Genomic DNA, 1,088,242 nt, shown 5'->3' on the forward strand with positions numbered 1-1,088,242 from the left:
ATGCAACGATTCGTTGCAATTTGGTGATCGATGAATACCGCTGCAGTATCTCACACGAAGCTGCTGTCGTTGTGAGTAGACATGTTTTGCTTCTGATTTCCGGTAGCATGTCCAAGGAAGGGAGTTTGAGCTGAGGCCAGAAAGATTCGTCTTGCGATAGCCAACTTAGACCGTGTTTCCAAACGGAGTTTTGGATAAACTCAACGGGCAGTTGACCGCGTGATAAAGCATCGGCAGGATTGTCCTTAGACAGCACGTGTCTCCACATATTGCTCGATGTCTTCGTTTGGATATCGGAAACTCGATTCGCTACAAATGCTTTCAGCAAGTGTGGGGAAGAGTTGATCCAATGGAGGGTGATCGTTGAATCGGTCCAGAATATGGTTTGGTCAATTCTCACGTGAATTGAATTAAGAACGGTGGCATACAATTTGACCAATAATTGTGCGCCGCAGAGCTCGAGGCGTGGTAAGGTGACTGACTTGAGAGGAGCTACACGAGATTTTGCACACAACAATCTGGATTGAATTTGGCCGTTGGCATTGCTGGATCGCAGATAAATGCACGCTCCATAGCCAATCTCGCTGGCGTCGCAAAATCCATGGAGTTGAGTGGCTGCGACGTCCGACAGAAGAATTGGTCGTGGGAAGGCCATGTTGTTCAATAGGTTGAGTTGTGAGCAATAATTTACCCACGTGGAATGTATGTTGTGAGGAACGGATTTATCCCAATCCAATTTGATTTGCCACAATTTTTGCATGATCAGCTTGGCAGTGATGATAACTGGACCAAGTAATCCCAGTGGATCAAAAATTTTGGCAATGTTAGAGAGAATCGTCCTCTTGGTGACTCTCGTATCGACAGCGATCGGTGTCACTGAGTAGACTATGGAATCTTCGAGGGAATTCCATGCCACGCCGAGAGTCTTCAATGTTTTGTCATCGTGGGCTTCGAGCTTGACGTTGACACTGCCTTCCGGAAGTCCTTGAAGGATGGTGGGACAGTTTGATGCCCATTGACAAATGTTAAGACCTGCGTGATGCAACAAGTCGCTAACTTCGTCCCGGATGCTGATGGTCTCTTCTACGGTGGCTGCTCCGGTCAACAGGTCGTCAACGTACAAGTCGCGTCTCACGATGTGTCCCGCATACTTGAATCGATGTCCTTCGTCTTCGGCGAGTTGTTGAAGACATCGTGTGGCTAGAAATGGAGCCGGAGATAAACCGAAGGTGACGGTGTTGAGTTTGAAGGTTTTCACTTCGCCTCTTGGATTGGTCCAGATGACCCGTTGAAATTTCCTGTCTTCCTCGCGTAGAAGGAACTGCCGATACATTTTCTCGATATCTCCGGTAAGGACGTAATTGTGAAGTCGAAACCGAAGAATATGCGAGAAAAGATCCTCCTGAATGGTTGGTCCGACCATGAGAGTTTCATTGAGAGAAACCCCTGTGTCGGTTTTTGCCGAACCGTCGAAGACTACACGAAGTTTGGTAGTCATGCTGGTTTCCTTCACGACTGCATGATGAGGCAGGAAAAACCCATGGTTGTTGTTTGGGTCAGTGTCTTCGGACATGTGACCGAGATCCAGGTACTCTTGCATGACTGTGGTATATTGATTTTTGAAGGCTGGATCTCGTTTGAATCGTCGTTGCAGTGAGTTGAAACGTTTGAGAGCTCTGTTATGGGAATGTCCGAGACAAGCTGGATCCCTTTTGAATGGTAGTGCGACGATATATCGGCCGGTGTCATCCCGTTGCACGTTGCGCTGAAAATGCTCCTCGCAGGCCAGTTCTTCTGAGGAGAGATGACGCGTAGATGGTCCTTCTTCGATCTCCCAGAATCTCCTTACGTCGAACTCAAGTTGAGTGACGTGACAAGTCCGCTTGGGGGGTTTGTCTTGGTTCGCTGAAGACTGCACTCCCTTGGTCGGCTGCGTGGCATCGTTTGGCAAATCGTCTGCCTCTCTGCTCGTTGGAGATGCTGACTCGTCGGTGACTTGTGGAACTGTATTCCTTTTCTGCTGCGTGGATTTGATGGAGGAAGGCGTTGGTCGTTGTTGTTCTCGGCTTGTTGTAGAACTAACACTGCCACCAATTACCCACCCTAATTGGGTCTTTTGCAGAAAAAGCTCAGGTCCATTGCGAGGTGAAAGGTCGATTTGCCCGACGCTGAGCAGCGAAAGTGTTATGCCAGTCCCCAGTAGCATGTCGACTGGAGCTGGCTTGTGGAATTCTGGATCAGCAAGTTGGAGATTTGCTGGTATCTGGATAGAGCTCCGGTCGATGTGTTGTTGTGGCTCCGTCTCCGAGATGTGGGGGATAACGAGAAATTCCAGCGTTTTCTCGAATCCGCCGGACTTCGATCGGATCGTTGCCGTGAGTGAGGAAATACTCGACGTCGTTAGTTGGTTTAATATTGTAATGGACGTTGAGCATTTCTTCTTGCGTAGCTGGAGCCTTGACGCCAGCCGTTCCGTGATGAAGTTTGCTGTTGAACACGTGTCCAACAGCGTTCTGCATCTTGTTAACTGGTTGAGGTTGTCATAGATTTGTAGTATTGCGGTGGTCATCAGCTGGTTGGATGCTGACTGAGCGGAGAGAGCAGTGCATCCATGGATTTCGGACACTGGTCATGCCGGACTGGTCGAGGCTTCACGTGCGTTGTCCGCCGACCTTCGAGATGGTGAACCTCTTGGAGTTCGTGGGACGTGCAGTAGCGTGTTGTGATTTTCATCACAAATTCGGCAGCCTGACGCGTTGCACTGCTCAGACGTGTGCCCCTGGCGTAAGCAGTTGGAGCACAAAGATGCCCGCTTCACCGACTGGATGCGCTGGTTCACTGGAAGGGCGTGGAAACCTTCGCATCGGCTGATATAGTGCCCGCTGCGTTTGCAGTAGGAACACTCGGTTTTGAAGCTTTTGGTGTTTGTTGCGAACACTTTGGATGGCTTGTTTGGCGAAGAATTTCTTGGCTTAGGAAATTGTCGTCTTGATGAGGTCGGTGAAGTTGGCTTCTTCTTCGTTGGTGAAGCAGTCAACGCTGGATCCGAGGCGACTGATGTCGTCTCCAGGCTTCTCGCTCTTTGTGTGAGGAACTTCATCAACCCTTCGATTTTCGGCAGCTCGTTGTCCTTGAGGGTGTGATCGAAAGTTAGCCTGATTTGTTGCGTGAGCTTGGGCAACAATATGGACAGCAGGAGAGTGTCCCAATGCTCTACTGGAACATCGAGAGTTTTGAGGGACCGAAGATGTTGTTGCACGTGGTTCACGAATTCTCTCAAGGTAGCAGCAGTTTCCTTGGCTACAGGCGCTGTTTGCACTAGAAGATCCACATGCCGCGTGACGATTAGTCGTTCGTTGGCATACGTTTCTTCTAACAGTCGCCATGCTTGTGTATAGTTGGGCCCAGTGGTTGCCATTGCTCCGATGACCCTGGCCGCTTCACCAGATACTGCTGATTGCAAATATTGCAATTTTTGTACATTCGACAGGCTCTCCTGACTGTCAATCATGGAGAAGAATTTGTCCTTGAATGACAACCATTCTTCGAATCTTCCGTCGAAGCGTGGCAGGTCTGCCTTGGGCAGCTTGACGAATGGTCCAGATCCTTGCGTGGAGACTGGGGAGTCTCGTTGATCAACAGTGTTGGTGGCTGTTGATAGCAGTATTTCGGCTTGAATGACTGCTTCCATGTATCGTTCTTCCATGGTGCTGCGTTCTTCCTTTTGGTCTACGCTTTCTTGAAGGACTTCCAACTCGGCTTGGATGTCGTCGTACGCCCCGTAGACCTCCTTTAGGCGTTGTAGCCTGCAGGTTAAAGCGGTGTGGTTGGGAGCATCCTGATATGTTCGTAGGTACTTTTCGAACAGTGTCAGTTGCGTTTTGATGCCGCCTCTCTTTTGACGTAGAATCTTGACGTGCTGTGAGCTTTCTGTGGCCATGGCTTAGAACGATGAATCACCACAACACAATAATTTCGTTGTTAACGTGGAAATCATGTCTAAGGTCGTCCACAGGTCGCAAAATCCGGCTCGAAGGACCAAAATGTTGAGGTGCGTCGTGTGAGCACTTGATATCGTTATTCCGCGATATTAACTATCTATCGGGTTGTAAGGCCGACTACGCTGCGCGACGGAATAGGACGATATCGTTGTCCGTTTACTTAAAAATGAACAACTGTTTTACTTAGTAGTTCGTGAAATGAGACGTAGACTGGAGTGACGAGCGATGTTGAACGATATGAACGAAGTTACGCAGGAGTGAAAAAAGACTGTGTGAGGTGGTCAAGAGTTCTCGTTTTTATATGTTTCTCGCCGAGAGAAAACTTGAAGATCATTGGTTGATCGCGAGGTGGAAAGGGACCTTAGGAGTCCCGGTCGTACCCAGTGTCAGGTAGTAAGAAATCCCGGAAAAGGCGACCGAAGGGATGCGTGCTGGCGACCCTGTCATAAATTAAGGAAATGTTGCCGATGAAGTGTGCGTTATCCGAAATTGCAGAAATTACTCTATTGCCGGAAAGGAGACGGGTCGAAGGAATTGGAAACTGCAGGCGAAGGCTCCACGAAATTGGAGGCCCAACGAACGTGACTTTTGTCAACTGCACGTTGAAGGACCGTCAATTTGCCACGCTGCACCGAAGGTTCCCGGTAAACAAACTGTTTTTTAGGGGTTGAAGAAAGGTAGTCCGTCCAGGAGAAAGTCGGGCGGACACGGCTGGAAAATTCCGTTGCAAGACGGAACACAAATGATTTAGCTTCAGATACTTGCCATTTAAGTGATATAGCTTCAAATCCAGACGAAACAAAAAAGTTCACTTCAAACCCAAGCGAAACATATGAATTAGCTTCAAATCAATGCGCTGTAGAAGGTTTAGCTTCAAATCCAAGCGAAACGCATGATTTAGCTTCAAATCAATGCGATGTAGAAGGTTTAGCTTCAAATCCATTCGAAACGCATGATTTAGCTTCAAATCAATTGGATGTAGAAGGTTTAGCTACAAATCCATGCGAAACAAAAGGTTTAGCTTCAAGCACTTGGGATATAGGTGATATAGATTCAACTGCACGCGAAACAAACGAGTTAGCTTCAAATACAAGCCAAACAAATAATTTCACTTCAAATCAATGCGATGTAGAAGGTTTAGCTTCAAATCCAAGCGAAACACATGATTTAGCTTCAAATCAATGCGATATAGATGGTTTAACTTCAAATCCATATGAAACAAATGATTCAGCATCAGATACTTGCGATAGAAGTGACAAAGCTTCAAATGCAGGAGAAACAAACGAGTTAGCTTCAAATCCATTCGAAACAAATGATTTAGCTTCAAACACTTGGGGTATAAGTGATATAGCTTCAAATGCAGACGAATCAAAAGAGTTAACAACAAATCCAAGCGAAACACATGACTTAGCTTCAAATCAATGCAATGTAGAAGGTTTAGCTTCAAATCCATGCGACACAAATAATTTAGCTTCAGATACTTGCGGTATAAGTGATATAGCATCAAGTGCAGGCGAAACGAACGAGTTAGCTTCAAATCCAAGCGAAACACATGATTTAGCTGCAAATCAATGCGATGTAGAAGGCTTAGCTTCAAATCCATGCGAAAAAAATGAATTAGCTTCAGATACTTGAGATATAAGTGACATAGCCTCAAATGCAGACGAAACAAAAGCGTTAACTTCAAATCCAAGCAAAACATATGATTTAGCTTCAAATCAATGCGATGTAGAAGGTTTAGCTTCAAATCCATGCGAAACACATGATTTAGCTGCAAATCAATTCGATGTAAAAGGATTAGCTTCAAATCCATGCGAAACAAATGATTTAGCTTCAAACACTTGGGATATAAGTGGTATAGCTTCAAATGCAGACGAATCAAAAGAGTTAACATCAAATCCATGCGAAACACACGATTTAGCTTCAAATCAATGCGATGTAGAAGGTTTAGCTTCAAATCCATTCGAAATACATGATTTAGCTTCAAATCAATTCGAAGTACACGGCTTAGATTCAAATCCATACGAAACAAATGGTTTAGCTTCAAATACTTGTGATATACACGATTTAGCTTCAACTGCGTGCGAAACAAACGAATTAGCTTCAAATCAATGCGAAAGATAGGATTTAGCTTCTAATGAATTCGATGTAGATGGTTTAGCTTTAAAGCCATGAGAAACAATTGGTTTAGCTTCCATTAATTGTGATATACATGATTTAGCTTCAACTGCAAGAGAAGCAATCGAGTTAGCTTCAAATACATTCGGAACACATGATTTAGCTTCAAATCAATTCGAAGTACGCGGCTTAGATTCAAATCCATGGGAAACAAATGGTTTAGCTACAGATACTTGTGATACAAATTATTTAGATGCAACTGCATGCGCAATTAACGATTTTTCTTCAAGTCCATTCAAAACACATGGTTTAGCTACAAATCAAAGTGATGTAGAAGGTTTAGCATCAAATCCAAGCGAATCACATGATTTAGCTTCAAATCAATGCGATGTAGAAGGTTTAGCTTCAAATCTTTGCGAAACAAATGGTTTAGCTACAAATACTTGTGAAATAAATTACTTAGCTACAACTGGATGCGAAACATATGAGTTAGCTTCAAGTCCATCCGAAACACATGGTTTAGCTACAAATCAATGCGATGTAGAAGGTTTAGCTTCAAATTAATGCGATGTACAAGATTTGGCTTCAAATCAATGAGATGTAGAAGGTTTAGCTGCAAATCCATGCGAAACAAATGATTTTGCTTCAAATCAATGCTATGTAGAAGGTTTAGCTTCAAATCCATGCCACACGAATGATTTAGCTTCAGATACTTGCGATATAAGTGATATAGCTTCAAATGCAGAGGAAACAAAAGAGTTAACTTCAAATCCAAGCGAAATACATGATTTAGGTTCAAATCAATGCGATGTAGAAGGATTAGCTTCAACTCCATGCGAAACCAATGATTTAGATTCAAATAGTTGCGATATAAGTGATATAGACATAAATGCAGACGAAACAAACAAGTTAGCTCCAAAACCATGCGATACGCAAGCTTTAGCTTCAAATCAATTCAATGTAGAAGGCTTAGCTTCAAATCGATGCGAAACAAATCATTGAGCATCAAATATTTGCGATATATGTGATACAGATATAAATGCAGACGAAACAAACGAGTTAGCTCCAAAACCATGCGATACGCAAGCTTTAGCTTCAAATCAATTCAATGTAGAAGGCTTAGCTTCAAATCCATGCGAAACAAATCCTTTAGCTTCAAATACTTGGGATATAGGTGATATAGCTACAACTGCATGCGAAACAAACGACGTAGCTTAAAATCCAAGCGAAACATATAATTTAGAATTCAAATCAATGCGATGTAGAAGGTTTAGCTTCGAATCCATGCGACACAAATGATTTAGCTTCAGATACTTGCGATATAAGTGATATAGCTTCAAATGCAGGGGAAACAAACGAGTTAGCTTCAAATCCATGCAAAACGCACGATTAAGCATCAAATCAATGCTATGTAGAAGATTTAGATTCAAATCCATGCGACACAAATGATTTAGCTTCAGATGCTTACGATGTAAGTGATATAGCTTCAACTGCATGCGAAACAAACGAGTTAGCTTCAAATCCAAGCGAAACACATAATTTATCTTCAAATCAATGCGATGTAGAAGGTTTAGCCTCAAATCCAATCGAAACACATGACTTAGCTTCAAATCAATACGTTGTAGAAGGTTTAGCTTCAAATCCATGCGAAACAAATGATTTTACTTCAAATCAATGCTATGTAGAAGGTTTAGCTTCTAATCCATGCCACACAAATGATTTAGCTTTAGATACTTGCGATATAAGTGATATAGCTTGAAATGCAGACAAAACAAACGAGTTAGTGTCAAATTCAAGCGAAAAACATGATTTAGCTTCAAATCAATGCGATGTAGAAGGTATAGCTTCTAATGCATGCGAAACAAATGATTTAGGATCAGATACTTGCGATATAAGTGATACAGCTTCAAAGGCAGGCGAAACAACGAGTTAGCTTCTAATCAATGCGAAACTCACGGCTTAGTTTCAAATCAATGCGAACTAGATGTCTTAGCTTCAAATCCATGCGAAACTAATGATTTAGCTTCAGATACTGGCGATATAAGTGATATAACATCTAATGCAGGCGAAACGCTCGAGTTAGCTTCACATCCATGCGGAACACGTGATTTAGCTGCAAATCAATACGATGTACAAGGTTTAGCTTCAAATCCATGCGAAACACATGATTTAGCTGCAAATCAATGCGATGTAGAATGTTTAGCTTCAAATCCAAGCGAAACACATGATTTAGGTTCAAATCAATGCGATGTAGAAGGTTTCGCATCAAATCCAAGCGAAACACATGATTTAGCTTCAAATCAATGCGATGTAGAAGGTTTAGCTTCAAATCAATGCGATGTAGAAGGTTTAGCTTCAAATCCATGCGAAACACATGATTTAGCTGCAAATCAATGCGATGTAGATGGCTTAGCTGCAAATCCATGCGAAACAAACGAATTAGAATCAGATACTTGCGATATACTTGAAATAGCCTCAAATGCAGACGAAACAAACGAGTTAGCTTCTAATCCATGCGAAACTCATGATTTAGCTTCAAATCAATGCGATGTAGAACGTTTAGCATCAAATACATGCGAAAGATATGATTTAGCTTCAGATACCTGCGATCTAAGTGATATATCTTCAAATGCTGGCGAAACATACGAGTTAGCTTCAAATCTATGCAAAATACATGATTAAGCTTCAAATGCATGCGGAACATATGATTTAGCTTCAAATGCATATGGAAGACAAGATTTAGGTTCAAATTCATGCCAAACACATGGTTTAGATGCAAATTCATGTGAAACAAATGGTTTGGCTTCAGATACTTGTGTTATACATGATTTAGCATCAACTGCATGCGAAACAAACGAGTTAGCTTCTAATCCATGCGAGACACATGATTTAGCTGCAAATCAATGCGATGTAGAAGGCTTAGCTTCAAAACCATGCGAAAAAATGAATTAACTTCAGATACTTGAGATATAAGTGATATAGCCACAAATGCAGACGAAACAAAAGCGTTGACTTCAAATCCAAGCAAAACATATGATTTAGCTTCAAATCAATGCGATGTAGAAGGCTTAGCTTCAAATCCAAGCGATGTACAAGATTTGGCTTCAAATAAATGAGATGTAGAAGGTTTAGCTTCAAATCCATGCGACACAAATGATTTAGCTTCAAATACTTGCGATATAAATGATATAGCTTCAAATGCATGCGAAACAAATGAGTAAGCTTCAAATCCATGCGAAACACATGATTTAGCTGCAAATCAAAGCGAACTAGATGTCTTAGCTTCAAATCCAAGCGAAACAAATAATTTTGCTTCAAATCAATGCTATGTAGAAGGTTTAGCTTCAAATCCATGCCACACAAATGATTTAGCTTCAGATACTTGCGATATAAATGATATAGCTTCAAATGCATGCGAAACAAGTGATTTAGCTTCAAACGCTCAGGATATAAGTGATATAGCTTCAAATGCAGACGAATCAAACGAGTTAGCTACAAAATCCTTGCGATCCACATGATTTAGCTTCAAATCAACGCGAAGTAGAAGTCTTAGCTTCAAATCCATGCGAAACAAATGGATTAGATACAAATCAATGCGATGTAGAAGGTTTAGCTTCAAATTAATGCGATGTACAAGATTTGGCTTCAAATCAATGAGATGTAGAAGGTTTAGCTTCAAATCCATACGACACAAATGACTTAGCTTCAAATACTTGCGATATAAATGATATAGCTTCAAATGCATGCTAAACAAACGAGTAAGCTTCAAATCCATGCGAAACTCATGATTCAGCTTAAAATCAATGCGATGTAGAAGGTTTAGCTTTAAAACCATGCGAAACAAATGATTTTGCTTCAAATCAATGCTATGTACATGGTTTAGCTTCAAATCCATGCCACACAAATGATTTAGCTTCAGATACTTGCGATATAAGTGATATAGCTTCAAATGCAGGGGAAACAAACGAGTTAGCTTCAAATCCATGCAAAACGCACGATTAAGCATCAAATCAATGCTATGTAGAAGATTTAGATTCAAATCCATGCGACACAAATGATTTAGCTTCAGATGCTTACGATGTAAGTGATATAGCTTCAACTGCATGCGAAACAAACGAGTTAGCTTCAAATCCAAGCGAAACACATAATTTATCTTCAAATCAATGCGATGTAGAAGGTTTAGCCTCAAATCCAATCGAAACACATGACTTAGCTTCAAATCAATACGTTGTAGAAGGTTTAGCTTCAAATCCATGCGAAACAAATGATTTTACTTCAAATCAATGCTATGTAGAAGGTTTAGCTTCTAATCCATGCCACACAAATGATTTAGCTTTAGATACTTGCGATATAAGTGATATAGCTTGAAATGCAGACAAAACAAACGAGTTAGTGTCAAATTCAAGCGAAAAACATGATTTAGCTTCAAATCAATGCGATGTAGAAGGTATAGCTTCTAATGCATGCGAAACAAATGATTTAGGATCAGATACTTGCGATATAAGTGATACAGCTTCAAATGCAGGCGAAACAACGAGTTAGCTTCTAATCAATGCGAAACTCACGGCTTAGTTTCAAATCAATGCGAACTAGATGTCTTAGCTTCAAATCCATGCGAAACTAATGATTTAGCTTCAGATACTGGCGATATAAGTGATATAGCATCTAATGCAGGCGAAACGCTCGAGTTAGCTTCACATCCATGCGGAACACGTGATTTAGCTGCAAATCAATACGATGTACAAGGTTTAGCTTCAAATCCATGCGAAACACATGATTTAGCTGCAAATCAATGCGATGTAGAATGTTTAGCTTCAAATCCAAGCGAAACACATGATTTAGGTTCAAATCAATGCGATGTAGAAGGTTTCGCATCAAATCCAAGCGAAACACATGATTTAGCTTCAAATCAATGCGATGTAGAAGGTTTAGCTTCAAATCAATGCGATGTAGAAGGTTTAGCTTCAAATCCATGCGAAACACATGATTTAGCTGCAAATCAATGCGATGTAGATGGCTTAGCTGCAAATCCATGCGAAACAAACGAATTAGAATCAGATACTTGCGATATACTTGAAATAGCCTCAAATGCAGACGAAACAAACGAGTTAGCTTCTAATCCATGCGAAACTCATGATTTAGCTTCAAATCAATGCGATGTAGAACGTTTAGCATCAAATACATGCGAAAGATATGATTTAGCTTCAGATACCTGCGATCTAAGTGATATATCTTCAAATGCTGGCGAAACATACGAGTTAGCTTCAAATCTATGCAAAATACATGATTAAGCTTCAAATGCATGCGGAACATATGATTTAGCTTCAAATGCATATGGAAGACAAGATTTAGGTTCAAATTCATGCGAAACACATGGTTTAGATGCAAATTCATGTGAAACAAATGGTTTGGCTTCAGATACTTGTGTTATACATGATTTAGCATCAACTGCATGCGAAACAAACGAGTTAGCTTCTAATCCATGCGAGACACATGATTTAGCTGCAAATCAATGCGATGTAGAAGGCTTAGCTTCAAAACCATGCGAAAAAATGAATTAACTTCAGATACTTGAGATATAAGTGATATAGCCACAAATGCAGACGAAACAAAAGCGTTGACTTCAAATCCAAGCAAAACATATGATTTAGCTTCAAATCAATGCGATGTAGAAGGCTTAGCTTCAAATCCAAGCGATGTACAAGATTTGGCTTCAAATAAATGAGATGTAGAAGGTTTAGCTTCAAATCCATGCGACACAAATGATTTAGCTTCAAATACTTGCGATATAAATGATATAGCTTCAAATGCATGCGAAACAAATGATTTAGGTTCTGATGCTTGCGATATAAGTGATATAGCTTCAAATACAGGGGAAACAAACGAGTTAGCTCCAAATCCATGCGAAGCAAATGATTTAGCTTCAAATCAATGCTGTGTAGAAGGTATAGCTTCAAATCCATGCGACACAAGTGATTTAGCTTCAGATACTTGCGATATATATGATATAGCTTCAAATGCAGACGAAACATAAGAGTTAACTTCAAATCCAAGCGAAACACATGATTTAGCTTCAAATCAATGCGATGTATAAGGTTTAGCTTCAAACCCATGCAAAACACATGATTTAGCTTAAAATCAATGCGATGTAGAAGGTTTAGCTTCAAATCCATGCGAAACAAATGATTGACCTTCAATCACTTGGGATATAGGTGATATAGCATCAACTGCATGCGAAACAAACGAGTTAGCTACAAATCCATGCGAAACACATGATTTAGCTGCTAATCAATGCGATTTAGATGGTTTAGCTTCAAATCCAAGCGATACAAATGAATTAGCTTCAGATGCTTGCAATGTAAGGGATATAGCCTCAAATGCAGACGAAACAAACGAGTTAGCTTCTAATCCATGCGAAACACATGATTTAGCTGCAAATCAATGCGATGTAGAAGGTTTAGCTTCAAATCCATGCGATAAACAAGATTTAGCTTCAAATCGATGCGGTGTAGAAGGCTTAGCTTCAAATCCATGAGAAACAAATGATTTAGCTTCAAATCAATGCTATGTAGAAGGGTTAGCTTCAAATCCATGCGACACAAATAATTTATCTTCAGATACTTGCGATATAAGTGATATAGCCTCAAATGCAGACGACACAAAAGAGTTAACATCAAATCAATGCGAAACACATGATTTAGCTGCAAATCAACGCGACGTAGAAGTTTACGTTTCAAATCCATGTGAAGCAAATGATTTAACTTCAAATTCTTGCGATATAAGTGATATTGCTTCAAATGCAGACGAAACAAAAAGTTAACATCAAATCCATGCGCAACACAAGATTTAACTGCAAATCAATGCGGTGTAGGAGGCTTAGCTTCAAGTCCATGCGAAACAAATGATTTAGCTTCAAATCAATGCTATGTAGAAGGGTTAGCTTCAAATCCATGCGACACAAATAATTTATCTTCAGATACTTGCGATATAAGTGATATAGCCTAAAATGCAGACGACACAAAAGAGTTAACATCAAATCAATGCGATACACATGATTTAGCTGCTAATCAATGCGATGTAGAAGGCTTAGCTTCGAATTCATCCGATACAAATGAATTAGCTTCAGATGCTTGCTATATAAGTGATATAGCCTCAATTGCATACGAAACAGAAGAGTTAACATCAAATCCATGCGAAACACATGATTTAGCTGCTAATCAATGCGATTTAGATGGTTTAGCTTCAGATCCAAGCGATACAAATGAATTAACTTCAGATGCTTGCAATGTAAGGGATATAGCCTCAAATGCAGACGAAACAAACGAGTTAGCTTCTAATCCATGCGAAACACATGATTTAGCTGCAAATCAATGCGATGTAGAAGGTTTAGCTTCAAATCCATGCGATAAACAAGATTTAGCTTCAAATCGATGCGGTGTAGAAGGCTTAGCTTCAAATCCATGCGAAACAAATGATTTAGCTTCAAATCAATGCTATGTAGAAGGGTTAGCTTCAAATCCATGCGACACAAATAATTTATCTTCAGATACTTGCGATATAAGTGATATAGCCTCAAATGCAGACGACACAAAAGAGTTAACATCAAATCAATGCGAAACACATGATTTAGCTGCTAATCAATGCGATGTAGAAGGCTTAGCTTCGAATTCATGCGATACAAATGAATTAGCTTCAGATGCTTGCTATATAAGTGATATAGCCTCAATTGCATACGAAACAGAAGAGTTAACATCAAATCCATGCGAAACACATGATTTTGCTGCTAATCAATGCGATTTAGATAGTTTAGCTTCAAATCCATGCGAAACAAATGATTGACCTTCAATCACTTGGGATATAGGTGATATAGCATCAACTGCATGCGAAACAAACGAGTTAGCTACAAATCCATGCGAAACACATGATTTGGCTTCAAATCAATGCGATGTAGAGAGTTTAGCTTCAAATCCATGCGCAACACATGATTTAGATTCTAATCAATTCGAAGTACACGGCTTAGATTCAAATCCATGCGAAACAAATGGTTTAGCTACAAATACTTGTGATATACGTTATTTAGATTCAACTGCATGAGCAACAAACGAGTTAGCTTCAAATCCATGCGAAATGAATGATTGAGCTTCAAACACTTGGGATATTAGTGATATAGCTCCAAATGCAGGCGAAACAAACGATTTAGCTTCAAATCCATGCGAAACACATGATTTAGCTGCAATTTAAAGCGATGTAGAAGCTTTAGCTTCAAATCCAAGCGAAACACATGATTTAGCTTAAAATCAATGCAATGTAGAAAGTTTAGCTTCAAATCCATGCGAAACAAATGATTTAGCTTCAAACGCTTGGGATATAAGTGATATAGCTTCAAATGCAGACGAATCAATCGAGTCAGCTTCTAAATCCATGCGATACACATGATTTAGCTTCAAATCAATGCGAAGTAGAAGGCTTAGCTTCAAATCCATGCGCAACAAACGGTATCGCTTGAAATACTTGTGATATACATGATTTAGCTTCAACTGCAAGCGAAACAAACGAGATAGCTTCAAATCCGTGCGAAACACATGATTTAGCTTAAAATCGATGCGATGTAGAAGATTTAGCATCAGATCCATTCGAAACAAATGATTTAACTTCAGATAACTGCGATATAAGTGACACAGCTTCACATGCAGGCGAAACGTACGAGTTGGCTGGAAATCCATGCGATACACATGATTTAGCTGCAAATCAATGCGATGAAGAAGGTTTAGCTTCAAATCCATGCGATAAACAAGATTTAGCTTCAAATCGATGCGGTGTAGAAGGCTTAGCTTCAAATCCATGCGAAACAAATGATTTAGGTTCAAATCAATGCTATGTAGAAGGGTTAGCTTCAAATCCATGCGACACAAATAATTTATCTTCAGATACTTGCTATATAAGTGATATAGCCTCAAATGCAGACGACACAAAAGAGTTAACATCAAATCAATGCGAAACACATGATTTAGCTGCAAATCAAAGCGACGTTGAAGTTTACGTTTCAAATCCATGTGAAGCAAATGATTTAACTTCAAATTCTTGCGATATAAGTGATATTGCTTCAAATCCAGACGAAACAAAAAGTTAACATCAAATCCATGCGCAACACAAGATTTAACTGCAAATCAATGCGGTGTAGAAGGCTTAGCTTCAAATCCATGCGAAACAAATGATTTAGCTTCAAATCAATGCTATGTAGAAGGGTTAGCTTCAAATCGACGCGACACAAATAATTTATCTTCAGATACTTGCGATATAAGTGATATAGCCTCAAATGCAGACGACACAAAAGAGTTTACATCAAATCAATGCGAAACACATGATTTAGCTGCTAATCAATGCGATGTAGAAGGCTTAGCTTCGAATTCATGCGATACAAATGAATTAGCTTCAGATGCTTGCTATATAAGTGATATAGCCTCAATTGCATACGAAACAGAAGAGTTAACATCAAATCTATGCGAAACACATGATTTTGCTGCTAATCAATGCGATTTAGATAGTTTAGCTTCAAATCCATGCGAAACAAATGATTGACCTTCAATCACTTGGGATATAGGTGATATAGCATCAACTGCATGCGAAACAAACGAGTTAGCTACAAATCCATGCGAAACACATGATTTGGCTTCAAATCAATGCGATGTAGAGAGTTTAGCTTCAAATCCATGCGCAACACATGATTTAGATTCTAATCAATTCGAAGTACACGGCTTAGATTCAAATCCATGCGAAACAAATGGTTTAGCTACAAATACTTGTGATATACGTTATTTAGATTCAACTGCATGAGCAACAAACGAGTTAGCTTCAAATCCATGCGAAATGAATGATTGAGCTTCAAACACTTGGGATATTAGTGATATAGCTTCAAATGCAGGCGAAACAAACGATTTAGCTTCAAATCCATGCGAAACACATGATTTAGCTGCAATTTAAAGCGATGTAGAAGCTTTAGCTTCAAATCCAAGCGAAACACATGATTTAGCTTAAAATCAATGCAATGTAGAAAGTTTAGCTTCAAATCCATGCGAAACAAATGATTTAGCTTCAAACGCTTGGGATATAAGTGATATAGCTTCAAATGCAGACGAATCAATCGAGTCAGCTTCTAAATCCATGCGATACACATGATTTAGCTTCAAATCAATGCGAAGTAGAAGGCTTAGCTTCAAATCCATGCGCAACAAACGGTATCGCTTGAAATACTTGTGATATACATGATTTAGCTTCAACTGCAAGCGAAACAAACGAGATAGCTTCAAATCCGTGCGAAACACATGATTTAGCTTAAAATCGATGCGATGTAGAAGATTTAGCATCAGATCCATTCGAAACAAATTATTTAACTTCAGATAACTGCGATATAAGTGACACAGCTTCACATGCAGGCGAAACGTACGAGTTGGCTGGAAATCCATGCGATACACATGATTTAGCTGCAAATCGATTCGATGTAGAAGGTTTAGCATCAGATCCATGCGAAACAAATTATTTAGCTTCAGATACCTGCGATATAAGTGACACAGCTTCTCCTGCAGGCGAAACATACGAGTTGGCTTGAAATCCATGCGAAACAAATGATTGAGCTTCAAACACTTGGGATATAGGTGATATAGCATCAACTACATGCGAAACAAACGAGTTAGCTACAAATCCATGCGAGGCACATGATTTAGCTTCAAATCAATGCGAAGTAGAAGCCTTAGCTTGAAATCCATGCGACACAAATGATTTAGCTTCAGATACTTGCGATATAAGTGATATAGCTTCAAATGCAGACGAAACAAACGAGTTAACTTCAAATCCAAGCGAAACACATGATCTAGCTTCAAATCAATGCGATGTAGAATGATTAGCTTCAAATCCAAAGGAGAAACACATGATTTAGCTTCAAATCAATGGGATGTAGAAAGTTTAGCTTCAAATCCATGCGAAACACATGATTTAGCTTCAAATCAATGCTGTGTAGAAGGTATAGCTTCAAATCCATGCGACACAAGTGATTTAGCTTCAGATACTTGCGATATATGTGATATAGCTTCAAATGCAGACGAAACATAAGAGTTAACTTCAAATCCAAGCGAAACACATGATTTAGCTTCAAATCAATGCGATGTATAAGGTTTAGCTTCAAACCCATGCAAAACACATGATTTAGCTTAAAATCAATGCGATGTAGAAGGTTTAGATTCAAATCCATGCGACACAAATGATTTAGCTTCAGATACTTGCGATATAAGTGATATAGCTTCAAATGCAGACGAAACAAACGAGTTAACTTCAAATCCAAGCGAAACACATGATTTAGCTTCAAATCAATGCGATGTAGAATGATTAGCTTCAAATCCAAAGGAGAAACACATGATTTAGCTTCAAATCAATGGGATGTAGAAAGTTTAGCTTCAAATCCATGCGAAACACATGATTTAGCTTCAAATCAATGCGATGTAGAATGATTAGCTTCAAATCCAAAGGAGAAACACATGATTTAGCTTCAAATCAATGGGATGTAGATGGTTTAGCTTCAAATCCATGCGAAACACATGATTTAGCTTCAAATCAATGCGATGTAGAAAGATTAGCTTCAAATCCAAGCGAAACACATGATTTAGCTTCAAATCAATGCGATGTAGAAGTTTAAGCTTCATATCCATGCGACACAAGTGATTTTGCTTCAAATACTTGCGATATAAATGATATAGCTTCAAATGCAGGCGGAACGATCGAGTTAGCTTCTAATCCAAGCGAAAGAAATTATTTAGCTTCAAATCAATACGACGTAGAATGTTTGGCTTCAAATCAAAGCGAAACGCATGATTTAGCTACAAATCAATGCGATGTAGAAGGTTTAGCTTCAAATCAATGCGATGTAGGAGGTTTAGCTTGAAATCCATGCGAAAGTAATGATTTAGCTTCAAATCAATGCTATGTAGAAGGGTTAGCTTCAAATCCATGCGACACAAATAATTTATCTTCAAATACTTGCGATATAAGTGATATAGCCTCAAATGCAGACGACACAAAAGAGTTAACATCAAATCAATGCGAAACACATGATTTAGCTGCTAATCAATGCGATGTAGAAGGCTTAGCTTCGAATTCATGCGATACAAATGAATTAGCTTCAGATGCTTGCTATATAAGTGATATAGCCTCAATTGCATACGAAACAGAAGAGTTAATATCAAATCCATGCGAAACACATGATTTGGCTTCAAATCAATGCGATGTAGAATGTTTAGCTTCAAATCCATGCGAAACACATGATTTAGCTTCGAATCAATGCGATGTAGAAGGTTTAGCTTCAAATCCAAGTGAAACACATGATTTGGCTTCAAATCAATGCGATGTAGAAGGATTAGCTTCAAATCCATGTGAAACAAATGATTTTGCTTCAAACACTTGGGATATATGTGATATAGCATCAACTGCATGCGAAACAAACGAGTTAGCTTCAAATCCATGCGAAACACATGATTTAGCTTCAAATCAATGCGAAACACATTATTTAGCTTCAAATCAATGCGATGTAGAAGGTTTAGCTTCAAATCCATGAGAAACAAATGATTTAGCTTCAAACACTTGGGATATAAGAGATATAGCTTCAAATGCAGACGAATCCAACGAGTTAGATTCAAAATCCATGCGATACACATGATTTAGCTTCAAATCAATGCGAAATAGAAGCCATAGCTTCAAATCAATGTGAAACAAATGATTTAGCTTCAGATACTTGCGATATATGTGATATAGCTTCAAATGTAGACGAAACAAACGAGTTAGCTCCAAATCCATGCGAAACAAATGATTTAGCTTCAAATCAATGCGATGTAGAAGGATTAGCTACAAATCCATGCGACGCACAAGATTTAGCTTCAAATCAATGCGATGTAGAAGGTTTAGCTTCAAATCCAAGCGGAATACATGATTTAGCTTCAGATACCTGCAATATAAGTGATATAGATTCAAATGCAGACGAAACAAACGAGTTAGCTTCAAATCCAAGCGAAACACATGATTTAGCTTCAAATCAATACGATGTAGAAGGTTTAGCTTCAGATCCATGCGAAACAAATGATTTTGCTTCAAAGCCTTGGGATATAAGTGATATAGCATCAACTGCATGCGAAACAAACGAGTTAGCTTCAAATCCATGCGAATCACATGATTTAGCTTCAAATCAATGCGATGTAGAAGGTTTAGCTTCAAATCCATGCGAAACAAATAATTTAGCTTCAAATCAATGCGATGTAGGAGGTTTATCTTCAAATCCATGCGAAACAAACGAGTTAGCTACAGATCCATGCGAAACAAATGGTTTAGATACAAATACTTGTGATATACATTATTTAGCTACAACTGCATGCGAAACAAACGAGTTAGCTTCAAATCCATGCGAAACACATGATTTAGCTTCAGATACCTGCGATATAAGTGACACAGCTTCACCTGCAGGCGAAACATACGAGTTGGCTTGAAATCCATGCGAAACAAATGAATTAGCATCAGATACTTGCGATATAAATGATTTTTCTTCAAATACTTGCGAAGCAAGTGATATATAGCAGTTAGTTTCAATTCCATGCGAAACAAACGTGTTAGCTTCAGATACTTGCGATATAAGTGATCTCGCTTCAAAAGCAGGAGAAACAAACGAGTTAGCTCCAAATCCATGCGAAACAACTGATTTAGCTTCAAATCAATGCGATGTAGAAGGGTTAGCTTCAGATCCATGCGAAACAAATGATTTTGCTTCAAACACTTGGGATATAAGTGATATAGCATCAACTGCACGCGAAACAAACGAGTTAGCTTCAAATCCATGCGAAACACATGATTTAGCTTCAAATCAATGCGATGTAGAAGGTTTAGCTTCAAATCCATGCGAAACAAATAATTTAGCTTCAAATCAATTAGATGTAGAAGGTTTAGCTTCAGATCCATGCGAAACAAATGATTTTGCTTCAAACACTTGGGATATAAGTGATATAGCATCAACTGCATGCGAAACAAACGAGTTAGCTTCAAATCCATGCGAATCACATGATTTAGCTTCAAATCAATGCGATGTAGAAGGTTTAGCTTCAAATCCATGCGAAACAAATAATTTAGCTTCAAATCAATGCGATGTAGGAGGTTTATCTTCAAATCCATGCGATGCACAAGATTTAGCTTCAAATCAATGCGAAGTAGAAGGCTTAGCTTCAAATCGATGCGAAACAAATGATTTAGTTTCAGATACTTGCGATATAAGTGATCTAGCTTCAAATGCAGGAGAGACAAACGAGTTAGTTCCAAATCTATGCGAAACAAATGATTGAGCTTCAAACACTTGGGATATAGGTGATATAGCTTGAACTGCGCGCGTAACAAACGAGTTAGCTTCTAATTCAAGCGAAACACATGATTTAGCTTCAAATCCAAGCGAAACAAATGATTTGGCTTCAAATCAATGCGATGTGGAATGTTTAGCTTCAAATCCATGCGAAACACATGAGTTAGCTTCGAATCAATGCGATGTAGAAGGTTTAGCTTCAAATCCAAGTGAAACACATGATTTGGCTTCAAATCAATGCGATGTAGAAGGATTAACTTCAAATCCATGCGAAACAAATGGTTTAGCTACAAATACTTGTGATATATGTTATTTAGATTTAGCTGCATGCGAAAAAAACGAGTTAGCTTCAAGTCCATGCGAAACACATGATTTAGCTTCGAATCAATGCGATGTAGGAGGTTTAGCTTCAAATCCATGCGATACACAAGATTTAGCTTCAAATCAATGCGAAGTAGAAGGCTTAGCTTCAAATCCAAGCGACACAAATGATATAGCTTCAACAACTTACGATATAAATGACATAGCTTCAAATGCAGACGAAACAAACGAGTTAGCTTCAAATCCAAGCGAAACATATGATTTGGCTTCAAATCAATGCGATGTAGAAGGATTAACTTCAAATCCATGCGAAACACATGATTTAGCTTCAAATCAATGCGATGTAGGAGGTTTAGCTTCAAATCCATGCGATGCACAAGATTTAGCTTCAAATCAATGCGAAGTAGAAGGCTTAGCTTCAAATCCAAGCGACACAAATGATTTAGCTTCAAATACTTACGATATAAATGACATAGCTTCAAATGCAGACGAAACAAACGAGTTACCTTCAAATCCAAGCGAAACATATGATTTGGCTTCAAATCAAGGCGATGTAGAATGTTTAGCTTCAAATCCATGCGATACACAAGATTTAGCTTCAAATCAATGCGAAGTAGAAGGCTTAGCTTCAAATCCAAGCGACACAAATGATTTAGCTTCAACAACTTACGATATAAATGACATAGCTTCAAATGCAGACGAAACAAACGAGTTAGCTTCAAATCCAAGCGAAACATATGATTTGGCTTCAAATCAATGGGATGTAGAATGTTTAGCTTCAAATCCATGCGATGCACAAGATTTAGCTTCAAATCAATGCGAAGTAGAAGGCTTAGCTTCAAATCCAAGCGACACAAATGATTTAGCTTCAAATACTTACGATATAAATGACATAGCTTCAAATGCAGACGAAAGACAACGAGTTAGCTTCAAATCCATGCGAAACACATGACTGGCTTCAAATCAATGCGATGTAGAAGGATTAGCTTCAAATCCATGTGAAACAAATGATTTTGCTTCAAACACTTGGGATATAGCTGATATAGCATCAACTGCATGCGAAACAAACGAGTTAGCTTCAAATCCATGCGAAACACATGATTCAGCTTCAAATCAATGCGATGTAGAAGGTTTAGCTTCAATTCCAAGCGAAACACATGATTTAGCTGCAAACAAATGCGATGTAGAAGGTTTAGCTTCAAATCAATGCGATGTAGAAGGTTTAGCTTCAAATCCAAGCGACACAAATGATTTAGCTTCGAATCAATGCGATGTAGAAGGTTTAGCTTCAAATCCAAGCGAAACACATGATTTAGCATCAAATCAATGCGATGTAGAAGGGTTAGCTACAAATCGATGCGACGCACAAGATTTAGCTTCAAATCAATGCGATGTAGAAGGTTTAGCTTCAAATCCAAGCGGAATACATGATTTAGCTTCAAATCAATGCGATGTAGAAGGTTTAGCTTCAAATCCATGCGAAACACAAGATTTAGTTTCAAATCAATTCGAAGTACACGACTTAGATTCAAATCCATGCGAAACAAACGAGTTAGCTTCAAATCCATGCGAAACACATGATTTAGCTTCAGATACCTGCGATATAAGTGACACAGCTTCACCTGCAGGCGAAACATACGAGTTGGCTTGAAATCCATGCGAAACAAATGAATTAGCATCAGATACTTGCGATATAAATGATTTTTCTTCAAATACTTGCGAAGCAAGTGATATATAGCAGTTAGTTTCAATTCCATGCGAAACAAACGTGTTAGCTTCAGATACTTGCGATATAAGTGATCTCGCTTCAAAAGCAGGAGAAACAAACGAGTTAGCTCCAAATCCATGCGAAACAACTGATTTAGCTTCAAATCAATGCGATGTAGAAGGGTTAGCTTCAGATCCATGCGAAACAAATGATTTTGCTTCAAACACTTGGGATATAAGTGATATAGCATCAACTGCACGCGAAACAAACGAGTTAGCTTCAAATCCATGCGAAACACATGATTTAGCTTCAAATCAATGCGATGTAGAAGGTTTAGCTTCAAATCCATGCGAAACAAATAATTTAGCTTCAAATCAATTAGATGTAGAAGGTTTAGCTTCAGATCCATGCGAAACAAATGATTTTGCTTCAAACACTTGGGATATAAGTGATATAGCATCAACTGCATGCGAAACAAACGAGTTAGCTTCAAATCCATGCGAATCACATGATTTAGCTTCAAATCAATGCGATGTAGAAGGTTTAGCTTCAAATCCATGCGAAACAAATAATTTAGCTTCAAATCAATGCGATGTAGGAGGTTTATCTTCAAATCCATGCGATGCACAAGATTTAGCTTCAAATCAATGCGAAGTAGAAGGCTTAGCTTCAAATCGATGCGAAACAAATGATTTAGTTTCAGATACTTGCGATATAAGTGATCTAGCTTCAAATGCAGGAGAGACAAACGAGTTAGTTCCAAATCTATGCGAAACAAATGATTGAGCTTCAAACACTTGGGATATAGGTGATATAGCTTGAACTGCGCGCGTAACAAACGAGTTAGCTTCTAATTCAAGCGAAACACATGATTTAGCTTCAAATCCAAGCGAAACAAATGATTTGGCTTCAAATCAATGCGATGTGGAATGTTTAGCTTCAAATCCATGCGAAACACATGAGTTAGCTTCGAATCAATGCGATGTAGAAGGTTTAGCTTCAAATCCAAGTGAAACACATGATTTGGCTTCAAATCAATGCGATGTAGAAGGATTAACTTCAAATCCATGCGAAACAAATGGTTTAGCTACAAATACTTGTGATATATGTTATTTAGATTTAGCTGCATGCGAAAAAAACGAGTTAGCTTCAAGTCCATGCGAAACACATGATTTAGCTTCGAATCAATGCGATGTAGGAGGTTTAGCTTCAAATCCATGCGATACACAAGATTTAGCTTCAAATCAATGCGAAGTAGAAGGCTTAGCTTCAAATCCAAGCGACACAAATGATATAGCTTCAACAACTTACGATATAAATGACATAGCTTCAAATGCAGACGAAACAAACGAGTTAGCTTCAAAACCAAGCGAAACATATGATTTGGCTTCAAATCAATGCGATGTAGAAGGATTAACTTCAAATCCATGCGAAACACATGATTTAGCTTCAAATCAATGCGATGTAGGAGGTTTAGCTTCAAATCCATGCGATGCACAAGATTTAGCTTCAAATCAATGCGAAGTAGAAGGCTTAGCTTCAAATCCAAGCGACACAAATGATTTAGCTTCAAATACTTACGATATAAATGACATAGCTTCAAATGCAGACGAAACAAACGAGTTAGCTTCAAATCCAAGCGAAACATATGATTTGGCTTCAAATCAAGGCGATGTAGAATGTTTAGCTTCAAATCCATGCGATACACAAGATTTAGCTTCAAATCAATGCGAAGTAGAAGGCTTAGCTTCAAATCCAAGCGACACAAATGATTTAGCTTCAACAACTTACGATATAAATGACATAGCTTCAAATGCAGACGAAACAAACGAGTTAGCTTCAAATCCATGCGATGCACAAGATTTAGTTTCAAATCAATTCGAAGTACACGACTTAGATTCAAATCCATGCGAAACAAATGGTTTAGCTTCAAATACTTGTGATATACGTTATTTAGATTTTGCTGCATGCGAAACAAACGAGTTAGCTTCAAGTCCATGCGAAACACATGATTTAGCTTCAAATCAATGCGATGTAGAAGGTTTAGCTTCAAATCCATGCGATGCACAAGATTTAGCTTCAAATCAATGCGAAGTAGAAGGCTTAGCTTCAAATCCAAGCGACACAAATGATTTAGCTTCAAATACTTACGATATAAATGACATAGCTTCAAATGCAGACGAAACACAACGAGTTAGCTTCAAATCCAAGCGAAACACATGATTTGGCTTCAAATCAATGCGATGTAGAATGTTTAGCTTCAAATCCATGCGAAACACATGATTTAGCTTCGAATCAATGCGATGTAGAAGGTTTAGCTTCAAATCCAAGTGAAACACATGATTTGGCTTCAAATCAATGCGATGTAGAAGGATTAGCTACAAATCCATGTGAAACAAATGATTTTGGTTCAAACACTTGGGATATAGGTGATATAGCATCAAATGCATGCGAAACAAACGAGTTAGCTTCAAATCCATGCGAAACACATAATTTAGCTTCAAATCAATGCGATGTAGAAGGTTTAGCTTCAATTCCAAGCGAAACACATGATTTAGCTACAAATCAATGCGATGTAGAAGGTTTAGCGTCAAATCAATGCGATGTAGAAGGTTTAGCTTCAAATCCAAGCGAAACACATGATTTAGCTTCAAATCAATGCGATGTAGAAGGTTTAGCTTCAAATCCATGCGAAACACAAGATTTAGTTTCAAATCAATTCGAAGTACACGACTTAGATTCAAATCCATGCGAAACAAATGGTTTAGCTACAAACACTTGTGATATACGTTATTTAGATTTTGCTGCATGCGAAACAAACGAGTTAGCTTCAAGTCCATGCGAAACACATGATTTAGCTTCAAATCAATGCGATGTAAGAGGTATATCTTCAAATCCATGCGATGCACAAGATTTAGCTTCAAATCAATGCGAAGTAGAAGGCTTAGCTTCAAATCGATGCGAAACAAATGATTTAGTTTCAGATACTTGCAATATAAGTGATCTAGCTTCAAATGCAGGAGAGACAAACGAGTTAGATCCAAATCTATGCGAAACAAATGATTGAGCTTCAAACACTTGGGATATAGGTGATATAGCTTGAACTGCGCGCGTAACAAACGAGTTAGCTTCTAATCCAAGCGAAACACATGATTTAGCTTCAAATCCAAGCGAAACACATGATTTGGCTTCAAATCAATGCGATGTAGAATGTTTAGCTTCAAATCCATGCGAAACACATGATTTAGCTTCGAATCAATGCGATGTAGAAGGTTTAGCTTCAAATCCAAGTGAAACACATGATTTGGCTTCAAATCAATGCGATGTAGAAGGATTAACTTGAAATCCATGCGAAACAAATGGTTTAGCTACAAATACTTGTGATATATGTTATTTAGATTTAGCTGCATGCGAAACAAACGAGTTAGCTTCAAGTCCATGCGAAACACATGATTTAGCTTCAAATCAATGCGATGTAGGAGGTATATCTTCAAATCCATGCGATGCACAAGATTTAGCTTCAAATCAATGCGAAGTAGAAGGCTTAGCTTCATATCAATGCGAAATGGAAGCCATAGCTTGAAATCAATGTGAAACAAATGATATAGCTTCAGATACATGCGATATAATTGATATAGCTTCAAATGCATACGAAACAAACGAGCTAGATTCAAATCAAAGCGAAACACATGATTTAGCTCCAAATCAAAGCGATGTAGAGGTTTAGCTTCTAATCCATGCGATACAAATGATTTAGGTTCAGATACTTGCGATATAAGTGATATAGAATCAAATGCAGGCGAAACGATCGAGTTAACTTCAAGTCCATGCGGAACACATGACTTAGCTTCAAATCAATGCGAAGTAGAAGGCTTAACTTAAAAGCCATGCGTAACAAATGATTTAGTTTCAGATACTTGCGATATAAGTGATCTCGCTTCAAAAGCAGGAGAAACAAACGAGTTAGCTCCAAATCCATGCGAAACAAATGGTTTAGCTTCAAATCAATGCGATGTAGTAGGTTTAGCTTAAAATCCATGCGATGCACAAGATTTAGCTTCAAATCAATTCGAAGTACACGCCTTAGATTCAAATCCATGTGAAACAAATGGTTTAGCTACAAATACTTGTGATATACGTTATTTAGATTTAGCTGCATGCGAAACAAACGAGTTAGCTTCAAGTCCATGCGAATCACATGATCTAGCTTCAAATCAATGTGATGTAGGAGGTTTAGCTTCAAATCCATGCGATGCACAAGATTTAGCTTCAAATCAATTCGAAGTAGAAGGCTTAGCTTCAAATCGATGCGAAACAAATGATTTTGGTTCAAACACTTGGGATATATGTGATATAGCATCAACTGCATGCGAAACAAACGAGTTAGCTCCAAATCCATGCGAAACACATGATTTGGATTCAAATCAATGCGATGTAGAAGGTATAGCTTCAACTCCATGCGAAACAAATGATTTAGCTTCAAACACTTGGGATATAATAGATATAGCTTCAAATGCAGACGAATCCAACGAGTTGGATTCAACATCCATGCGAAACACATGATTTAGCTTCAAATCAATGCGAAACACATGATTTAGCTTCAAATTAATTCGATGTAGAAGGTTTAGCTTCAAATCCATGAGAAACAAATGATTTTGCTTCAAACACTTGGGATATAAGAGATATAGCTTCAAATGCAGACGAATCCAACGAGTTAGATTCAAAATCCACGCGATACACATGATTTAGCTTCAAATCAATGCGAAATAGAAGCCATAGCTTCAAATCAATGTGAAACAAATGATTTAGCTTCAGATACTTGCGATATATGTGATATAGCTTCAAATGCAGACGAAACAAACGAGTTAGATTCAAATCAAAGCTAAACACATGATTTAGCTCCAAATCAATGCGATGTAGAAGGTTTAGCTTCTAATCCATGCGATACAAATGATTTAGGTTCAGATACTTGCGATATAAGTGATATAGCATTAAATGCAGGCGAAACGATCGAGTTAGCTTCAAGTCCATGCGGAACGCATGACTTAGCTTCAAATCAATGCGAAGTAGGAGGCTTAACTTCAAATCCACGCGTAACAAAAGATTTAGTTTCAGATACTTGCGATATAAGTGATCTCGCTTCAAAAGCAGGAGAAACAAACGAGTTAGCTCCAAATCCATGCGAAACAACTGATTTAGCTTCAAATCAATGCGATGTAGAAGGGTTAGCTTCAGATCCATGCGAAACAAATGATTTTGCTTCAAACACTTGGGATATAAGTGATATAGCATCTACTGCACGCGAAACAAACGAGTTAGCTTCAAATCCATGCGAAACACATGATTTAGCTTCAAATCAATGCGATGTAGAAGGTTTAGCTTCAAATCCATGCGAAACAAATAATTTAGCTTCAAATCAATTAGATGTAGAAGGTTTAGCTTCAGATCCATGCGAAACAAATGATTTTGCTTCAAACACTTGGGATATAAGTCATATACATCAACTGCATGCGAAACAAACGAGTTAGCTTCAAATCCATGCGAAACACATGATTTAGCTTCAAATCAATGCGATGTAGAAGGTTTAGTTTCAAATCAATGCGAAACACATGATTTAGCTTCAAATCCAAGCGAAACACATGATTTGGCTTGAAATCAATGCGATGTAGAATGTTTAGCTTCAAATCCATGCGAAACAAATGATTTAGCTTCAAACACTTGGGATATAAGAGATATAGCTTCAAATGCAGCCGAAACAAACGAGTTAGTTTCAAATCAAAGCGAAACCGATGATTTAGCTTCAAATCAATGCGATGTAGAAGGTTTAGCTTGAAATCCGATCGAAACACATGATTTAGCTTCAAATCAATGCGATGTAGAAGGATTAGCTTCAAATCCAAGCGAAACACATGATTTAGCTACAAATCAATGCGATGTAGAAGGTTTAGCTTCAAATCCATGCGAAACCCAAGATTTAGCTTCAAATCAATTCGAAGTACACGGCTTAGATTCAAAGCCATGCGAAACAAACGGTTTAGCTACAAATACTAGTGATATACGTTATTTAGATTTAGCTGCTTGCGAAACAAACGAGTTAGCTTCAAGTCCATGCGAATCACATGGTTTAGCTTCAAATCAATGCGATGTAGAAGGTTTAGCTTCAAATCCGTGCGAAACAAATAATTTAGCTTCAAATCAATGCGATGTAGGAGGTTTATCTTCAAATCCATGCGATGCACAAGATTTAGCTTCAAATCAATGCGAAGTAGAAGGCTTAGCTTCAAATCGATGCGAAACAAATGATTTAGTTTCAGATACTTGCGATATAAGTGATCTAGCTTCAAATGCAGGAGAGACAAACGAGTTAGATCCAAATCTATGCGAAACAAATGATTGAGCTTCAAACACTTGGGATATAGGTGATATAGCTTGAACTGCGCGCGTAACAAACGAGTTAGCTTCTAATCCAAGCGAAACACATGATTTAGCTCCAAATCCATGCGAAACACATGATTTAGATTCTAATCAATGCGATGTAGAAGGTATAGCTTCAACTCCATGCGAAGCAAATGATTTAGCTTCAAACACTTGGGATATAATAGATATAGCTTCAAATGCAGACGAATCCAACGAGTTGGATTCAACATCCATGCGATACACATGATTTAGCTTCAAATCAATGCGTAACAAAAGTTTTAGGTTCAGATACTTGCGATATAAGTGATCTCGGTTCAAAAGCAGGAGAAACAAACGAGTTAGCTCCAAATCCATGCGATGTAGAAGGTTTAGCTTCAAATCCATGCGATGCACAAGATTTAGCGTCAAATCAATGCGACGTAGAAGCTTTAGCTTCAAATCCAAGCGTAAGACATGATTTAGCTTCAAATCAATGCGATGTAGAAGGTTTAGCTTCAAATCCAAGCGAAACAAATGGTTTACCTTCAAACACTTGGGATATAAGTGATATAGCTTCATACGCAGACGAATTCGTCGAGATAGCTTCAAAATCCATGCGACGCACATGACTAAGCTTTAAATCAATGCGATGTAGAAGGCTTAGCTTCAAATCGGTGCGAAACAAATGATTTAGGTTTAGATACTTGCGATATAAGTGATCTAGCTTCAAATACAGGAGAAACAACGAGTTAGCTACAAATCCATGCGAAACAAATGCTTCAAACACTTGGGATATAGGTGATATAGCTTCAACTGTATGCGAAACAATCTAGTTAGCTTCAAATCAAAGCGCAACATATGGTTTTGATCAAATACTTGTGACAAAGATAATTTAGCTTCAACTGCATGCGAAACAAACGAGTTAGCTTCAAATCCAAGGGGAAACACATGATTCAACGTCAAATCAATACGACGTAGAAGGCTTAGCTTCAAATCCATGCGCAACAAATGGTTTTGCTTCAAATACCTGTGATATACATGATTTAACTTCAACTGCATGCGAAACAAAAGATTTAGCTTCAAATACTTGCGATAAAAGTGTTGTAGCTTCAACTGCATGCGTAACAACCGAGTTAGCTTCAAATCCAAGCGTAACACTTGATTTAGCTACAAATCAATGCGATGCAGATGGTTTTATCTTCAAATGCATGCGACACAAATGATTTAGCTTCAAATACTTGCGATAAAAAATGATATAGCTTCAACAGCATGAGAAACAAACGAGTTAGCTTCAAATCCATGCGAAACACATGATTTACCTTCAAATTCATGCGAAATGCATGGATTAGCTTAATATTCATGCGAAACGTATGGTTCAGATTCATATACTAGTGATATACATGATATAGCTTCAAATGTAGATGAAACAAACAAGTTAGCTTCAAATCGAAACAAATCACCCGAGTTAGCTTTAAATCCAATGCGAAACCCATGGCTTGGCTCCAAATTCATGCGAAACACATGGTTTAGATACAAATACATGTGATATACATAATTTAGCTTCAACTGCATGCGAAACAAACGAGTTAGCTTCAAATCCAAGCTAAACACATGATTTAACGTCAAATCAATGCGAAGTAGAAGAAGGCTTAGATTCAAATCCATGCCCAACAAACGGTTTCGCTTGAAATACTTGTGATATACATGATTTAGCTTCAACTCCATGCGACACAAAAGAGTTAGCTTCAAATCCAAGCGAAACACATGATTTAACGACAAATCAATGCGAAGTAGAAGAAGGCTTAGCTTCAAATCCATGCGCAACAAACGGTTTCGCTTGAAATACTTGTGATATACATGATTTAACTTCATCTGCATGCGAAACAAAAGAGTTAGCTTCAAATACTTGCGATAAAAGTGTTGTAGCTTCAACTGCATGCGTAACAACCGAGTTAGCTTCAAATAAAGGGGAACACTTGATTTAGCTACAAATCAATGCGATGCAGATGGTTTTATCTTCAAATCCATGTGACACAAATGATTTAGCCTCAAATACTTGCGATAAAAAATGATATAGCTTCAACAGCATGAGAAACAAACGACTTAGCTTCAAATCCAAGCGAAACACACGATTTAGCTTCAAATCAATGCGATGTAGCAGGTTTAGCTTCATATCCAAGCGAAACACATGATTTAGATTCAAATTAATGCGACGTAGAAGGCTTAGCTTCCAATCCATGCGAAACAAATGGTTTAGGTTCAAATACTTGTGGTATACATGATTTAGCTTCAACTGCATGCGAAACAATCGAGCTAGCCTCAAATCCAAGCGAAACACATGATTTAGCATGAAATTAATGCGAATCAAATTGTTTAGCTTCAAATCCATGCTAAACGTATGATTTAGCTTCAAATCAGTGCGAAGTAGAAGGTTTACCTTTAAATCTATGCTAAACAAATGATTGGCTTCAAACGCTTGGGATGTAGGTGATACACCATCAACTGCATGCGAAACAAACGAGTTAGGTTCAAATCCAAGCGAAACACATAATGTAGCTTCACATCAATGCGATGTAGTAGGTTTAACTTCAAATCGATGCGAAACAAATGATTTAGGTTCAGATACTTGCGATATAAGTGATCTAGCTTCAAATGCAGGAGAAACAAACGAGTTAGCTCCAAATCCATGCGAAACAAATGCTTCAAACACTTGGGATATAGGTGATATAGCTTCAACTGTATGCGAAACAATCTAGTTAGCTTCAAATCAAAGCGCAACATATGGTTTTGATCAAATACTTGTGACAAAGATAATTTAGCTTCAACTGCATGCGAAACAAACGAGTTAGCTTCAAATCCAAGGGGAAACACATGATTTAACGTCAAATCAATACGACGTAGAAGGCTTAGCTTCAAATCCATGCGCAACAAATGGTTTTGCTTCAAATACCTGTGATATACATGATTTAACTTCAACTGCATGCGAAACAAAAGATTTAGCTTCAAATACTTGCGATAAAAGTGTTGTAGCTTCAACTGCATGCGTAACAACCGAGTTAGCTTCAAATCCAAGCGTAACACTTGATTTAGCTACAAATCAATGCGATGCTGATGGTTTTATCTTCAAATGCATGCGACACAAATGATTTAGCTTCAAATACTTGCGATAAAAAATGATATAGCTTCAACAGCATGAGAAACAAACGAGTTAGCTTCAAATCCATGCGAAACACATGATTTACCTTCAAATTCATGCGAAATGCATGGATTAGCTTAATATTCATGCGAAACGTATGGTTCAGATTCATATACTAGTGATATACATGATATAGCTTCAAATGTAGATGAAACAAACAAGTTAGCTTCAAATCGAAACAAATCACCCGAGTTAGATTTAAATCCAATGCGAAACCCATGGCTTGGCTCCAAATTCATGCGAAACACATGGTTTAGATACAAATACATGTGATATACGTAATTTAGCTTCAACTGCATGCGAAACAAACGAGTTAGCTTCAAATCCAAGCCAAACACATGATTTAACGTCAAATCAATGCGAAGTAGAAGAAGGCTTAGATTCAAATCCATGCCCAACAAACGGTTTCGCTTGAAATACTTGTGATATACATGATTTAGCTTCAACTCCATGCGAAACAAAATAGTTAGCTTCAAATCCAAGCGAAACACATGATTTAACGACAAATCAATGCGAAGTAGAAGAAGGCTTAGCTTCAAATCCATGCGCAGCAAACGGTTTCGCTTGAAATACTTGTGATATACATGATTTAACTTCATCTGCTTGCGAAACAAAAGAGTTAGCTTCAAATACTTGCGATAAAAGTGTTGTAGCTTCAACTGCATGCGTAACAACCGAGTTAGCTTCAAATAAAGGGGAACACTTGATTTAGCTACAAATCAATGCGATGCAGATGGTTTTATCTTCAAATCCATGTGACACAAATGATTTAGCCTCAAATACTTGCGATAAAAAATGATATAGCTTCAACAGCATGAGAAACAAACGACTTAGCTTCAAATCCAAGCGAAACACACGATTTAGCTTCAAATCAATGCGATGTAGCAGGTTTAGCTTCATATCCAAGCGAAACACATGATTTAGATTCAAATTAATGCGACGTAGAAGGTTTAGCTTCCAATCCATGCGAAACAAATGGTTTAGGTTCAAATACTTGTGATATACATGATTTAGCTTCAACTGCATGCGAAACAATCGAGCTAGCCTCAAATCCAAGCGAAACACATGATTTAGCATGAAATTAATGCGAATCAAATTGTTTAGCTTCAAATCCATGCTAAACGTATGATTTAGCTTCAAATCAGTGCGAAGTAGAAGGTTTACCTTTAAATCTATGCTAAACAAATGATTGGCTTCAAACGCTTGGGATGTAGGTGATACACCATCAACTGCATGCGAAACAAACGAGTTAGGTTCAAATCCAAGCGAAACACATAATGTAGCTTCAAATCAATGCGATGTAGTAGGTTTAACTTCAAATCCATGCGAAACACATGGTTTAGCTACAAATGAATGCGATCTAGAACGTTTAGCTTCAAATCCATGCGAAACAAATCATTGAGCTTCAAATACTTGCGATATATGTGATATAGATATAAATGCAGACGAAACAAACAAGTTAGCTCCAAAACCATGCAATACGCAAGCTTTAGCATCAAATCAATTCAATGTAGAAGGCTTAGCTTCAAATCCATGCGATACAAATCCTTTAGCTTCAAATACTTGGGAAATAGGTGATATAGCTACAACTGCATGCGAAACAAACGAGTTAGCTTAAAGCCCAAGCGAAACACATTTTGTAGCTTCAAATCAATGCGATGTAGAAGGTTTAGCTTCAATTCCATGCGAAACACATGGTTTAGCTACAAATGAATGCGATGTAGAACGTTTAGCTTCAAATCCATGCGAAACAAATCATTGAGCTTCAAATACTTGCGATATATGTGATATAGATATAAATGCAGACAAAACAAACGAGTTAGCTCCAAAACCATACGATACGCAAGCTTTAGCTTCAAATCAATTCAATATAGAAGGCTTAGCTTCAAATCCATGCGAAACTAATCCTTTAGCTACAAATACTTGGGATATAGGTGATATAGCTTCAACTGCATGCGAAACAAACGAGTTAGCTTCAAATCCAAGCGCAACACATAATTTAGCTTCAAATCAATGCGACGTAGAAGGTATAGCTTCAAATCCATGCGAAACAAATGAGTTAGCTTCAAATACTTGCGATATAAGTGATATAGATTCTAATGCAGGCGAAACGAACGAGTTAGCTTCAACTCCATGCGAAGCACATGAGTTAGCTGCAAATCAATGCGATGTAGAAGGATTAGCTTCAAATCCATGCGAAACAAATGAATTAAATTCAGATACTTGCGATATAAGTGATATAGCTTCAAATGCAGGGGGAACAAACGAGGTAGCTCCAGATCCATGCGAAACAAATGATTTAGCTGCAAATCAATGCGATGTAGATGGTTTAGCTTCAAATCCATGCGACGCAAATAATTTAGATCCAGATACTTGCCATATAAGTGATATAGCTTCAAATCCAGACGGCACAAAAGAGTTAACAGCAAATCCAAGCGAAACATATGATTTAGCTTCAAATCAATGCGATGTAGAAGGCTTAGCTTCAAATCCATGCGAAACAAATGATTTAGATTCAGATACTTGCGATATAAGTGATATAGCCTCAAATGCAGACGAATCAAACGAATTAGCTTCAAAATCCATGCGATTCACATGATTTAGGTTCAAATCAATGCGGAGTAGAAGGTTTAGCTTCAAATCCATGCGAAACAAATGAATTAGCTTCAAATACTTGCAATATAAGTGATATAGCCTCAAATGCAGACGAAACAAACGAGTGAGATTCTAATCCATGCTAAACTCATGATTTAGGTTTAAGTCAATGCGATCTAGATGTCTTAGCATCAAATCCATGCAAAACAAATGATTTAGCTTCAGATACCGGCGATATAAATGATATAGCTTCAAATGCAGGCGAAACGTAAGAGCTAGCTTCAAATCCATGCGATACAAATGAATTAACTTCAGATGCTTGCGATATAAGTGATATAGCCTCAAATGCAGACGAATCAAACGAGTTAGCTTCAAAATCCATGCGACACACATGATTTAGCTTCAAATCAAAGCGAAGTAGAAGGCTTAGCTTCAAATCCATGCGAAACAAATAATTTTGCTTCAGATACTTGCGATATAAGTGATATAGCTTCAAATGCAGACGGCACAAAAGAGTTAAAAACAAATCCAAGCGAAACATATGATTTAGCTTCAAATCAATGCGATGTAGAAAGTTTAGCTTCAAATCCATGCAAAACAAATGATTTAGCATCAGATACTTGCGATATAAATGATATAGCTTCAACTGCGGGGGAAACAAACGAGTTAGCTTCAAATCCATGCGAAACACATGATTAAGATTCAAATCAATGCTATGTAGAAGGTTTAGCTTCAAATCCATGCGACGCAAATAATTTAGATCCAGATACTTGCGAAATACACGATTTAACTTCAACTGCATGCGAAACAAACGAGATAGCTTCCAATCCATACGAAAAACATTATTTAGCTTCAAATCAATGCGAAGTAAAAGACTTTGCTACAAATCCAAGCGAAACACACGATTTAGCTTCAAATCAATACGATGTAGAAGGTTTAGCTTCAAATCCAAGCGAAACACATGATTTAGCTTGAAATCAGTGCAATGTAGAATGTTTAGCTTCAAATCCAAGCGATTCGCATGATTTAGCTTCAAATCAATGCGATGTAGAAGGTTTAGCTTCAAATCCATGCGAAACAAATGATTTAGCTTCAGATACTGGCGATATTAGTGACATAGCATCAAATGAAGGCGAAACGGTGGAGTTAGCTTCAAATCCAAGCGAAACACATGATTTAGCTTGAAATCAGTGCAATGTAGAATGTTTAGCTTCAAATCCAAGCGAAACACATGATTTAGCTTCAAATCAATGCGATGTAGAAGGTTTAGCTTCAAATCCAAGCGAAACACATGATTTAGCTTCAAACCAATGCGATGTAAAAGGTTTAGATTCAAATCCATGCGAAACAAATGAGATAGCATCAGATACTTGCGATATAAGTGATATAGCTTACAATGCGGGGGATGCAAACGAGTTAGCTTCAAATCCATGCGACACATATGATTAAGACTCAAATCAATGCAATGTAGAAGGTTTAGCTTCAAATCCAAGCGAAACACATGATTTAGCTTCAAATCAATGCGATGTAGAAGGTTTAGCTTCAAATCCATGCGAAAGAAATGACTTAGATTCAAACACTTGGGATATAAGTGATATAGCTTCAAATCACACGAATCAAACGAGTTAGCTTCAAAATCCATGCGGAACACATGATTTAGCTGCAAATTAATGCGATGTAGAAGGTTTAGCTTCAAAACCAAGCGAAACAAATGCTTTAGCTTCAAACACTTAGGATAAATGTGATATAGTTTCATATGCAGACGAATCAACGAGATAGCTTCAAAATCCAAGCGATACACATGATTTAGCTTCAAATCAATGCGATGTAGAAGGTTTAGCTTCAAATCCATGCGAAACAAATGATATAGCATCAGATACTTGCGATATAAGTGATACAGATTCAAATGCAGGGGAAACAAACGAGTTAGCTTCAAATCCATGCGAAACACATGATTAAGATTCAAATCAATGCTATGTAGAAGGTTTAGCTTCAAATCAATGCGACACAAATGATTTAGCTTCAGATATAGCTTCAAATGCAGACGACACAAAAGAGTTAACAACAAATCCAAGCAAAACATATGATTTAGCTTCAAATCAATCCGCTGAAGAAGGTTTAGCTTCAAAATCCATTCGATACACATTTAGGTTCAAATCAATGCGAAGTAGAAGGTTTAGCTTCAAATCCATGCGAAACAAATGAATTAGCTTCAGATACTTGCAATATAAGTGATATAGTCTCAAATGCAGACAACACAAACGAGTTAGCTTCTAATCCATGCTAAACTCTTGATCTAGCTTTATATAAATGCGAACTAGATGTCTTGGCATCAAATCCATGCAAAACAAATGATTTAGCTTCAGATACCGGCGATGTAAGTGATATAGCTTCAAATGCAGGCGAAACGTACGAGCTAGCTCAAATCCATGCGAAACAAATGAATTAACTTCAGATACTTGCGATGTAAGTGATATTGCCTCAAATGCAGACGAATCAAACGAGTTAGCTTCAAAATCCATGCGATACACATGATTTAGCTGCAAAGCAATGCGATGTAGAAGGTTCAGCTTCAAATCCATGCGACACAAATGATTTAGCTTCAGATACTTGCGATATAAATGATATAGCTTCAAGTGCAAGGAAAACAAACGAGTTAGCTTCAAATCCATGCAAAACACAACATTAAGCTTCAAATCAATGCGATGTAGAAGTATAAATGATATAGCTTCAAGTGCAGGGGAAACAAAAGAGTTAGCTTCAAATCCATGCTAAACAAATGATTAAGCTACAAATTAATGAGACAGAAATTATTTAGCTTCAGATACTTGCGATATAAGTGATATAGCTTCAAATCCAGACGAAACAAAAGAGTTAGCTTCAAATCCAAGCGAAACATATGATTTAGCTTCAAATCAATGCGCTGTAGAAGGTTTAGCTTCAAATCCAAGCGACACAAATGATTTAACTTCAGATACCGGCGATATAAGTGATATAGCTTCAAATGCAGGCGAAACGTACGAGCTAGCATTAAATCCATGCGAAACAAATGAATTAACTTAAGATACTTACGATATAAGTGATATAGCCCCAACTGCAGACGAATCAAACGAATTAGCTTCAAAATCCGTGCGATACACATGATTTAGGTTCAAATCAATGCGAAGTAGAAGGTTTAGCTTTAAATCCATGCGAAACAAATGAATTAGCTTCAGATACTTGCAATATAAGTGGCACAGCCTCTAATGCAGACGAAACAAACGAGTTAGCTTCTCAGCCATTCGAAATACATAATTTAGCTGCAAATCAATGCGATGTAAAAGGTTTATCTGCAAATCCATGCGAAACACATGATTTAGCTTCAAATCAATGCGATGTAGAAGGTTTAGCTTCAAATCCATGCGACACAAATGATTTAGCTTCAGATACTTGCGATATAAGTGATATAGCCTCAAATGCAGACGAATCAAACGAATTAGCTTCAAAATCCATGCGATTCACGTGATTTAGGTTCAAATCAATGCGGAGTAGAAGGTTTAGCTTCAAATCCATGCGAAACAAATGAATTAGCTTCAGATACTTGCAATATAAGTGATATAGCCTCAAATGCAGACGAAACAAACGAGTGAGCTTCTAATCCATGCTAAACTCATGATTTAGGTTTAAGTCCATGCGATCTAGATGTCTTAGCATCAAATCCATGCAAAACAAATGATTTAGCTTCAGATACCGGCGATATAAGTGATATAGCTTCAAATGCAGGCGAAACGTACGAGCTAGCTTCAAATCCATGCGATACAAATGAATTAACTTCAGATGCTTGCGATATTAGTGACATAGCATCGAATGAAGGCGAAACGGTGGAGTTAGCTTCAAATCCAAGCGAAACACATGATTTAGCTTGAAATCAGTGCAATGTAGAATGTTTAGCTTCAAATCCAAGCAAAACACATGATTTAGCTTCAAATCAATGCGATGTAGAAGGTTTAGCTTCAAATCCAAGCGGAACACATGATTTAGCTTCAAATCAATGCGATGTAGAAGGTTTAGATTCAAATCCATGCGAAACAAATGAGTTAGCAACAGATACTTGCGATATAAGTGATATAGCTTCCAATGCGGGGGATACAAACGAGTTAGCTTCAAATCCATGCGACACATATGATTAAGACTCAAATCAATGCTATGTAGAAGGTATAGCTTCAAATCCATGCGACACAAATGATTTAGCTTGAGATACTTGCGATATAAGTGATATAGCTTCAAATGCAATCGAAACAAAAGAGTTAACTTCAAATCCAAGCGAAACATATGATTAAGGTTCAATTCAATGCGATGTAGAAGGATTAGCTCCAAATCCATGCGATACACATGATTTTGGTTCAAATCAATGCGAAGTGGAAGGTTTAGCTTCAAATCCATGCGAAACAAATGAATTAGCTTCAGATACTTGCAATATAAGTGATATAGTCTCAAATGCAGACGAAACAAACGAGTTAGCTTCTAATCCATGCTAAACTTATGATCTAGCTTTATATCAATGCGAACTAGATGTCTTGGCATCAAATCCATGCGAAACAAATGATTTAGCTTCAGATACTGGCGATATTAGTGACATAGCATCAAATGAAGGCGAAACGGTGGAGTTAGCTTCAAATCCAAGCGAAACACATGATTTAGCTTGAAATCAGTGCAATGTAGAATGTTTAGCTTCAAATCCAAGCGAAACACATGATTTAGCTTCAAATCAATGAGAACTAGATGTCTTAGCATCAAACCACTGCGAAACAGATGATTTAGCTACATATACCTGTGATATAAGTGATATATCTTCAAATGCAGGCGAAACGTACGAGCTAGCTTCAAATCCATGCGATACAAATGATTTAGCTGCAAATCAATGCGATGTAGAAGGTTTAGCTTCAAAGCCATGCGAAACAAATGATTTAGCATCAGATACTTGCCATATAAATGATATAGCTTCAAGTGCAGGGGAAACAAAAAGTTAGCATCAAATCCATGCTAAACACATGATTAAGCTTCAAATCAATGCTATGTAGAAGGTTTAGCTTCAAATCCATGCGAAACAAATGATTTAGCTTCAGATACTGGCGATATTAGTGACATAGCTTCAAATGAAGGCGAAACGGTGGAGTTAGCTTCAAATCCATGCGAAACACATGATTAAGCTGCGAATTAATGCGATGTAGAAGGTTTAGCGGCAAATCCATGCGATACAAATGACTTAACTTCAAATACTTGCGATATGAGTGATATAGCATCAAATTCAGGCGAAAGGAACGAGTTAGCTACAAATCCATGCAAAACATATGATTTGGCAGCAAATCAATGCGATGTAGAAGGTTTAGCTTAAAATCCATGCGAAACAATAGATTTAGCATCAGATACTTGCGATATAAGTCAAATAGCTTCAACTACATGCGAAACAAACGAGTTAGCTTAAAATCCATGCGATACACAAGATTTAGCTTCAAATCAATGCGACGTAAAATGTTTAGCTTCAAATCTATTCGACACAAATGGTTTTAGCTTCAAATTCTTGCGGTATAAGTGATATAGCATCAAATGCAGGGCGAAAAGGTCGAGTTAGCTTCAAATTCCAGCGAAACACATCACTTAGCTTGAAATCAGTGCAATGTAGAATGTTTAGCTTCAAATCCAAGCGATACGCATGATTTAGCTTCAAATCAATGCGATGTAGAAGGTTTAGCTTCAAATCCGCGCGAAACATATGATTTTGCTTCAAATCAAGGTGTAGTAGAAGGCTTAGCTTCAAATTCAAGCGAAACACATGATTTAGCTACAAATCAGTGCGATGTAGAAGGCTTAGCTTCAAATCCATGCGGAACATATGATTTTGCTTCAAATCAAGGTGTAGTAGAAGGCTTAGCTTCAAATTCAAGCGAAACACATGATTTAGCTACAAATCAGTGCGATGTAGAAGGCTTAGCTTCAAATCCATGCGGAACATATGGTTTAGCTTCAAATACTTGTGATATACATGATTTAGGTTCAACTGCACGCGAAACAAACGAGTTAGCTCCCAATACATGCTATACACATGATTTAGCTTCAAATCAATGCGAAGTAGAAGGCTTAGCTATAAATCCATGCAAAACAAATGATTTAGCTTCAGATACCTGCGATATAAGTGATACAGCTTCAAATGCAGACGATACAAAAGAGTTAACATCAAATCTAAGCAAAACACATGATTTAGCTTCAAATCAATGCGATGTAGAAGGTTCAGCTTCAAATCCATGCGAAACAAATGATTTAGCTTCAGATACCTGCGATATAAGTGATTTAGCTTCAAACACATGATTTAGTTGCAAGTCAATGCGACGTAGAAGGTTTAGCTTAAAATCCGTGCGAAAAACACGATTTACCTGCAAATCAATGCGACGTAGAAGGTTTAGCTTCAAATCAATGCGAAACAAATGATTTAGCTTCAGATACTGGCGATGTAAGTGAAATAGCATCAAATGCAGACGAAACGAACGAGTTAGCTTCAAATCCATGCAAAACACATGATGTAGCTGCAAATCAATGCGATGTAGAAGGTTTAGCTTCAAATCCATGCGAAACACATGATTTATCTTCAAATCAATGCTATGTAGAAGTTTCAGCTTCAAATCCATGCGACTCAAATAATTTAGCTTCAGATACTTGCGATGTAAAAGGTTTAGCTTCAAATCCATGCGAAACAGATGATTTAGCTTCAAATCAATGCGAAGTAGAAGGATTAGCTTCAACTCCATGCGACACAAATGATTTAGCTTCACATACGTGCGATATATAAATGATATAGCTTCAAATGCAGATGAAACAAACCAGTTAGCTTCAAATCCATGCGAAACATATGATTTAGCTTCAAATCAATGCGAAGTAGTAGGCTTAGCTTCAAATCCATGAGAATCAAATTGTTTTGCTTCAAATCCATGCGAAACATATGATTTAGCTTCAAATCAATTCGAAGTAGAAGGCTTAGCTTCAAATCCATGCGACACAAATGATTTAGCTTCACATACGTGCGATATAGAAAAGATATAGCTTCAAATGCAGATGAAACAAACCAGTTAGCTTCAAATCCATGCGAAACATATGATTTAGCTTCAAATCAATGCGAAGTAGTAGGCTTAGCTTCAAATCCATGCGGAACAAATGGTTTAGCTTCAGATACTTGCAATATAAGTGATATAGTCTCAAATGCAGACGAAACAAACGAGTTAGCTTCTAATCCATGCTAAACTTATGATCTAGCTTTATATCAATGCGAACTAGATGTCTTGGCATCAAATCCATGCGAAACAAATGATTTAGCTTCAGATACTGGCGATATTAGTGACATAGCATCAAATGAAGGCGAAACGGTGGAGTTAGCTTCAAATCCAAGCGAAACACATGATTTAGCTTGAAATCAGTGCAATGTAGAATGTTTAGCTTCAAATCCAAGCGAAACACATGATTTAGCTTCAAATCAATGAGAACTAGATGTCTTAGCATCAAACCACTGCGAAACAGATGATTTAGCTACATATACCTGTGATATAAGTGATATATCTTCAAATGCAGGCGAAACGTACGAGCTAGCTTCAAATCCATGCGATACAAATGATTTAGCTGCAAATCAATGCGATGTAGAAGGTTTAGCTTCAAAGCCATGCGAAACAAATGATTTAGCATCAGATACTTGCGAGATAAATGATATAGCTTCAAGTGCAGGGGAAACAAAAAGTTAGCATCAAATCCATGCTAAACACATGATTAAGCTTCAAATCAATGCTATGTAGAAGGTTTAGCTTCAAATCCATGCGAAACAAATGATTTAGCTTCAGATACTGGCGATATTAGTGACATAGCTTCAAATGAAGGCGAAACGGTGGAGTTAGCTTCAAATCCATGCGAAACACATGATTAAGCTGCAAATTAATGCGATGTAGAAGGTTTAGCCGCAAATCCATGCGATACAAATGACTTAACTTCAAATACTTGCGATATGAGTGATATAGCATCAAATTCAGGCGAAAGGAACGAGTTAGCTACAAATCCATGCAAAACATATGATTTGGCAGCAAATCAATGCGATGTAGAAGGTTTAGCTTAAAATCCATGCGAAACAATAGATTTAGCATAGGATACTTGCGATATAAGTCAAATAGCTTCAACTACATGCGAAACAAACGAGTTAGCTTAAAATCCATGCGATACACAAGATTTAGCTTCAAATCAATGCGACGTAAAATGTTTCGCTTCAAATCTATTCGACACAAATGATTTAGCATCAAATTCTTGCGGTATAAGTGATATAGCATCAAATGCAGGGCGAAAAGGTCGAGTTAGCTTCAAATTCCAGCGAAACACATCACTTAGCTTGAAATCAGTGCAATGTAGAATGTTTAGCTTCAAATCCAAGCGATACGCATGATTTAGCTTCAAATCAATGCGATGTAGAAGGTTTAGCTTCAAATCCGCGCGAAACATATGATTTTGCTTCAAATCAAGGTGTAGTAGAAGGCTTAGCTTCAAATTCAAGCGAAACACATGATTTAGCTACAAATCAGTGCGATGTAGAAGGCTTAGCTTCAAATCCATGCGGAACATATGGTTTAGCTTCAAATACTTGTGATATACATGATTTAGGTTCAACTGCACGCGAAACAAACGAGTTAGCTCCCAATACATGCTATACACATGATTTAGCTTCAAATCAATGCGAAGTAGAAGGCTTAGCTATAAATCCATGCAAAACAAATGATTTAGCTTCAGATACCTGCGATATAAGTGATACAGCTTCAAATGCAGACGATACAAAAGAGTTAACATCAAATCTAAGCAAAACACATGATTTAGCTTCAAATCAATGCGATGTAGAAGGTTCAGCTTCAAATCCATGCGAAACAAATGATTTAGCTTCAGATACCTGCGATATAAGTGATTTAGCTTCAAACACATGATTTAGTTGCAAGTCAATGCGACGTAGAAGGTTTAGCTTAAAATCCATGCGAAAAACACGATTTACCTGCAAATCAATGCGACGTAGAAGGTTTAGCTTCAAATCAATGCGAAACAAATGATTTAGCTTCAGATACTGGCGATGTAAGTGAAATAGCATCAAATGCAGACGAAACGAACGAGTTAGCTTCAAATCCATGCAAAACACATGATGTAGCTGCAAATCAATGCGATGTAGAAGGTTTAGCTTCAAATCCATGCGAAACACATGATTTATCTTCAAATCAATGCTATGTAGAAGTTTCAGCTTCAAATCCATGCGACTCAAATAATTTAGCTTCAGATACTTGCGATGTAAAAGGTTTAGCTTCAAATCCATGCGAAACAGATGATTTAGCTTCAAATCAATGCGAAGTAGAAGGCTTAGCTTCAAATCCATGCGACACAAATGATTTAGCTTCACATACGTGCGATACATAAATGATATAGCTTCAAATGCAGATGAAACAAACCAGTTAGCTTCAAATCCATGCGAAACATATGATTTAGCTTCAAATCAATGCGAAGTAGTAGGCTTAGCTTCAAATCCATGCGGAACAAATGGTTTAGCTTCAGATACTTGCAATATAAGTGATATAGTCTCAAATGCAGACGAAACAAACGAGTTAGCTTCTAATCCATGCTAAACTTATGATCTAGCTTTATATCAATGCGAACTAGATGTCTTGGCATCAAATCCATGCGAAACAAATGATTTAGCTTCAGATACTGGCGATATTAGTGACATAGCATCAAATGAAGGCGAAACGGTGGAGTTAGCTTCAAATCCAAGCGAAACACATGATTTAGCTTGAAATCAGTGCAATGTAGAATGTTTAGCTTCAAATCCAAGCGAAACACATGATTTAGCTTCAAATCAATGAGAACTAGATGTCTTAGCATCAAACCACTGCGAAACAGATGATTTAGCTACATATACCTGTGATATAAGTGATATATCTTCAAATGCAGGCGAAACGTACGAGCTAGCTTCAAATCCATGCGATACAAATGATTTAGCTGCAAATCAATGCGATGTAGAAGGTTTAGCTTCAAAGCCATGCGAAACAAATGATTTAGCATCAGATACTTGCGATATAAATGATATAGCTTCAAGTGCAGGGGAAACAAAAAGTTAGCATCAAATCCATGCTAAACACATGATTAAGCTTCAAATCAATGCTATGTAGAAGGTTTAGCTTCAAATCCATGCGAAACAAATGATTTAGCTTCAGATACTGGCGATATTAGTGACATAGCTTCAAATGAAGGCGAAACGGTGGAGTTAGCTTCAAATCCATGCGAAACACATGATTAAGCTGCAAATTAATGCGATGTAGAAGGTTTAGCCGCAAATCCATGCGATACAAATGACTTAACTTCAAATACTTGCGATATGAGTGATATAGCATCAAATTCAGGCGAAAGGAACGAGTTAGCTACAAATCCATGCAAAACATATGATTTGGCAGCAAATCAATGCGATGTAGAAGGTTTAGCTTAAAATCCATGCGAAACAATAGATTTAGCATCAGATACTTGCGATATAAGTCAAATAGCTTCAACTACATGCGAAACAAACGAGTTAGCTTAAAATCCATGCGATACACAAGATTTAGCTTCAAATCAATGCGACGTAAAATGTTTAGCTTCAAATCTATTCGACACAAATGATTTAGCTTCAAATTCTTGCGGTATAAGTGATATAGCATCAAATGCAGGGCGAAAAGGTCGAGTTAGCTTCAAATTCCAGCGAAACACATCACTTAGCTTGAAATCAGTGCAATGTAGAATGTTTAGCTTCAAATCCAAGCGATACGCATGATTTAGCTTCAAATCAATGCGATGTAGAAGGTTTAGCTTCAAATCCATGGGATGTACAAGATTTGGCTTGAAATCAATGAGATGTAGAAGGTTTAGCTTCAAATCCATGGGAAACTCATGATTTAGCTTCAAATCAATGCGAACTAGATGTCTTAGCTTCAAATCCAAGCGAAACTCATGATTTAGCTGCAAATCAATGCAATGTAGATGGCTTAGCTTCAAGTCCATGCGAAACAAATCATTTAGCTTCAAATACTTGCGATATAAGTGATATAGCATCAAATGCAGGCGAAACAAACGAGTTAGCTTCAAGTCCATTCGAAACACATGGTTTAGCTACAATCAATGCGATGTAGAAGGTTTAGCTTCAAATCCATGCGATGTACAAGATTTAGCTTCAAATCAATGAGATGTAGAAGGTTTAGCTTCAAATTGATGCGACACAAATGATTAAGCTTCAAATACTTCCGATATAAATGTTATAGTTTCAATTGCAGGTGAAACAAACGAGTAAGCTTCAAATCCAAGCGAAACACATGATTTAGCTACAAATTAATGCGAAACACATGATTTAGCTGCAAATCAATGCGATGTAGATGGCTTAGCTTCAAATCCATGCGAAACAAATGAATTAGATTCAGATACTTGCGATATAATTGAAATAACCTCAAATGCAGACGAAACAAACGAGTTAGCTTCTAATCCATGCGATACTCATGACTTAGCTTCAAATCAATTCGATGTAGAACGTTTAGCATCAAATACATGCGAAAGAAATGATTTTGCTTCAGATACCTGCGATCTCTGTGATATAGCTTCAAATCCATGCGCAACACATGATTTAGCTGCAAATCAATGCGATGTAGAAGGTTTAGCTTCAAAACCATGCGAAACGCATGATTTAGCTGCAAATCAATGCGATGTATAAGGTTTAGCTTCAAATCCATGCGAAACAAATCAATTAGCTTCAAATACTTGCGATATAAGTGATATAGATATAAATGCAGACGAAACAAACAAGTTAGCTCCAAAACCATGCGATACGCAAGCTTTAGCTTCAATTCAATTCAATGTAGAAGGCTTAGCTTCAAATCCATGCGAAACAAATCATTGAGCATCAAATACTTGAGATATATGTGATACAGATATAAATGCAGACGAAACAAACAAGTTAGTTCCAAAACCATGCAATACGCAAGTATTAGCTTCAAATCAATTCAATGTAGAAGGCTTAACTTCAAATCCATGCGAAACATATCCTTTAGCTTCAAATACTTGGGATATAGGTGATATAGATACAACTGCATGCGAAACAAACGAATTAACTTAAAATCCAAGCGAAACACATAATGTAGCTTCAAATCAATGCGATGTAGAAGGTTTAGCTTCAAATCCATGCGAAATACATGGTTTAGCTACAAATGAATGCGATGTTGAATGTTTAGCTTCAAATCCATGCGAAACAAATCATTGAGCTACAAATACTTGCGATATATGTGATATAGATATAAATGCAGACAAAACAAACGAGTTAGATCCAAAACCATGCGATACGGAAGCTTTAGCTTCAAATCAATTCAATGTAGAAGGCTTAGCTTCAAATCCATGCGAAACAAATCCTTTAGCTTCAAATACTTTGGATATAGGTGATATAGCTTCAACTGCATGCGAAACAAACGAGTTAGCTTCAAATCAAAGCGAAACACATAATTTAGCTTCAAATCAATGCGATGTAGAAAGTATAGCTTCAAATCCATGCGAAACAAATGAGTTAGCTTCAAATACTTGCGATATAAGTGATATAGTTTCCAATGCAGGCGAAACGAACGAGTTAGCTTCAAATCCATGCGAAACACATGAGTTAGCTGCAAATCAATGCGATGTAGTAGGTGTAGCTTCCAATCCAAGAGAAACACATGATTTAACTTCAAATCAGTGTGAAGTAGAAGGCTTAGCTTCCAATCCATGCAAAACAAATGGTTTAGCTTCAAATACTTGTGATATACATTATTTAGCTTCAACTGCGTGCGAAACAATCGAGCTAGCCTCAAACCCATGCGAAACACATGATTTATCTTCAAATTCATGCGAAACACATGGTTCAGTTTCAAGTTCATGCGAAACAAACGAGTTAGCTTCAAATCCAAGCGATACACATGATTTAGCTTCAAATCAATGCGAAGTAGAAGGCTTAGCTTCAAATCTATGCGGAACAAATGATTTAGATTCAAATCAGTGCGAAGTGGATGGCTTAGCTTCCAATCCATGCGAATCAATTGGTTCAGCTTCAAATACTTGTGATATACATGATTTAGTTTCAACTGCATGCGAAACAAACGAGTTAGCTTCAAATCTAAGCGAAACACATTATTTTGCTTCAAATCAATGCGATCTAGAAGGTTTAGCTTCAAATCCATGCGAAACAGATGATTTAGCCACAAATTCATCAGAAACAAATGGTTTAGCATCATATACTTGCGATATAAATGATTTAACTCCAACTGCAAGCGAATCATACGTGGTAGGTTCCAATCCAAGCGAAACATATGATTTAGCTTCAAATCAATGCGAAGTAGAAGGCTTAGCTTCCAATACATGCGAAACACATGGTTTAGCTTCAAATACTTGTGATATACATGAGCTAGCTTCAACTGCATATGAAACAATCGAGCTAGCCTCAAGTCCAAGCGAAACACATGATTTAGCTTCAAATTAATGCCAAGTATACGGCTTAGCTTCCAATCCAAGCAAAACACATGATTTAGCTTCAAATCAGTGCGAAGTTGAAGGCTTGGCTTCAAATCCACGAGAATCAAATTGTTTTGCTTCAAATCCATGCGAAACACATGATTAAGCCACAAATCAATGCTATGTAGAAGTTTTAGCTTCAAATCCATGCGAAACAAATGTATTAGCTTCAGATACTTGCAATATAAGTGATATAGCCTCGAATGCAGACGAAACAAACGAGTTAGCTTCTAATCCATGCGAAACTCATGATATAGCTTCAAATCAATGCTATGTAGAACGTTTAGAATCAAATCCATGCGAAAGAAATGATTTAGCTTCAGATACCTGCGATCTAAGTGATATAGCTTCAAATGGAGGCGAAACGTACGTGTCAACTTCAAATCCATGCGAAGCACATGGTTTAGCTGCAAATCAAAGCGATGTAGAAGGTTTAGCTTCAAATCCATGCGAAACAAATGAATTAGCTTCAGATACCTCCGATCTAAGTGATATAGTTTCAAATGCAGACGACACAAAAGAGTTGACATCAAATCCATGTTAAACACATGATTTAGGTGCAAATCAATGCGATGTAGATGGCTTAGCTTCAAATCCATGCGAAACAAATGAATTAGCTTCAGATACTTGCGATATAATTGAAATAGGCTCAAATGCAGACGAAACAAACGAGTTAGCTTCTAATCCATGCGAAACACATGGTTTAGCTGCAAATCAAAGCGATGTAGTAGGTGTAGCTTCAAATCCATGCGAAACTCATGATTTAGCTTCAAATCAATGCGAACTAGATGTCTTAGCTTCAAATACATGCGAAACAAATGATTTTACTTCAGATACCTGAGTTATACGTGATATAGCATCAAGTGCAGTCGAAACGAACGAGTTAGCTTCAAATCCATGCGAAACACATGATTTAGCTGCAAATCAATGCGATGTAGAAGGTTTAGCTTCAAATCCATGCGAAACAAATCAATTAGCTTCAAATACTTGCGATATACGTGATATAGCAACAAATGCAGGCGAAACAAACGAGTTTGCTTCAAGTCCACTCGAAACACATGGTTTAGCTGCAAATACTTGTGAAATAAATTACTTAGCTACAACTGGATGCGAAACATATGAGTTAGCTTCAAATCCATGCGAAACACACGATTTAGCTTCAATTCAATTCAAAGTAGAAGGCTTAGCTTCAAATCCATTTTAACAAATGATTTAGCTTCAAATACTCTCGATATTAGTGATATCGCTTCAAATGCAGACGAAACAAACGAGTTAGCTTCAAATCCAAGCGATACATAAGCTTTAGCTTCAAATCAATGCGATGTAGAAGGTTAAGCTTCAATTCCACGCTACACAGATGTTTTAGCTTCAAATCAATGCGATGTAGAAGGTTCAGCTTCAAATCCACGAGACACAAATGATTTGGCTTCAAATACTTGCGATGTAAGTGATACAGCATCAAATCCAGGCGAAACAAACGAGTTAGCTTCAAGTTCAAGCGAAACACATTATTTAGCTATAAATCAATGCGATGTAGATGGTTGAGCTTCAAATCCATGCGAAACAAGTCATTTAGCTTCAAATACTTGCGATTTAAGTGATATAGATACAAATTCAGATGAAACAAACGAGTTAGCTTCAAATCCATGCGATACACAAGCTTTAGCTTCAAATCAATGCTATGTAGAAGGTTTAGCTTCAAATCCATGCGACACAAATGATTTAGCTACAAATAATTGCGATATAAATGATATAGCTTCAAATGCAGTCGAAACAAACGAGTTAGCTTCAAATCCATGCGATACACATGATTGAGCTTCAAATCAATGCGAAGTAGAAGGCTCAGCTTCAAATCAATCCGAAACAAATGGTTTAGCTACAAATACATGTGATATAAGATTTTTAGCTACAACTGCATGCGAATCAAATGAGTTAGCTTCAAATCCATGCGATACACATGATTAAGCTTCAAATCCAAGCGAAACACATGCTTTAGCTTCAAAACAATGCGATGTAGAAGGTTTAGCTTCAAATCCATGCGAAACAAAAGATTTAGCTTCAGATACTGGCGATATTAGTGACATAGCAACAAATGCAGGCGAAACGATCGAGTTAGCTTCAAATCCGAGCATAACACATGATTTAGTTTCAAATCAATGCGATGCAGAAGGTTTAGCTTCAAATCCAAGCGAAACACTTGATTTAGCTTCAAATCAATGCGATGTAGAAGGATTAGATTCAAATCCAAGCGAAACACATGATTTGGCTTCAAATGAATGCGATGTAGAAGGTTTAGCTTCAAATCCAAGCGAAATACATGATTTAGGTTCAGATACATGCGATTTAATTGATATAGCTTCAAATGCAGACGAAACAAACGAGTTAGCTTCAAATCCATGCGATGCACATGATTTAGCTTCTAATCAATTCGAAGTACACGGCTTAGGTTCAAATCCATGCGAAACAAATGGTTTAGCTACAAATACTTGTGATACACGTTATTTAGATTCAACTGCATACGCAAGAAACGAGTTAGCTCCAAAGGCATGCGAAACAAATGATTCAGCTTAAAACACTTGTGATATAGGTGATATATCTTCAGCTGCATGCGAAACGAACGAGTTAGCTACAAATCCATGCGAAATACATCATTGAGCTTCAAACCAATGCGATGTAGAAGGTTTACCTTCAAATCCATGCGATGCACAAGATTTTGCATATAATCAATGCGATGTAGAAGTTTTAACTTCAAATCCATGCGACACAAATGATATAGCTTGAAATACTTGTGATATAAATGATATAGCTTCAAATTCAGGCGAAACGAACGAGTTAGCTTCAAATCCATGCAAAACACATGATTAAGCTTCAAATCAATGCGGACTAGATATCTTAGCTTCAAATCCATGCGAGACAAATGTTTTAGCTTCAGATACATGCGATATAAGTGATATAGCTTCAAATGCATACGAAACAAACGAGTTAGCTTCAAATCCATGCGAAACGCATGATTTGGCTTCAAATCAACGCGATGTAGAAGTTTTATCTTCAAATCCATGCGAAACAAATGATTTAGCTTCAGATACTGGCGATATTAGTGACATAGCATCAAAAGCAGGCGAAACGATCGTGTTAGCTGCAAATCCAAACGAAACACATGATTTGGCTTCAAATCAATGCGATGTAGAAGATTTAGCTTCAAATCCTAGCGAAACACATGATTTAGCTTCAAATCAATGCGATGTAGAAGGATTAGATTCAAATCCAAGCGAAACACATGATTTGGCTTCAACTGAATGCGATGTAGAAGGTTTAGCTTCAAATCCAAGCGAAATACATGATTTAGCTTCAGATACTTGCGATTTAATTGATATAGCTTCAAATGCAGACGAAACAAACGAGTTAGCTTCAAATCCATGCGAAACGCATGATTTGGCTTCAAATCAACGCGATGTAGAAGTTTTATCTTCAAATCCATGCGAAACAAATGATTTAGCTTCAGATACTGGCGATATTAGTGACATAGCATCAAAAGCAGGCGAAACGATCGTGTTAGCTTCAAATCCAAACGAAACACATGATTTGGCTTCAAATCAACGCGATGTAGAAGTTTTATCTTCAAATCCATGCGAAACAAATGATTGAGCATCAAACACTTGTGATATAGGTGATATAGCATCAACTGCATGCCAAAAAAACGAGATAGCTTCAAATCCATGCGAAACACATGATTTAGCTGCAAATCATTGCGATGTAGAAGGTTTAGCTTCAAATCCATGCGATGCACATGATTTAGCTTCAAATCAATGCGATGTAGAAGGTTTAGCTTCAAATCAATGCGATGTAGAAAGTTTAGCTTCAAATCCATGCGAAACACATGATTTGGCTTCAAATCAATGCGATGTAGAAAGTTTAGCTTCAAATCCATGCGCAACACATGATTTAGATTCTAATCAATTCGAAGTACACGGCTTAGATTCAAATCCATGCGAAACAAATGGTTTAGCTACAAATACTTGTGATATACGTTATTTAGATTCAACTGCATGAGCAAGGAACGAGTTAGCTTCAAATCCATGCGAAATGAATGATTGAGCTTCAAACACTTGGGATATAAGTGATATAGCTTCAAATTCAGGCGAAACAAACGATTTAGCTTCAAATCCATGCGAAACACTTGATTTAGCTGCAATTCAAAGCGATGTAGAAGCTTTAGCTTCAAATCCAAGCGAAACACATGATTTAGCTTAAAATCAATGCAATGTAGAAAGTTTAGCTTTAAATTCATGCGAAACAAATGATTTAGCTTCAAACGCTTGGGATATAAGTGATATAGCTTCAAATGCAGACGAATCAATCGAGTTAGCTTCTAAATCCATGCGAAACAAATGATTTAGCTTCAAATACAAGCGAAATAGATGAAATAGCTTCTAATGCAAGCGAAACAAACGAGTTAGTGATATAGCTTCAAATGCAGGAGAAACAAACCAGATTTCTTAAAATCCAAGCGAAACACATGATTTGGTTTCAAATCAATGCGATGTAGAATGTTTAGCTTCAAATCCAAGCGACACAAATGATTTAGCTTCAAATATTTACGATATAAATGACATAGCTTCAAATGCAGACGAAACAAACGAGTTTCTTCAAATCCAAGCGAAACACATGATTTAGCTTCAATTCCATGCGAAACACATGATTTAGCTTCGAATCAATGCGAAACACATGATTTAGCTTCAAATCATTGCAATGTAGAAGGTTTAGCTTCAAATCCATGCGAAACAAATGATTTAGCTTCAAATACTTGCAATAGAAGTGATATAGATTCTAATGCAGGCGAAACGAACGAGTTAGCTTCAAATCCATGCGAAACACATGATTTAGCTACAACTCAATGCGATGTAGAAGGTTTAGCTTCATATCCATGCGAAACAAATGATTTAGCATCAGATACTTGCGATATAAGTGATATACCTTCAAATGCAGAAAAAACAAACGAGTTAGCTTCAAATCCAAGCGAAATACATGATTTATCTTCAAATCAATACGATGTAGAAAGTTTAGATTCAAATCCATGCGATGCACAAGATTTAGCTTCAAATCAATGCGAAGTAGAAGGCTTAGCTTCAAATCGATGCGAAACAAATGATTTAGGTTCAGATACTTGCGATATAAGTGATCTAGCTTCAAATGCAGGAGAAACATACGAGTTAGCTCCAAATCCATGCGAAACAAATGATTTAGCTTCAAACACTTGGGATATAAGAGATATAGCTTCAAATGCAGACGAATCCAACGAGTTAGATTCAAAATCCATGCGATACACATGATTTAGCTTCAAATCAATGCGAAATAGAAGCCTTAGCTTCAAATCCATGTGAAAGAAATTATTTAGCTTCAGATACTTGCGATATTAGGGATATAGCTTCAAATGCAGACGAAACAAACGAGTTAGTTTCAAATCAAAGCGAAACACTTGATTTAGATCCAAATCAATGCGATGTAGAAGGTTTAGCTTCTAATCCATGCGATACAAATGATTTAGGTTCAGATACTTGCGATATAAGTGATATAGCATCAAATGCAGGCGAAACGATCGAGTTAGCTTCAAGTCCATGCGGAACACATGACTTAGCTTCAAATCAATGCGAAGTAGGAGGCTTAGCTTCAAATCCATGCGTAACAAATGGTTTAGGTTCAGATACTTGCGATATAAGTGATATAGCATCAAATGCCGGCGAAACGATCGAGTTAGCTTCAAGTCCATGCGGAACACATGACTTAGCTTCAAATCAATGCGAAGTACAAGGCTTAGCTTCAAATCCATGCGAAACACATGATTTAGCTTCAAATCCAAGCGAAACACATGATTTGGCTTCAAATCAATGCGAAGTAGAAGGTTTAGCTTCAAATCCATGCGATGAACATGATTTAGCTTCAAATCAATGCGATGTAAAGGTTTAGTATCAAATCCATGCGAAACAAATGATTTAGCATCAAATACTTGCGATATAAGAGATATAGCTTCAAATGCAGGCGAAACGAACGAGTTAACTTCAACTCCAAGCGAAACACATGATTTAGCTTCTAATCAATTCGAAGTACATGGCTTAGGTTCAAATCCATGCGAAACAAATGGTTTAGCTACAAATACTTGTGATACATGTTATTTAGATTCAACTGCATACGCAAGAAACGAGTTAGCTTCAAATGCGTGAGAAACAAATGATTCAGCTTAAAACACTTGTGATATAGGTGATATATCTTCAGCTGCATGCGAAACAAACGAGTTCGCTTCAAATCCATGCGAAACACATGATTTAGCTTCAAACCAATGCAATGTAGAAGGTTTACCTTCAAATCCATGCGATGCACTATATTTTGCATACAATCAATGCGATGTAGAAGTTTTAACTTCAAATCCATGCGATACAAATGATATAGCTTCAAATACTTGCGATATAAATGATATAGCTTCAAATGCAGGCGAAACAAATGAGAAAGCTTCAAATCCGTGCGAACAAATGATTTTTCTTCAAATACTTGCGATACAAGTGATATAGCTTCAAATGCAGGCGAAACAAACCAGTTAGCTTCAATTCCATGCCAAACACATGATTTAGCTTAAAATTCATGCGAAACACATGATTTAGCTTCAAATCAATGCTATGTAGAAGGTTTAGCTACAAATCCAAGCGAAACACATGATTTGGCGACAAATCAATGCCATCTAGAAGGTTTAGCCACAAATCCATGAGAAACACATGATTTAACTTCAAATCAGTGCGAAGTAGAAGGGTTATCTTCCAATTCATGCGAATCGAATGATTTAGCTTCAAATACCTGCGGTATAAATGAAATAGCTTCAAATGCAGGCGAAACAAACGAGTTAGCTTCAAATCCATGCGAAACACATAATTGAGCTTCAAATCAATGCGAAGTAGAAGGCTAAGCTTCAAATCAATCCGAAACAAATGGTTTAGCTTCAAATACTTGTGATATACATGATTTAGCTTAAACTGCAAGAGAAGCAAACGAGTTAGCTTCAAATCCATTCGAAACACATGATTTAGCTTGAAATCAACTCGAAGTACACGGCTTAGATTCAAATCCAAGCGAAACACATGATTTAGAGTCAAATCAAGGCGATGTAGAAGGTTTAGCTTCAAATCCATGCGAAACACTTGATTCGGCTTCAAGTCAATGCCAAGTAGCAGGATTAGCTTCAAATCCATGCGAAAACAAATGGTTTAGCTTCAAATACTTGCGATATAAGTTATATAGCTTCAAATGCAGGAGAAACAAACGAGATAGATTCAAATCCGTGCGAACAAATGATTTTTCTTCACATACTTGCGATACAAGTGATATAGCTTCAAATGCAGGCGAAACAAACCAGTTAGCTTCAATTCCATGCCAAACACATGATTTAGCTTAAAATTCATGCGAAACACATGATTTAGCTTCAAATCAATGCAATGTAGAAGGTTTAGCTTCCAATCCAAGAGAAACACATGATTTAACTTCAAATCAGTGCGAAGTAGAAGGGTTATCTTCCAATTCATGCGAATCGAATGATTTAGCTTCAAATACCTGCGGTATAAATGAAATAGCTTCAAATGCAGGCGAAACAAACGAGTTCGCTTCAAATCCATGCGATACGCAAGCTTTAGCTTCAAATCAATGCGATGGAGAAGGTTTAGCTTCAAATCAAAGCGAAACACATGATTTAGCTTCAAATCAAGGCGATGTAGAAGGTTTAGCTCCAAATCCATGCGAAACACTTGATTTGGCTTCAAGTCAATGCCAAGTAGAAGGATTAGCTTCAAATCCATGCGAAAACAAATGGTTTAGCTTCAAATACTTGCGATATAAGTTATATAGCTTCAAATGCAGGAGAAACAAACCAGTTTGCTTAAAATCAAAGCGAAACACAAGCTTTAGCTTCAGATCAATGCGATGTAGGAGGTTTAGCTTCAAATCCATGCGACACAAATGATTTAGCTTCAAATACTTGCGATATAAATGATATAGCTTCAAATGCAGGCGAAACAAACGAGATAGCTTCAAATCCGTGCGAAACAAATGATTTTTCTTCAAATACTTGCGATACAAGTGATATAGCTTCAAATGCAGGCGAAACAAACCAGTTACCTTGAATTCCATGCCAAACACATGTTTTAACTTAAAATCCATGCGAAACACATGATTTAGCTTCAAATCAATGCTATGTAGAAGGTTTAGCTACAAATGCAAGCGAAACACATGCTTTAGCGTCAAATCAATGCCATCTAGAAGGTTTACCTTCAAATCCATGCGATGCACTAGATTTTGCATATAATCAATGCGATGTAGAAGTTTTAACTTCAAATCCATGCGATACAAATGATATAGCTTCAAATACTTGCGATATAAATGATATAGCTTCAAATGCAGGCGAAACAAACGAGATAGCTTCAAATCCGTGCGAACAAATGATTTTTCTTCAAATACTTGCGATACAAGTGATATAGCTTCAAATGCAGGCGAAACAAACCAGTTAGCTTCAATTCCATGCCAAACACATGATTTAGCTTAAAATTCATGCGAAACACATGATTTAGCTTCAAATCACTGCTATGTAGAAGGTTTAGCTACAAATCCAAGCGAAACACATGACTTAGCGTCAAATCAATGCCATCTAGAAGGTTTAGCCTCAAATCCATGCGAAAGATAAGATTTAGCTTCATACGCTAGGGATATAGGTGATACATCTTCAACTGCATGCGAAACAAACGAGATAACTTCAAATCCAACGAAACACATACTTTAGCTTCAAATCAATGCAATGTAGAAGGTTTAGCTTCCAATCCAAGAGAAACACATGATTTAACTTCAAATCAGTGCGAAGTAGAAGGGTTATCTTCCAATTCATGCGAATCGAATGATTTAGCTTCAAATACCTGCGGTATAAATGAAATAGCTTCAAATGCAGGCGAAACAAACGAGTTAGCTTCAAATCCATGCGAAACACATGATTGAGCTTCAAATCAATGCGAAGTAGAAGGTTTAGCTTCAAAACCAAGCGAAACACATGATTTAGTGTCAAATCAATGCGATGTAGAAGGTTTAGCATCAAATTAATGCGATGTACAAGATTTGGCTTCAAATCAATGAGATGTAGAAGGTTTAGCTTCAAATCCATGCGACACAAATGATTTAGCTTCAAATACTTGCGATATAAATGATATAGCTTCAACTTCAAGCGAAACAATCGAGCTAGCCTCAAATCCATGCGAAACAAATGATTTAGCTTCAAATCAATGCGATGTAGAAGGTTTAGCTTCAAATCCATGCGACACAAGTGATTTAGCTTCAGATACTTACGGTAAAGTGTTATACCTTCAAATTCAGCCGAAACAAACGAGGTAGCTTCAAATCCAAGAGATACACATGATTTATCTTCAAATCAATGCGATGTAGAAGGTTTAGCTTCAATTCCATGCGAAACACAAGATTTAGCTTCAAATCAATTCGAAGTACACGGCTTAGATTCAAATCGATGCGATTCACAATGTTCAACTTCAAATACTTGTGAAATACATGATTTAGCTTCAACTGGATGCGAAACAAATGCTTTAGCTTCAAATACTTGTGATATACATGATTTAGCTTCAACTTCAAGCGAAACAATCGAGCTAGCCTCAAATCCATGCGAAACAAATGATTTAGCTTCAAATCAATGCGATGTAGAAGGTTTAGCTTCAAATCCATGCGACACAAGTGATTTAGCTTCAGATACTTACGGTAAAGTGTTATACCTTCAAATTCAGCCGAAACAAACGAGGTAGCTTCAAATCCATGAGATACACATGATTTATCTTCAAATCAATGCGATGTAGAAGGTTTAGCATCAAATCCAAGCGAAACACATGATTTAGCTTCGAATCCAAGCGAAACACATGATTTAGCTTCAAATCAATGCGATGTAGAAGGTTTAGCTTCAAATCCATGCGAAACAAATGCTTTAGCATCAGATACTTGCGATATAAGTGATATAGCTTCAAATGCAGAGGTAAGAAACAAGTTATCTTCAAATTCATGCGAAACACAATGATTTAGCTTCAAATCAATGCGATATAGAAGGTTTAGCCTCAAGTCCAATCGAAACACATGACTTAGCTTCAAATCAATACTATGTAGAAGGTTTAGCTTCAAATCCATGCGAAACTAATGATTTAGCTTCAATCGCTTGGGGTATAAGTGATATAGCTTCAAATGCAGACTAAACAAACGAGTTATCTTCACATCCAAGGGAAACACATGATTTTGCCTCAAATCAATGCAAACTAGATGTCTTAGCTTTAAATCCATGCGAAACAAATGATTTATCTTCAGATAATTGTGATATAAATGATACAGATTCGAATGCAAACGAAACAAACAAGTTAGATTTAAATCCAAGCGAAACACATGATTTAGTTGCAAATCAATGCGATGTAGAAGGTTTAGCTTCAAATCCATGCGAAACACATTATTTAGCTTCAAATCAATTCGAAGTAAACGACTTAGCTTCAAATCCAAGTGAAACACATGATTAAGCTTCAAATCAATGCTATGTAGAAGATTTAGCTTCAAATCCATGCGACATAAATGATTTAGCTTCAGATCCTTGCGATATAAGTGATACAGCTTCAAATGCAGACGAAACAAACGAGTAAACTTCAAATCCAAGCGAAACACATAATTTAGCTTCAAATCAATGCGATGTAGAATGATTAGCTTCAAATCCATGCGAAACACATGATTTAGCTGCAAATCAATGCGATGTAGAAGGTTTAGCTTCAAATCCATGCGATGCACAAGATTTAGCTTCAAATCAATGCGAAGTAGAAGGCTTAGCTTCAAATCGATGCGAAACAAATGATTTAGGTTCAGATACTTGCGATATAATTGATCTAGCTTCAAATGCAGACGAAACAAACGAGTTAGCTTCAAATCCAAGCGAAAGACATGATTTAGCTTCAAATTCAAGCGAAACACATGATTTGGCTTCAAATCAATGCGATGTAGAATGTTTAGCTTCAAATCCACGCGAAACACATGATTTAGCTTCGAATCAATGCGATGTAGAAGGTTTAGCTTCAAATCCAAGTGAAACACATGATTTGGCTTCAAATCAATGCGATGTAGAAGGATTAGCTTCAAATCCATGTGAAACAAATGATTTTGCTTCGAATCAATGCGATGTAGAAGGTTTAGCTTCAAATCCAAGTGAAACACATGATTTGGCTTCAAATCAATGCGATGTAGAAGGATTAGCTTCAAATCCATGTGAAACAAATGATTTTGCTTCAAACACTTGGGATATAGGTGATATAGCATCAACTGCATGCGAAACAAACGAATTAGTTTCAAATCAAAGCGAAACACATGATTTAGGTGCAAATCAATGCAACGCAGAAGGTTTAGCTTCAAATCCAAGTGAAACAAATGTTATAGCATCAAACACTTAGGGTATAAGTGATATAGCTTCAAATGCAGACGAAACAAACGAGTTAGCTTCAAATCCAAGCGAAACAAATGATATAGCTTCAAATCAATGCGATGTAGGAGGTTTAGCTTCAAATCCATGCGATGCACAAGATTTAGCTTCAAATCAATGCGAAGTAGAAGGCTTAGCTTCAAATCGATGCGAAACAAATGATTTAGGTTCAGATACTTGCGATATAAGTGATCTAGCTTCAAATGCAGGAGAAACAAACGACTTAGCTCCAAATCCATGCGAAACAAATGATTGAGCTTCAAACACTAGGGATATAGGTGATATAGCTTGAACTGCGCGCGAAACAAACTAGTTAGCTACAAATCCAAACGAAACAACTTATCTATCTTCAAATCAATGCGATGTAGAAGGTTTAGCTTCAAATCCAAGCGACACAAATGATTTAGCTTCAAATCAATGCGATGTAGAAGTTTTAGCTTCAAATCCAAGCGACACAAATGATTTAGGTTCAGATACTTGCGATATAAGTGATGTCGCTTCAAAAGCAGGAGAAACAAACGAGTTAGCTCCAAATCCATGCGAAACAAATGATTTAGCTTCAAATCAATGCGATGTAGAAGGTTTAGCTTCGAATCCATGCGATGCACATGATTTAGCTTCAAATCAATGCGATGTAGAAGGTTTAGCTTCAAATCCAAGCGAAATACATGATTTAGCTTCAGATACTTGCAATATGAGTGATATAGATTCAAATGCAGACGAAACAAACGAGTTAGCTTCAAATCCAAGCGAAACACATGATTTAGCTTCAAATCAGTACGATGTAGAGGGTTTAGCTTCAGATCCATGCTAAACAAATGATTTTGCTTCAAACACTTGGGATATAGGCGATATAGCATCATCTGCATGCGAAACAAACGAGTTAGGTTCAAATCCATGCGAAACACTTGATTTAGCTTCAAATCAATGCGAAGAAGAAGGCTTAGCTTCAAATCGATGCGAAACAAATGTTTTAGGTTCAGATACTTGCGATATAAGTGATATAGCATCAAATGCAGGCGAAACGATCGAGTTAGCTTCAAGCCCATGCGGAACACATGACTTAGCTTCAAATCAATGCGAAGTAGAAGGCTTAGCTTCAAATCGATGCGAAACAAATGATTTAGGTTCAGATACTTGCGATATAAGTGATCTAGCTTCAAATGCAGGAGAAACAAACGAGTTAGCTCCAAATCCATGCGAAACAAATGATTGAGCTTCAAATCCAAGCGAAACACATGATTTGGCTTCAAATCAATGCGATGTAGAATGTTTAGCTTCAAATCAAAGCGAAACACATGATTTAGCTTGAAATCAATGCGATGTAGAAGGTTTAGCTTCTAATCCATGCGATTCAAATGATTTAGGTTCAGATACTTGCGATATAAGTGTTGTCGCTTCAAATGCAGGAGAAACAAACGAGTTAGCTCCAAATCCATGCGAAACAAATGATTTAGCTTCAAATCAATGCGATGTAGAAGGTTTAGCTTCAAATCCATGCGACACAAAGGATTTTGCTTCAGATACTTGCGATATAAGTGATATAGCTTCAAATCCAGACGAAACAAAAGAGTTAGCTTCAAATCCAAGCGAAACATATGATTTAGCTTCAAATCAATGCGCTGTAGAAGGTTTAGCTTCAAATCCAGCGACACAAATGATTTAGCTTCAGATACCGGCGATATAAGTGATATAGCTTCAAATGCAGGCGAAACGTACGAGCTAGCTTTAAATCCATGCGAAACAAATTAATTAACTTAAGATACTTGCGATATAAGTGATATTGCCTCAAATGCAGACAAATCAAACGAATTAGCTTCAAAATCCATGCGATACACACGATTTAGGTTCAAATCAATGCGAAGTAGAAGGTTTAGCTTCAAATCCATGCGAAACAAATGAATTAGCTTCAGATACTTGCAATATAAGTGATATAGCCTCAATTGCAGACGAAACAAACGAGTTAGCTTCTAATCCATGCTAAACTCATGATTTAGCTTTAAATCAATGCGATCTAGATGTCTTCGCATCAAATCCATGCAAAACAAATGATTTAGCTTCAGATACCGGCGATATAAGTGATATAGCTTCAAATGCAGGCGAAACGTACGAGCTAGCTTCAAATCCATGCGATACAAATGAATTAACTTCAGATACATGCGATATAAGTGATATAGCCACAAATGCAGACGAATCAAACGAGTTAGCTTCAAAATCCATGCGATACACATGATTTAGCTTCAAATCAAAGCGAAATAGAAGGCTTAGCTTCAAATCCATGCGAAACAAATAATTTTGCTTCAGATACTTGCGATATTAGTGATATAGCTTCAAATGCAGACGGCACAAAAGAGTTAACAGCAAATCCAAGCGAATCATATGATTTAGCTTCAAATCAATGCGCTGCAGAAGGTTTAGCTTCAAATCCAAGCGACACAAATGATTTAGCTTCAGATACCGGCGATATAAGTGATATAGCTTCAAATGCAGGCAAAACGTACGAGCTAGCTTTAAATCCATGCGAAACAAATGAATTAACTTAAGATACTTGCGATATAAGTGATATAGCCTCAAATGCAGACGAATCAAACGAATTAGCTTCAAAATCCATGCGATACACACGATTTAGGTTCAAATCAATGCGAAGTAGAAGGTTTAGCTTCAAATCCATGCGAAACAAATGAATTAGCTTCAGATACTTGCAATATAAGTGATATAGCCTCAAATGCAGACGAAACAAACGAGTTAGCTTCAAAATCCATGCGATACACACGATTTAGGTTCAAATCAATGCGAAGTAGAAGGCTTAGCTTCAAATCGATGCGAAACAAATGTTTTAGGTTCAGATACTGGCGATATAACTGATATAGCTTCAAGTGCTGGCGAAACAAACGAGGTAGCACCAGATCCATGCGAAACAAATGATTTAGCTTCAAATCAATGCTATGTAGAAAGTTCAGCTTCAAATCCATGCGAAACAAATGGTTCAGCTACAAATACTTGTGATATAACTAAGCTACAACTGCAGGCGGAACGAACGAGTTAGCTTCAAATCCATGCGAAACACATTATTTAGCAGCAAAGCAATGCGATGTAGAAGGTTCAGCTTCAAATCCAAGCGACACAAATGATTTAGCTTCAGATACTTGCGATATAAATGATATAGCTTCAAGTGCAGGGGAAACAAAAGAGTTTGCTTCAAATCCAAGCGAAACACATGATTTAGCTTCAAATCAATGCGAAGTAGAAGGCTTAGCTTCAAATCGATGCGAAACAAATGTTTTAGGTTCAGATACTTGCGATATAAGTGATCTAGCTTCAAATGCTGGAGAAACAAACGAGTTAGCTCCAAATCCATGCGAAACAAATGATTTAGCTTCAAATCAATGCTATGTAGAATGTTTAGCTTTAAATCCATGCGATGCACAAGAATTAACTTCAAATCAATGCGATGTGGAAGGTTTAGCTTCGAATCCAAGCGAAACACATTATTTAGCTTCAAATCAATACGATGTAGAAGGTTTAGCTTCAAATCCAAGCGAAATACATGATTTAGCTTCAGATACTTGCAATATGAGTGATATAGATTCAAATGCAGACGAAACAAACGAGTTAGCTTCAAATCCAAGCGAAACACATGATTTAGCTTCAAACCAATACGATGTGGAAAGTTTAGCTTCTAATCCATGCGATTCAAATGATTTAGTTTCAGATACTTGCGATATAAGTGATATAGCATCAAATGCAGGCAAAAAGATCCGAGTCAGCTTCAAGTCCATGCGGAACACATGACATAGCTTCAAATCAATGCGAAGTAGAAGGCTTAGCTTCAAATCCATGCGTAACAAATGGTTTAGGTTCAGATACTTGCGATATAAGTGTTGTCGCTTCAAATGCAGGAGAAACAAACGAGTTAGCTCCAAATCCATGCGAAACAAATGATTTAGCTTCAAATCAATGCGATGTAGAAGGATTAGCTTCAAATCCATGTGAAACAAATGATTTTGCTTGAAACACTTGGGATATAGGTGATATAGCATCAACTGCATGCGAAACAAACGAGTTAGTTTCAAATCCAAGCGAAACACATGATTTAGCTTCAAATCAATGCGATGTAGAAGGTTTAGCATCAAATCCATGCGATGCACAAGATTTTGCTTATAATCAATGCGATGTAGAAATCTTAGTTTCAAATCCATGCGAAACACAACATTTAGCTTCAAATCAATGCTATGTAGAAGGTTCAGCTTCAAATCCATGCGACACAAATGGTTCAGCTACAAATACTTGTGATATAAATTACTTAGCTACAACTGCAGGCGGAACGAACGAGTTAGCTTCAAATCCATGCGAAACACATGATTTAGCTGCAAAGCAATGCGATGTAGAAGGTTCAGCTTCAAATCCATGCGACACAAATGATTTAGCTTCAGATAACGGCGATATAAGTGATATAGCTTCAAATGCAGGCGAAACGTACGAGCTAGCTTTAAATCCATGCGAAACAAATGAATTAACTTAAGATACTTGTGATATAAGTGATATAGCCCCAAATGCAGACGAATCAAACGAATTAGCTTCAAAATCCATGCGATACACACGATTTAGGTTCAAATCAATGCGAAGTAGAAGGTTTAGCTTCAAATCCATGCGAAACAAATGAATTGGCTTCAGATACTTGCAATATAAGTGATATAGCCTCAAATGCAGGCGAAACAAATGAGTTAGCTTCTAATCCATGCTAAACTTATGATTTAGCTTTAAATCAATGCGATCTAGATGTCTTCGCATCAAATCCATGCAAAACAAATGATTTAGCTTCAGATACCGGCGATATAAGTGATATAGCTTCAAATGCAGGCGAAACGTACGAGCTAGCTTCAAATCCATGCGATACAAATGAATTAACTTCAGATACATGCGATATAAGTGATATAGCCACAAATGCAGACGAATCAAACGAGTTAGCTTCAAAATCCATGCGATACACACGATTTAGGTTCAAATCAATGCGAAGTAGAAGGTTTAGATTCAAATCCATGCGAAACAAATGAATTAGCTTCAGATACTTGCAATATAAGTGATATAGCCTCAAATGCAGACGAAACAAACGAGTTAGCTTCTAATCCATGCTAAACTCATGATTTAGCTTTAAATCAATGCGATCTAGATGTCTTCGCATCAAATTCATGCAAAACAAATGATTTAGCTTCAGATACCGGCGATATAAGTGATATAGCTTCAAATGCAGGCGAAACGTACGAGCTAGCTTTAAATCCATACGAAACAAATGAATTAACTTAAGATACTTGCGATATAAGTGATTTAGCCTCAAATGCAGACGAATCAAACGAATTAGCTTCAAAATCCATGCGATACACACGATTTAGGTTCAAATCAATGCGAAGTAGAAGGTTTAGCTTCAAATCCATGCGAAACAAATGAATTAGCTTCAGATACTTGCAATATAAGTGATATAGCCTCAAATGCAGACGAAACAAACGAGTTAGCTTCAAAATCCATGCGATACACACGATTTAGGTTCAAATCAATGCGAAGTAGAAGGTTTAGCTTCAAATCGATGCGAAACAAATGAATTAGCTTCAGATACTTGCAATATAAGTGATATAGCCTCAAATGCAGACGAAACAAGCGAGTTAGCTTCTAATCCATGCTGAACTCATGATTTAGCTTTAAATCAATGCGATCTAGATGTCTTCGCATCAAATCCATGCAAAACAAATGATTTAGCTTCAGATACCGGCGATATAAGTGATATAGCTTCAAATGCAGGCGAAACGTACGAGCTAGCTTCAAATCCATGCGATACAAATGAATTAACTTCAGATACATGCGATATAAGTGATATAGCCACAAATGCAGACGAATCAAACGAGTTAGCTTCAAAATCCATGCGATACACATGATTTAGCTTCAAATCAAAGCGAAATAGAAGGCTTAGCTTCAAATCCATGCGAAACAAATAATTTTGCTTCAGATACTTGCGATATTAGTGATATAGCTTCAAATGCAGACGGCAGAAAAGAGTTAACAGCAAATCCAAGCGAATCATATGATTTAGCTTCAAATCAATGCGCTGCAGAAGGTTTAGCTTCAAATCCAAGCGACACAAATGATTTAGCTTCAGATACCGGCGATATAAGTGATATAGCTTCAAATGCAGGCGGAACGTACGAGCTAGCTTTAAATCCATGCGAAACAAATGAATTAACTTAAGATACTTGCGATATAAGTGATATAGCCTCAAATGCAGACGAATCAAACGAATTAGCTTCAAAATCCATGCGATACACACGATTTAGGTTCAAATCAATGCGAAGTAGAAGGTTTAGCTTCAAATCCATGCGAAACAAATGAATTAGCTTCAGATACTTGCAATATAAGTGATATAGCCTCAAATGCAGACGAAACAAACGAGTTAGCTTCTAATCCATGCTAAACTCATGATTTAGCTTTAAATCAATGCGATCTAGATGTCTTCGCATCAAATCCATGCAAAACAAATGATTTAGCTTCAGGTACCGGCGATATAAGTGATATAGCTTCAAATGCAGGCGAAACGTACGAGCTAGCTTCAAATCCATGCGATACAAATGAATTAACTTCAGATACATGCGATATAAGTGATATAGCCACAATTGCAGACGAATCAAACGAGTTAGCTTCAAAATCCATGCGATACACATGATTTAGCTTCAAATCAAAGCGAAATAGAAGGCTTAGCTTCAAATCCATGCGAAACAAATAATTTTGCTTCAGATACTTGCGATATTAGTGATATAGCTTCAAATGCAGACGGCAGAAAAGAGTTAACAGCAAATCCAAGCGAATCATATGATTTAGCTTCAAATCAATGCGCTGCAGAAGGTTTAGCTTCAAATCCAAGCGACACAAATGATTTAGCTTCAGATACCGGCGATATAAGTGATATAGCTTCAAATGCAGGCGGAACGTACGAGCTAGCTTTAAATCCATGCGAAACAAATGAATTAACTTTAGATACTTGCGATATAAGTGATATAGCCTCAAATGCAGACGAATCAAACGGATTAGCTTCAAAATCCATGCGATACACATGATTTAGCTTCAAATCAAAGCGGAGTAGAAGGCTCAGCTTCAAATCCATGCGAAACAAATAATTTTGCTTCAGATACTTGCGATATAAGTGATATAGCTTCAAATGCAGACGAATCAAAAGAGTTAGCTTCAAAATCCATGCGATACACATGATTTAGCTTCAAATCAATGTGAAGTAGAAGGCTTAGCTTCAAATCCATGGGACACAATTGATTTAGCTTCAGATATTGGCGATATAAGTGATATAGCTTCAAATGCGGGGGAAACAAACGAGTTAGCTTCAAATCCATGCGAAACACATGATTAAGGCTCAAATCAATGCTATGTAGAAGGTATAGCTTCAAATCCATGCGACACAAATGATGTAGCTTCAGATACTTGCGATATAAGTGATATAGCTTCAAATGCAACCGAAACACAAGAGTTAACTTCAAATCCAAGCGAAACATATGATTTGGCTTCAAATCAATGCGATGTAGAAGGTTTAGCTTCAAATCCAAGCGAAACACATGATTTAGCTTCAAATCAATGCGCTGTAGAAAGTTTAGCGTCAAATCCAAGCGAAACACATGATTTAGCTTCAAATCAATGCGATGTAGAAGGTTCAGCTTCAAATCCATGCGAAACAAATGATTTAGCATTAGATACTTGCGATATAAATGATATAGCTGCAAATGCGGGGGAAACAAACGAGTTAGCTTCAAATCCATGCGAAACACATGATTTAGCTTAAAATCAATGCGATGTAGATGGTTTAGCTACAAATCCAAGCGAAACACAAAATTTAGCTTCAAATGAATGCGATGTAGATTGTTTAGCTTCAAATCCATGCGAAACAAATGACTTAGTTTCAAACACTTGGGATATAAGTGATATAGTTTCAAATGCAGACGAATCAAACGAGTTAGCTTCAAAATCCATGCGATACTCATGATTTAGGTTCAAATCAATGCGAAGTAGAAGGTTTTGCTTCAAATCCATGCGCCACAAATGATTTAGATTCACATACGTTCTTTATAAGTGATATAGCTACAAATGCGGACGAAACAAACCAGTTAGTTTAAAATCCATGCATGATTTAGCTTTAAATGCATAAGGAAGACAAGATCTAGGTTCAAATTCTTGCGATACACATGGTTTAGATGCAAATTCATGCGAAACAAATGGTTTAGCTTCAGATACTTGTGATATACATGATTTAGCATCAACTGCATGCGAAACAAACGAGTTAGCTTCAAATCCATGCGAAACACATGATTTAGCTTCAAATCAATGCGATGTAGAAGGTATATTTTCAAATCCATGCGAAACAAATAATTTAGCTTCAAATCAATTAGATGTAGAAGGTTTAGCTTCAAATCCAAGCGAAACAAATGTTTTAGCATCAAACACTTAGGGTATTAGTGATATAGCTACAAATGCAGACGAATCAACGAGATAGCTTCAAAATTCATACGATACGCATGATTTAGCTTCAAATCCAAGCGAAACAAATGGTTTACCTTCAAACACTTGGGATATAAGTGATATAGCTTCATATGCAGACGAATCGACGAGATAGCTTCAAAATCCATGCGACGCACATGACTTAGCTTCAAATCAATGCGATGTAGAAGGTTTAGCTTCAAATACATGCGAAACAAATGATTTAGATTCAAATCAATGCGATGTAGAAGGTATAGCTTCAAACTCCATGCGAAACAAATGATTTAGCTTCAAACACTTGGGATATAATAGATATAGATTCAAATGCAGACGAATCCAACGAGTTGGATTCAACATCCATGCGATACACATGATTTAGCTTCAAATCAATGCGTAACAAATGTTTTAGGATCAGATACTTGCGATATAAGTGATCTCGCTTCAAAAGCAGGAGAAACAAACGAGTTAGCTCCAAATCCATGCGATGTAGAAGGTTTAGCTTCAAATCCATGCGATACACAAGATTTAGCGTCAAATCAATGCGACGTAGAAGCTTTAGATTCAAATCCAAGCGTAACACATGATTTAGCTTCAAATCTATGCGATGTAGAAGGTTTAGCTTCAAATCGATGCGAAACAAATGATTTAGGTTTAGATACTTGCGATATAAGTGATCTAGCTTCAACTGCAGGAGAAACAACGAGTTAGCTACAAATCCATGCGAAACAAATGCTACAAACACTTAGGATATAGGTGATATAGCTTGAACTGCGCGCGAAACAAACGAGTTAGCTACAAATCCAAGCGAAACACATGATTTAGCTTCAAATCAATGCGATGTAGAAGGTTTAGCTTCAAATCCATGCGAAACACAAGATTTAGCTTCAAATCAATTCGAAGTACACGGCTTAGATTCAAATCCATGCGAAACAAATGGTTTAGCTACAAATACTTGCAATATAAATGATATAGCTCCAAATGCAGGCGAAACAAACGAGTTAGCTTAAAAATCCAAGCGAAACACATGATTTAGCTTCAAATCAATGCGAAGTAGAAGGCTTAGCTTCAAATCGATGCGAAACAAATGATTTAGGTTCAGATACTTGCGATATAAGTGATCTAGCTTCAAATGCAGGAGAAACAAACGAGTTAGCTCCAAATCCATGCGAAACAAATGATTGAGCTTCAAACACTTTGGATATAGGTGATATAGCTTGAACTGCGCGCGAAACAGCGAGTTAGCTACAAATCCAAGCGAAACAACTTATCTAGCTTCAAATCAATGCGATGTAGAAGGTTTAGATTCAAATCCAAGCGAAACACATGATCTAGCTACTAATCAATGCGATGTAGAAGGTTTTGCTTCAAATCATTGCGATGTAGAAGGTTTAGCTTCAAATCCAAGCGACACAAACGATTTAGCTTCAAATATTTACGATATAAATGACATAGCTTCAAATGAAGACGAAACACTTGATTTAGCTTCAAATCAATGCGATGTAGGAGGTTTAGCTTCAAATCCATGCGATGCACAAGATTTTGCTTATAATCAATGCGATGTAGAAGTTTTACTTTCAAATCCATGCGAAACACATGATTTATCTTCAACTCAATGCGATGTAGATGGTTTATCTCCAAATCCATGCGATGTAGAATGATTAGCTTCAAATCCAAAGGAGAAACACATGATTTAGCTTCAAATGAATGGGACGTAGAAGGTTTAGCTTCAAATCTATGCGATGCAACAAGATTTAGCTTCAAAACAACGCGATGTAGAAGGTTTAGCTTCAAATCTATGCGACACAGATGATTTAGCTTCAGATACTGGCGATATAAGTGATATAGCATCAAATGCAGGCGAAACGCACGAATTATCTTCACAACCATGCGGAACACATGATTTAGCTGCAAATCAATGCGATGTAGAAGGTTTAGCATCAAATCCATGCGAAACAAATGATTTAGCTACAAATCAATGCGATATACAAGGTTTAGCTTCAAATCCAAGCGAATCACATGATTTATCTTCAACTCAATGCGATGTAGATGGTTTAGCTCCAAATCTATGCGAAACAAGTGATTGAACTTCAAACACTTGGGATATAGGTGATATAGCTTCAACTGCTCGCGAAACAATCAAGTTAGCTTCAAATCCAAGAGAAACACATGATTTAGCTTCAAATCAATGCGATGTAGAAGGTTTAGCTTGAAATCCATGCGACACTAATGATTTAGATTCAGCTACTTACGATATAAGTGATATAGCTTCAAATGCAGGCGGAACAAACGAGTTAGCTTAAAATCCAAGCGAAACACATGATTTAGCTATAAATCAATGCGATATCGATGGTATAGCTTCAAATCCATGCGAAACAAATGATTTAGCTTCAAATATTTGCCTTATAAATGAAATAGCTTCAACTGCTTGCGGAACAAACGAGTTCGTTTCAAATCCAAGCGATACACATGATTAAGCTTCAAATCAATGCGAAGTAGAAGGCTTAGCTTCAAATCCATGCGGAACAAATGGTTTAGCTTCAAGTACTTGCGATATAAATGAAATAGCTTCAAATGCATTCGAAACAAACGATTTAGAGATATAGCTTCGAATGCAGGAGAAACAAACCAGATTTCTTAAAATCCAAGCGAAACACATGATTTTGCTTCAAATCATTGCGATGTGGAAGGTTTAGTTTCAAATCCATGCGAAACAGATGATTTAGCCACAAATCATCCGAAACAAATGGTTTAACTTCATATACTTGCGATATACATGATTCAACTCCAACTGCATACGAATCAAACGTGTTAGCTTCAAATCCAAGCGAAACATATGATTTAGCTTGAAATCAGTACGAAGTAGGAGGCTTAGCTTCAAAACCCATGCGAAACACATGATTTATCTTCAAATTCATGCGAAACAAACGATTTAGTGACATAGCTTCAAATGCAGGAGAAACAAACCAGATTTCTTAAAATCCAAGCGAAACACATGATTTTGCTTCGAATCATTGCGATGTAGAAAGTTTAGCTTCGAATCCATGCGAAACAGATGATTTAGCCACAAATCATCCGAAACATATGGTTTAACTTCATATACTTGCGATATACATGATTCAACTCCAACTGCATACGAATCAAACGTGTTAGCTTCAAATCCAAGCGAAACACATGATTTAGCTTCAAATCAATGCGAAGTAGAAGGCTTAGATTCAAATACATCCGACACAAATGATTTAGCTACAAAAACTTGCAATATAAATGATATAGCTTCAAATGCAGGCGAAACAAACGAGTTAGCTTAAAAATCCAAGCGAAACACATGATTTAGCTTCAAATCCATTCGAAGTACACGGCTTAGAGTCAAATCCATGCGAAACAAATGGTTTAGCAACAAATACTTGTGATACACGATATTTAGATTCAACTGCATGCGCAACAAACGAGTTAGCTTCAAATCCATGCGAAACAAATAATTTAGATTCAAATCAATGCGAAGTAGAAGGTTTAGCTTCAAATCCTTGCGAAACACATGATTTAGCATCAAATCTATTCGAAGTACACGGCTCAGATTCAAGTCCATGCGAAACAATGGTTTAGCTACAAATACTTGTGATATACGTTATTTAGATTCAACTGCATACGCAACAAAACGAGTTAGCTTCAAATCTATGCGAAACAAATGTTTGAGCATAAAACACTTGTGATATAGGTGATACAGCTTCAGCTGCATGCGAAACAAACGAGATATCTTCAAGTCCATGCGAAACACATGATTTAGCTTCAAATCAATGCGATGTAGAATGTTTAGCTTCAAATCCAAGCGAAACACATGATGTAGCTTCAAATAAATGCGAACTAGATGTCTTAGCTTCAAATCCATGCGAAACAAATGATTTAGCATCAGATACTTGCGATATAAGTCAAATAGCTTCAACTGCATGCGAATCAAACGAGTTAGCTTCAAATCCATGTGATACACAAGATTTAGCTTCAAATCAATGCGATGTAGAATGTTTAGCTTCAAATCCAAGCGAAACACATAATTTTACTTCATATCAATGCGATGTAGAAGGTTTAGCTACAAATCCATGCGCCAGAAATGATTAAGCTTCATATACTTGCGAATTTAAGTGACATAGGTTCAAATGCAGCCTAAACAAACGAGTTAGCTTCAAATACATGCTTAACAAATGGTTTACCTTCAAATACTTGTGATATACATGATTTAGCTTGAACTGCATGCGAAACAAATTGGATAGCTTCAAATCCTGGCGAGACACATGATTTAGCTTCAAATCAAAGCGAAATGATTTAGCTTCAAATACTTGCGGTATAAATGAAGTAGCTTCAAATGCAGGCGAACCAAACCAGTTAGCTTCCAATTCATGCGAAACACATGATTTAGCTTCGAATCAATGGGAACTATATGTCTTAGCTTCAAATCCATGCGAAACAAATGATTTAGCTTCAGATACTGGCGATACAAGTGATATAGCTTCAAATGCAGACGAAACAAAAGAGTTAATTTCAAATCCAAGCGTGACACATGATTTAGCTTCAAATCAATGCGGTGTAGAAGGGTTAGCTTCGAATCCATGCGAAACGAAAAAATTAGCTTCAAATACTTGCGAAGATAAGTGATATAGCTTCAAATGCAGACGAAACAAACGAGCGAGCTTCAAGTCCATGCGAAACACATGATTTAGCTTCAAATCAATGCGTTGTAGAAGGTTTAGCTTCAATTCCAAGCGAATCACATGATTTATATTCAAATCAATGCGATTTAGAATGTTTAGCTTCAAATCCATGCGAAGCACAAGGTATTGCTTCAAATCAATGCGATGTTGAAGGTTTAGCTTCTAATCCAAGCGAAAGACATGATTTAGATTCAAATTAATGCCAAGTATATGGCTTAGGCTTCCAATCCAAGCGAAACACATGATTTAGATTCAAATCAGTGCGAAGTGGATGGCTTAGCTTCAAATCCATGCGAATCAATTGGTTCAGTTTCAAATACTTGTGATATACATGATTTAGCTTCAACTGCATGCGAAACAATCGAGCTAGCCTCAAATCCAAGCGAAACACATGATTTAGCATAAAATTAATGCCAAGTATATGGCTTAGCTTCCAATCCAAGCGAAACACATGATTTAGCTTCAAATCAATGCGAAGTAGAAGGCTTAGCTTCAAATCCATGCGAACCAAATTGTTTAGCTTCAAATGCATGCGAAACATATGATTTAGCTTCAAATCAGTGCGAAGTAGGAGGCTTAGCTTCAAAACCCATGCGAAACACATGATTTCGCTTCAAATCAATGCGAAGTAAAAGGCTTAGCTTCAAATCGATGCGAAACCAATGATTTAGCTTCAGATGCTTGCGATATAAGTAATGTAGCTTCAAATGCAGACGAAAGAAACGAGTTAGCTTCAATTCCAAGCGAATCACATGATTTATATTCAAATCAATGCGATTTAGAATGTTTAGCTTCAAATCCATGCGAAGCACAAGGTATTGCTTCAAATCAATGCGATGTAGAAGGTTTAGCTTCTAATCCAAGCGAAACACATGATTTAGCTTCAATTTAATGCCAAGTATATGGCTTAGCTTTCAATCCAAGCGAAACACATGATTTAGATTCAAATCAGTGCGAAGTGGATGGCTTAGCTTCAAATCCATGCGAATCAATTGGTTCAGTTTCAAATACTTGTGATATACATGATTTAACTCCAACTGCATGCGAATCAAACGAGTTATCTTCAAATCCAAGCGAAACACATGATTTATCTGTAACTCAATGCGATGTAGATGGTTTAGCTTCAAATTCATGCGAAACGCATGGTTTAGCTTCAAATTCGTGCGACACAAATGATTTAACTTCAAATACTTGTGATATACATCATTTAGCTTCAACTGCATGCGAAACAAACGAGTTAGCTTCAAATCCATGCGAAACAAATAATTTAGATTCAAATCAATGCGAAGTAGAAGGTTTAGCTTCAAATCCTTGCGAAACACATGATTTAGCATCAAATCTATTCGAAGTACACGGCTTAGATTCAAGTCCATGCGAAACAATGGTTTAGCTACAAATACTTGTGATATATGTTATTTAGATTCAACTGCATACGCAACAAACGAGTTAGCTTCAAATCTATGCGAAAAAAATGATTGAGCATAAAACACTTGTGATATAGGTGATACAGCTTCAGCTGCATGCGAAACAAACGAGATATCTTCAAGTCCATGCGAAACACATGATTTAGCTTCAAATCAATGCGATGTAGAATGTTTAGCTTCAAATCCAAGCGAAACACATGATTTAGCTTCAAATAAATGCGAACTAGATGTCTTAGCTTCAAATCCATGCGAAACAAATGATTTAGCTTCAAATACTGGCGATATAAGTGATATACCATCAAATGCAGGCGAAACGATCGAGTTAGTTGCAAATCCATGCGAAACACATGATTTAGCTGCAAATCAATGCGATGTAGAATGATTAGCTTCAAATCCATGCGAAACAAATGATTTAGCGTCAGATACTTTGGATAAAAGTAATATAGCTTCAAATGCTGACGATTCAAACGAGTTAGCTTCGAAATTCATGCGATATACGTGATTTAGCTTCAAATCAATGCGATGTAGGAGTTTTAGCTTCAAATCCATGCGAAACACAAGATTTAGCTTCAAATCAATGCGATGTAGAAGGTTTAGCATCAAATCCATGCGAAACCAATGATTTAGCTTCAGATACTTGCGATATAAGTAATGTATCTTCAAATGCAGGAGAAACAAACGAGTTAGCTTCAAATCCAACCGAAACAGATGATTTAGATTCAAATCAATGCGAACTTGATGTCTTAGCTTCAAATACATGCGAAACAAATGATTTAGCTTCAGATACTTGCGTTATAAGTGATATAGCATCAAATGCAGGCGAATCGAACGGGTTAGCTTCAAATCCATGCGAAACATATGATTTAGCTGCAAATCAATGCGATGTAGAAGGTTTAGCTTCAAATCCATGCGAAACAAATGATTTAGCATCAGATACTTGCGATATAAGTCAAATAGCTTCAACTGCATGCGAATCAAACGAGTTAGCTTCAAATCCATGTGATACACAAGATTTAGCTTCAAATCAATGCGATGTAGAATGTTTAGCTTCAAATCCAAGCGAAACACATAATTTTACTTCATATCAATGCGATGTAGAAGGTTTAGCTACAAATCCATGCGCCAGAAATGATTAAGCTTCATATACTTGCGAATTTAAGTGACATAGGTTCAAATGCAGCCTAAACAAACGAGTTAGCTTCAAATACATGCTTAACAAATGGTTTACCTTCAAATACTTGTGATATACATGATTTAGCTTGAACTGCATGCGAAACAAATTGGATAGCTTCAAATCCAGGCGAGACACATGATTTAGCTTCAAATCAAAGCGAAATGATTTAGCTTCAAATACTTGCGGTATAAATGAAGTAGCTTCAAATGCAGGCGAACCAAACCAGTTAGCTTCCAATTCATGCGAAACACATGATTTAGCTTCGAATCAATGGGAACTATATGTCTTAGCTTCAAATCCATGCGAAACAAATGATTTAGCTTCAGATACTGGCGATACAAGTGATATAGCTTCAAATGCAGACGAAACAAACGAGCGAGCTTCAAGTCCATGCGAAACACATGATTTAGCTTCAAATCAATGCGTTGTAGAAGGTTTAGCTTCAATTCCAAGCGAATCACATGATTTATATTCAAATCAATGCGATTTAGAATGTTTAGCTTCAAATCCATGCGAAGCACAAGGTATTGCTTCAAATCAATGCGATGTTGAAGGTTTAGCTTCTAATCCAAGCGAAAGACATGATTTAGATTCAAATTAATGCCAAGTATATGGCTTAGGCTTCCAATCCAAGCGAAACACATGATTTAGATTCAAATCAGTGCGAAGTGGATGGCTTAGCTTCAAATCCATGCGAATCAATTGGTTCAGTTTCAAATACTTGTGATATACATGATTTAGCTTCAACTGCATGCGAAACAATCGAGCTAGCCTCAAATCCAAGCGAAACACATGATTTAGCATAAAATTAATGCCAAGTATATGGCTTAGCTTCCAATCCAAGCGAAACACATGATTTAGCTTCAAATCAATGCGAAGTAGAAGGCTTAGCTTCAAATCCATGCGAACCAAATTGTTTAGCTTCAAATGCATGCGAAACATATGATTTAGCTTCAAATCAGTGCGAAGTAGGAGGCTTAGCTTCAAAACCCATGCGAAACACATGATTTCGCTTCAAATCAATGCGAAGTAAAAGGCTTAGCTTCAAATCGATGCGAAACCAATGATTTAGCTTCAGATACTTGCGATATAAGTAATGTAGCTTCAAATGCAGACGAAAGAAACGAGTTAGCTTCAATTCCAAGCGAATCACATGATTTATATTCAAATCAATGCGATTTAGAATGTTTAGCTTCAAATCCATGCGAAGCACAAGGTATTGCTTCAAATCAATGCGATGTAGAAGGTTTAGCTTCTAATCCAAGCGAAACACATGATTTAGCTTCAAATTAATGCCAAGTATATGGCTTAGCTTTCAAACCAAGCGAAACACATGATTTAGATTCAAATCAGTGCGAAGTGGATGGCTTAGCTTCAAATCCATGCGAATCAATTGGTTCAGTTTCAAATACTTGTGATATACATGATTTAACTCCAACTGCATGCGAATCAAACGAGTTATCTTCAAATCCAAGCGAAACACATGATTTATCTGTAACTCAATGCGATGTAGATGGTTTAGCTTCAAATTCATGCGAAACGCATGGTTTAGCTTCAAATTCGTGCGACACAAATGATTTAACTTCAAATACTTGTGATATACATCATTTAGCTTCAACTGCATGCGAAACAAACGAGTTAGCTTCAAATCCATGCGAAACAAATAATTTAGATTCAAATCAATGCGAAGTAGAAGGTTTAGCTTCAAATCCTTGCGAAACACATGATTTAGCATCAAATCTATTCGAAGTACACGGCTTAGATTCAAGTCCATGCGAAACAATGGTTTAGCTACAAATACTTGTGATATATGTTATTTAGATTCAACTGCATACGCAACAAACGAGTTAGCTTCAAATCTATGCGAAACAAATGATTGAGCATAAAACACTTGTGATATAGGTGATACAGCTTCAGCTGCATGCGAAACAAACGAGATATCTTCAAGTCCATGCGAAACACATGATTTAGCTTCAAATCAATGCGATGTAGAATGTTTAGCTTCAAATCCAAGCGAAACACATGATTTAGCTTCAAATAAATGCGAACTAGATGTCTTAGCTTCAAATCCATGCGAAACAAATGATTTAGCTTCAAATACTGGCGATATAAGTGATATACCATCAAATGCAGGCGCAACGATCGAGTTAGTTTCAAATCCATGCGAAACACATGATTTAGCTGCAAATCAGTGCGATGTAGAATGATTAGCTTCAAATCCATGCGAAACAAATGATTTAGCGTCAGATACTTTGGATAAAAGTAATATAGCTTCAAATGCTGACGATTCAAACGAGTTAGCTTCGAAATTCATGCGATATACGTGATTTAGCTTCAAATCAATGCGATGTAGGAGTTTTAGCTTCAAATCCATGCGAAACACAAGATTTAGCTTCAAATCAATGCGATGTAGAAGGTTTAGCATCAAATCCATGCGAAACCAATGATTTAGCTTCAGATACTTGCGATATAAGTAATGTAGCTTCAAATGCAGGAGAAACAAACGAGTTAGCTTCAATTCCAACCGAAACAGATGATTTAGATTCAAATCAATGCGAACTTGATGTCTTAGCTTCAAATACATGCGAAACCAATGATTTAGCTTCAGATACTTGCGTTATAAGTGATATAGCATCAAATGCAGGCGAATCGAACGGGTTAGCTTCAAATCCATGCGAAACATATGATTTAGCTGCAAATCAATGCGATGTAGATGGTTTAGCTTCAAATCCATGCGAAACAAATGATTTAGCATCAGATACTTGCGATATAAGTCAAATATCATCAACTGCATGCGAATCAAACGAGTTAGCTTCAAATCCATGTGATACACAAGATTTAGCTTCAAATCAATGCGATGTAGAATGTTTAGCTTCAAATCCAAGCGAAACACATAATTTTACTTCATATCAATGCGATGTAGAAGGTTTAGCTACAAATCCATGCGCCAGAAATGATTAAGCTTCATATACTTGCGAATTTAAGTGACATAGGTTCAAATGCAGCCTAAACAAACGAGTTAGCTTCAAATACATGCTTAACAAATGGTTTACCTTCAAATACTTGTGATATACATGATTTAGCTTGAACTGCATGCGAAACAAATTGGATAGCTTCAAATCCAGGCGAGACACATGATTTAGCTTCAAATCAAAGCGAAATGATTTAGCTTCAAATACTTGCGGTATAAATGAAGTAGCTTCAAATGCAGGCGAACCAAACCAGTTAGCTTCCAATTCATGCGAAACACATGATTTAGCTTCGAATCAATGGGAACTATATGTCTTAGCTTCAAATCCATGCGAAACAAATGATTTAGCTTCAGATACTGGCGATACAAGTGATATAGCTTCAAATGCAGACGAATCAAAAGAGTTAATTTCAAATCCAAGCGTGACACATGATTTTGCTTCAAATCAATGCGGTGTAGAAGGGTTAGCTTCGAATCCATGCGAAACGAAAAATTTAGCTTCAAATACTTGCGAAGATAAGTGATATAGCTTCAAATGCAGACGAAACAAACGAGCGAGCTTCAAGTCCATGCGAAACACATGATTTAGCTTCAAATCAATGCGTTGTAGAAGGTTTAGCTTCAATTCCAAGCGAATCACATGATTTATATTCAAATCAATGCGATTTAGAATGTTTAGCTTCAAATCCATGCGAAGCACAAGGTATTGCTTCAAATCAATGCGATGTTGAAGGTTTAGCTTCTAATCCAAGCGAAAGACATGATTTAGCTTCAAATTAATGCCAAGTATATGGCTTAGGGTTCCAATCCAAGCGAAACACATGATTTAGATTCAAATCAGTGCGAAGTGGATGGCTTAGCTTCAAATCCATGCGAATCAATTGGTTCGGTTTCAAATACTTGTGATATACATGATTTAGCTTCAACTGCATGCGAAACAAACGAGTTAGCTTCAAATCCATGCGAAACAAATAATTTAGATTCAAATCAATGCGAAGTAGAAGGTTTAGCTTCAAATCCTTGCGAAACACACGATTTAGCTTCAATTCAATGCAAAGTAGAAGGCTTAGATTCAAACCCATGCGAATCAAATGGTTTAGCTTCAAATACTTGTGATATACATGAATTACCTTCAACTGCATGCGAAACAAACGAGTTTGCTTCATATCAATGCGAAACACATGATTTAGCTTCAAATCAATTCGAAGTACACGGCTTAGATTCAAATCCATGCGAAGCACATGGTTTATCTTCAAATTCATGCGAAACGCATGGTTCAGCTTCAAATTCATGCGAAACAAACGAGTTAGCATCAAATCCAAGCGATGCACATGATTTAGCTTCAAATCAATGCGAAGTAGGAGGCTTAGCTTCAAAACCCATGCGAAACATATGATTTATCTTCAAATTCATGCGAAACACATGGTTCAGCTTCAAATTCATGGGAAAGAAACGAGTTAGCTTCAAATCCAAGCGATACACATGATTTAGCTTCAAATCAATGCGAAGTAGAAGGCTTAGCTTCAAATCCATGCGGATCAAATGGTTTAGCTACAAATAATTGTGATATACATGATTTAGCTTCAACTGCATGCGAAACAAACGAGTTAGCTTCAAATCCAAGGGAAACACATGTTTTACCTTCAAATCAATGCGAAGTAGAAGGCTCAACTTCAAATTCAAGCGAAACAAATGGTTCAGCTTCAAATACTTGTGATATACATGATTTAGTATCAGCTGCAGGCGAAACAAACGAGATAGCTTCAAATCCATGCGAAACATATGATTTAGCTGCAACTCAATGCGATGTAGAAGATTTAGCTTCAAATCCACGCGAAACAAACGATTTAGCTTGAAACGCTTGGGATATAGGTAATATAGCTTCAACCGCATGCGAATCAAACGAGTTAGCTTCAAATCCAAGCGAAACACATGATTTAGCTGCAAATCAATGGGATGTAGAAGGTTTAGCTTCCAAGCCATGCGAAACAAATGACTCAGCTTCAAACACTTGGGATATATGTGATATAGCTTCAAATGCAGACGAATCAAACACGTTAGCTTCAATATGCATGCGATACACATGATTTAGCTTCAAATCAATGCGAAGTAGAAGGCTCAGCATCCAATCCATGCGAAACCAATGTATTAGCTTCAGATACTCGCAATATAAGTGATATAGTCTCAAATGCAGGCGAAACAAACGAGTTAGCTTCTAATCCGTGCGAAACTCATGATTTAGCTTCAAATTAATGCGAACTAGATGTCTTAGCTTCAAATCCATGCGAAACAAATGATTTAGCTTCAGATACTGGCGATGTAAGTGATATAGCATCAAATGCAAGCGAAAAGAACGAGTTAGCTTCAAATCAATTCGAAACACATGATATAGCTGCATATCAATGCGATGTAGAAGGTTTAGCTTCAAATCCATGCGAAACAAATGATTTAGCATCAGATCCTTGCGATATAAGTCATATAGCTTCAAATGCAGACGGAACAAACGATTAAGCTTCAAATCCATGCGAAACACACGATTTAGCTTCAATTCAATGCAAAGTAGAAGGCTTAGATTCAAATCCACGCGAAACAAATGATTTAACTTCAAATACTTGCGATATAAGTGATATAGCTTCAAATGCAGGAGAAACAAACGAGTTAGCTTCAATCCCAACCGAAAGAGATGATTTAGATACAATTCAATGCGAACTTGATGTCTTAGCTTCAAATACATGCGAAACAAATGATTTAGCTTCAGATACTTGCAATATAAGTGATATAGCCTCAAATGCAGGCGAAACAAACGAGTTAGCTTCTAAACCATGCGAAACTCATGATTTAGCTTCAAATTAATGCGAACTAGATGTCTTAGCTTCAAATCCATGCGAAACACACGATTTAGCTTCAATTCAATGCAAAGTAGAAGGCTTAGCTTCAAACCCATGCGAATCAAATGGTTTAGCTTCAAATGCTTTTGATATACATGAATTACCTTCAACTGCATGCGAAACAAGCGAGTTAGCTTCAAATCAATGCGATGTAGATGGTTTAGCTTCAAATCCATGCGAAACAAATGACTTAGCTTCAAACACTTGGCATATAAGTGATATAGCGTCAAATGCAGACGAATCAAACGAGTTAGCTTCAAAATCCATGCGATACTCATGATTTAGGTTCAAATCAATGCGAAGTAGAAGGTTTAGCTTCAAATCCATGCGAAACAAATGAATTAGCTTCAGATACTTGCGATATAAGTGATATAGCCTCAAATGCAGACGACACAAAAGAGTTAACATCAAGTCCAAGCGAAACACATGATTTAGCTGCAAATCAATGCGATGTAGAAGGTTCAGCTTCAAATCCATGTGAAACAAATGATTTAGCTTTAAATAATTGCGATATAAGTGATATAGATTCAAATGCAGACGAAACAAACGAGTTAGCTACAAGTCCAAGCGATACAAATGATTTAGCTACAAATCAATGCGATGTAGAAGGTTAAGCATCAAATCCATGCGCCACAAATGATTTAGATTCACATACGTTCTTTATAAGTGATATAGCTTCAAATGCGGACGAAACAAACCAGTTAGCTTCAAATCCATGCATGATTTAGCTTTAAATGCATACGGAAGACAAGATCCATGTTCAAATTCATGCGAAACACATGGTTTAGATGCAAATCCATGCGAAACATATGATTTAGCTGCAAATGAATGCGATGTAGAAGGTTCTGCTTCAAATCCATGCGAAACACATGATTTAGCTGCAAATCAATGCGATGTAGAAGGTTTATCTTCAAATCCATGCGAAACAAATGATTTAGCATCAGATACCTGCGATATAAATGATATAGATTCAAATGCGGGGGAAACAAACGAGTTAGCTTCAAAATCATGCGAAACACATGATTAAGATTCAAATCAATGCTATGCAGAAGTTTTAGCTTCAAATCTATGCGACACAACTGATTTAGCTTCAGATATTTGCGATATAAGTGATATAGATTCAAATGCAGACGACACAAAAGAGTTAACAACAAATCCAAGCGAAACATATGATTTAGCTTCAAATAAATGCGATGTAGAAGGTTTGGCTTCAAAGCCATGCGAAACAAATGATTTAGCATCAGATACTTGCGATATAAATGATATAGCTTCAAGTGCGGGGGAAACAAACGAGTTAGCTTCAAATCCATGCGAAACACATGATTAAGATTCAAATCAATGCTATGTAGAAGGTTTAGCTTCAAAACCATGCGACACAAATGATTTAGCTTCAGATACTTGCAATATAAGTGATATAGTTTTAAATGCAAACGAAACAAAAGAGTTAACTTCAAATCCAAGCGAAACATATGATTTGGCTTCAAATCAATGCGATGTAGAAGGTTTAGCTTCAAATCCAAGCGAAACACATGATTTAGCTTCAAATCAATCCGATGTAGAAGGTTTAGCTTCAAATCCATGCGACAAAAGTGATTTAGATTCAAATACTTGCGATATAAATGATATAGCTTCAAATGCAGGCGAAACAAACGAGTTAGCTTCTAATCCATGCAAAATATTTGATTTAGCTGCAAATCAATGTGATGTAGAAGGTTTAGCTACAAATCCATGCGAAACAAATGATTTAGCTTCAAACACTTGGGATATAGGTGATACAGCTTCAAATGCATGCGAAACGAACGAGTTAGATTCAAATCCATGCGAAACACATGATTTAGTTGCAAATCAATGCGACGTAGAAGGATTAGCTTCAAATGCATGCGATACAAAACATTTAGTATCAGATACTTGTGAAATACATGATTTAGGTTCAACTGCATGCGAAACAAAAGAGTTAGCTTCAATTCCAAGCGAAACACATGATTTAGCTTGAAAACAAAGCGAAGTAGAAGGCTTAGCTTCAAATCCATGCGAAACAAATGATTTAGCATCAGATTCTTGCGATATAAGTGATATAGCATCAAATTGAGACGAACCAAACGAGTTAGCTTCAAGTCCAAGCGATACACATGATTTAGCTATAAATCAATGCGATGTAGAAGGTTTAGCTTCAAATCCATGCGAAACGAATGATTTAGCTTGAAATTCATGAGAAGCACATGGTATAGCTTCATATCCTTGCGAAACAAATGGTTTAGCTTCAAATACTTGTCATATACGTAATTTAGCTTCAACTGCATGCGAAACAAACGAGTTGCCACGAATCCAAGAGAAACACATGATTTAGCTTCAAAACAATACGAAAAAGTACACTTAGCTGCAAATCCATGCGAAACAAATGGATTAGATTCAAATATTTGTGCTACACATGTTTTATATTCAACTGCATGCGAAACAAAGGAGTTAGCTTGAAATCCAAACGAAAAACATGATTTAGCTTCTAATCAGTGCGATGTAGAAGGATTAGCTCCAAATCCATGCGAAAGAAATGATTTGGCTTGAAATCAGTGCGATGTAGGAGGCTTAGCTTAAAAACCCATGCGAAGCACATGATTTACCTTCAAATTCCTGCGAAACACATGGTTTATCTTCAAATTCATGCGAAACTAATGGTTTCGCTTCAGACTCTTGTGATAAACATGATTCATCTTCAAATGCAGACGAAACAAACGAGTTAGCTTCAAATCCAAGCGAAACACATGATTTAGCTTCAAATCAATGCGATGTAGAAGGATTAGCTTCAAATCCAAGTGAAACACATGATTAAGCTTCAAATCAATGCTATGTAGAAGATTAAGCTTCAAATCCATGCGACATAAATGATTTACATTCAAATTCATGGGAAACACATTGTTTAGCATCATATTCTTGCGAAACAAATGGTTTTGATTCAGATACTAATGATAAACATGATTTGGCTTCAACTGCATGCGAAACAAATGATTTATCTTCAAATACTTGTGAAATTCATGATTTGGGTGCAACTGCAAGCGAAACAAATAGTTTATCTTCAAATACTTGTGATATTCATGATTTAGGTGCAACTGCATGAGTAACAAACGAGTCAGCTTCAAATCCAAGCCAAACACATGATTTAGCTTTAAATACATGCGAAGTAGAAGGCTTAGCTTCAAGTCCATGCGAAGCAACTGATTTGGCTTCAAATACTTGGCATATAAGTGATATAGTTTCAAATGCAGACGAATCAAACGAGCTAGCTACAAAATCCATGCGATACACATGATTTAGCTTCAAATCAATGCGATGTAGAAGGTTTAGCTTCAAATCAATGCGAAAAAAATGGTTTAGCTACAAATACATGTGATATAAATTATTTAGCTACAACTGCATGCGAAACAAATGAGTTAGATTCAAATCCATGCGAAACACATGATTTAGCTGCAAATCAATGCGACGTAGAAGGATTAGATACAAATCCATGCGATACAAAACATTTAGTATCAGATACTTGTGATATACATGATTTAGGTTCAACTGCATGCGAAACAAAAGAGTTAGCTTCTATTCCAAGCGAGTCACATGATTTAGGTTGAAATCAATGCGAAGTAGAAGGCTTAGCTTCAACTCCATGCGAAACAAATGATTTAGCATCAGATTCTTGCGATATAAGTGATATAGCATCAAATTCAGACGAACCAAACGAGTAAGCTTCAAGTCCAAGCGATACACATGATTTAGCTTCAAATCAATGCGACGTAGAAGGTTTAGCTTCAAATCCATGCGATACAAATCATTTAGTATCAGATACTAGCGATGTAAGTGATATAGCATGAAAGGCAGGCGAAACGATCGAGTTAGCTTCAAATCCATGCGAAACACATGATTTAGCTACAAATCAATGCGATGTAGAAGTTTTAGGATCAAATACATGTGAAACAGGTGATTTAGCTTTAGATACTTGCGATATAATTGATATAGCATCAACTGCATGCGAAACAACCGATTTAGCTTCAAATCCATGCGAAACACATGATTTAGCTTCAAATCAATGCGATGTAGAAGGTTTAGCTTCAAATCCATGAGAAACAAATGATTTAGCTTCAGATACTGGCGATATTACTGACAAAGCATCAAATGCAGGCGAAACGATAGAGTTAGCTTCAAATCCAAGCGAAACACATGATTTAGCTATAAATCAATGCGATGTAGAAGGTTTAGTTTCAAATACATGCGAAACACATTATTTAGCTTCAAATCAATTCGAAGTACACGACTCAGCTTCAAATCCATGCGGAGCAAATGGTATAGCTTCAAATACTTGTGCTACACATGATTTAAATTCAACAGCATGTGAAACAAACGAGTTCCCTACTAATCCATGCAAAACACATGATTTAGCTTCAAAACAATGCGATGTAGAAGGTTTAGCTTCAAATCCATGCGAAACAAATGATATTTCTTCACATACTTGCGATACAAGTGATATAGCTGCAAATGCAGGCGAAACAAACCAGTTAGATTCAATTCCATGCCAAAAACATGATTTAGCTAAAATTCGTGTGAAACACATGATTTAGCTTCAAATCATTGCGAAGTAGAAGGCTTAGTATCGAAACCATGCGAAAAAAATTATTTAGCTTCAAATACTTGCGATATAAATGATATAGATTCAAATGCATGCGAAACAAACGATTTAGCTTCAAATCCATGCTAAACACATGATTTAGCTTCAAATCAGTGCGATGTAGAATGTTTAGCTTCAAATCCAAGCGAAACACATGATTTAGCTTCAAATCAATGCGATGTAGAAGGTTTAGCTTCAAATCCATGCGAAACAAATGCTTTAGCTGCAGATACTGGCGATATTAGTGACAAAGCATCAAATGCAGGCGAAACGATCGAGTTAGCTTCAAATCCAAGCGAAACACATGATTTAGCTTCAAATCAATGCGATGTAGAATGCTTAGATTCAAATCCAAGCGAAACACATGATTTAGCTTCAAATCAATGCGATGTAGAAGGTTTAGCTTCAAATCCATGCGAAACAAATGCTTTAGCTTTAAACACTTGGGATATAGGTGAAATAGCTTCAACTGCATGCGAAACAAACGTGTTAGCTTCTAATCCAAGTGAAACACGTGATTTAGCTTCAAGTGCATGAGGAAGACAAGATTTAGGCTCAAATTCAAGTGAAACACATGGTTTAGATGCAAATTCATGCGAAACAAATGGTTTAGCTTCAGATACTTGTGATATACACGATTTAGCATCAATTGTATGCAAAACAAACGAGTTAGCTTCAAATTCATGCGAAACACGTGATTTAGCTGCAAATCAATGCGATGTAGAAGGTTTAGCTTCAAATCCATGCGACACAAATGATTTAGCTTCAAATACTTGGGATATAAGTGATATAGTTTCAAATGCAGACGAATCAAACGAGATAGCTACAAAATCCATGCGATACATATGATTTAGCTTCCAATCAATGCGAACTAGAAGGCTTAGATTCAAATCAATGCGAAAAAAATGGTTTAGCTACAAATACGTGTGATATAAATTATTTAGATCCAACTGCATGCGAAACAAAAGAGTTTAGCTTCAATTCCAAGCGAAACACATGATTTAGCTTGAAAACAAAGCGAAGTAAAAGGCTTAGCTTCAAATCCATGCGAAACAAATGATTTGGCTTCAGATACTTGCGACATAAATGATATAGCTTCAAATGCAGGCGAAACAACGAGTTAGCTTCAAGTCCATTCGAAACACATGATTTAGCGGCAAATCGATGCGATGTAGAAGGTTTAGCTTCAAATCCAAGCGACACAAATGATTGAGCTTCAGATACTTGCGATATAAGTGATACAGCTTCAAATGCAGACGAAATAAACGGGTTAGCATCAAATCCAAGCGAAACACATGATTTAGCATCAAATCAATGCGATGTAGAATGTTTAGCTTCAAATCCAAGCGAAACACATGATTTAGCTGCAAATCAATGCGATGTAGAAGGTTTAGCTTCTAATCCATGCGACACAAATGCTTTAGCTTCAAACACTTGAGATATAGGTGATATAGCTTCAACTGCATGCGAAACAAACGAGTTAGCTTCAAATCCATGCGAAACACATGATTTAGCTTCAAACCAATGCGATGTAGACGGGTTACCTTCAAATCCATGCGATGCACAAGATTTTGCATATAACCAATGCGATGTAGAAGTTTTAACTTCAAATCCATGCGACACAAATGATATAGCTTCATATACTTGCGATATAAATGAAATAGCTTCAAATGCAGGCGAAACGATCGAGTTAGCTTCAAATCCATGCAAAACACATGATTAAGCTTCAAATCAATGCGGACTAGATATCTTAGCGTCAAATCCATGCGAGACAAATGATTTAGCTTCAGATACATGCGATATAAGTGATATAGCTTCAAATGCAGACGAAACAAGCGAGTTAGCTTCAAATCCATCCGAAACACATGATTCAGCTTCAAATCAATGCGATGTAGAAGGATTAGCTTCAAATCCAAGCGAAACACATGATTTAGCTTCAAATCAATGCGATGTAGAAGGTTTAGCTTCAAATCCAAGCGACACAAATGATTGAGCTTCAGATACTGACGATATAAGTGATACAGCTTAAAATGCAGACGAAATAAACGGGTTAGCATCAAATCCAAGCGAAACACATGATTTAGCTTCAAATCAATGCGATGTAGAAGGTTTAGCTCAAATCCAAGCAAAACACATGATTTAGCTTCAAACCAATGCGATGTAGAATGTTTAGCTTCAAATCCAAGCGAAACACACGATTTAGCTGCAAATCAATGCGATGTAGAAGGTTTAGCTTCAAATCCATGCGAAACAAATGCTTTAGCTTCAAACACTTGAGATATAGGTGACATAGCTTCAACTGCATGCGAAACAAACGAGTTAGCTTCAAGTCCAAGCGAAACACATGATTTAGCTTCAAATCAATGCGATGTAGAAGGTTTAGCTTCAAATTCATGCGAAACAAATGATGTAGCTTCAGATACTGGCGATATTAGTGACATAGCATCAAATGCAGGCGAAACAATCGAGTTAGCTTCAAATCCAAGCGAAACACATGATTTAGCTTCAAATTAATGCGATGTAGAATGTTTAGCTTCAAATCCAAGCGAAACTCACGATTTAGCTTCAAATCAATGCGATGTAGAAGGTTTAGCTTCAAATCCATGCGAAACAAATGATGTAGCTTCAGATACTGGCGATATTATTGACATAGCATCAAATGCAGGCGAAATGATCGAGTTAGCTTCAAATCCAATCGAAACACATGATTTAGCTTCAAATTAAGGCGATGTAGAATGTTTAGCTTCAAATCCAAGCGAAACACATGATTTAGCTTCAAATCAATGCGATGTATAAGGTTTAGCTTCAAATCCATGCGAAACAAATGAAGTAGCTTCAGATACTGACGATATTATTGACAAAGCATCAAATGCAGGCGAAATGATCGAGTTAGCTTCAAATCCAATCGAATCACATGATTTAGCTTCAAATTAACCACTTGACATACGAATAAATTGTGCAGCGACGCGTCCGAAGAATACTATTTAATTTGGCTCAACTGGACACTCATGTACAAGCTCAGAAACAGGGCCTTTTCTTTTTAAAGTTACATTGCTATATAACATTCAATAGGGTTGAAGTATAGTGTTAGTGTACAACAATTAAGTAATAGTATAAAATAATAATTTAATAATTTTGTAATGTGTGATACATCTCAAAGCATTTAGTAATATGTAGCGGAACGAGGCATATTTTACCCTGCCAAATTGTTTCACTTCTTATATTATGTTTTACGCAAACATGGCATCTTTTTGCAGGATGTTGCTTTTTATTTGTCGCGGGTATATGTTCAGGAAAAGGTGTCCAATATTTTGCTTTTAACCGAGTTGGGCATTCACTTTGCGACCGTCTGCCGTGTGTCGGATAGTCCGGCAAGGACAAATTACAAAGCATGTCTTCTGCAATATTCAATCGAAAATTCACAATCGATTGCTTTTGTGAAGTAGGCAATTTGGAATATAAAACATAAGCATTATAAATAACTACATCAAACATATAAAAAAATATTTTTTTATATCCTTTTGCACTTTTTCTCATGAGGGGGAAACATGCAAGAGATTGGTCCTGCTTGTCTACACCTCCCATTCCACGATTATACTCCAGAACACAGGTCGGTTTTATTTGTCGATGCCATTTTGTTTATCGGTACTGTTAGGAGGGGGAAAGCATCTCCAACAGTCTAAACAAAACAGCATCAATGCACGACCGAAACAATTAAAGAATCTAATAATGAAATGCACGGCGTTCGCCGAATACAGTTCTTGACGTCTTGGAGACGTCAAAGTCTACAATGGCACATGAAGTAAATGACGTCTCCCAGACGTCATTGTATGTCAAGTGGTTAATGAGATGTAGAATGTTTAGCTTCAAATCCAAGCGAAACACATGATTTAGCTTCAAAACAATGCGATATAGAAGGTTTAGCTTCAAATCCATACGACACAAATGATTTGGCTTCAGATACTTGCGATATAAATGATATAGCTTCAAATGCAGGCGAAACCACGAGTTAGCTTCAGATCCATGCGAAACACATGATTTAGCTTCAAATTCATGCGAAACACATGGTTTAGCTGTATTTTCATGCAAAACAAATGATTTAGCATCAAACACTTGGGATATAGTTGAAATAGCTTCAACTGCATGCGAAACAAACGAGTTAGCTTCATATCAAAGCGAAACAAATGATTGAGCTTCAAACGCATGTGATATAGGTGATATAGCTTCAGTTGCATGCGAAACAAACGAGTTAGCTTCAAGTCCATGCGAATCACATGAATTAGCTGCAAATCAATGCGATGTAGAAGTTTTAGCTTCAAATCCATGCGATGCACATGATTTAGCTTCAAATCAATGCGATGTAGAAGGTTTAGCTTCAAATCCATGCGAAACAAATGATTTAGCTTCAAATACTTGCGATATAAATGATATAGCTTCAAATGCAGGCGAAACAAACGAGTGAGCTTCTAATCCATGCGAAACTCATGATTAAGCTTCAAATCAATGCGATTTAGAAGGTTTAGCTTCAAATCCATGCGATGAACAAGATTTCGCTACAAATCAATGCGATGTAGAAGGTGTTAGCATCAAATCCAGGCGACACAAATGATTTAGCTTCAAATAATTGTGATATAAATGATATAGCTTCAAATCCATGCGAAACACATGATTTAGCTTCAAATCAATGCGATGTAGAAGGTTTAGCTTCAAATCCATGTGAAACAAATGATTTAGCTTCAAACACGTGGGATATAGGTGATACAGCTTCAACTGCATGCGAATCAAACGAGTTAGCTTCAAATCCAAGCGAAACACATAATTTAGCTTCAAATCAATGCGATGTAGAAAGTTTAGGTTCAAATCCATGCGATACACAAGATTTAGCTTCAAATCAATGCGATGTAGAAGGTTTAGCTTCAAATCCATGCGACACAAATGATTTAGCATCAAATACTTGCGATATAAGTGATATAGTTCAAATGCAGGCGAAACAAACCAGTTAGCTTCAAATCCATGCAAAACACATGATTAAGCTTCAAATGCATAAGGAAGACAAGATTTAGGGTCAAATAAATGCGAAACACAAGATTTAGCTTCAAATCAATGCGATGTAGACGATTTATCTTCAAATCCGTGCGACACAAATGATTTAGCTTCAAATACTTGCGATACAAATGATATAGCTTCAAGATCAGGCGAAACAAACGAGTTAGCTTCTAATCAATGCGAAACTCATGATTAAGCTTCAAATTCATGCAAATTACATGGTTTAGCTTCAAATTCATGTGAAACACGTGGTTTAGATACAAAAAATTGTAATATACACACTTTAGCTTGAACTGCATCCGAAACAAACTAGTTATCTTCAAATCCAAGCTAACTAGTTTGTTTCGCCTGCAATTCAAGCTATATCACTTGTATCGCACGTATTTGAAGAAAAATCACTTGTTTCGCACGGAATTGAAGCAAACTCGTTTGTTTTGCATGCAATTGATGCAAAATCATGTATATCACAAGTATGTGAAGCTAAACCATTTGTTTCGCATGAATTTGCATCTAAACCATGTGTTTCGATGGAATTTGAACCTAAATCTTGTCTTCCTTATGCATTTGAAGGTTAATCATGTGTTTTGCATGGATTCGAAGCTAACGGGTTTGTTTCGTCTGCATTTGAAGCTATATCACTTATACCGCAAGTATGTGAATCTAAATCATTTGTTTCGCGCGAATTTGAAGCTAATCCATGTGTTTCGCATGAATTTTAAGCTAAATCATGTGTTTCGCCTGCATTTGAAGCTATATCACTTGTATCGCAAGTATTTGAAGAAAAATAATTTGTTTCGCATGGATTTGAAGCTAACTCGTTTGTTTCGCATGCAGTTGATGGTGTATCACCTATATCCCAAGCGTATGAAGCTCAACCATATGTTTCGCATGTATTTGAAGCTAAAACTTCTACTGTGCACTCAAATGAAGCTAAATCGTGTGTATCGCTTGGATTTGAAGCTAACTCGTTTGTTTCGCATGCTGTTGAATTTAAATCATGTGTATCACAAGTATTTGAAGCTAAACCATTTGCTCCGCATGAATTTGAAGCTAAGTCGTCTACTTCGCATTGAATTCAAGCTAAATAATGTGTTTCGCATGGATTTGTATCTAACTCGTTTGTTTCGCCAGCATTTGAAGCTATATCACTTATATTCGCAAGTATTTGAAGCTAAATCTTTCGTTTCGCATGAATTCGAAGCTAAGCCTTCTACTTCGCATTGATTTGAAGCTAAATCATGTGTTTCGCTTGGATTTGAAGCTAACTCGTTTGTTTCGTCTGCATTTGAAGCTATTTCACTTATTTGGCAAGTATCTGTAGCTGAATCATTTGTGTCGCATGGATTTGAAGCTAAACCTTCTACGTAACATTGATTTGAAGCTTAATCATGTGTTTTGCATGGATTTGAAGCTAACTCGTTTGTTTCCACTGGATTTGAATCTATATCACTTATATCGCAAGTATCCGATGCTAAATCATTTGTTTCGCATGGATTTGAAGTTAACTCTTTAATTTCGTCTGCATTTGAAGCTACATCACTTAAATCGCAAGTATCTGTAGCTAAATCATTTGTGTCGCATGGTTTTGAAGCTAAACCTTCTACATAGCATTGATTTGAAGCTTACTCATGTGTTTTGCATGGATTTGAAGCTAACTCGTTTGTTTCCCCTGCAGTTGATGCTATATCACCTATATCCCAAGTGTTTGAAGCTCAATCATTTGTTTCGCATGGATTTGAAGCGAAACCTTCTACTTTGCATTGAATTGAAGCTAAATCATGTGTATCACAAGTATTTGAAGCTATCTCATTTGCTCCGCATGGATTTGAAGCTAAGTCGTGTACTTCGAATTGATTTGAAGCTAAATAATGTGTTTCGCATGGATTTGAAGCTAAACCTTCTACATCGCATTGATTTGAATCTAAATTATGTATTTCGCTTGGATTTGAATTTAACTCGTTTGTTTCGCCTGCATTTGAAGCTATATCATTTATATCACAAGTATTTGACGCTAAATCACTTATGCCGCATGGATTTGAAACTAAACCTTCTACATCGCATTGATTTGAAGCTACATCTAGTGCATCGCATGGATTTGAAACTAAACCTTCTACATCGCATTGATTTACAGCTAAACCATTTGTTTGGCATGGACTTGAAGCTATCTCGTTTGTTCCGCATGCAGTTGATGCTAAATCATGTATATCACAAGTATCTGAAGCTAAACCACTTGTTTCGCATGAACTTGAATCTCAACCATGTGTTTCGCATGAATTTGAACCTAAATCTTGTCTTTCTTATGCATTTGAAGCTTAATCATGTGTTTTGCATGGATTTGGATCTAAGTCGTTTGATTTGCGTGCATTTGATGGTACATCACTTATATCGCAAGTATTTCAATCGAAATCATTTGTTTCGCATGGATTTGATGATAAGCCTTCTACGTCGCTTTGATTTGAAGCTAAATCATGTGTATCGCATGGATTTTGTAGCTAACTCGTTCGTTTCGCCTGCATTTGAATCTATATCACTTATATCGCAAGTAATTGAAGCTAAATCTTGTGCTTCGCTTGGATTTGTAGCTAAACCTTCTACATCGCATTGATTTGATGCTAAATTATGTGTTTCGCTTGGATATGAAGCTAACTCGTTTATTACGCATGCAGTTGAAGCTATATCAGCTATATCCCAAGTATTTGAAGCTCAATCATTCCTTCCGCATGGATTTGAAGCTAAACCTTCTACATCGCATTGATTTGAAGCCAAATCATGTGTTTCACATGGATTTGAAGCTATACCTTCTATATCGCATTGATTTGAACCTAAACCTTCAATATCGCATTGATATGAAGTTAGTCTTGTTTTATGCATGGATTTGGAGCTAACTCGTTTGTTTCGCCTGCTTTTGAAGCTATATCATTTATATCGCAGGTATCTGAAGCTAAATCATTTGTTTCGCATGGATTTGATGCTAAATGTTCTACATAGCATGAATTTCAAGCTAAATCTTACGTATCGCATGGATTTTGAAGCTAACTCGTTTGATTCGTCTGCGTTTGAAGCTATATCACTTATATCGCAGGTATCTGAAGCTAAATCATTTGTTTCGCATGGACTTGATGCTAAGACATCTTGTTCGCATTGATTTGAAGCTAAATCATGAGTTTCGCATGGATTAGAAGCTAACTCGTTTGTTTCGTCTGCATTTGAGGCTATATCACTTATATTGCAACTATCTGAAGCTAATTCATTTGTTTCGCCTGTATTTGAAGCTATATCATTTATACCGCAAGTATTTGAAGGTATATTATTTGTTTCGCGTGGAATTGAAGCTGAGCCTTCTACGTCGCATGCATTTGAAGCCAACTCATCTTTTTCGCCTGCATTTGAAGCTAACTCGTTTATTTCGCATGAACTTGAAGCTAAATCATGTGTTTCCCATGACTATGAACCTAAATCATATGTTTCCCATGGATTTGAAGTTTAATCATGTGTTTCGCCTGCATTTGAAGCTATATCACCTGTATCGCAAGTATTTGAAGCTAAATCATTTGTTTCGCATGCAGTTGTAGCTAAATAATTTATATCACATGTATTTGCAGCTAAACCATTTGTTTCGCATGGACTTGAAGCTAACTCGTTTGTTTCGCATGCAGCTGAATAAAAATAACGTATATCACAAGTATTTGTAGCTAAACCATTTGTTTCGCATGGATTTGAATCTAAGCCGTGTACTTCGAACTGATTTGGAGCTAAATCATGTGTTTCGCATGGATTTGAAGCCAAACCATTTGTTTCGCATGGATTTGAAGCTAACTCGTTTGTTTCGCCTGCATTTGAACCTAAATCGTGTATATCACATGTATTTGAAGCTAAATCACTTGTTACTCATGGATTCGAAGCTTAGCCTTTCTACTTCGCATTGATTTGAAGCTAAATCACGTGTATCGCATGGATTTCGAAGCTAACTCGTTTGATTCGTCGGCATTTGAAGCTATATCTTTTATATCCCAAGTCTTTGAAGCAAAATCATTTGTTTCGCATGGATTTGCAGCTAAACCTTCTACATCGCATTGATTTGAAGCTAAATTATGTGTTTCGCTTGGATTTGAAGCTAAACCTTCTACATCGCATTGATTTGAATCTAAATTATGTGTTTCGCTTGGATTTGAATTTAACTCGTTTGTTTCGCGTGCATTTGAATCTATATCATTTACATCACAAGTATTTGAAGCTAAATCACTTATGCCGCATGGATGTGAAACTAAACCTTCTACATCGCATTGATTTGAAGCTACATCTTGTGCATCGCATGGATTTGAAGCTAAACCTTCCACATCGCATTGATTTACAGCAAAACCATGTGTTTCGCATGGACTTGAAGCTATCTCGTTTGTTCCGCATGCAGTTGATGCTAAATCATGTATATCACAAGTATCTGAAGCTAAACCACTTGCTTCGCATGAACTTGAATCTCAACCATGTGTTTCGCATGAATTTGAACCTAAATCTTGTCTTTCTTATGCATTTGAAGCTTAATCATGTGTTTTGCATGCATTTGGATCTAAGTCGTTTGTTTTGCCTGCATTTGAAGGTACATCACTTATATCGCAAGTATTTGAAGCTAAATCATTTGTTTCTCATGGATTTGAATCTATACCTTCTACATCGAATAGGTGTGCAGCAAAATCATGTGTTTCACATGGATTTGAAGCTACCTCGTTCTTACCGCCTGCATTTGATGCTATATCACTTATGTCTCAAGTATCTGAAGCTAAATCATTTGTTTCTCATTAATTTGAAGCTTAGCCTTTCTACTTCGCATTGATTTGAAGCTAAATCATATGTTTCGCTTGGATTTGATGTTAACTCTTTTGTGTCGTCTGCATTTGAAGCTATATCTCTTATATCGCAAGTATTTGAAGCAAAATTATTTGTGTCGCATGGATTTGAAGATAAACCTTCTACATAGCATTGTCTTGAAGCTAACACATCTGTTTCGCATGCAACTGAAGCTATATCACCTATATCACAAGGGTTTGAAGCTCAATCATTTGTTTCGCTTTGATATGAAGCTCACTCGTTTGTTTCGCATGCAGTTGAAGCTATATCAACTATATCCCAAGTGTTTGATGCTAAATCATTTGCTTTGCATGAAAATACAGGTAAACCGTGTGTTTCGCATGAATTTGAAGCTAAATCATGTGTTTCGCATGGATCTGATGCTAACTCGTTGTATCGCCTGCATTTGAAGCTATATCACTTATATAGCAAGTATCTGAAACTAAATCATTTATTTCGCATGGATTAGAAGCTAAACCTTCCACATCGCATTGATTTGAAGCTAAATCATGTGATTCGCTTTGATTTGAAACTAACGTGTCTGTTTCGTCTGCATTTGAAGCTATATCACTTATATCGCAAGTATCTGAAGCTAAATCATTTGTTTCGCATGGATCTGAAGCTGAACCTTCCACATCGCATTGATTTGAAGATAAATCATGTGTTTCACATGGATTTGGTGCTAACTCGTTTTTTCTCCTGCATTTGAAGCTATATCACTTATATCGCAAGTATCTGATGCTAAATCATTTGTTTCTCATGGATTTGAATCTATACCTTCTACATCGAATAGGTGTGCAGCAAAATCATGTGTGTCACATGGATTTGGAGCTATCTCGTTCTTACCGCCTGCATTTGATGCTATATCACTTATGTCTCAAGTATCTGAAGCTAAATCATTTGTTTCTCACTAATTTGAAGCTTAGCCTTTCTACTTCGCATTGATTTGAAGCTAAATCACGTGTATCGCATGGATTTCGAAGCTAACTCGTTTGATTCGTCGGCATTTGAAGCTATATCTTTTATATCCCAAGTCTTTGAAGCAAAATCATTTGTTTCGCATGGATTTGAAGCTAAACCTTCTACATCGCATTGATTTGAAGCTAAATTATGTGTTTCGCTTGGATTTGAAGCTAAACCTTCTACATCGCATTGATTTGAATCTAAATTATGTGTTTCGCTTGGATTTGAATTTAACTCGTTTGTTTCGCGTGCATTTGAATCTATATCATTTACATCACAAGTATTTGAAGCTAAATCACTTATGCCGCATGGATGTGAAACTAAACCTTCTACATCGCATTGATTTGAAGCTACATCTTGTGCATCGCATGGATTTGAAGCTAAACCTTCCACATCGCATTGATTTACAGCAAAACCATGTGTTTCGCATGGACTTGAAGCTATCTCGTTTGTTCCGCATGCAGTTGATGCTAAATCATGTATATCACAAGTATCTGAAGCTAAACCACTTGTTTCGCATGAACTTGAATCTCAACCATGTGTTTCGCATGAATTTGAACCTAAATCTTGTCTTTCTTATGCATTTGAAGCTTAATCATGTGTTTTGCATGGATTTGGATCTAAGTCGTTTGATTTGCGTGCATTTGATGGTACATCACTTATATCGCAAGTATTTCAATCGAAATCATTTGTTTCGCATGGATTTGATGATAAGCCTTCTACGTCGCTTTGATTTGAAGCTAAATCATGTGTATCGCATGGATTTTGTAGCTAACTCGTTCGTTTCGCCTGCATTTGAATCTATATCACTTATATCGCAAGTAATTGAAGCTAAATCTTGTGCTTCGCTTGGATTTGTAGCTAAACCTTCTACATCGCATTGATTTGAAGTTAAATAATTTGTTTCGCTTAGATTTGAAGCTAACTCGTTTGTTTCGCGCGCAGTTGAAGCTATATCACCTATATCCCAAGTGTTTGAAGCTCAATCATTTGTTTCGCTTGGTTTTGAAGCTAAACCTTCTACATCGCATTGATTTGCGGCTAAATCATATGTTTAGCATGGATTTGATGCTAACACGTTCGTTTCGCCTGCATTTGAAGCTATATCATTTATATCGCAAGTATTTGAATCTAAATCATTTGTCTCGCATGGATTTGAAGCTAAACCTTCTACATCGCCTTGATTTGAAGCTAAATCTTGTACATCGCATGGATTTGAAGCTAAACATTCTACATCTAATTGATTTGAAGCTAAATCTTGTACATCGCATGGATTTGAAGCTAAACCTTCTACATCGCTTTGATTTGTAGCTAAAGCATGTGTTTCGAATGGACTTGAAGCTAACTGGTTTGTTTCGATTGCATTTGATGCTAAAACTTCTACATGGCATTGTTTTGTAGCTAAATCATATGTTTCGCATGGATTTGATGCTAAACCTTCTACTTAGCATTGATTAGAAGCTAAATCATGTGTTTCGCTTGTATTCGAAGCTAACGCGTTTGTTTCGCCTACATTTGAAGCTAAATCATGTGTTTCGAATGGATTTGAAGCTAACTCGTTTCTTTTGCCTGCATTTGAAGCTATGTCATTTATATCGCAGGTATTTGAAACTAAATCATTTGTTCCGCATGGATTTGAAGCTAAACCTTCTACATCGCATTGATTAGAAGCTAAATCATGTGTCTCGCTTGAGTTTGAACCTAAATCTTGACTTTCTTATGCATTTGAATCTTAATCATGTGTTTTGCATGGATTTGAATCTAACTCGGTAGTATTGCCTGCATTTGAAGCTACATCACTTATATCGCAAGTATTCCAATCGAAACCATTTGTTTCGCACGGACTTGAAACTAAACCATGTGTTTCGCATGAATTTGGAGCTAAATCATGTGTTTCGCATGGATTTGAAGCTATCTCGTTTGTTTCGCCTGCATTTAAAACTATATAATTTTTTCGCATGTATGTGAAGCTAGACCATATGTTTTGCATGGATTAGAAGCTATCTCGTTTGTTTCGTCTGCATTTGAGGCTATATCACTTATATTGCAAGTATCTGAAGCTAAACAATTTTGTTCACATGGATATGAAGCTAAGCCTTCAGCATCGCATTGATTTGAAGCTAAATCATGTGTTTTTCATGGATTTGAAGCTAACTCGTTTGCTTCGCCTGCATTTGCAGCTATTTCATTCATGCCGCAAGTATTTGAAGCTAAATCAATTGTTTCTCATGTGTTTGAAGCTATGCCTTCTACTTCGCATTGATTTGAAGGTAAATCATGTGTTTCGCATGAATTGGAAGCTAAATCATGTGTTTCCATGGATTTCAAGCTAACGCGTTTGTTTCGCTTTCATTTGAAGCTATTTCATTTATATCGCAAGTATTTGAAGCTAAATCATTCGTTTCGCATGGATTTGATGCTAAACCTTCTACTTCGCATTGATTTGAAGCTAAATCGTCTGTTTTGCTTGGATTTGAAGCTAACACGTTTGATTCACATGCAGTTGAACCTAAATCATGTATATCACAAGTATTTGAAGCTGAACTATTTGATTCGCATGGATTTGAAGCTAAGCCTTCAATTTAGCATTGATTTGAAGGTAAATCATGTGTTTCGCATGGATTTGAAGCTAAACCTGCTACATCGCATTGATTTGCAGCTAAATCATGTGTTTCGCATGAATTTGAAACTAAATCATGTGTTTCGCAAGGAATTGGATCTATCTGGTTTGCTTCGCCTACATTTGAAGCTATATCACTTGCAACGCAAGCTTTTGAAGAAAAATCATGTGTTTCGCATGGATTTGAAGCTAACTCGAATGTTTCGCATGCAGTTGAATCTATATCATTTAAAATGCAAGTATTTGATCTAAATCATTTGTTTCGCATGGATTTGAAGCTAAACCTTCTACATCGCATTGATCTGAAGCTAAATCATGTGTTTCGCGTTGATTTGAAGCTAACTCGTTTGTTTCGCATACAGTTCAAGCTAAATCATATATATCCCAGGTTTCTGAAGCCAAACCACATGTATCGCAAGAATTTGAATGTAAATCATGTGTTTCGCATGGATTTGAAGCTAAATCGTTTTTTTCTCATGCAGTTGAAGCTAAATCATGAATATCACAATTATTTGAAGATAAACCATTTGTTTCGCATGGATTTGAAGCTAACTCGTTTGTTTCGCCTGCATTTGAAGCTATATCACTTAAATCGCAAGTATTTGATCTAAATCTTTTGGTTTGCATGGATTTGATGCTAAGCCGTCTACTTCGTTTTGATTTGAAGCTAAATCATGTGTTTCGCATGGATTCGTAGTTAACTCGTTTGTTTCGTCTGCATTTGAAGCTATGTCACTTATATCGCAAGTATTTGATCTAAATCATTTGTTTCGCATGGATTTGAAGGTAAGCCTTCTACGTCGCATTGATTTGAAGCTAAATCAGGTGTTTCGTTTGGATTTGAAGCTAACTCGTTTGTTTCGCCTGCATTTGTAACTATATCACTTATATCTCAAGTATTTGAAGCTAAATCATGTGTTTCGCGCGGATTTGAAGCTAAGCCTTCTACTTTGCATTGATTTGAAGCTAAGTCATGTGTTTGTCTTGGATTTGAAGCTATCTCGTTTGATTCGCATGCAGTTGAAGCTAAAGCACGTTTATCACAAGTATCTGAAGCTAAATCATTTGTTTCGCAAGGATATGAAGCTAAACCATGTATTTCGCATGGATTTGAAGCTAACTCGTTTATTTCGCCTGCAATTGATTTGAAGCTAAGCTTTCTACTTCGCATTGATTAGAAATTAAATCATGTGTTTCCCTTGGATTTGAAACTAAGCCTTCTGCTTCGCATTGATTTGAAGCTAAATCATGTGTTTCGCTTGGACTTGAAGCTAACTCGTTTGTTTCGCATGCAGTTGTAACTAAGTCATGTTTATCACAAGGATCTGAAGCTAAGCCACTTGTTTGGCAAGAATAAGAATCTAAACCATGTGTTTCGCATATATTTGTAGCTAAACCATTTGTTTCGCATGGATCTGAAGCTAACTCGTATGTTTCGTGTGCATTTGAAGCTAACTCACTTATACCGCAGGTATTTAAATCTAAATCATTTATTTCGCTTGAATTTGAAGCTCATCCATGTGTTTCGCATGAATTTTAAGCTAAATCATGTGTTTCGCATGCAATTGAAGCTAACTGGTTTGTTTCGCCTGCATTTGAAGCTATATCACTTGTATCGCAAGTATTTCAAGAAAAATTATTTGTTTCGCATGGATTTGAAGCTATATCATGTATATCACAAGTATTTGAAGCTAAACAATTTTTTTCACATGGATATGAAGCTAAGCCTTCAGCATCGCATTGATTTGAAGCTAAATCATGTGTTTTTCATGGATTTGAAACTAACTCGTTTGCTTCGCCTGCATTTGCAGCTATTTCATTCATGCCGCAAGTATTTGAAGCTAAATCATTCCTCTCCCTTGGATTTTAAGCTAAGCCTTCTACTTCGCATTGATTTGAAGCTAAGTCACGTGTTTCGCATGGATTTTAAGCTAACTCGTTTGTTTCGCCTGCATTTGAAGCTATCTCATTTATATCGCAATTATTTGAAGCTAATTCATTTGTTTCGCACGGATTTGAAAGTAAATCATGTGTTCCGTATGGATTTTAAGCTAACTCGTTTCTTTCGTCTGCATTTAAATCTATGTCACTTATATCGCAAGCTTTTGAAGCTAAATCATTTGTTTTTGCATGGATTTGAAGCTAAAACTTCTACATCGCAATGATCTGAATCTAAACCATGTGTTTCGCATGAATTTTAAGCTAAACCAAGTGTATCGCTTGTATTCGAAGCTGAATCATGTGTTTCGCATGGATCTGAAGTTAACACGTTCGTTTCGTCTGCACTTGAGGCTATATCACTTATATCGCAAGTATTTGAAGGTAAATCATTTGTTTCGCATGGATTTGAAGTTAGGCCTTCTACTTCGCATTGATTTGAAGCTAAATCCTGTGTTTCGCATGGATTTGTAGTTAACTCGTTTGTTTCGCCTGCATTTGAAACTATTTCATTTATATCACAAGTATTTGAAGGTAAATCATCTGTTTCGCATATATTTGAAGATAATTCTTAAACATCGCATTGATTTGAAGCTAAATCATGTTTTTCGCTTGGATTTGAATCTAACTCGTTTCTTTCGCATGCAGTTGATGCTAAATTATGTATATCACAAGTATTTGATGCTAAACCATTTGTTTAGCATGGATTTGAAGCTAAGCCTTCGACTTCGAATTGATTTGACGCTAAGTCATGTGTTTCACTTGGATTTTAAGCCAACGCGTTTGTTTCGCCTGCATTTGAAGATATATCATTTAAATCGCAAGTATTTGAACTAAATCATTTGTTTCGCATGGATTTAATGCTAAGCCTTCTGCTTCGCATTCATTTGAAGCTAAATCATGTGTTTCGCATGGATTCGTAGTTAACTCGTTTGTTTCGCATGCAGTTGAAGCTATGTCACTTATATCACAAGTATTTGAAGCTAAATCATGTGTTTCAGCTGAATTCGAAGCTAAATCGTGTGCTTCGCCCCAATTATATGCTTAATCTTGTGTTCCGGCAGAATTTCAAGCCAAATCGCGTGTTTCTACTGTATTAGTAGCTACATCGTATGTTTCGCAGAATTTGAAGCTAAATCGTGTAAGTCAGGTGAATTTGAAGCTATATCGTTTGTTTTGGCAGAATTTGTAGCTAAATTAAGTATTACAGCTAAAGTTGAAGCTAAATTTTGTTTTTCGGCAGAATTTGATTCCAAATCGTGAATTTCGGCTAAATATGGAGTTGGATTGTGTGTTTCGACGACAAATATTGTGTTTCGGCTTAATTCAAAGCGGAATAGCGTGTTTCGGCTGAATTTGAAACAAAATTGTATGTTTCGTCTGAAATTCAAGCTAAATCGTATTATGCTAAATCGTGCATTTCGGTTGAACTTAAATCGTATGTTTTGGCTGAATTTGTATCTAAATCATGAGTTGCTGCTGTATTTGAAGCTAAATTGTACGTTTCGCTTGTATTTGAAGCTAAATCTTGTGTTGCTCTAGTATTTGATGCTAAATCGTGTGTTTCGCCTGCATTTAAAGCGAAATCGTGTGTATCATGTGTATTTGCAGTTAAATCGTGTGATGGCGCGTGACTGCTCGAGTAAGCTCGAGACTACTCGAGACTGTTCGGGAGTGCTCCAGACTGCTCGATACTGCTTGAGACAATTAAACTGCTCGATACTGCTAGATTGCTCGCTACGGCTCGAGACTACTGGAGAATGCATGAAACGGCTCGAAACGGCTTGAGACTGCTCCAGGCTGCTCGAGACTGCTTGAGACAACTAAACTGCTCGAGACTGCTCGAGACTGCTCGATACTGCTCGATGTTGCTCGAGATGCTCGAGACTTCACTAGTCGGCACGAAACTGCTCGAGACTGCTGGATTCTGAGCGAGAATGCTCGAGGCTGCTTGAGATTGCTCGAGGCTGTTTGATGCTGCTCGAGACTCTTGCTCGATTTTATGATTTATTTAAAGCATGTATTTTTTTATTGCTATTGTATGCATTTTTGTTATCCTTAGTCATATAAAGACACGAATAAATATAATTTGTTATTTTTATTTGCGCAATGGTCGTTTTGTGCAGTTCACTACCTGCATTACATTCAAACACTCTTGTAGCTTATCTGTTTTATTTATTGAGATTGGTTTATGCCACTTTTCTGAAATTTGTTGACCAAATTTTTTGTCGACCCTTTTTTCCGGTATTATAAATGTGTTTTTTGTAGGCAAACGTCGAATTTTTTTTTAAATTCGGAATATGCTATATGTTATGATGCTTGCTGAATTCGTCTCACCATCCCCTAAAAGATGAGTTAAAGAAACTTATAATGTACTGTAAAACTGTAGGTGGCATTGATAACTCCGGAAAAATAGAGTTGTCAAAAAATTTGGTATGATCATCCAAAGCTTTCCTTAAAAAATGTTACTTTGGCTCAAGAAATTTCCAATCGATCCATTAGCAGCAGAATAAATTATATTGATCTCGTTCCGTGATCCACCGTGTATATCAGGGCTCGAAATTAGGTGCATACAATATGGCGATATAGGGGACCACGGCTCCATACTTGCAACGCATGTCTCGCTCACTAGTGGTCACCTAAATGCGCCTGATGTGATGATTAAAACACAGATACATTTATTACACGTACTCTCTAACAGTGAGCGAAATATCATCAAAAAGTAAGCGTAACCCTTGAGAACCTCTCCTAGTTACTCGTATATCTAACGAACAGAATTGTTATAAATATTAAGAAGCCAGAGAAATAATAAATTTATTAATGAAAGAAATTTGATCTAATAACGCATCGATCGATTTGTCAAATTAAAATCAGCTTTTAATTTGAAAAAAAGAAAAGTGAGCGATAGACAGACCTTTTTTCCATGAGTCGTAAACGACGGACGGGTTTCTCGAGTTGTCTCAGGGAAAAATTGTATTCTTCGCGCCGACTCGAGGTCGCCCATTAACCTAATTAACACGGCGCGGCGATAATACATCCCGACGATTTCGAAAACATAATACGGTAACTCGAAGGACAGAGTTTCATTAGGAGTAGCCCTGTCGTAGGAATGTGGTGTGAGGACCGCAGGCTGCAACCGCGTGTTTGGCATAAATGTCAAACATAAATGTCGCTTGGCAGCCTCAGATCGGGAAGGGTGGGTCCGCGATATTTTCGGACTGTCAACCGAACCTCTGGAACACTTGGCGTTTGGAAAATTCTATTCTTGGGATACTATATACTTGAAATATTTAGTCGATACATATTCGGTCATTTGGAAATTCTGTCGCTGGAATATTTCGCGCTTGAAATCGCGCTAGGATTGCACTTGAGATCGCGCTTGAGATCATACCCAGGAATTGTGACCGAGCAGCGAGTTTCGACTTTTTTTTAACGTGGAGGAAATCTGCTTTTCAGAGACTTCCTGCCCGCCTGGGGATGCAAGGCAGGGGTAGTGTGGGTTTTGACCCATTAAAATCTCCACGGCCACCCGCTACAGTCAGCTGACCGGAAGCCCAAGGCGCGGGCGCACCCGCTGACCCTGTGCTCGACGGGCAGGATCGGAACGCTCCCGATCCCGCCCGACAGCCTCCTTCCGCAACTACGCCAGAGAGCGAGAGGTCCTCCCCAATCTTTCTCCTTAGGACTCGGCGCAGCGCTGAAAAGGCGGAACACATCTCCAGCGTGTGCTGCGCCGAGTCCTCCTCCTCACCACAATAGTAGCGGGTTTTCGACTTGCCTCAGGGAAAGTTATTGTTATATCCTTCGCGTCGACTCGAGGTCGCTCGCTATCCTACTTAACTCGACATGGCTATGATATGTCACGAAAATATAAAAAAAAAATAATACGATATCTCAAAGGGCAGAATTTTCGTCGCAGACTCGTTGTATCGGCCAAGATTAATTTTGTTTGAGAATTTGTCGTGTATATTTGATATGAATTTGATCGTGGGCTTCGATTGCCGTATTCAGATGGGTTTTCAACTGACGATTGCACAAATCAGTCACGTCGAGAAAGATTGCTACGTGATACACATCGTAGTCCTTTCTTTATTCATCCTAATCTATTTTCATATTGTCTTGCGATTGAATTTAGTCGAACTTCATATTATTGTCACAGATCTTGAAATCACATGCGGGACAGAAATCTAGAAGCAACGCGGTTGGACTTCGTCAAAGAGGAGCCGATGTAAGTATTATCTTTATCAGCACACAAAGCATCTATAACTTATAACACATAATCTATTTTCACATTGAATTTAATCGAATTTCTTACTATTGTTAGAGATCTAGAGACTACGTGAATAGCTGAGATCAAGAGGAGACGGGTCGAGCTTTAACAAGGAGTTTTGGAATTTGTAATTGTTTATTTGCTAATAATACAATACAAATATAATACAGTGATTAAAAAGCACCTAGCGGTTATAAAATGTATAATACGTATATATGTGACACAAAATGTACTTTATGTGAAGAAGAGTAACTGTATGTGAAGTCGCGGAGATACTGTCTGACTGATCGTCTTCTAGGCTGATGAACGCCTCTGTACTCCTCTGGGAAGTGTCTTGAACTAGAATGTGCCTAGTGTCCTTTTATACTAAGTTCTTTAGATGCAATTAGGCTGCCCTCTCCACTATTCCTTTAGGTAAATTCCAGGTAAATGGGAGTCCTAATGTATACGTGTTTCCCCGAGAAGCTCGGGCTTGCACCTGCATTTATGAAGCTCCGGCTTGTACCTGTATTTATTGCCCCTATGTAGAGATGTATGTGTGTGTGCGTGCGTGCGTGCGTGCGTGTGTGAGTATCGTTGTATATACCAACAAGGAGGAAGGGATGTACAGTGGCTCACGAAAGTGTTCAAACGCGTACAAGCAAAAACTAAAACAAGAGAAATGTATATGTTAGACTTAAGTTTTGAAGAGATAATACTATAAATACTATCAGATACAAGTATCAGGGTAGTACATGTAAAATTTTAAGTCAATCGAATTATATACGTAGAAGTTATGAAGTGTTTGATATACAGATGTACTGTGAAGGGGGCACAAAAGTGTTCGAACGATAAAAATTATTTGTATCTTGCTCTATATTAATATTTAGTTGGGCCTCCTTTCGCCTTAATCATTTCAGCAGCCCCATGCTGTGCACCAAGTTTTCAGTCACTTTGAGCTCAATGGAGTTCCATATTACTAAAATTTTTTGTTTCAATTGTTCTGTTGAACTAATTTCAAAATTTGTTAATCTTCTGCCAATTTTCTCCCACAACTGTTCGATCGGATTAATAGTCGGACTTTGGGCTGGTGTATGGGTGTATTATAAAGCAACCACTCTTGTACAATTCTAACCTTATGCTTGGAGTCGTTATCTTGTCGGAAATAGAAATTTTCTAGTAGACCCAATTTGGAAGCACTTCTTTTCATATTACTTTTTAAAATACGTAAAGATTTATGTTTGTCTAAAGTACCATCTATGAAAACAAGATTTCCGGTACCATTTGCTGCCATACACCCCTAAACCATCACCGACCCACCACCATGTTTTACTGGTCGTAAATTACAAATATCCATTTCCTTATTCGGTTTTCTCCACATACTATAACGGTAACTATCGGACTCAAATGTACATTAAATTTACTTTCATCAGAGAAAATGATTGTGTTCTAAAAATTATTATCCTTACTTCCATATTCTTGTGCAAATTTTAATCATTTAGCTTTATTGGTTTTACTAATGAATGGCTTTTTCCTTGCTACTCTACCATGAAAGTTATTTTTTCGAAGTATTCTGTGACATAATTCGGGATGTAAATTTTTTCAGTTGTTGCAAATTAATCAGTTAAGCAAGCTTTGGTGCCGAAATTTTCGGATCCTTTTTTATTTCACGAAGAATAATCTTTTCTTCTCTTGCACTTGGCCACCAATGTTTATATTTTCTAAATGAAAACATTGTTTTTCCTGTTGATCTCTACGCGTTCGAACACTTTTGTAACCCCCTTACAGTACATCTGTATATAGCAAATACTTCATAACTTCTACATATATAATTCAATTGACTTAAAATTTTACATATACTACCCTACTACTTGTGTCTGATAGTATTTATAGTATTATCTTCAAAACTTAAGTCTAACGTACACATTTCTCTTATTTTAGTTTTCGCTTGTACGCGTTCGTGAGTCACTGCAAGTATAATGTTCATCAATATGCAAATTACATGGAGTAGTTTGTAGAAATGAATAATTTCATGAACGATGTTTGACATATTTTAATATCTTTTTGCTTTTCTTTCTGTTCCAGGACTCTACGCAGCTCCCTCTTCCCATCAAGTAGTGAGTGAATATTCAGAGTACTATCTTTTTGCAGGTGATTTTGATGAGTACAGTGACCTGATTGCTTGGCAATCCTTTGAGTGGTAATTTGTCTTTCTGCACATCGCAATTTCCTGCGACTGTTTCAAGTTTTAATAATGTTATTTCGAAATTGTCGAAAAATTAATCTTTTACAACACGCGATTATAATAACACGAATGTTACAAAAATTATACTGGTGCATTTAATGTACCAATCTATTGAATAACTTTCTTCCGTTTAATTGCATTAAAGATCACATGCAGACAACTTTTCGCGATAGGTAAAAAATATTTGATAAAAGTAAAAAATAGAGTTTCTTCTTGTTATGAAATTATTATTAAACATATTTGAACACACTTTAAAATTATAATTATGAAATTATTATTATGAAATTATTAAACATATTTGAACATATTTTTAAGTTATTATTAATTTTTTTTTTTAATTTCATTTCTCAATGAAGTTGAAGAATCTTAGCTCGAGGAATTAATGACTCTTTGTAGATAGGATTTTCGGAGATCCAAGATTCCATGTTCGTTGCTCGAATCTTGTACGTTACTCGGGAGGATGCGATAATTTCCACTTGTGTGTATGGTCAGGCAGTGAATTTTGACTTGGTTCTTTGAAATCAAAACAAGCTCGTATCGAACATATTCTATACGATCTATGCCATGCAACGTGGATCTATATGGAATATGTATGCACAGAACGTTCATTTTCTATTCTAATCGGTTGAATGGATTTAATAAAATCTTGCAAGTGTCTTGAAAAATTCAACTCTATCGAAATGGTATTTATTCTAGAACAACAAGTGTTACTAGTCAATTAGAGAGAAAGTAACTTTCAATTAGAATTCGATTAAATCGCAATGATCGTTACCATTGTCAGTCGATTTCAGAAAATAACATGTACTTTAGGATGAGAATAAATGATTATGTTAGGGTGTCGGAGGCGTCCCTGGATGCAACTTAACGTATAAGTGAGAACCATAGAGCGAATGTGTTGGTGTGATCGCTTTATTATTTTTTAAATATAGCGTTAGGCAGAATAGGTAATTTGCCTTAACGGAGTGTGTGAATTATTAGGTAGGGCCAGGATTGGCTGTCGTTCTCTTTACGGGTAGGCCGCGAATCGCACGATAGTCAGCCACCAGCCACATTCGCTAACGACTCGAAATTAATCCTTTAAGAATTCTCTTAGCTTCCGCGATCGCGAACGCGTACACGCGGAAATCACGGCTTTCGAAACGAAACGATACCGGCTTCATTGCACACAAATGCATCCTCAACTAAATGAGTGAGTTTCTTATTGATAATATTTTTCATATTTCTCTAATGAACAAATCCTTCACGTCCCTTAACGCGGTTATTTATTATTAAATCAACTTTGTGAATCATTCGTTGAATTCTGTTCGAACACGGAATTATTCAAATTAAAATATCATTTACGAACTTTGTTAATCTTCACTGTACACCTTGCATAAAAATTTTATATGGTACACATGAGGTGTCATGCATACGAGAAAATTAAAACGGCTGTCACGGTTAAACTGCATATTATTTCGGGTCCGAAAAATTAGTAAATATTCTTCAGACATTTTGAAATAAGAATGGACAGCATTTTTCTTAAAATTATCACTGTCACGTGGTAAAAAATTATCAAAAGTTCATGCTCCGTGCCATTGATCCAAACGCGGCACAGAGTCCCCCTTCAGCTGTCAAACTCATTGGTAGGAGCACGTGACGCTCGATCGATCGACCACATTATGGTTCGTGCCATCGCCTCTCATTGGTCAGTGTTTTTCGTTAATAACTCGTAAACAAAGCAGCGGATTGCACTTTCGCAAAGGAAAAAGTTACTTCAAATGATCTCAGTTACCCCTCATTTTCGGCTGTTAAAATAATTGTGGAACACCCTGTATATCCGGAGCGGCTGGGTCGTGGAATTTTCATTCCGCGAGCCGGAATCAGCGTCCTGGACGAAGGGGCGCATCCGTCTTGGCGTTACGTTGTAACGTGAGAAATATCCGTGGAGATTCCAAGAGGCTGGGGACAGCCGCTGTCGCCAGGCTATCTCGAAATATTAGCGTTGCGTGGATTCTTCTACGCTGTTGTCTTAGCGTCGCAAAAATTGCCAACAAGTTGTGTTAGAGTTGCAAAATAAATAAATGCCACACTGCGAGTAGCCGCACACTCGACGATTCCCTTTAAAGTTGCATGGAAACAGATCAGAGTGCAGGAGAGTTTCTAATTTCGAATCGAACAACTTAATATCGAGATTATCAATGCACTACTCACGCTGATATTCAGAGATTTAACTCTCAATCTCGTAGATTAGCGTTGCGAAAAGAAGTCTACGTTTCTTTACCTTTGACTTCGATTTTCTGTCTGCATGAAAAATATAATTGTAATTCTCCTATTCGGTATCATAACGAAATTGTACGATGAAATTAGAATGGAATTATACATAAAAGTATACAGGAAGGATGATCCACTGTAAATTCAACAGTCTCTCGCGTTTTCATTTAGTGTTGTGTAGACATCGCGATAGAGCACATGCACTAATCGCATGTGCTTTTAGACAGCAATGTCTGTCCCTGAAAATAGTATTGCACAAATTCTTCTCTTTTTTATTTTTTTTTTTCAATTGTCACTCCAAGCTTAATGCTAAATCTGACTACGCTAAATGACCGACCCCACATTTTGTATTTTAAAAATGCTAAAATTATAAAGACTCTCTTTCATAGGAAATAATTGAATAAATTTCTTAATCCAAGTGTGAAAAGTCTAAATAAAATCAGTTCTGTCATTCTTACAGAGCAACATACATTCGTTACTTTTAATGTTATAACTAGTACGTAACTGTGTGTTGTAATTAGAGGATGTGGTGACACTTGTAGTTTATGTTGCACTGGATATGGCCTTAGCTTTTATATCAAGCATGATAGAAAAATACAGCTTGAAAGAGTGCATATGTAATTTTACTTTTTCGAAAATTCATATTCGTATTTGTGATCGATGGTGGTATACTGTAGAAGAATCATAATCGCTTGCGATTTGAATGGTTTTCATCGAAAGATATCATCGTATGAAGACATCTCATTCGCCGATGGATTTACTTTTGGTCCGCAATAATTTGTTGACATGTGGTTAGTTATTTTGGCGTTATATATTAAGATGTTAGTAATTAAGTAAGATTTGTTGTGAGAATGAGAGCCATATCGAATTCTGTCTTTGTTCCGACTCCTTTTCGAGTCTCCAGTCACAGCAACCTCCACGTAGTGAGACTCCGGCAATCAATGTAATTTCCGATTTCCAATCAGTTATAAATCGAAAGAAACCTCGATCATTCTATAACAGATTCGAAATCGGTAATTACATCGAGCTAATGACTGTAAAGCAGGACTAGGGAAAAATAAATTTTTCAAGTAGTAAATAGACTGTAAACAATTTTATCTTCTTATGTAATACAGAATTTGGCAAATAAACTTTTTGTGAAATAGTAGTTATACATATGGAAATAGCATTTCAAATATATTTAACTACGTAATATCCATATGTAACTAATATTTCAAAAAGGGTATTTGTCCATTTATTATTCCGAAAATCTATTTTTCCTCAGCCTTGCTATGAAATAAATGGTTTAAATAAGTATAACGTTCCAAGCTGAGGAACAATACGAGAGAAATTACTGTAACGCCTTAATAACTAACCACTTTTGTTATAATTATAGATATTTAGATAGTTTACATCATGTAATCTCTTCTGAATTTTCAGCTACGAACTTCATCTTGATAATTTGACGAGTTGGAAAAATTTTACCAGATAGTATCTATTGTGTTGTTGCAAATGTAATTTCGATTTTGCAAATGTAGAAAACCTATATTACTTTTGCAACAACTTAATATCACAAACTTTGAATCTGTACAAACATTGCATGCAATGCTCTTGTTGCACTGTAAAGCTTATAAAATTAATCTTGTCAATTGCCATCTGCGAGACAAAATGTATAAAACTATTGCTATATGTATACCATCACTAATTTTATAATTAGTAGAAATAATTGCTCAATTCTACATAAAAATAATTACACCTTATATCGTATTTCTATGTATAGTACATGTTTCATAAATACAATTTCCATCTTTAAATGTTCGTGCCGTATACACTTATTTCCTCCAAATAATATTCAGCACCTGTAGTAGGAATGAAATATACAAGATATTCGCTGCTTGCTAATGTGTCCATTTTTCGTGAACTATCGGTAACGCTGAGCGCAACATGAAATGATAAGGGGGCTCTTAAAGCCCCTCCAAACTCAAACAGAAAAGCCCATAAGATGCAATGTCTGTACGAATCCTAAGTTTGCGCTATATTCATATAATAAAACTACGTATACAACACGAAACATGTAACGTTTCTTTTGCAAATCGCAATGAATAGCTCGGGATTGGTCCATTGTTTTTTCTAGAAGTCCAATCTTCGTCGCTGTTAACTTCACAGTCCCTATTTTTACGTTATCGTCGTAACAATATATTTACATAATTTAACAATATTAAATTTCTTTCATTCATCATCTTCACTTTTACTGTCTAATAATGATGCACACTCTGTAAGATCTAATGTATCTTTACTAGTTAATTCAACAGTATCCTGATGTGCTAATTTTTCATTTGTTTCTTTACGTTTTCGTTTCGCTTGCTCTTTGAAGTCTGAAATAGTCATTGAGTTTATATTGTCTATTACGACACTAACGTCAGCTTTCCTGAAATCTGTATCTCTGTTTTCTAATAAAGATAAGGCCTGTTCATACGGCGGTGCGATTGGTGTTTGTACTGGTTCGTGATACTTGTACTCCTTGCCTCCGTACTGCAATACATTATATAGATTTACAAAATTTATTATATCTAGGAAAAATTATATTTACATTATAAAAGGAGACCAAAAATGTTGCAAACCCTTGAAAGTGTTTTTGAAAATCACGCAAAATACTTTCATTAAGGAATAAATTTCTTCAAATGTCCTCAGCAATCACCCCTTTCAAGGGCTTACAACATTTTTGGAACACTCTGGTAGATATCTTACATTCAGCGGATAGCAGGTGTCGGAATCCGGTTGATTAAGGTCACCGCAAACGACAAACGGTACAACGACCCTATTGACTCCAATCAATTCATTAAAATCACATGATTTATGGGTCAGGAGTGGATTTAACATATTAGGTTTGTAACCTTCGGGGGGTGAATAATCTTTGCACACAACAAAAGCTTCTATGCTTGAATTCCTTGAACTACTAGGTTTTGTGCAATAAACATATGGAAAAAATATTTTTAACTGAGAATAAAGTAATGAAACACCTTTAGCTCTGAATATTTTTGCTACGAATGTGCCTCCTTTTCGTAGTATATGAGTTGTAATATTTAGGGCAGCCAGCAATAGTTGGGATTGAATATAAATATCCATGTCGTGAAGCCCTGTAACTGTAATTAATTGTTAAAATAGTGTTATCTTTTTATCCATTCATTTATGAATTTACTCTTTTTTCTTAAGCATTCATATCATAAGTTACCATCAGGTGCTCCATCACACACTACCAAGTCAGCTTGTTCATTATCAAAATGTGCAATAATTTGCTCTGCTGTAGTAACATTAGTAATATCTCCTTGCATTTGTATAACCCCTTCCAAGGATGCCATTGCTTGTAGGTCAACAGCAACAATTTTTGGAGCTGGTGTCGCATTTGCAGTTTCCAAAGCTTTCTTATAATTCTCACTGCACATGTAAAAATGCAAAATATGTCAATTGCGTTATAAAGAATTAAGTAAAATTTATATTGTACAGCAATTTTTAAATCTAATATACTCACTTTAATCTTCGCGACAACACCTGGCTCCAACTGCCCGGTGCTGCACACAAGTCTACTGCTTTATTCACCCCTATGAAAAAATCAGAAATCATTGTTCTTAAATTTATAAATACACTAGAGAAGAAAATTGTGACGATATCTTTTCAAACATAATAACTTTAAAAATTGGATCAATCTGCTTGTATTTTTTAAGATGTTAGAAGAACTGATCTGCTAGACAATGTTTTAAACAAATTTTGCAAAAGATGCAGTAGTTGGAATGACAAAAACAAGTGTAAAAGTTACGTTTTTCAACTTTTGTTACCTGAGCCAATAACAAAAATTTAAACAGTGCAATTATACATTTCAGAAACTTGCTTGTATATTGAAAATTTCATCAAAATCGATTAATAAAGAAACAAATTACAGTTATTAAAAGATGTAAAAATCTTCAGTTATTAACTATTTTCATAATCTTTAATTGTTTACAATCATAGGCAAGTTATTCTGTTTTAAAAGGTGTCGAATCTGTTTTGCTGTTTACTTTATTATATTGTTATTCTTGCATGTAATACAAACCATCTAATATGTGGCATTCATTATCTATTTGGAGTAATTTAAATGCACTTCTTGCCCTCCAACCCTCCTCCTTCGCTCGACGATAATATATATCACGTTTGTCTTTAGACGTTTTTCCCATCGCTAATTATATTGCACGTGGATAGTATTTATCTGTTTATCAACTTTGAAGGTAATGTGAGTGTGAGCAAGTGTGAATAAACGTGGTCATAGAGGCCAAACACAATGCACATAGCACAGTCAACAGTCGTCTCTCAATTCAAAAGCTTTTTCTTTCTCCAATTCAAGAATCAAGAACCTTTCCATCCTCACCATTCTTCTCTGCGCATCCACTTTTGCGCAGTTGTTTTAGAAAAAGAACGGGAGATTATCAAGAGATACAAAACGAACCTAGCGGTCTCTGTGTTGAATGTCCAACAGACGAGAAACGTAGGCTATCTCACTTTACCGTGCTTGCGATCTCACGCGGCGCGATATTTGACTTGTTCTTTTCGTCTCCCAGGATTCTCGACCATATTTGCCAGCGGATTTGTGTGTATGTTTTGAATGTATGGTTTGTAGGCAATATTTCAACAAGTTGAGCAGAATAAGGCCCAGCTAATTATTGCATTGACCTGAATGCTAGCGCTGGAGAATGAATGAAGTTGCAAGTGCAAAATGTCGCAAGTGAATAGTGTAAACTTCATATCCATTCGTTAGTTATTTTTGTTTAAACATTATATAGACGGAATCATTAGGGAAAGAAATTGTTACAATTATGAAACAGCTAGAAATCATTTTATCAATAAAATATGTTTGGTGTAACAATTCATCGACACATTCGTGGTTTAAAAGTTACTCTGTATCTCGAGTTCCGATAAAATAAAACCAAAATCGATCGATGAAAAAATATTTTGGACAACAACTTTTAAGAAGATACAATTTTTTTACGTGTGCAGTCTTAATTGATATTGTTTCCTACTATTTTATTCTTTTTCGATGGTATATATATTATTATTCCTTTATTATTCCTTCGTCCATAAATGTTTATAAGTGAGAAAATTATTTGCAAATAGAATAACATTTTCATACCACAAAAGCTGAAGCCTTTAGATAAAAACCATTACATATGATTTTATGTAAATAATTATTGAAGGCTTGGATACATAAGTGACAGATATTTTATACAAGAAAAGCAACAATTTTGCATAATCCATTCATAATATGCACCTTGCTATTATAAGCAAATATAATCATGATCATTATCAAACTTTCAATAACAGATAATAAAATCTATTGGTTTTGAAATGAAATGAAAAATTTCATCATTTCAATTTGAATTGAAATGAAAAAATTAATAACCGTTGGATGTACGTAAATTATTTTCCACATCAGATCAAATATTTAACGTGGGCGGTAAGAAACTGCACATTATACAATAATAAAATCCTAAACCTAAAGAGATCGAAGTTTCAATATTGTTAATTTATGTAACAAAAATTGAAGAATTTTAGTTCTAAAAGTCGTATTGTCAACGGGACAGCTTCTATAATATATATAAATTCTTTTTTTACAACCTTTACATAAAATTAAACAAAGTTTTAAATCGACTGTGAACAATCTTGTACAGTGTAATGTAAATGCATTTTAGCTTTAATGAGTTGTTACCATAAAAACATTTGTTCTACTTCTTACCATGTCTGCAAATATTTCAACAATGTTAGAGTTATTTTATATAATTTTAATGTAGGCAGTTACAAAACTTCATCAAAAAATACTCAATCGTCTGTCTAATATTAGGTCAATTAGTTTCCATCAAATATCCGTCAGAATGTAAAAGTCAAGCCACAATCACAAACTCAAAAATATTAATTGATAACTCACAGAATTAGCAATGTTTGCATACGGGTACGTTCTTGCCTCTTCTGACGCCTGATACACATAAGGGTACAGTCGAATAAACTTAGACGTGTATATATCAAAAAAGCAATCGTATAAGATTATTTACATTGTTTATCTGCAGAATATGATGCTAAAATTTATATTTAGAACGCTGGGTTCGTAATCAAAATTATTATATTCGTAAAAAATGTTCTCACATGTATAAAAACAGTAAACGAAAGTAATCTCGTTGTCGTGCACTGTTTACAACAACCTGAACTAGTACAGTAAATTCTTTCTAATTACTGCTCCGATTGTACACAAAAATGTACAATTTGTGAAGAGGAAATAAGATTATTCAAGCCTTGCGGCTCGATTTTATAGTTACCGATTGTCAACAACTATAAAAACGAAACACAAGGCTCGAATAATCGTATCTCCTCTTCCCAAATTGTCCATTTTTGTGCACAATATAAGCGTCAATTAGGGATAATTTACTGTATTTGTAATAATAACATATTGAAATGATTTACGCATTTAAGAGGTTATTCGTTCTTTTTTATTTTGTACAGGTGAAGTCTAAGAATGGTGTACATCGTTTTAAAACACTAAAAGACATTTAAATCTGTAACTTCATCCGCGTATTTCTATGTATTAAGAAATTATGAACTATGTATTAATGAAATTATAATGGTTGTTTAAAATTATAATTCCCTCGGGATTTTTTTTGCAATGAATGTTTAAAAATTCGTTGAAAATCGATATTATTTTCATTATAGGCTGCCATTTTATTTAAGCACATAAGATATAAAAACAAATCTAGAAAAGCCAAAAACCCTGTCTAACCCTGTCAATCATAAATAAACTCAAACCCTCTATTTCAGCTTATCTTTTGTTAAAAATATATAAGATTTTATACGTAATTATTCATTTTAAAGTTTGGATTTGTAACAATGTTATCGGTCAGAATTATTCTATTAGTTGTATGAATACGTTTATCGCATTGATAAACATATATATATCTTATTTTAAGTAAATACACTCTACTAGAATCCAAATAATCCATTTGCCCATTTTTATCGTAAAAATTAAACCGAATTTCAAAATTCTTAATATCAAATTATATTTGAATATCAAAATTTTTTTGAAAATTATGGATTAAGTTACAGATCAAACTGTCCTTTGGTGAACCTTAAAAAAAAAAGATTGCTGACCAAAAATTACCGACAAAGAAAACGAATATTCCCTTATCAAAATAATTCTCCCTGTACCTGAATTGTTGTTTTCTGTACTTACGTAACTCAAGACATTGTTTATAGAAACCTTCGTGACAGTCTGTATTAAATAACAGTGGAAACAGTAAACGAAACTTTGTTCGAACAAACGTAGGAGGTCAGCGCTGTACATAAGAAGCGATTATAATTATTTATGTACTAATAGTTGAATTGATGCGTAAGTTTCACAATGACTTCTGTTCAGGTGAAAGAAACGATCCCAGAAGGTTTACATCAATCCAATGTTACTTCCATGTTTATTATTATCATTAATTAGTATTTATCAATAACTAACGTTATTAGCTGCCTTATATGTATAACGCAGTCTAAAAACAATCTTTTAATACATATACCTTTGGTAAAAAACATCGACCACGTAATACGGCAGTTACTAATGAACGTCTATTTTATCGGTGAACGAGAACATGAAATTAGAAGGAACGGAAGTGTTATGAATTAGATTTCATAATCTCAAAATCTCATAGTTTCATTCAACGAAACGCTGAAGAGCTTTCATTTAAATAACACATTACATACACATTATATACATGGATAATAAATCATAAATTAGAAAGAAAGATACGAACTTAGGTCGCTTCAAAGGCAATGGTTATATGTACTCGATATATAAGATTTCCAAATAACAATTGTTAATTGTTGTTTAGGCTAATTTGAATGTAAATGATGAAAATAGAATATTTTAACCAGATCAGATTTGAAATATAGAGGAATAAAAACAGTTCTAAGTTCCAAGTGATCGGTACGATTATCTTGCGTCTCAGAAAATATCGAATTAGAATTTCAACGTAGAACAATTCTTGATAGTTTCACTAATATGTCAATGAAAAGTAACGGACAATGGAGTATCATTGTCGAAAATATACGTTTGGGAACATGTACACGGCGTATATCGTTGAATAACGTGTTAAAAATAACTCGAATCGTTTCCATGAGATCAACGAGGAACTCGGTGCCTCCGATTCAAAATATGAAAACATCAAGAATTATATTATCTCTGTTCAAGATATCTGTCGTTTTATATTTTGCAATTACCGCATAAAATAGATATAACACTTAAACATTTAACTAGATTAACAACGCTTTATTCGCAGCGCAAGTCGACTCGTGGTGCTTAAAAAATATCTAAGTACAAGCATTTAGGAGACTGTACATCTTAAATCAACATTTTACATGGACACTCGAATCTATTGAATTATCTTTCCTAATAGTAACATATATTCCTTTAGTTGAACTGTCGGAAACAATTTCATTATCGTAAAATCATTAGAACTCTTTGAAACATGATGTCCTATACGAATATTAATATAGTTTATCAAATATTTATGTATAGAGTGTTTCGTAACATACGATATATTCAGGAAATTAGTATTCGAAATTGGGGTTCTACGTCTTCAGGTAACTTAAAGTGTTTACATTCGGTATCAATCGTAAATTTTTAAGTTCAAACTGTGTATTAGATTGTGCAATACGTCCGTTCGCGGATCTCTGACACATAAGAAAAATAAGGAAAGTTACACGAATTCAAAGCGATAGTACAGATGAATTTTAAAATATGTTCTTATGGGGCGATTTCTATGCAACTTAGCTTAAATGAAAGTTGGAAGTGTCTACTTTAAGACAGGGTAGATTAGGCTGAAATTGTATAATAAATCCGTTCGCATCGACGACTGCGCGGTATCATATTTTCTTATAAGAAAGCGCGACCGGACTTGTTACACAACCTAATAAATATGGAACAACAATATTAGCTCATCTTGGATTGACACAATAGTTTCCTGTATATCGGATACTTTACGAAACATTCTGAATACAGAATTTTTATAAGTGTTAGGTCGTTCATGAGACGGGGTTCGAAACTTCTAAATTTTGCTTTACGAAACGATTGAAATGATCTAATCAAAAATTAGACGTGCGCGCGAAACCAAAAGATTCTTAATGTCAAATGTTATTTAAATGCGAACAAATCACGATGATTTCATCGCATTATCCGTTAAATGTCCGATCAACTGAAGATACCATCTGTATGTTGTATGTTATATGTATACTACCTACAAACGCATGAACGAATTCAATACAGATACCTCTATATTGCTGCAATTAAGCTACTATATTTACGCAATGCATATATCTTTCGCATTCGTAGCCATTGTTTTCGAATGGAAGAATCGAGGCTTCTGCCGGGGCCGATCGCAATTTATCTTTCTAATCACTAGTAATTAGAAATATCCCTTTGTGCCGTTGTACACTGCGGGGGAAAATAACGCATGGTCTCACTTTGTACTTCAATAAGTAGTAGACAATAGAATCATTGGTGTTTCGTTTTAGAGAACTCTAGAAATAATCGTCCGATAGCACGAGCGTCTCCAGACGAATCGACACATCAATGCACCGGACGCATTCTGGTCCAGAGCATCGTCGCATAATCAACCCCCTGACGCTTTTTTTGGAAGATCTGTAACGCAGAGTTTCCCTATGTTTTCAAACCGTTAATTCCAATAACAGCGACTCAATAACGCTTTAAATTAAACTACTACGGTTTCTAGAAAACTACCTTTACCTGTTAACCGAAGAGTACATAGCAGTTTGCATTCAAACTGTAACTTGATTACTGATAAGCCTAATCATATATCTGTAATAGGGTATGTTACATCGTTTTTGCGTGTAATGCAGTATAAATCAAGATTAGGATCCTTTGTTTACATATGCAATCACCCAGTTAACAGGTTGAAAAAAGATGAAACTAGACAGTGTTCGCAGTTTGCTAGAAATTCTTTAATAATTTTGTTTTAATCCAAGAAATTTGTGGAACAAACAGAAAGTTACAAGAAACATGTACATATTATGAAGTTATTCAAATCAGTGTGTATTTCATTTCTCCAAATAGGATAGATAGATAACAAAACAGCTATATATAAATTTTTTTGAAATGTTTGAAAACAACTTTTCCCAACTGATGTGAATATCACTGCAATTGTTAATAAGGTATTAGTCTTTCAGTGAACATATCTTGGAACAACATTTCATAAACAAATTAGTCACAGAGCGAATTTTCGTTGCAGGTGTCAATAAAGCAAAACATCATTTTTGATTTATGATACTTAACTTTCAGTCCACATACATACAATATACGCCAAGCGTAAGGGGTTGAACCTATACTATTATATAATAATTGTATTCGAGAGGCGAGTTTCATCCCTCTCGAAATTCTATTAAAGAGAAAACTCGATATTCTCAATAATCACGATTTCGCAGAACGCACACATACATCTTATCGTTTGTATTTTGTTTTTGTTCGTTTGTTCTTTTTTTCTAATAAAATTCAATTACATTCAAATAATAAATATAAAACTAAATAATAATACTTCGCAGGATACTGCCCTGCTCGGGAATTCTATTCTGAACAAATTACATTCTTTTTCTTCACATGATATATCTGAAAACACGAAAAGTTCGTGATTATTCGCGCGAATACATTCCTCTCGATATAATATATCTCTATGTTCGTAGAAAAATTCTGTTATGTATTTATGTAAGCATATTGAATGCTTTTTCGTCATAGTTCTCAGCGAATCCCTGGTGAAACACACATCGTTTCGATGCAACGAGTATTTCTCGCCTGTCACGTTATAATATTAACAACTACATTCTCTTTAATCGTCTGCCGCAATCAAGTCGAAGAAATAGAACCGAGTGTCTGTCGTAAGATACCATTCTCCTCTACTGTACATTGAAATGAAAAATAAACGCATTTAACCCTTTATAGCTGTACATGGAATAAGAATTCTCTGATAAACTATGTATATAATAATATTATTCTAACAACGTAGAGCTATGTTAAATCTGTTCAGAAAGAGAAACAGATTCGGTCTATGATATAAAAATATTTAGCTGTAAAGGGTTAGAAACATTTAGATAAACATCTCACCTCTGCCACGATACTACAAACTAGATTAACTGTTAAAATTATTTTATAATTTCTCGTTCAAATATCGTTGCGATGCAACAACGATGCAACAAAGGTCAACTGTTTGACACTTTATAATTTCTTCCACTTTAAATACAAATTACCTGTCAAGTCCAAAACGAATTTTCAAAGAATACGGGATTGTAGACTGTTGATACAAGGATATACGTTTAATTTGGAGCAAAATAAGCAATAGCAGACACGTACGGATACTACTGTAACTAAGCTCGAGTTTTTCAATCCATCTGTGTTATTTAACTGACAATAAAATAACATTATGTAAATGTCTTATTTTGAAGCTAACAATTACCTGTATACACTTTGTGCATATTTACATATCTACAAAACATTGTTAATCCTAGTCTGCTTAAGGTTTCAGCAAGTCTGTTCAAAATATATTTATTTAGAATTCAATAATATACTGTTTACATCCATTAAATTTAATAACTTTCTGATACAAAACTTAAATTCTGTGAACATTTTCTAACTTTTCCTTAAGCGTCCTAAGATTAAACGTGAATGTTTCGTTTGAATTCAAGTTATAAAAACAACGCAGGAAGTATTCGAGCTCACTGAATGCACTTACATAAATTTAAATTTCTACTAAGAATCAATTACGACTTTCATAAATATAGTAGTATCCGTGATAAAAGTAAAGTATAGGAGTTTCATCTCCAATGACATTGACCTTCACATGTGTTATCAAGGTTCGTGGTCTCCCAAATTTCATATTTATCATATCCATTCGTATTGTTTTACTTTTTTAACACATCTTCCGAGTTAAGGAAATAATGAAGAAAACAAGAATGCGTAATGTGTGTTGGATTCCATTCCAGTGGGTTCGTTAACATGAGGTGGACGGCATTGGATTAAACTGATTTGACATGTTGCAGCAATAACACGGAGCCAAAATGTTTGCGTTCCTTGAGAGAAAGTACATAGTAAAATTAGTACAGTAAAGCATTTTTTGATAATTTAAGGGTTTAGACATATTTTTCTAAATTTTACATTTCTAAATTTAAATTGGTTATTGCGAATCAGTTATAAAAATATGATTCAATCCATATTTATTATGAATACTGATAACTGAAAACTTACTCACACAAACAATGCAGTAATATAAAAAATATTATATGTAAAAGATTTAACATATTGAATGCTGAGTAACTTTTATATTTGTTAGGAAGTCTAATCTAATTATAAAATAAGATTGATTAAACGTTTAGCAATAAATTAGTTTTTATATCATTATTAAAATAATAACATTTTTCTAACAATTTATAATGTTTGATAATAAGTAAGCATGTATGTTTCGTATAACAAATAATTACATTATTAAATAATCCTTTTATACATACCTTAGTTGTCGTTGCAATTTCCAACCAACTTGCCCTTTTCGCCCATGTTTACAGTACTGTTTCTTAAATTCACACGCTAATTGCTAAGGTTGTGAACAGCCACTACTACAAGTGCTTCCTCCTTGGATCACAGAATCCCCAGAAATGTCTCCTCTGTTTTCAGTACTGCGACTAAAATTATTATTGTTAATATGTGTTATAATGCATGCACCGATTTTTTATTTACATAATTACATAATATATTACACAATATACATTACACAATATATAATATTGTGCAAAAACATCCGTACCAAATCTATTGAAATGGAAGTACTAAGTTACCAATAACTAACTTACTCTCTGTGAACGACGGTTATAGTGTTTCGAGAATTTTCATCCTTTCTTTCGGAAAATGTACGTGTACTGGTTCGATTAGACCATTGTTTCGAATTTTTGGTTTTCAACGAGCCTTCTGAAGCTTGTATATCCGTTCGTTTACTTTTCTCAGGTGGAACTTCGTTACTGTTTGATCCTTCAACTTCATCAACTGGTAGACACGTCTCTATCATTGCTTCTAAGCAATTCACGAATAACTGAGCACTTTTGGCTGTACAATTAGACTATAAAACATTGAACATTATTGGAAGATTATATACAAAAATGAAACAAAATTTTAAACAGTCATTCCAAATAAACTGAAGTGTAAATCTTAATATGCTCCGAATATAATGAAATAGTATATGATGTTTACTTACATTTGTATACGGACCAGCAAATCTCCATAGTCCTCCAAATCCACAACTTTGTAAATAATGTAGTTGTTGTTGGCTTGTATCTTCACATGCAATCATATTCTGTATAATTGCTTGCACAGAATTTAGTATGCCTTGATCGTGACAGGAAGACAAAACATTATTGATTTTTGCATCGAGCAGATTGTGACTGTAAAATTCAAAGTAACATGAGTAACGTTTACATTTATAGAATTACAACAATAAATATAGTTGTTATACGTGTAATTATATTAATTTACGATATTAAAAAGTTTTTGTAACATAAGAACTTACATTACAGGGAATACCTTTGGAAAAACTACAGAACCTTCTGCAAGGTATTCATAAAGAATTCGTTGCTCATTTTCTTCAGTTGAATTTTTCACCAAAGTAACCAGAACAGTTAAAACTAAAGTTTGTGTTGAAAAGTCCGTCAGCACTTCTGGATCGAGTAATACATTGTTTTCATTGCTGACACTTACTCTGGCACTTCGATTCTGTATGAATCATAAAAACTTGAATATAGTATTGATACTGATGAAGAAAAAAAGATTTTAAATGTTTATACACAAATACAATATTAATACCTTTGGTTCCGCTTCTTCAGTGGATTTTGTTTCCTTTGCAGTCGGTACCGAAAAGGATCGCTGCGTTTTAAATAAAATCCGCCCAGTCTAGTTAATGTTGCAGACATCATCAATTTCGTACAGATTGATGGAATGTGACACATACAAGTGACAAGTTTCATGGCGTTTTAAGCAACCCAGGTACAGGCAAGATAGGCATATGTAGATGCGAGCATTGAGACCATAAGTGAAAATAGAGGAACATACAAGAACACAAAACAATAAATAATATTAATAAATCGAAAAGTGATTCTTATTTATTAAAATATGCTAAATATATAGCAAATTAGTAAATATTGTTGCAAAGGAATTATGTAAAACTTTGAATAATAAACTTTACGATATCCTGAACTATCTGAACACTATAAAACGAATTATGTATTCCTGTCGCTAATGACCTCGTAGTCGATGCGACGTAAAACCCAAAATTAAAAAAAAACCTTTACGTCAATTATAATCTGGTTTCTTCATATACAAACTATATTTCCAAATGTGAACAGTTTTTAGTTTTTCTATGCCCAAATTTATAATATGTATATTACTAAATTTCTCTTGTTTTGTATTCAGTTCAAATATATCAAGTTCCTTGGTTTTGTTATTAATGAAAAGCTATTATTAAACGAATAACTAATTAAAAACGTTGTGTACATAGTAATGATAAAATAAATTTAATAATAAAATTTGTATTAAAATATTTGAATGTATAATTTTTAAAAATGTACATATGTACATAGATTCATTGAAAATCTAACAGTCTTCATTAAAAATCTTCATTAAAAATTTAACAGTCTAGGCAAAATACAATTTTACATCTGAGTATAGAAACTTATACAAAGAAAAATTTATAAACATAAAATTAATTGATATAATTGATGAATAAAATTAATAGAATTAATTGATTGTTTGAATAAAAAAAAATATTAAATGTAAATGGAACAGAGTACATAGGGTACAACCTATTTTTTATTTATGTGATAAAAATTTAATATAAGCAGTTAATCATTAAAATTAATATAATATTGTTCATATGTGTAATATTTAATACGTTGATAGTTAATTAAAATATTACATACCTGATGCGTTGAATACTGTTTTTGTTGCCTAGCCTGAGTGAGTGCGGACTGATCCAATAAATCCCACGATTTTTGACGGCGATTCGTAGGATTACTAGTTGTTGCATTTGATGTATCCTGTACATGAAGATGTAATTTATAAAACATATTTACATAGTATTTAAATATTAAAAATTTAAATATTCTAAGTTGTGGATATATCACCATTACATCAAACTGTAATATATTAAACAAGTAGAATTACAAAACCTACTCACTGCATTATGAGGAAGCAAGTTATCAATACAGTCTGTACTACCCGATTCTGCATTTTTTGTAATCGAATGTCTAATATGGCATCTACTTCTCACTTCTTCCGATACTGATACCAAAGCTGATTACGTAAGAATATATTAATTATTACCTTTCAATATACAAGAAAACAAGTATTTAAAGATGAGATGAAAAAGAGCTTTACCAGCTAAATAAGCTACGCTTTCCGGTGTTACTTCAAATTTGTCCCTTCTGAATGGTTTCGCTACAATACCTAACAACATAGTGAGCACTCTGGCTGTTCTGGTTACAGTCGTTGGAGTAGGATGTCTATATCCCTTCAAAAGATGTCCAACTAATGCAAAATGGAAGTTAGACTTGAATGATAGTCCTACAGCCTGATCCAACTGTTTGAAATGCCATTCTAAAGGTTCACGAGTAGACATCATAACATGTTCCAGAGTCTAAAATAAATAATACATGTTTTTGATATAATAACTAAATACATTAAACACTATACAAATAACAAATATATAAGCAATTACCTTGTCATCAAAACTTCCTTGAGATTCTAAAGTATGCAAGTTTTGTTCAAGAAGTGCTAAGCCGCATGCATATAAGGATGCTTCATCCAATTGAAGAACCGATGTTGCTACCCAAAATAAAGACCGATGTATTGGAGATTCCTGAAGAGTATTAGAAATATTAACTGAAATTATGTTTGACGATATCTCAACGGTATGTATACAAGGAGATGTAAGTTATAACTTACTGATCTCAGTAGCGGCTGTAACCGAGTGAGGCACATAATAATTGCTTCGAGCAAAGTGATATCACTAAAATTTTCCAATGCCTTTACCAGTATCCTTAGTAACTGTTTCATATCTTGATCATTAATACTTTTACTGATGCATCCGAAAACGATCAGAGCTCTTGGTTGAAGAGCCGGATTGTAGCAAAATGCGAAATTTCTTGCCAAGGAAGTCCAGGTTTTCAACCAATCACATTGTGGAATGTCTCGCATACAAGCCTCCATTATTTCAAGGAGAGCATCCGTGATAATTTCTAAGCTAGTTAATGAGAGTCTCTCTTTTTCGTGTGTGCCTGTAATACTACGCTCAGTGCTGGCCCATTTCTCGCTCGACTGTTTATAACTAGATTTAAATGCTGTACCCGCAGCTGATTTTACTTTACTTATACCAAAAAGTAAATAGAACTTTGGAAGAGAAAATTCATCTAAACTCATTCGCAATATTCTGTAAGTGTCCTCTGAAAAAGAAGGAGAACTACAGGTGCAAAGCGAGTGGATACTGTTGATGACCAATCCATGGGTAGATGCTCGCATACTCAAACTTCCGGAACAGACGAGGAACGTTACTGTGTGAAACAAGTAGGGCAGATGTTTCCCCACATCCAGGCAGTTATTAAAAGACAACATCAGTAAATATCTCGCTAGAATAGCAATATCATTCCATCCTGTATGCTGTTCTAGTAATTGTGTTGGAGAAGTACAGGTTTTGTCCACAACTCGACAGAGTCTTCCTATTACTTTCTTTGCGACCAACTGAACATTTCCAGATGCCAAAGCTACTGCTGTATCTGCCATTATTTCAACTGTTGGAGATCCAAGTTCGTTGGCACTACGTTGAATAAAATTGTCGAGTACTGTATCTATTAAATCCGGCAATCTTCCAATCGTGCTCCATATCTTGGCTTGTATACTTGGATACATTTCCACTTCCTCGATGGTCAACGTAATTAATTTTTCTAAAATTTCTGTCACTTGCTTCTGACGTTTTCCTCCTCCGTCATTCGGTTTGTAAAATCGCACAAGGTTATTCAACCATGGAGTCATATATTCTAAACATAAATGTTTTAATTCGATGCTCGATAATCGGAATCCTTGTATGCATTCTTCTAGAAATTCCAGAGTCAAGTGTGGATCTTTGGAGGCTAATGTTTCACTGAGATGTTTTATGAATATTGTATTATTCGATGGTATGCAGAGTCCAGATGTTTCCAACAGTTGTCCTTCTATTTTCAAGTCAAATGTTGCAGTTAAAGCGCATAATTGATTATATGCTGCTGTTCTCAGATTTGGATCCGAGCTACCGAGATTTAATAAAGCCATGTTTAATAATGTGCCGGGTACATGTTTAGGTCGAATCTTTGGGTGAACCGATACAGACTCTGGCTGTGACAGTTCCCATCGATTTCTTATATGAATTATAGCCTGAACGATGCTATCGCGATCGTTGTGAATGAAAGATAATGGGCCTGTTTCGTTTGAGATGGTTAATGTGAATTGATTGTCGTCTAGTAAACAAACCTTTTCAATTTCTGACGCGTAATAAACATCATTTAAAAGAACGGAATGCGATAGTACTTTGCATCGCTCCGCCGACGTAATTTGTATAGCAGTTGGTCCAACTTTCACGGATACCTTAGTTTCCTTGTGAGAAAGTTTCAAGGCGCTGTTGAAAACCTTCAAATCTTCGTCCAAAGAGAGCGTAGCACCAGGCAGTTTTTGTTGGTCAATGTCAATCACATCGTTCAAACGATTCGGTCCATCAAGAAAAATTACTTTTTTGTTGTTTTTTAAGGGCGCCAAAATTCTGTCATGGAACTTCGTGTATTCCCTTACCCAGCTATTGCAATTGTAAATATATGCAGCGTGAATTTTCTCGTAGGCGGTTTTAGGCAATATATATAACCATTTTTGTAGAAAGTCAGTTCTAAACCGATTGTCTGAACACGTATGTGTGAAGTCGACAACCAATTCGTACGGAGCATGCCAAAATGGTTTTAATGTGAGAATGACGTGATATATCAGCAACTCATCGTGTGTATCACCAAGACAGGTTCTACAAAAATATAAAATTAAAATTAAAATTTACAACTTAGACCAGAAGTTAAAAAATAATAAGTTAAAGATCAAAGTACACACTTATAACGTCTAGCAATGTAATAAAATATAGGGTATCCTTGTTTACTGGTTCCCGCTTGATAGAAGATATTTAAATTCTTGATACTCTTAAATTCTTCCTTTTCATGTACATTATGTTTCACCATAATTTCTTCGAAATTAGTTGAAGACATATCAATACTTGACCACCGAGCGTAAGATGAAGAAAATACTAAACTATTGAAATGAAATTAATGTGTGTTTTAGGGATTGATATTTTTAATTATAATATATAATAACTTAAATATATTTGTATGACTTACTGTGAATCTACCGGTTTGTGTTCGGGAGGACCAAGATACGCCAGCAGCGTAGCCATTTTATCAAAAGGTCTTCTGCCTACCGCCTTATGATCGCGGCTGCTGCTAAGGTAATCACCGATTCTTTCTTGATGATTCCAAAGCAATCTGTGTAGTGCTAGCACATTGGCATCTGACACAAATGACATTGGATGACTGGCCTGATCTACCGTTTCACAATCAGACGCTATTTGTATGAAAAATCTTCTTCCAATTTCAAAATGCGCCCGCAAAAAATCATTGAAGGGTAACATGTGTTGTTCTTTACTGAACTCAACATGATTCGCAATATTTTGAAGTATTTTAGACATTAACATGAGACCTCTTTTCACTTGAGAAGGTACAGGTTTGTTCACAATACCCATTTCTTGAGGTGATACGATAGCCGGATTGATGAAACGCAAAAATATTACTGTTCCTACTGCGCCAATGTTGTTCTGAGGACATTGTGGAAATCTTTTGCTAAGTACTTGATATAGGCAATGACACATAGATCGCAGTTGTGGCGGAAACCTGAAAAAATAATTACAAATGGTATAACAAACAGCGCCATAAAATAAAATAACATAAAATTAATAATGTAATACTTTTATTAAATAAATAATAAAAAATAAAATATTTTATTAAGTAAATTTTGTTCATATAGCACATAGTGTTAAGTGACTCATTTCGTATATTTTAATTTTGAATGTTTTAATAATATACCGATCGGCTGAAGATACTATAGCATCAAATACTTTTTGGGTCAATGCTATCAAATTGCGTCCATTTTGTTCTATGTCTTCGTTGGTGTCCATTCTTGCGCTATCAACTTCAAAACCAGTTGTCGTGTCATCCAATAGCGGTGTTATTAATGGTTCCAATAAATTTTGTAAATAACTTGCACCATAAATTTTGAAACAAAATGCCATAATTTTGCTTCCAAGACTATTTCCTCGAAATAAAGTTTGCATGCAATCAGAGACTTCCACCTCACGGTAGAACATATTCCATAAGAGTGGTGATAATAAGTGTTTTGCATCGAACAATGTCACAAAAACTCGAGCTAGCTCATCCATTTGATTTGTTGTTACAACATTAGCTAGAGCCATCGCGATAGGCAATTCTCCTTTGTCGCTAATCATTGTTACGAGTTGAACCAATTGCTCAAATCTATCGGCTAATACTGTCTCTGCTAGTGTATCAAATTCTGTTCCTTGTTGAAGAATTTTAGTGAGAACTTCCATAAATGCTGCTCGCGTTTGTAAATCAGGATTATAACCCAAACCTATAATTATTAAGACATTTAAAAACACAAAGAATAAAGAATACAACATAAATAAAAAATACATTTTTAAATGAATCCATTAGGTCATATAATTTCACTTACTTAATGAATGCATCAAACCGCTATCAATGTTTGCACTGAGAAGATTACTCATTGCTTGTATGGTAGCATTTCGTAGTGTAGACAATTTACCGCTAGACAAACGTGGCTGCTGAGACGCGAGTTCCTTTTCTTCTGCAGCGGCTTCGTTGCAGTCATTTAACAAGTTCATGAAGAGTGTAAAATATTTTAAAAATAATTGAGATTTTGCTTCCATCAAATCACCACGGTCCGATTCTTCAGGTTGCAAAGGAAGACCTCGTAATAATGCCCCCACTGCTTCCATACAAGCTTGATCCAAATCCCTAACAAATAAAACAAAAATATTTGAAAAATTTCATAAGGTATAATCTAATTAAGGCACTCGTCTATCATATATTTTTACAATTTTATTAATTAATTAGATTATCTTGAATTATCTTAGCTCATTAAAGTTTTAAATTACACATGAAAACCAAGAAGCTAAGTACTGTGCATTAAAAAATACACTCCAACTGATAAGATATCATAGTGAATATGATAACCGTTCAATGACTTATGAGCGATAGTATAGCTCATATTGTTTATATTCTATTGTATAGATTTATATAATTACTAACATAAAAGATGGTTTACCTGGTGAAAACAGTTATGTCTGCACTAGTTGATGGAGTAATTTGATGCGTAGCACCCATCACCCAATCGGTTAAATATTCCACGAGTTTATTTCGGAACTTCATTTCTTGTCGAAATGCTAAATCATCCCGCCGTTTCATCATTGCTTCGACAAGCTGGCATAATTTAGTTTTAATGTGAATAGAATGAACGGTCATGTCCAAATGTCGAACATATCTGACTATTGCTAACATCATTCCTTCTATACTCGTCATTCCAAGATATTCAGAAGGCTGTTCTGTCTTTGAGTCCAGTATATTTTTCATGATAAATATTATATGTTCAATGAATTGAGTGTTAACATCTTCTACTACAATTTGTCCAGCCTGGTTAAAGAATTTCTCAACTATGCTTTTGATCTGATCGAAAAGTATTGGATATAGTGCAGGACTCATTTCATGACCAACTAATTCCTTAACGTGGTTCTGAATTTGGTTTCCAAATTTTTCGTTATTACAAATCAATAGACGCAACAAATTAAAAACAAACTGCGTGCAATATTGAACTTCTTGACTTGGATTTGATAAACAATGCTCCTGCTTTGACGAACATTTTTTTAAATCAGGATTTGGTAGCATGCCTGATAATGGTTTATTTGAAGACCGTTTCTGCAAACACACTCCACCTAAAGCGCATAGAACTCCCGTCATATTTGCCCACTCATTAATTTGATCCTCTAATTCATGTTCCGAATTTTGATGCGATGCTCTACGTTTTCCTGTACTTCGGTGGTACTCCATTTGACCATCCTCGATTTTAAATTTGGGATAATTCACCAGTTGCCGAGAAGTTATTTCCCAGTTTCTAAATGTTTCTTCCCAAGCCTAAATATAAAGAAAAGATGTGTTTACATCACTTTCTATTCATAAATATTAAGTAATTACTAGACTGTGGGAGTATATGTAAATATAAATTTTTGCAAATAAATGAAAAATATTTAAAATTAGATAACAATCAATTTCATTATGAACAATGTCAGTATGTCGAAAATATATTGAATCTATGTTAAATACTATTAAGTTTATACTAATTACTTTTTAAAGATTTTTCTACAATGTCTGTACTTCAAATTCTACAGTTTAGTAATTACAGTAGCAATATAAACGTAAAGTATAAATTATTACATATACATACAGGTTGTACACCATTCACACAATGTTCTATCTTCCTCAATAAGGCCATAATTCTTTTTTGTAAAGCAGCGCGTCCTAAAATATATTTCTGTATATTATTATTCATTACTAATAAAATAACTAGATATAAATCATTACAACTGAACTAATTTAAAGAATATAAATAATAATGTATTCTCAATCGTATCTTTTGAATAATACGTACCCTGATTATGATCGTGATAACATATTTCACTTTCCCCGCTGGCTGTTATGGTAACAAGGTCTTTAATACTCTACTGCAGCCGTATAAGGATTATACTAATCAAAATACAAAGTGAATTCAAAAATTCATGAATGAATGTTTGAATTCGGGTAAAAATATTTGCATTAGAAACTCGAACCGAAACTGATTTTTGTTGAATCTCCATTTCTTTATACAATATGTTGAACTATTTCAAATGTACAAGTTTAAGAGTAAAAGAAGCTATTACCAATTTAGTTTCCATTTTTCGATTCGAGTTCCGATTTTTAATCTAAAACATATGATAATTTATGTTCCTAACTAAATCAAAGCATCGGTACATAAAAAGTTAAAACTTACCAGTGATTAACGCAGTAGAAGCTTGTGCCAATTCAAGATATAAATGATAGTTAGGAAGTAAACAAGTTACGGCTACTTCATCACTACCGCATCGTATTTCTGCTTCTTCACACAACAACGCAAAACAAGACATTGATACTAAAACCGCTTCCATATTTATACTCCACAAGTACAAGAAAAGTACCACCTGAAAATGCAGAGGTAATTAATATATACTGCAGTACGACATACATTTAAATATGTTCTGATTTAAACAAACCTCCATTTTAATGTGTGCCTGCTTACAGATAGCAATCTGACTACCCACATTTGCATAATCCTTATGCTGTGCTAGAAAAGCGTTTCTACAAATCAATATTTCCCTAAGCCATTTTAGTATACAGGTGTAATTAACAATATGATGTTGAATTAACTTTTGAGAAATGGAGAACAGAACTTGTGAACTAACATCCCAAAATGTATTGATCGGAGCTTCCGGATTCCACGCTTTTATCTTATCTGGATGATGTAATACTAATAACGCTTCCATTGCTTCGTATGCTATATCTGACATTGTCGGTTGATGAACCAAAGAAACTAAACCGTTAATTAATTCTAATGTGGAGCTTTGTATTTCATGACCAGCTTTCCCTTGATTCTGTAAAGGAAAGCAGAGCTTGCATAATACATGTAAAACTAAGTAATGTTTAGTTCATAAACTCCTCGCAAATCAGCTTGTATAAAATACTTACATTTAGCAATAACATGGGGTCGGCATGAATAAGTTTCACCATCCATAATAATAAATTTCTGTAACTGGATATTTCTTCTCCACGGTCTCTATACTTATTCTGTTCTTTACCTTTGAGTGTGAAGCTTTGAATCACTCGCAATGGTGTGTGTGATATGTAACTCTGTGTCACTTTGCTTAAAATATCGGTAAACATATTCCTAAGTTCTGTACTGCGCGAATACAGAAGATCTATTTGAGGCCACCACGGCAGTCTTGGTTGAGTTACAATTCTAAAACAACAGATGCATTCAAATTTTTAATCAGAAGCTAATAAAAATTAAACATCTAAAAGATTTTAAAAACAAATATTAATGTAAAATCTGTAAGATAATTCAAAAATTATAATTTGATTTTATTATAATAACTTTTTCCTTACTTGTATAATGAGCTAACCAAGACAAATTGGTATGTTGATGGAGAACTCAGGTTCAAGCAGACTTTAAGTACTTCGTTGTTGTGAGGTTTAATGCGAAAACAGCTAACAAAACAGTCTATCATTAGGTCGATGTCTTGGGCAACGTAGCTTTGGCCACGAGAGAATAGCTTTCCCGGACTAAAAAGTAGTGCCATTAAATCATTAATTACATGTTGAACAAGCGTGAAGATGACGTTCTTCGAATCTAGATTGTTTATGTATGTTGACGCTTTACAAAGTTTAATACAGGTGACTGCTGCAGCTTCTACTATTTGTCTGCTAGAGCTACCATGCATTCCTAGACCCCTTTTAACCATTTCAATAAATTGCTTTTTTTTCATATGTTTTGCCACACAAGGAGCACCAGAATCAGCATTAACTATTTCCTCTAAAACTTTTGGTGAAAGTATCAGAAGCATAATTTGTAGAGGCCAAACGGCTGCAGCTCTTCCTTTTTTATTGTCTGCAAATGTGTCAAGAATGTCAAACAATTCTTCACATGCTTTTCCAAGATCTTCAGTAGGCTTTTTTTGAATATCAGCAAATTCATGTGGATAAGTATCCATCCAGTTCCAAATTGCTTTTTCCAATGAATTCATAAGAACAATGTGCGCTGATTTTTTCAGTTGCTTAAATTTTTTAATAGTTTCTGCAATAATAAAGGATTTGAAAACAGTAAATAGACTATGTGATATTACTGATAAGAGAAATAAAGATTGAATACATTTATAAAGCAAATATTAATTCGACTTGCTAAGCTTTTGAATGATGAAAAATAATAAGTAATTAGATAAGTGTAAGTTGTTCTTTTATTATGAATATTGAAATAGTTAACAACATAAACAAGTTTTAACCATAAAAAATAGCAAATAAGAAATAATTAATTAATATAAAATAGAATTTGTTAATTAGTTATGTCTTATTCATACCATTATTGTACTAGTACCACATTTTAATATTTTTATAAATACTCATTTTAATATTTTTAAAAGAGATGAACTTACCATTTAATAGTTTTATTAGTCTATGAACATCCACATTAATATGTTGAATTAGTTCAATATCACTGTAATCAACATTTTCATCGCCACATTTTGCTAATTCTTGAAGTCTAGCTGATATTCTGTTAAACACAGCATTGAAAAAGTTTAAGCTCAATGCAAACAATACTTTGCTTGCCAAATTTTTTAAATGAGTATTTTGAGCACTATCATTTGGAATATCTGCAAGTAGTAAAATTATTATGATCTTCAATTTTATACCAATGCAAAATTAGAGCAACTATATCTAAAACTTTTGTACCTATAAATTGGCATATTTCTCTAAGCAGAAACTTTACATTCATAGCTTCGTCAAATTTAACTGTATCTTTTGGTTGATTTGCAAGACACTTTTCCAAAGTGTCCAAAACAATGATAATAGATTCATAGCAATGCCGATCTTGGTCAGAACTGTGGAAAATGCGTTGACTTCCAGGACATGGTACCATTTCAGTAACATTTTGGAGTATCTTAGTCAGACTGGATATTACAAGAGAGAAACGGTAGCGAGAAATTTGTACCAGGCATTTTTTGTTTCTTTCTTCGTTCATACGAGAGTGTGTGGTTTGTGGGCCACTGCGACACGGCAACTATGTATAAAAGAATTATTATCTAATTAACTATTATTTCTGAATACACACAATGTTGAATATTCAATTAAATTCGATCATACAATTGTTAAAACTTAGATTAATATTTTAATAAAATCCTCTGTGCGATAAGATCCTTTAATATTAATATTAAATTTCATATTTTAAATTACTTCTAAAATAATTTGAATGAATTGCATAATAGAATTTACATAAAGGTAACAATATTTATTCTTAGATATTTAAAATTGTTATAATATGAATCAAATAAAAATTTTTATTAAATTTTTTAAACATTTTGAATAAACTTGTCAGTATAATGTATCAAACATAAATATAAAATGTACAACTGTGGTTTTAAAACATGTTTTTATTACTAAATTTTCGAGTTTTTACATTTTACATTTTTCTTTTCATGCGTATATATAATCGATTAATTTACAACCTTTCGAATATAAAAAGATTAGGTAAGAATTGAATTACAAAAACGTAATTTCTAATTCTTTATTGTCATTTATAGAGAAAGTGATCATTTGAAGAACTAATATTATTTATAATAAAACATTATCGAGATTCATATACATTGAATTTACGTGCTTGTATGTATTAACCAATCGAAGACACTGTTGCAGTGACATATGCCATTCATAGAAAACTCAAATGTTACATGCATATTCGTGTAATTGGATTTGTCTTCTCGGTATTTAAATGCATCGAGGTGTATCATGGATTCGAACTATTCTACATATGTATGTAAGCTGGGTGCAATTTTCATTCACTTATCCATGACACAACGGAAGCGCTGTTATATCGATATAGAAAGATTGTGGAATAGGGAAGAAAATTATAGAGGATATTGCAATAATTTCTGACTTTTTTCTTTAAATAATTTTATATTCAAAAAGTTGGCAGAATTCTTTTGTTAAAAAAAAGATATTAATATTATTCAAATTGAATTAATGTTTTATGCGATGATTTAATTAATATGGAATATAATATATTTAAAAATCTTTTCAATTAAATTAATTAAAGTCTTCCGGAATTTCTAAATAGATTTGAAGCGTATAAAACGTCAATTTTGAAAATCTCATGTTCTTATTATAACTGTATAAGTTATTAATTTTTAATTATTTACGTTAAATTTTCTAAATAATGCTTGAATTTTGAAACACCTTGTATACACCTTAACTGAATAGCTGACAGGGAGAAGGGGCGAAGGTCAAACCGTAGACTCCAAGGCGTGTAGAGGGAGGAGACCGCGAGAAAGCATCTTCCCATGAATGAACGAATCAATCAACGAACAAACGAAGGACGGTCTGAACGGTACAGACAGTCATGAGGACAATGATACCAACTATTAATGACTACACCAGTAAATACAAAGATAAATTGCGTACATTACATGTCATTTTAATACGAAATTTATAAGAAAAATAGAAAATTATCACAATATATTATCATTTATAAACTACAATTTATAAATTACGGACTGACTTCTCGCCATTGATTAAAGTAAAAAATAATTTAATAAAACCTAAATGGGAATAACACATGCAAATATAAATACGTTTTTTTCTTAATTGATAAAATTAAAAAATGATTAAATAAAGAATGAATTGGAATAATTTTAACGAAGCTATCAAATAATTAAATAAAAGCCAATCGAGAACAACAAAAGGATTCGATAAAAGTAATGAATCGAATGTAATATGTAGATTTCATTTGAAATTGCAGTATTTGATGCTTATAAAATTTTCCTCGACGTATGTATGTCCTCTCGATCCTTAATTTCTCACTGTTCACCATGAACACCTATTAATAGAAACTGTTTTACACTTGTCCCACGGTCCTAGTACATGAATGATGTCAATCGCACAAAATCATGCTTTCTTATAAAACTTTATGTAAGCTGTAAGCACAATCGAAGTGATCGCTGTCGGCCTTTCCGATTGTGTACAGAACACAGTAGCATTATTTCGATACAATGTACCTTGAACACGAACGGGAAGAAAACGATGTAAATAATAACAAAAGGGGGCATGGCAGGAATGATAGAGGAGGCGAGGTAGTAGAGACAAAAGAAAGGAACAAGAAGTGTAGGTAAGGTGAAGAAAGAGAAACAGAGGAAGAGTGAGTGAAGGAGCGAGAGAAAGCACCGGAAGAGGGTAGGTAAGAAAAAGAGAGGTGACTGCTAGAAGAGGGAAGGCGGATAGAACAGGAAAAGAAAGCTAAACAGATTTGTAGATCGAGTCACAGCTGGGATGTACCTGTTCCTCGAAACGTGTGATCAGCAAATTCGCCCATTCTTCCGGCTTTTGCGTGCCCATCGCCGTCCGAGGTTCAGTGACGAGCCGTCATCACGTACGACGATTCACCAATTCGCTACGAACATTCGACATCGGTATGTCGCCATTTACGAACGTCGACTGCCAGCCGAGAGAGCGCCGCAACCGCAACGGCTCGTTCTTTCTCTCCCGTTGGGGAGGGGCGCTGTGACAGAGCCCTCAAGAATTACAGCGGGGTCTGAGGCGAAGATCCTCAATAGGTAGAACCGATACCGACCGAAGCTACTCGATATCTACATACACCAGATTTTCTGTCCATGGTTCTGAATTACCGTCTCCATAGAAAATGCCACGATGCGATCACAGACGAGGTATAGAATAGATTACTCATGCAATGTATTTTCATGGCCCGAATTCCTGAGGCTCTAGAGCCCCATTACCATTTCTATGCCGTGCTCATCGTTACCGATAGTCCACGAATTTAGGCACGTTAACAAGAAGCGAATATCCTATATATTTCATTTCTACTACGAGTGCTGAATATTATATGGAAGCAAGTGTATTAGGCGCGAACTTTTAAATGGCGGAAATAGTTTTTATGAAACATACTTCAGAAAAATATAATATAAAGTGTAATTTTTTCTATAAATAGTTGAGTTATTATTTCTAATAATTATATAATTAGAGATGATATATAGGAGTAGTTTTATACATGTTTTCTTAAAGACAAGTATTTACAACGTTCATAAATCTATAGACTTTACAGTGACAGTATTCTTTCTAGAACTTGACGAATATAACAGTTAAAGATATTTTATGTTTGATATTTGTTTTTATGTATCTTTCATTTTGTAATATAGTCTTCCGAATAATGATAGAAACATTGACATGTTACATAATATAGTATTATTTATTATAGAAAACATATATATTCAGTTTGCATTGGTATTTTATTAACTTTTATTTACATTATATTAACGTGAATTTTTGTGGCTTCCAAATCATAAAACGTGCCGCAATACAAACATGGTATACGAAATACTCGATCCTCACTAAGAAGTTTAAAGTTCTAAAACATCGGTAACGATGAGCAGGCATATAAATAGTAATAGGGATTCTGAAGCGACAAAATAATTTTCTAGGTAACAAAACAATACATTTTTGCTTCTAATTATGTATTAAACATGAAATCATTTTTTAATGTGTACTTTTTGTAACGAATAAAATTTTACCTGCTGTATCACATTTATTATACCAAATCACTGTGTTAAGTAAAAGTTAATAATTCAATTAGTTATTAAGGGGAATAGTATATTTGTATTGCATATGCACATATAAAAATTCATGGTATATTTTGAAACAGAAAATTTATTTCATTTACATTACATCACAGTGACTGATAATGTTAAATCAATTATCTATGTATAAATGCGTGTAACTAATTACATATAGACTACACATCATGCTTATACAATAATATCTTTAAATAAAACATTCCTTAAACATATTTTTGAATATAAAATTCATCTTACCAAATACATGTAAGTTTCATGCCATTTATCACATTAAATACAACATAGAAAACATACATCACAAATAAACTTTATTTTATTCTGCATATATTTGTTGATTTTGCGGGTTTCATTGAAAGTGAAGTAATTTAAGAAAATGTTAACGAAAATGGAGAAATTTCAATTTTTATATATTTCTGAAAACCAGTCTTTCTGGTATTGGTAACTACTATCTTTTTTTTAGATAATTATATTCTATATGAGAAATAATAAATTCTTTCTTCGCTTTTTGCGCGCAAAATTTTACAGATAAAATTCGAATGATTAAAATTCATCAGAATTTTGCTTTTCTACTTTTATTGACTTCGTCAAAATTACTTTGCGGATTTAAAAGAACAGAAAAAATATTCTAACGCTTTAAGTTTGTATATTTCATTATTATAGTTTGTAAAATAAATAATATTTTTATTATTTAAAAACAGATCGCAAAGTAACTTTGTAGTAAAAGTCTAAAAATTAGAAAATATTTTTAATCAAATTAATAAATTTTCTTAGACTAAAAATTCCTGATTAATTATTTGAATGTATATATAGTTGCCTTCGAAAATAAGTTAATGATTATAATTTGTAGGAAAATAAATAATTATGTATGATCTAAGAAGTTTTGACGAAATGTTATATGAAGAAATTAAGTCAAATTTGAAATGATAAATAATAACAGACGGTATATATATGGTGATTTGGTCACGATCTGGAAATGTTTTAATACTCGAGGCTTAGAAAATTTAATGATTATTAACTTTAACATTAATTAATAGCAACATTAATTACATTTATTTAATTCTTCAGCTAAAATTGCACTTAAAAACAGATTTACATTTGAATAGCGTAATGATCCAAAACACACAGTTAAAAATTACAATTAAATTTTTGGAAGAAAATAATATTTAGGTATTTCAGTGGCCTTCTGAGTATCTGTGAGATCATTTGAAAAATTCTACCACAAAAATAATAGAAAGAGTGGAAATATTAATACAAATGTTGTAATAAAAATACAAATCACTTTAAAGTTATGATACAAGCAAAGGGATATTACAGTCACAATTAATTTGACACAAACATTATTTTTATTTACTTATTAATATCAAATTAAATTGTTCTTTTATTTTTATTCATATCTGATAACTAAAGAAAGAGAACATCTTATTAATATACAAGGTGTCCTAAAATTATGGTACTCCCGGAAAATGAGAGGCTTCCTGAGGTTATTTTAAGTAACTTTTCCCTTAGTACAAATGCAATTCGCCATTCTGTTTACGAGTTATTAACGAAAAACAGTGACCAATGTGAGAGGCGAGATCAGCTGCCGCGAGCCGATCCAGCTAAATGAGTGGAACTGGGCTCGTTAGCTCGACCACCTTGTGCTAACCGAACTGGCCTCTCATTGGTCAGTGTTTTTCATTATAACTCGTAAGCGAAACCGTAGATTGTATTTTCGCTAAGGAAAAAGTTGCTTCAAATAACCTCAGGAACCCCCCATTTTTCGGAAGTACCATAATTTTGGGACACCCTGTATATTATTGGACAAAATCATATTAATTTCCCCACAAGTTGTGATCACTTATTTTTCAAAGCAGTTATTTATATATTATTAGAATAATGTTACACAGCATTATTCCCGGTAATATCTCTATCGTGTGATAATTACTATATCTGTAGTATCACAATAAAATTGCAACAAATAAGTGATCCGCATATAGAATATGATGTTACAAATACACAAATTGATAAGAAAATATAAATGAATAATTTTATAAATAAGTAAAAAGTTTTTAAATCATTAACTTTTAGGTAACAGTTTAATCTAACTATGCTTTTAGCATAGCATATTAAAGGTGTGCTTTTAAAAAATTTGTTTAATAAGAAGAATATTTTTTATATACATAAAGTAATGGAAGATAAGGTTTCAGCTAGTTCCTTTTAATAGAACGTTGTATTCTTTATTTGGCCTATTGTAGTGCATTTTTAGATGAATTTAACAAAGTTACACAATATTTCGTCTTATAACAGGTTGTAAAATAATTAAGAACCGGGTCGTTTACTAACACATATGTGATTGGTTCTCAGAATCTTCAAGATTACGTGATTTCACATTCCATATTTTTTCCGTGGGAATATTGAAAAGGTAATATTTTTCAAATGCCCTTTTTTTATACCAAACAATTTTTGCAAAAACGTTATTTTGATATTTTCGACCTCTTCTAAAATATTCCAGTAAAAATTGACGCAGATGAATAAAAATTATTTGTCAATATAATAGATACAAGTGATGTTAAAAACTTGTTTTATATATAGTCTCCGCTACTGGGAACTTCAGTGCAGTGTAGACAAAATTTTCTAAATAGATTAAAAAATACTTAATAAACACAGAAAGATAAGAGGCAGATCACTTGTGTTAAAAAAGCTAGAGATCAATTGTGTTATTGAAAGGGTGAATTATTCATGCATGTTTATTCGTCATTTATTACTAAATTTGCTACATTCCATATGGCTTGAAGTTCAAAGACCTCTCAAATTAATAATGTAAATTAATATAAAAATAAAAAATTAATAATGCTAAAAATAGCCAGCATAGATAATTCATTTAAAGTATTTCAATTACACTCATACCATTACTAGACAAATTGTGGATAGCTATTTAAAGTATAATGTTCTCCACGTTTAATATTTTTTTATGTTATTTTTATATCATATAGGATGAGAGAGAGAGAGAGATTAAACTGAAATTTACTAGCAATAGTGAAAACATAATTATGGATAATGCATAAAGAAGTTCCTTTTTTTCAAACAACTTTCCAGTTCTTTGTGCTTAATATGCACAGATATTAAATCTAATAATTATTTGTATTCCGGTTAATATTTAATAAAATTTTACTGCGTAGGAGAAAGTTATTTATGACACATTCTACTGGTATTATTACAAACTTTGTTTTCTCGATGACTGATTCTTAAGCATTAGCTTCTCTTCCAAGACGTTTATTACGGAGTTTAAGATATCAGTATCTCGTTGACGATGTTTTTCGATGCATTGAAGACTTTTAGGATCTAAATCCGAAATTCCGGCGTCACATAGAAAACTAAGTCCACTGGAGAGTTTTATTACGCCTTCTTTTGGGGTTGACAGTGTATCTCTGTATAAACATAATTAAATAATAAGTAAATAACGATTACTAATCAACTTCTTTGTAATTATTAATAAGCTTCCATGTTATATAATTAGCAATTCTTTCTAACTGAACTAAATTGACGCGCATTATTTTCATTTCATTACGCAGTAGTATTTCGTGTGTAATTTATAGTATATATCAGCAATAATACGATATAAGTATAAGGTGCTTCACCATACATGTAATAAGATTTTTATGAATCCATTAAAATATCGAGATGATTCGTTTTAATCTTTATTGAGTAATGGAACCTTCTATAATGTTTAAAAAAAGATTCGATATCATCTTGAGTATAAGAAACATGAGCCAATTCCATTTTTTTTAAATGAAATATGAGGGTTTTGATATAATTGTATAGCCTTTAACAAACTGACAATAAGTAACTTCTCCCAAAATATTACTTTTTTCACGCTTAGAGAGGCACTGAATCTTTTTCGTCACATACTCTAAAAGATCTAGTCACAGAATAAAGTTTTGAAAAATTATCGCGGTATCATTAATGAATTCGAAAATATCTGTTTGTAACAAGTATAGTAAAACACTTATATGTATACCGTTTGAAATACTTCTAGTTTAAGAAGTAGTTTTTAAAATGATTAATTTGCAAATATGCGTATGTATATTAATGATCATAACAATTATTTAAAGAATGAAAAAGGTAATTTCCAGGATCAAATATAAAAGTAATTTACTTACATAGTTACTCTTTTAAGTTTTATCAAATTGTAAATGAGACAACACTTTACTCTTTCATGAAATGTAGTATAAAGACTGATGTTATACATTTTTAAAACGAATCTTTCTGTCTTTTTTTCTAATAAATCTCATGAATGTTTGATGTTAATGCATACAGAAAATTATTTTCATTAGGCTTTTGTAAGAACTATTATAACAATATACTTTACCATCACTTACAGATTTAATTCTCGAAACGCTAGTAGTATTGAGCAATCCCTGGCACACGAAAATAAAACATAATTCTGCAAGCATAGTATATCTCTAGAGCTTACAGCTGAATCCATTTCTTCTTCTTTGTTGCAATACCTATTGCCTGCTTTTTGTATCCTATCAGATTTATTACGGAATATAACGTTATCTTCCAAATACATAGGAAATAAATTTGATTTGCCGAGACGGGAAATATTTTCAACATGGCCATTATCTGCAATTCCCTCGGTGCCTAAATTAACATTTTTATTTTCATCACAATTGTACTTGCGCTTCGCTCTGTTTGAAATCTGGATACATTTTATACATGTTCTCAAGTGGGTTTCTTGCGAAGTCATTGCGGTTTCTGTGCCAGCTTTCTGAAAAACGAAATCAACACGATACGAACGTTAACATCAGTGAATATCAAATACTTATACATCTACATTTACATTTGTATACATACAAAAATTTATTTACCGCAGATTTACAATATTGTTTTCGATGATTCCAAAGCATCTGCATTTGTGCTAAATTGTCATATACCATATTGTCGTTTAATAATGGTCGCAATTTTGAATGTATATTATACACGTACTCTGCACTAACAAATGGTAGTTTCTGCATGTGTAAAATCCTTTCAAGCAGACAATTATTTGGCAGAGTTTCAGCTTTCAAATTACATTCCTGAAAAATTAGGGTGAAAGGATTACATTTGCTTTGGATTTATAATTTTATGAATTATTCACATAATATGCAGTCGCCTGCAATTAGCCATAACTTATTAGTCGGAGTTTTGTGCAAAATGAACATTTTTCAAGTTAATTGTAAGAAACAGAAATCAAATGAAAATCTATTTCTTCTTTTAATAAACAAGAAACATCATGTAATATGTTAATTGCAAAATCTAACATTACAGCCTGTTCACAAATTTTGTCTTTCCTCAAGAAAGGTAATTTGTGCATTTAAGCACACATGTATATGTATACATTTTCTCTTCTGAGATTTTTTCAATAAATAATAAAAAATATATTTTTAAATTCTTGTAATATAGCTCTGTATTTTATCTTTTCGTTTTTATTATAAAATGCGTAAAATCAACAGTCTAGTGATTACTAGTATCTATTCAGATTTACTAAAGATTCACCTGCACACATTCACTTTTTACATTTTCTCCTGCACTTCACCTGCACATCGTAACGAACGAATAATAAAAAGATTAATAAAAAGATTAATAAAAAGATTAATAAAAAGAATAATAATAAGATTTCCAGTTAAGTCCAAATCTACAAATACTAACATTTACCTCAGCAGCGAAGTAAAGAAGTTTTTTTGCCTTTGCAGCAATGTCCGTGTTAATATAAGTAGTTGGTTCAAGGTCTTGTCTAGTGGAAGTGCATAATTCGTACTCAGGACAAGGCTTGAATCTGTCTTGAGGGAACGAATGTAGAAGCGAAGCACAGATCAAGCTGCAGAATTCGTCGATGTATTCCTTCGTTGTTTTACTGGACACGGAATTGAGAAACCACTCCGTCAGAACATTTTCCAAATCGATCGAAGATGATTCTTGATTGTAAACAACCACGCCGTCTTTAAATATTTTTAAGTTGTTTTGAGGAGACGCTAGGAGTTCCTTTAAAGCTGATTTCATTCGATGCGGCACTCCGGAGAAAAGATTAAGTGGACAATAGGAGCTTCGGGTTTGTATCACTTTCTTCTTCAGCTGAGAACACAGAGATTTGTTAATTACAATTGTTAATGTTTTGATTGACATTGTTACGAATATAATACTTCTTTATTGCACAAGTGTGATGTCGTTAGGTTCTGAATGATGCATCCAAAATTTTCCAAATGCGACAAATGACATACAGAATGGTCTACCTAAAGGCAGCCACTTAAATATGTTCTTCAATGGTGATAGTATAACAAATATTATTGTGTATTATGAATTGAGAAAATCCGAAGTTGAGGCAACGAAATAATAGTATAACTGAATTTTCTTCATATTTTGTAACGCTTTTTTCACATTTTTTTGACATTATAATAATCAGACGCGAAAACAAATTGAATAAAAAGAAAGTACAAATAATTTTAAAGATAAGAAAACAAAAATGATTAAATTAAAAATCTTTGAAATCTATAAGGGAAGTCGAAAATTGATTAACAACTTATTAGAAGATATGATTAACTATAGTACGAAGGAAAGCAATGGATGACCTTATACATTTTTCATCATTGAAAAACATCATTTTGCTTACTACATCAATCTCTTGCCTTACATCGCGAAGAAATGCTCGTAAAGCTACAGTTAAAACTAATTTTAGAAACTTTTGTCATATGTTGCAGATATATGAGAATATTATATATCTAAAAATGAAACGTAAATCTGCATTGACAGCGGGAGATCTAGGGAAAATCTTGCCAGCTTCGCAAAACCTGTAGATTGGTAGAATAAGAGGTGAAAAATTATAGTTACCGAGGAGAAAAGATTCAATCAGAATAGTCTAGATAGCTACAATTATTGCTATCATCGCAAAGAAAAGTAGGAATTGACGTAAGTGCGGTTTCAAACGAGCAAAGCATTCGACTATGACATTGTTGATAGGAATAACATTTTTTATTACAATATTGCAGTTTACGCTATTAAAATTATTAACAATCATTTTTTATCAGAGAATAATTCACTGCTTTATTGACCATTGTTCATCGAGCATTTCTAGGAAAAATAAATAATTTAGATCTTAATGAAAAAAAAACTGCGTTAACTCTTTCGCTACGGTTATATTTATGTTCACATTCAGCCGCATATAATAATGTGGGAAGATCTGATATCGTTATACGATTAAAAAATAATTTAATAACTTATTATAAGATTAAAGGAATCGGTTATTTTATTCTTTAACGAATTGATTGGTTGAAGTCATAGAATTTTGAAAATCCTATGTAATTCTCTATTCTATAGAAAATTAGATTTTAAATATTAAAAAGTATTATGGATTTTTTTCTATTTTTTTTTCACTTTTAGTAAACAAATGTTTCAGTTTCAAATGTTTCAGTGTTATCTTACTAGAAAGTTATGTTTATATAAATATGAGTTACATAAATATGCATATAATTTAGAGGGTTTCTATCAAAAAATGGTCCTAAAATTCTCGATTTGACCCAAAAGTTTTTCGAATACATATTAAAATAATACTTTATGTACGTGGCAATACACTGAAATAATATCTGTCGACTTTTATAAAACTTTCCCAGCAAATAGTCTGCATCTATTTGACTATAATAGCTTCGTGTGAGACATAGGTACCTACTTCAATTTGTACAATTTTTCGAGATTGCAAAAAAGTAATTCAAACCGTTAGGTTTGCAGGTCTGAAAGAATATAATTAAACTTAATTTCCGAATATAATTAACTTACACATTAATTCATAACATTACCTTATGATACTGCATCAAACAGTACGGACATTTCTGAAATTTACAATTATCCTCTCTCAAGTACCCTTGCTTTGGTTTGATTTCGACGCAGAACGTTTTGTTGCTTCGAAATAAATTCACATTGCTTTTTGTTTGTAGGAAAGTATAATCTGGGTATTTCGTGGCGTGAGTCTCTGTGATTATTTTGTTGCGCCGTTTTTCTGCAAACACGAGAAAATTTATAGTGGTGATAGTGTTTAGGAACTGAATTAAAATTACATTACGTCCCAGTCGCTTTCCAGTTACAAAAATCAATATTTTTATTGTGCCCGTTATTTCAACATTACTGAAAGTGAAATTCGGCGACAGTGAAATGACTCCGAGAAACAGTTAATTCTTTGTCACTATTCTGTATTTCACTGATCCATTTTTGCCACAAATGCATAAAATTCGCTATCTAGACATGACAAATGTAGTATAAATATCGATTAAAGCAGCTTAACAGTGGCTGGGAACGTTGATCCTTAAAAGTGAATTTATTAGTATATTAAATATTTGTAATATGTGAGTTTTGAGACAGCAGTATAAAAGTATCAATTCTGCGCGATATGAATGCAGCATGCAAAATGAAGACGATACATGTGCACGCATGTAGTGTAATATTGAAGCAACGAACCCACCGATTAAAGTCATATTATTATACTTATAAAACGACTTAAAATTTCAAGTGTTACACGTTTGACTGCATCAGTTACCGGTGACCCTCGCCGTAATTGACGAGTTAATAGGCAGCTTTCATTGCATTACATACAGCAGCGTGTTGTGCATTTGTTAGACCTTAAAAAATCAAACGCTTGAACGCCTTCGTTACGGCAGTTTTTAATGCACATCGTGTGAGCAGCGTATGATAATTCAACTATGAACTATGTAATTCTTCATCAGCGCACATTTTTCAGATGTTCCATTAAGGTGATCAGAACAATGACGCGTATTACATGCGTTTGTTGTAATTTCGGACCAGACTTGCCTTTCTTGGTAAGAAAAGTTTGTTTGAATTTACTGGCCGGCAATATGTGTTAATAGTTTATCAGAAGCAAATTTTTTGATTAAACAAGTACACTAGTATTGAGATTTTCACAAATTTTGCAAAAAAAATTAGTTTTTCACCAAAATGCGATCCTTGTACAGAATAATATATTTATTTCATTTTCAATTTATTAAAGTATGAAAATGATCTTTTTGCTTTATTTGATGTAAAACTTTCTACACATACATGTATATGTATATCATAATTGCATAATCTTCGAAGATCAATTGATGACATTTCAGGTAAATATTTCTCAGAAATGATGAGGCGTACAATAGAAATATGTTTAAAATTTCGAAAATTTATAGGAACAAACGATTTTTTTATATTGCAACATCACCCCATTAGTGAATGCATAGAAGTTGTCTAAAACACCAACGCATATCGTTCGTTTGTGTTTGTTGAATCCGTGGCAGTTCGGTTGCGAAAATATCCCTGACTGCTCGGACGTGATCATTTTCTAAAAATAAGTAACTGGAGAGTTGCCCTGGAGGACGTAAGGAGAGAAAGTACATGGAAAAGGGACAGTCATATGCAACAAGTGCAACCGTGTGGATATTATCATAGAATTACTTCCAATTCCTTTTTATTTATAGTCAAAAACCACGAGAGAGAGAGAGAGAGAGAGAGAGAGAACGTAACTATCGATAAATCGTAAAATTATGTACAGTTTCCACATTCGAATGTCGAATAGTGGTCGAATATATGGATCATTAGTTGAAAACTGTTTGAGAAATTATTCAAAATCGACAATCATTCTAATATAACAAATTATTTGAATTAATATAATGTAACAACTCCTTTTGAAATTATTATTTAAAAGGACTAGAAAGCTTCTTATACACAGCCCAGTCATTAAGAAGTGTTAAGAATTGTACATGTCAACAGAAGAGAATTAATCGATTATTATGACAGCTTCAACTATTAAACATGGGCTTATTCATTGTATTTTAGGTACGTCAAAAGTCATGTGCATTTGATCTATAGGATAAAATATGGAATTGATATCTGATTGTAATATGGAATTAAAATCTGATTTTACAAGCTTGCTAAAAGTAAATGTGTTCGATTCTTCTTAAATAAAACCTACGCAAGAAGATGAAAGAGCTAATCTGTAATTATTTTTACATAGATAAATTCTTCAGGGGGCAAATGCTTCGAGATTTCATTCAAAGAAGTGAAAAATGTTAAAATTGATAGTGGAATCTACTATAGAGAGAGAATCTACTATGACAAGTATGTGAAGGAACTTAAGAATTGCTACTTTTGTTATTGAAACTGAATGTCTATTAAATATATGATACAAATGAATAAATGTGGTTAATTCTTTAAGAACGATTAGTGTATCGTCCACCAATCTGAAATGTTTAATTACAAAGCCATAACAAGCAGCGACAATATTGGTGTTTGTTCATTGAAAAGAAAAAGGAGAAAATTCCTTCTTCTTTTTCCATTCGTTTGGCGTTCTCGTCAAGGCTTCATCTTTACCATTTATAAAGGTTGCACTAAACTAGAAAAACAGCGCGGCTGCTCCGCTTAACATCTTTGTGAATCCGTGATACCCAAACTTCGAAAAGTTGATCGATCGATGTCACTGCAAACGATGGTTTCTTTTTTTTTATTTAATTACTGCATAAGTATAATCTAGCAATATTGATATTAAGTACTGGAGGTAAGAGAATATGTTGGCATGAATGTGCATACACCTACTCGTGTATCACTGTGACAATTACTGGCTTAGGTCAGTTGAATCTGAGAGATAGTTGGAGAAAGTAGTGTCTTTTCAGCCTTTCCCGTTTGTCACTTTTATCCCAAAGGTTGAGTGCAAGACTGTTTGGATAGTTTTGTAGTCGTTGATATTTTGTGCTGAGTCGAGCAATTTTCTACCTCACTGTACGGATACCGGTTTCATTGTTTATTTGGCTATACCATTCTGCTACCATTCTGCTTTCAGAAAATGGATCTTAGTTTTTTATTCTGTCATCTTTGTATAATTCTGATGTTAGAGTTTAATGCTGTACGCCAGGATTGACTGACACACGTCCAAATAGGTGTTAGGATTATCTTGTATATTAACAGTTTGTTGTATGTTGTTAATTGCGATTTTCTTGATTGCGGCATTTCCACGTTATTCAATTAGACTGGAGGGCAGGTATCTCTTTCTATCGTAAAAGTTCATGTGTATGGATGTGAGGTATTTATCTTCATTCTCCATTTTTTTAGTCAAACGTCGGCTCCATTTAGATGATGTATCTCGACGATTTAAAGTGAATATAAACACTATTATTTTAAAGTTACGACTTCATGCTTAACTTTATATATTATATTATGGTATTATCTAATACGTATTATGTTCAGCTATCACGTATAATATAATTATTTAACTTTATTAAATGCAACGTATCCTTGGATAAGATATGGCAAAAGGTATTGTCACAGAAAAGTTACGAATTTTTTAAATGTTGTGTTAAATGTTGTGTAACAACATGCACAATATAAAATTGTGAATCATCTGTAAAGCGGATAGCTAACGTGATCATAACGGATATAACGTGTTCATTCAATAAACAAAATGCTTTTAAATTGTTTCTTTCACTTCTATTCTCATACATGTTGTAATAGATTCATTAAATTACCATTTTCCTATAAGATAGGTTAGACTGATTTTACATTATAATTCAACAATATTCGATGGTGCTAGACACGACAACGTTATAGTGGAGATCTGTCCAAGTATTTTCACCTTATTCCGGGCTTAGGAGTCTGACGACTAGCTACGATAAGCCAAAGCCATAAAAAAGTGGGGATAGCAGTTATCTGTGAGTTCTTGATCGTGTAAGAGATCGAACGACGACGATATTGAAGATAATGCCTTACTCACATAACCTGACCTTATCACGAGAGTAAATATACAGTGAGACTATAAGCTCCGAGCTCTCCAAAACTAAGTTGCACAAGCAGCAGATGAGGCAACGTAGGTCTAGATCAGCACTTTACTATCGATATTGCTCTCTTTTCATCGGCTGTCTGACTGTAGGTCTGCATAGAAGAAGACTCTATCTAGTACACTATCAGAACTGGGCTATTGGGGGAACTCGGAGTCCTGGTGGCCCCATAACCACTGCTAATACTAGTTGAAAATAAATGTACAGAAGATATAAGCAGGGAAATGACCGAAAGATAGAAAATAGTATTTGAAATAAAAGATAAAGATATTAGGTGTACGCAAAAGTTTGATCAGATTTTTCTTTATTTATACACGATATATGTATTATAAATTAGTTTCCCAAATGTTTTTGAAGACTTTCGTTTTTCGACAATTCTATAAGAAGTGGGAGATGTAGAAAACTTCTACATTTTCCTAATATTTCCAAAGGTTATTTTCTAAACTAACAATAAGTCGGCATTAGTTAATTTTGTACAATTATTTGTATTTATGTTCATAGAGGCACAGCTTGAAATGTTTACTTGATATTCTAAGTATGTATAATATGTACTTCAATTACGTATTTTTAACATGAATTTCAAATAATCAATTATTAAAAAAATTTCCATCATTATTCATGTACTGAAATGTAATTGAGTTTCCTCTCTATTAGGTAGCTGTGGATTCATCTTCATAGTTATAATTATGTTTATATTCACGTCGTAGAGTTTAATAACATGAAATATTAGTTGAATTATTAAGTAATTTTGTAATTAAATATTCTTATCTTATTGAAACTGAAATATTTCCAATATGGTTTGATGAATACTCTAATATTTTTGTACAGGTAATCGTGGATATGTTCATGAGTAAGTTAAAAATAAATATATTCTGAGAATGTTGAAAATTATTGAATTTCTGGAGTGATAAGAGTAGCCTACTCTTAGGCTGGCAGCTTCGACGATCTGTGGTTTTCGTTATTCGGTATTTCAATGCGACAGCGTAGATGCTCGACATTAGATCAGTCACATCGAAATGGTAATTTCGTGAACTAAAGCTCACTTCGAGGTTCCTAAACTAGGTCTGGATTAGGTTTGCTGTTTCACCGCAGGTCTACATACGAAGAGACTTTGACTCTGGTATACCATCAAAACTGAGCTACTGTTATATTAAACGGGGAAATAACCGGAAAACAGAAAATGGTATTTGAAATAAAAAAATAAAAATATTAGGCAGATGCAGAAGCTTCTTTCGATTTCTGTATATTTATACATGATATATTATAAATTAATTTTCGAAATGATTTGGAAGAATTCTGCTCATCAAAATATTGTACAAAAGGCGGACGATTATAACAATCGGAAATTCCATATAGAAGTATGAACGATTTAAGGGAAGACGAGAACTTCTGCAGATACCTAATATTTTCAGAGATTATTTTGCAGAGAGAGTAATTTTCCAGATAAAATTTTGAAAATATATGTATGTTTGTAATTGTTTTTGCACTGAATCGAATTATGTAGAAATTAATTTTCCAATTTCCAGGTTTTTTATTAAAAAATTATCGGATTCAAAAATTCATACACAATTATATAGATCATAGTCAGACAGTACAGTCGACAAAGTACGTACATCATGCCCCAATATACATATGTATACAGTTACATATAGTGCAGTCTATTAATGTTAAAATTAAAATGACTCGAACAAAAATGAAACTCCCGAGCTTAGCTTGTACACAAAAATGGACAATTTGAGAAGCAGCTCATTTTTATAATTGTTTACAATCGATAACTATAAAAACGAGCCGAATAATCGTATTTCCTTTTTTCAAATTGTCCACTTTTGTGTACAAACTGAGCGTCAAATAGGAAGAATTTACTGTAATTCGATTCAGCGTCAAAACTGCTATAAAAATATATATTTTCAAAATTTTATCTGAAAAATTACTAGTACAATGTTTTCGGTTAAATTGCTCAGCCTTGAAATAATTACATCTCTGGTTTTCATTATTCGGTATGTCAGTTCGACATGCTAAACTTTAGACCAGTCGCATCCAAATGGCACTTTCGCGAACCAAAGCTCTCTTCGAGGTTCTCGAGCCAGGTAGCGAGTCATGCGAAGAGTCAAGGCCATAAAGCAGTCAGGAAAGTGGCGTTGTGTGAGTCGGACATGTAGTGGGAGTTAGATCATGTAGGGATTGTACGGTAATGGGATGCATGACATTGACTCATTCACCGACCCCACCACGAGGCTTTAACTCTCTTGTTAGGACATGATTTCACTGGCTCGGGATTTTTGGCACATAGCTCGCCAGAAGTAGCTTTGACGGAGACTGTTCTAGCAAATCCGGCTTGCAAACCGAGATGATGTGCGATCTGCATGGTGGAATATGGTGGCTGATACATGACGCACTTATAGGCGTACGGTTTCGCGCATGTACCCCGCGGATGATGAGATACAAAATTGATATTATCACGATGCCAGTGACTAATATCTCGTCAGCAATAACGTTGTAATACCTGTTGCTCGCCAGCAAATGGCTCAATTATTTCAAGGAACCGAAAAACTCCTGCGAAAGTCAATAAGTCACGATTCCGCCGAGTTGAGACCAATCGTGACAGTAAAACAATGGGTGTATATCGGAATATGTAATGTGAGGTGGTTTGGGCAAAGCAAACTTTTGGAAAACTGATTCAAAATAAACACGAAATGTAATTTACGTCATTTATGTAACATGTGGTAATTGATATGAGCAGAAGAAAAAGAAAAAAAAGAAACGGACTAATATTAATTCACTACATTTCAAGCAGTGAAATAATGCTACTTTTACATATGCAACTATCTACTGTTTACAAAAGCGTATGAAAAAGTACATAAATGTTAACAAAATTTTTGCGCAAAATTCTTTTTGTAAGAGAAAATATTAAACGTGGACAAACGCTTTATTAAGGAAAGTAAATAAAATGATTTATATATTATTTTACTGAACACCATATACGAAAACCAGAGGTCCTTATATAAATTAAAGATTTTTATTTCACGTGTATACGTGTAATTAATATATGCGTGTTTGGATTCGTGTAATTTTTAATGTACGTGTACGCGTGAATTCCAGTATATGTGTAGTCGAGTATCGAAGTACGAGCATTTTGGTACAAATGTACCCGTGTATTTCAATAAATGATTAAACATGTATGTGCTACTAATATATCCATATTTTATTTTGTATGATCATTTCATGTAGGAAAAACTTTCGAAATTTGCAAATACAGTAATTTCTCCCTCGTGCTCAGATTGCACACAAAAAAATTGACGATTTGAAAAGAGGAGATACGATTATTCGAGCATTGTGGCTTGTTTTTATAATTACCGATTGTCAACGACTATAAAAACGAGACGCAAATCTCGAGTAATCGTATCTCCTCTTCTCAAATTGTCCATTTTTGTGTGCAATCTGAACACGAATTAGGAAGAAATTACTGTATAATCAAAAGCCAAACGTCAATTTATCGAATTAAGTTTGGGAAAAAGTCTGTCCAGATGTGGTTTTTGGGATGAAATCGGACAACGGAAATCAAAGTGGATGCAATGTGAATCATGGAAAAACTAGCAATTAAAAAGGTTTTAAATCTGAATATTTGTTACGTAAGAATTCATATTTTATAATAAATGCATAAAATAAATAAAAATAATTTAAACGTTTTTAAATCACAATGTTAAAATTAAGAATATAGTAACGAATGACTTTGAATATAGGATAAGATGTCGGAAAATTATCAAGCAAGAAAAAAGGCTTCCTTCAACATATATTCAGCATGTACTAAATACACGTGTATTTGCGCGTGTATCGAAATACACATGTACATGTGTTTTGAAATACGCGAATTTTTATATACGCTTGTATTAAAAATTACATGGATCTAAACACGTGTGCATGAAGTATACGTATACACGGGTATGCAGAACACACACACGGAGATATGTTTTTAATACACGTGATATAATGCTGGATAGAGTGAAGTATGATCAATAGTCGACAATAATCCGGTCGGAAAACAAAAACGAAATCCGGACTTGTACGTGTGATGTGATATAAACATCCTTGTATGCAGATAATAAAATGCATCATTACACGTGTATTAAGAACACGAATACTTAATTCGTGGATACATATATGGTTCACGTTCCCTCAGTACACATTCAAAATCGTAGACTCTGATGGAAACTCATTGCACATATACTCATGTATGTATGTATTATTAATTTTATTATTATTATTATTATTATTATTATTATTATTATTATTATTATTATTATTATTATTATTATTATTATTATTATATTCATATGTATTGTATAATAATATATATTATTTGTATTATATTTCAGTAAGTCAAAGAAATGTCGCTACCTTTAAAAAATGACTACAACTGTTTAAATGTTTATCTCTGCGTAAGAATCATTCATATAACTTTACGGTCAAAGTAGAAAATTTCTTAAAGTTGAAAATTTATCTTTTCTTTTTAAAAAATGTCTTAGGAACTGAGGGTAATGAAGAATAACTTTTTAATTCGTGTTGAGAATATAAAAATTTGTGAGTGGGACGACATAATTACACAATAATTTCATTATGTACCATTTCAAAGCGACTTCATATTATCTGACTGTTTTCATGATTACTCCGCTATAAATGCTATAAATGTCAAAGAAATAAAGGAGATTTCTAACAAACTTGGTTCAAACAAAGGAGGTGGTAGGGCGATCGCAGGATGTATGCTTGGCTGATTCGAAGGGTTAGTGGGAAAATATTAAACGTCCTCCCTGCCGACTTTTTCTCCGGCGTAGATTTTGTTGTCCTTCATATTGGTTGATGGAGTATCGTAAAATTAAAAAATAGATTAAAATTAATAATAGATCCCAGCAGCATACATATAAATTACCGGGATTTTCTAATTTTTCTTTATAGGCTCAGATAAAAAAGTTGGGAAATACGAGTCCTTCTTTCCTGTAAAAAAAATCCAAGTCATTTAGTCCAGTTTTTAAAAAGTTATACCGTTTTTCAAGGAATTTTAAGTGATATGGCCGCCACTGCATATCTGTTAAGATTGAACTATACTTGTAAACATGTCATTATCAGTTGATCCTTACATCATACGCAAATACATGTATATCGAAACGAGAACATACAGTTTTCTTGATGAGACAACAACTGAAATAGCAGGTTTATGACATTAAAAAACGAAATTGTGAAATTCTAGATTGCAGCGTGTGTTTATCGCAATACACACGGAAAAGTTCTGTTAAGTCTAAATGACGTAAGCACTAGGATGAACAATTTAAGACAGAATTAGTTTAAAGATAACAGAATGAATGAAACGAACAAATTATGATCTGGATTGAAGAGGTTTACATAGAAGGGAGCAATGAAAAAGACGATACCTCCTGAAACGATATCCCCACGCATTCTGAAGCATATACAGCATCAAAGATAGTTATCAGATGGTACAAAGCGCAAGTACTAACGTTGAGAATAAAATGAAATTTGGCAGCTCTGAGAGTTTGAAAGAGCAAAGATGTTCAAAACACATCAACGTAATACGTATAATATATAAATGCAAATAAACAAATAACAAATTATAATCTTTCGTGCGAAATGTAGTCTTTATGCGAATGATTAGTTCGAATAATAGGTTCTACTGTGAATACATGTAAAGTTGATCAATAATCTGACCTGTTTTATTCCATTATTACAGAAAAATATTAAGCGAACGAAATTAGCAAAAGATGTAATAATATTAGAATATCTGTAACATTGTTTAATGTTTTTTTTCATGTATCATTTAACAACTGAATGAACATGATTCCTACCTCTAAACTCTAAACATTATTTTGTTCGCGCGTTTTTAGCTCTTTGTGTGTTTGTAACGATATAGAGCGCGGAACGGTAAATCAATATTATGAGGAACATTGTCTTCGCCTGCTGACAGCATTGTAGCTCATGTTTAGACATAATTTCCTTCAATAAGGTGGTCGTTCGAATGATATTACTTGTAGCGACATTATATTCAATTATAAATCATATGAACATCAAATTCATAACCATAAATTAAATAACATGGTCGTAGCATGTACGTATTACGCGCTAAAAGGGGTTAACTAATTCCACAAAACACTCATTTCGTTCTATGTTTATTACAAATGTTTTATACAAGATTAATTTCACTAGATTTATGCAAGGTTAATTTAGTTTTATACAAGGTTAATTTCACTAAAAATTAACCATTTTACATTCGAAAATAAACCTATATTCACTTTTGAACAAATAAAATTAACCCTTTTCCAGATCTTATTCACTTTCTTGCGAATGGAATTCACGCTTTGGAAAATTTACTTATTTGTATTAATGTATTTGTATTGAATTTTTAAAAATTGAATAAAGCACGTCCAATGTTGATCTGTGAAAGAGTTAATTTTATTTGCAAAAAGGTGAATTTAATTTGCAAACGACTATATATGATCTACAAAAGGATTAATTTAGGGTACAAAAATGTCAATATGATCTACAAAGGGATTAATTTGGAGTATAAGAATGTGAGTGTGACCTACAAAAGGAGTAATCTGGAGTGAAAAATGGTGAATATGATCTACAAAAGGATTAATTTTCAATACAGAAATGTGAGCATAATCTTGCGAAAGGATCAATCTTGTATATAATTTAATATAGCAGTGTATCAAACTAGAGTCGAATTAATTGATGTTGAAGCCAAGTTCAGAACTGAAACATCAGGAACGTTTCCAACGGGATCGGTTAAAGAAAATTGCAATTTCAGTGAACAACCGTATTTATGTACAAAGTTGTGAAAAAAGGTACTGTGGATCGTTTAGAGAAATATTTGATTCCGCCAACTATTTCAGAGAATTATTGCCCTGTGAAGTTGCGTGGGAAATCTTGTGTATAATGTGCGACGAAATAACATAACAATGTTTTTTGAAAGTGTGGTTCAAATAAAAGGTGTAGAAGCATTCTACGGCAACAATCACCGAGTGGGGCTACATTATCCTCCGACTACGAGCAGCCGTTCGCAGAATTGCGACAGCACGAGTTTCTGCAATTTCAAACATACGAGTACCAAGAAACAATACAAATTACAACGCTAGTCTCCTGATCTCAGTTAAAAGGTCACGAGTCATGAGAAACGAGACCGAGCACAAAACTCTTTACGCTCCTTTAAATATAAATCTTGCGCAATGCCATGCCTCCGACTATTTTATAATTCGAAATTGAATACGAAAACCATCCGCTGTGCCGTAACTAGTCGATCAAAGCCTTTTGATGATTTCACCGTTTTTATTGATAGTAAAAAGTCGATGCTTGGGAAACATTTGAAATACCGGAAATTCATTTAATTTAAGAGAGTGCCGCTATTAACTTTGAAAGTACTTTCATAGTATCTGCACATATACGCATGCACATCCGTTCATTACCAATCAGACGAATACTCTAACAAGTACAATCCCTGGCAAAAAGTAATCGATGAAATGGATCGTCCGTCTATGTATAAAGGTAAATTAAATAATAAAACTCGCCATTTTCTAACTGTCTGTATCCTTTACATCATCGCGAAAGGTACGTATTCAAAAATCCTAGTGCTTCGTAATGCTACTTTCTATAATTTAATAGACAATGCATTACTTTGTTCTTGATGAAAAGACAAAAACATTTGTCATTAATGTTTTATATTAACGTTTTATATTACGTTTTTTTAACATGTGTGCAGTAACATTTTTCGTTCTTAATAACTGCTAAGGCATTTTTTCAACAGTAAAGTTTGTTAGCAATAATTCAATAGATAGATAAAAAGTATTCGAAAGCTTTGTCAAGCTATTCAACACTTAAAGAATTTTTATATACTTAATTAATTTATCATATTTGATGCACTGTACAAAGCTCGACTATAATAGTTAATAACTTACAGACAAAGACATTACAGCAACATCGTTACTCTTAACTTCTTACAAACTTTCTTCTTGGATGATTTCTTGAATTATCTCTTAAAATATTTGGCACACGTAGTTACACACTTTGTATGTGTGATAATATTTTTCGTTCTTGATGAACGTACATATAATTGTTTGAACAATGATTCGAATAAAATATTTTCTGTCAGTGGTATATGTCAGATTCGTAATACGTAATGAATTTGCAAGTGCTATAAATGCGTAAAGATTCTAGATTTATTTATAAGATGCAAGAAGGATACAAGAATAATCAATGTTATAAATTTTGTTTCACAAGCTCTCTCTTCGTACATCAGTTACTGTATGTATGTATATGTACATTATATTATTTATTTATATTATTATTTCAAGTTTGTGAAAATTTAGATCTATAAAATATTTTGAAATGGTAATCTAAAATTTCACTTAACATTTATGTGTTTATCCATTCATCGTAAACAGTAATAAAATTTGCAGAAGAACGTTTCTGAGCTACTAAAAACTAAATTAATTAATATGAAATATTTATTTGTTAAATAAAGTTTTGAACTAGTTTTCTTCCATAATTATGTTAAAATCATTTTCAAATTAAAACTATTTCAAAAATGTAATTACAGAAACAGGATTTTTGTTATAAATATAAAAATATATTTTCTCCAATGGGAATATTTTTGCAAAATTAAATTAGAGATGTAGAAGTCGTGTCAAATCAAAATAAATCATGCAAAAAGAGAATTCAATTTTTGTCACAATTATATTCCAATGAAATTATGTAAAAATAGATGTGTATGTATTTAATTTTAATTATTTTATATATTAAATTTATACTAAATTATATACTAAAATTATATACTAGATTATTTATTAAGCTACTATTAGACTACGATGCATTATGCAAAATACAAATTTTCTGTATTACTTGGAAGAAACATACATAGAAATATCTCCTTCTCCTTAATAATTTTAATAAACTCAGCATAATATACATTTTAATATTTTAAATTATTTCAATTTATTTACTATTCTAATTGTTGTCTTTCACGTTCGACACAACTACATTGTCAAAGCAACATGTAACGATATTGTATACAAATCATCTGGATATAATGCATTAAATAATGAAACAAAATACGATCTGTAATCTACTTATTAAGGATGTAGAAATCGTTCGAGTTAAGTATTATAGTCACGAATTGTTTGAAATATTATTTATTGCAGAGACGTTCACCGTTTGATATCAATTCACGTAAAGCCTGAACGACCGGTGATTAATACTCTCAGTATCTAAAACGCTGAACTATTGATAAAAGAAGACTGGATGAAGTCTATGCCTCTCATTAAGGGGAGCCAATTTGGGCTTCTTGTATAACGTGTTTTCTTCGTAACCCGAGCGGTTTCCATTCTTCGCGAACGGTTTCTCATATCGTTCTAATTTCTTGCTGTCAGCCAAACGCGTATCTCGTAGAAGCAGGTTTCTCGTACATCATGGTAGGTTTCGAGATCCAAGGATCGTTTGTCCGCTTAATGAACTCTCCATAAATTCAATATTGTTTAATGTAATCATACAAATTCGGTAGCGAAGCAATTTATCTTTCCTTCGTTTGTAGCTGTTAATAATTTAAGTCCGCGGATAACGAAGCGGTTCAAACAATTAACAGCATGAAAATAAATTTCGGTGTAATTATATTACGTAATGATTATGAACAGGGTTGAATAAAATCAGTAATACCTATAATCAAATAAAATTTATTTCTTATGCTAATATTAGATCATATTCCAAAATAATTTTTGAATTCTGCATAAAATGCGTAAAGTCATATAAAATGGAAATATTGTGTAACTCAGAAGAATCTGTTTTGGATTTGGAGTTAAAATTGCTTCAACTGCAAAATGTTAATTTTTGGTCATATTATTATTGAAGGTTCACAAAAACTTACGTTTTGATCATTTTTATACAAATTATTGTTATTAGTGTTATTATTATATTTTTTAGGTACGAAAGCGTTACTAAATTTCATGGGAACCACCGGTTATTAACATAAGGATGCATTTTTCAGTCAGAAAATAATTACAGAAGAAATACATATAACAAAACTGTGGACATGTCTACTATTTCAGTGCAGAAAAATATGATCCTATGAAGTAGTATATTATATAGTTTTGTGGCAACCGGCCCCGACTCCGATGTTCATCAGTCTGAATCGTGCTGTTTTTCACTAACAACTTTCGCGTACTCTACTCAACCACAGCTGCAAAACAACCGCTGCACTCTTATTTGCTAGCCCCCACTCTTAATTAATCTCTTAGAGGCTAATGGTCATCTCGCAATAATTACGCTAGTTTTCAGTATACAACATTCATATTAATGTTTATCTTTAATCATTGATCATCGACCATTGTTTCATTTTTCTCATCTCGTGAGTATTATAATTTACGGATAACCTGTTCAAATAAAATCAGACCTCGGTAGAAATATTTGAAAAAGTATTGGAAATAGTTAATGAAATATTCTTGCTCGTATGAAATAGTATCTCAAACAATTATTTATGTTATGGTAAAGAAAATAAAAATAATAATTATTTCATATGGTATTTCATGTATCTAAATTTCTATTAATTATTTGAAATTCTATTTCTTACGGTTAATATTTATGAGAGACAATAAATTTGTAGAAAAAGTACGAACACATGTTGTTTCAAAAAATAAGCTTCTTCTTATATTTCTATTAATGAATGAATGTAATTGAGACATTCCAACATCTATTTATTTCTAATAATGTACGTATCATGGAAATCGACAATAAAGAAAATATTTATTTCAATTAAGTATTTCAGATTCATATTGCAAAATATATATTTTAAATATTTATTACTAGACTGCCGATTTTATGTATTCTTTACAAGAATGATACATACCTATCTTTATATTATGTGTACCTTGTTAAAATGACTACAAGAGGAAAGACATTTTCATTTGACTTACGTTTCATGCAAATGACATAGAAAATTTTTATTTCGCATAAAAATCCGAAATCTACTTATTACATATTTGTAAAATAAAATAAGCATTTCAAGTAGTATTTCATTTAATACAGAAATAAATTACTATTTCAAGTGAAGCATATATGCATATGTATACATATAACACAGTTGAGTAAAACAATATTTGCAAATATTTGTATTTCCTAGATGAAATATTTTTAGCCACTTCTTCTGATGTCAATCCTAGCAATTAACGAACGAAACGGTTCCGCAGACATCGCGAGACCGTCAGGAGTGGAACGTTGTTGCGAGTAAAAGTAGCAGCGATGATTTTTTACATCGCGAGCATCCGTCGGTATCTCCAGCGTTTCCGGATAGACGATTAATTATTCGGAGAAGAGGATGATCCGCGAGAAAAGGATATTCAAGTGACCTCGTCTAGCGAAAAGAAGCGCTTCAATAGGCCGTGCATCAGCTTTCCCGAAGGTGAGCCCGACGGATGTTGCCTCGGGGGTCGTGGCCTTTTCGTAGGAGTGACTGATCGCGCGTGTGTTTCTCCGTGGAAACGTGTGAACGTCTCTGCGGAGGCAGGAACAAGTACGGGGCTGGTTTAATGTCTCCTCGAAAGTGTCTGGCGACGTCGTCATCTTTTCGAGAGCGTACAGCTGCAGTCGCCGTGTGGGCTGACAATGAATAGCCACCGCAGCGCGCATGCCGTAAATTTTTCTTGGCCCTCGAATGTTGACCGTTCAATCTTTATACGGCCATTTCCGTTCGCATGCGAGACACCGTTATGCTTCGAAGAGAAAGGTCCGTCCTGCGAATATCTCTTTTATCTCGCAAATTTTTTATTCGATTTCTCTTTTCGGATTCGGCTAACAAACGGAAATCGCCGGATAATTACTCGTTTCCTCGTAATTGTAAAGGCTGAGGTGTGTGTGTGCGCGAACCGAAGAGGGTGATTCTGTGGAAATTATTTCGCTCACAAGGAGAGTGCAAGGCTTTGTAGTCACCAATATTGTACACTTGTAGATCTTGTTCTTCTGTCTACGAATATACATATGTACAGGATGATTCGTTTAAGTGGACTCGGCGGAATATTTCGCGAGGGATTACAGTTATCAAAAATTTGTTTCTAGAAAAGTTGTTTGGTATAGAGAGGGACGTTAAATGATATAAACAATGTTCCTACAGATGTAATGGTAGGAGAGATATTGAAGTCGAATTAATATCTTTAAACGAGATCCTGCATTCGTATTTTTTTATATAACAGCGTTTGTTGAGACGAATACAATGATCTACGACATAATATCATTCCATGTAGTAAAATGACATAAATGAAACGTATATGCGGCAGATGAACGCAAGTCGCTAACTGAACTCTACGTGACTCGCGGCTAGTTACCACTTCGATATACCTGATTATTAGAAATGTAGCGAGAAATGTTTCAGAGGAGATTTGAATGCTGTCAAGTCGGGCATATTCTGGCGCTATAATTTTTTTCGTGAGCGAACACGTAAAGGTCATATGAAAGTCAATTTTGTTTTTTTTTGTTTTAATGGAATGATGTATTTTGTATCATCAATGGATGCAGATCGTTATTAGTTGTAAAAATGTATTAATCTACCTGTGTCGAGAAGTTAAATATTTAGCTGATATTGAAATTTAAATAATTCTAAGTCACCATTACTGTCGCAATAAAAAGTTATGTCTGTATTTAGCAACGTTAGCGTAACAAAAATGATCGGTTGTACTCAGCAGCGTTATTCATATTGGAATACAGTTGGTGTGCATGCGCGCGCGCGTGCATGTGTGTGTGTAGCATTTAGGCAACCATGGGTGAGTGAGACGCGCGACGGGTGTCAGAAGACGTTGCCCCCACGATCGTTAGAAGTAGATTAATACATATTTCCAGAATATATTATGTCCATATTTATTATGCTATGATATTTTTTACGAAATTACAACAGTTCGAATATCGACAATTTGTCAAAAATCCGAATTTCGGTGTACGTATACTTTTTACACTGACTGTAAATGTTATCATAAATGATCTTAAATATACTCAGTTATATTTTTGTTAAAAAGTTCAGCCGTCCGAATATTAAATATATACAATTAAGAATTTAATCAGGAGATATTTAATAACTTTACGAAAATCGAATTCTTTCGGATTTGATCAGTAGTGACACACGTGGACATTGTAATCTAATTATAACTGTACGTTTAAAGCTTTAGACAGAAGTCTTAACCAGCCAATTCGATTCCATAGGTTTACTTGTATTTTTTTTTGCAAATAAGGTAACAAGTGATTGTTTGCAATAATGGATTTTTTCAAGTACCAGAATATTTTTATTTTATTAAGAACACATGGAAAGTAGCTTTATTATATGCTTATATGCTTGCTTTTTTAAACAAATTACTTAAAAATCATTTTTCATTCGAAAAATTTGTCTCATTATCAGACAATACATATAATTAGATGTTAAACTACTGTCTACTTTATCATATTCACATTTATTCTAAGATTCTCTACGCATATGTTTTAAAGTCTACTTTTCTTTGAAAATAATGGCATTTATTAATTACACATATACTTATTTTATTGTAAGCCAGTTTTTCTTTGAAAATGATACCTCATTAAGCATTATCATAATTATACATTGCTGTCTACAAAGCGAACAAGAGAGTACAAAGGATAAATCGTTTTCTTTTTTCGTCGTTTGCACAGTCACGGAAACTAAAGAGCCGGTGTAAAAAGTTAAACGTAACACGTATGTGCCGGTATCCTCGAAGAAGTTAAACAGAAGAGTATTTGATTATCATTAATATCAGTTCCATTTTCATAATACGCTCGTTGGAAAATCAGCGTGCGCCGCGAGTGTAAAAAATCCAACACTTTTTATCATAAACCTAATTGTACTTTCCATACATTTCCATCTGGAATCCGGCTGCGCCGGTGTTTTTCTAATGAGAATGGTCTCATTATCTGATCGATAGCACGACGTTCTGGCTGGAAAGTCATCCATGCGGTACAGATTTATCTGGCAAGATCCGTGATATCATTTTGTTAGGTCAATCTGGATACCAGAAAGATCCAGTTCAGAAAGACGGTCACGCTCCGTTCCAAACTCGCAAGTTGCAACTCATGCGAAAAATTCAACGCAATATTATTGTTATCACATTTGTAAATGTACCGAGGAAAAGAACCGTGACCCCCTGGTAAGAATCCATTGCAATGTTACGAAGAATAAATATACAATCATGATAAAAGCGAGATGCGTTTATACAATAATCAGACTACTGTTTTATAATGTTTTACATAAACTGAATTAAACAATAAGGCTTGCCCTTCAATGTAACTTCCTTGGAAAGTCACACATCATTGAAGATGATGTTCGTGCAGCCCGTGATACTGAGATTGTTAACACGTTAAATGCCCAATAACAATCCCAAATATTCTCACAAAAATCGAAGTAATTTAAGAATTTTAATTCTTGAATTCTAAAAATACTAGTAAACTTCAGTTTGTTTGTATATATAACAATAAAAACGTATTTTAAAAACTAGTCAAACATTAGTTTCATTCATATGAAACCGACGAAGCTCTCAACCTGTTAACACTTTTTATAGCAACAGTTATCTCTCTCTCTCTCTCTCTCTCTCTAATAGTTCGAAGATAAACAGTTGAGAATTTCTAAAAAAATTAATTAAAAGCAACAGTAATTTCATCCATAATACAACAACCGATCTATAGATTAATGTAAGATAACATCTTCTGAAATTATTATTTAAAAGAATATATATATTGACCTTCTTTCACATACAGTTGTTGACTATAAGACGCCATGAAGATTATACGAAATCAGAATAACTTATGTCATAATATATGAATAGAAATTAAAATATTTCCCAAAGAAATAATTTTTCGACATAAACAGCTTAATACATTTTCATTCAGAATACCAAGATGCATCGAACAGTGCATAAGAAACTATATGATTCCATGTAAAAAAGAAAAACAATCGTGACCTTCGTGTGTCTTTCAAGCGTACACATACAAACAAAAAAGTGACACTGGATTATGCTTCCTAGAAATAGGAAACGTTTCGTATGAAATATTTTTTTAAATAACGAATAGCTCACGAGATAATTGCACGTAGTAATTGAAATAGGACACCCTGTATATTCTTCTTATTGATTTATCTCTATGCCGAAATAATGAAAATAGCTAGGACTAACAACTCTTGTAACTTTTAGACAAACAGAAATGTAATTCTTTCTCTAATAATGTTAACAAGAAGAAAACACAGAACGTCCATATTCTTAAATTCATTTAATCTTTTAACAATTTTAAATTCGAGGGCTATTTCGAAATCACAAGAAGTGATGACTGAATTAAAAGTGAGAGATGTAGTCGTTGGCTTCATGAGGGATGCTCCAAATATGAGAATTTTTGTGATTTATGTGGGAAGCTGAAGAAAAAATAACATAAGAATTGCTTTCTTTATTTATAATACTTTTTATAAGCTACATTCAAGGTTATTTTTCGAGGTCGTTCTCAGATCGTCCACTTACAGTATTTTTGTTTTTTGCTTGAAAATGGCAGTATATATTTTAATTTAACGTATATATATATATAAATTTAACGTATATATATATAAATTTAACGCAAAATATATACTGCCATTTTGTATATATTAATTATTATATATATATATATATATATATATATATATATATACACAATATTAATTATTATATATATATGTTAAATTACTTAAACATTGCTGCAATTTGGTTAATTTTTTCAAAAAATGGTCGGATTTTTTCGGTTATAGGCTCAGATAAAAAAGTTAAAAAACGAGAGTTTTTTTACTTTGTTTTGTCAGTCATTCCAAGTAATAGCAAAATTTAAAAAAAAAGCATTCTGGTCATCGTCCAGTATACTAGTCTCGCTATCATCTAAAAAAAATTCAGGTCCCTTAGTCTAGTTTTAAAAAAGTTATTGCGTTTTGTAAGGTGTACGCTCAATTTTATGAGTAACTGTATATCGTTGTTATCTACGCCTTGAGCAAATGTTCTTTTCTTAATTTGTATAGTTTGTTTTTGTAATTTTACCAAATCGCATTAACCAGGTTTGGTATTTTTCGGTCAAGTAAACACGACTTTATGGTCGACACTAAACGCGTTAGGTAATGTTCTTTCTAAAATAAATTTTCGTGTCGTTGAACTTCATACATCTTTCACGTCACACTGAGAAAGAAGCAAAGTCGACAAAAGTAAAAGAAATTATAGCGAACTTTAAGAGAAAGTAGATTTTTACTGTTTCCAGGATAATCGTTCGGTGCAACAGATGCCGCCAGCAGGGATTCATCCTTGTAATCAAATTTCACGAAAATATTTATATTTTATGAGTAGAACTAAAGTCGAAAAGCCGTTGTACCGATGAGATTTCATCGAGGGACGAGTTGAAGGAGAGCCTTCGCATGTGCAAACCTGGTATTTTTCTTTGAGAAGAAAAGGTGCAGTCAGCAGGTGGACGCGCGGGAATAAAGGTCGAGCTACCTGAGCGGTCATCGAAAGTTGGAAGGCCGTGAACACTCGAAACTTGTTACTTTGGCGTAACACCTGTCGCAAACAATTCAGTTCGTCGGCGGACATCTGCGCTTATGCATAGCGATACGTTAATGTTCACATGGCGACAATGTTTCGCGCCGACGAATTTCCGTGACATTTTGTAAAAAAGGCTAGTAGTTTCTTCGTATCGATATATATACATAATATATAATTTATTAAAAGTAATGCTTAGAGGGTCAGCCAATTATACATGTGTATATATGTATGATATATATATATATTTTTAGTGATTTGAGGAGCTTGCAGTTACTTTGCATATATATTTTTTATTAACTATATATATATATTATATTATTATATATATTATATATATATATATATATATATATATATATATATATATATATATATATATATATATTTCTGCAAAGTAATTGCAAGCTCCTCAAATCATTAAAAGTATTTTTCCGTTAAACAAAGAACGTTGAGAATCTCCGCAATTTCTCTACAAATCGTTTCATCTACGATCTACCAACGGAACGTGTCGCTAATGATCTAAAATCTTAAATGTCCATGCGACTTCAATACCGAACTTACCGAGCATTAAAAGTGACCTATCATTTATTGTTCTATAAGAACAACAAGACTAAATTTATTTAGACATTTCACCATTGTTGTTATCATAATCTATGCTTGAATTAAGAAAGTTCAATAATTTCCTACAGAAGATATTTTATAATGTCAACAATCTTAAAGTATTGAAATAATGTGAAATCGGTCAAAATGACCGGCATGATAAGTTTAACGTTAACTATTGGAATAGAAAGAAATGTTAACTGTTAAATATGACTAATCGCAAACCACGTGTTAAAATTGCGCAGACAAAGAGGAAACCTTCGGAAAAGAAACGCAAGGCTTTTATGTGGTTCTGTGTGAGAATTTTGTTGGTGGGGTCGGTCTTTACCTGGGCGGTGCGTTTGAATGGCTTCCGAAAGTCTGGCAATGTCTTTTGCGTCGCACCGAAGAATCTCAGGGATCTGCGTGTACCGGCCCAAAAAGCAGGAAGCAACGCTTCTCACGAATTCCACTTCTCGTTCAGCCCGTTGTTTGCCGCCATCTGGTGGAACATCGTCTGGTGACGACTTCCGGAATCGAATTACCTTGTGCTCCTGAAACGTTGATGAACAAAAACGTTAAACGAAGGGAAGGGAAAAAGTCGATTACGCGATAAGAATATTTATGGATGTACACATATTCTCCATAAACTGGAGCTGTTGATGTTTATGCAAATGCATTTTCTTTATTGACTAAACGACTTATGCATAAAGAAAGAAGAAACCCTTAACACATAAAGTGACTAACATTAACTTTATACATTTTTAAAAGATTAAGGTACGTATTTTAACCGATGAAATCGAAATTGGAAAGTGGAAAGCATAGCGGATGTAATAGGTCTTAGTATGCATGTAGTGATTGCTACCTTAGAGTTTAGAGTTTAGTTTCATATATTTCATGGTTGTCGTTAATGGATCTCATCTTTGTACAGAATAACCTTTATCAAGAAGACTGAGTGATAAAATAAATTCTGGAAATAAATTCTCTGACTTTCTTAGTTAGCCACTGGGATATTATTCCGTGTGGCAATATATTGATATTGAGCATAAATAATTCTTTTGCGTTCTGAACATTTTAATACAATTGAATTTATTTATTCATTAATGCTTCAAACCAGGTGGTTTATTTATCAAATATAGTAATGTTACACGTACTTATGTTGGTTTCTAAATCTGTAACGAGCAATGCTTAAGAAAATTGTAAATAATTTGTTAATGTTATACATGCGTCAGGAACATGACACTTAACGTGTGAAAGTATATTTTTTAATGTCTGAACTAGTCCGTCCAGTCTAGATTTGTCACGAGCTATTATAGTAATCGGTAGGTAGGTTTGCCTCGCTAAAATAAGGTTATCTGGTAGAGGAACATCTGAATACAAGGACAGACATTTGTTTCAACGTATTATATGAATTTTTAAGACTTTTTAAAAATTATTATCTGCCGAAAAATGCATCAGAAATGAATAATCCACGTTTGCAGTTTGAGAATTGCATAAGAATGTTTAAAATTCAAGCGTTAAGAATATTAAATTTTACAGAAGCTACAAAAATGTTTCAGAACTCCCAATTGTATTTGGAAAATTGAATCTTCTTTCGTTATTCACTATGATGAAGATCACAATAAACACAATGCATTACAAATTTTCTCGGTACATATATTTATATTTATATTGAAATGTAGAGAATCTAAATTCTCTCTTCTAAAGAGTATTCTGTGGAATTTATCATATTTATGTAAAATAATGAAAACTTCATTAATAAGATGTACGTAGCTCTTGGATCTTATAATCAATGCAATTTTTAGTTTGCATAAAAATCCACAGTCCAATTATAATAAAATATCGTGATACTAGCGAACGCATTACGTGAAACGTGTTTGGTGATAGGCATGCAATAAATGATTTATGGACAAGGAAGACAAAAAATCGTTTAACCTCATAAAATGATATCATGTAAAATCGGTTGAGTCATGTTACTCAAGTGTGTATATTGTATCCGTTGCCGTCAATATTAGAAAGAGTCCTGTAAAGGATTGTTGAATATGTTACCACTTTTATTCTAGCGCAATAAGTCACCACATGTTTTGCATACACAACATAGTTGCTTATCTGTTATCAGTAATGAATCAATAGTTTTATCGACTCGCTGCGACATTTGAGAAAATATTCAGGTCAATAGTACGAAAAAATGTTCAAAACAGAGATAACTCGTAGCTGCAGGATACCGCATACCGCTCTCGGTTGGTTCACCTTGTTATTTTCTGGTTTCTATTCTAAGCGACGCAGTAACTGCTGTATATATAAATACTTAACGCTAACTTTGTTCAAACTTATACGTACTTACATACGTTCGCGCACATTCGAATTGTTGGGGCAACGTTGGAGCAACTGCTGAAATAATTTATTGTTTATCGAAGCTCGGATTTACCGTTTTAAACAAACCGTCGTAAATTACAGAAATCGTCGAGTTCCCCACTGACATTTGCAGCATTCGAAAATATGCGAAATCCAAGAAAGTGTTTACGTTGTCAAAGCTTAATCACACTTCTTTCTCACTATTTTTAGAAATTTGATGGCAAAACAGGTATAGATGTTTAAATATAGTGTTTTATTTTCTGTCTCGCAATTGCACAGCTGATGATAAACAAACTATATTATTTTATGCATTTACAACCAAAATAGTAGATCAAATGCGAAACAATGAAAACATTTACGGAATTTCAAAATACTGTTGTGTTACTTCCAACTCACTGAATTTATCAGAAAAAAATGTCTCTCTTTTTACGCTTTATTGTGCAAGATTAAAACTTTATGAACTACAAGCAGCAGCGGAGTTCAGTCTGGAAGCACGGCAAGAAGACACTGGTGTGTTGATGAAATATCTTTGAAGATCCTAGATCTTTAATTCAAACGAATATTGCTGAAGTGATGAATTCTCAACGAGGAAACGATTCGATCAGGTTTTATAAAATCTTGTTATTAGATTATTTCTTGTTATTGCTAGTTTTCGCTCGGGACCATGTGCTACTTCTTAGGCTCTCCAGAAGATAGACACTGTCGAATGAAAAATTACACCACATCCTCCTTATAGCCATCTTGCGACTGCGAAACGCGTTCTTGCGTTCTTACGAAACGCTCCAAAAACGAACCAAGCCAAATGCAGCAGTTAGTTTATTTAGTGCAAGTCGTCAACGTTCATGCCAATGGCGTGTATAGGACTATAAGTCATGGTTAAACGAGCTATTGAAAGTGATGGCTAATAAAACCTTGGATGTCTTGATGTTCGTATTTCAAAATTTGCTGGAATTTTTTTCGGTACTCGATAGTTTCCGGGATATATGAAACGCATTGTTTAAATTTCGGTTCAAGACTCAGATGAAGAAGTTAAAAAATGTGAGTTCTTATGTTTTCTTTTGTCAATCCAACTAAATGCAATATCTTTTTTCTTAAACATTGTCTAAAATAAATGTTATTCTTAAACTCAGACTTAGACACGTTATTTCGTTTTAAAAGATGTTCGGATACTTTCGTGAACTACTCAACTACAGATCTGCATATTATTTCCGCAGATCGAAAAATGTACGAGTTAACCGTGCTTAGAGCACGCATCGGTAGAAAAAACAACTAAAGCGAGCTAAAAGAAGTTAATCTCGTTACGAGAACAGACGGAGCGCAGAAAACGGAAAATTTCGACGTTGTCGGCTCCGTCAACGGATTGAAATTAGGTCGACACGCAGCGTTTCATACCGCGGTAAACCGCAATTTCCATTGCGCAGCAGTCTACAGTTACTACCAGTGAATTGCTTAAATGACGTAGCGCTAATTAACGGTACGAAAATCGTGGATCCTACGGAAAACCGCTGTACTGTTAACGAATTCGTATTTTCCAATGCCCGAAGAAAGGGACAAGATAGTTGTTTGATCATCCATAACTCGGTGCCGGTCACCAGAGCGTGCAAAGATGGATCGCGTGCAAATAAAACTCGTAATCAATTGATTACGTTAAATATTATATCTTAAAGCAGTGCTCAGAACGCTTCGCCACACAATATACAGTGGGTGTAGGAAGTATTCGTACACCGATCAATCTCAAACAAAACTTCGTGAAATGATAGTTTATTAACAATTTTTTATATAAACAATGAGTTTGTACATATTTTCGGAAATCTCTAAAATAGATACTATGCAAAGGAAAATTTGTAACTTGCATAATTTGCGAAATCAACAAGAAAAAACAAAAAATCGAGAGAAATACAGAAGCAATATAAGTATTATTCGTACAGTTGTTAAATTTTTATAAATTTAGAAGAAAAAACATAATTTAGATGAATTTAACAATAAAAAAATTAACGTAAACAGTTAATTATTACTTTGTAGGGTTTTCTTCTGATTGAATTATTGCTGCATTTCTTTTAGGCATTGAATTAACTAAATTTGATGTTATGCGTGTGGCAAGATCTTGCTCTATTCCTGCTGGAGAGCATTTTTTAAACTTTCTTTCGAGAAAATTTGATGTTTTCTAATCTGACGTTCCAAGTAATCCCACAGGTATTCTATTGGGTTAATATCTGGAAATTGTGAGGGAATTAGTAAATACGCTGCTATATTGTGTAGTATCCACATTTTGGTGTATATGCAGTATGTTTTGGATCGTTATCTTGCATGAAAATGAAATCATCTTTAATGCCCATTTTTTCTGCACTGGAAGAAAGATTTTATTTTAAAATGTCAATGTAAACTCGGTGGTTTATTATTCCATGGATAAATTGTAATGTGCCGACGCCAGCTGCATTCATACAGCCCCAAACGATTATGGAACCTCCACCGTGTTTCACTGTAGGCCGTAAGTTTTTCGGTTTCAATTCCTCATTCTTTTTTCTCCAAATAGTACAGTGTCCATCAGACCTCAAAATATTAAATTTACTTTCGTCTGTGAAAATCAGTTTATTCCAGTATTCCATTGATTTATTGATATTATTATTTGCGAACTGCAATATCTTCTTTCTATTCGCTTCAGATACAAAATATTTCTTACGGGCCACTCTACCGCGATAGTCTTGGCTTCCTAAAAAATTACGCATGGTACTAACAGATAAATCAATGTCTAAATTATTTTTAATTTAATTTCTTGCCTTATCACTCTAATATTTACACGTCCAGTACACTGATTAAGTTTCCGTAGACGTCCACTTCTCGAGTTATTTTGCAAGCCTGTTTCTTTTTCCATATCTATTAATTATACTTTGCATAGTAGATCGAGGTCTGCTTATAGTACGCGATATTTCTGATAAACTTTTACACTGATTACGTAAGTTAATAATAATTTTCCTTTCTTCTATCGTAGTTTCCACACGTTTTCGTCTCAGTTTTCAACGATAATTTTGAACACTGTAAAATTTTGAACACGTCTGATGCCGATGAGGTATCCAAATATACTGACGTATAGTTAACCATAGTTATGAAACAACAGTGTAATGTGTTTACGTTCTAAATTTTCTTGTAGAATGTTCAAAATATAAACTGTACGAATACTTATTGCTTTTGCATTTCTGTCGATTTTTTGTCTTTTCTTGTTGATTTTACAAATTATGCAAATTACAAATTTTCTATCGCATAGTATCTATTCTAGAGACTCCCGAAAATATGTACAGATTCATTGTTTATAAAAAAATTATTAATAAACTATCATTTCACGAAGTTTTGTTTGAAATTGATCGGTGTACGAATACAACTTTCTACATCCACTGTATCTGCCGCTATGGCTATCAGGGTTATGCCTTCCGGCTGCCGTCGCAGCGTCTTGTTCCCAATGATCGTCTAAATGCTCCACACACACATATAAAGCAATAGGCACACGCACCTGAGGTGCTCCATGAATAAAAAGGCGGGAGTCAGGAGGCGTAGCCCTGGTGGTTTCAATGTTGCGTGCCGAAGCGTTCCGAGCCCTGTCTTAAAAGGCAAGAAAAGTGCTCTGAAATTGTAATATAACCGTTCTTATTAAACCCGAATTATTTTTATCGAAACCATTTCGTAAACGCCATTATACTCACAATGCATCGCTAATTCTTTTTGTGCGATATTTCAAACAATTAAAAATTGCACTTTACATTGTTAACAATCCGCTGAATAGTAGAAATTTAACGCATAAATTATAAGTAGACTACGAATCATTCAATACTTCAAAAGTTGACGAAAAACCAACGCATAAGTTAAATGATTTAAGTTAAAATATTGCAAACTAATGAAGTTATGACAATACTACAACAAAGACTCATGTGTTAACTAAAATAATAAAAATAATGAAACTTATCTAAATAAATTTTATGCGAACTTATTATCAATCTCGTACAAATGAAATTATCGAATTAAATCTAAAAAGAATTTTTGATCCTCCCAAATCTCTCTTATCAGTGTACAATTTAATCGAAGTTGACGCATTTCGTGTTAATTTTATACGTTTTGTCAATATCGTACGAAATCGTGAAATTCGATCTGTAAGAAAGTTTTTATTTCCTTGGAAACAAGTTATCATTTTGCGAAGTTGCTAAAATAGTCGTCGATGAAACTGTATTTCTATTTGCATTAATTATCGAATATCTGATCAGAATATGGTTTGGAGGACAGCGCTGTCATGGACTCGTTTCGCCGGTTATCGATCAAAAAGTTATTACAGGCGAGCGACATCGGTACTTCATAGTGAAAATAAAATTTGGATCATCAGATTTTGCGGTGTCCATGTAAACTTCTCAGGTGGTTGTCGTCTCTCATAAACGTCCAATCAATATATTGGCTGTTCTCGTCTGCCGGCTGACGTGGCTGCAAGTTTCCCGTGCGTCACTCATCCGTTGGTCTAACAAGTATACGTGCACACATATGCACACGGATTTTTATAAAGCGCTCTCTAGTTTGCAGATTTAAACAAAATTTCATCGCAGAAATAATGTTTTTTATTAGAGCGTTGTTAATTTTATACCAGCTCGTTTATTTTTAAGCATCCTAGAGAAAGTGTTTGAAAATATCATGGAAGGTACATGTACGGATGTATCGTTTATAACCAATGCTGATAGGAATAACCGTTATTTTTATACAAATGGCTCTACATGATACGCGATAACGCAAACAATGTTACGCAGATTTAATAAGAATACTAATAATTGAAAGATATCTTCTGTAATTATAATTAGTATAAATAAAATACGGAATAGTTAACCCCTTGTCGTATCATTTTCGATTATAATAATTTCTAAGAAGAGAAATGACAATTTATATTTATTGCGTGTCTACATTTACTTGAATGTTTAAATATTGATGACAAGAAATCAGAATTTTATTCAGACTAAAGAAAACGGAATGGTATTCATACTTAAAAGGTTATTACTAGAAATCTCTGTTACGTGTCAGACTCGTCAAAATATAACAAGCAGTTAAAATTTCAGACGACATAGTATGTACTTTCCAATTCATTGAGGCTACTGAAAGAATAAATAAATGTGTATTTAATTCGTACTCTTTACAGTTCATGCAGAGAATTTTTATTTGATATAAAGGTCTGTTGACTAGTAATTAGAGATGGAGTCAAGTACGTTAAAAGCAAGTTTAAATTCGACTTGTCAGTTTTAAACATTTCACTATTATTTTGATAAACGAAAGAAATAGTTTCGAGTACCTACATCCGAACTTAGACAAGAGAGGTTCGAACACTTTGCTATTGCTTTTAGGAATAAAGGGGTACTTCCAAACATATTTAAATCTTGGCTGAGTTGATTCGAATCTTTCATGGGTACTTCCGACGGAAATTCTGAGACCGTGTTTAGTTTATCGAAAATTGGGTACAGGCAAACAAGATGCTACATCTACTTATCCATACGTTTTTTAAACAAGAACAATTTGTTTTTTACGTCCGAAACAATTAATTTATCTATTTATTTTTGTAAATTTGCAAGAATTTAGAAATAATAAAAATGCACTCTTTTTACAGATTCTCGTCTGATGTGGTAATTCTTTTATTAATCTGTTAAATTTTCTAAATTTTTAAGCAACGTAAATATACTAAAAACAAGCAGACTATATATATATATATATATATATATATATATAAAATGATGGTTCAGCTGAACTATGTAACACGCTGCTTAAAACATTATATGCAATATTGTGTGCAGTGTGCGCAAAATTTGAGCAGAATCGGTGTGCGAAACGTAGCATGTTCCCCTCATTAAAACTTCCCCCACGATACCTCCCGCGGTTTTGAAAGGCAAAGTTCATCGATCATTCATCAGATCCCTACTCAAGCGGCTTAGTTTCCCTCACCATCGGACATTTTCCCCCACCAACGGTGGTCGAGGTCAACGGCCATCGTTCCATCGTCCTCTTCCGGCCACCGTTTCGTTCAACTATGTCTCTCTTTTTCCCGGTTACGTGTGCGCGGTGCACGTGCGCACGATGCAAAAGAAATGCAACCTCGCTCAGTTACTCGGCGACCGTCGTCGGTTTTCTTTCATTTCGTTTTTTCAGACAGTGCGTAATTCGATGTGCTCTCACAATTAGACTCATGAAAAAACTCCTGACCCCCGCAAATGGCAAGCGATTCTGTTCGATCATCTCTCAACGGCGCGCAGTGGTCGGGGAAACAATAATTTGTGACTAAAATTCGATTTTTCAACTTTCATACTAGAACGAAATATTTTCTTAGATACAGCGTTGTAAAGAAAGGCAAAAATATGAAATTAAGATTGAAAATATTTGTTTCAGTTACTCGTTACAAAATATCAAAATGCAAGTTCATGCTATACGTTTATACATGTAAGCACTTATATTCCAAATGTTTATGCATGCCAAAATTGGATTTATTTAGCAATTTTGAGGCTTTACCTTTGCTATCTATTGCTAATTTTTATTTAAAATGTTTTCATACGATTTAGGAAGTGGAAAACTGAAAGATTGCTTTTCTTGATAAATGCTACTAGTTGAAACGTCCATGACGATGTACAAAATTTCTTTTCGTGATTGAATTTTTTCACTGTTACAATTTTCTAAACAATAAATGCTAGAAATGATGCAGAATAAAATGACAAATGAAGAATTATGCAGGATGAAATGAAATTAATACAATATATTAAAAAATATGGAGCAATGAATTTATAAATTGTAAAATACATTTTCGTTTCCTTAAAAAAGACAAATTCTGAAATTCTCTTTTGTCTTGTGGACCGCTTTGAAAAGTATTCGTTCCAATTTTCGACAAACTTTTTACATTTAATGTGGTCAAACTGGACTCATTTTATATAATAATGCTTTTACATGACATAGCATACCATACATTTGATGTACGATCAAGATGTACGATCTTTTTTTTACTGTTTTAGAGAGTACAGAAATGTGTAATATGATCAATCCTGTGAAGTTTTCATGGTGTATCTTATGTTATTATAAAATTGGTAGCACATTTTTCAATCAAAGCTTAATAAAATTGTTACACGAATTTCTCGCTCGTGAGAATATCATTCATTGTCGGCTGAATGTTGTTGTACATGAAAAACTGCATAGAAAATGTAGGATCATATATTTTTGAACGAAATTCCATTTTCGAGAAAATAAAAATTGGATAGTACTTCCACCCACTCACTGAATTTATCCGATTACGTTGGCGTATTGTTCCCATTGTCTGTTTGCATCATCGAATAAATCAATTTCCTCAATTTTGGATTCTTTTTTGTAGCCACGAGAAACAATATTTAGGATTGTTGCTTTATTGGATGTAATAAAAATTACGGATCACCCTGTAGACATTCGTGTATTGTAGAATTTAAAACTTACAACTCGGTGGCTGCCTATGCATCATTAATTACATTCGTTGCATCAATTACGCGTATTGACTGTTGTATATCATTAGACGCTATTAAATCATTATGTTGCAATATTCCTATTTACAATCATTTAATGCATTTCGGTAAACATGATTAAGGAATGAAAATGATATCGTCATCTTTGAGCTTGAATATTAGAATGATAGATTTATCATCGTATGAACAATGCTTTTAGAAAATAAAGCAATTTCGTAGATTATTCGGAATTTAGAAAGCTAAAAAATTATTTCATTAAATAGTTTCTGAAAATTAAAGCATCTACCTATAATACACGTTTTTATCACGCGGAATAAATAATTAAGGAAACACTCGGTATAATCATACTGATCTAAGAAAGTTTATAAAAATGTTCCAAATTGAACGTACATGTATATCATGTTTTAATAATTATTAATAATTTTAATAGTATGTATAATTGTAATTGCAGCGTAATGCTTCTTGTAGTTTCAAGTGTTAAAAAAGTACACCTTTTTTACAAATTCTTGTCTGACGTACTTATTAATCTGCTGAATTTTCTAAATTTTTAAGTAACGTAAATACACTATTTATGACACTGATACACGTATGTAGTAATAAATCGAAATTGAAACGTCTGCTAAATCCCAATTTTGAAGGATAAGAGATACTCTTGATTCATCAAAATGTGAAAAAAAAAAACGATTTTACAATTTCGTTTCCTCCTTTGCCACAATTTATTTCAACATTTAGCTGTTGCATTAAAATGATCATTATAGTACAACAATAGAACTCGCTACGAATGACCGAGATCAAACCGTATGCTGTGTTACATCGAAAGATTTTTATTTGAAAGCTTGCCAGGATTTCTACGTTCGAATAGGAAGGTTTCAAGATGCATTTGTAAATTACGTGATTAATTTACAGCTCGCCGGGAATTTCGACCACGGCTTCACCAATCACACCGTCCTCCTAAGTTGCATTCCAAGCTGCTTCCGTCTATGCCAAATATGGCTCCATATTTATTTTATCCGACCGTCGTGACTGCTAAGAACGGAATAAACCATGAATCCCACACTTATAATTCTTGCGTCGCAGGCTTTCGAGTATTAGCACGCAAATAGGTGGGCGCACGGCGAGTTCGTTCACCTTTCCGACGTGTAAACGTTTACGACTTGCGGATCGCAAGTTCTCGTAAGTTGGTCGACAAGTTGTCTGTTATCGACATCCATGGGTGGGTGTTAGACAAGTGTCGGAGGAACTCATCGACTACCGAGGGAATATATCGAAGCGACCATCGTTGGTTTTTAATACGTTAATGGCTGAACACCAGTCTCAAAAAAACCCACAAGATCAAAGTAATTTGATTAATCGTTGACGTGAATTGGGTCTATCTGATCGGAGAAGAAACTACAAGTACTAATTATTTTGTTATCAATAGACAGCGGATTTCATGCGTTTATGACAAAAATAACTATATAAAGTGGAAAATATTAAAGATATTGTTACATTAATTTCAACTTATTACAATTAGAGGAGAGACATTTGCATCTAATTTATGTTTCTTACAATTAACTTGCATAACTTTTAGTTTGCCTAAAAATCCGCAGTCCAATTATTAAACCATTATTTGAACTTTTTCATATTCTCGAACGTATAATGAATATTATCACTAGAACTACCAAACCAATCAAAATGACTATTTCCTGATTTTTTCTTTTATCATTTCTGATATTATAAAAACATATCTATCAAAAATTCTTAGATAAACTTTAATAAATATATTAATAATATATATACTTTATTAAATATATTACAATCGAAATTGTACAAAATTTAAATAAATCCAACCTTACCCTTGTTATAATATTAATAATCTTTGAAGTGAGAAAACTAATTTACAACCTATTTTCAATGATTTTTACTTTTGGTATGGACATTTGGTATTGTTTGTCCTCTAATCAACAATACAATTTTGTGTTACGTTTCAACATAAAAAGTTAATTTCAAATATAATTAATCCACAAGAAGGACCTTGTAAGGTAATAAATTAATAAGAAGTAAATCGTATTCAATTTTCAATAAACACTTATCAGTTTATTTTACTATAGCGCGTACACAAATAAATGTCAATTTTCTTCACAATTTGTACATTTATAATACAATGTGAAATTTCGTTAAGTCATCTGTGCGTGCGCGCGTGCGTGCGTATGTGTTAATAGTCTTATCCAAATTTTATTATAGTCTGTGTTGGTTATTTTGCATACTCGCATCCAAGTAATTATGCTTGTAATATAGACAAAAATGAGATTCAAAAGAAACAATACTGAATTTTTTTGAGTTTTTAAACTTTGTATGAAATTTCCACGATTCTAAAGTGAAATGTCAAGCACACAGTGGTTTGATAAATTTGTGTGCAAAGAGCAAATCAACTATAGTTCGCCATTGTGCACGAGTCAATAACCTGATGCGAAACAGTACACGTTAACAATCGCGATAATCAGTTGACATATGTAGGTGTGATAGTGCTTAGTCTAGCACAGAGAATAAGTGTAATAGTCAATTCATTGCAGACAGTAATGCATACAAGTACAAACGTTCTGATTACTGATTAACACCTGTGTCATTAACCAACATTTCTTACGATGTTTCGATAGATTTAAAGTTTACATACTCAGAATTTCCAATATATCTGCGAATTTGTTAAATTAAAATTTCAACAAGATAGTCGCATCGAATTTTATCTTTGGTAACAAAACGTAATTTGTCATTTTTATCTCGTTGTGTGATTCAATTTTTTTCACGCCGTCGGTTTATAAAATAAAGCAAAAACATCCGCAAAGGATGGCGCATTTTTTGCGCTGTAATAATTCTTTACATCTATACGCTTATTCGTAATTTAATGTAATCTATATTATTTAATTTAAGAGAATTTTTAATTCTCTATTACTATTAGCGCGTAATATATTTTTGAACATGCGAAAATCCACGATGTCTTAAAAATTGATATTTTATGAACTATATAGACTGGATATTATTATGAACTACATCCGTACAATTTATTTCTTAATATAACAGGGCAACTATTTCCAGATTGTCACATGTTAATCTCCCCGATTTATTTATATTTTCTTATAACATAAACATGTCATTTTACAAAAACTATCCAGCTTTAGCTAACGAATAAGATGAATGTCTGAACGATTCCCAAAATTTTAGTCGTTTCAAATATCTAGGATAAAGTAGCGAAGATCGAAACCAGTTTTCAAAAACTTTTCAGCAACAGAATGGAAGATCATTTTCAAGCGCAATTTAGAAATAGCTAGCATGTACGTTAACATACGGGTTGATAAATGTTCCAAATACGCTGGGCGCAAGACTTTATCTGGAACCGTGACACTAAAATGTTCGCGTGTACGCATCAACGCGATAACCGTGCGAAACACGTGCGAAATACTAAAACCTTCTGGCGGAGCGAGTCGACAGTACCAAACAGAGCCAGGTAAATTCAACTGATAAATTGCGAGTGCGATCATAGCTCGTTTGTACGGACGTTTCTATGGAACGCAGGCCGCGTGCAGCAGCTGCGCGAAAAATAACAGATTCAAGTTAGGCGTTCCGTAATCATGTCGGCTTCCGATCGGCTCGCGATTAGGCGAATGCGCGATACGCTCCGTGTAATTACATTGTTCGACAGATATTTGGATTTGCAACTTTGAGCGAATGCTTCTAACAGCCTTCGTGAACTGAATATAAATCCAAAACCTTGTTTATCCTCGTATAACGTTCACAATAAATCAATTTTGTAAATTTACACGCAAATTTTTGAGACTTATGATTTCACTCCTAGTATTCGGAAGATTTTTCTGATATAAGTACCAACTAGCAACTCGGAGCAAATTTGGTCAAAATTGTGATTTTGTTATACAAGGTTGAATTTAAATAAAATTGGTAAGAAATTAAATTTTATAGAAATTAATAAATAAACAATTTTGTGTCTTTATCTATGTATTTTACATGATTAAATGTGTGCTAAGGGTTAATAGTAAAAGGATTAATAGTAAAATAAAAAATTTACATTTTATATAACTATTAACCTAACTGTATAACGATTATTCTTAGAGCACAAGACTTCAAGATCTCAATCAAAATTAAATGACTATGTATGAGAACTATGAACAATTTCCAGATTCGCATTCAGGTCGCACAGATCTATTGGAAACTGTTTGTAACAATAATAACGTTGTTACAGACTCAAAGAAAAGTTATTCGTCGAATTGTGTTATCAACACTATGACGGACCGTGTGGAAAATTAAGTTTCGCTGGGCAGATACGGAACAGCTGTAATTACAGGAGTGTGGGTGAGAACAGATGATTTACGATTCGCAACGAGCACGTTGGCGGATGTTTATGCGAATAAATGGACACCGCAAACTGTAAAAGGATGTTGAAGCATCGACAGAGAGTGGTCGAATCCGTTCGATGTACTCTCAGAGATAACTAATATCTCCAGGATCGCGAAAGCAAAGGGATAATAGTATGATCGGTTCATTTTCGAGTTTCTAGGAAATTATGCTTGACATTGAAGAATCGACGACGATCTCGAAAAAAACGTGAATTTTAGTGAGCGAGAAGATGCATTTTATTAGATTCGTACACATAAAATGTCGGATTTTTATTACGTGGAAATATTCGTCTCCCTATTTAGGTTATGCTCCTTTTACATGGCTAAATAAATGACAAATGGTACTGATATCTGATCTTTGATACTTGTATTGTGCAAAAATAATTAAATAACCGTTTCTGTTACATTGAATTTAAATTTACCTTTAAACGCAGCATCGTCGGTAAAATATTTGACAATTATTTTATTTTACAATTATTGAAATTGTAAAGATTCATATTAATATAAAAATTACAAAATGTCTGACTACAAAATTACAAATGTCTGATTTTTATAAAGTAACGCATACCAGTTGTATTTTAGTTTAATACTTTTAGCGCTGGAAAAAATGAACTTGAGCAATTTTATTGAAAATGTTGAAAATAGGACCCAAAGGACTGGAAATAACATGGCATTTTTTAATTATAAACTGTCCATTCGAAACTGACCTACATCTATTCTTTCGTGGCAATGTTGCACAAATGACACAGCAGAAATTTAACGAACTGGGTTGTTAGACTTTGCTTCAGTCAGCTTATTTCTCGGACCTTCCTCCAACTGGCTATTACCTTTTAAGCATCTTGACAAGCTCTTATGGAAGAAGATTTTCAAGAACTAAGCGGCGTCAAAGACGCCTTTGAGTATTAAATTTGTCCAAGACTTTATTTCTGCCGCGATATATAGACTCGTTCGTTTGCCAACAAAAATATGTAAATTCTCATAGTTCTTAATTTGTTCTAAGCTGGGATATACCGTTTCAAAGCAAAAGGTCTAAAAACCTCAATTATTTTTACGCAGGTTTAATCTGTTAACGTTGATACCCATTTAAGGCATTGGGTGCAAAAACATCTTAAATCGAATTAAGTTGATTTTGCAAAATTCATCCTAATCGTATTCTTTGATTTTCTATGTGTAAGTATTAGATTGGTGCACATGAAATGTTGGATTTTCTTTACATGTGAACATTTATCTCCCTCTTTTCGTTATACTTTTGTTTTTGGCATAACCTCGTTCATAGTCGTACTGTCCATTGCCAAAGTCACATTTCAACAAAGAAGATTTTCTCAAAAGTGTTCTAGTTTGTCATTTGTTTTGAATTTCGTAAGGATGTGAATTCAACTGATATTCGTGTAATTTTTTTATATGAGTATAAACTTGGTAATGATGCTACAAGAGCTGCACGCAATATAAACCAGGTGTTTGGGGAGAATACTAAGTGCAGCGTTGGTTTGAAAATTTTCGGTCTGGTGATTTTTCCCTACAAAATGAACCGCGTGGAAGACTCAAAACGTCTGCGAAAAATGATGCTTTGAAAGCATTGGTGGAAACGAATGTGACTGTAGTAATTCACTACTCATTCCTTCGAACTGGGGGGAAAAATTATAGCCGAAAAGTACTGCCATTGATGAAATGCATGAAAAATTAAAAATTATACGCACATCACTTCTTAATCGGCATGGTCCAATACTTCTCCACGACAACGCTCGGCCGCATACGATGTTTTGTACATACGTACAAAACAATTGCGAAATTAAATGAATTAAAATATGAAATTTTGCCGCACCCAGCTTATTCGTCGGATCTTTCGCCAACCTACTTTCATTTTTTTAAACATTTAGAACAGCTTTTACGGACTAAACAGTATGAAAATGAAGATACTCTGAAAAATTTCATATCAGAGTTTATTGATTCTAAAGATCAGAATTTCTTTAAGACAGCCATCTATGCATTAAAATCTCGTTGGGAAAAGTGCATTGAAGCAAATGGAGCATATTTTGATTAAATAAATAGCTTTTGGAAAAAGATATGCAGTTTTATATATTCACTTAAAAATCCGATATTTCATACGCACCAATCGAATATATGAATTTTGGGAAATATGCGTTCACAACTTGCTCGCCAATTTTCAATGTTCATACTGCATTTCTTTCGCGTTGCCAAAGTATTTCTTAATTATTTGATATGCAAATCGTAAGTACACAATGGAAATACATAAGAGAATGCGATACAAGTTCTAATAGCAAGTTCTATAGCCTCAATAAAAGCAAGAAACGTTCGAATGAAAGTGATAAATGTGAAAGAATTGGAAGAAAAAGAAATTGTACGCAAGGTAGAAACTATATTGGACATACCTACATAGAAGTAAAACAGTTTGTAGACAAAATTTAATATAAGTATAACAACGAACAATTTCCCAGAAGCATTCGGGAAAACAAATTTCAAGGTTTGTATAATTTCAGTGAGAAAAAAGAACAAGACACTTATTTAATGACTTGCGTCGGAAGAGTGAACAAAGTTTTCTACAGTTTCTTCAAAATCAAAGTATCGAGTTATACATACAATAATATGTAATATATAAATATTACTACAAATAAAAAAAAAGTTCACAAATATTTTTTGCGCTCAAATGAAATTTTAGACGAGGATAACGATTAATGTATTTAAGTACACTAGGATTAACAATTCATTAACACTAAATACATTGTTTTATATGTACTAACCTCTCGCATTGCAAGAAACACAAATTTTTCATAAATACTAAATGCAACATTTATCTGCATTAATTTTACTTCATTTCTCAACAATAATATCCGATAATCGCAAAACAACTTTTGTAAAACTGTTTCTGCATTTTCTGACATTTAATGACTGTGATTATTTCAAATGACTGCATTTGAATCGTAATTTATTGTCAAATGATACAAATATTTGATTTTATTAGAAAACTTCGTTTGTTTTAATTGTGCCACATAAAATCAATAAATAATCATTCCATTCGTCTTTTTTCGCGTTGAAACCCCTAAACTGGATTAAGTTGTTTTTGCACGCAACACGTCATTTTGAAAAAAGGCATTATCATTTCGTTTTACTACTTTTCCGTTGATGCGATGTCGTGTTTCATCTGATTTAATTTTATCATGCAACGTTTATTGCCTCAACAATGGGCCATTACGATAACAATTTGTTATCGAATCGATTGACCATTGCGTAAACATACAGAAAAGTGTAAAACGTTTCTGTTTGCAATGATAACACTGTCCAACACGATTTTTTATTTCCTATAGCCACAATGAAATTCTTGTAGAGCTTCACTCCCCGATCAAGGATCTGAAAACCGAATTGCTCCATCACCCCCAGTTTTCGAAAAAACGAGATTTTGTAAAAACCCAAAATTTTCGACAAAAATAAGGTATTGCACGAAAAGTAAAAACGTTAGAAAGCTCTAATCAGGGTTAAAAGATAGAGGAAAGTTTCCCGAATATAGTGGCATGCAATTTATTAATTGTTTTTGGTTCTAAATAGCAATAAATTAATGTCAAAGTTTAAAAAATTGTCGATGTGCGCTGTTTCTGCGCAATATTTTTGTACTTTTACGAAAAGTCGTTTATCCTGCACAAAAACTCTATCCAGGATCGGATTCTGTAGGCATTTCTGAAGAAGAAACGGACCGGTAAAAGTGTCGGAACGATATACATTTCGAATAGATCGAGAAAATGTTCGACAGCAACACGTACACGACGTTTTGCCGCCATATCCTTCGCTGCTCGCTTCTCTCTGCCCGACAGGGCCAAAGCTACGCCTAATCAACACCGATGGAGGGATCCAATGGGGCACCCATTTTTCGTAAATAATATTTGAATTTTTTTTAGTACTTCAATGTTCTGTTTTTTTTTTTTACATATTTCTGTAGATAATAATCACCAAACTGTGATATATATTTCACGAAAAAAATCACACCAGAGTATTTGCAGTGGGTAACGAAAGTATTCCAACACTAGTATAATTTTGACTTCTACGCCATATAATTAAATAAATATTTTAATATATATTTAACAATATGTTTCATGAAGTTTAACATTTTAAAAATGATTATTTATTCATTATCGTATTATCGCTATAATTTAAATGATAACTGTATACATGATATACTTCTAATTCGAACAAATTCAGAATAAAATGAATATTTTTTGTTCATTATTTTTCTTTTATTATTTCTCCATTTGTAAATTAATAATCTTACTTCTATATTCCTAAAACCATGTTTTTCCTACCTTTTAATTTATGATTCACAGTTTAGTGATTATTATTCATAGAAATATGTAAAAGAAGACAGCACATTCAAGTACTAAAAAAAATTCAAAGTGGCACGCACCACACGCAAAGTGGGTGCCCCATTGGATCCCTCCGTCGGTATTGATTACGCGTAGCTTCGATCCTGTCGGACAGAGAGAAGCGAGCAGCGAAGTACATGGCGGCAAAACATCATGTACATGTTACCGACGAACATTTCCTCGACCTACTCAAAATGTATATCGTTCCGACGCATCTATCTGGCCGTTTCTTCTTCAGAAATGTCTACAGACTCCGATCCTGGGTAGAGTTTTTGTGCAGGACAAACAACTTTTCGTAAAAGTACAAAAATATTGCGCAGAAACAGCGCACATCGACACTTTTTTAAACTTTGACATTAATTTATAGTTATTTAGGACCAAAAGCAATTAATAAATTGTATGCCACTATGTTCGGAAAACTTTCCTCTATCTTTTAACACCGATTAGAACTTTCTAACGTTTGTACTTTTCATGCAATACCTTATTTTTGTCGGAAATTTTAGTTCGTTCAAAAGTTCGTTTTTTTTTTTACAAAAACTGAGGGTGATGGAGCAATTCGGTTTTCGAATTCTTGTTCGGGGAGTGAAGCTCTACAAGAATTTCATAGTGGCTATAGGAAATCAGAAAAAAAGTTTGATTTTGTCGGACAGTGTAATTAGTCTCCTCAGTGTGCTGATTTTGTGATTACTACCCACAATTGTGCGGCATTTCATTAAAAGATTTCATGAAATCAACACGAAATTATGGTAATCATAAAAAACTGCTCACATCTGCAAAACTTAGCATGTTTGAAAGAAAGATCGATAGTTTTTAAAAGCTAGCAACATTTTCATATTTGCTTACAAGAAAATGTAAATAAGTAATGACAGTAATCATAACAACATTATCGATATTATCGATAAACATTATCGGTATTATCGATAAACATTATCGATATTATCGATTGAATCTAGTCAATATGTTTGAGAAAAGAACTATGGTAAGTTTATAAAGGGTTCAGAATTATTCGAATATTTCTATATGTATTTCTTCATCAAAAGTCGAATTTACGTCATCATAAGTAATATATAATATAATATTAAATATTTATATAATATATTATTATAATATAATATTAAATATTAAATTATTAATATAATATAATAGTGAATATTTATAAAAATATTTTTGCTGGCGAATAGAGCTACACTTTTTATAACGTAAAATTATTTTGCATTTTATACATGAAATATATACGTATCATAAATGCATAAATGTATGTCGTGTAATGATTCATAGACTGCGGAAGTATATGCCCATTTATGTACACACGAATTCGAAGGAGCTAATAATTCATAAATATTGAATTTTTAAAAACGAACCTGTGTTAAATATTCTTAACATAGAAGAATTTATTGTCTCGCTGGAAGTACAGTAAATTCTCCCTAATTGACGCTCAACTTGTACACAAAAATGGACAATTTGAAAAGATGAGGTACGATTATAAATAACATTGCAGCTTGTTTTTATAATTGTTGACGAGCAAACGAGCTGCAAGGCTCGAACAATCGTATCTCCTTTTCCCAACTTGTCCATTTTTGTGTGCAAGCTAAGCGTCAATTAAGAAGAATTTACTGTACTTTGCTATTCATTATATTTTCTCTCTTTATATATATATGTGTGTATATTTCTCTTTTATTATATTATTCTCTCTTTTCTTGTTACTCTAAATCTCTATTATTCAGTTTTTCAAATAAAGATAAAAATTAAATTTATATTTAAATTTATAATAAAAATTGTATTCTTATATAAGTTTATATAAAATCATGTGCAATTTTTATATTATATAATATTTTATTATATATTCATGTTTAATATATTTGTTACATTTAAGACAATATTTGATTGTCTAATGCAATTTCTTGGATATCTTTATTTGCGAAAATGAGTAATAAAGTTTTCGGGTAAAACAAGAAAGGAGCGACCGAAAAGCATCTCAATGTAGAGTACAATAAATTGCAAACTATTTTCGTGGAAACAAAATGTTCTGCTGTTAGAAATGATCAATGATCATTTGAATAATAATTTCGTACGTAAAATAGTTCGCACATCCGCGTCCGTATTTCCAGCTGTCCGTAGGAATAATGCGTACGAGCTTGCCGCGAACGTGCGTGTGATGTGCGTAACGTACGCGTGCACGCGCACACCGGGAGTCCGTAGGCTTTCCGAGGCGGTACACGCAGATGTTCTATTCATTCGCGATCTCGATCCGGCGATAACTTCGAATACAAAAGTGAGCATAATTACGACACGGACATCTGACTTCCTCTTATCGGACGCCGCGCCGCGCCGCGCCGCGCCGTGCCGTTAACGATATACGCAGTTGTTTGTACATGATTACGGAAAAGAGAACCGAGTATTCGATGTAAACGAATAACAGCGTTCCGCGAACTCAACTTCCCCGCAACGGAATGCTTTCCGATCGCACTTGGCATCTGATTAAAAATTCAACCGAACGTGTTTACGCCGTTTTCAAGAAAACAATATTTGCATTTAATTAAAATCGTATAAGTCAACACTATAAGGAGTCATACCGTAAAGTTTGAAGTTTTAGCCTGTTGATCGAGGAATTAACTTTTGCTCAACACGTTTCGCAATGAGGACTATTTTCTTTGCAGTGAGAAATTTTTTTGAAATATTATCACTGGGCTGCTGAAGAGTGCAACATTTTAGAATGTTCTTACAGTTCCCAACTTGTAGAAATTATCAGAAAAACAAAAAAACACATTTTAATCACATTTTGTTCCCTATAATTGATTTAGCTAATTTTTATCTTGCATAAAAAATTTAGGTAATGTCTACGAGTTTTATGGCATCATATTGTCGAAAGCACACATCGAGTTATAAGTGTTTGTCATCTATGCAATTAATTTACCGATTCATTGCATTTTGCTCATTGAAAACATGTGAGTTCATTCCACACTCTTCGCCCGGTACACGACACGCATCGTTTCCGAATGTGTTCTCTGCATTATATTTATTATTGTTTCCTACTTACTTCATTACATTATTTTCATAATTATTCTTAAACATACTACAAAATGCACAGAACCAAATAGGATTAGAAATAATAGAAAAGCTAATAAAACTGATGCCGAAATTAGTCCAAGAAGTAATTAAAAAACACGGCGAATATATCGTTAAAAAGGAAATTTAATTTTCTTTCATTAAATTTATGTTATTTTTATTATAATGTAAAATGTGTATATATAATCAACTCTGAAATACAATTAAGAAATTATAACAAATTATAATTTGTTATAATTATTATAATTATAACAATTTCCTATCGGTTTTCCAAATTTATTTAATCTTGCGCAAGTGTCCTAATACTTTTGTAGGGTGGCGTATGTACAGTGACCCGGGAAAATTTCTCGAAATTGAGCCAACTGACTCGAATGACATGTTAGAAAACAAATCTACGTTCTAAAAAAACAGAATACGAGAAACTTGATAGGTGTGGATTTAATCGAAAATCATATTTTTTAATCGTTCACAGTTGTACCATACTTAAGCAATAAGAAGCAGATTAGATAACTTATGCACTAAGCTTTCTTAATACTTTGATCATTTTGTGTTGAATTGTACTGAAACTAGTGAAACAGAGAGCCGAAGTGTACACGATAAAATATTGATGACGATAGTCCTATTTTTCGAACTATCAGAACAAAATCTTGGAGTGCCTGGCTGGCAGAATAATTAATGCCGAACGGGAGCCTTAATATACAGAGTCGATTAAAACTTTCTAGTCCGATAAAAGAGAGGAACTGGAACACTGCGTCACCTTTAACTGCTACGATTTATCGGTAGCATTTATAGTTGCTAACTTATAATTTATCGGTACATTTACAGTCGCTGGGAAAGGTTTTCTACACTGGTAACTAACAAGTTTAATCTGTCGACTGTTAAATCGGCAACTACTCTACGGAAGTTGAAGTTTAATAAAATAAAGAGAGTCCAAAGTTATCGGTTACTACACACTTCAAAATTCTCGGTATTTCATAGATCATAGATCATCACACTTTGTATATTGGTACGAAAATTAATTTTAAAGTTTTAACAAATAATTACATCGGAAATATATTTTTGAAAAATTTTCTTTGAGATATCATACGTGGTGAAATAGAGAGTGTATAGTATGAAATAATACATTTAGAGAGGATTCGTTCAACGTCATTAGACGTTGTCATTAGACAATTATCATTAGATAATTGAAACATAGGAAACGATTTTACCCACGAAAAGGATAAAATTCTACTTTTAGTAGAATAATAGTAGCAAAGAGGTGAATAACATTTATGGATTTCGATCAATAAAGGAAATAAAATCATCGACACAAACACAGATCTTAAAAGCTATTAAAAATTAAATCATTACATGGAATCTTATACCAAAACGAACTAAATGTGTAATTTACTTATGAAATAATAATTATATAACTAAATTTTCGTGTTACACTTGTAATGAACTTGCAAGAAATTCTCTTTGGAACGCAATCTCTTCCGACATAAAATATTAATACATAATATAAATTTACTAACATAAAGACTTCTTGAATTTTTGGTTGCTTATAAAGTTGCTTATAAAATTTGGTTGCTTATAAAGAAATAACCAGAGAAAACATATGTTTTTTCTGGTGTTCTCAATGAACACGTACAATTTCGTACGTATTTTAAAAATCTTCCGCTTCCAAAGCGCTCAACTTGGAAAGCATTTTATAAATGTGATCAAGGAAAGCCGTATGTATATGGTGATTAAAAAATGGTAAGATAATGTACAACTGAAAATAATACTTGAAGTATCGTCATTTCGATAATGTCTGATTTCCATAAATCACGTGTTATGATGATAAGCCACTTCTCTTGAGTTGGTAGATTTTTTTGCATAAGAAACTGCATTCGCGTATTACGAGTTTATGAATCACGGTGCTCTATTACATTTTGTAAATTACTACTGCGTACAATGAATGATTAGGTCGGTGTGCTTGAAGTAACCGTGACCACGTACAGTACATACAACTTATGAGATTTTTAATTCCATGTGCATAGAATTGATTATGTACATGTTCCAGGTAAATGATCGCAATAATGCTTAAGCTCGTAACAACGTAAAGCGTGTTAATAGTACATACGCAAAGTTAATAGTAATTACGCAAAGGTATTTATTGAAACGCATCCCGAGTTTTCATCATTATCATAGAACGAACTGAAGAGAGGCGTAATTTTAAAATAATTATCAAGCAAATGGCTAGAAATACTAAATCATTCAATATTGAATGAAAATTTATCTAGATAAAAATGGATCCACAAAAGATTTTATTCGGATAAGAATTCATTCGAATAAAAACAAAGAGAGAATTATTCAAATAAATAGAAATGGCAAATAATGAATAATCAATCGTTATTCGAATAAAATATTCGACTACAAAGAATTCATTCGGACAATTATCTTAGATAAATATTTATTCATAACAATTCGGATAATGTCCAACTCTACTACAAAGCTCTAAAAATCTAATTTAACATCTAATTTACCATTAATGTAATAACGTAATAATAATATAATAACATTAATGTAAGTGCATAGTGACTAAATGATATGATACAATTATTATTACTGAATCTAAATTATTATTATCTTATCTACATTATTGTATTGCATCTAAAGATTGTTGTTGATAAATATTATGATTGATACGTATTATTATTACTAGGCTGACAAAAAATATAAAGTGTAAATGGTTATTCTATGAGGACGTGAAGTTATGACCTCTATTTTCCTTGTTACGGTCAATGACCTCGACAGTCAACGCCTAGTACAAATAAATAATTAGAATAGAGTAGAATAAACTGATATTCTATTTGCTAGAAACATTTACGCGGTATATTCTGATGCAAGTAAACGGCAAGCAAAAACGTTTTTTAAAGAAAACTTGACGAATGTTTGTTACGAATCGTTGTAAAGAATTCCAAAAAAATTATATAAATGAAGTCAGACAACGTTTCTAATGCTTTCAAGTTTATGAAGATCATTGTACTGCATTCAGTTGAATTAGTACATGCTTGCGTTCCATATACCATTACTATTACATTAATCATAGAGAAATGGCAATTTGTTGTGTTACAGGTGCATTCGTCTCACTATTTCAGTTAAAATTTTTATGAAACGAATTCGTATATTTTAGAAATTGTAAAATGATCTCACTTAGAAGTACAATATAACTTAACTTGGTTATAAAACTTTGTCTATACAGATAAGAGATGAAACACATAAAGTTTATATACACTGTTATATTATGCAAACGAAAAACATTTTATCATTCTTTTAATTTTCCAGGAGATTGTGACTTGATTCAATAAATAATTTTTCATTCAGCAGTTTTCATCGCAACGAAATGTTCTTGGGTGAATCGTTACCCGTTACGGAAAATTACGGAGAAAATCTATTGTCTTCGCGATTGAAGAAATGGTGGACTGCAATAACAGACTTTCTTTCAATTCTTTTAACGACGCGTGCTTTTAAGAGCACGCAAACAAGCAGTTAAGCGCGTTGTGTTCATGCAGCTTGCACATGCACCGCCTCCAATTTGCGTACGGTATCAGGTACAATAAACTCGCAATTATGCTTCAAGAACAAAGATCGTTAAGGGTACGTTCCGCTGATTCTGTAAACGCATACATACTCGTCTTGCGAGGTTGTGTACACTTATACATGCACCATATACCTGCAGCTACCTCGAGTTTTCTTCCACCGAGAACTTTCAATTGTCGGAAACAACAAACGAATCTTCGAATCCTATTTTCTTGGAGCGAAGTTTCAGTATTATTATATAAAAATCCATGATAATTTTAGTTTCATTTTTAACAACTACATTTTTAAACAGAAATGCAAATTATCATTTATTAATTGGAATTTTCATGTGTAAATAGAGACAATTGGATTAGTAACAGTTATTTTAAATCTCCATCAATTGCTGAGCATTAGACTGTAAAGAAAACTAATGGTTTCAATGATTACGCATTTCACACTGGAGTGTGGAGCTGATAAAAAATATTGAAGTATAAAGACGAAGACGAAACAATTGATTGAAATGTTCATGTTTAAAACCGCTGTAAAAAAAGTAGCAGAAGATCTGTGAAATCACGAGGATAATGATCTCTCTCGACAGAAAATCCAATTAGAATTTTCCAGCAGTAATTTGATGCGCCGCGAAGCACAAAATTATCAGTCCGACTGGAGGTATAATACGTTCTCGGTTGTTAGTTGATTGCCGAAGAGAAGGCTAACGATTGTGTATTTCTGTCGATGACATAGCCACGCGAATCGAACCTTCGCAAATAGTAGTTGACGGTAAACACCGCAAAACACGAAGAGTTCTACCATTTGTTGCGGGCAGCGTTGGAACAGATTGGAACGGCGCAACGCGGTTCTTTTGCTCGCGAAACGAGCAAGTCTGCTGTTCCGTTTCGCAATCAAAACAAATGAAATTAACTGCCCGTTAAAAAAATATTACATGCTGCATAGAAGCGTGGCAGTTGCATAGATTCGTGACAGGCATTTCAAGACGAAGTCCATAGCTCCGATTTTGTTCAATTCCACGAAATCCAAGTTAAATATTTGTTTCACGATACATTGATATTCGACAGAGTAAGGTTTACAGAGACCATGGGAACACGTTTTCTTACAGAAAACAATTAATACTGAAACTAAATGTTTTTTTATTTTAACCCTTTGAACTCGAAGCCATTTTCACTCTAAATCCAAAATAGTTTTTCTCTGACCAACAATGTTCCCATTTTATATAACTTAGCGCATTTTATGTATAGTTTCCCACAAAAGTGTTCGTACACCTTTTAAAACACAATAACTTTTTTGTAATTGAATTAAATGACTTGAATTTGTTTTAGATGATAGAGGGACTAGTATACTAAACAATAACCAAAATGTCTTTTTCAAATTTTGCTGTTATTTGGAATGACAGATAAAAATAAAAAAAACTCGTTTTTTACCTTTTTTTTTATCTCCGGTAACTTATATGCGTGCTGAAAATTTAATCGAAATCGGTTAACCGAGAGTCGAGCTACAGGTGTTGAAATATTTAAAAAACTGCAGATTTCTTACAGCTTTTGATAAAAATCGTGACAAAACTGAGATTTTTGCGATCTTTAATTTGTTGTAACTCGTGACAACGTCAACCAACGATAAAATTCGATAAAATTTTCAGCATACATATAAGTTACCGAGATCTACGAAAGACATGTTTCAAATTTTCGTTATAGGCTCAGATTAAAAAGTTATAAAAACGAGCGCTTTCTATCTTTTTTTTTATTATTCCAAATAATAGAAAAATTTTTAAAAAACATTTTTATCATTGTCTAGTATACTAATCCCTCTGTCATCTAAACAAAAATTCAAGTCACTTAGTCCAGTTTTAAAAAAGTTATTATGTTTTAAAGAGGTGTATGAACACTTTTCTGGGCCACTATATGTATATGAAAACGAGTCTTGCGACTTACACAACAGACCACTCACACTTTTTTAACAGTTGTTTTTTAATATAAACAAATTTGATGCTGTAAGAATTAGTTCGCAGCGTGATATAACAATTTTTAGCTGTGCCCCAGAATCAACGCTCCAATAAAGAGTTAATATTGTAGAAATTATAAGGACTCTTTCGTAAGAAATGACAGAATTCTTACTTCAAGAATAAAAACACAAGAGTAATGTTTAATGTATGTATATTAACATTCATACGATTTTTATCCGGATCCGTTACACACCTCTCCGAAGCCATTGATACTGATTCAGAATTCAAGTATGTTAACGAATACAGAAAAAGGTCAGAGGCTGCGAATAAACTTTTATCATTGATCGTGCGTTCCTGCAACACGCTCCGTAAAATCAAAAGTTTACACTCGCAATCCATTTATAACTTTATACGCGTGATGTACGTCGTTGTAACGCATTGTATTATACTTATTATAAGAGCGTAGTTATGTTTCATGTAGCAGATGTCACTTTTGAAACAATTATCATTTATAAATCCCGTTTCTTGAAACAGATTGTATACGGAACACGTGTTCGCGCGTTTTTCGTGCGTTGTCGATTGAAACGCAGATACAGTGATTCATATTAATATTTGAACGCCGTTTAAAACAGAATAACTTTTTCCGAATTGAACGAAATGACTTGAATTTTTTGGAGGTTTTTTAAAATATATTCTTTTTCAATTTCGCTATGTCTTAGAATGACGAAAAAAGTAAAACAGCTCACGTTTTTTCAACATTTTTATCTGAGCCACTCAACTTTTTTATACTAAACATTTCATCGAAATCGGTTAACACTAAGGTGTGCGAGAATCGGAAATATCGGGTCGGGTCGAGAACACGAAAATTTCGAGATTCTCGAATTTATCGGGATTCCCAAAAAATCGGGTTTCTAGAAAAAGTCGAGGTTCCCGAAAAGTTCGAGAATCCGGCTACATTTCTCAAACTACTGTGCATACTTATTACTTATTTGTGGACTATTCCTATTCCATATATTCCAAATTGTATAATTTTATAATAATAAACAAAACAAGTAAAAAGTAAAATAACATAATTTGCCGAAAACATATAGAATAAAAAATCCGAAACCGTGAATGTATTCATTAAAACGCATGTAAGTGGTCAGGAATCCCGATTGTAGTATTATAAAATTATACAATATATATGCGGAATATATGCAATAGGAGTAGTGCACAAATAAATAATAAGTATGTTCAGAAGTTTGTGAAACGGTAGCCGGATTCTCGAACTTTTCGGGAATCTCGACATTTTCGGGAAACCCGATTCCTTCGGGAATCTCGACATTTTCGGGAAACCTGATTCATTCGAGAATCTCGAAATTTTCGGTAACCCGACCCGACTCGACCGAGCTTCTTCCTGACTTGTCCCGACTCGTCCCGATCATCGAGTTTCCGATATTTTCGGGTTCTCGCACACATCTAGTTAACCCAGAGTCAAGCTGCAAACGTTGACAGATGTCATAATCTTGAGATTCATCAGAGTTTTTGGTTGGAATCGTGGTAAACTGCGATTTGCGTTCTAACTCATAACAGCATCAACCGCTTTCGATATGAAATTTTCAGCATACATGTCAGTTACAGAAACCTACAAAACGCATTGTTTAAATTTTGGTTGTAAGCTTGGATGAAAAGGTTAATAAATTCGAGTTTCTTATTCTCTTTTTCATTTCAACCAATTGCAATTGTTAACAAAACTTGTGCAGTTATTGCCTAGTAAACTACTCGCTCTAACATCTCAAAAAGATACAAATTATTTTGTCCACTTTTCAAGTTATTCTGTCTGAATATTAATAGGAGTCATACCTACCATTTATATCAAATAATGTTTTTTCTAAAGGTGATTTTTTCGAATTCTTTTCTACCGCGTCGAAACGTCAAAAATCCAATTTCTAATTTTTGATGTGAAAAGAGAACTTATACCGAAATTGGAACTAATTCTTTTTGTTAGAAAAGTTATAGAACAGTGGTTTTTATTCATTTATTGCATATATATTTATACGATAGTTGAGCAACAAATTGAGTTAGTTGCATTTTATTTCGAACGTATCGTTGATGAGACTGAAATGAAATCTGGCAATCATCGACTGGACGATATTATCAGATTTTGTATATATATATATATTGTAAACTCATTTTCATCTGAAAAACATTTTCAATCGATTGACGATGCTTTCACATCAATTATGAATTATATCAAAAATCGTATTTTCGGCAGTAAACGGCGGCTGAGAGATATTTGCTAGTCAATTCTATATTCTTTTATTAGCTATAATAATATAACAGAAATGTTACAAACATAGCATACCAAGTTTTATTTCGATGAAAAATCCGAACGAATTATATTATAATATTTACGCTCTATAATAACATGGATTAGTATTAAGAAATTCAAATCTGTTTTATTACTTCAATAGAACATCCTACGAATTTCACGACATGGCTATCCAGTTTGTTAAAGAATTGTCGGAAAAATATCTTGTTTAGCGTATACATTTACGCGTAAAATGTATACGTATATAATACTTATCTTACTGTCATTTGCGTTTTCGATTTTTGAAGGCAAAGATTTGGAAAGAAAATATTCATTGAAAAATGAATCAAGTAAATATTTTCGAAATCGTATTTGTTAATAGCTAGCGATGCCGAAAATTTCGCCCGAAACACGTCGGGAAAGTATCGGAAATGTTCAACACAGATATATTCAAGTGTTCACATAACATATGTTAATATTCAAAAGAAACGTTCCGCTTTTTTCAAGGTATATCTGCAAGATATTGTAACACATTCCTTGACTGTAGATGTCTATTTTTTTATTTAGTTTGACCTTCCCGCGGGGTCGTGGAACACAAACGCAAAAAGATAAGTGTGTCTTATTGCAATGCGACGATAATACGCAATAAGGTATACACAACTGATGGCAGGATGCCATGAAAAATATTTTCCCGGTGCTTTAGAATAAAATGACACGCCGATGCAGCGATAAACTGTAATGTTATCAGCTGACGTTAAATATTAATAAATCGATAATAATTGCCTCGGTTTTGCATGCAACATGGAAATGTACCGTGGTGTATCGTGTCAAAACATTAAAAACGGAAGTTCCATGAGAATTAAACTCCGGAATTTATTACTATCTACTTTACATATTAATATACCGTGAAAATACGGGCGAAATTAAATTAAATACTTCATTCGAGTTGGAAAAGTCAAAGTAACTCATCAGAAATTGAATTTGCTACGGTTTAATCGTAATCAACTGTATGATTTTTGTACCTAAGCAAATTCTTTTCATATAAAAACTAATTTTTATTCAGTTTTCCACACAACAAGTTAATATTTAGATCTCTACAACTTAATTTTTCAATCCTTAATTTAATGTTTGCGTCCTGAATTTAATATTTGCAATACAATACACAGATTTTGTTTACACAATTTTGTTTACACTATTTTGTTCAGGAGAAAAATCTAACACCTACATAATTCATTTTAATTCAACGTAGTTTACAAGACGTCTATTTAAACATCTAGCCACAGTTTTCCTAATTTTTATTAAAAATCTATTGCAATCTAAAATTTCAAATTAAAGTTCAATTAATAACATACTAAAATTTAAATTTCTATTAAAAATATATTATAATTTAAAATTTCTAACTATTAAAAATCTAATAGAACTTACTTTTCGTTACGTAATTTACGTTTTATATGCTGCAATATATTTGTATATAACCGTTCCCGTAAGTTCGTACGAAAATCAATCAATCATCCAACAAAGTCTAGTTCGATAATTAATTGGATACGATCCGTCTGAAAAGAATGTATTATTTTTTACTAGGTACGACATCACGCATCAATTTTCGAAATATGAAACGTAAACAAATTGAATACGCACGATATTTCCAGGTACCTGACTACCAGGTGAAACGGAATTAGCTGTATTTTCACATCTCTTTACTTTACAACGGTTATTAAAATCCCGGGGAAATCAATCTGAGATCGGATAATTTGCTTTGCAAATTAGAATTTTCCGTACTTGCTCAAACAGAGAATATGCGAATCTAAAAGAGCACGTATATACGCGCTTCCGCCAACGTAACGGTCATTCCAGAGAAGAAATCTTCCCTAAAAACGACAAATGAAAGTCGTCACCGGTTCGAAAGAACCTGCTCGGATGGATTCTTATTCGACGACGCGACGGGTCTTGCTATGATTCGTATTTCCTTACAAAGTAATGTTATTACGTACTCGCCAGCTGCCATCCTTTCTGCTCGCGGGGTCCTTCCCGGATTTCCAGGAGTTACGTCCGCCGGAAATATTTTTTTCTGTTCGCCGAATCTAAGTGGATCTTGCATAGAAAGCGCCTCGTTCGGTAGATCCTGTATAGGAGCTGATTCGTTTTCGTTATTCCGGCACGGTTACAGCCGCGCCTCTGCTCGATCTTATTACAATACTCTCTGCTCACTTTCGGCGACGTTCGTCTCATCTTTTACGTGCTCTTCATCATCGATTCCAGTCACGTATCTCGCCCTGGGGATCAGCCCACGGACCGTCGCGAAAAAACGCCGCGCCGCGAGGATTTCGGACTGTTTGTGACGACTCGATGAAACAAAACGACGTCATTGAAATCGCACGGGCTTTCCGAGCGTGTCCACGACGCGATTTTCTTTGCCGAGTCGGGAGGGTCAACGTCTCTACAAGGAATGTGGGGAAGATTGATTATAGTTGAACCCTGTGGACGTTTGTATTCCGAACGTTTTTTCAGTGAAGGAGTATACTCGGTTCGAGAATGAACAATGATGGTAGTTACATGCAAAGGATAACGATTATCAGAAAATTTTGCTAACTAAATAGTATATGTACGATGTTATCGTCAATTTTTCAATACAGTAATTTCTCTCACGTTGTACCTCGTTTTTATATTTGTTGATAATCGGCGACTACGCGAATAATTGTATCTCCACTTCCCAAGTTGTCCATTTTTCGTTCCCAAGCTGAGGGACAATTGGAGAGAATTTACTGTAATGATCACTAGTATTTCTCTCCTCGTTCATCCTTCTGCAAATTATATTGATTATTTTGCAAATCAAATTTATCCTTTTGCAAACCAAAGTCACCTATCCACAAATCAAATTCATCATTTCACAGATCAAACTGACCTTTCCGCGATTCAAGTATATACTTCTACTTTATTTTCTTAAATTATTTCAATAAAGATAAAGACCAGTATGATGAGTTTGTTGTTCTGAAGTTTTAAGTTTTACTGTATTCATATAGGAATGAACTTAACCTTTGGCAGTCGGAAGATTTTTCTGACATACTTCCCAGGAACCTTTGTTTTTCAAAATATCTGATAGAAAAGGATTGATTTCAGCATTAATCGATCTAGTACTTAGGGATTGAAAAGCGCTTGAAGAGTTGGAATAAATGAAAACGTTATCCTGTGAACACTTGGACGCAAGATCAACAGTAATCTTGATTGCAACAAATTCAGCTGTAAATGTGGATGTGTGACTATTTAAACTTATTAATGGAGTCGAGGGTTCCTAGCTTAAATAAAAAAGAAGAAGGAAAACTCAGTGCAACTTTTGCAAAAATTGTGATTTTTCTGTGCAAAATCGAATTGAAATAAAAATCATACTGCTCTGAAATTTTATAAAAAATAGTAAATAAACGATATTGTGTTTTTATGTATTTCACACGATTACCTTACATCATAAAAAAAATAATAATTAAAAGGAAAGGGTTAAAATATTTATTTTATAGTCTACATACCTTAATTTATGCGGATGGTAGTTGCAACAGAATGATAAATAACATTCAAGAAATATTTAAAATGAAATATTTGCTGAATTAATTGCTTTTAATGAATAGTTCAAATAAATGATTCGGTACGTTTTATAGAGTATTGCAAACATTATCAAGCAGTACATTGAAAAATATATTATTCCATTTGAAAGAAAAAACTTTACTTTTAAATGGCCTTCGTTCTTCCACGTACAAAAGACCAACAATTTCAAATTACGTTTTCCTTGTAACCGTTTAACTTTTATCTGATACATTTTCCACCAAAATCATTATTTACAAAGTGGTTCCAGGTAAATGTTCACGTCACATAATCGTTGCTATCTTTTAGTTTCATAGATACAAAAACGAATACATACTTCGAATAAAATGTATTATACAATTTCTAGATCTTTCCTTACATCTTTGATATTGTTATCTATGCGTCATACACTGTAGGATATATGGTAATCATTGTCCAACTAACCCAGACCTAGCCTAGACCTAGTTCAAACTCGATTATATGTTTTGTGGCTGAGAAAGCTGTATTCGAATTAAAAGTGATAATAAAATTGTGGGAATCTGGGTTATACATACAATAAATTAGATCTATGATTGCTTCAGCTACATATTCTAAGATTAGTGTTACGTTGGCTGTGTATCGGCTGTTGTTACAGCACTGTCTCTACCATTTTAGATATGGTTTAAATATATATTTGTCTTAATAATGTAACACTAAACTACGTCATCTTATTCTAGATTTCTGAGAGTCCACAGAACACAGGTCAAAACTGTATTAATCTGCTAGAGCACAAGTTCTTAACATTAGGTCTACGGGACCCGTCAAAATGAAGGGTTCAAAAGTGTTTAATTTGCGACTATTGAGATCGAAAAGCTAGATTTATGCAGAATTTATTCAATAAATTTCTGTTCTTTTTATCGAGTCATATAAAATAGTTGCTTTCAATGCTTCGTAAACCTAATGCTAAAATAGATACTGCACACGACAATGGAACAAATACGTATAGAGCAGTGTAGCCTCAACTCTTCACCTTCGGAAGGGTGGGCATCCTCTTATCCAACCTTAATCAGAAGGGTAACATTACCTTTCGGACAGTTACACGATTGCAGTTGCACAACTGTCGTTCACAGAAACGTGTGTTTCTGATACATTATTCAGGTACGATTGACGGACATTAACGAGAACTATAGGACACGTGGGTCGTTAATTTGCCGGTAATTAAATCACGTATTTACCGTAGGCGCAAACTGTTTGTAGCATGGTCACGAGTTCGAAACAAACAGATGTTCGCAAGAAATTCGCGTATCACGTGGAAACCAAGGTAAGTTCCGTTAATAAGGTTGCGCGTTAAACGTGTTGCCAGCGTGCATCAATTCAATGAAGAACTCGCGGCTATGACATCAGCTAGAAACATTGATTTCCCTGCGAATCAAATGACCCATTTGAATAAGCGGACAGCGTAAACGTGCTACTCGCTCTGCCAATAAATTATATTTTCAGTATCACAAAGAAAAGAATATATTGAAGCAACGACAGCGACGTAATAATAGTCTGCCGTCTCCGATGCACCATAATAAAGCAGTCAGTTTCCGGAGGAACGTGAATTGCGAAATACGGCGACCGTAACTGCTGTCAGAATTATTTAACGTAACAAACAATTTCGATTTTAACGACTGTTGGAAGAATTACCGCAAATATGTGTTCACGAGATGCAATCCAGAAGACACGAGCCAAACAGAAGTTTTTTCTGTCAGATACACAGCGGGTTTGGTACATTACCATCGAATACACTTCCGAGTACGATAGGTACCGCAATCATTGTATGTAGAGGCATCTGTTAGTGAAAAGAGGGAAAATATGTTTCATCACGTTCATTGCAATACATTACACTGATTATAAAAGTACGTGTATACGTCACAAAGATCTCCATGCGCTTTGTAACAAGTTTTTAAAACTTGGTCTAAACTATTTAAATCTTTTTAAGACGTTAGAAGATTTATTTTATCTGTGCTGACATATACAAAATTTGTTGAAGAAATTTTCCTATAAATTTTCGATATAGGTTCGAATAAAAAGTTCGTAAAAGGTATTCGTAATATTATTTACAATTTCTGTCGGTTATAAAATGAAAACAAATTTTTATGTGGTCCACTTCTAAAAAAAGTTACTTCGTTTTGAAGGGTGTACGATGACTATATGTGTTTTTCATTCATCTCATACCACTAATGAAACCGAAAACCCCGATCACATTGAAATCTATGATAAAATTAACAAAATTGTTAATATAATAGTAAGAACAGATGTAACCAAAATTTGAACAATTTTACTACGTCTTTCGTAATTGTATTTTCTTGATTGACAACTTCCGTAATTTATTTATGATTTTTGGTAGTAAAACAGGAAAATCATCGCAATTGTTTCTTTATATATTGTATTAATTTTAGTTAACAACATCAATTGAATGTACCATATCGGATTTTAAATACACATTGATCGAAGATAAATTATTTGTAGTAATTATTTGATTATACAGTAAATTCTCCCCAATTTTCTTTCAGCTTGTAAACAAAAATGAACAATTTGGAAAGAAGAGATACGATTATTCGACCCTTGCACCTCGTTTTTATAATTATTGACAATCGGCGATTATAAAAATGAGCCGCGAGACTCGAATATCCTCTTCCCAAAGTGTCCATTTTTGTGTACAAGCTGAGGATCAATTAGGGAGAATTTGAAGAAAAATTGTGTATTCTCATAGAAAATAGTCTTTTTATATAAAAAATTGCAAGTTGGAAAATGATTTCTACATACAATAAATTCTCCCTACTTGACGCTCAGTTTGGAAACAAAAATGGGCAATTTGGGGAGAGGAGGTACGATTATTCCAGCCCTGCGGCTCGTTTCTATAGTTGTCGACAATCGGTAACTATAAAAACGAGCCGCAAGGCAGTAATCCTCTTCTCAAATTGTCCATTTATGTTTACAAGCTGGAGGAAAATTGGGGGGAATTTACTGTACCACTATTTCTAACGAAAAATATTCGACGACAATCGTGAATACGATTGTTGAAGGAATTGTTTAAATGAATATTAAAGAAGAAAACACTAACATTCTATACAATGTATCAAATAATTAAGATGAAAGTATTTTCGTGAGCAGCTCCTATGCGATAAAAGAAGAATGGGGTCATCAAGAAATGGTTGTACCAACTGATAACCGATAAACGATTCTTAATAGTTGTAAATAGTTGATGGAATATAAATGTTGCAGTAAAGTTAGTAAATTTCAAATTGTTAGCGTCTCAAAAATAATAATACAATTAAATGTTTTTGAAGTATACACGTCGAGGAATAGTACGACTTTGACTGGTACATCCGGCGAATAAATAACCTTATACGACATCTCGCCTCGAAATTATCGCGATAATTTACTTTGTTGAATGTGAACTATAAATGCACCGTTATAGTTCAATCGGAAATTTCCTGCGTTAGACATGAACGGTATAATTATATTCAACGAGACTATCTGAGGAAGGAAAACGGAAGCGATTGCGCGCGAAATGTGATGCCGAATGCAAATGGACAAGTGTAGTAAATCGACTAGATGTGTTTTTGCTGTTTAAAAATGACGTGGGATGTCGGGAACTTATGACGAATACAAATGAAAAAGTAGCAGCAGATTCGACGAGGTATGTTTTTCCATTATAGATATTATGTACGATATCAGGAAATGATTGCGAGTGGAAATTGATGAGTATTTTAGATTGGTAACGAGCAACTTATACTAATTATGAATGTATAGGATGTTGATCTACGCTACCGTTCGTAAGTATGCGTTTGAACAATTGGAACAAACTAAGCGAAAGGTTCAATAATATGACCGTTCTTATACGAACGTGTTATAGACAAATTGTGAATTATACAATATGAATCGTTTTGTACGGTGGAAATTTTTAATAATGTTAACAATTTCACTCCCTTAATAATTTTATTTTGATTATTTAAGTACTCTATAGAAAATCTAAATAAATCTCAAGTATAATGAAAGTCATTCTTTCCTATTTAAAACATTTAGTTTCATTTATCTGTAGGAGTTCCTATTCATGTCAGAATATATTAAATTATATAATTAATATTAACTCAACGTGTACAGAACACAAAACAGTACCACTATATTTGACATTATTTTTCTGTACTTTATCCCAGATAGCACACGACGTCTAAAAAATATCCACGTTACGTCCTGGGATGTGTTCAACTGTGCATACTTATTCAAATGTATTTCGGTATAAACAGACATCGACATCACTAAATATAATATCCTAGTTTATTACGAGACAGCAGATTTTTATGAAAAATAAACATCGTCTGTATCAATTGTAAAGAATAGATCCTAGATAGCAAGTTTTGTCATTTTGGTAAATCAAAAATAATACATTGACATTTTATAAATTCTTTTAACTGTTCCACTATTTTAGATTCCGTATGGCATAAGCCATAAATGCATAAAATCCGCAGTCTACTGATTAATTTCCAATGTAGTAAAACGTATTACATAGACTATAAGTAATACTCTGTTCCAAAGTACTACATATATCAGTAAAATACAACTAAAAGTGATCTGCAACAACGATATATCCAACGTAACGTATTTAGCGTGAAAATAGTTTCAGGTGCAAAGGGTTAGTGTCGAAAACCTAGCAGGAATAGTTTTGCTTACTTATTCAAACAGATACAGGACAAGGTTTATCGACTTACTTGCGGGAGTCCAATAACGATGTTAGCATTCCCTTCGCCTTTGTAAACACAATCCTCGACGGAGAGTGTCGTGAGAGGAAGGGGAAGTTCTGAATTCGCCGGATAATCGTCGTCCGGGCTTCCGGTGGAAGTGGTCATCGGTTCCGAAGAAAACGCAGCGGTCGCCACAGGATTTCCTTCGTTGATTCTCATTGTTCTAGCCCCTGCGTTACTGCGAACACGGATAAACGCACTTATGAACAACAATCGTGCGAATCGTATTGTCGGGAACCTCGGTTGAGCCTCGATTCTATGGACTGACCAGATAACACAACGCGTTTGGATCACCAAACAATGATATTTCGATGCGATTCTGATTATATCTCAATGCGATAATGATTAATAAACTGAAAATATCTTTTAAAAATGAGCCGTTTATTTTGAAAGTGGCATAAGTCACTTTTTCAAAAAAATCGAGTTAATGGTAACACTAATTACAATTGAACGGTATCTTTTCATTTTTTAAAAATTTGCAATCAATAAGTTGAGAACTATTGAGATTTGTTCGAGAGAAGTTTTGCTAATTAACGGTATAACAAACATGTTTATCTTGAAAGTGGCGTAAGTCGCTGTACTCAGGAAATTAATTGCGGGGCTTAGTGTAAAAGATATAGAAACGTGTGATAAGTGTGTGTGAAGTATTGTTTTGAATTATTTCCAGTATTTTTAAAAAAGTTGTGATCACTGGACTTATTTTTATAAGTGCGAAACTTTAGATGAAAAAGATGAATTTCTAACTTTGGATTTGTCACCAAAAAGAGGAAGACCTAGGTGTTATTCATAAATAGAAATGGATCCGTTATACGCTGGATCTCGTCCTGTTTCTTCAGCAAAATACAAAGACATGATGGACTTGCTTAATTATATACCCCCAATATACCACAGCTATTTAAAAAATTTGAAACAAAACACGATTTCCCAGGACTTAATCACTCCTATTGATGACGAAAATTAAATTGAACTGATGTATTTTCATATAAATTACTTATACTTATGTTTCAAAATGTACTAATTATCTTTGTATTTTATGAATATTAAAATAAAAAATACTTGTATCAAACCTTTATATTAAATATGTTCATGGTATAAATTATTATTATATATGTAATTTATTCAACAATTTTAGTAAATCACTGTCCTTTCAAAACATCACTTCAGTAAAATATGTCGGACAAAATTAATATATGTCAGCCATTTTTCTAAACTATTTATTTTGAAAGTGGCTCAAGTCACTTTACCGTAATGAAAAGTGGTGATTTTTTAAATATTTATACGAAATTATTTATACTGAGAAAAATATCAGTATCCTGAGATAACAGATACAAGTAAATCTTCTCGAAAGTTAGCATCCATATTTTTAAACGTGTTAAAACGCAAACCCTTAAATATATCGACTTAGAAACAAAGTGACTTATGCCACTTTCAAAATAAACGGCTCAAATACAAAACGATCTACGTTATTTTATCGAAGTATGGTTTAACTGTTCTGACCGAAGGGACTGTATACATTTTTATTCTAAATGTGCGTTCACGCGGTTCACAATAGAGTGTTTAAAATTAGTATCGCGCACGCGCGCAATATACAGCACTCAAATGTGCATAATTCCAAAATCTATGATACAAACCAATGTAATTGAGCGATATACATTATTAAATTGTATTAAGAAATGTATTTCGATTAAAGTGGATTCAGTAATCTATTTTCATTAAAGCGTACCAGAAAATATATTCCAATTAAAGTGTATTAGGAAATATATTCTAATCAAGGTGTATTGTAGAATGTATTCTAATTAATATTTATTGTTAATAAATATAGAATAAGTAGCCCAAGAAAAACAGGTTTCGAGAATGAAATTTTTATGATATACGAGTTCGAACGCAGGATAAAATGTTGAAAGTCTGCTATTCTTCAGCTGCCACACTCGAGTTTTTACAAACTTTGCACACATTGATTTGGAAGTTAGCAGTCTAATGCGCAGTTACCGTTGCAGCAATGTTTATGACAGACGTGGTAGTATCAACCTAAATTTTATTCAAATCGAAAGAGGCCATATCCGAAGTATTCTTGCTGGATAATATCAGCAGGATAATCGAAGGTTTGGTTAAACGATTTTCGCGCGGTAATCGAAATTCTGCAATGATTTTCATGGACCAAGCTTGTATCTATTAAGTTCAGTAATAGGTAACTACGTGGTAATTACGTGGCAGCGTACAGTAATTAAACGGTCCTTTATTTCAATGGAAAAATAACACAATGTTTGAGAATCTTTTCGAAACTCAACGTCCGAGGCTTTTGTTTATCAATTTTGGGAAACATAGATGATAATTTTAGTTTTAATATATAAGACTGTAACACTATAAGTAAAGTAGAACAATTTTAGTAAAAATTATTTAGTTAATAGACTACGGACTTGAACGCAAACTCATAGCGTTAGTAATTATTGGACTGCGCATTTTATACATTTATGGCAAAATTGAGTAGAAAAAGTATAGAACGGTAGAAAAATTGAAGGAATTCGAGAATGCCGAAGCATCATTCTTAATTTATTACGATTGTAATAGAAAGAAAGACACTTCTAACTGGCTACTGTTTCTCACAATTGATGCAGATAATTTTTATTTTGCACAGACAAACGCAGTATAGTAATTAGATCATGAAAACTAGCATAAGCAAAAATTGATTTTGTGAACTTAAAAAAGCTTGCAGTAAGAACAAAATAAAAACGTCATCATGAACGCATGTACATTCGGTGGTCCTTAGTTATAGGGTCAACAATTTTTTTTGCAATTTGGTCGGTCTTATCCTCCTAAATCATGACACTTGGTGAGATAATGACGGCTGCAAAATTCTAGTGTGAGTGAATAACGGAAACTCGTGCCGTATTTCAATTGTAGTTTTGAATTATAATAATTTCACGTCACTATTATTATAATTGAATTTTCTTATTTTAGAAAAAGCGCTTGCACTTCTTCAAATAAATATACAATGTCTTAGATATTTAGAAATAAAATGTATGTATTACAAAATATAGCAAAATATATCAAAAAAGTCATTAATTTTTCTACTTTAACATAGTGATGTGGAACGAAACATGTATTGTACCTAGTTGCAAGAACCATAATCTACACATTATTATGTATTACTGATATCGATTGTTATAATTAAGTATGCAAGTGTAATAAAACTCGTAAGAGATTTCCTAAAATAAAAAAATGTATATAAGTAATTATTAATTATTACATTATTATGTATTATTGATATCGATTGTTATAATTAAGTATACAGGTGTAATCAAACTCATAAGAGATTTCCTAAAATAAAAAAATGTATATAAATAATTACAAAATGTTATGATTATATTAAGAAGAAATATTATTACAATTTAACTTACGTAAAAAAATATATAATGAAAAATGGAGAGAAGTAAAGTAAAATAATATATTTACATATTGGTGATATTCATTAAACCAGATTGCGTTGCATCAGGATACTGTTTTCTATACTCTTCTACTAACTGTAATATATCTTGTTTATTTTCTTGATTTTTTGTTAACAAATTATTTTATCCTGACATCAACTTTACGACTCATTCTACATCATTCATTATTTGTATAAATTTTGCAGTATCATTTTCTCTCATTGACGGATCTTTTTGTTAAAAAATCTGTAGATGAATTAAAAATCGGTTGAAGAATTTACGGCTCTCTTCTAAAATGAAAATTTCTATTCCAACATTGACCTAATATGCCACATCTTGTATAATTACTTTTCTTGGTAAGTTTTCTACTTGGACTGTTTTTAAACTTTCAACAAGTTTTTCATATTCAAAGATGAACTTGCATGAAAAGAAGATAAAGCTGCAGTTTCTGGTGTAACGTACCATAAATGTCTTCCAAATTTATGCAGTCCTATTCGGCTAACGATTGCGTCACTTTTTTGTTTTCCCACAGTTGTTTCTAATAAATATATCTTATCAGAACTTCCAGTCTCCATTTTTATACAAAATCACTTTCACACTTTGAACGATACTCTGCGAAGTGTATATCTTAAAATCTTAACGATTACTAAAAAGGAGACGCTTTGCTACCACCACGGTTAAATTGCCGATGAGTAATAATTGAGGACCTTTCTGGAAAAGGGGCACATAAGCCAAAATGTCGAATTGAGTAAACCGCGTCAGAAGTTTTCGTTTTAGTTTTGTCAATATATAACTATGCTTGGATTGTTAACTAATTGGTTCATAATGAAATTTGTTGACCCCTTAAAGTGTTCAGTATAAATTTGTAATACACACTAATGCCATTTTGAAAATAAACTAACATATTTTAACAATTCTATGGGCCCTTATTCCATAAAAATCGAGGAAAAAATCATACCTTTTATATTATTTGAGGTGTTTGAGAAAAATAGAAAATATTACTTTTAACAAGTTTTACAAAAAGCACTGCAGTTATCGCAATTGCTGGAATATTGACATAAAATTTTAGAGAGAGAGAGAGAGAGGGGAACACTTTTAAACATTTGGAAGTTAGTTAGAAACAATTTACCGAAAAGGGGCCCATAGACCTATGGGCCCTTTTTCCAGAAAAGTCCTCAATTACCTTTAAAACGGTCAAAGAATTCCTTCACAGGGGACAGGATCTCAAGTCTCAGGTAGTAATTTACTCACGCAGCGGTGTGATTCAGACGTTACATGGTAAACGCAATACTAACCGAAATTGAAAGATTTTAAATACATAAGTAATAAATTGTATTTTTATTACAGAAAAGTAGCCTAAAATAATAGAACGAAATTTTGTCTGATACTGATATAAAATCATTCTAACTTCAAATTTTAACATAAGTACGGCACGGGTTCCCGTTGTCCCATCAAGCTGAATTTGTTGAAATTTGACATTTCTCACGAAATGTCATGATTCAGAAGGGTAAGACAAACAAAATCGAAAGTTGAAAAATAAGGACCATCCTAATGTACATATTTCCCGATATTCGCACATTTGAAGATCTACAAAATGCAATATACATATTAGCAATTGGTATGCACAGTTTGGCAGTTTTATTGTTACGGTACGTCATAGCAGAGTTGGCATTATATTTCGGTATTTCAATGTGAACTAAAACTCAATTTTTTCTATACAAAGAATGAACTTTAATCAGTCAAATATTTTCCATTCTATCTGATGAACTTTTACCATCTTTCTGGTAACTTCATGAAGTCCTTGCGCGTTCATGAAACTTCTGGTCCTTATCAGTAAAAAACTCAATCAAGTACGTTTTGAGTCTATCGTTATTATTGAAATTTTTACCATTTAAAAAGTTTTATGCTATATACTATAAAGTACGTGTTCCTAAAGATATATGAGGTCTCGCATTGTCGTGGTTGAACACAATTCCTTTGCGACTTGCCAATTCTGGTCTTTTCACCTATTTCACCTATTGCTTCCACTAATTTCATAAGTTCTTGACAGTAAACATCTGAGTTGATCGTTTGGTTGCTTGGAAGCAACTTAAAATGCACAACACCTTTATATAGTCCCACCAAATTGACAGCATGATCTTTTTCTGATGCAATTCAGCTTTCGATATGGTTTGTGGTGGTTTATCACGCTTGGATCATGGCCCTTTTCGATTAATGTTATAGTGAACGATCCATTTTTCATCACCAGTGATAATTCGTTTCAAAAAATGGTCGATTGCATTACGTTTAAAATGCGTATCGCATATACTGATTCGTTGTGTTAAGTGAATTTCTTTCAATTCATGCGGAATCCAAACATCGAGCTTCTTAACTAGTCCAAGACATCTTATGTGATATTCAATTGTTATGTGTGATATGTTTAACCTTTTTGCAATTTCACGTACAGTTATATGACGATTCGATTCAATTATGGCTTCGATTTTGTCATCGACAATTTCAGGAAGTGGACCAGAACGTTGATCATCTTTAAGTGAAAAATCTTCAGAACGAAATTTTTTTAACAAAATCTGACAAGTGGATTCTGTTAAGCAATCGACGCCATAAATTTCACATATCTCTTTGTGAGTCTCGGCCGCTTTCTTACCTTTATGAAAATAAAAAAGTAAAATGTGTCGAAATTTATTTTTGCACTCCATGTTAAAATTGACAGCAAACTATCAGCTATAAACAAAACTACACGGGATTTGTTTCTGTAGTAACCTAAACATGTCAACTACCAAAGCTGAAAACAAAAAAATTATAACTTTAACAAAAGTATAACAATACAAACATAACGCTATCTATTGATGCAAACCGAAATTACTTTCTTGCCAACCCAATAGATTTAGAATATTTAGATAAAGATTGTTTAGTCATATCTCAAGAATCAATCTACCCAAAAGTAACAGACTTTTCGACGAAGCAGGTGACGAAAAAGTTAATTGCAAAAATTAACATAGAAGAAGTTAATCGATAAACTATGGAAAAGTTCTTTAAATATTCTATAATTACATTCAAATCGATTATTTTCGGAATTAATTCCTGTAATTAAATATGTTCAATATAATTTTGTATAAATATAAAAATGTTCGAATAACAAATAACTTCTTATTCAGATGAATTTTTAATAAGATCTAATTTAGATAAATTGTTATCTGTATACATTTTTATTTGATTGGATATTTATTCGATAACATCGAATCACAAATTTGATTCGTCAATTCTTATCTCTTAACTGTCATTCGAATAAACTTTTGTCCAACTCTGTGATAAACTCGTCTACCATTTCTTATATTGATTCTCTGCAATTTTTGCATGAAATTATTATCTACAAAAAGCTATGTAATTGAATCTTGAAATCATATCACACTGTTTAAAACAGCGTAGTGGTTGACTGTTATAAGTTGTGAACTCCATAGAATGACTATAGTTTGAGCCACTCGCAGCGTTACTAGCTTGTTCGCAGTAGATAGAAAGATAGTGGTCTATTTTCATGGTTGAAAAGGAACGATAAATAATTTTCTGGAAATTTTTTGAATGAGGTAATCAAGGTATTTTCCACATTTTGTAAATGATGACCTCGGGGTGCTCCTCGTCGGTCTTTTTGTAATTATTTCAGCGTTAACTTCGCCACACACCGTACTCCTATACACGTGGATGATGTGTTACGTGTGCACGCCCTATAAGAGCACAATACATCGCCTACAAGCGAACAAAGCCGAATAAGGGGACTCCACTCGTAGACGCTCCTGTATATGGCCAAGGGACAACACGCGAGAAACGTTTTACTCTTCAGAATAAAACAACTTTTTGCAGTCTACAAGGCATAGCCGCAAAGTCAACTTCAATTGATTATATAAAAAACAAACGACACTTCATTTTCAATGGATTCTACATTTCGTGATATTAAAATAGCACCCCACCTTTAAGTATGACAATTTATTACACGTCCTGTCATACGCTAAAATATTCGAACGTCAATAACTTTTTCAAAACTGGACCAAAAGACATGAATTTTTTTTTGGAAGTATTAAGCAATGTGTAAATAAATTTTTACAAAAATTGCAATTGGTTGAGATGACAACAACGTTTTTTAAATTAGAACCGAAAACGAAAATTTAAATAATGCATTCGGTTAATGTAAAAACAAGTTACACGCATTGAAAGAAATTAAAATCTCCAAATTTCTTACAGTTACATTTGTTGGTCGAAAGTCGTGAAAATTGTGTTTTTTGCTATTTCTAATTGCTTGCAGTTGCTCATCAACTAATTTCAATGAAATTTGAAGCATGTATGTAAGCTATAAAATTGTTTACATTTGCGTTCTAGACTCAGATAAAAAGATTCAATCGTTCTCTTATCTTATTTGTTGTCATTTCAAACAAATTCAATTTTTGCAAAAGTTTGTTTTGACATTGTCCACTGAACTAGTTAAAGTAATTCAGTCCAATTTCGAAACAGTTATTCCATTTTAAAAGGTGTTCAAATATTTTTGGGACTGACTGAATGTAAATAGAGCTGCACTTTGTTCGGCAAGCGTGTGTTTATTTCGCAACATTTCGAAGATGATTCCAATTGATGTTATTCATTGAACATGAAACGATGAAACAGTTTCGGAATTATCTTCCTGCAATTGAAATGAAATTGTCGGCACTAAATATTTTTATGCTGTGCATTATGTAAAGTCCATAAGCTTTTGGAAGATGATAAGAATAATTGACGTCATAAACCTCAGCTTATAACTGCACTTCGGTAAATGATCTAAACTGCATCATAAATGTACACGCAGCATACAAAGTGTAAAATATGTCTGTAACGATGAAAGCAACCTGACAAGGTGTTACTTTGCAAGTATCGAATGTACGCCTTATTTTGTTATAAAACATGGAAAACGAAAAAAATGCTATTTAAACCGAGTTCATAAACTTCAATTACTAGCTTCACATAAAATTGCTAAGTTTTACAAATTTTTCTCTTCCATTGATTTTCTAATTTCAGTTTGTTGTTTCTATTTTCCTTTCTATTGCATTCACATCATCTGCAAGTCAAGAGAAAGTAGATAGCAAACAAAGTATGCATATCAAAAATAAATACTGCCATTCTAACGGTACAAAACATGTCACTTATTTTATGCAGAGTTGAAAACAGACGAAACAACTTTCTATATTTCAATTTTTACTCTGTGGTGATCTATGTATACCTCAGTCATCACCCTACAGTGATCTATATTTTAATTATCACTCTCTAGTGATCTATATTTTAATTACCACTCGAAACATTCAAAATCTTTTTGAATCTTCTTAAATCTTTCTAAACATAAAGACACTGAATGGAATCCTAGTGCAAAAATCTGCAAAGAAGTTTGAATCCAACGAAACAATTGCAAAGATTATGCAATACATAAGATGGAAATCTGGTTAATGATCATTAGAAATTACGTTCAGAGCTATCCGCCATTTCATGATTGAGTAGAAACAGTGATTATAGTATATATTGATTTTGTTTTGCAAAATTATTTAATATTTGCATTTTATTTTTAGGTATAATGAATCACGAAATTCTTGCATTTATTACTTATATGAAAAATTTATTTACAGTTCCCTGATTATGTAATATTTCTTCGTTTCACTTAAGTGGCCAAGGCTTTTACCCAAATACAAATGAATAATTATAGATTCAAAATACAGTGATCATGCCCAAGCGATTACATGAAGTAATAAAACAAGAGGCTTAACCGACAAAATATTAATATTATGATAACATGATTAAAAATATTTTCATTTTATATAAAATTAATGTAATTCATTCACTGTTCGAATATTTTTGCGACGTTAAATTTTGTCATTTGTAATTAAATTTTTGTTTTAAATGTCCAAATATTTCATTTTGTCCATAATACCATCGATAAAAACTAGTTCACCTACACTTACAGACGAGATACAACCCCACACTATTATACTCCTACCACCGTGTTTCATTGCCGGTCTTAAATTTGAAATGTTTAATTCTGTATTTACTTTACGCAACACCATTTTTTGACTGTCGGATCCATAAAGATTAAATTTGCTTTCATCCGAAAATATTACATCATTCCACTACCAATTGTCTTTGTAAAAATATTCTTTTTCAAAGCTCAATCTTTTCTAGCGATTTGCTTCATTTACGTATAGCTTTCTACGAGGAACTCTTTCGTTGTAATCATAAGTTCTTAATACCCGTCGCATTGTGTCCGGGTGTACCTTCTTCCCAGATTCTACGAACAATAATTTGGCTATATCACTGTATGATTTTCCCTTTTCCTTGTGATAAATAACCAATTGTCGGATTTCAAAAAACATATTTCTTCCTTTTCGTCCCATTTTCACAAGTAAAGCGTCTGATATCAACAATTATTTCTGTGGTACCGAGTTCTAGCAACGAATTTTTATTTGTTTATAAAATTTGTTTATAAACAATGTGTGTTAGCGGCGTCGTCAATGTAGTACAGTATTTTACTCTGGCATCTAAGATGTGTCCGAAATTTTTGCGACGTTAAATTTTATCACAATCTTGTTTATCGCTTATTATACAAAAGAACATGTGCAATAAATAAACAAAATTGATGTTTCTACTTACTTTAAGAAGTGCTTTATTATATGAGAAAACAATTGATTCAATAATACTATCATAAACAATAAAAAGGAGCAATAATTTTTCTAACAATATCGTGTCCGAATATTAGTGCGGGTCACTGTAACTGTTACATTTTTAGTGATATTTGAACAAAAGCTCAACAAAATATCATATTTGTATTATTTCTATTTTCTATTATTTCTAATATTATATATATATATATATATATATATAAATTCATAAATATGGTGTTTTGTTAAATTTTTGCTTAAATATCACTAAAAATATGAAAGTTATTTAGTGTCTATAATTATTCACACCGCTGTATTTGAGGAAAACCAGGTAGCTTTAGGCACTTAAACCATACGTAGAAACATTACATTATCAGTGAACACAACATTACGTTAAAAATTTTCATGTATTCATAATTAAAACATGTTTTGAAGAAATGACAAAGCATCAAGTTCAATACAATTTCGTATCGCAATTAGTATGCAGGAACTAAAATTTTGTTCGAATGTGAAATATAAATTGTAATTGAATGAGGCATAAAAATTCTAATTGAATGTGACACAGAAATTCTGATTATAAATATGAAATAAAAATTCTAACTGAATTCAATCGGATGTTACATTTCCATTTTAATAATGATAAATGGCACCGAAAACTTTCGCGACTGATACTATCGCGAGCCAATAAAATTAGAAAGTCTTATCAGCGGAATTTGCTTTTCTTAATTAATGGATGATAGATGGCCATCTTATGTCGTAATGAGATTCCCTTGGGGCATCGTGTCGCGTAAAGAAAACGTTGATGACCGTAATTTCTCTACGCGCCGCGGATTATTTGATCGTGCCACCGAGGGAACGACGACGACGTGGGAATGAAATTAGAGAAAGTTTCTGAAAGGTGGCACCGAGGCTTGGGCCCTGCGAGGTCCAAATTTTCGTGGCGCAAATGTCGACCGGTCGAGTTTCAATCGATCGCGAAAAATTATAATATCCACGTTCACGCTCGAAATTGCGAAACAACTGCGCGGCCACTCTCGAGTCAGCTGCTGACTATTGATGGATTCAAACTCGTTCCACGGTTTCACATCAAAATGCTATAGATCAGGCTACTGTTGACCTGTGCTCGAACGTGATGTCAACGACGAAACACATTTCCGTTCCGTCGCCGTGTAATCTTTGCTACTATAAAATTTCGTCGATTCACGCTGCATATTTGGTGCATTCGGAAATAAAAGATCTAAAATGTCTGAGCTATAATTCCTTAAATTACACACACGTAAGATCAATAATTTATAACTAATTTATACTATATACTATTGGGTTGGCAACTAAGTAATTGCCGATTTCAGTTATAGATGTCTCTCACTCCCATTTTTATGATATCCGTAAATGTTATATTATAAAATTATTATGTTATTTTTTATTATCCGTGAATGTTAGCAACTGGACAAGTTGAATGCAGCGGTCAAGGGAAAGCGAGCAGAATTGGTCAATCGTAAAGGTGTCACATTTTCCAGCAGGACAATGCTAGGGCCGCACACGTCTTTGTCCACTCGGCAAAAATTGATGGATATTGGTTGGGAATTGATGTTACACCCACCATATAGCCCTGATCTCGCGCCATCGGATTACCACTTATTTCGATCCCTGGACAACTCCCTTCGTGGTAAAACTTTTAACGATGATGACGCTGTAAAATCTCACTTAACTCAGTTTTTGGCCGAAAAGGATCAGGCTTTCTACGAGCGTGAAATTTTCAAGTTGTCAGAGAGATGGCAAAAGGTCATCGAACAAAATGGAAAATATATTACAGATTAAACTTTATCCCAAGTAAAACAAACTTTTTATTTCATTGAACAAATCGGCAATTACTTAGTTGCCAACCCAATATATCATGCTACAATTCGTGAAGTGTACTTCCTCTTGGTACCATTGGGAAGGTTAACTATCCGCAACTGTCTTGTAATACACATGCAATAAAAGAATGTAAAACTTTATGTGTTCAATGCGACAATGTATAAATAAATTTTTCTTTCGAATTCACGTGCATAAAACTTTATTTTTTATTCCTCCGCACACATGACAAGTAAAACTGTATGTTCCATCTTACAGTAAACGTGAAATAGTTGTAGGGGTCAGAATTGACCTAGCCACCGCTCGTCGCGGTCCGTCGTTCGAGGGTTAAGCAGTCCAGGACGAGAACAGAAATTGCTTTGCTCTGATTGCTTGGCGATATACTGCCGATTGGATGCGCAATAAAATGTTTTATGGAAAAACGCGCGGAAGTCCAAATATTCGTGTATGTACGTAATGATGTATGAAGTAATTAATAATAATTTAATCGTAATAAACTCCGTGAATATAAACTCTGACTACAATTAAACAGTAAATTACAGACTACATTAAATTCAGTATTGATTGCAATTAATAATTTGTATCGAATTTAGTATTGAACATATATTTTACATGTAATGCACGAGTGTTTGTGAATATGGCCGATAACAACTGCAAAGTGAATGTAATTATTACGAATAAATAATTTTATCTAATCTCTGTTTCTTTAGATTTTTATATGAAAATTTTAATTTGTGATCTCTTCATTATAGAGAAATATAATAATTAGATTGCGCATCTTTATGCAAAATAAAGATTTTAATAAATCAAAAACAGTGTAACGAGACTTGAAAATTCTTCTAACGTCTTCGATGCTTCTCATTGCACTTACTAGATTTTGCCATAAATGCATAAAATTCACAGCCTACTCAATTACTAAAAGAATACTAATGCTATTTGTATATTAGGTCTACCGGAAAGTTCTGTCCGATAGTGTCACTTCAAATTTCAATCCATATGCACATGTTGATTTGAGACATATATGACTATCTCTCTTTATCATTGCATTTACACACGTGTAATCTCCGAAATAAACTGAAACAGAGATGTCTCATGTCATCATTAAGTGAGATGCGATCGTGAAAACATGGCTACCGATAATAATGCCAGACCGCATGTTGTTTTGGCGACTCGTCAGAAAATCGCAGAGCTAGGCTGGGAAATTCTGTCACATCCACCATACTCCCCAGACCTAGCATCCTCCGATTATCACTTGTTTCTCTCTTTGCAAAACTTTTTACAGGAAAAAAAATTCAAAACTGAAGCTGATGTGAATCAAGCACTAGTTGAGTTCTTCGCCTCTAAAAATAAATCATTTTTTAAAAATGGCATTTACAAGTTTCTATCACGCTGGCAAGAAGTCATAAGTAACGATGGAAAGTATATTCTACAATAAATATTATTAAATGTATGAAAATTGTGTAATATTTCAATTCAAAAACGGGCAGAACTTTCCGGTAGACCTAATAAATACTTGTAGGTAAGTAAAAGTACGTGCAAATATCTAACTTTTGTTAGAATAAGAATAATCTAAAGTTAGAGTTCTTCATAGTAATTTGTGGTTTCGTAAGAACCTTTTTACATTTACGTCAGGAAACTACTATTATTATCATATTCTATTGTCTATTAAAGTATTAAACGATGTTTCTACAAGCTTGATTTTCGGTCCGAGCAACGGAAAATATCTACAGATAACAAAGTCGGGCGAATACAGTAGGTAAGCGAGTTGCACAACACCTGCATGGCCACTGAGGTATGCATGTTGATGATGACTTGTAAAGTCAAAGGTTTTGTCCGTCACGTCGCTTTGCTCGATCTGCTAACTTGCAAAAGAACTGTTACATATGGTTCTAAAGTTTACACAACCGTTCGGTACAACATGTTTTTCGGAAGAAAATTGTTTTACGCAACTGCTAACAGATATACAATACGTATACTATACTTTACTTAAGCTCTATTTTACAATCGTGTTACAGTAACACTATACGGTGGCGTAAATAATTATAGACTCGAAGTAACTTGTACATTTTTTGTGATATTTAAGCAAGAACTTAACAAAACACCATGTTTATATATTTCTGAATCACAATTAATAAAAAATGGAAATATATAAATATAGCTTTTGTTTGGTTTTTGTTTAAATATCAGTAAAAATGTAAAAGTTACTTTGAGTTTATAATTATTTACAGCACTGTAGGGGACCTTCTTTGTGTATTAGAGTATTTATGTGTATTTATTATAATTAAATATTATATTTGTATATTAGATACAATAGAACACAGGAATAAATGTTAAGTTTTCGTGTAATAGTTTTCCATAATTAAATTGTAAAATTCAGAAGACATAAGTTTATCAGTAACATTGCAAACGACACTAAACAAAACCAAAGCAACAAAAAGAGAATAAAAAATACAGTCGAGTATTGCAATTGAGAAATAATTTTAAACTCTTACGTTTTCATATCTTTAACACTACTACGGTAGGGCCATTATGTTTCACTGCCATTTGGATCGAATTCTCACTGCATGAAAATTATAATAAAAATAGTACCTTGCTAAAGATGACTCTGAACAAATGATTTTACTGAACTGAATTGGTAACTCTAACAAGTAGTGCATTTACAAAAACATAACTTCCTGCCATAAATAAAGTCGTGTTAATGGATACGTCAGTTACGCATATTTTTTGAAGCAAGATATTACTTTTCTCCATATTTGCACAATACTACCGTTTATAGTAATGTTAATTTTTATATAATCAGTATTTACTTATCAAGTATGCTCGATGCTTCTGGTCTTTCGTAGCTACCGCGTACAGCATATTGTTGGGTTACTATTATAACTCGTTAGTTATTACAACTAATTTATAATATTTGGACAGGAAGTAATCTGATCAATAATTAACGATTGTAACTCGATAGTTATTATAACTGATTTACAATCATTTATAATAACTAACAAATTATAATAGTTAATGATTAATCTGTGTATCTAATTTATAATAAGTTATAATAAGTAAGGAGTTATAATAGTTAATTATTTATCAGATTATTTTTTGCCCAACTCTGGTCCAGTATGCTGTTTGTGTTTCACAAAAGTTCTCTATTGCAGCAGAGACTCCCTTATCTGAACATTTATTTTCACAATATTCTGGTATCCAAACGTTCCTTTCTCTAATCATTGTATTATTTAAATGCATTATTGCCTAGTAGAGAAGTTGAATAAAATGTGTACATAACAGAATGTTATGTGTGAATATTACAAAAATAAATCCTCGGATAAGAGAGTCTCCACTGTATTTGAATGAAAAGTTTCCTTATTCAAATTATTTTTTTAAACATTTTCTTAAGTAAATTGATTGGGTCATGTAAAACCCCACCACACTTATCACGTCACATTTTTATATCACACTGATACCGGATTAACGACTTTTCAGAAAAAGGCACAATAATCTGCATTTTTGGAATAGCAGTTTACTATGAATATAACAATAATACAGAGTCGTGTGAATACGTATTCATGTGCGGACTGATATACATATGTATGGATACATACGTACAGTCAAGCATAAAATGCAAATGCTCCATCTTATTCTCTCCTTCATGAAATGATATTATCAAGTAAAATCAAACATTGAATAAGTGAAAAATAATACTCGTGGCTGGATCACACTACAAGGCATTACCCACTGCCGTAAAAACCGTCGTAAAGTGTTTAGGTGTACGACTGTAATAAGGACATACGTTAAAAAACAGGTAGGTTATGCAATTTGTGTTCGATCAGTCATATAGAAGACAGTTGTCTCTTTACTTATTGAATGACCCTCGAATATAATCGTTGTCTAACCGCATCATTTTAAGATAACGCAAAAAGTGTACGCGTAGCCTGCGATTAAACAAGCCAAACCGACAATTTGCAATGAAAAGCTCAAACTCCTTGGAACCAGATCATAATCAACGCATGGTGTATAACGCCTACATTTTTTAATATTTAAGATTGAGTCACACCTTTTACGCAACTATGAACTCGCTACGTTGGCGAGGGAAAACTAATGAACCATTTGGGTATAATAAATGTATTAATTTGTTAACGCATCTGAATGAATTTGTAAAATTAGATCCATTTCTGGTTGATTTTTACCATATTACATTAATATTATTGGGCGAATAAACCAAAAATGTATTCTAATTTTACAGATTTCTTCAGACGCGTCAACAAATTATATTTACACATGCAATCCCCATAAAGTGGATTCGGACATATAAGTTGTAACAAGAAAAAAGTACATACTATAAACAAATCATGAAATTGTGCAAAATAGAGATACGAAACGACATTAATCACAACAAAAATAATAATTTTTAGAATGTCAAACTTCTTGAAACATATTGTTCAACAGTGGAGGTATCAAACTAATGATAAATATATTTTTTAAAATTTATTTTTATATCTTTTTAACTTAATTTTATGAGGCGTTCGAGTACTCACGTGGCGTGAAAATTCGATATTTTTTATATATTATATTTTTTTAATTATGTAGGCAATGTTTTATACTAAATTGAAAGTTTTTTGTATTTTAACATTTATATGCTCTACTTTAATATACCATAAAGGATCTTTCCCTTCGATGTATATTTATTTAAATGGATAATAAGATGTCAAAGTAGATGTGAAAGTAGTAGTAGTGGACGAATACTTTCGTGTATGTATGTATATTTATTTGCTACTACTCTACGACGAGATACCCAAATATGGGTGTCATGCGCGGCGCATATCTCTACTTTCCCGCAGTACAAGCAACATTACGAGATCATATAATTTACCAATTTTATATCGCCTCTCGTGTTGACCGTTCTACGTTACGATATAAAAATAAAAAAAAAAAAAACTCTAATCCTCGTCGCAACACGAAAATAATTTTGATATCCAACTTATCTTCTATTAACTTTCGTATGTGACAATCTGCGATTTCTACCTTGTACTTAGCAGGTAGAACTTAAATAATATTCTTTTATGCAGATTTCGACGCTTGGCAACGCGATATTCAAGTTTCCAACGACGTTCGCAATGCTTACGATACCGATAAATGATTCAGACTATGCAACCTGCTTTCTCTCCTGTTCTACAGGGTGTTTTAGTATTATTGGAGTACGGTTGATCGACTCGCGATTCTCGAAAGTATAATATAAAGAATCGATCAGGAATATCAGAACGAGATGAAAGAAAATTAAGCACACTGTTCTCAAAACTTCTATGTATGCGACTGATTGACGTGTAGTTGATAACCAAAAATGATAAAATGACCATGGTATTTATTATACTTTTGAAACTCTAATTACTAAACCACTTATTCTACTCATTCACTCGGTACCGTTAATTCTCTGTTTAAAATGAACGTAGTAATATATGCGATTAAGTAGATCTTGTATAGAAACGAAATAGACACTTAAATAAATATCAAATAGCAAGCTAGGGTCTAATTATTGTAAGATTAAGAGTAACAATGTTTACAATTGTTTACTAGTATCAAGAGTAACAATTTCCTTTGTAAAATTAACAGTGACAATTTCTTGCGAAATCGGCTTTATTGTTTCTATCTGAAACATGATCTAAAATATAACACTTTAATCCATATGCAATTAAATTATTAATATATCGAATGTCCATAGAAAAAAGTTATAAAAATTGATAAAGATAATTTGAGAAGTTTGATTGTTAAATTTGATTGTCTTTTTTTACATTTAGTCTTTTCATCCAGCTACCTTTCGCGATACTAAGCTACTGATCAATGTTGTAAAGATCTATATCGGGAATTCAGCATTTTTTTAGACAGCGTAATTGTTCTATTTTAAAAATAGACAGAAACGTTTTTAACCTCCAGCTGATTATTCGTTAAATAAGAATGAGACGAAATAAAGATGTTGTCACATGAAGATATGATAATTAGAAACGTCACAGTTGAACACTTTCATAAATAAGAAAAACAAGGATAAATTGTAACCTCGAGTCTCTCAGAGGGTTAAAGTTCAAATGATCACATACATATGTGAACGCCATTTCCGCCTGTGTTACATAACCGTGCTACTTTTGATTATTCCGTCACGATATACATATTGTATACGGGCATTACTGGTCATAAAAATCCGTGAACTCTCGAAAGGTTTGATTAACAAAATTAACTAAAATGTAGACGTAAACCGGCTTCTGTCAATTCCTAATTTCCATCGAAGCAAAACCGAATATAAGTTTCCAAGCTACGCACAGTTTAAGCTCCGACATTTCTACTCGATGCAACATTAATCCCACTGTTTTTGACGCGCCAACAAATCCCAATCTGGCCACGCAACACCATCAACAATACAAACGAATCCTTTTTAGCGACCGTTAAATAATTTTCGAACGAAAGCGTTACGTGTTGAACAGGTTCTCGTATAAGTCGGGTGTTGAGAATAAATCGATCCGTGCTCGATACGGAGATCCCGGCGGACAATTACTTGATTTTTCTGAAGCGTGCAACGGAACGCCGCGTCGGCCGCGCCGTGCACGGTGCCTTTCTACATAATGTTAGACGCGATACGATGAGTCACAGAAATGAAGTCACTTACACCGGCAATAAAAAGGTCCGTGAACCATAGACACCGACTTTCGAAACCTCTAATGAACGCACTCGTATGCAAACCCGTAACGCAAACAACGGATGCACGCAAAGCCGCGTCGCGTCGTCGAGCCGCTTGAGAAAGATACGCTTCGAGCTTCATGTGTCGCTAGAAATTCAGAGTCAACACTGCTCCGTCTCGAGGAACATCGTTCTTTCTGCTTTCTTGGTTGGCGTGACCATGCGTTAAACTTTCCACGTCATCGGATACGATAAAACCGTAGCCAACATTATCAGCTGCAGAAAGTTTTCGAGACGGGCTCGAAATTATAAAATTCGTTGTACATGAGCCGTTTATTTTGAAAGTGGCATAAGTCACATTTTCAACAAAATCGAGTTAATGGTAACACTAATTACAATTGAACGGTATCTTTTCATTTTTTAAAAATTTGCAATCAATAAGTTGAGAACTATTGAGATTTGTTCGAAAGAAGTTTTGCTAATTAACGGTATAACAAACATGTTTATTTTGAAAGTGGTGTAAGTCGCTGTACTCAGGAAATTAATTGCGGGGCTTAGTGTAAAAGAATTAGAAACGTGTGATAAGTGTGTGTGAAGTATTGTTTCGAATTATTTTCAGTATTTTTAAATAAGTTGTGATCACTGGACTTATTTTTATAAGTGCGAAAGAGAATAGTGCAGTTTTGTAAATTATATTATAGTGATGTGGCGGCTACCTCCAGACCCGCCAGCAGATGGCTATAAAATGTTTTATAAACTAACTTTAGATGAAAAAGATGAATTTCTAACTTTGGATTTGTCACCAAAAAGAGGAAGACCTAGGCGTTATTCACAAGTAGAAATGGAGCAGTTATACGCTGGATCTGTTTCTTCAGCAAAATACAAAGACATGATGGATTTGCTTAATTATATACCCCAATATACCACAGTTATTTTAAAAATTTGAAACAAAACACGATTTCCGAGGACTTAATCACTCCTATTGATGACGAAAATTAAATTGAACTGATGTATTTTCATATAAATTACTTATACTTATGTTTCAAAATGTACTCATTATTTTTGTATTTTATGAATATTAAAATAAAAAATACTTAAATCAAACCTTTATATTAAATATGTTCATGGTATAAATTATTATTATACATGTAATTTATTCAACAATTTTAGTAAATCACTGTCCTTTCAAAACATCACTTCAGTAAAATACGTCGAACAAAATTAATATATGTCAGTAATTTTTCTAAACTATTTACTTTGAAAGTGGCTCAAGTCACTTTACCGTAATGAAAAGTGGTGATTTTTTAATGTTTATACGAAATTATTTATACTGAGAAAAATATCAGTATCCTGAGATAACAAATACAAGTAAATCTTCTCGAAAGTTAGCATCCATATTTTTAAACGTGTTAAAACGCAAACCCTTAAATATATCGACTTAAAAACAAAGTGACTTATGCCACTTGCAAAATAAATGGCTCACATATCAGTCGTTTGATTTTCATCGAATACGGTTTTATGTTATTGAACGGAAGTTCAAGTGGTAGATCACTGTTCCAGTGATGGAAACGTTCTGGAACTTTTCAATAGATTGTATTTGTAACTAATAAATGTGATTTGTGTGTCAAGAATTAATACAGACGACTCGTGATGCGTCTATTGCAACGAAAGAAAATTCGCTAGAACTTTCTAATATAATAATTTTCTCTTGCCATAAGTGTCAATCTTGTATTAAGAATATTTCATGGTCTAGTTGCAATTAGATACATCCGATGAACCTTTTACGAGCTTCCGTTTATGTAACTTACTTTTACCCTAATTAAGTTGTTACATTTAAATGCTCGAGTTTCAATATTATTTTTGCTCTTGCTGACCGAAGTATTTTAATCAATGCAACCGGTGCTTTCTGATTTACCGTTTCTTTCTGTTTGCATACTCTTAATTAGTCCGTATTTGCTACAGATCATATTGATGATTGCAGTTGATGAATACATAGAGTTTTATCTCGCGGAAGTACCTCTATTGGAAAGAAAAATGTTACCTACCTCAATAAGAAACATAATGACCAGTTTGCAAAGAACAAATTGCAAAAATGGTGATACAATAAACTGGGAGACATAAAAATATTCCATCGACGCTACATCGGATTGTCATTATAAAATCGAATACTTTAAGAATTAACATTTCGCAATTTCCGTAAAGTGATTTCATCTCACTGACTACTGAAAGTGACTTAAGCGAAAATTACAAAGATGTAATTCAAGAATTTGTACAAAACAAGATGAGAGAAGATAGATTCACGATAGTAATTGTACCTCGCTAAAAAGTAAAGTTCAAAGTTCCAGAACATAATCCAATTTTAAATTCTCTCCAATCGTCCCTCAGCTTGTAAACAGAAATGGACAATTTGGGAAGAGGAGGTACGATTGTTCGAGCCTCGAGGTTCGTTTTTCTAGTGTCGGTTTCATTAATCAAATTACTTTTATATTGTGGGAATTTTTGGAGTTCACGTTTGGCACCTAACGTGGTAAATAAAATTTACTAGAATATTATTTAGTAAATTCCAAATTGTCGCTCAGCTTGTAAACAAAAGCGGACAACAATTGTCAACAACTACAAAAACGAGCCGTGAGGCTCGAACAATCGTATCTCCTCTTCCCAAATTGTCCATTTTTGTTTACAAGATGAGGAACAATTGGGAAGAATTTATTGTATGTCACTTTGTACATGTAACAACCAAATGTCTAGTTTTAATGAGTCAGCAACTGCAATCTCTTTCAAAAGTGTCCAAGTTACTGTAATTATACCGTACATGTTTGATATTCTTCATATTTGGTTGAATACATTTTACTTTTATAAGATACATAATTTAATAAAGAATATCGAAGTTAGCTGTTTTTGACGAGTATAATCGTCATAGAGAAAATGACTTCGTCAAAGCAGAGATTGGCTGTGAAATGTAACTATAATAACAGAGGTATTATAGTAAGTACATGATCGAATTTATTCGCGAGGTGCGAGACGTTCCGATAAAAAGGTTGGTTACCGCAGGACGGATTGTTATGGGGAAAATTAGCATGAGAAATTACAGGAACGTGACGTTAACGGAATATCATAATATAAATGGAAAATTTGTACGTGCGAGTTATGGCGGTCGTATGCACGTGCACGCACAGCTCGTGTTGTGTCCCTGCAACACGCTCGCGCTCTGCTCTCTTTCCGTCTTCTAGGCTTCGACGTACACGAACCGTGTAACGAGATAACTGGCCTTCTAACGAGATTATCACTCGACTACGTTCGCTGTCGAGTTTTTCAGTTCCCGGCAACGACGAGACAGACTATCGTCGCGACGCGACGCGTCGGTGTCGAGACTATCGTCGGTAAATTATCTTCCAAACGCGCTGACAGTTAGAAAACCGACAGACTTTGAAGCTATTTAGAAGCGTCCGATCAAAAGCTACTTGGCTATCTGTAGTTACTTAACGCTGGAACTACCGAATTCCAAGGTTGACCAAAATTTTATTCGATAGCCGATAAGAGATGAAGACTAACGAATACAATTTTATTCGACGCTATCGAAGAAGTATACAATTTAATTCAAATTTTGATTTAGATACAAATTTATTCGAATAAGAATTCATTCGAATAATAATTTCACGAATTCATACTGAAAATATAATAATAATATATCTGAATAGAGATGATAGAATATACAAAGTGTTCTTTTTTTGTCGCAGTTTATAGATTTATTTCTTCCGTATTCCTTTTTTCAAATATTGCATGAGAAAGTTTGTTATTTTTTGGTAGATTGATTATTGATGCGTAACTAAATTATCTTTTTGGGAGCGCAGAGGAGAAGACATCGGTAATTTTATAATTCCATAAGTAGTTGAGATCGCAGTGATCCTGAATGTATTTGTATAAATATGTTCTTATAAAATTACGGAAAAACAAAAACAGTTACCAATTGTTAGCATTATTGTTCGAATAAATTTACAATCTCAATTCGAATAACTTATTCAAATAAAGAATTATGCGAATAATTTATTTGAACAAAGAATTATGCGAATAATTGATTCGAATAGCTGTATCGTTACAATAGGTAACGGTAGAGGACATACGGTTATTATTAGAGAAAACGAAAGAATAATTACAAAATAATTATAAATATAAATAATTATAAAACCATTCAAAAATGATCAGTTTTCATACATAGTAATTAATATAATAATGAATTAAGTATGCCATGTTTGAAATCGTATTGGGAAACAGTGTATCTTTTTAGGACAGATTATGTTTCGTTTGAAACGAAAGAACAGCAAAATACTGATCCATTAGTGTTTCATAACAATAGAAACAAGGCTGTAATGGTCGTTCTTCGTGGATAAATTGTCAACTATGCTTCAACAAAGTCTGCTTGAAAGTATGCAAAATGGAATACTTGAACTCATTCAAAATAGAAGTGGACCTACGCATTACCGAATTATTGTCATAATTTCATTTTATTTCATTTTGTGGTGAATTTTTGTGTAATAGAGTGTTCTATTTTGTTGATTTTATAATTATGAACCAAATATAAATTAATTTCCTTCTGTTTTTCCTTTCTTTCATTGAACAAAATTTCTTTCTCTCTAGAAAACCGTCGTTTTTCGGTGCAATCGCAAATATGGCATACTTCATCCATTATTATATTAATTACAACGTATAAATACCGATATTTTTTAGGTGGTTTTACAGTTATGAGGCACGGTGTAGATATTGAAAAATTAAGTAGCTATATGTTACAGAAAAAGTAGTGCAGTAAGTTATGGAAAAGCGAAAGCATCGAGTTTAAGAATTTTGCTCAAAGTTTAAAAAGCGGCGGTCTCATTTGATAAGTTTAACGTTAATTAATTGAGTAACAAAGCACAATTGCATCCGTGACACAGACGTACACGATCGTTACGGGGTTAAGAACCCTTCTTCATGGATAATCATTCCGTTCCCATGTTGCCACATGTTAATCATAGCTTGACTCTAACAACTAAACGTACCATTAAGTGCAATCGTTAAAGCATCTTGACAAACTGCACAGGGTTTTCCTAGAATCTTGATGCCACGCGCATTTCTACCCGGAAAAATAAATCAAGAAGATACAATAAAATCTCTACATACAATGGCCCAAGATAACAACGTTCGCGTCGAATTATCTTGAAAACAATGTCCCCTATAAAAGAATTCTTCCGCGCAATCTCAGCTGATATTTTTTGCGCGTGCATACAATCGCGATTTCCCGCTACTGTACCCGCGACTTCGAAGACCCCCTGCACGTTATTCTTCATAGATAATATATTCGCGCGCGTACTCGTTTATTCTCCGGTACTCCAGGTGTGCGTAACCTCTGCAACGTGCATTTAAATGCACTCGTGCTCGCCGAGCGTTTCGGAGTCTATAAAGAGCGACGGCGTCGTTGCCATAGTCTTATCCATTTTCGCGTAAGGTTAACGACCGGCGAGCTTGCGAAACTCGTCGTTGGAAACGCGCGAAGCGTCTGCTGGAGTCGCGACGCGACGTATCGCGCTCGCTTTTCGCGACGACTCGCGCCTACCGTAAATTGGAAATGGAGCGTTCACGCCCAGCCAGCCGGCATACACGTAAGAGGAGGCTCGCATGAGTGTGCCGCTTAAAAAAGCTCGGAACTTTCCGTGAGTCGGTTGCATAAAGAGAACACCGCGCGTATCGTTTATGGTTACGCTACGGCGATTTTCTTTCGAGAACGAGCTTACGCCGCGGCAGGAAGCCGGCCGCCGCGCCGCCGGTTTTGTCTTGTAACGTCTAATCAGAAATCCGATAAAATTTTCATTTCGACGCGAACGCAAATTTTACTGACCACGGAAAGATATGTGTAATATGGCTGCCTTGTGCGGATACACCAATATAGATAGATGACACACCAATAGATTTTTCAAGTACAAGAAAAGTACTTTTCTTGGACGAGTATTATTATTATTATTATTATTATTTATTATTATTATTTATTATTATTATTATTATTAGTATTAGTATTAGTATTATTATATTTCCCACGATTTTTCAGCCCCTTCCGATAGTCTGACAAAATATGTTTCCTATCGAAATTAGTTAATTGCTCATTTTATTAGAACAATTAGATTTTATGAGATAGAAATTATATATTTTATTAGATGCTCATTTCTTCGATTTCAGAGTTTAACACATAAAACAAAAGAAAAGTTTATATAAATCCAAATATTGTAGCAATCGATTGATGGCAATTTTTCCTTCAATATCATCTGTAGGTCATCATATGTAGCAGGCCGTTGAATTTGTCTCGACGTCGCCTACAATACTATGAAGTTAAAATTACATAGCTTCATTTAAAAATATAACGGTGACCTTGTTTTTTTATCGAAAATCAATTTGTTTTTAAATTTTGACAATTGCAATTTTTTCAAAAATGCTAATGCTAATAACTAAATGCTAATTAACTTTGATAGGAAACATTGTTTGGCCAGACCATCGGAAGGGGCTGAAAAATTGTAGGGACTAATTTGTGACTCATCCTGTATATTAAAAATATATAGAAAACTCTCCTGCGGTTCTAATTTTTGTAAAATTACGTATAAGAATGAGAATTTACGTAAAGCTCCGCAGTCTAATGATAATGCGCTGTGTAATGTTGTCGATTTATATGAATATATAAGGTGGATTACAACAGTTCTTGTATTGTATATAACGTCAGTTTTTAGCAAAAGATAGTGAATGGTAAATTCTTGTTTTTCGTAGACTGAATTTCAGTAACGATGAACATAGTTTAGCATTTGTGGTAAGCGTTGCTTCAATATGGTAGTAATTTCGTGGATTTTAATAAATATCATTGGATAATAACAGTTAAGTAACATATATATATATATATATATATATATATATATATATATATATATATCAATTTTTGGTTAACAATAGATAGAAAGTCTACTTTAAAGTCAAAATGATCATAATTCAACATCATTGCTAAATGTTGCGTCAATATGATAACATACCGTGTAATCCTGTTGATTTTACAAACATAATTGGACAGTAATGGTTTTCTAAATATAGTAGAGTGTATTTATACTCTATATATTTATGTAAGACGTCAAAAACTGTGAAACTAGGTGAATAGAGGAGAAAAGATTTATGTTTGTGACGGTTACGATTATCGTTTACACAATTTGCGATCTGATTTTATCCACGAAACTAATAGTTTCTTATAGATCACTGGTACGTTATACAAATCCTAATAAAATAGAAGGCAGAACAAACATAGACACATACGTAATGAATTTCGAAACAAATTATTTGCAGCGTATATACAGAGAACAAAGATGAATGTAGATACAAGAAATAGACAATGAAACATTATAATGAACGCTGCCAATTCTTGGTACAATGAGATGAAATGAACATTGCATACACTCAATAATCTGTCTTCTATATCTTGCAATGTAAATTGACGATTCTTCAGTGAAGCAATATGTCGAGTTTCATAACAGTAACACATTTTATGGCCGATAATTACGTCCCTATTCGTTAATTAGTTTCTCCGATTTTGATCACACTTTCGTTTCATATGCTAAATACACGTTGTTAACATGTTGTCGTCCGGAAGCCGATTAATGAGATTTTCAATAACTATGCGATATAAAAACCAGCTTCACGGTCTTCTTATATATATATATATATAGATTACGTTAAGACGGCGGTTGGATTATTCAAAATTGAAATGGTTATTGCTACTAAAGAATTTATGATGCTGGTTAATAAGCTATGAGTTATGTGTTTTTTTTTCCTAAATTATGAAATAACCGCTAGTAAGTTGTAAGGTAAAAGTCTTGCTATCGTATGTTTTATTGTAGCTATAAAGTCAAGCCTCAGGGGATAAAAAAATAACAAGCACTTCAATTCGTTAATTATACCAATTAAGTAAGAATCTGTCTGAATTGAAAAATAATTACTAAATGATACACATTTATGCAAATGCAGAGTTTTATACAAGGGGGCTGTGGACAGAATATTTCTTTTGTCGTTAGATGCTTTTAAATAACAAAATTTATTTTGAATACTTTGCATATTGTATTTGCAGATATTTTCTTCGACGCATAACTACATACATTGCTTACGTCATACACTTTTATCGTATGTATATATATCGAAAATTCGATGTTATGTATTGAATTTTTTAATCAGCCTGCAAAGATCGAAATCAAAATCTCGTTAAATTCAATATGACTGGCGTCGTTCACAATGGACACTCGTATTGAAATGCCATTAATTGTTCTCGTCAAATTATTATTTAACGCTATCGATGAAAATTTTGGAAGTGTACATGGAAACGTTAAGGAAAAGATACTTATGAAAATAGAATGTAATTTCGCAATATATTCTGGGATAATAGAAATCGAAGACCGTCATTGCAGTATATTTAAATGAGTCGATGTTAATTGTACTCCAATAACGTCGACGTCGTGCGAACGATCATTTTCTGCGTATGAATTAATGTAAAGTGATAAACGTCATCAACCATCTCCAGGTACCATAGACAATGTTCTCGCATTTTACAGCGTAATTTCAATTATAATCATTTTCGATAACGATTAAGTTGCCATTCCTGTTACATATTTTTAACATACCTGTTGCAATACCTGTTGCATACATTTTCATATTTAAAGTATGCTAATTGCGTATTTCTACATACAATTTCAAAAGCATAAACATCGAAAGCATAAAAGCATAAACGTGTAATAATTATAGTTTAAAAATCCGGTTTGTAGGTTTATGCGTCCAAGCATAAAATACGTTTATGAAGAACGATAAAATGTACTCGCTCTTGTCGAAGAAATTAATACTGTTCAAAGTTGAATGCTAGAACATTCGTCAGATGTAATAATACAATAAATGATATTATTCATTTTAGTGCTATTGACTTTTTCTAAACCAGAACTACGCGACTTGTTGCTAATGATAGACGCCTGTAACAGAGTATAATCGCTTTCTCCGTGGCTGGCCGTCAAACGTAGGAACACTGAAAACCTGCTTTTACAACGCCATGAAATATGACGCAACACGTAATCTATCAAGCTTGTATTGGTGCACGTGACAAGGAAACTACGTGAGAAACGGCGAAGAAAAGAATATTGTCGGTAGCAATTCTCCTCGAACAGTTCTAACCTTTCAATGCAGCTACAGTGACTCCCGTTAATGTTCGGACACTTTCCAAAACGCAATAACATTTTTTAGAAGTGGACTAAACGACTTGATTCTTTTTAGACGATAGAGGGACCAGTCTACTAGACCATAACTGGAATGCTTTTTTCAAATCTTGCTATTGCTTAGAATAAAAAAAGAAAGTAAAAACTGTCATTTTTTTGACTTTTTGCATGCTGAAAATTTCACCGAAATCGGTTGACCTTTAAGTTGACAATTAAAGATCGCAAAAATCGCAGTTTTTCCCAATTTTTAACACTTTTGACCAATTATTGTGAGAAATTTGCAGTTTTTACACTCTTTTAACACTTGTAACTTGACTTTGCGTTAACCGATTTTGTTGAATTTTTCAACATGCATATAACTTACCGAGATCTACAAAAAGCATTTTTTAAATTTTCGTTGTAGACTCAGATAAAAAAGTTAATAAACGAGAGTCTTTTATTTCATTTAATTATTCCAAGTAATAGCAAAATTGTAACAAAGTAGTTTAGTCATTGTCTAGTACACTAGTTCCTCTATCATTGAAAAAAAAACAAAAACAAATCGTTTAGTCCAGGTTTAAAAAAGTTATTGCGTTTTAAGTGTGGAAATATTTACGGAGTCGCCGTATATCGGAAGTTCGATATCATTCTCCTAAACTTGTTAAACGGTAGCAAAAGTCATAATAACTTATCAACATTATTTAAGGATGTAGGAAATTAATACAGTGTTATTAGTATATGAAAAGAGTATACGAGTACGATACTTGGAAATTTTTAATTCATCAATAATGTTATAAAAAGTACAGGGATATGCGTTATGCATTATTGTCATTACTATCATCGTCATTTTGTTCAAAGCAGATTGACAATTTAAAAATTGGTGCGGTATGTGGTGCTCTACCATACCGACGCCGGGTTAATGACACCGTCTAATGCTGCAATATTTCTAATCGATATTAGTCGCTTCCTACGTTATATGGAACGCCAGATCTCGTTACATTGAATGAATTCAGAATGAGCAAACTACATTAACGAAACAAGATAAAAGAAAACAAACCTATAGTAAATTCAATTAAACCAGAAGAAACTAAACTAAGAGAAGCACTAAGCATTTCACCACCTAGACCCCTGTGAATCAGCAACCATAAAAATTCTACAACACCGGACTAATTGACTCAGTTAAATAAAAACTGAGAAGTTCATGTCTATTTATGATTATTCGTTGAACACTTTTGTATCTTGAATATTCTTAGCAAATAATTAGTAAATATTCATAAATCATGTCGACGTGGAAATTTATTTTTAGGTTTGGATTGATTGTGTTATTTGTGGTACGGCCGCGCGGCGATCAACGTGCTAAGAGGTTATTTTCATTTCGAACCATGAAGGTACTTATTATGCGATTACGTGACTTCTCTTCAGTTGAAGGACGGCATACGTAACCATGCAAATTTTTAGAATAGGTACATTTATCGATATATTAATAGTCTTTTCGAAAAATTCTAGTGAAAGATAGAGATGACGGTTTTTCGAGATATATTATAATTACTTCAACTATGTTTTATTTTTGTTCGTAATCGAGTATTATGACTTATGATACTAAAATTTTTAGTGTTTTTACAGATACTCCACGATTGCCCTTCATTTTCACGATCTTAAATTTAAATGCAACTGCAAGGTGCGCAGAAAATTCTGTCTCCCTTTATGAAAACCGATTCTTTTATTAATTAATTTATTTTGTTTTCAGACTTTTCGTTTTTTTTTACATCTATTAATACTGTTCATGTACGTTTCTATCTTCTTTCCGCCTAGATGTGAAAAAACGATAAAGAAGTGTTTAGAATGATTAAATTGCACAAGAGAAAAATGGAAAACGTCGACATTGTTATGACTACTGGATACGGGATAAAGATAGTTGAGAGGGCGGTAAACAAAGAAGAAATTGAAATTATTATGATTGAGGATAGAAGATCTGCTATCAATAATTCAAGTCAACGAACGAATTGAAACTAGCTTAACAAAATGTATGGAACGAAATGACTAATTTTCGACAAAACGCTTCGAAAATATATCGAAGCAGAAGAAGCTTCGAACATTAAATGTAAATTTTATTGTAAAAGTTTGTGATTAATACGTTTGTCACACTGATAATATATATGGAATATTAAATCATAGCGCCCTTACTTCCAAAGCATTTAAATATAAATATACAGATAGGGATATACAGATGTGTATTTAAATATAAATATACATCTTAGCTTGACATCTTGCATAATAATTTTATATTGTCATTTAATTTATGTAATAAATAGTTGAAGCACAGGAGTGCTCGGAACGCTGATGTCCGAAACGAAACTCTTTCGTCGCTAGACAAAATCCACGAGAGACGCCATTTCTTCGTGGACCCTCGAACGCCGAAGCTACGTGCGCAAATGACTCCGCAAAGGCAAGTACACTCGACGAAGTGACAATGCACCGAAGGGACTACCCGGCGATGAAAAAGCAACGGGAAAAGGCTGGCAATTTCACGATAAAGGAGCAGAAGCAGTGGCGTACGACGACGTTGAGAAAGGAAGGCGTCTTTCCTTCCACGACGCAATCGATAACTTTGAATCAGGGGCTTTCGTTTTAGAACGGGCGATGCTGAATTAGTTAGCAACGTGCGTCGACGAAGCCGAACGCGTTGTCCTTTGTCTTCTTGCGCTTTTCCAAAAAAGCTCAAGCTCTGTATTCGATTCAATCGTGTGCATCCAATTATACTTTCGGCGTTGACTTAAGGGATTAAGGACACTTTGGAAATTTAACAAAAATTGAAGTTTTCTTTTTGTGTTAAATAGTAATTTGAAGTCTTAGAAATAATTTCTTATAATTTACTGGCTGGTTATACAAATTCTAATAAAATTGACGGCAGAACAGGCATAGACACATAGACGTAAATTTCGAAATAAATTATTTGTAGCATGTACAATGGTATAAATAATGATAGACTCGATGTAATCTTTACATTCTGAATGATATTTGAACAAAAACTTAACAAAAAACCATATTTGTATATTTCTATATTAGAAATAATAGAAAATAGAAATATGCAAATAGGATATTTTGTTAATCTCTTTACATTGAGAAATTACATGATTTCATATCACTCTTTACATTGAAATGATAATACCTATCTAAACATATAAAATTATACATAATCGATAACATATATGACTGAATCGATAATTTAATGTATACGTAATCTATTCGAGCTGATTTGTACATTATAAAAAAAACTCTGTGTATGGATAGTTATATTACTAAATAATCATACGCGTACTTTCTTACACATGACTCTTATTGGTTTTACTTGTTCAATTATCATTCTTTTGTATTATATGACTACCGACATATACACCTCACTCCAAAAGTATTATTTTATTATTATTATTATTTTCATTTAGTTTAGGTAAAGTCTGCGAGTTTTTATATATCATATTTGTCGCTTATATGATTAGTTTTCCCATTTGTTGCATTCTGTTCGCTGAAAACGTATGCCCAGTTCATTTCATATTCTTCGCTCGACACGACACGCATCGTTTCCCTATGTTTTCTAAATACGTAGAATACAGTACAAAATACATGGAACCAAATAGGAGCAGAAATAATTAACGAAACAATAAAATGGATGCCGAAAAAGGTCCAAGGAATAATTAACAACGCGGTGGATGTATTGACGAAAAGTAGATTTAATTCTCTTTTACTGTTAAATGTACTATATAGTGTTAAATATATATAATCTACTTGTTACAATTTCATACAATTAAATTTAAAATGAATTGAAGAAATTAAAAGAATTTCCTATTGATTTTTCAAATCTATTGCATTTTCTGTTAGTGTCCTAATGCTTGTGGAGTGGAGGGGGTGTACATATAGCCCGCCGTGAGACGCACCTATTCATCGGAAACGTTTGACGAGGAAATTAATAATTGAAGGGGCTGCTGCTGGTGTTGGGCGTTGGGTCATTAAGCTTTTTGGGCTCGAGCCGTGGAAAGACCTCGAGCCACGGAGAGAGCTCGAGCCGTCGAGCTTCATCGATCCGCAAGAGGCTCCGGCACACGATATTTCTCACAGTGCTCGCTAGCCGAACGAAACTCAAAATTCAAGTTGCAAAAACGGAGCAATTTTTGTAAGCTGAAGTGGTAGAAACCCGTACATGATACAATAAACGACGCATTTTTTGCAGAGTGCGTACGTATGCATCATCTAACGATTAATCTAACGAAACGTAAAATTCAAGTTTCGATAACTAGTGTAATTTTTGTGAGCTCAAGTGGTAAAAAAGACGTGCGTAATCCGACAAAGGACAAAATTTATCTACCACTTCAGGATTTTGAAAAAAGAAATTACGGTTAGCAAATTGTTTCAACGAAAGGATCACGATTTCGTTATTTTCTTCACTTAAATCGATATTTTTTCGAAATTCTGAAGTGGTAGATAAATTTTGCGATCGGATTTGAAATCGGCGCGTCAAAATCTACGGGAAGTGATATAACATGTGAAGAAATTTCCGATTGTACGTACATAGTATTGGACAAATCACACAATTTTATTGAAACATTTCAATCAACGTGTCTAAAGGGAGTATATTAAAAAATATGTTGACAAAAATTAATGAATAATATTCTAGTGATCTCAAGCATATTGAGTTATATTTTTTGTAACTAAGATTCGTTGCTCGAGCGTTAAAACTACATTACGTTACATAATATCAATATCAAGATCGTCGTGGAAAACAAACTGCAAGCAGTGCATATCAACTGAACACGTTTAATACCCTCTGTTACTGGTTGCGAGAGTGAGGGCAACGTTGCCAGTGGTACATCGTTTCTCAAGGAAGTTGCCTCGAAGGGGATAATGTTATTGTACAGTTTAATTGTTATATATAGAATTATATAACGTCAGTCTCATTATATTAAAGACACACCTCGTACAATTAGCTGACATAATATCTGTTGTTGTTAACGTAGTGTATTTAATAGCCTTTTACAGTGAAGATTGTACATATCCTGTCTGAAGACGACTTCAGGGGGAATTATATGTTATCGAGTCAGTTCGCGTAGACAATTAGACGTACGGAAAATTCAATGATAAAACCGACTGAAGTAAAAGATAACAAAAACGAATAAAATTGCTAAACGAGATATCCAGAATCTTGTACCGATGGAATATTTGCCGGTGCAGCTATGTGCGCATTTTCGTACGTACTATTCCCGAGAGTTTGTTATTTATCTAAGTAAAAAACGTCCTGTTGACGCTACTTTGTTTACGTTAGTTGGCTGTATACAAAACGATTTTTAGTTCTTGTTTCAATTTAGGAACGTGATATGGGTTTACCAAGTTCACCAAGAATCAATATACACGCCAAGAGATAGTTTCTGAAGTCAAAGGTCGGGTTCAAAAAGTTTTGAATGGTGATAACTGTGCGGTTAAAATGACGTGAATTAGTCGAACATAATATCTAAACAGCTGTTTATCCGACTTTCCACATATAATGTTGTCATGACTTTCCGATATATTATTTAATAACAAAGGAATCCTTAGCGTAATTATTTATTTACAACTACTGTCTAAAAAGTGTCTGTAAAGGAAAAGCGAACACAACATCTTTATCAGATACAAACGTTCCTAATAAGAAAGCGATGTTTCAGAAACGGGCGAAAAAAGGAATGAGTATTACAGAAGTCGTTACTTTCAATGCAGAACAACGCTACATAGGTACATAAATAACAAAAATAATACCGATACACTGTTGTTCATATATTCCAATAGCTCGGACAATCAAGATTGTTGCGCAAGATTTGAAGAATCGTATCTTATTCAGCTTTTTCGTCCTAATACTCCATTGCGCGTCGTAACAGTAAATTCAATAGATGTTCATTTCTCATTCGTACTATAGCAGAATCGACATTTACAGAACTCGTGTTCAGCAAATTCGAAACAGTTGGAATTCTGTGTTCGTTTCGAACTCTCCTCCAATCGATGCACCGTGCGTGTCGAAGGTGTGTTTCGACACTCTCCGTCCGCCTTACCGATAACCACAAAGTCGAGTTAGGCTTGGCGTTAATCGTTTCCGAATGTTGCGTTGTTACACAGCTGATAACCGAGGTGGTTGAAAAATATAAGGCGAGCGTACAAAACGGGATTATCTCGGTTTATCGAGGCCAGTGTTGCGCCGACAAGCCGAGAACTATGAAAGTTCGGAGAATAAAAATGCGTACTTCAGGATAACCACAAACGTTGAACGACGCTTGTTGTTCGCGGAGTGGCCTACTATCGCGTCGGTAGGAAGAAGCTTTTGTTTTTCATCGATCGTACGATCGTCGGCTGATCATCTGAATTTTAAATAACACATTTTCGTATGAATCGAATTCGATGAATTGCGTTACGTCAAGCCAAATATAAATTGACGTTACGTACACTGCAGAGTAAAAGTTCGCAATCGCTCAGTTAATCTAGACACACTTTAACACCTTGACACGTACGCATCGGGCAACGAGATAATTCGTTTTACATTCGGATTGCCTCGTTGACGAGGAACGAAATATATACATACATAACTCGTTCAATACTTGGTGGTACATCTCGGTAAATATTCATTTAAATGATTATTTAAATAACAAGTTATTTGTTATTTGAAAGTTTAATTACAAGACAAAAATAATCGCTTATTATTTATATAGATCTAAATAAATTATTTAAAATAATAAAATTGACTACTTATTCGTAGATACAATCTCAGTTGTGAACGATATCATTCAGTTCTCCAAGAAAGACCAAAGTTTTTCAATAATAATAAATATATAACAATAAATGTTTGAATTCATGTTTGAAAAGTTTCTTTCATTTTATACTGTGATTATGAAACGTTCACAAATTATATACAAAATAAAAGATCAAATTTTTATTCGGTAAATATAAGAGCTAGTAAGAGCTATCTCTTATACACATTTATTTAAAAGTTTGACAAACAAGAAGTTACGCTAACTTTATCTTAACATTACGTTCGTGAAGAAAGTTGGGAGAGTCGCATTAGGTGGAATCGATTGCCTTCAACGTTGACGTCGATAGTTTTATAAAGCAGGTCCATTTAGCGTGGAATGAATTGCAGGAAATATTTCGGAAACTCAATATTCCTTTCTTGATAATGATTAATGGACTGCGGATCTCTATGCATTCATGGCATGGGCAGATCTTTAAATCGATAGGAACCATATAAAAGTTGACGAAGGAAACATTTCTTTAATTCTAATTTTCGTAAAATTACGTATAAAAGTGAGAATTTCCATTAAAATATCCTGTTTAAAAATGCTTTCTTTAAAATCTGTTTATAAAACTAAAATCACTTATTTAACTATAAATAATTTCAGCGCTCCATATAATGTCTATATCAGCGGTCCAAACACTTGTTAGAAAAGATGTTTACGTCAAATAGGATTTCGGACGAGTGACTTGAAACTTTTATCGCGAAGAGTACGCAGCGAAATATTCTAATTACATACTTCGAATATTGTCTGCGATCAACATCACGTGCCAGTTTTCAAGGCTAAGTCTACTCAGCGTAGATTCGTTTATTATTGCCATTTCGAAGTTCATTATGCAACAGCCGCGTCTTTAAATCAGTCATCTATTAACAAATTTCGTATTAGCATGTATAACATTCGTAATACTAACTAAGTATATTACGACCGCATGCAGCTATGTACGGTTCAAAATAAAGCGATTTAACGCGTTGATAATGATGAAACCATATAAACAGGAATGTGGTGCAAATTAACGATTATATAGTGCACTAAAATAATAACACTAATAAAACTCTGGCACAACTTTATGTTAGTTGTATCGCGAGAAAACCGTTAACGAAAGATATCAATTTTTCGTCCCATTTCTACGATTCTTCGTTCGATCGTACGATTCCTAAAGAATTGTAAGACCTGTGGCAAAATGCTAATTGGAGAAATTGTAATGTCGATAAAAGAATTGTATCTAGGCAAATGTCAGTAACGAGATTGAAGAGCGAAGAAAAGTTGACAAGACAGGAACGAAAACGAACGCGCTTATAAATATTTATAAGATTTTTCCGTTAAAGTGAAACACTTTGAAACATCAGTATTCGTTAACTGGACAGGGACAAACGTGAATTTCGTTTGGGATTCCTGAAAATGATCGGGCGAAGTAAAGTTATACGAACTTTGCAATGCAAATGAAATTCAAATGTTTATTTTCTCGTGTTTCGGAACAAGGCAATTCGAGCGTGGAAATCAAACTTGGCGAGCACGATGTCGAAATCCCAGACGTCGAAGTCAATGATAGGATTATCATGTACACGCAAACACGCCCGCACAAAAATAATATCTGCATAGAAAAGGAACGCACGCGTAGAAATATTCAGAGCGGTGCACCGAACACGCTATTCGTTGAACTTTAATATGCTTCTGAACTGGTTTCAATCATATTTTTATAAACCGAAATCTCGTATTACTTTTTCCTTCTTTTACGATCCTAGAAACACTTGTTATATAACCGCATCAATAGTCCAACTTTCGATTATACCGAAAAAATATTCATACTGATAAAAGTAATGATATACGTATACGAAGTGGTTGCGTTGCAGTCGCAAATCGTGAATACATAAAAGAAGGTAATTTATGTTGCCAATAATATACTCAATCGTTAAATGGTACTGTTATTTAACGGGTTATTTTAGCAAACCAACAATTTATACATAGTTTTTTCCCTCGATTATCCTGATCATTTTTTATACTTTCATCGATATCGTACCTTTCAAATTTTTCCATTTCAACAGATGAACGAACCTTAAGTTTGTCAAAATTGAAAACTATTCTCTCACAAACATAACTGTACAAAAAATATCAGAGAAAGAATTACATATTTGGCTAATACTTGATATACAGGGTGTCCTAAAAATGTCTCGTAATTCGGAAATTGGGGGTTCCTGAGGTCATCTGAAATAATTTTTTCCTTCGCGAAAACGCTATCCGCGGCTTTGTTTACGAGTTATTAACGAAAAACAGTGACCGATGATGAGAGGCAAGCTCGATTGATGCGAGGCGGCCCAGCCAATGAGCGCACGAATACCAATTCCGCTCATTAGCTCGGCCGTTTCGCGCCAGCTGATCTCGCCTCTCATTGGTCATTGTATTTCGTTAATAACTCGTAAACAAAGCCGCGGATTGCATTTTCGCCAAGGAAAGAATTACTTCAAATAACCTCAGGAACCCTGTAATTATAATGTATGTAATACATGTATTATATGTATATTTTTTATTTCTTCATTAATATCTATTTTTTGATATTTACAGTAATTGACATTTTCATATTTAGACAGTCAAATTATAATATGCCATCACAATATGTATATTATTGTATATATCATAAATATATATTAATGTGAAGATAAATATTAATATATTATTTTATAATTATATATATATATATATATATATATATATATATATTCTCTAGCACTTGAAGTTCTTTACCCTTTTGAAATTCTAAGAATAGAAGACGAAACGCAATTAAAATGCATAAGGTCAAACTCGAATGTTGCTCAATAATAGAAGATTTTCGACGTCAGGTATCAATCATGTGCCGGAAATAAATGATGGACTAATGCGTAAAACGGGCACCTTTTTCTTAAGGACCGCTTGAACGGTGTCTACTGTGCCGTTTAAGAATGGTAATGCTCAGACGCGCGAAGAGAAATCCACACTTACCCTACCATAAATCTTGCGTACAAGTAACTGAATCATGGCGCCCGTGCGCGCAACGATGACCGAGTATCCCATATTTCTCAATTACACGGTCTACGATTTTTATAAATTTGGAATTTTTCCTTGGAATTTATGGTAAATGCGAGATGCCGTGCACGATTTGTAATTTGCGAAAGGTGCAAACTTATGCCTCAATGCGCAGAACATTCTATTTTCTTATCTCCCAGAAAAGATTTAGCAAACTTAGTTATTGTTTCGTCGTACCGATTTACATCGACGGAAAAGTTTTAATTTAGTATTAACTATTCCGTGGAAACAGTCTTTTTTTACACTGATATTAGATATTCAGATTTAGCTTGGATAGATGATAATGCAGATATCATTTCTCAAAGCTGTGAAATTTGAATTAATTAGCATATACAATTATCAGATTCGACTCGTCTTGTGAAAGCAATGTAAACTAGTTTCAATGATAAATCCAACTAACAGTTTAAAGACAAAACGCTCTCTTTTCGTTATCCTTGCACAGAGATAAGTGTTGTTCGAATTGTTTCGTGATGACCCCAGAACATTAGCAGTCTATAGTAATAGTTTTAGTCAATCACTTTATTGCGAGGAGCTTAACTCAGCCGAAAGAAATTGTTTCGGATTAAGACCCAGTTGGCGAATACAGTAATGTCTCCCTAACTGCCTCCTAACTTAGGTTGTGCACATAAATAGACAATTTGGGAAGAGGAGATACGATTGATTCGAGCCTTGCGGCTCGTTTTTATAATTGTTGACAATTCATAACTATAAAAACAAACCGCAAGGATCGAATAATCGTATCTCCTCTTCCCAAAATGTCCAATTTTGTGGACAATCTGAGCGTCAATTAGAGAGACATTACTGTACGAGTCGTCTTCTACATCTACGAAATGTGTTGATTGTTGATCACGCGTATTGCAATCATCGCGAATCTGTATCCAAATCTTGCAAATTGCATTTAAAGTTCTAGGCGGATCTGAACGTTTTTTCACTAATATATATTCTTAACAGTAATTAACAGATAGATAATTTTTTTTCCACTATTTTAATTTTAAAGAACATATTAAGCATAAAATTACTGTGTAACCACAATACTAAGCATGTATTCATTTTTACTTTATATTAAAAATGCAGTCGATCTCTCCCGTAATTCTGGTTTAAACCGACCTTACTAATCCGGGCGAGTCCGTCCACATTAATTGTTCCGTCCTTCAACGGAATTTTCACTCTTCTATCCGGTTTTCTTCAAAGCGAATTTGCTTTCCTTTCAAGTTGGAAATAGCTTAATTTCCAAAGAATTCCGTTTGGCTTAGCGAGACAATACCCGTATTCCTTCAACGAACGGTATGCACTTGATTCCACAAACAAGCGCAACTGTCACGTTCAGAAAATGTGGTAGGCAACTTGTAAACAATATAAACAGTTCAAAGAACATTAAGAAGACAAAGGAGAACAAGGGAACTATAAAGAAACATAGGAACGTTTCAATTAAAAGGGGGAAGAATATAAAGAAACGTAGAAAACAATTAGAACAATCATTTGACTCAAACAGAAATAATCCAGTTTTACTAAAACGTGACACGTCATTAGAAGAATGGAACCAAAATGAATGCGTGAGATGCGGAGGGGACTATTTCGAAATCACAAAGAGTGACGACTGGCTTAAATGTGTGAGGTGTAGTCGTTGGTATCACAAGGGATATTCCAAATATAAAAATTTTTGATTTAAGGGTCAAGCTGAAGAAGAAGTAACATAAGAATTACTTTCTTTATTTATAATACTTTTTACAAGCTACAGTCAAGATTATTTTTCGAGGTCGCTCTCACCCGATGATGCGGGTGAGATGATCGTCCACTTACAGTATTTTTGATTTTTGCTTGAATATGGTCGTAATTTGACATATTTGTGCATGCGTGGGTGCGTGCGTGGGTGTGTGGGTGCGTGCGTGAGTGCGTGGGTGTGTGGGTGCGTAGGTGTGTGCGTGCGTGGGTGCGTGCGTAGGTGTGTGGGTGCGTGCGTGCGTGGGTGCGCGCGCGCGTGTGCGTGTGCGTGCGTGGGTGCGCGCGCGCGTGTGCGTGTGCGTGCGTAAATTACTTAGCGTTGCCGTAATTTGATTAATATAACAAAATTCTGAAAAACCGCAGCGATACGATTCTTTTTTCAACAAGTGGTCGGACTCTCCCGGACTTACTCTATACTATTGTTAAAAATGTTCATCGCTAGAGAGTCGATCGAAAGTAAATTTTGAGTGAATAAATTAAATAAAAATTAGATAAAATCTATGGCTTTGGTTACTCCAGTGTTGATTAATGCTAAAGGAAATCCTAATGATTGCAGTCGCGCATGGGAACTTCTCCTCGCTGCGTGACTCGATTTCAAGTGAAACGGAGTAACGTATCGCCGTAAAAGGAACGAAAAATGAAGTAGAAACTTTCCTGCTAGTGGGAGTACAGTCGGGCAATAAAGACAAATGTGTTTCGCGATGATGAAAAGGAGACAAGCGATCAACGCAGGAAGCATTTTAATGCCAGATTAACGACACCGTATCCTAACGCAACGTAGGATATCTAATTTCGTGTCATTAAAAACAGTGCGCGATTTTGTACAGTGCATACTGTTTATAGCAGTTTATAGTATATATAATTATTCAACAATTATAGCATAATTTTTACATTTATCAGGCTTTGTAAAATGGCGTGTGGCTTTAAAATTATCTATATGTCGAAGCATTTGTTTCATTGATATTATTAATATCGGTATTAATAAGAACACGTGTATAATACCACTAAAAAAATCGTGGTATTCTCTTTCGTACCATATAAAGAAATTGCATATGTAATAGCATTGCTTAAAATTAAATAAAAATTGTCTGCTGTTTCTCCAAAAATTTTGTGGTTATAAAAATTTGCAGATTTTACAAAGTGTTTGTAATGATACTTTTCACTTTCTGTCTTCATTACATACTTACTGTTGAAAAAAAGAACTGCAACGATATTAAAATATATTTATAAATTTAAGAATTTTGTAAAAAATTTTATGGTTCTACTACAAGAGAAATACGAGAAAGGATGCGGTGGATTCAATTCGTCGTACTGATCTCATGTATTTCCGAAATTACACATTATTAACAATCGTAGAGAAATTCTCATAGGAACACCGAATATAATAGCTGATATTAATAGTAATTTCGTTTACGTTTCCGCCGACATCTCTCGTTGTCATCAATTTCAGTGACGTGTACAACTTCAAATAATATATTATTTCTGCTCCGAAAGGGAAGATTTAAAGTGCGTTTGAAACAGGCGAATTACTTTCAGCTAATGATCATTAAAAGAACACGGTACAGTTAGTTTTTACTGTCTAGTGACATTCACTCATCACTCATTCGATAGTTACTGCGGACTGAAAGTCTTACGAGGGAAATAGTCATAGGATAGATGTACCGGTTGTGGCCTGTGCACCGTTTCTGGCCATCTGTGTATTTGTTGTTCAGATTTTCTTATTTGAAGTTATTTACCGTTCCTAGCGACCAACGGAACTACAGACTAGTATTGTAGTAATACAAGTAGAATAGCTACAATTAAACTTACACGGTACGCATTATCTAAACGTTACTAAAACAAGAAAAAGAAATAAATTGGCAAAAAAAGAAAATACAATGCAAATAAAATTAGTACCAAAGAGGATAAAACAGGAGAAAAACAGAAAAAAAACAAAACGCAACTAAAAGCAACAAAAGGAGATCGGAAGAGAAGGAAGATACGGGGAATGAGAGAAACAAGAGAGACACGAAAGAACAACGCTAAACAAATTTTTTTTAAATAAATAAAATAAAACTACTTTTACGTTATCATTATATATCATTACATGTTATAACACCAAGATTTTCAAATACTGCAAATTAAAATATAGAATAGCGAAATTTTTTAAAAATTATGCTGCATTTTAATCACTTATATCCTTCGTTATTACAAAATGATACGTGCAATATGAAATCGTTGAGGTGGTCAAAAATGGTACTAAACATGACCAGAACTGGTGTACAAGCGGCCATAAATGGTGAAATCTGCGTATTTTATTATTTTTGTACCTACTGTAATAATTCTTCTATCATTTTGTCCTATTCCAAGATAGAAATGAAAACTAAAGCTATTAAATAATCTATTAAATTTTGCACATTTTGAAATTCATTGAAATTTACAGAAATCCTTAACGTGACCACAACCGGTATATTTACCGTATCGTAGATACCTAGACTAAGTTAGTCCTCTTACCTCTGTCCACGCTGTTAGAATCATTTTCTGCGGTACAAGATAGCTGACGATTTTCAAGTTCTAAAACAAAAAGAAATTGTCAGCGTAACAATGCTACTTGCTATACATATTGATATATGTATATCAATATCACCCGATACAGTGATAACGGTGGTTATATAACCGATTACATGAGGCAAAACCAAACAAAACATGTAACATATTATTAGTACTTTTGATTGGTAACAGAAATTATGTAATTCCCACTTTCAATAAGCTTTTCGGTAGATTGGATTCAGCGGGAGTGACGTAACATCAAATTCAGAGTTGCACAAGCGAACGCTGTTTTTTATCGGGTTTCTTCATAGAAACGTTTCATAGCATTCCGATAACGATCGATTGCACGCGTAACTGTATAGGGTGTTCGGCTACATACGTAAAATATTTTAGGATGATTCTGCGAGCTAATAAGAGACGAAAAATTCTGTAAAGTTCTGTAATCCATAAATGAATAACGAAACTGTGTTAATGTCTAGACTGTGGATTTTTATACAAAATAAAAATTGACTGCGTCGATTGCACGAAATAAAACATAAATAATTAATTCTTTCTGTGATAATTTTATAGATTGAAAATAATGCATTGATATTTTTAAATTTTACTCCTTTCACTATTTTCAATTACAACTATGTACTCACAATGTCGCCATAAATGCATAAAACCTGCAGTATACCAGTGAAAGGTACAAAGAGCTCTTTCACCTTTTATCAAATCGAAATCTCTCTTTTTAACATCAAATTTACTCTTTCACCGATCAAATTCACCCTTTTGTAAACTAATTTCTTCTATAGATTTGTTTTCTTATATCACTGTAACACAAATATAATCCAACGTGAATTTATTGCCCAGAATGTTAAATTTGATTGTAATTGTATTGTTAACACACAAATAGCTTATTTAATAATAAACATAGCTTTATCTGTAATGGTTCTACTGCCGTTTGTAGTATACAGTATATCTATATTCATATAATAATTACGACATTACGTAGGAGTAGTAATTGCAGCAGAATGATTAATAGCACCCACCGACGCTTCATGATTTCAAAGATGGCAGCCGAAGCAAATAAAGACAATATTAATCTTTAAACCATCAGCGATTTAAACCATCGGGGTACAAAGATTTAAGAATCTACCATTTGATCACCTTTACTAGCAGAGCTAATACAATACGTTCTTACTAACGCAGCATCGACGGAAATCATAAATATTCAATGTTAAATATTTTCATGCACGAGTGGACTGCAGATTTCATGCATGTATAACAAATTGTACAGAAGAATTACATTACATTAATTACATTACATTAATTATATTACATTACATTACATTATTACATTATTTTCAACTCATTACTAGACCATGGATTTTTATGCAAAATAAAATTGATTAGTTTTTACAGCAAGATGCAGGAACCATGTAGACATTTTTTTGTTTTCTCAATAATTTTATTGAATTGAACATGATTCATCATTATCCTTAAATACTTTAAATCATTTCACTGTGTTTAATTTGACCGCATTTTCATCAGACATGCATAAAATCCGCAGTCTACTAATTACGATTATTGAAAGAGGAAAGACTAACATATATTTTTCTTACAATTAACGTAGACAATTTTAATTTACTCAAATAAATAGATTGAACAATTTATCACGAATAATGAATGATCGTCGAATAAAATATTGGATTAAAAAGAATTCATTCGGATGATTATCTTAGATAAATTGTATATTCGAAACGATTCGTATAATTCCCATCTCTGCTGTGATAGAACGAGTACTTTTCATCTAGATTTGCAGATATGCCCTCCGTGTTCCAAGCTACGTAGGAAGACTCTTTAACAGGTGTCCTAAGGACGCAATTAAAGCAGAGAATATTTTATTTTGACTAGCGGATGAATCACGCAGGACTGCCTCGCCGTCGGTTTCGATTACTCGTTGCCAGCACAGCACAGGTACATATACCGAGATTCTCTCTCTCTCTCTCTCTCTCTCTCTCTCTCTCTCTCTCTCTTTGTCTCTCTCATTCTCGACGAGCAATATCCCGTTCGCTGTCCCACGTCGAGCGATTCCGGCGAGGGAGTCAGCCAACCGTAGGATAATTGGACCCCCGTTTCAAAAGACATTCATCGCCAGGCGCTGAATCGCTCACAGCTTCGGACACTTCGTTGCAGTATTTTCGCTGTTTTTTCTTCTCTCTTTAAGAGTCATTGTCTCTTCGGATATAGAGTAGCAGGACACTGTCAAGAAGCGGCTTCGCAACAAAAGATGCATGCTTGCTCGGAGCGAGCCTAGTTTCCAACTAACAAGACGGTGCACCGACCGTGTCCCACTATTACGAAGCCGCAATTTCCATTTGTGAAATTGTGACGCATCGTGTTCGCTAATTCGCTGCTATTAAAAATAAATAGCCCCTATGACACGATCAATCGAACCATTTCGGATAACCTTTTGGAACGTTCGCAGGATGCACAGATCGTCGAAAAGGTTTTGGATTTTTAAAGAAGATCAGGAAAAAGTGTGATTATTTTGATTCTTGTACGCGTGAGTGAAATTTGAAGTCTGAATTGCTGATGAGTTGCTGGGAAGTTTGTGATCGCTTGGAAATTCATACCAATCTCTGGATTGAAAAAGTGAAACAGCAGATTATAAAAATTGCATGATATATTGACGTAGTATATTGACATTAAAAATTATTTTTCTAATCGATTTTTATGCAAGAGGCAGTATCTCAAAAGAAATAATGCCTCTAATTGAAGGTTTGCTATATTAGAAAAATAGTGAACGAAAACTTTTCATAATAATCAATAATATTTTAAACGATAATTTTATTTGAAATTCTAAATAACGAATCTAAATAACGAATCATTTTTTATTCAAATTATCATTTGAACGAACTTGAGTGATGCCTAATCTCCTTTTTTTGCTTTACTCTCAATTGCTTTATTTTATGTAAAAAAAAGTACGGCTATCTTATAGAATAACATAATTTAAAGCCTATCGACAATCCGCGGCAGCTGAAAACGCGTAACTTTACGTAATCCGCTTCGAACGTGTTAACCCTTCAATCGCGTCGCGATATTCGCATGATAATCGCTGTGGCTGACTGAGATAATTTCCGATCCGATTAGAGCAGTTGTATAGGACTGAATTGCATCGTTAAGAATGCGTAATCGTTTAGGCACTTTAGCAAATCGATTTTTGTTACATACTGGCATAGACCAACACAAATCTGACGTAAGAATTCGTTTAAGCGAATTTTTAAATTATTTCGTCCATCGCAAAACTACTTTGAAAATTTGCGTCATGTTTAACTAATCTAACAATTTACCATAGAGGAACCTGATGGAATCTTGCATCTATTGGCGAAGGTGTTTTCTAATCCGAGTTCCTCCTTTCATGGACGCAAAGATAAAAATTGAATTGTATCTTCGAAAAAGATGCTTTTTCCTTCAATTTTCTGCTATTTTTATTTTCTCAAAATTTTGAAAAGTAACGCGAGTTATAAATAACTATTAACACATTTCAGCTCATTTAAACTTATCTAAGCACACTTTCTTATTTTGCATATGATTTATAGACTTTTTAGTTGTTTAAAGTGAAAAAGACCTTTACATCCATTGATGTAAGATTTACCAAAAATATTTGTACTCTGCCTTGTATAGTATTTCGTATTTACATCAAACCATTCAAAAAGAATTACAGGAGCGATAAACCTGTTATAAGAAAGATTTGTGGTTTCGGTTATGTCTTGACATTTATTCGTAGCAATCGACTGCATCCCTTCGTTCCTACATCCGCTTCGTCATATCTCCACGCTATCGTTCTCAGCCGCTGACATTTTCATACGCGCAATTTTTTCTCCTTCCGTTTTACCTTGTCCTCATTTGCGCGCCGTTCTGTTGTTTACTGGCAAGAGAATAACATTTTTTTTTAGAAACTATTAGTTTCTCGGAGACTCCGTCGAGCAGTAAAACTTGAAAAGGTCAAACGTTCAGAAATTAATTCTTTCAGTAAGTACGGTCGATTGCATAAGTATACGTGCACCTTTTAAAAGGCAATAAACTTTTATAAAACTGGATTAAACGACATGAAATTTTTCTTCGACAATTAAAAAACTAGTTCGCTAGGCAATGACTAAAATATTCTTTTTTAATTTTGTATGAACATGTGAACGGAAGGGTCTTCCAATACTAGTTGAAATTGGGTATTATATGTTAAATAATTGGGTAATATATGTTAAATGTGTTTTGATAGACTCGTAATTTTGCATAATTCACACACGATAGTTTATTGCCGCTTAGATTAGTAACATGAATAATTCCCGATAATTATTTTCTAACCGAAAATATATATTTAAAACTTGAATTGAGAATTTCGTTGAGAAACATTATTGTAGAGGATGAATAAATTACTTCAGTTTACCCAGTGAAATAAAAATTAATTGTTATATTATATTACAATTTAACTAATTAAATAGTTAAATTCAAGTTATTAAATCAACATATTTCATTCGTGAGCAATTTCATCTGATCTTCGTCACAAGAGAAACATCCTTATTCAACTATCACTGCTTTGAAGCAGTATTCTGGTACGATAAGATGCATTCGCTGCCAAGGGGAATAGTAAGCAGCTGGGATGTTAGATTCGAACCAGTCAGAACCTGCACGAACCCGCACTGTGCGGGCCGCACAGTTATTTCGTTTCCTTTCTGTTTCCAACGTTTCATCGTTAATCAGATCAATTCGACTCTGTAGATCTTTGAACATTATTAACACAGCTTATACATTTCACGTACTTTTCTACTTAAAAAAAGATGGTATCCTATAGTACCGCAGGCAAAGTTAAAAAATGTACAACTAATAATATCCGGAATTTCACTAATTATCGGTTTAATGTGTGATTTAAACGAGTAGTGGACGACATTATCTTGAAAATCAGATATTCGAGTTACTTTAAAGTTAGCAAATATCGTTTGTAAAACAATTTACTCTTGATTAAACCGAAGCTAATTCGAAATTTCCAAAATTCTACTTTCACGAGTTATAAAATTGACGATTTTACTTTATCGTTTCCTTATTTTTCATTTATTTCACTTTTTCTAATTAAACGTTTGTTAATATCGCTATGATGTTCTAATAGACCGTAAATTTGTTATTGGTGCTATAGTTATGCAACGAAAAAGAACCTTCTTTTTTATTATATTGCTCCATATATCGAGGGCAATTTTAATAGCAATAAATGTTTTATTCAACATTACAGCTACGATATCCACGCACTATCCTTTGCTATTCTCCTTCTTAAGTTTAATTCGATTTTCTTCGGTATCCTTATAGTGGAGACCAAATTTAATAAGATTTCTGAAAATCCATTGCTTATTATACTCATTCAACGAGTATGAATAATCTCCGCATGCCGGGAGGTCCACCAAAATATCTCCTCTAATAGCGATGTTACAAAAAATGTTTTATATAGAATTTGGCTGACGTCAAAAGACGAGTACGCTGCAAAAAGTACATAGTTCTTTTTTAAGATCATTTTTTCGGTCTTTCATATGAAGATTAGAGGTCTGTGTTTTGTACGTATGTAGTCGTGCAGGGGTTAATAGAATTTGCAATTATTCTAGAACACTAAAAGAAATCTTAAAATTCTTTTTTCGCATAATAATTCGAAACGAAATTATTTATTTATATTACTGAAAATGACTCGTTGGTGCGTGACCGAAACTACTATTCCTATCGAACAATCCATTAATCCCTTAACTTGTCCGCTCGAGTTAATTCGAGCGCGCTAAACAGGCCAAACTGTGTACACTCGAGATAATTCGAGCGGCGTTGTATTTTATGCTGCTATAATTTTTCACACTCGAATATAATCGAGACTTGAAAATAACAATGTGAAAGCAACGAAAAAAAATCGTTTTATTGATATTTATCATTTACATGGGATTGTAAGCTATAACACTTATTTATTCTAGAATAAAATATAGCCTTTTTCCATGGAACAAAAGTCGATGTAACATTGTAATATTCGGCTCTTTTCTACAATGTGCATCAAAATCCAAAACTAAAATAAAAATTTTGATTATTTTTGTAATTTTTTAATTTTTTTGCCAAGACAATGTCCTAAACAGTGTTTTTTTACATTTAAAAAAATTGATTTTTTCGGCCGATTTTTTTTCAAAAAATCTGTGCGTTAAGGGGTTAAGAAGCTCTTATCTGTAACTTGTAGACAAAACATTATGGAATAGATAATGCGGGTAGATAATGTGATTGTTGATTTGTGCATGTTACAGTTGAATCAGTTTTTACAATCATATTTAAACCCCACTCTGCCATTTTTCGATGGTCAAACCATCGAAACAGCCCTCAGCGAATCGTATCTGCTACACTCCACGTTGATTTATCGCCCCGAACAAGTGTAACCTGCGAATCCCATCAGCGTGGCATTACGAACTCCGTTTCCTCTTCCTGTTACGAGCAAAAACAGTCATCGAAATGATTCGCGATTGCCTTAGCGCTCGGCTCCGAAGACGGGGAAGTTTTTCCGATTGTCACGACAACGTTGTGGGGAGGAACAGAGAGAATACAGATCAAAGAGCTGCAAGGATGTTACGGGGGGGATGGATATGCATCGAAGAGAAAGGAACAGAAGCGATCGTAGTGGTGTGTTAATGTTGAACAGAATCGCAATTCTATGGCGTTATAGAGGGAGAGGGCAGAGGGGTGGGAGAGAGACAGTAACCGAACGGGCAAAGCAACGTTAAGGGGCCAGGGCAACAACCGACGCTGACCCCTACGACAACCATCGGTCGCCTCCTCCTCCAACCTCCTCTTTCTCCTCCGCCACCTTTTCCACTACCGCCACCACACAGTATGTCGCGTAATGTATAAAACTCGAATACCTGAAATGTTTAATTCGCAAAATCTTGTATCATACAATGTTAACAAAGGAACGTAGACTTTGGTGTTGCCTACAATATTTGTTGAATTCGCTGATTTGTTATCAAAGTTGCGTCCGAATTTCGATACATCTTTCCAAATCATTACTACCATTAGCGAATTGTTTATGCTTTGAATTTGATTTTTACAGATTATATTTAGTACTACAATATCTTCTAAACTACCAAGTTGTTGTTCAGTTAAATGTTTATGAATTTAGTTTGGTTTTTACAAAAACTTACCTTCTGGATTTTTGGTATGTTAATTTACGAAACATTAAACTTTATGTCGACATCAATTTTAACTGCTCGAACTGGTGCTCCCTAGTAACCACGCTTAGCTTTTATATTTACTTATGTTAAAATATTAACAAAGGATTATTTATATAAGGAATTATTTATATTTAAAATGTATAAGATAATGTTACACAATTTTCCAAGTATTTCCATTTGATTTGATAAAATAATGTTTCCAACAGAAATTAATCCATATTTAATTGGCAATAATTTAGAATAACGAGTATTGCCAAACAAATTTATATTCCATAAATAATTAAGATCATTTTAATTTTTTTAAACAGACTGATATATCTTTTATGTGCTAATTGATGTACCTTCGTATTCTCTTTAAAAAATGATTAGGGCACCTAGATCGAAAATTAATTGGTTTAGAAGTTATGAGTTTTGTACCGAATGCCCATATACGCGACACACCGTGCACCGCTGCACCGCCGCACCACCACCACCAATTCACCGACAACTCCTCCTCCTCCTTCTCCTTCTCCTCCTCCTCCTGCTCCTCTCCCCACTCTTCTTTACCCTTTCATTCTTTGTGACTCCTCTTCCTCTTCGGCACAATAATTCGCCATCATTTCACACGCGAAAGACTTCTCTTCTTCGCGATACCGCCTCGTATTTGTCCCACATCGTCGTAGCCCGAACCGTGAAACCTTACCAACGCTCGTGAACGGGTTGTTGAACCGTGCCTGCGTTTCTTGCTGATGGGATTTAACCCCTTTCCTCGTGAATTAATTTCGTATTGTAGACGAAAAAAGGAACAAGCGAAACGGCCGACGCCAATTCGGATCTCACGCAGTTGTTCGCACCGTTCGGGTTCAATCGCTGCCACCCCGTTGACTCTGTCCAGCCAGAAGCGTAACGGTTGCTGAACTTCTGGTGCTCGTGATCAGAACTTTGGCCGCAATTTACTGCTGGTGTAAACGAATCCATTTTTGTCTACATTTACTACTCCAAAAGTGAAGGATATTTCATACATAAAAATAACTATTCTGGACCCCGTGTGGTCAGGATGCAGACTAATTTATTTCTTTGTTCAGTCTTTTATAAAAACAACAATGTACAATTTACAATTTATAACACGCAAAGTATGCATCATGATAAAACTATATGTTCGGTCTCCCCATTTACCTTCACAATATTTTAATGATATCGATATACCATTGATTATTATCAATGAGATATCGATTCAATATCGATCATCGATAGTCACTGCTATTATGACTCCCGTTTTTATAATCGTCGAGTGACAAACAACTATAAAAGAGAAGCCGCGAAGCTCGAATAAAATAATAAGGCTTCGTAGTTTATGGATTGATATGTTGGTCAAGAAGAGAACAATAACTTTCGGTAATTACATGAAAAATGATTGCATGCATCGTTCTAGAAATTTGCATGTTTATGTGCTTTGAAAATATAGGACATTTTGAAAACATGAATGTCGATTGAATTTACAGTTGTGGGACTTAATAGTTATTATAGTTCTTGTGTATAAGATGCAAAAGGTGATATTTCTTATGTATTTTGTTTATTTCCTCTTTATTTTCTTTGCTTTATGAGTCGAAGAGCATTGTTTTCCGATAACAATTAATATCGTTGACTGAAAATCAATACGAATCGTGAATTTAAATAGTAATGCTTGCTTAAAGAAGAAAAATTTATGAAAAAGAATAATGGAATATTGCAAATTGTTCCTTACATAAACATTGCTGAAATGTTCCTTACATAAACAAATAACAATCATTTCTAAGGCCATCAATTTGGTAAATTATTAATATTTAAAGCCATTGGTGTCGCGGCATTTTCTCAAGATAAAACTTTGTATTGTTTCAATGTCGCTGTCCAATTATCAAGTACAATTAAGCGTCCACTTTTCTGTAACCTTACAGACAAATGGTATCCTTTCAACTACAATTCTAACCGAGTACTTATTACTTAACCGTGGCAGAATTATACCTACACCATCACTGTACAAAGTAATGATTCTACAACAAATTATTCACCGCTTTGGCTAACAATTCTTTGAACCTTGCGTAAATTGCATGAAAATTAAATTAAACGCAACAAAGAACGAGTTAACAAGGTAGTAAAAGAATGCGTTGGAGTATATTAATACGAAAACGAGAGATTTCTACATCAAAGTCAGTTTCCGTGTAATGCAATTAAAACTATGGAAAGCAAATTAACGCGACTTTCTTGTTTGAAATGAAAACGTAACGAGAATTGTTATAACTGTGTTATTATAAAATTTAAACGTATTTCTCTTGATATGGTATTTCAAAAAATCGTGATTAATAGATAACTTATATATAGACTTATATGTAGACAGCGGTTGACACGAGGATTCATATAAAGAATTATATATATATATTATATAAGATATAATATAAAATATAATAAGCATTACTATAAATAAATATTATTTAATAGCTTTTGTCTGGGACCATAAGTAACTAACTATGAAAAATGTCGTTTTACGAAAAGTATCATTTTGATTCAAATCTGATAGAATGAAAATAGGAAGTAACGAATAAAATATATATACGTGTACGAATAAATACCATACGTGTTTTGTAATCATAATTCATATTATTTAATTATTCATTGTGTTAATTATAAACACATATGGATACAACGAGTATTAACCAATGAATGACGTGAACAAAAGATACAAAATATTAGTATCCTTGAAGAAAGTTTGAAGGCGCAACATCTAATCGAATTTCCGATTAGCGTGGCTCCGTAAACAATGTAACGGGTACTGATTGTAAATTCCATTAAAATGTTTTTAGTTATAAATAGTACTTATATGTGACTAAAATTTCTTTCTATAATAATTATTAGAGATGTGCAGGTGGGGTCGAGTTTTCTTTTTTTCTCGAGGATTCCCGAGAGAGTTGAGATTCCCGAAAAAATCAAGATTCTTGAAAATGTTCAAGATTTTAGTTTGTGAATCTAAAATTATACTTTATTTTAAATTGTCGAAAATCTGGATTCTGCCGACATTTTCGGGAATCCTGAAAGCTTCGGGAACTCGTCCTGATCCCAAGAAAAATTCCCGTCCTAATCCAGAGTAGAATTCCTGTCCCGACCCGATATTTTCGTGTTCTCGCACATTTTTAATAATTATTAATGACAGAAATTGGTCTCTGTCAGTCGTTTGAGGCATTGTTGAAAAAAACTCTATTTCCGCCGATTAAAATAATTAACATAAAAAAATGATGTCGATTTTGTTAATGACGTTTTTCATGAGATCTTCTATTATTTCGAATCGATTAAAATTACTAAGAAAGGATGTATTTTCTATTTAAATTCTATTGCTTACAATCGATGCAAACAAGATTCATTTCGCATAAGTATCCGTAGGCTAATTATGAACGACCAAAATAGAATTTCCCTCGCAGATAACTATTGTGGATAACTGAAACAAATTCCGCACATCGAAAATTCTCTTAAGTGACTAAAATAGAATTCTCAACATTAATAATGATTATTACCAACTTAAAAATGTGTCGGTTTATTGTAATTGTTATCTGTAACCAAACATTGAAATACTTTAATCATGTGGTTTTTTGAGCAATGTGATTTTCTGATTCGGATTTTCTTCAGAAACATTTTTAAAGCAAGTGTTACACTTTTTAACCTTGGTTTGTGGTTAATATTAACTACTAACGCTAAACGGTCAAAATGACCGGTATCACATTTTCCAATTTAAAATATCTAAATCTATGAAAAGTTTTTCATAGAGAACGGTTGAATAAATATCTGAATACAAGCATATATTATATTATATTAAAAACGTCAAGAAGTTCAAATAAATTCAACTCGCGTTTACCATTTTTAGTGCTCGGTAGATTCAATGTTAACACGATGAATCCAACACTAATTTTGCATGGCTTGGCCGTCTGGTCAACAGGAATTTTTATGATGCGTTGCAATGAGTTACATTGTGGTAAAATATTATTATATTCGTGCATATGAAACGTCCGATTTTTCTTGCATGTAAACGTTTGTCTCCCTGCTTACATTATGTTGTCGCTTATGGCATAACCTCTTTTACTGTCTTATTGTGTATTGACAGCGTCGTATTTTGCCAAAACGCATTTCTTCAAAATTCTGTATTTCTGTCATTCATTTTGAGTATTGTACGAGTACGAATTCAACGGATATTCGTGTAATATTTTTATAAGCCGACTTTATTCGATAAAAAGACCAGAACTTCTTTAAAAATGGCATTCATATGTTAAAAATTAAAAGTTGGAAAAGAGGTATCGAAGCAAATGGGACATATTTTTATTAAATAAACCTTTTTTCTTTTTTAAAATACGAACTTTTTATTATTCATTTAAAAATCCGACATTTCATATGCACCAACATAAAATTTACATTTAGTGTTTAAAAGACGCATTTATCTTATTCGGTGTCTTCACACCATTTTAATACTGACAAATTTCAAAGCATTGACTCGAATTACAATGTGTTTCTACATTTGACTTCGTCGGTCACCGGTGACCCTCGTGGCATCCAACGTGTTAACGCGTCTCCTCAAAAAGAAAATTACTTCTCGTCCCGGTTTCGATGGGGCAAGAAAGTCGAAGATCGATCGCGGGTTCTTCATGAAAATGATGACGCGCCGCGAGCGTAGCGTCTCGTCGGTACCATGACACCATTAGGCGAGACTCCTGAATGGATTTTTGTGACTGATAACAGAAACGGAAAGACCGGTTAGCAAGACGGCGGCAGGAACACGTTCTTTTCGCCTAGATACGTTTTAATATCTGAGCGCCGATCGACGGACGCAGTCTCCTTTCCAGGGGAATCGAGGCTGGTCTTCAACTTGAAAGCTCGACTGGCTTCCACTTCGTGGAACATGGCGTGTCGGGTTCTCATGGTGGTAGCGAGTTCCTGATACCCTTTCTCCTGGCCGCCATCGGTCACGGCAAAATGTATCGTTCCCGCGGAACCAGTTTAGCCGCTCGGTTATCGGCAATCAACGATTTAGCCGGTCTGCCGAGTAATGCCCGTTAATTTTCCAGCGATTCTCGATTTACCTGTCACCGCGGGATCCATCGCCGATCTTTCGTGGACGAGTTTCTGATAACGGATACTGCCGTGTTCAAGTTCGCACGCTCTCGCAACAACAGGCAAAAACTGGCCGTTCCTGCGCGAACCCGGTTAATATGTGTGCTCTGGTCTGGGAAAGCAAAAAGATCCGCGAGGCCTTATTGTCTTCTGGAAAGTAGATTTCCCGCTTGCTACTTCGCGATCGAGTGGAACGGCAACCTTCTTCAACTTTCTTGGTGCACGAATCTAGGGGAGTGCTCGGTGTCTGCAGGATCTTGATTAACACTTTGAACTCGGATGACCCAGCTCAGGGTACGTAACAGAACTGCTGATAATTGTGGCACTTTCGAAATTACACATTTTTAGTTTGCACGATCTGTGTTAACACACGGAACGGCTGACCCTTTTTGGCAAAAATATAACCGCGTACGCTTAGGATCATTTGTAATTTTACTTATCAATTTCTTTCAACATGTTTTTGACGATACACCTTCTGGACACGTTAATTTTCTGTAGATTTTAATAATATATGCGAGAATTTTAATCAATTGTTAGAGACTGAAGTATCGAATAACGACATTCATATTTCGAGTTAAATGTTAATACAGTAAATTCTCCTCAATTGTCGCTCAGCTTGTAAACAAAAGCGGACAACTTGGGAAGAGGCGATACGATTATTCGAACCTCGCGCCGCCTCGTTTTTATAGTTGTTGACAATTGTTGTCCACTTTTGTTTACAGGCTGAGCGACAATTGAGGAGAATTTACTGTATAATGTTCTAGCAAATTTTATTTACCACGTTAGGTGCCGATTGTCAACTCCAAAAATTCACACAATATAAAAGTAATTTAATTAATGAAACCGAAACTAGAAAGTTAAAATTTACCATACCATTTCCTATTATAAACACCTTAGTAACATTCAGATTGTTCAATACATATAACAACGAAAATTAATTTCGTTCTATTTCTAAAATTGTTGGAGAATGCTAGTCAATGTAGCTGTGAAATATTTAGTATTTACGTTTTAGTGTAAAACAATTTTAAGTATCTAATCATATGAACAATTGTCGATATTGAAGTAATTTTTGAAAATGGTAGATTTCATCATATATGAAATTGGTTCCCAAATATGAAACACTAGTGATATAGGTACTTACAATAATTTACAAAGAAACAAACACAAATTGTTTTCTTTTCATTTATTACAACATTTTTTTCATTTAACCGTTTGTCGTACCATTAACTTTACAATAGAATCTTTAAGAGAACAACATTCCATCCCGATTTAAAAGAACGGAATACCACTTATATTTAATAGCTCATTACTAAAAATCTCCATAACGAGTCAGCCTCGTTAAAATAGGGAAGCAGGGGTTAATACATAATTAAGTAAAAATTTAATTAAAATAATAAACATTTTCGTAAACAGCAAAAAGAAAAGTATTTTTTCACTTATTAATTAAATTCCTCGATTATGATATCATATTTCAAATTAAATTATATAAAAAATAGTTATTTCCAATTGTCAGATATCCATGTGTCAAACTCTACACCAGCAATTCCATATTTGGAATGGATATTTATTCCATAAATTAACGGATATACGTACATATGAAAAATACATGAAATGCACGTACCTTGAAAAGTTTTCTAACAGCAGCAAACAGAAACACGATTACCAAGTTTCGAGCATTCGTTCGACTGACGGAATCACTACGTGCAAGGTTTTCGAGCGAGTCTATGAAACAGTTGATCACCGTTTCACCGATATTTAATATGTAGATCAGGGGTGTCAAACTCGCGGCCCGAGATGAACATTTTTGCGATTTCTCCCGAAATAGGAAAGATAGTATCAGAGAAGAGATGTCAAGTATCAGGACGTAAACAATAATTTAACTTTATATATGTTTATTACAATGTAATACTAGTAATGTAATAACTAGTGTTCGTCGCAATGTAATAACTAGTCAAAATAAAAATATTTGTTTCTATAAACATTGATTTTTTTTTTGCGGCCCACCTAAAGTTAAACACTGTTTATTTGGCCCAAGTTAGCTTTTGAGTTTGACACCCCTGATGTAGATTATTAAAAATAATGTTTAGACCGCGGATTTTATGTATTTATGACAAAAGCGATCAGGTGAAATTTAAATTGATAGAAAAATTAAAAGAATTTCTAAATATCAATGTATTATTTTTAATTTGAACAAATTGCACTAGCACTCAATTCGTATGAACCAGTCGAGAAACGAGTTGGTTCGCATAACCAGGTGACTATGATTTCTCGTTCATTTAATAAGATTTCACATTCATGTAAGAAGATTTAATTCATAAATTAAAATCGTATAAACGATGTTCTACTCTATTAAAGAAGGAAAGGTTATTTTGTATGAAGATCCGGCGTCCAATAGCGATAACTTAAACCGACTTCCTAATTCCAGCGTGTAAACAACAATAAATAATATTTTAAAAATATTGTGCAAGAAAGAAATTGATTTATTCCATCGTTCCAGGACTTGCGGATTGAATGAGCCCTAGCCCTTTGGGAGTTCTAAGATTACCTTGGATGCCGAAACTATTTCAAAGTGAAATTTTCAATACGTAGCACTTTTCCAAACTCAACACGTTAGGTAGTGGCAGTTTTCTGTCAGTCATTTTAAAGACGATGATCGACAGTTGAGAAATTCTTAGAAAATTCGTATAATTGAAAATATTGAAATAATTCTGGTAACTATGTCATGACAATTTCCGATTAATTTGGAGAGTTTTGATTTATTTGATTCTATCTTAAGGATACCTTAGAGGCAGCAAGATTGAATAATGTAACTGTTGTTTGACACATTTTTCCATACAGTAACTAATTTGCGAATAATATGAAGTCATCATGGGTAGGTATATAGTACATGGCTAACTAGTTTCATTATACACGTGATAATAACTTGAAAATGACTTGTACAAGACAACACCTACGTTCAAGGCTGTGTTATTATGTGTAGAATGATCTAACGTACGTATACTTTAACTACTTATACTGTAAAAAAAATTGACAGCCATGAATATTCTCTTCAGTCCCCGTACACGCATATCTTACTTGACCTCTTTATTTATTTATTTATTTCAAGTCGTAATGACGTGCTAGATGTTAGCAAATACATTTGAATTAATATTTATAGTATATTTCGATATTTTAATGGAATTTGTATTCTTTCTATTCTTATTGTTCAATAATAATATTTTTATTGTTTAATAATTTTTTGAATCTTTTTCTTGTTTTTTTTTACGACGAAGATAAGTACCTGATTAATACTTGAAATATTTGAGGCAATAAAAATATTTAAAATATGTGAGAATATTTAGAATTATTAAAGAAACAAATTCATTTCATCTCTATCCATATAGGTGATAAAAAAATTATGTATCTTACATAAAAATCCTCAGTATACTGTTGAGTTTATCAAGTTCGCAGGAGAGATAACTGAATTTGGTTTCTCTGTTTTGAATCAGATGGCTGGATTAGAAGAGAAAATATTTTTCAATATTTCATTTAGAGTGTGCGATATTTATGCACCTCTTCGTCCTATTTAACTAACATTTTAGTTCCAATATGGTTTTGGTCTTGACCCATTTGTAGTTATACACAGTCTACAAACCGAGTAAAACTTGCATTTTAAAATACCGCCATGTTGTATTGTATATCAAACGACGTAATTCAAATCTGACAATTCTCCTTCACGACAAATCAGTTTATTTTCAGCAAGCCGCCCTTGACGAACCCATTTTGAACAGATATGTCCTGTTGGTAAGCAAAAGAGGCATAAAATGCGGTCGTACATATTCCGAGGTACAATCTGAAATTCCTGATAACCGAGACTCTCGATATTATCGAGAGAAGTAATGAGAAGTAATCACCCCGAATAATCGTAAACCAACTAATCGAATTTCTTCTGAAATGCACTTTGTTTCTCATTCAGACTATAATATTGATAAGAATGTATTTAATAACGATCATATGTTAATAATAGTCATGGTTATGCTAAATATCTGACTCATATACTATTTAAAATTAATTAATTCTTTGTATTGAAAATTCTATTATAATACAAATTTATAATAAAAAATCCATTACAGACAAGGCAAAGAACATTATACAAGAACTTTGAAAGTACATGTCTTATATACACCATTCTTTTATATTGGAATGCAATTAACTTGCAAAAGTGGCTTCTTATAATTTTGATAAACTGTATAAATACAACAGTTTGTTTCAGTAAGTTTAAACAAGCATCACTTCATAATGTCAATGTTTACTAAAGCAATCTATAAAAGGAATCTAGACATTAAGAAAAATGTACTATCTATTTGTATCAAACGTAACTAACCTTTTACAGCAACCGTTGAGGTCATAGATTGACCTCGGATCGATTGACGCGCAGTGATTTTACTGCTGCCAACTCCAGTTTCAACTAGTTATCACTTATCTATATCGTAACATTCATCTACCGGTCCAATTACCGTTCCCTTGGAAAAAACTGGTCTGCATAATGTTTTACTGATTACTTTATAAATAATGTCTATAAAATATTCAGAATTCGATTATATTGCACTACTTCGATTCTTTATGTTGACTAAGCAGAAATATTTGCATGTAACAAATTACGGTAGTATCCGTGAACAACAAATGTTAAATCATTGGAAATTTATTTCAGCAAGTATGCAGAATTATAATTACATAACGTTGTAGTACTTTTCAATAAAAAGAATTTTAACGCATACATTGAGACGAGTAATTAGAACTTTAATATTTTCTGAATCAACGAACAATTCCTATCGAAAATATATTACAATTAAAATTTATAATAAAAATCTATTATAACTCAAAATTTTCAACTAAATTTCTATTCAAAATCTATTTCAATTTAAATTTATAATAAAAATTCAATACGATACACTGTTAAGTTAGCGCTGATTTTTATTAAACAATTTCATGACACGTAGCTCTTACACGTTGCTACAGGCGAAATATAATTTTCAGCAAGTATTCTAATAAAGTTCTGAACTATTGCAATCGATATCAAAAATAAAAATATTATTAAAACTAATGTAAATGTTCTTGTTTCATTGTGACGAGATTTTCCCAATTATCAGGTATTCGAACAGCCCACTTGAAATCGATAAACTGGATTAATAACGAATTCCGTTTCCGTAAAATTAACCTTTGACATTTAAATGGAAAACGTGATGCTAATGTAACAAAGATATTCGCCGCATAACGTAGGCGTAGATGGAAAATGAAATTGCAATTGTATATATAGATCGCAGACCACGATATTCAAAAGTCGGCGGACATAACTGTTAATTCATGTATTACTGGAATGGAGAGAGGGATATTGGGAGCGGTGGTCGTCGATAAAATTAAAACAGCGAACAACAGAAATTTATATTCATGAAATTTCATAAGCACGAGGCCTTTTTGTTTTTATTATCTCTGTACAAAAACAGTCGAAAAAATTATAGATTTCTTTTGATAAAGATTTAATTTTTTCGAGCTCACGGCGTATGTACAAGCGGGAAATGATAAGACATAATAACCTAAAAACTAAATATAATTATACATTGATGTAATAATAGATATAATAATTATAATCCGTAATAATTAATAGTAAACCTACTAGTCTACAGATTCGAGAGTGTACGTAACGTGTTCCTCGTGTCTGTTCTGTGTATCTCGTCAAAGGTGTGTATGTGTAACATGTGTAGGTGCATTTTCGTCTTCCACGCATGTGTGTTACAGTGCGTGAATGTATGTATGTGTGTGTGTTCATTTATTTCCGTTAACGCCTACTGACAAAGAAATCTTTTTCTTTATACGAATTTGTCCGAATCGATCGTTATCTCGCTCGCAGTTGACGAGCAAACATGAAAAACTGTGTAAATGTACGTGATGTATCTTTGCGTGTGTACACGTGTATTGTATTTTTTCTTGTGCACTGGCCAACAGGGCCGCCGAATTCGGATCTCGATGACCTTGGGTCGGAGTCTCTTTTATTTCATTGCGAATTTGTTATTTTTTTTTATCGACTCTTGTTCGTCTCTCGTAACGTGAATGCGTATTAAAATCGCTATGAACTCTCCCTAATCAGTACAATAATTCGGCATCACAATTAATATTACCACGATGAAACCCACGGCCCACTTCAACCGAGTTGAGCACCCCTGCCGGGCCTCACGCTCTCTTACTGTGTCGATCTCCTATTTTTCTCCCGGCTCTTTTCTCTCACCCTCAGCCTCTTTCTCTCCCTCTGCCTCACTATCACTCGCTCTCTCAATCTTTCTCTACCATTCATTCTCGCAATCTCACGGTTTCTCAATATCCCTCCCTCACTCACTCTCTCTCTCTCTCACTCCCTCTCTCTCTCTCGTACATTCTCCTTCCTGGTGTCCCAACAAATTCGCCAAATCCCACAGAAAAGAAAGACACGCGGCATATACTACAGTTTCGCGCACTGTGTGTGTATGTGTGTGTGTACAGCGGAAATCAAGGGTGCGACATACCCGAAAATTGTCGAGAAAACGGTTGGTACAGGTTGTTTATGTATAGTTTCCGGAAATGTATCGAGGGATTTTGAAATTTTTACAAGACGAATAGAATTTGCTTACGGGTAGTCGCAACTCTGCTGTCCGCTATCCACTTTGATTCGTGATATTGACTACCGTCTGCTCTAGTCTGTCTGTCACGCATACTCTTTCTTTCGTTCTCTCTCTCTCTTTTACCCCAGAGAAAGCGGGAGGGAACAACACGAACGGAAAATGCGGACGGAAGACGCGCGGAATTTCAGTGAATTTCTTAAATCATCGGTTGATAATTTTTCGCTCGTTGAACTCGCCAATAATTCATAAAATCATGTTAATATGTACAATCGTGAAGGTTTTAATGCTTCAAATTTCAGGATCATTGATATCGTATTTACAAATTTAAACACGATTGTTAAAAACATCTGATAATACCGAGTGATTATTCAAGTTCGATTCGATTTATAAAAATACGTATAAAGTAAGATTTACCGTCTGCATTTTGCAACGTTTCCTTTTCTAAACCGCTCCCTCCCCCTCGCATGCATACCCCCCCCCCCCCCCCCCTCCCATGCCGCATGCACACAAACATAGTTCGCGCAGGCAGACTATGCTTTTCTCGCACGCAGAACTTTCTCTTGCTCGCACATATCTTTCGCAATTCGAATCTTGCTTCTTTTTTTTATCGTTTATCTTGATTTTGTCTCGTTTTATTTAAAAAAATACTGAATATAACCAAGCTAAAATCACAGACTTGCTGGTGCCTTATTCCAGCGGGTTTGTACAAATTCTTCCTGAAGGACTGTATGTATAGTTACAAGATGTATATATATATATATAAGTATGTATATATAATATATGCGTATATATATGTATATATAGTAATTACAATTCGCTCGTGAAATAAACTCTCTCGTTCCGATTCTCACAATTGGTTTCACAAGTGGCTTTGTTGCTTTCTTTCTGTGTCTTTCTCTCGCTCGCTCTGTCTCTCTCTTTCTCTCTATCACTCACTACGCGTGTTCCCTCACGTTTCACAGCTGACCTTTTATTTTTTTTTCTATGTTCGTTTGCGTTGTCGATTTGTATGTACGTGTGTGTATCTCTTGTGGATGTGTGAACTCTTGTCTGTTTCTCTTGTCCTCTCTTTCACGCGAATCAAACGGTTCTATCGAACAAGTCTGCGCCGCTGCATTATCGTCTCGACTATCATCTTCCGATGGCTCGAAATCAAATCAGGAAAAAAGGAACATTATCTGCTGCAGCTTCGGTACAAGCTATTATTATACACATATCATCTACAGACTATGAAAAACGGTGTGCGAGATTTTCTACGCGTCGCCGTTCGACTTCTCACACTTTCACCATCACGTCTCGTTTTGACAGCGACACACGGGTAGGATGCTGTTTGCCACGACGCGTCGCATCACGCAGAGAGAATTATAACGGCTTTTTCTATTTTTTCCTTTTTTGAAAGAGCAAATCTCGGTGTTCCTTCTCTTTTTCGGGTTTTCGTTTTGTTTTTAGTTGTCGTCGTTTCCACGTCCCTTTGCGCGCGCTCTATAATAATTTCGCAAGGTATGCATGCTTAGCAATTTTAATCGAACTTATTTCTCTACGATGGTAAACATTGCGAAGAAACCAAACGTATTGGTAACCATTAAATACTACGAGAGAAGAAAAGGCAAAGAATACGGTGAAATATATAAAGGAATCACATAACGATCGAACCCCGTGTTTCTTCTCCCCTGTAGAGGAAAAATCGAAACAAAAAGATACGGGACATAAAGCTAAAAATATATATTTATTCGCAAATATACGTAATGCACAATCCGCGGATAGGTTGATCGCTAACGTTGGTTGATCTAAAAAGAGTAATTCGTTTAAAATTGCCACGCACACTAACGGGTATAAACATATTTATAAACATTTACTTTTACATATCGGTGCGAAACGGCCGCGTGTACGCCTGCCGTAGAACCACGGATACACGCGCTCCTAATTAGGTCGTTCACACAGAGATTGCTTATATTGTCTCTCTATTCTTAATATAATCACAGACACGGTTTCTATAATTGCTACATACAGAGCCTTTTGATCCGATCACTGAACGCCACAAAATTCCCGGCATCCTCTGTTTCGCTCTTTCTCACAAGCATACTTCTCCCTCTCTTTTTCTCGCTCGCTTTCATTCTTCCTCCCTTCTTTACCACATTTTCCACGATCGCGCAGCATCTTTTTCACGATTAAATCACCAAGCAATCCGGCTACACAATCGAACAAACGAAAAAGCATTCCGCCGAATAATTTTAGCGTTCCGATCCGAGAATTTTGGATTTTCGCGTATGATTTCCGAACAGTAATATTCGCCGCAAAGTGGCACGTAAAACGGACAACGTTCTCGAATCAAATTCCACAGTGGATGCGTTTTGTAACCTTTCCGAATTTTTACCAAATCGCGTGTAAACCGGACGCGTTGCCGGAAAGAGAGAGAGAGAGAGAGAGAGAGAGAGAGAGAGAGAGAGAGAAACTAGAACGAAACGATCGAACGATTACGCGTGAATTGTCTCTTGGAACGACAGATTTTCAGGTGACACAAACAGATTTTGTTCTACTCCCAGCAGATCTATTTGCACACACCACGGGTCTTCTACACACTTTGATCATCGTAAACATCGAGAATTGTAACTATTCTAACAATTGCGGTACGGCTGTAAACGAAACACGGAACACCGAATTCACACCAAACGTCTCTCTAACTGTTCGATTATTATTCCCGTAAAGAACCATAAAGCAGTCTTTTCAACATTTTTGTTTTTCTTATCGCGTGGTCGCATTATTGTTACGAATTCTTACGAAACTTTTGAAGTCTTTATAGTTCTCTAGCGTTCACAACGAGAGGAACTATCTATAAAAATTGATAACAGAATAAAATAACTCCGTGATGATCAAGACGCAAAAGCTTAAAAATCAATATTTCTAATGAAAAATGCTCGTTCGATGGTTATATGGAGAAGAATAATATTCGACTGATTTATAAGATTTAATACAACCGGCGATAATTTCGTTTCGGCATTCCTACGACATTAATTTGCAGCTGTTACAACGAATGTTTCTCGTCACATTTAGACCTTAGAACCGTAAAATTTCAGTAGTTCGATTGCAAAGGAAATTTCACGATTAGCAAAACTACTCAGAGGGAAGCGTGAAAGCGATAACACCCTGCGATTGGCTAGAAATCTCGTAAAAGAATTAACTTTAGTAAACTGAACGTAGTTGGATTTCTATGGGGGTTATTGCACCGGTAACTACAATGACAAAACCTGTCCCTACACCTCCAGAAGCGGCTGCATCTATGAGAGATATAGCTCAACCTGCTATCCCATCGATAAAAAAGTTCTTTTTTTAGAGATGGACCAAGCTTTTCTACTACTATTGCAAAGAAAGTTTGTCCATTTTATCGATACAGACGAAAACTATCGAAAGCGGAGGGGGTGAACAATTCAGAAAAAAAAAACAGTCGCGTACGAGGATCGGCGATACATTCGCATGAGAACCAGTTCGACGTTAATCACACTAAACGAGTAACAGTTCGCTTCGGAACATTCGTAAACGGCGATACATTGTTCCACCATCGAAACGAAAAACCAATGTACCCGAGAACCCTTGGAAGGAAGCAAGCGATTACGAAAGAACAGCCGATCGGTGAACGTTATTGTCCAAGTGGTGAATCTATGGATCGAAAAATAGTCACTTGATAACGTCTCTTTCGCGTTTACACGGTCCCCATTCGTGCCCTGTCGCATGCACACCCCGCGCATTCGAACGACCGAGCGTGTCGGTCGCGTCCGAAACACCAGAAAAGATAATTGTACAAGACATGCACGATGTAACGCGCCCCCTCCCTTCATGCGAAGAAGATCACAGTTGTTTACTTCATATTTTTATTTCTTTGACCCCTTTCTCGCTTACACCCAAGCGCGCTTTCCTTTCTCTCCTTCACTATCGCGCGCGTTCACGCATACACACAGCCATATGGATGTACTCGTACATACACGCAGCCAGGCCCAGACATCATACATGCATAGACACGCATACGGAAAGATTTCGTTCATTTCGCTCGCTCAGTCTCTTTCTCCACTGCACGAGAAAACAGATAATATACAATTTGACGACACGACACGTGATACACGCGCGAGTCGAATTTTCGGTTCGGTCTCGCGCGTGCATACGATAACCTACGGTACATAATACCTATATATATGTACATATAAACTCGCGCTTTTGTTAAAGGTTTGTACGTATGCAGTGTAAACGTGTGTTCTTATTGTGTTAACGATACCAAGGTGTGGGTCGAGCTTCAGGCGGCTCAGCATCTGACGACCAATGAAGACGATGATGGACGATGGATGATCCGGAAAAAAAACAATACTCGGGGGGGAGGCCGCTGTGCTCCGCGGTATCCGTGGCAGCGGCGACAGAACGCGGCCGCGTCGGCGTCGTCGTCGCGGATCGTTGGCGCCAACGTATCCCAATGTGGAGAAGGTAGGGTCCGAATCGACTCCTGAGGATCTCAGAAAACCGATGGATTAAACTGGTAGATCAACGGGCTCCTCCTTCTGTAACTTTCGATCACGTGGCAACTAAAATCGAGTTATGGATATTCGTTTTTTCTTTCCCGAGTGACTGGTAATGTGTTTTGTTTCGGTGTCTGTGTGTGGCTCGGTGGTAATTTGCATTCACAGTGCGAGGTTAAGGGAGGCAAAAGTTCATGACGATCACAGTTGACGACAGAAGAGTGTGCATATTCAACCGGATGTTGTTGTTGACGATGAGTGTTCGGTCGAATTTTGCTCGTTCCTTCTGGTCTTGTAATTTTCTCTGCGTTTACAGGCATCTTCGTCCACGATTTTCTTCTTCTCGATCGCCGTAGAAGGGAGAGACGTACCAAGAACATCAGAATACGAGAGGCTTCCGAGTAATCGATTAGAATGGTAGATAAAGAGACTTCGTGGAAGAAAAGAGATTTGCGACGGTAAAAACACGTTGAATTCTTCTCGAGGGAGAGAGGCTCGTTTCTTTTTTTCTTTTTTTTTGCGTTTTCCTCTCTCTGCGGAACAGAGAAGAGGGTCAGACTGGTTCGTTGTTCCCCGGTCCCGCGCGGCGTCCTTTCAGGATCGACGGAGGCGCGCGCGAGAGGAGGCTGAGATCAATTTGTCGGGCTGAGAGAGAGTTCCTCGCGGAGCTCGCCCATTTTGTTTTCAGTTTCTCACTTTGCAATGGCGGTCTCGCTGCTGCTGCTTCTTCCCCCTTTGTGGCTGGAACAAAAGAAAAGCCCCGGATCTTCTCGCGAGACGCGCCGGGACGCAAGATGACCGTTGATCTGGTCTGGTCGCATCGATGCTACACGTACACGCGCGCCGCGTTCTCCTGCTGTTACAGTTTCTCGATCATTCGACAATAATGATGACGCATCTTCTGCCATGAGCGTGTAATCCCCTTTCACGAAGAGTGCTCGGAGGATGACTCGCGCACGATATGGTTGGACTAGAGTCAGTCGTACTCAATTGGTGAGCGATCCGTCGGATCACAGAATTCGGATCGGAATTTGGCCAAGAAAATCCGATTTTTTATTAGATTCCCATACCTTCGACTGGTTTTGCTTTGCTGATAATCGTCGACGTTCCCTTTTCTGGCTGGGAACACCGTTCGATGGAACGGTAGGGGAGAGAGAGAGAAAGAGAGAGAGAGCGCGCGCGCGCGTGCGTCCGTGTACACGAGTGAAAAATACGTCATGTTTTCACTTTGACCAGAGGGGAGCACGATCACATATATCACGAAAAAAAAGACGCGTGTGCTTTGATCAGTCCGAGAGCGTGATGCACGTCCAATAGAGACGAAGCGAGACGTCTAGCGTCGTCGCGACGACGAATGCGTGTTCCGTGAAACGCTTCAACTGGAAACGAACGCGGCGATTTGCTCGCTGAACTGCGAGTGTTCCAACAACAACGAATCTTTGCAGCTTTCGAATTGTTGTTGCTGTTGTTGTTGTTGTTGATGGTGGTGGTGCTGATGGGGATGTTGATACTGATGTTGCTCCTCCGGGTCGGGTTCCGTGCGCTCGTAGAGCACGCAGATGGATCCGTTCTCGCCGATTCTGTACGATACTTCCGACGGGTCGATCCACATAGTCAGCTCGCTCGGGAACAGACTGTGCAACACCGTGGGCAACAATCCTACGTTCGCACCTGCCTGCGCGATCACCGGGTCCATTTTACCGTTGATGCGTATACAACGGTAACCGGAACCACGGTTCGGACGATCTGGGAACCAATGGTTCCTGTAACGGTGGCGAAGAACTTCCGTCAACGATGACTTGAACATCTCGAGCTGCCGCTCGGACAGCTGACCCGCCTGCAGACGCAGCAGATGCACCAAAAAATCCGCCGCTGACACAATTTCCAGTCTCATGGTTGCTAAGCGAAGTCACCCAGGTCGAATCGATCTACGAGGAAATGTTGTATATGTCACACCTCTTCCAATCCTCTTCCACCCCCGCCGGCCCCTTTTCCCTTTTCCCCGATGGTGAAAACGGAGTCGGAGACGATGCGCGACGATCGAAGCGTAACGCCGTTTCTTCCTCGATCAGATGGGTCACGGCGCGAGAGGGGCCGTTGTTGTTCGTGGCGGGATGTATTCAGGAATCTTCACAAAATGGCGGCGCGGCCACGTCGCACGGTCGCACTTCGTATCCGTTCGTCGAAGCTCCAGCGCGAAAACGGAGTACCGGTCGGTTCTCGATGATTCTTTTTCGTATACCAACGACGATACGGCTCCGGCAGGTCGTTCGTTCGACGCGATTCGCCTCGCGAAAATCGTGAGTCTCGGTCGACGGATTTTGAATTCGTTGCGACGGTCTTGTTAGACCGACGGATACGATCACACCAGCTAGTGATTCGATTCTGCGTTTTGTCGCGATCGTTCACGCGTTCCAAATCGTTTCTCCGATCCCTGGGATACCCGCGAGAAGCGACAGACTGCGAGATATATATTCGATATACTTTTAAACGATCACTATCGACGGTTAAAACCTTTCCTCTTCTTCCTCGATTCGAAATTTTCTCTCTCTCCCACGCTGTGTTTTCACTCTGTACACCTTTCGAACGACGGAATAAACTTTCTCGCGATGCCCAAACCGACGCGCCCTTCTCTTTATCGCGGAACAACCGCACCCACCGACTACCAACGACTTTCTAGTGGCATCAACCGTCGACACGAACCAAGTAGCTTTGTCTCTTTGTTCGCGCAGCCCGGAGCGGGGATAGTACGCCGTCGAGGATTGGCTCGCGGCAATCCCTACCGCGGCCGGCCATCACATGCTCACAATCTGCGCGTGCCTGGCTGCGCGGACGTCTGCAGCTGCGTCCCGAATACGGATCGTCTGCGCGAATAGGAGTTCTCAACCGGTTTATACCCACGTCATTATAAGAGTGGGCGATTTTGGAGCCGTAGACGAGTGTTTCTCCGAAAATCGAGTTACGGAGAAGATTACGTGTATGGTCTTGTTCATACGAAACCGACCAACCAGAGAAAATACTTTCCAACAGTAAAATTAGGATCTTACCACACAGATAATATCTTTTTTCGATACGTGTGTATCTCCTTCCGCTCGCGTGAGATGTATAATTTCGACTTCAAAATACGTATTTCACGGAAAACATGTAAATAATTTAATGAGAGTTTTTTATACATTTCACAGTAATTATATCGTCAGATGTGTACGTGTAATTACGTTCGAGCAGGTTTCACGCTCGTAGTTCCCAGATATTAGACGTTGCAAAGCAATGTTAATATGTTCCTTACGCATCAAGTTCCATGTTTTACGTGTTACTTTAATTAAGGGAAACAAAAAATTTTCTCGGTTACCTTTCAGCTTCGTTTCGATTCGTAAATGGTAATTTCGACATATATTACGCATCGAATTGAGTTATTAGATTTATACAGTTACAGGATTTATAATTTTTAAAATAGATGTTTATAATTAGAAAGAAAATATGTTGCAAATAATAATGAATATTTAATGGATATTAGTGTATACATTATACATGCAGAAGTATGATCTAACAGTTAATGACATTTTGGAAAAATATTAATAAGAGAAGAATACTTTTACTAAGTTTAAAATAATAGACAGTCTATATTATAAAAAATTTCAGTAACATGACAAAGCATTGAAATTCTTCTAAAATACTTCTAACGTTGAAAATGATAAACGTTGCTAAAAAATTAAATGAAATCCTCCGACAAGACAATGTCTAATTTTCTCAATATTTTTTCAATGTTTTCTTTATATATGACAAGTTTCGTTATTGCATTTGGCTTTATTGCTAATAAAAATATGTTCGATATTGAAAGTACGAATAAATACGATGATAGACACTTGATTCATTTGGTTGAATATTTTTTGGCAAAGGTGGTATAAAATTAGTGATGAAATCTTTTTGAAAGATGCTACTACAAGAGATAGTTGTATAACATAGATTGTATGACGCAAAGAATTTTTGCTATATTCCGGTCATAAAAGTTATTGTCAACAGCAGATTTGCAAATTTATGATGCAAATAAATAGCAACCTTGACATTTAACAAAAGAAACAATGTAAAATTTAAGAACTCACGACGATTGTTAAATCAACTTCTCCCTAGCTGTCGCTTGTTTTATCTCCCGTAAAAGTCCGCATTCTAATTATCAAAATAATTAAAAATTTAATCAGATAAAATAACCCATTTTGAAAACGGTGTTTCCTTGACAATTTTTTTGAATTACTAACATAATTACGGAAGAATCTTCTTAGCATTCTATTGTGGAAATTAGTAGTGAAATAAAATTCACGAGCCCGCAGACAATTAAAATTTCGGATTCCTACGAACTAAGTTTAATGTGTTCAGTTGCGACGAGTTTTACGGGGTGGTATTTCATACTTGACGCGTAACGGAATTGTTCTCTTAAATACTCGGACCGATAGAAATGAGCCGATTAAAGAGGACAATCGTCGAGGGAACTTTTATAACTAGTTGGTAATTACGGGTCACTGTGCGGTCTTCGACTTGCGGACTGCCGTGTAAACCACGGAGAACTTTATGATCGCTCGGAAGAACACTTCCGTGCCATTTTGTCGACGTCTCGAGATTTTCAGCGTCTTTTCTTATTGACAATCTATTGAAGGAAATCCTAGGGTTCGACAATACCGTGAAAAACAAATACTACGTTTTCCCTCGATGCGTTGCAATAAATGTACGTACGCAATGAAAAGGGTGGGCGTGTATGGTCAACGATGACTCCAAGCACGATTAAATATTTAATCACAGGAATTGTGCAATTCGAATTGCGAGGATGGAGAATATTTATTTTTAAAACATATTCTGGCCAACATGACTGTCAATCTATCGATTTGTATTACGAATTACTGTAATTAATGCATGCGTGGAATTCGCAATTTACAAAACGTTGTGTAATAAAAGCTTTAGTACAGTTTCTAAAGTAAATTTCAAATTTACACTTTTTATTCGCATGACTAAATCGTTTATTTCTGTCAAACTTTGAGTTTATGCAATTATATTTGCACATTGAACGTTGTCATGTAACATCTACGATGGAGAAAATGTGAAATTGAAAATAAAATCGAAGGATTGATACTATCTTAATTAACAAATAACGGATCAGTAGGCTGTTGATTTTATGCTTTCGTGACTAAAATGAGTACATAAACGCAAAATAGTAAAAACATTATAATGTAGGACTATAGAAATTAATTTTTATGTCACTTCTATTTCTCGTAATTAACATAGGAAATGTTGATTTTACACAAAGACCCGTAGTATAGGAATATTTGAAAACTTAAAGAAAGCTGTGTAAACGTCTGTGATCTGAAGGTTCGTTAAAATGTTGTAACAAAAGTTTGAAATGCGGAAAAAGAAAACCAACTTATTCTTAGTATGATACATAGCGTGAGTAAGCTTTACGATCGATCATCACTTAGCCTTAATACTTCGTTTCATAGTGTTGGTCGTTCTTGTTAATACAAGAAGGACATTGATAAAGAATCGATTCTGTTTCACCTCGGCGAAAGAATCAATAATTTCTCGTTTCGACAAATATAGCTTACGTAACAACAAATTAAAACGCGAAAATCGCTATGTTTATGTTTATACTTTTTTAAATAATTGTATTAATAAATATTAGTTTTAAGAATTGAACAACTCCGTGGAGATAACAGAGTAAAGTATGTATGATAAAAATTATTTGCAACTTCGCACGACACAGAAGCAGATGTTTTATAACGCAGTGGCTTTCACACGGGTTATTGACATGTATTACAAATATGTACGAATGCGTAACTTTCACTGAAAATGCAGTAAATAACAATCGGACCATTCTTGTTTTTTTCACAGGGTAGATAAATATCACTCTACTCGTTCACATTGTGTACCGCAGGATACGGTATTCTATCGTATCTCATCCGTTCTCCTTTTTTATTTGGAACAATCCGATTTTCTCTTTTTGTTATTCCGTTTGATAAAACGAATTTCACGCAGTCACGCCCAACTGCGAGTTACAATAGTGTAAGTTCGAAACAAGCTTTCATTGTACCAACTTCCGATTTTTGCTCGGTTCCGCGACTTTTTTCTTCTTGTCTGTTCTCATCGTGATTTTTATACACTTCTGGCTTCTAAAAATGTAAGAGAAGTAAACTTGATAATTAATTTTTTCAGTGTTTTCAACTTGTAGAAGCTATTAATACGTGAAGAGAAATTCTCTTTTGATGAAATCTACAGTTTTCTCAACTTACTGAAACTATTAGACAAGTTTTTTCAAATTAAAATCTGCAATATTTTTAACTTATTCAAGCTATTCAAACAAGGGGAATGAAATCTCTTTCCTTTAAACTTTCAGTGATTCATTTCCTTCATGATCTATATGCGTTTACAGATTCGCAAACTATAAAAAAGATAAAATAGGTGTTTATCTTTTTTATTATTTTCAACTTATTGAAACTATTGACACATGAAGCAAAATTCACACTCATTCAAAACAGTGTCACTTGACTGCGGATTTTATGCATTTATGAGAAGAATGGATAATTCAAATACACTTGAATACATTTTTTCAAAGAATATACAAATACTGTTGCAATTCCTTCAAGTCATTAAAATTATTGAGACAAAAGATGAATTTGAATGTAGCTTCCGCATCTTGCGATTATTGTAAGTAGTTTTTATTTTGTAAAAAAGTCTGCAGTCAAGTTATTAGCTACTAAAACATGATGAAATGTTCCGTTTCATTTGAGTTCCCGATACCTCGTCCTAAATATTTAACAAATGAGAGACGCCAAGCCGGATACAAACGGCGAATAAACTCGTTTTCCCTTCGGCTGGAAACGCTATCCGTCACAATTGCTTTAACTCTGAAAAATTTCAGCCTCTGGACTGCTACGAACAAATTACATAATTCCGTCAGTTGTCAGCAATAGAAGGGACAGCGAAGAGAGCTCAGAGTGCTGGAGCGTTCATATTTTTTTCCAGCAATTTGTTCAATTTAATATTTGCATAAAGGTCCGCAGCTCGCCGGAAAATTGGACGAGCTCGTCACGGGAGATTTCTTTCCCAGCACGAAATTAGCAAAGTTCATTTGTCTTGTGTTTCCCTTCATTGAGTCGGATGGCCGGGGAGATTCGCGTATCGATTTTCTCACAATTTCCCTCGTTTATTTCATTCTACCGCTGCTGGATTATTCGCCCGTCCCAGCCAGACTTGATAAAAGGATACGGTACCGTCGTCTACTACATACCTGATGGTCGAGGGTGACCTGCGATCCATGATCCCCCAATGAGCATTAACCGACCCCTCCCTGCTGCGTTTCGGCCCCTTTGGTGCCCGCGTTCGACACCCCAATCCGTGCGTACCTAATAATATAAAACTAATGCAGGCAGCTAGAAAATGCACGAAATATGCCCCCCCCCCTCCCCCCACGTGACGAGTCAGCTTGCCTCCTCTTCTATGAAAACGACTGCCAGGTTGGTTTTGTGAACCCCAGTGCTCCGCTATCGAAAAAGTTGCCAGCCTGTTGTGCAACCCTTTCGACCCTCGCCGAGTCCCCCTCGCTTTTCACTGATTCTATTGATGCGCTTCTACGATTTAGACCAGCGGCTCTCAACTGTTTTTCGAACACATACTGTTCAGGAAGTAATGCATCGCACTTGGTCGTTAATTGTAGCAAACCTCGGTTCATTTGAAATGATATTTCTTCAAATACTACTTCAAATAACACGTTTGTTTATTTCAGAATTACTTCCATGTAATCGTTTACCTGAAATATTCTTCGATTTTATAACTATTTGAAACATTATTTTATTTTATAATTATTTGAAATATATATTGCTTGAAATACATTTATGTAAAGGTTTCCTAAAGTCAAATCTTTTTGTTGCGTATTATTTTCAGAACTATTTATACATTACTTGAAATTTGTATTACTTTAAATGAATCGATACCATTATATAGATTTTATTATTTTTGTTATTATTTTACTGTATCGAAATCGTTGCCTATTATAATCTTTTAGTTGGACGTTGTATTATTAGAAATTAATTATTTCGGAATATAGAATAGAATGAAAAAATATAGAAAAAAATGTTACTAGAGTATTGTATTAGCATATTCTTTGTCTACCTCTATTTTGTCGTTTCTTTGTCTCCCAAAAGGGGAAAACTTTTGTTTCAAGCTTTCTTCGACGGAGTTTGTTTCTGATTCAATGTTTTTATATTCGACCATTTAGATTTAATTTCTTTGTACGTGAGACACATTGTTTTTCAGTATTAAATTACAAGGTACAAGTACGCACAGTGAAGGAAATACTATACAAATGATTGCACAAAAAGCCGTTTTAATACGTGTACGTTAATGGCTTCATACATGTTTAAAATACATGCTGCTCCTTGTGACCGAGAATAATCGTTTTATAAGTTTACGTTCTTTTTGTTAAGTATTGTATCGTTTCGAGGTCACATGAATCTACAACAGGTTACTGAGAACCACTGGTTTAGGTCGCATACGAAGGTGGCCATCCAGGAAACTAGAAGCAAATTTTGCAGTTTTGGATGCAGCTGTTAACTATGCATCTCTTGCGAATAACTTATTTTCTGATGTTTTGATGGTTTGACAGAATTGTTTATGCGAACGCGAGAAACGAGTTTGTCTAAATATAGAATCTTTTGTCAACGGAATAATAATAATTATTATATTTATGACAAAAGATTTCAATGGTCAAGTTAAGTTACATTGTTGTTTAACAATGCAGATTTTAATATCTCTATACTTTGCATGAAACATTCATAATCGGGATAGCGTATTTTAATAAACTTTATATGATGCAATGCAATAATACTGCAATGATACTGTAACAAATGATTCGTGCGGCAATTAAATTGCAAAACATTGATATTTTTAGAAGTGCGTGATGCTGTTTATGTATAGAAATACTGCAATAAAACGTTCATTATGCAAATCTTATCTATGTACATGAATTTATTTCTACATTTATTGATGTACGCCAGTATGATAAACTGCTTAAAATTTTTTAAATTAGCTCATTTGCTAAAATGTACATGAAACTTTATTTGAATAATAACATCGTTGAATTCTCAAATCCAAGCATATTTTGTCAAAACATATAAGTTTGGCTGAACATTGCAACAAAATATAGATAGAACACTAAACATCAATATAACTTATTTTAATAAAAATTCGAATTGCAATTTGCACTTACATTAATATCTTCCAGGAAATGTAATAAATGTGACGTAAATAATTCAGTGTACTATATAGGGAATTGTGATTTCCATTTGTTGGTGAACTTCTTATTAATCAAATGCATTTGTTTAATAATATTCCATTCAATGATATCTATATATTGAAAGACACGTTTTCTATCCAATTTGGAAAATAGAAGTGCTCCCCAAGAAAAATGTTACACCTAGATAATATTTATAGTCAGAGACATTTATAGTCCTAGATAATTATTAGTCATTCAATAATATCGTATGATTTTAAATTTCAAAAATGTCGAGCGAAGATGTATGTAGTTGTGATCTAGCTTATTGTAATAACGAATATTTCGTAATAAGTCAGGTATTCGTGAGCGTTCACGTATGGTACAATTTAATTAACGTACCATTTCAATATTCGTTAGTTGGAACAATTCCAATCTCTCTGCGCTTTTTTAACGCAATTTTACAATAAAACGCTATAAATTATGATTCAGAAGAGAAATATATATATATAGTCAAATTGAAGGTCTATGTTTCCCATTTTAATGGTGTCCAAATATTCTGCTACTTAATTTATTCGTACGACATAAACAGAGAAAAAGAAAATAACTAATTTTTTTATACGAGAAACTTAGGATTCAACGCGAATATGTATTTCTTTTTATTTTATAACCTAAGGTTCAACAAAAGAAATAAGTAGTTATTTAATTTTTAAGGGAACCTAAATTTGCATAAATATTTTTTAATTATTTTTATTCAGATATATAAAATTTCTTGGCGAATTTAATTGTACAATACAGTACAAATATTGCTTGGTTTAAACCAGTTCCAAAGAAATATTATTCTACTGTATTGGTTATGGGTATTTAAAATTTACAAAATTGAATGCATGTGCAACCACGAAATAAATCGTAAAACAAAACGGTGACCGAATATATTTCATTTAAGTGATGCCGGATGAAATCTATTCAACTGCCAGGGTACCCAACGCAGGACTGCTTTTACCTGGAACGTTTAGATAATTCGTGACCAAGGAAGCGACTCCGAGCGGTCAATTGATTTTAACTTGACCATGCACGGAAATTGTATACAGCGGAACTCCATTTATATGAACCCATTGGTGAACAGGTAATTCACATAATACGAATTCCCTTAATTCCGTCTATTGTGTGCGCCTTTCTCTTCGAATAATTGGAACTGATGTCCAATTAAGTGGATTCGACCTGACATTTTCAGAAACAGTCTGAGAATCTTTATGCATTTCTCGGACGCGCAAATTCATAAAATACGAAGATGTGTGTACATTAATAAACATCAATAATATTTTTATGTTGCTCTTACAACAAAAGAAAGCTTTATTTTATAGTGAATTTTATAAAATGTTCTATGAAAATGGTGATCCGAAAATGGATTTTCGAAAATAATTTTGTAACTCTTAGTAATGAATCTTTTATTTATTTCACGACAAAGATACTTAACACAGAGAAACAATTCCCCCTTGCATTATAACAACATGTAAATATGAATGTTATTCATCATGAAATCGAAACAAAATTATAAACGGGGTCTTATAAACTCTTTCACTTTAAATTTCCTTGTAAACTACATATTGTATAAAAGAATGTATCAAACAAAAGTTATTTGGTCCAAAGTGGAGGATACATGGAAACAATTAATATCTTGTTATTTTCCTTTCTTATCAAAGTTTAATTTACATGCATATTGTACAAATATCCGCAATTTTACCTATCACTTTGTAACAGTATTGTCGATTAAACAGTATAATCGATTAAAATTTTTAATTTGATTAAACGATTGATGATAACGGTTTAAGTCATTGATCGTCGAAAAGTCGACGATTGAATTAATCGATTGGTGAATGTAATCGCTAGACGTTGATCGAAGGCATTAATCGTCGAAAAATCGACTACTGAATTAATCAATTGATGAAATTAATTAATTAATAATTGATTTTTGAACGGACTTGGAAGCATTTTGATGTAATTCTGTTAAGATTTTTCTTCATCATCTTCATTTCTTTATCATATTTGTTCGTTTTAATATTTCATATAACAATTTATATTGTTAATTGCATAATCGTTAATTGCGATTGGCGATTAACAATAGTAATTCAATCGTAAGTCGTCGATTAATTTTTTATTCAACTCTGCTTCGTAATTGTGCCCTTGTTTGTATTAGATTTTCGCACGTATCATCGGGTTTCAAGACTAGCTGAGATACGTCTTATCACCGTTGAACGCAATAAGAACACCACTACCGATGCATCGGAAACGGCCGATACCGATAACGTGCCCGTAATTGTCACATCAAAGTACGATAGTTTACAGTGATAATTGTCAAGTTACGTAAGCAAGGGTGTTGCATGGGTATATCTATTCTAAAAGCGGCGCCGCCCGATCAATACGTGCTACGATCATGTTTATTATAATCCATTTCTGATAATTAATACTTGTCAAAATGGCTGTCCGATAGTTCGTATCGCAATGAATATTCCGTTCATTAACCAGCCCGGGATTAGCGAATCGGGGATTCATGGTTATAGTCCGAAGCGAAGGCAAAGACTTCGCCCATAAATTGTTTCTCTTCGTCGTCTTTTTCTCGTGAATTGTTGGCTCGCCGATCATGAATATTCCGAGACATGCGCGTTTACAGAGCTTCCGGCTGTTTATGGGAGCGGTTAATATAAACGTTCACACGTGATTTCCGATTACTGCGATAATACGTACTGCTAGGTATCCAACTTTAAATTAATCCGGGCAAAGCCGATGCGAGACTCATTTCCATCCGGAACGCTTCGTTGGTTAGCGAGATGACAAAATAGTCGCCCGTGGCCATAGAAATTGCAGCGTTCCAAAAATATCTATGCTTTTGCTTCGAGGCAGACGTAAGCCATAGCCGTCTGCGTTATTTGCCGTAGTTGTAGATCTTATTGCCGCATTACAAATGTTTATAGGAATATGTACTTCGACAATGAAATATGGTTCGTTAAGAGCAAAATGCAACACGTTAATACTCTATTAACACCTAATACAAAAATTCCTACTGGAAAAGACATTTACTACAGGAAATAATTCTAGTGACATTCAGTTCGTTCAATATACAAGGTGGATCACTACACATTGCCATCTATTGGGTTGGCAACCAAGTAATTGCCGATTTGTTCAATAAAATAAAAAATTTTTTTTACTTGGAATGAAGTTTAATCTGTAATGTATTTTCCATTTTGTTCGATGACCTTTTGCCATCTCTCTGACAACTTGAAAATCCCACGCTCGTAGAAAGTCTGATCCTTTTCGGACAAAAACTGAGTCAAGTGAGATTTCACAGCGTCATCATCATTAAAAGTTTTACCACGAAGGGAGTTGTCCAGGGATCGAAATAAGTGCTAATCCGATGGCGCGAGATCAGGGCTATATGGTGGGTGTAACATCAATTCCCAAGCAATATCCATCAATTTTTGCCGAGCGGACAAAGACGTGTGCGGCCTAGCACTGTCCTGCTGGAAAATGGCACCTTTACGATTGACCAATTCTGGTCGCTTTTCCTTGACCGCTGCATTCAATTTGTCTAGTTGCTAACATTCATGGATAATAAAAAATAACATAATAATGATAATAATAATAATAATAATAATAATAATTTTATAATATAACATTTACGGATATCATAAAAATGGGAGTGAGAGACATCTATAACTGAAATCGGCAATTACTTAGTTGCCAACCCAATAGATTTACGCCGTTATGATTGTGTCGCGAAAAATGTTTCACATGAAATTAAATAGTTTCGAGTGGGGCACATTCCAATGATACTAGCTTTCTTGTAGGTGAGCGTTTTCTAAAATGGAATCATATTTTTTATTGTATCAATTGATGTCTTTTGATATTCTTTGCAGGAAAGTATGAACTAAAATACTAACAGTATTAATTAAAATATTTGTGCGTCAGTACGGGTACGAACAATGACCAATCAATAACTGATTTTTAACACTCGGGTGACTGGCCTATCTGGCCTAAGTAATTTAATATGTTTATGATTGTTTATAATTTTATTTATCAATTCATTTCAAGATAATTTGTAAAGTACTACGCTTAAATACGTCAGCTTTTTCATTATTCGAAACTTGATATTCGAATAACAATTTTTGAAGTCTGGTACCGAATGTTAGAAGCTGAAGAAGATTTCTTTAGTTGAAAAAGTCACGTACACAACACTTTGCTATATTGAAAAATACGAAAGATCGTCAAAATGTAAAATAACAGGAAACTATCGATGGAAAGTATCGGAATAGTTTGATTAAATGGAACTGTGACATCACGTCATCATTGGTGTAAGGAGATTAATAATGTAGTAAGATAAAAGTAAGAGTAAACATATATCATGGGAGAACCTTCAACAACGCGGTTTTGCTACGACGTTACTGGAAAAATGCCGAAATTTTCCTACAATGTCACAGTTCTATACTGTACATATACATGTTCACAAATACATACGTATTTGTAGTTCTTTCTGATTTTTAATTTTAATTTTGGTTATTAATCTTGAAATCATTACAATAGGAACAACAGAAATTATAGCAAGAAGTATTTTCAGAAATGTGTTTCGAAAAATCTATGAATAAAACTGATGGTCACGAATATCGCCGATTCTATGAAATTGGTCGAAAATAACGACGACTGTATAGTTGTGAAAATGGTCGGAAATATCGAGATTTGTATAATTGTGAAAATTGTCCGTCGTTTTCGAGTGTTAACGAGCGTTCGATGTTTTTCCGGCGAAATTGTTGCGCACCTAGTAATTTTCCGAAACACACTTAAGGCTGCGGGAAAACCGATTTCAAGATCGCGGAGTTTACCGAGTTAATTCGTTAGCTGTCAAATTCGATTAACGTTCGCCGTACGGTTCGTTGGGAATTGGAATTTTTCAGTGCTAGCTATTCCCGTGAACCAAATGACAACCTGTCCACTTGAGGGCTATAACATCGCTAGCAATAATTATTTTTGCGAATGCGCTACCCGAACGCGTCCGGAAAGGTGAACGAACCGACCTCGTCAATGAACTCATGAAATAGTAAGCAACTTTATTCTTAACTACCGAGCGCGACGAAAATATTCATGAAGAACTGATAGAAGCATTCGAGCTGCGACTAAAAAGTAATAGGATTGAACGGGAGCTTCGATAGCTATAGTAAACGCATTGCTACCAAGAAATTGATACTAGTGGAGACGTAGTTGGTTATTTCAATTTTCTTATTCAGTCAGGGTTTCTTTTCTTTTTGTTCGATTAGATCGCTCAAGCGATTGGTTGTACAATACCGTTCAAAAGCTTCCGCAAACATGGTTATTTAAAAATATCACCGAACGGTCTGGCAGATAATTAACATTTATTTGTTTAGTACGAAGTTGTTTTTTCATATTATGACATTATTTGTCGATAGATGACATTGACAAAATGTGCAAATATGCAAAAATGAGTACACATCGTTCGAAACACAACTTCTTTGAAATTTAATCAAATGATTTGAATATCTTTTAGATTTCAAACTGAGTGGTTTGCCCCGTGCAGTGAATATTAAAAAGATATTCGCAAAAATTATAATTAGTTCGAATAACAAAAGAAAAAAAGATAAGAAAGATACGGTTCTCAACTTTTTTTATTTAAGCTTGTAACGAAAATGTGCAAGCTTTCAAGTTCTCATCATTAATTGTTTCATATGCTTCGTTGTTTTTTCATTTGTTGAACCTATCAAATTTGTTTTCATGATTCTTTTCTGATAACGACGTGAATCTCATATTCCATAGCTCGATCAATGCGTAAACTGAAATTTTTTGAAATTATCCTTGCAGCCACAGAATTATAAGCCCGAAGCAACTTTTACATTTTAACTGACATTTAAACGAAAGCCGAACGAAAACTATATTTATAACATAGAAATATACAAATATGATGTTCTGTTAAGTTTTTGTTTAAATATCATTAGAAATATATTAAAGTTACTATCAGCCTATAATTATTCACACCACTGTAGTATCTCTCTCTTTCTCTCTCACTTTCTCTGTGTATAGAGTGCTCTGAGTGGGCGTGGTTTTGATGCTCTCGATTTCGCATGAGTCAGATTAGTGCCCCACGGAGCCAATCGCTCCCATAGCTGTTCTACTGTGAGGATCCCATTAAAATCGCATATCGCTATACGAGTATTAAACATTTTGGTTATTGCTGTAGAGGTTGAATGTTAATGTCCTAGAGGAGAGAGGGGGTGAAAGATGGTGGGAGATAGGAAGAAAGACGGTGGGAGAAAGAGAGATATAGTGTGTGTATGCGCGTGTGTGTCAGAGAGAGGGAGGGAGAGAGAGAGAGAGAGAGAGAGAGAGAGAGAGAGAGAAAAGGGAGGAGGTAGAGTTCCGTGCACTCTCTCTCCCGCGATGGTATGAAAGGCTCGATTTGCGAACTATTTCGTTATGTAGAACATTTCATTCGTAATTCCGGGAGTTCGCCGTTGCCAAGTTGGCAACTGAGTCGATCGATAACTCAGATTATTCTGGCTGGCTTCATTCCCCTGCGTACATGCACAGGCCTCCAGTGAAGTTCATATACATATCGAGAAATCGTGCAACACTGGCGATTTCTATTCCCTGAGAACTTAAACGATTCACTTACCGATTTTTCCCAAATTGCAGAGCTTCCACCTCGGCCTATATACGTGTCGGACAGTACGCACGGTCGCCAGACCAAGATCTGCGAACAAAAATGTAGAGCATAATCTCATGAAAGACTGTATTTTGGAGTTATTAACACGTTCAATAACAGCGTCGCATGTTAGCAACGACCACGACTTTGTATTTTATACGAGGAACTCACGATATCGTGAATCTCAATGCTTTCTTTTCGTCCAATGTATTATCTTAGTTCTCATCATTATTTTTCCCAATGTGTCTCTGTTTTCACAATCACTTTTGTAATGTGTCTTTATATCTCCATAATTATTTCTCTAGCGTGTCTTTGTTTTTACAATTATTTTTCTAATGTGTCTTACATTTTATAATCATTTTCTTAATTCTGAACACTTTGTGATCGAGGTCTGGGATATTCCCAGCAACGCTCTGTTGACTGTTCTACAATAATGCAAAATTGTAAAAATATAGAAAACGATACTATCTAATAATATCTGTAGATATTTTAGATACAGACAACTAATCATGGACAATATTTTTATAGTCTTTTATTTTCAATGAAACATTTCTAGTTGTATGTTGATAGCTACAATCGTCAAAAGTTCCGCGAAACCTACGTAACCTTATTAAGCTTGGTCAGTTCTTTCTTTCATTTCGACATATCATTTCTTGTGTTTTAAAGATCACTTTATTTAACAATATCACCATTCTTCTATCTTCAGTGCAGGAGTTTGAAAATTCCATTATTCTGTTAAATTAGTTAGAAAATTAAGATTCAGATAAATTAAGTTAGGAAACCAGGGGCCGGACGGAGATTAAATTTTATTACAGTCTGTTACTAACATTATTAAACCTCTTAATATTACTTAATTTCTATAGACTGGTATATCGAAGTTTCGTATGCTATTTTCGTAGAGAATCATTTTAGCAGTTTATGCGACTTTAAAGTAATTAACAACTGTGCAGTTTCTGGCAATCCCACTGGAAATGGAACTTGGATATACGATTAATTTATTAAACCTTCTAATGATGTTTGATCAAATTATTTTGTAACTTTCGTAAATTGTCTCCTCCAAAAACATTCCCATCGTTAGTGAAATTATATCAAAATTGATGGTGACTATTGGACTGTCAACGTAATTTCAATGCTGGAAAATCAGATTTTTGAGTCATCAAAAATTAGCAAAATCTATATTTCAACTTCGCACATTGCACATTGAATACAAAACATGAGCCCACGTGGCTTACAATTAATATAGACAATTTTCATTTCGCATAAAAATCCACAGTCTAGTTATCATATATGACATATACATGACGACATAAACACCATTTCTTCAATTCTTTCTTTGGTAATATATTGAAAATAATCGCTCGTAAAAATTGATTTTATACCCGGATCGCATTCCAGGAAGAAGTTAATCCTTTTTTACGCCAGTTTCCGATAATGATATCTGTTTGTTCAATATACTTTTACGTAAATATAGTGTAGTTCTTTTTCTGGAATAAATATTTCGTAAAACAAAGTGCTAAAACTTACATAAAGAATATTTGAAGAGGTAATTGAACAAAATGTGAAAACTGGCACATGCCACATGTGTATAAATTCTGTTTTTTTTTGTTTTATTAATTTTTTTATATATAAAATATAAATAAATATAATATAATATAGCTATACATATAACACAAATAATATATTAATAACATGCTCTCAAATCATTCACTTCTTCATGGTATTACATAAAAATTCGGTGATGTTAGCAACATTCTACATTCAAAGAAAAATGTAATAATGAAAAGAATTTTACAGCTGAAACTGAATAGCAAGCGTTATTTACTATCTATTTTATACATATATCGTTTAAAATAAATATCGTTATGTACCGCATTTTCTATAAAAGTCACAACTTGCTTTAATGCGATTTTCTCTAAAATTATAAAATTATGGTATGTGGCTGTTTTCCACTGAACCTCTTAATTGTGCGAAACGACAACGATGATTTGGATAATTTGACAAGGTTAAGCTGTTTTTAACAGCTAGGGAAGTGGCAACAGTTTTGTCCGCGTTATAGAAAGGTGGTTTAAAGCATTGTACATCGGTCTAGTTACTTTTGTTATAACCATCGAACTCGAACAGATCGCTCAAGTTTGCTGTTTTCTTTCTGGCATCGTAGGTCTCGCTCGGGCGGTATCTTAATTGCCATCGCGTTTGGTGTCACGAGAGAGCTACTCCGTGGACCCAAGAAGTAGCTTTCTCGTGGAAGGCTACCATGTTACGAACACATCTCGCTTCCTGCCGTTAATGACCGTGTAACGATGCAACTAAGATCATTTAGGAAAAAACAAACCTTGCATTCTGAAAAGTACGCTCGTCAATTATAGGAAATAATAAAAATATTTAATCGCATAATAAGTCGTCGGTAGACTGCGAACTTCCATGCAAAATACAAATTAGCTACGTAGACACATTTGATACATTGAAAGCATAAATAGTTTAAGTCAGAAAGGTAAATTTGTGGATAATGAAAGATGAATTAAAAGTTCTGTGAAATGCCATAACATAAAAGATTGTTATAACTCTTAGTGTAAACCAAGCTAAACTAACTAAACTAAAGTCAAACTAAACTCAAGCTTTACCATAAAATAATAAAAAATATCAAACTATTAAATTAAATACGATTTGATAATATTAAATGTAGCAAGAAATTGACTTATATCACTTTTGCTTTAAACGGCTCATTTATTTCAGAACTTTATAATTATCATTTCATCAAATGTGATTTTTACCGTTTTCCATTTAGTCTGCTCATTGTTGTCTTAAATGCACAAGATTCACAGTCTAGTTATCACATCTTAATAGAAGATTCTTTATCACTTTAAATTATCTCTTAATGTCAAATTAATATAATATTGAAAGATCGATATAATAGAAATATAAACAAATTGTAATTCCTTCTTAGAAGAAAGAAAATTGTTGTAGAATGAAACGAGATTAAAGTAGGATTACTCTCATCGTTCACAATTAATAGACGAAGTTGTAATCAATATCACTACAGTTATTAATCAGATAGTATATATATACCATTATTTATTATTGATGTTAGTCAATCCGTATTACTAAAGATTCATTATTGAATATCACTCTAAACCTATGTTACTATAGTTATATCACTGAATTAATATTACTGAGTTTTTATAACGAAATCAATACTAAGTCAATAAACTAAGTTATTCTTATATACACTTACTACACAAACAATGCAGTTACTTTCGAAAAGAATAGCTAGAAAATTGAAGTCAACTGAAATTGCTGGCGTAATAGGTTACGGTTACACGATCGCCACCAGTATGCGACCATATTTTTTAATAAATCTAGGAACGTGTTTTATAAGGTATTCAGGAACAAAGTGGATTACGCGACGTTTTATAACTCGCTGCACATTGTGCACTGTCTCTACCAAACGAAGTGATATAGACAGGTTGGCTTTGTTCCAGACTATAATGCATAAATCAGTGATGCCCCGGAGGTAGACAAAGGATTCTGAAATTTTTTAGTCAGAAATTTTCAGCACGTTTAATATTTGGGTTGCGCTAGTTCTACGTACCGTAGAATCTGATTTGGCAACAATGTTCACCTCTCATTTGGACCCCAATTTTACTTCGTTATCGATAACGATTGAATACACGCTCAATTTGATCGAAATTGTCACGAAATTGTTAACACCGATAGACTGTATTTGCTAAAATGATGTTCTTTCTAAAACATATTTCGGGAATGATGGTATTGGACGAACACCTTTATGCAACGCTATATAAATCGTTTTGTAACTATTTCAAATAATTTTGTAGCGAATTTAACGAACCACACAGTGGAATCTTTTCTGTAGAATTAGGTTACCAGAAATTCTGTGATTCGGTAGTCCGAGCATTAATTATCTTCGATTTAGAAAGAAGATTATATTAAATTTAAAAAAAAAATAAATTAAATTTTATATTATTAGGACATAGTGTAGTGGGAAACCTAATTCAATTCTTGTACATAAATTGGGTCTACCTGACTCAAAATAAAGCAACCAATTCTTATTTTTCTGTTATTAAACAATTACTTGAACTGAAACTTTTATTACATATCCTCGAATGTATAGCATATTTGAATAATGTTTGCAGAAAGAAAAATGATTTATAATCTTCTTTTTAATAAAATGATGTCTATTTTCGTGCAGATGCGTGAAATTCATGGATCAAACGGGCTCATTGTATTTCTGCCATGCATGTTTGAGAATTTGATGAATTTTCATTATGTTTCGAGTTCAGCGTAAATTCTAGTGAAGAACATAGCAACGTGTTTGACGACAAAGTGCCATTCCTTTTTATTCGAAGCAAGTACAAAGTTATTTATATGAAAATTATACATATGCAAATAGAAAAACTGTTTATATTAAAATTACATCATATGCATTAAAATTAGATTCTGAAAGTGCAAAGTGCAAAGTTGTAGTTTGAAATATGAGTAAAATAATAAATGATTAAACGAACTGAATTTATTCTTTGGATATTTGGAGCAATATAACTCGAAATTACTCATTCAGAACACTGTACCTGTGTAAATGGATAAAGAAGAAAATCCTTTATTTGGAGTTACATGAAAGTGTTACATAACTGTTGATTCATTAGCACCCTAATACTTTTTTTTATTACCGTTGGACACTACTCTTCCGTAAGTGTATCCGGTTTACAACCCTGGTCGGTTTACTATCTGCCTACGGTACTGCAGCAGTTTACCTGTTGGTAACTGGTATTCTTTCCCTAAATTATTAGGGAAAGACCAAAGATATTAATCTTTGGTACCATTTCTGAGGTTATCGAGAATAAAATAAGCACCGCGTTATTGACCATCATTTACATAGAATGCAAGAATTCCTAATTTTACGTTTCCCATCATACAATGTCTGGCTTTTATCAGATTTTATAACTGAAAAGGGTGTAAAGCCATAAACGACCGCCATTCAATTCGGGTTTACGAGATTACCGTTGTTCTTGTACTATTGTGCCGCTCAGTAGGGATTTTCTTCATCCTTCGTTTGTTCATGAAAACCACGGTAAATTTTCTCTAATTGGCGCTCAGATTGTACACAAAAATGGACAATTTCGGAAGAGGAGATACGATTGTTCGAGCCCTGCGGTTTGTTCTGATAGTTGCCGATTATTAACAACTATAAAATAATAACAATGTGTAAAAAACGAGCCTCAAAGCTGGAATAATCGTACCTCTTGTTCCTGAATTGTCCATTTCTGTTTCCAAGCTGAGCTCCAGTCAGGTAGAATTTACCCGCGTATCCTGTCCCTTGATATTGTAGCGGATCAGCAACGTGGGACCGGTCGTAAAAGTGTCGAAATCCAGATTTATGGCCTGGTCGTTTGAAAAACCCCATAGACGATGACTTCTTTGTTTTCTTACAGATGATTCCCTCTTCGGTTAATTCGATTAGGATAAGGGATTTTCCTTTCCTTAGCAATTCGGAAAATTTTCGACTGGGACGACTGTACGTCCCTTGCCAGAAGGAGAAGAAAACGATTCTAATTGTTTAGAATTATTATTATTTTCTCCTCAACGAAGAAAGAAATTTTGTTTTTATATGTAGGGCCAGTGTAAACGAAAATAAAATCAATCTGATACTATATTGAATTATAAAAATAGAATGGAGCAATTTTTGATAACACGCAGTTTATTATTTTATTAGATTCTTAACCCCTTGACCTATGACTGTTTTCAGAGCTACACTAATTAGAACTTCTTTTGTTGTTAATAAATTTTTACAAAAGAAGGGAAATTTGTATTTATTGTGCGTCTGCGTTAACTGTAATAATCAAGTATCGATTATAGATAAGTTAAATCTTCTTTTCATACAAAATAGATGAGTGACATCGTACGCGTAGCAGATTCTGTTCAAAACCTTTATCACGAGCCTTGCATGATGTTGTAGTTCAAGGAATTAATTTTAAGCTATACTAAAGAAATTCAACAATGATGAAACATCTAAAATAATAGTAATATTGATAGTAATAATAGTAGTAATAATAATATGATAGTAATAATAATAGCAATAAATGATATTAATATTTAAAATTAAATATCTAATTAATAATGATTTCACAGTTACACATATCCTTCAAAACTGTTCAGCTATTAACCACATTGGAGACAAATGTAACCTTTCAATCGAATTCAAAACTGCAATGACAAAAAAATTCAATGACAAAGTACACCAAATTGCAATTATTTCGTTTATTAATAATATACATTTCAAGAATCTTGTATAAGATAACTATATCTTAGTCTCGATGTTAATGCGACTATAAGAAAACAAATAGGAAAGGTGTACCATTTTTCATACAAATAAAAAATTCACTAGATCATGGATTTTTGTCTTTGACACGAAGTTTAAAGTAATTTGAACCTGCGGTTTCCGAGATAATTTTGGTTTAGCAGTTTTGAGAATGTGGTTTCGAGGAATGCACGTTGAAAAGTACTTCAGGTAATGCGAAGCGCGCTTTCAGAAACATATTTCAAACCCTTGTAACTTCGTCAATTTCGTTCAGATTAATTTGAAACTTTCGAGAAAGATTTTGGACATGTTTCATTTTTATAAAATGGCTAAACCGTGTACCGGAAATGTTAACATTCCACGGCGCTAATTCCACTTTATTGCTAAGAAAGCAATGTTGGTTTTTAACCACATTATTACGAGATTACTATTTATTATAATATTTATCATTAGTCTGAAGACTAATGATAAATAATATAAGGAAAATGAGAAGAAATTAAAAATACTGCTGTATTTCTAATTTTAAATTGAGAATAATTTTAATTTTTTATTTTAATTTTAGTGGCAGTAATTGACGCATAATTGAAATGCTTACTGAACCATGAAATAGAATTATAGATTTGTCTCTCATTTCGTTTTTTCATTAGATTGCGTTTACTACGCATTTACAACATTCGAAAATACATAACATGCAAAACAACATTTACATTAGCTCTATAACTATGCAGCAGTAAAATTAACTGGTGTGCATTTCTCCGTAAAAATTAGATTAATTTATTTAGTTTCTGAACAGATTCTATTATATTAGCCTTCTTAGTTAAATTGTCCTAACTAATATTTCCGATCATTCGAAAAATGGAGCTTTAAATTAATAAAATCATTTTCAAATAAGTGAAAACAAATAAATGGAATTACATTTGGAACTCTATGAAGTACACAGAATATTCCAGCTGTGCTTAAAAGGTAAAAAGCACGTGATATAGCGGTATAGTAGCTGCTCCAAGAATGTAATTTATTTAATTGTTTCTCATGAGCGTCTTTGTCATTTTTATAATTGTAAAATGAGAAATCGGACATTTGACCATTTAGTGCTAATGAACAGTCTTCTCGTGCTTCATTCTTATTTTGACAGTAAAGATCGAAGTACGTTTTATTCTTGAAAACAAATGTTTTCTTCATCGCGGTTCTAGTGAAACGATGTGCAAAAATTGAAATTTGCAGAATAATTTAAAAGAATATTGGCATTCGGTTGCTCGGAGAGAGGCGAAGCGTTCGAGACCACTGGTGTAACTCAAGGTTCCTTCTTTCAAAAAACAAGCCATAAGAATAGTTATTTAAATTTTTGTTGATCCATGATTCATCGTGCCTGCGTGCGTCGCCTCTGTGCCTCTCGTTCGGCAGCGGTTGCAAAGCGCTGCCAGCTAGAAAGGGAGAGACACAGATAGCATACACGAAGCAAGAGGACATTCAAGAACTCAAGCTGGTTCGAGCATCGAGCCGCTTGCGTCGACGCCTGCTTGCCGAAGCTCGAGCTGACTCGGGCTTTATAGCCGCTTGAGTAGGCCCTTGCTTAGAAATGTATAGTGGATGACGGCAAGCATTAGGTAAGTGCAAAAATTTCTATATGTAGATCCACAATCAATACGATCTTGATTATTTCGTGAAAACAATAGGCGACCGTCCTAGAATATTATAAACCTTAAGTAATGTACAGTTACCCTTAATAGCATTTTTACGCAATGAAATTTACTCAATTCCATTCCATCGATCTTCCAACACGTCGATCGTCACACAGAGTTGGGCATTATGCGAATAAAATGTTATTCGAATATTTTGATCACGTTTTTCGAATGAATTATTTTCAAATAAATTCTTCGGATAAAATTTTATTCCAATACTATTTCGAATAAATTCTTCGGATCGAATTCTATCCGTATAGTATTTCGAATATAGTAAATTATTCAAATAAAGATTTATTCGGGTAACTTTTCAATTATATTAATCCAATGAAATTTTATTTAAATAAATTGTTATTCGAATAAATGAGAATAAGAGTATTTATATCAGTCGTGTGTATGGGCACTGTTCAGTACTTAATGTCTTACATAAAATCTTTGGATTTACAGTTTTGCTTATAGTTACTTATCTGAACCTTATATAATTATAAAATATAATATATATTATTATATATATAATATATAAAAAAAAAAAATATAATTTATAATATATAAAATAATATGTATATATATATATATTATCTTTTTATATATTTTATATATACGCATAAATATTCGCAGCTTGTAGAGACTCTAATGTCATCCTCTCGTACGACAGCTCCCGGCGGTTATTACAAATGTACAACATTCACGTCCGACGCGTCGGCCGCTTAATAAGCAAGTATTGTAGGAGACTATCGAATTACTTCCGGCGCGTGCAACTCTTGCCGAAGGTTCAGAGATCAACGTCGAAATCGTAGATAGCGACGAGCATTAAGTTCGACGACTCGGCGACTAAATGGACGAGGGAATGGAGAGGTAGGCCGAAGGATTTGTTCATTTTGCAATCGTCGTTTTACAACTAGCTAACTCGTTTCACAGCTCGGAGATACATCGCGGCGAATGGCCGCTTCCGTTACTTCGCGATTCATTTACAAAGCGCTGCGACACTCGGCCGCAAAAATACTTGTACAGTTGCGCCGTGAATTATCTAAGTCAACTTCGTTCCCGAGCAACAACCACGCAACGATTTGTTGCATCAGAAACTTAGATAAAGCGCGAACGTACCAAAGAAAATCGAACGAATGGGACACGCTGGCAGAAAGGATACCAGTTTGTACCTGTCACCCAGGCAGAATGGCTACATTGTTAATCAGTTTTCTTCCGAATCGTTCTTATGCTTTTCCAGATGGAGAAAGAACAGTCAAAACTTGTTCAATCTTCTTTTAATGACGAAGTGGGTCATTAGTTTTTTCTTTGGATCGATTGTAGCGATAAATTGTGAAGACGATGTTTTTCATACAATCTTCGTTTCTATGAATTAATTTAACAAACTGTGATTTTGTATTCGGCACGTGGGTGCTGATCAATTTGAAGCAAAACTTTATGCGACCGAGGTTCATTAACTAATTCTCGTAAAATAATGAGTTCGTGAATGCCATCAGTGTAGAATAATCATTTGCGAAATTAACATTGCTTGAATTTTGCTTTGAATGTTTCTTGTTACTTGCAAGTTGTGCACGTATTTGATAAGTTTTTATACAGTACATAACTGTATTCCATGTATACATAGAACTTTGAAGGTATCGCTTTACAAAAATGAATTTCATAAAGAGTCTTAACAAATCAGTAGGAGTAGCTTTAACAAATATTTTAAAACAAATTAATATATAAAATTATAAATGATTCTGAGCGTTTGATTCGCTGTTTGAGTGTTAATGCTAGACATATTCACTATTGGATTTGTGATAGTGAAAGCTAATAAAACTTCTTTTTATAGCAGCAAATATTTAATAAAAAAAAAAAATATATATATATAATAATGTAATATTAATTATATTAATATTATATTATTGTATATTATTATAATTATTATCATAATATATATATTATAATAATTATAATAATATACAATAATATAATATTATATAATTATAATATATATATATATATATATATATATATATATATATTATAATAATAATATAAAAATAAAATTTATTATTATTATTATATATATATAATAATAATATACATTTCTATACAAGCTTTCCCATTCACCGATTTACATGTGAGCCGTGTTTGAAATAAAATAATTTTATACGTTCACAATAACATAGATACTACAAGTAAATAAAATTCACAGCACCAACAATACCTTCTTTAAATCAGCTTCAAACTTCTGCGAAAAGTACTTATGATCCTACTTTAAAAACAGCGTTGCGCAAACGAAGATAAATCTAAGGCAAAGCATCAAGATAAAATTTTTCTTTCATCTTACCATCGACACACAGTTTGCGAAAATTCTTTGACTGTGGCACGGTTACGGTTGCGAAAAAAATACCGCAGTCGTTCCCACATGCTTCTCGCAACGTCCGTCCGGGCCATTTCACAGTTTGTTTTTATCCTGGAATTTTTCTCTTGCATCCCGACCGTTGTCCAAGCCATTCTGCATGCAGAAACGACTTGATAATCTCGTGCGGTAACGCCGATGGTATTTCTTTTCGGTGTTCGCCAAAATGCCGTGGCGTGCTTTTCTTGGTAAAATCAAATATACAAAACGGTGGTACACCTTCCTTTATTTCGGTCTTGAACATAAACGTATCACATTCAGACTCGAGCACGCGCTATTTTTGAATCAAGACCACCGAATTCGTGACTTTTACTTCCTTTTAACGAACAAGCACTTTTTAGTCGTAGATCTCTATATTTCTGCATTTTATTAGCTAACATACACCGCAACACATATAATCACACAATACACCGAACATTAGAAACCAGCGAAACAAATCGGTGACTCATTACCGGTAGCTCGTGAGTCATAGATCTTGCGTTAATTACTGTTAAATGATGTCAAGCCTCGCGGGTTTGCTTTTTTAAAGGAGATTATGAGCAGACTGCTAATCTTTATGCAAATTGTCATGCTATACGTCATTCTATAAAAATTAGGATTAAGAAAAAGTTGCCTTCGACAACTGAAAGATCACAATCTAGATAGTTAAATAAGAATATTTATACTCTGCAAAGTATTAAAACTTGTGAAGCGCAATTTAAGTAGGAATTTAATTCTATATAATTTTAATTTTTACGTACTTCAGTCACTTGATGTATGAAATATTTTGCAGTCTAATGAGCATAATATTTATAATCGATATTTGACGTGAATTGATATTTCGAATGTTCGGAAAAGTATAGAAATTACTGACCGTAGAATATGGGGATAAAAATTGATCGAAAGGAGTTAATTGAACTTTCGGAGCCGGTAAGTTTAATCCAAGGATCTCGATTCCATTTTGACACAATTATGATTATATGACTTATTGTAACTACGTGTCGTTGTGGCGACCACTTTATGTACCTACTTTATTATTATCTGAGAACTGACACATGATTACGTCATTTTTGGCTTATACTTTTGTGTTTGGAGAAAGCAAGCCTTTTGAAATCTTTACGAAATGTAGACATTAAAAGTCAATTATTACATTACGACCTTCACATATTACCAAAAATGAGGGCATAGGATATATATATATATATATATATATATATATATATATATATATATATATATAAATAACAATAAATGAACATGTACATAAATAAATATATAAATTTATATAAATATAAAAATGTATACAACTACAAAAAATATACATTATATAATATATAGGGCGAGGCACGTCATTTGCACTCCCCAAATAACTCACTCAACTATCACTCCCCAAATTATGCACTTTATGGAAAATTGTTAAATAAAGATGGTTTCGAAAAAGACAAATGACGCCATATCAAGGTTTGAGTTTAACAATTTTTCATAAAAGTCATAATTTGAAAGTTAGTCGACGTCTGCAAGTTACGTGAGTCATTCTGTATAATATAAATTTGTATGTTATATAATTTAGAATCAGTTTTCAACTTAATTATTGTTTTCAATTAGTTCATAAAAGTAACAATTCGCGTGGGCATCTGCAGTTTAACCCGTTCACGACTAAGGGAAACATTTTTCCTCATTTCAAAATTGGTGATTGTCGTATTTAATTATTGGTTATTTTTAGTACAAAACGCAATTTGCCAGCACACAACATGCAAAAAGCGGAAAAAATTAAAAGAAATTACTTCGCAGAATATCATAATTTGTACATTATTTTGCATAGTAATTTTATTTCATAATTTTGTATTATTTTAGTTAACATTATAATGAACCTTATATTATTTATTATAATGAACATTATAATAAACCAATAAATAAAAGACATTGCATAGTAAGCCTAACCATAATTTGTGTTATCTTTTAATCCATTGGGAGAAATATTTTCGATAAAATTCCAAAAGAACTACACATTGTTATGTATTTTTCTTATGCTTTTTATTTATTTTACGTCTAAACAAACTAAAATAAACAATTACTCATAGCAGAAGAATACGGATGAATTATCATTAATTTATTAGTAATGCACTAAAAATATTACAAGAATTTAAGGATACTGCTGCACTACTTTCGGCTCTTTAAAATGATTAAGAACGGAAATTCCTCTTTGACTTCCGCTCTATGAAATGGATGAAGAGATCTTCTGTTTTGCATAAAAATCCTCACTTTACTTATGAAATCGCAATGTAGGTTTGCATTGTAATAAAATTACAGTATTGTCATAAATTGACTTATGTACTGAAATCATCATTCCATTCTAGAGTCAACAGCGTAATAATTAGACCGGGAACTTCTACGGAAAATAAAAATTGTTTTCATTAATTGCGAGATGTATTTTTATCGTTAATGTAATAATATTTTGGTATTGTTTAAATGTTTTCGCTATTTTGCGTTTGATTAAGTTATTTTTGTCAAAAATGCATAAAATCCGCAATCTAGTAATAAATTTACATAAATTTACATTACAAAGATATTGTAAATATATTACAAAGGGAATTAGTTAAATGCACTATTGAGATATTAGTGCACTATCGATCGTGGGTCATAAAAGTCGCGATGAAGGATGCAATGATAAATCGTGAAAAATTGTAAGGTGTTCGCGTACTTGCGAACAAAAATAGCTGTCGCACGTGTAAAATTTTTGTTGCGTCCCAATGACTCATAGCGCAGCGAAGACAACGTAACATAACATTATCGTAATATAATCACGCATATATAATGTTATCTAGACGTATCGCGCTACAGCTTGGCGCGAGAAACGTTTATCGCTGTAACGGCTGAGGACGTTATGCCGTGTATACACTCGATTATCGAATCTCCGCGTTCGATTAGATCGATCAACGTGTAACTCTTCCATTGTTCAAAAAACACGACGCGCCAGGAAATCCAATTTATTACGACTCTTCCTTTGTTAAACTTTAGAGGACCGGTATGTTTCCATTAAAAAGTTGAACAACTTCTGTGTATGTATGTATGTATAATCTCTACATGGCATGCACAGTTGCAGAGTTAGTGGTTGGCCACTATAGTGGCCAGATGAAACACGCTAACACGCGATAGATCTCTTTACTCTTTCATGTACAATACGAGGTATTAATCATAATTAAATAAGCAACATTTGAACGTAAAAATTATGAGTGATATGAATCCTGAAAAGATTTCATTCAGAATTTATATATTAATCAAGATTATACAAGGTTAATATATTATATATATTAACGGTAAGACAGCAATAAAACAAGTATAATTAATGTGCAATATTTACAACTTAAACAAAAAGAAAACAGCAAAAATTCACCTAACGTAACAATGTGTTAAAGTATAAAATAATATTTACTGTTCACAATGAAGTCCAGTTTCATGTGATTTGTTTGTTTGTTTGTAAAACTTGTACGGTGTGGCAAGAGTCACAACCTGATACAAAGACTTTTTACGTGAGTGAATGTGTAGATGAGATTGCAAGGTCGACTTCATTTTTTGGAATGGAATGTTATATCTGTTTTATCGTTGTGTTAGGCGATCTCTGTGGGCTATTATATAAAGCTTGTCCAAGGACAAATGTTTATAATATTCGAAGCAAAATGAACGTTGCTCCAAACTGTTAGTCAAACAATGTAATTACATCTTCTTTTTTTAATTAAATTGATAATGATAATTATACTCCATTAGGAATTGATTAATTTTATTAATTTAAAAAGAAAAAAAAATAAACTTTACCGTATCATTAAGAAATTAACAATTTTTAAAAAATTTAACACTATCGTGTAGCCGACTGGTGACCAATAATCTTCTCTTCAGAAACATTCTTTTGTCAGATTAACAGAAGTGCTACGAAAAACTGTGTGCAAAAGTTAAGGATACACTGTACATATGTATATGGGAAACGCCGATGCAAGAGGTGGCATAGCTTTTTTATAAAACAAAATACCAAAAGACAAAAAGAAGTGTTCTAAACCGAAAGGCTTAAAAAGGCAAGTTCAATAAATCTTTTTTATAAAATACTCTGAGCTTCTTAAGAGATATCTAAACAGAAAAAAATATAGGAATATACGTTAAGATAAAATGTTACGCTTTGTAACTAGAAAATGAAGAATTGGTATAGAAGAAAAACTTCGTTAGCAAGAAAAATATCCTGCAAAAGAAACTTTGCATGCATTAGAAGTTAATTAGTCGAGGGTAGTGCAAAATTCAGGTCGACATAAAAAGAAAAGTAGTTTCGAGAGAAACGTGTTTAAAGTTCTGACTCTGATGGTGGCCGAGCTACCGGGATCATTCCACTTAAAACATTACGACTTCGTAAATCCTTCAACTTTCTACATCGTACTTACTTTACAGTATTTTTCAAATACTATGACGGTGTTAATCCCCAATCGGTATACTGATCTTTAAAAAAATGTCTGGTATACTGTGATCATAATAGACTCCAAATAAAATAGCGTAATTTAGCGTATAAAGCGATAGAACATGGACAATTATATCTATGGAGCAGGAATCAACAAGACATTTTAATACAATGCCAATTAAAGCCGAACCGTCGATTAAATATTTATAGAATTATAGACATTTTAGTCTGCGATAAGTAGACTGCGGATTTTATGCATTTATGACAAAAATGAATAGATGAAATACAAAACCATGAAGACGTTACTAGACCTTAAAAATATTGCTGCGCTATTTTCGACTCATTAAAATTATGAAAAGAAGACATTCATCTTGATGCAATTTCTTTTTCTCGTGATTCGAAATGTTATTCGAATAAAATTTGATTCCAATAATGCCCAACTCCGATTCTAATTAGGCCACACGTCCTCTAAGCATCCAACCACGATAGCAGAACGAGTGCACCTAAGGGTTCACTTTCTAACGCGAGCTTGATTTTTTAGGCGGTCGGTAGTAGTACCAAGAAAAATGCCTCGACTATTTCAAAGAACGCTATTATTTCGTCCAATTTTTCGTTTCGACGACTGCGAACAATTCTAAACTAATTAAAATCGCCTTTCGAATAAACCTCTCTCTCTCTCTCTCTCTCTCTCTCTCTCTTTCTCACTGCGAACTCGCCGCTGGCTGGCTCTTCCCGTGCTATATCTCCCTAATTTTGAATCTCGGATCGGATAGTGGCCGATTCAAGGAAGAATGTTTGAAATTAGGTGCTTCGAGTCGGACGATTATATTTTATTGTGCGCCGTACGAAATTACGGTGCGATGGTGTGCGTCGGTTTTACGAGGCCGTCCATCGTAAAATGAAAACTACGGGTGTAGAGCTGCGAGAAAGATAACCGTTTTGTGACCACCCCGTGGAAACTGTCCTTCGCAGTGGAATCTCTTTGCAGCTAGAACCTGCCTGTCATCCGAAACTGTTCGTCTTCGAGCTGTTCCACGCAAAGTGATCACACTTCTCGGCGCGTGTCCTTGGATTTTTATGGAATTTTGTGGAGCCGTTGGAGCTGATGCACCAGTGAAAATCTCGTAAATCGTTCCTCGACTTCAACTTTTCGAGTTACACGGAACGAAAGTTTCGGGCATACCTTCTTCTGCAAAGTCATTACTCCAGCAGTGTAATGGATACTATCGTGACAGGTTATATTGCACTTTTAATCCTTTGCGCACGGAGAATAATTTCAGATGATAGACTACAACAGGAATGTATCTCTCCATGATATAGTAATGTTGCAAATCGCATACAGGGTGCTCGAAAAATCCTGGCACAACTGGCAAGAGAACGATAGATTTTTTTCATGCAGGGATTCGTAATCAAGAAAATCGAATTTGAAAATATCGGAAAACTTGTACATTTAAAATCTAATAACCAGTATTTCTAGCCGATTAAAAACCGTAATACATGTATTAACATCATTGCATATTTTATTTATAATGTAATTTATTATGTTATGACTGCTTACTTTTGCTCTTCGGGAAATAACCGCTTATATGGCAGGCAAATGTGAGTTGCGATTATAAAAATGAAAATATTAATTTGAATTCTTCACTAAATAATCTATATGTATATATACGTATTATAAGGATGCAGATACATTTATAAAGATACACAAAAATTGTGCGCGTGAAATTGATATTGAAATATGTCTTAATGTTTTGATTTTCCGTTTAATGGATTAATAAAATATTATTATAAACAATATTAGGATCCTGACAGAGTCCAAGTAGACAGATCAGAAAAACGTGTTAATCAAATTTCGAGATAAACGCTTCGTAAATATTTTATTCTTACCTAGTGTATCAAATAATAAAAATAAAGAAAATTGAACTCTTACTTGAAAATGAAGTGGAAATACAATGTTGGGGTCACTACAGTATGCTAGAGGAGGGTTGAAAATTGTTCTTTTGTATGAGAATTTCGGACTATGAACGAAAACTAGAATTGCGTACACATTCACAGACTAGCGATGGTCATAGCAGCTGTCCACCTTTTTTCCGTCACTCTAGGCTCGCACCATGTCAGTAACGAGAATAGGGTGGAAATGGAGGGGCGAGTATAGCAGCAGCACGAGAGACTTATTTTGGAGGCAATATCGTAAATGCTTCGCGTTATAATAGTGTTATACATTTTATATGATATGCATACATATTTTGGTACAAATTAATTCTGTAATTTAATACGTAATGGTGTAATATGATACAGTTCTGCATGATAATATGTAGTAATATTACGGTGAATTATCTAATGTGGAACAAATTATTTATAAATATACAATACTTTTACAAATATTTGAACATTATAACCTATTAGAAGAAAATCGTGTTCTTTTAGCTAGTAATAGCTGACTTGAAAATATAATGACGCTACAGACAATATTTATTGCTTTTAGTGAGATTTATATTTATTACATCCATCTTACAATGTTTGTAATATAGAACTCTGTATTCGTTCTGGAAAAGCATATTATATCGAATTTATACCTTTGAAGTGAATAAATGGGGTAGAAAATAAGTATCACAGTTGATACGAAATATTAACATTTAAAAAATTTAAATTTACACAGACTATTTAATACTTTTACTTACCCTATATCATGCAATAATCAGTACCTGAAGTAATACCTTTCTCAGAACAGCAACCTATAAATCCTATAGACTTTTGTCGCTTGCGAACGGCGGGAAGCATCGTTTTCGGAATTTAGACACTTTAAAAATTTGCACAAATTAAACAGACTAGTCAATACTTCTACCACACCCTGTATAACACACTGATCAGTGCTGGAAATACTGTTTTTCTTAGAATAGCGTTTTAAAAATGTCTGTGTTATATTTCAGGCTTCCTTTGAGTTTTGACATTTCCGTACGTAGAAGTTTTGCAAACTGTGTGCAACATCGGTTTCAGAATTCGTAATATTTCGTCGTACCGCAGGGCCCGAATTTTCAAAGCGAGTTTCGCAAGTTGAGAGCGGAGCGTACGCGTTCGAAGCGGCCCTATTGATTTTAGTGAAGCAAGCCGACCAGCTTACACGCGGTAATTCCCCTCTCCCCTTCGTGAAGTTTGCGAGAAGGGTCACCCCATACTTTGAATATACGGCACCCCTTCGTGCTCCTCCCGGCGGATTTCAAGTTTGCTATATTTGACGGGCCACGCGGCTCATTCTGCTACAGGGTCATGGGCATAACATGTTCACCTCGAGTTTGTCCGCGCGGCCCGGCCGTCTGCCCGAAACTCCCTGTACTTCATTTTTCGTTTTCTTTTTTTTTTTTCGTTAAAGTGCATGTCAAATGTAGCTCGCGAGATTGAAAGCCGAGGAGAACGTCCCGGAGCTACGTTTGTAATTTTTGAAGCCCTCCGTGGTAGGCAAAATATTATTTCAAATGTCTTTTGTGTCCTCCAGCAGTGAGTCACGCATTACAATTTCGAATAGTAAATACAGTCGAGAACGAAACGATGGGACATCTTGTTAATTTGTTCATCTTTATTTAATGTATGTCTATACTTGAATGAATATTTTTCAGCCGAATATTTTATTCGAATAATGTTGAATAAAATTATTCTATCTATTTATTCGAATAGAGATTGTAGAAATGCAAGAATTTCAATTATAAAATTATAAAATTATCGATGGGGGGGGGGGGCTTTCGTTATATCCGAAAAGAAATTATTTAATTATGCATCAGTGTTCAATCTATTCGAAAGTAACAAACTTTCCGATGCAACATTTGAAAAATGGTAATTGTACAAAGATATATGGAAATCAATAATTTTCCGTATAAATTCCTGTACGAATAAAATCTTATTTGGATTTTTAGTTAGTCTTTATCTCTTTTCCGTCATCTGAATAAAATTTTGACCTACTCGGTTTGAGGCTATTAGTTCTAGTTGGTGAGACTGTACTCTCTTCCACCAATGAGGAAACTAACGATGTCATAGGACATCCTATTAATTTGTTAATTTTTATTCAAAGTATATAACCTTGACATACGCTAAATAGGTACTTTTACATATACATACATCGTACATTGTTCTAAAGCAGGGGTGTCAAACTCGCGGCCCGAGATGAACATTTTTGATGTCAAGTATCAGGACGTAAACAATAATTTAACTTTATATATGTTTATTACAATGTACTAGTCAAAATAAAAATATTTGTTTCTATGAACATTGATTTTTTTTTCTTTTGCGGCCCACCTAAAGTTAAGCATTGTTTATTTGGCCCAAGTTAGCTTTTGAGTTTGACACCCCTGTTCTAAAGAATCACATCTGTTGACGTGACGAAAATACTGTTATTCTGCATGAATTTATACAGACTTGTGCAAATGTTCATATAAAGATTAGTCAGACGAAGTGTTAGGACGTGTGTTCAAACAATGAATCATTGAAAAACATTGACTAGTTTTACTAAATATTCAATATTTTATAGAGCCTCCTTTAATTTTTATGAAAATAAAATAAAAATATTACGTTTCTTACAAGATGTTATTCGTTTTTTAATCATTATATGTTTAATTATTTATGAATAAATGAGTGAATAAATTACAGTAGAATATTTCGTAGAAGAAATAATCGATTCAACCGAGCGTGACTACATAATAAAGGGTTATACTACATATGTATACAGGTGTTGTAACAAAATTTCGATCAAGATTGATCCGTCAACATGGTGTAGTTAGATGTGTTTTTTCTTATTTTTATATTTCTATCGACTAAGCTTTGCATTAAAATCACAACAATGCCTATTCCATAATAATATGTAAAGATATTGCTTCCTCTAAATGTACGCAGTGAAATAAAAACTATTATAAAGTCAAATAATCTTTCGATTTTCTATTATTTGTATAAAATAAGAAAACTCCGTTTTAGATTTAATACTAAAAACGTACGATACAACAAATGGTGATGCGAACGAAGTTTTTATTTTACAGTTTTATACAATAATGTTCTTGAAAGCAGAATAACTTTGCCCGGTGATTCTTCTACGGATTCGTAATGTTAAGAAATAAACTTTCGTCAAGTTACTTGCAACGTGGTCACGATGATGCGTTTACTATAATACGGCTTTTCTTAGCAGCGAGGACAAATTTATGGGTTTATTTCTTTGCGTGGAAATTCGCAAGCGTGCTCTAAGGACGAGCCAGTGGCCTATTTTTAAATCGTCCCTACAGCTTTTCGCATCTCTTCATGGAAGCTTGCCAAGCCACGACGAAAATCGTGGTTCAAGCCTTGACGACTACTACAGGCTCGGTCGAAACGAGGAACACTTCTCGACGAACGCTCTGACGATAATGACGGCAACATCCTTTTATTTGACAATGCAAGTGATGTATGAACAGTGGCTCGCGAAAGTATTCGAACACCTTTTTGAACGGAATAACTTTTTTTCAAATTGCACCATTTGCAATCACTAGATTGCGGATTTTATACATTTATAACACAAAAAATGGGTACGTAAAACTTAAACAGTGACAATATTAAAAAAATTTAGGGACATCTATCATTTTCAACTCGCTAAAATCATTAAAGAAAAAAAACAATGTCCACTTGACTCGTGTTTGTTAAAATTGATGAAGATAATTTTTATCTTGCATAAAAATCTGAAGTTTAATGATCACTTTATTTTTAATCATTTGTATTATCATTAGACAACAGATTTTAAGCGTTTCTGACAAAAATGATTAGGTTAAAAACAAGTTGTGAAGGACATCGGAATAATTTCAGAATATTTGTTATATTATGCGGAACTTACTAAAATGATTATTAGGGGAAGAACGACAGTTTTATCTGTCCTACGTTTCTTATGATTGACTCAGACAATTTTTATTTTGCATAAAATCATCTTTTCCAAATGACATATAATTATAACGAATTTTTAATATAAATTTGAATTTATCGGATTTTAATAGAAAGATAATATATATTAATATAATTAATATATAATAATAATTATATAATAATATATATAATATAATTATAATCATAATTAATAGAAAGATAATTTGAATTAACTGACTAATCACGTCATTACAATATGAAAAATTATTCTATAATGAACTATAATGCCATAAAATAATGGAATAGTGTTAAACGGAGAACGCTGCAGTTAAAAGATTTTCTACAGAATACCTCGTTCCAAAGACATTTTTACGATCGGATAGATCAACTAAATTCAACTAAACGTTTTACATGGCAACTACGAATTTTATGCTTCCCGATATTATTTCAGAAGTGTTTTAAATCGGTCGTTTTATCTTCAATTCGATGAATATGGAGATAGTATAAATCGATCATAACCGCGGAACGGAGAAAGAATGTTCAAATTTTATATCAATCTGGCTCGATCGTGCGACGGTGTATAAGAGCAATCCGAAAATTAATGTACAGAACGGCCACATAATTATCTTATGGTGCTCTTCGCGTAATTGTTCTACAGCTTAGCGTGCTCAATATTTCAGTGGTTAGTGGTAGACCAACGTTCCCAACAGTGTCATCCATTAAAACAACGACGCGGCAGTCACTCTCAGCGCGGGGATGAGAACGAATAAATGTAAACCGTCAGGATGCTTAAACGAGTGTACAAGTACACGGAACGCAATACGGCAATAAACGCAGAAATTCCAGACGTAAGAGAAGTCGTTTAACGCTCTCGCATCCAGCTATTCTTTTGTGCTACTGCATCTCAGAGCCGCGTCTGATATTTCAAATCCGAAGCTGAAGTTAATACGTTTTGACGTCATGCGAGTCTCCAATCTTTTGTCCTCGAGATTATAATTAAATTTTCACTAACCTCTACAGTGGAAATGACGAGTTACGTCCGCAAACATTTTTCTGTGCCAAGCTCGAAGTTTAAAAACCATATAAATTTATTCTAACTGTTAAAAAAATATTATTATGATATTTACTTTATTCATCTGTTCTATTATAAACGAAATAGTCTTCACATTTTTATAAATATGTTAAGTAAAAACAGAAATATTTTGGTTACATTCAGCGATGATTCCACGCATACAGTTGCGCTAAATTACGTTGTCCGTACAGACATGTTGCTTTCAAGATAAATCCTGAAGGGTTAAGCGGAGATCACGGTCTAGGAGGCTGAAAAGGTCATTTTCAGGATCTTTTTATAACAAAAGTCAATAAAGCGATAAACTAGGGTTTTCGATATTTTGTTATGTATCTCTCGAGCATACAAGAAATTATATAATAATTGTTTAATTCCTCGTTTGTAAATCGGAAACCAAAAAATCATACATATTTTTAAACATCATGATATTTCCGAGGCAGTGAACCTATGAAAGTACAACAAAATCCTTTCTTTTTTTTTTATCATTTTTTGGCAATTTGAAGTTAAACATAATTTTTTAATCAATTTCTCACAAATCCATATCCCTTAAAAATTAGTAAATTTGGTGAAACTCGGGATATTAAAGGTTAGTTTTCGAGATATTTGTACCAGCAGGTCGAAAAATGATGTTTCATGAAGTGAATATTTTTGCGTCGTTCATTAATTTCTAAAATAATGAACTGCACACTACTATGTTCACCACTGAATTACAATATACAAAATTTGTATTGTTATTGGTAAGACATACGAAGATGTAGAATCCATGAGAAGTTAAACTCGCATACTTCTGAACGGCAGTGCACGAAGTTACGAGGAAAACAGAAGCAGATCCGATCAGAACAGGAAGTACCGGTGACGGTTTCGGATTCTCAAGTGCCGTGCGTGAAACATCGCCTCTTTTAAGCAATTAAAGAAGGACGGCTATATGTCTCTGGGAACGCTTAGTCACCGATACTTCCTGTTCGGATAGAATTCGTACGGTTTTCCTAGTAAATCCACGAAAATCTATTACCAATCACGCCTATAGTTTGCAAAGTGATTTATTGCAAGAATTATAGATCTCCACTGCAAAACAAAATTTGGTTCTAACATCATTCGAACTAATAATACGTAAAACATAACGTAACGAAACATATTTCTATGTTTTTTTCCTTCAGTATTTCTATTTGTTTCTTGCGTGTTAATAAGATCTTGAGTAATATTTAGCGATCGTTTCGATTTTTACGAAGATCGAAAGAAAATTTGCAAATTACATAAAGAAGGACGAGAGCTGCAGATCGTCCAGCGACAAATTGCAAAAAGCTGAATAAAAGCATAGAGAAAGTAAAAGGTTTAGAAGTTATACAACATTTAGAACAAAAGAGAAGGATAAGTATGCTGCCACACAAACACTTAATTATATAACTTAAACATTTAGAATGGGTTTATTACGATGTTTAAGTGTTCTTTAAATATTTATGCATTTAACGCGATAGTTGTATACCAATGTCCATAAAAGTTAGAAAATCAAAATAAGTTGTTCAATAATACACACAAAAGCGGAAGAGGCGATATAGCAATTACTTTTAATTACGCTTTCATAGTAATAGATTCAAATAATAGAAATGTCTCATACTTTTACGTGAACACATTCTCATCATAAACTACACCTCATGTCATAGTTCCACACCACCGAAATTACTGAACATTCTATTTAAGAATTCATTGTAACATTGCAAAAATATACAGTTGTGTCGGTATTCAAGTTGATGCTTTGGATAAATGTAAACGCTATTTGAATTAAGAAAAAAAAACATTTATTTCATTGTCACAACATTAATAGAGGCGATACATAATGAATAAACATAAACAACAAATAAACTAAAATAAAAAATAATAAATTTTTGTATTTCATCGAAACGGAAATTAAGTCACCGATGAATACACTTCTGTGAGATACAACATGAAAAATAATAAGTTTTAAATTAATTAGTAAGAGGTTTGATAACGTTTGGCTTTAATAATCTCTAATAAGCGACGAGGCAGACTATTTATTAATTTTTCCAAAATATTTGCCGTAATCCCATTCTATTTGCTTTTTATGGCTTTAATGGAATCCGATTTTCTATATCTTCGATTTCGTGGAATTTGTAGTTCTAGTTCATCCCATAGATGCTCTATAGGAATTAAATCTGGACTCTGAGGTAGCTATTGGAACACGGAAATATACTATTTTCTCCGAAAAACTTTTAAACTACTTTTGCTGTGCGTTTCAGATCGTTATAATGTTGAAACACGCACCGGGCATGTAGACTTCAAATTGGACTGAAATAAATTTTCATTTAATAATTCAATATATTTAGCAGCAATGTGTCAGTTTTCCATCGATAATAGTTAAATTACCTACTTGGATGTCATTGAAACAATGGGTATCATTATATTGGGTTGGCAACTAAGTAATTGCCGATTTGTTCAATGAAATAAAAAATTTTTTTTTACTTGGAACGAAGTTTAATCTGTAATGTATTTTCCATTTTGTTCGATGACCTTTTGCCATCTCTCTGACAACTTGAAAATTCCACGCTCGTAGAAAGTCTGTGATCCTTTTCGGCCAAAAACTGAGCCAAGTGAGATTTTACAGCGCGTCATCGTCATTAAAAGTTTTACCACGAAGGGAGTTGTCCAGGGATCGAAATAAGTGGTGATCCGATGGCGCGAGATCAGGGCTATATGGTGGGTGTAACATCAATTCCCAAGCAATATCCATCAATTTTTGCCGAGTGGACAAATACGTGTGCGGCCTAGCATTGTCCTGCTGGAAAATGTGACACCTTTACGATTGACCAATTCTGGTCGCTTTTCCTTGACCGCTGCATTCAATTTGTCCAGTTGCTAACATTCACGGATAATAAAAAATAACATAATAATAATAATAATAATAATTTTATAATATAACATTTACGGATATCATAAAAATGGGAGTGAGAGACATCTATAACTGAAATCGGCAATTACTTAGTTGCCAACCCAATATATCCACTACCGTGTTTGACAGTGGGCGTTACTAGTGTCTATTCGAAACGTAGCCTTTTTTTCTCCATACACATTTTTTCCTTTTGTTTGAGTTCAATTAGAATTTCGATTCGAATTTACTTAATAAATTTTGTGATGATTATAGTAAAAGTCGAAAAATGATTACATAGAAAACATAGAACATGGGAAATAATTTTTCTTAAAAACGATTGAATAATGTCCTTTAACCGTTTCGGTGAAATTAGCGTTCGATGGAAATAGCGTTAACTTCTGTGTGTAAAAAGTGCCAATATTTTTGGTGCTTTTATAGTTACGAGACGCGGCGTATTCGATGTCCAAAGCAAATAGGAAACGTCAGAAACCACGGCGAACGTTCCCCTAATTTACGGTGGCGCACGTTCACGGAGCTAATTTTTTGCTTCTCTAATTGAGCGCCGCCGGTGACACATACGCGCACTGTTTGCACGATTAATACCTGCGCCTTTGAGAGACTCTGCGCAAAAATATCCGACAAGAGAGCCGGGGCAGCAGCAGAGCGTGAAACCGGCGGTGACCCCCCCCCCCCCCCCCCCCCTCCCCGCCGTTCTATTACAAGCAACGGAGTTCGGAAACTCAGTTAGACTGGAAATGTTCGGTGCACGAGCGGCGTAGTTTCACGCTGCATCCTAGAACCTCTATCCGTGCGTGCACGTAAACATGTCAGGAAGGCAAGAACGAAGGCGGAGTGGCCCGGCGAGAGGCTAAAGATCGACAGCCCGGAGAAAACGGGGATCTCGATCTCTCGGACCGGTCCTCGAGAGCCAGCAGCGTCACGTCCGAAGAGTTAACTTCTTGCTCCGGCGACGAACACGCGGTATCATCCGGAGACAAACGAAATTTTATTCGAATAGCCGGGCCCCGTCGTACCTGTTCTTACTTCTGCTGGATGAGCCGGCAATTTTCTCTTTTTGTCGACGGGTCACGTACGCGTCGAATAATCAGAAGAATCGTTTTCCGAAAATATTTTAATTCGACCAAGCTGCTCCAACGCTAAACCTATCGATCGAAACGTTTAAACGAAAGATCTGAGACAACGAAAATATAAAATTGCGTTACAAATAATGAAAAAATGTAATACATATATTGTGTCTTTCACATAATTGGAAACATTAGTGTCTCTTATTTCTACACTTTGTTATTTTGCAATTGTATCATGTTACTGACGAATTTTTGGTTGTAAATAATTATTAGACAGCGGATTTTTATGCGAAATAAGTACAAATATTTTTGGATAGAAATATTGTTTCTTTTGTGATTATTTTAATAAGATGTACATAACTATGAAAATATTATCAAATTCTTCTCGTATCTTTGGAATTTCGTTTTTGATCCAGTCATTTATGGCAAACATGAAAATATCTCCCAATAATTATCCATAAGAAGTGCACCCTATTTTTTATATTATATATTGTTTAAAAAAATTCTTTATTTGAACCGGTTGTATATCTTCGAGCTGTTACATAAAAGCAAAAAGTTAGAAAATGCTATGTAGATACAGAGTTATCGTTCATTGGAAATTCGACAATAGAATGTACTTATTGAGACGATAAAAACTGTGACATGCATTGATAACTATTTCACTGTATCCAATCTCGAATAAAACATGCTGCGAAAATAAATAATAATTACGAATTTTCTTACACGTTATGTAAATGCTGATTATGTACAATGAACATGTTTAATCATATGCATGTATAAGTAATATAGTCAAAAATTGAGTAGAAAGTTCTTAAATTCATCACGGAATTTGTTTCTCCCAATTTGGGTAGACGATACTTAAAATAGATTCTAGTAATTAATTTCGTTCTTCGAAATTATCGGAACAAATACTTTTTATAAGAGCCTGAACTTAAGACAGATAAAAATCAGACCTAAGATAGATGAGATATGTAGATAAAAATTAAATCTGTCCACTCGAGAACAAATATGAGTTTTATATGATTTAAATGAAAATTTCAGTGAACATCGTGAAATCGTCGCTAGAAATAAACTGTTAATTGATTGATACTATTTCAATGAAATCGTACGAATACAATTATATTTGCATACGCTTTCGGGATTTTTTCACGTGAACTGATGGACAAGCCTGCTGGAAAGAGTTTTCATTTCATTAACGCAATTTATTATATCATTCAGCGTTTTTTACCGTTTTCAACCCATATTTATTTAAATCGTATTTTCTAAAATTATACATACATTCCGGAGAAAAATACTAAATGAAATAAAACGTAATGATTAATATTTTCTATGGGTTCCAGTATTTTGTTTTATATTGCATTTAATTCTATTACGTTTTTTGTAGCTTCGTAAATGTCACGTACATCGGTCGATTCTACCAATTTAAATTATTTTATGTTTTCCTTACATTTTTACTTTGCAGTTTTACATAAATCACGTATAAATAATTTTTCATTGCTTCGTTTACACGTTGTCCCTTTCTCAAAAATTCGAAAGTATAGTCTCTAAGAGACTTTCTTCTTACAAAATCTTCGCGGCACGAATGCAGCAGCTTTCATACTAACCCGCATTTAGCAAACGTTTCCTCGTCACGTAACGCTTATTAAAACACGAATTTTCACGTGAAATGTGTTTCACTTATCGATTGAGCAAAGGTTGATTCAAACCGAAGATGCGCACATTCGTTATCAAGATAAAAACAGGTCGACGAATGAATCAGAGATAAGAAATAAATAGCTTATTCTCCATTGAATCGATACCGAAATTCCGTTTCCAAAATGATACTCACGCGTAGAGAGATCAAGAGCCTCTCAATTTACGCGAGTCTCTCTTTTACGCAGGATATTATAACAACATTTGCGCGCGTTTTTGTATACGTGATATCAATTTACGCGATCTGAATTTACGCATACAGTAAATATTTGTAAAGCTCTTGAATTAGCCAAAAATTTGAAAGTGTGATTACATACAGTCTAGACATTTCAACAAAATGAAAATCGCATGAATAGAGTCTGTAAGTACAAAAAAAAATATTGGATGTACAAGTTTTAAAAATACATATTCATTTCACGCAGTTTAGAAAAATATAATTATGACATTTCAGAAAACAAAAGTAAATTTCATTCGGTATCCCTATAAATGTCGTTGCGAATATCAGCGAAATGAAAAGTTATTAAAAAGATATCAAGAAAAAAATCATCCGAAAAAATTTGCATTAACAATGAAAATGAACTCGAATGAAAGATGAAGATAGTGGGATTGTGCCAATTAAAAAGGAATGGTTGATTGCTTTAAATTACAGTTGCGATGGAGACACCGAATGAAATTTACTTTTATTTTCTGAAATGTCGTAATTATTTTTTTTTGTCAAGCTACGTGAAACGAATATGTAGTTCTAAAACTTGTACCAGCTTTTACTTCCAATATCTTCTTTTTTGTACTTACAGACTCTATTCAGGAGATTTTCGTTCGCGTAAAGTAAATATCCACGTGGAATAGAAATTCGCATGAATTGACGGGCGAGTGTACATTAGTTTAAGCTAATAGTATGAGCATCGCGATGTGACTCACAGCGCTTTTTCACAGCGCGACTACGTAGATACATATTACGCAAATGGACGTGCGTACCTACTCGACCCTGGCTCAAACTTTTGTGCATCATTGTACACGCGGAGGCTCTCGTTTGCTTCTTGCCGATCGCAGCTGAAAGGTCTACGGTTTCAGCGGCAAGAATCTCTCGAGCTGTGTGTAGATACCAAGGCGAAAGGAGCCGTGAAGGCTTCGCGATTTACTAACATCAGGGCCATCTAACTGTTTTGTAGAACCATCCTACTTTTCTTTCGACGTTCGCAAGGTGCTCAACTCGGGACACGGATCGGTGAGCTGTTTGATTTCGAAATAGAAACTACACAATACTATAAGATACTACGTATAAAATCATGCAAATCTATTTTGCAATTCTCTTCAACATCTTCTTCAACGAGAATGATAATTCACAGACTGCGGATCTTCGTGCAATATAAAAATTGTCTGCATCGATTGTAAGAAGCAGTTGCCAATTAAAAGTTTCTTTCTTTCTTTAACAATATTAGCACTTTATTTATCAGATACCTATCAATCAGTTAGCTGTTGCGATCTGTTTGGATAGCGGGTAAGTTCCTGTAATTATACTGTAAATGTTTGGTTTCATATTTTGTTTAAATAGAACACTTTTATAAAACATATAATTTAATACAAAATATCGAAGTATATATACACCTTTTTTAATCACGTGTATACTCGTCAAAAACAAATGGACTTTTCAATAACTGAGTTTTATTTGACAGAAATTAGTTCATTCTGTCATCCCTTAATCCTCTAATCCGATCTACAGACCATGGATCTTTATTGAAAATAAAAATTGTCTTTATTAATTGCAGATGACAGGAACTACATAAATATTATGTAGCAATATTATTCTATAAAATTCATAATAATTGTAATGAGTTCACGGAAATGCAATAATGTTTTGAAATTGTTTACACGTTTTTGTTATTTTGCATGTGATCTACAGAAAATTCGGTGTCTGATAATTTAGCCGTTCACAGACCAGATCGATTAACTCCACTTTTTGAAATATTCTAAATTTAAGTGTCAAAGCACTTGGTTCAGTCATAACCTTTTTCATTTATAATCAACTTCCCAAATAATACAGATTAACACCATTAAACAACAAAACTTTTTTGGTCGTTAAATAATAAATAATTTATTTCAGATAATAACAATTACATCAAGATTATTCTATCTTATTCATTCTGCATGTCTTTATATGTAAGCTACATCTGAATTTATGCATTTCACAATGTTTATTTCACTTTTTATTCTAAAAGGAATTTTGAAAAACAGTGTATATTATTTTATCACATTTCTCCACTTTCTGTTTTATGAAGTTAATCCATTGGGCAAGTGATCGGCTCAATTGATCTCTTTAATTTCAATGTTAGATGAGAGTAGATGTTCTGTTTAGCGAATAAACGGCAATTCTACTGTAACTTCACACATATTCAGAATGTGAAACGCTGTATGAAAATTCTCTTTAAAAAACACTAGATTCAGTGTGTATCATGCAGCATACGAATCGTACAAACTATGATACAGAAGACAACTTTAGTTGCCATAAATGTGATTGATTTGTATTATACATTAAACATTTTTTCCTTTCCTTTTCACTATGATCATTTAATTCATCTTTCCTTGTTTAACCCTACGTTACATTTTCAATATAAATTGGACATTCTCAAACGTTATCAAAATTGAGTTTTGGAATGTTAACGCTAAACCTATCGAGCACTAACAGTGACTGACGGATGCTGTTTCTTAATTAATTAATTGTTTCTTATTATTAATTATTATTATTTATTATTATATTTATATTTATATTTATACTTATATTTATACTTATATTTATATTCATATTTATTATTATTTATTTATTTTATTTATAATTTATTTATTTATTTATTTATACGTTTCTCCATTTTTATCATTTCTCCATTCGATTAAAATATTGATTCGACCGATTCCTGTGAAAGGGGAACAACTTTTTTGAACAACTTTAAAAGGAAATATGTGAAGCTGGTCATTTTGATCGGCTCGGTAGGCTTTAATGTTAACGATGGTACAGCTTTCTTGTAAAAACAGCAGTCAGGAAATTACACAACGATTCGTCTTATTGATTTCGTTTCCCGAAGTCTCGATCATGATATATCGTCTTAATGCACGATGCAGCGAGAATAAAATGAATTTCGATTTTGCGAATGGAAACCCGCGGTGCGATGAATTTGTTCCTTGTTTTCGAGCAGGATGATAACTCAGAGCAACGGTGATATCGTTTACAACCCGCACACTTTTCTCATTAAAACTGTAAAGTAGAAACTGGTTTTCGCATAAAGCCATCGATCTCACGAGAGAGAACATGGTCGATCATCGTCCGACATCTACGCAAAAGGACGGAACTCTAAATCGGTGACCGTTAAAAATGTATAATATTTTATTCAGAGGCACTCAAGAAATACCAATAGATCGATATCATCCGAATAGGAAACGATTAGGCGTCGTCAACAAGTTGTAACATTATTTTTCTAAAACCAGTTTTGAGTGTTTAACACTTGAAACGGCGTAGTTTGAGTCCGTTTCGACTCCGAATATACAAGAACGAAACTGCAATTTTTTAATATATTTCATATATTGCTATAAAACAATTATTCATTAAATTAACTATCTAATACCGAATAACTTGTATACTCAGAGTATATATTGGGTTGGCAACTAAGTAATTGCCGATTTCAGTTATAGATGTCTCTCACTCCCATTTTTATGATATCCGTAAATGTTATATTATAAAATTATTATGTTATTTTTTATTATCCGCGAATGTTAGCAACTGGACAAGTTGAATGCAGCGGTCAAGGGAAAGCGAGCAGAATTGGTCAATCGTAAAGGTGTCACATTTTCCAGCAGGACAATGCTAGGGCCGCACACGTCTTTGTCCACTCGGCAAAAATTGATGGATATTGGTTGGGAATTGATGTTACACCCACCATATAGCCCTGATCTCGCGCCATCGGAATACCACTTATTTCGATCCCTGGACAACTCCCTTCGTGGTAAAACTTTTAATGATGACGACGCTGTGAAATCTCACTTAACTCAGTTTTTGTCCGAAAAGGATCAGACTTTTTACGAGCGTGGAATTTTCAAGTTGTCAGAGAGATGGCAAAAGGTCATCGAACAAAATGGAAAATACATTACAGATTAAACTTCGTTCCAAGTAAAAAAAAATTTTTTATTTCATTGAACAAATCGGCAATTACTTAGTTGACAACCCAATATTTTGGTGTCCCAAAATTATGATACTTCCGAGAAATGAGAGGTTCCTGAGATTATTTGAAGTGACTCTTTCCTTAGCGAAAATGTTCTACGAGGTTTCGTTCACGAGTTATTAACGAAAAACAGTGACCAATGATAGGCCAGATCAATGATAGTCTAGTTCCGTTGATTGGCTCGACTATCTTGCGCTAGTCGAGCTCGCCTCTGATTGATCAGCGTTTTTCTTTAATAACTCGTAAACAAAGTCTCGTAGAACATTTTCGCTAACAAAGAAGTAACTTCAAATAATCTCAGAAATCATCCCTTTCCTTCTTCTTTCAATAGTTTCAATAAATTGAAAACAGCGTAACAAGATTTCCAGAATCTTTCGATGTTTTTATTGTGATCTGCATTCATTTATCCATTTTTGCCATAAATACATAGTCCGCAGTTGATTTTAATAAATTAGATATCACTGTCATGGATCGAAATAAAAATTAATTTACAGATAGGTTATAAATATGAAACGTGTTGCAATTCAACAGTATAATTAAATTATTGACAATTTGACTGTGCATTTAGCGAAGCAATTTAAGAATTCAAGAATGTTACTGTAGTATTTTTAGATTGTTATGATTATTAAAGGAAAAAGGTAATTTTTAATTGGATCCAGTTCCCTGCAATTAAGGCAAACAATTTTTATTTTGCGTAAAGATCCGCAGTCTACTGATAATATTTGTAAACTTGGAGCAGCGAACCTTTTTGAGAAAAATATAACTGAATAATACTTAATATCATTTACAATTTTATTTATGAATCTTAGACCCCTCAATTTGTCTGTATACCTTAACCCTCTATGTGTGGGCCGATTTTTTTTCTTAAATATAAAAAAATTTATGCAACGGAAAATCATTATTATAAACCTATATATGCTAATTAAAAAAAATATTTAACAGTTTAAACAACTTTATTATAATTAATTCAATTTGTAACTTTGAAGTAACGACGGCTTACAATGTTTCCACTTCTGTGCATAAATGCTTAAGCGTGAAATTCCATAAAACATTTTGAATTTGGCGTTAAACATTGATGTATGTTGCATTTGGAACTGGTTGCCAAATAGTTTTTTGTGGTCCTGAATGATAATTCGGTACTAAATTCATCGTCACTGTCAATAATATTTATGCGTCGTCTGGTAAATGCTACTGGATGGTCTTCATCGGACTCAGAATCTAATAAAAAATCTTCGGATCTATTACCACTAATGCGTCTAATAATTTTAATTCCTCTTTTATTTTTATACGATTTTGTATCCATATTTTGGGTATTTGATATATAAAATTGAAGAAAGCACGACTATTATTCTAGATACACTCAAATCTACCACAATATCCCAATGTAACCTGAAAGTTACACAACTGTATCATATACAAATAATAACAAAATGATTGTTGAAATACAAATAAATAAATTTTTATTGATATACGAATCCAGAGCTATTATATATGCTTTTTTTATTTAGTAAACATCGACAAAACCAAAAATAATTTCAATTGCACAAGATGGTTCCATTGGTTTCTATCTGGAGACAACTTGCAAGGTATTTATTTTGACATTTCAGGTTGATGTTGCTGCCAACCGTCATCAATATTGTTATTGGTTATTTCAGAGACATTATATAATTAAGACGTATACATCATCTTGTGAAAAAAGTTAGAACTATTTGGTAAAATGTGGATATATTAGCTTGTGACTTGAAAGTTACATGGACCTATAGAGGGTTAATAGATGTACCTACAAACAATGAAAAAATAAAAATCGTTTGCATGAATTGCTGGAAATAGGAATCAAATAAAAATTACTTTCTTCCTTTAATAATGCTGTTGAATTGCACTAACGTTCGATATTTATAACTCATTTGTGAATTATTCTTTATTTCCATCCACAGCATTAATATACGAATGCTTGAATGCATCGATATTAAAAGATTTTTATTTATATATTGACAACTATTGTTGCAACTATTTTTGTAAAATGTGTAAAAAGATGTGTCGATCTAATTGTAGATAAGAAATGGTCACTAATAACCCCATTAAGCCATTTTAAAGATGAGGTAATAATTTTAGAAATATCCAGCAAGAAAAAATCATTAATTTTCTAAATATTAAGTTAAACGTTGAAATAACAATGTGCATAATACTGATAAATTTGATTTACCAAAAATACGTATTTATCTTGTCAATAAAAAAGGTTTTTTTAAACTGGTACAATCCTGCCTGTATCATCGAATTTTGCATATATGTACATATACAGTATTTCATAAATGACAAAGTATGAGATAATACGTGTACAATTTGACAAGACACATTATCGGCTATGCATCAATGAAATTATGAATGCTTAACAAGCTAAGCACGTTAAACGTAAACGCGCGTACATTTAATCATAGACGGCCAGACAGCCGTGACATAGAATTTATCGATAAGTGGTTGTATGTTTTGACGCGAAACGTTCCTCAAGAAACATGAACACGGCGCATTTTACGCAAATGTGAAGGTTGCAGACTATAGACCTTGTAAAAAATCCTGTATTCCTGAGTAATTTTATAAGAATTGAAATAGTACAACAAGTTATTGTAATGGTCTAAAGCTATATTAAGCCGCAATTAAGCCGTTTATTTTGAAAGTGGCATAAGTCACTTTACCATAATGAAAAGTGGTGATTTTTTAATGTCTATACGAAATTATTTATACTGAGAAAAATATCAGTATCCTGAGATAACAAATACAAGTAAATCTTTTCGAAAGTTAGCATCCATATTTTGAAACGTGTTAAAACGTATACCCTTAAATATATCGACTTAAAAACAAAGTGACTTATGCCACTTTCAAAATAAACGGCTCAATTGATATTACAGTGCAGTTTATTCTATCTAAATTCTAATTGATGTATGTTTCAATCGTAAACCGCGTTACGTTGCAAACAATAGCTGGAAAAATTTTATTCGGATGACGGATAAGACATAAGAAGTAACGAATGCAATTTTATTGGATAAATAAAATATTGAATAAATATTAAATAAATAAAATACAATTTTATTCGAATAAATATTCGCTGGAATAAGATTTGATACGAATAAGAATTTATTCGTTCAGGAATTCGTACGAAAAATAATCGATGTGAACAAAAATGATGGAATATAAACTATCTTTCTATAGTTTAACGATTTATTTCTGCGAAATTTTTTTCCTCAACTAGTGCAAGGTAAATGTTTGTTACTTTTGGATGTGGTGAAAAAAATAAATATATTCTTATAAAATAACGTAAAAACCAAAACAGTCAATAATCATTAGCATTGATATTCGAATAATTTTAGATAGATATAATAATTCATTCGAATAAAGAATTATTTGAATAAGTTTAAATTGATACAATAATGTATGATAAATAACGAATATAATTTTGTTATTCGAACAAGATCTTCGACTAAAAACTATTCATTCGGATAATTATCTAAGATAAATATTGATTCGGAACATTTCGAATAATGGCCAACCGTGATTGTATGACCCCGTTATGAGACCTGCGGAAGATTCACTGGCCAGGTAAATATTTACAAAGTGCAGAGATCTTGGGAAGACGTAATTGAAGGCGAACACGCCGCGTTCCCTTCGTTCCTCGTTATCCCGGGCGAGCAAGTTAATGACAAAAGGAAATAAAAGGACGTCGTGCAAAAAGAGGAACAATCGTGTCACGCGCCGGTGATTTACGATTGGCCGATCTAGAAAAAAGAAATTCGAGTGCGCCGCCGAGTCGCGTCGTGCCGCGCCGCGCCGCGGCGAGGTGAAAATTTTGACCGGCTACGAAACAGCTGAACCGAGGCCGCCACTCTTTCCGTGCCATAAAACGGATTGTTGATTGCCGCTATTATCTCCGCCAACGAAAATAGGTGTGGACGAAGTTAAATCGGAGAGCAAAGGAGCGGAAGGCTGAGAGAAAACAAGATCTCGATCTCTTAACCGGTCGCGCGATTGAAAATGGGGCTCGCGTGTGTATGTATGCGCCAGACGGTCGAAGCAGCCCAGCATTAGGGCCGGATAACTGTTAGGTGGAACCTCCCTCCACTCGAAGGAAACTCTTCGTTCTACTTTTTTTCCTCCTCCTCTCTCTCACTCACTCTCTCTCTCTCTCTCGCTCTCTCTCTCACCTCTCCCTTCTCTCTTTCTCTCTTTCTCTCTCTCTCTCTCTCTCTCTCTCTCTCTCTCTCTCTCTCTCTCTCTCTCTTCCTACCTCGCTCACTTAGTCCCCACCCCCGTCGTTTCTGACCCTTGCGATGGATCACAAGCGGTGCTCAGTCTCCGCTGGAAAGATGTCAGAACCAAATACGGCGGATGGAAAATTTCTACAAGAATACTACGGTAACCGAAATAATAGATTCATATCGTGTTAAGATTAGATTTCACCTCGGTTTTGTAACATAAAGATACATTTCATGTGACTTCGCTGATTTTATTTTTATAAAATCTAAATTCTATTAACATTAATGGGCTGTTCGTGCGAACCATTTGCGTGTAGACGGCATATTCCAAGGTTTTCGACTCTGTTGCGCCACTTTACATAACTTTTAATATATTAAATAGCTTTTTTATGCAATTTCGAGTGAAGGCTTATTATATACTAAATTACTTGACAATTGAGTTATAATTACACATTACATATATATGTAATTATAATTTAATTAAGAAGATAGTGACTGTCGCTTAAAATCGTAGACCTAGGAATTCAGCCGATTTTCACTTATAAAACGTGATAATTGTAGGAAATGACTAGAACGCATATATGTATAGACATGTAGTTCAATACTTTTTCATTTAACATATAACCTTGTCATATAACAACAGTAGAACAATATTTTCAATAATTATTAATAAATTAAATAAACTTCGTCGTTAGATATAGAACTAGCTCGTCAGTAAAAATCATACGGTACATATTTTCAATAATACATATTTAATTATATATATAAGATATTTTATAAAACTTATATTAGCCATAGATTGATATATTTAACCATAAATTGAAGATGCTTAATGTTCATTGTTGTATTTGGTTTTATCCATATTATTTTCCTCTCATCTGAACCAAAAATGTTAAGTTTGGATTCATCCTTTTCTGATGTATTTTCTTGCAAATTCGTATCTCTTCGTTTTATTCTGCAAACTTATCAATGGCTTCTTCCGTGCAATTCTACCACGATCATTATTTTCTTAGTACTCTTCTAGTTGTCGATTCACTTACTATTACATTGAAATATTTTCGAAGATCTAATGCCAATTTTGGAGCACTTATTGTTGGATTATCTTTAATTTTCGAATAATCCATCGCTCAGTCGTTGCATTCAGTTTCTTATCAGACCTTTCGTTGATTTTATTTAATATTCAATCGTCTTCTTTGTGTCGTTTTATAATACTTTGGATTGTACTTGTATTCCGATTAATAAGTTCACTGATTTCATTATAGCGTTTTCCATTTTTACAATGATAAATTATCAATGTAGAAAACAACAAAAACATAGAATATGTTACAATAACAATAACTGAACTATACTTTTATTGTTTCCAAGCATTGTTAAACAAAACAGTGTTACCGACAGTGTACGAATTTAACCGACGGGCTAGTTCTATACGTAACAACAAATTTTATTTAATATAATAATCATTATTAAAAGTTTTGTTCTACTGTTGTTATATATTAAATGAAGAAGTATTGAACGCATATTTATGCGTTTTAGTCATTTCCTACAATTATCACGTTTTATAAGTGAAAATCAGCCGAGTTCTTAAATGTACGATTTCAAGTGACAGTCATTGTATGTTGGAACATAAAACTTTATTTATGTCTCTGGTATTTCGCGGGCAGTCGATCCGATTCTTGTCATCAAAATCCGACAATTCAAATGCACCAATCTAATATTACAAGTGTGTTCCATTTACGAACGGCAATGTGTTCGAAGTAATCAACGCTAAGGACGCAGAAACGCGTGATCACACTTCATAAGCAGAAGTTTCGCTGTATTAACTTCGCCGTATCATACCTAAGGACACATCCGGCTAAGTCTATCATTTCCATCGGTGCGGCATAGCGTCAACAAATTCGTATTGGAGTAATTCCGGATCGGCACACTCTAATAGGATCAACACAGAGTCCAATGATGCGAATAGAATCGACACAGGAACCATAAATTTGTACAGTCTATAAGCCCAGTACAGAGAGAGAACGAGAGAGAGAGAGAGAGAGAGAGAGAGAGAGAGAGAGAGAGAGAAAGAAAGCAAGAGAGAGAGAGAGAGAGAAAGCAAGAGAGAGAGAGAGAGAGAGAGAAAGAGAGACACGAATTGAACCGTACCTGGATCAGGGCCTCGAATGGAGGCAACCCGGAGAAAAACGAACGAGAAAAAGTCGAATCGGATCAAGTTGGGTCACTGACGCTCAAGGTGGACGAACTTCGGATGAAACTCGAATCGGATCACCTAAAGGCTGGGCGGCTCTAATTAATCCAACGCGGGATCCGACTACTTAGGTAGCACAACCCTAAATCAGTCCCATTCCGAGCGAAAACGCTAGGGTCAGGTTAACCAAGAACCTTGGCAAACAAATTCAAGAACTATACTGCAATATGTTTAAATCGGACAATGAATACAATTTTATTTGTAAAATTTAGTCGAAATTTGATTCGAAGAATGTATTTGATTTCTTATCACTAATAAGCTCACCGTGATTTCTTGGAAAAGGGGATTGTTTTGACACAGTGTTGGGCATCGAACGATTTAGATTTTTAATTCGATTAAACGATTGATGAAAACGATTAAAGGCACTGATCATGGAATAATCGATTGATAAAATTAATCGTAGATCGTCGTTTAATGGAATTGAAAGAATATTTTTATATGATTCCGTTAGGGATGGTCTTTTTTATCATGTTTATTATATTTTATATATTATATTATATTTTTGGGAGGATTCCTACTTTGGTTGTTAATCGCGATCCTTACTTGCAATTAACAATTAATAGCTGTAATTCAATCGTTAGTCGTCAATAAATTTTTTAGCCTACTTTGGTTTGACGAACGCTACAAAGAAGACAATAGAGACGATTTTGCAGAGTCTACAGAACTTAATGAGAACTCGATGTTGTCGCTAGACTCTAGATTTTATGCGGGTATGATAAAAATGTGTGGGTGCTATTTAAATCGGCAGGCTCGTTAAAAGTGTTTGAGAATGACAAATTATATATTAGACGGAACTTATTAAGGAAAGAAAGAAGTTTCAATTTGGATTCTATTTCTTGCTATAGATAAGAACAATTTCTGTTTCGTATGGAGATCCGCAGTGCAATTTGTGAATTTTAAATGAAATAGACCCTGTATAATTATTCTATTGGTAGGAAAGAAATTTCAATGTGAAATAAAATTCAATTTTTTCTATACAAGAAATGAACTTCGATCAGTCAAATATTTTCCATTCTGTTCGATGGAGCTCTTGCCATCCTTTGGTAAAATTTCGTGCTCATAAACTTCTGGTCTTTATTAGTAAAAAACTAAGTCAAGTGCGATTTGAGGCTATCGTTATTATTGAAATTTTTACCATTTAAAAAGTTTTATGTTATATATTATAAAGTACGCGTTCCTAAAAATATATGAGGTATCGCAATGTCGTGGTTGAAAACAATTCCTTTGCGATTTGCCAATTCTGGCCTTTTCACCTTGATTGCTTCCACTAATTTCATAAGTTGTTGGCAGTAAACATCTTAGACGATCGTTTGGTTGCTCTTGGAAGCAACTTAAAATACGCAACACCTTTATATTTCTGATCTTTTTCTGATGCAATTCAGCTTTCGATATGGTTTGTGCTGGTTCATCACGCTTGGGCCGTGACCTTTTTCGATTAATGTTATTGTAAACGATCCATTTTTCATCACCAGTGATAATTCGTTTCAAAAAATGGTCGATTGCATTACGTTTAAAATGCGTATCGCAAATACTGATTCGTTGTGTTAAGTGAATTTCTTTCAATTCATGCGGAATCCAAACATCGAGCTTCTTAACTAGTCCAAGACATCTTATGTGATATTCGATTGTTGTGTGTGATACGTTTAACCTTTTTGCAATCTCTCGTACAGTTATATGACGATTCGATTCAATTATGGCTTTGATTTTATTATCATCAATTTCAGAAGGTCGACCAGAACGTTGGTCATCTTTAAGTGAAAAATCTTCAGAACGAAATTTTTTGAACAAATTCTGACACGTTCGTTCTGTTAAGCAATCGACGCCATAAACTTCAGATATCTCTTTGCGAGCCTCGGCCGCTTTCTTGCTTTTATGAAAATAAAAAAGTAAAATGTATCGAAAATGTTCATTTTTGCACTCCGTGTTAAAATTGACAGCAAACTATCAGTTGTAAACAAAACTACACGGAATTTGTTTCTATAGCAACCTAAACGTGTCAACTACCAAAGCTGAAGACAAACAAAAAGTTATAACCTTAACAAAAGAATGACAATGCAAACATAACGCTATCTATTGGTGCAAACCGAAATTATTTTCTTGCCAACCCAATGTAAGCTAAACAATAAACTTTAGAAAGACGTGTTGCATAGTTCCAATTTCTCTTCACATTGAAACTTTCTCAGCTTAACACCAGCTTCATAAAAAAGCTATTTCAATCATAAACACGCATACGTTACGATCTAAATAATTCTTCCAATACTTTCCCCAAAAACTTTCAATTCCTATTCGCTATATATTGGTAAATAAATATTTTACGCATTTATTTGGATTTAGAAAGGCAAACGTGAACTATATGTATGAAATATCTGTATGTCATAATGATAAAGAACGCGCTGCATTCAATGGTAGAAGAAGTAATTTACTCCAGCATTCTCATATATACATACATATTTATATCACTGTGCATGTTTCGCTCACATTTGTTGGATGAAACGCATTAATACACTGGTTTCCCGAGATTATTAACTTTAATAACTCAGGCTTGCCACGGTATATCTATTAAGCTGTATCGGTAAGCAATGTAATTGTACGTAAACACGCTCCGGCATGAAACAATGCGAACGTGTGCAATTTTAAGTATACAATGAACAAATAGTAGAAACCGGCGGTATCGAATTGACCCCGACAATTGCAGTCGTCAGAATTTCATTGAATTTATATCCAACAGAAATTGCAAGATTGCAACTTGCGTTCAATTAATTTCTACGAAGTCGATTTACAGAGGAAGCAGATTAATATGTTTCATATTGCTTGAATTTATTTTGAAAACTTCCGAACGTTAAAATTTAGTTTTGCAACTGAAAGTTATTCGTCGTGCATAAGGATAATTAACATACGATATATCTGTAATAAATGCGAGCAACCATAGAGATTCATCGTTATATCTGAAATTAAATTTACCTTTCTATTCAAATTGTTACTGATTCTGCTCGAATGAAATTTCTTTAAGAATATAAAATTTTAGAACGATGATGTTATTTGCTTCGAACCAAATGAACCAAAATGAAATGAACAACCTGTTAAAAAATTTTGAACAAAGTATACTAATAAAACAGAAGCTTTTTGAACAATTCGAAAAGTTTAAAAGATTAAAGTTTAATACAAATAATGAAGTTCTGGTTGAATTAGATTTTTACGAATGCATGTTTAAAATACAGAATAACCAACTTTTGCGAAATATTGATGGACATTCATTATGCATAAAATGCTTGAAGTCAGTTTTTATTAGATTTACATCGTATTATAAGATAAAGGTTGGTAATATGGAACGCGCCTGACTATAAAAACTTTTGAAAACTATCGAACTTAATTCTTCTTAACGAAACTTACACAGATAAATAGAATTACTAATTGATTTACAATACGAAAATTGACAGTTCGAGAAAGAATTATGATTCGTTTCGAACATACTGCAAATCTTATTATTCTTAATTAGCAGACTGCGGATTTTATACACTTGAGGCAAAAATGAGTGGCCGAAATATAAAATTGCGAAGACGTAAAAAGAATTATTAAAAGAAACGATTTATTTGGATTTCATTTTTGTTTTTTACAATCATCTGTGAACATCTCTATTTTGCATAAAGATCCTCAATCTACTAATTAGTTTAAATCGATTCAATTAGCTACACTCCCCAAGTTTCTTAAATCCCGGGAGCGAGACTCCAAACTTTCGACCGTGAACCTATAAGTGGTCTATAGGAAATCAAGCGTGATTATTCGATTATCCGAACAGCGTGTTGCCGAACCAGTTCGTGTAATCGCGATTTCACTGAATTATTTTTCGCTCGGGCCCGCAAGCATGTATCTCGAATCTATCGGCGAAGAAGTTTTCAATAACGAGTCAGGAAACGGACTTTCAATTTCTACAACGAAGAAATTCTTTTAAAGATCGTCAACGCTAATGAAAGGAATACTCCAGAGAGGGTTAATCCGTTGTACACGGTAGATTTCATCTCGAGACTTTCTCTCGGCCGAACACAGACTATAGACTTCGGAATAATATCGAATAGATTGCCCTGGACCTGTCTAGTCTTGGAAAGTCGGTCGTTTTGTTTCAGTTTGCTTGTGCACTGCCATTGGCGCCAGAATGGCAGCCACTTCGATGCTCGATCCGAGTTCGAAACTACGACTCCTCGACAATTACAATCTCTTCTTCACTCTTTTTAATCTGTCCACTGTCCCCCCTCCCCTCTCTCATTCTGCCTCTCTCGTTCTCCACCACCCCTGCTTCGAGCAGTCTTCAACGCAGAAAGTCTCGTCGACGATTTCGAAAGAGAGATTTCGTGGTTACGAATCATGTTCTTATGAAAGAGATCTATGTCAAATTCTGAAAAAGTCACCGTCCGATCGCTTCTTTTTTACGTTTGTTACCTTCACTGCCACGCCAATGATTGCAACACCCGCGTATGGGTGTTCGAATGAATTCTTTTTAGTTGGATATTTTATTCGAATTATTCATTATACGTAAAAAATTATTCTATCTATTTAGCCATCTTGCATCAGCTGACCTCGCCTCTCATTGGACACTGTTTTTCGTCAATAACTCGTAAACTAAGGAAAAAGTTACTTTCAATAATCTCAGGAATCCCCCATTTCCCGGAGGTAACATAATTTTGGGACACTCTGTATATTAATCACGTGTGTATAAAACATTGAATTGCAATACTTCATAAATTTAAATATATTGTTTATATTGGGTATTATATTTTTTTTTACTTGGAATGAAGTTTAATCTGTAATGTATTTTCCATTTTGTTCGATGACCTTTTGCCATCTCTCTGACAACTTGAAAATTCCAAGTCTGTGATCCTTTTCGGCCAAAAACTGAGTCAAGTGAGATTTTACACCGTCATCATCGTTAAAAGTTTTACCACGAAGGGAGTTGTCCAGGGATCGAAATAAGTGGTAATCCGATGGCGCGAGATCAGGGCTATATGGTGGGTGTAACATCAATTCCCAACCAATATCCATCAATTTTTGCCGAGTGGACAAAGACGTGTGCGGCCCTAGCATTGTCCTGCTGGAAAATGTGACACCTTTACGTTTGACCAATTCTGCTCGCTTTCCCTTGACCGCTGCATTCAACTTGTCCAGTTGTTAACATTCACGGATAATAAAAAATAACATAATAATAATAATAATTTTATAATATAACATTTACGGATATCATAAAAATGGGAGTGAGAGACATCTATAACTGAAATCGGCAATTACTTAGTTGCCAACCCAATACATTATAAAGTACACATTGTTCAAGTTATTCGCGCTAAACATCCTAGCAAAAGTTACAATCATACGTATCTCTATGACGAAGTAATCGAAAGATTTGTACGCAAAAGAATAAAAGGCTTCGCCGCTCGGTTATACATAATTATATAAACAGAACGATTGCGATAACAACGTAAAAGGGTGATTAAAAGTAAATAGACAAATGTACCACGGATAAGAAACGATCAATGTATAAACCGGAGATAGCGGCGTGAAGCAATAGATCGCATAACATCCGGATGTAAAATACTTGTAAGAGTAGAATACCTGAACAGGCATATCACTGGTATAAAATTATACACCAGGAAATAGCTGAAAAAGTATCAGCAGCTCGCCACAGAAATCACGCCACACTGCAAATGCCTCTCCCGCAACTATATTTAAGAAGCTATGTCTACGAACGTCGATTCAAATCGTTCACACATAACATTACAGCACAAAGTTGCACAAGTATCAGTAACCTTCCGCAAAACCTGTCTTGTCGGTGTTCCGCAGCGATTTTAAAATATTCGAACTACAATATTTACGTCGTATAGTTCCACAAAAATCATGTTTAATGTGTATTCAACGTTGTAACATATTTGCTTCTTGCTGAAGATGAAAATTAGGTTCAGAGCGGGAAGAAAATAAAACAACATCAGAATGAATATTTACAGTTCTTCATTTTCTTATAAATTATTCGTAATAAAGATAAATGTATTTCCTCCATTATTAAACAATGTAACAGTTTCCTTACGTCATTTAAAAAATGAGTACAATTCGAACATTTCGTAGATCATAATTAAGAAATACAGATTTTTATACAAATTAAAAATTCTCTACTCCGAGTACAAAAAACACGAATCAAATAAAAAATATTCGTAGACTATCGTAGTCGTAGACTTCGTAGTAATTGTTGTTCTTAACCTTTCTAATTGGTTGCAAGGAATCGAACAGCATTTTGTTAAATTCTCTCTCTCTTGTATTCGACCCACTCACTTTTCTCATAAATACAAAAAATCCGGAAACGAATCACAACGCTAACTAAAATTCTGTACAGCAGACAATATAATAATTTTAATCGGATTTTTATTTCGTTTCATAGTCATTCGAACATTCGATAAATTTCGGTTTATTTTCGTTAACGTACATAATAGCAGAGTTGGGTATTATTCGTATAAATTATACAATTTTATTCAAACAACATTTTGAATAAATTTTGCGAATAAAATTTTACTCGACTAATTTTTTGAATAAATTCTTGTAAGAATGATTCGAACAATGATTTTATAAGTTTCATTCGTCTCCAAATTTTTATTTTCAAGAACTTCATTTTATGTGTTCTCATTGGAACTTAAAGGCAAGAACTTTTTCGAAGAAAGGTTCCATAATTACTGTAATAAATAGTATCTACTAAAAAGTTTCCGAACTTATTTCATCCCTGGTCTATAGATTAGCTTTGGAACGATTTTATTCGCGCAAAGATCCGGAATTTATTTACGACTTCGTTACTTCCTCTCATGCTTCAATGTTTCGTATTTGTTGCTATGTATCCACAATACTGTATCTTATCACTCAATGTAATTCTGTTCGTTTGTTTTATCGTTCCAGCCTTTACTTTCTATCTTTACCCTCCTCACGATAGTTTCCTACGAGTTTCTCTACGCTAATAAATGATAATGTTAAAACTTGGCGAATTTTAGTTCTACTTGCGAACCGAAACTTTTTTTAATGATATCGCTCTTTATCCGAGAAATCGCTGGAAATATGAAATCGGAAATAAGGAAGTAACAATTTATGAGATAATGAAACGTTTATTTACGTGGTAAAACCAACACAGTAACGAAATAATAATAATCAACGAATTGCTTGCAATTTCAACACAGTTAGAAAGATAGTTAGAAAAGTAATAATAATAGGCCTTTAAATAATAGTTTCAAAAGAACTTGTTTCATTAAATTAGTCTAAACAATTTGATGCATTATGGATAAGAATGTTGTAGTTGTTGAACAACTTTTTAAGATATTCTTAACTGTTGATCTTCGAAGTTAACACATTGATGGTCGGTCACGAGTTAACTCGTGTTCTTATGACGTTGTAAAATTACCGGTTAACAATGTGTTAAGAGAATTATGCATTCGAAAATTGGCAGTAGGCAAAACGTCAGAATGTATAGTGAAATAAACGTCAAACGACTTTGTACTATGTTCGTATTATAATAAGGTCGTTTAGATTTTATATCACTTGTACTTACATTATCATTCGACTGCCAATCGTTGTGCAAATTCCCTTTTTAATACGTCATTTGGCAATTAAAAAGAAGTTTCCTTCGTTAACTAAAAGATTACACATTATAAAAATGAAGTAAAACAGCTATTAGACATTGTTGATTCGTACGTTCTCTTGCATTTGAAAAGATCTGCACTCTAATTATTATTTATATTGTAAATTATATAAAGATCAAATTAAACTATACTCAAAATTAACTAAACACTTAAAATGTTAATACGACTATTGCATGGCTAGGGAATGAATATTGTCGTATTTTTAAAATAATTTTGAGGAACAATTTCCTGAAATGAAAGTAAATGAGACGAAATCTATTGTTTTCTCGAACCGTGTTAGGCGAAAATGGCATTAAAAGCAAACTCGGTGCCCGATGGTATCGAAATTCAAGCAAAACCAGGTCGTTAAATTCGTTTTGATACAAACTACAATAAGATAAAATAAAAAAATATACTATGCCATTTAAAACAGTGAAGGTGACTTCGGTTTTTGATTGAATAAATTCGAAACCTTTTGTTGTCAGATTAACAGAAGTGCTTGGAAAACTGTGAGCAAAAGTAAAGGAAACACTCTATATATTACACCTACATGTAACACTACAGACTGTAATCCTACAAGTAGTCGCTAATTATTATTAACCCTTAGCACTCCGAACCATTCTGGACGTTGGCTACCAGCTACTCGGCGCCACTTTTCGGCAGAAACGGGCATTTACAGACCCTCGTATTATTTAGTATGGTTTTGGAATTAACATATTATAATGATATTGTACTTATATATGAATTTGGCTGAAATCGAGAAAATTGCAAAAAAATCAATATTTTATTTTTTATAATTTTGTTATTGTTTGTTTTATAATCTTGTTTTGTTGTTGTAATCGCTATTTATGCGAACTCTTTCTCTCGTCGCCTTGTTGCTTGAACGATATCACTATCACTGCTATCAAAACGATAGACCAACTGTAGAAGAAAACCTTCTACATATCTGTAGTAACATTTCTGTGTAACATTTCTAACATATCTGTATAAACGTCTATCTGGAGCTCATCTTCACTACTACTTGTGTCATTAGACTCATTCGTGTTTGAACGTTTTGCCATTGTTCTACTAAAAAATATGAACAAATACATAGGTTGAAAATTTCTAATTATTATTACTAACTCACAAGATAATATTTACCAAAAAAACTTTTACCAAACAATTTATTTACCAAGAGAAAAATCACTTTTCCGATTTTCTCACTCGTTTGATCTATCTATACCGCTCGACGCTTCAAACCAGACTGAGTTCAGCTTTGAAAATCTTTTCCTCCAGATTTTATGATTATAAATCTCACTATACAGTGCGTGCTATATTCGCATACCGATCTTTCTTCTACAAAGTTGCCTTATCGCTCTTTTCAAGTGGCGTCTTTGAAGTGCTCGGGCCGTTGTGAGCACGCCTCTCACGTTCTCGTCAAAACTCGCTGACATTTCTTGTATATATCTTAGTAATTTTACTATATTTTGATTTGATTTCTTGGGCCATTTCAAAAGGAAACTTCAGGGAAACATGCATGTCTCAAAAAGTTACGCTGAAATAACTCAATTCCCCGTAATCACTAATAAACATTAATGTCCCACGAGAGGGGACATCCGAGTGATATGCTAGAATTACGATGTCCCACGTGAGGGGACAGCGGAGTGCAAAGGGTTAATAGGGTGCGACAATAAATTAATTAATTAATTAATAAATAAAAAGGACCAGGAATCGGTTTCGCATTACGCTACGTTTTCAATCTTTACCTCGGACACCGAGGAACTAATGACTGCGAGAAGGCGACGATCGTTTGGCAGAACGTGGCATAAACCGATGTTACGGCGACTTTCGCACACCATCGTCGGAAATGTGTTTTACGAATAGAAGAAACAAAAGTGAAAGTGATGAACGATTCCCGTGGAACGATTGTCAACGGGAGCGATCGTGTATGACTCAACGTCGTTGTCGCGCCGATAGAAACCGTAAATTTATAACAATTGTCACATAGCCGGCCGTTATGTTGTCATCGGGGTACTGTTTAAATTCGTATCGCGAGAAGGTTTAATGTAGCGAGGCGAGCGGCGCTCCGTGCAAATCGACTGTCGAAACAGGAAGAATGAACGAAGTCGCGGTACCTAGGATGTGACTACCATACAGAGCAGAAACACGGCGACCTCAGCATACCGATCGACGGAGTCGAACAAAAGTCTTCGAATAATTCCATTTCCCTTCTTCTTTCCTTGAAAGATTTGTTTCGACCGTTGTCGTCACAGTGCGCAATCGAGACACTGTTGTTTGGTGTATGAAGAGGTTTCAGTTCCATTTGAATCGTTTATATATTTAGAATACTCACAACATTCTGTCATTTTGTGCACGAAATAAAGTACGAACACCAGTAATCTACGTTAAATTATATTTAAGATAAATTATTTTATATATATATATATATATATATATATATATAGTTAATGAACTTGACAAAGTATATATTTTGACATTATTATATCAAGAACCGTAACTTTCAAATAACAATCAAAACGAAAAGAAGTCATGGAATAACAATTATTTCATTGACCATAACCGTATTGGTTACAAATAACGATTATAAGTGACTAAAATTTTTGTATGTTATCGTTCAGGGAAATTCATTTTGATCACCAATAACATTTATCAATAAGAGAAATTTATTAATTTTATTTTATTATTGATAGTTATTGGTGAAGAAAATTTGTAATAGTTATTATTAAATTGTAGAATTTTCAAATAAAAGACAATCAATTGTGTAATACATTCTTTATTAAAAAAATAATAAAACTATCGAGAAAGACGTATAGATATAAACGAAAACATTATAAATTATTAGGGAAAAAAGAAAAAAATATATATATATACAGGGTGTTCCACAATTATTTTAACAGCCGAAAATGAGGGGTAGCTGAGGTCATTCGAAGTTCTCACCGTTGACGACACGTGTATGTACCGCGTTGACGGAACGAACTGCAGAAGACTGGCACGATGGCCGACAGCGTTTCGTTTTCCTACGAGCGAATTTCAACTGTTTCCCATCGAACGCGAACATTGTCAGCCATCGTGCTAGTCTTCCGCAGTTCGTCCCGTCAACGCGGTATGTGTTCTTAACGATAAGAACTTCGAACGCGTCGCATAAAACAATCGGCTCTTTTCAGAGCCATACATATTAACCCAGGAAAGTTCGTCCATAAATATTATTGATAAGTAATCAGTGTTTAGTGATAATGGAGTGAAGGTAAACGTTGAAATTGCCTGCCCGGAGATATTCTTCTTTTCGTCACCGTCGGCTACAGATCAGCTTTGCAGTTCATCATAAATTGTACACGAGGTCAATGCCTATCCTCCTGCACCCATTTCCATGCATGAAGTGGATTTACAACTAAATGGGCGAGTTTCTTATTGATAATATTCTTCATATTTCTCTAGCAAACAAATCACATACGTCTTTTAACGCGATTATTTATTATTAAATTAGCTTTGCGAATCATTCGTTGAACTGTGTTCGGATACAGAATTATTTAATTTAAAATATCATTCATATACTTTGTTAATCTTCACACTGTACAGCTAGCTTAGAAATTTCATATGGTACACACGAGGTGTCATACACACTAGAAAATTAAAACGGCCGTCACGGTTAAATTACTTATCATTTCGGATTCGAAAAATTAGTAAATATTCTTCGGACATTCTTGAAATAAGGATAAATAGCGTTTTTCTTAAAATTATCGCTGTAATGTAGTAAAATAAAATTCGGAAGTTCATGCACCGTGACTTGTTCATTGATTCGAACGCAGCACGGTGCCCCCCATCTTCTATCGCACTCCACGGTCGAAGCACGTTTCACTCGATCGATCGACCACGTTTGTAATTCGCGCCTTCACCTCTCATTGGTCAGTGTTTTTCGTTAATAACTCGTAAACAAAGCCGCGGATTGCATTTTCGTAAAGGAAAAAGTTACTTCAAATGACCTTAGCTATCCCTCATTTTCGGCTGTTAAAATAATTGTGAAACACCTTGTGTTTATAATACATATTATGATAATAATACATATAATATAGAATATAATAATAATGATAATAACATAGAATATAATAATAATGATAATAATGTATAATTAAAATATAAACAAAACTGCTTTCGTACACTGATGTTATGTACCACAAAGCGACCAGAGAAGCAGCCATTTCGCTATACCCATCCAACTTAAACCAACTTAACAACAACTTTCCACCAGAAAACATAATCCATTTGTTGTTCCATTCGTCTGTAATGTAAAACTCATTCCCCCACCGGTATCATCTCAACAGAGGAAAACCACCAACCTGCGGACCATGCAACACCCTCCTAACAGTGGAACATATCACCTTACACTGCGGAAAACACACCAGGGAAAGAAGACAACCAGCATAAGAGTCCCTTTAGAAGGCATCCTAAAGAACAATGGAACAATCTAAAACTTGCTACATTACCTGGAGCAAATCAAACTGTACAAACTGTAAACCTGACTTTAAACGCTAATAACCCATTCAGTAATTAATGCGACTTTAAAAACAGGACATAAAAGAAGTTTAAAATTTAAATTGTGCAATGTGTCTATTTGCAGTAGATAATTTATCGCAACATCTTGAATCTTTTCTCACTTGCTTTCAACAAATTTTTTTCAAAGGCAGTGATAAGGGTACGAATACTTATGGGAGCGACTGTACATTAAAGTATCCCCGCGTTCACAAAGGAGCTTTCCATATTCCATGTAAATATGTATAGAGCTTCAGCTTTTTCCTCGAAGCAATTAAACAGCCAGAAGGGTAAGGATGAAATAATATCGTAGAATTGAGCGCAGGATACCGATATAGTATTTACGTTCAGCGAACGATTAATTTTCCTGGAGCGGAAATTCAAGGGGAAAGAAAATAAAACAGTGGCCGCTCCGTCGTCTATAAAAACAAAGCACGGCGGGTACAAAACGAACTTCTGACCCGAATGGTTGTCGAGTTTCGAAGAAGAATCTCTACGAAACTTGCTCATGAAGTCGTAAGATTATAACGATTCGTTGACGTCAGCAGCGGAACTTCGCTTGTTTTTATCGCCGGAAACGGAATAAAAATGTGCGATCGGAATAAGGTACGGGGTTTGTTTAACTGCATAGCTGCCCTTGTTGTGTGGCGTATGAAATTCGCAAGAAATACGAATATTAGTCGAATTTAAATTTCAAACGATCCCAAAAATTATTTTGAAAACTGTTTGACGTTTTGTGTATTTTTTGTATCCGACTGTTTCCGCACAATACACAAGGTTTTTCGGATTTTTTGAAATGCTTCTCGTTACAAATGTTGTACGTGACTATGCAGAATATTTCGACATCCAAATTTACTCTTGCATGCATGGTCGGTATTTGAAGAACGTGATGACGAAGAACGAGTGTCAATTAATGCAATCGCAATTAGATGTCCCATAAGTCGCACTGACATTTAAAATACAAATAACACTTTTGTTTATTTACTATTTGTATTCACTTCTACACTGTAAAATAAATTATTGAGTATGGACCTTTCAATTTATACATAATAGACGAAATTCGGTGAATGATCTTCGTATTCATAAAAATGTTAGCAATTTCTTAAGTATTAGCAATCAATTAGCAGGCTTGACATTGTCATTAGTTTGCGTTGCAGAATTAGGTCGCGTTTGTCAAATGTTCGACATCCTTCTTTGCCATTTTTATGCACAGTCTTAAACGACATGTTGTCGACTCAAATATTTCAGCTTTATTAATTTAAATGGTGACATACATTATTTATAAATTATACAATTATCAATTTATATTATTCACATTAGTTCTGTGAGTGTCGGTTTCTTAGATATATGTACATCTTCTTATTGAACAACGCATCTCAATAACTTCTTAGACATACCTTGTATGTTTGAGCTGCAATAAAAACCGTAATAGCATCCATCAAACCGACGATAAAAACTGTGAAACATTTCCTTTCTTTGATTTGTTTATGATCATGCTACGCTAACGACACAACATTACATAAGATTTTTTAGAGAGGAGTGATTCCAGCAGGGCTTGAATTTAACAATAATTTAACTGTAAAATTTTATAAATATAAGTTCTTTAGTAAACTTTTCACTTCTGATTTATTTATTCTTCTGCTTTAAGTTAATTTTTACATCAACACTCTAATTCTGTTATAAAAGATCATTTTTAACTTTTACGTAGTTTGTATTGCATTGATAAAAATTTTGAAAGAATATTTATTTCGAACTAGATGGTTTTAACGTCAACTTAATTTCTAAACAAATAATACAGATAAAAACGTTTGTACAGTATTATGTATATTGCTTGCAAAAGATCAGTATCATTTTTTTCTAATGTTTACTATTTGCAAGAAAAACGCTGGCTAGATTTAGAAAAACACGTTGTATATACAATTATATATATTATATTATTATTATCATATTATATATTATTATAGACCGTTCCATCTATATTGTACATGCATATGTTGTTATTATATAATAATAATAATAACAACAAATATAATAATAACAACATATGCATGTACAATATAGATGGAACGGTCCATCGAGATTCCATAACTAAAGTCTCGTTTATGGTTGCTACCCCCGGTGGAAGTAAGCGGAGACACTTGCTTCGCTGGAAATGCTATATAGCTCATCCCCGGAGCCATTTTGCTCCGCAAGGAACACGACGGTCGATGCATCGGGGGAGTTTCGCAGGTAGAAAATAATCCCACGCGAAATACCTTTCCGGGTCAACCCATCGGAGACGGAAAATCAATTATTTCTGCTCTCACAAAATTTCCTGGAAGGTGTCCAATTAAGAGGAGCAGAGAAACGGCAAGTTTTTTTTCCATTGGGCAAAGCATCGGAGCAAAAAGGTTCGAGTCACCTGGTAGAAGACGACATCAGAGAGGACGAGGTCCTGTTATCAGGATAGATAACGGTTATAATAAGCGACTCTTGACTCAACGGCTCACTCGCCGAGACTCTTCCTGTCGTTCATTAAATTGCGTCGCTATTAAAATACGAAGTAACGACGCCCGACGACTGCTACAGACGATCTTACTCCGCGAGACAGTTTGCCCGATGTCGCCGGTTTTTCAATTTTCTGGCTGCGAAAAAATCCGGTGAGCCAACCGATTCGAAGATGTTTCAGAAAAACACTCTCGTAGTCAAATTCTTTCTTGCGATTCAGGAATGTTGGGAAAGTAAAAGCGAGCTTCTTTATCGATTAGTACTGGTGTTGATAATTTATGTAATTTATAATGTATGCTGTGCAGTGCTTTTTTCCCTTCTTTGCCCAACTCTTGTTACCGATTTAACTATTATATTGATCCCTATGAAATGCCAGTTTTTTAAATGAATAGCTCCGTATCTTTTTATGGAAGATGTTTATTTAATCGAAATATGACCTATTTTCTTCGATAGACTTTTCCACTGCCATTTTTATACACAAAATACAAAATTCGGTTTATAAAAAACTAAGACGAACATTCGCCGAATTCGTACTCATATTTTGAAATATGACGCTAGCAACACACAACAAAAAAGGTTATGCCATAAACAACAACAATCATTTTGCACGTAATAAAATTGTGACACTTCATATGCGCCAACCTAATAATTGTAGTTCCGTTTGAATGTGCCGCCATTGTGACGGCTTTATTATACAGTATTCAATAAATACTAGTTATTTTTAAAAATTTTGTTTAGTTATAAGTTGGTATAATTGAATAATATCAACTGATGCAAGAGAAATGAAGAGCGATCTGAAATTTATATCTGTAGCAAAATATTGTGCGGAAAAATTGTATTTGCAAATAATTGTGTTTGAAGATTTAACTTATTATTTAATAGCACATTTAATAATATAATAAAGTATTATTATCAACATTTACGTCAAGTATACAGTGCTACGGGACAAGCAATAATTCATATCTCGAGTATATTGCTTCCGAACAATATAAATTGTGCAATGTATCTCTACACTTACTTTTAAGAATACTCATCCATGAAGTTAGTTACGAATAGATTGGATTCATTATTCTCTCTTGTGAAGCATTATTTACTGTTCTTCAAAGTTATAAAGAGATACTGTTGCAAAATAATCTTCTACTTAAAATTTGTGTTGTAGACACTTTTAAATTTTATTAAGATTAACAGCGTAAAAATATTTCTCTCTTAGGCATGTACAGTAATTGTTAATAGCAATCTGTACATTTTTTATCGATCATAGAGCAATTTCTTTTGAAATTATACTAAAAATTTTTAAATTTACGAACGCGTTTCGTAAACAGTATAATTGAAATAGCGTGACAACTGTACTCGTCGTGACACCAAAATTTCCTTTTTCTTTTACGACAAGTTCATTGTACCCAATTATCAAATAATTAAAGGCAAGAAATAAAACGAAAAGGTTGTTGACAATGTAAAACAAAGAAAGATATTGCTTCTGCCGGAATTCTAGCGGACGTGAATTATGTGAAATTTTACTAAGAGATTACTTCGTGGAATATTAATTTCCACTTGAATGTGGCATGCGCAATTCATAATCAATTATGGACGTGCACGATCTCGAATACGCGAGCTAAATGTATAAACAGCTCTAATCAATACATACTTCGAGCGCAGTAATAGAATTTCCATTAAACTAAACGAAAATTTGATTAGTGTTTCAATAATTTTCAACTCGATAAATATTATCACACTTTTACAACAATGTTAATAATGCAAGGTTAATTGATAATTGACAGAATGTTGTGTAATCGGACAAAAAAAAAATTGTCGAAAGTACAATGATATGTAACAGTAAACAATTAAATAGAAATACTACAAGCACTTTTTTATTATCCATAAAATATTTACTAATCGTTTAAAGATGTACAATTTTTATTCTGATTGATCGAAATTGAAAATATACAAGAACACTGCGTTCAATTTGCAAGAAAAAATATGCGTTTATATGATTTAACATAGCAAACAACAAAAGCTTGAATTTTCAATAGAATAACAAGCAGGAATCTATTTACAAAATACTACATATGAGCCGTTTATTTTGAAAGTGGCATAAGTCACTTTTTCAAAAAAATCGAGTTAATGGTAACACTAATTACAATTGAACGGTATCTTTTCATTTTTAAAAAATTTGTAATCAATAAGTTGAGATTTGTTCGAGAGAAGTTTTGCTAATTAACGGTATAACAAACATGTTTATTTTGAAAGTGGCGTAAGTCGCTGTACTCAAGAAATTAATTGCGGGGCTTAGTGTAAAAGAAATAGAAACGTGTGATAAGTGTGTGTGAAGTATTGTTTTGAATTATTTTCAGTATTTTTAAAAAAGTTGTGATCACACTGGACTTATTTTTATAAGTGCAAAAGAATAGTGCAGTTTTGTAAATTATATTATAGTGATGTGGCGGCTACCTCCAGACCCGCCAGCAGATGGCTATAAAATGTTTTATAAAATAACTTTAGTTGAAAAAGATGAATTTCTAACTTTGGATTTGTCACTAAAAAGAGGAAGACCTAGGCGTTATTCACAAGTAGAAATGGAGCAGTTATACGCTGGATCTGTTTCTTCAGCAAAATACAAAGACATGATGGATTTGCTTAATTATATACCCCAATATACCACAGTTATTTTAAAAATTTGAAACAAAAGTTAAGTTCCGAGGACTTAATCACTCCTATTGATGACGAAAATTAAATTGAACTGATGTATTTTAATATAAATTACTCATACTTATGTTTCAAAATGTACTCATTATTTTTGTATTTTATGAATATTAAAATAAAAAATACTTAAATCAAACCTTTATATTAAATATGTTCATGGTATAAATTATTATTATATATGTAATTTATTCAACAATTTTAGTAAATCACTGTCCTTTCAAAACATCACTTCAGTAAAATAAGTCGGACAAAATTAATATATGTCAGTCATTTTTCTAAACTATTTATTTTGAAAGTGGCTCAAGTCACTTTACCGTAATGGAAAGTGATGATTTTTTAATGTTTATACGAAATTATTTATACCGAGAAAAATATCAGTATCCTGAGATAACAAATACAAGTAAATCTTCTCGAAAGTTAGCATCCATATTTTGAAACGTGTTAAAACGCAAACCCTTAAATATATCGACTTAAAAACAAAGTGACTTATACCACTTTCAAAATAAACGGCTCATATGTATAATACTGATAAATGCAAAAAAGAGATTATATTTAATTGATTATTGGAATCACAATAGTTCTAAAGTTGATCAAGAAATCGCTTTCTTTGTCTTTATTTATTTAGTTAATTCAAGCTAGTAGTTGAAATATTGTACATTTGATCAAATAGTGTGCACCGTTCGAAAGAAACATCGCATTTTCGAAAATATCGGTGAGAAGCATCGAAAACTATTTGTTTTCTCGAACGGTGCAAGATGGAACGCTATTGCAAAAATAAGTTGAAAGTCACGAGTATGTAATGTCCAGGCGGCGGAATAAATCACTATGATTCTTTTCTCGATCTGAGAAAATGTTTTGCACCGGATGCAGGTTTTGCAGATGTATCCCACTACATATTATTGTTGCGATTCTACAGAAATAGAAACGATTGTATTTAGACGTCCAGGACAACGTTAAAATTCGGAAATAAATATTAATTTAATAAATATGTACAATATTGATATTCATATGAAATATTGTATTCAGTTTTGAAATTTTAATGTTAGTATCGATAGCACCAAAAGTAATTTATAATCCTAATAAACAGTATACAAATTTTCCGGAATTTGACCTCAATCATAGTTTAGATATAAATTAATCTTATAATTTATTGCAGAGCCATTTGTACGATTTCGACAATTGTAAAGCAAGAAATGATAAATGATTCGTTCCGAGCCGTTTAGTATTATTATTTCTATTGTCAGTAGCTGCCGATAGTTTTCCAAAAAGCAATTTTTTCATGTCTTACGAAATTGTTTTAGGATAAACAATATAAGGAAACGAGATCACTGTGTCGACGATTCGATCGTGCGAACCTTGAAGATCGGTTGAACCGAGGCATCGTTCGAGGCAATTAATTTTTATTATTAATAATTCGCTGTTCACACCCTACATGAGCCCGTGACCTATTACGAACCCTTCTCGTGTCATACTTGCGTCACGTGTCTATTTTATGCGACCTGTGTTCCTACAAAATCAATCTCGAACCAATTTATTTTTAAACAAATATTTAACATCCTCTCTGAATATAAGACGCTGCTGGGCGCGTTACCAGTGATTCTTCGACAACAACCGTATGTCTCGGATGGCAAAAGTTTGTATTAAAAACACATGTTTCCAAGCGAATTCCTCGAGAAATATATTTATAGGCGGCGGTTGTTGTTTATGCAAATTCTGACCTGGTGAAACCGCTTTTTAAGAAAGCTGAATCAGAAGAAACTTTTTTTTACAAAATAAGAAGTTTGTTAGGCTTGAAGTATGTAACAATTTAAATTGCAGAGTAAATTATATATCGTATTCTTTTATCTTGTATATGTTTATTTGTTTGAAATTTTGTCGATAATAGATTGTCAGCAATTGAATTGAAATTCGCAGCAATTCAAGAGGATAGGATTGTCGTCGATTATTTGATGTAAAACAGACAAAAAATACCGCGGCGTTTAGATTGGGAATTTTATGAACTGAAGCAGCAGAGAAATGAATATGTAACACGATTGCATAACGTAAATGGATCGGTCTAAACTCTAGAATGTGGATTTTATCCATTCATCGCGTTTCCGATTCGTCGAAGCTCGTACATATTATAAAACAGAGTTTAATCAAACTTGTCAACCTTTCATTGTACGTGAAATTCGATGAAATTGTCAATAACGTAAAAGCATGCTTTATTCAAAAAAATTCATACGTATAATTTATTAACCATCGTTAACAGATTAATCTTTTAGAATATTGAAACGAAATGTTACTCTATCGTTTGACTTATAATTAGACTGCGGATCTTTATGCATTTAGGACAAAAATGGACATTTAAGACAATATAGAATAACCAAAATGTTGGAGAAGAATTTAAATATATTATTATATTCTTTAAAAATTGGTAAAGATAATAGAAAGAGAATTACATCTCTGTGCAACACCTAATTCTTGCAATTAATGCAGACAATTTTCATTTTGCATAAAGAATCGCAGTCTGCATATATCTATTACTTGTAACAAGACTGTGGACGTCGGCTGAAAGATACAAGAGCTACGTAAACATTTATTTCTTTTTTTAATCGTTTTAATGAGTCGTATATGTATGATACAATCGTATCTTGAAATTCTTGAAATGTTTTCATTGTTTTGAATTTGATGTACTAATTTCTGTTATAAATCCGCAGTCTACTAATAACTAAAATCGTTCGAATCAAAATAATAATTATTGTACAATGATTTTCTTGTGACAAAAGTTATTTTAGCGGTATTATAAGGTTTAAGTTGACTGTATAATAGTTCATTGAATTCTTCTCGGCACTAGCTATAATATTATTAAGTAAAAAATATATATATATATTATGATATTAATATTAAGAAAATCGAAATAACTTCAATTAGTTATAACAATAAATTTATTTCTGAAATTTTAAGTATTTTAATAATTGGATATTCTTGAGACAAGTTTCATCCAAATTTTTACGGCATTTCCGACAGCAATGAATTTATTTATTAATTCTAATCGTGTGATAATATTTTAAAGTAATCAGCTACAAGTGTATTTCTAAAAAATAAGAACTTTATTGTTAAATATCTCTCGAAAACTATTAATCGTCTGCTGATGATCGTCAAAGGCTGATGAAAAAGTCAGAGTTACATTTGTGGATCTCTCCTTGTTAGCGCAAACATGAAAGTCTAAAAATTGAGCTTTGACCCTAAATGACCGCTTTCCAGACGTTCCTTGTGTACGTGCGCGATTTTTCCCGGATTTCCTCTATTTAAAATTGATAGATGTTTGTTGACTCTCGTGACCGACTGTAAGCGCATAGAAGTTCAATTCCCGTCGAATAGAACAGCATCGTGCTTCATTGGTGGTACCAACCCAGCCGCGCTGTTTCGCATTTCCCACGCTCTTGCCCTCTTTTACTACCTGTTGTTGTTATTGTTGGTTGTAATGACGCACCATGGCGGAAGGAGGCCGAAGTAATTCCGAGCGAAGAAAAACCGTCGGCGAGCTTTAACGATCCGGTTGATTGTTGGAAACGCAACGGGCAACAATAAATGGGTTGGCTGGAATTATTTAACGGTATCGACCGGGAACGGTCGAAGCGACCGGCGCGGCATAATTGCCGCGAAAATGTTTGCAAGAAACCCGCCGCGGCGAAACCATTCACGGAGTGTCTCCAATATAAAATTCAAATTCTCTAGTTTCGATCAATTAATGGCGACGCTGTGATGAATTTAAACGACCGCTAACTGAACCGTGTTTGTGTCACGACGTGGGTGGCCAGGGGCCGATCGTAATTTACAATGCAACTCGGCTGTGGCGAGCAACGTTCGTTATTAATAGAAACCTGTTGTTGAAACGATTTCTAATAAAAAAAGATAACGTGTTTATCAGAGGAAGTACGAAATTGCTCGTTATTTCTGTCGAGTTTCGCGAGGATTTGTTTAGATGTTTATTTAGAGTACTGTTTAATGAAGCTTGGCTTGAACTTAATTTATCTTCTTTGTCATAAGCACACGTGTAATTATAATATATGCTAAACTTTATTTGTTAGTCAGTCTTTTCTCGAATATGGAAATCAATAATTAAAGAAACGAATATATATTGTTAACTATAATGAATGCGTATACAAATTTCCTGCCGTAACATAGTATCAATTCAGTTCTTACCTTACTTTCATTTTGTTTGAACAGAATTAGACGATACAGAAAGTGACGATGCATATATACATGTGCATGTACACTCATGCACGAAAGTATTCGAACGCTTACGTTTCTAGCATTCAATTGATAAAATATATGTGTTAAACTGTAGCATTTGATATAATATGACACATATAACAAGGGATGGATCTTAAGACTGCGTAAGCAAAATTAGAAAATAATTCAATATATAGCGTTTTTACGGTACATTTATTGTAAACACGTACAAGAAATGGCTCACAAAAGTATTCGAACGAAACAATTAATAGTTATTTAAATTGAACGATTAAAGGTTTTAATAGGAAGTTGATCCATCTTGTGCTTTTATAACAGTTTTTCATTGAGTGGACCTACTTAGAAGTAACATTTGCATCTATTGATTGCCATATTTCAATAATATTTCGTTTTAACACTTCTTTCGAAGTAATAACCGTATTTCTTAATCATCTTTCTACTTCATCTCATAAATGTTCAATGGGGTTTAAATCGGGATTTTGCGGTGGATGTGGCACCACGTGTGGAACGTTATATAATACCCATTCATTGACTATTTTAGCGGTATGCTTCGGATCATTGTCAGACTGAAACCAATAATCGCTACATAAATTCAATTTTGATACAATGCTTTTTAAATTTTCCTACAAAATTTTTAAGTATTTCGTTTTATCCATTATCCCATCGATGAACACAAGGTCTCCCACTCCACTAGATACCATGCAGCCCCAAACTAATACAGATCCATCATTATGTTTTATAGTCGGTCGTAGATTTCGCGGTTCTAATTCCGTGTGTTCCAAGAAGAAAGCCATTTATTAGCAAGAAAAATAAAATTGTACGTTTAAATTTCGCCGAAAAATTTATTTATGAAAATAATTCATTCTGGGACAAAGTATTATTCTCTGATGAGAGTAAATTTAACGTTTTTGGTAGCGATGGACGTAAAAATGTTTGGAGGAAAAAGGACACAGATATGTGACTGCAGTCGGAAGCATTGTCTATGTACAAATATATATACATATATCTCGATGATAAAACGACAAACTTTATACAAAATTATAATAAAAATTATAATATTAATATTCACTCTGTACATAAACAATGTTACTAGTTGGAGCCCATTTAGTATATAGTGAAGATTAGATAATGTTTATTAAACAATGTTTCTGATTGCAGTCTATTCACTACGTGCATACAACTATGTGGTGAGTTGCAATGTGAACACTAGACAGCAGGTTTTTTTGTGAAAAATAAAAATTTCATTCTTACTTTAATTACCTTATCAAGTATTTTTTTTTCTAGATTCTTTAAATGTTGTAATTGTTATGTATTTGATCTACTCATGTTTGTCGTAAATGTATAAAATCCACAATCGACTAAACACTGTATACATAGAAATAATTAAAACAATTATTCATGTCTTTGCAATCAGCGCTGATACATAATGTGGATGTCTGTACGTATCAACGTCCGCATGTTTTTCATCAACTTAATAGACGTATTGCAGTAGAATCTTTATTATTAGAAAATGTTCATTGCCTTTTGTTCATTCATGTATGTAGATCAGAACAGTGAACATATTAACATTATCGGGATTCACATCGCCCGATGCCTATATATAGGATCGCATTATCGAAAAATACATACAAAACATTCTGAACACTTTCTGTGTAAACAAAATGAAAGAACATCGCATAGCTAACGCGTGAAAATCGAGCATAATCAAGCTGTTGAATAAAAAACAATTGAATAGTAAAGTTGTTTAAATCAGAATGAGATTTTCTATGGTATAAAACAGAGACAAGGATAAAACAATACAAAAATTAATTTAATATCACAAAATACAAACAGTACAGTATGGAAAGATGTAAAATCAATATACAAAATGGCGGATATCTTCTCATTACGAAATTTTAACAATGATCAATTATAAATATTCGACGAATTTTCGAGCCGAAGTCTATTTAGCATTCTATTTCATTGTTCTATCAGGTTTTAATGTCTCACTCTGTATATTCAGGAAATGTACGCACGTTTATCGATAAGCACAAACCTCTGCGATTGAGTTGAGGAAATACGAGATTATAATTCAGGATCACAGGGGGAAGAAATATCAGGACCATAGGTCAACAAAATTAGGATATCAATGTCGAATTTAACTGGCGATTCATTCGGAAATCATAAACGAAATAGTAAATATTAAAGCGATTATTATTGCAAAGTAATCTTTTCAAATTTGATTAAATAACAAATATATTCAACGACTTGTTTATAACCTAAATAAATAAATAAGTAAATAAGTAAAAAGGTTCATTATTTTACAAATAATACTCTCTCATAGTATGAACAGTGAAAAACATTTTCCTTAACCAAAGGCAATTCATTGCCTGATTATATTGTGTAACTAATTACTAATTTTGTAATTAATATTATTTTTACCATTTAGGTTTAGAAGCACGTATTGAATTGTTTCCGCAACTAAATTGTAAATTGTAAAATATTTTGTATGACAAAAAGCAATTACAATTTGATAATGCGTCTTTATGCGTCTTTATTTTTTAGACCGCGGATTCATCTGGTGGCTGCGCCAGACTTTGGGCGAAACAATTTGGTGTAACTACACGTATAAGAACAAAACATCATAGTATTATTAGTTAAATAAAAAAGAAATGCCTAAACTTGCAAGCTTTAAGTAGAATTAACAAAGTTCGAGATAACAGTATTGGAAACATGTGAAACGTGAATTGTTAAATACCATTGCATCTTTGCATGTGTTATTTTTACGTTACAATTGGTGATGCATACCTTCATTTAAAAAGTTGACTAATGGATGAATAGAATTCGAACGTCACAAAATACGGTGAACAAAAATCCGGACATTATTTTTAAAAAATTTGATTCTGCAAAAATAGTCAAATTTTCAACTCCAATTTACTACAAGAATCGACATACTTCGTGTATTTAACATATTTAACAACACAAAATATAATTATATAAGAAACTTTTGTTATATTAAAATTTTTTAATTAAATTTTAAATTTTAAAATTATATAAGAGATTTTTGTACTAGATCATGAAACAATTATAATAACAATAAACAATTATAATATAAAAAGGATCTAACTTCTATGCTGTATTTCTGTGACATTTCTCGTTTTCATCAGAATTCACAGTAATTTACAGTATTATTCGCTTGTTACTGTGCACCGTGTTTGATTCGTACAGCATACTGTTATGGTAAGTTACATTCGATGGTAATTTCGTAATTAAATGCAATACAATTCTCATGTACAACGGAATATCGTGTAAACACGCAATGTTCAATTTGCGTGAAATCACATTCGAATACTACAAATTCGCAAGCAAATAGAAATACTTTATAGACAAGTCCTAAAGTTTACAAAGATGAATAATACGAGTTCAAATCTGTAATACAAGTCTAAAATAACAGGAAAGTACTCGACGGTTCGAAAAAATGTTTCTAATAAACAAAATCTATGCACTTTGTAAATATTATTGTGTCACAGTAACACTTCCTTATTTTTCAAGCTGCCGATCCAGATTTTTTAGTAATATTTACAATTTTACTTGTAATATAATTACCTTTGGTAATTATTACCTTGTAATATAATTATATTTATATTCTAAATTAAATCAATATGAATATAACACACATAGAAAGCAATTAAACAAAGAAAATAATGGTAATAAAACATAAATAAAACGGTTGGATAAAATATAATCTGAAGAATACATGTGAATTAGTTGTAAGATAAGCAGTAACGTACGAAAAAATTGATTAATAACGTATCTATAGTAATACTAATAACACTGATAAGAATGCTAATAGTATTAAGAATACTAAAAAAAATAATAGTACTGTTTATAATCGTACTAATATAATAGTACTACTATTAATAATAATACTCAAATACTAATAATAATAATTGTTACTAATACTAGTAGAATAGAATTGTATTTTCAGTCTTTCGGACCTGAGAAGGAACTCGGTCTTACATAATGTCAATTATATTACTCAATTATTCTCATTATTACTAATACTAATAATAACACTATAAATAACAATACTAATGACACTACAATAATAACAATTGCCAATAATGCTACTACTAATAATACTAATAATATATGAAATGATGTTTTAATTAACTGTATTCGTTCACGCGTCCTCTTTCTGATTCTTCTCGCGTCCGTCCACGAAAAATTAGAGGATAAACTAACTGTATGTCCCACCGGATGTACTGATTGTCAGGCGACGCGTGTTAATCCGTCTAACAAGGAGACTACATGAAGCGTTACGGTCAGATTTTAATGAAACTTGACAGACGCACATAGAACCAAGAAATGCATCATTCATGCCCTAAATCCGTAATAATTTATAAAATCCGATCCATCTAATTCAGAACAAATAGGTTACATTTTTTAAATTGCCAACGATTACTAAAGTTTTTGTTTTACTCTTAAAACAACCATTTCGTTAGTGCATGACAAATCTTTTCGCATCAGAGACTAGAGATATTATTAGATACGAAGATGATTCGTATACCAAACTATACTTTAACTGAAAGTCACGATCCCTTGTTCGATTATTTCCTTTATTTATTAAATCATAAACTGACGTAAGCATTCGTATGAAATAGTTCGTCGTTCATAGTAACTGTTTACATATAGTGTAATTTATCTGCTACTGTAAAAACTGTTGAAAAGACGGATTATTGAAGAGAGATAGCAATTATACTAAATTTTTAATATAAGATTTAACTAACGAATAATGAAACAACGAATAACGAATAAGGAATAACGAAATAACGAATTTTTATTAATGCAATAGATGTTTTATAGAAATCCAAATTTCAGTATATTTTTAATAGAAATTTAATTCGAAATTAATTGATTTTAAATAATGCAAGAAAAATGTTTCGTAGAAAATATGTAGTTATGTTCACAAATTTAAAAAAAAACTTTATTTAGGGAAAAATACTTTAGTTTACGCAAAGCGAAGTTGTTCTTTATTTCATGTCATCTACAAAATGTTTACGAAGTGACAAATATAATAAAATGACTCGACTAACGTTTATTGTTGAAATACGTTCTAAATTTTCATCAGTTCAGAACCAGTCAAAATAACTAGTTTCTGATTTTTTCTTTCACAGTTGTCGAAATTATAGGAACGCTTCTATGAGAAATTTCTTTAGTGAGGCATACTATGTTACAGTAGAAGTCGTCCGAAATTTGAGTACATCACAGATCTTGATATTATTATAAAATAATATACATTAGTCGCGTTTAGGGCTCGGTAGTTCTACAGTTAAATACACGTCGTGCTTTGTCCAATAGCACTATATTTAGATAATTGGTTTAATCTCGGTTAAGCATTGCTCGGATAATGCCGATTGTACCGTAATATACAATTACAAACATTGTCCTAATAAATGTGAAACGAGGGTTTAAAGTTAATTTTTGCAGATGATTACAATATGTCTGAGTATCTCTGAACAGTTGACACTCTGTAACCCCATTTTGTTGGCAAGCATAAAGATTTACTTAACAAGTAGGTCAATATTGATCGCATCATATAAATAAAAATATAACATGCCGGAAAATAATAATATAGGGCAGATGGGTTCTCTTCTTTGAATGCATGATTGTTTGTACTAAAACTATTAATAAAAGTGACTACCAAATATTTCTAACAAACGGAAAATGTTAAAAACTTTAGAACGACGCAGAAGATTCAAAGTGGCAACATTAAATTTTTGTAGGAACGATAAGTTATCAGAACAGCTTACTCAATTCGTTCATACTGTTTAGTGAAGTGCGCAGTAGTTTTAACACTAAATCTACCGAGCGCTAAAACTAACATATGCGTGTTGATTTATAAGAATAGTTTATAGTGATTGTTTGCATAAAATACAGTTTATCTGCCACTGTAAAAACCATTGAAAAGACTGATGTTTGGATTATTGAAGAAAGATATTAATTATACTAAATTCTTAATTATACTAAAAATAATACTAAAAATTATATCGTTTCCACGATTTTCATTGTAATGCATGCTGTTAAATTCATTTTGTAGTGAAAACTCTGTTGTTTAACATATACAGTGGCGGCCATATATAATACTTAAGACCGCTTGAAAAACGGTATAACTTTTTTTAAAAGTGTACTAGATGACTTGATTTTTTTTTAGAGGATAAAGTAATCAGTGTACTAGATAATGAATAAAATGCTTTTTTTAAATTTTTCTATTATTTGAAATGACAAAAAAAAAATAAAAATCTCTCGTTTTTAACTTTTTAATTTCAGCTTATAAAAAAGATTTTTTTTAAAGTTTCATTAATAATGACAACTGTCATTATTATAAGTTACAAACAATAAAAGATCTCGAAGATCGCAGTTTTGTCACGATTTTTGACACTTTCGGCCAATAACTGTCAGAAATCTGGAGTTTTTCTAGCTTGACTCTGCGCTCACCGATTTTGATGAAACTTTCAACATGCATATAAGTTACCGAGTTCTACAAAACGTTGAAAAACATGGTTTTTTTTATTTCTTTTTCTTATCATACCAAGTAATAGCAAAATAAAAAGAAAGTGTTTTGGTCATTGTCTAATAGGGTAGTGCTTCTGTCATCGAAAAAAAATTCAAGACGTTCAGTCCAGTTTTAAAAAAATTCTACCATTCTTCAAGTGCTCTTAAGCATATAGTTGCCACAATGTATATGTATATGAGCCGTTTATTTTGAAAGTGGCATAAGTCACTTTGTTTTTGAGTCGATATATTTAAGGGTTTGCGTTTTAACACGTTTAAAAATATGGATGCTAACTTTCGAGAACATTTACTTGTATTTGTTATCTCAGGATACTGATATTTTTCTCAGTATAAATAATTTCGTATAGACATTAAAAAGTCACCACTTTTCATTACGGTAAAGTGACTTAAGCCACTTTCAAAATAAATAGTTTAGAAAAATAACTGACATATATTAATTTTGTTCGACGTATTTTACTGAAGTGATGTTTTGAAAGGACAGTGATTTACTAAAATTGTTGAATAAATTACATATATAATAATAATTTATACCATGAACATATTTAATATAAAGGTTTGATTTAAGTATTTTTTATTTTAATATTCATAAAATACAAAAATAATGAGTACATTTTGAAACATAAGTATGAGTAATTTATATTAAAATACATCAGTTCAATTTAATTTTCGTCATCAATAGGAGTGATTAAGTCCTCGGAAATCGTGTTTTGTTTCAAATTTTTAAAATAACTGTGGTATATTGGGGGTATATAATTAAACAAATCCATCATGTCTTTGTATTTTGCTGAAGAAACAGATCCAGCATATAACGGATCCATTTCTATTTGTGAATAACGCCTAGGTCTTCCTCTTTTTGGTGACAAATCCAAAGTTAGAAATTCATCTTTTTCATCTAAAGTTAGTTTATAAAACATTTTATAGCCATCTGCTGGCGGGTCTGGAGGTAGCCGCCACATCACTATAATATAATTTACAAAACTGCACTATTCTTTCGCACTTATAAAAATAAGTCCAGTGTGATCACAACTTTTTTAAAAATACTGAAAATAATTCAAAACAATACTTCACACACACTTATCACACGTTTCTATTTCTTTTACACTAAGCCCCGCAATTAATTTCCTGAGTACAGCGACTTACGCCACTTTCAAAATAAACATGTTTGTTATACTGTTAATTAGCAAAACTTCTCTCGAGCAAATCTCAATAGTTCTCAACTTATTGATTGCAAATTTTAAAAAAAATGAAAAGATACCGTTCAATTGTAATTAGTGTTACCATTAACTCGATTTTTTTTGAAAAAGTGACTTATGCCACTTTCAAAATAAACGGTTCATATAAAAGGTATATATTTTTCGCGACGACAATTCGTACAATTTTAAATAAATATGAAAATAATTTTGAATCAGAATAAGGTCGATGCTTCGAATGTTGTCTTCCCGATTCGGTGCTATCGAGAGTTCTCGACGATTCTTGAGAAGGCGATATAATGAACTGCTGCGACGTTGGCCTGCTGATAAACGACCGCGACAAAACTCACGTGTTAGAGATATACATATATGACGGAGTGCCGAATTGAAAAACACTTGGCTGCGTCATACGTGGCAAATGGTCCACAGAGAAGAACGCGTGTGGCGCCATAACGCCTGCGAGTCGATTTTGTTCGTGCGAACGACACGTAATCCGGATTTCTAAGGAAAGACACACCATTCCCTTCTGTAGTCTCACTGAAAAATGTTCGAACAGTAGATAGCACTAACTTTGTTTCTAACAGAGTTGGCCAAAATAGTATTCGAATGACGGATAAGACATAAAGACTTACAAATAAAACTTTTTTTATTCGACATTATCGAATGAATACCTAATCGAATAAAAATTTTTCTAAACAAAAATTTATCGGAGTAAGATTTGATTCGAATAAGAACTTATTCGTACAGGAATTCATGCGGAAAATAATCGATTTCAATAAAAATGATAGAATATAAAGCGATCTTTCCGATAATCTAAATTGTTTTGTCATAAATGCAAAAAATCCACTTATGTTGGTGATCTCAATTATAATGAATTTTTAATGAAAATTATAATTAGAATGAATTTTTTATGAAAATTTAAATAGAAATTTTATATTGTAATGAAATTTTAGTAAAAATTTGAATAGAATTATTTATAATGATTTTTAATGAAGATAAAAATATATTTTTAATAAAAGTTTAATTTTCTCAGCTTTTCCCAATTTACGAAGCATGTTTTTGAAGATACTTTTTCTAGACTTAATCTTTCTATAGCTCCTAGTGTAACAGCAATTTATTTCATTTAATTGCTGAAAATTGAGTAATTAAGGCCAATTCTACCGTTGAATGTAATGACAACACTATGCTTAAGTTCAGTCACTAAAAAATGCTTAATTTAATTCTAGTAGCATATTTTATAAGTCGATGTTGACATACTTTATCTTTATTTGTTTGCAAGCGAATGATAATAAACATCGTTACGTTATTTTTCAAGGCTCAATAATTTTGAGAAATCAACGGGCAAATGTTGTGCAATAACCGATCTCGAATATTTATATATTATACAAACATTTTGTCGAACGTTCGTCTAATGAATCAGGATGAACAAGGCAACTTTTGTGCCCTGCAAGATGATTCACGATAAAAATATGTACACAGCACACACGCCAACAAATTAATCAGACAAATAAACAGTTTATTTGCTAAAGTGATAAAGTTCACAAAAGAAGAAGTAGAAAGAAAACGACAAAATTCGTTACTCTTCCGAATTCATGTTGTCAGTATGTATACATGCTCAAATAAACATTGTGCAATTAATTTCTAATCAATTTTATTTTGTTACAACACCTACAATGCTGCATAGTCAACTTCAATGGAACAGAATCCAGAGAAAATTATTAAAGCTATATATATATATCACTCCCTGTATAAAATTGCTTGTTCAACCTACAATAAAGCAAGAAATACTCGTAATTTAATGCAATAAACAATAAATAAAATGAAAAAATAATGTTTAAGTTCCTTTCAAAATATTTATATATAAAAAAACACGATGGAATGTTTGTTTCCTAGATTGCGAGACTATGTATTTATAACATACAAATTACCAAAAAGTTATAATATGTCAATTTGAACAATATTTAACATAACCTGATTAGATATCAATAAATTGTAATTAAAATTTCAACTTTGCCGAAACTATTCTCAAAGAAACTGCAATTTTATTTAACCGCGATCCTTCGAGTTTGTCTACTAACTACCAACTTGTTATTAATTTTACACGTAACTTTTAAATACATACACGCAAATATTGTATATTGAGAATAAACATATTTATCACTAGACTGCGGATCTTCGTGCAAAATATTGAATTATAAAAAAACGGAAATGAAACAGAAATGTATTTTTTCTTTTAATAATTTTAATAAATTGAAGAGAAGATAGCAACGTTATTTTTCTAATGTGTTCACATTTTGCTATTTTTTTCAGTCACTTTTATTGTAAATGCATGAAGTCCGCAGTCTAGTTATTACATCAATTTTCGCACAACTAATACAGTTAACGGATATAGCCAACAGTAATAAGTGCCGATTAAGTGCATTAAACTAAAATATTCCGTTGACCAATAAGTTCGTCTGGTTTTTGACAATGTTCATCTTCTTGCAGTCTAGCTCGTAATTAACTTCACTCCGAATCTTTAACCCTTAAATGCATAGAGTCCCAAAAATGAATCAATAACTTTTTGCGCGGATACCCGACAACAGTTTTGATATCGATACATTTGGCTGAATGGCAGTGATTCCTTTGTCCATTGACTTATCAAAAATTAACTAAAATAATGACATTTGACTTCAATATTTGTATCTTTCTGACGTTATACCAATTGGCGCGCATTTTTGATAGCGGGTTCATTTACGTACTTTTGGAAGTGGATTATTTAGAAATATTTTGGTGTATTCGTTAAACAAACAATATTTTCTAAAGGTAAGGCTCTTATTTATTAATTTGCTAGTACTTTTGTCTATATTCCGTAACTATCATGTGTATGGAGGGCTTATTTCGTGTTGATGCAAAAATGGGACAACATGCACTAATGGTAATAATTACGACATGTATTTAGTACTATGCTTCCTTTATTGGTTTGTTGGTTTTGTTTTGGTGTGGTATGCATGTGGTTTATAATTTTGTTATAGATATGTCATACTAACTAAAGAATTTGTATGTCTATTTTGCATAGTGTACCAAAAATGAATCATTAATATTTTTCAATAAAAACCCTATAAGATATGACTTATAATTTTTTTTAATATTTTTCCCGATTTCCACTCATTTGAAAAATTATAACCCTATTTTTTAAATAAAATTCATTAATTCATGCATTTAAGGGTTAATATGCGAGGTCAAGTAATAGTGAACACTTAACCTGTATTTTCAACTACAAATTGTTAAGATTGATTCTGATTTTTACAATTAAATATTGTATCGAAGATGGACTTCAAAGTGCATTTACGACATATTATGCTTTTTTATCATAAAAAAGGGAAAAACGTGATCCAAACGTGTGAAAAACTGTGCGACGCGTACGTGTCGGATACGGTTAAAGAACGTGTATACCAGAAATGGTTTGCAAAATTTCGTGCTGGAGATTTTTCTCTTAAAGATGCATCACGCGCTGGCCGACCGCGGGAGGTGAATAATGATCAACCGAGGAATTTAATTGAGTGTAACCCGCGTTACACACAATGCGGGACATTGTCCAGACCCTAAAAATATCAAAGTCAAATGTAGAAAATCACTTTTATGAACTTAGCTTCATCAGCCGACTTGACGTTTGGGTTTCACACGCATTGACTGAGGCGAATCGCGTAATCCGCATTTCAACCTATGATATACTCGCGAAACATGAAGAAAGCGATCCGTTTCTTAAGCGAATGATTACGGGAGATGAAAAGTGGATCGTCTACGATAACATTAAGCGTGAACGATCGTGGAATCACAGCGATAAACTACCGCAAACGATAGTAAAACCAGACCTTTACCCGAAAAAAGTTATGCTATCAATTTGGTGGGTTTACAAAAGTGTAATGTTTCATAAATTACTTCCAAGCAATAGAACTGTTAATTCAGAAATATACTGCGAGCAGTTAGAGAAATTACAAAGATCCATCGAGAAAAAGCGTCCAGAACTGCTGAATCGTAAAGGAATCGTCTTCCACCACAACAACGCCAGACCCCAAATTTCGCTTAGGACAAGCCAAAAGATACAGCAGCTGGGCTGGGATGTCCTACCACATTCACCATATTCTCCAGACGTTGTCCCAACAGGCTTTCATTTGTTTCGTTCTTTACAAAATTCGCTAAATGGAAAGAACCTCAATTCTAAAGAGGCTGTTAAAGAGCATTTGGAGCGATCTTTTGCAGGGAAAGGTAGGGAATTTTATAAAAGGGGTATTATGAATTTGTCCAAAAGATGAGAGACTGCTATAAAAAAGCAATGGAGAATATGTGATTAAATTAAAAATATTTCTCTGTATACAAAAAATCTCTTCTTACTAACGCGACAAAACCCGCACGAACTCATTCGCTAATCTACTAACTTTCAAATCACGCTGCACCGAAGGCAAACGAACATCGTACGTTCAGTATAAACTGTAGCTATTGCGGCAATTTTCGCGCAACTAATAAAGTTAACGGACACAGCAAACACCAATAAACGACGATCAAGTGCTTTTATGCTAAAATCCGAACAAACAAAAAAATCTGAAACACTTCGGTCTGTGAAACAGAAGATTCTAATGAACGTAACAAGGAAAATGAAACGTCGTCGTTTCGAAAGTAGAAGGTTTCCTCTAGCCGTGCCGATAAATTATATCCGTTCCATCGTCGAGCCGTCCTTGTCATCGTATTTCGAATCCGATTTCGTCGAAACGTCAAGGGAATTCAAGTTGATAGACGCAACTGCTTGCGCGTATCGTATTCGACGAACATAATACCCTCGTTTCAATGGCAAAGCGAGGCGAAGGATGAGAAAAATATTCCCTATGAAAAATACGTACGCCTCGGGCCTTTGGATTATGTAGCAAGTGGTCCAGACATCAAACATCGAAACGTAATTTCAGAACCGAGAATCTTATCTGTTTCTTAATTAAGCCCCGAACGACGGCCGTCGGGTCCATTTTGACCCGGAGTTACAAAGATTCCTTCTCTAACTTGTAATTATCAGCTATTAATATTAGATCGAATAAAAGGATTGACTTTGATCTTAATAAAAGTAATCGAGATATACAAACGAAAATGAATCTTAAAGATTTGAATGAGTTTTGATATGGCTATATCGTTACGATAAAAAAACGTTATCAGAAGTGTTTACAATGTAATGTAGAAGCGTTTGCGCATCTTCTTCAATAAAAACAAAGGAATCGATCTGTGTAATAAAAAATATGCACTTGCACCGATGCACTTAAGAAATATTTAAGGGCATACAGATGTAGTGCTCATTAGGCCATTTAATGGCTTAAAATGACCACTTTGTATACTTCAAAGAGTTCCAAATGTAATACCATTTATTTGTTTTCACTTACTTAAAAGTGATTTTAGTAAAATAATAATTTTAGTAAAATAAAATAATCAAATGTTCTACACATTTAGTTCAATTTCTCATCGTTTGACATTATCTAGGATTATCCATAAAATGCTCCAAACATTAAACACAAACATATTTCCAAAAATGTGCTTCTTATCAGGTTTTTATTCTTAGTGTCATTAATTATTATGATTTGATATTATTTGAAATTGTGCGCGAAATGATGATATCTGCTGAAACAGTCTAAAATTGATGTGCATGTCCTGCATATTGATTTTCTGTAGTTTACGAATTTTGGATTATATCTCGAGCAAGGGAGTGACTTGCATAAAGAGTTTTTTATTTAAACTATAAAACGTCCTTTGCTGGTATGTGATAAGTGGTGAAAATAATTTTAATATACAGTGGAATCTCGATAAATTGAGTTTCAAGGGAGATGCTGGAATTACTTTTGTTGTAGAGCTTTTATATTATCAGGGTCGTCGAGCAAGGTTTAACAAATGAACATTCTTCATATTTAAGTCCAGTTGAAAAAGTTCAAAGATACATGAACTCACGGTTTAGAAAACAATTACATATTTATTTTTTTATTATTACTTGACGTAAATGTTTTTAATCGAAACTATAGTGTTCAAAGGAATATGGAATTTAGCAACAATGATTCCATGACAAATGAAAGCTCGTGTTGGTCTTTTATTAAATACAATGCTGAATTGGTTTTGGTTGATTTCGATAGAATAATGATAAATAATAATGATAAATAAGCAAAATAAAAATGATCTGCATCAATCGAACAGTAGACGTTTATTTCTTTCTCTAACAATCTAAATAAGTTAAGAATGATGCTTCAACGTTTTCAAGTTCCTCAAATTCTTCTACTGTTCTGTATTAATTCTACTCAATTTTGTCATAAATGCATAAACTCCGCAGACTATTTATCATAATTACTATTCTTTCACTTTACCTTCTTACAATAAAGCTACATCATTCTGTCCTGAATTTTTAATGAAGTATTTACACAAATGCCCAATTTTCACAATGCCAAAAAACGGGACTTGCGCCACGTTGTCAACCAAAAGGCTAAAAAAAGTCTCGTGAAACATCGACTTTTAAACATCGAATAAACAAAATTGTACATTTCATGGGCAGCAACTGAATAGTTTCATTTCGATTCGGTCGATTTGCGGACCGAAAGCCGTTGCATTCGGCTTTAGATTCGCAGAATGATTTTTCTCCGCTCGATACCGTCGCGTCGAGGAAAGAAGCGCAAAAGGGCGACGAATGCCAGGCGGCATTCTCTTCTACCTCTCTGGAGAGAGAACCAGCGGTCCCGGTCTGGCCTCGCTGCGTAAATCGTGATTTGCGAATCGAGACTCATCGAGGCACCAGCAATTTCGTCGGCTTCGTCGACCATGACCATTGGAGCCGGTCCCGGCACTTCCCACGGATCTTCGATACATTTGCTCGAGAAAATGGATTCCTCGGAGCGATCGGTTTAATGTCGACACGAGGCAACAGCGCGACGCTGTTTGTACGCCGTTGCGAATATCCATTGCATCATAGCTTTTTTAGCGAACTCCTCGGCGTCAGCGGCTTATTTAACTTTCAACTTCTTTCTTTACGTGATACACAGCGAAAACAACCGAGCGTCGTTGGCTATCGAACAGTTAGACGCACGTAAACCCAAAATTTCGTTTGCCAAACAAAAGTGTCACTGGTTTTTCCACGTAAGCAGATCGCGGATGTTTATGGATTTCTGACAAAAATGAGTGATAATAGAAAACAATGGAAGAATTTCAAGAATTTGAGGACGTCGACATATTCTTGTCACGGTATTAAAATTATTACTCCATTTTTGGTATCTGAATGTACAAAATGTTCCTACGGAACAAATTATAAAAGTTTTAGGATATTATATGAACACCAGATTATTAAAATTATTATGAATTTTTAGTATTTTGAATTGTAATAGATTTTTAATAGAAGTTTAAATAGAAATTTTAAATTACAGCAGATTTTTAATATAAATCTAGATTATAATTAATTTTTAATAAGGGTAAAAAATTTATTATACTAGATTTTTCCCTAACCTTCCATTATAATGATTTTTTATATTATTTTGAATCACAATAGATTATTATAGAAATTTTTATTATAATTCAAATTTTATATTTCTTTAACAATTTGAATATATCGCTATCCCACCTATCATATCACCTACTGTTTTGTCATAAATAATAAATAATAAATTAATAGAATATTCAAGAAGAATATGCATGTACGTTTTTTCTAGATCAATAATTGAATATTGTATAAAATAATGTAAAAACAAGCAGTAGTTAAACTGACGTGACTTTAAATACTAACGCGCATTGCAATCAGTTTGACATCTTTCATACGAAACAAGAGCTTATGGTATTTCAGGGTACTTTAATTTATGACCGATAACTTTCTACTTTCGAACTAAATAAATGAGCTAGACATTCTCAGTTTCAATGAACCTTTAATAAATTATAGAAAGTTGGCGATGTTTTTTTTTTAAATAATCATAGTGATCCTATATCAGGCTTTCATATCTTTTTATGCAGGAGTTCAATTTATAATTGTATCACGTTACGTTTCTCCTCGTATGGATCGAAACGCGTGACGCATCCGACTTGGAAATCATTTTTTACTGAACGACAAGGAATTGCTTTGAGTGCACGTGTGCTACGTAGTAAAATACGATGAGTTTCACATATTCACGCCATCAACGTTCTAGTTACATCAATCGATAGTCTATAAATATACGTTAATATTGCTCCCATTTTTCCTCTATAATTTCAATGTTTACGTGTGCAATAACGCCGATGTATGATTATTGCCATCGTTACTATATATGTCTTTCATGTTTCATGTTAGACGTAACCAAATTTACGCGACAGGATACAATTTATCTACACGATTTACCTTTTTAACAATTTCGTTAGAATTTTTTACGGTGTATCCACTATAACTTTCAACGTATGCAGTGAGACATAGTATGTGATAATATTTAAGAGATATTTCCATCGAAGAAGCAAAATGTTCAAAGAAAGAAAATATATTGGGTTGGCAACTAAGTAATTGCCGATTTCAGTTATAGATGTCTCTCACTCCCATTTTTATGATATCCGTAAATGTTATATTATACAATTATTATTATTATTATTATTATTATTATGTTATTTTTTATTATCCGCGAATGTTATCAACTTTACAAATTGAATGCAGCGGTCAAGGAAAAGCGACCAGAATTGGTCAATCGTAAAGGTGTCATTTTCCAGCAGGACAATGCTAGGCCGCACACGTCTTTGTCCACTCGGCAAAAATTGATGGATTTTGGTTGGGAATTGATGTTACACCCACCATATAGCCCTGATCTCGCGCCATCGGATTACCACTTATTTCGATTCCTGGACAACTTCCTTCATGGTAAAACTTTTAATGATGATGACGCTGTGAAATCTCACTTAACTCAGTTTTTGTCCGAAAAGGATCAGACTTTCTACGAGCGTGGAATTTTCAAGTTGTCAGAGAGATGGCATAAGGTCATCGAACAAAATGGAAAATACATTACAGATTAAACTTCATTCCAAGTAAAAAAAAATTTTTTATTTCATTGAACAAATCGGCAATTACTTAGTTGCCAACCCAATATAATCAGAAGTTGAATATACAATAATTAGAAAAAGATACGACATTAGAATTATGTTTGCTAATGACTTTGAAATAGAAACTGGATAAAGAACATCAACATAACGTTATTTTAATATATTTCTTCGTGAATAAAGAATATTTTATAACAAAGTACATATATTATTACTAGGCTGCGGATCTTATTGTAATAGAGCGGCGACTATGTCGGAACGAACCTACATTATCCATCAGGTATGTATTCGTTCGTCGATCGTCCGTGAAAAATGTTTTCCAACAAGTTTCATGTAAAGCTGCTCGCATTGCTCGTCGCTGTTCCGTCTAGCGGTACCTTTGATCATTATTCTGGATGAATTCACATTATCTGGTGGGCAACTAACCATCGAAAAGTTTCGTACGACAGTGTTTACTTTGTCTGTTAACGTCGGGCAAGTCGTGGTCACGCTTTCAGATAAAAACACCGTGTAACACCAATTTTTCGTTTCGATAACCAGTAGACGGTTAGGCTGGGTTAGGTCACGTGAAATATCGGATCTCTTGCCAGTCGCAAATTGGTCGTTCGAGTGATGAGTTCTTCGCTTAAAAGTCATATTTTGCTTATCTGTCGGGAACGCGTTGGTAAAAGTGCAATATTCTATAAATAAAACGTTCGTCTGAATTAAAAAAGAAATTGTTCCTTGTCTTTCAATGATCCGGTAAACGCGAATTCAGAAGTTATTAATCGCTATTATCTATATATATATATATAGTTTTTGAGAAATTAAATTTCTCCTATCCGAATTGTAGAAGCTATTTCCATGATTCTCATACAACGATTCTGTAGATTTTACCAAATTCGACGGTATATTTTCAACTAAAATTACAAATATATGTTTAAAATAATAAAATTGTAAATGTTTAGAATAATAAAACTATAAATATGTTTAAAATAATAAAACTGTAAATATGTTTAGAATAATAAAACTGTAAATATATTTGAAACAATAAAACTGTAAATATGTTTAAAATAATAAAAAAAATTGTAAATATGTTTAAATAATACTTAATAGGCGGAGATTAGTTTGAAAACAGATCTTTATTCTTCCCAAGTTCTCATTAAAAATTAAAACGCAGTTATTAATATAATTATAAGTTAAGATATTTCTAATTTAAATTATTCAAAAACAATGCTTATGTTCAAAAATTTCTTGCAAGTGTAACTCCCCCCCATCACACTTTCTTACGTCCGCAAATACAAGTGTGATTTTTTTGTCATTCCGCTTACTACAGATTTTGCAGCAAGATAATTCATTTCGCTACTAAATCTGTTTCTTATTATTCGAAGAATTGAAAGAAAACAGACAGGAAGCTTACCAAATCAGGATGCCAAACGTGATGTAAAATTACGCTGTTTCTGGAACAAACGAGAATGTACTTATTAAACATAATAATATAGCATAACATATAATTGAAATCTTTAACTAAATTTTCCTTATCTTTACACATCATCAGAACAACGATGATCTTTGTATTTTCTTAATTTATACTGTGCAGCACTAATTGAATAAAATCTTAATTTATACTAATGCAGCACTAGTTCCCACTTCGACGATCAGTAGGCCATTTTTATCAATTTCGATGCGTTAAACATAAACTTAAAGGTCGTTTTTTATTTATATGTAGACAATATAACTTTTAAGATTAGAGCAGAACAAATGTTTAAAATTGGAAAGACTTCTTATTCAAAATAAAATTTCTTAAAAATTGAAGATTGTGAAAAAAGGAATACAAGAAAATATTAAAATTTGTTGAACAGTTCCGTGAAGAAAGTACAAAGGGACTACGTATCGAGTAATAAAGTAACATTTTCACTGCATCTGATTATAATCAAGATGCTGGTTCTCTTATAGAGTTATTTTTCGTGTCATTTGTTATCACTGACTTATGCAATCTATCTTCTTCTATTGTTTCGAAACAATTAACAAAGTACCGATATTCAATCATCGGGATGCTAAGAAGGATGTTAACAACATCGGAAGAAGCGTTATCATATTCTCTTTTTAATCCGTCACTGTGATCATAATCTTTGAATGTGAACGGAGACAATAACAACTTAAATTTGATGCTGTGATCGATTTTTCCATGGTTATTTATTGTAGAATTCTATCCTGTAAAATCTGTTGATTTCATTGGATCGACTACTTTATTAGTAGATTGTGGATATTATGCATTTATGACAAAAATCAGTTAATGAAATGCAAAATAGCAAAAATGTAAGTCCAGCATCTTGCATACAAATTCGCAGTCTATTTATTGGACGTAACAATTTATTTATTATCTGCATTGATAAATTCTAAAAAGTAGTAAGAAATAATTGAAAAAGTTGTAATACACATCATCACATTTATGAACTTTGAAAAGATTGAAACCCTTTAAAACGTTTTTTAATTAATGAAACACGCGATAACAAATATCAAAATGGTCAAAACGAAAGTTAGGAAGGGTCCGAAGCAACAAGCTAAAATGTAATTTTAAAAAATTGTTTAACAAACAGTTGAAAACCAGTTACCTACATATATTCGATAATTATTGCAGAAAACGTGACGAAAAAAACATTCATGTATTTTAATGCTGTCGTTTCAAATGATAAATATCCATTGATTCGATCGCTGGTAGAGTCTATCCCGACATCGGTTCGTATAATTTCTCAACTCACGTGCTTGAGCACATGTTACATGAATTTTACAAATGTAAGGGGTGCCTCAAAATAAAACGACCACACGTTGGACGTTACATAATATATAATTCGTTCTTTGTTTCTAATTCAAGTCTGATTTAAATTATTTATACTTTCTTATCATCATTATTAACAGTAGTTTTTAAGTTTTATTTAAAAAATTTTACTAATTTTATTTGAGTTCAAGTGTTTATGTACTAGTGTATAATAGTTAGATCATTTTCAAAACGACTTAAAGTTTGAACCACAAAATCACTTGTTTGAACGCATAACTTTACGAGGTTGTGTACAGTGGTTCTCAAAATCAAATATTTACGTGAACTTACACTTTTAAGAAAATTAATTGCCAAAAAAAAAACAAGAAACTTTTTAATACAGCTTAATAATTATAAACTTTCATTACTGACTTTTTATAAAATTGCATAAGCATCGGAAAATTCATTTTCCAATTCAACATTTGGCAATTAATTTTCTTAAATGTTGAATTGGAAAATGAATTTTCCGATGCTTATGCAATTTTATAAAAAGTCAGTAATGAAAGTTTATAATTATTAAGCTGTATTAAAAAGTTTCTTGTTTTTTTTATTTCGTAAAAATTACAAACGAGAAAAATTATGTATTAGGTTGGGGGAATAAGTTCGTAGCGTTTGTTGAGAAGCAATTTGAAGGCGATTTTCTTTGTTATTTTCATTAAGCTCGTGAGACACCCATGCTCCCAATTTTTCGGCAAATCCCATTGAATGAAGATGATTGACAATCATTTTATGATCGCAGTTCATTTTTTCAGCCAATTCACGACTTGTTTGGTGACCGTCCTCCTTCAAAAGTGCTTTGAGACGCTCTTCGTCGAATTCAGAAGGTCTTTCGCTGCGGGGCGTTTCGTCGACGTCAAAATCGCCATTTTTGAACTTCGCAAACCATTTCCGTGCTGTAGACTCGCCTATGACACCTTCTCCGTATACGTTGCAAATGTCCCGGACTGCTTCTGCAGCTTTTTGGCCTCGATGAAAAGCGAGGAAGAGAAGGTGTCGAAAATGTTGCTTTTTACCTCCTTCTAAGCCTCAAAAGTAATAAAAAATTAAATTACTTAAAAAGACGATTAGCACAGTTTTGTGCTAATATCTCTATCGAATGAATATTATACACTTTGTCAAACAGCAAAAAGTCGTTGTAAAATAAAAGAAAATATAAAAACGCTACGAACTTATTCCCTAACCTAATATTTACTATTAATTTATTTTCTTTTTCAAATCATACATATATTCACAGAATATAATTATTCGAAATTGGAGAAGGTGTCAAAAGTTAAATTACAATATCACAAGCGAGGTCAATTAATTAATTTTCGAAGCAGCTTCTTGACCACTGCATATCGTTAGCATTTTATCAAGAATCATAAATAATTCCGTAGCACTTTATAGGCAGCTATAACGGATACATCATACATATTCACATTTGACAATAAAATGTCACGCATTGTTTGAAACAAAGTAAAATCGTACTCTGCTACATTTTCTTTTACGTAACATTGTGTTGCCTTATTATCGCGGTGAACACGGTAACATACGGGTCGTGGCATTTATCTTCGAACCGTTATACCAATTGTATTGTAATAGCGGCTTAAGAATTAATGCCATCTTAACGGTGCGAACAAAACGAATAAGAGAGACAATTGTTCCTCAAAGAATGTATACAAAAATCCCTACGGTCCCATTAATCATACTCGTGAAGATCACTTTGGTTCCAGGCGAAAAGTCAGTCTCGATGACGAATGTAGATTGATGTTGACGAATCATGATGAGTTCAAATCCGCCCGTTTGTAGTATTATGCCCAGCACACAAAAACAGAGATATTTTATTCTTGATGATGCCATCACTGCCTTCAAAATTTTTGAGAAATTATTGATAGTTGATAGTTAAAAATTATTGACACATAGTTAAGAAATATGTCAGAAATTAATATAAGAAACATTTATTAATTTTAAGAAACAGAAGTTAAATAATTTTTTATAATAAATTAAAGAGATTGTAAGCCATTTTTTAAAAATGGTTTCATTGTTTCGGATTTTACCTATTCAATTTTAGCACAAATGTTCAAAATTCGCAGTCCATGTACAATTATTTCATCCTATGATTAATTTACCGACCTCGTTAATTGCTTTTTCTCTGGAACCACATGTCGAAACGATTTTTGTTTATCAACTATCATTTCCTATTTTTGATATAATGAAATATTAATATAACCTCGAAAAAATATCTGCATTATTTATAATTTTTAAATTGTTTCAATTTTAATTATGTATTTTAAACGCGTAATACACCTTTGTTTCGTTGAGTATGAAAAATACAAGAAAAGTACACGGAATTAAAAATAGTAAGAAAATAAGAATTTAATTTATTTTATTTCATATCCAACAGTAGTAATTTATAACAGACACCCTGTATAATCAAATGTATGTCCAACCTTGAGCCCTCATGTTTTGTACCCAATCGTTATACTTGTATCCTTCTTATGAAACAGCAACGATACATGGCGATTTATAATTACGTGTAAGCAATAAAAATGCTAGAATTCAAGTTTCGATCGATTGTCATCACTTGTTCCTCGAACTAATCTTTATAGTAATAACAAATGCATGTTAATAAACAAAATTACACACTGCTAATATTATCCTACATATAATGATTTTAACCTTTTAACTGGTAACAACGACTTAACTCGCAACTATCATCTTCCAAAAATATTTAATTTTCTTCTTAATTCAACTTTAACTTCTTCTGTTTTGCTATATTATAGTATTTACGTTGGTATGGACTGTATTATATTTGCGACGATTGTAGCAAAATTGTTGTTATGTGAATTTTATCAGTCTCACATTATGTTTTCATAAATGTTTACGTTTGAAGGTTATATTATATTATAACATTTTATATACCGAAAGACTTTTATATAATAATAGACTTTTTAATCACTGCGATGTACTAAGAGAAATATAAATAATCATTTTCTACATAATAATCCCACATGAAATTATCAGATAATATTACTGAGCACGATTTAATGATTAGATTGAATGACTAGACTGTTTATTAAATTTTTAATTGTGGACTGCAAACTTTAAATTAAATTATAAAATTATCGTCGCTAGATAATGTGTTAACAGCGTGATAACGCAAAATAAGAGGCGATTGACGGCAATAAACAACAACAGGCGTATTGTAATTCCTATGCTATACAAAAGATTGCTCGCACAGAAAGTGTAGCTTTTTTCACGTTTTGTTTTAATGTCTATTATTATTTCTTATAATGCACATCTGTTTCTTGTAATTGATAGTTAGGGTAAGAAAACTCTGAATCAGCCCGCATTGAAGCGATGCAGACACCATACTGTTCCCGCATACAACAGAACGAAAATCGAGGAACTTGAGTTCACGGTGTCGAGACATTATTCGTGACGGAGCATGGGAAGGAATATACCGGGTGATCTTTATACCGCAGAAAATAAATACCCTCGTGCCGCAGAAAATGTAGAGACTGACAATTAACAAGAACTAAAGACATTTCCATGTTATTATAATATTATGTTATACATCCATATATATATATATTATATAATTAATTATATATAATTATGATATATAATATATATATATATATATATATATATATATATATATATATATATATATATAGTTATATATATATATAATTATAATATATAATATATAAATATAATTATAAAGTAATAATTATATATATATATATATATATAACTGTATATCCATGTTATCATATTAATATATAAAATGTAGAAACTGAAAATTAACAAGAACTAAAGTCATTTCCATGTTATTATCATATTACTTTCCACTTGGAAATGGAAATCCGCATAAGGATTCGCAATCTACTTATTAATAGACTGCGGATTTTATGCATTTATGAGACAAATGTATAGGTGAAACAAAGAATAGTGAAAAATTAAGAGAAACAGGAAACGTTGATACATGAATTATAAAACTTATTAAAATTATTTAAGAGCGAAATAAGATTGCACCGGACTCTCACGTCTTGCAATTGATGCAAATAAGTATTCACGGTTTACTTATTCAGAAACGTCTAAATTACGGACTTCGTTGTGACAAAATTTGCACTCTTGCTCGTTCTTTCACGGTTCCTGGCTCACCGTGGAAGGGAAATCAGCAACACGAGGGGCCCTCGTGCTGGACAGCACTGAATATACCATCGTAGCGGAACATCAAGAACCTAGGTGGACGCTCAGACAGGATACAGTTTGTCAGCGAGTGCAATCAAGTTGGTCTGACCGATAACGAAGCCATTTTCGGCCAAGAAGCAAGAGGAGGAAGTGGCAGAGAATTTCACTTCCGGCTACCCTGCCGGGAGAAATCGGCACCGCTTTGCATCTGTCCAAGGGGAAGCAGAGCAACCGAAGAAAAAGAAGCGCGAGCGGCTACGGCCAATGGAAAAATATCAATTTCCCGGCTCGTGTCGTCTTCGGTGCCTCGCAACGTTTGCATTTCCAATTTCCTGTGCTCTTTCCTTTGCCGCTTTCCCTCCCACGTTCGCTTAGGTGTGAATATACACAGGGTACCCGAAGTACGTGGCCAAATTGTTGCATCTAGATCTCCGAAAGATAAGAGGAACAGACGTATACGTATACTAGGTGTAGCGGATATATAGCCGCGTCGGAAAGTATGTTGGCACCTTTTAAAACTCGGTAACTTTTTTGACGCTATATCCACCGAAGGTGTCAAAAAACATCTTTTAATAATTTCTATTTAACACTATTTTTACCAAAGGGGTTGAAGAACATCTTTTAATAACTTTTGATAAAAATTATTTCTTACGTTTTATATTTTATATGTAACCACTTCACAACTTTCGCTACAGTCGTTAAAAAATTAATTCGGCGAATTGTCTAATACAAAATATCGGTGAAAATATTGTTAAAAGTTGTCTGACTGAATAACCGGAACTTTTCTTTTAAATGAATATTTATACTTCTTTGAATACTTCTATTCTATTTTGCTATTACTTGGAATGACAAAAAGAAATTATATAACTCATGTTATTTACCTTTTTTTATCTGAGCCTATAATGACAATATAAAACTTAAAACTTTAGAACTTTTACTTTTGTAGATCTCGATAACTTATTTCACGTTCTTCCAATTTAATATATGAGGAACATATGTGTATACAGTTAATTAAATTTCAATGAGAAACTCAATTAGTGTTGTTATATAATATTTGAATGTAAGGCTAGAATATGTTATATTATGCAAAGAGTGCATTCTATAAATGCACTATATCCTATTCTATAAATAAAGTTAATTATCGGGGATACATTTTAAGAGTCGCTTTCGCTTTTAAGAGTAAAAAAAACATTCTAATTTATTTTCTTCTATCACGTTTAATCTTCGAAGATATTTAAATACCAATATCAGTGGCCAATGGTTTAAAGTCACTATCGTTTATGTCAAAGTATTGTAAGAAATAAAGCTTCAAGAAATTGCTAGAAATGGCGTGCGTAGCATCGATATAGGTTTCATATCGACATTTCAAAGTCCCTCAACTTTTGTCGCAGACAATGAGTTTCCTCTGTAGTTTCCACGAAGTTTTCTATGAGTGAGGTGTTCACTAGATATTCAAATGCATCATTTTGACAACGTCTCGTCTTAACTGAGAGAAACATTTAAATAAAGTCGTATTAAATATGTATATCATGGCTACGAATCTCTTATGCATTTATGGCTTACAAAGAAACTTCAAAATTATATTAAAATATTATACAATATTGTATTGCTGTTACTACAACCACCATCATAATTGAAACAGTTATAAAACCTCGTTCGTTACAGTATTTGTTAATTCTAATACATACTGAATTATACTAAAGCGTGTACAATAAAAAAGTGTCCATCACTTTGATAACATGCCCAATAATCTAAAAAAATGATTGAAACAAATCGACTTGCGGTAAAAAAGTTCTTAAAAAACTTGCTTCTTGATTAAAATATCAAGGATACCTTGCGAATGGCACTGCATTTTTCGATTTCACAGAATTGTAGACTACAGTGTAGACTCTACACTATGACCTTCCCATTGAATTCAGAATTGACTCATTATTAGAAACGTGTTACTGTTATTATTAAATTTCTTTGCTATTTTCATTTGTGCTATAAACTTATCGGTTTAACAGCATTATTTAGTATTATAAAATACATGAGTATTATTTTCAATACATAATTTGAATCACAAATAAGCAATTTTTCACATCAATATTCCTAATAAAAGTGCTAAAACTTCGGAATTCAAAGTCATGGGAAAGTCATAATGTAATTGAAATCTGTATTTTACCTTATTTTGTAGATTAGTAGCGTTCGTAGTTTTGCGCACGTTATCATATGTTTGTAAAAAATTTACACTCCGATGAAAGTGTTCATATATTAGAAAAGTTTTGATCGTACGATATTTTTCCTCATAGAAAGAGCAGGAATACTTCAGTTACACCTTGTAGATTCTTGTGTGCAACGTTCCAACGGGAAAGCGGATCCTAGACCTACCATGGATTAAATATATGCTCGTGTCGACTTGTATCTTTCGATCGATTACCGTGAGAAAGTTTCCATTTTTCGCAGTATCTTTGCATTACACGACGCGCAAAATAAATTACGTGACCGCATTTGATAAGACACCGTGTATTGAGTTACAACCAGCGTGCAGGTTACCATGGAAATTCAAATTTCCACGGACTAATTTGCAGCAAGCAGAAGTTTGTTTTCATGCTCGAAGGTTTTACCATGATGAAAATAATGCAGAATGTGCTACCTCAATTACAGGAAAATTTCATTATTATTCGTCCGGCGTGTTAATTTGACGTCGGTGGTACCAACAATGTATATAACAATTTTACCTCACCTTGCCTCATTTTGTAACCTTCAAAAAGTATAATACAATTATTAATTATTATTACTTATTAACATTATTACTTCAGTCTTACAGTCACGATTTGTTTACAGTTCCCTTACAAATACTTTTCTTTCATTCTATTTTTTCCACTTTCTCCAGTTAAAACGTAAAACCTAAAGCCTATTATATTACATTATATTGTACTATATTGTATTGTATTTTATTCTATCATATTCTATTAGATTATACCACCGTACGTAACATTATACTACATTACACTGCGTTATTTGGATTTCTAATCTTACTTAGCATAAATTTTCTTCACCTATTGAATTTATTATTTGGTATGCTGCTTCTTTTGTTCCAAAAGAAAAATCTTTATATGCTCTTCTCTTTTCATCTTTCGTTTTCTCATTACACATTTACTTTCCTCTACTTCTTTCCTGTTTTCAATTTCAGAATATCCGATAATCGCAAAAATAACTTAAATCTGTTCCTGCATTTTTTTATATTTAACGACTGCAATTATTTCAAACGAATGCATACGAATTGTAATTTATTGTCAAATAATAGATTATATTAGAAAACTTCGTTTGCTTTAATTAGCCATATAAAATCAATAAATAAGCATTTCACTTGTCTTTTTTCACTTTGTAGGGTATAATGTACAAAATATATATATAAAATAATATATAAATAATATATAAAAAATATATAATAATATATAAAATAGGTTAAGTTGTTTTCGCACTCAATGCCTCATTTGATGTGATTCGACTGTGGATTTTACGCATTTATGGCAGAATTGTTCTTTAAAACAGTGAAAACGTTGAAAGAAAACAAAGAATGTATTACAGTAGAATTCCGATTAACAAGCATGTTTACCCCGATTATACTTCGATAAATGCGCAATAAATTCACAGGTGCTAGAAAAAGTGGACAGTGACGAAGAAGAAAATACGTAATTATGAAGCAAACTGACATACAGAAATTTTTTAAAAAGCCGTCGTATAGTCCTTAACCAGCCTACTACTCTACTGCATTACCATCCACTGTATATTATAATATACATATATCTTATATATTTTATATATTTATCTATATTTTATTTTTTAGTAATAAATTGCATTAGTACCTTACCAATGATTGTTTTTTAAATTATATTCCACGTTTTTATCACTTAATATGTAGGTATATTTGATTTCCCGGCATTTCCATAGTCCCGAGCACATGCCGAATAATCAGAACTCTACTATAAGTCGAACTTATTAGAACGATTTGAGAAGGAAAAAATATGGTACTCGGGCTCTTATATCTGGTAATCGACGTAGACAATTTTTATTTAGAAAGATAAAGTTTCGCAATCCAGATATGATACTAAGAAACTATAAATCGATACAATTTGCAACGAATAACGACGAATACAATCAAACAAATCAACGATACATCGATTACATTGCGTAGATCGATTGTACGATAAGGTACTGCAGATCAAAGTTTACACAGCCGATGGTAACGTGTTGTTGTCTTTGTTGCCGGTCTTTTGATTTTGAAGAACCGCAATAACGATTATAGTCCGGGAGGAAGAAAAGAGAAGATGGAAGCAACGTTAACGAGCTTCATTTCCGAAAGAGCCGAAGAGCACCGTTTCGGCCGAGCCGAGGAACAAAGAAAGGGCCCCGAGATCTGGCAACAAGGGAAACCTTTCCGAAAGGATACACCATGACGGCGACGGCGGCGGCGGCGGCGATGGCGATGGTGGTGGTGGTGGTGGCGGTGGCCGAGCACCATAGCACCACCCCCCAAAAAACATCTGTCGGGAGACGAACCTGCATAAGCGTACGTCCGCTCTCTTTCTTCAGCAGCGGTAGCCGTGCACCATGAAAACTACCTACCGCGCCGCCATTGCTATTCACCCAGAAAGCCTTGGCCACACGAAAATAAGGTAAACCTGATACGTCGATAGGATCGCTTTTCCCGAAGGCTTTTGTGTGTACGGCGCATAGCGTGCCTCTTTTTCCGGTGCCGTCTTCGAACTCTACGAGCGTCTCATTCTCCAAAAAATGCTATCTCGTTGGCGAATGTTCAGCGTTTGGAAATGTAAATGAAATTTTTTATAGCGTTCTGAATTCAGAAAACTGGCCGAGTCGCTTTTTCAAACTTTACTGCGAGAAAGTTGCTACAAATTGTTTGTAAGTTGACAGACACGGTCCCCGCATGAATATTTATTAACGCTATCGATGTTTACGACGAATAGACTACGGTTTTTATGCATCTATCATAAAAATGTGCGAAATATACACATATGTGTACATACATTGGAGTCGTGTCAAATACAAAAGTATGAAGACACTAGAAGAATTTAAGGATTTCGATCAGTGTTCGACATTATTCGAACGTTTCGAATGAATTTCTCGAATATAATTTTAGTCGACTAATCTTTCGAACAAATTCTTCGTATAAAGTTATATTCCATACCGTTCATTATTTAATACCACACCAAATTTTTGGATTTACAGTAATTAATAGTTACTTACCTGAAACTTATAATTGATTAATAGACAATTTTGATATAGAAAATATACGTGGGATTAAGGTAAATTTACAGTTGCTCTTAATAAAATTATGGACGAAGATATGAGCCTGAGAGAAGCATCTGTCAAGTATCATATTCCGAAGAGCACATTGTTTGATCAAATAAAGGCTTTGAAACGTGGTGGGCTCAACCGCGAAATCAACGAAGTGGGAGGAATGAAACCAGAGTCCTCGCTGTAAAACAAGGACACAAAAACCATTTGTGCAGTAGTCTGCCTAAAAAACGCAGACGAAGACTGGATTCAATGTTCATCCTGTCAAAGAATGAAGCACATGAAACTATATTTGTGATTTATTTTGAAGCTATTCTACATTTATATTATTTTTATCTTATGTCCGGTACCAAGTGCCACTTATTGCTTTCTAAGAATCGTGCAGCAAAGAATAATGTTGTTTTCATTTTCAAATTATAATAATGTTGGCGCGATATTATTAGCGTGCAATACACGCATCGGGAATAAATGTATCTCCTATATTTTTCTATTGGGTTGGCAACTAAGTAATTGGCGATTTCAGTTATAGATGTCTCTCACTCCCATTTTTATGATATCCGTAAATGTTATATTATAAAATTATTATGTTATTTTTTATTATCCGTGAATGTTAGCAACTGGACAAATTGAATATAGCGGTCAAGGAAAAGCGACCAGAATTGGTCAATCGTAAAGGTGGCATTTTCCACCAGGACAATGCTGGGCCGCACACGTCTTTGTCCACTCGGCAAAAATTGATGGATATTGGTTAGGAATTGATGTTACACCCACCATATAGCCCTGATCTCGCGCCATCGGATTACCACTTATTTCGATTCCTGGACAACTTCCTTCGTGGTAAAACTTTTAATGATGATGACGCTGTAAAATCTCATTTAACTCAGTTTTTGGCCGAAAAGGATCAGACTTTCTACGAGCGTGGAATTTTCAAGTTGTCAGAGAGATGGCAAAAGGTCATCGAACAAAATGGAAAATACACACACACACATTACAGATTAAACTTCATTCCAAGTAAAAAAATTTTGTATTTCATTGAACAAATCGGCAATTACTTAGTTGCCAACCCAATATTTATTCAAAGAAACCCTAAAGTGTCTGCCACTAGAGAAACTTCCTCTACTCGTCGTGAAGAAATTGCAACATTCTTCGTTACGACGAGTATATTCGTCAAAAACAGCTAACTGGTTAAAGATATCCGAATATTTTAGCGAGAATATTTTACGAGAACTTGTTCTTCCACGGCAAAGAATGAAAATGGTGTTTCGAAAGTTTCCGCTCGGAATTTTGCCGAACCTCGGCGTTTTCCTAATGTGAATCGCAGGTAACGAATTTCCGCCTGAGCCGCGCTTTGAAAACACGGGCGAACGAGCGAGCGTGCACAGCCGAATAAAGAATTCAGGCTCTTCCGTGACTAACAAGGCCAGGTGTCAACAGTGCCGTACAATGGCCGCCGGAGAAAAAGGTCTGGTGCATTTAAACCTGTAAGCTGCGACCCGAAGTGCTGCACACGAGCCGGGTACGTATAGATCAAGTCCAGTCCCGGCACACCAGGCCTCGAGACGAATTTATCTTAGGACGGCGCATTCATCGACCGGCAGCGTTTATGGTTCAGCCATAGGCAAAGGCGGAACTTGCCTGTAGAAAATCCATATCTCGACAGAATCGGTTGCCAAAGGACAGTGGGACCCCTCGTAGGAGGTCGCTGGCACGCCGGGTTTCACTCTGGCCACTGCCTTAGAAATTTATTCGTCCGTCACGTAGGATTTCTATTTCTATTTAGTAGCACTTTTTAGACTCGCCGGTCTACCGGTATCGCAATACCGATCGTCTAGAACGCTGTCCACTTTTCGACAAAATTGTGAAAGCAAATAGCTGAAAGCCCAATAAATTTAACACACCAACGACTCGGACCCATTTATTCGCGAAACAGTGATGATTTTAAATCGAATAAAAAATGGCGCGACGTTAGAAATAATTATACTATTTAAATAGGATTTGCTATAACATTGTATTGATTTTTTTGTTAAATTATTAGTTTTCAAAGCATCGTAATTATTATAGCAATCTATTACAAACACTGTATATCGTTAATAATATGCGTAGCGTATATAAGAAAGTTCTCACAGATTGATAACAGGAGTAATAATATTACAGTAATATTAAATGATTGTTCTGGTTGCAAATCAAAAATGATAATACTGTTAAATAAATCTAACATATAATAATTCTGTGTTTAGAATTTATTCCCATGAAATTGTTAATGTACAGATTCCACAGTGCCTGGATTATTTACACAACTACATAATTAACGATGTTCATGACGATTTTCCGTTTTATTCATTAATTTCTCAAAACATATTTTTGAAGATACTTCTTGTACACCTTTCTATCGTTCTTCCTAAATTTTACGGCGTTTTTCCTCACAGGACAGAGAATATAACGATTCTATGAATGATGCTTTTAATAAACACGCAACTTGCGTGTTTATTCGCAGGATAGATGCCCATTTTGTTCAGAAATGCCTAACATCCGGAGTCTCGTAATAAGAAATCGACAAAATTAATTTCGCAGGCGTTATCAAAGGAAAGTCGACACGTCATTGTTCATACCGTTGTTCTCCAGTGTCCTCCGGGTATATCTGTTATCGTTGATAATTGAATTTCGCCGAAAAAAAAGATGATAAGCCGGTGTTTTATAATGCGCAAGAGGAGACCAGGCATTATCGTCCGATATGGGGAGGCAGCGTGATCGAGTCAGCGATAGGAAGTTGTACCACCATTTTCATGTGGGTCAGGAGCGTGGGTAGCAAACGTGCAAAGAAACGAAACGCCTCTACCATCGGTCGCCCCAGCTCATTTCTACTTTCACCCTCTGCGCCGATCCTACTGTGTGCATGTGCTGCACCGATACAGTCTGTGCACGCCGAGTGCACCGCGGCACTGCGCGTATACCGGACAACGCTACGCTGGGAGCGTAGGTGGTCTGCGGTGGAGCCGATGTTCCCTCGTCGTTATTTATCGCCGACAATAAATTCAGTAACGGGAGCAGCGCCGCGCATTGAGCAGCGCAGCCGCGTTATGCATAGAAGCTTGATTAGATAACAACACGAAAAATCGTCCGTATTCATCAGGCTCTATCCATTCGGATTCTTCCCGTGATTTTACTCCTCTATGGCAAGTTGATCCACAGGTATACGCTTGAAAACTAGGCGTACAGGGAAGCTACAAACGAGTAACAAAATTTTCATAGCCATTCTAGGAAAAATTGGTCAATTCCTAATATTGTACTTCGTGAATTGGAAAATTTGATAAAAAAATCAGCATCGACTCTCGTTAAAATAGTCATAGCTGGTACTTCTACAAACTCGTAGGTTATGCACCTTAATTTAAAACGTTAAACCGATTATATTTACCTCTATTTATTCTAAAACTGTACAAGAAACGTTATATATATAACATTCATACTTTATTTATAAAAGCTATTGATTTTTCAGTTTTAGTCGACCGGAAGCTAACCAATTAAAGTTATCACCATTTACATAAATTCGACTTTTTCACCATGTCAGTAGAAGGGAAAAATATATACAGTTGGCCACAAAAGTGTTCGTACATCTTTTAAAACACAATAACATTTTTAAAAGTGGACTAAGTGTCTTGAATTTTTTTTAGATGATAGCGGGACTAGTTTAATAGACGATGACCAAAATGCTTTTCTTTAAATTGTGTTATTACTTGGAATGACGAAAAAAGTATTTTAAACTCTCTTTTTTAAACCTCTTTATGTGAGCCTGTAACAGAAATTTAAAAAATGCCTCTCGTAAAGCTCGGTAACTTATATGTATGCTGAAAATTTTATCAAAATCAATTAACGTTGTTACGAGTTACAACAAATTAAGGATGACAAAAATCGCAGTTTTATCACGATTTTGATCAAAAACTGGAAGAAATCAGCTGTTTTGTAAATCATTGAACGCCTGTAACGCGACTCTAGGTTAACCGATTTCGATCAAATTTTCAGCACGCATGTAAGTTACCCAGATCAACGAAAAGCATTTTTTTAATTTTTGTTATAGGCTACGATAAAAAAGTAAAAAAACAAGAGATCTTTATTTTTTGTCATTTCAAGTAATAACAAAATTTAAAAAAGAAGCATTTCAATCATCATCTAGTAAACTAGTCCCTCTATCGTTTAAAAAAAAAATTCAAGTCATTTAATCGAGTGCTAAAAACATTATTACGTTTTAGAAGGTGTACAAACGCTTTTGTGGGCCACTGTGTGTAAGTAGTATCTTTAGTACTTGTAGAGTAAACTACTCATGCAATACTTAAGTGATTTTATTCTATAAAATATTGGATGCTGCGAATATAAAACAAAATGTTGTTCACCTCTGTATAAACTTGAATAGCCAAATACCTTTTCCCAGTGCCTTGCTTGATGAAATACGTTTTTCCGAGCATCGCTTTTTTTGTTTATCGTATTTCTCAAGAAAATAAACTAAAATATTCATTACGTGCATTACTAATGCTTTTGACCACATACCTATAGCCAGGGCGTAGTACATGTGTTTCAAGCAATTTCAAAGTGAAGTTTCGTTTTCACGCGCTTCAGTATCGCAATGAGGAGTGCGGGAGTGAACAAATGCGTTTCATAAAAGCCCAATCTAGGGCTCTTCGGTCTCTAAAATACCAATTTCTGGTATTATTGTAGACTAATTTGTAATATTCAGCGGCGACCATTGTGTGACGTCGTAAGATTTTATCATAGATTACTATTACGAATTACCCTACAAAAAAGGAAAAACTGGCATTTTGAAGACCGAAGCGACCTAAAGTGGAATTTTAGGAAACACAATTGACCACTCTTGAACTGTGTACTGCAATATTGATGGGTTAAAACAGAATATCCTGAACCCTTGCAAATTTCTTGAAACACTTATACGTGTATGAACTTTTTCGGATTGTTGTCTGTATTCAATTTGATGAGGGGACCAAATGACGCGTATTCAAGACGAGGTCTCGCAAGAGACTTTATAACAATATTATCGATATTACTGGTCGGAACGGAACTAATGACATTTTACACATGAAACTTTGAAGATTAATTTGAAACTATTACTAACAGCTTTTAAATTACAACACATAATTGTTGTAAATTGCATTCAGAAAGTTTAAACAATATCGAGGAATTATAAATCGCACAGTACCCGAAGCATCGAGTCCAACAGGTGATGCAATTTCATTAAAGTTCGTTGTTTCTGTTTATTTCATACATGTCGTGTATTTATGAAAGGTCCATGTATTTAGAACCGTGCTATGGCTCTTCCGCCTGTGCCGTACTTTCCAATGCAATAGTTCCCAACACTCCGCTTCCATCTGCTAAATATTCAAAGGAAATGGAGACACGGTAAATTAAATATTCTGATGTTGGAAATTATTAAACGGAAACGTGTGGAACGAGCATAGCATGGTTGTATATGTATGAATGAACCTTAAAGTATGATCGCTGTGCGTAGAATGGCCTATGAAGCAGAGTCGTTAGAAAGTCTATTAATAGGCTTCTGGTAGCTCAGCCGTTAAGAATACATATATCCCGGAAAGAGAATGCTAAAATTTGAAAAGTTGTTCAAGATACGTACAGTCCTTCGCGCGTATTGCTTCGAGCTTCATCTATATTTTCATGTGACAAAAGCGATAGCTTAAAAACAAATTGAGTTATTAATTTGAAATTTTAACCACGTACGCGAAGCACGCGATCCCCCAGAGTTGGGACTAAAAGCAACTAGAAAGATTTCATATCAATGTATTATTTTTAATCCACTAACATGATGAAAAAAGAAGTAATCTTCTATTTAATTTCTATTTCTTGCAATTGATGCAGACATTTTCTATTTTGCATAAAAATCCGCGACCTAATAATAACATATCGAAGGACTATTCTGATTGAGATTCTACCAAATGAACAAAAAATATTGGCAAGTAAAAGCCATTAAATACTCAGCAAAAACAAAAATGTCGCTACTTAGAAGCTGTGTTTGCTTTCATATTTCGTCGTTTAATTTTAGCTTTGAAAGAATGAGTGAAGCAACGATTCGTAAATTATTTCTTCTACTTTAAACTTTAAAACAATGAAGATTCATGTACAAAAACATACATGAGTATTATAAATATTACCTAATTATTGATTTACTGTAAATCTTTCCTTTGTGGTACATTGTCTTCCGGATTACTACTTTCTTCTGTGACACTTTCTGTTCACAGGAAAACAAATTGACATATTTAATATTGTTCGTGTTTACCTCCTCCTTTCATTCTCAGATTCTAATAATTAGACTGCGATAAAGATCCTAATAATTCAATGCGTAATAAAAGTTGATTCTAAGAAACGCAAGTCAGATGAAAATGTCATTTATTTTGTAATCGTTTCAAAAATTATATTTTTGTATTTTTGTTATTAACGCATAAAATCCGCAGTCTATTAATACCTGAAGAATCATTTCGGTTTAAAAGAAACAAATAACATTCATATTTAATTGAATTTATTTAGTATTTCTACACAGTAGTATTTCTACACAAATTTTAACATGACAACAACAACAACAATAATAATAATAAAAATATCTAGTAGATTATGTATGAAATCTTCATCGCGTGCTTGGTTCGTTGTTATAGTGTAACGGTTTAGAGAACAAATGAGCCGTTTATTTTGAAAGTGGCATAAGTCACTTTACCATAATGAAAAGTGGTGATTTATACTGAGAAAAATATCAGTATCCTGAGATAACAAATACAAGTAAATCTTCTCGAAAGTTAGCATCCATATTTTGAAACGTGTTAAAACGCAAACTCTTAAATATATCGACTTAAAAACAAAGTGACTTATACCACTTTCAAAATAAACGGCTCAAATTATATTATCTCGTCAACATAAACGGCATTAAAACCGATCTGAGTGGTTTCGTATCTGCGTCGTAGGATATGCGTATGGAGAATTGTGTTTTCAGTTCGATTCTCATTCATCGGAAACGCCACACCTTCGACGGCACTCCTATGAGAAACAGACGGAACCTGAACAAAATAACTGTTGATAACGCGTATTTGCGTCCGATACATTATCTACGAAACGTTCGTGTAAACGTTTGCAATCATAGGAGAAAAAATATCGACAGTCCCAATAAGATAACTGTTGTAAGAATACCAGTTATTATCGATGGACAAAAGTTAATTCGCAGTAAACCTCAATAAACCATTCATCAAATTTGTTCGTTTAAATATTTCAATATGTTTGAACGTTATGGGAATGATCGGTTGTCTAACATTTGGCAAAATGATAATCTTTACGTTTACACTCGCTATTAGACTACGCAGATCGATCTTGTTTTATATTAGTATTTCTTCAGTACTTAGGATTTGTAATTAAAACTGATCTGGTCAAATTACGTCAAATTACGTTGCCGCAAATGAAGAAGGAATTGCGACTAAAAATAGAATGAAGTAGCATAAACTTAATTTGGATTTTATAATTTGTTGAATAATTTGTTAAATACATTTTTTCATACGTCATTATACAAAAATTAGTAATAAGAAAATGTTTTTTTATCAAATAAAAGATTACTTATCGTAAAAAGAAAAAAATCCTACAAAACCTGGTTAATTCATATATTTTGTTTTCATTTTAAAAACCTGCACATGCCCCGGATGATACTCAGTCTAATAATCACAATATCGAGTCGATGAAATAGCAAATAAAATTGTTGTAATGTCTATTGTTTCTTATTAATTTCACTGATATACTTGCTTAAAAATCCAGCGCATACAAAACATGTTAGAAAGTACATAATAACAAAATCTAGTAACATAGTAACAAATAATCAGTAAATCTAGTAACATAATAACAAAAACATAGTAACAAAATCTATTACGTCCGCAACTTTTTATAGCAGCAATTAAAGGCATACATATACAAAAAGTAATCGTTAAAAAGAGTCATTAAGTAAATCAAAATTATCCGAAGCAACACTACATAAATATCAAGCATCAAAACCTAATCCCTTCGATCGTGGGTATTGTAAAACATTTATGCAAAATGTTGCCCTTATACAATTTTATATCCAAGTCTGAATAATATCAACAATTAATAATAATTAATATATACATAATCCCAATTGATTAAAAAATCAATGACACCATAGCGTATTGATTTAAAAAAAAATTATTTATAATAATAAAATATGATAAACAATAAGTAATTATTTAAATATAAATTATTTAAAAAATAAGCGATCACGACCATAGTGTATTGATTTTCACAAAATTCCTATTTCTCTGATCAAGCACTGAAAACGCAGACCAGAATGGAATTGTATTTTCCCTAGAAACAGTTTCCAGTAGGTTAACGATATAATGGAACGGAACAAAATTCTATTTCGGTCTTTATCATGAATCTTCGTGTGCGCCGCAAATGCATAAAAATCCGCAGTCTAATTATATCACTCGAACTTGATCTAATAATGATAAATGGCCACTTTACTCGCGAACCCCGTAGAAAAGGTGAACATATCCGATTTTCCGGCTCTGGGAATGTTCATGGTTTCGTGTCACAACGCTACGGGGGGGACAGAAAAATTCGAACCTTCCAACTGAATTCCCTTGAAACGCGTTCCACCACGACCATAGTAGCCGAGGACGATATTTCTGAGTTGTGTGTACCCTGCAACATCTGTCCGAGCTGTTGAGATTGTAGGCGGGTCTCGCGGCAGCGTCGAATAACAGAACGGACAGCCGTGTTTCGGACACAACATTCAAACTCTAGCCGTGCGCTAGCCCACATCCGCTCCATTTCGTGACCACTCAAAAGAGGCTTCCCGAAAAACTTGTTCGACCAGCCATGTTGCGAGCCTCGAACACCGGTGTTGCATTTGTGCTCTTTGCAAGACCTCGCCCCCGTGTCGCACCCGTTCCTCTTATTAATCTATTATAGACCAGTAATGTCCCTGACGAATATCGGCTAGCGAATCGCGTCCTTTCGGTTACGAGTCCGATTTATCAATTTCGTAATTGTTAACACTTAAGAAGATTGTAATCAGAGCTGGGTAATATTATTTATAGGGAAAACTGTTTGAAATACTATCCTAAATAAAAAATATTTAATTAAAAATAAAAATAAAAATATAAATAACTTCACAATTCAAATGAAACAGTATTTCAAATAGGGCATAAAATTCCAGTAAATAAAATATTTGAAAATAAATGCTTTATTTTGATAAAATAAACTTTGGTAAAATATAAAATAAAATATTTGTTATTTCAATCACATAAAACATGAAATGGAATACTTCCTGTAGTTCGTAACCTGAAAATAAATTGTGGAAATGATTAACATAACGTAAAACGCGATAACGTAAGAAATCATAATATTTGCTGATTAAAATTGCCTTTTCAAATACAGCATATTTGCATGGAACAAAATGCATCAAATATGTATGTTTATAATGCAGAGGAAAAGTATTTCGCTTTAGATTATCAAATTAATATTTTATTTGACGAAAATGCATTAAATGAATAAAATATTCCGAACTATGGCACAAATAATATATCAGGAAAAACGAAAGAAGAAGAGAGATAGACATTGAAAAATTAAGTAGCTGCATTATATAGAAAAGCGCAAACATTGAATTTAAACATTTTGCTAAAAGTTTCAAAATATAAAATATATTTCATTTGCCCATTTCTCGTGTTAATCTAAATAAACTGGCGTAATGAAACATTGTACTTTATCCAAGGCTTAATTAGTCCTTTAATAATTTACGAATTTCATTCTTGTTATCCATAGAGAATTTACGAAATTCGAGATTTCCATGGAGAACCGCGCGCAGGCAATAAGGAAGGAAGAGATTTGGTGGTTTGAGAACCGCTGACTAAATTCAGTGAATTTATGCGGAATATTAAAGCGTGCGTCACTGGTACACGAGACTTAACTCGTCGTCGTTATCCGTCGCTTTAAAGCAATGAAATTTCAAGGCGAGAATGGTTCGGCAATCCCGAAGTGAAAACCGCGGCCGACTGGTTGCGTACAAACCAACGAAATTTCGTCCGTAATTTTATTCATCCGAGTGCATAGTATTTATCGTCTCGCCGAGGAACAGTCCATTTATGCTCACAAATTTTGAGTACAATATGTATTAATACGATGCATTCACAGCGGTACGTTCATGGGAATTCAGAAAACAACGTTATGTACATTATAACTGTAAAACACACTTTTATTTTATAAAACACAAGTTGCGAATTTTTATGCAAATAAAAAGTTTGCAGTACAATATGTGTTGATCCTTTGCACTCGAATGGCGACTCTGAAGCACCACGAAACATTACTATATCATTTTTCAAAGTATTTCATACATTGTTAAATTTATACGTTTAAAGAGTTCTTAAAAATGTAAATATTGTACGTGCAAATAATCGCAATTTCATATGTATACAACACAAAAATCATACGTAATGAAAATACTATACGTTGGAAAAAATATCTTAATTTTTAAGTTAAAATAGCTCGGAGTGCACAGAGGATTAATATATTACATTTACAGCGATACATTCTGAAATTGTTCAGAAAACAACGTGGATTATGATTGTGAAAATCACTTGTTCGACCTATGAATATTTATGCAAATAAAATGTCTGAAGAAGCTAGTTTATAATCTAGGTTGAATAGAGATTTCATTAGAATGAATTTTATTGTTAGAACTGCTATACGAACTGCTATAGAAGTATTAATTATAATTACCTATGTTGTCATCGATTTTTATGGATATTTCACACTTTATGTTTATTGAGATAGTAATGTAGGAGTGCCAATATCGATAGTTGCACAAGGCTATGTAAACAAAGCAATTAAATATTACCATCTATCCCACTTGCTTAAAATTGGCACTTTCAACTAACGCATTTTCATTCCAAGTCACCAACAGTCTGTAACGTGATTACAATAAAAACAATTCTAATGCCGGGTGCACAACAACAACCGGAAGTTGGCGGCAGAGTTTTGAAGAGTCTGACTGCGCTTAAGGACACCGGCATTCCTAATGGATCGATTTGAATCGTTAATACTGAGCTACGTGTTTCGACCGAGAATTTCAGAGAAATTAGACTTACAAACAAAGTCACTATTTAAAAAAATAATTTGATTAGATTTAATATATCATGAATATATTAATTATCTGCACGTGTAGAGATTCTTAAAATACAGAAAAAAAACGTGTAAATTAACAAGATCTGATTTAGCATTTTTATCTGCTGTTTACAATGAGTAATCTTTTTAATTGACGAAAGCAACTCTCCTCTAATTTCAATTTTTGTGAACCGATGTCCGAAAATTTATGTAAAGATTCGCAGTTTAATCCCGAATAATATATATAAGGAAACTTTTTAACAGTATATAAACTTATCCCTAACTCATTAATAAGAAAGTTCATACGTGAGTTCTTAACGAGAAAGTATATAACTGATAACAAAGTAAAATTGGTATCAGATTTTCCTTTCCGTTTTATATAATAAAGATATTGTCTTGAATAATTAATGACAAGAGTTTGATTGTAATCGCATACCAAAGCTATACATATGTATGTATATTGAAATCGGTGCAAAATCGATGGTATAACGTACATTTTACTGACATTTAGTAATTAATGTAAATTCTTTATATTATTATTATAATTAATTAGTAATTTTATTTACGAAAAAAATAAGCAAATGAAATTTGATACAAAAGAAACACCGGACCGCAGATTTTATGAATTTGTAACAAGAATGAGCACATGAAACTTGAAACAAACAAAAAACACTTCAGCTAATTAAGAATAGTAATTGTGAGAAATATATATAATTTCACGGGATCAATGTACGATCGATAACGGGCCCCGAAGACCTGATTACAGCCCTGCGTATGGGCGCATGCGCGTGTGACGAACGCGTGAAGAAAGCGATCGCCGTGTGTTCAACATGGCCACGCGGCGTCTACACGTGCTTCACTTTTGCTTACATTTTCTTTATTATGAAACATATTTCGTTTAGCCGTTTTTCGTTTTTTCGCTTCAATATTAGCTTAGTTATCACTAGACCGCGGATCTCGATGCAAAATAAAAATTGTCTAAATTAATTTTAAAGAACGCAAGTCTCATGAGAATGTCCTTTCTCTATTATTGGGTTGGCAACTAAGTAATTGCCGATTTGTTCAATGAAATAAACAATTTTTTTTTACTTGGAATGAAGTTTAATCTGTAATATATTTTCCGTTTTGTTCGATGACCTTTTGCCATCTCTCTGACAACTTGAAAATTCCACGCTCGTAGAAAATCTGATCCTTTTCGGCCAAAAACTGAGTTAAGTGAGATTTTACAGCGTCATCGTCATTAAAAGTTTTACCACGAAGGGAATTGTCCAGGGATCGAAATAAGTGGTGATCCGATGGCGCGAGATCAGGGCTATATGGTGGATGTAACATCAACTCCCAACCAATGTCCATCAATTTTTGCCGAGTGGACAAAGACGTAGCATTGTCCTGCTGGAAAATGACACCTTTACGATTGGCCAATTCTGGTCGCTTTTCCTTGACCGCTGCATTCAATTTGTCTAGTTGCTAACATTCACGGATAATAAAAGATAACATAATAACAATAATAATAATAATTTTGTAATATAACATTCACGGATATCATAAAAATGGGAGTGAGAGACATCTATAACTGAAATCGGCAATTAGTTGCTAACCCAATAGTTACATCAACAAGTGGAACACAGTGTGAAAATATTCTAAATTTCTTCTAATGTCTTTACGATTTTGTATTTTACCTAGTCATTTTTGTCAAACAGTGCATAAAATCCGCAGTCTAGTTACGACCGTGAACAATAAAAAAAAAGGAGGCTGCAATGATCATCGCTGCTTGCTTCGCGTTTAAAGAATTGCCCACTCGGTAACCTCGCGGCAGCTTATTAACACCTGACATCATGAATGGTAGTGCAAAAAAGATCTGGTTTAACGATCCAGCATTTCGATCGACAGATATTGCGCTGATTCACTGGCGGGAATTATGCGGAAGAGAAATTGGTTTTCGCCGCGGACACGGAACAAGAATGTCTGCTCGATAATCGTGTTCGACGAGCGCCGCAATAGACAAGATTATTTGAATGAAACGTAATTATCTGCGTTGAACGGTGGATGCGATCCCTCCGGCTATTTTTTTCTCTGTTCCCAGATATTGTTTCCATTGTTCCCCGTTTCTTTGACAGATATCGGCTGAGCATTGTGCAACGGCGAGTGGCGCGGGTACTCTTCCGATTCGTCATCATCTCCACAACGCCGTTCGAATCTACGCATCCCCGAAACAACAGATTTCCCTTTCGCAACTGGTACACACCATGTGGCGGATGGACACGGATTGTTTGCTCCTTAACATTTCGAATCGCCGCCCATGCGTATCAAATCCCAAATTTTCTCCGACAATTCAAACCCCCGGCTCCTCCTCCGTTGCGACCGAGATCGCTCGAACGGAAATCCATTCTCTCCGTGAACTCGCAGTGACTATCAAAGCAGTGGTTTTTCATATTTGTCGTCTTCAATTTCCAAACTGACCTGTATAATGCAGGGTCAGTCGATGAGCGGTACATAGTCAGACAAATTAAAATTAATCCCAAAACCAGTGTTCCAAAGTTAACAGAGGATGTGTCTTTAAGAATTAAACAAACCATCTCTACGGAAACTGTTTCCAGAGTCCTACGTGATAAAGGGTATCACGGTAGAATAGCGAGGAAAAAAACCTTATATTTCCAAGATAAACCGGCGCCAAGCGTTTGGAATTCGCAAAAGGATATGTTAATTGCGATGAAGGTTTTTGGATTAATATAATATTCTCGAATGAAGTTAAAATTAACTTATTTCATTCAGATGATAGAATAATTGTTTGGCGAAAATATTGAACGAGGAGTTCATCAAGAACAACATGATTCCAAAACTCAAGGACGACGGGAGTTCGGTCATGTTATGGGTATGTATGACAGCCAACGGAGTTGATATAACATTGAATTTATTGAAAATACTGTGGATAAGTTTAAATAGCTCGATATTTAAAAAAGAAAATTTTGTCTTCAGCTGAAAAATTGCAAATGCCACTGGTATATTACTTCCAACAGGACAATGATCCGAAACATTTGTCGTATGTTATCCAGGAATTCTACAAAGAACTTTACAACGTTCCAAAGTTATTAAAAAATCCACCCACAATCACCGGATATTAATCTGTGCACCCGTGGCAGGAATTAAAATCAAAATTGAGTGATCGTAGATTTAGCAGTAAATCAGACGCAAAAGTTAAGATTGACGAAATATGGAAGAATATTCCAAGTTTAACAACAAGAAAAGTAGTCGAGTAGATGCCTAGGCGTTTAAAAGTAAAATATTAAAACTACGTTTAAATTTATTACTTTTGTATAGTATAATATCTGTACGAAATATCTAAATAATATCTGTAGAAATATCTAAATAATATCTGTAGAAATATCTAAATAAAGTATATATTTTATGTTACTTTTGAAAATGTCCATTTTTGTTTATTTTCCCGCCAATTGTCATTGCCAACTTAGGTGTACGCTGAATTTTGTAAGTAACTGTATATCGAAATACACGGATTTTCATACACGTGGACATATATACTGGAATACACGTGAACATTAATTACACGTGTACACGTGATAATGAGATACACGTGAAATAGAGATTACTAATATCGATATTGTATTAGCTTGACTCGAAAAACCAAGCAGTGTCAAGACAAGTATTTAAAAATACTTTCAAGACGAGATCGGGACTGTTTAAAATACGCATATTATCAATTGTTTTTAAAATAGTTCTATTATTCATCTCTGTTGAATATTTACAGGCAACATAAATAATCGTAACAGAATTAATTTTAATGAAAAAGCTATTTATTGAAAAAAAAGGAAACAAACACGAAGCTAACTAATATTACGGGTGATGGTTCGGAAGCAGCGGTAGGCACAATTACACGCCTCGCTCGTCCGCAGGCAACTAACAAAAGAACAAAATTTTTGGCCGTAGGAGCCTCAAAAATGGCAACGCAGTGTGAATGGACCATATGCGCAGAGGAATGCGGGTCTACGCTTGTCTATTGTTTAAGGACATCTTGTCCAGGTAGGCAGTCGTCGCACTTTCTCGCCAGATGCGACGCAGCCCATCACAACAATATAATACCAAAATTTAAAATATTATGTCCCTCGCAGGGACAACCTTCAACAATTTCGTACAATATAATTATTTTAGACAAATATTTATTCGAAACAATTCGAATAATGCCCAACTCTGCGTAGCAGTAATCGCGGTATTGCAGAAACGTGAGCAACCAGGACGAGAGACGCATTTAACGGAGAAGCAAACAGTTTCCATGAGTTACTCGGCCCGCTTTGTTTTTCCTTCTGCTCTTGTTACAATGCGAACGGTTCAGGAAGAGATTACAAATGGCACACATTCGCGGAGGAAAGTGCATACACAGGTATTCATCTATACTCGTTCCGCCACTCCATCATAAACTTGAGAAGACACGCTCTGTATTTGCCCTGGCTACCATAAGTTTTCCTTTGTTACACTCACAGATTCGTGACTGACCTTTTTAAAGGCTAATCAGGGAAGTCGATGCACCTAAGTAGGTTGAATCACCTAAGTAGATGATACTACCGACCACGGCTATTCGGAGTCAATTTGCTACAATGTCGTATCCAGAATCTTGATATGATATAATTTGATTAATACGAATATTTTTATTAATAATCGTACGATTGCGGAATTCTGCAATTTGTTTCTGAATTTCCTACGACAATATCTTCTGTAGGAAATACTGTAACATAGCGAACTTTTGTACGATAAACTTGTGTCTTTATAGTCGAGAATCTTTGGCAACTTTCATTTTATTCTATTTTGAAAATTGGTTATAGTTTGATACATAAGAGTCTATAGTTTATGGATAATATATCATTAATGATTTAACCCTCTTCTACCGGTTAACGTCATTACAAATGCCATTAAATAACCATTAAAAATAGATTCTTGCAAGTAAAGATATTATAAACTACGCGCGCATTAAGTTTATCTCTCCATTAGTAATAGATTTTTTTTTACTTTTATAGTATTCATACGAAAAATGTCTAAAACTTTGTATTATTAATAAACGTTTCTTACAAATAAAAATATTATATAACTGAGTATAATTGAATATGCTTAGGATCAGTTATAATTTTATTTTTATGAATTTGTTTCAACATATATAAATACTTCTTCTAGATACGTTAATTTTTTCTGTACACCTTAATGAAACATGTGAAAATATAAATTAAGTGTCACTAAACCTAATTAATTCGTTTTATTAAAAAAAAGTATATTTATTTACAAATATTCGAATTGAATGTTTCTTGGTATAGTTTGGGTGCAACTAAATTTCACAAATTCTACGAAACTTGTTCTTAAGTATACGTCAGGATTTCAATAAGTTATTGGAGAAAATATCTGAAAAGATTTTTTGAAATTTCATCGAACTGAATTCTGGTTCATTATAGATACAATTTATTAAAAGCGGTAACAGGAGATATAATATTTTATGTAATATCAGGTCCGCTGAATATGCGTACAAGAATGTCAATTTGCATAAAGTTCCACCAGTCTACTCATAAATTCAACTGGATTCGTATATCCACTGAATTACGTATTTTTTATGTATAGCGATTGTTCAGAATAAATATTAGAATACATTATCATACAAATCGATATTAAATTACACATACTTCACTACTTAATGAATTGTAATTGGAACATTTAACATCTGTTTGCTTTTAGCTATGTACATATCTCACATAATATACAGCGGCTCACAAAAGTGTTCGTACACCTTTAAAAAATCAATAAATTTTTAAAAGTTGAACCAAATAAGATGAATTATTTTTTGTAGATCCCAGCGATTTATACGTATGCTGAAAATTTGATCGAAATCGGATGAACACAGAGTCAAGCTACAGGCGTTGAAAGATTTAGAAACCTGCAGCTTTCTTACAGTTTTTAGTCAAAAGTGTCAAAAATCGTGACAAAACCGTGATTTTTGCGGTCTTTAATTTCTTGGAATTCATAATAACGTCAATCGATGTCGATAAAATTTTCAACATGCATATAAGTTACCTAATATCTATGAAAGGTATTTTTAAAATTTTTGTTATAGACTCAGATAAAAAAATTAAGACGAGAGTTTTTTTTATCTTTCTGCTATTCCAAGTAAGAGCAAAATTAAAAAGAAAGCATTTTAGTCATTGCCTAATGGAATTGTCCCACTGTCATCTGAAAGAAAATTCAAGTCGTTTGATTCAATTTTGAAAAAGTTATTGCATGTTTAAAGATGTACGAGCACTTTTGTGAGCCATTGTATATCTCAGACGTAAACATGAACGTCGAGACATACTCGCAGTTGCTTGGTCGACAAAATTTCATGGACATAATATTCAAATATTTGATTCCCCGCACAGTAAGGAAAATATTTATTTCAATTAAGTATTCCAGGTTCGTATCGTAACATATACAAGGTGTCTCAGTAACTCTGTACAAAGCGTAAATTTTCGAAATACCAAAGACGGACTGATGGTAACTTTGCTCATGGTACCTCTGAGCATTGCTCCGTGACTTTCACAATTTAATATCAACAACACGTGTATTGATACCAAATGCCAGCACGTTTACCTTATGTTTCTTTCGGTAGACATCACGCTCTTTGGTATAACGTTTTGGTATGGTGTATGGAGGTCTGTCAGAGTTTTCATAATCGAATTAATAAATGTCTTGAAGTCAATGGAAATAATTTTGAACATTCATTGCACTAAATTTTTCATTGTTGATCTCCCTGTTGTAGTTATTTCATTATGCGTGTCCATGTCTGAAAATGTCTTTATTTTTCGTACCCAAGGTCACATGAAGGTCATGGTATTATAGGTTATTAGATTCGTCTTGATCTTAGCTATCATGATAAAATGATAAAAATATGTAATCCCATTTGAAAAAACATCGATGACCTTGAAATCTCAAAAAATATGACCTGTACAAAAAAATGATTCCCACCACAACATGTGTCCCTTCGAACCAAACAATTTGTTCCTCAAGCATTTCCGCGTATCATTAACGATAATGGAGATATCGCTTTGTAACAGAGTTACCGAGACACCCTGTATATTTCGAATACTTATTATATATTTATAAAATCAATTAAGTATTTCAACTAGTTTTTCATTTACTACAGATATAAATTACTATTTCAAATGAAGCATATGTAACATAGTTGGGAGAAATAGTATTTGCAAATATTTATATTTCTTAGTTGAGATATTTTTCCCCTCCTTGGTCTGTTTTCCAGTCATATCAAATTACATTCACCTCTGACTCTGACAGTTCATCAGCCGATGTTCCTTTGATTCTGTAACTCTAATAGCCTCGCCACTTGCACGTGAACATATTTGCTTTAATCAGAATATCTTTGTGCAACGCCGTGCCGGACAACTTTTATTACGCACAGTAATCAAACGCTTGGAAATGAGAATGGCGAATTTGCATTCGATTGGCCGTTTCAAACGCCATTCACAGAGATCTCTAACTTGGTCTCACTTAATATCTTTGTTTATCTGACAACGTTCCAACGAGCGAGATAAGATACGTAGTCGCGAGGGATACGTAATGTTTTCTCAAATATCTAAACGGGCAACAATGACGCAACTATCAATTAAACTTTCCTAACAGATATTTTTTTACGTAGCACATACGTCTGTACGATTAATATACGTCTTTTCATTGATCGTAATGTTAAAGAATTCGTACTCGTTGCGCAATGTCGTAAAATATTTACGGTTGGAATACAGTCTAACTGTGCGAGCTTAGCACTGGTTGAATCAAAAATTACTTTCTCATTTCGAAAAAAGTAGCACATAGAGACTGCAAAAAGATTTCATGCATTTTCTAATTACTAGACTTATTTTTGTACAAGTCTGTGTTGTAGTATGTATGTATGTATGTGTGTAGTATGTAAGTTCCGTATAGAAACTCTTATACCATTTTTCTAACGTCAGTCATCAAAGCCGGTTGGCTCTGTGTAGAATTTGCTGTAAATTTTATGCATTTATGACAAAAGTGAATAGGTTGCAGTATTGTTGTCTTAATGGAATCATTAAAAAGTAAAATTAATTTTCATTTAATTTATGTTTTTTTTTTTTTACAATTCAACCCACGTATTTTCATATTGCGTGGAGTTCCACAATTCAAATTAATAATAATAAATTTTCGGAATGTCTCATCGTTGCTTTGTTCTCATTAATTGCTTCGTGGTCAAATCAAACACCTTGGATTTATCAATTTGAAATTTCGATTAAATATTCCGTAGAATAAATAATTCCGTTTATAGAAATCACGAACAAATACATAAAGATTTCTAATCAAATTTCAAATAAATAACTTATTTATCCAAATTCCAATTCCTAGTAAATTATCGATCAAAGCTGCTAATACATTATTACCTTAGTTATTTACTAAATAAAAGTATTATTATACATTAACTAATATAATTATCATCGTACCGATAAATCAATTTGGTATATAACTTTATATCACATAAATTTTAATTTTATAAATAAATGTTCAACAACGTTCTGTTTGCCATAAGTAGTTGAAATGTTAATAATTTCAAATGTTTAATGCACGCGATGGAAGCTTTTGGGTTAACACGAAAGTAAATGCATAATAGTAGAATAGTTTCAGCATTTCCAACTACCTAAACGAAGGTTCAATATAGGTTGCATCTATTACAAGTGTAATTATCCGAATACTCAGAGATATCTTCACAAACCGCCTTAGCCCGTTCATGGTAACTCGAGCATTGAATCTAGTCTTTATTACTGTTCTGTAAGCAAACTGCACATGTGATTTTGTAAGCAGAAACATCCGGTGGAACGGCTTAGTTCGGAAAACTTTTAAGGTGTACTTTGATTGCTTTTTCCTTTCTATGCTTTTCGTCTCCATTGCTTTTGTTGATCTCTTCGTGGCTATCAATTTTTCCTGCTTATTTCATAGTGCAAGAACGTTTCTATTACGTATCACTTGTTAAACTCTAGAATGGTTGCGTGAATGACAAGCAAACCTGGAAATAGTCTGGGTTGCGTTTGTTAAGGTTGTGGGTGTCGGAGGCTTTTCCTTTTACAGAAATGCAGGAAGTCTGCGAGTTGTGCTATTGTTTGATCAATTTTGTTCCGGGAGTTTAGGTTTGTTTTTAATCTGATTTGATGGGTGAGCGAACGGTAGGTTTCCCAATTTGTCTCCATGGTGTATGGTGAAGTGTTTGTTGTTTCTGTTGGTTGAATAATGACCGGTCTGTGGCAAAGTCGTCGGTAGTATGACATTCGAGTGATGTCGACACGTCTGTCAGGAAAACGTCTATTGTGGAAGTATTAAAGTTGCTGGAGAGGCACGATGGTGTTCGACTGGATAGAGGATGCGGTATGAGGAGCCAAGCATATAATCAAAGATCGTCCTACCCGCCAGATTGTTCCAGGCCCTATGTTTTGCATTGAAGTCGCCTCCAACTACATATTGTGGGCCTTCCTATCCTGAATAGGCGGTCCAAGTCAGTCTGCAACGGTTAGCCCTCGACGCCTAATTCAGAGTTCTTTTTGTATGTTCCTCTTGTGTTTAATACAGTACCTGGGTTACTGATAATCTTTTACCTGTATTTATCTTGTGTAAGTGGTGTATATTGGCTTCTGTGTGCGTAGTTTTATATTTAATTTATTGCCTGTGTATTTTATAGGATGAAGGTTTCAAGAAGCTATATGCTTTGTGAGGGAAGAAACTTGAGTAGGTGAGTTAGTGTTTATTGGTAGTATGATTTTTCTGGTTGTTTTCATTTTTGTTCCCATTGAAATGTTAATTGGGTTATTTTTACCTTAATTATACCTTTATTTATTTTATATGCTGGCAATTAGTGGCTTTTGGCGGTTCTGGTTCTAGGTGGTTTTTGGGGAGTTTAGTATGTATTATTCCACCGAGGGGACATTTATCTGCTTATGGAGATTTTTTTACATTAGCGCATTTTGTCTTTATTTAGAATGATTCTAAGGAATTTATTATGTACAATTTGCATTTTTCCTTATGGTGAGTTTTAGAGGCTAAGTGGAAATTGTTATGGTCTATACTGCAGTAAATTATTTAAAAATAAGTTTAATTGAGTTCACACGCGAAGTGTTGAGTTTATATAACAGTTATAAAAATGAAGCTCGCGTATAAGTTTTTATTTAATATGTTTTTGGAAAGTATCAATGTTAGTGAACAAAAGGTGTGGAGTTGGATACGAAGACGTACCGAGATTATTTAGTATGGAATTTCATATTGTAATAAAACAATGTTTTCGAGAAAGAATTCCGACTAGCTGGAAACAACATTTTCTATAAAAATTTTAAATGGACAAATCAATGTACTGTGCGTCCGCCAGAAGAAGGCATACGTATTTACATTCCCACTTCTACTGCAGTCCGCTGTCCTTTCCATGAACGCAGACAGTGATCGGCTATTGGCCGAAAATGGTGACGGAGATCAACGCTACGATCCGCCGTTGAGTGGGCTGGTGCGGAAAAAAGACCACGTCGAGGGAAACATATCTGTTACAATGCACAATATTGTTGGAAATCACGTTCAAAGTGCGCACGCGCTTGGAACCTCCTGGAAGGTTCTAGCATTTAAGGGCCTGGCGGGGCCTGCTGGCGTTCCTGTGTATGCTCTACCGATTGTTCTGTTCACGGAGCACTGCATTGCATGTAACACGTGTTTTTCCATATCAGTATTACTTACATATGTTCTCATTAAATGTTCAGTTATATTAACTAAATAAATGCATGGTTCTTACATGGTCATCCATTTCATTTCAACAAATATGTTATAAACATTGATTCCAGCGTAGTAAGTAAAATAAGAACGAGCATTCTCATCCAACGTTCATAAATATTTGGACCACGTCACTATGGCAACAATGTTTATTTAGCCTGACACAATATTATTCTGAAATTTCAACAGACATCCTTGAACACTTGTGCAAAAACTTTTAGCAGAACAAAAGCAACAAGTACACTGAAGTTTTGCTAAGACTGCAGAAACAGTTTTGTAATAAAATAAGATCGAAATAATGTTGTTAAAACAATTGAGACGTACGTGACCATTGTCACACATGTGCGATCTCACAGTCAACGTACAAATACATAAACTGATTATTTAATAAATTTTTATTTAACAAATGCATTTAATAAATTGTTATAATATTATAAATTATATTATAAATATTATATTATGTTATAAATTATATTATATCAAATTATTTTAGCTGTGAAGCTAGATAAGGAAAGAAACGATAGTCGCGAACGTGTTAATTAATTAATTAATTTATTCATTAATGCAAATGACAATACGAAAGTAAAAAGTAAATAAAAATTGAACAAAAAAGAAAGAAAATATTAGCGCTTATAAAGGTTAGTAAAAATAATATTTCTACAATACGGTGCAATCGACAGTTCTAGATTTCTTAGGATTGTTCAATTATATCTGTTTTAGCGTGTACAGAGTTAGCCTGATTAATCATTTTATTTATACAATTTTAGGATACATACAGTGGCTCACAAAAGTGATCGTACACCTTTTAAAATGCAATAACTTTTTCAAAACTCAACTAAATGACTTGAACTATGACGTTAATATTGACGTTAATATTTAAATTTTCGCGGATATAGCAGTTTTTCACCAAACTGCTGAATTTCAACAAGTAACTGTACCTTGATTATGCATCAAGCGATTTCAATGATATCTCAGCGTGTGTACAAGTTATCAAGATCTACAAAATGCATTCCATAAATTTTCATAAATTTTTGTTTTCCAATAAATGATATTGATATGAGAAGGATAAAAGTAACAATTAATTCACACTATACATGGAAATAAGATATCGAGTTCTAATAAACAAAAAGGTTGTTCTAAAATGTTCAAATTATGTTCTCAAAGTTTTTCGGTCTCAACACAGTATTGCTCGTTTTTGAATAATAGTTGTTTGAAAACTGAACTGGATCTGAATGACCCATATGACATACAGTGACTCGCATTAATATTCGGATACGATATTATTAGAAAAATTATTGCTCCTTTTTATTGTTCATGATAGTATTATTGAGTCAATTGTTTTCTGATATGATAAAGCACTTCTTAAAGTAAGTAGAAACAAATTTTATTTATTGCGCATGTTCTTTTGTATAATAAGCGATAAACAAGATTGTGACAAAATTTAATGTCGCAAAAATATTCGGACAGTGAATGAATTACATTAATTTTATATAAAGTGAAAATCTTTTTAATCATATTATCATAATATTAATATTATATCGGTTGACCCTTTTGTTTTATTACTTCTTGTAATCGCTTAGGCATGTTACAGACGATTTTATTTAAATACTCCAGCGAAATCCGTTTCCATTCGTCTAACAAACGTTGTTTTATCTCCGTTGTTGTCCTTGTAGGTGTTGTACAAATTTTGTGGTTCAATTGATCCCATAATTTTTCAATCGGATTTAAATCAGGCGATCGAGGAGAAGGATGTAGTACTTTTGGACAATTGTATAATAAATATTCCTGTACAATTCTGGCCTTGTGTTTAGGATCATTGTCCTGATAAAACTTAAAACTGTACGTTTACCCATACTTATAGCACTTGTAATTAAATTTTTGTTTTAAATGTCCAAATACTTCATTTTGTCCATAATACGATCGATAAAAACTAGTTCACCTACACTTACAGACGAGATACAATTCCACACTATTACACTCCTACCAACGTGTTTCATTGTGGGTCTTAAATTTGAAATGTTTAATTCTGTATTTACTTTACGCCACACCATTTTTTGACTATCGGATCCGTAAAGATTAAATTTGCTTTCAGCCGAAAATAGTACATCATTCCACCACCAGTTGTCTTTGTAAAAATATTCTTTTGCAAAGCTCAATCTGTTTTTGCGATTTGCTTCATCTACGTATAGCTTTCTACAAGGAACTCTTTCGTTATAATCATAAGTTTATAATACCCGTTGCACTGTGTCCGGGTGTACCTTCTTCCCAGATTCTGCGAACAACTCCTTTGTTAATTTTGTAGCATTTTGTCCAGAATCTTTCTTTATTTTTCTTATTATCTTGCGTTGGTCGCGAGAGTCTAATATTTTTGAACGACCTTTTTGAGGGATTAAATCGATTCAATCCTCACGAATGTACCGACGTGTAATATCTGCCATACTACTCTTGCTTATATTTAACAATTTGGCTATATCACTGTATGATTTTCCCTTTTCCTTGTGATAAATAACCAATTGTCGGATTTCAAAAGACGTATTTCTTCCTTTTCGTCCCATTTACACAAGTAAAGCGTCTGATATCACCAATAATTTCTGTGGTACCGAGTTCTCACAATGAATTTTTATTTGTTTATAAAATTTGTTTATAAACAATGTGTGTTAGCGGCGTCGTCAATGTAGTACAGTATTTTACTCTGGCATCTAAGATGTGTCCGAATATTCTTGCGACGTTAAATTTTGTGACAATCTTGTTTATCACTTATTATACAAAAGAACATGAGCAATAAATAAACAAAATTTATGTTTCTACTTACTTTAAAAAGTGCTTTCTTTGATATATGAGAAAACAATTGATTCAATAATACTATCATAAACAATAAAAAGGAGCAATCATTCTTCTAACAATATCGTGTCCGAATATTAATGCGAGTCACTGTACGTGTTTCCCGTAGGGCGTGTGACAACGGGGGATTAATTAAAATTTTTAATTCGAAATGTCAATAATAATGAAATTTCATGCATGATCGAACAAAGTCACTGAAAGTAATCTGTTGTCGTAGAACAGTAAAAAGGAACGATGTTTTGGAAACTAAATAATTTCTATATCAGTCACTTTGGGGAGATTAAAATTGTCGAACTAGTATTCAATTCTGCTCAATATATTATATCTGCACATCCCACATGTCTTTCTCGATTAACACGTTCGTGTCACTCATGTTTGAGTGACAGTGTTCTTTTGCGGTATGTACAATTCGTGACTCAGAAATTAATAACCCATTAGGCAGATGTCATTCACGTTTCCAAATCACGAAAGAAACTAAACGACATATAAATTTCCGTATGAGATCAGGAAGAATGCAAGTAAAGGAAAAGTAAACAAGGAAGTCGTTCCATTATTCTAGTGGTCGTTATTTATGGTCTGATAAGCAACGTGTTACCTACCAGGGGATTCCCCTTGCGAAAAAATAATTTACTTTGTTTCATGGCTGAGACAATGACGAACAGGAAATAACTGAAGAAATCCGCCAATTAAAAATTCCTCGGAAAGTATGTAAACAATGTTGAAAAGTTTTCTTACAAAGGATGTGTTGACGTGATATATGAACAAAATACGCATTGAGATAGCAGGTAATTGTGGATACAGGATTTCCAAGAAGAAAATTAAGTGCAACACGTATAAAAAGTTTTCATCGTAGAAAAGACTTAAAATAATTGTGGGAAAATCCATACATTAACATTGTTTATTATATCCGATTTCTAATGATATTACACAGCTGATAATGGAATACAATGGAATATAATGGTCCACAACTGACCTGCTTCTAATCTAATTATTTGTGAGTTGATTACAAAGGAGGAAGCTCTCTACTATTCTAATAAAAATGCAACTTTAGTTAAAATATTATTTTCAAAATTTTGTAACGGTGTTTAATATTTCTGTAATCAGATGTTTTATGTAAAAATCAACATATATGTATATACATTAATCCTCTAAGCTCAGTGTAACTTTGATGTTGTACTGTTTTATCATGTTTTTAATCTAATTTCATTTTTAATCAGAACGTGTACTGCTGTCTTTCCGCCGTAATTAAACAAGTTATGCCATTAAAGGGTAACTTCAATTTCTACGGAAATTGTGAATTCGTTCTTAAATTATATCCAGAGTTTCGTATTTGCTGGACACGATTTCTATAAATTTATTTACATTCATACAAAAACTTTTTTACATCATTTTAACATCTTTAGGTTAATATCACATTTTAGTATGTTATGACAAAAAATAATACTATCGATAAAAAAAAACTGAAAATAAATTAATAAAAATTTCTCAATGAAAATATCTTAAAAGTTAATGATATAATAAGCAAAAAAAGTTTCGGGCTCTTTTACATCTCGTGTTTTATTTACCCATTTACTACAGACCTATAATATTCTGCGTCCCATTCGTAAACTTGGTAACAACATTAAAAATTTAACTCGTCTATATTACTACGATAAACAAAAACTATCCGATGTTAATATTCTTGAAGAAGTGCCTGATCGAATGCAACAGTACTTCATACAACGTTACGAGAAAAAAAGGGACAAATATTACTTTCACGCATACAAAAAATTGTCTAACATGGTTACATATTAACTGGCAGCGGCCTCAAATTAGGTGTGATTAGATATGCGTAATATAGTTACAAAATAATATCTAAAAGAAAGATTGACGATTGTTTAGATAATGGTAATGTTCCACTCAATACGTGCCCCATCCATTGTAGTTTTCCTCTACTATTTGCCAATACAAAGACGGAAATCGATTCGTGAGTTACTCTAATGAACAAACGACACGAACCGGTACCTAATAATTTAGTCAAATGTTAGCAAAATTATTCTGTTTTCAAAGGTGGTCGAATATTAATGCTGATCGGTGTGCACAAGTATTAGGGACTGAGTTTTGGCCAACGGCAGCTGTCAGGGGCCAGCCAGATGTTGATCGTTAATGGCGTGCGTTGTGGCCCTCGAAATTGTACCAGATACATTATAGTATCCTACCAGGCCGAAAGTGTCTGTGCCAAAGGAAATGATAAAAGTCGCCGGAGGGGGAAAAACGGACGCAAAAAACGCACACGACTTATCGGGATCGATTATCACACCGTTGCACGCGGACTGTTCGACCCTTTGTTCACAGATCACATTGTATTAAACGAAAAACGGGTTTCATGGCTCGAGGCTCCGACAGAATCTGAACGCATATTCTACTCAGAGTTGGGCATTGTACGAACTCTTTCGAATAAATATTCATCTAAAATAATTATCCGAACTCTTTCGAATAAATGTTCATCTAAAATTATTATCCGAACTCTTTCGAATAAATGTTTATCTAAAATAATTATCTGAATGAATTCTTTTTAGTCGAATATTTTATTCGAATAACAAATTATTCAATTTATTTATTCGAATAATTCTTCATTTGTGAAGCAAAGGAAATATTCCAATAGAGATTATAAAATGATTCCAATAATAATGCGAATAATTACATAATTATTTTACGTGATTTTTGAAACATATATGTGTTATGAATATGGATCCTAAAATGTACGCGATGACTTCTTTTGCACTCGAAGAAATATTATTTACTTAATTAAGCATTAACGATCAATCTACTTGCAAATAACAAATTTTCCGATACAGCAGTTGAAAAAGAAAGTTAATTGTAAAATTCACATGGAAGAAATTGATCGGTAAACTATGAAAAACACTACAATTAATTCCTGTATAAATAAATTCTTATTCGAATAATAAATAACTTCTTATTGAGATGAATTTTTCTTCGCATAAAATCTTATTCGGTTAAATTGTTATCTAAATAAATTTTTTTCGATTGAATGCTTATTCCAAAGCAAAGTCATATTTTGAATGTTAGTGCTGTTTCGATTTACCCGAATTTTCCATGTTTATATTGATAATAATAATACTACCTTTGCTGAATAAGAGATAATATGAGAAAATAATTTTCAAAACGTTAATAAAGAATTTGGATGAATCAGAATAACTGAGACGTATGATCATTTCGCTCACTTTTCTGAATACTATTTGCAATTAATTTACAGAAGTTGAAGTTGTGAGAATACAGACTGTTATGAAATCGTAATCAAGGAACAATATATTTAGTTTGATTATTGACCGAATTTTCAACTATTTCGAATTGTATAAGATCGAAAATATTTCCGATGCAAGCGGCTCACTAATTACAGTTGATAATTAGCAAACAAAAAATCGGACACTTTATCAGGAAAATAATGATCTGTCGCGGTAAATTTCATTACCCAACTCAATTAATGAGCCATATTTCAATTTATATTGAATTATCGATTGAATTGTTTCAACAAAGGTCGGCCGCAAACATGAAATTCGCGGTATAATTGATTTTGCATTCATGAGGCAGCGTCGAACAATGAGCAGAAACGTAATAAAACATGAATATCTCTTATGAATATTCTGATCAGCGTGTATGCTATTTGATAACCACCATCAAAGAAAAGTAGCCGATTAATAATTATCTAGCTAACAACTCGTGAACAGTCATAACTTAATAAATTGAGTTCACTGTATAATTAATGGGGCTAGCAACCGTTACAAATCCTCGTGTAAGCATAAATAGATAAGAGTAAAAACAGTTCGCATAATTTATATTAATTGGAAATCAAAGGAAGACACCGGTGTATTCAATTCTGGAGGATGCGAACTGCTTACTTATAAACAACAGTATACAAGTATCCTTGCATTTAAAAAAATTGTATGTACACATAGTAAATGGAATGCGGATATTTATGAGTATTTTCAGAACTGTATAAATTTATTATGGAAACAAAGCACCTAATTATAGACTTAATTATATATTGATCTAATTATATACATGCGACAACTACAGTGACGAGCAAAAGTGTAAGTAGACGACGTTCATTACTGATCAATCAAATAATACTAGTATATTTTATATTAAATAATCTGATAAATGCAATTATTAGTTGATATAGTTGTAAATGAAAAATTATTAGTCTCTGTTATCAGTAACAACGACATAGAATAAACTTAATGTAAATAGATATGCGATGCCATGTTTACAATTTTGCACGCTGCCTAATACTTAAATGAGGTACGTAATAATTAACAGAGGTCAATATGAATTGTAAACACACATTCTTATACCTCAATGTTGTTATAAACTGTGACATCCAGTAATCGTTATTTCAGTTCGGTAATGATTTTGAAACAGAAAGGCAATATGGTACCGTTGAGTAAAGCTGATATTGTATTATTACTTGTTATTTATTTAAGTACATTACTTTTGTACCTATTAAAGGATTTACTGTTCGACAGTTCGCACACAGATGTCAAGTATCCTATATTTAATTGTGTGGAAAATAATGAAAACTCATATGTGTGTTTCGTCAACAAGTAAAAATGAAAGACAGCAAGCAGCTTCAGAACTCGCTATAAATGGCAGCGACTAGATAGTTTGTCGTGCTTTAAGAAGAATTGAATTAACAGCAAAACATTTTCGAATAAAAATATAAACTTAAGAAATGAATTTGTTAATTTATACAACCAATGGACGACCGATGACTGGAAGCGAGTCTGACGAATCTAAAATAAATAGTTTTGAATCAGATGGAAAATCCTGGTATTGGAATCGACACGGAGAATCAATCAATTTATCGCAAGTTAAGCAGACAATGAAATTTGGAGGTGGTTCGATCATGTGTTGGAGGTGTTTTACGTATAAAGAAGTGGGCCCTTTAGTTAAAATAGAGGATATCATGCGTAAAGAACAATACTTAAGCATTTTAGAAAGGACTCTACCCATAGTTATACAATCTAGTGATTATAAGGAGCAGGAAATTGTATTCCAACATGACGGAGATCCCAAACACATCGCGAAATTGATGAAAAACTGGATCGCAAAACAAAAATTTTCTGTTTTACAATAACCTGCTCAAAGTCCTGACATGAATCCGATTGAAAATTTATGGTCAATTGTAAAAAGGAATTTGGCAAAGCACAAAGATCCTTCATCAGGTATACACGAACATTGGACAAGGACAAGCATTGTGATACAGCAATGAGCCAGAAATAATACATAATTTAATAGATAGTATGCCGAGGAGACTAAAATCAATAAATAACAACAAAGGAGAATGGACAAAATATTAATTTTGTACTTTTATCTTCGAAAAATGTTACCGTGCAAAACTGTAAACATGGCATCGCATATTTGTTTTTATTATATTCATCGTGTATTCTTGTTCTTAATAAAAGAGACTTATAATTTTTCATTTAAACTGATCAACTAATAATTTTCATTTCCTTTATCCAATTATTTCCTGTAAAATATATTAGTAATGCACGATAATGTAATATTAATAATGTAACGTCGTCTGTTTACACTTTTGCTCGTCATTGTATGTAGAGCATTGTATTAGAAATTTGACTGTCCGAATAAGTAAAATACAAACAACATCTTGCTTCGTTTAATTTTATTAATATTACATAATTGTACAATATAAACTATTGCATCATGCAATAAATATCCGAACTCTTTAAATTAATTATTCTGAACAGATTGACAATAAAATTACGATATTTCTCAAAGCGTCCATACGTAGTTTCTAAATATATTCACACTATTCTTTTTATTGAATAAATGTTTTGAATTAACTTCGATTTAGATTTTGAAATCAATTTTGAAATTATTTTTAAAATGACTACTATAAAATTGTTGATAGTGAAAGTATGAAACAGTAATAAAATATAACCAGAAAATAAAATCATTTCTATCTGGTTTTATATTACTATAGAAGATTAAGATTAAAATTCTAATCTCTCTCCCTTTCCAGCTAGATACAAATGTTTTTTGTATTATATCTGCGATAATAGAATTCATATAAATGCAGTACGAATTGAATTGCATTGAACCGAAAACACACTAACGGCAGCTGTTATCGTAATAAGGGATCGCGTATTGCGTTATACGCTCCAGGTGTTTTAGGGACGCTCCCTATGTGTTCCGAGGGTTCAAAAATGGGGCAGCACCTCCATTTCTGCATCGTTTCAGTGTAACAGTAACAATCATTGAAATATTAAATATATTTACGTTATTTCTACGAGTATCTGTTGCAAAAAAATGTTGAATCGTATTGTGTGCAGATTTTAAAATTTTCTTTTCGAACCATCTTGACAATTTTGCATCCTCAATAATTTTATATGAATTATTACTAGTTCATTAATTCGTTATTAAAGTATTCCTATCAGATCATCTTACGCACAAAATATAAAAGAATAAAATGTAGAATATATTAAGTAAGTATTGTATAATAGCCTGTAATTATTGGAGCTTTTGTTCACAAATATACGTACACATGTGACACCGTTGAATATAATTTTCATTTAATATTGACTGTGTATGTTGCTACAAGACAAAAACTATAGGCACGGTTTTATTGGAAAGTTTTGGACGAACTATAGACTACAGATCTTATACATTTGTAACAAAAATCGAGTAGATTAAATACAAAACAGGAGAAACAATTTAAGGAATTTAAAAATACTATTCTACTCTTTGCAACTTGTTAACATTGTTAGAAAAAGAAATAAATAGCTGAGTAGTTCCTATAGTTTACAGTTGTCATAGAGGATTTATATTTCGCATAAAAATCCGCAGCTAATTATCACATTTTATGGCAAAGTTGCAAGTATCCAAGAACTTTTGGACGGTAGTGTACGTTCTTAAACTTCAATACTAAAGTTAAAAGTTAAACGATATAAATACATATATCTAAATTCTTCATCAATTATTGCTACCGTTACACTGAAACGGCACAAATGCTAAGGTTATTATTATGTAAATTACGAAAGTATGTGTATGAATATGTTAATTAACGTAATAAAAACTTCTTTGTGTTATTAATAAGAGTATAATGAAAAATTTGAAGTGGCCTCTTTTCATGTCTTTGGTAGTTTTAATATTAATCTGTCATGCTTAATTTCGATGTTTAAATAATATATATCACATATAATATCACAAAATTAACAATTTTGAGTATAACATTGAGTTCGAAATGACACACTTTACTTTTAATTCTTCCTATCAGAGAGATAGGACATGAGATAAGGATAACCGTCCACTCTATAAATACATCTTCTAATTTTCTTGAAAATTATCTTCGTCATGTTATTATACGCAAAATCCACTCGACTTACAATTAGCAATTCAAATGACATTTTTCCCTTTAATACTTTCAAAGATAGCTCCGAGGATACCAGTTTTCAGAGGGTACCTTCATCGCTTAAACTTAATAAAAAGGTACACTTCTTTTACTTTTAGCTTTACGACAGACCAATGAAGTTCCGTGAAATCAAAGGAGAACAATTGCATAACGCTCCTTGTAAAAGAAGAAAGAATAATTAAATGTTGCTTACAACGTACTCAATTTATAAATGCTAAGAGTTTTAAGATAAAACTATTGCTGTGAATTTCCGAATCAACAATCAGTCAATAATCTTGGAAAAACCGACGTTTATTCTGTCTTTATCTCCGCTCATTTTGTACTTACATCACGCATCGAACATTCGGAATAAAATTTTATTCGACTGATGTTCCGAATGAATATTGTGTACGCACTCGGTGAAAACAAGAGTTGGACCTATTCCGAAATTGTTCACGCTGTATCGCTATTGCCAACGAATTAGGTCGCAAGTTCTGTGCACGAATGATCGTGATTCGTTAATTGGGTGGTCAGTAGGCATGAGTGAATCTTTCTTCTTTCTTTTCCCATCCGCCTTCGTTAATACCGTGTATGGCGGTGACACCATTTCGTATTTCACATAAAGGAAATTATATTAACCCTTTCAATGTGAAAAGAATGCAAGTACAAGTAATATATTATGAATGGTATCCATATACACACAGTGGCGTGCATAATTATAGACTCAAAATAACTTTTACATTGTTACCGACATTTAAACAAAAACCAACATAAAACTATATTTATATATTTCTATTTTATATTATTTCTAATTTGGAAATACACGAATATGTTTTGCTAAGTTTTTGTTTAAATAACACTAAAAATGTAAAAGTTACTTTGAGTTTATAATTATTCACATCATTCTAGATAATACGAATTTAAAATAAAATCCTAAGAATAATATATATAAAAGATAGCTATTTCTTCTATTATACTTCTTCATACTTGGGGCTGCATGACATCTAGTGGATAAAACGAAATACTTAAAAATTTTGCAAGAAAATTTAAAAAGCAGTGTATCAAAATTGAATTTACCTAGCGATTATTGGTTCCAGTCTGACAATGATCCGAAGCATACCGTTAAAATAGTCAAAGAATGGGTATTATATAATGTTCCACACGTGGTGCCACATCCACCGCAAAGTCCCGATTTAAACCCCATTGAACATTTATGAGATGAAGTAAAAAGATGATTAAGAAATACGGTTATTATTTCGAAAGAAGTGTTAAAACGAAATATTATTGAAATATGGCAATCAATAGATGCAAATGTTACTTCTAAGTTGGTCCACTCAATGGAAAATAGACTTAGGGCTGTTATAAAAGCAAAAGATGGATCAACTTCCTATTAAAACCTTTAATCGTTCAATTTAAATAACTATTAATTGTTTCGTTCGAATACTTTCGTGTATGAGTGTACGTAAACATTCTTTCATATACTTCTTCACTCAAAAACGAAGCTACGAGAGAAAACATTTCTTTAATTAATTTAAAGCTGCATCAACATCATTAATAAGATGTACGCACGAAATATTTCCAATTTGATGTACTTTGTCATCGAGTACATTTTTTTAAGTCGTTTGCAAATTTCAATTCTACATTTCCGCCTTATCCTTTCATGTGGATTTTACCACCCCGTTCGTGATTATACTATCATCCGTGAAACATACCAAGTAGTACAACTTGTTTCATTGTACCAATACTGTTTCCTCGCTCCGGCAATCTTTTCGAGAGCTTCACTGACTTTCCCAAGGAAAACTCGCGGCAGGTAACGGTTACCCGCGGCGACAGTAATTATGCTGCAGCATGTAAGTATTATGCTCCACATTAAGCAGATTTTACAACTTCCCTGATCATAAGTCACGTCGTCGAGACGTTGTTGATCTGACCCCGTGCAAATAAACAAGGTATAATTAAACATCAAAGGCGCGGGCTGCCTGCAGTGCACTGCTGAAGTAAACGACGGTTCAATTCCTCCTATTTTTAGTGATACTAGATAGTGCGCCTTTTAAGTTCCCCGCCCTTTGAACAAGTGGATAAGCGGAGTAAATGTCTGTAAGAGCCCCAGCGATGACCATTGACGCGCGCGCAAGAGAGAGAGAAAAAGAGAGAGAGAGAGAGATATTTTTGTACAACAAAATTCTTTATAACGATTATACTTTTAATTTTAAAATATAAGCGCAATATGAAACAAATACACTGCGTCTTATAACTATAGAACCGCCCAAAATTTTTCAGTTTTTCTACACTATAGATGATAGAATAATGAATAAATTATGATCAGACAGCACCAGAAAATAATGTTTCGATGAAAAACACTGCATTCAGAAGAACTTCTATTCGAGTAAAATTTTAATCGGATAAATTGTTATCTGGATAACAATATCTGATTGGATATCTGTTCGACAGTGTCCAATAAAATGTTATTTGTTAATCCTGCTCTCTTATCCGTCATTCGAATAAGTAGAGAGCAAAAAAAAGAGAAGAGAACAGGAATGAGAGGCGGAATGGAATATACAAAGACAGAGAAAATGAGACAAAGAAAGAGGGGAGTGATAAAGAAGGTTAGCGAGATTGAGATAAGTAGACTAAGAGAGTGCGAACAGGAAGGAGCGAGACGGTAGAAAAGAGGGGAAAAGAGTTATGAAAAGAGAGAGACAGAGGCGGGGACAGAGGAAAGAAAATAAAACTAGACTGCAGAGACAGCTGGTCGCGAGAGTTTTGCCCCCCGAGAGATGCGACGGCGAACAACAAGCCCACATGACGCACGCTCGGATGAAGGCAAGCATGCACACGCACGTGCACATTGCCAGAGCGTCCTTTGCTTTTCTATCGCGTCTGCTCCATACGTCTGCTCTACGGCGCGACGATCCAGCCCGCACGAACACGCCACTGATACCGACTACAATAAAGAAAAGAGCTACTGACAAGAAGTCGCGCGACATGTTACGCGTGAATTTCGACGAAAGTTCGCGCGCGGTTGGACCGGAGACATCAACTCATCTACGGTGGAACGAAACGATAATGCGAGAGGTCGCGGCAGTCTGCTGCTATTAAGTTATGCGATTCGTGGGAAGCGGACAGCTCGCTTGCGAAACGAAATTTATTGCGCTTTTAACTTGTTCAACGGTAACGGCACACAAGCCTGTGCGCGGCTTCATTTTATCTTGATGTTGTGAAGGTGAATCGATTGTAGTCGATGAAAATCCGAGAAGAACGACTCGCGCGATAACGATTCCGTGGAAGCCATAGTCGGCTCAATGCAAATCCATTCGCATCAATTCGTTTTTACGGATTTTTTCACCTACTTCCTTGAGATCGACGTTAATCTTCTTAGAGGATTTCGTATAAATACTTGGTAAGAAGATTAACGTTTATCTCGAGGAAGTAGGTTGACAAGTATGTGGATCAATTGATGATTAAGAGGATGAATTACGGCTGTCATCAAATTGTCAAAAGCATAATTACTGTAAGAAGGTCAACCCTCGGCACTACGATTTCTTTCACAGCTATGTCGTCCTTAACAGAGCAAGACCATCTTTGTCTCTTGTATATCTTTATTTACTTTTATATCTAAACTTTGATAACAGAAAAATCAAAGATTGTTTCGATGCAGAAGAAATGAATAACATTCATATTTATCAGATTACGTAAAAAATGTACATCGCGAGTCTAACTCGTCGATATACTACAAGTGGTTGAAGATTTTTACAAATCATTTTCATTGCAATATGAGCCGTTTATTTTGAAAGTGGCATAAGTCACTTTTTAAAAAAAAATCGAGTTAATGGTAACACTAATTACAATTGAACGGTATCTTTTCATTTTTTAAAAATTTGCAATCAATAAGTTAACTATTGAGATTTGCTCGAGAGAAATTTTGCTAATTAACGGTATAACAAACATGTTTATTTTGAAAGTGGCGTAAGTCGCTGCACTCAGGAATTTAATTGCGGGGCTTAGTGTAAAAGAAATAGAAACGTGTGATAAGTGTGTGTGAAGTATTGTTTTGAATTATTTTCAGTATTTTTAAAAAAGTTGTGATCACACTGGACTTATTTTTATAAGTGCGAAAGAATAGTGCAGTTTTGTAAATTATAATATAGTGATGTGGCGGCTACCTCCAGACCCGCCAGTAGATGGCTATAAAATGTTTTATAAAATAACTTTAGATGAAAAAGATGAATTTCTAACTTTGGATTTGTCACCAAAAAGAGGAAGACCTAGGCGTTATTCACAAATAGAAATGGATCCGTTATACGCTGGATCTCGTCCTGTTTCTTCAGCAAAATACAAAGACATGATGGACTTGCTTAATTGTATACCCCCAATATACCACAGTTATTTAAAAAATTTGAAACAAAACACGATTCATATTAATTACTTATACTTATGTTTCAAAATGTACTAATTATTTTTGTATTTCATGAATATTAAAATAAAAAATACAAATCAAACCTTTATATTAAATATGTTTATAGTGTAAATTATTATTATATGAGTCGTTTATTTTGAAAGTGGCATAAGTCACTTTTTCAAAAAAATCGAGTTAATGGTAACACTAATTACAATTGAACGGTATCTTTTCATTTAAAAAAAAAAAGTGACTTATGCCACTTTCAAAATAAACGGCTCATATATGTAATTTATTCAACAATTTTAGTAAATCACTGTCTTTTCAAAACATCACTTCAGTAAAATACGTCGGACAAAATTAATATATGTCAGTCATTTTTCTAAACTATTTATTTTGAAAATGGCTTATTCACTTTACCGTAATGAAAAGTGGTGATTTTTTAATGTTTATACGAAATTATTTATACTGAGAAAAATATCAGTATCCTGAGATAACAAATACAAGTAAATCTTCTCGAAAGTTAGCATCCATATTTTTAAACGTGTTAAAACGCAAACCACTTGCAAAATAAACGGCTCATATAGTGACTAGCAAATCTCATTGTATACACCGCATGCATATCACATTTAAATGAAGATCATGCTACCAGTTTCTTAACTAATCGATCAGATTTGGTGATCGTAATTAGAAGGTGAATGTAGTTAACAATGTATAGCAGTTCATTTTTATTTATATTCAATGTATACGAAATATTTTTCAAAAATAGGAACGTAACACAGTGTTTAAAGTTTCGCAGGTTTCACCCGACACGGACAAAAAATGAAATAGATGATGGCGGAATGAGCTTGATAATGAGTACAGTTCCACATGACAAAAAGTCACCTTTGTGTTTCCATTCCCCCTTTTACTAGCTGCGACAGTGAGGCAGCTACTAAGAGGGGGAATATAAACATAAAGGTGCCTTCCTGTTGCGCGAGGACTATACCTATTGTTTATTATCATAGGACACATTCGTATAATTATTACTCAGTTTATAAGTTGACTTAGCCGAGCGACAACATGAAACCGCGTGGAGGAAACGAAACGCAACATTATTTCTTTGTGTGATACACTGTATCATACAAGTTTGATACAGTGTGTAATTCACTGCGACATTTTTCATGCGCGATAAACAAACAGAATATTATTAGGATGCTTGGAATACAAAAGAGTTCGAATACCATCCATTATGACGAATCTTATAACACTATACTTTCATTAATTAATTAAATTTTTTAATTAAATTTTTAATTAAAGTTTCATTAATTAAATTACTTTGATTTTGTTGGAATTTTTGGAGGTTAATGAATCTTCGGCACTTAACAAGTTCAAGAGAGTAGGAGGTAAAAGGAGGGTGGTAAAAATAGGCCAATTTTGCATCTTGCTGCCTACGATAAATTTATATTAATTATTCCATTTAAAAAATTGGAGGTGATCTTCATGTCTTGATAAAAAAGTAAAGTAACATAAAACTAATTACAATACTATATGCCCCCCTGGAAGTCATGCAACTTCTATCTGAACACTTTTTCATAGAACAAATAATTTGTGAGTTATTTGATGTCTGATGAGTTATTTGATTGCTGCTATTATGCAACACTATTTTATAGTTTTTTCTCGTATGGTCGACACCGATCCACGACGAGAACTTGTCTGCTGCATTTTTAAATGACTATTTCGATGATGGATCCATCAACAGAAGAAATAAATATTGAAATACATTAACTGGGTGAGTATTGCGAACTGTACTTTACGCTCATTTTTAATAACTTTCCCATCGCTTCCCGGATAAATAAATGTGTATTTCATACACTTTAGAGGATATGGAATCATATTCTGATAAAATATTTCGTGTTCAAAAATCGGGCTATTTTTGCTAACCTCTTTGAACTGGATACTAGAAAATCTAGGAACTAGGAACTAGGAATCTAGACCGCAGATTTATAATTCTGGGTCAAGATGAACTCGAGCCTCAATATTTAGAGGTTCATTGGAATGTGTTGAAAATTTAAAGAAATATATAACGAACCTTGCGTCAGTCTGCAATATGTAAAGCTCACTGGCCACGGATACGAACACTGTCTTTTTGCACATTCATAATTCCAGCATTGCTTGATAAGTATTCGCTGCAGACGCCCCTCGTTCACATGAATTACTTACACAAGCGCGCGCACCCCATTTTATCACCCGGCAGGGAAGCATACGGTATCGCTTTTCACTCGTATATTTTTGATCGCATAAAATGCGAGAATATACAATATTGTTTTCTTCGACTATTTCAACATTCACAGGAATCGTTCGAACGAAATTCATGCGATGTCGGGGAAACCATAACGTAGCAGTACATAATTGTTTCTCGTAGACAGAGGACCTCTCGGACAGTTCAAGGCAGACGCTGTATTTTTTAACGGAATGTATAATTGAAGACATAAGGTCGATTCTCCTACTGATCTGTTAAGATACGATGGAACAAATCGACAGTTCATAAAATATTGCGAGTTCGTTATAAACTAACATTGAGTACAAAATATCCAATGAATTAATCAGTTTTTTAATATCACGAACGATATAATGTTGGGTTAAAGTATTTCGTAGGGGACCAACATTTTTCAATTTCGTATGGTATATTTCCGTAGATATTGATAAGAAAACACTGAAAATGCAAGTTTTAAAGTGTGGAAATCATCGGTTCAAAAGTTATACGTATCCAAAGTTGACGAATTTTCAGCGTTCTTGACAGGTAACCGTGTCGCCATGTTGACTATTTCCACACGTCACCCAATGAACGACACCGTCATATTGTTAGTTAGTCAACACAGGTGCTGCTAAATGGCAGCACGCAAAACCTAGTGTGACGACATGATTCCATCTCTCGCGTCTCTACTGGTAACAGCCGACACCAAAGACGCCAACTAACTTTTTTCTGTCTATAGAATATAGACGTACATATATAGAATATAGACATACGTATATAGAATAACATGTACATATAAGACTGAAGAGAAACTATTGTTCATATTTATTTAATAAATAGTTAAATAGTTTTTATTTTAAATAGTTATTAAATAGTTATTAATAGTTAAATAGTTATTATTTCATTATATCGACAAAACCTCCAATTAAAATTCCAATTTCCAGATCTCCAACTTTAATTTACAAACACGAATTAGTGCAGAACTAAACAATTCATGAAATTATGGTTTGCTCCATGATCTTGGTATACCGCATCTTAAAATTCAGATGTAAGAAACTTGTCCAAAGATTAGTAAAAGAGTTACATATTTGGTAATTATTTGGTCAATTTGACCATTGGTTAAATAATGAAATGATGATAATCCATAGAAACTCAAGAACTGAATAATTTTCGTACCAGCCTGGATCTTTCCTAAAGTGATTAAACTTTGTAGCTCACCCTATATGCCTCCACTTCGAGAAAGCAAAGAGACGAGTTCCAAGGAAAGCGTACATGTCATTGGCCGTCCGATAAGTACTTGTTTCATGAAAAAACCGGTCTGTTGGGCCGAAAAACGAGTAATTATCGAATGACTTCTGTCCTTTCATCTTTCGTTGTTTTCTTTGATTCCTGTCAATTTTAACTCTACAAACTGCAAGCAAACTCCGGGTAACATAACATCTTCATGACACAGTTTGACATAATCAACTTACTGTGAATAAATTGTGGTGAATTCAAAGATGCAATAATCTCGAATAAATATTTAATTAGTAGACTGCAGATGTTATGCATTTATGGCAGAATTGAGTAGGTGAAACTGAAGATTGTACGAGGATCAAGGAAATTGAAGAGTGTCAACGTGTTACTATTTAATCCATTAACTAAAGAAAGAATTTTCTATTTCTTTTACAATTGACGCAGATGATTTTTATTTTGCACAATGATTCGAAGTCTATTAAGTTTCTATCGTTTTATTTATTAATAACCTTCTGCCTTTTCTAAAAATTCAAACAAAAAATGACATTTTATTTGCAAATAAGAAATAATAAATTGTCTGCGAAATTATTTAAATGACATTTTAATTAAATATAAAATTTAATTACCATTTGCAAATAGAATATTAATTTAATTTGTAATTTGTTATTTATTATTTAATATAAAAAATTGCCCAACACTGCTTTATGTTTGAAAATTCCCAAACGATTTTCATCTTCGTACAAGCACATACGATAAGATCGATGCAAGAAAATTTCTGCTACGAGGTTCAAAAGAATTGATATTCTATACTGGTGAACCCTTTGCGCGAGTCAAACGAAAAGGGTTGACAACCTTAAGCATCCCGCGCGACAAGCCACCGCAGTGCAATGTTCTCCTCGAATAATTACGTCCCCCGATTCATCTAACACGATTATAGAGAGCAGTGGGTACGATTGACTCGTAGGTGGCTTCATTCGTTGACCAAGCGTCACAGTGCTTTGCACTGATGAATAATATACGGCTCATTCGAATTCGTATTTAACAATTCCGTTTATTCGCACTCCGAACGTGTATGTAATTAGTTTAGAGCGACACGCGGACAAGTTGACGCAATTGACGAATACGCGAAATGAAACGCAGTGATCAAAAAGTAACGTGTATTCGTTGCGTTTCTAATGCACGAACATACTGAATTGCTGTTTATTTAATTATCGTGTTTTACAGTGAAACGGTAACGTCGAAATAAATGTTTAAACCAGAATCCTACCTTTGGTGAACGAAGATTCGGTCAATTTTGTATTTCAATTTCACAGAAATAATTCACTCGGTAGTGATAGCGTTATTGTTTGGTAATTTGATAAAATAAAACTTTAAACATGGAAGAATAAAACTGAAAATACGAGCAATAATGCAATCATATAAAATGTTAACGATCCTTAATTCAACGTTTTTAAATTGAATTTAATAGCTACTAAACTGTATTTAATCTTTCATTTTATACCATGCTTCTATATTTTTTGCTTGATATTATTATTATTGTTGTTAGCATTGTTTCCGCCTTGCAGCCATGAAAGCCGTCGCGATCTAAATGTTGTGTGCTGGATAATTCCAAGCCCTGCTTTATTCTATTATTTCTGCATTGCACGTTAGTTTTCTTTTCTTCTTTCCTGTTAAATGTCTTTTACTTAAATATTATTGTTCAAATTCTTCCCTCGAAATTTCTTGTTTCTTTGCTATGAACATAATGTGCGTACAACCTCATCAGTAAATAAATGCAAAAGTAAATTACAAGAAGTAAATAGGACCGGTACACGTGTGATTAATGTCCTGTGTTCAAAGAGAAGTTCGTAGAAAGTTTCTCAGATAGGCAAAGACTACATAATAATTGAATGTTTCTGTTCAGGTGAAAAAAACTTGATACACTACTTTCACAATTCAATTATATGTAATCTACTACCTTGAAAAGTTAACGTAAAGCTACTTACGGAGAGCTCCAAGATGTCTGGTTAAAACATTTTCTCTGATATATACGTCCCTCTTATCTCAGATCGGATACGTAAAACTGCAAAGAAAACATGTTTAAAGATATATAACATACGTAAACGATGGGAAACTGATACTCATCAATTACAAAAACAGCTAAGTTCGTACAAATACTATACACCGGGTGGCGTTTTACCCATTTTAAAAGAAAACATAAAAAGAAATGCTCAACTACTTAACAGAAACTGTAATGAATAGCTCATTACGTAATTTAATTAGTTGGCAGATAGTAATCATTTGATGAATTAAAACAATATCTTACTGTGATTCATTAGCATTTATTATGACCGATGAAATGCTATTCAATTCAATTTATCTTAACTCTAAAAGAAACTAACTTTCATTGTGTGCTGAGAGAAATTATAAAAACACCTTGTTGCAATTACAGAAGGGATTATGATAACTAGACTGCAAACTTTTATGCATTTAATTGTGACGTTTCTAATTTTGTAAAATGCAAAAAAATATACATTTTTTTTTTAAATTTATTGTGTTAATATTCTATAATCGATGCAATGAATTTTCTAGTCGATTAAGAAATGTGCAACGAGAATTTGCATAAAGATCCGGATTCTACTCTTAGCTTTAGTATGTTCAAACAACAAGTTATTTGTGTGTGTGTGTGTATATAGTAGAACAGTTCATTCAAACATATTAGAGTACAAATAAAAATTTTGAATAAATAGAGTATCGTAGTTTATTTATTATAATAATGTGAATTTAAATGAAAATTTATGCTCGTAAGTAGACTGAGCTATCCAAATTCATCCATTTCAGAAGCAAAAATCTGTAATCTAAGAAAAAAAAAATTGAAGGTCTTTACTAGTTAACAGTTTAATTACCTAATGATACACTTATTCAACGACGACGAGAGAATTATATATAAAAGAAGCACGATAACTTTTTCTCAAATATTAATTATTTAATTCTTTACTTCGTACCTTCCGGTTACATTGAATCTTTATCCTAGACTTCTTATATAACTTAGCTACATAATATTGCTTAAAGTAGCTTAAATATGTACTTTATAATAATTTCTCTCGCAGCTAATCATAACACAAATATAAACTTAATATATAAACTAATATGAACTAATATATAATATTTAAATCTAATATTAATCATTGCTCTAGTTCTAATCCTGACTTAAAGAACACCTAAGCTTCGAATTGCATTTTAATTTCTTTTATTATCAATGAGAATGTGCAAATTATAGACTAACATATTTTCAAATAATGATGTCAGAAAAAACTTGTCACATGATATTAATCCAAATAATTTTTTGAAACAAAAAAATTGCTGTTGCTTTCGGAAGAATTTTTTAATAAATTCTCAACTGTTGATATTCGATCGTAGAAGGAAACCTGCTAGTACATAAATGCGTTCCAAGAAGAACTAAATGGTTTCCAAACAGAATGGCCACGAGTTTCGTGTCCACGCAACACTCAAATACACGTAGTACTTCAATTAAAAAACAGTCATCCGGTTCGCGTTGTTTAAAGAGTCGCCGAGACGGCAGAGCTGCTTGTAAAGGGGGAAAAATCATTCGGCGGTGTTCTATTCCTTTTGGAATAGGAAATGAGAAAAATAGGGAGAACGAGGCCGAACGATGCGGCGCGAGGAACGGTGCAGCGAAACGAGGTCAAACCGCGAGGTCGAGGAAACTTCTATTTTCGTTTTCCCTTTAAAAATATTATCAGTCATGGCTGGTTCGCGCGTGCAATCCGGGACTTAATTTTATAAAAGGGGTTTCAAAATCTGTACTTCAAGTTTCGTTTTATTCTACAAGTTCCGTTGTTCAATACGGTATTAGGCACTTGCACACAGAAGTTCTAATCCTTTTCTTTCGTTTTTCTTGTATTTAAATATGACGTACACTCACAGTTCACTTTTAATAAATAAGTGATATACTACATGAATTACGAATTAAATTAACATTTCATTTGAAAATAATAATGAAATTTTCTAACTTGTTAATAAATCTTTTAAATAGTTCCACAAATCATTTATTTATTATTTATTATTTGCCAATAAATTGTTATTTTTTATTTGGATTTTAGGGAAAAACGAATAATAAGTAATTTTGATTTTTCTTTTGTCTGTTGTATATTATACAGTGGATATCTTGTACATTTTTTAATCGAATATAGGTGAAAACTAAATAATAAGTAATTTTTCATTTTCAATAAAGGTGCAATAAATATTAATTTCCACTTATTATGATTGAAGAACCTGTGTCCTTTTTCGTGAACTCTCTCTCTCTCTCTCTCTCTCTCTCTCTCTCTCTCTCTCTGAATGACATAGCTTAGAGCTATTTTTTAAATAAATATTAAATATCAGAATATCCAAGAATATTGTGATAGCTTCGTAGACATGAGAATTAATTGGAAAAATGTACAATTATGCACTAGAAGGAAGTATATCAGTAACCGAACCAAATGTAATTCAACACCGACCATATCGAACAAATAAGGAGATCATTCCTTAACCAGTTAACTCTTGCAATCTCTTTGAAACGTGTGCAAGTTACTGTGATTATTAGATCGCGGAACTTTATGCATTTATGATAAAGATGAGTAGACGAAATAAAATACTGACAATTTGTTTCTATTATCAATAACTCGTTAAAATTATTCGAAGCAGGAGTAAATACCTCGGCAGTCCCTGTCTCTTGCAGCCGATGCACAAAATGTTTATTTTGCATAAATATCCGCAATCTAGTAATAACATTGTACATATATGTCCGATTTTGTTCATATCTTATTTAAATATAACACTTTGATAAAGTATACAAAGTAATAAAGAATATCGAGGTATGCATCCTTAACCAGTCAGCTGTTTTATGCGAAGAAGAAGAAATAAGTCATGAAGAAATAACATTTTGTGTTATGACGAGTATACTCGTCCAAAACAGCTAAATGTTTAATAAGACAAATGAACTGACGAACAAATATAACCAAGCTGATTAAAGTCTCGTGCGGGTGCAACGAAACAGAGCACAAACAGTTACATGGACACAGATGCAATTAATCGGGCGATAAGCACACAATTAGAAGGTGATAAAAGTGAAAACAAACAACAGGCGCGTACAATATTAAAAAGAGAAAAAAAGAGAACGAAAGATAAGCGCGGTCTCATTTTTGTTCAAGGCTTAAGCTTTATCTAATGTCTGCATTATACGCAATGCACATGATGTTACACGTTCGTTTATAAATAGATGCATTGGAGAAAGAGGCATAATGAAACTTCGAGGTTAATTAGACCGTGGATTTTTATGCATTTGTGACTAAAATGAATGTATAAATGCATAACAGAAAAATCATTTAAGGGATTAGAAATTACTGTTACATTATTTTCAATTCACTGAAATAATTAAGTATAGAAACCAATGTCTAGTAATAAGTTAACAATTTGCAAAGATACAAATAGATAGTAATGATTATAATATAACGTTATACATGATATTATACTACTGATAATAGGTAATATATATGACATTTTATAATATGATATTAATATTTAATAATATAATTAATATATGTTATTAATAATGTATAATATATTTAATATTAATTATTCTAATATATATATAACGTTAATTACGTTCTGTAGTTGTTATGAAATTATCAAACATTTTATATATATTATATATAACGTTATATTTAAATTGTAATTTATGTCACAATTTATATTACTACAATTTAATAATCTTGTTTATTATTCATTAGCTGAAGTATGCAATCGACGTGTGTGTTGGAATTTTATTTAAGAAGCCGTAATAAAAGTACGAGCGTAATGCAAGTGTAATACAAGTGTAAACCACGAACATCGTAAACCGCGAACATGACATACTAGAAGACACAAAATCAATAAAAACAAAAACGAGTGTTTCATGTGCTGCCTCTATATTCATAAAGAATACTTCGATGCATCGATGCAACAATCTCCAACAATGTGCACATTAGTGAATATTGCAATGAGTGGTATAAATTAACGTTTGTTCTTTTGCTATCAATTGTACGTTGTTATTATTTCCGTCGTCTTCCTTATAAATTGTACACATTTATCTATTGTTCTATGTCGCATGTTAACAGTAGAACTACCAGGCTCTAAACGTGACTGAAGTATATAGTTTTATAACAATGACAAGATTGGATTAATTTAAACTTCGTACGATTTCTATTACAATATATGCTTTAAATTAAGCACAATTATGCTTTATTTATTTAGAATAAATTTTAATTATAATACCAGGAATTTTAAAAGAAGAAATCTGTCATTTTAACTGGTTTGATAGTTCCAATGTTAACATCTATTATAGTTCTTCTGTGTGTATGTATTATATTAACTTTAAAATTAAAATTATTATACTATTATATTATGTTTATTATTCTGCACGAATTCTGTCATTCTTAAAGCGGTCTAATGTTTTCCAAAAAGCATTAATCAAATACAGAACAGTTCACAATAGAGTCTACGATTTTCAACGCGTACACGGAATCTGTGAATCATATATTCGCGAATTAAGTATCCGTATTCTTAATACACGCGTAATTATGCATTTTATTATCCGTATACACGGATATAGAAATCCGTGTATTAATGTACGTATACGTGTATATTTACATACACGTAAAATAGGGACAATTAGAACAAGTGATTGATTGTGCGCCCGTTTCTCGTCCCGTAATTTTTTCGTGTCACCAATTAACTAAACCGCACGATTAGCTAAAATGATCTGCGTGTTAATGAATCGTCTGTTCCGCGAGACGATCTGCGATCAAAACAGTTCAGAACTCAGGGTACACAGGTGTATTGTTTGCGAGCGAGTTGCGTATTTCTGCAAATATTTTTTACTGCGGTTTAATTTGAATCAACTTGCCAAAGAAATACGTGTATATAACAGGGTGAATCTCATGACGGGTAATTACATTGGCCACCTTTTCACTTTGGGATTCTCTAATGCTTGTTCTATCGCAACGATTAACTTCAAAAGAGAAAACCAACGTGCATTCTGAATCATCAGATTTGCATTGCCTTTAGAATTCCGCGGATCCCGGATTACTGCTTTCACTACCGCGAGTTCTATCTTCATATTTACGATGAATCTGTTGGAATCAGATGCATCTAATGTAACTCATTGTCTTCTCGCGTTGTATATAGGTAATTGACCATTTACACGTGTCTATGCTGGAACAAACTAATTGGTTACGCAGTTTCGACCGTTACAGGCTTCGCAGAAAAATTTTCACCGATTTGAACAATTTAACGCGACGACGATCATGTCATGAAAGAGCAATTAGCACATTATTTATCAAAAGCTTATTAACCACTTAATTGGTTTTGACGAATATACACGTCATAACAAAAAAAAGTTGTCATTTCTTCATGACGAGTATACTCGTCAAAAACAACTAGCTGGTTAAAAAGGATGCACAGTGGTGTGCATAATTATAGACTCGAAGTAACTTTTACATTGTTACTGATATCTAAACGAAAACATAACACAATACATATATATTTCTATTTTCTATCATTTCTAATATAGAAATATACAAATTATTCTGATTAAGTTTCTTTTTAAATATACAGAGAGAGTGTCTCAGCTAAAGAAGACACCTTCAATGATGTGAATAATTATAAATTCAAAGTAATTTTTACATTTTTACTGATATTTAATTTATTAATTTTAATATAAAAATATACAAATATAATGTTTTGTTAAGTTTTCGTTGTACTATCACTAAAAATCTAAAAGCTGCTTCGAGACTGTATTAAATTACATATTTTAAGTACTGTATTTAAACAAAATATGAAGAGAATTCTTCAAACATACTCAGTATAATTACAGTAATTTACACATTTTTCAAAGAGATTGCAACAGCTAACAGATTAACAGGATTTTCCATGATTGAACTGTACGTACAAAAAGCTTGATAATTCTTATTTTAAATAATATTTTTAGACGTAATTAATACATTATATTAATCCAAATAATTTGTTGAGTTATGAATAAAACTGCTATTGTCTTTGAAGAATTTTTGAAGAAGATCTCAGCTGTTCATCTTCAATTTTGTAAGGACTACTGAAGAACTACCGATATATAAAGTGCTAATACTATAAATTTTTAACATAGTCTTTGTTTTATTAATCCTCGTCCGTCCGTCCATTAATTATACAATGAGAATGAAAGAAAGAAAGAAGTAACTCAAATTATAAGATAAGTTAATCTGAACAAAAAGCACATGCAGCATTACTACGTTTCTACAATTCTGAGTATGATGCAAGCCTGGAAATCAATACGCGTCATAATACGATAATTCTAATCACTGACTGTGTTACGTACATCACGAAAGAACTTTGTACAAGACATTCTTTTTAAATGATTTGAAACATTCTTTCAAATGAAATAACGATAAATTTATACGTTTTAAATCATACAGGTGCAAAATGTGGCCCGTTAAAATATTCTTCTACGTTTTTTTTTTTTCAAATCAAACACTTCTTGAAAAAACGTTTTAAAATACATTTGATAACAATGTCATCGTGATCGATGTCGATAACTTTATTATTAAAAGATCCATTCATTATCGAACGATTCATCACACAGAGCTGTCGTATTTATAGCTTCGTTGGGAATATTTAAAAGGACATTTATTCTAAAATATTGAATCATCGAACAAGAAATTTCAATGGTTAATTTTGAAGAAAGACTACATACTGACTACGTATTTTTTAAACTTTGTTTAATGATTAAAAATAAACTGAAAACGTGTGTAAATATTTGTTCGCCGAAAAAAGCGATTTAACATATATCTTTACAAAGTTTTATGTTTATGATGAATACGCTATGAATATTTATAGAAATTGACATTTCATACATTATTATACCAGAAGTGCGATTAAAGGGAAATATGATTTTTCAATTAAAAAGTTCATCAAGCTAAAAGAGCAGATTGAATATTACATTAATATCCGTTAAACATGTCATTTTGTAGTTCTTTACATACTTACACGTCCACGGTAATTTTGCACTTAGAGCTAATTACTATTCTGGAAACATGTTACCATGAATCTTTAAAAAAAAATCCAGTTAATTCGTAGATAGTCTTTTATGGTAATAAGAATTCTCATAAAGTCGAAATGTTTCTTGATAGAAACTTTGAATATTTCAATTTTATTTCCGTAATGTATTAATGTTAATGAATGCTATTTTCAATGATTTTAAATAACATTAACTGACATGTAACTAATGAAATTGAGTACATGCAAACTACACTATACAGACTGTTAATGGACGGGTGTTAACTAATAATAAACGTATTATCTACACATTTACAAACTCGATTTTCTCGTAAACGAAGCTTCAAACGGAAAAATGTTATTCCTTTTTTTCGACTTATTTTCGCACGTAAAATTATTACATATCCAATGGTATCACCCGTTCTGTAACACCGTGTATAACGTACCGTTAACTGCATCTACCAATGGTTCATGAAGATACAATGCCTGTTTGTTCCTCAATTTATAAAGGCTTCATCGTAATTACCGACGGACAATATTATTGAAGATATAACAAAAGCTCATTAGAATGGAACAATAGATCGGTGTATCTGACAGGTTTACTGAAACAAATACTCATACAGCGATTGTTCTTCCCACGAGACTTCAATCTCATTCGAAAATTAAAGAATGAAATTTTCACATCTGTAGTGACACAGAATCGATAAATAGCACTGCAGAAAATGATTATACAGGAAATTTGCGTTTGAATACTAAACGGAATTCGATTGCATTGTGTTCAATATCCTTATTAAATATTTATTGTTACATATACTTGCTAACAAAAGTTAAAAAACTTTACATATTGTTAACATTTGAGTAAAATTTGATATTTTAATAAATGTAAGTTTTATTAAATTAAATGTACATATTATAGTGTGAAGCATATAACGCATTGTTTATACTGCAATATTATTTTATTTAGGACATAAATAAAAACAATAAAAAGATATTAAAAAATAAATAAAAAAAATATAAAAAATATAAAAATACAATAATTAAATTAAAAAATTATAAAAATATAACATTAATTCTTAACATTTAAACTAAATGTTTTCAAAAGACTGCAGAATTTGAGGAAGTGAAGTTTAAGTAATTATCATTTGATTTTTCTTACTAGTGGTGCGAGGCAAAGACGAAATGAAATTCGATTAAGTTTCATGAAAATTTTTTGAATTCATTTTTATAAAACCATTAGATTTCATTTCTTCGGAGGAATTTTGAAACATGGTATTAGCTTACTTTTCGAGTTTGATTGAATTCGTAACTCAGAACTCAAGTTATGGATTTATGAAGAATAAATTGTTTTTAGAAAATCGTACAAATAGAAAGCATTTGCGCGTTCCGTATTGTCATTACAATACGTACACACATATAAATAAATGATAGCCTTACAGAATGTCAATGATATCAGAAAACTATGAATGCAGTATCGTGCTATAAACAAAAATGTTGTTGAAGCTTCGCCAAGAACGGTATTTGCTATTTTGGTGCTAATATCTCCTGCTGAGCGCATTGTTTCGACGTTTTATGATTGTTCTCAGCTTGGGAGTACCAGGTGCGTATTATTAGAAGGTGTATTTTCAGCGAATCCGCCAGAAATAGGGAAATACCCGCAGAGTTTTCTTTTCCGAGAACAACACGTTAGTACGACAGTCGAAAACGAATTACGATCGAGTCCAATCACTGGATTGAACCATAAGTAAACAGCAAATGTTTTTTGCGAATTGACATCGCCATAACCTTCAACAATATTCATCGTATCTTAATTAACATTCTTTTTATTAAACTAAACATTAATGTCGAATTTCGCATAAAACTATGAGAATGACAAGATTGCATTCATTTAAACTTTTCTCTATTTTTGTTCTAATGTATTAATAAATTAATAATAAATCGGGAGATTTATTCAATTACTTCCTACAAAAAGGTAAGTAAAAAACATGAACCTGATATGACTCTAATATGACTTTAAACATTAAATATGAAATTTAGGTGATATTTCCCTTTAATTGCAGTATTTTTTAATCACAGATACAAAAATGAACGTAGTTTGCAGTCTGCGTAAAAATGACTACCATATGTACCGAAGGTAAATGTTTCTACTGCGAACATTTCATAATTGATTTTAAATGCATTCCTACCAAATGAAAAATATTTATTAGTAGCCATCGTAAATTAATTACAAATTGTTTTGCGAGCGGAGGTTACGTGCTACTCGAAACCAACACGAGGGTATTTATTTATTCAATGATTGTTTACTAGGGTCAGAAGTGCACTAGACATCAAGTATAATTAAATGTGATGGATGAAAAGTAGAGCAGAACGACATTTAATAAAGATAAAATAAAACATTTCATATTTCATTTCCGATAAAACATTTCGTTTCATATAGTAACTAGTTTATCAATTCTATACCAATTTATTAATTGGACGTTGTCGAGAATCATTGCTTAAAATATGACGAAGCCGAAGCCATTGGCGTATATAATGGAACTTAAATTGAAAGAACAAGTTTCTTTACTTCGTACATCCTATAAAAATTTTTCAAATTGATTCAAATCAATATATTTTTACAAGAAAATAATTGTTAAGTTTAAAATTATGTCACCATTACACTATTGCCAAAACTACTTTTTAACTAAATAAAACCATCAATTTGCTATTTACTAAGTTATTAAAAAGGATCTGTTCTACCAGATTTCAATGTTTCACCATTATCAGAGGTATAATTATAAGTAAAAATTGGATTATCGATTTTGGTTCAATTATCCCTATTTAATTATGTATTGTATGTAAAGTTTCTAGAAAATACCTAACACAATCCACTCAACAATGTGTACATTAGAACGTTTATTTCAATTTTTGTTTGGTTCAAACTTCTAGCTGCAGAAAATTGGAAGCACAACGATATCTCAAAAAAGGTAAACTTGTTCCTAAGCGATATTCTTGATACACATTTTAACAATAGCAAAATATTGCTAGATTGTTCTTGAATTTTTGTAAATTTTTAGTAAAGCATGCCGTAATGAAAATAATTTTCAATGCCTTATGCATAGAAGATCTTGTAGTCTTCAGTCGGAAGACTGACTTATGATTTTGCTATACAATGTTGAACTGATATAAACATCATTATACTCCTTCGAAATTTTATAGGAATAAATAAAAGATTTGTTTTTATTTATGTATTTTATACGATTATCTTAAATAATAATAATTTAGTGTCACTCTATCGGTGACACCCGATTGCAAGGGGTTACATGATCTAGTGTAATATTGTGTTATGTATCTATTTTAAGAGTGGCCTAAGTCCGTTTGTTTGAAAATCCAGATATTTAAGGATTTTGTATTTTAATAAATTAAAAAATATTGATAACTGATAACATGGTGATATAATGGAATATTTTTCAGTAAGCGACTGCGTATTTTACATTGCGTGAATTCTGTTATTATGGAAGCTTCGAACGGTGTATTTATGGACGACGGTATCAGCGTTTTAGAAAATATGTTTTCGGTTTCCTCGCAGCTGGATGTCGGACGCGCGTGCGGATTTCACCGGTAAAAACATCGGCCGTAGCGCCGATGTTTATTCTCGAGAACTGTTCACGAGGTGGCCTGAAAGTGCAGCCATTACACAGTCTGGAGTTGAAACAGTATTAAAAAGGTGGCCACCGCGAGGCCACTGTACCGTAACCAGTTGAACGAGCATTGTCCCAAATGACAGCCATTACACCTACGTAAGCAATTTCTACGGTTAATCGCAAAACAACGTTACGCGTTACAATGATTTCTCGCGGCGTAACCGGCATGGTAGCGGTTGTTTCCGCTTTGAATCATCATCCTGGTCCCCATCAGCTAATAACGAGGAAAATCCGTGGGGAACGGGGCGCCGGGTTAGCTCCAAGATTTATCACACGCCCACGCGAGGCGGCTGAAACCGGTTCTTCGTCTGCAACGACTTCCTAACCTTTCGATAGCTCATTTCGATCGGATTGACCGCGAATCTTACCCTCGCTCTATAATCTGATCAAGAGAGACTTAACTTGGTCAGAGGAGAAACGATAAAACGTCTGGTCTCGGAGAGAATATCCGCGATAAATGTTACATTTGTATAAATCGTGACTGGCCCTCGAATTTTTATGCAGTGTCGTGTTCTGACGGACATTACGAAAGTAACAGTAAAGTATAGACATTCGTTTCTTGTACCAACGCTGAGCCCAGCGAGCGCTAAAACTGATTAACGTGTTTCATGTTATAAGCCTGATTTTAAATGTCAGCCTGAATTTGTTTAGACTGTTCGCCAATTTTTACATTCACCGTTTGCGTGCCGAGATAATTTGATTAATATATGTCAAGATTGCTGAGTAAACTTTTGACGTAAATGTTACAAATTTTTTTTTCGTAACAAAACAGAAGAATAATGTTTTATTGAACAATAAAATTTCTTTCTGTAATTTATTAACTTTTTGCCGAAACGACACCGTTAATCTAGTATGCTTGAATTAAGAAAATTGTTCAATTTACGTGAAAGAGGCTTTACGATTTCAATCATTTTAAGATCAAATACATCAAACTGCAGAATAGAGCAAAATTATTTATGAGAATTATTCAAATTTAGTGTGCCACGGCAGTCGCATGCGACTATAATAATATAAAATTTGTTATATTTTATATTTTCATATATATTTATTATATTTTATATGTTTTCTATCCGAAGTTAGATTAGATTGTACATTCTACTATATAAATCTGCTCTACAGCACTTTTAGGATCACTATACTTCTGTGATGTTACACAGTAACTTAAATTTGTACAGTAGTCCGAAACAATTAAGTGGCGAACTTAATGTGATATTTCGTTTGTCCCCGACATTTTTCGAATATTTCATATCCGATGTTCATCCACTTAATTTTGTCACTCGAAAAATAATTTATTAATTCGTTAAATGCCGACCACGTACACAAAAATATAAATATTAGTTTGAATTTTTCATAAATCATTTTCCATTTTTGAATTTTACGATAATTTATATACTATAAGGCTACAGAATAAATAAAAGTTAAGTCAATAATAATATAAATTCGTCTAAATTTCATTGACATCTTTTCTTTCTACTTACCCACTTGATTCGATACTGTATGTAAATTAATTATATCTTATTTTATATAATCAACCAGTCCGACTTTCCAAAATTATTTCATTTGTGTTGACTGTTTATTGCTACTAGGAATTCTAATAGAAAGCAGACATTTGTAGTGGTTTGCTAAATGAAATGTGTCGACCATCACATGCTATCATTACCAACATACCGAGCCAATTTACTGAATGCTTTACATAAAGAAACTGCAAACCGTAATTAATGGTTTCAAGGGAAAAAAAACCAGCTAATTCTGCATGGGATATTCAAACACATCGTTTACGACCTCTTTTTAATTACTCGCGAGAAGTAACTGTATTATTAGAATCTACTGCTCCTTTCACGTAATTTTTTGCGAAACTAATTAGCGCTTATCTATATATACAGTTTTCCTACCTTGCTTTACGAGAACAATGAATATTTCACGAGCAACTTATTAAACAATCGCTTCGATTGAATTTTCCGAAAGTCTATTGTAATTTTTCATTCTTCTATATTCACATGAAACTATGAAACACAACTTTGCAAACGTTTTCTGTGTCACATCGAAATCCATATTCCCAATTCAGTAGTTTAAAAACCAATTATAAGAGAATAATTGGCTTTCTATTCGAATTGCACCAAATTTCCAATCGCATTAATTAACAATAATTGTGACGATCAATGTGTCGTCGCTATTTACAAATTGTAAGCGCAATTATAATTTCAGTAACATAAGCGATTCCACCTCGAACCGGTTTAATAACACAGCGAAGGCAGAATAGAGCATTAATTGCAAACTAACATTGCCGCTGTGTAAAAGAGAAATCATTTTATTGCCGGCAACTGTTCAAATTGAAATGCTGACAATGGTGCAGTTAATACGTTTGACCTAGCTGCGGATCAAACATCCATAAATTAATCGTTACTGGCTGATTTCTAAGAATTCCGAGGTAGGTAATACGCAGAATGCGCACAACTCAATGGTAAAAAGAGATGTCTTCATTAATTAGGTACTTATAAAGGAATTTACATTCAGTATGGACGCGAAAGAAGAAAAATGAAATTCTTATACCTGCAATGTAATGTCTCAAACCCATCAAAATTGTCAGCAATGTTATATAAAAACAAATTTCATAACCATCTTTGTATTACAATATCTTGACTGCTTAATTAGAAATTGTATAGAAATTTACCTCCTTCTCAAATAATTTCAATAACATCAATTTACATTGACACACTTGAACTCATTTTAGTCTTCTTATTGTTTCAAATTATACCTACCAATTTTTGTTATAAATGCATAATATCCGCGGTCTACTAATTAATCATATATGGGTGACTCAGTTCTTGCATCAATTTTGCAAATTCATTTTTTCGCGCAATATAGTTGTATAAACCGAATTTCATTAGAAATTGTAGGATCTAAATAAGTTAAAGAATTTTTTAAGAATTTCTAAATTTCCTCAACAATTTCTTAGAATTTTTTCAACCGATTAACTTGGCAGTCAACGTGCTAACAAGTAACTTTTCACGCATAGCACACTACTATTGTTCAAGAAACTGTAGAAATGTACGCCAAGTTCCAGTAAACAAGTTCGAACATCTTTTTTCGTCAGTGATAGGAGAGTATACTTAATAAGTAATAATTGTTGTACGGTACTAAATTAAAAATTGCATAAATACTGTGCGCATGCTATTTCTTTCAGAAATTAAAAAAAAATTTAGAATACTTAATAAAACTTTTCCTTTAATTTTTTAATACTTATTGCTTATTTCTATCGTGTATTGTCGACTTTTGATTTTTGGTGTTAATTCACAAGTAACGCAACTAAATGGTTTCTTTTGCGATGAATCTATTCTGGAGATCTCGGAATATATGTAGTATATATTAAGATGAAAGTGTTACAACGTTGCAGTAAATACAAATTTCATATCTTCTGTTGTATACCAGTGACTTTATGCGCTATAAAACTCGCTGCATTTAATAAAACATTAATTGATAAACAACAACTGGGCTTTGTGGAGCCCAGTTCGAAATTAATTGGTGCACGAATACCGCCTGCGCTCTCTGTAATTATTAGGTGTATGCAAAAGTTCTAGGTATATGCAATCTCTCTGTATTTATACATGATATTTACGAACCTGGCAAATTAACTTTCGAAATATTTTCTCCCATTTTAAACGAGTTCCTCCCACCAAATAATTACTCTAAAAAGCGGAAGATCATAATTATTAGCACGTGGTCACCATATTATCCGGAATTAAGAAATTATTAGATCAATCTTAACACCAGAACTACCAATCACTAAACACGACTGATGCATGTTGCTCTATAATAATGACAGGACTGTATTTGCTCAAACGTATTGCAATTTTTATTATTATTATGTACCTCGGTAGGCAAGTTTCTTTAAACATTTCTCCGGAAAACGTAATAATCGTGTCCTTATGCTAACACTGTTATATTTATACCTAGACTGCGGATTTTACACATTTACAGTAAATAATGGCAAAACGAAATATAGAACGGTGAAGACATCATAAGGATTTAGGAATACAGTAATGTCCCTCTAATTGACGCTCAGATTGTCCACAAGAATGGACAATTTGGGAAGAGGAGATACGATTATTCGAGCCTTGCGGTTCGTTTTTATAGTTACGAATTTTCAATAACTATAAGAACGAGCTGCAGGGCTCAAATAATTGTATCTCCTCTTCCCAAATTGTCAATTTTTTTTTTGTGCACAATCTGAGCGTCAGTTACGGAGACATTACTGTACAGTAAATTCTCTCCAATTGTCCCTAAGCTTGTAAACAAAAATGGTCAATTTGGGAAGTGGAGATACGATTATTCGAGCCTCGCGACTCGTTTTTATAATTGTTGACAATCGGCGATTATAAAAACTAGCCTCGAATAATCGTATCTCCTCTTCTCTATTTGTCTATTTTTATTTACAGCTGAGGGATAATTGGACAGAATTTACTGTATTGGTAATTTCCTTGAATACTATTTATTTCTTTTTTTGTACGATCGATAAGTAACTTTTTATAAAAATTTAATTTTATCCGCAGTCTACTTACAACTAATGTAAACCTTAACACGTTGAATGCCATGGGCGTCACCGGTGACCGGCGCTCCCAAATTGATAGAAATATATATAATTTAAAACAAATGTTAATATCTAAAATTTTGTATTATTACCATCGTCAATTCAAACAGTGACCCCTGTCGTAATTAACATGTCAAACATGGTTATACACTGTAACTTATCTATTGCAGATAATATTTCAACATTATATGTATCATATAAAAAAATTTCTGAACAATTTCTGTAAAACCGACGTGGCATTCAACGTGTTATAAATATGTTTTATAAATATTATGTGAGCCATATTGCTAATGAAACAGATGTTAATGCGACCAAAATAAATATACAAAAATATATAAAATAAATTAACTACAATAAGCTTAACACTAAATCTACCGAGCCCTAAAAGTAACTAACGTATGCTGTTTTATAGTGATAAAAACACTGTATTTATTTAAGCCTTCCGCTTATTTTTATTATAATGCAAATTTGAATAAAGAAATTGATGCAATCGTTTCTTAAGAGAAAATCTCCATAATTTGAACAATTTGAAAATAAAAGATGTAAGACGCGGTCATTTGATCGCCAATGGTACGTTCAGTGTTAAATTCATCTAAATACATCTAATATTCCGCGCGTCACACGTCAATACGGAAAACAATGAGGCTCTCGGATTCACCGGGATTCTTCGGTCGCATAAAAATTTTCGGCAGTTTATGGGTTAAGCAGGATACCTCGAAACAACAGTCGAAGGAAAAACAATTCATCGAGGTGGATGTGAGCATGTGTTTCGTATGCGGCGCGCAGCGTGCATCGTGGATCGTGCGGCGTGCAACGCGTGTGCATGTATAGGGGCGCGGCGTGCATCGTGTGACGCGTGTGCATGTATAGGGGTGCGGCGTGGGAAGGCATGGGAAAACTCTGTGTACAAGGACCGGGGTTCGCAGCTGGAGGGGAAACTTGAGACAGAAAGGAGCGACGAGCCGTGGACGCTCCGTTGAAGCACCGAGAGCCGGGAGAAGTCGAGAATCGGAGGGTCTTTCACGACCACGACGAGAGGGGCACCGGGACGAGAACCGTCGCCGGGGGACGTGAGGGCACGAGGGGGTACATGACGGTCCGTGAGGGGACACGGGGGGCACAGCGGGGGAGAGCAGAACAGGAACGGGGGCTGAAGCGGGCCAGGCCAGCGCTACTTCCACCGCTTGAGGGTTAAGGCCCGTTACGCAACGTCATAATCCAGTGAATTTCTTTTTTTTTGCTCTTCGAAAAAACATCAGCCAGACGCAAACCAGTCGGAAACACAGCCAGAACTCAAGCAAGACCGTTCACGTATAATGTAAAAGTACCTATTACGGAACGTTTTATGATACGAAATAGATACTCGACGCTAAAATATGATAGAAAATATGTGTTTTGTGTTGGAAAACACAAATAAAATGAGCAATTGAACAAAAATATAGCCATCATTAATTATTTACAACAAATGTTCGAACAAAAAATTCTTTAATTTTATATTTCGTTAGACCGTTTAAAATGAAAACTTTTTGATATGTAACAATCCTTTCTATCGTTTACTATTGTCTAAATAAATTTTAAAAATAATTTTCTTTGCAGTAGGTTTGTAAAGCATGATAAACTGCGCAATTTATCACTGAAAGGTTTTGGATACATATGCACACGCGTTGCACGCCATACGATCCACGAGTTTTATGTTACTGAGAACCCGTACTACGTGTACTAAGTTTCAGAATTTTTGGAATTCGTGAAGTGTGTTAGGTGGCTACATCTGAACCGAGTCTATAACGAGGAAAGGTATTAATTAATTGGCTAACAGTAGCCATCTTACGGAGCTGTAATAAGTGTACAAGAAATTTGTTGCTATTGTAATTTAATACGTTAAGGAAAACAAACCAGACGCTTTGTTTGCTCGATACTTCAACGTTAAAATATTCGAGTTACCAGATATAGCCACAATTCTATTCGAACAATCTGTGGTTAAGTTGAAACAGTATCTTAGAGTCAGCGAGGGAGAGGTGCAATGTAAGGGATACGTAAGTACTGAAAGAGACATTACGATTATTTAGAAAATAAAATATATTTTCACGATCATACTGTTTTCACTTTTTTAGACATTATAATATCTGCTCAAACAGGTCGAAGTTTATCCCAAATCCTTTCCTAGACTAATTAAAAACCCTTCTCGGTCATTATCTTATCCAAAAATTGACTTAACACTTCACGAATACCCTAAAAAAATTAGTGTCCACATACTTATTAAAATCTTTGTTATGAAACTGTCCAAAAATATTCAGACTATATTCAAATGTTTACTGATGACTGCAAATCAAGAGGCTCAAAATAGCAAATGGGAAACTTAATACAAAATCTATATCTTCTTAATACGGTGCGATCAATTTCAGCTGTAATTACCGATAATATCTACGTGAGTTGAATTTAAAACTATAATTGTTTAAACTTCATATGTAGTTTTCAAGAAAATTGATTTTAAGATAATATGCGAATTTTCAATGTCTTGTGCTTTAAAAGTAACTCCAACACAATTTTGTTTCGCATAGGAGTATTCTTGAGGACACTTCCGAATAAATTGATGTAATTTAATATTACATTACGAGTACTTATCAGTATTAACCCTTTGCACTGGAGTAGGCGTCGCAGAGACACCACTAAAAAGTGCTACACCACGTTTCAAAATAATTATGACAGTATCGAATTTGTTTACGTTTAGAAAGCTGTTAAATAGAAATGCTGTAGATAAAAAAAAAACATCTTCGATTTCGAGATAAAATAGCTTCGAATGTAAATGGTTAATAATTGACGAATTAATTAAGCTCCAGAGTGAATTACGAAAGGTGCTAATAAAATGATTGAAAATCCATTCTATTTGGTTTTCTTCGTTCGTTAAACGTACAGTTCTAGCGTTTCGAGTAACTATTGCGGGTTCAGATTAATTGAAAATTCAACTCAGGTTCATCATATACTCTCTACAGCGAGCAGAGCTTAATCAAACCTTATTCTGTCGGGTAGCTTTGGCGTTAGCATACAAACTGAAAGACTCTCTGAACGTAGACGGAATAAAAGAACTGTATGTAAAACATTAAGTGAATTACATAATACTTAATCAACTTATTATTTATCGATCGTATAATCCAGGAACTCAAAAAGCAATGTATTTCCCTCATTAAAAAGTTCTCAAACATTTATTTATCATCATACATATGTTTCAATTTCATATTCCGTAGTCCTCGTTACTGTATGCATGTGAAAGAAATTATGCATAAGAAAAGTGAAGCGAACATTTAATTAATTAAAATCGGATAATTAATTGCAAGGGAATGGTACAGGATTTTCAATTAGAATTTAACATTCGAACGGAACAGTCCAAAACGAAAAGTTCTGGAAAGCTTTCTCAAAAAGCCCAGTAATGGAGGATTTCATGGACTAACGAGAAATATTAAGAGGAAAAATGCAATAATTATTCTAAACTCAAAGTTGCTTTAAATGAAAAAATCATACATACTGAAAGCATTTGAATTCCTCATCAGTCAATATTTAAACTACCATCCTCGTTTAACATCAGAAAAAATATGACCAAATTTGAATTAGTTTTATGCTAGTATTCTATTTTACGAGACTTCCTGTTCCTGACGTGCAAGCGTGAAAATATAAATAATTTAATAAATTTTGTCTGCATACTTCCAATCTAATATCTAATTATATTTAAACATTTATATTTTTATCCAATTGAAATATCAAAATCTGATGCAAGTTGCATATGAAATATGTAACATGAAAATCAATGAAACGTAAATATCGATAATTTCGCCGTAAACATTCTTTCCTGCCTGCGTCGGGTATTATTCGAAAAATTTATTCGAAGTATTTCTCGAATAAAACTTCATATCGAAATGTTATTCGGACAACGCAAACGCGTTTGAATACAAATAAACAAATATGTTTCCATTAAAAACGTGACTGCGTGTTCCAGCTGTAAAACACGGTTGGAAGATTTCCAACATCGCGTGCTCGAGGCAAATTATTCTCACAAGTATCGATCATTGTACATCTGTCAAACCGCATTGTCGCTACCGCGAACCATAATCACCAGCGAAACAAGATCACACGCGACCGAGTGCAAAGCCTAAGGATCGTCAGCTTTTACCGTCTCGCTAGATCGCTGTGTTTTCTCTGCAAGACGGAGAAATTCTGGCGGTGACCAACTTTCCTGGTTAATTTGCACCAAATTTTCAAGCGGACTGCTCTTGCTTGATGCTGTCACCCGATCCGATCAATGATTGCGAATGCTTAAAACACGACAGCCATATTTCTGAATTCGACATACATACATACTACGTGCTCGTGCATATCATGCAAAATGGGACATGAGAGGCAGACCAAATATATCGTTCGTTCCTGCAACGAGAGAAAAACATTTCGGATATTGTTTAATTATATCTCGGTCAAATTTTGGTTCAACCTTTAATTTTCCGAAATAAATTGAAAAATACCCGAGGAAAATGGCGTCCAAAACCTTTTTTAAACATTGTATATGCTTATATATACTTTTGCACGTTTTATACAACAGACGTTTGCGTAGCTTTTAAAACGTTAAAAATGTACAATATTTACTTATTGACACACAAAATAGATTTGAGACAAAGTATTATTCACATCATGTTTGTTTGCAAGTAAATATTATTAGTTAACCGTAAATAATTCATAATGGTTTATATGTATATGTAGACATGATGTAACGCAAATCCCCATTTCTTCATAGTCTATACATATTCCGTGAGGTTTTTGTTTTTATTGCGGGCAAGGTCGGGTTTTATAAATTTATCACAAAAGCGGGTAAATGAAATACAGAGAAATGAAAACACCAGAAGAATTCGAGACAATTTTTACGTTGCTTTGAAATTATTAATGCTATTCAGAGAAGAAAAACAATTTTTACTTTGCATAAAGATCCACAGTCTAATAATAAGTATCTCGGATATTTTTTAGATTTTTCTAAAGTCCAGAACAATAAGAAATCAGATCAAGTAATTGAACACGGGGTATAGAGATCGTGTTAATAAAAGATCATATGTACTATCAGCGGAGAGATAATAATGTTCAACAAAACTGATGACTTTCATATCTCAGATTTTATGCTTTGTTATCATTTAAAAAACAGGATATGAGCGCAGAGTTACAACCTGTTAAATTTTTATATCTGTTCGTAAAAGATACATTCAAAAAGATATTTAATTTGTGATTAGGGTAACTGTAGAGGAGGTGCGTAGTATCGATGAGCAGAAGAGAACGTGAGACGAATGCATTGTCTGCCAATTTTGATTGTAGCGTCTAGTTGCGGATTGGATGACGCGACACAACCATGGATTTGAAGTTTTTAAATCAGTAGAATAAAGAGAAAAAGTATGCTAAACTTTGAGCTTACTTGAGTAATAATACCATCGTCTAAGTTTTTTGAACTCGATAGACATTTCCTCAAGAAACTGGTACGGAGTTGACATTTCCAAAATTCGACGTTTCCCAATGAAAACAAGGTACTCAAGAAATCGAATTTTTCTTTCTAAGACGTTTCCATTCCTCTATTTTATGTTATATTTTATATTTGTTACAGTTCAGACAATAAAAATTATAAAAGAACGTAATAAGTAGACTGCGGATCTTTATGCAAAATAAACATATACAAAGACGATTGTAAGAAACAGAAATTGAATAAAAATAAATTATTTCTTTCAATAATTTTGATAAGTTGAAATTAATGTCACAATATTATCAAATTCTTCTTATCTCCTCACAATTTTATATGACAGTCCCACATATTTTTGCTACAAATGCATAAAAACTGTGTGCGGTCTAATAATCAGATAGTTACATTGTTTACAATTTAGGGATCAGACAATACAGTTTCGGCAGTTTTATTAGGCAAAGTCTTTCGGTTGGTGTTAAGTGTTAAATAAATTCCTTTCGTATTATCGACTTTTCGCGGTCGTTGAATGAGCAAATAACGTGTTTTGAAACGTTTCCGTGAAATTCAATCGATACTCGGAAGATGACCTACTGTTATTCCAATATAAAAGTATGCTTCGCCGCCTTTGTGTATGCACAGTGTTGCCAAATTTCTGTTGCAGTGAAAAATGGCGTTCCTGCAGGGACAGGAAGGGTGGAAGAGGTCGAAGGAACATAAACGCCGGTCAGCGGCAGGATAAAAAAAGAGAGAAAAGGAGAGAGAATGGGGGGACAAAGAGCATTGGAAGAAAGAAGAAAGGATGAACGCATCCGTGAGAGGGACGCGTGAAAGCTACTGATACTGGGAGCAACAGGGAGAGAAGATGAAAGGGGAGGTTACTCGAATACTCGACCCAGTAGCGTAACCATGAAGCGCCTACGGAGGTGGAGACTACATATAATGAAACCTGATTAATCTGCACCTCGTAACAAAGTGACGAAACAATGTTGCCGAGTGTAACGTGTGTATGTGTGTGTGTGTGTGTGGAAAAAGGTAGCCACGAGTATCGTGTGAAAGTTCAGAAATAAGAATCGCTCGCCGGTATCGTGGCGTCATGCACGCTCTCCGGCTAAATCACTGTAATTACAAAAACTTTCGTAACATTGGAACCAGACCTGGATAAAAATATTTGGAAAAGTATTGAAAATGGTTTATGAACGTTAGATGAAAATTATACTCGTTCTCATTTTATTTAGTATGCTGGTATCAATGTTTACAACATATTGCAACGTATTATAATTTCTTTTCGAAAACAATATAAGTTTTTTATCAAACCAAAAAGAAAACAACAATTTGACCAAGCCTTCTCGAATATCAGAAATACGAATTGTAGCTTTCGCAATGAGATCAACAATACTTTTATTACTTCTGATATTACCTTAATATCTCTGTGTTAATATTCGATGTAACCATTTTGGTTTCATACTCTTTGGTTTTAAAGAATTGATTCTTGTTAGTACATATAAGTAAAAATATTTGAAAAATAATTGGAAATAGTTAATAAAATATTCTTGCCTGTATAAAATAATATTTCAAGATTTATTTGATGTTATAGAGACAAGTAGATGTATTGAAAATAGTTATTTATGCTATGTGTAAAGAAAATGATTAATTGAAATAGTATCTTTTTTGATATGTACCGGAAATAATTATTTGAAATAGTATTTCAAGAGTGTCTAAATTTCTACTAATTATTTAAAATTCTAATTATTATGATTAATATTTACGGGAGAAAATAAACCTATAGAAAATGTACGAATATATATCGTTTTGAAAAGCTTTTTCTTATATTTCTCTGAATCAATGAATGTACAGACGCCTCGGAAAGTACGTTAGCGCCTTTTCAAACGGAATAACTTTTTTTAATATTGGTTCAAAGGACGTGAATATTTTTGAGATGTTAAACCGGCTAGTTTTCTATGGAATGAGTATGCAAAAAGTTTTTTCGTTTGAAATTGCAAAATGATGTTTCTTTAACTTTTTTATCTGAACCCATAACGAAAATGTAAAAAGTACATTTCGTAGATCTCGGTAACTTATATGCATACTGAAAATTTCAATAAAAGATTCATTTATGGGTAATTTATTCAATAACTTTATTTATTTGGACATATATTATAATAAAGATTGATCAAAATCCTAACGAATACAATTTTACAATTTTTGTAACTCACTTTCCTGCATATTTCAATTCTTTGCATATTGGTTTTCACTATAGTATTGCATAATAATGACAGATATAACTTTGACCTTTAGTCGAATAAAATATGATACCATATAAGTATAGTCCTCTGCAAACAACGTGACTGCAATTTAAAATTTTATTCTACTAATATTTCTCGAATAAAATTTGATTTGCAGAATTCATTGGAAATATTTTTCGAATAGAATTTTATATTGAAATATTACTCGAATTAAATTTTATTCGATTAATGCCCGATTCTGCTGTGTTTGAAATTCTGCAAACTGAGATTATAGTAGGCGAACAAATATTTTAAGTCAATGTGTTAGGATTTGACGTTGGTTTGTGGTATAACATGAAGAAATATGAAATTAAATGACGAGTCGAGAAAAGTAGAGCATTGCAATAATTTTTGGCATATCCGTAACTTGGATCAGTTTCTAATGAAAGAAAAATAAGCAACTGAAAAAATACGCACATAATTAAATGAATTATGCTGAACAAAAATTGGTGACTTCTTTTGATGTTCTTTCTGCAGACTGTGATTATGATAAGCGACTAAATATTTCAAATCAATGGTACAGGATTTTACGTTGGTTTGTGGTATAACGTCGAGAAATATGAAATCGGATGATGAATCGAGGTGAGTGGAACCATTAAAGTAACTTTCGGTATATTTCCCGTAGCGGCGGACAGTTTTCAATGGAAGAAAAGTGTGTAACTAAAAACGAGTACCGCGTTCATCCTGCTGCGAGTGGTTTTTGTGAATGCTTGAGAAGGAAACTGAGCGACTGAGCGCTCCCCTCTCCTGATTACGCCATTGGCTCGACCCAGCGAGGCAGCACGGACAACCGGCTGCGCTGTTGCCAAGCGGAAATCACAGACCTGCGGCATTTTCTTCTTCCACGAAGACACGTTTGCTTGCGTTCGCCTACCTACCTTGTTGCCTACCTCCTACCATGATCCAATGCCAAGAAACAACACGCATACAATCAGACAATATACATTACCCGACACAACCTTACAGTATGTAACACGGGCTCCGATTATTTTCTTACATTTTCCATATCTGCGACTGTCAAGAACATCGCGGTTTCAAACATCTTCGATTTATCTGTTAATTGGATTCTAGAACGGAACATTTATGCGTTCGACAGTGAGAGGAACGTATAGAAACAAATAAGTATAACACAAAAATATAAATGTAACTTAAATGTATAAATGCACCTCAGAAGTATAAACGCAAATCAAAAGAATATATGCATCTTAAAAATATAAATGCAACTCAAAAATATGAATGCAACTCAGAAATTTAAGTGCATCGGAATACAATATGTAATTCATAGGCATTATACATATATATATAAAATAACATAAGTCCACAAGATTTAGAGAATATGAAGATTACTTATATTTCTCATTTCTGATTGCTTTTTCTGTTTTCTATTTTTATTGATCGGTTTATCAAAATTGTATTCTATGTATATTTTAGTCTTATGTTATTGGGAATGAAGCGTTACTGCATAGAAGCAAAATATACACGATAAGAAAGAAAAGAAGCAGAATCAATTACTGTTTTCTTTACGCCATTTTAAATCTTTTGGATTCTGTTCTTTCAACCGACCAATTTTATCTTCTTTAGAATCTGATAAATCTAAGAAGAAAAGAAGAAGAGTCTGCGAATTCAATAAATTATGAAACTTTGGCGGTATGTGGAGGATATACGAGCGGTTTAGAATCATAGTGGCGTAAGTCACGTTTTCCACATTGTGAGAAACAAGAAGTGTTATTGTTTGCTAAAATGTATATCGTTTTTACTGATCAAATTTATTGTTAAGGTAAGTTAGACTTAAGTTAATTTATACTTCATAATTTATGATACTTGTATTTTTAACATTTTGGCATGTACAGTTTACATTTTAAGATATAAAAATTCTCGCTAAGCAAGTAAAATCGACGCCTGAAAATCCGCATATTTTTCGATTTGGGTCACAATTCGAAACTATAAGAGATAGAAAAAGTTTTTTCAAACCAAACGATAGTTCTCATTAAAAAAACAACACTTCTCTGAAAACTTCTTTCCGTCTCTTACATTTCGGTTTGAAAATTTTCTGTATGCAACTAAATTCTGAACACCACGTCTTTATACCTCTAAATTACACCTACAGTTTAACCAAGTTATAGTCATTATCAGCACTTGCTCAAGTTCTACACTCCGCATGGTGTTAACAGATTTTCGTGCATTAACCTCATGGACATCGTAACAACTCTCGCAAATGCATGCGGATGCAAAAAATTTCTTGTGAATACTATTTCAAGCACGGAGAAAATAGAGATCCAGGACGAGTATTTTTCAAGGATTACCATGTATTCCGTTCATTTTTTCACCACAGTTTTGGACAAAAATCTGGTAACTTGTAGCAGCGATTCATAAACATGCCGAAGCTCGATTCATGGATACAGGAATTTATGGTTACAACTTCATGCATTTTCAGCGAGATCAAAAATTTTATTTCAGTCCGTGCTTTTAGAGATCGAAACTATAGTGCGACGTAGATTCCATTTTCGGAATACATCCAGTTTTCTTTCCAGCGTGTGTAATTTATTGCGGCATCAAACTTCCTTATAGAAGTAGTAAATTCTTTGTTACATGTTGAATATAACCAGAGTTTGAATTTAAAGAACTTTTATAAATATACAATGGCGTGTGTAAACAAAAACTTAATGAAATATCATATTCGTATGTTTCTATTTTCCATTACTTCTAATATATTATGTTATTCTAATATATTATAGACTCAAAATGATTTTTACATTTTTAGTGATATCTAAACAAAAACTTAACAAAAGTTCTATATATATTAGAAATAATAGAAAATAGAAATATACAAATATGTTATCTTCTTAAATTTTCGTTTAGATATCAGTGATAATGTAAAAGTCACTCTGAGTTTATAATTATGCACATGATTGTAAGTTATTTAATAAACTTTCAACTGCTAAATTATCTCTTTTTATGTTCTGAGTTAACTTACGTTATTTGTTTCTTATCAGATATTTTAAAGAAAAATATAAAAGCAAGTCGTAATTTGTGTACAGTTATCTTATTGTACGCTTACATTGAAAGGAAAATTGGGCAAAATAAAGAATCATTATTTAAGTACTCGAACCTTTTCAAAGTTACCCTCTAATTATTGGGTTGGCAACTAAGTAATTGCCGATTTGTTCAATGAAATAAAAAATTTTTTTTTACTTGGAATGAAGTTTAATCTGTAATGTATTTTTCATTTTGTTCGACGACCTTTTGCCATCTCTCTGACAACTTGAAAATTCCACGCTCGTAGAAAGTCTGATCCTTTTCGGCCAAAAACTGAGTTAAGTGAGATTTTATAGCGTCATCATCATTAAAAGTTTTACCACGCAGGGAGTTGTCCAGGGATCGAAATAAGTGGTAATCCGATGGCGCGAGATCAGGGCTATATGGTGGGTGTAACATCAATTCCCAACCAATATCCATTAATTTTTGCCGAGTGGACAAATACGTGTGCGGCCTAGCATTGTCCTGGTGGAAAATGACACCTTTACGATTGATCAATTCTGGTCGCTTTTCCTTGACCGCTGCATTCAATTTGTCCAGTTGCTAACATTCACGGATAATAAAAAATAACATAATAATGATAATAATAATAATTTTATAATATAACATTTACGGATATCATTACTTAGTTGCCAACCCAATAGAACTTTTGTCCCATTTCCGAAAAAAAGAAAATTGTCTGTAGATTTAATAAAAGTTTCTGTAGATTTATAGCTGTTTTTTAGAACAGAAAAGTTAAAAGTTCAAGAATAACTATTACATCAGAACCAATTAAAAATTTTAACTTTTTCATTCAAGCCCTAAGTATATATCACAGCTCACACTTGCCTCGGGCATCTCCATTTGAATTTCTCACGAAAAAAGCATAAATAATAAAATCTCGGATGGAAGACGTACGTGGAACACGTTTCTGGGTACCTGTGTGCTAGCCGAGTCAAGCGAGATTGTGTTTCTTAGAGAAACAGGATGATAAAGACGCTGCGCGGAGGACGCCACGAACTTTCTAGACCGCCTAATACAGTTATTGCGCGTCTTTTTTTTTGGAGTACAGTATGATGAAATATCGGGGATACGATGCACGCTGTCCTAGAAAAGAAGACTTCCTATTGTACACAGTAGTATATTCCCCAGAGTTTCAACTACAACAAGATACCATAGAACATTTATGTTTATGAACTCTAAATATTAGACTATGACGTACTTGCGGCTTCGGAGATTGCAAAATTAACTAGATCGAGCAGCAAGCGTTTTGTTGATAATTTGTAATTCGCCGTAAATTACCTCTGTAAGTTCCTACTACTGGTAAAACATTTTTAACTTAATTTAGTTCAATTTTATTTGACGTAAAATATTGATGTTCTTTGAACTGACCACGAACTGATATTCAAAATAAAAATTGCATAGTTCAGGCCGTAAATAGTTGAGCACAACATTATTGATTATTAGTATATTGCGGATCTTTATGCAAATTCACGTTTTCATACGTATATTTATAAAAATTAGGATCAAGGGAAAGTTACTTTCGCCAATTAAAGCATTACTCATTGTAAAAAGAAATAAGAATACGATTGTACCTTGTTAATTTATAAAGTTATATTTACAATGTTACAATTTAAAAATGTGCGCATGGCAATAATAATAATAATAATAATAATAATAATAATAATAATAATAATAATAATAATAATAATAAGACTGCGGATCTTTATGCAAAATAATATTTGTCTGCATTAATTGTGAGAAACAGGAGTTGAATAAAAACATTTTTCTCACAATAATTTTTATACATTATCAATAATGTAACAATATTTTAAATATATATTTTATAAATATTTAAAATAATATTTAAAATAATAAATAAATAATTAATATTTAAAATAATATTTTATAAATATTTTAAAATTCTTCTAATGTCTTCACAATCCTGCATCTTATTAACCACTTTTGCCGTAAATTTTACCATAAAATCTGCAGTCTATTAATTATGATGAATTTTTGCTGTATATTTTTACAGCAAAAACAGGCATAAAAAAGTAATAGATTTTAAATAGGAATTTTAATTATATTAAATTTTTAATATAAGTTTAAGTTATAATAGATTTTTAGTAGAAATATTAATTACAATAGATTTGTTATAGGTAATATAATTTAAATGGGGTTAAATTTAAGTATAATATATTTTTCATAGAAATTTATTTTGTAATAGATTTTTAATAGAAATTTATTTTGTGATAGATTTTTAATAGAAAATTATTAGTTTATTTTATTTTTAATAGTTTAAATCAGATTGATAGAGTCTACACATGAATATTTTTTACCTGTTGGCGCATAAATTTGTTTACTATTATTCAAAATTGGTAAACAATGTATCTTATTACATAACTTATTCTAGGAAGATAATAAATATGTCATATCTATTTCGTACGCAATACGCTGAATCAATTAACGAAATAATCTGCTGGCATCTGCTGGCATAAAATAAATTTTCGGGATTCAATTTGAATCGATCTTCAAATTACAAAAGATCCTGTCTGATGTCAGGCCAGACAGCAATACTTGTTATCTTCTCCTAGATTTTAAGGTCGTCCGGCTAGAGCAAGAACTGGCTGTGCAAGAATACGTCGAACGCAGCATTGAGGAATACGATGAAAAGTAAAGGGCCAAGGTAAAAGCCTTGAAAGACACTTGTATCTATTTTATGTCTTCACAGTTCCTATTTTTCAATAATGCCGTATACACTAGTTCGCGTCTTTAAATTTCTAAAACTACACTATGTACAAAAAAAAGTGACTACAACATCGTCTTCCCCTTTCAAAACGCTATAACTTTTATTTAACAATATATATCTAATTAGATGCATAATTTAAACATTATCTAGGGTATGCAAGGTATATGAGTCACCCTGTATATAATATATCATTATAATATTATATGGTTTAATAGTCCATTTTTACAATTATTTCTCTGCAATACATTGTGAGATTTTTCTAATATTTTAAGACTGTAGAATCTAGAGAACTGATATTTTTTACACCTATAATTGCATAAAATTATTCTTCAATTTCAACTTTCTCTTCTTGTTTTTTTTTCGAAGATGTTTAAACCCACTTGATAAATAATTAAAAATTTTCGTGATTAATATGTGTTTATTATAGTATACACTGTGAACTATGTATATGCTTCTAATTTTCCTCCAATCACATGTTCACTGAATGCGTCTTGAACATGATTTTATGATACTGCACCGCTATTTTGAACGACTGAAATTTGTATAGTAGAGCTGCCTACCATTTTCAGAAATTTCTAAAACAAATTGCACACATTCAAACAAAATCTATCGATACAAGCCTCCCGGTTCATCGAGCACATGCTTCAAAACTAGCTTTCCTATATAAAATATTATTCTTGCTTTTTTTTTATTTTGATCTGTTACGTACAGAAAAAATGAAGTATTCCCTTTTATCCCAAATGTTTGAACATATATTTTCATCGTACTAAGTATTTTATGCTACATTCGTGAGGTATGGACAATAAATTTATTACAAAGATTATATGTATACATATAACACACGAAGATTATTTTAAGCGACGTATGAATTTTTCTTTAATTCTGTGAAACAAAGAACTTGCAAGGTGTCCATCGATTTTCTGACTCAAGTTTAGCGAAAAGTCATTTAGATGATGGATGAAGGAATATCTATCAAAGTGGACGTCAAAGAATATATTTGTTCCACCCTGACTCCTGGATCATTTGTATTAGTTAGACGAAAAATTACATGAAAATGTGTATGGTAAAGATTGGTAATATTGAATACCTAATTTCAAAAGCTTGCCAGAAGCAGAACAATTTGTTGTTCTTATCAAAACTACACGTAATATCGAAGGAACTAACGTATGATACTTGTTGGAGAATAAAAGGACTATACATTATAATTTTGAAGTTACTATTTCCTTTTAAAAATACAAAATAAAATAATTACTTATTCTATTAAAGCGATTCGTTTTGAAAAAGTTCATTGATTCGAAAAAAATAGACGAAGTATTCCATTCATTAAAAGTTTTGCAAGACAAAAGGGACTAGTGAAATAAAAGATTGCGCGAAATTGATTAAAAGTTTCACTAAAATTATTCCGCCAAATGAAAATTACAACCGTCGCGTAAGATTATATTGATATTATACATTATTATAATCTTCGTAATTGCAATATAAGCAGTAAAACATCACGATTGCTTCGTCAAATGTTAATTATGAATTTTGGTTAAATACACTCGCATACAATATTACGTGCTCCGAATTAATATACAATGTTTATACAAATGCATAAATTTACCGAGTGCTGGAGTGTATTACGTTCTCCACTTTTCAATATTTCGCCTAAAAGCTTCTCCGACATCTTCTCATCCATCATCCCAATGATTTTAGCCAAAGCTGCTGAAGAGGCTAGAAAATCGATCTTCAACATTTTTCATGTGACAAAAATTTGTAATTCTCAAAAATACTGTAATTCTTTCTAAGAAATGTCTCAAATTCGACTTTCGGTGAATAACTCAAAGGAAGTGCAATCGAAGTTAAAAGTAACGCTGCGAACCTAATTTTATTCGAAAAATATTTCGTACAAATTCATCGAATGACTTTTGATTTGAGTAATATTGCAAATAAATTCTTCGACTAAAATTATATTTGAGGAATACTTCTAATAAATTCTTCGAATAAAATTTTATTCGAAATAGTCGAAGAATGTATTCGCAATATGTATTACTCGAATCAAATTTGATACAAAGAATTTATTCGAAATATTTCTCGAATAAAATTTGATTCGAGGAATTTATTCAAAATCTTATTCAAACAATGGCCAACTCTGCTTATGGTTTAGAATGCATCATCTGATAGCATGTTGTAATGTTCCTTACGAAGCAACGTGAAAAAAAAGGTAAAAAGATATTTTAGATATTAAATTGGTTTTGACTTCAAAACCTGCTGCATTGGTATCGTATCACTTTCTCGAGAAAGAGAGAAATCGATGTTAAGCCCCTAATAAGTGGAAGCCAACTTATGAATCTTATTCATTGGTCAGCAGTAACTCAGGCGTTGTTCCTTATTTTCTCTCGCAGTTTAAATTAGTGCGCGGAACAAAGTTTTGTAGGAAGTGATTAGAATTTCAACCGAATAGACCAACCATCTCGTACATGTTAAGTCTATAACGGCAAGAGCGTGATTGCGATGTTCATAAATTTTCTATGGAAACGAAAATATTAGTTTAACATATTTACATCGTCCCAAGAAGCGTTTTAACATATTCATTAGGCGAATATCAAAGCAAACATTCACAAGAAAATACGTAATTAACGATGAAATAAATATTTATTGGGTCGATTTCTTAAGAATTCACGGAGGCCCAATTACTGCTAACCAACATGATCATTGTAATATACCTGAACTGCTTGTGCATGAAAATCTATTCAAATGTATATTGCTGGATACAACTCCGTCTGTAGAATCTTATTTGTTTAATAAATTGAAGGAAACCCACAGCGCCCTCTATGATGCACATAATTGTACCAACAGAATTATTAAAAATGTAAACTTTTACAGCAACAACATTAATCATTGTTTGTATTATATTCTGTAATCTAACGGGATAATTAGCCCGTTTAATTAATAATAAATAAATAATGATTAATAAAAAATCATTGCACATCTTGGAGCAAGCATTGTAAAATGTTCTGGTTGCGCTATCTCCTGTATAGAGCTATTTACGTCAAAAATTTTAAACTTGTGATAGAAAAATTCAAGAACATAGAAAAGAATTAATGAAATTATTGTTGTGACATTTGTAAATCTTTTAAGTATATTCTTCTGTAATAAATTATTCAATAGATTTCTTAATTTAAGCATACAGAATCAAAATTTCTTTTCTTGTGAACTCTGTTCTCTATACGGCCTTTGCCCGTATAATGCGTAAATAAATAAATAAATTAAAAAATAGCGAAGTGTCCAAATAAATTTAATCTTGGCATTTATATAAAACAGTACGCGTCAGTCGCTGTCGGTGCTCAGTGGCTTTGGCGTTAATTCTTTTTGGTTTATTGTTGTACAACTCGTTTTTTACGAAATTATAACAGTTCAACGATAGTTGCTGATAAGCAATTTGTCGTAAATCAGAAATGTGGTGTACAGCGGTTTTCTCGATTATTTTGGAAAAACCGAGCCTGCAAACACTGTTTCAATCGACCGTGAATCTTCTCTTTCAGCGAGAAACACAAAATTGATTATCGCTGGCGTGCGGTCACTCGGCATCGCGTGCAGAAACGTCCAAATAACGAAGTCGGTGATAGATGAAAAGTAAAAAAAAAAAAAAAAGAAAAAAAGAGGAAGGAACGATTGAAGGTTCGTTCCCCGTTAACTTAGTCGTCGCGTATCGAGGCAGGAATATCGATGGAGCAATACGACGGTGGCCAGTTTCGACAAATCCACGCTCGCAGGGAACGAGGAGGAGAGATAGAGGATAGATAGGGGAAAAAAAGCCAATACGAAATGGAGGTCGATAACGTGATGACCTCGAAGCGAATCGGCAATTTTACAATGCCGTGGCCTCTCGCGTGAAAGATATACGCGCGTGATGCGGTGTGCACGGACGCTCTGTTGCCACGTCTTCGGATTCGCTCGATCCTGGACCTGGCAGAACACCGTTCTCCAACGAGTCCTCGGACTTTAACACGTTTACTACCGTCACAGTTTCGCTACTTATCTTTGTTGTTCAAATGTTTCGTTATCCTTCTGCACGACGATTCTTTCGACAACTGTATCGATTGGGACTTCTGTGTCCTTAACACTAAACCTATCCGTGCCGGTCATTGAAAGGATAAAGACTGTTTCATAGGACGAATAAATGAATAAATTTGTTAATTCATGCATACATTGTACTAAAAATGGTGAAAACTTTAAATAAATTCAATCTTGGCATTTTTACGAAGCTACACACGTTAACCGGTTTTAGTGCTTCGGTAGGTTTAGCGTTAACATGTTGTATGCCATGTCAATCACATATGGGTAACATTAATTTTTAACTAAACTTTGAGATTCATTTTCATTGTAATATATTGAACACACTGAATATTATTAGGATTTTTAGAATGTGGTGTAGATTTCTATGCGATTCGAAAACTGCAAATACCTGAGCAGACTTTGTATTTAGAAATAATTGTTTTAGGGAAAATAAAAGACCGATATATGTACCTTCGAACACAGAGGATTAACGTTACAATAGAGACTCTCTTATCTGAATGTTTATTTTTGTCACATACTGATATCAAAACATTCTATTATCTAAAAATTACATTCGAGTCCTCTACTAGGCGATAATGTATCTAAATAATACAGTGATTAAATAATATAGAACGTTTGGATACCAGAATATTGTAAAAATAAATGCTTGGACATGGGAGTCTTTACTGTATGAAAATTTATATAATTACATAAAATTCCCTTTCCATTTCAACTTTTGAAAAGGATACTTTTGTTTCGAACATGATATAAAAAAAGGATGAAGAACAATTCTAGTCCTACTTGGTGTCATTGGAAGCTATCTAATGTACGCGTTATTATTAACTCTTTCAGTGCTGACTACAATAAAAAAGTATTAGAGGAGAAATATTAACTCCTTCGTTCTTTATTTCGAGATTGTCTTCTTTTATTTCGTATGTGCCTGATCCCATTAATGTTATATTAAAGATTGCTAACCTATGTATTCCTATGTATATTCATATTTAATTTAATACTTCCTTAACTGTATAATTAAATAACTCAACCGATTTCTAAGATAATTTTAATGCAAGCTGTAATCTTAAAAACTACAATCCTTTGCAGCACTAAGGATTAAATATTTTATGTAACATTGTCCAATAATAATGGGAAAAAACTGTCTTTTATCGAAGATCTTTAATAACAGGCTACGAAAGATTGACCCTTTCCTATTTTTAGAAAAGCTTGTGATGGAGAGATAACAACTTCGTGTGCTACTGTTATCAGTTATAATATACAATGTTGTAATTTTCTGATAATATCTCGCATACTCCGTGTTACTAGCGAACCATGAGCTAATGAGAAAGTATTATTCTAGCTGTTAAATGTTAAAAATTGAATTTCCCTATACAACATACTTTCTTAATCTTTAAAGCTTTAAAAATATATACGTAAAAGATAATCCTCGATAATCAAAGCTTCTAAGGGGATTTTGTTTTTCCGAAACTGCAATTTTCTTAATCGAAATTCAATGTACAAAAGCAGAGATAAAATAACACGTACACGTTTATTTCTCCGAATTAGAAACAAGTAGGAATGTAAAATTGTCGTGAAATTGACAATTTTCTTATTTCAATGACAATATTGCACAATCTGTTCCATTTTTTTATTCATTCTTTTTTGAGAATAAAAGAATACCAGTAGTTCATGTATCGAATTTTGTGAACGTCCAAAAACCAACCGTGCGCATTTTTTCGTGATCCTCTATTCGCTCACACGCTTCCCAATAAAAAAAAAGCACTAGAACGAGAATAAAGAAAATACCGTCACGCTACGTGGCAGTTTCCTTTTTCGTTCTTTCTGTTTTTGGCACGGAAATATTTTTTAAAAACTTCACTTTCGTGGTCTATAAAATTTATTTCTGATCTATCGTCAAGATGCACTCTGGAAAGACTTTTTAATGAAGTTAAATAAAATATTTTTAGGAAATTGTAAGCATCAAACCTGTTGTGTTTTGTGTGTAGTGGATTTAAATTCGCGTTGCCTTCTAAAGCATTTTTATGTGGGTGTATATGATATACCCACGTAAAATGTTCTTTTTCTGTATATGACTGATCTTAGCACGAATTTCGCGTACTTTTGTTGTCTGATTCACTCGGTGTTCTTACGAAGGGACATGGGTTTTCTTTTTGATTTCTTCCAGAGCTAGAAGAATCGCGCGAGCTTTAGAGGAAAAAAACAGAATATGTGCTGTTTATTCGTAATATTCGTGTTTCGTTATCAATAGACTGCGGATTTCATGTAAAAATATAAAACAGTGAAAACATTTAAAGAGTTTAAAGTATGAAGTATGACGAAAAGAAATAAGTGTATACGTAACTCCTGCAGCTAATTTTTAAAAAAAAATTATTAATTTAATTTAATAAAAATTTTTTTATTTTGCATAAAAATTCTCAGTTTAGTTATCAATGTGTTCACGGTCCTGATATTTGAATTCTTATGTATGAGCGTATTTGTAGATTGCTCGGTAAATATTGAAATGTCCCATACATTTCAGGTGAATTCAGCAGCCATGCTGGAGATGAAGGTGTTCGCCATTTTACTAATCGATAGTATTCCATGCCTTAATTTTATGATAGATATTCAGTAAAGTACATGTGTAGAAAATTTTATAGGATCCTCTAGAAATTTTCTGAAGCATTTATTTGCTTTCACTTATTTAAGAACGATATTATTAATTTAAAACTTCAGTTCTCGAATGATCAGAGATATTGGTTAGAACAATTTAATTAAGGACGACAATAGTGATTGACTGTTTCTGCAGGCTCCATAATCAAGTTTCTGTCTGACTGGAATGTCACCTGATATTTTTAGCTATTCCGAAGTTATTCGAGTAATTATGATCTACCGTACGGAGTTCATTAAGGCGATGCTCTGTCAACGAGTCGAAATCCTTGCCACTATCCCCCTACGATGGACTTAAATGCTTGTATGCTTTGTATCGTATTTATATCACGTGCGCAAGGCAACGTCGACGTTACAGCGTTTGTATACTGTAGTCACCCAGACCAAGGAGTGGGAGAAGCTGCCTCGCTCCCAGGAGCGGATCTGGACACGGGAAAATGTCTTAAAGCGAGACGACGATACAGGCATATCTCTTAAAGTTTCAGCGTCCGGCCATTCTGCATATGCTACCGGATAAGATGAACTTTGTAGAACTGAAGGATTCCCAGACCAATCTTATCCATGAGACGTTTTAAGCACAAACCCGAGACTTTCACGAATACACTAGAATCTCGGTTATCCGAATTGATCGTGGAAACACGAATGGTCGAATGATAGAGTAGCTACTTTGTTATTAGATGAAATCTTTACCGATTAGTGCAATGACTGCGTGGATGACTTTAGATTGATATATTTGTATGATTGGATAATAAAGATCTCAGATATTGAAGGTTCGGAAAGTCGAAGCTGTAACGCATAATCGTGACGACAAATCAAACGTCTACCATTATGCACATCCTCAAATTTAATGTTGACTTTTCCACTACCTGTAAAGGTTAATGAAACGATCAAACCCGTAGATGGACGTGACAATATAAAAATGAATATATTTTGACAATTTAGAAACTCAAGCGATGTTGAAACCATTTTGGCAACCTATATCGTCATCTTCATCGTTTGCAGTATTAAAAAGCATCCGAATTCTTTGTCATGCTAATTGAAACATTGTTACGTATTTGGAAAAGGCACAAGGCTCACATCGTTTCATTAGTACCGATTAAAAATATTGTAAATCAATCAAACGATATAAAATGACTGTACTAAATATTGGGTTGGCAACTTAGTAATTGCCGATTTCAGTTATAGATGTCTCTCACTCCCATTTTTATGATATCCGTAAATGTTATATTATAAAATTATTATTATTATTAATATTATTATTATTATTATGTTATTTTTTACTATCCGTGAATGTTAGCAACTGGACAAATTGAATGCAGCGGTCAAGGAAAAGCGACCAGAATTGGTCAATCGTAAAGGTGGCATTTTCCACCAGGACAATGCTGGGCCGCACACGTCTTTGTCCACTCGGCAAAAATTGATGAATATTGGTTGGGAATTGATGTTACACCCACCATATAGCCCTGATCTCGCGCCATCGGATTACCACTTATTTCGATCCCTGGACAACTCCCTTCGTGGTAAAATTTTTAACGATGATGACGCTGTAAAATCTCACTTAACTCAGTTTTTGGCCGAAAAGGACCAGACTTTCTACGAGCGTGGAATTTTCAAGTTGTCAGAAAGATGGCAAAAGGTCATCGAACAAAATGGAAAATACATTACCGATTAAACTTCGTTCCAAGTAAAAAAAAACTTTTATTTCATTGAACAAATCGGCAATTACTTACCAATACTTGCATACTGGGCTTTCTATTTGTGACAAATTGTCGAACTTCTTTTGATATTCGAACTGTTATAATTTTGCAAAAAAGAATTGTACAACAGTAACGTTTGAAGTATTTATCATCACTAGACTCTAGATCTTTATGCAAAATAATAAATGTTTGCATCAATTGCAAAACATAGGAGCCAAGCGCAAATCTTTTCTGTCTTAAATAATTTTCATAAGTTGAAACTAAGACATCGACATTCTCAGTTTCTTTTCATTGTTACTATAAATGCATGAAATCCGCAGAATACAGCATCCATTTCCTTCTGAGATTGTGTATAATATAACGAGTGGAGAACCGAAGATACGCTCGTCTTTAATAAATGCTCAAGCAACCATAAAATCAGTGTTTCGTTTCGGGTAAAATTGAGCCTAAACGTAGAAAGTGGATAGTCAAGAGTTTTCAAAGATGCCATACGTAACAGAGGATGTAAAATTAGGGACGCCTAAGGTTGCAGCTGGTCGGAAAGAAAATTTTCTGAAACTCTGTGTTAGCAGGTATGCCTTCGGGCTCCAAACCAGGTAGAACCGCCGCAGGTAAAACCTGTCCGCTGAGGTTGTCTTTTTCCCTTTTACGCGAGTAGGGCAGGTGGTTACAGCACTCGACTTTCAAATGCGGAAGGATGAAGAAGAAGAGGGGAAAAAATTTGCGTCGATACCTGAAAGAAAAGTCTCTGTGAAAACATCGGCGTCCAGCCTTCCGAACGAATGCGATTTTCCTCAGGTAAAGTCTCCATCGTAAATCTCACCAGGTGTTATTCCAAGAGGATGAAGTTGTGCGCCTCTGCAGCAAGATCGTTCGGAATGGCTAAGAAAAATCACCAACGCGAGAAAACGCGCAGATTTTTATATATCTTTTAGAATGCTCCCGAGAGAAACTTTTGCCGTCTATTGCCTCACCGTAAGTCAGAGTTTTGTCAATACCGTACACGCAAAAAGGCGTCTCCATCTTAAAAATCTAAACAGACGATTACCACACCCAGTTTCACATACGGAACAATGTTTGAGAACTGAAGGCGTGTTAGAAATCAAGATACGCGATATTTCGAACGTGACTCGGTTCGCGTGTAGGAGATGATAACAGTAAACAACCATTAAAATGTTTCCAGCCGAAATTCCCGTTTTTATGTGTGTGAAACTATGGTTTAAAATATATAAATATTTCTAATTTATCTATATATATATAAAGATTAACTATCCATTTTCATTAAAAAAAGTTAGTGTTATTCTTGCATTATTATACGTATCAATGTCTTTTGATCGATATATTATAGATTATTATCAAAATACTATCTGTTCTCAACACAAAAATTTTTGGAATACTCATAATACACAATCACATACTCCTGTTCTAGTATAATATTAGTAAACGATAAACTTTTGTTGCGTGTAACACACTGTCATGTATGTAGATTGTTCTAAGAAAGCAACCGTAAGTATTCCTGTTAAGTGATTAATCATGTGATAATACTGAGTTATGAATAATCATAATAACTTAAATATTCATGTATCAATTTACAACAGGATGCATTCAACCTTATAAAATTATGTTCTTTGATTGTGATCATTCATGAAATTTGATATAAATTATTGGGGTTTATAATATATGATATATATAATAATTATAAATATAATAATAATAATATAATGATAATATATATTATATATAATACATGATATAAATTATTGAGGTTATAAAAAATGAAGTCGTAAAAAGCTACGAAGTTTTTTAAAAATAAGGACCAGAATTGCGATTAATCTTCAATAAAATGGTTTATTACATTTTACACATTCATAATAACACGTAACGCGGTCATTTACACATAAATACATTTTCCATAATTCAACTTTTAAGAAATGTTAAAACAAATTTCTTTCAGTATATTTCTTTGAATGTAGTTGAAAAGTCATGTTAAACATTCGACTTTTGGCTACTCTGCATGTAATGTAGACATATTGTGTATGCAGGACACAAAAACCTGAGTACATTGGTCTCTTTGCTTGCCATGCACGAGACAGCTGCACATGAAAGTGATACTTTACACTGTGCAACAATGAAACAAGAGTCCCCTTTTGTCAAACTGGTTTGTATGCACGTAGATCTTGTGACAAAAGTGACCCTTGCTTCTCTTACCGTAATAATAATGAAAATGCATATATTACAGTTCAGCTTTCCATATCGAAACACTGATTGCCTGATTTATCTAATTATCTGAATCTTTGATGTAATTTTACCAAAAATATTACTTTAAAATATTACTAAAACCACTGTTAACAATGCTACATTTATTATGTTACGCTTATTAGGCTACACTATTGTTAATGTTATATGGTTCAATAAATAACAATATAAAAGCGAAAAATATATTTCCGTAAAATAAAACAACCATTATAAAGTTGCATTTTCGTATTGATACAAATAATGATGATGAACATACTAATTAAATAGAAAGATAAAATCTAATAAATTTCAATTTCTTACAGTCTCTAACAAGTTCAAGAATCAATTCATAAAGAGAGAAGTGAAACGAAAATATCGTGTTGCAATGAATGCTTTTACTTAATAAAGAAGGAAATCAAATTAGTCATCATTAAAACCTTAATCGTACATATCACTCTATTCGATCTGACAAAAGTGCAAAAAATCTGCAGTCTAGCTATTTTTTTAGTACTATATAATTTTAAAATACATATTTTTTTCACGAATAATGTAATAAATACTTAAAAACATGTTTCAATTCAAATCCGATTGTTTTAAGACAAAATTAATGTTTAATCTCTAAAACAGTTAAGGTTACTGTCGGTATGGAAGAACTTTAGTCACTTGGATAAGACATTCAAATATCGCCGCGAGGGTGCAGCAAGTGACAGAGAATTGAAAGCTGAAAATGAACGGAAGGAGCGCTGCAAGCATAACCGGTCGACGTGTTCTTGACACGAGACTTATGACAAAAAAAATTATTCTTTTTTTTGGAAAATGTTTATGGAAAATCATCTAAAGGTTGGAGCACCTATAGCTAATGAAAAAATGATAACTTACTTGCGTGTGCTCACGTGTAGAATGCATTGTCAGTTTCAAACTGCAACTACCGTATCCAACCTCTAACCGACAGGGTGCAGGTTCAAGGTTTCAATTTCCAAGAAAACATCACTTGTTGTTTCATAATAAATATACACTCACTATCACAATATTATCACTTCGTACATATTTTTCTCTGTGAGAAGGACAACGATTTTGAACACACTTTTCCAACGACATATTCGGAAACAAAATTCTTAGACCCGAGACAGTCGCATGGCATGGCGACCACGGTTACAACTTGATATACTCGGTGTTTTAAACGATACGTCACACGCCTGATCTTCAATACTATTGGTCGATTTCAAAACTGCAAGCCAATCATTGCGAAGGTTTTCTTAGTACGCGGGAAAATAAAGCACATTATGCTAAAAATAATAAAAATATATTTCACCCATTCCATAACATTTATGATCTATAAATGTTTCAAGATACATCACAAAATTATTCTTCGGATAAATTTAATATGAAAGCCTAATATATCAGATGATAATGTACGTTACATGTTGCATAACACTGGATGCACATGAGCGGGATTGCATACAGCCGCCATTGCTTTATTGCCAGCATTGATTTCAAATTGAATATTGTGAATACATGAGATATCAAGTTACGTTATTAATAGTGACGAGACGTTATTATTATGTACGTTTACATATACAATGTTAAATATAACACATATATCAATATTAAACATATTACTGTGACTATTAATGCATAAATATATTTATAAAAAACATTTAAAGTATTTTTTTACTTTAAAGTATGTTTTAGATGTTTCTATAATTAAGTTTAAGTATTATTTAGTATATTTGAGTCTGTTGCCATATCATATTGAAGACGTTTTGAATAAGTATTATAAAAATGTATTTTTAAATTGTTCAAGGAACAGATTTATCGTTATTTAAATGAACCATTTGTATATGTCAAATCATTCAGTACAAAATTATACAATTGAAGTTTAGAAACTCTTACTATATGAGAATATAATGATGAATTACAATAAATATTAACTGTCATAAGCTACAAGCAATACAAATTTACAATAATAAATTTGATATCCACTTTCATATACATATATAAATACAAGATAATGTGTAAGTGCTATAGTTTGTGTTTATATTAACCATATCTATACATTTTTAACTATACTCTCGTGTTTACATTGTCTTCTCAATCTTTAATTTTATATTTAATCTCTACTATTACAATTATTTATGTATAGTAATTATTTATAATATTCGATTATAAATATTTGCATCTTACTTAATTTTATCAAACTTTATATCTATCAATTGTGGGAATTGATTACAGAAATCATAGACCTTTCTTCCAATACTTCTTTAATAAAAGGTTTCTTAACTAATCGTCTATGGAAATAATCATAGGAATTATAGAATTAAACCAATCACAATGTACGGTTTCGTCACGGAGGAGATATCTGAGTAGATTGGATAACATATGGGGCTGTGTGTAATATGTTCTGAAATATCGACATTGTTATAAACGAGAGGCGCCCTCTGCCTAAATAGAACAGTCAATTAGTGAACTACATAAGACTGCAACACAGAAATTTCGTTTTTATTTCATAGCGTTGACAGCTCTAAAAGTCAGTGTTCAAATACTAAAAATCATGTTCTCGCATGAGTTCCAGACTTTCCAGCTCGACGAATCGTGGAGACAAAGTCTGTAGTCTGTACTCCAGGTCGCAGCTTGATCTATTAGCAAAGGTCAATGTAGAAATTTTCTTTGCTCTCACTGGTTGACGATTCACTGCTGAGATAGAGTCTACTGCAAATTGGATGCACAATAAAATGATGGGGATATATGGGCACCAGCTTAGGGAGTAAGCAAATCGTGCAGAAGTAGACATGTAGACATGCAGTAGTAGACAGATATACACATGTATTATAGAACTGTATATAGAATACATACTGACAAGCTTAAATTTCTGAAATATTGATAACGACGAGCGCGACGCGGAAATATTATAGTAATGGGATTTCTGGAGCTCCATTTTCGGGTGACAAAATAATGCATTGGTGCCCAGTCTGCTCCTACATATCGTCTGTGATTTTGCGTCGCACAATCTGACATATCGACATAGCAAAAATTAGTGATTTTTTCACGACACTAGTATGAAAACACCAGTAGCGACATTTAATTGTCCTTGGTAGAAATTGAAACTTACATAAGGAATTACCGATATATTTCAGAAATTTAACAATCATAGTGAGTATCGAGTAATCTGTATACCTCATTTGAATTACAACACGAACTAGAATTTCGAAGCCATAAATTCATTGGGCGTACATATTCAAACGATAAAGGTGGAAATATGAACAGCAATTTAATTAATTTAAAAATTATGTTTCATATGGCATCAAGTGAAAATTTTATAAAGTATTAAATTGCAATAATGGCAATTGACACAAAATTACATTGAGGGCTAGGTCACAGATCACATAAGATCCCTAAAGTATCTTAAGTCTGTGGCTAGTTCTATTTCTACCTCGAGAAACTGATACCTCCAAGAGACTGATTTGAGCGGCCTCTTCTCAGAAATAAGAAAAAAATGTTATGTACTATAAAGCGAGTTAGTAGACAAACGAAATGTGTAAATGTAAATAAATATTTTTCATAATCTATGATCGATGACGAATGTCTTATAATAAGATATTGATATATTAAAGACAATGACAATGTTAATTACACATCAGAACAGTTAATTACAAATATATTGAAAATCACTACACACTCTGTAGAAATTTTTCAAATTTTAAGTTCTTCTATCCTTTACCGAAAAGTTTATACATATAATCGTTGATAATATTTATATATAATAATATAATAATATAATAATAATATAATAATAATATAATAATATAATAATATAATAATATAATAATAATATAATAATATAATAATATAATAATATAATAATAATATAATAATATAATAATAATATAATTTCAACTGATCTCTTCAATTTATAAAAAAGAAACAAACAGTTATTGTAGTTCTACGTACATAATAATGAAAGCATCCTACATAAATCTCGTAAATATTCTGCGTAACTATTTTTTAATTACAGAATTCTTGCTGTAGTGCGTAAACAAAAAGAAAAACTGACGCAACCTTCCCTTTACTTTGCTTTTATACTTCACGTATGTCCGTAATTACAGTAACTATTATCGATAATGAGAAATACTGTTGTATTGATATTACCTAATAAATTGTTATTGTCGTCAAGGAACTGCTGACGACAATGAAGTCTTCATGAAGATTCCATTAAAAAAAGTAACAGTCTACGCATGTGATATCGATAAATTCATTCAAAAACAAAATTTATTTTGCACATTGCTACATCGTTTATGGAAGATTTCTACATTCTAGGATACCATCGTAAAAATAGCAATCACGCAGAAGATTAAATCCTCGCATAGGAAAACAGAGGAAAAGGATCTGCTCTTGTTTTGACTAAGACCATTAGTATTTAATCATCTATCCATGAACAAGTGTTTCCTGTGTGAAAAAACGCAAAATATGCAGTTGTTCAAATTGCTCTTTGCTGATGGTATTGCGTAATTCCGCGTTCGTCGGAAATGTCTGCGATTCTATTACGATTACGGGGTCGTGGATCGGATAACGTGCACATCCGTGAAAATCTTCACGTTTCAAAAGCAGTAAAAACGTTTCATTCCTAAATCGTTTGTTATTAACGATAATTATGATCAAACGTAATTTTCATCAAAGCACGTGTTCCGAGAATGTACCTATCATTCCCAGCGATTCGACGATGGTTATCAACATTTCTAGGAATTTCCATCCGCTCGGAACTTCCGTTGCTTCTTTATGGATTATGCCTGTTTTGGAATGTTGACGTCGTAACAGATTTCTTATCTTTGAACAAAGAACAACATCGTTCGGACTCAAACCAGAATTGCACAGACTATGTGGGAGTAGCAGATTTTCCTTCATCATCGTGAAGCTCGATCCTGACGTTAGGCACTTTTAGCATAGCTATACTGAAATATAATATACCATGACAAGTGTTAGCCACACGAACCAAAAATCACAGTTATTCTAAAATTTTCTACGATAAAAATCATTAATAAAAAGTTGTTTATTATCGAGTCTGAGTTAAGTCTAAGATAACACTGTCCGACACGCGATTTTTGAGTTCCTATAGCCACTATGAAATTCTTGTAGAGCTTCACTCCCTGAACAAGAATCCGAAAACCGAATTGCTCCATCACCCTCAGTTTTTTAAATGAACGAACTTTTGTAAAAACCCAAAATTTTCGACAAAAATGAGGTATTGCATGAAAAGTACAAACGTAAGAAAGTTCTAATCGGTGTTAAAAGATAGAGGAGAGTTTCCCGAATATAGTGGCATTCAATTTATTAATTGTTTTTGGTCCTAAATAGCAATAAATTGATGTCAAAGTTTAAAAAAGTGTCGACGTGAGCAGTTTCTCCGCAATATTTTTGTATTTTTACGAAAAGTTTTTTGTTCAGCACGTAAACTCTACCCAGGATCGGATTCTGTAGACATTTCTGAAGAAGAAACAGCCCGGTAAAAGTGTCGGTACGTTATACATTTCGAGTAGATCGAGAAAATGTTCGACGGCAACATGTACACGACGTTTTGCCGCCATGAGGTTCGCTGCTCGCTTCTCTCTGTCCGACAGGGTCGGAGCTACGCGTAATAAACACCGATGGAGGGGTCCAATGGGGCACCCACTTTTCGTAAATAATATTTGAATTTTTTTTAGTACTTCAATGTTCTGTTTTTTTTTTTACATATTTCCGTGGATAATAATCACCAAACTGTGATATATTTCACAAAAAAAATCACACCAGAGTATTTGGAGTTGGTAACGAAAGTATTCTAACACTAGTATAATTTTGACTTCTACGCCATATAATTAAATAAATATTTAAATATATATTTAACGATATGTTTCAAGATTAATGATTATTTATTCATGATCGTATTATCGTTAGAATATAAATGATAACTGTATACATGATATACTTGTAATTCGAACAAATTCAGAATAAAATGAATATTTTTTGTTCATTATTTTTCTTTTATTATTTTTCCATTTTTAATTTATGATTCACAGTTTGATGATTATTATCCATAACAATATGTAAAAGAAGACAGCACATTGAAGTACTAAAAGAAATGGCACGTCTCACACACTAAGTGGGTGCCCCATTGGATCCCTCCATCGGTGTTGATTACCTATACCTTCGGCCCTACCGGACAGAGAGAAGTGAGCAGCGAAGCACATGGCGGCAAATCATCGTGTACATGTTGCCGACGAACATTTTCTCGACCTACTCAAAATGTACACTGTTCTGATACTTCTACCGGGCAGTTTCTTCTTCAGAAATGTCTACAGAATCCGATCCTGGGTAGAGTTTTCGTGCTGAACAAAAAACTTTTCGTAAAAATACAAAAATATTGCGCAGAAACTGCTCACGTCGACACTTTTTTAAACTTTGACATTAATTTATTGCTATTTAGGACCAAAAACAATTAATAAATTGAATGCCACTATATTCGGGAAACTCTCCTCTATCTTTTAACACCGATTAGAACTTTCTTACGTTTGTACTTTTCATGCAATACCTCATTTTTGTCGAAAATTTTGGGTTTTTACAAAAGTTCGTTCATTTAAAAAACTGAGGGTGATGGAGCAATTTGGTTTTCGGATTCTTGTTCAGGGAGTGAAGCTCTACAAGAATTTCATAGTGGCTATAGGAACCCAGAAAAAAAGTTTTATTTTGTCGGACAGTGTAAGACGAATGGAAACGGATTTCGCTGGAGTATTTAAATAAAATCATCTGTAACATGCCCAAGCGATTACATGAAGTAATAAAACAAAAGGATCAACCGACAAAATATTAATATTATGATAACATGATTAAAAAGATTTTCATTTTATATAAAATTAATGTAATGTAATGTTGTTTATCGCTTAACAAAATTTATGTTTCTACTTACTTTAAGAAGTGCTTTATTATATCAGAAAACAATTGATTCAATAATACTATCATAAACATTAAAAAGGAGCAATAATTCTTCTAACAATATCGTGTCCGAATATTAATGCGAGTCACTGTACGTAAATAAACTGTTCATTTTGTTTTCTGTACATTAAGAATTTAAGTCTTTCTTTCAAATATGTGAAGCCTCTGTTTGTTAACAGTAGAATCATTTCGAAGAAATAATGCCTCCTTCAGTTAAAAATTTATGTTTCTGATTGAATACATGAAATTTAACGTGAAAAAATGTTCATTCTATTATCCGAAATATTCTTCGAACAATTTTTTCTCCCTGTTATGTACACTGTATATAATAATCAGAGACTCTATAATTTTACTACGCTGCTTTTAATGAAATATTTTAACGATCTTGATAGACAGTAAACAAGTGATGGCGGATACTATAGGTAATTTTCCGTAGTGCATCGTGATCATTAGAATGACAAAAAATGTAAACATGTGAAAAGATCAGCAGATTTTCAGAAAAAATTATGCAGCGAAAAAGTACATCCTCTTTTAATGGCTGACTTTAGAATTGCCTTTTTGTAAAAAGATTCGCATCCCGATGGTCGCTCACAAATGTTTCAAGTGATAAGTGTCGGCAGTTTAATAACATTACTTTCGAAACTGATTTTATGCAATTCTGTTGTGCAACTTATTTCCGTCATATTTTCCGGGTGTCTCGAAGATAGATTTGCTTGTGTTTGGTTGCCACGTTTCAGAAGAAAAACTTAGATAAGCGGCATCGATCAGAATCCTCGTCAAACGATGTAAGCGCGGCGGAGTCCGACGAAACGTTTTCCGGCCCGATAGCATGCAGATATGCGACGGATAAAGTTGCGCGGGTGAGCAAGCCGCGGCGTTCTTTGCATAATGCACGAGGATCCTTGCAATAAAGGAAACAGGGTTTTCTAATGAGCCCGCGGTCCGTGAATTTCAAACGAGGCGTGGCCGTTTTTCAGCTTCTCGAGATCTGCTGTTCGATGCGTAGCCGTGATGCAACGACGATACACATAATTCAATAACGACCGCGTATCGACGGCCGTTTCCAATCAGTCTATCTTATCGACGATTTATGAAGCTCTCCGGCACTCGGCGAATGCGATAACTCGAGATCTGCAGAAAGATAGGTTCAATTGTTCTAGCGATATTTTAAGGTTTAAGGGGGGACATCACTTTGAGACGTTAAGAAATAGGTAAAGGTTGGGAATTTTTTCTATAGGTAATTACAAAACAAAAGAGTATATAAATTCAAGTTTTTGCTTTGTTTTTCAATGTTTTATAAGCGAAAATCGTACAAAATATCGAAGTTATTCGTTGTTTCTGAAACCCCTCCTCGTAGAATACATATTGATTATGAATTGAACAAATTTTATTGATTCAAAAACGAGGAACTATCATCTAAAATGTAGCGTACAGATATGTGTTTATCGCAAAAGATCAACTTTAAATGGTTATAAAAAGTTAACTAATTGACGTATAAAAATATCATACACTATATACCAGCTCATTGATATTTTGTTCATTAAATTAGTTTCAATCTAAATTTCATATTTTTGTCTTTATAGCGCTGTATTTAATCACAGAGTTATACGAGGTTGTTAATATTCTCGATTTCGAACTTCGAAGGAATTGTCAATACATAGAACAAAAAATTTTGTTCAAATATGAATGTTGAAAAATTGAATTTTGGCCATAAATTATTGTTTCTCAGACCACTGTAAGACGACTATTTCAATCATTGTTTCCTCGTAACGATATCCGTATCGTATTAATTCTCTCCGCGATGAAATCCGGCTCCGGAATCGTTGCTCTATCATTATGATTGCCATTCGATAATTCGATGCGCGTTGGAATGTCGTTTTTCCGCTGATCGACGGATGCCAATCGCGAGCTATTCGAAACTTCGTCCTCTTAATAGGATTAACTATCAGCTTTTGCAGAGTTCTACGCGTGCCCCACTAGCCTAGATCACCTCGGATCTCGTTAGTCCGAGCAGACTCCTGATTTCAAAGAGTTTTTATGATCGGAATGCTTGCTGAGATGACAACCTGTTGACGATGGATCGAGGGAATAGGGGTTCCCTCTAATTCGTGTTTCGTTTTACAATCTTCTCTGGTTGTTAGCTTTGATGTTCGAGGCCGGGTGCCAGCATGCACCAACCTCCAATACGATAATTATATTCAACTAATAAATGTATTTCATGTCTAAATGTGAAAGAAGAAAGTTATACAAGAATTGAGATATTTCATATTTTACATCATATTTAATGCAAATAGGCTACGGCACATTTGAAATAACAATGTTTGAAATATTATATCAAATAATATGTTATTCCATTTCATAATTATTTCCATGCCTGTGATCACTTTTCAAATAACATTATTTGAGATATTATATTGAGTAACATGTTATTTTATTTTATAATTATTTGAAATAATTGCGAAATTCTTCTTGGAAGTTTGTATTAGGTCTACCGGAAAGTTCTGAAAGGAAATAATAGATTTTTCATAAATTTAGTAATATTTATTGTACAATATAATTTCCGTTGTTACTCTTATGACCTCTTGCCAGCGTGATGACAATTTGTGAGCAACATTTTTCAAAAATATATGTCTCAAATGAATATGTGCATATCTATTGAAATTTGCAATGACATTATCAGATAGAACTTTCCGGGAGACCTAATATATGGTGATCTAATTATCATCTCTGAGTCTGGATTGTACTGACGTCCTCATTTCTACGAGATTGAATATCTGACAATGTTAACCGATTATTCGATAATATTACCCCTTTTCCATCTTCTGCACCAGTAGATTCTTTCGTGACAACATTAGATGTGCTTAGACGAAGACCTCTTAATCTTTTAAGGAAAGAGTTTTGTTGTAAAGATTTCTTAAAATAAAATATTTTTGTTGCATATTATTCCAAGATTTATATCGTCATGAAGAGAGTGTTTTGCTTAAAGCAAGTTGATTTAAAGGTTTCTTGAAATAAAATCTGTTTGCTGTATATTATTATCAGGTTATTACTTTCGTCGTATTTCAGATAAATGCATAACGAGATACATAATTCATTATTTGAAATCGCTATTACTTCAGATGGATCGATATCATTTTTATTTTCAAATAACAACATTGAAAATAACGATTCGAAATGAACTACTTCAAATAATTATTTGAAGTGTTTTAAATGACATTTGCCCAGGTCTGAATACAAATTCTGGACAGCTTCGTGTTGAAGACGGTAATCACGATAATTATTGTTAATGTACTCATAATTAAAGTATAGGGTTCCGTTGTAATAAAATACATTAATATCGTATTATTTATAAAAAGAAGTACTAATAGTTATTTCTCATTTCCATTTCAAACAAAATTTGTCCAGGTCTGAATACATATTCTGGACACCTTCATGTTGAAAACTATATCGCTGTATCGTTAACATACTTGCGATTAAAATACAAGCTTTTGTTGTAATAAAATTCATTGTTATCGTATTACGCGTCTACTGCAAATCAAGTCTACTCAAATCGTCGACGAGACCTTCTTATGCAAAGAAATCTTTGTGTTTCCTTCCCTGTGCAACTAACAATAAATCTCTCGAACAACATTAAACATCGGTCGATTTATGTGGAAACTTATTTGCCCATGTTCCTCTTTGCAAACAATTAGTAACAGCCAGTCGTAAAATGACTGGCATTCGTTCTCGCCGCTATCTTGTAAACGAATTGACGTTCAGTATACCGTGGATTATCTCGAGGGGCTACCTCTCCCACGATATGGTGCATAATAATCAGGGAATCTGGTTCTGTTTGCTTCGCCACGACGCGGAAAATGGAAAATTTATAAAAACTGCGTTCCGTATGCGCCTAGTTAAGTACCCAATAAACAGATCGGAAAAATACCAACTTCTTCTGTGCTTCCGGCGCGGATGCGAAATAGGAAATGGATAATCGGTTCGCCGGTTTCCGATCGTATCGACGAACTTTTTGCTGCATTCTTGGCCCGACGACGCACTATGGAGTATTCGGTTCCAAAAGATAACCAAGATTATTTTGCTCGTTTCCGTAACAACAGAAGTACTTTGACAATGAAATATCACCATTATTTATTACAACTCAAACAAAGAATGCGCACGATAACAAATGAATGAATGTTTATAAATATCGTAAGTTTGTTTACACTATTTTACTTCAATGCAAATTTTCCTTCGCAATTATGGATTTAAATGAGTCAGTCTCATTCTTCATTGCGCTCGTCGATTTCTGCAGTTCTCTATTTGTTTCTTGTTCCTCTAAATTTAGTCCAATTAAAAACGTTTAGAAATTCTTACATTGGCAGTTAATCCTTTTTATATTATGAACAGGGAGCTATACCAATTTTAATGACATTAAAGCGATCATTGAGACTCACTTGGAAGTACAGTAAATTTTCTCGCATTGTCTCTCTGCTTGTAAACAAAAATGGACAATTTGGGAAGAGGTAATACGATTATTCGAGTCTCACGGCTTGTTTACATAGTTGTTAACATTAGGCGGCTATAAAAACAAACCACGAGGCTCAAATAATCGTATCTCCTCTATTTTAATAATAAAATTCTATCTGAATTGTTTGGAACGTATTGTATTTCATCGAATTATTATTGGCTATTCTATAACATCTCTAATTACAAAACCACAGGAAATGTAAAACATAATATTTAACGAAAAGTAAAGAGTGCACACTTATTTAGAAAACGTCTGTAGAAAAACAAGTCGGCACGATTTCTTTGCGACGTATCAAAATCATTAATGAGTGAACAGTAATTCGGAAATTAGTTGGCGAGAGAAACAGTATCGTAAATACTGTTCAGTTTTATTAAAGCATAACTTCTCATTAGTGGATCAAATAATATAATATAAAAGATAATGGAATATTGTTTTCTATCCATTCGACCATCTCAGAGAGCGAAAATTTTGTGTTCGACACAAAATCGATTTTTGTCTAAGGTTTCAGGAAGCACATATTCCGAGTAACACGAGATCCTCGGAGAGGTTATCGCGTTATGGCGTCGCGACGCCAGAAATAGTGCTGCCCCGTTTAACAATATTCGCCCCTCACGAACCTCGCCTTGAAATGCTCCAACAATTTCTGGTCCGGCAAGTTTGCCATTCGCAGGAATTACATAATGTCTTTGGCAAATATGGCGCGTGCATGCATCGCCGACAAAAAGCCTGTTTCCTGCTTGCGCGGAGAACGCGTAAGATTCCGACGTATTATAATTCCGTGTGAAGTACAATTAACCCCTTCGCTTACGATCCTTCTCGGGAATTTGTTCGTTAGAATTTGTCGTTTCTAATTGGCAAGGAAAATAATGTAATTTTGCGGCTGGAATGTGTCTACTTTTCATGGATACTAGGAAACGCTAACGATAAACTAATATTAAACTTTGGTCTGTGCGAAATGACTAATACTGTACATTGCATTCACTTGTCAATGCAAACAATTCTATGGTTTGTTGTCAGAATATGATGAGCTTTATCTTTGTACGCTATTCGGGTCATTCGAACTCATGATTAAACGGTGATATTAAATTGTTCTTCCTGGTACAAAAATATCAGTTGATCATTTATAAATAGATGACATAAATATAGACGAATAAATTCATCGATAATGGTCTAAAGGATGCATCAAATATGTATGTGCATCGTAATCGTACATCGATACAGGTATTGCAGTCAAAATTAGTCCTTTTGTAGACCATATTCATCTATTTACGAATAAAATTTACTCTTTTGCAAATTAAATTCACTTGCTTGTAATTATTAGTAATACGATTCAAATTAAATTTAAAAAGTGAATAACATCTCATAAATAATTGTTGAGGATCAATGAAGATTAATTATTCGAAATGAAATTCATATTATTTTGTAAATAAGTATTTAAATTCGTGTAGCATTTAAAAATTGAATGAAAGCGTTGGGAATTTCGTTTGGACAGGATTTAAATCAGTAATTAAGACTGTAATAAACAAGACGCTGCAAGCGTATTTTCATTCATCGGATGAAGAAATAATAGAGATGCATAAAAAAGATTTCTACTGCTGACGAAACCTTTGAAACTTAACTACTGTTTCCAAATTGCCGTGGAGTTCCCCAAGCAAACTGCCTCCAAGATGGCGTCTCAGGACCATCAGCAACAATGGTCGGCCATGTCGTAGCTACATTCTCGACTAGATCACGGCGAAGGTACGGCTGCTGTTCGCGTTAATTAAAATTCTAAAATGACCCAAATATTGTTTTTGGTTGACGCGGGACTCTAGAATGTCACGTCACTTAACTTGCGCTTTTATCTACTGATAAAGCGCGCGGCCACGGTCGCTGGTTTCTTCAAAAGATATTGGCTTAATGCATTTCATCAACAGTGACCTTAATCGAAACGGTTTTGCAACGAGCGCCTTCCCGTGCTAGGACAATGCGCCACGCTGACGATCCCGCGATGGAAGAATTCATTCCGCGATTCTGTATGCGTATCCTGGCTGCGACTATAAATACCACTAGTGTCGTCGCACAGTAGTTTAAAACTGTGTAGACGCGAACTATATATGTCTACCAATTGTTCATTACAGAATCTGATTTTGAATCAGGATGTAGAGCGCAAAATCTGGTCTATAATGTCCTTTTTCTGGTAGCAGGGGATCGGATAGCAAATGAGACTTAGGATCCTGCTAGGAAGGAGCTTCAGGAGTTCAGTATAATTTATTGTATTATATCTGACAGATTTGGGCAAATTGTGTTAGGAATGAAAATGAGACATAACTACTTGATATTATTCGTTTCGAATCATTATTTCTGGTGTTGATATTTGAAAAGAAATATAATATCGATCCAGTTGAAATAATCTTTTCCTAATATCGATCCATTTGAAATCCACTTTAAGTAATTTTTAGAAATAGGAAGATTTTCTTTTTAAAATCCTTTACGTCACTTTGCTTTAAGCAAAGCTCTCTCTTCGGGAAGATCTTGGAAAAGGAATAATATTTTTCAAAAAAGTGATTAGATTGGTCTATTTATCTTGCAGAAATATCAATGAAGATGTCAGTATAATAACCCGGGCTCAGAACTGATAATTACATTTGTGTTCATGTGAAACCTTGTGTTCATCGATGAGATAAAGGATAAAACGAAATACTTAAAAATTTTGTAGGAAAATTTAAAAAACAGTGTATCAAAATTGAATTTCCCTAGCGATTATTGATTTCAGTCTGACAATGATCCGAAGCATACCGCTAAAATAGTCAAAGAATGGGTATGATATAACGTTCCACACGTGGTGCCACATCCACCGCAAAGTTCTGATTTAAACCCCATTGAACATTTATGAGATGAAGTAGAAAGATGATTAAGAAATACGGTTACTACTTCGAAAGAAGCGTTAAAACGAAATATTATTGAAATATGGCAATCAATAGATGCAAAGGTTACTTCTAAGTTGGTCCACTCAATGGAAAATAGACTTAGGGCTGTTATAAAAGCAAAAGGTGGATCAACTTCCTATTAAAACCTTTAATCGTTCAATTTAAATAACTGTTAATTGTTTCGTTCGAATACTTTTATGAGCCATTTCTGGTACGTGTTTACAATAAATGTACTGTAAAAACGCTATATATTGTTGAATTATTTTCTAATTTTGCTTACGCAGTCTTAAGACCCATCCCTTGTTATATGTGTCATATTATATCAAATGCTTCAGTTTAACACATATATTTTATTAATTGAATGTTAGAAACGTAAGCGTTCGAATACTTTCGTGTATGAGTGTATATAATTCGCAAAAAGGATTTCACAATTATTACAAATAACATACTATCGTTACATGTCTTCTTCGGTTACCAACAATTTAATATATCTTAAGGTTCTTAAAAAGTTTTTACTGAATTTCTTTTATTGTACAAATTAATGGAAAAATACTGAATGAAGTCAATCGGGTACCTTCGAAAACTTTTACGAGACCTAAGTATTCAAAGCAATTATTGTGATTTCTTTCAGTTTACATTACTTTGAAGTTCTAAATGGTACAACCCCTGGAAAAAGTTTCCAATCATATACACTTATACAAAATTTACGAAGGACACTCGCGTTTTAGAATTATAAAATGTTCTTTTATACGGATAAGGCGAATGGAGAACGTAGGTGGGATCTAAATAAAGTAAATGAATACAAAATAACGAAATTTTTTATTTATTTTCAAAAATAAATCATTGAGTTATTAATATTTTGTTACATTACCACGTGCTCGTACATTTTTAATGCGTTGGGGCATTGACCTTATTAAGTTTTCACAAACCCTAGGCGAAATATCTTCCCACGACAATTTTATGGCATGTCGAAGTTCCTCTTTAGTTTTTGGTTTTTTCTCGTGAATCAATTTTTCAAATTTTGCCCACATGTTCTCGATTGGATTCAAATCGGGACTGTTCGCAGGACACTTCAATGTTCTATGAACATTGAATATACACATATAAAATAGAATAGAATAGAATATATATAGAACATTGAATCTTCAATGTTCTATATGATCTTGCTCTAAATATTCTTTTACTTTGCCGCGGTTACACAGTTAGCGCGTTGTCATCTCGGAAAATCAAATCTGAAGAAACTCCGAACCACTCCTCTATGGTTGGAATGAAGAGATATTTTAAAATGTTAATATATGTTTCTGCGTTCACGTTCTGGTATACAATTCATAGTTTTCCCACTTCCTTCTCCGTCATACAACTCCATATCATATAAGATTGCGGATATTTTTGTTTATAACTCATGCAATCTTCATTACATTTTTCATTAGATCTCCGCCAAACAAATTTTCCTTCGTCATTCTCTGCTCCAAGATAAACACGAGTCTCGTCACTAAATATTACTTTGCACCAGTTCTCCACAGTCCAACTTGCGGGTTCCTTACACCACTTTAAGCCTTTCCTCGCTCGTGGTCCACTGTTCATTTATTTGTTTTGATGATGCTCGCCTCGTATTTTTAACAATTGCACGAAATTTTCTATCGTCTTTTTTACTTGTTGCACGAGGACGACCACTTTTTTTTACGATTACGCCAAGATTATTAAACTTCTTTATATCGCTTATCGTATTCCGACTACATCCTATAATTTCTGTGATTTCTCTCTAACTATTACCTTGCTTGAGAAGTTCGACTACTCTTAACTTTATATCGTTTGAATACAACTTACACGATCGCATATTGCACACGTCCGTCTTACTTATCCATTGACTGAAATGTTTTGTATTTCAGATGCCTCAGCGATGAAAGCGTTTGTTCACATTTTCACAGGCACGAGTTGTGTTCTTTTTTCCAACATTTGTACTGATCGGAAACTTTTTTTCTACATAACATTTTGTTTTCTCTGTGGTTTCTTTTTGATAATAAATGAAAAATTGTGTTACGTTGTACTTATTTACTTTATTTAGATCCCACCTACGTTCCCCATTCGTCTTACCTGCATATAAGAACATTTCATAACATCAAAATGCGAATATTCTTTATTAAGTATATATTAGTGTATATGATCGGAAATTTTTTGTCAGGGGGTTGTATAAGTGAACTTATTTTAGCATATGCTGATAAAAATGATAAAAGAGGAATTAATTAGCAACAGGGTTTAGTGAGAATGCAATAAAATGGAAAAAATTATTAGCTTCGAATCTATAGTGTAATTTTTGTAGTATTTAGGGCAACAATTTCACACACTACAAAGATATTCTATAGGTAGTTCCGAACGTGCATGTTTGTGTATGCACAAACACGTTTTTATGATGCTGTCTGAATAACATTAACATAATAAAATATTTGATAGTAACATTCATTACTTATTTCAATGATGCTAACAGATTTTGTTCTGATTTAATCGACATTAACATAAATTAATTAATTGATACAATCAGACCTAATTGGAACTACAGTAAATTCGACCTAATTGACGCTCAGCATGGAAACAAAAATGGACAATTTTGGAAGAGGAAGTACGATTATTCCAGCCTTACGGTTCGTTTTTATAGTTATTGATAATCGGTAACTATAAAAACGAGCCGCGAGGCTCGAATAATCGCATCTCCTCTTCCCACATTATCCATTTTTGTGTATAAGCTGAGCGTCAATTAGGGAGAATTACTGTACAATTGCTCCATCGATTCTTCATAATTAATAGAGGTGTTATAGATAAGGAAAAATAGGTACAGTCAAATATATAATATTTAATACCAATTCGAAATGTTTACCTACTTTCCGCAATGAACAAAATATCCATTTTTCATTTGCATTTTTTGCTTAATAATATAGAATCAAATTACCGTTTTTTTAAATTTTACGTCCTATAATTAAACAGAGAACTGTTATTACATTATACATTAGTATTATCGAACATAAATCGCGATTAATTAAACGATCATTATCGTTTCAAGGTGACTGCATCTGGATGCGTTCCAATTTTGCTCATAGTCAGTAGTTTCTGCAGTAATATCATTGGAAGTGTCTGTTCTGTTTCGAACAACCGTCACCTAGAGAAACCGTGAATATTCATTCCGTTTGAGCGGAACAATCGATCAGTCGTTGCCGGCTAACAATGAGTGAGTAGACTCACCTTCCGTAGCCAGAGGTCGTAGCCAGTGATCCGTAACCGGTAGTTCGCAGAACTAATGAGCATACGTTTAGGCTATTTAACAAAAAATAAAAGATTAAAACGTGAAACTGAATGTTTCGATTCACGAGAGAATACCATATTTTATTTACGGATCTGACGAGTCAACTTCTGTTTTTTAAGGATGTATGAAATTACTGAATTTATGGCAATTGTATAAGATAAATTGCTGTTACACATAGTAGGAATAAAAAAAAATCTAATAAATTCACGGGAAGTATTTTCAAAATTATGTTTTTGAAAAACTGATGAATAAAGTTGAGAACAGGTCATGTCATAGCTATTGTCAATTTTATAGTTGCCAAATGCCAAAATGCTTCGTCGTTTGAGAGTGAAAGAATTTTTAATAATTCGATTAATTAACGATTATTCAGATTATAGAGATACATTTCTGCGTTATTTCTTCAATATATTTGTTACTTGGGACAAATATTATAATAAGACTTATTAAAAGACAGAATAAATATATTGTGATTACTTTTCAAAAAACAAACTCATGTTTTTACACTTTTATTAAAATTATACCTTATGGAATTCTTGAGATTGCCAAATTGCCAGTCAAAGTGATAAGGAATTTGGATTTTATATGTAGTAAAAAAATTATAAATATTTAATTAGATAAGAAATGTAATTCGATTTGATTAACATCTAGATTTTAAAGAAATGAATTTAAATCATACATTAAAATTAATTATAATATTTGTATAAATATATATAATTTTCAACATTGAAAATTTAGGGGATGATCTTTAAACTTGTTTTTAGAATTAGAATAAATTATTTCATACTATAATTTTAAAAGAGAACATTTAATTATATCATTTCTTTTGTTTAAATTTAAAATAATTACTATAATTTATTATAAAAGAAATAACAAATAGTATTAAATATAATTATTGTGATAAAATTGGTAAATTTAATAGGTTTGAATTATAATTATTTAATTTATGAATTAATATGAACCAATTTAGCAATTGTATTCTAAGGTATTCAGCATTTTGAGATTCGTCCTTGTGTATTTGTACTAACCCATCTTCTAAATACATGTCTAATACCATGTCTAGTGCTTCCGGTTCATCGATTAAACTTGGATGAACAATGGCAGAGCAGACGTTTTCGAGGAACACCGGTGTTCTACGAAATCTACAGAATATTATTATGCGCGGAGCAAAGAAGGTCTCCGGCCAACCCTGACACTGTTTTCACTAGGAAGCACGCCGTTCTGAATTAATATCGTTTGACATTGCCTGACCAATAAAGCCGAACTATAGGAAACGCAACTGCGACGACCTTCCGTGACGACCGAAGAACCTCGACGGACGACCTATCCTTCCATTTGTGAACATGGGTTCAACCGACTCGCGATGAATGGCTTAGGCGAACAATGCCGTTTGTGAGGCGACATGCGTGACGATTCTTATCGTTACGTGGCGCATGAATTACTTCATCTATTATCATCGGATTTAGCATCAAAACGTTCCAAATTTTCGGGGAATCGTTGGGACACTATGGGTGCCGTCATAGAAGTGTGCTGAGGAGAGAATGTTCGATAAGATTTCGAACACGTAGTAAAATTATGTTATTTCCAGGAAATAAGGTGTTTCTGAGGTCATTTGAAGTAACTTTTTCCTTAGCGCAAATGCAATCCGCGGCTTTGTTTACGAGTTATTAACAAACAAACTCTGACCAATGAGAAGTGGCCTTGCGCCAGCCAAGCCCACTTCTCATTGGTCAGAGTTTGTTTGTTAATAACTCGTAAACAAAGCCGCGGATTGCATTTGCGCTGAGGGAAAGATTACTTCAAATGATCGCATACTTTTTTTTATAGCAATATATGCAATATATTAAAGAATTGCAGTTTCGTTCTTGTTTACAAATAATCTTGTTTACAATATAGGATAGGTGCGTCAAAAACGGAATAGTAATCTTGAAATTTGAATAGCAAAGGAAGGGAGCGGAAACAATTAAGTTGACAATAGGATAAAGTCAACACTAAATCAGTAAAAAACCGATAGGATATATTCATAACACGTAACTGATGCTTCAAGAGCAGTGATATTGGTGATTAATACAGATAAAATTTAGTAGCAATTTTGTATGTTACATGCACATTTTTCGTTTTAGCTTTGCTTCATCAAGTACCTGCATATTCGCGATTTAACGGTTCGTTTGCAGAAAACACTGACTACGACATAGTCTATCTTGTGCCCGTGGTGCGACCTTTACCAACGCGTGAAACCTGCGCGGAGTAAAATACCGCGTCCACGTGTACTTATGTCACGAAAACCACACGCTAATGAATGCTTAGTCGCGGAACGGAATTAAGAGAGATTACTGGTGTCGTCTTCAGTTGCGTTTCCTGCGTTTCATCATGAGATCTAGCCTAAAATGAATTGAACTCATTGCGTTCAACATGCCGTAAAATTCCCGCGAAACATTGCGGTCCAGTCAAGAAAGCGTTTGACACGCATTTTTTTTACTAGTTTTCAAAATAGATTTCTATTGTAATTGAACAAACTAAATTCTACTAGGATGTTTAGGTAGCAAAAGAGTTAAAATATTATCTATTCTGATAAATCTTAATTTTCTAGTTTCAATTTCATTAATCAAATTGCTTTCATTTTGTTGGAGTTTTTGAGATTGATTTTCAGTAACTAACGTGTTAAAATGGAATAATCTTTTTAAAATTGGACCAAAGATCTGAATATTTTTTAACGTTGGATGAACTAGTTTACTACACAATGAATACAAAAGCTTTTGCGGAAGTTGCAAGTGATTGGAATGACAGAAAATATAAAAGCGTTAAACAAAATAACTTTTTTCCGAACCCATAACGAAAATTCAAACAATATATTAGGTCTACCGAAAAGTTCTGTCCGTTTTTTAATTGAAATATAACACAATTGATAATAATATTTATTGTAGAATATACTTTCCATCGTTACTTATGACTTCTTGCCAGCGTGATGGCAACTTGTAAATGCCATTTTTAAAAAATGATTTATTTTTAGAGGCGAAGAACTCAACTAGTGCTTGGTTGACATCAGCTTCAATTTTGAATTTTTTTTCCTGTAAAAAGTTTTGCAAAGAGAGAAACAAGTAATAATCGGAGGGTGCTAGGTCTGGGGAGTATGGTGGATGCGACAGAATTTCCCAGCCTAGCCCTGCGATTTTCTGACGAGTCGCCAAAGCAGCATGTGGTCCGGCATTATCATCGATAGCCATGTTTTCACGATCGCGTCTCACTTAATAATGACATGAGACATCTTTGTTTCAGTTTATTTAGGAGAGTACATGTGTGTAAATGCAATGACAAAGAAAGATAGTCATATATGTCTCAAATCAACATGTGCGTTTTGGATTGAAACTTGAAGTGACACTATCGGACAGAACTTTCCGGTAGACCTAATATTTTGTAAATCTTGGTAACTCATATACATGTTGTCAATTTCATCGAAATTGCTTCATCGAAATATTTAAAAACAGTGAAAATCACAATTTTTCACGACTTTTATAATTGTAAGAAATTTTGAAATCTTCACATCTTTTAACATCTGTAACAGATAACAATGTCAATCGATTTCGATTAAGTTTTCAGCACATATGTAAACTACCGATTTACAAAGTGCATTGTTCAAATTTTCAATATAAGCTAAGTTAAAACGTTTTTATTTTTTGTGACATTTCAACCAATTGTAACTTTCACGAAAATTTGTTTATACAGGGTGTCCCAGGTTTTAATGTTCAAACTTTGTCAGTATATTCTATGGCACAAAGTAAGAAAAAAATGTTATGTAAACATAGGTCATATAGAGCTTTATTAAGAAGTTATAACAAAAATTCAGAATAGGAATAGTAATCAACTTGCTGTTACTGCGAACATTGGCTTGTATAGATTAGCACATGCCGTGTATTTATGTAAGCTGTGTTTATTAACACATTTCGAAAACCCTACCGTTGTTGACAATACATGATTAACATCGATCGAAGATTTTTTTTTATTTGTTTTATTTCTTTTTTAGTTGATTACTATTCCTATTCTGAATTTTTGTTATAACTTCTTAATAAAGCTCTATATAACCTATGTTTACATAACATTTTTTTCTTACTTTGTGCCATAGAATATACTGACAAAGTTTGAACATTAAAACCTGGGACACCCTGTATATTGTATAAAAAGCCAGTTACTTTAATATACAGGTACCAGGCTTTTTTTGGCCAAACGGTACCAGCAAATAAGATAAAAAGGTCATATAAACATAGGTTAAAAAATGCTGTATTAAGAAATTATAAGAAAAATATGAAACAATAACTGATTTTCGTTCGATGTAGAAATATGTTAGTTGTATTTCTTTTATCTGTATTTATTTATCCAAGCTATGTTTTCACTAAATTGTTTAATTTTTCATAGATGTCAGTACAATATTTTCAGAAACAGGTGGCACTTCGAAATGAAGTTATCATTCAGGGTGTCCGTTTTATCTGGAAATCCAGAATATGTATCTCAGAAGCTACGAAAGATAGTGAAGAAATGTTTTGACAAAAGTTATTTTAGTTTTATCCCGTTATCGAAACGTATCCAATCGTTTATAAACATGCAGGCAATCATTCATCACGGGCGGCGTATGATGACTTGATTAAACGACGATTTTCCATGTTTCTATTGTCAGAAATGATTTCGATTGCACTTCATTGGATTCGTACTAAATTGTACTATAGTACAGTGTATGAAAAAATACAGCATTCTATTTAAAATTTAACGAGACCTTGAAATCCGCCATTTTTTTGCCAACAAAAAACTATAACACGTTATGCCCTCTTTCATACTAAACTACTTTTGTTAAAACATGTTATTTTCGTAGTTTCTGAGATATTCTGGATTTCCAAGTACCTGTACCAAGTACCAAATACCTTGTATGCATGTACATAGGTAAATATTCGCAAACAGTTCGTTCTTATTTCGTATTTTTCTTATAATTTTTTAGTAAAGCATTACCTAACCTATGTTTATATAATACTTTTTTCTAACTTTCACTCGTAGAATATACTGATACCATTTGACCAAAAAAACTTGAGACATCCTGTATACAAAAATTCAAGCGAAGAAAGATATTTCTTTTTTAAAGGTGTTCGAATATTTTAATATGTGTATATACACTTACTTTTATTATATTTCTTGTTGGAAGAAAGGAAATATGGAAAATTTTCGAATGAATCATATATTTTCCACCGTCTTCAACAATTCTTTCCCATCTATTTTCCAAAGCTGCAATTCCTCTACAAAAAAAGTCAACACCTGCGGAATCCTCGGTTTTCCCAGAGCCATAAATGCGCATAACCTATAAATATTGAGAATAACAATTATCTTCTCGTGGGAAGATTGGCAAATTGTGTAAAGCGAACGTTTTGTAACTGTTGTGAAGAATGAATAACGGTGTGGAATGAGAATTCTTTACGTGATTCTGAATGCGATCTGTGGACCGTGATTTTTATTTATTTGTTGCATTTCAAAATTTTGTAGAGTTATAGCTTCAACAAATATAAATTTTACGTATTCTTTATTTTTATTTATTTATTGTATTTAACAAATTTGTAAAGTTAGAGATTATATAAATATAAATTCTGTGTGTTTAAATGAACATTCGCAATTAAATAATCGAACACTTTTCTTTCGCTATAAGTGGACCAGAAATTTTTATACAAGAACTTACTATGCTGTTGCTATTTTGCATAATGTATATACTTCGTATTTTTTAATCAAGAAAAGTATATGATGGTATTTATGTACAATATTCCTTCCGAATTTATTTTATCGTCCTTGATCGCGACTATAGATGACTATAAAATTTTAATAATATAATAACAAGAGACTTGTCACAGAATTTACAGTGGTCCACAAAAGTGATCGTACACCTTTTAAAACGCAATAACTTTTTCAAATCCGAACCAAACGATTTAAGGTTTTTTTTAGATGATAGAGGAAGTAGTCTACTAAACGATGGCTAGAAAGCTTTCCCTTTAATTTTGCTATTACTTGGAATGACAAAATAAAATAAAAAACTCTCGTTTTTTAACTTTTTTATCCGAGCTTATGATGAAAATTTAAAAAATATCTCTCGTAATCTCGGTGAAAATTTTATTGAAATCGGTTGACGTTGTTAAGAGTTATAACAAATTGTGATCAAAAACTGGAAGAAATCTGCAGTTTTTTAAATCTTTCAACGCTTCTAACTCAACTCTAGGTTAACCGATTTCGATCAAATTTTCAACACGAATATAAGTTACCGGGTTCTACGAAAGGCATTTTTTAAATTTTTTTTATAGGCTCGGATAAAAAAGTTAAAAAACTAGAGTTTCTTATTTTTTTTGTTATCCTAAGTAATAGCAAAATTAAAAAAAAGGCATTTTGGTCATCGTCTAGTAGACTAGTCTATAACCTGAAAAAAATTCAAGTCACTCAGTCCAGTTTTAAAAAAGTTATTGCGTTTTAAAAGATGTACGAACTCTTTTGTGGACCACTGTATGTAGTTCGTATCATTGTGTAGCGTTTATTTTTGTTACTGCTACTAATTGGAATTTCTTAAATGATTACATCCTTTAGCATGAGAAACCGTTAGTTTAATTGTGACATTATTCCTGAAACGTTATATTTAAAAATGAGGGAAATAAGAAACAGTAGATATACATATATGAGTTCATGCGGAAATAGATTGCGTGCATAAACGATTAAAGTTTCATTAGTGACGGAGCTAACAAGACATCCGTCTAATGCAAGGTCTGCGATAAACCTGTTAGTTTTAGTAACGTAATTTATATGTACATGTAATTACGCTATTAGATTAGTAGCGTATTATTACATACATTAGTTAGTAGTATTATTACATACATTATGGTTCCAAGGTACAATTTGAAAAAATCAGGTAAACATTATGTTTATTAAGCGTAAATTTTTAATTAAAGTATGCAGATTGGTCTGTTTTTAAAGACTCAATGTTACAAACAATTATTCGGACGATTGCTACAATTTAACACACATCTTTATTGCATAAAGGCACATTCTTGCGCATATTTGCATATTCTACGAGCGTAAGATTCATATCCATTTTGCATATTTTACCTGCAAAAAATACAATTTACAGGATCATGAGTTGTTTACAATTTTGTATGATTATACGTATAATCTTTTATATCTTTTTATAACATTGGGATTTTCAATGTTCAGCTATTAGTGACTTGATATTGCATATTAAGCTTTTGAATAATATGTATAAATGAATCGTTACGATTAATTTAACAGTATCAGTTTATTAGAAATTATTGGCTTGTTAACATGATCAAATAGAATAAACCTATTGTAAATTACGAGAACGAGAAGTCCAAAGTAGAAGGAATCCAACCCGTGTGGGTGCTCATCTATTTTTAACTAGCGAAACAATGCCTTAATCAAGTTGAAGTACTTTCAATCAATCTGCTTTGATTAAAAGTCTATCGAAGGACGGTTTTCAATCGGAACTACTTGTACGTTGTGTAAGAGGTTATCAAAAAGTTATTCAAGTAGAAATATCATGATTCAGAGTCGAATGAAAAGATTTACGATTTAGAAATAATTAACAAAACTTCTTAACTAATAAAATAGAAGCAATTAGAAAAACGAAAAATGGAAACGTTACGGGGAAGGGAAAATCGTTGGTGAATCCTAACAACATAAAAACAGAGAATTGACATTACAAATTTATACAAATAGAAGCGTGTGCAAAAAAGAAAAATTTCATTAAAGAGTTGATAAAATTTATTTGTAACATCGGGAAGATGCATTAACAACAACGTTGCAGCAACATAAATTGAATGGAAAAATAAGGAATTGAAAAAAGGAATATAATTCAACTCAATGTTGCTGATTGTAATTAGGTACAAATATAAAGCCTGCATAAATATTTGACACATGTTATTCATAGTTATCGGTATTCACGTTTAGGGAATTAACGTTGACATTGGAAATACCATTCCATCGATCATTTTATAATAAATAAATATCTCAAATGAATGTTGAAAATAATAACAAATGTATTAAGTTCTTAATTTTTTTTATGAAAAACGAGATCCTTTCTGTTTATAAGCGAAACAATATGCAGTAACATTCAAACAACAGTAACATTTAAATCAAATAACTCATAAAATATTCGTAGTACGAAAGAATGTGTAAAACAAATAACTATTTATTTTGGACCCTATCTTCTGTAATACTTTTTTTTATATGTAGAATTCGACGCTTTATCCGAATTCGAAAGGAAATATAAACCATTCCATTTAAAAAATTGAGGGTGACCTTCATATCGTGATAGAGAAGCAAAATATTTCCTATCAAAACCATGCGACTTATTTAGTATTATGTTACGCGTTGTTATATATTTGAGCATACAGGGTGTTCGGTACTATATACAATACATGAAAACAATAAAAAAAAAAGTTAGTGTAAACATATCTCCTGTTCGACTACGTTTCTCAGTTATGACGAATTTCTTTCTTAACGCATTGTATTTGCTCACATTCCCAACAACTTGTCTTAACTCGAAAACAATGTCGAATAGAACCTATGTTTATATGAACTTTTTTTATTGTTTTCATGTGTAAAATCTATTCCTGAAGTGGGTCACGTATGCTATGGAACACCAAGTATACGTAAACATTTAATGAATAATTTTCTACGTACTAATAAGTCTCAATATAGAACGTAAATCAAGTATTTAAAAATGCAGTTTCGTCTTTGCTTACAAACTAATTCCTCAAGACAACTAACACTATTGAATTGCAGTGTTAAAAACTGAGTAAATACATTATTAACGTAGTAACAATTCTTCAGAAACAAAGATACTATTGAGTTGTAGTGTCGAAAATTGATCAGATACGTTATTACCATATCGATGATTAAGCTGTGGTTCCTAATAAAATGTAAAAATTGTCGAAGTTAATTCTATACGAAACGTAAGTTACATAAAAATGTCTTTCCTCTTTTGATAATTGCAATAAGTTAAACGTAACGTAACAATATCCTTAAATTCTTCTAATGTCATTAATAATGCTTCAAAAACAGAGACAGATGCTGCTCAGTGGCAATGTTGAAAATTGAGTAGATTGAGTAGATACTTAGATAAAAATGTCTTCCTTCTTTTAATAATCGTAATCAGTCGAGAATAATGCAACAATATCCTAAACGCATAAAATCTGCAGTTTAGTAATGATTGATTCGAAAACGATGATATTACCGAGTGTTAGCTCTGGAGCTAACAGTTCCTAGGAACTGAATGTAAAAGTAAGGAGCGGAAGACGGATAGGAGAATCAGCCGGCTCGGTGGTCGAAGACCGACTGCTCGGCTTGCTTGATGTGTAAGAGCGCTTTGGAGCCATCGTGCGCGAACGGAATGCTTACTCCCGAGTTGAGCCGAGCCGAGCGAGTCGTTCGGGGCAGCCGCGCTGCTCTATAACTCGGTGATTTCGCCTGCAACTTATTTATTTCGAACCTGAAACTCGCCGCGGCAACCACGTGCTACGATCGCAGCTGCGAGTTGGTCAGCCAGTCGGTCAGCCAGTCTTTCCTCCGCTGCATAATTGATCGCGTTCCACGATCAAGAACACAAACGTACGCAGGAACAGTGCGGCAAAAAAGAAATAAGATATAATAGAGAGAAAGGAGGAGCGCGATTAGCCGTGTACCCGAACGAACTGCAAAAAGGCGGATAAAAACATATAGTGGTCGTTGCCGATTGAAGTGGTTTCTTACTTCTCTTTCGCAGCGTTGCACCGGTGCATCGACTCTATTTAGAAGTTATTGCAATCGCCAACCGAACGAACCCAGGCTTTCTCTGTAGCACGCTTTAAGGGTACGTTAGGGTGTTCAGTGCATCGAGTTTTGCTAGCATTCTGCTGCTAAAATCGGCAACCAGCGTTTGTGATATCGTTCGCCGGGACCGCTTCCGTCGCTGTGATCTGTGTTTCTTGTGATAACGATATTTATTCGCAATTTTCACCAAAGACATTTCGATTCGTTCCAGCACTGTCTGCGCCGTCAGCCCAGCTCATCTTCTTGGTAAACGACGACGATATCGTAGGTGAGTGTTTCGAAAATGTATTGCGTCAACAGCCGCTGAATAACAAGTGCATCCAAAACAACTCGTTCCTCGCTCCACGATCCTTTCCTCCTGTCATCTGTCATTCACCGATCGAAAATACACCATTTGACAGTAGCTCCTATCGTATTGTTCGATCACTCTTTCCATCCGCGACCGGCACGCAATGTTTACAATCGCGGCGGTCTCCACGATGTCAAAGCGACAGTCACGCCTCTGTAGAATTTTATGATCGCCAACGCCAACCTCGCGGAAATCGTGATTTCGAAGCTGGCAAATAAATTGGTAGGTTATCTCTGTGAATACAAAACGGCACATCTTGCCAATCTAATTGAGATTTCACTTCGAAACGGCGAACATTGGAACAAGCTGTCAGTGTACGCAAGTATTTATTTTCATCCGATATCTTGTACGACAGAAATAACACAATGTTAATATTCCGCGACACGAAGAGTTTGTAACTTTGACACGACGAACCCATTTTTCGGAGCAAGAAGAAATCCTTCTTCTTTCGCATCTTCCACGATCATGTATTGCGCCGTCTACGTTTCTCCTTTCTCCAGAAAAAGTGCACCTCTTTTCGGAACCTTTTTGACGCAACGCTCATCGCGAGTAGGACCGGCATCGGGTACGTTTTGAACTCTATCACCGTGTGATCGAATCGCGTGACTGGTTAACATCTCGACAAAAATGGTTTCCGCGGAGGCAACGGATGCCTTGGAACCAGAGCCAGCCTGGAAACTGTCACCGGAACTTGCTTGCGATGAGATAAATGAATTTCGTAGCGGACACGATAACGACTCGCAAGTAGCCGGACCGTGATAACAACGCGAATACTTGGACAACCAGAGCGCAGCGAAACTCGCGGACGATGAGTTGACGCTTGATGAAAGCGAGATCAAACGTCTCGCATTTAGATTATCGTCTCCTCGAAGGCTGTTGTAATCGCTAACCGTGCGATTCTTTGTACAGCAGTTCTCTTTTTATTTATTTCGCCACTGTGAACCCCCGGCGGGGTTATTAGCAATATACGTACATACAAACAAATAAGATACAGAAAGAGTAAAGAAAGGAGGAGAAAAGAATGTGTGTGTGTGATACAGTTGCAGGAACATCTGCTTACAAATAGACTGCGGATCTTTATGCAAAGTAAAGACTGTACTTGTCAATTGCAACAACTTGTTGTCAGGTAGAAACTTCTTCTCCTTTTAATAATTTGAATAACTTGAAAATAATACAAAATGACAATCTTAAATTCTCTTAACCTTGATCTACATATTTTCGTTGTAAATATTGGGTTGGCAACTAAGTAATTGCCGATTTGTCCAATGAAATAAAAAATTTTGTTTTTACTTGGAATGAAGTTTAATCTGTAATGTATTTTCCATTTTGTTCGATAAACTTTTGCCATCTCTCTGACAACTTGAAAATTCCACGCTCGTAGAAAGTCTGATCCTTTCGGCCAAAAACTGAGTCAAGTGAGATTTTACAGCGTCATCATCATTAAAAGTTTTACCACGAAGGGAGTTGTCCAGGGATCGAAATAAGTGGTAATCCGATGGCGCGAGATCAGGGCTATATGGTGGGTGTAACATCAATTCCCAAGCAATATCCATCAATTTTTGCCGAGTGGACAAATACGTGTGCGGCCTAGCAATTTCCTGGTGAAAAATGACACCTTTACGATTGACCAATTCTGGTCGCTTTTCCTTGACCGCTGCATTCAATTTGTCCAGTTGCTAACATTCACGGATAATAAAAAATAACATAATAATAATAATAATAATATTAATAATTTTATAATATAACATTTACGGATATTATAAAAATGTGAGTGAGGGACATCTATAACTGAAATCAGCAATTACTTAGTTGCCAACCCAATACATGAAATCCGCGGTCTACTTATAAGTATGTATGTTTTAGATTCAAAGATTCACAGAGGGTTTCTTGAGAAATTTGTATGTTATTGGTAGCGGTTTTTTCTGCTTTGCCAGAAAAATATCCATCGAATAAAGCAAATAAAAGTCCTTCGTTCTATGACTGGATATCGTGTCCTCTTTACCATCTCATCTACCATCAACCAGTGGGCATTGCCAAACCACGTGATTCAAATCGCGATCTCGGCCCCCATTTGGATTATAGAGAAGTTGCTAAACGTTGAATAAAGATATTGTAAACCTTCCACGGAGATAACGTGGATTATGGTTTGATCGGATGATAGTCGATACGCGTGCGTCGTTAATTGCAACATCGATTGACAGCAATCGAGGTCACCGAAATGATTCTTTGCCGTGGAACGTGTCGCGAGAAATGGCAATGTCCATCGCGGTCCTAGTGGAACGGTCTCAAGGACATTGTTTTAATACAATTAACGCCTGATTCGCTCCCGGGAATGCGATATCTCGGCCTTTCCTACTTAACGTCTGCTTCTAGTAACGAGACAATTGGTTTTGGACATTTGGCACCGACAGTAGTTAAGGAATCGTGCGTGCAATGGGATCCTTTATGGATCATCTTAGATATTGTTTGAAATTATTCATTCGCAATGATCTCTTAATGTACCTAATCAACTTAAACTCATGTCGCATTGATACCTCGAATGGATTTTACATTATCACTGTGGATTTCGTGTATTTATGAGAAAAATGATAAGGTCAAATATAAAACTGTAGAGGCATTAGAAGAATTTAAGGATATTATTTCGAACAGGACATTATTTTGAATTTATTCAAACAATCGAAAGGAATAGACGTTCATCCAACTTATGTTTCTTACACTTAACCTTGACGATTTTTATTATGCATGAAGATCCGCAGTCCAATTATCAAATTCGGCGAACCTTTCTGACAGAAATATAACCGAGTATACTTGGGCCGTTCATAATTCTAATTATCAACTTGTTTTCAATATATTTTTTAAGATGCTCCTTCTAGATACGTTAGTTCCTCGTATAAACCGTAATGAGTAGACTGTGGATTTAATGCATTTAACGCAGTAAATGCAATGACAAAATTTAACGATGCTGTTCGACTATTTTCAACCGATTAAAAATGTTAAAAATGAAAATAAATTTTCATTTAATTCTTGTTTGTCGCGATTGAAATACAAAATTTCTAGTTTGCACAAGGATCCGCAACTTAACAATTAAACACGTAAACATTTTAATTAGTTTAACGGAAATATGGTATTCAAACAACAGTTTATCAGCTTTAGGCCCAAGTGAACTGGACCTTCGTCTCGTTCGAGTACTAATAAGTTTTACTTATTTGAATTTATTTTTTACAAACTCCTTTCCGAGTAGCTGTATACGCATAATTTGTTTCTAGCGACCGCCCACGAGCTTATTACGTTAACGATTTTGATTATCCAACGTTCTGCAATTTTAACAATATTATTTCATAAAGCTGTAACGTCATTAGTGTTCAGAGTAGCGATTTCGCGTGTCGCTGTTATGATTAAATTGTACGTGGGCTTGGAACGATATCATGTTTAATTCACGAGTCGGATTTACAGATCTACGCTTGCCTCAGCCATAAATACATTATGCTCGCTACGCACAGTTGCAATAAACAAGATTTTAAACAATATTACATCGCTCCAAGTAAATTTTGTAGCTGGGTAATGAATTGAGTGATGAGAAACTGACTAAGAAAGAGAAACTGAAGCCCCAGCGAACATTGTATGCAAACATTTATAAATTTTGCGACGTCTATTCATCGAACAGTTGCAGCAGCACTGCAGTCAATTAAACAGTCATAATTACAGTTCCTTTCAATACCTCCAGAAGGTCTGCAATATTGCTGAACGTTATTGTTATGTTAGATGCACCAAAACCTAAGTATCAAAAAGCAAGCATTAAAAAACAATTTTGTCTCATTAATCGAAGCGCCGACATTTCTACTCAATTTCCGATTCCGAAAAACATGACCGACATTTCCATCGTCTTGCAAGAACCTTTTTCATCAGTTAGATTAAAATGGATTACGCGAGATAACGTTTTAAACCGAGAAACTAGCTGCTGGCAGGGCATGTTGAAACTTTATCTACCAACACTTTTCTAACAGTCTTTTTCGGATCTGGCATGGACAGTTGAGAATTGTTTGAAAAAGATTGTTCTACAAGCACAGCAATTTCGTCCATAATCTAACAAATAATTTCAATTAACGCTAGAACAACTGAGCACCGCGTTGCTTTTTAAAAATAATTGTAATACGTCATAATTTAAACTGTCTTTTAAAAATAATTGTAATGTGTTATAATTTGCAATGCCTTTTAAAACGTAATTGTAAAATAAAGAATTGGGAATTTTTCATTTCGACGGGATCGATTCTCCCACTGTAACAACTTCAACTGAAATTATTATTCAAAAGAAAACTATCGAGCTTCTCTTACATAGAACTCAATCAATTATAAATAGACCAATCAAACCGATAAATAAGGTAATAAAGCTTTGTGTCTGCCATGTCACCCTTATATGCAGATAATGGAATTATTTGCTCATATTCGAATGTTGAAAATGTAATCGATATCGTACAATAGAACTTTTCAATTTTAACTCGATTAAATAAAATACTTTAATTCTGCAAATTCCCTTCATCAAAGAATCAATAAGCACATATGCGGACTTTTATGCAAAATAAAAACTGTCTGCACTAATTGCAAGATACATAGACATTTATTTAGTTTCTTAATTGTCTTAACAACTTGAAAATAATGCAACAATATTCTTAAATTCTTTAAATGTTTTTACCGTTTTGCATTTGACCCGATAATGTTTGTCACACATGCATAAAATCCGCAGTATACTCATATCTTTACACTGCTTGTTGACGTTCCTCTCAATTTGCAACTCTAATCGAATCCGGGACATTTGCTTTCCAGTTTCAACAGTGTTCGCGTGTCAGTCGCTGATCTGCCGACCGATTTCCCGAGGAAACCGACTCAACGAAGCTTTCGATCCGATCGATCGTGACGATCTGTCCCGAGGGAAATACCTAAGGCCGCATTCTTGGTCGCCGTTCCCAGTATCCCGAATCTCTCACTGATAAGTCGAACGATCAGATAAAAGCGGTCGTGGAACAGGTGGGGAGTCGCACCGGAGAAAAGAGTGAAATTGTCGGGAACGGATTGCACCTGGGCACACGGTGAATCGACGCGTCCACGAACAGTCGCATCAGCGTGGGAAGCGAGAAATAAGTTCCTCGAAGTTTGGCCACCGTTCCTATTGTCTATCTACCATCGCCGGGCGCTCTCGGAACGGTTTGCTCTTGGAATGTTCGAGAGAGGGGTTACCCAGTGAAAGAGGGAAGGAACCCAGTCTTCTACTTACCTGTGCTCGCGTAGGTCGCGGTTCGCGTGACGTAACTTTGCCCGAACTTGGTCAGAAGGCGAGACGTTCTCCCGTTAATTTCAGCGATCGCGGAGTCAATTGGTAGTCCGACTGGTCGCGAAGATAAGTCACAGTCGAGACACTGACATAATAGTCGTCACGGAGCGATCTCTCACGCGCGACCTTCGTCACCAAGGGAAACGGGGCCTTGATTTTGAACTCTGACAAGAAACGCTGCCGATCGGGGGAACGGTCCCGCTCGACAGGCGTGAAAAACAAGCTTCTAGACGCGAGAAACCGTGAACTGGTTTCTCTAATCGCGCAGACACGGATCAGAGTTATTTCTAAGCACAGGCGCCGGAAGCCCTTAGCCTCGCAAGATAGCACTGCGACGAGAGAAGGAGAGCAGTATCGCGAAGCGTGGCGCTGACCTTGGCCATCAGCTTAAAAAAGAGGATCATACGTCAGGCCGAATCGGTGGAGAAGGAGGCCGCGCGAGCGGGGAAGCAAGCTACTGCGTCAGCCCTGAGAAAGAGAAAAGGAGAGGGAAAGCTTTGGCCACATTGCTAAAGATTGGTCGTTGCAACGTTGAGAGCTGAACCAAGGTATCCTGGAACAAAGATCTTTTCCATTATTATACTCCTATTTCTTCGGTAAGAAGGAGGAAAGAGGCAAGTTGTGAAACACGACGAAGCTGAAGAAGAACGGCGCTGAAAAAGTACTGTGCCGAAGAGACACGGTGCTATAGACGAACGGTGCTAAAAAAGGAGCTGGAGAAGTGATTAGAAATCGGACACGAGAACAGGAGAACCTTTCGAGGAGGCAGAAGCACCATGTCGAAGAACAAAGCCTTGCCCATGCCCGAACGGCGCAGCAACGATCTATTCGACGAGGACTCGATCGTCGTGAGATCGCGATGGCGGAACCTAGCCGCCTTCTGGATACTCGGCCTTTGCAATAACTATGGATACGTGGTGATGCTTAGCGCCGCGCACGATATCCTCGAGAGCAAATTCGGCACGGCGGTGAGTAGATCGATCCGGTTCTCATTCATTGTTTTTTGGGGGGAAAACGGGGAGGTCGGGGAACTTGATCGAATTCGGGAATCTGTTTTGCTTCCGTCGATTTTCTTATCTTCATCGTTTCGTACGCTTTTGTGTAAGGAATTCTATTGGTACTTGCAGCAGCAAAAAGAGAAGCGAAATTCGATATTCTCGCGGACGGTCTCAGAATACTATTTTGTAGAGATTCGTAGAGGTTAATGCAGTCACGAAGTTGTAGTTGATGGTATAGCAATGACATACACGAAGAATGCAATCATTATGAGCTGTGTTTTACTTTAACTTCACCTGGCCGTTCTACAAAAACTGTTGTTTCGTGTAGGCGGCAATTAAATTTTATTGTCATATTAAAATTAAACGCGAGGTAATTGAATGGAAATGCAAACAACCACAATTTAAAGTTTATTAAATGTTTGTAGAAACGAGCACTTTATAGTTTTAACTTACTGCACGGTTATGTTTTGACGAAGTAAAAACTCTTGCTACTATTTGCTATTTTGTGTTGTAAGGGAAAGATAGTGTTATCAACTGCGGCTGATTACTAGGTAAAAAGAAGGTACTATTCTTTATGTGAGATATTATTCATGCATAAGCTTATCTCACTATATTGAAGTGAAAGAGAAATCGTGCGATAAGAACTTCAGGCCACGATAAAATATTCTGCTGTAAAATGATACGATACAGTTCCGATTTAAAATACAACGTATCGAGCTCCTTCGTATTATTAACGCTAAACCTACCAAGCAGTAATACTAACTGACATGTACCGCTTCACAAAAGTGACAAGACCGAATTTATTTAGAATTTGTAAAGCTTTTATTATAAAACTTGCTCCAATAATATAACTTATTCAAGCGTTTTCCACGAAAGAGTCTCGGAACTTTGCAGAATTGCAAAATAAGAAAGCGGTCACTCTGTGTGACCGCGGTAGGTTTAGTATTAAACAAGAGTAACGTTATCGACGCATATATATTCGTCGAAGTTCTTTTCGCTAACGTATATTTCACACGAAACATACTCTCGTAAAATATATACTTCGGTAGAGACAATTAATGCATCGTTTCCAATATAGAAGCATCATTATAATTTCAATAATTGCAAAATAATAAACGAGGAATCGGTTATCTGGTCGTCAATAATAGGTTTATTTCAAAGCTACAAATCCTTATTACAACATTTAGTAAAAATGTTCCCTATAAAATAAGTAAAACATCAAATTATTATATGCTATATATATTTAACGATATTTTCATTTTTTGTTAATAACCAGAATATTGTTACTATATTATTCATTAAATAATATTCGGCACTTGTTATAATGTTTAAGAACCCTCTCTATACTGATTAGCAAAATGTATGATTAAAACTTTTATTTTTAAATTTCATTAATTCTAGACAAACCAAAATGATCAATCTGAAGAATATTTTTATATCTGACCGCTTATCGGAACTTATAATACGAGAATTTTTACAATACTATAAAAGCTATCACACATAATAAATTCCAATGTAGCTTACGGAAAAGTTCCGGAACTATTCCGAACCCTGTTAAAAACGGTAAGTAAAGAAATTTCCACGCTCGACGATAATATACGTATAAATGGAAACATTGAATTTCAAATTAAACGGTGCGATTACGAAACGGCGCGCAATCGACGGAGAAATCTGCCGGACGCCTTGAAACCTGTCCAATATTTTCTTGTTTACCTGCGTCGATAAAATACAAAAACCGATTACGATGTAATGAGCTTGTAACGCGTTAAAGGCGTGTTGCGCGCGGACGATTCACTTCGAATCAACGAACTCGTTGAAACGTGACTGATACATGCGCGCTTCTATCGCTCGCCTATGCGCGGTTCGATGAATCACCAACTCATCCGACCGACATTACAAAACTTGTGATTAGGTCCTTGTATCGATTGAATTCTCGTCGTTAACGATGCTCCGGTTGCAGATGACATCGCATAGAGCAATAGAACAACTCAATTAAACGTGATGCACCCCGACGTCCATCAAATGAAACGAGTGCGAAGGGATCGTGCGTGGTTCCGATTGTTGAAATTTGCCTGTCTTTAACTTGATTAAATCAAGCGTATCGCTTCCGTAAAATACGAAATCGAATTAACAATGAAAAATTACTGATTCCGTAAACGATACACTTAAAATAAAAATTGGTGTGCTGAGTTAGATATCACTTTTATTATAAGTTAATTATGTTTGCTATAGACAGATAAATTAATGCTACTGTTTTATGTACAATATTGAATATGCACGTTGATATTCGATACACAAGCAACTATATTTCAGTTTTTAAAAAATTGTTGCGTTTTAAAAGCTGCGCGAATACTTTTTGCCAGTTATACATAATAATTCATTGAACGTACATCAAACAAAGATAATTCCGACTTCAAACGGTTGAATTTGTTTGAAAAGTTTTCATGTCACAAGTCCCACAATATGGTAATGATAGCTGAACTGTCGAGGCATGTTGTTATTCCGATCTCATTAAATAATAACTAATGAATCGTGGTTCATTCACCCTGAAGAGACGAACAATATCACTTTTTCTTTTGACGAGTTGTGCATTATCTTCGTCACGGTGGTGTTATCGACTAGTCCATTAATTTTCATTTCAAGAGCCATATGCGCAGCGCGGTTCAAAGCATAAAAAAATACGTTAAAAATACTGTAGAAAATTTCGACTCGCGTGTAAATTAGGGATCTCGGTCTCTTGAACAGGTATCGTATATACATAAACGTGTACACCGGTGTACTAACCCGTGTACTTCTTAACACACAAGTACATACACGGATACACGCATAATTAACGTATTTTCCGTGTCTTAATTCGTTCAGAAAGTGAACATTTTAGTTCCTTTCTTTTTTATCAAAACACAGGATATTAATCGAATAAAACAATTTCCAAGTAACTCGCAATCGTTCCTTTTCATTTATTTCTTCTTCTATTTTCATTTTTTTTTGTGTCAGCAAACGATAACATTCATTTTTGTTATGTGTCTCCGCGAAACTAAATAAAATCCTACTGTTAAACTTTCTAAACGAATTAATCCGTGCGAGTGTGTGTTAAGAGGGCTAACACACGGATACATTATATATACGTGTATTCTGCAACACGTGCAATAGAGACCTCTAACTGTAAAGTCATTAAGTTGTTTCGAGTTCTCGTGAAATCAGCCGAACGTAATTCCCTGTACGCGCGGCCAGCTCGCGCGATCGGTATTCGATAGACAATCGTCTCGAATTCCCCGTGGTAGCGGATCTCTATTGTTTTAATTAGCCGGCGCATTGTGTACCACAGCTATCCTCTAAGAGCGGAGGCAGGAGTCGTTAGTGGAACGATTAATTACGCTTGAATTACGACTTCGAAGCAGAACGGATTCTGTCGTGCAGAAATTTTTGTTATGTCATCGACGAATCTATGCGAATCACATTGTGTAATCGAGATCCACCTCCGCCGTCTGTGAACACGAACGGCTCTTTAACAACGCGAACTTCTTATGTAAGCCGCGAGCAACCATGGAAATTAATATTTCGCGCGTTCAAGAAAGTAATGTCCGTGAAAATAGATATCGGCGTCGATAACTTCCGCGGCGAACCGAATTACGGCAATATTGGTACAGCTGATTTTCCGATCTACGAAAACGCAAGGCGTCAAAAGTACCGTGTCAATCGTATCCTGATTCTCTTTTTCACGCTTCTCATTTGCTGTGCATTCGTGTGATTCAAGGATTCCAGCGTATCGGTTACTACTAACGCAACGATTAACACCACCGGAATCCGCTCCTGCAACACGCTATCAACCGGAGCTATTTTGCTGGCGGATATTTTACCCTCGCTGGCGGTCAAGGTCATAACACCGTTCCTACCATTTTACGTACAGTGAGTATTTGTTGCTTATCTATGTACTTTGTACACTCATCGCTCGTGACATACCCGTAAATGTGACTGCATAGAATACTGCATAAAGCACTTCGATATCGCGTAGAACCGTGAGGCATTTAAGAGGAAGCCTCACTGTTAAAATAAGAACGGTTGATTTTAACAACGTAAAACATTCATAGAAGTTTCCGTTACAGTACATATTCTTTGACATGTCAAGGTACATAATGGTTTGTTTCGGTCGATGGTGTTGCAGTCTAACATTTTTCTTCAATCGATCTAGAACAAGAATAAAATTGAGTTTTTTCATATTAGACGTCGTACGAACCTAAATTTTATTTTAAGAAAAAAATGCAAAAAGAATAATAATAAGCGGCTTTGAAAAGAAAAGTGTGATTTTTGCGTAGAATTTTTAATTCTAATTAAATGAAGGGTATGTACGAAAAGTAACGAAAAGTTTCATGAATGTTTTACGTTATAAAAAGTTTGCCGAAGTAAAAAATTTATAAAAAATCATCCTTATTTTAACGGTTTGCTTGAGGCTCCTCTTAAGCGGGTATTCTAGTGTCAATTATATTTTTGTTTAACTTTAAACGTATAGGATTCTTTTTTTGCGAAAAATCTATAACACCTTTTACAGTCAAATTCAAAATTTGCGATGTTTATTTATAAATGGCTTAATAACGTTTATAAATTTTATGCCGCGAGAAAGTCATAATTGATGGCATCGAATATTCTCGAACACAGTAAATTTTTAAAAAATCGTCCCATGGTGACCATGATTGAGGTGATTTTGTTTATTTGAAGTGAAAAAGCATGCGATATTCTTAATTAGTATGAGTTTGGCTACAGCGGGTACTAGAACAAATGAAAAAATTCAATAATTAAAAAAATGAAAACATTTTGAAATTTGATGACTGATGAGCATTTAAAAAGGCAATTGATTAAGTAGATTTTGAGATGTTATAGGCAACGTTCTCGAAAACATATTGGGTTGGCAACTAAGTAATTGCCGATTTGTTCAATGAAATAAAAATTTTTTTTCCTTGGAATGAAGTTTAATCTGTAATGTATTTTCCATTTTGTTCGATGACCTTTTGCCATCTCTCTGACAACTTGAAAATCCCACGCTCGTAGAAAGTCTGAGCCTTTTAGGCCAAAAACTGAGTTAAGTGAGATTTTACAGCGTCATCTTCATTAAAAGTTATACCACGCAGGGAGTTGTCCAGGGATCGAAATAAGTGGTAATCCGATGGCGCGAGATCTGGGCTATATGGTGGGTGTAACATCAATTCCCAAGCAATATCCATCAATTTTTGCCGAGTGGACAAAGACGTGTGCGGCCTAGCACTGTCCTGGTGGAAAATGTGACACCTTTACGATTGACCAATTCTGCTCGCTTTTTCTTGACCGCTGCATTCAATTTGTCCAGTTGCTAACATTCACGGATAATAAAAAATAACATAATAATAATAATAATAATAATAATAATAATAATAATAATAGTGAGAGACATCTATAACTGAAATCGGCAATTACTTAGTTGCCAACCCAATAGTTTCGAGAAAATCACATTTAAATGTTTGCATGACAGTGATTACGGCTTACGGTTAATGAGTATTTAATCGATTTTTCGTCGTGTCCTTCAACGTAGCTCTCTTAATTTTGAGGATTCGGACATAAAATTTTGTAGACGAATTTTTGAACCTATATTCTTCAAGAAATGAAAAATAAAATCGATTTTTTCAAAGACACGCTAGAATATTCTTTTAACTATGAATCGTTCGGTTAAGATGAATCATTTGTTTGATCACATAATCGAGAGGAAGAGTCAGAATTTTCCTATCTCCGTCGAAATCATGCCCGCTTGTGCTGCACCTATTGTTCACGATGCTTATCCAACTGCAACGTTGAACGAGCGGTTATCTTATCGGTAAACGACGAATTATCGCCGCAATCTTGCAAATTGAGATGGCCCGCGTTCGATCGTCGCGATGCCGTGCATTGCACTTCGGTTAATCACAAGACGCTTGCATTTTTGTGCCATTAGTTCGAACGAAGCAGAGAAATAATTCTCGGATCCTCTTTCGTCCGTTCCTCGTCGTTAACGTCAGATTTCCTCATCTTCCTCAGATTCTTCCTTCGGAAGCAATGACATTAGACAATCGATCGTCACGCCGTTCATACCTGAACGATAATACATATAGTTCCCGTTACAGTGGCGTCATTCACTTACGCGTTCTATGACGTTCCGTTATCCTACTCGGAGCTTCGCGTGCCTCTTACGTTTTATTAGCTCATTATGATTCGATTTGTTTACATGGATATAGACGAATGTACAGTCGGTGTAAAAAGTATTTCTACACCTTCTAAAACGGAATAACTTTTTTATTATCGAGCCAATCGATCTACACTTTTTTGGGATGTTAGAGGGATTAGTTTACTTGGCAATGGTTAAAAAATTGTTTTCAAAAATCTCAATCTCGTTTCGGATGATAACACAATTGAAAAATAATGTTTTCTCAACTTTTTTGTCCAGCAAAATTTCAAATACGAGCAAATGATTCCGTCATCCATGTGCGACTGAAAATTGCAATTTATGCAACATTTTTTGGCTTATTATCTAGCAAAGTAATCTAACATCTCAAAAAACTTCAAGTCATTTGTTCTAATGCTTAAAAAATTATTCCGTTTTAAAAGGTGCATACACAGTTTCCGCTGTGAGTGTATGTATAAGTAATAATTAGATTGCGGAGTGAACAAAGTGCGTAAAGTAAGTAAAGTGCGTAAACATTGATTTCCGTTTTGAATCATTTTAATGTAATTTTATTTAATCAAAATATCAAATTTTTGTAATAGTGTCAGTGTTTTGTGTTTCATCTACTTATTGTTCTCATAAATACATAAAATCTGAAAAATATTTATTTTTTGAATATTCGAAATTGTGGAGAAGCACATTTGAAAATTCAATGGTTTTGTAAATCTTGATATTTCCGAGAATTCCGAAATATTCGTTAACTCGACCCGATCTCGATAAAAATTCCCGACCAGACATTTTCAAATTTTTGCACACCTCTACGGATTACTTTTCTGCTTCGTTGATTAACGCATCGACCATTGAGTACTGTTTTCCGAGGTGTCATTTTCATCGGAGTGTCACATAGATACGCGGATGACACCATCGCACAGTACCGCGATTCGAGTTACTGACTGGACAAAACTCTCTTTTTATTGGAGCAAATGAATATGCAAAAACATGTTTTACCAAAACAGGATATTAATATTGATCATAAATAATAGATAAGATGAAATAAAATACAATTATATTAAATAAAATAAAATACAAAATTAACGTATTATAAAACATCATTCGTAGAACTAAATTCTTCTTTAATAGGTGAAATGATGTTTTTTTCATCGGGTGAGTATATTAAAATAATACAAAATGTACATACCTTTGAATTTTATATATTTTCATATAATATTGATATATTTCATTAAGACGACCGTCTCTTTAAAATTGTTCCAGCTGTCGAAAAATTCCCCTTGTGAAATAACGATCATAGTCACTAAAACCATTAATATTGTTAATTTCCGTACGTTTCCACATATTAAAATTTATATGCAAAGAATGATTAAAGTAGGCACTAACGATAGCAACATTTTTCTCGTTCACTGTCGTTTATAGTCCACTTGCAGTTGTTTTTATATTGTAAATCCGACTTAAGTGATCACAATAATTAACAGAATAAATGAAAACAATCGAACCGCTAGTTTGCATTATAGAAATTGATTTTAAGGTACGAAAATGTAAATGCGATACTTATTTTAATGGTATCAGTTCATGTTAATCTTAAATAAGAACTTGTAAGAATTGCTTTAAGAAATTGAATACAATGTCTATTCAAAATGCTAATTCATTTGTGTCGTTGGAACTGACTTTCGGAATAATACTGATATTTTTTTATGAAATTAAGTCATGAGTTTTGTCCACCTAATTAGCATTAATCGCAACACCGTGCATCGGTGCAGCAGAAACAGAAGTCTGATTCATAGATGGCAGAGACCTTAGCGGAGGTGTTAAACTATTTCCGTTTGGAAAGAAAATTACGGCGACGTAATTTTCCGTTCCGTTCTGACATCACTCATCTTCCGTGGTACAATAGTAGAGAGACATCGCGTCATGCTTTCCAACGCTCCCCTAAGTCGTTGCGCCGTTAGGGCACAATGTTTTGGGAGGGACGGATCATCGCAAACCGGAAGCCGTGCCCTTGCTGCCCCGTGAACGAAAGACGCTAATCGATTAATCGAATCGTTAATTACAGTGCTCGACTGGCTACCTGTGTGTTATTTTCCGCTGCAGGATTCCTCGTGGTGTCGTTAAGCACTACTGAATGGCTCGCGATTGCGGGCGTCGTTGTAACGTCACTCTCTTCCGGTTTGGGAGAAGTTACGCTGTTGAGCTACAGCCATCTATACCCAAAGTAAGTATCTTTGCCCTTTCATTCTATCATGAATCGATCCTCTCTGTATCAACGATCATTTTCCACGATACGATTCTATTTCTCTTTGACGATGTCCAACGTGCGCGGACGAGATTCTTCCTTTACGATTCTGGAATGACGATTTTTAGCTCGGTTTTCACGATTAGATCGTTTGGGATTAGTTGTAGTCAAATTAGAGAGAAACGATTGCCATCTCGATGGTATTGATCATTGATTAATTAATCGATTCACTGTCTGATCCTAGCGGTGCTCGGGGATCGTATGTTCCACTGTGTAAGCGAGCAATGCGTACGAAAGGCTAGTAAACGATGGAAAAAAAAATAACGATGTAAAGTGTGTTGACGCAGATGCATCGGGTATCGTCAGCATCGCACGAATCGTGGTACATATTGACAGTTCAGGCAGTTTGCTCCAGAAACGTAGCGATAAGATAATGGCCGTCGGAATTGTGGGCCCTCCGATGTTTAAATGTAACAAAACATGTTTCACTGTTCTAGAAACCGGTATGAAAATAAGATAGGAAAAAATGATACGGTAGAGTACAGTACGGGATACTGAAAAACTTGTTGCAAGCACGAGGTACGTCTGTACTTATGTGTAATAACTCCGTTAATCACCCTCTCTACTCTAGCCACTTCTCTCCCTGGTCTCTTAGCTGATGTTTCCTAACTAACAATTAGCTTTGTCGTCGGAAAACGTTTCTCGAAAGTATGTACGGAACATAATAATGGTATCTTAATCGAATATCGTTCGGATCGTTGATCATTTATTTTTCTAGTTTTTGTTGCCCGCTCGCTGATAGATAGCCTGCTAGATTGTATGTTGAACTATGTCCCCATTGCCAGCACCAATTGAACCGTGTGCCATTGTTGCCCGACAATTGAGAACGATTAATTGTTTCGCAGACAAGTAATCGCGACATGGTCTTCCGGTACTGGAGGCGCCGGAATAATTGGCGCGCTATCTTATGCCGCGCTAACCACGTGGATGAGCAACGAGGATACTTTGCTGGTTATGTTAATCGTGCCGATACTACAAGGAATCACTTTCTGGTTGATCCTTGTTCATCCGCCGCACGCCACTATACCGATCACCAAGAACGGTATCGACAGTCAGGAACAGATCATTGAAGTCACTAAGAAGAGCTTCAAGGAGAAGATCAATTTGGTACCGGGCCTGCTGAAATATATGATTCCGCTCGGACTCGTGTATCTCTTCGAATATTTCATTAACCAAGGACTGGTAATGCGTTCCTTTTATTTTCACACGTTTTCATATAATCTTCGGCCATTCTAGGCTTTCGATGTACGCGCATGTCACGTACCGATTTCACAATTTTTGTTACAGTAGACTAATCATTTCGAGATCATTGAAGCACGTGTAACATTGTTACAAACTGGAGATCGCTATATGAGCCGTTTATTTTGAAACTGGTATAAGTCACTTTGTTTTTAAGTCGATATATTTAAGGGTTTGCGTTTTAACACGTTTCAAAATATGGATGCTAACTTTCGAGAAGATTTACTTGTATTTGTTATCTCAGGATATTGATATTTTTCTCAGTATAAATAATTTCGTATAAACATTAAAAAATCACCACTTTTCATTACAGTAAAGTGACTTATGCCACTTTCAAAATAAACGGCTCATATATACTCACGTTTCCAGTTAGATGTTATCAATTTTTAAATTCGAGTTCGAGCCTTCGTCCATGTTTGTTACCAAACGTGGCATGCAATACATTGTCTAAAATGGTTTTATCTTCACTGCGTTTTGTTACTGCTACGATCTAGACATTCTTTATCGCGGATACAATAATCTCAATTAATTCGAACATTGGCCTCATCCTTTAATCTGCATTTAATCTACATTTTACAGTACGAGTTGATCGAATTCGACGGAATTTGGTTGTCCCACGCGGAACAGTATCGTTGGCTTCAAGTGGATTATCAGATCGGCGTGTTTATCTCGAGATCGTCCGTCAATCTCGTCACAATTAACAAAATCTGGATCATGGCCGTTCTACAGGTATCGCGTACTCGATCGAGCTTACAAGTTTACCTCGTCAAGGACACGATCGACGTATCATCGTCTCCTTGCTTTCGATTGATTACGCACCGTTTGGTAACGTGTCGTGTTTGTTTCAGTTTATCAACGTTATAATTTTGTTATTCGAGTCACTGTATTACTACTTGCCAAGCATTTGGATCGTGTTCGCGTTCGTCTTGTGGGAAGGTTTACTCGGCGGCGGAGCATACGTCAACACATTCTATCGAATGTCCACAGAGGTAAAGCACAATTGTTCGAGGAGTCGATTTTACTTAACTTCGTATCGAATTGCGGCGAGAGCTGCACTCGATGATGCACTGAAACGATCTAATAACTATGCTCAACGATAACATTCTTCGAAATGTTTTCTGGTGTCTCAATCAAACGAAGTAACCGCATTGCAGTGGCGTAACCTATAGAGACCTGAAAATTACATAAAATGTTTACCGAAACAAAATATTTCTCTAACGACTTGGTCACGAATGGGTGTGATCAGAAGGGTGACTAACTTTTAACTAGGTTCTGAAATTCATTGTAATATATTGAACAAATCGGAATGTTATTAGGTCTACTAGAATACAAAACAGTTGAACAAATATTTCTTATGCTAAATTTTAGCTTCTATATTCGGCACTAAAACTGTTATGTTATTACTTCTTTGACACAATTGTAAACGGAAGAGCAATAACAAAGCAGAAATCATAGGTCGTCTCACCGTATCAAATATTAGGTCATTAAATATGAAATGCGTAAATAAAATCTGTGCCATTCATTCTTAATGACATAATATTTGTCATCGATAATATTAACTCTGGCAAAAAGTATTCGAATACCTTCCAAAACGCAATAACTTTTTTTAAAATTGACTTGAATTTTTTCAAGTATCGAAGGGACTAGATCTTAAAAATCGCATCTTTTAAATTTTCGTGCCAAGATTCAGTTTTTACAAGTTAGAAAGTAATAACAAAATTTAAAAAAGAGAAGTATTTTAGTCATTGTACAATAAACGAGTCTCTTTAACATTTCAAACAATTCAGGTCATTTAATTCGGTTCTAAAAAAGGTATCGCGTTGTAAAAGGTGTTTAAACACTTTTTATCAGCTGACGTATATCTCGCGCACATTCAGATTATTCGAAGTAACATTTGCCGTGATTTGGTTGCAGATTCCGCGAGCAGATCGGAAAATCTCGCTGGGAATCGCGACGATGGCCGATTCGATTGGCATCGCGTTGGCTGGATGGATGTCGATGCCGGTTCACAACGCGATCTGCAAAATGCCACGACCGACTCGAGTAGGCAGCTAGGACGCATCCGAAAGATAGTACACATTTGACAACGATCATGCGACGAATCACGGCCGTACGCTCCGCTGTGAAATCATCCGATACGTATTATCGAATTGTTTTCGGTCCACGGCCTGGATACAGCTGACAATCTAGTACCTATATGTCAACGTCGTCCCTAATCGTTTAATAGACTTTTCAATTGCGTAGCAGGCAGTCCGATTCCGCGACAATCCGTTTGACACCTCGTTCACGCTAACTTGTCGTTTAACGATACTGGGACAGCAAGACGAAGCACGATTACTGTCGAAGACGAGACGAGACGATACGAGAAGCTAGAAACGTAGGGGACGAGGTTAGGAGGCGACGATAGTTCTCGTACATAGCAATCGGTTGATCGTCGTTTGAACTTCCATCGGACCGGAACCACGATGCCTTAAGAAATCGACAGTGAACGGTTCGGTTCACAGAGATGTTCCTGAGAATGAAATTCAACTAGCTTAGACTGTAGGTTTCAATCGTTCCGAGATTTATTTGGTACAAATATTTAAACGACTAGGAACAGGAATAGAATCGTACAAAATTGTTGCGTTTTCAGTCGCGTTCGTTCCGGCGGCGCGTTCGTAACAGAGCTCGAAGCACGCTGGTCGACGAACAATGTTCGACAGGTGGAGGAACGATCTTCTCGTCGAGTTCGGGAGCTCGTTTTTGCGTGACTGTGAATACGCCACGTGTGAAATGTGCGTTTACGACTTCCATAGCAACGATGGACCAAAGGGTATCGCAAGCAATACCGCGAACGCGTCGCAGGTTTTGGGATTATAGCCGCACCTGTTGCATTTTCGTCGTGTAATTATTTAGCTGTTAGGTTTACGTCGTTGCGTTACAAACAATACCAGTATTTCTAGATAGAGTAGCGTCGGTCAATTTTTATGTATTCGCAAGAAAAACGAGTTGATGAAATTTAAAACGTTAGAAAGATTGTTAGAATTGAAGACTATCAATGTATTATTTTCAGTTCATCGAAGTTGAACAAAGAAATTTCTAGTTGATGTAGACTATTTCGCATAAATATCCGTAGTACTACTCGTAACGCCACCCATGCTTCGTCTTCGGAACGCGAATAACAAATATGGAAAACTATGCGAACACCTTTAGATCGAAACTTTCGCTTCTACTAATATTCGCACGCGCGCATTTCTCCTGTCTTCGATTTATAAATCCTTAAACTTATGTTCACCTTTTGATATTACCGTTTGTTACAGTAGCGACGCATTCACTTAGTCTTATTTTTCCCAAAAAAGTTGTGCGTTTTGTTGCCTTTGTTAGATCGATACTTCCCCCCACCCCGCTCCCATCCCGCGTTAAGCGTCGAACATTCCTCGCCAAGAAGTTGCAGGAGCATGCGTAAAGTATTAGAACCGAATCGCGAATAAACGGAAGGACCAAATGGGAGGAAGATGAAACGGTGATCGCGTGTTCGACCCGAACACCTTTCGCAGGTCCTTCGACACCTGGAGATATGTACCATTTGTTTCCTTCTTATCAAAATAATTCGTCTTTACATCTCGAATGTGTATTGTATAATTGTGATATACCGATAGTACTGTTTCCTACAATTATTGCAATATATATGTATGTATATATATACACACATACATTCATATATATGCGAGATATTATATCGTTTACTATGTCATAATATATTTTCGTCGTTGTAGAATTGGAACTGTTTTTTTGATCGCGTTCGGGAACGAACGTCGCGCGATTTTCCGATTCTGTCAGATTTCTTTGCGTTGTTTACGGTTTTCGCTTGTTTGCGCGTAACAATGAACAGGTTAGCGAACAGAACAAACGATCGAAACATTATTTATCGCACGGTATTAATAATCACCGCTATCACATTCGAAACCAAACGGCTAAAATCCTTTTTCGGAACGCGCGCTCGCGTTTTTCGCACTCGAGGCGGCTGTGGCTTGATTGGCGCTCGACATCGAAACCAAGGTCAACGTGAACACAAACAAACGACCAACGGAATGTCCTTCGAGCAATTAGGAACTCTATTTGATTTTTTTATCGATTAATTTACGAAGCGCGTCGCATGCGTTCCTCAACAATTGCACTCGCATGCGGCGCAATCAAAGAATTCGCCGCTTCGCGCTGAACGCCACGCGCAATTACCATTTTCGCGAACTCCACGAGGATTACACACGCGAAATGCACACTCCTCTTCGTAATTGTTCGCACGGTTGGCGCGTTTTATTCAGATTGTAGATCTCGCATCGCGCTTCATCGTAAAACGTAAAGCATATTCGTTCGCTCTCGATAAACTGGACTGACTTAATTAGGCCGTCGATTCTTATGCAGAAAGATTGCTTCCGCCTGTCCAGAGCAAGAGAAAAATATACTCCAACGATGGAAGGATACCGGTAGCTTAGAAATAAATCGGAGACCATTAGACACGATGATGAAGTATTAGGTCTACCGGAAAGTTCTGTCCGATAGTGTCACTTTAAGTTTCAATCCATACGCACATGTTGATTTGAGACATATATGACTATCTCTCTTTATCATTGCATTTACACACATGTACTCTCCTAAATAAACTGAAACAAAGATGTCTCATGTCATTATTAAGTGAGACGCGATCGTGAAAACATGGCTACCGATGATAATGCCAGACCACATGCTGCTTTGGCGACTCGTCAGAAAATCGCAGAGCTAGGCTGGGAAATTCTGTCACATTCACCATACTCCCCAGACCTAGCACCGATTATCACTTGTTTCTCTCTTTGCAAAACTTTTTACAGGAACAAAAATTCAAAACTGAAGCTGATGAAAAAAAAATCATTTCTTAAGAATGGCATTTACAAGTTGCCATCACGCTGGCAAGAAATCATAAGTAACGATGGAAACTATATTCTAGAAGAAATATTATTAAATGTATGGAAATTGTGTTATATTTCAATTCAAAAACGGACAGAACTTTCCGGTAGACCTAAACAAGTTTCGTTGCGTGCTTAAAGTAAATCTTCTGGAACGCAATCACGTTCTTATGTCGCTTCTGCAGTGTTTTATAGCTCTCCTAATATTTACGGAGAAGAGTGTGCACAAAATGAATACCCATCCCCCCCCCCCCGGAATTTCTATAAGTATCTACGAAATCGTTTGATATCAGTCGCTCATATTGTCTCGCATTGACACTTATATTCTGCAAAAATCATCCCAAAATCGAAATGATCGAACATCATTGTACCCTTGTGGTATAGGGATACGGATGTGGCGCGAGTGACGGACATCTTGTAAAAATAACTACGTGCGTAATTTTGATTGACCTTGCACACGATCACGCGCATCGCTCGAGAATCAGCTTCCCGGACTCCTCGTACTCTTGCCGTGACAACCACATCTGTTGGAAGGATCCAAGCGAGCTGAGGATCGATCCTCCGATCCAAGCACCGTAGCGACGCTCGCTCGTGCTGTTCGCGCTAATTATTTTCAGTCTCATGCTCTACGAAAAAATAGCGGTCGATGTTTTTATTGAACAACATCAGTATTTTTAATATGAATTTAGCGCTTACCGGAGGAGTTTTACTAGCTAGATCACGATTCAGTCTTTCGCTAAAACCTTGCAGACAGGAGTTGCCTCCGGTGACTACTACGCTTCCGTACAGGCTCTGAAACGAATTGATTGTTTATTCAATTTCATTGATTTGTTCAATTATTGTACGTACATCCTCTAGACTTGCGTGTGATAAAATACAGGTATAACACTCTAATTTGATCCTTTCATAATTATATTCACCTTCTTCCAAATCAAAATCATCTTTTTGCAAATTAAATTCACAGATAAAATTAACTTGATTTGTGAATCAAGATTTTCCACATTGTATTTTTTAAACTATTCGAATAAAAATGATAACTAACAAATTTGTTGTTCTGAAATTTTTTATTTTATTTTACGTATGTAACAATGAACTTAAAATACTCAAATAATGATCATGCCATTATTCTCAATGATTCTCTCGCTATGGTAATTTTGTATTCTTATTCATATAATTGCGACAATCTGTGCGAGATTCCAATTCAGTCATCATTGATGATATGAAAAATAGTAATTTGAGCCCTATTTGACTAACAAGGTCATCCAGTTCTTGGATATTGTGGAGGGTTACATTGTTCAAAGATTTTGTCTTCGTCCAGATTTTTCTCTCAGTAATCCATAAAGTAATTTTCAAATATTTGAAGTTCATCTGATCGAATTCATTTGCAAAAAGGTGAATATAACTGTGACAGGAAGAATTTGATTTGAAGAAGTTGAATATAATTGTAAGAGGAAAAATTAAATTTGAAAAAGGTGAATGTGTCCTGAAAAAGGATGAATTTGATTTGAAAAAAGTTGAATATGTCCTGCAAAGGGATGAATTTAGAGTGCAAAACCTGTAGAAAATGGGATTAAACTCGCAATAGTTTTTTCTATCTTTGAATTGTCGAAACTTTTCATGAGGTGAAGAGATTCTATTTAACCGAATATCTATTTGCTATAGTTACTGCAGCAATTTTATTGTTGTTTTGGTAATATCATGAAACCGCACTGAATGCCTATTCTTTGGACACTGACATCAACTTATGGATTAGAAATAAAGATATTTATTCGAAAAATCTCAAATTCTAATGCTTTAAAATTGTCGCGATTAACTTATCTCCAATTTGAATTATTTTCCAATGTATACAAGTTTTGCACTAAAAAATAATTCTTTTGTACATCATATTCACGTCTGTCGCACTTACTATTAGTCCCCTTGTAGATCATACTCAGTTTTTTTATAAAATCAATTAACCCTTTTACATATAAAGATTGGCCGTCTTTTATCCAATTTTGAAATAATACAAATTTCATTACAAATAATTAATCTTTGTTAATCTTCAATAATTATTTATAAAATGTCATTCAGTTTTTAAATTTAATACCAATTTTATTACAAATATTATAGTTACATATAAGTGAATTTCGTTTGCATAAAGGTGAATAAGAATCTGCAAAAGGATTAATCTGGAGTGCAGAAAGGGGTGAATATGATCTACAAAAGCATTCATTTAGAGTGCAAAAAGATGAACAAGACCTACAGAAGGGTTAATTGCAAGGGATGAGTGCGAAACCTGAAGAAAAATGAATGTTTAGGCTAGAAAGTAGTTCGTGATTTTGCATATCCTTTGAAGACATTTCATTTAGACCGAGTCTATTAGAGGTTATGTTTAAAAACAAATTTTACCTATTCTACAAGTAGATAACTCACCGGTCTGATGTCCATGTCGCACATGCCCACACTGGTCGTGACAAGTGGTCCAATACCGAGAATGCTGGCTCCGACACCTTTCACATTGCTAGGATCAAACAACGCTTCAGGAATCATTAACCTCACCGAACCAAGGTCATCGTTGTAACCAGTCGGAAACTCGTAATGTTTCATTGGCAGAGTGTTGGCCACGTCTTCGTCGTAGGGACAGTCGGAGACTTGAAGGACGTTCATCTGAAAGTCTTGCAACAGTTCCCGAACCATGTAACTTAGCCAGGAGGATGACGGCTGCGGGCCGGGTTTTCTGACCCATCGGGGCGTCTCCCTTTCTCGCACAATATCTAGAGAATGCGTTAACTTATTATTTGTTACATTTCTTGGGATCTTCAGATCACTAATTTTGCATGTATTGGGTTGGCAACTAAGCAATTGCCGATTTCAGTTATAGACGTCTCTCACTCCCATTTTTATGATATCCGTAAATGTTATATTATAAAATTATTAATATTATTATTATTATTATGTTATTTTTTATTATTCGTGAATGTTAGCAACTGGACAAATTGAATGCAGCGGTCAAGGAAAAGCGACCACTTAACTCAGTTTTTGGCCGAAAAGGATCAGACTTTCTACGTGCGTGGGATTTTCAAGTTGTCAGAGAGCTGGCAAAAGGTCATCGAACAAAATGGAAAATACATTACAGATTAAACTTCATTCCAAGTTAAAAAGAATTTTTTATTTCATTGAACAAATCGGCAATTACTTAGTTGCCAACCCAATAGAATGAGAAAGTCAATAGAAATGCTTAGAGGAATGATGATCGAGACTCATCGCAAAATTCGTAAAAGATGACATGACTGCTGTTGAAATAAGAATCGAGTGTCAATATTTTTATCTGCTGTGAAGTTTGCATATAAGTAAGAACAGTTATTAATTGCTGATCTAGCTATATCTATTAACCCTTTACACTCTGAATTGTTATATCACGTTCCAAAATAATATTTGCATTATCAAATTTGTTTATATTTTAAAACACCGTTGAAAGTGTAACGGTTGCATAAATATAGAATCCCCATTAAGTTACATAACATGGAAACACAGTAAAGTGTCTCCCTAATTGATGCTCAGATTGTATACAAAAATGGACAATTTGGGAAGTGGAGATTGTCAACAATTATAAAAACGAGCCGCAAGGCTCGAATAATCCTATCTCGTCTTCCCAAATTGTTCATTTTTGTGCACAACCGAGCGTCAATTCGGAAGAATTTTTACCATTTGTAGATCAGAGAAACTATTTTAGGTTTAGAGTTAAAATAGCTTCGAATGCGAAGGGTTAAAATTAGGCATGGATTTTTGCTCCGACTCGATAGAACACGACTATTTCGATATATTATGTTATCGTTAAATTATTGAAGAACTTAGAGTGAACGCGTCCGAGTTCAACATGGTTAAGTCGCAGGCAGGTGCGGAAGTAAAGCAATTTCAGAAAGCTGAGGTGATTGCTGTTTGTGGCTTCAATGATACGCACGATCCCAACACAAGAACCGAACAAAGCGCGTCTAAAAATAGTCGACGCTTTTGATAACAGCGTTCAGTTTAGAAATCTGCTGGGACCTAAATACTTGCGGACCCATTCAGCTCCGTAAGTGCCCCTAAAAGCGTTCAATAAAAACGTAGTGCGCGTGCGGCTTCGGACGTTCAATGCGCGCAATCAACGTACGTATTACGAGTCAAGTGCTCTGTACACATCGCGTGTTCATCAAAAAATCCGCGCTGACAAGGACTAACTGCCCTCTTTGTGTCCCAATAGAACCGTCAGCTTCTCCGTTGCGCTAAACATTTCCTTTTGTGCCGCGTTTATCCTTGTGGCGTCAATTGAAGTCAATATTTAACATCTGCATCGACACCGTCATTCTTTGGAGCCAGGTGCTCGCTAACCTGTGGCGGACTTTGTTTTCGAAAATTCAAGACGTAATACGAGAGCAACGATTCCGGCGCGCTACCGTTGGTGTTGAAATTGATTGTATTTCATCGAAGAAGGATACACTTTGCTGACTCAATTTTCAGCATTTTCTTCCGGGCTAATTTAAGGGCATCTCCTGATCTAGAGGGTTATTTTTTTTGCTTCTTTAGGAAATTTTTTCGTTGAATCTGTGGATTGAATGGTTCTATGGTTTTCTACATACATTTGGCAATATTTCAACAGTGTAAGGAAATTTTTTGAGGCAAGAATTGTAATTTTTATAGGAACTAGGGAGAAGTAAAAATATTGGTGTTTACTATCTTTTTCATCTGCCAAGAGGAGAGCGCAAAAGCATTCAAAAATCGTAAATACAAATTTTAAGAGCCGAAATTCTTTTATTTATCAACGTGTTTACTTCTCTCTAATTCGTACCGTAACCGTAACCATATTAATTGAAACGATTCATCATTAATTCGTTTCAAATAAACACAACGACCGAAATCATGGCAACTATGAACATTTTTTGGGAATGACTTATAATAATCACCATTTTTGCATGATAAAAGTACCTTAGAGATTTGAAACATTGCCAAATATATGTACAAAACCATAGAACCATACAATCCACTGATTTAATATAACGAATTCTCTAAGGAAGTAAAGAAAACAATCCTCCAAATCAGGAGACCTTCTTGACACTAAACCTACCGAGCCAGTCAAAATGACTGGCTTCACATTTTTTATTTTAATGTTGTTGGAATTATAAAGACTGTGGGAAATGATTGAATTAATATCTCAATGTAAGCATACCTTATAACAAAAAATTGAAATACACTCAATCTTGTCATCATTTCGAAGCAACACACGTTATTCGCTGTTAATTTAGTGTAAAATGTCTTTTGCTGGAAGTATTTCATAACGTAGAAAAGGATTGATCGATCACTAATTGTAATCGAATAGTGAAATTTAAAAGGTTATGTTATCACTATATGTTTAAATATGTGCATTCGTAGGTTTTCATTTGGTATTCACGAAGGTTGAAAATCTCGATGTTTTTAATGTTTATGACTGTCACATTTCTAAAAAATTGCAATACGCTCTCCGATATTCCGTACGTTTCTAATGTTTCAAAAATGTACGTCGATTGCATATTTTCGGAAGCAATCTGTAAAACTATGCAAAATATTCTGAATGAAATGGTTAACCCCTTACCGCGCTTTGACGAGTTTTTAAATCGGAATGAAATTCTCTTTTCTTGTGATCAATATTTAAGCACTCAAGTGAATGTAAGCACGCAGTGAATATAATTTCTGTTAAGATATTAATACGATCGAAAAAGTTTGAATCATTGTGACTATGAAGATAATAGTACGACGAATGGCTAATATGGTTTCACTGCAAATATTAATCAATCATTTTTGCACACGAATATATGTTGACTCCAAACCTCAGTAATTTCATGGAACCCATACGAGCCGTTTATTTTGAAAATGGCCTAAGTCCATTTTCCAAGAACATCGAGCTAGCTATTTCGATATTTACATTTCTACACAATGTCATATATAATTTCATTTCAGTAAAACCTCTAAAACGCGATAACCCTTAGACAAAAACATTATACTACCATGTTATCAGTTACCAATATTTTTAAATTTATTAAAACGCGAAATCCTCAAATATCTGGATTTTAAAATAAATGGACTTAGGCCACTTACAAAATAAACGGCTCGTATATTTCTACCGATTCAGAAAATTGAATAAGCAAAATGATTTAAATGAGCGCATTCGCCCGTGACGCACTTAAATTTTAAGCAACGTGTTACAAACAAATACAGCAACGTGAAACTTGTTCGGAATTATAATAATTTTCAGTGGCCATTCAAGTGCAAAGTGTAAAGTAGTAATTATCGTCAAAGAAGAATGAAGATTTGCCTTTGCTGGCGACGAGACAGGCAGGTATCAGCTCAATGTCCTTCTCCTCGAAGAACTGTCTGCATTGCATGGTGATAAAGTCACCACCTAAAGGGCTCTTCACGATTCCTTGAGTAATCACATAGCCATCGTGTACGGGCACCGCGCTCGTATGCGTCGCGCCGCTGTCAACTACCATGGCCGTCGATCTCCCGTTCGCATATGCTGCCAGCACAGCGTTCTTGCAAATGTACATCGCCGGTACATTAAACTTCTCGAACATCAGCTCCAGAAGCTTCTCCCGTTTCAACCGCGTGTTCCATGGACATTCGGTCATCAATATCGGATGGTGTTCCGGAAGAGCGTGTAATTTTTGCTTGTAGGTGTACTCCGTTAGGCGCTCGAACATGTCCCAGCCTTCGATCATCCCATCTTGCATCAGGCTGATCAAGTCCATGTCTAAGAAAAAGATGACCGTTATCCTCGATATAGTTAAACTAATTTAATTTGTGTGATACCGTGGCTGCGCGATTTTAACCGCTTGCACTATAACGGCGAGTTAGACTCAAGAAGACGATTTCGCATATAATCTACTGATATATTAATGTAGGTATATAGTTTTAAGTCTTCGTATTATAACGAGGAGTCAGAATCCTGATGAAGATTGCACATTATAATCCACTAAATACGAATGTTATTCATTCCTTCCAAATCGAATCAAAATTTGATTCTTGCATGGTTAAAGTTTATGAACGATAGTAGATGAAGAGACGCAAGAGACAAAAGTTGTCTCATGCTATCAGGAATATTATGAAGGACGAAGAAGTGCTAATAGACGTAGTTGAGAAAGCAATCGTAGTACAGTAATTTCTCCTTAATTCGCGCTCAGATTGCGCACAAAAATGGACAATTTGGGAAGATGAGATAGGATTATTCGAGCCCTCGACAACTATAAAAACGAGACGCAAGGCTCGAATAATCCTATCTCATCTTCCTAAATTGTCCATTTTCGTGCGTAATCTGAGCGTAAATTAGGGAGAAATAACTGTATACCGAACTCGATTACATTTCCGAAAAGAAACATTTTCTAATGAATTTATACCGACAGTCAGGATTAGGTCGTCGAAGTAAGATAGCATAATCGAAAACAGTAGATTTAATATTACTAACAAGGCGATACCATTAAATTAGTATAAGTTATAACAAGCAGCAACGATGATCGAGCTCAATAATCTAGAATGACAAAAATAACTAGAACTAATTACAATTAGTAATCACGCTGTTGCTTTCGTGATTATTTCATTTCTAATAATTTCGTAACACGTTGTATCGCCAGCATTGTTTGCGACCACAATATTTTTTTGTCTATATAGAAAGTATTGTTGACAACATTTTTTCCTCGTCGAAATTAAAGTTCTTCGATATTTCGTTTTTATAAACATTTGTAGAGTAAAATTACGTCTCCCTATAGCGCATTTGTATATACAGTTTTCATCATTGAACGTCAAACTAACTGCGTGTACAAAGATCGTATTTTCGATTGAATCAGAATGAATCCTCCGATGAATGTAATTGTCGGAAGATTATTAGCGTTTAATAAAAACAAGAAGAATTAGCGATTATACCTTTTTTCCGCACTTGGATAGCCGTGACATCGATGTTGTAGTGTTTCCTGACGGCCTGATTGCCGTCCGGCGTTTCGATGGTGTCCTCCCATATTCCGAGGGTGGTCGGAATTTCTGCCTTCGGCGTGTCCTCACCGCCATAACCAACGCGAAGGCTCTGGTGTCCGACGTCGAAAATGATAGCACCGACCTCGTCTGCGGGCAAACCGAATTATTTAACAGCCGTATCAGCCGGATGGCCACGTTTTTTACATGAAAAACTCGGACCGCGTCGCACATACCTCCGCCGTAAATACCACCGCTCATAGTATCTGAGAGGAGAGTCGCGTACGCGCATGCTCCGCAACCCTCTTCGACCTCATCGGTCCATAATACCCCTTCTTCCTCCTTGCGAGCGTATATCGAGGATTCTGCGACCCTCCGACGTCTCTGTATTGTTCCTTTTGCATATCCGAATCGACGATCGGGAGGAGGACGAACCGCGATCGATTTTCGCGCTCTGGGGGCCGCTGTGCACCTTTTCTTTCGAGGAGTGCGAGTTCCGCGGTGTCAGCTATTACCTTTTTTCCAAAAAAATTTTTTTCGAAAACGATTCAACCTCTGACCTCGTTAAAAATCATTTCGATAAAGCAGACTACCATATAACGCGATAATGGGTTGCGCGTTTCACGAATTCGTGTCGAAAAAGATCATGTTATACGAAAACTTTTTTCTTATAACACGAACAATATTGCTATCGTGTATAGAGCAAACATTTTGTTCCGTATAAGTACAACGAAAGAAATAAATTAATAAATTCGTTACTCATTATTTCATTATCAGTTCGGATAATCACAAGGTTCTGCTAACAAACTATATAAGAAATTGAGAGCGTAATCACGTTACAAGATGTCCGACATATGTAAATATTAAATAAATTATATTATATAATATAGTAAAATATTAAATTAAATATTATTATAATGAGATGTAAGTACTAATTACTAAACTGTGGATCTTCATGCATTTATGACGCGTATAGATTTTTAAAGTGCAAAAGAACGTTCTCTCTTTTTACAATGAGTAATCTTTTAGTTGACGCAGTCACCAACTTTACTAGTAGATTTTAATAATAGTAATGAATTTAATGAAGTTTAATAACAGTAATAAATACAATCAATATTAATAACAGTTACAATTCAATAAATTCATAATTTTAAGAAATTTCAGTTAACTCGAAACGTAATTTTTGTAAAATGATGTATGAACACGAGAATTAATTAATTAATCTACTTTAACGAGTCTACTAATTAATTAATCACGGTTATGTTAATGCGTTGAACATGACGCGATATGTATGAAGGACAGAGTAATCAGAAGACAGCAAGTTCCATTATGGAATTAGTGTTGTATATTTTACAAAGTAAATAGAATATAAACAATCTAAAGTCGTCTAAAACACAATAGTACGAATTTCGTGGTAAATCATTCTTCATATATTATAAAGTATACGATTTGTCAACAGATCGATATCTTTTCTTCCATTTGTGTCCCGCGGTGTCGCCTTGCTGGACCCGGGTTTCGACATAACGAGAGAGAGAGAAAGAGAGAGAGAGAGAGAGAGAGAGAGAGAGGGAGAGAGAGAGAGTGAGAGTCACGGGACTCTCGAAAATCATCGTCACATTGCCGAGTGAACGTTGCGAACGGTGAACTGATTCGATGGCAACATATGTATAGATGGGTGCGTCTATTTCCGCCTTATTTCTCTGTATATCCTTTATTACACTTTTACTTTAACGTCGATCAAGTGATTTGTTGGTACACTTTTCCGGGTTTCCTTATCGCGTCGAATCGGTCCGTCGATCGTTAATCGAATTGCGTTCGCGCTTCGGATGAGGTACACGTACGTACAAGTTAGCATGTTATTACAGACACTTTACAGACGATACGGTAGCTTTATCTTTATTTATATGGTTTCTTTGGATGGGGTGGGCGGGGTGGTTTTCTTTCACCAACGTTAATCGATTTATTTTTCTTTACACTATACGCCTGTTTACTAAAACGTTTCAGTCTCTCTGTAATTGAAACGACACCGATGACAACGACGAACATCATGGCATTTGTTTTATTCCTCTGTTAATCTTTATTTAGTTATCGTTTAAGTCGCCTATCCTGCTCCTCCTCCTCCTCGTAGCTTCCTTAAATTTTATACACGTATAACACACGTTTCCGCGGAGACGAGAGAGAAACGGCCGCCGGTCGTCAAAAGGAGCCGCGCTCACTGATCAACACGTTCGCTATCACCCTCGTGTCGTAATGTACTTGAAAATGGTCAAATTAATTTGTCGAACGTTGGTATGCGAAGTCACGATCACGGTAACCAGAATAATGAACTATGTTTCCTTGTCGATTCGCACCGAGCATGTGCGAATCGAAGTGTTGGGCATAGCGGGTGTTTCTATACGGTGCAGACCGTATAGCCTTCGGCTCGAAATCTAGCTTGTTTTTCTGGCTACCATGGCCACAATATGTAGCATAACAATTCAGAAGTCCGCAATTATCGTTTGCTAAATTATTTGAATATTTTACAAAGGAAGCACGTTGCATTTATTAAAACGTTTTAAGAATGCATCCTGGCAACGAGAAAATGGTGGTAGCGAATGCATTAAAGTTCGCGTTCTCAGAAGGAACGACGCCGGAAATCAGTTGGATAGAAACGATTCTACGGAACTGGAAGACCAAGGAAACTCGTAACAAACCGCTTAGCGTGTATTGATCGCCGTGGGAATTATGCGCTCGATGCAATGAAAACCGTCTTTTCTCGTGATCCTGCTGAAACGTAGTCTTAAGCATAGGACGATTCGCGTTAATCGACGTTGCCGCTCGTAACGAATCGAAAACCGGGCGTTTCGTTACGACAATTAAGGTAATAGGAGGCTCCCTTAGCGAGAGTGAACCCTTAAATCGCTTACAGACAAACACCTTGTCGCAGTCTTTGCGTGAAATGGACTCAAAGGACGTCGTAGTCACATTTACATGCTTTGAATCAGTGCTGTCCGTGCTCCGATAACCAATGAAATGGACTTTTTCTGCTCGGCGGAACGCTGCTGCATCGGAAACTTTTATTTACATGGAAAGTTGTCGCAATGAAAAGCTTTGCCGAACGTTGCAATGAACGTAAAATTCAACGAAATCCAATTTTGTCGTAAGAGATTCATTCGACGCGTTAAATGATTTATGATATTGTAAATCATGTAAAACTTAACGTTTAACTGGCACGATAATTTTCACAAAAATAACTGGTATATCGGGTCATGATAGACCCCAAATAAAAAGTGCAAAGAGATGCGATAATCTAATTTTAGATCAGTCCTCCGTTGTATTTGCTTCTTAGCTAGTGTATAGAACAATAAAAACATGTGGAATCTAATTCTTTTTTACGAAATGAAATAGAGATATAATTTTGGGACTAGTTACGATCCTAGTATACCAGTTAAGTGTTAAAGAAACCGAAGTAGTGAAGCTTAACTTTTTCGCGTTGTAAAAGTTCTTTTAAAATTTCATTTATTCGAATACGTCACAATAGAAATGAATTTCTAAACGTGTTCAAAGTATCATCCACGTGTAACCAATTGACAGTTGTAACCAATTCGACACGTAACGAGTTACCACATTCGCTACCAGTGCGTATTTTAAGTCTTCATAGTTATTACATTTTCCTTGAAATGTGAACAATGATTAGAAATCCTTGAAATATACAGCTATGCTGCACATACACAATATTAATTTAATTTTATGTAAAACACAAGATCATATATTTTATATAAAACACAAAACTGGCAATGAACGTGTTAACGCGACTATATAATAAAAACAGCAATCTCTTTAGAATGAGAAATCAACGATTCTAAGAGTAAAACAAATTCCAGTTTGACGAGCAGTGAAGTACTTTCCGAGTATATTTTGAACATGATTGAACATGATTTAGGCGAGCGAGGTCTTCCGTTGTTGGACAGCACTGTTCCGTAGGATAACATCAACGTGAATCCGTCAACTTCGTTGGAAGTGGGCGAGTGTAGCCGCTTATAGAATAATTAGTTTCATCGAAACAAAATGACAGTCAGTAAATTCGATCGATAAATTTTCTCTTGAGCGACGCGATGACGTTAATCGTGATCAAATCCTCGCTCGAACGAAGATATGGCGCGATTGCTTTTTTTTGTGTACACGCGAGGTCCCTCGAACCGGGAACAAGGAAATGGGACGCGAACAGTGTTCACCGGTTCGCGCCGCGACGACGGTTCGAAGAAGAGCTCGCATTTCGAAGAACACATTAGTTGGGGCAGTATAATTTCTCGTTTAGGACAGGTGTTGACACCGTCTGTTATCGACGTAGGCCAGGAACACGAACTGCGGGAGTAGTAGTACATCTTGAACAGCCGTGCCGTGACGGCCATCGGCATCAATAATTAACGAAAGACGGACCATGGATTTTTCTTGTCGTTTCCTCGGTGCTTTTCTGTTTTCCGCTTTTTTTTCCTCTTCATCCCGTTTTCGTCTGTTTCTTGTTTTTCGTTACATCGAGATCGTTGGAACGGGGCTTCTTGATTCATTTTCGTCAATTTCGCGCAGCATCTTAGGGAGGACAGGTTCACCGTAGGTTCTACATTTATTTACACCGCGATCACGAAGTCGCGGACATTTCGTTGGCTGCTGTGACCGCGATCGCACTCCGCCTCGCTTAGCTCAAACGCGTCGGAGAACCCCGAGGGTGGGTCCAACTTGGGGATGAACAGGTTTCCCGATCCGTCACGCTCCTGGTCCCGATTGGAACAGGAATTGTGCGACTGGTGCTTGGAATTGCCAAACCCGGAGATTGGGCCGAAGTGGGAACGGGTCTCCTCGCCGGTATGACGCGCCAGCTGTAACATCCTAATCAAATACACCAGCAATTAGTCTTTTCTCGTTTCACGCTTTCGTTCTTAGATACGTCAGTCTCAAGGGTACAAACGTGTACATATATTGCTTTCATAACGGTAACCTACAATAACTTTTTTACATATACAGGGTGTCCCGAAAATGTCTCGCAATCCGGAAATGGGAGGTTCTTGAGGTCATTTGAAGCAACTTTTTCCTTTGCGAAAATTTTCTCCGAGGCTTCGTTCACGAGTTATTAACGAAAAACACTGACCAATAAGAGGCGAGCTCGGCTGGCGCGCGGCGGCCCAGCCAACGAGTGCACGGAGCCCAGTTCCGTTGATTGGCTCGGCCGTCTCGCGCCAAATGATCTCGCCTCTGATTGGTCATTGTTTTCCGTTAATAACTCGTAAACGAAACCGCGGATTGCATTTTCGCTAAGGAAAAAGTTGCTTCAAATGACCTCAGGAATCCCCTACTTTCGGATTGCGAGACATTTTTGGGACAGTCTGTATATCATTAGAAAATACTGATGGGTGTGCCGAATATGCTTTCGTTTTTGAAGAGTCTTTACATGTACGGCGCGTAACGAAATTATTCGCACAGCTATTAAAACGGAATAACTTTCTTGACAATTGCACCAAGTGGCTTGATCTTTTTCAAGATGTTAGAGAGACTAATTTACTGGACAATGTATTAGACAATTTCTATAAAAATTACAAGTGCTTGGAACGGTAAAAAAAGTTAGAAATTCTATTTTCAACATACTTTATACGACTCTGTAACGAAAATTTAAACAATGCACTTTGTAGATCTCAGCTATTTAGAGTTATTGGTCGAATATTGTCAAGAACAGCGTTTTTCGTGACCATAAATTGTTTGTAGCTCATAACAATATTAATCAATTTCGATGAAATATTTAGCATCAATTTAGGTTATCGAGATCTACAAAACGCATTTTTTAACACGTTGAATGCCACGCCAGTATTACAGAAATTGTCCGTGGCGCCACGATGAATTTTCTTTTATGTGATACATATAATGTTGAAATATTATCTGCAATAGATATGTTACAGTATATAACCATATTTGACATGTTAATTGCGACAGGGGTCACTGTTTGAATTGACGATGGTAATAATACAAAATTTTAGATATTGACATTTGTTTTAAATTATATATATTTCTATCAATTCGGGCGCGCCGGTCACCGGTGATCCGATTCGTAATTCTTGCAAAATTATTTTTACACATTATCTGGTAAACTAGTCTCTCTATCATTTTCAAAAAATTGAAGTGATTTGGTTCAATTTGAAGTTCAGTTTTTCCGTTTTATATAATGTTCAAAGGTTTCCGTGATCGATTCTATATTTCAGCAGTACTCCTTAACTTAGTTTCGGTAGAACATTTAGTTACTTAGGTCATTTTTTACAACGTGTTGCATATTATGAGTAACAAAAAAAAATATCTCTTTCGATAACAGTTACCCAACTGATGCATGATTATTGTTATTTTACGTTTAAATTTGATACTAGTTTCCGTAACGACTAGTTATGCGTAGTGTTTAAAATGTTTAAAAAACGAGAGCCTATTCTAACGAGGATTTTCTGATGCTTCATGTTATGTGTACTACAATCCTTGTATGGTTCGGTTGTCAGACAACGCTAATATCTGTTAGGGTACGTTTACATTGGAACTGTGATGAAAGCTACAAGAGCATCGATCAAAGCGGTGATAAAAGCTGCCAATAACGCTTTTATTTTGTTTGTAATGGACTGTGCAATTTCAGTCTAATTTCAGGGCAGAAAAGTTATCATTATCTATAACAGTTACAATTACATTATCTTCGACAACATGGTACGTCGAAAAATATGTATGTATGCGTCGCTTTGCTCGCTTCAATGTAAACACATCCATATCAAATAATAAAATGTATATATTCCTAAACTTCGCTCTGATCGACGCTGTTATCGTCTATCGCAGTTGCAACATGACCTTTATACATATTTATAAGTCATTTTCGAATGTTAATTTTCGAAATCTGAAGGACGCGTTAACTTATTATTCCAATGAGGCGGCAAATTAAAAGGAATCTATTTAATTTTGAGATTTCTTATTTGGCATAGAATATTGTGCCATTAGGTTTGAAAATAGATATTTATAAGTCATTTTATACATATTTATAAATCATTTTCGAATGTTAATTTTCGGAATCTGAAGGACGCGTTAACTTATTATTCCAATGGGACGGCAAATTAAAAGGAATCTATTTAATTTTGAGATTTCTTATTTGGCATAGAGTTGTGCCATTAGGTTTGAAAATAGACCGTGCAAAATTTGAAATCGATCGGACAATGGGAAACAGTGCCGTCTTTCGCGCGTACTATATTGACATTATACATTTTTATATATATCGTTAAACTTGTGTTTTTATTCTCTACGATAATGTAAAGACAAAATATGTGATACTTTTGAAAAAACTAGTGGCTGTTGCCTGATTTATTTGAAGTCTTGCTTAGAACCCAATTGCAGAATTCTATTAGTATCGTAATAAATGTTTGAGTGGTTAGAAAATAAAGCCCACGTAATATTGAAAAAAAACGCAAAATCTTCATTAAAACATAATGGGTTCTAAAAATAATTGCGTATATTAGATTCTCAGAAGCAATAAATAATTATGCTGATAATTGTACATCAATTGGGTACCTGTTATTGAAAGAAATATATTTTTCATACTATGTAAGAATTCCGAATAAGTGAATTAAGAATCAAAAACAACGAAAAAACATGATTTTTTTATTATTCCGATCAAATGCAATTTTCTCTTCCAGTGTCTCGAGAAAAAATACAAGTTCCAAAATTCATTCTTTAAAAAGTTATACCGTTTCAAAGGGTATTGAAATGCTTTCGTGGCTGCAGTGCAAAGGTTCTATTAAAAAAGAATTTCTAGACTTCGGCGTTTCATATTACAGTGTAATATTATAATAATATAATATTACACAACTTAATATTCAATTTCGTGATAAACTCAGAATTTAATGCATCACTCACTCCATTTTAAAAACAATTTCGAAAATATTAGAGATGATGGATGAGATATTATCAAGTCAGTAGTCATATCAAATAGAAACAGAAGGCCACGAACAGACCCAAACTCATAAGTTAGTCAACTCGAACAGTTCGGATATGATAGATTGAGCCTTACTTGGGTCTACCCCGTCCATGAAAGGATTTTCTCTCACAAATCGGTGAGGGTTCTGTAGACGTGCCAGATTCTGGTCCATGGTACAGGAAGTCTGAAAGTAGAAAACGATCTGGTTTGCTTCAGTTATCCACCCCTGTGCGTACCAGCTCCTCGATCCCATTCGTTTCACGACAATAACAAGCTTTGTGAATGCTCGGTCATATTATCGGTGCATTCTAACGAATGTAGACAGGCAACAGGAACAGACTTCCGGTGGTACTGCGGTGCGTGGAAGAAAATCTCGTGCCTCTCCTCCTCTGATTATTGTTCGAGACACTGTTCGACCGTCAATTATTCGTGACGTGGCCAAATCTGTGTCCTCGACACGTGTCACGACAAAGGCTAAGGGCTGCTAAGGACAGCATTCAAGCGACACCACGAATAACTGACGAAGATTTTACGTTCGCACGGTTTTCGTCCGATGCTAGCGAAGCTATCATTTACACGCTTAGCTTTCGTGTAAAACACTAAATAATTTAGTCGCTCAGTCGGGCAAGCGAAGTATTTTCGTCCAAATGCTGTGTTCAACGAAGCTTTTTATATCGGGAAACTCTCTGATTTTTAATCCTATTTTTTCCTACAAATTACCGATCCTCATTGTTGACGCATTTAGAACTTTCTTTTCAGTGAACTCTAATTGAACAGATTCTTCGATGACAACCTCAAAAATATAAATGACAATGAAATTGCAATATTTTCGATAATACAAACAACGAACATTTTCAGAATTTTCTATATTGAGGATTCTTCTTGAACGTTTCTAGGGCAAACATCAGTGACTTCGGTGTAACCAATGTTGCTCAGATGTCCGCGAACTCCAATGCAAGAGGCTGACGAGAGGATGACGCTCGTGGGCATCGAACAGTACAGTATTCTCTCCATAACTGGAGAAATCTCGGGTCTGCAGAGTTGCAGTTACAGGAGAGGTATACATTCTTTACAGTACTCCGAAAGTAGAGAAGGATCGCGATTAAAAAAAAAAGGGGGACTAAGGTTCGAGTCTCGGTGAACGTTAAAGAACTCTAGCAAGATTAGCATTTGAAATGAAAAATTTCTTTTCATCATTGAGATTTTCACCATCGTATTCATCTCGTTTTATTGATTAAAGCGACACCAGACGCGGTATAATTACGATTACATTTACTTGTGCGAAACATTGATCATTTATTGCAGAAGTAATTATAATCGTAATTATATCGTGTATATCAATGAAACGAGATGACTACGATGTTGAAAATTTCATAAAACAGAAATCAAGAATAAGAAAAGTTGCGATCTTTTGCTTCGCTTGCATTAGTGTGGTTCTCACCGACACAAGATCCCTCGAAAAACACTGTGTTAACGAGCACAACATGCGCCACAGTCACCTACATCGTCTGACTTGCAAATATCGCGCCGTATACAAGGTGTCCTAAAAGTGTTGCAAGCCCTTGAAAGAGGTGAATCCTGAAGAATAACCCCTTTCAAGGGCTTACGCATTTTAGGGCATCCTCTACGTTTATGGTTTCGCGTGAGAATTACGTGCCACGTGCATCACCGTTGGCATACGTTAAACTTTCCATGCTGGAAAGTTCAGGTATTTATTAAATGCGCCGAAAAGATGCAGTTTGTAACAAGTTTAAGACTGAAAAGTATTTTTGAATTGTTACGTATACAATAATCAATAAGTACATGTAATTCAGCAATCATTAGAGGAAACGCGAAGTGACCCGATGTTGAGCAAAAACGGCTCGACGCGGAACGCGTTAAGTAACGATTAATCCCAAGGAGAATCGTCACTGTGGTGGATAAGAAATGCGAGCAATTATGGTAGAGATATTTTCGTCAGTTGTGGAGAGAATACTGTATGGAGTATAAAATCATCTGTTTCGCGTAGCGACAGTCGCAGGTCCCCGAGAAGGAGAGATCACGCGGGTACAGAGAGATGACGGAGAAACAGATAGACCCAGACAGACGGGAGGCCGTGAACAAAAGTGAAACAGAAAAAGAGAGTAGGTGTAAACCGAATAAAAGGATGAAAGACTGCATACTGTGGACTCGCGAGTCGGCCGCAGACACCGAGTGGTTCGAATCGACGAGGTGATTGGAAGACTCGGTTCGGCTGCTGGTCCCGACTTCCGTGTCGCTATCCGAGCCCAGGGTGTCGTATTCCTCCGACTCGGACTTGCCCTGACTGACTTTCCGCGTTTTGTGCAACGGCGCAGAGGACGAACGGCCTCCGCGCACCTTAGTGTACCGGTTGCAATCCGACTGCAATCAGACGGAATTGTTTTTGTCGATGAATTGGCACATCGTACGAGGAAAACGAGGAGACGCGCCACACCGATCTTTCGCTCAGTGATCAGCTCGTACTACTCACAGTTAGCCTATAGCCTCTAGATCAGAGCCATCGTCGATTCGATGCTCCCTTTGAAATTAGCAGTTTCACCATCAACACGTTCCCTGCCAAGCTGCATTCGACGAAATGTCATTACGACGCCATGCGGATTTTCCTATTTCTTTTCTGTTCCAGCGTTGGAAATTTGTGCTTGATATTTTTCAACATTTCGAAAATAATTTACAGGGTACGACGATCAAATAACTGATAAAAAGATAAAGTAGCGAAAGAACATGAACATTGGCGTAGAAATGAGTCTCGGCGTGTACCGAAGATGGTACTCGTGGCAGAGAACGTGAAAAACAATTTTACTATTCGCCAATCGTTTCAATGACTCTTCCTTGATGCAAATTGCACATTTCCCACTTCGCTATGGAATATAGCTGCCTTGTCTTCGCACTTAAATGGAGAACATTGTACTGTAGCGATAATGGTGGTGTTGATATCAAGCGTTCGCTTGAATAATGATTGATTACGGAAATATGATAGACAATTCCTGGAGATGGAAAATGTAATAGCAAGTATGAACGAGTTGTTTGGAACCAGTGCTGTCTGGACGTGAGTTGAAACAAGCTTTTTCATGGTTCACCATTTTCGGTGTCAAAGTGTGTCGCGTACTTTAGCTTATTAGCAGTTCCGTTACGGTTTGCGAGCTTCCAGCGAACGCACGGATACGTCCAAGCTCGAGACTCGATAGGAGACTCGAATTATACTCTAATTAGTTGGCTCTATTCCGTCTATGTTAAATTCTGCTATCCCTCGAGATGGACGAACTTATTATCGATCGAAGAAGTTTCGGACAATGAATGAATACAGAGCGAGTCCAGTTACAAAGCGAAATGATATTTCTAAGAAGCTATATATTATATTAGGTCTACCGGAAAGTTCTGTCCGATAGTGTCACTTCAAGTTTCAATCCATATGCACATGTTGATTTGAGACATATATAACTATCTCTCTTTGTCATTGCATTTACACACATGTACTCTCCTAAATAAACTGAAACAAAGATGTCTCATGTCATTATTAAGTGAGACGCGATCGTGAAAACATGGCTACCGATGATAATGCCGGACCACATGCTGCTTTGGCGACTCGTTAGAAAATCGCAGGGCTAGGCTGGGAAATTCTGTCGCATCCACCATACTCCCCAGACCTAGCACCCTCCGATTATTACTTGTTTCTCTCTTTGCAAAACTTTTTTCAGGAAAAAAAATTCAAAATTGAAGCTGATGTCAACCAAGCACTAGTTGAGTTCTTCGCCTCTAAAAATAAATCATTTTTTAAAAATGGCATTTACAAGTTGCCATCACGCTGGTAAGAAGTCATAAGTAACGATGGAAAGTATATTCTACAATAAATATTATTAAATGTATGGAAATCGTGTTATATTTCAATTCAAAAACGGACAGAACTTTCCGGTGGACCTAATATAGCCAGCCGTGAAACGCGTTAATGTTCGATTTATTTATCGTCAATGTTTGATAATTTAGTTAACTTTAACTGGTGCAAGTGATTTAAGATTCTAAATATTTTCGTCGAGTAATAATTCTTTGTTATAAAACGTAGAACGTTGATGAACTTAAAACTATTTCATATCGCACCATGACAAATTTGATGTATACGTTCCTATTGTTTAACCATCTGTTGTTCGAATGAAAGTTTGTTCGTCTATGCTTTTGCAGCGTAAAGGAAACTGTTCAAGAACAGAGCACTGGTTTAAACCTCGCCACTTTTTAGTGCGTACTATCTACTTCAAGAACTTTTGACCCAAAGGGCGCACGGATCAACGGAGACTCGTACGGGATAGTATGGCACTGATCTAGCAACGATCCACACTACTTCTCTAAACGCAATCGAACAACGAAAAACATGATGTCGCATACGGGTAAATCGGTTGACAGTTGTTCCTTATGCTACGGCTAGACGAGCTATGATAAGAATTGGCGAGAGATGTGTAAGAATGACGAAATATACATATGTGATTAATATTTTTTTGTATCGGTGTTGCGGTTCCTCGATGGACTGATCAGGACAGATGCGAAACGAAGCAAGGTGGGACCAGCAGTCACAATGATCGAATTCTCTATAATGATGCACATCTGTTCTACTCGATCCGGACACGCACGCGCCTCTCTACTGACAACCTTGCTAATGTTCCGTAAACGTTCCGCGTGTCTTCCGAGATTCTCGATTGCTTCGCGAAAAAAAAGGTGATACAAACAACGTTTTGTTCGCTAAAGAATTTGCCAGAGAGTCCCCGGAACCGGATGTGCGCGGATGTGCACGCGAAACTGCGATCGGGATTGTGCGGCGACGCGAGTTGGAGCAGAAACTGATGCAACATGCTGATGCGAATTTGTACACCCTTCCTTTATCGTTACGTATCGCAGGCTCTTTATTATTGGTTCTATTTCTCGGTCGGTCGGGAAACACACACAATGCCGGTGGCGGAACGGAGAGGGAAGCGAAGCTTTAAGAGGGACGTCTCCATTCAGAAGAGATAAAAGATCGTACGTGTTCTTCTTTCTTAGCGTTGCACAATAACTCAATGGTGTACAGGATATTTCGCCGGATATAGCATTACAAATTACCTGGTTTATGGGAAGAACTTCGTGGAAATTTTGTAATCTCTGCGACGTTGCTTTTTTTTGCACAAGTCGCAGTGTAAACTGTATCCGTTTCGCACTTTATCCTTTTTCCCGTTTCCGTTATTCGCGAAGCAGTAAGTAACGTTTCGAATGAAATCTTTGCACTCGGATGTCCTCGATAAGGGGATTAACAAGACTGCTGATAATTACGGCACACTTTGAACTATTATATTAGATTTAAACAGAGTAATGATTTCCAACGTTACTCGCTACTTGTCCAATAAATGCATTCGAGAGTTTTTGGTAACTGATCAGAGAAAATCCTCCGAGCGCGAATGGTTGATAATGTGTTGGAAACTTTATTTAAATATAATGTGCCGCGAAATTGTATCGATGCAGGTTTTTAATTCTATTGACCAGATTTGCAATACATCAGGACCGTCGAGTGCGAAGAATGTTTCTAGACGATATTTATTTGAGATGATACAGTGTTATAGTAATTTATTCGAATCTACTCTCGATAAAGATGCTATTATAAACGGATTTCAAAGATGGATGGAATCTTATTCGAACGCGCCTGTGAGCCGGCAACAGACGTCCTCCATTGCATTGCGTGCAGCATATTTCATTGCGTTCAGAAATTTACGCGAATACGTATGATGACATGTTGCAGAACATAATCGTTTCGAAAACGTTACTAAATGGACATGAAATCTTTCAGGTTTCTATTCATGAGGTACGTGAAGGAAGAAGTGGAACACCTTGTACAATGCGTTACTTCTGCCAAGACCGTACATCTCCCTTTCTTGACACATTTACTGCAACACGGATCGGACGTAATGCGTACTTCTGTTGCAAGAAAAGACAAATTTTTGCCATTCGTTTCAATAAAACTGGCACTTCTCGGCTTTCAGAAATTAAATGACCGCGGTACAGGAGAACCAATGCGAATCTTATAGAAAACCGGTTGAATCCCTGTCAACGAAATATTATAATCGAAACGGCAACGCGATACGATCGCGTACGTCGAAACGCGAGTCGTTAATTTTTTCATGAACTGATTACTGTACGAACTTTTATCTCGGTCGGTTAAACACTTAAGAGTTCGAGACAGTCTGCGTGCCTGGACGGATGGTAAGGGCATGCGGTGTGCGCAAGTGTGTTTTCCCAGTGGCTCGATGCTCGGGTGAATAGATACGGTAGGTGAATGGTGGAAAAGCGATCGTGAATGACAAAAGCAAACTGAACGGTGGACGATACCTCTCGTAATTGAAGAGTGTCGGCGGTGGAGAGACGAGGATCGTGATAGACGAAGGTCTGAAGTGGCGCGGCGGAATTACATCGACTGTCGCCTCCTGGCGGGACACTTTCTTCCAGCTGGAACGTCGCATACGGGTATATCTCCTCCGAGTATTCTGCAATCATTTCACGCCGTAAGTTCTCTGTCGATGACCAGTTCAGATTCTCCAAGCAAAATTTTCATTTCTCCTAGCAAATGATTGAAGTTATCGATCGCTAGATCGTCTATCCTTGTTCAGAATACAAATTGCTCGCATCGACTGCAAGTATTGGGATTATGGCTTAGATTATTTCTCAAATGAATATGATGTTAATTCTTTTTCTTAAAAAGCTTTATTTTATTTTTTATTTGAGAGAAGGTATATGTACGAAGTGACTGAGCGACCAAAATCAACTAAGAGACCGGCAACTGAAAATCGCCTGCTTGTATACCCTTTTTGGTGTCGTCTTCTCCAGCAATCATAGACGGTCATTCATCGCGTCTTACATTGTATACGCGGTACTGGGATCGCTAACAGTCAGAGCGCGGCGTGTTCTAACGACACCGGCGATGGTATATCGCGGTATCTTTGATATACAGTTTACATCAGGGGTGTCAAATTCGCGGCCCGAGATGAGCATTTTTGCGGCCCAGTCAATATATCCGACGCAAAGTAAAAATAAAATAGAAATAATCTCGGCCAATAAAATTTCTCCCGAAATAGGAACGATAGTATCAGAGAAGAGATGTCAAGTATCAGGACGTAAACAATAATTTAACTTTATATATGTTTATTACAATGTACTAGTCAAAATAAAAATATTTGTTTCTATGAACATTGATTCTTTTTTTTGCGGCCCACCTAAAGTTAAGCATTGTTTATTTGGCCCAAGTTAGCTTTTGAGTTTGACACCCCTGGTTTACATCACCGTCGGTGCGCTCTGACGGAACCGGCGGAAACGTGATCTGATATTTTCGAATCTCAGTCCAAAGTAAACTATAGATTAATTTTTTATTCCGAGGCTAAAGTTTCTTTTTCAACAGCAAGAAACAAGTACCAAACATAAATTCCTTAACACATTGCAATGTAACTTCGTGACAGAGTCGTGATCATAAGATTTTTTATAGAATTTACTACGTATAGACGTTATACGTCTACTTTAAATCAAAATAAGACTTAATTTGGCTGTTGTTAATACTTGATCATTAGAGTCGATGCAGATAAATAAATTTTAAGCAGATAGCAGATAAATAAATATAAATTTTCGTACTTTTCTAAGAATATATTAACGACAAAGAAGTTGTAATAAGCATAGAAGTGCACCCTCTTATTTTTGTTATAAACGCATAAAATTATTATCGATTTGGGTGATCTTGTTTTAGTTCTATGTTGAAACTGCGATAAATGATAAGAGCCTCTGATAAAAGTAAAGACTACAGACTCATTTTATTGTTTTATATGGGTGTGTTTAATTTAATCTTATATTATCAAATTTGAAGATAAAGCCTAAAAAAATATATGATTGAAATTGAACCATTGGCACAGTTCCGTTGTCAATAAATTCGAGGTAGATGTTTTTCGCGGGTCTTATAGTTTTTATCACAGCTTCAATATAAACATATTCTGAGATTGAGGGTATATGAGCGTTGGGAGAGATTCTATGCATTCTGAATTGTATATATTGTACGTTAACATAAGAAACAACAAGTGCTTTTGTCTGGCGTCTGCTAGTTTCCATGCAAAACCCGGAGCTTAGTGTAAAGAAGTGAAAATTAATGAATTTTTGTTATATTTTAGACAACTGGGTATTGAATCCATCGAATAGTAGTGTTGAAATAAATTTTTTTCGTTACGAAGAATTATGAATGATATTATTATAGTTGCTCATGTTCAGTAATCAAAGAAATTGTTTTCGGTCGTGGAATGTAGCGCCCGTTGTATTATATAGAAATTTAAAATTGGATAGTATTTTTAGTTTGTAAGTGTGCCCGCAGAATGACTCTATTTTTAAGTTGAACGTTGGAAAATTGTAGAAATGGCAGCACTTTGAATATGAATATTCAGATTTGTAACTTTGTGTAATCGTTTTTAACACTCGAACGGCGGGATTGGATCCATTTGAAACCAGAAAAGAAATATTATTATTGTAGTATTTGCTTTCTGATAGTTAACTTAAATTTTCACATGTTTCATTAAGGTCTATCATTGTGATCTGTCACTACGGTCTATGGAAAAACTAACGTGTTCAGAAGGAACAGCTGGAAAAATATATTGACAAAAATTGATTAGCAAAATTCTAAATGATCCTAAGCATACTAAGTTTATATTTTTGTGAAGAAAGTCCACCATTCAAGTGTTAGATCTTTGCAAATTGAAAAGATGTATTGAACAGTAGTATTTTATGGATTCTCTTGAACTACTCTTAGTCGGAACTGTGTCATCTCAATATAGTCGTACATTATTAATACGAAATTAAATATAAACAATGAGTACAGTGAAAAAGACTCCTAAATTCTACAAACTTTTTTTCATATACTTTCCAATTTATTTTAGAAACCAGAAATAGAGCAGATAATCAGATTACGTCATGCGAGAGACCAATCCTTTGAACTATGAGCGGTGTTAATAGAGGTTCGAAATTACATTTCCTTTTCAAAATAGAGAGAAAATAATTTTGTAAGACGCGTTCCGCCGGCATAGGGCAGTAGCATTCAGTGCTGATTCGATCCACTCGTAAGTCTGAAAATTGCTCCATCGCGGTGATTTTCTCCTGTACATCTCCTGTACATCTTGTTTTTCAAATGTATACTAAACATTATCAATGAAAATCTATACGTTTCAAGTGTCCTCAGGTGCCTTACACTAATAAATTAATACTCTTTCTATTTATTTATTTATCCATTCAGCCTCGTGGCTAGGAATTGGAATAATGTAATATTAAACTTCGTCATCTGATTTAACAGAGTTCTCAGAACACAGTTATGTAAATTGAAACTGTATTACTGCTACTGTTTATAGGAAACGTTTACTCAAAACTATAAATCATGAAAAAGCTCAATTCTATTGAACGGTCTATTCAGTGTCAAACCAGATTGTGGCAGCATATCGAAAATTCCAGGAACTTATAAAATGTAATATAAAACTCGAATCCAGCAGAACCTCTATTATCCGAAATCATCAAGGGAGCATGAGTGTTCGGATAATAGAACAGTTACTAGTTCCAGTGCTGGGTATTATCTTTATCAATAATTATAGGGTTGGCAACTAAGTAATTGCCGATTTCAGTTATAGATGTCTCTCACTCCCATTTTTATGATAACCGTAAAAGTTATATTATAAAATTATTATTATTATGTTATTTTTTATTATCCGTGAATGTTAGCAACTGGACAAATTGAATGCAGCGGTCAAGAAAAAGCGACCAGAATTGGTCAATCGTAAAGGTGTCATTTTCCACCAGGATAATGCCAGGCCGCACACGTCTTTGTCCACTCGGCAAAAATTGGTGGATATTGGTTTACCACTTATTTCGATCCCTGGACAACTCCCTTCGTGGTAAAACTTTTAATGATGATGACGCTGTAAAATCTCACTTAACTCAGTTTTTGGCCGAAAAGGATCAGACTTTCTACGAGCGTGGAATTTTCAAGTTGTCGGAGAGATGGCAAAAGGTCATCGAACAAAATGGAAAATACATTACAGATTAAACTTCGTTCCAAGTAAAAAAAATTTTTTATTTCATTGAACAAATCGGCAATTACTTAGTTGCCAACCCAATACATTGATCTACTTGCGTGTAGAATTCAGATGATCGTGGTTGCACCGTACTATGTCATTTTATCTTCGATTTACAGAAATTGCTGACGATGTCAAGAGACGAAGTTATTTCTATAATTCTGCCTAGAGAAATGCAGAAAATCTATGCAGCTCTCTAGGCAATGTCTATTTACCTGGGATCTTTTCCAGAGTGGCCATCTCGTGTATAGGCGATCGAAGGGGTTTGCGCACGGTGGCGTAGTACTGCTCGCGCTGCTCCATGTTCTGTTTATTGTCTAAAGCTGCGGCGGTTTGGGCGTCATGGAGGCTCGCGATTTCCCCTATAAACGGACCTACGGTCATCGTCATTAATCGATTACCGGCCGCGCGTACACGTGCACGTCTCCTAACGTGTAATACGTGTTACGTGTCACGGAAATGCAGGGTCTACTAACGTTTCCGGAAACAGTAAAAGACCGCGCCAGCGGCGGTGATAATCGCCAACGAGCACAGTATCAGCGGGATAATCAGCTTCAAATCCGAGTAGACCGAGTTGTGCTGAGGTATGAATTGATCGATCTCCACGGCTGGCACCGTGCTGCTGGTGTGAGATTGCAAAGTCGTTATTCTGTACTCGGCAACTGAGAAACCCGCGTTATTGTGCGCTCTTATTCGTATGTCGTAGGTCGTTCCAGATTGTAGTTCGCTGAGCGTGTATGTCTTTTGTACCTGTACAACGAATAAGACATACTCGTTACTAGGGATTTCAAAGATTTTCGACAATTGCTCGAGCATTACGCCACGCATTCGTTCGCCTCGAACACTGTCGACGACTGACTTGCTCGGAACGGTAAATCTCCGAGAAAAGAGTACTTAAATTCGATCGAGTTATTATCGATGGATTTGTTTACTACAGCTTCTAACTTCCCACTGCGAAAGCAAAATTAACACTGTAATGGTTCCATAAAATTGCTTAATTTCGATTCTATGCAACTAGTTAGTTGTTTTTACGAGCACACTCGTCAAGAAGAATTGGCAACATTTTGTGGTATGACGAGTATACTCCGTTAAAAACGGCTAACTGGTTAAATTCAGTAAGTAAATAAATGTTGGTAATAAAACTAAAAAATGAAACAGACATTTCATTAGAACTTAATTCTTTGTGCAACAGTCACAGATACACTTGTTAAAAAGATTGTAACAGCTAACTAATTAAGTGGGAATTATTAGATTTGGGGACAGTGTTTCAATTCAAAGATTGACACAGCGGAGACATTACTTAAATTTTTCAACAATAAAGCCAATAGCGAAACGTATTAAATTAATTTTTCTCATTATGTAATGAGGAATTAGGAAGGAAGGACCCTTAGGAAAGTATACATCTCTGACAAAGATTTGAGATTTTCGATTTCGAAGTTCACACACACAATCTCATTAAGAAAATCGTAATACCAATGCAATTAATTGTTCGTGTTTTCTAACCATATAATGTGATAAGGTTATAATAAAGTATTATTAATATAAGGTTGGTAATATACTTAAGATCAGCTGTGGAAAACGTTATAAATTTTTTTAAAACTGAACTAAACGACCTGAATTTTTTTAGATCGCGAATATCGCAGTTTTGTCACGATTTTTGACACTTTCGATCAATAACTGATAGAAATCTACAGTTTTTTAAAACCTTTCAACGTTTGTAGTTTGACTCTGCGTTAACAGATTTCGATAAAATTTTCACCATGCATATAAGATACCGAAATCTACAAAACGCATTTATTAACTTTTCGTTATAAGCTAGTTCTTTTATTATCTAAAAAAAAATGTAAGTCTTTTAGATCAATTTTAAAAAATTATACCGTTCTTCAAGTGATCTCAAGTGTATGGCCGGCACTGTAAAAAGGGTATTTTATGTGAGCATCGCCTATCTTCTTATAAATCGAGTCAATCTTTCTATTCGAACATATATCATAATAAAATTCGCGTAAAATTTAAACGAATTCAAGCTTGTCACTTTAATGTGTGTGTGTGTGTGTGAGGCAGCATACATCTAACAAATGAAAATGTAATTAAAAGAGATCCTAGGAATGTTGAAGGATCAACTCGTAGGTTACTGCGAGGAAATTATCATGAGTAGTCTGCGGATTGTATGCATTCATGACAGAAATAAATAGATAAAACTAGTAACAATAGAACAATTAAAGAAAGTTACACAAAGTTTTCTTTATTCTGCCTATAGATCCGCAGTCCACGCGATTATTTTTAGAGAATCGAAGCAAAGAAGTGACTCGTACTTTCAAGTGGATCGAATGATAAATCAAAGGAACTTGGTCAATGCAAAATCAAAGGTCTCGTAAATGCAACATTTCTGGCAGCGATCGTGAAAAATATTAGCATGTCTCGCGGTGTTCGATACCTCGATATTATTCGACACCAACGTCCAAATGTCTTCGCCGCTTCTCCGGTACTCGAGCTCGAAATATGTGATCGGACAGCCGCCATCGTTCCACATGGCCAGATGAAGAGTGATCCAGGATACGTTCACCGTCAAGAATTTGTCGCCGTTGCTCGGCGAGTCGTCCGGCTTTGAGCCCTTCGTAGTCGCCTTCTCGATCTCGCTCGGCGATCCCATGCCGATCCGATTGTATGCGGTCAAATACATCTGATAAACGTTCCCGCACCAAAGCGGCGACAGCACGAAACTGTTGATCTTGTGGGAAACCTTCACCTCCTCCCATTCGCCGGCCTCCCGCTTGTAGTGGAGAATGTAACCCCTGATTGGGGCTCCGCCATCGTCGCCGTTCTTCCACTGGACGTTGATCGAATCACTGGTAGCACTGGTGGCGTGGAGCAACGGGGCCGCTGGCGGAACTGCAAAACGATTTCTGACGAAATTATCATTTTCACCGCTCCGCCATTTCACCGGCGGCGTTACTCTCTCGACGTTTTCCCGATCGAATTAATACGGCGTCCGACGATTTTTCGCGATTCTTAAACGATCGCGTAGACAACAGGGTGATTCTTATTTCTCGACGTTCGATTTTCTCTAGTCTTATCCAGCGAATCTGGATAGAGTAAATTCTCCCTAATTGTTATTCAGCTTGTAAACAAAAGTGGACAATTTGGAAAGATTGACACGATTATTCGAACTCGGCGGCTCATTTTTATGGTTGCCGATTGTCAATTATAAAAGCGAGATGCAAGGCTCGAATAATCGTATCTTCTCTTCCCGAATTGTCCATTCTAGTTTATAAGTTGAAGGAAAATTAGGGAGAATTTGCTGTACATCGATTCTGATGAAAGTTTTGGGAGAGAGAGTTTTCGGAAAAAATTTTTCGGACAAAATGCTTTTTATCATCTATGTTACGTTGGTTCGTGAACGAACAAATGTCTCATTCACAATTTTCGTCGCCACTATTTTATGAAAGGGTTGTGGACTCGTGACCGTGTTGTTACTTATTAAGAGAATCTGGAATAGTGAACTTGCCAATGTTTCTATTTTATGGTAAATCTTAAAGATTTTGTATACTTTTTTAAAAGAAACACGTAGGTCTCATCATGATTGACTTAAAGAATTGCGTTTTAGTCATAACGTTTAACATTATTTCAAAAGTAACGAAATACAATTATGTTTGAAAATGAAATGAAATTGTCGACACGTTTGCTAACAGCGTCACTAGCGCACATAGTCATTACTTAATTTCTCTCATATTAAATAATATATCATATCCACTAATAAAGTATGATAAAAATTGTCGTCAAAGAGGTGTTACGAATTCTCTAAACATTATGCTACGTGTTGAAATTTTAAATGGTGTCATTCGTAAAATTGGTCGACGTTGATAGCGTACGTGTTAACGTTTTAAAATTGTTTGTTTTTCGCTTGCAGATTTTACACATATGAATTTCTCACCAAGTGTTAAAATTTAGGATGTGAAGAGTAAAAAGAAGTTTGATCTCTCTAGCTATGAACAAGCTTAATGGGCACTCTAATGAGCAAACTTCGTTGATCCGATGACCGTCCACTTCATCGATCGATAATACGAAATGGAAGAACACTTCGTCATTCGCGAATACTTTATCACGAACACTTCGGACACAGGTCCTTTATTATTAAATCATACCGTCGGACACTCTGTATCTTGTATTAGGCACTCTAGAAGCATCGTTAGTCGCGGCATTATCATCCTTTCTCTACACATCATTCCCGAAACATCTGCGTACAGTAGAACCTCGATTATTCGAATTAATCAAAAGACATGGATGATAGGATATTATTCTCATTATTTACTGTAACTAAATTCTCTTAGCGAGTAAAAGTAAAATTATAAATTCTCTTAGTAAGTAAATCCTCCTTCATTCACACTCAGATTGTATACAAAATGGACAATTTTGGAAGAGGAAATATGATTATTCGAGCCTTGCGGTTCGTTTTTATAGTTACCAATTGTCAACAACAATGAAAATAAGCTGCAAGGCTCGAATAATCCTATCTCCTCTTCCCAAATTGTCCAAATTTCTGTACTTGGTTACAAGGTGAAATTGAATTTTTACTGATTTGTAGAGCAAATCGTGGTTCGTGTTTTGTCTTAGACCGCATTGTTCACCTGCGGCACGTGTTCATATAATAAAGAGTTCATATAATAAAGTTCGGATAATCGAGGTTATACTGTGTATACCAAATTATTTTACACGAAACTTTACACGAACGCGTGTTGACTGCAATATTACAGTAAATTTTCTCGAATTGATGCTCAGCTTGGAAACAAAAATGGACAATTTGGGAAGAAGAGTTGTCGACATTAGACGACTTCTCAATTTGTCCATTTCTGTGTACAAGCTAAGAATCAATTGGGGAGAATTTGCTGTACTCATAAGTAATCTTTAAAGCGGTAATAGTAGTCGAGTGGCGCGTGAACATAGTCTTAGGATTTTAAGAAATTGCATGGATTGAATGAAGTTGAGGGACAATGGCGAACAGGTTCGAAGTTTATGCGATGAAGTGTAGGATTCGTAAAAGCTGGCTACGAGGTGCAACGTATGTGTGAAATCATAAGACTGTGGAATGTTTGGGATGTTTGACTCTGATAGAAACAGGAGGGTGTCTATGATTAATTTTAGACGTAAAAAGACGGAAGTATACTCAAGGGATTTATATGTTCAGACTGTTCTCCATCTCGTCGAGTTATCCTTCTCCGTTCGAGAACTGACGCGGAGCGCCTCAAAGGAGAAACGCGGTAAAAGAAAAACTCCAGTTAATAAGATCATCCTCCTACTCGTGGGGATAAGATACTTCTTAATTGTGTAATTTCTTAGCTCCACTGTTTGAGGATATTTTCTGTTCTTTGCTTTAACGATGGCTGCGCGAGGAACGGAATTGTTCTCACGGTTAAAAGGACCCTTGAGGTATTCCGAAGCGTCGGAACTGCGCGAATGCAAACGACAGGTCCGGGTTAATTCTCATTGAATTTTTCGACGGGATAACTCGAGACGGGTACCTTGTACGGTCAAACGATGCGTAATCTGGTCGGAACCGAAACGGTTCTCCACGTAGCACGTGTAGTTTCCGCTATCGTCCCTGTGAAGATCCATGATCTGCAGTGAACCATTCTGTAACAGGGACACTCGCGCCGACGACTTCACCGTTTGGCCCCATTGTTTCCACGTTACCGACGGTTCTGGCTTCCCGACGCTTTGGCACGGTAACGTTACGTCCTGCTTCCAGGGAATCACCAGCACTGTGCCGAATGAATATGTCGCCGCCCGAACTGTAATGAACACCAGTTAAATAAAATATTTCCGAAGTTTTTAATGTTTCATATAGTTCCATCGCAAATAGTTTGCCACGACTTTTATTGATCGGACAACTGTTCATTCAACTCATTGCACTTAAAGAATTTTCTTAGATCACCTATTAACAAATCGAAGGTATTAATTTGTGAAGTAGTAAGTAACGTTTTATTAAATTATAAAATAAACAGCATAATAGATTTTTTAAAACAAACATTTTTAAGTTTTAGGGTACCGTAATCGTCTTGTTACGTTCTTTGAGAAGGAATATTCGGTTGCAACGGGTTAATCTTTGAAGCTTCCAATGTACTCTTATGTTCGATAAAAAGAATTTCAATTCCTGCTTCAGGAATTGTGATTCATAAGTGTAAGACTGAGTATTCAAATTTTTAAAATCGACTTTCTTCCAAGCGAAAGAATAATAAATTTCTACTTATATATGACAGTAAATCCGTTGAAAATGACAATTTTCCAAGAAATTAAATAACATGATTAATCCATATTCATTCTTTTGAAAATTATATTCGCCTTTTTCAAATTACATTCAACATTTTGCAAATCAAACTCATTTTTCTGCAAATCAAATTCACTCCAATAATTACTTATGAAATGGAATTTCAAGTTTATATTTAATATGAATTTATATGCTCTTACTTACGAAATTATGCAAATTTCATTGCAAATAATTAAATACGATAATTACTACGGAAAGTACTGTTCGTTTTTTAATTAAAAGGTAATAACATGTTTTCAATACTTTTATGAATATTTACTGAACAATATTATTTCTATCGTGTATTATTATTATTTCTGTCCCAGTTTGATGGTAATTTGTAAATTCCATTTCTGTAAAATAACTCGGTTTCGGAGGCGTAAGCTCGGGCAGTGTTTAGCTGACATCTGCTTAATTTTGGAATTACCTTCCCATCAAGAAATTTTACAGGGAAGGAAACAGATGATAGTCGGATGATGCTAGTTCCGGAGAGTATGGCGGATGTCGGAAATTATATTTTCACCAAAAACATTCACCAAATTTCCACACCTGTCTGTAGCATTTTTACCTTGTTTGAATTCGTACAGAATGCAATGTCATAAATGAACTTTAGCAATATGCGACCGAATCTTACTTAACACGTTTAATTAATATAACCGAAACTGGATTGCTACTAACATGGTAACTAGATTCTTGGAATTTTACAATACTTTAGTGACATTCTGTTCGTTCTGTGGTGATGTTCGCCGATACTCGCCAGCAGATGGCTACCTTTTCCGTCATCACCTGTCTAAGGCCCGCTAGATAGCCTTACTGATAAGTTCTCTGGCAGGCCCAGGATGAAACGCGCCCTTTCTTTCCGCACATCATGTGCAACGCCGTCAAACTTCGAATGTATCACGATATAAATGAATTTCCAAATCCGGTTAAAAATTAGTGTCACTCATATGCAACAAACAGGGCAGTCAACCATTGTTTCAGTCAATGTAGAAGAACACACACGTAGAAATACAGTGTTAAAAAGAGGCAGGCATATACAGGGTGTCCCAAAATTATTGTATAAGCGAGAAATGAGGAGTTTAAAAATAAATAAAAAAACTTTGACCAATGAGAGGTGAGCTCGGCTGGCGCGAGGCGGCCGAGCCTATGAACCGTCGAAATCCAGTGCCTCGGCCGCTTTGCGTTAGCCAAGCTCGCCTCTCATTGGTCACTGTTTTTCGTTAATAACTCGTAAATGAAGCCACGAATTGCATTTTCGCTAAGGAAAAAGTTACTTTGAATGACCTCAGGAACCTTCCATTTCTCGCTTATACAATAATTTTGGGACACCCTGTGTGTACATTTCGAACGAACACGTTCATACGTGTTGAAACTTGTGATAACATTAACGGACAGAACTTTCCGGTAGACCTAATATTTATGAAATTTCGTTCAATTTTTAAATTCAATAAGATCTGCAATAGGCTTAGCTTGGAGTGCTAGAAGGTGAATATGCTCTGCAAAGGGATTCATTTAGGATGCGCAACCTGCATTTATATTATTTGATGCATTTGATTCGAAAAAAGGCCGAATAAGACTTGCAAAAGGATGAATGTATCCAGAGAAAGTGAAAACGACCTGCTGAAGGATGAATTTGATTCGAATAGCTGAATGTGACCCGCGAAGCGACGAATTCGATCTGAGAAAAGGCGAGTATGAGCTGACAAGGGATGAATATGATTTGTGAATAGGTGACTACGAATTCGGAGTGCAAAGCTAGTACTTACCCTCGCTGGAAGGCATGATGGTGATAGGCTCCGTTCGCGGTCCCTCGCCTACCGAGGTGACAGCGGCGATGCTGAACGCGTACTGATTCCTCTTCTGCAAACCTTCGGCCTGATAGCTGGTCTGATGCGGTTGCAACGAGCGTTTATACCACTCTCCCTCCGGGCCGACTCCGCGGATATGAACGTTGTACGACGTGATGTTCCCATTGCTTCTGAGGGGCGGTTGCCAGGAGACAATAATTGATGTCGCCGAGCTGACGACGGCCTTCACGCCGGCCGGTACATCGGGCAGGTCTTCCTTGGTAACGCAATAGTGGGGCGACGAGGTGACCCCGTCCCCAGCCCTCGTCGAGGCCAACACTTGGACAGAGTAATTCGTATACTTGCCGAGGCCGTGGATCGCAACAGTCAGCGCGTTCGTGATCGTCTCCGACTTTGTGGTCTCCGTGAGCGCGTCCATATTCTCCCATATCACCTTGTAGCCGTTCAAGATCCCGTTCAGAGTGTAGTCGGGTGGTGCCTCCCAGGAGACTTGCAGTGATTGCGAGGAGAGCGCCGTGCATCGTATGTCTTGCGGCGGGCTGCTCGGCACTAAGGACATTTCGATGGTGTCAGAAATCAATTACGTTTGTCTATCGAGGCGGGTGCGCTCGTTCACGGTGATACATGATGGAATCTTCGGGGGGATACCGGGTTTGGTGGCTCATAGGGATAGATCGAGCAGTCGTTCATAAATAGAGTGCGGATCTTTATGCGAAATAAAAATTGTCTAGCTCGTTTGCAGTAGACAGGAGTTAAATTGTTTACATTTTTTATTTGTAATTGAGTTCATTGTTTACATTTTTAATCATTAGAAACAAGTGAAAGCAATCGAACAGCATTGTTGAATTTTTCCTTTGCACAGTGAATTATTCTCTCCAATTGTCCCTCAGCTTGTGAGCAAAAATGGACAATTTGAGAAGAAGAGATACGATTATTCGAGCCTCATCGCTCGTTTCTCGCCAATTGTCAACAACTATAAAAACGAGCCACGAGGATCGAATAATCGTATCTCTTCTTCGCAAACTGTCCATTTTTGTTTATAAGCTGAGGGACAATTAGGGAGAATTTACTATATTTATTCGATTGTAATCGACCTATTCACTTTCGTCGTAAATTTGACGAATGAGAGTCTAAATAAAAAATACGAGATAATTGATATTTTTAGTTTCATTATCATTGATGGGTTACGATTGAAACAAATTATAGGTCAAAGAGAATCGACAGTCAAGAAGTGTAATTAATACATGATATAATATTTATTATCTTAAAGTCGTCAAAAATTTGACCTTTTCGTATCACTTTTGTGTACATGTTTGCACTTCTTTCGCTGTAACATCTTTTTTTTTAACGTCAGCTATTGAAAGCATTGTTTGTACTATTCAATACTCATCCTACTGTACATAAAATAGAAATATCTACAAGTACATCTATCCGCAAACTTGTGTGTTTCTTGGTACTTCTGAACGCTAGTACATGTATTCGTTTGAAGTAGACGAAGCAGGCGATGGCCAGAAATGCTATTGTGTTCGAAAACATGCTTGTCCAATAAATGTTGAAATTCGATTCTGTTGGAAACAAACTTTCCTATTTCCTGCGGCGATCTACATTTACAATTTATTTCGCGAGTACATTCCACGACAAAACCATAAGGACAGAGTTCCGTACGACAAACAATTTCAACAAATTCAACCATTTTTAATATTTGCAATTGTAGTCCTTTTAAAGATGATTTTAATGGCCTTGATCTATGTAATTTATTGGAGGACATTTGAGAAAACGTAAAAAGTTGTGAACGTTTAGCAGATCAATATGACAGCACATTCTGCAGGACATCTGACATTCTGTGCACGACGTTCCAATATAGTATCATCAGATTCATTACAAATGACGGTTTAACCACTTGGCTTATAGTAATGAATCAGACTCGTGACGAAAAATTTGAGCACGATTTATTCAATACGCGTGTTATTCGTTTGTTTTAATTTGGTATTCGTCTTTTGAAAAATTTATGTATACAGGGTGTTAAAAAGAACCATTCAATATTTATATGGTATATAGGATACATTGTAATGAGTAAAAAAGCTTCCGTAAACATAGGTCGAAAGGTCAACCGTTTCTGAGATATAAACATTTTTGTTTGCTAGTATCATGATTGACTTACTTATGGGGATATTTAAAAAGCCTAGTGTATTCCTCGCCGATAAACGACTTAGAAGAATTACGTAACCGAATCCACCATGCTTGTCAAGCAATTCAACAGAAATGTGGAATTTTCAAGAGAGTTCGCGACTCTGCAACAAGAAGATGCAAAGCGTGTGTAGAAATGGAAGGTGAACACGTGGAAAATCTTCTGTAAACATCGAAAATTCAGTAGTAAGTCAATCCATGATACTAGCAAATAAAAATGTTTATATCTCAGAAACGATTGACTTTGCTTTTTTACTCAATACAATGTATCCTATATACCATATAAATATTGAATGGTCTTTTTGAACATCCTGTATAAATTTATTCAACGTTTGCAATTCAAATTGAAAAAACCATATTCTCCTATATTATCGTATTTATATATTATCCGTGTTCATTCTGTAAAACACATGGCTACTAATGTAACACTCCACAGTTAACGCGGTTATATTCAAATAAACTGTGTATAAATAAATAAGTTATGAATGACAAGAAAGTTCTGATGATTGTAGCAGCAGAGCAAACCATAAACCACAAGGCAATGAGGTTGACCTTTATGTACATACAAAATATCAAAATGGTGGCAAAACTATAAGTACTTTCACCTAACAATAAAACTAATAGTAAAACAATAACAAAATAAAAATATGTGTTGTGCGCAGAAAACACTACTTGTTTTATGACTTTGCCGTGCCTAAAAGTGAATGTTTTCATTGCCACAAGTAAATTGCGGATCTTTGTACAAAATAAAGATTGTTCCCATCAATTGCAAAACAGAGAAGCCAAACAAGAGTTTTATCTTTCTTCAATAATTTCAATAAATTGAAATTAATTCTTCTTTTCTCAGCATTGTTATAATCTATTAGGTCATTAAGTATGAAAAGTCCTAAAACATCAAGTTTGATATCCGATGTTTCCGATATTTCACTAAGAAATATGAGAAATATTTCACTAAGATATTTCTGCTTTTTTTTGCATTGAGAAGGGATTGCTAGTTTAGGTGTATATTTTGATTAATTATATTACTTCTTGCCCGAGATACGATAAACTAAACTTTCAGTCTCCAATCGGACATTACGTACTTAATGACCTAATAATCACTGTTTTAAATTGCACCTATTCATTTTCACCATTAAATCATAGAGATCCGCAGTCTAGTTAAAAGCTTCGCGATTACAGCCGCAAAGGTCGGTTCTCGTTCACAGCATAGATTCGTATGATTTCGTGGACACCATTGTCCAACAATTTTGCCGCGGAGTGTAGATATTCCCTCCGTTTGGTGGAACATACTTGACCAGCAGCCGCCCAACATATTCCCATCGTGTAAACGGTCTACGATTCCACTATCTCTCTGGTCAGCCACTTCCGTTGCATCTTGTACGTAATGCAACCGAGGGGAAGAAAGTTTTCGAAACAGTCCGAACTTTCTATTATTTCGCTGCCGTTACAGTAAACTCTCGTCGACGGGGCGCGGCGGACGGGGATAGTCTAGCGGCAGCTCGAAAATCTGGGAGGAGATTCAGCCGGTTCAGCTCGGAATCTGTTTATTTCGCGCAAGATGTCCGTAAGAAACATTCCGCGGCGGAAGTTCGAGGCGTGGAAAGCACTTCGGAGTTTAACCGAGCCGCATTCACGATGCCCGGGATTAAAGAACTTATTTGCAAGCAGATCAGTTCCAGGCAGCCCGGCTCGCCCCCGCTTTTGAATTTATTATTTATTCGAGACTCGACCGGATATACGGTGGTTGGTATTCATAGCGGAATCCACGATAGGCTCGCTAGCCTCCAGCATTATACTGTTCATGAATTTTTGAACGCGGTTCAACCGCATTCGTTAAATCTGGCCCTGCTAATACCGCAGGCCCTCCTCGACCCCGCCGCGCTCGACTGCCGAACCCATTGATCGGGAATCAAATACGGTAATCAAGGACCGAACAACTGTGCTGGAATCTCGATGAGATAAGAATCTGCTACTTACCGTCCTCGAGGGTGGTCGCCACCACTTCCGGCGTCATGGGACCCTGGCCGAGCGCGTTGTACGCCTGCACGACCACGCTGTACTGCGTGAACTTTTTCAAGTTCGTCAGTTGGTATTGTCTGCCTGGCATCGCGTGTCTCGCTAATCCTAGGGCCACGCTGGCTGTAGAAATTGGTCTCTCGACGGTCCTGTAGGTGTACTGGTCCACTGCCAACCTGGGCATCGCGATAACGTTTAACTCTTCCCGCGGCGGAACTTTTAATAGTCGGTTATTACAATAGACCGCGAGGCGCGAAGAATATTCGTTAATAATTAACACGTTCTCGGCCCCATAATCGCCGTTCGCCATTAAATTCTCGCAAGGAAGACTCGTCGAAGATTAACAAAGCCATCGCACCACTTAGAATTTAACGAACTCCGATTCTACCGAAGCGACAGATAGTAATCGCATTTTTTCTTTGGAGAAGAAAACAGCAAATATCGTACAACTTGACTAATTTTCGTGTCTGGCATGATCAATTAAAAAAAAAGACGCAACGCGGTTATTAGGTTGCTAACTTTATGCATTTATCTCAATCTCTGGTTCTAAAGATTAGAAAGATTAAAAGCAATTTATAATGTCGGTGTACTACTTTTGTTCTATTATTAATATTATTAAAGATGGAACGAAACACCTGTTTGTTGCAACAGACATGAACGATTTTTATTTTGCAATAGGATCCGCTGTCTGATGATCATTGTAGGTGAATCATATATTTTTTGTGTAAAATGGAATTTCTTTCATAAACTAAGAAATATTATTAATTATTCTGAATACACGCGTTTCTTTGTACTCTAAAAGTACACGGCATAAATGTGTAAATAGACCTGACGGAGTACGATTTAGGTGACTTGTACGTATTTGGCAATTTTTTCTACTGTTCCGAATATTAACCCTCGAACGACAGACTTTCCTGATAAAATATAACTGGCTATACTTACGATCATTTATCATTTAATTAGCCAATTATTTTCAACATATTTTTGAAGGTATTCTTTCTAGATACCGCAATGTTTTTACAAGCTTCGATGAAAATCGAAATCAGTTGTCAGAAACATGACATTAAAATATGAAATTTTGCAGTCTGAACGTTCGAATCGAGTCCGCCGTTTGAGTGTTAAAAATACGGAGCCTTCAAAGTTACGACGTTTTTATCGAGATTTGACAGGATTTTATTGCGATTCATGCGTGGACAGATCGATTGATTCGATCATTTTCCCGTAAAAAGAGTTTACGTCGAAAGCACACGAGAAATGAGGACGGGCTAAGAAAGATCGAAAAGATTGATTACCATTCCCGTTATTCGAGCAATAGCGAAATGGCGAAAAATAAAACGCGGGCGAAGCATGCGAATGCGGCTGGACGTTACGGAAATATTTCAATGTCAATGTTTTTCGAAGGAAATAAATGAGAAGGTCGGCTGCGCGATCCCGCTATTTATCACGGGAGCGTGAAAGTATGGAATATCAGTGTTATTCGAGGAACACGCGAGCCGATCGTAATTTGGTATGCCGCGGCGGAACAGGAAACGTATTCGTAGCTATCAGGAACCGCATCGTTAAAGGGCGCCGTTCCCCCCGGATCGTTACCGATGTTCCTTGTAGCCGACGTGATAACCGAGTATCACGCCGTTCCATAAATCATGATCAGGTGGATCCCAGGTGACGTTAAACTCAGTCGAGCTGACAGGATCCACCTTGAGATGTCGCGGCGGCCCGCCAGGCTTCTCGCCCTCCGTGGTGGTTTCCAAAATCTGAAAAGAAAAGGGATGCGAATCGAGCGATGCGATGCGAGATTACGCGAACCACCTTCCACTGTTCTCTTCATTTCTATCCGACCGAATCCGTTTTGATCGTTCGCTCGGAAACTCAATATTAGCCCCGTCGATACTAATATTAGGTCTATCGGAAAGTTCTGTCCGTTTTTTAATTGAAATATAACACAATTTTCATACATTTAATAACATTTATTGTAGAATACACTTTCCATCGTTACTTATGACCTCTTGTCAGCGTGATGGCAACTTGTAAATGCCATTTTGAATCTTTTTTCCTGTATAAAGTTTTGCAAAGAGAGAAACAAGTGATAATCGGAGGGTGCTAGGTCTGGGGAGTATGGTGGATGCGACAGAATTTCCCAGCCTAGCTCTGCGATTTTCTGACGAGTCGCCAAAGCAGCATGTGGTCTGGCATTATCATCGGTAGCCATGTTTTCACGATCGCGTCTCACTTAATAATGACATGAGACATCTTTGTTTCAGTTTATTTAGGAGAGTACATGTGTGTAAATTCAATGATAAAGAAAGATGGTCATATATGTCTCAAATCAACATGTGTATATGGATTGAAACTTGAAGTGACACTATTGGACAGAACTTTCCGGTAGACCTAATAATTGATAACATTTGGAATAACGTTCTCAAATATAAATAGTTTTAGACGATGTTGTTTTCCGAATTTTGTACAATCCACGAAATTTCTGTGCGAACACTTACGATTTTCGAGAAAATGTCAATGTATTTCATGAAGTTTTACTTGCAAGTGTGGAGCCTTATGCATACTACGTCGATTTCATTATGAAACGATTTGTATTCTTGAGCTCCGAGTGTTACAAGTCGATGCGCAAATTGTATAGGAACAGATGCATACAGTATCTAAGAAAAGTATTCGTATACTTAGATTTTTTAGAGTAACTCTATGTAAACAAATGACACATTAACGAAGCCTGTATTAATGAATAGTCTCTCGTGTGTAAAAATAATGTGTAAAACAACTATTTTTGTCGCCAAATTGTTTCGAACGCGCTAAAATAAATAAACTTATAATATTAATAATAATAACACATTGTGCACTGTCTCAAACGTTCAAGAGACAAAAATGCATAAAAGAGTAAACTTAGGTATTTACGTCTCATTCGAGACAATGGTGGTAATATACGTTATTAATATTATGATATTTAAAATTTCGCGCGTCACTTTTCAGTACATTAAAATGTTACACATATTTTTTAACAAATTATCATGGTTTCGATGCTGCCTTGTACATTGTTTTTTCTTTTGCAACCTTCCTTCATCATTTCGTAACCATTCATTACTTGTATTAATATATTATGTACCATTTTTATTGAGAACGCTGATGCTCTTATACAAATTTCGTGGATCGTACTTTTTTGCTGACAATGCACTCGCAGGAGAGAATTCAACTCCTTTTTTTGAATTTTTTTTAACCTTTTTGAAGCTGACGATGGTTCATAATTATATTCGTTTTCAAATATCACAATATTTATGTGTTTCAACTTTTATATGTTTCAACTCATAATGCCCCACAAGCATGAACGATAGTTACAATTCGCAAAAGTATGAATTGACAATAATCTGTTTCTTTGTTCTTGAACCACTCAATCTATACATTCAAGTTATGTTTCACAATTATTAACTATAATATTTACTTAACATTTTTATAGAAATGGCGTTCAGTGATTTTGTTAACTGGAGTGGAACATCATCTGTGTGAATAATTGACGCTAGAAGGAGAACAATTGACTAAAAACTCCAACCGAAATGCATCGAAATCAAGAAATTCTCACCGTAACAAAAGTTCCCTAAACAGGATTGACATACGCAAGAATTGTTAATTTGTTTGCAACTCTATATAAAACAAAGAAACGCGTCATTTATGAATCGTTACCGACAGGCAGCTACTTTAAAAGCGATTAGCAGCAATCAACTTGGTTAAAGGAAAATTCGTCTTGAGGCGATCAAGCGCCGCGCCGCGTCGCCCATTCATTTTTAATCGACACGGCTGTTTAGCGTTAAAAGCGGATCAGCGGAGACTCAGCGAGCAAGAAAATTGCTGGTTAATGCAGCGGCGACGATGCTTTTTTAGTAACGGATTGACGTTGCCCGGAATAAATCAGCTTCCGTGCACGTCAGTCACCGGCGCCGAGTAAAAATGGCCCGTCGCGGGAACGGCTGACGCCTGACCAGCAACAAGTAGGAGAAAACGAAGATCGATAGCACGCATTAGGATAGCGATACTTACGTCGCTCGCCTGACTGCGACCCAGTTCGTTCTCAGCGTAAATTCGGAACTGATAAGAGACCGCCGGTCGCAGGCCGCTCACGTGCGCGAAGGCCTGGCTGCCCGGCACTGTCGTGTGGAACGTGTGTTCGTGCCACACTTCTGCAAAACGAATTGCCTCGATTACCAGGAGAAACAGGCTGCGAGTGGAATTATCCATTATCCGTAACCGGCGTTATCTGAATCCTGTACCATCCGAGAGCTTTACTGCTCGAACGTTTTATTAGACGGATAGAGTGTGCCGCTTGTGTGCGACGAATTTCTGGACCATTCTCGCTCGAATTCAAATTGCCACGCACAGAACGTTAACAGGGAACAGCCGTTTTTATTCCGGATCCCTTCCGAGGGTCGAAACAAATGATTTTTTCGTTTACCGGAGTGTGGACGTACTGGCCAGAAAATATTCGATCAAAATGGTGAGTGTCGTTGTGGAACAAAGAATTTCAGCATTCGTACAAAACGGGAGATGGTATTGCATCTATACTGGACAAGCACAATAGATGTGTTAATAACTAGACTCTGAATTTTTGTGGAAAATAAAAATTGTCTGAATCTGTTACTTAATCTTCCAATTAGAATTCGTATTCTAAGTATTTTAAAAAAAATTAACGATAAAGCTACATTCGAAAAATTTTTGATTTTAAATTTAAGAAATTTTTTCTTCTTTCTCTTTGTATATCCTTTTTAATCTAATTTTTAGGACGCATCTGCACAACAAATAATACTGGCACGCGATTTCACATCGAAAAATCAAAATCTCGACCGTGATTTGAGCTTAAATTCGTCTAATTTGTAGTTATGAATTTTGTCGGTTCATTTTAGTCATAAAATCCACAGTCTAATAATAACACAGTAAATGCTCTTGACACTCTACAAAATACAAAATATTTGTGTGTGTGAGTAGCACGTGATGAATTTGCCGCGAAATTTGGGTACGATTAAACAGTTATTCAAGTGAAAGTTCAATTTACTCATTCCGCAGCTTATGACAAAAATAAGAAGTTCTGTGATTTCATTTACTTTTATCGTTAATGAACAAATGATAATGATGGATACTGAGAGTATCTTTGATCGAACTGTTTCTGCCAGCGATTGTATTTTGCGTATACTCATTTGTTTCACTTTACGAAAGTACTATAGTTTTTAGAAGAAGTAGCTTTCCTTGTAGTATGGGCGATAAGGTAAATGAAATTTATGATTGTTCGTAGAAAAGTTTGACCGTAGAATTTTAGATAGAGAGCTTCAACCTTTCTCAGAGTGACAGATTAAATACTGATATATTGTAGTAACTTTTGTTTTTAGCAATATGGGGTCTAATATTGTTAAAAACTTTGCTCTTTGCAGTATGTGGTCGCGTCGCGTAGTTTTTAAAAAAGATAGCACGCTGTGTTGGATGTTACAGTATCATACGTCCCAAACACAAAATTGTACATACGGTATTAAGATACAAAGATATGTCACAATCCTACAGTATCATTTCTTATAAACAAAAAATTGTTTGTACAATACATGCGTCAGCAATTGTATGAAATTGAAGTATATGACTGGATCTGTATAATCCAGTCGAAAAATCTACAGAATCAAGAATATTTTACGTGCTTATAAAAGGCATTTTCATCCATGTTCCCATAAAAATTGATCAGTAAAGAAAGCTAATGATTGTTTTAAAAAACGATTCTAAAATAACGCAGTATATTCAAAATAATATGATAAAATTATTCACAATTAGAAGGACAGAATATAATACCGTCAAACAACTCTGAACACCTCGTAACTATAACGTATTCTAATATTTAGAGTTCTATTAATGTTCTGTAATCAACAAATCTCAGTTTATTTACTTTTATGGCAAGGAGCCTAAGTAATACTCGCCGCAAGGAAAGAAATTGTTGCGTAATTTGAAAAAGCCTCGACAGCACAAAAGCTTTTCATCCACTTAATAGATCCTCTATTCAATGTTGTGGATTTATTTTCTATTAAAGTCCCTGCCGCCTTCGCATTGAAGACTCAACAGTAAATCCGATTACTTAACAGTGTTCTACCTGATTCCCGAGAACTTGAAGTCATAAAGTTCCATTCTCTCCTTATCTTCTACATTTTAGCAATATTACGTCTACTAAAGGTTGTACCTGAGATCATTTTTAACACAATTTATTGAGTTTTCAATTGCGGTATTGATGCAATGACAATGCTAATTTGATGAGTTAAAGAAATCATTTCTTTGCATATAACAATTCTATAGAGTAGAATCCCCCATGTCGCCTACTAAAAATTGCACCACTGTCTCCGTATAATGCGATTAAAAAGTTGCTCAGAAAGACTTATTTTTAATATGATTAAGATTTATTTTTATAAAATAAATCTAATAATAATAATTTTGAAATATGTGCGTTCTTAAATTGTCTTGAAACAGTTTCGCATTAACTCTTGTGCCGTAAGGAAAGGTTGTTTAAAACGTGTATCGTGGAACAGTTATTTCTGTGCAGAATTGATTGTGTTATTTCAAAAAAGAATTAATTTCAATTACAAAGTAGATAATGATTGATTGCCTCAGGGTAAGGCAATTCTGAAGCGAAAGAAGTTTTGACAGACGAGGAAGTTGGTTCAGCACCAGAGAAACAATACCAATGGATTTTAATTTAATACGATTCTGAGGGTGATTATCAGATTTAAGTTGAACCCTATTCTCAATATAAAATTTAAAAAATTACGTTCTTGTTGTTTTAAAATTAAATAAAAGATATATTATTTTGTCATATTAAAAGAGGTCTATTTATTTCTCCATAGCTTTTTGCTCTTTTGAATTCGTGGAACTTCACATTGTAGGCCGCGTCCTAAGGTATTTAAAAAATATGAACTCGCCAGACATTTTCAATAGATATTATCATCTGACCTTCAATAAATAGTCATACTGGCTTAAATCTTCTTATTTTGTCCAAAAAGATTGATACATACAGTAGCGGTCATAAGATGATGCATTTTAATTTCAGTTACACATATATTGTAACAGTTAAGTAATAACAATCTCGACACATACTTTTCTAGAAAAAAGATAGGATAGGTCTAGAAGTACTATCTTTCAATGTACAATTTGGTAATTACAATCTAGAGGTATACTTTTACACTTTGTATTATTTTATAAAATTTCACATTCATTATTTTATTATTTTAATAGATAATGAACGTCTTTAGATTATTCAAAGACAAAGTCGAAAATCGAAAAATAAGTCTTGCATCTGCGACGGCTAATGAACACTGGGCAAATCTGGATGTGCAAAAAATATGATTCTCTAGAAGATTTTCAACCACATTATATTCTACCAATTTGTTTCTTACTTTCTTTACGTCTTAATCTTTTGTCCGTTACTGTACGATCACGAAGCTCCGAACAGCGGTGCTTAGTTTCATTTTGGAAAATTCACAGAAGCATCGCTTTTCAGTCTGAAAGTAGAACTCGTCGAGGAACAATCTATCAAAATTATCTACTTGCCAGACTCGGTTTTATACTGGATAATGTATTGCGTGATAGGGCTGTTGCCATCCTGGCTGGTCATCCAGCTGATGTTGATGTACCGGCTGCCTTTCTCGACGACCCGAAGACTCCGCGGGAAATCCGGCGGCTCTGTTCCAGAACGAGATAAGATCGTTAGCGATCGCCATCGCGATTAACGATCACAGTGTTCGCTCTGTGTTTTGCGTGCAGGTGTTATTACGGGACGCGAACCGTCCAGCCGAAACGCATTTCATTCCGCGACGAGGCGCGCGCGTGCACGCGGTTATTATTTCTGTCGTTCGCTCGGCGCTTGTGCCGGGGACACATTAAATTAAATGGACGAGTTGCCGAGCGCCAGTAGACATTACGATAATTACGAAGAGCGCGACAACATTATCTGCAAATATCAAGAACCCGGAAACATTATCGGAATTGTTTCGTCGCCGCGACTCGCCGCATTATGCCGATAATATTGTTATCGAGGATTATCGGCTGCGATCGATGGGGAAAAAGAAAACGCAGAGGGGAAAAAACGCTCCCGAATGCCCGCCCGTCGTAACGCGTTTGCAATTTTCTGCCAGTTTTATCTCGATTTTCCAGGCGAAGACTCTGCCGATCGGCGCCGATGCCCAAGGATAACGTTAATAATTGAGTTTCGAACCGAGATTGATGCGATTATTTTACTTGCCTCGCCGCGGCGTCGTCGCGCGGATGAATCCTCGACTGCAGGAAGGGGATATGTCGCGGAATTAAAGTTTCTCAGGAACTTCGAAAGGGAATAAAAGTATTCGAGCAAAAAATAACTCTCGAGAAAGTCGACTAATAGCAGTGGGCTAGTTGGCAGACAGCGATGCTCACTATTATCCTGATATAAAAACTCTGAAATGTGACGTTCTCTTCGTTTCCGTTCCGTAATATCATTTCCCGCATCTCCGAACAGTACTTAACGGTTACACAATCAAGTAGACAAGCGTCTTGTTGTCCTTTTTATGTAGTTCATGTTTCATTACGTGTGCACGACGTAAGAATTCCGATCAAATTCATCCTCTTCGTTTATTTCTCGATTTCCACAAATAAATTAATATGAAATTAATTATTCTTGTAACCGCAAACAACTTTACAGTTTAAGTTCTCATTAAAAAGTGATTTTTATTAAATGATTCGTCTTGTATTTTACTTCGTCGCTAAGCTGTAAATGAAAAATTATACAGCATGTTAAAAAAAAGCCATTCAATATTTATATGATATATAGGATACATTGTACTGAGTAAAAAAGCTCTAGTAAACATAGGTCGAAAGGTCAACCGTTTCCGAGATATAAACATTTTTGTTTGCTATTATCATGATTGACTTACTACTAAATTTTCGATGTTTACAGAAGATTTTCCACGTGTTCACCTTCCATTTCTACACACGCTTTGCATCTTCTTGTTGCAGAGTCGCGAACTCTCTCGAAAATTCCACATTTCTGTTGAATTGTTTGACAAGCATGGTGAATTCGGTTAAGTAATTCTTCTAAGTCATTTATCGGCGAGGAATACACTAGGCTTTTTAAATATCCCTATAAGTAAGTCAATCATGATACTAGCAAACAAAAATGTTTATATCTCAGAAACGGTTGACCTTTCCTTACTCAGTACAATGTATCATATATACCATATAAATATTGAATGGTTCTTTTCTGAACACTCTATATAATGAAATGAATAATCTGTTGAAACTATAATGTGTCGTACGAAAATTCAATAGCGTCGATGAAGAACATGTCCTTTCCTAAAGTTGTTTAACTTCGTTAAACACAAATTCAAGAAATATTTATTAAATACTAAATACGAAATATTAGAATATAGAGTTTCATTTTTTGCAGTTTAGTGTTTTTTTATTCGCCATAAAAATCGCGAATACCTTGTATGTACAGACGGATCGTCATTTCGTCGTTGCCATGCTCGTTCGACGCGATGCAAACATATTTCCCGCTGTCCTCGCGGCTGGTGCTGAAGAACTCGAGGATGCTGATCATTCCGTCCGTTGTGTTGTCCTCCTTCAGCATGTAACGATAATCGGACAGTTTTTGTTCCAGCTGCATGCCGTTCTTCTTCCAAAGTATTTTCAACGGATGATCGCCTTTCGCCTCGCATCGCAGTGATGCGTTCGAACCAAGTCTAGCGGTTTGATTACGGTGCTTCTCCACGAACTTCGCCGGAACTGGGTGCAAATAATCCGGAATGTCAATTATTCGCTGCTTGGTTAAAGCGAGGGATGATCAAAGGAATCGGATGTGCGTCGTTCATATTGAAATTTTCAAACACCGCGTCTAATGCACATTAAATACAGCGTGCTTTTGGTAAATTAATTTAACGCTGGAACTATCGAGTTCGAAATGCGACTAATGTATATTGTTTTTTTAACAATGACAAGATTAGATTTATTTGATATCTTTGTACGATTTTTGTTATAATATATGCTTGAGTAAAGAAGTTTATCCGAAGAGTTTTCATTGAAACATTTTTATAGCATCAGAAATCGTGTTGTGTGTAGAAAAATGAAAACCAGTAATATGTACTAATTTCGTAGGTTTAATGTTACCGTATTTCTCGATACCAATTCTGGTAAAACATGCTCTTTACTACTCTTCTGAACATAGAATGAATTTGTTAAATGAAATGTTGGATTATTCGAATAGAAAGATTAATGGAATGAATATTTTGTTAATCAAAATATGCACCATTTGTTTTAATACATTTTCGCAAACTTTATGCTTTTAGGGTTTTGATAAAAAAATTCCTCTTTCGAAAAAGTTGCAAAAGGATTAGAATTTGTGAGGGATAAGAAACCCGACATTTTACATCACATAACCTAATACTAACGTAAGGAAATCTGCTTTTCGTTGCATTAATTATGAATATAGGAAGGTACACCTATTGCTTCGCCATAATGTAAAAAATTAATTTTAAATTTTTGTTCATATATTAATGTATGATTTGTTGACATTTCTCGAAGGAAATGGAAGAAAGGTATGTTCAGATAGGGGTGAGTACGTGCAGTTATAGAATTAAACACGAACGAAGTTTAAAATGATGGTAAATTGTACTTTCATTTCAATGAAATGCTCCAGAGACGAATGATGTTGGAAAAGTACGATATTATTTCACAGGGATTTAACAAAATTTGTGAACTCACTAATGCAGAAGCTATGCGAAATGAAAATTGATATCAACAAGGGACATCATACTTATGTAAGGTTGTAGATAGTAATCAAATTAGCACACATGTAGAATATTGGGAAATATTTGTCACATACTTTTTAAAGTTGCCTTTTTTTTATATTTTGAGGGAGAATATAAATCCAAAACTGTGGATAGGAAACTAAACTACCGATTTAAGTTGTTACGTTCAAATTGTGTAGATGTAATTTGAAATGTAATCAATCCTCAAGGCGAATACACTATATCAACGTGGGGTGACTGATCACCAGGGTTAGGAAGTAATTAACTATTTCTACTACAACTATTGAGATTATAAAAGTAGCGTTATGAGTTATCTCTAAAAATATATACAAAATCTTTAAATTTGTTATTATTATATATTATTAATGCTAAATCTACCATGTCAGTCAAAATGACCGATCTTCGCAAATTATTGAAATTGTGTAGACTCTTCCTTCAGAGCCGATTTAGTAAATTCCTTTGTACAAGTTTACATTCTAATAAAAATGGCGAAAAGTCTAAATAAATTTAGTCTTGTCAGTTTTATAAAAATGTTTGGATACAGCGAATTTGATAAAATTTCTGTGAAGAGTAGTTTTTGAAAAAATATTCGACATATATTTTTCCATCTGCCATCCTCTACTTTGGAAAAGTAAAAACAGCCCTTAAATATTCCTTTTATCTCCCAAGGACTGTTTTCACCTTTTCAACATGGATGATGGCCGATATTTCTCACTGTTCATCAAAACCTATATCTAATGATACATCCTAATTAATCTAAATAAAGGTGCGGACAAGTTGAAACTTTTCTGTCCTATCCGGGGGGGGGGGGGGGGGGGGCTAATTTTTCACAAGCAAATCCAACATTTTGTATATATCATCGAATTTTTAGGATCACCTCTGTACGCAATGCCGCCGACCTCAATACGGTCACACAGTCTAGTCTCTAATGCCGGGATCCATGTGACGTATGCGCAGGTACTGATGTGTGTGCTCTGAGAAACCAATTAAGCAATCCATGTGACGTATCGAACCCGTCCGATAGGACAAAGATCTATGTCCATGCGACGCATGGATCCCAGCCGATGGGACAGAATTTGAGGTTGATGTGCCGCATGGAGCCCGTACCCGAGAGGTTAGTTATTACAAAAATTTAAAAAGTAAAAAGTTTAAAACTTTAAAAATGTTTTTTGCTTCTTTTTATTTCTCTTTTTTTAATTTTTTTTTTTAAATCTAATTCTTAGGACACGTATGCATAGAAGATAAAACTAGAAAAAAACTAAAACTTTAAAAATGTTCTTCGCTTCCTTTTATTTCTGTTTTTTAAAATTTTTTTTAAATCTAATTCGTAGGACACATACGCATAGAAAATAAAACCAGATGATTTCAAATCGAGAAATCAAAAATCCTCCCGCGGTTAGAGGATTAACATGTATATATTTTTAGAAGCAAGACGTGATTATTATTTATCTAAGCCATTATTTTTTGGTCACGAACTATGAACTTGCTTTTCAGTTAGTTATATTTAAAAATGAAATTGAGTAATAATTTTTCACCAAGTCTCATAAATATCGTAATTTATGGACGAAAAAATTTAAGATAATCAATACAAATTCTTGATTCGTATTACCCGAGTACAGTAAATTCTCCCTGATTGACGTTGAAATTGTGCACAAAAGTGTACAATTTGGGAAGAGGAGGCACGATTATTCCAGCCTTGCAGCTCGTTTTTGTAGTTGTTGACAATCGGTAATTATAAAAACGAGCTGCAAGTCTCGAATAATCGTACCATCTCTTCTCAAATTGTCCACTTATGTTTACAAGCCGGGCATCAGGTATGAAGAATTTACTGTACTACCCTATCCTAGGATCAAGTAGTACCGATGACTTCCTGCTTACCATTGACAGTGAGATGCACGATCTTGCTGAGACCAGCGCCGATTCCGTTGACCGCCTCGCATAGATAGAAGCCCTCGTGGTCCTCCTGCACCCTGCCAAAGATCAGCGATCCGTTCGAGTGTATCATGAGGTCATGGGCGTGCTCATGAGCCAGGATATCGCGATAATCGCCAGGTTGTTTGCCGCTCGAGCGTCGCCACGAGACAGCCGGTGGCGGAAACCCGCCCGCTTGACAATGAAGCACCAATCGCGACTTTCCCTCGGAGGCACGAGCATCTTGAGGTTCCACCACCCATCGGGGTGGCACTGTTTTATAATACCGGTCGTTAGTTACCCTCGCGCCGGAGAGATTCGCGGCGGCGACGACGCGGTGCCATCTGAAATTTCGTCGGCTCGTTTCCCGACCATTTTACTTGCAGATCCCAACGACTTTTAATGGGACCGACCGTCCTACCTCCCTTTTTTCCCTTACCATTCTTCCACCGATACAATTATCGCAGACGGGGGTCGTTAGTTCGCGAGCTATCGCAGACGAGTCTTTTCTCTTAATTGAACGATATATCGGAGACACCTGTATCCACGATAGATTGGTAATAGAGATGCACAGGTGCCAGGATTGCTGGAGGATTGCCACTGGAGACAATTTATGCGGTGTAATGGTCTCCTCGTGGAACCTTTCCTTAAATATCTCGTTATAATTACGGTAGAATTCTCTTGACTGCAGCAATTTAGTAGCTTGTAAGTAGATAAAAGTTAAATTGGTAGGACATCAGACACGATGATGCAATGTGTAGTTTGTTATAGTCTAACATTTTATATGATTTTATAATAAACTAATAGAATTATCAATTGTTACTAATAAGTAAAATATTATATAGCATATTAGTTTAAATGTATTTATGTAAATGATGTACGATGTGAAGGGATGCGATAATTATTTAGCTTCGCGATGAACTTAGAGAAATTTTGGAGAGAGATCACACTCAAATTTCTAAATGGAATTTTATGTATTGTATTAGATGTAGACAGTGTGTGGAAATTGTCGCAGTGGAAGAAATATTAGATTCAGCAAATTAACTGTATCACTTTTTACACTGTGAAAAACGAGCTGGAAAGTTTCACTATTTGGTTAGCCATCACACCGCTATAAAATGAGGAAACAAAAGTGAATAGTATTTTACAGTAAATTATCATAATAATCGGCGCAATTTCCTCATTTCCTATATTTAAGGAACGAGGTTGGTACGGGTAACCGAACAATCAAAAAAATAAATCGTTTTAACAGTCCCCGACAGTATAATTATAGCGAGGTAAAACGGCAGGGTATCTAAATTTTGCTGTTCGTGATTGTAATGTGATCAATTTATAGTTAAAAGCAACTGTATTTTGTCTACTAGCGTTATCTATGTTCCAAGTATCGAAACCGTTCGTTCTGAAGTATAATTGAAGAATCAATGAAAAATTTGCATGACAGATCCGATTGAATTTCCTGGAAATAATTAATTGATTTAAAACGGAACAGACGGGTTCTTAGAATCCCAGAGATAATGCCACTTTGTACAACCAACAAGGAGAATTATCGGTGTCTCCCGGGCGAAACAAGATTGCAAATGGCATCGCGTCCTCGTGTAAGCTTATTGCGCCGAGGCAAGAGCGAAGTTCTCGAATTGGCCTACTGCAACTTCCTACTTCAGCGCAAAGTGAAACAAAAGACGTGATTAAAGGGCTGGCGCGCCCGAGACAAGGCGAGAAATCAGATGAGTCTCGTCGTTCCGGCCCGCGAGCAACGGAGAAATATCCGATAAATATGTCGGCCGATTCTTTCCCTTCCTGTCTCGGACGCGAAACGAAGGCGGAATAGTGATCCGGGGGAGAAAGAGAGAAGTGGAAAGGTGTAGGTGAGTGAGAAAACTAATACGAAGAAAACGGTGCTCCACGATTTCCTCGATCCGTGACAGAAACAGGCCTAAATAACGTAAACGAGAAACACGGTGGTGGCGGGCACAGTGAAACGGAACAATGCAAATGTCAGTGCTGTGCGGTCATTTCATAGTGAGGAACAATGCTGTGATTGTGCATTTGCGTACATACACGTGGTGGGATTGTGAGCAAGGGCTTTTGTCTCCCTCAAATATTTGCATCGGCCAATTATTTCGGTCGCGTGAATTATAGGGTAGTTGAGCGCGGCGAATAGTTCCCCGTGATTTCGTACGCACGGTCATTTCCATATGCGATATTTCCAGTGACTCTTTGCCGGGGCCACGCCATTACAATAAAACGAAAACGTTCGGGGGGGAATTATTCGCAGCGCGCGACGTCGAATCGACGACACTTTATTCGTTCTCGTACGGGTTGAGAGATCTCTGGGAAACAGCGAGGGGAAAGTGTTCGCGCGGCAGGGATCGGTGCCAAGTGTTCCAGAATCGACTGAACGGAACGGCTAAGAAAAAGGAAAGAAAAAACAGAGGGAAAGGAGAGCGAGCGAAAGACAGAAAGAGAGAGAGAGAGAGAGAGAGAGAGAGAGAGAGAGAGAGAGAGAGGAGAACGAAAACGAACGAACAGAAGGTGTCGGTGCATATATGCGTGTGCTTATTAAGTGAACGAGCCGAGAGTCGGTACTCCAACTTCAACTTCGAGGCGGCGGCTGCTGCTGCTGCTGGTGCTGGTACTCGTACAAAATTCAAGATGAAGTGGTGCTACGCCGAAGCCGAATTTCGCAAAAGTGGCTGGTGCCCTTTCATGCAGAATCCCTTTCTTTCGGAGAGTACCGCGATCATCGGTTCCGGGTCATCGAACTCTGACGACATGTGCGAACTCGCCGAAATATCGATCGATCGATTTACAGCGCTCGACAAAAGAATAAGACACCCGATAGATTTCGTAATTGTTTACGGTTGAATGTAGGGAACATTTACTTTGTATATATCGTATACCATCGTCAGAACGAATATGCAAAATCTTTTGTGCGATACCACTAGATATGTGAGAAAGAAATGTGTACACGAAATGACATTACCTTGTCGAATGTATAAGACACTCGGCTTGTTTTCGAATTATGCTATTCCTGTCAGTAAGCGTTCGATTGCGAATAAATACGAAAGTGAAAACTTGTCCGTTTCTTGCAATGTTAAGTGATTCAGATGAAACAAAAAGTAAGTGATTTGTCGAGGAAAGGCGTTAAATAAGAGCGAGGTTAGCCGAATCGTTCCGCTACGGTCAGAACAGTACAGGGTTTCCCAAAAATGTCTCGCAATCCGGAAATGGGGGTTCCGAAGGTCACTTGAAGTAACTTTTTCCTTAGCGAAAATGTAGTCGGCGGCTTTGTTTACGAGTTATTAACGAAAAACAGAGACCAATGAGAAACGAGCTCGGCTGGCGCGAGGCGGCCCAGCCAACGAGCACACGAAGCCTAGATCTCGCTTCTCATTGGTCACTGTTAATTCGTTAATAATACGTAAACAAAGCCGCGGATTACATTTTCGCTAAGAAAAAAGTTACTTCAGATGACCTTAGGGATCCCCTATTTTCGGATTGCGAGATATTTTTGGGACACCTTGTAGAGTAGTGGAGCCGGTCACTATAAAACGACCAATTAACGTCATATTTATTGAATAAATCATATTAAACTTTTCTACTGTATTATTTCGATTATTTTTGAATAAAGAATAGTTTCTAAACAACAACAATATTTCAAATGTTGTCAGGATTGTCCACGGAATAGAGATAAGTAGACTTTTTACACTTACACGAATTTCACTTGCACAATTTGCTTCAAACAAAATGATAATGATAATAATAATGTATAACGCTCTCTTTGTATTATATTTTCTATAACATTATTGGCAAATCTATTATTATTTGAATCAATAATTTCCTTATCAAAATTAATTTTTTAAACATTTTGTTAAAGAAATGAGCTATTACAGATAACTGCAAATAAACTTTTTAAGAGCAATAAAGCTACGTGCAGATCGTATTGATGCTGGAGATTACATTTTTCAGCATGACAATGCTGCAATTAATTCTCATGTTTTGTATAGAAAAAAATTGTTGCACGAATATATACATTTTTCAGCATAACAATGCTGCAATTAATACTGACAAATCTGATGTTTCGCATAGAGAAAAATTGTTGCACAGATTTTCACATTTTCCAACATGACAATGCCGCAATTCATACTGAAAATCTGATGGTTTTAATAAAAAAAGATTGTTGCACAAGTTTTGAACAAGTTAATCGGGACGGTTTAAATTAAAAATGAATAAAGAGAAATGTATAGAATGGTATGAAAAATATAGCCAAACTTTCATCGACAGTGTTATACTTTCGTCCAGGCAACGTCAGTTCAGTCTTACATTTCTTTCTGTAACTTTCTATTTGTATAACACAAAAGCTTAAGATTTTGTATACTCGATACTTTTGTATACTCGCACTAAAGATATTATGCGATATATACAATGTATAAATCCTACTAAAATTAAGCTACGGAATATGTGGAATGTCTTATACCTTTGCCGACACTGTAAAACGATTCGGTAACTGCACTCGCTTAACTTCTTCAATATGACGGTAGAGATACGTTCACTATAGTTTGCTATGGTCAACGCCAACGATGAAGAAGCTAAGAGATAACTCGCAAGGATCGCGGTACCTCCTCGAACAGGAAGATCGGGACTGGTGCGATTTGATAGTCGGTGCGCCTGCGAAATACACAACTATACATAGACACAGTATACATATATACGGTGATCGTGATGAATAAACGCTATCATATACATATTGTGCGGTGCTGAAGTGCTTTGGGTGCGTCGCGTTGCTGGCTGGGCGGCTGCGGCTGCGTTTTCGCGCGGATCGTCTCGATTATTGAATATCTAGAGCTGCGTTTCTCTGTTCTATAATACTGCGGGACCGTGACGGCCGTGTGTCTATGTGCGTGTGAAGTATTCCGGTGCCGGTGATGTACGAGCGCGAGAATTTGTATTGCCGAACGTTTCCCTCTTGTGTAAATGCAACGAATGATTTATTCGTGTTAGCACAGGAACGGTGCGAACAGTGATTGTTCGAAACGTGTACGGGAGAGAAATAAAGATAAAACCGATTCGTCGTTTTCTGAGTAATCAAGAGATGGAATTATATACTCGATGGAATTCGCAGCCCTAGGTAGATTGAGACTGTCGTGCTACTTGAAATACGCGCGGCGGTGGCTGCGGCTGCACGGCTGGCTGTTACGCGTGATTACACAGTGATAACGCTAACAATATAGAATAGAAATGTGCACAGAGTCGGCCACCGCAAACAGACTGGTCGGACTGCGTCGCTAAAAATGCGAAATGAGCTTTGAAAATAGGTTTCGTTCGTTATTCAAGACTTTTGAGAGAACGTTACAGGGTGTGCAAAATTAATTGTTATAATTTCTTTGTTTTTTTTTTTTTAATATAATGCATCGGCTTCATTCTCTTTGGGATTAAATCTTTCGTAAAAAGAGCGAGGATGAGCCAAAAATTATTAGCTGTGCAGAAAAGTACATTCAGATTTAGATTTACAAAATATTTGTCATATTCGATTTGGAAATAGTTCTCACTTTTAAGAATGATAAGTTTTATCAGTTTGTCAACTCTCTCTCTGCTGTGATAAAAAATCTTTAAGATTTTTTTTTATATGGAACAGCCTATTAATTTTGTATCATCATAACAGATATTATTGAAGTGAATAACATTTACTCAAATTACAGAAAGTTAATAATCTCTTCCGTTTAAAATGACGTTAGTGGTCTCCTTTTCGCCCATAGCAGTTGCTCTAAGTAAATTCGTTGCACGTTAATAGATTAACCCCTTGCATCATTAGAAAGATGAAGTCGATGTCTTCATTATATTGGACAGAAAAACAAGTGAAATACGATAATTTTCTTTAGCGTTTAATATACTGCGAATTTTTATGGGAAATGAAAATCATTTACGTTTACTGCAACACAGAATCTACGTAGACATTTATTTCTTTTCTTAATTATTTTATTAAGTTGATAATGCAGTTGATAATCCCTAAATCCTTCAAATGTTTTTAGTATCTTTCATCTGATCTACTCATTTTTGCCATGAGCATATAAAATTAGCAATTTAAATTATTGGAATCAGAACTAGAAGAAATATTTCTATTTCATTTCGATTTTGGTTAGTTTAAAAGCTTTTTGTCGCAACTCAAAAATTACAGATGGTAATATGTTGAAGAAGCCTCTAATCTATTTTCCGATGTGATCGTCGAATAATCTACTTCCTTGTATAAATAAATAAACAACTAAACATTAAAAAGTCTGTGGTAACACTCGATAGTATTGGCAGCATTGGTTTAGTAACTTTGTAAATATTGGTTTTCGGTCGGTTTTCAAAGCTTGATTTCAATGAACGTTGAATAAGTTAAAGGGAATCATACAATTCGAGGGAAAATATGTTAACAATAAAAATATATAGCACAGCTATTCTGTGCTAAGTGGAACACTAAACATACAGATATGTTTATACTTTCTTTTGAAATTTCCATGATTTGAGAAACCGACTAAAAATTGAATTGAACGCGACTCGACAAAATAATGCTTGAAAATAATCTGCGAAAAAATATGTTCGCGAAATGATCTTCTGAAAATTTTACTTAAATAATGAAAATTGAAATATACAAAGAAATTATTGCACAAAGCACAATATTGTGTCGTAATGAAATATCGAGTTTGTACAGTAAAATTTTCAATTGTAATAGAAATGTTATAACGAAGTAATATTTATATTTAAACCGCCGAACATTCTATAAAACATTTCTGCGGATAAGCTATATATAACTAAAAATCGAATAAAATTCTATTTCCCCAGCCACGAGCATCAGCGAAACGAAGGCCGCTGACAGTTTATTGAATTTCACGGAATTTTGTATTTTCCAAGTTGCATATAATTTTCGTATCCCATAAATACGTGAAAATCCATAGCCTATACATGGATCTGCACACACACGCGATACACTTTTATTTCGCATTTCCAACGTTATGTAGGACAGTCGATCGTTTGTTTTTGCATAAACCGCTCGGTATACAGCAAATATATCGAGAATATCTAGAAAAAGGTGCGCTGCCAGGTGCAATAACGAAACGTAACAGAAAGGTGATGAAGAAATTGCGTTTGAAGAGCGTAACGAGTGCCTGGCTTGACTTACAGGTGTGGTTATCGATACCGATTCCGATAAATATCGATAACATTCATATGTTGCCGATAATACGACATATCGATAATATCGTTAAGATGAACGGAAGCTCCGAAGTTTAGGTGATCAAAGTAAAGTAAGGTACGGTGAATTTATTATTCGATCAAATGTTTTTATATCGATTTATACCGATATACAGCATATTTGTTGGCTCTAATCTGTTTCCTTTATAAATTTCATTTTCGTTCACGTCACATGATTCAGCTAAAGATTCATAAAATAAGCGAGATCTGTAATAGGAATAAGATCTCTTGCCTCTCTCTCAAACATCCTGGGACCCAATTCCAGGATCCAGCTTAATTTATTTGTTTATTGAGCTCTTCACAAAACAATTTCGGTTGATTAAATAGATTACATATGCAACGTGTCCCAAAAATGTTGAAAGATCATGAAAAGAACGATTTTTGAAATGAAATAAAGTCACTTTTTTGACTTTGTCATCGATTTATTAACACAAAACGCGGATCAATCAGACAGCCGATAGAGCTGGCGCTCCGTCCTCGCGAAAGCAAGTGCGACGCTATAGGGTGTTTCAAAATTATGGTATTTCCGGGAAATAAGGGGCTCCTGAGGTCATTTGAAGTAACTTTTTCCTTGGCGAAAATGCGATCCGCGGCTTTGTTTACGAGTTATTAACGAAAAACAGTGGCCAATGAGAGACAAGCTCGCCTAGCGCTAAGCAGCCGAGCCAATCAGGGGAACTGGGCTTCCGTCGCTCGTTGACTCGGCTGCCATGCGCTTGCTGACTTCGCCTCTCATTGGTCACTATATTTCATTAATAACTCGGAAACGAAGTCGCGGATTGCAATTTTGCTAAGAAAAAAGTTACTTCAAATGATCTCAGGAACCTCTCACTTTCCGAAAGTACCATAATTTTGGGACATCCTGTATATTAGCTGGGTCGAGAAACGCCAACTGTATTCTGATCGGTCTGCATTTTTAACGCATAATTCGTTAACAAAATGGTGAAGAGCTTTTCAAGGGCTTGCAACATTTTCGGGATACCTGTTTTTACGATTATAATTTAGAATTTACAATTTTCAATAAAGATTGCGATAAAGCTACACAATCAGTGTCACTATTAGACTTGACGATGTATCAACGGGATGAATGCCACACTAATTTTTCATGGTTGCCCGCTTGGGTAACACGAGTGTCTCATTACGCGTTATATATTACGATGAAATATTATTTACAAAAGACAAGCTAAAGTGTGTAATCATTAGACTGCGGATTTTTATGCAAAACAAAGATTGTTTTAAGTTAATTGCAAGAAACGTAAGTTCGATAAAAATATTTTTCCTCGTTTCGTCATTTTACTAAGGTCTACGTAATAGAAAGACAATGTCATATTCTTTCAATGTTTCTACAGTCTTATATTTGATGTAGTCATTTTTTCAAAAATGCATAAAATCCGCGATCTAGTAATCATGCACGAGACATTTATCTGACTGGAGGTCTTCGCAACGATGATAACATTGAACAATTTAGAAGCATTGGAATTTACTCGAATTATGTGTTTCTAGCAATCTTGGCACAGCCGGTCACCGTCGACCTTCGCGGCATCCGACGTATTAATGATATTATCGATATATCGTTAATAAGATATCGATGAAATATCGATAATCGATAGCCACGTCTTCAGTTTGACCAACTATCAACCGTTTAATTGGTGTACCATAACAAAAGAAGAGGAAAAGAAATCGACAAAAATGAACAGACGAACAAGAAGAACATGAGAAGAACCGGCAGCTCGGTTATTTATTCGGTCTACTTTACCACGAACGATCAATTCGGCCGTCCAGAGGACCTCGGCCACGGAATTGCGCGCCAGGCAAGTATAGTTGCCGGTGTGCGCGGCGCTCACGCGCTCGATAACTATGGTACTGGAATGGGCGTCAATGTTGGTAACGCGTAGCCCGGCGGGTGTCTGCGTGTGTCTGTGACCGGTTAGCCCGGAGTTGCCAAATCCTGGCGATCCGGTCCCGGCGATCGGCTCGCCGTCCTTGGACCAGACGATCGTGAACGGCGGATCGCCCTTCTCGACCATGCATGTTACCTGAGCACGTACGCCCTCCGCGAGGTCCTTGTTAAAGCTAAAGGGAGCTATCGTGGGTGGAACTGCACAAAAAAAGATATTCAAGCGGTGAGAATGTGATGCCGGTGTGGGTGTCGGTGTAAGTGTCGCGCGATTACGCGTCTCGCACCAAAGTGCGGCGCACTCGTCCCTTGCTCGCCGACTCTTCGGCTGATGATGGTCCCTGTTGAGAAGCAGTCTTGCTGAATGATCGTCCAGGCTGTGTTGCAGCGCGCTGGCGGTTATCCGTTCGACGTGCAACTGGGGGAGGGTAATTCTTATTTGTTTTCGCAATTTGAGAACTCTTGGCCAGCTGGATAAGCAGATGGACGTCGCCAAATATGAAATAGTTGTCAAACATATCAGTCGAGTAAATGCTAAAAGCGTGGCAATAGTGTTCCGATGAAATTTTCCGTTCTGATGAAACTTTCCTACCCGTTAATTTTGGCCTTTTATTGCTAATAGATCTGTTTATGATATCAGTACTTTATAAAAACACGTGCGTCTTTTTTTAAAACTAAAATACTATGTTTTTAACTCTGTGAAATTTCAATTGTGAACGATAAGTAGTGGTGCAATTATGGAATATTCCAGATTTGAAGTACACTCTTTTCTTACGCTTCATTTATTATTAGGATGTCCTTTTCCAATGCGACGAAGCATCAGCAAAATCTATTGGTCGGGGCAAAGGTAGTGGAAGCCATAAAACTGGCTAGCCATAAAACTATTTATTATTTAAATTCATTTAGAATACGTTATTATAAACAAAGAATATAATTGAGAAAAGAGAAAATTTTTGTTGTGTTTCTTACGAAAGTAAAAATAAGAAAAATTGAAAGTAAGTGTTTAATTGCGTATTAAAGGTAACATCATAAACACAGTGCTGAAGTAAATAAATAAACAACATTTTGTTTGGTTTTTATGAAACTAAAAAATTTCTTATTTAGCGAATTTTACGACTTTTTGAAGTTATTTCAATATTGAATATTGTTCGTAATGCTAGAAATTTGAAACTTTTGTTCATTGAATGACCACAGAAATATTTTATTTGTTTATAAGTGATGTGTAAGAATGACATGCGAGAAGTAAAATGGTATTCCATATTTGGCGACTTTCCGCAACATTTTTATGATTGACTCTACTGTGGTATTATATTTGATATGTGTGTGTTGATGTTGCTGATTGAGTAATCTGAAGAACTGATTTTGTATCCATTCAGGAAATGGACAATAAAATGCAATAATTGCATAATAATTTACAATCTGCAGGGAACAAGACACAAATAAGGAGGCACTCATTCTATCTTTTCATGCAGAGAGCTTTAAAATGGTCATAAATAGACAATCAAATGTAGTACATTCGCAATTCGTTCTTACAATATCCACAAAATTATTTTTAATTTTTGTTTATCTTAATGTCTCGTAATACTTTTCGGTCTCATATTGTTCCCATTTAAGTATCTGATATTTTTACCAACTAATCATTTTATTTTCTTTTATCATTATATTGTAATCAAAAATCAGATAATATACTTGTCACGATTTTAGTCGTCATAGTACATAATGCATAACTATTATCAAAACTTTAAATAGGAACCTCTTACATGTTTATTAACTTCAGCTGTCTGAAAGAGAGAGAGATCATCTACTTGTTCTCCTTGCACCATAAGAATCAAGACTTGAAAACTTTGAAAAATATTATCGAACGAACAACGAATGTCTATCGATCAAGTAAATTGACTTTAAACGTGGAAGTATTTCTGATTAAACATGTCATTTAAACGAGCTATTTTCCACTCTCGCGCGCCGAATGTTCAGAGCGAAATAGTGAACGCTACGGCATGGCAGTGCCACGAACGGCGGCGACGCGACATAGGAGTTTAAACTCGTATGAATTAGACTACTCAATGATTAAAACGGTAATCCAACAAATGCAGGAGCCAGCTGCTGTCTTCATGCACAAGACTGAGGAACCTGTAATTTTGATTAAGCTCAGAAGTACCGCCCCACATCAGCTGCACGACAAACGTCGCATATTACTTTGTACCTACGAGGTGTACGCAGCCCGACAAGATTTTATAAGAACGAAAACAACGAATTGAATCGTACGGTTAATCCGCAGCCTTGTTAGAGCGTAAACTGTAGCGAAGTGATTAAACGTGCTACGTCAGAAACGAGAGATAATTTGTATTTTTCGTATGAACCTGGCGAACGTGACGCGCTAATAATATCGCGTTCGAACGATGGCAGGCTGGGCGGGTGGTGCGATGCAAGGTATGGTAGCTCGACGTCAGCAGCATTTCGTTCTTTGAAGGATTAGTTCGCACCAAGTGCATTAACTTTATTGTAACGTACGTATTGGCTCATATCGCTTGATGGTATTAGCTGGAAGTAGTCTTCGCATTACGGTGCCCGTAATGGACAGCAGTTAAGCCTAAAGCGATAGCATCAGCGCTGCTTATCAACTCGACCGTGCGTCATTACGCGTACGCCATTATTCGAACAGGATCGTATTAACATTGACGAACTCACGGTGGCCGCTGGGTGCGGTTATCGCCGCGAACAAATGCTGGTCCTGGTAATAGAATGGGGCGCCTATTTACGATAGCTAATCTTATTAAAAGGGTTAATGTTATTGATGTTATTAAATTTTCATAGATATCGCAGGTTCAACGACTGATATGGTGTGCGTGGATGTTCGTCTCTGGCTGTGCGCGTGTGCGTGCGTGTGTGCGTATGCTCCTACATAATGAGGTCGATTTGCCCACTCTTTATTCCGCTCGTGTTACCGAATAATATATGCAAATTATCTTATGATTTAATTCCATTTAAGTGGATTTCATTTCGTTTGAGCAGCTCACAGAAATACGTGCTCTATTTAAACTCGAATTCTCTTTTTACGCGTTCTTCGTGCCGTTTTTTAGCGGAAGAACCTCTAATAGAAGGAATGAAATTTGAACTGAACCGGTTCAACTAAAATAGTGTTCTTGGAGCAAGAATAAATAAGGCACGCACTTCTATCGGTTCACACTTGCACTCAGCAGTACCCAATTGATTGCAAACAATACTGTTTTTAAACAGTTTAAAGAAGAAAGAGATAGAAGATATCGTTTCTCTTTAAATGTCAAGCTCCTCGCTGAAAAGGCGGAGATGCATTATTCGAAGGACAAAGAATTGTAATACGGCTGAGCGACAGTGCACGTCACACTTTCAACTTGTACAGCACATGTCCGCATATTTCCTGTTTCCACGCCACACAGTATAATATTGCGATAATCCAGGAGGATTTAATTCTCAATGACTATTTCTTTGTTTCTTCATTATGTATTTGATTATAATTAAAATGGCGATTTATAATCATTTTTGACATGACTTCGTAATTTTAACTAAAACATATTATTATTATTATTATTATTATTATTATTATATACTATTTTGTATTTATTTAAAATATATTATGTATACGTTTGTAACCACGAACAAGAAAAAACTGCTCAGATCAACGATAGGTTAATTTGAACTTAAATAATAGGACCTTTCAATTCGAAAATAGATGCAAACTTGTTTCAATTTTCTACGAAATAACGAGGGAACATAACCCCCATTTGTGTAATCCAGTACGTCTCTCTAGCCTTTCATTAGCAACTTTAACATTAATTATCTCAAAAACTATAAGCCATCTGCCTCCAAAATCGGGTATCATTGGATTCAGCTTTACAAGTTCTATCACTGTACCTAATCTCATCAAAAGGCGAGCGTCAACTCTGGGGACCTTCCCTTATAAGACTTCATTTTAGATGCTTAGTGAAGAGCGAAGATCGTGTTTGCCCGTATAGTGAAGTTTTAGTCTTCAGAATATTGATGTATAATTAAAAGTTCTTCGACTTTGTGCGATTATATTTTGCAAACTATCGTATACTCTGTGTAGAAAATTTCTCAATAAATGCTATTAAAAAGACAGCTTAAAGAGCTGGAACAATTATCAAAATGCATATACAATAACAATGTTCTCAAATTGTTCGCAAATGTTCTCGCTACGAAACAGTGTCAGTAACCATTCGCTTTCAGAGAGTTCGTTTCAAACTTTAATTTATCTTTTATCCCCGATTATAATATAATATTAAGAATAATACTTATTCTGGATCACCGAGATGTTGCTTTCAAATTGAGGCAAACTTGGTAATTTTCTAAATACATACAATTTTGCAATTAGATCCTCCTCGGTTGTCGAAACATCGCACGGTGCGCCGTCGAGAATTTCAGAAGAGCAGACGTATTTGTATCAGAATTAAACAAAAACTGTTTCGTATGAAAAGAATTATCGCAGGCGGTTACATGTTTTTCTCGAACGTAGCACGAAGGATAAATGGCTTCGGTTATTATCAGACGTTCTGCGTACAAATGTGTGCCCCGTATAAATGTGTATCCGTATATTACACGGGGCAAAGTTCTATCGACGTACAAACGAAATTGTTCGCTCTATCGAACTTTTTTTCGACCGCAGACACGAATCTTCCGCTGTGCCGGCAGGGCTCGTCGCAGCATGAAAACCGGACGTAATACCGGGGAACGACAATAATAACTCGCCTCGTTGGCCTCGGCGAGAGATACACACGGAGGCTGGGTATTTAATGCCCCGAAGGTATTAGAACAGAACCGTGGCGGTTGTTTGAGAATAATTGAGAAACCGTACGAAGGGTGGCAGATAGCAGCGGCGGCGCGGCGTACGAGTAATGCCGAAACAGGCGGCATCTGTGAGCACGCGTTCGTGTGCGCGATTATTAACATATCGGATACGAAGTAAAGCTGCGACACCGAACCATGGAAGAAATGGCACAGATGATCTAGAATTTCAAAGTATGTACCGAGTATGCACAGGCTGTTCTACCCTACGCGATTACTTTGAAAGTCAATGCGAATCGGTAATCTGTAACATGGTTACAGGATGTCAGAGATAAAGTCGTTGGCTAGTGTTTTTTATCAAAGCCGTTGATAAAATTTGACGGACGGACAGAAGGAATTGGTATCAATGAGATTTAATCCAATTTTCATTCATTATTACTATGACTTCAGATTTTATGTATTTCGTATCCAGTTACGAGGGAAAAGGTCCCCAGGGATGATGCTCACTTTTTGATGAGATTTGGTACAGTGATAGAGCTTGTAAAGCTGAATCCGTTTTTTGGGGCAGACGGCTTATAATATTTGATATAATTGATGTTAAAGTTGTTAATAAAAGGCCAGAGAGACGCACTGGATCTCGCAGCGAGGCATCGCGCGGCAGGAAGTGGGGGATGCCTCGCTGCGTAATCCAGTGCGTCTTTCTGGCCTTTTATTAGCAACTTTAACATTAATTATTTCAAAACCTATAAACCGTCTGCCCCTAAAACCGGATATCATTGGATTCAGCATTACAAGCTCTCAGCATTACAATCCTAGGAACCTCGCCTTGTTAGTTCTTAATTTATTTCGTTCCACTCGGCATAATGAAAATTTTTTACTAAGCAGTTTATGTATTATGGAGATGTGGAATAAATCAAAATTGCATTAATAACAATAATGTAAATTCGCTAAGATCTCATTGATATACAGGGTGTTTTAAAAAGCATTCAATATTTATATGGTATATAGAACACACTATACTGAGTAAAAAGGTCTTAGTAAACATAGGTCGAAGGGTTAACCGTTTCTAAGATATAAATATTTCTGTTTGTTAATATCTTAGAACGTCCTCATTCAATTGCCGATAGTGGATTTCATTGAGAATCAGTCAGTTGTGAATTGACGATTGTTGACCTCATTAGTATTACACAGTTACATCAATATTACACATTTATTATCATTCATGATGCTAGCAAACAGAAATGTTTATATCTCAGAAACGGTTGATCTTTCACCTCTATGTTTATTAAGGTTTTTTTACTGAGTACTATACCATGTAAATATTGTCCATATAAATTGTCTAATTGTATATTACACTGTTTATGAAAAGATATATTTTCCTTCAGAGATTTCTTAGATTCCTTCAACAGCTGTGAAATAATTTAAGAATTAAGAATTTAAGAATCGTATTAATATTTTCAAAAAGGAGAGAAAAACATGCTTTTTAATTTCGAATAGTTTCGCAATTTTCAAGTCATTCTAGATCATCATGTACTTTGACACATGTTTCTTGCAATATTTTCACATATCACATTGTCAGTTTCATTACCAGTTTTCTGTTTATAATCAATAAATGCTAAATGTTTTGAAATATTTCCGTAGAAATTCTCCAGTCTCGTACACTTTCCAGGAAATTGCAGTATTTAAATTTCCGGAGTTAAATTGATTCAAAGTAGACTTTTAATTAAGGACACGCGGAAAATATTAATATTAAATCAGGTCATATTTTTCTATCGTGGAAAATATAATTAAAAATGACGGAAACAAAGGATTCTCAAATTGTCCTGAGCAGTGTACGAAAATGAACTTGTCGCCGTTACGAACGCTTTACACTCGACGCTATTTTGAAGCTAGAATCAACCATTTTGCACTTTCCATTTTTTAGTAATTTATCATATGCAAAGAAATTCAATAATGTGGAAATTATGGTGTGATAATTTTTAATGGTGCCTCAGAGTGGCCTTTCAAGCGCAAAGGGTTAACGCATTAATTGTCGAACCAGCAATCAAACAGATTCCTTCAAATCCAAGCTACCAGTTTAGTACAAAATGTAAAATCCTGAAACTTATTACTCCGATTAGTGTTTCAAATCTTTGAAATCTCACAGGTCCTAAGTAAATATGGCACACCTAATGTACCAGCATAAAAATTAATTCTTAAACGTAAACAAATACAGTTAACACTACACCTACCGAGTACTAAATCTGACTGGCGTGTATGTGTTCATAAGAATGACAAGACTGAATTTAATTAGACTCTCGCTATTTTATTATAACGTATGAAATAGTCTTTATAATTTCAACAATTTTATAAGCAGAAGTGTACGGTAGGTTTAGCGTTAAATAAACTGCGGAGCATAGCTGCAGGAAGAGTGACATTTATACGCCGATTTATACAAGTGATTTCTCAATGAAGCATGAATTAAATCCATCTGGATTATTGATGTTGAAATGCTCTCTTTTCATCGGAAAAAATAATCCAGAAAGCGACATTAAATGGAAAACGATTTTATCGATACCTGTAATAAATTTACATAATCTCAATTTTTATTTATGTTTTCGCAGGCATATTATAGTCCGAGTGTTTCATAAAGTTTTAAAAGTGTAGGTGGAGGCATCGGTTTTTTTTTCTTTTAATGTTAGAAATGGATTTACGAGCACGTTGAACAGTCCAGCGAAAAACAACAAGTACGCATTCGTTTAAAATTCTTTGACGACTTTTTAAAGTATTACGTGCAGCTTATCTTTCTGTATGCGGGGTATACCTTCTTTTTCTGTCCTCCATTCCTCGTTTTTTTGTCGACAAGACACAATTTCAGGAACTCTCGTATTATATTCTGTATACACATGTGAAAATTGCAACTTGTTCTTTTTCACTGAAGTAACAAGCGCGTGACGTTACATACATTAACAAAAAGATCGTTCTTTTCTGGTGATATAGTTTTCCACCGAAATATTCTTGGCTTTCATTTTGATATAAATATATACAAACAACTTTAATATTCTTGATATCGTAAGTTCGTTAGTTTCCATGCTTCTTTCTTGAATTATTACTATTTCAGCGTTTACAAATTTTAAAAACGTGAGTGTTGTTATAGTTATGCTCCGCAATAACCGTCCATCCAAATCAGAACTGGGTAAAATACTATTTTAAATTGTAGATAGTAAATAAATATTTTATTTTACATCATGCATATATATATATCAAAACAAATCATTTTATTTTATGTTTCTTGTTTTAGATTATCAAAATAATATATCTTAGTATTTTATACTTTAGTTAGAGATTGTCAAAATAACATATTCTATTTAATGTTCCAGATTATCATGATAAACTATTTTACGTTTCAGATTATCAGATTATCAAAATAAAATATTTCATCTACCATTTAATTTCTTATTCGAAATACTGTCTCATTTCAGACGTATTTGAAATGTTTTTTCGACAAATGTAACCCAGCTCTGATCGCAACACGAGTAAAAGTTCGGGACCTGAAAGGATTCAAACCGCCGGGCGTACGCGTTCGAGAAGAAAAAGATCGAGACGCATAGAGTTGCAGGGATGCACCGACGACGCACGCATGCACGCCCCGATGCGTGTAACCGGGGATTGCTGTTTCGGCTCGCCGCTTGTCACGGCACAACACGTTAAAATCGCCCTTAGGCGGTTCGTTCCGCAGGTTCGCCGGGGGCTTGCGGGCAAGAGTTTCGTTCGTTCCGCTTGCACTGATTTGTTCGTCTCGAAAGAGGGGCCGTGGTTGGTTTTTAATGCCGACCGGCTCGTCGCGCGACAGAAACGAAAAGCGGGGAAAAAGTTCTGGCTGCCGGCGAAACGACGGCGGAGAGAGCGAGGAAGAGGATGATCGACGCGTGCTCATGCTCTCTCGTTCTCGCGGGCGCTCGTATGCAAACGAGCGCGGAAAGAGCGACGCCTGAGAGGGGAAAAAAGAAAAATAGAAAAAAAGGAGCATCCGTGAGGCGGGATCCTTGCCCGAGGATGAACACCGGCGACGATTGATCTTGCGTGCTTTATACAGGGAGTTTCAAACTGTCGAAAGGTCCTCCACGCGTGCCGATTAATATCGGCGATCCTCGGTACGATCTCTGCTTCGTTTTTCCTGTCCGTTTCACGGTCGTACTCGCGATTCTTCGGCTCGCGGCGCGCGGATTTATTCGATTAAGAACTAAAACACACTATCGTGCTATTTCTGATCTGGTCTCGGACCGGTCAAAGACCGGTAAAATCCTGTCATGTTCACGTTTCCGTGCCAGTATCATGCCGTTCTCGGTGCGATCAAATACAGTGGGGGGAGAGGCATTTAAATGGCCTGAATATGTCCGTTATTGTTAATCGCATGAAAAAGTTCCAGCGGATAAAGTTGCACTCTCTCAAGGGATTTAACTATTGATGGAAAACGTTTTTGCTCCGGACCATTTTTTGTAACAAGCTTTCAAGATCACCGATTCTTTTTTTTTGAAACCATAGTATTTTTTGCTTATATTCTTATGACGGATCAAATTACAAATTCATCCACTTGAAAAATGTACTGCAAATCACATAGAAACAAGTGTTCTTGTGGTATCGCGTGAGCCCTATTGTTCATAAAGCATTCGACGTATCTTTGAAACATAGCATATAAAGAATCTCATGGAAAGAAACACACTTTATATAAAATACTAAATTGTATGCACAGAAAACCGTTTCCTCAAAAACAGTTTCGCTGTCTTTCGTATTGCAATCTGGTTCAACACACAATCTGCACACCAAAGAGATTCGTGTGTAGATACTTTTTAATTTTAGTCTTCGTGTAGGTGAATTAAAATTTACACTTTATTGTACAATTTAAAATGTATACTTTTAAGCCGGCGGGAAGCGCTCGGTAAAAATTTACCGCAGAAATAACCAAATAAAATTACGATTTTTGAAAGAGGTTTAATAAAGATTTTAAGATTTATGCATTTTGAAACACTGCACCATCATATCAAAATAATATAGTTAAACAGAAATATTCCGTTTAATATGTTTGTAATATTTTGAATGCAGGTATTTTTGATCCGGTAGCGGGAAACTGTGTTGCAAAATGGGGTGCACCCCTCCCGCCGAGTTAAACGAATATCACAATAAAATAAATTTTTCAGTAACAGCTACATATGTCATACAAAGTAATAAACGATATAAAAAAATTGTATATTGTGCAAAGTCTTTTTGCATTACTGCAAAAATGATCGCAGCTGGACTGTCGCTGGAACGAAAGGTTTGGAATATTACACTGTCCGTCACGATTTTTGAGTTCCTATAGCCACTACGAAATTCTTGTAGAGCTTCACTCCCTGAACAAGAATCCGAAAACCGAATTGCTCCATCACCCTCAGTTTTTTAAATGAACGAACTTTTGTAAAAACCCAAAATTTTCGACAAAAATGAGGTATTGCATGAAAAGTACAAACGGAAGAAAGTTCTAATCGGTGTTAAAAGATAGAGGAGAGTTTCCCGAATATAGTGGCATTCAATTTATTAATTGTTTCTGGTCCTAAATAGCAATAAATTGATGTCAAAGTTTAAAAAAGTGTCGACGTGAGCAGTTTCTCCGCAATATTTTTGTATTTTTACGAAAAGTTTTTTGTTCAGCACGTAAACTCTACCCAGGATCGGATTCTGTAGACATTTCTGAAGAAGAAACAGCCCGGTAAAAGTGTCGGTACGTTATACATTTCGAGTAGATCGAGAAAATGTTCGACGGCAACATGTACACGACGTTTTGCCGCCATGAGGTTCGCTGCTCGCTTCTCTCTGTCCGACAGGGTCGAAGCTACGCGTAATAAACACCGATGGAGGGATCCAATGGGGCACCCACTTTTCGTAAATAATATTTGAATGTTTTCTAGTACTTCAATGTTCTGTTTTCTTTTTTTACATATTTCCATGGATAATAATCACCAAACTGGGATATATTTCACAAAAAAAATCACACCAGAGTATTTGGAGTTGGTAACGAAAGTATTCTAACACTAGTATAATTTTGACTTCTACGCCATATAATTAAATAAATATTTAAATATATATTTAACGATATGTTTCAAGATTAATGATTATTTATTCAAGATCGTATTATCGTTAGAATATAAATGATAACTGTATACATGATATACTTGTAATTCGAACAAATTCAGAATAAAATGAATATTTTTTGTTCATTATTTTTCTTTTATTATTTCTCCATTTTTAATTTATGATTCACAGTTTGATGATTATTATCCATAAAAATATGTAAAAGAAGACAGACATTGAAGTACTAAAAAAAATGGCACGTCCCACACGCTAAGTGGGTGCCCCATTCGATCCCTCCATCGGTGTTGATTACCTATACCTTCGGCCCTACCGGACAGAGAGAAGTGAGCAGCGAAGCATATGGCGGCAAAACATCGTGTACATGTTGCCGACGAACATTTTCTCGACCTACTCAAAATGTACATCGTTCTGATACTTCTATCGGGCAGTTTCTTCTTCAGAAATGTCTACAGAATCCGATCCTGGGTAGAGTTTACGTGCTGAACAAAAAACTTTTTGTAAAAATACAAAAATATTGCATAGAAACTGTGCACGTCGACACTTTTTTAAACTTTGACATGAATTTATTGCTATTCAGGACCAAAAACAATTAATAAATTGCATGCCACTATATTCAGGAAACACTCCTCTATCTTTTAACACCGATTAGAACTTTCTAAAGTTTGTACTTTTCATGCAATACCTCATTTTAGTCGAAAATTTTGGGTTTTTACAAAAGTTCGTTCATTTAAAAAACTGAGGGTGATGGAGCAATTCGGTTTTCGGATTCTTGTTCAGGGAGTGAAGATCTACAAGAATTTCATAGTGGCTACAGGAACCCAGAAAAAAAGTTTGATTTTGTCGGACAGTGTTATCCAACGCCGTACTAGTCCCATCTCGCTTCGGTGGAATATTTTTCGACCGGAGTCGGACCATGACTGACACGGAACTGGAACGACACGTCTGATATGATCACCGTGATACAAATCGATAGGGTGTCTTGGTTCTTGTTCGATTAAGAGCAGACCGCTGGCCGAGATAGTGAATACACTGTGAAATCGTGTGTTCAGAGCATTTGTTTGGCAGTTCTGGCCGGAATAGGGTCCTGGCCCCAAAGAAAATTGCTCGACCGAGCAATCTTGGTACATTGGGAATGAAAGATAGTCGTGGTAGAGAGTGGTAGTCGTAAAGAAAACTCGTGGGGGTGAGTCGAGTGAATGATTCAGGTGGTTGAGGGATTATTCCAATCCCCGATACCGGAGAACGTTTCTCGATTGCGTTTCGCGTGCCGTGGGAACTTCGCGTTCGAATGTGATTTCCACGGTACGATTTTAACGATGACGGTGGCCTTTCGAGATTCATGGGTTCGTGCATCCCCCTTCGTGATGAACGCTGAGAATTCAATAAAGCAATCTCGTCCTAGAATCTAACGAATACGAGACTTCCTGTCGCAATTAGTCAGCGCATCGCCTTTGTGCCGATCAAGTTTAGTCAATTATAGAATAATTAGTCCGTTCGACCATTAACACGAGCGTGGGATGATTCAATCTCAAGTTACCAATCTGAAAATTAATTTTCGTTACTGTTTATAGATTTATTTTGTATTTAGAGTAGCGGAGCCGATTACCGAGTGGCTTTCAATTGCTGCGCCTTTGGTCTGTTTACGAGCAAAATGAACTTTATATTTATCAAATAAGAAATATTAAATTATTTTATTCTTTTATTGCATTTAATTATTTAGTGAAAAAATTATTCGGCAATTAAGAGGTATATAATAGGTACTTATTGACTAAGACATATTAAATTTTTGAATTAAAAAATAAACGAAACAGAAGAATAACAAAATGTAATATGTGTCTTGTTCGATAAATATAAACATAATTATGTCGGAAAAGAAACCAAACAGTTGGTCGCCTCACTGTAACCGATTTCACCACTCTAGTTGAATTTCGCGTATTTATCGAAACCAGCTTTTCAATTAATTTAGCGCGATCAATTGTTAATAAAATTGTTATCTAGAGTTTACAATGAGAAATCATCGAGACGCCTGTACTCCAATTGTCTGACCACTGTCACTGTTCCACTAATCTAACTAGGGAGATGGCTCTATTCAATTTGTCTGACTAAGATTACCTCTATTCCATTTGTCTAGCCAAGAGCTGCTCCTGCGTATCGTATCTGACTAGCGGGCTGGCCGTTTCAGAAAGTTATTTGAGAGTTCAACAATGTTAGAGAAATCTTACCGCCATCCGATTACGATCTCGCAAGGAACGAACAACTTAGAGAATAGTTGATACTAAAATATTCGGCATGTGGTCATTTTGTCGATCACTGTTTCATCGAATATCTCTTTAAGTAAATTTTCAATGTCTTAATTCCTTTGATACACAGTTCAGTATAAAGATTAAAATCTCTTTTCATAAGAAGGAGATTCCTTTTGTTTCATCCAAGTGCGATAAATACATAAAGTGTCTGTCCGATTCTTTTCATATCAGCACTTTGTCTTGTAAAAAATGTGAAAAAGTCAAACAACATTTTCCGTAATGAGAAATTCTAAATTCTGCTTGATTCACATTTTGTACTTCCAAACTTTTTAACCAAAAAAGATCTTGAAATGTATCATTCAAGAAACTATCCAGCTGGGTTTTTTTCAGAAAGTACTCTATTTTTCTTGGCCTTATCTTCTCTCAAATGTTCTACGTTTTCCTATAATTTTCGCTTCCCCGTTATTATGACCAAATAATTGCTAAACACATCTATCCTAATTAACTGATGTTTCCGCCGACGTAGAAAATATTTGTGTAATCGAATTTGTGAATAACATTGTACACTCCCATGACAGTTGTTTCAGAGATAACGCGCGCGGGCTTAATTTTGCGGCCACTCTCGAGCCACGAAAATCAAATCGACCACTTTTGAGCCATAAAAAACTAATCGGTCTTTCGCGGGTCACAGTGATCAACGAATAACACTTGTACCATGTGATAATAAATAGTACCTTATAGAATTTTATTAATTTATTTCTGTGTTAATAAGGTTAATATCTACCCATCCTCTGTATACACCTACTTTTACCAAACATTGACCCGCGCGCGTTACTGTTTTAGGTCCACCGTCACCGTTAGCATCGGCACGTGAGAAAACGTTCTTAAACCCGGGGAAAGATCGTCGGTATGAAGAAAGATATTCGTTGTAATCGCGGCCCTGCGTACCGTGAACCAATAGTGAGGCGGTGCGGGAGGTTTCGGCGGCATCGTTGCTCGCCACGCACGTATAGTTGCCGTTATGCGCCGTGGTCGCTTTCTGTATATTCAAAGCAAGATAGAAATCGCCTATGTGATGAGTGGTGGCCTCCTTAGGATCCACCGGTCTGCCGTCCTTCAACCAGGTGATCTTCAGCGGTGAGTCTCCCTCGCTGACGGAGCAGGTCACGTAGACTCGGTGCCCTTCTTGTACATTGCCAGCAAAGCTAAACGGATGGATTTTAGGCGGTACTGAAAATTACAGGAATCACGACATACTTTATTTCATTACCGCCCGCTCCGGACAATCTCCTCGAATGAAAAACACTTTTTCTTCCCTTCCTCCGTCTATTTGCGATTTCGTCGTTTTTCCCCGTGTTTTCCGTCGCGTCGTTCGGTTTCGTCGTTTTCGAGAGTCTCGAGCGCGCCGCGGACGAAACTTTCTTTCCGGTTTCGATCGATAATGCCGGTTTCGAAGCTGCCAGACGACCGAAACGGAAACGATTGAAACGGAAACAAAAGCTGCACGCATCGATCGTTATCGTTCGACGCGCCGAGTCGAGTCGAGTCGAGCCAGACGACCGAGAGTTTCGATCCCTCGTGTCTTCCCTTCCCGCAGCACGGTCTATCTCTCTCCTGCGTGGGAATAGCTCGACTCGGATTCGAATAACGTTCTCCTGTCATGTGCTCTTAAACCGATTACTCGTTCTTTTTGCCTCTCTCCTCGATGTTCGGCGAAATGTTCGCGCGTTATCCCCCTCGACTCCCGAGCTGAACAGTCGCACGAAATCGTTCGCGTGCAGCACAGGCGATTCTATAATCGTGACAAAAGAGCTTGCAGGTTTTGATGAAGTCGAGGACACGACCGAGCCCGTGGAAACGACTTATCGTGATTGCTGCAAGAAAATGTCGGCGTTCGTTTTGTTAATCCGAGGAACGCTCTACTGTTTCATCGGTGCGACTGGAACTGAGGTAATCGACGAACAGAGTGAATGGTATCATCGATATGGTCGCATTGAATCGGAATAACAGAGTGTTTTGTACATCGGACACCGTCGCGGTGTCCGATCAATTCTCGATTGAAAAATGTTTTAATTTTCGCAAACCGCAGAGATAGACATTTCGGAGGGAAACGAATTCCTTTCTGGTCCTGTGCGCGGCTGTTTCAATTTGCAAACATCGCGACGCCGCCGATTCTCTATACCCGGAAAAAATCCCTCGGGGCGCGTAACGAATGTAAACACCTGCGACTCTCGCAAAAATTTCCACCGAAGTTTTTCCCGAAAGCGCGGGAAGAGAGAACGCCGGACAATTAGGGAATATGTTGCTGGAACGCCGCGTCGCGGAACACCGAGATGTCTCTCCTGCGTGCTCGGAGGATCTTAGCGGAAAGTCGCGAGCTATGTAATATCCTCGAACGAGCTCCTTTTCTAAAGACGGCTCGACGTCATTGCACTGCGCCGTGGAGACCTCCCCGGCGAGCATTCGGTGCTGTCGAAACGTAGGAAATCCTGACAGAGCGGATCAACGACAGACGCGAGAGAGAGACCCGGGCCGGCAACACGTTGTTATTCCAATTCGAACGCGAGAGAGCATTACTGATCTTGAAAAATGTACACCGCTCGCAGGACACGAGACATTTACCTTTCACTTCGATGTGGATCGTCTGCGAGTCCGTCAGACCCTGCGAGTTGTTCGCGATGCAGGTGTACGCGCCGCGATCGGTGCTGCTGTCGACCGTGTAGAGCACCAATGTTCCGTTCGACGATACCTCCTGACGACGGCTGGTTGGTAAGATTTTGCCATCTGCGGTGAAGAAATGATATATTAAACCTGGTGAACGTGAATGCAATTGATCCGTGACGCGACGTAGAGTCTCCGTCTGATCGTAGCTCAGAATTATAATGTTCACCCGGTAGACGCGCCACGCCGCTGTACGAAACTACGACGCATGCGTCACTCATATCCCCACTCATTCAGATGACTTATTTCTCTCAGACCGTGTGTTATAATTATGGTCATTATTGATTATATCGAAAAATACGTTAGACGAAACTTGGAGATTTGGACAGATCGCGAATTATTAACAATTTTTTGCTACAATAATTCGTAGAAATTCTGACCATTTCGAGGCAGATATTTGTGACAATATTTGTTACGGAAAGGATCTTGTATGTCACACTGACACATGAATTTCATGAGCAGCACTTCTAAAATTCTTCTTTTGTCAAAAAAATACCTAGAAGCCAGAGGTAGCTCAAATCTAATTTTTTGGAAGAATTTTGGAAAGATGTAAGCCAGGGGTCAAAATTCGCGGCCCGCGGACCGCATGCGGCCCGAGATGAACCTTTTTGATGCCAAGTATCAGGACGTAAACAATAATTTAACTTTATATATGTTTATTACAATGTACTAGTAAAAAAAAAATATTTGTTTCTATGAACATTGATTTTTTTTGTGGTCCACCTAAAGTTAAGCATTGTTTATTTATTGTTATGGCCCAAGTTAGCTTTTGAGTTTGACACCCCTGATGTAAGCGATGAGAAGTGAATGAAAACTTGAACAATGAGCAACAGTAAGGGACGGAATGAATGCAGCAGTCAGTTTGCTATATGTCTTACGTTAGATAGTCAACAACTACAGTGATACATAAAAGTGTTCGTACATCATTTAAAACGCAATAATCTTTTTAAAACTGGACTGAATGAATTGAATTTTTTTCAAATGATAGAGAAATACTTTTGATGAGTGAAATACTTTTTTCTTTAATTTTGCTATTACTTGGAATGACAGAAAAATAAAAATCTCTTGTTTTTTAATTTTTTTAATCCGAGTTTATAACGAAAATTTAAAAAACGTCTGTCGTAGATCTCGATAACTTATATGCATGTAGAAAATTTTATAAAAATCGATTCACGTTGTTACGAGTTCGCAGTTTTATCTGTGTTTTACAAAAACTGTAAGAAATCTGCAGTTTTTAAAATTCTTCAACGCCTATAGCTCGACTCTGGGTTAACCGATTTTGATTAAATTTTCAGCACGCATCTGCAAGAGGCATTTTTTAAATTTTCGTCATAGGCTCAGATAAAAAAGTTAAAAAACGAGGGTTTAAAATTTTTTCTTTTAATTCCAAGTAATGGCAAAATGAAAAAAAGGCTAAGTAGACTAATTTCTCTATCATCTAAAAAGGAATTCAAGTCATTCAGTTCAGTTTTGAAAAAGTTATTGCATTTTAAAAGGCGTATGAACACTTTTGTGGGTCAATGTGTGTAGAAAATGTGAAAAAAATATCGTGTAAATACAAATGTTTTCCTCTTTACTTTCAATAAAATACTTATTATATTGATTTTATGCGATAGTGTCAACTTGACACACGAGGGCCACATTAAATTGAGGAAATGGGGGCCGGACGAGGGTTAAAATTATGTAAATTATAAAGAGTCTTTCATAGAAAATGATTCGATAAACTTTTTAATTCAAGTCAAGCACAGATCATAATCGAAGCAGCAAAACGTCGACACAAATTCAGTTTTATGATTCTCATAACGCAACACATGCCAGACATGTTGAGTTATTCAAAGCTGTTATGATTCAAGCCCGGCAACTTTTTATTGGCGGAAACGGTGCCCGTGGATCTTGCGACGGTGTTTTCAATGTAGCCCATAATAAAGTAGCTTTGTCACGGACGCGAAGGGAAATGCAGTGACTCGCGGGGCCGAGACAGAGAATTGTAGCTAACGTGAGAAATTTCGTTTGCACAGGCGGGATGTTTGCACGGAATCACAGTTTCCTCCCATCGTGCTCCCGCGTCAAGTCGTCGTCGGTGTCACGGTGTCGCGCGGCGTCGAGTTTTCAATCCGCTTTTCGTAGTCGCGGCTCGACTTTGAAAGTGTCACGGGAAACGGTATTGCGCGCACGCTGTCATGCTACAACGCTCGTAAAAGGGAGAAAGTTACGGGTACCGTTTGAAACTTTTCCAGTAGTTCGGTTCATCATTACCGGAAAAAGAAAATGTTCCAACTTCTCGCCGCTCGGGAGGGAGAGAGGGAGAGAGGGGGAAAGTGAGTGTGAGAGAGAGAGAGAGAGAGAGGTAGAGGTAGAAAAAGAAAGAGGTAGAGAGGGTGAAAGAGGGAGAAAGGCTGGATTCGGAGTTTTCCTCAGCGGAGAAATAAAACCGACGATCTCCGCGTCCCCTTCCCCTCCCCTCTCTCGTCTCGTCTCGTACCCGGTTGACGGTCGTTCTCTTCCCCACGGTGCTGCTCGGGAAAAAAATTCATTTAAACCGCTCGAAAAACCGACGGTACTTTCAGTTTCTCTGAAATTTCATTCGTTTCCTTGGCGGAGAGATTTACGAGGGAAACTAGCCGCCGACGGTAACTTATTTACCGGCTCTTTATGCCCCGCACATTTCTATTTAAGCCTCCGTTTCCGTAGAGCAAGACGCTGCGACGGATCTGGATGTAGACGTATCTGCCGGGTATCAAAAAATTCGTGGCGCTCGAGCTCGGCAAGCAAACGGGTCAACGAATAAACTGAATGCTCGGACGAGAATGTTTGTTACGGGTATACTAGTCCGCCGTAATGGAATCGGAAGGTACAGAAACCGGGAATGTTTTAATGAAACGACCCGGGGAACCTTGTAACGACAATGCGATTGTTGCACCAAATAAATGTGAGCAAGACACCGCTGCGAGAAAGATTACCCTCTTCTATCGTAGTCCTCTGGGAACGTTAAACTACGTTTGCAATGTTGACGTTGCTACTGGGAGATGGTGTTAGTTTCAATGTTGATCTAGTTTTTTGTCGGATGTGGGTTGGTTTGGTTTTTTTTTTTTTAGTTTGGTTTTAAATATTTCGAGCATACTTGGAGATGAACCTTGTTGTTGAGTATACCTCTGGCTGTAGCTAGGGTCATTTCGAGCATCATTTGTTACTTTTTGGTGAATTTATTTCTTGAAATATTATTTCGCTTAAGCGAATTTCTAGTAATTTAAATGAATCATTAGTGGACTGCGGATTTTGTGCTCATATGACAAGAATGAATAAATCAAATATAAAACAGTTAACTACATGCACAAGGATTGAGAAATCATTGTACAAGGAAGACGATCTATATGTCTATATTAATTGCAATTGTAATTAAAATAATAATAATAATTCATAAAGATGTTGATACGATATTATAAAAGTACTGTTACTACATCATTGTTGTCGCTTGCAATCGTCACATACTATGTTTATTTTGCAAAAAGTCCGCAGTTCTAACAACAATAAAAAAATAATGGACAAATTGTCTAAACTAATAGATATTAATACTAGGTTTACGGAACCAGTCAAAATGACGTGTCACTAATTTTTTAATTTACGGTTATTCATATCGTAAAGATACATTTATGAGTTATTTATTCAATTTATATGTTACCTACGGCAAATGTTACAGTAATACCTGTTAAAAATCACAATAAATATCTTATCGTTATTTTTATAAATTAATATAAAACAGCTGTTTTTTGTGCTCCGTAAATCTAGTGTTAATTACAAGTTGTACATAATTTAGCAATTCAAAAAATACCAAATCTTACCAAGAAAAATTGTAAAAGATCGCCGAGTACGGAAAATATTCTTTGTAATGGTTTAATAAATAGTGTAACAGTTTAATACAATTTTTTTGTTTGTAATAAGTTAAAATGTCGAAGAAAATTTGACCCAAAGTAAATGACGTCTAACTTAAATTCTAGTTTTCTAATTGCCAGTTGAAATCATTAGCTGTTTGTATTGACGCTTTCAAAAATTTGTATCAAAATTGATATTATATATATATATATATATATTTATTTATTTATTTTTTGTATCAAAAATTGAGTATATTCAAAAGTTTATAAAAAGATATAACCATAAGGATTAAAGTGGATCTAGCGATGACTGCCATGAAATCATCGAAAGCATTCACCTCACGAGACTTAAATGAAGAATTTATGGATGTAAACAGATTTTGCATGTTTAACGTTGTTTAATACTCTTAAAATATACTTTTTAAAATTCTGTTTCTAAATTTTTCATTTAATAACAGCCTATATTTGTTTTAAATATTTTTCTACATAACTATTACCGAATATCTTGTAATTGCACCAAATGACTTGAACGTTTTTTTTAGTTATTAGACTGACCAGTTTACTAGACAATGTCTAAATAATTTCTCGCAAAAATTGCGATTGTTTGAAATGACAAAAATATAGAAACTCACTTTTTTTTTAACTTTCTTTTATCTGAATATAGAACGAAAATTTAAAGAATGTGTTTTATTGATCTTGGAAAATTATATGCATGCGGAACTTTTCGTTGAAATTGGTTAACGTTGCTATGAGCTAATGATTTTTACATTTTTTGATGCTTGTAACTTGATGCTGTGTCAACCGATTTCGATGAAACTTTCAGTATGCATATAAAGTACCGAAATCTAGAAAACTCAATGTTTAATTTTTTCTTATAACTCAGATAAAAAAGTTTTTAGTGTATCGTGATTGTCTTAAACATGTCATGAAACTGAAACTGAAACTGTTCCTGTGTGTCCTAAGTATCCCAATAACATTCTCAAAACTAGTCAAAATTTAGTGTCACCCATACATGACCAACACAGCGTTCAACGTGTTAAAACGTTAATCACTGTACACGCGACCGGTACGTTTCTTTTCCGCGTGAGATAAAAACTCGAGTGGTAAAAGAAACTGCTGGCAGGAATTTTCACCGTATCGAAAGGAATTCGAACGGGAGTGACGTGAATTGCGACGTCAGCTTTAGTGTCATTGGTCGTATAGCGAGATCACTGACCTTTCATCCACGTGATTTTCGTGATCGGGAAACCAGCGACCGGACATTTGATGACAGTGGTTTCGCCGGCCACTGCGGCGTAGTTTCCCATCGGCCGGACATGGGGATGGCCGTAAATGTTGAGACGAGCAGAATGGTGGACCTTCGCCACCCGGTTCGATGCCGAGCATCGGTACTCCCCGCCGTCTTCCACGTGCACCACGCTTATGTTCACGTGCGATATTACCTCGCCGTGCACCGTCACATACTGCCCTATCATAAACCTGCGAGCAAGCAACCAAGCAAACGCTGGCTGGGCGACGTTATACGGCCTTTATACCGCGTTGATATTTTCCACGTTTTCCGAACATGGAACGCCGCGGAATATTCTGCTCGAACTTTTATTTCGGAGATTCCGGGTTACCAAAGAATGCCGAGTGAACTAATTGGAAATCTTATTACAAGTTCTCCGCCGACGATATTGAAGTCGAGCAACTACTCGAAGCGGATCAGATGTCCTGGCAGATCTTGTTACGGCAGCCGCTCTTTTACCTGCCGAAATCTTGGTTATTACGGCTGAACCTACCATCGCTATTCGAATCACCGATTTTACATATTTTATTTTATAACGCACTTTTTTATTCATCAGCAAATTACGGTAAGTCTGGGAACAGTTCAACACATTAACACTAAAACCACCGAGCATTAAAAGTAAGTAACGCGTGTTGTTTCATAAGGATAACAAGACTGAATCTAAATAGGGCTATTTCTTCGTCACTTCTGTCATAATGTATGCTTGAATTCCGATAGTTTTCAATTTATTTCTTGTGAAAATGTCTTTACAATTAGAACGATCTTAAGAGAAAAGATGTAAGGTGGGCCATTTTGATCAGCTCGGTAGTGTAAAGTACATTTAGTGGCAAGTTTAGTGTTTAGTGCCGATTATCAATGCCAACAATTCTCACAATATCAAAATCATTTAATTAACGAAATCGAAACCAGGAGATTAAAATTTAGCATAGCAAATATTTGAGCAATTCTTTTGTATTCTAAAAATTCTTGTAACATTCAGCTTGTGAAATATATTACAATAAAAATGACTATCAAAATCTAGTTACAAATTAGTGTCAGCCATATGTGACTCGTTAAATAAAGATCCTGACATTTTTTATTAAGCAGCATAAAGCAGTTGCTTATAATGTCGATAGGCTTAGTGTTAAACGCCGATGTTATTTTTGAGCCGTTTATTTTGAAAGTGGCATAAGTCATTTTACCGTAATGAAAAGTGGTGAAAAATATCAGTATCCTGAGATAACAAATACAAGTAAATGTTCTCGAAAGTTAGCATCCATATTTTTAAACGTGTTAAAACGCAAACCCTTAAATATATCGACTTAAAAACAGAGTGACTTATGCCACTTTCAAAATAAACGGCTCATTTGCAGACATTATTTCGGTTTTTGGGAAACGTTGACGAGAACAGAACGACCCTTGGGGATTTCAATAATTGTTCTCCCAGAAAAAAATGTTACCTGACCTAAATCCCACTTCGATTTAATCAGAGAAAGTTTGGGTTGGGTAGAATTTTTTCTGGATGAGGGTGCAAAACGAGGGGCGAATATATTAAAAAGTTATTAAAATTGGGGATGATGATTTATTAAAAAATTATTGAAATCGGGGACGGCTCCGTTTTCGTCAATATTTACCTGTTCTATTTTTAAATTTCCAATTTTCGTTCGAGTAAGTATAGAGTAATTAGGATGCATGCGCGACGTTGATTTTAAAGTACAGTCTAAAGCAAAAAATATTTCCGTGAAAGAAAATACGTGTGAAATTATAATACCCAAGATAAAATAACAAAATTTGTTTACAAAAACTAAATTGAACTGAGAAAAAAATAAATTTATCATTGACCATAACAAGAATTAATAATAAACAAACAAACAGTTTCTCTTGACGAAACGAATGCACAATTCGCATTACTATATGCGAATTTCTAAAAAGAAGCTGCAGATAATAAAAAGGAAAAAGATATTAGAAAATAAAAAGGAATAGAAAAAACTAATAGAAAATAAATTTGATGCGTTTAAAATACTATGCTACATAATTTCTAAATTGTTTTCGTCGATTATTTATTTTAACGTGTTACATGGCGCGGCAAAAGTTTAATCGGCCAAGCTACATGAAAAAAATGTGGTCGCGATCGAGGATTCGATGGCATTATCAAATAGCATATACGGCTGCCTGTCAAATCTATCATTCTAAATCGAGCGGCTCTAAAAAGTTTAGACTGAGCCGGGTTGATTGGTAATTTTCCCCTCAATTGGTTCAGAGAATCGAAGCCTGCGGGGAGGAATCCGTTCCCACGAGGACAGCGTTATAACAGGGAAGCCGGTCTGATTTTCTGACGACCGTAATACCCGCGGTTTAATAGCCGAAAATAATTGTGTATACACCATCCATCGATTTTTGTGGGTGGTAACATTGCTCTCGAATTGAAGAGAGCACGCGTGACTGGGTACCCGTGTCATTCATCTAATTCTTAACACCAACGAATCTGTTTGATGAGCGTTTCACATGTTCACTTAATAAGATCGTCTTGTTAACCCTATACAGCTCGAATTTTCATTGTCATTTCAATAAATAAATCGATAAGCAAAGCATTTCATATTGGCATTAAAAAGTCTACATAACTCAAAAACAGCAAATATCAATCTCTGCACATAAATTAATAACGAATTTAGAATTTTACAAAATATTAAATTCATTCTGATTTGTGAAGTCAGAATAAAAATCATGATGCATAACCTCATTGATTACGAAGGAGAAACAACAGAACAAACTACTTTCGACATGTTATGATTAAATGTCAAATTAGATTTAAAAAACATGACAAATCAGTATATTACAACAAAGTTACATGGAGCTACAAACAGTTAAACATCGAATTTCTGCATTGAGCATTATAATTCGACTGCGTATTTTTATGCGGAATTAAAATTATTTGCGTCATTTGCGAGAAACGGGAGCGAAGTGGAAGTCTCCTTCTTGATTTAATGATTCGAATAAACTGAATTCATTTACACTATTAAATTGCACCTATCCATTTTTGTACTAAATACAAGAGATGCACAATTTAATCATTACTCTTTTTCTCCAATTTAATAACTTGTTAATATTCTAATATCAGGTTCAGATCGTAAATTTTATTTGTTTTATCATCGCTCTTATATTTCGTTGCCACAGAGATTAAAACCATTACTAGATTTAAGACTGAAGGTTTACGTAAAAGAACGTTTACAGAATGGACGACACATTTTATCTTCACAAATCAGTTTAGGACACCTTTTCTCGGTTACAAGTAAATCACAACTTTTCAATGATATCATTACCGCTAGAAGTCTGAATCAAATAATAACAACTACGAGACAGAATTATTAATTGTGCAAAAACAAAATGATAAGTTGTGCAATAAATTGTGCAAAAACTTGATAACGTATGTTTCGCCGCATTAGACTTACAAAATATACACCACACTCTATGCAGAAAAATTACTCTTTTTTTTTGACAATTATGGTTATCATGATTTCGTTTAAAATTCAATTTTTTAATTGGTCTAGTAAAGGAGATGTCGCAGATAATATAACATTGCGACTGGATCGTCGGAGAAATCGTAAAATTAATGCAAAATGAAGATTATACGCTTAATTAAATTAAGAACATTCGACATATCATCGAAATGAGTTAACAGTAGATTTTGTTAGCCGAGGTTTCACCGAACTTCGCCATCGGAGAAGGTACCGTGGTTAATACTCTGTCGGCGCTTTAAGTGTTAACAGACCTTGTCGGAGAAACAAGGGGTGCAAGGAGTCGTACCTGTCGTTCTGTGGTAGAGGAAATCCGTCCAGGGTCCAAGAGAAGTGCGGCGTCGGGTTTCCTGTGGCGACGCACTTCAGAGAGACCGAGGGACCCTGCTGCATGGTGTGCTCGATGAATTTATGGAGAAGCTGCGGCGCTGCGTCTGCAAAATGTACGGTTAACAATTGAAACCTTCCGATTATAGGCAATATTAGAGACAGTAAGGTTTCAATATTAAACCTATCGAGACAATCAAAATGACCGATTTCACATTTTTTGTTCACTAAAATTGCAGAAATTATAAAGACTCTTTCACAGAAAATGATTGAGCTGAAACCAAGTACAATAAACTCTCTCCAATTGTAACTCAACTTGTAAACAAAAATGGACAATTCGAGAAGAGAAGATACAATTATTCGAGCCCCGCGGTTTGTTTTTATAATTGTTGTCAATTGGTGATTATAAAAATGTGCCGCGAGGCTCCATTAATCGTATTTTCTCTTCACAAATTGTCGATTTTTGTTTACAAGCTGAGGGATAATTGAAGAGAATTTACTGTACTCATTATAATAAAAACAGCGAAAGGTCTAAATAAATAATCTTTTCATCGCTAAAAAGCGATCAGTTACTTTTTAGGGTAGGTTCAGTGTTGACAACTATTCAAATAAAAGTCCCAGAAATAAATTTTAATTTTTCGTACAATTGTGTAACTAAATTCTGTGAAATGAAAACCAGATGATTTGTGCACGTGACTATGACAATTGTTATTATCTACCAAATAATAATTTTTATCACAGAAACTTTGACATTTGGTCAGATATTCAGAAAGGTGATGATAATCCGAGATATACAGTATACAATGTAAAGTGAAAACTTTGTTGTTTGTAAAACGTACTCTTTATCTGATCGTCCTCTATGAGAGAATTTCGCTTTACTGAACAAAATTATAGTTTGTAGTTCTTAAATTTTTAAGCAATTTATACGCGCATAAATTATAAATAAGTATGCATAACGATTTACCAGGGAATGTAATCAACAGACTGCGGATCGTTGAACAAAATAAAAGTTCTTTATCTCGGTTGTAACAGACAGGAAATAAATAAAAATTTGTTTTTAACGTTTTTAACCAGTCGAAAATAATCATACAGCATTGTTAAATTTTTCCCCAGCATTTACCGTGTTGTATTCGACTTACCGACTTTTGTCACCAATTCATAAAATCCGCGTTCTAGCGATCAACTTAAATTAATTTTGTTGTTGATCGAACGAACATCTTGTTTATTTTGTATTGCATGGTCAACTCTTGTCGTATCAACTCGTTCCATTCCAGAGTTTCTATTCTTTATCTTTAACTTTGCGTTGCTACATTCACATAAAAAAGCAAAATTTATTACAATCTGTTTGAAACTATCTTTGAACCATATTGTACCAGATAAACAAATTTTGGTTGGTTTGATAACATCAAAATAATTCCAGCCGACCACCCTCCGAGGTTCACCCTTACACACAATTTCCTTAATATCTCGTTTCCGGTTTTCGATACGAATCGAACAACGAAAAGGCATCGCGTATTTATACATCGACTTTCCGTCGTTATCGGATCTGATGAAATTGTAATTCGAGAAACTTCACAATTGTCTCTGCGGCGCAGTCAACATGCCCTCTACTGGAAATGAAATGACGTATCTAGTAACATTACGGCAGACCGTCGTGTTTCAATTTCAGCAGGGAAATCGATCCTGCTGGAATTCGCTCAGTACCCATCGAGATTTCGAAATAATTCAATGGTGCGTGGATACACACTATAAGCAGGTAAATGCATGTAGATTATTCGCATGAATTCGCTGCCGAGAATTGCGCGCATCGCTTTTACGATTAGGTGTTCCCTTCTTGCGTATCCAACAGCAGCTCTAAAATGCTACGAGAAATCTGTTTGAATTACGCTGGAAATCTGGGATAATGTTATGTATCCATATCTCGAGCTGATGCACAATGATCACGTATAAATCAACGTTCCTATAAAGCTTTTTCTGCGAAAGTCTCACGATTACGCTAAAAACGATTGCATTTAATTTTTCAATCTATTTACACCGTATTTAATAACTTGATTTCTGTTAAGGATGCCAGCGTATTGGGGTCTCTTGAATTTTCGAAAATTTCTTCTCGTAGAAATTTTAATTCAAATTGATCGCGAATTGTACTTTTACTTAACGCAGTTTTGAATAGATTCGGTTCGAGAAGTACTTCTTCTTAAACAAATAAAATTATATACTTCTTTTAGATTTTTTTCACAATATTAATCAGCTTAACACATACGATAATCAATATAATTATATGTATGTTGTATACATATAATATATTACATAAGCCTGCAATTTAGTTTTCAAACCATAGTTCCACGAGACGAGTATGAAATGAAGTCTCTAAGTATTATGCCAACTTTGCAATGTGATTTTGATATATTGTGCCATGCGTCAAGGCGATTGGTTCACCACCTCCTTTTTTTATCCTGTTAATATTGCACGGTGCTCGATTCATTTTGAAGCGTAAACCCATTTTCTTATTATCTTCGTGATTCTCAAATAAAGTTGCTTCAAATGTAAGGTAATTTTTGTTATAAGATCGTGAAGACTGTCATGTAAGAAATTCGAAGTAATCGATGACTGCACTACAGTTAAATTATTCAAGTGTGAGGTTCGATCGACAACTGTTCCTTACCAATTTTGACTTGTACAAAGGCACAGAATGTGTAATACACTAAGAAATGAGCTTTTCAAGTACGTTTTAATTCTAATTTCAAGCGAACGAAACGAGACCTGCGTAACAAATATAAAATCAATTGTAGAACCGATATAGTATCGGCATATAACCGATATAGAACTGATATAGAACCGAGACACGGCCGGAATAACTAGCTATGAAACAGTGAATTGAATCAATATTGACTAGAACTTTTATCATTCATAACAGTTGTTTCGAGCGTTGGTAAATATTTCCATTGGTTAAAGCAATTATCGCCAGTAAATAATGTATTTGTAATTACTAGAAAATACGATTAGCTTATTCCTAAGTTCTGGGACTTATTCTAAATCTCCGGAAAGTGTAGTTCGGCTCAGAGTTCAAAATCTTACTATTGTCAAAGTTAAGTTGAAGTTCCGTAATACGGTAGAGACTCTCTTATCTCAAGGTTCATTATTATAAATATTCTATTATCTAAAAATTTCATACAAGTTCTCTACTAGCTAATAATTCAATGATTAGATGATAGAACGTTTTGATATCAGAATATTGTGAAAATAAGTATTCGGATAAGGGAGTCTCTACTGTATTACGTTGTGACGTAACATCCAACCAAAGTTTGTGTGCAACTCATTTCTTTAGGTTGATTGGGTTTCGTTTCTTTTTGGTAAGTATAAAGTTGTAATGCAACGATAATACTGCATTTAGGATTGGCCTTCAACCACTATTTTAATAACACTACTGTTAACGTGATGTCAAATTTACTCGGTATCAATAATGGTGACTTGATGTCAAATTGATTCTTAGCTTTAGGTTAAATAGATTTTCTATCAATAATGGCAACTCACCGTCAAACTGACTCCATATCAATAGTGATAACACTAAGTCACCACTATTGATTCGGAGTCAATCCGACATCAAGTCGCCATTATTAAGTCATTTTTATGTAACAAACTATTAGTTTATGTAATAAACTATTAGTGACACTAAAACAGTTGTCACCACTTGAAAGTTAATCGCAAACGCAGTATTACCATTGTATTTTAACGTTATCCTTAGTGTAGTCTTTAGAGATATGCACCTAAAGTGGACCACAAAAGTCTACACACATTTTTTTAAATGTAATAACTTTTTTAAAACTCAACTAAACGATTTGTATCTTTTTAAAATGATAGAGGGACTAGTCTATTAGACCAAGACCAAAATGCCTTTTTTAAGTTTTGCTATTACTTGAAATGACAAAAAAATAAGAAACTCTTGTATTTTAACTCTTTTATTCTAGTCTATGACAAAAATGAAAAAAAATGCCTTTCGTAATTTTTGGTAACTTATATGAGTGTTGGAAATTTGATCGAAATCGGTTAACCCAGAGTCAAGCTACAGGCGTTGAAAGATTCAAAAAACTGCAGATTTCTTCCAGTTTTTGGTCAAAATCGTGATAAAACTGCGATTTTTTCCATCTTTAATTTGTTGGAACTCGTAACAATGTCAACTGATTTCGATAAAATTTTCAGCATGCATGTAAGTTACCGAGATTTACGAGAGACATTTTCTAAATTTCCGATATGGGCTCAATTAAAAAAGTTAGGAAACGAGAGTTTTTTTACCTTTTTTTGTCATCTCAAGCAATAGTAAAATTAAAAAAGAAGGCATTTTGGTCATCGTCTAGTAGACTAGTCTCTCTATCGTCTAAAAAGAATTCAAACCATTTCGTTAAGTTTTAAAAAAGTTATTACGTTTTAAAAGGATCACTGTATACAGTAAAACTCCATTTTTGTAAACTCGTCGAGAGACAAATAGTTCGTATTACTAAGCAATTCATTCAACCCTTGCCGTATCCCGTCCGGGGTTTTCCGGACTCAGAGCTCGGGACCTGCTTCGATCGTTTGAAATTGATACCGTCTGTTGTTTGTATAAACAAACATAAGTTAGAGCAACGATAACAAATACAGAAACAGATGTAGCAAATGTAACTACCATGTAAAAAAGAGTACGATAAGATAATAGTAATAATAATAATGTTGATAATAATAACAAAATTTTGGTTAAAAATATTTGTATATGTAAGATCATGGGTCACTCTGGACCCAAACGTGGGGCTACGCGTGAACGCCCAATCGTCACTTCTGCGAGTGTTAATTGGAGACGACTGACTGTCAATTAACTCGACTATTCACCTTCAGATAAGTGAATTGAATCAGATGTCTTGTTTAATTCTCGGATTATAACAATAGCTGAACGCCTCCTATGTAATTGACTTTAGTAGAATTGGAGTGACGTTCGGTACTGGTTCTAATAATAAGAGCTCAGCTAGGATTCAAGAAACAGGATATTGACGAAACTTTCGTTCGCATAAATGGAGTTCTTCGGTATTGTATAGTTGTACTGTATAGTTGTATTACAGTTCTAGGGTCAAATAAATAACTAACCCTTGGCACTCCGAACCATTCTGGACGTTGGTTACCAGCTACTCAGTGCCACTTTTCAGCATAAACGGGCATTTACAGACCCTCGTATTATTTAGTATGGTTTTGGAACTAACATATTTGTTTTTCCGCGTAATTGATATTCGCGGTTCCCTATGACTTTTCAAGATGCTAGGGATAATAAGCTGAGTTTCGTTTCTTTAACTTGGAATATATTTGAACATTCAACTTCACATCGATATAGAGTATAATTTTTAGAGAGTAGACTATTCCGTGTTCGGGTTGATGGTAGAATGAATGTTGTGTGTTGTGTCTTCTCGGAGGTAAGTTCGGTGTGGGTGTGTTCTAAATTTGGGACAGTCGGATTTGTGGATTATTCATTTTTTGCGAGGAGTGAGGGAAACGGTCGCCCTGACTGATTGGAGTACGAAATTAGAAAGGTGACCGCCCCAAACTAAGGGTCACCCGCAGGTAGTGTTCGTGCCCTCGGGTGACGCCCGCGAAGTAATCCGAGTGTCCCAAGGATAGGCCGTAGCAAACAATGATCCGGAAAATGCCTCTTCTCGGTGGAACATGCATTTCGTAAAAAACGGCTAGAATTGACATTTGGTGACCAACTGTGGGTCATAAAAGAAATACTTGAATAGACGACGGAAATGGCTTTCAACGAAATTGTTTGCTACGGGTGTTCTGGCATTTCGATTGCTTTGTCCAAAATATGCTATTTCCTAGGGCCTTCGGTCCCTGAGTTATCCACATCTGGCAATTTTCCTCTTCCCAGGGACGGGCGTAGATGGTCAATAATGTTTGACTCGAGGACAACATCTTTCCTCGTTTGATTTGTAGGGGTTCCGTCATACAACGGAACAATATTATAATGATATTGGACTTATATGAATTTGGCTGAAATCGAGAAATTTGCAAAAAAATCAATATTTTATTTTCTATAATTTTGTTATTGTTTGTTTTATAATTTTGTTTTGTTGTTGTAATCGCTATCTATGCGAACTCTTTCTCTCGTTGCCTTGTTGCTTGGACGATATCACTATCACTGCTATCAAAACGATAGACCAACTGTAGAAGAAAACCTTCTACATATCTGTAGTAACATTTCTGTGTAACATTTCTAACATATCTGTATAAACGTCTATCTGGAGCTCATCTTCACTACTACTTGTGTCATTAGACTCATTCGTGTTTGAACGTTTTGCCATTGTTCTGCTAAAAAATATGAATAAATACATAGGTTGAAAATTTCTAATTGTTATTACTAACTCACAAGATAATATTTACCAAAAAAACTTTTACCAAACAATTTATTTACCAAGAGAAAAATCACTTTTCCGATTTTCTCACTCGTTTGATCTATCTATACCGCTCGACGCTTCAAACCAGACTGAGTTCAGCTTTGAAAACCTTTCCCTCCAGATTTTATGATTATAAATCTCACTATACAGTGCGTGCTATATTCGCATACCGATCTTTCTTCTACAAAGTTGCCTTATCGCTTTTTTCAAGTGGCGTCTTTGAAGTGCTCGGACCGTCGTGAGCAGGCCTCTCACGTTCTCGTCAAAACCCGCTGACATTTCTTGTATATATCTTAGTAATTTTACTATATTTTGATTTGATTTCTTGTGCAATTTCAAGAGAAAACTTCAGGGAAACATGCATGTCTCAAAAAGTTGCGCTGAAATAACTCAATTCGCCGTAATCACTAATAAACTTTAATGTCCCACGAGAGGGGACATCCGAGTGATATGCTAGAATTATGATGTCCCACGAGAGGGGATAGAGGAGTGCAAAGAGCTAAAAAATGACAACGTCATTCTCAGTCGTAATAAAACCAGGACACGATGTATCCACAGTTCTAGACATCGGTTGTATAGTTACAGGAACGATATCTCGAGGTCGTAAAATCGCCATAAAGCGATAATGTTGCGCTTTTCAGGATAATGACATTGATTTACGACCGGATTTGGACTCGAAACCATGCACTGTTCGTAAAAACTAGCAATCCAATTTTGAATTTAAGAGACCGTGTTTGCACGAGTTCTTTAATGTTTGTCGAACGCTTCGAACCACATTTCATCTTTCCTTCTCAATCACTATTCTTCGTTCCCTGCGGAACGCTACAAGAAAATCAGCATCTCTGTCGTAACTGCAACTCGGCAGATCCGAAATTGCGCCAGTTACGGATAGAACAAGTGTAACCTCGTTTTGGTTTTTACCAAATGTTTGGGAACCAGAAGTACAACAATTTTCAGTCTGGACTACGCGGCCAGCGATGTTCACCGAGTGAACCACGAAATCTGCTTTGGCCAAGGTCATTCGGATGCCGTGCAGAGATGCGGCCGCAAATTCGCGGAACGGCCCACGTGATGAGTTACCTGCGGGCTGAATTTGGAAACGGCGGCGTGGCTCGACGCGGCAGAGGTTCGGGTCCAGGTGCGTCCACGATGTGGCGCACACAAGGAACCGGCCGGAGGTCCCGTGGAAATGATCCTGGCACGCCGCAAGGCGGGGTATTATGCACGCAACATTTACATGACAAGCCCTGCACGCGGGCGGAACTATCGATCTGCGGTTTGACGCCTGAACTCGAGTGCCGCCTAGTGAATTAACCCCAAATTATAGAGCCGACAATAACCGAGGCCCGGAGCTGCGCGGCTGTTTGCTCACGGCGTAAATCAGGATGCACCACTGCCGAATGGCCACGCCCCGTTTTGCGGCCCCGGTGTTATTGTACGCAAGCCGAGCCCGAGCCCGAGCCCGAGCCCGAGCCCGAGCCCGAGCCAAGCCGGCTGTTCGTTGTCGTCTTGTTCCTATCCGCAGCCGATTATCGGAAACCTCGCCCCGCTGCCCGATATATCGCTGATACCCGCCACTTCGAGCTCTCAGCAGGCCGCGCAGGCAACAGAATGCAGGCGTGGATTTGCCGGCCTGCCCGATGCATTTCTTCGTCCCTTCTTCCAAGGAACGCTTTATTGGTGACCCAGTTGTCAAGTATGACGAACAGTTGAGGAGATTGCACCCTCCGTGGAATGGCCTTGTTGCGGCCTCGCTATTGAACCTTGGTCTTTGATTAAAGAATACCAAGGATTGGTGTCGAATGCACTCGTGCTCGTTGGTACACAGTAAACCTCATTATTATTTTAATAATGCTGGCTTTATTTTGCTTCTGAAAGGTTTCCGTTGGCGAAATGCTCGGAATCTGGGCTCGTTTCGGAGAATATTCATTGCGGGTTAGAATTTCAGTGGTAATTAACGAGCCGGTCACGTGAAAATGATTCTTTTCGGGAGGAAAGAGGACACGTACGGACACATTTCCGTAAATTAAACGAATTTCTATAATTTCATTACGAAGTATTGGCGTTTGTTAGCAACGGCTGTGGGCAGCATAAATTTCATCATGTGGTGAAGATGCAATTTTCGTGACATGCTTCTAATTAAGTATGTGTTGATATCGTAAAATGTAAAACAGTAAACGTAAATATAACTGTAAATGTAATCATAAATGTAACTGATTACCGTCAAGTGCGGAAAATTGTGCGAGATAGTAATTCGATTAAGAAGAGTGAAAGAGTTTTCGGAATCCGTTCAATTATGTTATCGTCTAATCTACAGGAATGCAATGCGATAATATTTCATGTTATTCAAACGCAGTATCCTACCTTTTGAAAGTGAAAAGTCACTCCAAAATTACGAGCAGTGCTGCATATAGTTCTATTTTTAATGGTCGGAGTTTTAATGCATATATTTATGGAACGTGGTAATTGCACCGCGGGCGTTAACTAAAATTCTACCATGCGTAACATAATTTACAAAAGTGGTGCTAAGCAAACATATGCTTTCACGATGAAGGGCTGAGCTTAAATAAAAGTATAACAAAGAGATATACAAAATCTTATTATACGTTTTATGCATGTCCATTTTCGTTTCTCACAAACACGTAAACACGCGTATACCTGTTACGACTCTAATTTACATAGCATTAAAATTTGTAACAGTCTCTTGTGGACTATAATATGAAAAGCAGAGTTGGGCAAAATTTTGTTACGATGACAAATAACAATTAAAAAAACTAATGAATACAATTTTATTTGATACTATCGAATAAATATTCAATCGAATAAAAATGTATCCGAATAAGATTTTATTCGAATAACAATTTATTCGTACGCGAATTCATACGGAAAATAATCGATTTGAATAAAAGTGATCCTGAGTGTATTCGTATAAATGTATTCTTACAAAATTACGTAATAACAAAAACAGTCAACGATTATTCGCATAATTCTACAACCTCTATTCGAACAAAGAATTATGTGAATAATTCGAATAATTATCCTAGATAAATACCTATACGAAACATTTTGAATAATACCGAAATCTGATGAAAAGGCTGGCAAAATAAAACGTGTTTCAGTGCCATATTAAAATGATGATCAATTTTTCGAGCAATTTCGAACAAAGGAATGATCTCTGAATGATCTGCCGCAATCAGTAACAAAGAATGTTCCGAAGATCCTCTCGTTTCTCGTGGAACTTCTAAGGGAAGCTTACGTCTCGACGGACAAAGAGCAAATCGACGAGCAGGCGTACTTTTCCAAATATTTCTGGTCGGTTACACGTTATATCGGACAACGTATTGTGCCAGATTGTATTACACCGTTGATTGGTTACAACGTTCAATTTGCGGATCGCCAGCAGGAGATTTCGTTCGTTTTCCTTCGACCAGAGATCCGGTCGATGTAATATCGCAAGCTTGCGAAGCAGTCGCGTGAAAAGAGGGCGGAGACGGGCTCAAAGAATCCGAGGTTCTTTCGGGGAAACGACTTCTCCTTTCTTCCGGCCTTCTTTTTTTAAATGGATGATCGTCTTGTTGCCCGTCACAGGCTCCTCCAAGATTGGACAGAGTAACTTATCTTCGCTATCGTTTGACTTCCTGCATTCTGCAAAAAAATGTTTTCGCACACGTACCACGAATATACTGACTCGTACAGTTCAAAATCTCGAAGAACACTTTCAATATGCACGGGGAACGAGGGAATGTTATCACGTTCAACAACAATTAAATCGAATTTCATTGTTGTTTCCATATTTGGATTTCGTATGAACTTGATAATTCTTGAACTTCGTATTTGTATCATCGTTCCTTTATTTGGATTCATTTATTCTTTATTGTCTAGTATAAAGTAATATTGCTCGATACTTCATTCATATTTTGTTTATTTGAATCATTTCTTCTTTATTGTCTGCTATAAAGTAATATTATTAATATATTTATTCTTCATTGTCTACTTTAAAGTAATATTATTCGGTATTTTAATTGCATTTCGTTTATTTGATTCGTTTATCCTTTACTGTCTAGTTAAAAGAAGTGATATTGCCTGGTACTTTACTTTTATTTTGTTTATCTATATTTTATTGTCTAGTTATTGTCTAGTTTATCTATATTTTTTGTTAATTTGATGTTTCACTTCTTTCCATTTCATATATTGCCAATCAAATTATTTTCTCGATGAAGGCGCTACAGCTATTCCATATTCATTGTCCTTGTCTACTGATAATTTAATTTGGATGAAAGTAGATATTATGCAGTATTAAATTGGTCCGAAATCTCTGACAATGCAAACTAACCGCATTGCACAGCCAAAACAGAAAAGAGCGTCTCGTAATTATTGGGAGGCCACTGTATGGATCTCCCCTGTGTCATATTTCATAATCCGGCAGCTTTGTGACACAATTATGAATTCATCGTCAACATTGAGGTCAATAAGCATAGGAAACAAAGCAATTACAGAAATTTCTCCGAGAAATGTTCGGAGGTTGGAATAGAAACAGGCAGATCTGAGAATACTAAGTTGCGTTTATTCGAGCCTCGCTCCTCGTCTTTGTGGAAATTCAGGGCAATCGGCAAAAAAAGGCAGCGGCCAACATGCCGGTGTACATTAGAATGAATACAGTAAATTCTCCCTAATTGACGCTCAGATTGTACACAAAAATGGACAATTTGGAAAACGAGATACGATTATTCGAACCTTGTGGCTCGTTTTCGTGGTTACCGATTATCTCCTCTTCCCATATTGTCCATTTCTGTGCACAATCTAAGCGTCAATTACGGAGAATTTACTGTACATAGTAATACTAGAATAAAAACGATGATTTAACTTTCTTATTTCTAATTTTTTGCCACATAACACGATTCGAAGGCAATTCGGTGGCCACATGCCACGATTCAAAGTCACTTCGGAGGCCACATGCCATTATTCGAAGGTAATTCGAAGGCCATATGCCACTATTCGAAGGCAATTCAAAGGCCACATGCCACGATTGCAGCTCCTCGGTTTTTCTTAACTGACTCACACTCGAACAGACCATTTTGTGTTGTCTTCCGGAAATTCGCGTCCATTCGTAGGATCAGCACAGGGAAATTCACAGCAATCCGAAATTTGGCATTTCTGGGAGAAATTACTATATATATTATACTATTCTATGTATCCGCGTATTAAATATTGAATCACATGCGCGTCTGTAAATCTTTCCAAGACTGATAAAATGAATCTCCCGTTTAATAATATTTCGGATTCGTACAAAATTGGCCATATGTACGGAAATGACGAAATATTTATATCAATACCCGTTCACCCATGTAAAAACCGTTTCTAAGTTTTAAATTATTAATTGACACTGTTACACATTCAGCGAACATTTTATGGAAGCGTTCTTCCGTATAATTCACAGCACTGGCGTTACGTTATTGAAACATTTTACTGTGCTAATAGTAATCATAAATTTTATGGGTGCGTCGTACTCGGTGTAGGTGTGCGGCACACAGTTACGGTGGCACTGAAATTTTCGCATTTTCCGTAGTCGTACGCGGCATGGCGAGCCGTCAATTCGTTGATACGAAACAGAGCGTGACGGTTGTCCCGACACGATTTGTGACTCGGTAATTCGACAGGAAGACATTATTTACCGTGCCGTGATTGCTGCTGGCCCCGTGCTCGCATATTTAGCATGCGCGCGCGCGCGCGTACGCTCGCACCCTCGCTAAAGCGTTGTAAATAAAATGGAAGCGAGCCAGCGCCGCGCGCCCCTGGAAATCTCTCTATGAAAATGACAGCACGACATTATCACGAAGCCTTTGTTCGAGCACCTGGAATTGCCTTTCGCCATTAAAACGAAAAAAAAGAAGAATAAATAAACCATCGACCGACGAACGGTATATTTACGCGCAGATACTAAATAACGCGAAGCGCACGGAAAACGCGCCGGTCAGGATACCCGACGCGGCGTTGACAAATATTTCATCGCTTCGCTGGCGATCGATGGAATCGTCCTTTCCCTGCAAACGAGCACAATTTTTTTTACGAACCATAAGCAACGCAACTACGACGTCCACGGGTATGAAATTATTTGCTCGTACGCAATACTCGAGAAGTCCGTACGTACGTACAGATTTGACCGAATAATTCAGCCGAAATTCAAAGACAACTATTTTCCACTAATCCTCTCCGCTTTGTATCTCGTGTTCCACAAACGTTTTTTCGGTCGAATAAATTGACTAGGAAAGGAAAGAAGAGACAAAAATAAAAGACCAGCCGGATGGAAGCGTTCTAACGTAACGCGCGCGTACTCGTACATCTGCCACCCTTTACAAAGTCGGTTTTCCATCGTTACAAAAGTTTGTCGCTTTGATTTCTTCCTTTTGTTGCGCCGTCCGATTAGCCTCTTTCCAATTATTTCGCGTTTCACAAAGCGATAGCTGTTCGCAGTACCTGACTTCTACTCGTTTTTCCGTTTCAGGACAGATGTTCGGTCCGACGGCTGTTGGATGTATTTTTAAAAAGTGCGCTTGACATTTGGCAAAATGGTAATTATACAGTTGAACACGGCTTCACTCGATTCTAGATATTATGATACGGTATTTTCTTTAAACAGTTTTCATTTAGCAATTAAATGAGAAATCTGTGGAGAGGATGGAAACGTAATCCATTGGGAAAAATTGGGAAAGACAGCCAAACTCGACAATTGCCAAGATAATTTGTGATGCGATGTGATACTTGTAAGAAAATTATTTTCCTTTACTAAATACACCGTTAACATTATTAAGCGAACATTCTAATATGAATCATTTTGAATCGACTGTTTCACGTTTCCTTAGGTGAATATAGGTTCAAAAATACGTCTACAAAATAAATCTCATGTCTGAATTCATTCGACACCTAACCCGATGGTGCAGACTATAGAGACCGTTCGTCGATCCCTGTTCCCTTCTTTTATGTAGGGTGTCCCATTTAAATCGATCCAGCCGAACATCTCCGAAATGATTGATGATACGGAATAATGTTACAAATAAAAGTTTGATTGCTTTTGAGGTCACATAATCTGATGTAGATACATTTTTCCCGGGTGGACGCGTAGAGGACGTACGGAAGTCTACTTTTTTATCTTAAATGAAATCACGTTTTTTTTACGTATTTATCGATGCACCTATTAATCGTTATTTTCCATATAAAAGTACTAAGTCACCTATTATGAAAAATTATTGGCTTAGATGGGCATATCATCGGCCTGTACTGTTTTAACACGTTGAATGCCACGGAGGCCACTGGTGACCCGCGCGCCCAAACTGATAGAAATATATGTATATAATTTAAAAGAAATGACAATATCTAAAATTTTGTATTACTACCATCGTCAATTCAAACAGTGACTCCTGTCGCAATTAACATGTCAAACATGGTTATACACTGTAACTTATCTGTTGCAGATAATATTTCAACATTATATGTATCACATAAAAGAAAATCCGTCGTGGCGCCACGGACAATTTCTGTAAAACCGTCGTGGCATTCAACGTGTTAAAATTATCACTAAAATTCACTTTTGAATTACAAAAATCGATTCAGCACAGTTTTTTAAAAAATGAATCATAATTATGCTATTAATAAAATTTATTCCATTTATAGTATTAATAAAGTACATCATAATTGCACTATTCAAAAAGTGTATCGTAATTACCCCGTTAACACTTCGATTGCCATGTCACCGATATGTGGGTGAGATAATTATGTAAAATGCAATTTTTATAGGAGAAAATGTGTCGATCTATCGGATAGATCGGGATCGGGATTAACAACTAGATCTTTCGCTGACCAGGCGAAGGTAACCGGTCGACAGACGACTAGTCGTTACAATAATTTCTCTCTAATTCGCGCACAGATTGCGCACAAAAATGGACAACTTATGAAGAGGCGATACAATTATCCGAGCCTTGCGACTCGTTGTTATAATTGCCGATTGTCAACAACTATAAAAACGAGATGAAACGCTCGAATAATCGTATCTCCTCTTCCCAAATTGTCCATTTTTATGCGCAATCTGAGCGCACATTAAGAAGAAATTACTATATATCCTAAACACATGTGAGAAATACTGATTCCTACATTTTTAAAAATTACTTTTTGCGCTAATCCATTATAATTGTTTAATTTTATTATGGTCTTTGTATATCATAAGAGACAAAATAAAATTTGTCTACATTTGAAGCAAGAATCACTAGTGACATAACCTTTTTCCTTCTTTAATAATTATAGTGGGTTCAAAGCAATGTATCGATACCTATCCATTTTTTTACTCTCTCTACTCTTTAAAATTGCAGCTATTCAGTTCTGTTATAAGTGCATCAAATCTGCAGTCTACTCTATTCGAACAGGATCACGCGCGAGCTTGATATTTCCATTGGTTAATTACAGGGATCTTTCCTTAAGTTTCCAGAATTCTGATTTGCAACTAGAAATTTATAATTTCGTAGTAGATGGTACACTAATAGTAGATACACTTTTAAAGATTTAAATGATTAACCTCCAAAAATATTTTCAACCGTTTTATACAATTAACGTTTGTATTTTGCAGTGGAAAGTATGTTCTGTTAAATCATTTACTAAGACATGTGTGTACAGATTTAACAAGATAAATAATTTTGAATGAATTCGTGATGTATCTCATATGAAATTGACGAGGAAGACGAAACAAATACGGCGCGAATGAAGTTATTTGCACACATGGTTTCACAATCAACGCGAATACTCTTTCTTTGATAGCTCGATTTAGACAATTTTAATACTAGACGAAACATAATTAACTCGACTAAAATAAGAAATCGAGAAAACGGCACGAATCACGATAGACAACGTTATATGCTATTTATTTTAGTTACATCATAGAATATTCCAAATTGACAATGTCATTGCGCTGACTTTCTCTCGAAAAAGTTGCATCCACAAAAACGTGGAAGCTAACTTAAATTGTCCGAGAGTGCTGCTACATTTATCACCATAATTTCGTTAGCAGTTCGAATTTTCCGTACCATAGTTTTCGTTACAACGTCCGCGTTTAAGTTGATTAACCTTCCAACCGGCTATTTTTTAGCAATTACGCGCGCTTACGAAATGTACGGTGACACAAGCAAAACTGACAGAACACAAATTTTAATTTGTTTTATTCTGCATTGACTGCAAGTTAACAACAACAGAAATGGTGTTAAAAAAGAAACGAGAAATAACCAACGTTATATTGCAATTTAACTCATCTTAAACAACGATAAATGATTTTCAAGGGACATTCTCGCCGGACAGTTGCAAAATAAAATACAACATTCTTAACAGCTCATAACAATTTGACGCTGATTCAATTTTTGAAAATATAGTTGAAATTGCTAGGTTACATTATAACTAGACTGCGGATGAAATGTTGAAGTGAAATACAAAACCATAACGACATTAGACGAGTTGTAGGATATTGTCATATTGTTTTCAACATATAACAATTATTAAAAGAAATTTTATTTTATTCCTGCAATTAACATAGGCAATTCTTATTTCGCATAAACTACTAGAAATATGTATGTTAGAGTGACTTGTTCAGTGAACGACAACGTTGGACGCATTGGATGTCGTTAAAACAACTGCCAATTAAGCAAATGAAAGGCGAAATACCTTATAAGCAAACTTAATTGGGATGTGCGTGTGTAAAAATTGTGAATGTTCGTACAGTTGTTGTTAATATACCTTGATGCGAAGACTACACTTTTACCTACTTTATTAGAAGCCAAAAAGAAATTATAATCGCGTATAAATTTGATATTTAACATTTTTCCCCAAAATGGGTTGTTTTCGAGATATTTCAATTAAAAATATAAGAAATTACATCGCATCAGTCTTATTACTTTGCAGACCTGCCTCGTAGATCTTCCCCATTCCAATGTGGCAAGCGATTAGGAAAACTTGTGGATTGGGACGACGAGAGAGTATGTGCCCCTTTAAAAAGCAGCGAGTCGAAGCGTTCCGAGTGATTAATCGCAACTCGAGAAAGGAAAGTTATTAACCACGAGGAACGTAGGAACGATCGGCGAGACGCGGCCACGCGGATCTTTTTTCGACGTTTAAAAAATTTCCACGGGACGACGCCTCGACTGAGAAATGGAGCCGAACCGAGAGATAAACGGGCTCCGTTCGCTTATTCCCCGTTTCCCTAGCGTTCGAAGAGCATCGCTCAATATTTGCGAGAAGTACTAACGCTCTTCAAACAAAACGGTTCGCCCTGTCTTCGTTAAAATCGCTCCGAGTAATTATCGGATCGGGATGTAAAGGTCTGAACGCGATCGGCTGCGCCATGCGTAAAGTGATTCTGACCGCCGACTATCCCCTGTGATTAAACGTTAACGGCCGACCATAATGGCGAACGATGCTGCTCGGCGTGTCATAAACAACGCTCGAAATTTTCGGCGGACGGCAGCCTGCGTGGCGCGCACCAACATTGCTGTAAATGGTTCGCTAATAAAGTGCGTAATTCTACTGACCAATTAGTTATTGACGATCAAGTCAACACGAAGATTAATTTTCATGCGAGAAGTCATTCGATTATACGTTCACTCAGAAACTTTCCCGTGGAAAAATGGTTCAATATTACGATTAACATTGTGCTTTTCAGGCTATTTTGCATTTTTTATCTGGAACTTTTATTAAAATTCCAGATTATCTGTCAGATTCTGCGAGCTTCATAGTCAGACTACGAGCTTTATCGAAGTCTAAACATTGTTGCAAAATTTTGAATAGTTTCAATTAAATGCTTTATGGATCTTATTGAGATTTATTTAGTCATTAGTTATGAGTGTTGTTAGTTATGAGAATTGTTGTGGAAAATAAAATTTGTCTCTACTCATTATAAAATACAAGAGCTACATAGACATTCATTTCGCACTTCAATAATTTTGATGAGTTGCAAATAATGGAACAGTATCTTTAAATTCCTTAAATGCAAAAACATTAACCAATAAAAACTGGTTTGTATTTAATCCAATCATTTTTGTTATAAATGTATGCATATACGTATAAGTTCTGCGTTTATGTAAAATGAATATTTTGTACATCGATAGCAAGGAACTGCATAGACATTTCTTACTACTTATGCTTCATTTACTCGTTTTCGCCATAATTGCATAAAAACCACAGTCTTGAAAAATCTCGTGAGTCTATTTATATTATTCATGTCCATTTTTGTACATCTTCTCACACATTCTCCTCAAAATTTGCTGATTATCGAAAGCTATAACTATAGCTGTGTTTATTAGTAGACTACGGATTTTGTGCATTTATAGCGAAAGTAAATAGATGAAATATGTATTTGTAAAGATTTTAAAAGAATTGAAGGATACTGTCGTATTGTCTTTGATATATTGAAAATATTAAGTGAAGAAATAAATTTTTATCTAACTTCTGTCACTTACAGTTAACAAAGATACATTTCATTTTGCATAAATATCCGCTGTCTCTTTATTATGGATCCATTTCCATCTCGTTAAATTTTATTTACTAAGCAGCAGTCTAAAGTCACTTCGATAATACCGTCAACTCTCATTCAAGGCAGACACACATCAGACGTGCATATAATCGATAGTCCTAGCGTACACGCTATCAAACGTGCTCATTGTCAGTCATGCCCTCTGTCAGATCAAAACATATCAATGAATTCACTGATACACAATTCCCATTCATCAATCTCCATTGAGAGATAGTTTAATCAAAGATCGTGTTAATGAGCAGTCGAAAAGATCTCAAATATTCTCAGAGTTCGACCAAATTGAAGAATTTTGAACCAAAATCGAATTCAGGAGCTTTTGTTTCGATATTTTCAGATTCGCATATGCTGATTTGCAAATCATTGAAAATTCTTGATTGAACTTAATTTCCTCCTTTATCTGTAAGAACTATATATATACTATTCAATTCCAGACAAATTACTGGCTTTTTATGAAATTGTTTCTCGATATATGTATTTGTCTAGGAAAAGGTAAATAATATTCAGTGTAACAATCTGCCGCAGAAAAAAGTTACATAACAACGCAATACAATACCTTCGTAATAGAAAACAATAAAAGCCGCAGGATATTTAGAGTTGTTTCCTTTCAAATCAGTTTAAGACAAAGGAACTTTTTTAACTATAAAATAAAATTATACATGCTTTTGTTCAAATTCTCCATATTTAACATATAACAAACATAATTAACACTCATAAAAAATACCAACGCATGTACATTGGACAAATCAGCTGATTTTCTAGTAATTAGATTGTGAGTTATGTTTAATGGAACTTAGGGTACTGGTTATAGTGGGGTGACCAAATGCTGTACCTTTGGTTTGTTTTTGGATATAATTAACATTATATTTATTGAGCAAGATATATTAAATTTGTTTATTCATTTATTTTGTTTATCTTTGAATAAAAAATCGAAGATGTCTTATTCGATAAGTATTGATTATAACATAAGTTCGACCTGCTTTGTTACTTAATTGCGTAACAATGCTTTGCCGATTCATTGGCAACTGTGTTTTACCTCTTTTTTTGTTTAGATTTCAATGATTATTTCTGCGAAAGTCTGTTTACAATCGGTGGTCCCTATTACTGTCTACAAAAGTTTTCAAACGCTTGGAGATAAAGAACATTTTCGTCATATTTTGCTTTTTTATTACAGCGAAGCTAAAAATACGTCAAAAACATGTCTAAAAATTCGTGGTGTGTACAGAGACGATGCAATTGACGAATCAACGTGTAGGAAACGGTTTAAAGAATTTAAAGATAGATTTATACATTTGAAAGATGCACCCTGTTCTGGACGTCCTGCAACGACAGATTCTGCACGAATTAAGACCCTCGTTAACAGTAATCATCATATAACAACACGTGATACTGCAGAAATGTTAAAAATATCTATCACGACGGTTTCAAAGCATATTCGTGATCTGACAAAACGGGACGAATTAATGTTACAGTCTAATACAAAATTAATTATACCCAAGAACACAAAGCAATAGCATAGCAGTTGTTATCCACAGCGAAATACTCAATAAAAATTGCTGTCGCCAATTTAGAACACACTAGCTTCGCAGTTGTAGAAAAAGTCAATGTAATTTCCTTAATGGACGTCGTTCTACCGTAGGATAGTCAACAAGACCCAGTTTGAACGTGCCTCGACGTTTCGCAGACGTTCTAGGTTTAGAAAATCACACATGACCGCTCGAAACTGTTCGAATTTCAAAATTTCGGGGCAGACGGTCTCTGGTAAAAGGTAGAAATCCCTTGATGGGACGGCGGATGGACGGTTAGCAAACGAAGACTGTCGACCATCGGACGATAGAGAAATGTCTCTGGATGCCTTGGCGGGGCGTACATGCGACGCCAAGACGGAAATGGCCGCCGGTATTTTCGTGTACCGAAGACGGTGGACTGACAGCGTCGTCTAAGGTAATGGATTATGTCACGTGGGGCGGCGTTGGTCGATTTTAAAGACGCCGACGACGGAAGTATTCGTCGAAGCCGGCGTCTTGCCTCGCCGGGAAGTTTTTGCGCGGGAGTTTCGAGCTCCGCCGACACATTCAGCCGGATTCTGCCCCGCGCCTCGACGCGGCGTCAAGTTTCTTTCATTCGGCCGGCTTCCCACCCCCGCGACCAAGACAAATGGTATATATTTATTTCACAGCACGCCAACCAGTGGATTTCTCCTTTCTCTATTATGCATCGCCCTCGTTAAGCATTTCTTTTTCATCTCGACGCTCCTCCCCGCTTCCCCCTTCACCACGCTCTCTCTCTCTCTCTCTCCCTCCCCCCTCACTTACTCTCACCGCTTCGTCTTCCGCGACGCGTTCCGTCTTCCATTTGGTCTCTTGTTTTCCTTCTCGCCGGCTTTTCGTCGATCGTCTCCCAGCCCTCGCCGCTTGGTTCTCGCCAGAATGGATGAGAGAGTCGCGGAGAAATCGAGAGGAGCGAGTAATGAAAGAATTCAGTCCCACACATCGAGCGAGATTTCTTGAGGACGAGGTTAAAGCGGGAAAGACGGGGGCTGGGATCGAGATCGTTCGAAGGCGATCCATGGTGGGAGTGTTTGATCATGTTGTCGAGCCTGGTGGAAATTCCGGAAGGGTTTCTGAGCGAAAGGGGACGGAAATTTTTCCACTTCGCTCGATATTTCGCGACGGTCGGTGTGTCCTTTGTTGCCGTGAGGTGTGTGGGAAGTTCTTCGGTGATCGGACGTTGAATTAACGAACCGTCCGTGGCGAAACTTCGCCGTTAATTAAAAATATTCAACTCGTCCGCGAGATAACGGGATAAAGCCCACCCCCGCGTTGTAATACGTGCATTTTTATCGCGTTTAACGGGCTTACTTTCGCAACGACCGATAAAAACGGCAGCCTGTTTCGCCGAAACTTTCGCAATAGAGTAACCGGTTGCCCGGGTTAACACCGCGCCCGGTAATAGCTTTAATTCAGCCTTATTATTTTCAGACGGAACTTTTATAGAAGTTGCCTGGGAATTACCAGGACCAGATTATGACCGTTTAGGCACGCTAAGCCGACCTAACCTCTGACGTGACGTTCTTAATGCGTTTATTTTGCACTAGGGCAAACGTGACAATTACTGTACCCATTCGGGGGGAGACACTACCCTGCGGCGTTAAGAAATAAGTGAAGTTTGGAAGTTTGTTTTATAGGTAATTGCCAAATAAAAGATTTAGTCTTTCCAAGAGAATACAGATGCAAGTTTCAGCTTTGTTCATCAAGTTTTTAAAAGTAAAAGTCGTACGAAATGACGGAGTTATTCGTTGTTTCTGATACCTCTTCTCGCAGAACATTAACTGCAGACTGCCATAGGTGACAAGTACTTGGACGTCTGAATTAAACAAATTTTTTGGATTCATAAACTAGAAACTAATATCTAAAATGTAGCGCAATAGATTTTCGAAAATTTTAATAATCGTCGCAACGAAAATAATCGCAATTTGAAGGAAGAACAGCTGTTTTTGTTTAAAAAAAAACAACTTTGAATGCTTATTTAAAATCAAGTAATTTACATACCGAAAAAATCGTACGCTACATTGTAAAATATTATATGCAGAATATTTCCATAAAGTTTAAAGTAAGTCGGATGTATAGTTCCGGAGATTTAGCGACGGCCAGGTTGAAAAATCTAGTTTCGTGAAAAATATAAAAGAAGTTTCAAGATACTTTTCTCTTTGATAAAGTAAGGTTCTTTAAACATTACCTTCAGTCATTAAAAATCTGAAGTGACGCAATTATCTCGGTGCAGCGGCACATTGCAATATATATAACGGTTTTAATGGCATTAACAGATTGTACGTGCAAATAGGCTAAATAAGCCCATCTATTTAACGACTAATTCGTTTTAAGTGATTCGCAGTGCATTTTAATCATGCATAGAGTGATTTGTCCGGTTATTCGAATCACCGCTCCAGTGAATGAACATTTCTCGCGTTATATAAAAAGTAAAGTTTATCATTCCCTTTTCCCATTAAAATTTAGCCAGCGATATCTATTATATTATGCGTCCACAGATGTCTTATTTTATTTTTACGAAAGTTTTCTTAAAAAAGTTACAACTAGCAAAAAATGCTAAAATTGTGTCTATGGATTTGTGAACGATTACGACGTGTAAGAAAGATGCAGCTTGAATGTTCTTTCGCGCTAAATCGATCGGCATGCATTTATAATTGAATAAAGGAACGGTAAAGTGGCTCTTCAAACTAAAAGTTCAATTCAGGAGATACGATAAGGCAGCAATGATAATGAATTTTAAATGAGCTGCTGGAAATTTTAAAATATCTGGAGTTGATGGTTACTTAATTTTCTCTTCTCGTGAGCTATAAATAGCGTAACTATTAAAATGTTTTTGAACTGTGCTAAACCTTGTAGATCTGTATGAAATTTCACATTGTTCTAAATTAATTGTTACAAACACAATAATATTAAAAGAATATTACACTTACGTTCTTTGTTGAAGTTTCTATGTTATTATTAGATCCTTAATCTCTTAGCTGTATATGACAAGTATTCTCATAACGAAAAAAATGACAATTTTTGTGTTATAACGAATATATTTGTCATAAAAAAAATGTAATTATCATTTCCACAAAAATATATTCGTAAGCAAATATTTTAGAATATTCCGAAACAAGGACGAGATCAATTTCTGGTAGCACAGTTTATTGTAGAAATGTAAATCCTTGTTCAAACGTAATAATTTTCCAAAGAACGTAAACTTGTTAAGATAACTATAAATATAATATGTTTAATCCAAAACTTTGAAACCCTACTATTAGTAGCCCATTTCGTTCGGAAAATCTTGCAGTTGCTTGGTGCTCATTTATTTATTGTAAAAACTTGCATACGATGGAAACAAAATCCACTATCCAGCGACCGTTATTTGTTTTTCCATCTTCTCACCGCAGAGCACACCTGGTTTTCAATATTTTCATTCGATGTAGCATCTATATTTGTTTACACGCCGAAAAATAGAATAAAAGCTGTGTGCTCTGAAATATCCGGTAAATAAACTCTGTTTGTCGTTCCGCTGCGATTGGAACATTATAATTATTGTTACTGTGATCAATGACAATAAACATAATGAAATTACGTTCGTGCCAGTAATACGAAATGACGAATGTGCCGGGACTGCCTTCCCGATATCAATATTCATGCTGCGCCTAAATGATTGCCAACGGCGGTAGATAATATTAAAATCGTAGCTTGCAATTAAAGCGACATTGTCGAGTCAGTTATTTAATAAATATTTAACGTTAAACCGTGCACCGGGCGCACGGATATCAGTTTCATCTGCGCCACTTTATCTTCCGTTGCAGTTTTAGCACAGAGCCTGGCGCAACTGTTCATCAAAAATTATTTTGTTCCGTATCTTTCACCGGTAATTGTACACCGTCGCGTTCTAAGCTGAGTCGTCGTGACAAATTGCATTTCCCTTCCTGCGAAACTGTATCTCCGCCTCCCCCGCGGCACCATTCATCTTCAGCACCTTCGCCTGATCGCTGCCTACGCTTTTATTGGCCTTAAATTTTTAACTTTCGAACTGGCTAATTTCACCGAGACTTGTACCGAAGTTCCACGCCAATTCTCCCGTCTCGTCCACGTCCTGCTCGCTCAACTCGGATAGAAAATTAAGTATTCAAATATAGTAGGTTCGTGGGAAATAAAGGACCGATTTAAAGACACCGTTGCTACGTTCCCGGAATTATTTTTATAGGGCGATGTATTAACCTTTTAGGTACGGCTGAATTCTGCGCGAGGCTATTTCTCTGGACGGCAGAGTCTGATGTGTACTGTACAGAGTCTGATACTGTGGCGAAAGTGGCGGGTTCCTCAGGTCATTTGAAGCAACTTTTTCCTTTACAAAAATTTTCTCCGAGGCACTGTTAACGAGTTATCAACGAAAAACAGTGACCAATGAGAGGCGAGCTCAGCTGCGCGAGGCGATCAAGCCAATGAGCAGAACTGGGTTTCGTGCGCTGGTTGGCTGGGCCGCCTCGCGTCAGCCGTACTCGCCTCTCATTGGTCACTGTTTTTCGTTGATAACTCGTTAACGGTGCCTCGGAGAAAATTTTTGTAAAGGAAGAAGTTGCTTCAAATGATCCGAGGAACCCGCCATTTCCGGATTGCGAGACATTTTTGGGACACCCTGTAGACTGTTGTAAATCGATGCGAAGACAAAAGAAGTGTGAAACAATGCATATGAAGACGATTATTTGGTTCAAACGATGAGCGAGTGAGCTACTAGAGCAAGCCACTATAGTGGCGCGTCGTCCAGAGAGATGACATCCGCGAAAGCCACTATAGTGGCGTGTCATTCTGAAAGATGATATCCGCGGAAGCCACTATAATGGCGCGTCGGGCTTAAAAGTTTAACGTTAGAATTTCGAAATTTGGCTGTAATATAAATTCGTCCCGTTTTTGTCAATCCAAAATCACGAATATGCTTTGAAACCGTCATGATGGATATTTTTTATATTTCTGCGGTATCACGTATTGTTATACGATGATTATTGTTAACGAAGGCCCGAATTCGTTTCAAGTCTGAATCCATCCTTAAATTTTTTTCAATCATTTGCATCGTCTTCGTACATGCCATGAATTTTTGGACATGTTTTTGACGTATTTTTATCTTTGCTGTAGTAACAAAGCAAAAGTGACGAAAATGTTTTTTATCTCGAGGCGTTCGAAACGTTTATTAATTATTATTAATTATTAAACGTTTAGACAGTAGTAAAGATCACCGATTGTAAACAAACTTGTGCAGAAATAATCACTGAAACCAAAACAAATAAAAGAGGTGAAATACTTGTCGTCGGTTGTTAATGAATCGACAAAGCATTGTAACACAATTAAGTAACAAAGCGGAACGAACTTATGTTACAACCTAATAATTTAGTCTTCGTTCTACAGAGTACATACTTGCCGTACATCATTACATTCTAGAACTTTAACAAACAAGACACTGTAATTTTAGACTTCATTCATTATTGGCAAAAAATTGCATCTGATAAATATAGGGTGAGCCGTTTAACTCGTTCCCCTTAATTTTTCTTTACTTTCGAACAAAAGTTTGTTAATGTGCAACATTTAATCATGCCATTCGAAAGTCTATCAAATACAGAATTATTAAGGTAGACGAGTTCGGAAATGAATATTTATCGAGATATTCATTATTTGACTTTCAATGCAAGAAACGTTCAAAATGTTGTCCATTATAATCGGTGCAAGCATGTGGACGATTAAGCAATGCAAATGATATCTGTGTAAGTGTTTCATATTTTATCGAGTGACCATCATATTTTGACGAAAAAGGAAAATAGCAAGAAATTAATTGTTACCGCGAATGCTCCTCTTTATACGAAATAACATTTGTTCCTCTAATATATCAACGAAATTTAGATCGCTTGCCCCGATTATAAAGAAGTTACTCTGTTTTCAAAAGGTGTACGAGTAATATTTCAACCGAATGTATCGAATTTTCGCATTTTATCTAAGTAAGTAAACTTGAACGATATTTTCAAGAACACAGTTGCAAACGGAGAAAAAGTATATTAAAAGCCGTTTGTTCTCGGGTCTCCGTTAATTCGATCATTTTATCGATAACGATTGTTCATTATCCAAACGCCGATTCGAGGCACGTCAAATACAGGAATGTTCGCCTAATTATTTCCCACTGATTCAGTACTCACCCCCAAGGCGTAATTCCGCAGTGGCCTGGACCATCTCATAATCGTTCTGTGCGAAACACTGATACATCCCTTTGTCGTCCCTAACGATCGAGGAAATTTGCAGCGTGGATCCGTCGGTTCCCGTGATCTTGTTCCTGCCGGAGGCGCTCTCTCGGACCGGAAGTCCGTCTTTCGTCCACGTGATTACTGGCGTAGGCTGTCCGGTGACGGAGCACTGAAATTCTGCGTCTTTGCCCAAGTCCACAGTGACCTGAAACAGTTATCGATTCGTGTGGGTTATCCGGAGCACGTTCACCCATAAACGTCACTTTTAATCCCCCAAACTGTCCCTCGAGCTTAATATTGTTACCCGGGAAAGTTAGCCGGTCGATTGTATCGGGGAAATCTGCTTTGCCGAGAACGGCTGTGAATTTAAACCGCGAGGTTTCCTGCGTATCTGCAGTACGAGTACAGCCAATTTCATTTCCAGACATTGTCATGTGCTGTTTCGGTTCTTTGTTTGCGATTTAGTGCTCAATTCGGTTACTTATTTGCATCGGTGAACAATCAAACAAGAGTTAAATGTTTTGAGATGTATGCAGCGCAAATTAGTGCACGAACAAAATGAAAATTTTAAAACAAGACTATAGTCAAAAATATTATTATTTATATTATTCATGTTCATTTTAGTACATCTCCTCGCATATTTTTTTTCAAAATTTGCCGATCATCGAAGGCTATAATCGTAGCTGTGTTTGTTACTAGACTACGGATTTTGTGCATTTATAGCAACAGTGAATAGATTAAATATGTATTTGTAAAGATTTTAAAAGAATTGAAGGATACTGACATATTGTCTTTGATATATTGAAAATTTAAGTGAAGAAATAAATTTTTATCTTACTTCTGTCACTTACAGTTAACAAAGATACATTTCATTTTGCATAAATATCCGCTGTCTCTTTATTATGGATACAAACATTTCCATCGCGCTAAATTTTATTTACTAAACAGCAGTGTAAAATCACTTCGACAATACCGTCAACTCTCATTCAAGACAGGCACACATCAGACGTGCATTCAATCGATAGTCCTTGCGTACACGCTATCAAACGTGCTCATTGTCAGTCATGCCCTCTGTCAGGTCAAAACATATCAATGAATTCACTGATACACGACTTTTAACAAGGCTACAGTCAAAAATACTCCTTTTGCCTGACAAATATGTTTTTGGAACGAACATACTATTTATTTTATTTCAGACCTTCCAGTTCTTATTTTTGAAACTTGGATCTGGTAAATGTGAATTTGGATAAGCACATTATGCGTTAATAGTAGTATTTAAATGTGGTCATTAACCAGAAATTTACCATGCTGGTCAAAATGACCGATCTTATAATTTTTGTTTTCAAAATGTTGAAATTATGAAGACTCTTTCTTAACCAGTTAGCTGTTGCAATTTCTTTGAAAATTTTATGTGTGGTTGTTACAATATAAATTTAAGTTCCAATGAAATGACAGTTTTATTTTTTAATTTTATTTTACGAACATTTATTTATTTACTTAACTTAATCAAAAATTGTTGACTGGTTAAGAAATCATTAAATAAATTTCCTTATTCAATTATATTAGAAGAGTTTAAATAAATTCAGTCTTATCATTTTCCTGAAGAAACACTTTTACACTGCGGTAGGATTAATGTTAATTTTTGATGAGGCAAATGATCTTTCTATTAACGATATTTATAATAATTAAGCTTGTAATTATTTATTGATATTATAGGGAGCAATTTTTAAAATATCGAAGAACATGTTTCACAAAAGTCTACAAAATTTCACAAAATTTCAAAGACACGCGTCCAAAAGCGTAATCGATTATTGCAAGTATACCACGACTATAGACATGCAAACGCCGCGTGAATTGTGCCAACAACACAAGCCTCGGATCGCGTATCCGAGAATTATCGTGGGCGCACAAAATGACCGAGTCAGACGTTGTAAAATCCGCGTTTTGTTCGCAGCCGAGGGAATCAGCATATTAATTTTCCCCTCTAATTTTCCGCATGACGTTGGAGAACTCTGGTGGATCATTTGCCTCTGAAAGTGTTCTTTGATCTTGCCAATCGTATATCGGCAATACCATGAAATATTTCATAGAATCGAACATTGGAGAATTTCGAATCAATGGCTACGAGTTCGACGTACAGTGACTCCAAAAAGTACTCTGGCAACCTTTTCCGCAATCGCACAAATCTTTTCGAGGTGATTGAAGCGATACCGTGGATTTTTCAGCGTGCACATAAATTACTTAAAAAAATTGATGTAACAATCATGAAATTGTTGTTCTAGGTTCAGATAGAAATACTAAAAGACATTTCAATGTTTCAATTTCTCATCATTTCTCAAAATCTTTTTCATTTTATTCTATCATTTGAACTAACTGGAAATTTTGCAAAATATTCACCTTTGGGAAGGCAGCTCCGACTTTCATGGTTTTCAAATATTTTCTCGAGAGCATAATTTTAAATAAAGTAGTTCAGAATGATGTCCTAGACATCATATTTCAAGTACGTCAAAATCGGTACTGCCTCCCCTAAAGTGAATAATTACCAAATTTTTTTTAGACGCTGATCAGTAAACTAGTTCCTTTAACGTCTCAAAAAAATTTCATATTGCTATCTGAATGTTGCAAACGTTATTCCGCTTTGGAAGTGAACGAATACTTTTGAGAGTTACTGTAACCCAAAACTTGATTTCGTGCGTGTTCGTCGCATTTGCTGGATACTACCATCGGACACGTGATCCACCGAGGCAGAACCAGACGAATTCCGAGTCAGATAGAATACGCCGACTCGAATGTCCCGGTAAGTAAGACCAGCTCTTCGAGGCTTAATTGCTTCCGGATCACGCGAGCATCTCCCTTTGATCAGTTTTGTGGTGCCGACTGATTTATCGTTAAAGGGGATCGCTTTTGGTAAACGTGAGTCGACGGCCTCTTTTCGTTTATTCCCAAATTTCATAGGAACCCTCCATTTTTCACTCATTAACCTAATCAGCGTAAAATACGCATCGATCATAGTTTAAATCTGGAACGGTGCGACCACTTTTTCGGAAATAAATCATAGCTTCAGTATTTTCGATAAAGTCGAACAGTGTTTTAATAATCTGGAACATGCATCGATTGCGGTAACGAAAAATAGTTGTTTTTACGTTCAATAGAAAATGTCGACTTTGAAAAATAACAAAATGTATCTTAGAAAATGTATAATAAATGAGGAAATAATTGTGTGAGATGTTTTGATTGCAAACAATGCAGGTGACTCGCGTGTGCGTTCAATACCGAAATACCGTGATTCTAAAAATCTGTCGGGTTGTAAGGTCGATGACGTTAAACGACGGAATTGATTGGTACCGCTGTTCGTCTAATTGAAAAGAAACACCTGTTTTGACGAGTTTTAACCTTGAAGACTGAATTTGGAGCACTATAAAATAGACTAAACTCGATGGTCTAAGGTTGAATGTGTACGATAGATGGCTGTCTAGAAGACTAGCGTGGGCTGGGGTCGACTAAAGCAGAATGAGAGATTGACTGAAGCAGACTGAAACTGATTGGCGAATTGGTTTCTGGTTTTTATATTCTCCGAAGATAGAGATCTAGAAACTGATTGGCTAGTAACGAGTTGGAAAAAGGGAAGCAAAGAAGTGACGTAGCGCATGCCGCAGATAACGAGAAATCCCGAACGGGTGACCGAAGCGGTGCGGGAGCTGGCGAGCCTGCTATAAATCAAAAATATACGGTAACTAATATGCGATAACGAATAAGCGATTACTTTACTCGTCGGAAAGAAGGCGGCTCTATGAAGTTATAAACCTAAAAGACGGCAAAGAAGAAGGCTATGGCTCTACGAAATTGAAGACCTAAAAGAGACGGGACTTTTTGTCAAGTGTATACCGTTTGTTGAAGGAATACGAGTATTGTCTCGCTAAGCCAGAGGGAACTCCACGGAAATCAAGCCATTGCAAACTTGAACAGAAAGCAATTTGCTCCAGAGAAAATCAGACGGACGGAGAACAAAAATTCCGTTGTGGAACGGAACAAAAATACGTTTAACCCTTTGCACTCGAAGCCTCTTTAACTGTGAATGTAAAACAATCTTTCCGGCTTACAGTATTTTATGCGTATGAAATTGAGTCTCGCGATTCATACAACAGTTACGCTTTTAATAATCTTTTTAAAATCTAAACTTTGAGAGATAATACAGGGTGAGGCATTTTAAACAGGTCACCTGAATAACTCGCTTGTTTTTGAAGATAGGAGAAAATGCATTAGACCAAACTTACTTGGTATCGGGGGACACATATATAATCTGGCATTACCAATTTTTCTGTAGGTGGAGGCGTCAAGGAGATATGAAGGTCAATTCTGTTTTTTTAAATGGAACTGTAAGTTTTTTTACTTACATTCTGATAGAGTGTTTCGAGGCGAATACAATGAACTATTATGGAGGTCATTCAAGGTCACCCAAAGTGACACAGAAAAACAAAGCTAAAATACAGTAAAATGGCAAATAATCACAAAAAATTGTTTATAAATCTAATCAAGAAATAATGTCATCTATTTACTTGTGTGCAATTTTTATCGTCATAATGTAAAAGCTAAGATAAAGTCCAATGCAACGACCACAACACTATGACCATATGACATTTAGTAAAAAAAGTCCAGAAATATTTACGACATTTCTAATCCTTCGCTGATATGTATAAATCTCTGAATTTTTCTTCAAATTATTTTCTAAAACAGATAATTTAAAATTACCAATAATGTTTGAGGATACGGATAAGCGTACAATGTGATTGAATGTTTGTTTATCTTTTGTGACCCGTGTCACGTAATACACACACGTGATACACAAGTATTCGAAAAGTACTCTGAGACAATTTATTTTCTCTTGCAGTTGACTTTGGGTGACTTTGAATGACCTTCATAATAGTTCATTGTATTCGCCCCGAAACACTATCAGAATGTAAGTAAAAAAGCTTACTGTTCCATTTAAAAAAACAGAATTGACCTTCATATCTCCTTGACTCCAAATAAGTTTGGTCTAATGCATTTTCTCCTATCTTTAAAAACAAGTGAGTTATTCAGGTGACCTGTTTAAAATGCCCCACCCTGTATAAAAATTATTTTGGAACGTGATATAACAGTTTTAATCGTGCTTCAGAGTCACCACTCGAGTGCAAAGAGTTAAATGTAAATCAATGAATGTGAAGAAATATATATGTATAAAGGATGTGGCATGAGATGCGAGACACTCTGGCGGATGTATGAAAAGGCATGAATAAGTAGAATTATCGATAGACTGCAGATGACGAAATGACCGACAAAATGATGGGTTTACCTTATTAAAGACTTTACAAATTTTCATACCTTATATGAAAATATATTTTTCGATGGAAAATGAGTCATTCAAAAGAGGAAGGTTCAAAGTAGTGCGCCGTTCTCACGATTTAAGAATATTTTACAGATATTTAGTAACATAAGTGTTAAGAAGTAGACCAAAAATTGAGTCACGGAATCCAAGCATTTTTATGTCATTAGATAAGTTTCTGGGTGAAATCATGAGAACGACGAGCTACTCCCTCTTTCGAATGACTCATTTTCCGCCGAAAAATATTCTCATGTTAGAACAAAAACTTGGAGAGCGATTCAGCATGGTTTTGCGACGTTAGAATTTACGATATCGACAATATAGAACAAAAATTGTGACACGATTAGTTAGATTGGTTTGTATAAGGTAGTGCCTCGGTAGAAAGGCTGTCGATGTGAGGTCTGAGGCAGATGCAAGCTTGGATTGTGGTTATGTTGGATATCTGTTCGCTCATTAGCAGTATGCGTCTGTATATGTCTGCATATGTAATTTTCCTATATATGTATGTACATACAGTCAATTCTTTTTAGAAGACCCGGAGTTCGGAATGGAAAACGGTAATCGGCGGACATTCAGACGCAATTCTTCGGGTCTCACGGCTCGTTTTTATAGTTGCCGAGATTTCGTGAGAGGGAGAGAGAGATAGAACGAAACTCGGGGCAGTCAGCAAAAAAGGTAGTATGAATACATACAGTGAGTAATGAAACTATTCGAACACTAGTATAACTTCGACTTCTACGTCATATAATTAACTAAATATCCATTAAAGGGAAAAGATACTTTACGGTATATTAAAGTAGAGTATACAAATGTGAAAATATGCAAGAAACTTTTGATTTATACATGAAAATGTTTTTAATATATTTATCCGATTCTTCCAATTGAAATGAGACCATACACGACATGCTTTAGACCATATTTATTCATTATACGTAGCAAGTAACTTATTTTATTTCATTAAACAAATTGTAATTACAACAAAAAAAGCATTGGAATAATACTAAAGGCAACGTCAAAGAAGGTACACTTATACACGAAAGTATTCGAAAGCTTACGTTTCTAACATTCAATTAATAAAGTATATGTGTTAAACTGAAGCATTTGATATAATAAGACACATATAACAAGGGATGGGTCTTAAGACTGCGTAAGCAAAATTAGAAAATAATTCAACAATATATAGCGTTTTTACAGTACATTGTAAACAGTTTAGTGTAGTACATAGTACAGTTTATTGTAAACACGTACCAGAAATGTCTCACAAAAGTATTCGAACAAAACAATTAATAGTTATTTAAATTGAACGATTAAAGGTTTTAATAGGAGGTTGATCCACCTTTTTTACTTTTATAACAGCCCTAAGTCTGTTTTCCATTGAGTGGACCAACTTAGAAGTAACATTTGCATTTCTTGCCAATGATTGCCATATTTCAATAATATTTCGTTTTAACGCTTCTTTCGAAGTAATAACCGTATTTCTCTCTGAATCATTTTTCTACTTCATTTCATAAATGTTCAATCGGGTTTAAATCGGGACTTTGCGGTGGATGTGGCACCACGTGTGGAACGTTTTCTAATACCCATTCTTTGACTATTTTAGCGATATGCTTCGGATCATTGTCAGACTGAAACCAATAATCGCTAGGTAAATTCAATTTTGATGCACTGCTTTTTAAATTTTCCTGCAAAATTTTTAAGTATTTCGTTTTATCCATTATCTCATCGATGAACACAAGGTTTCCCACTCCACTAGATGCCATACAGCCCCAAACTAATACAGATCCACCATTACGTTTTATAGTCGGTCGTAGATTTCGCGATTCTTATTGTGTGTATTCCAAGAAGAAAACCATTTATTAGCAAGAAAAATAAAATTGTACGTTTAAAATTCGCCGAAAAATTTATTTATGAAAATAATTCATTCTAGGACAAAGTATTATTCTCTGGTGAGAGTAAATTTAACGTTTTTGGTAGCGATAGACGTAAAAGTGTTTGGAGGAAAAAGAACACAGAATTAGAACCGCGAAATCTACGACCGACTATAAAACATAATGGTGGATCTGTATCAGTTTGGGGTTGCAAGGCATCTAGTGAAGTGGGAAACCTTGTGTTCATCGATGGGATAATAGACAAAACGAAATACTTAAAAATTTTGCAGGAAAATTTAAAAAGCAGTGTATCAAAATTGAATTTACCTAGCGATTATTGGTTTCAGTCTGACAATGATCCGAAGCATACCGCTAAAATAGTCAAAGAATGGATATTAGAAAACGTTCCACACGTGGTGCCACATCCACCGCAAAGTCCCGATTTAAACCCGATTGAACATTTATGAAATGAAGTAGAAAAATGATTAAGAGAGAGAAATACGGTTATTACTTCGAAAGAAGCGTTAAAACGAAATATTATTGAAATATGGCAATCATTGGCAAGAAATGCAAATGTTACTTCTAAGTTGGTCCACTCAATGGAAAACAGACTTAGGGCTGTTATAAAAGTAAAAAAGGTGGATCAACCTCCTATTGAAACCTTTAATCGTTCAATTTAAATAACTATTAATTGTTTTGTTCGAATACTTTTGTGAGCCATTTCTAGTACGTGTTTATAATAAATGTACTGTAAAAACGCTATATATTGTTGAATTATTTTCTAATTTTGCTTACGCAGACTTAAGACCCATCCCTTGTTATATGTGTCTTATTATATCAAATGCTTCAGTTTAACACATATACTTTATTAATTGAATATTAGAAACGTAAGCGTTCGAATACTTTCGTGTATAAGTGTACCTTCTTTGACGTTGCCTTTAGTATTATTCCAATGCTCTTTTTGTTGTAATTACAATTTGTTTAATGAAATAAAATAAGTTACTTGCTACGTATAATGAATAAATATGGTCTAAATGTTAGAAACGTAAGCGATCGAATACTTTCGTGTATGAGTGCATGTACAGTAATTTCTCCCAGAAATGCCAAATTTCGGGTTGCTGCGAATTTCTCTGTGCTAGACTATGAAATTTATTGCTACGTCGATACTAATGGTCGACAGAGTCGGTCAAGCGTGTAATGTAGCACGCGACGCGACACGAATTTCCTGAAGACGACACAAAATGGTCTGTTTGGGTGTAAGTCAGGTAAGAAAAACACGGAGTTACAAGGTACGTGAACAATCTCCATCGAATCGTGGCATGTTGCCTCCGAATTGCCTTCGAATAGTGGCATGCGGCTTCCGAATTGCCTTCGAATCGTGGCAACAACATAGAAATTAAAAAGTTAAGTCATCGCTTTATATATATATATTTTTATATATATTTAATTAATATGTTATTTATTTTTATATATCGGAATCGAAACACCTAGATTTGAGAATACTAAGCCACGACGATAAGACGTGATTCTTCGAGCCTTGCGATTCGTTTTTGCCGAGTTTCTATAAAAACGAATCGCAAGGCTCGAAGAATCACGTCTTATCGTCGTGGCTTAGTATTCTCAAATCTAGGTGTTTCGATTCCGATTCCAAACATGTCTGGGAATAATTACTGTATGTCGTTCAAAAGCAAATATCGGTGGAGTTATGCTATTCGGGCCTACGTTCGACGGAAATTCGAAGGCCACATGTCTCGATTCGACGGCAATTCGGAGGCCACATGCCTCGATTCGACGGCAATTCGGAGGCCATACGCCTCGATTTGACGGTGAACTTGAGCATCAACGGTCATTGCGAATGCTCACGTTCCTTGTGTAGCTCCGCGGTTTTACCCATACCGAAATAGAGCATTTTGTATTCTCTTCCGAGAATTCGAGTTAAAGTAGCTGCGTCGCGTACCGCATCACACTCTTGATCGACTTCGTCGAACCTTAGCATCGACGTAGCAATAAATGAGCCGTTTATTTTGAAAGTGGCATAAGTCACTTTGTTTTTAAGTCGATATATTTAAGAGTTTGCGTTTTAACACGTTTAAAAATATAGATGCTAACTTTCGAGAAGATTTACTTGTATTTGTTATCTCAGGATACTGATATTTTTCTCAGTATAAATAATTTCGAATAAACATTAAAAAATTACCACTTTTCATTACGGTAAAGTGACTTATGCCACTTTCAAAATAAACGGCTCAAATTGCATAGACTTAGGACTAGCACAGGAAAATCCACAGCAACTCGAAATTTGGCATTCTAGGGAGAATTTACTATATTTCACAAAGAAATGTTTGATTTCCCGTGGAATGATTCAGAAACAGGAGGACAATGGGGGCTGGTGTTTCTTCCCACACGTCGTAAACGAACTGCGCGTTCGGTTTCAATCTGTTCCAAGGAAAAATTATTCCAGTTGTATTTTTTGTGCCGAGTCCACAGCTCGGGGCGGTTATAATACCTCACGAGGATTTCGAAAACATAATACGGTAACTCGAAGGGCAGAGTTTAATTACAAGTCGTCCTGTTGAAGGAGTGGGGCGAGGTAACCGCGGGACACAACCACGAGTTCGACATTCATGAAGTCATTTGCTCGGCAACTTCAGATCGGGAAGATTGGGTTCGCGATATTTTCGGTCGGTCATCCTAACTTTTGGAACCCTCGGCGTTCGGAAAATTCTATCGTTGAAATATTTAGTCTGTACATTTAGTCGTTGGAACATCTGGTCATTTGGATATTCGTTCATTGGAATCGCGTTTGAGATCGCGTTTGAGATCTCGTTTAATCTCGTACTTGAGATCGCGCCTATGCGTCGCAAACGAGCAGCAGGTTTCGACTTGTCTCAAGGACAAGTTATTACAGTATTCTTTGCGCCGACTCGAGATCGTCCGCTACCCTAATTAACTTAGCGCGGCTATAATACGTGACAAGAATTACGAAAACATAAAATATAATTCCGCAAGGGCAGAATTTGATTACGAGTCGTCCTATCGAAGATATCCTTGCGATCCGCATCGTAGATATTTTGAAAATCTCTGTCGCATATATTTCTGTAAATTTTAATCATGAACTTCGGTTACCGCATTCGGGTGGGTTTTCGGCTTATCCTTGAAATCTAAGAGGGAAAGAATCAGTCACGTTAACAAAGTGGTATGTTGAAATTATTTGGTTATTCATCTTAATCTATTTTCATATTGTCTTGCGATTGAATTTAGTCGAATTTCGTGTTATTGTTACAGATCTTGAAATCACATGCGAGGCAGAGATCGAGAAGCAACAGGGTGGGTCTTTATCAGCAAACAAAGCCAACATATAACACATAATCTATTTTCACATTTAATAGCGATTGAATTTAATCGAATTTCTTGCTATTGTTGCAGACCTGGAGACTACGTGGATGGCTGAGATCGAGAGGCAACAGGTCGGGCTTCGTCAAGGAGGGAGGGATGTAAGTATAATCTTCATCAATATGCAAATTACGTGGAATAGTTTGTAATCTCTGTGCTTTTCTTTCTGTTCCAAGACTCTAACACAGCTCCCTCTTCCCACCAAGTAGTGAGCGAACATTCGGGGAATACTACTTTCTTTTCTTATTACGTAGAAATTGTAGAAGATTTTGACGAGTATATTGGCCAAGGAGTTGCCCAGCAATCCTTTGAGTAGTAATCTGTTTCCTAGAATCTCTCTGAACGTTGCGATTTCCTACGATTGTTTCAAGTTTTAATAATTTTATTTCGAAGCTGCCGAAAGAGAGAGAGAGAGAGAGAGAGAGAGAGATTATCATGACGCGAATGTTACAAAAATTATATTGGTGCATTCACTATAATAATATATTGAATAACTTGCTTCCGCCTAATTGCATTAGAGATCACATGCGGAAAGACGTTTCGTGATAGGTAAAACATACTTGATAAAAGTTCAAAATAGAGTTTCTTTTCCTTATGATATTATTATTAAACATATTTGAACATATTTTTGAATTATTATCATGGAACTATTAAACATTCTCATTTTTCAATGAATGTGAAGAATCTTAGCCCGAGGAACTAATGACTTTTTTGATGAGATTCGCAGAGATTCGAGGTTCCATGTTCGTTGCTCGAATCCTTCCGAGTGTCCAAGCGTTACTCGGGAGGATACGGGCAACGGCACATGGAACGGTATTTAACAATAATAGCGACTGATAGTGACTAGCGTATCGTGCACGACGTAATTTCCACTTGTGTGTGTGCGCGCACGCGCGCGTGGGTATAGGTAGTGGATTTTGCATCGTTCTTTGAAATCGAAACTAGTTCGAATCAAACATATTCCATAGGATCTATGTCATGCAACGTGGATCTTTATGCAATATGTATGCACAGAATGTTCATTTTCTATTCTTATCGGTTGAAACGGTTTAATAAAAGCTCGCGAGAGTGTTGAAAAATTCAACTATACCGAAATGTACCGTATTTATTCTAGAGTGACTAGTATTACTAGTCAATTAGAATCTCGCGCGAAACAGTAGCTTTCAATTAGAATTCGATTAAATCGCAATGATTACTAGAATGAGGTGTCAGTTGGGATGTCAGTGGCGTCCCCGAATGTTTTCTGTATAGGAAACGGCACTTCAACGTACGAGCGAGAACCGTGGAGTGAATGTGTTGCTGTGATCGTTTTACTATTTTTAAAATATTGCATTAGGCAGGATAACTTGCTTTAACCTTTTAGGCCCGACGCGCCAGTATAGTGGCTTCCGCGGATATCATCTTTTAGAACGACACGCCACTATAGTGGCTTTCGCGAATGTCATCTCTCTGGACGACGCACCACTATAGTGGCTTGCTCTAGTAGTTCACTCGCTCATCGTTTGAATCAAATAATCGTCTTCATATGCATTGTTTCACACTTCTTTTGTCTTTACATCGATTTACAACAGTCTACAGGGTGTCCCAAAAATGTCTCGCAATCCGGAAATGGCGAGTTCTTCGGATCATTTGAAGCAATTTCTTCCTTTACAAAAATTTTCTCCGAGGCACCGTTAACGAGTTATTAACGAAAAACAGTGACCAATAAGAATCGAGTACGGCTGGCGCGAGGCGGTCCAGCCAACCAGCACACGAAGCCCAGTTCCGCTCATTGGCTCGATCGCCTCGCGCCAGCTGAGCTCGCCTCTCATTAGTCACTGCTTTTCGTTAATAACTCGTTAACGGTGCCTCGGAGAAAATTTTTGTAAAGGAAAAAGTTGCTTCAAATGGCCTGAGGAACCCGCTACTTTCGGATTGCGAGACATTTTTGGGACACCCTGTATATACAGTATCAGACTCTGTACAGTATACATCAGACTCTGCCGTCCAGAGAAATAGCCTCGCGCAGAATTCAGCCGTACCTAAAAGGTTAACATTAAACCTACCAAGTAGTAATACTATCTGGCATGTACTGCTTCACAAAAGTGAGAAGATCGAATTTATTTAGAATTTTTATTTTAAAACTTGCTCCAATAATATAACTTATACAAGCATTTTCCACGAAAGAGTCTCGGAACTTTGCAGAATTGCAAAATAAGAAAGCGGTCACTTTGACCGCTGTAGGTTTAGTGTTAACGGTGTGTGCGAATTTTTTCGTAGGACTAGAGAGGACTGACTATCGTTCTCTTCTCCGGTAGGCCGCGAATCACGCGATAGTCAGCCACCTCGAAGGATTCGATTCGAAGTCGGTGCTCGACGTTCGATACACGGCTCGAATCGATCCTTCGAGAATTCTCTTAGCTTCCGCGGTCGCGAACGCGTACACGTGGGAATTAGAGCTTTCGAAACAAAACGATACCGGCTCCATTGCATCAGCAGGATTATCGACTTTTTCCGTAACTGTTACTTTATCTCGGAATTCGTTGATCTTCTGCTAGCTGCGGAGCAGTGTCGAGAGAGGCAAATTTGTTGTCGTTATCACTTTGTCACTGTACTCTCGTTTGTAAAAATAGTAGTTGTAACATTAGTATCGTAGATGTTGAATATGGACAGGCTTCGCCGCCCCAACGAGCACGTCCACGACTTGCAACAGCTTTGCGAAATAATCACGTGTTGCTTTAATTCATTTTAAGCAGAGTGTATTAGAGAGTATTAGTGTTGCGAGTAAAATAGTCCCGATTTCTATTGATTTTGAAATTGATTTTTTAGAATGTAGTGTTGCGAATGAAATAATCGCGATTTCGTCTTGATCGTTGTGCACGGTAGCTTTAAAGATAGCGTTGCGAATAAATACGATCTCGCGTTAGATTGATCAATTTTCGAGGTTTTTAAAGTCCACTTGCTTTCGGAAAGTAATGTTTTCGATCTTTGCGATTTTCAAAGGACAGACCTTGCCGTCCTAACAACAGCTCAAATGGGCACATCCGCTACTTATCATATCGTTGCGAAATTAGCACGCGTTTCTTCAGTTAATTTTGATCAGAAATCGAAGTTAGCGTTGCGAATAAAATAGTCGCGATTTTTCTTTGTATTATTAAGTACAGTTGTTTCGAATATAGCGTTGTGAAATATTTGCGTTTCGACTCGCCAATTCTCCTAGATTTTTCAAAGTCCACAGACTTTCTAGAAATTAAAATTAATCTTTTGGATTTCTATTCGTTGTATCAGTGTTGCGACGAGACAATAATTTGCTTTCCAACATTTCAGACGCTCATACTGCAGCTGTAACAATGGACAAGGTCCCAACGAACAGCTCGGATGGGCATCGCGATATGCATTATAGCGTCGCGAGACCAACTATCGCGTCTTGTCTTTGAATCGATTTCAAAGTTAGCGTTGCGAAAATAATCGCGTTGCAATAACATCGTACTTCAGAGCCCATGCTGCAGCTGCAACCCTTCGCAGTGTCGTAATTTTCCTTAGAATCGCGAGACGAAGTAACAACGGTTGAGTTAGCGTAGCAATTATAAACGCGACTTGGTTAGCCACTATTTTTGACAATAGTGAAACGAAAATAGCCGAAGCTCGCAGCATAAGGCCGTCAAACACCACCTCTGTGTAAAAAAGTCAGCGTTACAAGACCTCGTTTATATCCAGGGCGGTCGGCCCTCAGAATGTTGAGCTGAAACCACCGTCCTGGACGAAGGGACGCATCCGTCCTGACGTTACGTCGTAACGTGAGAAATATTCGTGCGAAATATTCGTGCGGAATATCCGTGGCGAATTTCAACTGAGGACAGCTCCTGTCGCTAGGTTATCTCGAAAAATTAGCGTTGCGAGGATTCTTCTACGGGGTTGTCTTAGCGTCGCAAAAACGTTGTGTTACAGTTGCGAAATAAATAAATTCCACACTGCGAGTAGCCATTCCAAGGATCGCTGCAGAGTTCCATGCAGAGTTGCATGGAAACAGATCGAAGTGCACGGGAGTTTTTAACTTCGAATCGAACAAATTAACGTCGATATTATCAATGTACTGCTCGCGCTGCTATTCAGAGATTTAACTCTAAATCTCGTAGATCAGCGTTGCGCGAAAAAAGAAGTTCACGTTTCTTCATCTCTTTGATTTCGATTTCCTCTCTGCGTACAAAGTGTAATTGTAATTCTCCTGTTCGGTATCATAAAGAAATTATCCGATGAAATTAAAATGGAATCAGGGTTATAAAAGTATGCAGAGAGAATAAACCACTGCAAATTCAACAGTTCCTCGCGTTTCCATTTAATGTTGTGTAGACAAATATGAAAGTGCACTGGAGTTCTCCATTTTGAATAAAACGTTTGCTTTTGGACAGCAATGTCTATTTTTTAATATAATGTAGTATAAGAATGATCCACACGCGCGTTTGTTCGGAATACATGTCGAGTGGATCACCATTTATCGAATGTATCTCCTCTTTTTTATTTTTGTTTACTTTCTGGTTACTGCAAGTTTAAAATTAAACCTATCATCGCCGGTCAAAATGACCGGTCTCACATATTGCATTTTAAAATGGCTAAAATTATAAAGACTCTCTTCCATAGAAAATTATTGAATAAATTTCTTAATCCAAGTACGCGTTGTACTAAAAATTGTGAAAAGTCTAAATAAAATCAGTCCTGTCGTTCTTACAGGGCAACACACATTCGTTATTTTTAACGTTCTTTAGGTTTGGTGTTAAGCCTATTTCAGATTATTTAACAAATCTCATTTATAACTATCACGATATAGTGTTGTAATTGGGATGTGGTGATATATGTAGTATATGTTGCACTGAGTATGGCCTTAGCTTTTACATCGAGCATGTTAGAAGGACTTGAAAGAGTGCATATGTAATTTTACTTTTTCGAAAATTCGTATTCGTATTCGTGATCGTTGGTGGTATACCGTAGGACAATCGTAATCGCTTGGGATTTTGGCGGTTTGGTTTTCATCGAGGGATATCATCGTACAAAGACATCTTATTCGTCGATGGATGCGTAATTTTAATACTGTGTTACTGTGTTAAGACGTTAGGACACTTAATTAAAGTTTAAGAGTGTAAGATAATTCTAAATAGTTTAAATTCAAAATTGTTACGCATGGCTTGAATTATTACTTTAGTTTCACTACTTGGTTCAGTTTTTTGACTTTTGATATGCAATAATTTGTTCACATGTGGTTAGTTATTAAGGCCTTAAATACTTGAATTGAGTTCCTTTTTCATTCCTAATAGAAAACGCCGTTCACTTCATCTCGTATGTATGTAATGAAATCTATACAGCATATTTGCTGAATCCGTAAAGCCACGTGACTACTCCAGTCCCTTGATTGCAAGATGCAGAAACTACGTAGACATTTTTTAACTATTTTAATGAGTTCTCATTAATGCAATAATATTTCTAATTTGTTTGAACGTTTATGTACGTTTACTTACATTTAATCCTCTGAGTTTTATCATAAATACATAAAATCCGCGGTTTAGTTACTAACACTAAACCTATCAAACAGTAATACTAACTGGCGTATATTGCTTCATAAAAGTAGAGAAGATCGAATTTATTTAGATTTTGTAAGTTTTTATTACAAAAAGACCTGCTGCAATATTGTAATTTATTCAAGCATTTTTCATAAAAGAGTCTCTAAAATTTGCAGAATTTCAAAATAAAAAGACGGTCATTTTGACCATTTTGTAGGTGTATCGTTGTTTGAATTTGACGAGACATGTATAAGTTATGCATAATTCATTACATATTTGTTGTCATAAAATAAGGTCTTATTAGTTTCACCAAACCCAAATTCAACAATAATGTGCTGTGCTGTTTCAGATTTTTCGTTTATATTTTCATCGTGTCGACTAATTTATATAGATATTTTGTTGCCCAATGTATAAGTAACGCGGCTAAAATACTATTTTGAATCGTTTATAATGCGATCACGAATTCTACGAACACAGAGCATGACGAATACGACTAATAATGCAAAACACGGTTTTCAGAGCATATCTTATTTCCTCGTTACCTAAAACCATTACCTAAAAGATAAGTTTCCGTTTAATTCTTGCTGATATGAAATAATGTATAAATCTCCAAATTTACATGCACTTTCGTCGTTCACTCAAGCTATTTACAATTTATTAAAGAAAATGAGGTAAGTAGAGTATAACTTCGCGTTCCACGACTGAGCATCGTTATTTCCTCCCTGGCTTGTATATCATCCGCCGATGTGAAAGAGGTCAAATACTCATATTTATTCATACCATTAAAAAGACCATAGCTCGTTTCTTACCGAACAACAAATCCGAACTTTCGACTGTGATATATGGATTCACTGGACAGTTTAATACAGGATAGAGACACGATGTTACCTACGGAAAGTATAAAAAGCTTGACCTACTCGGTCGCGACTGACCGCAGCCCGTATACCAGCGAGATTGAATCAAGTGACCTACTGACATTTCCCCATGCCCAGTCTTAATTGATCTCTGATTGACAATGTCGTCCTTTGAGCTAGCCCAGGATTCCGTCTTATGTATTATTAAAGAGGCTCGTTTAACGGGGACTGGTAATGGGATACAAAGGGAACAGAACGTGACAGGGATGATTATGCGTTTGCCTTACAAGCGATGCATCAAAATGACATGTCATACGAATGTACACAGTCCACGCATTAATCTTGAAGCATTTGGACATTTCGTGGAATCTGATCGACAGTTTATCGTCGTGATTGTGACAGATTTATTGCAAAAGAATTTTAAGTTGTATTGTGAGTTATACGAATTATTTTACTGTTAAACTGCATTGTTAAATATTATTTTCTCATAATCGAATTCACATTATTCGGATAGAGTTTGTGTTTTCATTTATTATGAATAGACTGGTGATTTTATGCATTTGTGACGAAAATGAATGGATGAAAATACAGAGCAGTTCAAACATTAGAAGAATTTGAAAATACAGGTTTTACACTCAAAATTAGTTCTTTTGGAGACCTTATTTATTTGATTATAAATAAAATTACACCTTCTGCAGACTTTTTTTCAATTTTTAAATGCAATATGAACTTATATATTTATTCATAAAGTAATATAAATTTCATTAGAGATCATTAATTTCTATTAACCTTCAATAATCATTTATAAAATGTTATTAAAATTTGAAAATACGTGTCAATTTTATTACAAGTAATGAAAACTAAGTGAATTGCATTTCCGAAAATGATAATGAGACTTGGAAAAGTACTAATTTTATTCACAAAAAGGTGAACATGATCTACAAAAAGATTAATTAGCAGAGCAAAGGGATACACTATACGATATATAAAAGGATTAATTCGAAGTGTAAAATCGGTATTCTTACGCTATTTTTGATCTACAAAAATTGTCAAAAGAGAAATTATATTTGTATCTAGTTTCTGTTTCTGACACTTGATTTGGAAAATTTCTATCATGCCTAAAGATCCACAGTCCCATTATAATTTTATGGATCTATTTCATGGGCAAATGGGGTGCTCCAATTAATTTACTATTCAGTTATTAAGTATTTATTTATTAAGTTACTCATTTGCTGTAAAAATTGGTTGGAATTAATATCATAGTTTCTTCGCTATTTCTTTCTGAAATTTGAAATCCGCCAGATTGGTGAATAACGTAATGTGTTGATAATGTTAATATACGTTATGTAAAAAAAGTACCCAAAACTTACAAATAAAACTACTTATATAATCACCAAAATTGATTTTAGTCGCCTTCAAAATATGTCTCAACTCCTCAAAACGTGTTTCAAATGCTAAAGAAAGCATAGCCTTCAACTCTTTCTGCAAATTTCTGACTCCAAGCGACTCAAAACGCCTGCTCCGAAGTGACAATTTGAGTTCTCGAAATAGGAATAAGTTGCACGTGGTCACATAAATAATAGAATATAAAAATATACAAATATGACATTTTATTAAATTTTCGTTTAGATACCAGTAACAATGTCAAAGTTACTTTGTGTCTATAATTATGCACACCACTGTAGTTCCAACGCCCTATCGAATTTCATTGGTATCGGTGCGCATTTGAGACTTTCCCCTGTGAATACAGTAGTGCGTACTTACGTACAAAAAAATCGTTTCAATACGTGCAATTAGAGTGAGGAATACCAGGTGCTCTTTTACATAACGTATAATCGTGCGAAGAGAAATATAACGACAGAACTCATTTTGCTCGGCTAGAATCGCGCTTTAGCTGGCGTGCGCGGTATAGCCTGGCCAGGTTTCACACGACAGCGATCCAGCCGTGAAAACGTTAGTGGATCGTCAAAGGAAGGGTAGCAGGGTTCTCCAGGCATATGGAGCGTGGGCCGATCGGCGTGAGAGAGGGGTGAAGTTCTTATGCGGCTGAAAGCATCTCAATAAAACGGGCTCGCCGCAAGATAAACGACGCCCGAATACCGCACGGCAGCCGATTTGGTACACGGGTCCGGGATTACTAGCAGTGGATTTTGCCAGCCAGCCAAAGAATTCGACGATCACCGCCGTTGAATCGTATCCATGGCCATTAAACGTTGTCGGGAGGATTGCGCGTTGCTCCCCTCTCGGCCGCTTTTGTTTCGCGACCCTAAAGGAAACTTTCTTTTAAACCGAAGGCGGTTTTAAATATCCTTTGATACGATATTCAACGGGAAAAGACGGAATGGGAAATAAGATGCTCGGGATGGCGCCTTCGGGAGAAGTGGGAGCCTCAAGTGAAGAAAGAAGGTGGACCGAAGGCGTCGACGAACTGCCATCTATAGTGGGTGAAGAAAGTATTGACGCACTTTTAAAACGCAATAACTTCTTTGAAACTAGAAACTAAATGACATGAATTTGTTTAGATGATGGGTCTAGTCCACTGGACAATGTCTTTTTATCTTACTATTACTTGGAATGACAGAAAATTTGTAAAAACACTCGTTTTTTTTAAGCTTTTTATCCGAGTCTATGAGGAAAATGAAAAAAAATGCATTTCACAGATCTCGGTGACTTATATGCATGCGGTATAGGCACGGGTTATCACATGTTTTTTTATTACAGCAATTACTTTTAACACCTAATATTGCTTCATTTGAGATATGAAGAATTTTAGATAATTATCGTTACAAATGTGTAACGTCGATAGTAAACTCAAGCTACATTAAACTCAACGAAGAGTTGAGGCTGTGCTCAACTCCTGTTCCAATCATAAACTCACCGAAAGCGAAATATCGTCGTTCTATCCGCCCTCGATTTTCCTTCAAAGTAGTACACTATCGCTGACATATACATAATCATAACGCACCAGCGCGCGCGTTCTCCGAAGGACGGGGAGTCTTTCGAAACGCGTCGCGAGCGTATCGTAACGGTGAATAAAGGAAATTATTGCAAGAATTTCGAGAAAAATAGGGGGCAAGCAGTCGTAAATTCCGAGGAAAGCGCGAGAGATCGTGGCATGCCTGGGTCCGGAATGCGAAGACATTTTCTCTGTGCTCGCTGCATGACGCTCCGAGAGGCATTCCGGAGAATACGACAAATGAATTGCAAAGCGGCATGAATGAAACGACTTCGCAGTCAGGGAAGTTAAATAAATCAAACGTCACGGTCGACGCAATTGAAGTGTCCCGCGGGATCGCGAGAAATATTTCCTAATCTTACGGATCGCACCACCTCGGTTATGGTAAAAGCTACTTACTACGAAACACCGTTCAATTGTGACTCCTACTTGAAAAAATAGCACAAATAATACAATAAAAAGCAGATACAGAATTTGAAAATGGATGTAAAATTTCTACCTATATAATGTTTATTCGAATACGGGTGTTTCTAAGCGAGAACATACTGTTCCATATTATGTATTTTTTCATTGTTCAATTTATGGGACAAGTGACATTCGTGTTTCATATTCGATGTTTCAATTTGAAACGGGCATTTGGAATTGGACGTTCCAGAAGAGGGACAGTTAATATGAAATGTTTTGAACAGTGTTTCGAAAACATGTTTCGAAAACAGTGTTCCATAATAGGTACACGGTCGTACTTTACTATTTTATTCACATTATTTTTTATTATTGACGTTTTATATAGAAACGTCAATTTATCGACAAGTAGTATAAGTATTCAACAATAGCAGCTTTAAATTGTAATAAAAGTAGCGTAGTGGAGCCGGTTGCTATGTTGGGTAACCAATTGCTGCGCCTTTGGTTTCTATTCTTTTATTCTTCTATTTTATTTACTTGTGAATACAAAAATTTAATGTGTCTTAAATGTAAAGTTTAATGTGCCCGAAAATAAACAAAACGTTCTTCAAATATCCTGGTTGTATAGTGAAGTTTGATTTTTGCAATAATACGACGCATAAGTATTATCGTCAATATAACTATTTCTTAATATTACGTAAGTAATGGATAAAGGATAATTTAAACAAATTATATGAATACAATTATACTATAAATTTAAAAAACTACAGTATAAAGGTAGTTTTTTCTACAACAAACTGAATTATAAACATATGTTACAGTCAAAGTAAATAAGTACTAAACGTTACTCTAATCAGAACATTCATCGACACTGTAACGTTTTTAGAAATAAACAAAATTTTATTGAAATTTGATGTAGTACATGATACTAATATAATATATTACATAAAATATTATTAGATATATTATATAATGCAAAATATATAAAAATAAAATTCATTGTATGAAATTATTTGACAGATTCCTGACGAGAGCTTGCTACAGTTGAATTACGTTGGGGGTTATGTTGGATTATGTTGGGGATTATGTTGGATGATATTGAATGATGTTGGATGATATTCGAATATGTTAGGTTATGATAGGTTATGTTAGGTTCCGATAAATAACTGTTTCAAACTGTTATAAAATCGATTCTGACTGAAACAGTTTTAGAGAACGGAAAAAGTTTCATAACAGATATGAGATATATCGGTTCTGACTTATATCGGTTTTAGTTCTTGAGAACTAATATTGCAGTAAATTCTCTCTAATTGACACTAGGCTTAGAACGGATAATTTGAGAAGAGGAGGTAATAAATAAATTAACTATTCCAGCTTTGCGGCTAGTTTTTATAGTTGTTGACAATCGATACCTATAAAAACGAGCCGAAAGGCTCGAATAATCGTATCTCCTCTTCCCAAATTGTCCAGCTCTGCGTAAAACCTGAGCATCAATCATAGAGAATTTACTGTATATCAGTTCTATAACTGTTATTTTTTGGTTCTGGATTTCGGTTATACATGCATGTATTGGCAAAACATTAGGTCTACCGGAAAGTTCTGTATGATAGTGTCACTTCAAGTTTCAATCCATATGCACATGTTGATTTGAGACATATATGACTATCTCTCTTTATTATTGCATTTACACACATGTACTCTCCTAAATAAATTGAATCAAAGATGTCTCATGTCATTCTTAAGTGAGACGCGATCGTGAAAACATGGCTACCGATGATAATGCCCAGACCACATGCTGCTTTGGCGACTCGTCAGACAGTCGCAGAGCTAGGCTGAGAAATTCTGTCACATCCACCATACTCCCCAGACCTAGCACCCTCCGATTATCACTTGTTTCTCTCTTTGCAAAACTTTTTACAGGAACAAAAATTCAAAACTGAAGCTGATGTCAACCAAGCACTAGTTGAGTTCTTTGCCTCTAAAAATAAATAATTTTTAAAAAATGGAATTTACAAGTTGCCATCACGCTGGCAAGAAGTCATAAGTAACGATGGAAAGTATATTCTGCAATAAATATTATTAAATGTATGAAAATTGTGTTATATTTCAATTCAAAAACGGACAGAACTTTCCGGTAGACCTAGTATGATGTAGTGCAAGAGATTGTTCACCCCTTTTTCTGTGTGGTAGACAAAACAGTACATTGGTCGTAGTCTCTGCTTGTCTAGAATACAAAGTATTTCAGAATCCACTCTTTCAATACCCGAAGGAGATACAACGTATTTGTCACGTGAAATAGAATTAGAATCAAAATCCATTATCGAAATTCAGAACCGAAAAATAACAGTTATAGAACCGATATAATAACGGTTCTACAGAATCGTTAAGAACCGAAATATAGATATAAGCCAGAAACGATACACCTTATAATAGTTATGAGAACATTTCTGTTCTTCATAATTGTTTCAAGAATCGAAACTGATATCATAACTATTTTCAACCCCTGGCTGCAGCGCAATGTCTAATTGGTTTCTCCCAAATCCGTTCTCTGACTATCGAACCGATTCATTAAATATTAACCGTGACCAAAGCAATGGAGCCCCTGAATCGGAATTGCTGACGGAAAATTCATTGGACGGTATTCTCTGAAACCGGTGCGTAACGAAAAGCCACGGCGACGCATTTAATAAAGCGCAGGCCAAGTCGGCATCGTTAATGGAAGGAAATTGTAGGAGCGAATGGCAGCCAATATATGAGAGAATCCGTCCGCAATAAGCGTTTCTTTGCTGATGACTGCAAAAGTTATGCGAGAAGCTTCCGGTGAATGAATGCTATTTTCATCGACTCGGTTCCCCATTCCAGGCCCACCCACGACACCTAACCCGATGGTGCAGACTATAGAAACCATTCGTCGATCCCCGTTCCCTTCTTTTATATAGGGTGTCCCATTTAAATCGATCCAGCCGAACATCTCCGAAATGATTGATGATACGGAATAATGTTACAAATAAAAGTTTGATTGCTTTTGAGGTCACATAATCTGTTGTAGATACATTTTTCCCGGGTGGACGCGTAGAGGACGTACAGAAGTCTACTTTTTTATCTTAAATGAAATCACGTATTTTTTTTATGTATCTATCGATGCACCTATTAATCGATATTTTCCATATAAAAGTACTAAGTCACCTATTATGAAAAATTATTGGTTTAGATGGGCATATCATCGGCCTGTACTGTTTTAACACGTTGAATGCCACGGAGGCCACCGGTAACCGGCGCGCCCAAATTGATAGAAATATATATAATTTAAAACAAACGTCAATATCTAAAATTTTGTATTACTACCATCGTCAATTCAAACAGTGACTCCTGTCGCAATTAACATGTCAAACATGGTTATACACTGTAACTTATCTGTTGCAGATAATATTTCAACATTATATGTATCACATAAAAGAAAATTTATCGTGGTGCCACGGACAATTTCTGTAAAACCGGCGTGGCATTCATCGTGTTAACGGTACCCTCGCTGGCGAAAGGTACAACAATTTTATCAGAAGTAAACAAATTCTTGCATCACGTAGAAATAATAACGAGACGATGAATGTAGTTTCAACACGACGGAACTCCTGTGCATTACGATCGTAAAGGTCGTGGCTACGTTGAATGAAATTTTTCCAAACCGTTCGATTGGCCAAGATGAACTTATTGAATTTCCGCCAAAATCACCAGATCTAATATCTTCAGATTTCTTCTTGCGAGATTTATTAAAAAATTATGTTTATGCAGACATTCGCACTACTTCGAATTATTTAAAACAAAAGACGCATGCCAACAAATTTTTGCGGAAATGTCAGAAAATGTTAACAGATCCTTCAAAGATAGACGAATGCATGCAAGCTAAAAGAAAGCTCTCACTTTAGAGAACTAAGTCTTAATATATGAAACAAGATACTACTGTTATTATCCAGTGCTAAAATTGAAATATTTTCTAAACTAATAATTTTTCATAAACGATGGCTTAACACGTTCAAATGAAAAATAACGTGCTGCGTCGATTAGTATATAAAAGAAAACATGTGATTCCGTTTAAGAAATTAAAGTAAACCATCGTATGTCATATGCGCGTCCCCACCAAAGAAAATCTTACGTACTTGAGATTATATGCCCCCTGAACCATATCTAACTTTTTCACAACACTATTTCGTATCATCAATAGCTTTGGAGATATTCAGCTGAATCGATTTAGACGGGACACCCTGTATCTATATCCAGGAGGCCGTCCACGACAGACGGCGGAGCACAGACCACTTTCTCGCGCTTTCCAACAGATTGCGACGTTCCACTGTCGCATTTTCCGTTCAGTCGAAACTCGAACCGATGCTCATAACTGACTCAATATATCTGGATACACCGACTTTAAGCGCTACTCGAACTCGTTCGATCTCGCTCGTTTCGAACGAGTGTGTAGAGGGACTTTCCTATCAAATCAATTCCTGTTTGTTGTGCACAGTGTCTTCTCCATCAGAAAGGTAGGCTAGCGGATTGTTGAAGATGTGAATTATTAGATGAAATATAGAAATATAAGATGTAAAGATATGAGGAAAATTTATTGATGTGTGAAGAAAGCGAAGCCGCGGATTGCATTTTCGCAAAGGAAAAAGTTACTTCAAATGTCCTCAGCTACCCCTCATTTTCGGCTATTAAAATAATTGTGGAACGAATGAATTCGTTGAATGAATTCAAAGTCAATTTCTCCTTCACTGGAATTTACTATTTAAAAGTATGTTTATGTAATCGTCGCAAAACTCTCTCACAAAAGTAACTCATAAATAAGAATTAGAAATATTGAGACTTTCTCGGTCCGGCAATATACGGTTCTTACTGTTGAGTCTTTCAGATATAAGCCGTGTCCTGGTGGAATTATTTCCCCAACGTTTCGCAAGTATCGCAGCTAGCTTCGTCAGGGGCTCAAAGACACACTGATAGTGGTCTGTGCCTGGTGGTGCTCCACTTAATACAGTACACGTTGTTCGCGTTCCAGTTCATTGCATCTCAATCGTAAAGATTTTTTAAATGGTCAGCTGAACAATTCATAACATTACATTAAATAGAACACCACCAGACATACACCAGCATTAGTCGATCTTTGATCTCTCGATGGAGCTAGCGGCAGTGCTTGTGAAACGATAGGAAGCTCCAGGAAACGGCTCATAAATAGGAATTGTTTTACGCCAGCTTACAAAGTAAAAATCATTAACAGGCAATGACAAATTATATCGTTTGTATCCTTGATCACTCAGGAATAAAAAGTTTAATTTTAATTTTAAGCTGAGTATGTTTCGAAGAAAGGCATAGAGTGAAATACCTTTTGATCAGAAGGTTTTAATTTTGTATTCTTCTGACCTTAATTTTCCATGAGTTTAAAGGGTAATAATTTCATAGCAGTTCGTTGCATAGTCTAAGTACTTGCGAAATTATAGGTTATTAGTTTATTTCGAACTCGGTGGAACATTCGATAGGAAGAAGTAATTTCTATTAAATCCCAAACTCTGTAAACCAAATGATGGAAATTGATATTTAAAATTACTACTAATTAAAATAATATTTCCGTAAATAGGAGAGAATGGGATTCGTAGGTTTGGCAAGTAGCTATATTTTCACATAGTCATACCGAACACGAATTTCATACAACAAAATTTAATAAACCTTTTCTGCACAGACTATGCATTCGACATTCGTTGTTTGTTTCTAACTCAGTTTGAATATAGGTTTGTGCCAAAGACTCAAATTGAAAACATGTTTACAATTTAATAAGGTGGGTATGTATGCAACTTTGTGTTCGAATACTTTAGCGAGTGATTGTATATGCTGATCGATGACGGATCAGGAAGTAGCGGGAAGATGTGGACTCATTAGCCATTAGAGGTAGTCGCCACACACTCGCCATTTCACGCAATTATGGCTTGAGTGAGGTGTAATTAAAGTTTCACTAATGCATTGCTAAATTATGTATCGCAAACTGTAGTATCTAGACTGCACAAAATAAAGGAATATTCATAACACCATAAATACTATCAAGAAAATGTATGTAACTAGATACAAAAGTACTTCCAAATATTTGCGGACATGTTTCTCGAAACTGACATGAATCCAACAGTAAAATTAACGATGCTTACTTACAGATCGAAAAAACTTGGAACAACACGGCTGGCGCAGTTGCTAGGAACAGACTGCTAATTAATGGTAGTTAATACTAATTAATAGATTCGCTCAGTCCACGTAGCGCATTATTCCTTGGATGATATTTACGGATGACGGATGCGGGGCCCCCGCGTTAGGTGAAGATGTTTTCAGAACTCGTCGAAGCGTCTACGGCGCATGCCGTTGTTCGATGTTGCGTTGTGTTTACCTGTCCGCGTAATCCTTAATTATCCACGACGGCGGGAATTAGTCGGCGTTTCGCAGTCGAAGGGAATTTATTCGCGGATCACGGGCCGCGCGTGCTCAAGGGATCGTTGCTCGCCGGCGCGACGGTAACGGGGACGAGGATATCTCATCGACTTAACAAAGTCGCGGAGCAACGAACCGTCACGTTGCCCCGGTAGTTTGCAGATCTGCTGGAAATAGAATCGAGGCTCATTCAGAAGTCCTGCTTTGCTGGGAGGAGCCGGCTGCCTCGGCTGAGTTGCAGCGAGAAGAAAAAGTAACTGCGAGGAGAGCCAGCCCTCGAGTTGTTTACCAAATGGAATAAAGGAACGCTAACCTGTTGAGGTATCAGGTGGATGAAAAGAAGCTACTTGCTATCGACAACCGCCGTCTTCCCTTCCCAGTCTCGCTCGCGACCACGCGCAAGCAACTATGCGAATTTACAACAGGTATTCGATAAGTAGATAAGCTGCGCTGAATGTCTCCGACTCTTAGGGAAGGATTCTGCAGGAAGCAGGCATTTGTCGTTATACGAGATGGTCCGTTTAACCGTACTATTGTGATCAGGTCTACACGACCCACATCCTGTATTAGGCTTGCAGAGCTTTTTCAAATTTTTCCCACGATATCAAAGTCATTTAATTAACGAAACCGAAACTAGAAATTAAATTTTACCAAAGGGAATATTAGTTCAACTCGTTTGTATTCTAAACAGCTTAGTAACATTCAGTTTGTTCATGATATCACAATAGAAATGAATTTCAAAACCTAGTTAAAAATTACTGTCACCCACCGACGCGATGCTCAACGCGTTAATTACAATCTTATTGGAGTAAAATTTATCGACTTCACTCATTTTTAATAATTGAATGTTTACTTTCTTTTGAATATCCATATTATTTATTATATTCTATTAACAAGCTTCAAGATATTGTGTTGTGGTCCAGTTCCAAATGCACGATGGTCACTAACTGGTGGTAAAACTGGAAGAGGAGACATTCTACATGTAAAAGTAAGTTAAAAAAGCGTAACATTTTTTCATCTAATGCTGCGTTTTCAAGAAAACTGAGTTGGAAGATGCGTCAAGATCGCGTGGCTTTGTAGTACGACGAGAAGTAGAATTGGTATGTCATGGTCAGACGCGTCAATTATTTTCTCCTCAGTCACATTATTTATTAACACTGAACCAACCGACCTGTAATGATGATTAGCGTGCATTGACTCATAAGAGTGAAAAGATAGAATTCACTTGGATTTTGTAAAGTTTAAATTATGAGACTTGTTTCAATAATATAATTTAATCAATCATTTTCCACGAAGAAGTCTCCAAAGTTTGTAGTATCGTAAAATAAAAAATCGGTCATTTTGACCGTGGCAGGTTTAGTGTAAAACCTAATTTTTCTAAAAAACGGAGCCTTAAATGAAAGAACATAGTCCTACAGTTTTATCTTCTTTTTATATGTAGAAGCACTTCACACCCGGTTGTACAATCAGTTACTAATCAGCGTTATGTGTGTAGTCGGGTCTATCTGTGGAAGGTGTAAACGTCTTCTTCTCTCTCTCTTTCTCTCTCTCAATTTGCGACGATATGAAGAAGTACTTTTTATCTAATTTCGTATGATACCAATGAACGAATACTTTGCAAAGAATAGTTTTATATTGAAATCATTTTTGTTAATTATAATTTTAGCATAAAAATAGTGTAAAACAATTAGGTTTTAAATGTACAAGCTAAACTACAGCGAATACTTACTATTTCTCTATGAAGAATTACATATTTATAAATTACAAATATGCATTCAGCAATACTATATAGACAACATTGAACTATGGTTATAATAATTTGATCGTAAGTACACAGTTTTTAATTCGCATATTGTGGCGGACATTGGAATACATTCGGAAGCGTCAACTTTTGTTTTTATATAGAATTATGTACTTTCTTTTTATATCGATCGACTTTTTAGAATATTCCTGTATAATAAACATAAAAAGTATAAAACAAGTTAATGCTTGTAACGCTTCCTCTTTCATGAACATGTAATATGACAGTCGCATCCAATTTCGTTTGAAGTGAAGCCCATCTTCTTTTCATATTTTAAATTAAGGAGACATGGTTCCAGTTGCACGATCCACAATACCTTTGATATTAAACTGCCTCAATCGTTTTATGTGCATTGTTGAAACTATTGCTCAGAATGGTGGAGAATACGTCTAAATTTGTTTTTATTTACATTGTACGTACAGATTTCCATTTGAATTTTTACATGAATATCAGGATCGATTTTGAGATCCACGGAGGCTCTGATTTATCTTTTTAGTTTTTGGCTACTAACTCAAGTCGTTCAATGAATTAGTCTTGTATCTATATTTTATAACAATGATACGCAATTCTAGATAAGATTCAGGAGAATAATAAAAAATTAAAAGACTTTAGATTATTGGAGTAATAAGATCCCATTACATTCTAAATAAATATAGGTACATTTTATCTGTACAAAAATTTTCTGGAGAATAAGAACATATTTTTGTAAATAATTTTAATAACTCCCAACAGTAACATATTAATGTCATAAATGCATAAAATCCACAATCTATTGTGAAAAGGATGTTAAAGTAAGAGAACAAAAAAGAATATTAAATATACTTATTTCAATCCCAAAATAAATTAGTAAAAACAATGTAACCTGGTGTGACTGCTTAGTTTATGGCTGAAACTGTCATTAACATACTGCGAATTTCATGCATTTATGGCTATGATGAGTACGTGAAATACAAAGCAGTGAAGATATCTGGAAATTGTAAGAATATCGTGACATTAATTTCAATTTATTAAAACTATTAAAGGTAGATAAACATGCCTATTCTTATCCTGGTTTTCCTAATTGGCGAGGAAAATTTTTATTTTGCATAAAGATTCGCCTTATGTAATCTAGTCATTAGTATTAAAAGATTAAGAAATCCATAGCAGTGAATCAAACATTGGTATTAACCCTTAGCGCCCCGCAGGCTCCGTTGCGGAACCAAATGTTTTTAGCATACGTTATCGTCGGCGTTAGCAATTGTTATCTGTAGTTAAAACGTGCTAAGACTATACCATTACGATTAAACCATTTTTTCACCTTTTCTATGGTTAGCAACATGGAGAAAAATAAATATTATGATGAGAATTTGGAGCCGAGTGATACCGAAGACGTATTTGATTTCGAAGAGTTAAAAGACATTGTGGAAGACAATGTTACTTATGATTCTGACACTTCGAGTAGTGGTAGCGAAATTATACTACCAAAGAGACGAAGAATGAGAATTATTTTGAAAGTGAAAGCGAAGATTCGTTACAAGACTTAGACGAATGACGTGATGTTACGGAAGAATTACATATTCCAGATAGAATACCTTTTAGTGTATTGCCACAGGTCATTGGACCACAAGTTCCTATTGGGTTGACAACTAAGTAATTGCCGATTTCAGTTATAGATGTCTCTCACTCCCATTTTTATGATATCCGTAAATGTTATATTATAAAATTATTATTATTATTATTATTATTATTATTATTATTATGTTATTTTTTATTATCCGTGAATGTTAGCAACTGGACAAATTGAATGCAGCGGTCAAGGAAAAGCGACCAGAATTGGTCAGTCGTAAAGGTGTCATTTTCCACCAGGACAATGCTAGGCCGCACACGTCTTTGCCCACTCGGCAAAAATTGATGGATATTGGTTGGAAATTGATGTTACACCCACCATATAGCCCTGATCTCGCGCCATCGGATTACCACTTATTTCGATCCCTGGACAACTCCCTTCGCGGTAAAACTTTTAACGATGATGACGCTGTAAAATCTCACTTAACTCAGTTTTTGGCCGAAAAGGATCAGACTTTCTACGAGCGTGGAATTTTCAAGTTGTCAGAGAGATGGCAAAAGGTCATCGAACGAAATGGAAAATACATTACAGATTAAACTTCATTCCAAGCAAAAAAAATTTTTTATTTCATTGAACAAATCGGCAATTACTTAGTTGCCAACCCAATACAAACATTGAACAGCCGATGCAATATTTTAAATTATTTTTCACGGACGATTTGGTAAATGAAATTATAAAGGAAACCAACAATTATGCGAAAAGTGTTCTAAACTTGAAAGAAATATTTAGTAACTCCATTTGGGGCAAAGTGAATACTGTGACACTTGTCCAAGTAAACCCGGAATGCGCATGGGAGATTGTTACCAAAGATATCACATCATGGTTGAATTACAAAATTATTAATTCATCTTTTACTTACAACAGAAAAATGTACATTTATAAAATAAATAAAATCAAATGCATTCACAAACACGTGTAATCTTTCCCGCTCAAAGTAAGACTTCCTTTATCTCAGGCGCTCCGCTCCAAAAATGTGCCGGAGTTGCTGGTAGACAGTACTCTAGAAACGCGCGGAGCGCTAAGGGTTAAAGACCCATCAGTACCTAATATACATATTAACTTCAACTACAAACAACAATCAGCTGACCCTCATTTTCAACTAATTGCGAAAAATGTCTGAGGAACCCAACTATTTTTGTGAAACTATAAAAGTCGTAAAAATGGATAAAAATTGTCGAATGCTAATCGCATCTCGGATTCGGCTGTGCGTGAAGTTTTTCAAATTCAACCTCAGGAAATTCGTGGAACGGAAAGCTGTCTCCCAGAAGATCGCGTAACGAAATAAGGTAGTCGGGAATAAGTAATCGAGAGCGACGGGGAGGGGATCAAGATTCCTCGAAGCGCCAGCACCCAGGATTATCGAGGGTGAAACCGACCGGGGAACCGAATCGCTTGATTCGCTGCCGAGATCCAATCGCCGAGGAACAGGATACTAACCTGTTGAGGCGTCGAATGGATGAGGAGGGGGGAAGTGTAGAGTTTTTCAAGGAGACCCTGGGAGATCCCATCACCTGTACGGCAACGGGCACAGAGAACGGTTCTACACAGATTCTGCGAATCTTCCTGCGGATTTCGGAAATTTCCGGAACTGCGCGTGTTCGTCGTCCTTGCTCGAACGAAGCGGAATCGATTGGCGGATGAAATCTAATTGAGGAAACGGTGGTGGTAGCCTGTTGAGACGGAACGCGAACGAGGAAAATAGAATGCCGGCTGCGGATTAGCGGTAAAACGTTTCAATTTGATGGGAAGAGAACATTGATCGCTTCCATCAGGTATGCATGAAGTGACTGATTGAGGTGCTATCTGCGAGAAAAGTGTGAAATAGTAATTGCAGAAATATAATATTCAATAGGTTTAACACGTTAAGTGCCGAATATCATCTCCAAAAATTCCTATGCACAATACGTTCTCCCTAATCGATGCTCAGCTTGTACACAAAAATGGACAATTTAGGAAGGAGAGGTATGATCATTCGAGCCTTACCGAATTGTCCATTTTTGTTTACAAGTTGAGCTTCAATTAGGGAGAATTTACTGTAATATGAAAATCATTTAATTAATGAAACCGAAACTGGATAGTTAAAATTTACCGTAGTAACTATTAATTCAACTCTTCTGCATTCAAAACATCTTAGTAAGATTCAGTTTGCTGAAGTATGTTACAGTAAAAATGAATTTCGAAACTTAGTTAAAAATTAGTATCACGTATATGTGACCAACGCGGCACTTAACGTGTTAACCCATTTGCATCATATGGAAATATGAAAAAAAGACCCATATATCATCGAAAAATTTTTATTTTATATTTAGATGTAAAATTGTATAACAGTAAAAAAAAATCATTTCTCAGCATTATTTGTTAGAAATTTTGTTCAGTGTGGTAATATTTGAAATGTGGGATGCATATAGGCACTTCGCAATCACTATCACTATCATCACTATCGGATCTTATTTCTCTAATTCGTCCTCTTTTTAGCGGCATAATTTTTTCTGCGCTACAATCAGAAAAAGTGCTTTCAGATTCCAGAATTCCATCCATTTTTATTTAAAGATTACAAATAAGTTTAGTGACTAACAAATTTCAGTATGTGCACAGCACCGGCGGTAGTGATTGCAGAGATAACAAAGCGAAGCAAAATTACAAATCTTCATTGCATCCAAGCAGTGTAACAGTTATCAGTATCGGTGCTTGTCTCTGTGATCTTATACTGTTAGGGAGTGTGTTATTTGATTCATTAAATATTTGGATTCAATACCGAACGCAGCCGCGTATATATACGCCCCGGTGATAGTGACCAGGAAAATTGAGCGTATATATACGCTTATGATGCAAATGGGTTAATAAAAGAATACAATATTCGTTTTCATATATTATATATTCGCCTACAATTAGGTATTGTATCCTGAAGTCAAGTTGTCATCATTTTAACATGAATTGTAAGAGTTAGTGTAATTTCGAATTAATAATTCCATGTGGGAAAAAGCTCGAATTAATATGTACATCTAATGAAGTAGAAATCTCATTAATGTCTGTTTATGTGAACATTTCGCATTTTAAAAACTTGCAAATGATGTTAGTGCAAAGAGAGCCGCGGTTTGCTTGTTATTTACCGTTTCGTTGTACTTGTCCTACGTATTGTTACTACGAACGCGTGCGCTGCCAGAAAATTTATAATATCAATTTATATGAAAATGAAGTTTCGGGCGAGGAAATGTTTTCATATTCTACTTAAATATGTAAATTCGTCCTGTTATATACGCAAGTGAATGTGCAATAATCGGATAGACTGCTGTTTTATGTAAGCGATGATATACTTCATAAAGCTGTCTGAATTCCAAAAGGAAGATACAATAGAAGTGAGCTTCAACTGTTTATCGTCGATCTCGCGTTGCGAGTTTTTTTTTTACTGAGGAGGAGGTAGAACAATGTTTTAAATATTTGCGAGGATTAAATGCATTGAAAAGTAGCGAGCATTCATCAGCTTGCAGATTTAGCAAATATACTTTGCGAGTGTGTTAAATACAGCGAAGTTTAAGAAATATCTCATTCTTCTCATGATCGCATTAAATCCTTGCTAAACCCTGTAGAATTAATTTCATCTGCAGTGAGAAAACATGAAAATCTTTTGACCACAAACTTTCAAACGGGAAAGTAACATGTGGGAAAAATGTATTCAATTATTTCGTTTATCTGTAAATTTCTACCCAGTTTCGCGATTAATCCCATGCACACCGATTTCTTTCTACGGTTACGTCCTTTAGCGCCACTTTGTTTATAATATATTGCAACACGACAAAGAACATTTATATTTATTGCATGCTAACCTTTTTTACCTTAACGTTTAAATATTTATAATTGAAGCGAAGAAATTTATTTCTATTTAGAAGAAGTACGTAGAAGTAATGCAGAAAACTCGCTTCGATTGTTCCACATTTGAAATCGACCGTTATGTGTTTGAATCGAACTTTTCTTCATGTAAATTGTAAAGCGCCAGAATAAACGTATTCTACACTTTATGTGTTGTTCGTCTATACTATTAGTGTCACCTTTTCTTTAAAATTGTGAAAGGTACAGTAGAATAATAGAGATTCGGTTCGAGCTGAGCATAACTTGCAAAAGAATGAATTCAGAATGCAAAGCGATGAATTCGATTTTAGGAAAGGTGAACATAATTCACTAAAAAATGAATCTGGAGTGCAAAACCTATATCAGTACAAACTTTGTATAAAATTCTATTTAGAATTACGATTTAAAGAATTCACGAATAAATGTGTTCCAATTGAGTGGGTTAGAATTACAATGGCGTCAAATTTTCCAAAATGTTGATTTATGCTTTGAAATGTATTCTATACATACCGAAATTTTAAAATGGCATATGAAATAAATTACGAAGTTAATATAAATTATCTTAACTCTAAATTATCTCAACAACAAGTTTGGTCAGTAAACAATACACACGTTAGTAAATAATACACTTCTCGTTTCTCGCAATGTGAAAAATGTGACTCACAAACACATATTTGTCAGCAGATATGTTGCGTTTCATGAACGTAGAATCGCTAGAAGTTTCGTTAAAAATGCAATTGAGACAAATTCTTTGCCCGACAGCTTTTTTCATTGTAAAAATCACAGAATACACTTCAGATCGACTGACATAAACAGCTGTTGGAAACACAGTGGTTGATGGATTTCGATGGGACTCAACGTCACATCTGAGCACATTGGCGTCTACTTATTTAGATACCTTCACTGCGAGACTTCTGAATGAAAAATTCCGGTTACTTCTTTTACACAACGTACAACGTCGCAGCACCTACCATATCGTGCAATCGAATTCCACGGAAAGAGAGCGGCGCACAGTGGTATAAAAGCTCGAAATCATAGTCAAAATCCAAAAAGATCGAAATTGTCGTTGGGGAGTTTTTGACTTACGGATTGGTTAGTTCAATGATGCGTCCGTGTGTTGGGAAAAACGAAATGACCCATACTTTTATACCTGAATGACAATTATACCCCGAATTTCGAGATTTTCGGGCAGTCATTACTCGTGAGCGAGAGCGACAGTTCGAAGTGAATAGTTTAAAGCGTGTATGTTTTTGTGGAAGTGTCTTTTTTTCAATTGTGTAAAATAGATACTGTTCCTGGTAGTAAGTACAACATTTTGTACCGCTAACATCTCACGAATTGTTAACTATTACATTGGTAAATCGATAAATTGTAGGTTCAAATTATAAGAGCCAATGGAATGCATTTACTGTAAAGTTATAGTCGAAACTTTTGCGGCCTATGAGGGCCTGCTTTCAAACTTACTGGAGCCATAGTTTATAGTTTCATCTAGCTGCACTTAAAAAATTGGCTGCATCACGTTGCACTTTTTTCAGTTACAACCATTTTTGTGAAAAAATACGGGAAACTGTCTCACGAGAGTATCTAAGACAGAACAACTTTCTAAAAATCGTGCCAAATTGCTTACATTGTTTTGAGATGTTAGAAAAAACACTTTATTAGGCAAACAAGGGAACTGTATACAGGACTTTTGGCTTCGTAGCCGATCGACCTTCCTGCATAGCCACGGAACCTTCCTCATTTCCCAATTTTTCATCAACCCATCCGCCGTATTTGATCCGCCATTTTGTTTTTGGAATTTTTAATTCATATTCGTAATCAGGATTTCCGAAGATGTATGTTCACCAATCTTTGCTAAAATCAAATCATTTTTTCAACAACCTATCTGCCATATTCGATCCGCTATTTTGTTTTTGGAATGTTTAAATTCAGATTCGTAATCAGCGACCATGAAAACCCTTACATACAAATTTTCAAATAAATCCGTCACTATTTCTTATTTTGACCATGATTTCGAGCTTTTCATATCACTGTGCCGCGGAACGAATCAAAGTCTTGTTAGAGCACTAGCAATACCGCGACTATCGAGAGGGGAAAGTGGCTGGATACGGGACAGAAGGATCAAACGAATAGCAGAACTAACCTGTTGAGGCGCTAGGTGGATCGAGAGGCTACTTATAATAGAGACCTCCAGCTCGACCCTCTCGGAACCAGCTGTGCTGTTGGCGTGACAGACGTATCGTCCGGCGTCCTCGGATCTCGCCGATTGTAGCACCAGTACACCCGCCCTCGCATGGACCCTCTCGGAATTGAAAATCATCGCCGAGCCGGACACGGACTCGCGGAACCACAGGTACATCGGTGGTGGTATTCCTTGGGAGATGCAGGACAATACGATCGTCTCGCCTGTCCGGATTGGCGCCGGGCTCACTCGCTCGTTGAACCGTGGCGGAACTGGATTTCGATGTTCTGCAAAGGGATAATGAGACAACCACTTGAATCTTGGTCTTCCAAAGATGTTTCCGCAGATCGCATCACGCGAACCAGCGAGAGAACGACAACTAGAGTGTGTCCTACATCTTTTGTGGCAAGACACCCTTACAAGAGAATGAGTCAACAATTGTGGCTGTAGAATTTATTTTAATGCACTTTCAGAACAGACTAATGAAAGAGATTTGACTAGTCGTCTAGATACACTTCGCGCATCTGTGATAGGTTGACTGTTGTTATGTTGCCACAATACCGCGGATCTTTATGCGAAATACGAATTTTGTGCATCGATCGCAAGAAATGACAACCGCATAGACGTGTATTTCTGGCTTGAATAATTTTAATGAGTTATACATAATATAACGTTTTACATAAAGTTAAATTGTTCTACTAGTTTGACTGTTTTGTGTTTCATCTACTCATTTCTATCGTAAACGCATCCAATTTGCAGGCTAGTTATAACTTGTAGTTTATTCATGACACGCTTGCTAAGATTCTGTTAGACCGATTATCTGAAAAATCACTTATTAAGGCTAACTTGTTTCCTAGTTATTTTGGATAATCGACGTTCTACTATATTAGTTATTTCTGCGGTAACATTCTGAAATTATAAGATTAAACATCATTTTTATCAATCAAGCGTGTATTGCTAAAATTAATTTCGTGTTTCAATATTTTCGATACAAGAAAATACTTTATGACAAAAATTTGTAAATCGTTAAATCAATATCCTTATCTATGTTGTATTACTAATATACATTACGAACAAATTCTAAGTCGAAGTCATCAACACTTTTATTTTAAGAGAGTAACAACATTTCGAATGCAAATGAAATCTGGCGTAATTGAATTCAATATAGTTGTTCCAGTCAATATTTAGAGTCAGACAACATTCGCTTAAATAAGCCTACGTATAATTATGTTAACACTTAAGCGACTGCTCATGAGATTTCTCGTGTTTCAATGCTGAGATATAAAAGACCGGCAATGAGATCTTTCGTTATCACCTTTTTCTGAAAATTATCCGTTCTAACATTAGTTGCTAAGTATTACAAAATATGCGAACGAATTCACATGTTACAGGATTTAGTGCTGGACACTGTTTGGTTTTCTCATAATATTGGATTGGCAATTAAGTTCCCGTCGTTTTTTAAAATTTGTTAAAAGTTTATTTTTCAATAAAAATTAAGAACTGATTAATCAATAATGTATTCTCCCTTGTTGTTTACAACTTCTTTCCAACGTTCAACAAGATTTTCGAGAATTTCAACAAAATTCATCCAACCAAGCTCGTTGAGTTTTGTTGTTGTCACTTAACCCTTAAATGCATATTGTTGCCAATTGTCTACATTCCAGTTCCACTTAATTTTATTCAAAAACCTGAGTATTTGCGTTTCCGAACACACGTTGATAACAATAGAAAATAGATCATGTGTGAAATAAAAGACTTGACATTACTTTTGGCGAGTAAGTTATGTGTTTCTTGACATTTGAATGTGGTGGGTGATCACCTTCAATGTGTTACTTGGAGAGATATTTTCTTTTTTCGAGTTTAAAAATTGCTTTGTGTCACAACAAAAATCGCAATTGCTTTGCTGCATTTCATTTATAAATAATGTGAAAATTCCTATACTAATAGATAATATAAATACATGACCATTTGTTTACGTCTACAATAATTTTAGTAATAAACGCATATTGTTGCCAAAAGTCTACGTACAACTTTTTTTCAAAATAAATACTCAATATTCTTACTTAGATTTTTTTATTTATTTTTTACGTAACCTATGACTACATTCCTATAAAAAACGATTTTTTAAAATTCAAGACAAAAAATCATGCATTTAAGGGTTAAAGCATGCGGAACCCATGCTCCACACTTCTGAGCCTTTCCCATTGAGTGTAGATGCTTCTCTACAGCAGTGCTGGAGCATACCATTTCTCTGCCAGTTCCCTTGTCGTTCGGCGCGAATTTTCGTGCAAAAGTTGGTTTAATCGCTCTTCATCGAACTCAACTGGACGGCCAGAACGAGTTGCGGTCTTTGAGGTCAAAATTTCCATTTTTGAACTTGGCATACCAATCACGAGCGGTTCTTTCAGCTATGGCACCCTCTACATACACAGCACAAAAGTCGCGAGCCGCTTTTGCGGTCTTAGAACCTTGATTAAAAGCAAATAGAAGGAGGTGTCGAAAATACTCATTTTTCTCAACTTGACATTCCATTTGAATGATCTGAAAATTAACAGACTCGAACAAAAAAAAAACAAAACATCCTCTTTCGAATGATTTAAAACATGTCAAAAACATTTAATGACATGCGGAATGTTAAAATTTTTAAATACGGCGAGAACTTAGTTGCCAATTGTACGGTCCCGAAAGGACACATGCCGCCCTCCTCATAGACCATCAGCGTCCAAGGGTCCGCATTCCTTGCGCCGACCAATCGAGATACTCTCGGACTCGAGTTTCGAGAAATCGGTCGCCCCCTTGAGCCATCGGGACCGTCGCCAGGCCAAGGGCCATAAATCAACGGCGGGCCATGCGGGCCCACGTCGTCATGCTGCTTCGGGGTAACGTCTCGCTCCGGGATTCTCAGCCGTTTTCGGCATTTTTGGGGAGTTTCCCAATATTGACTTGAGGGTGGGCTTGCGTCCTCCGTCGAAGAGGGGATCTAACGAGAAGGTTCTCCTCCCTCAAGTCAATCAGCGAGTGGGGATGACGTTTCCCCCAAACGGGGCCTTAGCGAGGCATTCCGCGAGGCGATAAAAAGACCATACTCCGAGGTAGCAGGAAGAGACAAACGAAAGACGGACAAGAGACAAACGAAAGACAGACCAGAGCGAGCCATCGATAAACGGCTATCGACAGAATATTGTAAAACCGACCAACTCCCAACCACGGATCCGTTGAAAGAGTCGCCCAAAGTTAAATCGGCCGGCGACAAGTGCGAGATAAAAAATTGTTCAACAAGTTTGTTATTTGACCGAACTAGTTTTTAATATCTTCGGCACGAGAATCTACACCAACCTAATAATTTCAATTTAAATTGATACAATATATGCGGTTATTTAAGTATTACAATAGGAACGAACTAAATAAGATGATATATTTTTCAGACGATTGTTTCGCAAATATTTGATTCGTGTATAGCTTGTACCTGAAGAAAGAAAGCATAAAATCGGTTGATTGATTACACTAGACGAAGGATTTTATGAATAAAATAAAATTTCTTCGTTGCTTTATTATTTATCTTATTGAAATCTCCAAGTTATTCGAACTATTGGAAGACTAGATCAGATTTAATTCTTGCCATTTTAACTTATTTCTTGCCATCGTCTAAGAAAATTGTGATTCCTTCGCATCTATCGTTAACTAATCTACTCCACTTGGCTCTGAAAAAATTAGTTTCTCGGCTTTCAAGCCACGTGATCCACGCATTACGGTGTTCCTAAATTCTCTAAGCTGAACGCAAAAACTTCCAGAACGAGATTCCTCTCGAAAGGACGAGAGGAAACAGTTTTCGTTCGTTGATTTTATTCCACCTTGTCGGGGAACTACGCTCGATCAAAAAATGAGCGAACGTTTCGCTTTGATTCTCCGAACGATTGGTCCCACTGCCCGCTCGCCCCCGCCCCCCGAACAATTAGCTTCTCGCCGCGGAAACGACGAAAGTTCGCTATTGGAAAGTTGGAAATTGACGTGTTATTTCAAGCCCTGGTCTGAACGAGGTTTTACATCCTCGACTCGGTTTCGTCGGACGAAAAGTAACCCGGTCTCTGTTCGAGTGGGCGATGAATCGCGGAGGCAAAAAATGACACCGTCGAGAATGGATTCTTTCTTCCGTCAATTCTTCTTCGGCGGTCCCCGAGCCGCCGGTTACCACGAAATACATTTCGAATCTTCGGACATTCGGAATCTTTTTCGGACATTCTCCAGAAAGAGAAATCGCCGGGGACTCGTTTGAAAGAGACAAAGATCTCTGTATAAATTTTTCATGGCCGCGAAGAGGCTCCTTTTGTCTCCGTTACGTATTATATGAGCCAGCGTGTTCTCGGCGAATTTACATTTATTTTCTTCCACCTCCTTCGCTCTGAATCCTTCTCATCTAGTTCCGTTCATTTGTGCCATATTCCGGCGCTACTTTCTTGATGCAATTACACGTTACGTCAGCTCCAGGATACCTTTATTGTTGATTTCGAGTTGTTTCCGCTGTGCAAAATGTAAAACGGTCGCCAGAAGTGTTGCTGGAGCGTGCTCGACAAACGCCGCAACTTCGCGTAACATCAACATTCCATCGATCGTGTTACGGTTAAATTACTGACAGCTAATTGCACGCTAAAATAACAATCCTTTTCCCTCGGCTCGCGGCGCGGCGTATGTACGTGCGTCACGATCACAATTGCTTGGTCGGTCGACGCGAGAAACGGTCCCTGTTTACGTGTAGTCGCAATATTTGCTCGTTTATCGATTATAGAAACATGTGCACGGGCGACGGACAGTCGGAGTCCTGCTTTTCCGGAAAACAGGAATAGATGTTTCACGTGTCTGTGTAGACCACATGTGTCAAGTAGGCTGCGAATTTTTTGCGCAAAATAAAAATTATCTACTTTAGTTTCAAGATATATTTCAGCTATACTAAATTAATCCTTTTATAGATTATATCCACCTTTTTGCAAATAAACTTAATCATTTTACAGGTATCATTCACTTTTTTTTAAGTAAATTCACTCATTTGTAATTATTTGTAATAATATTCGTATGAAATATAAACATTCAATATCATTTTGTAAATAATGATTAACGATTCATCAAGATTAATTGAATTGTGTTATATAAATATATAATATGAAATTTGTGTTATTTTATAAGTAAATATATGTATTATACAGTCATAATAAATTTAAAAATTGAATAATGGACAACCCATTAATGATCTTAAGGGATACTTAATTTATTTGCAAAAATTCGAATTTGATTCGCAGAAAATCAATAAAACCTCCAAAAGGGGTAACTTTATCTGTAAAAAGATGAATATTTATAAAAGGATTGATATGGAGTATAAAAAGGATTATTATTCCTTTACAAAAGGATTAATCTTTAGTGGAAAAAAGTGAGTATGATGCACAAAAGGATTCATTTGCAATCCGAAACCTGTAATAATAAGCAGTTCATTATGTTAATGTACTAAGAAAGGATAATTTTGACATCAATCTAATAAAAGCATATGTACATTCGTTCCCTTTATTAATAATTGTTGTAAAATGAAATGATACTTAAAAGCACTTTATTTAGAATTACAAATTCTACTCCAGAACATTCGCGTATCCAGTAAAATAAATGATGGTGATATATTGCAAAACCACAGAGATACAGAAAATATGGCGTTGGTGAAATCCCGAGGTGGCAACCTCACGGTTCGGTTTCTACTTTTGAACTGACTATCGTCTGAGCCGACCTGGGCCTCTGTCGCCAACGGCTCACCCTCACAAAAGGGCCATAAAACACAGTTCGATGGGTCATCGTTGAAATTCCAACAATAATTTTTTAATTAATTAATTTTTTAATTTAATTTTTAAAACATTCTAAAGATCGCTAAAACTCTGAATGAATACGTCATTGTTATTCTTATCCACAGATCTAAAAAAAATTACAGAGTAAAATAGTGCAAGAGGATTTTTTCGTCTTGAAATATTTGCTCTGTTTTGCATTTGATCTACACGTCTTTGTCATAAAGGCATAACATTGATAGTCTAACGATAACACATTCTATTAAAATTTTACCCGGGAATAATGCAAGAATTTTTCAGAAAGAAAAATCGGCTCTCCAGTTGAGAGCCTCATAGCTCGTTTTCATAGTCGTATCTACTCTTCCCAAATTGTCCATTTTTGTTTACAATTTGAGGAACAATTGCAGGGAATTTCTATAGCTTGTATTCCTTTGTATTCATTTTTACTCAGCTGAAATATCAGTTCACCTGAGAACCGAATGCAGTTATACTGACCTAATATCCGATACAATACCACTTTCACATTATATGTAATACATCCAGTATTATTAATATCGATGAACGTTATGTATGCATATAGCTGTCATACATGTATGAATAACGCGGCCCCGCAGGAAATATATTAGTACCATTCTCTGATCCACGTGTATGCATTGTGCTCAGCAAAGTGCTATATTTATCCATTATTAACTGTTTTAATATATAAAACTATGACTTTGAATAATATCTGGGTTCGATACACCTGGCAAAATATTTGAATTAAGAGAGGATTCTCGTGTAACAACGTGAAAATTAAATGTTTTTCTTTTAATTCTTTTATACAAGACTATAAGTTATATTATTCCAGAATTTCTTTAGGGGGGAGAGGAGGGCGTAAAGAGAAGCCTTTAAACTGTACAAACAAATTCTTTTAGTCGAATTTTTGTTACTCCTTATTAAATAGTGATCCAGTACTCGTCTTCAATGATGTAGCCATAGTTGGCGGGAATGTAACATCTATGACAGACATCAGAAAGCAACAAATCAAAAATTTTCTTAAACTTAGATAATTTAAGCTGGAATTGAAGCTATTTTAAGTAAAAAATTTGACGAACTCAACAAATTCTGACGTTTGTAAGCAAATTTTGTTCTTTTGGTATACAATTTCAGCGTAAAAGCGTTGTTTAAAAGTATTATAAATGAAAAATAAAATCTAATTTTAGGTTCAGTCCCTGGACAAAGTTGCTTTGTTTCAAGTCAATTACTCGATTAGTTTTTGAGTTAACCCGCCTGCCAATTTAAAAAGCACGGTATCGAGAAAAACGCGTTTTTGTTTTGAATTTTAAAAAATTGTTTTTTATAGGAATGTAGTCATAGGTTACGTAAAAACTAAATAAAAAAATCTAGGTAATAATATTGAGTATTTATTTTGAAAAAAAGTTGTACGTAGACTTTTGGCAAAAATATGCGTTTATTACTAAAATTATTGTAGACGTAAACAAATGGTCATGTATTTATATTATCTATTAGTATAGGAATCAAATGCAACATCAAACATTCATAGCTTATCTGACAACAGATGAGAAGTAATTTTCTCTTTTTCAATTAGATAAATCACTCATTTATAGGAAACTCAAAAAAAGAAAATATCTCTCCAAGTAACACATTGAAGGTTACCACCCACCACATTCAAATGTCAAAAAATATATAACTTACTCGCCAAAAGTAATGTCAAGTCTTTTATTTCACACATGGTCTATATACTCAGGTTTTTGAATAAAATTAAGTTGAACTAGAATGTAGACAATTGGCAAAAATATGCATTTAAGGGTTAAAGTTTTCAGTAAGGTTTCAAGGTACTTACAGTGTAAAATTCGATGTAGAAGTTTACACGGCACATTTTTGACACATGTACTATTGATTTGTGCAAAAAAAATAGACCTTTTTTACTACACGAGAATTACTCCCTTAAGTTTACGTTCTACAATTTGTGCCCAACTCAGACCTAGGTGCAAATAACACTTAAAAATCGATTCAATTTTAACACATCATTACTTTGTCCACAGTTTAGCGAACATGGCTACAGGTTGTTCTGTAGGGTACTGTCATTATTTCATCGAAATCGAGAGCAACGAAACCACGCCTTTCCGAGACAGTTCAGTGGTTTCTCGAGGAGTACAATATTTCAAGGTTTTCCTGAACGACGTTAGTGAGCAAGATAATATCGCCAATGGTAGTTTTCCGGGTGATTTCCGCGTCCCGAATTGATCTCATAGGTTCCGTAAGACAAACTCAAGGTCGCTCATAAACTTGTCACGGGGCTGAGTGAGATTCACACCCTATTGAGACGCTGAAAGGACTCTAAATCATAGCACTGAACGAAAATAAAACGAAAATAAATTTTGCTATTTTAGTGACGAGGAAGTTGTGAGTAAGCGACAAATACCGAGGCAAGTTTATATGTACAGTTTGAAGAAGAAGTTTTTGAGAAGAAAATTAATTTTGTAGAAAACGTTAGCCACGAAATTCAAAAAAGTATCTACACTTAGTAGAAAAAGTCTGCATACATTTTTTAAAAAGGAACAACTTTTAAAAATTGGATCGACCGACTCGAATTTTGTTGAAATGTTATAAAGAAATGTTATATAGAAAAATGAGTAAAAAAGTTTTTGCAAAAATTACGATCAGTTGGAATGACGAAAAAGATTTAAAAAATTGTGCTTTTCTCAATTTTTATCTGAGTCTAGAATTAGAACTTATCTGAACCAAAACATTTTGATCATCTTGGTATACACATGCTTGAAAATTTCATCGAAATTGGTTCTTGTCGTGTTGTGATCTACAAACAATTAAAGATAGCGAAAATCGCAGTTTTTCACGACTTTTAATCGACAACTGTAAGAAATCTAGAGACTTTTACATTCTTCAATATAAACGTTAGTTACCGAGATCTACAAAATGCAATGTTTCAATTTTTGTTACAAACTCAGATGAAAAACTTTAAAGACATTACTTCCTCATATTTCGTTATCACGTCAATCAATTGCAATTTTGATAACATTTCTTTTCGTACATTGTCTAGTAAACTAATCCTTTGACCCAACCAATACATTAGACATTGTGAAATAAACTATAAAAAGTTTTGTTGTCAGAAATGACCCGGCGTCGCTGATGAACTGTTAAACTTACGAAGAGACCAGTCATTAAATTGCGGTTCTTGACCGCCAAGAATCTGCGCGGGGTAGATTTCAACCTCACGCGTAATCTCTGTATTCATCACTCCGATACTATCGCTGCTTTGTCATTCGGGTACAATGTAATCTCAGTAGTGTTTGCGGCCTCACGATAGGTAGACATATTTTATTGTGTTCTTTTATACTCCCTGAAACAATCATTTCTAAATACAAAGCCTAAACTACAGTATAAACAGCGAACGTCCTTGAAATTTAATTAGCTGTTGAAAGTAATAGTCACTTTACTGCTGTCTTCAACGCTTAAACACCGACCAGGGTTTTACGAATAGTCGAAGGTTGTCGCGACCTAGCTTTTTACAACTAGCACTATTTCATAATGGCGCTGCCCCTTTGTCTGGTCCCAGTTATTATTGTAATTTAAGCTGATGGTGTATTGATCGTCGCTTACCTCTATCCTCTTTCCTCCGCTCATACTCCCTCCCTCTCTCTCTCTCTCCCTCTCTCTCTCTCTCTCTCTCTCCCTCACTCTCTCTCTCCCTTCCTCTCTCTTTCTCTCTCTGTTCCTCTCCGAAGCTAATTCTCTGTCTCTGTCGCGCCACCGCGCAATTCCAGTTGCCATATTCCAGCAACGCCCCGCCACCACACCCTTGTTCGTACCGCCGCCAGTTGCACCGGCTCGTGCATATGCACGCTCAAAACTTTTTATGCCATTTACATCCGACTTACGCCTCAACGTCAGCCACGTTCCTGTTGACGATCGCGCGGCGCGCAAGCGGCGACGAGGAAAAACAAAAAAAAAGGATATCGCGGGACCGCAAACGGCGCGGTCGCGCTCGATAACCGAATCGAAAGAGCTCGTTCGAGAACGGATTGCGCCGTCGACGAATTGTTCATTAGCACGTTAATAACTCTGTCGTCGTGGCTCGACGCTCTTTGTTTCGCGTTTCCTGCTACACGCTGTCGGGGCCCGTTAATGTATCGATCGAGTAGCGCCTACGAAGCGCGCTGCGCTTGAAACAAGCAAGACTCATGCGAAGATCGCGCGTCGTTTTCTGCCTGATCAGTTTCGGGAAGATCGTTGCTTATGATTGCTTCGTAACGCTTAATTCGCGACAGATTCTGAAGCGAATCTTTTAATTTTGCAAATATCGGAAGCTAGACGTAAAGGAGCACTCGGACGATTAATATTCAGTCGACATCGAAATAATACATACACTCATACACGAAAGTATTCGAACGCTTACGTTTCTAACATTCAATTAATAAAAATTAAATTGAAGTATTTGATATAATATGACACATATAACAAGGGATGGGTCTTAAGACTGCGTAAGCAAAATTAGAAAATAATTCAACAATATATAGCGTTTTTCACTAGCAGTTAGTCCAAAGGCATCGGTGTTCAAAATTTCTGTCACAATTTTCATTATCAATAATATAACAAAATGAATCGCAAGAAATCAAAAACATGCAAATCAGTAAGAGAATTAATAGTGAAGTGGTATAAACAAGGCAAATCATACAGCGAAATCGCACAATTTGTAAACAGAAGCAAATCCACTATTCATTATATCGTAAAGAAATTTAATACGCAAGGTAACACTGCTAATAAGCACCGTCGTGGACGTCCAAAAAAGCTGAATGAAAGAGAAGAACAATTTTACGAAAAATCAAACAAGATTCTTTTACTTCTGGATCGCAATTCGCATCAGTGGTGGCTACGCAGTTCCAGAAAAAAGTGCATCCAGAATTGTGTCGCCGATTATTAAGAAATAATGGTTTACGTGCACGAGTTCCAAGAAGAAAACCAAGAAGAAAAATAAAATTGTACGTTTAAAATTCGCCGAAAAATTTATTTATGAGAATAATTCATTCTGGGACAAAGTATTATTCTCCGATGAGAGTAAATTTAACGTTTATGGTAGCGATGGACGTGAAAGTGTTTGGAGGAAAAAGAACACAGAATTAGAACCGCGAAATCTACGACCGACTATAAAATATAATGGTGGATCTGTATCAGTTTGGGGCTGCAAGGCATCTAGTGAAGTGGGAAACCTTGTGTTCATCGATGGGATAATGGACAAAACGAAATACTTAAAAATTTTGCAGGAAAATTTAAAAAGTAGTGTATCAAAATTGAATTTCCCTAGCGATTATTGGTTTCAGTCTGACAATCATCCGAAGCATATCGCTAAAATAGTCAAAGAATGGGTATTGTATAATGTTCCACACGTGGTGCCACATTCACCGCAAAGACTATTTAAATCCCATTGAACATTTATGGGCTGAAGTAGGAAGACGATTAAGAAATACGGTTATTACTTCGAAAGAAGCGTTAAAACGAAATATTATTGAAATATGGCAATCAATAGATGTAAATGTTACTTCTAAGTTGGTCCACTCAATGGAAAACAGGCTTTTAGGGCTGTTATAAAAGCAAAAGGTGGGTCAACTTCCTATTAAAACCTGTAAATGTACTGTAAAAACGCTATATATTGTTGAATTATTTTCTAATTTTGCTTACGCAGTCTTAAGACCCATCCCTTGTTATATGTGCCATATTATATCAAATACTTCAATTTAATTTTTATTAATTGAATGTTAGAAACGTAAGCGTTCGAATACTTTCGTGTATGAGTGTATGTCTTCAGTCCCTGTCGAAATTATGAAGACTGTTTCTTAAGAAGCGCTCGAATAAATTTCTCTAGTTAAATGATATAATAACGATGTCGAAAAGTCTACGTGTATTCAGTCTTGTCATTTTCATGACGGATTTCTGTCACTTTCAGTGTTCGGTAAGTTCTGTGTTAACGCGTTCACTACCATCTCTTTCTCGCTGTTTATCCACGTTGTTAAAATATTATATTTTTCATCAAACATTGCGCACATTCTTTGGAAAATATTGAAATATTGGGTTGTCCGGGAAGTTCGTGCCGATTTGTGGTAGCTGGTGTTGGGACATATCTTAATATATCAGAATTGTTAAAATCAGATAACTTGAATTTTATTAACAGAATACTTGGTTGTTTTACTGAAGAATATTAGTGTCTGTATACAAAAAAAAAATTTCGTCTACTGTATTTTACTTGTCATACAATAAGCCACGCGAACCTGGCGGTTCCACCAACTCATTTTACTTAAAAATGAAGCTTTGAGGAAAAACTGTTATTCTTTTTTCGACTTATTAATTGTGAAGTATAATAAATACTCTATCGCAGGAAACAAAGAAGAAAGTTTTTCAATAATTTTAACATGTGAATTAATGCTTAACGCCTGAATATTTTTGTAATTCACTGTACATTATTAATATTCAAGTTTCTCGATCGATACATATATTGTGTCTATATTATTAAACATTCATGGAGTAGATAGATGTATTGTCAATGTTGCAATTATTGACGACAATTTGATGAAAAATATTTTCACTTCAGATGTTCTGCGGGTATGAGTTATTATTCACTAATGGTACACAAATACAACTTGCATGCTGGTAGAACTCGAAGCTTGTTATTATATGTACAGTCAACTCTCCTACAACACGGCACTTTGGGAATGCGGTTTCGATATAACATGGTATGAAAATTGCGACAATCCTTTTACAACCCGGTATTCCTATAGGGTAAGTTTATCAATTACTGTATCCGGTAAAGTGACGTGCGAAGTTTTCGGCAAATTAAATAATTTTTATTTATATCACACTTCTTAAAACGTTTCAATTATATATCGATGTCTTTGAAATATATGAAGAACACGAAATATTTAACAAAATAATGAAAAAAAGATGAAAAGTTAATTACTGTGTGTCAGTTACTGAGCCTTTTCTAGTTATCGTATGTCAATTTCTGTATACTGATCTAGTTACTGTGTGTCGATTTCTGTAAACTAATCTAATTACTGTGATCGTTTCTAGGTAAATAATCCTATAACGAAAAAGTAAAAACATGAAATATTTCATATTAAATTATTTATTTACATAATTTATTATGTATGTTTCAATATTCACGGTATTATTCAAAAAAGGAAAGAAAATGATGTAGCGTGAACATACATGTTACAGACCACGAAAGTAAGGTTAGACATAACACTTGGTTTGCCATGAGTGGACTAGCAATAAGTAATGAACGCGCGCATCGAAAAATATATGAAAACTTAATCCAGTTACAGTGCACAGTAATCGAAATAAGACGTCAGTTTGTTTGTTATTGAATTACTTTAAATAAAAAAATGTATCTAAGAAGTCGATGTTATTGTTTTTCTGTAATTTAGACGAGTTTTATGAATACGATAGTTTATTCTTTTATTTTATAGAAGATATCATTTTTGTATATTTTTCATTTTTATTTGCAACGCGGTTCTTAAGTGTTTTGACAAGATCAAGGCAAAAACACATCAAACCTCGTATGAGAAATACAATAAAGTTAGTTTTCGTATTTTATAGGTCTTAAAAAGTTAAAGTTTCGACTGTGAAAATTACAGATATAAGTAAACTTATTGTAAGGGCACAGTAACCAGAGGGTGGCCCACTATTGATACAATTACCCAAACACGATGTTTTATCTGGCAGAAATGTTGTTAACCCGAGAAAGATAACCTACGTCGCAGAGGCGCCTGCGAAGACTGTTGATTTTTGTTAATTTTTCATAGAGGTCTAGTGATTTAAGTTTAAAATTACTTAAAATATAAAAAAATATTATATAAATGCATTTTATTTTTACAATAATGCCAAACCTTTAAAATGACTAGATTAACTTAAATAAATATCCATTGTTAGTATAAAATTGACGCCTTAGAAAAGCATGCGCCTCTGAAGTGTATGGTTATCTTTTACGTACGTTGTCATATGGTTATCTTTCTAGGGTTAAGCAGGATGTTCACTGTATATCCAGTATCAATATTTATTAACAATCTGACAGATTCTTATTTACGAAAACGTTGCAAACCTTGGAATATTGTTAATGCATTGTATAAAAATCATTTGAAAAAATTTAAGGGCTTCGATATAATATTTTCAATTTTTCGTTAAATAAAAGTTAAAATAAATTGTATTAAATTATTAAACGTAATTGTCTTACGGCTCTTGCAATTTTGATGCAAGAAATTTTTATTTTACACGACATCCCCAGTCTATTTAACAAAGTCAATCTAAGACGAAAAAGCAAATGGACGCATTGCAAACTGTGCAAACTTTATCGGACGATTTAAAATGTAACAAGAGCTCAACGATTTTTGTGATTGAGCGTAACAAGTATGGCGCATTGACGACAATTTTTCACATTTTCGTGAAGGTAAACTCTGGACTTGACCGTGACTCGATTCAACTGTTGGATAGTTGTTCGGTCCTTGGAGATCGCGAACAATATACATGTAATAGAGTCTAACAGTTACTGTCGGAATGGAAACTTAGATACGTCCGCTTTTGCCGTAGAGACATTGTCCGCTTAAAAGTTTGGCATCACTTGGACACAGTAGACTACGGTGGCTGGAGCAAATTCAAAGTTTCGTACACTGTTTAATGAAAACCGAGATGGCTAATAAATTGATTAGCTATATTACTAACACGTTCGCTACCACCATTTATTCAGATAATGGTATTCGCGGTTGCAATGTTATATTATTTCACCCTACACACGATTCTAATGGCTGCATATCCTGTAATAAACTATGGATACTAGCAAAACTTGAATCCAAATTAATCGTTTCATTTTAGTTTAATCCTATCCAGTTTATGGTATTATATAAGTAATGCTAATTTCATAACTATGGTATAATACACAGAGTCTCTTAATTATAATTATTAGTTTCTACACTATATAAGTCCTCATCTTTGACAACGTATAAGATCAGATTTATATATTAGTTTATATATTTTATAATAGTTTATATTACTTTTTTATATTTTTATATTTTGCCTGCTAAGAACATGAACAAAAAATGTAGAATTTGTATAGGATCTAATATAATAAGATCTAAATTTGCAACAATTCCTCAAAGATCGTTAAGATAATCCAAAATAATTTAACACTCGTAAATGAATACCAATTAGGACTTTTTGATAGAAGAAATCGAGCTACATTTAATTTTATTCGTGCATACAGTTAATGAGGCTGCGGATGCGTATTCGCACGAACTAGTGTTCTGACGAATTCCATATACTATATCACATAGAAGATGGTTCATTAGACATTACATATTACAAGACATTAGTCTTCTGTAACATTCAATATGAATGATTTTTACATCGACATAAACGAGTTTTATTTCTTAGAGAATTCGGTTTTACAAATTTTATTTTTAACTAATTTATTAAGTGATAAAATTATGACCCACATGCATGAGGAATTTCTCACATTATTTGAAGTACTTAAGAAGCATCCAGATAAGTTTCATGAGTACTTCAGTATGTCTATCCAGACATTTTATTATTTCTTGAATCGAATTAAAGGTGAGATTTTAAGACAATCGAATTTTCGGCCATGCATTCTTCCGAAAGAAAGACTCGCGATCACGTTAAGGTGAAAAATGTTTTCATTTTCATGATATTTGAATTAATATCAATAATTATCAATAATAGTCACTAAAAATTATATAAAATCTGTTCTCGCATTTCTTCATCGTAAAATATCTGTTGTAATTTCATTCTTGCTATTAATTTTCTCTCTGCTAGTACTTTTCGAAGGAAAAGAAACGAACTTAACATAAAATTATAATCAACAACATCTTTATTATTGTTGTGTGTACTGTCCTTGATGTTTCTCTGCTTTTTCCATTCTTCTAACTTCTTCTTTTCTATTTGAATTAAATTTTCTAATATTACTGAATTTTTCTTTTTCTTTCATTTGCGAGCATTCTCGACAGACAACGGTGAATCCCACGTCGCGCTCATTGTTTTTGACATGTAGTCTTCTTCTTTTTAACTCCTCTTCTTCTTGTTGAGTACTTCCATCCGTGTTTGGTAATTCATGTGCTTCCTTAATATTTCTTTCGGATGTAGATGGCACTTATACATATATTTAGAAGAACGTTGCTGTGCAGTTTCTTTCATACAAATTGATAAAAATTATTTTACTACTTAAATTCGGACTTCTAACAACTATTAAACTGTATATCGTACAATGTGAATAATAATAATGCTTTAAATATCTACATTATTGTAAATATAATTACTATTGGTGTACATTTCTCGACCAATCTTCTCCCATTTTATTTGAGTTAAATAAGGTAAGATAAGGTAAGATCAGCTGACGCGAGATAGCGGAGCCAATGAGCGGAACTAGGCTTCGTAGGCTTGGCTGCCTCGCGCCAGCCGAGCCTCTTATTGGTCAGTGTTTCTCATTAATAACTTGTAAACAAAAAGTTGCGGATTGCATTTTCGCTAAGGAAAAAGTTACTTCAAATGACGTTCCGTCTCTCAACGGAATTTTCGTTCTGCGTCCGTCCAACTTTCTCCGAATTACCTTTTTCTTCAATTTTTAAAAATAGTTTGATTTACGGGGAATTTCCTTCGGCTTAGCGAGACAAACGAACGACATGCAATTGACAAAAAGTCACGTTCGTTAGGTTCTTAATTTCTTCGTGCAGTTTTCTAAATTCATGATTTTTTTCGAGCCGTCTTCTTTCCGGCAATAGAGTAATTTCTGTACTTTCGAGTACTGCACGCCTCATCGGCAGCATGTTTTCTTTTTTATTTATAGCAGGCTCGCCCGCTTCGGTCACCCGTCCGGGATTCCTCGCTACCTGCGACACTGCGCGCTACGTCACTTTTTTACTTCCCTTTCCATCGCGTTACTAGCCAATCAGTTTCTATTCTCATAATCCTCGCACAGTCTGCCAAGTCTTCAATCGCTCGGTCTCTATTTCGCGACTCTGTTTCAACAGTCACGCGCTGTCCGTTTCAATCGAGTTCTGAATCGCAGTCGGTCTGTTTCAGTCAACTTCAGTAGACTCCAGTTCACGCTAGTCTACTCTCATAATCCTCCCACAAGGTCTAATTCTCGCAATCGCTGACAGTCTCGTCTTTAGACGATTCCAGCTCATGCTAGTCGCTACTCTGCTTCAATCACGTTCTGAATCGCAGCCAGTCTGCTTCAGCCAACTCCAGTAGACTCCAGCTCACGCTAATCTACTACTCTCATAGTCTCTCACAACAGACTAGTCTACTCTCGTTCAAACAGCCACGCGCTGTCCGTTTCAATCAAGTTCCGAATCGCAGCCACTCTCTTTCAGTCAACTTCGGTAGTCTCCAGCTGATGCTAGTCTACTACTCTCACAACTTCAGTCGACTCCAGCTCACGCTAGTCACTACTCCGCTTCAATAAAGTTGTGAATCGCAGACAGTCTGCTTCAGTCAACTTTACTCTTCTAGTTAACCGTCCATCATAGAATTGAGTCTAGTTTATAGTACTTCAAATTCAATCTTCAAGGTGAAGACTCGCCAAAACAGCCGTTTCTCCTTAACCCTTTGCACTCGCGTGGTGATTCTGAGGCACCAGTGAAATTGTTACATCACGATGCAAGATAATTTTTATACTATCAAAGCTTAGATATAAAAAGTTGTTGAAAGTCTAACTGCTGTATAAGAGTCACAAGACTCAATTTCATATGCATGAAATGCACTTTGTCGCATCAAATGGAATCTACTATAAGACAGAAAAGTTCATTTAGATTTACAGTTGAAATTGTTTCGAATGCAAAGGGTTAAGGAAGAGATACTAATCAGCGATACTAATCAATTCCGTCGTTTAGCGTAATCGGCCTTACAACCCGAGAGAACTCCCTGTTTCCGGATTGCGGGACATTTGTGGGACACCCTGTATATGCAACAACAAATCAGTACTAAAACTGCAATTTACTTATGCATTAACACTGAGACACATTTTACGAAACAGAAGTTGGCGATTGTTTATTATACGATGAATCAAACGTTCCGACGAATTCGTGGATCTTCTGTTCTCAGGAAACGCACTCAATGTAACCACTAGCATAAGAATCTACACGATTGATTGTTCCGACGTGTACGACAGAACGCTAGTTCGTACGAATACACATCCACTGCAACCGCAGCCTTATTCGAACAATAGGTGAACGTCCCCATAGGTCTCTTACAATATTCTCGATTTAAACGACCACGTACCAAGCGTTCCACATGATGGCAACAGTACGTAATAAAACAGCTTCCATAAAAGCTTGAAAAGTCCGTCTCGCGTAAAAAGTAATCTCACACTTTTAAACAGCAATGTGCATCGTTCCGAATGAACACGTGGACATATAAATGAAAAACGCTCACTGATTTCATTACGAGGAATATGAGAAAATTGTTGCAAACAAGTGTTACTATTACTCTTCATAAATTTTGTAGCGTTTCATTATGAGCGTCGGGAGATAGACGATAGTAACGAATCACGTTTTACGCGCGCAATGAAACGTTTCTTTTATCGAAGAAAATTAACGCAATACGTTCTGGTAATTATCAAATTTTCATTGGAGTCTCGCCGTCCATGTATTTCCACCGTGACACTCGTTTTTAATTATTAGATTTATATGCAATACATAACTAACAGTGATATTTATTTTTGATGTTAATCTTGCATCGTCTTCTTGTAAAATCTATCTTGAATGTGTTTGACACGCGTGGTCAAACACTTGGAATGTATCAGTTCCTGGATATCAATGTTTTGGTATCAAACAGTTATCAAAGCAACACAACATTGATGCAGTCGCGGCCGTTTAATACCGTTTCACAGAGTATTGATGCTAGACGTTGTAGAGATACTCGTGGAGATATCAACAAGCCTGAGGACAGTCAACAATAGTGACGGAGGACCGTGTAGACGGTAAGACCGAAATATTTTCGAAACTGTTAAGTGTATTTAAAAAAGTATTTTACGCAAAACTTCAAGGTAAAGGACAATTAAACAACAAGTTCGTTACTCAAATGGCTTTTCCAAGGCAAAATTGATTTCGGGATTCTGGATTATGGAATTAAAGTTACGTCGAGTGCAAAGGGTTCAAACACAAATATCTCAATGGCATTCAGCAAGTTTCAATAGTACTTATATTATATCAAATTTTTGTATTTCCAATATTATTTCGAAAATTCTCGGTGCTTAAATATAAACTTTGCTGTATACGCCGAGCTGTTTGTATTTCATATCACCCCCTGAAATAGTTATAAAATACAAAATCGTAAAAACATGAAAAGAATTTAAAAATATTATTATACTATTGTTGTCATGTTAGAGTAATATTCATTTTACAACATCCCTTCATTTATGTTTCATTTCTGACTCTTATAATAGACTTAGCAAATTTTTATATCGCACATAGGTAGTCCGCTGTCGTTCGACGTAGTTTTCATAAAATTCCTCGTTTCACTTTTCAAGAAAGTTATAACAATAACAAAATGCTCGAGTAATGTTCATGTACATACGAACTTGACAGCGAATCTGTTTGCTTGCGATAATATCATTCACAGGATTAAATAACGATCATTTTAACAAAGACGCGGCTTAAATGTATGTTCAGTGAGCAGGTCATCCTACTCAAGTCGTCGCAGAGGAAAGCTCTGTGCATGTCACATACGACTTGGCGGTCAATTAATTCACGCAGCGGAGGCACCGCTGTAATTCGTCGTAGAAGGTAATCAGTCAGTCTAGTGTAATAGTAAATGCGGCGAAACCAGTCCAAAAATTTAAAAAGCGTTTTCTCGTAATGCTCTTATCGTGCAAGCAGTTAAAAATATTAAGCAGAAATAACGGGTGAAGAGAGAAAGAGAAAAGAAGAGGGAGAAACGGCGGAAGGGTTGAAGAGCGAGAGAGAGAGAGAGAGAGAGGTGGAGAGAAAGATGGAGAGAGAGAGTGAGAGAGAGATGAGAGAGGAGTTTAATTAATAGCGGGAGCAGCAAGTGATTTCCAAGTACACAAACTCGACTAGTATCGAGGAAGAGCATTTAAGCGGAACATCGGACGGACAGACAGTGTGCTCAAACGAACATCTTGATATCCTTTGAACCATCAGTCATCGACTACGTAATCCAGAGGCTCCGCCACCGGCCTCGTCCTCATCTCCACCCCCGCGCCACTTGATCCGCTAGCGAGAGGGCATGTGAAACGCTCGCCTAGGGGAAAAAAAAACGGTCGGCCGAGGGGAACGGAAAACCGCGAGCGGAACGATGTCCAATTAAACCTTTCGAGTCGTCGACTCCAATTAAGACTCTATTAAATATACACTGGACCGTGTGTATCGCGGGCAAAGCGAATTTCAAATGGCCCCGACCTTTCTCACGTATTTACTTGGAACAAGCAACTCCATCGCGACAAAGTTGCCACTAATTAGCTGTACAATGTATCACCCAGCGACACGCGTGCGGAGACGCGCCGACGAACCACGCTCGCCCTTTAAAGTCTCCCGACATTCTTCTATATATATATATCCCTAGCTTCTCTTCCTATCCCCTCCACGCCGTACATTCTCCCGACAACATTTATGATATTTACTTCCGTCGTACTCGGTACCAAGCAGCCCCGGCGTGCTTCCTAGTATGTGTCTCGGCTGGGTTCTTGTTTGGTCTATTTGAGCATGAGTTTGAAAACTTTATTTGGCTTTGTAGAGTCCGGAGATGGTTTCCATTGCGCTTGTTTCAGCCATGCTTCACGGGTGCGTGCTTCATTAAAACTCGGAATATTATGTTTATGTTTGGATCGTTCAATGTGCTGACCAACGCCAATTTCCCGTTTCGATAACTAGCCTCTCCTAAAAAAAAGTACAGGGTAATCTAAAAATTAATGGAATGGACAATTGCTGAGATTATTCGAAGACCCTTCTTGAGCGAAAATGTCCTATGCGGGTTTTGTTAACACATCGACTGTCACAATAAAATCTCACGAAATTTGAAAATTGCAGTATTTTGTTTAGTCAAGATAAAATTGAAAAGTCAAGTTGTATGAAACCAACTATTTTTTCAATATTCTTACGTTTTGTGGGATCCAATGAAATTAGAAAGTTATAATTTGTCATTTTCGACATCATTATTTCCTTTGAAAGCATTACTGAATGATTCTAAGAATGTGCCTAAATACATTAATGTATATTTTTATGACTTTGTAATCATTTAAATTATATCTAAATAACGTTTAAGGTAAACGAAGACGTGCTATTTTTCGTGGTCATAATTAAAACGTGCCGTCCTTTGTGACACACGTTTATTAATAAATAATTAAACCAGAATTGATATTTGCAATATGTTTACGATGTAAAGAATTTCATTTACTGTTGCCGATTGAAGTTTTATACTGTGATTGAGAATGGTATTAATTATTGGCTGCTGCAATATTATGCATTCAACATATTGAAATTCTTTCCATTCTGTATCAACGACAGTTTCAGAACATTGCAAACATATTGTAAAATTCCTAACAATAAAATGAAGAACACAATGTAGAATTAAAATTTAATAGATATTTAAGTACAAATGTAGTATTAATATTTAATGCATTTCACAAATAATTGCACTTTATTTGAACGAATTCGAGTAAGCGGCTGTCTCCAATAAATGTACGTTAACACTTGATCTAACGGGATCTATTAATGAATTTTGAATTACTGTGCTATACTAAGAAAAATCTGAACAACATTTTTTTATACGATAATCCCCAAGGAAATTATTAGTTGAAGTTGCTGGGAACGATTTGTTAGTATACGATCGATACTAAACAACTCAAGTAGGTTTTAGGTGTAAATTTTACACTTTTGAAATTGATGAAATTCTGAAAAATTGTTTCGGTGATAGTAGTCCATAATTGTAATCAATAACATAATTTTCGATCTGTGTAACTAAAAAGGTTCAAACAACATCAAGCAATTAAAAATCACTTTTCAGCTAAGACATCAAAATCTACAAGCCTATTGAATTTGATAAAAATTTATAAAATTGAATAAAACTGTTAAAAATCGGGTTATTTGTTTGACAGGTATTAAAATTATGTTATTATTACATTTTATAAATTATATATGTAATTATAATATATATAATTACTATAATTACATATATAATATATATATTACATATATAATACATATATAATGTAATTATAATATATATAATTACTACAATTACATATATAATTTATAAAATGTAATAATAACATAATTTTAATACCTGCCAAACAAATAACACGATTTTTAACAGTGATAGTATTTTTTTAACGTGAATAACTCTTATATCCACAAGAATTACAGCAAAATGATGATAACTTCAACAAAAATATTACCCTTTGCCTTTACTTTCGGTCATTATAATTTTGTTCATAACAGAAAAAAACATGATCGAGTAATATCAATATAAAATATTTGAAAAAAATAATCTGCAATATAACTCAACATTTCAAAGAAGTTAATATACAAAAAGGTTACCCTATATATATATATATATATACAGGGTAACTTTAACTTCTTAATCATAAAAAGTGAGAAAATATCCATTATATTTGGAAGTGTCCGAATATTAAAATGACGCTAAAATTAGGCATGGTTTTTCATTTAATACCTATTATTTAACGAACGATGTGTGTTACGTAACATTATATCCGTCCATGCTTTCTTCTCTTATGAACAAAATTATAATGGAACAAAGTAAAAATGTTATCGCGTCCGAATATTAAAGTTGCTTGTTTTCACAGTAAATTCGAGTTGCTGGTAAGTGAGTTTAAAAAATTCTCCAAGTGCAAACGGTAAAAAAGAAACGAATTTCGCAAAGTACGCTATTGTTGCTTACAGGAATAAGAAATTAAGTCGTTTGACATTTTAATTTTTCGCGTTGGAAATGAAAATTTTCGTGAAAATGTCAAATGAAACACGTTTAGTCGACGTTTATTTACGTCGCGTAGTTTAGTCAGAAGATCACTAGGAATTGAGGTACTCCATGGGTTTTTCATCTAGCATCGAAAATGCAAAATGGTTTGAACGACAGGGTTAATTCTAAAGACCCGAGCCAGGCGCCGTCGCGTCGGAGCAAGCATTTTGCATCTTACATGAATCTCGTAACGGATTCTGGCTCGCGTGTAACGCGCACTTGTTTCTTGTTAGAGTCTCGTCAGCGGTAAGGGGCAGGCGGCGGAGTACGAGAAGAGAAGAGTGAGGAAGTCGGAGTGGATTTTCCACCCTTAACTATTGCTCTTGGAAAGGGGTGGTGAAAGTCGCGGATTAAAGGGGAGAAAGTACACGCGTCCCTTTGCGTTTCGCGCGGCAAAGTAACCGTGTCACGAGTCCCGTGTAAACTCGGCGCTTTAGTTAGCGCTAGAAATCTAGGATCGACGGAGTCGGCTTGCGGAATTTCACTTTTCGAAGAAGTCTAGGGAACCATCAATTGTGTTCCCCAAAATCTTGTGAATGGATAAAATGAGTCGATAAAACTGATAAGTTGGTACCGTCGGAAACAATTAAAATGGCTATAGCTCTTTTATGACTGTTTCAGTTTCCAAATGGGATTTATGGTATGCAAACTGCGTAATATGTTACACACGGCATATAGGACCTCGCTTTTTTAATATGCTATGATCCTGTTTAACGCCATCTGAATTAATGCTAAGTACAGTGCTGTTCATTCGAATAGTCTCACCTACTTTTTAAATATATTATTGATAATGTAAAAGGAAGACGCTTTTTCTTGATTTTATATTTTTTACTTATATTGTTGTATTACTTAAAACTGTAAATAAATTTTTGAAAAATGATTTTTTGCCCGTATTTCAACCTTACTTTAAAAATTAGATGAGCCATTGCTTCCAATATCTTCAAAAACCCGCAGGGGAAACGAATTATATAATCTTTCTTTATTAATCCAAACATGCATATTTTTGACCGAGACTATTCGAGTGAACAGTCACGCTTTCGTGTCAATAATTAAACTGTTTTAAAATCGAAAACATTTGACATGAGTTTGAGGTTAGATATACTATCATTTTATTTTAGGGTTATTAAAATTTTGTGGATGCAAAATAAAGTTTTGTTTAACTCCTGTTTCTGCGATAGCTCCAGACAATGTTGATTTTATATAAAACTTCGCAGACTTATTCAATTTGATACAAACTATACTTCAAACTATAATAAATAGTAACGAATTATTTCGCATATTAGTCTCACGAAGACTCTCACAATATCTTCGCTAATCTGTTTATTTGTTTGTCGATGACATTTTGGGAAATAACTTTTTAACGAATGCACAGCATCTTTCTGCGTTTCCTTTCTAACACTTCGACTGCCGCGTCGCCGACATGTGGGCGACGAAATAATTTCCTCCGAATAGAAAATTAATTTTTATGCTCATCTACTACATCATCCTGATTTATTAATGTTAAGCGTGGAAAAAACAACTGACGTCATACGACCTATAACTTCGCAGTTTTAATTTTATCAAATTTTTTAGACCGTTGACGCGGCAGATTTCCCTAATAAGTTTAATCCGGGTCGGTGTGCGACAGAATACGGCGGAACAGAGCAGGTGGAAGACTTCCTAGATCGCTCGAGGTTCGTTAATTAATCGGCAAGACGGGTTCCTGCATTAATTGTAGCTAATATTATCGGCAACCGTATTACGTCGTTGACTAATTACGTCATCGAACCGGCGACGGTGCGCGTTGCAGGACGGCCCCTCGAACCGATGGAGCACACACGCAATTTAATGCCAGCCGCTGATTGCTTCAGAATTCAGGTCACAACGCGCTGGATACCCGGGCGCAATTTGCGCGCAAGGCGTACACGTGTTCTCGTGCGTATCGCGCGGTCGCAATTCCGGATAATTATATCTCTGATTTATACGAGCGGGCGGACAGAGAGAAACCTCAAGGGCTCGGGATCTAACTCGTTTCGCGTCGAACGCTCGCGCCGCGGCAGTGTTAAGGTGACGAGAGGAGAGAGAGGGGGGGTGTAACTGAAGTTAGGCGAGGCGCGAATGCCCGAACAAAGCTGTAACTCAACGGGAATATTAGATTAGAAGGCACCGGCACGCGGCGAATGAAGATTCATCGTGTCGGCAGCCTTTAGAAGAATACGTTCCGACAGCTCGCACCTCGGGGACCTCGTGAGCGCGGCTTTCGAGCGGATCCGCTCCAGACGGAGTGTAATTCTTTTAGCATGTGTTGACGCCGTGCCGAGCCGCGCGTGGAACACGCCGGAAACATGCGCCGCAATCTTTATCGTTTGGTAAGGTAATTCGACCGGGGTGAATAATGGCGCGAGCCTAGGGTATACCGAACTTGTTTCTGTGAAATTCAAATTGGTCGGATGGAGATTGGACAACTCCTGGAGGAGGAATCAAGATTAATTTCTTACGGTGCGTGAATTTCTTGTCATCCGATAGTGCTCGAAGTCGCGACGCACGCTGGGAGAATATTACCTAAATAAGCTATGAATCACGGTAATTTCACGTACAATCGTGGTATATCGATGTTTATTATATTTAATTATTTCGTTATTTTGACAAATTTTACCGACGCTTTTGTGTTACGATTCATACTGACTTGAATAGTCTACATATTTTTTAAATATATTATATTATTGATAATGTAAAAGGAAAATGCTTTTTCTTGATTTTATACTTTTCACTTATATTGCTGTATTACTTAATGCTATAAATAAATTTTTGAAAAATGATTTCTAGCCCGTGTTACAAGAATAACCTTACTTTAAAAATTAGATGAAAATAAAGATACAAATTGAAATTTCAGTTTTTCATTATTAAATATGCTTGCCATTGCTTCCTATAACTTCAAAAACCCGTAGGGGAAACGAAGTATATAATCTTTCTTTATTAATCTAAATATGCATATTTTTATTCGAGTGAACAGTTTTATACCTTCGTGTCAATAATTAAACTGTTTTAAAATCGAAGACATTTGACATGAATTTGAGGTTAGATACTATTATTTTATTTTGAGGTTACACAAATTTGAATTCTTGCTGACCGGACATCGTAATTTTAACTATTTTTATTTGACATTGACGCAGCTAATTTTACAAAACCTCGTTTACTATTTTCAGAAATGCATAGAGATAAGCGAGTTAATTTTGACCTGAATAAGTTGGTAATCAAAAACATTAATACATGGTCAAAATCTAACCGAAAACAAATCCGCAGCGAATTTTCACTGAATCTATTATCGCTTTATCATCGATTTCCTGTAAAAATACGTATTTGTATAAAACATCCGCGGTCCATTTAAACACGATCATTCTTCGCCGGTGATTGTCAGTCGAAAACTCCGAGTTGGAGGGACGCGTCGCCGTGATGAAACGCGAATTTCCATTTCAGCCCGATACACGGGGACCAGATTGCACGGCTGATTTATGGAGCCGATCCAGGAAACGGAATCGCAAATGAAATTACTTTGGTTTGCAGTTTAATGCGATCGCCGCCCGCCGAACGTCGGAACAGTTTTTGACGCAGAGCGCGGCGCTTCCGCTCGAGTGTTTTCTCGCCGCGTTTCTTGCGACCCGGATTTTCCGGCTGTTCTTCGCCCTGTACTTGGGATTTACGTGCTTAGGATCCAGCCGACTAACGAGAAAAGCTTGGCCAGAGCTTACAAAAATGGTGCCACCATCCTTCGAGTTTCCATTCGAAGCGTTTTTGCGGAATTCGACCGGAAGCATCGTGTAAACCGTGTTCCGCGAGCTTCATCTTTAGTTCTTCGCAACTTTGGATATTTATTTGCTCGCCGACCCCCTTCTTCAGCCACCAGCTCCGCCACACTATACTTGTGTATAGCCCGTTGCTTGTGTCTGTTGACTTACGAACCCAGGCGAAGAGCTCTTACGGCAAAAACGCGCGTAGAAACGAGACAGTTCGCGAAAAGCGTCGAGAGCAACGATAAGAGTCTGGTATCAAGCAGCGAAGAAAGGTTGCAAAACTGTAAGCCAGTTCTTTCATTGCTGAATTAACGACCCTGGACCGTAGCCCGAGAATTAACCTGTCACATTTCAGGCCCCGAACCGTGAAACCCGAGAGGAATATTGCTCCTCGGTGTATGCCGACGTGACAACTCCAAATGCACCGGCAGGAATAACTCGCTACACCGACCTTTTTTTCCAGGCTGGGTATGTTTTGACGAAAATAAAGTGTCTCGTGCTTGTTCGTCTTGTTTGGCTCACGTTGTCTGAAGGCGACTTAAGGATCGTCGAGCTCGAATTGTAATTTCCCTCGGAAACGCCAAATTTCGGGTTGCTGTGAATTTCCCTGTGCTAGTCCTGCGCCTATGTAAGGTATGTTTGTAAGCGTGTGGTGCGGCACGCTACGCGAATTTCCGCAAGACAACATAAAATGTAACGTGATCGTCGAATCGTGGTATGTGGCCTCCGAATTGCCTTCGAATCGTGACACGTGGCCTCCGAATTGCCTTCGAATCGTGATATGTGGCCTCCGAATTGCTTTCCAATCGTGGCAAAAGAATTAGAAATAAAAAAGTTATCTCATCGCTTTCATTCTAGCATTACTATGTATTCATATTAATTAACACACCGGCCGCTGCCTTTTTTGGTCGACTACCCCGAGTTTCTATAAAAACGAGCTGCGAGGCCCGAGGAATCGCGACTTAGTATTCGCAGATGTGTCAGTTTCAATTCCAAATTCCAAACATTTCTGAAAGAAATTACTGTACCTAGTTTACGTTGCAAGCAATCAAGTTGTTACACGCAATCATGTTTTTTTAACCATGACACGCGTTTCTTTTATTATGCTGCGTTGGAGAGAAGCGTAATTTACTTCTGTCAACAAGGTTGCACATTGTTGCGCGCGAGCGAAGTAGTAAACACGTTCCACTTTTCCGACAAATAGTAACCCCTTCCTGTGTCTTGGAATTTTAAACTGTGATGTGTTGACTGCTGCATCGTGAACACGTTGCTTTTTATCATTCATGAGCTTATGGCAATACGCTATCTCTTTTTCATGTTAAAATTTCGTTATTTCTTAAAGTAACAGCAGTTTAAAGAAACAACAAACAGTGACGAGTTATGAACACTAAACGTATCGTCCAGGGCAATATGACTGATTTCACATTGTTTATTTTCAAATTGTTGAAATTATAAAGACTCATTCGTAGAAAATAATTGGATAGATTTCTCAATTCGGGCATACATTAGCGTAAAAATGGCGAAAAATTTAAATAAATTCCCTCTTGTCATTCTTATGGAGCAAACACGCATTAGTCACTTTTCTTAATTGATAGGATTAGTGGTACTAATTAACATCGATACACGAGACACACGTCAAGGTATTGAATATTTAAAAATCCACTAATTTTCAAAAAATGAATTCACTTAAACTCGAGACATCATTGATAAGAGAAGTACGTGTCACTCATTTTTATGACTTCTGTAAACCTGGATAAATTCATCAAATTCAGAGAAAAAAAGTTGCGTAATTTGACGTACAAGTTGACTGTTTCATCATGGAAATAATTTACTCGATTGATTTGGAGCGAACCTCATTTCACTTGCCAAACTAGACACGTACTGTACTTCGTTTGTTTGATTAGATGCAGAGTAACTCGCTCAACAAGATAAACCATGCTTCCATATTATTGCACTAGTCGTTGAAGTGCTTGCTTTTGCATTATTTATCTCATCAGAAATGATGGTGCACGTCCTCCAAATTGCTTAATTACCTCTTCCTCCTTACTTGTTTCGTTAGAAATAATATTGTACTACTTGTCTGACAAACGATTGACTGATTCCCCTTAGACTGCCAAGAAACGATCTTATTCTACTTGCCACGCCTACAATAATCCTGCTTGATCGAGGATAACCCGCATACGACTTGTTTGATTTTCTAGACGTTCTGCATCGCCTGTTTGATTTTCGAGACCTCCTGTTTCACTTACTTGATTAATGAAGGACCTTTAGAAGGGCACATACAGACAGTTCCCGTTAAATTGCACCAATGCAATTTCCCCGTGTGTACATTAGGGCGAATCTAGCCTTAGGGCCGACCTAATGTGCATATAGGGAAATTGTATTGGAGTTTCAATGACGTGATGGATTAGGGTCCCAGAGGCACTGGAAACTTCGGTAGAAAAATTTCCTAACCATTGGTGGAGCAAGCAAATAGAAACGGCGGCGTCAGCATTTTTCAGTTAAGAAGTGAGAAAGGTTACAGAGTTACGAATGGAAGAGGCAATTAATACGGAAGGAAACTTTATAAGAAATTAAAAATTGCTCCCCACGGGAACGTAGAAAACATCCGTAAAGAAGTGGAATTTCTTAGTTTTCAAGGCACAACAAGCTTTTTTAAATATGTATTCGCAATTCCCATTGAACTGAAACTCATTAGTCAGTGCAATTAGTTGTTGATCAAAAATGGCGAGAAGAATAATAAATGTACATTACAAACGATTCTCAAACAAACAACCACCAAACAAACTTCATTAAAAAATATGTACAGAAGGATTCAAACCGAATTGATGAAAAGAACATTGTGGACATGGAGAATACTTTCATTTTTATTCCTCTAGTTTTTATGCTGTTTACACTTTGTACATCACCTACTTTTTGTACTGTACATTCTATCGCATGTGTATTCGATATCGCATGCGGTAGCGTATATGTATGCTGTGCATTACATGGTAGATAGAAAAATGGAAATATCATCGTTATTTGTGAATACATGAATAAACCTAGACGGAAATTGTATTATTCAACGAAGTAAATATGATTTCAAAGGATTTGTTTCCAAAAATCATACTTTGAGATTTCAAAGGTAGGATCTTTCCTCAAACTGTCTTATCTTATATTTCGGCACGCATACAAGTTACCGAGATCTACGACGGGCATTCTTTAAATTTTTATTATAGGCTCAGATAAAAAAGTTAGAAAACAAGAGTTTTTTTATTTTTCTTGTCATTCCAAGTAATAGCAAAATTTTAAAAAAGCATTTTGGTCATCGTCTGGTAGATTAGTCGCGCTATCTGAAAAAAATTCAAGCCCCTTAGTCCAGTTTTAAAAGAATTACAATAATGTCTCTCTAATTGATGCTCAGATTGTCCACAAAAATGGACAATTTCGGAAAAGGAGATACGATTGATTATTCCAGCCTTGCGGTTTGTTTTTTATAGTTACGAATTGTTAACAATTATAAAAACAAGCTGCAAGGCTCGAATAATCTCCTTTTCCCAAATTGTCCATTTTTGTGGACAATCTGAACGTCAATTAGAGAGACATTACTGTATTGCGTTTTAAAAGGTGTATGAACAATTATATGAGTAACTGTATATATACAGGGTGTTCGGAAAATCGTGGTACATCCGGCAAGGTGATGATCCTACGTGCAAAAATAAGTCGAAAAAGAAGAATAGCATTTTTTCATTTAAAACTCCGTTCTCGAGAAAGCTGAGTTGAAAGATGCGTTTAGTTTGTGTGGCTTGTAATATGACGGGAAGTAGAATTGGTATACCATGGTCAGACGCGTCAGTTGATTCCTATTCAATAGTATTACTTTTTCAATCTAATTTTTCTAAAAAACGGAGCCTTAAATGAAAAAATGTTATTCCTATTTCTCGATTTATTATCACATGTAGAATCATCCCCTTGTTGGATGTACCACGATTTTCCGAACACCCTGTAAATAAAGTGCTCTAGCAAATTTAAAAATTTACTTTATTTGCTACTGCACTTTTCGTTGATCATTCAATAACGCAATTCTAGGTCTGAAAATACTTTGATACTCCCAAATAAGTTCCACTCCAATGCAGAAACTAAAAACCGGTATAGTTTTGATACTGGTTGATCAGATTATACTAAAATCGATACAATATCGAAATTATTCCAACACCGAAATAAACCCCGGTAATTCTCAGTTTTCCATTTCGCGACATGGCAGATATTAATAAAGATGATAGCTTTTAAATACATAGTATATTTATAAGTCTTATTAATTTTAAATAAAAAAAAAAAAATACTAATATAATATTATACCCTAATATAAAATACCAATATATTTTGGTGTAATAAAATATAGCGTAACTGCAATCGCAAGAAAGGATATAATTTTTCGTTAGTCTTTAGCGAAGACATGTATAACATATGTCAACTATTGCAAACTGTAATATCGTATTCTTTTTCTCTTGCAAACGTAATACATATAATTGTGGACAAATACATGTATGCACCCCATTTATGACACAATGACTTCTATAACATCTTTTTCAAGCCGTTTTGGAAAGTGTTCACACATATTTGTCCGTGACTGTAATTATCATTAGGTTACGGATTTTTATGTAAAATAAAAATTAGCTGCCTCAATTGCGACAAACTGAAATAAAATAAAAGTTTGTTTCCTCTCTTAATAGGTTCGATAGGTTGAAAATAATGTAACAGTATTCTTAAAGTCTTTCAATCTTTCCAGTGTTCCATCAAGGAATTTTTGTCATAAATGCATAAAATCCGCAGTCTAATTATCATCATCATTTCTAATTACTCTGATACCGGTACCATAGCAATTATGGTATTGCATATCAGTTTCAGTATTTGCTAGGAATATTGGTTGCAATGTATAATGAAATAAGGAAACCGAATAGATTGCCAATTAATATCGATAAATATACCGGTATTTTTATACAGGGTGTCCAATAATTATGTTTATATTTGAAGTAACTTTTTCCTTAGCGAAAATGCAATCCGCGGCTTTGTTTACGAGGTATTAACGAAAAACTGTGATCAATGAGAGGCGAGTTTGGCGGTTAAGCCAACGTGCGGACGAAGCCCAGTTCCGCTCATTGGTTCGGCCACCGCGCGTCAGCTGATCTCGCCTCTCATTGGTCATTGTATTTCGTTAATAACTCGTAAACAAAGCTGCGAATTGCATTTTCGCTAAAGAAAAAGTTACTTCAAACCACCCCTTTTCGGTTGTTATCACGAATAATGAACACCCTATATAGCAGTGTGACGTCAAGACAGTATTTCAAATTGCGGTTTCTATAAGGATTTCGAAGTTACAACCGGGGAACATACCGGTATTTTGGTAGAATTGGTAGTTCGCTAGAAGTTCCTACTCTGATGTAGCTCGTGTAAAGCAGTACAATTGATCAATTCAAAACAGTACACTATTACGAGTTCCTCGCTTTCCGTGTTGAAAAACAAGACTAATTATTCCACCGATACTCAACCTTCAGCCCGGAACATGTAATTCTGCTTGATACCATTTGCATACTCGGGCATGCTCATGAAGCACGACCTCATACCAGCATCTCGATACCGTACCAATCAACCATGATCAACGAGCATCCCGCTCGCGCATGGGTGCGGAGCGGGTATCTCGAGCGTGGAATTCGACTCGGCGAGTCTTCGAGCGGAATCCGAACAACACTCGTCTAGTTCCTTACAAATCATCGTATTCGGCGGTTTCTTGTCGGCGTGAGCGTCCGTGTGTGCGGCACATCCATGTACCCGGTACATAAGGGTGCAGAAAAGAGAGATACAAGTAGGTTGGGCTCGATAAGATTGCAGGGTAGCGAGCGAAGGGATTGGAGCCGTGATGGCTGCATTGTTTCTTGCCGACGTTGCTCCGCAGACTGGCTGCATCCTGGCACTGTGGATTGTACTTTGCGTTTTCGTCGAGTCTCCAATAGGGCGATATCCCCCCCCCCCTCATACCTCTTCCCACCCTTTTCTTCGCCGCGTTTTCGTTCTTCCCGCTTCCGTGCCCCTTCTATCTTCTTCTATCTTGGCAGATCCCACCGCTATCTCGCTTATCTTCGCAACTCCTCGCGTTTCCCTTCGGCCAGCTCCGTCATTGACCGGCAAAAAAGCCACAGGGGTATCATAAAAGCCCGCTGCGAAGGAAGTGCTCGCCTTATTCCGCGGATTTACGAAAGTTCAACACTTATCCGCGTTGCCAGCCGGCAGAGTCTTTAAAGTACTTAGGAGTAATACGGTAGGTACCAAGCCTGCGGACCTCTCCCCCTCTACTACCCCTTTGTTTCGACCCACTTCTCGAATAAACGCGATAAATCTGCATTTACAATTTCCAGCGTCGCGTTTATCATCCTGACAACGCTGCCGCTCGCCTCGCTGGCTCCGCGCGTCGCTTTTCCTGCATTTCCCTGCTCTCTTGTTTGGTTTCTTGAAATTTCGCCGCGTACCGACTGCAGATTAGGAAAGAAAAACTCTCGAGTGTCCCGGCCTTTAGCCCGTACATCCCGAATCCTCCGTCTCGGAGAAACCTTTAGCCGAGTATTTTTTGCAATGCTTCGGGCTCCCGCTGGAACGGCTAAGTGCTCCGGTAAATTAATCTTAGGAATTCCGAGGTGTTAGAAGGCTTAAGATCGCTTCTTGTTCATGCTAGAAGAAGTTCTCTCTTTTCTGCTGCAATCATTTTTATTCTTCTAATAAATGGCTGCGATGTTGAATTATTTTGCTTGACCAAATATGGAAGGAGAATATACAGGGTGTCCCAGGTTTTAATGTTCAAACATTGTCAGTATGTTCTATGGCACAAAGTAAGAAAAAAATGTTATGTAAACATAGGTCATATAGAGCTTTATTAAGAAGTTATAACAAAAATTCAGAATAGGAATAGTAATCAACTTGCTGTTACTGCGAGCATTGGCTTGAATAGATCAGCACATGTCGTGTGTTTATGTAAGCTGTGTTTATTAATACATTTCGAAATGTATTAATAACCGTTGTTAACAATGCATGATTGACATCGATCGAAGATTTTTTTTTTATTTTTTATTTTTTTTTTTTAGTTGATTACTATTCCCATTCTGAATTTTTGTTATAACTTCTTAATAAAGCTCTGTATGACCTATGTTTACATAACATTTTTTTCATACTTTGTGCCATAGAATATACTGACAAAGTTTGAACATTAAAACCTGGAACATCCTGTATATGTAGAAATATATCTAATGTTCGAACAAAATTAGCGATTTAATGTAGCTAGCTTCATAATAAATTTCGTACTAAAAGAAGTACTGGAACTTCTTCTCTCTTCTGTTCGAGCTAGTTTTATTTATTCTATGAAAAGGGCTGCAATGTTGAATTATCCCTTTTAATAAAATACGAAAGCAGATGCAGAAGTGTATTTAATGTCTGAACAAAACTAATAGTTTAATGTAACTAATTTTATATCGAATTCTAGATTAAAAGAAGTTCCGAAACTCTTACATTCTTATGTTCGAGCTATTATTATTTAATTAATAAAGAGCTGCGAAGTGTGGTGAACTATTTTTCTTGATCAAATACGGAAGGAGATACAGAAATGTATCTTCGAACGAAAGATAACGCTTTAAAATAGCTAATCCAAAATTGCGCGAATAACATAAAATATATGAAAACTTTACTTTGAAGAAAATGCTATAGCAAATGTACAAGGATAATAGAAGGTATTTAAAATAAATTATGCCAATTTAAATATGTTGGAATTCCATTTGTCTTGTTGATTTGCTATTCCATTAATGTTTGTTATCCATAACAAATATAATTTACTGCTCGTGACACTGCACGTTGTCATTCCCAATTTAAGAGAACAGTGATCTATTTTGTCGCATATTCAGTCAATATAGTTTCGATGGATGAGCAGAAAGGTATACGTCAACATTACTAGTTGCGTAGAAACATACATATATTATAACATATTATATATATAACTATATATATTATAACATATATTATATATATATATATATATATATATATATATATATATATATATATATATATATATATAGAGAGAGAGAGAGAGAGAGAGAGAGTGTATTGTAAAATTACATTGAAACTGAGAAATTTTGAAGACAATAATTGATAGCATAATATGCTTCGCGCCTTTAAATTTACAAAGTATCCAGGATATTTGATCAATCAAATGGTATACTTTTTCTTTGAACGATCACTTATGTCATTTCAACCATCATTCGACTTATACAACCCTTGGCAAAAAGTATTCGTTCATAGCAATCACTTTATTAAAAATGGAATTAATGACACGAATTTTTTTTAAATAGTAAAGGGACGCATAGTGAAGCTACGGCCACCGAAAGATGTAAAAATTACCTGTTTTGGTTGAAGTACATTAAAAACTGCGACTTTTCCGACCTTTAATTGTTTGTAACTCATTACAGTGTCAAAAGATTTCCATGAAATTTTCAGTATGCTTATAAATTACTAAATTAAAATTTTCGTTACAAGAGCTCCGATAAAAACATTAAAAGAACGAGAGTTTTTTATCTTTACTACCATTCCAAGTAATGGTCAAATTTAAAAAAAAGTATTTCAGCTATTGTACAAAAAACTAGTTCTTTCAACACTCAACAAATTCAAGCCATTTAGCCCTATTTTTAAAATCATTTTAAAAGGTGTTCGAATACTTTTTGCCAGGAACAATAGTAGCACCACTCACGCATGTGAATTTTGTTCAAGGACCTCACAGTAATTCTTATATACTATGCAACGATATATGAACAAAAATTGCACTTTGACTTTTACTTTTGCATTTGCTCTATAAATCGTTATCATTAACTGTTATCATTTTGGCGACCAATTTTCAACACGTCATTTCACCGCAGCATGTTGCCATCTATCTACGATAATTCCGGTCGAATTTCGAGATGAACGACACGTCGGCTCTTTTTTGCGATCACGTTTCGCACGGTGGATAACCAGCGTCGTAAGAGTTACATTTTGGATTTCGGCCGAGACGCCAAAGAACGACCATTCGAGCGAGCATTCGCGGTGACCGGAGCGTTTTCGAGCAACGTCGGGGGGAAGCGCGGACAAAAAGAGAGCTGGCTGCCTCGCAAGGTCTGGCCAATAAATGCGAAGATGCTAAACTTCCGAGAAACTATTCAACCGCAGAACTAATTCGACGCTCGGTTAAGTCGAGCTCGAGCATCACGCCGTCGGGGAACGCTGCCATCGAAGCCTCGGCAACTACACCCGTCTCCTCGCACTTTCTCGCGAATCGAATTAAACGTGGGTATTGCCCGATACAATCGGGCGTGCAAACATCGTGGTATAAATGAAAACTTTGCCGGATTTATCGATGAAACTTTCAACTCCGTGCCGGCGCAGAGCAGTTCCAAACCCTGGGAACGTGATCAGAACCCCTAAAGATTAATTCTTTCATGGGTTAATTTTAACACTTTGTCTACCACGCCAATGATACCATAAAGTTAAAGCATTTTATTCAATTAAATTAATATTACTACATAATGTCGTATAACATAAAGCGTTTTTTCAACATTCCCATGTTTTGCGAATCTTAATCAAATTAAGAAATTAAAATGGATTAAAGTAAACATTAATTTTGACATCTAAGTAAATAATTCTGACATCCATATGCGATCGACATGGTAATTAGAGTGTTAACCGTTGTCTAGGATATTCTATTGATAACCCTATGGCATATTCGTAATCATCGACCATAAAAAACCTTCAAGAAACTTCTAATTAAACCCGGAACGTCTTTATGTTTTTGCTACGTTTTCGGGATTTTGGACCAATATGCGCTGCACACTGATCTATAACCACTAAGACTGGGACAAAATTTAAAAAAAATGGCTTCATAAATTGAAAATAGTTATATGACTTGATTTATTACTGTCTGATACGTATAATTTATAAGCATCGCTTTGTTTGTTCAAATTATAAGCGAAATAAATTAAACTATTGGGAATCATTCAAAATTTGAATGTAACTTTTCTCTTCAAAAGGATGACCTTACTCAAAATTGTTTTGGAAAACTGAAAATGTGTCCCATATTCATTTCTTAAGGGAAATACCTTTAAAAAGTACGGCTGATACGAGAAATAGTTCAAGGCGTGCATATATGGAAGACCAATTTTATATGCTTCGCATTAGTCGGACCCCGTAATAACAAGCCTCGTGGGCTTCTCACAAAAAAAGCCATTACGATCAGTGATGATACCAAACTATTACTTGACAACACTGACGATTAGGAAGCATACTTAACCTTTTATGTCCGACGCGCCACTATAGTGACTTTCGCGGATGTCATCTCTCTGGACGACGCGCCACTATAGTGGCTTGCTCTAGTAGCTCACTCGCTCATCGTTTGAACCAAATAATCGTCTTCATATGCATGTTTCACACTTCTTTTTCCTTCACATCGATTTACAACAGTCTACAGGTTGTCCTCAAAAATTTCTCGTAATCCGGAAATGGCGGGTTCCTCGGATCATTTGAAGCAACTTCTTCCTTTACAAAAATTTTCTCCGAGGCACCGTTAACGAGTTATCAACGGAAAACAGTGACTAATAAGAATCGAGTACGGCTGACGCGAGACGGCCCAGCCAACCAGCGCACGAAGCCCAGTTCCGCTCATTGACTCGATCGTCTCGCGCCAGCTGAGCTCGCCTTTCATTGGTCACTGTTTTTCGTTAATAACTCGTTAACGGTGCCTCGGAGCAAATTTTTGTAAAGGAAAAAGTTGCTTCAAATGGCCTGGGAAACCCGCCACTTTCGGATTGCGAGACATTTTTGGGACACCCTGTATATGCAGACAGAATATACAGTATCAGACTCTGTACAGTACATATCAGACTCTGCCGTACAGAGAAATAGCCTCGCGCAGAATTCAGCCATACCTAAAAGGTTAATGATATTTGTTAGACAAAATCGACGACTGTGCGGCGTAGCGAAGCAGCCGAGGAGCGCCACATGTTCCGCGGGAATCGCTTTCTAGGATTGCGTTTCAAAATTCTCTGATCGATCGGCCAAGCAAACTGGCGGACCGAGCGAATTCTGAAAAGGCGAACGGTCGAACGGGACAAACCAATACCGGAAGTCGCTTATGAGACTCTGGCCTCTTGCTTTCCGTTCGACCAGCGGCTCTTTAGTTTTCTTCTTTCATTTTCTCCGATTTCATCGCGCGTATACACCCCCGATTGCTCGGCAAACCAATTTCACGGCGTTTCGGGCCGAAAATATTTCGAAGCGCCGGCTCATCGGAACAGAAAGAGGAAGTACCGAGGGGTGCAGATTAAACTTTGTTCTCGAAAAAGTTCCCGGACGAAAAGCGTTCTCGAGTTTCTTCCCGCGACGATCTCCCTCCGGTCGCGACAACCGAGCGACTCCGGTTCCCCCGGAAAGATATCGAGAAGGGAAACGTGCCGGTATATATCACGTCGAGGGTCGGTCCATTAGACCGCAGCTGAAACGCACCGCATCTGGCTTAAGGAACGCCGGGTTTAAACGGCTCGTCTGTGTGCGCACTTTTAATGGACAGCCGGTTTGAAAGGCAAGGCCTTCCCTAAAATGCGCCGCTGGCGAAGTGTTGCCGCCGCGACGCGAACCGGAGGGCAACCAGAAGGCGAGAACCTGCGAAAAACCCTGGGCTGGATAATGGCGGCGAGTCTGACGAAAAAAAAGGACCAGATAGATACCGCAGGAAACGAGACACTGGTGTTGACGAACTGCTGCCTCGCCTTTACAAGGTTGTCCTTTCTTAGGGGGATCGATTAACTTCCCGGCGTGTCGCTCTCCACCGACGACTCCTTGCATTATCCTCCGCAACCCGTGTCTACGTCGGCATGTATGGGGTTCTAAAGTTCCTTTCGACGGTGACGTGATATTTTCACTTTGTAATTAGTGAACGATTTACAGTTGGTCACGAACATATAAGGGAACTCATTAAACGTTGAATAACTTTTTTTAACGTTCGACCAAATGACTTGAATCTTGTTCAGACGTTAGATGGACTAGTTTATTAGACAATGAGTATACAAATTTTTACAGAAAATGCGATTGGTTGGAATGTGAGAGGAACTACGATTATTCGAGCCTTGCGGTTCGTTTTCGCAGTTACCGATTGTCAACAGCTATAAAAACGAGCTGGAAGGCTCGATTAATCGTACCTCCTCTTCCCAAATTGTCCATTTTTGTTTCCAAGCTGAGCGTCAATTTGGGAAAATTTACTATATTGGCTAATAGTATCCAAGTGTCAGTAATAATAACGGTGCTATAGTTGGTCGAATGTTGTGAATAATTTATGATTTTTCCGACTGTTTCGTTTTCGTTGTAGGCTCCGATAAAAAAGTGAAGAAACATTTTTTACATTTTTTATCGTTCCAATCAATAAGAATTTTTATAAAAATTTTGTTACTCCTTGTTTAGCAAACTAGTCCTTCTAACGTCTCAAAAAGATTCAAGTTACTTTGTTCAATTTTATGCTTTCATCAATTCTTAGTTTTTATGCATTCGTGTACAAATACGTCGATCTAATGTTCACCGTAACTTTCTTATATGAGCTGTTTATTTTGAAAGTGGCATAAGTCACTTTTTCAAAAAATCGAGTTAATGGTAACACTAATTACAATTGAACGGCATCTTTTCATTTAAAAAAAATTTGCAATCGATAAGTTGAGAACTATTGATATTTGTTCGAGAGAAGTTTTGCTAATTAACGGTATAACAAACATGTTTACTTTGAAAGTGGCGTAAGTCGCTGTACTCAGGAAATTAATTGCGGGGCTTAGTGTAAAAGAAATAGAAACATGTGATAAGTGTGTGTGAAGTATTGTTTCGAATTATTTTCAGTATTTTTAAAAAAGTTGTGATCAATGGACTTATTTTTATAAGTGCGAAAGGATAGCGTAGTTTTGTAAATTATATTATATAATATATTATATTATGTTATACGCTGGATCTCGTCCTGTTTCTTCAGCAAAATAGGACTTGCTTAACTATATACCCCCAATATACCACAGTTATTTTAAAAATTTGAAACAAAACACGATTTCCGAGAACTTAATCACTCCTATCGATGACGAAAATTATATTGAACTGATGTATTTTCATATAAATTACTTATACTTATGTTTCAAAATGTACTAATTATTTTTGTATTTTATGAATATTAAAATAAAAAATACTTAAATCAGACCTTTATATTAAATATGTTCATGGTATAAATTATTATTATATATGTTATTTATTCAACAATTTTAGTAAATCACTGTCCTTTCAAAATATCACTTCAGTAAAATACGTCGGGCAAAATTAATATATGTCAGTCATTTTTCTAAACTATTTATTTTGAAAGTGGCTTAAATCACTTTACCGTAATGAAAAGTGGTGATTTTTTAATGTTTATACGAAATTATTTATACTGAGAAAAATATCAGTATCCTGAAATAACAAATACAAGTAAATCTTCTCGAAAGTTAGCATCCATATTTTTAAACGTGTTAAAACGCAAACCCTCAAAAATATATCGACTTAAGAACAAAGTGACTTATACCACTTTCAAAATAAACGGCTCATATGTTTAGCAGATGGTGCTGGAAATTTTAAAAGTAGAACGTCGTTTTCAAATAATGGACTAATTTATGAACCGAGGTGTATTATTGTTTCTACGGAAGAAGTAATGGACTTAAATGATTTGCCACTGAAATAGTATTTACCTCTCCTGAATTTCCATTTGCATTTGCTTTCCCAAAGGAAAATTTCACCTCAGTGTGAGTGTGTGTGTGTGTGCGCGCGCACGCGCGTACGTTTTATACTTAGCACATATATAACATTACATTTGGTTCCGCCATGTGCAATGATTTTAAACTAAATTGGTCGATCGAACTTCATGAAATATACTACTGAAACCCAGTTATTTTTGTCTATGAGGAAGCGGAATTAAAAATACAGTGAACTATTTCTTAGTCATATTTAGACGACAGCATTCTAGGTCTTCCTGAATGCTCGTTTTCTCGTGGCTGTGTCTGTTAGTAGTAGTAGTTCGTAATTACTAGACTGCGGAACTTTATGCAAATTTACATTCTCATACTTAATGTTACAAAGACTGAAACAACAGACAAATATCTTTCATTTAGTAAAAGATTTCTTGTGATGAAAATAAAATTGTGATATTGTTAATTTTTATTGATACACACGTCCGCAGTTTAGTAATTACACTTTTGGCACGATCATTTCTTTTCGCAATGTAGCCGTAGTTTCTATGTTCAACGCGAAAGGCATCAATCATTGCCGTTTCGCCGTCGGAAAGTTCTTTCCCTCGTGGCAATTTTCTTGTTATCCTTCCTAAGTTGACATGATTGACATTTATGGATGCCAATTAGAACATATGGCGTAATATTACACAAACATTCACGGTTGGTACTTCAATATAACTTCTTTTTACACAGAAATAAAAATATCGATTGTATTTATGTGCACGGAAATAGTATTTATTTATATATTCGTTTGTTGAACTATAAAAATATTGACAGATTAATATGGTTACATATAATTACGATGCAGATTATACAACCTCTGGCAATAAGTATTTGGCCAGAAGCGATAATAAAGAATTAATTTAAGAAGACGAGATTCTTTGTACCTCGAATGCTACGATATAAATATATGTGTCTTGCTAACTTTGAATTGGACATATATTGAATAAATACAAAACACGTAATTAATATTTTAGTTTATTTTCATGAAAAGTATAACGAACAAAGAAAACGATGCTTTGGAAAAAGTATTTGACCAAGCGATATCCTGGGAAAAATTTCCATTTTATTGATAAAATTCTTCCCCATGATAATTTATTGCTACGCCATTCTTATCCTTATCGGCTGCTTTTGTTTTAGTGTATTAATCTCTCTACATTGTTCTCAAAGAACAATGGTAGAAATGGACCAATTAAAACCATTACTGTCGTAATAAATAATACTGTCGGACACGCATTTTGTCTTTTAATCTCTAATTTATGTCATAGTATTTGAGGTGCATACAATCTCGTTTTTTTTTTTAAATTAATTCGTTACTATTACTTTCGGCCAAATTTTTATTGTCAGGAGGTGTATTTTTTGTACAAACGACCTTTATCTATTTATATTCTAATAATCTTCCTGATTTGACCTTATCTATCTGACCAATTCGCCCACCGCTCTCATCTATTTATCTGATTACAAATTGTACTAATACGATTGGCTGACCATACATTGTCATAATCTACTTATGCAACATAAAACTATTTGCTTCAGCTTATTCCACTAACAAAGTACGGAAGTCGATTTTAAATTTTAAGGTTTCGTAAAAAAATTGTGCGACGATGCTTTCAATATATTTCGTAAACATATGACTTTTCAAAAAGTCCGTTTAGTCTGAAGATTTATTAATGAAAGGTGCACACGCTGTATTTCTAAATTGTGATCTTTATTCAATAGTTTCAATGAAATTGAATAAAATAAAATTATTCAATCTAACTTTAAGAACTGTTTGTACCCCTTCATCATAAATGATGACCGATAAAAGAAATTTTTAATACATATATGGACGCCTAAAAAATCAGTCACTGTAACTCCATTGATCTTAAAATTGACATAAACAAGGATTTCGCAAATTAGCTGTAAAGAAACAACAATGCACAATTTTTATTATAAGATCTAATACAAATGAACTTAATCAGAAGAGAAACAGAAGAAAAATGACATTGTCTTTTCTTTAGAAAAAACGATTTTCTCTGAAGAATTTTGTTCAGCCATTCTGTGGTCAATATAAATGCTATCTATTGTTTACTCATGAAGAAATCGACCACATTGATTTGTCAACCGAAAAATCCTATGATAAATATGTGCTTATACCGCGTAACTCATTTTCAAAGGAAAGTGGACTTCCACCGATAAGCTTCTGATTCGTTCATATATATTACCCAATTCTATATATTAGGTCTACCGGAAAGTTCTGTCCGATAGTGTTTCGAAGAAACAACAGAATAAGTTTTAGAACGAAGCAACTGTTTAAAGATGCTAAATTCAAAGGTGCTAAGTTCTTCAACTTTTTTTTATAATCCGGGTCCGAAATAATGGTTTGCTCGCAAGAATCTTGCCAGGGACTTTGTCCCCTGGACCAATAGATGTTGTGAAAACCATTGCAATTTGGTCTTCTCACTTTCTCGCATTATTATTATTAATGACCCAAAGTGTCATTGCGGTTGATTGGAGCAAGATCTAATCACGTCGTTATGGCAGTGCCCACTATGCGACTCCGAAAGAAATGCTACGACACGTAAACTTTATCAACTTGGCTTCCGTCCTCCTTACACGGTAGATGCCTTTTTTTATGTAAACTATACATTCAATATAATAATTTAAATAATTTTTAAATTCCTTAAAAAGCACGACATACATCCTTTAGCGTTAGATATAGTACTTGATAAGTTTCATATATCCAAAGTAATATGCAATAATATTGTATAATATATTATATATGTAATAGTAATTTTGTAATAGTATTAGGTCTACCGGAAAGTTCTGTCCGATAGTGTCACTTCAAGTTTCATTCCATATGCACAAGTTGATTTGAGACATATATGACTATCTCTCTTTATCATTGCATTTACACACATGTACTCTCCTAAATAAACTGAAACAAAGATGTCTCATGTCATTGTTAAGTGAGACGCGATCGTGAAAACATGGCTACCGATGATAATGACAGACTACATGCTGCTTTGGCGACTCGTCAGAAAATCGCAGAGCTAGGCTGGGAAATCCTGTCACATCCACCATACTCCCCAGACCTAGCACCCTCCGATTATCACTTGTTTCTCTCTTTGCAAAACTTTTTACAGGAAAAAAATGTCAAAATTGAAGCTGATATCAACCAAGCACTAGTTGAATTCTTCGCCTCTAAAAATAAATCATTTTTTAAAAATGGCATTTACAAGTTGCCATCACGCTGGCAAGAAGTCATAAGTAACGATGGAAAATATATTCTACAATAAATATTATTAAATGTATGAAAATTGTTTTAAATTTCAATTCAAAAACGGACAGAACTTTCCGGTAGACCTAATATGTCAAATCTGAAGCTCATAAGCTCCGACAGCAGTAATGTTTGGTTATATTTCGTAGCTCTATTCCACTTATCATATTTCTGTCGGTCTGCGCGCGAACTGTCTTATTCTACTTGCACAGATATATATACCATGTCCGTTCCACTTGTCTGGCCGTGGGTCAAACTCATTCCACTTATCTGATCACAAACTGTTCCTACTCCACTTATCTGCACATTAGCCAACCATTCTACTTATCCGTTCGCAAACCGTCCCCGTTCCACTTGCTTCGCTATACATCTTAATTTCGGTTGTCTGGTCATGCACGTGCCTTATTCCACTTGTCTGATCGCAGATAGGTATCATTCCACTTGCTTCATCGTACGCACGCTTCATACAGCACTTCCGAGAATACATTTTCTCCTCTCACTTGCCTGATCATAGACTGTCTTGATTCTATTTGTCGCCCTGTACAAGGATCTTGTTCCCAGCAGTCGACAAAGCGGAAAATCCAATCCCGTTACGCTCGGCTAACTAAAAATGGCTCTTCTTGCAGCAACGTGCTTTCATGTTTCTCTCTTAATTAGAGGTAGCGCGGGTTTACGATGTAGAACTCTCATAAACGAAAACAATGCGACCTTTCGCGTTCGAGCTGGAACTCGAATAATTCCGGGGTAGTTTCGCGAATTCATTGACATCGAAATTTTGTCCTAGTTCAGCGTTTCCCAGCGGGATCCCGAACTTGCCGAAATTCTTACCCCGGCCAAACTTTCGGCAACAACAGACCGTGATTTCGCAACGCAAGACGACGAACGCCTAACGAACTATATGTTCATCTCGCACTCGATTTTCGGTCTTCTGCGTTTCAGCCGCTGGAGGATCTTGCACTTTCGTCATTAGCCATCTATTGTTCCAGCCGTTCATCCACATTCGACCCATTTTATGTCTTATGAATCAGCAGCTCTCCAGCACGGGATGAAGTGAGCCGGTGAGCCAACGTGTTCGCGGCCAGATCGTCGACAGGAGTTGATTACGATCGCTTAGATAATAATACCTATACTTATTTTATGCCAACAAAACAAGTGTTTGTCTTATACTTTTGCGTCTCGGATTCCGCGCGTATCGCGTCGCCTTTAATCTCGCAAATTAAATTCTCATGTCGTGATTCATATGATAAGTCTGTTTTAACGAATTGACAGACCCATTCAATTAGTGAGCGCAGCGCAACTCTATGCGAGGAGTTATCGCAAAATGAAACTTAAATATTTCTGTTCTTATTTAATATATTTATATAAATGTCAACACTATTTCATTCATAATACAACAGATTCATAAAGCAATGCAAATATCTAAGAAAAATTGACAAATAGCCCCTTTTTAAGTTACAATGAAATTAAGGAAAAAGTTCTTAACATAATTAAAATTATTGTGAACAATATTTTTCGAACTATTTAAATTCATTTTTAATATTGTTTATTTCATAATAATTCGTTACAACTGTAATGTCTCAATTTTAGATAGAAAAAATGTTAAGAGAATATGCAAATATTATAATTTTTTTAACAGTTAGACAAAATTTATATAGCATTTTTGCATGAGAACTATTAGCGAGCGTGAGTCTTCATTTTTATTTCACAAAAGTTAATATCTATACAAGTTGTACAAAATCAAGACAAATTAGTTATGAATACACATTCGTGTATTCATGTGCTTATATTCATAAGCTTAATCATAAACTTCTTACACCTTATAGACTATCAAAGCTTGATTTATTTTAATAAGGATTGATTTTCAGGTTTCATAAAAAGTAATGTTATCAATGCACGTTTGGTATGACAGTCAAAGTGTTAGAAAAGAAAATATTTCAGAATTAGATAGAAGGGCTTCAGTGTTTGAAAAGTTAGAAGGATTAGTCTACTAAACCACTCGGTTTATACAGAAAATTTAAAATGTACTTTAACAAAATTAGCAAACGTTGTATCAAGGAACAAATAATTAAAAATAGTGAAAATCGGAGTTTACCACAACTTTCATCTAAAAAAATCCAAAAGTTTTTAAATATTTCGATGTCTCCCGGTTGTGTGTGTTTTTGCATGAACCAATCCAGATAAAATTTTTAGATTGTATACAATTGATGCAAATCTACAAAATATATTTTTTACATTTTCAACAGTGGAACAGATAACAAAACTTGTAAAAGGCTGTCTTTAGTACTCTCTCCGCGATTTCGGTCAAAGTTTCAAATCGTAATGGCTTACAGAAGATTACAATGATAAACTGAAATTATTATTTTGATATAAGTATATAAGGTATGATGCATGAATTTATAGATTAGTCACAGTTTCTATCAGAAGTTGCGTATCGAAATACTTTCGTAGTTAAATATGTTTAGCCTTTAAACAATTTTACTTAGGATTTATTTCTTTGATATTCTTCACGTGATATCACTATGTATTCGTTTCATGAAGTTTACTATTATGATCTGTTTCTATTTTTGCCATTGCGATCTATCAAACCGAGCTTTCACGTCGTGATTCATATTATCTTGGTTTTGCTGTTATTGATTATGAGAAATGCTACGTGGTGGTTGACGAGTTTACCTATCGAGTTATGTCTGTATCGAAGCCATACGTGGGCAAAATTTATTTGAAATGAAAATAAGAAATAACTATTCCAAATAATTTAGTTGGAATCATTATATTCAATGTTGCTATTTGAAAATAAAAATAATATCGATTCATTTGATATGATATCAATTTCAAATGATGATATTATAAATAGTATGTGACAAAAAGATTTCATTTTTTGAAACTTTTAAATTTAAAAAATTTCAATTTGTTTTAAGGAAAACTCTATCATCATAAATATATAATCCTTGATGTGTTATGCAACAAAATAATTTTATTTCGAGAAATCTTTACAGAACACTTTCCTCGAAAAGTTTACAATCCTTTCACTGATTCTTCAGAAAAATGTTTTTCATTATCGGATAACAATCATTTCAATGAGGATGTCATTGTAAACCAAACTCGGAGTTAAATCACCGTATAATCTCCAAGGAGAATTTCACAGTGATAAAATAAAATAATATTTCGAATATTATTATTTGGAAAGTGATCACGGACATGGAACTAATTATGAAATAATATAACATGTTATTTGAAATATCTATTGTTAAGACCAGAAATGTTCTATTGTCTATTGAAGCCCAACGTTATACCTTCTTCAATAAACTTTCCTCTTTAAATATTAATAATAAGAAATAGAATCCCAGAAATTAATAGAAATATAAACACACGAAATACTATTTCAAACAATTATTTCCAGTGCATGTTAAGAAAATAGTGTTTCAATTAATAATTTTCTTTTCCACAACATAAATAATTATTTTCAATCCTACATGATCTTATCTCTATGTCGACGAATAAATCTTGAATCATTATTTCATTCGAATAAGAGAATTTCATTAACTATTTCGAATACTTCTCCAAATATTTTTATCCAGTTATAAATTACCAGGTTAAATTACTTCTCCAAATATTTTTATCCAGTTATAAATTACCAGGTTAAATTACTTCTCCAAATATTTTTATCCAGGTTTCTGAGAATAGCGTATGCAACCAATTTGTGAGAAAAACCAGATAAGCGTTTTTTGAACCTATTTCGTCAAATTTGCAAGACTAGCAAGGAGTTAATCGACCTCGTACCCTCGGAACAAAAATAACAATTCAATAAGAAAGCGAGAAAAGACAGCAAAGTTCGATGTGCGAAAAGTTCATCAAAACGCGAGAACAAAGCATCGAATATAGAGCACCAGGGTATATAATAGAGGCAGAGCACGTTCGACACGCTTGCCCCAGCGACAGTGTGACCGAGTATAGTGGTCACGGCACCTCTAATTAAGTTATAACCTATTTACGACAATAGGCGTGAAGCAACGCGTGAAAGCAACCGGCCATTCGAATCAGCTCGCATTTTGAACGACGTCGGTACATTTTGTTTACGACTCGTAGCACTTGGTCGGCGCGGAAACACCGGTGGCCGCGCCAGGAGTACGCGGACGTTTTGGCCATTAGCATTTCGGCCACTCATGATTTATTCATGAAGAAGGCAGCGCTCTCGTGAGCATGCCGCTCGCCCTGTCGGCGCGGTCCGACTCGGCCCGGCTCGGCCCGGCTCGTTCGTCCGGTGCCGGGGAATGCGCAACAATGCATTATGATTTACTATGCAAAAGGTATGCGTGAGATCGCTATATAAACGCCGCTGTTTGAGTAGACGCGCGAAACGTTCCTTGGGATAGCCCGGAGAAATGTCCGCCACGAACGAACGCCACGTACCGCCGAGCGACTGGCAACTTTTAGGTAATTGTAGCCAAAAGTGACTCATTTAAGAATTACTTGATATTCTGCGAGTATATTAGCATAAGTATCGTCTACGTTTTGGTAAAATTTTCAAGAACTTTACCGTTTCAAATTCGTGATAATCGCCTTCAAAGTTACAATCCTTAACACGCAATCCCTATACCGAGGCTTCGCTGAAGTGACGTTTTAGTTGTATCTCCGAGAAATAATTTAGGCGTTCGCAAAAAACCTAATACATAGTACAAAACATGCGTAAGAACGTATTGACACACGAAAAAGTGTAGTTCACCATCTATTGGATTGGCAGGAAAGTAATTTCGGTATTTCAATGTGAAATAAAACTCAATTTTTTCTATACAAGAAATGAACTTTAATCAGTCAAATATATTTTCCAATCTATTCGATGAACTTTTTCCATCTTTCTGGTAACTTCATGATTTTGCGTTCATAAAACTTCTGGTCCTTATCAGTAAAAAACTCGATCAAGTACGATTTCAGACTATCGTTGTTATTGAAATGTTTACCATTTGAAAAGTTTTGTAAATTTCGAAATAAATGATAATCCGTTGGTGCAAGGTCGGAGCTGTATGGAGAATGCGACATTACTTCCCAACCAAGCTCCAATAATTCGGTACGTGTTGCTAAAGACATACACTCATACACGAAAGTATTCGAACGCTTACGTTTCTAACATTCAATTAATAAAATATATGTGTTAAACTGAAGCATTTGATATAACACATATAACAAGGAATGGGTCTTAAGACTGCGTAAGCATAATTAGAAGATAATTCAACAATATATAGCGTTTTTACAGTACATTTATTGTAAACACGTACCAGAAATGGCTCACAAAAGTATTCGAACGAAACAATTAATAGTTATTTAAATTGAACGATTAAAGGTTTTAATAGGAAGTTGATTCACCTTTTGCTTTTATATAACAGCCCTAAGTCTATTTTCCATTGAGTGGGCCAACTTAGAAGTAACACTTGCATCTATTGATTGCCATATTTCAATAATATTTCGTTTTTACACTTCTTTCGAAGTAGTAACCGTATTTCTTAGTCATCTTTCTACTGCATCTCATAAATGTTCAATGGGGTTTAAATCAGGACTTTGCGGTGGATGTGGCACCACGTGTGGAACGTTATATAATACCCATTGTTTGACTATTTTAGCGGTATGCTTCGGATGATTGTCAGACTGAAACCAATAATCGTTAGGTAAATTCAATTTTGATACACTGCTTTTTAAATTTTCCTACAAAATTTTTAAGTATTTCGTTTTGGTCATTATCCCATGGATGAACACAAGGTTTCCCACTCCACTAGATGCCATGCAGCCCCAAACTAATGCAGATCCACCATTGTGTTTTATAGTCGGCCGTAGATTTCGCGGTTCTAATTCTGTGTTCTTTTTCCTCCAAATACTTTTACGTCCATCGCTACCAAAAACGTTAAATTTACTCTTAAGAAAAGAATAACAATGCAAACATAACGCTATCTATTGATGCAAACCGAAATTACTTTCTTGCCAATCCAGTAGTTATTGAATCGAAGCAATGTAAAGCAAACAATTTTTTCGAATTTTCTAAGGATGGAGACTGATAGAAACCATGAGGTTATTGAGAAGTTATCGACACTTGGCAACGTTGCATATATCACGTGCACTAAGGGCTCGCTGGTCGTAAGAACCTCCAGAACTTCCTCCACTTTGCTAACGCGAAAAAAAAGGAAAGGAGTAGGAATTGCAGAAAATAACCCGACGCGACGTGGCACTCATCACCTTTAGTCTTTTTCTCCTTACTTTGTGTTGTATAGTGGTTTGACAAGGGGGACAACCCCTGCTCGTTCTTGTTAGTACAGTAAATGCTCCCTAATTGACCCTCAGCTTGTACACAAAAATGGACAATTTGAGAAGAGAAGATACGATTATTCGTGTCTCACGGTTTGTTTTTATGGTTACCGATTGTCAATAACAATCATTCGTTTGTGTACGAATTGATGGTTGTATAGAGAGGGGGCCCGACGTATACAGGCGTACCTGAAATTTTCCTTATCTGCCGAATAGCCTCTCGTATGTCTATGAACATACCGTATGTGACAAACTTTCTACTGCAAACGTACCGAAACAACTACCTTAATCGCCTTTATACCGACATAGCTTTCATCCCTGCGGATCCACTGATTCCGCCTTCATTCAACGATTTTCCCCTGCTTGTCGCCGCGAGAATCGCTATCGAGGTGTTTATCGCTCCGGCACGATTAATTATGAACCCGTTGCCGTGCCGCGAGAAAACGTCATCCGGGTAAACAGAATATTTTTCGTGGAACTCCTTAGCATCGGCCAATTAGCGTAAAACTTGGGAATTATGTTCATCCGGAGTACGATCGAGACCAGTTGATCCGTTTTTAATGAAATCACGAGAACCCCGGACCTGTTGAAAATGGGTTATTCCATTCCCTAGCTCAAATCCCGGCTATAACATACTCGCGCGCAAGCATTCGGGAAGTTCGTCCTTTCGGAGCCATTCAAACAATTAATCCTCTGGCAAGATCCGATTTCGGAATGGTAACAACATATTCTGTTTTGAGGATTTCCGTCGTACGCGTGTTCTACTGATATTAATCCGCGTAACGAGGATGCGGTCGCTATAATCGTGTACTGAGAAGGTTTCGACCTAAAGTTTGGCGTACGTCCACGATTTTCTGTGTTGTCAGCCGTGCGACGTTACCTCGTTCAGCGAATTGGAACGATATTTCTAGAACTACAAGCTGAAGATACGTATTCTTCTTATCAGATATGTATTTAAAATCATCGATCTGTTCTTAGGAGTTTGAATAAACTACAAAAGGAATATCTTATATTCTGATGCTGTTTTAAATAATGTCTAGCAGTATCGAGTACAATAAAAACCGACAAAATGTTAATTTTGATACAGTGCTGGATGAAAAAATAAGACACTCGACATGTACAATGCACAAAGTGAACGTTTCTTACATTTCGATATAAACAATTACAAAATATGTTGAGTGCATTATATTTTTGTCCAGTACCGTAAGTGCAGCGGATACAAAAATTCTTTTGTTTTGTTTGTTTTTGAATAAAACAAACTAATATGTCTTCTTCGATGTATATAAAGTTAATTATTTCCGGAAATAAACCAAAGGCACAACGATTAAGTCACCTTGCAGTAACTGGCTCCATTGCTCTACAATATGCATTTTTGAAATTTTTGTACAGGCTCAGATAAAAGAGTTGAAAGATGCGTTTTTAATTCTTTTTGTTAATCCAAGTAACAGCAAAATTATTAAAAAATGTATTTTAGTCATTGCGCAGTAAACTAATCGCTTTAACAAGTCATTTAGTTCAGTTTTTAAAAAGTTATAACATTTTAAAGGATGTTCGAATACATATACATTATATATATAATTTTTTCATTAAAATAGTAGTCTAAATAATTCCTGCTTTTTTCACCGAATCCTTGATAATTATAGTTTTAATAAATGTTAACAGTCATATTTCTATAGAAGTAAAAACGATTCGTCAAATCTCAAAGCTTTGCTCAGCGGTAAATAACTTTGAAGAAATACCTTTTTATACATTTAATTCTCTTTTAATCTTGCTCAACTATTTTCGAAAGTGATGCAGCGTTTGTTAGTTTTCTTGAAATCCGTCGGTCGGTTGCCATCCCTTGTAAGTCAATAAAATGATCCCGATATATTTGCATAACCGGTGATCCATGGATCCTGGCAAGCAGACCTTAACTTCCTGCCGCGCGGCAGTCGGGCGAAATTCCGCGTACATTTGCGGGCATTAAATATTCAGTCAGCGGAAAGTTCGACAGGCGCTGGACGAACGGATTCCACGGGATAACGGCAGGTGTTTGATATCCGAAACTTACCGGTCACCATGAGTCTGGCAAACGAAGAACTTTCCACGGTGTCGCCTGTGACATGGTGGACGGTCCGGCATCGATAACTGGAACGGTCGTCGGACGAAGTCACCGAGAACACCAGCAGCTCCCCGGTTGGCAGCATATGGTATTTATCATCTGAAAACATAACCGTATTCTTGATCCCATTCCACGCACATACACCAGCATATACGAACAATAGTTTCAGCTTTCTATCACGCCGTTATTTAGCTTCTATCATGGGTATCTGTCATATAATACTAAACCTACCGAATAAGGAAGATGGGAAATGTAGGCTACGCGCGAGACAGAATGCGGAACGTTAAAGCATTTATTGGAAGAGTGCGAGCGAATGGAGATGTGCGAGTATAAAGAGAAACAGATTGTAGAAGGGAGGGTTTCTGCAGGGGTTGTCGAATGGTTAAGGAAAGTGGAGAAGTGAATAGAGAGGAAAGAGAGAGGGGTGATAGTATCCTGACGGATGGATGTAAAGAATTGTAATCGATTGTAAGTTAAAGTATGGAGGATGTGGATTTGTAGGAATATGTTGTAAACGAAGTCTATTTCTGGGCCTAAGAACTGAAATAAATAGAATATACAAGATGGGTCAGAATTCGTACTACAACTGAGCAGGGGGTGATTCTACGTGAAAAGGTGAGAAAAAAATTTGGTATAATATTTTTTTATTCGGGGCTCCATTTTCGAGAAAATCGGCTTTAAAATTCGTTCATCTATTCTTCTACCGCAGTTGCCTCCTTCTAAGATCGTTTATAAATATTAATTGTTGCGAATTATGTAGTAAACGGAATGTTTCCATTATTCTCAATGTTCACTATTTTTCAGCATAAATAGTATAATAATAGCATAATATAACAATGCTCATTAAGATTTTCTTTCGTAATCCATAGTGCTCTTTATACAGGGTCAGTCATTTAAGTCGTACATCTAACTCTCATTTTCAAATCCACTTTATCATTTTTTCGTAGCTTTCATAGTCATGAAATAACTTAAATGCTGAATTCGGTCAATCACCCTGCATACAGCAAGTGTGAGTGTTGAGCATTAAATCTGAAAATGCCATAACTGATTCATTGAGAATTTCTCGCAAAAGGAAAATACAGTAAATTCTCTCCAATTGTCGCTCAGCTTATATTAGGTCTACTGGAAAGTTCTGTCCGATAGTGAATTTAAACGAATTTAATCATGTTTGTACGGTTTCAAACCATATACTACCAACTATATAATATGGTTTAATAATTTAGTGTGCCTGTGCCATACACGAGCATGACCATTAAGAGATTGACATTCTGCGAAGTTATAATATCCTGTAGTGTTTTCTTTCTCCGTAAATTTTACTGGCAAGTTTCGTTTTAGCATTACGTCGATTAGTATCAACGTTGAAACGTTTGCGTCTGTTTCGAACATCCTAATAATATATTCCTAAACAGGAATATATTAGGTCTACCGGAAAGAGAGAGTTCTGTCAAGTTTCATTCCATATGCACAAGTTGATTTGAGACATATATGACTATCTCTCTTTATCATTGTATTTACACACATGTACTCTCCTAAATAAACTGAAACAAAGATGTCTCATGTCATTATTAAGTGAGACGCGATCGTGAAAACATGGCTACCGATGATAATGCCGGACCACATGCTGCTTTGGCGACTCGTCAGAAAATCGCAGGGCTAGGCTGGGAAATTCTGTCGCATCCACCATACTCCCCAGACCTAGCACCCTCCGATTATTACTTGTTTCTCTCTTTGCAAAACTTTTTACAGGAACAAAAATTCAAAACTGAAGCTGATGAAAAAAAAAAAATCATTTCTTAAAAATGGCATTTACAAGTTGCCATCACGCTGGCAAGAAGTCATAAGTAACGATGGAAAGTATATTCTACAATAAATATTATTAAATGTATGAAAATTGTGTTATATTTCAATTCAAAAACCGACGAAACTTTCCGGTAGGCCTAATATATAAAAATAGACAATTTAGGAAGAGGAGATACGATTGTTCGAGCCTTGTAGCTCGTTTTTATAGTTACCGATTGTCAACCACTATAAAAACGAGTCGCAAGGCTGGAATAATCGTATCTCCTCTTCCCAAATTGTCCATTTTTGTTTCCAAGAAATATTAGAGAGAATTCACTGTAGTTCGAATTTAACGTATTTTTTTTAAGTTTTGGGTTCGAGGAAACAGTGGTGGCGTATCTTACACAAAAATCTCCCTCCCCATTCCCCTACCTCTATTATTTTCTAATATTCCCGGGTGTCTTTTTATTGTTCCATCGGAACTCGAAGGCAATTGCGTTCCGTTTCGCAGGCCGTGGCCGCGTTTCCATTAACATGCAAATTTCTTTAATGGAAAATCCTCTCTGTTGTCCGCAGCGTCGGTGCGCGTGTCGTAAATCGAGGAAAAATAAGAGGAGTCCGGAAAATCATTCGGAAAACTAGGCCCTCGCGTTAATGGTGGCCAACGGCGCCATTAAACGGACGTGTAAAATGAAAATTCGCGCCTCGACTCCGCGCTCGTCCGCTTCGAGCTTGACCGAAATAACGGGCCGGGCAGGATCGGGTTCGGGCTCGAGCTCGGGCTCGGGCTCTGAAGCCCGCGGGAACCGGCTCGCAAACCGGCGACTGGTTAATTCCATACAGTGAACGGCAGGCGCGGATCGATGAACGGCTAAAAAATCCGACGAGCCGACGAACGTCAATCGTGTAACCTGGATTTAACGCGACGCGGCCATCCGACCGGTGAAATGTAGTTCTACGCTGCGGACACTGCGCGTCCCGCTTATCAGATCCTTTCCACTGATATCCAGTTCTGAAACTTTAGTATTGCCTACGTCCTAGACAATTTTTCTGTGGCAATCCTGCTCGACAAATTACTCGAAGTCTTTCCCGTATCTACCCGATCCGCCTATCAACGATCCGGACGATTGTGTACAGTACGTAAATGTCATAATCGCCATAACAGTCATAATTTCGGATCTGACTTGTGACAGATTTCCGAACGTTGTAAAAGATAGCGACTGAAAAGGAAAAAGAGGATTGAGGCATTTGGCAAACACTGAAGTATTCGTGCAAGTTCAACCTTTTAAATTCAAAACCTAATATTCCTCATTTTTGGTTTCTCGTCACTAAAACTGATACCATTGTATTCGTTTCGTTTCTCCGATTGAAATAACACCCAACGCGATATAATTACGATAACTGTAACTCGTGTTACATAACTGTAAGCCCAGTTACAGTTATGGAAAGAATATCGAACAGTGTTCTCAACGAGCAGATTTAAGATAAAACCTTTCCCTTTCTTCCATCTTTCTCCCATTTTACTTAAAGAATTGCCAAATTTCATACACTAAGGCTAAGGTTTTCCATGTACCGTACCGATGTTTATAACAACTTAATTCCCTATACGATTCTCTGGTATTAGGTTAATCTCGTGTCGGCAACAATAATAAGATCATCGATCACAAAACGATATAAAAGCCATGAAAAATTGTTTTCATAACATTAGGTTTCTCAAAGATAAGTGATTCTGAGGAAGAATCTTCGAGTTCGTAAGTATGATTTATCGGAAAATATACAGGGCGAGTCACAAATTAGTCCCCACGATTTTTCAGCTCCTTCCGATCGCCTAACAAAAAATATTTCTTATCAAATTTAATTAGCATTCAACCGCCAAGAAATCGCATAGTTTGAAATTAAAAACAAATTGATTCTCGATAAAAGAAAAAAATTTTTAAACGAAGCAAGGTAATCTTAGCTTCACTAGTAGCTTCTTCTAGTATTGTAGGCGACGTCGAGACGAATTCAATGAGCTGCTGCAGATGACATTGAAGGAAAAGTTGCCATGAATCGATTGCCGCAATATTTGAAATAATTTGGCGATATAAGGCCTTGCATGTAAATATAAACAAATATACGTAATCATTATAAAATGCTCATTTATTCAATTTCAGATCTTAACTCATAAAAACGAAAGAGAAATTTATATTAAACTAAATTGGAAACACTCATATTAAAAATGTGCATCTAATTAGTAATTAAATTAAATGTTCGAACTGCGTTCCACCTTCTGCAACGCAAAGTTCTATTGTTAATAAAGTTTTATGCGTAGCTTCAATTAAAGAACTCCTTTGTACATTTCTACACGCGTGAATTATGTGTTCTTCAAAATTTTTAACACTGTCCACCGATTGTCTACGTGCAATCGATTTATGGCAATTTTTCCGTCAATATCATCTAAAAGTCATGTGGCAGGTCGTTAAATTCGTCTCAACGTCGCCTACAATACTATACAGTTACAATTAATTATAGTTTCATTTAAAAATATAACGGCGAAAATTAATTTGTTTCTACATTTAAACAGTTGCAATTTTTTGTCGGTTAAATACTGATATTAACTTAGGTAGGAAATATTTTTCTGTCAGACCATCGGAACAGGTTGAAAAATCGTGGGGACTAATTTGTAACTCACCTTGTATACTCCTGTGTCATGGTAGGCTATGTCCACACACTTTAATAGGCATTGTCTCCCAATATCAAGAGAACAAATTGCATACAAATTTTGACACGGGTTTTATTATCATGATCTGTAAACTAAACCATTAGAAATTATTCTTCTGACAACATTCTTAGTACAAGTATTATACATAACTCACATTACAGTACAAATTCTCAATCGTAACATACAGTTGTTGTATACACACGCGATATAGTAAACTTTGCACAGTTTAATAAACTAGTTACAAAAAAACCAATCGACTTGAGTTGGTACTGTTGTCTAATATTTAAAAATTGTTGATAATAATACTTTATTAATTCATTAAATATAAAATTAGATTATTAAAACAAGCAATACTAATTTCTTTTCTTAATATTTTATTTTATATTATATATTTTATTTTATTATTTTTATTTTATTATATCTTACTCTCTTTCTTTTCTTAATATTTTAACACAGACATAACAATTTCAATCGCCTTTTACTTCTCATTTATCCTTCGATTATCGAATTTCAATAAAAATGACCCCACACGCCTTCTTTTTAAGTGGCCTTTCGAATTGAATGCTTAGACTTCTGATGTTGAGCTTCAAAGTCTGTCAGTTTTGACTAATGGACGAGAAGTACCATCAACTTCTGTCGTCGGACTTTGAGCTTGGTAATTATTAAGAAGTTTGCCCTCCTCGGGAGTTTGACGACCTTGAAATACGCCGTCGAGATCAATAGTTCGAAAAACTTTTTAGTTTCCGAGGTATATAAAAAAAATATGTAGAGTTAATACTCTACAATGGGAAATTGTAGAGATTATAATTAGATTATAATTAAGAGAGAATAGAGAGCCGAATTCGAAGTAGCACTTGGGTTGGACCTAATTTGTAACTCATACTATGTTCTGCACGATAAATAGCTTAACCACACTGGCAACATAATTCATAATCAATTGATACCATTAATAACGTCGAACATATTTGGCTTTGTCATGTTACATAATGATTACAATCTACGTGCTGGACGAAATTACAGTACTCCCCCCTGCGTATTCAATAGTGTGTAAATTACTATGTTTGGGAGGTATTCACCGTAAGGTATAGATTACCCATTTATCACTTAATCCAGATTTAACGTAGATTAAGTTACATTCAGACAGAAAATTCGAGAAAAACAGGGCGCTGGAAAGGAAATAAAACTTCCCATTGCTCGTAACAACGAATCCCTTACATTAAAATTTGTTATTCAACGTTCTTCTCTTTATTTTCTCGTTGATTTCTCTAATTTTCAATTTTTTGCAAGTTTCGTCGTTATGTAGCTATGCCGAAGGCTTTGCGGATTAACGAGTCTAAAATAATCGTCGGGGTCGTTACATAGAAACGGGCACGTCACTATTCATCCCTTCGTGAATATTAAGCAGAGTGTTTGGATCCGGTGTCCGCTAACTCAATAGTATGGTACGCTGTGTTTGCGCGATGAATAGATACAACAGTAATAATCGGCGTTCCGCGAACCAACCAACATAATCCTGGAAAATGATTCTGGGTCACTGAACGAATCGATAGTCGGAAAAATTCGGACCGACCGAGGGCAGCGTCGATTGACGTCTATTCGGACCACGCGTCACTGATCGACGTCCGAGGAAACCGTCGATCCTGGAAATTGAACACCATTTCGAGATAACGAGATCCACGATTGCGTTTCCCGTGATTTTTTCAAGCTACGCTCGCGATAATCGAAAGGCAAATGCACAACTCATGACGCACTTGGCGGCATATCGCAGCCTCGTAAATACGCTGCACGCGTGTCATTCGATGGGTGAGTCAATTTTGATTTCTGTTCGCCTATATCGCGGAAACCAATACTTTCAAGGTGCCGACAATAGAATTCGAATTCATTGTAGACTGGTTTTCTTCATTGGATCTTTCTGTGGAAAAATGAATAAACATTGTGCGAATATAAACTTTGTGCATTATCGTTTTTCTAATTTTAGTGAATTGAAAATAATATATAGATATTCTTAAATTCTCGTGATCTGTCTATTGTTTTTAATTTTATCTACTCATTTTGTTTTATATGCATAAAATTCATATTCTAGTTATTATTAGACTTAGGTGGATTTTCTAGATCGAACACAAGAATCAAAAACTGCATAGACATTTTTGCCTGATTCGAATAATTTGAATGAGTTATGAATAATTATGAATTGTTCTAATAGTACCACTGTTTTGCGTTTTATTTACTTATTTATTTCAGAAATGCATCAAACCTGTAATCCCTCCCCTCGTACTTTACTTTTACAATGATCACCTAATTTCATATTTAACACAAAACCTAACGAGTCAGTCAAACCGATTGATTTCTACAATAACAGTAAGATCAAAAATTGTTAAAAATCTCTTCGAAACCATTTCTAAAAAAAATAATTCTAATAGTTATTTTATCTGCCAATGTCCCAAAAATCGGACACTGCATTTAGAAGTGAAAAATACTTCCCCAAAATACATCTGAAATAATATTTCTCGACAGATATGTAAAACAAAGTCCAAAGAACAAGTTTTAATCAAAATTTTTTTATTAACAAATAAACAAGTGCACAAAGAGAGAGAGAGAGAGAGAGAGAGTCGGCTGAGGTCATTAGCTTCAATCTGAAGTTTACAATGATTTAAAACGAACTAGCGAGAATTTTTAATACTTTCATGAAGCACGTGATATGATCTCACTATTTTAACAGTTTTTAAAAGAAAAAAGATTTGAAAATGTGTCCCAGAAATGGGACATTGGCGGATAATGTGTTAAAGTTGCCAAAATGATTAAATTATTAAATTATATTAGTTCTTATTCTAGGCATGCATTATAATAAAAATGGATATATAATAAAAATAAATATCATCGTAGGGTTACTTTAGGTGCTCGATAAATTTAGCGTTAACTGTTGCAAGTTAAAATTGCCCAAAACTCCGGGTATCAGCGTCAACGTACCCTGAAACCAGCATAATCGGAAATCCCAAAATCGCACGATCATAATGACGTGGATATGCGGGCTGAGTATTCGATATCATAATCGATTAATTAAACTTCAAGCCGAAATCCCGCGAGGAACACTAACTGGCACGATTCAATTCCAAGGAAGCTGTGTCAGAATTCGCCCCGATAAAATTAATTCAGATCCGACGTCGAACTAGACAGAAGATTGCAACGTGTCAGAGGGAACGACGCGTCTACGCGGGACACAGGAAATGGTCCGCTCGCGGGGCGCCAAGTTCTAATGTGAATTACGCAAAATCGTTGCACTCGCGGAGCGATGCGACGCTGCGCCGCGCCGCACCGCGCCGCACAAAGGACCATTTCAGCCCGCTATTTTTCCCGTTTTTTCCTCTTGTCCGGTGCGAAGTATATTACGCGCATTCCCATCTTCCGCGGGCGTAACCGGCAGCGACGCGCGCGAGTATATGCCGCGCGTGACGCGCGTTCGTAGGGAAACGCCTCGCGCGAAAATGTTTTCGCCCGCGTTCGCACCTCGGCAGATAAACGACTGCATTTGCACCGATACAGTATTCATGTACACCGCCTCGACCCCGCGTCTCCTCGTCCGGTCAACGGTCCGTTTTTACACGGCCTGACTCTCGCGGCAGTGTCAATATGTCGGCGTACGTTCCGCGCGTCTACGCGCTCTGTCGTGCTGCATTATTCTGGACAAAATTGCTTGGAATTACGACCAGACAAAATGAGATGGCTGCCGGTCAGTACGAGCACTGTGGAACCTCGGTTATCCGAAATAATAGAGGAACCACGAGGGTTTGGATAATGGAACAGTTACTTAACACATTCGCGGCCACGCTCGAATTTAATGTGCTCTCATTGCGGGCTGCATCTTTCTTGCAATATTTTTACTTGATATGTTGGTCGCACGACTTCTACACGTATAAAACATAGTAAATGAGGCAAACGAAGCATTTTACCTAAATGTCACACGTGCGCTCTGCTTAAACATTGTCTTGAGAAGCGAGGGACGATGGTAGGAGTGTAAACTTCATCTGTTTATGTAATCATAACAACTGTAACTAACGCTATACCTATGTAACGTCTTAATTGACGCTTCTTCTGCCACGTGACCTATGTACAGAGTATTCTAAAAATGTCGCACGCCCTTAAAAGAGGTGATTCTTGAGATCATTTGAAGTAACCTTTTCTTTCGGGGGAATGTTACTTCGGACGACTTCAGAAATCACACCTTTCAAGGTCTTACAACATTTCTGAGACACCATGTACAGATCACAGAATTATTTGTCGAAATTAGAAAATTAATTTTGTGATAATATATTATATATATATATATATATATATATATATATATATATATATATATATATATATATATTCCACATTTCATTGATATTTAAAATGTAAGAATATCGAAAACGCTATCAGTGTGAGACATCTTAACTTTTCAATTTTAATTTGTTGAAATAGAACATTTTAAATTGGTTAAATAGAACATTTCAATTTGGTTGAATAGAACATTTTTATTTGATGAAATAGAACATTTTAGTTTGATGAAATAGAACATTTTAAATTGGTTAAATAGAACATTTTAATTTGGTTAAATAGAACATTCTAATTTTATGAAATATTTTCGGTTATTGTATTAGCAGTCAAAGTGTTAAACCGTTAAATTTCATCTTTGTTGATTTGTATAATAAATAGCGTAGTATGTCTATTTACGTGATTAATGTGTTGGGCGGTGATAAGTAGACGGCGGATTTTATGCATTTATCATGGAAAATGGCGTTAATCATATCATATGGCGAAAATGAGTAGCTTTAATATAAAATTATGAAGACATAAGAAGATTTTAATAACGTTGTTACACTATTTTCAACTTATCTAAATTATTTGAAGAAACAGTTTATTTTGATTTCACTTCGATTTCTTGCAGTCATCTTGGCAAATTTTTATTTTGCATAAAGATCCGCAGTCTAGAGATAAGAAATTGTGTTGTCGGTGGTTTCATTATCTACTGGCATGATAAAGATTTACGAGGAAGATCTTCAGCCTGTAAATTAAAAAAAGAGAATGAAACTGCGAGGATTTTCGGTGGATGTATAGATGTATAAGATACGCAATATGCAATTTCTTTACTGCTCAAATTAAAGAAAAAAATTAACCGCTAAATATTCACGTACTTTTTATATTATAACTCACGAAGTTTCGAAAAATTGTTTTGTGGCGAATGCTGTTCCTTTCAATGAAAACTGTCGTTTGGTAATCAAATCACAATATTGATTTTCTGATGTGAATATATGCTATTCCCGTGTCAACGAACTTTTGCACCAAATGATAATTTTACTCTGCAAACAAAATGTGGATCCCAGATTGCTCTACAACATGCATCAACTCAATTAAAAGAATTAATATTCATTTCTACCGGATTGGTAAATGAAAATCAATTATGCCTTCCAGCGCCGCAAATACGGCATGGTAATTATAGGTTAGTTAAATATTTAAATAGTTACACCAATACGTATAAAATAGTTATGAGCATACAGTTGAACAGAACTTCGATAGCAACGATAATCCACTTTGAAATTGTTGGTACTACTTATTTCGGTGTATAAATAGGTTTGGATGTTTCACTGCGAGGAAAGTGTGAAAATTATCGCGAAAAGAAAAAAGATTATTTAATAAAACTGTGTGAATCGATATAGTCTTGTAAAGGCTATTTAGCTTTTCATTCTTTACGTGGTAATTACGAAGTAATTAACTTTCCAATGTGTACGGTAATTACGAAGCAATTAACTTTCCAATTATTTTAAATTCGTATGTATTATAGTTGCACAGAAGCAGTATGTATTGAGCGAAACGGAAAGGTCGTGTCGCTTTTATGAAATAGCTTTGCTAATGTTTTCTCAGCTAATTCGTTCGTTAGTTTTATTAGATTTCCTTAACTTTATCTGTAGTATATATATATATATGTTATATTATATATATAACACGGCTAGATATACAGTTAATTGTTACATTTCTATAGTCAATAATATCAGTCTTTAGTAATTAGAATTTGTTGACTTAAAGCTATATATATTTACATTTATTATAATATTTATATATATGTATTACAGATAAAGTCAAGGAAATATATATATATAGCTTTAAGTCAACAAATTCTGATTACTAAAGACTGATATTATCGACTATAGAAATGTAACAATTAACTGGATATCTAGCCGTGTTACTTTTTAATTGGAGTGTACACGAAAAACTAAAAGTGCGCTTCGTGGGTTAGTATACATGCAAAATAAACACAGAGGCCACAGAAAGATTGTTGTTACTTGTGTGGTAACGTTTGCAATCATAATTAGATTTACATCATACTGAATATGATCGATATGTGCACATACTAATATGTACACGTAATGATTCAATATGTCCTGAATTATTTAAACGTGTACCTTGTTGTAGATTGATATACGAACATAAATTTGGAAAGTAAATATTTCAGTAACCCTATATTGCAGCTAAACTGAGAACATTGTTACAATATGTTTTCCTATATAAATTAAATGCGATATTGCCTATTATTTGACTAAAATCGTTTCAGTAAAATATGAAATAATTAAAGAAGAATTCACATAGTAAAGATCTCAAGATGATTCGTGTTTTAACATTAGGTGAAAATCACGATACTAAAATATAGTGAATTAAATAAAGCGCTTTAAAGAATTCTTAGATTTGAGTACATATTTGGTATTGTCATTGATGCTGCGAATTAAACTTCTACAAGATCTACTTGACGTACTTGTGACGAGCGAAGTAAACAGAGTATTAGTTAAACGATAATAGCAAACTGTCTAATACTGCAATTATGCTCTCGTCTTTCCGCGAACAAGAGACTTTGGATTGAAATTGTTATCGAATTCTCCAGTAAATGGAGCATTTCTCTTGGAACTTCACCATTACACTGCCACTATTCGAATTTGTAATTACGAGGCATCGGTACTTGCAATTAAATTCTCTACAAAACTTTTCAGAAACCCATAAAAAGCCTAATTGTATTAAACTCTTTGTCCTTAAAATCCACAGAACGTTTAATCTCTTCTATACTCTAAAATCTTTATAGGAGTATAAAAAAGTTGTTGTATCTTAAAACCAGGAAATATCAACTAACAACGAATTAACCAATTTGAAGGAATTGGATTTTTTCCGATGTTTGAAGTAAAAGTTGAAAATTATGATCTTCTCGATTACGAAGGAGAAGCAGCAGAAGCAGATACTTTTGTGCCATTATATGGTTAAGGATTATTATAGATAATTTATCAACTTATTAATTAAATTGTGAACAGTTCCTTTCAGCAAAGTCTCTATAAAATTTACGAGTGTAGATACTTGTTGTAACACAAAAAGTTGTCATTTCTCTATGACGAGATTGCTCGACATGCGCAGATAATTAGTTAAAATTAGGAAGCAAATTTGCGATACTAGAGAGAAAAGATTTGACTGATATATGTAGAATCGAGAGAGTGTGGTAAATCAAAACGTGTGACCAGTAGCGCCAGCTTGTGTGTGTGTTCCATTTTAGAAACCGTGAATATTACGAGCTAACCCAAACTGCAGGGCAATGATGTATTCTGTATGGTAAGTAGCACAGGGCGTAAGAAAATGTCTGAATAAGGCCAGCCGGAGGTCGACAAAAAATTCCAGCAGTTCAACGATGGCACTGCGCTGCGTCGCACCCTCTCGGGACCCATTCCTTTGTCATAAAATAAAGCGAGAGGCTGGCTCGAGCTCGTAGCCCCAGCGGGTGATTCGAAACAGATTTTCAATTTGATAGCCTACGGGGGATGCTTTGCTCCATCCTGTATTCCGAAAACCTTAAAGTAATTCTCAGAAATATAATAAATACAGGGTCGATCTTGAATATTTCCATTATTCGTGGTAATATTATATAAAAAGGTATTATGATATATTTCTAACAAATATACAAAATATATATTTTATATAGTATATATTTTTTAGATGTGACACTGTGTTCTTTTTATTGCGATGTGATAACTGTTGAGACAATTGCATTATTGTAATTTATAATTTTTATAAATGCTGCATGTTCTACAATGACATCAGCAGAGCTGAGAAAAATTGTATTCGGATAACCGATAACAGATAAGGATTAACGAATCAAATTTTAATCGACATTATGAAGTAACTATACGATCGAATAAAAATTTATCGAGATAACAATTTATCCGAAGATTTCAGTCAAATAAAAGTTAGTTTCAAAGTTACTTTTCAAAGAAGTTTTTTTTCATTTATCTAACAAATATATAAGAGCATTTATCTAAAATAATTATTCGAATGAATTCATTTTAGTCGAATATTTAAATAAATATGAATCATGGAATGTACGATGACTTACTTTGCATCCGAAGAATCTACTTGTAAGTAACGAACTTTCCGACGCAGCAATTGAACAAAAGTTAATTGTGAAAATTAACATGGAAGAAATAAAACTATAGAAAAACGCTATATTCTATAATTTTTATTCAAATTGATTATTTTCCGAATTAATTCCTGTACAAATGCATTCTTATTCGAATAACAAATACTTCTCATTCAGTTGAACTTTTATTCGTATAAATTTTTGTTCCATTGAATATTTATTTCATAATCTCGAATAAAATTATATTCCGTCATCGAAATACAATTTTTCCCAAATCTGCTTTCAATTAACTTCACCGATATTAGATTATCAATAAGAACCGTCGCGAACAAAGTGTCGATTAGCACAAGTATCTCAATTGCAAATAATGTCACACTGTCAAAGAATTGTCTCCACATGGTAATCGAACGAGTTTCGTTGCCATAACGTCATCACGATGGAAACTCCGAAGTCATTGATATTCCGAGGCCGTGATTTACAATGGCTGCTTTGCAATTTAATGAATGAGCACGGTGTCAGTCGGCACACACGATTCTTCTTGATATACCACGATCACGTCAGACGATCGAACGCCTCGTGTGCAATTGATGCGCCGCCTGCGAAGTTTCTAGCAAACTTTCGACGAATTCGATAAAAAAAAATCCGCCGACAATTTAGCCGACCGCTTCCCAGTCCATACGCAGCTCGTTTTATCGAGCGTTATTCGCCCGGGAAAAATTTGAGCAAGCACGCGGCACCAATGAACGAAAAACCGATAAACCGAATATGGAAAGTATCGGACGTAAATACCGTAACTATTTTGAACCTTCCGGAAGTTTATTGGCCGCTGTGTCTGAGTGCCGGTGAACTTTGTTGTGGAGTAAATCGATCGGCGAAATTTGTTAGACCGTAACACATCGATGGCAGAAGACGTTAATTTGAAGGTAGAAGTATTCGTGTGAGAATATTTTTCCTACTGGGAGTACATATATGGGATCAGGGTGGCCAACCACTTCAGAAAGTATATGAAATGTTTCCGGCCGAAGTTATTTCTGAAGTTTATTTTCATTGGCATGCGTAATATTAATAAAAGTAATACTTCTAAGTTATAATTATGGACTATGAGTTTTTATATGAATTTAGTTCGTTGTTTTATAAATATTGGAATGTGAGAAGAATTCTTCTTATTATATTGGGTTGGCAACAGTGATGCAATAGCCGATTTGTTCAATGAAATAAAAAATTTTTTTTTACTTGGAATGGAGTTTAATCTGTAACGTTTTTCCATTTTGTTCGATGACCTTTTGCCATCTCTCTGACAACTCGAAAATCCCACGCTCGTAGAAAGTCTGATCCTTTTCGGCCAAAAACTGAGTTAAGTGAGATTTTACAGCGTCATCATCATTAAAAGTTTTACCACGAAGGGAGTTGTCCAGGGATCGAAATAAGTGGTAATCCGATGGCGCGAGATCAGGGCTATATGGTGGGTGTAACATCAATTCCCAACCAATATCCATCAATTTTTGCCGAGTGGACAAAGACGTGTGCGGCCTAGCATTGTCCTGCTGGAAAATGACACCTTTACGATTGACCAATTCTGGTCGCTTTTCCTTGACCGCTGCATTCAATTTGTCCAGTTGCTAACATTCACGGATAATAAAAAATAACATAATAATAATAATAATAATAATAATAATACTAATAATAATAATTGTATAATATAACATTTACGGATATCATAAAAATGGGAGTGAGAGACATCTATAACTGTGGAATCGGCAATTACTTAGTTGCCAACCCAATAGAAAGGTTCTATTCGATAAAAATAAAAAAAAATGTATCGACATCTAAACTGATGTAACTTTGAAAAATCTTATAACGACCCATTGCGAGGCATGAATTCTCAGCCTTCTTGTTAGTGGCAAAGTTGTATGTACGAGCTTCGCTGTCGTATGTGACAACATCACGTGAAACGAAGTTCAGTACATATGTACGTATTATGTAATATGGCGTGCCGGCAACACGCGTTAAGAGATCATTAATTACATTACTAATATTCAGAATATATTACATTATAATTTACATAATTTACATTTACATTTCTACAATACCCAACACTTTTTCATTCTGAATTTACTTTTCCATAGACGTTATTATATAACGTAGGAAGTAGCAAAAAGGAGATACATTTTCTTTTTGAAAAGTTTTTTTTTACATCAAGAACTTGATGTAGAAGCTTAGAAGCTTAGAAACTTTTGCAACCTTCTCATTCAACTTTGAATGACTACTGCATGACATTAGCCTACTTCAAAGAATATCACGTAGTATATCACAAAGTATTGCACGATTAAACTACAGTGGTCCATAAAAATGTTCGTACACCTTTTAAAACGCAATAACATTTTCTAAAACTAGTCTAAGTAAAACAGAACGCATAATATTCGAATTAAAATTATTTGAATTATTTAAAGAAATTCGGAAAAATTATTTAAAAAATTACACAAAAATGAAATTTAATAAAACAAATTAAATAAGTAGTGCATATTTAAGCAGTCGCAGTGAAGACCAAAAAGGCACGTTTCATACTTCGACTGTCATAACAATCTCAAAAATTTCATAAAATTAAAGCATTTTATTTGATCCAATTTAAAAATTGTAAAATAAAGTTTTATACCATCAATTACTATTTCAACATTTTTTGGTTCTGCGAGTAATAAAATTAAGAAATTATAATAGAGTGGCGTAGAAATTAATTTTCAAATCTGAGTAAAAACGCGGCAGTTAAAATGCTAAATGGAGTGATGCAAGCTTGTCGAGCAAGCGAGCGACACGCGGCTTCAGGACGCGTTCGAAGCAACGAACAAGTCACGGAGCGTGATCTTCCTGAATTTTGTTTACAACGTGACAGTAATATTTTTAAGAAAAACGCTGCTCACCCTTATTTTAGAATGTCTGAAGAGTATTTAGTAATTTTTCGGAGCCGAAATAGTAAATAGTTTAACCGTGACCGCCGTTTTAATTGTTAACTGAGCCGTTTACAGTGTTTACAGCCGGTTACAGCCGTTTTCCGTAATCAAACAGAATTCAACGAACGATTCGCAAAGCTAATTAATAATAAATCGCGTTAAAGAACATGAAGGATATCTTGTGCGGGGTTTGCGGGAGAAATTCCAGAATATGCAAACGGCGACAGGTTAATGCAGAAAACAACGAAAAGAATCCAAAGGACATCTCACACCTTTCCCGACTGTCGAGGATTAATTAAGTGGCCAATGTTTGGTGACAATAGTGTGGAAATGAACTCTGTGAACTCCTTCGACCAAAATGAATCAACGAGAGGAATCCAACAGACCTTTCCTGATTGTCGAGGATTCATTAAGTGGTCAGTGTTTGGCGACAGTGTTGTGAAAATGAACTCCGTGTTTACCATACCGTTCCTACCTGAGGTCCCTTCGACCGTATCCCTTGCCCGGTATGACCATCGAACTGGGATCAACTGAACATTGCGCGTGGTCAGTGCGCCGTCATCGTGAATCGTGACCCACATTTCCAAGCAGCAAATGCATCCCCAACCGAATGGGTAAGTTTACTATTAATGATATTCTTCACAGTTCTTAAACAAACACACATATGCTTCATATTCTTTAACGCAATCTATTATTAAATTAGCTTTGCGAATCGTTCATTGAATTCTGTTTGGATACGGTATTATTGAAACAAAAATATGTTTTGCGTAAATTTGGCGGGATGAACAGCGTTTTCCTAAAAAATTTCACTGTCACATAGTAAACAAAATTCGGAAAGTTCATGCTGCGTGAACTTGTTCGCTGCTTCGAATGCGGCCCGAAGCCGTCACGCCTCACGGCCGAAGCCGCGTGCCATTCGCGCGCTCTCCTCTCATTGGTCACTGTTTTTCGTTAATAACTCGTAAACAAAACCGCGGATTGCATTTTCACTAAGGAAAAAGTTGCTTCAAATGACCTCTGGGACCTCCCATTTTCCGGAAATACAATAATTTGGGACACCCTGCATACATTCTACCCCCAATCTGAAGACTCACTTCCTAAAATTGATGAGAATAGAAGCGGACTCTTAAGAGACTAAAATAGGTATGCACTACTGTATGTATAATTTTCCAAAAATCAAAAACTCATTGTCAGCAAATCCAAATCCATTTTGACGCTACTAGATGTCCCAGTAGCGCGCGCGCGTGTGTGTGTGTGTGTGTGTGTGTGTGTGTGAAATGCAATGCCGAGTGTATAAAAGCTCAGATTCCGGCAAACATTCCCCCCGCCGACGAATTAGGAAACTTTTTGTTTCATCCACGTGACTACAATTTCCTACTAATAAGTGTAATGGAGTGCGCCGGAGGGCCAGCGGCGCAAAACACTGCCGTGAAGCGAGGATTAATTTCTAGAATGCGGGACGGTGGTTGTTGCGGTAGCAGTTGGAGAGAGGTGTAGTAGGAGGGAGGGGTGGTAGGAGGTGATGGGAGAGCAATGACAGACGTCTATTTGGCTGATGGCGCAGGATTTAACCGGGGTTCGGCCACGCGAATATTTTTACATGTACACGCGGAATAATATGCTCGAATAAGCCACGGCATGCAACGTCCGGATAGAATAGAACCGGGTGCCATGGTACCGGCGCTCTTTAACCGAAAAGGGACGCCATAGACAGAGAGTGCAACCGATTTCGCGGGATTTAATCTCGCCGGCAGATCTTGCCGGGAAGCGCGTACTCTCGGCCGCGGAATGAAAACATGGATGAATGGAGAGATAGCGAATTTCCGGCCGAGTCAAATGAAACATTTTTTGATACCCATTAACGAATTGAAATGCCATTTAGCCGGTGTAATAATTCTGAAAGCACGGCCTCCAAGAAAGAGATACCCGGCCGTTACCTGTGTCCCGGACACGCAGTGTTTAGTTTGTGCGCATGTAACTCTCTCTCTCTCTCTCTCTCTCTCTCTCTCTCTTTCTTTCTGTGTCTGTGTGTGTGCGCGCGCGCGCGCGTGCGACTGTGTGTTTTTTCAGCCTCGAGACGCGAAATCGAGAATACAATGGCACGCGAGCGAGCGAACGAATGAACGCGCGGTGCGCTTTTAGCCGTTCGAGCATTTAATCCTGGTGAAAATGGCAAGCGAGCACACTTTGTTTCGGTATTAAGGGAGTGTAGGCTGCTGCGTTTGTGTGGACGTGCCGTCCCGACACGACCGGATGCGGATCATATAGTATAGCATAATATCGTCGCGATGCTGCGCGTGGATCGTATACCCATATAAATACGGGAATCAAATGATTCCGCTTGGACAGGTTGTATTGTGTTCTTCGAATGAGCCAATTTTTGCAGCGAATTAGTTTGACACAGTTTAATTAAGTCTGTATTCGTTGGTAACATATTAACCCTTTGCACTCGAGTGGTGACTCTGAGGCACCATTGAAATTATTACATCACGTTCCAAGATAACTTTTATATTATAAACGTCTAGATGTAAAAAGATTGTTAAAAATCTAATTGTTGTACGAGTCGCAAGGCTATAAATTTCGTATGCATAAAATGCACTTTGTCATATAAAATGAAAAATACCACATAAGTCAGAAAAATTAATTTAGATTTACAATTATTGGGATTATGGCTTGGATTCTTTCTCAAATAAATATGATATTAATTTTTTTACTTAAAAAGCTTTATTTTACTTTTATTTGAGAAAAGGTATATATGTACGAAGATGACTAAGCGACCAAATTCAACTGAGAGACCGGCAACTGAAAATCGCCTGCTTATATACCCTTTTTGGTGTCGTCTTTTCCAGCAATCATAGACGGTCATTCATCGCGTCTTACATTGTATACGCGGTACTGGGATCACTAATAGTCAGAGCGCGGTGTGTTCTAACAACACCGGCAATGATATATCGCGGTATCTTTGATATACAGTTTACATCACCGTCGGTGCGCGCTGACGGAACCGGCGGAAACGTAATCTGATATTTTCGAATCTCAGTCCAAAATAAACTATAGATTAATTTTTGTGTATCCGAGGCTAAAGTTTCTTTTTCAACAACAGTTAAAATGGCTTCGAGTGTAGAGGGTTAATGTTATTTGCAAGTTCTGTGTCGGTTCTTTTTTTATCTATGTGGATCAGGCATGACAATGTTCTAATGTGTCCGAAATGTGTTTGCGATCTCTGGAAGTTCGGTGAGAGAAAATCAATGCTTTTGAAGAAATATAAAGAGGTTTGCGCGTGTTTGTGTTCGTTTTGTTTGTGCATTGAAACACTGAATCAATCAGTTTCTTCAAAGCTGTGTTTTGATTGAATATCTTGCAGTCTAGGTGGATCGATTGAACAGTTGCGATTTTGTCACTGTGACATTCAATTAGGATGTAATTTGGTCGGTATTATATCTGAATTAATGGCTTTGCGGACCATTTCTCTATAGCCTCGTGTATTAGTCTGTCAAATTTCATCGTGCTATGAATACCACAAAGGTTTGTTTGCTATTGCCATTCAGTGGAAGTATGTCAGCACGGACCTGTGATTTGACAATGGATTTGGAACACCGCAAGATGAACCTGAAGTTATGCGTTAAATTAAAAACATCTGCTAAAAAAACATTCAGAATGCTTCGGTGTGTTTATTATTTGTTACTTCTCATTCCTAAAAGTCGAATGAAAACTTAAGGGGTCACGTTTTGACGGTGATTGAAGAAGTTTCTGTTATGTTATGTATGCTATATTAACGCAGAAGAAAGGTGCTATTAACGCAGTCTAACTTACGGTGGCCAATCTTAGGTTAATCAGCCTATTATAAATCTTGTCCGTTGTCTTTTCATTTTTAAATAAATTGTCAAATCGCGGCTCTCAACGGTTACATAGTTATTGAATTGCCTCTAGCATACATTCAGATATTTACAACTCGAAGAAACTTAGCACAGTGATATAAGGAAACATACAGAAGAGATTCGCAAAGGATACAGTCACAAAGAAACGGATGGAGTACATTTTCTTCTTTATATCATGTACAGCTAACATACTTTTTATGTTAACTTTAACTTTAGGTTAAGTTTGGGTTAGATTAAAAGATAAGCAACCACTTCAGCATTAGCTTTTGGTTTAGGAAACTTAACCAGGATATAATCAGTAATAACATACCGTTCATAAAATGAGCAAACTTGTACTTTTCAAGATGATGTGACGAGCATCCCGAATATCGCAGCCTTCTAACTTTTAAATAACAAATTCAATCAACGCAACGCATTGAATCATTTTGACTTTCCAGATGGATCAATCAATCTGGCTCGAGTATTGCTGCACTCCGACAAGTACAATTCATGAGTTTTTTCGAACAGATTGTTTCGGGCATTCGGCAGTAATTTTGTCATGAATGAAATAGCGCAAGTTACAGCAGTTACGCGTACCGTAATGGTGACGTAAATTCCGACTGTCTAATTCACGATCCCAACCGTCTAAAACTAGAGCCCCCGACTGCGGAGTGACTTTCCAGCGCCAGTTACATTCGCCTTTACGTTCTTCGTTAATTAAACTAGTTAGCAGAGTTGCCGTTATTCAATTGAAACGGCTGTCATATGGAATTTCATCGTAACAATTGTGTAACCATTGAATCACGGAACTGTGCCAATATCGTTTATATCGATTGCTGGATTGAATTACTCTACCTTGTGGATTCATATCGGAATAAAAATCTTTACCGCCTGGTAACGCAAATGTCATTTTGCAATCACTTTCTGCATTAATTTACCCAGCAACTGATATCTTTTCCCTGCAGTTTTAAATTACCTTTTAGGGCATTGAATACACTTTCGTAATCACATGAAAGGCAAACATTCAAAGACTGCGATCTCAAAGAAGTAGCAGAAATATTAAAATGCTTCAAATATAGTATAAAGTTGCCTAATATCACTTTCACGACCGCGCCAGAAACCTCAAAAATTTCACAAAATTAAAGTATTCCATTCAATTAAATAAAAATTGCAAAGCAAATTGATACGGCATCGATTACTTCTTCAATGTTCGTATCTCTTGCATATCTTAATAAAATTAAGAAATCGTTTTTAACTTTTAGAAATTAGAAGCGAAAGAATTTCTCATTCGGTCATCAATCTACCGAATTAAAAACGGGGAGATCTCCCCATTCGGCTGGCTAAGTGATATGAAAACCTCCCCTACCACGAGATCTTAGCTTATTTCCCCGTTGTAGATGCCCCGAGTATCTCATCGACATTTCTTTGTTACGTATTAACTCGCATCTTTCGTTGTTTCTTCTCTTTGTCGACGTCCTTCTATCGTTGTAGCCAATATCTTATAAATGATAAGTGTACAATTATTTTCATAAATACTATTCTATAGTGCATTCAATGAAATTTAAGATTTCCTGAAAAAGCCAAACTATGTCTCAAATTAGGAACCCATTTTCAAATTTGGGAAAAAATTGCATACTCTTAGTTTCTTCTTTATTACAAAGAAACGGAATTTCCTTATATTCCCCAATAGATTATAGAAGAATACATGTTTTAGTTTTTTTTTTAAACGTGCATCTACTTTTAATAAAAATGTTTTTGATCGAAAATTACAAATTTAGGAAAGAAATTAGTCTTATATTAGACACCTTTGCCACACATGGTGTATAGTGCATAAGCATGTTATCCTGTGGAAGGATATTTCTTCGCATACATATTTTAAACCGAACATTGAAGAGTCTAATTTTGAACTCTTTCATGAAACTTTTGAAAAAAATGTATCATGATTATCATATAACGTATAGTATGAATACAAGGCAAGTACAATTCGTATAATTTAAATGTCATTTGTATTATAATTTTTCATCTTGATCAGCACTGAAAGGATTAACGATGCATTGCTTCTTACCACGAATAGAATACACCGAGACACTTGCTAATGGATTTCCAGAACCACAGTCAAACGTTGCATTACCGAATTAATTGACACCGTTCACCGATTTCCGACACACGAACGGATACGTCAGCCAAAAATAAGCAATTACGAGCCCCAGCGGATAGTTGTGCGGTTAATACAAGTTTGATGATACGTAACTCGGATAGCTATCTTGAAACAGGACGGTCGATGCCCACGGGATCCCTTAAACAAGACCAAAACAATATAATTCATGCACGCTCGCAGCTTACGAGCAAAATATATCTCTCGGTCGATTTATTCCGAGCGGGAGTGGATGTTCTCCAGAGTGTCATGCACCAAACCCAGATTTCCGATTTTAAGAAAAGTTCGTTCGATTCCCACCCGGTGAGCTCCTCCGCGGCAGCGATAAATCACTATACGGGATTTTCGAAACGGTCCCGTCTCGCATTCTTCATTCTACCACTACGTCTCGTCATTCGCTTATCGGAGTTATGAATCTCGCGTGGGAACGCGATAAAACGGCCGCTTTAAATCGGTCGAAGTTTCGTTCTGTAAATTCTGCTCGACTCGCGACAGCTTCCATTGCACCGGCGGGATCCTATGAACGACGTTCTGATTAACAGGCGACGGTACAATTGTTTCGGCGCGCTGCGAAGCCAGAAAAATGGGCACACACCGGGCCGGCTCTTTTATTAAAACAACTGATACGACGATACCGTTGTTCCGCCAGCCAACAAAAGCAAAAAGACAATAGAAAACACTTCAATACGCGGAACCGATCGCGTGAGTCGAGCTCCTACCGGAAATAAATTGAATTCTGCCTTGATTTATGGGAAACTCGTGAAGCTGGCAAACAACTGTCTTCGAGACAATATTTTTCGTCTGGAAATATGTACAGAAAATTCTCCCTAATTGACGCACAGATCGTGCATAAAAAGTGGACAATTTGGGAAAAGAAGATAAGATTATTCGAGTCTCGCAGTTCATTTTTATAGTTGCCGATTGTCAACAATTATAAAAACGAGGTGCAAAACTCGAATAATCGTATCTCTTCTTCCCAAATTGTCCATTTTTGTGCGCAATCTGAGCGTCAATTAGGGAGAATTTACTTATTGGTCCAAACAAATACATTTATTGTCTCTTTGATTGTTTAAACACTTTGTGAATAAGGATTTTTCCTACTACCAGAAATATTTTCTAGTTTTATAGTAAACGGGTAATAAAAATTAAATGATACAGAAGTATTTTGCAAAGGATTTTATTGTAACTTTGCTCTCCCTCTCTCTCTCTCTCTCTCTCTCTCTCTCTCTCTCTCTCTCTCTATGGTAGCTTGATTACGACGTTGCGACCGACGCTACAACTGATGCAACGATGCACAGTGGTCTGGGAATTCGTGTTCTGTGTCTAAAATTATGTTAGCGTTGTTTCTTGGTTCAAGATTCTAGGATAGTAGGTCGGTTAATTCTTCTAGAATATTACTAAGTTTTATCGAGACAACGATCTTAAACATAAAGTCCGAATATTGCAGGAATAGTTGTTATATAATCACGCCCAAACCTTGCACCTAAATTTAAGAATAACTTAATTTACACAAAAATTACACCCACGATATCCAGATTTAAATCTTATAGAAATCAAAGAATTACGAAAAAACCAATAAGTTCTAAAAGTGAATTGCAAACAAAATTGAAAGAAGAATAGGATTCTATGTATTCAGAATATTTATAATATTCCCAAACATATTTACAAATAAGATAAAGTTGGTTAGTCACAATAACAAAATTACATTCTTCGACGTCTTAACTTTCCAACTGCCCTTCAATTAAAATTTGACAAAAAATACGAATACGTTTTGTTTTTGCTTATAAGTTGTTTCACATTTAATTTCTTTAATTGTTAATTGTCAATTTCTATTTTAACAAATGAAATTATGATACATTCGTTCATACGATATTATTCACTAAAATATTACTGTTCATTTAAAAAAAATATTCCTTCGTTCATTGGTCGTTTGGAGGATGTATGTAGTAAACTTAGTAGTGAACTTACGATAATATCCTTGAAGAGATTAAATAACGATTTGTGAATGATCATTTTAATAAACATGCATTTCATTCATTGAACATGTCATTCTAGCTATCCTCAATCGAAGATTTGTTATTTGTTGCTTTCTGTGCGTTGCATCAAATATTATGGCAAGGACTGTAACATCATAACATGGGACTCGCCTAATTCTTTTAGTGTTTTTAACGCGGAAAAGTGGGACAAAATGTTATAACCCAATAGTGTCATTCAAACTAATGCGGACGTGCTCGAAATTTCATGGGACACATGAAAAGGTGAGAAAGCTCGACTTTCGTTGTTACAACAATCCCAGGAGGACCATAATCGGTGTCGATTTGTAAAAAGTCCCCGGGGCGTATTCAAAGAGGCCAGATCCTATCTCTAACGTTGCCGAGGGGATTTCTTATTCTCCGTGGAAAAGCTTCGTAGAATACCGGCGGGGCGATCAACGCTGTTGAAAACTGTTGGAAGAAGTTTTTTCATTCTTGCGAGAGCGATAAATCGATATCTGTTAGGCGACGCCAGTTTTTCACGCTGACCCTCTTCTTTTTGCTCTCTCTTCTTAGCCGACGTTATACCGCGACGATTTTAGAAAAGTTTCTACAACGAAAGGAGAAAAACTTTGGTTTTAAGCCGACCGAGCTGCAAAGTGTCATATCCTGTTTACTCTGTCCACTGTTCAGAAGCTGCAACTGTGAAATATGTAGTACAGAATCACTGGGCGAGTCCGATCTCGAAACTTGAGTCCATAAACTTACGATTCGTTGAAACGAGGTAGCCATTTTTTAATACACTACCACTCGGAAAAATAGCACTTTCGGAACACTAAATAACGATACAAAAATTATTTACTGGCTTGCAGCATATTACATCGAAATTTTATTTGCTTCCCATAAGATTGTATCGAAAAATAGTCGTCAATGACAGCTTTTAACACGTTAAGTAACAAATAATTGACTCCCAAAATTCCCACAAAAGTGAAGTAATTCAATTAATGAAACTGAAACTAGAGAGTTAAAATTAATCATAGTGGATGGTATTTGAACTCTTTCGCATCCTAAACATCCTAGTAACATTTAGTTTGTTCAAATATATTACCTATATGTGAACGATGTAGCATTGAATATATGTTAAGAAATTATAAGATAATAACTTTAATATGTCTAACGGAATCCGATTTCGATACAATTTTCACCATGCATATAAGTTACCGAGAAATACGAAAGGCATTTTTTAAATTTTTGTTATAGGCTCAGATAAAAAAGTTAAAAAACGAGAGTTTTTGTCTTTTTTTGTCATTCCAAGTAATACCAAAATTTAAAAAAAGTCATTGTCTAATAGTCATTATCTAAAAAAATTCAAGTCACTTAGTCCAATTTGGAAAAAGTTATCGCGTTTTAAAAGGTGTACGAACACTTTTGTGGGACTTTGTACAATATGTATAAAAACCATGCACAGGTGCATGAATGCATTGATAGTATAGAAGAGAGTGACAGTATTAAAAATTTGTTGTAAAATTCTTATCCCATTATATCATATCAATATCCCATTCTTCGTCGATAATTTCTGCAAATAACTGAAATAAATTATGTATGGATATTTCTTCGCAATCAAAAATGTTGACGAAGTGACCTTTAATTCTGATCTATAATTTCTTTTATCTTGGTTTTAACAGTTTACATATATGATATTTATGGATGCAACTTGACTTGCCAATCGCTGAAATGCGAGTCGCAAATATCTCATTGATCGTTTCATCTCTGCTCTAATATTCCTCCAATAAATCATGGTTTCTCTAGACTCTGTGCATCGATCGTTCCTAAAATTAACCAAGGACTTTTTGGACCGGAGACGAGGTCGCGTTGAAAAATTCATCGGGTCGATTCTTGGTCAAGCAAGGTGTCAAACTTGGATCTGCCGGCTGACTTTCCCCGCTGAAGAAAAGCCTACAGACGGAATAACTTTCGATTCCTCTGCCGAGGATAAGTTTCCCGAAGTTGCAAGTGTTGTGAATGAAAATAGCCTGGAGCTGTTATCACGGCAATATCGTCCCAGCATTGTCCTGGCTCTGCGCTCTCGATATATAAACACTGAATACTATGAACTGTTTTCACTTCGATTTACGACCCGCGAAATCTCGATCGCTCAACAGAATTTCCTATTGCGCTGTGCTATCACCGAAACCACTTTGTTCTCTCTCTCTCTCTCCCTCTCTTCCTCTCTCCCTCTCTCCCTCTCTCTCTCTCTCTCTCTCTCTCTCTCTCTCTCTTTCTCTTTCTCTCTGCCTTCTCGTCTATCTTCGGACTGGCCAACGGACAATCTTGATACTCTTGAGAACAAAATTATAGGTTACGTCTAAAATCACCGGAATAAGAATTTAATATTGCTTTTATATGAAACATTTTCAGTGTATTTAAATTGACGTCTAATTAGACAATTTTCGACAATTCAATTAAATACATGGCTATTGCGCTAGGAACAACAGAAAAACTAATGAGTCTAAATGAAGTATCACCAAAGATATATTTGGAAAAATTGAAGATTAAAACTGAGAATCGTCAAAAACATCATCAATCGTATAGTGAAAATGGTCTGCCGTCCGAGAGTTAAACGAGTGGAAGGCGATGCCAGCGAAATTAGTGTGTCGGAAATATTTAATACTAGCAATAGATAAATTTTCTATTTATTTGTTACACCTCAATCATTCGATAAGGGAGACTTTATTTCATTTTTATATGTAACTTTCAACAAAGTTTATGCATGTAGAATTCCTGTAGAACTGCGTGAAACTCATCAATGTTAGCATTCATGAAACCAGTGATCATGAGACCATGACATTCCGAAATCGATAGTATGCTTCAGAATCTCCTATGCTACAATCTGAAGTTCTTTTCACGGCAGAATTTCATGCACGGATATCCGAAATGAAATTCTGCGAAAGTCATATCAGAATGAACGGCTTCCTAAATAACACGTTAAGTACTGGAAATCGAGTCCACACGCAAAAATTCCTACAAAATTAAAGTAATTTAATTAACCTTGTTAACCAGGGACTATTAACCAGTAAACTATTCTTCAATTTGTTTGACAATGGGTATTTTTCTCTTTGCGGTGAGACGTTATACTTATAACAAAAATCGCTTTTCACTTGTTGATTATTTATTTTGACAAAATATTTTATTACGCGTTTAAAAAATATATAAATGAAATATTGCCAATGTACAACGAAGTAATGAAACAAATTGAAATAATTTTGTTTTGCGGTATGATATTTATTGAAGCAATGAGGCATATACAAAGCAACATTATAATCGCTTTGTATATGCCTCAGTATACAGTGCCCCCCCCCCTTGCTCCGTTAACAGCAATCGCTAACAAATTATACCCCTCCATTGCTCCAACTTTAGCTTGTTGACGATTGCGGTGCCCGGAGCAAGGAGGCAATCTGGTTCCCCTCGCGCCATCAAATCCCTGGCAACACTGTTCCACATATTATTTTTATAAATTTCCATGACGAAAAATGTCATTGCAGTTGTTTTCCTGATATGACGAAATATTCCGTTATACGCGGTTAACAGATGAATAAAATTAAAAATAGAAAACTCTTATGTATACTAATTAATACTTCCTATGTATACTAATTAATCCTAGCAATATTCAGTTTGTTCGAATATATTACAATAAAAATAAATTTTGCAAAGAAGTCAAGAATTACTGTTGACTACGTGTGGCTGGCACAACACTCGGATTTATTGTTGTAGGATCCTTCTTTACAAAGTTATAACAATTTTAACATGAAGAATTGTTCGAAAACCAGAAATGCAGTGTGGAAACATGCTCTCTCTGTAATCAGACGAAATTGCCGTCCCGATAATTTCCGGGGTATCTTATAATTTTGTGCGCTAGTGTACTGGTACCTCGAAAAGGGAAGCGCGTTGGACGAAATTGGAAATTTTAAATAGCGCGCGTTTAATTCGCCGTTGGTTTTTGATGCCAGCCATCGTATCGGTCGGATCTATCGCGGTAATTACATCAATGTAACCGGTTTTTGCGTTGGATCCACTTAAATTAAGAGACCCTTGGAATGCATGGGCCATTGAGCACGGCTTGAACGGATAAACGAGAGGAAGAGCCAGGAAATGGGCCAAGGCAGCTCGGTCATCGGAAAGAGAAAGAGAAAGAGCGAGTTGGGAGGGGTGAAGGGGTAGAACACATCGGCAGTGGAAATGCACAGTTAGACAGGGCTCGCATAGGATACCGTGAAGCAGAAGATAGTTCGGGGGTTTCGGTACACGCGGGGATGATCACCCCGGGCGAATTTGCATTGTGGCCGGACGTTTCGTGTTTGAGCTGCACTGCAGTACCGTGCATCTGGTTGGTCGGTCGGTCGGTCGGTCGGTCGGTCGGTCGGTTGGTTGGCTGTACGCTGCACTTTAATTCGAGGAATACCGTCGATAAACTCGAGTGAGCGCACACCGACTATCGCGATTAAATTAATGATGGTGATCGGGCCGCGATCCATGAAAAATGGAAAGCGTTCGGGAAGCTCCTTTATTTTTGTCGGAGATGGTGAACGGAGTTAAACGACAGTCGACCTTGATATGAAAAGAGACCGACATAATTAAACTGTGGATCTTCGTGCAAGATAAAATTGGTCTGTAGCAATTGTAACGAACAGATGCAAGACGTACCTTTTAATTCTTTCGTCGATAATTTGAACAAGTTGAAAATAGTAGTGTAGTACGGACACTCGTACTTCTCAATTATTTTAGGACATCATCTGCGGGTCACAGATCAAGCTTTACTTACGTCTATCGTCTTTACTTACGTCTTTACTACTTATCTATCTATCTAAACATTTGCAAAACTGACAATGAAATTTTGACAACAAGTATGTAACGAGGATTTTTAAGACTTCGCAGAGAGATTTTTTCAATATATAACGAAGTTAAAAATATTAAATATTAGGTATTAATACCTCTCCTGCACATAGTGTGTTAATGAACCGACTGTTTTAAATTGCTTTTATTCGTCTTTGATGTGAGAACTGTAGAATATTTAATGACAAATTATATGAGACATAATTGAACAGCGGCGGTTAAATATAAAATTAATGATAATATAAGATGACAACAAAAGACGATTCAGGGAAGCAAATTTCACATTTTACTAAGTAGTGGAGCTTGCTACTGTGGGGTGACCAATTGCTGTTGTCTTTGTCATCTTTTTCATGAAATGTTAATCGACGAAAAAGGTAATTCTATTGAATTTTTTATTTTATTTGAATTTTCATATGAATTATTATATCCTTCTATACTGTAATAAGCTTGAAAACATTGTATTAGAGTAAATTCTGCCTAATTAATATTTAATTAGGCAGAATTTAATAATTATAATTACAACGGCCTGTTTTTTTATAGTTACCGATTGTCAACAACTATAAAAACGAGCTGCAGGTCTCGAATAATCGAGTCTTCGAAAAATCGAAAAATCCTCTTCCCAAATTGTCCATTTTTGTGCACAATCTGAGCCAATTAGGAGTCAATTAGGGAGAATTTACAGTATAGTGTGGCTTCCAAAAATATATACGTATGTTTTTCGTGGCTCCATGTGACTCGAGCACCACAAAATGTAAGATAAACCCTTATTCGATGTTCCCATTCAATTGTACTCGATTCAATGAATTTCAGATTCTAATAATATTCCAATAACGAAACAGCGCATCTTTATATAAAGCAAAATTTTTTCTGCATTATTTGTAAGAAATCTGAATTAAGGTAGATAACTGTTCCTACCGTTAATAATTTTATCAAAAAGATTTTAATAAATTGCGGAATAGAATTTTTTTCTGCGATGCGAAATTCGAATATTCCATATCACGACTTAATTCTAGTTTCCACTGTAACAAAGTTATGTCAAGAGAATGTTCTGAATATATCTGGCAAGTTTCAAATTATTTGGTTAATTGGTTCCCGAGATATTATGCTCGCGATGTCGGGAACAACTCCTTTGAGAAAAACACATTTAAAGTTCCGCAGACTGTTATAACAAGTAATTACGCTTAGTCGGCTATCCAAAGACGTTTCCGTATCCGGGGGGCACCATGCCGAATTATTATGCAATGTCTTTGTTTTCTTAAGATGTTAAACTGTAAGAACAGTAAGATGCAATGACTTTAAGACGTTAAACTGTAAGAAGTAAAAGGGTAACGTCTTTAAGATGTTCAACTCTGAGGAAAGTAAGAAGTAGTGTTTCTAAGAGTTTAAACTGTCAGAAAAGAGTAAGTAGTGTTCTTAGATGTATAAAACCGTAAGCAATGTAGAAAGTAGCGTTTTTACTGAGCTAAACATTCTGCAAATGTCGAGAAAACGAATCGATTTTTACAATTTGCTCAATTAAAGAGAGACCTTGACATAACCGTCGAAAAGTCATAGTCTTAGTGTCATTGGCAATATACGTCGATGATTTCACACTGGCATACAGCAATAAAAATGCGTATCGCGAAATACAGTAATTTCTCCCTAATTCGCACTCAGAGATTGTCCATAAAAATAGACAATTTAAGGAGAGGAGATACGATTATTTGAGCTTTACGGCTTGTTTTTATAGTTACCGATTGTCAACCACTATAAAAACGAGACGCAAGGCTCGAATAATAATCGTATCTCCTCTTCCCGAATTGTCCATTTTTGTGCGCAATCTGAGCGCGCGCGAATTAGGGAGAAATTAACGTAATATCACAACTCATAACTAAATTCGAAATAATTCAGACCACAGGGTCTACCATTTTTCTTAATATTAGAATAAAACTTTGGTAAATGGTATTGGTATCGGCTTCGTGTTACATATAGTGGCCCAGATCATCTGCATTTATCCGAAACTTAAGTAATCACGAACATTTGAATGCATGCAGTCGACTACGCTCAAGAAAATGATGGGAACCTCGATTTATGTGTTCCGGCTTTCAGATTAATGATCGACGAACGCGGCGTAACGTGACCGACGAAAAATAGGGAAAGTTGGTGACTTTTTTTCCGATTGTCAATGGCGTTGGATCGCGGCTCGTGTTCGAGATCAGCACATTTCGATGCGGTGGAGAGGAGTGATCGCGTATATGAAGATCGTGACGAGCTTCCCAGCAACTTTCGTTTCCCGTTGCATCGCGGCCATCGACTGCAATCTTATCACGACTCTGCCGGTTTGGTATCGCGGAAGAATTATTAATGTCTGCTCGCGACCCGATATGCGCGGAATTCCGATCGAATCCGATCGAATCTCCTCGTAAATTTGAAAGCGACACCGAGGCCGATGCGTATCACCGATCAAAATTAACTGGTGTTAACTTCCAACCAGCGAAATTTTCTCTCGCCGAAATTCTCTGTCGCCGGAAATTCTCTGTCGTCGTGAAATTCTCTCGCCGTGACTTAAGCTCAGTGATCTACACAGAAACTTCCGACGATTTGTCAAAATTGGATATATTTATCAGCCTGGAAACGAGTCCCTCGGGGCAAGGGGTATTAATAATATTCTTCTACCAGGAATTCATTGCTCGTACATTCGCCGACTTCGGGAATGAGATCTTATCGAAGAAGTAAGTTCATAGCTTCCTCTTCTAGGACGTAGATTGATATTCTCGTTCGAGTAATGAATTTCTTCGTGCGGCTTGAAAGGAATCTAATCCACAAATCTATACATTTTGTCGCTTTACTCTCAACAGTACAGCAAATAAAAAGGAAAGTCGATCGAGACCCTAACGAATCGAATATCTACAGAGGAAAGTTGAAAAGTTAAACAAACACGAAGATAAACAGGAATCGTCGGCAGTTCGTTGACCGGTTTAACTTCGTTGGTGAAACAAATTGTACAGTATATTCGGAAGAATCTAGATTTGGAATAACTGAATTAACTAACAGTCTAAATTCGTATTATGATGTTTGTTCACACAGAATCGTAAATATTTGTTTCAGTTTCATTAGGACAGAGAAAGTTGTATGAAGATCACGTGAAATGGGATCAGGGATACCCGAAATCAATGCTGAATGATCATGGTAACGCAATCGTGTGGCAGTCTCCATTCCCGTAGAAAGCATATTTGAAAATCAGCCGAGTACGCGTGCACTTAGTGATTGACATCATGGATTTCACTATAGAACATTAATGTGTCCGTTTTTGCATACAATACAATGTCAAGCAATGTTCGCAATAATAATGTGCAACAGTAGGTGCATTTACGCTATACATTACCGATACAAAAATCATATCTGCATACTCTCCGTTCGCGCATCGCGCAATGATCGCTTGTTTGACAGTAACTGTCGGCTCTGATTCGAAATCGAAATCACGGGACAGGTCGATCGTGGAAGTATTTTGATAGTAAACAGTTCCGGACAGTGTATCGTATATACAAATACAATTACATACTGTATTATTCCCACTAACCATTTACTTAATTTAATTTGTATTTCTGCAATTGAAGACGTAATTAAAATGTAATTTTTAACCTCGATCCGAATGGAGGAAGAGAATTACGTAAATTTCTACTTTTGCTAAGCTCCTGGAACCTCAGATGAGATTCATTTCAATTACTCCGTTCTACTACAAATTAAACACTTAACTCGTAATGGTCGTAAATAAATCTTCTTTTAGCCATCCTTGCTTATGTCCTATCTTTTTACAAATTTGTATTTTCACGAGATATTTTAAGAAGATTAAAATGAAGTGAATTTCTTCGTTAACAAGCGCATTCACTATACATACCATAGTTGTGCATACGATAAATGTCTTCTTATTGTACTTATAGTACTTTGCAAGAGAGTATTAAAATTAAATTATTAATCCTTTGCACTAAAAGGACGACTATATCAAAATTTGTAAAATTCTTCAAGAATTTTGATAATCTTGTGCATTTTAAAATTAGAAATTATAAAAATTAAATAAATATATTTCTCTTCTGAAAACTAGAATGACCTACTGTCATTTTGTATGGTTTTGTAGAGTTTATTATAGTCTTTTAATTTTACTTCTTCTTAAATATTTATACTTGATAAACTTGATATCTCCAGATGGTACGCTAATCTCGTTATTAGATGGCAATAAGATAGCTAATTCAGCAAGCTTGTTTGCTTCCTCATTTCCTCCTATATTATCATGAGATTCCTTCATCCATATCGGTACACAGCTCTCATACGTTTGCGATTATTCCGTTTCCATTCTGTGGGTTTCACAAGGTTCAATTTCCAATTCGTAGAATACATAATATTTGCAGTAGAATGTGAATTACGAATTAATTACGAATTAATTACGAATTAATTAGAAGGATATCAAAGACCGGATAATTGAATAATTATTTGACACCACTGCCAAATTAAATCTTAACTAATTTATATGATAAATCATGTTGCAGATGTGAATAGTGTTTAGAATGATGAGGTTATGAGTACGCAGTGCATTTTGCGTATTATATATTCACCTAATAATTATAATACATGTATGTATGTAAGCGAGAGAATGTTTCACTTAACGTTTACGCTGACGCTACAGAACAATTGAATTTCGTGACGCGATTACGCCTAATTAGTAGAGATGGTGTTCTGAATCTAGCTGGATAATTTCGAATTTTTCACGAGTTTTTCGAAAAAGGAAAGCGGTCCTTTCAAATGGATTCGAATCCGGACAAGACAGGTTCGAATTCTTTTGTAAGAGAGTAAATTCGCCCCTTAATTTACACGATTTTCCATGGATTTATTTTACGCAATTATCCGTGAATTTTAAGCGAATAAAAATGGCGCAACTAGAGTCTATAAGTACAGAAGAAAAAAATATTGCAAATAAAAGCTAATATAAATTTTAGATATACGCAGTAATTTTATATAACTTAACGTAAAAATAATTATGACATTTCAGAGAACAAAAGTTTTTATTCGGTGTTACAATCGCTACTGTAATTAAAAATGATCAATCGTTTCGTTTTAATTAGCCCAGACTCATCATCTTCATCGTTTGAAATATTTGGTAATTGGACTTTTTCTCAATATATTCTTTCACTAAGTTTTCATAAATTTGCCGATATTCGCTGCATCATTGCAATAGCCGAAATTTGAAGACTCGTTGAAGGTTTGGATCAATGTCTGTAACGACACTTTCCAATTTTTTTGACAACTTCAAGAGCTTTTTGCGTACATTCAGATCGCGTAAACTGATACCGCGTATAAAAAAAATACCGCGTAGACAGTGTTACAATTTACAGCATAAAAAAGTGCCGCATAAATTGAGGGCAGAATGCACTTTTTTAGAAACTGAAACTGAAGCAAATAAACGTATCGGAAACTCATTGACCCTATACATTCTTATAGCTAAAAGAATTGATTTTTCGAATGTTTCAAACTAGAATTAAATAAGTTCATTAGTTTTTTGTTATCGTTTCCTAAATAAAGGCGTCCTATTCATGGCAGTTCTTTCTTATGCATTGAAATTGATTCCATCTTTAATCAAGGCTATTCCAGGTGTCGCCCGCTTTTAAAAATTGCTTGGAGATTGAATTTATCAACTCATCCTATTTCCTATTTTAGAATTTTACAGTTATTCCGAATGTGTTCTAAGAATAACGAATTCCGACGTCGAAAATTTGGTTCATCGAGGTTCCACTGTGAAATGGGAATATTGCATATCAATAGCACTGTCTTGATACTAGTGCGAAAACAGTTTCTATTCCAACTCGAACCACCTGTTTCATTTCGAAAGTGTGCGCGGTCTCGAAATTCCGAAAACGATTGTCGTCTCGCCAAACGAGATATTACAAGCGGCGCGAGCGGGATTGCCAGCGACTGAGAAGCGGAGACGGCGAGTCCTGAGATTAAATCAAATATCCCGAGCAAGCGGTGGTCGCGCGTGGCGAGGACAACACGCAAAGTCTCGGCTGTTCCCGACAGAAAATCCAATCTTGCAATTGAAGAGGAAACTGCGGAAAGGAGCGGGCCCGGGCGGGGGTGGGCGCAAGGGACGCGGCCGAGTCGGTCTGAATGGGAAACGAATCGCTCGGAAAAGTTTTAGTCGCGCGCAGATCAGTTCGTCGACGCGAGAAAGTTCCCGTTTATTCGGTATAATCCCTCCGAAAGGGTACGAGGACGAGGAACGCGGCGAAGGAAAAGAACCTCGAGCAGGGGAAGCAGAAGAAGGTGAGGGGCCAGCGGAAGCTGAGAAGAGCAACTCCGAGCAAGTTTTTCGAAGGGGTTCCGGAAGAGGTCGACTATGGAGGCGGGGGGTCGCGAAAATCTCTGGCCATTTCTAGTCATTTTCAGTGGCTAACATCTTCTGACGATACAATTATCCGCTATAATTAATTGTGTTATTTAGGGACAGGATCAAGTTCGACATATACAGAGTGACCTATTTAAATCAATCCAGTTACACATCTATCTGGTTAAGATTTTTCTAGGTCAACTATATAACATTACTATTGTAAATTTAACCTAAATTGCTTGAATGTAAAATTACATGCTTTCATTTTTATTTTGTTTGTTGTGTTCTTTGTGGTTTCTTCTTCCTGCAATTGTTTCTTTTTCTTAAAGCATTTTTTTGTTTTATTGTTTGTTACTCTTGTTTTTCTTTTTTAATATTCTACCATTCATCGGAGGTTCTCATAGAACCTCATATAAGCACTCATATAAAAATATATCTGTTTCTGCATATAATTCCAACTGCTCCTAGAAGCAGGTCAATGAAATAATTGAAGCACACAATATAGAACAATATGTTCTTGCTTAGGAACATTCGTATTTCAATATAAATCATTTTACAGCTGATTGTTACATAACAGTATTTGTGTGAGTAAATTTATAAAGAACAATGCTGAAGAATATAAGTAGAATTTTTATATCCACTTTTTTCATATGCTTTTGCTATTTCTTATTGTACTATTTCTGTCACTGTCTCAAGATGGGGACACAATTGAGCGGTGTATCAAAATAGGTACGTTTATTTTTCTTTACCCTCGGGCGACAGATCATTTTCACAGAGCTTTATTTAGCAATTTTTCGAAACGTATTTTTTAAGATATTTCTTGCAGACTTATGAACCTTTCTGTTGTCCTCCGAGACAATTTATTAATTAAGTGAACGATTTAAATACTCCGTTTTAAAATCTACCTAGCCACCGCCTTAAGGATTAGCGTGAAACAAGGATGCATCCAAAATTATAGTCAAGTATTGAAAGGGAAACTAAGAAGGGATGTTCCATTCATATCGATTCGTTGTGTCCTTTTCATATAAGTTTAGCAAGTGAATTGGAAACCTAACCAATAATTGGAATAACATTGAAGATAAGACACACAAACAGTAAATTACGTAAAATAGAAAATCGTGGTTGTGTCACACATGTATACGGAGGTGCGAGGATGCGAAACGCGGCGAAAAAAAGAAACCTCGAGTAGGAGAACAAGAAGAAGAAGGTGGTGAGAGGCCAGCGGAGGCAGAGAAGAGCAACCCTTTTCAAGTTTTTCGCAAGTTTTTCGGAAAAGATCAACTACTGGGGCGGAGGGTCGCTGAAATCGAGAAGATGCGGAGGTCGAACGTCATCGTTCCTCTTCTTCTGGTCGCGCGCGTGTCGCCGCTCGAAACAGCGCGTTGCGCCGCTCAACAATGCATGAAGTTTCGGGTGGGAGCGAGCGAGTTGTTCAGTCGGCACAATGTGGCCATTACACGGCCGGAAGGAAAGAAGTTAGGAAACTTTCGGTCCCGGGAATTCTTGTCTGTCTCGGTGAAAGCGTTGGCCCGGACACAACAGAGAAAAGTCGTAAAATTTAATGCGCATTCAATCAGCGGCCGTTTGTGGACCGCGAACTCCTACCGAGTGCTATCGCGCCACCGTGTTTCGCGGTGTTCGCGGGAGTAAGGTAAAAATATACCTATTATGGAACACTTTTCGCTGGGTATAAGATTATTATTAATGTGTTATTGTTAAAAATTTATACCACTTTTCCTAATAGACTGATATTTCTAGATAACGTAATGAACTTTGAAATATTTATTTAATATTAATGGTTTTCGTATCGTGTTCCCGTATTTCATATTCAATGTCCCTATTCTGGAACGCCCATTTGAAATGCCCGTTCCAAACTAGGGACGTCGAGTATAAAACACGGATGCCAAGCGTTCCATAAATTGGGACAATGACAAAATTGAAGTACGCAATATGTGGAACAATATCTTCTCGCTTATGAACACCCGTATTCGAGCAAATATTTTTTGTACAACTGATTCTTACATAACAGTATTTGCGTGAGTGAATTTATAAAGAACAATGTTCCAAAATTTGGATAAAAATTTTTACATTCACTATCATACCCTCCATCTATATCTTATTTTATTATTTGAGCGCTACCGTTTCAAGAAGGGATCGCAATTGAGCGGTGTTTCGTAATAGATACTTTTACCTTATCTCGCGTCAAACATGCGACTATGTGGCTCGATGATGAGAAAGGGAGAAGTTCTCGATAGAGCGTGAATAATCGAGCCGCGCATGGGAAAGGACACACATGGCTCGGTTTCGAATCGTCGTTCCGAACAATTTCCACTGTTTTCATAAGCTTCGCCACGCTGGTGCTCGTTGGGACTCTCTCTCCCTCTCTCTTTCTTCCTTTCTCTCTCTCTCTCTCTCTCTCTCTCTCTGCCTTTTTTCTTCGTTTTTCTTCCTTTTTTCCACCGCGTGCAATACCACAACTCATGCGCGGCTTAAAACGGGCTGGGCACGATAATGTGTGTACGCGGATACTCGAATCGTCCCTTCAGACTCTAATTAACTCGGATATTGACCAGAGCAGCGTATATCAGCGCTCCGCGTATGCGCATATGCCTTTTTGGACCCCACAATTGCTGTCCTCTCCCTCCCTCTCTCTCTCTCTCTCTCTCTCTCTCTCTCTCTCTCTCTCTCCATCTCTCTCTCTCTCTCTCTTTATCCTCCATCTATCTCTCTCTCTCCCTCCCTCCCTGACGGTCCCTCCGTCTCTACCTACACACGCACCGCTCTCACGGTATACAAACGAGAGGAAAACGGGCAAAAAAGTGCCACCAATTTATCAGGCTTCTACGTTTTTCTCGTTGCGCCATTTTTGCGATCCTCTCGACCAAAGAGTCGAAACCAGTGGGAGGGTAAAACGTCAAAAACTTCGCGATCACGTGCACCGAGACGTGACGCCGCGCACGATATACGACAAGAGTCCTTTTTGAATGCGTAACGAGGACGCTTCGGAATTGCGTTGTTCGGCCGAGACGCATTGAATGTTTTGTGCTCGTTAAGTCGGGACCGTTGTCATCCACGATAACCGGCGAAACGCGAATTAGTCCGACGGCTATTCCAACGCGGCGAAATACCTTCGATATTTGTTAACAAGAGGTTTCCGTCCGGCGAGGAGGGATGGTTTCGTTGTATTTGTTCTCGACTATTTACTGTTCCCAGCCTTGGCTCTTCGTCGAGAAGGCGATAGAGCATCATCGTGGCTCGGTTGAACGATTTTTGGATATGTCACGAGAGTACAATTCAGCGCAAGAGTTAATTGAGCATTTTTATATGGATACATCTGTGCTCTTGACTTTTGTCTAGTATCTGCAATTGGATTCGTTTTTTGTTGCAGGATTCAGATCTTCTTTCATTGTAGCATCGCCATTTGAAGAATTTTCTAACGTGGATAAATTTTAATTAGTATTTAAACTTAGAACTACAGCTCTCTATATTTTGCTGTAAATAACATTGTAGTGTTGCGGGCGACCCAGAATAATAATTAAAATATTATTTATTATTTTTATAATATAAAAAAAGAAAACAAAAATTCAATGCAAATAAAAAGGAAAATTTTGTTCCTTCATAAAAACTTCAATGTATTAGTATTTATTTACACGTTTGCAGACAAATTAAAAATTTTGTGCGGTCGCCGCAACCACTGGGGGTCGTTTTAGGGTTAAGATTCTAGTGTATAAGTCTACATATTGGCAGAATAAACGTCCAAACAATGAACATTCAGAACGGTATTATATTTCTGGAAGATCCTAAAAAATAGTTGTAGAATTTATAGTAAACGAGCACTTGGATACCATGTAATTAATACAAGGATTAGTAAGAAAGTTTCTGAAATACACACATAAAAATTAACCCCCTTCCTTTACGGTAACAAGTCAGTCGACTTTTATAAATCGATATTTTTAACTATCTGTTTCCAAAATTCAAACAATAAATTTAATCTACACATGCAGTCGATATAAATTTTCTTGTCATGTTCGTAAATTATGTAAATAATTACAGTATACATATATAAAAGGAGGCGGTATCTGCTGTATGACAAACGGTGATAATGAGAACATATATTTAGGCTTGCATTAATGATATTTTAAGATGAGAGCAGTTAGGTACCCCGGGGTGTAATTAACACTTTACAGGTCGCGCGGTTTTATGAGAAAACTTCATGGGGAGCCACCGTTTTATCCTGGATTAAACTGCTATTTTACAAATAAACGAAATTATAATCAAATCATAATTTGCAAATCAACAATCAATTGTCAGGTAAACTTCACAAATATCGAAATTTTAGGTTCATTAATATATTATCAAGGTAAGTTGCGATTTCGCACTCGCTTAACCTTTTAGGCACGACGCGCCACTATAGTGGCTTCCGCGGATATCATCTTTTAGAACGACACGCCACTATAGTGGCTTTCGCGGATGTCATCTTTCAGAATGACACGCCACTATAGTGGCTTTTGCGGATGTCATCTCTCTGGACGACGCGCCACTATAGTGGCTTGCTCTAGTAGCTCACTCGCTCATCGTTTGAACCAAATAATCGTCTTCATATGCATTGTTTCACACTTCTTTTGCCTTCGCATCGATTTACAACAGTCTACAGGGTGTCCCAAAAATGTCTCGCAATCCGGAAATGACGGGTTCCTCGGATCATTTAAAGCAACTTCTTCCTTTACAAAAATTTTCTCCGAGGCACCGTTAACGAGTTATTAACGAAAAACAGTGACCAATAAGAATCGAGTACGGCTGACGCGAGGCGGCCCAGCCAACCAGCGCACGAAGCCCAGTTCCGTGCATTGGCTCGATCGCCTCGCGCCAGCTGAGCTCGCCTCTCATTGGTCACTGTTTTTCGTTGATAACTCGTTAACGGTGCCTCGGAGAAAATTTTTGTAAAGGAAAAAGTTGCTTCAAATGGCCTGAGGAACCCGCCACTTTCGGATTGCGAGACATTTTTGGGATACCCTGTATATACAGTCAGAATATACAGTATCAGACTCTGCCGTCCAGAGAAATAGCCTCGCACAGAATTCAGCCGTACCTAAAAGGTTAAAGTCAAATCGAAAGTAACTAGTACATAGTTTGTGTCATCGGTACTGGTACCGACGCGTGATCAGTGTATTCAGGAAAAATTGCTACGCAAGGAGTGGGCCGGCGACGCATGTGGAGGGAATCCCTCACAGCGGCGCGGCGCGTCTACCGAGTAAATTGTAATTCTGAATTACGATGGCGATGCGACGCGACGCAGAGCTGCAGGGACAATACAGTACAATAGGTGCCACCCTATAGACGTGTCACGCCGTGATGTGGGACTCTCGCGCATGCGTCATCTGCCCCCACTCTATGCGTAGCGACTTTTCCTGAATACACTGCGCATGATACACATATTGTACCAACGGCCGTTAACGTCAGTTTGTGCCATGGCACAACTGTTGTGTCAGCGGTCGCTAAAGTGTTAACGTGGAAAATGCATGGTGGCAGCATAAGAGATTATCCCAAAGGACAACACCCAGCTTGACCTCGACAATTGTGATGAAACTTGGCAACCATATATGTTGGACTTGTATATCTTTTTATAGCTTATTCATTTTCATATTTCAGCCCTTATGTTCATAACCACATGTAGTTTATTACACTGCGGATTGCAAAATAAAAATTTATGTATCAAGATGCAGAAGTTACATGGACATTTATTCTTCCTTCTAGTAATTTTAGTAAGATGAAAGTAATTTAACAGTATTTTTGAATCCTGTTTTTTTTACATTTGATCATTTACTACATTTTAATTATAAATACATAAAATCCGCAGACTAGTAATTATTCTGTTTCGCTCTATGTTTTCTTTTCTGTTTTACTCTATAATTTGTGTGTAAGTAACTTTAAAACCATGGCTTGATTTAATAGCTTGGATATTAAACGAATTCATGCAATCAAAGATTGGATAGTCAAACTGATTTTGTAATATTTCTACAGTATAAACAATTATTTTTAAAAATTACGTTACACAGGTACCCAATTTAACCCTTTACACTCGAGTGGTGACTCTGAGGCACCACTAAAATTGTTATATCACGTTCCAAGATAATTTTTATATCAACAAAGATTAGATTTGAAAAATTGTTGAAAGTGTAACTGTTGTACGAGTCACCATAAAACTCAATTTCATATGCATAAAATGCACTTCGTCGTATAAAATGGAAATACTGTAAGTCAGAAAAATTATTTTTGATTTACAGTTAAATGGCTCCGAGTGCATAGGGTTAAAGGTTAAGATGTAAATATGACTCCTGAACTTGGCAATGAAAAGTCTACCTTATGGAATCTCTTCGAACCTTTTGCATAAATACGCTGTAAACAATATAGATGCAGTATTTTATAATAAACCCGTAAGTATATTAAGTATATTTTAATAAAGTTTTTTCTCCCGCAGTATCAGTATTTACTATTTACGCCTATAACTTCTCGTTTGAAAACATATCGACCGTTTGCCTTAAAACGCCAGACACGTACGACGTTTCGCTCTTATTGAACCGCTCGTACTTATTGCAATTTCACTTACCGCCTCTCGGCGTCGGGAAGATGTTGAATGTGGAGTCTCGGACCCAGGACGTGACAGCCACGTATTCCTTAACGAACGTCGGTATTTCGCACCTGATAACTCCGGTATTTCCAGCCATGACGAAAGCATCTCGCACTATGACTTCGTACTTCTGCCGCACCACTGTAAAGAGAGTTACGATCACTTCGCTGCCAGAGGAACAACAATGGCGTCAGCGTTCATGACAGTTTCGTTGCTCGCGAAGAATGGAGGACGAAGATGAAGAAAATCGTGGATGAAGGAGGCCATAGCATCGTGAAATGAAAACGTCAAGCTCGCGAATATGACGAAAGGATCAGAAAAGAATCTTCTCGATTCCAATGCATCGTCAACACGATTTCATCATCCTGAATTATTGACACTTCCGACCAAACGTACTGTCTACTATCTGTTGCGTACTGAAACACTTTCTCTAGAAATGTTCATGATTGGATTTAAACGTAAAACGTTATTATTATTTTTATTACCTCGAATGCTAGATCGTAAGTATCAATATTGTATTTTGATCTTGGTACAGACTTGACATGACAGCAGATCGGTCGCAATTTACACTTTTTTTTGTCAGCATGCATTCCTTAACGTTAAGATTCGACATCGTTTAAAAGGCGATCACTTTTTAAAAGTTGGACCAAATGATTTGAAATTTTCTGAGATATTAAATTGTTCGACTAACTAGTTTATTAGACAATGAATAAAACAGTTTTTTTTAGTTGGAATGGCATAAAAAGCAAAGATATCATGTATTTACAAAATTGTTCATACTTTGAAATCGCAGTATTCACTACTTTCAATCAGTAACTGTGAGAAATTTGGAGATTTTTTTCATTTTTGCCGAGATCTATAAATCAGATCGATTGAATTTTCGTTCTGAGTTCTGATTAAATAGATGAAGCAACGTAATCTTTTTATTATAATTTTATCATTCCAACCAGTTGCAATTGAGCCATTTATTTTGAAAGTGGCATAAGTCACTTTTTCAAAAAAATCGAGTTAATGGTAACACTAATTACAATTGAACGGTATCATATCATTTTAAAAAATTTGCAATCAATATGTTGAGAACTATTGAGATTTGTTCGAGAGAAGTTTTGCTAATTAACGGTATAACAAACATGTTTATTTTGAAAGTGGCGTAAGTCGCTGTACTCAGGAAATTAATTGCGGGGCTTAGTGTAAAAGAAATAGAAACGTGTTATAAGTGTGTGTGAAGTATTGTTTCGAATTATTTTCAGTATTTTTAAAAAAGTTGTGATCACACTGGACTTATTTTTACAAGTGCGAAAGAATAGTGCAGTTTTGTAAATTATATTATAGTGATGTGACGGCTACCTCCAGACCCGCCAACAGATGGCTATAAAATATTTTATAAACTAACTTTAGATGAAAAAGATGAATTTCTAACATTGGATTTGTCACCAAAAAGAGGAAGACCTAGGCGTTATTCACAAATAGAAATGGATCCGTTATACGCTGGATCTCGTCCTGTTTCTTCAGCAAAATACAAAGACATGATGGACTTGCTTAATTATATACCCTCAATATACCACAGTTATTTTAAAAATTTGAAACAAAACACGATTTCCGAGGACTTAATCACTCCTATTGATGACGAAAATTAAATTGAATTGATGTATTTTCATATAAATTACTTATACTTGTATTTTATGAATATTAAAATAAAAAATACTTAAATCAAACCTTTATATTAAATATGTTCATGGTATAAATTATTATTATACATGTTATTTATTCAACAATTTTAGTAAATCACTGTCCTTTCAAAACATCACTTCAGTAAAATACGTCGGACAAAATTAATATATGTCTAAACTATTTATTTTGAAAGTGGCTTACCGTAATGAAAAGTGGTGATTTTTGAATGTTTATATGAAATTATTTATATTGAGAAAAATGTCAGTATCCTGAGATAACAAATACAAGTAAATCTTCTCGAAAGTTAGCATCCATATTTTTAAACGTGTTAAAACGCAAACCCTTAAATATATCGACTTAAAAACAAAGTGACTTATGCCACTTTCAAAATAAACGGCTCAATTGGGAAAGTGTCAGGATTCTACCGTGGCCCACTGTATGTTCAAATAGTAAAAATATTGAATCGTATTACGTACGTTCGTTATAGTTACTTGCGATATGATTTGTCGGGCGCCAAGAGTTTTCTTGGATGAATGTAAACGTAAATCAATGCTTACGGACGTCAACATAAGAAACAAATGAAAACATTTTTATAGGTGCCAACAGTAATGAAAGAATTAATGATGATAGGAATAAAGATGATGATAATAATCTATAGTAGTCTTATAAATCATTAAATAATTATTAACACATTGGTCACGGTAATGCTCATAAAAGTCACATAAAATTAGGAAAACTTATTTCACGATGTAAGAATAGGGGGAAGACAAGATTTACTTTAGAAAGTACTTCTATTATCTTTTGGAACCTTCTGGATTCTAATCGGCTTTGATTTATTTAACAGCCTCTAATAAAATTTGAGTTCCAAGTTAGACAGAAGATCCAAAAATTCGACGATGCATTCGTCTTTCGTCCACTAACAAATCAACAATTTATTATTCTTCTAGCAAATGCGTTTAGCGGAACTATAGGAAAGAATATTTTAGTCTTTCCTGAAATAAAGAGCCAGCCATAAAATCTCATAGACTTCATCGAGTGTCTATCCTTGCTCCATTCAAACGATTTAATCACAGCTATTACCTCTAAAGGTGATGTTACAGCCTAATAATTTTTGATCGCATTGTTCGTACTTTCAACCTGATGTCATCACCGTCATCTCGTGACGTTATAAAGACTGATCCGCGGACAAGGGGGGACATTATCGTCACCAGTGTAAGACTTGCGTATCGGACCACAAATTCTCCGCCGACCGCAATATTCTCAATTAATAGTTTCTTTACGGCGACCTCACATTCCCGTCGCGTCGGTTAATCAATATCCGTAAAACGCGCAGCTCGACAACGGCGATTATTTACCGATTTTAATGGCCTCGAAATTACTAACACTAACCTATTCCTTACGTGACTATACAGGATGTCCTCGAAATAAGCTGATACTTTAACTTGTTTCGTGGCATGAAAATTTCCGGATTAATTCCACCTATTCTATGAAACTGACGCACTGTGAAGCGCCAAAATGTACAGAAAAAAGTTAATTATAAGGAAAGGTGCATAGGCCTGGCGCTGACTTTTTGATGAGATTTTCCGCGTACAGTGGTAGAATTATTCAAACTGACTCTAACGGTACCTAATTTTGGATACAGATTTTTGAGATATTTAATATTAAAGTTGTTAGTAACAAAACCAATGAGATAAACTGGATTTCGAACCTTGGCACCGTGTGGCGTGGAAGGGGGATGGGAGGAATTTCAGAGAATTGTTCACAAGTGAATCGTTAGATTCAGTTTTACAAGCTCTAACTGTGCAAAATCTCATGAAAAAGTCAGCGTCTAACCCGGGAACCTGTTCTTTTTAAGATGATATAACCCTGGAAACATATTTCAGGATCATTGAAACCGGCGAGGTCGTCCGCTGTGTAAATAAATCCGTCGACAACTTATCGCTGCAGGATTTCATTCGTAAAACCCGTCGTCGGACCACTTAGACTCGATAACATATACTAGACACCTTCTATTATAAGCTCGTTATTCCGCCCGCGAACAACGCCGCTTTTCAGACCGTCTGGCCGTCGTGCTTTTAGTAATTAGAGCCCCTCGCGGCCCCGTTCCTCAGCCAGGCGAACCCTGAATCCGGCTCCTCGGCCCCCAGCCGCGTAATCCACCTTTCCTCGCGTAATCCAAAGCCGCGATTCTTTTTCGGAGTCGCGCAGGAATTCCCCCGGCTCACTAGCCGTTAAATGCGATAAGTGATTCTTGGCAGAACGGCGGAGAGGGAGGATCGTTATAGCGCTCGCTTCGAGCCCGAAAATATCCCGCTCGTGACCGTTTGTCGCGGTTGCCCGCTAAAAGAAGATTTCCCATGCTGTTTCGCTTCCAGGAACTGGAGCGGAGACGCGAATTCGGATCTACGGTGTGGTCTGCCAATTTTCTCCTGTCGCGAATCTTTAACGTTTATCTGCTGTCCCGCCGGATCCGGATAAAAGTCTGATTTCGTGGTTGAAATTGATCTTGATGCATGTACCATTATTGATGGATATGTGGAAACATTAATACGCTACAGAATGCTGAAACCGTTAGACGAATGATTTTATCTTAGATTTCGCGTTTTATGATCGATGAAGTAGGCGTATTTTTCGGAGAAGTTGTGCGACGAATTCGTTTTTGTGCCTTGTTCCTTTCCAATCTCATCGCGTAGGGTTAAAGCAAATACTGCGATATTTAATAAAAGTAATAAAGCTTAACATCTTACAGCGTGTAATCTTCTAAAAATGAATCTCACAATTTTTTATATGTTTTATATTCATAACTTATGATATATGATATTTATAATTTATGACATACGAGTAACAGTATTCGCAGTTTTAATTTATTCATTGACTTTAGATATTCGAAAGCTTATGAAAACGTTGAGATTTATGAAATACTCGTAATGGCAGCTGTGAATGCTGATTCGAAAGATATTTATATTTTGGTAATTAATAATGAAGTATTCATTTTAGCCTTATTTTTAGATAAAATAACCATTATTTTGATAAAAAATCGACGTACACTGTCTCTATCATCTATCCTCAAATGTAATTTACTAACACAGTACTTGGCGCATAGTTTTTAACTATGTGTGTACATTACTGCGGAGTTTTACTGAATTGCGTACCTTAACCTATACAGTGAAGTTCTCGATAAGCCGATGCGAACACGCTTTATCGTAGAATACCTATATCTAATTTGTAAAGTGTTACAGTAAGAATATCTTGTTGTAGCTGTGTATGTACATTTAAAAGAAAATGGTAATGGATACATAACCGCAGTAATATATGCACACGTATGGTTTCTATACATTACGCTTTTTAGTGAAAATTGTGCTTTCAGAGATTTAATACTTTGAGAAAAGTAAATATTCAAATTAAAGAATTATAGGTATAGCTCGAGTTGTAAATTTATTGGCGTAAAAGGTGTTATTTTCTTTGTCAAAGTTCGCCTTTCTCGAGAAATGAAGAATATAAACAATTACCCTAACGACTTTTATTACAGACTTTGTGAAAAGTAACATATGTGCCAGTGTTATTACACTGTTTTGCATATAGATTGTAACGAAATGTGTTTCATTAAGCGATGTAACAAAGCATAGTACTTCGTTCACACGGTATGCAGTTCTTTCATAATAATAATTTATATTTTTTTTTTCATTTCGTTGTGGCCTCCAAATATTCGAAACTCTTTAGCTGATTAAAAAAAAAAATTCATTCATATATAGTGACGCACAAAATTGTTCATACACCTTTCGAATCACTTTATTAGAACTGGACTAAATGACTTGAATTTTGTTTAGACGATAGAGGGACTAGTTCTGTTTTTTTTTAATCGTGTTATTACTTGGAATGACGAAAAGAAGATAAAATCTCTCATTTTTTAACTTTTTTATCTGAGCCCATAACGAAAATTTTCAAAAATGCCTTTCGTAGATCTCAATGACTTATATGCATGCTGAAAATTTTATCGAAATCGGTTAACGTTGTTATGAGTTATGTTGAAAAAAAAGGAAGTTTTAGCCTCGAACAAAAATTAATCTATAGTTTACTTAGTACTAAGATACTAAGATATCGGTTTACATTTTCGTCGGTTCCGTCAGCGGGCAACGACGGTGATGTAAACTGTATACATATAATAGATACCGCGATACATCATCACCGGTACCATTAGATACACATCGTGCCCTGACTGTTTGGGGATCCCAGCGTCACGTATACAATGTGAAACGCGACAAATAAAATGGATAAGACGAACCCAAAAAGGGTATAAAAGAAGCGTTTTTTCTTACCGGACACTCAGTAGAGTTTGGTCGCTCGATCGTTTTCGCCCATATACCTTCTCTCAATAAAGGAATAAAATAAAGTCTTTTTAAGAAAAGAATTAGAATCATATTCATTTTCATTCCATAATCCTAACAAGTTACAATAAAGTAAAGATTATAAAAATTGCAGTCTTGTCACGATTTTTGACACTATTGACCAAAAACTGTAAGAAATCTGTAGTTTTTTCAATCTTTCAACGCGCCTGTAGTTTGAATTTGGGTTATCAATTTTGTTCACGTTTTTAGCACGCATGTAAGTTACCGAAATCTGGGAAAGGCATTTTTTAAATTTTCACTATGGGCTCAGATGAGAATGTTAACAAAACGAGAGCTTTTTTATATTTTTTGTTATTCCAAATAATAGCAGAATTTAAAAGAAAAACATTTTAGTCATTATCTAGAAAACATCTATTACCTAAACAAATTCGAGTTATTTAGTGCAGTGTTAAAAAAGTTATTGAATTTAAAAGGTGTGGGAACACTTTTAGGTCACGGTATATAAACTCGAATACGATTTCAAATTATCTATTAATGTTTTCAAGATGAGCGTGGCTATTTAAAGCAGCTATATGATGACGTATATATATATGTCTCCTTAAAAAAGTGGGCCAGATTTTTCATGTAACCTAATTTCGGCTGTTATAATTAGAATGTGTTCATTTAATAGTTAAATTTATCGTCCTGACCGTGACAAGTTTTCTATGTTTTAGTAATTTTATCTTTATATCTGCCGGTCCGCGTATACGTTAACAGTGAATCGTAAGCTTAAGGAGTAGGTACATATTTTAGCAGCAATATTTTATTCAGAAGACGTGAAAGAGGTTTCAGGATCGATATCACTTCCTTTTGTTAGAGGATTATTAGTTTATGATAAAACTTTACAGATTTTCAAGAGAACTAGATATGCATTTGAATACGTGCTCCGTAGATCAATAGTTTCCAAGAAATGCAATCTTTGGGGAAAACAAATCAAAGTTTTCCGCTCGGTTTGTTATCGAATCTCGCAGTGGCAGAGAATAGATCCTCGTAAACTCTGTTATGAGAGATCAGATTAGCAAATTCCTAAACGAATCTTTTCACCAATCTATCTTCATTATTTAATTACTATGTAAGTCCAGTTCATGTAATTTGGAACAATTTCTGACAATTTCTGGCCATTTTCAGTGGCTAACATTTATTGATGATGCAATTACTCTCTATACTTAATTGTATTAACTGATTAATTCTGTTATTTAATCATGCTAATCGATTAATTACAATAATTCTAAAATAATTCCAACGTAAATCCCAACGTTTACAAACGCAATAAACAACGAAAATGTAACAGCATAATTGTTTATTGTTTAATTGGATTTCTAGTTTGCTTGTAATACGATAGCTTCAGAAATTATTCGAACACTTCCGATTTTCGAAAGATCGTAAATATTTAGACTGTTACAATTTCATTTAAAAAAATATTGTCTGTACCCATTTTAAATTGTCTTTCGCCAAAACGGTATATAATTTTGTTTAAATGGCATATTTAATATATAATAAGCACGTATTTGAAATTACAGTCAAGTTTATAAAAGGCTAGCCATGGAAGGGATGTTCCATCGATAACAATTCGTTCTGTCCTTTTCATAAAGTTAGCAAATAAATTGAAAATCTAACCAATAATTGGAATGATATTAAAGGAAAAACAGCAAGCAGTGCGTTTTATTGTTATTATGCACTTTTGTTCAGGTAATGTTACTTCATATTTACTTATCTTTTTTGTATACTCATTTTAGTGACAGCCATATACAGGGTGATCAGTAATTAATGATACAACGAGCAAAGGGAGGGGGATGTAGAATAATATCTTTTTATTTAACGCCCCGTTCTCGAGAAATATTAGGTTGAAAAAAATAATACTATCGAATAGGATTCAAGTGCAGCGCCCCGTCATATACCCATTCTACTGCTCACCATATTACATGCCATGGGAACTTGATACAGCTTTCGCCTCAGTTTTCTCAAAAACACGGCCTTAAATGAAGAAATGTTACTCCCTTTTTCGACATATTTTTGCATGTAGAACGTCTCTTCTTCCAACTGCGTCACCAGTTACTGACCACCCTCTACGCAATTTATAAAGTGAACATTTCTTACACATAAACACAACCAACTGCAAAATCTGTCGAATTTCGTTCTTTTGTTCAGCAGTGCAGCTCTTCTCCCGTACACGTTAACTAGACACTTCCCTAACAATAAGTAGTGCCCAATGATGGGACCATCAGGAATCCATAAGACACGGCCGCGGTTGTTACCGACTCAGTCTGCAGCCCGTAGCGGTGCAGCGTCGCGAGAATGTGGGTGAAAGCACTTGGCAGCGGGCGAGAACCTGCGAATCTTGATCTTGGCAGTGAGTGCCGCTTGTTAGCCATAAGCGGGCGCGAGTTTAAGGCCATACATCTGCGAAAGCAGCAGCGGCGGACTGAGCGTGCTAGCGGCGATAAATGTAGTTGGCTCGGGCTCTCCAGAGCCGTGATCATTCTTCCGCCGTTTTCTCCCGGAATCGTGGTTTAGAACATCATTCCGCGGTACGGTCGATTACATTTACGGCCGGTCGAGATATCCGCGGGATGCGGTCTCGACCGCGCGGCGACCAATACTGCCGAGGCGGGACATGTCTTTCTTTCTTCCCTAATGTTGCAGCCGATTTTTTCCACGCCAAGGAAATGGAACATCGCGGCGAAGGCGCTAAACATCCGGCTCCGATGCCCGGGAACGCTAAGTGCGAGGCGAAATTCGCTCTCAACGAACAGCGGACCACCGCGTACTCCACAGCTGCGCGTCGGCTCTCAATGGCATAATTGCAAGTAACGATACCCCGTGGAAATGGACCCCGGCAATTTTTCGTCGGATTACTGCCGCATTATAGTTTGCAGCCGCAGGAGCCAGGCTTTGTCTCGACGATTTTTGTATATTCGTACGGCTAAGTCGCGTTCGCGAGATACCGCGGAAAATAAAGCCACCGTAATTAGTGTAGAACGACGGCGAACGGAGAAACGGACGAGTGCTTAGATTTTTATTGTTTCGCGTCCTTTGTGCAATTATCGGCAAATTGTGAGCAGTCGAATATTTTGGAAGAAACCGGCGGTGTGTACCGGTAATTGCGGCACAATCGGATAAGTGTAATTGCATGTACGAAACATATTCGAGTGCGCGCGGTAGAAGTATACACATGGATGAAGAATTAGAGCTTTGGGAAAATAGAAACGAAGTTAACGAAATTGAATTTACGAATGACAAGTTTCTTTTAATAGTATAATATATATAATAGTATAATAAATATTAATTAATTTTCGCACTAAATCTCCTTTTATTTGTGATCTATGTATGCTTAATCTTCTATTATAAGGGTTGTTTTTGTGAGATCCACGGAGAAGAAATTGTTATTTATATTATAGTTTAAACAAATTCCTTGCTTTATTTATACTAGCGTTCTGTGATATGGTAACCATCTTATCGTAAAGAAAATAAAAGTTGCATTTGTTATTAAAAACATACGTATTGTTCGGATATTCTGGTGAGTTCTACGACAATAGAGTCATCGTACACTAGATGGTTAATTAAAATAGTATTGTCGTAGAACGCGAGGGACACGACGGCACCATCATTAATTTTATAATTGAGCAATCATAGAATCTCGATTGTTGCAAAACGTAATTCGACTTTTCATCTTTGAAACTGCATTTGCATTGCTGATTGTCTAATACGTTTCTTAAATCCTTAATTTCTTCAATGCGGACCAATTATTACTGTTTCAAGTGACGTTATAAATGTAAACTTTTTCTTCGAACTATTCTACGGTTTCGCCAGCTTTTGTTTTTAATTTAAAAGTACGTTAATTTTGTGAACATATTCATAAACTGAAGAAATATTTCTAGGTTATGAGTTTCAAATAAGTACAACAGAGCAACGCGGAATTTTTGAACAATGTGTAATAATCACATCACTGTGTAATAACATTAATTGTACCACTTTTTGGCTAAGCTAGATTTTGTTGTTTCACTACTGTGATAAATTATAAAAAAGTGAATGCATTGCTTCAAATAACAAATCCATGAAAATTCTTCAATTTAATTACTGATTGGTGGAAAATAAATGATCGTTGTAAAAATGGTTGTGGAAGTCTCGAAAAGCTTTCTCACTTTTGTAATTAGAAGTCTTCGTCTTTCTCATAGAGGGTTAAAGTCTGAAACGGCCCACGACAATGACCCTGAATGACCTTCAAAGGCCACCGTATCACAGAAACTTGAAATGGCAAATTTGCAACAAGTTCGTTAAAGTTACTTCAATAGTTCATCGAAAATTCTGTTCCATCTTTACTGTTTCTTGTTCTTTGAAGAATCGCGACCTTTTACGTCGATATTGCTAGGACATCCGTAATTGTATGGGCAAAGGGGCTGTTACATGCGAACGATTTTCTTCATCCAGACGGTGAAGGGGGAATCCAATCGGCCGGAAGAGGTGAAATAAAGGTACTCACCGGCCTTTACCGTGATTTCACGGCCCAACACCCTGCCGACGCTGTTCGAGGCTTGACATCTGTAGACGGCCGAGTGGACATCGTGTCGGTAGCTCTCCGCGCCGAACGGCAAGAAGTACATCGAACCGTTTACCAGCGTCTCGCGGATGTTCGGTATAGGGAGCACCGGTGACCCGTCCCCCATAAGCCAATCAATCCTCGGCGGGGGACTGCCTTGTGCCGAACAATGGATCATTGTCCCGGTCTCGTTCGAGAATTCTACCGACGAGCGTGGCTCTGAGATCAGCACCGGACCCTGACTATCCAGCACCACTCCCCGTCCTGAAACATGGACCGCAGTGTGTTAGCTTTAAAGAGGGTCTCATCGATCCTGTCGCAACTAGAAAGTATAGAAGACTCTTCCCGTACGACGAACATGCATATTTTATAGTCCCCATACTTTCCAAAGACTTTCGCTTTTCCCTTCCTCACGTATACATCTTATTCGTCGCTTTTAGCAACGAGGTTATGCAGTTATAGTGTTGTTATACTCTAACCCCTTGTACTAAGATTTCTTTTATAATTAATTTGCGCAGTTCTTCGTTCTCAATCATTTTCCTTTATAGAACGAGACAATGTTACGGCTGCAAAGAAGAACGCCGCAAATGTTTTCACTTTTTAGATATTTTCGTTTAAAGTTCTGATCACTAATGCTTCGTCTTATATAAGCTTTTCACATTGCATAATTTCTTTGAGTCTATAGAATTTGTTTTCACAATAATTTTTCTGATCAATACGTGAATCCTACGTGCTACAGTTCAATTAACGCATTGAATCAAATTTGAAGTTGTGCGCCAATTGTGAACAGTTCTGATGTCAATCATATCGAAAACATATGGGCAAAACTTAGAAAGCTCGTCGACGAGAAACAGACAGGAAATAAAGAAAAACTTTGACTGGCTATCCGAATATCGTGTGAAGAAATTTGATCCGTGGACTGCAAAAACCTTATTAATCCCATGCATGTATAAAAGCTGTAATACACACACGCGAGGAAGCAACAAAATAATAATACTTAATTGTTCCATGCTTCGTACGATCAAAGTATTATTTATTTGGACTATGATCGAAAACCTTTTTCCAGTATTTCTACTGATCGGAAACTTTTTCCCATGCAACATTTTGTTTTTCCACTTGTGTATCGTTGATAATACTGTATGCTAAGCTTCGTTTAATTCCCCATTGCATTTAATTATAAAGATAATTATAATTAATATTATATAATATAATTATAATTAAAAATAATTATAAAGTATCTTATACTTAAAAGCAATCAATGTTTTTAATCAATTTCCTACTAACGCATCTGATCGGAAACTTATCGTCAGGAGTTCTATATGCATATTTTCCTAATTTATGTGCAATATTAATTTGATCGAACATCGATTTTGATTGAATATTTTCTGCCAGGTAGTACAGTAGTACAGTATATTCTCCCTAATTCGCGCTGAGATTGCGCACAAAAAAGGACAATTTGGGAAGAGTAGATGCGATTATTCGAGTCTTCTGACTCGATTTTATAGTTACCGATTGTCAACAACTATAAAAAACGAAAGGCTCGGCGCAAGAATAATCGTCTCTCCTCTTCTCAAATTGTCCTTTTATGTGCGTAATCTCAGCGCGAATTAGGAAGATATTACTGTAGTATTATTCGAGCCTTGCGGCTCGTTTTTATAGTTGTGAATAATTGGTGGCTATAAAAACGAACCGCAAGGCTCGAATAATCGTATCTTCTCTTCCCAAGTTGTCTATTTTTGTGCACAATCTAAGCGTCAATTAGGACAAATTTACTGTATAATCCCACGAACATATTGTGCCAAAGACGTTTTACGAAATTGAAGAAATTCAGCTGTTTACGCAGATACATATACGTATACCGTTATTATTCAAAGCCACTTTGAATAGCGAACCTTACAGCAATGACTTTCAAGTAGTAAAAAGTAAATGTGTCCGTCACGTAAAGAAAGGACTGGAAAACCTGCCAAACTCGACAGTAAAGGTTATGTCCTCCCGCGCTCAACTAGTTTGCTGCTGAAGTCCTCGTCATCGGCCAGCATTGCCAGCATTGCCAGCAATGCAAAATGTTCGCAAACGTATACGACGCGCGGCGGCTAAAGAGGCAGAAGCGAGAAAGGCAAGAATTGCACGGAAGGAACGAAATGCGGCCTTGTCGGAGCAGTTCGTAAAAGAGGAAAGTTTGAAGTACGGGCCAGAGCATAGTAGATTAGCATAAGATTCCCGGGAGGCTTCAAAAAGTATTATTTAAGTGTACCGAAAACTTCTAACGTGCTTTCTGAAAAACATCGTTTTCACATCGCCCTGTAACGTAACGAAAAGTATTGTGCCGATTTACTTCCTTCCTTACGTACGTATCCAAAGCACAGCATGAACCAATACCGTTGAATTTTCTTCATTAATTTGTTAGGTATTACACATAAGCGCGTGTGTGCTTTTTCTTCAAAGTATTCTATTACTTTTGCGGTTTTCGGACTTTAAGATAGAAATAGGTTCTTGCGACACATTTATAGAACGAAGAAATATTTCTAGGTTCTGATAAATATAGCAGAGCGACAGAATTGATTGGTACTGTGATCGATATAAATCATTCTAACAACATTAATCCGAATTAGTTTTGTGTAATCAAATTTTTGTCAGTAGCTTCGCTAGTGCAGGAAAGATTGGTTTACTACAAATTCGTGAAACTTCGTTAATTTCCAATAGGCTTCCCTAAAAAGATGCTGAACCTCTTCTATAAAAAATCTGCAATTTAATTACTGGGTTGACAGAAGATAATTCGGAAAGCTTTCATAACATTATAAATAGAAGTCTTCATAATATATGTCAATAACTGATTTAGGTTAAGCGATCCAAATCGAAAGGTTTGAAATGTTAACTTGTCCCAAAATGCAGTGTAATATGTCAGCCCGTGCTTTAAACCGAAATAACTTTTTTATTATTGGTCCAAGCGATCTAAATTTTGTTGAAATGCTGTAATTTTGGAAAAATTACAAGTGGTTCGTTCGTATGATAAAAGTTTTAAGAAATTATGTGTTTTCAACTTTTTTATCTGAGCCCATAACGAAAATTAAAACATGCATTTTCTAGATCTCGGTAATTTATCATTGCTAACATTAGCTGTAAGCAATTCACGATTGCGAAAATCGTAATTTTTCACAAATTCCAACCTAAAACAGGTCATTTTTACATGTTTCAGTAGCTGTAGCATGACTATAACGAATTCGATAAAAATTTCAGCATTTATACAAGTTACCGAGATCTACAAAATGCATTTGTTAGAAATGACTGTGTGCGTCAGTATTTCCACGTTGTCTGTGTTTAGATATTTCCCGGTATATAGCTGAAGTGTAGACAAGGGAACGGGAAACAGTGCCTTGATGCGCTTGTGCTAGCTGACTTCCTGGGACTGACTTGGAGTCCCTACTTTAGACCCCCGCCTGGGTCCCTTCGCAGCCAGGGAAGAAACGCCTCCTACCCCCGCGCGTCTATCGCTTACGACGATGGTATCGTATTCCAACAGCATTTTGAAAATTTTCGTTCTAAGCTTAGATAAAATAATTGAAAATACATCATTTTGTATTTCTTTTATCATGCCAACTAATTGCAATAGTGAACTAATCCCGTTAACATCCCAACAAAATTTGGATCGCTTGGCACGATTATAAAGAAATTATTTCGTTTTAAAAGATGTACATAGACGAGTTTCATGTTTTAGGTATTAATTCCAGAATTGCGATGAGCGTTGATCGACCTTGAAGGTCAGCAAACGAAAAATAACGATCACCTTTCTTACAGCAAGAATTTCTGAAAAATTGTTCGTATCTCATACGTAAGTACGCGTACGCTTGAACGTTTTCTACGAAGAGCAGTTCTTATCTAAAGTTTTCACGACTCGTGACTGCGACGGAGCCGCCTCGAGAAGTTCTAGGATTAATATGAGAACACCCAGTACTTAAAAGGTGCGGCGTGCTGGTTTTTCCAGACGGACTCGCCCTTATGCATGAATAAACCACGGATGGGGTATAGTGAGATATATACGACACGGGTAAAGTGTAAATAAATAACGCGAGCGAAAATGGGTTAAATATGGAGATACCGTACTCGAAGTAAGAAACAACATGCAGAATACAACGGTTGCCTCAAAACTTTTTCGATATTCGCTCCTATGTATATCGATGGCAGACAGTTTATATCGCAAAATGCGCGAAACGCTGCTCCCCCGTGTATGTGTACACACATCGATGAACACGGCGTACTTTCATTTTGTTGCAAAGCGAAGAGCTGCCGTGCACGTCAGTCAACAGTAACGCTGAAATCGATCATATTCGATCTTCGTCTTGTCAGTTATTACGGATCCCGCGACATCATTTGCATTTTTCACGAAGACCGAGCAGGTTCATCTTTCATGCCCCGAACACACGCCGGCTGCAAAAATTGTCTCGCCTTTTTGACAAACTTTTAAACGTATTAGACGGTACCGCGAATACATTTCAATTTTCATTCCATTCTTTAAATCAATGTTTTCAACGTACTTTGAATATTCATTGGGAAATCATGCATTTATCATCGCGCGACTGCATCGGTGCTTTTGTTCGAATATTCTTGGAGGTTTCCGATGTTTTCGAACCGACGACGAGTGTGTCTACATTAATCGTGAAAAGTAGTATAAGATAAGAGGAAGTATAAGATAGTCCAAAACAGACGAAAATACGGACTTCATATTATATTTATATGAAACAGCATTAAACACAAAATTCAACCATTTACTTGTAAAAGAAATGTTTGCCTTAAATAAAATTAATAGCGACCCTGGCAAAGTACAATTTTATATCGGTACTTGAACTTATTTCCGTACAATATGAGAAATTTACATAAAAATCTGAATAATTAAGATAGCACAAAAAAAGAAAAATGTACTCATTGATAGAATTAAACATCCTTCACAGTCCCGTTCAATTGTATAATCTGGATCAATAATTATATAAGTTGGATCCTACGATTTTGGCTGAAATGAATTTCGCGTTACTCGTTTAAATTCTGGGAACTCTCTCGTACAGTCCTATTTGGCACGAAACAAAATAATTTTGTGCACCGGTATAATGCCAGTAGCATGCAAAAAAAATATAGTTGAAGAAAGCAGATGAATAGAAGGCACGAAATCCCTCGCAGCCAACGAATCTCGACGTTTCTACAGAGACACGAAGAATTTCGACATTTCTTTAGGAATACCGGTATCCTAATCCAATTTCATTTCCGTCTACGCAAAAATACCACGAACAGTGGATGTTCCCCGGCTAGACGGAATAGCTGAGATCGATGACGCAATGGCGTCAAAGATATGAATAGAGAGACGGGACGAGATGACGAAGCAACGGAGTCGGCGAGCTACCCAAATAATGGTAATCGAACTACCTTCGCGACAACAATAAAACTGGCGCGGGATATGTGCACCCAGGTTCGCTGAATGACGCGCGAATCGTCGCCTCTCGCAGCAGCTCGCTGCGATTGCAACATTTACCACTCTACTCTTCTCCGCTGCACTCATATTATTTCTGCTCGGGGTCTATCCCTCGTTTTCCCTTTTACATCTCTTGTCTGTTCATCGACAACTGCTCATCTCGCTCTCTTTCTCTAGTTATCTTTCTCTTGCTATCTTCCTCTCTCGCTCTCTTTCTCTACTTATCTTTCTCTTGTTATCTTTCTTTCTCGCTCTCTTTCTCTCTAGTTATCTTTCCCTCCCCTTATCTTTCTCTTGCTATCTTTCTCTCTCGCTCTCTTTCTCTAGTTATCTTTCTCTTGTTATCTATAAAAACGAGCCACAAGGCTCGATTAATCGTATGGAAGAGAATAGGTTTGAATAGATATTTTCGTGGTAATTTTGTAAGAAATATGGTTTTCATTTATGCAGATGGTGAAGATAGTAAATAGACAAAGACATATAATGAGGATGTTGAATATAGAAGTAACACTAACAATAACAATAATGACAAATAATGACAATCGCAATAATAGTAATAATGATGGCAATAATAATAATAAATCGAATTGACAATAAAGTACGCGAACTGGATGAAGCAGTAGGGTAGGGTGTGACTTCTCTCTTTATTCAGGGTGTATAATAGGTTAATACATTTTTATTCAGAATTCCGGGGGTGCATAAAATGGTGCACAAAAAATTATATTAAACAAAATAAAGTCGATCCTCGCGTGTCCTGTAAGCATACACACAAAACAAAATAGCGGACCCCCACGAAATAGGAAAAGTTTCGTATGAAACATTTTTCTGAATAACGAATAGTTCTGGTGATAATCGCGTGTAATGATTGAAATGGGACACCCTATATATATCGCTCTGTCTCTGTCTGTGCCTGTGTCTCTCCGCCGCCCCTTCAAACGAGAAAATCTGATAGAGCATCTCTGGCTCAGCTGATGCCAGCACTGTCGGAGAGCTTTGTCCCCGGAATTCCGGGAGCTTGTTTTTCGATGGTGGAGGGTGCCGAGAGGTTGCGAATGGCCGGCGCGAACGAGGGCGACGACGCGCATGGGAAATGAGCCGAGGACTGAGACGGTATGGCTGGGATCGGTTCCATTATGTATGAACGCCGGTTTGATAACTTGGACCGCATCGATACCACGGGAATCTGAAAGACCCGTAAGGGTCCATTCATACATAGTCGGCCACCGAGGGACCCGGATCAAAATTGGTTACCGTATTCTTATACGTTGCAGTTTATACAGGCCGGTTAGTGATTGTCAAACCTCCCTCTGGTTGTTTTTTATACTTCATACAGGTTTGACTATACAGTTGCGTCGGTATTTAAGTTGATGCTTACACTTTTCGGGAAATTTAAGGTAACAAATTTTTCATTAATGTAAACGCTGTTTGAATTAGGAATGAAGACGTTCGTTTCATCGTCACAACATTATGAATAAACATAAACAACAAATAAAACAAAGTAAAAAATAATGAATTTTATTAATATATATAAATATAATAAATAATAATATATATAATATATATAATAAATAAATTTCTATAGTTTTGATTTCGTGGAATTTGCAGCTCTAGTTCATTATCATAGATGCTCTATAGGATTTAAATCTGGATTCGGAGGTGGCCACGGGAACACGGAAATATCATTTCCTTCGAAAATTTTTTAACTATTTTTGCTGTGTTTCGGATCGTTATCATGTTGAAACACGCAGGATGTTATGGAAGAGAATTTTTCAATTGACTGAATTAAATTTTTATATTTAGCAGCAGTCAGTCTTCTCCATTTAAAACTTCTCCATATTATTATATTCCCACCACCGTGTTTGACAGTGGGTGTTACTAATGTCTATTTGAAAGCATCGCCTTTTCTTCTCCATACATATTCTTTCCTCCTGTTTGAATGTAATTCGAATTTCGATGCATCGCTCCAAATTATTGATTTCCAAAGTGAAATCGGCTTATTGTAATATTCTTATCAAAATTTAAACATTTTAATGCATTCACTTTTTCTAGATATCGATATTGGTAGACAAAGATTTGTTTTTATTTATTGCGCAGTAATGAACGGATTTTTGTCTAATTCTTTAGTGATTAACGCGACCAGTTGTTTTTTTCTATCCGATGTCACTGAGTTTTCAGGTTTACATATCTTTTGTAATTTTTGGCATATCTTCCTAACACCTTCTTTGGATGTTTCAAACTCATGTGCAATTTATTGCAAACTTTTTCCTTCCATTCTTATTTTGTAAATGTATACCTTGTTGGATACTTGTAGTTTTCTAGTTTTTGAACTACTAAAAATAAGAGGTACGTCACGAAAGAAATGTGTGAAAATAACCTAGAAATCATAATAATAATAAAATTAAATTAAAGAATAATTAAATGATGTTGATATTCAATTTATAAAATAAATGTTTTGTTACGTCAACTTACTTTTCGTCAGACCAATATTTGACAAAAAATTTTTAAATGTGCAATAACTTCGTTCTATATGATGTTTTCACTTCCACTGCCCGCAGGTAATTAAGTCATTACCCGTACTTGATATAAACAAAAAACAGGAGTTTCTTAAATCGTGTAAGAACATCTACAAAGCAGAGAAATGCAACTCATCGTTTGAATCTGCGGCCGTAAACATAAATACCAATGCGACTGTATATCGTGACAATATAAAAACACATTAAGTGCTGAATATTATCTCCAAAAATTCTCACAATATCAAAGCCATTTAATCAATGAAACCGAAAGTAGAAAGTCCAAATTTACCATACGAAATATTAAGTCTACCGGAAAGTTCTGTCCGTTTGAAAAATGAAAGGAAATAATAGATTTTTCATAAATTTAGTAATATTTATATTGTACAATATAATTTCCGTCGTTACTTATGACCTCTTGCCAGCGTGATGGCAATTTGTGAGCAACATTTTTCAAAAATATATGTCTCAAATGAATATGTGCATATCTATTGAAATTTGCAATGACATTATCAAACAGAACTTTCCGGTAGACCTAATATTAGTGTGACTCTACTGGTGTAATAAGTTGCATTTTAATTTTTAACCATGATTTTATATCTGCTATATGTATAATTCACTGGTATATTACTGTCCATTCGTTAAAAATTGTTGTTCATTCATTTGGCGTATTTTTCACTAAATCTTACATTACACTTTTAAAGTAGCTGTAACTATGAAAAAACGCTGGAATTCAGAAATGTGCAAACTTAATAATAAAACAGCTCGCTCATGATAATATCATTCGGAACATTAAATAACGATTTAAGAATAACGGTTTTAATGAACATGCAGCTTAAGTGTTCATTCAATAGAAAATGCATAATCGAGAAAAATGGATTACAAGAATATACAACTTCAAGTTCGATGCACCCGATCGATTTCAAATTCTGCACAGATTATTTACGCAGCCAGTGACTAAAGAAATCTCGAGATTAATTTTTACCAAGAGTAAGTACGGTCCACTGCACGGCCGCTGTATCTACATATTGCGTTCTCGAGTTAAGTTGCACGCATGCGTACGCCAGAAAGACGTTTATGCACGGCCACTTCCTGGGTTCTATGAGCGCGATGCACCTGCGACACCGGTTTATAGCCGGTGAGACCGCCTCTGTATTCCACTCTATACGTACCGCTGCGTACGCTCGACCCATATACGCAAACCGCACACCAGCCACGTATTGTGCGCGCCATGCTCGGAAATCCCCGAAACTAGACAAAAATGTTAATCCCGTTGTTCCTCATTTTGTTTTATGCGCCCGAGGCTTTCTACGCCGGAGGACATGAATGCGCCGTGCTGAATCGCGGGACATTAATTTTTCATGTCTTTGAATTGCCCGTTTGTGGCTCCGTGGCATAGTAAAATTTTAGTATGGTTCTACTTGGATTAATTGCTGAATTATGACAATAGGTATTCGTATTGTAAATGTTTGGCAGTTTCGCGTTCTAAATTGTACATTCCTAAAAACTCAGTTCTGAAGCATTCCTCGGCTGTCCTTTGTCATTCGGTGACGAATGTGCATGAATATGTTTGTTCAATAAGGAAAATACGGGTGGTTTATTTGTATATGTTTGTTCACGAAGCCGTCCCTGTACAAGGAGGACCGTGCAACTTGTGCACCTCTTGTAACTTCCAAAATATGCGTCGCACGAAAAAATTTTATGTAGAAAAGATGCATGGCTTGAAGGGGCACATTATGTAGTGCATTTATTTTTTTTTATAGGTGGAGACGTTTCGGAGGTTTGAAGGTCAACTTCGTTTTTTTAAAGAATAGATTACTATATGTTTTACATCAAAATATGGAAGAATATCGAATTCTCTGAGTAAAAAAGTACCTTTATTAGTCCTAAACCTAATAGTTAACCTAATAGTAGTGTAGGATCGGGTTTTAGTGATTGACTCCCGCAATATCGCAATAACTTTATAACGAAAAAAGCAACTTTATTAATAGAAAAAAAAAACGAAATACAGTGACTCGCTCTTTACCGGATTGACGCCCGATTACAACTGAGGATCGCTTCGGCGATCCTCTCCGCGTTACCGCCGATCGCCTTCCTTTGTTTCTTTCTCATCGCGCTCGCGGCGTCCTACAGTAGTTTCACTTTATTTCTTGAAAATTTTCTTCACGTAATATCAAGTTGGAGATTCAACCTTATCACAGATTTCCGCAGGTCAGCAAAAAGTGAACAAAATGTTCGAAAAATAAAGTTAGCTGTTAGGTTTTGAGCTGATAGAGGTCAATACTTTTTTGCTCAGAATTCGATATTTTTCCATATTTTGATGTTAAAAATATAGCAATCTGTTAAAAAAAAAACAAAGTTGACCTTCAAATCTCCGAAACGCCTCCACCTATAAAGAAAATAAATTCACTACGTAATGTGTCCCTTCAAACCATGCATCTTTTCTACACAAAATTTTTTCATGCGATGCATATTTTGGAAGTTATAAAAGCTGCACAAGTTGCGTGGTCCACTCTGTGTATGTTGGAACCAATCGCAAACTGTACCGAGTTCTCGTAGTTGAAGACTACAAGCACATCATTCAGACTGCGAAACAAGTAGTTGATAATGAACTGTATTACATGATCGTTTCATTGATAGACTATCCTGTTCGGCCAGTTTCCAAGAAATTGGTAGAGTAGATTTATTCGGTTTAATTGTACGTGTGTTATTTTATCATCAAAATGCGTAAAGAGATGATGGATGTTCGTCCAATGACTTCATCTATTGTAATATAACACTGTTATGCATCAAGCTAGCTCCAAGATAATTGCAAAAGAAACATTTCATGATTAGAATTAGAAAAACCGATTACTATTACTAATATTATTAGTAGTATTAGAATTATTATATTAGTATTAGTATTATTATTATTACTAATAATATATTATTAGATGATTGAATGATTGAACGCTGATTGAACGCTGATGCAATGATTGAAGTAACAGAGAAAATGTAAACACCTTCATTTTGAGGAATATTTTTTGTACATTGCTTTTACGTCAACCTCTCTGAATAATTAAAAAAATATTCAGACATTCGAAATAATGAAAGAAGTGAATTTTTAACGCATTATTTACTGAGTCGCCCCCCGTGCTCGTGACGCCTATTATTTATCTGGACAGATGTGAAATATAATTTTTCTGTTTGAATCCTTCGTCTCTTCAGTGCACCGATTTACAGGATTTGCTCCATTCAAGTCAAGAGATTCGAATATATGGTATTTATAAAATATAAAACGTGAGGTCAATTGACTGAACGCCAGGCGGATGTATATTCGAAAACAAATTCTGAATATTTCACTGTGCAAATCGTAAATATCCATCGGGGAAAAACACTGTTGACTTAACATACACATATATTATACAACGTGAATTGCTGTTACTAGGGAAATCATATTCTCCTGTTTATGTACACGATTTAAAATTACATATCGATCATAATTATTACAGTCCATCGGTGCATTGTTGTTAATTCATTATTCTCGTGAATACGTCTATACAATTTGTTTTTACAAAATATGTAGATGCAAAAGATTTTAATAAATTATGAGTTGAGTTCGAATTTGTATAACATTATCTTTCTAGTAAATCGATTTAGAAAAAAGATGTCCTTAAATTCGGAGACATTATTAATATCATTGTTAATATTATTGTTAATAAATATATATTACTATAATGTAAATGTAAAAATTATAAAGATCGTGCAGTGGAACCGCGTATAACGGTTTCGATACTTATCGAAAGACCTGTTTTAATAAAATTCATGAATCGAAATAAAATATCAACTATGATATTCGATAGAAAAATATTGGCCCTTTATTTTTAAGATATTTTTGGCCCTCTAATTTTAAGATATTCATGTCTAAGTAGATATTAAAGTAGATATTAAAATAGTAGTAAAGTGGATATAAAAAGTAGATATTATAGTACAATAAATTCTCCCTAATTGACGCTCAGCTTATAAACAAAAATGGGCAATTTGGGAAGAGGAGATACGATAGCCTTGTGGCTCGTTTTTTGATTGTTAATAACTATAGAAACGAGCCACAAGGCTCGAATAATCGTATCTCCTCTTCCCAAATTGTCCATTTTTGTGTACAATTTGAGCATGAATTAAGGAGAATTTACTATATATTTAAGATATTAAAGTGTTAAAAAGTAGCAATCAACGTTCTCCGTGAACAATGTTAATCTTAGAGTGGGTGACATACGCCAATTTGACTTCTAACACTAGTGTTATATAAATAATAGTGACTTAAAGTCAAGTTGATTCCATCTCATTTACTCAATTATCGATTCGTTGCAATTTGACATCGCATCATCATTATTTATTCGAAGTTAGTTTAATGACACGTTATCACTGGTGATATTAAAACGATGATCACCATTTTCGGAAGTTAAATATATTCAAATTAATATCGTTACATTTTTCATATTCTAACTATATAACTATATAACTCTATATAAATAGTAAGTATTTTAAAACGTAATAATTCTTTTAAAACTAGACCAAACGATTTGAGTTTTGTTTAGATGATAGAGGGACTAGTGTACTAGACGATGATTAAACTACTTTGTTATGATTTTTCTATTATTTGAAATGACAAAAAAAGTAAACAAATTTCGTTTTTTAACTTTCTTATCTGAGCTTATAACAAAAATTTAAAAAATACGTTTTGTAAATATCGGTAAATTATATGCATGCTAAAAATTTCATTAAAACCAATTAACACAAAGTCAAGTTACAAGCACTAAAAGATTTTAAAAACTGCAGATTTCCCACATTTATAGGCCCGAAGTGTCGAAAATCAGAACAAAACTGCGAATTTTAGGATCTTTAATTGTTTACAGCTCATACTAAGATCATCCGATTTCGATGAAATTTGCAACATGTATATAAGTTACCGAGATCTACGAAACGCATTTTTTAAATTTTCGTTATATGCTCAGATAAAAAAATAAAAAAGGAGAGTATTTATTTTCTTTTATCATAATAACAAAATTTAAAAAAAACATTTTAATAATTGTCTGGTATACTGGTTTCTTTATCATCTACAAAAAATCCAAGTCGTTTAGTCCAGTTCTAAGAAAATTATTACGTTTTAAAAGTTGCCCGGATATTATGAAAATAATATCGGATATTATAAAAATAAGATAAAAACAACCCTTATGTCAGTGTTGCCTGCTTTGCCATTTTGAATTTTGCATTTTTTATAACATATTCAAATTCAGCAACCTGAAAAAATATAAGAGAGTACGGATTTTTATAAAAATCGTATGAAATTATGATTTATGGTCAACTCTGGGAAAAGGTGCCCTCCTCTCCCCTCCCCCGCGGCGGTTCCTATTTTAATTGTTCTAGGTTCCACTAAAGTCCTTGTGATCACGAATAAATGAGAACAACCCAACCTCTACACGCTGTTATCGTTGAATATTGACATTTGTATTATTCATTCGAGTGTCCCAATTACGCATTGATAATCGTGAATTACGAAATGGTTGTTTCGGGTGTGCGAATTTGTACAGATCATTTTCGAAGTACCGTAAATTCCCCCTAATTGACCCTCAGCATCTACACAAAAATGGACAATTTGGAATGAGGAGATACGATTATTCGAGCCTTGGGGCTCGTTTTCATAGTTACCGATAGTTAACAACTATAAAAGCGAGCCGCAAAGCTCGAATAATATTTTACAGTAATTTCTCCTTAACCGTTTGAGTCGCAGAGGTTATTCAGAAAACACACGGTCGAAAAGTGGCGAACAACGTGATAGCGCTTGTCTTAATTGATTGCGAAGAGAACCAAGCGACGCGATAGCGCTCTTCAAGATCGACAAACACAACAAAAATAAAAAAGATGAGAAAAAGCAGCTATGCGATGTACGTGCGTCACTAAAGTTTGATCGCGAAACAAGATCTGAACAGCGCGATCGCGCTGCTTGGGACTCAAGCGATTAATTCATGCTGAGATTGCGCACAAAAAAGGACAATTTGGGAAGAAGAGAGACGATTATTCGAGCCTTGAGTCTTGCGTCGAGCCTTTCGTTTTTATAGTTGTTGACAATCGATAACTATATGAACGAGTTGCAAGGCTCGAATAATCGTATCTTCTCTTTCCAAATTGTCCATTTTCGTGCGCAATCTCAGCGCGAATTAGAGAGAGAAATTACTGTACCTTCTCTTCCCAAATTGTTCAATTTTGTCTCCAAGCTGTGGGTCAATTAGGGAGAATTGACTGTAGTTTCATTAGAGGAACGTGGAAACGGGAACCCGTCCCGGTTACTTAACGCGGCGTATTTTTCTCTTCGAACGGGGACGCCATATTCGAAGCGGGGGTCCTATAACGCGGTCACCGTATCTCAGCCATATTTGTACCCGCCACTTGAAATCCCCTTGTACAGCGTTCGCTGGAACTGGCTCAATCCGGGCGCGAACGATGTACCCTCGAGTTCGCCCGTGTCCCCGCGTACACGTGTTACTCGCGACTACAAAAAACGCCGCTTCAAGTCGAGTAAATTCACTATGCAGAAGCCGCGTCTCAGCCGCGTGTGTGCGTGCGTGTCTCATCATAAACCTTTTTGCGGTGGAGACGACGAGACCTTGTTCGATCGAAGGGCGTCTAGAATGAACAAAAGAAAAATGAAGGATGACAGAAAGGCGCCCCGCTTGAAAGTCGAGCTTCCTGCACCGTTCTAAACGTTAGTCGATGATTCCTGTTCTACAGGGTGCTTAATGCATTATTTTTAAAATTATCCCTCCGAGCATATTTTCCTTCTTTAATTACCTCTGCGGTAACATGACGATCGACCGATTGTTTCATCAAATTTTCATTCGCTATTTTATTCCTGATCTATTTTCAGTTTGCATTTCTTTTTCAACCGAGAAACATTTTATTCGAAATTCCGTTGTGCTAGGTGTACCAGGTTGTTAAATTTTTATGCGACCTAAAATAGATATCATCAGTCATAAACTGGGATGCACGGGCAACTATATGTCGTGCTCGAGGTCGTTGCTGCGTTTGCACGAATTTATTACAGATGAAATCTATTTTTAATTTAATAAAAATCTCAACCGCGAAAAGAGAATTTTATTTAACTTTTGGAGTTTGCACCAGCTCCTTGCAATCCACCATATTCTGGTGAAATTATTAACTTGACTCTTCCAATCCAAAGTAAATATTTATTTCTGTTATAATTACATATTGTGTCTGAAAATTGATTACAACCGTGAATTATCCTGTGATTTTCATTATATTGATTTACCCACAATGAAAAACACAAATCAAATATTATCTCGCGTGTAGCCGAGATAATTGCAATGTAAAGTGAAAAAACCTGGGGAAAAATAAAAACGGCTCGTTTATTTTTATGCCACCGCATTTTCATCCTTTCATGTACACGCTCGCGAGTGTCCCATGTTTCCCTATGCTCATAAACGTACGATAGATTCTAATCTTTTTATTTGATATTATGGAGAATGAGGAAGAGTATAAATAGAGCACAGTCGACTGTAAAGCTTCATGTGATCGCGGAAACGTGAAACGCGCGAATGCACCGATGGATGAGACATAGAGAACGTATATACATATGTTTCGCTTTGCGTATCGCCATACAGTCGTTGATTATTTACGAGGGACTAGATCAAAAATAAAAACTGGTATAGTCTAGAGAGGATTCGAGCTTTACATGGGAAACATTTACAATGCGTGACTTCGACAATAAGGAAAATAATAATTTACTATCGAATATTGTTGTTTGGGGATTGAGAAAAATTCGTTCACTGCTTTCTGTCTTTAACACTAGATTTACGGAGCACAAAAAATAGCTGTATTATATTAGTTTAAAGAAGTAACAATAAGACATTTATTCCGATTTTTAACAAGTGTTATTGTAACATTTGCCGTAAGTAACATATAAATTGAATAAATAACTCACGAATGTATCTTTACGATATGAATAATCGTAAACTAGAAAGTTAGTGACACGTCATTTTGAAGGGTGTCCCAAAATTATGCTACTTCTGGGAAATGAGGGGTTCCTGAGGTCATTTGAAGCAACTTTTCGCTTCGCGTAAATACAATCCGCGGCTTTGTTTATGACTTATTAACAAAAAATAGCGACCAATGAGAGGCGAGATCAGCTGGCGCGAGACGGTCGAGCCAACCAGCGCACGAAGCTCAGTTCCGCTTATTGGCTCGGCCGACTAGCGCCAGCTGAGCTTACCTCACATTGGTCACAGTTTTTCGTTGATAGCTCGTAAACAAATTGACGGATTGCATTCTTGCCAAGGAAAAAGTTATTTCAAATGATCTCAGGAATTCCTCATTCCTCATTCCGGAAGTACCATAATTTTGGGACATCCTGTATACAGTGATACCATACATGCAGGATATCTCTAGAATAAGATTTCTTCTTTCTTTGGAGACTTCGTTTTCAAGAAAATTTAGTTTGAAAGTTCAGCGAATTCTATTCAATAGAAATCGACTGTCGCGTTTGATCATGACTTACCGATTCTACTTGCCAATTTCTGAATTCCTGGGGCATGTATTTCTTGAAAACAAAGCTTCATATGTCAAAATTTTATTCTACATTTTCGACACATTTCTTACTTTTGAACTATCCCCTCCGTGGTTGTAACACCAGTTACAGACCACCCTGTATAATTCAACCGAACACTATGAATCAATAAATACCACAATTATTACTACTCATTTATTCCGTACAACGCGTGTAAATCAATGTCCGTCTCTTAAGGTGAAGATTAAACGTGCCGTTTATTCTTTTGCGCTTTTTCCTTTTCAAACCTCGTTGTACTAGGTACCATAAAATTGAATTTTCATGCTTGGACAACCATCCGTGTCACCCATATACGACTGACGCAATACTTGAAGGTTTAATTCTACAAGGTACAATGAAATTCCTGTAATCTCGTGCAGGAGAACCTTTAGGTCCGGCAAGCGAAATGACACTGACATACCCAGGATTCCGAACCGGATCAATGTGTAACTTTGCTCGCGAAATGCTCGCACGGCTGCATGCCAGCTCGCAAAGGGTTCTGCAACCACGGCATAAAGGCTTCCGCCGCGTACGTCTGTGCAGGTTCGACGATCGAAGCTTTCCAGCCAAAGTGATCTACATAGTCGACGCGCGAGAATTTCGGCCAGCTTCGCTCGTCGGCATTCGCTGGCGCGAGCGTAAGGTCGCATGGAATACGTATAGCTGGGCAACAGATTCAATCGCCACTTAATTAATCACCTGATTGTATCTCGCCGCCGTCACTTGAGGATAAATCTCTGAGGTGCGAGGAGACCTCATGCTTTTGGCCTCGTATAATCATTACTTTAATTGGCCACTCGCGTGTCCAGCTGCATTGCTAACTTAGCTGTTCAAAGACTTCGGATAACTCGGGCCTGTCCACTAAATAGTAACGACCTCGGATTAATCCAATACTCGTGTGCTGATAATGAGCTACTGTCCCCATTAAACCCTTCGGCTACGCAAACTTCGATATTAAACTATGAACGACGTGCGTGTAGTTCACAGATTTCACATTGAAATGGTCAAAGTACTGCACGGTTCGTTAATAATAATAATAATAATAATAATACGGCAGTGGAACTTACTAGAGGTTCCTGAATGGAATGACCAATTGCTCTGCCTTTCGTTTGTTTTCGGGCACAATCAACTTATTAACATTTATCGAACAAGACGTATTGAATTTGTTTATTCTTTCATTTTGTTTATTTTTGAATTAAAAAATATAATTTAAGACAGCAATTGACCACCTCATAGTAACCGGCTCCACTATCCTAGACTTAGTATGGAAAAAGTGAAAGCGGGCACCTAGGACGGTATACAAATTTATATCCTTATAAATGATAAAAATTTTGCAAGCCATATGTCTCAATCAGGATCTGATACCTGGATAAACTTCGTATTGGTAGCCAAAAACTTTTCAGGAAATCAAAAAGCAGAAGAATTATAGCGAAATAGTCGCAGACATTTTGAAATATTTTAAAAAGTTCGGAGCTAATATGAGCATTAACACGTTGACTGCCGCGTCACCCGTATTCGGGTGACAGTAAAAGTTCTCATCAGGCCACGTCACCCGTAATTCGGGCGACGCTGATTTGACTACTTACAAAGGATTTCCGAAAATATTTCGACAAATATTCTACAGGAGGTAATGAAACTATTGAATTCTTATAAAAATGGTTTATTAAAAAAATTATTCGCAGTGTATAACATTAAAACATTCTCTGCAAAGTTGAGGTTGATCAGGACAGCTTAGACAAAAAGTTGTTTGTTTTTTCAGATATGCTCGTGCCTCTGATCGGTCCATTTCGTATCTTTTATTTGAACTGTAGCTTCCTCGGTATCATCAACATTTCTTTCTTCTTCCATGACCAATTCTCGTAAAATCTCGTCAATAGTATCTTCATAACATTCATTATCACTAAGATTATATTTATCAGTATCCAAATCAGAATCTGACGATGTAATTTTATTTATGCTTCTCCTTCCGGGCAATCCGATCTCTTTTCAATATTGAAAAAAATAAGGGCAGAGATTTTAAGTTATACCATTCGGTACTCGGCAAAGATTCCAACTGTTCATGCAGGAACTGAAACAGATATGAATTAACAGCACACGCTTCCTATAGCGGCACGGGTGGCCTGTAGGAGATTTTGTTGTAAATACGCGTGGCAGTCAACGTGTTAAGAAACATTTCTTACACGTTCATTTAGATAGATTCCGTGACAACCTTGACCTGACCTTGGTTATAGTGAAGAATCGATATAACAGTTTTACCACATATCAAAATAATGCAGAGGTAGGTTCCAAGGAAGGTGGCACCGCCACGTGATGGCTGACTACTGTTGAACAAAAACAAGTAGAAAATGTTTTCCATAATAATTTTTATATTTTTCAATTTTATTAGACATATATATAACGTGTATTCAAATGTTATAACATATACAAGATGAGTTACAAATTAGTCCTCACGATTTTTCAGCCTCTTCCGATGGTCTGACAACAAACTGTTTCGTATTAAAGTTAATTAGTATTTAACCGACAAGAAATTGCAATTGCTTAAATTTAAGAATAAATTGATTTTCCATGAAAAACAAGACTACCGTTATATTTTTAAATTAGACTAGGTTATTTTAATTTCATAGTATTGTAGACGACGTTGAGACGAATTCAATGACCTGCTACATGGTGATCTTCAGATGATATTGAAGGAAAAATTTCCATCAATCGAATGTCACGATATTTGAAATAATTCGGCGATACATAACACCAAGCATCCTCATGTAAACATAAACAAATGACATTACAAATGCTCATTTATTCAGTTTCAGACCTTAACACATCAAACAAAAGAAAAATTTATCTAAGACCAAATTGAAAACACGCATGTTAAAAATGTGCATGTAATTAGTAATTAAATTAAATGTTACAAGCGGTGTTTTCAATTTGGTTTCATATTTTTTCTTCAATGTCATCTGAAGGTTATCATGTAGCAGCTCGACGTCGCCTACGATACTATGAAGTTAAAATTACCTAGTTTCATTTAAAAATATGACGACGACCTTGTTTATTTGTCGAAAATCAAGTTGTTTTTAAATTTAAGCAATTGCAATTTCTTGTCGGTTAAATACTAATTAACTTTAGTAGGAAACTCTTTTTTGTCAGACCATCGGAAGGGGCTGAAAAGTCGTGGGGACTAATTTGTGACTCGCCCTGTATATGAGACTTAAAAAGAATAAAGATCTTTGCTTATTTAGTATTATTTTGTGTACTTATTTGTCATTATCGATAAGTTGGCCTTATCCCAAAAACTAGAGCTAATCCAGCAAATGAGAAAATATTGTCATATTCAATGGGCTAAAATTACTCAAACTCGGTTGTGAAACCTTGCCCCGCGGAATCACTATTTCCCGGTGTATAGACAACGAGACAAAGTATTATATAATATTACGAAATATTTATACCTGAAAACATTTGAATCAAAATCATAGTTGTCATACAATGATGTTTCTATATTGATCCTGACAGTTACAGTGTCATATTATATTTGATTATCTTCAGTGCAGCGATGCTTCGATAACTGTCACGCTTCAGCAAACACTTAACTGTTGCGTTTTTCCTCCGAAGCACATTATGTTGAACGAACCACTTACTGAGTCTTCCAACGTTTGGCTACCGACACCAATCTCATTCTCTCTCTTCCAAAGTGTTTGAAAGATGTGAAAAACCCAACCTTTCAGATTCGTTTTCTAAGCCAGACTATATCCACACCGTTATCGATGGTTGACGATCAGTCTGACTCATGAGCAAGCAGATAAGTCATTAAACGCTGGCCGGCATCCAGCCTGGTACTTGATGGCCCATCATTAGCTAGATCATGATAGCGGAGTTCATGGCTTCTGACAGCTAACACGGACAGTGACCAAAAAACTGGCTAGAAGAAACCTGAAAGAATTCCAACATAGCAGAAACTAGCAGAGTCTTGCAAGTTGAAGCTTCATCAACGAGATATTTCTAGTTGAAAATGAATTATTCAAATCCTAGTCAGATGGTCAACACGTTAAATATACGTGTACGATAACCAAAAAGCCATAAGGTTCGTAAATATGTGTTTTGCTACAAACAGTTTTCTTAAATAACTGAAGCCTGTGGCCATTGTCGCCATTGTCGAGTCTAAGCAAGAACAAGAACAGTTTGAATCATACGTTTGCCAATTCACTGAACCCTTAAATGCACGATTTTCTGTTTTGAATTTTAAAAAATCGTTTTTTATAGGAATGTAGTCATAGGTTACGTAAAAAATAAATAAAAAAATCTAGGTAACAATATTGAGTATTCATTTTGAAAAAAAGTTGTTTGTAGACTTTTGGCAACAATATGCGTTTATTACTAAAATTATTGTAGACGTAAAAAAATGGTCATGTATTTATATTATCTATTAGTATAGGCATCAAATGCAACATCAAACATTCATAGCTTACCTGGCAACAGATGAGAAGTAATTTTTTTTTCAATTAGATAAATCACTCCTTTATAGGAAACTCGAAAAAAGAAAATATCTCTCCAAGTAACACATTGAAGGTGATCACCCACCACATTCAAATGTCAAAAAAACATATAACTTACTCGCCAAAGGTAATGTCAAGTCTTTTATTTCACACATGGTCTATTGTCTATTGTTATCAACGTGTGTTCGGAAACGCACATACTCAGGTTTTTGAATAAAATTAAGTGGAACTGGAATGTAGACAATTGGCAACATTATGCATTTAAGGGTTAATGTATTGGGTTAGCAAGATAGTAATTTCAGTTTTGAAACAACGATTATAACGCTCTCTATGTGTGACAACTGAACCAGTGTTCCAGCTAACTATCAAAACAAAACAGCCAACAGGATGCAATACGAAGTCGTATTGCTACAAGGAAGAGCTAATAGCACTTTAACATCATTGAATATTACGTAATCAGAATCTCCAAGACCAAATATAACGCCCTAGACCATACTAGAACATCATAGCAAGCATAGCATAATGGTATTACACAGAAATACTGCTGATAAATATATACAGGTGTTAACGTATCTTTTGCGAGAAGATGACGGGTTGTACGTCCGTATCAAACGGGAGTAAAGAAAGCATAGGTGACGAGAAACTATTTTACTAGATCGTGATCAACGATAACTTGTAACGTATAGTGCATAACGAAAGTATTCGAACACTAGTATAACTTCGGTTTCTACGCTATATATTTAAATAAATATACATTGAAGGGAAAAATACTTTACGGTATATGAAAGTAGTCAAATTAAATTAAATTAAATTAATTATGTCAAATAACCTTCGACATGTAAACGTGTCAAAATGCAACAAACTTTCGATTTAGTGTAAAACGTTATCTACACAATTGAAAAAATATTAAGGAACATCGAATTTTCGTGAAACATAAATATTCGAACGCCTTATAAAATTCAGTCGAAAAGTTATAAAAATAAATTTTTTTATTAATTTTTATTAATAATTTTATACCTCTAATGTTCAACAATATGTTTCAAGAAGTTTGAAATTTAAAAGATAAGTATTTACTTAATGTCGTTTTTTTATCTCTATTTTATACAATTTTATGATTTGTTTGTAGCACGTATTTTTGTTGTTGCAATTCGAATGACCGAATTCACTTTATTAGGATAGACAGTCGTGTATAAGACAAGTATAAATATAAATTGTTATCTTAATTTGTTAATGCATCTGAAGAAATTTGTAAAATTAGAATGCATTTCTGGTTGATTTTTTCCATGTTACATCAATATTAGCGAGTAAATGGACCAAAACTGAATTTTAATTTTACAAATTCCTTCAAATGTATTAACGAATTAAAATAACAAATTATATTTTTACGTGCCTTATACACGACTGTCTATCCCCATGAAGTGAATTCGCAACAAAAACCATACGTACTATAAACAAATCATAAAATCATGTAAAATAAAGATATAAAACAACATCGAACATAAATAAAGAATGATTTTCAAAATGTAAACATTCTTGAAACATATTGTTAAACAATAGAGGTATAAAATTAGTAATACAAATTAATAAAAAAGATTTATTTTTATAACTTTTCGACTGAATTTTATAAGGCGTTCGAACACTTATGTTGCACGAAAATTCGATGTTCCTTAATATTTTTCCAATTATCTAGATAACACTTTACACTATCTCGAAAGTTTGTTGTATTTTGACATTTATACGCTCTACTTTAATATACCGTAATGTATTGTTTCCCTTCAATGTATATTTATTTAAATATATGTCGTAGACGTCGAAGTTATACTAGTGTCCGAATACTTTCGTTACCCACTGTATGTGTCGCTTTCACGAATATTGCAAATTCGTATGCCGAATTAATCAGGGTCGGCAGTCCCGCTTGCAAACAATGTGAAAAGACCGCTAGCGAAGTTGGATATTAACACCGCTTCATTAGAATGCTTGATTTAACTATTGATAGAGACTATAATTGAAGCTTAACAAACGCGGTGTAGATTTGCGTTTGACAGTGATGTTTTTTTGATCTTTTCGGTTTCATTATTTCTCGTGATCTGTCGATTAGATGATGTCGTTACTGGTTATGTATAAACTGTGAATCTTCATGCATTTATGGCGTGTGCATATCAGATCATTTATGGCGTGTGCAGATTATTTTTCTTTTCTTTTTACAATGAGCGATCTTTTAGCTGAGGAAGGAAAATTGTTGTTATTCTAATTTTTGTGGAACGACACACGAAAATGAGAATTTGCATAACAATCCGCAGTATAATTACAGTGACTCCCGTTAATATTCGGACACTCTTCACAACGCAACAACTTTTTCAGAACTGGACTAAACGACTTGAATTTTTTTTTAGATTCTATTGGACCATAACTCAAATGCTTTTTTTACATTTTGCTATTGCTTAGAGTCACAAAAGGAAATAGAAACTCTCGTTTTTTAACTTTTTTCATTTGAAACTGTAACGAAAATTTAAAAAATTTGTTTTGTAGATCTCGGCAAGTTATATGCATGTCAAAAATTTCACCGAAAACGGTTTACCTTGGTATGAGCTGTGAACAATTAAAAATTGAAAAAATCGTAGTTTCGTCCCAATTTTTAACACTTTCGACCAATAAATGTGAGAAATTTGTAATTTTAACAATCTTTTAACGTTTGTAGCTTGACTTTGCGTGAACCGATTTTGATAAAATTTTCAGCATGCATATAACTTACCGAGATCTATAAAACGCATACTTGTAAATTTTCGTTGCAGGCTCAACTAAAAAGGTTAAAAAAACGAGCGTCTTTTATTTCGTTTCGTCATTCCACGTAATAGCAAAATCGTAACAAAGTAGTTTAGTCATTGTATAGTATACTGATCCCTCTATCATCTAAAAGAAAAAATTCAAATCGTTTATTCCAGTGTTAAAAAGGTTATTGCGTTCTAAAAAGTGCTCGAATATTAACGGGAGTCACTGTATGTACGAAATTAAATAGTGGTTGTCGAATGTTCGAATTAGTTTTTAGGCAATGAAAATAGCTTTAGTTGGAGGAAAGAAAAACTGTCGGTGGAAGTAGCGTCTTATAGTCTCGCGTTGTCAACGTCGGCCTTGCAATGACAACAATATGCAATGACAAAATCTTCAAATTAGGAGTGCGTGAGTACCCGATATTTCGGGCTTGGATCGGGACCAGAAACTTTTGGGTACCCGGAAAGTTCGGACACCCGCAAACCCCCCACTCCAAATGGGACATGAATCCATTGCTCGCGATTTCTATAGCGTTAGGACTCCATAGAGCAACCATACCCACCGATGAATAGGATCAAAAGGCCTTAACCGCTCACTGCCGACCGATGTATTTCCTTCCGCGAAGATCTTACAAGAATGACGTTGCTCATAGTTTTCCACAATCAGCCAATAATTGCATAACAGAAGTGCCCAATGCGCTTGCGAAAGTAGTTCCGGAGTTACGTAACCACCGGGGTAACTACGTTGGCAGACAATTACACGCCGACAAAGTCCTCACCGCAACGGTACACTCTCTCTCTCTCTCTCTCTCTCTCTCTCTCTCTCTCTCTCTCTCTTTCTCTCTCTCTCTCTGTCCCCCGCTGTTTTCCACGGCCGTGGCGCAACCATTCGCCGAGGTGTATCTGTCCGTATTATGCGCGCCACGGAAAATTCCAAATATTGTGCGATGCGGTGTCTTTTCGTGATTTCGCCTCCTACGTTTTGTTGGGCACACAAACGGCGCGGGGCGCGGTTAATTCATCACGGCGTCGCTCGCCGGGTTTAACGGGCGCGAATGAGTCCGCGCCAATTATACAATACATCGACGTCGTCCGTGACGTGCACGCGCGCGAATTTTCGCCGCTTTGCTTATCGTCCTTGACGTCCCGTATTTGAACGCGTTTCACACGGTATGCTCGACGCGACGTGCGACGTGGCGACTGTTCAACGCTTGCACTACTCGATGCGTGAACGTTCCACAATGCACCAAATGTCCCCGCGGGTAACTTTGTCACGCGAAATATGTTCCGGCGCTTTTAGAACGATGTCGCAGCGTTACGGTCAAAAGTTCCGTGACACTTGGAAGGAAACATTTTGTACGGCAATGTTTCCTTTGCTGACAGTGTGCGCGACGTTATGCTGTTACACCGGGGAGCATTGCAAACTTCCTGTTACCGTTCCAACACCTAATAAGTGTCCTTTCGTTCTGGTTTTTGTATTTTCGCGTTTTTAAGGAGATATACAAATATTTCATCGTCATGAATGATCCCCTAAACGTCGCACACTGGTATAAAAGCTCGAAATCATGGTCAAAATAAGAAATAGTGACGGGTTTATTTGAAAATTTGTATGTAAGGGTTTTTTTATGGTCGCTGATTACGAATATATTGGGATTATGGCTTGGATTATTTCTCAAATGAATATGATATTGTTGCGAATTACTCCATTTCTCTCGCGTCGCGGCATTTTATATTTACAATAAAGAATATTAACTATAACACAATTCAATACAATTACAATTCAGATCTTTCAGAAGTGGGATGTTGATCGTTCGACAGTCCGATCTCGACTCTTCGATTGTCCGTTGGTAACACACTTCCGTGGCAACCCCTATCTTCTATTATTCTTTAAGGAGTTTTTCACAACAGGGCAGTTTCACATTACAGCGACTTGATTTGGACAAGTCGCCGTAATAACCTTAATTGCTTTTTCTTAAAAAGCCTTATATACAAATTCAACTGAGAGACCGGCAACTGAAAATCGCCTGCTTAAATACCCTTTTTGGTGTCGTCTTCTCCAGCAATCATAGACGGTCATTCATCGCGTCTTACATCGTATACGCGGTACAGGGATCGCTAACAGTCAGAACGCGGCGTGTTCTAACGACACCGGCGATGGTATATCGCGGTATCTTTGATATACAGTTTACATCACCGTCGGTGCGCGTTGGCGGAACCGGCGGAAACGTAATCTGATATTTTCGAATCTCAGTCCAAAGTAAACTATAGATTAATTTTTGTCCGAGGCTAAAGTTTCTTTTTCAACAGAATCTCAATTTAAAAATTCCAAAAAATGGCGGATCAAATATGGCGGATAGGTTGTTGAAAAAATGATTTGATTTTAACAAAAATTGGTGAACATATATCTTCGAAAATCCTGATTACGAATCTGAATTTAAAAATTCCAAAAACAAAATGGCGGATCAAATATGGCGGATGGGTTGTTGAAAAATTGGGAAATCAGGAAGGTTCCGTGTCTATGCGGGAAGGTCGATCGGCTTCGAAGCCAAAGGTCGTCCTGTATACAGTTCCCTTGTTCTTTTCCCAAGATTCTACAGTAATATTTTTGACAATAAAATTTTCGGAACGACTTCAACGATTCAGATTGCTGATATCTCAAGGCAGAAAATAATTTTTTCATGGCTTGTGTCATATTATCGTTCATGTCAACCACAAATCCTTCTTGCTGCAATATCTTTTGCTTAAAAAATATTCTATTATTGAATTATTGCCACTATTTAAGTTTTCTTTAATAATAAGGAACACTTCTTTCCTAGTTAGACAGTATCGACTGTCACGAGATCCTGAAAATAAAAAACCAAAAATTGAAACATTTTTTTCAATCTAACAAATTTCATTTCTTTTCAAAATAATTTTCGACATTGCCTAATAAAGTGTTTTTTCTAACACCTCAAAACAATGTAAGCAATTTGGCACGATTTTTAGAAAGTTATTCTGTCTTAGATACTCTCACGAGACAGTTTCCCGTACGTTGACTCACAAAAATGGTTGTAACTGAAAAAAGTACAACGTGATGCAGCCAATTTTTTAAATGCAGCTAGATGAAACTATAAGTTTGAAAGCAGGTCCTCATAGGCCGCAAAAGTTTCGACTATAACTTTACAGTAAATGCATTCCATTGGCTCTTATAATTTGAACCTACAATTTATCGATTTACCAATGTAATAGTTAACAATTCGTGAGATGTTAGCGGTACGAAATGTTGTAATTACTACCAGGAACGGTATCCATTTTACACAATTGAAAAAAAACACTTCCACAAAAACATACACGCTTTAAACTATTCACTTCGTACTGTCGCTCTCGCTCACGAGTAATGACTGCCCAAAAAACTCGAAATTCGAGGTGTAATTGCCATTCAGGTATAAATGTATGGGTCATTTCGTTTTTCCCAACATACGGACGCATCATTAAACTAACCAATCCGTAAGTCAAAAACTCCCCAACGACAACTTCGATTTTTTGGATTTTGACCATGATTTAGAGCTTTTATACCACTGTGCGTCGGGGTGAAAAACAAAGTCCGTTTATCAATTACACATTTGTTTACGGTAAAATAGCGTAGTCATGTCATTATCGTTTGTAAAGTAAGTTTAATTATTAAGTAGATCTAAATGAATTTGTTAAGAACGGTTTGCTGTCGAATAAAGGTCTCTGCATTGTATTTGAAATATATTCAACGAAGACCCTTATGACCGGCTTCCATTCAATTTCGAAACAACTTATGGTAGTAAAATAGCGCAAAGATACCATTACTGTTTCGAAGTATATGACAAAGAGTGTACCTTTGAAAATCAATTATTGTAATGCTACATTGAGTGAACTGAAAGTTGAAAGTAGGGACAGGAAAGGTTTGTAGGTTAAATAAATTGAATTTTATGAATCTTTGATGTGACCTGGTTATGCAATCAACATTCTAAGCGATATAAGTGACAATTTGTGATTTCAAGAGACAAGTGTGTTCAATTAGTGGTCTAGGGGCTAATGGAATATTATCGGAGTAAGGGGTTAACGTGGTTATCCGATCCGTGGTTAAGTTTCACGATCCAATGAGACGCGGAAGCCCCATATATGTTACGAAACTCTATATACGTACAATATATGAATGTTCATGGGCCCTTATGATCTGATACGGTGTACTTGTGAATGAATAATAAATGGTGAGAAATTGTTATAGTTGTATTATTTATGCTGCAAAAAATGGGAAACTGAATCGGTATCACGATTACGCAACATATTGGGTTGGCAACTAAGTAATTGGCGATTTCAGTTATAGATGTCTCTCACTCCCATTTTTATATCCGTAAATGTTATATTATAAAATTATTATTATTATTTATGTTATTTTTTATTATCCGTGAATGTTAGCAACTGGACAAATTGAATGCAGCGGTCAAGGAAAAGCGAGCAGAATTGGTCAATCGTAAAGGTGTCATTTTCCACCAGGACAATGCTAGGCCGCACACGTCTTTGTCCACTCGGCAAAAATTGATGGATATTGCTTGGGAATTGATGTTACACCCACCATATAGCCCTGATCTCGCGCCATCGGATTACCACTTATTTCGATCCCTGGACAACTCCCTTCGTGGTAAAACTTTTAATGATGATGACGCGCTGTGAAATCTCACTTAACTCAGTTTTTGTCCGAAAAGGATCAGACTTTCTACGAGCGTGGAATTTTTAAGTTGTCAGAGAGATGGCAAAAGGTCATCGAACAAAATGGAAAATACATTACAGATTAAACTTCATTCCAAGTAAAAAAAAATTTTTATTTCATTGAACATATCGGCAATTACTTAATTGCCAACCCAATATTTCAAGTTAAGTATTAGGATGATCCTCGCAGCACATAGATATTTGTCGGTCAACCATATTTATGTATTTTTATAACTGGAAGGAAGTCGCCTGAAAACAATACGAGTCTTACTGATTATTTCGAACGTATAGTTTCGTTACCAATCACACACGCGCGTTGCATATTCGTCTAAATCTCCCGTAATTGAATTTTGTTTATAGAACCACATGATCGCTGGTTGCACCGATTTATAGATTGTCGTCGATATGAAGATATAGTTTAAAAAGCTCAAAAACTGGACAAGAACATTAGACATGCATAATACGTACATACGTACAATCTTGTGGTAGAACGAAATGCAACTAGAAGCTATTTAAAACCTGTTACGCTGCTCGGATTCGGAACACAACCAGTCAGAATATTAGAATTTCCTTTCTCCTTTACGAAACCTTGTATTGTCGGTAATTAAACATTTCTATATTATCTTTCCCATTTCACGTTTCCGTTGTAATAGCGTACCGCAATACAGCAGACCTTTAATTACTCTGTTCACCAAACAACCTTTCCTTTTACATTTCAATAACCAGCGGGAGGTTCTCGTAGAATCGTCTAAGTAGCCTTTTCTCTATGATAAACATAATTTTGGAAACAGTTAAATTTCAGAATACATTCTGATCCCATTTTAAAAGTTGTAGGTGTAACCATTTTGCATCGGATATTTTTGTTCAGATATCTTTTTAATTTAATTTGGAAATCAGAAGTCTCTGAGATCTCAGATCTTTAATTTTCACGAGAAATTGATAAAAATCCGAAAAATGTAGAGACTCATTAACTTCGAGTGTATCATACTGGATTAATCAGATGAACTTTCAAGCACTTGTTGCTTCAGAATTGACAATAATAATGAACCGAAAAAATTGGAAACCATAGTTTAAGCATCATAGACTATTTCCTAGCAAAAAGAAGTTAACATGCAAAATAACATCACTCTAAATATTCTCTTTTTGAAGTAAGACTGTTTCACGACCTACAGTGGCAACGGAGGATTAAACATTTCATTACTCTTATTATTATACTGCGAATCTTTGCTCGAAGTAAAAACTTTGTAAGTCAATTGTCAAAATCAGAAACAAGATGAACACGCATTCTCTTTCTGAATAACTTTTAGTAAGTCGTAAGCAGTGTATCGAAATCCTTAAATTTTTCCAACGACTTCACAACCTTTATGTTTCGTGCATTCGTTCTTGTCATAAATTCTTTTTTTCACATGTATTCGGTCTATCGGAAAGTTCTGTCCGATAGTGTCACTTCAAGTTTCAATCCATATGCACATGTTGATTTGAGACATCATTGCATTTACACACATGTACTCTCCTAAGTATATTCTATAATAAATATTATTAAATGTATGAAAATTGTGTTATTTTCTTTCAATTCAAAAACGGACAGAACTTTTCGGTAGACCTAATAATTACAGCTAACGTGTATGTTCTAGCACATAGGTGGCAGTTCCCATTGAGATGTCACCACAAGATAGTTCTATGTATTTTATTAATCGGTTACCAAGTCTAAGGGATTGTCATAAATGTTTGAAATCCACAGTTTATTTATTATAATAGGTGTTCGACGTAAGTTTGTTCAATCATTTCCCGTGAAAGAGGATTTATAACTTCAGTCACTTTAAAATCGAAAACCATTCATTTCGTCCTCAACGGTCGGTTTGACGTTAAAATATAACATATGCGACGTTTAAAAGGATTACGACTGTACGATTAGCAAATGAATAAATAGCCCTCCAGAACCGACGTACAATTTAATAGAACCTCGACATTCGACGTGTTAAAGAGCCAAGAATACCCGACGAAGTTGGTCGACCAGAGAACGCCGAAAGCAGTAGAGGACGAGCGATGGAGTTTCCTACAGTTCTAGCTCAAGTTACTCCTTCGAGTTCGCAATCCAAACACGATATTTCATATCGAAGATTCTATGCAATTAGGAGTCCAGTGCCGGCTACATACAATCAATTACAAATCACTCTCGAAACCCGTTGAATCTGTTCGCGAGATCGCGGTTCCCGAGCAGAAAAACTCTGTCAACAGCATCGAGGATAAATCCCCTAACTATTTGGTCCGCAGTGCGTTCTATACCTCGCACATATGGCCGCGCGACGGTTGCGCGGACCGGTTCCTCCATTCTCCGAACACGATACACCTGTGCCAGTCCACAATTATGCACCGACGCCATTTATACTGCATTTATACACTCGACCCGCCCGTAATCTCCCTCCCCTGCCCATCTGACCGCCATTGCACCTACACCATGCCATATCCGGTCGTTCGACCGTGGGCGCGTTGCGCGTTGCACCGGTGCGCGCACCTACACGCGTGATGCACGCGTGTGCATTGGCTGTGCAAACGTTGCGCGGCGTTGCAGCGACTGTTACGCCGGGCCCGACCCTGTATTCTCGCGTTGCACCTCGCGGCTCCTGATTAATTACAGAGCACCGTGACGGTGCGCGCGGAATGGCGAGGGCGGCGGCCGCATCGGGCCCGGCATTATCATCCGACGCACGAAATCCACCGCGTCACTGACGAATTAACTGGCATCGTTCGGATCGCGCGATCGCCTTATCCAAGAGCAGCACCCGATCGACCCCCCCCCCCCTCTCTCCACCATCGTAGAAGAAGACGAATCGCTCGCAATCCGATGCCGCTCGGGAATTTGAATATCGACGAAATCCATCAGCCGACCGCACATCGATCCCGAAATTCGCGAACGCGCTCCCGCCAGCGTCTGACGCATTTAATTCTCTAATTAGAGTAAGCCAGCCCGCCTGATGCGGATGAAATTTAAGCTTAGGCTACCAGGCGGATCGTAGACGCAAAGATGCTTTCGGGTTTCGGCATGGATCGACTATCGCGCCGTTATCCTGAACTCTGGAACTGTGATGCATCTAGTCGAACCGAGATTTTGTTGACGCATATACTCCAGCGGAGACTGCTTCAGATATCAACTTCTCGCGAATCAGCCGAAGAAGATGTTTACGGTGCCGACGCTCGAATTCGATCTTCCGACTTAATCGAATTCACGGGTTCCCGGATTCTTCCGGAATGATCTGCTTGCATTATGTCGGCAGGTGACGGAAGTTAGCGGAAATCGAGAACACTGTCGGAAAGTACGAATTCATTAACCTTTATCTCAATAACCAAACTTATTCACGTTGGTCTATGTCCGGGATATCCGGGTACCCCTATGATGAGCTCCTATATTACGTTACTGTTTTTTGTAACTTTTATATAATTATAGAAACATTCATTTTTATTTGTTTTATAGTTATTACCGCAAGAAAATATTATTTTTGTCTGTCCTATCCTCTCCTCCTATAAGAGTACCGGGAATCCGGTTATTTAGGTTAAGGCTTAATTAAGGCGCTAGTGGCCTGAGTACCTGCATTTGTCTTATGACTCTGACATAATACATTCGCGCGTGATAATTCTTTTCTCTTGGAAGTAACTATTCGGCAAGATGTTCAGCAGATCAATTATAATATAGCATTAATACTAATTAATACTACCTAGTGGGTGATACTAAATTTTTCTAGCAATATATATTCGAACAAATCGAATTTTAATACGGTGTTTGGAACGCAAATGAAGCTTAATAATTATGTTATTTAGATTTTGTGGGAATTTTTGCGACGATGCGAGTTTAGCTTACAAATGAGTTGACGCGGGTTTGCAGCAGCAATTGTGAGTCAGTTGAGTAATATATGATCCCCCCAACTATAAATCCACATTAAATCTTGAGCGAAGGAACTTGACGATATCCGTAAAAGAATGACTTTTAAGGGGATCGTCTTTTGGAATGAGATTCGAAACAACACACTTTCATCACAACGCAATTTTCCACTTCTCTCGATACATTTAAGTGCAACATCAGTCTGCACTAACAGTGGAGAAGCGGATAACTGTTGCAGGGCAACGATATTGTATGATCGTGTGAGTGCGAGTCGCGTGGAGCGTTGGTTTGGCTTCGGGTCTTTTTGGCAATGTCGCGGTCGAATAGTGGGAGGGACTGTGTCGCTGTGAATTTGTAACAGTCGATTTTTTCAGTTACGTCTGAGTTGCAGACATCGTACATTTCTTGTTTTCATTCCACAGACTTTTATATATTCTTCATTTCTTTAGTTACTTATTAAATTATATTATATTTATATTATATTTACATTATATTTACATTATATTTACGTTATATTTACGTTATATTTACGTTATATTTACGGTATATTTACGTTATGTTTACGTTATGTTTACGTTATATTTACGTTATATTTACATTATATTATATTTATATTATATTTATATTATGTTATATTTATATTATATTTATATTATATATTATATTATATTATATTATATTATATTATATTATATTATATTATATTATATTTTATTATATTGTTGCCAATTACTGCACTTCTCTCGCGTCGCGGCATTTTATTTACAATAGAGTACATAAACTATAATACAACTAAATTCAATTATGTTAGAGATCTTTGAATTAGATGGTGTTGATCACTCGACGGTCCGATCTCGACTCTCCGATTGTCCGTTGATAAAACACCTCCGTGGCAACCCCTCTCTTCTATTTTTCTTTAAGGAATTGCTCACAACAGGGCAGTTTCACATTACAGCGACTTGATTTGGACAAGTCGCCGTAACAATATTATATTATATTATATTATATTAATCTTTGGCTAAATACGCGCGTACAAACTGTGCTGTAAATTAATTTGTAGAAACATTTTATCATAAGGTTTAAACTGTAACAATAATTATGAACTAAATTAGATTACGTTCACAAAACTATGAATACTGTGCAGATTTCTATTTTCATAGAAAAGCAAAATGGAATTGTAGAAATTTTACTTCTTATAACCTCTTCATAATTGCAAATGTTTAAGGAAATGAATATTTTGGTATGCAAATTTGCGATGAGCGAAATAATATGTTTTGCATATTTTGGTTATTTTCTAGTTAGCATTACGTATTGCTTTTATGTATATTTCACTATATACAGCAGATTTTTTCGCATTATCGTAAATGTCCCAGTATAATTGTTGTTACGTGTTCAGCCTCCAAATTTTCAGAATTCGCAAAAATATGCATTCATCATCGTAACAATCGAAGTCATAAAACAGTTTAAACGCTGTCTCTCTCTCTCTCTCTCTCCTCCTCTCTCTCTCTCTTTCTTTTTCTCATTCTCATTCTCTCCGTCTTTTCTCCAATTCCTCTTTCCAAGACTCCGTTACAACAGTCAACAACTAAACAAAATAATCAATTATGAATCACATCACTACAATTGTGCAAAAACTGGCGTAATCCACCTAAAATACGAGATTTAATAAATCGAAAGCGGAAAACATCTAGCATTCGTCTCCCGAAATGTAGCCTTCAAGTTTCCAAAATTTATCTTGTGAAGTCTATAGTTTCTAATTTAGTCACCAACGATATCAAACTTTTCTTAGCATCTTCCTCATTCGGAAAAACGTGCACTCGCGTCATTAATTGCCGTGCGTGCAGAGGTGTCAACGCCTTTTCATTGTCGCATCGGATCGAGAAACGTTGGTCATCATGACCACATATACTGTATTTGGTAGCAGGCATATCAAGCCGCAACATAACACTAATAATACATAATTATATATTATATTTTCTACCGGTGTTCGTATCAAACGGTAGAAGAAACGCTTTTATCATACTCTCTATGTATACCGTCGTTTCATTCAGTGTAAGTAGTAATACCTATACAAAAACAATCAATTCGATTGTATCGGTCTTCGTATAAAGCTGCTTCTACAATTCGTGTCTGTATTTTCAATAATTCAAATTAGTTTTAATAATAACTCAGTTTGAAGTGAAAGATACAGTAAATTGTACATGAATTTAGATTTACAAATGCTAAAGACAAGAAAAAGTAAGCAGGAGTTACTACAGGAAGACAAGCCTTTCTGTGTTTGCAAATTTGCAATTCGTTTTCAAATCTTCGAAAGTACAGTAGAACTCCATTTATTACAACGAAATTTTGGGCAATGTCTGCTGCAGCGAACTTCTGCTGAACTACCGTCGTGCGATAATCCAATTATGTGAACACTTAGGATTTAAATACTGTTATCATCTGAGAAATGAATTAAGTGTTTTAAGTAGTGGGAATAATCAGCGGACTCCTATTATATGAACCTACTCGATTATACGAACTGGTTGTCTCCCGCCGAATTCGTATAAATGGAACTCTACTATATATACAATTTTTTCTTTTCGAAAAACAAACTACAATATCGTTCTGCTACCGTTGTTATTATTAAAATTTCCTGACTATGAATAATACTCAGGAAACACATTAACCCAATTACGAAAGGATTGCATGTCACTTTCATCAATTTCATCCTATAATTGTTATTATCATAACCATTGTTCCACACAGCTGGAAATGAGGCAGTACAATCACGACACAATGGAACGGACTTATCGCCATCGGAGCCACAATGAATGTTCGAATAAAATCAAACCGGAGAGGTACATCAGCGGCAGTTCTAAATAAGCGTCCGGCGATCGTCGATTATATTCGTCGTCGGTAAACGATTAAAAAATCAGTAGAAGCCGAGACCCGCGCGCATCAGCGACACTGCGGTACCACTTCGGATGCTTCGATGCAAGAGTGCTCGTAACCCGCGGCCCGGTTCCTCCTTGTTTCACCGATAATCATGGCCGTGTGAATGCGTACCAGCTCGGTCAAATTGGATTCGGCGCACAAAGACGCAGGTACCATTCAATTAACGGGTGTCCCAACGCTGCTGACGTCGACCGAGGCCGCGCGGTGCGGCGCGGCGCGGCTTGGCGAAGCGGTTTTAACGCGCGATCAGTCGAGTTCCTTTCGTTAATTCGAATCGGGTTTAAACAACGCCACGCCGAGCTGAGCCGCGCGCGGCACGGCGACGGGTCGGGTCGGGTTGGGTCGGGCCGGGTCGGGCCGAACATCGCCGCGCCACGCCGAGCCGCGCCGCGCCGTGTCGCGCCGTCGGGATCGATAGCACGGCCCATGATTATCCTTGCGTTCCGCTCGGCTAATCCAACTTAAGCGCCTACATAAATACGAATATATTTCGCGTACGCGATTCTCGTAGGTAGCTGCAATGCAGTGGCGCGATACCGGACCGGCACGGATTTCGTCGGCACGCGGACACTGTTAGGACCGTTTGATCTGGATCATGGTTAATTTCACCGGTGGTTATGGCGCACAATGTCGTACCAATCACGCCGTGACACAGCTGCATTGCGCAGTCCGATTGGTCCCTCCATAGAGACCGGCTCGCATACACGCGATTCAACGATACCATGGCCGCGCTACCTATGCCATGCCATGGATGCGTGCGCGTAATCGACGAAGGCCAGATAAAGCCGCGAAACGGATCAATCCATGGCGAAGCCATCGACTTCCAAGTGCTAGGTTTCGTTTCAATCTAGCCGAACGAGTCGCGACAATGCCGGGCCCTGTTTTCGAGTTAACGATCGCAGTGGCCGATCGTTCATTTCATGTCGGAAGTCAACGAGTTCCATCAAACGGTTTGTTCGGACGCGAACAGAGCTCTTTTTTTTCAGCGTAGAATCGACGCACAGTGAAAACGGAGATTTCAATCGAGTTTGTTCAACTCGAATATATCTTCGCTGCTTTTCGATTGTTTACATGAAAGCAGCATCAAAGCGACCACAGACGGGTCCCATTTGGAATGGAAATGTATAGTAATCATAATTGCCGCCATGCTTCCGACCTCGATTCCCGCGTGACCAATTACGCGCTCTCCGACGCGACCACGCTTGCCAGTGGAACGAACGCTTCCATGTCAGACCTTCCGATCGAGTTTCTCCTTGCGCGGCGCGAATGTCATTGACCACACCACTGTGAACTTGTATTCCTTTTTGTAATCGGTGTTATTATCACCGGGCGAGCGAAATTAATGAAAATTTAATGCTGCGACGACAGCGTAAATGGGTTTTCATATTGCTTTTTCTTTCATATCGGCTCAAGGACTAAGAAAAACTGGAAACGGTGGTAACTTTCAGGCAGTTCAGCTGTAATAATTCAATTTAAATGTTCTGACCAAATTGTTCTAAGTGGTGAAATTTTGCTATACATACGGTGGCCCACGAAAGTGTTCGTATACTCTTTAAAACTGGACTAAATTATTTGAATTTTGTTTAGATGATAAAGGGATCACTCTACTAGACAATTACTAGAATGTTTTTTTTTTTGAATTTTCTTAATGCTTAGGATGACAAAAGAAAATAAATACTCTAATTTTTTAACTTTTTTATCTGAGCTTATAACAAAGTTTTAAAAAAAATGCCTTTCATAGATCTCGGTAACGTATATACATGATAACAATTTCATCGAAATCAGTTGTCGTTGTTACGAATTACAACGAATTAAAAATCGCAAACATCGCAGTTTTGTCACGATTTTTGACACTTTTGATCAAAAATTGTAAGAAATCTATATTTTTATCAATCTTTCAACGCGCCTGTAGCTCTTTTAGGCTCAGATAATAAAGTTAAAAAATGAGAGTTTCTTATCTTTTTTTGTCACTCCAAGGAATAGCAAAATAAAAGAAAGCATGTTAGTCATTGTTTAGTAGACTAGTTCGTCTATCATGTGAAAAAAATTCAAGTCATTTATTAGTCCAGTTTCAAAAAAGTTATTGCGTTTTAAAAGATGTACGAACATTTTTATGGAAAACTGTACATGGTAAAATATACAACTTTTTGAGGACATTTATTTCAGCTACTCTGGTAGAAGTATCGATAAGTTTCAAGAATACTGGCAGATTTTTATTTCTGTCTTATTCAATTACACATTAACACTAAACCTACCGCGGTCAAAGTGACCGCTTTCTTATTTTGCAATTCTGCAAAGTTCCGAGACTCTTTCGTGGAAAACGCTTGAATAAGTTATATTATTGGAACAAGTTTTATAATAAAAACTTTACAAATTCTAAATAAATTCGGTCTTCTCATTTTTGCGGAGCAGTGCATGCCAGTTAGTATTACTGCTTGGTAAGTTTAGTGTTAAATTACCTAAAATAACTCTATCCTCCTGCTAGTCATTAACGATATTCAGGCGCTATTCCTTTCCATGATGATAACAATGTCAAAGTCCAGTTGATAAGAGTCGATGAGATGCGTGCGTAGCATGAGTCTGCCTTCTAGCCTTTATCGTGGCGAGGCGTGAGTTGCCTTAGCCTTCATCGTGGCGAATGCGTTTGACACCCATGGCGTCTTCTCTGCGCCAAGGTAGGGAAGAGTACCGTCTCGAACTAGGCACCATGGCGGAAATTACGTTAGCGATTCATCCATCCTCCTGGCACCGTTCCGTGCTGTTGTGATTATCTCTCAGCTGTGGTCGCCATTTCCAGGTAGTGTTGTTGTTCTGATTCCAATTCAGAAGGTTGCGTTGCGTATTCAAATGACATTTCGATCACCAGTTTGGCTATCGATACTTGAGCCGTTTATTTTGAAAGTGGCATAAGAGAGTCACTTTGTTTTTAAGTCGATATATTTAAGGGTTTGTGTTTTAACACGTTTGAAAATATGGATGCTAATTTTCGAGAAGGTTTACTTGTATTTGTTATCTCAGTGATATTTTTCTCACTGATATTTTTCTCAGTATAAATAATTTCGTATAAACATTAAAAAAATCACCACTTTTTATTACAGTAAAGTGACTTATGCCACTTTCAAAATAAACGGCTCAATTGATGCTGAATTGGACGAAAAGAAATGTTATGAATCAGGTAATAGCGAGAAATATAGACACGCGTCAGAACACGCGTCACACAATTTCAAAGAGATTAAAATCGTCTGGCTTATGTGGCTAATTCCATATATTTTCTAGCCCTATGAAAATCAAATTTACAGAACCAAATCAGACGAAATATACTTTCAGCGATATTTTATATGAAATTCGTTTCTGAAAAGATTGATGGCGGACCAAGCTCGTCGATAAACCAACAATAATACTGCAAGATCCTAGCTTGTCGAAACGCTTATCTTCCTGGTTTTTCGTTCGAGTAGCTCAGCCGACCCGACTTCCGGGCTATCCGACTACCCGACTATCTTTCTTTTTATCCGCGACAATCCTTGACACTGTGTACCGTGTAGGCATCTTACTGGCTCACATTGAACGGTGCCGATGCTCTTGCTAGATCCTCGTGTACATCGATAGACGTATTATGCACGCATCATGGAGCATGCCGGCCGAGATTGGGTCGCAGAGCAGGGAGAAAAAGGAAAATGGACAGCGTCGTCGATGAAATTAGTTGGTGGCTTCGACGTCGTCGACGACAATCTTACATCTCGTCTCTCTTCTCTTTCTCTGTCTCTGTCACCGCATTTAACTATTCAATCGTCCTTTTTCCTTCGTCAATTCTCCGTAACCCTCTCTTTATCTCTTTTTTCCCTCTTCCCTCTGTTCTCCCCCTTTCCTCGTCCTTTCTCCATCTCTCTCTCTCTCTCTATCTCTCTTCCCCTCTTTCCTCCACCCCGTTCGCCACGGATGAATATATTTCCCTCGGCAGCGTCTTCATCCGGCCAAATGGAAGAATCTAGCGAGACGGGAGCAATATCGACGGAAATCGAATCGCAAAATGGAGAAAATGACTGCGAGTGCTTCACCCTATCATGAAGTGGGGTGAGGCGAGAAAATCAGGGGAATGGTGGACGTCGAAGAAGGAGAGAAATTCCAGGAAAAGACGGAAAGTCTGAGAGAGAGAGAGGGGCGCGTAGGAAACGGGAGAGAGACGGCGAAACCGGAGAGGCGAGGGAGAGAAAGGGGGAATGCATTCCTGGACGAGTTAATCCCTGGAGTCTGGAATGGCTGACAATTCCATGGATCCATACCTTCTGCCTTCCACTATGCTTCCCGTGACAGTGTGCGTGCTGGTACGTGCACGGTGACACGATCGGAACTACCCACGCGCGAACCACGATCTTCGTATTACTTCGTGAAATCGATTCGTAGATTCCTAATATCGCGAAACTCGACTTAAATGGCTCGTAATATGCCGGGGTTCCGGAGATCTTACGCGTCGCCACGTTTCTCAGCCTGATGGGTCCACGGCCCGCTGACCCGATCGTTACCATAAGCTGCTTACGAAGAACCCGATAAACTGTCAGTTATCTCAAACGTACCTTCTCCGACCCCGCGACTTACCGCTTCTGCTTGTCCCCTTTGCTCTTTCCTTCGCCGCGAAGACCATTTCGAAATAACAGCGAACCTTCTGATCGAAGGATTTATTAGGGGCCGCAGACAGTCCGGACGTACTTGGGTTCGATTCTTTTCATCGTTCTAACACTTTTTATTGTCAAGCTATGAAACTCCCTACGGGGTTATTAGCAATATACTTTGTAATATATTAGGTCAATTGAAATATAACACAATTTTCGTACATTTAATAATATTTATTGTAGAATATACTTTCCATCGTTACTTATGACCTCTTGCCAGCGTGATGGCAACTTGTAAATGCCATTTTTAAAAAATGATTTATTTTTAGAGGCGAAGAACTCAACTAGTGCTTGGTTGACATCAGCTTCAGTTTTGAATTTTTTTTCCTGTAAATAGTTTTGCGAAGAGAGAAACAAGTGATAATCGGAGGGTGCTAGGTCTGGGGAGTATGGTGGATGTGACAGAATTTCCCAGCCTAGCTCTGCGATTTTCTGACGAGTCGCCAAAGCAGCATGTGGTCTGGCATTATCATCGGTAGCCATCTTTTCACGATCGCATCTCACTTAACAATGACATGAGACATCTTTGTTTCAGTTTATTTAGGAGAGTACATGTGTGTAAATGCAATGATAAAGAGAGATAGTCATATATGTCTCAAATCAACATGTGCATATGGATTGAAACTTGAAGTGACACTATCGGACAGAACTTTCCGGCAGACCTAATATTATTACAAAATTACTATTTTACATATATAATATATTATACAATATTATTGCACATTACTTTGGATACATGAAACTTGTCAAGTACTGTATCTAATGCTAAAGGATGTATGTCGTGCTTTTTAAGGAATTTAAAAATTATTTAAATTATTATATTGAATGTATAGTTTACATGAAAAGGCATCTACCGTGAAAGGAGGACGGAAGCCAAGTTGATAAAGTTTACGTGTCGTAGCATTTCTTTCGGAATCGCATAGTGGGCACTGCCATAACGACGTGATTTAGATCTTGCTCCAAACAACCGCAATGACACTTTGGGTCATCAGTAATATTAATGCGAAAAAGTGAGGAGGCCAGATTGCAATGGTTTTCACGACATCTATTGGTTCAGGAAACAAAGTCCCTGGCACGGTTCTTGCGAGCAAACCATTATTGCGTACCCAGATTATAATGAAAAGTTGAAGAACTTAGCACCTTTGAATTTAGCATCTTTAAACAGTTGCTTCGTTCTAACACTTATTCTGTTGTTTCTTCGAAATATTGAAATATGCGCTGATGCGGTCAGTATATTAAATTGATAAATCGGTTCGGCAACCCTTCACTTATTTTCATTCCGTTAAATAAATTTGTACATTTTTATTGGAATTTTTGTGGTTACCGAATCAATATATGCTGATGCGTTAAACCCTTGTATTGATTTTATGTCAGCTTTATATCAGCTACAATCATGAACAAATACATGTTAAAACACACCTTTTAAAACACTTCTTATAACTTGTTTATAATTGAGCCAGGACATCTAAATTTTGTTTAGATGTTAGAGGGACTGTGAACAAAATAATTGTATTTTTGATATTTTCTCGAAGTCTAGTACAAAATGCTGCAAGCATTGGGAAATGACAAAATCTTCAGATTTCTTACAGTGTTGCGTCGAAAGTTGTGAAAAAACTGTGATTTTTGCAATTTTTAATTATTTGTAACCAATTTCAACGAAATTTTCAGCACGCATGTGTTACAGAGACTGAAAGGATTCATTGTTTAAATTTTCATCATATAGTCATATAAAAACGTTCAAAAGAATGTTCTTTTTTAAATGTTTTTGATCATTCCGATCAATTGGAATGTTTGCAAAAATGTTCTATCGTCTTACAAAATTCGAATTGTTTGGACCAATTTTAAAGTTACTCATACGTTACAAATACGTTGTACGTGCAAATAGATCGATTTAAAGCGATTTATAAACACCACTATTTATTGTACAAATAATTAAATCTATTAACCTTTCTATCATCCGAACACTCGTGTCTCTGTGATTAATTTTATGTTTTTCTAAAGTTTAAAACGCGTTATTGTTTATCAGTGTATTATATATACTGGTTTTGATGCAAATTCGTATAGTAGACATTATACGAAACTCTTTAGAGTGAAATACAATTGTTTCATCAGTTTGATAGTATTTGTCCTGGCGACCGGCACACCCGGCAATGTTTTATCGGGTTTCACATCGAAGCAGCAATTTCTCGCGATAACATAATTGAACGAGCGGAATCCCTACAAGCGACAGAATTTCGCGTTCCCAATTCTACCTAAAGTTCTCGTGAGCAGTTACGTTTCGAGAGATCGATTCTCCTTTTTTTTTTTTTAACAAGCATCGACAAGCGCAATCAGCGATTTCGATCGGTTCCATCAATCTGCCAATCAATCCAATCTTCTTTCTGCTCAACGGGTAAAACGTTTTGTGTCCGATCTTTCCGACACAGCTCAGGGAAAATTTCATCTTTCTACGACACGAATGGTGTCTGTTAAATCGTTAATTGCCACAGTGACTAGTATTCGCGCGTCGAACGAGTCTAATTGACGTGACGGAAGTTTTGCACGTTCATTTTGTCTCGCACTTTCTCGGTTAACTCGAATCCGGCCTCAGGGAATCTTATTTTCTAGAGACAAAGAGGAATTGTTTTACGTTATATTGATCTTTGATCTTGCATCTGTAGATGTAAGAATAATGGTGTACGTCGCATAGTTTTACTTTCATGATATTGTTGTTTAATGCTTTTAACATTAATTCTTCTCGTTGTCAATGTATCGTGATTTTCTTTTCATTGCATCGTATATTTGTGAAATTTATCTGACTAAGAAGTAGTAGAACACAGTACGAATTTAAGTATACTTTAGGAAGAAGTATCGTTTCTTAAAACAGATTTAAGAATGTTATTAATTACGTTATCACATATTAATATTGGGTCGTTTTTGTAGTAATTTATTGTCAATTATAATTATGAGGATCATTATTAGATTCATTGGATTCAGAAAAGGACAGCGTTAGATGAGATTAAAGAATTGTGACATGCGACGAGAAACATTTACGACAAAAACTTCCATCTCTTTTAATTATTGGGTTGGCAACTAAGTTTCCGCCGTTTATTTTTTAATTTTAACATTCCGCATGTCATTAAATGTTTTTGACATAATGTTTTAAATCATTCGAAAGAGGATGTTTTGTTCTACCGGAATCTATGTTTTGTTTGTTTGTTCGAGTTAATTTATATTAATTCTCAGATCATTAAAATGGAATGTCAAGTTGAGAAAAATGAGCATTTTCGACACCTTCTTTTTGCTTTTCAACTTCTTCCCAACGTTCAACAAGATTTTCAATACCTCGTTGGTAGAAATCACCCGGTTTCGACTCGAAAAATTCATCCAACTAAGCCAGTTGGTTTTTGTTGTTGTCACTTAGAGCATGCGGAACCCATGCTCCACACTTCTGAACCTTTCCCATTGAGCGAAGATGTTTCTCTATAGTAGTGTGTGGGAACATTCCATTTTCTCTGTCAGTTCCCTTGTCGTTCGGCGCGAATTTTCGTGCAAAAGTTGGTTTAATCGCTCTTCATCGAACTCAACTGGACGGCCAGAACGAGTTGCGGTCTTTGAGGTCAAAATTTCCATTTTTGAACTTGGCATACCGATCACGAGCGGTTCTTTTTTTTGCGGCCTTAGAATCTTGATTAAAAGCAAAAAGAAGGAGATAGATTCCGGTAGAACGAAACATCCTCTTTCGAATGATTTAAAACATTATGCGAAAAATATTTAATGACATGCGGAATGTTAAAATTTGAAAAAAAAACGGCGAGAACTTTGTTGCCAACCCAATAGTTAAATTGTGATCTCTGTATGCATCCAATACCTGGTGCACGATTTTAAAAAAGTATTTATCAAGTGTGCAAAAAATGTAAAAGCATATGTACCTGAAGTATGTACACTTGATTCATCAACGAAACTCGAGAGTGAAAAAGGTTCGTTGAATCTGGGAACACTGTCTAGAGAAATGAATTCGTGTTCCGATTGACGGATACTTTGCGTAGTGGAAGTCGTTACGCCGCTGGAGGAGGGAACTTAAAAGGAACGACGGTCGATTCATCAGGCAGAAAATGAATCGCAAAATGTAATTAGCGGAGCTACCGGATAATTGAAACAGTGAACGGGAAATGGGCTCGCGGGTAGGTAATACAGTTGAGCCCTACTTACGATTCCCGGCTCCACGGGAAAGAACATCTTGAGAAGCAACAAAAAAAGGCGACGGTGCCAGCGGAGAAGTCGTTTGACGACATCATGAGGTCTCTCTCTCTCTCGCTGTCTCTCTCTCTCTCTTTCTCTCTCTTTCGTAAACTGGTTGGCAACGGCCGAGCTCTTCCGTCGACCGAGTAACTTTCTTAATCCTCTTCTTAGCGGAGTTAATCTCCGCGATTAATGTCCTCCTAACTCGTCACCCGAACGGTTCCCTCGTCGAATGTCAAATCTCGCTCGTATTTGGCTTGTCAATCGCACGATGGCCGCCAGTAAATAAGACAAAGCTAGAAATGCTGGGATCCGTAGATTGAAGCAACCAACTTTTCGATTGCAGTGACTAACAATGAGCGGACTTCGACGAGGACGGAGGTAAATTGACTCAAGAGGACGGCGTTTGAGTAGATGTTTAAAATAGTTATACTTGAAGTACTTCTAACGCACTCGTTGCCGTCAGCCATTGGCATTTGCGCAACCAGACAGAGTAGAACGATGCTTAGCAACATTTAGTTTCGCGAAAATCATTTTTGAGACAGAAATATGGAGTGAAAAGTGTAAAAAACAGTAGGTCAACCGGAAGAGTTAAAATGTAATCGTTTTGTTAAGATCTTGATATTCTTGTCATACATATTCTTCATACATCTTTTAATTAAAAAACTGTAAACAAGTCCCAGATACAATAAAACAAATTTTACAAGATGGGATTACAAAATATATTGAACATTGCTAGGATAACGATTCAAGTCACAAGACAATACCGAATTAAATATTAATGTCGAAACTACGCGAATAAAATTCTGTTAGATCACGATAAATGAAAAGAGTTGCCTTCAACATGTCACAAGGTTAGATGACATTATTGGATGTCCAATAGGATATCCAAATATTAGCGTGCTGTAAAAACACGATAGTTTCTTTTCTAAAACCTACTCTATCTACAACTAAATGTCACTGTTAAGAAAAGATTGTTTATGTATTCTTAAATTACAATAAATAGTTCGTGTTCACAGAAAACAAGTAATACGATATACAAAGTGTCCCAAAAATGTCTCGTAATACGGAAATGGCGGGTTCCTCGGATCATTCGAAGCAACTTCTTCCTTTACAAAAATTTTCTCCGAGGCATCGTTAACGAGTTATTAACGAAAAGCAGTGACCAATAAGAATCGAGTACGGCTGACGCAAGGCGGCCCAGCCAAACAGCGCACGAAGCCCAGTTCCGCTCATTGGCTCGGTGCCTCGGAGAAAAATTTTGTAAAGGAAGAAGTAGCTTCAAATGACCTGAGGAACCCCTTCACTTTCGGATTGCGAGACATTTTTGGGACACTCTGTATAAATCGTTCTTTTGTATACAATATGCTCGAATATTAATGTGACTAAGTAAAAGATAACAATACAGCAGTGAGATATCTACAGGGAGCCCAGAACCGATCTCTCATAAAGATCTCATTTGTTGTTAATAATTCGTTGACAGAACAATCGAGAACATTCCCGCTAAGGAAAAGGTGACTTCAAATCACCGAAGGAGTCATCTCTTCCTGCGTGTAACGTAAATTCTGGAACACCTTGTATAGCAAACGGCGAAAAGTGTTGTAGCCGTGCATCCCGGAAAATATTTTTGAAATAAAAATAAAAATAGGAATACAGTAAATTCTCTCTAATTGACCCATAGCTTGTAAACAAGAATGGACGATTTGGGAAGGGGAAATACGATTATTCGAGCCTTGCGTCTCGAGTTAGTTGTTGGCAATCGATAACTATAAAAACGAGCCGCAAGGCTCGAATAATCCTATCTCCTCTTCCCAAATTGTCCATTCTTATGTACAAGCCGAGGGTCGATTAGGGAAAATTTACTGTAAAGAGCAACGATTGTAGCAGAAAGTATTAAAAACGTTGTAAATTACCAGGGAAGGGTCGTAGAATTTACGACGCTATATAAGGGTACGTACCGCCACAATTTAAACCAGAATTCACGTTAACCCCGTTTCGTCGCGTCTCGCAACCCGGCGAACCGAATTCTGTTCTGGCAGTCAATAATTCCTTCGGCACCGCCACCGATGGGTCAGTGAAAGATAAATCAAGTATAAATCAGTACAGATGCGCCGGTGTGCCGTTCAGATGTATCGATCGGCACGCTGCGCTGCGCTGACAAAAGAATTAACCAGACACCTGCGTCGACGGTCCCAGCCGTAGCATGCAGAGATTGGTCTATTTTTTCTGGCGAATTAATCACGAGTGTCACGATCGCCAGAAGGTACTGCTTACCATTCTGTTTTCCTCGCGCGTAATGTTTCCCGCCCTCATTCCCGATAATGCAAATATTAACCCCTGCTCGCTGTTAATATTTTTGTTTCACGTTTCTACGCTGGCGAAAATTGAATCGATCGAAACAGTTTTAAACTGTTCTGCGTTCGGTTATTTATTTTTACGTTCGGCACTGAATCACGTGGGGTGTGTTACTTCAGCGCTCGAATGATTAGACACCGGGTCCGTTTCGACACCGAGTATTTGTGTATCTACAGTGAATAACGATAATATTCCTTTTCAAATGCTATAAATGTTTCGACATTCGATCCGATGACTTGAATTTTTTTAAATGAGCCGTTTATTTTGAAAGTGGCATAAGTCACTTTGTTTTTAAGTCGATATATTTAAGGGTTTGCGTTTTAATACGTTTAAAAATATGGATGCTAACTTTCGAGAAGATTTACTTGTATTTGTTATCTCAAGATACTGATATTTTTCTCAGTATATATAATTTCGTATAAACATTAAAAAATCATCACTTTTCATTAGGGTAAAGTGACTTAAGCCACTTTCAAAATAAATAGTTTAGAAAAATGACTGACATATATTAATTTTGTTCGACGTATTTTACTGAAGTGATGTTTTGAAAGGACAGTGATTTACTAAAATTGTTGAATAAATTAAATATATAATAATAATTTATACCATGAACATATTTAATATAAAGGTTTGATTTAAGTATTTTTTATTTTAATATTCATAAAATATAAAAATAATTAGTACATTTTGAAACATAAGTATAAGTAATTTATATGAAAATACATCTCAGTTCAATTTGATTTTCGTCATCAATAGGAGTGATTAAGTCCTCGGAAATTGTGTTTTGTTTCAAATTTTTAAAATAACTGCGGTATATTGGGGATATATAATTAAGCAAGTCCATCATGCCTTCGTACTTTGCTGAAGAAACAGGACGAGATCCAGCGTATAACGGATCCATTTCTATTTGTGAATAACGCCTAGGTTTTCCTCTTTTTGATGACAAATCAAATTGCTGGCGGGTCTGGAGGTAGCCGCCACATCACTATAATATAATTTACAAAACTGCACTATTCTTTCGCACTTACAAAAATAAGTCCAGTGATCACAAATTTTTTAAAAATACTGAAAATAATTCAAAACAATACTTCACACACACTTATCACACGTTTCTATTTCTTTTACACTAAGCCCTGCAATTAATTTCCTGAGTACAGCGACTTACGCCACTTTCAAAATAAACTGTGGTAATAACCAAAATTTTTGCGGAACTTACAATTGGATTGAAACGACGAACAAATGTTCTACGAAGAACGTATTCTACAAATTCATTCAGTGAAAGTTTATTCCGTACATAAGGTTATCGATCGGAGCCCTGGGAAAGTTGGGTGTACAATTTCGGATCATTTGACGCGAACGATGCATGAGGGTTAAGCGGGTATTAAGACTCTCTCTCACACCAACGCGAATATTCTACGGACTTAGCGAAGGATATTTCGCAACGTTCTCAGCAATATGACACACGTGACGCCATAGTCAACAAACGCGCACGGTATACCGTATAATGAGGTGACTTCGGTAGTATTAAGTCGTCAAAACATAAGTACATATAACATTTACGGCACAGAAATCTATATTTGACTCTAACAAGCAACTTTTACATGGTCCTAAATACATATACTGTAATGTTAACGTTAAGCATTAAGCCTTTGCATTCGAACGGCGACTCCATGGCACCAGTAAAATTTACTACACCGTAATTTCAAATAATTTACACGGTATACTAAATTTGTGTGTATTTAATGAACTGCAAAAAATTCAAGCGTGGCACGAGTAAGTGTTCAATCTACATGCAAGAAGAGAATAAAAATCGAGAAACGGTAGAAATGATCTCAGTCGAAAGAAACGTCCAGAGTTCTCGAGTTAAAATCCCTTCGAGTGCAAGAAATGAGGTAATAAAAACGTAAGTAAGTATAACAATTAAAAGCAGAAATCTAAATATATCCTTTAATAAGCAAGTTTTACATGGTTCTTCAGCACTCCTATATTCAAAATTGTGTTCTATCAATTCATCATTTGTTTTTGTGCTACATTTTCCTATCTTCAGTGAAAAAAGAGGGTACAATATAACTTCCATTATCCGAATTCTCGAAGTTAGAATAACTTTTTATTATCTAAATACATTTCAATCTAATTGTAAGACAATTAGGATTATTAGACAATTATTAGGATTATTAGGATTATTACAATTATTAGGATTATTAGGATTATTACAATTATTAGACATATAGAAAACGATTTGCTGTACAAAACGATTTGTGTCCCAAAATTATGGTACTTCTGGGAAACGAGGGGTTTCTGAGATCATTTGAAGTAACTTTTTCCTTGGCGAAAATGCAATCCGCAGATTTGCTTACGAATTATTAACGAAAAACACGAGCGCACGAAGCTCAGTTTAACTCGTTGACGCGGCAGCCTCGCGCCAGCTGATCTCGCCTCTCATTGGACACTGTTTTTCGTTAATAACTCGTAAACAAAAAGCCGCGGATTACATTTTCGCTAAGGAAAAAGTTACTTCAAATGACCTGAGGAACCCCTTATTTCTCGAAAGTACCATAATTTTGGTACGCGCTGTATAACTCAGTAAACATTTATTTCGCTACCGTAACAAGGGAATATACGTATGTATGTGCAAATATGTTTTTCTTTATTTTCAATAAAATATTTAATGAAAGAAATTGTGTGCCACATTATCATACTGATCTTTTTACGACAGTGGCGAGGGATACATTAAATTGGAAAAATGAGAGCCGAATGAGAGTTACGGAAGAATTAACCCTCCGATCCGAATCGCATCACGTAAGTGCTTATAAATCGCGAATGACAAATGACATCCAATAATTGGTGAAATAAAAGTTATACCGTACTTACATGAGCCCATAAATCCGAGCAAAAATTTTGTTCAGAGACCAAAGTTCCCTCGTATGCAACTGTTCTATTATCCGAATATTCATGTCACCCAGCTTATATCGGATAAATCGAGGTTCTACTGTGCTTTGATTTTCGTGAGGCAGCTTCGATTTTTAGTCCATATTGTGGCGGTTCGCCAGCGTCGTTCAGCGCATGGGTGGATGGAAGAGCGGCGGCTCGGCGCAGCATCCTCGCCCCTTCTCAACCAGGTGTTCGTAGCTTATCACTCGCCGGCATCCCGCACTTCAGCGACACGCTGAATTAGCATAATACCATCGATGTCGTTACGAGGCAGTGAAACTCTTCAGGATACTTGAATGCACCGATACAATAGAATATCGATCGGAGCGTGAACCCAGTCTCGCCGGAGGTGCAGACAGCGAAACGGTGAGGCCCTCGACGATATTAAAGGGTGAGGCGGCGAAGGGTCGGAAGGACGAAACAAAAGTGCGGCTGAGGGTTACGGGATCTCAAAATAATTCCCTATTTAGTTTGGGGGAGAGGGGAAAAAACGGAGCGAACGAACATAAAATAGAGTCATGGTCGGTGGACCAGGCGCGCGGAAACGAATGCCCCAACGAAGTTCATGGAACGTGGAAGAAAAATACGCCTTCGTCGCGGAATTTTTTTCCCCGCGTCGTCCTCCACCCACCACGCCGACAAAGAAACGTACGGCCCTATTAAGAGCCGTCTGCTGTTCACGGCGCGAAGTTAAACTACGACTAATTTCTCCGCTTTAGCGTAACTGCCATTGCGAATGAGAAACACGCCCAAGGACGCACGCGTTTGCTATGCGTGCAGGTTATTATCCAGACTTCATCATTTTCGAACGATTTATGCGAGGCAGGATGGAGCATGGAATTTATCACTAGACTGCAGATTTGATGAATTTATGACAAAAATATGACTACTTAGACATAGTTATTACTACCATGAACGGGACATTACCATTATCTCAAAAATTGTGATTTTTCTATAATAAAATTATACCTGTGTGTGTGTGTGTGTGTGTGTGTGTGTGTGCTTTGTGTAACAATATTATGCATATTTAACCACACCTCATATCAAATAATTAAATTTTTGTACACTTGAATGTAATATTTTTTCTTTTTTCTCTTAACGTTACATACAGGGTGTCCCAAAAATGTCTCGCAATCCAGAAATGGCGGGTTCCTCGGATCATTTGAAGCAACTTCTTCCTTTACAAAAGTTTTCTCCGAGGCACCGTTAACGAGTTATTAACGAAAAACAGTGACCAATAAGAATCGAGTACGGCTGACGCGAGGCGGTCCAGCCAACCAGCGCACGAAGCCCAGTTCCGCTCATTGGTTTGGTCGCCTCGCGCCAGCTGAGCTCGCCTCTCGTTGGTCACTGTTTCTCGTTAATAACTCGTTAACGGTGCCTCGGAGAAAATTTTTGTAAAGGAAAAAGTTGCTTCAAATGACCCGAGAAACCCGCCACTTTCAGATTGCGAGACATTTTTGGGACACCCTGTATATATCATAATAATTAAAGAAATTAAACTTATAAAGTTGTCACCAAATTTATGAACGGGGCACGCAGAATATTGTAAGTACGTATAAAATGGCTAAATGAGACATGCAGCAGAAAAGGTGCTGTAAAATGTTTTGCTTACAACGTCATTAATTTTTAAGATATTTTTATGTTCAATGGATTATTTTTTGTCACAAAACCCTAAAATGTGTGATATTAATCCCAAGATGTAAAGACGATTTATGTAGATTAAGATTAGTGTGTAATAATGTATTAATCGTTCGAGTCCCAGGACTCATTGAAAATACGCGGTCGAAAAATGCGCAACAGCGCGACAGCGCTTGCTTTAATATGCGTACTACTAGCTTATAAATATTTCAAGTTTTGTTCAATAAAAATTATTGAGAAGATAACAATGAAATATATAATGTGTTGGTTGTATTATTTATATTTAAAAAAGTGCACTGTCAGTTGCGGCACAAAACCCAAACAGTTAATATGATAATGTAATATAATATGAATGTAATTGAGTACATGGAAATCTAGCTCAAATGTTCATTTGATCAGTATTGAAACGCAGAAAGAATGTGTTTTCTCTGCAGCTTCCGATCAATGATTCAGAAGAGTAAGAATATTAACTCTTTGACGGAGATCATTCATTCCCAGCTGATCGAAAAAACATGAATGTTCTGATGACAAAAAAGGTTACTTAATTACAGTGCTACATTAAATCTCTATTAACTTGTATAATGATTAATGTATTGTAGTTGAAATACAGCGTTTTATATTGTTAAATTTTACGGAATCGAGATATTTGCGAAGCAACCATCGTTTTCTTTTCTAAAATTCCATGCTTCGAAGAACACGCTTCAAATCGCAGCACGATCGATCCACGATCATGTAGGTAAGTTAAGGTAAATAGATTTGCGTAACCAAAAATTGTTAGACTCTCTCAACTCCTCGGAACTCTGGATGTTCCCCTCGAGCTCGTAAAAGGGTTCTCTTTCCTTCCTTTTTCCTCCTCGTATACCTTTTCTACTATTTTCCCTTCTACGCTCTTCCTTCGAAAATACAAAATCAATTTTTGCATGTTTTGATCGTTACATTTTCTCCCAAGCACGAATCTTTACAATCGGAGCGCGACGAATTCGATTTCGATACTGAATCTATTGAGCACTAAACGTGACAGGGTTGAATTTACATACGTAAACCTTTTCGTCGTTTTTATTATTGGCAGACAATAAATCTGGTTCAGATTATAACAGAAAAGTTTTCCACAGTTTTATCTCGAGAATGTTCTTTTAAACCAAGAAATAATTACTTAATATTTGGATATCTAGTTAACGCATTTCGGATAAAAACAGTAATATTATATGACGCTGGAACATTTAAGTTCATTTTTTTTAAATCGGAACCTTCGTTACAATATGCCTCGGCTTTGATTAAAAATGAATGGAAAATTGTAATACACGTAATTTATTAAAACACAAATATATTATTTATTTAAACACAAATATAAACATTCGTATAAAAAATATTCAATGTAAAATAAGGAAACATCGTTATTAAACGCTTTATGACACGAATTAAGCTGTGAGTAAATCTCTCGTGTTATCACACTTTGCATCGATTGCGCATAATTCAATATTCGCTAGGTTTCCTGCTGCTGCACGGTTCCGTGCAAACCAAGCAGAAAACAGTTTGTTACAATTTCTCTCGAGCTTAAATTATTACATTACGTCTTCGCAAACGAGAAAATGAACTGCAGCTGAGTAAAATGCGTGCACGTTACAATAACGTAATGTCTATCACGCTATATTGCACTAACGCATTATTACACTACAGTGTTAAAATTAATAAAATATTTATTCATACAAAATGTGATAAATAAAAATATTATTTGTCACTATACACAGGATTTTTGTGAACAGACATACAGTTGGCTCCCGTTCGCTCGTATATTTCGAATTCTAATCCGTAGTAATGTGGGTACGCAAATTACTACGCGGCTCTTTTCTGTCCGCAGCGATACGAACAAAATAAAATGGATTTTATTTTTTACTATTTTCTTATGTGATATCAGGTTTTTGGGACGACCAATTTTAATCGTTATCTGGAACACATGATTCTTCAATAAAATGCCGAAACGCGATACTATTTCATGATGAATTAGGAGAAATATTATATTAAGATAAAGTACGATCAAAGTTTGACATTTACTATAGCTCTACTATTAGGTCCATTAAGTATGAAATGCATACCTTACTCTATAATTTCACTATGAAGTCTCCACATTTCATACTTAATGCCCAACCTAAATTCTGAACGGTTTATTCTGCGAAGGACACTGAACAGACCGACGAACGTGTCGAAAATGCCGCGTACCGCGTCCTTGAAGCGCAAAATTCCGGCGGTCGATTTTAATAAAAAAAAAACCCTGAAAGCGGCCCGCCATATGTGGACGGTGAATTCCGCAATTTGCGAGCCACAGCACTCTGAAGCGTCATCCTAATATTCGCGAGCGGGTTCCGGCGCCGTCGAGGTTTCCGCGTTCGGTCCGCAGCGTCGCGCGCGTTGCGCCCCCGGCGTGTTCCGCCTCATTTTGCATTCTAATTGCAAGCTGCGCCGCGACGTAAATCGTAAATTATTTTCAATTGTCAGATAAAATATAGCTCGCATACAAAATGCCGACCATCACGCCGGGCGGCCGCGCTGTAAATACTGTCTGGCTGCAGATATTGTTCATTATACTCTATCCATCGTTAATTACTCCGAATATAATTAAAGGGGAAACGCTTCAGCGGGATTCGTTGCGTGGGCTGAACTCTTTTGTTGTTTCCTGGGCCAAGCTCTTGTTTCCCTGCTCCGTGCGACCACCTGGCCCTCCTCTGCCATTCTACGTTATTGCGTCACTTAATGCCCGGCTCTCGCGAGTGTAGCGGAGGTTTATTTATACCAAGACGTTTATTTATAGCAATTTAACTCGAAGCTCCATCGGCTGGCCGCGCATTTAAAAGTTCCGCGCAACACAAAACGCGTTTCTGCTCTCCGCCACGCGTTCCTACAATTGTTCGCGTCCCCCCTCGCGTTTCCCCGATTAATTACTCTGCACGCTTTTAATTGCCGCGCCTATATCAGAGAGCCATTCCGCGTGCTCGCGTGTGCGTACATTTAGCTTGCAACAACGTGGTCTCGTATTAAAGATTCGAGGGAATCGATTAACAGAGAGCCGGCAGGAAAGATATCAACGAAGATAATCGCCGCAAATAGACCGCATTATATCGTAACAGGGAGTCCGCTTGAAAATCGTTTTTCCCGCGGTTCCTCAATATCGCCGCGGCTGAAAGTTATTTCGAGATTTAATGGTCGGCTGTATTTCTTCCTTTGTCGGCCGGATCGACGTGGCTCTGATGTTTGCCAAGGCCACGCGATACAGCCCCTATTCCTGCCTCGCTATCGGCTGAACGGAAAAATTGCGATACGCCCGGTGATACGTCCCGCGGATTTCCTCGGGAAAATCTGTAGAACTTTATCCTCGAGGAAATTTTTGAACGAGAAGAAAACAAGAGGGGAAGTTTCAGCTCCAGCCCGCCGTTACGGAAGTTCCGCGATAGTTCGAGCATCGCTCGACGAGCTCCGAGGGTGCAGAAAAAAAGGTACTACCGGTCGGAGGAATAAATTAAAACAGACCGACGAAGAACACCTCGGAATCGATCACGCGGACGACGATGACAGCGCCCGACGAGTGGGGTCTTTCCTAGACCAATGCAGACATTTTCGTAATTCGACCTAAGCCGCGACAAGGGGTCGACATCCGGTGCTACACGCTGACAAGCCCACGCTGCTCCAGCCCCGAATAAATTAAACTGCGTCCTTCCGCTGGGTAACGTCTTCCGAACAACCCTTTAACTCCATTCCAACTGGGATCTTTCGTAAGAAAAACGGTCCAATGATTATCTTGCCAGCTCCGGGCTTAAGCTGAATTCCATGTCAGGTTGAGTCGAGGAGTTTCAAGATTTAAAAATGTCCATACACGGAGTAATGGCGAAATTAATTATTCGTCTGTGTAACTGTCCTCACGGATGCAGGAAATATGTGTACGAACATGTTTTCGACTTTTTATTGTATCTTGTATCATGAAAATACATGATTTGTTTGTAGCGAACTTGCGTAAACAACGTAAATATTGAAATGTAATCTCCACGTGCCAAAGTGCTAAAAAGACAAGCGACGTGAGATATAACTTTGATTAGTAAATAATGTTAGTAAATAATATTCCCTGTTACTAACAACCTTATGTATAGTTCATTGAATGTGGATAATTTCTGGCAAAAGAAACTCGTGAACACAATTTTCGAACTACAGTTGCGTTTAATCGAAAAGAAATACATTTAATCGCCAACTCGAACGTTTTAAATTTAATTTAATATATTCCAGCTATTTCAAGGTTTTTTTAAATCATTTCGACACGACGGTGTTTCGTGGAATTAAGTGAATGTATTTAACGATTCGCAGTACATTTCCACTCCTCTAAAATTCCTTTCACTGTACGTACAGAAATTTGAGAAATACATTGATTGCGTATGCAATAGAACGTTTAATATGCGATAAAATTCGCGGTACTGTATCGCCGACTGAACGATTCCATTGAATTACGTGTACGATCGGCATCCGTCATACGCGTATCGCGATACAAGCAGTCTCGTGTGAGGTGGGTCTAAATAAAAAAAGAGATCCTTTTCGTGTATAATTTCCTAACAGGAACATAAAAATGGTGTAAACTGGAGAAAATAACATTGATTAAATCGAAGAATTTGAATTATGAAGTACATACGCTATTCGAGAAAAATCATGAAGTTTTTTTTATTCTTTTTTGTTAATTTAGTGATATGCACGTGCCTGACCTTTAGAGAGTTCATGGTGAGTTTTATATTGGACTGATACCTTTTTTAACTGAGCTATTAGGTTGGTGCGTATGAATTGTCGGATTTTTAAGTGAATATATAAAATTGCTTATCTTTTTTCAAAAGCTGATTATTTAATCAAAATATGCTCCATTTGCTTCAATACACTTTTCCCAACGAGATTTTAATGCATACATGCCAGAAAAAAAAAATTCTGATCTTTAAAATCAATAAACTCTGATATGAAATTTTTCAGACTGTCTTTATGTCAATACTGTTTAACCAGTAAAAACTGTTCTAAATGTTTTAAAAAAATAAATGTCGATTGGCGAGAGATCCGGCGAATAAGCTGGATGCTGCAAAATTTCATATTTTAATTCACTTAATTTCGCAATTGTTTTGTACGACGTATGCGGGTGAGCGTTATCGTGGAGAAGTATTGGGCCATGCCGCTCGGTTAGTTCGTGCGGTACCCACTGATCCATTTTTTTCACCTTGCCATTTTCAGGAAGATGTCGCAATATTGTTGTATGGTCAACTTTCATTCTGGTAGCAAGTTCCCCTGTAGATACAGTTGGATTCGTTTCCACCAAAGCTTTCAGAGCATCACTTTTCACAGACGTTTTGGGTCTTCCACTCGGTTCATTTTGTAGGGAAAAATCACCAGACCGAAAATTTTCAAACCAACGCTGCACTTTTTTTTCGAACGTTAACAGTATTCTTCCCAAACGCCTGGTTTATATCGCGTGCAGCTTTTACAGCATTATTACCAAGGTCATACTTATATAAAAAAATAACACGAATATCTGTTGAACTCATATAACGAAATTCAAAACAAATAACAAAATGGAACACTTTTGAGAAAATCTTCTTTGTTGAAATGTGACTCTGGCAACGGATAGTACGACTATAAACGAGATTATGCCAAAAACAGTAACACAACGAGACAAATGTTCACATGTAAAAAAAATCCGACATTTCATTAGCACCAACCTAACAGTTCTTGCAACATAGAATTTATAGTATCTCCAAATTCATAAAATAAAAAGACGATACCGATATTCCCATTTTATCTACATTGCAAGGAATACCGAGTCAACGACACAATACTCTGTCTTATCTTAATTCCAATAAAAACGCGAACGTTCGCAAAAATTCGTCCAATAATAGAATCAAAATTATTATAGAATAAGAATCAATTATTATATACAATTATTAGACATATACAAAACGATTTGCTGAACAGGGTGTCCCAAAATTATGGTACTTCCGGGAATACACAATACTCTGTCTTATCTTAATTCCAATAGAAACGCGAACGTTCGCAAAAATTCGTCCAATAATAGAATCAAAAATATTCTTTACCCTTGAATTAAATTGACTTATCCATAGCAAAGCGTTCGAACCGATTGCCGGAGTTTCATATTCGCCGCGTTAATCAGCAATTTAAATGAACCGATAACGTCCGACGAAACAAAGAAAGAATACGATAACGTTCGGTTCACCGAGAATGATCCGACAGCGGGCCAGGATAGATTGCAAAAAGTACGCGCTATATATACCGTTGACACTATTTTTCATCGCGGTGGAATTTCGAGGAACCGTCGGCGCCGAACGAGCCATTCAGTGGCAGAAGACAGTGACCCGGAACCGAAACGTAACAGCACAGCAGAACGCGGCGACCCAGCGTGACCACGTGAACCGAACATTTTCGAAATTTAGGGCAAGCCGCGCGCGCGATATATCGGCTCGGTGTTGGTTGCGCGACGTCATCGGCTTGACAGATCGATCGTAATTAAATCGATGCGATCCGACACGTTGCTCCGATACCCCCATGGACTTAACTCTAAATCTAGGAATGGGGTCGATCGAACGCCACCATCAGGATGCATTATGGAGCCGGGAGGACATGCTAGCAGCTAGGTGAACGCGACCGGCAGACGACGGGGTTATCTCGCGCCTATTTGCACGATAGTCCTGTTTCCGATTAATCAGGTCCCCTGGAATTAACGCAGTCCCCGGAGTCTGCGTCGCATCTCACACCTATGCATACCCATTACATATTCCTCTCTCTCTCTCTCTCTCTCTCTCTCTCTCTCTCTCTCTCCCTCTCTCTCGCTGCGCCATTCCACTCACGTTTCCTCTCTCCTGTCCCAGCTGTGCACTTCTACACAGCCGCGTCTCCAGCCGCAGCCCGGCACATACACACCCTTTCATTTACATACGTGTACGCTTTTCTCGGTGGTCCGCTCCCTATCAATTATATTTCACTCTTTCTCATTCACTTGATTTCTGCTGCTTTGTCCCCTATCTGGTCCTACTTTCTTCGTTCGCCCCCGCGCCGTCCTCCGTCGCCGATTCCGTGCCATCAGCTCCTCTCTTTTTTTTCCACCGCAACTCTCTCGCCCCCATCATCGATCCCACCACGCCACCGTTCAATCCCCAATCCCCCGCTCAACCACTCTGGTTCCCAGCGAGCATGTCTATCTGCTCCTCTCGTCAATTTCATACCGCTGCTTCTACTTGTCCCACGGTTTTTTTGAAATGCTCCAAGTTAACACGCATCGGGGGACACATCCGTGGCAACTTATCGGCCCGTGTATCGGCGGTCCCGCGTCAGCCCGGTTTCAAAGGCCGCGCTCCCGAAGGTATTTTTGTCCCAACTACCCTTTTTCAAAACCTGCCAATGATCCTTGTGACCGGGACCGTTTTTTTATTGGCCGGTCGCGACCGAAAACACGGCCGTAATGATGGCGACCGCAGGGATTTGTCCTTTGATAATCGAAGCGATTCCGCAGTGGGCACTGGTGCCCGGTGGTTTGTAATAATTGGAAGAACTTTTGTGCCAACGTGTATGTAATCTCCTGTGAGTCTGCATCCGTGTCATCGCTAGACTGCGAATATTTTTGGTAGAGGAACCAATTACTGTGCCCTGTCAGCAGCATCCCTTCAGGAATTTTCGCCGCCAAAAACATTTTTAGCTACTTAAATGACATACATGTCTTAACACATTGACAGCCGGCGACCTAAGAAACATTTAAAGCCTGAGCGCCGGCAACGTATCGGCCACTTAAACCCCGAACGCCGGTCTTATTCGCTTGTTTCTGATCACTGAATAGCCAGAAAAAATATTTAAAACATTATATATTTTCGTAAAATAGTACATTTTATTTGCATATTCTTCATATACAAATTAACGGTAATGAAAAATTTAAACAAAATCGAAATTTTTAATTTATAATTATAAAAAAAATACGGTTTCTCATTTCATGGTGGATTGTTACATATATATAACGTAAACCGAAAACAAAAGTTTTAATACTTAAGGCAAGGCTCATATTATATGGGTACAAAGTTACAGAAGGAAAAACTTGTTATACTGTTCAACCAAAAACATAAGCGTACGAAAGATATACTGTTTGTGGAATACACTGCTCGAGAGTGATTATTGCCTTGATTGTTTCTGAACAATCGTATACGTTATATCTTTAGAGTATGACAAATGAAGATCGGCGTAATCATGGCAAGTAAATACAAATCGATGTGTAAGACACTCGTACCAGCAAAAGAAAATCCACATCACATCGTGGGGCAGCTACTCAAGCGACAGACTCAGAAATCCGCGTTTTCGCGAAGCCGGCTGTCAATGTGTTAAGTAGTTAAAAGTAAATTTCAAAGTTTTCGAAGTAAAGTAATTTTCAAATCTCCTTTGAATATTAGGGGAAAGAGAAAATGATTCTATAGCCAGTCACCGTGTGAAGTACGGTTATTATAAAAAAAAACACGAAAAAGAAGAAGATTGTATAACGAATAAGCTTGAGTGATCCAATAAGAAGCTAAAAATGTGTGTGTTTAAGTGACGGTGATCGTATCGCATTATTGTGAAGCGAGCATTAACCAATCTTTCGGGCCGATTTCACCTCAGAAATGAATACGACCGGCAAATGTGCCTGTCTATACGCATTACGAAATATTTGCAGCCGACTTGAATTTTGCTGGTTCATTGATCCTGCGTTTGAGCGTATCATGCTACGTTATCTGGGTCGAATGCGCATTAAATCGAAAATTCATTCGTATTTCAGTCGAAATCAAAATCGGAGAGAGAACTGGGGCGAAGAACTCGCGAGACGACATTGTTCCCCAAATACGTTCCGCGTTTCATGAAAATGCAGCGGCACGTTGAGTCCCTATTACGTGATGAGAATTAAATTCTCCCCGGCGTACAGATAAGCCACTCTCAAAGAGACCGAAGTAAACATGCTAACATTCGTTCATCTAATAATTAAGTACTTTGATCGCTTTGAAATGGAGCGGCGAAAGTACACTTTATCCCGTGCCCGGAGAGAGGGTTCATTCGTTTACATATACTTTCTACCACTCCCTGAAGCTTCATCCTTCATCACCATTTATCTTTGGAGCCACGGACACGCCTACATCTCACTGCGAGCTACGATATTATTTGCAATCAGCTTCGTATATCTACATGAATCCTCTTTATCAAGAGAAAAATTGCTCAGGTCTCGCAGCCTTCGCGATAAAAATGAAATACTCGGTCGGTAGTGTTCGAATCGTGAAGTTCCCTTCGTGCATGCTTAACAATTTGTACTGCAAAGAAACAGAGGCAGAAATTTTCTTCAACGGATCGGATAAAGCTAATGCTGCAGAACCCAGCAATTACGATGTATGTGAGAAAAACTCATATAGATATTTGATAGATGAATTCCTACGACGCTTGATTTAGTAACAAATCTTACTTGGAATTTAATTTACGTCTCTAATCTCTTTCCCTCACAAATTGATTCTTAGTAAAAGAATATAAGAAGTGCTACCTATTACGAAGCCTATTAAAGAACCAATTAAAAAATACTGTTAAAACTTGTAGAAAACTTGCTGTTCCCCACTGGATAATTTTTATGGGGTAGCCATTTTATATCAGGTCACTTCAGTGTTATCGTGAGTTTCACATTCATATTTGTAACGTTTTAATGAAATTTAATATTTTTTAATTAACTCCGTACCGATGCGTTTGCTCAGCAACTACTTGCTGGGAATAATGCATAAGAAGCTTAAGATAATAATATCACGTCTATTGAAGCAGGATAACGATGAGCTCACGGGAAATAATTTCTTCCCTTCGTTATAATATTTTCTATGCGAGCACATGCGCTAATTAGTTTTTCAGTATATCTGCAAATTGTCGATTTTAATCTCGCTCGTAATTGATCGAATCGACGCGACGAACGATGTTCATGCGCATGTACAGTCGGTGTAAAAAGTATTCGTACACCGAATTAGTAAAGAAAAATCATACGTCAAAATTTAAGGGTTTACTATAAAGGGGAGTCTTCAATCTTGAAGTTTATGTTAGAATCAATCGTGATAAAGAATTGTCCATTGCGTCTACAGACGTTCCAATACGTAACATTTTCCAGAAAGAACGTGTCACCGGTTTCACACCTGTTACAATGTGTAAAAAAATACACTATTTTTCTGTTAATACTTTATTTTTCTGTTACAGAAAAATAAACGACGCGTAAGTGGAAGCTTCAAACTTTAAAATGACTCCAGATTTATTGTTGTGCGATACGCGTTCGCCAAATTATAACAGTTCAACTATCAACAATTTGTCAAAAATCAGAAATTGCCGTGTACGAATATTTTTTATACAGGCTGTATATAGTATGACTTGTGTAATATTTTCCGGCAAATTAGTGGTGCAATACTGCGGGAGTATAATTTCACGTAGTCAAGTTTTAGTTGCTATTGTAGTTGCTATTAATAATTGTTTTTAACCTGTATCCGAGTCTTATTTCTACAGCATAATCTGCCCTTTGATGTCAAATTGACACATTGATAAGAACTAAATAAGATGGAATAATAAATAATTAATTTTGTGAAATCCTTCTTTAAGAAAAAAAACCTAAGATTAGGTTATACAAGTTTTAACGTTGATTATTCACGTTGCTCGGAACTAATAAAACGATCTATAGAATAGAACAAATTATTCGTGGAAACTGTGTAGAATTGGCATGAGGGACGGATGAGAGTTAATTAACTCTAGAATACGAAATGAATGCAAATAAATCCCAAATATTCAATGAATTATCGTAAAATGAATTTCGATCGTCAGGATACTTTAAAGCGAGTTTTGTACAATCGCGAGATGCCGGATTGTAACTTATTGAGTTTTAGTCCAAACAATAGATTAGGTCTACTGGAAAATTCTGTCCGATAGTGTCACTTCAAGTTTCAATCCATATGCACATGTTGATTTCAGACATATATGACTATCTCTCTTTATCATTGCATTTACACACATGTACTCTCCTAAATAAACTGAAATAAAGATGTTTCATGTCATTATTAAGTGAGACGCGATCGTGAAGACATGGCTACCGATGATAATGCCAGAGCACATGCTGCTTTGGCGACTCGTCAGAAAATCGCAGAGCTAGGCTGGGAAATTCTGTCATATCCACCACACTCTCCAGTCCTAGCACCCTACGATTATCACTTGTTTCTCTCTTTGCAAAACTTTGTACAGGAACAAAAATTCAAAACTGAAGCTGATGTCAACCAAGCACTAGTTGAGTTCTTCGCCTCTAAAAATAAATCATTTTTTAAAAATGGCATTTACAAGTTGCCATCACGCTGGCAAGAAATCATAAGTAACGATGGAAAGTATATTCTACAATAAATATTATTAAATGTATGAAAATTGTGTTATATTTCAATTGAAAAACGGACAGAACTTTCCGGTAGACCTAATATATTGTCATCACACTATGCTACACATCCTTCACATACCTAAACTCACTACCTGGTACCTTGTTTCAAAATCTGCCTTCCGAATTTGTCTTTGTAATATCCGCTCACGAAACGCACTTAATCGTTAATGCATGGCAGGGATAATCCCATTGTACGGAAATCGGCAAATGGTAACCATCGCAACGGATGGCCGCACTTATTTCCACAGTATCTACTAGCACGCGTACAATCGTTGTAGAAAGTATTCGTGCAGAACTTAACTTCGACAAAAATTTTATAAAACTTCGTCTGTCAGCAATATTTAAGAAAATAACAAAATATGTATGGACTTTCTATTGCAGTATCTTTTGTCAACATTATCATACTACACTACAGGATGTTTCAAATAAAGTGTTACAAGCTGCTTTTTTAGATATCCAGTCGATACCTTTTAAAACGAAATAACTGTTTTAGAATCGAACCAAACGAGAGACAATGTGTAAAATTCTTTTTTGCAAAAAATAGCAACTAGGTGAGTACATGTATGTATATCATTGAAAATACGGATCGCATCCACAAGTAGTCTTTCAGATCCAAGTAGAAAACGTAAATGATTTAATATCGGACGAAATGTTAAAAAGTGTTAAGACACAATTTTTAAAACGATTTCAAATGTGTATTTTCAATGATGTATTTTCAATGAACACGTAGAAGTATAAAATATTATTTAACTAGTAAGTGAAAATTGCAATTGATAATTTATGGTATTAGCAATAATCCTCAATCCCTACTTATAATATCATATTTTTAGTAACTTGATACAAACACAACCGACGCTGCTCAGCAGCGGCTGCTGATTGTCGATCAATGCAGGACAAAAAGCTAACGATTTACCTTTATCAAACTCAGAATAATATCGTATAGCACCTCTTTGGATTTATCTCAGTGGTTACTGTTACTTTCTGAAGAAAAAGATATAGCCTTCCATTTAAGAAAATTAGATTGATCTTCAGATCTCCTGTACTACTCCACCCACGAGAAAATAATTAATATCACATGATGCAGCCTATCCTACCAAATAACTTTTGTAGGAACATTTTTTTAATAACTATAACTGCTTCATAGATATCCTGCTCTACTCACTTAAACAAGACACCCTGTATATCATTGAGCCATATATTATACATGAAAGATGTGCCAAGGAAAAGCGCCTTGTCTTGCCAACAGAAAAATTGACACTGTCTTGCCTGGATCTTCTCTGCGTAACATTTATTTTTTCTAATGTTGATAGCAACTGAAGTTTTAGAATGTTTTAGTTCAAACTAATTATTGCTAGAACAGTTTTTCGATTGCCTGTATGTACGTAATCCTGCGAAATTCCCGTGCCACTCTACCGTGCATCGATTGATAGTGTTGGATTGGCAAGGCCTTGTCTGACACATTTCTCTGCCTGTCAGTGCGTCACGTTGCAAATGTCGACTAATAAAATTCATAAAACTTGTTTCAGTGTACCTGATAAAATCTGATACCGCGATGGTCGAAGCTGGTTCGATTAAAAATAGTGACGATGAGGTTCGGGCGTATACAAAAAAAAAAAGGGAAAAGTTGGGCTCACCATAAAATGAGCGAAATTTTTGAACGTGTGCTGCAACATCGTACGGAAATATTTTCGCGATATCGGCTGACCTAATTGAATAAAAAAATTTCGTTCACGATACATATTTCACAACCAACGCAATTATGCAGCTACGTATGTGTGGGAATAATCAATTTATGGATCTTCGTTCACAATGTATCAGCATTTTGTTCGAAAGCAGGAAAAAGTATTATGGAACAAAGGGATTACGCTAACAATGCTCGAAACTCGATCGATTATTTCTGTTACAGCTGAATAACATTAATTATCGATGAATCAAGCTGATAATCACTGTCAGTTTGAATTTTTTAAGATGATTCCAAGATGGTGTGATTTTTACATCATATTTATGTATAGATAAAAATTAGACCAGTTAAGAAAAATCTTCTTATTTTTCATCATACATTTTTCTTTTTTGCAGTAATAGATCCTGTGGCAATTAATCTTGTTGACAATGAAAGCGCAATCGCTTGCTTCGGTAAGTAATAGATGATATCAGAACTAGCTCAGTGATAACGTTGATTACTGACTAATGAAATAAAATAAGACTAATTCTATCACATGTTTCAGATATTGATCCTTTGTGATTCGAATTTTTTATATTTATAAACAAAATTTATGTAATTCAAAACCAACAAATATCAATTTCGAGATATAAAGTTGAAAATTGTAATGCACAACGCCTTTGATTATGAAGTAACAGAGCAAGTTTTTGTGTCATTTGTGTCACATTGTTACTAAAAATTAAATCAGATTAAAAAACCTGATTAGCCTGTATCCGACTTCAAAGTTTTATTGAGCTATAGAGGGTTGACTTTTTAATGAACAGAATCTGCTTTATACTTTTTCATGAACATTTTGTGCAAATGTAATGTACAGAGTGTAAGAAAAAAATGTCATATAAACATAGGCTGAGGAATGCTTCATTCAAAAATTATAAGGGAAATACGAAACAACAACGGAGTGATCGGGAATACATATTTATCTACATATGTTAGCTCCTTTTCAAAGTGTCGCCTGTTTTTGAAAATACAGCATTGATATTTATGAAAAATTAAACGACTTAGTGAACATAGCTTGGATAAGTAAATGCAAATAAGATAAATGCCACTAACGTATTTTTTCATCGAACGAAAATCAGTCCGTTGTTATTTCGTATTTTCCTTATAATTTTTTAATAAAGCATTTTTAAGCTTATGTTTATATGACATTTTTTTCTTATTTTTACTGATAGAATATGCTGATACCGTCTGGCAGAAAAACCTGGGACACCCTGTATATTGCCTACAGTTCACACTGCAAATATTATATTATAATAAATATTTTATTTTATCTAGTACACGGAGATATTGTCTATATATGCAACTGTTAACATAATAAAAATTATTTACTTCATATTGTTCATTTAATAGTATTTGACAATCTTTAGCATCATATTACACAAGAGATCTATTCCTAAAATATTTGTATCTCGACAGAATTTAATATAACTCAAAACTCTGTTTACACTTCAAAGCTATTGCATAAGGAATAGTATGATCCTCAATATGATTTTAGAAATATTACGAAAAAAATGTGCTGAATACACTCAACGTGACTTCTTTTTTTTCACCGTAAAACTGCTTCAAAGCCGTACGTTTTCGGAGGGTTGCATGGTCGACGCGTCGACGGTACGCGCTCGAATTAATCGAGTCGTTCGTGTTTTTCGATTCTCGTTGACCAACTCGACTGAACTTTTATTGCACTATAAAACTGGAATACCCCGACACTGTATGATATTCAAGACTCTTGCACTTATTTCTTTGATACGAGACTGTCATGAAAACGCAAAACGAATGAAGCAAACAATCCATTTTGAATTGATGAACATTTTGTGAGAAAATAATAGAAAATAATTAACAATATTTTTGATGATTATCACTATATTTTCACCCTTATCAACTTTCATCAAAGAATAAATTGTTTAGTATTATATTAGAATTATACAATTTATCAGCAAATATCAAATCCAATAATGTTTTTAACTACTTAACTTACGACTTTTCTTGGCACCAATTGTGTTGATTTTCATTAGCACTGAACCTATTAAGCATAGCTATGTAAAAATAAAAAAAGGCAAAATGTATTTAGATTATATACGATTTTTGTTATAATATGTGCCGGAACAAATAAACTTATTTAATAATTTCGCATAACAGTATCTTCATAATTTCAGTAATTCTAAAATAAAAAATTTGAAATCGATTATTTTATCGACTACAATTGGTTTACTATTACAAATGAATTGAATAAGATGATATTTCACAATTTACATCATTTCTCAGTTTTACATAGAAAAATATTTCAATATATTTATTTGTTATGTATTAGTTGGTATTATTCAGTGAAATAATATTTTTTGTTGGATATATTAGAAATACATATTTCAGTAAATATTTCATGCTCTTAAACTTGCAACGAAGAGTTATCTGAAGTAGTAGTTCCCAAAAATAACTATTATAGGAAACAAGTAATTAAGGAAACAAGAATACACGTAAATAATTTGTAATTTTCATTTAATATCTGTTACATATTTATTTGATAATATTTCCATTAATGCGAAAGTAAATAAAGCAGTAAATGTACATATAAATAAATAAATATTTGAAATTGTATTTCCATTAATATGACAATAAATAAAATAATTTAAATAGATATTGCATATACATGCACGTAGAATTAAATGGATATTTCAAATATTATTTCCATTAACGCGAAAGTAAATAATTACTTCAAATTAACCAATGCAACACAGTTTAGGAAAATACTGTCTGACAGTGTTTCCATTTTTAATTTCAATTACTGTTTTACCTAGCACTGAAAATTTGCAGTTCAAAAGTATTCAATAATATCGAAACTCGTTAAATTCTGATTAAAAAATCTGCTACGTGTCTGACATAACATTATGAACCGAAATATTGAAGGTGTCTTCGGTTAATCAAGTTCTACGGGATATTTTTTCCTGGAAATTCTACCGTAGGAAAGGGAGCGTCGTAGGGAACTTTACGCTTTCCATGAAAAACATGAAAAATTCATTAAACTTCGAAAGGAGTTACTTTATCGCGGTCGACACTTGAATGCACGCCGCGAGTGCGTAATATATATTCGCAGTCTACTTACGCCGAAAGCTCCACGCATGCAGGAAATTAAAACGTTCTTACAGGCGCGAGACTTGCTCCTGCAGAATTTGACACCGCGGGATCGTTCTTTAACGCGTAGAACTAACGGTCGCATAAAAAGGAACGAAGGAAAGGAAGTCAACGAGACAGGAAAAGAGTGGTCGCTGGAACACGTTTCCTCGTTTTTTTTTCTTTTAGCGGGCGAAACGACGCTCCTGAGCGACGCGACGCGTTGAAAAAAAGATAGAATTCGAAAAATATTGAAATCCTTAACGAGATGGGCAGCGACGTTAAGCGGAAATAAAGTATAAAACTCGCGGCGAGCTGTCGCGTATAATTAGGGAAATCACCGAGCGCAAATGCAGTCGGCCTGAATGTAGGTTAATTGGTTTTCGCGTGGCTATATACATTCTATCGAGAAATATCGTGGACCCTTCGCTTCGTGTACAGCGGGCCGTGTTTAGCGACAATTTTTAACGATCACATTCAAGCGTCCCGGGGGAGGGGGGGCGGGGAGGGTGAGAGGGCGAGCTTGACTTGTGTCGTTTAATTGATACGGAAACGAGATACACTGGCAGCCGGTCGAAGGAGGGTTACTCCGAATCGAATCGAATCGAATCGGTCTCGCGAGCCGCGCGGATTAATTGGTTCTCCTGCGGAACGGCCGTGATCCCGCGGCTTTCCGGATAATACAGAGAATATTCGGAAAGAATTCAACAAATTCCAAGCGAACGTTGCGCCGGCACCATTTGCCGCTAATCGATCCGCGCGGAGTTCCGTTTGAAATTGAAACGACTCGTGAAACCGAACACATGCCTGCGCGATTAATATAACCCCTAACACGCGGTCCGGTTATGAAAAAGTACTCCTGCGGGCCAGATTCCTTTTTTAAATGATCGCGATCACTTTGAGCGCAAGCAACAACGGCTTTTACCTGAAACCAGCGTCCGACACTTTTATAACCTGCTTTTAATCGTTCTTTGAACGCTTTAACGATTGTTTCACACTCGCGGGTGAAATAAAACGAATGCGGGACATACGGTATTTATGCTTATAAATTGGTGCAAAGGAAAGATGACTTAATAGTGGTGCGAATGGGTGAGCCAGAGAGACTGAATCGGTATTACAAATACCGATAAAATATCGGTAACTACCTCTAACACGTTCCGCGACGAGCTGTTTTTACTCGACTCTTCACACTGACCATTCGATATTATACTATAACTTGATATATTACATTGTTACGGCGACTTGTCCAAGTCAAATCGCTGTAATGTGAAACCGCCCTGTTACGAACAACTCCTTAAAAATAATAGAAGATAGGGGTTGCCACGGAAGTGTGTTACCAACGGACAATCGGAGAGTCGAGATCGGGCCGTCGAACGAGCAGCATTTCAAATTGAAAGATCTGAAATATAATCGTATTGAGTTGTATTATAGTTTGTGTTCTTTATTGTAAATAAAATGCCGCGACACGAGAGAAACGGAGTGATTCGCAACAATATGTAATTATTAATTATTGTATATATAACAATGAGACAAATTTATTATGACCTATTCTTGTCGTGGAAATTAATTCTTCAGTTACAAATTTGTTGTAAACTATTCTTTTAGCGCATTAAATAAACGTGTAAGCATGTATCATGGGTAGTACACGTGGCACGGAACATGTTAAAGAAACCGAATGCTGCGAATATTTGCTACGTATTTATAATGCTACGTATTTCGGAATAATACCGGTATGTTAGAATAGAAGAATCATGAATTAAAAGGTACGAAAAAGGAATTTCCTAGAAAGAGTATGAGAAAGAAAGAGAGTGAGAGAGAGAGAGAGAGAAAGAGAGTGAGCGATTGAATGAATAAATGCATGCGTGCACGGCGCACAGTGGTTTAAAGTAATTTTTTTTAATGTTAAGGAAACAAATTCCTTTCTTTTAGTTCTTGTAGTTCACTTACTAAAATCAAAAAAGATTTTCTCTAAATATCTTCGATTTGTTCGAAAAATGTAATTATGCAAGTTAGAGAAAAAATAACTGCGTTTTTAGTTAAAACCGCATCACCTTTTAAACAGTATTGAAAGTAGCTGAAAAATTTGAAACAGAAATATATTACGTTTGTTAAATCAATAGTATCATTGTTGATTTTAGTAGAACACGAGTGTCACACGAATGAAATTAATAAAAGAATTGTACTTTAATTAGACAACTTTTTGCGACAATTTGCGTCAATGTAAGACTTGATTATTATGGTGCATCAAACTTTAGAGTACACTATTATGCGGTCTGAATTAATCTTTCTTGCTTTTGATAACGTAAAAATGAAACTCTGACAAAAGATGAAAATTATGTCTCTCTTGAAACTATTAAATTGTAGTCTGAAACATTTTTTAGAGAACAATTTTAACAATTTCATTTCATTTCTTTTATTTTCTCTTTTGTTTTACTGTAGATTTGTAATCAGCGACCATGAAAACCCCTGGAAACCAATTCTTGCCTCAATTACGGTTTTCTTATTGATGTATTCATACCTTTTCCGCATTTCGAGCATTTCGAACCTCTGTGCAGCGTCTCGTCCTCTAAGTAGATCGTAGTCTATCATCCAATTCATTATATGTATATTAATTTCATTCAATTCATTATATTTTAATGTCATTCAATTCATTATATTTTAATGTCATTCAATTCATTATGTTTTAATTTCATTCAATTCATTATGTTTTAATTTTATTATGTTCAATATAATTTCCATTATGTTTTGATTCAATTACGTTTTAATTTTATGTTTTACTTTTAATACTCATTCAATCTCTGGAGTTTATATTCTTCTCAGCAATACCAGTATTATACCGGTACATCGGTATTTTTACTTATTTATTTTTATCAGCATGGACGATATTTTTACCGGTATGAACGTCACATGCCGGTATTGAAACCAATTTTCAAAGTGGCGATTACGTGACGACATCATGGAAATAAATGCCGGTACAATACCGAAACCTTAAAATATTTCGGTTTTCATTCTCTGGTCGAACAGTAATCCGTTTGAATTCAAATTCGCGATTCTCTTGCAAATGGTACGGATGTTGTGGTTTTACGTGTGGAGCTGCAGATTTTATCGCTTCCGTGACAGATGTCTCATTGCGGATCAATATTTTTCGTATACTGCGGATCTTCAAGTAAATTAATACAGTTTTCAGTAAATTCACATTATATTTATTATAAATAACTTTATATTTATCGGATAAGACATGTTAGATTTTTCTATTAAATGATAAAGATAAACAAAAGAACAACTAATTAACTAATCCCATAAAAGGTTCAACATACCGCAATAGAAACCCTTACTTCATTAAAACTTTACAGCTCTTCCAACATCGTCGACGAGTTTTTTGAAAACCGTGAACACGTCGTTGTTCGCAGGTATTTTCGACGCCTTGTCAAAACCGAATTCGGAGGAAGCGTAATTTCACCCGTGAGCAGCTCCGCGATATCACCGCAGGATTAATTGATTTTTCCATGGCATCGTTTACGGCGCCTCTTAGCGTGTGCGGTGCCCTTTCATGGCTTGCTTCCGTTCGCGTTCAACCAACTGAACGAAAGCTTCGCAACGCTCCGGGAACGATGTATGGGGAAACACGGCCGGTCTATGAACGTGTGCGAGCGCGTAAAATTCGAATATGCCACGGCCGGAAGGATGGTAGTAGGTACACGGTGTCGGTGGGTGCGGAGCTGTCGGTGTGCGGGGCGCGAGAGAGAATACGGGCCTCTGTCTGCCGGAACGAACCCATATTTCCCGAGCAGATCAATGTTAATTCACTTAGCATAAATTGCGGGCGAGAAGGTGAGCGACGACGGTAGCAGCTGCGCCAAGTTTCCTACCACGCTGCAAAATCTTGCCGCGCGCGTCCGCTAACCAGACGCAGGCTCTTCGGTCTCTCGGCGAGCGATAGCATCGCGATCGATCGTGTTACTCGCGTCGGAGGCATCAACGTTCCTCTGCTCGCTGGAAAATCAACCGGCAGTAGGCGGCTTGATCAATTGAAACCGTGGCACAATCGATGCTGAAGAACCTCGCCAGTGATTGGTTTTAAAATAGCCCGCGCGCGCGACAGAGTTACGAGCAGTAATTGAACACTTCGCCGCGATAATCGTAAGGAAAAAATGAACCCGTGGAGAGCAGCGGAATTGAAATCGCGCTACCGAAGACCGGCTGCGTCCACAGAGTTCGTCTCGTTCCATCGTTTCGATCGTTACGGCTGAAACACCGCGTGTCGTTGCTGGTCCGGTCTCCGTCCGGTCCCGTAAAATCCTATCGCGTTCACATTACCGTGCCAGCACCATGCCGTCCTCGGCGCGATCACATGTAGTACATATCTTCGTACATGGTAAGAATGTGGTCGCAAATGCATCGATACATGGTCGAGAGAAAAGAGTGACAAATCACAGCGTCCATCGACTTCGTGAAATGTTATTTAATTTTTCGATTGAAGAAATAGATGTTACGACTATTGTTTTAGATGAAGACAAAAAAAATCGAAACAAACCGAAAACGAAAGATTCTGAGGAAAAGAAATATCATAAACTAGCTGAACTCTCTGTCACAGGGTTTTTTGTACGTGCCGATGGCCGCCGCTGCTTTTTAAGCTATAATTTATTGCATAATTTAAATTGTATTTTAAGCGAATATCACAATAAAGCAATTCTCACGATAACAACTATCTATATACACTCATACACGAAAGTATTCGAACGCTTACGTTTCTAACATTCAATTAATAAAATATATGTGTTAAACTGAAGCATTTGATATAATGTGACACATATAACAAGGGATGGGTCTTAAGACTGCGTAAGCAAAATTAGAAAATAATTCAAGAATATATAGCGTTTTTACAGTACATTGATTGTAAACACGTACCAGAAATGGCTCACAAAAGTATTCGAACGAAACAATTAACAATTATTTAAATTGAACAACTAAAGGTTCTAATAGGAAGATGATCCACCTTTTGCTTTTATAACAGCCCTAAGTCTGTTTTCCATTGAGTGGACCAACTTAGAAGTAACATTTGTATCTACTGATTGCCATATTTCAATAATATTTCGTTTTAAAACTTCTTTCGAAGTAGTAACAGTATTTCTTAATCATCTTTCTACTTCATCTCATAAATGTTCAATGGGGTTTAAATCAGGACTTGGCGGTAGATGTGGCACCACGTGTGGAACGTTTTCTAATACCCATTCTTTGACTATTTTAGCGGTATGCTTCGGATCATTGTCAGACTGAAACCAATAATCGCTAGTAAATTCAATTTTGATACACTGCTTTTTAAATTTTCCTACAAAATTTTTAAGTATTTCGTTTTGTCCATTATCCCATCGATGAACACAAGGTTTCCCACTCCACTAGATGCCATGCAGCTCCAAACTAATACAGATCCACCATTATGTTTTATAGTCGGCTGTAGATTTTGCGGTTCTAATTCTGTGTGTTCCAAGAAGAAACCCATTTATTAGCAAGAAAAATAAAATTGTACGTTTAAAATTTGCTGAAAAATTTATTTATGAAAATAATTCATTCTGGGACAAAGTATTATTCTCTGATGAGAGTAAATTTAACGTTTATGGTAGCGATGGATGTAAAAGTGTTTGGAGGAAAGGGAACACAGAATTAGAATCGCGAGATCTACGACCGACTATAAAACATAATGGTGGATCTGTATTAGTTTGGGGCTGCAAGGCGTCTAGTAAAGTGGGAAACCTTGTGTTCATCGATGGGATAATGGACAAAACGAAATACTTAAAAATTTTGCAGGAAAATTTAAAAAACAGTGTATCAAAATTGAATTTACCTAGCGATTATTGGTTTCAGTCTGACAATCATCCGAAGCATCCCGCTAAAAAAGGTCAAAGAATGGGTATTATATAATGTTCCACATGTGGTGTCACATCCACCGCAAAGTCCCGATTTAAACTCCATTGAACATTTTTGAGATGAAGTAGAAAGATGGTTAAGAAATACGGTTATTACTTCGAAAGAAGCGTTAAAACGAAATATTATTGAAATACGGCAATCAATAGATGCAAATGTTACTTCTAAGTTGGCCCACTCAATGGAAAATAGACTTAGGGCTGTTATATAAAAGCAAAAGGTGAATCAACTTCCTATTAAAACCTTTAATCGTTCAATTTAAATAACTATTAATTGTTTCGTTTGAATACTTTTGTGAGCCATTTCTGGTACGTGTTCACAATAAATGTACTGTAAAAACGCTATATATTGTTGAATTATCTTCTAATTATGCTTACGCAGTCTTAAGACTCATTCCTTGTTATATGTGTTATATCAAATGCTTCAGTTTACCACATATATTTTATTAATTGAATGTTAGAAACGTAAGCGTTCGAATACTTTCGTGTATGAGTGTATGTAATTCGAGACCAGAGCGGGAACGGCACGATAGCGTGTTTCAACCTAACATCTTCGAGTTACTTAAACTTCCGTCCTCCATAAAATTTGAATGTCGCTCGAGATGTTCAATTTCAGATTTTACGACGATTTCGCGTAATTCTCGTGAAAAGGATTGCAGGAGCGAGTGCTGCCGTATCGAATAGCCAGGTAGCACTGTTACCGTGGCAGATGCATAAACTCTGGCAACGCGCGAGTCAGCATTGTTATTGTTTTTTGTTTTTCTTTCCGGTGGGAATCCGAGCAGCTCGATACGTTTAATTGATGCAACACCAACAGACCTGAGCCGATCCGGCAACCGACGGCGCATCGATATTAAAATAAGCGGGGCACTGCGACCACCGCGTGAGCATTTTTGCAATTTCCTGGCCTTTGTGCGCCACAGTGCCGACGACCTTCCGCTTCTCCATTTAACTTCAGCTCCGATGATAACGATATGACAGGGCCCGAACGAGAAAGCGACTTACAAAGCATCCTCGTTTATGCCCTCCACTTTAACTATTGGACGCGATAGTTCCCCGCAAGACCTTTTACGACGGAATACAAAGCCGTTAACGCCATGGTGTAATATACGATAGCACACGCAGCCTTGCCGGGTACCTGTGTCGTGAGCAGGCCGGAGAACCGGAACGAAATCACCGGCTTATATTCCATGTTATAATCTAGCTTCATCGCTCTACCATCGCGGCGCCACCCCCCGCCCGGTTTTTCCGTGGAGCAGGCGATACCGCCGCGATTAAATGGTCCACACGCGAATACGCTTTATTGCTACCAGCGAGGCTCCACGGAAATTAAGCATAAAAGAGAAACAAATCGATTTGGGAGAACCTCAAGAAAATGCAAAAATTATTACAGAGGAGCTAGTACGGTAGAGATCCCCGTATCCGTACCCCCATTATCAAAATACTCTAATATATGGACGTTCTGTTATCCGCACAACGTTTCATAGCGATGTTTACATCGCATTACTGCGCTTCTTTGTGCGAATGCTACCGGATGCCATCAACTTCCAGTTTTGATTAGTGGAAAAAGTTGAAAGAGAGAAAACAAGAAAAGTAGACAAGAAAAGAAAACAACATCCACGTTGTTTTAATCATGTCAATATGAGTGCAATGTCAGTTGTTTATAAAAATCAGACAAATGCTTGGATTGAGAGTGACATTTTTGTTGAATGATTTGAAAATATTTTTATACCAATGGTTAAAGAATGCCAATTTAAAAAATGGTCATAGAGAGAAAACTCTTTCGTTGGTAGGACGAATTTACAAAGATTGTTTTTTCCACCTAATGTAACTTCACTCACACAGCCACTAGATCAAGGAGTAATTGAGTGCTTTAAACGACTATACAGAAAAGATTTGCTTAAAAAACTTCTGTTTACATTTGAACTGAATGAAGAGGGTGTGATAGAACGATATAAAAGAATTAATTTAAAAAACTGCTTTTACATGATAGCAAATGCGTGAACTAGCATTAAAAGTACAACGTTGAAAAGAGCATGGAGAAAACTTTTATTGCATGAAATTGAAGAAATTAGCAAACAATAAAAAATTTATGTGACTTAGCGGCTAAAAAGATATAGAACCCTTAAATATTCAAAGAAACTATGTTAATTTCTACTTGAATAAATGAAGTTTAATGCAAAGAAGATGGTTGTTCTATTATCCGAAACTTCTACTGTCTGGCCACTTTTATCTCCCTATTAGTTCGGATACGGGAGTCTCTACCGTATTCAGGGTTTCCCAAAACTTCAAACGACCTCAGGAACCTTTCATTTGTAGGAAGTAACACAATTTTGGGACACCCTATATGTTACAGTTCTCGCAAGAAGTAAGTTGCGTGACTCATCTGTCAGTTTTTTTCACGAATTAACGTTATGAATGTGCAGTTTTGAAGAAGGAGTTGTACGGGATATTTTGTGAATAAGGGTAAAGCTTTGTTAGAATAAAAGTATAGTCGAAGAGTTCTTAAGTGTTGCTAATATAAGCAATTGTTTATCTCTGTTAAATCTATGGATGATATGCCATAAATATACGTATATCCGCGGATTTTTAATAGTTACAGTCGGCAATGCTTTTAAAAACATATTAACCACTTTTCTATGTGAAGATTATGCATTCATACATGCGAAAGCTTTTGGATTCAATCCTCGTTGCTCGGAAACGGATATTAATATGTCGGCAACAACATCTACATCTCGTCTATCGATTTATTAAAGTAGTACATAAGGCGTTCACCGAGGAATAAAGTTAAATCTTGCACGATTTATGCTTGTTCCTGAAGCTTTCCTAATCCTTAACCGAATTATGGTGGCGCTCTCTCGCAACTTTAAACATGTCGTCATTAATAGAAGTTAACGTAAGTATTTACTTGAACGTACAAAGCGTATAGAATGTAAATTTACTTGCGCTCACTAATCTGGAAATATGCAATATTCTCTAAAATAATACCTGGCAGTACTCGAAAGTCGATAGGCTTCCGGTATACAGTGATTCTTATTAATATTCGGACATCATGCTATTCAAACAATTGTTGCTGGATTCGACTGTTTGTAATAGTAAATTTGTAAATTTTTTTTTTCTTGTTTTATAATAATAACAGGACATTCGTTGTAGTTTGTAATAACATAAATTTTGTTTATTTATTGTACATACTTTTCGTAAATATCCTATAAATATACTTTCGTATGTGCCTAAACGTAAGCCAGAATAGTTCAGTCCGAATATTTTTGCGACGTTAAATGTCGACATGAATTAGTTTATTGTTTGGTATTAAGAAAAGTATGTGCAATGAATAAATAAAATTTATGGTATTACAAAACTACAACGAATGTTCTATTATATTATAAAACAACGACACCAAATTGACTATTACAATCAATCGAATGCAGCAACAATTGAGCCGTTTATTTTGAAAGTGGCATAAGTCACTTTGTTTTTAAGTCGATATATTTAAGGGTTCGCGTTTTAACACGTTTAAAAATATGGATGCTAACTTTCGAGAAGATTTACTTGTATTTGTTATCTCAGGATACTGATATTTTTCTCAGTATAAATAATTTCGTATAAATATTAAAAAATTACCACTTTTCATTACGGTAAAGTGACTTATGCCACTTTCAAAATAAACGGCTCAATTGTTTGAATAGCATGCTGTCCGAATATTAATAAGAATCACTGTACAAGATGTGAACAAGTCCTAACCCGACAATCGCCGCGATTCTTAAATCGCGGTGGAAGCAGCTCCGACAGCGAACCTCGAGGAGAAGGTCGCATGCGCAATTAGTCGCGACGATCAAACGCTCCGGAACTCGTTTCCGTTTTTAAAGAATCCTCGATCGTCCGGGAGCCGCTTACATTCGCCGTAATTAATTTTAAATCGAGTACGCGCGCACCGGCACGTTAATAGCGTCTACATTGGCGCGGCTGCCGCACGGAAATTACCGAATATCGGAAATCCAACGGGGACGATGATGGCGCGCAATTTGCGCATTTCCGTTCTGCGGCCGGCCAGAGAGTGGGGCGGTGCGGGACGCGAGGGTGGCGAACAGGTACGGGGGTGTGTGGATATCTGTGCGAAATCAGCGAGCACGCGGCGCGGAATTAATATCGCAGCGACCCGTTATTATTTACATGCCGGAATAAAATGATGGCAATAATAATAATACGGGAGACTGGGCCGATTAAATCGGCCCGCTCGCGCTTCGATGGGGATATTAAAACAATACGTTCACCGCGGTTCGTTTCCCCGTCGACCGAGCGCGGCGAGGAGGCTCTGCATTTAAATAATCGAACGCGGCTACATCGCGTTCCGCGTTGTTTCACGGCGGAATAACCTGCGGTTAAAGATCAAGCGTCGCAATGCCACGCGTTACGAAACACGCGGGGCTACGGTGGCCAAGTCGCGTGTCCGCTCGGCTCGATTTCACGAGTTTAACAGCCTTTTAACGGACTCGCGTTACTTTTAATCAACCTGCTCAAACATTATCCCCCGGGCAGACAGGATTATACAACGGAAATTGCTTCATACACGCGCAAACAGCGTCGCGCGCAACGAGGAGGCACGCGAATTGCCAATCGTCCGGAGACGAATTACGCTTCGATCCGTTCGATCGCGCCGACGAGATCGATCCGACGCTCGCCAAAGGTGAACGCTGCCGATGAAACGTTGCGTTACGCGCGCAAGATAACGATTTGATCGGCCGTCGACCGATGCGCCGACGAAACCTACACCCTCCCCCTCCTCCCCGTTACCGCCCGTACGACAAATGAGATAGACAGGCACGCGTGGCGGGTCTGTGTGACAGTGAGCGTATTGATCGTGGTTTTCTTTTGTGCCTTGAGAAACGATACGGATGCGGTTGAAAGATGCACGTGAAATGAAGGGAAAAAAAAAGAAGGTTGGCATGGGGCGAGGCACGCGAAGCAGAGAAAAAGAAAGCGGGAAAGAGAGAGAGTGAGAGAGGGGAAGGAAGGGAGGAGGAGACGGAGCGCGAGACACAGTCATAGCAAACGAGTGGATGGAGAGAGAAGTCGAGCTTTTACGGTGATTACTCGTCGTCGCGGCTGCATCCGCGCGCATTGCATCGGAAATGATTTCGCGCCCAATTAAACCATAGGAAACTCAACCCTCCCTCGGTACTAGAAAAGGGGGATGGCGGTAGTAGTCACCCCCTCTGGTGCACTTATACTCTTGACGCACCCTAGGGTTCTGCCTCGGTCTCCACCTCTCTCTCTCTCTCTCTCTCTCTCTCTCTCTCTCTCTCTCTCAGCTTCTCTTCCCTCTGTCTTCCTCTCGGCAGCTCGCTCCTCTTCCTTGTACAGGCTCAGCCAAAGCTTTTCACCGACCCGGAGTTCGCAGCGACGTTGACACGCGACGTAAATTAATTTTTTACCGCGGTAAAGCTGGCGTTCGAGCAGAGGAAAGCGGAGCGAACGGCCGCGCGCGGCTGCAAGCCGAAGGAGAGGAAAAAAATCAGCCGATACGCGGCAGTGGCAAGTGTGCGAGGTTTCATCGAGTGTTCGTTAACGAGTGCCGAGGCGAAGCGAGGCGAGGCAGTCGTCACACGAGTTCCGGTGCACGCTGGTCCTCCGGAAGGCGGATCGTCCCTCTCGATACGCTCGTTACCGAATGAGAGACGATGCTTTTCCTCCAGCAGCGTCGTCGTCGATGTCACCGTCCTCGTCCTCGGCTCCGCCGTCGTTGTCGTCGTCCTCGTCGCTTCGCTGCTGGTGGTTGCACTCCAAATTCGTCGAGCATTGCCTGCTCGAAACGGCCGAGCAGCTCCACCGCCGGGGCCGAAACGAAGAAAGAGGAGGAGCGCGCGCGTTGAGGGAAACGCCGAGCGGGTTCAAAGAACTCTCGTCGGCTCGCGCGCGGTTCACGACAGATACTCGCGCGGCGTGTAAACGAAAAATCCGACGCGCACCCGTTTGCCCCCTGGGCTTTGCTCCAAAAAGGGAAGACGGAAAGAGGTGCGACGTTGCCCAGGATCAAAAGCAACACCTCCCCAACCAAAGTACGCCCGTCGCTGCTTGAACAACACCAATAAATTAAAACGCGAATCTGCCCGTCCCTTTGTATCGACGTCGGCACGGAATATCGAGACACCGCTGTCTAGTAAAGCCGCGTTCGTGTTTTGCATTAGCGTATAGTGGCATTGTTTGAGGATTTGCGGGCCCATCCTACACCTAAACAATCACAATCCTATTTAACCTTTCGCACTCCGGTGGTGACTCTGGGACAGTAATCGATTATTCTGTGATTGCTTTTGGAACTAATTACGAAAAGTAATCACGGTAATCGTAATCGTTAATCGATGAATCTACTACTACTAGAATAAATCAAGAATCATGATTACACGTCGGTAATTTATTTTTTCTCATCACTTGCTATTGGCTCTGGATGGAAGCTTCAAATAAAAAAGATCTGCTGTTGAGTCAATACAGTGCAGAATTTCTGAAAACTATTCAGAATTACTATTAACTAACGCAACACCAAATTTTTCAGTTAATCATAATCAAGAAAAGTAATCATTACACGACCGACGATTACATTTTCTTTGATTACTTAAGTAATTCATTAATCATGATTACTTAAGTAATTCATTAATCATGATTACTTAAGTAATTCATTAATCATGATTACTTAAGTAATTCATTAATCATGATTACTTTATTGCTTAAATTATTTATTAATCGTGATTACTTGACTATTTAGTAATTGTAATCACTAATCCTGCACATGACTTCGCGTTAATCACAATCGTTAATCATTCATAAGTTTACTTTTTGTCTAACTCTGCTCTAAAGCACATTACATTTGTTTATATCTAAAAAATTGTTAAAGGTATAACTGTTGTATTGGTCACAAGACTCAATTTTATATGCATAAAATGCACCGAATCATACAATATGGAAATACTGTAGGTCGGAAAAATTATTTTAATCCTTTGCAGTCGAAGCTATTTTAATTCGAATTGCAAAACATGTTTTCTGATCTACAGTACTTCAATTTTACATGATTTAGTTAGATTTACTCATATGAAATTGAGTCTATTGGCAAATATAATATTTGCAATTTTAACAGTTTTTTTTTAAATACAAACGAATCCGATACTGTTACAATTATTTAGAAAAATAGTATAGCTATTTTAAGTGGCGCCACAGAGTCGCCACTCGGGTGCAAAGGGTTAAATTCAGAGTGAAAGTGGCTTATAGTGCCACCAGCTGACAAGATATCTATGTCTTATTTTCTATAATGCTTTTTATACCTTTGCACCCTGAGACACCACTGAAAAATTATTATACCACGTTTCAAGATAATTTTTATATTATCAAAGTTTAGATTTTAAAAAATTGTTAAAAGCGTAACTGTTGTATCAATCGCAAGACTCAATTTCAAATTCATAAAATGCACTTTGTCATATGAAATGGAAATAATACTACAAGTCAGAGAAATTATTTTAGATTTACAGTTAGAATGGCTTCGAGTGAAAAGGGTTAATTTCTAAGGGTTAATATACCCTGAAATATAGGTATATTTCGATATACCTCGCGTTGATTCTTTTTTTAAGTATATTATAATTGTATAAGATAAGATGTCAGATATATTTTATACGTAAAGAATTGTGACTCTTATGATTTTGCGTACACACGTACACGTTTGACAATGTTACAATAAACATGTACAATTGCAAATTCTATTCGGCGCAAAATCATAAAAATGACAGCCAATATTAATCGGGTCGACAAATTTTTATCGAAGCAAATTTTAACCAAGAATCATCTAAAAATATTCTGAAGATTCCGAATGATCATATCAAGTACCATTTGATTCCCCCGAATTCTGTGCTAACAGAAACAACAGACCTCTCGTTAGCAATATTGAGTAAACACAAACGATACTTTTATTAAATACAGGTAAAATGCGTATATTTTAATCTGAAACGTAAGCATTGCTTCAAAGTTGATGCTTTAAAATCGCAATTTTCTCTCCAGCAGCCCAGGGCAAGCCAGATAGAAAAGTGATGATGGTTACGAACGGTGGAGAAGTATTTTCACTATTACTTTTATTGCGGTCGGGCAGGAGCAACTGGCCGAGCAGAGGAAACCTCAAACAGTAGTCCAATTAGTAATAATTTCAAAACAATGCCGAAACGATGCTGCCCTTGCAAAAGAGTCTGCAAGGTATGATGAAGCGGGGAGGGGTAACGAGGGCAAAATAATCGCGCGCGTTTCGTTCACGTTGCCCGACCGATGCGATGGTGGCGGTAACAGAGATCACGCTGGTCAAAAGGTTAAAACGAGCTGTATTCATGACGGACAATGAGAAAGCCGATCCGCGGGTTATTCGGGGAGAGATCGAGGGGTAGACGAGGGTAGACGTGGGGTAGACGTGGGATAGAGGAGGGGTGGGGAACGAAGGAGGATCGGCAGCGACCCACGATTCACGGAATTTGTTATCGAGGATACACGAAAAACAGAGTCCGAACCGCCGGGAGGGGAGGAGGGAGCGGTAAAGAGCGCGGAAATTGCGGGGGTTTGTACTCGAAAATGCAAACTTTTCTCGTTAACAATTAAACCGCTGTTCGCAGTGTTGGTTTCGACGGATCAAGAGGAACAGTGAAAGACGAGCGGAAAAATCGCGGGAGGGACAGTGAAAGAAAAAAGAGGAGTGGATCCTGGAAGGCGGGGGTGAGCAGAAATTACGGGCGCATCGAGGACGAGAAGGATGCCGATGACAACAAGGACGAAGAGGACGTCGACGACAACGAGCACGACAGGGACGAGGAAGACGACTACGACGCAGCATGCCTAAGTGACTCGACTGGACTGGCTTGTTAATTATCGACTCGGAGCCGGTAAGGGTGTACCAGAAACGCTCGGCGACAGGGTAGCTTGACGGTTCCCAACCTAATCACTTTTCCGTTTTTTTTGCACCCTCGTAGCGGGGCCCTTGCTTCCGACGCGTTTCGTCTCATCTACAAAACTTCCTGTGTGCTATAGACATCGCGACGTCGCGTCGCGTCACATAGTGGGCCGGATCGACGCGACGTCTCGGTGGAAGCATGTTATATCGTCGGTCTTCCGTTTTTTACACGTCAAAATTACGTTAAGCTGTGACTGGAAGATTTTCTTCAAGTTCAGTAGGAGAGTGAACAAATTGCAATTTTAGAGTTGATTAACCCTTTGCACTTGGACGTCTACCACTCAGAGGACACAACGAAACTCGTTATTGTGGTATTTTAAAAGTGGCAAAAATCAATCCTACAAATTCCCTAAAAATCTAAGCAATTTTTTATTAACGAAGCTGAAACTAGAAAATTAAAATTTATCACAGCGAGGGATGAGGGATCTTGGTCAGATTGACACCTCACTACTTTACAGCAGCTGAAGAACGGGGTCTCTCTCCGAACGACGGTTGTTTGTATCTGGTTTTGTTCAGTAGTTGAATTTGAACGATAGAAGCGAGACGATGTATTCGTTAACAATTTAAAAACGGGAAAAACTCAAACGGAGATCCGTGCGCTGGATTAATTGTATTTTAGTTAACGCTAGATGACTCATTTACGAGTCAAATTTTATTGCTATATATTTATATTATATTATAAATATATTATATTATATAAAAATAATCTGTTTCAAAACATATGTTGGTTTTTAATAGGATTATGAAATGTATGCAAATACTAATTGTGGTCACTCAAGTAAAAATCTAAAGAAAAGTATTTATTTTATAATTGGTTGAAAAACTAAGTGGTAACTATGACCATGAAGCCGAAAATACTTTCACGTCTTTATCTAATATATAAAATATTGGGAAACGGTTGAATTGTCAAGTTCAAATATCATGCAAAGGAAATAGATGTAAGGGCGTCTGTGCTAAATCTGATAAAAAAAAATCTGCGGAAAATGTATTTTAAAAACAAAGTATATATGTAAAAATTGTTTTGAATAAAGTTTCTTTAAAATAAAATTTTATTATCTTTAAAAACCTTCAATTTTGATGTTTAAGTCAAATTGACTCATTTCAGGCAAAATAGAAACATATCCAATATCCGGCAATTTAGTGTTAAGTGTTGAGTGTTGAAAGTTTAAATTATTGCGTTGTTGTATTTATCTTTCAATCAAACATTATATTAATATTCTCTGAAGCTCTTATCCTACAACAGTGAATGATACTTCAACTCTTTTGCATTCTAAACATCTTAGTGAAATTAATTACAATAAAAATGAATTTTAAAGAATAATACAAAATTAGTGTCACTCCAATTCAACTTATTAAAGAATTCAAATTCTTGTTTCATGAAATCTGTATAAATGCATTCGCGTGACAAATTCTATTTAAATGAAGTCATTGTTTCCAACGTTACATCATTTTATATTTTATTGAGAGCGTTAGTTACTATGGTGATCTATCCAGTAAATGACTACTTGAACTGTATGTTTGTTAAAATGATCGGAGTTATTGCTCTACTCATAATAAATATTATTTAGGCAGAATATTTTCTATCAGAAATAGTGTTCAACACTGAAACTTTGAGCGCCGATAGCCACTTCTATTCTCCATATTGGACATTGCTCCCAAACATATCTAGTTTCTGACAATTAATTTAAATTTTCATTAATTCTATAGAAAAGCTAAGATATCTAGAAATAGTACCACAAAAACTACGTTGAAAAAAATTGGCAAATAAGATTATAAATAAACCTAAACATATTTAGTTATATTTTTATTGAATAGATTCGCCGTTCGAATGTTGGCGATTGACAGGAAAATGGCGCTCCATTTGTTAAACAAACAAAACGAAATGGTCTTTGACTTTTCTCCACGTAGAACGTTGATGCAGCCGACAAAGTGCGTTCGTCGACCGTCGACGTCGCTCGCGTCTCCAGACATCTCTAGAGACAGAGAGACGTGTCCGGGGTGCCGGCAGGCGGATGAAATGTCTCCGTCATACGAACACAATGACTTTAACCAGTTAACAAGCACGGGACCGACAATGAACACATCGAGACTACGGAGCTCAGACGCGCACCTCGGCGCACGGATCGTGTCAGAAATCGAAACAGGGAAGGTCGGAGACCTCGTGGCACGGGGCGCCAGCTCCGGTAGAATCCCAAGCCCTGTAACTTAATTTCACTTTAATTCCCCTCCCAAACCCGCCGGAAACGTCGATATTATAAATATCGAAATTTCCCCGAGGAAAGGAATAATTCGTTCGCGATCGCGTCTAAACGTATCGGAACCTGTCGCAATATCAAGCGGAAATTAATATACATTTTAGGATGAAATATTATACAATAACTGGGATGGGCTATCTTCTAAGCACGTGGCTTCAGAGAAAATATTCTTTTAAGATATTTCTTTTGGGAGCGCGATTCTTTGTTATCGCTCATGGTGTCCGAAAATGTTTGTGAAATGAAATTTGTTCGTTGGGCAGCCAGTTTGTGTTATACGTTTAAATATATATCAAAGAAACGTGTACTTTATTTTATTGTAAATGCAGCTGGTACAATCTGAAAAATGTTATCTTTTAAAGAAACATTTTGTAACGTATTCTGTTCATTAAATCGTCTGATTAAATTGTTAAATGGAACGGGGTTACGAACAATGAAATGTTTTGCATTTTTCACTTATTCTTCCATGTAGAATAAACTTCTTGGCAATTACAGCTCCCGCATTTAATCTAAAATTAACCAAGCGTGCCCCTACTCCACTTTGCAAATTTAATTTGGTCGGAATATGCCTTCAGATGAGAAAGTTCTGGTTCTACTTTTGCAATGCACCTTGCATTCGCGAGAGAAACGAGAAATTCGTCGTCAATATTCACCTTATTTTCTCCTTTCTTTATTAGCAATATTTTTCTTATTTTGTCCATTTTTTATCGATAAAATATTTTTCTTATTTTATATATTTATATGTTCTTGAAGGGGACACAACGTTTCGCGAAAAAAAACGGATCTCTCTTAACTTTCAGATGTCCAAAGTTGTAACTTAATAAGGCAATGCTCATGCAACTAGGTAATAACTATAGTGGCCCACAAAAGTGTTCGTAACTTTTTCAAAACTGAACTAAATGACTTAAAAATTTTTAGATGATAGAAGGACTAGTCGATGACTAAACAGTTTTTCTTTAATTTTGCTATAACTTGCAATGAAATATAAATATCTGAGCCTTTAACGAATATTTAAAAAATGCCTCTTCTAGATCTTGGTAACTTGTATGTGTGCTGAAAATTTGACATTCCAAGTAATAGCAAAATTTAAAAAAAAATCATTTCAGTCACCGTCTAGTAGACTAGCCCTTCTGTCACCTAAAAAAAATTCGAGTCATTTAGTTTAATTTTAAAATAGTTATTGCATTTTAAAAGGTACACTTTTGTGGGTCACTGTACGTGTTAAGTACAGAGCTTGAATTTAACTGCAAACTTTTATAGATATAAGTTAGTTATAAACTTCTAACTTGTGAATTATTTGTTTTCCTGTTTTAAGTTAACTTTTACATTAGCACTTTAATTCCGTTATAGATTTTAATTTCGATAGCTATTTTGTATTTGATTAATACATATTCCGAAGGAATATATTTTTTTTAACAGATATTTTAAACTAAAACAGAAAAGTTTATTCTATTCAATTTACTTAATATTACGCAAAAAACAGGAAACAGGATTAATATAAATAGGTAAGTAGTATTCAAGCATTCATTCAGTATTCAACATTTAATTTCAGAAGTATTATATTTTCCAAGATATTAATCATTAATACTAGTCCTGAAATCATTGAGAATATATTTTAAAAGATTAAATGCTCGTTCCACGCTGACTTGAATAACAGGAATATTGTGAACTACTACTGCTAGTTGACTTAAGGTGTGATTCCACTGAGGCAACACTGTAGCATGCCACATGTCGTTCGATAACATTATGCGGCCTAAATAACATAATGTTGCCTAAATATTGCCTCAATAAAATTGTGTTTAGTCTCATGCGTCATTGTCGTATACTATATATTGCCCAAATATTGCCTCAATGTAATCACGCCTTTAAAACCGGATTTTTAAATCTCCGATCAATCCAAAATAGTCTGGTATGTTTACATTTAAACAAATCTTTGTAATACTCATCTGCTTTTAATACTAAACGGTAAATTTATTTGATAGTACCTGAACTTTTTCAATTCAGAATAACTGCTACTGTCCAACTAAAATTTTTTCCCATTTCTCGAAAAAGTAAAAACTTTCTGTTCATGCATACATAAATATATAGCGTAAAAGTTTCAATGGATTTATAATTGTTTTCTTCCAACAGAAAAGTTGAAAGTCAGAAAATAACTGTTACATCAGAACCAAGTGAAAATTTTAACAGTTTCATTCGAGCCCTGGTTAAATATATATCGAATCTTATATTCACGGAACGCTTGGCATTTCAACAAAGTTATGATAGTTTGAAGTGACCGGGTCAAACGCGCGAAAACTTTCAACGTGACCTATAATACAGAACGAGCACCGTCGCGCCTTGTATGTGAATGTACACACCACCACACACATACATGGTTTTAGCTTCTGTTATAAGAGCCAATTTTTCGTATTGCATGGTGTTCCATCCAAGATTGTTTCGTGCCACATCTTCGCGTCCTCTGAACCATAATATCACATTACTATCGCCTATAGAGAGATCCTAAACAGAGAAAACATTATCTTGTTTTCGTTGTTATATTCCTTCAGTATTGTAGATACCCGTAGTGATTTCTCCCGAAAATGCCAAATTTCGGGTTGCTGTGAATTTCCCTGTGCATAGTCCTACGCCTATGTAATTCCTTGCTACGTCATTGCTAAGGATCGACGTAGACGGTAAAGCATGTGATGCGGCACGCGACGCGAATTCCCGGATGAAACTACAAAATCGTATCAAAAAGTTAGAAATGAAAAAGTTAGGTCATCGTTTTTATTCTAGTATGTGTTCATGTTAATGTTACACCAACATGCTGGCCACTGGCTTTTTTGCCGATTGCCCCGAGATTCTATAAAAACGAGCAGCTGGATGCGAAGAATCGCGACTTAGTATTCTCATATCTGCCGGTTTAAATTCTGACCTCCGAACATTTCTGGGAGAAATTATTGTACATCTATTATTTTATCTCCGCTAACGACAATAATTCAGTGAAACTTTAAAGTCTCACATTTGTTACTTGCATATTTCATTTCTAATTACAGTTTATCGCTATAATGTAACGCATATTTTGTTGTTCCATCACCTCTCTATTGATTTTGTTCTTTGTTCACCTCCAATCATATATCTTTCAAAACCCCTCTACGTTACGTAAAGTGCTTGCAAGCTCACAACGTCAATTTTGCAATTTGTTAAATATTGACGTAGAACGATTATGCAAAATGGCGTCAAGTGACTATATTGCAACGCTTGCATCTCAGTCAATATTTTATTACGCGACTGCTGATGTTGGGTATTTTGATCGATGACAGGACGTCAAATACTAAATTTAAGCTTCCCAGGGGCGAATGTTTTAAAAATGAATTTGACGATCTCTTCATTGCTTCGTATTTATGCTTTATGTAAGTGAATAAGTAAAGTAGTCATCGATAGAACGAGACAGCCATTAAAATGATCGCGAATGTGTTGAGAGAGAAGTGACGTCAATTAAATTAATTATGATATTAGAATTAAATGCATAACTATGTGATTACTTATATAATGTCGGCATTTTTTAAAAGGTTCATAAATTCTTCTAAATATTGTTATTTGATGTATACATCAACAAATAATTATAATTCGATACACAATTATAAAAGTTCAAATTGTGACAATTCCATAATGAAAGTGTAACCAAAACAAATTGTTTGTTCGTGCAAGACAATGGACCTTTTATATAAATTCATTATAAAAGTTACAATTCTATTGTTAAAGGTTCAACCGATATAAATTGATTTTGTGCGCGAATGATAATTTTTCAGTGACATCGCTACAGCAATAAAGGGACAAAGAACTTTTCAAATAAATTGCATTAAAAGGTTCGAAGCAAATATCGATATCATTTTGGTAGGCGTATCATGTCTGAATTATTGGTAGCCGAATGTCTTTATTTTCGTAGAGCGTGACTGGCACGGTCTAATTAATACGGATGCATGAAGGTAAACACGTCCGTAGGTCCAATCCCAAAGTTTACGGTTCCGGCTCGTAAACTTGAGCGGAACGCACACAGTCGGCCGTGTGCGTACGCGGCTGCATTAAATGTAGGTACGTAAACTAATGTGTCTCGCGTGATATCCATTTACGGACTCCGGCGTAATTGCTCGTTCCGTCAATTTACAGCCGTGCATTCAACGCGGACATTACGATTTTCCGTACGCAAAGTATACAGACCGCGCGCAAACAAAATAGTTGCGGAACCGCATGAATAAACTGTCGAGTGGCTGCGCGTCGCCCGTTATTAACAAAGTACGCGGCGGCGAGTTCTGATGAAACGTGGACGAAGGAAACTTTGTCAAAACTGGGCCCGGTGTAAATTCGCTAAACTATATCCCAGCGTCTTCTTCGTTGCCACCCTCGAGTCATTGAAAAGCTCCGCGAAGAAAAACATTTAAGCCGGTCGCGAGAGATAACCCGGACCAACGTTGAACACGGCTCGAAGAATCTTCCGAGCTCGGAACGCGGAACTTCTCGACTACACAAATATCTCCGATTTCGAAGACTGCGATAAACAATATTTCATCTTGCCCCGGCGCAACTTCAACTGTTCCGCTGCGAAATGTCCGAGTCGACGGGTTAAAACGAAACAATTCCCTGCCACTCTTATTATTCAGCGAAACTTCTTATTTATACTATACACTGCCCGCCGAGAGCACGAAGCCGGGTCTCTTTATCTAAACGAAGAGAAGAATCTCTACTCTCCACAAGTTTAACGAAACTCATATACCAAGATGAGACGCGAATAATTCAGATACTGATACCACGGCTTTTATTATTATATAATGTTGTAAAATAATATTATCCTGTTTTATTAATCATGAACCCTGGACGCATACTTTTCATCCTCGGTGTACAGGCACGCGCAGGGCGTTAAAAGGGGTCTAAGATTTTATGGATTGTAGTACTTTCCGAGTATTTTACTCGCGGTATTACTTTTTACTACCTTAGCGAGAACTATCACCCGCTAAACTCATAGTCCCTTCTTTTTTTAATATTTTATATACTAACGGAATTAATTAAGTGCTAACTGTTTAAACACAATGGCAATACATTTGAGTACATTTTGCTTACAATTTCGACAAACTACAAGTTTAACGTATTTTCTGTATTGTTTATATTATATTGAATTATATATATTACATTGACATTACTGAAAATAATGCTTTCTTTGGTATGTAGTAATTAATTAGAAGTTCTGGTACACAACGAAACAATGAAAATATCTCACTAATTCAAGAAAACTTATGATTAAACATTGAAGATGGTACAAAATAAAATGAAGAATAAAGTGATGACAATTCCTTTGAATATATTAAGAACTATGGAATTGTGTAACTATAGAGTGAGGTTTTCGTTTCCTCAGACAAGTCAGATTTTCATTCCTTTATAATAACATAGTAAGCAAAAATATTTTATCTTTTATGTAGAAAACTATTCATTGCGGAAGAAAAGTTGTAATGAATAATGTGTACTTTCAGAAACTAGAGTTTGTATGTGTCCAGAATTTTAAAAGGCTTCTTATAAAATATAAGCTTATAATATATGTCCAAATCTGCTTTGAGATAGATGTTCTGCTAAAGTGTTTAAAAAATGTTCGAAGATCTCCAAAAAAAGATATAAACTTGGAGAATTTAAAAAAAATATCATTTTAAAAATAGATATTTAGAATGGTGCTACAAAAATGTTTGAAATAATAAATAATATGAAATTTGATAATACTTGATAATACTTGAAAGCTGGATATCTTAACCTGATTATTGCCGAAAATTTCGACACTCCAAAAATTAAAATTTGTTGTTTTGTATGATCCGTATCAATGCATTTTTTCTTGTACCAAATTCTATTTAACACCTTGCTTTATGATTTATTTACAAAGAAACGCGCGCGCAGACAATTTAATTTAAGCGCCACTCTGTGCGAGAGTTAATACAAAATAAAACTAAAATATTACTATTTTTATTTAATATATTTACATAAATATGGACACATTCTTGTCTGTAAATTCCTTTTTAAATTTTCTAATCATTCGTTACAACTATAACGACACAATTTTAGACAGAAAGAAGGCAAAAGAATGTATAAATATTACAATAGTTTTCTTTTAACAGTTTGAGGAAATTTACTTGTAAACAAAAATATACAATTTGTGAAGAGGAGATACGATTATTCGAGTCTCGCAGCTTGTTTTTATAGTTGCCGATTGTCAATAAGAACGAAGCGCCAAGCCTTGAATAATCGTATCTCCTCTTCCCAAATTGTCCATTTTTGTTTATAAGCTGAAGGACAATTAGGGAGAATTTACTGTACGTATATGGATTTTAATCATTTAAATATACGGCGGGCGTCGCTCGTCAATTTCGAATTTGGCACAGAAAATGTTTGTAGACTTGACTCGCAATTTCCACTTAAAGAATTAAACAGAATAAGCTAATAAAGTTCAAGTTCTTGGTAGCTGATCTGAGAAAATTCTCCAAGTGCAAAGTGTCAAAAAGTCTCCGAAAAATGTTCAAAACTCTTAGAAATACCTTTCGCCCCGACAGCTAAGTAATTAATGTTAATTAATAAAAGAAGCGTGGGCATACAATTTGTCGGCCAAATTGTGGGCCGCGTCAGGCGAATGTTAATTAAAAACGCGCCACCCGTAAGTTGGTGCGCGTTGTTATTCAGAGCTGGCTGTGCTCTTGAAATTGGATACGATAAATTGCTTGGTAAACGCGAGTCCCGGCGACGACGCGAGCGTCGCTGCCGTCGCGGCGACGTATTAATAATACCGCTCGAATGTAAGTACGTGATTAGCATTATCAGGCCGCGGTGCCCACGTTGCCTATTGAGTATTCCGTTTATTGTCCTAGATGTCATAACCGTGACACGCGGTTTAATCGCCTTTGTCGCGTCCTGAAAGCCTAACACTGTGCTCCAGTATATTTCAATGCCTTCCCAATAATTCTGTGCCACGGAGAATGCGGAGAAATTGTACGGTGAAAGCGTCGCTCTCGAGCGTCTTCGATATTACAAGAACGGCACACGCGTTCGCTGCCGAGAGGAAACGGAAATTGGGCTGGATCAATATATCACTTGCGCGCAGCGCTGCAATTAGCGGACGGGTTTCTCCTGGAAAAATTGTATCGGCCACGTAATTTAATAATGTGCTTCAGAAGCCATTCCACGGCGAGCGATCACACTTTATACACACCGAGCCGCGGATTTTTATGAAATTGTAGGTACTCGGGGAACCGAATGCCCCGGCTAAACCGCGACTTTTTGTCGGTCGATGATGTTACTTTAAACTTTTTGAGCCACGAAATCCGAGAGCTCGTATATTGCTCACAAAATCATTGCTCAAATATTGATTAGGAAACTGAACAGAGTTGGGCAAAATTGTATTCGGATGATGGACTAAGAACAATGAATTAAATTTTATTCGACAGTATCGAATAAACGTCCAATCGAATAAAAATTTATCTAGATAAAAATTTATCCATGCAAGAATTTATATTCATACAGGAATTCATATGGAAAATAGTCGATTTGAATGAAAATGATGGAATATAAAGTGTTTTTTTCATAGTTTATCGATTTATTTCTTCCGTATTCCTTTTTTCAAATGTCGCATCGGGAAGTTCGTTACTTACGGGTAAATTAATCATTGGTCATTGATGCGTAACTAAATCTTTCTGCGGGTGCAGAATAAAAGCATCGGCAATTTTATAATTCTATAAGTAGTTGAAATTGAACTAATCCTGAATGCATTCGTATAAATATATTATTATAAAATTACGTAAGAACAAATACAATTAACAATTATTCGTATTATTATTCGAATAATTTTACAATCCCTATTCGAATAACTTGTTCGAATAAAGAATTAGGCGAAGAATTCATTGGAATGAAGAATTACCCTAATAAATAGATAGAATAATTTATGACTAATAATGAAAAATCCGTTATACAAATAAAATATTCGACTAAATAGAATTTATTCGGATAATTATCTTAAACTCTGCAAATGACCAGACTGCGGATTTTATGCATTTACGACGGAAACGAATTGAAGTAATTTAAAACAATAGATGAATGAAAATAATTGAAGAGAATCGTTTTTTAGACTATTTTCAATTTGCTAAAATACTGAGAGAATTACTTCAATGTATGTCTGACACCTGTCTCTCGCAGTTGATGTAGACCAGGGGTGTCAAACTCGCGGCCCGCGGGCCGCATGCGGCCTGAGATGAACATTTTTGATGTCAAGTATCAGGACGTAAACAATAATTTAACTTTATATATGTGTTTATTACAATGTACTAGTCAAAATAAAAATATTTGTTTCTATGAACATTGATCTTTTTTTTGCGGCCCACCACAGTTTATTTGACCTAAGTTAGCTTTTGAGTTTGACACCCCTGATGTAGACAATTTGTATTTTATTGGAAAATCCATAGTCTAAATTGTTATGCTTCCATTTTCAGACATCATGGCTGATTAATTAATTGTCAAAGTTAGAAGTTTTTATTACTCTGAGTGACCTGCACGCGAAGCGCTAATATATGAAAAGCATTTTCTAAACAATCGTTGTGATAAAATGCAATATGTTCATTGCCAATACGTTTTCACTTCTTCTAGAGAGTATCTGACAATGAAAAAGGAACATAGAAAACTTGACAATGGAAATATTTGCTTCTGTCCATTAAAACAATTTTGTAAGTGATTTGATTTTCGCTTGATCTATTCCTTGTTGGAGTATAACAAACAAAAACAAAATATTAATACGTTATAATTGATTTTCAATATGCTGGTTTCCAATGTTATTCTGTCGCAGCGTCTGGAATTAGGACGGTACTATTATTGTCACAGGAAACGAATGTAAAGAAAATCTGAATTCCACTGAAATTATTTTCACGACGTCGAATATAACTGGCTTGTTGTTTCGCGATGATATCACGTGGTAGCAATTCTTGCTCGATGAAGCTTTTAATGGAATATTCGACAAACGATATTCTACGTATTAATTTCATATTCACGGGATAGTAGTGCAGTCCATAAACACAGGGAGAACAGTGTTTGCTTATTGCTTTGTAGCCTGGGGCAGCAATGAAGAAACTAATTTTCCCAATGATTAAGCAGACGTTGCAGCTATTTATTAGAGACAATTGTTTATGCATTCGGAGCAATAAAAGCATGTTCCATCATGAAAATTTCAGCGTATGAAACAAGAGACATCAAAGATGCAATGAGAAGAAATTTTGTGCCAATCTCTACAGAGTGTCCCAAAAATGCTCGTAATCCGGAAATGGAGGGTTCCTGAGGTCATTTGAAGCAACTTTTCCCTTAGCGAAAATCCAATTCGCGGCTTTGTTTGTGAGTTATTAAGGAAAAACACTGGCCAATAAGAGGAGAGCTTGGCTGGCAGGAGATGTCAATTCCGCTCATTAGCTCGGCCGCTTCGCGCCAGCTGACCTCGTCTTTCAAGTAATAAAATTATTACTATAAAATAACCTTTAATTAAATATATTCATAAATTTTAATACTACTATTAAAATAATACTATAATAAAATTTATTTAAAATAAAAATTCCATTCACTGTTTTTCGTCAATAACTCGTAAACAAAGCCGCAGATTGCATTTGCGCTACGGAAAATGTAACTTCAAATGATCCCAGGAACGCCCCATTTCCGGATTACGAGACATTTTTGGGACACCCTATATATCATAACTTAAGAGCTATTGTTCAGTTTCGATATTAAAATCGTTATTTTTAAAAAATCAGAAGCTGCACTGTTGGTAATAGTATTTCATTAATTACATTTCAAAGTGTTTTTCTCGTGCTGATATCTGCGATATTACTTGAATTACGATTTTTTTTTAAAAGTTGGATCTGAATTTTTATTTCTCATAACTAAATTGCGGATTTTATGTACGCATATATGCGAAAATTGAGTAGGTGTTATCCGGATTAGTAGAAAAATTAAAATGATTGAAGATTATCAGTTGTGAAATTTCCAATTAGTAAAATTTATCAAAGAAAGAAAGAGATTCTTAAATGACTGCTGCTTTTTACAATAAATGCAGAAAATTTCTATTTTGCATAAAAATCCACAATCTACACATAACTTAAAAAGTGTAAACAATATATATTAGAACATTATAACCCGTAACCCGTTTGAAAATCTTGATCGAGAAAATAAAAACTACTACATAGTTGTTCCTATATTTTAATACATAATTGTTTCAATTAAATTAAAACCGTACCACAGATTTTAAACGAAGCCTGTAAAATTCGGTTGTACTTCCACGATATTAAACCCGACTTTAATTTACGTTAAATTGCAAGATCGAATTCAATCTACCCAGCTTTTTCATTTTCGCATAGAATTCGCAGTCAATTACTAACGAACAAAGTTTTTAATATTACGTGAACCGAAAAAAATCCGCGTGTTCTTGCTCGGTTGCAACAAAACTTGTAAAAATGACTACATTACCAAAGGCACAATTGATAATTAATTGCCAGCTTTGAGGCTTTTTAAATGTAATTCCGGTAGCGGCGGTTTTGAATAGCAATCCAATTTGGTTTACAAAAAATATATTAAATGAAACCCGTGTCAAACTCAGCGATCCGCAGGGACGCATTCTTCCGGCAGCCACGGGCCGGCTGGGCGGAATTCATTCTCTTTTCACTTACCTATGCTTTTTTAATTACAGCCCGGCCTCGAGTAGCTTAAACGCGGCGAACAACGCGCGGCGGCGGCGGCAGCGGCGGCGGCGGTGGCAGCGTCGGTGAATTTTCAAAATTGCAACGCGCTTAAATTTAATTGCTTTAATGAAGAACGCCGTAGACGTCGAGTGATTTCGCATTATAGGAGATCGCGGGAGCAGCGCGGCGGCTCGTATTTCCGGACTGCGAATTTCGACGCGCCGTTGTTTGCGATGCTCGCGGATCGCGGCGATTTAACGCGTTTTGTTTGCGTCCGGTTTCGCTGCCGGTTTCTCCTGAAAATTTAACCAGCGTGCTTATGAAAACGCGCGCCGCGAAATCCGTGTAGCGTGCCAAAGGGAGCTCGACTCTCCCTTGTGAAAGAATAATGTGCGGGGGAGTGCAGCACGGCACGCGGAGGTGGATGGGGAAACCACGCGCGATCACAGCCAAAAAAGAAATTTATAAACAACGTATGCACAGGCGACCCACCCCGTTTGCCTCCTGCAACACCCTATCGCGTCAACCCTTTACGGCTCGGTTTAAATGGGCCGAGTTATTTGAAAAACGCCCCCGCGGTGAAAATCGTCGACGTTTCGCGAGGTTTCCACGGTGCTCCGCGGCCGCGTTAATGTTGCAAATTACTGGAACGAAGAAATAACGCAAGCCGAAACAAATGTCGCGGATTCCCACCGCGCCACTTCCTCTGTCGCCGCACCAACAAAAACTCGGGGAACGTTCAAAGTAATTGCGTCATTCGATTGTTTCCGTTTCGCGTTTAACGACCGGCGGATTAGTTAACGAGCAACGGTCGAGGGGTCTTGGATTTAATAACTGTGCTTGGCAGTCAGTCATGCCGAAAGAAATAATTACACGTTTACGTAAGGAAGTACTAAGAGGAAATGTAAGAGGAAAATGTGTTTCACGCGTGCTTTTCGATATTAGCGATTGTATTTCTTACAGCGATAGCAACGCCCCTCCTATTTTTAGTTCGATTAACTCTCTAACGCGGCGTTCACAAAAACCTCCACTAATTATGTTCCGCATCACATCCGTTATAATTCAATGTTTTCAGGCTTATTGTAGAATAGGATATAATAATTGGTCACTAAAAAGCAAGCAGTCGAAGCGACTTTATTAAATAAAACATAGGAGCATATTAATTAATACGAAGATTGAAAAGTAAGCAAAACTGTATTTACAGAATTCAATAAATTTTACTCCAATATGGTTGTAATTAGAAAAGTTATACAGGGTGTCCCCGGTTTATCCTTTCAAATTGCGAGAGCTTAATCTAGGAGCCGAAAGGAAGAAAAAAATGTTGAATGAAGTTTGCAAATTAACGCTTTTTCGCACTTTCTTAAAGAAGGTACAGCTAAAACTTTAAACACGTTCGTCTCAAATCTAGATTTTTTTTTAAAACAGCGTTCATGATATTTCAAAGTCTACTGAACCAATTAACTTCAAATCTTACGTACAGCTTCAGTACATAAGTCAGTCACTATAGCCCGAGAGATAGAATTATTCAAAAATTTTATTTCGAAGCATTTTTCTTAAGTATACGAATGATAATAGAATGCGAAAAAATCGAGGATTAAAATTTAAACTGGCACTATTTCTTTAGTTGTCAACTTTTTTCGTTTGTTCTAGTCTGTGCTATCAACTGTCAACTTTTTTCGTTTGTTCTAGTCTCTGCTATAGTTGAACTCATCCAGATTAAGGATCTTCATAGGTTTTAATTTTGTATCAATAGAACATTTTGCAAATTACGAACGCCATGAGACGACCTTTATTTATAAGCGTCTGCACACGAGAGCTGCACATGTTTTTATAGAAAAAATTAGAAATGATACTGAAATAGTTATAAATATACTCTGAAGATGCTGCAAAAGGTGCTACAGTTTCTCTGTACAAAAATCTCGAAGAAAAACTAACAAAAAAAGTAATTGAAGAATACAAAAACTATATTCTGGAGATTTTAATTACATCTAATAATGTCTGGGGTTTTCAATGAAACAAACATTTTGAGTCTTTAACGTGTAGATATTTTTTGACGAGCTTTCGATTGCTCTGGAACCATTGTACATCTGAAAAGGGATTGTAAATAATGTAATGATTCATAAAGCGAGGAGGGTAATTGTTGATATATCCACAGTGCTCTCGAATGGCGCCGATATTTCGCAAAGTTTACGCTAGCTATTGTGTACCGACAAACATCTGTGCTTTTCTAGAGTTCGGTAATACTTCGAGATCCTGATCGCGGTGTGCAGAAACTTCTGAAGCACGAAACTTAAAGAGTTTAAGTCATTTTCAAACGCTACTTCAAACCATTTGAGAAAAAAAATTCTAGTTCCTGAACTCGGGCGGATATAACTCAGAGTGTAAATCCACTTTCACAATGATCACGAACTTCTAATATCTCTTTTAAACTTTTAAACTGATCGCGCTTTGAATGTATTATACTTCCAACCAGTTAATAATCTCGCTATTAAATACCGTAATTATGTGTATTTTATAATCTTGCGAATCTCAATCGTTCATTCTAAATCAATGAACGTGTTAGTATTTATTATTCAAAAATGTGTAAAAATGGCTGAATTTATAAATTATAAACACACTTTAATACGTAACGTAATTTTAAATCATGAATGTTCCCCAAAACTCGCACACATATCAGCTGAGATTGTCGTATGCTTTACCTAATGTTTTTCTCGTTTTAAACAAAAACACTATTCATATTAAGTTGATATTATAGGGATCGATCGCTTTCTTCAACACTATGGCAACTTATTTAAAATAACAGTAATATTTTGGTAATTTATTTTGAGAATGGTCCAAGTTATATATTATATTTTTAAATTTATCTAATTTACTTTAATCTAAACTTAATTTACAAACACAATAGAATTGCATCAATTTAAAATCGTTTCTCTCACAAACGAAACCTTGTTTGCGCGCACTAATATTACGAGAAGTAGTATCAACTGATCACAAACAGACGTTTCAGTCGATATAGCATTAACAATATACTATTGTATGTACGCGATAAATTGTCAGATTTTATTTTTTCGTAAACATAACGTTTGACCAAAAATTCTATTTCAGTTTCCTGACATTTTCATTCATATAAAATTATCCATCTATCGATTATGCCACCAAAAAATAATGTTATTTTACATCCGCGAAAAGATCATATCTTTTTACCAGCACAATGTCATTGTTTAATGAAGCATAAAAACCATTCTGTTTTTGTTACACTTTTTATATAACTACTATATTTTTATAAAAATATATATATATACAAGTAAACACCTTTTAAAAGTCATTCTCACTCTGAAAAACTGAATTTGAGCTAAACAAAAAGGAAGTCCAACACCCAAGTGCTTCTGTTAACCAAACTACTACGAACTTTATAAAAGGTTAACATAAATAGTTTTAAAAAAATCAATTTTTGGCGGAAAATTTTGATATACTGCGCTTTTGTTCCATGGAAAAAGGCTATATTTTATTCTTGAATAAATAAGTGTTATAGCTTACAATCCCATGTAAATGATAAATATCAATAAAACGATATTTTTTCTTTGCTTTCACATTGTTATTTTCAATTCTCGATTATATTCGAGTGTGAAAAATTATAGCAACATAAAATATAACGCCGCTCGAATTATCTCGAGTGCGCACAGTTTGGCCTGTTTAGCGTGCTCGAATTAACTCGAGCGTACAAGTCAAGAGGTTAAACAGTTGCTTCCTGAAGTGGATACTAACCTCCAGGATAAAAAAGATCAACACATAATTTTTCCGTAGATTATCAAGCGATTTCAAATTATATCCAGCGGCTCGCGAGCAACGCCACGCAGAATTGAATAATAAAACGGCGAACTATGAATTGCATCGCGTATGTTATTAATATTTATCGTCATGCATCCGGAAATGATTCGGCAGTGGACCACCGAGCAAATAAGAGCATCACCGAATGACCCGCTACGCGAGGTTCCGCGATTCAGATTGCGGCAGCAGCAATTGTGTGGGCGTGTGCCCAATTAAAAATCATTCTATTAAATTCTTTGGCGCAGCTGTGCAGCGGCGTTAAACAACAATTCAAGCCCGACGGAATCGACCGTGTGAATCTGGCACCGCGCTATAATATGTGAAAATTAATGAAAAATTTCCCTGCGCCGGTGGGAACGATGAGTCGTGGATGCACGGGTCCTTTGAGTGTCGCCGGGGAATTAAAATAAATGAGAATATTGCGAATCCCTTTCAGTGTTCCACACGAACGTGCCAACCTTTGTCAATTGACAGAAAAGTGGTGCGACAGGAGTGTGGGCGGCGCGGATGGAAGTGTGTGGGAGAAAATGTATGCGCCGGGAAGAGAAAGGACTGCTCTCGTGCAATCGAGACTGCCGTTATACGCACTCTTTTCGTTAGCAGTCGCAGCCGGCGCGGCGCGGTCCGCCGCGGCCCGACCCGGCCCGACCCGCCCCGTTCCTCCTCGTCTGGTCGCGATCCGCGCGTAAAACGGCGCCCGTTTATCGTCGCTTCTTTCACCGGCACCTTTCGTTAAATGTCTGCGACACTTGAACGCGGAGATCGCGACGACGAGGACGAGGACTATCTGCGCCGACTCCGCCGGCCCGCTTCCGCCGTGTTGATACTGGCACGTTCCCCTCGTTTCTTTCGCCCTCCTCGTCGCCGCTCGTCGGACACAGCGGCGCTTAAATTTGTTTATTTAACACTTTACGTGAAAGAGAACGACCCCGGCTGGATCCGAGAAGCTGCAAACGTAGCTTGTCGCGGCTCGAATCTACGAGCAGCTCTCTCTCTCTCTCTCTCTCTCTCTCTCTCTCTCTCTCTCTCTTCGACACTCGCCATCCTGGTTAGGGGCAACTGCCTCGTCATGAACGGCTTGCGAAGAAAAAGCTTCTCTGCTTTGCCGCTCGCTGAAACTTTGATTTCGCGTTTACTCTGTCCGGTCGATAATTAGACATTTAAAACGACTGTTGATTCAAGCCTTTTAGGATGACAGAACGACTCCGAGTATGCCAAGGCAAACGTGACTTTAAAGCATCTTCGAACTGTGAGCCGCAGAAATAAGAGCGAGTTTTTCTAGTATAGTAATAGCAGTAATAGCAATAAATAGTAATAGTAAATTGCTAATGATAATTATTTGGTGCACAAACTAAACATGCGGCGATCAAAAGAGTGTTTGAACTTTATAACTAGACCGTGGATCTTTATATAAGATTAAAATTTTCCGAGACGATTGTAAGCAATAGAAATTGAATGAATTGTTTCTTCTAATAGTTTCGATAAGACAAAAATTGTATAAGTATGTTATTAAATTCTGCTTATATCTTTACAATCTTATATTTCAGCTACTGATTTTTGCCATGATAGTATTTGTGATACAGCGATTAGGAAGATGTCGAATTATGTAGTTGGAATGAACATGAAGATTGATTATAATTATTTATCTCTTGACACTTGATCTACTTGGCAGCTTTCAGAAACAAATTTTTTAACAAATTTATCAAAATCGAGAACAATTAGTATTTAAAAAACATTGTTGTGTTTCTCTTAAATAAAGAGAGTTTCTCTTTGAGTTTTTCTTTCTTCCTTGAGTTTCTCTCTTTCGCTAAAATGTTTATTAATAGACTTTCAACAAATAAAAACAGCCAAAACTGAATTATGTAAGAAAAAACCCAGATTTATTACTAGACTCTTCGTACGAATTTTAAACCACGCAATTTGCCCAAGTTGCCATCCCAAAGTACCTGAAAAGTGATGAATAAAAAGATCCTATTGAAAATGTGGAACATCCATTTGTCCACAGGATTTATTTTTAAAATGTATTAACAATTCAAGCTAGTTAACTAGCTTGTCAAGCTAGTTAACTATTAACAAGTCAAGCATTAACCCGAATGTATAAATTCTTAATTAACTCTTCATTGGCAATCAAAGAGTTAGTAATTTTAAAGCTTTAGCACTTAAGATTTTTTGCACAAATTTTCTACGCAAATGTAATAATGTCGCGAATGGAAGAACACTGAAAGCTTTTATATAGTATTTTTAGAAGAACAAAAATGTGAATTGTAGGACACGGATATCCAGGTCTGGATTAGGAACATAAAAATTAATTCACTGTTATAATCTCACAATTCAGACATTGGCAAATGGCTTTTACGTAATTTTTCATATAAACCTACGTAAAAGTTGGCAATAGCAATCTGGAGACACGCTTTCATATTGTGTATTAGTCAGGATTGGCGAACAATATTATTCCCACAAGAATTAACATTCAATCGTATTTCTGTTGATCCATTGTGATACGTAAGATGTCGTTCTGAAGAAAATTTGCAACCACAGTGCATTGTACCATTTTATGTTCTTTCTCCTAACCGTTATTACCTACCCGCCACTTCAAAGGAATTGTACGATCGTTCTTCTAAATTACGCGAATTATTGAACAGAGAAAGATAGACGTGCTACAAAAGCTAGGAAAATCGCCCGAGGCAAAGTGAAACGTTAGGAAAAAGGTACCACGGTCGCAGCATAGCCAGAGCTGCGGAAAAGGGAGGACGCGTACAGCGCCAGTTTCCAAACTTTTCCGACACTGAAAGTTACCTGGAAGTTACGTCACGGAGCATTTCATTTTTTCCCTAATAAAATGTTCTCTGCAGTTGCCATTTTCACCGGTGCTTACCTCGCGTCCATGTGTGCGAGTCTGGTCGCAAATGGTCCGCGCGGAACAGGTCCACGCCGTGACAAAGCAAACAGACGCGGGGCGTGGAAAACGTATTCCATAACTTTTCGTACCATTTCCTGGCCCGGTGCTCTCGTACGCCTCTTCTGTTCGGGCGGCTGTCCATCAGAAACACTCTACGCTCTCGCAAATGTATTTGTTTTGTACTTGGCGCGAACGAACGCGAGAATGAAGTGGCGAGCGCAGGCTGCGGAGCGGCGCGAGATTTTTATTTTCCCGGTGAGCCGAACGAGTGTTAATCGAATCGCAGCCGTTGTTTCGCGCCGATCGCGTGTCGTCCCGCACACGGTTAATTAAAATCGTCGCGGCGGCTCCGTATAATACGAATATTCAACAATCGCGGTCCCGATGCATAATTCAGCCGCGCCCGGGCCAAAATGACTCTCGTCGCCGTCGCGAGAGCATTATAGCGCAGAGTTGCGCTGATCCGGCCGTTGCCGGCGTCTGAAAAGGGCAGCCAACAAAATCCTCTTTCGGCCGAATAGACCGGATTACCCGGGAAAAAGATTTTCCAGGCGCGACGGGGCCGTGCGCTGGCGCGCCAATCTGCGACGACCGACGAAATAATTAGCGTCGGCACAATCGTACGACCGAATCCGAGCCGGTCGTCTGAAATGAGGATGGGATTAACGTGGATCCCTAATGTTCTGTATACGAACGTAGCCGGAATAGCACGAGCCCCGGAGGACCGTTGAATAATGCAGGATCCAGCGTCAAAGAAGTGAAGGGAATCGATAGTGTAAAAATAAGGCACACACTGACCCGGGGAACGGGCGGCGGCACAGCGCTAGTTCAATACTCCCGGCGAAAATTTCATCAGAGAACCTCGAATGGGATAGTTAAATTCCGAGGATCGACTAATTTGAATTCTTTTATGAAACTTTCCGACCGGTCGGTCGAAGGTTCGCAACTCGATAAAGGCGAATTCTTCTTCTTTCGTCGCCGTGGAAAAAAAGGGGGGGGGGGAAGAACGAGATGAAAGGGAAGAGGAGGAAGAGAAAGATCGCCGGGCGAAGCGGATTACCCGCTTCATTTCAATTAACCGTTCGATAAATTCGCGGAGAACTTACGAGCCCGGCTGAGCCGGACCGTGAACGACTAACGGAATTCTTTCGCGCCGGCGCGGCCAGTCCGACGGCCGGATATCCGACGAGCTTCCATCCGATTCAGCGTTTTGTTCGCGCAAAATTACATTTTATTTTATAAAGCGACCCACGGAAGGACACCGACCGGGCCGGTTGCTCGCCGGGCACCGAAAACGACGACAACGGTGCAACTCTGCTGAAAGTTCTCGGAATCATACGCTCAGTTAGATTTCCGGAAAAACCGATCCAATCGAATCCCGCGCCGAATGTAGACATTCGAAATGATGTTGGAGAGCTTCCAGCGTAGGGTGGCACGATTGGACGGATCGGCGGGATCGCACGGGAAACCGGGCTCGAGAGCCCGGTCCGAGACCCAATTACCGACTCGCCGGTTACAATATCTTCTCCTACACAGTCCCGCCGAGTCGCAGCCGTGCCCGACGAGGAGCCGCGACCCGCTCGCGATAATCTCGAAATCAATAAACTGTCATCGTGGCAAATTTCTCTCGCCACCGGACGCTCGCCGGGTTGCCATAATTCGCGAGGCATCGGCGAATGCGTCGACGACGACACGGCCGAGCCGTCGCGCGGAATTGAATCGAAGCCGAGCAGCGGCGTCGGACGCCGATAAAAAATGTGAACGCTCGCGCTGAAGACGGATTTGTCGTGTATCGCGCCGAACGAAAGAGCCGACGGCCAATGGCGGGGCGAGCGCAGCCTCGGCGAGCCATCGATATCAGATTCGGTGATAAAATTTTAGAGAGCAACATAAAGTGGACTCGTTGCGCAGCCCCGACCTGTAAAAGAATTTCCGAGTCGTATACGGGACACGGTTACGCGACCGGGAAAGATTTTATTTTACAGCGGCGACGAAACGGGTTGCAATCTCCCTGATCTTGATCTAGGTTATTGGTTAATATTCTTTTATTCACCGACGAGTCGACGCGATGCGGCGTCGAACCGTTGCCCGGGGTAGCTCGGGATACAAGCGAGGAGAGACCAGGCTCTTTCGCGTTTAATCTTCCTCGGCTAAAGAGGAAGTTCGACGGGTCGAGGCGGAATTATACGCGCAATTTCGATTCTCCGGCTAATATGGCGGCCGTCCGCGGATATCGATCAATTCGCGTGGAGGCTGCTGATAAAAGCAGCCCTGGGAACCCCGTTATATCCGCAAGGAATCTCAATAAGTTTTTCGCCGAGGCACCAATCCAATCCGGGCCGGGTGGTTCTATCTGCTCGCGTGGAAAGTGCCTTTCTCCCAAGGGGTGATAGTCGCGTGGTTCTTTACACGAAAGTGGCTTCGCCGTGCTCTGTTCCGCTCAGCGCTCGGGTACGTGTAGACGCTGATAAATAAGTAACGTGCTGAATTCTCTCAAGCAGCAGGTTCAATGAACTGCCGCCTATACACACCGAAGCGTGCGACTGGGAAAGCTGTTTTCTCTGTTTCTGTATCGCAGCTAATAAACTTGAGTGCGCCATTTTTCTCCTTTCGAACTTTCTAACGCCTCGTACACTAATACACCGTTATGTTTCACCGTTGTCTCGCCGACTGTACAATTTTTGAAGCCTCGCTGCACCTAACCTCGAGGTTCTGTCGAAGGTCATCTATGGATTAGCGAGCGAGTTGTAGACTGTCCCACTTAACTCTGCCAGTTTCACTTAGTTTATTGTTTGCCAAGGTACCAGACGAATTGAACGGATTTGTTCGTTCAATTTTAAATTTCAGTTTCTTGTTCCTAGATCTTCTGGCACCGTTTCGGGTCTTTCTTACGCGTCGGTCTATGTATAGGGTGTCCCAAAATTATTGTACAAACGAGAAATGAGGAGTTGCTGAGGGCATTTGAAGTCACTTTTTCCTTAGCGAAAATGCAATTCGCGGTTTCGTTTGCGAATTATTGACGAAAAACAGTGACTAATGAGAGGCGAAATTAGTTGGCGCGAAGCGGCCGAGCCAATGGCGCCTCGCGCCAACCGAGCTCGCCTCTTATTGGCCACTATTTTTTGTAAATAACTCGTAAATAAAGCCGCGGATTACATTTTAGCTAAGAAAAGAATGACTTCGGAAATCCCCGATTTCCCGGAAGTACCATAATTTTGAGACACCCTGTATATCTTATTTTATACCCTCGTCTAACCTCGTACCGTAATATCGTGTCAGACTCGCGACGGAGATTTTGACCAGAATCAACTGCACGAAGACATTATTCGTCTATTTTAAATCAAAATAATATTTAGTTTATTTGTTATCGATGCTGTTATCACTAGAGTTAACGCGAACACGCAATAGATACAAGCAGTCCAATGCTTGTAAAAATATATTAAGAATAAAGAAGTTGTAATTAATGTAGGACTGAAAGAAATCGTAGAGCAAGGAGTTAAATATGATACTTAGTACGATAACACTCTATCGCTCGAATGGTGGACCTTTTTGACAAAAGTATTCACGCGTGTGCTTAGAATAATTTCATTCGTCAATTTTTTTTTATCACATTATTCGAAAGAAACATTAATGAAACGTGTGAACATTTTAGTTTATCGTCAGAAACTAGAGAATCAATCGATATTGTTAACAATAATGCAGTGCTAAAGCATCGCTGCATACCTTCCCGTAAATGCTTCAACAGGAAAAGTATACTTTAGGGCGTGAAGGTCATCTCAATGTCATATCTTCTGAAATTTTAATAGTTGTATCATCACAAATGACCTATCGTTTATATTACTATGAAAAAGATGACGCTGAAATGTATTCATCCATGGGTTGCATAGTGCATGACTTGACGAGTCCAATAACTAACAAATTGATCAGATTCTCTGAAACCAATAATCAATACGAGATGTTGAACTTTAAGAGAAACGCGATCAGCTTAAAACATTGTGTTTTCATTGAACCGTTCGAAAAAATTGTTCATTGTTCTAACATGGTCCAAACAGTGCTCTAAGCTGGCCATAGTCAAATTATTATCACTTCCTTTCAGTTTTTCATAGACAAATTAATAGCCTTCGTACATCCACAATTTGTTATGGACATTAAGACAAGTTCGGCAAATAGCCGATATATATAATATATTTCTTAAAAAGAATATATTCTCTAATTTGATTCATATTTTTATATAAGCCAGTGATAACCCAGGATGAACAAATATGACAATAACTATCTTTATAACACGATTTATTGTACTACCGTCAATTACAATTCATTTAGGAGTCAAATAAACGAGTTCTCTTCTCCGTATCCGAAGAAATGCTTGCAGGCACTTTCTAACAAATGAAACAGGAAACATCGTACCTCCGCTGGTTTATGCAAGTGCTTCTTTGCAAGTGTTCGGCGAGTCAGCCTGCAGCAAAACAGTTTAACGTGACGTTGCGTTAATAACAATATCAACGGCTTTAGCCGACACTTTCTTGACGTAATTCGTCCGCGTTTATTATCTCCATATTCTAGCACGCCAGGAACAAATCAAACTACCGCGTGTTCAATTACGCTGAATCGGCACACGATAGTCAAGCTAGCCAATGAATCGTCACGACCAGCGTTTCGAGGATCGATTGCGGACACCTCAGAGGACCGTTGTCCGCAAAGAATTCCAATAAGTCTGCCGGTTCTCCGGTTGCAATTGGCGAGTGTCGATTCCTCGCGTCGATGTGAAAGAACCGCCTTTCAGCATCGAACGACGGAAAAAAAGATATGGTCGAGGGAACCTGCTATAGCGAAACGGAGGGTAGGCGACAGAGCTGGAAGAAGTCACGACACAGGAAGGAGAACACAAGGTGTGGGGACGAGAGAAAAAAAGGGTGTGAGAGAGAGAGAGAGAGAGCCGAGAAAGAAGCAGAGAGGGTTCGATGGAATAAGAGCATCGTGGGGTCTTTTACGCGAGGATGAGGAAAGCTACGTGCGAGAGCTGATAAATAAATAACACGGTGGGAAGAGGGGAGCAAGAAGCCTGGTCAAGAGGCAAGACCGGTAAGACGGTGAAGAAAAGTAACGCGAGCCCGTAAAAGGGAATCAATTCGATTCCCCAGTCGTGCCTCCAGCCCCGCGCCCCGTATCTTTTCCTCACCTTACCACCGCACCGGCGGCAACTCTCGCCGCCGTCAAATCTCCTTTTCTACCTTTGGTCGTTTTTCTTCATCCCCCTCCAGCCCGGCGAGAATCTCACCCCCGCACCATCATCCCTTACCACTTTCAGCACGTTGCCAGGAAGCCTGCACACGCCTGTTCCTTCCTTCCTTCCTTGGCATCGCCCGTACTCCTTTCCCGCGCAACAAGTGCGCCCCGACTCACATCTTTAAGAAAGCACCCGTCCCTCCTTCCTCGTTTAAGCCACCATCGCCGCTACTAACACCACTGTCGCGCCGCCTGCTCCCCGCCCCGCATTCCCGCCGCGCCGTCCACGACATCCATCCTTCTTTTCCATTTGCCCCCTTCTTGCTCACCCTTCGTCTCGCTTCAACCACGGCGCTTCCCTTCCCGTCGCACCCGTTACGGTCCCAACCCCTAAAACCGGTGACTACCTTCCAAATCACTCCACGGTCTTTCTCCACTATTTTCCTCCTCGCGACAGCTCACGCCCGCAAACCGGTTGCCAACCGCGACCATCCTCTATCTCGTATGCACCTCGTGGAACCGTGTGCCGCTCGAGCGCCCATCTATACTGCGCCGTCCATAAGTATTAGGACGTTTATTGGTTTTGCAAAAAATGTCGATGTTCAACCGATACCGTGCAATCTGTGCTACGCCTTTTGACGGGAATTCATGCGTACCCTACTGTAGAAACGTACTACGCTTTATTTAATAAAAAGGATACGCTAGAGCGCATAATTATATTGAATTCGAAAGAGGATTAAGCGAGCCGCGCGTGCCGACTTGTTGCAACGGACGTAGCAACAATCAACTCGATAACTGATAAGCCGAAGATAAAATGTGTCGTATAACTCATGTACGTGTAGGGGAAAGTCATCATATATGGAATCAAGCATATCTGGCAAGTTTTCGCTATTGGCGATTATGTGCATTCAGACAATTATTTAGACAATTACTCTGTGTCCTCTAATGTAATATCTTGTTATTTAGGGTATTCGGAAAATCGTGGTACAACCGGCAAGAGGGTGATTCTACATGAAAAAATAAGTCGAGAAAGAAGAATAACATCTTTTTCATTTAAGGCTCCGTTTTCGAGAAAACAGTTGAAAGATGCGTCAAATTCGCGTGGCTTGTAATATGACGAGACGTAGTAATTAAGTATTAATAAAGTAATTTTTCTCAAAAACGGAGCCTTAAATAAAAAATTGTTATTCCTCTTTCTCGACTTATTTTTGCTTGTAGAATCACCCCCTTGTCGGTTGTACCACGATTTTCCGAACACCCTGTATAATAGTAACTGCGAATTTCGTGCATTTATGCGAAAAGCGAGCAGATAACATTTAATGCAAGAAGAAGATTAAAAGAATGGAACATATAATATTACGAGTAGCTTACTAAAATTATTAGAGCAAAAAAGAAATTAGGTGCCTCGTATTTCTTGCAATTGTTGCAGAACATTTCTATTTTGCATTAAGATTCGCAGTCTAGATGCAACGAAAGTTAGACGTGATGTAAAATAGCAATGGTACGAGAAATCAACTATCGCAAGGTATTTCATGTGGTTATCCGTATAGAAAATTCATCAAATTCGTTTAACCGTTTGAGTCCCAAGCAGCGCGATCGCGCAGTTCAGATTTTGTGCCGTGTCAAACTTTAGTGACGCGCGTACATCGCATAGCTGCTTTTCTTTTCTTTTTTTTCTGTTTGTTTTGTTTGTCAATCTTAACGAGCGCTATCGCGCCGCTTGGTTCTCTTCGCAATCAATTAAGACAAGCGCTATCACGCTGTTCGGCACTTTTCGACCGTGTTTTCCGAATAACCGCTGGGAGTCAAACGATTAAAGAAGTTTGAGCAACATATACAGTAGAGACTCCCGTATCCGCATCCTCATTACCCGAATACTTTAATATACGGACGTTCTGTTATCCGCACAACGTTTCATAGCGATGCACCTCTTTGTGTGAATGCTACCAGATGCCATCAACTTCCAGTTCTGATTATTGGAAAAAGTAAACACCCACGTTGTTTTAAACATATCAATATGAGTGCAATGTCAGTTATTTATAAAAATCAGGCAAATGCTTGGATGGAGAGTGACATTTTTATTGAATGATTTGAAAATAATTTTATACCAATGGTTAATGAACGCCAATTAAAAAATGGTCATAGAGAGAAAACTCTTTCGTTGGTAGACAATGCTAGATCGCATTCTACATGTGACATTCTTAACCAGTAGGACGAATTTACAAAGATTATGTTTTTTCCACCTACTGTAACTTCACTCACACAGCCACTAGATCAAGGAGTAATTGAGTGCTTTAAACGACTATACAGAAAAGATTTGCTTAAAAAACTTCTGTTTACATTTGAACTGAATGAAGAGGGTGTGATAGAACGATATAAAAGAATTAATTTAAAAAACTGCTTTTGCATGATAACAAATGCGTGGACTAGCATTAAAAGTACAACGTTGAAAAGAGCATGGAGAAAACTTTTATTGCATGAAATTGAAGAAATTAGCAAACAATAAAAAATTTATGTGACTTAGCGGCTAAAAAGATATAGAACCCTTAAATATTGAAAGAAACTATAAATTTTGTTAATTTCTACTTAAATAAATGAAGTTTAATGCAAAAGAAGATGATTGTTCTATTATCCGAAACTTCTATTATCTGGCCACTTTTGAAAATTAACTGTGAGAAGAAATACAAACGGAAACATTGTGAAACGCAATCGGCGTTAAATCTGTTAAGTCGTAACAAGTATTACTATTTTATTTTTTAGTAACAGTTTAATTTTCAATGTTATTATTATAATATATTATATTATATTATATTATATTATATATATAATGTATAACAGTGCTATAAATATAATATAATAATATATATAGTAACAGTGCTATAAAGGCAGAGAAATGATTCTACATGAATAAACAATATGAAAATGTAGAGTAACATGTTTTATTGTCAAAATAAAATATAGATAAATGAGTTTGAGAATGCATCTGTCTTATTATTAAAATGAAATGAAAGATGTAAAGAAAAATGAGTTTGTGAAGCCATAAGATTCATGTGCCCGAGTATCTACAAGAAGTAGAATCGATTGGTCATGATCAGACGCGTCAGCTGATTCATATTTATAATAGCACGCGTTTTCGCTTGACTTCCAAACTCATTCTTCTTCCAATTGGTGCTTCAAATGAAAAAATATTATTCTACATTTTCGACTGACTGTGCCTTTGGATTGCTTTCGGACATAATTAGCTTTACATTTACCGAATAAGATGTATTAAACTTCTTTCATTCTTTTATTTTGTTTTAATGTGTAATTTTTTATTCGATCAATTTGATTCAATGTTTTATTCAATAAATATAAAGTTAATTATGCCTGAATTGGCCATCCCACAGTAATCGGCTCCGCTACCCAATATAATCATTTTGTCCACGTATTTTCTGTAGATTTGGATCGTTAAAAAATGAGTCCTCTGTGGTCTCGGTACCTACACTCAGTGGTCCTTGTACCTTTGGTTTTGTATTGAATAGTGTATTGAATAGTTGGTTTAATATAACTTTCTACTTCTAATGTACCAGACTCGATTAAAGTAGCAATTTTTTAACATACAGGATATATGTATACATAAAGAACTGTATACATACTAATTGTTTATAGTTCAAAGCATGCTTCTTTTTTTTCTCTGAGATTGTCTTCATACTTCTACAGCTAAGTGAAGAAGTATTATCAAATATTTTACCTTTTCAAAAATATCAGATTGCCAGTAATTATAGAATTAAATCCTTCCAATAAAATGGAACTTACCACTTTTATTACATTGCGTTTAAAAAATCGCATAATGGAGTTTCAGATTTACTAATGACGTGGTATCCATTTGAATGGAGTAGTTAGTGTGAACAGTTCGCTTGCCTTCCATTTTAATTTTACATTTTCCACATTTGTTAAAAGCTTTTTATAATTCCTCGATTTCTCAAATGAAACAAATGGCTGCGATTAAATTGTGGCTCGACGAAGTAAATTTGATAGCAAATCGTTTCATATGATTTAATCACTCGATCAATGTAATGCGAGTTCTCTAAAAGTCAGTACTAAGTAAGTACTTTAAAATCTATAATCGTTTACCACTGCACGTAAAAGTATAGACGAAAGAATATATTTACTATTAGATAATACATCTATCAAGTATTGATTTATCGACGAAAGATTTTAACAATAATGAGCTTTGCGAGCAATAAACAAAAATTGGAATAATAGTAAATTCTCCCTAATTGACGCTCAGCTTGTACATAAAAATTGGCAATTTGGGAAGACATTATTTTATAGTTGTTGACAATCGGCAACTATAAAAACGAGCCGCAAGGCTCGAATAATCGTATCTCCTCTATACAAATTGTCCATCTTTGTGTACAAGCGTCAATTAGGAAGAATTTACTGTACATTGATCGACTTCTCAGTTCCCCATATGAGCCGTTTATTTTGAAAGTGGCATAAGTCACTTTACCGTAATGAAAAGTGGTGATTTCTTAATGTTTATACGAAATTATTTATACTGAGATAACAAATACAAGTAAATCTTCTCGAAAGTTAGCATCCATATTTTTAAACGTGTTAAAACGCGAACCCTTAAATATATCGACTTAAAAACAAAGTGACTTATGCCACTTTCAAAATAAACGGCTCATATATTGGAACTTTTGAACCTAAGAATACGTAAAAATTCTAACAAATGTTAAATACATTTGCTGAATACATGTGCACATTTCTCATACAAAAGCCATAATTACATACATATGTACATTGGGGATACATTTTATTCTAAATTCTGTTGCAATTTCTAACACGAAATCATTCTACTGATTCTACTGTATTCATCCATGTTAACCTTATATTGCTCCTAAAAACTTATCTAAAATAAAGAACGTATTTGAAAAATTTGTCAGCCTATAATTACATTCTCACGTAAAGATAAGTTTTGCATTGCATAGCATATGTCGCGCAAAAAAAAACTAGGAATCGAGAATTAAAAGAGATCTTTAGATAAGAGAGATGGGTAACTTTCGACGATTTAATAACAGTTTGTATCATTGAAAACGAGATGTTCAAGATGATGAAAAAATTACGTTTGAAATCACAGCATAGTACAGGTTTTAACATATTAAATTTAGATAATAACGATACGTAATAGAATTGCATTAGGTATTCAAATGCTTAAGCATTGGCAGCGTACACGTGCCGTTTTTTTCTCTGCCGAACGTTGCCGGCAGTGCTGAACACGTTGAAAGACGGACTTCGCGGCTCGGGTAACACGAATTCGATGCTTCCCGAGCCGATTTCACGAGGATGCGAGCTAGAATTTCCATGGAGACCGTGTGCCGTGTTTTCTGCCTCGATTGACGGGAAATAGAGAGGAACCGGGAATACGCGCGGCACATACATAGACAACGATGATCCTCGAGGAGAACGCCGTATTATGACGAGAAGAAAGAATGGAAGCGATCCTGTCGGACGATTAAAAAGTTTCTGCGACAGTCAAAGAAAGTGCTGTCGTCAAACGTTATTCGGGAAACTTGGAATATTCCGATATACGGAAAGTTCGCAGACAATTGTGAACTCCGCTCGAAAGTTTCTGTCTTTACGTTCGGAACTGAAACATTTAATTAGGAATGGTGTAACGTTCCCGTTTCTTGCGAAAGGGCGCTCGCCGGAAGCAGAGCAAGCAGATCGGGAAACAGGGAATCATGGGAGTCGGAAGGTAAACGGGAATAAGTATCGTCCGCGCGTTTTTCGGTCAATGCCACACCGTCGTCGAGCATAATTCCTTGAATTCGTCGGCAGTTTAATACCCCCGGGGACGTTTATAGTAGAGCAATAAATACACTGGCCTCCAACCAATGGGAAGGCACTACCTACCAGCAGTTCTGTGTCCGCAGGACGAAATTACTTCGAAGAATTCGAGCACAAAAGTTTCCATTCTTCGTCGAGCTCAGCATTCAAACAGAAACACTGCTAACTTTATACGAATCCATAACGCTGCCGGCTATTAAGTACAAGTTATTTCGGGAAAAATTTTCTGGGACCGTTTATCGAACTGTATTACAATGATCGGGGCAAAATTTGTCCTTCGTGCTCCATCGAGTGATCGAAACACTTTTATTTAATTAAAAGTGCAGGGTACAGGGATTTTAAAAGGATTATCGTGTAATAGTTACAGAGGTAAAACATTTTTCTGCAGGGAAATATTGACGATACGAGAACTGCGAGAAAATATTATTTAAAGTCGCGTTTGTTTATTTATTGTGCAGCGAAAAATCATGTGAATCTATTCGACGTGGAAGTCCTTATTTTTAGTTATGCAAATGCAAGACATGAATAATTTTTCTAAAAGTAGACAGTGGCTCTTGTAAATGCGACAGACTTTTAGAGGGACAGCATGAAAAATTGAACATGTTACATTTAAAGAAAAATTACTTTCTTTTCGTTAGAGACAGCTGTCACGTATAACAAATGCGTTTTTCTAATACAGTTCTAATACAGTTCCTGATAAAACCAGAGGCGGATTAGGTATTGGTTAAATAAGTTATAGTCCAGGGTAGCAGTTTAGGTGGTGGCGGTTTTTGAGAAAAATTCCACATTAGGTTTTTTTATATAGAATAAAGAATCGTACGATCTTTACAACTGATTATTGTACGGAGCGAAGAAAAATAGTAATTATTTCCTACATATTATATCACATTTCAACTGGACTAATAGTTTGGTGGAGATCGACCCCTTATTAGGACGTAAAAGATTTAAATAGTAAACAAAAGATCACAAATTAACAGAAACGATACACGATAATGTCCACTTTAACGCTAGAATCCGCGTTTTCTAAATATTTTGTAAAATTTAACAAAAAAATAGAACTGAATTTAGAAAATTAAAAATTTTAAATCTAAGAAAGTTTTCGTACTTTTTTTGTTTCCCTTCCTATATCCTTTTAAATTTAATTCTAAGTTCGCACCTATGTAACAAATAAAAGTAGCCTGCGATTTCACACAGAAAAAGCAGAAACTCGCCCGCGACTTGTGGGTGCCCCGTTGGACTTGTAAATGGAAGAACAAAATTTTTAAGAACCGAGAAGAATACCAGTGTCATGCGCTTTCTCTCATAAAGCTGTAAACAGATTCGCTCGCAAATTACTCGAAAAGCAGCGCAGATAATGGGTTCCGGACTAAATGAAGCTCCTATCCATAAAATATCCGGATACCCGTGGTACTTTCGTCACGTGGTGAGCAACGGCGAGCGGATCGTGGAGTGGCAGAAAATCAATCAGCGGACACTTCGGCTGCAAACAGAGCCGACGCTCGTCGAGGGAAAGAGTTCGAGGGCGAGACAGCCGCGCGCCGTAAGGCCGACGTGCTTTAAAGTCAATGCACCGAGTAACCGCGATATTAAAAATTCTATTTACGGCTCGCGTGCTTTCGCGCCAGCCTTTTTCTTCGAGCGAAAATTTCAGAAAGCCCGTCCATGCTCGGCCTTCCGGAAGAAGGAAATCAAATCTACCCACGAAGGGAACGGAAAATAGTTTCCATCTGGTTGGAAGTTGTTTTGCTAACGGGAAAAACGAAAGATATACTTTCCACTCGAAGCAGACGCGACGCTTGTCTCATTTTCCACCGTCGCGTTTAGCCACGCAAATATTTACTCGGCTAAACGCACTTCCACCCGGCGTCCACCCCCGCAACAAACCGTCCCGGACGGTATTGCCTGGGTCGACGGTCGCCGAAATGGCCGGCGAAACGACCGGAGGGAATTATTTCCGCGGCACAACCAGGCGATTTGTGTTCTTACTTACCGCGGACAAGGATGAGGGCGCTGGACAGGAATACGAGTCTCAGCGGCCAACTGGCCATCCTGGCGTAGACCGTTACGTCGATTCAGCTTCCTCCTGAAACAATACAAGCGTGCCCAATCAATCAACCCATCCATCCCAATCCGCTATCCGCGTATCCCAGCCAACTCTCTAGCCAGGCCTTTCTCTCCGCTGAACCCTTTCCCCTGTGCGCAGCCTACCCCCGCGGACCTTTGTCTCCCTCGGCAGACTATCCGCCGCGACTTTCCCTCCCTGTTACTCTCTTTCATTGCATGCCCACGATCGGACCTCATCCCACCTTTCGCCCCGTCCTTTCTGGCAGACTGCCCGTTCCACACCCACGCCGCCAACCCCGTACCCACCGCCACGTCGATCCACCCCCCTCGCTTCAAGCCCAAACCCCTACTTCGCATCGACAATTTTTTTTCCCTCTCGATCCCCTGCCTAGGATTTGTCCGCTCAATGAAAGTCCTCCCAGACGGCGCACGTCACGCGCATAATCATAAAACACGCGATGCGTACCCACCAGCGGATAGTTTCCCTATACCAGCCGATACGTTTATTCTTTTCAGACTATGCCGCGACTTTGTTTGCCTGCCTCTCGTCCCGCCGGGGCTTTCCTCGGATACCTCACGTTTTTTCGCGCTGCGCGATAGTTTAGGGAAAGATCGGTTACTATATGTATGCATCATTTACTCTCTTAACACTTTGACTGCCACGTCACCCTTTTGCGGGACATCCGGTTGTGTCTTCCTAATTTTACTGGGATCTGGAAAACCTAGGAATGTTGGAAATGTAATTGACGTCATATGGTTTAACTTTACAATTTTAATATGATGAAATCGAAGACGCAAGTACACGTGGGCCGTTCTCGGACCAAATCGATTAACTTCACTTTTTGAAATATTTGAAACTTAAGTGTCAAAGCACTTGGTTCGGTCACAGCTTTTTTTATTTATGATAAAACAAAGTTTTTTTGATCGCCGAATAATATATAATTTATTTCTTGGTGTAGAATTGCACCAAGGCTATTCTATCTTATATGAAAACTATGTCTGCGTTTATGCATTGTACAATGTTTATTTCAATTTTTATATTAAATTTTATTTTAAATTGTTTTCAAAAACAATTCACATTTCTCCACATTCGTGTCAAACGAACTTTCTATTTTGGTTTAATTAACCTGTCAATTTCGTTCACTTCATAAAATCTTTTCCGAGATTATGATTATTTTATGAAACAATACGTACAAAAGTATCGGAGAATATTAAAAAATTATAATTTATACGTACAGAAGAATACTACATGCAAAAATAAGTCGAAAAAGAAGGATAACATTTTTTCATTGAAGGCTCCGTTTCAAGGAAAAATAGGTTGAAAGACTAATACTATTAAATAGGAATCAAGTGACGCGTCTGGCCATCACATATCAATTCTACTTCTCCTCATACTACAAGCTATAAAAATCTGACGGATCTTTAAATTTATTTTTCTTGAAAACGCAGTCTTAAGTGAAAAAATATTACCACGATTTTTCACCCACCCTGCATACTTCCAAGAAGTAAAATCGAGAAGCCATGATCAGACGCCTCAACGGATTCTTATGCAATATCATGCATATCTTTCTCAAAAACGGAACTTCAAATAGTGAAGTTTCCGTTCACATTTTCCAGATATTTTTCACGCAAAATTACTCCGTCTACAGTTTCATTATTATCCGCGAGATACATCTTATATTTTCTAGTGTATGTATGTAGACGTCGTGGGTAGCCGCCGGTAAAATATATTAGATTCCAGTGCTTGCGTTTTCCGCAGAAATATTCGATCGATGCATCGGTGAAACGGTCGTATCAAAGCGGCGAAGGATTTTCGTTTGGAGTTGGGCAAAAGGAATCGACGTTCTCGCAAAGAGAATATCAACACGATTCCCGGGGTTGTATTCCATTTATTGGTTCGGCCGTTCATTGCGCACGTCGTCGTGCTACCTTTTTCCTCATCGTCGCCGTGAATATTGAACATTTTTTCTCGTCTTGGTGTTCGCAAACGCTCGTCACGATGCTGAATAGGTGCGCGAGACGGCGACGATTCGCGGGCCGACCAATTCGTCTCGACCCGAAGGAAAACAGCACGGTTAACGACCTCAGCAGCGTCGACCGAAGGTGAAGGCCGTATTTCGAAAGTTTCAATCTTTTTTTTTCACTTGGATCTGACGCACGAACGACTATATAAACCGTGGAAAAGGGATGAAAATATCGAGCAAACAGTCGGTCTTTGCGGAAATGAAATGCAGACGGTTTGCTTTATTTGCGCATGCTAATTGTATGCAAACTGCGATACCCCATCATGTACCGTTCAATCCGCAATATTTACATACCTCGTCGATACTCTCGCGTGTGTCGTCATCCGGAAATACTTATAACAATATTGGTTAATGATGTAACCGGAATAATCCTCTCTGCTCCGTTAAACTGCAGAGTTCGGTGAATTTTTTGTTTCCCAGATCTTGCGGGGGTTCGGAATAGAAGCATTTGCATCCCCCAGCTGTATACTCCGTGTTTCGATGCTAAGAATCGCAACAAGTCAATGAACCGCACGGATCCAGGAATAAAGGGCAATCTGTGCTCGAACGACGCGAAACTCTTTGACCGAGCGTTCCGGACTTTCTGAAACCCGTGCACAGTAAATACGTAACATATTTACTAATTAGTGAGATGTAAAGAGACCGGGAGTAAGCCGCCGCTAGCGTTATTAAACTACGCCGGGAGGACGCAGTGTAACGCAGCTGTGTTTGCTCAACTGTGTATTTTACTATTGCAAATACAATTTTCATATTAACGAGAGAACAGCCCATAGACCGTGCCACCCTCCTTTTGCACACCAACTCAGGATACATTCGAAGTTACATTAATTAGTAGCACGATAACCTCAGTCGTTGTTATGCAAAGTGTTGCGAACATTTGCGCATCGTGCTCGGGAAATGGTGTCGCATGATTTATACATGTATCGATTAAGATCTAATTAGTTAGGCGAAATAACTCCGATTACTTATTAGTGCGAATCTATTGTTTCGGGGGAGATATATCGAAACCGGTTGGGAAATTGCAGGTAAAACCGTTGAGGTTACCAGTAAAATAGCACCTCGATATTTCTGTCACATTAGTCAAGTATTATAGTCGTAACAACGAAACTATTGTCGCAGAATGTGGAACAAAGAAATACAGCTATACTCGTGGGATTAGAAACATTAGGAATTTTCAGATCTGACCTAACGAGAGTGCAGCTTCGGATACTACAGTAATTTCTCCTTAATTCGCGCTCAGATCGCGCACAAAAATGGGAAGCGGAGATACGATTATTCGAGCCTGGTGTCATGTTTTTATAGTTGGCAATCGGTAACGATAAAAACGAGCCGCAAGGTTCAAGCAATCGTACCTTCGCTTCCCAAATCGTCCATTTTTTGTGCGCAATCTGAGCGCTAATTAGGGAGAAATTACTGTACTTCAGAATTCAGAACGAACCCGACATCTTCGGGCACTCGAACATTATAGTAACTTTCGAGATCGTAACCACTAACCAGGGAAGTTCGATAATCCGAAAACTTTTTAATTCGGTCTTTTTATTGAAGTCGCAGCCGATTTCGGCGCGACAATTCAGGTCGCGACGAGCGATGTGATTCTTGACCGGCTTAAGGCCACGTGAAAATCATGTTACTATAAGTCGTTGGATTCGTCTTGTGATCTTACCTATCGTGATACAATGATAGAAATATGTAATTCTATTTTTAAAAAGAACATCGATGACCTTGAAATCTCGAAAAATATGACTTTAAAAAAATATTATTTCTACTGAAACATGTGTCCCTCCTAATCATACAATTAACGACGGGCGTAATACAAGTCTTTCTCATAATCTGCAAGCAATTCGATACTTAAGTACTTGTTTGGGTATTTCGATATGTATCAAAAGATAAGGAACTTGTAATCGATTTGTGATACCAGTACGTGCCGAAATGATAGTAGCTCTTGTTATCACGGTAACGTCGAATGTATCGATATTATCGAGCCGGTGTTGTAATCACGAAGATTTCGCGTAACAAACGAAAACAGAAAGAAGATGTTTGCTAGGAATGAGAATTCATTAACGTATTGGAAAAAACAAATACATTAAAATACTCAATATTATTACAACTGGCGTGAGAATATTTGTGTGTAATGGCAACATCAGAATCTTCCGAGAGAGTGTTTTCGAAAACTGGCAATATAATTAATAAAAAAAGAAATCGAATGAAATACAATGTAATAAATAAAATATTAATTTTACATGACTAGATTGTTTGTCATGTATTAGTTAGAAATAAATAGTCTATTACTATTATCCTTATTTTTGATCGCATTTTATTTATATTTCATAAAGCTAACATGCTCACCATAACTATCATCGAATCTTTTCGTACAATCGAACATACCAGATAAGTATTTCAGCACAGAATTGCTTGAAGATCACGAGAAAAACAGACATCACGTTGATGTCTATCATAGAGATAAAATTTCGGTTGTTATCGTTCGACACTACAGTAATGTGATAGTATCGCTAACAAACCCATCCAAGATGTAGTTATATAGGATCGTGGCTTCCGAGCAGCTATCATTAAAGATCGATACTTTTTGATACCCAGAGACGATACCCATGATACTCATGATTCTTCGTCACAAATAATTGATACCGCTTGAACATGCTCAAGATTTTTTTATATATACATACATAAGGTTATTTATCTGTATCTCCAGCATTTTTTAGTATTGTTAACGATAACGGAGATACGGTAAAGCGATTCTAAGCAAATTATTATTCGATTATTCGATTATTCGAGCCTTGCGGCTCGTTTTTATAGTTGTTGACTAGGTTATTTGTTACACGGTTTTCGATATCTTCGGTCTACTAAAAATAAAAAACATTATAGTAGAGTTTGAAACTGAACATTGCAATTCGAAGTGTTACCATGTGTTCACGCTGGTTTCTAATAGACAAGAAGGACGTAAAATGTAATGCGCTCCACATATTACTGTAAATTCTCCCTAATTAGCCCTCAGCTTGGGAACAAAAATGGACAATTTGAAAAGAGGAGGTACGATTATTCGACTCTTGCGGCTCGTTTTTATAGTTGTTGACAATCGGCAATTATAAAAACGAGCCGCAAATTGTCCATTTTTGTGTAGAAGCTAAGCGACAATTAGGAAGAATTTACTGTACTTCTAAAAATTTCCATTGCGAATAAACTCGTCCCGCACATTCGATTTGTTATTCTGGTATGACGAAATATTTTGTCATACACGGTTAATCAGTTAAAGATAATCTTGGAGCATTGAAGATGTCGCCCGTCTTTACGAAGCACGACAATTCATCAAAGTTGACGGTCTGTATCTCGGTAACCATACACGATATTTGAAAATTTCAAACGGCATTTGACGGTCTAAAATATAAACAACATAGCTACGTACTACTCCAGTTCTTTTGCTGCTAAACAAGGTGTCCCATTCGAAGTAACGCACTCAATTAGCTCCTAAACCATAGTTCGCTCCAAAAAATGTTTGAAATGCGCCTTATCCTGCAATGAGGTCGCAAATTTTTGCCGATTGGACGTGCTTCCGAGATTTATGCATCTCGAGGTTAATTCACTGACCTATAACACTTCGGTTTTTGAAGATCGCTCAAGGTTATTTAATGCTGAAACAGAGTAAGCTCCATTTCAAACATTTTTTGAAACGAAATATATTGGGTTGGCAACTAAGTAATTGCGGATTTTTTTTAGAAAATCAAAGACAATTTTTTCATGGAACTAAATAACTTTATTCTGTAATGTATTGCCCATTTTGATCAATGACCTTTTGCCATCTTTCAGGCAGCATCATAATCCCACGTTCATAAAACTTGTGGTTTTTATTAGCAAAAAACTGAATCAGGTACGATTTGACATCATCATCATTATTGAAATTTTTACCATTCAAGGAGTTTTGTAAAGATCGAAACAAAAAGTAATCAGATGGTGCAAGGTCAGGACTATATGGTGGATGTGGCAAAACATCCCAACCAAGCTCCAATAATTTTTGCCGAGTGGCCAAAGATGTGTGTGGCCTTGCATTGTCATGATGGAATACAATACTTTTTCGATTTGTCAATTCGGGCCGCTTTTCTTCAACTGCATTGTTTAATTTCGTTAGTTGTTCAATGTAGATATCAGAATTGATCGTTCGGTTGGGTGGTAAGAGTTCAAAGTAGACAATTCCTTTATAATCCCACCAAACTGATAACAAAACCTTCTTTTGATGAATATCAGCTTTTGATGTTGTTTGAGTTGGTTCACCTGGCCTGCTCCACGATCTTTTCCGCTTGATATTGTTGTAAACAACCCATTTTTCATCGCCAGTTATCAGTCGTTTTAAAAATGGATCATTTTCATTACGTTTCTTTAGCAAATCGCAGCTGTTAATGCGTTGCGTTAAATGCGTTTCTTTCAGTTCGTGAGGAACCCATGTATCGAGTTTTTGAACATAGCCAAGTTGTTTTAAGTGATTTTCAATGCATGTATGTGATACATGAAGCTTCTCTGCAATCTCACGTGTTGTACTGTGACGATCCGAATCGATTATTGCTTTGATTAGGGCGTCATCAACTTCAACTGGACGACCAGAGCGCTTTTCATCTTTGAGTGAAAAATCACCAGAACGAAATTTGGCAAACCAATTTTGACACTGCCGTTCTTTTAAGGCTTCGTCTCCATAAACAGCACATAACTTTTTATGAGCTTGCGATGCGGTTTTTCCTTTGCGGAAATAAAAAAGCAAAATATGACGAAAATGTTCCTTTTCATTTTCCATTTTTCAACGAACGCCAAACGAAAACTACGCAACCGATCAAAAAACTTTTTTTACTGATTGACAGCTGAATTGCCAACTATCAAATAACAAAATGTGTTTTACATTTGTACTACGTCTGCAAACCTAAAAATTCAACTGAAGCCATCTATGAGTGAAATCCGCAATTACTTAGTTGCCAACCCAATAGTTTATGGGATACATAATTGAGTGAGTTACTTCAAATGGGATACGCTGTATACTTCGAAAATTGCATTTTGGAAGTTGCATTTTTTGGTTCCACCGTGCGTCGATCCCCGTTTTGAAATTGCGCGTTGAGGACAATGTACAATTGGCTCGATGAGTACACCAGTACTTGAGCAAGAAACGAAATAACCGTACTTTTTGCCGTTTCTTACAGACTTCTCCACGCTGGTTGACTCAAAGAGCTGGAATTTGGAGCGTAAAATCGTTTGATTCGCATCACAGCCCCGCCGCGCCGTCACGTCTGCTTCTCATTCTAGTCTTACACTCGCTCATCCCGTCAACAGACACAACCTAGCCTCTCCACCCTCCCTCGTATCCTCCTCTCCGGCCAACCATCCAGCCAGTTCACCCACATTCGAACGTCATATGCAACCCTCCCGTCCAAATTCTTCTGTTTTCCCCCGTTTCCCTGTGTCGCGTTCACCCGTCGGAAAGAGGAAGGCGGCGATGGAAGCGTAGCTGAATTTTATGGATGGGATTTCAGGTGGTGGAATCATCCTTCGGGGAATTGAATTATCGCGAGGAGTTTTTGAAATATTTGATGCTCCTAATAAAAACCTTAATACTAAATCTTTATGTAAATTCATACTTTCATAGACTGGCGATTTTATTTTTATAGAACAACGGTTCATGATCAAAATTCGAAGTCCCCTAATATAAAATCTATTATGTCGTGATTTATTCGTGATTTTTTTTTTTAGGTCAAACTGATTATAATTTACATTTTTAGAAAGTAATTTAAAGTAACTAACATACTTGTCGATTCATTGGCGGGATTTTCTTGAAGCAATTAGAATTGTACAGTTTTTTGGATCTTGCTAATTCTAATAAAATCCAATTTATGTTGAAATACATGTATCTGTTGCATCATTAACACTCTAACCGCGAGTCTTTTTGATAAAACCATAACTAAGTATGCTTACGATTATTTATAACTGTACTTATCAATCTTTTCCAACATATTTTGTATGATACTTCTTCTAGACACGTTAAGTTTCCTATATACCAGAACGAAACATGTGAAAATACAAACTAACTATTGGAAACTAAAGAAAATGAATCTGAGCAATTAAATTTTATAATATCGATTTTTAAAGATGGATAAAGATGTAAGTCACCCTTATTAACTAGATCTTTACTTTCCATGGTAGCATAATAGTTCCAATAAATTTGATTTTTAAACATGGATAAAAAGTTAAGTCACCTTTATTAACTAAACCTTTATTTTATATAGCTGTATAATAGTTTCCGTAAATAAAAATGTGAATTTTATTGAACTTTGCATATTTTACTACATTTTTTGAAACTCGTAGAACCTATAAGTTGGTAACAAACTTCGCAAAGTTAAAATAAGATACTATGCACATTAGTTAACACCGTGAACACGTCTAAGCTGTTTCGCGCAATATTGAGCACTTTGAAGTTCTACATCCATTATGGAAGTGAGTTAGGTTTAGCCCATTAAACAAGAATGATGTCACTTGTACACTAGAAATGGATCCGAAACCATTTAGGTTGCTTAATCCCCTTGCAGATATTGATCAGTCTGCCATACTACATAATTTCCTAATCGATAATCTACGGTACGTGTACCAGATCTAAACACGGTACGGTCATTAATATATACCACACGATAAATCGCGGTAGAAGTTTTGAATCATCGCAATGAACAAACATTATTTTGTCGGAAGAATGAATAAAAAAATTTTTAACACATTTCGTGCGTGTGACAGATCGAGCTTTGCTAATATACCTTGCGGGAGAAAACCAGTGAAGTTTGAAAAAATTAATTTTTTAGAAAATATTTAATATTTTCGAAATTAACGATAAGATTTCGATAAGAAGTACATAACAAGGATTTTTAGGTATTCAAAGGGGTTTCTTCCAAATATATAACAAAATTGATCAAAGTAAATTTTTAGAAAGGTATTAATACCTGCCCCGCATATAAATAATCAGTACTAGCGAGTGTATCTATAGATTCTCTCCTATATGATTGCATTTCTAATATTATACTTTTACAAAATTTCTTCGGTATTGTATAAGGAATTCAGGATCTTCTATTAAAAATCAGATACTCGAATTTTACTGAAAACGTTATTACCAGACAGCGCATTAGAAGTAATAGAATAGTACTTTTTAATTCTTTAAATATTTTCACTGTTCTGTATTCGATCCACTCACTTTTGTCATAAATGCATAAAATTCGCGGTCTAGTTATTACTCTTCGATCGAAGCAGTTTATATCCGTGGTAAATTGATAACTGCTACTATCACAAAGGAAACGTCTTTTCTTTTATGAAAAAAAATCACTTTTTTTGACAAATTCTTGCAGTTGAACTCTTTAGAAGTGTTTCTGTAAAATGACAATTCGTTATCTCCAATTTTAAGAGTAATTATCTCAAGAAAAGAATATACAGCATCAATCAACTTGAAACTTTTAACACTAAACCTACCAAACAGTAATACTAACTGGCACGTACTGTTTCACAAAAGTGAGAAGACCGAATTTATTTAGAATTTGTAAAGTTTTTATTATAAAACTTGCTCCAATAATATAACTTATTCAAGCATTTTCCACGAAAGAGTCTCGGAACTTTGCAGAATTGCAAAATGAGAAAGCGGTCACTTTGACCGCGGTAGGTTTAGTGTTAATACGAAACACTTAACACGTTGAGAGTCACATAGATGACAGTAATGTAAAAAGCAAACATAATTTTACTAGGATATTTATGATGAAAAAGAGTTAAGATACCATGATACTACAATGACAAAATTTTTACTTTCAAGTCTTAGCTTCCTTAATCAAGTTATTTAGATTTTATGGAAATGTTCGGGTTTGATTTTAGACGTTTAACGTGTTAAGAACGAATCTTATTATCATTTCACCTACAATTGAGAAACGACAGACCGACGATTTTCTTTCAATAATAAACCTGAACACTTGGATTCGAATAGTTATCGCATGGTGCCTTAACCTTGCAAAATAATTGTCTTTACTGAGCGTAGGTGAGACGATGATTGAACCAAAGAAAATTCTTGAAGTAAGACTCCCAGCGTTCAAGAAAGTAGTCTCCTCGAATAAATTCCCAGCAACCATTTCGCCAAGGACAACGAGTCAGTATTGTGGGAAACGTTTGCCGATTCATTGGCAGATTAGAGAAGTATTTGCGCGGTCGTGTTGCACCTTCGGCTGGAAGAGGCAGAGGTCTGAAGATTGGGTCGTGCTGCGGGTATATCTGTCGATGGAATCGACCGATGGGTTAGGGTGACATCGTTCTCGTGGCGAGGCGAAATTACCTTCGTCTCCCTTTGCCCCGCACTGCCGATGAAACGGAACCGGCGTGCAATCCCGTTGTCCGCGATTAAGTTTACTAAATTGTCACGAAGTCGGCGTTGATTGCGAAATGCAAAGGCAGTTATGGAAAATAGTTAAGTCAGCTAGCGTGCCGATGATGTCGTATTGGCCAGAAGAAGGTGCTGCTGGTGGTGACATATTTTCTGTATCAGAAGTGTTATGACGTCAGAGAGCAGGTGACCCAGTTCGATGAGTACCGGACAGATAATCGGATTCGATGCTTCGGATTTTATGCGAGAAATTATACACCATCGAGAGAGGCGCGAAAAGAGAGAAAGAGAGAGATTGAGAGAGAGAGAGAGAGAGAGGGAGAGAGAAGAGGAGATACAGAAAAAGAGATTTTGCTTCGCACTAGTAACGGGATTACGTTACGTCGCAGAGCAAAGAGAAGGACGACAAAGGGCCGTGAAAATGGTTGCGGCGCACGGTCTGTAGTTTCTCCGTTTAGCTACCGGGCTAACGTTTAACAGGCCCGGCCCGGACCAGCCGGTTCGAACCGGGCTCTCGTGAATGTGGAGCACGTACGTCGGCTAGGGAAATCTGTGTAACACGTGAAAACGAGGATCCACGTAAAGTGTCCGGGAATAAAACGTGATCGACGTAAAAGGCCGGCGGTGGTCGCCGTGAAACGGAGAGAAGCAACATGCGCGAAGATCCAGCAACAGTCGCAAGTTGGCGGCCAAGTCGACGCACACGGCCGTAATTGTGGCGCTAAAAGCAATTTACTGGGCTGGTAAACGTTTTAGGCGAGCGCTCTATAATTTTCCGGGACTACATTAAAATGGCGTAGAGCGCTCTACGACTGCCACCTACCCCTGCACGCTAATCGCGTCTGATCAACGAGGTCTGCTTTTATCGGTCATCCTGATAACGTTGAACAAGGCCGTCTTTTGTTGTCCGGATTAAAACAGCTCCGATATTAGTTCGCAACGAGATCAAGGATCGTACGGGGAAAGGTCGTGAAAATTATGGTACTTCCGGGAAATGAGGGGTTCCTGAGATCATTTGAAGTAACTTTTTCCTTAGCGAAAATGCGATCCGCGGCTTTGTTTACGAGTTATTAACGAAGAACAGTGACCAATGAGAGACGAGCATCGCTGACACAAAGCGGCCAAGCCAACAAGCGATCGAAGCTCAGTTCCGCTCATTAATTCCACCTCCTCGCGCCAGTCAAAGTCGCCTGTCATTGGTCACTGTTTTTCGTTAATAACTCGTAAACAAAGGATTGCATTTTCGCTAAGGGAAAAGTTACTTCAAGTGATCTCAAGAACCCCTCACTTTCCGAAAGTACCACAATTTTGGGACACCCTATATACACAAAAGTGTTCGTACACCTTCTAAAACGCAATAACTTTCTCAAAACTGAACTAAATGACTTGAATTTTTTTAGATGATAGAGGAACTAGTCTACTAGACGATGGCTAAAAAGCTTTTTTCTAATTTTGCTATTACTTGGAATGCAAAGAAAAAATTAAAAACGCTCGTTTTTTAATTTTCTTGATCCGTGCCTATAACGAAAATTTAAAAAATGTCTCTCGTAGATCTCGGTAAATTATATGCATGCTGAAAATTTTATCGAAATCGGTTGACGTTGTAACGTTGATGGCAAAAATCGCAGTTTTATCACGATTTTGACCAAAAACTGGATGAGATTTCTTAAATCTTTCAACGCTTGTAGCTCGACTCTGGGTTAACCGATTTCGATACAATTTTCAGCATGCATATAAGTTACCGAGTAATAGCAAAAGTTTAAAAAAAACGTATTAGTCATCGTCTAGTAGACTAATCCAATCACCTAAAAAAATTCAAGTCACTTAGTCCAGTTTCAAAAAAGTTATTGCGGTTTAGAAGGTGTACGAACATTTTTATGGCCCACTGTACGTACTGAAGGGTTTTAAAAACTGCAGATTTCTTACAGTTTTGGTCAAATTCGTGATGAAATTGTGATTTTTGTCATCTTCAATTTGTTGTAACTTATAACAACGTGAACTGATTTCGATAAAATTTTCAACAAGCGTATAAGTTACCAAGATTTACGAGAGACATTTCTTAAATTTTCGTTATAGGCTCAGATAAAAAAGTTAAAAAACGAGAGATTTTTATTCTTTTTTCATTCCAAGTAATAGCAAAATTTAAAAAGAAACCATTTCAGTCATCGTGTACTAGATTAGTCCCACTATCCATCTAAAAAAAAATCGGTTAGTTTAGTTTTAAAATAGTTACTATGTTCTGGAAGGTGTACGAACACTTTTGTGGGCCACTGTACATACATATACAGGATGTTCAAAAAAACCATTCAATATTTATATTGTATATAGGATACATTATACCGAGTAAAAAAGCTTCCGTAAACATAGGTCGGAAGGTCAACCGTTTCTGAGATATAAACATTTTTGTTTGCTACTGAATTTTCGATGTTTACAGAAGATTTTCCACGTGTCCATCTTCCATTTCTACAGCTTCTTGTTACAGAGTCGTGAATTCTGTTGTTATTGGGATTATGGCTTGGATTATTTCTCAAATGAATATGATATTAATTCTTTTTCTTAAAAAGCTTCATTTTACTTTTATTTGAGAGAAGGTATGTATATGTACGAAATGACTGAGCGACCAAATTCAACTGAGAGACCGCCTGCTTATATACCCTTTTTGGTGTCGTCTTCTCCACCAATCATAGACGGTCATTCATCGCGTCTTACATTGTATACGCGGTACTGTGATCGCTAACAGTCAGAGCGCGGCGTGTTCTAACGACACCGGCGATGGTATATCGCGGTATCTTTGATATACAGTTTACATCACCGTCGGTGCGCGCTGACGGAACCGGCAGAAACGTGATCTGATATTTTCGAATCTCAGTCCAAAGTAAACTATAGATCAATTTTTGTCCGAGGCTAAAGTTTCTTTTTCAACAGTTGTATTGTTTGGCACAAGCATGGTAGATTTAGTTACGTAATTCTTCTAAATCATTTATCGGCGAAGAATACACTAGGCTTTTTAAATATCCCTATAAGGAGATAAGCTTGACCTTTCGGCCTATGTTTATTAAAGCTTTCTTACTCAGTACAATGTATCCTATATACCATATAAATATTGAATGTTTTTTTTTAACACCCTGTATGTAGTGAGTAAAGTGCGTGCGCGTTAAGAATGTGTGTGTTTTAGAGCGAGGTATGTATGTGTTGCGAGTGTGTGTGTGCCGTGTGCTGAGCGAAGCGGTGCAGCGTCTCGAAAGTATGTACATATCGATTAAGAAGAAACAAATGAGTGCACCGTCTTGAGCGAGAGAATAAAGGAAGAACGAAAGTAGTCAACATCCAGCCTCGAATCATTATACAGGGTGTCCCAAAAATGTCTCGCAATCCAAAAGTAGGGGATTCCTGAAGTCATTTGAAGCAACTTTTTCCTTAGCGAAAATGCAATCCGCGGCTTCGTTTACGAGTTATTAACAAAAAACAGTGACCAATCAGAGACGAGATCATTTGGCGCGAGACGGCCGAGCCAATGAGCGGATCTGGGCTCCGTGCACTCGCCTCTTATTGGTCAGTGTTTTTCGCTAATAACTCGTAAACGAAGCATCGGAGAAAATTTTCGCAACGGAAAAAGTTGCTTCAAATGACCTCAAGAACCTCCCATTTCCGGATTGCAAGACAGTTTCGGGACACCCTGTACATCGAACTTTGTGCCAGAATATATATATTTCTTTCTTTAAAATATTAAATTGGGTGAGATTCTTTAATCGAGATATCCGTTCTGAATACCCGCGATAGGGACTCCCACATGTAATTTAATGCGTTCGCGCGCTGTATTCAAAGTTGAAGCGACGACTCGCGAGCGGTATGCGGCGAACGAGGACACGCTGGCTGCCGCTCCCTCTCGGGCTAACCCCTGTTTATACAAAATTCATATCCGGAGAGAACAAAAGAGCCTCGTAGCCGGAGTTAATATATCATCCCTCTGACGAGGATCTAAGTCCCGTAAGAGACGGTTCGCATGTAATAAGCGTATTAATGGGGAAATATTATTTTCACTGGGGTCCCGTTTAACGCCACGATTACACGACAATAACGGTGTATAATAACGTTTCTCGGTTTGGGAAACGCTTGGGAAGACCGAAGGAGCGGGGCGGGAGGAGAGGGAGAGGGGGAGAGCTTGAACAAAACGTAATAAACGGTCGCAAACGCTGGCGCGGCCGAGGCCAGGCGATCCGAAAGTTTGAAAAGTTCCACGGCTGCATCCATTCGCCGCAGGCACGAAATTAATACGGCCAGCTTTCTAGGGAAAGCAAGCAACGAGGGTAACGACGAAAAAGCCACGGACACCATGGTGTGTTCCCCGGCGACAGTTTCATTCCATCGTTGTCAACGTCAAGAGCATTCTTCTGCTTCGCAACTCGCCCCTCCGCATCCTCAACTCGCCGCGTCCCCGCGCTCCTTATACGCGGAGGTTCTCCGACGTTCATTCATCCGTGTCTCGTTCTCACACCCGACGCCTTTTTTCCAGCAGCCATTCCATCACCTTACCCGCTACCTACGACGCCGGAGAACCATACTTTCCTCTCGCGTTCTTGCCGCCGCGAAACTTCCGAGGATCCTGTCTTCGGGTTTCTTTGCCCTCGCCATTCGACCTCATCAAGCTGAATTAATTGCGGTCGCCCATGCCTTGAGAAATGTTTTCCGCGAGCTCGGGTTTTGCGGCGAGTGTATTACACTCACGTGATGATCAAGAGAGTGTCTCGACGAGCAGACCGATTTGAGACCATTGTAATTACTCGTCTGGAAACTACTCGCGGAAATAGAATCTTTGGACGTCTCCTGTCATCTTTCTTATGGATCCTTGAAATGTATCAGTGAGATACTTCGGACTTTTCGAGACGTTTTGCACGCATCGATCGGCAGATCAGCAGAAATATTGAACTGAAGCTTGTACGATTCTTCGTTATCACTAGATGGATAAACGAAACACGAACAGTGAGGGCACAAGAAAAATTGAAAAATACAATTACGTTACTTTCACACGATTAACATTGTTAACAGAAGAAATACACTTTCGTCTAACTACTGTTTTATGTAATCGATGAGGAAAGTTTTCGCGATTTGCGTGAGCATTTCCATTCTAATTATCACAATATACAGTAAATTCTCCCTAATTGACTTAATTGCTTATTAACATTTTGACTGCGAAGTGTACACGTTTAGATTTTCCGTTATAGTCGCAAGTACAGTAATTTCTCTCTAATTCGCGCTGAGATTGCGCACAAAAATGAACAATTTAGGAAGGGAACAACTATAAAAACGATTCCTCTTCCCAAATTGTCCATTCTCGTGCGCAATCTGAGCGCGAATTAGAGAGAAATTACTGCAACTACCGGATAAATTGTAAAATTGTAGGACACGCGAGTTACTATTTTTAGAAATACGTACTTTACGCTATAATTTTATTATAAAATCTACGCGTTCCATACTTAAAAATCAAACAGTTTTAACTAATTGAAAATAATGTAACGATATATGTATTTCACTCACTCGTGTTTGCCATATATGCATAAAATGCACAATTTAATTGCAGCTATTCGTAGGTGCTTAAAAAGTTGTGCTATACTGTGCAATAAAAACAATTTTCATTTCACTTGTTCGCAAACATATCGCTTTGAATAGCCTATTATTTAACAAGCGTGTAAGGCGCGAGTTGTAATATTTCGCATTTACTGCGGCTTTGCAAACCGTGCTTTCGTTCAAGGAATTCCTCAGTTAATTGGCAATGTTTTAAATTACTGTTCAGAAGGCCATTAGTAAGTCGTTTCTAACAATATTTGCTTTCGCAATTTTATGCCTTTGCGAAGCAAAGCATGCCGCTTCTTGATTCTCTGTTGCATACATGTATCCCTCATGTATAAGACATTCTACGTCAAAACGGTTATCCTTTGATGTCAGTTTCTTTCCAAGTTTAGCACGTTGCATTTTAATTAATTGAAAGTTCTGAATAGCTTCCATGCCTTTATGACTTTGACAATCTTGGCATCCATTTTATTTCGTGTTGGAGCGAAACCATGTTGTTGGTGTACCGTGTTGTGCGGGAATTTTCTCAATTATCGAACTGCGATAGAGGGAAACCGTGTTGCAGTAGTAACGTGTTATGCAGCGTCCACACTAGCGATCGCGAACAGCTCGCGGAACCATGTTCGCCGGCAGTGTGAACACTCCTGCGAACTGAGTGCAGATTACAGCGAACACTGTTCGACACGAGACGAAACCATCAAAGGCCTTATTAGCACGTCCACTGTCGCGTGCATATAAATCACGTTTATTTAAAACATACGCGGAATAAAACAGATAAGGTCCTATAGTAACAGCTAATTTGAGTTTGCATACTGTAACATGTGCTCTCTCTCTCTCTCTCTCTCTCTCTCTCTCTCTATTCGCAACAAAAGTTAAATTTAAAAATATACAATACATAATATGGACGGTTCTTGACGAACGGATGAGGTTATTTTTCTTATAATTGAGAATAGTTATCGATACTAAATCAAGTTTAAGAGATCAAATTGTCGACCAATATCGACCAACCACTTGGTTAGTATATATTTAAATGTAATTAATTAATGTTGCTGGTAAAAGGAGATGTAAATTTCAAAATAGAAGACTTTCATTTCGGTTAATGTTTATAAAATCATGATGGAATGGATTAATATTTCCTTATTCTGTATATTCAGCATATATTTTACATACATTTTACACAATTTTCGCCATATGACTGCAAACGATGCACTTCCCGATTTGCTTGTCATAATCTATTTTTCTCGTTGAGTCAATTATTTTTAACACCAGATTATTTGTACTAGAATTTACTAAAATTTACAGTGTTCTTCTATAAATATCATAAAACCACTCTAAATATCAATTCTTTGAGTACTATTACATCAATTTATACTTCCGAAATAAAGATTTATGCAAAGAATCTTAAATACCAAAGCTTTAAAGATTCACAACACAATTTTACAACACAAAATGTTAACCACAGTATGTACCTAAATCCTATTTAAAAGAATGACAATACGCAGATCTGAAAATAAGGCAGTGATTTCTGCATACAATTTTTATCTTAATGCATAATTAAGCAATAAATATAGTTTGAATAATTAATATTATGAATGAAGCATATTCATACGTCATGTAGTTCTATTATGAAAAACCTCCGTTTTATATTTTGTTTTAAATCGAAAGAAGAAAATGCTAGACTGCACACTGATCAATACCGTCAATCGAGTGAATGAGATTATTTCAGTAAATGTCGATAAAATGTAACGAAAAAAATTAACGCATCTTGAAATATCAAAGAACATGTACGGAAAGTGACGGAAAGTTTGAACAATATTTTACGTTAAAACAAAATTGTTGAAAATCATCTTTATTTTAACAGTTTACTTGAGGCTCCTCCTTTAGAGCTTTGAATAGCAAATATTAACGCTTCGATCCAATGACTACGAACGAATTCATTTCGTTGATATCATTTAGACAGCAGCTTTGCTTTCTAAAGCCAAGTGATTACCAACAGGCAAACGGAAGCAATAAAAATCGAAACTGCTAGACCATCGGCTTAGTAAATACAGTGGACGCGAAAAATACAGTAAAACGCGACGAAAAAATTGCGACATAATATTATTAATATAAATAAACATTTAAAGATATAAAAGAAAAATAATTTTATTCAACTTTTAATAAAAATAAAAATATGTACTTCACCATTTAACATTTATTCACTATCGAGTGTATCAACAAATAAGTTCCAACGACGCCGCCTTGTTAACATCGATTGTACAGATCCATCGCTTGATTGCTATCGTTGATTAAAAACAGTTCTTTCTCCAGATCATTTTTAGATCGAAAATCTGGGGATAGACAATCACTCAATTTTCTTTTAAATTCTGTAAACTGCTCTATTGGCGAATCAATTTTCATAAAATGTGTTTCTAACGCCTTGGTTATTTGTAATATGTTCCAAACCTGAACGAAAAATTTCAGTTCAAGACAAGCGAGGCTGGGCGTACTTGAAGTTACATAAATTGATCTGATTTTGGTTGATTTTTCTCGTGTTACATCAATATTAGCGGGTAACTGGGCCAAAACTGCATTCTAATTTTACAAATTCCTTCAAATTCATTAAAAAATTAAGATAACAAATTATATTTACACGTGCCTTATACACGACTGTCTATCCCCATGAAGTGAATTCGGTCATACGAGTTGCAACAAAAAACATACGTACTATAAACAAATCATAAAATCATGTAAAATAAAGATATAAACAACATCGATCACAAATAAAGAATGATTTTCAAAATGTAAAAGTTCTTGAAATATATTGTTAAACAATAGAGGTATAAAATTATTAATAAAAATTAATAAAAAAAGATTTATTTTTATAACTTTTCGACTGAACTTTATAAGGCGTTCGAATACTTATGTTGCACGAAAATTCGATGTTCCTTAATTTTTTTTCCAATTATCTAGATAACGTTTTACACTATGTCGAAAGTTTGTTGTATTTTAACATTTATGTGCTCTACTTTAATATACCGTAAAGTATTGTTTCCCTTCAATGTATATTTATTTAAATATATAGCGTAGAAGTCGAAGTTATACTAGTGTCCGATTACTTTCGTTACCCACTGACGTATGTGTCGCTTTTACGAATATTGCAAAATCGTATGCCCGCAGTCCCGCTTGCAAACAATGTGAAAAGACCGCTAGCGAAGTTGGATATTTACACAGTCTCATTTAGAATGCTTGATTTAACTATTGATAGACTATAATTGAAGCTTAACAAACGCGATGTAGATTTGCGTTTGACAGTGATATTTTTTTGTTCTTTTCGGTTTCATTATTTCTCGTGTTCTGTCGATTCTAGCTGTCGAGTAGATGATATCGTTACTGATTATATTAGCGCACACATGAACACTTATACTAGTGTTCCAATACTTTCGTTACCCGCTGTACAGGGTGTTCCAAAATTATTTTAACAGCCGAAAATGAGGGGTAGCTGTGGTCATTTGAAGTAACTTTTTCCTTTGCGAAAATGCAATCTGCGGCTTTGTTTACGAGCTATTAACGAAAAACACTGACCAATGAGAGGTGGAGGCGCGAAGTTCGAGAGCTCGCAGCACGGGCTTTGACAGAAGGTCGGGACGGACTCGAGCCGCATTCGAAGTATTGAACAAGTCACGAAGCGTGAACTTTCCGGATCTTTTTTATTACGTAAAAATGATATTTTTAAGAAAAACGCTGTTCACCTCTACTTTAAAACGTCTGAAGAATATTTACTAATATTTTTCGGACTCGAAATAATATCTAGTTTATGAAATTTTTATGCAAGGTGTACAGTGAAGATTAACAAAGTCCGTAAATGATATTTTAATTTAAATAATTCCGTGTCCGAACAGAATTCAACGATTCAATGATTCACAAAGCTGATTTTTCTTTGTTTATTAGAGAAATATGAAAAATATTATCGCGTATAACGCGATTTCCTATTACGCGGAACGTATTCCCCGCGTTGAACGGGAGTCCACTGTAAATCTGAAAGAGGAAAATGCCTTATTCCGCGACAGTTCGCGAGGGGTTCGCCAAATCCAGGGTACGGCCACAATGCATCCGCTGTTCACGAACAGCTCGCGAACAACTGTTGCCAGCGTATACGCGGCATTATACGCGGGGATATCTGCAATTTCGAGTGGCGATTGACACAGGTAATCGATTAAAGTTTGTCAGCGGGAAAACCGCGAACAAAACCGAGCTTACAACCGCGCAATATTGTTGCCAGTCACTGCCGCGACGTAATGTCCCGCGTTCAATTATCCGTGGCGGAAAAATGACGTTCGCGGAGCCGAAGCCGAGTGCCCTTGAAATTACGGTGCGTTCGTCTTGGCTCGGCGAAAATCCCGGAACGGGAAGCCCCGCTCGCGGAACGTAATACAAACTTTCGGCACCACCTGCTGGAACCACATTTCAGCGGCTGCATTCGCCGGAATAATACGTCGCTGCCAATGCATTAAGGTCCTTGAACTCTCCGTTAACGTGTCCATGTCAGGGAAATATCTGCAGCTCCTCTGTGTACCATAAATTCTGTAACGTTGCCGCGAGCGAAGTGATATTAATTAACGCGAAAACGACCGGAGAAAATGTTCTCGCACACGTATGAAATACGCCGTCGTAGCGGCATTTCCCGTGCGCCAGCGCCTGCATCCGTGAAATTTATCACAGAACCCCGAATTTATCGTCCCGATCGACCTTCGATTAACATTTTTGTGGTGCGATTGACAGATAAACGATCGTCCCGCGATTACCCGCTGGTGTACCCATGGCTTGAACAAATTTATATAATTCAACAAGTATATATTCTAGCCGAGGAAATAGAAATGCAGTAAATTTTCCCTAATTGATGCTCAGGTTGTACACAAAAATATACAATTTGATAAGAGCACGATTATTCGAGCCTTGTGGCTCGTTTTTATAGTTACCGATTGTCAATCAAAATCAATTAGGGAGAATTTACTGCACTGTTCAATGATCCTCATATCTGTCATACATTAATATCTGAAACAACGAACCTTCGTAAAAGATTTCAAATAGACAAATACATTTTTCTCCTGTTCTAGCTATCGAAGGGCTGACATCCAACGCGTTGTTTTAAACGGATTAGTTAAAAGTTTAAAAAAGATATGACGAAGAACATTTCTTGCATTTTCGGTAGAAGAATTAAGCCCTCGGCATTACGTACACTCGATTGATAGATAAGTTTATTACAGCGACATAAAATTCAGCGAAAACGTGCGATAATTACCTGCGATAATGTCATTTATTTATTAACATAACCTATAAGGTAGACCTAATCCATCTTGATCTAATACCTAAGATTTGGGGTGGGGAAGGGTTACTAAAACTTGCCACCACAGTAATGAGTATCCTTACGCCTACATATTATTGAGCAAAGTAGATAATTCTCGTAAGATAATTCTCCGAGTAGATTTCATCCATAGTTTCGGGAACGTAACGCGATAGCACTGAAATTTCTATCGTCAACTTGTCTACAAATTGTCTCTACTTCCTTCGGACTAGCTCTCTCGGAAAGAGATACTCTGCCGAAGATTTCCTTCTGGAAACGGTATTCCGCAATTTCATTTTCATAGCTCAACGTTGCTCGATCCCGCGCTGTCACCGTATTTTTCACGTGCCGTGAAGCTTGCAGAAGCAATTGAAATTATGAAGCAAATGAAGCGAGCAGCGTCCTAATTTCTGGCTAAGAATGTTCACAATGTTCCACGAGATTATACAGGGTGTCCCAGGTTTTAATGTTTAAACTTTGTCAGTGTATTCTATGGCACAAAGTAAGAAAAAAATGTTATGTAAACATAGGAATAGTAATCAACTTGCTGTTACTGCGAGCATTGGCTTGAATAGATCAGCCCATGCCGTGTGTTTATGTAAGCTGTGTTTATTAATACATTTCGAAATGTCTACCGTTGTTGATAATACATGATTGACATCGATCGAAGATCGAATTTATGACCGTGCGAATTTCGTTTCTATTCTCTTTCATTTCATTGAACGCATTATTAATCCTATTCTGAATTTTTGTTATAACTTCTTAATAAAGCTCTGTATGACCTATGTTTACATAACATATTATTCTTATTTTGTGCCATAGAATATACTGACAAAGTTTGAACATTAAAACCTGGGACACCCTGTATATACACGCTGGCGAGAGTGTGGCTGACGAAAACGACTCGCGATAAAACGTAAATAATAGCGAACAGACCGCGGTACACCCAATTATGTGTGTGATAAACGGTTGTAGATCCAAACCATGTGCTGCGTCGGTGGATTAATTGGAGCACGTTTGTAAGTTCCAGCGAAATAAATCTCCGAGATACGAGGATGCGGCAGAAGTTAGGATTCCGCGGGAGGCGACGGGAATGTAAGATTCATCACTGTTTAATACTTGGCCGGTCCGGGCAACGATAAGAATTACGATCGCGGTTCTGGTCGGCGTAGGAACGACACGCTACGGACAACTGTTTCGTAGTTATGAATCAATGTTTGCAGTCCATATAAGCGATTTGTCGGCAGACGGAAATAATGGACGGGTTTACAACCGTATCGAATGAAACAGGGAGAACCAGCGCATTTCGTCTTAACAATGCGGTGTAATATCGCGTCACCGTCGATCAACGGTTTAAGGCCTGCACGCGATGCGATCCGGCGCACGGAGACATGGGGGAATTCTTGGTCGTGAAAAATTCCCATTATCCGCCAAGGGAATTTTCATTCCGCCGGAATACTTCCGCGTTATTTCTATTTCTACCGACTCCTGTTTTTTTGTTCCACGTTGCGCCGCGTACCAAAGTGCACGCCGGTTTGACCGCGTTCCCGCGAACGAACAAAACAATATATCGGCAGCGGAATGGCCGCGCCACCGGAAGCTCCGGCATTTTCCACGGGCCCCCGCTGACCCGTTATTTATCGCGGATTGAAATTCGGAGACCGCGTCGCGGCCAGGAATTTCATTAAAATTATGACTTAGATATTGGAACGCGGCGGCGGCCGAGACACGCGTGATGGCTCGACTGCGGAACGTGGATCGACTCGGCGACGACCTCCTCCTATTCGGTTCTGCTCGCCGATGCCTCTATACCTGCACGTATGCAACGCGCGCATTTGTGCCCGCCAATACACGCTACGCACCACCGTTCGTGAGCTGCGTTGGAATCTATTGCGTTTAATATAATTGAAGTCTTTGCCGTTTGTAGTTGCACCATTGTCGGACGAAAGTGGAGCCGACGTGTGAACTTTTTGAGGTTCGTGCCACATACTGCACGATTTTTCCTAAACGGACGACAAAAATCGGTGATGCTTGAAATCTTAGCTTATTAGCGAATAATGTAATTAAGTGTACCTCGTAATCGTCATGGATGGGTGTGTCAGTGTTATCGAGCGATGATTTGATTGACAAGGAGTGTGCAATACCTTGAGGTCACCAAATTTCTTGAGACTTTGTACGCTTATAAATCGCATTCATCAATTTGCGAATACAGTAATTTCTCCCTAATTCGCGCTCAGATTGCGCACAAAAATGGACAGTTTAGGGAGAGGAGTTACGATTATTCGAGCCTTGCGCTTCGTTTTTATAATTGTTGATAATCGGCAACTGTAAGAACGAGCCGCGAGGCTTCAAAAATCGTATCTCTTCTTCCCAAATTGTTCATTTTTGTGCGCAATCTGTGCGCGAATTAGGGGGAAAATACTATATATCGGGTTGTAAGCTATCTACTTGGAAAGTCGAAATTACTTTTGCAACAACCCAATATACAGTAAACTCTCCCCAATTGTTCCACAGCTTGTAAACAAAAATGAACAACTTGGAAGAAAGTAATACAATTATTCGGGCCTTGCGCTTCGTTCTTATGATTGTTGACAATCGGCAACTGTAAGAACAAGCCACGAGGCTTCAAAAATCGTATATCTTCTTCCAAAATTGTTCATTTTCGTTTACAAGTTTAAGAAAAATTGAGTTTACAAATGTTTCAAATTTTCATTATAGGCTCAGATAAAAAAGTTAAAAAAATGACAGTTTTCTATTTTTTTTTTTGTCATTCCAAATAATAACGAAATTTAAAATGAACATTTTGGTCATTGTCTGGTATACTAGTCCCTCTATCATCTAAAAAAAAATTCAAGTCACTTAGTCCAGTCTTAAAAAAGTTATTATATTTTAAAAGGTGTACGAACGCTTTGTGGGCCACTGTATCTTCAAGATTTTCGTTCTGTATATTTCCTACATGTGTTATTATCACACTTATTACTAATTACGAGTACGCTTTAATTGTGGCATACAGAGCAATAGCCGCCGAAGCAATATATTTCGTGTCATTTTCAACTTCTTTGGAGATTTTTAATAGCCTAATTAAATTCTCGTTTGGGGAGTTGAGTCATGCAAATAATAAAAGTATGTTGTTTGGATATAATTGTTATTGCAATAAGCGAACAAATATTGAACTACGTATATGTAAGTATCTTTATAATATTAATTCAAAAAGAAAATGTCGGGAACGAATTAACTTGCTTGGTAATTCTACTATTAGTTCGCCTAACTTCACTCTTTCAGCTGCAGCTGTGTTCAGCTCAAATTCCTTAATCTTGTTTTAGTCAGATTCGGCTCTTTTAACACGCTAACTATTCATTCAGTCCCTGTGAAAATTCCGTAAAATCTAATTTCTTAAATGAAACAGCAGATGAATGCGCAAGCTGTATTATAATTCTCAACTTTCTTGCACCTTATAGATACTGATAATAATTGGTTCACTCATTATTAAAATGATAAAGTAAAACCCAATGAAATTAACATTGTGATATCTTACCTAGAACGATTTATTTGCTGAACATTGATCTTCATTCGTTCAGTATTTTCTCAAACGTTTTGCATAAGCTTTACAGAAAATTTAATATAAAAAAAAAATAATAAATAACATTAAAAAATTGAAATAATTTTTGTGACACTTTAAGAACTTCCATCTTTCACATTTTTAATTTTAACAAATAAATAATATTAATCGAATTTGAATAAAACTATTTCATATATCTCATTCGATAAATATAAAGTCAATTATGCTTGGAACTAAACTAAAGGCACAACAATTGGCTACCCCATAGTAACTGGCTTAACTACCCCTTGTAACTAATACGAAGTCGAAGGGTGAAGTCGTACCAAGAGTGATAAAACGATTGGAGATAGGAATCTTCTTCCTTTCTTTCTTCTTTCTTTCAAAATTCCAATGTTGAAACTCTTGAAATGGCTTCAATCAAAGTAATAATCCTTCATCGTTTAAATCGAAGTTTCTCAATGTTACTTCGAGCTCGCTGAAGTCTATTAATATTTTCATTCGATATAGTCTCTACACCAGTATTAATTCGACCGAGGTATACTTTTTCACAAACGTAACAGCCACAAAGTCACTTCGTAAAAACCGGATAGAATCATCCGAGCAAATACCGGCGTAAAATTGGAAAAACCTCTCTGTTACGCGAGCGAATAACAGTGCTGTGTACCAATATTTGTTATTTGAGGATACAGTTATTTTTCTGCCGTCATATATTTGGGAAATTTGAGAGTCAAATGAAGCATAGTACCATTTTTACGCGACGCAAAAGTGCGGAAAGTCGCTAACACTTTGTTTTCCAAGGTATGTTAACTTCAGTTTTCGCAGATACAATTGCTTCCGTTCCGTTGGAATCTTTCCCTGACACGAACTTTTTACGTAGACCTACGGCGAATAAAATTCTACCGCGTTAAAATTCTACGCGCGGATCATTTTGCGCGAGTAGTTTCGTAACACGCGTATCGAGTTTACACGAGAAACACATGCAATCGCAGGTTCAAGTCATAGGTGAATTTTGGTGTTGGGAAAAAATAGCAACCCAAGCAGAGAGAAAAACAAGAAGCGTGAAACTAAAAAGAGTATTTAGAAAACCAATTCCTATACATACAATATGGTGCTTGATATTTATTTTGCTTTATAGTTATCAAGGTTATAAAAATGCTTTCGAAAAAAAAGAATTATCTTGACCGAAGCACACATTTTAACAAAGTGTGCACAAAATTTAAACAAATTCAGCTTTATCATTTTTGTAAAATGTTTTTGTCAGTTTGTGAAGCGGGGCTCTAAAAACTGAAATATTGCAAATTTTATTTCTTTATTGAAACAAAAATTTACTTAAACTCACCAAAAGTAATCAAAGAATATTTTAAATTCCACTATACTTTTATATTTGACTTTTAACCACTCGCACCACGTAGATTATTACTTTTTCCAATTAATCAATTTCTACACGAAAAAGAAATTTATATTGTATGTCAATGTTACCTGTAATTGCCAAACATCGGTAACAGAAAAATAGGATTTGTTTTCAATTCAGACTAAGTAACATCCATATTTAGTAGCTTATGTTCGTAATCTTCGCAAGTCTGACACGATATTATTATAATGCAAGCGATTAAAACATCTGGATATAAAATATCCCACAATCAAATCGTAAACTTCAAGAGAAGCCGTTTATTTTGGAAGTGCATTAGTCACTTTTTCAAAAAAATCGAGTTAATGGTAACACTAATTACAATTGAACGGTATCTTTTCATTTTAAAAAAATTTGCAATCGATAAGTTGAGAACTATTGAGATTTGTTCGAGAGAAGTTTTGCTAATTAACGGTATAACAAACATGTTTATTTTGAAAGTGGCGTAAGTCGCTGTACTCAGGAAATTAATTGCGGGGCTTAGTGTAAAAGAAATAGAAACGTGTGATAAGTGTGTGTGAAGTATTGTTTTGAATTATTTTCAGTATTTTTAAAAAAGTTGTGATCACACTGGACTTATTTTTATAAGTGCGAAAGAATAGTGCAGTTTTGTAAATTATATTATAGTGATAATAATAATATAATAATATAATAGAAAAATGGATCCGTTATTCGCTGGATCTCGTCCTGTTTCTTCAGCAAAATACAAAGACATGATGGACTTGCTTAATTATATACCCCCAATATACCACAGTTATTTTAAAAATTTGGAACAAAACACGATTTCCGAGGACTTAATCACTTCTATTGATGACGAAAATTAAATTGAACTGATATATTTTCATATAAATTACTTATACTTATGTTTCAAAATGTACTAAATATTTTTGTATATTTTATGAATATTAAAATAAAAAATACTTAAATCAAACCTAAAGGTTTGAAAGGACTGAAGGAAAAATGACTGACATATATTAATTTTGTCCGATGTATTTTACTGAAGTGATGTTTTGAAAGGACAGTGATTTACTAAAATTGTTGAATAAATTAAATATATAATAATAATTTATACCATGAACATATTTAATATTTATATTAAATAATCACTTCAGTAAAATACATCGGACAAAAGTAAATCACTGTCCTTTCAAAACATCACTTCAATATTAAATATGTTCATGGTATAAATTATTATTATATATTTAATTTATTCAACAATTTTAGTAAATCACTGTCCTTTCAAAACATCACTTCAGTAAAATACATCGGACAAAATTAATATATGTCAGTCATTTTTCTAAACTATTTATTTTAAAAGTAATGAAAAGTGGTGATTTTTTAATGTTTATACGAAATTATTTATACTGAGAAAAATATCAGTATCCTGAGATAACAAATACAAGTAAATCTTCTCGAAAGTTAGCATCCATATTTTGAAACGTGTTAAAACGCAAACCCTTAAATATATCGACTTAAAAACAAAGTGACTTATGCCACTTTCAAAATAAACGGCTCAAATAGAAGAATGTACAATAATTTCTCACTCCATATCACAGTACTAAACAATATTCGTGGCCGCGTTTATTCAGACCAATTTCATTATTTTCGAAAGTATGTGCTACGTGCGGCCGAAAGATTGATCACAGCATCGTATGTACGCTGTGCACACGTGTGTAGAAAATCTGAGTTTACAGCGGAAGATAAATATATTTTTACAACAGGCGAGATCACTGGCCGAATGGCAGCGGCAGTAACCCCGGAGTCTAGCGTTCACGATGAATCTGCACCGTTTCACTTTATCGCTCCGTTGTCAGGCCATCCCGAAAATACGGAAACGTCAGTGCACCCCCAGGGATTTCTTAGCGGCAAGCTTATAGGAGAGGGTGCGAGCGGCACGCGCACGCCGAAAATATCTGAGGCTGCATAGAAAAACATCACGCGTCACGTGTTTTCACTTTTCTGCAGGAACCGCAGCTATTTTTCATATAACGATATGAAAAAAGTCGTCGCAGAACAATTATAATTTTCATTCAAATGTTTTTAATTAAAAGCAATAGTTACACGTGGTCGAAATTTAATTTTAATTGGCAATATTATTATTAACGAGGGAATTCATTTTATAAAATTACGAAACACAAAATTGCTGCAGGATTAATTATAACAACAATTAAAGCAGGTTAATTTTATCTTCAAATGTTGAATTTGCGACATGTAACGTTGGTGTTTACAGCCACGGATGCCAGCTCGAGCTCGGTGAGAATTGCGCGCGTTGTATCGAAGGCACACTGCGGTTTTTTATTGTCCCATCCGGGCGCACAGTAAATCCGTTGTTCTACTTGGCCGGGCGGTGTTAAAATTTCTGCAACACGCGGATCTCGAATTTCTCCCGAGTCCCTTGAAGCGATTCGCAGTTTATTTCCCAGTCGCGGCGGCGTTGGATCTTGTTGAACATCGTGACGAAAGTTCGTGCGCGAAAAATGGTCCGGTAACCGATTTTGCGTCGCGGCGGGAATACATATATCGCGACAAGTGTTTCGCGAAAGCATCCCCCGGCTTTCTCTCGCTGCTCTCCTAATCTGGCTGCCGAGTGTGGTGCATTTTAATGCGGGAAGGTCGGCGGAAGATTGACCGGGAAGAAGGCAGCCGAGTGAATGAGAAACCTGTTAAGTTACGTGCCGCGAATCCATTCAAGAGCTTTAGTTAATTATGAGCGTTTTTATCGCGGGGTGACGCGGAGAAATCATAACGAATTTGTAAAGGTAGGTCGTGACTCGAGTGCAAATCCTTTTAACTGGCTAATTAATAAAGTCAGGGATCGGCCTAACATTTATATAATTCTGATGTGGGAACTTCGGAGAATTTCATTTTAGTTACTGGATTGACACGCTTTTCATGAAATAAACCATCACAATTAGACTGCGGATCTTCATAAAAATTGTTAATTTCATACAGAAGAATTATTATAAAAATTAGAATTGTAGAATAATTTCCTTCTTCAACTAAACGATTGATCATTGTAAAAATAAAATAAAAATACTATTAGACCTTGCCAGTTTATACAGGGTGGGCCGGAATTCGTAGCAGGGAGTGATTCTACGTGAAAAAATAAGAAACAAATTTGATATAACATTTTTTTATACCGGGCTCCGTTTTGGAGAAAGTCGATTTTAAAGTTTGTTCATCTTTGTAAAGGATTTAGTTACCGTCTATTCTTCTACCGCAGTTGCCTCCGTCCGAGATAGTGTTTACGAACATAAATTGTTGCGAAACTATGTACTAAACGAAATATTTGCATCGATAAACGTAAATCCTTTACGAAGATAAACAAACTTTAAAGTCGATTTTCTCGAAGACAGAGTCCCGGATTTGAGAATGTTATACCAAATTTTTGTCTTATTTTTTCACGTAGAATCACACCTTGCTCGGTTCTACTACGAATTCCGGCACACCCTGTATATTCTCTTGCATTTGAAAAATCTGTACATTCCATTATTGCATAAAGATCTACAGTTTGATGATAATAACATTAACATTAGATTTACGGAACCCGTCAAAATAACGTGTCGCTAATTTCTTAATTTACGATTATTCATATTGTAAAGATATATTATATTTATAAGTTATTTATTCAATTTATATGTTACTTACGGCAAATGTTGCAATAACACTTGTTAAAAATCAGAATAAATGTCTTATTGTTACTTTTATAAACTAATATAAATATCTGACTTTTGTGCTCCGTAAATCTAGTGTTAATGACAATGTTTGCTGTCTTTTCTCATTTTCCATAATGTGGAGCAATTTCCTATAAAATCGTCTTCTGCCGATTAATTGCCTCCAACGTCGACATAGCACAAGAAACATAAGCGTCCGCGTCCCTCCGTTACAGAATTCTTAAATATTGTAGCGATGAACTTTTGTTCCGTAACTAACCGCGCATTAATTACTTCGTGAAAATTGTTGCAGAAAGTTTCCAATTAATTACTTCGTTGCAGGTAATCCAATTAAATTATAAATGTTTCCGAAGAGTTCGAGACTTGCCAGTTGTTTACCATTAAATAATTAACCTCGAAGCTGCTTAATAGTTATTATGTAATTGTTTTCGAATCTAATACCCCCGGAAGGTCTTATTACGAAACGATATTTGTTGCCCAATTTTGTTAAGTTTGTTTCGGTAAATTCCACTAAATAATAGGTTCCAGGAACGCGTTCGCACAGCTTTAATAAAAGCGTTCCTCCGCCGTGCGTTGCGATTTAATAGAAGAGCTCTTAGCCGAGATTAATAATTTCCTGATGGACAAATTTGTTTGGCCATCAACCTGTTAAAACGTGTACCCTTCTTTCCGCCATAAAAGTTCGACTAATCCATTCCCATTTCGTGCTCCGTTTAACTTATCGCATCTCGAGTTTAAGAACAAAGTTTCCGATTCGATCCTCGAATCCTAGTGCATTGCAGGAATTATAATCCGCGTCCGTGGCTCATCGAAAGCTTCAAATCGAACAAGGCGCAAAGTTCCGGTAACTTTGCACTTAACATGAAACATTGGTTGTCCGAACCGTTTCGCATTTAAATAATAAAGTATCGGGGTGGATCTGCAGCTGGTGCCGCATGAAAGATAACATCGAGGCGAACTCTTACGGACGATCTTCCCCAGGAGCGGCGAGCTCTCTCCGAACAAACCGAAAAACTGAAAGTTGATAAAGGAGCCATGGCGGTGAGCACACGCGAAGACTCTTCGCTGAAACTTGGGGCGCGTTCACGTGCGGGTAACTCTCGAAGTCGCGAATTCGATCGTCAACGTCGAACCATGTTTCCGTCCCGGTCCCGGAACCGTCGACGACAGTAACGCAAAAGCGAGTATCCGGCCACTTAATCCGTCGCTCAACTTCCTGAAGCAACTGCTTGTCGCGGTAACAAAGTAACAATGTCTCGGGTCTCGGGTGTAATAAGGGAACCGGGGGAATATTAACCCAGCCAGACCCGACTCTTCCGGAAAATATTTATCGCCGGCTCATTCGCCGAACTTGCTGAAAGGAAATTTTAAGATCCTTTCCTGACCCTTCTCGGGCATAATCCGACGGGAAAATCAATTTCTCTACAACATAAGGATTTATGTGCCTCGCCGAAGAGAGATGCAGTGGCTCCAAAAAGTATTCGTGCCTCTTTAAAATGGTGTAACTATTTTTGAATCTGCACCAAATCACTTGAAATTTTGTAAAAACGTTAGAGGAATTAATTCACTGTAGAACGACTATAATAGTTGTTTCAATTTTGCTATTATTTAAAATAAAAAAACAAATAAAGAAGTCACGTTTTTCTCAACTTTTTTATCTGACCGCGTAACATTTTGTAAATCTCGATGATTTATATGTAAACTGCAAATTTCATCGAAATCGGTTGTACAGTGAATAAACAAAGGACCGAATTAACCGTTGCTGAAAATTAATCCAAAGAATAAATTCTGTTCGTTGTTTTTTTTATTATTTTTTAAATAAATTTATTATTTTGAGCGTGTTCTGGATTACCACAATATAGTTTTAATAAACTATAATTTTATTTTCAGCCCTGGGGCCTTGAACAGGAACTCGCTTTTTCATAATTTCAGTTGTATTACTCAATTATTCTCACTCCGACCTTCCACACTCGTTCGTTCCTACCTAACATTTAACTTGAATATTAAGTAATCCTATATTTTAGCTTAAATTATATTTTACTGCTATTAATATTTGCATCTTTATATTAAACTGTGTATGTATTTACATCAATATGCATCCTTAATTTCGTTATATGTATTATATTTATCCTTTATCGTTTTCTTCCTCACTCACTATTTGATTTATTTCTATATATTTTCCTGCCTACCTTTTTTATTCCGCTCGATGCTCTTAATTTTAATCCTTTTAGTACCGACCAAAAAAATCGCGTATACCTCAGCGAAAAATACCAAATCGGTTTGATTTAGTTTGACAATGTTCTGGAAAGAAATTATAAAAATGTGACACCTGATAATTGGAAAATTAAAAAAGCTACATAAATTGAGAAGTAAAACTGTTGTTTATTAAAAGTACCAAGAAATGGTGATATGTGTAGCATAATTTTAATATAAATAACTTTGTAATTGCTCAGAATAGAAAGTAACGATTTTTCGTCAACAAACACACTGCGAAATGCCACGCTAGCAGTCAGCAGAACTTCCGCTGAACTTGCGTCGTTGTGACAAATGGCAAATTAACGCCAGTACAAACATATCTGCCCGGACAACTGTTATGTTCTTACTGCACTCCAACAACACCGAAACATAATGAAGATTCATAAAGCCTTAAACATGCACGGTACAACTAAGTACGCCGAGGTAATCTAACTTATAAATCCTATATGCGTTCATGAAAATAAAAATTCTTTTTATTCAAAAATATACTATAAAATACTATCCTCTCTGCAAAGATCATTAATATTTACTACACAGTTAAGGATATGAAAAAGTTTCACTTTAAATAATGCTTTAATAACGAAAAAATAAGAATTTCTAATTTCGAGTTTAATTAATTTCTTAATTTTGAGTCAGATAGACTTGAGTGTAGTTAGTTTTAATTAATTTTCCCTCGATTGTCAAGAGAGAATTAATATAATCTAATTCCACCTGGTAAAGACTCCCGCGTATACACGCTAAATAAAATACAGGGTGTCCCAAAAGTATCTCGTAATACAGAAATGGGGGGTTCCTGAGGTCTTTTGAAATAACTTTTTCCTTAGCAAAAATGCAATCGCGGCTTTGTTTACGAGTTATTAACGAAAAACAGAGACCAATGAGAAGGGAAGCTTGGCTGGTACGAGGCGGCCCAGTCAACGAGCGCCCAAAACTCAGTTCCGCTTATTGGCTCGGCCGTTTCGCGCCAGCTGATCTCGCCTCTCATTGGTCACTGTTTTTCGTTAATAACTCACAAACAAAGCTGCGGGTTGCATTTTTGCTAAGGAAAAAGTTACTTCAAATGATCTCAGGAACGTCCCAATCCTGGATTGCGAGACATTTTTGGGACACTCTATGTAGTTTCAGATTTCTAAATGGTTTTATGCTTAAATCTGTGCTCTGATAAAATATTAGGTCTACCGGAAAGTTCTGTCCGTTTTTAAATTGAAATATAACACAATTTTCATACATTTAATAATATTTATTAGTTACTTATGACTTCTTGCCAGCGTGATGGTAACTTGTAAATGCCATTTTTTAAAAATGATTTATTTTTAGAGGCGAAGAACTCAACTAGTGCTTGGTTGACATCAGCTTCAGTTTTGAATGTTTTTCCTGTAAAAAGTTTTTCAAAGAGAGAAACAAGTGATAATTGGAGGGTGCTAGGTCTGGGGAGTATGGTGGTTGTGATTTTCTGACGAGTCGCCAAAGCAGCATGTGGTCTGGCATTATCATCTGGTAGCCATGTTTTCACGATCGTGTCTCACATAACGATGACATGAGACATCTTTGTTTCAGTTTATTTCGGAGATTACACGTGTGTAAATGCAATGATAAAGAGAGATAGTCATATATGTCTGAAATCAACATGTGCATATGGATTGAAACTTGAAGTGACACTATCGGACAGAACTTCTCGGTAGACGTAATAGTATAACTGTATCTCGTATGGGCTTGAGCTTAAAAAGATGATTCAATGGACGGTAGAGACTCTCTTGTTTAAAAATTTATTTTTGTCACGTTTTGATACCAAAACGTTCTATTATCCAAAATTTTCATTCATTCAGACGATAATGTATTTAAATAATACAATGATTAAATAATAAAACGTTTAGATGCGAGAATATTGTAGAGATAAATGTTCGGATACGGGAGTCTCTACTGTACTTTGAGGATGTAAATTGGAAACGTAGCATTGTGCAAATAATGTGGATTCAAAGCTGATTTGCAACATTTTCATGAAGAGGTCTGTTGCAGGTATCATTGAAGGTAAAACGTGCCACACCATTCATCTAGCGGATTAGGAGATATACGCTGAGAGAAGGCACCAATCATCATATTGCTGTCTTTGTACACAATGTCACAGATTGTTCAAGGAAAATTATACACGAGTTCCTCTGATGCTTATTTGTCTACAGAAGCGGTTGATTCAATTTACCAGTATTAAAAATCAATTTCTTGGCAGCATTGTTTTGCAATGTTCATTCCTACAGTATGTACCATAAATTTAACTCTATTGGCATAATTCTTGCATTCATATTTTTCAAATCGACTGCCATAATTTCTTAATAAATGAACTCTTCTAAATTTTATATAAGTCTTTCTGGTGGAAAATTACTTTGATATCTAGAAGAGGTTTCTTTTAGCATCTAATAAAATTGAAATTTTCATGTCATGTTAAAATGAATTTGTGCTTCCCTTCTTGTCAGTAAAAATCTGGCTGACTACATGTCAGTACGAATACCTGGAATCATTTTATTGAACCTTTGCACTCGAAACCATTTTAACTCTAAATCCAAAATTGTTTGTCCGATCTGTAGTATTTCCATTTTATATGACTCAGTGTATTTTCTACACATATTTAACTGTTTTTTAAATATAAACAAATTCGATAATGTAAAAATTATTGCGGAGCGTGATGTAACAATTTCTAGTGGTTCCTCATAAATACCACACAAGCGCAAGGAGTAAATATAAAAACTATTATATACGTTTTAGAATATCAATAGTTATACGTGAGTTGAACATAGTCGATTAGAACTTCATGAATAAGTTTACAATACTTTGGAGGATTAAAAAATAGTAATAAGATGCCACAAGATTATATAATATTAAGACTATGCTTTATTTAAAAAGAGACTGTTTATCCATGCAACGAATGCATTGCCTTTCAGACCAATATTAATAAAACATCTCTGAGAAATAAACGAAAATATTGCTTTGACAAACATTCCCAACCAAAAATTTCGAGCTACATGTAAAACCTCTCGAATCAGAATGTTACTAAAAAATTCCCAAACCCCAAAAATGAAAACTAACATACTTTCGTTAGTCGCAGAACAAAGACTTCGCTACGGCGAATTTAGACTTTCCCGGTGGCTCTAGTAATGAAATAGATTGCAGGTTCACTGCCAGGTGCACTCGTTAACCGAATTTTCGACACCGAAATAATTAGCTTAGGCCATGCCGGGTTTAACATCGCGCAGGTCCGGGGCATTCGCGATCGTTCGCTGGTACTAGCTCTCTCCCGAAGGAAATCGTTCTGGAAGGCCTAGTCTTGCGCGATGAAATTCTTCGTGTGCGCGACGAAGGAAATCATAAAAGTGCAGGAGAGCGGCGAAAGCAGCGTTTATGGTTCCAAGAGACTGGCTGCGGAAATGAAGTTCCGCGTTACTAGAAGACAAGCCACCCGGTACGGTTGGCGTGCAACGCGCTTCTGCTAACGAAAGTTCCCGGGCTGATGAACGAAAATAGCGGCGCGACGGGCCTCGGGTAATTTCGAGGATGTTTGCGTCGACCGAAGCGTATTGTCACGATTGGCGGACGCGCGTCGAAACTTCGTTGCCAGTCCGGTCGAAAATCTGTCCGCATGGAAATAATAGAACCGGACAAAAGCTTTGCGGGCTCGGTCGCCGCCAGCCCCGAAACCGACCGCAGCCGAAGACTAAATTTTTCAAACAGCCCGGGATTATTCGATGGCTGTAAGTGGTCGCGTTGAGGTACTTGGTACACGCATACCGGCGAATACGTGCATGAGAATGGGCCACTTGGTGCCGAAAAGAGCAGGTACACCGAGACGCAATCTGCTGGCGAACCCGCTCAGAAACGAGACAAGAAAACTACGGGTGCGGAAAAACCGAGGCGCTGCTCGTAGAACTATGGTAAAATCTCGATTATTCGAACTACCGGTGTTGGAATTTGCGATCGTGAAAATTCCATTCGCATGTGAATAGGCGGATCTAAGGTGACCAACCTATATGCGACACGATTTGATGTATAAATTAGTCATTTTTACGAACTATTATGTAGACATCTATACTATCTTGAGAAATACGGATAAACGTGATATCACAGTGCTTATATGAAGAATGTGGATGAAATTTGAAATTCTAATTTTATTCAATGATGAAAGAATTTACCCAGGACTGGTAAATATTAAACAAACATTAAACAAACGTATTCATTGAATGTTAGTCGAGTTACAATACACGCATTAGTTGTGTCTTGAACTGCGACTTGAACTTTATTTCGCTTTCGAAACTTGGTAGTTCAATGAACATTTAATGAACATTCCACGCGTGTTCAAATTAGAAAACATTTAGTACCATAAATACACATATACATGAAATATAAATCTAAAGATTGCAATAATGGACTCTTTCCTCTCGTTATTTCCTCTCTTTTTTTCTGCGACGCGACGCATCGAATGTAGATAGAGAAATTGATTCACATGTACAGTAATTTCTCTCAGATATGTTCGGAGATCGGAATTTAAATCGGCAGATCTGAGAATACCGACAATTCTCCCTAACTGACACTCGGATTGTTCACAAAATAGGATAATTTCGGAAGAGAATATACGATTATTCGAACCTTGCGGCTCGTTTTTATAGTTGTTGACAATGCGTAACTATAAAAACTAACTATAAAAATAATAATCGTATCTCCTATTCCTAAATTGTCCATTTTTGCACACAGTCTGAGCGTCAAATTACGTAGAATTTACTGTACTAAGTTACGATTCTTCGACTTGAATGGCATTTTTTGGAGAAATTACTGTACGTACAAGCTTGTCAACACAGGATTATTAAACTAGCGTCGACAAAAACTCTTTCGTAAACGCAAATTTAATAGAAACCTACTTTGCCGTAGTAAGTTTTTTTAGCAGGTAATAGATTGGTGAATAGAGCGAAGAGATCCAGTGGAATATATAGCCTCCTCGATCTCCTGATTTAAATCCATTAGATCTTTTTTATCAGAACCCTTAAAAACAATAATCTATTCAATACCCATAACTAATATAGAAGAATTAGGAAAAAATCAAGAAATGCGTGTCAAATAATACCAGATTTTTGAGGAATGCAGTAAATTCTCCCTAATTGATGCTCAACTTGAAAACAAAAATGGACAATTTGGGAAGAATAGGTACGATTATTTGAGCCTTACGACTCGTTTTTATAGTTGCTGAGAATCGGTAACTATAAGAACGAGCCACAAATTGTCCATTTTTGTATACAAGCTGAGCGTCAATTAGGAAGAATTTACTGTGCTTGCAATTGTACGTCGATCAATGCTTCGTAGATGAGAACTTTGCATTACAACAAAGTTGTGACAAAGAAAGTTCGTTTTGCGTTTATGAAAGAGGCCTTGTTGATGATAGTCTAACAACATTATCACACAGTGGATATTCATAAATACTAAAAGTCGAGTTTCTGTCGAAAGGTTCGACTTTTGAACATTTTTGTAACACCCTGTATATTTGTGCCCGACAGTATCTGCATACAATAAACAAATTGTGTTTAATGAAAATGTTGTACTTGACTTTCGGCAGTAAATGTCTTTTTCCTCTTTTTCGGGACAAATACCTCAATGCGCGTCGACTGGTCCTAATTCGATGGTCAATGACCGTAGACTAAAATCCTTGATGAATAACCCGCAGGCAGAGAGTGCTGAAGAAAGCGAGCACGCCCAGCATTGCACTCTGTAAAAATACAATTGCTGAGGAGTGGCCAATGTCTGCTGCTGCCGGCACAATTGACGAGTGGAACCCCAGGAAAATTTTCACGGTGAGAGGGAGAGAGAGAGAGAGAGAGAGAAAGAGAGAGGGAGAAAAAAAAATTATATATATATATATATATATATATATATATATATATATATATATAGAGAGAGAGAGAGAGAGAGAGAGAGAGAGAGAGAGACAGACAGACAGAAATAGAAATAGAAAGAAAGAAAGAGAGAGAGAGAGAGAGAGAGAGAGAGAGAAAGACAGAAATAGAAATAGAGAGAGAGAGAGAGAGAGAGAGAGAGAGAGGCCAGAGCGTGGGACAGTTCGAATGGTCTCGGCGATCGCGTCGTTTTTTTTTGTGCACGGTGCTCGTAGGGAAACGCGAGGATCCATTCTCGCGGAAGTCGCGTGCAATCCCCGGCGGACAGCGAAAATGCAATAACGTCGGTGCGCTAATGTTCGCGGAAATAATGTATCGCTGCTGGTAGTGTAAATTTCGCCCACTAGTCGGTCGATACAGCGTAAATATGCGTTAAGGGGGAAGCTGAATGGGGATGCGGAGAGTATGACTCGCGTTCGTGTACGGTCTCGTCGGTATCAATGGCCCGGGCCAGGCGGCTGTGTGCGCGACGCTCTATCAATGTGTGAACGCGAAGCGCAAGTCACCGAGAAGATGCGGGGCAGTCGGGGGTGAGCAGGGTGCTGCGTGGTGTAATGGCCTGCTGCCGAGGGTGCATTAAGGCGGTTTATGTACACGAAGAGGTACGAGGTCTTTTAACCCGACTCAAATGCCGATTTCATTGAAACTGTGGCGCGGCGCGTTCCGGCCGGAGCGTTATATCCAATAATCAATTTCAATGGGTTATTAAAACGCTACGAAAGTCAACCCGACGGATCCCGGGATTGCGCGGGCCTCGCCTCGATTTCCCATTTCCCGAAATAATGATTTCGACCTGCGCCCGGAACGAACGCTCCGCCAGACGGGTGCAAATGGGGCAATTCAATAATGCGAAAATAATCCTTGTTCGTTCCGCGTGTTTTTGTGATGCACCCGACGCAGAAAAACTCGTTTTCAAAGAGCGCTGCGGGTCAAAAGAGGCTCGCTCTTTCGTGCGGTTTTTGAGCCCCGTCGCGGGCATTGCCATTAGCTCCGTGGAATAATGGCCCCGCACACGGAAATGCTCCGACAAAGCGTCTTCGTTAGGTAATTTCATTTGGATGTCAAAAACAAATAATCCATTTTCGTTTTGTGTTATGGTTAGGGTACCATTTAGCACTGTTTTCATCGAAAGGATCAAAACACACATTTTAATTATTTCTATTGCTAGTTTCACCAAAGTGGTTGAAGAACATCTTTTAATAATTCTTAATCAAAATCATTTCCTATGTTCTGTTTTTCTATGTAATCACTTCTCGACTTTTGCTGTAGTCATCACAAAATTAATTCGGAAAATTACCGATACAAAATATCGGTAAAAATGACGTTAACAGACTGCTTCTGAATTCGCTAAATTGACGAACACATTTACAGTATTGTGCAAATTAATGTGAACGTAACGATAATCTGCATTATTATGTTAGCTTTGGACCACAATTGCCAACTGAAGAGAATTTAGTGTAATAATAAGTGTATTTTTAAGTTTATTTTTAATTTAGTGTAATAATAAATATAAACAGTTGTTGGAACACTAATGACGAAGCAATTTGCCAACAGAACTCGGTTGGACTCAGCCTGGACAATGAACTCACCCGATTTTAATCCCATAAAAAATTCATAAGGTAGATGTAAGGCCAGTATACGTAAAATGGATTGCGTCACCAAGAAAAAAAATGACAGAAACTGTAAGCCAGGTGTGGTTACGCAACCAGAAAATTGTCAAAAGTTAATTGGAGGAGGACTTTTGTCATCAAAAAAGTCAACATAACATTTGTATTTCTTTATAAAACTGTTTCTACAATAAATGAAGTATTTTCTTAATGATATAATTCGTGTTCGCATTAATTCGCACAATTCTAATTGTCGTCAAAGGGTACGACGCTGATGTGGTTTTGTTTTACTCGAGAGAACCAGGAGAATTCAACAAACAATATTTTTCCTTCAATTATATTTCGATATCTATCTATATAAACATTAACTGTTTCTTAATTATATGAAAACTCACCGAATAAAAATGTTTCGCATAAAAGATCTCCATTGTTCACGAAAAATTAGTCACAATGTACAAAATTTTATTCACAATATCTCCCAATGATTAAAAAATTTATTAATAAAGATATTTGTAGAGGTTTATCGCAATCGCATCAATAAAGATTGAGATAACGTGAACAAATTAAAGAGGCGTTTTAAAATAAACGCTTTCGGAGCAGAAAAAGCGGCATTTACATTTCATGCTTATTACATTTATTTCCATAGCCTTCGAACTATCGTTGAAGCCAAAAGAAATTTTTAATTTTTAGCAATTTCGCAATGAAATGCTGTTCATCTTCAAACTTGATGGGTACTTTTGATACACTCGACGCTCCAATCAAGCCAAAATAATTTTTATTTCAATTTCATAGCTCGTGAAAGTTTAATAAAAGTCAATAAAATCGGACACGCATATTTTCAAATACCACTACTGTCAATTTGTATGTTTTCGTTTTTAATCCAGATACCAGTTCCAGCCTCGCGTATATTGGAACAAAGCTGGATCCCTCTTTTGAGTCGGATGAGCAGAACTATTGTCCATAACAATAGCTGTTTCATTGTTTTCTTACCGATACACTCGATCGCTTCCAAAAGCACTGCACTTTTTATATCAATAAGAAAAAGAAAGGAACCTTGCACATTTTTCTTATATCCCTCTCAAATATAATATTATCATCAGCAAAATAAAAGCGTGATTAGGCTAAAATATGTTATACAAGCCCTGATGTAACATAAATACAAAAGATGTAAAAATTTCTCGTTCTTGGTTGATAAAAAAAACTGCGATTTTTAATTGTTTGTAACGCATAACAACGTCAAACAATTTCGATAAAATTGTCAGTATGTACACAAGTTACCAAAATCTGCAAAATGCATCCTTCAAATTTTTGACATTGGCTTAGATAAAAAAGCAAGAGCTTTTTTATTTTTATTGTCATTTCAAGTAGTAGCAAAATTTAAAAAGAAGCTTTTTAGTACAGTAAACTAGTTTATTTAACATTTCAAATGAATTCATGAAAATTTATTGCGTTTCAAAAGGTGTTCGAGTACTTTTTGCCAGAAATAGTACAATCGTAACAGTGAATGAAATGTAGTAGAAGCTTGGTTATCAGAACTGATCAAGGGTTATCGGATAACAGAATATTATTATTATTATTTCAGTACTAGATTGAAAAACATTTTGTAAAAGGATTTTGTAAAACAAATTCTCTTTGTGTCTTTATAATAACCTACAATTTTAAGGAAAACGCAGTTGATCTCTATTTATATATTCTAATAATATCTACCAGCCAAACTAATAAAAAGTTGAACATGGCCATCGTTTGAACTTAGGGTGTATCACGTCTCTGGTACACTCTGTGAAAAAGCTGTGTGTTTCGTAAAGGTTAAACTGATCTATTTCCATGTAAAAGAATTCAGATATCAAAGTTTCAGTCGCGGACGTGTAAAAGAAATTCAAGCGTCACCGAATAGAAGAAAACCGAAAGAAAACTGAATTTAAATGATTCTCTCGACTAATATGTAGATTCTGTTAAAGAACAGCGTAAAAGCGTAAAGAAAAATCCAACAGCGCGTGGTTTCGTAGATACGTGGTAAAAGAAATCGCAAAGATTAGCGAAATTATCGCGTTCTGGATTAGAACAGCAGCTTTCACGGTTTTGCGTGATGGTGGTGGTTCATTTAGTCGTTTTCTCGCTCGACGGCCGGATTGTTACGCGGAACCAGGACAGAAATAATGGAACGCGTCGAAAGATATCGACTGGCAGGCGCTCCGGGCCACTTCCGGGCCCGCTTTGCGTACGGCAGAGCGAGAAAAGGGTTGCGCGGAAAAGACGCGTGGCTCCTTTCTATTAAATCATTACGAGGCTTTTGTTGCCGCGGGACAATGGACGAAACAGAGATAAAAGAAAATGAACGGACGGCGTGTCATTTGCAGGGGAACGATGATGCACTCTCTCACGGCAGGTGCATTAAGGCGGTTTATGCACGCGAGAAGGTGGATCATCCACTTTTAGATCCCGCTGGCTGGCGGTCGCCGACTCTCTGAAACCGCGACGGATTATGAAGGTAGTAAAACGTTTAAATCGATAACCGAGCGACCGGGTAGAGTCACGTCGAGTCATCTCATCTTCCCTCTCTTTCTCTTTCTCTTCTCTTTCTCCCCCCCCCCCCCACTCTTCGTCACCCTTTCTCTGTTTCACCGCCGCGTCTTACCTTCGCCGGAGAAAATTGTTTTCTGTTGTTTGTCGGCCGAAGATAAATCGTGTTTCGTCGCGGCGGCGTTTGAATTTTGCATGAATGGTGCGCGGCAATTGCGCGTGCGCCCGCATCGCGCGTCCGCGCGAAAGAATGGAACGTCAAAAACGGAATGAGTTATTTATTGCTCTTTTTGTTAGGCATTCACGTACACGATAAATCACATTTCGAAAATGCTTTCGGCTGCAGGATTTCACGGCGGCTCGGAATTTATTATACCGCCTGGTAAACGATCCCAATGTCGGGCCGTTCAGAACAGAAAGAACCGTCACGCAGACCGTCTACCGACTTGTCGAATATTTATAATTACGAATAGACCTTTCGAAAATTGTCAACACCTCGCGGATTCTGATTACTCGAATTATTTGAATTATTAGAATTATTACTCGCAAGGCTTCATGCAAAATAAAGATTTTCTGATTTAATGGCGTGGGACAGAAGTTATAAACATAAACGTATTTCTTCTTTTAATAATTGTAATAGCTTAAGGACATTCTATAGACATTATAAACGCGTAATTTACTGTTTGAATGAAATTCGAATTCGGTAGCTACGTGGTACATAATACGATGTAGTATAACGATATAGCAATACCGTTATTAGGAGTTTTTTTTAAATGTTGCAAAAGTCGAAGAATATTCTGCTCGTATATTACTTAGCTATCATTTACATTTGCACAGTGCTTGTCGTTAGTATCTACAATCGGCAACGTATATTTCACTGAACTTTTATATTATTATCCTTATGATAGATACGATATATTTACAAAATACTCTAATACTGAAACATCATCATTCTCAACATGTTTCTAGGATTCCCTTTCTTTCTTACATGTTAATGACTTTTATTGAATTTACAATTAACGTTATTTCCTTGCTATTTATTACCTCCCGCCTTTCATTATTTCAATATCGTCGAATATTTACATAATTCGATGTGAAGTATAATATTTTTATCGTAGAAGACGATAAAATCCATTATCCACAAAATCCACAATTGTCCATTATCATGAATTGTGATAATAAGAGCTCTTTTTAAAATGAGTTCACGAATTGTCGAATTATTTTTTCATTTCTTTCAGAGATATAACAATTTAAATAACGACAATTTCTCGGAAATCGATAAAGTGTTCAAACACTTTTTAAAACCACCGAGTACCAAATGTTTGCCGTATAGCAAAACAAGAGTTAAAGGAATCTCTAAAAGTAAGAAAAATAAATGAAGAATGTCTTACAATAAATCTTATCAATTTCCTATCCACGATACTTCATAGATTACTTCGAATTAATATAAAACAACAAGTAATTTAGTAAACGCAAACCGCCTCTGGTCCTTATCCTTAGTAGCAAACCATTGCAGAGAAAACGTTACGTGGAATTTCTGCGTCTGTCAATGTCGAACGAATCCGCGCAGATATATTTTAAAAAAAATTCACTAGTCTAAAAAATATATCGAAAAGTATCCTTTTGCAAGATTCGCATTTCGGCCCGCTTGAAAATCCACTCGAAAAGCCGTAAAGTTATTTACGATGTCCATTCCCGAGCGCTAAGAGTCTCATCCCCTTTTACGATCGCGTAATCGCCTTTTCCGATGACGATCGATGATGAATGCGTACTGGCTGGCGCGGATCAATAACCGTGTTACGTTTTCCCGATTAATCTCGCGGCTGCCGGCGGGCTGAAGGTTCGCGTGATTCGTTCATCCCCCGGCGGAACGTTGGGGAGATCGCGCCCTTGTCGCTGTCGGACCACGATGAATTTATTAAAGCGTTACATCGCGTACTTCCGGAAGTACGTATTCACGTAGACGGAACGTGGAACGTGAAACGCGGCCGCCCAGTAACGCATCGATCCCTTTCACGGCGGATCTTGAGAAGCCACCGATCATAATAGAAGATCGATGAAGTATCGAGAATTTGTTCGACGCCGTTGGTAAAATTCCCGGGTAAAAGCGGACTCGCCCGGACAGGCCGTAGAGAGCTTATTCTAATTTATATTGGCATGAATTAAAGGATTACGTTATAACCGGGAGTGAATTATGGGCTGCGCGTTATATCCGACCCGATATATCGATTTCGGGCCAGGCCGGCCGAAACCATCGCGCGCGGCCCGATACATTTTACACGGTACACTTTTAACCGCGTCGCAGCGACGCGGCCGATTACAACGCGGCTCGCCGTTCAACTTTGTCCGAATTAAACGCGAGACGAGCATGTGTTGCCGTTCTATTGGGACCTTTATTTACCGCGCGTCCACCGGGCAAATTGAAAACAAATTAAATTCTCGAGGCTGATTGTAACCAGACCCGCCTCTATGCAATTAATGTAAAACGCCTCCGTAATCCGTAGCTATGTAAATAACGAATCGACCGGTCACTTTGAAAAATTCATTCCGTTATCGAGTCGGGATCTGCCGTCGCCGGAACGTGAAATTTAACAAAGGCCTATCCGTTCCCGTTAGAGGAGAACTACCATGAACGGGCCACATATTGAACGGGCCATTACTACATTACCATTATCGCAAAAATTATGAATCTTCTTATAATAAAATTACACTTATTTTGTGATCGTATTATGCATATCTAATCGCACCTTTTTTTTAGGCCACCACCAATTAATACGTAACAATGTCAAACAATTAGTTTGTTCTGTGCTTGAAAGTAGTATTTTTTCTGTTTTCTCGTAACGTTGTATGAAGTACTGTTACTTTTAATTGAGTTCTCATATATTGCATTCGATCAGGTATTTCTTCAAGAATGTTAACATATATAGCATTGGATAGTCTTTTTCTATCATAGCTATTAGACAAGTTAAATTTGTAATTTTGTTACCAATTTTGCGAATGGGACACACAATATTATAGGTCTGAAGTAAATGAAACAGGCGGTAAAAAAGATGCCCATAGCTTCTTTCGCTTATTATGTCAAGAATTTTTAGACATTTTTAGAAATGTTTGGAAATTTGAAAAAATTCTTTTTAATTTTTTAGAAATTTTTCTTAATTCTTTTTCAATATGCTTTTATTGATAGGGATATTTTTCGTCATAAAATACTAAAATATTATATTAACCCAAAGATATGAAGAAAATTTGTGTAATTTAAAATTAATATATAACATGTGTACTTACAATGAATAAAAATGCAGAACTTATAAGATTAATGCCAATATTACTTTATTTTGTTACACTGTCCCACTCAATGCAATTAATTGATGAATGGGACAGAATGCACCTTTTAAAAATATTAAAAGTGAAGCAAGTTAACGTAAGAGAAACTCATTGACCCTACGCATTCCTATAGTAAAAGAACTGACATTTCGAACGTTTCACACTAGAATGAAAAAGATTGCTTAGTTCTCGTCATTATCTTGTCCTAAATAAAAGTGTCTCATTCATAGCAATGCTCCACCACTTCATTTCTCATTGACCGCGTCGAGGGGATGCAACACAGCGATTGCGGGATCTCGTTCATTACAATTGCAAATGGCCGACGTTACGCTGACGATGCAGCCTCCTGTTATTTCAAACGTTTTCAAAAAACCAACGAACATCTCCTAGGTCGTATGCTGGTTGCACAGCTGCATGGCAACTGGATTAGGTACATATAGACGTAAACCGGTACGCTCGACGGACTTTCGTCAACAAATGAACTTCTAAATACCATTCCCGTGTAACCGTCCGTATTTATTTGGGAAATGTATCCCCAACGCTGTCACACGTTGCTCCGTCAATTACGCCTGGGATCGCGGCCGCGCGGAGTCAAAGGTGACGGCGAACAAAAAGTCCACCTGTACGGAGGATGTAGAAACCATGTCGATTCCACCGAAGCCAGTTACCGTCGAGCTTCACGCATGAAACGTCCGCGCCGCGCGGAAGACACGTCCCATTGAAGACCATACCGTGGAACAATAGTTATCCTCGGGCGAGAAAACCGGTATTGTCCCTGTAAACGTTGTAGCCCCCAGAGGTGCAATGAAAGAAAGACAATGTACACAGTTTGAACCGCATTTTCGCCTCTCACGGAATACCTTTTGCTGTCGCGTGCAAGGTGAACTGCTTGCGATTGGTACACCTTCGATTTAGTTCCGCATCGCTTGTTTTCTCGTGAGAACACTATTCTCCATAATCGTTGTAGTACCAGGACTTGAATTTAACTGTAATTTAACTACAGACTTTTATGAACATGCATTCTTTAGTAAATTTTTGAATTCTTAATTATTTCTTTTTCATTTTATTCGATTTATTTATTTAATGTCGCATCTGCGATCAATTAGCGATCACTTGTGGTATTACAATTGTATTGTTACACGTGTAATATACAGGGTGTCCCAGGTTTTAATGTTCAAACTTTGTCAGTGTATTCTATGGCACAAAGTAAGAAAAAAGTGTTATGTAAACATAGGTCATACAGAGCTTTATTAAGAAGTTATAACAAAAATTCAGAATAGGAATAGTAATCAACTTGCTGTTACTGCGAGCATTAGCTTGAATAGATCAGCACATGCCGTGTGTTTATGTAAGCTGTGTTTATTAAATACATTTCGAAATGTCTACCGTCGTTGACAATACATTATTGACATCGATCGAAGATCGAATTTATGACCGTACGAATTTCGTTTCTATTTTCTTTCATTTCATTGAACGAATTTTTGTTATAACTTCTTAATAAAGCTCTATATTTTTTTCTTACTTTCTGCCATAGAACATACTGACAAAGTTTGAACATTAAAACCTGGGACACCCTGTATATCTATACAATAGTTTCTAAATTAGATTATCTGCATGGTGTCCCATAATTATGTTAATACCTGGAAAGGGGTGATTCCTGAAGTCATTTGAAGGAATTTTTTCCTTAGCGAAAATGCAATTCGCGGCTTTGTTTACGAGTTCTTAACGAAAAATACTGACCAATGCAAGGCAAGCTCACTTAGCGCTAAGAAGCCTAGCCAATCAGCGGAACTGGGCTTCGACCGCTTATTAGTTCGGTCGCCGTGCGCCAGCTGAGCTCGCCTCTCATTGGTCACTGTTTTTCGTTAATAACTCGTAAACAAGGTCGTGGATTGCATTTTCGTTAAGGAAAAAGTTACTTCAATCGATCTCAGGAATTATCCCTTTCCTGATGTTAACGTAATTATGGGACACCCTGTGTATTAAATACTATTGCTTCAACATTATCGTCTTAATTTAGGTTCCTTAAATTACTATATAATTTCGCTAAGTAATTTGTTTTTTTTCAAATAGGACATAACATTTGCTGTACGTTTATAGTTGTCCAAACATTCTTTGATGGTACTGGGCAGTTTTACCTTTTTTCTTATATTGTTGTACAATGGACACCCTTTTAGAAATTGTTCAACTATAAGCTCACTGTTACACTTGTTACAAAGTGGTTTGTCAGTTTTTTATAGTACGTATGTACTGGTGGATTACTTTGGTATGTCCAATCCTTAGACGAGTTATTTTTGTCAAATTTGTTCCCGTCTTGTCAAATATACAGCGGGTTGGTAAGGAATATACTTTCTCTACCCACTTTTTTGATTCCACTTATGCCAAATACTTTTTGTAAAGAGTTTCTGAGTATCCTTAAATGGAATTTCAATGTTCTTTGGATCTACATTTACCTAGTTATTATTTACTAGAATTTCAATATTACGAAGGTTATTTTCGCATTATTATTGGTTATTTTATATTTTGATGTCTGTATAACACATTCTGCAAATCGCTGATTAGAAAGTCAGAATTTAAGGGATTCTTTATTTCCTTGTTTATGTTGGAATTGCCAATAAAAATTATGTATTCTACTGAAAGTGAAATGAGAAAAATAGTTGATTTTCTTGTCACTAATCACAGTTCCAGTGATTGTCTTGTCGCTATTTACTTGTATAAATGTATGACTAAATATTAGGTCTACCGGAAAGTTCTGTCCGTTTTTGAATTGAAATATAACAATTTTCCTACATTTAATAATATTTATTGTAGAATATACTTTCCATCGTTACTTATGACTTCTTGCCAGCGTGATGGCAACTTGTAAATGCCATTTTTAAAAGATGATTTATTTTTAGAGGCGAAGAACTCAACTAGCGCTTGGTTGACATCAGCTTCAGTTTTGAATTTTTTTTCCTGTAAAAAGTTTTGCAAAGAGAGAAACAAGTGATAATCGGAGGATGCTAGGTCTGGTGAGTATGGTGGATGTGACAGAATTTCCCAGCCTAGCTCTGCGATTTTCTGACGAGTCGCCAAAACAACATGCGGTCTGGCATTATTATCGGTAGCCATGTTTTCACGATCGCATCTCACTTAATGATGACATGAGACATCTCTGTTTCAGTTTATTTCGGAGATTACACGTGTGTAAATGCAATGATAAAGAGAGATAGTCACATATGTCTCAAATCAACATGTGCATATGGATTGAAACTTGAAGTGACACTATCGAACAGAACTTCCGGTAGACCTAATACCTCGTTTGAGCTATTCGGAGTTTGATCTCTAAGTAGATTAATTATGATTTGCGAGGAAGGTGGCAATGATTCTCGTTTAATATTCGGAAAGGAGATATACATTTCTTTGAGAATTTTGTCTATTCCGACAGTGAGGGAAGAGTAGTAAAACTTTTTAGTATAATTATTAAAACTAATTTTGTGAAGTAGGTTATCAGGGTTAGTTCCTAGTTTACGTACTACGTATACGATTACATATTAACTTCTTCCTTCTGAAGGTAGTTCTAAGGGTAGTAAATTTCCTTATGCTTGTAACTAAGCGCTGTGCTTGTAAACTAACTATTAGTGATGTGCGGTATGCTCCAGCGTTAATCTCGTTGAGAAATGAGATAGTAGACTGAAGCCTGATTTTGAGTCCTTTGAAGATATTTTCTACGTTTTCGTGAAGTATAATCGAACGAATATTGGAGAGGATTATCTACTTGACTTTGGAAATTAGAAATTAATTGGCCAAGGGTTTCATACTTTGATTTTTCTATAAATTCGTCAGCCATACTCTTAGTTGCCAAGTGTGTACAAATCCTATTGTTGAATATCCCTGACATGAACCTTATATTATTTGTTGGGCTGGTCAGTTTTATTAATTCTATTATAAAATCATGTAAACACCCTTCATCTGCATCTGGAGCATAATTCAAAGCCTGGCTCATTTTGTTGTTATTCTTGAAGGGCTGGTTATCCGTAGCTGTATCACTTTGATCTCCACTGTACTCAGCAGAGTTTAATAAGTTAGGTAACACTTTGATTGGTCTTCATTACTAATGGTGAATTCGTAACATCCGACTCGAATTATATTGGCTCGAATGAAATTGGCTACGTCTCGTCTAGAACTCGCGAAACCGTTTACAAATACTACCGTTCTCGATCACAAAGTTCAAAGCGAACTGTTCCTTTTTCTGTTTTAAGTTCACTTTTACATCAACACTTTAATTCTATTATAAAAGTTCAATTTAAACAGTTATTCTGTATTCGATTCGTACAGATTCTGAAGGAACGTTTATTTCTTAACAGATACTTTAAAGTAAAATATAAGATCATTTTTAATTTCGTACCTTGTTCTGTTGTATTTTCTTCATAATCATAGATTATACAATTCAATTATTACATCTTGCCTCACACAACAGCGTGAATTAAACTTTTTAAAAATAGTAAATTTATATGTTTATATCTAAAGATTGTGTTTTTACGTTCACTGGTTTCAAATCATAATTATTCTGAAACCATATAAAAATATCGAACTATAGAGGATTAAATTGTTACAATAATAATGTTATGATAATGAGAATGATGTGTAACTTAAAGTTACAATTGGAAATACAAATGATTAGGGTTCAATGTTTCATATACGAAGAAGACTGTGTTTGCATTGAGGGAGTATGTTGTGATTCAACATATCCGTTCAATCGACTATGAATAAACAAATAAACAAATTTTATCATATGAGTGAATTAGAATCATAAAATAGCGTAAGTCATATTTTCAAAAACTTTGTCCGTCTTAATATATGCCGAAATATTAAAAAGACGAGTGAAATAAATTACGAAATTACCATAGATTAATACGTTGAATGCCACGGGGGTCACCGGTGACCGGCGCTTAACTTGGCGGTGACGCCATGGGGGCCACCGATGACCGGCGCGCCCAAATTGATAGGAATATATATAATTTAAAACAAATGTCAATATCTAAAATTTTGTATTATTACCATCGTCAATTCAAACGGTGACCCCTGTCGCAATTAACATGTCAAACATGGTTATACACTGTAACTTGTCTATTGCAGATAATATTTCAACATTATATGTATCACATAAAAGAAAATTCATCGTGGCGTCACGGACAATTTCTGTAAAACCGGCGTGGCATTCAACGTGTTAACTTATCTCTAAATGATGGTAACAATAAATTTGACCGGTAAACAAGACAGACATTATTAAACGATACTCCTTGCTGCTCAGAATGAGAAAAATGCGACTTACACAACTACGATTCCAATCCACCCATACAATAAATGAATCCCAACTGGTAACTAACCTTTTAGATACGGCTGAATTCTGCGCGAGGCTATTTCTCTGGACGGCAGAGTCTGATATGTACTGTACAAAGTCTGATACTGTATATTCTGTCTATATATCGTTAAGACTGTTGTAAATCGATGCGAAGACAAAAGAAGTGTGAAACAATGCATATGATGACGATTATTTGATTCAAACGATGATCGAGTGAGCGCTATAGCACTATAGTGCGCACTATAGTGGCGCATCGTTCAGAGAGATGACATCCGCGAAAGCCACTATAGTGGCGTGTCGTTCTGAAAGATGACATCCGCGGAAGCCAGTATAGTGGCGCGTCGTGCCTAAAAGGCTAAAAGAATTTCGAAGCTCAAGTAAGTCGAACCGTTATGTTGTAACCAAGTTGTTACCAAATCGCGTAATCGTTATGAGTACGTCGCTGAAACAATTTTATCGCGTCTGAAAATGAACTTTCCGAGCGAATGATACCTACAACAACCGGCCGGCGAGATCGATTGTTGTGCATGTTGAGCTCGTCAAGCCGCGGATACAGCGGCCGCAAACTATAATTCAAAGCATAACAGAGTGTGATTCATTGCTGGCATTTAATTTCCATCATCGATCATCGAGAGCCCAGCCGGAAGTGTGTATCCTCGATAAAACGGCCACAATAGCCGCGAGCTCTTGACACATAAAAAAAGCGAGCGCAAAAAAAAAAGAAACTGGAAAAAGGAGAATCTCGACGATAACTGCAGCGAAATACTTTCCGTTCGATCGGCGTGGCAAGCGGACTATCCGAGCGGTTCCTGCTCGTTTCCCGGCCTGCACGTGGTGGTGCATGCGTGCAGCCATTGCACACCCACACACACACACACACCACACCCACACACGCACACCTGCTCAATCTTCTCCAATTAAATTCTATTGGAATTCGCGCGAATGCCAATACCGGACGGGCGGGAGCATTCATTGTGTTGAGATAATGAGGGGTTGCGCGCGAGGAAAGCGTACAGCTTAACGGATAGAATACGGTATACCGGAGCCACGCCACGGTCGGGTCGCGCTATAGCCAGGAAGCCGATAATGCTATATCGGCGTGCGTACTCCGGGGACCAGACCGTAGAACGCCGTCTATCCCAGGTTCATTATGTAGCATTATGCCACGGTATGCTATATTACGGGCGTGGTATGTCGTCACTCTAAGGACGACGTGCTACGAAACGCCGCCACGTTACGCTAGCCTGAAACCGTACCCTATACCAGTTTAATTGCTACCGTATAGCGCACATGCTGTGGAGCTTGATGATGGAAACTTCGTACGTTCTCATGGCTTTCCGATATTGTTTATCGCAGCATTGGGCAAACGCGTAATATCTTGTTCCGTGTCGCGACGGGGAAACGTTTAGCCCGACGACGGGACGCGCAGGGCGCGGCCGAAAATATGACATAGACGGGCAGTGATTGCTGGCACACGAGCGCGGCACCTGTGTAACGACGTTCTTTTTACTTCGGGTCTGGTTTACGACGAAAATCGGCTGGGAAGGTGTGGAATGTGCACACCGTGTGACGAGAGGACGGCGCATTCGCAAGTACGACAGCTTTCGATGCACGAAATAGCGATGCAGCCGTGGTTTGGTTAGCGTGTTAACTTTTAAGCGTTTCGGGGATGTTTTTAATCAATCGTTTGCTGGATGTTAACCCTTAAATGGATATTGTTGCCAATTGTCTACATTCCAGTTCCACTTAATTTTATTCAAAAACCTGAGTATGTGCGTTTCCGGACACACGTTGATAACAATAGACAATAGACCGTGTGTGAAATAAAAGACTTGACATTACTTTTGGCGAGTAAGTTATATGTTTTTTGACATTTGATTGTGGTGGGTGATAACCTACAATGTGTTACTTGGAGAGATATTTTCTTTTTTCGAGTTTCACGGACTGAGTGCATCAAATGCAAGGTTGCTTTGTGTCACAACAAAAATCGCAATTGCTTTGCTGCATTTCATTTATAAATAATGTGAAAATTCCTATACTAATAGATAATATAAATACATGACCATTTGTTTACGTCTACAATAAGTTTACCTAGATTTTTTTATTTATTTTTTACGTAACCTATGACTACATTCCTATAAAAAACGATTTTTTTAAATTCAAAACAAAAAATCATGCATTTAAGGATTAAAGCTTCAGATCGGGACACGAACGACAAGGGATGTCAGTGTCAACTGATCAGTGCCTTTCTGCAGTTTGGGCTAAATCATTTAGATGTTTAGATGTTTTGATATTGTGTGTTTATTGTCGCGCGTGTTCGCTGGGCTCTTTAATCGACATTTCAATAGCGACAGTGTCAAATCGGTATCACAAGGTGAAATGCTAGTGAATATTCTAACATTATGGAAAGTGTTATGCATCGGAGCTGAGAAGTGACATGCAATTTAATAAAATAGCCAGGAGGGGAGTAAAACGATTTGTGCAATTTTGTATAATGGCTAATCTGCGGATTTTATGCTTTTACAGCAAAAATGTATAGATTGAACGGAAAATAGTAAGAATGTTTAAAGGATTTGTAAATATTGTTGTATTATTTTGAATTCGTTGAAACAATTAACAACAAAAATAAATGTGTCTAGTGTTTTATAATCAATGCAAATATATGTTATTTTGTCTAACAATAATTGATAACAAGGCTTTCGCTTTGAATTGCATAGTAAAAATAAATTTATAATAATATAAATAATAAATATATAATAAATTTATACTGCATAGTAAAAATTTATAAACATCACAATTCAGTGTATTATGTTGAAATGAACATCGAATTTATGTGTCAACTTCTCAATTGTTTAATTTATGTGACGTCGCCTTCTTGTGCATACTTCTAAAATGTACTACTATCTGTAATTACCACCGTGTTCTATCTATACTAATTCGTTGCCCCTCGTTTAGTATTATTCATACCGGATACGAGCAACAAACTTTCGATTGCTCGCAGTGGCAACGTTCACTGCGAGCTTGGCACCGCCGACAGCAGTGAATTATCTATATCTCTATGTGGAGCCTTGAGTCGACGTAGTTTCCTTGCGCTCGATTTCGATACAGCCAGATCAGTGCCCTATAGAGTAATAACAGCTTGGTTAGGTGGTACAAAGTATAACCAGTTAGTTAGTCGAGAGTGTTAATTAAATGAGCACAGCTTTTGTGGGAATAACTGTAGCAAAAGTAGCAATAATTCCTTGATTAATGTAATGGAATATTGTTGAGAAAATTTTGTCTTTGTGTTTTTTTGAGTCCAACAACTATGTCTCACGAGACGTACTTCATATGTGGTTATCTCCAATTTCATTTAAACTTGCTAGCGTGATAGGAACTGATAGAACTACGTCAAACGTACCTGCAATGGCAACCCGCGATGGTTAGATAATTTTGAACAAAATAGAAAAACCGTATACTAGAGGTATATTCTTTTAATTTATGAACGGCAAGTGCGTACAATGCGTACAAAATTCACCTGATTTTTCAACTTCTATCATCATCTGTTAGTAAACATCTTAAAACTTGACACTCCGAATTTTTAGGCAAGTGCACCACTATTTTAAAAAATGTATTTCATCATACATGCGTTCTTCCGATTAATCCCCAAATTTTACGGGCGACGCTCGCTCTATATTTAAGTGTTTAAAGACCATATAAATTTCTTGTCACTGTTGCAAAAAAGATTATTACGATATTTATACATTCTCGTGCCTTTTTATCTGTATAAAGTTGTGTTATTATAGCTAAAATGAATTAGTAGGAAATCGACAATATTAAAAACCAATTTAGATAGTCCGTAAATTTTGTCCACAATAATTTCAATTATGTGTGTGTGTGTGTGTCAAGAATTTTTTCCTCAACTTCATTGTAACTTAAAAAAGATATTTTCCAATATTTATTTAATATCATTTATCAATTTTTATTTGGCATTACTTTATTAATCGGTTCTATTAGCAATGAAATAGTGTCGACATTTATATAAATATATTAAATAAAATCAGAAATATTTTAGTTTTATTTTGAGATAGCTTCTCTTGTGATAACGTTGCGCTAAATTAAATTGTCTTGCACACGCAGGTGAGTTTTTTTTGAAAATAGGTCGTAAGGCAAGAGATTAAAACTTTCAATAGAATTCTTTAGAAAATATTGTCAGAACAATACCGACTCTAATGTATGTATACATTTAACGTTCAAGGAATTCTGATCGACACACGCCATTAACGTTTCTATTAAATTAAAATAATTGAGTTTTAAATACCCAGAAACGTTACAATGCCTTCTTGTTCTTAACAATGCATTTGTTACGTTTACTGCAGCTGTAATTTAGTCGTCAATTATACCAACGAGCCACAACGATTACCACGCGAATATTGCATTCGAGTCGCTAAAGACTTAATGATATGCTATTAAAGAGCCACTGGAAGTATAGCGAGAGACGCGATAAACTTGCAATACTTTGTCTTGAAACTACGTCGTCATATAAAATCCTTTTCCTTTAAATTAATTATTAATCAAACAGTGCAATAATAAAAGTATACGTGTACACGGTAAAGTATACATATACATGCATTACAGAGTCTGCAACTTAAGTGTAAAGAGATCGATAGATCGTTTAATACTAAATCAATCGAGAGAGAGAGAGAGAGAGAGAGAGAGTGAGAGAGAGAGAGAGACACTTCGCGTATGCTTATTCCTACCGCCAATTTGACACTATCAAAATATAGTTTCTTTTATTTAGAAGTTTATAATTCGAGGTTTCGAACCGCTTCAGATACCAATCTGGCAAATAAAAACCGCGAGGCCGATAGGCGTGCGAGAATTGTAAACACTTGGTGATGATGTAAAGCAGTACTTGGAAGGCACTTTTTGGCTAAAATCATGCCACAACTGCATTACCTTCTATTTGGAACGACTTTATAGTTTCACGATTGAGTGTTTGAGAGAATTCTATTACAAAACATATAAATCGTACAACCGATTGAATGACCGGCCGTGGTAGGTAAGACAGACTACAAATTTTTCTGAGAAAACAAACAATAAAAAACGAAGTAAATTTTTGAAAAATGTATTATACGTATATTTTAGAAAAAGTCGTGAAGTATAAAGGCGACATAATTACGTTGTATATAGGAAATTCTAATCGAAATTTCAAAAACGGTCATTTCACCGGTCGAGGTAGGGATAGTGTTAAAATATTGCAAATAAAAAATAAATTCTAGATCCTGTAATCCATGAACGTTGAATCTCAATGTTCCTATAAACCAAGCCTCGAATTTTAAAATAGTTGACTTGACCAGTGAATGATGTAATCATAAACTAACCGTTTTACTATAAGTTGGATTCTTAAAGTTTAATATAAGATTTTGTGAAAAGTACGTCAAACGACCGATGAATGAAAAAAAGAATTTAATAAATGAACAGTAATATCCCAGTGAATAGTATTGTACAAACAAATCAAGATGATTTCATTGAACACACCTCAAAACTCAAATTATGGATATCAAATAGCAATAGTACTTACCCTGAACGGATAGGACGTTGTAAAGAATTGCTCGTTAAACGAATGAAATGTAAAACGAATTATAAGCACAAACGAAATGGAATCTACGAGACATCTTCAAATGTATAACAGAACCACTACATAAATTTGAACGTAAAAATGGTTTGAAAACGTTTCATGAACAATATGAGAAATGTTCAATCACTGGGAGGTGTTCATTCATTGTCAAAATAGAGGTAAACTAAGGTCACATCACACTTTTTTATACACGTGAAATACTCATTCAATGGGGGATGTTCGTTCATTGAAGAGGCGAGCCTATGAACCCACAGCTTCGATTTCGTTTTGCAGATGGAAGAACCCGTTGCCAGCTTGTATCACACCTTCGACCCCGCCCTGTGCATTGAATATTCCAGCAGATCCTATCAAAACTTCCGCCAATAATTAGAGCAGTAGCAGCGTGACAAACGCGCCCTACTGATGTCCTCATCGGAGAACAACGCCGCAGCGTCTGCAGTTCATCCTCGCCTAATACAGTAATTCGCAACTACTCGTACTTTGGCCCGGCAGTTTCCCGGATCCGTAAATGAGTTTACTAGCTTAATTATATTGTTCGGGAAGCCCGTTGCAACCGCGACCTCCTCCGAAACAGACCGTCCGAAACATGTTGCGGTAATGTAGTGTATGATTTTCGAGGGAGAGTAAGACAACCGCGAGACGCCATCGCGGCAACAGAATACCATCGCCGGTGCCTTGAACGAAGTTTCCCTTCGTTCAAGGCGTTCCCGGGTGGCGAGATGTCGATGGATTCACACGAGGACCCGCGGAATTTGCGGATTACGTCGCGACGACGGGCGTTTTCGAATAGTTCGACATAAATTCGATCGCCACGGGTCGGCCGAGACAGGGACGCGGAAAAGGGCACCCAGGAGCTTCGGAACAACGAGTCCGTATCTCAGTTTTTCAACGGACGAGACGTTTCGACAATAACGCGAATTACAAAACTCTACTCCGTTACGAACTCCGTTACGAACTTTTACCGTATCTCCTCAAATAACTTCGTTAATTCTGCGTGGAACGGAGGTTAGACCGAGACCGAGCGAGGAATGCGAGCTCGTGTTTTAGTGCTGCCCCACCCCACTCCCTTCCCCCTCACGGCGTCCTCGTTCGCCCCCGCTTCTTAGATAAGGCGAAATTTCATCGCGATTTTCAGAAGTATTCCTGACATTGCCGTTGGCCCGCCATCCTATCTCCCGGCCAGATCCTCGAAGACAACTTAGCTCGCTCTTCCATAACACCAAGCTCGAAAAATTGGATTCCATCCCCCACCCCCCTCCCGCCGCCGCCACCGCCGCCCTTTAGAACGCGCGTCCTCCGTCATTCCCGTGGAAACAAAAATATTTATTAATTTCCGACGATACCGGTGGATCTAATGAAATTCCTCGTGCTGAAACTCGCCGGGACGACAAACGGAGAGCACGAATGATCGGCGGCTGGAACGCCGCAGTGGAAATCAATGGAAATCATCGTTCATACCGCACGCAACAGCGTTCAACGATCCAAGTTCGTTTCGGTTGGTTCGCAAAAGGGGAGAAATAAACTGGCGCCGCGGCCGATTACACGTATGTGCAGGGAACACCGGCAGTTGTTTTGCAAGCTTACTTTCGAGATGGACCAGCAACTTTCCAGACTAAAGAACGAGTGTACTCGGAACTGGAGAACATGGAGCCAGAGAGAACGCGAGAGAGAGAAAGAGAGAGAGAGAGAGAGAGAGAGGAAGAGAGGGGGAGAGAGAAGGAGGGAGCAATGGCAAATGGCATAAGTTGGCCCGAGCAAACTCACCTGCTATTCTCCAAGGCTGGGAAATAGGCGAGCAAGAGGAAGCGGGAGCAGCGAGGGGCGGAAGAAAAGGAAAATAGCTGTATATATTACTGCGAGACGGATGTAAATTTCAAGGACCAAATAGGAATTGAGCAATGTCCAGTCTGTGCGCCGCATGGGAAACTTTTGTTGGCCGTACTACGTAATGTCCTTCAACTCTTCGGGCGCACCGGTCGCTGTCCCTCCGCGGAAGGACGTCCAGCTTTCGGTGACCAAGGAACCCGGCGCGGCGGAGGGCAAACCCGCGTCAGGAAAAATAGTTTCGCCGAGTTAACAAAACGGCGCCGGGAGTTTCGAGCTAGCGCCGATTTACTACGAGCAGACACACGCCGTCTACCTCCTTCCCCGTGTGTTTATTTTACAACTTTGTCCTGCTTCGCGCTACTTGCGCCGGTTTCCAGCGGTGAGATAAGAGTTCATGACGCAGATAGAGGGATTAGGGAGACAGCCGAGATTAAACCGCCGACGACGCCACGGAAGCCCGACGCCACCGGACAATGCTAGTTGCCCCGGACGAGCAATCAACGGGTATCGCTTTAATCATAGTCGCGGGAATCAAGATGCTACTTTAGATAACCCATCCCCTGGAACTCGCTACCGTGCCATGCCGGCAGCGCGCCGGATGGAAACCTATTAAGACTCTTCGGACTCGTTAACTTAGCCGAGGATGGTTTCGATGGCGATTCTTTGACCCGCCAAGTGCCGGTGCTAATGGGAGGCTCGATTTGATCGAAATAGGACGAATGTCCTGGCATCTTGCAATATTATTGACGGTCAAATAATCTGATAATGACACGTGGATAAATAAAGGTTCGTATGGACTTATCGGTGCTGGAAGATGGGTATCTTGTATTAACTGATGGAAGGAATTTCTAATTCTATTGTCAACAACAATTTAATACAGCTGTACGTTAAGGAGCAGCATAATGTTGTCTAAGTACTTTTTACACAGTCGAAAGGATGTTTTTGACTAATATATCAATGAACTGACAAAGTTATTAACCCCTCGACGACGCCATACCACAGTGTTGCGATTCGTGATACTAACTGAACAAAATTCCTTTTTTATTTTTGTTGTTTATCCTATGTCCCCGTAGGTTTATCGTTACTTCTTCTTGTTTTCTAAAATAATAAAATAAAGTAGAATAAAATAAAATTATTATTATTATATTATTATTAAATTAAATTAAAAATAAATGTATTCTAAATCATCATTTGTAGAACTAAATTCTTCTTCACTAGATGAAATATTGTTTTCATCGGACGAATTTTAAATGCATATAAAAGTGATACAAAGTTTATATATCTTTCAATTGTATATATTTTCATATGAGATTGATATATTTCATTAAGACAATTGTCTTTTTTAAAACTATTTCAAACGTTGAGAAATTCTCTTCAAGAAATAGCGATTACTATCACTAAAATTATGAATATTGTTCACCTCCGCACATTTCCCCGTATTAAAATTTACGTCGAAAGAAAGATTAAAGTCTGCCCGAATGCTAGCAACAACTTTTCTTCGTTTATTGATTAAATAATCAAGAGAATTAATAGAACTAATTAAAACAATCAAATGTACCTTCACAACTAGTTTTCATTATACAAATTTTTTTAAGGTCTAAAAATGTAAATAGTTCATGTTAATCTTAAATAAGAACTTGTAAAAGTTGTTTTAAGAAATTTAATACAATGTGCGTTTAAAGTGCTAATTAATTTGTGTCGTTGAAACCGATTTTAGGAGTAATATTGACAGAGTAACGTTAACATTCTTATTGTATATACATCACTTTATATGACGAGCACTTATTTTTTATGAAATGAAGTTATGAGTTTTGCCCACCTAATCAGTATTAATCGCAACACTCTGTATGGGTACGAAATGCGGACCTATATTTTTTCATATATTGGTACGGAAGTAACGTTAGAATTTAACGTTTAATACCGTTATAATAGAGGATTAACGCCATGACATTAATTTTATAATATTGATATAACCTTATTATCGAAGAAATATATTAATAAAATGGTATAGGTATTATTTATTATTATATGGCATAATTGCAATAAATAAATTTGCTCATAACTTCCTTATATAATTCGTCGCCGGTATTGTGAGGTTAATATAGGAATCACAGTACAGCAGTATATAACTTTAGATTAGAGGATTATTTTCTTTGCATCTTTGTAACATCAATGAATCATTGGTATATTAAAAACTGTTTATACGTAAATCTAAGAAAGCATTTCGGAAATGTAGAATAAAATCTTGTTAGTCATAGCTTCATTGTTAAAAATAAGTAATTCTTAACCCTTAAATGCATCGTGTTGCCATTTGGCAACATATATGTATATGTATATATGTACATAGTGTATCTAAAAGAATATTTTGTTTTGTAGTCGATTGGCTACATACGATAATTTTCTAATAAAAATTCTTTTCTTTATTTTTCCCTTAATATATACTCATACTTTTGTAAAGTTTGATAAATAGAAATTGAAAACAAAGAAGTCGTGCATTTCAGGGTTCAAGTCGTTAAGTACGCATGCTATTGAATGAAATATACGACTGGCTGGTCTGACTATAACCTAGTGAATCTACTTGGAAGTATGAGAGCTTGGTGTGTCTTTCAGATTTCTTGCTTGCCAGTTGTACAACCACGTCATTTTAATTAATTACCAGCTATTTACAAATATTATGTTAAATATTTCGTCATTCAAAAATTCGAAGAAGCCATGATTTTGTCATATAGGAAAGTAAATAAAATAAAGAAGCATGCCTAATTCCGTTTGCTCTTCATTCGATGTCTTTTCGAAGCTTGGAAAACATTTTACATTTAACGAATGATGATGAAAATGTGTATTGTGCCAAAGAAGCAAAGAAAAGTATGTTTACAGGAAGCAACCTATTTCAATGAAAGCCGCCAGCAGAAGTTGATACACTCGGCCGAACTACGCGAAAACTTTGTAGAAACGTCTTCTACCTGTCACTGCTTCAGTTAACCATCATGTCAAAGCGCAGTTCGTCGACGGCAACCTATACAAAGACACTGTTTCACCGGAAATATCGTGGAAACGGAAATAACGCCAGAAGGATTTGTATATTTTATTCCGCGTCCATTAAAATATAAAGTAGTTTAAGGAAAGCAGTTTACATACGGATACGGCAATATTGATCGACGATAAATAATTCCAGTAGGCGTGTGTCGAGTGCTCGCTGTTGATACATCACAATGTAAATCGTCGAAACGAAGCGCGCGGGCAAAATCGAATCATGCGAAATTCATTTCATGCAAATTCTTCGCGGTAAATTATTCGTGTCCAAATGATTGGCCGGACACGGAAATACTATTATGCGTTGGAGATCGTTTATCGGGCTTTCCAATCGCCGCGACGTATAGATAGAAAATAGCGGCCGCTGAGAAAATGGAACGGCGGTCTTGGACAGACGTTTCTAATTCGTCGTGTATCGGACGTCGAAAGGTAATTTGAGCAACGATTTCTCGTTCAACTAGGAGACTTCAGAGATGCCGTCATTCGCGGGTTATTTCTTCGGATCTTACTCGACTATCGGTGAGTAAGTTACGGCTCGTGCATGTAAAAACCTCCACACGCGCACATCCGGGCTCGTTCGGGGCGTCTAATAAGAAGTGACGTGTAATTTCGCCTGACCTACATTTTACCAACGATTCACTCGACGCACGACATTTTAAGAGAGTCTCTCGCCTCTCGAATGTAACATTGATTGTGCCCTGTCGAAAGCTTTTATTCGTGACTGTCGTTCACGCCTCGCTCTTTCATCGCACCCACCCCCCTCCCACCCTCCTCTTTTTTGCACCACCCCCATTTATGTAATATATATATATATATATATATATATATATATACATATATATGTATATATCAAGTGATGCAGCTCGCCGACAAACGACGTCAGGCGAAACGAACGAAATTAATAAAAACCCGTCGCCGCCTCTCGTTTCAGCTAGCAATCAGAGGTTCAATTAATTCGTTGGCCTTCCAACTGTGTTCCACTGACGGTCCCGCGCACGATTTTTAAACAACCATCCCCTGCTAAAGGCCACGGTAGCAACGGGTCAACCGGAAATCCGACGAACGCAAATATTCACGGTATAAACCGTGCCGTCGAACGTTTTCAACGCGCAAATACGAGACCCGACAATGAAGTTCACAAATCCCTCACAGTGAAATTACTACGTACCCCATTGATGGATGCGATCTCCTCCAAACTACACAACTAAGTACTCTCGCGCACGTAGTCTCTCCGAGATTATTTTGCAAACGATATTAGAGCTATCGTATGAGTAGCTATTATGCACGCGTTAAAATATCTTTCCTTTGGTTTCAATAACAGAAAGCAAGATATTACCAACTAGATAGAATGAGTAAGAGTCTATTTTTTATTTGCAAGGGAAGACATTTTTCTGTGAAAAGTTTAATATTATAAGAGAAGCTTCAATTCATAAAGTACAAGTTTCATTTTCCAAGGATAAACTATTAGCTCTGATTTCCTATTTTATCCAATTTATTTTAACTTTAAATCTACCGAGCTCTAAAATTAACGAACGTGTATTGTTTTGTAAGAATAACATTTTATCTAGACTTTCCGCCTATATTTTTCCATTTTTAGCTTGAATGAAAGGATTTATTCAGTCGTTTCTTAAAAAAGAGTCTTTATAGTTTCAAGAATTTGAAAATACAAAATGTGTGTGCATCACTTTGACCGGCGCGATTGGTTTAGAGTTAATAAATTCATTTTTATATCTCCCTCGAGACAAAATATTCGAGTTAACCTACTCTGGCGAATAACGCCGGATTATCGTTCGTTTAACTCTTTAGCTCGCAGTATTAAACAAAACATGTTCTAAAAATTGTATTTTTTTTACTTAAAAATACTGTTACAATAAACAGCAAGTGAGCAAATTGAAAACCTTCGACGATAATTGTGTCGGTGATTTTGAAAAAAAGTGTTGTAAGCCATGAAACCTAAAAAATTAAGATTTTGCACTTGTTTCATGTTACATGAATGGTAACTTCACGTTCATTTCGATAATAGCATAAGCGGTGTAAGTGTTAGAAATGAGGCTGTAAAAACACACCTGTCAAGATATCTACAACTGAAAGCTACTATAATAGTTGAAAAAACGTACAGAAAGTAATGGAAACGTGTGTCAATGAGTGAACCCACAGGAAAATATTCAACACGGAATTCAATTAAAATTTTCATGCATCGCGTAAAAATACGTGCCGAAAATATAGGCCAGCACTGAAGATGACTTGTATACGATTAAAATAGTTAGTGCCACTAAACAATTTATTAAGCAATTTTGAACCGTAAATTACGGGCTTTCGGAAATTATAAAATAATATAAAATATATAATGCCACTAAACAATTTATTAAGCAATTTTGAACCGTAAATTACGGGCTATCGGAAATTATAAAATAATATAGAATATATAAAACATACGTAAGTCCATTTCTTTTTTAATAAAATTCGCTATTTTTGTTTATTGAAAATCAGTGACCAGAATTTAATATTAATTTTGAAAGCGATGTAAGACATTGAAGTATTCGAAAGACATGATTCCATGCTTGATATTAACACTAAACCTACCGCGGTCAAAGAGACCGCTTTCGTATTTTGCAATTCTACAAAGTTCCGAGACTCTTTCGTGGAAAACGCTTGAAAAAGTTATATTATTGGAGCAAGTTTTATAATAAAAACTTTACAAATTCTAAATAAATTCGATCTTCTCACTTTTGCGAAGCGGTACATGCCGGTTAGTATTACTGCTTGGTAGGTTTAGTGTTAAACAAATTTGTCAATGGTTATATACTTGACGTTGGAAGATCATACAGTTTATAAAATATTGTCCTATAATAAATAAATACCTTTTAACACGCCTCAATGCAAAAGTCTACATATCTGGAGACTAAATATACGTGACTTCCACCACTTTCAAAATCACCGGCACAATTGATGTCACGAGTAACATAACAGCCCTGAAGATGGACCAAGCGATATTTAGCAATCGGACACTTGACGAAGGGCATGAATTCGTTATCAATCCACAATGTCCCGTAATGGGGATGGGCAAGAGAAGTTATAGACAACGACGCGTCGATCGCGGACATCGACATCGGTCGCCGAAACGACGTTCCTCGCGCACGAGAATCACGAACGGCTGAGAACGGTGTTGCGAAACGCCCCGCGGCGAAATTGAGTGGAAATAAATAGGAGGGTCGAGTGGAGATTTCAGACTGAAAAGAAGACGGTCGCGGCCGGGAAGAGCGGCTTCGCTGTCGCTTCTTATAAGTCGAACGATAAGAGGGAAGAAATTCTTTTCTCGCGCAACTACCGCCAGGCCTGGCTCCCGTCTTTCATCGTTCGTTTTTTCTTCAACTGCGTTCGAGGACAAGGCAACGTCGCGGCGACGACGACGACGACGACGAGAAAGAGGGCGACGGGGCTCCGATTAAATGAAAATTGCCTACGCTTGTCTACCGAGGATGAGCCGGAATAGGATTAGGCGTGTCTCCCGCGCCGTTTCAGGATTTACACGTTTTCAATTAAGGACATTTAGCCGGACGAATGTCCGTGAAACGCGGCGCGGCATTATCACGGAAGAGAGGACGCTTGTCGTCAGGAAAACTAATTTAAGTGACCCCTCCTCGCGCCGCGGCGGTCGGCGAGCTCTTTTTAGATCCCATTATATTGAAATGTACCGAGAACGCGGTGCAAATCGCCCGAGCATCGTTTCGAGCCGCGTTTCATCGTGAAAGCGTCGCGTAGAAAAGTTCCCGAAACGCAGCGCCCGCGAACTTTGCTTGCCTGATCGAGGATTCCGTCGATTTTCCCTGCGTCGTGAATCTCGAACGCGGACGACAGCCGTCGCGGATGGATAGGCGCGCGGTAATGCTCGCCGGGCCCTTACGTTCGTTTGCATAATTGCGGCCACGAGCGGGCAAATAAACGCGATTGTACGTTTATCGGCGCGCGTATCAGCGGCGAAATTTATTTTATCCTCGGTGCACACCGCTGACGATCATTGCACGCCGCTGATTTAACGGCGATCCATTCGACGGCCGAACTTGTCGGATTTATCGCGGCGAAGTTGCCCTTTAAAGTCGACTGCCATAGAGATTCGCGCGAGTTTGATTTCTTCTTTCACGGAGGCCTCTCGCCCAGCGGAAATACCGCCCTTTAATTTCGACGAAGGCTCCAGACGCGGCTTAAATTAAAATCCTCGAAATGGATTTATTATTCACTGCCGGAACAATAATGCGATCCGTAAAGGGGCCACTTGAATGCGCGCAGATCCCACTTTGCCGGGCATCGCGAAACGAGAAACGCGGGTATAATAAAAACGAGCGGCACGACGCGAAGGTGGTAATAGAAATCAGCTCGGAATACTGTCTTGGTTTCCGAAGGGAAAAACTGGACTAACGCGATGGGGCAACCGACTCCGGCGTTAATTAATCATCCGGCGGCGGGCGAGTTACTCGGCCCTGATGAATTATCGCCACCTGAGGAACTAACTTCCACGATATATACCTTTCATATCTGCCTACGAAAATCCTCCATTCTTTGTCCGGGGAACGACGCCGTTACGCCCGAAGAAAATGAAATGTGACAATGATGTATCGTCGATACCGAGCGAAAACGTTGCGCCGCCTCGCCTCGTCTCGCCTCGCCTCGCCTCGCGTCACTTTGCTGTGGAAATTTAATGGACAGACGGGAGATGAGAACGCGAGCGCGCCGATCGTACCGGACCGCGGCAGGATTTCGCGAAAATTAAATCTCCGGTGGTCCGGCTCGTCGATCAACGGCGAACACGCGGTATCATCGGTGAATCTTGGAACAGCGATCGCGGGTGCAGTTGTTGGACGCTGCCGAACCGAAGCCGCGTGTACACAGGGACCGGTGCGAGGCCGGCGCGGGGCTCCGGTTATCGCCAGCATATACCTGGCGTTGATAGCGCGCTGCTTTATGCCCGAAACTCCGCGAGGTGGAACCGAGATAAACGAGCGAAATTCCGTCGGCTCGAATGCATTTTGTTGCGCGCGTCATTAGTCAACGTTTTATCGAAACCGCCTCCTGCCACCCGCGGGCGAGACGGTCTTCGACGTTGAAGCGCAGGGAAAAAAGCGGCAGGGGTTGGGAGAATGATTGAGAACGGAGCGAACGTTTCGGGATCCGTTCGCTTATCATCGCCAAGAGAAACAAAAGGGGGGCCAAGAGATAGGCTCGGGGGTGTCGGGTCGCAAGAGAACGGTTAAATAATACGCGTGCTCGCAATAGAAACGTGTTCACGTACATTGTTGCCTCTGGACATCCCGGCGAACATGATAGTGCCGTTGAAGCCGTGCGTCACGTGCCAGATGAACCGGTGTACTTCCAGGGTTTTCCTCTCGCGAAGAGAAAAAAAAAATGAAACAACTTGTGCGCGGTTCACTGGACAGTCCTCGCGGTTCGAGCGAGCCAACCACGCGCATACAACGACGAAGTAGACCGCCACCGAGCGGGGTAGACGGAACAGGGAAGACCGAAAGAGACGATGAGAGGGTGAAAGAAACGCGCGAGTATTGCCGCGTCAGTTGCACGAGACTTCGGCAAACACCTTGGAGTAGGTCGCGAGTAGGTTGACACCTTCAGGAGAGAGGTCGCGCGCAGAACTGACACCTCACGCGCGCGGTCCAGCTACCCTCAGCATCCAGCAGCAGCAGCAGCAGCGGCAGCGGCAACCGAAGGGGATGAAGCGGAGCACGCGCGAAATTCCGCCCCTATACTGCGCCCACCCCTTATCCCCCGCCCGAACCCACCACCATCCGTTTCCTCATCCTCTCTCTCGCTCCCTTTTTCTAGAACCGCGCGTTCCGCTTCCTCCTCGACTACGGACCTGTTTTGTCCTGACTCCGGCAGCCCACCACCAGAAAAGAATGTTCGAGGGTGAAACGGAAGGTGAACTGGCCGATAATTATCAGCCGGATAGATGCGTTTCTTACGCTGACGAAAGCGAAAATACGGGATCGGTTTTTCGGGGGGTCGTTAGCGGAGAACGCTTTTATGAATCTTCTTAGCTCCTCGGTTCATATATCCGCGTCAAACGCTGTTCGATGTTTTTTATCGGATTGCAAAAACAGGTGCGGTGTTTATTGTGCTTTGTTTCTTGCGAAAGAACTCCGTGCGGTACGGTAGCTTCTGGCTCGTTTCCGGGAGGAGGGCCCAATATGCCAAACTGACGAAATGTGCAAATCTCGTCAGAAACTTTAGTTTTAATATCGTCAATATTTAGCTATGTTTCAATTATTAATGAACGTTGTTGTCATCGAGTAAATTTGAACTGTCAGAGGAATAGTTTTAAACGCTAGATTTACGGGACCCGTAAAAATGGCTGGTCACCAATTTTTTAATTTATAATTATTCATATCGTACAGAAATACATTGATGAGTTATTTATTCGATTTATATGTTACTTACGGCAAATGTTACAATAACGCTTGTTAAAAATCAGAATAAAAAAATGTCTTATTGTTATAATACTTTTATAAAATAATATAAAACAGCTGTTTTTTGTGCTCCGTAAATCTAGTGTAAAAAACGATTTACCGAAAAAAGAGATCCATGTCCTGAATTTCTTTCTCCTGAAACGTCCTCGATTAGACTGCATGTAAAATGGATCTGTGTCAGTGCCATGGAATAGAAACCACATTAAAATTTCATCCTTGCTTTAAAAATTGTATTAAACCAGGAGAGACGTGGCGATGGTCGATTCCTTTAAACTTCCTTTCTGAATTAAATAACACGCACATGTCGTGAATCGTAGCATTGTTAACATTTTAAGGCTTTTTGGCTCTAACTAACCAAAAATAATCGATAATAAATAAAATAAAAATAATCGTTTTCTCTTTATTTTTTATTATATCCGTCTGCCCGAATCTGAGTCCGAACATCGGCGATAATTACGTCAAGGATTGACGTAAATGTACAGAGACACGGTGTATGTTACTTCGTGCGCTATATCGAGGAACGTATGGTCTACATCGAAAAACGATTTCAAACGTCCGGCCAGCAACAGTGACAAGAGAGGTCAAACAGAGAATGGAGGAAAAAGTAGGAAGACAAACATGGTTTCGCAGCAAAATATTTGGAAACTTTTCAAATCATATATCGGAAAGGAAGCACTTGAAGTATCGAAGTCATTTATTATGAAAGTACGCTTCCAAACGTTATCTACGTCGTAACTTTCGAACCAGTAAATATTTGCGCTTCAAATTATATTTGGAGTAATTTCTATCGTCTCTGCAGTGTGGTGCTTCTATGTCAACAGCCGATAAATAATTTTACGAAAAGCGCAGATCACGATTTTTCGAAAAAAAAAAAAAAATTTAAACATGTTTCTATATAAATAAAGTTTCGATATAATACTTTCATTAGTTGCCGTGTATATATGCGGAAGGATGAATTAAATATCATGCTATTTTACGAAACTAGGAATCATTTATTGTAATTGCATTATTCAATTACGCAATACATTTGAAATCAAACTATCGCCTTTTCAAATCGTACTAATATTTGGACATTCTATACGAAATAGATACATTTAGTACATAAACCTTTCGAAGTGACTGTACGTTTAACAATTAAAAAGGTTTCGTTAAAATTCATCAATCAAATTGCACGCTGTAGTTTTGGATGTTCCATTTTTATCCGTCAAAGTAAAATGCTTTTACACATATGACTGGTTTTCCCGGAACTATGAACAAAATCTGCAGTTATGTGCTTTATGTTATACCAATTGCACAGTGTATATTTGACTCGTTCTATTCCTCTATTTAATGCTATTTCGACTCTATAATATTAATGTTGATGCAAAAATAATAGACAAATGTTGTAGCTTTGTATTTTACTGGCCTTTTAAGTACGAATGACTTGTATGAAAATTTCTAAAAGTAATGAGAATAATTTTATTTATTCAATACTTTCAATACTTTCAATACTTTTCAATTCAATCGGTACTTTCGCAGAAGAGCAGCTTTATAATTCCAATGAGGGATCAGGCCTCGTAATTCTAGCGTTGCAAGATTAACAACGTTGTTCAAAAATTTGAAGTGATCACTGAAGATAGGTCTATTTTTCTCATGTCAGTTCCTTCCAAACTACGGGCGAAATTAGATCATGATTATGGATACCGAAAAACCTAATGTCTTAATTGAACAGTTTTTTCATAGAAAAGCTTTTTCCTTCCGCTTTTACTGGTTGTTCTGCAGTTTTTAAAATATCCTCATTTTCATTCCTCTCGCATTCAATTACATTTGCCATGTAACTTGCGTTCACTACTACTACAGTAAATCCTCCCTAATTGTCGCTCACTTGTAAAAAAATATTGGACGATTTGGAAAGAGGAGATGCAATTATTCGAGTCTTGCGGCTTCTTTTTAATGCTGTTGACAATCGGCGGCTATTCGTATCTTCTCTTCGCAAATTGTCCACTTTTGTTTACAAGCTTAGCGACAATTGGAGAGAATTTACTGTAATTCTACCTGTAGAAACTTGTTATGACTAAACTGCGGATTTCTAAAAAAAGTAAAAATTGACCGTCTCGTTCTTCCTTTAATCATTCTAACAGATTAAAAATAATACATTGACAATTTACTGCACAATTTTGTCATAAAATGCGGAATCCAGTTACGACCATAGTTCTGCCATTATCTACCGCGCAACATTTCCGCACCATTTTCTTCTGTAACTCCTACAATTTAACAGATATTTCAGATTACACAAGGTCCATCCTGTATAAACATTCCGACCCGAAAACGTCGATTTCAGTGGTCCATTAGTCCCGTGCCTGTAAAGCGATAAACGCCGGCGAATTCTTCAGAAGATAGATAGATTAGGAGGAATTTCTCGCGCGCGGAACGTCCAACGAAACTTTATTTCATCCGACCTTCGGCATCTGGCAAGCGTAAGAGTATATGAGAGCAAGGACGCGCGAAATTTCACCCTTGTGCGCTCTCCAACACACCAGCGACCCCTTTACAGCCCTGCATATCGCGTCCAGGCGACGACCCTAGCACCTACCTAGGGGGGCGAAACTTTTCTTAATAATTACTAGGCAATGGAGGCTATACTGCGCGACTCGAGGCCCCTTTAATATTCGAGTGTCACGCGTGCTACGCGCGAGCATTCCTTCTTCGCGTTTCGTTTTAGTTATGGGTGGACACGTGGCTAACGCACAAAGCCCGTTGTTCGTTGTTCCCAAAATCCCGACCGGTCGAGCAATGTTGACGCGTTAAACGGTGCCTTTTGTCCCCGGTTTATTGACCCGGATCGAGGGACAAAAAGTTTGTCGCGCGGCACCCGCGAAACAAACGAACACGAAATTTCGGCGACGCATAATCCCCGGTGATAATCAGCCGACGCGGAACATTTCGAACGAAACGATCGATTATTACGGGCGGTCGATGCGAATTATTGCTAAATATTGACTGCGAGATGCGCGCGAATTTTCACCGACGCTTTTCCGCGGATACGCGTAGAAAGCGCGACGCCACCGACGCGATTAATACGACTCGAAACATTAAAAGCGTTCTTAGCCACGGAGAGTGCACACGGATGTAAAGCAGACAGAGAACTTTTAATACTCTGTAGTGTACAAAGCTTTGCACTTATGACGCCACCGCACGCGAGATAACATACATTACTATATTGGTATCGCGAGCCCGAATGAAATTCACAATGGTACTTCGTCCGTGAGACCTGAATATCATGTTTTATAATACTATAGACATTAACGTCGTTTAAACTACGGAACAACGCTGCCTTATGAATTCAAACTGACTATATATGTTTGTTCCCTCATTTCTGCTCGCAGTTTTCGATGCCAATTTCTAATGAACAAGAAGTTTAACATCCTGGTCGTCTAAGCTGCACACAAGAAAGTTTTAATGTCAATTATAACAATTCAATTATATATCTATTACAGCGCAAAGTGTGTATCCTTACAGTTCGAAAATGTTTTCAAACTTTCGGTAAATTGATCTATCTTTATGCAAAATAAAAGTTGTTTGATCTGTTGCGAGAAACAGGAATCAGAAGTTTTCCTTCCTTTAATAAAGTTATAGTGGGACGAAAACAATGTATAGATCAGAGTTGGACACAATTCGAATTGTTTCGAATATAAATATTTATCTAAAATAATTATTCGCATGAATTCGTTTTAATTGAATATTTTATTCGGATAACAATTATTCATTATTCATAACAAACTGTTCTATATATTAATTCGAATAATTTCTCATTGTTAATTCGAATAAATTATTCCAACGGAGATTGTAAAATTATTCGAATAATAATTCCAATAATTATTGACCGTCTTTTTTACGTAATTTTTTAAGAACACTTCCTTTGCATCCGAAGGAAGATCATTATTAAATTAATGAAACTATGGAAAGATACTATATTCTGTAATTTTTATTCAAAATATTTTATGGAAAAATAGTATATTCTATAATTTTTATTCAAATCGATTATTTGCCGAATTAATTACTGTACAAATAAATTCATGTTCGGATAACAAGTAACTTCTCATTCGAATGAATTTTGATTCGAATAATGTCTTTTATTCGGATAAGTTGTTATCTAGATCAATTTTTATTCAATTGGATATTTATTCGGTAATGTCTAATAAAATTTTATTCGGTAATCCTTATCTCTTATATGTCATCCGAAAAAAAATGTTGTCCATCTTTGGTATGGATACCTCTCAATACTTTTACTCTTTCGCCTTTTCAAAATTGCAGCTACTCGGTTTTGTCATAAATGCATAAATCCCGTAATCTAGTGATAGCACACTTCATAAATACTTTTGATACAATAGTTACAATTTGTAACGAAAATTTTTTAAATTTATTGATTTTATGGAGAGGCTCTTGGTGTTAATGAAAAGAACAAATTCATTGTGATGCGTTGTGTGTGTGTGTGAGGGAGAATAATGTAAATCGAGCGATTTTACGGCGTTTTATCTAAACGAATTCTGCTTAATTATACGAATTATTTAAAGTGGAGGAAATAAACATTTGTACCGTAACAAGAAAACATGTAATGTTAAAAACATGTAACATTCTTTCATCACGACCATAGATACCTTCAGTGTAATACTGTTGTTAGGTGCTAAAAAATAACATGTTATACGAAACAAAGAACTAGCACAAAAACAAAAGGCAGATTCTAAAAATGAAACATTCATATTATCGTTTTATAATTAAGAAAAATATCGTTATTAAAGCAATTTTCATGAAAGATATAACATATTAATATATCAAGGTTAAAATTTAATATGTCAAGTTTATGTCAAAGATAATGTTTTCTTCATAATCATTACTAAGCATCATTAATCAAGTCAAAAATAAGTATAAATACGGAGGTGATAAATACAAATTAATAAATTTAACCTATTGTTTTGTAATTAAGAAAAATATGATTATTACGTGATAATTATTAATAAGAAATATGATAATTATATAATAGTAAGAAATATGGTAATTATATAATTAAATAAATGTGATAATTATATAATTAAATAAATGTGACAATTAATAAGCAATGTAATAACGTTGCTTCAGAAATTGCACGCTATAGAAATAATGGCTTTACTTTTTATTTGTTAACATTGAATTTCAAACAATAAAACATATTCCATTCCCTTCGTTCACTTATATACAGTTTGTAATCTATTGTTCTTTATTGTATATGTTGCAGCAATAATGATTCATGCTGTACAGAGGATAACACAGACACCCTCGACTTCTTGCCACGGCGGGTTGTAAATGATTCGCGCGGGCGGCGAATGTTGTACATGAAAGTGTTGCGCGGGCGTGTTGCGTTTCATCCAAATTGATCTTTACAGATTGAAAATCCAGTGATGAACGACCGTGCTAATGCCGCGAATGTGTTTGCCGCGTATGCGCGCTCGATCATCGTGTTTCACTGTCCTGTGCGATATTAACTGTTCAACGTAAAATCAGAATGAATTCGCCGGCGAATTAATTTTGAGCAGCGCAGAAACCGAAATCCGAGTTAATTGGTGCTGAACTGGTCTACTTGTCTAGCGGGCTCGTGTAGGATTTCCTGTTATTTCATTTCCGATTTTGCAATACTCCGATTATCGAATCTGTAATTTCATGCGACGACATGCACGCGGCTCGTGACCGGGTATACTAATTATCATCCGTCGGGAATTCATAATTTCCACCGTTCCGAAAAACCTGGTGTAATTAATGGAACAAGAGCCGGTTGGAACCCGGGAATCGATATCACCGGCAGTAAGAAAACACGTGACGCTCGTGTTCCATCGAGTTAACAATAATGTTTGCTAAACCATAAACTGTAATCGCTTCAATCAAAGTGAACGTATCGCATCTCCCAACAGCAAAACCTAAGAATTTTCATTTCAGTATGCAATGAAGTCAGAATTGTCTGAATTATAGATTATCCGAATTCCCTATTTGATCGCATTCTACGTCTCAAATAGCTTGATAAGCCAAACTAATGTGATCCAATCGAAAAAATCAATCTGTTTACGCCTACAAAATCTGACGTCTGAATTCTTAAAATTAACAAAGTTACAGTTAGTATGATGTTCATAATATGAATGGTCAGTATTGGTATACAACGCTTTAAATGTGTTTTCCTCGTTTAAGTATGTTTTTCAAAACGACGACCATGGTACCTCAAAATTTACTTAACCAATTGCCTTCAAAATTTGGATGCACATTCAGTATACTTATGCCTACGGATAAACAAAACGATCATAATCATTGTCACCATAGGACAATCTTTTTGAAATTCGATTATGATTTATCTTGTCAATCTCATCAACTTTAGCTCCTTTCTTGAACCAAAAAATTTGTAAATATTATTGAAACACGCGTAAATAAACCTTGTAAATATGTCTGCAATTACTGTTTACTGCAATTACGTATAATGGTTTCTTCGCAAAAAAATCCCAAAGAAATTTAAACAAAAATGCAAATGCATCGCTAATGTAAATTTTTTAAGGTAAGGATTTAGCCTAATTGCATTTAAAATCTACTGTATCTAATTTTAAGTGATTAATCTGTTATCTGAACGGTCGTGTTCTGTTTTTAACAAATAATTTTGTTAAAGCTTTACCTATGATGATTGTTTAACAGAATTTATTAAGGTTCTCCTAATCCATTGCACTATAACAACGAGTCAGATTGAGAAGATTGCATCAACGAGAAGATTGCATGCATAAACTACAATATATGTACGTCATTCGTTTCTTCTGAATTGGAGCACAATTTGGTTGATCTGCTATAAAAATCTAGGAATGAAGGTAAACGATGCCATATAAGAAACATATAAGAAAACAAATAGACTACGGATCTTTATGCATTTATGGCGTGTACAGATTTTAAATATGCAAAAAAGCGTATAAATTAACTAGCCCTAATAGTATTTCTACTTTATTTTCGCAACGGATGATATTTTAGTTGACAAACGAAACGTTCCTGTTATTCTGAGTTTCATAAAACAACGTATGCAAACGATAAATTGCATAAAAATCCGCAGTCTACTTATGAATAACTGTTTGTTGACGTGATAATCGGAATGATGATTTAACTGTTAAAAATGAACGCATCCAGAACTTTATACCGAATATAATCTTGCATTCGGAGTTACCGTTTCATACGAAGCTGGATATGGGAGAATATAAAAATATTCCGGACACAACTGTCCATTCATATATTAATCCGTATACAAAACGTGGATGCAGATATACGGAGAATGCAGCGGGGATAAATCCTTGAGCCGTGATCGATATAAAAATGGTTGTCGGAGAGCTCGAGATTAAAATTCAACCGCGTCCACATCTACTTCTGGTCACGATAAAGGCGAAATCTTGAACAATTACGGTCGTGGAATTCCCTATCGTTTCCCGTTTACCTCTGAGTGAGGGCTTTCCATTGTCTGTCGAGGACCGAATGAAAGGTAAAAAGGAAGGAAAGCGAAGTCGCACGGTCGAGACAGTAAAGCGCAGGGAAGAAATGCAAAATGGTGGTAGCGTTGGTCGCCCGTAACCGAAAGAGAGGGACAACGACTGCTGAAGGAAATGCTTGTGAACAGGGGAATGGATAGCAAAGGGGAGCCTCGCGGAGACAAAGAAAAGGAGGAAGAAAGGAGGAACGAAGATATCAAAAACAGGAACGGGGCCGGAGTGTACAGAGTCTAAAAAACCGTGAACGATGGAAGATGTCCTTTCAGCACGGTTGTCGAGGCCGCGAGCTCGCGGTTCACGATAATAACGAAACGTTGTACCGTTCCGCGCGTCATCAAGACTTCCAATTGACAAACAGGGATTCTCAGAGCATCGGCATCGCCGAATGACGCTTCCAGTTACAAGTAGCACCGCGCGAATGCCATCGTTGCCAAGGCAATTAATTATCAGCTCGAGAACACTGGTGTCTCGAGTGTGTTTCATCTTCTACCGATCCGACATCGTGAAACTGGTGAAAAGCCGGTGTCGGATGAACCGTACACGGTTAACAGTGACTTCTATAAGCTCGCGTGATCGAACACCTGAGATTCGTTCAAAACTGTTTGTTATCGGATCACGGTCTCTAGTCTCTAGACGGGCACAGCCCGTCCGCTAAGACTAAACTAAGTCCGATAAGGCTTCATACTTTCGTTTAACAAACGTTAACCGCGGTGGTACTCATCTAATAACAGTTGGTTAATAGAAATCTCATTCGAAATGATAATACCCGATTATCACTTTAAGAAGACTCTCGAACGTTTCTGTCATTAGAGCTTACTCAGTGTTTACACAGTCTCGACTTTGATCGTTTGATATCGATCATTCTTGGAACACTTCAGTAGATAATTTTGTCGACTGCCTAGGCTCACACGATCCGATTAGCAACTGTAACATACTTTCAGATCGAATGTTATGAAAATTTCTAATCGGACGGAGTTCAAACAGTTAAATTAGAAAACAATTAGACAGAAGAAATAAAAGCTACCTCTGGTATTCCAGAAGGTTTTCATTTGAGGTCTTTCCTATTTGTATTATACGGGGTGTCCCAAAATTATGGTACTTCCGGGAAATGAGGAGTTCCTGAGATCACCTAAAGTAACATTTTCCTCAGCGAAGTTGCAATCCGTGGCTTCGTTTACGATTTACTAACGAAAAATAGTAACCAATGAAAGGCGAGAGCTTCGTCCGCTTATTGACTTGGTCGTCTTAATCAAAATGAGTTCGTCTCTCATTGGTCAGAGTTTTTTGCTAATAATTCGCGAACGATGCCTCGGAGAAAATTATTTCGAATAACCTCAGGAATCCCTTATTTCTCGGAAATACCATTATTTTGGAACACCCTGTATATCAATGACATCGCTGAAGTATTTCAACACACAGACCTCAAAATTTCATAAACAGAATGATTAATTATGTTAACTCCGTACACGCAACAACAGATATAATTAAACAATCCTTAAGAAATCTGAAACTATTGACGCAGCATATATCACAATAGTTATATTTACTATAAGCGACAATATTTTCATTTGTTTTTCCTTCCATATTACCTTCTTTTTGTACGAAAGGGTTTCTCTCGTGAATAAATGAATTAATTAAATTAAGATGAAGGACAGTGCATAAATAAGGCACGTCGATGTCGGTGCGATTTTAAAATGATATGGAACTCGCGATTACAATTCACGTAAAAGGTTTCTGTACTTCCATGTTTACAGTGTATATAAATTTCTGTATTAAACTACATGAAACGCATCATTATTCAAATTAGATAATCTTGTGAACCGCAAGAGAAACACGAAACAATACGACGGAAATGGTTACCGTAACGAAAACAGGATAATCCCAGAATCACTGGGAACCTGTTCACAATCACAAAATCCCAGAAATCAGCAACAGCTTTCGAACTTTCCGTCGGCAGTATGTATGCACGAGAGTTTTGCCGGTTTTCGTCGACGGTGGCATTACGCTTGCGACTCCATTACCACGGACAGTTTTACGCGTCGTCCTATAGTACTTTTAAACGATTATTGCGACAGGCATAATCACGAGTATTACTGGTAGCGCGGCATACTATCTAGTAATTAGAAACTTGAGATCATGATAGCTTACGTACTACGGGGGAGTGTGCGCATGACTGCGGCGACGGGCGAGCATGAATATAAGAAAACAAGCCCAACGTCCCTCGCGCATTGAGATGAATAGTCGATCCGACCGGAAACCTATAGAGGATACAAATTACACGGGTTTCAGAAAAGTTAAAAAAGATATCCAATTGAACGGTCATCGTCAGGCAAGATTATGTTTCCTCAGTACAGTAAACTTTTTCTAATTGACGCTCAAATTGTACATAGAAATGAACAATTTTAGAAGAGGAGATACGATTATTCGAGCCTTGTGGCTCGTTTTTATAGTTACCGATTGTCAACAATTGAGCCGTTTATTTTGAAAGTGGCATAGGCCACTTTGTTTTTAAGTCGATATATTTAAGGGTTTGCGTTTTAACACGTTTAAAAATATGGATGCTAACTTTCGAGAAGATTTACTTGTATTTGTTATCTCAGGATACTGAGAGATATTTTTCTCATTATAAATAATTTCGTATAAACATTAAAAAACCACCACCTTTCATTACGGTGAAGTGACTTAAGCCACTTTCAAAATAAATAGTTTAGAACAGTGACAGTGATTTACTAAAATTGTTGAATAAATTACATATATAATAATAATTTATACCATGAACACATTTAATATAAAGGTTTGATACAAGTATTTTTTATTTTAATATTCATAAAATACAAAGATAATTAGTACATTTTGAAACATAAGTATAAGTAATTTATATGAAAATACATCAGTTCAATTTAATTTTCGTCATCAATAGGAGTGATTAAGTCCTCGGAAATCGTGTTTTGTTTCAAAGTTTTAAAATAACTGTGGTATATTGGGGGTATATAATTAAGCAAGTCCATCATGTCTTTGTATTTTGCTGAAGAAACAGGACGAGATCCAGCGAATAACGGATCCATTTCTATTATATTATTATATTATTATTATCACTATAATATAATTTACAAAACTGCACTATTCTTTCGCACTTATAAAAATAAGTCCAGTGATCACAACTTTTTTAAAAATACTGAAAATAATTCAAAACAACACTTCACACACACTTATCACACGTTTCTATTTATTTTACACTAAGCTCCGCAATTAATTTCCTGAGTACAGCGACTTACGCCACTTTCAAAATAAACATGTTTGTTATACCGTTAATTAGCAAAACTTCTCTCGAACAAATCTCAATAACTCTCAACTTATTGATTGCAAATTTTTTAAAAATGAAAAGATACCGTTCAATTGTAATTAGTGTTACCATTAACTCGATTTTTTTGAAAAAGTGACTTATGCCACTTTCAAAATAAACGGCTCAATTATAAAGACGAACCGCAAGGCTCGAATAAGCGCATCTCCTCTTCCCAAACTGTTCATTTTTGTGCGCTATCTGAGCGCGGATTACGGAGAAATTACTATATACAGTAAATTCTCTTTAATTGACGCTCAGATTGTCCATTTTTGTGTACAATCTGAGCGGCAATTAGGGAGAATTTACTGTAGTAGTAGTAGTAGTGAATACAAGTTACATGTCACATGTAATTGAATGCGAGAGGAATGAAAATGAGGATGTTTTAAAAAATGCAGAGCAGGCGGAAAAAGCGAAAACGAGTGTATGAAAAAAGCTTTTCAATTAAGACATTAGGTTTTCCGGTATCCATAATCACGATCTAATTTTGCCCGTAATTTAGAAGGAACTGACACGAGAAAAATAGCAGAGAGTAAACATAGATCTATCTTCGGTGGATACGGATGTGAGAATTCAATCGGATAGTAAGCTTTGAGAGAGTATTCCAGTAACTATCAGAAAGTCAAAACTCTTGAAGTTGCTCGCAGGCGGACAGAGAATACTGCCAAGAGCAACTATCGGTAGAAACTTTAAAATCGACACCAATCGCAAAATACTATTTCTCAAAATCAAATTTCTCTAACTATCAAGACTTCGTAAAAGATTATCAGTCTTGAAATAACCGTGTCAATTAATGGTTTTAATTAATAAAGCAAGTTCAAATTTTATAAATGGCCCAAGCAATGAAGTTCGAAGACCTAAAACGACAGTTATTTGACAAAATTTCGTGTCAAATATTAGTGACTAGCTTAAATATTAACAACAGTTTAGGTTATTAAACGCGAAATGTAAATTGTTCAAAAAACGTGATTAAGGGAGAATTCTGTACGTGATTACCAATAACCGTTGCAATTAGCCAAAAATTTTGTTCGTTGCCAATAATCATTATTTATGATGGAAATTCTATTTAGATCATTTAAAACAATTTTCGATAAGGAGAATTTATTCCAGTTAGTAATAACAGTTGGTCACTCACGATAGTTATCAGAACCGGAAATTTGATTTCAGTCACCAATAAAGTTATCAATAAAAGATACAGTACCGATACTACATTACCGATAATGCAATAATAATAATATAGTGAGTCAATCTAATGTGAGTCAATACAGTTCGGCACTGTAGTGCCGAAATGTTTCGCATTCAACCAGAACAATTTTCAGTATCCAAACCAAAGAAGTGTACACGGATTTTTGAATACGGATACCGTTACACGGGTCTGTGAATGTGGATTGTTCAAATGATATTTTTTATTCGTTTTGTTCTGTAGATTTACTCTTTGATAATTGACACGCAGTTATGATATACCCTGTATAATACATGTATGATCAAAATACAATTTCTCCCATCCACAACTATTATGAGCGATCAAAGTAAATTTTTCTCATAAGTTTTTCTCTTACGACTAACCAATACGAAACATCAGAATAATAATTACAGACAACAAAAACTGATTTTGATCACGTACACTCATACACGAAAGTATTCGAACGCTTACGTTTCTAACATTCAATTAATAAAATATATGTGTTAAACTGAAGCATTTGATATAATATGACACATATAACAAGGGATGAGTCTTAAGACTGCGTAAGCGAAATTAGAAAATAATTCAACAATATATAGCGTTTTTACGGTACATTTATTGTAAACACGTACCAGAAATGGCTCACAAAAGTATCCGAACGAAACAATTAATAGTTATTTAAATCGAAGTTATTCAATAGGAAGTCGATCCACCTTTTGCTTTTATAACAGCCCTAAGTCTGTTTTCCATTGAATGGACCAACCTAGAAGTAACATTTGCATCTATTGATTTCCATATTTCAATAATGTTTCGTTTTAACACTTCTTTCGAAGTAATAACCGTATTTCTTAATCGTCTTTCTACTTCATCCCGTAAATGTTCAATGGGGTTTAAATCGAGACTTTGCGGTGGATGTGGCACCTCGCGTGGAACATTATACAATACCCATTCTTTGACTATTTCCGCAGTATGCTTCGGATCATTGTCAGACTGAAACCAATAATCGCTAGTAAATTCAATTTTGATACACTGCTTTTTAAATTTTCCTACAAAATTTTTAAGTATTTCGTTTTGTCCATTATCCCATCGATGAACACAAGGTTTCCCACTCCACTAGATGCCATGCAGCCCCAAACTAATACAGATCCACCATTATGTTTTATAGTCGGTCGTAGATTTCGTGGTTCTAATTCTGTGTTCTTTTTCCTCCAAACACTTTTACGTCCATCGCTACCAAAAACGTTAAATTTACTCTCATCAGAGAATAATACTTTGTCCCAGAATGAATTATTCTCATAAATAAATTTTTCGGCGAATTTTAAACGTACAATTTTATTTTTCTTGCCAATAAATGGCTTTCTTCTTGGAACTTGTGCATGTATACCATTATTTCTTAATAATCGGCGACACAATTCTGGGTGCACTTCTTTCTGGAACTGCGCAGCCACCACTGATGCCAATTGCGATCCAGAAGTAAAAGGATCTTGTTTGATTTTTCGTATAATTGTCTTTTCTTCTCTTCCATTCAGCTTTTTTGGACGACCACAACGGTTATATTACAGAGTTCGAATATTTTTATGAGCCATTTCTGGTACGTGTTTGCAATAAATGTACTGTAAAAACGCTATATATTGTTCAATGATTTTATAATTTTACTTACGCAGTTTTAAGACCCATCCCTTGTTATATTATATTAAATGCTTCAGTTTAACACATATATTTTATCAATTAAATGTTAGAAACGCAAGCGTTCGAATACTTTCGTGTATGAGTGTACACCTATTATTTACAACTAAAAACGTTGAATCAAAATAATAAGTATTATTCAACGACTTCTTCATATTGATTTGCAGCAGTTCCGGCCGTTGATAAAAATAAGGACACGCATTTTACAAGATTTTCACGTTTGACAAATCTCTCGTTCGTTCGTAAAATCCGTAAAAACTGATCTCGCGCTTTTCGTGGCGAAGCCTCGAAGGAACGTAGAAATGAACCGTGAAATAATTTCTTCAATCTGGATTATGGATCGGTTCCACGGTGGGACGATGGAGTCAGTGTCGCGGTTTATTAAAATGGAATAGCAATGCGACCGGCGCAAGCTGATTGTCCTTCTTGTCTTTAAAGATAAACCCGGTAAATATTCATAGCCGAGTTGCACTTGATTCGGCGGGGAGCTCGTAGACCTTCCCATAAAGCCGATTAAATCTCCCACTTTTCTTTTCTCCGTGGTAACCCCTTCGTTCCGGTTCCCTCGACCACAGAAGGATCTTGGAAAAGGACTTCGTACGCGAAGTCAATTAAAAAGTACCGGTTCGATTATCGATTATATCTGTCGCGTCGCTGTGCTCGTTGCGGCTTATGGAGCTGCAGTTGCTGGTTGCACGGGTACTCCAGAGCACTTCCGGCTGCGCAATGCTGCCGCTTGTCCTTTGAGAGCAGCGTTATGAAACCCTTGTCATGCACCAAAGACGGCCGCTCTGCGGTTAAATTTATTACGACGCTAACAAATATAGAGACTGTAATTATTTGCATCCTCTGACGAAGAACGGGGGGGGGGGGGATCTGCGCGTTCTCCGTCGAATCTCAATGTAATCCTGCATTACTCATGAATTCCACTTCTTCGACGTATCCCGTTGTTACCCCGTCGCTGTCATCGCGTACCTCGCGTACCTCGACGCGTACTCGTGATCTTTCACTGCCTGTGTCGAAGTAACATATTCCTCGACGAACAGTCAAGTGGTGTTCACGCGGCAGGACACTCGTCGAATCGCTCGAAGGGTCTCCGTGAAAAAGCGCAACCGTTCTTAAAGCCACCTCGAAGGATCCAAGGCGAAAGAATGCCGATTTCCTTTATCTCTTCCTTCGCTTTCCACTTCAGCGTGCCGCATAGCGAATTAACTGGTATCCGCAGATTAAAAGAAGCCGCGAGACTTTCCCGATACCCTCAGGAACAGTTTAAGAAAATGTGGGAACGCGGAACTCCTCCGTATCTCTTATCCTCCGTCGCTCTTATCCTCCGTCGCTCTTTGCCGCTCCCTGTGGAAATATTGTCTCAAATATTTCCGAGGAAAATTGAATGTTTCGGAAAAGGAAGATCGAGAAGTTCCCGGGACAAGCGCGAGCGATGGCACCTTCCTCAGACGGGAACTTGTCTACGCGGCCGCTTTGAGTGTGCGCCGATAGCCGACAGCGGAGGCGTATCGTTCTTTAAAACGGTTTCCCATTCGTTCACGTGGTTCTTTGATGAAAAGTAGACAGAGAAGGACTCGCGTGGGGACGACGCGGCCGTTTACACGGGAAGAAGTTTCTGCGGAGCACGGACGAACCGACAGAAGTTTATCTGGAACTATGTAGTTGGCAGTTACAGACAGTTCCGCGTGGCAAAACGATTCGTCCGGCCTGAAGTTGTTATCGTTAATAGCTACCAGTTATCAGCGCCGTTCGATTCCGCCTTGTCGCATCATGCTTACATACACACGCGCGCGCGAAGCGTTCGCGCCGATGCAATTTATACGCGGCCGCTTCGGCGAACTTTAACAAGGACATTCGGCCCAATGAAATCAAAAAAGATCCGCGATACGCGTTTTCATTTTTCCGAGGTTTTCGCAGGAATAAAATAATCATCGCATGGAAACTCATACAAACATAACGTTGTGCTATCAGACTCTAAAAGTGCCTTATTAGCTTTAAAAGATGTACCATCGAACAACGACATCCTCCTTCAAGCTCAGGAAATCCACCAAAAAATTGTTGAAAATGGAAATAAGATAAAACTTATATGGATCCCTGGTCATGTAGGTATTCCAAGAAATAAAAAGGCGGATCAAGCTGCAAAAGAAGTTGCAAATTTATCAACGAACATCGTTAACATCTCCACTAAAGAGTACCTTATTAATTTAGTAAGAAACAAATTGATATGTTAGTGGGAGCTGGAGGGGGGAACAACAGCTCCCTCGCACACAAAGGAACTGCAGGACTCTTTCTTCCAAAAATAAATCACAAATCCTGATAACATTACTGTCCAAGGAGCCTGCACCGATGTGTAAGGACTGCAATACTCAGATTGCATTTAAATTACATTTAATTACATTTGCATTTAATTTTGGACTGCCCACGATTCAATAATCATCAAGAAGAACAATTTCGACCGGAACAGGATACAAAATTAACGTGAATTCATTAAGGACACAAAATTAATTAACAAAATTTAACAAAAAACTTAGTTCAATGTCGCTAATAACCTTAGCAGTTGATACGACGTAAAGCTAGGAAAGAAAAAATGTGATAATCATGTACGTTTCTCCCTTTACATATTGAATTAATGCGAGAATAGGTATTGTTTTTAACCCTAATTGCCTTGGTAGATGGTGTATGAGTACGAGATTATTTTTATTAGTTTAGACTTTTCGAGTAGCATGCGATTGTCGCAAATAAAAGTTTATAAGAAGAATATTTGAATAATCGAATGACTCAAGAGAAGCGAGAAGCGATTTGCTGAATGATCGAATGATGAATGAGAAGTGAATGTTAATGTTTTCAATCCTCTATTTCATATTACTATAATAATAAAATATTATTGTCAACATTTGTGCTTATTATTAATTATTCTTTTATTATTTATGTGTTCTGTAAGTAATCCGTTATGTGTATGTAATCCGGAAATGGGGAGTTCCTGAGATCATTTGAAATAACTTTTTCCTCAACGAAAATGCAATCCGCGGCTTTGTTCACGAGTTATTAACGAAAAACACTGACCAATAAGAGGCAAGCTGGGCTGGCACGAGACGGCCCAACCAACGAGCGTGCAGTTCCGCTTATTGGCACGGCCGTCTCGCGCCAGCTGATCTCGCCTCTCATTGGTCACTGTTTTTCGTTAATATTTCGTAAACGAAGACGCGGTTTGCATTTTCGCTAAAGAAAAAGTAACTTTAAATGAATCCCTCAAGAATCCCCTATTTCCGGATTCCGAGACATTTTTTAGACACCCTGTATATTTGCCGCCCCTCGATGAAAAGAGAGAGAAGCTAAGAAGAGAAGGGTGAGTTAGAATTTTTATGAGAGCATATATTAGTTATTGTTTAAATCTTTTCGCGCCCTAACAAGGTGTCGATCTCCGCCAAATGCATAGTCCAGTTGAAATATAATTTAATATATAGGAAATAATTCACAGTTTTTGTTCAATTCGTAATAACCAGTTATAAAACTACTCAAGGTCGTATGATCTCGTACCGTGTGCAGAAAAATTGAAGAACTTTAACCTCTGCACGTACATATATTATATATGTCCGTATGTTTGAGAAACCGTGAAATAAATACTTCTAATTCAATTTATAACATGATACACTCTACATGAGATAACTTTTCGTAATGCAAAAACCCAAAGTTATAACGTAAAGGAAATTAAAGTTCTAATTTATCCGAGAGCGTAATATAATCTAGCACGTTTATTAATTCCTGGAGAAAAATACACACATAGGTGCTGCGTAAATTTAACTTAATTTAAAGGTTATATCAGTGCAATAAATGGAAACAAAATTGTACGTACTGCTACCTCGTGCATGGTAATTGTTGAAATAACTAAATATCACAATTATATTGAAGCACTTTTCATTTTAGTAACACCAAATTTTCACAATATGTGTATGCAAATGAACTGTTTTCATGTTTCAGTGAATCATCTGCTGCTGGGACAAACATAATTAAAAATTTTACGATCTTTTACTTCCATAATTTTAATGATTATTTAAAACTGTTACACTATTTTATTTCGATGTTATATCGAATCGAGAACGCTGATGAATTTCCTCAATGAACATAAATTTAAACATGGAGACGTGGACATTGATCAGATAGAAATGATGCATAGCGTCGGATACGTCGATCATTTACAAAATCGAATTTATTTTACTTAAATAGAATTATTAAATACAGCACTTTCAAACATTGTATTCTAGATTTAGAAATTATTCTATTTTATTTTTCTTTAAATAAGCAAACAAATTTTAATCTATGCGAGTCTCCCATCATCTGAAGTAGAAAAAATAATAAGCAGACAGTAACATTTAAAAGATTAAAACATTGGTCTTTTAAATTGCTCATATTAAATTTAGCAAACATTGACATTCTTCTAGTGTAAACGAAGCTATATTTAAACAGTCAGCTGGTTAAAATAGAGGTAAAGTAGAATCCCGATTACAGTAAATTCTTCCCAATTCGCGTTCAGATTGTGCACAAAAATGAACAACTTGAGAAGAGGAGATACGAAGACACGAATAATCGTATCTCCTCTTCCCAAATTGTCCATTTTTGTGCGCACATGTTATCTGATGAACCGAAGATCACAATTATGCAAAACAATTTATTCTGCAAATTAATAAAGATAAAATATGGTACTCCGAACATTCACGTCTAGACTGCAGATTTTTATGAAATAAAAGAACTGTTCGTATTAATTACAAGATGCAGGAGTTACGTTGACATTAATTTCCATGCTTAATAATTTGAATAAGTTTTTAAATAATGCAAAGATACTTTTAAACTCTTCAAACGATTCTACAATTTTGCATTTCGTCTCTTGTTTCTCGTCAGAAATTTGTCGCATAATCTGCCATCTATTCGTGTCATATTGCTTACCCTGCAAAGAATATTTTTATGCGAAAGTGCATTCGTAAACGTTAATTAAGGAAATGGTGAGACAAACATTGATGTGACCAATGACTAATGAAATTATGTAGGTACGAAATTATATCATCAGAACCGCAGGAGATATTTAGGTAGTCATATCTTTAGCTGGACCAGTCTACACATGTTTCAAAATGTTGCAACCTTAGAGAAATGCAAACTAATCGATTTCGGTAGCCGTCAAAGTAGAGAGCCCTTCAGTGAGGCCGCGCGATATGAGGAAGATTAGGTTCATACATAAATGAATAACGCAACCTTTCTACCAGCATGCAATTGTTCCTGAAATAGTTGCGAACGTAAGGAGCATCACAGGAGTAAATGGAGAAGCTATCAAGTCCGCGCTCAAGGGGTAATTGCTAAAGTAATTTCGCGCGGAGCCGAAGTCAATCGTCAAAGAAGCAGAGGAAGCCGGAGCCGATCGCCTCGGCCGGCTCTATCGGAGGGGAAACGATGAGCGCCGGAAAGAATCGATCGAATTTAAGTACAGATACAAGTAACCAATCAACCATCTTGTTGCGAGTGCAGTTAGTATAGACTTGCAGTGCTCGGTTTGTGGGCAGCGGTTTGCGGCTTACGAACACGGCGGGCTGCAGAGACACGTCCATTCGTTGCTATCGCCTGTGTCTAGCAGAATGAAACGACGGAAAAAGGCAGTTAATTATTCTCTGTGCGTGAGTCGTGATCGCATCCAGCTAAAGGTAGAGTGACCCGACCAATGAATGAGCGATTCAGCTGCATATTTGTTAAAAACGACCAGGTTCGTACATCCGTGGACACAATTCCAGCATTTTTTGCTAGTCACAGCTTGTTTCAATGTGTACTAAAAAATATGTCGAACGACCAATGAGTGAACAAACATTTTTAACGACCAGACTGTGATCTTTATGCGAAACAAAAATTTGATCAGTCTATTGTAAGAGACAGAAATGAAATAAAAATAAAGCTTTTACTTTAATAACTTCAATAACTCAGAAATGGTATAACAATATTCTTAAATTCTCTTCATGTTTTTACAATTTTTGTATTTTATCTATTCATTTTTGTTATAAACTTATAAAGTCCGCAGTCTATTAATGAATAAATAGTAATATTTCAATTAATGATTTAGGACAAATAAAATAATTTTATTATACGCGCCTTAAAATAAAAATTATTGATTTCAAATAGCAATACTTATCTTGAACGTATTGGACGTCAATAAGAAAATTGTTGGTTATACAAATGGAGGGTTCGAAAAAAAGAACTTGTACAAAAGCTATGTTGGAATTTATTACATGTAGTACTTTTTAAAAAACATTCTCATATTGTAGGTTCGCGTAAGAACAGATATAAAAGAATTTTTGAGATTGAAAGTTTTGGTTAGATTAGAATTAATCAAATTTGAAAATACAAGTTCTTCTATCACAGGAACATATATTTTGTTGATTAATATGAAAAAAGTTCTGAAACAATAACAAATGCCAAACAAGTGTATTACTTAATAAATAATATCATAACAATATTAAATAATTATTCTGATAATTATTGGGACATAGGAAATATAAAATTACGTATTTTCACAAGGCAGTTAATTTGTAAATAACATTATATAATATTGCTAAATATTTCTAGCACCCAGTAGTTCAGTATTTCATTTATTTTATAGAGATTTTTGTAAGAAACGTTTTCAAAATATTTGTTTCCATGAAATTCTTAATGTACAGAATCTGTTCCACGAGAATACTTCTTGAAAAAGTTCCGAAGTGGTAACAACACATTTGGTAAGGAAACGTATATAAGTTAAACAGAATTTTGTTCACAATGGAAGATACCTCTGTTTATTTCGAACCGTGTACATATGGTAATTGCAAGACGTCTGTAGGTGCATAATAGAACTAACGTATTAATTTAGTGTGAAGAAAGTAATACGAAAAATGTTTATTCACTGCGGGGAATCCGTTCACCGCACAGATCACCCCCTAGAACGCTGGGAAAGCATTTTGATTGCCGATGAAAACGATCGCGATCTCCGACCGCGGGTAAAATTGTCCTAAAGTCTAGACGGATATAATAATATTCGAAGGAAAAAGAAAGAGCGAAAAGAGATCTCGGAAGAGAGGATGGACCGATAAAACGGTTTAAATGCATGCGTGGCACAAGCAGTATTTTTATTTCGACAATAACTTGCAGTTGATCCGCAGGTCGATGTCTCGGGGATAGCAGATATTGGAAATGGCAAACGGAGACAGAACAGTCTGGCTGATTATCCGATTATCCGGTTCTCCGGAACATTTGCAATTTACGTCTGGAAGTACCATCGGTTCAACCCCTCTTTCGGGGTCGTTGCTTCTTCTCCCACATCCTTCGTTACCGTTCCACCCCCATCCGGTTTCCATCCTCCCTTCCCCACTTCAGCCCTCTTGCTCTTCTTCCGCCGTTTTCCTTCCGTTTCTCGTCCTTCATTTCGTTCGCAGGCGCCGTACCCTCTGTCGGCGGCAAGGAACGACGACGAATCGTTCGTCTCTAACCTAACGAAATCTCTCCTCGGACGTTGCGCCGATAAGAGCGGTTCGCGCGCCACTTTCCGAAGAATTGTCACAGGCCATCGGCGCGCCTAGAATTGTATTGCCAGTTGATCGTCAGGGAATTCATTAATTCGTTCATTTCGTGGCGCATTCGGAACCAGCGACTCGTATTCAAGCGACCAATTCGATCGAGCACGAACGAATAACTGGAACACCATTTATTCCGTATTCGCAAATTACAGGTGGCAGGACGCTGGACCTCCAGATTACAGGTGACACTGTAATTTTTCCAATTACCCGATGCCCGGCCATAATTAAAAATTAAACATAAATCATGCTTTTAGAATGTGGTCGCCGAACCGGATTGCGCTGAAAAATTGATGCTGCTTCACGTCGGAGCGATTCGTGTCGTGCATTCGATGTTGAATTAAATTCAAAGTTTTGGATTTTGATTAAGTATTTGTTATAATAGGGTAGATGTGCCTTATTATAATTTCAACGCAAATATTCTTAAGGTTTAGAAATGTGCAAGTTTTAATAAATCATTTAATACCTTTAGTATTGGTATCTAACTTGTAATAGGGTAACAAAATGATTAAAGAATTGCTACAGTACAAAAATAATAAAATGCATTTTTCCCTGTTTGTGGCCACTTACGCATCATTTTTTATCACCTTAAAATTTTAATATTACACGTACGATTTTGTAAAAAGGAAAAATACAAGCGATTCAAATGCAGCTTCATGGGATTTAAAAATATCTTGATATAATATTATAATATATAATGATATATAATGATAATGATAAAATAGTTTTGTTTTACTTATTTTTAAACAATGTTTTTGCGTTGTTCTTTTATGATTTTCTTGTTTCTTTCATTTTTCGTATTTTTCTTTTCTTCCCATTTCCTTCTACTTGCTTCTCACTTGTTTGTTTTCCTTAACAAACAAATGAAACATCCCACTTGTTTTCCTTAATTTCTTCTGCTTTTTCCTGTTTTATACTTTTTCATATTAATTTTATTTGCATCGCATTTTCATCTTCCACTAATATCTTTCTTTTGCCATCCTCTTTTCTTTGTTTTTCATCTTATTTTTATATCGCCCGATATTTTTTTACGTAAATGATTATATTCGGATAATATTTTTTCGATGATACTGTTATGCTTTAATGTAAACATCTAGACCTATGAGCTTAAAGTAACCTAGTTTTTAGGTGTTTCTGTGATCTTTGTGCGGATGAGAACATAGATTGACGGTGCAATAACATTAGGTTTGGCCAGTTTTGCTGCTTTGATCTCAACCATTTTCAAACATTCTTTATTCTTAAAAAGGAATAACTTTTTTAAACTAAACCGGATGATTCGAATTTCTCTGAAGATTTAGAAGGATTGATATTGCAATTAGTACTGAAGTTTTGGAATCATGGTAAAAATGCTAAAGATTGCAAAACGACGATTTTCCTCATCATTAACTATTTCTAGCTAAAATTTTAATACTCCATCATCACTAATCGATTGTTCCTAAAATTTTAGAATCTATGAAACTAACACGGACACACGAAATGTTGTTTTGTCGCAAATGAATAAACCACGTAGAGACATTCAAGGTATTGCTTTTCTTCGACGTGACAGCTAGAATTGATGGTCGACAACTGAAGTAATTTAGCTCTTTGAAACAAATACTGTGGCTTACGAAAGTATTGGAATGCTTACACTCGTAACATTTCACGCGTTGAACATGTACACTCGCATCGGAAAGTACGAGTGTTAATACCGTTTCAAACGGAATTGTTTTGCGATAATAAATTGCGATAATAGATTTTAGAGAATGATATATTTTTACATACATACATTTTTCTAGATTGCAATTAGTTGGAATGATAAAAAAAGCTAAAAAATATTATGTTTTTTCAACTTTTCTATCTGAGTCTAAAACGAAAATTTAAAAAAAATGCGCGTTGTACTGATATACATGCTGAAAATTTCATGGAAATCGATTGGCGTTGTTAACATTTTAATTCGTGAAAACAGCACTTTTTCACGAATTTCAACTAAAAACAAGTAATTTTTGGATCTTTCAGTTGCTGTAGCTTATATGTATACATCAACCAATCTGATTTGGCATGTTTGAAAAGGTGTTACTATACTTTCTCACGCGAATGTACAGTGACTAACGAAAGTGTTCGAACACCTTTTAAAACGCAATAACTTTTTTCAAACTGGACTAAATGACTTGAATTTTTTTTAGATGATACAGAGACTAGTCAACTAGGCAATAACTGAAATACTTTTTCTTAATTTTGCTCTTATTTGGAATGACAAAAAGGTAAAAAAGTCTCGTTTTTTAACTTTTTTATCCGAGCCTATGACAAAAATTTAGAAAATGTCCTTCGTAGATCTCGGTAACTTATTTGCGTGCTGAAAATTTGATCGAAATCGATTAACTCGGAGTCAATTTCAAATCACATTGAAAGATTTAAAAAACTGCTGACTTCTTACCGTTTTTTATCAAAAGTGTCAAAAATCGTGACAAAACTGCGATTTTTGCAATCTTTACTTTGTTGCAACTCACAACAACGTTAACCGATATTAACTGCTTATAATTTTTAATATCGATTTTATTGGTCGTCACCAAAGAAACAAAATCCATTTTTCAATAAAGGGTATAGTAAACGTAAACATCGAAAAAGTTAACACGACGCAGACAGTAAAAACTTTAATAAGCTACAAAACTAGACAGGTGACTTATTCTCAAACTATCACATTAAAGTGAATAATAATTTCAAAAAATAAACGCTATATAGAATCAAATGCATGATAATATGGCTTATTTTGAATGTTGAAACTAGACTGCAGATATTTATGCAAAATTTATATGTCGAAATATGCAAAATATGTGCAAAATTAATACAGAATTCAGGACCATGAAGTATCTGTAATATTTACGGCTACTTACCACTGCTGCTACTACTACTACTACTAATGCTATTACTACTACCACCACTACTACTACTACCACCACTACTACTACTACTACTATTACTACTACTAGTACTACTACCACTGGTACTAAGTACCAATACTACTACTAGTACTAAGTACCAATACTACTCTACTGGTACTAATACTAATACTATTACTAGTACTACTATTACTACTACTAGTACTACTACTACTAACATTATTACTACTAGTACTATTACTACTATTACTACTACTAGTACTACTACTATTAGTACTACTACCACTAGTACTAATACTAATACTATTACTGGTACTACTATTACTACTACTAGTACTACTACTACTAACATTATTACTACTAGTACTATTACTACTATTACTACTACTACTACTTCTACTACTATTAGTACTACTACCACTAGTACTAACTACCAGTACTAATATTACTACTGGTACTAATACTAATACTACTACTGGTACTACTACTAGTAGTATTACTGCTACTACTAGTACTACTAGTAATAGTATAGTACTACTAGTACTACTAGTAATAGTATAGTACTACTAGTACTACTAGTAATAGTGTATTACTAGTAGTACTACTACCACTACTAGTACTGCTACTACTACTATTGTACTTCCTACTATTTACCGTATTTTGCATTACAATGTGTTGCGATCAGATAAAATTAATGTAATATTCTTTCAACATCGCAGGATGTGATAGAAGCATACTTAAGATGTTATTATGCTTAACACTATTCGAAATTCAGGACATATTTACAATGTTGTTACTTTTCTTCTACAAGTAGTAGGGGAAACTTGATTATTAACCAAAGAAACTATTTGAATTGGGTCACTTAATGATAATGTCGATCCTAATTTAAAATTCTAAAATCGATTCTAATTTCATTATAGCAACTAGTAAAATGTGGAAATAAGCTTCAACAAAATTTGTTCATCCGTGAAAATCTCCTGCGTTCTTTAACACACACTGCGTCTTTTTTTAAAGGTTTCAACAACCCAGAAATAAATAAAAATTTGACTATTTCGCAGTTAATCTCAATTATTTAAATAAAGCAATATGATCACGTGCGCATGCTTGCGCAAAATAAAATGTTCCCCAACGTGCTAGAATCAATTTAATCGAGTATGTACAAAATATGCAGGAATAAAACAGATACATGTAAGCAATATGCAATATACAAAACATATGCAATATGCAAAATATGCGAAGAAGAAATTAGAATTTCATGACCCTCTAATGATGAAATAAATTTCTATGAAAGTCCTATAAATTTATCTGTTTCCTATAAACATATGCATTCGCATAAACATCCACAGTCTTGTTACAACATTTACGTCATTTTACATCGCAGTGAAAATGAATACTATAGCATTCATGCCTGCGGACGCGTTAAAAAATGATTTCATTTACAAAATTCATTTGACGATACATTATCGGTCGTGCCACACCTCCTACTCGCGGTAAAATTCGAGGTGTTCACAGTGATCACCAAAATAGCCCAGATCCCCTAAATTGTCGATTCGTAACACTGTGCGCGAGAGACCCGCTTCCATCGCGAAAAAACTGATCCCCCATGAAGCCATATTGAACCATGAAACAGCGCGCGCGTAAATGGTGCATTTCTAACAATCCGGGGGCCTAATCATACCTACCTTCCGCTGCGCCAACGACGACGACGACGACGACGACGACGACAAGGACGGGGACAACGCTCCGCGGAAGGTCAGAAGCAGCCACGAGAGGCCGGAGACGGAATTGAATTTCGTCACCGTTGAAGCGTAATAAAATGACGAGGAAAACAACAGCCGACGTCGTCGCCACGGTATCTCGGGCTTTGCCCTTCCACCCGTTCGGTTCTTGTCGCGTTCGCCGTTGACGTTTTCACTTGTTAACCTCGCAACTTGCCGTCTCGCCGTGGATCTGAGGATTATTCATCACCGCAACTACCAAGGGGGATGGTTTCCATAGAGAGCGATGGCGAGCACAACGGCGCCGTTGGAAAGAGGAAGAAGCGAGGAGGAAAGCGGAGGTTAGGGAAACCGGGCGGAGCGCGGGCGAGAACCGGGACAACAGCGTATTCCATGTTCCCTCGTGTCACTGATTATTCCATTTACGAGCCATGCCGCATGATTCTGAATAGAGGTACACACTGCGCCGGGTAGATTCAACCCGAACCCCTTCCCGCCCACTGTTCCCCTCTCTCTCTCTCTTCCTGTCCCCGTCTTTGTCAGACTTGCGGATTTCGGTCCCTTAACCCGCGCGCGTGTCGCATCCATAGTCTATTCGAGCCGAGAGAAAAGAAGTCTCGTCTGAATCGGAAATCAATTCAATCGGCACCAAGTCCGGCGTGGAATTCGGTTCGGTCTCGCAGCTTCGCGTCGGGGTTCGCTCTCCCGAAAAGTTCACACCCACACGAGACGAGCACGTTGCGGACGGGAAACAACGGTGTTATCCGCGGGCTGGACGACGTTTACCATTCAAGGAGAAGAATCTCGTTGAGACGGAACGATTTCGCGGGTACGCCGTCGAAACACGCCACTTTCGCGCGTTTCCAATTTTCAAAGGTTCCAGGACCCGCACGAGCGCAATTATTTTACCTTTAATAAATTATAATCGCTCGAACGGGACACCCGGCCGTTTCGGATTTAATCAGCGCTAGGTGTTCGTTATCATTCATTGAATCGACACGATTTACGGCGTCCCGCCGTTTAATCCTCGATTCGAGAGGTTCGAGAAGCTCCTCCGGTGCCCCATGCTGTATCGAATTCTGAGTGGATATCTAAAGATACCAGTCTTGCGCGCTGATAATTTCATGAGATCTCGCTCGCTGAAGAAGCTGCATAGACCTTGTCGTCCGCTATTACGTGATTGCTTTGCTAGATTAAATTTGAACGATGAACGTACATTAAATACATAGAAAGATATACGTGTAATGGTATTTTGGAAAGAGATATAAGAAGACTGATGATAATGCTGTAGGGATAAACGTCGCATGTCAAAATTTGATGAAAGTAGTTTATATGCATTCTCATTGAGCTACAGAATATAGGATGTACGTATTTATCAGAAATATATCTGGATTTTGATAGACTCAAAAAAGAAAAGAAAGATGGAAATCTCGAAAATAAAAACATATGACATACGGAGATCTTTCTTGCAACTACAGAAATATGGCACTTTCAAAATTAAGAAGGTTTATTTAAACAGAAGTTAGGTTTAAGATTGTATTAACACAAATTTGAAGGAACAAATATTTTCAAGCTTGAACGTGCCACGTTTCTGTGGTTGATAATTATTAATAATAATTATTAAATTATGTATGTGGTTGTATTAGCATAGATTTTATGAAACAATTATATTGCAATATGTCATTTATTATCATCATTATTTATCTATTTATCATCATTATTTATTCTATTTATCATTTTATATTTTTTTCGAAGCTTTATTTACTAGGTAGAACTTCGTTTATCCGAACAACAGTAAATTCTCCCTAATTGACGGTTAACTTGTACACAAAAATTGACAATTTGGGACGAGAGGATGCGATTATTCGAGTGTTGCAGTTCGTTTTTACAGTCATTTTTAGATTTATAACATCAAAGAATTCAGGGTCTACAACTTACTTTATAGCTAACACATAACGTCTAATGCACTGACTTCCAACTTAATAGCTATGTCCTGTCATAAACTTCTCAATATCCGAGCTTGCTCAAACACTTCGTCGAACCTATTCAAAATGGCGTCAAACGATAACAGCTAAGATTTCAACTATTATCTACTTACTCTATAAATAATTCATAGCAAAAATAGTCAACGCAAAACTCGAATGATCTTGTGTAACACGAACCATGATAACTATTATGACTTCTGCATAATATTTTGTAAGATATATGTCACAGTAACAGTTTATATATTTCAACCATTCTGTTACTCTTCTTTATTAAAATAAAAACAAGTGCAATCCACTCACAGTAAAAAGTGTTACTCTTTTTACTCGCAATTTACTTACATATAATTAAATCGTGTATTGCAACACATAATTCTCGAACATATGCAGTTTTTCTTTAAAGTAACTGCAACAGCAAGAAATCAGAGAAACCTCTTCAAGTCACTAAAGGAATTAGTGTAGTAGCAATTATTATAGTCCGCTACAATTCCTTTTAACTAACATATACAAACAGAACATCTCGCTATTGACTACACTGCAGATTTTTGTACAAAATAAAAATTGTCAAAGCTAATTACAAGAAACTTGTGTCCGATAAAAACGTCTTTTCTCTTTCAGCCATTTTAATAAGTTGCATACATTAGAAAGACATTCTTCAATTCTTCTAATATTTTCACAGTTTTGTATTTGACCTAAGTTATATTTCAGCTAAAAATACACAAAATCCGCTATTTATCTAATCCTTCAAATGAAGAAAGATAAAATAAAATATGCCTTTGTCCACTAACACTGTTGGCCAGCGTGCACATACAAACGTCGATGCGTTATCCTTAACTTATCAACTATTAACTAAAGGAAAAAACTACTAACTTCACGCAATTAATGCAAAAAATTTCTATTACACGTAGAGAACCGCGATCTATTTCTGACGCAGCGTGGTAAGAAGAGAAGACAAATTTTTACGGAATTTTTGACGAATTTTCTTACGCCGATATCGACGGCAAAGCAAATATGTACACGTGACAATTTGTTCGTCATGTTTACGTTTTATAGTGTTTTCACTCGCGATATCGGGCATTGTGCACCGTCGAGCAGATTTTCGAAACGGGCCAGGTTCCTAAGGTGTGTGCACAGGAACGGAATAAAAAATTTTGCGATAGCAGCATCGTCGATGGGATCTACATCGAATATGCGACACGGGCAAACATGCGGATTGTCGTGCTTGTGCATGCAAATTCGCAGATGCAGGTGCGACGGGTTATCGTTGCACCGCGTCGATGCGGTGCCGTTGATAGTGGCGGTGCCAGTGGCGTCGTCGGTGGCGTCGTCGGTGGCGACAGTGGCGCAATGTAGCTGAATTAGTCGTCCGAAGACTGACGGGTAAGGGAAATTGTTGGGACGAAGGGTGCAACCGGGTGCTCCTCCTCTCTTTATTCATGCATAAAATCCATATTCTTCGGCGGAAACAACGTGCTTCATCGCGAGGAACCTCTGTCACCACGTCGTATCAGGGGCAACCCTTTTTGGTCCTAGTCAACCAACCCTCGTGCCACCCTCGGGCGTTTGTAAGCTCCACCGGAAGAGCCGAGATTATATTCGAGCGTCTAGCATCACCAGACACTCGACTGCCATGAAAACTTGAAATTTTTAGCCTCGCTATTTGAAAAATTCCCAGGCATCTCCGCGAGACCTATTTGCCGGGTCTCGGCTGTGTTCCCGTGGCCGGTGTTATTCGAATATTTTTCGAGTCGTCGCGTAGAGACGCGCGCGTAATACGTGACATTCAGAGCGAGCCCCACGCATCGCTCTGCATCCATTTCATATAATTGATCCGTTTTGTTAATACCCGTCCCAGCCGCTCGGAGTTGCGCATCGAGCACACGATACCGCGGCCGCGCCGCTTGCGGATATAAATCGGGGTTTCGCGAGAGCGCGTCGTTAATTTATTCTATCTATGTCCGGCGCGAATCGATTAGCATACGGAGGGATAATTAATTGGAAGATAGCTTAATTCGGCTGCATCGATATTACTACACCGGTCGTCGTCCCGAAGGTTCCGATCGTATCGTATTCCGATAGAGCGAGCGCGCGCGCGCAGTCGCGCTCTCCAGACGCAATTAAAAGAACTCGCCGTGACGATTCTAATTATTACCGCGCGAATCGACAATTCTATGACGGGCCTTCGATAATGGACGAATACCGCGCCGCGCGGCGCGGCGACGACGCTGTCATTGAGTCTAACCTGTAAAAGAGGGGGGAGGAAAAAAGAACCGAAAAAGAGAAAGTTTTCCTTCGTCGCGGCTTCAAGTGCCGCAGAAGTGGTTATAAAATGGTGAAAACGTACCGGAAATAAAAAGATCCCGCCGACGGGTTTTCGAGATACAACGGCCGAGAAATATCGTGATTCTCGACTTTGGGACCGCGGATGGGCACCATCGAGCGAACCGATCGAAAAGAACGCCCATTACGCGTCCACCTAACAAGATATTGAATTTCTGTAGGGTTGTGAACCTCCGGGTCTCGAGCGGATTCGTGCCCTGAGATATAATAGAAGGCCTTCCACACCTACTCTAGGTCTCGCGCGCTGTATTTCAGACCTCTCGCCACTTGAGGCACAGAGCGACTATACACACTCTAACAAACGCCCATTTTCAGACAATGAATATTTTAGTGCGCCCATGAAAGCAAGCTCGAGCGTTCTTTTTCTCTCTTCTTCTCCTTCTGCTTCTTCTCCTTTCTTTTTTTTTTGTCCTTGCCGCCCCTCGTCACAAAAGGCATCATCGCCGCCCCGTGTACGTGACGATCCTAACCCCTTCCCAGGAACACCGCCAGTAACTGGATCAAGTAACGCTACTCTTGTCCTACGTAGGTTCATTGTTTTCTTCCCTTTCGCGCAACAGATCCGACGATATCGTGCAACTTGACTGATTTATAGGGGGACAAACGCGGGGGAGGCTGTGCACGCTTTCAGCCCGGGGCTTTGTTTACGATTAATGCTGAATTTATACACCCTGAGATTGACAATGCTGACTCGATTTTCAAAAGCAAGTCTGAGCTTAGATCTTTCACAAACCTGAACTCGGACATTTTCTATGTCACAAAGAGTATTACGTTTTTTTAAATAAATTATAAATATAGAGACACTGTTGATAAATTCTTTGATAAATTTAGCATAACATTTTCTATTAACAATAATACGTAATGTTGCATAAATTAAGAGCAGCCCTTGGAGCGCGTACGTACTACAATTAATTAAAAAATATTTTATTACTTCTGAAGACAGTGCCGCATTTTTATTTTATAAATTGATGCTCCGCGATCTATTCTTTGCGTAAACGGCGATTCTTAGAACAACATAGCGATTATCAACAGCTGCTACAGGAACGATTTACCTACATAAGTTTCCTACTGTATCGATGCACGATATCCTGCAGATATGAAACCAACATAAGTATCGTAACACCGCACACGAACAGAAAACCACAAGGAAACTGTATATCCATGTTACGCGACCATTATTATTTCCCTGGCCTTGGATACATTTTATCTACTGTTGGACACCCCGGGGATGGTGAAAAACGATATCATTATTAACCGTAGCGATGTCATGCATGATAAACGAGTTGTTTAAAAACTTTCATGTACTCGTATTACAGAAACCAGTACAGGAAAGGACGGGTTTTAAAAACCAATTTATCCTTCGTTTCAAATACAATAGGATCGTAAATGTCCACTTTTATGATAAACGAAAATGTTTTATGAAAATGACCTACAAAAATAGATACGAAAAACAATTTGCTACGATAGAGAAGCAATACATTAATATTTTTTAAATATAGCAGCAATAAGTATTTCAGTCGACTGTTAGCCACCGATTATGTTGTGTATTTATGCTATTAGATAATAAAATTGTTGTATTCTAAACGTTATTTTTCATTGTACAGTTGCCAATTTAAAGTGATAGATAAATAGTTTGTGCGCAGGCTGGAAGGGTATTGTACATCATTTATGTATGTCACGAACATCGCAATTTGGTTGTACATGTTTGAATTTGTAGAGATTTGTTAAAAGTTGTTGCAAATTTGTTCTTGACCTTATATTTTAAAGGCGAAGCATGTATTTGCACGGCGTTCCACTCTCATTGAATTTGTAAACTGGTCAGGTATGCACACATTAGTATTCGTAAAAAGTGAAACTAAGAAAACTGGAGAAGGTTGTTCGAACGTTACTTAATAGCATGCGTGCTCTATGAATTTTCAAATTCACAACAAAATTTTAGGACAACAAAGTTGTTCCAAGGACCATAACTGTTACAGATAAAACGAAAAAAAATGAAGGGCAGTAATTTCACCCTAATTCGTGCTTAGATTGCGCAAAGTGGACATTTTGAAAAGAGGAGATTTTTACTTGTAATAATAACATTTACTTATAAATATATAAATTAATAATAAAAAATGTATACATTTATTTAAAAATATAAAATTTACTTACAATAATTTTTACTTAGATGATTTTGATGATTTTACTAATAAATAATTATAAAAATGAGCAAAATTCTTTTAGTTTCCAACAATCATTAGAAAAATATCGGAAATAGTTTCTATCAATATATAATTCATAACCAAATACAGTTTTCGTCAATTATAATGGTTAGCTGTAACGAACTAATATCCTTGACATCGTTAATTGCTATTTGTAACAAAAAACAAATTATTTGTAACAGAAAGCAATTATTTAAAATAGCAATTTTCATGTGTAACGGTTATTGATAATGGTTATTGGTAACAAAGAAAAAATGCTTATTTATATAACCATTAACTAGTAACTATAACACATACCTAAGAGTTCATTTCTTCTAATCGTTTCATATCTTAACGTTTTCATTTTTTGATGACGACTACCTTTTAAAGTGAGTAAAAGTCAATTTTCTATCGATGACTTTTCCTTATAAAATTTTTGACGTATCTGTTATTTTTGGTCTATGACTTTTTCACGTAAAATCAGTTCCGTTTGGAATGTATTACTAGTTGTGCACAATAAGACCATAACCCCTAGCATTACGATTTCTTTTTCAACTGCGTTGTTTCGGTTTTCTCCGTCCTTAATAATTCACTTGATAAAATCAAACAATTTTTCATTGTTGTATGTCTCTTTTTACTTTCATTCCTAGACTTTTATAACAGAAGAATTAAATTCTGTTTCGATTTAAGAGAAATGAATAACATTCATATTTAGTAGATTATGTATGAAATGTTAGTCACGAGTCCGACTCGTGGTTACGGTGCACACGGTTAAACAATGTTTAACTTACGATCAAACTTTTACACCATTTTACAACTTTCTCCCCATAATGCGGAGAACACATTGCAATTAAACGATTGCTTCGGGTATTCGGAATTGTAGACAAAGCTAAAACATTATTTAACAAATTCTAGTAATCTAAAATTTAGATTCACTCGATAACCACAGAAAATGAAGAAGAGGAAGAATGATGGGGAAAAGACGAAAGAGAGAGAGGGGGCGAGAGAGATAGGGAGAGAGAGAGAGAGAGAGAGAGAGAGAGAGAGAGAGAGGGTGAGTGTGCGAGGGAAAAGGAGAGAAAAGGTGGACGGAGAAAAAAATCGCATATAGGGCTACTATTGTCCAGCTGTCCAGTAATAGACGACCCTCTTTTGGTTCGAGCTAATAATGCCGAATTGATCCGGGACGCTTTGGTGATTATATTTCACGATGCCGATCGTTTGCCTTTTATTACGTCCGTACCAAGAAAAGCAAATTTTTTATTCCGCTGTTTCCTTTTCCTTGTTTGCGGCTGTCCGTTTCCCGACATCTGCCAATCAATGCGCATCGTACACGCCGTTCAGAAAATCGGACTGTGAAACGCGAATTGCGAAATACGTAGAAAACGTGCAAATGATAACAGCCACGCTTCGGCTAAATATACAATCCGCGGAGCAACTGTCCGACTAGAGTTTCTCAAGCAATCGGTATTAATGTTCGCCATTTTTCTTAGAATTTGTTTCATTGTTTGACCGGAGCGTAACGAAACGGGAATTACTACGAGAGCAGACTGTAATTACCGTGCAACGTCCCGGGCACGGAATGAAAGTTTAATTAGCACCTGCCGGGATCCAGGTACGTTAACTCAATCAAGCTAAATTACACGTGGTGATCCATCAGTCGTTGTAAACCGAATGCCGTGTATCTTTGCGCGGGCTCGTTCGGCCTCGTTGCGCGATACTTTTCACGGCAACAAAAAAAAAAGACGTGAACGAGAACCGCTATTGAATCGTCGGATTCATGACCGTCCATGTGACGCGCTCTCCTGCGACACGGCTACTCGTCCTACACGTTTTTCCATTTTTTTTTCCTTCACGGTGATTTGATTATTCAAGAGGGACGAACGAAAAAAAGTGCAAAAGGGAAGCTGACCGCCGTACAATCGCGCGCGTGCTTGAGTAATACATACGCCTGTTCGTTTCTACCGCACGCAGGCATACAAAAGCTCTTTTTTCGGTTTCTCGTTGACCAGTTCTCCTGAAATAACAATTCGATGCTAGATCCGAGACTATCGGTATAGTCAGTGCTATAGAATATGCGGCAGAAAGTGTTCAACTATGAAGATGGAGACTTTCATAATTTACCTATTTTACGAATTACCGCATTTATAGTAGCGATAATTGGTATTGTCTTGCCCACAAAAGTGTTCGTACATCTTTTAATACGCAATAACTATACAAAACTGACCTAAATGACTTGATTTTTTTTTAGATGATAGAGGGACCAGTCTACTAGATGATAAAAGCTGTCTTCCAATTTTGCTTGGAAAAGCAAGTGGAATGAAAAGAAAAAATTAAAAACGCTCGTTTTTTAACTTTTTTATCTACGCCTATAACGAAAATTTTTAAAAATACCTTTGTGGATCTCGCTATTTTATATGCGTGCTGAAAATTTGATCGAAATCGATTAACTGAGAGTCGAGCTACAGGCGTCGAAGGATTTTAAAAACAGCAGATTTGTTACAGTTTTTGGTCAAAATCGTGATGAAATTGCGATTTTTGCGATCTTTAATTTGTTCTACCTGATAACAACGTGTACCGATTTCGATAAAATTTTCAATGTGCATATAAGTCACCGAGACCTACGAAAGAACGAATCGAAAAAACGAGAGATTTTTATTTTTTTATCATTCCAAGTAATAGCAAAATTTAAAAAAAATCATTTCAGTAATCATCTAATAGACTAGTACCTCTATCATCTAAAAAAGATTCGAGTTATTTAGTACAGTCTTAAAATAATTATTGCGTTTTAAAAGGTGTACGAACATTTTTGTGAGCCACTTTCAGACTCTGCCAATTATGTTTCAAGCGCAATCGAGCTCGGAATTTTATATTATTTTTAACATAAAATGATAAATTCTGCTTTTTCTCTTTCAAAAACAACATGAATTTTTTGATGCGATAACAAGTATCGAGAAATTCATCAGATTGAATGAAACAAAACATTTCCGACATGTACTTTAGTATCAGTATAATCAATCAGTTCAGGATGTGTTAAAAGATTAGTATAAGGATCGCTGATATACATATAGCTTTCCCGCTTCAAGAATGATCAAAATGGTTTTGGCGCACACTGATTATCTAACTCCTCGTTTAAATTCAAATAAAAGAATCCATCAAAAGTGTTTGTTTTTTCTCTATTTTATATTGCATAGTTTTTACAAATTGACGCAAAGGAAACTTATAACCAAAGTGAAATATTTAAGATACGTTTGTGGAAGTGAAGCAGTGTAAGCAGTATAAGTGACATAAAATTATGTAAAATAGAACTTCATTGTCAAGATCGAATTGTTCTTAGAACATGAATAATAGATTTGTGCATTAACCCATTTGTATGTCGACCTTAATGATCACTGGACTGCGGATCTTTATGTAAAATAAAAATTGTCTGCCTCAATTGTAAGGCACAAACGATGAAAACAAATTTTATTCTCCGTCCAATCCTCCGTCTTCTGTGCCGGAGTAACGGCGAGCAAGAGTGGGGAGGACCGCAAATATGTATTAGTAGAATATCAATGTTGGTCAGAAATGACTCCGGCACAGGAGGCTGCGCTTCAGGAGTCCGAGGGTTAACAATCGTAATCAGTAGAAAATATTACGTTGATGTTCTTAAATTGATTTAATCTTTTCACACTTTGAAATTTGACTTACTCATTACACCGCAGGCATGCTGGATTCGTAACAAAAATGAGTTGAAATTTCAAATATTGTAAAAATCATAACAATTTAAGAATATCAACGCATTAACTTCTGCTTATCGACTCGTTGCATTGGAATGATAACTCTGAAGCGCCACTAAAAATTGTTACATCACATTCCAAAATAATGTTGACATTATCAAATGTTCAATTTCATGTGCATAAAATGGGCTTAGTCATGTAAAATGGAAATACTGTAGGCAAACATAACTATTTCGTGTTTAGTATTAAAACGGCTTGAAGCGCAGAGGGATAAAATGATTTAAGAAATAAAGAAGTTTTTACTTATCTGAATCTTACAATTAATCCAATAGACTATCGATACTCCATAAAAACTCGCAATCTGCTGATAACATGAAAATATGCTTGGAATGACAAGTGTTAATAAAAAGTCCATTCATTTCCATTAAGCCAACAGCAGCGGAATAATTGCGCAAGCATAAGATAGCGTGTGATCCGATCCGGTCGGAAACGCTGAAACGTGGTATTCATCATCGAAAGATCATCGAATGCGGCGCGTGCTCGTACCCTAGGTAACGGGGCAACAACGACAGTTGGGAAAACGAGCACCGGTCTAGGCAGACGCGGCCCGCCAATTGAAATGCGCCATGCAATTCGAAATTATTGGCCTACGACTCGCAGAGTTTCTCCGATAATATCATTAATTTTGAACAGCCAATGCGAATCGAACCGACTTCATTATCATTATCAATACCGCATAGAATCGCGTGACAAGTGTGCGACCGCAGAGCGGAACGCCCCTGCGTTCGCTGGTACGTTTCTGGCCAGTCGGTCTAATTTATTTTTTGAATTATACACGATCATGTCGATATTTTTTTATCAACGTACGAAAGAAAGCATTTCGCGAAACAGGTGCGGGACGGAACGGGTGCAACGAGCGACACGCAACATAGCATTATGGGCATGGCGGCGCGCGATTAAATTGCAAGCAAAGTGTCAGCTAGCAGGCCGGAAGGCGAATCGGAGCTGACAAAGCAATTTCATTCGAAACGAAAGAGCTGCCGTATACAATCAAGCGCGGGACGACCGTGTGTCGTTGAATCTGCCTGCAACCGTTAATTATTTATACTCGTTTACGGAGGAACGACGGCTGTCTCGTAAATCAGGCACTTGTTGAATTTCATTTCGACGACCGATCCGAAACGAGTTCAACGAACGCCGCAGATACTTCGACCGTTAATTCGACCGCTAAAATATATTTGCCGCGATGAACATTCGCGAAATATTGTCGTTAAGGGAAACGGAGACTGTCCGCGCAAGTTGCTCGAGGGGGGAAGCGGATCGTAAAGTATCAGAACGCGAGCACGAGAGTCGAACAGCCTTCGGCCAGTCATCGCGCAAACTCCCCCGAGTACTTTTCGAAAAAAAAAAGATATCTGATTGGTCTAGGTGCGAGTGTATCTCGCAAGATTCTGCGCGTCATTTCTCGTGGAATGGAAGGAAACTCCTGAGAGGAGGCTTGCACCAGTCCGGTCTTGTCCGTGAGGCTAAACTAATTTGCTGCGTGAGGGTAGTTGCCGGGCTAGAGGCTGAAGTGGGGTGACACGGGGTCAGGGCAGACGGATACCTCGGGGTGAGGTGGTTAGGGTGCCAGGGGCGGGGAGAGAGGCTCGAGGGGAGAGTCATCTGATTCCGCGGTGGTGGGAGAACCGAATTCCGAGTGACCAGTAAAAATGCCACCCCGAGCGCGCGCCGTCCCCCCGTCCAGCCCCCCCACTTTTCCTCACTTTCTCTTTCCGTTTCGACTTCGTTCCCCGTCTTTTCTTTCGGCTTTCTTCCCTCCCGAACCTTTCACCCTCGCCAAGCCTACGGTAGGGCCGTAGGAATGACTGTGAACTGGGGTAGAGGACTACTCGTGCCGAATCGCGAGCAAGACGGCGAGAGACCGTGCGGACTGTCCGTAGGCGGACGGGTGCGCGTGTGTAAGTGTGGGCAAGCGCCTTTTTTAACGCACGTGTGTGCAGGTGCGTAAGCCGGAGAGAGGAGGAAGCGCCTTCTCGCAGTGACGGATGTCTTGCTGCGGACACCCAACGACCTCACGCTTTCCGGGTCAAACTTTTCCTCCTTGCCGCTGCTGATCGTTGTCTAATTTGTTTGCACGGATCAGCGGCCTAAAGTGGCCTCGGTATCCTTGTATCGTCGTTCGGCGGAAAGTCTTGTCCGACGATCGATATCGCGGGGATCATCGGAAGCATCCTGGATGTCCTAGACAGTGGTATAACACGGCCGAACGTACGACTCGTCGCAAGATGTTAACGTTTTGCGAAATTCGGGAATTTCGTTGCGAAGAGGACGCAAGGAGCCGACGGAACCTAGCAAGACGTCGTCCCTGACTTTGAAAGAGGGTAACAAGGAGTAAGGGGTGAGTTCGCTGGGGGGGACTAGGAGCGAGGGTATGGTGGCAGTAGCGGGGATGGGGGGGTTGAATTCAGCGCGGGGGTGTATGGGGGAATTAGTAGATGGCCGTGGACAATGTGGGGGATACTTTCTCATATCTAGTATGGCCGCCATCGTGGCATGATGGCCAAAACAATAGTAAGTAGAGAAACTCGTAGACGTTCCTCCTCGCAATTGTTTTTGCGCTGTTGTTATTTGTTTATCTTTCCGTTTCTTTCAATCCCGACACGTTTCGACGAACCGTGTCTCGGTTTCGTTGACGAAGACGTCAAATCTTCCGTCGCACACACGTTTTCCATTGTTTTTCTGGGCTTTCAGTGCGCAGTGAATAAAGTGATGTTATCGTCGTTATCGTGGGCTTTATCAGTCGCGAGCCCGTGCCTAACTCAATGAATGCGACTCATCATCGTATCGCGATAATTAACAAATGGATAACGAGAAGAAAACGGCCGATCGCGAATATTTCGGGCTGCTCCACATGGGCGACGATCTACTGATTACGGTAAGTGGCGCACGATAAACGTGATAAATCTTCTTCGAAAAGCGTGCTCGCTGCCGCACGACGACGCGCGTAACACACTCGTTAATTTTACTTTTAAACCATCGTCGACAAATTATGACCGGCAAAATTCCTGGGAATCCAGCGATCCAATCGTTTGCAGAGGAATCAATGCGTCGGTACGGTATGCGATTATACAAGACCGGAATCGTTCGACCTTCGCAACTTCGTCGATATTTTTCCGCAACAGATTAGTGGTTCTAGTTACGTCCGACCGTCTGATCGTACTCGCTATGAATATAAAAAGAAAAAAAACGAGAGGAAAAGATGCCGCGACTATCAGCGGGGAATTTACAAAACGACACTACACCGTCGCCCATTCAGAGAAGACTAAAAGACCGTCCGATATCCAGCGACGTCTTTTGCATGCGAATACTCCACGTGGTTCATCCGACGACACGCATTGCGCAGATCCGACTTTCCGTGATCCCCACCTTTATGTGAATCACACCTTTTACCATAGCACCGCGATTCCCGGTATGATTACAACGCGAGCCGGATAACGTGTTCTTCGATCACACGAATGCTTTCGGTTTCCGCGAAACACGATAGTTTTGATCGAAGCTCTCGACTCTAGTTCATCGACAAATATCGCGTTGCTCCGAAGATATTTCCACGAAACTGAAAATACAATCGTACGATCAGTTCGTACAGCGCTCGGAGAGCAACGGATCCCCTAATTCCATTGCTCCGAAAATATTTACAAAAGCGACTTCTAATTATGAAAATAAGAGACTCGTTTTGTCGACGAATCGAGAGAATTTGATTCGAACGCGAATATCGTCGGCAAGAGTGCCGGACATGGCCGGGGTGAAATCGCCTCGGGCGTTTAAAGAAAAGAGGGTGGGTGGATAGATTTTCAGGACTGGTGCGATGATATTTGTCTTGTTTACGAGCAGACTTATGCGCGTGTGCGGACCAGTGAAGTTCGCCGCTCGATCAATAGGCCTCTACTGAAATCACATATAAACGCACCCGCGCGCACACCCACGCACGGCCCCGGCGTTCTCTAACAGGCACACGCACGCTCCGGGGGTGGACGAGCGCAAAAAGTTCGCGGGAGAGAGCTTTTCTTTCGAGAGTTCGAGAACGGGGATGATCGAACGCCCCGCGCACGGAACTTCTATAATTCGCCACTCGCTAACTCTTATCGATTCGAGACATTCCGGCCCGCTATCGGCCTCCTTTTCTTCTCCGACGTTGCGTCCAATAAGCGCCCGCTGACAAACTCGCCGGCCCCGAATTTTTCGATTACTTTAGCTGCGAATCGCTCTGCGGATCGAACGCGCGTCTCTCTTCGACGAGAACGCGTTCGGTCTCGAAGGAAACGTGCCCCGCCGAGAAATATTGGTATGCCCTGTTCCGCTTTGTTCGGTCGGATCACATCGATTTCTTCGCGTTCAAATATTAATCGCGATTCTATCCTCGCCGAAACGCATAATTTATCGCGGCATCGTTTCCACCAGGCCAAAACCGGGCCAGCTGCAAATATATGCGCATCCGCGACATATGTTGTCGCAGCATCGTTATATTGGCGAGGCCGGCACGTTGTTTACCGTGCAGCACGCGGTATGCCCACGCAATTTCTGGCCGCGAAACGATTCGAGGGAACCGAGGAAAGGCATATGCAATGTATGCGCATCGTTAATAATACCTCTCCCGTCCCTTCGCCGTAGGCTCGATGATTATTTTCAACCCCACACCTCGATCCTTCACGCTTTCTACTCTCTAACAACATGTTTTCCTCGACACCCTTTCGTGAAAGACACGAAATTCCCCATTCTGCATCATTCTTCTCCCCTTTCCGTTCATTCGCTGTCATTCATCCAATTTTGGACAGAAACGGTGCAAAAGCTTTTCCCCAACACGAACGCGCACGCACACGCGCGCGCGCCCGCGGACCCTTCGACGAGCCATACGGGCGTATTTACGCGTATTTTTGGAAAATCCGTGGAACGTTGCGCAGAAATGCGGGTTTTGCATCACAGGATCTCTCCCCTTCCTTCGCTGATCCCGATTCAATGCTCCTGTTTTCAACCCCTCCGTAATCCAATTTCCGTAGACGGATACGCAGACACGCAGACATTCGAATGTCAAATAATAACCCTCGCCTGGCTTCGAACGTTCAATCCGTAAAGTAGAATACTGCGCCGTCATCGTCGAGCAAAATTAAAAATTGTTGCCCTCGTTTCGATGGAAATCGATAAACAACGCGAACACGAAAACGTCAACATCACGCGGCACCGATTAAAGATATAAACCGCGGAATCAAAAGTCTTGGAAGTTTTCGACAGTCCGTAAGGGAGCGTCGTTAAAAAATGATCGATCACCTGTTTTAACGTTAATAAATAGAAGACAAGCGCGCGGTCTGTCGTTTCGCGATTATTCATTTATCGAGTGGAAACCGTAACATTTCCGAGGCGCGCTTATCTATATGAAAGAAAGATATAATTAGCACTTTCCTCATCAATTATTCAAATTCAAATCATGCTTAAGCATCGAGTCGCGCGAGAATCGATCGCATCATTTTTGAAATCATCTAATCGAGGATGGAAGCGAGCGCTGCTTCGTTAGTGTGTGGTGGGGGATATTTGTGTGGTAGCTGTTTGAACGTGGTAGGGACGAAAACGATGTGACAGGCCCTTCACAGGGCACCGTGTCTGCACCTAACAGTAACCTGGGAGAGCCCAGGAGAGGCGTAAGCCTGCGAGGGATCGTAGATTAGCACCTTTTCAAGATCTTTAAATTTCGTTGACGTCTCGCCTGCAGCTGTTCGTCTCGGTCCTTAAATCTCTCTCAAGAATCCACCTTCCTCGTCGCTCCCTTCGTTCTTCCTCCCGTCGAATTGATCCTCCCGATAATTTTTACCGATCGACCCTCCCAATCGGCACACGCCGAGCCATCGTCCCGACGACGTGTAAAATTTCTATCGTGCACTCGGTTCTCTCTCGAGTACTCGTTCGACCAACGTCCCCCGGAGGTGGCCACCCTTCGTGCCGGTGTATCAACCCTCGCCACGTGCCAGTGACGCCTTTCGAAAAATCTCCGTCTTCGTCTTGAAACTGTTCGCGTTCCGACCTGTGCGATCGTTTGTGCTTTCGACAAGGATGTGGCAGTGTTCGCACACGATGAAGACGACCGACAAAGTTCAACGCGATGCGCCGGATTGTGTTATTTCGGAGCTGATTTATTTATTTATTGTCAATGCTCGTCGGACGGCGGATGCGGATTGAAAGGAGGATGCCCAACGGGTGACTCCTGAACCGAAGACGATCGCTGGTAAGAATACGAAACGAATGATTTTTATGATTTGTTCAAGGAGAAATCGATCGGTCATTTTTACCTGGTATTTCATCCGCATACCTCGCGTCGACGTCAACATTTTGTGCGCCGTGCGCCCGGCATTACCGAGAAATTCGAGTAGCTCGAAACGGACCCGTGGATTATTTAGCGAGCACGGGTCTGTCGAGTTCAATTAGTAATCACAGAGCTTACAAAAGTCGTATTCCTGCTATTCTCCGCGTGCAGCCCCAAACGTTGGGCGTACATATGACTCATATAGCGCGTTCCCCAAACGCCTCCCTTTTCGGACCATGTCCACTCGCGTGTAGGGTGTCCAAATGAGCCTTGACACATCATGCATGTATATTATGTATGGGTTACCTTAAAATAACCAACAATTATTTCGCCGACAATGTTTTCATCGACACGATTTCAGCGGCGCCGCATTTCACCGATATTGTTTGATATCACCGGCACGTTGATATCACCGACAAATGTTTACAGCAACTCTCGTTTCACCGACAAATGTTATTAAAAAATGTAGAAGTAGGGACAATAATGATACATTTATATTAGTACTTTATTAAACAACAATTTTTATTAATTGTTATACATTAAACGTCGATTTAAAGCAATTTATAAAGCAATTTAGGCTGACACTTGGGCATACAAAATATATGTTTCTTGTCATTGATTAGTTGATTATTATATAAATTATATATTAATTGTACTTGCGACAGAGAACTATTAACTATTTCATTAGTTATAAATAGCTGTTCTAATATATTGTCGGCAACGGCCGTATTTCTTATATACGAAGTGTATAAGATATATATTTCTTATGTACGAAGTGTACGAAGTGTGAATACGAAGTGTCGTTAATAACATTTGCCAGTAAAACGGGAGTCGCTGTAAATATTTGACGGTGAAATAATTGTTGGTGATTAACCCATTGTGTATACATGTTTCTCCTCCACACTCGTTAGACGATACTACATCGAGGTCGCTGGAAACACGAACAATCGATCCCAGAATCTGATCGACACAGATCCAGTCCCGCGACCACCGAATTCCGACGTACGCGACTGCAGATGGTAACGCGTGGCGAACTTCTTGTGCTCGACAGGGTGACGAGATCTAAGAGCGCGGAGCGGACCGGGGGCTTGTCGTGTAGAGCAGACGATGTCCTCAACGATGGCGCATGAAACGACGATATCGGACTTGACGGAATTGGACAGCGACGGGTCGAGTTGCGGGGAGCGCGGCGACGCCAGGAAACGTCTCCGCGTCGACGTCGACTCGACGGGGCCGAAGAAGAGGCGGAAACAAACGACGCCCGTAAGATTCTCCTCGACGCAGACGGCCGGCCTGCACGAGGAGTCGAACGAGGACGAAGAGGAGGACGAGGACAGCGAAGGTAAGCTGTCGACGCAGTCACCCATACCGAGCCGGTCGTCGACGCGCGGCGACGAGAACCTGAATAACGAGTTCCGTTGCCAGTATTGTAGTCAGTTTTTGGACAGCAAGGCTGCGTTGCACGCGCACATTGACAACGAGCACGGTGCCGCGGTTCGGCTAGCCGGTCCCAATCGAACCGGCTCGCCGAGCAACGTGGTCAAGGCGGAACCGCCGCAGCAACCGGACCAATCCGAGAACCCCGTGAACCTGCTCAGCGTAAAGAGCTTTGCGACCAATTGGCTAGGCGCGACAGGGCAACACGTGCAGTCGCAGATGCAGGCGCAGAACGAGGAGCTATGGCCGAGTCCCGTGAACCAGCTCTCCGCGTTACCGAATCACTTGCAAGCCCTTCAAGCGGGGTTCCCCGGCGCGTTGACACAGTATCTACCTTTGCCCGCGTTCCCGCTAACCGATTCCAGCCACATCGTCCGCCCGCCGATGGGCCAAGCGCCGATGAGGATCTTCAATCCGGACGCGTACTGCGACCTGTGCAATAAAGAGTTCTGCAACAAGTATTTCCTCAAGACGCACAAGGCCAACAAGCACGGGATCTACGTCGACTCGCCCGGACCCAGCACGGCGGACAACAACCTCGCTGGAAGCCTCTATCCAGCAAGCTTTCCGAACAGCATGGTCAAGCTGGAGCCGCCCGTGACACCGCCCACGCCCAGCGTGGCCTGCGATCTCTGCCAGAAACGTTTCAAGAACGAGGACTCGGTGCGCAAGCACAAGCAGAAGATGCACACCGAGCAGCAACCGGACCAGTCGCAAGAGGCGCAGATCGCGTTCCCGCAGAACGAAGAAGACAGAGAGACCCCGAGGAACAGTCCTGGCGGCATGGAGACCCTTTTCAAACAGGAGTACGGAATGGAGCAGGAAGACGCGACGTTCGTGCCGGCGCCCAGACACCTATCGCCTCAATCGATTCAGCAGGCAAGGGACGCCGGATTTAACGCCGATCGGCTGCGTCGTTTAGGGGTCATAAATCCGGAAGCGTTTTGCGAGATATGCTGTAAAGAGTACTGCAATAAGTATTTCCTGCGCACGCATAAAATGAAGAGGCACGGCATCGTCGTTCAGGAGAACGAGAAGTCACCGAGCAACCCGGGGTCCGCGGCTACCTGGCATCAAGTACAGACCAGCCCTTTGAACCTGATCGTGGCGGAGAGCGCGTGCAGCACGGAGTCGAATGAACGGGCGGGGGAGGATTACGAGTGCAAGACCTGCGACATACGGTTTCAGACGATCGGTTTGTATCAGGCTCACTGTCGGAAGATGCACGAGAGCGAGGAGCAGCAGTCGCCGAAACAGGAAAACGACCTGGAGCAGCAGGACCAGCGCAACGACTCCATCTCCGAAGACCTCCAGAAGTTGCAGACGATGCTGCTGCAGCTGAACGGACTGAAGTCCGGCAAGGGCATGTGCTGCGCCGTCTGCGGCAAAGAGTGCGACTGCAGAGCAGCCTTGCACGTTCACATGGTGACGGAGCACGGCACCATCGGCGAGGACCCCGGGTCCTCGCCGCAGGATAAATCACCCATGACGACAGTTTCCTCCTTCTGCAGCTTGTGCGGGAAAGACTATCTCAACCAAGACGCTCTCCGAAGACACATCGCCGAGGACCATCAACCGGCAATCTCGACTTCCGTTCCCCACACACCCACCACCACAGCCACGGTCACCAATACGACACCGACCAGCCAGACGCCGACCGAGAAGAAGGTGATGTCGATGACGCCGACGTCGAGCTACTGCGAGATCTGCAACAAGGAGCTGTGCAACAAGTACTTCATGAAGACGCACATGCAAAGGATGCACGGTATCGAGATCGAGAACGGGGCCCAGATCGGCGGAGTGATCTGCAACATCTGCAACAAGGAGCTGTGCAGCAAGTACTTCTTGCGTGTCCACAAGCACAACACGCACGGGATCGTGGACGAGAACACGCCCAGCTCGACGAAGCAGGAGGCTCAAGAGCCGCCTAATGCGGACGACGCGTTGAAGCCGGAGCAGCTCGGCGATCTCAGTCACAGATACTTCACGCACTTCACCGAGGTCTGTCCAATTTGCAACAGAAGGTTTCGCAGCATAAAATGGCTGAAGGCTCACTTGATGGGCGACCACGGGAAGATGGGCATCGACAAGTGGCGCGAGATGGAACAGCAATATCAAGCTACGAAATCCGGGAACCGTGTATCAAACGCCTCGAAGAACGCGCAGAACTCGAATTTGAAGATACCAAATGGATTCGATATTCCGCAGCAGATCAAGTCGGCGGAGTACGCCGGCCTGGGCAATCAAGTGCTGTCGAATTTGCTGGGATCATCCTCGGAGGACCAGCAGCTGAAAAGCTACCGTTGCTCTTATTGCAATTTCACGACGACCGTGTTGCCGTTCCTTTTCCTGCACGAGCGGTCCCACGTGAACGCTCAGGAGAGCACGGAGGTCGAGAAATCGTTGCAGTGTCCGATCTGCTCGCAGGGCTTTCATCAGCCCGAGATGCTGCATCAACACCTGCTCACGGCGCATCAGTTCCCCGCGCTCCTGTCTCACTTTCAACCGCCTGTTCTCGGCAACTTGGGCCTGGACATGGAGAAGCTGGTCGAAGTCAAGGAGAAGTTCGAGCAGGAAACGAAAGACGAGCGCGCGAGGAACAGTCCGCAAGTCACTGCCATTCAAACGATCCCGGAATCGATCAGGAACCAACGACAAGAGGACACGGCGGTCCAGGTGACACCTCAAGGTGTGTACAAGTGCGCGCAGTGCGGCTACGCGACGACCAATCTGAACAGGATCAAGAAGCATGTCAGGAAAGATCACAAGGCGATAGGCGATCCCACGGACAGCGTGCTGGCCGAGCTGAGCAGGACGCTGAAGGACGTCGCGAACAGACACAAGATGCCGGCCTGCTACGCGATGCCCCAGGACATGAACTCGAACCCGGACAAAACGATCATGCAGCCGTTTTTAATCGAGGAACAGGAGATTACGCAATCCGGCGACGAGTCCGGCTCCGAGAAACGATTCGCGCCGGCCTTGGTCTATTTGCCGGTGAAATCGCGGATCAGCAACGCGCTGACCGCCTCCTTCACCCTGAGCCCCGCTTGAGATCATCGAACCGCGATCCCCTTCGGCATTTCCTGGACCCGTTTCTGCGTCTGCGATTTGAGCACGTGTTATTCGTTCCTATTTAACGTGTAAGGTAATAGTTAGCGAAAGTTTATATATATTTTTCATATACGCGGCTCCACCGGAGTCCCATTTTATCAATTGTTTAGTGTACGCGTGTCTTGCTGCACCGAGAATAGCGCGTATACGGTGACCTCGGACGCGAAACATGGTTTTTGATATTCACTATTTATTTATTTACACAAAACGGCCCGCCAGACGACAGTTTCCAGCGTGGTGGACGAACATTCTGGGATGTGTGCTTTTCAGAAGATTTTATTATTATTATTATTATTATTACTATTACTATTATTATTATTATTATTATTATTATTACTACTACTACATATTCATGCGCCTGTTTGTCCTGCTTGTTTCGTGATCTTTCGTAACGATGATTAATCGAGTGTTCGATACATACATATATATATATACAATAATATAATTTATAGACGGCCAACAGCAGCGTCTTGGATCGGTTCGCACTCCGACCAATGTCGGTGGACGATAGAAGGGTTCCGCGTTTGAAAACCACGTTGTTAATTCTGTTCTAGTTCGGAACGTTATATTGTAAATAGTTGATGGTATAACGTGAAAGGACGATAGAGAAAGTTCCTATTTTAAACGCGACGAACCTCCAATGAGCACGCGACCGTATCTTCTACCTGTCGGGCAACGATAATGTCCTTTGTTCGTTTGCAATTCGCCTCGTAACGCCAGTTTTGCTTTTGCTCAAATCCAGAAATTACGTGTACGCAGGCGGGAACAAAAGGGAACGCATGGAAGCAAAGTAGAATACGCGATCACTTCTTCATTTTCGCAATCGTGCTAGTCAATACACATACATACTATGTAGAAACGAAAGAGCGAACGAAGGGGGGGGGGGGGGAGATTTAAAGAGGTATTTATAAAATATACGTAAGGTACGATAAACGAGGAATAGAAAAGGTGAAAACAGAGAAAATAACCTTACGACAGAACGAGATGAAAAATTATAATTGCCGGACTGCGGAAGTTTACGACCATTCACGCATCTGCGAGCGGGTTAAAGGAAACTGGAAAATCAAATTCTAGTTGCTCCGCGAATGGCTTCGATAAACTCGAAATCAAATAAAATCATTCTCGCTATTCTGCATCGGAGCCGGTATTTTATGCATATTTTTAAATTTTTACTGAATATTCTATTCTCTCCGCTAATAGATGCAGCAGATTAAAAATAAAATCGGTTCCAGTTGAGCTGGTATCGAACGCTGCGAGTTATAAATTTCGGAAGATTTTAATCGATTACAAACTGCATAAAATTCCGCAGTCTAGTAATTATTGTCGTGCGCCAGCAGCAGACTTAATCTACGGTTACAATATTTAGATATCAACGTGCAGGGAGAAAGAGCGAGAGAGCGAGCGAGAGAGAGAGTGAGAGAGAGAGTGAGAGAGAGAGAATGCAAGAGAAATTGAGAGAAAGAGAGAGAGAGAGAGAGAGAGAGAGAGAGCCAATGAAAACTCAGGGTCGACACAGTATAACTCGCAACAAAAAGTACAATCGTATACACAGCCAACGGATCGCATAGAATTAAAATAATCGTTTAAATATTATCGATATAGCATTTCGCGAGTATCGAATAACGCGCCCCCGATTTCTTCGCAATCGGAAGATCTCGGACGACCATCCTCGCGAATATATTCAACCGTACGGTTCCCATTTTTTACTCTACTCGTGGTTGCCAACCATACCTCTCGAACTACTATACCGAAACAGTTTAATATTCGCATAGTCTAGTTGTTTGTACAATGAAACGTGAAGTTCCTTTTTGCGAGAAGCTGTTTCAACCTCGTGCCTTGCAGCTGAAGAAACTGAGAATCAAAATTTCCATTGTCGCCCATCAAAAAGTCGAGTTTTTCCCCGGCGCACGTCCGACACGAGCCTATCGACACATACTATTTTCGTTGTCACCGGTGAAGACGAAGCAAATATAATTATAGAGAAACACACGAGCGATTCTCTGGATCTCGTAATGGCCGTCTTTCCTGTTATCATTATCGCGCGTAACGCTGAGGCCATAACGCGCGCCGCGCCGTCGTTCGAATTCGAGGAGGATCGTATAACGGTTTAACGATACGTAGAAGAAAAAAAGAGATACGTTGTGCGGTGTATTTTTTACTCGGTTTTCAGCTTTCTCCCGGCTTCACGGCTAACGGTCAGCGAGACAGTCGATCGAAGTGTTCGAAAAGACAGCTGTTTTTGAGTGACCGGCCGATGGCTATGCAGCAGCCGCTCGAAACTGAGCTCGCCTCTCGAAAATGCGTTCTTTGCACCGGTGGGGAGCTCGTCCCTTCGACGAACAAACAGGCGCGCGTTACGTTTCCGCCCTCGACGCACGCCCACGCGATGTTGACCTCGGATTATGAAATAATAACGCGGCCCGTTTCGACAACTTTCGTCGTGTTTGCACGAGGAGGACGCCACGCGCGCTCCACGTTCATCCGTTTTCGCCGTGTTTCGGGCGTGCCGAACACGAACACGAAATCGGAGGATCTCGACCGCGACAGAAATAATCGCCGCGATCGGAGTCCAGCTGCGTTTTTGGAAATTCGGTAAACGACCGGGTCAGTCGAGTCGGGGCTCGTTCCGCCCGATCACGATTTATTGCGCGCGTGTACGCGTCGGACGCAAAAACGGGCGCGGGTCGGGCCGGGTGACCTTTGTCTCAGCGCCCATAAAAATTTCCCCGGGACAGCTGAAATTCGAGCGCCGCGTCATTTAACAGGCCACGCTCGGGTTTTCCGGCGAAAATTCGGGTCGAATTAGTGTATGCGCGCACGCGTGCATTAACATATTTCTGGGGGGGCCGGAGGAATCGGCCATTACGAATCCATTGAGAGAGGAAAAGAGAAAGAGAGAGAGAGTGAGAGAGAGAGAGAGAGAGAGAGAATCGACGGAGGGGTGCGAAGGTGGGGAGATCCAGAAATAAGGATAGAGAGCCGGTCAAAGAAAAAGTCGAGTAACAGGGAGAACGAACGAAAGGGAGGGAGAGAGAGATGGAGAATGAGTGAATGAGTGAGAGCGGAAGAGAGAGAGAGAGAGAGAAAGAGAGAATTTCGGGTAGGGAAAATAGAATTTTTAGCAGCATTGTGGTGCAGCCGAGATGGGTCTGGACAAACGGTCCTGCATCTGGTCCCCTCGCGGGAAAGGTCAGAGTGGAGAGGTCGCGACCTTGGTCGGAATTTTTCCGAAAAAGTCCAGGAGAAACGATCGGTAACCGAGGGGGGCGAGGGAGAGCTCTTAAAGGCCTGCCCCTCTCCCCCTTTTGTCCATTTTTCTCACCCCACGGGCGGAACGCACGGGTGACATGCAAAACGCGTGCGTCCATGTAAATCGGCACCCTCTTAATTGCATCCCATGGAAATACGCGTATTGTGCACTTAATGGCCCGTGCGCGGCAACGAGGGTCGTAGATTTTAATTATTGTAACGACTCGCAGTCGATAATATATATCGGGCAACGAGACACGCCGGGGAACGAGGGAGCGTCATGGTTTCTCGTGTGCCGGCTGCGAATCGTTGACCCGATCGAATCTCATCGATTCCAGAGCATTGGTTTCCTTTTTAAAGATTGTATTTTCCTTTCTCATTTTCTTTTCCATTTTTCGGTGGATTTTCGCTGGCACAGGAAATCACGACGGCATCGCGGACCCCGGCGAATGATTTGATTGCGAACCAACAGCGTCCCGAAACTAGCGTTGCCTTGACTAAACGTAATTGAGCGCAAAATCAAATTTTACCCCCTTAAATCAAAAGGAAATGAAAGAAACACGAAATATATTGATTATTGATATATATTATATATATATTATTGGTATATATATACATACATATGAATACGCGTATCATAGATCGAGCGTATTTCGCACACTGATGTCGAAAGTATTATATACGCATAATCTGTATTATATTATTATTATTACTATTATTATTATTATTATTATTATTAATAATAATATTATTATTATCATTAGACGAGTGTACGTGTTTTCCAAGTGCGTACCGAATTGTTTAACGTACACCGCGCGTCAAGAGGAAGTTTCTTCTGATCCGATCTAGTCATTTTCGAAACGATTTACAATCCCAAAAACGCTGATCTAGTCACGTCGACGTAGTCGGAGAGAGCGTGTATACATATAAATATGTACACATACGAGTATCGATATGTACACGTGCATGTAGTACATAGTGTACATGTATACGTACATACATAACGACCACTAACCACTAATGATTTATTGATACAAAATCGATCGTATATTTTTATAATAAGACTGCGAAGTAAGGACGTTCCTGATTTTTATCCTATTACATTCCCGTTGTATTATTTTGTATATTTTCGACCTCGATTTACTATGATTTACGCACGTGTGACCGGGTATGTACGAATAAAACAACATTTTATTTCTTTGATTTCATTATATGCTCCATTTGATTTTCACTCCTTCCGTTTCTAACCGCTCGTCCGTTCTTACGTTGCTCATTAAATTTTCACCGTTTACCGCTGCACGATATCAACTTGTATAATTCAATTTACTCGACTGCCCTTCCCGTCAGATCGATCAAATTCATTGTTTCGTATTTTAAAGGGTGCCGCTCCGATGAAGTTTTCCAGCATATCGCGACGGGGTCGCCGTCATGAATTAAATTGTGACAAATTGCTCGCGTGTCCCGAACCTTTGTCACTTTACCCGGTAGAAGAACACGCGCACAAGTCAAATATCATCGTATCTGGTTTCTTTAACGAAACTTTTTTCCATTCCGCGCAAACACGTACCGAAAAAAAGAATGAAATAAAGAGGAAAAGAAATATATATATATATATAGATAGATAGATAGATAGATAGAGAGAGAGAGAGAGAGAGAGAGAGAGAGAGAGAGAGCGACGATATAACGGAAAAGGAAAAGAGGGTGGAGCAGCGATGACAGGGGAGGGGGTGGGGGTATCAGCTCCTGGACGATACGTCGTGAGTGTAGCGAGGGATAATATTTTATGGGAAAACGAAAGGAAAAGCGGGTTGGTCAATTTTCAGCGAGAGGGAGAGCGCGACCCGAAGACGTGAAACGCCTGCGCTATATCGGAGTTTTCCTTTCGGTTGATGGCCGGAGTCGACTCGGTTTGAAAAGGGAAGGCGGAAGGCAACCGTTCTCATCTCTGTCCCACCAACCACCAATGAGTAAATGACACACAGCCATCCCCTACTCTTGTACGCAAACACACAGAGACGAGCGTACACACCGAAAATCGTATATATATAAAAATCAATAACTTCTTGCGGTTTCCAAGAGCTCCGAAAAAGGGAGAATATATATATATAACATACATATAATACACACACATACACATATGTGCACACAGAGGGGGAAATGTAATTCCTTCCCGTAGATAAAACAACCAGCAATTTTTCATTATCGTTCGCCTCCAGTTATTAATTAGGGCTAGAAGGAAAGCTTCGCCCCGAGGCGGCCGCCGCGCCGCACCGATCGAAACCATAAATAACGCGGCGAGGTTTTTCTGTTTGGCAAATAAAATTTAATACTTCGAACTGTGAAATCGCAACAATGCAGCCTGGACCTTCTTAAAGTAAATCCTCCAGTTGTCGGTCTCTCGCCGCGAATTCAATACCACTCGGCTTTCTTCGCGGAGGGTTTTATTTAGCCGGGAACAATACGAAAATTTTAAGGGCGGCCAGGGCGTGGAGCCGCAGAATGGTCTCGAACACAGCCAAGTAATATTGTTCCTTCGTCCACTCGTGCCTCGCGCCCACCCCCGCCGAAGCTGAATAGAATAATCGGGACCGTTCCGTTTGTTTCCCTAGCCGTCATTTATTTACGAAACCGATGGCGGCAGTCGACGGTCCGGTCTTCGAGGTTCCTGGTAAATTTAAGAAAGGTATCGAGCCGAACGCACCCCGCCACTTTCGTCAAGGTCCACCCCGACGGTTATCCCACTCATCAACCACCACAAACGCTGGTTATACACCAACAAGGAAGTGAATTGCAATTATCAAAGTCTCTCTCTACCTTCTCCAAGCTCCGCAGCACTTTCTCACCCCCTCGCTTCCTCTCGTTTCCACGCTTCCTTTCCCCCATCGGTCGGCAACTTGGAAATTTCATCCCCTCCGCTCTCGTAATAATTTCACCACCGCCGGCCGAACTACCACACTCTCGCATCCGACGTCTTCGACGATCAAAGGAATCCACGTGGCGGGTCGAGGGTCCACAAAATATTTCGCTACGTAGCGAATTTCGTGAAGCGCTATTGTTCGATCTTATAAACGACGCCGTCGTAGCCAAAGATAACGACCATTACGAGATACCAGTCCGACCGGGGCTGGGAGATGTTCTCACGGGTCGAGTCCGTTGTCTTCGGGCGTTCCTCGAAGTATCTTGTCGGATTAAACGGTCCGATTAAACGTCGTTATTTCGTTTCGAATCTTCGCATTTACTATTATCGATATTAATTATGGATCTCTCCTTTCAGCTGTACCTTATCGAAATTCTTAAACCTCTCTTATAATTTCTCTGAATTATTTTAGGCAGATTTTCTTCGTACGACAGTGACTGTCTCGTTTGTGACATTTCATCATTATCCGAAATAAAAAATCTTTCCCTCCGATTGTGGCAAATAAAAATTAAATAGGGACGCGTACTTCTTCTTTCAATAATTTTAACATGTCGAAAACAACGCAACGATATTGATATCTCCTTGTAAACTCTTCACAGCATTGTTCTTCATTCATTTATTTTTGTCAAAAATGCGTGAAATCCGTGTTCTAATTATTTGAACAGTTTTCACGGTCAAGGAACAATCGCGCAACAAACAAAAAGAGTTGATTAATCGAAATATAGGTAGCTAGAGGACCAACGGACATCGAGTACAACGGCGAACGAAATTGCAGTCGAGTCACCGCCAGAAGCAGCTTTTATTCTAACAAAAAGAATTTTTTAATTTCGTAGAAGTACCGCGATAAGCGAGAAGCGGGCGTCCGATCGGTCCCCGAAACCGTGTCACGCGGAAATGAAATATCATCGCGGAATAGTTTACAAAAGCGTGAAAAGGGTTCGGGTAACAGCGGCGAAAAACCGGTCGGAAAATAAAATGGTTCGAATCAGTGGAATCCTTTCAACGATCTCACGACAAACGCGCCATGCTTTTCTCCCGTGTACACACATTCTTTTCATCTCTTTCTGTTTCTCTGTGTGTGTGTCTTTCTTTCTCTCTCTCTCCTCTCTCTCTCTCTCTCTCTCTCTCTCTCTTTCTCTTTTTCTCTGTTTCTCGTTTTTTTTTCCTTTTTTCTAGTCGACCGATTTCAAAAAGGGGTGAAACACACCAAGGATTCCGCGATTCGGGAAAAACTTGGCCGAACGGGGTGAAAATACCGGCATTGTTCGGCTGCGTCCTGGGTTTCGAAAAGGGGGCCGCGCGGAAAAGGCGCGCAACCCTTTATTTGTTTAGCGGGGCGCGTGAAGCGTGCCGGGTGCGAGCCACGGCACACGTCCATTTCGACGGATTTCACCCCAAATTTTCAGCTGGCGCACACCCCAGCCGATTTACACAATATTTTGGAAATCTTTTATAAGATTTTCGTCCCTTCGGCCGGCATGCTCCCTCTTGGCTTAGCACGCGCTCCTAGATTTTCCATTGTAACCGACTCGCCTCTCCCCCGGCAGCTTTTCGCCGACCTGTCGACGAACGACCACGACGACAGATGGGAGCGTGTGCCGTCGGTTCCAGAAACACCGGCTAACAGCAAGAGAAAAAGGGACACAGGGAATGAAGAGAAAAAAAAAGTTTGTAAAACCCGTGGAAATCGTCAAAATTAGGGTCGATCCCGAAAAAAGTCCGAGGAATTAACATAGGCTTTGTGAATGGGCCACGTCGAGCGGAAGGGTGAACGGTTCGCGGGCACCCCTTTCGCGCAACACGTGCCATTTTTAGCTCGATAGTACCGCGTTTTCTCTTTTCATTCCTCCTGCAATAAAATCGCGTAAACTCGGAAACGTGGATGCAGCGATGCGTCCGGCTTTTGTGCTCGGGACAATCGGGGATTCGACTTTTTCGATATACAACAGCTTTCATCGGTTGCCGATATTGCGGTTTTCCAAAAATATTTTGAGACCTTTACGAGGTGAACGGTAACATATGTTGGCGGACGTGGAACGTTTGATTTTGAAATTCGAGTAACTGTATTTTTGTTTCAACGCGTTATATCTACCGAGGATGATACCATAATTAATAATTAAATTAATAATTAAAAATATCATAATAATAATAATAATTTTGGGAGTCAAGAATTTGCAATTGAAAACTTTTTAATGAATTGTTCAATAGGAATATCAATTTCAGTCGTATACCAACCAGTTATCCTCAATAATTATGAACTAATAATTTCGTTTGGAATAATCGCGTAGAAACAGAATTTTAAGTTTCCTCTTAACATGACAGAATAACTGATAATTCTATTTTAATCCTCGGACGGCGGAACATTTTCACAACTGTACTATTATCGATGTTTTTAACAAACCTGAGCTTTATACAATAATTTTTCTTATAGACTTATTAGGCTTTCCGACGTTCCTGATATAACAGCAACTGATTTTGTTTAATTGCCCAAGATTGAGTAATTAAGTGAACGATTTAAATATTCTCGATCAAAATTGGCATAGCCACTGCCTTGCGAATAAAGTATCGATATAACACTTGCGATACAAATCTTCAGTCGGAAATTATTGGAACGAAGATTAGAATTTTCGCCGTGTTATTATAAATACGGTAAATTCTCTCCAATTGTGTCTCAGCTTATAAATAAAAATGATCAATTTGGGAAGAGGAGATACGATTATAACGATTAAAACGAAGCTTGAATAGTCGTATCTCCTTTTCCCAAATTATCCATTTTTGTTTACAAGCTGAGAGACAATTAGCGCAATTGACGCTCGTTAGTGTTGTTCATTTTAACTTCACGTTCATAAACGATAATCTAAGTGTACATAAGCACACTAATAAGTATCTCATTTTTCGTTTAAATAAATTTTGTAATCTAACAGATACGTAACACCTGAACTAATAACTACTGATATTGAACAATTTTTATTGCAAAGTATCCACAAATAAATAGGTATATCCACTAATTATCCGTAAAAGCATCTGTACAATCTCAATAATTATAAAATAATAGGTTCAAAATCCGTCATTTTTGTTGTCATATGCTCGTATCTTTTATTTCGAGGAAAGCACTAGCAAACTGTTCAACGAATTAGTTCCCGTAGCTAGATCATATACTTTTTAATGGAGCGGCACCTAATTAACGCAACTAAGTAAAAACTCAGGTAGCAATTTCGCGTTTACATCTTTGGTATTTTGCTGTTCGTTCACGGACGAAGCGGCACTTAAGAGATCGGCACGTGTATATGCATATCTACGTATATACATATATCTGCAGATATATTGCAAAAAAATATAGCTGATTTTATTTTTTTTTTTGCTCTTACGTAAAGCATCGTGCAGCCGTCTGACAATAATAGCTCTGGTTGAAAAAGGTTACGCAACCGTCACGAGAAATTCTGAACGCACAAAGACGTATACCGAGAGGACGCATCGCATTGTACGTTTACTGGCAATGACGCAATACTGCTGGTTATCCGTATTTTCCTATAAGTTCGAGACAATGATTACCGGCGCGTGAAAGATGATGTCGTTCATTGGACCCGCTGTAAATAACGATCGATCGGCGATTCGCGCGCTCCCAGAGTTTGATTAAAACGATGTGTACACGTGATAGACCGATGGTACCCTAAGTTCCTATTAATCTATATTGTACGAACGTATGTTCCTAAGTTTAAGCTTTAACGAGCCGCGCAGCCGCGGGCTGATCAGAACGTTCGAATCGAGACGAGGTGTGTCCTTTTGTTCGGATCTCGACCAATATCGATCCTGCTAATCGATCGCATTTGTAATACGGTTTTAGCAGGTCTCGTTTTTACAACTAGCGAACGCATGTGTACATACGCGTGTTCTATTTGCGTGTGTGTTTGCGCGCCGCGTGTGTGTGTGATTCTTGCGAATTATGTACACCAACTCTTTTTGCAGTTAAGCAATACTATAAGTACGGCGACGATACGTTCGAGGATATCGTGAAATACGTAACGTGCGCGCTAGGTTAAGCGATTGAGAGAAAATCAAAATTAGTTGTTAAAAAAATGGATACGGGGGGGAGGGGACGACTCGGGGGTACACGGCCAACCGCGACAAGTATTTCGATCGTTAAGTACCACGATTCAGGGTCCTCTTAGGTATTTCACACTTAGCGAATAACGAGGACATTTAGGCGGCTAATGTAATTGAAAATGAATGCATTCTACTCGGTGAACCAGAAGTACAAGTAAATACTGTTTCGATGACGAATTATTAAATATATAAATATATATATATTATATATATATATATATACATATACAGATAGATAAATATATGCATATATATATTTACAAAGTGGTGTGCAGAACAACGTGTGCGAGCGTGTATGAAAGCGCGTGTGTATGTGTACATAATAATCGGTTGCCGCGAAAACATACCGAAAACATACAAACGGAGGATAATTATGAATATTCGAACCGACCGTTTGTTGTCAGCGTTGTTGGAGGAACAAATAACTAAACGCGCACCATACCAAATTATTTTTCTGCGAAAGTCAGATGATACGGGAGATTATTTTTGCAAAACGACAGTCGACGCTCTACCGATCGACGGAAGCGGATTAGACTTCCGGAGACACGGGAGATAGCATTTGTACGTTACAAAACAGAATGCCGAAGAAAGAGGTATCGATTGTTTCTTACCGAGAGAAAGAGAGAATGGCTGAGAGAAGTGGAAAGAGAGAAAACAGACAGACAGAGAGAGAGAGAGAGAGAGAGAGAGAGAGAGAAATCCATAATTTTAAGTGTAACGATAGCTGTACATGTGTAATGTTAGAATACAGAAAACCGAATGTTCCTAATGTAATGCTTTCATCTAAATACGTCTATTTATAAGTATTTACGCGATAGAGGTTCTAATATTTATATATTGCTTTGTAACGTTCCTGTTTTCATTACTTATCAGTTCCAACGAGAAAACCATCAAGCATTGTAACTGCGTAAGGGATTACGAACTCCATAAAACACTCGCAATTGATTTCGCGTGTTCGAGAAACAGAATTTGCATCGAGCCCAACCGTGATTAGTTTGTGCGAAAGAGAACTTGAACAAAATACACGTACACTTTCGCAAACTTCTTACAAATGTAGATAAACTTTGAAGCAAGTTCTCCTGTACAAACTGGTTCGGATTTACGTGTTACGCGTGTACGCCAAAACATAATGTTCCTATCGTGGAAGGAAGGATACGTTTCAAATGTATTCGGATCATTCGCCATACAAAACGAACTTCGTGTATCAATGTTTCTTAGTGAGTTTGGTATTCTTTTGAGATGATTGTTAGCGATTAACGATCGAGGGTACAAAGAGCGGGAAGAGCGAAAAATCAAAATTCGAAAAATCAAAATTACAGTGTAAGTTCATAGAGATTCGTTGTTCGTCGATAAATATTATTTGTTAGTCAAGAATAGTTGGATACGTCCAATAATATAGTCTAATAATCATTAACCGGTGTCGTTTCATTTCTTCACCCTCTCATTACCATATTATTAACAGCAATGTATTATGCGAGAGATAAGATTATTTTTAAACGCCAACGTATAAACAGTTCATTTAGGATTATTAATTTGGTCTGGTTTACGAGTAGACCTGCGGATCTTTATGTATTCGTGACGTGTGCAGATTTAAAAAATTCAAGGACGCGTATAAATCAACGAGGACCAATAGCATTTTTATATTATTTTTTTGTACAATGATGTGTGAAAATCAGAATTTGCATGAAGATCTGCGATCTGTATATTTATGAGTTAGTTAGAAATGCAATCGGTTGAATAGCTTATTTTTCTATCAGATCAGGGACAAAGATATCGTATAAACTGAATATTGTTATTCTCTACGAGGCCTCCGAGCTGGGAAGTCCTTCTCATGGGAGTCCCCAGATTTTTCCCTCTGCCAATTACATACGCATCTCTGATTATTACCGATTTCTTTGGACATTGACGTCCGCGAGAGATTCTTCTAACTTTCTTTAACGATCCGTAAACACATCCATAACCATTTTTCTGCATTGTTCCCTTCTTTTTCTCATCTTCAAACATTCTTAAATCGCTCACTTATCTCAGCTACCATTTTAGTTGTATGCAACGTAATCAGTTATCATTTAACAACCTCTAGAACCTCATTTAGCTGTCTACTGCCAGCTCAATGTATTCTCTATCATCTTTTACCACTTTTTCCTTTCTCGGTCGTTCCATGTCATTCTGCGCATATTTCCTTGGCATCTCATGATTAGCCAGTAGATACCTTTTTGATAATTAGACATTATGCATCTGCTCAAGTGAATTGTTTATAAATTACTTTGATCAACCGAGACGCACAAGATGCGGTAATTGCAGAAGATTCGTAAATAACATTACGATTCTTAATGGTTATTCACAAGCTTGTTTATGCCATTGAGGAAGTATTAACAGGTTTGATAAATTGCCGAAAACTCGTAATTTTAAGTCGTTTAAAGTTTAATCTTTATTGCCATATCGGCTGAGGGCATTCTAGTTAACAGTCCTGGCATTATCTATTTCTAAACGACCAATCGCTTGGGACATATTCAAACAAATGCCACAAACTTCTGCCATCAATCCTGAAATTCTAGATGCACCGTCAAGGCATTCTTGGCGGTGTGATACGCGTTAGTAAAACTGGTTGGAAAAACCGAAATGAGTTGCGGATTTATTTCGTAATTTTCCCGGAGACGAACGTCGCCGCATAGCAGGCATAAATTATACATTTATCCTTCTAGAATTTCAACTAACCTACGTATTTTTTCACTTCGCCTCGGCGAAACGGGCACGCCACTTTGTTTTCCTCAATTTAATGCAATTATTTACCCACTCATGGTGCACCGATAACACCTACGATGCCATCGGGAACGTGAACTTGACGCACAGCACGACGCTGTGCACCAGGTTTTCAATAAGGAGGTAATCTCGCTGTTGTTAGCCAAGGAATGCGGTATCATTCTTAAAAATCGTATTTCTTTCGATCCCGTCACTTTGATTTACGTTGGCATTTAATTATCGTCCCGCTGTGCAAAGCATTCTACAAACGTCGTAGGATTGAAATAGACACTGATTGATATCCGAGATTATTATATTGGGTCGCTCGGAAAGTTGTTTCGTTTCTCAAAAAAAATTTCGTTTTGTAAGCCCGTTAAAGAAGCACGTGATTCAGCAAACGACGGGGCCGAATACGAAATAAGACCAGAAAAACGTCGGAAGGTCTTTTTTTTATTTGAAACATTAACAAATTGTCTTTTATTTTCTCGTGAAAGAACGAAACAACTTTCCGAACGACCCAATACATATGACAGAAATCATCATCATTGTCCGTTCCAAACGATACGATAAAGAAAGTATAAGCAATCGGTAGGTAAGGAATTTCAAGAAACGCGGTTCGACATTGTATTCATTGAAATAGAAAACGGGCCTGATGAATTTGAAGAGAACTCTCGACCACTATATGGCCATTGTTTCATGCGCAACGTGGTTTACAGTGTTGATTGCTGCAGCGAGATCACACGGTAGATCCGTGCGTTTTACAGCCAGTGATAAAGCCGCTATAAAATTCGTGTATACCGTGGTAGTCTTATTAGTGCGATACACACGTCGAACGTCGTTCGAGAGGTGTCAGGATTTTCTTGTTTATGCTGCCGGCAACGGGGCACAGAGATGGGCGACTCGGCGAGACCGATTTTTAATACTTCGTTAGCATTCGTTAAACAGCCAGCCTCGAGAACCTTGCACTCTCGATGATAAAGCTGCGCGCGCCGCGTTCCGAGCATATTTTCGCGATCTAGAAAATCGCGGAACAATATTTGAGCCTGTTTACCGGTCCGATAACGCACCCCTTTGACTGAGGATGATATCAAACAGAGTGGCACCTGCTCGAATGTAAATACCGTGACACGTACTTGACCTATACTCGGCGTCGTTATTGTTGTTTAGGCTCTCGTGAAATTAGTGCCACGGCTGCTACCGGTCCGGTGCGGAGGTTCGAAACGCGTTCGAGTCACGTAAGCCATGAATTTCGATTCTACGCAAGTGTTCACGGGCCCCGTAACAGCACCACCCCCGTGCCAGATTTTAATGGGAATCCCGAGCGTCGCTGAATCGTTTGGTCGGAACGTTTCGCGCGCAATTTCCATTACGTTCTCATGGTCTGAAGGCGCGGACAGTAAACACAGAGCGGATCGAGTGACATTTCTTGTTATCTGATAAAATCACGGTTAAACAAAGGATTTCCAGCGGAAACGATAATTACAATTAGGTGGGCGCTGAAGATTCGATGAGCATTTCTGTAAACGAATCTAAATAGTTGGTGCCTTTTCCATAGTTTCTCGTCGATTTGGTTGAAATCGGATCCCTCTGTTAGAAAAGACACGGGGGTTCATGACATTTGAAACTTCCATTTAGCGGAAAGCTGTGCAATCAAATTACACAGTTTTTCATTCGAATGTCTACGTAATTTCGATTCAAAATTGCTTATTTTATTCGCGAAGTAACGATGAATTTACTCATCTCGTGACAATGTTTATAATATTTGTGTGCACCTAATTCCGATTTAAACTTTTAGTTAGAAGAGAATTGAACAAATTAGTTCCTATAATAAATATATATATATTTATTATAGGAACTAATTTGTACAATTCTATATATATATATAGAATTGTACAAATTAGTAGAATATCTACGTAATATAGAATATCTACGTATTATAGAATATCTACGTAACACGGACTCATGTTTCCATATTGTATTCACGAAGCGACGACGAATTATTTACTCATTTCAAAGGAAGACACGCGGTTTTGACAGTGTTTGCAAGATCTGTGTATACCAGTGATCTAAACTTTCATTTACACAAAAACTGTTCGATCCAACCAGTTTCTAATCATTATCTACGTAATACCGATTCAGGACCACCAATTGTATCCGGGAAATGACAACGAATTTGCCACTTGTTATGATTCCATTCAAATTTTTACTTTCGCCTAGTATTTACTAATTAGCTATATAGTTGAAACTAGTGTCTGTCGGCTCGAAAGAATTCCAAACGTTACGATTTTACGCGAGCAGGACTCGTCGAACGCGACATCCTTGATCCTGCTGCCTGATACCGATAAATGTCCTCCTTGTTTCCCTTTATTATTTTTAATGATAGCAAAGTCACGGCGATGACGGCCGTGCCGTTGTAATTTGTCTGCATTCGTTTTGTTTCATAATTACTCGGAATAATGGTTGGCGAGTTAAATCGTCCCATTGTTCCGTGAACAGCGCGAACACTCGTCGCCACGAATTATTTAACCGAATCGTGGTTGGCGGGCGCGTCATCGATACCACATGAATCGTCGGTGCATGTCACAAATCGATGTTTGTTTGAGATCGCGGTATCATTTGGGAAAGGCGCGTCCCTGACGCTCGCGGTGGTCGTCATGTTACGCCGATTGCTTCACGATTACCCTGAAGGCTGGATTTAGATCTACATCATTCATTCGCATGAATCGCGTGAGCTTCCGGTAAAAAAAAGACGTCCAGCTACACGGGCTTATCTAGAAAAGCGTCGGTTGTCGCGATTCATATACTAAATACTCGTTCTCGATATCGAGTCGGTCGCCTTGGACGTATCTGCACTTCGTGTACTCCAGTAGTCGCAATGTCGCTTAGATAAGACGCCGAAGAAAAGAAAAATCTCTCAACCACAAGGATCCGATCACATCTTCGTTCCGACAGCGCCGCGCGAACATGACTAGCGGACATTGCCGGAAGTGATCCGCGATTCCCAGTAATTGTCGCCTCGTCGTCTAGCTACACGATTAAATTCGTGTCGTTCACAGTTTGCGCCGGCCGCTTGCGTATTATTGTCCGAGTGCGCTAGGTGGGAGACGGGTTTGTCGATGGTGGGGGCTGTCTAGAATCGATCCAAGTTCGGATGGGGATTTCACGCGAGCGACGTCGCAAATCAATTAGTGATCTACAATTTATTCACGATAAGCGCTCCTCCTCCCACTGTCGCACGGCCAACGAGATAGCGCACGTGCGTGCGGACGGACGGCAAGGAACACGTCGCACGCATCTCCTATGCACATAGGCGGCTGAAGTACCGACAAACGAGCCGAGGCTTCTTTTATCAGTCAACCACGACCGCGTGAAGCAAACGGATCGAAAGGCGGCAGTAGTGCGACATCTTTACACTCGGGACTTCACTTTTTTGCGAGACCGAAAGTCCCGCGACGCGATCCCGCGTCGCCTCATCGATCCTCGATCACAGTGCTCCACCTTGGCCCGACACGGGAACAACCACCGCGAGCCAACCACCCGCATTTCCAGCACCAAGGATCCCGGCCGGAGACCGAACGCTCCTTCGAGAACGAGATCGAAGCAGCGCGAGCCAGAAGTGGCAGGGTCAATCGAACATCAACGAACAATCAACGTTTTACTAGGAAACGTCGACACGCTGGCGCAAATTCCTCGATATATCGTTACTACGTAAGTACCAGTCACAACCACGATGCTATTTTTTCTTTCTAGTTTATTCTCGAAATTGTTAAACACTCCGAGGAGCGAACGAGAGAGCTCTTGTTATCTTGTTTTCGTCCAATCTCTTGACACTCGAGCTGGCAACCAATTAAGAAAATAATTCTAGTATTTAAGATTCGTCGCGTAAATCCCGTTTACCTGGAAACCATACGTAATAGTGTTCAAAGAATGGGCATTATTCAATGAACAAAAATGATCGAATTACAGCAAGTGAACCTAGGTCAGGTTATCAACGTAAGGATTAATCCGGATAAATTCTGTTTCACATTTGTGTGGTATTCGGGCTCTAAAACCACTTGGACTCGGTTTGGATTTGGACTTTGTACCAAACGCCACAAAAACAGCATTTATAAATGAATAAGTGAAAGTTTAGACCTCGAGAAGGTCGGAACCCGAGATATCTTCTTCCCCATTTTGTTTGCGACATAATCGGTGTTTAATTGTCGGTAATCAATTTACGGGCCTACGGAGGCCATTAATTTAGATGGACATGTATGATAAATCTTAGCGGCACGCAAGACGATAAGCCGTACAAAACGATTCGATACGCGGAAACTGTACATGAATTTGTTCGAGGACACGGCAACGGCAATGTCGCTGTATTTTCAACGCGACGGGGAAGCGCGAGGAAATTGGATGAATGGGAAATATCTGTGTTTAAACGAGTGGATAGTCGAGGACCGGTGAATTAAATAAGCGGCTCGAGTTTCGGCTAATGAATATTTTTCGAAATCTCGTGGTCTCGTTTGAAGTGCGATCGCCGTGATTCCATTAGCAGTTTCACAGGAAATGTTGTCCTCTAAGTGGATTCTCGAATAAATCCTGCACAGCCGTTTGCAGCGTTTTGCACGCGTGCAATTTAAATCCGGCGACACGTGGGATCAGATTAATAGTAACACAAGAACTAAATTCCTCGTGTCGTTAACGATACCGTGCTGATCACGTATATAATGTTTCACGCGCTATCAGGCCGTCTAGCCGAAGAGCAACGACTCCGAAAAGACCGGCGTATCGTAACCATCAATCCCGGTGTTCTCTCGCGGTTATTATCAGTTAATGAGTACCCGTGGCCAATATCGATCATCAAACAATCAACGAATCAATAACAAGATTTATGGCCACCGAACGAATCGATAAGAGTCAAGGTGATAGGCTCTGGTCTATCTTGGGAATTTAATCGGCCGATTTATAATTAAATCTCTGTTCGCTCTTTGCGGAGGAAGAGGATCGTGCCACTAATATTTTCCTCTTGCTTCGGCTATTTTCTCTAGATCAAGGCTGACCGAAATAGGCAGGTCCGACGTGAAACTATCACAGGTCGATCCCCGAGTCTGCCAATTTCGACGGGGATACTATACGATTGCCCGGCAGCAACGAATCCGGTACGTGGTCATTTGAATTTAGTGAAACGAAAGGAAAGAACAAGCACCGTCTCGAGTCGAGTTTGATCTATGACCCGTTGAACGCCGACCTTCGGAACTCTTCCTCTACCATTGTCGTTTATTAAAAAAAAAAAATGCGAACTCGACCGACTCGTGCCGTGAGAACGCGACACCGTGCGAATCATCGGAAAAAATTGCAGGTATGGTCGCTTTTCCGGACTCGTCGACTGAGCCGACGCTGTTGAACGTAACTGATATAAAGTTAAACAACCGGCCGGATCACGATGAGCAATTAGCAGAGAAGACCGACGGCATGAAGGTTAAGGATCACGCGTTCACCATATCGCGGGTCAACATGTGGAACGGCAAGGACAACTATGCGCTTGATTTCGATTGCATGGAGAAGGGCAACGAGACCAAGATGAATGGGTCCGCGGACATCAAGGTGGAACCGGATGTCGTGAAGAAAGTAGCAGGTGAGCATCGCCGTGTTTTTGAAAAAGGGCACTAATTGCCAGACTGCGGATGTCGTCGTAGAAATTCATACTCTCATAGATTAATTCAAGGAAAACGAGATACGATCGGACTCCTTGTATTAGTTTGTCGATTGCCGTAATATAATAACTGTAGTTGTCGATCGGCGGAGTCGGTTGAACAAGATAGTTGCGGAAATCAATTCTACTAATAGATAAAAGAGCTAAGCTTGGAACGCCGTTACATGATTTAAGAAGATCAGTTAGCACTCGATCATATTGATAATTTCAACAGTATTGCCTGCTATTCTTCTTCTTACCGACATGTTTATAAACAAATTAAGAAGTACCAAACTGAATATGTCGTGCAAGTATAGAGATACAGAAACCAAGGAAAAGTCTGCTCACTGTATTAGAATCTCCAGTACTACCAGGAAAAATGAAAGACTCGTTAGAATTCATTAAACTTCCTTATTCTCGGTATGAATGTTCGCAATCTACTCGTGACCTTGACATTGTAAACGATGACTTTTCCCTAATTCCGCGGCTATATTCGTATTCGACGTATGCGCGATCTATGATCTATAATAAGATCATTGCAGGCTTGTAAGATTGCTCGCTCGTAAGAATGAAACGTGTTCGGTAAGTAATACCGCATACAATGGCATAGCAATTGTATAACATCGATACTTCCTTTGTTTCACGCGCGATTTTATTAAACAGAGGAAACCTATAAAACGCGAGGCGGAACGTTAGCCCGAGAAACGATAATAATAAAAATCCACCTTTTATATTCCACGATGCCCGCGGCGAACACGAAACAATAAGGAAACATCGCGACACGTTGCGGCACTGCACACACACATATATATAAATAACAACAATCGTTTCGAAAGCGATAACCCTATTCGTTGTTTTTCATGTTCTCGGCGTGGAGAAATCAATTCGCGGTCAGTGCTGAAAGTATTCGCGCCTGCGAAATTCGCTTGGACGTTGATCGCGGCGTTAATGGATATTTCCGTCGCTGTAAATGGAATTAATTATTGAAAAACATCGCGATATTGATGTGATAATTCAGGCGGGGGTTCGTACGACGATCTCCGATATCAATATTACGCGAAATGCTAAGTGAATGTTGTTGAGACATCGGTACTGTGCGATGTGAGATATGTTCGTTTCTCGGTAGCGGGATTGAAAGCCCCTAACGGACAAAAGAACAAAGGGGACATGTCACTGTGCACTCTCGGTGGCCGATCGCATTCCAGTGGAAGTTCCCTAGTGACGATCTCTTCCGTCGAAAATTCAGATACCAATCCGGATTTCCCTAATAACTCGGATGGATTCGGAAACAACACCCACAGGAACGAAAGATGGTACCAGACGACGCTGCAGGTCGCGGTGCCGTTCTTCATCGCCGGAATTGGCACCATCGGGGCCGGTCTGGTTCTCGCAGAGGTCAAGGTACGCTCGACGAACTTGTTCGTTAGCTTTTAGCCCGTATTACCAGCGCAGAATTATCTAGCACGGGTTGGGCCCCAATGGCACTGATCGTAAATCAGCTGTACGTATCGATCACGTCCCGTTATCAATCCGGCTACTCGACTTCGCATTGTTCGAAGATAATACAAAAGTGTACGGCAATATTATTTTTCTATTTATCGCATGTTCGCGCAATTAATCTGACGCGGCAACGACGCACGAGATGGTCCCGAGAGCAACACGGTCGCAATCGAAAGAATCTTTTCCATAAATACCGCGCCCCGGTCCGCCATTTCTGTCCCCGATGTAAACGTACGCGATTCGTGATTCTATCGGGTAACACTAATGTGGAATCTCTAGAAGAACATAATTTACATTCCCCGTCGCACCCTGCCTACCGCATCATAAGAATAGACACCGGCGAAGAACCAAAACACCGTCTAGAACCCCTCCGCCCACACCCGTTTAATTAAACCTCGTCTCTGTTCTAGGACTGGGACGTGTTTAAAACCGTTTCTCAATTATTCATTCTGGTGCCCTCTTTGCTAGGATTGAAAGGCAATCTGGACATGTGCTTGGCCTCGCGCTTGTGCACGCAAGCGAATTTAGGGAACATGAACGGTGTCCGAGAGATCACGAAAATGATTATCGGTAACATCGCCCTGGTACAGATACAAGCGATCGTCGCGGCCATCTTGGTGTCGATTTTCGCAGTTGTGGTCGACGCGATAGTGGAAGGCAACCACTACAATTTCAAATGGGAGCATTGCTTGCTGCTGGCCGCATCTAGCGTATCCACTGCCACCAGTTCCTGTTTTATTCTAGGTAATTGCATCGCCTATCAGTTGATGCCGCAACACTCAAACTATCGAGTAGTCCCCGGTTTCTATTCTCCTATCCGATGATTTAGATTTCGGCCGACTTTTACGAAGGTGGTCTTTTCGCGTCTTTTACAATCGCGCAGCATGAAATCTTGCAAGCAGGTAGCAGTTACAAAGTTAACCGTACCGATTCACGATCGATCGAGTTCTGTTTTAATATCGCCTACCAGCTAAGCGATCAATCAGATCATATCGATTCGTTTAAACGATATTCGTACGTCACTTTGCACCAGTATTGAATTGCTCGCGGTTTCATGGCAATAAAAAGGACGTTTTTTTCACGTCTCCGATGCAAACTATTATCCATCAGTTTTTTTGTCGTCTTTCCTATCATTGATTGCATTTTGCATGTGTTCTACTCCTTGGTAGCGTTTCCTTAATCGAGACTTCTCACCCGAACAGATTTTGTAATGATCGCCGTGATAATGGTGTCTTATCGATGTAAAATGAACCCGGACAATCTGGCAACGCCGTTGGCAGCGTCCGTCGGCGACGTCGTATCCCTGAGCGTGTTGTCGGGGATCGCGTCGTCGTTGTACCAGAGGATACACACGGAAATATGGGTCCTTTATGTTATACTTGGCTGTTACTTAATGATATTACCGTTCTGGATTTACATTGTATTGAGAAACAAATACACCAGAAACGTGCTAACATCCGGCTGGGTTCCAGTTTTGTCCGCTCTATTTATTAGTGGGTAAGTATTTGCTCCCGACGGCCGCGGTGCTCTCCCGTTAAACGATTCGAAAGCGAAAACGTATAAACGATGGGATTCGTGCTTTTAGATTCGGCGGTCTGATTCTGGATCGCGTCGTCGACGAGTACAAAGGATTCGTGATCTTCCAACCTATCATAAATGGAATCGGCGGCAATTTAGTCTCTGTTCAAGCGTCTCGAATCTCAACAACGTTGCATCAGACCACGATTATGGGAATTTTACCGCCGAGCTCGAAAATGTGGGTTAGCCCGTGGACGGCGCTCTTTAGAGGCTGTAAGTGGCGAGATGACGCAAGAATAACTAATGTTGCCGCTACATATTTTTCGCACTTCCACCATTGCATAATGCCGTTCGCTTTCGTTTTGTAGCGCCATATGCGAAAACGGCCAGAATACTCATTTGCATGGCGGTGGTCGGCGAACTAGTCTTCATTTTCCTCGCCGATTACATCAAGCACGGGACATCCTTGCTGCACGCGTACTTCGTCATCTCGTACCTCGTGGTCGCTGTACTTCAGGTGAGTACGACGGCTCCGTTCCTTCGTGCTTGGCCGGATAAGTGAAAGGTTCCGGTCACGGCCGTGATCGACCGAAAAAAAAAAGAAATAATTCCAAACCGATCAGCCTCTTTATTTGTCCTTTATCGCAGGTTATGCTGCTGCTCTACGTGGCGCATATCATTATTCACGCCATGTGGCATCACAAAATTGACCCGGACAATTCGGCGATCCCGTACCTGACGGCATTGGGCGACCTCACGGGTACCATGTTCCTGGCGGCGGCGTTCTGGTTCCTCATAAACATACATCAAGAGTACGCTGGCAAGTAATTGCCGGGATCCGCTATGTACAGTTACTGTCGCGATACAATTCGTAGGAAAGCCCGTGGCAGCGTTCCTCGCCCAGAGATATGCGGTGAGCAAATTTCAGAGACGTTCAATCCCCTCGATAGAGATGAGAAAAGGAAAGGAATCACGTGCCGCGGTGGCAAAGAAGCGAGCAGACACGAGGATTAACAGGATGAGCAGTTCGTGGAAACGAGAATGAAGTATTTTTACCGGATGATCTAATTGATCTTAAGCGGTCCCGAGATCGGGTGCATTTCTTTTCCCGTTACGGGAACCTTTTAATGGTACGTTAGCTGCGCTAATTAATTTGTGTCGCTCGGACCGGAATACAGTCGTTTTGATAAAAAAAAACAAAAGGAAGAAGCTTGCCGGCATCGTCGAAGTTGGAACTACTCCAGAAAGAAGGATGAGGAAGTATAATGACACTAATCCTGTTTGAAGCGGATATTAAGCATCGCAACCCCTACACGATGTAATTTAGTGTAATCTCTTAACGATCGTGCAATAGTAATTACGTAGCAAGGACGTCCGCGGGAAATGTATCGATTCGGTGATCGTTTAAAACCGAGAACAGTACAATAATTTTGATATGTCTTTTTTTAAATCGCGCGCAATTGTTGATAGATGAACAGAACACGAAGTATTTTAATTGTAATATACCAGTGCGCATTGTACTTTGAGATTCTAATTGTTCATTAGGGAAAAGAGCTACTATTTTAATGCCAAATCCAGAACTGTACCATAGTATGAAAGTATTTGTATGGGATTTGTACAATGGCACTTGTATTTTTAATAGTGAGATTGTAGATATAATTCATGAAAAAGAAATTTATGAACGACAATACTTAATAGTTGTAGGAAAACTACAGAATATTTTATTTCTGATAGAAACTGAGGTAAACTTTTTAAAACAATAGTATAACAAGTAATAAAATAACAGACTGGTAGAATCGAGTACATTATAACAAGACTTTTGTGTCACCAAATGAGCAATATGGTTTGTTAGTATTTAAATAATATAAATGATTTAAGCACAGTGTACAAAACTTTGCAATAATGCATAGATTATAATAACTTATTTTACATAATGTCCTGTGATTTGTAATACTATTTTGTGTTACAAAAGCCTATGAATTGTTACAGTCCTTGAATAAAACAGTACAACTTAAAAATCAATTTTAATGTTAATGTGTAATAATAATGTGTTTAATACGTACATATTATACAACCAATAGGAATGGAATGCAAACTCGTCCAATTTATATTGATAATGTGAAAAGTGGTATAAACGAACAATAATATTAATGGATTAATCATTTGTAATCCATAAGGAAATCAATAGAGTTCGTCAATATTAACGGATTAATGAAAAAAGCAGAATATACCATAAACTTCTATGAAATGGTAACATAATTTAGAATGTTTTATTTTTTACTCAAACTGTTGCAAATCTAGACATTTTCAAATGTAAGAACACTCGAAAACAATAAACTAGGCTACTCAATTTGACTGGTCTCACAGATGCGGCTATAATATTACTGTATTATTAAAAGGCAATAGTCTATATTGAGACTACTACTACTATGAGCAAACATAGCTTGCATGCAAATAACACGTAGAAATATACCGAAACGTATAAGAGAGTTAGGTTATGTTTTTTAAATACCAATATAATTATGCAAATGAGTTAACCGTCGCTAAGGATATGAAATTACAATTATTATGCAATAATCGTCCAAGTGCGAGCACGTTTACCGAATATTTAGCACGGTAATTTTAATCAGTGCATATGAAATAGACACTACACAATAGCACGCAACGCCATTACGTCAAAACACGAAAGTTTCCACGGATTTCGCAAATTAATGCCAATGTCATTCTTCATGAATCATTTTCGTTCTATTACTTGTATATATGCATTCTCTTGTGCTCAATTGATAAATCCATTAAATAATGTAACGTTAACAAATATCACACTCAAGCAAGAATACAAACATTGATCATTCGATGCGAAATTGTTAAAAATAGTTTATAAATTACAACCTATTACAACCTTGCAATGAATCTCTGCTATAAATAAATCATACCTTAGAAAACTCTGTATATGTTTGTGAACTGTGTTTTACTTGTTCGAATTCTGATGGCAAATTGAACGGGACGCAACAGTAATATACGCTTTCGAATTTCAAAAAATGTAATCACAGCACGCCAGGTGTAAATATTTGAGAACAATTAATTATCATTTACATAGGGACAATACACAAACGATGAATGAAGTAACGATCGAAGCTCTTTCATTCCAAATCGTATCCTTTTCCAATGATTTTAACAGAGCGACAACACTCGGAGCCCGCCGCAGGATCGTCTTACTGCGCACACGTGCAGGCGCAGCTGTTGGTCACCGAGGCGCGCGGCAACTTTGAAATCGCGTAAAATCTAGTTGAATCGCGTTCACCGAAATGAAAGTTCTACCGTGTCCCCGAATGAGTCCTTACGAACCTTCGCAACTTGGTCTCTGCAGGTGGGGTACATAACAACAAGAAGGGGGATGCTGGAACCCATGCGCGACATTCTCTCGAGACATTTAAACTGGAACAGTTCCTGATCGTGTCCAGGAGACGTTGCACCGGTTCCTTAGAGAATCCACGCCACCGGAAGTTCGTTATTAAATGTGGGACTAGTGCTAATGCGGGATCAACTGATTTCGTCTAAACGACAGTGACCGGATTCTTCACGACAGCTGACCCTGAACCCTCGTTGACCATGATGGTGGGTGACTAGTTAATTATAAATTAATTCGTATCGGTGTGTATACGTGTGTGATAACACAAAGATCCATACAGTGTAACGATATGCAACGATCTCCCTATAAAAATGTCACGCTTCCATTAAGAAATAAAGGAGAATCAATCGGTGGTGAGTTTGCATTGTTCTTACATGGCGAAACCAAGTTTGCACGACTCTGTCGCATCGAGATTTATGTATGTACACGCACGGTTCATCATACATTTAATCGAGTAGAATCCTTGACTGGGTTAATCGCTACAAACGTTACTTGTTGACGTAATTGACCTTCGACATTCTTTCCATAACTGACATAACATCGACGAACATGTAATAAGCGATTTTCCTCCATTCTCGCGAAACGCTTTCGTTTCTTTGTTCCGATTATGTAAAAGCGATGTACCGTTTTTTCTTTTTCTGTATTCTTGTATCTTAATCGGTACGACATATACACACGGCGAAACTGTTCGGTAAGTAACAGTAAATTCGTGTACGCTCGTGCTTCAATCGGATGAAATCAACGACTTCTGTTGTCGCATTCTTATCCGTGCATGTTCTCCTCTCCGATACGATCAATAAACTACGCGTGGAAGAGGCGGTTAGAATCTCGTCCGAGACACCTCTAAGCGACGCGTAATGAAGCAAAGTAGGCGCTCCGAGGAAGATTGTCCAACGGATTTTACGTTGGCGTTGGAAAAGGAATGTTGCGCCGCATTGTTGGTGTTGCATTTGGTTTCACTGCCTCCACAATAGAGCCAGGATTAATAGGAGAGAACCACCTCTACTCGCGAGTGAAGGTGAGCGGAAAGGAAGGCGAAAGGGTGGTTTGACACGCACTGTCGAGCACACGAGTGTCTCTAGCCATTACTATCTTGGGCACAATAACGCGCTGTCAAGCACAAGTGCGCTCCGTCTATGTGAGGATAATGAAAACGTACGATCCGGTTTTGATTGCGATGTGTTCGTTACGTATTATACAGATCAGCTTTCCTCGCCTCGATATTTTATTACCAGCGGTGTGGTTGTTAACCGGTAGCATCCCGCAGGAGTAAATATTATGAGCCTGTACGATTTTCAAGGTATCATTCTCTAAATGATACCTATCGAATGCTGATAAAACCTTATCTACCGTGCTCAATTCTGAGCATTTCGATAATATGCCGAACGACTTGACGGCAAAAATTTGTTTTCGATAAAACTTGAATTCTTATCATTCATTTTCGGGGAACCGACGATGTCTCTGAAGTTCAGGTAACCCCTGCAGAATTTGTATCGCTCGCAAATTAGCGGCATTCTGGTGCAATTGGTAACAAGAGTGCGCCGCGTTTCACCTAAAATATGAGCAGCGTTTGGACGTTTACTTTCTACGAACGTTCGCGTTCGACTGCACAACGAAATGGCGAAATCGCGAATAGATATCTATGTAATCCCTTGCAAGACGCGCCGCTGCGAGTCATGTATGAGCGAACCAATTCACAGTCATCTATTGCGTATGTCTCTATCCCGACATGCATACACACATAGACACACGTACGGATACGTGTAGACAAGATCGCACGCGTTCGAAGTTATTGCTCTGCATGATCGCTTTCAGATGCGCCGAACGACTTGTCCGATCCGCGAACGGTCCATGACACAAGATAATTGTTTATTTCGGTGGACATCGGCTTCACGTGATATACGCTCGCGGTAACACCCGTGCCGCGTGTCTAACAGTTTGCCTAACACCGGCTCGATGATGTATATCGCAATGACGATGATACACGACTCGGGACTGCAAACAAATCACTACCACCGAGGCTCTACTTACGTCCTTATCTTTGCACACATCTGCAATAACGAGATGTGCTGCAGGATATCAGCCGCGAGCCGCGAGCCGCGAGCCGCGATTATCGTTTATGACTACCAGATTATCTGATCGCATTAAGTAATACGACCAAGTTGCTGCGAATATGTGTGAGAGATAAGATGCATTGCTCGGTATTTTTGGGCGCGTAAAAATGAATGTTACGGTCTTATAGTTTCGGTTAACTCCGCGCAGGGTCACCATGATATCAGGATTTCGCAAAGGCGAATGAACCTTTCGGCATTTCGCCGTGGTCAACCGGATCAGCAAGGTGTGGTGATTTTCGCGTCACCAGCCTTGATCTGGATTTATAATACACATAAGTTAAGGACACTTTCTACGGTAATATATGAAAGTAATTTCCCTCGAAATATGAACGCACGTTATCTCGATTTGACGCACGATCCGGTTTCGGGAGGCTGTCCGCGGCAAGCAATTACACATTTGTGGACTTTAATTACAGATGAAAGCGGTGGTCTTCCTAGTTGCGATAGCGGTAACTAGAGCTCTTCCACTCTCAAAGGTGCACGTGAAATTTGTTTCCCCTCCGCACATCTACGAGCACGGAATTACGACGGACGGTTAGTTCTTAAACCTTATTGTGCATCGGTATAAAAATCCTACGGCGACGAGTAAAATTAGCTTTTGTTTGTTAGGGGACCGCACGATCGACCAAAGGTCATACATCTCCATCGGTCGAAGGAGTACCACAGGAAACACGAAACAGTTTGGTACGAATTCATTGAAACGATTGTCCATGCCGGCGCAGTTGGTAATTTATTAGTTTCTTTTTTAGGGGAACGTATCGATACGTCGAAGAACAGTATACCTGTATACATTAAGCCGGAAAATGCTGAGGCCTTGTGGCCGGTGGGTGTGTTCTTACCACCGGTGGATATTAACGATCTTGGATACAGTTCGCACGAATCGAGGCACACAACTCCTGATTTCTCTAACGGACTTGGTGAGAAATCACGTGCAGAAGTGGTCTATGGATTCTTAACCCTGCTATGACCTTTAGCGCAACCATACATTTAACACAATACCGAGAAACAAGAAACGTAGAACTCGGTAGCGATTTGTTTCTAGGAATCTGTAATACGATTTAAGGAAGGGAGACTGCTTAAAGATCGCTCGAAGGCTATGGAAGGGTTAATCACTCTATACAATCTGCTTCGTACGCAAAATGCTTTCTGTATAGCATTCAAATCGAAATCTCAAGTTTTCTGTTTTGTAATGTTTCAGCGTATCACGATCCGTATCTATTGACGGGTGAAAAAGCGATGATAGCGGTGAAATATCTTTACGGTCTAGGCGAACTGTTTTACGACAACATTCCACATGAAAGAGCGCTGTTAAAGAACCAAGAAGAAAGAAGGCAAAATGGTCTCCATGACCACATATTAAAGAGTTTGAGGCCGACGTCTGCATTCTACAGGAAACCTCGATCAACCCGCGATCGCTTTATTTATTAGTAAATTTCCCAGCGAACGCCGTACCTTCATAAATGCTATACATTCTCTTAAGGTGAACGCAAAACAAACTTACAACATATTTTCATATTCTGCACGTAATTGAAAATTTGGAACAATTAAACATATCTTGTTATATGGCTGAATTGAATTTCTACGTTTGATACACGATTAAAACATTTCAAAAGTAACAACTAGAACTGTATCACTATGTTTCTGTTTGCCACATGAGCATTAATTTATTGCCTCATTCAACGTAAAACTTAATTAATGATTCACTCGTTAAATGCGTCGGTATTCGTAGGTCGCGTGCAAAACAGATGTAGTGGAAACGTAATATAAGTGCCGTTATTGTTCACGGACAGTCTGCGGTTAACACTTTCGCAAGTGTGATTTACACAAATTGCAATGTACCGTAATTAATACAGCAAAATATTTTGGCCAGTTCTGTTCAACATTCTGTCAGGATTTATGACGTGAAAGCTGGACAGTTCGTGGTTTCGCCACGATTGAAACACATGAAATACGTAACCATAAATATATAGACATTATATTTTCACAGACTTTACACTAGACTCGGTAACAATACATCATTTTCTATCGTGCGAACTACACGTACAAGCTCAGGAGAATCGCGTCATATACAAGGAACTTTTTATATAATAATATACATTCGTTAATTCGGTTCTAGCGGTCTCAGATGAACCATCGAAGCAGTACGCACAGTGTCGTGACAATCAACCCGTTGGAGATACCCAGTTTCTCCGTTCCGTTGCATAGATCACCGAGGCAAAGGCACATGTACACTTTCTTGTAATTCCAAACGGTGTAAGCGCATCTCTCCTCCCCGTCATCGGGGCCCCGTTGAAAGCAAAGCCTTTGCGTGGCGGTGCCATATTCTACACGAGAAAATAAATTATTTTCAAATACAATGTAATCTTGTATACATTCGAAATACGACCCGGTAAATCGTGCGGCCCTCACCATTGTTCAAGCCGTGCCTCTCGATGATCTTCCCGCACCAACCGGACGCACAGAGGACAGAGTCTACACCTTTTTCTAATTCAATCTCCGTCGAGTTCATAGTGAAAGGATCCTTGCATGATCCCAATTCACCTCTCGATCTACAACTCACGCATCTTCGGAGAAGGCCTGGAACAGAGGGGGGCGATTGATGAATCTCTCTCTCTCTCTCTCTCTCTCTCTCTCTCTCGACTACGCAACTCTGTCGAGCTGATATAAATCTTCAATTTCGTCAAACGATGTCTTAATACACGTACTACGTTCTCGCGATCAACGAAAAGAAAAACGCAACGGTTTGCGGAAAGGATGCGCTGTCCGGTATGCGGTGAAAGTATGACATTGCCTGCACCGTGCGCGCACACATAGATGCAATCTCTGCACGAAACTCACCGGTTGCTCTCTGAAGTAGAACCAGGTTGAGGATTGCGAGCACCAAGGTAACACTTGTCCTACGATTCATCCTATCGCCGAGTCTGTTATCAATTGTCCTTTCGTTTTTTATCAAACCCCTCACTCGTATATAATGTCGAATGCAACAGAGAGACTGGAACGATCAAACACGGCCATTTTGGAACTAAGCTACGACTATGAGAAGCGGACACGTACGCCATACAGCAACCAGTCCCTCCCAGACCCTCCTTTCACTCGGCTACCTTTAAGGTCATCAACGTGTTCGAGAAGATTGAACGGAGGAAATCGCTGCAGAGCGAAAGACTCGGTCGGTAAATAAACGTGGAATGCAATGTCAACAAAATATGTTGTAATATATCCGTCGTCGATGTGAAATAGATTAGTATTATACTGTATCAGTTTTCATTGGCAACTAGCGGTTCTTCCTCTTCTTCTGCCCCTTCCTTTACTGTTTTCTTGAAAGAAGTTCGTTGCTGAAATTGGTGTCTTCCGCGGTACGTACGAACCAAGCCGCTGCAATAGCAAATCGAGCAAAGGAAGAACACGAATCCCAAATATCCCAAGTGTCGCAAAAACTCTATAACAGAATGAAAACCGTGCGAATAATTTCTATCGCGTGAGATTTCTGCTTGTTATCCCTGTAAACGATTACATTAGAGTTCTACCTTGCGTCAAGAGTCTAGCATTGGAAACGACAACGATTTTCAGTTGCATCATGTTCACATTATCGACGCTGCACGTGTAGTTTCCTCCCTCGTCGGTGGAAACATCTGATACAACATTATGGCGTGAGGAAGAAGTGTTAATGTTGTAACGCGCATAATTTATTACTTCCAGATACCTATCAAATAAAGCGTCCCGAACACGTCGACGACCACATGAGCGGTCGGATCCAATTTGCGAAAAGATCGACGGACACCTTTTTCCAATGTAATTGAATCCTTTTTCCATGATACTTGCGTATCCAAGCTCGATCTAAATCGCGGATTTCAAGCCGCTTTTAAAACCATTATATTTGTAGACCTGTTCAAGGACTCTACAAAACAATAAATTACTCCGGACAAACGACGGTTAGGTAAGCTCCTTCTGTGAGCACGAATCGTTTGATGTATCTGAACTTTCTGCCTTTTCTTCTGCTAGCTTTTGTACACTTTTTGCACGGCTCCTTCAAGATAAAGTCTGGCAGGTGTCGTACCGCTGTACTGACGCCGGGAAACTCGCGTTCCAACAAAGTGGATCTTAAACGAGAAATAATATAATCTATGGTAATGAACGCTCAAAATATATCTGTATTAAAAATGTAAAAATAAAAAATGGTCCGTATTTTCTTCGTCTACCTATCTCGTGCTTCGCTGCAAAATAAGAACACTTACTTGCAAGGCAATAGAGGAGATTTCCAGAAGAATTTGACTATCGACGAATCGCTGCTATTTGCAATCGTCTATAACAATAACAATGGTTTTGCGGCAGATGGTTTTCAGATTTAACGGCAGTGAAAAAGAATTTGTCACTCCCTTCTCACCGTGTTTATTAAGCGCTTTAATCGACATTTTCCGACGCTTGATTTATAGCCACGACTGCCTATACAATGCTCGCACAGGCTCCACGGTGTCCATTCAGAAATTACATGCAGCGTGATTCCAACGTCTCGAATTTCAATCAACTCCGACATTTGAGAGACCTAAATCAAAGCCACATCCGAGTGACAAACAAGAAGGGTAGAAATTTTGCGACCACGAACTGGATTGATTCGGTCTTACGGCAAACCGTGTGGTAATCGCCGCCAGGTAGATTTCGCGGTATTTTTCCCATTCTGTTATGTTTCCTTGCTCCGTGTGCATAGAGATATGGTCTTTGAAAACAGCTATCGTAAAATATTTATTTGAATGGATGCGTTTATGTTTTTATAATCGGGACGAGCGAAAGAATCGTCTTTAGAAATGTTTCACCGTATTGTTTTGGGTTTGTATAACATACTCCGTGATTCTGTTGAATTAAACTTGTAACTGGAATGCGGATTTTATGTCAAGTCCTGTAATACACCTGAAGGTATAAAAGTAGCGCGAAAGCATTTCTGTGTAGTTTATTTTTATAAAGTTATTAACTGGATAATTGCGTTTAATTCTATCTTTAGTTAGTTAATCTTTAAATGTTTTAATTTAAAGAATAGATGTTGCTAATTTGAAATAAAATTTCGTTGGACGCCAAATTAAATTTTCATTCGAAGAGGTTTATATTAGTTGAAATAGTTGCGAAACTTCTTTCATCGATGAAAACGATTCTCACATCGTTCCGACTACAAATATATATTTTCTAAATTTCAAAAATGAATTTCCTCAAAATATTACGTTCGATTCTGTAATTGAATTTGTTTTCAGCTTCTTGGCCTTCCTCTCCGTGGCATAAGTAAATGCCACCGTCTGTAGCTTGAAAATGTTTAATCACTAATGAAAGCTCGGGAGTGGTGTAGATTCTGTTGTATGACATATTATTCTCCATTCCCAATTCGACCACTTTCTCTGGAATTTCTCTATATCGGTCCTGATAATACCAAACTTTTGTTTGTTTCTCCTCTTTGTCGTTGCTGTACGAACAAATAAATACAATAATGATATATCTTTATTTTTTTCATCAATAAGTTCGTATTTTATACCAAAAACGACATTCCATCATCAGCATTGAATCAATTTCAGCGTTAATCAGTAAATATTCATCAATTTCTTCGGATGTGATTAATCTTTCTTTATCCCTGCAGTATTTAGTAACTCCTACGGACTTATCGATCGACAGAATTTGATCGGCACTAGCTAATGGGACGATTAATAATAACCAAAAACTCTTCGTTTGAAACATTTTTGGTTCAATCAATATACGAACTTGTTACAACATTCACGTCTAACTATTTCCATTAACTTGATAATAGATATAAGATCGCGTGAAGTAATATCGTGCTTTTATTTACAAAGCAACAATTCTTTTATCTTTTCAGTGTATATGGAATGCAATTCTTGTGAAATTCATCGAGTTTTAGTTTTCATCTGAATTTGTTTTCATAACGGGCGACGTGTTAACGTAACGTATATTTGAAAAGGTTATGATGACCGCTCCAACATTCAAACCAATTTTATGACCAATCACAGCATTTGGAACGGCGGAAAAGAACCACTAGCGAAATTCACCGCGAAGCGGGCAACTTCGACGGAAATACATACCCATGATGCATCACTGATAGCAACATGGCGGAGTTGATTGAAAGTGAGTAAAAGTTAACTTATTCTTGATAAAATTAGTCTAACAAGAATTAATTAAATAGAAAAAATAGCTTTACGTGAAGGATAAATGTTTCAAGATCTACCATGTCGACACGTAAGATTACTCCGAAGGCTTTTTACTAAATTACAGTTGGTGTTTTAATTGCGCTCAGAAGAGTCTGGTTTAAAATTTCAAAAATGACCAATACACATTTCAAGCGGGACGGCGAAGTTCTCCATTTAAGTATCTATTTTCCAGGCGTTACTTGCCAAAACGAATGCTTTTTATTATGTTTTGTAGCCTTCATAAGGTCAATGAATCCATATCTTTGACTCTTGCTCTAATCAGAAGTACACATACTGTTTACAGAACTACGTGTAAGTTTGGTTATGTCAGACTTCGACTGCAGAACATCGAGTAATGGTCCCTTCTTAGTATTGTATATTTGAATAGTTATTAGTAAATAACATCAGCCTGAAGACTATGTAATAAAAGAATCGTTTATTTACAAATAAATTATTATACCAGATAGTAGCAATAAGTGTATACATCATACCCTTTTTACCATTAATGACAGGTATTCAAAAAAATGTAGTACATACAAAGTAAAATCTTATGTTATAAAGTAAAATTGCGAACTAGTTTAAAAAGATTTAAATATGATTTTATTTGAAGAGGTGTCTCTCTATGATGATAATTTGTTAAACATTACATACATTTTAATAAGTATTGCATATAAACTTTTAGATGGAATGAGCGCAGTTCAAAACAGGAACAAATGAATTATGTAGCATTCTTGTTTTATGTATTAACTGATATTTACATTTTATGAATATGTAATATATGAACAATAGGTGAATCGGCTGAAACTTTGTTATCCATAAAAAATGGAGGATATCTAACGATCGATGAAATTAAAACCGAAATAATTGACGATGACACAATGGACATGGATGACCAACAAATTTCAAATAACTCTACGGATTCACATATGGACATAGAGGAATCTGATCCAATTCCTGAACTTGGACCTGCTGCTTTAGGCTTACAAAGAGTAGGCACTCAACCACCCCCAAAACCGAACCCACCTACACAACCTGTTCAAGTTTTGAATCGTAGAGGAATGCCAGCAAGAATAAGAAAGAAAAATAAATTATTTTATGATGATATTTTAGTTAATCATCCTCATCATAGGTAAGTGAAAATCGATTGTATAAATATTGGTTGATCGAATGGATAATTTATTTTAAACATATTTCAGAATAAAAAAGGATCCATCACATATGGATCATAAACAATCTCCTAAGAAAATCACTAGAACATCACCAACAAAAAGACAAAATAAAATATCTAATGAACAAAGAAAAAATAATAATATGTCAAGTCAACCATCGACACCTTCAGTAACACCAATTAAGCAAGAAAAGGAACCTGATAAACCAATGCAACCTTCATCTCCAGATCGTAGAATCGGGCAAAAGATTGGTATGAGATTAAGAAATTTATTGAAATTACCGAAAGCACACAAATGGGTTTGCTACGAATGGTTTTATAGTAATATTGATAAGTATGTACAAATGCTATAAATGCATATACCGATGGTATTTTAATCAAATAGTACCAAAAATTAAATTTTTTATTGCAGAACACTTTTTGAAGGTGACAATGATTTTATGATATGTTTAAAAGAATCGTTTCCTCAATTGAAAACTCGGAAATTAACTCGAGTTGAATGGTGTAAAATAAGAAGAATGATGGGCAAACCGCGAAGATGTTCTCAATCGTTCTTTGAGGAAGAAAGGCGAGAATTAGACAGGAAAAGACAAAAAATTCGAATGCTGCAACAGCGAAAAGCTGCAGATATTAACGGTTTTAAAGATTTACCACCAGAAATACCATTGCAATTGGTAATAGGTACTAAAGTAACAGCAAGACTGAGAAAACCACAAGATGGATTATTTACTGGGAGTATCGACGCGGTGGATACTAGTAATAATACTTATAGAATTACTTTTGAACGTGCTGGATTGGGAACTCACAGTGTCCCTGATTATGAAGTACTGGTATGTGCGCATGTTTTGATAATAGTAAAAGTTGACTCTGTCTTTACAATTACTATATATTACTACATATAATTTTTAGTCTAATGAACCACCAGAAACCATAAGTGTTGCTTCTTTTGCACAAAAATTTCGACCGAGACATATACAATATGTACCATCACCACCATATGCAATGAAGCTAATGTCACCACGTTTGAACAGTGATCCATTAATATCCAATGCATCTGTTTCATTACCAAAGAAATCACATATTGGTGGAACAATGAATGGATATCCCCTGAAATTACTTGAATTTATGGTAAAAGTAAATAAAATATTAGCTGCTAAAAAAATAAAAATTAAAAAATTAAAAGAAATGAATAGTGAAGCAGAAAAAAGACGATCATTCGGAGAGCCGCTTCCACCAGATTTTGAAAGAAGATATGCAGGGTATTTAATTAGAGTATAAGTATAAGCAGACATGTATAGTATTATAACTGTTTTTTAATGCTCATTCGTGTTGATTTCAGGATTGTGGTTGAATTAGAAAAAATGAATACTGCTCTCCAAGATTTTTTGAACGACGTCCAAGAATTATGTCAAGAAATGGCCCCAGAACCTAGTGTTGCTGCTATGTTAGCCCCATCACATCTCCGCGAGAAGTGTAAGCAGGAAGCAACAGATATGGTTGCAAAAAATAATATAGTTAATGACAAGGAACCTGGAAAAATGACACAATTAGTAACAGATTTAACAGCTCTCATGCTCCAAGTAAAGGTACAAATAAATAATAGTTTTACGTCAACTATAACTTTTTGGCACTAATTTCTCAAATTTCGTTCGTATTTTAGAGCTTGTCGGATTCAGACCAAAATGCATATGAGTTAAAGGTATTACAGGGGACTATGGAACAAATACGTTCAAAATTGAGTCCACAAAATCAACAAGTTTTTCAAAACTGCGTTGAAATACATATGCAGCATATACAATTAGGTCTTGGACAAAGAGGTGCTTTAACACCATTTATGGCTCAATGGGCTTAGTAAATGTAAAATTAATTTTCATAATATTTTTAAAAGATGTACAATATTAAAACAAATGTAGATTACAATACTACAATATTTTGTAAGAAAACTTAACTTTATTTTATTATCTTTTTGTATAGGGCATATCATTAGTAAGGAGTACCTATATTAATAGGATACCAATGTATGTTCTACTGCAATTGTACATACAATTCTAAAACCGTTTTCAAGTCACTTTCTATATATGCCTTTCAGAATAGTATGCTGTGTTATTAACAAATTGTATAGCGTCAGAATTGTTTCGGTTTCCTATTCCGCGTGTTTATCATAACAAATCAAGCGCTATTGGTCACTGACGATTTATATGCAGGGACGGGTAGGATATTATTTCAAATAATAAATAATGTCTTTTTATTCTCTATACACATTATGCACACACGTAAAGTTACCAGAGTTTAGCTATTCATTTTATGCGTCAAATCATCAACATAAAGTTGTGTTATTTGTTGAAATTTTTATTTTCATTTAAAATACTATTTTGTCCAAACTTTGTGTCATTTATTACTGTAAGTAGTATATGGAATATTATTGGAATAAATTTTTCCAATACTTTCAACGTGCAGTGTCGTGATTGCTTAGATTTTCAATTGATGTAGGCTTCACAATTCGCATAAAATAGGAAGTTAAATATCTATGAATTAAATAGAATTGATATATTTTACAGAGGTTGCTTTGATGAAATGCGTATAGAAACTTAACTTTAAATCATCACATTTTTATTTTGTATAGTATGTCTTTGCTTATAACTAATTGGAAAGGCCAACATTTAGTACATTAGAATTTCTAAATCTCTATGGTTCTGTATCTTACATGTAAACATTCATGTTTCATAACAAATTGTAAATACATTAAGAAGATTCAGAAATATGCAGTTCTCTTCAAGCTTATTTTATTAACATTAGAGTAATGTTTTCGATGAATGTTCAAACTAGTAAATTATGACATTGAAAACATATGCGCATAATAGTATATAGTACAATATACAACTTTATTTTAAATATGGATTTAGTTACCGACTCATGTTTTCGCTTGGAGTAATATCAATTTCATTTAAAAAAAAAAAAAGAGTTATTTGTAGATAATTTAAATTAAATTCACGTTGATATAATCAGTATGTTTTATTTATTTCTCAAACAAAGAAAAATCACGTTTTTAGTATAATATAATTTTATTCTAAGTATATGTAAAAATTGATAGATATAATTCAAATTCAATTTATATATTAAATCAAAAACTAAATGTATCAAAAGAGAATATTTACATTTGATATTTATTTTATAGAATTTTATATTATGCAGTTTTATTCCTGATCAAGGAAAAAAAATTGTTTTACTGTTACATTATACAAAAGAAATTCGTGCGTTCTAATTATTTACTGTAATAAATTATAAATATAGGAACTATGAGATGATTCGTATTTAATAACAAGTATCAATTAATTTGTAAAAAATCGTTTTAATAATTATAATACTTTTTTCTTATCTAAGAGTATATTTTTTATGAATGAATATTAAGACAAGATGCTATAAAAGGATAAAGATTATAAATCATAATTGTGTTTTTGCTATTCTAAAAATTAGCTATATGTTACCTATACGCTTAAAGTACTGTAATGAAAGTAAATATAAATTAATATATACAATTTATACATGCTACCATCTGTACTTGTAACTTCGCATGTACTTACGACAATTTTGAAGAGTAATGAGTACATATTTTAATAATTCTATGTCTGGTTCACATTTATTTTATAATTACACATTCTTATATCAACATTAATGATATAATAACGTACGTTTCGTACAATGGAGAATAAAACAAATATTCAACTTCTCTAATCCTATTTTACATATTACTTTATATTAAACGTTGAAAGTAAGATCACTACAATGACAAAAAGTTCATATTGGAAAACAATAAATCGTCTTCTTAATTTCTCAGTCGCCATCTCATGTGATATTGGCATATTCCTCTTTTATGATTTTTTTTACTTAATCGAGTTTTAGAACCAAAACATGATTTTTTTGCATAGTTTAAATATTACCTATAATATATCCTATTTCTTATGTTTATTAAGTGCTTCGATCAATACATCTGCTTCTTCATCTGTCTTCACTCTTAATAGGACTGGTACTGGTGGTGGTGACGATTCAGGTTTTGGTAAACAAACCAGCATTATTGAGTTTTTATTTATACGTTTTGTTGGAATACTTTCGGTTAGTAAAGTATTGAGCAATAAGTTTCCTAAAGAAGTTTCTGCACGCACTATTAATTGCGTTTTATCATTTGGTGTTGGCTTCAAGAACAATACTCCTACACCTCTACTAGTGAAGTTGCCATCTTTCTTTATAAAAACTTTACATCTGTAAGAGATTTAAATAACAGTATTTTTCGTTATCATAAACACATTTATTAAAATTACCTTTGCTCAAATATGGCACCTTCTTCCGTAACAGGTTTGATCTCTACCTTCGGAGGTTCCTCATCATCATCATCTTTACCTTCATTTTCTGTCTTATCATCGGATTCTGGTGGTTTTACTACTTGAGCACCAAAAGTAAATGGTTTGGCACTACAAATTATATAATATTACTTGTATGTTAATAGTTTTATTAGTAATTATTTTCATAATAATTAGTAAATATAATGAAATTACCCCCCGAAACTAAAACCAGTTGTAGGAGTAGTAGTAGAACTTTGACCGAAACAAAAAGTATTTGTTGTGCCAAAGGAACTACTAATTGATTTTGAATCTTCCTTTAATCCTTGTTCTTCTGATTTACCATCCGTGGATGGTTTATTGAGGAATGGATTATTTTCAGAACTAACATTTCCAAATACATTTTTTGTACCCAGTTTGCCAACAGTATCAAAAACAGATTTATGCGTGTCTGAGGATTGTTCTGTATTACTAAAAATAGACTCATTATTATCTTTAGCATGTTCTGATTTGCCAAATATGGATTTGGAATCTGTACCGATGTTGCCAAAAATTGATTTTTCAGGCTTCCATTCTGTTGATGTTAAAGACTTTGCATTTGCTCCTCCAAATGGAGAAGTATCAACCTTCTTCTCTGAACTTACACTTTCTTTGTTATCAATTACTTTGCTATGCTCTGCTTGTGGCTTCTCAAGCGTATCTAATGTTTTGTCAGATTCATTTCCATGCTTCGATTCAATTTCTTTAAGGTACCTTTCATAATCTTGAAAAATCGGAGTTAGAATACAAAATGGATTTGCATCTACATGACTTTTAATCCATTGCGTTACACTTTCATTTAAACCTTTTAACTTTGCAAAATATTCAGAAGACTTTTTACTTGTATTTTGGTCTGTTTGGTCATTCGTTTTATTCATAGATGTGCTAGATATTGTTTGTATTTTTGGAGTTTCTTCCTTGTTTGTGCCATTTTCATTTCCTTTAGATGCTCTATTGCTTGCAGGAGATTTATCAGCATTTGTATCTGTTTTTGTACTTGTACCGAAAGCATTTTTATCAGCTAAAAAACTAAATGTACTCTGTGGTGTAGATGACATGAATGTAGTTTTAAAACCTGTAAATGCACCAAACGCACTTTTGCTACTATTCTGAAAAATATTAAAATGATACAATTATTACTACAATGAAAAAATGTTTTAAATCAAGAAACAAAAAATGATAAAGTTATTTACCTCTGTGGACTGCAATCGACGTTTAGCTCTTTTAACAACTCTACTCGCAAGAACATCTTCCGATGCTCTAACAAATGATCCTGCTTCTTCGGGTTCCTGCTCTTCATTCCAATTATCGTGATTTAACTGTGTAGCTGCAGTTCTCTTGGCTGCCATTGTTAATACTATTTAAAAAAATAATCAATTAAATAGGGAGACTTCGTTACAGATAATTATTTAGTTAACTTCAATATCATTATGGTATATTAGAGGTTAAAATTAAAGTAAGAATATTATTTATTGTTTTTTCCGTTCACTAGATTTAAAAGTTGCTTTCGCTGAAATAACTATGGAATTTTATTATTCAGACTTGAAGAATAGTACAATAGGTTTATATTTTAAAACAAACAGGTAGGAGATTCACAATATAACCTCTCAATTGTTGAAAGAGTATATTGAATTTTGATTTACTTATAATACGGATTAAATAGTAATATGATATTTACCGCAAAAAGAAAGACACACTTAATTGGTTAAGTGAAATAAATTTAACGCATTTATAATATATAAATAACACAAAAATTTGGACAGACTTGAACAAGCACACTTTTTCCAAAGTTCGCACATGCGCACGTTTTAATTCTTGTCCATTAAGTATCCAACGAACAAACTATGTAAATCCTAAAAGGTTAAATGATAAAATTATAATAATTTTAGTTCTGTTTCTGGTGAGATTATACGTATTTCTCAATCAACGAACGGCAATAAGGTAATGAGAACTTTATTAAAATAATTCTGAGAAGAATAGTTGTCACAAACTCCCAAACAATATTTTAGTTTAAATGCAACTTTCAGTAACTGTAAAGTTTAAACTTATCGTTCTTTACGTATTTATCGAAGTGACTACTAATTCACTAGTAAATATCAATTATTACATACATATAAAAATCGATAATTTTCCTAATTCTACAGTTCTAGAGTAATCTTTAGTAAAGCATATTATTATAAGATTGTCAATTAAAGTTAAAGTAACTTAGAATTATGGCTCTTGTATTATGTATCGTAATTTTGTCAAAATTAACATAAATGAAGTATATTGTTTTAATATTTTTAGTTACGTCCATACAGTATATAAATTAATACAGTTTTCAATATGTGGATTTTCTTAAGTAACAATATTCATCGATTTAAATTATTACGAAAATTAATGTTAAAGGAGAATACCTTCTTGTTTGTAATACAAACACATTTTGCAATGATAAAGATAGTCTTATATTCTTTCACAGTGATAAAATTATATATGTAGCCTATAACATAGATATGTGATAAGAGATCACGTGATCCACCATCACGTGCAGATGATCGATTTAAACTTCATACTTTGTATATACATATTCGTATTTTCTACATCAGCAGCCATCGGTGCTTACATGAAATCTATAATGTTAAGAATACATTTATTATACGTACTTACAACGAATTTAGAGTCATATTACGACAAAAGTTAGAAAGATAAAAAGTTCATATCAAAAGAAAAAAAGGCTGTATCGTTTCAGAATTATTTATAATTCCAAATCTATAAATTAGGGGCATATATTATTTTACAATGTTACAAAAAGAAGACGTTCAAAAAAAGTTAACGCAGTGTTTATAAACAGATCTTTATTTCAAGATGAATTCGTTGAAAAAAAGCAAATCAATATTCATCGTTGCGATAGAAAACGTCACGAAATAATGATTAAACTAACTTTATATGTCTAGAAAGTATGAGCATATTAAGACGTGTCTTCAAATGCGCAGAAATTCTGAAACGCGTCTTTGAGCTTCGGGGGAACAAACACGCTTGTCTCCTATCGTGAACGCCGTTTCGTTTCGTAATCGCAAATATGTGGCGCCACTGTCGTCGGCATTACCAACGTTCACTATCATAAAAGATCCGTCTCGAGAAAATCTTTTCCTTGAACGTTCCGCGTTTTCGTAATATCGCGGGTGCAACTCGAAGCGACCGTTCAACATGGACGACAGTGCAGGGGAAGGAAAATCGTAGCATTGTTTTAGAAGGGTGTTCCGCGTGGCACAGGTACCGGTGTACGATCTTGGCGCGAAAACTCGCTTTCAAGGAGCGCGTCGGATCCCTGGGCATACAACACGGCAAGAGGGAAGGAGAAAGGGAGAGGGAAAAAGAGAGAACGACCGAGGGTAAGGGCCAGGGGGTGCCAGGGGACCTCGAGCAACTTGGCACGTCCGTGTACGGAGGCAACAGTGCTGGTGGCAGCACAGACGCTCGTTGATGAGCGAACAATTCACTTTGGTACGCGGTTTCACGACGTTATTTCGCCTGATCGGTGTCGTGAAACAAGGGTGTGCATATGTGTTCACGCGACGAGTCGGTAAACTGTGTCTGTGACATTTTTATCTGTTCGATTATTCTAAGTTGAAACGATCAAGTGTCGTCGCGGTGGCTCGAAGAGTTCGTGGCTGGTGCGCGCCGTGCGTGCGGTTGATCGGAGCGTATACCGCTGCTCTCGTCAATTTGGTGGGAGAGTGAGAGTGAGAGGGAGGAGGGGTTTCCCGTCCTCCTCTTCCCTCGCTAAAATCGGCCGGATTTTCGAACAGGGAAGGAAACAGAATAATCTCATAATAAAAACATGGAAATATCGAAGAATTTGCAGGAAGAGATTCTCGCCGTGCAAAACAAACTGAAAAATGCCATACGCGATCATCAGGTGAGTTCCGCGACTGTGCATGTATGTATGTCGATAGCGATTTAAAGATTGAGAGTACGAAGCCGAACGAACGAGCGAGCGAGCGAGCGAGCAAGTCAACGAATGATTCTCCCTCGAGCAACTTTTTGCTTCTGTTGCACGCGCTGTGCCTCCCACCGATTGAAAAATCTAGATAATACATTCGCCAGATAATCGACGAGTAAAATGAAAAGTTTTCTAAAAGTTTCGATATGTGCATCACTCGAATGTAAAGCCGTTGTTCCCAAGGGTACATTACGGCTCTCGAATGGGAATCAAACACGATCTAAAGTTTCGTTTAAACTGGTTCGTTTTCGCGATTCGCTTCTTTTGGCATTCCCACGCACAATGCGTGAACGAACGCATGTACGCACTAAGCACGCGCGCGCCTGCATAAACGCATACCTCCTATACTATATTTACGGAACTCGTTTCTTTGACGCAAATTCTTAGAAGTTCCGTGAAATAATGATCGGGATCAGCGATATCCGGTTTATTGTGGCACGCGAACGGAAACTGACTCACTAATATGGCACACACGTCCCTTCGATTTATTTTACAAAAGTATCCCGGCATTCCTTTCACTCGCATCGAGGATTTGTAAAACTGTTCCCTGTTTGTTGGGACGGGCAATGTGTGTTTTATCGAAAGTGAAAGAAGCGTAACAAGTTCCTGCAGAACTTTTCGCTCGCCTTAAGCCTTAAATCATGCCGTGATCGTACCCTGATCAGCGGTTACACTTTTTTTTTCGGAATCATATAAACTCGAAGGTGAGCGAGTTGGTCAGGCCTTAACCTTTGTCGGTAGAGTGTTTCGACCGATGCGTCGCATGACTTTGAGAGAGCCAACGGCTCCTATCTCTTTCTCGCTCATTCATTCGGTTACTCACTTGTTCGGTTCATTTCCCTCTCGCTTTTTCTTTCTCTCTCTCCCCCCCCCTCTCTCTCTCTCTCCCCTCTCCTTCTCTCTCTCTCTTCTCTCGTCCGTCCGTCCGTCCACCCCCACCCCTTCTTACTTCAGTTCACCCTAACTTTTATAGTCCTATATTCACTTCTTTTGTGTTCTTTCTCCTTTCCCTAGTTTTATCTTCGCCTAATTCCTCTTTACTTTGAAACGCAGCCGTAAACTTCAGATTTACAGTTAGGTAAATACCTACGCCTGTACAACGTCTACTTATGTTTCTATGAACACTATCAACTTCCACGCTGTACTATGTTTTCCCCCGTACAACGTTGTACATCTTTACCTGTTGAGAAAATATTCTTTTATCTCTGGTACTCTGACGTGTATTGTATACATATTGTATGCTGATGCGAATCGCTTCATACTGCACGTTCAATTTATCAATTGAACAGGTACGAAACTTATCGTTATCGTTCGAATATTGCCCTTTCCCGTTCTCTCTTTCAAATCCTTTGTTAACGTTTCTTCGACGTCGGTAAGTTTTGCATTATAAATGCACCAAGAGTCCCAAGGTATTCTATCGACGCGATTCGAACGTACATTAGCTCGTACAGAAGAACATCGTCGAATCATAATATACATGTACATTTTGCTTCGCGCATTACGAACGAACTTTTATTAACCAGCAGGGACGCTAGGCGGGATATGCGCGCGAAGAAAAGTTTCTCGGCGCGCGATCCGCATTGTACCCTGCTCTACCGACCTTGTCCCGTGTAACTCCTCCAAATTGAATATTTTCGTTACACAATTCCTGATACTTCCGATCCATAATGCTCGATCTGTTTTTAATTCACGCTTGCGGTTTCCTTATTTTTTTTAGAACCGATTTTACACATAGCGCTGGTGTGATCGAACGTATGCATGGAAGTGATTTAAACGTTTGTAACTATGTAGTAACTCTTGGTTTTAACAGTCGCATTGGTTACATAAATAGATCGATACTCGTATTCGGGGTATTCGTGTACCAGATAGGACAAACCAGTTCTTGCTCAATGGATATTTTAAACGTGTGTCGATTATCATGGAGTAGGTACGAAATGATATTGATTCGTAGAAGGACCCAGCGCAGCGGCATAAACATGGATATTTGACTCCCATATCAGTTCTCACTTTTTGATTTGCTTAGCAATGTTTTTTAAAGTATAAATAATGATAACATTTCAGATTTCTACCCCTTCATTTAGGGGTAATATGGGAGTGAAACGTCAAAATGTTATTATTTATTGTTCATGTTATTTTTCTGTTATTTATTCTGTTAGATGAAAGAGAAAGAGTCAAGAATAGTATTTTGTCACGCAAATAATATGCATGAAAGTTTCAAGATGTTCGAATAGGTGAAATATTAAATAATTAAACAAACTTATTAAAAGATTCTGATTTCCATTATTTTTGAATATGTTATAAGTCTCGACATTTTGAACAACTCTTCTTCTTCTGCGTATTGGCGTAGTCTTGCTTAGATTCCAAGATATTCGCGAAAAACTACCAGTTCCACTGCATTAGTATTGGTGATCAGTTGCCGACAACTTCAAAAACAAGGATAGAGCGACAAGACTGACGCATAACTATAGAAGTAGTGTCGATAATATTTCGCGAATATTTCCGAATGTATGCACAATCGCGCTATTATGCAAATGAAAAAGTTCTTCAAAATGTTGAGATTTATAACATATCCAGAAATCATGTAAATGGGAAACTTTTAATAACTATCCTTTTAATCGCCTCGTAAAATAACAAATTATTTCTTTCAACCCTTGATATTTTTTTTACTTAAAATTTTGGTAAAATATCTTAAATGAAGCTATTTTTCAGCTTTATTTTCGTTTTTATTTGATCTTTAGTAACAACTAAGAATATAAAGTTTTTCATCTCAATATTACCCGTAAATGAGGGCATAGAATATTGAAATTTTAAAGAATGATGTTTTTTTAGTTAAAAGACATTGCTAAGTAAATAAAAAATCCAAACTACTAAGCCCTTTAAAAATTCCAGAAGATAATTGTGTAATTTCTTTTTATTCTTTGAATATATCGCATCACCCATTAAATATAATGTGTATACAAAATTCTATACAAACTTTATAATACACCTATGGGTGGATATAGACTATATAGAAGAGAATAATCGTAAATTCTATTTGCTACAAAGTTATATATCTGTACTAACAATACTAAATAGCACGCATTATATTACTAAAGTTATTTGCAAAAAGAAATTTCTGGATTAAACCGGCACGTATAAAACTTTTTCTGAAATTAAAAACAATATAAAAGGAGGCACGGGTGACATTTTCGTTTTGACAAAATATGAAGTTTATGCGTGCTTGTTTTTACTCGAAAATTTGTGTGAACGACCAGGGCGCGGCACGTAAGCAAATTACGTCATTGCGTGGTCCAAGATACAATCATCGCTCCAAAAGTCTCGCGATTTTCTAACACAAAACAATTACTATGAGTACAAAATTAATTCGAAATTCTCTCTTCAAATTGCAGATCTGCGTGGGCAAGTTGAAGGATGACCCCAACGTAAGTCACTTCACTTTTTTACTAGTCTCATCTTTAATAAGCACGTAATTACACGTAACTCGTAAGAATTGTCGTAAGTGGAATGCAGATCTTTGCAGACTCGTGGCATTTGTAATTTTTGTCATACCATAAATAAATTTTGTTCATACCATAAAAATGTATGCAAATGCACATGAAGATCTGTATAGTCGAGTAACGTCATTATCGTTATTAGGCTAATAGCAAAAAACGTAGATCGATAGGTATCGATCTAGACACTTTTGGAATAAAAATTGATTTAACTGTATATTATGGTATATACCAAGTGAACGTTTTCTTGTTCTTTGATCTATGGCTTGCTATCTTCACTAGCTGTTGCTCGTTTTTTCTTTTTTATTGATTCAGCATATTGGTTGTCCGTGACGATCTGCCACAGATTCTCCGACGAACACGTTTCAACTGAAAATTCACCAATACTTGTCACACAACAGACTATAATTAATTGGACTATAGTCATGGTTACATCAGTTACGCGCTCGCGTAAATTCATTGTCTTCCGTCTGCCGACCTATTATGTCATCGTTGTAATACAACAGTACTTGTTCACGATGCTTAAGCAGTTAATGAAGTCATTATCTCTCTATCTCATTTTTCCCTACGGTTCTGAAAACCGATCATGGATTTTCTTATTTCGACGTGTCTCACAGTGGAAAATTAACGACGGAAATACCGATTGCCATTACAATTGTTCCGTTATAGCTCGGTTACAAAAATAGTTCGGTTACAGTTCAGTTCCCTCCTTTACGATGTTGTTAAACCACAACGTTACGAGAAACGTAAATCATGTTACGGCCCGCGAGTGATTTATTTCTCTTTCGTTTACAGAATACGGACATTCTCGGTCAGATACAAAAGATTCACTTGCACATCGTATCTTTGGGAAGATGCCAGGTAAGTTGAGAATTGATTTCCTCGAGCTTCACTCTTTCGCGATGATCCAGGCCAGCGTTGTCCGCGGACGTTCCATATTTAAGCCTGTCCGTCCCGTGCGAATAGAAATGATGTCGCATTAAATTATTATCACGATAACGGAGGATTCTTATAAGATGTGCCCCGGAGTCGAATGTAATCCGTTTCAAGAGCGTTCTTGTTCGGACGATAAAGCAACGAATGTACGAGGCGCGGAGAAAAAACTATTGAGCGAGTCGGAGAACTCCGGTAATTGAAAGAAAATCGATTAAACGAACTGAAATAGATCTAGGATTCCCGTTCCCAAAAATCTCATCCCATCTACATATACAAAATGCAATAATGTAATCGATTCGAAGCGCAGAGTTAACAAATGTTAGAACAAACGTTCGATAAAGGTAATCTTATCTTCCGTTATTCATTCGGAGAACGACGGAAGGACGATTTCACAGCCGAGCGAAAAATCGATATGTACAAATTGCGTTCATCTACGACATTTCAATCGTAATTTCTATTCGTCCGGAAAACGGGAAACTCGTTCGAGCGCAAATAACAGTGGGACTTTTACAATGCCCTATTCACGCTTCCTTACACTACTCCCGAAAGTATTGCTTACGGTTTACACGAAATAACACGCAAGATTCAGAGTTTCTCAATCATCCGGGAACCTTGCTCGCTCCGATACGGAAAGTTCGAGGATGTTCGTCGGCAGGGTTACAGACAGAATCAAGCTCGTCACGAGAAGTTTTCGCTTGGATCCTGGAGCCGCTCCGCTGGTATCACAAAGAAGCCGGTTCAACTAATTTTTCTATTATTCAAATAAGTCGAGCTACTGCATCCGTAACTCGTCGATACGGATTAACTTGGTAGGATGCGCGCTCGCCGTGAATTTCCGAAACGTTATCGAGGTAAGCTTCCGCATCGAGGCGCGGCGCGGTGCAGTGGTTTGCAGTTTCTTCGCGGAGTACTCGCTAGAATGAGTAATGCACAGTTATAATTAAATAGCGAACTCGTCGAGTCAGTTTACCAACCACCTTTGCAAACTTCGTCGATCACGTTGCAGATAGAACGGGACAGACATTGTTTCGTTTCCGCGCGCGCACCGTATCCGATTTCTTTCGCCGGGTTCCGGCAGCTTGACTCGACGACGACGTATCGAACCTAATACATTTCTGATCACCCCGGGTTCTCCAATCTACCGTGAAAAAAATAACTTTTAACGAATCCCGGCCGCGGGGATGCTGGCGGCAGCAGTCGGTAAACTTCCGCCGTCGCGCGACTTTTTGCATACGTATGTACATAAATCCGATAGATTCTCACCGCGAGTCGAACACGTCCCCGTTATAATAGAATCGATTCGGACGCGCGTCTCTGCCCAATTCCCGAATCGACGAAGAATCGATAGGCGAGGCGCGCCTCGACCGTGGCGGATGCGTTCCGCTGTGTCATAGCATCCTTTCCTAAACATTTCCGCGGTAATCCCGGCGGCGCGGGCTCTCCGCGTCTTCCTTCCCCCCGCGCACGCCGTCTCGTCGTCAGCCGTTTCAATCTTTCCCGTTTCCTCTAACTTCGCTCGATGATTCTGTCCGGCCATTTTTCCTCTTCTTCCGCGCCAGCAATAAACGACCGATCCAAGTGGATTGCTATCGGGAGTAAAGGAGATACGTAAACGGATAGAAATGGGTAAAGAGGGAGAACGACCGGGGGTGGAAACGAGACATTGGGTGTACACACAGATATAAACCGAGGGTGGGAATGGGTGGAGGGGGTGCGAGACGGCCGGAGACCAGAGAGAAGAGAGCAAGAGAGAGAATGAAACTTGGGTGAAAAGGAAGCAGAGTAGGGGCCTGGCAGAGGCAGGGGGTTCAATCAATAAAATGTCCCGCAGAAACGTTTTCAGCTCTTTACGAAATCTCTACGTTTTTTCCTTTCTCCTCTCGTCGCCCGCTTTCCACCCTGCCCAACATTCTTCTCGACCGGCCTTCCACCGCTTTCCCTGCTCGTTTCAACCGTGTTCAGCCCTCTTCAATCCCTTCCTCCTCGATGTTTCTCCAGTTAAACATTACTTTCAAGAACTTCTGAGAGCAGTTCGACACTTCCGTCGAGACGTTCCGTATAATCGAGCTTCTCGTAATATCGTTGCGGATTATTTAGAGTCAGCATCCCCGTAGAATATACGAATCCTCCGGTACCCTGAGATAAACTGGGCCAAATCTTTGTTGTTCTTTCATTCTTTCCGAAAGTTGGAGCGCGATATCGCGTTACCGGGGGTGGCGGAGCGCTTTCGCGAAGCGGCCCGAAAGCGTCGATGTTTCGCTTTGAAGCGTTCCGAGAGGAGGCCGATCGTGTTTCTTCGACGATCGCAGAATAATCGGCGGATGTTGGGAAATTTTCTTGGCAGATTCGTTTGATTTGCTTTTCATAAACCACCCTGGTGATGGGTGGCTGCGGGCTGCGTTCGATGACATTTTCGAGATTCATGGGACAAGAATTCGTTGCGGTCCCCGTACCACAGTGTGAATCGCTATTAAAACGATCCACGACACGATCTGCCAAGAAACTTTTCGATGATCGTCGCTGTGCGATGCTCACAGTTTCCAACCCTTTAACACGCAGAAGCAAGTTGTCCAGCGGCTGCGCAAAGAGGTCGAAACGTTCAAGGCGGAGAACGCGAACGGGGCCAAAGTTTCCGTTGCTTCCCTTCTCGGGCTGAACAACAATAATCACATTACAAACAATAACGAGACGAAGTTGAAGAATGCAGGCAGCAAGTTCAACACCAAGAATTCAAAAGAGCACTACGAGGAAATCGTTAGGAACGGCGACGTGCCTTCGCCTCCGCAGAACCGTATACCGAGAAAGTAAGTAGTAACACCGAATGGAGATAAGTGATCAGCATTGTTTAAATAGACATACAAAATAGATAAATGCATGTATGAACGAATAAACGTTGTCACGTGTGTGACTTGATAATACAGATCGGTATGTTTATATTTTTGTAATCTTTCTGTTTCAGAGAACGTCGCAGTTCCGTGGAAACAATCTCCGGAGAAGACGATGTTATCGAGGTCTCTATGGATGAGAACTCCAATGAAAAGTCGGAGAAGGAAGAATCGGAGAAGGAGTGCAAACTCGAGTTGACCGAAAAGATCAATTTCTTGAGCGCTCTTAGTCTTATCACGACTTCAACGTGCGCGGAGTTGCAAAACAGAAGGGCTGAAAGAAAACGTCGCAGTACGGCCAATCCGCAGTTCGTCTATTCCAGTCTTGAAGTGCCAACGGTAAATGCAGCTTACACGAGAAAATGTATATTCTACCATTTCTTCGGCTGTAACAATTGATTATATTCGTCTTTGTTTCAGAAACGTAAAAGACACTCGTACCTGCAATCCGGAAATGTTCCTCAAACGCGTCAAACAACTGCACGTATGAATGGGCCTTCGCCACCGCCTGTAAAAGCTGCACCACCGAAATCCACTTCACCGCCGTCGTCGAGGACAGTGATGAAATCTCTGATTCCAGTTCAGAAGTCCACCACACGACCGAATATCTTGAGAAGCACGACCGAAAGTAAAGTTTACACAAATAAGACCAAGGTTGAGAATGGGCCGAATCAAATACAATTGCCTGTGTCCACTGTGAAATCTGTTCAATCGATCGGCAACAAGGCTGTTCATATACCAGGCCTGCCATCCAGTTTGACTATCGAAAGAATCAGTAATGACTCGGCAGTCTGTATAAGCTGTAGGAATCCAGGTGCGTTAAAATGTGCAACTGATACAGTTGTGCCAGGAACATTTAGGGAGATTAAGAATCCTGATATATATGGATATTGTATTGCAATAGGTACGCTCACGGTATGTGAAAATTGCGCGTCAAACTATCACGTGTCCTGTCACTCCATATCACCGGCGCCCCCAAGAATATGTCCGAAATGCGCTTTAATAGAGGAAGAGATCGATGACGCTGAGGACGGGGAAGAGGACGAAGACGAGAGACGCCCGGTGTTCAAGAAGGACGAAGAATTCGGTAAATCGTCCTTGGTTTTTGAAAGGATTTGTACCTGTAGTAACGTTGATCGTGTGATTGACAAAAAAGTTCTTGTTTCCTGCAGACACTAGCTTGTTATGAATGTTCGTGGCACGCTTATCTCTTCGCGGCACCGTCCGGAATTTAGTAAATGTATCTCCTATATACACTTAACGAAGCCGCTTCCGGTTGTATTCGATAACCGAAAGTTGACGTGTACATTTGGACGGTAACAGAAAGAAAGAACTAAAAGTTTCGTGGGTAAAAGATAAGATGGCCGGAGAAAAGAGAAAAATGTTTGTAGATAATACAGGCACGTTGTTTCAATGGTGAGCAGGAAATTGTGTAACATGGGTCCACAATTTCTAGATTTAACGTGCAACGAGGTATCGCAGCGTTGCCGCAGACTTTATTGAACGTAAGCACACAGAGAGAATAAACGAGAGAGCAGCCTGCCGGGAGAAGTGTCCGCGAGTGAGACCGGCTCCTCGAATACGGCTGAAGGATTTGCAATTAAGAAGAACTTTTTGGTCGATCGTCAGTAATAGGGCACAAAAAAGCAACGTGTATTGAACGCGAAATATCTTGCAGAGGAGAAAGAGAGAGAAAGATATGAGCTGCGCGAGCGAAACTCGGATCTGAGATTGCAGGTTTACGAGTTGGAAAAACGCTCACAACTACTCGGCCAGTCACTTCAGGTTCGTCCTGTGGCCTGCGTAGAAAAAAATTGATAAACTTTTTATTTTCATTTGGAATGCTGTTCGATTATTTCATGAGACTAAATACTTTCTATCTATTTTGTTTTTTCATCAGTGAGAACCTGCAAGATCTCTACGTTTTTTCTTATCTCCTTCGTTTTTGAATATTATTTTCCAAGGGCATATCGATTCCTTTCAGAATTAGACACTGACACCTTGAATTTCTGAAAAATCGATTTGTCTCTGAAGTTGTGTAACGTCTGTTAGCATACTTACTGTAGAGTCTATGTATATACATATATATAAAAACTAGTCTTCTTAAATTAGATTGTTCGTTACGTTCAATGTGTTCACTATTCGTCTGCAGCAACAGTTCTATCCGTTAATCCGTGAAAACACGGAATGCACGATGCTTCCTTCATGAACAGTTTCATATTTTCAAACAAATGTTCGTCTTTTATTCTGAAACTTAAATTGTATATTGAGTTTGCATTGTTAGTGCCAAATATAGTTACTCGAGCCGAATACATAACGTATTCGTCTGTAAAAAACGTGTTAAACGATTACGTATATGTGTTAGATTATCGATAATTATTCGAATTCGATTTATTCGTTACATCGTACATTTCTAGCATGCGCATCATTGTTCCAATATTATCAATTAGAAGATCAACGTGAATTTTGTTTCGATGTGTTTTATTCAGTTTTGACGAGTTCTTCGTTCACTCGAATAACGACATAATTTTTCTTTCAACAGCTACAACATCGCACGCGCCAGGAATTATTAGGAAAGCAAGAGAAGACACAGAGATCTATAAAACGAATTCTGGACTTCATAAAGCTGATGCAGCTAAAAAAAAGCGAGGATTCTCCACAGCCATCGGCATCAGTCAATTGCCTTCCTCGACTTTCCTCATCCCAATCTCTTCAAACAACGTCGCTTCATCAACCGTCAACCAGTCGGATATCGGGTCTTCCACAACAATCAGTACCGAACAACGAGAAAACGTGCCCTACTCCTCCATCGTCCTCAATCAGTTGCCTCGATCAAGCATCGCCTACATCGACCGGTCAGAACCTCAAGTGTCCTACGCCTATCAGTTACCAGTCAGTAGCGTGCAGTCAGAGAAACATCAGTCATACCTCATCGTTAAAAAGATCACAGAACCATCTCGACGGGCAAGCCAGTCTTCCGAAGACCAAAGTCACAGCGCAATGCTCAACTACAAGCTGCCAATCGCACCAGCCTACAACCCCCGCGTTCAGACCGAGATCTCTGTCGCCCAGTCATCTGTGTTCGTCGATAAGCAACTGCCCGACGCCGTCAATCGTAACCGTAAGAAGCAAACAAACCGCGCAGTACCCGCCCTCAACCGTATCATCGATACCGAGAATCTCTCCATCACGGCCGAGTATCAGTTGGAACGATCGACACTCAACGGCCGGAAGTCCCGGGCCAGACAAGCAAGGAACAAATTCGGTGTCAACACACTGCGATCCGCCCGAGCCACGGAAATCCTACTGCCCACCTACGATAATACAGAATCTGATAAGCAACTGCAAATCACTAAGTCAACCGAATCAGAGGAAGCAAGCAGCGTGTTCAGTAGTCGTCCGAAGTACCGGCCTAGAACCGGTGGTCTTCTCCACTCACTGTTCGCAGGCCATAACAAGTCCTATATCGTCACCGATAATTCTCGAGAGCAACGAGACGTCGGCTCGCCTGACAAAGATACCGTCGTCTGTCGGCAGCAGCTGTACCATCAAGACTACCAGCTGGAGTCAGTCGAACGAAACGAATCTCCGGTCCAATTGCAGCGCGGTGCCCTCACAAAATTCTTCGAGCACGTGAAATTGGAAGAAGCGCATATACCAGCGCCATCTCGAGCAAAGCTAGTATATAAAAGCGACGCTGTTTCCGAAAGAAACGAGCTGGATATCAGCGAAGTCGCGGACGAGGATACGAATAGCAACGAGTACGTTAGCAAGACGCCCTTGTCCACCGATACCATTGACAACGATTACACCAACCGTGAGGTGAAACCTGCCAGTTGGCTGGTAAACAGAATTGGGATGAAGAAGACTAAGAAACCCAATAATGGTAGCAAAGGGATGGATTCTTTTGATTCTATGCCTGGTTCGATAACGAGAACGGCTGATATTATTACGTATGAACGTAAACGTCCTACTCCGTTCGTGAGGATCAATTGCGAGCCCGATGAGGATGAGGAGGACACCACGCTGACCAGGACGTTTCAAACTGACGTAACTTATCCGAGGCGTATCGGATCTCTCACAGAAATTGTATCGGACAATCGAAGGGATCGGCATGATTCGGCATCCCTATGTAACGCACAAAGCAATTTCTTGGAGCTTCGCAACGAGGTCTCAGTTCCTGATGATAAGGCTGACACCGAGAGACAAGACTTATCCAGTGGCAGACGTTCAACCAGCAGCAGCGGCGGCGGCAGTAGCACCAGCGACAGCGACACTCCGGAACAAGCGATGAACGATACTATTAAGTATTCACGGCGACGATTGTCCGGAAAAGAGTACAAGGAACGTTTGGGCATTAATGCTGTATCCCCGGAGAGCATGAAGGTGCTCGAACAGTTCGAGTCGGCTATGCTGGAAAATGAATGTAGCAATGCTGCCACTTGCTAGACTTAGTTAGATTAGAATGCGGTATTAACGTGCTGATTATGCTCATCGCTAGATATTTTTTTCTTTCATTAAATGACAATGGTTGATTATTTTGTACGGAAACGGTGTGGTTTCTCGCGTGGCGCGCGCGTTACGTTCGATAGGATTTTGTTGAACAAATACTTTGGAGAGAAATTTCAATCCGTATGTGTTTAGTACTGCATTTCAGTCTGTTACTTATCTAGGGATACCTACAGAAGAAAAGAGAATTAGGTTACTCGTAATGGCTAATTGAGCTTGTTAGGCAGTTCCTACTTTCCGTACTGCCTTCAGAAACAATGCAATCCAATTGTTATATCAACCGTAATTACTACTACATCGATAACGATGATGATTACGTACCATTTTGCGTTTCACACTATACAAAGATATAATTCATGATTTCTACTCCACTAGACACGTTATATGTTCGTTTATTTATTGATCGTTCATTAGGCTTTTTCGTGATAGTTTACGAACCGTGAGGACCAAGTTCGAGTTACTTCCATTTGAATCAAGCATGATTTCACGGGAAATTAATGATGATCCTAATTTAATTGTGTATAGTTCGCGCGTTCATTTATCGATAATGCTCGCAGACCAACGTAACGAACCACTTGTGCTTTGTGATTTTGTGAAAAAATGTTGTCTATGTTATTATTTCCGGTGAATTTTATGATTATTAAAATCCTTGTTTCGTTGATATTCGCGAGATACCAACGGTGTAGAAAACACGCACATATCCGACAGATTATGATCTGTGAAAACGTAGGAAGACTTTTAAAACGAAGTCTGCGTACGTAAGCTGAGTCATATTACCATACTGCCTTAATAGTAATTTAAAAGTGGTACATTTTACAATAATTTCTATGGATAAGCACGTGATGTGTGTACGACTCAATAGACTGATTTGGACGTCGCCATATTGAAATTAAGAGGCATAACGGAGAAAAGGAAAAGGATAATCAAAACTCGTTACCGTAATCGAAAACTAGGCGTTAAGGTTGCGTGTACGTTAATAACTAGATGAAACGTTATGATTCAGACAGAGTTTCTTACGAGAGAAGCGTAATAGAGCTGTTCCTTCATTTTTAACGTTTTACGTCGAGGTAAATGCTTCGAATGAAAGGAAGAACGTTGTCATTATTATGTTTAGCGCGTCGTTTACGAGTTTCGGAAGCATTTCCTTCGGTAAACTATAATGTAGCAGTATTCTCACTACATTTTAATTCGAGGCGTACGCGGATGTCTTTCACCGATTACATTGTGCCGAACACTACGATTTATGCAGCGAGAGATAACCGATCACGAATTTATCGTTGAGATAACTCGTTCAATATCCTATATTTATTGCGTTTTCGTTTTTTCTTGTTTCACAATTACCGCTAGCTTGTCCAAAATACATTTAACTAATGTATAAAAACAACAAAAAATGATACACAACAAAAAAAAAAAAAGAAAGGGAAGAGAGGAAATGTGAAAATTGTTATGCAATGTAGGCAACGAGATTAAGATCGAAATTCGTATTTTTATGAATAAAGTCAAATTGAGAAATGCAACGGACTGTAGACTTGCAAGCAGTTTGTTGATTAACACGAGCGGCGATACGGAAAAGCTCGCGAATAGTTTCATTTTAAACGAATCCTTCCTCGAGTTTGCAAAACTAATTCGATTATAAACGTTATGAGTGCCGAGAGTGGGATTTTTCGACACGATGCGATATTTGTGCGACCGGGGTAATCATTTTTATTTTCCGTATTGACGAACAACGCGGTGATGGATAGAGGGGAATTCTCGACTCGGACAAACACTCGGCTAATGATATGTAAATATAGCGGAGCTAATCAAGCGGCTGTGCCAACAGGCTGCAAGAAGAGATCGGTAGTGGCGCGCGAGTGTTCGATAGCCAATGCATTTGTGCCTGGCATGCACACACGTATCGTGGCGCAGTAACCCGCGTACATATTTAATGGTCGCACGTTAATTGCGCACTGTTTGCCCATTGCCCGTTCTACGCCCCCATCCCCATACCCACCACCATTCTCATCACCCTTTCTCTATCCGCCCTTCTCCTTTGTTAGTTTCTACCAGAGTTTAATTTTAACCAATTTATCTCGGCCGCTCGATCGTTCATCATCGAAATCGCTGTGAAACACGAATCACCCTGAATTTTCGCAACCTCCCTTTCGATCGCATGTTCCTACCTCGACGTTTTTTTCACGCTTATTGTCAACTTTATCGTCGTGCTTTAATCCATGAACGACAAACACTTCTGACGATTTCATAACAGTCAAAACTAGATCCATTCAAATCTTTCTTTATTAATAATATTTTTTTACATACCTTAAAATCTCTTCTTTGAGATCAATGTTAATCTTCTAATTGCACTTTTCAAGAATTCATTGCAATCCATTACTTTAACCCTTTGCACTCGAAGCCATTTTAACTGTAAATCTAAATTAATTTTTCTAACTTATAGTATTTCCATTTTACATGGCAAAGTGCATTTTATGCATATGAAATTTAGTCTTGTGTGACTCGTACAATAGTTACACTCTTAAAGATTTTTTATATCTAAACTTTGATAATATAAAAATTATCTTGGAACGTGATGTAACAATTTTGTTTAGTGGTGCCTCAGAGTCACCATTCGAGTGCACAAAGGATTAAATTACTTTTCCGAATTTTTAAGTAAAATTTTTCACTATTTGGTATTTTTATTAAATATAACAAATCTTAGTCGCCAAAAATTAAATGAATTAATGATTAATCCGTTAAATTGTTTAAACAATATAATACGCCCAAAGTTCTTAGCAAGAATGATATTCGAATGGTTAGAAGTATTGTAAGTACATTATGTAATTTCGAACGTTGGTATTTTTATGGCGCTTCTTTATAGTTTCTTTCGGTCACGTTTCAAATATGGATCGTGCGCTTCGGAGATAAGAATCGGAAGTAAATTTGCACGATTCGTAGGTAAAGGTACAATGGCGAACATTACCGTCCGAATCTCGTTTCTGTGGTACGGCGCGTAGTCGCCAGATGGGCGAACATCGTCCGGGGATATTTTTATACGACGAGAATTCAAATTGAAATTGAGTTATCGACTCTTAAATCGGAAATAATACAGTCTGTGTAGCGAGATATAACCGTTTCAAGTGTCGTCGATCAGGAAGCTGTTGCGGGCAGCCATTGTGATGAGGTGGAAAACTTACTTCGACGAGTTAACAAAGGTATTTACGTAGTACTTTTTCCAGCCTTTCTTTTCGTAATCGTTAGTATTTATTTATCTATTTTCTTTATTGTCTTTTAAGCGTGGCTTCGGGGAGAATACGAAGGTATCAAGCTTTTGGGAACAATAGTGGAGGAAGGAATGGTAACATGGCCCCCTCGATGATTGAGATTGTCATTATTACGACAAAATTATCTAGCAGTTAATCTTATCATTTGTTGCTATAGATAGGGAATCAAATGATGCATTGTTTCTGCTAATAGGAAACAATTTTTGTTTCTGCTAACAATTAACGTAATCTAAGAAACAAAACTTTTGCTCTTTGCTGAAAAAGAAATATTTCTTGCAAATTAAGTCGAAGTGTTGAAGTTAAAATACATAGAATCGATATTTCTAAGTGAAATGACTTTATCATTCAAATCTTTGATTATTATAAAATATGAAATACTATGAAATATTGAAAAATATATACTATAAGTTTTATGGTTTTATGTTTAATTTTTTTCTTTAATTTCTTCTACTTTTTCATTCTAGATAATTTTATCAGTTTGTCTACATTTGAAGCAAAAATTTCTATAAAGCACTTTAAGTTAGGAACCAAACTTAAAGAAATAAAACCTAAGGGGCTACGTTACCATCATTTCCTCTATTGAATATGTTGTTGAATTTTAAACGACTAGCATCTTCTTTATCTATATTTGTTAAATTTAAATCTTTCGAGAAATAAATATTGATATTAATTTATATAGCAGGTAAATATCATGTTGTTCGTGTTTGTGTTAAAAATGCTTGTAGCGAAGGAATATTTTTAAACGAATTTCGTTCGTTAGCGAACAACCCTTATTCATCGTAACCGGTAATAATCCCATTTCCGGTCTAGTCAATACTGATGCAGCTCCGCCGTTTCCTTGGTGCGTACATTATTTTTCTTATTGCGGGATAAACAAATTATGGCCAACTTTCGGATATTGGTTTTCGTGTTCCATCTTGCCGCGAATCGTTTTATTCGGGTAGAAGGAAATGACAGTTTGCCACCGCGGTGGGGAAGCTCCATATCCGCAATTTTCTCGATTGACAAGCAGTCGACCCCTACCGACTAAACCACAATTCAGAAAGTGTTGCAGATTTTATGATCAGCCAGACATCGCTCGTATTCGCAGCACGCTGCTTAAGTATTGACCGAAGAAACAAATAAACTCGCGCGAGATATTGTTTCCCCCATAATAGTGTAAATGTTGATAATGTGGACATTAGTCCACAGTTTTTTCACTAGTTTTTCGTTCATTTTTTTTTTTAAAGCCTACACCAGTCCAATTTGTACAGTTGAGCGTAAAAGAATTCAAATGTTTAGTAATGATTGCAAAATGATTAAAATAAATGGAAATCAATAGTTTAAAAAATGATAACTAATATGGAACTTTTGAAACGGTTTATAAAGTAAATAAAAGACACATTACTTTCGTTATAAAAACTTAATATTGAGGAAATAGAAAATACTAATGAACAGATTATTTCACTTTCTGGAACTGATTGTAGTCTTTTGATGTTCGGATAGAACTTTTGTTACATATCATTATTGTGTACAATAATTAAGAGTCATTGTTCAATAACTAACAATTTTAATTCTAAATGCACGAGCATGTTGCATATTTTATATACATATACGCTGCGATAAGAAACTGCGAATTTTATGAGTGAGATAAAGAGTTAAAAATAACTTTAATAGTGAATTACTTCTTATCAGTCCAGAGGAAACGTATTTAATCGTACATTATGTTAAAGCAGGTTTGCTTATATTTGATACTATATTTAAATCTATTACCTATATTTACTCTGTATACCGCGTGGTTATATTTAAAGGCGCCTTTTTTTAGAATTCACGAACTAGCTAGCCGCTTGCAAGTATGCGTCAAATTACAAACAAGTATAAGTTATTATCAGTTTGATTTCCTTGCGCAATATTACAAGCTCATTTTTTACTTCTTCAAGATTTTAAGATTTATCTACATCATTTTAAATAACAATCTCCTTATTATCTACAAAAATCTACATACAGCTATCCTGCTGAAGTCGCTGCAGCTAAACAGAAAACATTACAACAACTTCACATTATTTCCTTTGTACATTTCATTTATTCAGATCGATGCAACACATGACTTCCTTCCATCGCGAAATGGATTGATAATTTCATTCCCCAAAAGAGGTAATATAGAAGACTGCGAAAAAATAACGTCATTTATGTCGATTAAAATGAATACGCGTCGATCGTTCGATCATCAATTAAGTACACAGCTACATTCCCAAATTCCACGAACTTCTGCAAGCACCTAATACGGTTTCACATCTGCCCATAGAACGACTTTATTTCTGGTGGCATTCTATTTAGGAAAAAAGGAAAAAAAAAGCGATAACGAGTTCTTCGACAGCAACGCGTCGCCTCGGTTCACAGAATTTTCGTGTGGCGAGATTTACTCGCATTTATCGCGTTCCATTACTGTCGCCGGACAATTCAGTCGCCATCAGCAGCATCGCCAGTCCCAATTAAAAGCCTTTCATCGTCGCTCCGAAATTGATATCGGGAAACAAAAACGCCAATTCCAGTTGTCTACGTCGCGTGTAACACGTACCCGCGGACACATCCACACGCGATGACCCCGGCTGTCGCGTGTGTGACCCGCGTTCTTGTATACCCGCGGCACACGCCGTTCTTGAAAGTGTTAATTGACCGTTGTCGGTCATTACACGGTTGATCGCAATTACACACCGCAATTTCACGAGCGGACGTCCTGCTTTCTAACGAATTAAAATTGCACCGCTCGCGAAGTAACCGCCGCCGTTGGCGTTACAAACCCGGAACGCGACTCCGCATCCGAACGACCCTGGGGACGTATAATTGATTCTTTTTTTAACGGAAAGTCGATTCGAAATTATATCGGTAGACGCGAGGTCCCACTGTATTCGTATTTAATGTGGGGGACCGTGCGCGATTCGAACTTCGGCCGCAGAAACGTCTAAAGCCGATAGTCCCTCGTAGATATTTAGCTTTCGTTGTCACTCGTCCTTTCCGATCCACCGGCAACGTTATTTGCGCAGCAGTTGCAGCGGCAGCGACACGATCGAAATTTCGACGTTAACGTTTGTCGTTAATCATTACAAGCCCCCGATCCCTTGGTTTTCAGCGATTCGCTGGCAGCGCCCGCGGCGCAGGTAATGTATTCGGGATTCTAGTCGTGTCGCGACGTTATTATTCCGTCGCGATGTGTAAAACTAGTTGACGCTTCGTAAACCTCGATTTCACGCCTCGTCGGCCTCTAATTAATGCAGTAGGAAATTGTTATTCCGTTACATGCACTCTACGTTCTATGCATTATTTCGGATAGCCCCGATCGCGCCCGGCCGTCCGCATCCATTGTTCTTCATCGTCCATTTACCTTCGGTATGATATTAATCGACCTCCTCGTTGCGTTCGAACAAATATCCCTTGAAATTTTTAACACCATCTGGCCCGCGCGTATTCGCGCGTACAGAAATTATCCGTTCGTCGTTGTTTAACGTTTCGTCGGGAAACCGTTCTTTTTTCCCTCCCAACCCCCGGCCCGGTTTCAAAGAACTTCGCCGAGTTTAATTTTAAACGTGCCCACCTTCTCGTTAAAGCTTTTCGATCGATCGGACGAATCCGAGCGCCCGGAAGTTTGTAACGATGGTAGTTTATAGCTCGCGATAGCCGTCGAAGCCCGTAGTTACCAGCAGGGATAATAATTTATCGGAATCGGTCGCATAATTACTCGGGACGTCGTTTCGCCGTGATAGTTCCTTAACTGGAAGAGTGCGGGCTAAGCGTCAGGTTGGTTCGGCAATAAGGGGGCCCCGCCGTCTATATGTATACCAATAGCGAACGATATGTGGCCGCCTTAATAACAGCCGGCGGGCTCCTCCCAATTTCAAGTTCGTGCGCTACCAAGTTACCGAAAATTCCCTCGTTTCGCTCATTACCTGACGCCGCGACGCGAGCGAACGCGCGCGCGCGCCCGCGCGGGAGCCTTCCCTCCGAGCGCACGGCAGACTGTAGGTAGAGAGCGTGACAGCGGGGCAGGTAGACAGGCCGAATGGGTGTCGGTGTTGCTACCTCGTATACGTGGGTGTAATGCATGCTAAACATGTCAGGTAATTAACGTGAGCATTACACGTATGCTCCCTCCCATCCTTAGTTTCGTACACTAATTACAGCCAGCTATAATGCCAACCAACCAATCGAACGGAGTTTGAAGTTCGTAATTGTATCATGATCTAGGGAACAAGCGACTGTGTTCTTGGCCGACGTCTACGAATGGACGATAGATGCTACCCTGTGCGTGCTGCTCCGTGAACGTTGGTTCCTGGGTTGCCAGCTCTCTCTGTAATCTAGGATTTTTATCCGTGTCGCAAAGTAGAGGGAAAGATCGAATTGCTATGGCTACCGAGGAGTACGGCGCAGTCCTTGCACTGGGCTCATCAGCGAGGTCGTCCGGCTTTTCATTCCATATTCTGTGCAGCACTTCGCAATTGCCTGTCAGCGTCTGCTGCACGCCTTTTCCAAGTATACAGCGATCGATTTTTCAGAAACATAGACATCCAAAGTCAATAACAACAAGCAGTTAACATTATTCCGCTCCACGTGGTTTTAAAGCTGAGGCGCATGGAATGCGCTGTACACGGAGAAGGTTCTTCGCCTGACACAGAACTGCGCGAAAACGGTTTCCTTGGCTTAACGGAGAACTTTTAACAGCAAATGATAAATCCGACTTTGACGAGGAATTTGTGGACGTTATAGTGTCTAACGATCCACGGCGATCGTCTCGGGAATCGATTGAACAAATGCACTGGTCTCATGGAACGATTGCTCCTTATCATTTGACGAAACCGCAGGACTTTCCAGTCCAACCGTGTAGAAACATCGATGGAAGAACATGTCGCATCGGTGGTTACAAAGTCAGGATAAATTCTGTTTGCATCGCTCGGCGCAGCTGGCACGATGAAAATCCGAAACTTGGAAAACGCGTTTAAAGAACGTAGTGAAATCGCAGGGGCCTCGAGCCGAGCAGTTTCCGTCCAAGCTCGTCGGGTGATTTCCTCGGCAAGAAATTACGTCTATCAGTTCCTAATGATCTCTCGCCCGCAGACGCAACTAGCTGCACGGTCGCTGGGGGCGCTGATCAAAGGACCACGGGACTATCGGATCCGTTCAGAGGTGGAATTTTTTCGATTGTCCCGCAATGTGGGCGCGTTTAATGGCCCCGCTGGATTTAATGTTAATAGTTTGTTAAACGAATCGTGGCTTCGTTGGAGCCCGCATTGGTCGACGGGGATTCGGGTTTGAAGACAGCGGCACAGAGCGCATGGGCGGTTGTATGAGGGCTCAAAGAAAGTCTAATCGAGAGACCGGCGAGCGCGTGTATACGACTGGTCCTGCGGCAAATTACACATACGGGTCCTGTTACGCGAGGGTTACCGTGTCAATTGAAAGCTTCCAATCTCGACGACGACGTTTCTAAGTAGAGACGTAGCCAGGTGAAATGCGAAAAAAGAGCGGGCGACGCTGAAAGTTCGTTCCGACATTCGGTTGCAACGAAAAAGACTGCAAAGGGTTCGGCTAAATGTTCATTTCCTGCTTTCGATCGCGCGCGCGTGTCCACGATCTCAAGGATTTCTCTTGTTTAGAACGTGGGCTGCTTATCGATCTCGCGGTGATAGAAAACTGGAGGTTAAAGGGGAATGGCGGAGAACGTGGACGCATCTTTTAGAAACCTTTAACGATGATACATTGCTTCGAAGGTTTCCTAACGGCCGCAATCCTGGCCGTGTTACCGTCACTTAGAAAACGAAGCCGCGAATCGGTCTGCGGAGGATCCTGGCAACATTAGTCTCGAGCGTTAGAGATAATAAATTAGCGAGACAGCCGATCACAGCTGGCCTACGGAAATTCCGTTTTCCAAAACAAGAGCGATCCGAAGCGATGCCTCCACGAGTACCGTTTCGTTTCAGCGAGAAACAAACTTGTTTCTCATTCGTTGGCAATCTCACGGTAAATTATTCGGTGTATCGAAGGAAAGCCATGCTCTCCGGGTCGTAACCATGATGCAAATTCGAGGAACGAGCGTGTCTGAATGATTATTCGCGAATGGGACGGAACGTCGCGAAACGAGAACGAAGAGACGAGATGGGAAGAGAGCTGAAAACAGGCGCGGCGAAGATGCAGTCGGCGAGTATCGGTAGAGGGGTTGAAAGAGGGACAGAGCGACAGGGTAAGGACCTTTAGCCCGGTCCTTGTCGCGATCCTACGGGGCGAGTATGGCCGTCGCGACGCGATGCGACGCGTCCGCAGGACCGACGAACGGTTAGTTAAGGAACACGGGAAAGCACTTCTGAATCACTCTCGACGACGCGCGTCCCTTCGTTCGCGTTGCTTCGGATACCATGATGCCGTACACTTTTCCACTAGATATCACCCCGTGCATATATCAATTTTCCTCTCACGTCACCGGGGCTGGATAGAACGTATGGCGAAAGTGGAATTTGCGAGGCCAAGACACGCGAAATCCGATACGCGACGTTGATTCACCTGTAGATAACTGTCTGAGATCCAAAGCTTGACTTTCCGGGGCCGTGGCTCTCAGAAATTACGATTAGCCGAGCGGTTTGCTCCGACCCAGCCACATTTTCTTTCTACTCTTTTACGGATAACGTTTGTTGGAAATCTATACGATGCGAGTTCGAGCTAGACGTAGAGGTGTCAGTTACCGTGGGTCCCACCGATTACTGTACCATCGGATTATTTTTAAATCTAACAAATTTTAGCTTCAAGAGATCGAAAGCGTTAATTTTGTTTCAACAGAATGCAACTTTCAATTTCGGCATTGTGACCGAAAACGTAATTTATTTCCACTCCTAAAAAATAATGCTTGCCAAAAAATGGATAAATGAACGTCAAAATAAGAAAACGTAACGCATTTCACGATACAAACAATTGTTTGAGTATTAACAAAATGGCTATAGATTACGAAGAAAGGCATATTTTGAGTAAATTATTTTATATACTGTTTTATTTCATATATGGACTAAGTAACTGAAATTAATTGGCTTACTGTGTCCACTCATTGGAAAAGCTTTTGCAATTGTTTTCTATGCAGTTTGTTTTAATATACAGTATAATATAGCGCGCGCGCGCGCGTGTGTCTCAACAAAATAAAAATTAAACATATTCAGTATAATTACAGTGACTTACTTTTCAAAGAGTTTGCAATGAAACTCGGTAACTCATTATGTCTACATGATCAGGACACAGTAAATAACTCAGAAACTTACGTTTTGTTTCGATTAATATTTCAAATTTATTTGAATATCTTTATTCGAAAAATTTTCAATAACTAGAAAAACCTTAAAGTACAAAGAAACTGCTTTATTGTATAATCAAACGCGCGAGGTGTTTAATGGCACATTAACTGGCACATCTACCCTACAGCTTGTTCGCCGATATGACACGTTGCAAATACGTAAAGATGTGTAAATAAAATTATTTTGATAAGTGACGCTTCGGTTACATCGCGGAATAACAACGGCAGGAAAAATAAGTGTGCGAAATCGTTCAAGAACGTGTGACATTTTAATCAAAGCGGACAACAAGTCCAAATATACTAGGTAGCAATTGGGTCGACGACCCACCAGAAATTAGGCGATTAAGAAAAAGAATAGATTTACTTAAAAAATAAATAACTTGCACACCTGGAAAAATACTAATGAACAGTCTACAAATGTTCACGCAAAATAAACATTTTCTGCTTTAAGTGCCACATACACAGAAGCAAGAGCTAAATTTCTATCTTTAATTAATATGATACTTGAAAAATAATATAACCTATTCTCAAAGTTTTCTGATATATTTTTACTGATTTTCATTTCATCTACTCATTTTGGCCATAAATACTAGAATCCGTACTGTAGTAATAAATTAATCGTTCACAGGCAAAATTGGTTAACTCCTCTTTCTGAATCTTTTACAATTTCACTGTTAGAGCACTTGATTTATATTAATTTCTTGTGATTATAATAAATGTCTTTAAAGTTCGGCTTAACACCACGGAATAATAAACGTTTTAAAATTTACATTTGGCAATAATAACGATTACTCCAAGAATTATACCGTCTCATGTATATTAAATGTTATCAGATTTACGCATGCAATAATATATTTTCAAATATTTACTTGATTTTGTATCTCAAAGAGAATTTTAAAGAAACGATAATTATTATTTTATCTCCTTACTCTAATTTTTGTTTCGCGGAGTTAACCAACTTAGCAAACGAGCGGCTCAAATAATACTTGAAATAAAACCGAACGATCTAGTAAAGATCAATCTTAAATGAAAAATAACAAAAACTATTACAAAATGAAAAAGTAGAAAGCTTTTAGCATTATCTAGCAGGTGGATAAAACAATACAAATATTTCATACTTGGACAATTAAATGTGAATGCTTCTAATACACTAGTCTTTCCAAGAAGAATCCGAATAAAGAATACACCGAAAACGCATTCACAATTATCACAAATATTTTTAAAAAAGTTGTTAAAAAATCATCTATAGTACTGTCGCTGCTCGTGTCCGGGTTTCGAAGTACAATAAATTCTCCCTAATTGACGCTCAGATTGTACACAAAAATGGACAATTTGGGAAGAGGTGATACGATTATTCGAACCTCGCTGCTCGTTTTTATAGTCATCGATTGTCAAGAATTATAAAAATGGGCCGCAAGGCTCAAATAGTCGTATCTCCTCTTCCAAAATTGTTCATTTTTGTGTACAATTTGTGTGTCAATTAGGGAGAATTCTATCATAGTTCGTGGCTCCGAGTTATTCGAGCGTCATCGTTCGGCCGGACCGCCTTTTCCGGGTGAGTAACAAGGCTGTATCAACCGGGCGCATTTTGCAACAATTACACAAATAAATTTCCCGGTGGACGTACTAGCTCGTTCGACGGACGGTAGCTAACTTTGCTTTTAAGAAACGCCGTCGAGAAGCCGCGATAAGCGCGAGCTAACTCAAGAAATAAATCGCGGGGAACAATCCTCGGGACGCTCTTATGCAGCCGGGTTCCTCTTTTACTCCCGCGCATTTTTTTCATTTTCCTTCTTCCACCTCGAATATTTCCTTTTTCACGGAGGAGGGGGAACAGAGAAACAAAGAGCGAATGAGAGAGCGCGCGAGAGGAGAGATGCTAGCGCTCGCGCGCGCAGATTCGAACTCGAAAGTGATGCATCATAATCAGGCGGTCAACTTACTTAGTCCGGAGTGCTACGTGCTTAAGTTAATTAGCTAATTACTAATTTTAATCGGATGACGTATGCGCATCTCGGGGGATACAAGCAAACCCTCTTAGCAGGGGGAAACTGAATTCCCATCGCCCTTCTCCTTCGCTCCTGGCCCGGCTCCCTTTGTCGTCCTTTATTCTCCTCTCTCGCTTCATTTACCGTCTCTCTCTCTCTCTCACACACACACACACACTCTCTCTCTCCCTCCCTTTCTATTTCTCGTTCTCTCCTTCTCCGTTACTCTTCGTCGTCTCTTCCTTCTATCTCCGCTTGATACGGTCGGAGCTGCGAGCTGCGGCTAGCTCTAAGGTAAACTCAGCTTAATTGGGTTTAAGTAATTTTGCTAAAACTCCTCGCTTATTTTTCACCCATTTTCGACGATGGCTCCTTCATCCAGCAGCCCGTTCCCGGCGTCCATGGAGATGCACGCGTGAGAGATCGCCGCGGCCACGATCTTGAAGGCTTGCGGATATTCCTGTAATAACCGTAAGAGCGTCGATGGACTTCCCGCGCTGTCGTCACAGGACTATCAACCGGGCTGCGCCTCGCAAACGAGGTTCCCCCTTTAATGACGCAAAAAAATCGAAGGAGAAAAAAACAGGCTAGCAGTAGTGCGAAATAAATATTTAAAGCGATTTAAATGTCGACCGGGAACACGTTAAACCGGTAGAAACGGAGCTGGTCTCGCCGGTCGTACCTCCCCCCCCCCCCCGGCCGATTTAATTCCCGCTCGTTTTCCGTAACACAAATTCAAATCGGCCGTCTTATTTCCCATGGACACGATTTTATCGGCCCTCGATAGTGCTGGTCGTCGTTAATATTAGATCGCGACGAGCCCGGTGGATTTATCATTAATTCCGCAGATAAACGTTGGAGGCCGTGCTCGTTCTGCTAATTCGACGTATCGAAAGAGTTGTTGATATTTCAAGGAGTAATAATAAATCAACACCGTTGACACAAGAGCATGTCGAATATCCTTCGGTTATTATTCAGCTAAAACGTAATCTACGTTGCACAAGGAAATTATACTGTGAACGGATCGGTGCGAAGCTTAACCTTTTAGGCACGACGCGCCACTATAGTGGCTTCCGCGGATGTCATCTTTCAGAACGACACGCCACTATAGTGGTTTTCGCGGATGTCATCTCTTTGGATGACGCGCCACTATAGTGGCTTGCTCTAGTAGCTCACTCGCTCATCGTTTGAATCAAATAATCGGCTTCACATGCATTGTTTCACACTTCTTTTGTCTTCGTATCGATTTACAACAGTCTACAGTTTGTCCCAAAAATGTCTCGCAATCCGGAAATGGCGTGTTTCTCGGATCATTTGAAGCAACTTCTTTCTTTACAAAAATTTTCTCCGAGGCACCCTTAACGAGTTATCAACGAAAAACAGTGACCAATAAGAATCGAGTACGGCTGACGCGAGGCGGCCCAGCCAACCAGCGCACGAAGCCCAGTTCCGCTCATTGGCTCGATCGCCTCGCGCCAGCTGAGTTCGCCTCTCATTGGTCACTGTTTTTCGTTGATAACTCGTTAATGGTGGCTCGGAGAAAATTTTTGTAAAGGAAAAAGTTGTTTCAAGTGGCCTGAGGAACCCGCCACTTTCGGATTGCGAGACATTTTTGGGACATCCTGTATATACAGTATCAGACTCTGTACAGTACACATCAGACTCCGCCGTCCAGAGAAATAGCCTCGCGCAGAATTCAGCCGTCCCTAAAAGGTTAATAGCGGGTGTTGGGGAATCAGTGTCCGCGTAATTAGTACCCGCATACTCACTATTTATTACGTTCTTGTTCGAAGGAAAGACCAGCACCGGCGTTTTTAAATTTAATACACTTCCTAGCCCAGTTTCAATTCGGTTCCGTTTCCGATAATAGGTCCGCGGGGTCGTCAGCGTTCGAGGCAATTGGATCAGAGTGGTGATTGTTTCTTTACAGACTCGATTGATCGGTAGACCTCGCTTCCTGTGGCGTTGCAGTGAAACGGGAAACTGATTTAAAGAGCGACGCGAACGCTTGTATAATTGGCACCCGCATAACCAGCATTTTACTCCGTTCCCCGGCGTTCTCTTCGCGGGGAAACATGGATTTCGATCATTCAGCGCGCTCTTAACACCGTATCAAGGGGAGGTTCCAGTTTCGAAGGCTGAGAAGAAGGTCATTCATTTTTATAATAGGAGTAAACAAGATGATAATCCGCGGTTTTCGACATTTTATTATGTATCTTTTGAGCGTACAAAACATTATATAAGTCTTTTATTTTACTCGCGTTTTATTTTATTTTATTCGCAGACGCAAATGCCATAGCATTCATCTTTATGCCACATTATGGTGCATTCAATTCTGCATGACGTTTATTCTTCGAAATTATTGTGCACTTTAATGCAATAAATAATTGGTTCCTCGAGTATTTCCATTTTATTTTGTCGTTCTTTTGCGTATACAAAATATAACTATTAAGACGTGATGTTCCGAGTATTCGGGAAAAATGTGACTAATCATAATTGTGCCTATTTTTGCAGCTCATTAATTTCTACTCTCTGCCAACGTGTTAATGATGAGCGGTACTCATTCCAAAAATTGTCTTTGAACGGTGGAACGTTTTGCGCCTCGACTGTAAATCCGAACGCAAAAAAGGTTATATATATTCGTAAACTGCATGATATATTCCTGAGGCGGTGAACCCGAAATTATAATAAAGTCCTTTTTGTGATTACGTTCTGGCATTTTACAGTCAGACATCGGTTTTTATTAATTTGTTACAATTCCATATTTCTTAAAAATGAGTCAATTTGGAGAGACTGGGGATATTATAGATTCACTGCCTGCAGTAAAGAGTATATTGTTCAATTAAAAAAGAAAAATTCATGTGAATCGATCAATTATTTTTCGAGAAAAGAATGAATGCTGCCGCTTAAATGCCTATAATTTTGCTAATTCTTCGAATTTTGAAATTTCCTTCTAACTGCATACGCCGTAGAAAGTGAGAAACGAAAGAAAAATCAACTCTTTTCTTTAAGTTCTAGACCGGAATCTCCTTTTAAGTACATTTTGATACGGAATCGATCGTTAAGCGGCGCGACTTAAATCCACAATGCTTTCCCGCGACGAAGCAGGACAATGTTAAGATGGACCCGGCTAGAAAGAACGAAGCTTATTGTCCCTGTAACGAAGCGACTCCTCGAAGCTTTAATTAGAAAGCGTATCTAAACGAATTGAAACGAAACGAGCAGGCCTGCCGGCACCGGCGATATATCAACGTTCACGGAAAGATGTGGGTGAGACGTCTGAACGCACGAGTATGTACACGGAACAAAAAGGAAGAAAAGAAAGGAACGGTACACTGAGAAATACAAGCATAAGCCAGTGTATCCGCTGACGCGCATGCGGTTTAAGTGCACGCGCTTAATTAGTTCTCGGTATTCCTTGTCCCTCTCCCTCCGTGGTCCCACCCCACCGCCGCAGCATAAAATTACTAAACGCGTTATAAACCAGATATCATTATATAGCCCCGTAATAAGATCAAACTTTAATTAGATTCCCCATAAGAGTGCGTGTACACGGCGCGGTTCCCCTCTCGGGTGCACGCATACATGGCCGACGAGCGGTGGCAGACCCACATTGACGTATCATTTATGATACGCGCATAATACCGTACGAGCGAGCAAGATTGGCCATCGGTTCAGCCCGCCGAAAACAATTATGAATAACACGTGGTACCGTGAGGCCCGTCGGGTATAAGCTGCGCGATAGATTGCTTGCTCCGCCGAAGAGACCGCTGCTCGATTGGGCTCCGTTAATGAGGTGGGAGTTAATTAACCAAACTGAAGCGAGATAGACGACCGCCGAAAGAAGATAGAGGACGAGGCGGGGAGAGAGCGGCGGGAGGAAGCCGCCGAGAGAAAAATAAAAATCGTTTCGAGGAGGAGGGGGGGGGGGCAGGTTATGAGGGGTTGGAGGTGGAAGAGTCGAAGCAAGAGTCGATCGAGACGCCGCGCCGGGGGGTTACGGATCGAGATACGGGTAGCAATAGTAGCGCGATGAGGAAGGCACGGGGCTTGGGTTGGGGCAGCAGAAAGCGACAGATCGCGAGGGTGGAAACGAGAGGGAGATAGGTGTACCAAGCAGCCAGTGCGGCTTCGTAATTAGGGATCTATAATTGCGTGGAGTCAGCTAGAGCGGTTGAGTCGAGTGGCAGGCACCCAACGTCACGTCGTTCACACGTGCGCGCATTTGCGTAGCTACGCTGCAGCTGTGTAACGTGCGTGTGAGCTAGCCTCTGTGTCTGGCCGGACTGACTCCGGCGAGGGGGCATCGGTCGACACCGGAAATGGAGTCGGACACGACGGCCGCGAGTGAAACGGTCCGCTGCGACTGCTGCGAGTAACCTGCGGATCGAAGATCGCGCGATCGCTGGCACGCGTTGCGAAACCGCGGCTGAAATCCTCCCGTTTTCGCAATTTCGCTGCTTGCTGCTCCTTTTCGATTACTGGATTTTCCGGAAAAATGCTCGGTACGAATGATAGTCCGCTCGAGGCCGATGACTTCTTAGTAAAGAACTAAGTGGTTGACGCCGTTGACCCCGGAAGACCCTACAATCTACTGCTACCAAATGATAGAATTTTCAAAGTGGATCTTTATTTAGGTTATTGTGTGATCTCTGCGTTTGCAAGTAAACAAGAAAGTAATTTTATAGTTTTAATGGTTAACCCTTGATTTGGAATGATTTTCACTCAGATGATATGGGGTTACGATAGACCCGAAGTAAAAAGTGCAAAAAATTTGTTAATATAATTCTAGAAAAACACTTCGTTCATATTTTATTCTTGGTTAGTGCATAAGATAAGAAAGACATTGAAAATTGAACTTTCCCTACAGAATGAAATGGAAATATACAATGTAAAGTCGCAGTAGTGTCCCAAGGATGGACATTCAAAGCTCGTGTACGATATTTTTATACCTCTATTTATACCGTATTTTTCCATCCAGGTAACCAATTGCCAACATAAGGGTTAAATACTGACGTATGGGATGAATTATTCATGTTAGACGAAATATCTTCGTAAAAATTATTTATCTACTTTTAAATGAGTCTCTCCGTTTCACACCGCAGTTACAACTTTTGATGTACAGGTTCAGCAAAATTTAACATTTCTCTATTATCTTTAGTGATATGACCAAACTATATTAATATAGTTCCTATAATGTTGCAATAAAGTGACTCCTCTCTTGAACTTTCTCGGTAAAGTAACTAACTCCAGACAGTCCAAGGTCATCATCATTTTGTTGAATATTAAGCCGTGAACACTGGAAAAATGATCAGTGTAGGAATTATTTATAATTTTACGAAACTATGTATATCTTTCGAAATGTGAATTGCAAAGCATAGAAAGTATAATCAGTTATTAACCCAATAGTAATCGCATTTCATATACATATGTCACCGAATGCTTCGAACACACGAAGAATTGCCGTTTTAGAATATGGATCGTCTTGGATAGTCTCTTTTTGCGACAGTCTTCTCGCCGAAGTCTTTTTATATTATGCAACAGCTTCGTGCATTATTCATTAGCGATGAATAATACGTTTCAAAAATAATACGGTGACTCATGGCGGGGAGAGGGTTGGTCAGCCAGCAACTTTTTCTCCCTAATTGGTATTACATTAATCACTGTATACATTACACGCACTTTGGAACAGCGATACGCGATGCCGAGTGTAACGATTTTCTTAAAATGGCTTTGTCTACAAGCTATCAACGATTAACTCTTTGCACTCGAGTGATGACCCCGAGGCACCACTGAAATTGTTATATCATTTTCCAAGATCTTTTTTATATTAATGAAGTTTAGATTTAAAAGATTGTTGAAAGTGTAACTGTGTTGTACGAGTCGCCACAAGACTCAATTTCATATGCTTAAAATGCACTTTGTCGTATAAAATGGGAATACTATAAGTGAGAAAAATTATTTTTAATTTACGGTTAGAATGGCTTCGAGTGCAAAGGGTTAAATACGTCCGGTACCAGGCTCGTAGATATGTAAAGTTCACGATCATGATTATGAACATTGGCACGTGAAGTCATACTAAATACGTATCTCTTATAATAATCAGAAAGTTCATAACTTTCAATAGTTCAATTATTGTAACATTTGTAGGAAAGAAGAGTCGATCGACCGGATAGATCGAGACCAGGATTCGAACCTGGATCTTTCGCTTACCCGACGATTGCTTTGATCGATTCAATTATCCCGACCGATTGTAAGTAATCTTTATGTATTCTCATAATATAACACAAACATCTTATAAATGGCGATTCTTACATATTTTACAAGGAAGGCACACCGAATTTAATGAGACATCGTAACATTGAAGATAGGCAGCGAAAAGTGCTACAGTTGTGGACATATTTAAATTGACATTTAAATTGATATTTAAATTGACAGTTGTGCTAGCATTCCATGTTCTTACCTGACTGATTCATGCGTGCTACTATCGGTGAACCATGGAGAATTTCAATCTTTAACCTTTTCTTCAATCTTTATCCTTTAACCTTTTAGGTACGGCTGAATTCTGAGCGAGGCTATTTCTCTGGACAGCAGAGTCTGATGTGTACTGTACAGAGTCTGATATTGTATATACAGGGTGTCCCAAAAATGTCTCGCAATCCGAAAGTGGCGGGTTGCTCAGGCCACTTGAAGCAACTTTTTCCTTTACAAAAATTTTCTCCGAGGCACCGTTAACGAGTTATCAACGAAAAACAGTGACCAATGAGAGGCGAGCTCAGCTGGCGCGAGGCGATCGAGCCAATGAGCGGAACTGGGCTTCGTGCGTTGGTTGGCTGGGCCGCTCGATTCTTATTGGTTACTGTTTTTCGTTGATAACTCGTTAACGGTGCCTCAGAGAAAATTTTTGTAAAGGGTGAAGTTGCTTCAAATGATCCGAGGAACTCGCCATTTCCGGATTGCGAGACATTTTTGGGACACCCTGTAGACTGTTGTAAATCGATGCGAAGACAAAAGAAGTGTGAAACAATGCATATGAAGACGATGATTTGATTCAAACGTTAAGCGAGTGAGCTACTAGAGCAAGTCACTATAGTGGCGCGTCGTCCAGAGGGATGACATCTGCGAAAGCCACTATAGTGGCGTGTCGCTCTGAAAGATGACATCCGCGAGAGCCACTATAGTGGCGCGTCGTGCCTGAAAAGTTAAGAACAAATGTCGACATAGTGGCAACATTAGGATTGTATATCGTATTCCAGAAGTAGCAAACACACAATTCAATCATGTACAAAACAAGAGACCAGGACATATTGTTCATTTCTTCCATTATTCAATTCTTTGATACACAATCAAATTTCCCGAGGAGAATATTCATTCGTATACATTCTCAAAACTCCTCGTCCGCGAATGGTTAATAACAGAAAAGAGAACCGCTACAAAAAAACTCGTTTCTGACCATCACCTTGCAAAAATCTCGTAGAATCAGGCTTCAAAATATTTAGCGCGCGTAGAACACCCCGTATATGCGGCTGGTAGAATCGTTACAGCCGAGACACAGCCGATGTCCCGCGTAACAATGTTGCCGCTAATTGGAACGACGAAAAGTTTCGGTCATTACGAGCAAAGCGTTCGCCTATCGGGCGGGCACACGTGGCCAGCTTTCCATCGTCGCGACGTGTGTAAATGCGTGTAGATTCGGCGTAGGCAGCAGGGCCGACCGGCTTCTATCGGTTCGCTAATGAGGCAGATTATTCTCGGTGGGACGGGCAGACAAGCAAGAACAAGAATGTGCATAGGAAGTGGGTTTGTCGTTCGCATGCCGATAGCGCGACATCGCGTTCAAAACGTGGAGATAAGTGCATCTGCCGGCGATACGGTGGTTCCTGGGACTTAACGTTTTCCAGGCAAACCGGGCGCGAGTGAGCGAGCGAGCGAGCGAGCGAGCGAGCGAGTCGGTGCGGCGAATGCCGAGCGATCTTGAAATTCGCGGGTTAATTTAAGTAACATCGGAGCTTAATTGCATCGGGGGCCCCCGGCCGGGCCAGCCGGAGAGAGCAGCTCTCGTTGGAAAGACAAAACGAAAACGTCGTTGAGTCCGATAAATCCGACGGGGCAGTGCGCTCGGGCGCGCCGCAATCCAAGGAAATAACGAGAGGACGAGCGTCGCGTAGGCGCGGGTTCGCGTTCAGGTTCCTCGTTCTCGTTTTCGCGAGACCGGTGAATTTTTTCACGCGTCTGTCCCTCGGTGAGAGCGGCCGCCGAATTACCGGGAAATACGTGAGATTTTAGCGGTAACGAGGGTCCGGGTCGCATCAAAATTGAATCGTAGGAACGGGAAGCGATCGCCGTGCGGTACTCGACCGAAAATTTCCTCGAGGACGTGGATATCTGGCCTGGGCACGGTCGAAGGCGCCGGAAAAGAGCTCTCCGTGGCGCGGGCGCTTTCTTCGGCTTGGCAATCCTTCACAGTTAACGCCCCTAATCGTATTCATTAAAGTGCTCTCAATGCTTTTACACGGCTCTCAAGCTCTGCCACCATTTTCTCGCTCCCACTCTTTAAACACCCGCGCTCCCGCTCGTCCCCCATCGCCCTGCACACCTCCCGAGCCCCTTCTCGCCCTTACACCCCCGCCGCCGGTTGCATCGCCTTGCTCCCGACTTTCTCTGTCTCTCTCCGGCTTTCCAACGGTGCTTTCAACGGCCGAGATCTTGAGTAGATTCTCTCTGCCCCGGTCCTTAGCCTGTTCCCTGTCGGTCTCTCCTTCACCCTGTGCCGTCGCGCGAGAGCTTTTAAGTTGGCAACAATGCGCGGATTTATAAACCAGACCGAGGGCATTGTTATCGGCGAGTGATTGGAAGCCGGCGTTTCGACACTGGCCGAATACCAACCATTGGTTACCGGCCATTGTTGACCCCTTTATCTTGGAAATTCGTGCTCCGCCATCTTGCTCTCCCCGGGCCGAACCCACCGGGGACTCGCTAAATCACTTGGTTTTATTGATGGACTTGGCCGCGCGTCGCTGGAAAGGCGCGGCAGCCATCGTATCACGACTTTTGATAAACGGCCCATTGTGGGCCGCCTTTTCTTCGTGGTTTCTTCCTGTCGCGCGAACCGTTTCCGCACGCCGCACGGTGTACGATTTCGCGAATACAACGGCTCGAAAGTAAAAATACACGACTTGCAATATATTTACTTACGATCTTTCCGAACTAGAGTTGAATAAGTGTGTAAGCCAGTGAGAAAGTGATTCAAGCGTAGGTGTCGCGCTTCTCTGTTGATAACCCCCCGAAAACAGATTTCTATGTATCCAGTTCAAGCATGTACTCGAGCAAACGCGATTGGTTTTATTTGAATTAACTGTGAACTAATTACGTGCTGTGTAGATACTCGTTTAAATTGTTTCGCGTCCTTGGTAAGTATTTTATAATTCTCTATTCAAATAGATGTTTAAACATACAATATATAATATACTTATTTTATATATATATATATATATATATATATATATATATATATATATATATACATTGGGTTGGCAACTAAGTAATTGCCGATTTCAGTTATAGATGTCTCTCACTCCCATTTTTATGATATCCGTAAATGTTATATTATAAAATTATTATTATTATTATTATTATGTTATTTTTTATTATCCGTGAATGTTAGCAACTGGACAAATTGAATGCAGCGTCAAGGAAAAGCGACCAGAATTGGTCAATCGTAAAGGTGTCATTTTCCACCAGGACAATGCTAGGCCGCACACGTCTTTGTCCACTCGACAAAAATTGATGGATATTCGTTGGGAATTGATGTTACACCCACCATATAGCCCTGATCTCGCGCCATCGGATTACCACTTATTTCGATCCCTGGACAACTCCCTTCGTGGTAAAACTTTTAACGATGATGACGCTGTAAAATCTCACTTAACTCAGTTTTTGGTCGAAAAGGATCAGACTTTCTACGAGCGTGGAATTTTCAAGTTGTCAGAGAGATGGCAAAAGGTCATCGAACAAAATGGAAAATACATTACAGATTCAACTTCGTTCCAAGTAAAAAAAAATTTTTTATTTCATTGAACAAATCGGCAATTACTTAGTTGCCAACCCAATAATACAGATATAATATTTTATATATAATATATATAACTTATCTTGAACTATCATAAGGGCTCGGAATTAATCAGCACGCAACATTCAGATTGCGAGGACTACGCCACTTGACTCTCGTCGCGCGTCTCGCTCTTCGTGGTCGTCTAAATGTTCGGAGCACCTCAGGCACGAACCGTAGTAACTACAGTAATTTCTCCCGGAAATTCCAAATTTCGGGTTGCTGTGAATTTCTCTGTACTAGTCCTACGTCTATGTAATTTATTGCTACGTCGATGCTAAGGTTGACAGAGTTGGTCAGGAGTGTGATGGAAGAGGAGATACGATTATTCGAGCCTTGCGTCTTGTTTTTATATTTGTTGACAATCGGTAATTATAAAAACGAGCCGCAAAGCTCGAATAATCGTATCTCCTCTTCCTAAATTGTCCATTTTCGTGCGTAATTTGAGCGCAAATACTTGACCGTCGAATCGTGGCATATGGCCTCCGAATTGTCTTCGAATCGCGTCATATGGCTTCTGAATTGCCTTCGAATCGTATTATGTGGCCTCCGAATTGCCTTCGAATCGTGGCAAAAAATTAAAAACGAAAAAGTTAAGTCATCATTTTTGTTCTAGCATTACTATGTATTCATATTAATTAATACACCGGCATGCTGGTCGCTGCTTTTTTTTGCCGATTGCCCCAAGTTTCTATGAAAATGAGCCGCGAGGCTCGAAGAATCACGACTTAGTATTCTCAGATATGTCGGTTTCAATTCCGACCTCCAAGCATTTCTGGGAGAAATTACTGTATACGTGGCGCATTAGGGTGACACTCGTATCAACAGATTTCCACATCACTTATGAGGGTGAAAGAAATGCGTTTCTTTTTGTAAGCGGTATTTCCTGCATGTTTATTGCACAATATCGCGCGATAATTTCAAAAAAACAACTTTACCATTAAATATTTCAAAAACTATAAGTTGTCTTGTGGCGAGTGCCATTAGATTCAGTTTTACCAAAGCTCTACCAAAGTGCGAAATCTCATGACAAAATCAGTGTCAGACCTGAGGATCACTCCTTGTAAGATAAAAAAATCAATACAAGAGAGAAATTTAATGTACAGCTGCCAAATCCTCAACCACAGTGTCTAATTTTCTAATACTACCGATGGCAATAACAATGAGTAGCAATATAATATGTAGTATGTACAATAATATGTTTTCTTGTGGTACACGACCATTCTAATTTTTGTACATAAATTTTAGTTGCAACTATGTCCTTTGATTGTTTATGTAATTTTGTCTCGCTATATTAGCGAAATATAGATCGCGTCATACCTCGATGCGTCCGATTCATCTTTTGTCTTGACTCTGCTCGTTTCCCTTGGATTTTGATCGAGCCAGGAATTTTTCCCGAGCGCGATTCGAGTCGGATCTCGCACGCCACAGGGCCGTTAATGGTCCTGTGTTCGAATTTCGATCGGGCTCGGTGGGAGACAAGTCGGCGAGCACCTTTTTGTGCTCGATATTAATACCGAAGCGTGTGGATGCGCGTCGATCCCTTCGAATTATACGCATCGGCGACAGTGCTCGCACAATAGGACACGATAGGATGAATCGGGTTTCTACCCTCGGTTTGCGAGTTGACTTTCCCATGATGCCGTCGTAATCAGATCATCCCTCTTATCCCACTGACAACTGTCCCGCATCCCCGCCGAATGTGGCTGTCGATGGTTACCGTTTTTTGTTTATTGCTTAAGTGGCTCTTATTGTTCGACCAGCGCGGTACGGTTGATCCTCGGTTGAAAGATTAATTAAATCGCGGCCACGCGCGCGGCGGAAGATCGTGGAACGATGATAATCGCGTTTGAAGATGGTCAGCCGGCCGAGAAATAAATTGGAGGGGCTACCGGAGCGACGGAGAACGCGCGTACAACTGTGTGGCTAATGACAAAAGAATCCTAGAAAATACGCTTTTGACCTCTCCCTCTACCCTCTGTTTCTACATTACATAAATTCATGCGTGCATACCGTTCCGGAAATATGAGCGGCCGAACTGTTAGAATGCAAAGATATTATCTCGATAGAATATTCGAGATTTTATTATTATTTTAGTAATATTTATTCTCAGTTCACTTAACATTATCTTGCGATAATTGCGTAATAAATCGTTAATGCATTCGATTAACTGAATAATTTTATTCTGGATTATATATATTGCGTGATTTTATACAATTATTCTTTTACGTTTTAAACGCTTCTGTAAACAATTGTTTTTGGCAAAAAGTATTTCAGAAATATCATCCCGGGAAAATATTAAAAATGAGAACAATAGCATATAACAATATCTATTGTTCCCAGACGTTCTACTTTTAACTTCTAAATGAAACAGGGGTTTGTGTTGTGATTTTTCGTTATTTTAATTGGATGAATGACCTCGGGTTATTCCAGAATAAATGTATTTGATTTCGACACTGCTGAAGTTGCCTCTGCTACGTTATTTATAAATCAGCTTATTAGTCTTACTTTTATTTATAGATCTAGTTTGCTAAATTTAAGCAATTCTATATATACAGTACCGGCCACCCTTTAAAATGCAATAACATTTTTAAAACTGGACTAAACGCTAGAATTTTTATTTTATGAAAGTAGGACTACTTTGCTAGACGATGACTAAAAAGCTTTTTTTTTAAATTCGCTATTACTTGGAATGACGAAGAAATATAAATGCTCATGTTTTTTAATTTTTTTATCTGAGTCTAAACGAAAATTAAAAAAATGCGTTTCATAGATCTGGATAGCTTATATGCATGCCGAAAATTTCATCGAAATCGGTTAACGTGCAGTCAAGCTGCGAACGTTGAAAGATTTTAGAAGCTGCAGATTTTTGGCAGTGTCAAAAATCGAGACAAAACTGCGATTTTCGTGATCTTTAATTGTTTGCAACTTATATCAAGGTCATCCTTATTCCGATAAAATTTTCAGCATACATACAAGATACCGAGACTTACGAAATTTTTTAAATTTTCGTTACCGGCTCAGATAAAAAAAATTAAAAGACGAGAGCTTTTTATTTTCTTTTTGTCATTCCAAGTAATAACAAAATTAAAATAGGAGCATTTCAGTCATTATCTAGTAGACTAGTTCCTCTATCATCTAAACAAAATTCTAGTCGTCTAGTCCACTTTTAGAAAAGTTAGTGCATTTTAAACGATGCCCGGATATGTTTACCCGGTACCGTAATTAAAACACTGAGGACATCGACGTTACGTACAGTATATCTAGAAAGAACAGGAAGTAATATCAAGGTAAACACTTGTGTACAGCATTTTAATAAATTGCACTATCAACGTTCGTTTTTACTTCCTCAAAAATATTGTACAGTCCCAATTTTACCCCCTGCCGTATTTTTACAAAGGCTCGTGACGGAGATTTCTATCGATAACTTGTTAATTATATGAATGTTATCCCGCGTTCCTTTAGATCGGAATAATATTCTGTCCAGTAAATATAAGTTTTCTTCTTCTTCTAAGAAATTATCACGATCGAAAAACTTATCATTGTATGTATCTGTGAATAAAATAGGCAAGAGGTTAATGCTACTCAGAAGCGAAACACCATTTTTGTTCGGGAATTTCTCGAGCACCTTGTATATCGAGTACACTGAGCGAATCTGCTGGTGGCTAGCGCTTAAATTGTCGAGAGGTATAATAAAATTTTGCAGAAGAGTGGTCCAACGAATGGAACGAAGGTCGGACGGTAACCGATGCTGAAAGACAATTTGCATGGTAATGTATCCCCCGCCCCCTCCCCCGCGACGGGGATTGATGCAACAAAAATGGCATCGCCGGATTGGGGCCGGCTGATGGGTACCGCTTTTGCTAATGCCTGCCTATCCGTACAAATCGCTGCTTCTCGGCCGGCATAATTACGGATTAGATGAACGACAGATAGCCCTTAACTACGCGGCGCGAAGGGTGGCCCGACATCGCGGAGTGACCGGCAACCATCGGGATCGGGCCGGCCCGGGCCGGGCCCCGGGATCAATCGGCGTGCACGGTGCACGAGCATCGGCTTCTGGCAGGCACACGCGTGCCCTTCGAAACACGCTGTCGGCCACCGATACCTTCCCGCGGCAGAGAAACGCCGGGCAGGCACGTGTCGAACGCCTGAGACACGTGCGCCACTCCGTCTCGCACCAAAAATCGATATTCTTCCGTGCCAGCTACAATACCAGCCACGTCGTATATTATTTTAACGCGCTTTAAGCTCCCTTTCAGCCGGGGCACACAAATTTGTCTATCGCCGCACCGACGACGGTTCCCATGACGCGTAAATCGCTTAATGATCTCGCTTAGCTCGCCGTGCTTCGAGGGATCCGGCCTCTCCTGCTACCGATTTCAGGAATCGAGGGCCGCAGGAAATCCCCGAGGCAACCCCTTTGCCAAAAAGAGACTTGGAGAATGGTACTGTTACTGTAAACTTGTTCGTTGTTGCGTGTCGTGATATAGCAGTACGCGATGGAATTTAGATTGATTCGGAAGGAACCTGCATGTAAATTCTCGCGAACGGGACATCTTCTTGCAAGATTCCTTAAGTGCAGAGAATCAATCCTAAAAATGTCCACAAAATGAAGTAACTTGTTAACGACACTGAAACTAGAAAGTTAAAATTCATCATAATGGATGGTACTTCAACTCTTTTGCATCCTAAACGATCCAGTTGCATCCTAAATTCAATTTTTTCGAATATATTACAACAGGGGTGTCAAACTCAAAAGCTATAACTTGGGTCAAATAAACAATGCTTAACTTTAGATGGGCCGCAAAAAAAATCAATGTTCGTAGAAACAAATATTTTTATTTTGACTAGTACATTGTAATAAACATATATAAAGTTAAATTATTGTTTACGTCTTGATACTTGACATCTCTTCTCTGATACTATCTTTCCTATTTCGGGAGAAATTTTATTGATCGAGACTACTTTCGTAATTTCTAATGCACATTTCTATTTTATTTTTACTTTGCGTCGGATATATTGACTGGGCCGCATGCGGCCCGCGGGCCGCGAGTTTGACACCCCCGTATTACAACAATAATGAACTTTAAAAGCTAGTCAAAAATTAGTGTTACCAGTATGTGACCGATGCGGGATTCTACGTGTCATGGTGTTATGGACACCACGGCTAACTAAAAATAAACGTATAATAAGGTAAATTTCATTTTCAGTCATTATCATCGTACCTTTTATAGTTGTGGCATCAATGAATAGCTGAGATTCTTTCGATTAAAACGAGTTCAAGCACGATGCAAATCGGATTCATTTAAGCTATCCCCGGATTAATTGATAAGCAATCTATAATAATTAGCTTCTCAATCAAATCCAAGTTCGATTACTAATCACGTTGAACATAGAAAGAATTTTGAAATTTTCAATACTTAGAATTCGATATTCAAATCATTCAATCAATCATCATTTTCGTCAATAGTACAACGGAGGGTTCAACCATCGATCAGATTTTCCTGTAAACAGTAGAACCTCGTTTATGCGATCGCTTAGGTGACCCTCGTGCATATAAATTACAGATCAGTGTATTATCAGTTATATGCAGCTTATTCTGATGTAAATAGAAGCGTGAAGGGTAGTCAAGCGCTTTAAGGGGAGGCTCTGGTCTAGAACTTTTACATAGATCGACTTTCTTTTCTTTTCGATGTTCACTTTCTATGATACTTCAAGAATGTGCAGTTAGAAAAAGATTCGAAAAAAATTCGAAATATCATTTCTCGAATTGATGGGACAAACACACTCAAAAACTAATCGTTCAATTCAAGCGAACTTTTTTCTTAATTAAACAATATACACTTTTCCGCAGTCAATGAATCTAAAATATACCGAAATACAGTATATAAATAATATGATAATTTCTCCATAATTCCACATTCCTTAAAAATTAGTTTGGGTCGAATTTCGGTATATTGTAGATTCACTGATTGCGGAAAAGTGTATATTGTTTAATTAAGGAAAAAGTTCACAAAACCATCACTTCGTTTGACGTTAAAATGCCAACAAAGGATTAAAAGAAAGGATTAAGTTTAATTTGAGCTAGCCGTCCCACTGATAGAAGAGAATTTTTCGACAGCCCCTACAGAATGAGGTCCGTTTATTCTTAGTAGTTAGAAAAAATAAAAAACTACATAACTTTTGATACGCTTAGAAGATGCATAATAAAATGTCGAGAACCCAAGATTATCATTTCATTTACTTTTGTAATCAAAAAATCCTAGAACTGACCATTTTTTAGCCTCCTAGACCCTAACCTCCCCTTAAGTACGCAAGCAACAAATGTCTTTGACCCGAAAGTCGGGTCTCTCTTATCGAAACAACCAGGAGCCAGAGGTGGGTGTAGTTAGCGCGCCTCTATTATCGAGGTTTTATCGTCCTTCTATTCGGATACTTTCTCCCCCCGCTTTAATCTAATCCAGTTTAGTCGTCATCGGATTCGCCGCGATCGAGACTCAGACGACTTGGAAGAAACTGGTCGCTGTCTCTCAGTTTCTCTCCTTCTCTCGGGCATAGAGTAGCGTAAATAAGCGAGTGAGTTTTTCTTTGCACAATATGTTGCGGGACCATTACTTAGACGGGGTGAGAGAGCGAGAGAGAAAGAGAGAGGGCGAGCGAGAGAGGGGCACAAGGGGGCGCAGGGGGAAGCAGGTTCTGCGCGGAGAGACTGGCTCTTACCTAAATAACCACTCAGTCACTCGCAGACTTAGCTGGGAAACGGTGGAGAGGCCGGGGAGGGTGGTTCGGTCCGACGAGTTGGCGGGGCTGGGTGGGAGTTAAGGCCAACGGGGGATGGCCCGATACTATTACGTGATGTAAGAGCAGCCGAGCATCCAGAAACCACCCCGCCAGATTAACGAGGCCATTCTCCGATTGATTTCTCGAGAAACGCTTCGATCGTTAACTTCGATACCGTGCTTCGGTAGGTAAAGTAACTTTTCGTAGGGTCTCGGACTCCACTCCCCGCCGCCCCGTCGCCCGCGATCGTAACGGTGGCGAACAGAAGTTTCCATTCATCGGGTTATTTTACACGATGAAATTATTGATATCGCCCCGTGGAGGCTTGCGAATCTTTTAATCCTGGCATTCGCTGCTTAAATTGATTAACTTAACCGATCCTCGCTATGCCTTCAAAGCTAATCATTGAAGTACCTCTGGCGCGCGAGCCCCTGGCAGGTTAATCGATGGCTATTTATCACCCCTTAATCTTCAGTTATGCTCGCGAGCGGTTCGAAATAATTGACTTTTTGGGCCGCCATTGATGATAGACAACGCGTATTCCAGTTAAAATACACTGCTTCTATTCTTATTGTAATGGTATCTTGCTTTTTAACCCATTCGTGTATCCACAAACGGAGTAATCCGCATGCGATGATGTGATCTTGTTCATGATATTGTTGTGATGCAGGCCGAGTAGCGTAGTATCTACGTGAGGATAGTTAATTAATCTGGTAACTAATTTTAAATATAATTTTAAAAAATAATTTCAAAACTAATTGGTGATAGGTGACACGATTTCTTCGTGTTGGTAGTTAATGCTCAGAAATTTTATTTTTCTCTAACTTACAAGAGCAATTTTTTTTCTTCCGTAAATTAGCCCTGCAATTTTCGGCTGTTTTCTATTTTATTGCTTCAATCCGACAATTATACTAGATAGAAAAAGAAGTCTTCAAACAAAAGTTACTTCTTTCGTCCAAATCCATCATGTAGTATACGATTTGTTCATCGTTTAAGCAACTGGAAAAAAATATAAACAAATAATCAATGTATTTTTTACTTCTTTATTTTTCACGTTTAATCTTGATCCGCAGTTCAGAACAAATTTCGTCATCGAGGTGTCACTATGTATTACAGATGTATCGACGAGGTATACATATTCTAAAAGTTCCAGAATTTTATGAATTTTTGAGTTGAGGATAACCGGATAAAGTATATAATATAATAACTATATAATAAATATATAATAACGGATAAAGTTTTGAGTTGTCATCCACTAGTGTTCACGCAAATAGCCAGGATTCATTAGAAACTTCTGTTAATGATTTTTGTGTAAATAATGGTAATACTCTGTTGTATAATCTAGAAATAGAACGGTGTTAAAGACACTTATGTTCTCAATGTTAGTTGAAAATGTTCCATGCCTTCGTTTGCGCGTTCTTGATGGTTTGAAGCACGGCCGCGGCGCTACGAAATTTTGTAATAATTCGTCGTGTCACTGTTTGGATACCCTCGCACATTACCGCTTATCTACGGCAGCCATAGAAATTTAGCAAATACATCGCACGCGGATCAGCCACGTTTCGATGATTGCTCGAGATTAGGGCGATCCTTCACACGAGATTCGCGTTCGCGATAGGATCGCACTTCTTCCGAGTCCCGAGATTCTTTGTTTCTACTGGAGTGAGAAAGGTTTCTCGTGGTCGACCTCGCATTAAATCAAGTGTTACTCTTCGATCATCGATGGTTACAATTCTCTCTCGATCTGCTTGGTCCCCGATACCTGATCAGGAACACTTGGATTACTTTTTTTTCATAAACAGAACAGAAAAATGCAAAATATTCGTGTACTTTCTCGATTGATTTGTTTCCTTCGACTACTAATTTTGCTACTCCGATAATTTGAACGCTAAACCTGCCGAGGAATATCAGCGATTGATGTTCATTGCCTAATAAATGTGAGAAGATCAAATTCATTTAGATTCTGTAAAGTTTGTATTACAAAGCTTGCTTCAATAACGTTGCTTCAATTATTCAAGCATTTCTGTAAAACAAGGAATCGTTTATTGCGTCAATTTATCTACGCTGCATGCGATGCAGACAACGAGGCATCCAATTTTCGATCCCAGCACCATCCGAAAATGCAGCAATTACGAGAAGAAGAGGGTCACGCAAGCTTAAGCAGTGTGCAGGCAATTTCGTCGAAGTCCTTTGATGGTTTTCCGTTGTCGAAGAGGTCGCAAGTTTTCCTTCAAACAGACCGGTGGAAGTTTCAGGACAAGCTTTCATTACGAGACTTTTCTCGGCAGAGCGTAAGGCGGCCTCACGAATCACGGGGTTTAGGAAATTAGCATCGGAAGCGTCGGGGGTAGTCCGAGGTGTGCGGGACGCATCGAAGTGACACTCGCAGAGGAACTCGGGGCTGAGACGGCCAAATCGAGCGACTAGATGCTGCGAGGCAAAGTGAGGTAATAGCGTGTTGCAGTTAACTGGTTGATAACCATCGGTTATAATTAACTCAACCTAACCGGTGAACAAGCTAACCCTGTTAACTGCAGCAGGCCGCAACTGTGCGTTTCGCTCTATGGGTATCGGGGGCTGCGGTCTTAGAGCCGAGATTCCGCACCGTGGCTGACTCCGTCTAGTCGGATCGAAATCGATTGGACGAACAAAAATCAGCGCACATCCTTCCGGAGCTTCGCGACAAAACGCTGGGAACGGTTTTCGATCTCCCTGAGAGAATAGAAACTCCGCGCGTCGACGTCGGCGCGGAGTTTCTTAGCGCTCGGCGAGCGGACTCGAGTTTCTCACAGGAACTGTAAACAAGTCTTCGCTCGGAAGCGGCTTAAAAACGACACCCGGTACGATCGCTGTCATGGCAGCCGTTCACGCTTTCTCGGTGCAGTCTCCTGGAGGTTAATCCCCATTGTCGGCTGACATAAGCCTCTAATGGATGGAACCGATCCGCGCGCGCGCGCGCGCGCATCCTGCACAAACGCGCAACGAATTCAATTCACTTTGTTTGTTGGTCGAAACGACGAGCGTTGCGCAAACAGGGGTGGAGCGTGCTTTTCTTTTTTATTAAACAATAAATCGAAACCGTTCGGAGCCGGGCCGTGGCTTCGGAGTCTAGACGTCCAACGGCGGTGTCTTGAGTCGATACACCGGGCTGCTTCAGGGATGGTAGCTATCGACGTTAGCCTTGCGAGACGTATCGGTGAAATCCTTCTTCGGATGATCAGCGGTCAGGCAGAAAGGGAGGCTGCTAAGCAGGGTGTCCGTTACGGGTGCTTTAACGAGGCGAAACGAGCCACGGACAAACGCGGCAAAAGGGCCAATCCCAATCACTTTTCTCTCTTTTCCTTTTCTCGACGGTGGAGCCATGGTAGATTGCGGGCACGATGAGGCGCGGCGCGGGGTCGAGGGTTCTTAGGAGGCGGGGGTGGAAAGGCCAGGCCGGGCTGCGCGCAATCATCGCACAGTCTTTTAATTTCCTATACTGGCAAGAGAGAGCGAGGAAGAGGATAAGGAAGGAGGAGAGGAAGCAAGAGAGAGAGAGAGAGAGAGAGAGCACGTGTCGGTGTACGCGCGAGGGTACACGCGCGCGACCGCGCCCGCGCGCGTCGGTGTGCACGCGTGATCGTGTATGCGTGCATTCGTTTGAAACGGATGTAGGGAAGATAGGGCCGAGAGAATGGAAGAGAAAGTTTCAAGTAAAGGAGGAGGAGGAAGAGAACGCTGCCGAAACGAAGGCGCGAGAGAGCTGGACGGAAGATGGAGCGCGGGCGCGCGCGCGAGGAAGCGAGAGAGAGAGAGAGAGGACGATGGCTCGTGCGCGAGGGTCTGCACGGGGTGGTAATTGGCTGTCATGGCTTCCCAGTTCTACCAACCGCCCAACAACCCCGAGAGATTGGTATCGCTTATAATTAACTTCTCCGTGCCACGAAGCCACCGTTTCCATCGCGCGGCGTCCACGAGAAAGAGTGCTGGCTACAAAGGAGAAGGGAGCGAGAGTTTAAAAAGGACGTGGTTAAAACGCGCGGGGGAGGGGAGCGGGGAACTTTCGGACGGTATCTGAAGTCGCGAAGCTCGGTGCTCGAACGTACAGGGAAAAGAAAACGAGAGGTCGGAATGGGACGTTTCGGCGGCTTCTCACCCTTATTTTTTATTCGCAGTATCAAGCCGCCGGGGAGGGGGTAACGGGGGGGTTAGCTATCGAAATTCCGTGTGCCCGGGAGCGTCGAACGGCGGTCTCGTTATTTCGTAATTTTCCTTGGGTGCCGTAATTGGAGCCTTTTGTACGCGCGTCGCCACTCTAACGAAGAAGATCATTAGCTTTGAGAAAATCTGGTAGTCCCGCAAGTTTCTCGGCGAACACCTTTGAAATGAGCTCGCCGGCACCTTTAGGCTACCGGAGGCCTGAGCGGATCGGAGAGAACATTCCGCGAAAGGCGTGCGTCAGAGTTCGAGCAGGATTTTATGGGACGTGGTATCGCGTGCTGTTGCGGCTCTCTCGCGTCGCGTCGCGTCGCGTCGCATCGCCGAGGAAGACGCGCGACACCAACGAGAAGGGAAGCTCTTTCAGGGGGTCACACGCGCCAGACTATCGGGAGGGCTTGGATAAGGAGAGATAGAGAGACTGGTGGCGGGACATCAACGGCGCGAAGAAAGCGCAGGACGGAACTTACGCGTACGGAGGACAGAGAATGACTGATAAGGAGGAGGCGGTGGCAGAGGGAAAGGATAGAAATGCTTCGAAGTCTAAGCAACATCCAGTTCTGTCCTTTGCCATCTAGTCGCTCCTTTTACTTTGGTTTACCTTATACTTTACGCGTTACTTCTGCAACCTTTTATTTTCAATTCCACCTTCTTCCACGACCATCGCCTACTCGCGCGCGCTATTCGAACACCGCCGCCTCAGTCAACTACATATTTCATGGCCTACTCGCAAATACCATTTGTTCGTTACGAAGCTCTCTCCGCGTTGGAGAGGATGGCCCGTTCGCGCGGTTCAGGCGGCTGGCGTTTTTAACAAGATTAACGCCCATAAAGATGAACGAGAACTTGGGAACACAGACACAGTTTCGAGAATAGACGCCGCGGCGTTGTCGCGGAGCGAATCCTCGGACGGTATAAAATGCGAGAGCCGGTGCATCAACCCCTGTATATACGTATTCAATGTCGCGTAGAGTCCATGGAATGTCAGTACAGTCCTTCCGTAACTAGTTTCTGAGCAGGTCACCCCAATTAACGTTTTCACGTGCAGCTCGCTCGTCCCCTCGCTTTCGTTCTCTCTCTCTCTCTCTCTCTCTCTCTCTCTCTCACTCACTCACTCTCTTTCTCCATTTCTCATTCTCGCCTTCTCTCTCTCTCTCTCTCTCTCTCTCTCCCGATTCCTCATTCTCGTCTTCTCTCCCTCTCTCTCTCGTTCTCTCACTTCCTCTCTCTCTTAAGGTCTGCCCGCTACCAGCATTCGTACCCTCAGCAGCCGGCTTTCTCCCTGTTTCAGCGTTGGCACGCTACGCCACGGCAAGTCTCGCAGAAACTTATAATTGCGAAAGGAGTCGGCAATTATAATTGCCTCCGGCCAGCAGAGACGGATGTAATTATCTAAACATTCGCGGCTGCATGGCGCGAGCTCCTCGAAAATTGGGCATACACGGTGACGTGGGGTTGAAACACGTAAGGGTATCATTCCGTACAAAAGTTGAGGCCGCTGGCAAATATCGTTTCGTTGGGATCTAATTGCGCGAACTGTTAAGCGTTTTAGGGCGGGTGTCGCAAGCAAATTGCACTCGTTATGCGTTCATAGTCAATTTAATTGACTAAAGTCCAGCAAACTTCCGACGGATTTAAACGAGCGTTTCGAACCCTTTTCGAGGCCTGAAATGAATGTTTATTGAATAATTAGGTTTCATATAAAATCTGTTTTTAATCATCTTGTCTTAACCAATCAGCAAGGTCTTTCAAACGGCCATTTCGTTTCTTCATTTTATTACTAACATTTATTTATTTATCTAAGTTAATAGTTAACTGTTTTTGGCGAGTACGTTGAGTATACACGTCAAAAACAGCTAACTGGTTAATCCATAGAGTACACGATTTTTCTAAAGTAATGTGTTGCTAAAACATAATCAGTTATGTGACAAGTAAAAATACTTTTTCAAATTTTAGTTTGAGTTGTTGTAAGTTGTTATTTTAACTATTGTTATTGGAATTTGGAATGGAATTTGCACTTTTTTACAACGAAAGCTTTGTTATTGCAAATAATAATCACTTAACATAGATTGCAAAACACAGTCGGATAAGAGATGCGAAAAAGTGATTCTAAGAAAATACTAATGCAAGAGGATTTTAAATAGGCACATCCAATAAAATATCTTTAACCGGTTAGTACGCACGCGTGAACTTCTAAAACAATAGTACCCAAGTGGGGTGCTCATGGATCTCCGTCATAAGTGACACTGTCAATAATATAGAAATAGCTATATATATTTTGTTCCTTTATTAGAATTAGTTGATAAGGCATCCTAATGGTGGACGTCCACTGGACGGTCACGTGTGTACTGTCGGATTAACATTCAAAATTGTTGAATTTCGGTTTGTCCACAGTAACCCGCAGTTACGTAATTACCAAAGTCAGGCAGCCCGACATTGTCCACCCTTATACGTTGACAGTACCCGCATCGAAGTGGAACCGCGATTCAAAAGTGTATGATTATATCGAGTCTCCGCGTGTTGACGTAGCAAATCTCACAGTTAATTGCAGGATTTCTTTATTCGTTTCGCTGTTCTTTCGATTACGTTCGGTCGATCGAATGATTTTCCAGAGTGTGTCGCTTATAAAGAACGCTGCCGGTAATGACAGAACATGTCTTTCCGCGAAAAAAGCCTGTAAATTTTTAATGATTAACACTGCCGCCTCGTAAGCGTGTCTCGCGAGCAAAAAAGTTCTCGCGTTTAAAGGCGCGAAGGATAGCGACGCGGCTGTCCTTCTTCATTCTTCGATTTACGAGATCGAGCGAGGGACGACAGCCCATAGACGGTGCAAGGAGGCTGAGGAGTAGGGGGCTTCGTGAGAGAGAGAGAGAGAGAGAGAGAGAGAGAGAGAGAGGGAGGGAGGGAAAGAGAGAGCGGGAGAGGAAGAGAGGAAAGAGGAGAGAAGAGAATGACTGGTGTGCACGAGTTGGCCGAAGTAAGGAGCGAGAGAAACCAAGGAAGAAGGGAGCCAAGACTCCGGTCAATTAAGCGCAGGAAATTAGAGTTTTAATTACGCAGTCATTCAGAAAATTACATCGGGGACCGTGAAGAAGGCATCCGCAATCACCAACGAGCGGCGACGATGGCGCGGCGTGCCCTTTCCTTCCGACGAGCTGTTCGACGATTTTAAAAAAGTAAATACGGATCGATTATTCGCGGCTGTCGGCGTCGACGTCGCGAGTCGGCCCATTGTTCGACAATCGGAACAGGTTCTTGGTCGCGTTCTTGCCGATCCGACCGATCCGGCCGGATAAAAATAGCGGCAGTCCCTGGTTTTTTTTTTGCGCGCGAATAAATTGCAGCACCTCGAGCGCGCCGAGAGCAGTTTGCTTTAACTGTTGCATTTAAATTCCAACAAATGAGCAATTCAGCCTTTAATTGCTTTATAGCCGAGCCCGGGTCCCCCGCAAATGCCTCCGGGATCGAGCGGCCCGTTTCTGGGAAGATCGTTTTCCATGGAACCAGCGGCGACCGCGTTTCGATCAGCCTCTCTGTGCATTCATTCGTCGCGCGTGTCAATTTGAGGCGGACCAGCAAACGAAGTTACCGATCGTTTCAGCGTGGGACGCGCGTGATCCGACGATTTTAATGTCGTTCCTCGTCCCCCTTTACCTCGCAGCTGTATCCGGTCACCGCAATCCAATTATTAAATCGAGTTTCGCGTAGTTTGACGCGGTATCGGGACGTTCAGTGTCCGTGCGGCGCGGCCCGAGTTATAGGCAAAACCGGGGAGGGACAACGCCGGCCAACGATTCGGGAGCAGCGTTTCTGCGAACGGTGGAAAAGAACGCCCGGAATATCCGGAATATGGGTCACGGGGAAAGTCAAAGGTTGCGCGTTAAATTTAATTACACGTGGCTGTGACGGCTGCTCCGAACGGATATAGCCGCGGATTGCCCAAAGCTTGTCCAGGGCCGCTTCGATTCGCAGTCGATAATCGTATATCCGAGGAAACGCGGCCGATATTCGCTTTAAATTGGTATCAATAGTACCCTTTAGGACGACTTTGTGACACGTCCGGGTTCGATCTGTCCGGCCGGACCGCTTGAAATCCGGATTGCAGTTCTGGATCGTTGGCAAACGTTTCACCAGCAGCGCGAACGCGCGAGCGCGTTCTGCCAAAAGAAGGAGACCGAGTGGCCGGATAGAGCTCTCGATTCCACGACTTAGATATTATTAGCGATGTATGGATAAATGGAACAGGAGATTGACCGCCTGTCACAGGAACCGAATTATTATCGCTGTCTGTACCGGTGAAACGACGTTCCTTATCCATTCACGACGGTGCCTTTAAATCCGTTCCGCGTGCTATCATTAACTTATCCTGCTAAGTCCGAAGAAATTCCGCGCTGCCGGTGTTTGTTAACTATTTATGTTTCCGTTTGACGCCGTCGACGAGCTGAAATCTCTGATATACCGTTAGAAAATGTATGGCAGTTGCTCGTTTTTGTAGAAAGCTAACCGACTGCTATCTGTAAAAAAGGGAAACGTCGATTGATTTACAGTTGGAGTTCAAATATCATTACGCAGTCGTTTCATCGCGTTCCTTATTCTTTTATACTCCATTTTCTTACTTTTTTTTTCATTCAATTTGTATGGAATGTTGTAGCACTAAAATCACGATTGAGCAATCGATTTATTCGCTTCCTTGGAATCTGATTAGTCGTAAACGCGTTGATCTCCAAGCGCAGACAAGAAGGGCCGAGTGAAAATCAACAAAGACGGTTGGTGTGCGGTAGTACGAGCTGAGAGAAAAAGAACTTTTTGTCTGCGGTTGGCAACTAACGGGAGTGTTAATTTTCAAAATGAAAACGAGACATCCATCTTTCGCGAAATACTTGGCACTCGACGCTTCAACTGGCGGCCCATTCTCTTGCTCAACGCATTAGAGTAATGAATTAATTTTCATCCAAGCCCTATCTCCGTCCCACCCCTTATTCCATCGTGTCCCCCGTCTACATCTCGCAGACCTGCCTTTTACCATTCGTTTAGTCCGTAACGACTCCTCCCTCCCTCGCCTCCCCCCCCATCTTTTGCTTTGCATTCTGGATTTAAAGTCTATCTTCTTAATTATAACGGAGTGACAATGCACTCCTTCCTCTGTTGCTTCCTTTCTCAACACTTCCATTTCCCCGGGAAGTTTCTAAGGATCCGAGGCATCGCCCCTCGGTATCAGGCTCGTTAAACGGGAAAGAAAGATTCGACCATGTCCGTGGCAACTAGGTAGCGGAATTTATCCCGACAACACCAAACATGCGGGTAAATACTTTTCTCGGTTAATTTTGCCGGTTTTTACCACTGCGATCGTTTCATTTTCAACTGGCTTCTATCATTGTCGCCTCTAATATTCACGAAGCAATCACGATTCTAATTAGCAAACTGTTTGTCTATTTAAAATATTCGTTTTGAAAGAAGAACTCTTTCAAAACATGTACAGCAGCCCACAAAAGTGTTCGTACACCTTTTAAAACGCAATCACTTTTTGAAAACTGAACTAAACGACTTCAATTTTTTTTTAGACGACAGAGGGACTAGTCTTCTAGATGATGGCTAAAAAGCTTTTTTTTAAATTTTGCCATTACTTGGAATGAAAAGAAAAAGCTTTTTAACTTTTTTTATCTATAATGAAAATTTAAAAAATGCCTTTTGTAGATTAACTTATATGCGTACTGAAAATTTGATCGAAATCGGTTAACTCAGAGTTAAGCTATAGGTGTTGAAGGATTTTTAAAACTGCAGATTTGTTACAGTTTTTGGACAAAATCGTAATAAAACTGCGATTTTTATCATCTTTAATTTGTTATAAGTCATAAGAACGTCAACTGATTTCAATAAAATTATCAGCATATATATAAGTTACCGAGATCAGTAAAAGATATTTTTTAAATTTTCGTTATAGGCTCAGATAAGAAAGTTGAAAAACGAGAGATTTTTATCTTTTTGTCGTTACAAATAATAGCAAAATTAAAGAAAAAAGCATTTCAGTGGTCGTCTAGTAGATTAGTCCCTCTACCACCTAAAAAAAATTTAACTCGTTTAGTTCGGTTTTAAAATCGTTACTGCGTTTTAGAAGGTGTACGAACACTTTTGTGGCCCGCGCGCGTAAGTCACTCGTAAGATACAAGATGTCCCAAAAATGTCTCGCAATCCGAAACTAGGGGATTCCTGAGGTCATTTGAAGCAACTTTTTCCTTAGCGGAAATGCAATTCGCGGCTTCCTTTACGAGTTATTAACGTGAAACAGTGACCAATCAGAGTCGAGATTATTTGACACGAGTCGGCCGAGCCAATGAGCGGAACTGGGCTCCGTGCACTCGTTGGCTGGGCCGCCGCGCGCCAGCCGAGCTTGCCTCTTATTGGTCAGTGTTTTTTTGTTAATAACTCGTAAACGAAGCCACGGAGAAAATTTTCGCAAAGGAAAAAGTTGCTTCAAACGACCTCAGGCTCCTTATATTTCCCGATTGCGAGACATTTTCGGGACACCCTGTACATAGATCCCTCTTACGCCTTAAAAATTCGTTGCTTATTTACTTCATTCTTCGATCTTCATTTTTCGATCGGAGTGACAAAGACTTCGGAAATATTTGAATGTACGATGTCATACTGTTTTGATAATTAACTACTTTATCATTAATGAGAGTTGCCAACTGTGTAACGATCCACTTAAATTAGAACTGATAAGCAATATTCACACACATTAAAAAATGTCTGAATATTGAACTGTATTTTCTATTACGTATGCATCCTTTACATGGTAAATTAATATTCGTTTTTAAATCGTACTGGTACACAAAGTGCCTGTTATATACAGGAATCTGATTGTTAGAAATTGAGAGCATTTGTTCTTCTTTTTCAGTACATGTCGACAAAAATTGACGGCCAGTGGAATGAAGGGCTTATGAAAAACGTAATAGAAACCCATAATAATAACGAACGTAACTTCAATCCTCGAATGGTGGTTTTTCGAGCGATTTTGACCCATATATACAATTATTCTACCTAAATTTTATTTTTCGGCCAGTTTAAATCTTGAACTATTTGTATTAGGTACAATAAGAAAAACAACGTTGATCGTAAAGTCGTAGGCTCTTACTAGAAAGACCAGATGCATAATAATGTGAATAAATTTAGTCTTGGCTGGTATAAGATCGTTAAAAGCATCTGGCATACGAGGATTAATAAATCGTTGTAAGTAGATTATTTTCTCGAAACATACGACATGGAATTACTGTTTATATTAACCCTTCGACAGCAACGGTTGGATCTGTTTTAACTCGGAGTATTCAAAATTTCGGTCTCCGAGAAATACCCAGTCGAGGCTAACAGAATTATTTAAAATTTAATTTTCGGAAATTAATTTTTATCAACAAAATTGAATCGATGTCGTATAACTTTGCTTAGCAATTTTAAAATTTAATTAGATTAAATACTTTAATTTTATGAAATTTTTAGGCGTTTGCCACAGCCATCAAAGTGCAAGGAATGGTCTTAAACATCGACAATCGTTAATTGTTAGAAGGGTTTGTTTTTTCATTAAATCTGCTCGCAATACTGAAATACGCGTAGGCGATCATTCGATTCAGTAAATCCTTGGTCAGCACATGTTTACGCCAAACAGCGTGTAAAGTTTCAAAGTGACCAGATAGAAAGATGCATCGATTGGAGAACATTTGATGGAGGCGGTACTACCGCAAGAAGCATTCGCAAGGTACGATGAAAGGGCATTGCGGAGTCCAGAAAGTCCAAAAACGGTTAGGCGTTTTTGCTAGCGAACGTAGCCGGTCGGTGGTAGCCAAGGTGTACAGAGCGACGTGTTCATTTCGCAGCAGACCAGTCGTCGGCGAGTTGGTGAAATCTGCATTACCGTCTAACCCTCTTCTTCGTTTACCCCAGGCCAGGTCGCGTGTATGGGTTCGTCGATGGGTTTTAGCACGGTGCCTCGGTCCGTTCCCCTCGGCGCCTCCAGTGGCTCCTTGTTCTTTGGCGATGCTCGCGAGGCGCACGGCGCGCTCGTTAACGTATTCATGGGTTTATGGGACAATTAACCCTTTGAGGGACAGTATAATTACAGAAGCGATTAAACATCTTAACGTATAAACACGCCGAGCTCCGGCGACGTATATGTGTACGAAACTCGATGTGGCAGCCAGCCGGGTAGGCAGCCAGAGCGTTACCAATTAACATACTAATGACACGAGGTGCTTTTCGAGAGTCGCTGTAACCGGCTGGCCTGCAAAGCCTCCCGCGTATACGTATACACACAGATCCGTCGAACCGGTACACGCACGCGTCGACGTACACACCTGCACAAAAATACGTAACCTGGAATCGCATTAGCGTTAGCTCACAATTATTTACGATTAGAGATCACGCAATTAAATCGTTCCCGAAACTTTCGTTACACCATTATCTGCGGGCTATCTGATTGCAAAAGGTTATTTTGTTGGCACGTACTTGGTTAGTGACAGAATCAAATGAAAATCAAGAACAACGGTGAATTCTAATTACCAGAGTCTACGAACATCCCTGAACTAGGACAATCCGTTAATGGCGGCGCACACGATTCGGCTCGGTAAAACGCCGTGGAGGATCTACGTATCTTATGAGTGATATACACACATGCCACAAAAGTGTTCGTACACCGTCTAAAACGCGATAACTTTTTGAAACTGGACAGGAATTTTTTTAGATGATATCTAGGTGATATCTACTAGATGATTACTAATATATCTTTTCTTAATTTCTCTATATTGATTTAATTTTGCTATTTTAATCAGAAAGATATGTTATGTAAAATCAGCAAGTGCGTCAGTGACCGTATGTACATCTTTAATTCCTAAAGACGAATGTGTCTATCGAAACGGTGTAACGTAAGCAAGCCTACAGTGGCGTCACAAAAGTGTTCGCACGCCTTTTAAAACGCAATAACTTTTTTAAAACTGGACTAAGTGGCTTGAAGATGTTTGCAGGATTAGTTTACCAGTCGATGACCAAAATGCCTTTTTTTTTAATTTTGCTATTACTTCGGATGACAATGGAAGATGAGAAACTCTCGTTTTTTAACTTTTTTATTTGAACCTATAGCAAAAATTTAAAAATATCTCTCGTGGATCTCGGTAACTTGTATGCATTCTGAAAATTTGATTGAAATCGGTTAACCTAGAGTCGAGCTACAGGCGTTGAAAGATTTTAAAAAACTAGATTTTTTCGTCAAAATCGTGATAAAACTGCGATTTTTGCCATCTTTAATTTCTTATAACCGATGACAACGTCAACTGATATCGATAAAATTTTCAGCACGCATATAAGTTACCGAAATCTACGAGATGCTAACGATGGTGAAATGTGACTGTGTTAAGGAGAAAAGGAGAGGGGGAGACGTTTCATCCAGGACCCGCTAGAGGACTCATCGGTAAGGCTATCCTAGCGGGCCCTTGCCTTAGACGTTGGGATCTCAAATAAAAAAGTTAAAAAAACGGGTTTTTTATTTTGTTTTTGTCATACCAAGTAATAGCAAAATTTTAAAAAAGAATTTCAGTCATCGCCTGGTAGACTAGTCCCCGCTATCATCTAAAAAAAATTCAAGTCACTTAGTCCAGTTTTAAACAAGTTACCGCGTTTTAGAAGCTGTACGAACACTTCCTTGGGTCAGTGTAGGCTTGCTTACGTTACACCGTTTCGAAAGACACATTCGTCTTTTGGAATCGAAGATGTGCATACGGTCATTTATGCACTTGCTGATTTTGCATATATATTTTTCTGATTACGCTTCTTTTATAGGTTGAATCTGTAATCTCGACATTGTTCGGGAGTGTGCAAGCAATATTTATTATCGAACATTATATTTCCCTATTCTATAATACATTTTTATAATACATTTTTTATAATATATTATAAATACAGAATTGGACGAAGCAACAGAATTGAGTTTTTTAAAAAAGGAAACCAGTCCTCGGCAATGTTATAAACATGTTATGCAAACGAAACAGTAATTTAAATATTTTGGTATCATTCGGTAGTAAAATTTTTCTAACAAATGTAAAACGCAGCTGACTTCCTTCTCGATTACCATAAAATTACAAACTATGTATATGAATTTGTTAAGTGACTTATAGAAAGGTATCTACTGTGAAGATAAAATTTAGTTTATTACGTAATCTTGATGAATCAAAACGAAGCAAAAGTAACGTGCTTCCATTACTAAACACTTTGTGTAAGTTTCGTCAAACTGATTCAAATGAGATCTAGGCGAACAAAAATCCTCTTTGTATTTAACACATTAAATGCCGAATATCGACCCCACAAATCCCCGTAACGTCAAAATCATTTAATTAACGAAACAGTTTACAATAATTAATTAATTTTGACATAGTTAAAATTCGACCATAGTCACTACTAGTTTAACCTTTTGCGTTCTAGAAAACGTAGTAACATTCAGTTTGTTCAATGTATTATAATAAAACTGAATTTTAAAATCTAGATAAAAATTGATGTCATACAGCGGTGTGCATAATTATAGACTGCATAATTACTGATATCTAAACGGAAATTTCTCCTTTGTATTATCTCTGGTGTAGATAAAAAAATGACGTTAATAAGCGTTAATAAAAATATGACGTTTTGTTAATCGTTTGTTTAAATATCACTAAACATGTAAAAGTTGCTTTGAGTCTATAGTTATTCGGCACTCGACCTGTTAATCATTATACATGTATAGTGTTTCGCCGCGAAGAGACGAAAATGCAATAAAAGGGGACAGATCCCAGCCGGTTTTTCCAACGAAACGAGTCAAATCGTCGTCGGATTACGCGGTGATTGTTTTTGCGCGCAACGCTGATCTTCGACAGAGCCAAAGAAAGGGGCGAAAGGTGGTGGGGATATTTTAATAGTTTTTAAAAGATGAGAAAAGGAATTCGTTTCCCTTGATTGGATTGAAACGTATCTCGCGCAAGTTCCCCGTAACGACTTTCCTAATTACACCGTCCATTAATTTTAATTGACCTGGTTTTTCCTTTCGGAAACGCGGATACTTTCCACGGTATTCGATTAAAAATCCATTGAAGGAATTCTCCGGCAGCCGGCCAGCGGAATATTCGGGTCGCTGTGGAAAATTTCAATCAAAACGTTCCAGCATTTGGTATCCCTGATCGAGCCGCGCGGTTGCCCCACGGCCGACGGGTTCGATCGTTCGTCGAACGTTCGTTCGGCTTTCCTAATGCGATGCGCAGGCCACGGTTTAACAATACGCGAACCGGCTGGCCGCGGCGCGGTGTGGAGCGGTGTGGAGCGGTGTGGAGCGTTGCGGAGCGGAGTGGTGCAGCGCGTCCGCCATCGGTGCTGTGTCATTTTGTTTGCCGCGTGGGAATTTGATTATCGTATAATCTCAGCCGGGCCGAAATACTCAGCCCCTGTAAAATCATGGAAAATCTGGCCGAACAATACCGCTTACCAGTGTCATTGTGAAACCTTTATCGCATTCTACGACACGGAGCACGCGCACACACCGAAAATCGGTGGACCGTGCCGCGATCATCGAGCTGGCTCGTATATATACCCGCGTATACCGAAATGCTTTTGATTTAATTAGCTAATTATAATGTTCATTTAATTAATATAATTGGACCGGTTAGCAGGCGTGGGCGCAGCTTGTACGGCGTGACGCTCGGTGACTATTTTGCCGCGTTGCATTTAATAACGCCCATTAACGAACATTTACATTAGCAGTAATTATCGCAGTCGCTGCGCAACCACCGCTCGATCGAAATATTTCGCAACCATCACGAGGTAATCGGTGTTTCATCTGTTTCGCCGTTAACGTTTCCCGGGTGTTTTCGAGCGGACATTTCGCCCGACGATGTAAAGAACAACAAACCGATAGAGAGATCATTCGGTTATTTCATACGCGCGCTCTCCGTTCTCTAATCAGCCTCGGGAGATCAGCTTTGTTCTCGTAACGATACGAGAGGCTGGTCACTTGATTCGAACTGGCGAACAGATGTTCTTCGATCCTTTATCAAAGATGTCTACGGTTACATCATTATCGGCAAATTAATGATCCCTAACTCGCGTTCGTTAAATTCTGTTTTTCTTATCCCTAACGGTTGACTCATTATCAGTCTGTATTTTATGTCGGTCTGTGACGCGAATTACCGAGGTTTTAATTGGTTCGGTTCTGAACTCTGATATACATTAATTAC

At 36.5% G+C, this 1,088,242-nt stretch overlaps 18 protein-coding genes and 5 long non-coding RNA genes across 41 annotated transcripts in view; 11 read left to right on the forward strand and 12 right to left on the reverse strand.

Moving 5' to 3' along the window:
* LOC143258910 (uncharacterized) overlaps positions 1-2,569 on the reverse strand; it is a 3,999-nt gene extending 1,430 nt beyond the window's left edge. Inside the window, exon 1 of the mRNA XM_076519456.1 lies at positions 1-2,569. This exon is cut by the window's left edge and continues 1,430 nt beyond it. Coding sequence (XP_076375571.1) covers positions 1-2,569 — 2,569 coding nt within the window.
* A 108,336-nt stretch (positions 2,570-110,905) lies between these two features.
* On the reverse strand, positions 110,906-114,756 carry Trm7-32 (tRNA methyltransferase 7-32). The gene is made up of 5 exons (XM_033482343.2): positions 114,371-114,756; positions 113,813-113,882; positions 113,516-113,718; positions 113,032-113,426; positions 110,906-112,815 (listed from the first exon to the last, which is right to left on the reverse strand). Exons 1-5 carry the CDS (start codon positions 114,489-114,491, stop codon positions 112,513-112,515), a joined length of 1,092 nt encoding a protein of 363 aa, XP_033338234.1. The 5' UTR covers positions 114,492-114,756; the 3' UTR covers positions 110,906-112,512.
* A 2,010-nt stretch (positions 114,757-116,766) lies between these two features.
* Nf1 (neurofibromin 1) lies at positions 116,767-137,838 on the reverse strand. Its single transcript, XM_033482324.2, has 25 exons — positions 137,638-137,838; positions 135,043-135,370; positions 134,745-134,963; positions 133,702-134,389; positions 133,285-133,555; positions 132,813-133,190; positions 132,554-132,740; positions 132,176-132,217; positions 131,972-132,045; positions 130,799-131,661; positions 130,187-130,488; positions 129,523-130,084; positions 128,782-129,330; positions 128,501-128,695; positions 126,326-128,417; positions 126,099-126,239; positions 125,759-126,017; positions 125,559-125,674; positions 125,302-125,418; positions 124,190-124,276; positions 123,897-124,099; positions 123,585-123,771; positions 123,187-123,449; positions 122,848-123,018; positions 116,767-122,412 (listed from the first exon to the last, which is right to left on the reverse strand). The coding sequence occupies exons 1-24, from the start codon at positions 137,695-137,697 to the stop codon at positions 122,931-122,933; spliced, it is 8,271 nt and encodes a 2,756-aa protein (XP_033338215.1). The 5' UTR covers positions 137,698-137,838; the 3' UTR covers positions 116,767-122,412; positions 122,848-122,930.
* Positions 137,839-139,005: 1,167 nt separating this feature from the next.
* Ipk1 (Inositol phosphate kinase 1) lies at positions 139,006-458,509 on the reverse strand. 6 transcript variants are annotated; one of them, XM_076519492.1, is made up of 12 exons: positions 458,242-458,509; positions 417,858-417,934; positions 364,918-364,957; positions 287,034-287,111; positions 247,618-247,677; positions 205,688-205,898; positions 168,278-168,482; positions 146,759-146,958; positions 144,627-145,043; positions 143,801-144,007; positions 143,309-143,700; positions 139,006-142,357 (listed from the first exon to the last, which is right to left on the reverse strand). In XM_076519492.1, exons 6-12 carry the CDS (start codon positions 205,877-205,879, stop codon positions 142,144-142,146), a joined length of 1,827 nt encoding a protein of 608 aa, XP_076375607.1. In that variant the 5' UTR covers positions 205,880-205,898; positions 247,618-247,677; positions 287,034-287,111; positions 364,918-364,957; positions 417,858-417,934; positions 458,242-458,509; the 3' UTR covers positions 139,006-142,143. The 6 variants fall into 6 exon arrangements, with proteins under 6 accessions (XP_076375607.1, XP_076375604.1, XP_076375606.1 ...); XM_076519489.1 differs by having other exon boundaries at positions 144,621-145,043; XM_076519491.1 differs by lacking the exon at positions 417,858-417,934 and having other exon boundaries at positions 144,621-145,043.
* On the forward strand, positions 176,419-203,437 carry LOC117227266 (uncharacterized). Its single transcript, XR_013032855.1, has 4 exons — positions 176,419-176,730; positions 201,668-202,088; positions 202,171-202,251; positions 202,431-203,437. It is a non-coding gene; the product is annotated as an uncharacterized LOC117227266 (long non-coding RNA).
* Positions 233,858-235,716, forward strand: LOC117227267 (uncharacterized). The gene is made up of 3 exons (XR_004492031.2): positions 233,858-235,005; positions 235,166-235,220; positions 235,290-235,716. It is a non-coding gene; the product is annotated as an uncharacterized LOC117227267 (long non-coding RNA).
* Positions 265,395-273,807, reverse strand: LOC117227265 (protein BTG2). The gene has a single exon (XM_033482370.2). It carries the CDS (start codon positions 272,999-273,001, stop codon positions 272,483-272,485), a length of 519 nt encoding a protein of 172 aa, XP_033338261.1. The 5' UTR covers positions 273,002-273,807; the 3' UTR covers positions 265,395-272,482.
* LOC143258911 (histone-lysine N-methyltransferase SETMAR-like) lies at positions 358,049-375,985 on the forward strand. The gene is made up of 2 exons (XM_076519457.1): positions 358,049-358,733; positions 375,819-375,985. Exons 1-2 carry the CDS (start codon positions 358,049-358,051, stop codon positions 375,983-375,985), a joined length of 852 nt encoding a protein of 283 aa, XP_076375572.1.
* Positions 378,849-440,867, forward strand: LOC143258934 (uncharacterized). The gene is made up of 2 exons (XR_013032856.1): positions 378,849-378,987; positions 439,347-440,867. It is a non-coding gene; the product is annotated as an uncharacterized LOC143258934 (long non-coding RNA).
* LOC117227257 (uncharacterized) lies at positions 387,266-390,385 on the forward strand. The gene is made up of 3 exons (XR_004492028.2): positions 387,266-388,986; positions 389,082-389,836; positions 389,941-390,385. It is a non-coding gene; the product is annotated as an uncharacterized LOC117227257 (long non-coding RNA).
* Positions 458,510-459,840: 1,331 nt separating the features above from the next.
* On the reverse strand, positions 459,841-460,361 carry LOC117227260 (uncharacterized). Its single transcript, XR_004492029.2, has 2 exons — positions 460,220-460,361; positions 459,841-460,071 (listed from the first exon to the last, which is right to left on the reverse strand). It is a non-coding gene; the product is annotated as an uncharacterized LOC117227260 (long non-coding RNA).
* A 12,180-nt stretch (positions 460,362-472,541) lies between these two features.
* On the reverse strand, positions 472,542-484,469 carry LOC117227240 (uncharacterized). The gene is made up of 3 exons (XM_076519494.1): positions 480,195-484,469; positions 474,976-475,047; positions 472,542-474,892 (listed from the first exon to the last, which is right to left on the reverse strand). Exons 1-3 carry the CDS (start codon positions 480,366-480,368, stop codon positions 474,773-474,775), a joined length of 366 nt encoding a protein of 121 aa, XP_076375609.1. The 5' UTR covers positions 480,369-484,469; the 3' UTR covers positions 472,542-474,772.
* A 96-nt stretch (positions 484,470-484,565) lies between these two features.
* Positions 484,566-505,010, forward strand: Cln3 (CLN3 lysosomal/endosomal transmembrane protein, battenin). The gene is made up of 9 exons (XM_033482327.2): positions 484,566-484,910; positions 485,082-485,138; positions 490,041-491,513; positions 495,298-495,449; positions 499,775-499,933; positions 500,860-501,196; positions 501,833-501,982; positions 502,102-502,242; positions 503,168-505,010. Exons 3-9 carry the CDS (start codon positions 491,322-491,324, stop codon positions 503,306-503,308), a joined length of 1,272 nt encoding a protein of 423 aa, XP_033338218.1. The 5' UTR covers positions 484,566-484,910; positions 485,082-485,138; positions 490,041-491,321; the 3' UTR covers positions 503,309-505,010.
* LOC117227241 (actin-like protein 6B) lies at positions 503,796-514,532 on the reverse strand. The gene is given in 7 exon segments (XM_076519493.1): positions 503,796-506,798; positions 506,869-506,964; positions 508,585-508,925; positions 512,480-512,917; positions 514,084-514,278; positions 514,365-514,397; positions 514,400-514,532. Coding segments are annotated over 7 exon segments (1,401 nt in total). The 3' UTR covers positions 503,796-506,633.
* A 918-nt stretch (positions 514,533-515,450) lies between these two features.
* Positions 515,451-939,767, reverse strand: LOC117227247 (cell adhesion molecule Dscam2). Of its 4 annotated transcripts, none has more exons than XM_033482337.2 (26): positions 939,405-939,767; positions 872,650-872,742; positions 757,509-757,829; positions 746,952-747,113; positions 705,214-705,363; positions 653,147-653,472; positions 616,887-617,136; positions 591,150-591,294; positions 587,295-587,557; positions 582,111-582,272; positions 566,218-566,559; positions 557,196-557,501; positions 553,996-554,295; positions 552,088-552,219; positions 548,560-548,699; positions 546,109-546,272; positions 544,480-544,694; positions 540,274-540,864; positions 537,723-537,992; positions 534,641-535,095; positions 532,683-532,956; positions 532,422-532,568; positions 528,452-528,606; positions 524,254-524,473; positions 522,185-522,275; positions 515,451-518,994 (listed from the first exon to the last, which is right to left on the reverse strand). In XM_033482337.2, exons 2-26 carry the CDS (start codon positions 872,705-872,707, stop codon positions 518,736-518,738), a joined length of 5,898 nt encoding a protein of 1,965 aa, XP_033338228.2. In that variant the 5' UTR covers positions 872,708-872,742; positions 939,405-939,767; the 3' UTR covers positions 515,451-518,735. The 4 variants fall into 4 exon arrangements, with proteins under 4 accessions (XP_033338228.2, XP_033338227.2, XP_033338229.2 ...); XM_033482336.2 differs by having other exon boundaries at positions 532,422-532,580; XM_033482338.2 differs by lacking the exon at positions 566,218-566,559 and adding an exon at positions 580,437-580,718 and having other exon boundaries at positions 532,422-532,580.
* Positions 939,768-979,280: 39,513 nt separating this feature from the next.
* LOC117227262 (uncharacterized) lies at positions 979,281-992,080 on the forward strand. The gene is made up of 2 exons (XM_033482361.2): positions 979,281-979,658; positions 984,124-992,080. The coding sequence occupies exon 2, from the start codon at positions 984,180-984,182 to the stop codon at positions 987,561-987,563; it is 3,384 nt and encodes a 1,127-aa protein (XP_033338252.2). The 5' UTR covers positions 979,281-979,658; positions 984,124-984,179; the 3' UTR covers positions 987,564-992,080.
* An 11,645-nt stretch (positions 992,081-1,003,725) lies between these two features.
* LOC117227251 (solute carrier family 41 member 1) lies at positions 1,003,726-1,011,346 on the forward strand. Of its 3 annotated transcripts, XR_013032857.1 has the most exons (10): positions 1,003,726-1,004,340; positions 1,005,663-1,005,773; positions 1,005,974-1,006,249; positions 1,007,433-1,007,707; positions 1,008,217-1,008,550; positions 1,009,009-1,009,303; positions 1,009,392-1,009,597; positions 1,009,693-1,009,841; positions 1,009,973-1,010,454; positions 1,010,528-1,011,346. XR_013032857.1 is itself a non-coding variant. In XM_033482340.2 (9 exons), the coding sequence occupies exons 3-9, from the start codon at positions 1,005,976-1,005,978 to the stop codon at positions 1,010,150-1,010,152; spliced, it is 1,713 nt and encodes a 570-aa protein (XP_033338231.2). In that variant the 5' UTR covers positions 1,003,726-1,004,340; positions 1,005,663-1,005,773; positions 1,005,974-1,005,975; the 3' UTR covers positions 1,010,153-1,011,346. The 3 variants fall into 3 exon arrangements, 2 of the variants coding, with proteins under 2 accessions (XP_033338231.2, XP_033338233.2); XM_033482340.2 differs by having other exon boundaries at positions 1,009,973-1,011,346; XM_033482342.2 differs by having other exon boundaries at positions 1,003,732-1,004,340; positions 1,007,553-1,007,707; positions 1,009,973-1,011,346.
* A 1,293-nt stretch (positions 1,011,347-1,012,639) lies between these two features.
* LOC117227258 (uncharacterized) lies at positions 1,012,640-1,017,204 on the forward strand. 3 transcript variants are annotated; one of them, XM_033482357.2, is made up of 6 exons: positions 1,012,640-1,012,939; positions 1,015,264-1,015,381; positions 1,015,457-1,015,531; positions 1,015,597-1,015,764; positions 1,016,046-1,016,327; positions 1,016,964-1,017,204. In XM_033482357.2, exons 1-5 carry the CDS (start codon positions 1,012,934-1,012,936, stop codon positions 1,016,273-1,016,275), a joined length of 597 nt encoding a protein of 198 aa, XP_033338248.1. In that variant the 5' UTR covers positions 1,012,640-1,012,933; the 3' UTR covers positions 1,016,276-1,016,327; positions 1,016,964-1,017,204. The 3 variants fall into 3 exon arrangements, with proteins under 3 accessions (XP_033338248.1, XP_033338246.2, XP_033338243.1); XM_033482355.2 differs by lacking the exon at positions 1,012,640-1,012,939 and adding an exon at positions 1,013,306-1,013,751; XM_033482352.2 differs by lacking the exon at positions 1,012,640-1,012,939 and adding an exon at positions 1,014,997-1,015,142.
* rtv (QVR superfamily protein rtv) lies at positions 1,016,797-1,017,909 on the reverse strand. Its single transcript, XM_033482358.2, has 3 exons — positions 1,017,686-1,017,909; positions 1,017,257-1,017,424; positions 1,016,797-1,017,171 (listed from the first exon to the last, which is right to left on the reverse strand). Exons 1-3 carry the CDS (start codon positions 1,017,753-1,017,755, stop codon positions 1,016,969-1,016,971), a joined length of 441 nt encoding a protein of 146 aa, XP_033338249.1. The 5' UTR covers positions 1,017,756-1,017,909; the 3' UTR covers positions 1,016,797-1,016,968.
* Positions 1,017,910-1,018,079: 170 nt separating this feature from the next.
* LOC117227261 (uncharacterized) lies at positions 1,018,080-1,020,922 on the reverse strand. The gene is made up of 10 exons (XM_076519458.1): positions 1,020,919-1,020,922; positions 1,020,360-1,020,513; positions 1,020,055-1,020,290; positions 1,019,467-1,019,570; positions 1,019,229-1,019,387; positions 1,019,080-1,019,147; positions 1,018,762-1,018,944; positions 1,018,548-1,018,681; positions 1,018,372-1,018,476; positions 1,018,080-1,018,283 (listed from the first exon to the last, which is right to left on the reverse strand). The coding sequence occupies exons 1-10, from the start codon at positions 1,020,920-1,020,922 to the stop codon at positions 1,018,102-1,018,104; spliced, it is 1,329 nt and encodes a 442-aa protein (XP_076375573.1). The 3' UTR covers positions 1,018,080-1,018,101.
* LOC117227253 (Myb-interacting protein 130) lies at positions 1,020,868-1,024,641 on the forward strand. 6 transcript variants are annotated; one of them, XM_076519495.1, is made up of 9 exons: positions 1,020,926-1,020,961; positions 1,021,109-1,021,335; positions 1,021,813-1,022,152; positions 1,022,220-1,022,525; positions 1,022,604-1,023,021; positions 1,023,101-1,023,450; positions 1,023,531-1,023,777; positions 1,023,852-1,024,048; positions 1,024,166-1,024,641. In XM_076519495.1, the coding sequence occupies exons 2-8, from the start codon at positions 1,021,236-1,021,238 to the stop codon at positions 1,024,041-1,024,043; spliced, it is 1,953 nt and encodes a 650-aa protein (XP_076375610.1). In that variant the 5' UTR covers positions 1,020,926-1,020,961; positions 1,021,109-1,021,235; the 3' UTR covers positions 1,024,044-1,024,048; positions 1,024,166-1,024,641. The 6 variants fall into 6 exon arrangements, with proteins under 6 accessions (XP_033338236.1, XP_033338237.1, XP_076375610.1 ...); XM_033482344.2 differs by having other exon boundaries at positions 1,023,852-1,024,641; XM_033482347.2 differs by lacking the exon at positions 1,021,109-1,021,335 and adding an exon at positions 1,021,020-1,021,072 and having other exon boundaries at positions 1,020,943-1,020,961; positions 1,023,852-1,024,641.
* A 1,168-nt stretch (positions 1,024,642-1,025,809) lies between these two features.
* On the reverse strand, positions 1,025,810-1,028,392 carry Nup50 (nuclear pore complex protein Nup50). Its single transcript, XM_033482332.2, has 5 exons — positions 1,028,243-1,028,392; positions 1,027,758-1,027,921; positions 1,026,742-1,027,673; positions 1,026,508-1,026,657; positions 1,025,810-1,026,448 (listed from the first exon to the last, which is right to left on the reverse strand). Exons 2-5 carry the CDS (start codon positions 1,027,911-1,027,913, stop codon positions 1,026,142-1,026,144), a joined length of 1,545 nt encoding a protein of 514 aa, XP_033338223.2. The 5' UTR covers positions 1,027,914-1,027,921; positions 1,028,243-1,028,392; the 3' UTR covers positions 1,025,810-1,026,141.
* A 6-nt stretch (positions 1,028,393-1,028,398) lies between these two features.
* LOC117227242 (uncharacterized) lies at positions 1,028,399-1,043,884 on the forward strand. Of its 2 annotated transcripts, none has more exons than XM_033482331.2 (9): positions 1,028,399-1,028,505; positions 1,029,817-1,030,462; positions 1,033,936-1,033,968; positions 1,034,833-1,034,898; positions 1,037,533-1,037,777; positions 1,037,933-1,038,197; positions 1,038,279-1,038,672; positions 1,038,763-1,038,945; positions 1,040,401-1,043,884. In XM_033482331.2, exons 2-9 carry the CDS (start codon positions 1,030,385-1,030,387, stop codon positions 1,042,305-1,042,307), a joined length of 3,171 nt encoding a protein of 1,056 aa, XP_033338222.2. In that variant the 5' UTR covers positions 1,028,399-1,028,505; positions 1,029,817-1,030,384; the 3' UTR covers positions 1,042,308-1,043,884. The 2 variants fall into 2 exon arrangements, with proteins under 2 accessions (XP_033338222.2, XP_033338220.2); XM_033482329.2 differs by having other exon boundaries at positions 1,028,407-1,028,505; positions 1,029,795-1,030,462.
* The last annotated feature ends 44,358 nt before the right edge of the window (positions 1,043,885-1,088,242 follow it).

The sequence above is a fragment of the Megalopta genalis genome, chromosome 3, assembly GCF_051020955.1.
Source record: "Megalopta genalis isolate 19385.01 chromosome 3, iyMegGena1_principal, whole genome shotgun sequence".
Taxonomy (NCBI): Eukaryota; Metazoa; Arthropoda; class Insecta; order Hymenoptera; family Halictidae; genus Megalopta; species Megalopta genalis.

Coding starts and splice junctions, on each gene's coding strand:
- Trm7-32 (XM_033482343.2), bottom strand. CDS start 114,491: ATGGGAAAAACGTCTAAAGACAAACGTGATATATATTATCGTCGAGCG. Junction 113,427..113,515: donor GTGTGATGGAGCACCTGATG/GTAACTTATGAT, acceptor AATTAATTACAG/TTACAGGGCTTCACGACATG. Junction 112,816..113,031: donor ACACCTGCTATCCGCTGAAT/GTAAGATATCTA, acceptor AATGTATTGCAG/TACGGAGGCAAGGAGTACAA.
- Nf1 (XM_033482324.2), bottom strand. CDS start 137,697: ATGGGCACGCAAAAGCCGGAAGAATGGGCGAATTTGCTGATCACACGT. Junction 134,390..134,744: donor ACTAATAAAACTATTAAATG/GTAAGTTCATCT, acceptor TTATTATTGCAG/AAACTATTAAAAAATTTAAG. Junction 133,556..133,701: donor TTGGTTAGCTCATTATACAA/GTAAGGAAAAAG, acceptor CTGTTGTTTTAG/AATTGTAACTCAACCAAGAC.
- Ipk1 (XM_076519491.1), bottom strand. CDS start 205,879: ATGAGAATCAACGAAGGAAATCCTGTGGCGACCGCTGCGTTTTCTTCG. Junction 168,483..205,687: donor TCGTTATTGGACTCCCGCAA/GTAAGTCGATAA, acceptor TCAACGTTTCAG/GAGCACAAGGTAATTCGATT. Junction 142,358..143,308: donor GCGTTTCGAGAATTAAATCT/GTAAGTGATGGT, acceptor ATGTTTATACAG/AGATACACTGTCAACCCCAA.
- LOC117227265 (XM_033482370.2), bottom strand. CDS start 273,001: ATGAGACTGGAAATTGTGTCAGCGGCGGATTTTTTGGTGCATCTGCTG.
- LOC143258911 (XM_076519457.1), top strand. CDS start 358,049: ATGCGGGACATTGTCCAGACCCTAAAAATATCAAAGTCAAATGTAGAA. Junction 358,734..375,818: donor GCGATCTTTTGCAGGGAAAG/GTAGGGAATTTT, acceptor GTAAATTTACAG/TTGCTCTTAATAAAATTATG.
- LOC117227240 (XM_076519494.1), bottom strand. CDS start 480,368: ATGCGCATTTATGGCTCTGGGAAAACCGAGGATTCCGCAGGTGTTGAC. Junction 475,048..480,194: donor CAACAAGAAATATAATAAAA/GTAAGTGTATAT, acceptor TTTGTTAAATAG/CCTAAACGTATGCTCATTAG. Junction 474,893..474,975: donor ACGACCTCTGGCTACGGAAG/GTGAGTCTACTC, acceptor CGGTTTCTCTAG/GTGACGGTTGTTCGAAACAG.
- Cln3 (XM_033482327.2), top strand. CDS start 491,322: ATGTCGAAGAACAAAGCCTTGCCCATGCCCGAACGGCGCAGCAACGAT. Junction 495,450..499,774: donor TTCCTACCATTTTACGTACA/GTGAGTATTTGT, acceptor CGTTAATTACAG/TGCTCGACTGGCTACCTGTG. Junction 499,934..500,859: donor TACAGCCATCTATACCCAAA/GTAAGTATCTTT, acceptor ATTGTTTCGCAG/ACAAGTAATCGCGACATGGT.
- LOC117227247 (XM_033482336.2), bottom strand. CDS start 872,707: ATGGCCAGTTGGCCGCTGAGACTCGTATTCCTGTCCAGCGCCCTCATC. Junction 747,114..757,508: donor TGAAATCACGGTAAAGGCCG/GTGAGTACCTTT, acceptor CTCTCTTTACAG/TGGTGCGGCAGAAGTACGAA. Junction 653,473..705,213: donor TGCCAGACTCATGGTGACCG/GTAAGTTTCGGA, acceptor ATCCCTTTGCAG/AACATCGAAATCCAGTTCCG.
- LOC117227262 (XM_033482361.2), top strand. CDS start 984,180: ATGTCCTCAACGATGGCGCATGAAACGACGATATCGGACTTGACGGAA.
- LOC117227251 (XM_033482340.2), top strand. CDS start 1,005,976: ATGGTCGCTTTTCCGGACTCGTCGACTGAGCCGACGCTGTTGAACGTA. Junction 1,006,250..1,007,432: donor TGTCGTGAAGAAAGTAGCAG/GTGAGCATCGCC, acceptor GTTTCTCGGTAG/CGGGATTGAAAGCCCCTAAC. Junction 1,008,551..1,009,008: donor CAGTTCCTGTTTTATTCTAG/GTAATTGCATCG, acceptor TCACCCGAACAG/ATTTTGTAATGATCGCCGTG.
- LOC117227258 (XM_033482352.2), top strand. CDS start 1,015,029: ATGAACCTTTCGGCATTTCGCCGTGGTCAACCGGATCAGCAAGGTGTG. Junction 1,015,382..1,015,456: donor GCACGGAATTACGACGGACG/GTTAGTTCTTAA, acceptor TTTGTTTGTTAG/GGGACCGCACGATCGACCAA. Junction 1,015,532..1,015,596: donor AGGAAACACGAAACAGTTTG/GTACGAATTCAT, acceptor TTTCTTTTTTAG/GGGAACGTATCGATACGTCG.
- rtv (XM_033482358.2), bottom strand. CDS start 1,017,755: ATGAATCGTAGGACAAGTGTTACCTTGGTGCTCGCAATCCTCAACCTG. Junction 1,017,425..1,017,685: donor TCTACTTCAGAGAGCAACCG/GTGAGTTTCGTG, acceptor CCTCTGTTCCAG/GCCTTCTCCGAAGATGCGTG. Junction 1,017,172..1,017,256: donor GAGGCACGGCTTGAACAATG/GTGAGGGCCGCA, acceptor TTTCTCGTGTAG/AATATGGCACCGCCACGCAA.
- LOC117227261 (XM_076519458.1), bottom strand. Junction 1,020,291..1,020,359: donor ATGATGGAATGTCGTTTTTG/GTATAAAATACG, acceptor TTGTTCGTACAG/CAACGACAAAGAGGAGAAAC. Junction 1,018,945..1,019,079: donor TCTCCTCTATTGCCTTGCAA/GTAAGTGTTCTT, acceptor TTCTCGTTTAAG/ATCCACTTTGTTGGAACGCG.
- LOC117227253 (XM_033482344.2), top strand. CDS start 1,021,236: ATGCTTTTTATTATGTTTTGTAGCCTTCATAAGGTCAATGAATCCATA. Junction 1,022,153..1,022,219: donor GTTAATCATCCTCATCATAG/GTAAGTGAAAAT, acceptor AACATATTTCAG/AATAAAAAAGGATCCATCAC. Junction 1,022,526..1,022,603: donor TTTTATAGTAATATTGATAA/GTATGTACAAAT, acceptor TTTTTATTGCAG/AACACTTTTTGAAGGTGACA.
- Nup50 (XM_033482332.2), bottom strand. CDS start 1,027,913: ATGGCAGCCAAGAGAACTGCAGCTACACAGTTAAATCACGATAATTGG. Junction 1,027,674..1,027,757: donor GTCGATTGCAGTCCACAGAG/GTAAATAACTTT, acceptor AATATTTTTCAG/AATAGTAGCAAAAGTGCGTT. Junction 1,026,658..1,026,741: donor ACTGGTTTTAGTTTCGGGGG/GTAATTTCATTA, acceptor TATAATTTGTAG/TGCCAAACCATTTACTTTTG.
- LOC117227242 (XM_033482331.2), top strand. CDS start 1,030,385: ATGGAAATATCGAAGAATTTGCAGGAAGAGATTCTCGCCGTGCAAAAC. Junction 1,033,969..1,034,832: donor AGTTGAAGGATGACCCCAAC/GTAAGTCACTTC, acceptor TTTCGTTTACAG/AATACGGACATTCTCGGTCA. Junction 1,034,899..1,037,532: donor TATCTTTGGGAAGATGCCAG/GTAAGTTGAGAA, acceptor TTTAACACGCAG/AAGCAAGTTGTCCAGCGGCT.